Genomic DNA, 1,153,433 nt, shown 5'->3' with positions numbered 1-1,153,433 from the left:
TTGCGAACCTGTTTCCACACTTTATAAGATGCCCTTAATACCCTAAACCGGGTCTTTTATAATAACTTGGTTCAATTATCTCTCTGCTGCTGCACCTAGCAGCATATGGTAAATAGAAAGAGCATCGGCTGAATTGTTACCTTTTTCTCCGGTTATTGAAATACTCATATTCTGAAAAAGGGAAGCATAATAATAGAGCACAAAATTAGGGAATGCCCAACCTCCCCGAGATCTAGGGAGAGTCATATACTTCATTGCTCTCCGAGCTTATTTCTGACCCGACGTAAACTTTCCACAGATAGATTGCAAATTTTGTAACTGTATTCTGCTAAGTTTTAAAGGAACCGATCTAAAAAAATTCAGCACCTTAGGCAGAATGTTCATTTTCAGCACGTTACAGCGCCCTACCAGTGAGAGGTGTAAGCACTCTATCCTTCCAAGTTATTTCTCGATTCCAGCCCGCAGTGGGTCCCAGTTTGCAGTAACTAAATCATCTACTGAAGCCCGAATTTTAATACCTAGGAAAACTGCCTCCTGTAAAACTCTCGGGTCATTAAAAATGGCCTGATTTTTACAAATGATCTGTGTTCTGGCAATGTTCAATTTGTACCCAGACATTGATCCAAATGAGGCAGCCAATCGTTCAATTTTGGGCATCGCTATAGTAGGTGTTGTAGTGACGATCATCGGCATAAGCTAATACTTTATACTTTTCCCACTGAATCTGTAAAGGTTGTATGATGATACTCTGTTCTCTTTGGACCAGCACAGGATTAATATAGAGAGCAAACAATAAAGGTGAGCACAAGCAGCCCTGCTGCGTTCCCCTGGTTATAAAAACAGGTTCAGATTCCAATCCCATCACACAGATTGCATTAATAAAACCACGTCCAAACCCATAACTATCCATAAAAACTCCAAAGAGACACAGTCAAACGCCTTTTCGGCATCAAGGAGTATCAGTCCAAGTGGAGTCTGTTGAACTTTGGCTATATCAAACATAGTCAACACTCGATTAATATGATTGACCGTACCTCTTCCTGGTATAAAACCATACTGGCATATTGAAACCAACGGGGTTTATCACCCTAGATAGACGTGATGCCAGAATTTTGGCATAGATCTTGCTGTTACAATTTAAAAGAGAAATGGGTCTATATGTGCCAGGGAGAGTTGGTGGTTTATCCCATTTCTTAAAAATAATAATGTTAGCAGTACCCCATGATACTGGTGCCTGTCTTTGTTGAGCAGCCTGAAAGGCAGTCAACATTTCTGTCTCAAGTTCAGAAAAAGAGATCTTATAAAATTCCAGCAGTAATGTATCAGGGCCCGATGCTTTACCCATTGCTAATGAATTAATAGCACTCTCAATCTCCTCTTGGGTTATAGACTCTTGTAACTATTCGGCATCTTCACTGCTCAAAGTCTGGTTACACATAGTTTGCGGTAGACAAAGGACTGGATTTTCCTCTGTTCTATCCTCCCCTGTACGCAGATTCTGATAAAAGGATCTTAAAACTGCTAAAATCTCAGGAGGCTTACTAGTTCCCAGCAGAATCTTCTATTTGCACAATGCCCCGTTCAGTCTCCCTATTCCTGATTCGTTTAGCCAAGCATCTACCAGCAGTCTCTCTAAATTCGTAACATTCTCTACTATAGGTTAGATATCTTGAAGCAATATCTTTAGACCGTAGTAGATTAATCTTAGCCTTACAGTGGGCGACAGTGGCTTGTGCCAAAGAACTTGTTATGTTATCAGTTACACATTGTATCAAGGCACATTCAGCCCACCTGAGATCATTATAGAGACCCTTGAGCAAGATGTTATGCTGTGTTTGCTGATGTGTACAAAAGCTTAATATTTCCCCCATAAGACCTGCCTTCAGAGTATCCCATATTGCAGCAGGGGAAGCTGTGTTCCTATTTATATCCAAAAAGTCCGTAATCCAGTTCTTCATATGGATCACAAACGCTTTGTCAAAAGATAACAACTAAACAGAATATATATCTATTAAACCAACAGAGAAAGTCCATATCTATGTATATTCCATCCTAACCATTCTAAATTGATTGCAGATATTCTTTGGCTTGGATTTCGGAAGTAAAAAATTGTGTATGACCTTTACAGATGACTTTCAATTTGGCCGTGTTAAGCAAAACAAAACCTCTGCTGCCTTGGCCTGAAACATTGCCATCAATTGCAGCAACTGCCACCTCTTTTCTACAGTTACATGACAGAAATCGGGCATAACGAAGAATTCACTCCCCTTTCCTGCCCTTTTCCTGACTGGTCGTGCTAGGTCATAAATAGCTTCTAGAGTCAAGAAAATATTGAAACAAATTAATATGGCTATTAGTTTAGTTACAGGCTGTCCTGATCTTATTTGCTGCTTGAAGGGAAACCTATGCGCCCTTTGAACCTCTGACTTCCAATTCCACTATGTGAGCTCGGGAAAAGCCTCTGAAAAGAGATCTACAATAAATTGCTGCGCATCTGTTCCCTCTGCCCCATCATGGATACCCAAGTCTCTCAAATTGTTCCTTCTTAAACTGTTTTCCATGCCCGTTAACTTCCAAATGGTATAATCTCTCTGTAATTTTGAAGAGTCCGTAAGGGTTCTTTGAGCAACAAGTTCTTCCTCCAGCGTAGAAATCCGAGTCTCAGCTTCCTGAATCCTAGCTGCAAATTCTGTGCAGGACTTAGCCACTCTACAAATGGAGTTCTGCATCTTTTGTATGCGCCTTGAGTTTTTAGACTCTGTCCGGGGCTCCCCCCTATGTGCCATAATATTTTTATAGATAATAGAGAGTGAAATTTCCTGTGTATTTTCCACTCCCCCAACCATTGCGTTTCCTATGGCTACATCTCCGTCACTCCCAAGATTGGACGAAAAGGAGTAATCCCATACCAATGAGCCTATGCCCCCTTTAGAATCGGTCATGAGTGCCTTTTCACACTCTTTCTGCTTTCGAACAGTTAAGGGCCCACCGCCTGCAGCACTGGTGACCTCCTCGAAATGAGTGTTACTTGTAAGTGTGAGCGCAAAATCCGTTCCGCTCGCGGATTTTGCGAATTTTCGGTAAATTCGCGATCCGCGAACTCCCGCGAATTTACCCCGAATTCGCAAATCCGCGAGTGGCGGATTCCGGGGGCAAAAGTTGAAGCCTGGCTGGCCTGTCAACTTGTAACTATTTTACGATGGCGCCGGCAAGCTGGCAGCGCCATCCTAAAATAGTTACTAAGTTAGCTTCAACAGGAAGCTCTAATAGATAAAATAAAGCAGGTGCTCGCACCTGCTTTATTTTATCTATTAGAGCTTCCTGTTGAAGCTAATTTAGTAAGTATTTTAGGATGGGGCTGGCAGCTTGCCGGCGCCATCGTAAAATATTTACAACATGCCCTTCCTGTGAGCCCAAAAACAATCGTGAGCGTCGTCGAGGCAGGTGTGCCTTCTTCCCAAATCTACCGTGGAAAATCAGCTGTGATGCTGGATAGAGGCTTTTGCATCGTTGACTTTCACGAGCGCAATACCCGTGCTGTTCCTGTGACCACAAGCTTCTTTCTCTTCATCTGGAAACAACGACATCACCCCATCGCAAGACCTCTGCAACTCCGTCGCTTCATACTTCCACAACAAGATCGCGGACATACACAGCAGCTTCGACAACCAACCAACGCACACCATGACCGAACAACCACCCCCCACCACCACCCTCCACGCCTGGACCCCGATCAGCACCGAAGACACCATCCGCACGATGAACTCCATCCACTCCGGATCACCGACCGACCCCTGCCCTCACCATGTCTTCAACAAGGCCGACGCTGTCATCGCACCCCACCTGCGAGACATCATCAACACATCCTTCGACACCACCATCTTCCCTGAGAGCTGGAAACACGCCGAACTCAGCGCTCTACTCAAGAAACCAACAGCGGACCCCACCGACCTCAAGAATTACCGCCCCATCTCGCTCCTCCCGTTTCCAGCCAAAGTCATCGAGAAGACCGTCAACAAGCAGATGGCCGCCTTCCTCGAGACGAACGGATCCCTCGACCCCTCACAGTCCGGATTCCGAGCCAACCACAGCACCGAGACCGCCCTCATCGCCGCCACCGATGACATCCGAGCCCTGATGGACAATGGAGAAACAGCGGCCCTCATCCTCCTAGACCTCTCCGCGGCATTCGACACGGTCTGCTACCGCACCCTAGTACGGCGCCTCAGCAACATCGGAATCCAGGACAAGGCGCTGGAATGGATCATCTCCTTCCTCAACGGAAGAACACAGAGAGTCCGCCTACCACCGTACAAGTCAGAGGCCTCCGAAGTCATCTGCGGCGTCCCCCAAGGATCATCTCTGAGCCCCACCCTCTTCAACGTCTACATGAGCCCCCTCGCGGCCATCGTACGCAAACACAACCTCAGCATAATCTCCTACGCCGACGACACCCAGCTGATCCTCTCCCTGACCAACAACCCCGCCGCCGCCAAAGCCAACCTGCACGAAGGGATGAAAGAGGTAGCCGAGTGGATGACGACCAGCCGCCTGAAACTGAACTCGGACAAGACGGAGGTCCTCATCCTGGGCTCCTCTCCCTCCGCCTGGGACGACTCCTGGTGGCCCCCCGCCCTGGGCACCGCACCCAAACCGACAGACCATGCACGCAACCTGGGCTTCATCCTGGACTCCTCCCTCTCCATGACCAGGCAAGTCAACAACGTCTCCTCGGCGTGCTTCAACATCCTACGCATGCTACGGAAGATCTTCTGGTGGATCCCCACCGAGACCAGGAAGACCGTCACCCAGGCCCTCGTCACCAGCCGACTGGACTACGGCAACGCCCTCTACGCCGGTACCACCGCCAAGCTCCAGAAGAGACTCCAGCGGATCCAGAACGCCTCAGCCAGACTCATCCTCGACATCCCACGAACAAGCCACATCTCCGGACATCTGAGAGACCTTCACTGGCTCCCCGTCAACAAAAGAATCACCTTCCGCCTCCTCACTCACGCACACAAAGCCCTACACGACCAAGGCCCGAGCTACCTCAACAGCCGAGTCAACTTCTACGCTCCCAAACGCCACCTCCGATCAGCCAACCACGCCCTCGCCGCCGTCCCCCGCATCCGAAGAGCGACTACAGGAGGAAGGTCCTTCTCCTACTTGGCCGCCAAGACCTGGAACTCCCTCCCGACCGACCTGCGCCTGACCCAAGACCACCTCTCCTTCAGGAAGAAGTTGAAGACCTGGCTGTTCGAGCAGTAGCGGCACCCCCCCCCCCCCCCCCCAGCGCCTTGAGACCCTACGGGTATGTAGCGCGCTTTATAAGTGTCACTGATTGATTGATTGATTGATCTGCTGAACTGATCTTTCTCTGACCTTTTATACACACAAGAAGCATGTGTGAACTCGTATGGAAGCCCTGCCCGTTTGGCCCCGCCCACACACTCGCGGTTTGCACCGTCTTCCCGCCATTCACCCACTATGATGGACAGCTCACTCAAGGGACCCCTCCGCCCTTCGGGGTGCCTGACTTTGGGCTTGGAAGTCCCCCCCCCACACACACTCGCAGTGTGCACCGTCTTCCCACCATTGACCCACTATGATGGACAGCACACCCAAGGGAACCCTGCGCCCCTTGGGGCGATTGCATAGTAACACACACATGGCCCTGAAACTAGTAAGCTGAAATGATTCAGCAGGGCAAATCTGCGGATCCGCAAATCCGCAAATCCGCGGATTTTGCGGATCTACGATCCGCAAATCCCCAAAATCCGCGGATCGTGGATCCGCAAAATCCGCCCATACTTAGTTACTTGTACCACCACCATCGCTCTGGTAAATTCTTCTCCAGTACAATCTTGTAAACCACCCAGACTCTCATCACTTGATGAGTTCGAGGGGTCTGACATTAAAAAGAACTTAACACCAGAGTCCACCTCTTTCAGGATGACCATATCATCAGTATTACAGGATCGGTCCTCCATTATCAGGGTACGGCTTTCTACTTCTCCTTTTTCTTTAGTTTTTTCCCTCTAGGGGTTCTCTCAAAGGCCCCTTTTTCACCTTTAGTTAGTACCAAACCTTCATTCTCTGTTTGGGGGTTAGCTGGCACAGCTTCCCCCATAGTCCAACCAAGCAAGCATCCCCAACATAGTCTTGGGACCCACCCTGTTCGGCGGTGGCCCCCCAATCCATAGTCAAAGATTTCCCATTACCCTTGCCCACCTCTCTGCCACCAAGTGACTCAGGCGTAATTAGCTGACATGATACTTCTGTGTTCAGTGTGGGGCTCGCGCTAGCTTTGGCTGCATTTTCTTTCCACCTCGGCTGCCTGCATCTTCCTTGTTTTTGCCATGTGGATCTGGAAGATTGCCGGTAGCATTTTCTGGGCCCGGGCAAAGGATCCAGTCTTCAGCGTCTTCCCGGCGTCAAGGGGTCCCACTCCAGCCGTCCGAGGAGCTCCCACTCCAAGTCCAGCCCTGCTGTGATTCCCTCGACCGTGGGAGGTCTGAGGCCTCTTGCACCTCTCAGGGGCTTCAGCGGCATTGGCGCCGCAGGGATACTCAGCCTCAAGTATCACGGTTCCACCCTTCAACGAAGGGTCATCACTTCTCCCTATAGTCACAGCTCAATAGCTCAAGACAGCATTGCTTCCAGAATTGTCCCTGACCCAGACTCAGTCAATGCCAAGGACAGCTACCACTCCTACACATTCAGTTCTGCTCTTCTATTCTAAAGTGCAAATGCACAAGAATGCTGATGTAGAGAAAGGGATACAAAAAGGGATGATGGACAGAGCGTTTGAGAAAATCAAACACTCACCCCCAGTCAACTGATTTGGGTTTAATCCATCTCCATTCTTTAGCTCCCTCAGCCACCCCAGTTCAGACATGGCCATATGGAAATCAGTTTGACCCTGTGCCTCATGGGAACAGTCCAGCCTGAACTGCCAAGCCATGTCTTCCCTGGACCGGAAACCTGCATCCTGGGACCGGTTTCGGATTCATAATCCTCATCAGCCATGCTATCTTGAATCCAGTGGCCAAGTGAGCAAGGGACTCACGTCTGAGCATACCCTGCCAACTTAGGGCGAACAAAGCGATACAAAAGGGGATGATGGACGGAGCGTTTGAACAAATCAAACACTCACCCCCAGTCAACTGATCTGGGTTTAATCCATCACCCTTCTTTAGCTCACTCAGCCACCCCAGTTCAGACATGGCCATATGCAAATCAGTCTGACCCTGTACCTCATGGGAACAGTCCAGCCCGAACTGCCAAGCCATGTCTTCCCTGGACCGGAAACAAGCATGCTGGGACCGGTTTCGGATTCATAATCCTCATCAGCCAGGCTATCTTGAATCCAGTGGCTAAGTGAGCAGGGGACTCACATCTGAGCATACCCTGCCAACTTAGGGCGAGTGTTTGATTGCTCAAACGCTCCATCCATCATCCTCTTTTGTATCGCTTTGTTCGCCCTAAGTTGTATCACGATGTAGAGAAAGGGTCACACTTATCATATCCTTCCCGGTGGTCAAGATGTGCCAATCACTCTACCTGCATTTTCTGAATTTCTTGATGTCCTCATTTGATCGCCTTATGGTCAAGTCTTTGTTTCACTCCAGTGTCACCTGAGGCAGTTTGGACTAACTCAAGTGGAATGGATATGATCCTCAGACAGGTCTCATAACCTAAATAAATATAGATTTAGGCTACTTCAAAGGAGCTGTTGGACTACCTCCTCAACCCACAGAGACAAATAGTTTTGGGGAAGAAGACAGGAGATTATATATGTTTCTACGTTCTAAGAATGATACTGAGCAGTCCTCCACAAATTCAACAACCATCTTGTAAAACACTCACATAATAGATTTCACCATTCACTCGTTCAGGCACAGATGTAAACCCATAGATGTACCCACATCTTTTAACAGAGACTTCATACTGTCCCAAATGTGACAGAGGCCATCAACCACATCTCTATGGAATGAACAGACTTTTGGATGGTGGGATCAGGTAGACCTTTCTTTCAAAGGGGTACTAGTAAAAGGAACAGTAGCCCTGAGTATAGATAATAGTCCCTCGACCAGACGGCAGAGTCACTCCGTTCGACTGGAGGGGCATTTTGGGGTGCCCCCTCTCCAATAGTGCTTAGCTCTGATGATTGACAACTATACAGAGGAGTTCCCTCAGTGGCCTGCATATTTGTTGGTCTCAAGGAGGGTAAAATAGACAGGCACAGGGCAAGGCGGCACAGCTTCTCAAAGTCTAACACAGAAATGTAACAACCACAACTCAACATTATATATCAGACAAAACATTGCATGCCCATCAAACATGAGGGAGAGGATGTGACCTAACGGTTAGAGCGGTCAACCTCAAAGCTGGGGAACCGCGTTCGAGTCTCAGCATCCTGTGAGTCTGGGCAAATCACTTAACCTCCCTCTGCCTAATAAAATTAATGTGTTCGTGTGTCTCAAGTGACTCAAGACAGACTTCAGGCATTAAATGGCTGTGGCAAGAAAATGTCAACTTCTAAAAGTGGCAGTTTTAGACTTGCAATTTTAAATCCAACTTCACCACAAGTTAGCATTTTAAATTGTGATTCCAGAGACAAGAAACATGAACTGGGTATCTCTTCCCATTTGGAAATTACACTTATAAAATGTAACTAAGCAACTCCAATTTTTTTAAATTTTATTGTTTTAGATCTCTTACGAGATCAACAAACATACATAATTCCATCACTTTATAAAAAAAATATTCTAAACACATAAACATTCATTTTAGAGCATGAGTAAAATAGAATTAATAAACTGATGCGTTTTATGACAAACAAATTTATTTGGTGGGCTTGTAAAAAAAACAATTAGGTCAGTAATAGAGGAGAGGTTATATCTAAAAACAATAGGCTCTATAAAACGATTTCTAGCCTCAACTACCTCCTTTTTGGAACATAAACTTAAGACATGTATTAAGTCCGGGGATCCATTATAGCATTTATCGCAAACCCCGCTATTTTCATTTTGGTTGCTCCAACCTCTTGTATGAGCTTTTTGAGGGAGCATACCTACACTCAGCATAATAATACATCTCCTGATACTATGCTCCAAAGTCAATCTTATGTATTTTTTTAAGATCTTAAACTCGGTAGTAGAGGTGAGAGATTTCTAATGAGAAAGTTGAAGGCAATGCGCCTTATCAAGCTCTTAACTTAATCGGGAGTCATATTTTTCAAGAAATGCTCCAGGTGTGCTGGAGACCAAGATTGAAGGATGGTTTCAGTACATTGAAAATACTCTAAGGCTGCCTTGAGATTTATTTTAAAGATATCAAGTTTTTCCTCTGACTTAAATGTTTCATATTTCAATAAGGCCCTTAAAGAGCCTTCTTCTGCATGTAATAGCTTGAAAGCTCAACTGATAATATTGGCTGGAGCTATTAAGAAAGCACTTACTATGGTAGGTTCTAAGCTCAGGATCTGTACTGTGACAGCCTGGCTCAATAGGATTAGTTGCCGTAGTAATTTGCCTTCAGCATTATTCAGAACCATCCATCTAGCTATCGGGATATACTCTGTAGCATGGATTATAGTTGGAGGAATTTTTGCACTATAAACTTTTAAAAGAGCTTGAAAGTTTCTGTTGCCGGAGTAAGAGTAAAATTTCCTTAATGCATTTGTATGTGTCTTTGTGGGTTTGCGAAAAGACACTCCCGAGATATGTATATGCTTTTACCACCTCGATTAATTTATTGTCTAATTTCCATTCATATTGGATATGGTGTTTCCTACCCCTAAATGGGACTATCTTGGTCTTAGAAATATTAACCTTTAGGTGGTTGGTTTCTCAGTATTTTGTAAGGGCATCTATATTTCTCTGTAAGTCCAATGGAGTAAGATCAAAAAGAACCACATCATCAGCATACATTAAGACGTGTACATTTTCTAAAGCTACTTTAGGAGAGAAATTATTTACTTTTTCAAAAATCTCTGGAAGATCGCCTATATAGAGGGAGAACAAGAAGGGAGCTAATAGACAACCCTGCTTTAAACCATTGTGAGCGGAGATCTTATGGGTCAGCCCTTTGTTACCTCCCATCTGAACTTTACACCATGTTGCCGTATGTAAGGCTACAATTAGCCTCAAAAGTGAGACCAGCATCCCTATTTCCTTTAGTTTCCTACAGAGCGATGGTCTGTCGACCCTATCAAAAGCTGTCAAGAAATCGATAAATATGCTATATATTACTTGAGATTTAGATAGAACATACTTATCAATTTTTGACTGTAGAATACCAATATTATCAATTACAGAATTATTGGGCCGAAAGCCTGCTTGAAAATTCGTAATAATGAGCTTAGAGAAAGCCCATTTTCTTAGATGGTCAAGAATACTTGCAGCAAATATTTTCCCTGTGGCATCCAAAGGTGCAATCTGCCGGTAGTTCCCTGGGTTAGATCGGGAGCCCTTTTTTAATATTGGAACAATGATACTCCCTGTCCATGAGTAATGAATTTGAGCAATGGCATAACAATGTCGGAAAAGGGGTGCCAGGAATGTGCCCCTCTAAACTTGATCACTTTGCATGTCTTTTATTGGTGTCATGTCCGGACCAATGGTTGCTGGTGTTTTCACCTTCTTGATACAGAGCTCAATTTGTTTTCCTGAGGTAGAGGATATAGATTGTGCAGTCTCGTCAGCAGACCTCAAATCGAATATTTTCCTACAACGGGAGTGCTCTATATGCGATTTATAGAGTTCTAGAAGGTAGCTTTCCCACTCGGTCTCTGATACCGGCGTGGCTCTTATAGATTTAAAGGCTTCCTGTTCCTTTGACAATCAAGTGCCAACATTGTTTATTATTCATTTTTTCCCTAAACAAGTATCTGCAGTTTTTTCTTTAAGCTGGCAATTTCAGTTTGTCTTGTACTTGATAAAATAATAAATTGCTGTCTGATTAATTGGCAACTCCAATGGTATCCTATGAGAGAGATAAGCCTTACAGTAATGAAAACGTTTTAAAGAGATTATCACTACCAGGACATGTAAAACTTAAAAGTGCATACCCATCTTTTTAATACATTGCACCCTGCCCTCTGGGCTGTCCAGGGCCTACCCTTGGGTTTACTTATATGTATTAAAAAGAAAGGCTTGAGCCTGGCAAATGGTTTATTTTGCCAGGTAGATATGGCAGTTTACAACTGCATACACAGACTCTGTAGTAGCAGGCCTGAGACATGTTTAAGGGGCTACGTAAGTGGACGTGGGTGGCACAATCAGTGCTACAGGCCCACTAGTAGTATTTAATTCACAGGCCCTAGGCACTTGTAGTACCACTTAACTAGGGACCTATAAGTAAATTAAATATGCTAATTGGATATAGGTCAATTCTATCATGTTTTAAGGAGAGAGAACAAGCACTTTAGCACTGGTTAGCAGTGGTAAAGTGCACCGAGTCGATAAGCCCACAAAAACAAATTCAGGAAAATGGTAGGAGGAAGAAGGCAAAAAGTTTGAATGAGTGGAGTACTATAGTAAGTAAGGGTATATGGCTTGTGAGTGGGAGTCCATAATCTGAAGTAAGGAAAGCGAATGCAAAGTGCTATTTAAAATATGTGTTTAATTGTTTATTTATCACACACGCTGCTCTTGCTGTTATATTATAATTGGAATGTTATATTAAGTAAAGTTTTATGGTTTTGTGAACAGGTGTCTTAATCTGTCAATTGCTTGCTGGCACAGAAGCGATCATCAAGTTCCATCTGTTGTGATTCAATAAAGTCAATCTACACAATCAAGAGGGTTAACCTTATCTTCAATGATCCCTCTGTTACAAAAGATTGTTAGTGGGATCCTGGCATATCTTAGATATTTATGTGGGATCTTCACCGACAGGTGCCACCTGTGGCATGCTTCATTATTGGAAACTTAAAGCAATGATGCTACACTACCAACCCACGGTAACAGTGATGTACCATGCACAGAAGAGGACAACAAACTAGCCGGAAGAATTGGACTGGAGGAGTGCAAAAGCAATTGGTACCATTCCCGCTACCAGGCCAAGAGTTTATACTCCCACCATCCCTGTCAACATCAACCAGGCAGCAGAATCATACTTTACTCCAATCTGCCTACAGCAGCCACTAGTCTGCCATTCTAGAGCGAACATACGAGGAAAGTAATGATTGGCAGCTGATAAAGATAGTAATACCCCTATATCCAAGAAAATTAAAGTGGTGGCGAAGCTAATGCTGCAAATACGGCAAAGACAATAGTAAGAAATGCAGATGTGGGGTAGTAGTTTTGGTGATCTCAACACTAATGTTTTCAATGATTTTGAGACCTCACTACACAGTGTAACTGAATAATATCAAGCACAGACCACACTGAATTGAACTGTACCAGTTCACTCTGCAGCAAAGTAGAAATAAATAAAGTAAACAGCTACAGCTGCACGCGGTGTTGTCCCCGTCGTGATTACCAAGTATGATAGCTCAGATTAATGGGCTCCAACCCAAAGTATAAGCCGACTTATACTTTGGGTTGGAGCCCGTCCATCTGAGCTATCATACTTGCTAATCACTATGAGGAAAACAGCAGGTGCAGCTGTATGCTGTTTACTTTGCCTATACCGACTTTGGGAACCGCACATACGCTGGAACCCATTTATCTGAGCTACTATACTTGTGAAACCATGACGGGGACAACACCGCGTGCAGCTGTAGCTGTTTACTTTATTTATTCCTACTTTGGGAACTACGCATACAAGACTATTAATGCCGGTCTACAATTTGATGTCGTTACAGGGATCTGGACAATCGTCATTCATATCCCATGTGCTTTTAGAACAAATAGAAAGATCTTGGTTTTAAGAAAGACCATTTGCTGCATATACTGAAGCCTTGGAAAAGTCGCAATTGGCGACGAAACACGTGTCGGCTGTGCCATTGTTGTATCAATCTAGCAACAGTGGTGAAGATCAATGTGCTGAACAAAGTGTAACATTCTTTCATTTGTTCCTTGTATTAAAAAAAAATTCTGACTGTGAATAGTCAGTTGTACACTTGTTGGTGCTGTGCTCTGTCACTGTTTTGTATTGTTTATATATGTGGAGGATTCTGTATATATTTTTTTGCACTGTGGATGGCACAGTGAAAAGACATAGAGCATGCCTTAAAAAGATTGCAATTGCTAAACTTATATGCAAACACAATAGAGGTGCTGGCTATCATTTAAAAAACACTGCCGTCATTTTTCTGTATATAGATGTGAATGTATGTAGTGTCTAAGTTTCATGATTAGTTTGCTAACCAGTCACAAGAAGACTGGGTACAGTGTTATTTGCCCTTGTACAGTCGAAAACAATAACAGAAACATGTGCAGTGCTTTTCTAAAATAATGTTGTGACACAAAAATAAACATGCCAAGCATAACATGTGCAAGACCAAGCAGCATAAATGTGCAAGCACACTAAAGTACGAGCAAACTAAGTGGGTCCTAAATGAAACATATGACACCCCCTTTGGTCAGACTAGTAATGTAGCTACTAAGTAGACACTATAAATCACTAAGCAAATTCAATGCTTATGATAATAATAATTTTTAAAGAATCACATCAATTTTGAATGGTATCCAAATTAAGGTGTGTTGGAGGTATCCATGATGTCTCCAATGAATTTAATAGGAAATGAGTCCAGGATGGACTCAATCTCCGCACACTATGACCCTTCCAAAGCCTAGTTCAAATCATCCTCATTTCAGCCAATGCTGAGTGAGCATCCGGGAAACCAGCACCAATACCATTAGTACCAAAGTGTAATAAGTCCTGTGCAAAGCACCCATCTCCTCAGAAGGGACCGGCTTATACCTCACGTTGTGCAGCAGTCACAAGCCCATGAGACAACTCCAAAAATGGGTCTTTAGAGGACCCATCAACAGGTTCATGGCCACAAGAACTGGTATTTGCTGAGACAAGCAAATATCTAGTGACCATTCGTAGGAGCACTGTAGGCAGTGAAACACGAGCTGGCCCCAGGCAAACTATACAGGTCAGAATGTCAATGACCAGTCAAGATCTAGTTCTTGGAGTGGTAGGATTCCGGAGAACCTTACCATGCATTCATGACATAGATGGACTGGTGGTAGTTCCAGAGAGCTTCAAAACAGAACATTCATTGAGGAGGAGCAAAAATAGAACTAAAATGCTGCAAATGAGGAATATCGCCAATGGGATGCCCACGAACACAATGGAAAAAATGGAATGAGTAAAAGCCGGTATTATTCCAAAGATTTTGTAGAAGGAACTGACTATGCCAGAAATGAGAACTTTAAAAAAGTGAGCAAGGCAGGCAGTATTCAATGCATTAAAGATACAATGAACTAATTCACTGAAATGTATTGGGAGACTGGTGTTAAAGAGGACTGTATTTCACTGGATGTCCTGGCAACTTGCAATTCAAACATTTTTCTAGCAGATATCTGTGCCACTTCTTTTTGAAACAATAGTGCTTTGAATCTGCTTAGTTCATCAATGTTGGAATAGAAGGCAACAACAAGCTATTGTATCCTCCTTGCAGAGAGGGAAAGAGCCTGTTATTGCAGCAGGTGATAATTTGGCAGACCGATAAAATATATGGGATCCTGGCCTTCATTCCACAACATTCGTGATCATTTAACATTAAATAGCTTCCGTTTGAAAGAACTTGAATAAAGGGGACGGTTGAAGGGTCTGGTATTCCTTTCTTAATACTGGACAAATTAGGTACAGATGAGTTACAAGCAACATGAATGGTAACATGTTGACAAACAAGTAAATGTCCGACAGAAGAGTTGCATTTCTTTCCAGTAAGGAAGACCTCCTTATTTGTGCATTCACAACGATAAGAACATGGGAGGGGCCTAATTCATGAATGAAGCTGCCTCCGAAGGGCTCATATATACCAACAGGAAAATGTTTCATGCAAGCTGTAAATTGAATTGTTGAAATTGGCAGAGATATTACACAATGTACTATCTATACAGTAGTAGGGATTTCTGCTATAGTGAAAGGGAGCTGTCCTAACTTCTCGAGATGTAACATTGAGGAAGTTGTGTCCTTTTTTGATATGAGTTGTTGTTTACGTGCCGGATTTAAAGGCATGAATAGCTGGCTGGAATTAAGGTAACCCCAAGGAATGTGACCATTTATAAGGGTTTGAAAGGTCCAGCTAAACTGCACGATGGATCTAAGATGACTTTGCCCATGGTACAATGAAGACATTTCACTTTGCATGTTATCAATAACAGATGACACAAAGTTATTCAAATTTTAAATACGAAAAGATAACGTATTAATGCTATTATTAACAACAGCAAGCACTTTGTCTAAGTTATCTTGATCAATTTGTTAAAGTGCAGGGGTTTCCATTTGTGATAATTTCCAAATCTCACTATATGTAACATAAATAAATCTTTAGTTCGGGGAGATTTAGGACCCAACAGAAAATCAGACGGGTCTATTTCCTCTGATAGGAGAGAAAAATGTTGTTTCACTGCAGATAGTGTTGAGTGTTCTAACCATTGTTGACACCATTTTTCCACTCAATAGGTAGTAGCAATTCCTGAGTGTTGCTATTGGGAGTAACGACGAACAGGTCAGCATTCATTTGTTCCGAGTGGCCTCAATAACCACCTGTGAGGACCTGAAAGTGTGGTGTTCAACTTCAATGTACCACTCTGTAACATACGGTCAAGATGGTCAGCAGTAAAACTTGTTAAATCTTGCCAATTGTCAAATCGTGCAAAGGAAGGAAAGGTTAGTGCATTCACAACTTTAATCTTAGCCAACCCTAGACATGTAGTCTGCGGAACGGTGTCATTCGGGAAAATCATTTTAGTTGGAATTAGGCAGGTGAGAAATAAAGTATCTGTATCCTGGACCTGCCAGGATTTGGTACCCCAAATGGATTTCAAACCAATGGTGTCCTTCCAATAATCAAAACCTCTCATAGACAATTGTGCAAAAGATGATTCTGTATAGATTCATTTAGTTTGCGTAAAAATATTTTTTGGGGGGGTGTATGGACAGGTTTAAAATAAAAGGACATTAGATCTGACGTGTTATATCCTGAAAAATATGTAAATTTATCTTTGTATGTTTTAGAACTCCCTAGTGGGGGAGTGGGACAATGTTCCCAATGTGTATAATTAAAAGGTGAGTTTTGAACACAAGCTCAATGTAAATAATGATATCCATAATGGTGGTAACAGAACATCTCACCATAATTAGCAGAAATAAGGTACAAATCCTCTGTTTTGAAAATAGTATAATATTCCAGCTCCAAGAATTTACAGTTTCAACGTCCCAATCATCGGAATGTAACCCAGGTGCTATTAATTCCCCCACAGAAATTATAAACACATACAGTATCTGCAGGATCTCCGTAGGAACTTTAATTCAAACAGTTTCATCAGTTACTGGAACAGCGGAAATGTTCATGAGGAACACATCTCTTTTCAGCTCATGAGAAGAAGAGTGGGGAACCAACACTCCATTGACTAGTTAGCGTTCTGCAGGGTAGTGACCATTAATCATCAAGATAAAAATTGTCACAAATCCAATCCACAGGAATAGAAAAGTATTCTATAAACATATATCTAAAGTCAGATCAGATAAGTGCATTTCAGCCATGAAAAGAAAACACAGATGTGTGCAGGAGGAGTGTCAAAAAGGATAAAATTGTCTGATGAAAAATAGTCTTGATCCATATAATACCCGGAAGCACTTAGTTAAAAAACAGGAGGTTCTGGTCTGTAACAGGGCCCGAAAATCCAAAAGCGGTGGATCCACAGATGGTGTATCAATATAAAAGACATCAGCTGCAGAAGACGAAGTAGTAAGAACAGTACTCACTTTGGTGGTGTTGCTGGTAGTTGTGGTGGAAGCAGGTATGGATTGAAGTGCATTCCCCGCCACAGCATCCGGGTACAAACAACTATGGTGGTGCTCACTAGCTGTAGAGGAATTTCCTGTTTGGTAGCAAGAGGAGTTAGGGACCTAGCAAGGATTCCTTGTGGCCTATTGTTGAGAATTGGCCAAATGATGTAACTTGACGTTATCAATGGCAACAAAATTACTGTCTTTAGAGCCTTGAAGTGGTGGCAAGATTACAGTTCTTGTAGCTTGCATGCAAAGGACTGGCACTGGTGCTTGGTATGATGCGCCAAACTCCTTCTTTACCACCACCTTCTCTCGGGAAAGATCCCCAACTTGTGGGAATCCAGCCGGAAGGTTCTGGTTTCTCCTTGATTCTCGCAGAGGCAGACGTCTTCAACTGCTCATTGGATTGGGTGTCACAGAACTTTTGTAGGTCCTGTAAGGCAGCACAACGATTATCTATGTCAAAGGGCGTGGCTGCCACCACAATGTCTGGAACGAACATTTTGATGCTAAAGAGTACTTTGTGTGGGGTCCGCCCACTCAGAGATCTTTTAGGGAGGTTGTTAGGAGCCTGCTGAACTCCATATAGGTGGATCCAACTAAGTCCAGTGTCTATACTCTAGCTGTTAAGGACTGCTTTAAGTAATTGTTCATTGTCTTCACAACAGAATTCCCCTCAAGCCTATATGGAGAAGCATAATTCACCTGTACATTTAGGCATGCCACAGTATCCCGGTACGCTTTAGCAGCGCAAGCTGTGCACTGGTCTGTGTGGAATGCACTGAAAACATGTGTCCCGATAAAGATATGCATGTCCTTAATAACAGTGCGTGTGTCAGACGAATGCTGTGGCCAAATCTGGAGCAGGAATCAACTGCAGCTAGGATACATTTAAATGTTGGATCCAAAATAAACAGACCACAGTGGTCCAAATAAATGCAGCTGAAAGGTTTGTTAGAAATTAACAGGCGTGTCTGCGGTGGATGAGCCAAGGTGGAAGCTTTAATTTGTGGTCAAATGTCACAGCAAAGGACATATTTTTGGGCCTGCTGATACATGTCACCAATAATATTGCTGTTGCAGCAAAATTGTGACCGCCACACCTGCATGTGCTAAAGTAACACCTTCATGCGCAGCTATCACTAAAGCTAGTCTGTGGTCTTGGTTGGTAATCAATCAATCACTAACTCCTGGAATAGTTTCAAAAGGAATGCTTTGTTCACTCAAATGATAGAGATGAAAATCCCTTGGATAAGGGTGTGTAATTTTTATTAGCATTAACAGCAGCTGAAATATCAGAATCTAGTCTCATTTTTGAACGAGTAATTGCAGCAACAGTAGCAGTCACAACATGCAGATTTGGCCACTTCACCAGCGAAAGAAATCCCTTCACTTGTATTCTTACATGCTGATGACTCATTGTATGTATAATGTGAGCCTGTGGCAACCTATCTTTGTACTGTAACATAGACTAGGCAGGCAATATTTCTATGGAACTATTTAAAATTTCAAACACCTTTGTCAAACCACAGGCATGTTCCTCTGCTACTCTGGCATCTCAAATCTTTTGCGACACCCTGACTATCCATTGTCAAACAAAAATTGACAATATTGACAACAGTTTTCATTCCACAATCAATCTATCCACTGACCTACCACGAAATTCTACCTCAGTGTTACTTGAAAGATTTGAGCCTATTTCTCAAACGCAGATGCTGGACTTACTAGCTAAATAAAAATCAGGGTCCCCTTCCGATTCTTGTCCTCCACAGGTTATTACATTTCTTTGCCCTCTTCTCGCTCCAACTATTACAGCATTGTGTAACCAATCTCTGGCTCAAGTCATTGTCCCGAGACTATGGAAAGCAGCTCAAATAACACCTATCATGAAGAAACCAACCGCAGACCAGAAGGACCCAACCAATTACCGTCCCATATCTCTCCTCCCTCTGCTGGGAAAGGTTTTGGAGACCAATGTCAACAACAGCTCTCTGCCAACTTAGAGAGCAACAGTTTGCTGGACATCTCTCAGTCAGGCTTCCGAACATCCCACAGCACTGAGACTGCTCTACTTGCAGTAGTAGACACTCTTAGGCTATCCTTGAATGCCGGACATCCTGCCATGTCGGTTCTGCTTGTTTTATCAGCAGCATTCAATACCATCTCGCAACCAACCTGGCGCAGCGTCTCCAGAAGATAGATATCCAGGGGTCTGTCCTCAACTGGTTGGTGGATTTCCTTAAAGATAAGGTCCAAACTGTTTCTATGGGTGCATTCCCTTCCAACACCATCTCCTTGGACAAGGGAGTTCCACAGGGCTCTACCCTTGAGCCCTATTCTTTCTAAAATCTACATAGCCCCCGTAGCCCAACTCGTTAAGTCCTTTGGGTTTGAGACATTTACTTATGCAGACAACACTCAGTTTGTCATCTCATTTGGGCAGCACACTGAGAATGTCAAACAGAGATTTATCACCTCCATGAGAAAGATTGCCATCTGAATGTCCCTCAGCTGTCTTCAACTTAATGGGGACAAGACAGAGATTCTTTTATTTAGCAAAACTCAGCTCTATTGGATGGAGGATTGGTGGCCAGTAGAACTTGATCCCACCCCTTTGCCCAGTAGAACCACTAGTAATCTGGGCAAACTTCTAGATGACCATCTATCAATGTGGGACCAGATCACCTCCAAATGTGGAACCTGTTTTGGTACTTTGCATCTCCCCAAGAAAATCTTTTGGTGACTTCCGCTAAGGTCTCATAAAACACTCTAATCATCAGACACTTGGATTGTGGCAATGCCCTAATCGTCAACTCTAACAAATCCCTTTTATCGAAATTGCAAGTTGTTCAAAACAACATGGCCCGTACGGTTAACAACCTGCCTCCAAGGATTCCATCAGACCCCACACTCAGAGCCTTACACTGGCACCCCATCCACAAGAGAGCACTATTTAAACAGCTCTGCCCAACCCATAAATCCTTGTCAGGCTCTGGCCCAAAATACCTTCCCAACAGACTTACTCCTTACCTTCCAAACAAGAAGTTGCGATCGAGCAATAAATCTATGTTATCTTCCCGCGTATCCACACTACTAAACAAGGGGGTGAAACTTTTCTTATCTTGGCCCGCTCAATTGGAGCAAACTTTGTCTGTTCATTCGTGCATGCTCAAGTCTATCTCAATTAAAACAAATACCTAAAACCTGGTTGTTTTAATGCTGCCTCTGCTCAGCATTTTCCATGTATCACTTCCTTGCTTTTCAATGGCGCAAGGACCAAGTACAGATTAATTAGCTTCGATTAGTGTCCCTCCACTGCCCATCTGCTGCTTGTGCTATGATTGAGGTACTATTTCTCTTTTTTTAAATAATTTGTTTTCCCATGTTCGATGCTCTACAGTTGTGTTTCTAAGCTTATTACATAACTGTATGCTGGTTTAATCACAGGTTAATCTTTCAACACTACTGTTCTATTTACTAACACACTTTTTCACTTTGAAAGTGAATTTCTTTTCAGGTAAATGAGTGTTTCATTCTTTTTTAACCAATACCTTCTTGGTTTTAGTCATGGCGCTTTTATATTCAGGCTTTTCCCGAATATCAATTCATTCTTTTAATTTTAATGTGGTTTGTCTTTTCAGCAGTGTTTTTTTTGTTTACCTTCATCAGTCCCCACCACTAGCGCAACCATTTGGTTGCCTAGTTCTGCTCTATCATGCTGTTCTAAGACTCCCCGGCCATCGGCCGATCCAGACACAGCTTTCCGCTCTATTCTACTTATTCTTCAACCCTACTTCTGCCCCTATCTGGTGCTCCATACATCCTCCCATGCAACTCCTTCCCTCACTGGCCATGTCATAGCACTTTTCAGGTTTTTCACCTGCACAGCACTTGTGCTGTCTTGCGAAATCCTTTTGTATTAAACAAAAAAATCTTAAAAGGGGCTTGGAACCCACCCAATATTTACCTGAACTTACCATTCATTCATTTAAACGCCACTCTAATTTCCATGCTTCTAATTGGTCATAACGTTGTCACTTCACTTCCTGCTGTGCTTGCCTGTCCATGATGTGACGTGGAGCTTGAACCAAGTACAACTTCCGTTCAATGGCTACTGGCCAGTGTCCTTCTACTGGCTACTCACAAAGAATGTACTTTTTTTTATTCATTTCTTGTCAAGCACTCCATACAAGTGCACCTGCAGGCTGTCTTCTCTCCTCCCAGCTTGTTGTCACCCTCCTCCCTCGTATGCCGCATGCCAGCTGAGGTACTTTTTAAAAATTAAATTGCATCTTATTTAATGCATCATTCGAGCCAAAATAACGGGCAAATCACCTAATCCCCCGTGTCTGCCCGCATTTGTTGTTGGTTGCCTGTCCCCCACCACCACCTGCCACTGCTTGCCCCTGATAAACTCCTGTTGCTGTCCATAGATCCCCTTCTCCCTCAACCCTGCTTTTCCCATTGTTTTTTCTTCTTCAAATTGCAGTTTTGTATAGCACGAACACCACCCACGTATTGGAGCGCTTTACATGAACACCAGTTACTATACACAAGGACTCATTCCTTTTTGTAGATTAAGTGATTTGCCCAGAATCACAGGATGTTGAACCAATGGCGAGACTCGAAACCGGCTTCCCATCTCTCTAGTCAACAGCTCTGGCCCCTACGCCACATCCCCTCCCTAGAAAACGCCACATCCTCTCCTTACCCTCAGCCCCAGTTCAACATCTAGTGATTATAGGCAAATCACTTAATCTTCCCATGCCTAAACACAACAAGCAATGGAAAAGAAATCTATTGCTGCAAGCCCAACATACTTATGGGTGGTGGTGGTTGGAGGGGACGACTTGGAGCTTGCTGAGGCCATAAGTTACTTTAGGGTGATTATGGGGTAATGTGGGCGTTGGTGCCTTGGATAGGGGAGAAGTTACTGGGGTCGATCTTACCTCTTACTTTTGGATGATGATGGATTGGAGCAGGCACTGGTGCCTTGGGAGGGGGTGAGGGGACTGGGGCTCCCACTGTGGCCTCAAATTACTGTTGGGCGGTCATGGAATGAAAAAGGCACTGGTGCTTTAGGTGAGGTGACTGGGAACTAATTTTAGGTGGTGGTGGTAGGGTGAAGTGGGGCAGTAATGCTTTGAGTGGGTCTTTTGTTACAGCAGCCCTGATGCAGGCCCAACTTACTTTTAGGTGACTGTGGGGTGAAAGGGGCACTGATGCTTAGGGAAGGGTGACTGGGAACTACGTTTAGGTGGTTATTGGTAAAGGGGTCACTGGTGCCTTGGCTGGGGGAGGAGTAACTGGGATCTGCTGTGGGTGCAACTTACTTTTGGGTGATTGTGGTGTGGAAGGGATGTTGGTGCCCAGGGTGAGTTGGCTGGGAATTACTTTTGAGTGTTGGTGGGGTGGGAGTAGCCCTCGTGCTTTGTGCTGACATGGACTAATTGCGGACAACCTTACATTTTGTTGGTCATGCAGTGAAAAGGAAATGTGTTCTTTGGGTAGGGTGACTGGGTAAAAATTGTGTGTGATTATGTAGTGTAGGGAGCACTGGTGCCTTGGGTGGGAAAGGGATGATTGCTGCTCCAAGGTGCTTTCGGGGGGTGGTAGGGTGGAGAGGACACTAGTGCCTGGGTAGTGATGGGGGACGTTGAGCTCACTGTGGGGCCAACTTACTTTTGGTTTGTCATGGGATGGAAGGGGTACTTGTGCTTTGGATGGGGTGGAGGGTGCACTCGTGCTTTGGAATGACCAGGTTCGCAGCAGGCCCAATTTATTTCTCATTGGTCATGATGTCGAAGGGGTACTAGTGTCTTGGGTGGGCTAATGGGAACTACTGCAGCACGTAGGAGCCTACCAGGAAAAATCTTACTTGCTCCTGGGAATCCTGGTCCAAGCAGCAGCAGTCTTTTCTCTTCCTTCCTCTTGTCTGTCTTTTCTCTTACCTCTTCTTTTTTGTTCTGTCCTCTCACCTTTCTGCTGACCCTCCTTTTATTCAGCCCATCAGTCAGATCTGACATAATAAAATGACGAGGTCCCATTCTTTGAATTCCGCAGGTACATTCGTAAAAAGCAGGGGCATTTTTTACAAAACTGCCAATTTAGCAATATTTTCATCATCATAAATCTATATCATAAACCCTGGAAGGTCTGTTTATAATAGAAACACACAGCTAAGTTCTCTGAAGGACCTTCGTTTATGAGGATATAACCCTGCAGAAGACTAAAGTTGATTTTATTTATATATATATATATATATATATATATATATATATATATATATATATATATATATATATATATATATATATATATATATATATTACCTACTGGCGATAGCCAGTAGGTATATATAGTTAGGATTTTTTCCCTATGGGATTTCTGAAAATTCTATGTCTAATAACTTTGGCGTTTGTGGACGGAATCGGCTGAAATTTTCAGGAAAATGGCACATTTTGTTTCTGAGCAGCTCCTAGAAATTTGGGGGGGTTTCGTCAAGGGGGGGCCGAGAAAAAAGGGGGGTCCCAAAACGCGTTTTTCCCATGTTAATTTCCATAGGGCGGTTGGCCTCACTTTTAGCTCGAACGGCTGAATGGATTTGCACGAAACTTGGCAAAATTGTAGGGACTGTTAGCCCGATGTGCCTTTGCTAGGTCTCAATATATGTGCTTCAGTGGATTTTGAGAAATTAACGTTTAAATCAAGATATATATCTGTAACAGCGCTCCGGGCAGCGATCCGGTTCGCGTACTTTTCGCTTATCGGAACTTTGCGATGCGAAGCTGATTGGCTCTCCGGTGTCTGTCAACATTCTAAACAGTCCGGCGCGGCCGCCATCTTGTCTCTCGGTAGGATCGAGAGACAAGAGGAGGCCAAAACAAAGGGGGAAATGAAGGAAAGGGGGCAAGGTAGACCCCTTCTGATCCCCTAGGATTGATGAGGGGATATTATAGAGTCACGCTGGGCCCAAAAAAAAAAAAAAATCCGATTTTTTCGCCGTAGAGACGCGTCTTGGTACGCGAACCGGGCAGCTAACCGGGAAGCTAACTGGCAGTGTAACGGGAGTCTGACGAGTAGCTGATTGGCTGTCAACATTGTAAACAGTCCGGAGCGGCCGCCATCTTGTCTCTCGGTAGGATCGAGAGACAAGAGGAGGCCAAAACAAAGGGGGAAATGAAGGAAAGGGGCAAGGTAGACCCCTTCTGACCCCCTAGGATTGATGAGGGGATATTATAGAGCCACGCTGGGCCCAAAAAAAAAAAAAAATCCGTTTTTTTCGCCGTAGAGAAGCTGATTGGCTGTTATCATTGTAAACAGTCTGGAGCGGCCGCCATCTTGTCTCTCTGTGGGATCGAGAGACAAGAGGTGGAAAAAAAAAGGTGTAAATGAATGAAAGGGGTAAGGCAAACCCCTCCTGAACCCCTAGGATTGATGAGGGGGCTATTAAAGTTCCCTGGGGGGTGAAAAAAAAAATTGCGATTTTTCGCGGTAAAGGTGCTTCCTGGTACGTTAACCGGGCAGCTAACCGGCAGCGTAACGGGAGTCCGACATATTGTGTTTTTTGAACGTTTATGATATGTGCACGTGTGGATTTTGTCTAATTAAGGTTAAAAAAATATATATATATATCTTTAAGCGTGTTCTGGCGCGCTTACGTTTTGGGTTTGGTTTGCGCTGCAGAGACGATACGTCACGGTTATGCGATGCATCCTGAGGCGTCTCACGGGCTACGTGATACGTCACTTAATAAAGAATATATTTTACAGCTATAGATATTAGCTTTTAAAAAACCAATGAAATTCACAGAAAAAACCATAGGTTATAGACCATATATAGTTAGGAATTTGCATTTACAAAACCTTGAAAATTCACTGAAAAAACCATAGGTTATAGACCATATATAGTTAGGGATTAGCATTTAAAAAACCTTATTTTACTTGCACAAAACCATTGAAATTCCATATATAGTTAGATGCACTAACTATATATCGCGGACCCGCAATCCACTGCTAATGATGTCACATATTACATCATTCATGACATGGTCAGTGACATCACTGATGACATCACTGATGACATCTCAAATGACATCACTGATGACATCACTGATGACATCTCAAATGACATCACTGATGACATCACTGACATCTCATTTGACATTACTGATTACATCACTGATGATATCATTTATGTGATAATACATCTTCAGACTCTAATATAACCTTAGATACACTCAGTGTAAACAGGCACTCACAGACTGTCACACATCCATGGAGTTACCCACACACCTAGTCAGTCATGCAAAGAATCAATCCCACCTCCATTTCCTCAACTATACAGTTATACACACCTTACTTATTCAAACATATACTAACACATATTTACTCTCTTATACAATCCTTGATACAAGTTCACAATGATTCATACAGCCACTCTCACATTCACTGGCTCTTATGTTCAGTTATTTATATATGTCAACTCTCACATGGAGTGTGTTTTACATATGTACTTACTTTAACATGTAGAACTGAGATATCCATTCACTCACCAATATACTCATGCACACAGTCAACTGTCCATACAGCTGTTTCTACATGCACTTTTGAACCCATACACATAGGGAATCAACTGCTCACACATCTATGCACAGAGTTATACACCTCCCAGCCACCCACACACATACTCAGTCTCCCATACAAATACTTGGGCAACCATTCAATAACCCATATAGTTAATGATATAGCTACTGATTTAAACATGCAGCAGTTTACAGAAGAACATAAATAATGATTGCCAAATTAAGACACTTTAATCACTAACCCATGCACTCAGTGAGACACATTTAATCATTCTCTCATACAGTCAGTCATGCACCTACTAAATCCTTCATCCAGACACTTATACATCCACTCATTCTTCAATATGTAAGACATATTTTAACTTTACAGAAACATACAGTCACTGGGTGTTGTCATCAGTGATGTCATCAGTGATGTCATTTGAGATGTCATCAGTGATGTCATCAGTGATGTCACTGACCATGTCATGAATGATGTAATATGTGACATCATTAGCAGTGGATTGCGGGTCCGCGATATATAGTTAGTGCATCTAACTATATATGGAATTTCAATGGTTTTGTGCAAGTAAAATAAGGTTTTTTAAATGCTAATCCCTAACTATATATGGTCTATAACCTATGGTTTTTTCAGTGAATATATATATATATATATATAAGCAAAGTCCTGCAAGGTGGCTCCCCACACGTTCCTCAGGTACAGATCTCTCAACATCAGATGATTGTATCAAAGTGGTTTTATTTTTCCCTCGCCATCGGCATGACGCGTTTCGGCCGTCAAGAAACGGCCTTGATCACATTTATATATATTCACTGAAAAAACCATAGGTTTCAGGCACATTATAGTTAGAAATTAGCATTTGAAAAACCTTAGAAATTCACTGAAAAAAGCATAGGTTTCAAGGACGTTATAGTTAGTTGGACATTTCTCTCGTACAAAACCATAGAAATTCCCCTATTATAGCTAACTATATCTCGCGCCCCCACAATGCATTGCTGATGACGTCACATATTACATAATTCATGACATGGTCAGTGACATCACTGGTGACTTCACTGATGACATCTCAAATGACATCACTGATGACATCATCCAGTGACTGTGTTTTTCTTTAAAGTTTAAATATGTATTATATATTTGCCAAGGTGTATTGAAGAATGAGTGGGTGTATATGTGTCTGAATAGAGGATTTAGTAGGTGCGTGACTGGCTGTTTAAGTGAGTGATTACATGTGTCTTACTGAATCCATGGGTTAGTGACTAAACTGTGTGAATGTCTGTATCAGATTGTCTTTTGTTGTATAAGCTGCTGCATGGGTTGGTCAGTAGCTACATGAGTGTCTATAAGGGTTATCGATTGGTTGCCTGAGTATTTGTATGGGTGCCTGGGTGTGTGGGTGGGTGGGGTGTGTGTGAGTCTGTGTTTGAGTGGTTGATTCACTGTGTGTATGGGTTCAAGAGTGCATGTGGAAACAGCTGAATGGGTGGGTGGGTGAGTGTGTGTATGGGTGTGTTGGTGAGTGAATGGATGTCTCAATGGTACATGTCCAAGTAACTACATATATAAAATGCAGTGTATGTGAAAGTCGAAGTATATAAATGACTATATGTGAGAGTCAGTGATTGTGAAAGTGGCTGTATGGATGAGTGTGTACTTGTATCAGCAATTGTAGAAGAGAGTAAGTTTGCATTTGTTTCTGTTTGAATAAGTGATGTGGTGTGTGTATAACAGTATAGGTCAGTAAATGGAAGTGTGATTGATTCTTTGCATGACTGACTAGGTGTGTGAGTAACTCTGGATGAGTGGTGGTGTGTGAGTGTCTGTATAGGTGTATGAGTGCTTATGATAGTGTTGTATTGATGAGTGACTACATGTATGAGTGATTGTATGGGTGAATAAGTGGATGTGTGTGTCGACCTAGGAATCAGTGAGTGCATATGTAGTAACTGGTATTGGTGTATCGATGGTTTCGAAAATGGTAGCCTGTATTTTACAGTGGGTGAATCAAAGATTATATTAGAGTGTGAGGAGGAGGATCAGATGTTCACGTGGATGATGTCATCAGTGATGTCATTTGAGATGTCATCAGTGATGTCACTGACCATGTCATGAATGATCTAATATGTGATGTCATCAGCAGTGCATTGCGGGGGAGCGAGTTATAGTTAGCTAAACTAACTATAATGGGGGAAATTCTATGGTTTTGTATGTGAGAAATGTCCAACTAACTATAATGCCTCTGAAAAATGTTTTTTTCAGTGAATTTCTAAGGTTTTTTAAATGCTAATTTTGAACTATAACGTGCCCGAAACCTATTGTTTTTTTCAGTGAATTTCAAAGGTTTTTTAAATCCTAATGTCGAATTATTAGAATTATTATGTTCATTAAACCAATGGTTTTTTCAGTAATTTTGAATTTGCTTTTGTGAAAGTTTGTAAGTTTAATAGCCTAAAAATAGTTTTTGTAACTGTTTTTGTTTGTTATTAAAGGAATATAATGTCTTCAGTTTTCTTAAATATTAATATTTTTTTGGGGGGGGAGTGAAGTTGCGCACCCACCCACCGTGTACCAATCTAAGTGAGTGTGTGGATTCAAACCGCCATATTGGTAAAGTCGTTAAGGATGCACTATTCAGCCAGCCCACTCCGCTTTCGCTTACAGGGAGGGAACTACAATGGTAAATGTCCCAGGTCTTCCGTGTAGTGATCTGCTGATCACAGGTCTAGTTGTCAGCATTCCACAGCCACTCCCTCACGGCTGGTTGACAACTACACCACACCCATGCAGCACAGGTGTCACATGACATGTGACCATGCCAATAAAAAGGGGCGGGAGCACTTACTCAACGCTATTTCCACTCTTTATCTGGGAGTATCTGTGTGCTTATTATGTTGGTGGCAGCCGAGGCACTTTGGCCTACACGGGCCTCCCGCCACATGGCGATGACTTGAGCTGCACTGAGTTAATGCCACGAGAGCTCAGCGGGTGTGCAGCCTGCGATGATGCTTAGGCCTCGATACACCATCCTGCTAATCAAGACCCGATTTGAATTGTGAGCTCATCTGGACCGCCTGTACGCCAAAGGCAGCTGGCTGTACAGACATGACTCCTCGGCGCGGTGCATCAGGAGGCACTGGGGCCTGTGCCGCGGAATCCAGCGACGGCTGAGGAGGTTGCTTCGGCACGTGGTGGTCCCTCTTGGAGACAAGACGGTGGCGGGAGGTCAGCATTGAGGTCTGGGTGCGCAGGGTCAGGCAGTCATCGCTGGGCGGCAGACTGGTCTGGGTACCAGGGCTGGGATGCTTGCAAAAGATGTAGGAATCATGCATACAGCCTGAGAAGTTTGTGACATTAGTGTACAGGCCCCAGTGGTCCAGTTTTGCCTGCACATTGTTGGAATGTGTGTGGTTTCTGTTGCAGTGATTGTGTGCAGTGTCGGCAGGGGGCACAAGTAGTACATGTGTGCAGTCAGTTGCCCCAACACGTGCAGGAAGACTGCTATGGCGTGGTTCCCTTGCTTGGTCTCCAACTGTTCCTGCGCAGTGTGGGTGAATTATCCATGCAGGTGTATCAAGCCGAAATGAACCGTGATGCTTACAGGTATGATAAATCCTGCTTAATGAGACCATAACAGAAGTTTGTGTGGTTGTAATGTTCCTTTTCTTTCCTGCGAAGGTTACGACCACACAAGCTTCTGTTACGGTCATTTTGTGCAGGATTGATCATACTTGTAAGCATTCCGGTTTCTCCAAGTGCAATACATTGTACCATATTACATGTGTGACCATACTAACGCTTGACCATTGTCTTTATTTATCCAACAGGTTTCTGAATACAGAGTTTTGGGATTTCCAGGATGATCTACAGTTATTTTGATCCACAAGTTGATGTTCCCCGTTGGGAATGTCACTCAATGTTTGATGTTTTTGTGTTGTTAATTCTTTTTTTTTCGAATAAATTACTGTTTTTCCACTACTGTTGACTACTAGACTTCATGACCTGGTGCACCCCCATTTTAGTGACTACAATCTTCGATCTGGAGCACAGAGGCATCAAGCAACGGCTGCGGTTGGTTGTGCAGGAATACTACGAATTGGGGCAAGTGGGTGGTGCGGATACAGGAGCCCTTCATTGCTTTTGTAGACATGCATCCAAGACGTGTGAGGAAGTTTAATAGTGCTGACTGTGAGACTCCTCCGACTCTTGCAGTTGTTAGTTGGAAGGAACCAGAGGCCAACAGATGCAGCACACCCAGCAGCTTCGTCTGCGGAAGGATGTTGATTGTCTGCTGTGTTGGTACCGTCAGCCTGTGGGCATGTGGCAGTGTGCACCAACTTGAGAATGGGGCAAAAATTCTTTCGCCACTTTTGCTGCGCTAAAGTTCTGATAGCTCGTCGATAAGTCCCCACTGTTGGGTTATAGGGTGACTCTAAAACGAGCCCTTTGTTGTAGCTGCATGCGAATCACAAGAAAAAAGATGAAAAACAAGAAAAGTGAGCAGGGTCAAACACCCTGACCCCTTAGGCCTGCTCAGGGCATCCCACAAAAACCCTTAGGGCCCAAAGATTATCACCATTTTTTTTAAGCGGCTGGGTGCACAAATCCGGATTAAAAAATTAAAAAATGATGGGGCGTATTCTCAAGAACTTATCGCTCAATTATCGTCACTTTAGCTCAGCAAAAGTGGCAAAATAATTATCATCCCATTCTCAACCTGGTGATAACTGCCGTTATTGCCAGTTTTCCAGTGATAGCTTCCGCAAGAAACATCGTTACGAATGAGAGAGAATGCTAATGCTAATGATATGCTGAGTAGGTGTTCCCATGCAAAAAAAAACCAAAAACACCACTTACCGATATTTTCAACAACCAGTCAATTCTGCGATGCGATCCAAAAACAGGCGATAAGCTGCGTTAGCAGTAAGAATTTAACATCTGCCTTTTACTGGTGTAAAGCAGGACGACTACCTACAGTATAAAAGGGTGCCCAGCCCAGAGCCACATCTCAAGACAAACACATGACATAGAGCTACTGATCATGCAGCTCTGACACCCAAGAAGGCCACAACACTCACCGCCACCACCCCCAGGACATGCCCCCGGACCACCCACCCCCCACTACCACTGAGGCAGCGCACAACAGCACAGCGGACCTTCCCAAAACAGCATGGCCCCTCAGCCAAACAATAGCTGAATGTTGGGAGAGGTGGGAACCAAGTATGTGTGAAGGAGGCATGTCACCCATCAATAACAATGCACACAGTGCCAAGTGTAGTGGTGATGTGCTGGACAGACCTCACTATGCAGAGCACAGACCTCTCCATGTGTACATATACTTCTGGTGCTTGTAGAGTTGTGGACAGTGGAGGCAACCATGTTACCTAAGGCAGTGGGGAAGATCTTGGTCATATAGCTGTGCTGTATCCCCTGTAAGCGGAAGCGGAGTGGGCTGGTCCAACATACGCCACTCCAGCATAGGAGTGTAAATAAATAGGCCAGGAGCTCTGGGCGTGGTTCACTCTGGGAACGCTGCCGCTCCTCGATACAGGCCCCGTGCAAACCCAGCGTTACAGCCCCGCAGAGTTATGTCTGTACAGACTACAGCCCTCCATGTACACTGCGGACAGCATGGCTCACAATTCAGATCGAGTCGTGATTGCAGATGACCCAGTCCAGTAGGCAACAGACATTGCTACCAGTGCGGCCCGCCCGGAGCACGCATCATCGCAGGCTGTGCACATGCTGAATGCTTCTGGTGCCACTAACTGCGCAGCTCAACTCAACGCCACGTGGCTGTAGGCCCTAGTTGACCACAGCCTCCGGTCTGCACTGCCGACAGCAGGGCTCACAATTCAGATCGAGTCGCGATTGCAGATGAAGCAGTCCAGTAGGCAACAGACATAGCTACCAGTGCAGCCCACCCAGACCACGCATCATCGCTGGCTGCGCACACACTGAGTGCTTCAGGTGCCACTAACTCAGTGCCCCACAAGTCACTGCCCCGTAGCCTTATTAAGGCAGAATTCATAAGGCAAAAGACATTGCTCCCAGTGCGGCCCACCCGGACCACGCATCCTCGCAGGCAGCACTTACGCTGAGTGCTTCTAGTGCCACTAACTGTGCAGCTCAACTCAATGCCACGTTGCTGTGGGCCTTTGCTGACCACTGCCTCTGGCCTACACTGCAGACAGGGCTCACAATTCAGATCGAGTCGCAATTGCAGATGACGCAGTTCAGTAGGTAACAGACATTGCTACCAGTGCGGCCCGCCCGCACCACGCATCCTCGCTGGCTGTGCACACGCTGAGTGCTTCAGGTGCCACTAATTGGGCAGCTCAACTCAACGCCACATGGCTGTGGGCCCTTGCTGACTTGCACTCCCGCAATGCACTGCTTATGACCTTACATATTACAACACTCATGACATGGATAGTGACATCACTGATGACAATATCCACAGAAACTCTGATGCACCCACCCACACCCCAATATAACCTTTCGTATACCCACTCCAACTTCCACACTACCATTCTCAAAACCATTGACACACCGTTGCCAGCACTTACACACCCACTTACTGATTCATAGGTCTACAAACACATCCACTCAGTCACCCATACAGCCACTCATAATCCAACTCACTCACTAATACAGCCACTGATATATCCACTCTTACACCCAAACAGTCACTCACACACAGTCAGTCATCCATAGAGCTACTCATACACCTACTCAGTCGCCCATAGTCAATGATACAGCCACTTACTCACCTATACTGTTATGAACACACCAACTCACTTATTCATACAGATCCTAACACATATTCACTCACCTATAGTCACTGACACAAGCACACACTCACCCTGACAGCCACTCTCACAATCACTCACTCACATACAGCCACTCATATACTCCAATACTCACCTAGACTGCCTTTCACATATGCAGTTCCTCACCCATATACCACTGACACATCCATTCACTCACTGATACAGCCATACACACACACAATCACCCATACAGCATCTCATAGATATACACTAACCAATACAGCCACTGACTCACTCACTCATCCATGCATGCAGTCACACACCCCATCACCCACCCACACAGACACTCATACACCCATACAGGTACTCAGACAACCAATCAATCACCAATACAGCCACTCAAGTACCCACTCACAAACCCATACAGCCACTTAGACACCAACTGATAGACTGATACAGACATTCTCACAACCTATTCACTCACCCATGCATTCACTGAGACACCTAATCACTCACTTATACAGTAAGTCACTCACCCACTGATTCATCTATACAAGCACTCATACACCCACTGACTCACCAATACACCTTGGTATATATATTTACCACTCATAAACTTGAAAAGAACACTCAGTCACTGGATGATGTCATCAGTGATCACATTTGAGATGTCATCAGTGACGTCACTGACCATGTCCTGAGTTATGTAATATGTGAGGTCATAAGCAGTGCATTGCAGGGATGCGAGTTAGAGTTAGCTCAGCTAACTATAATTGCTGAATTTCTCTGGTTTTGTACGAGTGAAATGTCAACCTAGCTACAATGTGTCTGTGTAACCTTTGTTTTTTCACAAAATGGTCCCCAAAAAGTGCCCCTGTGGCCCTTGCTGTGCATGGAAAGTTTTGGGGTTATCTGTGCAGTGAGGGCTGAGAAAAAGGGGGGTCAAAAAAGTGTTGCCCTAGTTAATTCTCATAGGACCTTTAGTCGAACCTACAGGCCGAAGCACTTAACGGAATTACACCAAATTTGGCAGAAAGCTAGATTTGGTTACGCAGATCACTCTTTCAGTTATTTGGTGTAAATCTGTTCAGTACTTGTTGCAAAATGTAAGAAAATAAAGATAGTGATATCTGTGGTTGCAGGTCCTTCATGACTATTTCGCGAGTATGGTGGCGACTTCGCGAATGTGCATGCCTACAGAAATGCCGTGATTCGCTGGCTGCAACCTGATTAGAAAATTGCAGTCACCATTTTAAGAAACAGGCACGTTCCTGGGGCTGAAAAATCGCCACAAAAGTGGGCTAAGGGGGCATAAAGGGGTATTAATGAGACAAGCTCAAGATTTTGCAACACAAAATATTCGCAGTCATCACGACTGTCAGCATTGTCCCCCTGTGTAACGTTGCAATGACTCCGTATATCGGCGAACAAATAAAAAAATACATTCACAGACTCATTCAGACACTAATGCGATCACTCATAGATATACTCAGAGACTCGTGCAGCTACTCACAGACCCACTTAGAGACGTATACACTCAACCACAGTCCCTCTGAGACATCCATGCACCCACTCACAGACCCATGCAGTCACTCACAGATTCACTTATATTCACATACACCCACTCAGAAACTCATTCTCCCAGTCACAAACACATTTAGAGGCTCATGCACCCTCTCACAGATCCACTGAGAGAATCATACACCCCCTCACAGACCCACACAGATCTATGCACCTACTCACAAGCCCACTCGGAGACTCACGTCCTACTCACAGTTCCTCATGCCTCACTTACAGACCCACTCAGACACTCATGCAGCCACTCACAGAATCACTCATATTGACATATACCCACTTATAGATTTACACATTGGTCGGGCTGTACTAGTTTGGTGACAAATTGAAGTAGATGAGTCACTAGTAGTTTGGCTAGGATTTTGACCTCCGGCTTGAGCAGAGAAATGGGGCAGTAGGAGTTACAGTCCTCTGCTGGCTTGCCCTTCTTGTGTATTACTGCAATGGAGGCCAGCCTGTGATCTACCGACAATATACCTTTTTGCTTGCTTTCTAGGTACATCTGACACAGGTATATCGCTATTTTGGTGGCAGTGAGTTTAAAGAATTCTATTGGGAGGCTGTTCCACCCCATCGCCCTCAAAGATTGTATACTGCGGATTGCTGAAATAATTTAATCTTCTGTTGGGCCAGTCTCCAGTGCCAGCCAATCATCTAGAGAAAGGATCGAAATAGGAAGATCTGTCATTACATCCCTGGACTCCTCAGCTTTGCTATCACCTGCAGGGCCTTCCATATTTCTCCAGTATCTGCTTTTAAATTGGTTATGCAGTGGTCCGTCCATTCACGCCTGTCGAGCCAGGCTAGGAGCTTTCCTGTCCTATCCCCAAGCTTGTATATGTTGTGTTGTGTTGCTAAGTGTTTAGTCCTGGCCGCCTCTGTTAAAACATTTTTATATTCCTGGTGTTTTATTAATAAGGTGTCTCTGGCTCTCTCATCATGACTGCACACCAGAGATGATTTCATATACAATATATCTCTCTCCAGCTTCTCCATCTTCTCTCGTTTGTCTTTCTTATGACCAACTGTGAGCGAGAGCACCTGTCTATGAGTACAGTCTTGAAAGCTTCCCAAAGAGTATGTGGGGAGGTGACCAACCCTACATTTTCCTTAAAATAACATTCTGTGGACTGAATGAGACCTGTTCAAATATGTGGGACATTCAGGTACCAAGGGTTGAAAGAGATTGTCTTACACTTCGGTGACACCTAATGGAGTAGTGCGCCCAGACTGGGGAATGATCTGAAATTCCCTCTGCCAAATGTCATACCTCTTTAAAGTTGTGTGTTTTGTCAGCAAGCACCATAATGTGATCTATGCAGGCCAGGCTATTATGGGCTCCAGAGTAAATTGTGTATTGTAGTGCGAGAGGATTAAGCTCACGCCACACATCTACGAGTCCCAGAGCAGCCAGGAAGTCAGCTAAGTCGGTTCTGGTGCGTGTGGTGCCTCTAGGTGGATGGCAATCTTTCTGATCACATAGCGACATGTTGAGGTCCCTTCCTATCAATAGATCTCAGTCAGCTAGGTCTAATATTATCTTGTCCATATCCAGGAGAGCTGTTCTGTGAAGAGCCGGAGGTACATTGGCTGATAGGATATTAAAACATCTTCCCTCCCATGTGCCTGTCACTGCTGCAAATCGACCCAGTGTGTCTATCCAAGTTGGTCAACAACGATGGGGAAGTGCTTACGCAGAAGTATTCCCGTTCTTTCCCTCTGGACCTGAAAGTGACACCCACACGTGCTATTAATTTATATCCCCATCTATTGAGTACCTTACAAGTGTTTCAAACTAGATATGTTTCCTGTAGGAGGACGACACCTGGTGCATGTCGCTTTATATATTGAAGCACTACCCCCCTCTTGACTTTATCTCCCAGCCCATTGACTTCCAGGAGAGTAGTCGGAGTGACAACTCTGCCCCTCTATCTATCTTTGATAAACCTGTGTAGATTGGCTTTGATCTCATGGGCCGCTGGTCTCTCGTGCCAGAGGCAGCTGACTTGGGTTCCCCTCCTATTGACTCAGATAAATGGCATCCGCCGGTCAGGGATATAGGTTAAGCTTTGGGTTGTGTACTGTGGTATTGTTGGAACGCAAATGATGGCTCCCTGTTGTGACTTCTCGCTGATAAAACTGTAACTACAACTATACCCAACAACAAGATACATCCGAACCCCCACCCTGCCTCCCTGCATGACGTGTTCTGAACTACCCACCTCCCCAACATAGTGGAGAGCTTGCCATCCCCCTGTAGTGGAATACGGCCCTGTAACTCCTACCCCTCCACCCCTAAATCATATAGTAATAAAGCATGGCAATGTTACTGTATGCAGTTCAACTGCATTTTCTTCTCATGGCATCTCACTTCTCATGTTGTTTGAACAATTAGATAGGTAGCCACCCATTGTGAACCACGTCTGGGAATGTCCTGTCAGGTCTGGTAGTGACTGTCTCAATGCTAATAGAATGAGGTAGTTCGAGTTAGCCATTTCCATTACTGAGTGTCGCCATTTGGTCAGTGGTGTCACAGTTTTGAGCACTATTAGCCCTCGGATGTTTCCTCTTCAATGGGTCGTACTTCTCCAAAGCTGGGGTCCACACACTTCTGTAACTTCCATACGCACCGCGGTCATGTGTCTGGGATACTTGGGTCACCAACTCTCCGCCATCCGTCCGACAATTCCTACGCTTCCTCTGGGTTAGCGAAGAACAAAGTTTTGCATTCTGCCTCCACCATCAGTTTGGCCGGGAATAGCAATGCATATTTCAATTCTTTGCCCCTGATAGACTTCAATAAAACGTTGTCTCTGTTTTTGCACCTTCATGATGAAGTTACAAAATCACCTGCTGCTTTAGCGGGATTTGAACCCCTCCAGGCTCCCGAGTGACTACCGGCGCCATATTGGGTGTGGGGCTGAACTGCACTTCACGCCCCAGTGGCTGGCTGGCTGCTTTGCAACCGCCTACTTAGGACTGGGATTTGCAGGGGCGCGAGATTCAAGATTGGAACTACTGCCATTGCGCTGACCCACGCTGCAGCAAGTTATTGGCGAAAAACAGGCGAAGTTTCAGTTTTTTAATTTATAGTTAAGTCACTGTGGTCCTGTGACTTTTTTACTCCCCTCACTTGCACTATAAAATTTTACAAAATCACCTGCTGCTTTAGCGGGATTTGAACCCCTCCAGGCTCCCGAGTGACTACCGGCGCCATATTGGGTGTGGGTCTGAACTGCACTTCACGCTCCAGTGGCTGGGTGGCTGCTTTGCGACCGCCTATTTAGGACTGGGCTATGCAAGCGTGCAGCGCACGCGCGCAGCGGGCGTGCCGATGGCGCGCCGGAGGCAAGCCCGTCTGCGCCCGTCCGCGCCTGTCCGCGCCACGAACGCGGCCAGCGCCTGCCATGCTGCTCGACTCTCTACAGAACTAGGATGGATAAAATATTCCAGGGAACAGCTACTGGAAATAGGTAATAAAGTAAGTAGAGGGCACATCCAGCGTCCCTCAGGAACAGGTCACGCCAAAAACCATCTGAATTGTGGAATGATCAACTGTAGATCCCTAGTCAAGCACCATCTTGAAGTTTGCTGTTTGATTGAAGATATGAACCTGGACGCTCTCTTTCTAACGGAGACCTGGACTAGCCCTGACTCCTCTGTAGAAATGGGATTTGCATGTCCAGAGGGATATAAAGTCTTTCATAAACCCAGGCTTGTGGGGAGGGGAGGAGGGGTAGGGGTCATTTTTAAAGAGGAGTGGAACTTTGCGCCGCTAGAGATAGATGAAGTCAAAGCCCTAGGAGCAATAATACCTGCTCTATTACATACAGAAGGGGTAGAGAGTGGGCCAAACTGGATAGGGGCAATTTACAGCCTTTCACTAATGCAAATCTTTTCTCCCCTTCCATTACGGTAGAGGAGAATTATGAAGGTTTTTGTAGCCACATAACCAATTGTTTAGACCCCATAATTCCTTTAAAAAGTTTAAAAAATAGGAAGAAAATCTCAGCCCCCTGGTACAGCGAGGAACTAAGATTACTACTCTCGACTTGTAAGAAAGCGGAGAGGAAATGGAGGAAGACCTACTCTGTACCAGATAAGATAGCTTTGAAGCTGGTATTAGCCACCTATAAAAAGGCTATTGCCCTGTCTAAATCAAACTTCTATGCTAATTCCATTCTGCAAGCCGCCAACAGTACAAAAGCTCTGTTTCAAATTGTCAAGGAACTCTCATGCCCAAAGGGCACAAGCAAGAAGGTAGCTGCCTCTCAAGATCTTTGCGAGGAGATTGCTGCTCATTTTAAAGATAAAATTGCGAAATTTTTTGGAGACCTTGACCTGAATAACAGCAGTGACTCGGATAATTCCGTTCGGGGACCAGTTGAAGTGGTCCGGGCAAATATCTCCCTGGACATATTTCGCGCTTTTACTGTTGATTCTTTTGAAATCGTGGCTAACAGTGTGTCCTCTGGCTCGCCACTTGATCCTCTTCCGCATAAAATCTGGAAAACTGTAGGCCATGGAACGTTCCCCTGTTTACAACAGATTTGCAGTCAATTTCTGGAAGTGGGAGTTGTTCCAGAGGCATGGAAGTTAGCAGTAGTAACACCTCTGCTAAAAAAACATCATTGGACCCCAATACACTAGCAAATTTTAGACCTATCTCTCTCTTGCCCTATCCAATCAAAATCCTGGAGAAAGTAGTCGGCCAAAGCCTCTCTTGTTATCTGGAGGATAACCATCTGCTGGACAAGGACCAATTTGGATTTCGGCCAGGTCATGGCACAGAGACTGCCTTGGCGACCGTGTTTGACAATCTGCGGATGCGAGCCGACAGTGGGAGTGACACAATTTTGGTGTTACTCGATATGTCGGCCGCATTCGATACGGTGAGCCATATAATATTGTTGGAAAGGCTGGAGAGTATAGGGGTGTCAGGTCAGGCTTTAAAATGGCTGAGATCCTACCTATCAGGAAGACAGCAGATGGTGAAATTGGCACCTTTCACCTCTAGTAAGTCTTCAGTGCAATATGGGGTATCGCAGGGCTCTGCGATCAGCCCGATCCTGTTTAACATCTACCTTCAGCCTCTGTTCCCTATAATTAAATCTTTCGGCATTGACTTGGTCAACTATGCCGACAACACTCAACTGGTGTTCTCCCTTGAGGGGAGACACGCAGTGTCGATGGACCTCTTTCAGTAGTGTATGCGGCAGACGGCTGGATGGCTCAGGAGTAACTCCTTACAATTTAATGGTGGGAAGACAGAGGTGTTTTACTGCCCCACGGCCAGACTGTCCCAACAGTTACCCCTGAAGTTCAGGCTTACACCTGAAGAGGAACCTCTTACCCCAGCTAAAACGTTGAGAAACTTGGGAGTCTGGGTGGACAGCAACCTTCAAATGGAATCACAGTCTAACAAGACTGTGGGGGTATGTCTATCCTTGATGCGTATGCTACGCCAGATCCTTCCACTACTCCCTAAAGATACACGCGCCTTGGTAGTGAGGAACATAGTGCTGAGTAGGCTGGACTACTGCAACTCCCTGTATCTGGGAGCGCCACTATACATCTTTCAGGGGTTGCAGAGAGTCCAGTCCATGGCGGCAAAGATGGTGCTGAATAAACAACGTAGGTCCTCAACAGTGCTGGCCTTGAGAGAACTTCACTGGTTGCCCATCAGGGAAAGGGTGCATTTCAAATCACTTTGCATTGCATTTAGAGCTGCGCACAACTTGGGTCCTATCCCGTTACGAGAGAAATTTACGTGGTATAATCCAAAAAGGCAACTACGATCTTCTAGTACAGGCCTGTTGGCAACTACTAGATTTAGGCGCTCCAGGATGGGGGGGAGAGCGTTTAGCGTGGTGGCCGCCCAACTTTGGAATGGGCTGCCACAGAACATTAGAGAGGCCAACTCGTTGACGGAATTTAGAAAGAGCCTGAAAACCTGGCTCTTCCCTAGGACTGACCTTTAACACTGCCCCTACGGTTGCTCGGTTGCATGTAGGCTGATTGTTCTAAATCTGAGCGCCAGGATACCCGTAGGGTGAAAGTTGCGCTATACAAAATCTCAATTCAATTGAATTCAATTCAAGTCAGGGAAGAAGGCGATAGTGCTGTTTTTGCATTTGACGGAAGGGGCACTATGAGCGGTCTGCAGTATAATGTCCCTGTCTCTGAAGTTGAAGACAGGGGCCAGTGTTGGCCTTGGGGGCACCCCTGGTTTTGGTTTACCACCTGGTACTCAGTGAGCTCTTTCTATCCAGAAGTTTGAGAGACCTCTAGGCTGTAGGCACTTTAAGATCAAATCTTCTATGAAGAGGTTCACGGCGGGCCCCTTCACCCTCTCAGGAACGCTTATGATCCGGACATTGTTATGTCTTGACCTGCCTTTGTAGTGATCCACTTGAGCTGCAAGTAGTTTGCTTGTGGCCTGTAATTCACTAACCTGTTTCTTGAGGAAAGACGTGTTGTCAATAAAACTGTGGTTAGCGTCTTCCACTTCCTTGACTCTGACATCCATTTTGCAGAGGTCCACTCAAATTAGGGAGACTTCCGTAGATACTGAGTCTATACGTGATACACACTTGGTGATAGCCGCCATAATGTTGTGTAGGGCGAGGTCACCTTGATCTGTTGATGCTTGTACCAAGGATTGCGGTGGTTCTGGATGGCTGTCGGAAACCTCCTGACTTTTCTGCCACAAGAATTTGCCCAATTTGGTCTGGTAGGAGCCACGTCTCCCTCTTCCGCTTGTCATGCCTCCTTTATGGGTGGAGGCGGTCAATAAATGACCCAATATAAGTCAATGAAAATGGTGTATAGGCGATGAATAGGGTATTCACCGCCACCTACCAAGGGTAGGAACTCCCTCGCAGCCTGTTGGTTTTCCCCCAATATGGCTCCCCTGCTGCCTCACTCAATCATCTCAGGAGGGGTGCCTCCCTCTCCTCAGTCACGGGGGCGATATTTATGCCAGCATCACGTAACCTATACTCTTCACCTCTCAACAGCTTGAACCTCCGAGGTGGTATATCACCCCTCCCCTCCACATGGGTTTTAGTCAAATGTAGTGACCAGGAGGTGGGTGCGAGGGGGGATGGATCGTCACTGATCAGTAGTGTCTGCCAGACTATCATAAGCCTCACCTCAACAGCCAAGCCTTCGCAGGTCAAATTTCAGGCGGCGCGGATGGCCTCTGACCCCCAACCACTCACTGTCCGCAGTGCTCCCCAGCTGATCTCTTAGCGCCGGCGCTGCCAGGCGTCGACCACAGTCTCAGATAAGTTATGCAGGCCATGTTCCCAGTAGGCCGTACTGTGTGGTCCTCCGCCGTAGCTCCCCCAGAGCCCCAGCACAGCATCCCACTCGTCGCTGCCCTTCAAGTCTGTTCATGGTGTGGGCGTTGGCCATGGTTCGCCCTCCAGCTGCCCTTCGGGCGCACCTCTCGTCTTGTGTCGCCTCAGCACAGCTCCTACTTTGCACTGTCCCCTCCTGCATGTTATAACGTCCCTGTAACCTTTGTTTTTTCAGTGAAGTTTTTATAGTTTTTCGAAAACATTTTCCTTCAATGTAACCTGTAATGTTTCACAGTGGATGTGTGAGCACCTGTGTGGGTCTGTTAGTGGGTGTCTAGGTGTGTGTGTGGCTCTCTGAGTGTGAGTGTGTCAGTGGCTAATTGAGGTGGACTATGAGTGCGTGAGCGGGTCTGTGAGTAACTGTGTGAATGCCTGTGTGGATTTGTAACTGGTTGTGTCAGAGCCTGTGTGTGTCTGTGAGTGGCAGTTTAAGTGGTGCTTAGAATCTTTGGGTGACTATGTTAGTGAGTTTATGGGTATATGATTGGGTGTCTCAGTGGTTTTACTGTGAGTGGGTGCACAACTTTCTGAGTAGGTCTATGAGTGGGTGCATAGCTCTCATAGTAAGTCTGTTACTGGGTGGATGAATTCCTGACTGGGTTTGTGAGTGGGTGCATAAGTGCATTCGTGGATCTGCGAGTGGGTGAGAGCCTGTGAAGGAGCGTATTATTCTCTAAGTGCATGTGTGAGTGGGTGCATCATTGTCAGAGTGAGTCTGTGAATATTTTTATTTTCAGCTCCCTGGAGAGTGTTCCGATGAACGGCGGCATGTCTGGTAGCTATGAAATTGTAGTTAAAATTCCTCTTAAATGGTAGAGTCACATTTTAGATTGCAATTTTGAAAATTACTCTTTTAGAAAAATTGAATTTTTCTGTCATCTGCCATTTTGTGCTTGGGGCCTCTGCTGGGTCACATGACTGGGTGTAGTTGGCAGTTAGGACTTTCGTGAATTCCTTCCAGACAGCCCCACAGATGTTATTGCCACAAGAAAGACAGTTTTGAGAGTTAAGAGCTGTTTAGGGCAACTATGCTCAAAAGGGGGACACATCGGGGGCATGGCCCACAGCCGAGGAAGATGGACGCACACTAGTGCAGGTCTGATGACCCACACCATACACTGCATACAATGTGGTATATGTTCTGTATGCATGGTGCTGCAGTAGTGCCCTATCCCACTTGGTGACGGCAGCTGACCGAAAGCTAAGGAGAACAGGAACCGCATTAACTTGCTGCAAAGCGAGACCTAGCAGCAGGGTGGGGCCTGACGCAGGCAGTGATCATGCACCCATGGATGGGAGTGTGTTCACTCTTTGAAAAAGGGGTGATTGCAGCAGGGCTCCAATCACCCCTCTCCCGCCTAAAGTACCAATGTCCCCTTCACAATCTTTTAGTGGTGGGATGGTAGGGGAAGAGGGTACGGGTCTGGGTTCTTTGAGGTAGAAGGGGGCTGTATGCTGAACAGTGTTTTGGGAAGTGTGTCAGGGTGGGGCACTGCAGAGGACTCTACAGAGGACTCAGGCTTGAGGAAAGGGATCTGATAAGTGCATCACCTCATTGAAGAACTTCAGGCTTTGCATGTAGCAGCCAGTCCCCAAACTGAAGGCAAAATGGAGAAGTTTATGCAGCCTGCAACGTTTCGTAAAGAATCAATCACATTTGCCCACCCATATAACAGCAGCAAATCAGGCCAGAGAATACAGCTATGTGATGCATGCAGATAGTGGAGTAATGTTTCGCTCTTTAAGCAATGTGGCGGTTGGCCATGTTCTGAATCATACAGTGAATATGCAGATGTGATGCCAAAAGCACATGAAGCATGGTGCTGATGCTGCAGATCCACACTTTTCCCTGAAATGTGCCTGTCAGACTACCGTGAACTTTCATTTCACAAACAGTACAGCAGCAAGTGCATCAAACCATGAAATAATAAGTGACTGGGTCAGTATCTGTACAGCACTGAACATTCTGCTGAGCAAAGTGACCACCCTATGTTGTGCAGATTACTACAAGAGTGAGCACAAAATGGTGGAGTAATCCCAGGAAGTCAACAGCTTCAAGAACATCCTCTCCCAAGGAGCTAGGGATGACTTAATAAAGCAAATGCAAGATTGAAAGATCAGTGCCTGGTGCCAGCTTCCCAGTTTAGTTCCCCAGTCCAGCTTGCTCGCAGTCGGCTACCCTATGCAGCCTTCAGTTTGTGCCTCCCCTGCTCATTTCTCTGCCTTCCTTTCTGGTCATTTTCTGTCTTTTTGTGCTCACTTCTGACCTTTATTTTGCCTATTTTTGCTGATTTCTGACTTCTATATTACCTCGCTCTGCTAGTTTCTGACTTTTATTTTGCCTTTCTGCTCGTTTTTTACCTCTATTTTGCCTTTTTCTGATCATTTCTGACTTTTATTTTTCCTCTTTCTGCTTGTTTCTTTCCTTTTCCCAATGTTTCCCTTCTTCCGCCATCAAGCACCCCATCCTCCCCACAGGAACTACTTAATGGATTCTGCAGCAGAACCCCATTGAGCAGGTCCTCTTGCCAGCTCCCCCTATGACAGTTCTCCTGCCCAGCTCGCCTGCAGTCCACTACTCTCTCTTGCCTTCGGTTTGTGCCTCCTCTCCTTGTTTTCCGCACATTTTTCTGCCCTCTTTTCTGCTCGTTTTTTGCCTTTTTCTGCTCATGTTTGACCTTTACTTTGGCTTTCTGCTAATTTCTGACCCTCTTTATGCTCATTTCGAGCCCATACCTCGGACTTCTGCCTCCTTGCCCAACCTTCTTTCCCCCCACAATTTGTAGCTGCTAATGACTTTTACCCTTAACATTTGCCTTGTCACTTACTTTTGCTCCCAATAATCTGTTTCTCTTCCTCTTTAACTTTTGCTGTTTTCACCTTTTCATCCTCACTCCAACTCGAATACTTTTTCCATCACTGTGAGTTTTTCCCCCCTCGTTTTTGCTGTCCCCATAATCAGAACCTTTTCCCTTCTTTTTTCACACCTCTCTCCCTCTCAATCTCTCTCCCACTTCCCACCTTCGTGGGACTCTCCCAGCCCACCCATAGGAACCTACTTAATTGAGGCCCCAACATGACCCCTTTGAGCAGGACACTGCCAGCTTTCCCTCTGCTGCTGCAGACAGGCTTCCAGCCTGTCACTCTGACTTCTGCTTCCCTGCCCGACCTTTTTCGTCTCGCAATTTCTAGCTGCTATTGACTTTGCCTCCTTGCTTTACTTTCTCTCCTCCTTAACTTTTGCCTCATCGCCTACTTTTTTCTCCTGTGATCTATCTCTTCCTAACTTTTGCCTACTGTCTTTTGCCCCCTCGCATGATTCTTGTCCCCCTTAATTTTGCCGTTTGACCTTTGCCTCCTTGCTTGACTTTTTATTTCCCCCCTAACTTCTGTTTTTCTACTTTTGTCTCCTTGACTTTTTATCTCCTTGTAAACTTTTACGTCCTTGCTTGACTCTTGTCTCCCCCAGACTTTTGCCTTTTGCCTCCTCACTTACTTCCCCGTAATCTAGTTGTTTTTCCACTTTTAGCACTTGTCTTATGACTCCTCGCTTAGTTTGTCTTCCCATAATCTAGCTATGTTTCCTGCTCTTTAACTTTTGCCTTATTGACTTTTTCATCCTCACGCCAACTCTAATTCTTTTTCTTTCACCTTGGCTTTCTGCTCTATAGTTTTTTTCTGTCCGCATAATTGCAACTTTTTTCCTCCTTTTTTCCACCTCTCCGCCGCTCGATCACCCTCTTGCTTCCCGCCTTCGCGACAACCCTCCCAGCACCTCGCCCACTCCTGGAAACCTACTTAATTGAGGCCACAACGTGACCCCTTTGAGCAGGTCATTGGGCCAGCGTTCCCTCCGCCGCTGCAGACTCCTAGCCTGACCACATTGAGTAGGTCCCTGGGTGAGCTCCCTGCAATTTCTAGCTGCTATTTACTTTTTGCATTGACTTTTGCCTCTTTTCTTGAGTTTTCCCTCTGCCTTAATTTTTGCCTATTGCCTCCTTGCTTGACTTTTTCTATCCCCCTCCCCCTTAACTTTTGCCTCTTTGCCTACTTTCCCCCTTTGTTGTATAGCATTTTGGAACCCTAGTGTAATTTTCCCGATTCATGCCCTTATATAGGTATAGAGAACCTTGTCCTTATATAGGCATAGAAATAATAACCATATTTAGACATAGTCCATGCAGTCCAAATACGGCATGACTACTTCCACTAGCTCCGAAAATCCACAACGATTTCCTGGAAAACTCGGCTTCAGCAGTTAGGGACTTCCCCTTGCTTGAATATTGATTTGTCCAAGAACTCATGGAGTTTTCAAAGAACTGAGACTCTTTGATGACGTTATTATGTCCACCTTTATGTCAAACTTGGCACGTTCAAGGTATAAATATGCCTACACTTGCCCAAGCAAACACATGGTGGTTTGGAGCAGTTCGACTATCTACTTGCCCGACGCATCTCGCTACAGCACGTGCCGAAGGAAGCCAACCCTCCAGCAGACGCACTGACAGAGACGCTGTCTTTTCTCTTGCCGAGAAATCCAGCTCCAGTGTTTCCAAGCTCCCCTTGCGGAGTGTTGGGAAATCGAGTCCTGAGACAGAGAGATACCTTACCTCCTTCATTCTAAACCAAGGTACGGAGCAGATTAGACCCTAAGACAACTCTTGGATAGATTCTTGGCAAAAGAATACTAAACTTATGGTACACCACACTTACTTCTTCCCTCGTACTAGACTTAGGTTAGGTACATCGGGGTAGGCATATTTTTAGAAGCACCAGTTGAGTACTTTTAGTCTTTATTTATTTTTGTATGTATTTTATTGCTTAGAAACCATAATATGCTTTTACAATATTATGTTATAATACTATTCTTGCTGTACGCATTATACTTTACAGCCAGTCTTGCGATTGTATCAATTCATTTCTTCTGCATGAGAAAGAAGACTGTTCAATAAATACTTTTTATTGAAAACGCCAGTTTCTCTAGTTCTCTGCACCTCTGGTGAAACGAAGCATGCACGAATGACTGAGTAAAATATCTATCTATTGTTTCCATGACTCTGAAGATCAGTTTTATCTTGGGTAAACAAAGTTGTCATGTTAATGCGCTTGTCAGAAACTAATCCCACTTGTGAATTCGAGAAAGTTTCTAGTGATCTCTGAGCTAGCTGGCACTCACAATTAAGTTTAATATACTCGATAGAGACCAAGTAGACATAAGTCCTACGTCACATCTATAGGATATATTATTCCAATGTGCAGAGCCTACTGGGAATATAGGAACTACACTACATGGCGCCCAAAGTTTGGTTATTTAACGCTAGATACTAGAGTAACTCAGTCGTGCTTTTCACAGAGACCCCTTTTCCCCGTAAAATACTCCAATAGACGCCTGGAGTGGGTTAAAGGATAAAATATCTGCCATAACTGAGTAAGACAAAAAATCCTGTGTATTAGTTTTTGGTTTTATTCAGCGTTGAAGGATACAGTGTTCCGTAAATATTGTGCACCTTATCTTTGTTTCCTTGAAACTTGCTCTGCAAGACTTTCAACAAAATGTCGAATAACGACAACAACGCAACCAGTGGAGCTGCAGTAAATGCAACCCAACCGGGTTTAGACGTTACCGGTTTCCAACAAGACAATGTGGATGCTATAATCATCCCAGAAAATGTACGGAAAACAATAGCTATAAAGCTTATAGAAAATGGCCTATCACCAAGAGGTAGTAGTGTTATATTTGTCATAGAGGCACACGAATATCGGCAGACAGAGGTATTCTATTCATGGATTATCTTCCCTGAAGCAAATCCAAGAACACATGTGTTCCACTTCTACAAGATAGAGGAACCTCCATCGGAATGCGTTCCTTTCGAGGACATTGAAATTCCACTAACTTACCAAGAGCATCAGCTCTGGTTTAAAGGCGCCCTACAACATCAAAATCACATTACCAGGCTCGGTCCACTAGGTAGACCAGGAGCAACATGACCTGTACTAGCCAGCTATACTCCACATCCTGACATTGAAAGAATGACAGATGTAGAACTGGTAGCTCAGCTAAAACAATTAATTAAAATACATAGATAATTGGTTCAATATGTCATGCGGACTCTAATAGTCTAACCGACTATCACAATTCCACAGCAAACCCTTCATCAAGGGATCACAAACAAAATTACACCACAGACTATACAATCAGTCATTGGTAAATTACCAACAAAAAGGGAACAAATTCCATTCTGGTTAGCTAAAAAATTACTCAGATCGAAGCAGTATTTCCCGATAGTACACCTCATGAGAAACACAGGATTATAACAATCTGTTTACCAATGGGTAGCGCACCACACTTGGGGTACAGTCTTTGCTGCAATCTACTCAAAAACACATGGTGTTCCATCCATGGTGGTAATACCAGACATCCTAAAACAGATTCAAAATGAATATGGGGCAGAGCATGCTTTAAATCTCGGTATGAAGTTACTGAAGGATTTCAAACAGGTCTCAGCTATAATAGTAGCTAATGTTAAAGGTGAAGCAGCATCCGTGGCAATCCGCCAAAAAGTAAAAGAACTTGATGTAACTGAGCAACTATATGAACTGGCCAGAATAATAGAAAAATCCTATGGAGAACTAGGAAGAGATAGTTTGGGTGGGAAACCAGTAAACTCAGAACTAACAGAAAATCCTGAAAAAGATTTTATTAAAAACACTCTCACTACTCCTAAAAAGAAGTGGGAAAATACTAGACAGACACTTCCTAAGGAGAAGCGTTCTCAATCCAGAGGTAGGTCTTCTCAAAAGGAGCACTCTGAAAATAGGTATAACCTCAGAAATAGGGATAATTTGAGAAAACCTGATAGATATCAAGATACTGATACACGTTCCTCTCGTACCTTTCAGGCTTCCTCACAGAAATCGGAAAGAAGAGGACGATCAGAACAAAAGGAAGAACGCATGAAGTCCAAGGACGATCAACACCTTCCAAAAAAATAAGAAAACTCAATTCACCAAGAAAAGGGTAGCAAGTCTAAAAATCAGACATGCCGAGGATCTTGAGGACACAATGCAAGAACGGGGAGTGGGCCCAGACAATGCTGGACAGCGCAGCAGAAGTTACCATAGCTTGCAAGATCCTGAAGGATCATCTGGAGACAGTGGACCTGAATGAATACATTCAAGTTGAAACTGCCGATACCAGGGTTAGTGTACCCCAAAGGTTATATGAAGTAAAACTCCGGATAGAGGGGGACTTAACTAGAAAAATAAAAGTACTCTTTCGGGAAAAACTATCTAAGGGTTATGACATACTTCTGGCTGAAAAAGACTGACTACCTGAATTTGTCAGGGAGTTCCCACACTGCGAAGAGATCATTATGCCAGCCTTCTCCAATCATATTCCTATTTATAAAAAATACACCTATACCAGAAAATGGGCTGTGGCCCTGGCTCCAGCATTATATAAAAGTCATGTGGGAAGGGATGAGGACACTCCTCACCATACGATCCAGTTAAAGAATCAACCTACTGCTCAGAGTCAGTATCCAGTTAAGCAAGAAGCTAAGAAGCCGGTCAGGGAGATCTTAGATCAACTTGAATACCAAGGGGTGATTGAAACATGCACCTCGTTCATGAAAAATCCTTTGTTTCCTGTCTCCAAACCAGACAATGCATATCGTCTAGTTTTGGACTACAGACATTTAAATTCTTGTTGCAAAACCTTTGCAGTACAAAATGCACACAGTGCAGCACTGATGAATAACATTTACGAAAAAAATATAAAACGACATTAGATATTTCAAACGGTTTCTTCTGCCAAAATATCGCACCTGAAAGCAGGTATTTGACCTCTTTCTCAATTATGGGGACACAGCATCAGTTCTGTCATCTCCCCCAGGAATTCAAGAATAGTCCGGGTTATTTTCAGCCAGAGTAACAGAGTTACTACAAAATAATGATGATGAGGCATTATCTTATGTCGATGACATCTATCTTACAGACGATGATTTGGACAAGCGCTTGAACAGGGTGAACACCATAATACTTGGCTTCGTTTCTGAAGGGTACAAATTCAATTTTAAGAAATCAAGAATTGCCCACCTCAACGTCCTATTCCTAGGATATGAACTTTCAAGTGAAGGCAAAAGCCTGGCAGCAAACTTTTTAGAAAAATGTGCGCTGCTGCAACCTCCAAAAACACTGAAAAACCTAGTCAGTTCTAGGATTCCTGAATCTCAGAATAACTTACATTCTAAACTACGCAGAAAGGGTTAAACCTCTCTACGAATTAATCAAACCTGATTTCAAACCTACTAATTGGACTCAAATACACACAGAAATTTTGCATTCAGTGCAAACAGACATGTTAGCAACAACCCATTTACAGACACGTGTAAACATACGAAACCTTGCAATCCGAATCATCCCAGGGAGATGCGGATTCACGTACTGAACCTTTAATGAACGTGAAAAGGTGCCAAGAGCTTATAAATCACACTTGTACACACAAGCTGAAATGAAATTCACTTCAACAGAAAAAATGTTGACAGTGGTTCAAACTTCAGTAGCAAAAGAGAGAGCTCTCACACAGGGAAAACGCATAAAGGTTGTTACTCCTGTACCTGCCTTAGAGGCAGTGACAAAAGCAAGCATTCCGAATGCAAAGGCTTTACATCCAAGATGGATACAATGGGTTAACTCTCTTGCTACAACAGACGTTGAATACGTTTTTGACCCCTACTTGAAAACTCAAGAATTTTTACAATACGAACAAGAATGTCCTCTGCCCACTGATATTCTGCCTCTAGAACATTACGGATTTATAATTTATACAGACGGATCAGCACAACCCGCAATTGGGGGAAAACAAGCTTATAGTGCAATTTGCGCAATTGTCAAAGGTCGCTGGCGCGATGGCAATTTCAGAATTATGGTCACAAAAACTCAATCCCTCGGAGAGTGTACAGCTCAGCGAGCAGAACTACGGGCTTTCAAGATGCTGCTTGAAAATAAAGATCGCGAATACCCCACTCTCATAGTGTGCGATTCGTATTACTGCATCCAATCTTACAATGAATACTTGCAGAATTGGGTTCAAAACGGTTTCAAAGACGCAAAAGGTGGCACAATCAAGCATAAATTGCTTTAGGAACAAGTAGTTCTATTACAGAAAGAACTACAAAAGACTCATGTCATCAATACATTGAATCATCAGTGTGATGTTGTTCACGTTGCAGGGAATTCATTGGCTGATGAACGGCAGTCACTCGTTCAAAAACAAAAATAGTCAGCGAAATAATGCAAGCTGTCACTGCTTCAATAAAAGACAGTGGTAAAACACTTCCGAAAGGCTTTCCACTCAAGTACTCATATATTACTGATGCAAATAATGTTCCTTTTGCTCTAATCCCTGGAGTGGGGGATAGGGTCATTCCAAACAGGAATCGGAGAGGTGCTTTGATTCAAGAAGCACATATGGGAGAGGGTCTGAGACATCAAGGGATCTTAAAATCTCTTAAAATCTCTTAAAATCTCTACTAGAGTTAAAAGAGATGTACTGGTGGCCAGGGATGAATGCCCAAATTTACGAATTTGGAATTAATTGCGATGTCTGTTCCAGAGATCACAGCTTAGAAAGCCACAGGGTTCTTGACTACAGTGTAGCCAGCCCAGTACAGACACCGTTGTTAGATAGCATTAGACTATCCACAGTCAGACGTCCCTATGGACAAAAGCGGTCCCACAACTATTAGGACAAGATTCATTTGGATGTGGCCTCAGCGCTCGGGTGACGCCCGAACTGTTATAACAGATTTGCGAGTCTTTGTCGGCACATACGCAATCGGCACGCTACATTCTGACCATGGTCCTGCGTTTAGCTCTAGAGCTTACAAGGAGGCCCTGGCCAGCTTGGCCGTTGCATTGCGGTACTCTAGTCCATTCCATCCTGAGTGAAATTTGGTTGTGGAAAGAAAATAACGTGACATAAAGCAATATATAACAGCTAGGGTATTAGGCTCGGGTGACAGGTGGGTCAACCATCTCATAAGTGTTCAATGTAGTCTTAACAATCTGCCAAGAAAGTTTCTGGGTGGAATCACTCCATATGAAATCCTTTTTGGTACTAGAATGATGGTCGAAGACCTCGATCGTCATACTTCAGTGGTTGAACAAAACCCTTTGATATCAAAGACCGTTTGGCTGTTTTGCAGCACTTAAATGAAACAAGCAGAAGTCTAAGAAAAAACACTTGTCTCAGCAAGACCTGTCTGGATACCAAAGATTGGGGATCTGGTCAGAGATAAAATAGCGGATAAGAAGGAATTTGTGCCTTTTTACAGAAAACCAGTACCTGTCTTAGCAATCGATGGATCAAGAACAGTGTTATTGCCGCCCCTTGCTGGAAGAAAGGAGAACCGGTTTGTATCAATTTACCTGGTAAAACCACACCATGTGGCCTATAATAAGTAGTAGGCCCAGTGGACTCCAAAGGTGTAGCAGATGACCAAATCTTGCTACTATCCAAGAGGTTCAAACTGAAAGACTCATCACCTTTGAAGAATCTGCAGTGAGAAAAGAAGGACTATGCAATAAAGCCATGGAACTTGTGCCTCTTGACACCCAAATAACAGTTTGTCAAGAAACTCCCGTCTACAATGATGTAGCATCTGACTATACTAATATGTCAAGGGAACAAGCAGCTCCAGCGGTTTCAAATAATCCGTATGCAATACCAACAATTGACAGAACTGCCTCTGGCTATTTCATCAACTTTGATACGTTTTCCGAGGATCCCAGTGAGCCTGAAACAACGCCAGCAAATAAAACTTTCAAGGAACAAGTAACAGAACTTTTTCACCAACTTGCAAATACATATCTGGTTTCACCAAGGGTTGAATTTTGGATTGTGTTAGGTGTACTTTTTCTCCTACTTTGGCTCATTCTTCTTTTAAGTTTGGGAAAGCTGATTGATGGAAAATATAGTAAAATGGACACAGCAAGTAACATCAACTTGCTCCTGAAACCACACAAATCGTCTCATCGTGAGCAAAGAGACCTGTCGTCAGTAAAAATCACAGCCGTTCCCCTACCAGGTGGTATAGCATGGGACATAACTGATTATGACATTTATGGTCAAGTAGAGCTGTTGAAGATTCCACACCAAATTAAGGTTTCCTTGAGTGATTTTGTTTCACCCAGTACATTTTCTGATGATTGGGACTTTGAGACTGTTAATAACATGATGGCAGACTTAGAAATGTCAGCAAAATTTACAAAACATAAATACTTAGAAGGTTCATCAGCTTATGAACAAATGTATTGTTTTAATCATTATGGTCACCATTATTTGCAAAAAACTGCAAACCCTAGAAATATTTTAACTTATAATCAATGGGAACATTGTCCAACGCCACCAAAGGGCAGCTCTAAAACATTCTATGAAAAATGTCCATACTTCTCAGGTTTTAATGTCACAAATCCGGAAACATTTTACTTTAAAAATGTTAATAAGACAAGAATGAAAAGTATGTTGACTAATACTAAGCAAATTTATTCTGCGGCCTTTTATGCTCGATTGCCCACATTAGGTTTTGACTTTTGGAAAGACAACATTGAGACAAAAACTGTCTGGGGCACAAAAGACTGGCAGGTGCAAGGTTTAGAAGCCTTATTTAGAGCCGGCATCCCAGAACAAATAACGTTTTTAAATGACACTGTTCAACAGACATCTTGTCTTAGCCTGGCTAAGATAAAAGACTTAAATAAACCGTCCATACCTAAACCGGCACCGATAGTAATGGAACTTCAGATGAGGAGGTAGACGTGAAATATATTTTACAACAAAACAGAACTAATCCTGATTGGAAAAAATGGTTAATCTGGCCCACAGACACGAATAACTGTCAAGATAGATTCCTGAACAAGACACAAGCGTTTACAGTAACTAGGCCAGATCCAAGATACATCCAGAGACAACATCCAGGGTTAATAACAACTTACAGTGTAGGAAAACTGTGCCTTGAGTGCTATAAAAATCAGCACTCCCAGATATAAAACAACACTTAACTTGACTTAAAGATGGCATTGATTTGAGAGAATTCTTACTAGGACCTCGCAAACAACGTCATAAACGTCGGTATTTACGCTGCTTATAATGAAGCATGGAAAGTCACGCAAATGGAAACTGCAGAACGAATACGAGAAATTAATCGTATTAATTTAGAGAAAGCTCTCTCTGTAGTTGACAATGGGTTAACAACTCTGTCATCCAGAATGTATTCTTTGGAAAGCATTGTATCCTCTGCCATAGATATAATGGAATTGCGTTCTATAATGCTGCTAGGCTGGACGTTACAAAACCTTCGTTCAGGCTACGTGCCTTGGCGTCTAATCAACACCACGTCATTGTTTACTGCATTTAACCTTACATATAAACAAATCTCTTTGGCACAGAGGGGAGCAGACTATACGGTGCTGAGCATAGAAAAACTGGAAAGATTACCATTAACCGTTTCTAAGAAACCAGCCGTGGAATGGATAATACATGACACCATCACGATACCAGTGACGATTTTCCAGTTTCAGTATTGCTTAAAACACATACCAGCAGGCCTGTATGAAAGGTTGATTAAGAATACATAAAGTCGACCTGGGATTTACCATTTTATTTATTTTTATTTTATTTATAAAGTTTTATATAGCGCGAACTTGATCCCGAAGGATATCAGAGCGCTTTACAATTTGAGGCAAAGGTAAAAAATCAGAACATTAGACTAACATGGGGAATCTAACGGGCATTCAATCAACTAGTACAAACATAACAGCTCAATATAACCTGATGATCTGGAGAGAGCATGTGGTGTGTGTTATCAGATGATGTGGAGAGAGCATGTGGTGTGTGTTATCAGATGATGTAATTGAGATAACAATGCGGTGCCCTAATGGTCAGGTTGTACCAAGTAATGGGCAAGTATGCTCTCACCTGTAATCATATGCCAGTCCCAGGTACTACTGCAGGCAGGGTGGAATATCCACTTGACTTACTAGGATTGGAATACTGCACTTCCCTGCATTTTGTCCTGAGGAGGCCTGAATGTTGTAGGCCAAAACACGTCAACAGATCTGTAATAAGAGGTTCCTTTCAGACAAACTAAGTAGAAGAATTGACTACATAAAGAGGTAAGATTTCAAAGTGATATCGGTCTACACTGCGTTCCTGTGGCAGGACCCAGACCATCGGTTGTACATGGACTCAAATCTCATGGCTGAGTCTCAGTAACACCTGTGTGCCTCCTACCTGGTTCTGACATTCAAGATTTCAGGAAACCTTTGCATGCAAATGGAACAGGCTACGTAGTTGCTGCTCGTTATCTATTGCTTCAATTAACATAAAACAGAAGACAAAAGTACATCAGTTTGGGAAAAGTTCCAATGAGTTATGCAAGCATCTTGTACTTTCCTGTGACCTGTTGTGTCTAGCGTGCTACAAATATAAGCAAACACACTTGAAAAAAAGGTTATTTCATCTCTCTTCTTGAAGAGAACCACAGAGCAAAATTGCAAAACCACATTGAGCGGTACACTTCTATGTCAGGGCATTAATTTACATGGAGCCTGTGATGGTTCTTCAACCAACTTATCATGCCACCTGCAGGGTTCCCCAGCAGCAGTGATAGATCCAATTTGTAGGCAGCTTTCCAATGGGAGCGACATAATGTTGAATGATCACAGCTGTTGTGGAATGATGCCAGGAATAGCCTATCAAGTTAGTGTGTCAGCCAGGGTCACTTGCTGTATGCAAGTATTTTTTCCAAAAACTAAGACAGACGGGGAGTCGCCGCTATGGCCTTCACTGAACATCTCTTCTATACAAAGTGATACTTTAAGCAGAATGAAAGCCATTCTTTTACAAAAAACTGTGCCACTGACCTCGTCCAGAGACGTATGATCTGCAAGTTGCATGGTCCTCTGCAGAGATACATGCCTTATTATCAACAAACTGCCCCATACATTTCGTGGAAATGTTAGGTCATATCTTAACCCCTTCCAGGCTGATGACGAGCTGGGCTCGTCATGGCGTAGCCTCCTCACACGCTGATGATGAGCCCAGCTCGTCACGTAAAGTGCGTTTTCGCAAATCTCAGCGTGCGAGCGGAATAACGCTAGCGCGCATGAGGTTAAACATGTCTGATACCAGTGGTATTGTACATGTATTTAAGATGATTTTTTCGGGACTGTTAGCACCCTTTGAAGCAGTCCTAGGCATTTTTCCAAACTTCATGCACTCTGTGTTCGGCGGCCTGCCTCTCATTTTGGGACTCTTAGCAGGGATACTAGTTTTGTTCCTTCTGCTCCGATATGGCAAGTCCAGTCACCAGCGCCACCCAGAATGCCATGGAGAGCACTCTTCTGGTAATGCAGTATTGTGAGCGCATAACACAGATTCTTGGCTTGGCTCGTTTGAGAGATCTGAATACCACATGGTTCCTATCGTTCAGACCAATCTGGCAAGATTGCATCTTACCTGTTCTAAGATGCCTGTTTTGTGGAGAGGAATGCGTGTTGGATATTTGTCTGACACTTCCATCAGCACTGCCAACGGATGTTGACGCTTTGCTTGGTTCCGTAATGGCTCATGCATTGTGCTGTCCCCAAAGGCTACCAATCCTGATGACGGCATTCATTGAGGTCTCACCGGCAATTCCAGCTGAGGGTGAGATACGCGGACCAACAGACACACATGTACCATCTACTGCGAACATTGCTAATGCGACTGACGCTGACGGCGATGCTTCTCATCTGTATATGATTGATCTACTTAATGAAGTGGTTCAACTCTCACCTACTGTGGTAGACGATTTCTTTGCAAGCTTAGCAGATTTAATGTTTTCTCCTGCCACCGAGAATAACTTTTGAAATTAGCACACAGCGTTCTATCAACTTTGAATTCGACCTTTGTTTTTCAAAACAAAAAACTTCTACGTTTGGAACTCTATTTTTCTACGATTTGATTTGGCTTTTTTCCAAAATTTAACTTTGGCACAAGGTAATCTGCTTAAAGTAGAACTATTCTTAGAGAACAAGAATCCTTTGAATACTTCCTAGAAACAATATTGAACTTATCAACAAACCTAAACAGTATATATATTCTGCTATGGGATGGTCTCCATATTTTTTCTGTATTTAGAGCCATTTCATAACTGAAATTGTATGATTCATTCAGTTAGCATTGCCAATATCATACTTTATGCTTGAATTGAAATCATTGCTTTTAAATGCGTACAGTAAAAATGCTCATTTTATGTGTACAACCATTTTCAAAAGCGTTTTATGTATTTTTGGGTGGGATTGTCAACACATGCTTTAGATATGTTTTGGTGCTTAATTTTAGTAATGTCGAACATACTAAAGTGGAGTTGGTGTTGTATAGCATTTTAGGACCCTAGTGTAATTGTCCCGATTCATGCCCTTATATAGGTATAGAGAATCTTGTCCTTATATAGGCATAGAAATCATAACCATATTTAGACATAGCCCATGCAGTCCAAATACGGCATGGCTACTTCCACTAATTCCGAAAATCCACAACGATTTCTTGGAATACTCGGCTTCAGCAGTTAGGGTCTTCCCCTTGCTTGAATATTGATTTGTCCAAGAACTCATGGAGTTTTCAAAGAACTGAGACTCTTTGAAGACGTTATTATGTCCATCTTTACGTCAAACTCGGCACCTTCAAGGTATAAATATGCCCACACTTGCCCAAGCAAACACACAGTGGTTTGGAGCAGTTCGACTATCTACTTGCCCGACCCATCTCGCTACAGCAAGTGCCGAAGGAAGCCGACCCTCCAGCAGACGCACTGAGAGAGATGCTGTCTTTTCTCTTGCAGAGAAATCCAGCTCCAGTGTTTCCAAGCTCCCCTTGCGGGGTGTTGGGAAATCGAGTGCTGAGACAGAGAGATACCAGACCTCCTTCATTCTAAACCAAGGTACGGAGCTGATTAGACCCTAGGAGAAATCTTGGATAGATTCTTGGCAAAAGAATACTAAACTTATGCTACACCACACTTACTTCTTCCCTCGTACTAGACTTAGGTTAGGTACATCGGAGTAGGCGTATTTTAGAAGCACCAGTTGAGTACTTTTAGTCTTTATTTATTTATGTATGTATTTTATGGCTTAGAAACCATACCATGCTTTTACAGTATTATTTTATAATACTATTCTTGCTGTACGCATTATACTTTACAGCTAGTCTTACGATTGTAGCAATTCATTTCTTCTGCATGAGAAAGAAGACTGTTCAATAAATACTTTTTATTGAAAACGCCCGTCTCTCTATTTCTCTGCACCTCTGGTGAAAAGCATGCATGAATGACTGAGTAAAATATCTATCTATTGTTTCCACGACTCTGAAGATCAGTTTTATCTTGGGGAAACAAAGTTGTCATGTTTATGCGGTTGTTAGAAACTAATCCTTTCTTGTGAATTCGAGAAACTTTCTAGTGACCTCTGAGCTAGCTGGCACTTACAATTAAGTTTAATATACTCGATAGAGACCGAGTTGACATCAGTCCTACGTCACATCTATAGGATATATTATTCCAATGCGCAGAGCCTATTGGGAATATAGGAACTACACTACACTGTAACCTAGCTATTAAACACTTGCCTGTTGACTTTTGCCTCCTCTCTTAATTTTTCCTCCCATAATCTAGCTATTTTCTCCTCCTCTTTAACTTTTGCCCTTTTGACTTTTGACTTTTGCACCCTCGCGCCAATTTTAATACTTTTTCCTTCACCTTGACTTTTTGCCCCCTTGATTTTGCTGTCCCCATTATCACAACTTTTCCCCCTCCTTTTTTTCTGCCTCGCTGCCACTTGATCCCCCTCCGGCCTTCACAGGACCCCGCCTAGCACCCTTGCCACCACCAGGAACCTACTTATTGGAGGCTGCAGCGCGACCCTCTTGAGCAGGTCTCAGGGTGAGCTCCCCCACTGCCGCTGCAAACCATACTCTTAGCCGGTAGCTCTGACTTGTGCCTCCTGACCTAACCTTCTTCTCTCCTGCAATTTCTAGCTGCTATTGACTTTTTCTCTCCCCCTTAACTTTTGCTTTTTGCCTCCTCGTTTACTTCCCCCATAATCTAGCTGCTTTGGCCCTCTTTAACTTTAGCCTTGTGACTTTTGCTTCCTCACTTGATTCTTCTCTCCCCCATCACTTTTGCCTCCTTGCTTGAATCTTTCTCTCTCCCTTGCCTCCTTAACTTTTGCCTTCTAACTTTTGCCTCCTTGCTTGACTTTCCTCTCCCCCATAAGTTTTGCCTTTTGCCTCCTCGCTTACTTTTTCTCCCCATAATCTAGCTGTTTATCCTCCTCTTTAACTTTTGCCTTTGTGACTTTTTCATCCTCTCACTATCTCTAATACTTTTTTCTTCACCTTGACTTTTTGCCCCCTTGTTTTTACTGCCCCCATAATCGCAACTTTTTCCCTCCTTCTTGCGCCTCTCTCCTGCTTGATCCCCCTCCTGTGTACCGCCTTCATGGGACCCCACCCAGTACCCCATCCACCCCCATGAATATACTTAATGTGCACTTACATGTGTAGTCATCAGTGAGTTCAATGTCACACTAGCATTGAATTTAGCAATCACGTGGCATAGTAAGTGTCTAGTGTTCCATGATGAAAAATCATTCATTATATTCTTTATTTTGGTTGTGAGACCATAAAAGACAACAGTTCATGTCAACAATTAAAAAGATTTAAAAAAAAAAGGTTTAACAGAATAAAATACATTAAAAAAAAGGAAACGATCTTTCATAATTTATGAATAACCACAGATAAAAAATACATTTCATTAAAGTTTCAAAAATTGCAGACGGGCCCACCACATAGAAGCAAGAAATTGTGAGGTAGCAAATACTATATGCATACTAGTGTCATGTTTTAGGATCCTATACGCATCTGTACAATGAGCAGCACCAAGATTCTTACATAATTGCTGTAGCTCTCTTCTTCTAACCTTGGAGTAGCCTTGGCAGACAAAAACAACATGCAGTTCTTTTTCCTCGGCTAGACCACAGGCGGGGCAGACCACGGGAACATCCTTGGACCATTTTTTAACAAATGAATACAGGGGGAGACAACCATGTCGAAACTGCAGATAAAGTTTCCTAACTATGGTTGGGCGTAAAAAATCCAAGCACAGCTCTAGTTGATAAATGGCTTTTATATCCATAAACTGGCTGGTCACGGAGCCGATATTAGGGTCCTCTAAGATGTTATCAAGTTTCATCTCCCAATACCTGGTGCATAAATGTGTGCGTGTAACCCTGGTAAGGGCAATTAGCGGACTCACCCACAGCTCGGAACGGCCTATCTCATTTAGGCTTTTCTTGATGTGCATAAGCCAGGGTAACTTCCCTGCCCCGAGTGGGCTAAGCATCTCTTGCAAATCGGCTCTGTACTCCGTCAGCTCATTTGTTGCCCACAGACGTCGCCAATACAGAAGCGGACGCCTTGCGATTTCTTGTGCAATAGGTCTCACCCCCAGGTCCATGTTCAGGGGCAACAGGGGGGAGCTTCGCAGGAGCCCTATCAATCACCTCAGAAAGTTGTTTTCTGTGTTGGTAATTGGCCTAAGATTCAAATGCCCCCAAAGTTCAGCCCCATAAAGAGCTGAGTTTCTGGCCTGTCTCTTGTAGATCTCTATAACCGGGCTCAGGGGTATATGGTAGAACTTTCTAAAATGTTTAGCCAGACCCCCCGGCTGTCTGTATTAATTTCAGATTAGATCTGACCACCTGCGGTTTACAAGTCAAGTTTTCATTTAGAGTGAGACCCAGATAGTCAAATTCTGATACCCTTTCTAATGGTACACCATTTATACAGAGATTAGAACGGACATTCTTGCTGGGGTTAAAAACCATGATTTTTGTTTTATGTATGTTGATTTCTAGACCCCTACCCTTACAGAATTCACAAAAGGCATCCACAATTTTTTGCAAGCCCATTGGGGATTTTGAGAGGAGCAGGGTGTTGTCTGTAAACATCATTGCAGGTACACTCTTGCTTGCTAGCTTAGGGGCATCAATATTCTAACATTTCTTTATAGCATCCACTACGCCATTAATGAAGATGCAAAACAGTGTTGGATCTAACACACATCCTTGCCTCACTCCCCTATTAACCGGTATGCCATTAGTATGTTCTCCGTTCTTACCAAATCTAATTTGGGCGAAGTTGCCGTTATGTAGTTTCCTAAGTAGGGATAAAAGATAACACGGAAGTCCCAACTCCCTAAGCACTTTCCAGAGTGCCTCCCTAGGGACCAGGTCGAAGGCACTTTTAAGGTCAACGAAGACCAGATACAGGCTACCGCCCCCCATCGTCACTATCTTCCAATAGAGGAGCTGCAGTCTAAAAATCTGGTCTATCATTGACATTTTGGCCCTGAACCCCGCCTGGAGGGGGGAAAGGATGTTATTATCCTCCATCCATAGTTGTAGGCGATCCAAAATGATCCTAGAAAACACCTTCTGGGAGACGTCGATCAGACTGATCGGTCTGTAGTTGGTTGGGAGAAGAGGTGAACCCTTTTTGAATATTGGTATCACCTCTGCACCCAGCCAAGTCTCAGGGGGGGTCCATCCCTACCAGAATGGCATTAAATACTACCCACAAATAAGGGCCCCAGATCTTTAGTTCTGCCCGGTACAGGTCACCAGGAACCTTACCAAGGCCAGGTGCCTTCCCTGGCACTATTCTTTCTAGGGATTTGTACACTTCCTTCAGGGTGATCTTTGGAGTGTCCGAATCCGTTTCTAAGAGAGCTAAACTTTCCTGCCCCTGGCCAGTACATTCGTCAGGTCTTTGGGCATATAGGAGTTTGTAGTTGGCTTCCCATTTTACTGCTGCTATATTGGGTTCGACAGCCCCCTGTCCTCTTGCAGTTCCTGAGCTCACTATATTCAAAAAGGATTTGGGGTCTTTACTTTTCAGAGCCTGTTTAAGATTTGCCCACTGTTTCTCTCCCCAGGAAATTTTGGCAGCGTGAATGGCGTTTTTGTAAGCAAGCCTTGCCATTATTATAGTGGGACTGCATTTTGATTTCATGGCGTCTATCAATGCACTTTTCATTTTCCTGCAATTAGAATCAAACCAAGATTGCTGTGATTTAGGGGCACCGGTCCTACGACATTCTTTCCAAAAGACATCTTTCAGTCTCAGGAAAGCTTGGCGGTTAATGTCAGTTACCTTGGTCACAGGGGGTACTAAGTTATCATAGTTCACATACTCTAGTATAGCCTCAAGGTCTGGAATGAACTCCCTATATAATGTTGCCATTTTTTCCTGGGAATTCTCTAGCCATGACCATTTCACTCTCCTCCTGTTATTACTGAGGAGAAGCCCATCGTCTTGGTTAGTATGACCCGGGCTATGTTCGGCCCTAGAGGAGATTGCAAGGATAACCATCAGCGCATTGTGGTCACTGTCCTCACGTGGTATGACTCTGAAATCAGAGGCTAACAACCATATACTAGTTTCCAAGAGTATGTAGTCTAGAATTGAAGAGTGACCCAACCTATTATAGGTGAAACTACCTGGGGAATCTAGTGGAAACCGCCCATTACAGGCTCTCAATGAATATCTGAGGGTTAGAGCTTTAATTTGGAGAGCTAAGGGGGACCATGCCCTAATCTGAAGGATGTTGGTCTCAGGAATAGCCCATAGCTCATCCTCTTCTGCACTAACCGAATCCTCATATTCCAGTAGGGGCTCAAACTGACAATTCAGATCGCCTCCCAGAATTATCGCAGCATCCACGGGAATGTCAAAGAGGAGATATAAATATGCAAGTACAGGGGACTCCTTGGCCATCTTAACTGGCCTAGAGTAATATTAATTAATAAAAATGTGAGTGTTGGACCTGCGATGGGCAAGCCCAGCACAAAGGGGGTAGCTTGGCTTAAGTGTCAAGGCAAGTGAAGGCTATCGTGTTAAGCCGGCTTTGACCCAATAATATCTCCTTGTACAACCACCAAAAAGAAGGACACCACACCACTGTTGTAGAAAAATACGATTCCTTTATGTAAAAATTCTCTGTTGTGAATGGGGATCAATTAGGAAAGCACATACACATTTCTTTTGGCCACAATTTGCTGGGTTTCGATTTTGAAATAAATCCAATAAATAAGCTCAGGAATAAATATCATTAATAAATAGAATAAATAGCAGGAATAAATATCATCAAAAAATAGAATAAATATGACTTTTTGTTTAGCAGAATAAATACTGGTTCAGTTAAATAAACATTCGCCGGTTCATTCTGGTATCGCTGCCACCAATTAAATACTTCAGGAACATTACATTTGCGATTACAATTCAGGTTGGAAAGATAACTTTTACAGATTATGACGATCCCACCAATCCTGTACACGGGATTCTCTGGGCACAAAAGGAGTGTTGGGACTCTCTAAGAACCACACGGGGTTATGCGCGTGTAACTAAAAGGCAAGGAAAGACAGTGAACACTTCATTTACACTCGGCTGCCACCGGGTTGAGATCTCTGTTTGCCAGTGGGGATTAAGCGCGCCTAGGGGCTTTACCACTGCTAGCACTGAGGTGGCACCAGTTCAAAGTCTTTAGACTGACGAACGGGGCTGCCGAAGAGGTCACACAATCTTCGCGCTCAGGCAAATAAATGCTGGTTCACAGTTCCTTTATATCACCGCTTCCCACCTGAAGAAACGGGCCCACCTCACATCGGCTGCAATCGAAAAGCGATTCAGTCGGGTTCAGCACTTCTCTCGCCAGCGACGGGTTCTCACGGACCTCCCTCTGACTTCCTCAAACAGGGATGGCTCCCACCCACAGCTACAGCCGCCGATTCACTGGGGAGGGGCAGAGACAGTAGTCCCGGCCAACGAAGGCCGGCCTTTCCCCGCCCCGGCGCACCACCTCACCTCAGTCTGTGCAGGAAGCACTCTACGCCGGTGGAGCTCGGAGACGTCCGAGCTCCTCGCTGGAGGCGCCTGTCACAAAAGGGGCACAGAAGACGCTCGCGGTCGTGGCGAACTTGCCCTCGCCTCGCGACCCGAGCCTGTCGTAATTCACCACCGGGGGGGCGGGGAAGGCACGCGACAACGGCCACAGTCTCTTGGGGGTGACGAGGCACTTGCTGGGCAGGCGCTGTAGGGGCGAGGTCACCGCACACACAGCTGACTGGAACGCCAGTCAGGATCCACGCCAGTGACCCTTGCTTGCTCTACTGCCCGCACTACCAGCCGCCTCAGGGGTCAACAGGGCAGGTGTCAATCTGGTGTCAAGTCTGGAATCTCCTTCTTCACCTAGATCTGGAACATCATTATCCTATCTAGTCTTCTGGTCATCTCCAAAATGGCCGCCAGGGACTGAACCTTATATAGCCAGTGCCCTGAGGTGCTGGCTCGTGCCAGTAGGTTCTAGAACCTTCTTTGGGCTAGGCCAATGGCATGGCACTTCTGAGAGGTATTTGGGACCCTAACAGCCACCATACTGGGGTTCTAGAGCAGCCATTTTGTGTACCTGAGGAAAATAAAGTAATTCCTGTCAGGAATGCGCGCCAAGTAAAAGGGCGCCAAAACCTTGAAAGGTCAAGGTTCATGGAGGCTCCAAGGGGAGTCACTCACATGAGGAAAAAGGATGGCCACCATTTTGAGGCCATACATACAGGTTGCCAATCCCAGTCTATAATGTCACAGGTTTCGCCAGGTGCCTTGTAAATAGGTGCCAAAAACGTTGTGAACAACTGGGCGTCAAGGAACATCTAGCCCCATGAAACAGCACACAAAAGGGCCTGGTAGACAAAGAAAAGCGACAAATTTTGGGAGATACAGGGGAACAAAATAAATCATAGTGGTGAGGGGACTCTCAGAAGCAGACGGGTCTAACACGCGTCCCCCTCAGCTGAAAGTGGGGAGAGCTACCCAACCCCTTGGGAGTTCTCAACACTAAGGCGGAAATACCTGGAGAGACCGTCTGCATTGGCGTGGTCAACTCCGGGTCGGTGTTCCACCCGAAAGTCCATTCCCTGTAGGGAGATAGACCACCTCAACAGTTTGGGGTTTTCCCCCTTCATCTGCATGAGCCAGCGAAGGGGTCGGTGGTCTGTCTGAACAAGGAAGTGTGAACCAAACAAGTATGGTCGCAGCTTCTTCAGTGCCCAGACCACCGCAAAGGCATCCCGTTCAATTGTACTCCACCTCTGTTCCCGGGGAAGCAGTCTCCGTGACAGAAAGACCACAGGTTGATCCAGACCCTCTTCATTGAGTTGCGATAACACCGCCCCAATGCCAATGTCGGATGCATCTGTCTGGACGATGAATTCCTTCGTGAAGTCTGGAGCCTTCAAGATGGGAGCGTTACACAATGCTTGTTTCAGAGTGTCGAAGGCTCACTGACAAGCCTCCGTCCAGATGACTCTCCTGGGTTGCTTCTTGGCCGTGAGTTCAGTAAGGGGTGCCACGATAGTGCCATACCCCTTCACGGACCGTCTGTAGTAACCTGTGAGGCCCAGGAAGGCTCGGACCTCAGTCTGGGTCTTGGGGGGTTTCCAGGCCATGATTGCCTCAATCTTCGCCTGAAGGGGCTGCACCTTTCTCCTGCCCACCAAGTGACCTAAGTACACTACCGACCCCTTTCCAATCTGACATTTGCTGGCCTTGATCGTCAAGCCAGCCCTTTCCAGGGTTTGGAGAACAGGTTGCAAGTGCTGCAAGTGATCCTCCCAACTGCTACTGAAGACATCTATGTCATCCAAGTAGGCAGCAGAGAAGGACTCCATCCCGGTGAGGATCGTGTTCACCAACCGCTGAAAAGTGGCAGGAGCGTTCTTGAGCCCAAAGGGCATGACGCAGAACTGGTAGTGTCCATCAGGTGTGGAGAAGGCTAAATTTCCTTGGCTCCATCAGTCATGGGAATCTGCCAGTACCCTGCAGTGAGGTCAATGATACTGAGATATTGGGCAGCTCCCAACCGGTCAATCAGTTCATCCGCCCGAGGGATCGGATGAGCATCCGTTTTGGTTACCGAATTTAGTCCTCGGTAATTCACACAGAATCGCAATTCTGGTGTGGCGCCAGGTGGAGCAGCTTTGGGCACCAAAACACCGGGCTAGACCAAGGGCTGCTTGAAGGTTCAATGACTCCTAGCTCCAGTATCTTAGCTACTTCACTTCGAATGCTGGCCTTCACCTTGTCAGACAGCCGGTAAGACTTGGACTTCACAGGTGGGCTGTCTCCTGTGTCCACATCATGGGTACACAGGTGGGTCTTACCCGGGACAAGGGAGAACAGAGGAGCGAATGACCCCAAGACCTGGCGACATTCATCCTGCTGCTCAGGAGTCAGGGATGGCGAGAGTTTCACTCCCCCCACCGACCCATCCTTTTCTTGAGACGCAAAAAGGTCAGGGAGAGGCTCTGTGTCCTCCTCCTCTGATCCGTCAGTCACCTTAACCAACATGACTTCGGGCCTCTCGTAGTGGGGCTTGAGGCGGTTGGCATGTAACACCCGATGTGGGTGCCGAGGGGTCTTCACGTCCACCAAGTAGGTAGCCTTGCCCATCTTCTCCAACACCTCATAGGGGCCTGTCCAACGGTCCTGGAGGGCACTCAGCTCCCCAGGCTCCATCACCCACACCTTCTGACCATGCTCCAGCTCCAACGGGTGAGCATTGTGGTCATACAACGCTTTCATCACAGACTGGCTGGCTTCCAAGTTGTCAGAAGCTTGCTTCCACAACTTAGCCATTTGGCTCCGGAAGGCCAGCATGTAGCTCACCACGTCCCGGGGAACTTTCCGAGGAGACTTTTCCCAGGAGTCCCTCACCAGGCTGAGAGGTCCACGTACAGGGTGCCCGTACAAAAGCTCAAAGGGGCTAAAGCCCACTCCCTTCTGCGGCACTTCCCTGTAAGAAAAGAGCAAACAGGGTAGGAGGACGTCCCATTTCCTCCGCAGGCTTTCGGGTAGACTTCTGATCATTCCCTTCAAGGTTTTGTTGAACCTTTCCACAAGACCATTGGCCTGTGGGTGATAAGGAGTGGTAAACCGGTAGGTCACCCCACACTCCTTCCACATTGCCCGCATGTACGCTGACATGAAGTTGGTCCCCCTGTCAGACACAACTTCTTTGGGAATCCCACTCGGGTAAAGATCCCCATCAGGGCCTTTGCCACTACCGGTGCAGTAATGGTTCTCAGAGGTATTGCCTCCGGATACCTTGTGGCATGATCCACCAGTACCAGGATGAACCGGTGACTGGATGATGTCAGTGGATCTAGGAGCCCAGCAATGTCGATGCCCACCCTTTCAAAGGGGGTGCCAACGACGGGAAGTGGTTCCAGGGGAGCCTTCAGCTTCATCCCTGTTTTCCCACTGGCTTGGCATGACACACACGACCGACAGTATGTGTCGGACGCCACCCTCATTCGAGGCCAATAAAAGTGGGGGACAAGCCGTGCAAAGGTCTTGTCCTGTCCCAGGTGTCCGGCCAAGGGAATCTCGTGAGCCAACTCTAATAGGAAGGCTCGGCAACACTGTGGGACTACCAGGGCCCGTGACAGTCCGTGCACTGGCGCCCTGGGCTCACTGTAGAGGAGACCATCCTCCCAGTAAACACGATAGTTCCCAGACTCGTTACCTGCTGCCTGGGCTTCAGCCTGTTGCCTCAGACCCTCGAGGGTGGGACATTCCCTCTGTCCCTTGCTCAGTTCCTCCCTGGATGGTCCCCCCTCCACTCGCCACTCAGCGGGGATAGGCAGATCCTCCAACGGAACCATGTCCTCCTCCATGGACTCTGGGTCCATCTCCTCCGATGGCCTATCCGTCTCACGGGGCACGGACATCGAGGCAGGCTCCTCCTGTCCTCGAGATGCTCCCTCATCGGCAGCTGGGTGGGCCATTGTTCCAGGCTCCAACCCATGCGACTTCTCCTCCAGAGCAGCCGCCGACCTGGTACTCACACAGGCCCAATCAAGTGTACCCAGCATCTCAGAATGAGTCCGGTATTCCACCTCCTTCCAAGCATTGTGCTCCATATCATTGCCCAGCAGACAATCGACTGGCACGGCGGGGCTTACGGCAACTCGAAGTGAACCTGCAACCCCTCCCCACTCAAAGGGAACCTCAGCCACGGGATCGCGGCTGGATGAAGTACGTCTGGAATCACCTGCTCTGAGGACACCAGATGACTCCTGACTATAGTCATACTGGCTCCTGCATCTCTCAGAGCTTCCCCTCTATGGCCATTGATGGTGACCCATTGCCCATACTTGGTAGTATTTGGGGGCACCTGGATCTTTGGAACCACCTCCCGATCACCCAGGGACACTAAGGTGACACCCGCCCACTCCCTCCCCTTAACTAAGGGCATCTCCTCCCCGAGCGCTACACTAGCAACTCCCGGGGCCTTTCCTCCAGTGGGAGGGAGTGGTCTCTTTGGGCATTTTGTGTCTCCCTGATAATGTCCAACACCACCGCACTCAAAGCAATGGACAACCCTTGGCTGCTGACTCTGGCCAGGATTAGGGTTCTTTTGCGGGCTAGCCTTAGAGTTGGAGAAGAAACTTTTCCCCTTAAAGTTATTTTGGGGGCCTTTGGAGAACTCCTGTTTCTTATTATCTCCCCGCTCTTTCTTCTGGGGGGCGCCCTGTCCGGACTTCGGAGAATCTCCTCCCGTCCCCTTCGTGGACACTCGGGTGCTTACCCAAATTTCTGCCTCCTCAGCAAGCTTACGGGGCAAGTAAGTTTGCTGTCTACCAGGTGCTGCCTCCGCTCGGGAAGACACTTCTCGAGTAGAGAGTACAACCCTCGATAGTCTTCCACCTCACTACCTTGGACCCACCCATCCAGGGCTTTCTTGGCATAATCCAGGAAGTCAACCCAATTCTGTGAGCTCAGTTTGTGGCTGCCCCTAAACCTCTGCCGGTATTTCTCGGGGGTCAACCCAAACTTTCTGATGAGCGCCACCTTCATGGCGGGGTAGTCTACCTGATCCTCCCGGTCTAGGGCCAATAGGGCATCCCTACCTGTGGGAGGCATGTAGCGATACAATCCACCACCCCAATGCTTCTCATGGATCCCATGGGCTCTTAAGGAGACCTCATAGGCTGCCAGCCACTTAGCTATGTCATCTCCAGCGGTATAACTGGCGACCACGTCCTTGGGTAAGTGACTCCTGAGCTCCCTGGCAAATTCCTTAGACTCGACACCCTCCGGAGTGATGTTATGGGCCCTGAGGTCAAGCTCTCGTAGCTTGAGCTTGTGTTCCATCCTCTTCCCTTCCATCTCCAGCTTGGCTAACTCCCACCTCAATTGTCTTTCCTCTCTTCTGTCAGCTAACTCAGTCTCTGACAACGCTCCTGTTGATGCACTGCTGCCCTCCCGTGAGGGTACCTTGGGCTGATTATCATATCACCCACCCCAGGGGACATTCCACAGTCCTCTCAACGACAGTACCCTTGTCTGACTCCTCCTCCTCTACCGTTCCCTCCGGATGTGCTTCCAACCAGGCTCGCAGACTAATACGAAGCTCCTCTCTTTTGGCTCCTCGCCTAACGAACACTCCCCTTTCGTGACAGAACTCCTTGAGCTGTGCCACAGTATAGGTCTCCAGCTTTGACATATCGAATTCCATCTTGTCAGTGAAAAGTGTGGACAACCACCTCGAAGTAGGTTACAAGGATAGGAACTCTGAGGGTCACCTCCACCCACCTCCAGAAGAGAATTTGGAAAAAGCAAAATATTGAATTGGAGGGCCGCTGGGAGAAAACTCCTGGTGTGTACCTGTGGCGCACACGGAATTATTGTGGGGTCCAAAACAAGCACAGCTCGTAATCCCACCCGCTGAGCACCAATTTTATGTTGGACCTGCGATGGGCAAGCCCAGCACAAAGGGGGTATCTTGGCTCAAGTGTCAAGGCAAGTGAAGGCTATCGTGTTAAGCCGGCTTTGACCCAATAATATCTCCTTGTACAACCACCAAAAAGAAGGACACCACACCACTGTTGTAGAAAAATACGATTCCTTTATGTAAAAATTCTCTGTTGTGAATGGGGATCAATTAGGAAAGCACATACACATTTCTTTTGGCCACAATTTGCTGGGTTTCGATTTTGGAATAAATCCAATAAAGAAGCTCAGGAATAAATATCATCAATAAATAGAATAAATAGCAGGAATAAATATCATCAATAAATAGAATAAATATCACTTTTTGTTTAGCAGAATAAATACTGGTTCAGTTAAATAAACATTCGCCGGTTCATTCTGGTATCGCTGCCACCAATTAAATACTTCAGGAACATTACATTTGCGATTACAATTCAGGTTGGAAAGATAACTCTTACAGTTTATGACGATCTCACCAATCCTGTACACGGGATTCTCTGGGCACAAAAGGAGTGTTGGGACTCTCTAACAACCACACGGGGTTATGCGCGTGTAACTAAAAGGCAAGGAAAGACAGTGAACATTTAATTTACACTCGGCTGCCACCGGGTTGAGATCTCTGTGTGCCAGTGGGGATTAAGCGCGCCTAGGGGCTTTACCACTGCTAGCACTCAGGCGGCACCAGTTCAAGGTCTTTAGACTGACGAACGGGGCTGCCGAAGATGTCACACAATCTTCGCGCTCAGTCAAATAAATGCCGGTTCACAGTTCCTTTATATCACCGCTTCCCACCTGAAGAAACGGGCCTACCTCACATCGGCTGCAATCGAAAAGCGATTCAGTCGGGTTCAGCACTTCTCTCGCCAGCGACGGGTTCTCAGGGGCTCCACGAACCTCCCTCTGACTTCCTCAAACAGGGATGGCTTCCGCCCACAGCTACAGCCGCCGATTCACTGGGGAGGGGCAGAGACAGTAGTCCCGCCCAACGAAGGCCGGCCTTTCCCCGCCCCGGCGCAGCACCTCACCTCAGTCTGCGCAGGAAGCACTCTACGCCGGTGGAGCTCGGAGACGTCCGAGCTCCTCGCTAGAGGCGCCTGTCACAAAAGGGGCACAGAAGACGCTCGCGGTCGCGGCGAACTTGCTCTCGCCTCGCGACCCGAGCCTGTCGTAATTCACCACCGGGGGGCGGGGAAGGCACGCGACAACGGCCACAGTCTCTTGGGGGTGACGAGGCACTCGCTGGGCAGGCGCTGTAGGCGCGAGGTCACCGCACACACAGCTGACTGGAACGCCAGTCAGGATCCACGCCAGTGACCCTTGCTTGCTCTACTACCCGCACTACCAGCCGCCTCAGGGGTCAACAGGGCAGGTGTCAATCTGGTGTCAAGTCTGGAATCTCCTTCTTCACCTAGATCTGGAACATCATTATCCTATCTAGTCTTCTGGTCATCTCCAAAATGGCCGCCAGGGACTGGACCTTATATAGCCAGTGCCCTGAGGTGCTGGCTCGTGCCAGTAGGTTCTAGAACCTTCTTTGGGCTAGGCCAATGGCATGGCACTTCTGAGAGGTATTTGGGACCCTAACAGCCACCATACTGGGGTTCTAGAGCAGCCATTTTGTGTACCTGAGGAAAATAAAGTAATTCCTGTCAGGAATGCGCGCCAAGTAAAAGGGCGCCAAAACCTTGAAAGGTCAAGGTTCATGGAGGGTCCAAGGGGAGTCACTCACATGAGGAAAAAGGATGGCCACCATTTTGAGGCCATTCATACAGGTTGCCAATCCCGGTATATAATGTCACAGGTTTCGCCAGGTGCCTTGTAAATAGGTGCCAAAAACCTAGTGAACAACTGGGCGTCAAGGAACATCTAGCCCCATGAAACAGCACACAAAAGGTCCTGGTAGACAAAGAAAAGCGACAATTATTGGGAGGTACAGGTGAACAAAATAAATCATAGTGGTGAGGGGACTCTCAGAAGCAGACGGGTCTAACAGTGAGGTTGTTAGGAAAGGATAATATTAGGCAAAGGATATCTGGACTGTGTGAATCCACGTGCCTAACGATGCAACTCAGATGGCAACCCACCCAGGTGCTAAGACCACCTGAGGGCCTTCCCCTAATTCCAGAAATGGCAGGGATATTGAAGGATGCAAAGCCTCTATGAACAGGGTGGTCTGTGCCCCATGTTTCCTGAAATAAACATATATCACAGGAATCTACAAAAGCTCCCCATTCTGGACAAAATGAATTCTTTTTAAGACCAGCCACATTCCAGGATAGTATCTTGGTTATATGGAGGGTGGACTGGTTATCGGCTGAAGCCTTCATGACTAATTCCCTTGTTGGTGGAACTACAAGATCATTCACAAAATCTTGGGTGTTAGGAGGACCAACGTGCACTGCGTTTTCTACGGGGCTTTCAGCTAAGTTTAACGAGCTTGTAAAAATCTGCTGAGAGATAGATGAAATCTTGCGCGCTGCACTTCCACTAAAAGTAACGGGCTTTGATTTTCCAACTGCCCTCCCTGTATTGCCTTCGAGCATTGCTGGCCCAGCGCTACTGCAAGGGGACCCTGGGATCAAAAGTCAGTCCACCTCCTCCAGACTTTCAAATCTGTTAAAGAGGGGTAGGTTGAATGGTTGGGGCCGTTCTATACCTTCCACCTCAGCAGATTTATTTCTCAGACTGGTACATGAGGCTGGACCCGTAGTTCTCCCTTGTATGTTATCTGGGAGTGGTGGATTTGCCTGTGCATGTGCAAGTCTTGGTCATACTGTCCAGGCGGGCATGGATTAAGGCAAGTTCTTCTTTTAGAAGTCCGCTGATTTGGTTAAATAATGCGTGGGAAAATGTAGCAGCCCATGAAGGAGGCGTCAGATCCATTTGAATTGTCGGCCCCCAAACACTCTGATCGGCTCCTATCGACATAGCAGTTCCATTGTTTATTTTCCTTTTTTTGCCACCCACGTTCGTAAGTTCAGGATGATGATTGAACACAGCAGAATTAGCGGCGGTTTTGGTGCGCCCTCTATTTCTGGTGATTGCCTTACTTGTTGCTCCTATGGTTGGGGTTACTTAATCGGTGAGGTCTGGCTTTGTATGCTGTCACCCCTTTCTAGGGGAAGGGATAGGTTAGATAGTGACAAGACCAGGGGAAGGTCCGGGGTTATAGACAATCTGCGCACAGTCCGCTGGATTTCTGTAGCCACCACTCCTATCGCCCTTTGTAACATCCGATCGATTGAAGTCTGAGGGAGAAGTGGATGAGTGGAACAAGGGGGGGGCATGGCATAATGCTTTTACAGTTTGTTTGCCCATGCTCAACTCTAAAATGTCAGCTGACTTCGTTAGGGTTTTCTTGGTGCTGAACGTGACAACAAGCCCAGAGGGATAACTTGAATATGCAGATTAGAAGTGGCAATTCTGGTTGTGGCGGAAATTCGCTCCTTCGTCTTCTCTGCCTGGCCCCTGTTCAGGAGCCTTCAGCTCCTATTCCTATCCTCTGTGTGCGATTGACAAGCCAAGGGAGATGGCCCAGCCCAGCCTCTTCCGGCCACTGACGGCCTAAGACGGCCCCGCCCTTGGCCCGGGCTTCGCTCTAGCCACTCTCCGCTTTTCAAGTGCTCCTGGCGCTTGCTGCTGGCGTTGGTGGTAGGCGACTTGTAGTCCTTTTGTCCCCTGGTTGCGGCGATTGTGGGCGCGGGAACTAGAACAACAAAGCCCCCGGGTAGAAATTAACAGCACGTTGCGGTCTCCCAGACCGAGTTATGGCACAGTAAATGTCATCCTTGGTTTGAATGCACAATGTGGTATGACTCCCACCTCGAGGAGGGCCAAGCTCACCTCCTCGGCCACAAAACCCAGGCAATCCGGGCCCGAGTTCAAACAGTCCTGTGGCCTAGTCCATTTTCCCACACGCCACACTGCAGAAGCTCACTACCAGAAAGAAGGATACCAACAGTCCGTAACGGCGCGCGTGCCCTTACTCACCAGCAGGGCGCGAGTGAGGCCAGTGCCGGTAGATGGGGGGATTCAACAGAGCAGCTGGGGGGTAATACGCCCACACTCACCGCAGTTGCACGGCCCGTGAGCCGTCCGGAAAGCAGTCTCACTCCAGCTGCTCTACCATGACAGCAGCTCGGCAACGCACACACCTCCCCATGATGAGAATTGGCCATTGCTACCGTATGAAGTGTCCATAGGTGCCGTATTCATGCTCCGCCACCGCAATCACGGTCATTGGCCACAACTGAAAAATGCCAATTTGCGGTAGTGACCGCCTAGGCCACGCGTGGGACACTGCCAATGCCCATGCTTTACAGCCAATGGCAACTGTGAATTACACATTTGAAACCCTTGGTAGGCATTTGATACAGTCAAAAGATGCACGATTACAGTAGCGTCCGCCTGGGCCCCACGGTGTGACACCGCCAATGCCCATGCCTTACAGCCAATCAATCAATCAATCAAACATTTGGAGAGCGCGCTACTCACCAGTGAGGGTCTCGAGGCACTGAGGGGAGGGGGGGAGCAGCTACAAGTCGAACAGCCAGGTCTTGAGATGTCTCCTGATGGTCAGCAGGTCCTGGGTCTGACGCAGGTGGATGGGGAGGGTGTTCTGTGTCTTGGCGGCGAGGTGGGAGAATGATCTTCCACCGGTGGTCGTTCGGCGAAAGCGTGGGACGGTGGCAAGTGCGAGGTCGGCGGAGCGAAGCTGGCGGTTCGGGTGTGAAGGACAGTTGTTCGTTGTGGTATGCTCGTCCGGCATGGGAACCGCGATCGCAGTTGTGAATTACACATTTGAAACCCGCGGTAGGCGTGCTCCGCTACCGCGGGCCCGGTCATTGGGTACAATCAAAAGATGCACGATTGCGGTAGTGACCGCCTGGCCCCTGCGGTGTGACACCGTCATTGCCCGTGCCCTTTTAGCCAATGGGAACCGCGATCGTGGTAGTGAATTACACATTTGAAAACCAAGGTAGCGGTGCACCGCCATTACGGTCCTGGTCATTGGTTACATTTAAAAAAAGCTGACAAGGAACACCAATTGCAGCAGCTGAGTACCACTGAAACAGCCCCACTGGGCTATATAAGTCTGTGAGAGAGCCAAACATTTCAAGTGCATCCAGACACTGCTGCCTGCCATTCTTCATCAACAACTGCTGCTGATCCTGTCTCCTGGACCCAGTTATGGCGAGAACTGAGAACATCAGGGCCCATCCCTTCACCACAGAGGAGCTGGAACTCCTGGTGGATGAGGTGCTTTCACAGTATGGTATGCTATATGGTACTCTAGATGTACTGGTAAGTGTTTCAGAGTAACAGTTTGAGAGTGCTCACAGTGCTCACATGATATTGCTCTGCAGTAGCATGTGCCCGTGTTTGCAATTTAATGTGCATGCATCCTCATTTTTGATGTACCATGCTCCATACCTGGCCTAGTAAATATTGCACTCGACTATTTGTGGAGGATGGCAACATGCACATTTCTACAGCTCTTCTCCAGCCAGAAAAATGCAAAGTTTGGTCTGAGACTGGGCAATGTAAATGAGTGATACACTGCCTGGCATTCTGACTTCATGTCAATTGGGTGTGTAGCCTTATTTCCACTGATCCATGGCTGCATTGAAGGATGGGAGGGACGTTCAGTGTTTTTGCAGCCATACTGTCACACTGCTGGTTTGAACAGTCAAAGTCTGGTATGGCTTCCAGAGGGTAAGGATGAATGGGTGTACAGTTTTCATATTGCCCCATGGATATTTGTGCATTATGCACAAGAGTAAAATGCCTGTGTAACACTTTTGGTGGTAATTCACCTATGACACATCTGATAAATGTAATTTGGAGATATCATCTTTCCATTGTTTTCATTATGTGTTCTGTCTCGCATGTGTATGCACTGTTTGCCCTCTCATATTGTACATTCATGTGACTGTTCTGATGGCCCAAGTTTAACCTCAGTGTGAGCCCTCCTGGCCTGCACAGAAACTGCCCAATTTGGCAAGGACCCATCAGTAAATGGACAGCGTGAAACATATCTGTTGTCTGCCATCCTATTTCTCAATGAGCTATCTTAGGCCTGAGGATTGCACAAGACAGTCCTACATCTTGTGAGAAGAGAGTGTGAGAATGTAAGATCATGGCCCTAAATTGGACCTCCATGACAGAGGTAGCTATTCACTGGCCAAGGACATTGATTGGTGGTGTTTAGTGTTGGACACAGTGAATCTTCCCCAACACATCATTTCAAATGTATTGTATGTATTGCTCACTCACATATTGCATCACAGATGAGGATCTTCTTCACATTGGTTTCTGTGCTGGCACTCTGCATGTGTATGAGATGGCCATGTACTGTGTCCATCCTCATACATGTATACATTCAAATAAGAGTATTTGATGCAAGTATACTACGTGTCATGCTGTATGGCCTCTGTTCAATATTTATGTACTGGTGTGCTATTTTTTTTCATGCTCCTGTACGAACACACAGTGGTACATAAAACAGTGTCACTGAAGCTTCTTCCTCTTGTCTCCCATGCCTGCAGCTTAAGGTCCACCAGCATAAGGCCATGTGGAGGGCCATTGCACAGAATGTGTTTGCTGAGGTACTGCTACCCTTTTTGAGTGTAATGTTACCTGTGTGCTTTGATGATTTGTGTGGTGGGAGTTCATGGTGGGGCACTCAGATATGTTACTACTGGTTTTGTAGTTGTGCACACACTGCTTGGTGTGCATGCAGTGCTGTCAGTGTATGTTGCCATTTACTTGTTTGGTGTGCATCCCCTGATGTCCAGCTGAGTTTGCTATGTGATGGATTGGTATTTGCATCTGTTGTGTTTTTCTTGTGTTTGGCCTATGTTGGCTCTTTCTACTGACAGGTGCAATGTGTGTGTGATGTTCTATTTGCATGACATTGAGTGTGAGTAGTTTGTGCATTGTGATGCATTCAGATGTATGTTGCATGTGTAGTGTGCCTTTCTTGTGTGTATGCAACATTCAGCAATGTGGATTCATGTTCATGAACTTGTTTTGAGTGCGCAATAGTGGTTTGTCCTCCTATTTTTGGCCTGTCACTTGTCAGGTTTGTGCATGTTCATGCTTGTGGTACATATGACACCATGTTCGCTTGATGACTGGTGTGGAGTGTATGTGTTAGCTGATTTGTCCCCTTGATCCTAGTTTTTGTTCATGATTGTTTTTTGATGATGCAATTCTTGTTTGTGTTGGGGTATGGTGTCTGTGCATTGGTCCAGAGTGACAATGTTGCGTATTCCTGTTCTGTCTAGGGTCACATTGCTTTTCCACAGTTTGGCTGCACATGCCTGGGCTTGTTGGGCTTCTGTGTATGTTATTTGTGAGATTTGTGTTTGGATATTGTTTTTGGGTCAGCATTGGTTCAGGCATCCGTGAGTGTGAGTCTGACATTTGTGGATGCACCACAGGGTGTGTGATTGGTTGTCAGTGAACTCACAGGACATCCTTTGCACCATTATGTGTGTTTCTCACAGGTGTTGAGTGTTGCAGGTGTGAGGTAGGTAGATGAGGGGCGTGTATGAAGGTCCTACATGGGTTTGACAGTCAGAGAGTGTGACAATGAGCCATGTGTGTTGTGCTGATGGTATACACATGTCAAGTAAGTTGACACAGATGTGTGGCTGGTCACTGCATGACTTCTGACACTTCCTATCATATCTGTGCCTATACATGGCTTGCATTGATGTATTCCTGAGTTGTTGCACAGAAGTCACTGTGGTTTAATTTCACTCACTGTGCTACCCATGTCTGATTTGAGGGCGTACGGGTGGTGTGATATGTTCCTCTTCTTGCATGCTATGTGGCTTGCTCCATGGCTTTCCAGCACTGTCCACTTCACTTTGGGCTAACACATGTATTGTCCTCCATTGCTGCTGACCTATGGTATGTGTATGTGGCAGAGTGTCAGTGTGGGATCTTTCTGTAGGACTTGACAAGGAGTGTGAACAGTCAGTGAATGTTCATATGCAGTGAGTCTTCATTTCTTAATTATTCTCAGTTTGATTCACATGAGTGGAAGGTAGGTGTGAGGAGGAGGGTTGTCCAGTTCCTGACCTTCTGTGCAGGGTGTTCATCTTCACACCCACCTTCACAGTCAACCTACCTTGTCCCTTGATGTGTGTGGTGCGAGGTATAGCCACACCTGGCTAATGAATTGTGCAGGGGGCATAGGAGGGGCACACAGCATGTGCCCAAATAGGTGTGGGAAGTGTACTGTGGGTAGGGTGAAGGTGGTCCCCTGTGAATCTGGCAAGACTGCCCATGCCTGGCACCGGCCCTGCCTACTATAATGAGTGCAGGTTTTCCTACGTCTTCAACGCTGCGGTGACTTGCCCGGACATTGCAGTGATTTCGCGGTTGATGGGTGACCCGGATGCGGAGGTGTAGGTTTCTATCAGGCAGGATATGTGAGAGTACACTGGGGGATATGTTCCTGTCCCCACCAGAGTGTCTGATGTGGACAGGAACTGTCTGTCAGCCCAGGAGTTATGTGTTGTGGTTGAATGCGGAGTTGTGGTTTTTCGTGCCTTCGGTGTTGTCCGCAGCATCATCTTATTTGCTGGTAGTGGATAAGGTACAGCAGCAGAAGGGCTTTAAGAGCTGGATCCATTTCGGTCAGTACCATGTGGAGGTGACCGGGATTCGAGTTTCGCTCTCTGCAGTAGTGCTTCTGCCGTCTCCGGGTGGCTGGATTACCCGCTGAGGAGTGATGGGAGGTTTGCGGCATCGTGATTTGTCCGGCGGTCGGGACGTCATTCTGCACGATGGTGCTTCTCTATTGGCTCCCTCCACCGCCGTTGTGGAAGGAAATTTCTGGTGGATCACGTAACTCCACAGCGGACAGAAAATGAGCTATGTTTGCCCATTGTAATAAGGCGGACGGGAGGACCGCTGATGGAGTGCGGAAAAAGAACATTTTCCACCAGCACCGCGGATGTGCCTACGACCGTCATCCTAATAAGCCCCTAAGTTCACAACATAAACTGATGTCTTTTATTGGATCCTGGACAAGGGTAACCCCTGCTTACTAATCTTACTGGATATCTCAGCAGCATTTGAAGCCATTGATCAACAAAGGCTGCTCAGTGCCCCAGAAGAAAGAAATGGATTCAGAGATATAATAGCTCAGCAGGCCACCTTGTTCCTTGGCCTTTTTGGTTAAAGTGCCCTAAACTTTTAGCTTTATCCCTAGACCGTTTTACTGTCCTAGGAATGCCAATTTAGATGCTGTGGGTAATATGCTGCTGCTTATTAGTGTCAGAATACAGGAGTTCCCTATGTAAAATGTAATGGTGATCGGTTGGCCATGATTGGTATGTTTGCCTTACTAGTAAAAGCCCCTAGTGATGTGCACTGTGTCTGCAAGGGCTAGTAATGCAAGGGTGCGCGGAGAAGTGAATTCAGCCCTTCAGTGTAGGGCCTGCACGCAGAATGCTAAATTAGAATGTAGTCCTGACAAGTGCAACCACCTGTCAGGTCTGACCTTCAATTTTCCATACAAATGGAGCACCCCTGTGGTAGGTATCAGGTAACCTCTGGGCAGGGTGCAGGGTAGGAAAAAGGCAGAACATAAACTGAGGTGTGTTATGTTCTGACAGTGGAAAAACTCTCCATTTAGTTTTTCACTGCTGAAAGGCCATTCTGCCCATAGGACAGAATGGGGGAGGCTGGGTGTTGTGTTTGTTAGCCTAATTTTCCTGTCAGTTTATAATGGAGAGGTGAAGTTTAGTATGTATGGACTCCAAGTCAAGTCAAAGATATGTTTATTATGATCGTAATCTTTAAACAAGAGCAAGAGGCAATACCACAAGTTTAAAATATTCTTATAAAAGGTGATAAAACATGTGCAAAATATTCCATTATAGATTAAAACTCTGACACACCCTTAAACATTACAAACCGGCACCAATAAAATTGCAATTATAATAAAACTTATTATCACATTAAACCACTTTTCATTTTCTTTAGATCGGGTATATAATTCATTGGTTTAAAATTCATAAAATCCTAAAAATTACTCCTGACTTCTTAGAAGGCTCTGGACCGCCTTTACATATTTTCCAAGGGCAATAGCAATCTCAATAGTGGGCATTTCTGTTAAGAGATTGGCCACCTGTGCCCTTGTTCTTATATCATATTTTAAAAATATTGGGCGCAGCCACATTTTCCGCTGTTCTAATAATGTTAGGCAGTCTAAAAGGATATGCACAAAATCTCCTTTGGTGCCTAGGATACACCTACAGCACCCTTTGTGATCTAACATTTTTGATTTAAGATCTTTATTTAACAACCATGGATTGATCCCAATCTGCAATCTTAATATCTCCTGCCTATAACAGCGATCTGGAAGGATATCCAAGTAGGGAAACCAGTTTTCATTCGACCAGGAGTTCATCATAAATTCTACTGATTTTTTCTTTACCAGATAGCCCATATCAGACTTTCTGGATACATCTTTACCATTAAATTTCAGCTCACTCGTTGTAAAGACAATTTGTTGCGTTTCCTGGTTCACCTCCACCTTTAGCCTTTCACAAACCTGCGCCATTCTTTCCCTACAAGCTTTTACCCATTTTAGGTCACTATTTTGAATTTCTTTCCTACACCATTGTGCAACTTTTTGACCTTCTATATCATCCAATCGTTTCCAGAGTCTGATTACCGCAGTTTGTACTTGTACCTCCCAAGACTTTGTTCCTACTTCTATTCTTATTGCTTGGACCATGGATGATTGTGGTAGAGATAACAGGCTTTTCAGGCATTTCCCTTCCTCCAAGTCCCAGACTACCTTACCGCTCAAATAAAGGATTTCTGCTTTAGAAGCTTTTAATAGTGGACGGTGTGACAGGTCCCCATAATCCCGATTAAACATTTTACTCCACAGATTGAAGTATGAGCTTTCGCTTTTTGGGCTTCCAGATGTGTACGTCAGTTAGTATCTTATCAAACCCTTTTCTCTTTGTAGGTATGTTTGAGGCCCGATTCTTGCCTACCCTATTGACTACCCTATTCCTAGTTGGAGCCACTACATACACACCACGCCTTTTTATCAGCATTGGGCGTCTGGAGATATATACATTTTCTAATGCCTCTACAGATTCATTCACTATACTTTGTTCTATGTGTTGAGGGGAAGCTACTAGTTTTACCACATTTGCCTCTGCATCTTCATTCTCTACGCTTTCTTCTATGGAGCGCTCTAGCTCTCTACAAAAGAGGCTTCCGTTCCTGGCGTGCATCATAGCTCTAATTTCACCCTCCGAGGCGGAAGCCGGAAGTTCTTTGCTCTGCCTTTTCTTATTTGTCTCATTAGAATTATGCTTGATTAAATAAGCATTTTTAGCTCGTTTTTTAAACTGTGTGTGCAAATTACCTCTGCTTCACGTAGAAAGCATTTCCACCGGACTAGACTCTTCCATCATCCCACCGCCACCTGGGCCACTCTCAGCTGAGTATTGACACTGAGAGTTGGTCCCGAGGAGGTGAAGGTATTCTTGTCCCTTCTGATATCCCTGTATCTGAACCCCTGCACGATCCCTCCCCAGTCCTTTCCTCCTTATTGGCTCCGAAAACCGCCTCCCTTCTAATCCACTACCTTAATACCCGCTCCTTAATACGCCATCAGCTAGAGATATTTCAACTATTACATCAGAGCACTATTGATATCCTCCTCCTAGCCGAAACATGGATTACTGAGGACTCAGCCCCAGACATCCTCGCAGCAATCCCTACGGGATATTACATCATGCAAGCCAACCGGCCTGCTGGGAAGACGGGCGGTGGGGTGGCGGCCATTATCCGCTCCGAACATACATTTTCAGAGCTTACTGTGACATCTATTCCCAAAACTGAATGCCTCGCTCTTAAACTTTCCTCTGCCAAGTCCTCCTTTGTCTGTGTTCTCGCCTACAGGCCCCCTGAATACATGCCTCTCTTCCCCCAACTATTCAGCGACTCCATCTCTCAACTTGCGATTAATCATGCTAATATCATGATTATCGGCGACTTCAACTATTGGCCATCTGATGCCCGCGAAAGTCAATCCTCCTCGGAATTTACTGATTTCTTAACTAGTATGAATTTTTACCAGCACGTCCACACCCCTACCCACCATAAAGGCCACATCCTAGACCAAATCTGGACGTCCAATCTCGATATTTCTCATCCCGCTGTACTCCCCTGCTCATGGTCCGACCATTGCTTCATTTCCTTTCACCTTCATCTTCATACTTCTTGCCCCCCCCCCCTTGTAAAGAATCTCTCAGCTCGCAACTGGAAAAGGGCAAATTTGGCTGACTTCCATGCCATATAGGCCTCCACCTCACCTACCCCCTCGATCTCGTTAGCGGATCAGGCTGATCATCTCGATGAATGGCTACTTCTTGCAAGCGACAATGTTGCCCCTTTCAAAACAATCAAAGCCAAGCGCCCTCACGACGCTCAACAATGGTTTTCTGACCAACTCAAAGCTGACAAACTTGCTCTTCGACAAGCTGAACGTCGTTGGAGGCGCAACTACGATCCGCAGCTCAGACTCGTTTATGTAGACTCTTTAAAGTCTTACAAAAAATCGATCCTGACAGCTAAAACTGCCTACTTTTCCCAAAAGATAATGGACTCCAATAACAAAGCCAGGATATCTTCTCCATTGTCAACGAGCTTTCCCTGCCTGATAGGGTCACTCCCCAACCCCAGCCAACCCAAACCCTGTGTGATTCTTTAAACTCTTATTTTATCGATAAAATCACAACCATAAAAAATAATATCCCTACCCCTTCATCCCCTCTTCCTCCTCCCCTCCCCCCAGGAACACCAGCCTCTTGACAGAGTTTCCGCCAATCTCTTTAAAAGAATTTTCTTCATTGCTTCATAAAGTCAGCTCGGGCTCCCCTAATGACTGCTGCCCCCCAAGATCCTGAGGGAGGCCTTTCTGGCCTGTCCCGACCCCCCACTAGCCTTGCTCAACAACTCCTTTGCTACTGGCGAGGTCCCTCGCTCCTTTGGCAGCCGTTCTACCCATCTTAAAAAAAAACAACGTGGACCCCACAATCTTAAGTAACTACTGACCCATTTCCCTCCTCCCCTACTTAGGTAAGATCCTGGAGACTTACGTCACCCGCAGCCTGAGCTCCTTCATAGAGAAATCCTCCTTCCTGGATGCCCAACAAGCCGGCTTCAGACCCCTCCATTCCACCGAGGCGGTCATAGTAGCAGTTATGGACGCCCTCAGGAAAGGTGCCGACAAAAACATTTCTCAGGCCCTTGTCCTTTTAGACCTTTCGGCAGCATTCGACACGGTCGATCATGCCATCCTGATCGACCGTGTCCATAATGCTGGCATCCAGGGGGTGGCCCTCGATTGGCTTAGATCTTTCCTTGATCAGCGATCACAGGCAGTCCACCTGTCCACCTTTTCTGCACCCTACACATCCTTAACCTGCGGGGTCCCTCAGGGCTCCGCACTATCTCCCCTTCTATTTAATTTGTATTTGCAACCCCTCTTAGCTTCCCTCCGTAATACCCCGGTCACAATCTTCAATTACGCGGACGATCTTCAGTTAATCTTTCCCATTGATTCCCTTCCTTCCTCCCGTCTTAATTTCCAGTCCATCATGCTGGCCATTACAGAGTGGATGTTCCACAGCCAACTAAAATTGAACCCCACAAAAACAGAGCTAGTACTCGTGGGTGGCCCCACTAACCCGTGGAATTCCGCCTTTTGGCCATCATCCCTAGGGACGGCACCCACACCCGTGAGCACAGTGAAGAGTCTGGGGGTGATCATTTCTGAAGACCTCTCGATGAGACCACAAATCAATTCAGTCACCTCATCCTGTTTTTTTCATCTTAGGCGGATCCGCAAAATCAGTAGGTATCTCACTAGAGATGCCCTGATTCTAGTCATCATCGCTCTTATCACCTCCAGGCTCGACTACGCCAACATGCTGTATGTGGGGATTCCTGCATGCCACCTCCATCGGCTGCAGCTGGTGCAAAATCAGGCTGCCCGCCTGATTTTCCGCCAGCCTAAACATCAGCATGTTACCCCCCTCCTTCGAAGTCTTCACTGGCTCCCTGTCTCCAAGCGCTGTACATTCAAGCTGGGATGTACAGTTTTCAAGGCCCTCTCTGATTCAGCCCCTGCCTTCATTTCATCTGGTCTGACACGCTACATCCCCCACAGAGCTCTCCGCTCAACTTCGCTCAATTAGCTCGTGATTCCCAAATTCCGACGAAAAAAGCATGGTGATTTGAGTTTCTCTGTCCTGGCCCCTTCCACCTGGAACTCCCTGCCATCCACACTTCGTCTCTGTCCCAGTTACGACTGCTTCCACAGACTGTTAAAAACTCTGCTATTCCAGTCAGCATTCGAGTAACTCCTTCACCCTGATCACTGTACTTTGTCAAGAGCGCCATGAAACCGTTGGTGAAAGTGCGCGGTATAAATATTTTTAACGTAACGAAGGCGTCACAGCGGCCATATTGCGTGTGGTTGCGCCCTGACGCGCTCTAGCTCTTTACAGAAGGGGACGGGCCTACTCCGCGTAGCGGACGCGTTTTGTGGACGCGCCGGACTCATGCCAGAGTCATGCCAGAGTCCTGCCCGTCTGTGCCCGTCCGGGCCAGGACGAGCCCAGGGTCCAGGCACCCTGTTTGTTCAAACCTAATTTGCCCCTTTAAAAGTTATAGACGTGACGATCTACTCGCACTAAGGAGTAGGGAAAGTTTTCTTGGTACTAAGCTTAACACACACTAAAGGACGTTTAAACCTTGCACAGGATGCAATTATAAATTTAACTCGGGCAATCCCTGTGGGACAGAGGATACACCTCATCGGTTCCGCCTCGCATTACTAAATTGCAGATCACTGTCAAAACATGCGATCGAGCTCCACATGCTCCTGGAGGAACGAGACCTTGATGTGCTCTTCCTGTCGGAGACATGGATGGATGATAGATCGGAGCCTGACATTATCCGGGCTCTACCCCCTAACTTTGCGATACTGAGGCAAGATCGCTCAGAAGGCCGGGGGGAGGTATTGCTATTATCTATTGGAAAATTTTGACCTGTAGAACAGAAGAGATTACAATCTCAGGGGCTGAAAGCCTAAAGTTTGCAATTTCTTTTTCCCCTACCTGCACTTTATCTGGATGTATGCTCTATAGACCCCCAGGCCCCTATGGCCAATTCTGTGAGGACCTTTCTATTAACGCAATAAATTGTGCAAGCTCTGCCCTTAACTTCACCATTTTAGGTGATTTTAATATCTATTTTGATGAGCCTGACTCTCCAGCTTGTCGTAATTTGACCTCCAATTTGGAAGTGCTCCAATTGAAGCAAATAGTTACAGGTCCAACGCATAAAGCAGGACACATCTTAGATCACTGCTATACCAATATAGATACCCTTAGTTTTGACAATTCGATTAGGGTTCCCTGGTCTGATCATTCACTATTACTTTTTTCCCTGACACCGGAGGAACAGCATGAACCGGCAAATATTACCAAGAGGACAACCCGAGTCTGGTCTAAACTCCCACCCGACAGTTGGAATATGAACCTTAAGAAAACGCTACCCGATTTAACGACTGGACCTCCAGAGGCTGATGCGCGGTTTAACCAATGGGTGGAGGCTTCTTTGGATCTCACCCTTCCTAAGAGCAATTTATCCCGCAGAAGCGGCGGAAACAAAAAACCCTGGTACACCCCTGAGCTGAAAGCTCTCAAGTTGCTATGTAAACAACAGGAGAGAAGCTGGAGGAAAGATTACACTGCAGCCAGTAAGGAGAGCTATAGGCTAGCCTTAAGGAAGTATAAACAGGAAATTAAAACTACACAATCTAACTACTTCCAGATAAAAATTAGCTCAGCGGCCAATGCGCATAGAGAAGTTTTTAAAATATTCAAATCTCTTGTTGACCCCCCCGTTCCTACAGCTGACCCTGGCCAAGCAACTACACGCTGTAATGAACTTGCTAACTTCTTTTCCATAAAGGTGGCTAGTATTTTTTCATCCTTTCAACACCCTCCCACTGAATTTCCCTTATTCCCTTATTTGGGCGTAACTGAGCTCAAGCAATTTGCCCCTCTAGATGGCCCGACTACCAAGATGCTTCTAAAGAATCTAAAATCTGGTTCTCCTCTAGATCCTGCACCTCCAACCATATTGAACCTGGTGTCCGATACTGTGAGCCCAGTGATTCAGGAGGTGATTAACTCCTCCTTAGCATCAGGCATTGTGCCTCCTTCATGGAAACAGGCAAGAGTTAGGGCCTTGCTAAAGAAGCCCAATCTTTATCCGGAACACTGGGCAAACTACCGACCTATATCTCTTTTGCCAACTATTATCAAACTTGCTGAGAAGCATGTAAACTCCGTGCTCTCTTCCTTCTTAGAGGATAGTAACTCCCTACACCCCACACAGACAGGTTTCAGAAGCAAGCAGGGTACTGAAACAGCCTTGATCACAGTGGTGGAAGAAACAAGGAAGATCATGGACAGTGGAAGTTGTGCGGCCATTCTACTTTTAGATCTCAGCGTGGCCTTTGACACCGTGAATCATTCCATTCTGATTAAGAGGCTAAGAGAAGTAGGTGTCACGGGCCAGGCGCTTAATTGGCTGTGCTCGTTCCTGTTCGACAGGTCGTTTTCAGTGGTTGAGGAAATGTATCCTCCCCCCAAATGCGTCTACAGTGTGGTGTTCTCCAGTGTTCATCCCTCAGCCCCACCTTATTTAACATATATATGAGGCCGTTGGCTGAGGTGGTGTTGCCCTGGGGGGTACAACTGGTGACGTATGCAGACGACACCCAGCTCATCATCTCCTTGACTACTCAAGCCGCCCATATGATAATCTTTCCACCTGCCTTGACAAGATCCATAAATGGATGGATAAATCCTTCTTAAAGCTAAACGGTGTGAAAACGGAGGTGATGATGCTGGGATACAACCCACCCGCCACTGTTGAAAATTGGTGGCCTGCCAGCCTTAGCCAGCCGCCCCCACCAAAGGAGCAAATCAAGAGCCTGGGGGTCTGGCTGGACCCAGCTCTGAACTTTGCGGTACAGGCCCGGAAGGTAGCAGGTACCTGCTTCCCTCTGATCAGGCTATTGGGAAAAATTGTTAAGCTTCTTCCTTTTGAAGCTAGGAAGATCATGGTGCAAGCGCTGATCTTATCACGCCTAGATTATGCTAACACACTATACCTCGGGACTCCTCTAGGGACAGTTAAAATTCTTCAGACAGTACAGAATTGTGCAGCACGAATGCTGTTGAATGTCCCACGAAGGTCATCCGCTAAGCCTGGATTGCGCCAGCTTCACTGGCTACCAGTGCAACAGAGAGTGGAATTTAAATTCTGAGATCCAATAACAAAAATGTGCTAGTGGTTCCCAAAACAAGGAGAGTGCGTACGGGGGGGAGACGCTTTTCCTTACAAGCCACAAATTTATGGAACAACCTCCCCGAATCAATCAGAATGGAAGTAAACCATTTAAGATTTAGAAAGTTGCTAAAAACCTTCTTGTTCGCTTAAACCTCAGAGAATGAATGAGTCTAAAGCGCTGGGATGCCTCCGGGTAGCCATGCACTATACAAATGCGTAATTCATTCATTCATTCATGGACTGGGGGTAGCTACTGGTCTTAACATATTTGGCATTTGGCTCTTAATCCCCACCAATTCCTCTTTAATCTTTTTTAAAAACAATTTCTGAGCTTTCAGCACTCCATTATTTGACAATGTAACTTCTAGAATTCCTTGTAATGTCTTCTGTAACATCAATATTATATCCGTCAGCGAGGAAGAGGGCGTTACAGAGAGGACCGAGTCCTGTGGGTTATTCCTTTCTGAATTGGCTTGACTTCCAGTTGTTATAGCGTCCTGCTCGGTTTGGGTTTTTTGGCCATTTAGATACTGCAGAGCTTGATCTGGTGCACCTCCCCAGACAAAGCTCGGGCTCTGACTTTCATTTCCTTTTTGCCCTTCATTTTCTGAGGACTGCAGCGAACACATTTTTGGTGATGATGAAAGGCGAGGTGCTGCTATTTGCAGATTTTGACTCAAAAGGGTGAGGTTTAGCAGTATAGGGTCCTCCCTTCCTTCCTCTGTTTCTTCTTCGGGATATTCTCCCATTTCTTTTCTTAACTGATTCTCCTCCACTACCCCCGTGTTTTCTCTGACCTCCGCGCCATTCTCCTCCACATCTTCCTCTTCCTCGTGTTCCAGATTTATTACCATCTCTGTAGATTTGTAGTGTTTTCCTACAAAGTCCTTTATAGATTTGGAAGCTGCTCTGTTATCTTTCCGCTTTGTAGCGCAATCCCCTTTGGCTTGCGGGGCGTTTTTGATTGCTCTTTTTACTTTCCTTTTCTTGCGTCGCCCCTTGCTGTTGTCTATGGCGGAGGCCTGACTCTCTCCTAATGACACTGAGTCCTCTATTGACTCACTCCTCCCAGGGCTTTCATCCTTGCGCAATTTTTGCTTTCTTTTTGTGGCCATCTATTAGATTGTAGTGCACTTATCACTGATGCTTGTCTTTAATGCTGCTGTAATTAATTTCACAGCTCAAAATTGACTTGAAAATATGCAAACTCTTTCCCTTACCTCTGTTGTGCCCTGTGTCCACCAGCCTGCCCTGCCGCACTTGTTATCCTCTCCCAGGGTGGCTCTCCTGCTTTCCATGTGTTCTGGACAATTAAACTCCTTATTCTGATGTTTATATCTGATGTTTATAAGCCAGATGTCGTTGCCTGAATAACACCTTCCTTTCTTAGCTCCTGGAATGCTTGTCTCGCCTTCTCAAACTGTACCTGCCCCCCCCCCGGCTATAGGACCACTGTCCGGCTTGCCCTTGATGTATCCTGAAATGCCGGTGGCTCCTATCGCTCCTGTGTGAGCTCACTCGCAGCTCTTTCAGCTCTTTCTTCGCGAGGCTGGATGGCTGGGTGGCTGAGGGGTGACTGAGGGGTGACTGGGTCATACAAGGGCACGTACTCAATCGTAGCTAATCGTGTCCAATTGTACCCAATAGTCCAATAGTCCAATAGACCAAAACTTTGTCCGGGGCTCTGTATCCCCTCCCCGCGGGTTCCACGCTGCTCCGCGCTGTTTGTTTTCTGTGTCTGGCGTTCACACGCTGTAGATCGCTGTGAATCGGCTCGGCTCGGCACTCGACTGCTCTGGCTGCGGATTTCGTCGGTACGGCAAGGCAAGGCTAGGCTCACAGTGTCATAATGCATCTTTCTGTGAAGGTAGTTTTGTCACTGAGTGTTTATAAACCACTCTTTTAGAAAGTGGCTGAGTTCTGTGCGCTGAGCATTTCTGTGTGGCTCTGAAATGTGGATTGTCTGTCTGGAACTGAAAGGGGGAAGAGCTGGGAGAGGTCTTGACCCAGGGAGGGGTTGAGATGGCACCAGGCTTCCCTGAATCTGGAGAGTAGGCGGAGGAGAAGCCCGATAGGTGAAAAGGCCTGGGCTGGTGTTATAAACTAATTGACCCATCTCCTGCTGAGTGATCAGGGATTCAGACCCCCAATATTAAACGGAGAGAGGTGACACTGGGAGGGAGACACCCAGAACTGATTCAGGGAGGGGTAGGGACCCCTGAGCACATACAAACTTCAAAGACATTAAGGGGTATAACTATCAGAGCTGAAGCCCCTGAATGTTGGAATGAAACCGATATGGATTGAGACTGAATGGCTTGGACCCATTATGTGGTCAGGAGGAACCTCTGCCAAAGAAGGAACAACTGAAGAGACTGCTGTGGATAGATGAATCCTTGCTTCGTGATCTGGGGCTGGTCTGCAGTTTGCTGTTCTAACTAAGGAAGAGGCTGTTGGGACTGTGCTTGGAGGTGCTGGGTACCCCTGCTTGAAGACAACTGTGCTCTGTCTTGAAACCCCAAGGGCCCAAGGAGAGCTGGCACCCTGTTTGTAAATACAAGATCGTAAAAGTTTTGGGAGAAGTCCCAAGCAACGCGGTGTGCGCGTGCTTTTTGCCGCTTGAGACCCTCAGAAGTTGTGCCTTGTGAAAGTGGACGCGCAGGAGCACGCTAAGTCTCGACGCGCAGAGTGCGTGTCGTGGTGCAGGCCAAGGCATTGGTGAGGAGCGTCTGGTCGTGGTGTGCCAGGGAGATGAGGCGAGGCTAGGACGCGCGAGGGTGCGTGTCGTGGTGCCTCGTGTGCACTAAAGGAAGTAGCAAGACTCTGATGCGCAAGGGTACATGTCGTGGTGCAGCCAGGGTGTTGGTTAGGAGCGCCTGAACATCGTGTGCACCGATGGAAGAAGTGAGTCTGGGTGCGTGTTGTGGTGCAGCCCCGGTGTTGGTGAAGAGCGCAGGGGCTTCTAGGCACCAAAAGAAGAAGAGAGTCTCCGACGTGCAAGAGTCCGTGTCATGGTGCAGCCAGGGCATTAGGGGAGAGCGCCTCGACATCATGTGCACCTGAGAAGAGGTAAGACTCGGACACGCTAGAGTGCTTGTTGTGATGCAGCTTGGGCTTAGGTGAAGAGCGCCTGGACATCGTGTGCACCGGGAGAAGAGGAGAGGCTCAAACGTGCACGGTGCGTGTTGAGGTACACAGATGAACTGAGCCACCGTCCCGAGTCTGCCGCAGCCTGTGACAGAGTTCTGGATCAAGGCCCAAGACATTGACGTCGGGGAGGAGAGTGGGATCAGGACCCCAGGTAATGTGGATCAACACCTGGGGTGGGGTGGAGTGTGGGCCCGTAGGGACTCTCTCTCGGCCACCCGCTTCAGTCAGCTGAGCGAACCGTTGCTTCGGCTCGGATCCCGGCCTGTGCTGACCCAAGACGGGGCAGTGCTTGGGAAGCAGTAATTTTTGTGCCATCATTTGATCCATAACGGGGGCACTGTTAACGGAGCACGTAAAACTGTCGTATTACACTTTGCATTATTGCTGCTAACAAACTATTGAACTGTCGTATGACGCCTGACCTCATTTGTGCCTGACAAACTTTATGCTTGATGCATTACGCACTGCGTTATTTCTCCCTTGCATATTACCTGATTGTAATGTGGCGCATTGCATTATTTCTTCAGTGCACAGTATCTGAATATTACGTGGTAGTGTATTATTTCTTCATTGCACCGAACAGGATTCTATTGTGACGCATTGCTTTGTTTCTTCCTGGTACAGGGCATGCTGGTGGTGATACGCATTGCATTATTCTTTCAATTGCAAAGTACATGACAGTGGAGCTACATATGGCATTGTTTCTCTGTTGCACAGTATAAGAGAATATTGTTATGCATTGCAGTATTGTTTCCTTTTGCAACATGTGTGATTCTAGCAATACAACTTGCCTAACCTTTTGGGAAACAGTTAGAAGTGAGCTTAACTGTTGGTTAGAAGTGGTGGTTGGGATAAGAACCTACCAACCCACTGGAAAGAAACTATCCATTCTTATATGTTGATTTTGTATCATGTGGTTGTATCGTATAATTGCTTATATAAAGATTATACAATTTTATCAATACATGTGTGGAGTCTATTTGTGATGACATCATGGGGTTACTGTGAGCATGGTTGCACATACTGAACACTTGTGCCTTGGATATAAGCCTGGCTGCTCGTGCCAAGCTACTAAGGGGGTGAGCAGGGCTATCTCAGACGGTGTCCTTACTTAGCCTAACGTTGAAGCGAGGGGTCTGGGACGCACGGCTCCAGCATTTGGTGGGGGCGGTAAGCGACAGGGACCTCCACTTCCAACACTAACCATATAGCAACAATTGGTGAAAAGTGGCATACTCACTTCTGGACCCTTCCCTATGTTATGAGGGGTCCCACAAGGATCGATTCTTTCCTTCACCTTGTTCAGCCTCTACCATGAGCCACTGAGCCTTTCACTGAAGTAGTCCGAGGTCCTCATCCATCAATATGCTGATGGCATGCAACTTTATCTAACAGTGACATCCACAGAAAATATCCTCTGTATGAGCTCCTGTCTGCTGCCAATTCAGTGTTAGATGTCAGGCAGTCACCTCATGCTGAATAATGACCTCTCTGCAGAATTTAACATGTTTTTCCACCCCACCCAAATGCAATGCTTACACAACATTGGAATCCAAGATGACACACTCTGATGGATCTGCCACTTTCTGGCTGGAAGGACCCAGTCAGGCAGCCTGTCACCATACACCTCAGACGCCTACAACCTCAATTGCAGAGTTCTGAAAGGATCCTCCCTGAGCCCGACCCTCTTAAACACATACATGAGCCCTCTAGCCAGCATCCTCTCAACGTCCTCTCCTATGCTGACGACATGCAACTCATTCTCTCCCTCAAGGACAAAATGCTCACTACCTGGTTTAAGTTTCATGCCTGCTTGAGTAAAATCATCCTCTGGATAAAGATCAACTGTCTAAAGCTGAACACCGACAAAACCGACATCGGTAAATGCACTTTACTGTGGGGCTCCAGTTGGTGGTCAACAGAGCTGGGACCAACACCCGCTCCATGAACCTCAGGATCATCATCGAAATAAAACTCGACAAGAGCCGCCAAGTGAATGCCATTACTGCCTCATGCTTCCATACGCTGAAGATGCTGAGAAAAATGTTCAAATGGCTCCCAATCAGCACCCAGAAAACCAATATGCAAGTCCTGGTCACAAGCAAGCCAGGCTACAGGAACCCTCTCTATGTTAGGATCAACAATAAACTCACTAAAAGGATGCAAACCATTTAGAACTCAGCAGGCACAACCACTCTCAACTTTCCACGCCACACTCACATCACACACCACCTGAAGGAGCTCCACTGGCTACCCATACACAAACAAGCACATTTCAAACTCCTCACCCACACTTATAAGGCATTACATAACCCTGGCCCACCATACCTCAAACAATCGCATCTGCTTTCACAAACCTTCAGACACCTCCGCTCATCTGGACTCCTACTTTCACACATACCACACATACAAACAACTAGATTCAGCATTTGAGCTTTCTCCTACCTCGCTCCTGCCACTACACATGAGTCTCCTCCTTGCTTCTTGAATCTGCAAGAAGCAGAAGACCTGGCTTTTACAGTAGTCCCACTAGGCCCTAGATTTGGCGTGGCTCACACCAGCTCAGCGCTAGGATACACTCCTGGGTAATCATGTGCTCTACAAATCTGCATTACATAACTGAACTTAATTGACAGAAAACAGAATTCTATGCATAGCATAGCTCATCACTGCTATGTTTCAAAACAGATTTGCCCCAGTTCTACTGACTGAACTTAAACCTGATGGCTTCCTCCAATTCTGTCTCTGAAAATAAACTCACTAGGCTTTGTCTAGGGAACCTCCTCATCGCTACCACTCCTCATAAACAAATGCACCAAGTAGACAAATTTCCACATACATGTCCTCAAAATAAATCAGGAACATCCACACAATTAAAAACTGTGCCTCGTGCACTAATCATGGGCTAGACTTTGGAAATGGGTATTTAGCAGGTGTTTAGCAGGTATCCGTCAAATGCACCTGGCCCCCAGTAAGCTATCTTGCTCTTGTCATCCAAACACATCACTGCCAAGAAAATATTTGATCACATCACCTCAATCTTGAAGGATCTGCTCTGGCTCCTACTTGAAGCAAAGATTAATTTAAAAATCTGATGCCTTACTACAAAATTATCCACTTGAAAAGTGTACCCTATGTGGCTAGCCTACTGATCACTTCTGGAGGTTTACCTGGTCTGAGAAGTAGAGACTCCCTGTACTAGAAACCCCAAAGTTTAGAACATCTCAAGCCATAAAACAACCTTCAAAGGGTCTTCCCTTGACTTATAGTACAGTCTCCCAGTCTATGTGAGAACACAATCTAGTTTCCTCTTCTTTAGAAAACTCCTGAAGATGCAAATTTTTCAGGAAGGTGAGGTAATCGTTCTATATGATAAGAAAACAATGGTTCTCAGGCTTACTCAAAACTTGCTACTCATTGGGACAAACAATGTCATAAATACACTGAATGCAATCACATATTTCATGCAGGTACACATGAACATACATAGGAGATAAGAAAAAGAAATGGTCAGGTATACTGTAATGTAAAAATTGTCTTTTTTTATATATACAAAATGAATAATTCCTTGATGAGTGAATGGGTGAAAAACATGTCCCTCACACAATGCATTAAAAGAACTGTAACACAAGATAGAACATTAATGTGGGACTTGGCCCTTTTTGGCTAAAGTTCCCTAAACTTTTTGCTTTTCCCCTAGAACTTTTTTTTCTGACATGTGTTGCCAACTTACATGCTTTGGCTCTTTGCCACTGCTAAACAGTGTCAGAGTGCAAGTGCTCCCTGTGAAAACTGTATGGAGATTGGCTGTCCATTATGCGCACAGTTTTCTAAACTGCCATGTTGCTCTGGTAAGTGCATGCAGGTCTTCCCTTTCCATACACATCAGGCCCCCCTATGGTAGGTCTAGGGAACCCCCTGGACAGGGTGCAGAACATGTGAAAGGTGGGACATGTACCAAGGTGTGTACCATGTCCTGGCAGTGAAAATAATCTCCATTTCGTTTTCACTGCTGAAAGGCCACCTTGACCATTAGAATAAAATGGAAAGGCTGTGAAATGTGTTTGCCAGCCTATTTTCCCAAAGGCTTAAGATGGAAAGGTGAAGTTTAGTATGCCTGAACTCACCCTGCAGTAACACATCTTTTTATAAAGATGGTTTTTGCATTATGTGTTTGTAAACCACTCTTTCAGGAGTGGCTGGGTTTTTCTGCTTTAAACATTTCTGTGTGTCTCTGCCTGGTTGTGGATTGACTAGCTGGATTTGAGAGCAATAGGATCTTAGGAATGTCTCGACCCAGGGGAGGAGGTGAGACAGCACAGGCTGACCTGCATCTGGAGTGTGTAGGGGGAGGAGTAGGCCTGGAGGTGAAGCAGCCAGGGCTGGTGCTATAAAACAATTGTCCCATCTCCTGCTGAGTGATTGAGAATCAACACCCCCACTAATCAAAGGAAGAAGGTGCTACTGGTAGGGAGGCACCCAGAACTGGTTTGAGCAGGGGTCAGTGCCCCCTGTAACACAAAGACTTCAAAGCCATTGAGGGGTATAACTATGCGAGCTGAAGCCGCTGAACTTTGGAGAATTGCTTGATCAAGTGCGAACAAGACTGGAGCTACTTCGTGGATCAAGAGGAACCTTTGCCAAGGAAGAAGCAACTGAAGAGACTGTTGGATAGGACTGCTCTTGTGTGTGATCTGGGGCTGGCCTGCCGGCTGCTAATTCAACTAAGGAAAGGTTGTAGGGACTTTGCTGTGTGCTGTGTCCTCCTGCTTGAAGGACTTTGCTGTGTCCTGAAGTAACTATCCCAAAGGGCCCAGGGTGAGGTGGCTCCCTGTTTGGAAACACAGGAACACAAAAGTTTCCAGAGAAGACTCTCAGATATGCTGTGGGTGCATGTGCTCTGTCTAGCCTGAGACCTTCGCAAGTCGTGCCCTGTGATCTTGAGCACCTGGAGTTCCAAACAAGACTCAGAGATGCGGTGTGCGTGTGCTCTGTCTAGCCTGAGTCCTTCAAGAGGATTGTCCTGTGAACGTGTGTACTGGGGAGCCAAGTAAGTCTCAGCTATGCAGTGTGCGTGTGGTTAGCTTGAGACTTTTGTGTGGATTGGCCCGTGATCGAGTACATCAGAAGAGCATGTGTGTCTCAGCGACACTGTGTGGGTGTGCTGTTTGCAGCCTGAAACCCTCGCTGAAGGTGCCCTGTTATCAGGGCGCCAGAAGATAAAGTGTGTCTCAGCGCCACTGTGTGCATGTACCTTCTACTGCCTGAGATCAGCGCAAGAAGTGCCCTGTGATCGGGGGCACCGGAAGATAAAGTGTGTTTTAGCGACGCCGTGTGCGTGTACCTTCTACCGGTTGAGACCTGCGCAAGTGGTGCCCTGTGATCCTTGGCACCAAAAGACCAAGTGTGTCTGTTTCATCTCTTCTTAGTAACAGTGTCTCAGCGACGCTGCATGCATGTGCCGTGCGCAGCCTGAGATCCTCGTGAGGAGTTGTCTGGTTATCGTGCACCCGGAGCTCCGGTGAGTCTCACTGACTCTGAGTGCAGGTGTAGTGGGCAACCTGGGATCTTCCCATTGTCCGGAAATTCAGCGACATTGCATCGGAGGCCCAAGTCGCTGGACGAGGAGAGTGGTTTCGCGTCCCCCAGGTAACCCAGCACAAATGGAGGAGAGACAGCCGGAGGCCCCGTGAACGGTGTCGGATTAACTTATGGATTGCATTACTTCTGCATACAGGAGTATCTGATGATTGTATAACGCACTGCTTTATTTCTGCACAACTGACTGCCTGTTTTGTCGTATTGCTACATTAGTTTCGCATAACAAACTGCCTGATAACTGTATTACATGTTGCATTGCTTTTTCCTCACAGAGTACCTGAAAGGGACCGTACGCATTGCATTATGGGGCATTGCAGTTTACCACATTGTTGCTTTGCACATTGCATTACAGTGACACTACAAATCGCCAGATAGTCGTATTAGGATCTGCATTATTCTTATGTTGTGAACTACCCGATCCTTGCATAACGAATGGCATTTTCTTTTTTGAGTTGTGACTTCACAAGGACGGATTGACAACACAATGTCGACGTTGGGACAAGGAGATTGGAGGACAGCCTGAGAACTTTGATGAGCTAGAGATGTCTTCACTGGTATCCTTAATTGTGGTATTCTTCAGCAATAAATGTAGAATTTCTTCACCAGCTGGTGGAGAAATGAGGGATGTGTGACACCTCAGCGATCACTTGAGAGCTGTGGAGCTAGCGACTGTCTTCGTCTTAGCTTGGCGTTGAGTGGCTTATCGCCGAGCTAAGACGAAGACAGACGTTAGCTCCAATCTCCTTGTCCTGATGAAGACCCGCTCGAGATGCAAATAAGTCTGCACCACATTTTAGGGTCGAAACGTCGACGTTGTGTTGTCAATCCGTCCATGTGAAGTCACAACTCAAAAAAGAAAATCGCCTTGTTTGTTGTGATTATTGAGTTCAAAAATGGACTGATCAGAATGTATGTTTTGTATGTGAATATATCCCCCCTTTCCTTGTATAGCACGACCATCACTTGTCACTTCTAGTCACCTAAAAACATTTCACCCTGTATGTGATTCTATGTCAGGACCGGAGGCTTCAGATTATGCTTTTCTCTCTCCGCTATTTATTCAAAAGTCACCGCATAGCAGCCAGAAAAGCAATAAACATGGAAAAAATATCACCTAATACCCAACATCGGGTTAATAAGAGCAACAGAAAAAATCAGAACACATTCAGGGAATTCCATATCCCATCAGTCCATGTTCATAGTCCTTCTACAGTGTCCACAATCCTTAAGGTAGGGCGTCCATCTTGTGGTCTCTTCCTCTTTCTTCGCTGATTTGCAGCCAGTTAAGTGCTTTTTCCTATGCTCTCCCTCGTTATTGCAATGTGGGGGTGTTTTGGGTTCTAGGCACTGTATATGTGTAATTTGGATTAGGGGCTCTTCATTGATATTCTTGTGCACGTTTATCTTTCAGAGCCCCTGTACTTTTGTCGCGGGGACGATACGCCCCTGACGCGACTGTCCCCGAGAGTTGCGGTGTTGCCTCCTCGTCGCTAGAGGAAGGCGTTGGGCCTCTTTCCTCCTCAGCGTGGTTCCCCGTCAGACGGGAGCCGCGCTGAGGAAGAGAGCCACGCCGGAGCCTTTCCTCTGCCGCCTCACCTTGACGCCCTGTTGGGTTGTATTGCCCCAATTTTGATTACGCCCTTAACGGGTCTGTACTAGCGGATTACTGCAGTTGACGCCTTCGGGCTGTACCTTTCCAGCACTCTTGGCGGTTAGTCCGCTTGCCAGCGTTTACCTTAGCAAGCGCGCAGGGAGGCGGCTTTGACCCGGTCTTTGCTAAGAGGGTCTGCGCGCTGGGTAGAGTGCTGCCCAAAATTCCCTGGCTTGCCAGTGACAAAAGCCTTTGCTAGCCTTCGGTTGGCCCATATCCCTGGTCCCTAGTGCCAGTTAAAAATGTCCACCCTTCCCGCAGCATAGCAAGTAGGCAAGCATTGCGGAAGGGTATTATGTAGAGGAGGAGACCCACCAGTATTTGGTGGATGATGAGTTTTATGATGCAGTGGATCAATCTATCTACAGGTGTGTGCAGGAGATAGTGGGGCCTATGGAGGATCGGCTCTCAGCCCGTATTATGGAGGAGTGCCCGAAGCTGGCTCCTGCACCAGTGGGTGCCCCTGCGGGTTCCCAGTCCCCCAGGGAGGGATACCCGCCAGCACCCAAGAAGGTCTGTAGGGACGGAGGCTCGGGGGGTGAGCCTGGTGTGGATAAGGACGCCTTCGAACACCTAAGGGATGCGTTTTTAGCTAAGGCAACTGACCCTGCCCCGGCGTCGCTCCCGGCCCCTAGCCCTTCGGTGCACACGGGGACAGCCCCTTCATCTCCGGGAGGGATCTCCCCTGCGGACACCGACGATGACGAGGATTCAGTGCGGTCTTGGCGCCCGTCCGGTACTTCGACTGAGTTGCCTCAGGACGCCTCAGGTATGCTGGACCCGGACGATATCATCCATCCAAGGTCGGCCGCCTGGACGCCGGGCGACAAAGTCGCGAAGTTCGTGGCGGGGCGCCTCCGCAAGCCTCTAGAGAAGGAGGCACGTAGTTGCTTGCGGGGAGAATGTCCGCGTCCGACACTCGAAGGGAAGGTGGCCATGACTCCAGAACTGGACGGGGAGATGGCCACCTTTATGGCAAAATTTGTGAAGGACCCTCGCAAGGGCATCGACCGCTCTTGGCGGTCGTGCCAGGATAAGCTTCTAGATACCATAGGCCCCCTGACGAAGATAAGAGATATGGCGGAGGAGGCCCAGGCGTTGGGCTCTACCATAGCCCCTGACGTTTTATCTAATTGGGCACAGAGGGCAGTCATTTTCCTGGGCAACGCCAACTGCGCTCTCTCTACTGAACGCCGGCGCTCGCTGCTCATTAAACTTGATCCTAAGTTAGGCGGGAGCGGTGGCGCAAAGCGGCCTGTTTGGCGACCCGTTCATAAAAGAGCTGGGGAAGTTTGTTTCCACCCTAGACAAGGCCCAGTCCACCATCAAGAGGGTGTTTCAACAGCGTTTTTCTAGTGGGGCCGGTCGTGGTAGGGGCCTCACGACCGGCCATGGCGGTCAGAACCGACCTAATAAGGGACAAGGCTCCGGCAGAGGCCATTACAACTCCTCGGCCAACTACAACAACCTTTATCCCACCAAAGGCCAACGGTTTCGTGGAAGAGGCGGCTTCAGGAACGACGCAGGAAACAATAGTTCCCACAGTGAGTGTAATCCCTCCGGACCGAGTGCTAATAGGAGGGTGGTTGGCTTGTTTCCCAGAGGCCTGGGCGGCCATCACGAGGGACGCCATGTTCTTCAGACTGTGTGAGGTTTCCGTATAGAGTTTTACGATCAGCCCTTCCAGGCGAGCGCGCCTCACCCGATTGTTTTCTCCCAAGAAGATGGGCGGTTGATCGACGAAGAGGTCTCAGAGCTGTTACGCAAAGGGGCCATTTGCCGATCAACGAGACACCCCTCTGGTTTCCTCAGCAATGTTTTCCTAGTGGAAAAGACGGACGGGGGCAAGAGGCCCGTTATAAACCTTCGGGAGTTCAACGGCTGGTTGGTATACAACCACTTCAAGATGGAGGGTATTCACCTCCTGAGAGATGTGCTTTTGCCCAACGACTGGATGGTCCGGTTGGACCTCAAGTACGCTTATCTGGTGGTTCCCATACACCCGCCTCACCGTCGATTCCTACAGTTTCTCTGGCGGGACCAGATTTTCGAATTCACTGCCCTTCCGTTCGGACTTTCCTCGGCCCCCTGGTGTTTCACCAAGCTGCTACGCCCAGCAGTGGAGGTCCTTCGGAGTCAAGGCATTCGGATGGACGTCTTTCTGGACAACATTCTGCTTATGGCCCAATGTCCCAACAAGTTGGTGCTTCAACTCGACCAGACAATTTCTCTCTTGCAGGGTCTGGGTTTCATTGTCAACAAGGACAGGTCCGTCTTCACACCCTCCTAAAAGATGGTGTTCCTAGGGTTCGTGGTGGACTCGGTGCAGGCGTCTTTGAGCCTTCCTTCTCGGAAGATGGCCAAGATCCGGCACGTGCTTCGACAGACTATCGCCAAGTCTCACACGTCCCTACGACAGATTGCCAGGGTAGTAGGGCTTCTTTCATCCTCGATTCAGGCAATCTTTCCGGGGCCACTCCATTATCGGGCCCTGCAGTGCCTCAAGGCTTACCACCTCAGAAGGGGCCTGACTTACGAGCAGTTGGTTCCTCTGTCGGAGAAAGTGAAAAGAGAAATGTCCTGGTGGCTCTCCCATATGGAGGCGTGGAACGGTCGGGCAATTTTCGGGTTGATTCCAGACTTGATAATAGAGTCGGACGCCAGCAGAACAGGCTGGGGCGCCTGCTGCGGGGATTTTTCCACAGGCGGCGGTTGGTCGTTAGCGGAGCAACAGCTCCATATCAATTGTCTAGAGCTCCTGGCGAGCTCTTTTGCGGTCCGTTGCTGGACCAAGGACTCGGCGAAGTCATGTGTACTTTTACGGATGGACAACATCTCAGCGGTCCACGATGTCAACCACCTGGGCGGCCCTCGGTCACGGGCCTTGGCAGATCTGGCGAAGGATTTTTGGGATTACTGCCTAGCCCATCAGGTCTCGGTGACGGCGGAGTACCTCCCGGGCCAGGCCAATCAGGTGGCGGATTGGCATTCGAGGTACCTGCGGGATTCAAGCCTCTGGAAGCTGGACGCGCGGGTGTTTCACTGGTTAGAGGCCATGTGGGGCCCGTTCTCGGTGGATCTGTTTGCGTCCCGCCTCGATTTCCAGTTGCCGAGGTTTTTCAGTTGGCGACCGGATCCCCTGGCGGAGGCAACCTATGCGTTCCTCCAAGACTGGAGTCAGGTAAAGCCCTACGATTTCCCCCTGTTTTCGATGGTGGTGAGGTCGGCGACCCATCTTCGCCGCCAGATAGCGGACGTGGTGAGGGTGACGCCCTGGTGGAGGTAGCAAGTTTGGTTTCCGGTTCTTCTGGAACTTTCTTGGGAATCTCCAATCCTCCTCCCCCGGTTTCCTCGTCTCCTTCTCAATCCGGACGGGGTTCCTCATCACCTCATCATGCAGGATTCTCTCTGCCTCATGGCGTGGCGGCTTTCAGGAGACGCTGGTCACTCCCGGGCCTTTCGGGCTCGGCTGAGTCCTTTTTGTCTAAAGCGTGGGCCAACAGTACAACAAAGAGGTACCGCTCGGCTTGGTCCTGATGGGTTCGTTTGAGTCTTCGACGGGATATGGATCCCCTGGTCGCAGGTGTCGTTCCCATCTTAAACTTCCTAGTGGAGCTGGTGGCGGATGGGCTGGCCTACAGGACCATTAACGCAATGCGTTCGGCGATCTCAGCAGCGTATGACCCGCTGGATGGGGCCCCTGTCGGGGAGAATCCCTTGGTTTGCAGGCTTCTTCGGGGTGTACGTCTTTCTTTACCCCCGGAGCCGAGGTATTCCGTCTTGGGGGACGAGAATGTGGTTTTAAACCTTTTTCTTTCCTGGGAGCACAATCGCTATCTTTCACTGAAAGAGTTATCAGCTCAGTTGGCTATGCTTTTGTGTTTAGTGTCCTGTCGCCGGGTTTCTGATGTGCATGCCTTGGATATCTCTGCACGGATGTTTTCCCCTGAAGGGGTTACGTTTACTGTGGGGCGCCGTACAAAGTCCGCTATGAGGTCCATCTCGTACCCAGCCTTTGTGGGCGTTCCTAAGCTTTGTGTTGTGCAGTGTTTGAAGACATACGAGGACGTGACAGTGGAATTTCGCCCTCCGGGCGAGAGGCAACTTTTAATTGCTCTCCGAAAACTGCACAAGGCGGTGTCTTCCCCCACTATCGCCCGTTGGGTGCGGTGGGTGCTCCAAGAAGCTGGCATTGATACTAAACAATTTGGAGCTCATTCTGCTAGAGGTGCCATGGCCTCGAAAGCTTTCTCCTTGGGAGCACGTTTGGAGGACCTGATGCGTGCGGTGGACTGGTCCTCGGATTCCACTTTCAAGCGGTATTATTTTAAGCCTGTGGTGGATATTGCAAGTTTGGTGGTTAATCAGCTTTGAACAAGCATAATCTGAAGCCTCCGGTCCTGACATAGAATCGAAATTTGCCTAGCATAGTAACGGTAAGTTTCAATTCTATTAAGTACACGGAGGCGAGGATTATCCCACCCATACTTCCTGCGGAGATCCCTCCCCGTATTGGTGTAAGTAATCAGTTTATCTTTAAATGCAATCATTAAGACTTGCTCTGGTGACAAGTGTTGTTCTTACAGGTTTGGTCTTTTTTCCTCTGGCGGAATGGCAACGCTCACGCTGTTGTGTTTTTCCTGCTAGGTAATGATGGCGCAAAGCAAGACCGTTGATGATGTGGCGTGTCTCGCGCGAAGAAAGAGGAAGAGACCACAAGATGGACGCCCTACCTTAAGGATTGTGGACACTGTAGAAGGACTATGAACATGGAATGATGGGATATGGAGTTCCGTGAATGTGTTCTGATTTTTTCTGTTGCTCTTGTTAACCCGATGTTGGGAATTAGGTGATATTTTTTCCATGTTTATTGCTTTTCTGGCTGCTATGCGGTGACTTTTGAATAAACAGTGGAGAGAGAAAAGCATAATCCTCGCCTCCGTGTCCTTAATAGAATTGAAACTTACCGTTACTATGCTAGGCAAATTTCGATTCGATGTCACTTCTGTCTTGGACAGCCATTTTCAAATTGACTGATACATGCAAGATATCTATAATAAGAAAAATCTTTTAAAGTAAGAATTGCTTTGTGTGTTTTTGCATATTGAATTTCTATTGTGAAATGCGTAAAGAATATTTAGATTTATAACATGACAAAGAAATTTCTTTGTACATCCGACAGAACCATTGTTTTTTGTTTAAGCTTTAGAACTCAGGTTCTGAGGGTCACTCCATTATATTTAACGCTATAAATCAACACCCTTCAAATCAAGCACCATCTATTGAATTACGTGTTACGCCTCCGTTGGAGAACTCCCACACCTCCAGATGGACTTGAAGTGATTTATAAATGGAACTACAATAAAATAGCCTGCATTATTTAAAAATGTATAAAACCAGGATTGCAAGTACCGTAGAGTAATGGAGCCTACGTAGCAGGACTGCAGGGTTTGCCACACCTGTGGGACAACTTGAGATGTAATGTTATGAGCGCTCTAGTGCTTGGGGGCGTCTCTCTCTCCAAGCGTGGTGCGGTCCGTGCGGAGTTTCCGGGCTCTGAGCTTGGAGAGAAACGTATGCGTGGGGTTGGAGGAGACATCTGGAGTACTCGAAGAAGATAGGCTAGACTGCTTAAACTCCAGATTATCTCCTGGTCCTCCCAATGTGGGCCTGTGGAAAATGTGCCTAGTATCCACCAAGGATGTTTTGAATATTTATTTCTCGACCATTTTTGAGGCGCCTCCATTGGCTCCCCATCTGTGAAAGAATGAAGTTTAAAATCTGCTGCTTGGTCCATAATACTATCAATGATAGGGGTCCCAGGTACCTGGCGGAAAAACTTGTCCATTATCTTCAAAGCAGATCTCTACGCTCCGGAGAGAAGGCATTATTAGTTGTCCATCGGTTTAGCAAACTATGGCCAGTGGCAAAACGTTTGCCTACCTGGCCCCTCGATACTGGAACTCACTTCCTATGCTGTTGAAAATATACTTATTTGTCTTACACTAGCATCAGCTAGTAACATCTGTGTATTCCAGCATGTAAAAGCTGTTCTGGCTGAAACTTATAATGTGGTGAGGTTTTTATTGAGATAAGCCTGAGACGGTTGGGTGGCTGAGCTGTTTACCCCTTGAACTCAAGATTAAACAACCAAAGAAGATTTACTGACTCCTGTGTCATCATTCACAGAGGAATTCACCTTTTAACACTGGCGACGACTGGGAAACAACAGCTCAACTCCAATTACCTTATTCCTTGGTAATTTTGTACTTGGGATAATTAAGGAACTACTTAGAATCGACCTACTTGACTTAAAAAAACAAGACTTCAAACGTGACTTTCAAGTAAGATCCCTGGCCTAGATGTATCAAGCCTTTTGCGATTCGTTAAGGCCGAAATTCGCAGAATTTCGGCCTTAAGGAATCGCAAACGGACATTTAGCATCTTTTGGGATGTATCAGAAATTAGCAAAATAAGGAATCGCAAAAAATTGCGATTCCTTATTTTGCTTATGCATTTAAGGAATCGCAATTTTGCGATTCCTTAAATGGCATGTATGAAACTTTTTAAAATTGCGAATTTGGGTTAAGGAATCGCAAATTAACACCAATTTGAGGTTCGTGTTAATTTGCGAAATCCTTTTAAAAAACAAAATATGACTATTTTGAAGGTGGCATGTGACACACATACATGCCCATAGGGCATGTATGTGTGCCATATGCTCACACATGTAAGTTTCAGGGGTGCAGCAGGGTGTCCATGAGACACCCCTGCACCCTTGAAATAATTCTCAAATTGCGATTAGCAAATTGCGAATTTGCAATTTGAGAATTACTGCACAATCATTCCTATGGGCCTCTTGGCCCATAGGAATTCATGGGGAATTATTCCTTATTTGCGAATTCGCAAAATGCGAATTCGCAAATAAAGATAATTAAGGAATCGCAAAAAAAATGCAATTTTTTACATACATTCCATTTTGCGAATTCTAAATAGCGATTCGCAAAAAATCGCTATTTAAGATTCGCAAAATGGAATCTTGATACATCTAGGCCCCTGTCTTCTAATTAGCGATTGCCGTTTCTTAAGTTATGTACTTTTCAGACCGTTGCTATCAACGTAATTGAGTTTCTCAGCGATTGACTAACTGAGCGGCGATTGACTAACAGAACGCACAGCTTAGCACATGGACGAGTTTCTTCTTTAATGTGTTAGACTTTTATTTGAGAAATTTTATTCAACGCACTTCTATTATTGAACTTTTAAATGTAACCTCACCGCGGACCATGCGGTTGTGCTATTTACATTTGAATTTCGCGTACTGCTTTTGTGTTCAAAACTCATCACTGAAACTTAAATGTGAAACTGAAACGCAACGTCTGACGTCCCAAGTATTCAACGTGCGTAGCCTTTCCTCTGTTACCTAGTTATGCCGACGCTTACAGAAGATCTCCTAGCAACGTTGATGGGCACAATAATACTGTACGTTGGTTTATGGCGCTGACACGCACAAGTTCATTTGAAATAGAGCGTGTCTACGTGTACTATTATATAACAACGCTGATGCGCACAGCAACCTTCATTTGATTATTTACGGCGCTGACAAGCACAGCTTTATTTATATGCAGCGTGTCTGCGCACAGCAACCCCGAAACTCTGCGCATTGTTACATGACAAAGCTGATGCGCACAGCAACCCAAATTGTTTATTTGCAGCGCTGACACGCACAGCTTCATTTACATACATCGTATTTTTCCTGAATGCTGTTACTTTATTATGCTGATGCGCACAGCAACCTTGATTTCCGCGAACTATTACACGACAACGCTGATGCGCACAGCCCTCTTATAGTTCATTTTCGACGCTGACACTCACAGCTTTGTTTATATACAGCGTGTCTGCGCACAGCAACCCTGATATTCCACGCTTTTTTACATGTCAATGCAGCAACCCTGAAATTTGGTTTACTGCAGTCTAACAGTTTCATTTCAATACAACCTGTATTCTATGTGCATTGATACATTATTACTCTGATGCGCACAACAACTCTGAATTTTTATTTACTGTGCTGACACTCAAAACTTCAATTGGATACTACACCATTTTTTTTCTCTGGAGTTATGTACTCTTATGTTCAATCCTTAAGCTTTTATTGTCATCAATAATCAATCATATTTAGAGCATATTACTGTTTTATATCATTGGTGTACCTTATTACTGTTTTTCACAACAATCTACGTGCAATTTTTGTCATGCAAAACATCACTGCAGCTCCATTTTTTTTTGCAGTTTCCAGAAGATCCTCCCATCAAATGGTCTAAATGGAAAACTTTTGTTGAACGTTATGCCTGTGTATGTGGTACCTCTCTCAGTGTTGAGATGAAAACAGCTTTGCTCATGCTCTGTCTTGGTTCAGAGGGGTAAGATGTGTTTGATCATCTTCCAGATGTTCCAGACAGTGCTGCATCAAATTTAAATTAATTTGAGTTGTGTATTTATAAACTAGACGCGCACTATCTGCCCAAGGTCAGTACTATTTTAGAACGTTACCATTTTGGTAGGCGAATGGAAAAAGAAGGAGAAGGTATTGTGTTAGACCTGTCTGACCTTTTGCGTAGCCCTTCCTATTATTTATTTATTTTTGTCCCCTTTTTGCCCCTCATGCCTTCGTATTTTTTTGTGTCCACTAGATTTTTATGGTGTTGGCCTGGGGGATAGATGCTCTTTGGCCCTCATAGTTTTTCACCTCAGGCCTAGGTACCTTTCCTGACAGGAATTAATCCAGATCTACAAAATGGTGGCTACCAACTGCCACAACTGTCACACCCGAGATCTGTCCCATAGGATAAAATAGGGCATTCCAGAACCTTCTGGCCCCTTCTGGACCTCTGAGGGTCAGCCTATATAAGGCGGAATGCTGGGCAGCCATTTTGTCTTGCCAGAGTGAGTCAGCTGGAGGGCAGGCGGTAGAGGTGGTCTGGCCATCATCCTAAAATCCCACCTTAACCTGTCTATTACTAAACTAACGAACATCGGAATGATCGAAGCTCTATACTTCACTATCTCGAATACTGCGGCAGTAGTACTAGCAGGCTCACTAGTTTACAACCCTCCTACTGCCTCAACTCCCTCTTTAACGGCACTCACCCACCTGTTGGCGGATCTTTCCCTCAAACACCAACACTTCTTGGTATTAGGAGATTTCAACCTCCATGTGGACAATTCTCTCTGCTTGAAAGCCAACAATCTGCTAGAAACAATGCAGAGCTTGAACTTATTTCAGCTAGTTAAGGGCCCCACACGCATTGCTGGACATACCCTGGATCTAATCTTTGCTAATTTCTCTAATATCACAGTCTTTCCTTCCCTCCCTCTCACCTGGTCTGATCATCACCTTGTCCCTTTTAACCTAGAGCTAAGTTTGAGACCAGTCTCGACTGCCCCCAGAAAAGAGCTGGGGAGAAAGTGGCACAAAGTCACCTGTGCTACCTTTGACCCCTTATTCAACTTTCAGCCAGACCCTCTATCCAGTGACATTGACGGAAATGTGTCTAGACTCAACTCTGCACTGCTCCTTGCCATCGACTCCCTCGCCCCAATCAAACGCATTTCCTCTGCTAGAACCCGCCCCTCTGCCCCTTAGTTCTCTACTACCCTCCGTGAGGAAAAAAGCCGATGCAAACTACTTGAACGCAAGTGGCGGCAGAACTACGACCCTGAATCGAAAGTTATTTACAAAACTGCTCTGAAAAAATTCCTTAAACAAAAAAAGGCCACCATGAGAGAATACTTCTCATTACAAATCTCCAACGCTAAGAATTCCTCAAAAACTCTCTTCAATATTGTCAAAGAATTTGTAAACCCCCCCGCCAGGGCCTCACAAAATCCATCCAGCCAGACACTATGCGATGGACTCTCGGACTATTTCCTTGAAAAAATTGAAACAATTTGTACCTCATTTCCTACTGAGGTACCCCCCCTGACTCCCCATGTAATGGCCCCGGAATCTGCCTCTCTGCAGTTTTTTAACGAGCTGACTCTGGAGACCGCTCTCAGGCTACTCAGCCAATGCAGATCTGGTTCCCCTTCCGACCCAATCCCGGCTAAGATCATGGGTGACCTAGCCCCCTCCCTGGCCGACTCCTTTCTATCGATCTGGAATGCCTCACTTCATCATGGCATCTTCCCTACTACGTGGAAGGAGGCTTTGCTGGTCCCCATTCTAAAAAAGCCTGACGCCGATCCTACTAAATTTTCCAATTATTGCCCCATCTCCCTCCTTCCCAAACCCGCAAAAATTTTGGAAAAGGCCGTGCAGCTGCAACTAACTGAGTATCTTGAAAACAACTCCATGCTGCACGACTCCCAATCCGGATACAGAGCAGGTTTCAGCACTGAGACTGCTCTCCTGGAGGTGGCCGAGACTATCCGTGAATGCGTGGATAGGGGTGAGGAGGCCATGCTTGTCCTCCTCGACCTATCCACTGCTTTTGATACGGTCTCTCACAAAATCCTACTTGACCGCCTAAAGCAGATTGGAATCGGTGGCTCCGCTCTTGCATGGATTGAATCCTTCCTCACTGGCAGAACTCAAAAGGTGATGCTTAGGCCATTCAGATCTGAGGGTAAACCCTTGCTTTGCGGTGTCCCGCAGCGCTCTGCTCTCAGCCCTCTGTTTTTTAATGTTTACCTTGCACCCTTGGCCCCAGTGGTGGAGGCTTGTGGAGTCAGGGTGGTCTCTTACGCTGATGATACTCAGTTGATATTTTCCTTTAGAGACCACTCAGACTCCACCTTTGCCAACTTCCGCCAATGTCTGAACAACGTCTGTGACTGGATGACCAACAATCACTTGAGACTGAATGCTGACAAGACAGAGGTCTTGTTTTTTAACCAAAAAACACCTATTTCCCCTAGCCTGTGGTGGCCCACAGCTCTTGACCCGGCACCTACCCCTGTCCAATCAGCACGCAACTTGGGCTATCAATTTGATGACTCTCTCTCTTGCAAGGCACAAGTCAACAAGGTTACCTCTGCCTGTTTCGCGAAGCTGCGCATGATTAAGAAGATCCTTCCTTACCTTCCCTTGGACGCCCACCGAACAATCACTCAGGCCCTCATAACTTCTCACCTGGACTACGCCAACAGCTTATATGCCGGTGCTCCCCAATATCTGATCAATGGGCTCCAGATCGTTCAGAATGCGGCGGCCAGACTGATCGGCAATATCCCCTACCGTCAGTCGGTCGCCGCCTATCGCATGGAGCTCCACTGGCTGCCCATTGCTAGCCGTATTCAATTTAAGATCCTCACCCTCGCCTTTCGAGCTATCAAAGGCCTGTGACCCAATTATCTGAAAAAGCGAGTGTCAATCTCTCAATCTGTCAGATCTCTAAGATCTAACAATTTACGCATCCTGATTGCACCTCGCTTTCGACGCTCCAGAATAGGCGGCAGAGGGTTCAGCGTAATCACTGCCAAACTATGGAACTGCCTCCCTATCGATCTCAGGTTCTGCCCGTCTGAATCCATCTTCCGTGCTAAATTAAAAACCTGGCTGTTCTCCAGAATATGATTCCTGCCTTACAATATGCTTTTCCTCCACCCTTCCCAGAGGCTCTGTTTCTAGCGCCGGGACACCCCTTCGGGGGTAGCTGCGCGCTGTATAAGCTACCTAAATAAATAAATAAATAAATAGCATAAGGTGGGGGTAGGATAGCCAAAGGGTTGACCTCCCAAGTTAGGGACGCTTCCTTATTGATTTACATCCCATCCTTCCTTGTGATTACTTGACTTGACCTCGCTGCGTGGGAATCCTGGAGACCCTGGGCGCCTGATCAACCCCTAGCCTAGAAGTAAGGGTCATGTGTGGTTGAGGGTGGCTGTGGTGCTGAGGAGTACAGCCTATTGCCCAGTTGGTAAGCCTCAGTGAGACTCTGACAGAGTTTGGTCAGGAAGAGAGAAGGGTTAAGGCTGTAGGTTCGTTTATTGTGACCCCCCCTCGTTTGGCTCTTTAAATCAACTAAGGACGTATTTGCCTTCAATTCCCCTCTGACATTCGCCCAAGCAGAGTTTTCTCCTCCTACCTATGATGTCAGGCTGCTGGTGAGAATTGTGGCTCACCAAGGGAAAGAAGGCAGGGACACTGCAACAAGTGGCGAGATCGAGCAGGAGAGGCTTTGGCTGAGGAGGGCATTCCCCTGGTCGGCGCAGCTCCAGTGCGACAGCCACTGCTCCTGGAGTGGGCGGAGCGGAAGAGGAAGAGCCGTCGGGATAGAGCGGGCTCTGGTGTGGAGACACTACACACCCGCGCATGCCCGGTTGAGCCGACTGACTTCGTGAGGCGGAGCCGACCGAGGGAAAAGGAAACGGAAGAGCAGATTCGGCTCTCAGCTGTGGTGAACCTTTGCCCGCGCGAGCTCTGGAGTTGAGAGTCTGGTCAGGCGAGGGAGCGAGCGGTAGTTTGCTGCACACGGAGAGATCCTCACCCCCACACTCCCTGCGCCAGCGCTGACAGCGAGTGGCTGGTCGGGCGGGAAGAAACAACACGAGCGCCAGAAGCTACCGGCTGAGACTTCTGTCGTGGTCTCCCTTTCTGCTCAGTGATCGGAGACTCTGGCCTCGCGGGCCCAACTGTAAGTAAGGAGTGTGTGGTGGGTGAAGACTGAGTCTCAAAGTTAATGCCAAGAGGGACTGAGGAGCGGTTCCTCCCAGAAGGTCCCATTGTGTGGGGAAATTCAGACCTGGTTCTATTGGAACTTCCCTTAATACCCCATTCGCTTCCCATACTGTGTCCTGGAAGGGAGTAATTGACATGATGAAATAAACCTTGTGTTTCAGGTCCAGAGGAGAGCGGCCACAGGGCCATGAAATGAGGGGCTAGTACAATCTGTTGAAATATTGCCAAAAGTACCTTCTGATAGGGAAAAGTGCTAAGTCCTCATAAGATGTAAAGGTGCATATGCTATTCTAGGATAATCACTGGCATCCTTCTCTGGCGGCATATACTGTTAGAAAGGTGGGGTGAGACTGGTATTGTACCTTAATGTAAATGTATTGAGCAGAATAAGATGGAGATGTAAAGTGTAATACATTACTTGGATTGAAACTGAATAAGGAGAAATGCTGGTGTAGAAGTGATAAAGAAAAACAAACCTATTTTTATAAAATCAAGCCATATTTTTCCAAAACATTGGTGTAGCGTCATTCTTTTGAGTGGAATTGCTTTGAGTTACTGCTGGGTGGTTGGCATCCTTTACACATGTGCTCCTGTTTAGTGACTGCCTTACCCTAGGCCAGGCTACCCTAGGTGACCTGAATACATTAGGTTCCAACAAATTGGTGTCTAGCGGTGGGATGGTGACTGTGGTTGTGACTACTCTGCAGTAACTAAGTGTAATCCACTAACCTACACCTGGAGTTTTCTCCTAGCGGCCTTCCTAATTTTTACTTTTGCTTTTTCCAAATTTATTCCTGGTGGTGGGGTGGAGGTAGCTTCAGGTTGCCCTTGTAACTCTATTCTTTTTGTGTGTTTAACCTTGAATTGCCTTTTGCAAAATGGAATTTGCACTGGAAGAACTGGACACTTATTCTGTGGCACAGCTAAAGGATTTCTGCCAACAAATGGGGGTGTTGTTTAAGCGTGGTGCTAAGAAGGGGGAATTCCAGACCAGTTTGAGGGCTTGGGTGGAAGCACGCAGGGAAGGGAAGGAAGAGGATGAAGGGACAGACCGGGACACGGTCATAGAGCTAGAGGTATTATTCCACCCTGAGGGGGGAAAACATACTCTCAGGACCAATGACCTACTCTAGGAGGGGCAGTAGTGTCTCCGGGGGAAGCTTGACCGAAGCGGAACTCACTGACAGGAGGGAAATGAGGCAACTGAAATGGGAGTTGGCCAGGCTAGAACAGGAGAGGGAAGACCGGAGGATGGCTCATGAATTCAAACTGAAGGAGTTAGAACTCCAGGCCCTGCAACGGGGACCCTCTCCTACTCCGAATGGTGGCTGCGAATTTAGAGAACCAACCAGGGAGACCAGACCCTATTTGCCTAAGGACATAATTTCCAGCTATAGTCAAGGGTATGATATAGCCAAATGGTTGGCTGCCTATGAGGTCTCCTTAAGAGCCCATGGGATCCAGGAGAAGCACTGGGGGGGTGGGTTGTATAAGTATATGCCTCCTACTGGTCAGGGCACCTTGTTAGCCTTAGAACCGGAGGAGCAGACCAACTACCCCACCATGAAGCTAGCATTGATCAGGAAGTTTGGGCTAACCCCAGAAAGGTATCGCCAGAAGTTCAGGGGGAGCCACAAGTTAAGCACCCAGAACTGGGTGGACTTCCTAGATTATGCAAGGAAGGCATTGGAGGGCTGGGTACAGGGCAGTGAGGTGAAGGATTATGAGGGGTTGTATGATCTTTTTTTGAAAGAGCATCTACTCGAGAAATGTTTTCCCGAGCTGTGCCAGCACCTGGTGGACAGCAAGCTGACCAACCCCCGGAAGCTTGCAGAGGAGGCGGATATCTGGGCAAGTACCCGGGTGTCCTCAAAGGGGACTGGAGGGTATTCCCAAAAGGCCGGACAGGGCGCCCCTCAGAAGAAGGAGGGGGGAGATAAAAAGCAGGAGTTCTCTAAAGGTCCCCACAACAATTTCCAGGGAAAGGGAACAGGATTCACCCCTAAGGCTAACCCGCCCAGAAACCCTCATCCTGGCCAAAGCCAGCAGCCAAGGGTTGTCCACTGCTTCGAGTGTGGTGGTGTTGGACATTTTAAGGGAGATGTCAGATGCCCAAAGAGACCACCCCCTCCCACCGGAGGAAAAACCCCGGGAGTAGCTAGTGTAGCGCTCGCGGAGGAGTTGCCCTTAGATAAGGGGGGTGAGTGGGCGGGTGTCACCTTAGTGTCCCTGGGAGAACGGGAGATGGTTCCTAAGATCCAGGTGCCCCCAAATACTGCTAAGTATGGGCAATGGATCACCATCAATGGCCAGAGAGGGAAGGCTCTGAGAGATACAGGAGCCAGTATGACTATGGTGAGAAGTCAACTGGTGTCTCCAGAGCAGGTGGTTCCCAATGTACTCCACCCCGCCGCGATGGCTGACGGCAGAATGGGCCACTATCCCGTGGCTGAGGTTCCCTTTGAGTGGGAAGGGGTTGCAGGTTCACTTCGAGTTGCCGTAAGCCCTGCCGTGCCAGTTGATTGTCTGCTGGGGAATGACATGGAGCACAATGCTTGGAGAGAGGTGGAATACCGGACGCACTCTGCGATGCTGGGTACACCTGACTGGGCCTGCGTAAGCACAAGGTCTGCGACTGCCCGGAGAGGGAGTTCGCCTGGGTTGGAGCCTGGAACAATGGCCCAACCCGCTGCCAAAAAGGGACAGACCCGAAGACAGGAGAAGCCTGCTTCGGCTTCCACACCCCATGTGACAGATCGGCCACCTGCGGTGGTGGGCCAGGAGTCCGTGGAGGGGGAAGTAGTCTCTCTGGAGGACCTACCCATCCCTGCTGAGTGGCATGTGGAGGGAGGGCCTACCAGAGAGGAGTTCTGTAAGGGCCAGAAGGAGTGCCCTACCCTTGAGGGACTAAGGCGACAGGCCGAAGCCCAGGCAGCAGGGGACGTTGCGGGACACTACCACATTTACTGGGAGGATGGACTCCTCTACAGTGAACCCAAGGTCCCTTACTTGGTTCATCAAGGGCCTTGGTAGTCCCGCAACGGTACCGAGCCTTTTTGCTAGAATTGGCTCATGCAATACCCTTGGCAGGACACTTAGGTCAGGACAAGACCTTTACTCGGCTTGTCCCCCACTTTTACTGGCCTCAGATTAAAGTGGCGTCTAACACCTACTGTCGGACATGTGTATCCTGCCAAGCCAGTGGGAAAACAGGGGTGAAGCTGAAAGCTCCCCTGGAACCACTTCCAGTCGTTAGCACCCCCTTTGAAAGGGTGGGCATCGACATTGTAGGGCCCTTGGATCCACCAACAACAGCTGGTCACAGGTTTATCCTGGTTCTGGTGCATCATGCCACGCGGTACCCAGAGGCAATTCCTCTGAGGACTGTCACTGCACCTGTGGTGGCAAAGGCCCTAATGGGGATCTTTACTTGAGTGGGTTTCCCCAAAGGAAGTTGTGTCCGACAGGGGGACCAACTTTATGTCAGCGTACATGCGGGCAATGTGGAAGGAGTGTGGAGTGACCTACCGGTTCACCACCCCCTATCACCCCCAGTCAAATGGACTGGTCAAAAGGTTCAACAAGACCTTGAAGGGCATGATCAGAAGTCTGCCTGAAAGCCTGCGGAGGAAATGGGACGTCCTCCTACCCTGTTTGCTATTTTCCTACAGGGAAGTGCCACAGAAGGGAGTGGGCTTCAGCCCCTTCGAGCTTCTGTATGGGCACCCTGTACGCGGTCCTCTCAGCCTGGTGAAGGATGGATGGGAAAAGTCTCCCAGGAAACCCCCCCAGGATGTGGTGAGCTACATGCTGGCCTTCAGGAGCCAAATGGCGAAGTTGTGGAAGCAAGCTTCTGACAACTTGGAGGCCAGCCAGGCAGTGATGAAGGAGTGGTATGACCACAACGCTCACCCGGTGGAGTTGGAGCCTGGCCAGAAAGCGTGGGTGATGGAGCCTGGAGAGCTTAGTGCCCTCCAGGATCGCTGGACAGGCCCCTTTGAGGTGTTGGAGAAGAAGGGTAAGGCCATATACCTGGTTGACCTTAAGACCCCACGACAGCCCCTACGGGTGCTTCATGCCAACCGACTCAAACCCCACCATGAGAGGCCCGAGGTCATCTTAATGATGGTGACTGATGGGGGAGAGGAAGCGGAAAGCGAACCTCTCCCAGACTTGTTCTCGTCTCAAGAAAAGGATGGGTCAGTGGTGGGAGTGATTCTCTCTCCAACCCTAACTCCTGAACAGCGGGAGGACTGTCACCAGATACTGGAGCAGTATTCTACGCTGTTCTCCCTTGTCCCGGGAAGGACTCACCTGTGTACCCATGATGTGGACACAGGGGACAGCCCACCAGTGAAGTCGAAGACCTACTGGCTGTCCGACAAGGTGAAGGCTAGCATCCATGGTGAGGTTGCCAAGATGCTGGAACTAGGAGTTATAGAACCTTCCAACAGCCCCATGTCCAGTCCGGTGGTTCTAGTGCCGAAAGCCGCTCCACCAGGCACCACTCCAGAATTGAGGTTCTGTGTGGATTACCGGGGACTGAACTCAGTTACAAAAACTGATGCTCATCCGATCCCTAGGGTGGATGAATTAATTGACCGGCTGGGAGCTGCCCAATATCTAAGTACCTTTGACCTCACCTCGGGGTACTGGCAGATCTCCCTGACAGATGGAGCAAAGGAAAGGTCAGCCTTCTCCACGCCTGAGGGACACTTCCAATTTTGTGTGATGCCCTTTGGGCTCAAGAATGCCCCTGCCACTTTTCAGCGGCTAGTGAATTAGGTCCTCTCCGGAATGGAGGGTTTCTCCGCTGCTTATCTGGCTGACATTGCTGTCTTCAGTAGCAGTTGGGAGGACCTTGTCAGCAAGCCTTTGAAAAATTGAAGCAGGCAATGTGTGCAGCACCGGTCCTGAGGGCCCCAGACTTCTCCAAGGAGTTCATTGTCCAGACAGATGCATCAGAACATGGCATTGGGGCAGTGTTATCGCAACTAAATGAAGAGGACCTGGATCAACCTGTAGTTTTCCTATCCAGGAGACTGCTTCCCCGGGAGCAGAAGTGGAGTGCAATTGAGAGGGAAGCTTTCGCGGTGGTGTGGGCTCTGCGACCATACCTGTTTGGCTCGCACTTCCTGGTTCAGACTGACCACCGACCCCTACATTGGCTGATGCAGATGAAGGGGGAGAATCCCAAGTTGCTGAGATGGTCCATCTCCCTACAGGGAATGGACTTCCGGGTGGAACATCGGCCTGGAGTGAACCACGCCAATGCAGACGGTCTCTCTAGGTATTTCCGCCTTAGTGATGAGGACTCCCAAGGGGTTGGGTAGTTCTCCCCACTTTCAGCTGGGGGGGACGCGTGTTAGACCTGTCTGACCTTTTGCGTAGCCCTTCCTATTATTTATTTATTTTTGTCCCCTTTTTGCCCCTCATGCCTTTGTATTTTTTTTGTGCCCACTAGATTTTTATGGGGTTGGCCTGGGGGATAGATGCTCTTTGGCCCTCATAGTTTTTCACCTCAGGCCTAGGTACCTTTCCTGACAGGAATTAATCCAGATCTACAAAATGGTGGCTACCAACTGCCACAACTGTCACACCTGAGATCTGTCCCATAGGATAAAATAGGGCATTCCAGAACCTTCTGGCCCCTTCTGGACCTTTGAGGGTCAGCCTATATAAGGCGGAATGCTGGGCAGCCATTTTGTCTTGCCAGAGTGAGTCAGCTGGAGGGCAGGCGGTAGCATAAGGTGGGGGTAGGATAGCCAAAGGGTTGACCTCCCAAGTTAGGGACGCTTCCTTATTGATTTACCACCCATCCTTCCTTGTGATTACTTGACTTGACCTCGCTGCGTGGGAATCCTGGAGACCCTGGGCGCCTGATCAACCCCTGGCCTAGAAGTAAGGGTCATGTGTGGTTGAGGGTGGCTGTGGTGCTGAGGAGTACAGCCTATTGCCCAGTTGGGAAGCCTCAGTGAGACTCTGACAGAGTTTGGCCAGGAAGAGAGAAGGGTTAAGGCTGTAGGTTTGTTTATTGTGACGCCCCCTGGTTTGGCTCTTTAAATCAACTAAGGACGTATTTGCCTTCAATTCCCCTCTGACATTCGCCCAAGCGGAGTTTTCTCCTCCTACCTATGATGTCAGGCTGCTGGTGAGAATTGTGGCTCACCAAGGGAAAGAAGGCAGGGACTCTGCAACAAGTGGCGAGATCGAGCAGGAGAGGCTTTGGCTGAGGAGGGCATTCCCCTGATCGGCGCAGCTCCAGTGCGACAGCCACTGCTCCTGGAGTGGGCGGAGCGGAAGAGGAAGAGCCGTCGGGATAGAGCGGGCTCTGGTGTGGAGACACTACACACCTGCGCATGCCCGGTTGAGCCGACTGACTTCGTGAGGCGGAGCCGACCGAGGGAAAAGGAAACGGAAGAGCAGATTCGGCTCTCAGCTGTGGTAAACCTTTGCCCGCACCAGCTCTGGAGTTGAGAGTCTGGTCAGGCGAGGGAGCGAGCAGTAGTTTGCTGCACACAGAGAGATCCTTACCCCCACCCTCCCCGCGCCAGCGCTGACAGCGAGTGGCTGGTCGGGCGGGAAGAAACAACACGAGCGCCAGAAGCTACCGGCTGAGACTTCTGTTGTGGTCTCCCTTTCTGCTCAGTGATCGGAGACTCTGGCCTCACGGGCCCAACTGTAAGTAAGGAGTGTGTGGTGGGTGAAGACTGAGTCTCAAAGTTAACGCCAAGAGGGACTGAGGAGCGGTTCCTCCCAGAAGGTCCCATTGTGTGGGGAAATTCAGACCTGGTTCTATTGGAACTTCCCTTGATACCCCATTCGCTTCCCATACTGTGTCCTGGAAGGGAGTAATTGACATGATGAAATAAACCTTGTGTTTCAGGTCCAGAGGAGAGCGGCCACAGGGCCATGAAATGAGGGGCTAGTACAATCTGTTGAAATATTGCCAAAAGTACCTTCTGATAGGGAAAAGTGCTAAGTCCTCATAAGATGTAAAGGTGCATATGCTATTCTAGGATAATCACTGGCATCCTTCTCTGGCGGCATATACTGTTAGAAAGGTGGGGTGAGACTGGTATTGTACCTTAATGTAAATGTATTGAGCAGAATAAGATGGAGATGTAAAGTGTAATACATTACTTGGATTGAAACTGAATAAGGAGAAATGCTGGTGTAGAAGTGATAAAGAAAAACAAACCTATTTTTATAAAATCAAGCCAGATTTTTCTAAAACATTGGTGTAGCGTCATTCTTTTGAGTGGAATTGCTTTGAGTTACTGCTGGGTGGTTGGCATCCTTTACACATGTGCTCCTGTTTAGTGACTGCCTTACCCTAGGCCAGGCTACCCTAGGTGACCTGAATACATTAGGTTCCAACAAATTGGTGTCTAGCGGTGGGATGGTGACTGTGGTTGTGACTACTCTGCAGTAACTAAGTGTAATCCACTAACCTACACCTGGAGTTTTCTCCTAGCGGCCTTCCTAATTTTTACTTTTGCTTTTTCCAAATTTATTCCTGGTGGTGGGGTGGAGGTAGCTTCAGGTTGCCCTTGTAACTCTATTCTTTTTGTGTGTTTAACCTTGAATTGCCTTTTGCAAAATGGAATTTGCACTGGAAGAACTGGACACTTATTCTGTGGCACAGCTAAAGGATTTCTGCCAACAAATGGGGGTGTTCTTTAAGCGTGGTGCTAAGAAGGGGGAATTCCAGACCAGTTTGAGGGCTTGGGTGGAAGCACGCAGGGAAGGGAAGGAAGAGGATGAAGGGACAGACCGGGACACGGTCATAGAGGTTGAGGGATTATTCCACCCTGAGGGGGAAGACCTACTCCCAGGACCAATGACCTACTCTAGGAGGGGCAGTAGTGTCTCCGGGGGAAGCTTGACCGAAGCGGAACTCACTGACAGGAGGGAAATGAGGCAACTGAAATGGGAGTTGGCCAGGCTAGAACAGGAGAGGGAAGACCGGAGGATGGCTCATGAATTCAAACTGAAGGAGTTAGAACTCCAGGCCCTGCAACGGGGACCCTCTCCTACTCCGAATGGTGGCAGCGAATTTAGAGAACCAACCAGGGAGACCAGACCCTATTTGCCTAAGGACATAATTGCCAGCTATAGTCAGGGGGATGATATAGCCAAATGGTTGGCTGCCTATGAGGTCTCCTTAAGAGCCCATGGGATCCAGGAGAAGCACTGGGGGGGTGGGTTGTATAAGTATATGCCTCCTACTGGTCAGGACACCTTGTTAGCATTAGAACCGGAGGAGCAGACCAACTACCCCACCATGAAGCTAGCATTGATCAGGAAGTTTGGGCTAACCCCAGAAAGGTATCGCCAGAAGTTCAGGGGGAGCCACAAGTTAAGCACCCAGAACTGGGTGGACTTCCTAGATTATGCAAGGAAGGCATTGGAGGGCTGGGTACAGGGCAGTGAGGTGAAGGATTATGAGGGGTTGTATGATCTTTTTTTGAAAGAGCATCTACTCGAGAAATGTTTTCCCGAGCTGCGCCAGCACCTGGTCGACAGCAAGCTGACCAACCCCCGGAAGCTTGCAGAGGAGGCGGATATCTGGGCAAGTACCCAGGTGTCCTCAAAGGGGACTGGAGGGGATTCCCAAAAGGCAGGACAGGGCGCCCCTCAGAAGAAGGAGGGGGGAGATAAAAAGCGGGAGTTCTCTAAAGGTCCCCAAAACAATTTCCAGGGAAAGGGAACAGGATTCACCCCTAAGGCTAACCCGCCCAGAAACCCTCATCCTGGCCAAAGCCAGCAGCCAAGGGTTGTCCACTGCTTCGAGTGTGGTGGTGTTGGACATTTTAAGGGAGATGTCAGATGCCCAAAGAGACCACCCCCTCCCACCGGAGGAAAAACCCCGGGAGTAGCTAGTGTAGCGCTCGGGGAGGAGTTGCCCTTAGATAAGGGGGGGTGAGTGGGCGGGTGTCACCTTAGTGTCCCTGGGAGAACGGGAGATGGTTCCTAAGATCCAGGTGCCCCCAAATACTGCTAAGTATGGGCAATGGATCACCATCAATGGCCAGAGAGGGGAGGCTCTGAGAGATACAGGAGCCAGTATGACTATGGTGAGAAGTCAACTGGTGTCTCCAGAGCAGGTGGTTCCCAATGTACTCCACCCCGCCGCGATGGCTGACGGCAGAATGGGCCACTATCCCGTGGCTGAGGTTCCCTTTGAGTGGGAAGGGGTTGCAGGTTCACTTCGAGTTGCCGTAAGCCCTGCCGTGCCAGTTGATTGTCTGCTGGGGAATGACATGGAGCACAATGCTTGGAGAGAGGTGGAATACCGGACGCACTCTGCGATGCTGGGTACACCTGACTGAGCCTGCGTAAGCACAAGGTCTGCGACTGCCCGGAGAGGGAGTTCGCCTGGGTTGGAGCCTGGAACAATGGCCCAACCCGCTGCCAAAAAGGGACAGACCCGAAGACAGGAGAAGCCTGCTTCGGCTTTCACACCCCATGTGACAGATCGGCCACCTGCGGTGGTGGGCCAGGAGTCCGTGGAGTAGTCTCTCTGGAGGACCTACCCATCCCTGCTGAGTGGCATGTGGAGGGAGGGCCTACCAGAGAGGAGTTCTGTAAGGGCCAGAAGGAGTGCCCTACCCTTGAGGGACTAAGGCGACAGGCCGAAGCCCAGGCAGCAGGGGACGTTGCGGGACACTACCACATTTACTGGGAGGATGGACTCCTCTACAGTGAACCCAAGGTACCCTTACCTGGTTCATCAAGGGCCTTGGTAGTCCCGCAACGGTACCGAGCCTTTTTGCTAGAATTGGCTCATGCAATACCCTTGGCAGGACACTTAGGTCAGGACAAGACCTTTGCTCGGCTTGTCCCCCACTTTTACTGGCCTCAGATTAAAGTGGCGTCTAACACCTACTGTCGGACATGTGTATCCTGCCAAGCCAGTGGGAAAACAGGGGTGAAGCTGAAAGCTCCCCTGGAACCACTTCCAGTCGTTAGCACCCCCTTTGAAAGGGTGGGCATCGACATTGTAGGGCCCTTGGATCCACCAACAACAGCTGGTCACAGGTTTATCCTGGTTCTGGTGGATCATGCCACGCGGTACCCAGAGGCAATTCCTCTGAGGACTATCACTGCACCTGTGGTGGCAAAGGCCCTAAAGGGGATCTTTACTTGAGTGGGTTTCCCCAAAGAAGTTGTGTCCGACAGGGGGACCAACTTTATGTCAGCGTACATGCGGGCAATGTGGAAGGAGTGTGGAGTGACCTTCCGGTTTACCACCCCCTATCACCCCCAGTCAAATGGACTGGTCAAAAGGTTCAACAAGACCTTGAAGGGCATGATCAGAAGTCTGCCTGAAAGCCTGCGGAGGAAATGGGACGTTCTCCTACCCTATTTGCTATTTTCCTACAGGTCGGTGCCACAGAAGGGAGTGGGCTTCAGCCCCTTCGAGCTTCTGTATGGGCACCCTGTACGCGGTCCTCTCAGCCTGGTGAAGGATGGATGGGAAAAGTCTCCCAGGAAACCTCCTCAGGATGTGGTGAGCTACATGCTGGCCTTCAGGAGCCAAATGGCGAAGTTGTGGAAGCAAGCTTCTGACAACTTGGAGGCCAGCCAGGCAGTGATGAAGGAGTGGTATGACCACAACGCTCACCCGGTGGAGTTGGAGCCTGGCCAGAAAGCGTGGGTGATGGAGCCTGGAGAGCTTAGTGCCCTCCAGGATCGCTGGACAGGCCCCTTTGAGGTGTTGGAGAAGAAGGGTAAGGCCACATACCTGGTTGACCTTAAGACTCCACGACAGCCCCTACGGGTGCTTCATGCCAACCGACTCCAACCCCACCATGAGAGGCCCGAGGTCATCTTAATGATGGTGACTGATGGGGGAGAGGAAGCGGAAAGCGAACCTCTCCCAGACTTGTTCTCGTCTCAAGAAAAGGATGGGTCAGTGGAGGGAGTGATTCTCTCTCCAACCCTAACTCCTGAACAGCGGGAGGACTGTCGCCAGATACTGGAGCAGTATTCTACGCTGTTCTCCCTTGTCCCGGGAAGGACTCACCTGTGTACCCATGATGTGGACGCAGGGGACAGCCCACCAGTGAAGTCGAAGACCTACTGGCTGTCCGACAAGGTGAAGGCTAGCATCCATGGTGAGGTTGCCAAGATGCTGGAACTAGGAGTTATAGAACCTTCCAACAGCCCCTGGGCCAGTCCGGTGGTTCTAGTGCCAAAAGCCGCTCCACCAGGCACCACTCCAGAATTGAGGTTCTGTGTGGATTACCGGGGACTGAACTCAGTTACAAAAACTGATGCTCATCCGATCCCTAGGGCGGATGAATTAATTGACCGGCTGGGAGCTGCCCAATATCTAAGTACCTTTGACCTCACCTCGGGGTACTGGCAGATCTCCCTGACAGATGGAGCAAAGGAAAGGTCAGCCTTCTCCACGCCTGAGGGACACTTCCAATTTTGTGTGATGCCCTTTGGGCTCAAGAATGCCCCTGCCACTTTTCAGCGGCTGGTGAATCAGGTCCTCTCCGGAATGGAGGGTTTCTCCGCTGCTTATCTGGCTGACATTGCTGTCTTCAGTAGCAGTTGGGAGGACCATTTGCAACATTTGCAAGCAGTTCTCCAGGCCCTGAAGCAAGCTGGATTGACAATCAAGGCCAGCAAATGTCAGATTGGACAGGGGTCGGTTGTGTACCTTGGACACTTGGTGGGTAGGGGAACAGTGCAGCCCCTTCAGGCAAAGATTGAGGCAACACCCAGACTGAGGTCCGAGCTTTCCTGGGCCTCACAGGCTACTACCGTCGCTTTGTGAAGGGGTATGGCACTATTGTAGCATCCCTCACAGAGCTTACCTCAAAGAAACAACCTCGACGGGTAGTTTGGACGGAGGCTTGTCAGCAAGCCTTTGAAAAATTGAAGCAGGCAATGTGTGCAGCACCGGTCCTGAGGGCCCCAGACTTCTCCAAGGAGTTCATTGTCCAGACAGATGCATCAGAACATGGCATTGGGGCAGTGTTATCGCAACTAAATGAAGAGGGCCTGGATCAACCTGTAGTTTTCCTATCCAGGAGACTGCTTCCCCGGGAGCAGAAGTGGAGTGCAATTGAGAGGGAAGCTTTCACGGTGGTGTGGGCTCTGAAGAAGCTGCGATCATACCTGTTTGGCTCGCACTTCCTGGTTCAGACTGACCACCGACCCCTACATTGGCTGATGCAGATGAAGGGGGAGAATCCCAAGTTGCTGAGATGGTCCATCTCCCTACAGGGAATGGACTTCCGGGTGGAACATCGGCCTGGAGTGGACCACGCCAATGCAGACGGTCTCTCTAGGTATTTCCGCCTTAGTGATGAGGACTCCCAAGGGGTTGGGTAGTTCCCCCCACTTTCAGCTGGGGGGGACGCGTGTTAGACCTGTCTGACCTTTTGCGTAGCCCTTCCTATTATTTATTTATTTTTGTCCCCTTTTTACCACTCATGCCTTTGTATTTTTTTTGTGCCCACTAGATTTTTATGGTGTTGGCCTGGGGGATAGATGCTTTTTGGCCCTCATAGTTTTTCACCTCAGGCCTAGGTACCTTTCCTGACAGGAATTAATCCAGATCTACAAAATGGTGGCTACCAACTGGCACAACTGTCACACCTGAGATTTGTCCCATAGGATAAAATAGGGCATTCCAGAACCTTCTGGCCCCTTCTGGACCTCTGAGGGTCAGCCTATATAAGGCGGAACGCTGGGCAGCCATTTTGTCTTGCCAGAGCGAGTCAGCTGGAGGGCAGGCGGTAGCATAAGGTGGGGGTAGGATAGCCAAAGGGTTGGCTTCCCAAGTTAGGGACGCTTCCTTATTGATTTACCACCCATCCTTCCTTGTGATTACTTGACTTGATCCCGCTGCGTGGGATTCCTGGAGACCCTGGGTGCCTGATCAACCCCTAGCCTAGAAGTAAGGGTCATGTGTGGTTGAGGGTGGCTGTGGTGCTGAGGAGTACAGCCTATTGCCCAGTTGGGAAGCCTCAGTGAGACTCTGACAGAGTTTGGCCAAGAAGAGAGAAGGGTTAAGGCTGTAGGTTCGTTTATTGTGACCCCCCCTCGTTTGGCTCTTTAAATCAACTAAGGACGTATTTGCCTTCAATTCCCCTCTGACATTCGCCCAAGTGGAGTTGTCCCCTCCTACCTATGATGTCAGGCTGCTGGTGAGAATTGTGGCTCACCAAGGGAAAGAAGGCAGGGACTCTGCAACAAGTGGCGAGATCGAGCAGGAGAGGCTTTGGCTGAGGAGGGCATTCCCCTGATCGGCGCAGCTCCAGTGCGACAGCCACTGCTCCTGGAGTGGGCGGAGTGGAAGAGGAAGAGCCGTCGGGATAGAGCGGGCTCGGGTGTGGAGACACTACACACCCGCGCATGCCCGGTTGAGCCGACTGACTTCGTGAGGCGGAGCCGACCGAGGGAAAAAGAAACGGAAGAGCAGATTCGGCTCTCAGCTGTGGTAAACCTTTGCCGGCGACAGCTCTGGAGTTGAGAGTCTGGTCAGGCGAGGGAGCGAGCAGTAGTTTGCTGCACACGGAGAGATCCTCACCCCCACCCTCCCCGCGCCAGCGCTGACAGCGAGTGGCTGGTCGGGCGGGAAGAAACAACACGAGCGCCAGAAGCTACCGGCTGAGACTTCTGTCGTGGTCTCCCTTTCTGCTAAGTGATCGGAGACTCTGGCCTCGCGGGCCCAACTGTAAGTAAGGAGTGTGTGGTGAGTCAAGACTGAGTCTCAAAGTTAACACCAAGAGGGACTGCGGAGCGGTTCCTCCCAGAAGGTCCCATTGTGTGGGGAAATTCAGACCTGGTTCTATTGGAACTTCCCTTGATACCCCATTCGCTTCCCATTCTGTGTCCTGGAAGGGAGTAATTGACATGATGAAATAAACCTTGTGTTTCAGGTCCAGAGGAGAGCGGCCACAAGGCCATGAAATGAGGGGCTAGTACAATCTGTTGAAATATTGCCAAAAGTACCTTTTGATAGGGAAAAGTGCTAAATCCTCATAAGATGTAAAGGTGCATATGCTATTCTAGGATAATCACTGACATCCTTCTCTGGCTGCATATACTGTTAGAAAGGTGGGGTGAGACTGGTATTGTACCTTAATGTAAATGTATTGAGCAGAATAAGATGGAGATGTAAAGTGTAATACATTACTTGGATTGAAACTGAATAAGGAGAAATGCTGGTGTAAAAGTGATAAAGAAAAACAAACCTATTTTTATAAAATCAAGCCATATTTTTCCAAAACATTCGTGTAGCGTCATTCTTTTGAGTGGAATTGCTTTGAGTTACTGCTGGGTGGTTGGCAACCTTTACACATGTGCTTCTGTTTAGTGACTGCCTTAACCTAGGTCAGGCTACCCCAGTTGACCTGAATACATTAGGTTCCAAAATATTGAAAATGATGTTACTGACCTAAGACGTCTAGCTTCAACTTGTAAATTTAGCACACTTATAGACGAAAGAATAAGAGATCAATTTATGTTAGGTTGTGTGTCTGGGAAAGTGTGTGATGAATTATGCCCCCAAGATGAACCTTCTCTTGATGAAGTTCTAGTTGTGGCCAAAATAATTGAGCATTCCCTTGAGTGTCTCACAGAAATCAAGAAAGATCTCAATAAAGATGTTTCTGTGGTCAACACAAATTTAACTTTCAAGTCAAAAGACCCTCAGACAAAGCCTCAAGTTAAAGACAAACAAATAAATAGGGCTCGCATTCAATTCACTAAAGAGAATAAGTGTTATGGATGTAACAATGCTGGTCATTGGGCTAATGATAAATCCTGTCTGGCCTTAAATGCTGTATGCAGTTATTGTAAAAAATATGGACATTTTGTTATTGCCTGCAGGATCAAAGCTTCTAAACAAAGAGTGAATGCGGTTAGCCATAAAAATTCAACTGATCAACATGATTTTGATTGTGGGCAGATTGTAGTTCAGGTCGAAGGTGATGGGCCTTTAGATTATGTTCTTGCTGAAGGTCATAAAACCAAAGTACTATTTGACTCTGGTGCAAAAATTACTATTATTTTGAATACATTTTTCAGCGACTATTTAAGTTCCAAAGTTAATCTTTTAAAAGCTGACATTCGTCCCACTGCTTATGGGGGAGATCCTATCGAATAAAGAGGATATTTTGTGGATCTAATAGAATATGAGGGTCGTTTCACTTCTGGGGAAGTTTTTGTCTCCAAGAAGGGTGACAGTATTATCAGTTGGTGCCATCAGAAAGATCTTGGTGTCATGTTACACCCTAATAGCACTCCTCCCATTATTCTTTAAGAGACAGGAGTTGTCAAGTCTGTTGATAATCTTTCTCCCTTACAAACTCAACTGATGGAGGAATATCCGCAAGTATTTGGAGACAAACTTGGACCTTGAAAGGGTTATTGTCATAAGATAAAATTGTCTCCAGGATCTGTTCCAGTATCTAGTAAAGTACGTAATGTACCTGTCACTGTGAAAGATGAGATGCTGAAAGAGTTAGATAAGCTTAAATCCCAAGGCATCATTGAAGAGTTGGAAGGAACATCCTGGTTGGCTCTAGTAGTGGCAGCTAGGAAGGCTAATGGGTCTCTGAGATTATGTGTAGGTCTCAGGCAGCTCAACAAATGTGTGCTTGTAGAGAAGTATCCACTCCCAAACATCTCAGAGCTTTTGAGCATGGTACGTGGTGCTAAAATGTTCAGTACAATTGACTTGACGTCTGCATATCATCAAATTCTGCTTGACCAGACCTCTAGGGATTTAACTGCTTTCGCCACACCTTTTGGAGCTTTTAGATTTATAAGACTCCCTTTTGGCCTTGTCTCTGCTGCTTCTGTCTTTCAGCGAGTCACTGAGAAGGTTTTAGTCAATATACCTGGAGTCTGTGTTTACCAGGACGATAGTCCGACAAGTGTTAGACAGAATTTATGCTCACAACCTTACCATTAAACGTGAAAAAGGCAAATTTGGTCTTGATAAAATTGATTATCTGGGTCATACCTAGGCTTTCCTGTTTTCAGTTTCTATTTTCGGTAAAATCTGGTGGTGTTTTTTCAGTGTTTTCCAGTGATTTCAATACCCCAAAAAAACAGTGCTTTTCAGTGGTTACTCATTTTCGCGCCATAAAAAACAACTGAAACAGTGTTTTACAGGTGTTTATGGATCGCTTTGCTTTTATTATTGCTTGCTTTCTTCATTGATGTATGGTATGTAGACACCGTGCCACAGAGCTTTGGGAGCATTAGGGTCCTCGAATAAAGTATAACTGTTTGTGAATTGCCTCAACCTACTCTTTTGTGCATGTGTCCTTTAATTAGATGTCAATGCTACTCTTGAGTCAACGTCAAACTAATTCTAACTGGAAACTGAAAAACTAAAACAGCAAAGTGAATTAATGACATTTGTCTCGTATTTTCCCAAATGGAAATTCAATCTTATGTTAATTTCTGTGTTTGGAAACTGGTGTTCTAAATGAAATAGTCATGGGAAAGCACCAAATCATTGAATGCTGTCTTTTCTGAAAACCGGCACTAGAAAAAACAAAATATAACAAGCATTGGCATAGTCAATAGTTCTCGCCTTTGGGACCTTAATAAGTGTTTCAACATGCAACAGTTGATGTTGTTGCACCAAGGATATTGTGCTGGATAACTAAACACTTATAAGGTCCCAAAGACGAGACCTATTGGCTATGCCAATGCTTGTTTATCTTGTCCTATTGATGTTTGGTAATTAAATGTTATTTATTTAAATGTTGCGCATGTGTTTTATATTTGCACTGTAACTTTTGCTGAGTTATCTTGTTCTTTAATGTTTGTTTTTACATGCTGAATAAAGATTTTATGCTGAATCTTTACTGGATTTACCTTACTGTATTAAAATTTACACCGACAAAAAACCCATTATTATTTAAATCTGTTTGCCTTAAAGGCATATATCAACTGAATTTTAATGTTGTCAGGCAGCTCTAACAATACATGAACCGGAGAGAACTAACTGCAATTGGCCAATTGATGCCAATGGCTTGTTTTATGTAGAGCTTCATTGTGCACTTCTGTTATTAGGTACTTTTAACAACGTGTTACTATTATTCAATGTGATGGGATTTCAATTAACGCACTTCTAAAGGATTGCAATTATCACTGCTCAGATTCAAGCCCATAGCACGCATATCGCCACAGATGTCAGCAGTGAGCGTTTCAATCAGTGCGCCTTCTTGCCTGCAGTCTGTGCCTTAATGCCTTTCATTTGACTGCTCCTTGCCAAGAAAAGTCACCTGCGCTTCTTGTTTACCTCGCATGTCCTTTCAGTTGTGCATGCCACCGCGAGGACCACCAGCGCTGCTGTGTATTCCACCCCAAGCCAGACAGGAGAAAACAACTCATTACACGCTTAGCAGACTGTGCCAGTTCCCCACTGAAGGTCAGCTGCGGGTGCGGGAGATATGTAATGACCAGCAGATCCGTGGTGTGAATCCGGTTCTCCTTGTAACCTCCACGAGCTGGTAGCTCAGTGTGTTATTGCACCTGCTGCTGAGATCTCATGTGATGTATGTGTCCGTGCCTCGAACCTCATTCCCTGGGTGCTGAGTGCAACCGCCGCATCCCTTCACCGACCGCTTCAGGGCTGTTGCCAGACCCCAGGCGGAAGGAAGGCGGGGTCTGAGAGTGTGGGGTGTTGTGGTTAAGGGGGGGCAGGCGGTGGGAGCATGGGCTGGGAGAGGCTGATAACATATTCCAGTCTGTGCTTTGTGAAGTTGCGCTTTTCTCACATGCCAGCCTTAAGCCTTTTCTTAAACTTTTGAATTAACTAAAACCTGGATATTCTCCCAAGAGAGCAACGCGTCATGAACAGAGGCTGTTCATGAAATGAAGTCTTAGGAATGTCACATTCCAAGAACGCACACATGAACAAAAAAAACACAGACAAAACAAACTGCAAAAGTCTTCATTAGCTGCGTCCATTACATGCGATCTCAGTGTGGGCTGGCCATGTTAATCAGGGCACATCGGGGTCCGCGCTATATAAAAATGCATAAATAAATAAATCTTAAAAAAGCGAGGCTCTTGCCCTGTCCCTGAATTAACCGGAGAGGCGTGGCTATGCACCATAAACCAGGGGTGTGGTTGACTGTACTGGGGAGGTGGTGGGGATGGGGAGAAGACACAAGAAATGGCCGGTTTCGATCTCAAGCAGAATCCCACATTGCAATCCGTCATGATTATTTTAGAGAGGGAGGTCTAAAAGCTGGGAGTGTGTCGAGTTAAATTCATTCTTGAGCATTTTGGGTTTTACGTAAAACATTGCAATTGCTATGTGTATGAGCTAATGCCAGACCTTTTTTTCCACAAAAGTGTCTTCATATTTTTCTCGGAACACTCTTCTGTTCATCTGATAGTCACCTCAGTCTGACAATTTTTTATGTGCATCCGCATTCAATTTATATTAAATAGTTGCAAATTATTGATTATATAAATGCGATATTTCAAAGTAGTTCACACGTTATCTCTGCAAACTAATACTTTTTGTGAAACAAGACTGACTCGCAAGTCGTTTCATCTTTGACGTGTTGCACCTTAGAATTAACATAACCTTGCCAGAATGGCGCTGTGGTTCAATAACAAAGGGGCCGATGCTTTCAGATCTGGTAACTGCCGGGCAGGGCGCTGGGAGCCGAGCTGGAGATTAGACTCAGGCGCGCTCTCACTCGCTATTATAAACCAACTAAGTATCTGCTGTGACTTCAGACATCTGGTAACAATAAAATATAACTCGTAGGAGCGTGGAAGCTGCCCGGCCTGACCCCTCAAACCTTTCACATGTTGACAGCTGCAATCGCCGGTCACTGCTTCACCGCCCCCACCCCCCCACCCACACACACGCCCCTCATGCTGCCGCACCTGATTCCATCAACTCCTGCCAGGACTTGAAGTGCAGATTTTGTGCCGTTGAGCAGCTATTCATCTTACTATTTTTAATTTTGAGTGGCCACTAATATGGGGAAAAAGCGCTAACAGCTTTGGGCCAAGTTCACGCTATATTCCGCACTATGCAAGATGAGCAAAGGCAGCAGTGCAGCGGCTGATTGATTGGCTCCAGCCACAATGGGTGCCCTCAGCGGCTAGGAGTAGGGCACAGTCATGAGCAAAGCCGGAGACAGGGTAGCTGCAGGGGCTCTAAGAAGTGCCGAAATAACAACAAAGACTCGTTAAGCAAATGGTCTTTTTAAAGACCTGTTAAGTACGTGGGTGCGGCGGCCGCAGTAAGACAGACGGCAGACAACAAAAGCTCCTCTCCCCCCCCCCACGTGAGCCAGGCAGGGTGACTGGTGTTGGCCTGGCCCTTGGGCCATTCACACCTAATTGGGTGACTCACCTTCGGAGCTGCTTTTCTTCGCGAGCCAAAATTGCCGTTTGCATGTAAAGTTTTGGCTCCACCAAGTGGCCAAATGATGCAATAACTCTGAAAATCAGCGACACTCGGTTTAAACCGAGTCAGCTGATTTTCATCTGGTATGGTATTATCGGCTACATTCGGTTTTAACCGAATTCCGAACAGCCTAGTCATACCATAACAGCGGATGGGGTCGTTCCCAAAGCGGATTTGGTAAACACCATCAGAGATCTAACTGCCCCCACATCTAACGAAGAACTCATGCGATTCCTGAAGATGGCAGAATATTATAATAAATGTATTTAAAAATTTGCGCAAGCTACATTCAATATGAGAAATTTACTTAAAAAGGGGGTGCAATTCGTGTGGGATGAGTTGTGTGAAAAAGAGGTTATTGAGATAAAACTTAAATTACAAAATGCACCTAATCTTCAAAATTTAGACCTGGAGAACCAGGCCTTATGGGCCTGGCGGCGCAGGGCACGCCTTAATCCCCGAGTTCACCTGCCTTGTAAAAAACAGAGACACAAGACACTCCGTTGAGCGTGGAAGCCAGGTTTATTAGCTGCAGCTAAGCACAGTTATCCCAGAAGTTACACACAAGGTGGGTTCTAAGGAGACTGCCACTTCAATCCGTGGCGCACAATCTTTTATAGCAACATATTTACAGCATCTCACTCCTTACACATACAAAACGAACCAATGAGAAAAGTTGGAAAACAAGCTATCAGGTGTCTCAAATACGCCCCTCTCTCAGACCCCGTGTGTTACCCCTCCCAACAAATTAATCATTGATGGCATCAACAATCCCTTCTTGGAGGTGGCAGGACGTATTTGTAAAGGATAGTTGTGTAATAGGAGAATACAAAAAGAGAATAGCGAAGGCCAGTCGGATAAGATAGTATAAGGAAAGAATAGGAGAAGGCAAATAGTCGGTCGAGACAGGGATCAATAGAGCCAGACATGGATTAACGAAATCAGCCAGACCCTGACATCGGGTTTCGTAAACAGGAGCAATGGAGTTACTTTTTAACTGAAAGGACACGTAGCAGCTGGAAAAGCAAAAACACACCGCCCGCCGTGCTGCCTGAGTGCGGGCAAGTTAAAATGGAGGCAAGACACAAAATGGCGGCTAGATACGGGACGAAGTCAGAAATCGAAGAACCTCAGACCCTCCTTTTTCCATTACTCAGGCAAAACACCAGGGACTCAAGTCAATCTGAGTCGATGTCGATGGCCATGAAGTCATCAAGCTGTTGCTGTAGCATCATTCTAATATTCTCTGTTTTCTGTGACACAGGCTTCGGGACACACATGGTGGCAAAGAAAGTTAGTATCTTCCATCCCCATGTGGACAGTAGTCCCCAAAACCATCCCATCACAGACCAATCTCCTGTGTCCTGATGTATAGACTCGGAGATGATATGTAACTTGGAGATAGCTTGGTATACTGTAGGGGCATTATCAGGAATGTAAACACAGCAACTAGACCCGATCAATTTACAGACTCCTCCACGATCTGCAAGGATAATATCTAGAACTATCCGATTTTGCAAAGTCATAAGGCGATCCGCCTGAAGTTCGACTGTCAGATTACTCAAGGCTCCAGAAGTTACATTTATGGTAGCCTCAACAACACAAACTAATTTTCTGATGTCTCTACTATTGGCCATTGGGCTCCAGAAAGGAAACAACCCTTTAATAAAGTCACCTCCCTCTTGTCCTGCTGTGTCTTTCGAATCAATAACTCCCCTGCCACATCTTTTCCTAAAATGACCTGAAGGGGCAGTATATGTTGGAGGAAGAAGAAAAGCCACATAACAGGTTCCTGAAAAATAAGTAGGAAGCCATGTATAGGCTCTATCATAGCAGATAAAATATGTGCCTTGTGATGGCACTAGTGGTGAGGGAATCTGAGGTGTATAGACATAAGTATGGGAGCAGACACCCTTTTCCTGTTGATTTTTAACGTTCTGGCCATTAATCTGTAAGCAGAAATTACCTCGATGAGGTACAGTCCAAATTGGTGGGGATCTTCTTCGCCTAGCCTTATCTGTGAGGCTAGTAACATAACAGGTTATATTCCAGCCATTATATGCTCTTTTCTCATCTAAGGGAACCTTACTAATCTCAGCAATTCTAGCCATAGCCACTATTTCCTTTATCAAAGAACTATGACTGAAGTCTGCTCCACCACCATATGGACTACCAGGAGGATACCATAGCTGATTCTGATAGACATTAGAGAACATAGCCAAATAGGCCCAAGCAGAGCCTTCATAGGAGAATGGAAGGACTAGATACAACATACCTCTCTCTCTATTAAGAGGCATGAGCCCACAGACCCAACAATCAGTAGTATTCATCACCAGTTGGTGCTGATGCAATAACTGAATAAATGAATTATTGAAATATTCTGTTCCCCTAATCTGTTTGTGTTCTGAGAGTGTATAAAACCGATGTGGAGAGGCGGTAGTAAGGAAAGATAAAGAGACAGAGGTTGGAACAGGTGATGGCTGCATAGCATAAACAACCCGACTTACACACGCTAATAAAGTACATAAACATATCAGAATACATAAGATTATGCCACGTGGACTAACCATCAATGTCTTGCATTTTCTTTTCATGTTTACAGTCTGATCATTAATTTCCACTTTAACATCCACTCTAAAGAGTTGCTCACGGCAATCTTCCTAGATCACTTAGCTGTGGTTGTTAGCCGTCCTATGACACTGCAAGTCCTGCAGACCTATGTCACTACTCAGGTCACAGCTTAAGACTCCTACCGTGACCCTGCAACTTGATGGATAGTGGAAGAAAAAACATTAATGTCTCTCAAAAAATATAATCAGAAAAATAGAAAAAGAAAAGTTCAATTGTCTTTGATTACTCTTGGCCGTAAATAATATCGAGTCTTATTAGGGATCGTTTGGTCCTTAAACAAAGCTTCTGGATTCGCTGTGTTCAAACGCAAATGTAATGGCACGGCTTCTTGTAACACGTCGTTGTATTCTTTCTCAGAGTTCGTTTGGTCCAGGCGTGCACTACTGAATGGTACAAATCGAGGTACTCTTTCACCTTCGCTGTCACTCATGCCCTTACGAATCCATTGATCAAAAGGTAAGGGCAAAGGTACCCTCTTACAGTGCACACCATGGACCCAGTTCTTCTTCCCAACGACTTTGACTGCCGTACGTATTGTCAATAAAACTTGTCGCGGCGGGCCCCAACGAGGTTCCAGATTCTTTTTTCCACTGGAAATTCTTCACGCAGACCCAGTCTCCAGGTTGGATGGAGTGACCTGGATCTGCGGAGGCATCCGGCAAAGCGTTTTGAACCTGTTGATGAAGAACACGTAATTTAGTGGTGAGGTCATGCAAATAGTCAATCAGCATTGGGTATGGAATATCATAATACTTCTTAGGTCGAGGGACTCCCCAAACATTAGCTGGGCGTCCAAAAACGACCTCATACGGACTACGACCTAAACGAGAATGCACAGTAGTTCTCATGGACAGGAGTGCCAATGGTAAGGCATCAGGCCAAGCGAGACCTGTGCTGGCCTGAATCTTTGCCAATTTGAGCTTGAGCGTGCCATTATAGCACTCTACCAAACCTGCTGACTGAGGATGGTTTGCCGCATGGAATTTCTGCCTAATACCAAGACCTGTACACATTTTCTGCATAATTTGGCCTACGAATTCACTCCCATTGTCAGACCAGACAATGCGCGGCAAACCAAACCTTGGGAAAAAGTCCTTCAAAAGAACTTTAGCAGTAGACAAAGCAGTATTGTCCTTTAGGGGGTAGGCCTTTATCCATCTGGATAAGGCACACGCCACTACCAAAACATACTTGAGGTTATTACAATGATCCATATGAATATAATCGATTTGTACTGCCCCAAAAGGGTACGTAGGGGAGCAAAATGACCTGCTGGAGTTGGGGTTCCCTTTCCTGGATTATGCATTAAACAAACAATGCAATGCTTCACCACATTTTCTGCACATTTAGGAATTCCTTCATTCTGCCATATTGGAGCCAAAATCTTACATATGCCTTTTGCACTGATGTGGGCTGAACCATGCGCCATAGTAACTACAGGTAGTACATAGGCGTCTGGTAACAGCCATCGCTGATGTTCTGACAATTCCGTCCAACACCTAGTGGCGTCCAACATTCCCTAACTTTCTCTCCACTTACTCAGTTCTTTCTCAGTAGCCTCTTCTTGAATCATTCTCACACTTTCTATTGTGTCCTCACACATTCCTCCTTCTCTGACCCATCTTGCAGGGCCCGCAACACACATGCGACTTGTAACATCTCTTGCAGTCTCCTTCGCTACTGCATCTGCAAAAGCATTCCCGCGACCCACATCATAAGTCATTTTCTTATGAGCGCCACACTTGATTATTGCTATTTGTGTAGGCAGAGCAAGTGATTCGAGAAGGTCATTCACCAGCTGACCATGCTGAATTTTAGTCCCATGGGAAGTAAAGAATCCTCTTTCCTTCCACAAACGACCGAAACTATGAGCCACACTGAAAGCATATAGGCTATCAGTGTAAACTTTCACTCTCTTTCCTTTTGCCAACACACATACTCTTGTCAAGGCAATTAATTCAGCTGCTTGGGCTGAATTCTGTGCAATGCTTGCTGTCTCTACTACCGTATGCAAGGTAGTAACAGCATAAGCTGCAGTCGTCTTGCCATTTGGAAGCTTGAAACAAGACCCATCCACCCATAAGATCCCATCCGGATCCACAAGTGGTGTATCTTTTAAATCTATTCTACATTTCATTTCCTCCTCTGTTCGGAGAAAACAATCATGCTGATCTTGAATTCCTTTCTCGTCCAAGATGGGCAACAATGTTGCTGGGTTCAAAGTATTACACCGCTTGATGTGTATATGGCTGGCCAAGAGCGTCAGCTCATATCCAGACAAGCGAGCACTTGTGAGGTGTTGTGTTTTTGTCCTATTCAAAAGAATATCTACTGCATGTGGTACCATAACAACAAGAGTGTTGTCCAATACCATACAGCAGATTGGTTAATAGAAATTGCTGCCGCTGCTGTAGCTCTGAGACAACTAGGCAATGCCGTGGCTACTGGATCCAACGTAGCCGAAAAATAGGCACATGGCCGTTGTTTGTCTCCAAATTGTTGCGTTAACACTGACAACGCGCAACCTTCTCTTTCATGAACATAGAGTGTGAAAGGCTTAATGTAATCTGGAGTACCTAATACAGGTGCAGAACACAAAGCAGTACGTAAATCAGAAAAACTCTTTTGGCATTCGTGAGTCCAAGGGAGAGGATGTGGCGTATCTTTCAACGTAAGTGCCAACAAAGGTTTAGTCAGCAAAGAAAAATTCGGAATCCATTGTCTACAATAAGAGGTAATGCCCAAAAAGGCACGTACCTCCCTTTGTGTGGTTGGCTCAGACATTTGTGCAATCGCTTGAATTCATTCTGGGGTCAACCGTCTTCCCTCTTTCGACAAGAGATGACCTAGATAGGTAACCTCTTGGCGGCAATATTGCAACTTAGAGAGGGACACCTTATGATGCAGGTCAGACAAATGACGTAACAAAGAAACAGTCCCATCCTTACAAACAACCTCCGAATCGGCAGCAACCAACAAATCGTCGACGTACTGAACCAAAGTGGCACCTGGAGGTAAAATGAAAGCATCAAGCTGAGATTTCAAAGCCTGACTGTAAATGGAGGGACTTTTGCAATAACCTCGAGGGGCACGCTTGAACCAAAAACTTCGGCCTCCGAGAGAAAAGCCAAAGATATCCCTACTTTCCTCAGCAGAAGGAATACTAAAGAAAACATTCTTTAGATCGATAACAGAAAACCATGTCGCTGAGGCGGGTATCATGGTAAGCAAAGCAGTGATATCTGGGACAACAGGAAACTGGGGGACAACAATCTTGTTGACCTCCCGTAGATCAATCACAAAGCGATACACAGGAGGCTGAGAAGGATCACTGTGTTTAAGAACAGGTAGAACAGGACTTTTACAAACATTACCTCTTGTTTCTTCGACCACACCCTTCTGAATCAGATCATAGATAATAGCCAACAATGCTCGTTCACCATCATTAGAAATCTTGTACTGTGGAATACGTGGCAACTTAACATCAGGCTTAATAGTAACCACATAAGGAGGAATCTGCAGCAGACCAACATCATTCGGACCTGTGACCCAAAGTGTAGCAGGAAGAGATTGCAACTCAGGCGGAAATCTATCTTTCGATAGGTATGTAGGAGAAACCAATTTCTCACCCAAAGTGAGACGCACACCAGAGGGGGAACAATACAACGTTGCATGAAGACGTTTCAATAGATCCAAACCCAACAAATGTTCTCCGCAACCAGTCGTTAGAATAAGCGGAGCTTCCAAATCGTAAGGACCAATCGAAAGAGGCAAAGGACAAGAAACTGGGTTAGCAACTGGGGCGCCAGAAAATCCTACAGAAACGTTCGTTAAGCCAGACAAAGGTGCCCCAGGGAGTTTGGAATGAATGATAGAACTTCTCATTGCACCAGTATCCAAGAGAAATGGCTCTGCAACACCCAATGCAACATAAGGTCCATTCTGATCCACTGGAACTGATACGACTCCCTTACTTTGTCCATGGATGTCCTAACTCGAATGAAAATCCTGAACCTCACTCTCAACACAATAATCGTCATTGTAATATTGTGCAGACTAGGTATTCTGCTGATCAAAATAATTCGAAGAATTCTGAGGGGGAAAGGAACGCTGTCCCAGAGGCAACGCACCTCGCCCTCTACACCTAGGTGCTGATTGAAAACCACCACGGCCTCACAGCCCTTGAAATCCACCATTACGCTGCAATAAAACCGGACAGCTATTCTTAAAATGGCCTTCCTCTTTACAATAGGCACACTGATTAGGACCAAGCAAAGGTCGTGGAACAAAAGGCTCAGGTTTCTGTAGCAACCTCTGAAGCTGGGGAGGTTGCTGAAACGGACGCTGGCCAGAGCGAGGGGGTTAAGCCTGCTGAAGGAGAACCTTCATTTTTAATTCCTTAGTCTTCTTCTCCATCTTATCTCTCTCTTCTTTCTCCCTATTCTCATAATACTGAGCAGTGGCCAATATCTGTGCAGACGAAGAAACAGCCCAGGAACTTTCGGAGTCTTTCAACTTATGGAACAATTCAGGAAGTAAATTAAATACAAATGTATCCACAAACAATCGCTGTCCACCTTCAGTACTCATATCCTGACCACTGTGATCAAGAAATGTCTCCTCAAACCAAGTAAAGAAATCGGAGACACTCTCATCTTTCTTCTGCTTACACGCAGCTAACTTATCCCAGTTAACGCGTAAGGCAGGCATCATCGTCTTCATTAAAGTAATGATCCTACCAGGCAACTGCATAATCAAATCATCTGGCTTAGCACCACCCACTTGTGCTGTATCTGTGGCAACTATATCAGCCCAAGTACCTCCTAAAGCCTGGTCGTGGTACTCTCTACGAATCCGAGCCCACAATGCTTGTGGAACTACATTCCCCATCAACATGTCAATATCGGCCAAGTTCATGATGCATGCATCAACAGTCTAAGACAGCTCTTTATAATATCCTGCTGGATTTTTACAAGGGTCCGGTAAAGACTGCTTAAGTGCTAAAACTTCAGCTTGTTTCCAAGGGACATGTACTCATATACGCTGGAAATGAGCAGGAACAGCCTCTGTGTGGACCACAATTGGTGGTCAATCATGCCAGATAGTCAGCAACTGAATGAAGATCAAACGCCCATAATGACAAACGATATGCGTAGACTTAATTGGCCAAGTGTCTTGGCGAATGCGGATTCAATGAACTTTATAAGTTCCGAGTTGGATGCTGCAATCGCTGCAATGGAGTCTGAAAATTCCGTCAACCCAGGGTCTAGGGAAATAACGGATATACATAATAAGCTCTTCTCCCACATAAGACCACATTTCATGAGAGCACTTAAGAAAAACATGAAACAATCTCCTAAACCAGCTAGGTGGTTTAACCACCTGTGCAGGGAAGCCAGGTTAGCCTTAGGTAGCGCTATTAGGAATAGGGATAGGGAAGCTATTGGAAAGGCTAGGAAGCACTACAAGGCTAGTATAATACTAGCGAAAAAAACATGGGATGAAGAGTATTGGGCAGAGTTAAAGGAAGCGTCAGGGGTCAAGAACTCCAGGTTGTTTTGGAGATTATTAAAGTGGGGTAGAGGTGGCACTCCAAACAAGCCCGATAACAACGTCGCTGAGGGTGCCTGGGTGGAATACTTTCAACCCCAATATGCAGAGTCCAAGGAGGTTGGGTTTGTCAAAACGATTCCAGTGGTTTTTGCAACTGGAAATCTGTTTTCTTTTAAAGAAACTGAGACTGCAATATGTGCTGCCCAAGGGGGAAGGGCCCCGGGTCTTGACGGGATACCCTCTGATGTCTTTAAAAATGATATGGGTCGATGGGCCAAGTATGTTTCCCTCCTGGGAAATTCTATTGCAAAAGGAGCTGAAGTCCCAGAAGTATGGAAGGGGGCGATTATTATACCCATTTACAAAAAGGGGGATAGGTCCCTCCCGGCTAACTATAGGCCAATAAGCTTGATTGCCACCATTCAGAAAGTGGTAGGGAGAATGGTGGTAAATAAGCTAATGGATTGGGTTGAAGAGAATAGTGCATTGTCTCCTTACCAGGCCGGTTTTAGGCGGGCCACAAGTACGGTTGACCAGGTGTTTCAGTGTACCTTACTTCAATGGGGGACGGTGGTGCTTGGCGAAGGCAGTCTGTATGTCGCCTTTGTCGACTTGCGGGCTGCCTTTGACCTGGTCCCAAGGGGAAAGCTTTGGGCAGTCCTGAGTGAATTTGGTCTCCCAGCCGAGTTACTTACCCTAATTATGAGGCTGCACGAGGCAAACTTTGCCAGGGTTCAGTGGGGCACGAACGGTGAATCTACCGCCGTCGAGCGTGGTGTTCGCCAGGGATGTGCAATGGCACCCTTGCTCTTTTCGTTATTTATTAACGGAATTGTGGCTCGGATGTTGGATGCTTGTGTTGATGCACCTTCGTTGGCGGGCATCAGGGTCCCGATCCTGATGTTCGCCGACGACACATTGATCTTGTCCAAAATACCGGGTGGCCTGCAGCGTGCCTTACATATCTTTGACCACTTTTGCGGGGAACACGGCTTGGAAGTGAATGTGGGCAAGACCAAGCTGATGACTTTCTCGCCTAGGCGTAGAGCTCGCCCAAAAATACTTTTGAATAACTGCGAGTTAGAGGTGGTTAATGTATTTACTTACCTCGGGGTCCAGATCACTAACAATTTAAAGTGGTCCTATCATATAGAAAAGGCGGTCCTGAAACACCAACAGGTCGCGGGAGCATTAAGGGTTGAACACAAAAAATCAAAATCTAAACCTATCAAAGCAGTCCTGGCAGTCTATGACGCCAAGGTCATTGGGCCTGCCCTGTACGGGGCGGAACTATGGGGCTTTGACAAGGTTCTTCCCTTGCAGACATCAGAGAATAGGTTTATTAGGGGTATAACGGGACTTCCCCAGAGTACCCCACTAATCCCGCTTGGTCTTGATCTGGGGAGAAGATCAGTCAGTGACCGAGTAAGATTGCGTCCAATCCTCTATTGGCGACGCCTCTGGACCACCCCAGAGATACGGCACTATGCCGATGGATTCCTTGCAATAATTAAAGCAGATGTTTTCCATAAAATAACATGGCTCAAACAGCTCAGGGCTGCTTTAGGAGAACTCGGCCTCTCCAAACTTTGGGATAATCCCTCTGGGGAAGTTTTTCCTAGCAAAAATACCATCAAAAGTTTATATTGGGATAGGGTAGATGGCAGACTCTGGAGCAGAACGAGATCTGACATGATGGGGGGGCGCTTCTTGGAAATTAAACAGTGTCCATTATTAGAACTTTACTGGGACAGTATCACCGTCCCAGGAGACAGGAAGCTAATGTTTCAGCTAAGAGCTGGTTCCCTCCCCCTGAGGTCTCTGATGGGCAGGTGGAGGAGTACGACCAACTAGTGCTGCCCAGTGTGTGGTGCAGCCAAGGAAAGCATATGCCACTTCTTATTCCTTTGTGAGGCATACGCAACCCCTCGAAGAGTATGGCTAGTTCCCGTTTGTAGGAACTTAGGGATATCAAGTGATGTTGAGGCGCTAAGAATTATTTGTACTTCCACTGATTTGCGAATTGTTTTGGGAACAGCAAAATACCTGGGGTGGGCATGGTCCATCAGACGGAGGGCTATCTCCTCTAATGTACATTGATTTTTGAGTAAATGTGTTTTTAACTGTTTTTATTTCCTTCTTGTCAAAGCTTGCACAACGGTTTTTACTATTGAATGAATAAGATGGTTAATTTTAAATCTTGTATTTTTTTAAATGTATTTTTTAAATGTATGTTGTGCTTTTATGAGTATATTGCTCGAATAAAGCTTTGAAACCGTATAATCATATTGATACGGCTTTTGGTCATCCTCATGATTTTGTTTGTGAGATTGATTTATAAGGTATTTTCTCATGAGCTTTGGTTAAATGCTTGTCAAGAAGATGAAGTCATTCAAAATGTTTTGAATCTTATTCGTGATGGTTGGCATCATAAGGAACAGAGAGGTCTGTCTGTAAATGATTTTTGGTCTGTGAGAGATCAACTCTCCTGTTGGGAAGGAATGCTGTTGAGAGGTTACAGGCTAGTTCCTCCTGTGTCTTTAAGGAAAGAGCTGTTAGATTTAGCTGAAGAAGCGCACTTAGGAATCTCTATGACTAACGAAAGAGTGCGCTCCAGCTACTGGTGACCTGGCCTGGATGTTCCGATTGAGCGGTTGGTTAGAGAATGTGTTCAATGTTCTCATAGTGAGAAAATCTTGAAGATCAGGACCCAACCCATGGAAAAGAGGTCTCGTCCCAGTGGTCCCTGGAAAGACATACCTCTTGATATTTTACTTCCTGTAGGTGGTGATGGGTCTGACACATTGATCATTGTGGTGAAGGATTTGTACTCAAGGTGGCCAGAAATATCTTTTGTAAAAAGTGTTGATACCAATACTGTCATTGATTTTCTAAAGAAACTGATCTCAAGGGAAGGCATAACTCAAACTATACTGACGGACAATGGTGTCCAACTTGTATCAAGCGATATGGAAGATTTTCTTAGTAATTGTGGTATAGTTCACAAGAAGTGTGCCTTATATCACCCTGAGTCTAATGGTACTGTCGAAAAATGTAATAGAGTTTTAAAAGAAACGGTCTCATTAGCAAAGCAGAATTGTCTTAATTGGAAAGAAGAGGTTTCAAAAAGAGTTTGTGTATATCGTTTTGCACCTCACACTACAACTGGAAAATCTCATTTTCTCTTGTTTCGTGGAAGGCAACCTGATACTTTTCTAGAACCACCATGGGTTAACAAATTTCTTTCTGTCGAGGGTGGGGTTCTAGATTTGACCTCTTGGAAGGAGAAGGAAGATCTTAAGTATTTGAAGAGCAAGGAGAATTATGATGTCAGACATGCTGTTAAAACTACTAAAGTTTTGGTCGGGGATCTAGTCAAGATCAAAAGGCCTGGCTTTTGTGTTTCTAAGGTAAAATTTTCAAAACCTTTGAAGGTTATTAAAGTGTTTGACAATGCTGTGAGAACATCTGACCACAGAGTTAGGAATTTGGGCTGTGTTGCTGTATGTGGGAATAGGGGAATAGTGATGGTTTGAATGATTCCCCTGAAAACATTGGTGAAAAAAATGTTCCGAGATTTTAATGAGATCCAACAGAATTTCTCGCACTCCTTCATACTTGAATGACTATGTTGTATAATGCTTTTATGATATCTATGTTGATATTTTTTTTATTGCTCTGTATAAAGGAGGGAGATATGTTGTAAAGATACTTATTTGTCTTACACTAGCATCAGCTAGTAACATCTGTGTATTCCAGAATGTAAAAGCTGCTCTGGCTGAAACTTAGAATGTGGTGAGGTTTTTACTGAGATGAGCCTGAGACGGTTGGCTGGCTGAGCTGTTTACCCCTTGAACTCAAGATTAAACAACCAATGAAGATTTTCCTGATTCCTGTGTCATCATTCACAGAGGAATTCACCTTTTAACATATGCCTTCACGCAACTGCCTGAATTTTCTTAAGTGCAGGAAACTTCTGAAAACTAAACTTTTTAATAATTGATGGCCTGCTCTAACCTCTGTCCCTCCGCTGTTAGCCCGGAGATACCCCTCCAGGGGGGATTCCTGCACTCTACAAATTGTTTATTCATTAATTCATTTATTTATTCATTGTGTCGACTCAAGCTTGTGATTATACTTATTTACTTAGTTATGTCTACTTTCCCTCCTGGGGTATAGGCCATCAACCGGGACCTTATCCTTCCAAACATGGGATACAGCATATCTACTGATTTTTTCATCTCTGCCTTCAGTGTCGCTGAAGGAATGTTGTTGAATCTTGCTGCCTGCCTATTTTTCAGATGTTTGATGACTTGCTATATTTCTTACTCGGTTGTTCTGCTGCAGTCAATTGACAAGTCCTTGTCAGCTGGCTATATGTCTGGTGGAGAGTGCAGCACAGGGTGGTTCAGCAGTTCTTTAAATTGCTCCACCCATCTTAGTTGTTCGCATTCATTACCCATGATTATCTGCACAACATTGTCTCTAACAGGTCTTCCTGGCTTGCTGTGTCTGCCGGTGAGTATCCTTGTTATGTTGTAGAGTTCTTTCAAATTTCCATGGCTTGCTGCTGTCTGGGTTTCTGTGGCAAGACCATCAAAAAATCTTCATTTGTCTGCTCTTAAGCTTCTCTTTGCTTCCTTGTTGGTTTTAGTGTATTGACCTTGAGCTTTTTCTTTTTCTGCGCTTGTTGGGGTAGTGTTGACTTTAGCTTTCTTTCCCTTTCTCTCTTGGATTTTGTGGAGAGTCTCGGTGGAGATCCATTGTTGACGCTGGCATTTCTTTGGACCCAGTACCTCCTGGCAGGTTGATGTCACTGTTTCTTTGATCTTCTCCCTCTAACTTACTACTGGGTCTCTGTTGTTCTATGGTTCTTGCAGGACTTGAAACTTGTTACTGGGGGTGGCTGTGTATGTACCCCAGTTCTGTACATCTTTGAGGAGGGTGGTGTTATAGCAATGGCATTGGTTTCTTGGTTCCATCCATGCTCTCTTCAGCTTTAGCCTGGCCACGAAAAGGTGCTGGTCACACACCATGTCCGCTCCTCTCATCACTCTCACATCCTGAGAGGAACTTCGTAACTCTTTACAATCAAGACATGGTCGACCTGATTCTCGGTCGAAAGGTCTGGTGACACCCATGTTACCTGTGTATTCTTCTGTGTGGGAATACACTGTCACCTATCATCAGATTATTAAAGGCACAGAGATCTGCGAGCCTTTCATCATTTTCGTTCCTCTCGCCATGGTCATGGTTGCCCATGACTTCTTCATACTATGATAATAACAGCTGCAAATAAAAGGATTATGCAGCCTCAGGATTCCTATCTCCCAGCAGCCATATTTACTATTGAGTGATACATCGTGAGCCCAGGCCATTACAATGGAGAAGAAGATAAACCTGGTGGTGTGCCCTCACTACACATTTGTGGCATGCTCATTTCACCTGGCATTGTGACACATCAGAAGACACACAGGTTTTCTTGTCCTCTGAAAAACGCAAACCTATTTCATCAGTGAATGCCCATGTAAGCCTGTCAGGTAGTAAGTTGCTCGCGACACATGCTCCAACAATCTCTGAATCATTGCCTTTGGGGTACCTCCACCTTTTGGTCTGGTTGACACAAGCAATTTGTGCTCCAGATGGTTATGATGGTTTAAGGACTTTGACAGCTATACACTGGCATTAAAAATTAAGACAAACATGAGCTTTCTTATGAGTTTTATAGGTGATATAATTTAGCAATTTGAGGATTCTGTTAAATTTGAGGATTCTGATGATCTTTCATACTGTACTCTAATCAGCAACTAATGACCTACATTCTCCCAAAATGAAATGTTCATTATTAAAGGTATCTTTTGCACTCCACTAAAGTGGACAAAAGCGATGTTTGGCTGCTGAAGGAGCGGAGCAAGGACTGCAAGCCCCAGACTGCGCCTGTGCTCAAGCCTCCCCATTTCAATACCTGGAGGTGCTCATAAGGAGAGCCGCGCCCCACAGCGCTAGACTGGGCAACACCTCTTGGATTTTTTTTTGCTTCATCTTCTTCACATGCTTATATGGGTAAGTCCAAATTTGACTATACATAACTTTTAATTGGCCAAAAATAAGTATGGGGAATTGTAAGTGTGTGGGCGGCGATCATTCAACTCCATCGTCAGCAAAAGCCACCACTATCCTCAAAATGTTTCAAAGGGCTATAGGGGTTATAGCCACTGAGATAGAGCTAATGGAAGGGAGACTCTCTTTCGGAGGTGGTGGAGATATCTCCCGGAGTACAGCACCTCTCCCCTAAAACTCATCTGTGGTTACTGTTGAAACTCCACCTGTGGCACAGGCCGATACTGTTTGCAATTGTAATGCCACACCACCAAGGGATACCACTGCAGCTGCCATGACTTGTGAGAAAACCCCTGAGGAATCACAACAAGCAAGGATATACGTTAAGCAAGTTGTTAAGAATAAGCAAATCTCCTGTTGTTGTCAAATGATGCCTTCATTTCCTGACAAAGCTCGCAAAACTGTTCCCTCAAACTGTGAGGAAAGATTGTATGCTTCCACACCAGGCTGGTTAGATGATTTTATGGTGCTCTGATGAACCAATTGTAAGCTGTGATACATCTAAAACTCACTCCAATAATGGAGAAACTAACTGAGCTAGAAACTCGTGTGCATCTCACTTTAAAAGTTAGTCCACCCCAAGAATGTCTTCAGTCAAAAGCTAAGTTTGCCCATCTTGAGCCATGTATAGGCTCAGGCACGACTGGGACTTCGAACCTCCGGACACAAAGTACTGACCAGGACATGTCCCAGTGGCTCGAGAACGCCGGGGCTGATATTTTTTACAAGTGTGCCCTGGGAGCTCGACAGAGGAACTGCCAAACTTTTAAGAACCCTGCCATTTTGTATCCCCTGCTTCCAAATGCTAAGTAGCGTGAGCCAGGTGGTTTGTATAATGTTTCAATGACTTTCTCCTCCGTGAGACAGAGGGGAAAGGGTACCGGGAGCTAGTTTACGAGGTCCTGAGCCTCTGCTCCTATAGCTAGATTAAAGAATCAAAAAAGGGGGCTTATGTTCCTGAGAAAGGAGAACAAGTGTTACTAACAGGTGTGTGTGGACCTATATCATGAGGATAGTCAACATGACTGTCTCATGTTGCCCTCACACATTTCCAAGGGGATGTCATGCTTCATAATAGGGTGGTGCTCCTCATCGGGCCGGCGCTGAAATGCCCTACTGGTCTCCCGAAGGGTCACTTTTTAAGTATGATGCGGGCAAGTGCGGTGACTGGTGTGGTGGTGTAGTGAAACATTTTGTGGGTTAAAACTGATAGGGGAGGTCATAAACTATCTTTTAATAAGTAGACTGCTCTGTCAGGCAATGCTACTCCAGAGGTTTAAAAGGAACCCTGGTAGTCAGTCAGTCAGACAGGAAATCTTTATTCGATTGTTGAAATAGACAATCATAAAAGCACATTAAAAATACAATACTATTATTCATACAAGAAAATTCACACATAAGTTAATTTAGGCTCCACTTTAAAAGTTGAAAACGGTACTAAACTAAGAAAAGCTCTTGACACAGTATATCAAGTCATGGAAAATTGCTTCCTGTAGGACAAACCTTTTTATCAGAAAAATCAATATCCTGAAAACCGTATGCTCATTATCTAAAAATTGTAAAGCCAATAAGGCTGGTTGTCTTTCGCGCAGCCCACGCTATTTAGGACTAGGTAATAAATACAGAGCTCTTACAGCAGTATAGCATTTGTAGAAGAGGGTAACATGAAAAGTGGACTGTGGGGAAGAATTATCACAAGGGCAGGCTTGGAGGTTTTGAGACCAGTCATTTATTGTCAGAAAAGTGACTAGTCTGTGAAAGACTTCAAGCCTAAAACAAATCAATTGGAACCTATCATAGACACCTTGTACAGAGGTTAAGTAAGGTTGAATGTCTGGTTGTGCAGAACAGTGGGTTTTAAAATCTCAGATGACATTCTATTAGAGTCTAGCAGCAGCATACCCTCTTTTCTTATTTTCTTTCTTGTTATAAACTTATGGGTGCCAGGGTCAGTAAAAAAACTCAAAATGGCCAAGATCTTTAAAAAAATTATGCACATATCTTAGCCATGGTATCCTCATTGCTCCTTCCAGGTTCAAAGTATCTAGAAGAATTTCTCTATTTAATTTGACCACATCTTTAGACCACAGTCTGTGCCATAAAAGCACAGGTTCAAGCCTAATCAAATCAGAGCGCCGTGACGCGCTCCAGACAGCATAAAAGGGGCTGACTTGTAGGGAACAGGTTAGCTCTTCACCCTCTGAGGCGGAAAGCCGGAGGTTCTCGCTCTACCTTTTGAAATACCAGCAGCGCTTCGCTACGCTTGATTAAAAAGCGTTTTATTTTCATTTAACTTGTGGGGTATTTTACCTTTAGGATCTTTTAAAAATTAGCGCTTGCATTCTGGAATTGTCTCCTCACCTCCCTCTGTTGTCTGGGCCACTCTCAGCTGAGTATCGACGCTGAGAGTTGGTCCCGGGGAGGCGAGGGCAGGACAGCGGCCATATTGGGTCGGGCTGCGCCGTGACACGCTCCAGACAGCATAAAAGGGGCTGACTTGTAGGGAACAGGTTAGCTCTTCACCCTCTGAGGCGGAAAGCCGGAGGTTCTCGCTCTACCTTTTGAAATACCAGCAGCGCTTCGCTACGCTTGATTAAAAAGCGTTTTATTTTCATTTAACTTGTGGGGTATTTTACCTTTAGGATCTTTTAAAAATTAGCGCTTGCATTCTGGAATTGTCTCCTCACCTCCCTCTGTTGTCTGGGCCACTCTCAGCTGAGTATCGACGCTGAGAGTTGGTCCCGGGGAGGCGAGGGCAGGACAGCGGCCATATTGGGTCGGGCTGCGCCGTGACACGCTCCAGACAGCATAAAAGGGGCTGACTTGTAGGGAACAGGTTAGCTCTTCACCCTCTGAGGCGGAAAGCCGGAGGTTCTCGCTCTACCTTTTGAAATACCAGCAGCGCTTCGCTACGCTTGATTAAAAAGCGTTTTATTTTCATTTAACTTGTGGGGTATTTTACCTTTAGGATCTTTTAAAAATTAGCGCTTGCATTCTGGAATTGTCTCCTCACCTCCCTCTGTTGTCTGGGCCACTCTCAGCTGAGTATCGACGCTGAGAGTTGGTCCCGGGGAGGCGAGGGCAGGACAGCGGCCATATTGGGTCGGGCTGCGCCTTGACGCGCTCCAGACAGCATAAAAGGGGCTGACTTGTAGGGAACAGGTTAGCTCTTCACCCTCTGAGGCGGAAAGCCGGAGGTTCTCGCTCTACCTTTTGAAATACCAGCAGCGCTTCGCTACGCTTGATTAAAAAGCGTTTTATTTTCATTTAACTTGTGAAGTATTTTACCTTTAGGATCTTTTAAAAATTAGCGCTTGCATTCTGGAATTGTCTCCTCACCTCCCTCTGTTGTCTGGGCCACTCTCAGCTGAGTATCGACGCTGAGAGTTGGTCCCGGGGAGGCGAGGGCAGGACAGCGGCCATATTGGGTCGGGCTGCGCCGTGACGCGCTCCAGACAGCATAAAAGGGGAAGGGCCTTTCCACACAGCGGACGCGCTGCGGACGCGCCGGATGCCCGCCGGAGTCACGCCAGAGTCCAGCCCGTCTGCGCCCGTCCGCGCTAGGCCGGGCGCTGGGCTCTGGCATAATCTTCTGGTGGTGAGCAAAGCTATCCTTTTCACCATGGTTATCGCATACTCCTTTGATGAGTTATATGCTTTACGCAACTCCCCCAATACCAATTGTTCCTTATACCCTTTCCCCCCCACTAAGTTTCGCTGTCCTCACTGCAATTTTTCACTAAAAAATCCAACTATGTGCAGATCCCTATGTCACCAAGGCAGACGAAATAGACAGGTGACCCCCAGGATAATCCCGCCCCGTCTTCCACTAAGCTTTTGGAGCATAAACTGTAGATCCCTACCTCAACACAGATACAATATATATGATTTTCTTGCGGAACATCAACCAGATGCGATATTCCTGACCGAGACTTGGCTCAGGGACTGCTCAGGTCCGGATATTGCAGATGCCATCCCCTCTAATTATGCTATTCTTCGCCAAGATAGAGTTTCTGGCAGAGGGGGTGGAATTGCAATTATCTACAAGAATATATATAATTGTAAATTGGTCGACGCTACCCAAAAAGACTGTGAGTCAGCTCTATTCCAACTGTTCATAACTCCTCAATTCACGCTGTCAGGTTTACTGGCATATCGTCCCCCTGGGACAGCGAGTCCTTGGATAACTTCACTACCGGACCTACTAGCCCCAGTCCTGCTTAAAGCATCTAATTTCACTATTCTAGGAGATTTAAACATTCATCTGGATGATAACGAATGCTCTTACAGAAATCAGCTCCTTTCTACCCAGAATCTTTTAACCTCCAATTACTCAATACTGGTCCCACACATTGTGCTGGCCACTTACTTGACCCTATTTTTTCTAATCTGCCCTTAGATTGTTCCCGTCAAGCTTTACAAATCACTTGGTCTGATCATTTAGCTGTCCCTTTCACCTTAGACATGGCTGATACAGCAACTAGATCTCCGACAGTAAAACTGGGGCCATCCCGGAATTGGGGGAAGGTTAGCATTCCAGAACTCAACAAATTACTGATCAAAACTCTTCCGTCTATTGATGCACCGGTTACTGTTCTTGATAATGTTACGAAACTTTGGCTTACTAATGCTGCAGAACGGAGTTACCAATGACGTCTAAGCCTACAGTTATACATCATCCTCCTGCCCCATGGTACTCGGAACAACTCAAGAGTCTTCGCTCACAATGTAAGACCTTGGAGCGCAAATGGAGAAAAGGCTACTCTCCTTCTCGTAAAATCACATATAAAGAAGCCTTAAAAAAGTACCATAACAGCTGCAAAACTGCTAAAGCAAACTACACTACAAAAACAGTGACTGATGCACAAAACTGCCCTAAGGTACTATTCTCTGTCGTGAAAAAATTGACCGGTGCAAATTCCACTCCCCCTCCCCCGGCTCTTGATGCCGCTCAATGCCAATCCTTGGCAGATTATTTTATAAAGAAAGTGGATCTCATCTATGACCACTTTTCTCCACGTCCAGAGACCACTCTCACCTCTCCTAATATGGCCAAGGAACTAGTGAATACAACCTCTGATGCTACCATTACTACCTGGCAGCCGCTAGACGCCACTTCTTTTGTGTCCTGTCTAAACAGCGTGCGATCTGGCTCCCCACAGGATGTGCTCCCGGCCAAAATCTTAAAACAATTGGATCCCCTCACCCATCCCATTTTTATTAAACTACTAAACACCTCTTTGAGCGAGGCCCAGGTCCCTCAACCTTGGAAACACGCCATGGTGGTACCTTTACTAAAAAAATCAGGTGCTGATTCTTCCAACCCCGCCAACTTTCGCCCGATATCCTTGCTGCCAATCTTTTCTAAGATACTGGAGAGACACATTAATTTGCAGCTTTCTAAACTGGTCGAAAACACCGCCTTTCTCCATCCTTCTCAGTCGGGTTTCCGGCCTAGGCACTCAACTGAGACAGCACTCCTGGGGGTAACGGAGAGTCTGAGGCACGGTGTCGACCAAGGTAACACCATGGCGCTCATCCTGTTGGATTTGAGCGCAGCGTTCGACACCGTGTCACATTCCATCCTTATCGACTCTCTGAAATCTCTAGGAGTGGGTGGCCAGGCCTTGGCCTGGCTGGTGTCTTTCCTTAATGACCGAAGTTTCCAAGTGTTCTCTCCTAAAGCAGCTTCCACCATCTGCCCATCTACCCGCGGTGTCCCTCAAGGCTCAATCCTTAGTCCCTTATTATTTAATATTTATGTTAAACCCTTAGCATCCATTGTAGAACAGGCTGGACTTACCCTGTTTTCGTACGCGGATGACACCCAGATTGTCTTCTCCCTATCAGGGAGAGACGAGAACAACATCTCCGCACTCAAGTCAGGCCTCACTCTTGTGGCCGATTGGATGCGGAGAAATTGTCTCAAACTGAATGGGGAGAAGACCGAGGTGGTCATTCTGGGCCGGAATAAACATCTCTGGGGTCCCTGCCACTGGCCCACTGAATTGGGTACCGCGCCAACACCTTCCACCGCTGTTCGCAACCTGGGTGTTATCATAGATGATAGATTATCTATGCGACAACAGGCCACTAAGGTTGCGGCCATCTGTTTTTCAAAGTTGCGGTGGCTCCACAAAATCCTGTGGATGCTTCCTCTCTCCTCCCGCAGAACCGTAGTCCAGGCGCTTGTAACATCTCACCTGGACTATGGCAATATCATTTATCTGGGCGCAGATAAAGCCACCTTACAGGTGCTACAGGTAGTGCAAAATGCAGCTGCGCGCCTTCTTAAAAATATTCCCAGACGCTCCTCAGCCAAGGCCGCCTTACATGACCTTCACTGGTTGAGTATCCCTGAACGTATCAAATTCAAGGCACTTTGCTATATGTTCAAGGTTAAGCAAGGCAGCGCCCCAGCCTACCTCCAAAAGCTGATAACACCCTATAAACCCCTACGGCCACTAAGGTCATCGGACATGGGAAATGTTACCATGCCAAGATGGAAGCTGACAAAAATGGGAGGTCGCTCCTTCTCCACCCTGGGACCCAAATATTGGAACTCACTCCCATTGGCTCTAAAATTAGAGACCAATTTGTTTCGCTTCCGTAAGGCCTTAAAGACACTGCTTTTCACTCAACGTGCCTAATAGTCTGCTGTAACTCAATCAGGTGAAGCTGCCTCTTTCTTCTTTAGTCTATCCCTTGCGCCGGGAAACCCACTGTGGGTAGCTGTGCGTGATACAAGCTTAAATAAATAAATTAAATTAAATAAAATAAATAAATGCAAGCCCTAACTGTGTGACAGACTGTGCGACAAACTCATGCAGAAGAACCTTTCGATAGGCATAAAATATATCTTAAGAAAGAGTTTTCAACTCTCTGGATTGGGAGTAGATCTACAAAACCCCAAACCACACTCCCATAAATTGCCGCTCCAACACACTTTTCTTTATATATTTTTAGAAGTTCTACAGGAGATCTTTTTCCCAATTTTCTGGCAAACGTAGTTAAGGCAGATGAAGTGCGTAAAAGTTCCAACCTTTTAGCTAAAACTGCTTGAGCCCAGGTATCATTATGGGCAAAAAGTATACCCAAATATGGGAACTTCTTTGCAACCCCGATCTTTTGCCCTCCCACATACATAGCCTTATGCTTCTCGATGCCAATACCATAATAAAAGTTTTGGATGAGTTTACTCTGAAGCTTAGATCTTTCATTTTTTGTTTGAATATCTTTTATTGCATTTTCTTTGTTCGTTTGACTTGTACACAGATGTGAATTAATTCCATAACCATGACACAGTATCATCATTACATGTCTTACCAATTGTACGGGTAGATTGATGGATACAAGTAAGAGACACTATAATAAAAGCAAAGCAGTGTACACATCATGACTTGGCCATTAGCTATCGGTTCGTGCCAAAAATAGGAGAAATCATAAATCAACAACAGCAGTTCGCTGAATAAACCAATCCTTTCCCAACCCCTCACCAAAGGAATGGGTAGGTTGGGGTATCTGCTATGTTATGTCTGTGGTACTGCGCAAGAGCAGGTGTGTCATCTATGCATGATAATCTTTTGTTCAAAACTAGAAACTATGAACAACAACCTGGGATTGTAAGGATTTAAAGACTGGGTGAAGTCAAATCTATGAATGTGTGGTTCAGTCGGGACAGTCAGGAGCGGGCGTATGTGGAATTGTGTCTGTAGAGGGGGGCTGTTGGATACAAAATGGAGTGGGTGTAATGAGGAAGTGGGGGGGGAGAGGACAGGAAGGCCAAACTAGAGGTCCCGCCAGAGGCCTACAGGGGTGGGAGACCTGCATGTAGGGGGGGGATTGGAGGGGTGGGAGGGGGGAGAGGGGGGAGGGGCGAAGGTTCGCGGGGGATAAGTGTCGCATGTGTCAGAAATTGTCCAGGAGACAGCCCCGTGTTAGCTGCCAGGGACTCGAACGAAAGTAGAGTGCCGTCTGCAAAGAGGTCTCCCAAATTTTCTAAATCTGCGTTTGTCCAACTGCCCAGTGCTGCCTCCGTGAGCATGCCTCCTTCCCAAGGCGTCCCCAACAGCGGTAAATTAGGGGCATATGAAGTGACAGAACTCATGAGTTTTAGGCTGCTCACAAAGCACTTCCTCGCCACCGCAAGGTGCAACTGGTCTGTGCAGCGTTTCCTAGTTAGGGGGTGAAATGGCGCGTGTATCTGCGCCACTGTCACGACGGTGTCGCCCGAAGTCGTATCACACAAGTTCTTTCCTGCCAACCAGTAGGCAACCCACTGCAGCTGCGCTGCCAGGTAGTAGAGCTCCTGATTTGGGACAGATAACCCCCCAGCTGTCGTTGCAGCATATAGCGTCTTCAACACAACTCTGGGTCGCCCTGTATTCCAGATTAGTTGCCTGGTCAGTGTTTCCAGCTCCTGGAAAGTTCTGGGCGGGATATACACCGGTAGGTTGGCATAATAGTATAACAGCTTTGGTAGCGCTATCATTTTGGTAAGGGTAATCCGACTCGGGATATTTAGTGGAAGGGAGTTCCAAAATGTCACCTGCGCTGTAAGTGACAAGATGGCTCTCGTGAGGTTACCCTCTAGCAGGTCAACGGGGTCACGATAAATATGGATCCCTAAATAGCGGAAGATGGTTGGATACCAGACGAGTCTCGCCCTACACTACAATATCATGTTCTGGAGTGTCTGCAGCAAAAGAATATTATCCTGATTTTGCCCAATTAACTCGGAGGCCCGACATCTCCGAAGTCGCTGAATATGAAGGTAAGCTCACGCGGAACGCAAGTCAGATCTCTGACATAGATCAGTAGGTCATCTGCATACAACGACATGAGTGTATCCCATCGGCCAGAGGGATGCCCCAGTCTGCGCCAGAGGCGCGGAGTCGTGTCGCCAGGGGTTCCATCATAAGAGCAAAGATTAAGGGGGAGGGGGGGCACCTCTGCCTCGTGCCTCTGCGGACTCGGACCACATCTGATAGGAGCCTGCCCGTGCGTACCCGCACCACGGGGTCTTGGTAGAGAAGTTCCACCATCTGAAGGTAGGTATCACCCAAGTCAAATTTCTTTAGCACTTGCATCAGGTAGGTCCACTCCACGGAGTCAAATGCTTTCTCCAGATCGAGGACCAGACACCCCGAGCGGGGCCATTGGGACGTGGCTAGACTTTGCACCCTGAAGAGGCGTCTGATGTTGTAAGACGTACTATGGGTGGGCACAAAACCATTCTGGTCAGCATGGACCAGAGTAGGCACCAGGGGTGCCAATCTTTGGGCTAGGGAAGACGCCAGAATCTTATAATCCGTATTAAGGAGGGCAAGTGGCCTATATGAGCCCAGACTGAGTCTTCTCTGCCTGGCTTCAAGAGAGATATTACGTTTGCCTCGTTCGGTGTTGGGGGGAGAACAGAGTTCTCTATCGCTGCCTTATATATCTATTAAATTGAGGATATCCAAATGTAGAAGAAAATATATATTTATTTGGAGATGGTAAGACAGAGCACAGCACGTCTGGAAAGGTCCAGGAATCCAGTAAACTGCCCAACCTGGAACTTGGAACCTGATCTGTAAGATGCAGGCATGCATCAATACATTCCAGGCTGCAGCACAGAAAAACATTAATAGACATAGAAAACGATATTATGAATAAAGAATGCAACAATATCCTCAGTAGTTCGGGTATGAGGATAACAGAGTAGGCCTTATAGAACTCTGCAGGCAATCCGTCCAGTCCTGGGGTCTTGCCATTGGAGAGGGAGAAGATGACCGCCCTAATCTCTTCTGCCTCAAGTGGTGCGCCCAATTCCTCCCATTGCGCATTAGTGGCCGTTGGTAAGGGTAGTGCTGACAGGTATTCTGAGATTTCGTCCTCAGTGACCTGCAACCGGGAGCGATAAAGGCCCTCATAATGGTTCGTGAAGGCTTCGTGTATAGCTCTTTGTGTATAGACTGTGGTGCCTTGTGTGGTATTTATTGACAGTACTGGCGCAGTTTGGGTGTCCCGTCTTATCAACCAAGACAACAGTTTGTCCGGTTTGTCCCCAGCGTGATGTGTGCGCGCCGAGTGGGCAGCATAATTCAGGTTCTTTAGTCTGACCAAGAGGCGAGTGTGTTGTTCTCGGGCCGCCACCAGTTTCGTGTCGTCGCCTTCTACTGCCTCTCGTTCGTCGTCTAGTAGGGTGGATTCTACACTTGTCAGGTCTCTTTCCACCTGGTGCCGCATGCCCGCCTGCATGCCCAGGCAATTGCCCGCGTGACTACTTTAATGCATCCCACTCCACTTGCGGGGTAGATGCAATGCCGTTATTTTCTTCAAAATACTGCAGAATGCGGTGCGAGAGCGCCTCCCTGTATGGGGCATCTAATAAAACATCTGGTTGAGGTCGCCACGTAGGCACTGGTGGGTGGGGGTGTTCCCAGGCAAAGTCTAGGGTGTGTGGGTTGTGGTCAGAGTGAGTGCGACCCAAGTAGTCGGTATCCGTGACATGGGGGAGTAAGTCACTCGAGGACATAAACCTGTCCAGCCTGACGTGTAGTGTATGGGCACCCGAGTAGTACGAGTAAATTCTCGCTTTAAGGTTCCTAATACGCCAGACATCATGCAAGTCCCATTGTGTCGCCCATTCTGCAAGTGCCTTCTGTGCTCCGCGCGCCAGCGCGTTTGCTAAGGGAGGGAACGAGCGATCCAGCGCAACATCCAGCACACAGTTAAAATCACCACCGATGGGGGGGGGCGTGGCCAACTGCCGAGCATGGCGGCAGCTTAACCCGGGAGCTCCGCGAGGCACTCCGGCCCGCACATAAATCCGACTGCCCATCCGAGCATTAACCTGCCTGAAGAGGTGACACCGGCCCCGGGAACCCGAGCGACACAGAACGACCTGCTTCCAGCGACGATCCGACGACGGGAAGTGCCCCATCCGTCGAGGGGGAGGCGCGGCCTGTAGCCACTCAGCAGCACCGGCCCTGGGTGCGGAAGCGAGCCGACCGGAAATGCACCTCACCCGGCCGGGTGAGAACGGAAATAGCCGGCGACCGATACCCCTTGAATAACAGTGAGCTCCGCCTCGGCGCCCGCACTGCGCTACACCTGAGAGCGCACTTCGCCCAAGACTCCGAGTGCAGCAAGGCCAGTGGGGGACCCGCACGTCATCGGGGAAGCACCCCAACGAAAGCGGCGCAAATAGGTAGACGGCGCCTACATCGGCGCGGCCCCCTCCCACATCACTGAAAATCACCCCGGACTGCCATCGCACAATGGGACTGCCCGCACTATAGAGGCACCAGCCCCCGGAGGCACACTGCGACCGCCACAAGCATCGGCACGCTCCACGTGCAAAAGTGACAGTAAACGGAGTCAAGGCCCTCCAAGCACAACAGAGACAATCTCTCTACTGCCTTCAAAGGCAGCCACGGACCGGCCGCACCACGGGCTGAAACGGCCTGAATCCTGCTATACCAACCGGCTGCGTCAACGACACACAGCGGGGGAAGGTCTGCATAGACGCGGGCAGCGCTGGCAGGACATCATGGCGGGCAAGAACACGAGGAGCATGTCAGCTACGCAATCGAAACTGGACAAATTTGCCTACACCCACACCGGTCACTCGCAGGGGCCTGGTCGGCACTCAGCCGGAGCCTCATCTGACGCCAATGGGACTGAGAAAGTCACCCTGGAGGCCATCATGAGAACCCTCACAGACGTACAGACGACGGTCGGTACAATCTCCACGGAGGTGACTCTGCTTCGTGCAGATTTCAAGAAAATATCGGAGAGGGTGGCACAAGTAGAGGTGGTCACGAAATCACTTATCGAGGACACATCGGACCTGCAGGTGGCAATGGAGCGACTGGAGAAGACCACCAAACAACTTCAAGAGAAGCTGGACGACCAGGAAGGACGCTCCAGAAGGAACAACGTCCGTATTCTAGGCCTTCCGGAGTCGGAGGGGAAGGGGGCCATGGACCTGTATATAGAGGACCTTATCAAGACGAAACTGCAGCCTAAAGGGCTATCAGCCTTCTTCTCCGTTGAGAGGGCACACCGGGTCCCCGGAGGTACACCCCAGCCAGGAGCCACACCGCGACCAGTGCTGGCCAGACTCTTCAACTATCGGGATAGGGACGCCATTTTGCAAGCGGCCAGGGTGGCGCCGCCGGTGAAAATACAAAACTCCACGCTGGCGTTCTTCCCGGACTACACGGCCGAAGTGGCCAGGCGTCGAAAATCCTTCAATGCAGTAAAAAAGACTCTGAGGGACAGGGAATTACTCTATTCGATGCTGTTCCCCGCTAAACTGCGGATTGTGGCCGAGGGGAGGACGTGGTTCTTCGACAATCCTGAGGTAGCGCGAGAATGGTTGGACGGCTGGAGACCGGCGGGCAAACCTCAACGCCCGCGCAAAGACCGCCAAGATCACCGTAAGGAGAAAACACCGGAGCATCGCACGCCCAGCCCGACCACTGAACAGGGAGCCGCCGGGGGTCTGGACTCAGACCTTGAAAGAGATCCCTTTGAATCGGGACAGCCTAGCAGGGGATGACAGACTACGCTGGAAGCATCAAGCACTGAGCACTACACTTGGGACCTTGGGCCGATGGAACCGAGTAGGGCGGGTTCAGGCCGGTGCCTGTAGGGGACTCACCAACCCCACAAGCAAGTAAGACTAGTTAGGGGGGGGAAACAAGCACTCTGCCAAGTTGGGGATGCGGGCGGGTATTCGTCCGTGGTGCAGGGGAGCAGGGAGGGGGGGATGGATTGGGGGTTTGGAAGTTCGAGTTAAAGTTAAGTTACACGGTCATGGTCATCACTATTGCGATCTCACGGGGCATGTAGACCCCACACACTATGGGGGGCGTGCACCTCCTCCGCACTCTGGCAACCTTCTCCTCCTGACAAAGGAGACCTTGGTTGATCCCTTCACATGGCACATCATAATCAGACTACACCAGCGATGGGTACCCAGACGACGACTGTAACGCCCCCACTGAAGCTCCTTACTTGGAATGTCAGAGGGTTGGGAGACAAAATAAAAAGGGGTTTGGTGCTGCAAACAGTTAAGCGTGCTAAGTCCGACCTGGTGCTGATACAGGAATCACATTTAGCGGGCACCACCTGTAAGGCCCTGAATAGGCGTGGGTATACCATGGCAGTACATTCCGAGTTCACCTCGGGCTCCAGGGGCACGGGGATTCTCCTCAAGAACAGCTCCCCCTTCCTGGTCGTTAGCCACAAGACGGATGACCAGGGCAGATTTGCAGCACTCTCAGGCCAGTGGGAGGGAAGGGCCCTGAATGTGGTATCGGTCTATATCCCCCCAGCGCTACACGCTACGGCCCTCCCGGCACTTAGCCGATTCCTTATTGACCTTCCGGAGGGAGATGTGATAATGGGGGGGGATTTCAATGCCATAGCGGACCCTCTACTAGACACCTACCCCCAGCGAGCCCGCCAGAGAGGAGCCGCCACGCTCCAGGGCTTTCTATCTGCTATGGGCCTCATGGATGTCTGGCGTCGCCTGAACCCAACAGAGCAGCGCTACACACATTTCTCCGCACCACACAACACCCTCTCCCGAATCGACTACTTTTTCACTCTGGGGGTTGGAATGAGCTCAGTGGACAGTGTTGACATTATGCCGCGGGGCATTTCTGATCACTCCCCGGTCACCCTTCACATTTCCACTAAGGAGACTAGGCGGGGTAGGATATACCCGATCTATCCCACTTATCTGCAAGTTCCTGGCATCAAAAAGAAGCTTAAGTCGACAACCATACACTACTTCGAAGAGAATACTGGGTCGGTCGTCTCGCCCTCGATTCTGTGGGAGGCATATAAGACGGTCCTCAGAGGGGCATCTATATCTGCCATTACTGGGCATAAGAGGGAATCCAGGGCTACACTGGCCACATTAGAAGCGGCCTTACATACGGCAGACACTGCACATATGACAGACCCCACTCCGGAGACACTACATGCACTACAGCTTCGCCAGCAACAACATCAGGCACATCTTACAGCGGTCACGAAGGGACACCTCGCGAATACAGCGCACAGGATCTATGACGTGGGCGACAAGGCAGGAAAGATGCTAGCGTGGCTGGATAAACGGGGTGGCAGCAACAAAGGGATCCATGGACTCTATGATTCGAGCGGCACACTGCGAACACATCCAGAGCACATAGTCCGGACACTAGCCTGCCACTTCCAGAACATTTACACACCAACGCGGCAAGTCACTGAACGGGAGGCTCTAGACACACTCCGCAACATCCAGGTCCCGATGCTCTCACCGGAGGCACAGCAGGAACTGGACGCAGACCTAACAGTTGGGGAGGTCCAATTGGCAATACAGGCGCTGCAATCCGGCAAGGCCCTAGGCCCCAATGGGATCCCTGTGGAGTGGTACAAGGCGATGGACTCGGTCCTGGCCAAGCCCCTCCTTGACATGTTTAATGACAGCGTGCAGAAGTCGCTACTCCCGCTAGATCAGCGCACGGCCACCATAGTAGCCATCCCGAAACCATCCAAACCACCAACCGACTGCGCATCATACAGACCCATCTCACTGCTCAATACAGAAGCGAAGGTCCTGGCGAAACTTCTAGCCAGCCGCCTCACCAAACATCTCACTACGCTGATACACCCGGACCAAGCGGGCTTTATGCCACATAGGAGCACGGCTCTTAATCTGCGCAGGGTGCACGGAGTGTTGGCAAGGGCGCATCTCCTTCAGGAACAGACGGCGATACTTTCATTAGATGCTAAAATGGCGTTTGATCTGGTTGAGTGGGAATACCTTTTTGCTGTGCTAACCCGCATGGGCTTCGGGCCCCTGTATATGGCATGGGTACGACTACTATACACCCAACCGATGGCGCAGGTAGTAGCGAACGGGCATCTATCCTCCACTTTCCCACTGGGCAGGGGTACAAGGCAGGGATGCCCACTGTCGCCCCTGTTGTTTGCGATAGTGCTAGAACCACTGGCAATCCTGCTACGAGCGACGCCGTTGTTTAGAGGGATCGAGTGGGGCGATGGATGGGAGGACAGGGTCTCCCTCTATGCTGACGACATGTTGGTATACATGACAGACCCAGAAACAGGGGTACCCGCCCTACTGGAGATCTGCGACGAACATGGTAAAGCGTCCGGATACACCCTGAACTGGAACAAGACGGTGCTTTATGTGCTAACCGGACAGGCCCCGGTACTGCCGGCGACCTGCCCTCTCACAGTGACCACCTCTTCTTTCAAGTATCTGGGTATTTATGTGACGAGAGAGGCTAAACAGTTTTATGTCGAAAATCTGCAACCACCTCTGCAGAGGCTGCGTACAGATGTCCAGTATTGGGCTGCGCTGCCACTGACCCTCTTGGGGCGCGCAGCTCTCTACAAAATGATGGCTCTCCCGAGGTTTCTGTATGTACTAGAGAACTCTCCATATGTGGTTAACCCGCAATATTTCCGGCGAGTAGCAGCGCTGGTCTCCAGCCTGCTGTGGGAAAACAGGCCGGCACGTATAGCGCAGGCGAAACTAGTGAAGAGCTGGTACGAGGGAGGTATTGCGCTACCGGATCTCCAACTATATTACTGGGCAGCGCAGCTTAAAATAATTAATCAATGGATTCATGCTTCCAGGAACGATCCCGCATACAAAGCAGACTGGTTGCAACTGGGGACAGATGGCATGTTGTCTGTACTATACGACCGCCAGAAGGTGAAGACCCTGCTGGGCCCAACACTCCACACAGCGACACTCTGGCACAGGGCGCAGTCACGCCTGGGATGGGCAGGAAAAATCACTAAGATGACACCCCTTTGGGACACCAAGGCACTGGGCACACTTAGGGCATGTAAAGGCTTTGGGAGATGGGATGACATAGGTATCTCAATGGTTGGAGACCTCTGGGACAAGGGCACGGTTGTTCCCTTCCAGCACCTCCAGCAGCAATACGACCTAGGGCCCACTGAAACATTTCGCTATGTACAGATTCGACATGCACTACTACGCGCTATCCCGCCAGACACGACACTCCCAGAGTCCTCGCCCCTTGAGGATAGACTGCTTACCGAATACATGGAACAAAAAGCAACCTCACTCACGTATAAGAAATTAATTAATAACACGCCTGATCCCACACTCAAGCTTAGGGAGAAATGGGTAGCTGAGCTAGATGATATGGATGAAACGGAGTGGAATGAGGCTCTGGCCTCCCCGAGGGAGGTGGGTATTTCAGCTAGGTTCCGCCTGGTACAACTCAAGGTGCTCCACCGCACCTACTACACTCGCACACTGCTGCACAAGATACAAAGGGCGCAGCACCCTTACTGCCTGCGGGGATGCGGGGAGGAGGGAACTCTCCTTCACACGCTATGGGAATGTCCACGCATAAGGGAACTCTGGCGCCAGATTATGCGCACCGTCTCTCAAGCCATAAAAGTGTCTGTCCTTCCGGAACCTCGCAGGTGCCTGCTAAACATTTGGGAACCTACGGACATGAACAGGTACGAACAAGTGTGGGTCACCCTTGCAATGACAGTGGCCAAACGAGATATTGCACAGAAGTGGGGTGCACCGGAGTTACCTACGGTGACGGGGTGGGTGAGAAATATGGACCTTCTCATGATCAAGGAAAGGGCAGTATATGTGATGAGAGCCTGCCCTCGCAAGTGGAACCGGGTGTGGCTGAAGTGGAACGCTTATAGAGGTGACCCATGTGAGGCTCTGCCAGAGGATGAGGACTCAGACTCAGAGGAGGAAGAGGATTAGTGGAGATTAAGGAATACTATGAACTAGGGAGGGACCAGGGGGAATGCTGCACGCACTGACACTATGCACGAATTGCTGATTGTTAACCTGTGGGATGGTAAAGCAGAACGTATGCAGACTCTGATATAGTGATGACGACTGTTTTGGTTTTAGGAGTAATGTTCACTATTTTTGTATATACCCGCTCAGGCACTGTAAGAGAAGTAGTAACCATCTGCCGTGGAACTGTATGGGCGGGAAGGAAAGTGGAGGGAAGGAAGGCGATGGGCAAGATGCGGCCTATATATATTTGTTGAACTTTTATCCATCTAGCCCTGCATGAACTTGGTAACTGTTAATTTGATCTATGTTGCATGCTGACCCCACCTGGGGAGCTAACTACAGTTAAGTTACGACAATTGCAAATGACTTACTGCTATTTCTTCTATTTTCCTGTCAATAAAGAATTTATAAAAAAAAAAAAATCACCACCGATGAAGAGTGGTACACCCAGCCATGGTGCTATCACCGATGACAATCGTGAAAAAAATAGTCCCTGTTCCGTGTTAGGAGCATAGATGGAAGCTATAGTTACCTGTTGTCCATCTAACTTGCCCTGAAAAAGCACATAGCAGCCCTCAACTTCTATTTTACTGTGAATGAGTGCAAAGGGGACCCAGGGCGTATCCAGATTAAAGCTCCTTGCGCAAATGCCGAGAATCCCGTGGCGTTTGGTTGTACCCTCCACCTGCGGCGCAGTGTAAACACCTCCGGGTCTGTCAAATGGGTCTCCTGTAACAATGCTATGTGTATTTGGTGTCGCTTAAGATATGAATAAACCTGGTAACGGCGTGAAGGTGTATGCATACCACGCACGTTCCAGGTACAGAATTTAACCGTAGTCCTGCATCACCATGTCTCCCCTCAGCCACCCGCCCCAGCACACAGTTTAGATATATAATATCTCAGATATCCACGTAGGTCGTTACAAATTATTCGCCCTCGGCTAGTGTCCCGCAAACACACATCTGGGAAATAGGAAAAAACTACCAGTCCTGCAAACAAGGGAAATATCAACATAATACCATAAGGTCCACAGCAGAACATGTTTTCGTCCAAACGCTCTAATGAGCCCTAAAGGTCCGTAAGTTCAAGGGGGGTCACTGAGTTTGTAATCCTTAACGTTACAGAGGTTACATGCAATCCGGGCTAGGGTGCTGTCCCCCACCACAGGCAGCTATTGATACCTAGGTCAGTTCCAGCAAGAATTTACAAAGTCAGTTGAGAGTGTTCCATTATGTCCAGGGACCCGTTGCTTAACAGCAACATATCTCGGGTCGCAGCAAGGCACTCACCTCTGGGGGGTTCGTCCACCCCTCCGATATAGTCCCATGACTCACCAACAGCAGTCGCATCTATGGCGTTGTAGAAGATCAGGGTTCAGCTCACGTGACCATGACAAGCAAGGGTGGGCGTCCCTACAGTGTCAGGACCGTCCTGTTAGCCACATCTCTGCGTCTTGCAATTCCTGTAATACTTCCGCTGCAGCCCCCTCAGTGTCTGAGTGATGGAACAATTGTCTCGGGGCACATTCATTGGACTATATCTGCGGTTTGTGGTGTGACATCTGGAAGGTCCAACGAGACCTGGGAGTCCGGTATACCGTAAAGGTATTCATCGTCACTCACAAGGGCTTCAGGGCTGGCTTCCAAAGCACGACCTGCTGTCTGTGAACCGCTGATCTCCGCCGCCATGCGGAGGGCCTCCTTCTGTTCACTCTGCATGCGTTCAGGCGTGGGACCCACCTCTGGTTCCACGTGTGTCGAATTCGCTGGCGAGGGTCTTCTGCGGCGTCTTCTTCGGGATCCACGGTCGCGTCGCATCTTCGGTGGCATCTCTCTAGGCTCCGTGTCGACGCCTGAGTCAAGCCAAGCCTCAACTGCTTCTGGAGTGTTGAAAAAGTGCGTCTTATCTTGTGCCACCACGCGCAGGCGGGCCGGGAAGAGCAGGGAATATTTCAGAGCCAGGCGGCGAAGTCGTTGTTTTACCGCTAGAAAAGAGTGGCGTTGGACCTGTACAGTGTAATCAGGAAAGAACATGATTTTGGTGTTCTCAACACTGATGTCAGATAATTTCTGAGCCTCGAGCAGTATGGCATCTCGGTCTCTGTAGTTCAAGACGCGAATGAGCATAGGCCTCGGGTTGGAGCCTGCAGGGGGAGGACGCGTTGGGACACGGTGGGCTCTCTCCACCACAAATTGCTGTGAGAGGGTACCCTCCGGTATTAGGTTCTTGAGCCAATGTTCCATATGTTCCGCCGGCTCTTTGCCCTCCCATCGTTCCGGCAGACCCACTATGCGGACGTTGTTTCTCCTCGTCCGTCCTTCGGCATCCTCCGCCCAGTCCTCCAGGAATTCCACTCTGTTAAGGAGATCCTGGACATGTTTGTCTATCTGCTTAATCTTGGGTGTCACATCCGCCATGGTTGTTTCAAGGGCGGCCGTCCGATCCGAGACCTTTTTGTGGTCAGCTCGAAGGTGCGTCAGGTCAATAGCCTCTCCATCGCTGCTAGCATTGTGTCTAGTTTGGTGGCAGTCTGGTCCGGTTCAGTCTGTTTCGCCATCTTCCCTTTCCCCTGCGTGCCGCTTGCACCAGCTCTCGTTTTGGGCCCTCCTGACATGAGAATCACAATAGCGTCCCGATTACAGTACAGTTTGGAGGGTTCTTCACAGCGGCAGGCAAGGACTGCGCGCCCCCAGCGCGACCCAGGGCAAGCTTTGGGGAATGCAAGTTAGCCGTCTCTCAGAGTCCTACGAAAGCCTCCCAGTAGGAAAAGTGGCTCCGTGCAGGGGGGGTGTCAGTGCTGCGCAGCTTATGTCTTCTCCAGCCGCCACTTGTGATTGTCAATGGATCTTGGCGGGCTTCTAGATTAGCGAATCGATCTGAAAGTCTGATCCCAGCAATAGGGGCTCCCTTCGCCAGGTGCACGCGCAAGTGCGATCCGTCTCCTCGATGTGCAATTTAGGATCGGTGCCAGGCGCTTCTCCACACCTCCCCACTCTGTCTCCCGCCTGTTGGTGTCTTCCAGGAGGTTACAGTCCCCACCGTGCCTTTGGCGCCCGCACCCAGTGATCTTGTGCGGCAGACAGCTGCCGGTGAGCTCCTCTCTCGCTCCACCAGTGCCCAGTGTAGGCAGCAGTTGCTTACGTTCCCCGAGACGCACTGTCCACGCGCAGCCCCCAACCGCAATTGTCGCTGGAGCTGCCGCAAAGTAGCTATGGGAGGCAGCCAGTAGCTCCCTAAGCTCCCGGGAATGGGGTCGCTTCCGCAGTTTTTGTATCGATTGACCCTAACCGGAGTGAGTCAGCGACAGGCCTCTTCAGGAAATCCTCGGTCGTGCACCCCCCGCTCTCGCTCCAACAAGTCCGTGTGCTAGCGGGGGGTGACGCCGCTGTCGCATTCAGTCGACTCAGGCCTAGGGTATCGTTTACTTTTACGTGTTAGCCGGGGGGGGGGGTCGGGCGCAGCAGGCCGTCTCAGGGAGGGTCAGCCCCGGTGAGTGGTATGGGTCCGGGCGAGGCACAAGAGGGCTCAAAATCCCGTGTTAGGGGTAGTCCACCGCCAGGCCCACCTGCTCCAGCCCAGATCCGGGTCTCCTCACCGTAGTCAGAGGGGGGAGGCGGCCTCCCGCAGCGTCTGTCGTCAGCTCCCTTCGCCCAGCTCGCGGGCCACCTCGTGTCTCTGTCGCAGCCAGGGGTCCAGCCGCCCCCCCCTGGAATGTCGTAGCAGCAGTCAGGGGGGGAGCGACGACAGCGCTGAGGTACCAGTTGGTTTTGCGCCGCAGTCCACCACTTCAGGGCCTAGTGGGCCTGCCACACCCCCGACCTCAATTGGCCACGGGCGCCGGCCGGAAGGGTCCGCCTGCGGGATGCGCGGTCGTCTTGTCCAGCGGAGCGGTTAGGAGCAAGCTGCCGACTCCAAACTTCTCCAGTACGAGGAAAAGTGCTTCGGGCTCCCTCACTGGTGTTTTCAGCAGATTTTGGATGCTGGAAGCGGATAATTGGCCTGTGGTAGGAGAGCTTCGCTCGGAGCTCTACCAAGGCACGTCTGCCGCCATTGCGTTCTCAGCCACGCCCCCATTAAGCTTAGATCTTTCATGAAGAGGGAAAAACTATCCAAGACACGTTGAAGGCATATTTGGGTTCGAGACATCAATACCGCGTCGTCCGCATACAGGAGGGCTGGAATTGGACTGCCAGCTACTAGGGGAAAGTCCTGGTTTTTCTTAAGAAGGGCCTCCCCTAGTCCATTTATATACAGGTTGAAAAGGAACGGAGCAAAGACACAACCCTGTCTGATTCTGCTCCTAATCAGAAATGCTTCTGAGCATTCTCCCCTCACACCATAGCGGACTGGGGCCTTGGCATCACAATAATATCATTTAAGAAAGTAAATAATGTTTGATTCAACCCCCATAACTTCTAAAGTTAGCCACAATTTACTATGGACCACCGTCTAACCGTCTAAGGTCCCTACAAAACCTTGATCTTTGCACTTATTTATTTATTTTATTTTCGAAATTTGTATAGCGCAACAAATACCCTGGGGTGTCTCGGCGCTGTGGAGCTACTAGAGTCAGCTAGCATCTTACTGGTTGAACAACCATGTTCAGCAACCATCTTACTGGTTGAACAACCATGTTTTTAAGAGCCTACGAAAGCTCATCAGGTTCGGGGCAGTCTTAATGGCCAGTGGCAAGAGATTCCAAAGTTTTGGAGTGGCCACCAGAAAACGCCTGTCTCCCCAGGTGGCAGTTCTTGTACGCGGTACAGGGAGGAGACTGGTGTTAGCCGATCTTAATTGCCTCTTGGGAGTATAAAGCTGAAAAGCTTCAGTGAGGAACCTGGGTTCTATGCCATGTACTGCCTTATAGGCAATGCAGAGGGCCTTAAATTTAATGCGGCTCTCAACTCTCAGCCAGTGGAGGTGGCGGATAGCAGGGGTGGTGGGCTTGCGGCGAGGGATATTTAGGAGAATCCTTGCAGCCGCATTCTGAATAGACTGCAGCTTCGTTAGGACACGCTTCTGAGTATGTAGAAAGAGAGCGTTCCCATAGTCTATCTTTGAGAAAACTAAGGTAGAAACCAGAGTTTTCCCAGCTGAGGTAGGGAGGTAAGGCAGCAATTTCTTAATTTTTTTCAGAATAAAGAATGCTGCAGAGACAACCTTATTAGTGTGGAGGTCAAAGGACAGCTTACTGTCAAAGATCACTCCCAGGTTTCTGGCCTTTTCCACTGGGACAGGTGGAGGGCCCAACTTTTCAGGCCACCAGGTGGAAGACCATTCCGGGGAGAGTCTGCCGAAGGTCATGATCTCGGTCTTGTCCGAGTTAAGCCTCAGACAATTCGAAGCCATCCAGGTGCTGACCTCAAGCATGGCTCTTTGGAAGTTGGCTGCCACAGTAGGGCCATCTCTGTGGATAGCCAGAACCAGCTGGGTATCATCTGCGTAGGATGTAAGCCGTACCCCATGGGCCTTTATTACCCTCGCTAAGTCCGCTACGTAGATATTAAATAGCATGGGACTTAGCGAGGAGCCCTGTGGGACTCCACAAGGGAGTGCAGAGATAGGGGAATAGAAATCTCTCAGCCTCACTGTCTGGGTACGATTTTCCAGGAAAGATGAAATAAGGTCCCTGGCCAAACCGTTTATCCCCAGGGCTGTGACACGGTCGACCAGAATAGTATGGTCAACCTTGTCAAAGGCTGCCGACAGATCCAAAAGGATCAAGACAGCCGCCCCTCCCTGGTCCATGATCGCCCTGATCTCATCAGAGGCCTTTATCAAGGCGGTCTCAGTTCCGTGCCCTTTCCTGAACCCAAACTGCGTTTCGTCGAGGAGTTGGTGAGCCTCGACGAACTCTGAGAGTTGTCTGTTCATCAGAAATTCGCATACTTTGGCAGGAAAGGGCCGACACGCAATGGGTCTGTAACTGACCACAGCTGTAGGGTCTAGGGAAGGTTTTTTTAAAAGGGGTTTTATGACAGCCTTCTTCCACAGGCTAGGGTATTGACCTGTCTGGAATGCAGTGTTGCAAATTTCCATGAGTGGGCGTGAGATCACTTCTGTGAGTTTTGCCATCACGGAAGGAAGACAAGGGTCCAAAGGGGAGCCCGACTTGATGGTGGAAATGAGTCTGATAATATTGTCCTGTGAGGTGGGTGTAAAACAGGAAAAACTATCATGGTTGTGATCGAGAATTACTTCTTCACCAGTGCAGACTCTATGTTTAGTTCTGATATCCCCTTCAAAAGATGCATATATATCTGCCACCTTTGTGGTAAAGAAAGTGGACAGTTGATTACAGAAGATCTGTGAAGGTTCGACCCCAGGTCCAGTGGAGGGGGTGGACAGAGTCATAACAACAGAGAACAGCTCTCTAGCAGAATTTGCAGAGTTCTCTATTTGTGCCGAGAAAAAAACAGTTTTTTGGGCAATGATCGCCTTTTTATATATTCTGAGGGCATCTTTGTAGGTTTGTTTGGCTATGGGGCAATAGACTTTCCTCCAACGCCTTTCTAGGTTCCTGCAATGTTGGCGGTGAAGTCTAAGATCTTGAGTGTACCAAGCGGCCGACGGAGATGCTCTATTAGGTCTCGTGAGTTTCTCCGGTGCCACTAGATCGGCGGCACTTCGAATCCAATCCTGGAAGTCTGAGGCTGATAGTGTAGGGGTATCTCCCCCCGGGGGGCAGGAGAAGGCCAAGGAATTTAACATCTTAGGGATATCCGCGTTTTTCCAGGCACGAGTCCCAGCCCTGGTTCGTGGCCTGGGTAATGAAGGGTTTGCGGTCCGGATATATAGCTGAAATATAATGGCCCTATGGTCTGACCACGTGACAGGAATAGTATCCAGTACAGAAATGTCAGGATCATTAGTGAACAGACCGTCTAAGGTATGTCCCGCCTGATGTGTAGTACCCTTGATCAATTGGTGCAGTCCCAGATTGGAGAGATCAGCAGTAAGTTGAATTGTATCGTGATTGTCCTGCTCTTCCAAATGGAAGTTAAAGTCTCCCAATACCATATATTTCTCAGAGCTTATGATGTGATTATTTAAGTCAGAAAAAGTGGAAAGAAAGGGGTTTCGGGGGCCAGTAGGCCGGTATAGTAGTATACCTTTCAGGGCTTGTTTGGAGTTAATGCTAATAGCAAAGGTAGCTGCTTCACAGTTAGCAGAGTTTACGGGATCCAAGGTCGTACAGTATTTATCTTTGTAAATAATGGCGAGTCCGCCACCTCTTCCTATGGGTCTGTCATGTCTGGCTACACTGTATCCATCCGGGGTTGCAGCGCAGAAGTCCGGCCCTGACCCGGCATCTGCCCAAGTTTCAGTGGCAAATAGTAAATCCAGGTCGTGGGCGAGTATAAACTCGCTGATCTGGAAACTATGGGATGGAAGAGAGCGTGTGTTAATAAGCGCTGCTCGACAACTATGAGAGACAGCGTTATCTGGAACATAAGACAAGATGTAATTAGGGTCTAGAAGGACTGATGAATAAAAAGGAGGGAATTGGTAGGAACACCCCGGACACGGGGGGGGGGGGGGACAAACGCCCACCGCCGCGGTAGGATGAACAGTAATACAATCGTGATGTGGCTTACCTAGATTCAGCTCTTTTAATTGCTGAGGAGTATAGCGCAGTCGGGGACCAGGGGTTGTGGCCCTGGGCCGTGTCCGGCCGCGGACGGGCGCAGACGGGCTTGGCTTTGGCGCGGCTTCGGCGCGCGCCCGCTGCTCCAGCCCGCTGCGCCGTCTGGTCATAGTGCTCATTTATTGGCCGTGAGGAGGGTGGGAGGCCAGCGCGACTAGAGCGCAGCCCCAGCCCACACCCAAGATGGCGCCCGCCGCCGCCTACAGTCAACCAAAGCGGCAGGCGAGGCGAAAAGAGAGCTTAATAGCGTGAGGAGGGGTGTTAGAGTGCCTCAACTACATTCCCATTAGGCTAAAAGAATAAAATGCCCCAAGCAGATTTTTCAGCACACAATATAAAGTGAGTTAAAAAACGAAGTACAGCAGGTTTAAAAATGCAGCAATGCGTGTAACTGATCCCAAGTAGCTCGCAGCCCTAGTGCTCACACAGGGAGAGCTTCAAAAGGCAGCGAGCGTCAAAAAACGGCAAACTATTCATGCTTAAATAAAGCCTACCCCAGGAAAATATCTACAGCTAGAAAATGAGCAGTGCATTAATAGACTCAGAATCAAGTTGTTCGGGGGATTGCCCAGACCAGCCTCTTACTGCCTCAGACGAGCCCGCACTTGGCCCGGGCTGTGCCCGGGCGCAACCCGCGCGCGTCCCTTGCCGAGGGGGTCGAGGCAGCGCTGTATAGCTCCCCCATGAACATGCCTCCCCCAGTGGCAGCTGGTGACAATAATTGTATTGTATTGTATTGTATCTATACTTATATAGCGCTACTGTCACCCTACGGGTATCCTGGCGCTTTTAGATATCCAGATACTTGGTCAGCTGGTTGATGAGGAGAGAAATGGAAACATAGATCAGAGTTTTGGGAAAAGCCAAGTTTTCAGGCCTTTCCTAAATTCGATTAATGAGACACCCTGTCTAATCATTTGTGGTACCTTGTTCCATAACTGTGCCCCTACCACACTAAAAGCCCCCCCCCCCCAATCCGGGAGCATTTACATTTTCTGACTGCCAGCAGACCGGTACCCGAGGACCGGAGCTGTCTCTGAGAGAGATACCAGGAAAATCTTTCCTGTAATGGGATTGGGCCCATCTCATGTAAGGCCCTAAACACCTGGCAGAGTGATTTGAATAGAACCCTTTCCCTGATTGGTAGCCAATGGAGCTGCCTCAGTGCGGAGGTGGAAGAAGAGTCACGTCGCAGCCCCAGTACAAATTTTGCCGCCGCAGACTGGACTCTTTGCAGCCCCTGAAAGATGTACTGGGGGGCTCCTAAACATAGAGAGTTACAATAGTCCAGTCTGCTCAGCACTGTGCTGCTTACCACCGTAGCACGCAATTCCTTTGGCAACATGGGGAGTATTCGACGGAGAAGGCACAACAGACCAAAGCACACATTTGCAGTCTTGGATGCCTGCGACTCCATCTAGAGGTTTTTGTCAATTAGAACCCCCAGGTTCCGTACTGTATTGGCCGGAGTCAGTGGGTCTTCCTCCGGAGTGAGTCTCAACTCCAATGGGGAATAGATAGTCGGCCTTGCAGGGGAACAGTAGAGCACTTCAGTTTTTCCGCTATTGAACTGCAGAGAGTTCCTCCGCAGCCAAAACGCGGTGTGGCGCATACACTCTTGGAACTGCTCCAGGGGAACTGCCTGTTCTCCTTCTAAAGAAAATGCCAGCTGCGTATCGTCCGCGTAGTTGACTAAGTCAACCCCGAACGATTTGATGATGGAAAACAGCGGCTGTAAATAGGCATTAAAGAGAACAGGGCTAATAGCAGAACCCTGAGGCACCCCATGAGTGACCGGAGTCTTGCAGGAGGTGAAAGGTACCATAGAAACTGTCTGTTCTCTATCTGTCAGATAGGAGCCAAGCCATTGCAAGGCTTTACCCCTGACCCCCATATTTTCCAGTCTCTCTAATAGGATTGAGTGGCTTACCGTATCGAACGCGGCCGACATATCGAGAAGTACCAGTACTGCACCATTCCCGTTGTCGGCCCTCATTCGTAGGTTGTCCAGCATAGTCAGGAGAGCAGACTCCGTCCCGTGCGCTAGCCGAAACCCAAACTGATCCTTGTCCAACAAGTGATGTTCCTCAAAGAAGTCTGACAAGGACCTGCTTACAACCCTCTCCAAGATTTCAATAGGAAAGGGAAGCAGCGAGATTGAGCGAAAGCTGACTGGATTTGTGGGGTCTAGAGAAGGTTTTTTAATCAGTGGTGTCACCACAGCGTGTTTCCATTCCCCCGGGACAGTTCCGGTTTCCAATGATTGTTTACATATCTGTCTAAGCCAGGGAAGAGTTTCCCGGCCATAGGTTTTCCATATTTTCTGTGGCAATGGGTCAGAGGGAGATCCTGAGGATATATTTTGCACTACCTCACTGAAAGTGGAGTCAGAGAGAGCCTGAAAGCCATCAAGAAGGTATAATTGGCTCGGGCCCCCTCCGTCTCCAGTGGTCTATGGGGGTAGTCCACCGATATCCGATCCCAGGGTATTGACGGAGTAGGGAGAGGCTGCAACAACCCTTTGGGACGACCATGGTCCGATTTCATTCTTGCGCATTGATCACATGCAGCAACCCAATTCCCCACATCAGGCCTCACCGAGGGCCACCAGAACTGTCTCAATACACGCTCCAGAGTCTTTGCCACACCAAGATGTCCCGCACTAGGCGACTCCTGACACCATATGTATACTTGTTTTCTCAAAGCCATGGTAGGCACCAGGAGCCTGTTACGGAATAGTGGCAGGCCTCCATGCAACCTCCATTCTGGGTGACTACCCAGCCAAGTCCTCCAGACAAAGGTATCTACCCCTTTCCTCACGTCTCTCAAGAAGGTATCGGGCTGTAATACACACACCACGCGGTCCGGGGCCACGATGCTCGCCTCAGGTTTCTCCACACAAGGAGTGCATGTTGACTGGCGAGTGAGTGCATCCGCCTTTCTGTTTTCGGCTCCAGGTCGAAACGTAATTATGAAGTTGAATCCAGAGAAAAACATCATCCACCTGAGTTGTCGAAGTGATAGATGTCGCGCAGCAGACATGAACTGTAGATTCCTATGATCGGAATAGACAGTAACCACATGACGGGCACCCATGAGGAAGTGTCGCCATTCTTGGAAGGAGTCGCGTATAGCCAGCAGCTCCTTTTCCGCAATGTGATAATTCAGTTCCGCCTGATTCAACTTACGTGACATGAATGCCACCGGGTGTAACTGCCCCGTGTCCGTATGCCGCTGGGATAGAATCGCCCCAATTGCCACCTCCGAAGCATCCGCCTCTACAACATAAGGTTTTTCTGGGTCAGGATGAGACAACACAGGGGCCGTTACAAATGCTTCTTTGAGGGCCATGAAAGCAGACTGCGCTTCTCCAGACCACACAAAGCGCTTCCCTTTCCTGAGCAGCTGTGTAATAGGCGCTACCACTCGAGAGAATTGATTTATAAAGCGCCTATAAAAGTTGGCAAAGCCTATGAAGCACTGCACATCTCGGACATTGATCGGCACAGGCCAGTTCCTGACTGCATCAACTTTTCTCCCAGCCATCTCCTGGCCTTCCGGACTCGACATTACCCCCAGAAACTCCACAACACGAACATGGAAATCGCACTTACTTATCTTACAGTACAGACGGTTTTCCTGCAAGATAGCAAGTACACTGGCCACATGTTGAAGGTGCAATTCCTCTGTGTCGGAGTAGACCAGGATATCGTCGATATAGACGATCACATATCGGTCTAGAATGTCACGGAAAACATCATTTAGAAAGTACTGAAATGCCGCAGGGGCGTTGCAGAGACCAAACGGCATCACTCGGTACTCGAAAAGTCCGTATCTGGTCTTGAATGCCGTTTTCCACTCATCCCCCCTGCGCATACGCACCAGATGGTATGCCCCCTTCAAGTCCAGTTTAGTGAAAACCTTGGCCTTTTTAACCTGTTCTAACAGAACACTGATCAAGGGTAGGGGATACCTATTTTTAATGGTAATGGCGTTCAATGCGCGAAAGTCCACACATGCGCGCAGCTCACCATTAGCTTTCGGAATGAAAAACAGTGGAGAGGCGGCAGAGGATTTGGAGGGACCGATAAAACCCAAATCCAACAGTTTGTCCAGATAATCACGCAAGTGTTGGTTTTCGGGTTCTGTTAATGCATAAATCCGCCCACATGGTATAGAAGCTCCCGGGACCAAATCAATGTGACAGTCATACTGCCTATGCGGAGGTAGCTCCTCTGCCTGCTCTTCATTGAACACCTGGTCAAAGGACCTGTAGGCCGCCGGTAATTGCACACTTTTCTCTGCAGCCGTAGCTATACAAGACCCTCCCGACAAGTCTCGAGCAGGTTTCATTGTGCCCTGAAAGCAATGTTGCAGACAGTAGTCGGACCCCATCTTCACAGTTCTGGTGTCCCAATTAATGCTAGGATTATGTTTTTCTAGCCATGGTAACCCAAATATAATACCGTATTGAGGAGCCCTAATAACCCCAAAAGTTAGGAACTCTGAATGTGCATCTTCCAAGATCACCTCAATTTCCTCAGTTTCATAACCAATGGGACCCATGTTAAGCTTCCTCCAATCCACAGCATAAACGTCTTTGGACTTACTTTTTGTACCAAAGGTATACCCATACGTTGGGCCTCCTGCAAATCAATAAACATGCCAGTTGCCCCCGAGTTCACCATAGCAGCCGTACTGACTGCTTTACCTGCCAGCATTAACACTATGGACATAAAGAGATGATTCGTCACCGGGCTGGTTCTGCCACTCAAAGAAGGGACGTGTTTAGGACTCCAAGAAACCCCTTCCTGTTTCCCAGAGTCAATTAGTTTTCCGACACCTTATCTGCTTCTGCTGCCGCCACTCTATTACCCCGAAATCTATTGGTTTTAGGTTTCACCGGGCATTCTCTCACAAAGGGGCCCTTTTTCCCACAGTATAAACAGAGACCCTGTTTACGCCGAGATTCTCTTTCAGCAGGCGTCAGAGCCGACCTCACAGCCCCTATCTCCATAGGCTCTGCTGAGGGAGTGGGATTCCCCTCCTTGGTGACATGTGGATCTACACCAGGTTTCCTCCTATTGTCCCCCTTACGCTCACCCAAACGATGGTCTAGGCGTAAGGCCAAATTAATCAGGCCCTCGCAAGTGGTAGGCTGTGGATCTATTTGCGCGATCACATCCTTAAGCTCATCACTTAAGCCTTGATGGAATATCGACGCTTGTTTATTTTCAGGCCAAGTGGTCTCTGTGACTAAGCGCCTGAATGCAGTTAAGTAGGTAACTAGATCCTTCTTTCCTTGCCTTAATTCAAGCAATTCCCTGTCCGCTGTGTATGAATCAGCCCTTCTATCAAACACCCTTAGGAATTCTGTTCTGAAAGCCTCCCAATCATGTAATAAAGGATCATTGCGGTTAACTAATGGGACCGCCCACTGTGCTGCTGTGCCAGCTAGGTAAGAGATCAGGAAAGCTACCTTAGTTTGGTTTGTGGGGAAAGACCTAGGTTTACATGAATAATGCAGCGCTATCTGTGTGAGAAATACCTGTACCTTATCGGAATCCCCAGAAAAACGCTCTGGTGAAGCTTACTTTTGACACCAAAAATTGCCGCCCCACTTATTCCATTAGCCCTTGGTTATAGGCAACACATCTACTTTGGTCAGATATGTTAGGTATTTTATTTACCTTTGTTTTCAAATCTTTTTATGAAAAAATCATAACTTCTCATGACAGAGAAGGAACACTACACGTATAACACATAAGTACATCAACTATAATACAACATTTATAAAGTGAACAAAATCACAAGGTGAAACATACAAAACAACTGTACCAATTTCAGACTGTTCAAAAAAAGGTAAGTCAAATTTACAAGCCTCAATGACCATCAATGAACGAAATTTTAAGAACAGTATTAGACAGAATCACATTAACAAGGAGATGTCACATTGCACAAATGATGTGAGTTTAAAGCTCTCAATGATCAAGAATTTCATCTCCTTTCATGCCGACGCGTTTCGAACTCCAAACAGTAGTTATGGGTTCTCTTCAGGGCCTTGTCACTTTCTGTCTGTATGTATATAAGAGAAAGGTAACAGTGTGTGAATGTAATTGTCTATGGCCTCCTTGTTTTATACTGCTGGTGGTGTACCACATTCAAATATAATAGTACCTTATTTGTCGCTGTAGTTATCCTATGGGTGTTTGTGCATCTTTGGAACTGTCGTCTAAAGGAAATTAAATTAAAAATGTCAGTTTCAAGCAGCGTTCTACGCTAGCTCTGCGGTAACCTCATACCAAAACACTGCTGGACGTACCTTTCAATATTTTTGGGTCCGTGTATGGGCCATCCCTATGGTGCGGTGAAGTCTTTTTGGACCTGGGGGGAAGGCGGGGATAGGATTACTATCATTGTGCTTCTATCGTAATCTCACTGGGCAAAGAACATTGTGAAATCATTCCTACCTTATTCGCGTGCACCGCGAGCTTAGGGAGCCGCTGGCTCCGTTGTCAGCTGATTTCGCTCGGGTTCTGTTTGGACGGATCCCGTGTATAGTTCCGTGTTTTCTCTCTAGTCGCGCACTGTTTAAGAAAACGGGGAAATCAGTTTGTGTCCCTGTAGCGGGCAGCGTTTGTATCTAAAAACCTTCTATTCGGCTCACCTCGTTTGCCGCGACTTGCTCCCACTCAGACTCCGTTCGCTATGGAAGGCGGCGGCCTGGTTGCTTGGTAACTAAAAAGCAATTCTGGGACCGTAGGTGTTCTGGGATATGTAGTTCAATGTGAATGCGCTAAGTGCAACAGATCACGGAAGCATTATTCTAACTTCCCTAATGTTCTACCCTTCAGTTAAGGGGGCCATAACAACCCTCGTGGAGCCCCACGCAAAAATGACATTATAGCCTGGACACTTCGGAAAGTGAGTTTAATCCATTTTGTGTGCTGTTAAATTTTAGAATGAGGTATGCCTCTTTCCTAAGAAGTGTTTCTTCAATGTCAATTGGACCCTTATTGCCACTTGGCGCTATTGTCCAGAGTACAGTCCATTTAAAGTCCATTTCACTATGGTTTAAATCCAGGAAGTGTTGGACCATAGGAGCGCTTACAACTTTCCTCTTGATTCTTGATCTGTGTTGAGTGACCCGGCTGTTGACCTGTTGGGTAGTTTTACCTATATAGATCTTCTGGCAATCACAAATGATCGCATATACCACGTTTCGTGTTTTGCAGTTAGAAAAACAGGCATGTTTACATTTAATACCCCTATGGTCAAACTCAGACCCTTCAATTGTGGAGTCGCATGATATGCAGTTTCCACACTTGTGGTGTCCTTCAATTGGTTTAAGGCCCCATATTGATAGTAAGTCACTTTTGGGCTTTGGGGTTGTCACGTCTGCTCTAATGACATCCTGGCCAATACTTTTGTTTTTCTTATATGCGAACAACGGTCGCGGAAAGGGGCATTCAAGTCCTTCAAGCAAATGCCAGTTTTTCAGGATCATCTGTCTTACTTTATGTGTGTCCGGTCCGAATGTTGTCACACAGACCAGCCGGTCCATATCTTGCTTAACCGTTTTCTCAAGTAAGCACTCCCGGGGGGTATACTTTGCCCTTTTCTTCGAATTATTCAGTAATCTCTTAGGGTAACCCCGATTCTTCATCTCATCGCAGAAACGAGTTGCATGTTTTTCATATTCTGTTACCTCCGAGCAGTTTCTCCGTATCCGAAGCAACTGCCCGTAGGGCAGGTTGTCCCTCAAGCTTCTAGGATGTGCACTTCGGTGGTGGAGGATAGTATTTTTGTCTGTCTTCTTTCGAAAAAGAGAAGACTTCAAAAGCCCATCCGTGCAACTTATTTCAAGGTCTAAGAATGTCATTTTCTCATTGCTGGACTCCAGTGAGAACTTAATATCGCGGTGTCTACCATTAATCCAAAGGTGGAAGTCCACCAACTCTGCGCGGCTCCCCTGCCACAGGAGCCACACGTCGTCGATGTACCTCAACCATTGTTTAATGTGTTTGCTGAAGGGGTTGTTGGAGTAGATAAATCTATTCTCGTACTCCGCCATGTACAGTATGGCCATCTCCGGCGCATACGGACAACCCATGGCCGTACCTTTGATCTGCATAAAAAATTGGTCATTGAACCTGAAATAATTCTTTTTAAGCGTTAGTTCAGCTAGTTTCAGGATGAACGAGGTAGGGACCTGATGCGGCCTGTCTCTTTTCTCAAGGTATAATTCTAGCACTTCTAGTGCTTCATCTTGAGGAATTTGGGTGTACAAGGACGTCACGTCCATTGTCACCATAAATTCCGTCATTGGGTCAAATTGTGTTCCCTCAACTTTTAGTAAAAAGTCGGTGGTATCCTTCAGATACGATTTTACATCACCGATAAAGGGCTTCAAAAAGAAATCTATGTATTTGGAGAGGGGTTCCAAACACGACTCACATCCGGAGACAATTGGTCGTCCTGGGGGCTCCTCCGGGTTCTTGTGGATTTTGGGTAAAAAATATAAAATCGGCGTTCTGGGAAATTTCTTTATCAAGAACTCGCTTTCCTTTGGTCCCACAAATCCATCTTCCACACCACATTTTATTATTTCACAGATTTGTCCCTGAATGGCCCGCATCGGGTCCTCTGGGAGCTCTCTGTACCATTCTGAATTGTTAACCTGTGTCGCACCTTCCTTGAGATATTTCTCCCTAGACCAGATCACCACCGCTCCGCCCTTATCCGCGGGTTTGATAATGACCGACGGTTCACATTTCAAGTTTTTAATGGCTATGCGTTGGCCTTTAGTGATGTTTGGTTTAGTATATTTCTTATTCTTTTCTAGTTTATTGATCGCTGAAAGCATTACCTGTTCGAACGCCACCACCTGCTTCGGGATATTTTGGTAGGGGACAAAAGTGGATTTGTTCCTCAAGCCTGTTACCTCTGTGTCCGTACTTGGTGGTTTATTTGCAAAAAAGGCTCGCAGCCGGATCTTCCTGCAAAAGGCAATGGTGTCTAGTTTAAGTCTAGTGAAGTCTGTTCGTTGGCTGGGAACAAATTTCAGACCAAGGTTAAGGACAGCTTCCTCATCTCTAGTAAGTACTTTGGTGGAAAGGTTCACTATTGTCGATGGTGTGGGTTCTAGGACTTGTAAAAGTTCCTGCGGGTGCGCATTTCCCATTGTGGTTTGAACCGAGTTTTTGCCTGTGGGCCTTTGTCTAAAAAAGGCCCTTTCTTGTTTGGATTATTCCCTCTCTCCTCAGCTCCTGATGAATTTGAGGAGGACGATGTATCAGAGAATGTTTTATAACGATTTCTTGATCTACCCTGGAAATTATATAGGGCTCCACGTGATTCAGTTTGGGTGTAATAATCCTCCTTGAGGAAAGGGTAGGCCCTCTCTAGTGTAAACGCCTTTGAGTCCCTCTCGTATTGTGCAGATTTGGAGTTTATAGTTATATCTCTAAAGGTTTGAATCTCTTTCTCAATTTTTTCGAGCAGTGCTTTGGCATCAGAAACCGCTGGGCTTTCCTGAAGACTTTTAGTAAGAACCTCGATTTCTTCTAATTCCTTCGCGCATAGTCTTTGAGCCGTTTCGATGGTATGGACCATCAGGTCCCTGCTACACTTAGTGTTGATGCAACTAAAACCTTTTTTATATTCACTATCCTCCGTAAATATAACAGGGACGTTTTTAACCTGAAGGCCCCATGGGATGGTCCCACCCCTGAGGTGTTTCAGGAGAAAGTGTCCGTGAAGTTCGGTTCGGATATGTTTTTTCTTGAGTCTGATAAGTTTGTCTGACTCGTTTTGTTGTTGAGCGGAGGTACTCAAAGTGATATTATCAAAAGCAGATGAGGCACATAGGTTCTGAATGTGTGCTTCAGAGAAAGATAGAGTGTCTTTCTCTGCCATTACTTTGGGAAGACCTCAGGATCCCCCCACAATTATTATGATAGGTAGTTCGGGCGTGACTTTTAATGCCCGTATTCTACTCTCGCGAGTGTGCACCCGCTCTCAATTTTTAAAGAAGAAAGGAGTTAGGTCCTTAGAAAATGGGGAAGGCTGGACCCTGTAAATACTTTTGACACCAAAAATTGCCGCCCCACTTATTCCATTAGCCCTTGGTTATAGGCAACACATCTACTTTGGTCAGATATGTTAGGTATTTTATTTACCTTTGTTTTCAAATCTTTTTATGAAAAAATCATAACTTCTCATGACAGAGAAGGAACACTACACGTATAACACATAAGTACATCAACTATAATACAACATTTATAAAGTGAACAAAATCACAAGGTGAAACATACAAAACAACTGTACCAATTTCAGACTGTTCAAAAAAAGGCAAGTCAAATTTACAAGCCTCAATGACCATCAATGAACGAAATTTTAAGAACAGTATTAGACAGAATCACATTAACAAGGAGATGTCACATTGCACAAATGATGTGAGTTTAAAGCTCTCAATGATCAAGAATTTCATCTCCTTTCATGCCGACGCGTTTCGAACTCCAAACAGTAGTTATGGGTTCTCTTCAGGGCCTTGTCACTTTCTGTCTGTATGTATATAAGAGAAAGGTAACAGTGTGTGAATGTAATTGTCTATGGCCTCCTTGTTTTATACTGCTGGTGGTGTACCACATTCAAATATAATAGTACCTTATTTGTCGCTGTAGACAAATAAGGTACTATTATATTTGAATGTGGTACACCACCAGCAGTATAAAACAAGGAGGCCATAGACAATTACATTCACACACTGTTACCTTTCTCTTATATACATACAGACAGAAAGTGACAAGGCCCTGAAGAGAACCCATAACTACTGTTTGGAGTTCGAAACGCGTCGGCATGAAAGGAGATGAAATTCTTGATCATTGAGAGCTTTAAACTCACATCATTTGTGCAATGTAACATCTCCTTGTTAATGTGATTCTGTCTAATACTGTTCTTAAAATTTCGTTCATTGATGGTCATTGAGGCTTGTAAATTTGACTTGCCTTTTTTTGAACAGTCTGAAATTGGTACAGTTGTTTTGTATGTTTCACCTTGTGATTTTGTTCACTTTATAAATGTTGTATTATAGTTGATGTACTTATGTGTTATACGTGTAGTGTTCCTTCTCTGTCATGAGAAGTTATGATTTTTTCATAAAAAGATTTGAAAACAAAGGTAAATAAAATACCTAACATATCTGACCAAAGTAGATGTGTTGCCTATAACCAAGGGCTAATGGAATAAGTGGGGCGGCAATTTTTGGTGTCAAAAGTATTTACAGGGTCCAGCCTTCCCCATTTTCTAAGGACCTAACTCCTTTCTTCTTTAAAAATTGAGAGCGGGTGCACACTCGCGAGAGTAGAATACGGGCATTAAAAGTCACGCCCGAACTACCTATCATAATAATTGTGGGGGGATCCTGAGGTCTTCCCAAAGTAATGGCAGAGAAAGACACTCTATCTTTCTTTGAAGCACACATTCAGAACCTATGTGCCTCATCTGCTTTTGATAATATCACTTTGAGTACCTCCGCTCAACAACAAAACGAGTCAGACAAACTTATCAGACTCAAGAAAAAACATATCCGAACCGAACTTCACGGACACTTTCTCCTGAAACACCTCAGGGGTGGGACCATCCCATGGGGCCTTCAGGTTAAAAACGTCCCTGTTATATTTACGGAGGATAGTGAATATAAAAAAGGTTTTAGTTGCATCAACACTAAGTGTAGCCGGGACCTGATGGTCCATACCATCGAAACGGCTCAAAGACTATGCGCGAAGGAATTAGAAGAAATCGAGGTTCTTACTAAAAGTCTTCAGGAAAGCCCAGCGGTTTCTGATGCCAAAGCACTGCTCGAAAAAATTGAGAAAGAGATTCAAACCTTTAGAGATATAACTATAAACTCCAAATCTGCACAATACGAGAGGGACTCAAAGGCGTTTACACTAGAGAGGGCCTACCCTTTCCTCAAGGAGGATTATTACACCCAAACTGAATCACGTGGAGCCCTATATAATTTCCAGGGTAGATCAAGAAATCGTTATAAAACATTCTCTGATACATCGTCCTCCTGAAATTCATCAGGAGCTGAGGAGAGAGGGAATAATCCAAACAAGAAAGGGCCTTTTTTAGACAAAGGCCCACAGGCAAAAACTCGGTTCAAAACACAATGGGAAATGCGCACCCGCAGGAACTTTTACAAGTCCTAGAACCCACACCATCGACAATAGTGAACCTTTCCACCAAAGTACTTACTAGAGATGAGGAAGCTGTCCTTAACCTTGGTCTGAAATTTGTTCCCAGCCAACGAACAGACTTCACTAGACTTAAACTAGACACCATTGCCTTTTGCAGGAAGATCCGGCTGCGAGCCTTTTTTGCAAATAAACCACCAAGTACGGACACAGAGGTAACAGGCTTGAGGAACAAATCCACTTTTGTCCCCTACCAAAATATCCCGAAGCAGGTGGTGGCGTTCGAACAGGTAATGCTTTCAGCGATCAATAAACTAGAAAAGAATAAGAAATATACTAAACCAAACATCACTAAAGGCCAACGCATAGCCATTAAAAACTTGAAATGTGACCCGTCGGTCATTATCAAACCCGCGGATAAGGGCGGAGCGGTGGTGATCTGGTCTAGGGAGAAATATCTCAAGGAAGGTGCGACACAGGTTAACAATTCAGAATGGTACAGAGAGCTCCCAGAGGACCCGATGCGGGCCATTCAGGGACAAATCTGTGAAATAATAAAATGTGGTGTGGAAGATGGATTTGTGGGACCAAAGGAAAGCGAGTTCTTGATAAAGAAATTTCCCAGAACGCCGATTTTATATTTTTTACCCAAAATCCACAAGAACCCGGAGGAGCCCCCAGGACGACCAATTGTCTCCGGATGTGAGTCGTGTTTGGAACCCCTCTCCAAATACATTGATTTCTTTTTGAAGCCCTTTATCGGTGATGTAAAATCGTATCTGAAGGATACCACCGACTTTTTACTAAAAGTTGAGGGAACACAATTTGACCCAATGACGGAATTTATGGTGACAATGGACGTGACGTCCTTGTACACCCAAATTCCTCAAGATGAAGCACTAGAAGTGCTAGAATTATACCTTGAGAAAAGAGACAGGCCGCATCAGGTCCCTACCTTGTTCATCCTGAAACTAGCTGAACTAACGCTTAAAAAGAATTATTTCAGGTTCAATGACCAATTTTTTATGCAGATCAAAGGTACGGCCATGGGTTGTCCGTATGCGCCGGAGATGGCCATACTGTACATGGCGGAGTACGAGAATAGATTTATCTACTCCAACAACCCCTTCAGCAAACACATTAAACAATGGTTGAGGTACATCGACGACGTGTGGCTCCTGTGGCAGGGGAGCCGCGCAGAGTTGGTGGACTTCCACCTTTGGATTAATGGTAGACACCGCGATATTAAGTTCTCACTGGAGTCCAGCAATGAGAAAATGACATTCTTAGACCTTGAAATAAGTTGCACGGATGGGCTTTTGAAGTCTTCTCTTTTTCGAAAGAAGACAGACAAAAATACTATCCTCCACCACCGAAGTGCACATCCTAGAAGCTTGAGGGACAACCTGCCCTACGGGCAGTTGCTTCGGATACGGAGAAACTGCTCGGAGGTAACAGAATATGAAAAACATGCAACTCGTTTCTGCGATGAGATGAAGAATCGGGGTTACCCTAAGAGATTACTGAATAATTCGAAGAAAAGGGCAAAGTATACCCCCCGGGAGTGCTTACTTGAGAAAACGGTTAAGCAAGATATGGACCGGCTGGTCTGTGTGACAACATTCGGACCGGACACACGTAAAGTAAGACAGATGATCCTGAAAAACTGGCATTTGCTTGAAGGACTTGAATGCCCCTTTCCGCGACTGTTGTTCGCATATAAGAAAAACAAAAGTATTGGCCAGGATGTCATTAGAGCAGACGTGACAACCCCAAAGCCCAAAAGTGACTTACTATCAATATGGGGCCTTAAACCAATTGAAGGACACCACAAGTGTGGAAACTGCATATCATGCGACTCCACAATTGAAGGGTCTGAGTTTGACCATAGGGGTATTAAATGTAAACATGCCTGTTTTTCTAACTGCAAAACACGAAACGTGGTATATGCGATCATTTGTGATTGCCAGAAGATCTATATAGGTAAAACTACCCAACAGGTCAACAGCCGGGTCACTCAACACAGATCAAGAATCAAGAGGAAAGTTGTAAGCGCTCCTATGGTCCAACACTTCCTGGATTTAAACCATAGTGAAATGGACTTTAAATGGACTGTACTCTGGACAATAGCGCCAAGTGGCAATAAGGGTCCAATTGACATTGAAGAAACACTTCTTAGGAAAGAGGCATACCTCATTCTAAAATTTAACAGCACACAAAATGGATTAAACTCACTTTCCGAAGTGTCCAGGCTATAATGTCATTTTTGCGTGGGGCTCCACGAGGGTTGTTATGGCCCCCTTAACTGAAGGGTAGAACATTAGGGAAGTTAGAATAATGCTTCCGTAATCTGTTGCACTTAGCGCATTCACATTGAACTACATATCCCAGAACACCTACGGTCCCAGAATTGCTTTTTAGTTACCAAGCAACCAGGCCGCCGCCTTCCATAGCGAACGGAGTCTGAGTGGGAGCAAGTCGCGGCAAACGAGGTGAGCCGAATAGAAGGTTTTTAGATACAAACGCTGCCCGCTACAGGGACACAAACTGATTCCCCCGTTTTCTTAAACAGTGCGCGACTAGAGAGAAAACACGGAACTATACACGGGATCCGTCCAAACAGAACCCGAGCGAAATCAGCTGACAACGGAGCCAGCGGCTCCCTAAGCTCGCGGTGCAAGCGAATAAGGTAGGAATGATTTCACAATGTTCTTTGCCCAGTGAGATTACGATAGAAGCACAATTATAGTAATCCTATCCCCGCCTTCCCCCCAGGTCCAAAAAGACTTCACCGCACCATAGGGATGGCCCATACACGGACCCAAAAATATTGAAAGGTACGTCCAGCAGTGTTTTGGTATGAGGTTACCGCAGAGCTAGCGTAGAACGCTGCTTGAAACTGACATTTTTAATTTAATTTCCTTTAGACGACAGTTCCAAAGATGCACAAACACCCATAGGATAACTACAGCGACAAATAAGGTACTATTATATTTGAATGTGGTACACCACCAGCAGTATAAAACAAGGAGGCCATAGACAATTACATTCACACACTGTTACCTTTCTCTTATATACATACAGACAGAAAGTGACAAGGCCCTGAAGAGAACCCATAACTACTGTTTGGAGTTCGAAACGCGTCGGCATGAAAGGAGATGAAATTCTTGATCATTGAGAGCTTTAAACTCACATCATTTGTGCAATGTGACATCTCCTTGTTAATGTGATTCTGTCTAATACTGTTCTTAAAATTTCGTTCATTGATGGTCATTGAGGCTTGTAAATTTGACTTGCCTTTTTTTGAACAGTCTGAAATTGGTACAGTTGTTTTGTATGTTTCACCTTGTGATTTTGTTCACTTTATAAATGTTGTATTATAGTTGATGTACTTATGTGTTATACGTGTAGTGTTCCTTCTCTGTCATGAGAAGTTATGATTTTTTCATAAAAAGATTTGAAAACAAAGGTAAATAAAATACCTAACATATCTGACCAAAGTAGATGTGTTGCCTATGACCAAGGGCTAATGGAATAAGTGGGGCGGCAATTTTTGGTGTCAAAAGTATTTACAGGGTCCAGCCTTCCCCATTTTCTAAGGACCTAACTCCTTTCTTCTTTAAAAACTGGTGAAGCTAACGGCACTGACACAGGTATTTCCTCCACCACTGGCTGAGGTTGCGCCGGGCCCCTAACATCAAACGGATTGCGTTGAACAACATCCACACGTGCCCTTAAGTCGGCAGTCTCTAGCCTAGATGCAGCTACCTCTAACTGCAATGCCCCCAGTGCCTCTATCACATCCTCCAAGGTGGCCATACCGGTACAACCCGATCAGGAGGACTAGAATACGTGGGTCGGGAATTCTGTTGCGTTGATAGTCCTCAGGATCGGTTTGTCGAATGGTAAGCCCACCTCTAAATCTAGCCATTGTCTGAATAGCCTTGATGGCACAGAACGTTGACCAGATTAAGCGAGGGGAAAATAGTAAAGACCAGGGAAGGAAAGGAAGGGGACAGCAGGGAGGGAGATCTGAAAGACAGGAACAAACACAAGCATAAGATAAGGTTCTGTACCGTACTGAGCACACACTGTTATACACATAGAAAGTGTCTGTCAAAACCTATACCTGTAAAAGAAAATAAGAGGATCTTGTGGAGGTGTAGAGGTTACGTAGAGGTCTTGGTGGCATAACTAATCAAAGAGACAAAAATCAATGTAATCTCTGGCAACCAGAATGAAGGTTCATATACCACACAATATTTACATTCTCTTGAAATATACCCAATCATTGAATCCAATAAACATCACAGGGGAAGAGTGTAGCCACACCTCCAGTACCCCTGTTAATAGAAGATTCAATACACAGTTAAATGCCTAAATAAATATAATAGAAAGTAGCCTTCGCACATGTGATACGAACTCCACAATACTCCTCAGGGCTCGAAGAGTCCCCAATCACAGCTAATACTTCTTAGCTGATAAGGCAAATAGTAATCCAGAACTTTAAGCAAGGTTCAATGAAACCAGAAAGGCTATCTAAAGTCTGATAGCGCTAAATACCACACCAGCACCGTTGGCCGGTTTACCAACCGAGTCAAATCCACGATATTCCCCAATACTATGCAATGATGAGGTAACAGGAGTTCAAGTTACCAACAACTTCCCAGGCAATGACTGATTACCCAGAAGCTCGCAACAAAAGTCAGAAGTCCAAAAAAACGAGTCTCCAGCCAACTCGCTACTAAGCGCTGCCAGACTGCAGTGGTGCAAGCACCCTTACCGGACTGGAACACAGGGCAAGGCAGCAACTCACACCAGGACCGGAAATCCCGACGCTGATCCTCCGACTGCCATTCTCTTAAATGAGATTCTCGCGAGAATGCGGTGCGTCGTGGAGGATCATGGGAATTGGAGTCAAACCCCCGAGCATGCCGGGAAACGTAGTTCGCGTTGCCGCGATTACGACATATATGACCACCTTGGTGAATCAGGAGTTTAACCAGTCGTTGCAGATTTAGGCTGGCACGGGTGTGTGTCAGTTCTCTCAAATGGTTACCCAAGGAGGCATTCTCCCACAAATTAAAATTACCAAGGATGATCATTCTGGAGTGTGCTAGGGAAAGATTGGTAATAATATCCAGGGCGTCTTGATAATAAGGGCGCTGAGGTGCACCCTGGGACTCCGAGTCCCACCAGGGTATTTGAGGCGATCAAGAGTCACTTCCAAAGCAGCATGGACATGCACATTTGCCCGGAGCCCAACCAGGCAAAGGTGAGTGTTAGCAGAACCACAAAAAAATGAAAAATCCTCAGGCGCGTCCCTGTGTTTCTGCTGCCAACGGATACAGAAGGCAGAAGATTGGGGGAACTGTCTGGTAGCACAACCAGGCAGTGCATATGAAAAAGTTAATATGATAAAAATGACACAAACAGACACAAATGTAGGACATCAATTCCGTGCTGTGGCAGTGATGTCCGCAATGAACCTTGTTACTTCAACGCAGGTTCTAGAGGCATGATAGTGATGTATCTACGTTAATGCCAACATGTGCCAATCATAAATGGTAAATAACCCAATGCAGATGTGTCAGCCTTCATTGTGGTTGATCGAGATTGTGTTGCCTGACATATTCAGTTTCGAGTGTGTGTGCTAGTTTATGCGAAAGGATGGCATATAGCTTCCCCATGAACCAGCTGAAACTGAATGGAGACAAAACGGAGGTCCTTATACTAGGAAAACAGAAAGACCTGTGGAACCCCTCCCATTGGCCTCCCCAAATGGGAAACCTCCCTATACCTACCACCCAGGTACGCTACCTGGGGGTCATTGTGGATAACACTCTCTCCATGAAACAACAGACCAACAAGGTCGTGGCCGTGTGTTTCACCATCTTGAAATGGCTGAGAAAAATCCTCTGGATGCTGCCAACCTCCACCCAAAAAACCGTAGTCAATGCCCTCATCACATCACGGCTTGACTACGGAAACATCTTGTACCTAGGTTCAAATAAAGCTGTAGTACGGAGGCTACAACTTGTCCAGAACTCAGCTGCCAGGCTGCTGTGTTAAATCCCAAAAACAGCAAGTGTCTAAAAGCATCTGCGGGATCTGCATTGGCTCAAGGTAGAAAACCGAATCAAATTCAAAGCCCTGAGCTATATGTTAAGGATCAAAGCTGGCACTGCACCAAAGTACCTCCAAGCATTAGCCCATCCCTACACACCCAAACGGAACCTACGGTCACAAACCGCATCAAACTTCTGTGTGCCTAGGTTCAAACTCGCAAGAATAGGAGGCAGATCTTTCTCACACCTATGAACTTCTCTCTGGAACACACTCCCTCCCCACATCCGCAAGGAGGAAAACTACACCAGGTTTAGAAAAAACATCAAGACCTGGTTGTTCAACCAATAAGATAAAATTCCTGCGAATCTCATACCACCTACTGTGCTGCATCACAGCTCCGGTAAACCCTTCTTGGGTAGCTGTGCGCCTTGTAAGCTTAACAAATAAATAAAAATAAATAATAATATATGTGTGAGCTCAAACCATGCGATGTACAGCAGTTATGATGGCAGATGGCCTGAGTAAACACAGAAGTGGACATGTAAAGTGGTGGTTGTGCCCCTGCTTGAGTTCAAAGGTGCTCTTAGGGCTTGTTGCCCATTGTGGTATATGAGTAAGCACCCAATGCATTTATACAGTAGTGACTCTTCACCTATATTATAACTGTGGGTGACAAAGTCCTAGCTACGATCAGGAAAATATCCAAGTATGGGTAACTGGAGTAAACTTTACGCTTACCTAAAGCTAAACCGCTTTTTACCACATCAGGTGGCATGGAGGTGCCACTTTCAAGCGTGTCCCGCTGGGGAAACTGCACAGTTAGTTAGATTCAGCTGGACTCAAGGTAAATTAAAGGAATATGTCGGCCGGCCGATGGCTCGGCATGGGTACTCACGGCTTTAGAGTGCGGACTGTGCGTCTGCACCCACCCTTCTGTATCCGGGTTCCTGGGATTGGGACTGGACAGATCCATGGTGCCTGATTATATGGGGTGAGAAGAGTTGGGCGGCCACAAAATGTGCAGTCACTTGGGTGTAGTTACGCATGGCCGGTGGCCATATTGGAAAGGTTAGTCAGTTGATATTGATTGCCTGGCAATCAAGGGGTATGGAAGTGTGGCGTTTGAAAGTAATGTGGTTGTTAGTATTTCTCCTGCATTGTAGGTGGCCACGTTGGAATGGTTAGTTATTAACAATTGATTGCTTTCCAACCTCAGGGTGGAAGTGTGGTATGTTAAAATAGTGTAGTTGTGAGTATTACTCCTGCATTATTGAGGTGAATATAGATAGAAATTGAGTATCAAGGGTGGCACATCCCTGAAGCCTGAAGGAAGTATATGGTCATGTTTGTGATATAGGGAACTATTCCCTAAAGGTGAATCGGCGGCACGATTGGACAGTCTATTCCTTACAGTTTTGAATGGTCATGTTATTGATAATATGTTGAAGTTAGTGTCGCCCAGTGTGGCGGTATTGTTTGGATGTGGGAACAATATGAGAGCAATAGACCTCATGAAGGTACTAGAGTGATAATGACATCTCATTCAGGCGAATACCTGTTTCTTGAATTGGATAGCACTCCATGATATATATCTAAGATAGTGTGTAAGTGCATGAATTTCTTCATCCAGAGCAGAGATATGGATACCATGTGATTGGATATGAGTGTTTAAAGCTCAATTCACGGTATCTCATCATGGAGTCTACTTTTGTTCGTGTGATGACGGAATACCCATTGCTGTTCATGTCTAAAGAGGGTTGTGGCATTCCAGGAAGGGTTGCTTTTGAGGACTGTCCAATTTAGGTCATCAGTGGAGTGCTTTTGCTCCTTGAAATGGTTGCTCATTTTAGTCGCACTCCGACCAAAGCTGATAGTGCTTTTGTGTTCCCCTATCCTGATTTTTACAGACCTTGTTGTCATTACTATGTAGTTCATAGTACAAGGACAAGTGATCGGGTAAACAGTTTTTAATATTACAGTTAATATGCTGCCTTTGTGTCCAGGAGAATGATCCTAACTATAGGGTGGTGGAGTTTGAAGTGGATTTACATGCGGTACAACCACCACATGGGTAGTGTCCAGTAACTGCTGGAAGATTCCAAAGGGTGCTCTGTGTGTTGGGCTTGTTCATGCGTGGTCTGATATGTACTAACTGATCTCTCCGATTAGAAGTTCTTCTGAATGCAAAGCGGGGGCATTCTAAGTCTAGGTCCCTGTATTCAAGATTCTCCAATGTTTTAGTATGATTGATTTTACTTTATTTGAGAGAGGTGTATAGGAAGTGACACGTCATCACTTTTTCCTGCGTGCGTTATTTTCAAGGACGGCCTCTCTGTTGTTATTGCCTGCCCTCTTTTTTGCGAGTCTAACCACTTTCTGAGGGTGCTTTCTTTCAAGGAGGTTGTGACTCAGTTCTGCAGCTGGAGTGTGATAATCTGTCAGGTTGCTGCAGTTACGTTAGAGGCGTAGAAACTGCCCGTATAGTAGGATTTCCCGCAGGGACTTTGGGTTGTGAATATCAAATGAGAGAAGGCTATTGCAGTCTGTGTCCTTCTTGTGTGTTCTTGTTTTGAGTTGACCTTGTGTGAGGCTAACCATGAGGTCCAGAAAGGGGATCTCAGAGTCTGAGATTGAGCTTGTGAACTTGAGGTAGGGGTTCAATGTATTGACCCAATATGTAAAGAATTGGCAGCTGTCTTTGTTGCCTTTCCAAAAAATCAGCAAGTCATCTATGCATCCCTTCCATAATAAGATGTTGGTCTTAAATGGATTAGTTGTACAGTTTACGGTTTTGGATTCAAAATCAGTCATGTACAGACATACCAAGCTGGTCACAAATGTACTCCCCATTGACATCCCCTGTATCTGGTGTTAGATCTGGGTTTTGTACTGGACCCTATGGTTGCCAAGCAATCTATTCTTAATGACTAATCATTCCAACATGGCCACCTACAATGCAGGAGAAATACTAACAACAACGTTAATTTCCAATGCCACACTTCCATACCCCTTGATTGCCAGGCAATCAATATCAAATGACTAACCTTTCCAATATGGCCGCCGGACATGCGCAACTACACCCAAGTGCCTGCACATTTTGTAGCCGCCCACCTCTTCTCACCCCATATAATCAAGCACCATGAATCTGTCAAGCCACAATCCCAGGGACGCAAATACGGAAGGGTAGGTGCAGATGCACGGTCTGCACTCCAAAACCGTGAGTACCCATACCGAGCCATCAAACGGCCAACATATTGCTTTAATTTACTGGAGTCCAGCTGAACCTAACTCACTGTGCTGTATCCACAGCGGGTCTCGCTTGAACTCTGCACCTCCGCTGATGTGGTAAAAAGCGACTTTGTTTTAGGTAAGCATGATGTTTACTCCAGTTACACCTACTTAGATATTTTCCTGATTGTAGACAGGACTTTGTCTCCCACAATTATAATATAGGCGAAGAGTCAATACTGTATAAATGCATTGGGTGCTTAGTCATATGCCGCAAATGGTCAACAGGCACTTAGTGAACCTTCTATTGCAAGCATGGCACAACCACCACTTCACATGTCTGCTTCTGTGTTTACTCAGGCCATCTGCCATCATAACTGCTGTAGATCGCATGGTTTGAGCTCACACGTGTATGCCATCCTGTAGCATAAACTGCCACACACACTCGAAACTGACTATGTCAGGCAACACAATCTTGATCAACCACAATTAATGCTGGCACATCCACGTCAGGTTATTTACCATTTATGTTTGGCATATGTTGGCATGGCCTTAGATACATCACTAACATGCCTCTAGGACATGCATTGCAATGTCAACATTCATTGAGGACATCACTGTCACAGCACGGAATTGGTGTCGTACATTTGTGTTTGTTTGTGTCATTTTTAGCATTTTAACTTTTTCATGTGTACTGCCTGGTCGTACTACCAGACAGTTTCCTCAATCTTCTGCCTTCTATTTCTTTGGCAGCAGAAATGCAGTGAAATCAGGGACACTGTAACCTCTCCCTTTATTTATTTATATTTTTCTTTACAGGTTGGACCTTGAACCACACACAGTAGGTTGCACTTAAGGGGCACCATTATTTTGTGGTGTCATTTTTCATTATATATGTTAATGTCCTGATGAAGCGCAACAGATCTTTCAGACCAATTTATAGGTGCGAAACATATCAATAAATCATTGAGTGAGAGACAACCTGGGCTGCTTGTTGCCGTGGGCCATTACTGGAGTTGCTCTTGGGACGTGGGGACACTCGACGCTGGTCTCCCCCGCTGCCTTACTCGATCCCTGTGCGTGGCCGCCGAGGGGGGAGACTACATCCCCAAGGAGTCCTTGCGGCCGGACGCCGTAAACGCCCATTTCGCGCCCGGTGGTGCACAAAAGACCGCCAGAGCTCCGGTGGAGCGGGGGCTCTGAGCAGTGCTGGCGGACAACCTTACCTGGGCTGCTTGTTGCTGTGGGCCATTGCTGGAGTTGCTCTTGGGACGTGGGGACACTCAATGCTAGTCTCCCTCGCTGCCTTACTCGATCCCTGTGCGCGGCCGCCAATGGGGGAGACTACATCCCTCAGGAGTCCTTACAGCCGGACGCCACAAACGCCCATTTCGTGCCCGATGGCGCACAAAAGACCACCAGAGCTCCGATGGAGCGGGGGCTCTGAGCAGTGCGGGCGGACAACCTCAACCTGGGCTGCTTGTTGCTGTGGGCCATTGCTGGAGTTGCTCTTGGGACGTGGGGACACTCGACGCTGGTCTCCCCCGCTGCTGCTGCCTTACTCGATCCCTGTGCGCGGCCGCCGAGGGGGGAGACTACATCCCCCAGGAGTCCTTGCGGCCGGACGCCACAAACGCCCATTTTGCGCCCGGTGGCACACAAAAGACCGCCGGAGCTCCCGCGTTGCGGGACGCGCGGGCAAAGCCCTGGCAAAGGGCGGGCTGTCTGTGGCCGTCAGAGGCTGAAGGAGGCCGGGCTGGGCCACCCCCTTTTATGTTTCTAACAAGCTCATACAACTGCTGGAAGGTACTGTCTTTCGCTACTTGAAGTTATGTATTCCCCTAATATTTGACAATATTCGAGCTGCGATTTATTTGCTGGTGAAATCTAAAAATGGCAAGAAAACGGGGAAACAAAAACCTGTTGGATAATACATGTAACACTTTGGACACATATTTAATTAAAGCAGTAAGTGTTTTGTCAGAGGAAATCGACTGCACAGAGAGACGTTTTATCAATGGGTTCTAATGCAGTGTTTGGCAATAAATCTAGGGAAGATTTTAATGCGGTGAATACAGATGATACCAATACAGGGTCACCCCTTATTGTGGAAGACGCAATCAGTCATGTTGATGATGTAAATGATATTATAGAAGATCCCTCTCGTATTTCAAATACACCCACTTTATCTATACCTGTTACCCCACCCAATGTGTCCCCCACTCCGCCCCCAAAGATTATAGGTACTAGGAAAAAATTAATTGGGCAGGGAATTACCAAGGTAAAGAGAGACAAGAAATACCCTACCCGAAGCAGCGTAGCAAATACAAATACAAACTCTGATCCTAATGTTGTTTCCAAAACTATGAATATAGAAGCTATTTTTGAGTAAGTAGTATTGCTCAGGCCGCTGCATGATAGAATAGATAATATAGCCAAAGAGGTACACAAACTTAGTGGGTGTCTTGAGAAAATTTATGCCAGAATTGAGAGAGGCAACATGGGGGTAGGTGCAAATGGAGAGGGCCCCAAATTGAACTTCGTTAGTGATGGTAACACACCCGCAACTAGTACAAACAACCAGCATAATGGGAGACTACCTAAAGGGAATCATACACATACGAAAGAACCTAAAGAAAATCCCTAACAGATAAAAGATAAGCACGTTGTTATAATTCAAGGTGAGAAGGATCAAAGGGAGGTAATAGACGTAGAGAATGGAAACCCCCCTGCATAAGTTATACACGAATCTGGTAATACAAATACCACTACTGTGAATATAAATACAGTACCCCCATTCATTAATCTACCTCCTGAGAGCGGGGCTTATGTGGCCGTCCTGGTGAACGTGCCAAAACTAGGGAAAGAACAATGGGAAAACCACACAGCACTCGAAAATAAAACATTATACTGGTTGTCAGAGAAATGTGGCTTCCCGTTGTCGGGCGCAAATCAGATATTGCTAACGCAACGGGTGGGATGGATTGGTCCCCTCAAGAAAAAATTTGAGGGAGACTGTATTATCATTAATATTAAATCCCCAATCTGGGCGAGGAACACCTTAGCAAATGCCCCTCCACCATCTCAATGGGAATATAACATGACCCTCCTGCCACTAGGGTATTTTTATAGACACCTTATGATGAATCCTGACCAGGGGGGTACCACATGCAACCCCAATCCTAAGTACCAGACACCCTTTCCAGCCCCGCCACTTTTACGTCCAAGCATCACCTTATTTAACAGATTTCAGCTATTGAGTTCTATGGAGGATAATGACTGACTTACGTCAGAGGAGGGAACTCCAACACTAGATCTAACAGGGACTAGGCCTATTATAGGTTATAAAGGAGCGCAAAAGGATAGCCTGTTACCAATTTTATCTAGTTGTTACCAGGACTGCAACGAACTTAAGTTCGATTTCGTTGCAACCTCTGGAAATATCATACCATCACTAAATGTAGGGGGGTCATCAGAAAAAGAGATATCACCTAGGGCTGTAATATCTGCACCTACATATAATGAGAGCCCCAATAATGTATACTCAACTGACATGTCTAACACAGTTAACTGCCATGAAGGTCATGCAGTTAACAACTACGAAGGCTATAGATTTATGACATGGAACATAGCAGGTCTTAACAGTAAATTAAATACACCATTTTGGAAAGATCTTATTGCATCAAATATTATGTAATGTGTCTACAGGAGACCTGGCATTGAGACCCAATCTTTGTAGAGGGCTACACCACAACCTGGATTGAAGCGGTTGACTCCACTTCGGGCAGGGCAAAGGGTGGTCTCTTGAAACTTGTTTCCAACAAATTAGTCGAATGTAAAATCATCAGCTGCATAACTATAGATCTTAACTGTCAGTTAATGAGACTTAGATTTAACAAGGGAATATATTTGATCCTTATTAATTTTTACAATAATACTTTTAGTAATAATAGAGGTTGCGCTATTTACAACATAGAAAAGGAAATAGATAGGGCATTGGCAGTGCCAAATAGACAAGCAACTATTCTTTGGATGGGAGACTTCAACGTCCAATTGTGTTCACTCGCCCATACCAAAACCTGTGGTTTTACAAAGGGCCATATCGCCAGACGAAGACGTAGATTCTTTGCATTTCCCCCCCATGGTGAATATGGTACAGCATTAAATTCTATATTATCTAACTATGACCTGGAACTTTTAAGCTGCACCAGGAATAAGAATAACATTAAATGCCCAACTTTCACTGGCAGGGCTGCGTCTACAATTATAGATCACGTTCTGTTATCATGTAATTGCGATTACACTAATCTTTGGATTACGGAACAGGTGGTCAGCGACCACAACAGTATCTCATTAACCCTATTATGCTGGGGAAATAGACAACCTAACAACTCAAATTGTATTACTGATATCGTCCCCATAAGATCAAATGGTATGAGGTGAAAGTGGGCAGCCGTTGATCCAAACAAAATACAAAAAGAAGTTATCACTAATTGCAAACAGGAAATAGATCACTGTTTAAGCAAAGAGGCTGATTTAAATTCCCTGATTATTAATTTCATTAAGATTAGTGTATTTATAGAAAGGCTTCTTACTAAGAAGCACAAAGCCAGGAAACAGACACACACAGGGTGGTTTAACAAGAGTTGTACCCAGGCCCTACACAATCTGAAGATAGCATTAGGAACAAAACCTCGTAATAAGGAGCACATCAGAGATTTACGTCTCAACTATAAACATATCATAGGGGCCCGCAAAAAAGAATTGCAAGATGAACCATGGGACAAATTTAGCCAAGCGGCAACTACTAATAACAGCTAATTATTTTGGGAGATGGCCAATTGCGCTTTTTTAAAGGATGACAGTCGACCAGAACTCATTTCATATGTAAATAGTGACGCCTGGATTGAACATTATACATCAATTTTTAACCCAGACAGGACTGATATTAATCAATTATTTGACTCCATCTGGCCCATAATACCCCTAAGGATAAATGTAGATGAAGTCTATGAAGGGCTAGCAGATAGTAAAGGGGGTAAGGCTCCAGGGCCTGATGGGGTGCCCATTGACCTATATAAGAGCGAAATGGATCTATGGGCACCGATTTTAGTAAAAAAATGTAACAATGCAGTTGAAGGCCAGTTTCCGCCAACAAGGGACCAATCATTAATGATCCCCTTTTTCAAAAAAGGTTCAAAATCTGAGGCCTGCAATTACCGACCCATATCGCTGCTGAACTCGTCACTTAAAGTAATGAGAAGGGTCATGCTGAAAAGACTTGAAGAGTGGGCCGAAGATAATAAAATTATTTCACCAGCCCAATATGGGTTTAGGAAGGGCCTAGGCACACTGGAACAGTGTGGTAATTTGGACCTCCTTATTAGTAAACACACAATGGCTAAAGGGGGTAAATTATTTTTATGTTTTGCGGACCTTAGTAGCGCCTTTGATCTTGTGGACCACTCCATACTGGCAAATATTACTGGACATTGGTGCCCCAAAAGAAATTGTATATTTCCTGGCAAGGGTGTATGAGATGTTGTCTAGTAAAGTGCGCTACGGCCCAGCAGGCGAATGTACCCCTCTGTTTAAGGTGAAAAGGGGCATCCGACAGGGGTGCGTACTTGCTCCACTTTTGTTTTCATTATTCATTAACCAAGTGGACATAACATTAAAACAAATCCCCGTGGATGCCCCTTCAATTGAGGGCCTGGCCGTCCCAATTTTATTATACGCAGATGATGCGGTTTTAATATCACGTACCTCTAATGGCTTCCAGCATTTTATTGACAATTTTACATCTTTTATTAATGACAGGAAACTACGACTCAACAAATCCAAGACATTTGTAATGTCATGTGGAAATACAACAACTAAACCTGGAAAGGATTTTTTTTTAGGAGGAACGAAAATGCAATCAGTTAAATCGTTTTGTTGTCTTGGAGTAACTTTTGCAGGAACTGGAAAGTGGTCACAGGAATATGTTAATATCCGTCATAAAATGAGTAGGAATACGAATAGTATTTTTAGATTTTCCGCAAAAGTGGGTGCAAGGAGAGTCAAAGATACGGTGACTATATATAATGCCAGATGTGTATCTTCTGCTCTTTACGGCGCAGGAGTTTGGGGCCACAATCATGAACAATCACTGCAGCAAGACGAAAACATATTTCTTAAACGTCTGCTGTGTGCCCCACCATCGGCCTCCACCGAACTAATACACCAGGAAGTGGGTTTAAATTATATTTCAGACATGGCAGCACTCCGTCCCCCCTATTATGGCGCTCTATTTGGGCAAAAGATGAAACTGCAGTTACACAACGCATCATCAAAGATTGCCTAAAGCTTGACCACAGTTTACGTATCCCTTGACTGAGCTATATTCATCACTGGTATAGTCTTTTATTTAACTGCAATATTTTTACTGAACCAGAATATGAAGCCTCAATTGCTAAACAAGCATTTACAATGCAATAGGTCTCGCAGCATTAAAGTTTGAGTTATTGGCATTGTGTATGACAATGCGTTGCATAACATTTTTAACAAACTTTGAATTGGTGAGCAGTTAGAGTGTGTGCAAGAGTATGCTGTTCTTGAAAGCAGTGTGGTAGAGAGTGCAGGAATTTGGGTGCTTTTTTCCCTTCAGATGCACAGTTAGGAGGGCATACGCTTCATTTCTGCTTTGCAGAATGAGCTGGCAATTTTCTAAAAAACTTGGGTATGTAATTAAAGTGAAGAAAAGAATCCAAAAGCTGGAACAGTCCTCTGAAAACCAGGACTGTCCTGGGAAATCTGAGACTGCTGGTCACCCTACTCTCTCGAAGAACAGTGTTCTCCATTTAATTCACTATATACTTATATAGTTTGCGCAGGGCTTTAAATGGGCTGGGTCCTCCTGGTGCACAGTGCTGAGATGGGTCCAAATCTAGCTCTCCATTTATGCCCTCCAATGACTGAAGTAGGTTGACCCGCTGACCTATTATCCCAGTAATGCTGTGGTGGACGGACGCAAAATGTCAATGACAGTTCAACAGAACAATGGATAAAGAGGGCACACCAACATCCCCTATTTGTACGCACATATGCAGGTTTTATTTTATATAAATTCTAGATGACTTGAGACTTTTTAATTAAGGCGGCTCTAGGCCATATCTATAAACGGGGAAAATTATAAAGTGTCAAGATTTTTTTTTAAAGCAGCATTCTAAAAAAATAAAGAGTGAAACGAAGGGAGAATCACTAACCCTGCAGCTGAATTACACACTATTAATTAGAAAAAAAGTATTTAAATTATAAAGCAATTTCTTCCTTGCTTTCCATAAGAGGGGGATCGGTTTAACCTCTGTTTAATTCTACATAACATCCGAGGGCATGAAAGACTGCATACCATGACTCACAATGTAATGTCTTTTTGGTAACAAACACGGCCATTTGGGGTACTGGCTAAACGTTCGTAATGCCAAAAACCGACACCCCTTCCCATGGTCCAGAACGGTTCATTTACACACCACCAGTTACAAAACACAGCATGCAAAGGGCAGAAAAATTAGTAGACTAAGTTTGCAGTTTACCCTACCTGCCCAGTCAACTGCAGGGTGAAATACCTGCGAGCTGCAGTTGGTGTTTGGAATTTTTCTCAATTACTCCCAATCCGCGCTCATGACAATCATTATATTGCAATTCTTTATATGATCTATCCCTTGTGTGTTAATTCACATACGTCTGAGCATACCCTGCCACACTTATGTGCTCCGTCCATCACCACCCCCTTTTGTACCGCTTTTGGCCGCCATAAGTGTGGCACGGTATGCTCAGACGTGAGTCCCTTGCTCACTTTGCCACTGGATTCAAGCAAGCCGGGCTGAAGACGGCTGGAATGCCAGAAACCGGTCCTCGGAAGCTTGTTTCCAGTCCAGGGAAGGCATGGCTTGGCGGTTCGGGCTGGACTGTTCCCTTGAGGCACAGGGTCAGACTGATTTGGATATAGCCATGTCTGAACTGGGGTGGCAGAGTGGGCTAAAGAATGGTGATGGATTAAACCCAGATCTTTTGACTGGGTGTGAATGTTTGATTGGTTCAGATGCTCTGTCCATTACCACCCCCTTTTGTACCGCGTATAGAAATAAGCTGCATCTAGCACTGGCGGCCGCCGGTCTGCCTCAGAGGGCACCCCTCAAACGTCTCGTCCCTCACGTCACCACTGTTTGTGAGCCAGATCTGAAATCTGCGTTCCTCGTGGTCTTACATCAGTAAGAGAGTACTGGTTATCTGGGGCAGCGGCCCTCCCTTGGACCCCACCCTCAAAGATGAAAACATGGAAATACCAAAGTCGAAGTGCACCACAGCATATGCATTGTACACGTTCTATTTTTCTGTCACATTTGCATACAGGAAAGGAAAAAAAACACAGATGCAGTATTTACAAAATGAGAAAAAGTAAATCACAATGCCTAAAAGGTTTGCACAATCATGAAAGATGGGACATAGAAAAGCAAAGGAATGTACAGCAAAATAAAAAATAAAACAGTCATACAGGGTAAAAGTCACCCGTCTGCAGGAGAAATGCAAGGAAAGCAAGCACTACAGCATAGGTGCATTTAATAAATGTACAGCAGGGACACGTGTGAATGCAGGCATTCACATATGTGAATTAACACACAAGGGATAGATTACAGGGCGACTTGTTGGTGCACACCTCACTTCTCGCAAACTTTTATAATGGGTTGTAATAAAGTGCAAACATGAATTTTAGATTCTACATGGTAAATGCCAGGGAGGGTGAATGCCGTCAGTAGGTGCTTTACCAGAAACTGGATTTAGTCTAGTGTTCAGCCCCAAGGCATTGTTTGTGCAGTCTGCTTCTAAAATGTTACTTTTCACAAAAAAAAAACTCCATTAATTATTTTTGGGAAGTGTTCAAAAACGTGTTCATAGCTCCTTGCTAAAACAACCTACAGAAATTTGCTAATAAAAGCTGGCTCCAGGTTGCTCGAAATGTACATTACTGCAAAGTTGCCTTTTTAAACAATGAAATTAAATTAATATCGGTGGAAGTCGATTCGCCGCCCTTCAGCGCCGTGTGAAATCCTTCCCTCTGCAATGGACACTTTAGAAGCAGACAATACTGACAAATATTACATTTCAGGAAAAGGTAGCAGGTACCCGAGGCAGATGCTAGGGCAGAGGTGTAGCACAACTAGGGTAAACGCAAAATAAGAACCTCAGAGGTAGAAAAGACCTTTAGGGGAAAGCACTGTCACATTACAATACCAGCAACAACGTAAAACAGAATTACGGAGGTGGGATTGGAAAGCTGTGAATCCTCCACGAAAACTAAAAGTGGATATACTATGAAAGGCATTCTGTCCATAACAACGTCCCAAAGGATGAGGTGGGGGGTGGAATACTACACGGATACTACTGTTTTATGGAGTGAGACTTCAGTCTGGAAAACACTATAGCTAGTACTTTAAATGGAAATACAGACGAGCAGCCTCAAATACGATATTACAAAAATAGGAGTTGCATAAACCCACCTGCTTCGAATTGTGCATTCCACGCATTCTCAGTAACACAGTAACTCAGTCTACACAGGAGAGAAGGCAAGGCTGACAACACCAGGGACAACGGATGAGACGGCGGATCAGAGGGTGTCAGCATCAAGGAACAAGACGTGCGCGCGCACTCCCAAAAACGAAACCTATCGTGAGGCAGTACTTCCGTCTTTTGAAGCCCGCGCCCACGGAGTGCCTAGCCCAAGGAGCAGTGGTGACGCGGGGCTCCCATGCCCGAGGGAGAGCCCCGTGTAGGCTGCAGATGTCCGGAGTGGCGGTAAGTGGCCCTTAGTTGTAGGGGGGGCGGCAGGGGGGTGTTGGTGCGTTCGTGTGTGTATGTGTAAGCGCGTGTGTGTGCGATGGTGCGGGGGTGTCTCTGTATGTGTGCTTGTGTGTATGTGCGCTTGTGTGTGTGTGTGTGTGTCTCTGTGTGCGACGGCGGGGGTTGGGGGGTGTTTGTATGTGTGCGTGCGTGTATGTGCGTTCGTGTGTGTGTCTCTGTGTGTGCGCATGCGTGCAAGGGGAGGTGTGGCTGTGTGGTACAGCTTTCCAGGAGAGGAGGCAGGAGCTGGCCACAGCGAGTGCATTTGCGTGCGCGAGGCCCGCTCAATTCCGAGCGCGCGGCCAGCTCCTGTCCCCTCTCCTGGAAAGAAGAATCCCTAACAATAGGTCTCTGGCCAGACCGCGCTTCGCGCGGTTCAACGCCACGAGACCTAAAAAGATCTTAAAGAAGCATTTCTGACCCACAAAAGTGAGATAAGAGGGAGTTTAATTAGGTTACAACCTACTTTTGTATTTTATAAGCAATTAAATCTTACAACAGGTTTTCAGCCATACCTAGGTGAAGTAACTATATCTTCCCACCGTTTTGTTTTGACACGCTTAAGGTTAGGGATTACTCATCATCTAGTGGCATTTCCGTTATGATAAGAAGTACTAGTCTACTATGCCCATGCGACAATATGTCAAAGCAAAGTTCCTGTCATTTTTTAATGTTTTGCAAGTTCTATACTTTTTTAAGGAAATTTTATTTGAAACCGCTGTTCTTAAAGTATCATGTTCGATCCACCAAAAATGTTATGAGGTAATATCTTCATTGGAGAGTTTGGACGTTTGTTTCTATGTGGCATCTTACATTTTAAAAAGTATTGCTGCTAGGAAATCAATTGTTCCTTAAAACTTAATTCATATGCTTTGGAAGCCTCATATTTAAAGATACTTTGCACCTTTTATTTAATTTGTCTTAAAATGAAACCGAGATGGTATGTGGCACCTTGCAGTACTATTTGCACATATATATGCAAAGTTATTAACTACAATATTGCAAGTTGTATGCACTAGTCACTTTATACAGTACATTTTATAGCGTAACTTGTACATGAAACTGCTATTTGTGATTATATTAGAATGATGTTTTTATAACTATCAAAAGTTTCATTGTGTAAGTTAGATATTTTTGATAAGGCTCAAATATCTAGGGCGAATATTGTTGGTAATGCATATTGTACATTGTAAGCACAAGCTACTTTATTGCGTTACTTACATATATTGAATATTGTTATCTTGCGATTTTGTACAAATTCTTATTAGGTCCTCTGTCAAGCATTATTATCAAAGTGTGAAATTAAAGTTGTAATCTATATTTTTATGTATGCTTATATGGTTGTTATTACACACCGAATAAAGCTTTGAAATTGAATTGCGTGAGAGACAAAGTGAGGGCCCCACCTCAAGACTATAATGTATCCTCCCTGCATAGTTGCGATACAATAAATACCAGGCTTCCTTTTAAACCTCTACGGTAGCATTTGCCTGTTATAGGTTTTTATCTCTGACAGGGTGGTCTACTTAGTAAAAGATAGTTTGTGAGCTCCCCTATCAGGTCTAACCCACAACCACGTTTCACTACTCCATCACACCAGTCACCTCACTTGCACGCATCATACAACATCTCTTAAAAAAGATCTCCGCCAAAGAGACCCTACGTGGGACCCATAGGGCATTGCAGTGCCGGCCCGCCAAGAAGCACCGCCTTATGATGAAGCATGACATCCCCTTGGGGATGTGTGAGGGCAACATGAGACAGTCATTTTGACTGTCCTCTTGATATAGGTCCAGACACACTTGTTAGTAACGCTTGTTTTCCTTTCTCACGAACTGAAGCCCCATGTTGTGGTTTGTATAATGTCCCAGTACACAACAGGTTTGATCCACTGGATCTTGTTGATTGACTTAAACCAAATAGTACACCTTACCTTGATATGTCCAACTCTGAACTCAGTAGGGTAGCATACTGGAGGGAAGCGTCTGATTGTTATAATAGCCCTAATATTGTTGGGACCACAAATTCTGGCATGCAGCATGACGACATTACAGGTCAATAGAGAGCCCTTATGGACCTAGATACCGGGGAATGGGTGAGCCCTGACTCGCCCTCTGGGGTAAAGGCACCTCTATGTGCCAATCCTGTAGGTCTCAATGTGGGTGATCTCATAATAGTTGCATTTGGAATAGACTCAGTGGGACGGTGTAGAGCAGTTCAACAACGTGGAGGGAAACCCTGTAGGCTTGCACCTAAATCATGGAATTATAGAAAATTAAAGGTAGTTTCCTCCTGGAACTTTGCAGGGCTGGGCTCTAAGCTGGGAACTCAGATTGGGGATCGTATAGCAACACATTTGACATTTGTTTTTTCAAGAAACGTGGCAAAGACTTAAAATTAGACGCCCTGACATTGCCTCCTATTGTGTTGAAGCGAGGTGCCATGGTCAGGGAGGACCCTCCGAACCAGGCTTCAAACTAGAAAACTGTTCTATTAAAGGTTAGAGAAGTACATAACTCCCTTTTTGATAGCCTAAAAACTGATTTTCTCAGAGAAGCAAGAAGCCATAGAGAAGTACACCAATCTGGTTTAATCGACAATGTAGTCTCACTAAGCTTAATTCCGTTAAGAGTAACAGAAGGGGAGGGATTCTAGTTGACACAGCTGCATACAAAACTGCTCTTGCAAAGTCAACAAGCATTTACAATGCAATAGTTTTGCCTTTGTTAAAGTTAGAGCTATTGGCATTGCTCTTGACATTATTTTTATTTATGTTTTTTTTAACATAAATAAATGGCATTGTCATTTACAATGCCACTAGCTTTATCTATCGCAAATGACACACACAAACACACACAGAGCCCCCCACACACAGCCACACAGAGCCCCCCACACACACAGCCCCCCACACACAGCCACACAGAGCCCCCCACACACACAGCCACACAAAGCTTCCTACACACACAGCCACACAGAGCCCTCCACACACACCAACACAGCACAAGCAGGCAACAGGGGCACACGGAGGCACAAGCAGGCAACAGGGGCACACGGAGGCAGAAGCAGGCAACAGGGGCACACAGAGGCACAAGCAGGCAACAGGGGCACACAGAGGCACAAGCAGGCAACAGGGGCACACAGAGGCACAAGCAGGCAACAGGGGCACACAGAGGCACAAGCAGGCAACAGGGGCACACAGAGGCACAAGCAGTCAACAGGGGCACACAGAGGCACAAGCAGACAACAGGGGCACACGCAACAGGGGCACGAAAACGGAGGCACAAGCGGGCAACAGGGGCACGAAAACGGAGGCACAAGCAGGCAACAGGGGCACGAAAACGGAGGCACAAGCGGGCAACAGGGGCACGAAAACGGAGGCACAAGCAGGCAACAGGGGCACGAAAACGGAGGCACAAGCAGGCAACAGGGGCACGAAAACGGAAGCACAAGCAGGCAACAGGGGCACACGGAGGCACAAGCAGGCAAGCTCTGTACCCCCACGCCGGGACGCACGCGCGTGAACATATTAGCTACATTCTATTAAGCACAAGCACTAAGGACACCCCAGCAAACACTCATGTGCACAACCCTAAACCACCAGGGAGCTTTCGTTTAAAATCCTATCGACCTAATGCCGCTTGGCACCCTGCTGCAGGCCTGTGTACATTAAGTGACCTTAACACCATCACTGGTAGTAATATCTATGCAAAACATTACCTCAAAGTCACATAACGGCACCAAAATGGTTACAGCTGGTAATTTATAAAGTATAAAATCTAAACTTAAGACATAGTAGAATAAAAGCTTCAACATAGCTGGAACAAAAAATAACCTGCCTACCCTGTTCTATGAACACAGGACTCCATGTCTCAAATCTGCCCATTATTTGATTAAATATATATCAGTGCATACCAGCCCCAAATAGTTGGCCCCACCAACCAACTGATACCATGTACGGGGACACAACCAACTGACAGCGCAATTGAAGGACCGTCCCGTCCCCTTGATGACAACTGACCCTGTACATACCAAGTAACACATTTTCAAGAGGTTTCATGATTCTCAACTACTGCCTGTCCTTCATTAGACTCACGACCTGGTGACAAGAATAGGACCCCTTTCAAACACCAACCTCTACCTGATGCCGGAGACTCTTCGTCCCATTGTTCCATACCACCTCCCACCCCCGTTCCTCTTGCCAACCATACCTTCCCTTGGAAGCACAGGGCTCTATAAATCGCATGTTTTGCCCCACTTTCCAGTTCTCTTACCTGCGGAGTCCTGGGCAAGGGCTGCCCGCTGCTGCCGGGACTGGCAGGTCCATGGTGTCGTCTCTGCTGTGCGGCCCCCCAGCCTCCAGCTCCAGGTGGACCTCCATATTGCGGGGCCGGGGCTCCGTCAGGACCTTCGGGAGGGTAGCCGGGGTAAGCGCGGGCGGGCGCGGTCAGCAACTAGTTCAGAGTCGGGGTGGCGGTGGGAGAGCCCCCTAGGAAGCGCTGGGGGCCTCCAGGGTAGGGCTTAGCGCGAGGGTAGGGCGGGTAGGCCCGGCCTGGATAGGGAGGGTATGCCGGGTAGTAAGATTCTGGGGGCTCTCGGTAGGGCGCACCATAACCACCAGACTGATAGGCAGTCGGCTCCGGGGGGCTGGTGGGTCCGTTGCTTTCGGGGGAGGCCGGCTCTCCGCCGCCGGGAGGAGAGGCCTCTTCTTCGTCGGGGCCACTTTCCGGCCCGCTGTCTGCGGCCACCTCGCCCGGCTCCTCGGGTCCCCCGCTTGGCTTCAGCTCCGGGGGACTGCCGAGGCCTGAAGGGGGGGCTGCGGCCGAGGCCACCTGCGCGGCCATCACCGGGGAGGCGGAGGGCTGCTCAGTGCGCAAGAGGCCTGCTCCCGGCCCCGCGGCCCCGGCACATTCCCCACACTGCCCGGGATGGGAGCGCTGGATCCCGGGAGGGGAGACCCGGGGTCTTTGGGGGGGACGGTCGGTAAAACCGGGAGAAGGGCCGTTAGGCCCAGGAGTACGAGAGGGCGTCTGCAAACCCGACAGCCAAGGTGGGGAGTCCGGGAGTAGGGGGTCGAGAGGGCTCCAGAGGCCCGAGTAGGCCTAACCGGAGAGACGGTGATCGGTAGAGGAGGAGTGGTGTGGCCGGGGACGAAGGGGGCTGCCAGTGGGCGGAGGCCCGAGAGCCTGCGGTAGTGTTGGGGGTTGCCTTGACTGGGGTCCTGTGCGCTCCCGCTTGGCCCGGTCCGCCCTTCTGTTCGCTCCTCGCCCGCCGCCGCTCCTCTCTCTCTCTCACTCCGACACGAGGCTCAGCGGCAGCTCTGCCATTTTACCGAGAACCGCGGAGCGCGCGGAAACCCGGAGCGGAGCCAGCGCCGGGCGGAGCGGGACCGGCCCGGAGCACAAAGAACAGTCAGCCCGGCAGAGCGCCAGAGCCGGAGCGGAGTACAACGGGAGTCGGGGCCGCACAAAGAGCCGGAAACCGGCCAAGAAGCCGAGCGGAGCGGGGCAGGAAACAGGGTGCACAGTCGGTGAAAGAGGTGAAACCCGGAACGGAGACCAGGGGGAGGGGAGTCTGCGGGGAGCGGGCCTGGCTGAGACAACAGGAAAGCACGGTCACCAGCGGGAGGGGGGCGGGAACGGGGACGGGAGACGCTGCGAGCAGGAGAGGGGGTGGGAACAGCGGGAAATTAAAGCAAGCACTCACCTGGACTTCTTCCGGGTGCCTTCAATGCCGGACCGGATTCGGGGGCGTTCCCGGCTTTCGGCTGACGTCGCGTGACGTCGGCAAAAGCCAAAGAATCTCGGGAACGCCCCCGTGTCTCCTCCGGCATTGACGGACAGGCCCCTCGTCCAATGGCTAGGCTCCATTTATGGAGCCAGCCAATGAATGACGAGGGCCGACCCAAACCCACACTACAGTTCTCATTAGGTTTTCGCCTGCGCGAAAAAGCTGCGCAGAGCGCAGCTTTCGCCAGGCAAAACCTAAAAAGGGATTGGGTTAACCAAAATTAGGGGTTCCTGCTAGCAGCCGCGGGGGTAAATAATCAAACTCTCTTTTGGAATCTAATAGCTACTGGTAACAGGGAAGGAAATTCCAAAATGTACAATAATGTTGCAGCCAAGGGAAAACCAGGCTTGGCAGTTCGGTCTGGACTATTCCCATGAGGCACAGGGTCAAGACTGATTTGCATATGGCTGGGTCTGAACTGGGGTGGTAAAGTCATCTAAAGAACGAGGATGGATTCAACCCAGATCTTTGACTGAGGGTGAGTGTCTGAAAGGTTTCAGAGCTCTGTCTATCACCTCCTTGTGTTTGCTTTGTTTGCCCTAAATTGGCAGCGTATGCCCAGACATGGGTCCCTTGCTCACTTTGCCACTGGGTTTCTGGCCCAACTAAGACCTGGCTTGGCAGTTCGGTCTGGACTGTTCCCATGAGGCACACGGTCAAGACTTATTTACATATGGCTGGGTCTGAACTGGGTTGGCGAAGTGAGCTAAAGAACAATGATGGATTCAACCAAGATCTGTGACTGGGGGTGAGTGTCTGAAAAGTTTCAGAGCTCCGTCCATCATCTCTGTGAGAAATTAGAGACTATTACAAGAAAACAACGTTTTAAGAGATTTTACTTGCCAACTTGCTCTCTGTTGGTTGGGTTGCAGTGCATTACACCGGACCGACGCACACACCAACTATCGCAAATAAACAACGGCCTAATAGGCAAACATAAGGACGCATATTTACCTTGGGAGAATCCACCTTATTTAATTTTAGGGTACGCGAAAATTTGCTAGTGTGTCAGGGTATATTCAAGCAGTAATTTTCCATTGCCCTGATGAAGTTCCCAGCATGGGAATGAAACACGTTGTCTGGAGTGTCTATGTTTGATGACTTTTACAAATTTGGAATAAAGAGATTATTTTTACATCAATACCTGACTATTGGACTTTATTAGCTCCGCCCCCCCTTTTTTTTTTTTTTGGAAAACCTTTATTTGACATTTCAACCAAGTACAAACACGGGCCTACAACCCCCAGGGCCGGCCGCTAACCAGTTGCAACACAATAAAACAATCAAAACCCAGACTCAGCATCCTGGGGAGCAGATTCGCCACGTCCACCATACGTACTGGTTGTCAAACATATCAAGTTGGTACCAGCATAAAAAGTTTCCATTTTATAATATAAGATAGAAGGATCAGGTGCCATACAATATCTCAAGTTGCGAAAAAAGGGGGGGGTGAAATAGCAATATGTCCACAGTTAAATCATCTTCGTGTAAGTCAGTGGCGTTAAAACATACTATTCAGGATTAAGCGAGTGTACAAATACAGTTCGCGCCAGCTGAATGTCCGCCCAGTAGCACTGAAACATTGCGAGAATTGAGGCACATATGAAACAGCAGAGATGGCCATAAAAATGAACCCATTACACTGACCCGGAAAGGAAGAAAAGAAAAGGGCAAAGAACGATAAGAAGAAAAAAGGCCATAGAAATAAAACGAAAAACAAAACACCCATCCCCCAACCCCCACCCTGCACCCCTGCAGATGACTACGGCCTACCCCCCCTAGCAGCGTGCCTGTCGCCCAAGAACTGAGACCCGAAATATAGAAAGACCCAGAGAAAGACAGAAAGAAATTAAACCCCACCCAAAGAGGGGAAATGGAGGAGGGCTATCTTCTACGTGCTCCCGGTCTCTCCCCCCCCGCCCTAACAAAGGGTTCCCCCTGAAACTGTCACATCTGAATAGTCCAAACTGAGAAAACATCCCGGGGGAACCACCAACCCTGCCCCGGACTCCGTTAAGCTAATGAAGCAGTCCCGTTACCGATAAAACCACAATGAACAACCCAAACAACAGTCTCAGCCTTGGCCCCGTCGATCGAATTCGCTGAGTCCCTCACACGAATTAAGCCCCATCATCAAAATGTCAAAAGATACACAGAAGTGGTCGGAACATAGTTCAGTAGATGAAAAAAGAACAGTAGATCCCAAAGTAAGCAGCTGGTACCGACGATGTCCCTCCCCGTCTCCGAAGCCAGGCATTATCACATCCGCCATCTTGATATACCGACTGGGGAGGGGGTTCGACACAATCCAAAACAGTTCACAGTACCAAATAAAAGGTTCCAGGACAGGGACAGCAGTTGAATGTTCCGACAGCTGCAAAACCGGGAGTTCCAAAAAATTAGTTACGTCACCGATCACAGCCCATTCAAGTAGATCCACTTCTGTAGGGGCAGGCACAGCTTCCCGCACCGGGTCTAATTGCGCCACTGGGGCGACGATCAAAAGGCAAGCTGGCTGCCGGGTTTTGGGCATCGAGTCAGGATCCGGTCTCAGTCCTTTAAGTCCATCTGCTGCCGACAACAGGCCGCAGGTCTGAGCTGCCACAGTCGCCTGAAGTGCCTCTAGGGCCGCCAGCACCTCCCGCAATGACGGGCCACTTTGGGCCTGCTCTGCCCGGTTCCATATTTCCTCATGCATAATGATCCCCACGGAGAGGCGCCTTCTCCGGGGTAAGATCAGCCGGAGCAGGACTGAGCCGTGAGGGACCAACCGTCAGCATGCATTAGTGCACGACGAGACTCCAACCCAAGGTGCGCCGGCAATGCAAGTGCCGGGCCTCCGGGTCAGGGACCCCTGCAACACAGCACCGTGCGTCACTCGTCTCCTCACCTCCAACACAACACCAGGCTGCAGATGGTAGCAAAGCAATCCCAAAATTTCGAAAGTTCCAGAGACAGGACCCTGCCGCCCTCAACAGTCCGCTGTTGTTCAACTCAGACCCGGCTAAGCCAGCACTCGAGACCCCGGCTCCCAGACTGGGTTAGGCCACAAATCGGTCCTCGACGTTACTCAGCTCCACAATGTCAGAAAAACCCCGGGATCACACCATCGGAGTGCGGATTAGTTCACACACACGGATCCGGGGCAGGAAATCAGGATAAGTGACAGGATCTTGGAGCGTAAGACGGAGGTCAGCGGAGCCGGGAGACTATGCGGCCATCTTGCTTGCTGTCGTAGCTCCTCCCCTCCGCACCCCTTTTTGACATTAAAACACTTGTGGTTGCCCTCTATGGGGCGGAGGTCTGTGGCACAAAAACTCCAAATCACTGGTAATGGCCGAAAATAGGTTCATGAGGCAACTTCTGTTTACCAGCTAGCACTAACCTAATACAGCTGAGACTAGATTTAGGGCTTAGGTCGATCTCTAAAAAGATTGAACTTCACCCTTTAATTTTCTGGAGATGTCTGTGGGTTACCCCTGAACTCTCACTCTGTCGTAGTTGGCTGGAGGAAATACTTAGATCGCCTATTGCTGCAAAATTCAAGTGGCTCAAATTTGTCAAAATTCCCTTATGGGGATGGGCTTGGCTAATTGTTGGCTCGATCCTGTGGATTGTTGTTAATTAATTAGTGCGAAGGAGTATTAAAAAACTATTTAAGATATAATGCATGCACAAGGCACTTTATCAACCTCTTTTTTAGTGGCCATGGATAATTACCACTTTGAAACCTTTTGCAACAAAATTTAACCCAATCTAGCTGAATAATTGTACGTCCAGATCAGATGGGTAAGTTTACCATGTCATGTCTTTACATCCAAATGGTTAGGACTATTAAACACCAATGATCAGGGGTGCCCCATGTGTAGATACAAGAAAGAAAATTTACCCCATCTTTTATTTTTTTGTCCAGCCTACAATGGGGCAAGAGCAAAATAGTTGATCCCTAAATGCAGAAACCTTGGCACTAGAAGGAATGAGGTAGCATATAGGATTCTTCAAACCGGTATGACACCCCATCTGGTCTTCGCTGAATGTAGATTTCTATTCTATGCTTGGTTGATAAGGAAACAACAGGCTGATGTAACCTGCCACAATGGGCGTAGTTAATGGAGTTTTTATAAAACCTAAAATTATGTTTAAAAAGTTTTTAAAAGATGGGTTTATTTTATTTATGAACTAAGAATAGTCTGTTGCATGTGTACTCTTGTTTTATAAATGATCCAGATGTATGTTTTTTTAATTTTTTACTTGTTATTTACTTTACAATGGCCACTGTGTTTTGTATTACACAGCTCTTTTATGGTATGTTAACGAAATAAAGAGTATTATGATGATGATGCACTCCACAAGGCAAAAACAAGGAGACATTGTTGATGCCTTTGTGGCAACACTGAAAACCGAGTGCAGAACATGGAATAAATACCTGACTATTGGACTTTAGGAGCTGTGCATCCCTTTTTGACATTAAAACACTTGCGGTTGCCCTCTATGGGGCGGAGGTCTGATGCACAAAAACTCCAAATCACTGGTAATGGCCGAAAATAGGTTCATGAGGCAACTTCTGTTTACCAGCTAGCACTCACCTAATACAGCTGAGACTAGATTTAGGGCTTAGGCTGATCTCTGTAAAGATTGAACTTCACCCTTTAATTTTCTGGAGATGTCTGTGGGTTACCCCTGAACTCTCACTCTGTCATAGTTGGCTGGAGGAAATACTTAGATCGCCTATTGCTGCAAAATTCAAGTGGTTCAAATTTGTCAAAATTCCCTTATGGGGATGGGCTTGGCTAATTGTTGGCTCGATCCTGTGGATTGTTGTTCATTAATTAGTGCGAAGGAGTTAAAAAAAACTATTTAAGATATAATGCATGCACAAGGCACTTTATCAACCTCTTTTTTAGTGGCCATGGATAATTACCACTTTGAAACCTTTTGCAACAAAATTTAACCCAATCTAGCTGAAAAATTGTACGTCCAGATCAGATGGGTAAGTTTACCACTTCATGTCTTTACATCCAAATGGTTAGGAATATTAAACACCAATGATCAGGGGTGCCCATGTGTGGATACAAGAAAGACAATTTACCCATCTGTTATTTTTTTGTCCAGCCTACAATGGGGCAAGGTCAAAATAGTTGATCCCTAAATGCAGAAACCTTGCCACTAGAAGGAATGAGGTAGCATATAGGATTCTTCAAACCGGTATGACACCCCATCTGGTCTTCGTTGAATCTAGCTTTCTATTCTATGCTTGGTTGATAAGGAAACGACAGGCTGATGTAACCTGCCACAATGGTCCTAGTTAATGGAATTTTTATAAAAGCTAAGATTATGTTTAAAAAGTTTTTAACAGATGGGTTTATTTTATTTATGAACTAAGAATAGTCTGTGCCTGTGTACCCTTGTTTTATAAATGATCCAGATGTATGTTTTTAATTTTTTACTTATTATTTACTTTACAATGGCCACTGTATTTTGTATTGCACAGCTCTTTTATGGTATGTTAACGAAATAAAGAGTATTATGATAATGATGCACTGCACAAGGCAAAAACAAGGAGACATTGTTGATGCCTTTGTGGCAACACTGAAAACCGAGTGCAGCACATGGAATTTTAAAATTACAACAGTGAGGCAGCTCTAAGATCACAAATTATTGCCTGGGATACCATCTGCTACTTTGAGACAGACACCGAGAAGACATTCTATCAATGGCAAAACCTCCTGCACCATTGAATACATAGCAGAAGTGATGGGACTCCAACGTGAGTCTCCCTTCTGATTCGGGTCTGTTGGCATGTATGATAAGCATCTGCTTCCCAGCTAGAATCCCTCTCCTCCAGCTTATATTTCTAACCTTCCCCTCCCCGCCCTCTTCCATCAACCTTCCATCCCTCAAACAAGAACATAATATATAAGCCTTGCATTCTGGGGTTTGGCAGTCCTAATTTTAAAAGGTGTTAAACAGGACTACATATCTTATCTTATGATAGGAAATTTTATGAAACTTTTTATGAATTTTTAATGAGTTTTAAATGTTTGATACTTCCATTGTGTAAAATCAACTTTGTATAAATTAATTCTGTTTTTAGTCTGTACAATCATTGTAACTGTATTTCATGTTAATTCTGTATAGCACTATTGTCTTTTTATGATATTAATTTATCGAAATAAAGTATTCTGACTGACTGACTGACTACATATCCCAGAATGCAAAAGCTGGACAAGAAGAGCTCCCCATGCACGGACCGGTGAACGTTTAAGGCTATGCGATAGAAATTAAAAAAATTCGAAGTAATTCTGGCGATTAAACATCTGACCCCCAGGAAGGCAGCTGTCCAGGATGGGATACCAGGAGATCTTCTCCTGAATGATCCTGATGCCTGGGCCAGACTTATTGCCGTAATAATGAATCTGATCGCCAAGGGATACCCGGTGCCAGACTCATGGAAGGGAGCAGAGGTGGCAACAGTCTACAAAAAGGGCCCTAGAGATGACCCTGCTAATTACAGACCGATCAGTCTGATTGACGTGATCCAGAAGGTGGTTGGCAGGGTCATCATTTCAAGGGTGGGTGTCAGGATGGAAGAGGAGCACGTTCTCTCCCACTTCCAACAGGGTTTCGCAAGAAGGTGGGCACAATGGACCAGGTCTTCCGTTTCTTTGCGATCTATTGGAAGGCCGTGACCATCAACAACGGTAGCCTTTATTTGGCATTCATAGATCTCAAAACGGCGTTCGACCTGGTTCCACGGGCAAGGTTGTGGGACATCCTGGAGAAGATGGGTTTCCCAAAGGCTCTTTTGGGCTTTATAGTGAAGCTACATGAAGGGAACTATGCGAGGATCAGATGGGGCACCCAGGGGCAACTGACAGAGAGGGTGCCCGTGAGGAGTGGAGTCCGCCAGGGATGTGTTATGGCACCGACCCTTTTCTCCCTCTTTGTGAATGGTGTGGTGGATCACTTGAGGGAGGAAGCGGCAGATGCACCATCCCTGGCGGGGGAAAAAACACCTACTCTACCCTTCGCGGATGATACCATCTTGGTCTCCAAATCCCCCATTGGTCTCCAAAAACTCCTGGACCGCTTTAGTGAGTTTTGTATTGATAGAGGCCTCACCATCAATACCTCTAAAACAAAGCTTATGGCTATTTCACCCTCCAAGAGATTCAGGAATAACATTTTGCTTAATGGTGTCCCTTTGAAGCTGGTTGATTCTTTTGATTATCTGGGAGTCAGGGTAAATAGCCGGATGAGATGGAAAGACCACTTAGCCAAAATGTTACTAAACCACAAAAGAGTCTCAGGGGTGGTATTAAGGGAACAGCGGGAGTCGATGAGTAAACCTGTGGCTCAGACCCTAGCAATATATGATGGCCAAGTATTACCGGCAGCTCTATACGGTTCTGAGTTATGGGGGTTTGAGAACATAATGGAGCTAGCCACATCGGAAAATAAATTCCTGCGAGATCCCTCCCAGTCTCCACCCCGCTAATTGCGCTGCGGCTAGACCTGGGCAGGCGCACCCTTAAAGAAAAAGTACGGTTGCGCCCACTTCTCTTCTGGGTGCGACTAAGAAGGACCCAGGAGCTACATAATTATGCTGCGGCCCTAGATGAACTTATCTTGCTCAACACAGTAACAAAATTAAGTGGCTGTGCAACCTGAGACAGCTGGTGGTGAAACTAGGCCTAAGCGAATCATGGTTGAGCCAAACTCCGCCCCCTAAGGCAGTGATTAAGAAACTCTATTGGGACTGGGTACAGGAAACGACCATAAGTAGGAGTGAAGGGGGGCCCATCTCCCAGCGATTTCTGGAGATCAAATAGACAAGAAAATTGGAACCCTTCCTTGACTTTATAGAGAAACCCTTGGACAGAGCACTTTACCTCAAATTCAGGCACAGGACTTTGCCGGTGAATGACTTTTCTTCTGGGTGGAAAAGTAAAGGTATTCTCCCTAAATCATGCAGGACCTTGTGAGCACAAGGTGGTTAGCCTGAGCACTCCTGTGTGCTGAATGAGCAAAGGGTTTGTCAAAAGGTGTAATAATCCAAAGTTTTATTCACTTTTTCATAAATTCGTAGAATATGTGTTCACACATTGTAATCCAAATAGTAAAGGTGCTCCTCATGTGGAAACAACTAAAGCAAGTGTTTTGTCACATCAAAGTGGCCAAAATTTTAATGCAGTGAAATCATTTGCATAATTCCAATCCCCGATACATTTCGAGCCAGTGGCTCTTCGTCAATTACAATGTGTGAACACATATTCTACGAATTTATGAAAAAGTGAATAAAACTTTGGATTATTACACCTTTTGACTACCCTTTGCTCATTCAGCACACAGGAATGCTCAGGCTAACCACCTTGTGATTACAAGGTCTTGCATGTACTTTTGTTGTCAGCCCTTCCCGGACAGTAAGGGCAATATCCTGAACACCCTAAAAGACTTAAACTTTCTTGGTATACCCTATTGAACATTTTCGTTTACCCTAGGAGTGCAGCGGATCTTCACAATCTCCCTAAATCATGCCCCGGCTGTGCAGCCCCTAATGAGTCAGTAGCGCATTTTTTGTTTGCCTGCCCGGCTTATAGGGTCGCAAGGAAAATATGGTTAAAACCGCTATGCATGGGGCTGGGCCTCAGATGTCATAAAATGGCCCTCCGGGTCCTCCGTACCGACACATCTTCTACTGCTGTGGTGTGTGGGGTAGCCAAATTTCTGGGTAGTGCATGGCAGACCATTACCAGGAGGGCCAAGCGTCTCGTTCATCTAACCTAACAGACGGACAGCATTAGGGCATGAAGTGCTTTTTACGGTTTTTAAATAACTACCTTTGAGCTTGATTTTAGATAATTTTACAGAGTAGTATATGAGGATATTTGTAAATATATGAGTGTTGTGCTACTCTTTTATTTTTTCAATTTCAATTTAAATTTTTCAATTTCAAAGCTTTATGCGACAATTGTCATAAAAGCATCCTTCCTAACCCTAATACAATAAATACTACAGATAAAAATAATTCTAAAACACATATTAAACAATGACAGTCGAATATTATACGAGAATAGTACAATAAAAAAATGTTTCAATTATTTCTAAAAATACTTTCTTCTTTTTTTTAAAAACGGTTCATGCAATGCAATAGGATAATTGGATTAAAACAACACTAATTCATGATAATATTTACATTTGACTTTAAAGTGCGTGTACGAATTGACCATGCCCAGGCAAGAAATTTAGCTACGGCAACTACAAGTGGTGTGGAACAGTCCGATTCAAGTATTCTCAGGGCTATCGATTGACTGCGGGTGCCAATATTTAGGCACACTGGCTTCAACCATTTACGTCTAGGGCTAACATATAATGGGCAGCAAAACAACAAATGGGAAATGTGCTCTATTTGATCCTTACAAAAATAGCAATGATCATCCCACATGGGAGACCAGTGTTTTTTGAATGCATTCACTGGTAAAGTTCCTATACGAAATTGAAAGTATAGTTTCCTATCATGTGGTCGTTCTATTATGTCCCAATATGTTTCACAAGATGGATACATTTTAATATCGCAAAAGCGAGTTGTCAGTGCTGATTGGGAACCTTTACAGAACATTGCTACATACACCATCTCCCAATATAATTCTTTCAATGTTGCTTTCGAAGGAAAGCTAGCCACATCATGGTTGCCCCAAAGGTGTTCCAACTTTAACAATACAAGAAGCCCCCGTAGTTCTTCTAGCCATTCAATACAATGAAAACGATCGAACTCAACGACATCCTCCAGAGCTGCAGCAAAATGGCTCAGCTCTGGGGTCACCATCAAGCGTCTCCAATATAGGAGTGGTCTTAGTCTAGCTATATCCTCAATATTTTTCTTGCCAAGGTTCAATTTCAAGGGAAGTGTGGGTGTGCTTTGGGGGACCATAACAAGCCCTCGTAAAAATCTGTTTTCTGCACGCCCCAACTCTCCCAAGTTTGAAAATCCCCACAGTTCAGAACCATATAAGCAGGCGCCTAATACTTTCATATTGTATATTTCTAGTGCACAGTTAACCGGCTTTGTTAGCGATTTGCGATGTTTTAGGGCAACTGCGCCAGCAAGCTGGTTAAACTTCAATAATGTTTTGTTAATATGCGATTTCCACTTCATATTTCCCTGAAGGGTGATGCCTAGGTAGGTAAAGGCATCCACTTTCTCTAAAGGGGTACCTTTATATTTGATTACACCTTTAAAAGAGGACTGATAGTTTAGGCACATGAATTTGGTTTTGGTGGTATTCAATTCAAGACCCCTGCTATCACAAAATTCTCCAAAGGCATCAACCACTTTTTGGAGACCGCTCGGAGTGCGTGAAAGTAGAAGCGTATCGTCCGCGAACATTAGGACAGGGACGTGGGAGCCTGCTATAATCGGGGCGTCACTTGGGGATTTCATTAAATGGTCAACAATTCCGTTTATATAAATTGAAAATAGTGTTGGGGCTAAGACGCACCCTTGCCTAACTCCTCGTTCTACTGGGAAGGGATCTGTGGTTTCTCCTTGCTTGCCCCATCTAATTTTGGCAAAGTTGTTATCGTGGAGGCGGACTAGGAGGGTGATGAGTTCCTGGCTTAGTCCTACATCAGCCAGGGTCTGCCACAATTTTTCTCTAGGCACTAGGTCGAAGGCTGCTTTTAGGTCCACAAAGACAGCATACAACGAACCCTTTTTAAGTGTGACATTTCTCCAATAGATGGTTATAAAATAGAGAACTTGGTCAACACTGCTAGTCAGTGGACGAAACCCTGCCTGGTAAGGGGACAATATGTTCTTTTCGTCAATCCACTGTTGCAACTTATTCTGGACTAAACGGCCCATCAGTTTTTGCGCTGTATCTATAAGACTGATGGGTCTATAATTTTGGGCTAATGTTTTATCTCCTTTTTTGAATATGGGGATAATTTCTGCTCCCTTCCATGAATGGGGCACTTCCCCTCCCATTGCCACAGCATTTGCCAACATAGTGAAGTAAGAGCACCAGGCATTCCGGTCTGATAGGAATACGTCGGCCGGGATGCCATCCATGCCTGGCGCTTTTCCCCCCGCTATGCCATCCAGTGCTTTACTCACATCCTTCTCATCAAATATTTGGTTTTTGAAAAAGATGGATGGGGGAGGTTGATCAGAAACGTAGGCAGGGTTGCGGGCATATTGTGATTTAAAAAACTCGGTCCATTTGTTTATTGCAACATTGTTTTGTGGCTGGGCAGCCATTCCTCCCCTCTCCCATTTTACTATAGCCCAGAAACGCTTAGAGTCCTTTGCTGCACAAGCCTCCTTGAAGTCCAGCCAACCTTCTTCATCCCAGCGTTTCTTGGCCTGTTTTTGGGTTTGTCTGTAGACATCTCTCGCTCTCCTAATTGCTATTGCATTGCCTGATTTTAATTCCAGACTCAAGTTAAATCTTGCCACCCTGCAACTCTCATCATACCAACCTTGCCTTGGTTGAATTTTTTTCTCTTTACATGGATCTACTTTTTTAGTAAAAAAACTTTGTATTTTATGGAAGAGATTTTCGTGGGCCTCCATCATATAGTCTTGGAAGCCAAGCATCCCTTGATGAGACTTGATGTTATTTACTTCATCGACTACTAGTTGTTTAAGTGCCTCTAATTTTGCATTGTCCTCTATTAACATTCTCCATTTAAGGTGGCGTAGGTTATTCGAACATACTACATCCTGCGTCACCATTCCAATATTGTTAGACTGTAGTATAGACTCATGATAGGAGTAAAAGGTCAATCGCAAGGGGTTGTGGTCGCTTTCTAATCTATCTTCTACCACCATATCTAGCATTTTACTCCAGATCCTTACGTCTAGTAGTATATAATCAATTCTACTAGTTGAACGCCCATTATCAAACGTGTTATGACCTAATAGGTCGGAAGGCGAGCGCCCATTTGCCGCTCTCAAACCTCTAGCTAGGCAGAGACTTTTTAGCTGGATTCCCACACTACTCCATTTTTTAATGGCTGGCAGCTCCAACTGTGGAATTCCCCACTTGGCGTCCTCTTCCTCAGACAAGATCCTGTCCTCCTCACTCAGGGGCTCAAAAGTTACATTGCAATCCCCACCTACTATTATTTGGCTCTGTGGTGATAGCGTTTCAATGTTCTGCTCTAAAATTGTTATGGTATTTGAAGATTTACCACTAGGCACTCCCCTGGCGTACACATTAAACAGGATAAGCTCTTGGTCGTTATCCCATCTAACAATAAGAGCCATAATATCATTGGATGGTATGGATAGTTGTTTTATGGTACAATTCAAAGATTGGCGTATCCATATTAACAGGCCTCCAGAGGGACGTCCAAGGCGATTTCTGGTTGCTGGGATATAAAAATTTAAATATCCCTCTCTAAAGGTTGGTGTGAGAGACCAGGTTTCTTGCAGCATAATGATGTCATGTTGGTCGATATATTCAGCCCATTCTAATGTGCTTATCTTACTTGCTATGCCTGCAATATTTCAAGATACAAGCGATAGAAAATTAGATTTTTGTTGATGTAATAGCTGACCATTTACGTGTTCACTTGCATTTACTTTCACCTCTGGTATTGCTATTTTTCCCTCCCTTGAGATAACCTTGGTCCCTTTCACATCAGTAGCACATACCGTAACCTCAACTACTATCTTTGACTCTTTAGAAGTAGGATTTTTACAGACCATATGAACTAGTTTCTGTTTCTCTATGTTCTGATTGGCCGAGTGAGTGCATATCATATTTTCTCCCCTTGCATACTTTTTGGACTTCGGCCTGTTTGGAAAAACCGGATCAGGGCTTGTGAGTCAATCACACTCATTTAAATCGGATAAAGCCGAGAAGCCGTTTTCCAAATTTAGCCCCCAATCACCGCTTGGAACACCCCTAGCCCTTCTAGTTCCAACTACTGACCACTTAGTCCTTAAGATACTTGGTTTTGCCAATAAACCTCTTCTGCTATAGAAAAAGTCCAACGTTAGCGGAATTATTTCTGCCGTTCTACGTTGTGGTGGAAAGATGTTATGCAGTATGTCTGGTAATACATCTGGGCCCTTGAGGTTTAGTACCACACAATCCCCTGCAAATTTCTTGGGTTTAGTCCCTATCCATTTTACTCTTCTTGCTGTTAGGAGATCTTCGGACAACTTTTCTTTGCCCCATGGAGATATATGGATATTGTTACCTAACCACTGCAAGGATTTGTTTAAGAGGGAATCAGGAGTCTCAATCTGATCTTTTTTTAGCGGTGGGACATTAGCAAGTACTAAAACTAGGGGTGAAGCTTCCACTATCAACTCTACTGGATTTAGTTCCGAGTGGAGATCAGGTGATAAGACATTCCCTTGGTTTGTCGGAGGGACTACAACTGTGGGGTTGTTAGCATCATTTCTGGCAATGGTTACACCAGTCTGGATTGGATCAGGTGTAACTTTTGGATTCCCAGTCATGTTCACCTGTATCTCATCTATTTTAGTCATGATCAGCTTTGGAATTTCCCCCATGTTATCATTTGTTGTTTTTAAAAGGGTCTCCAGTTTATGTACTTTGTCGGATAAATGGTCTATTTTAGATATGAGTGGTTTAATTATTCGTGAGATCCTGGATTCTAACATGCCTATAAACTTGTCTGATAGCAGGTCGTCCCAATCTATGCTGCCGCCCCCTTCCTCCCTTATATCACTGATAACACTTTTATGTTTAATGTTAGGGGGTGTTGCTGGTTTTTTGCTCCCGGACCGTAGTCCTGGTCTTTTGGAGGGGACCTCAGTGGACCTTTTAACCGCTCTTGGAGCAGGGACTGGGGTTTGCGGGGTAATGCTCCCTTCATCTAGCTCTAAGTCATTACAGTGCATGTGGAGCTCATCCCCCGTAAATAGATCAACATTTATAACAGGTTGTAGGACATTCATAGAAGCATTTAATACCAAGCAATCATCATTTTCTACAATTTGAGAATCAATTAGATTCATTGCTTCTGGATCCAGTTCGATTGAACCTGGAGCTTCTCTTTGGGCACAAGGTGGAGAGTCATTAAGCCCCAAAGAAGACCTCCGATCACTGTTTATTTTAGCCACCCTGTGTACTAAATATTTGTCCATGGTATTGGCAGGGGTATTGGGTGTTTTCTGTTTTGACATATTTGGGCAAGATAGTATGTTAACCCTTACGTCTAAATACAGTCAATAGTAAATAAAGCGCTGGGACAGATGACTCACAGTATTGGTGATGTTAAAGTCCTGGTCCAGTCCAGTCGTGGCCAGTCTTGGACTGTCTTAGACTGTCCGCCCTTTGTCCGGGCTTAGTCCGGGCTTAGTCCGGGCGTCCCGCGACGCGGAGGACGGCGGGAATTTCAAGCGCCTCCGGGCGCGGTGACCCCAGAGATGGTGTTCCGGGTCGCTGGGCAGTCTGGGAAATGTAGTTCCCTTCGCTCGGCGGCCGCGAGAGAGACTCGAGCGGCGGCGGGAAGGAAACCAAAGTGCGCCAAGTCAGGGTAAGAGTTCTGGCAGCTCGGCACCCCCAGGCAGGTTGAAGCAGTTGAGGCAAGACACCCGCTCCACCGAGGACGGCGGGAATTTCAAGCGCCTCCGGGCGCGGTGACCCCAGAGATGGTGTTCCGGGTCGCTGGGCAGTCTAGGAAATGTAGTTCCCTTCGCTCGGCGGCCGCGAGAGAGACTCGAGCGGCGGCGGGAAGGAAACCAAAGTGCGCCAAGTCAGGGTAAGAGTTCTGGCAGCTCGGCACCCCCCGGCAGGTTGAAGCAGTTGAGGCAAGACACCCGCTCCACCGAGGACGGCGGGAATTTCAAGCGCCTCCGGGCGCGGTGACCCCAGAGATGGTGTTCCGGGTTGCTGGGCAGTCTGGGAAATGTAGTTCCCTTCGCTCGGCGGCCGCGAGAGAGACTCGAGCGGCGGCGGGAAGGAAACCAAAGTGCGCCAAGTCAGGGTAAGAGTTCTGGCAGCTCGGCACCCCCAGGCAGGTTGAAGCAGTTGAGGCAAGACACCCGCTCCACCGAGGACGGCGGGAATTTCAAGCACCTCCGGGCGAAGTGACCCCAGAGATGGTGTTCCGGGTCGCTGGGCAGTCTGGGAAATGTAGTTCCCTTCGCTCGGCGGCCGCGAGAGAGACTCGAGCGGCGGCGGGAAGGAAACCAAAGTGCGCCAAGTCAGGGTAAGAGTTCTGGCAGCTCGGCACCCCCAGGCAGGTTGAAGCAGTTGAGGCAAGACACCCGCTCCACCGAGGACGGCGGGAATTTCAAGCGCCTCCGGGCGCGGTGACCCCAGAGATGGTGTTCCGGGTCGCTGGGCAGTCTGGGAAATGTAGTTCCCTTCGCTCGGCGGCCGCGAGAGAGACTCGAGCGGCGGCGGGAAGGAAACCAAAGTGCGCCAAGTCAGGGTAAGAGTTCTGGCAGCTCGGCACCCCCAGGCAGGTTGAAGCAGTTGAGGCTGTATAAACTGTGTACTTTTATGATGAATTTTCCATCGAATAAAGTAAATACAACAATATCCCAGGATGCAAAAGCTGAACTAGAAGAGCTCCTCATGCACGGATCGGTGAACGTTTAAGGCTATGCGATAGAAACTTAAAAAATAAAAACAAGCATTGGAAATGCAATAGGTCTCGCATTAGGAAAGTTTGAGCGATTGGTATTGTAAATGGCACTTTTTTTTATTTAAGTGTTGGTTTTGAAAATAGCAAAATTAATAGCTTTGTCAGTTACAATGTCAATAGTTTTAACTTTCGCAAATGTGACACCTATAGCATTTGTAATGCAATGTGTGTTGTATTTATGTGACTTAGATGTATTGATATTACAAATAACAATGGCTTTTAATTTTGTAAATAATTAATACTTAAATAAAAGTTATTGGAATTTATAATGGCAATACCTTAAACGTTTGTAAATAACTTTTGTGAAGATTATGTTCAGTGTATTTTATTGTGATGAAAATCCAAGAACATTGCATTTGCACCTACACACACACACACACACACACACACACCCACACACACACACACACACACATAGATGTGGTGGTGGTGGATCTGGGGGATATGGTGGTGGTGGATGTGGTGGTGGATGCAGTGGTGGATGTGGTGGTGGTGGTGGATGTGGTGTTGGTGGATGCGGTGGTGGTGGATGCAGTGGTGGTGGATGCGGTGGTGGTGGTGGATGTGGTGGTGGATGCGGTGGTGGTGGAAGTGGTGGTGGATGTGTTGGATGTGGTGGTGGATGTGTTGGATGTGATGGTGGATGTGGTGGATGTGGTGTTGGTGGATGTGGTGGTGGTGGATGCCTTGGTGGATGTGGTGGATGTGGTGGTGGTGGATGCGGTGGTGGTGGAAGTGGTGGTGGATGTGTTGGATGTGGTGGTGGATGTGGTGGTGGTGGATGTGGTGAAAGTGGTGGTGGATGTGGTGGTGGTGGTGGATGTGGTGGTGGTGGAAGTGGTGGTGGATGTGTTGGATGTGGTGGTGGATGTGTTGGATGTGATGGTGGATGTGGTGGATGTGGTGTTGGTGGATGTGGTGGTGGTGGATGCCTTGGTGCATGTGGTGGATGTGGTGGTGGTGGAAGTGGTGGTGGATGTGTTGGATGTGGTGGTGGATGTGGTGGTGGTGGTGGATGTGGTGAAAGTGGTGGTGGATGTGGTGGTGGTGGTGGATGTGGTGGTGGTGGATGCGGTGGATGTGGAGGTGGATGTCATGGTGGATGAGGAGGTGATGCTGGATGTGGTGGTGGATATGGTGATGTATGTGGTGGTGATAGTGGATGTGGTAGTGGATGTGGTGGTGGATGTGGTGGTGGATGCGGTGGATGTGGTGGTGGTGGTGGATGCCGTGGTGGTGGTGGATGCAGTGGTGGTGGATGCGGTGGTGGTGGATGGGGTGGTGGATGTAGTGGTGGTTGGTGTGGTGGATGTGGTGGGTGTGGTTAAAGTGTTGGTGGATGTGGTGGTGGTGGATGCGGTGGTGGTGGATGTGGTGGTGGATGCGGTGGTGGTGGATGCAGTGGTGGATGTAGTGGTGGTGGAAGTGGTGGTGTACGTGTTAGATGTGGTGGTGAATGTGGTGGTGGTAGATGTGTTGAAAGTGGTGGTGGATGTGGTGGTGGATGTGGTGGTGGATGTGGCGGTGGATGTCATGGTGGATGTGGAGGTGATGGTGGATGTGGTGGTGGTGGTGGATGTGGTGGTGGTGGATGCAGTGGATGTGGTGGTAGTGGTGGTGGATGCGGTGGTGGTGGTGGATGCAGTGGTGGTGGTGGATGGGGTGTTGCTGGTGGTGGATGCAGTGGTGGTGGTGGATGGGGTGGTGGATGTAGTGGTGGTGGGTGTGGTGGATGTGGTGGTGCTGGGTGTGGTGAAAGTGGTGGTGGATGTGGTGGTGGATGTGGTGGTGTATGTGGTGGTGGTGGATGCGGTGGTGGATGTGGTGTTGGTGGAAGCGGTGGTGGTGGTGGATGTGGTGGTGGTGGATGCGGTGGTGGATGCGGTGGTTGTGGATGCGGTGGTGGTGGAAGTGGTGGTGGATGTGTTGGATGTGTTGGATGTGTTGGATGTGGTGGTGGATGTGGTGGTGGATGTGGTGGTGGATGTGGTGGTGGGTGTGGATGTGGTGGTGGATGTGGTGGTGGTGGATGCGGGGGTGGTGGAAGTGTTGGATGTGGTGGTGGATGTGGTGGTGGTGGTTGATGTGGTGGTGGTCAATGCGGTGGATGTGGATGTGGTGGATGTGGATGTGGTGAATGTGTTGGTGGTGGATGCGGTGTATGTGGATGTGGTGGTGGATGTGGAGTTGGATGTGGAGGTGGATGTGGAGGTGGTGGTGATGGTGGATGTGGTGGTGGTGGTGGATGCGGTGGATGTGGTGGTGGTGGATGTGGTGGTGGTGGATGCGGTGGTGGTGGATGCGGTGGTGGTGGATGCGGTGGTGGTGGATGCAGTGGATGTGGTGGTGGATGTGGCGGTGGATGTCATGGTAGATGTGCAGGTGATGGTGGATGTGCTGGTGGATTTGGTGGTGGATGTGGTGGTGATGGTGGATGCAGTGGTGGTGGATGGGGTGGTGGTGGTGGATGTAGTGGTGGTGGGTGTGGTTAAAGTGTTGGTGGATGTGGTGGTGGATGTGGGTGTGTGTGGTGGTGTATGTGGTGGTGGTGGATGCGGTGGTGGATGTGGTGGTGGTGGTGGATGTGGTGTTGGTGGATGCGGTGGTGGTGGTAGATGTGGTGGTGGTGGATGCGGTGGAAGTGGTGGTGGACGTGTTAGATGTGGTGGTGGATGTGGATGTGGCGGTGGATGTCATGGTGGATGTGGAGGTGATGGTGGATGTGGTGGTGGATGTGGTGGTGGGGGTGGTGGTGGTGGATGCAGTGGATGTGGTGTTGGTGGATGCGGTGGTGGTGGTGGATGTGGTGGTGGTGGATGCGGTGGTGGTGGTGGTGGATGCGGTGGTGGTGGAAGTGGTGGTGGATGTGGATGTGGTGGTGGATGTGGTGGTGGAAGTGGTGGATGTGGTGGTGGATGTGGTGGTGGATGTGGCGGTGGATGTCATGGTGGATGTGGAGGTGATGGTGGATGTGGTGGTGGATGTGGTGGTGGTGGAAGCAGTGGATGTGGTGGTGGTGGTGGTGGATGCGGTGGTGGTGGTGGATGCAGTGGTGGTGGTGGATGTAGTGGTGGTGGGTGTGGTGGATGTGGTGGTGCTGGGTGTGGTGAAAGTGGTGGTGGATGTGGTGGTGGATGTGGTGGTGGATGTGGTGGTGGTGGATGCGGTGGTGGATGTGGTGTTGGTGGATGCGGTGGTGGTGGTGGATGTGGTGGTGGTGGATGCGGTGGTGGATGCGGTGGTGGTGGATGCAGTGGTGGTGGAAGCGGTGGATGTGGTGTTGGATGTGGTGGTGGATGTGGTGGTGGGTGTGGATGTGGTGGTGGATGTGGTGGTGGTGGATGCGGTGGTGGATGCGGGGGTGGTGGAAGTGTTGGATGTGGTGGTGGATGTGGCAGTGGATGTCATGGTAGATGTGCAGGTGATGGTGGATGTGGTGGTGGATGTGGTGGTGATGGTGGATGCAGTGGTGGCGGATGGGGTGGTGGTGGTGGATGTAGTGGTGGTGGGTGTTGTTAAAGTGTTGGTGGATGTGGTGGTGGATGTGGGTGGGTGTGGTGGTGTATGTGGTGGTGGTGGATGTGGTGGTGGTGGTGGATGTGGTGGTGGTGGATGCGGTGGTGGATGTGGTGGAAGTGGTGGTGGACGTGTTAGATGTGGTGGTGGATGTGGATGTGGCGGTGGATGTCATGGTGGATGTGGAGGTGATGGTGGATGTGGTGGTGGATGTGGTGGTGGGGGTGGTGGTGGTGGATGCAGTGGATGTGGTGTTGGTAGATGCGGTGGTGGTGGTGGATGTGGTGGTGGTGGATGCGGTGGTGGTGGTGGTGGATGCGGTGGTGGTGGAAGTGGTGGTGGATGTGGTGGTGGATGTGGTGGTGGATGTGGTGGATGTGGTGGTGGGTGTGGATGTGGTGGTGGTGGATGCGGTGGTGGATTCGGTGGTGGTGGAAGTGGTGGATGTGGTGGTGGATGTGGCGGTGGATGTCATGGTGGATGTGGAGGTGATGGTGGATGTGGTGGTGGATGTGGTGGTGGTGGATGCAGTGGATGTGGTGGTGGTGGTGGTGGATGCGGTGGTAGTGGTGGATGCAGTGGTGGTGGTGGATGTAGTGGTGGTGGGTGTGGTGGATGTGATGGTGCTGGGTGTGGTGAAAGTGGTGGTGGATGTGGTGGTGGATGTGGTGGTGGATGTGGTGGTGGTGGATGCGGTGGTGGATGTGGTGTTGGTGGATGCGGTGGTGGATGTGGTGGTGGTGGATGCGGTGGTGGTGGATGCGGTGGTGGTGGAAGTGGTGGTGGATGTGTTGGATGTGGTGGTGGATGTGGTGGTGGGTGTGGATGTGGTGGTGGATGTGGTGGTGGTGGATGCGGTGGTGGAAGTGTTGGATGTGGTGGTGGATGTGGCAGTGGATGTCATGGTAGATGTGCAGGTGATGGTGGATGTGGTGGTGGATGTGGTGGTGATGGTGGATGCAGTGGTGGTGGATGGGGTGGTGGTGGTGGATGTAGTGGTGGTGGGCGTGGTTAAAGTGTTGGTGGATGTGGGTGTGTGTGGTGGTGTATGTGGTGGTGGTGGATGTGGTGGTGGTGGTGGTGGATGTGGTGTTGGTGGATGCGGTGGTGGTGGTAGATGTGGTGGTGGATGTGGTGGTGGTGGAAGTGGTGGTGGACGTGTTAGATGTGGTGGTGGATGTGGATGTGGCGTTGGATGTCATGGTGGATGTGGAGGTGATGGTGGATGTGGTGGTGGATGTGGTGGTGGATGTGGTGGTGGGGGTGATGGTGGTGGTGATGGTGGTGGATGCAGTGGATGTGGTGTTGGTGGATGCGGTGGTGGATGCAGTGGTGGATGTGGTGGTGGTGGTGGTGGATGCGGTGGTGGTGGAAGTGGTGGTGGATGTGGTGGTGGATGTGGTGGTGGATGTGGTGGTGGATGTGGTGGTGGGTGTGGATGTGGTGGTGGGTGTGGTGGTGGTGGATGCGGTGGTGGATGCGGTGGTGGTGGAAGTGTTGGATGTGGTGGTGGATGTGGTGGTGGATTTGGTGGTGGGTGTGGTGGTGGATGTGGTGGGTGTGGTGGTGGATGCGGTGGGTGTGGTGGTGGTGGATGCGGTGTATGCGGATGTGGTGGTGGATGTGGAGGTGGATGTCATGGTGGAGGTGGTGGTGATGCTGGATGTGGTGGTGGATGTGGTGGTGGTGGATGCTGTGGTGGTGGATGCTGTGGTTGTGGATGCGGTGGTGGTGGATGCGGTGGTGGTGGATGCGGTGGAGGTGGATGTGGTGGTGGATGTGGCGGTGGATGTCATGGTGGATGTGCAGGTGATGGTGGATGTGGTGGTGGATGTGGTGGGTGTGGTGGTGGTGGATGCGGTGGTGATGGTGGATGCAGTGGTGGTGGTGGTGGTGGATGGGGTGGTGGATGTAGTGGTGGTGAGTGTGGTGGATGTGGTGGTGGTGGGTGTGGTTAAAGTGTTGGTGGATGTGGTGGTGTATGTGGTGGTGTATGTGGTGGTGGTGGATGCGGTGGTGGATGTGGTGGTGGTGGTGGATGTGGTGTTGGTGGATGCGGTGGTGGTGGTGGATGTGGTGGTGGTGGATGCGGTGGTGGATGCGGTGGTGGTGGATGCGGTGGTGGTGGAAGCGGTGGTGGTGGATGTGTTGGATGTGGTGTTGGATGTGGTGGTGGATGTGGTGGTGGGTGTGGATGTGGTGGTGGATGTGGTGGTGGTGGATGCGGGGGTGGTGGAAGTGTTGGATGTGGTGGTGGATGTGGCAGTGGATGTCATGGTAGATGTGCAGGTGATGGTGGATGTGGTGGTGGATGTGGTGGTGATGGTGGATGCAGTGGTGGTGGATGGGGTGGTGGTGGTGGATGTAGTGGTGGTGGGTGTTGTTAAAGTGTTGGTGGATGTGGTGGTGGATGTGGGTGTGTGTGGTGGTGTATGTGGTGGTGGTGGATGTGGTGGTGGTGGTGGATGTGGTGGTGGTGGATGTGGTGGAAGTGGTGGTGGACGTGTTAGATGTGGTGGTGGATGTGGATGTGGCGGTGGATGTCATGGTGGATGTGGAGGTGATGGTGGATGTGGTGGTGGATGTGGTGGTGGGGGTGGTGGTGGTGGATGCAGTGGATGTGGTGTTGGTGGATGCGGTGGTGGTGGTGGATGTGGTGGTGGTGGATGCGGTGGTGGTGGTGGTGGATGCGGTGGTGGTGGAAGTGGTGGTGGATGTGGTGGTGGATGTGGTGGTGGATGTGGTGGATGTGGTGGTGGGTGTGGATGTGGTGGTGGTGGATGCGGTGGTGGATTCGGTGGTGGTGGAAGTGGTGGATGTGGTGGTGGATGTGGTGGTGGATGTAGCGGTGGATGTCATGGTGGATGTGGAGGTGATGGTGGATGTGGTGGTGGATGTGGTGGTGGTGGATGCAGTGGATGTGGTGGTGGTGGTGGTGGATGCGGTGGTAGTGGTGGATGCAGTGGTGGTGGTGGATGTAGTGGTGGTGGGTGTGGTGGATGTGATGGTGCTGGGTGTGGTGAAAGTGGTGGTGGATGTGGTGGTGGTGGATGCGGTGGTGGATGTGGTGGTGGTGGATGCGGTGGTGGTGGATGCGGTGGTGGTGGAAGTGGTGGTGGATGTGTTGGATGTGGTGGTGGATGTGGTGGTGGGTGTGTATGTGGTGGTGGATGTGGTGGTGGTGGATGCGGGGGTGGTGGAAGTGTTGGATGTGGTGGTGGATGTGGCAGTGGATGTCATGGTAGATGTGCAGGTGATGGTGGATGTGGTGGTGGATGTGGTGGTGGTGGAAGTGGTGGTGGATGTGTTGGATGTGGTGGTGGATGTGGTGGTGGGTGTGGATGTGGTGGTGGATGTGGTGGTGGTGGATGCGGTGGTGGAAGTGTTGGATGTGGTGGTGGATGTGGTGGTGGTGGAAGTGGTGGTGGATGTGTTGGATGTGGCGTTGGATGTCATGGTGGATGTGGAGGTGATGGTGGATGTGGTGGTGGATGTGGTGGTGGATGTGGTGGTGGGGGTGATGGTGGTGGTGGTGGATGCAGTGGATGTGGTGTTGGTGGATGCGGTGGTGGATGCGGTGGTGGATGCGGTGGTGGTGGTGGTGGATGCGGTGGTGGTGGATGTGGTGGTGGATGTGGTGGTGGGTGTGGATGTGGTGGTGGGTGTGGTGGTGGTGGATGCGGTGGTGGATGCGGTGGTGGTGGAAGTGTTGGATGTGGTGGTGGATGTGGTGGTGGATGTGGTGGTGGGTGTGGTGGTGGGTGTGGTGGTGGATGTGGTGGGTGTGGTGGTGGATGCGGTGGGTGTGGTGGTGGTGGATGCGGTGTATGCAGATGTGGTGGTGGATGTGGAGGTGGATGTCATGGTGGAGGTGGTGGTGATGCTGGATGTGGTGGTGGATGTGGTGGTGGTGGATGCTGTGGTGGTGGATGCTGTGGTTGTGGATGCGGTGGTGGTGGATGCGGTGGTGGTGGATGCGGTGGAGGTGGATGTGGTGGTGGATGTGGCGGTGGATGTCATGGTGGATGTGCAGGTGATGGTGGATGTGGTGGTGGATGTGGTGGTGGATGTGGTGGGTGTGGTGGTGGTGGATGCGGTGGTGATGGTGGATGCAGTGGTGGTGGTGGTGGTGGATGGGGTGGTGGATGTAGTGGTGGTGAGTGTGGTGGATGTGGTGGTGGTGGGTGTGGTTAAAGTGTTGGTGGATGTGGTGGTGTATGTGGTGGTGTATGTGGTGGTGGTGGATGCGGTGGTGGATGTGGTGGTGGTGGTGGATGTGGTGTTGGTGGATGCGGTGGTGGTGGTGGATGTGGTGGTGGTGGAAGTGGTGGTGGACGTGGTGGATGTGGTGGTGGTGGTGGTGGTGGATGTGGCGGTGGATGTGGTGGTGGTGGATGCGGTGGATGTGGATGTGGTGGATGTCATGGTGGATGTGGAGGTGATGGTGGATGTGGTGGTGGTGGTGGTTGTGGTGGTGGGGGTGGTGGTGGTGGATGCAGTGGATGTGGTGGGGGTGGATGCGGTGGTGGTGGTGGATGCAGTGGTGGTGGTGGATGGGGTGGTGGATGTAGTGGTGGTGGGGGTGGTGGATGGGGTGGTGGATGTAGTGGTGGTGGGTGTGGTGGATGTAGTGGTGGTGGGTGTGGTGGGGGTTGTGAAAGTGGTGGTGGATGTGGTGGTGGATGTGGTGGTGTATGTGGTGGTGGTGGATGCGGTGGTGGATGTGGTGTTGGTGGATGCGGTGGTGGTGGTGGATGTGGTGGTGGTGGATGCGGTGGTGGATGCGGTGGTGGTGGATGCGGTGGTGGTGGAAGTGGTGGTGGATGTGTTGGATGTGGTGTTGGATGTGGTGGTGGGTGTGGATGTGGTGGTGGATGTGGTGGTGGTGGATGCGGTGGTGGTGGATGTGGTGGTGGTGGATGCGGTGGTGGATGTGGTGGTGGTGGAAGTGGTGGTGGACGTGTTAGATGTGGTGGTGGATGTGGATGTGGCGTTGGATGTCATGGTGGATGTGGAGGTGATGGTGGATGTGGTGGTGGGGGTGATGGTGGTGGTGGTGGATGCAGTGGATGTGGTGTTGCTGGATGCGGTGGTGGATGTGGTGGTGGTGGATGCGGTGGTGGATGTGGTGGTGGTGGTGGTGGATGCGGTGGTGGTGGAAGTGGTGGTGGATGTGGTGGATGTGGTGGTGGGTGTGGATGTGGTGGTGGATGTGGTGGTGGATGCGGTGGTGGATGCGGTGGTGTTGGATGTGGTGGTGGATGTGGTGGTGGATGTGGTGGGTGTGGTGGTGGGTGTGGTGGTGGATGTGGTGGATGCAGTGGATGTGGTGGTGGTGGATGCGGTGTATGCGGATGTGGTGGTGGATGTGGAGGTGGATGTCATGGTGGATGTGGAGGTGGTGGTGATGCTGGATGTGGTGGTGGATGTGGTGGTGGTGGATGTGGTGGTGGTGGATGCTGTGGTGGTGGATGCTGTGGTTGTGGATGCGGTGGTGGTGGATGCGGTGGTGGTGGATGCGGTGGAGGTGGATGCGGTGGAGGTGGAGGTGGATGTGGTGGTGGATGTGGCGGTGGATGTCATGGTGGATGTGGTGGTGGATGTGGTGGCTGTGGTGGTGGTGGATGCGGTGGTGATGGTGGATGCAGTGGTGGTGGTGTTGGTGGATGGGGTGGTGGATGTAGTGGTGGTGGGTGTGGTGGATGTGGTGGTGGTGGGTGTGGTTAAAGTGTTGGTGGATGTGATGGTGTATGTGGTGGTGTATGTGGTGGTGGTGGATGCGGTGGTGGATGTGGTGGTGGTGGTGGATGTGGTGTTGGTGGATGCAGTGGGGGTGGTGGATGTGGTGGAAGTGGTGGATGTGGTGGTGGTGGATGTGGTGAAAGTGGTGGTGGATGTGGTGGTGGTGGATGCGGTGGATGTGGATGTGGTGGATGTCATGGTGGATGTGGAGGTGATGGTGGATGTGGTGGTGGTTGTGGTGGTGGGGGTGGGGGTGGATGCAGTGGATGTGGTGGTGGTGGATGCGGTGGTGGTGGTGGATGCAGTGGTGGTGGTGGATGGGGTGGTGGATGTAGTGGTGGTGGGGTGGTGGATGTAGTGGTGGTGGGTGTGGTGGATGTAGTGGTGGTGGGTGTGGTGGATGTGGTGGTGCTGGGTGTGGTGAAAGTGGTGGTGGATGTGGTGGTGGATGTGGTGGTGGATGTGGTGGTGTATGTGGTGGTGGTGGATGCGGTGGTGGATGTGGTGTTGGTGGATGCGGTGGTGGTGGTGGATGTGGTGGTGGTGGATGCGGTGGTGGAAGTGGTGGTGGATGTGTTGGATGTGGTGTTGGATGTGGTGGTGGATGTGGTGGTGGGTGTGGATGTGGTGGTGGATGTGGTGGTGGTGGATGCGGTGGTGGATGCGGGGGTGGTGGAAGTTTTGGATGTGGTGGTGGATATGGTGGTGGTGGTGGATGTGGTGGATGTGGTGGTGGTGGATGTGGTGTATGTGGATGTGGTGGTGGATGTTATGGTGGATGTGGAAATGGTGATGGTGGATGTGGTGGTGGATGGGGTGGATGTGGTGGTGGTGGATGTGGTGGTGGTGGTGGATGCGGTGGTGGTGGATGCGGTGGATGTGGTGGTGGATGTGGCAGTGGATGTCATGGTAGATGTGCAGGTGATGGTGGATGTGGTGGTGGATGTGGTGGTGATGGTGGATGCAGTGGTGGTGGATGGGGTGGTGGTGGTGGATGTAGTGGTGGTGGGTGTGGTTAAAGTGTTGGTGGATGTGGTGGTGGATGTGGGTGTGTGTGGTGGTGTATGTGGTGGTGGTGGATGTGGTTGTGGTGGTGGATGTGGTGTTGGTGGATGCGGTGGTGGTGGTGGATGTGGTGGTGGTGGAAGTGGTGGTGGACGTGTTAGATGTGGTGGTGGATGTGGATGTGGCGTTGGATGTCATGGTGGATGTGGAGGTGATGGTGGATGTGGTGGTGGATGTGGTGGTGGGGGTGATGGTGGTGGTGGTGGTGGTGGATGCAGTGGATGTGGTGTTGGTGGATGCGGTGGTGGTGGTGGATGTGGTGGATGCGGTGGTGGATGTGGTGGTGGTGGAAGTGGTGGTGGATGTGGTGGTGGATGTGGTGGATGTGGTGGTGGAAGTGTTGGATGTGGTGGTGGATGTGGTGGTGGATGTGGTGGGTGTGGTGGTGGATGTGGTGGTGGTGGTGGATGTGGTGGTGGTGGATGTGGATGTGGTGGTGGATGTGGAGGTGGATGTCATGGTGGATGTGGAGGTGGTGGTGATGCTGGATGTGGTGGTGGTGGATGTGGTGGTGGTGGATGCTGTGGTCGTGGATGCTGTGGTTGTGGATGCTGTGGTGGTGGATGCTGTGGTGGTGGATGCTGTGGTGGTGGATGCGGTGGTGGTGGATGCGGTGGAGGTGGATGCAGTGGAGGTGGATGTGGTGGTGGATGTGGCGGTGGATGTCATGGTGGATGTGCAGGTGATGGTGGATGTGGTGGATGTGGTGGTGGTGGATGCGGTGGTGATGGTGGATGCAGTGGTGGTGGTGGTGGATGGGGTGGTGGATGTAGTGGTGGTGGGTGTGGTGGATGTGGTGGTGGTGGGTGTGGTTAAAGTGTTGGTGTATGTGGTGGTGGTGGATGCGGTGGTGGATGTGGTGGTGGTGGTGGTGGTGGATGTGGTGTATGTGGTGGTGGTGGAAGTGGTGGTGGACGTGGTGGATGTGGTGGTGGTGGATGTGGTGAAAGTGGTGGTGGATGTGGTGGTGGATGTGGTGGATGTGGTGGTGGATGTGGTGGTGGTGGATGCGGTGGATGTGGAGGTGATGGTGGATGTGGCGGTGGTTGTGGTGGTGGGGGTGGTGGTGGATGCAGTGGATGTGGTGGTGGTGGATGCGGTGGTGGTGGTGGATGCAGTGGTGGTGGTGGATGGGGTGGTGGATGTAGTGGTGGTGGGGGTGGTGGATGTAGTGGTGGTGGGTGTGGTGGATGTAGTGGTGGTGGGTGTGGTGTATGTGGTGGTGGATGAGGTGTTGGGTGTGGTGGTGGTGGATGCGGTGGTGGATGTGTTGGATGTGGTGGTGGATGTGGTGGTGGTGGGTGTGGTGGTGGGGGATGTGGTGGTGGTGGTGGATGTGGTGGATGTGGATGTGGTGGTGGTAGATGTGGTGTATGTGGATGTGGTGTATGTGGATGTGGTGGTGGATGTGGCGGTGGATGTCATGGTGGATGTGGAGGTGATGGTGGATGTGGTGGTGGATGTGGTGGTGATGGTAGATGTGGTGGTCGATGCGGTGGATGTGATGGTGGTGGATGCGGTGGTGATGGTGGATGCAGTGGTGGTGAATGGGGTGGTGGTGGTGGATGGGGTGGTGGATGTAGTGGTAGTGGATGTAGTGGTGGTGGTTGTGGTTAAAGTGTTGGTGGATGTGGTGGTGGATGTGGTGGTGTATGTGGTGGTGGTGGGTGCGGTGGTGGATGTGGTGGTGGATGTGGTGTTGGTGGATGCGGTGGTGGTGGTGTATGTGGTGGTGTATGTGGTGGTGTATGTGGTGGTGTATGTGGTGGTGGTGGTGGATGTGGTGTTGGTGGATGCGGTGGTGGATGTGGTGGTGATGCGGTGGATGTGGATGTGGTGGTGGATGTGGCGGTGGATGTGGCGGTGGATGTGGTGGTGGATGTGGTGGTGGATGTGGTTGTGGATGTGGTGGTGATGGTGGATGTGGTGGTGGATGCGGTGGATGTGGTGGTGGTGGATGCGGTGGTGGTGGTGGATGCAGTGATGGTGGATGGGGTGGTGGTGGATGGGGTGGTGGATGTAGTGGTGGTGGGTGTGGTGGATGTGGTGGTGCTGGGTGTGGTTAAAGTGTTGGTGGATGTGGTGGTGGATGTGGTGGTGGTGGATGTGGTGTTGGTGGTGGATGTGGTGTTGGTGGTGGTGGATGTAGTGGTGGTGGAAATGTTAGATGTGGTGAAAGTGGTGGTGGATGTGGTGGTGGTGGTGGAGGTGGTGGTGGTGGTGGATGTCATGGTGGATGTCGAGGTGATGGTGGATGTGGTGGTGGGTGTGGATGTGGTGGTGGTGGTGGTGGATGCGGTGGATGTGGTGGTGGTGGATGCGGTGGTGATGGTGGATGCAGTGGTGGTGAATGGGGTGGTGGATGGGGTGGTGGATGTAGTAGTGGTGGGTGTGGTGGATGTAGTGGTGGTGGTTGTGGTTAAAGTGTTGGTGGATGTGGTGGTGGATGTGGTGGTGTATGTGGTGGTGGTGGATGCGGTGGTGGTGGTGGATGGGGTGTTGGTGGTGGTGGATGCAGTGGTGGTGGGTGTGGTGGATGTGGTGGTGCTGGGTGTGGTGAAAGTGGTGGTGGATGTGGTGGTGGATGTGGTGGTGTATGTGGTGGTGGTGGATGCGGTGGTGGATGTGGTGGTGGTGGTGGATGTGGTGTTGGTGGATGCGGTGGTGGATGTGGTGGTGGTGAAAGTGGTGGTGGATGTGTTGGATGTGGTGGTGGATGTGGTGGTGGGTGTGGATGTGGTGGTGGATGTGGTGGTGGTGGATGTGGTGTTGGATTACATTGAACCCGCATGCATCAAGTGCGGATTATACAATATAAAATAATGATTTATTTTGCGCTGACTCGCAACCTTAACCAGCCATGATCATTTAGAAATAAATAAGACTATCCACTTAGCTGTGTGAATACAGCACATTCTACAGCCGATAATAAAAAGTCACCAACACAACTAAATAAAGAGTATGAAAAGACAAATAAGAAAGCTGGTGAAAAAGAAAATCACATTGCCCAAAAAATAGTGCTTCTGCAAACTGCATATATTGTGCAAAAAGAAACGGAGCATTACTGACAAAGACCAATAACTTAACAATTCTTTTAAGCTAAAGAAATCCATTGCAGCGCACGTTCAGTGACTAAAAATTGAAATCAAAGCAACCACATTCATCCATCAAAAGAACAGCTCAAGAAGGCTGCATGGTGGGCATCGTAAATAAAAAGTGCACTTTACACGGCCGGCTGGCCGTGAAACTGAAAGCACGGCCGGCCGGCCGTGAAAGCCTTTGATCTGGCAGGGGGTGGAGCGGCACCAAGCTGGGCAACAGATGGCTGGCGATTTGATGCTGTGCACGCGCATTTTAGGTCAATGCGCTTGCGCATTGACCTAAAAGCGCTCGGGCACAGCACCAAATCGCCAGTTAGTTAAAGTTTGTTTAAAGCCCTATAGTCTCACTTCTCGCATTGATAGGTCACGAGACCTAAAAAACGGCTCTGCATTTGATCACTGTTCTTATCATTGGAGCTGGGAACTTGATTATGAACACTTGCATAGGAGAACATCGAGGTTCAGAAAATAAAACTTTTTTACCCAGAAATTGGAATTCCCCCCATCCTACATAGGGATGTGCATGAGCACCAGTGAGCATATTTATGTCATTGGAGACACACTTATTGACATGGAGAATGGATGACTTGTACGTGGGGCACTATTGGTGTCTTTGTCATGTGAAGCGCCCCAATATCTTCGGGTCGAGTTCGCGATATATTAAAACTGCAAAAAGAAAAAAATAGCAAGGCAGGTGCCAGGGCCGCAGATCAGCCTCTGGTTATCTATCAGTTCTTATCATTGGAGCTGGGAACTTGATTATGAACACTTGCAAAGGAGAATATCGAGGTTCAGAAAATAAAACTTTTTTACCCAGAAATTGGAATTCCCCCCATCCTACATAGGGATGTGTGAACCAGTGAGCATATTTATGTCCTTTGAAACACACTTATTGACATGGAGAATGGATGCCTTGTACGTGGGGCACTATTGGTGTATTTGTCATGTGAAGCGCTCCAATACGGGTCGAGTTCGCGATATATTAAAACTGCAAAAAGAAAAAAATAGCAAGGCAGGTGCCAAGGCCGCAGATCAGCCTCTGGTTATATCTATCAGTTCTAAAGGGCTCACCCCGAATCCCCCTGAAATGCTTGTCTCTGCGAGACTAGCACGAGGCAAGCTGCGCAGCCGTCAGGTCCTTGTGCTGTGCTGTTTACAGTGTGGCCTATCCAATACCCTTCTGAACTGGTAACAGGCGCAGGCCCAGCGTAGAAACAACAGCGCATGCCGGGATTTGCAGTCTCAATGGTAAACAACCCTTTGGTTCCAGCCCAAGTGCTGGCGTAAGCGGCCTACACCGCCCATGATGCTCTGGGGTTAGAAGTCCCGGATGTTCCCAGGCGCCGGAAGAGAAGACGGTCTCTTTCCCAGCCATCTTGTGGCACTCAGACAGCGAGCGCTCGCTCCAGGCCCCGCCGCATCGGAGGAGTATCGCCGCTAAAAGGGGCCATCATGCCCGGACATCTACAGGAAGGCTTCGGCTGCGTCGTAACCAACCGGTTCGACCAGCTTTTCGACGACGAGTCGGACCCGTTTGAGGTGCTAAAGGCCGCGCAGAGTAAGAAGGAGAGTGGCGGTGGTCCCGGTGGTCCGGGGTCGGGCAAGACCGCGGCTCAGGCTGCCAAGCAGCTCAGGAAGGAGTCACAGAAAGACCGCAAGGTTCCTCTGCCCGACAAGAAGGAGGAGGCACCGCTGCAGCCCCCCGTCACGCTCAAGAAGGAGGGTGAGTGCAGTTGGGAGGGGGCGGGTCGGCTGGTGTACCTAGCGCGTCCCTACCGTGTTCCGATAAAGAACTACGCAACTGTCCGTAGAGGTGCTGTGCATTTATGGTTGTGCTATTATGTCTCTGAAACGGTCACTGCATCTTCTTCCAGTGCCCGTGCTCATGTTGCTTCCTCCGTTGAGACTGAACCTTTTTATTGTTGCGCCGTGCAGACTCCTCGTCTCCGGTAAAGCTGCTTCTGCGGCTTTACCGCGGCTTGGCTTGCAGGCCTTACCCTCGTGGTGAGGCGGAGGGGGCTGGGCTGTCACAACACTGGCAGCGCCGCCTCCCTCCAGGCGGGAGAATGACATGGCCCCAAATAGGAGCCCGCCCTGCGCCGCTGGTTGCCAACCGGGGAAAGGGCCCCCGCGCCTAGTGCATCGCAAGAGAAGGCTGCTGCTCTCACCGTCCTTGACACGGAGAGCCTTGGGTACGTCTTTGGCGGGAGTGTGGGGGCCCGCCCATTGTTGAATGCCTCCTTTTGAAACCGGTCTGATGTGAATAGTAGCTTCCGAGATGCAGGGCGTCTTTTGTTTATTTTCTAGCCACCATGATATGTGATTAACTACTGATTACATTATGGGGGAAAATGACAGCTCTCTTGTAGGACATTATATTGTGAATGTTATAAGATGAAACTGGAGCCCTCGAGTTGAGTTATTCTTTACCAACCATAGTTTATAGCCGGTGTCTAAACACGTGTGTCTTGGAGTCAGTTACAAGCCTGCTAGTGGACTGTACTTCTTGCCCCATTTCGTTCTAATGCTAAATAATTATCATTCCTCAAACTTTGTGTGGCTGTACGTTTGAACTAGTGTAATACTAGTATTCCCACCGTGCAAAGGATGTTGGCACAGCTGTTATTAAACCAAAGGGGGAGTTTTCTCCAATGTTTGCATCTGTTATAGGATGGACTTGAAAATGTTGCATCTGTTCTACTTAACAACGCGTACCAAAACACTGCAATTTTCCAACCATATTTGTTTGCGCTCTTGCCCGATCCAATCAACACTCTTCATACGAGATAATTTACTCTCCAGGACCTTGCCGAATCTTGTCTGTCTTAAAAAAAAATGTATTAGTCAGAGGCCCAATCCCACAGTAAGTAACTTTGTTTCTGCTGTGTATACATTCTATTTTTGTGTAAAGGGTCATAAATTTAAAGCGTAGATAGGTGTACCTTGCAAATCGAAATTTTTCATAAGGTTTTTTTTCACCCCTGAATGTATGCTACCAGCATGAACGCATTTGCAATAAATTAAGTTTTTTTTAAAGGCAACTCGAGCAATTTGTTAACTTTAATGTATTGCTTTTATACTGTATAGCAAAGAAGTAATAACTGGCAGTCAAAAACGGGAGTTAAAAAAAAAAGAATTTATCACCAAAGCACACAAGTTCAGTTTTTAAAGGGCCCCGCGTGCTAGCTGCCATTGTCTTCAGTCTTTCATTGGGGCGAATGCGTTAACGAATGAATAAAGCGGCATTTTTATATTTAACTGGTCTAGTTAATGGTTTCACTTTACATGTACATGCTGTGTGGCATATCTGCACTATTTAAGCTCGGCTTACTCTTCTCCCATTATCAGCGAAATGCAGTGTTCAGGGGTGCCTGTCATATTGTATTGACGAGTTGAATGGGAGTAACTTGCTGAAGGCGTGCAAAATACATGCTGACTTGACTTTGCATTTATTTTACCATACCGATAGATTGGACAATGCTTAGCGTCACGTGTGTAATTTAAGCTTACTCGTTTTATTTCCAGGAAGGCCAGTGATGTCTTTACTTGAACTGCCAAATTCAACATTTTACTTAGCAGTGCACTTTTTTTCTTCACATTTGCCGACATCGTCGAAGAATTTAGGTGTGTAATTTAGCGAGGAACCTATTTTCAGTGTCCTATCCCGTTTGTTGTATCACTCATAATACCCACGCCAAATTTTCATTTATAGTCATTGGACCTCTTATGGCGACACTGCCTTCACTTGTGCCTTAATATATATTTTGACATTAGTGGTATTATCGAACTAAAACACGAGTTTCTAACTTTCACTAACACACAGGAACTACACGGAGAATCCATCAGACTGTTGTACAACTTGCTGAGAAAAGCAGAAATGGATATTTCATTTTATAGTGGTACGCCACATGCCTTGAATTTTTTCTAATTGTAGCAGTAACAGGTGTGAGGGCTACTGCATGACAGCTGTGAGGGTCACAGTTTGCTTAGTAAGAGTTTTTTAAAGTAGCATTTCCTCAGTATTCCGCCAAATCTTTTAGTATCGTGCAAACTCAGCTACACCACTTACTTTTATTTTTGATCCCAATGTAGCTATTTTGTTGCTCTCGGGCAAATCATCACTGGTCTTCCTGGGGAATGTGGGCTTCCGGGTTTAGGCAATCATCTTTTTTCAAAACGTCTTTGGAGCTTTTCATGATGTTCCTTTTCGTACGATTACCCCAATAATCTTTGGCAAGTTGTACATGCAGGCAGCGTGCCCTTCTGTATGAAGTTTACAAAGAGCTTCGTATTAAATGCGCTCCTCGTCCAGTAAGCACATAGCTCTTCTTTTAGACCTGATGTCTGTGTATTATTGAAACAAAATTATGATAACCGTCAAGATGTCAGTTGATCAAGAATGGACTAAATAAAATTAATGCAGATGACAAAATCCAATAAGATACATTCACTCTGCCACACCATGATTAAAATATACAGTGGGGAAATAAATAGTTTGATTTTGCTGTCTGTGCAACCTGGGTACCACGTGCTGGAATCCAGTCGTGGTTTGCTCGGCCCTTAGTGCTTTGAAGGTCTGTATAATGAATATTACTGAGCTGAGCAATAGTGACTCCTGCTTGTGCATGGCAGCCAACAAACTGATATTCAGAAAGCCCTGCTATTTTGTTAAACAAATAATTATGCGCATTTTCGTGAATTAGTTTTTTTATCTCTAGAATTTTCACTGCTAATAAAAAAAGCATATTTATTTCTCGCTGGTAACTACTATGACGATGTAATTTCATTAAAAATTACTCTGTGTTTAGCAGTGGTTTTATATTTGAATCAATAAAACATTTTTTTTTTTTTACTTCCATGGTGTAAGTGATACTGTCATTTTACTTTTCTTTAAACAACCTTGGAAACGAGTTAATGTCCTACATAGGCTACTAATCATTGTTTAATAAACACATCTTACTTGTACAAGGAGTTAGATGGCCAAACAAAATAGTACATATCAGTACAGTAGAGGTTACTTTGTCCACTAACAAGGCCACCCATAAGCAACTATTCTCCTATTGAGAATGGACACAGGCATTTTGTGGAGCATTTCACTTTTAAAGTTTCTCATTAAAACTAATGGCAACTTTTAACTTCTCAAGAACAGTGTCAAGAACAGTGTCAGTCAATCAGTCAAAATACTTTATTTCGATAAATCAATATCATAAAAAGACAATAGCACTATACAATACACTATACAATATTCACATGATCTAAAATACATAATTGATACAAGATAAACTCATTATTAATTTACACAGTCAAGATGTTTACAAAAAGATATAAAAAATATTTTCCTTTAAAAATACAGTAAAAAGAGGTCAGTTAGGTAGGACTAAATTATCTCATACATTTTGCATTTACACATATCAATTTCATACAGTAAACATTCCCTATAGTATAAACAATATTTGATTTCATCCACTATAAAACCGAGTTATTGGTCATCTTCTTCTTCTTGATCCTGACAGCCCCCACTAGGAAATTTGCAACATGAAACATAATTCTGGGGGTCTGCAATAGCTGTAAATACAGGAGTGCTGGCTTTACCTGAATAAACCCTGCCTCCTTTAAAATAGGGATCAAATATTTCGTCCTTACTGCCGCGTAGTGACCACAGAACATCAGAAAGTGCATTGTATTCTGGGTGGAAAAATTGTCACAAGAACACAGCATTGCATTATCAGGGGTACTCCAGGTTGGAAAATTACCAAGGTTCAGGTGAATCAAGTTAAACTAAAAATTGGGTTAAAAGAAATCGGTGATAGGCTTGATTCACAGTAGTTAAGTACAATTCAGGGCCTACTTGGGTGCTCATAATAATGCTAGCCCTCACTGTTGATTTCTGTAATTCCATTTGTTCCCTCTCCATGCTTGGCAATTCTCCCATCATACCCTTGATCAAGGCGATGTCCTTTGTTATGGGCGCCGGGGAAAAAAAGAGCTCTGGTCTCCCTAGCTTAACAAGACTGTCTGATGTAAGCTAGCCAAAGGATTTTATTTGCTCTATCTAGCTGCAAACAGTCTTTTTAGAATGATGTGGTTAAGGGGGATTTCCTGGTTCAACCAGATCTTCAACCAAGCTAGGACAGGTGCCATTTTAATCATATCTGAAATATATCCTACTACTAATTCAGTGTGGATTATGTAAGATGGAGTGGACTGTGGCACAGAGAGGACAGCTCTTAAAAATTTATTCTCTGTAGTCTGTATACTGTCCGGAGAACAGTATCCCCAAATTACACTACCATATGTGGCCACCGCAAGGCATTTTGCTTTATAGATTTTCAATAAAGTTGCTATTGGCCTTGCCCCTAATTTTTTCGAAAAGCCCTGAAGTGCAGAGGATGATCTAGCAAGGGAAATATTTATGTTTTTTTAACTGTGGACCCCAATTGCCTCTCTCATCAAAGGTTATCCCCATATATGGAAAAGTGGCTACTCTACATAGCTCTTGTTTGCCACATGTGAATGTTTTTAGATTCCTATTCTTATTACTCCTGCCATTATCATGATTTGAGACTTCTTTACATTTATCTTTAGGTCCAGAGAACCCATGACGTCTTCAAAAGCATCCAAGAGGCGTTGTAAACCAACACCAGTCCGTGAAAGCAAGACCGCATCATCCGCGTATAGAAGAACTGAAATACCAAGTTCTCCTATACCCAGGATGTCAAGGGAAGCCTCTTTTAACGCTGGTTCCAGTGCATTTATATAAATGGTAAATAGGAGGGGTGCCAGTATGCACCCCTGCCTAACACCCCTTTCAGAGTTAAAGTGACTAGTGCATCGACCCTCCGAGGTTACTCTAACCGATGCTATGAGGCCAGTGTGCAAATCCTCTAGGAGATTAACTAGAGCCCTGTCCAGTCCCATGTCGATTAGGATTTGCCACAGTTTTTAGCTATTTACGAGGTCAAAGGCAGACGAGAGGTCCATGAACCCCAGGTACATGGACCCCTCCTTGGCCCTAGTGTGTGTATCCACCAATAAGTGCAAGTTAAGTCCTTGATCTATCGTGCTCCTTTTTGGTCTAAATCCGTACTGAACATTTGATAGGACTCCTTTCTCGTTCAACCAATCATTCAGTTTAGATAAAATAACCCGGCCCAATATTTTCACAGACTAATCAATCAGTGAAATGGGTCTGTAACAGGAGGGGTCTTGCCTGTTACCCTTTTAAAAGACGAAATGATAATAGATTTTTTCCATGAGGCCGGGATGTTGTAGTGTTTGAGAGCGTTAAAACGTTACATAAAACTTTAGACCAAAATTTCGGGGCACATTTGAAAACGTTCGCCGGTACCCCATCAGGGCCCGGTGCTTTGTTTTTCAAAGTCAGGTCTATTGCCCTTTCCACTTCTGCCGCCTCAAAAATGACGGCAGAGACCTCTACGTTAATAGATTCCACTACTGTAGCCTCAAGAATTACAGCAGGGGCCTCTTAGTTACTAATTTCTGAGTATATTTTTCTGAAATGTTGGATCCAACCCTTGTCTGGGATATTTGCCTCAAGGGGGGTATTCTCATCAGCCGAAAATAATGGCTGATTTATGATTTTCCAGAATAAACCACTATTTTTTAAGGTTTCGGGGTCGAGTAGTTGGGCCCATGCTACATCTTTCAAATCCCTTTTCCGCTCTAAAATAGCTTTTTTTTTTATATACACTCTTTGCGCTAGCTATATTTGCACGCTTTCAATGCTTTAAGTAAATCTCCATGCGCTTTAGAAATTTTTTATCAAACCATCTTTTGCCTTGAAGCGGCTTCTGTTTTGATTCTGTCTGTAGACTATGGTTAATTTCTATACAAATGTTATCAAACCCCAATATAACATCTTTGTTTTGTGTTCGATTTGCTAGCCATATTGCCACTTCATCCTCTACCTTTGTCAGAACCTCTTGAAGGAATGTTTCAGGGACTGTTTTTGTCCATTTTAACCCACGCCTCTGATCTTTTACGGCCACGTTTAGTCCCCCTCTGTGTCACTGTTTTTAATGAAAGTAGATCTGTATGCTTCATTTCCAATAGAGCAGGATTATGATCACTAAAAACTGATACCTCTGTATAATAATCTACCACATTGCACAACAAAAAAGAGGACCTAAAATATAATCTATAATAGTGCCATCATCTTTACAGTGGTTCATAAACTTAGCCGCTGGACCCCAGTGAGTCTACGTCTGTGCAGGGAGTCCGTGAAATAAAATTAGCAGATTAATAAAACCTACATACGTAAAAAGTATAACATTACGTATGATTAGCAGTTTACTGTAATCTATGCCTAAAAATTGAAAACTGAACATTTTTTTAAAGTATTCTGAAAATATGAAGGAATTTTGGGGCTACAAAATACATTTGTTTACTTGTCTTGAGTTTTTGGGAGGACTTGGTGGCGCGCTAGTCTAGCAGAGGGCTATGCTGTACAACAGAACCAGTTTGGTAAGAAAATTAATACGAGGTAGTGTTACTGTTGACTTCGCACCTGGACATTCTAGTTCTAATCCTGTCCACAGAAATTGACCAATAATCGTGATTTTGGACGAATAATTCAAGACCCTGTGCCTTACATTGCAGACATGTGAAATGTTTATGCAGTACTGACCAATTTGTCTCAATCTCCTCCATGCCATCTCTTATCTAGCAGCAAGTGTCTATGTAGACATTTTCATGTTAATTTCTATAATAACTTTGACTCCTCAAACAATATCTTTTTAAAGAGATGTGTGTGGGAGTTTGGCCCGTGTTACTTGTAGATTCGGGGGTGCTTCATCTGTCTCGGTTGACTGTGTAACATGTTATCATCTATTTCCTTTGGATTGTTTAGTCTGAGTGAGGTGCTGATACATTGCTCCCACACTGCCTATCGGGATGCATTGCATTTTTTGTAGCCAAGTATAATTTGAAGTTTGTCACAGATATGTGCCCTAATTCAGTCGCTCAAACACTTTCCCTGAACACTTTCCCTGGGAGAAGTTGTCATATAGCCATTCATGTTTATTATTTCAGTTCTTACTGGATGTTTTCTTGCACTGCATACTCTGAAATATATAGAGTGATCGTACATTTTTCTTTCGATTCACTTAAATGCGGAGTGGTTGTTATTCCAATCACACCTGTCTCTTTGGTGGCTTATAAAACGAATAATTGCAGTGAAAAGGGACTTACCAAAGCCAGCGTTCCATGTAAACTTGTTTCTAGTGATGGCAGGTTATTAATATTCCCCTTTTTTTCAAGGATTTGTCCCGTTCTACCACTTATACAGTGATTTTCCATGATAAATGGGTAGAACGTTTCAGAGGTGTGTGTGTGTATACGTGTCCCCCGTATCCTCTCCCAAATCTAAGTCAGATTGTGGATGCAGAGAGCGTTACACAGGTGTTGATTTAGATTTTGAGCTCTCTGAGCTGGTGGCAGCCATAAACAGAAGTCGTAATGGTACTACTCTTGGAAATTATGGGAGTACCAATCAATTTATTTAAGAACAATCTGTCACTGTTGGTTCCACTCATGCACAATGTACAGTAATCTGTGGCCCACCTAAGTCTTGTTCCCTTTAGATCATATCCATTATTCATTCATTCATTCATTCATTAATTATTTCGGTTAAGTAACCATAACAATACAATATTAAAACATAATCATATATATCCTATGCTGGTATTCCGAAGAGAATCTGTTTAGGACATACATACTTAAACATTTGTATATATAAAAGAGTTAACTAATAAAGAGACCAGGTTTCTAGGTATCCCATTTTTAAAAAGTGATATACCAACCCTGATTCTGCTGCCCCATTTCGCTCTTGGATTCAATTAAGACTGCAGGTTGAATTCTATTGGATCAGCTTGAGTTTGGGCTGAGGAGAACCATATTTTGTCTAATTTCCAGTTTGGCTTTCGAATCGGCTTTAGTATGATCCAACAATCCCTCAAAATGTATAATTTTGTAGCAAAATATACCATTGTCAAGCAGAGATATCTTTATTTAGCTTTTAATGACCTCAATTCAGCTTTTACCAGTAGAGAGAATTTTTTGGGACATCATGAATGAATATAGGGTTGATAAGAGCGATTTGGTTTTTCAAGTTTTTTTTGCACTCCAATGTCACTGCTAGTGTTTTTCTTTTGTGTTTTTATAAATGTTATTGTAAACGATTATAGTAACCAACTAAAATATTTGCATGATGTACTATGTGAAGTGCTTGTAGTAGAAATTCCTCAAGCTGCTATAATATATTCAATGTTGCAATGCAAAGTTACGGTCAGCACCTTTTTTATGGTGTCAATTTTGTCAGAATATGATATGCTACCTGTAAAACAAACTTTTCATATTACAGTAGATTAGTACATTAAAAACGTTCAGCCACAGTAAACACAGTCACCGTTCTGCCCCAGCAGGACATCTTTGTTCACACCGTTTGTATCTCTCTGCCAGTGAGGCATAGGGCTCCTTTGCACATTCAGCAACACTGGCATCCAGAGAACACTACAGTAGCACGCAACACAATTTGTCATGCGCATCTGTGTCCTAACCTCCGCTCACAAAATAATTGTGAATTTGTGCATAGCTCTGAGCTGTCTGGTACCCAACAACTCAGGGTACTTGAACCTCACACCATCTAATTTTGAACTCGTACTGGTATAAAACTGTGTAGTCTTCTCCCTTCCTGCAAACTGTTTACATTTTTTAGGGACAGGTGGATGTACTGTACTTCTATCCTGAGCTTAAACTCAGCTCAGTGGGGCCAGTCTGCTTTGCTCACTTGTCACTATGGCATTGCACATGGCTAAAGCCTACCATTTCATAATGGAAGAGGCTCAATTGTTTTTATATTGCAGTCAACATTTATTAAATTGGCGTGTGTGGTCTCGTTGAGCAGCAAGATGGCCACTCGCTGAGAGGGCTCTGCCAGGTGAGATAATTTGCCATTAATCCTTACGAAAGGAGCGCACTAAGAATCCCTAACCTGTGGCAGTGGAAGCCAGGTCGCAGCCTGCACCATCTGTGCAGATCAAAACAGAGGTGCTGAGACCGCTCTGCGGCCTCTGGCCTGCTGGCTGGGGATGCAGCTGCACCGGAGGATCCAACCTGCGCAGAACATAGACCTCCTGATTATAACGAGCAGGAGATCAGAAGCGGCCGAAAACGCGCAGCCCAGTTCCTGTGGACCTGAAGCAGATTCAGCGATGCTGCGAGGGAGAGACTGCCGGGTGGACCTGGGCACCACAGCAGGTGCAAAGAGGCAAAGAACCTCCAGGCGCCATCATAACCTTGAAGGCCAGCCTTTAATTTGGAGTCCGTGGGTCGAGGCGGCTGTTGACATGCATCTGCAGCTCTGGGTGCGGACCTGAGGGAGATCCATAGACCCTCCGAGGCCTTATGGTAAGAGCCGAGATGTGTGATTGAGGAGTGTCAGGGCGGTCCTGGCTGCATCGGCAGGCACGATGTGTCATGCACACCTCAGTGGGCACTATATCCTGGGCAACTGGATTTGAACACAGGCCTCCTTGATCCGGAGTGCCCTGCTCGAGGGCAGTGGAGGAGCGGAGCAAGTATACAGCCTGGCTGGAGTGCTGGATATCGGAGGTATGAAGTGAGACCTCCACAGGCAGCGGCTGCCGGATGGTTCAGGTCCCTGTGGATAGTGCTGGGACTGCTTCCAGTCTGCTGACTGAGCTGCGACTGAGACGGGCGATCTGGCCGGACCTACTATGGTAAGAGGAATTTGATGCGCACAGTGGAGGAAATGCAGCAGTGGCCCCTAGCCTTGGTGGGGACCTCAGAAAATCAGACTAATCCCTGCTGCCGACGTGGGTGCTTGTAGTTGCAGATCCAGCACCAGCAAATGTGAAGCGAGAGTGTCTGCACCGCACCCTTGTTGATTGGACCCTGAGGTTGGCAGATGTGATCTTCTTGCTCTAGTACGTGCAGCTCTGGCTGTCGAGCAATCCTGAAATACAACAATAAAGTGGCGGACTCGCCAAACCCTGCATGCTGGAATAAACCAACTGCGCACCAGGGACATATGCACTACCCCTGGAGGTTCACCCTAATAAGACACAAGCCACCTCTCCGTATTGGAATTCAGAGGGACCTCCCAGTGCCCTAAAATACCTCACTCGTCCTTCCAGCGCCCACATACCCTTCTCCTAATCACTGTCCGTGCTGAGGCCTTAGGTCCGATTGCCCCACAAGACATTACGACGCTACAAGCTCACTACCCCAGGCACAGAAGTAAGCGGGGAAAATAACCCAAATCAAGGAAGCAGCTTCTGCAACACCAATTGGGAAGCAAGACACAAAGCAGACTAAACTTTCCTATGAAAATAAAAATTTGATATGGCTTAAAGATACTGGAGCGGAGTCTGACTCTGAAACCGGAGGGAGGGGGTATCGTCCCAGAAAAAGACTACCTCCGTCCTCTATTGCTAGAAGTCAAATCGTGCCTCAAAACAATAGACTCTAAGCTAGATATACTTACCTCTAGACTAGACCAGGTACAACAAGTGGACACCTATGAGACTTGCCTGGACCAACTTGGAAACCGAGTCTCCGATGCACATGAATACCATTTTTAGAGTCTAAAAAACATTTGCTACAAATGTAAAAAGTCCTCAGTGTAATAAAAGGCAAAATGAAGATCTTGAAGGCTGCTCACAAACGCACACCCATTGCATTACGGGAATACCAGAAACCACATTTATCCCTAAAATGGAGGCCTACATTGAAAGCCTGCTGCATGAACTTTTTGGCTAGGACACCTCTGCAGTCTTTGTGGTTGAGCGGGCTCATCACTCACTCTGCCCCAGACTCCCCTTGGACGCAACACCTAGGCCTATTCTAGCCCGCCTGCTCAACTATAGAGACCACAACATAATCTTTCGGCTGTTCAGGGAATGAGGAAGGATAAATCGGGGCAACAACATATCCTTCTTCCCTGGTTTCACACCCACTGTACAGGCAGCCAGCTGGGACTTCATTCCAGTTAAACGCATTCTACAACAGGCGGAGGTACCAAGCTTCAGATAACTTATGATGGACTCACTTCTTCAGAGACCTCAAATTGGCCCTCAAATAAGATGAACGCTCTCCTGAACCCATGCGACGCTCCTCTCTGGGTGTGGGGCTCGGTGACATTGAATTATTCCCCAGCACACCAACACTGTGAAGCGCGAGAAACGACGGATTTCAAGGAGTTGAAGCACAGGCGCCGGGCAGCACAAATGGGATGTGAATTATCCATGCTCATAAGTTGGTAACATAGACTCCTAATGTAGGAACTAAGTTTGGTTTAGTTCCTTAGTCCTCTTATACCTCCTCCTACCCGCCTCTAGGCAGGGCAGTTTGCCGGTCACTCAAGGCCATGAGCAACACGGTGATGGGAGGGTCCAAGGGGTTATTTACCGACCTTACACAGCTACAACCCCCCAAACAAGACACTCTACAAAAACACAAAATAGCTGTAGGTCATAACACATGGGAAATGAAAGCTAACTAATTACCTGACCAACAATCCAAGTGAAAAGTATATGTGAAATACAATATAACTACTGTAAGGCGAGGTATCTTCTGATAGTGGAAAAAATACCCATCAGTTGTCGACCGGTACCGCCCTTGTCGTCATTTGGGATCCTTCACACCGGAGGAAAGAGATGTTACAACCATGACCAAAGTGATTTTTCTATAGGTTGTACAATGTTATTAATCCGGTGTATCCAGGAAGGATATGGACGTGTGGTGACAACTATGAAGCAGTGCGTGAAACTAGTGAAGTGAAAATGTGGTGAGACATAAAATAAAATTAGAGAGCAAAGAGGAAAAAATAGTTTTAATAGTTACCTCTCTACTTCCAAGTCAATAAAAAACCAGTGCGAATAGTAGTTTAAACAAATAGCTACTATAAATATGAATAGGTCAACATGTTTCTGCAGTCTAATTGACCCCAGTGTGTCTGCTGCATTCTTCAGGACCGATAGTCGCTACTGCAAGAAAAAGTGATAAAATAAACGACCAGTTTCACCTGGGTTTCCTAGGTGTATTCATTCTCCTGGTAGGCAATCCAAGAACCAGGGAATGCAGAGGTAGTCACGTACAGGTACACAGAGACAGACAAAACACAGTCAAATGTACATTAGTTTACAGGCAGAGATTTCTCGATTTCAGCCAAAGATAAAAATACAAAATCCATTTTTCTGTATTCGTGTCAATCAAGTGTTACACTCACCCCACCTAAGGGTATATTTCTCCTGCTTACCTATGTTTGTAGGAGAGAAAAGCTCCACCTCACCTGGCCGCAGGTAAATAGAGCACCGCTCTAGTAGGGAAGACAAACAAAAGATGGAGAGTTTAAAAGACATGTCGATCGTAGACCGAATTCAGTCTCGGAAAGCCCATTATGCGCAACCATCAGCTAATTTTAAATGCTGCTTGCATAGTACGCATCAAAATCATACTTGGCGCTATCACACACAGTTGCGCTCTACAGTCACTACATCATGCTCACAGAGGTGACCCCGCGTGCAGTTACCAGAATATCCCGTTTGTAACCCTGATGTCACACGTTTTGCATGGTTGTATAATAGTTTGTGTCGGCATACAGCAATGGCCCGGAGATAGGTCTCGGCCTCGCACACGCTTCATTAATGATACTGAACACCAGAATACGGCTTTCTGGTCGTTGTCAATGGACGGACTGTCTATTATTGGTGTAAGGCCCTCTGATTGTATGAGGCTCGTCGTAAGTCTTGATCACACTACGTGACACATGCGTAATTTCGCGCACTAACTCTGGTACAATAATGGCCACCTAATCACGGTCAACAAGTTTTACGCTTACCGTCCAGTCGGTACTCCGGGCGTCCCTCTGGGCCGTCTCAGGGAGGTGCCGGAGCCGCGAATGGACATCAGCTTTGTTCCGGGTCTGGCATTGACGCGACGCGTCCGTGCGCCGTCCTAGGAATCATGGGAAATGTAGTCCAGAGTCCCCAAATCGTATCTGTGCCCAATTTGCTTAGAACGGGGAACCGTAGCACATGTCAAAACGGCCTGGCGATGTATTTTTAATCACAATAGTATGCACAGAGCCGGGTGACAATGTTTAACCAACCATACCCCATACCGCTAGATTGCCCCGGTCTGTCAGTTCATGCCCAGTACCTCTAAATCGCATGGGAAATGAAGTTCCCTAGCCAGCACAACACACCTATTCTCTGTCCTCAATGGTAGTGTCACCTCATTGGGCACAGTCCCCGTTGTTATTCCGTACAGATTTAGATAAAGATGTTATATCATGTAATGCGATTGGGATGCCAGTCTTAGTAGTATAATTCCTTAACCCATTAGTTGGTGTCCAATACTTCTGTATGCCCTAGGAGTAGTAGTTCCTTGATAAATCAACAGAATAAGGTGGTGCAAAGCTTACATATAGATCGTAGTTCTTGTTGTGGCACTACAGTATATCCACAGTAAAGATATGTAATACATAGAGAACTACCTGGCAGAACCAACCACGTAGTAATCAATTAGCCCCCAGAGTCGTCACTCGTTACCTGGAGATGTCACCTATATATATATATATCGTAGGTTCAAGGCATGTGAGCTGCTGAATTCATATCTGTGCATAGATCGCCGCCTAGTGTTGAGTCCGGATGATTGCACATTGTTGTCCTGGAAGAGTCTTTGAAGTATCACGAGATAGGTGGCTCCTCTCCTGGACTACAGTGCGCGTGGGCATCCTCTCCATCCTCAGATTGTTTTTTTCCGCCATTGGGTTCGGATGTATATTTGTTAACTCCAGTTCGGAATCGATAAAAGACTTTATATTTGGCCAAAAGGCCTCTAGTTATCGTCGGTATTGTCTTTGCGATCGGTGCCCAGTACTTGTTCCAGCTCTATCCTCGAGCCGGACGTCAAGAAGAGCCGCATGGCTATTAAGCACTAAAGGCCCAGTCGACGATCCATTATGGAACGGAGCCCTTTCAAGAGATGTCCCGTTTGCAACGCCAAGTATCCTCACATCGATGTCCACCCGGTGTGCAACAAGTGCCTGTCTCGGGATCACGATGAAGCCAGCTGTGTGGCTTGTTCTCAGTTCCGATCCAAGAAAACAATTTGCCTTCGCGGCGCGGGAGGAAGCCCAGCAGACGGCACCTGACCCGGTGAACATCTTCGATGCCGAGGATAATGGAGTCGAGCAGGAAGTTCAAGAGAACCTGTCTGATCCTTCATCAGAGATTGACTCCAGTTATGACGCAGATGTGGAAATGGTCAAAAATGAAGACGTCGTCAAACGACGACTGACGACTTTTCAATTTTTAAAACAACTGAAGCATATAGGGACCGTTTTTTAATTTCTCAGATAGGAAACGGGTCCCTTTTCCGGGACCCGTTTTTCATCTGCTAAATTTTAAAACGGTCCCTACATGCTTCAGTCACCTTTAAATTGGCTTTTAGGACCTGTCTCCTATCTGAGAAATTAAAACGGTACCTATATGCTTCAGTTGTTTTAAAAATTGACGACTGTCAATTCACTTGACATCAAGGCATGCATTTATAAGTCCTGATGATGATCCCATACTAACAGGGATCGAAACGTCGTCGACATTATACACTTGATTTCTTATATTGTATTGAAAAGATCACACTAAGTGTATTTTTACCATAGTCTGTCACAAAATTGAAGTATTTAGACTGCCCTTTCTCTTTTTTTGCCTTATATGTATGTCATATGTGATAGTAGAACACAGGCTGTGTCCCTCTTGGTAATTGCTTTCTATCTTTTTGTCATATATATATAAATATTTATACTATTAAATTCTGTCCGGCTGGACAGCAAAAATATAGATTTCAATTTTGGTCTATATTCTGATTGTCGTATTTTTTGCTAATGTTTGGGACCACTGTCTTTTGAAACATTACACTCCCAAAGGTCCCAGACCAATTGTTACTTTTGGGTTCCCTTGTTATCTGTAACCACATATCTGAGCTGGCATGGACAGGTTATTAAATAAATCAGATTGTTGCTGTTAAAGTTTGTGAAACTTTTTGTTGCCAAGGACGGCCACTGCCTAGGTCTATGGTAGTAGACCTGGAGGTTTTTGGACAGACTGCGCAGTTTCCGTAAGGGTGGTGTCCCACCACCGCTGGCATGTCCCACAGGGTGCCCACTGATTGAGAGATGGTAGTCTTCGGTCTCGTGTGTACCAAGCGATCTTTCAGGGTTTGGCCCCTTTTAAAGGCAAACAAAGGCATTGGTAAGGTGTCAGATTCAGTGTTGAAGATGGCCCAGTGCTTTCTGACAATCTTCTGTATGTTATTGGAAAGGGTACAGTAGGTGTTAACACAAGTGATCCGGTTCTGTTTCTCGTTTGGATTAGCGGGCTCCAGCAGCCCTTCTCGATTTGTTATTTAAAGCTCTTTTCATGGACTGACTTATCAGTCGCTTGGGATATTTTCTAGCCCACAGCTGTTTCTCTAGAGCTTTGGCATGATCTTGAAAAGTTTCCTTGGTGGAACAATTATGTTTCCTAAGAAACTGGCCGTAAGGCAAATTCTCTTAGTGCCCTTGGGTGGCAACTCTCGTAACTCGGTAATGAGTTGCGGGCCATAGGTTTGCGGTACAGCTCTGATTGCAAACCCAAAGGTGTGGCTGAGATTAATAGGTCTAGGAAAGCTAGCTGGTACTTATCATGTTCTACCGTGAATCGCAGGAAAGTGTTCCTGCCATTGAGCCTCTCATGAAACTCCAATAAAGCTTCTTCCGTCCCTCGCCATACCACCAGAACGTAATCAATATAACGTTTCCAGAGATGCAGGCAGTTGTGATACGGGTTGGTCGAAGTCAGGACGTGATCTTGTTCAAATTTATGGACATATAAGTTCGCCAAACTTGGGGCGGAAACACTGCCCATACTGGTACCAGACGTCTGCAGAAAAATTGTGACTTCAAACCGAAAGAAGTTTTCTTTCATTGCCAAGGATGCAAGGCTCATGATCAACTACACCGGAGTGATGGAGTTCAAATCTCGAGCACGTAAGAGATTCTCTATTACCTCAAGGGTCTCGTCTTGAGGGATCGATTGTATATAAAGATTCTACATCGAAAGATACCAAGCAATCGGTATCCATGTTAAATTCGATGTCAGGTAAGAGTCTAAGGACATCCTTCGTGTCCTGCAAAAACGTAGACCTCTCCTCAACCATTGGTCTAAATAAGAAATCCACAAAAGTGGACAGCGGTTCTAGGAGAGAGCCTATGCCCGATATTATGGGGCATCCTGGTGGTGGTCGAAGAGCCTTGTGCGCTTTAGGGAGCACATAAAAGTACTGCTTTATTGGATGTGTAATATACAAAAGGGTGAGCAACCCAATATACCCTTGCGGGCTTGGGCAGGGTTTGTAGAAAATTGGATTGTTGCACAAATGTATTGGGCCTCGTTGGTAGTAACCCAACCCTCCGATAGGGCTTCCTCTACAATGTGGCCAATGATGGTGGACAGGCGCTCAGTGGGATTTGCAGTGAGTGGTACATACGATCTAGTGTTGTTCAGTTGTCTCAGGCATTCTTCTCGATAGGTGCTAGTGTTCATCACAACTATGGCTCCACCTTTGTCGGCAGGTTTTATTGTTAGTCATCCCATGTTAGTCCTTTCAATGCATCCTGCTCATTTTTAGGAAAATTGACAAGGGGGTTTGATTCGATCTGTAGAGTTTCTGAATGTCGCTCCCCACAGCTTCTTCAAAAGCCTGAACCTTCGCTGGAAGGCAGATCACAGTTGGATTAAAGGAAGATGGTCTCATGAGTCCTGTTATTTTCAGACCTAGTCAGATCCATATCATTTTCATTAGTTCTTTTGAAAAGGAAGTGCAAAAGGACCTTCCTAAAAAAATGTGCCCATCTCTAACAGAGTGAGAAACGGATCCCCGGTGTTTGTAGCCACAAAACCCAGACCCCTATTCAGTACTTTCTCTTCGATGTCGGTTAGTGTACGGGTACTAACGTTCATCACGAGACCGTCCCAGATGACGACCCTGCCTGTAATTGTGGGATTTTCCTCCTGCTCCTCAGGTCTATTGAGGGCGGTGGTAGGTTCCAATGAACCTGCCCTTGCTGTTGTGTCCGCCGTTTGCCCCTCGGCCTCCCCTGGCTGTGAGTTAGTCGGGGTAGAATTGTTGTGGGCCGAAAGGACCTTTGTGCTGCGGGAAAGGTGGTGTCCGTTGCGCCCAAGGATTAGGCTGCCACAAAGGAGGGAACTGTCGATGGATGTGGTTGTAATTTGTTCCCCTCCAATTTCTTTGAGTGGCCCTCCCTCGATATTTCGTGTTCGAGGTGCCAGGAATAGAAGTATCTGAGTCACTTGACCTATCTTCAGAGCTTAATGTGCCATAGGTAGACCCACCCTTTCGCCCGTTCCTATTATATGCTACCGGAACATAGGTGTCACTCTAGGCCCCCATGGAGCGCTCCCTATTTTATTCACTTCTAGAATTGGGACATTGTTATGTTTAAGGAAGGGTGAGGGGTGATTAGTTCCCACATCTAATGGGGGATTGGTGTGGGTGGTGGTGTTAGGGAGTACACAGGTTATTAGTTGGGGGAGGAGAGGGTATGATGCGATTCAACATTAACTTGGATGTAACTATGCACTATGAGACAGGGCAGGTATTCTGTTCACAACCCAACTTTATAAGCACAGCGACACTAGGAGATAATGAGCAAGTACGAAGACCGGACTGCTTGCTCGCTCACTCGCCTCGGACCACTTATAACTTCCTAAACTGGAACATATAAGGCCTAAACGATCTAAGGAAAACGCGCCTCGTGCAGGCCTACTTAACTCGCCATAATATAGATATAGGCTTCCTACTAAATACCCACCATAACAGCAATGCCGATAACAAACTCCGGTATAAATGGTGGGATATTTATCAGTTGGCTTATTCCAACTATGGCAGGGAACTGGCTTTATTAATTCGTAGACGTCTTCACTGGAATATACACCTCACTTTGGCAGGCCCCAATGTTAGATACGTGGTACGGGGGGGACCACTGGGAACCACCCAAATGATTGTGTCTGCAATCTAAGGCCCAAACACAGATGACCGAGAATTTTTTTGTGATATCTGTGCGAAAATCATGTCTTTACATTGCAACACCATCATTTGAGGTGGAGACTTCAACTTCATCCTAGACAAAGCCCTAGATAGAATTAGATCTTCGCGAAGCCTACATCCTAAAGTGAGAGATTAAATTCAATCCTGGTTGACCATGCATTGGTAGATATATGAAAGCAATGACATAAAGGGGATCGAGAGGGAACCTGTATCTCTACTCAGCACAATGTCTCATCCAGGTTAGAATTTTGGTTAATACCCAAGAATGTAGCGACGTGGACAATGGACACTAGACACTTACCTAGGACATTCTCCGACCACGCCCCGTCCCACTCCTCCGAACAATCCCACAGATAACAGGAATCAGTTGGGGCGACTCACCTTAAGCACTGTCGGATGAGGCATTTGGGGAGAAAATGCGTTGGGACATCCTGAATTATTTCTCCCTTAATAAAGATCCGTCTCTTTTCACTCCACGCTCTGAGAAGCCTTCCAAAGGGTAATGCAGGGGGTCATGTATTGCTAGACAAGCAGGTGTACTGCTTGACAGCCGACAAACTGGAATCTTTGAGAGAGGTGCTATATAATGACACTAATGAACAGGCACATCTCGTGACAGTCGGTGAGCACATATCTGAATATGAGAGAGAAGCCTGGCGAGAATCAAACTTTCTAGGGAAATATGCCACAGTCCGAAGATAAGGGGCAGGAGATAGATGGGGGGGAAAACCCTAGCTAATATCCTTAGGCCAGCACATAACCCTTCCTAACCGAGATATTACACAATGACTCCCAATTCCATAAGAGACCTGCAGAGCATACAACACTGTTTCACCAGCTTCTACTCTTCACTATAAACCTCCACAATTCCCCCGAAGAACTAACTACATAACTAGACTCATTTGAGTTACTATGGCTAAGTAATGCCCACCGAGCAGTTCTCAATGCACCCTTCACTACCAACGACCTAATCCAAGTCATAAATAACCTCGCTAGTGACAGCACCCGAATTGGATGGCCTAACTGCCTCTCTTTTTATAAATGCTGTTCATCGCTCCTAGTGCCCTACCTCCAAGGTTTACCTTGAATCAATACGGCTAGGAACCCTCCCCACAAACTATGCGGGAGTCAGTCATATTGACACTGCTAAAGCACGTAAAAAAAAAATCTGACTCTTACCGCCCATTATCACATATAAATATAAAGCACATTTATGCTAAATTGCTTGCAAATAGACTGCCCCTTATGCCACGTATCGCTAGACCTAACCAATCCTGGTTCATACCCGGACGTTCAACGGCGCATCATTTGCCTACATTATATGCGCTCTTATATTACCCAGACCCCCCAAGTCCCTCCCTTTCAGCCTTTCTGGATGCCACCAAGGCGTTTGAGACTCTGGAGTGGACGTACTTTTTTCCTATCCTAACTAGACTTTGCCATTAGTGTGGCGAAACGTGTAACGTTGTTTTGAGGTTTAAAATATCAGCTCAAGTTTGGACTTTTGAGTGTGCGTATTAATTTTGAGAATTTACGGAATCACGAAGCCCGGCGGTGGTTCTACCAGAACTGCGCACCACGCGGGCTAGATCCCAAGAGGGACCTTTTGTTTGAAGGAATATAAATATATATAAATCTCTCAGACCCATCTTTTGTACACTAAACCCACTTTCAGACTGCGGGTTAAACGGTATGCTCTCTGCCTTATGAGGAAAACACAAGGATGCCCTCTGTTGCCCCTCCTCTTAGCCATATCGATGGAACCGCTGTGCCGGCTGACAATATCACGCTACCAGGGAACTGGGGTTCGCCTCCAGAGGGCTGATCATTTCCTTATATGCAGATTACATTACTCTACATACCTGATCCCAAAGGATATTCAAGTCCAATACTACGGGAAATAACTAAATTAGGTGACTATCGGTGATAGAGATAAATTAGACCAAATCTACTTACTGACAAACCATTAACCTGGGCCCAAGTTCCAGTCAAATATCTGGGGATCTGGCTGTCGTGACATACAAGAACTATGAACTACGGCCGCACTATTACAACCTGGCTAATAAGCAAAGCCATATAGTAAACAGAGGAGTCCCCACCTGAAATATGTCACAAAAGTGCTAATTAAGTCACCAAAAGTACATTCTAACTCCCAAAGAACAGGATCAAACAAACTGATGTGAGCGCAGATCCATAAGTGTTTTTTTTTAATTCAAAATTCATATATGCGCTATAAATTAATTTCAATGGATGCAGAATCTAAAACAAGTGAATACAACACAAATGTATGCAGATCCACACAAATAATCATTCAAACAGTCATACACATACTCTCTCATACACAACCGTCCTGATCCGGAGGGATCCACTCATTCGCATTCAATAAAAACTAGTTAAAAAAAAAAGGCGAAGATATACAGTTCCACATGGGGAACTGAAAAACAATTATTAATGAGCCAAAGTTCATAAAGGGCACTGAATTTGGGTAAGTGCAGGCAAATGCTAGGGAGAGTGTTTAAATTGATAATAGCAAGTTAAATTAAGAGACCTGGGACCAGAGTGCCAAAAGATGTGCCACTTAATCAGACCATATTTCAGAGACTGGGTTCTCATAATATCGTTAGTATGGGCAGGCAAACAAGCCCACATACCTTGGGATTTCCTTATGCTTCCCCTCCAACAGGGCGTTTTGGGGACCCGGACATTCTTCTACATGCTTATTGCACCCAATCACAGTTCCTCCACCATTGGGTACACCGGACCCCATTCGGATACTATCCCATTACAGGTGGCAGCATTTCAAATATTCACACGCCCCTGAAATAAAGTCAACAGAGACATTGTGGTGGGCCTGGGGGGGGTCTGCGGAACAGAGCCGGAGCCACAATCCTATATGCCCCTAGCCAACAACCTAATACCATTGTTAAAAAGACAAAGGCAGCATGAAAAAGGCACACCAACTTGGCATTAACACATTTGCGGACCTATACATCAGACACATTTATTGCCCCTCCAACACCCAACTATATTATCAGATCCAATCAGGGTGTTGCCAGATACATAGCTCATTCCCGAGCCCCCCTCCACGTTCCCGGGCTCGAACATCCTACTGACCAATACGTCTGCCCGCAGGCCCATCATACGCCTCTACAACATTACACAACGCACCACTCCGGTCACCACACCATAGGCAATCGAGGAATGGTGCAAATTACTACACCTGCACATGACAGACGAACAGTCACTTCTGTTGTGGCCAGTTGGAACGCTTGACCCCTAATTACAAATTAAGGCTGATCCAGGTTAAATTTCTCTACAGTTTCTATCGTATTCCCATACAGCTCTGCCGAATGGGCCTGAGCTCCGATGCCATCTGTTGGAGATGCCACGCCCCACAAGCCTCTTTCCTCCACCTAGCAAGGGACCGCCACCACAAAGCATGTTTCTGAAAGGAACCGTGTGTACTTATCTAAGAAAAGCTGTGGATAACATTGGACTTCACACCATATAGGTCTGTTTGGCTGTTAAAGAAGCCCCAATTGGTACTCGCCGCCTCCTCGCAATGGTGCTACAGCTAGCCAAACTCATAGTTGCCATGCACTGGATGTTACTAAAAGCACCTTCAATAGACATTTGGGTGCGCGACATTACCTACTCTCAAATGGAACTGGCCTCCTTCAGGAAATTAATGCAGACAGCGTCCTGCCCCAAAGACATTTGGGACCCGTTTGTAACATGGCTACGCAATTGCAGATCTGGCGATCTCGACTCCCAAACGATCTCAATACAGTAACTCAAGCATGCACAAATACAATTCCGGCAGTCCCCAAACTTTAGTCCCTGGTCCACTTGGAACTCGCTAATAGGTGCCCTACTCAGTGTTGCTGTACAACTGAGAAAGACATTGTATGATAAGCTGTGAACTGAACAATTCTTTATTATTCGTTAGATGCATTACTAGCAGGACATAATTGAACTGACCATGCCTCCTCTGTCCCCCTCCCTTGTTTGTGTTGTGCTTTGAGTGACTTTACACGATATGTATCATACTTCGACAATTGTGTATCATACTTCGACAATTGTATGTGATGTATGTCAACATCACTGAAATGCCACTAAAGAAACTTTAGGGCGGGTGATACTAGCTTGTCAGCATATTGTCTCACTATCCAACATTTACAGGATATCTATCCTGCCTTGAGGATGGTCCTGGACAGGATTTATCTGAAGATAACATGTACTTGCTGACATTTTCCAATATGATTATTGATATGATATGGTAAATAGGATTTGTAGAGCGCACGTTCACCAGCGGTTTCTTGGCGCTTGAGTGGGAGGGCTGAGTGGTAGAGTGACGTGAAGGAATTAGTTGTTGGCTAGGGAGAAGAGACCAGTTTTAAGTGACTTTCTGAAGTGGGAATAAGAGGGGAGTTCTTGGGGAAGGGAATTCCAGAGGTGTGGAGCCTGGGTAGAGCATCTCAGGCCTCCATGCCTCTTGGTTCTGAAGGAGCAGGGGGGACAATAAGTTGGAGCAGGAAGAGCGTAGGGCGAGGGGAGGGACATAGCGGTTTAATCGGGAGAAGATGAAGGAGGTTCCCTGGGAGGATAGGGCTTTGTGGATCAGGCAGCCCAGTCTGAAAAGGCTGCACTGGGAGCCAATGGAGTCTCCTGAGAAGGGGTTTAGTGTGACTGGACTCAAGCTGGCCATGAATAAGCCTGGCTGCTTGGTTCTTAATGCGTTTTGAAACCACTTGGCGTGGGAAAATAAACAAGCATTTACAATGCAATGGTTTCGCCTTTGGAAAAGTTAGAGCTATTGGCATTGTAAATGACAAATTTTGTATTTGTGTTGGATTTTGAAAACAGATAAATAAATGGCATTGTCATTTACATTGCCATTAGCTTAATCTCTCACAAGTGTGAGACCTATTGTACCCTACGAACGAGCTCAGCAGACAGCAATTACTACCACACGCACACACCCAGAGCCACACATACACCCAGAGCCACACATACACCCAGAGCTACACACACACGCACCCAGAGCCCCACACGCACCCAGAGCCCCACACACACCCAGAGCCCCACACACACCCAGAGCCCCACACACACCCAGAGCCCCACACACACCCAGAGCCCCACACACACCCAGAGCCCCACACACACCCAGAGCCCCACACACACCCAGAGCCCCACACACACCCAGAGCCCCACACACACCCAGAGCCCCACACACACCCAGAGCCCCACACACACCCAGAGCCCCACACACACCCAGAGCCCCACACACACCCAGAGCCCCACACACACCCAGAGCCCCACACACACCCAGAGCCCCACACACACCCAGAGCCCCACACACACCCAGAGCCCCACACACACCCAGAGCCCCACACACACCCAGAGCCCCACACACACCCAGAGCCCCACACACACCCAGAGCCCCACACACACCCAGAGCCCCACACACACCCAGAGCCCCACACACACCCAGAGCCCCACACACACCCAGAGCCCCACACACACCCAGAGCCCCACACACACCCAGAGCCCCACACACACCCAGAGCCCCACACACACCCAGAGCCCCACACACACCCAGAGCCCCACACACACCCAGAGCCCCACACACACCCAGAGCCCCACACACACCCAGAGCCCCACACACACCCAGAGCCCCACACACACCCAGAGCCCCACACACACCCAGAGCCCCACACACACCCAGAGCCCCACACACACCCAGAGCCCCACACACACCCAGAGCCCCACACACACCCAGAGCCCCACACACACCCAGAGCCCCACACACACCCAGAGCCCCACACACACCCAGAGCCCCACACACACCCAGAGCCCCACACACACCCAGAGCCCCACACACACCCAGAGCCCCACACACACCCAGAGCCCCACACACACCCAGAGCCCCACACACACCCAGAGCCCCACACACACCCAGAGCCCCACACACACCCAGAGCCCCACACACACCCAGAGCCCCACACACACCCAGAGCCCCACACACACCCAGAGCCCCACACACACCCAGAGCCCCACACACACCCAGAGCCCCACACACACCCAGAGCCCCACACACACCCAGAGCCCCACACACACCCAGAGCCCCACACACACCCAGAGCCCCACACACACCCAGAGCCCCACACACACCCAGAGCCCCACACACACCCAGAGCCCCACACACACCCAGAGCCCCACACACACCCAGAGCCCCACACACACCCAGAGCCCCACACACACCCAGAGCCCCACACACACCCAGAGCCCCACACACACCCAGAGCCCCACACACACCCAGAGCCCCACACACACCCAGAGCCCCACACACACCCAGAGCCCCACACACACCCAGAGCCCCACACACACCCAGAGCCCCACACACACCCAGAGCCCCACACACACCCAGAGCCCCACACACACCCAGAGCCCCACACACACCCAGAGCCCCACACACACCCAGAGCCCCACACACACCCAGAGCCCCACACACACACCCAGAGCCCCACACACACCCAGAGCCCCACACACACACCCAGAGCCCCACACACACACCCAGAGCGCCCCACACACACACCCAGAGCCCCACACACACACCCAGAGCGCCCCACACACACACCCAGAGCGCCCCACACACACACACCCAGAGCGCCCCACACACACACCCAGAGCGCCCCACACACACACCCAGAGCGCCCCACACACACACCCAGAGCGCCCCACACACACACCCAGAGCGCCCCACACACACACCCAGAGCGCCCCACACACACACCCAGAGCGCCCCACACACACACCCAGAGCGCCCCACACACACACCCAGAGCGCCCCACACACACACCCAGAGCGCCCCACACACACACCCAGAGCGCCCCACACACACACCCAGAGCGCCCCACACACACACCCAGAGCGCCCCACACACACACCCAGAGCGCCCCACACACACACCCAGAGCGCCCCACACACACACCCAGAGCGCCCCACACACACACCCAGAGCGCCCCACACACACACCCAGAGCGCCCCACACACACACCCAGAGCGCCCCACACACACACCCAGAGCGCCCCACACACACACCCAGAGCGCCCCACACACACACCCAGAGCGCCCCACACACACACCCAGAGCGCCCCACACACACACCCAGAGCGCCCCACACACACACCCAGAGCGCCCCACACACACACCCAGAGCGCCCCACACACACACCCAGAGCGCCCCACACACACACCCAGAGCGCCCCACACACACACCCAGAGCGCCCCACACACACACCCAGAGCGCCCCACACACACCCACCCAGAGCGCCCCACACACCCACCCAGAGCGCCCCACACACACCCAGAGCGCCCCACACACACCCAGAGCGCCCCACACACACACACACACCGAGAGCCCCACACACACACACACCGAGAGCCCCACACACACACACCGAGAGCCCCACACACACACACCCAGAGCCACACACACACACCCAGAGCCACACACACACACACAGAGCCACACACACACACACACCCAGAGCCCCACACACACACACACCCAGAGCCCCACACACACACACACCCAGAGCCACACACACACACACCCAGAGCCACACACACACCCAGAGCCACACACACACACACACCCAGAGCCACACACACACACACACACCCAGAGCCACACACACACACACACACCCAGAGCCACACACACACACACACACCCAGAGCCACACACACACACACACACCCAGAGCCACACACACACACACACCCAGAGCCACACACACACACACACCCAGAGCCACACACACACACACACCCAGAGCCACACACACACACACACCCAGAGCCACACACACACACACACCCAGAGCCACACACACACCCACACCCAGAGCCACACACACACCCACACCCAGAGCCACACACACACACACACAGAGCCACACACACACACACACCCAGAGCCACACACACACCCACACACCCAGAGCCACACACACCCACACACCCAGAGCCACACACACACACACACCCAGAGCCACCCACACACACCCAGAGCCACCCACACACACACACCCAGAGCCACACACACCCAGAGCCACACAGAGCCACACACACACACCCACCCACCCAGAGCCACACACACACACCCAGAGCCCCACACACACCCAGAGCCCCACACACACCCAGAGCCCCACACACACCCAGAGCCCCACACACACCCAGAGCCCCACACACACCCAGAGCCCCACACACACCCAGAGCCCCACACACACCCAGAGCCCCACACACACCCAGAGCCCCACACACACCCAGAGCCCCACACACACCCAGAGCCCCACACACACCCAGAGCCCCACACACACCCAGAGCCCCACACACACCCAGAGCCCCACACACACCCAGAGCCCCACACACACCCAGAGCCCCACACACACCCAGAGCCCCACACACACCCAGAGCCCCACACACACCCAGAGCCCCACACACACCCAGAGCCCCACACACACCCAGAGCCCCACACACACCCAGAGCCCCACACACACACCCAGAGCGCCCCACACACACACCCAGAGCGCCCCACACACACACCCAGAGCGCCCCACACACACACCCAGAGCGCCCCACACACACACCCAGAGCGCCCCACACACACACCCAGAGCGCCCCACACACACACCCAGAGCGCCCCACACACACACCCAGAGCGCCCCACACACCCACCCAGAGCCACACACACACACCCAGAGCCACACACACACCCACACACCCAGAGCCACACACACACACACACACCCAGAGCCACACACACACCCACACACCCAGAGCCACCCACACACCCAGAGCCACACACACACCCACACACCCAGAGCCACACACACACACACACACCCAGAGCCACCCACACACCCAGAGCCACACAGAGCCACACACACCCAGAGCCACACAGAGCCACACACACACACACACACACACCCACCCAGAGCCACACACACCCACCCAGAGCCACCCACACACACACCCACCCAGAGCCACACACACCCACCCAGAGCCACACACACACCCACCCAGAGCCACACACACTTTTGTAGTGATTCACAAGTTCTTGAGAGTACGCCAGTAACTAAGTGAGCAAATGCATTCGCTGAAGATGTCGGTGTACAGTCAACAGCTCAGAGCATTCCATACGCAAGGGCGGAGGTTTATTACAACCAGCCTGCACTTCAGTCGGTGGGCTGTTACATTTGCACTCCAGGCCTCGGCGTAGTTGTGATTGTTAGTCCTGCGCTATAGGGTTGCAACATCGAAGCACTGGGAGTCGAAGGGGTGGGATGACACGAGGCATCGCTGGGAATGCAGGATCGTAACTCCCAGTATTAGAGCAGGCGGGGTAGTGGGTTTTCAGCCCAGAACTCAAGCATAGGGTGGAGGGTTCGTTGCTGAACTTGCTGTTGATCACTACAGATCTGGTCTTTGGCACTGGCGGGACCCACTAAAGCTGCCAATGCACTGGTACTATGACATCGCACTTGTTACCACAGTACGAGAGCAGTTACTACAGCCCCGCATGGGATGACCGCTGCCTACCACAGCCGTCTGCTTCTGGCTGGCGAATGACCCTACAATCAGCACCCTACAATTATTTATGTATGCGTTTTTTTTTTTATAGCGCGGCGGACTTTACCCGAAGGTGCCAGAGCGCTCAATGATTCCAACATTCTATGCTGCCTCCTTAACAGATGCCTCTTCACCACTGAAACACTCTCAACACCCCCGCCCCCGCTATTAGTACCGCGCATCCAACTTTTAACCCACCCTTCTAATATTCACCAATCACACAAAGAATTAGCTGCAGCTCTACTTGGCAGCCACGGTGGGCAGTACTTCAGGCACCCCCACATTCCATCGAGCAGGAGCACGACCGCTCCCTTTTCAGAAAGACATTCACCTAAGGATGGAATAAACCCTGCCACCACCCCCTTTCCAAAGGAACATCCCAGAAATCTCACGGGAATCTACAATAAACAAGAAGACTGTCTCAGACTGATGAGATGGACCCTGGGATGCGTGCACTCGGACGGGCACACGGACAGCGGGAGGAGGGACAGGCACACGGACAGCGGGAGGGGGGGCGGGAACGGGCTCACGGACAGTGGGAGGGGGGGCGGCAACGGGCAGCGGGACATCGCGCAACCCACCCCTGCAAAGGACACTTCGGAAATGGGGAAAAAAGCTTAAAAGAAAAAACACGCCCACCGCCGCATGACGTGGGCAAAAGCCTAAAATTCTCTGAAACGCCCACAAATCTGTTCCTGCATAGACTGACAGATCTCTGTTCCAATGGCTAGCTTCCATTTATGGAGCTAGCCAATGGAACAGAGGGGCGGGACTACACACACACATACTCTAGACAAAAGATTTCGCCTGAGCGAAACGCTGCTTGCGCAGCTTTCGACAGGCGAAACCTAAAAAATGTAGAATAGAATGTATTGGGAGACCTCATTTATGGTCTGAACTCATTCATGGTTGTGGTGTGATGTTTGCACACTTTGCTACACTGTCACTCTTGTTCTTGCTAGAATAAACCCAGGCTCCTTCCATGTTCACATCACAAGCTGACTTTCGCTATTTTTTCTCCTCCTCGGAATCTGACATTTCTCACTCTTGATGTTTACTAGACCTAAATGTGAGATATCTTGATTCCTACATTACAGTAATTGATCATGACCACTACCCTGCCTTAAGTGTTTAATTTTTCTAATCCCTTATTCGAGGCACTTACATTGACCACGTTGAGTGCCTCAAACATAAATTTGAACTCCACTAGCTTATTTTCTGAATGAGTGTTCATCCAAGATATTTTGGTTAGAGTACTAGATGGAGCAAGCAGGCTAAATACAAAGGACTAGCACAGGAGGGTCTGCACCTAGACCAACAAACATCTATGCAAAAGCTATTGGTGTTGTCAATATCTTTTTGTTCGGTTGTAAAGCAATACGGCTGCTATGCAGCATGGTTGAAAGTTGGAGGGGGGGGTGTGGAGAAGCTACAACACGGCCACCACTGACCGAGAGTCAGTGAACAGTTTTCTTAGTACAAAATTATTCTCTGCCTCACCAAAAACAAGCATTTTGTACAGCAATAGGTCTCGCATTTGCGACAGTTTAAGCTATTGGCATTGTAAATGACAAAGCATTTAATTTGTTTTGAAGTCTCGTAAATGCGAGACTTACTGCATTAAAAATGCTTGTTTTATATTGCATACACATGGTGCAAAAAAAGAACTGATGACATGCTGAGACATGAAAATGGTGGCTATATAATTTCAATAAAAATGTTTAATTACAATAATAAGAATTCACCATTGCAAATGATTGTAATAATACAGTACGGGTGTTTCTTAGCAGACTAGTGTATTAGGAGTACCATGATTTAGCTTTAAAGCACAGAACAGGACAAGATGATTCTTAATAATGCACAGAAAAATAACTATTGGTTTTGACCCTTTCTGAAAATGACACGCAAGACTAAAAAATAAAAAATGGAGGCAGGGCTTTAAGTGGGCCAGGCCCGAGCACCAGCAGTTGCTTCGGTGAATAAAAAAGCATCGTACCTCTGCAGCAGTAACGTCAAAGACACTGGTAATAGTTCTTTCAAAGTCTCATCTTTTTAGAACTGAAGCATTTTCAAAATTATATACAACAAAACCACAGTTTTTTCACATTTAAAAAAAAAAATCTTATGCTCCTAACAACCATTGACAAAGACAATAGTCCTGACAGAAGCAACAAAATACCAGTCGGGGAACACACTATGCTAAGCACAGATTTTTAGCTACTGTTTTAAACCAAGCTCTAAATCAGCCATTCCCCTTTGAGAGACCCCCTCTATTTTTTTCATACCACTTAAAGCCCTGTATGGAGGGAAGCAGTTTAAAGTAATTTATTGGCGCATCTATCCTGGCCAAGTGAGCTGACCATGAAGTGTACCCCTCGTTGCCCGCTGCGTTGGTAGAAGCAACATTTAATTTCACACTTGAATAAAGAGGGCTTTTCCAAAGCCACTCTGTCTGCTAGTATTTATTAAATCATTTTTTATTTAATTATACGAAGCTGGCTATCTCTGGGCTAAGACAAAAAAGGTTGTGTATGAATCACAAAACCTAAGAAATACAGCAAGGGGCATCCTGGTTCAATCCCTTGAAGAGAAACTGCACGCCGACATGCCCGTCTGTCATAACGAAGGGCATATATTTCGGTTTCTCTAAAACTGCAAGTTATTCTTAAGCTGTCAAGCACCAGTTGTCTCCAAATTTTTCAGCTTCAGTATTCTTTGAATCTCTCCATGCCCCTCCAGCCTCAACACCGCACCCTCCCACCCCACTCACTGCCCCACGCGACTGAAAGGATTGGGCTGTATGTTTTGCAATAATACTTGTCCTGAATGCGCAATACAATCTCCCGTTCTGTGAAAGGAAAGTGGACTGGCCAGCTTGAAAATATATTTATTGCATGGAACGGCCTTCCTTCACCACCTTTAATTTCCAGAAAAAGTACATTTGGAAAAAAATAATAATACAAAGTGTAGTGAAGGGGTTTGCCTGTTCCACACAAATTCCTTTGTCAGTTACAGCAGTGGCAACAAATTTCTTGTTTGGCTGTTCTTTAAATTAGGTAACAAAAAAACACTAGGAAGAGATTCTCTTAAAACATGAAGTGCAGCAGAGTAGTCCACCACTAATCACCTCCAACCACTATCAACTAAATTGTCAATAAAAACTTATTTACAACTAACAAAACTGGGAGAAAAGAAATTAGCAAATAATGCATTGCACAGAAAATTGGGACAATCATGGGAGACACCTTAAATACAGTATTAAATTATCTGTCCATGCTCAGATGTAACTCTGGAAACAAGACCAGGGCAGCTACAATGCCGGTCAGAGTTAGTGCTACTCAAACAAATGCTGGACGGAATGCTGAATGAATAATACATTCACCCCCAGTCGAGAGATCTGGGTTAAATCCATCGTTCTTTTGCTCAACATGCCACCCCAGGCCCAGCCATATGCCATTCAGTCTTGACTCTGTGCCTCATGGGAACAGTCCAGACCGAACTGCTAAGCCAGGTCCTCCCTGGACCGGAAACAAGCATCCTGGGACCGGTTTCTGGGCAGTAACCTTCATCATCCAGGCTAGCTTGTATCAGGTGGCACAGTGAGCAAGGGACCCACGTCTGAGCATACCCATCACACTTAAGGTGAAAAGTGCAACGCAAACAAATGAACGGAATGCTGAATGAACCATACATTCACCCCAGTCAAGAGATCTGGGTGCTCTCCATACCACTGGAGTCAAGCTATCCTGGCTGAAGAGTGGTGAAACACCAAAACCGGTCCTAGGATGCTTGTTTCCAGTCCAGGGGGAACCTGGCCTGGCAGTTCAGGCTGGACTGTTCCCATGAGGCACAGGGTCCAGGCTGATTTGCCTTTGCCCATGTCTGAACTGTGCACACTTTCAAGCTGGCCGATCACCAACAGAGCACTTTTGCATTCCTGTTACGTACACTTGGCACGAGGCATAAGCATACTGCACAAATATTGACTGCAGAGGGATCTCTATGGTCTCTGAAGTTTCTACGACTTCCTACGTGTCTTCCAGAGGAGGTGACTGCTTTGGTAGCTGCAGTGCACGACTAAGAGGACAGGCTGATTTGATTTAGGATTTATAGAGCGCGTAGCTACCCTCGGGCGTCCCAACGATATAGTAACAGCCTGACCGTAGTCCTGGGGTAGGATTATTGGGGGAACAGCCAAGTTTTCAGTAGTCTGCGGAATGACAGCAGATTGTTTTCTTTGCGGATGCTAAGGGGGAGGCGATTCCAGAGCTTTGGGGCGTTGTATGCAAAGCGGCGCCCACCCGTGCGTGCTCTCCTTCTTATTCTGGGGACGCTGGCCAGAAATAGGGAGTCCGACCTGAGCTGCCTGGTAGATTCATGGGGTTTGAGTGGTTTTAATATAGGTGGGCCTTTGCCTTGTAAGATTTTATGAGAGATGCATACGGTTTTAAAGGCGATGCGCTCCTGGATGGGGAGCCAGTGAAGTGCCTTGAGGGAGGGTTTAGCCGAGCACCTTGATTTTGTCCCCGTGAGTAGTCTTGCTGCGGCATTCTGGGCGTGCTGAAGTTTTTTAATAACAGCTACTGGGGCGCCTAGGTACAGGGCGTTTCCGTAGTCCAGTCTCTATATAATAAGGCCCTGGATCAGAATTTTCCTAGACTGTGGGGGGGGGGGGGGATAAGAGGGAGGATCTTCCGGGCTGCTCGCGTGAGCCCAAAGCAGGTGCTGGCTGTCTTTCTCGCTTGGGCTCTGAAGCGGAGGTCCTGGTCGAGCCAAAAGCCTAAGCTCTTCATTTCTTGTTTTGGTGTGGGGGGGGGGGGTGCCCATGCTGGGTGGCCAGGCAAGGGTTTTGGGAAGTTTGTTTGGGTAGCCTAGGAGCATAATTTCAGATTTCTCACCGTTGAGTTTAAGTCTGGAGTCGCCCATCCAATTGGATATATTATGCAGGCAGGCGGCTAGATTCTCCATGGATTGATCGGCCTGGTTGATGGAGACGACTAGTTGGGTTTAGTCAGTGTACATGGCCACCTTTATGCCGAATGGTGAGGCTATGTCGTCTAAGGGGGCCATGTAAACGTTAAAAAGAGTGTGGCTCAGGGAGGATCTCTGGAGAACCCCACAGTTCAGGGGGAGAGCTTTGGAGTGACCGTAGCTGTCGGCCACTTGGAAGGTCCTATGTCCCAGGAATGATTTTAACCAGGGCAGTCCCAGTGATGCCAGTTTTTTGGAGGCAGTGGAGGAGGATGGTGTGGTCCACCGTGTCGAAGGCGGCGCTCTGGTCCAGGAGGATCACTGCCACCGATCCTCCTGCTTCCAAGATGGATCTTGTCTCCTCTAACGGCCAGGAGGGCGGGGTCAGTCCCTTGTCCTGGTCTGAACCCTGTCTGGGAGTGGCGAAGGAGGTTGTTGGTCTCTAGAAACATTGAGAGCTGTTAGTTTACGATTTTTTCTGCCACTTTGCTGATGCCTGGGAGGAGGCAGATGGGTCTGACGTTTGAGGCATCCAAGGGGTCTAGGTGGGGTTTCTTGATGAGTGCCCGTACTATCGCACTTTTCCAGTTGACGGGGAATATCCCACGGGAGAGGGAGGCATTTATCAGCCTGGTGAGGAGGGGGGGATATTGTAGGGGCTACTAGTTTCAGTTTACTCATGGGAGCTGGGTCAGCCGGGGTTCCACTCTTCACATGGTTGAGAGTGGCCACCAACCTCTCGATGGAGATGGGGAGGAAGGCATTCAGGAGGGGGGCGTCTTGGTCGATGGGCCCAGCTGGGAGGTCGGTTGAGGGGTGGGGCTGAGGGAAGGTCTTTCGGATCTTGAGGATTTTGGATGAGAAGAACTCAGGGAGTTGGGTGCATCTGGTGCCGGTGGGATCAGCGGCCGGCTGCGGTTCGGGAACTTTCATAAGAGATTTTACTATGCGGTAGGTCTCCTTAGAGGAGTTGGAAGCAGCTAGAATTTTCCCTTCGAAATAAATTGCTTGCGTATTTTTTATGAGGGTTTTGTATTGCTTCATGTGCGATTTATAGGTTTCTTTGCGGTTTGAAGTCCAATCTTTCCTCCAGAGACGTTCTAGTCTTTTGCATTTTTTCCGTAGTTCACGCAGTTCCGGAGTAAACCAGGGTGACTTGAATGATCCCCTCTTACTGGGAAGGTGTTTGACGGAAGGACCGCGTCAAGGGATGATTCTATCCAAGATCAGATTTGGGTGTCTGCTAGTGAGGGGTCTGGGTTTAAGGTGGGGGTGGAGGCTATCAGCTGGCTGGTCCAAGCATCCAGGTCTAGTTTGTGCCACGGGCGAGAGGGTGCTTGGGGTGGAAGGCTGTGAGTGATTTCGATGGAGATTGGAAGTTTGAGGAGGATAAGGTGGTGGTCTGTCCAGGGGATGGTTAGGGGTGAAGATGTGGTTAATTCCGGGATGTTAGAAAAGATAGGGTCCAAGAGATGGCCCTTGTTGTGGGTGGGCTGAGAATTTTTCAAGGAGAGGCTGAGTGCGGCTAGGTCTTCTTTGAGGTCTCCAGCTATTTTGTTCCCTCTGTCATCAAAGTGAATGTTAAGATCTCCTAGCACTGTGAAGTTGGAAGATAGACAGGCTAGGGAGGTGGCTGTCTCCACCAGTGTGTTAGGGAACTGTCCAAGTGGACCCGGGGTCGGTATATTAGAAGACCCAACAGTTTTCTCCGGGGAGAGATGTAGGGAGAAGTGAGTGTTTTCGCAGTCGAAGATTGGGCTGTCCTTGATGTGGCAGGAGAGGTGGGCTTTGGTGATAATTGCTATGCCGCCTCCTGACCCTTGCGGTCTCTCTAGGTGTTTAATTATGTAGCCCGGGGGTAGGGCTTGGACTATGTCAGGGTCGGATGCTGAGTTGATCCATGTTTCCGTGAGAAACAGCACTTCGATATCGTTCAGTATTTGAAGGTTTATCTCGGTGCTGTGTTTGGGGAGCGATCTGCAGTTGAGCAGCCATTTTGATTGTCCTAACTTTGGGGGATGAGTGGGGGGTGAGTCTGTATGGGCAGTGGTTGCATTTGTTTTGATGCTCAACGGGAGAGATTGAATGGAAGCCTGTATATCTTTGAGTCTGTGCCAAAGCCAGCTGAATAAGTGCTGACCGACTTATGAAGGAGACCGGTAACGCCGCAAGTAAAAGATCCAATCCTGATGGGCGGTAAAAGAAGGAGACGGGGGTAACAAGGAGGGACTAAGAAGCCTCATTATCAATCGGAAGCCAGCATTTACCATGGACAATGACACCAGCCAATGAAAAATATGGACAGGTCATCCAGTGGACTTCCATAACATACCCTACTACAGCATGCTTCGCAGAGCGAGCAGCGCATGTGCTGAAATACTAGGCTCGACCTAAAAAGGAACACACAATGACCTAAACTTAAACCAATCAGAAATGAAAATAAAAATTTATGCACCAATTAGTTTTTTCTTCTAATCAGGATGGGTAATGAGAGCCGAAGGTGCTGGGCAAAACGCAAAATCAACATTAACTAAAAACATTATTTCGCGATACTCTTGAGCGCAACGCTAGAGCGGTCAACGCAGCATTATTGTGCATGACAAGACATGTGCACAGGTTCTTGATCGGTGCACTTTAGGACGAGATATTGTCTGTCTGTACAGTACAGAGTATGGTAGTCCCTTTTTGAAACAATTTGTGGACATAAGATATGGTCCTTGTTCGTTTAATTTGATGCGCAACATCCGTGTGGACACTGATTTTACATCTTGGATATAGAAAATGAAGAAAGCTTAACGTATTCTTTAGGAAGAGTACTCTAAAATGAGGCTGCCATAATTGACACTCCTTCCCTAGTCCGGATGAAGACCCCATAACGATGGTCCTAAATTTCACACTTCAAATAGGGGGTCGAAACGTTGACATATATGAAAATCAAGCATTGTAGTCCTTTTTGACTTTTCAATTAACTATGTTTAGCATAGGACTGTCTCTTCTGAATTTGACATTGATATAACAATGTGTCAATATCAAGCTTTTGTCGATTTGATTGTATTGTGATCTGTGTATGTAACTGTATTTTACTCTGCAAATTCGCTGGAGTTTTGCTCTGTAATTGTTTTTGGAATAATACTGTGTCATGCCTCTGTAAATTTATACATATACGTATTATTCACATTTTGCTGTTTTGTTAGTCTTTCTTACGCTTTAGAATATCGGGAGAATAGATTTAGGCTTTTTCTTTCATTAATTGGACACTCCTTCCATTGGGTGGATGGACAAAGAAGAAATTCATTTTTTTTTTAGAAAATATGATGTAGCAGAACCATTGTTCGTTTACTGTGAAAACACAAAATAAGCAAGAACTAAAATAAATAACCGCCATCCATTAACGTGTGCGAGGGGTGCAATCTACTTTCAGCGGTCTGAATTTATCTAAAGCACGAAGGATCATGGCTTGGCTGCATTGTATGAAACTCACAAATGCATAAAAGGCATTGAAGGGGAAAAATTGCTTGTTGAAATCTTGCCTCCGAGCTGAAGGTTGCAATGTTTTCACCCTATCAAAAACGTTCCAAGAAGGCCATGCAGAGCAGTGAGCGAGCACCTTCAGCAATTTTGTAGTTCTTTGAATCCTGTTGGTGTGAATGGTTTTTTAGGTCTCGTGGCGTTAACCGCACGAAAGCGCGGTCTCGCCATAGACCTATTGTTTGCGACGCAGCTTTCCAGGAGACAGGACCTGGCCATGCGCATGGCGATCGGAGCAGGCACGAGCTCGCAGCGGGCCTCGTGCTCGCTGTGGCCATCTCCTTTCTCCTGGGAAGCTCCAACACACACGCATGCGCACACACAGAGACACACGAGCGACCATGCACACATACATACATACAGAGACACTACCCCCTCGCACACATATACACGCACGCGCACACATACATGCACACACATGAGTGCACCGAGCCCCCCCTCGCACACATACACACACGCGCGCACACGAGTGCACCAAGCCCCCCCCCCCCCGTCGCACACATACACACACACACGTGCACCAAGACCCCCTCCTACTACCTACAACTAAGGCCCACTTACCGCCACTCCGGACTTCAGCCGCCACCGCGGGGCTCTCCCTCTGGCATGGGAGCCCCGCGGCTCCACTGCTAATCACCTGGCTAGCCACTCCGTGGGCGCGAGCTTCCAGCACGAAACAAAAGTCCCGCCCCACGTTAGTTTTCGCATGCACACGTCTTCGTTTTTTTTCCGTTGTGCACTTGTTTTCAGAAATGGAAGCTTACTTAGCAGTAGCTCAACCGGTATTAAGCTGTTTCACATAGAAACGATTCCTAGGATCAGCCGAGGATGTGAGAAAGGCAGACCTTCTGTCCAAATTTAAAAACAGAGTAGAGGTTTACAGCAAACACATTAAGTGAATTATTTTATGCATCGAACCCACAGAGCTGCCATCCGTGCATCCCTGTATGGAACTCCTTGTCACTGGGACACATCTCTCCAGTCCTGGGCTTTCCTTTTACAAACCATTCGTTTCAAGAGAGCTGGCCTGGTTGATTCATTTGAACTGCACTAAGACCACAGCCTCCACAATGCACTTGTTTGTTCACTCATCAGGTAGTTAACACATTTGGATGTTTATTTTTTTTAAATACCGGTTGTATTTTTCTGACCCAGCACGTATAAATGGTCAGTAGCCTGTTGTACAAATATCCCCAATTTGGATGCAAAAAAAAATGTAAGTACAAGAGCTAGTGATTTGTCCAGTGTGAAAATCCATTTTCGAGTAGGGGAGTGAGGATTAGAAGTGAGTACCACAATTAAAGTGATTAACTCTTTGCCACATCTCGTGTACATTTCTCGGTAGATCATTTGTTCTTAGGTGTCATTGCAGTATAGACCGAATCCCATTCATTCCATAGATGTCAGTTGAAACGTGATTATTTTAGGTTGCATTATATAGACTAATTTCTAATAAATGCCTCTATGATCTCCCTATAATAGCATAGATATTAATGGGGTACTATGCTTATCTCATGCATCAGACTGAGAGAGGGGGGGGGTTTGGGGGGATGTATTTATTTGTGGGTTCCTATCGTGCGTAATTCAACCAGAGGTTTCAGGGTGCTTTGTTTCCCTTACTACAGCATTGCAGTCCTTAGAGTAAGAAAGGTGTTGAGACACGCAGTACCTGCCTGTTTCTTCACAAAGTGTCGCGTGAGCGCTTGGGAGAGGTCTGAAGACCCTAATAGCGCTACCTCAATCCCAGGCACCCCATCACCATGAAGTGTCCAGTCCACCCGCCACTTAAAGTGTTAGCAACTTGCTACAGCGGTGTCTGTGTCTCAGGCCTGGTGCAGGGTGACAAGCCCATGATTCATGGGTGGGGAGGCTGTGCGAGCTGGCAGGACTGCGGGGAATGTGGCGAAGGAGACTCACTAATCTCCCGGGCAGGGACGGAGACTCAAGTCTGACGACCCCGCCCAGCCAGGAGCTCTGGCTTCCATTGCCAACTGTCACCCCTATCTCCAGCGGCCCGGCTCGCCCCCACCTCAGACCTTACCGCGGGAGGTGGGGGGGTGGCCCTCCCACAAAATGAGCCCTCGCCCCACTCGAGAGAACACTCACTCCGGGTGCTGCAACACAGACAGGCACTACACCTTGTGTATTTAGTCTCTGGCGCCTTCCTGGTTCGTAATATTTTGATTATGGGTGTTTGTGCTTCTGATTGTGTTTGCATGTATGTGTGTGTATGAGCGCGACTTTGTGATTGTGCCCTGTGTGTTTCTGAGTGTTTTTGTGTGGGTTTGTGGGTATTTGTGTCTGGCTGTGTTTGCTGGAGTCATTTGCCATTGCGGGAATGTGTCTTTGTGTCTGTTGTGCGTCTGTCTCTATTTGTGTTCTGTGTATGCTTGTCTGTTTGCAACAAATCCACCGTAGATTCTGTGGTGTGCTGCTGTTCCACGTATGTTACCTATGCCCACCTACCCCTCCATCGCGTAGGCACCATGCGGCCATGCCTCGGGGTGCATCCGCTGCAGGAAGAGTGAGTGTCACCGCAGGACTTTTCCACCAGCTTTTAAAACCTGTTTTAAAATAACATACTGTTTTTTTATTGCGACTTTTTTTAAAGGGATAGGTAGAGGTAAAGGGTGGTTAGTGTCATTTTGGGCTGAGGGGTAGAGTTAAAATGAGATAAAAGTGCTTATTTATTTTTGGGCCACCTTTCCCCATATAAACATATTGGGGCTGGGATTAGTGGTGAACAATAATTCAGAGTTGGAATGTCCTTTTGAATTTGTGCAAACCTACTAACTTGCATGTCTTGGCGGTTTTCCTCAGCTATTATCTTATTTGTTCCCATACGTAGAAAGGTTACTTTTGACAAGGGCTTAAGTAAAACTTCATCCAGGATTGGGAAAAAATCGGAGGTGAGGTGAATTTGTAAATGGTCAATAGATATTCACAATAGGAAAATCTACATATGCTTAAAATGCGGTCTACACATATTTTCATGGGGCAGCATTTCCGGACATAAGTTTTTCTGACTTCATTACACATCTTTCCTATGCCGATGTTTTATTCAGCCAGAAAAAAATTGGTCTACAACGTCTGCTGGAAGAACTGACCAGATACAACAAATCAAATTTATTAGAAATAAACAGTAAGAAGACAAAGATCATGGTTATAACACGCCGCCATAAAACGCAACCAGTGTTCGCAATAGATAAGAGCAAATTGGAAGTGGTGGAAAGCTATAAGTACCTGGGGGGTACAACTAGACAAGCACCTAAGTTTTGCAACGCATTTGAACGCCATCGAAAAGAAGGGGATTGCTTTGTTACACGCTTTCAGCAATTTAGCAACTAAACTTAGAGGTCCTATGTTCAATCCGCTCTTAAACGTAATGAACGCAAAGTTACTGCCAACAATATCTTACGGGAGCGTATTACATCACGGGAAGAGTGCACAGCTCATAGAAAAAATACAAACAAAAATCTATAGGCGTGTATTTGGTTTGCCAATTAATGCATCATCCGCACAAGTGCGACTTGAATTTGGCCTGCAATCACAAGTTCTGCAAAAAAAAGAGACTGTTAAATTTTGGTACGATGTCTGGATGAACCCGAAAACAGATTTATCGTGCCATGTGGGAAGCAATTCATAATAGTCCTAATTCCCAGTATGCCAAATTCCTCAAACTCTCTTTAGAAACTACAGAATTGGCCCCACTTTGGGAAACCAGGCTCCCAGTATCATTGTTCAAACAAACCGCAAAGAAGGCTGATAGCAGGCATTCGTTAATTAACGATAAGTCCTTGAGTCATCGTAAACATGCCTGGATGACCATACAATCCTATAAAAAGCTGGTTACGGCAGCATATATACAACTTTCCTTCTCATCGCATATCAAATTGAGATATCTTACATTGAGGCTGGGTAACTTTCCAACAAACTTTGATCAACCAAAATGGCGGATACAAGAAAATAAAGTGTGCGAATTGTGTGGAGCAAGAAAATAAGACTTAATTCATCTGATCTGCATCTGCCCCCCCATGAATTTGGAACGCCGGAGCAGACTAAGGGTGAAGTTCAATGAAATTGGAGTACGTACCTGTCAGTCCGCTATTATACAAACACTGTGTTCTTTGGACCCTCAACTTATTTGTGGAGTAGTCAAATACATAATTAATTTCGAGAAAGAGAGGAGCCTTGGTAAAGTCCTAATTTCCATCATGAACTCTTACATTAAACACAAATGTTCTCCCTGTCCCAGATATGGCAATTTTTAAGCACGAGATTAATTTAAAAAAGAAAATAATTTTACGACTCATTACCTGTTTATATGCGGTCTAATGTTCATCTTCAACTTTTTAAATTCTGGTATTTTATACATTTGTAATGGTTTGTATTAACTGTACAAAGATTATCCACTTCATTAAATCTGTAGTAATGCAAGGACATATACCATGGGTACACTTTTGTGACTTTCTTTTAAAATTAGGCCCCTAATTAGGTCTGGCGTTGGCCAAGATTTAAAAAAAAAAAATAAACATTTTTTAAAACATTTTAAATGGTACCTATTCGATGGCTTCAGTGAGTGGCACCAATCTTCTCTTTAACAAGGAACATGTCTGCACACAGTTTTGTTCAGTGCGAGGAACTGTTGCAATGCGGGTTTTTTTAAACCTCAAAACTTTTTTGTGTTTTGCCAGTTAGTCATAATGGTGTGGACCCGGCAGCTCCAACAACAATCAAGTTTTGCAAAAACCATGTCAAAACAAGAGGCACATTGACAAAATCAAAAGGCTGACGTCAATGTCAGACAAATTGGCTTTTTTGCCATTGCTTTATTTTTGTTTCCCGTCTTGGTTACACTAATTTTCTATTATGAATATTTTTTTGCAAATGTAAACATGCATCAACACAGGTTTCTAAATGTTTCAAAAAAGATACCTAAAATTTCACAGTAGTTTAGCATAACATTTTTTCCTAGTGAGATTTTTTTTTATTGCAGTTTTTAATCTTGCCTTCAAGCTTTTGCAGATATTTGCCGCTACTTAAAGCACATTCAGTGCGCGTTACACTTATCTTCAAATTGTTAAACTTTGCAAATGTGTGTACACATTTTTAAACTGGAACGGTCAGTTCAGTCAAAGCTTACGTTTCCCTGAAGTACTTGCGTCAAAAATAATGGCTTTGTATTAATTCTAGTTCAAAAGGCATGAGCAAACTCATATATTATTTATTTAACTGCAGACAGTGCTGTTTTACAGATCCATAATGTGGGTTTATAAACTGTCAGCTTAAGTATTTGTGCTGCAGAACAAAATTAACAAGCATTGGCATAGCCAGTAGGTCTCACCTTTGGGACCTTATAAGTGTGTAGCTAGAGATATTGACTTTGCTTATGTTTTAAAGTTGTGTTGTACATTAGTTTGTAGAATGTGTTGATAGCATTTTTGTTACCTTGTATATGACCAAGAAAGCATTACGTCCAACTGAAAGATCATATTAAAGTATTACTTATAAATGTTTTCATCTAATTTTGTCCTATGAATGTTGGCAACTTGTTTCTGCGTGTGCCAATGCTTGCTTGTTATCGTTTTTTTTGTTATGGGGGCATAAATAACAGGCTGAAGCTTGGGAAATAGTACCTGTGTAACAGTTACTGTGATAGTTTAATGAGAGCGTTAGTGAGTTATTTAGTGAGATAGTTAGTTTTGAGAGAGTTTGAATTAGTGTTTTTAAAGAGTTGGATAGTGAGCCAGTTAGTGGGATAGAGAGCTACTTAGTGAGAGAGTTAGTGAGAGAGTTTGATGAAGAACAACGATAACCTCCCTTGCCACGTTGTTATGCTGTGACTAGCAGAAGCGGTCAGAGAAAGTGACCCGCTGCTCTAAAGAGACAAATGTACTTAAGAATTGTTTTTGCCAAGGCGCACGGTGGTTAATCCACCCTATAATTAGTCATTGAAAACCTTTCTAATCTGACCTGAAAAGGTTTCCAATAAGTGTGATTTGTTGGCTTTCGATACAGGGCATCATTTGAGAGAGGAAAGGTTCTTCTGTCAGTGGCTATGTTCTCTTGAGCCTGAGGCCTAGGTGGAGGGAGAGATGCCATCCCCATTTCATTTGATCAGAGCAATTCAAACCCCTTCCGCTTCCCGTGCTCTCATATGCAAATTGACCTTAGCCTCGTAGGGTGCTTTGTAACAATCCTGCCTGCCGAGTCCATGCATTAGAATGGCCCAGGAGTGAGGTGCCTTGTGAAATCCAAATTGTCTGCACAAAAACCTGCTCGCCAATAACTTTGGATCGGACTGCTGAAGCCCTAATGAGAGGCGCTTAGATACGATGATAAAAAAAACATATGATGGTCTCTGTGTCTGTGGACGCTAAGGGCATGTCTGGTGTTTCCCTTGCGGGAGCGAGCAGCAAGGCGCGATAATTGCTAAAATTGGCGCGCTGCTCGCTCCCCCAGGAAAACGCCAAACATGCACGAGTGCCTATCGAGAGCAAGGCAAAACGTGCATGCTTTTTGCCAAACATTCTGATTTACTCCAATAGGCCTCCTATGCAACGCATGCTCGCTGCGTAGGTGAGACATAAAAATTAAAACTTGTTGTCCCTCACACCACTTGATGTCCTGGGCATCAGGCTATCGTAATTCCACACCCCTGTCTATCCAAGCAAGAGTTGCTATCAGACATGTGTTTCTCCTGAAAAAGCTTAGCAGTCGAGGATAAGCCTTACTTCCCTTCAAGAACCCTGATCTGCCACAACTTTTGTCGTGTACTACTTTATGTAAAAATATTCATTGTTGCACAAAAATATTGATAGTCTGTTTGCATATTACAGCTCTTCAAATATAATAAACCATTTTTTCTAGTTTATCTGTGGGGTTTTCGAGGTAAGTTAGCTCCTAATCGAGAGCATACCTACCCCTTTAGAAATGTTCGGTCCTTTATGTGGAATGTATTGAAGCATGCCTGGAAACTCCCTCAATAGCAAATTTCTTTGCAATTTTAGCCTCTTTGATGCGTCGGACTTCCGTACGATGTCGCAGTGCGCGCGTGCAGAGGATGGCCTGGGACATCCGAACCGCACAGGCGTCATTCTTTTCAGCACCGTGGCGAAGAGGTTAATCCTAGAGAAAAATATTCCCATCCACATTCTCTTTTTCTAGTGCATAGTAACAAAGAAACCAGTCTCAATCATACTAATAAACCGAAATTTGGATAGATTTTGGTTGAGTAAGGGGTACCACACAAAATAAGTTTCATAGTTAATTATATGTGATGGAGATAGCAACCGGCAAAGAAATGGATTTCGAGGACTAGTACATTTCAAAGGGAAGACATGAAGTTGTTTATCAAACTTGATCCCTAAGAATCTTAAGTGCTTCCGAAGTGAATAATAATGTTGCAGTATATGGCGAAGAATAATTGTGATATTGCCAGATATGCTATTTTAGGTAACCGAGTTTACGTTTAGTTCGCCAAAAGTCTGGACTTGTGTGAACACACTGAAGCTAACACAGCTTTATTTGTATTTAAAAAACAAAATAACGTATGTAGCTTGCTTTTGCTCTGCTTGCTGCTTTCATGCATGTCAACTCAAGGGTGATTCAGTTTGCATTGCATGTAAAAAATCTCAAATATATTGTGGTGCTGCGGTTGCCTGCTTTTAACTAATACCATAGGCTACTCGTTTGAGTGTGGTGAGCATTTTGAGGCATTAATTTGGGTCTAGTTGACCGTAATAAAAGGATTTGCTCCTAAAGTTCTAAGAGCATGGCACTTAACTTCATGAGTTCGTCCAGACGGAGTTTTGGAAAGAAACAAACATTTTAGAAGGTGATGTTTTATTAAGCAACCCGTGTTAAACTGGTATTGTGGAAACGTTAGTAGACCGACTTATTGATGTGCATGAGCACTACAGCTTAACGTAATTGCAGCAATGATGAGTAAAACTAGGTCTTCGTTTCTCAGTCTACCCAATATTTATTTTCTGGATATTCTGTTGGGCATCTAACAAATGACGTCCTTCTTTTTTTGGGTGGAGGGGGCAGCGGCATTGAGGTGTTGCACCTCTTGGCATTCTTAATATTTTTGTGAACCACTTTTATTTGCAACCTGCATAGTGCTGAATGTTGGTGCAAGAATATCTTGTTCGTAAGTTTTTGCGACACGTAGGTTCGTTTTTTTTTTTTTTGTTCATCTTCAATAGCAATTTCCAAATTTTAGTTGAGTTTTTCAAACTCCTTTTCCAGCTGGCTGTTGCGACTTGTTTATGACAGAAATATTACTTTTATATATCTACTGTTCTGGAACTATCCCTATGTAGGTAGTAAAGCATGCAGTGGAATGCAGAATAATTCAGGATATTATAGTGCACGTTTAATTTTTTTTAGGTTGGTAAATGCAATTCTCTTGAAGGAGACTGTCTTCTTTTTGTTGTAGTTTGGAAGTACTTAAAGAAAACGTGTAAGAACGCCAAACCGAAATGAATGTTAAGGTATAAGTTTTATTAAATGTGCAAATAGCAGAAAGGTGGCATGGCACAATGACGGAGTGCCAATGTCCTACTGCTGCTCAAAGGAAAACCATCACGTCCTGAAAGGCAGAATAATAGGAGAAGGCGAGATTAATGTGTGTAGAGCAAAGTCTTCAAGTACAATAGATGGCATTCTATGCAAAAATGGAGGAATACAATTTCCCAATATGCCAGTAGCCACACAGAAGGTCCTATCTCCAGATGGCACCTGGATAACTCAGTTAGTAGAGAACTCATTCCAGAAAACTAAGGTGGTTACCGGGGACAGATCTTCAATTTATTTCGCAGATATATTGGACAAGATTGACTGAGATCCTTAAGAACTAATCTAAGGGACTTAAAATAAATCATTTCAGCTACTGTAAGCCAGCGCAGAGAATTTAAAGATGAGGAAGAACTTGGTAATCCAAGAGCTGCGCTGCAGCTTCATCCGCACAATGGCAGAGGCTCCTAGAACTACAATAGTCATGAGGACTATGGATAGTAGCCTATACCCACAATTTGAAAAGTCTGCGAGGAGAGCCATGGTGCTATTTTCCTAAGCTCGTTTAACTGGAGGAAACGCAGAGTTGAGGTGGTTAGGTTCTGTCTCTACAGACTGGGTTTCCTCTAGATAAAAGCCCACATTGTTCGTTAACTTTGCAGGCAGAAATGGTTTAAGCTGGGGAAGGAAGAAGGGAGGGGAATGAAAAGTTCCAAGTGGATTGGGAAAGCCATAGTACCTCAGGCTTGTTTGAGTTTAACTTAATGAAGGGGGGGGGTAGGGGGGAGTACACTGCAGGAAATTATCCAAAGGGACTGACCTGGTTCTGTCCAAGGATACAAGCTGTGTCCTCTGCATAATTTATGCAGGTTGACACCAAAAGATCTGACCAATAGGGACAAAAGACAGATGTAAATATTAAATTGCTCCAAACCAAGGGCAGAATCCTGTGGAACACAATGCCCTAAAACATTCTAGACACATTTGGAAGGAGGTACACTGCTTGATGTGTATTTTTAATATAAGCTTTACACCACTGACATGCAGATTCTCTCTTCGCCCTCCCCCTCTGCCAATCCGGTCAAAAGGATGGTATGAGGTTACAGTATTGAATGCTGCAGATAAATCAAGAAGCCCTAAGGCAGCTGGATTAGTCTTGTTTGCTAGCATTCCTAAATCATCCAAGACCAAAACCAGTGTACTTTCAGTGCTGTTCTGGTGGAAAACGGTCTGCATAATGATGGTTCTGTTACAGTAATAAAGTTTAGGAAAGAATTTGGACAAAAGTTAGGAACAACTACCTTATTTGCATTTGGTTTCTTCTGCAGTGGAACAATGAGTGCTCTTTTCCATTCTCAAGGAACTCTGACATTAAAAGGAGCCATTACACACCTCAGACAAAGGCTCTAGGACAGCTGATTGTGCCATGTTCCAATATTTTGGAGGGGACTAGTCTACTGAAGAACCAGGCATAATAGACGCAGAGAAATTTAACTGGTCCACAGATAGACGGGTACAATGATATTGGCCAGGGATTCGCTCCGCCGTAGCTTCGGGCAATTCAAAAGGTTTGTCAGAAGAAAGACCTAGATAAGGAGCTAAGAAGTGCAGAGCAGCTTTGAGCCTATCAAGTTCATGGGCTGGCTTGCAGTCAGATGGAAATTTTCTTTTCAAAATAATTGATTTCTGCCAAGTCTTGGGAATGAACAATAGCCGAAGCTACCCAGTTACTAGAGGCAAAGGACCTCCCTATTGCGAAGATTTCCTTTGCAGAATTCTCTGCAGCTTAGATTTTATCGGAGTAGAACTTTGCTTTGGCACTAGTGATACATTTTTGTGATCTTGGCAGGCTTTAATTTGACTCTGACTTTGATGGTGTAATCGCATATCAGGTCGGCTCAAGTTTTTTTACAGCCCCTGTTAGTGTCTGTCAGGGCTTCATTATAACAGCTGGGTGACTGCTTTTGGATTACCTTTAGCGTCAAGATTGCATCTAGTCTGGGTAACCACTGTCATCTTGCTTAGTGGAGTTGAAGATTTTGCGGCCTTAACAACTCAGTCAGCTTAGTACTAGAAAATATGCTCCAAGATCTTTTTGCTTAAGGAACTTTGGCTCTTAAATGCCCCATACACCTTTTTCCCCCCTCTCCATAATCTCACTGATGTTTCTAACTCTACAAAGGCAGTTGATTGTGGCCTTTTTTTAAGTCTCTCATAGACAGCACAAATGTGTGCTTAACAAAACAAACTGGGGTTAAAGCCTAACAATTGTTTGAGTCACTCATTTGCTAGGATCTTATTCATTGCCTTGCCTTCTCCATTGTTCAAACCCCCTCACACCCACCCCCCTTTAGCTTATGTTCTTCCACCACTCACTTTCATGGAACTGTTTTTCCTTTTAGCGCTCCATGAGTCCCGGTTAGTTTTCTTCTTTTGTGCGCTGCATTGCTCCCCCAAACACCTGAGATTGTGTGCTTCTTGTTCTCTTTCCTTTCATGTGCGCTTCTCTGATTTTCCCCCAGCTCGCTCTATGGCTTTCTCCTTGGTGCTGCTCCTCCCCACCCTGTCTGCTTTATTTTTATTTTCTCCACCCATTCCTCTGTAGATCCGGGGGGGGTCTTAGAAGTAGACCACCCATCGGTGCAGGAAACACCCAAGTCCACAGCTTCCTCCAAGTACGTTCAAAAATGGGAGACCACACCACTGGGAGTGAAGTAACACAGGTTTATTAATCTTACACAGGAATCTCTAGAGATTGAAAAGTGTCTGTGACCCACTGAAGGTAGGTAATGGGAGACTGTTCAATTTGCAAGGAGCACGCAGCATCCTTAATAGGACGTGGACACTCCCTTCGCAGAGAAGGAATGCAGAAAGTTCATATAGCTTGCGGGATGGAGATACAGATCACCTGCCCTTTGTCACCGAGCTTGATGCTGGAATGGGGCAGTCTAAGCCTTAGGCACCTTCCTCTTGCCGTGCAGTTTGAATAGGAATGGAACCCCCTGGGCGAGGTCATCTGCCATCTAGCCATTCTGGAACATTTTAGCATGGGTGCGGGGAAAGATCCGCTTGAGTGCAGGTCTACCTGTAGGTGGTCAGTGGGACAGAGGTGAAATCGACGCTGTAGTTACAAAGATGGTGGGGCACATGGCAACTTAGCAGATTCAGGTTTCACACCTCTGTTGTTCACCAGTCTATTGTAGGCTTTTACTCGTTTTTTTTCCCTCCAGTTTTTGGAGGGCTTGGCTGCTGCCATTTGCTACTAGGCAATGTGCCACAAAAAAGGCTTTAGCACACAGAGCTTCAAACATTTGTTTTATTTAATTTACAGATCTAAGTGGTGTTTGCCATCTTAGATCAGTCAATTAAAAGAAACTGCCTGCATTATACTGTAGACGGGACTAACTTTCAGAAGATAAAATATTGAGATTCGGAGGTATTCCAAGAGACTGGGTTTCTCACACCTGAATAGTCTGGGAAAAGACTCATCGATAAAAACAATATCTTGAAATATCAAGGCCCACACACCCCGCTAGTTACCTCTATAATGAAAAGTGATGCTAAATTAAGAATGCTATTTTGAAAGTCTGAGATACATTTTTGACTTGAGCTCTCGCAATTCAGAAGCTAACTCCATATTCCTATTAACTGACTAATTGAATTGTGTGGCAGTCTTTTTAGGTGTCGCCTAGCGTTTCAGCGCATGCGCTGCTCGCTTTGCGAGGCATATGGTATATTCTTTAGCTGGGAAGCTTCACTTAACTTTTTGTTTGGCTTCCCTCCTAAATGGTGCCTTTGGTTTTTCCCTTGGTAGTCCCTCCTCCTAACGCCCATAGCGTAATTTGTACACATCCGAGGCTATTGGCCCCATTACTGAACATTATTTTCTACCTGCCCCCACGCTTCCCCCCCATAACCTCCTTCTACCGTTCGTGCCTTTTTTCAGGCCTGCACTCCCATTTTTTAATGCAATGCGTCTCACGTAAATGCGAGTCGTATTGCATTGCAAAGGCTTGTTTTAAAATAGTGCGCTGGAATCCCAGAAAGGTCGTCCCTAGGGTGCACGGGAAAAACCCTCTGTTGCTCTGAAAGTCTTGTTACGGCCATGCTGTTCTGCTGTGTACTTTTATTTGAATAGTTTACGCCATCCGCGTCCGTGCGATTCTAAAGCACCAGCGCTCGCAGGCAGCTCCCAGCAGCTGTGTGACCCGGCATGTAGCTCGTCACACTCATCATGATCATTACTTAGCACAGCCACCCTCCAAGTGTTCTTTGCTGCGAGAGGGTTTTCCTGAGGCTGCTATTGGAGTCTTGGCGTCTCTAGTTTCTCCACACTGTTGATCCTGCTGAGTTCTGGAGACAAATTTGGATATGATCACCCTTCCGTTCAGAATCTTGTTTACTGCCTCCAGGGGCGTGCCCTCCAGCATTTGGATGGAGTTGCTGGCGATGGTTCCGCGCACCGATGTGCTTTAACAGGTCTGAAAAAGAACTACCAGGTAGTGCATGAGGGGTTTAGAAGCCCAAAGAGCTCCACAGCTTCTACCCTGACATTAGAATATTTCTTTTCAATATCTTTAAAATATCTTCTACTTTCACACATTGCTAAAGCCTTCCAAGATATATTTACAGCGCCTAGTAGACCTTTGTCTACTGTGGAGTGGGCCAATAAATCTCTTCGTGGAACAGATGTTTTTCATACACTGGTTCTTTATTTGGAATTATTTAATATCAACAGCTGCGTATTACACCTGCATATGCTTATGTATATAGTGTACTAACAATCCCTTATTTCCGAACACTTGAAATTACCTTATCAATGACAAGTGTAATATACAATAGTTTGCATTTTCCTTTGGGTAAAAATTTACCATTTCAGCACGTTCTTAAAATTAATACTGTCAAATGGGGAAGTAAGAAAAGGAATTCAATATTGTTTTATAATCGATCAGAAGTCTCTTTTCTTAGTACTAGCAAAGCACACTTACAAATATAAGGAATTTCACCCTATGGCAATAGGGCAAGCAACGGGATTCTGGGTAAGATTAGAATGTGTTACTCTGGATTATCGAGTAGAAACCCTTCACTGAACTTTATTAGAAATTAAAAAAGCTTAGTATTCCGTGTTTCACAATCTAAATTGAATGTATTTTCATTGTTAGATCAATGATGCCAACAGGAAGCAGCCAGAAAATATCTCAGATATTGATTTCTGTGCACTGGGTCACTGTCTCCAAGCAGTAGACTTTACAACCCTCTACCATCACTTCAGGTTCAACTCCTCAGTAACTGAGATTCACACTGGAGAACCTGAATAAAGTATCTTGTCACACCCAGGCCTAGGGATCCAAGAAGCATCTATCTCCGTTGATTGAAGTGAGGAGCCTGATAAAGAAAATGAACTTTCACCTAGTTTAGTCCTGCAGGGAACTAATTCAACCAAAGGCACCTTCTACAACAAGCGAAAAATAAAGTACATCTTCTCATGTCCAGGTCTCTCATTAGGGGCTTGCCACCATCACCTTGGTCCTGTTGTACCAAAACTCCACCAAAAGACTTCACTATCAGTGAAAGGTCATTTTGGCAGAAGTGAATTATACTGAAGTATTAAACTGAAAAAAGGCTGGGGATTGTAATTTGTGTTCATTAATAACTGGTTCTTTTTCTAGCTCTTAAAGAATAACCTTTGCATTTTGATGATCATGTATATTGTGTTCTTTTTCTTTTCTTCTTTTTTTACTATGTTAGTGTAAACCTATATCATTAATCACAGCGTAATCCAACGTCGCTTTTAGTTTAGTCACATCATCTCTATACAAGGCCTGCTCCTTTAAATGAGTGACCATGCTCATCCGCATCTTTTGGAGAAAGTCACCGCTCTTCAGTTATGTCAACAGCAGCATACTCGCCTAAAGAGAAGCACAGGCTTTTTCTCAGGCAATAACTTTATCATGCTACCTGTACTGTACAGGCACCCTATACAAATATGAGCCATCCAGGATCTATGCTCAGTCATAGTCAGGAATGTCACTTACAACACAATCCTATACCTACCTCCTTTCTACCTCCCAGAATGTGGGAGGTAGAGAGATTGTTATCCAGGAAGACAGAGGTTCTTGGGGTGACATGACACATGAGCCCTCGACCCATCTCACTCAATATCTTCATATATGGGGGCAGGCACCTGATACACTGGTTAACTGATTCATTGCGCAACTCATAGTGCACAGTCACTCCCTTCCCTCCATGTTCACTGGGAAGATGCCCTGAATCACCCCTGTTCAGACAAATGATGATTTGTACTACTGGAAAGCCCTGTTCAGATTCTTTGTAATGCCGGTTTCTGGCACATCCAACTGTATATTGTGCAAAGGGCCTACTTCAAACCTGCCAAAATAAACCAATATTTTCACAGCACAGATTCTGCCTGCTCCCGGTGCAGTTTAGTGGATGCGGATCTCCTTTATATGAGCTGGGTCTGTCGTCACTCGCCAATATTGGTGTATATTGTGTCACCTGTCTCATTGTAGAGGAAGGGACATATTAACCACCTAGGAAGCGTGTCTCCTGGGTCTATATCGCAGGGACAAGGTTCATGGTCATGTCCTGTTTGACTGACCTGGCCCTTCTGGTGGCTAAACGGCTCATCACATGCAAGTGGAAGTCACCAAGCCTCAACCCCTTATAGCACTGATGCAGTCACTTCCTGCCTTGGCACAGGCAGCGTATTACCCTACCAATGGAAGATAATTTGGGACTTTGCAAATATCCCTCAGGCAACTAACTGGAACACTATCATAACTGACCTGCAAATTGTTACACAGCGCTGCTTCTGTAACATTTAGTGAACAGTTTATTGAAGGGGGGTGGTAGTGGATGGGGATCAGGCAATACCCCTTTCTAGGTAGGAGAACCATAACACAATACACACTACCACCCATCCAGTTCCAGGATCCAACTAAACTGAGATTTATATGAGGGTGGGGTGGACTTTGATTTGAAGCCCCTATGGTGGTTATTACAATTACCTTCAGGAAAAGAGGGTTTATTTCCGAGAATGTGATCTGTTAACTCCTATGACTTGTGAACACCTGTAACTGAAATTGTGTTCCTTAGATACGCAGTCATAAATTCCCCCGAAGACCAGATAAGTATATACAGGCATCGGTCTCCATCGAACACTACTTACTTTGATGTGCGATTTATATCCAACAGCAGCATATTGTATCCTCACCTGTAATACTGAGATGCAGTTGTCATTGGGGTATCGATGTGATGCATAACCAGAAATAGCCAAAGTGTAAATTCTAGAGGGAGTTAAAAAGCGGGCTAAAATACAGTAGTTTAATATACAGTGGTAGTAGTAGAATAGATTTAGTTTAGGCATAGATTGGTAAATAGGAATGCTATTGATGTCATTCTAACAAGATTTTGGTCCACTGTGGATTTGCTGAAGATTCCTGGATCATCATGGGTCAGCTAGAATAGAGTTCCGTATATTGAGGGCTTCTACAGAGAAAATCTGTGTGGTAGCTTTACAAAGTTTGATGTCTTTGGTATCCTTCTTAGGTTGCTGTTGCTGCTTAAGTTCCTATTTCCTCCTGATATGTTTAGATCCTCCTGGGGTATTCCATTAAGTGTGAGGCATATCAGTTTGAACTTTATTCTGAATTCCAGAGAGTCATTGTATGTCTTCTTGCATGGGTAATGTGGCTGGACCTTTTGATTAGAGGCCATCCTAACTGCTAAGTGGAGAACCGCTGTCATAAGAAGGATGAAGGAGCGATTACGAAAATAGGGTTAACATAGAGTACCCTCATCGAGACTATGGAATGCACGATTGTGTGAAAGTTCTTGGGAAGTAAAGGCTTTGGTATTTTCCACTTTTGAAATACGTAGTGGTAGGCATTAGTTAATGTTTATTAAGCTGATCTGAACAATTTAATTTTTTTGTTTCATTTTTAGGTCTTGCCTAGAAAGTGCGTTCAAGACTTTTTTTTATAACCGTGTTCTTGGACTGTTCCCATTGCTTACCATTACTTCGCTTCATTTTTCCCCGTTTCCTTGCTTCTTATTACTCGGCTTCCTTCCTCTTCATGTTGGTCCCTCTTTGGAGCTTGGGTGCATTATTTGTGTCCTTCCATCTAATTATTTTAGAGGCAGTACTTTGTTATAATTTAAGAGAGCGTTTCTTTATGCCATCTCCCTCGTATATTTGCCCCTGTGTTCCTGTTGCTTGCAGGCTCTCAGCTGTCCATCTGCCTTCCTTCGGTTATCAGCTTGCCCTAGCATTACCCTGTTGGCTTATCCTCCATCCACTCCGTTGTCTGTATTGCCCCAACTCCCTCTCTTATTTAGCCACCCCATGTTTTTCCACCCACACTCAGTTCACGTTTGCTGCCCACCATATGCGCTCCCTCCATGTTAGGGAACCTGCCATGCCAGCAGTTGAAGCCTATAACTCTGTCTCGTAGGTGAGACCTGTTAGCTTTGCCAATCCTTTGACTGGCTAGAATCTGCGTTAGAAATGCTGTCCCACCCTTTTTTTTATTTAAAAAAGCTGTATTATACAAAAGACTACATGTTTTTTTTTCCCAATCCCCATTGAGACAGCCTGACCCCAAGATGGGCACCCCTGAAGTCTTGCATGATTAGCAGAAAAAACCATGATCTTGCTATACTTCAGACTGTCATCTTGGTGTAATTGCACATTTACAGTGCTAAGAGCTTGTGCACATACAAGGACGTGAGGAGTTAAAATAAGTATATATTTTTTTAGGTTTGGTATTCGCAAAGACCTTTTGATTTTAATGAAATTCTACATACATTTGCTTGTAGGTGGCTTTCAGCCCGTCCTTTAGGTCTGTTGCTGTCTGTTACATTTTTCTTCCACCCGCTACAGAACTTGCCAATAGATCGCCCCCTTTCGCTCACTAGTTAACTTCACTGTGTATGATGGCATCCTGCTCTTTTTTACCAACAGCACATCCACAAAGTTTCCTTCACTACCGGGTACTATTAGGACAATGTTTTGTCAGGCCCAAAATATTTTTTTCTTTTAGCCATTTTTTTTGTAACGTATATTGGCCAAGGTCCAGCAACTTTTCAAATGTAAAGTTTTACAAAAACAAGTGCTTGTTTTGAGATGGTGAAATCATGCATATTAGCATTCCATGGGCAAAACATTGTTGATTTGACGTAGTTGCGCACAATAGGTATTAAGGTTTAGTCAAAGCTTTTTTATGTATAAAGAATACAGATCCTTTTTGTGCCAAGAGAATGAGTAAATAGAGGACATGAACTGTAAAACCTCTCATGACGTACCTGTTGACCACCCTCATAGCTGGAATTTGAAGCTCTTTGTGCACATTATACTAGTACGTCAGTTGGTATGCCTGTACTTGTAAGCAGGCAAATCTGTTCCATTCCCATGTCTTCAAATGTTTTTTGCAACAAATATGGCTGTAAAACATCCAGTACTGAGCTAGGTATTTTAATGAATGATTAAGATGAAGCCAATACCCTGTGAACGTGCTTCAATTTGGGATGAAGCCCATGCGATCTCTGCGAGTATTCAAAGACTTCATTTGTAGAAGTGAACTGTTGCTGTTATCTTCCTGTTGGTTGGCTGGTATGAAACTAAATCTACAATAGGTGACTGCTTGTGGTAGTGGGTAACCTGTCTTTGTTTGGAAATAGCACAGAATGCTAATACAAATTGTCTTTTAGGAATTCGAAGGGTAGGAAGGAGGCCCGATCAACAACTTCCACCACCACAACAGCAACCGCAACCGCAGCAGCAGCTTTCTCCTCAAGGTGAAGGCAAGCCCATTGACCGGAGACCAGACAGACGACCACCTCGTGAGCGTCGGTTTGATAAACCAATTGAAGAGAAGACTGAAGGGGGAGAATTTTCTGTAGATAAGTAAGACTTATTGGTGTGATTTATTACATTTGTTAAATTGTTGGTCAGTAGTACACTTGAATTTGCATCTTGTATATTCTGCATGTTAACTGAACAGTCAAATAACTTCAAAGACCATTCTCTAGAGTGGGAATGCCGACAAATAACTTTCATTGATGCCCCATTCTGTTTCCACTGATCATACTCTAGATTAGAAGATGTTTCAGGGCGCAGTAATCCATGCTAATGTTGCAATTTCATCACGTCCTATTGAGTGGTCAATATGAGAGGCATGCGTTATACTACTGAGTTTCAAGTAATATACTGTGGTCTTGGTATGCCGGATGCATGATCCGAGAGGCAAGGCTTTAGATTATAGAGGAGAAGTGGAGAAGTGTGGCTCACTGGTTAGAGCAGGCAGACCCTGAAGCAGAGGTCAGACCCGGGACCAGGGTTCAATTCTCAACGCGGCAGGGTCTTGAGCTCAAATGTCCATGGACTCGATAATTCTAGCTTCGGTGCCTGACCTAATCATGGGTTCACACTCTGCAACTCTGGCATTAAGCTTGCTTAATCTCCACAACGCCCCCCCCCCCCCCCCCCACCCCCCCGCGGCGGGATGCCTGGCTTTCACCTTGGGGATGCCCTGTAGGGGCTATCTCACAGGGAAAAGCCAGGACGGGTTCCCAAGGCAAGCGCGGAGATAACCCTTCGGGGGTCGATTCTGGCGCTATATAAGAAACAATAATAATAATAATAATAATAATAATAGAACAGGTCTCCTGCATTAGATGATTGCGCCGCTATACCCTGTTCACTTTTCTGTACGTATGCTTAAGTGGTTTCAAAGATTCTGATTGATCCACAAGGTACTGAACACTTCCAGTAACTGTTTCAACAAAAGAGCCTAGCTCTGCCGAAAGATGCAACTAAAATTTGTCACACAACCAAAAGAAAGGTACCTTTCTGCGACTTTACTAGACTAGGAGAAATGTTACTGAAAGCGGAATGTAGTTCTGGGTGCTGTCATTGTAGCCTGCACTTCTGATGGAGAGTCAGCTTCCTTGCCCTCTTTCGTGACTATCCAATTCTTGTAACTGACTTAGCCTTTCTTGTGTGTGCGTGTTCTGTTGAAGTCCTTTGTTATAATCCCTTTGTTCTTTCGGGACACAGTGTGCAAATCCTACAAGATGGTGTTTCTTTTGCAGGCTAGCTCTTTGATGGTGGATGTGACTTACTGCCCATGTTTGTTTTAGGACTGCCAACCATAAGGTTCAGGGAAAATAGTAGGGTTCAGGGAAAATAGTAGTCTTTCCCCAATAAACAGTATTCTATGCTCTGCACATGCACTGAATTCTAAATACTCCGCAGTTCACGTGTTCACCTTGCAGACTGAGCACTGTTTGCTGTACTAGTCTGGCAATAACCCACAAGTGCTCTTAACTGGTTCTTACTTGCACGGAAAGCCTGCTAATACAAAGACAAAAGGCACATATCTAGATAGCAACGAATAGTTTCTTACCTGTCTGTGTAGTTTTGCAGCTTGAAGATATTTCTGGATTCACTTTGCTGTGCATTATTCCGCGGTCTAGTGGTTCGGTCCGGAATCGTAGTCCTTTTTTATTTTCCCCACCTTTGGGCGCCATCTTCGGATTCTGTTTTTTAATTGTTTTTGTGTTCTGTTTGCGAATCCTTTGGCAATGTTCAGTATTTCTTCTCCAGTAAGAGATTTATCCGCTTTGTCTTTCAAGGTGTCTGTTTCTGTATTGTCCTTGTATTATCACCTGCTTCTTCAGCCTCATCTGGCGGAGGTGGGTGGGTTCGCTAGTTAACCCTTTCGATGCTGATGACTAGCTCAGCTCGTCATCACCCACGGGTGTCGTGTGCTGATGACGAGCTGAGCTCGTCATGGTGCCACTAAAATGGCATTTTCCAGCACACAGCGGGAAAACGCCTAGCAGCCAAGAGGTTAATCCAGAAAGATTTTCAAGCTGCAAAACTACACCAACAGGTAAGGAACTATTCGTTTTGCAGCGTGAATCTTTCTGGATTCACTATGCTGTGCATAGACTTTGTAGCGGTTTGTTATGTTTGTGGCGGCTGGGTGGAAGATGAGCGTTGGTTGTTGAATATATGCTGAAGCACTTTCTGTCCTCCCTGTGCTTCTTTGTTCATTTGTATATCCACACAGTAGTGCTTAGTGAACATGTGCAGTGAAGCCCATGTTGCCGCCAGGCATATGTCTTGAATGGGTGTGTTAGCCAGTAAGGCTATTGTTGCCCCTTTTTTCCTAGTAGAATGGCCCAGTGGCCCCACTGCTAGCTCTTAGTTTGCCTGTTTGTGGCAGAATTGTATAGTTTGTGCAATCCATTGTGCAATGGCTCCCTTTGTTACTGGTCTACCCATGAAACTGCTTAAGAAGTACACAAAGAACTGTTTTGTCTTCCTGTGTACCTTTGTTCTTTCTATGTAGTGCATCACTGCCCTTCTAGCGTCCAGGAGCCATGCTGCTAGGCTGAGGCTCTCTGGCTCTGGGTGTAGTACTTCTCCGTTTTGCATGGAGAGTAAGTCTTTCCTTTTCCCGAACTTGTGGGGTGCACCCTGTGCCATTTCCATTATCTGTGAGTACCAGGTCTGTCTGGCCCACTGCGGTGCCACCAGGATCAGTGTCATGTTGCTGGTTCTGCACTTGTTGAGTACTCTGTGTATCAGAGATATCGGGGGAAAATCGTAAGCAAATGTTTTCGACCAGGTTATCCATAGGGCATTCCCCAGGGACCCTTCCCCTGGTTGCCTGGATGCAATGTTTTGGCATTTTGCATTCTGGCGTGTTGCAAATAGGTCTATTGTCTGTGTTCCCCACCTTCTGAATAGCCTTTGCGTTTCCTGTGTATTGAGCTCCCACTGGTGGGAGGCCAATGTCTGTCTGCTGAGCCAGTCTGCTTCACATTGTCCTTCCCTGGTAGGTGTATAACTAGGTCTATTTTTAGTCTTATGGCCCATCTCCATATCTCCTGTGCTATGTTAGATAGCGGGGCTGTTTGTGTTCCTCCCTGTTTGTTGATGTAGAATATCGTTGTCGTGTTGTCTGTCTGGATCAACACTCTCTGGTTGTACAGTTTTGTCTGGAAGGCCTTCAGGGCGAGGTACACTGTCTTTAGTTCCAGGTAGTTGATGTGTTTGACCGCATCTGCTGGAGTCCACAGACCCCTCACCCTGAGCTTGCTCATGTGAGCTCCCCATCCCTTCTGGGATGCATCTGTGGTGATGGTCACCGTTTGGGTTGGTTGTGTCAGTCTTCCCTTCTGTTATGTTCTCCTTGTTACACCACATCTCCTTCTGCACTGCGTGTGTTACAACCACTAGATCCTCCCAACTTCCTGTAGCTTGTGACCATTTTTCTTGCAATCATTCCTGAAATGGTCTCGTGGAGCCGTACATTTGGGACCAGATGTATGCAGGAGGCCATCATTCCCATGATCTTGCTCGCTGTCCTCAATGTCAGAGCTCGGCCCTCCGGGTAGAGGCGCGTCTGTCAGCAGGACCATTGTTTTCTTGTTGCTGGGGGACACCCTGCTCTGTATGGTGTTGATCTCTGCTCCTAGGAAGTTTTTTACTTGCTCTGGTTCCATTGAGGATTTCCCCCAGTGAATGGAGAATCCCAGGTCCGCCAGTGTACTTGTCACGCTCTGTGCGTTTTTTATTTGCATGTCCTGTGTGAACTTGCCTTTATTAGCCAGTTGTCAAGGTAAGAGTATACATGTATCCCTTCCCTCCTTAGGTGCGCTGCCACTGCTGCGAGGCACTTTGTGAAGACCCTTGGTATGGATTTTAGTCCGAATGCTAGGGCTGTGAAATGGTAGTGATCAATGTTGATGGTTAATCTCAATAGATGTTTGTGGTGTCTGTTCATTGGGATGTGCAGGTAGGCATCTCTGAGGTCTATGGTGGCCATGAAGTCTCCTTCTCTTATCTGAGGAATGACCTCTTGTAGGGACGTCATCGTGAACTTGTCTTTATGTACTTGTTTAGGAACCTTGGGTCCAGGATGGGTATGTTTCGTCCACCTTTGGTACCAGGATGTATGTTAATTACACTCCCTTGTTCCTTTCTCTGTATGGTACTGGTTCGACGGCCTCCTTTTGGAGGAGTTCCTTCGCTTTCTTTTGAAGTTTGAAGTAGCTCTAGCTCCTTTCCTGACAGCGCCCTTCTTTTTGGTTTCCTGTTTGGCTGTGTCTTTTCCAGTTCTATGCAGTATCCGAACTGTATGATGAGTATCCATTTTTCTGTGGTTATCATCTTCCAATCCCGGAAGGAGTTTTGTGGGTGGGCACGTATTGCGAAACAGTCACTTAGAGGTGGGTTGTTGGCCCCCTCTTTTATTTTGTCCTTGTTGTGTTTGGCTCTCTCCCTGGTGGGACTGCTGGAAGGTCTGGTGTGATGTTCTTGGCTGGTTTCCCCCTCTTCCGTTCAGTCCCCGCGACGGAGTACCCCTTTTCGTCCCCCTGAATTGTAAGGCCCCCATGGACCTTGCAGTTTTGTTTTCTTCTTTGAGCTGGGTGAGTTTTTCATCCACCAGCGCCCCAAACAGTGTCTCCCCATTGAACAGGGTGTTCAGAATGTTGTGCTGCACCTCTGGTTTGAGATCCTGAGCCAGGCCTGCCTTCTCTCCGCGATTCGTGTCCGCTGCGTCCAGGGCTGTTATGAGGCAAGAATTTGCCACATTTTTCCCCTCTTCCTCTTCCCCTCTTCCACAAGGTGTGAAGCTCTTTGTTGGTACTCGTCTGGGAGGTGCTTGAGCAGCTGTCCGATCTCGTCCAGAATTTTGGTACTGGTGCCTGTTCAGCCGTGCGTTAGTTTGCCATGCGCCAGTGCATCATTTCTTTTTATCTTCCTCCCTGTTAGGTCCATCCTCCTGCTTTTCCTTGTAAGGTGGTGGCCCCCTCTGCCTGGCGGTCGTCACAATAGTGGAGTCAGCCGTAACTGATCCTCCGATGTAGGGAGGGTCCTTAGAGGATTGTTTATACTTCTTCTCCGTCCTCGGCGTCACTGACCTGCATGTTGCCGGTTTCTTGAATGCCTCTTTCCCCTGGGCCCTGGCACTCACCAGCATGAGGAGGTACTGGCTCCTAGTTTGTGTGGCGAGCAGGATCTCCAAGAGGAAGTCTGCTTTCGGTTTTTCTTCATCCAGCTTGACTCCAAAAGCTGTTGCTGCGTTCTTGATGACCATATTGTAGGCCCCAATGTCATCTGGCGGCGAAGGCCTCAAAGGGTACGTGTCTTCAGCCTCTTCTCGGCTTTCGGTGTCGAGGTTCTGTGTCCCCAAGGATATTGAGACGAGGATCGTCCGCTGATCGTCGTCGCCCTCCTCCTTGTAGTAGAAGGCTTCTTCCTCTGGATTTTCCAGAATTTCTGGGCTTTGACAGCCCTTCGGCGTGGGAAGTCCTCCACCTCCTCTTTTTTTGACGACCAGTGCCTTTAGTTTCGATGGAATTGAGAATTTCTTAATTTTCTCGTCCAACTCCTTTTCCTTTTTCCTTTGCAGGATGTTATCCATCTCGGCCTTGAGCTGTCTTTTCTTTGCATTTCGGCTGCCTGCTCGGCGTCTAATGGTTCAGCTGTTCTCTTCGACGTATACGTCGAAACGGGCTGCGGGTCCTTTGTCGACGTTGAAGTGACCTTCGGGTTCTTCTCTCTCGAAGCCAAACGTTCCTTTTCGGGGACATGCTTGGACGACATTGGCTTTTTGCCGGTCTTTGTCGCCTGAGAGTCCTTTTCGAAGGATCCGCCGGGCTGTTTGTGCTTGGGTGCAGCTGCGGCTGTCAATTTTCGGCGCAGGTGCTCCCTTCGAGGACTTGGACTCTGATTTTCGAGAGTCTGGCTCAGACTTTCGAGGGTCTGTCGGGGCTTTAGGGATCGTCGAGTCTCCTACCTCTTTAGAAGTCTCCTTATTGGTCTCTACGACTGTGTAGTAGTCATAGTCTTCTCTGGCGACGTTGTCTTCCTCGTCGGTCGAGGGCCCCAGGTCTTGAAGGGACGGCGGTTGGCCCTTGCCCTGCATTTTGTAGTTGGCCGTTCTCTGACGCTCTCTAACCCGGAGAGTCTTCGGTGTGAAGGTGGAGCAGGCGTTGCAATCCTTGCTCTCGTGGTAGACAGGTAGGCAGAGGTTGCAAACCTGGTGCTGGACCTTCTGCGCGTATTTGTGGTGGCAGTTACGCAGAAGTTAAAGGGTAAGTAAATTTTTATTATGTATAGTTAATTAAAACCAGTACAATCACTGCAATTAAAACAATTTCTTAAAATATGATAAAAGAATGTAGTCTGTATAATCGTCCTTATCGGAGACCATGCGGTGAGAGACCGAAGGTAGTAGTCGAGCAGTATTCCCTGAGCTGGGGCGGGGCAGGCTTTTGTAGCCCAAAGTTCGTCCGTTAGGTGCCAGAGCCAGAAGTTGCCGCCAGTTGTAGATTTTGCAGTCGTTGCTCTATCGTAGTCAGAAACTTGACGTATCTACAGTTCAGTTTTGTATTCGCGGGGTTCAAGCATGCAAGCACAGCCTGCCTTTGCGTGCTAGTCCCTATCTCCTTGAATTGGTCCCTTAGTAGCTGTCGGCGGACTTGTCGAAGCTCTTCGCAGAGACAAGTCCTGTGGAGTATGTCTCCCGTTGCTAGATTGCAGAGCGGACAGACTTCATGGCCATTGCTCCTAAGCCATGGTGGTTGATACTCTGCTAGGCAGGATCCCTAATCTGTATTTCAGAAACTTCAGTTTTGTGATTTTTGGGTAGCCCAGGCTGAAATAAAGTTGTGGTGTCGGATTTATACGTATTTAATGTCATCCACACATGGTTTCTTTTTGCAAAAGCGGCCTTGTCCTCTATTAGGGAAAGTTTTTACGTTTTTCCAAACCGCTTTTTTAAAATGGTTGTGCCCCAGTTGCATGTCCCAAAGTGCGGTTGCCTTTGACAGCCCCCAATGCTGCCTTCAAGTAGGAGCGTGCCTGAGGTACATGCCTGCTTTGTATGTCTTGCCACAGCATCGCATTTAAGGTGTCATTGGAGGCACAGTGGAGTTTGTGGCAGCAGATAATGAAGGCTCCTTGTCTTGCAAGGTCTTGTTTTTTTAGGCCAAACTCCAACCTTATTTGGGCAGGTGTAAGACGGAAGTGAAAACAGTTCTATATGCTTTTACCTGGATGTTACCTAGGTTCCTGGAGTCTCTTCCTCGTAGTGCCTCTGTGCCGTAGGAAATTGAGGGGAGCAATTTAGCCTGGATGACTTTTAAATATGGTGTCGGGGTCGGCCCCGATAGCTAGTTTGCTAGATTTTTCAATGTGATGGCGATCGAGGCCCCTCTTCTTTTGGTTTCCTCCATCTGCCGGATGAATGAGCCGTCCGTGTCAAAGATAAGTCCCAAGTATTTATATTCGCGTGAAGACTCTATTTTTTGGCCGCCCAGAGTCCAGGACTTCTGTTGTATGTTCCTGGTATTGATCGACATCGTACGCGCGTTTTGCTTAGTTTAATTTTTAAGTTATTTTCCGTTGAGTAACTGTGCATTTCGATCAGCAAATTCTGGAGGCCAATATGTGTGTGGCTAAGAAGTACCACGTCATCAGCGTATAATAGATTACTTGGGGTTTTTCCTCCCAGAATTTAAAGGGTGTCTTGTCCATTTCTTGCGCTCAGGGGGCCCCCTGTGAGCGCATTCTCTGTTGGACGTCAACGTTCTCCTTCGTCGTCCTTAATGGTGTAGTTTCTCGTAGTCTTCACAATCCTTTTCGTGTAAAAATAATTTTTGGGCGTCGTCTTTTCTCCAAAATTCTGGAGCCCTTTCGGAAACGATCCAGACCCAACGGCGGAAAAAAAAATCTGAAGATGGCGCCCAAAGGTGGGAGCTTCCGCAGGAAGCGTGCCAACGTCACAGGAAGTAACCCAAAAGGTGGGACGTAGACGCCCACCTGGGCGACAAAGAAGGAAAAGACTACGATTCCGGACCCAACCACTAGACCGCAGAATAACGCACAGCATAGTGAATCCAGAAAGATTCACGCTGCAAAACTACTACCTTCCTTATTTTTTTCTGGAGCTCTCATAGGGAGGATAGGCTTCTAGTTATCCTGTGGCTTATCCTGATTTTTAAGCAATTGACTTTGCTTTCCCTGGGCAAGGGTGTCCTCTTTAATGTAGTTTGTGGTTTGGTTACAAGGTGGATAACGAAAAAAACTAATTTGGGTGGTATTAATTTTAATCAAATGTATCCATTTATCCTTTGTGCAATGGTTTATGCTGTGTAAGCAGCTCCTTTACTTTATGCCTGACATACCACTGTTTATAATGGCAGTGATTTTTCCTTCACAATAGGAGCATATCCACAAACCAGTACACCACTTGACCCCCATCATCTTATAACAGATATTTTAGCCACAGGTTTAATTCAGTGATGCATTAAATGAACAAAGTTTTACCAAGACTCTTCTTACTGCAGAATGTTATTTGGCCGAAGCATTTTACCTGTCATATTCTTCATTTGTATTCTTTGCAAAATGTTAAATTAGCTGGAATGCTAATGGTACCAGAGATCACTTTTGTACAGTTTGCTGTGACCGGGGCTTGACACTTGTCAGATTACATTCCTCTCCCTTGCGATAGATATTTTGTGCCAGACTTTAAATGTAGCTGCTCTTGAGGATTTCATGAGTTCTGAATTGACACTGCATGTTACAACGTACTCTTGGATCTGAAATGGAAATGGCGAATTTCCTACTGCTTGAGGATTGGTATCTTGCACTTTGACTTCCTTTGTCTCTGGTAGTAGGCCTGAATAAGCAAGGGGCCTGTCTAATACGGGGATGGCCTGATGATGGACTCAAATGTTTATACACCTTTCCCTCCCCATCCAATCCAAATAGTTTTTGAGATCCAAGAGCATCTAGTTCTGGCTCATCCTTATAGCTCCAAGTTTGGCTTTTAGACCTGTTTCATCTGGGTCACAGGACACACTGCTTCCCCTAGAGGAAATTCTGCCTATTCATTGTCCAAGTTGGGAGCATACCACACTTACCTTCAATGTCTCAGCTTACATGACTAGTTCCAAAGGAGCAAACATTTACTGACAAAGTCACACCTAAGCACTGAGGTCCTGGTGGTTGCTAGGACTTTCTGTAAAAGTGTAGGCCTTAGATTCTGTTGCTGAGCAGTAGGTCTCAGACGCCTATGCAACATTTATTGGATTTGTTGCCATGTTGTACAGATTTTTGTTTGAGTTCTTTTTTTTTGGGTGATCTTTTAACTATGCAGCGTACATTTCTGGGTGACCATATTTATTTCTCATACTTCCAGTTGACAACTAGAGTACCTGTAAGTTTTTTTTTTTTCTTTCTGGGAGACTTCTATTAAAGCATTAATAGCTTTTGATGTTTGGGTGGGAGATGCAGTCTTCGTGTCCCTTCGTGGGCTGTTTTCAACCTCTCGGTCAGGGAGAGCTGAGGAATCTTTACCCATCGGGGGTGATAGCAAATACAGTCCAGTATTGCCTAAATCTGCCATCAAGACAGTTGATGGACAAAGGGGAATTGTCATATTTGGTATCTTTTTAATTAAGTCCAGTGTTTTTCTCTAGGAGATGGAACACCCTTGAAAGACTTGAGTTAGTAAGATACCATCTAAAAATGAACTTGTCATTTTCTTTAAGTAGTGAATAAATGGGCGGCACAGAGGCTTTTGACCAAATAGGGATTGAGTCTCATACACTTCAAACTTCATGTTCCTAGGCCATGGTTTAACCACACTAGGAATATAAGGGGATAATTTAAAATGCTTTATGCAGGTGAGAAATCCTCTTCGCAGAACTCTGTTCTGGAAGGGTGGTTGAACTATATTCCTGTCCCTACCTCCGGGTTCGTGACTTGTAGTTGTCCACTTCAGTGAAGCAGCTGTGGATCCGTAACACAATTGTGCCCCATTCAATTCGGGTGTTCAATGGCCAACAGTAATAAAGAGGGTTTTCAGTGATTTGTCCATTAAACTGCCGCCGTCAAACGCCCCAATATCAAGTGTTTCCCTGCCTTTGGCAAAAGGGAGGCAGAGGACTAACAGTGGTCAGACAACAAGTACGGACAGTCAACCATTTAACTCTGCTTCTTTAAACAGTCCTGGACAGGGCATATATGAACCCGACAGGGGGTGAGGGATGACAAGTACAAGCCGAAAGGGTATTTATTCTCCGTTATCAATAACAGCGCACAAAGAGTACTATGTGCAGACAAAGCATGTGCGAAACCATGCTCAATGGTGTCTATGATGAGGGGCAGATTGGTTCGGAATCTAGCTCACAAGAGAATGCAGGCGGTCGTGGGCTTACTGGTATCGTCTAAAAATATGCTGCGAAAATGCCAACATTTTTCGCTCACTGAGATGCGTGCTGCCAGCGAATATATTAAACTCGTGAAACATCAGTAATCTGGACAAACTTGCGTGCATTGTAGATTCTGGAGTTGCTGTGTATTAAAGGACCACGGTACTAGTACCGTGGTGAACATTTCCACAACCCTGTATGGCTAGCCATTAGGTTCCTCGTTAGGTTTGGCGGGTTGTGATTTAGCTTCCCTTTAAAAAGCACGCCATTGTCCACACATTTATTTTTTGTGTTTTAAGGACTGTGAATGGTTATATCTGTTTTTTCTCGGTGCATGTAGGACAACTACAGTGCTAGTAAAATGTTTGCATTGAAAACAATCGAAACCCCACGCTTTGAGCATGGCCCTAATATTTAATCTTGCATAATTGCAAATAAAAAAAAAAAATGCAAAGCATTGTCATTTACAATGCCAGTAACTCAAACTTTAATGCTGCAAGACTTATTGCATTGTAAATGCCTGTCTGTATCGTTTATGAAAAGACTCCTTGTGCTTCCTAAACAACTGATCCAGCGCTCTGATTGGAAAAACTGTCTCATAAAGCTACCTATACCTCAATACTCACCATTAATCATGAATCGCAAATAAAGGCCCATAATACCAATGAGACAATTTTTAAACAACTGAATCAGGTGGTATGATTAAAATACTCACATTATTTACTATATTATATACAACTGTAGTTTATCTATCTTTACCATGGTTTTAAACTTTAATTATTTATTAATCAGACCACTAAGGCGATTGGATCAACTGATGGAAAGTAGACCATGAATAAACAAGACCAGCTTGTCCTTTCAAATCTAATTTTATTAACTTTATTTTTCCATAAAGAAAAAGCATTTACGTTTTAGAATCTTTATGTTCGAGGCATGTGGGCTGCTGAATTCATATCTGTGCATAGATCGCTGCCTAGTGTTGGGTCCGGATGATTGCACATTGTTGTCCTGGAAGAGTCTTCGAAGTATCACGAGATAGGTGGCTCCTCCCCTGGATTACAGTGCGCATGGGCATCCTCTCCGTCCTCAGATTGTTTTTTTCTGCCATTGGGTTCGGATGTACTTTCTTGACTAAAGTTCGGAATTGATATAAAACACCTTTCACAAGGCCAAAAGGCCTTCGGGGCGTCGGTATTGTCTTTCGTTCGGTGCCATGTACTTGCTCCAGTTCTTCGAACAGGACGTCGAAGGCCGTTTGCCTTTTTCGACACCAAAGGCCCCATCCATGATCGACGATGGAATGGAGCCCGTTCAAACGATGCCCCGTTTGCAACTCCAAATACCCTCACATCGATGTGCACCTAGTGTGCAATAAATGCCTATCACCGGACCACAACAAGTCCAGCTGCATGGCCTGTTCTCGGTTCCGGTCGAAGAAGACACTTAGGCTTCGACGCGCCGCAAGACAGTCGGCGCAGAAAACTGCGCCCGACCCGGAGAACATCTTTGAGGCTGATGACGAGGGCGTCGAAGAGGATCCTGAACAGTAGGAGCACAACTCTAACTACGAGGAAGACGAAGAAGAAGACTACGTCCATGATGAAGACGTCGTCTGGGTAGGAGACGACGCAGAGGCCATCGAAGCCGTCGATGACTACTCGAGCGATGAGCAAGGCCCAACCGCAGTCGCGGGGCCCAATACTGACACTGTACTTTAAAGGGCTCAGGTCGAGGCATCGCCGGAAGGCCTTAGCCAAGATCTTACTCAACATTCTATTGCCCCACGGCAAGGCCCGGATAAGAATATTTCTAAGGAGCCATCGTGCGATCAACCACAATCCGCTGTGAAACCGAAAGATCCTAAATCGAAACCGAAACTGCTAAAAACAGTCCTCGGATAGACTGCTTCGGATTCATCGGATCCAATCAAATCAGTGTCATCGACCCATCGGGGTCACAAGGGGGGCGTCGGCCCGAAGATCGGGGTGCCGAAACCTGTATCTAAGGTCCAGCACGTCGCACTGGCGCCATCGACGTCCAAAGATGGCGACACTGACAAAGGACTCGAGGCTCATAAGACTCTCGATCCGAAGCTTCCAGCCGCAAAGCCACTGGTGATCAAGGCCTTAGAGTCGAAGACCAAAATCGACCCGAAAGAGCATGTCCAGTCAAAACAAAAGCGTGCCTGCCGCGCACCAAGAGCTCGAGTCGACGCAAGGCCACAAACAATCTAGTGATAAGACTAAGTCGGTCGGATCGAAGACTGCTCCACCCTCTAAGAAGGTCGGTCCGTCTCACAATGCTTACGCCACCAATTAAGTACAGACTGCCCCCGACCGCACAACCCAAGCCGTTTGAGCCACAAAAAAGCACCGACACGACCAAAATGGTGTCGGTAGTCTCAAGAAACCAGCCCATAGAACAGGACGTTGTGTTCAAAAGCGCCCTCCTATGATAATCAGTCGAAACTATTCATCGACTCTGATTCTGGCAAACTCTCTATTTACAAAAGAAAGATCATTCCAGAACATCCTATATAGTCATACAGGATCCCACTCAAAAAGAAGAGGGACTCTGCCACCTCACCTGTTCTTTTTGAACCTGTGGGGTCCTATGGACAAGAATACACATATTCTCCCACACGTAGCAATGAAGATGTGGGGGAGGGATACAATGAGGAAGAATTTACTTATCCTATTGACACAGATCAAGAGGAGCCTCAACCCTGGACTGACCCTGGTGAGCCACACACCACGCCTACTGAAGATACTGCTGCGTTTAACGCATTGATTGAAAGGGCAGCCAATAACCATGACGTAGAAATGCACGCTGACCCAGTGGAGGAAGACTTGTTGTTTGATACTTTCTCAACTTCAGAAAGGTCGGTAAAGACATTGCCAAAGGGTGTCCTTAAACAGGCTGGTGACATTTTTAAGGAGACCACAAGGGCAAGAGTTGTGAACCCAAGAATTGAAAGGAAATACCGGCCTGCGCCTGTAGACCCTACGTACATCAAGGGCCAGCTCCCATTGGACTCCCTAGTGGTGGCTAATGCTCGTAAGGGAGCGAACTCTCAAACAAGTGGTGATGCTCCTCCTCCGGACAAAGAATCCAAAATCTTGGAAGCTTCTGGCAAATGAGTAGCGGCTCAGGCGGCAAATATTTGGAGAATCTCAAATACACAGGCCCTATTGGCCTGATATGATAGGGCTCATTACGACACGTTGGAGCAGCTACTACAACACCTGCCTGATGCTTATAAGGAGGGAGCGGAAATGCTGATGCAGGAGGGGAAGCTGATTTAAAATGCGGCCATTAAATGTGCGCTGGATACAGCAGACACAGCAGCTAGGGCCATCAACACAAGTGTGATGCTTAGAAGGCATGCCTGGCTACGCATCTCTGGTTTTAAGCCAGAGATCCAATCAACTTTACTCAATCAGCCGGTTAACCCTGACTTTCTTTTTGGTCCTGATGTAGACACGACCCTAGAAAAAATTAAAAAAGACAGACCGCAAAATCCATGGGAGCTCTGCAGTCACAACAGTTCAGGGGCGGTTCCTTTCGTCGCTCCGGTAACCGGGGAGCCTCGAGAGGTCCAGCATCGCAGCAAGCCCAATACAACAAAGTAGGCAGACCACCTATAACAAAAACCATAGGGGTGGTTACCGTGGGAACAGCACCAAGGGCTGAGGACGAGGAAATAATGCCAGATCCTCTGCCACCAACAAACCGTGACGTCTTGTCACTGCCCCCAGACCATATAACACCGGTCGGGGGAAGACTTCAGCAGTTCCTGCCAGTCTGGGAAGGCATTACGTCCCATTGGTCGCACACTGCTCGTCCTATCAGCGAGTTGCCCCAAAGCACCGTGGTCCATGTAGTCAGCATCGGCGGGTTCGCCTCTGCCAGGGTCTTCAGCAAAAAATCAAATCGCGTTGGCCATCCCTGGACACGTGTTTCGAGGTTGTTGCCTCTCGTCAGCAGGGAGTAGGAATAAATGATGGGGTGCTGCATAGGCTGCCAAAAAATGTCTTCAGGTTCGGTACCACTCATGGCACGCAGGTGCGTAACCCGGCTCGTCAGCCCCACCAGCTCCAACGAAGGAGCTTGAATATAAGTTTATGTCCCATTGGTCGCACACTGCTCGTCCTATCAGCGAGTTGCCCCAAAGCACCGTGGTCCATGTAGTCAGCATCGGCGGGTTCGCCTCTGCCAGGGTCTTCAGCAAAAAATCAAATCGCGTTGGCCATCCCTGGACACGTGTTTCGAGGTTGTTGCCTCTCGTCAGCAGGGAGTAGGAATAAATGATGGGGTGCTGCATAGGCTGCCAAAAAATGTCTTCAGGTTCGGTACCACTCATGGCACGCAGGTGCGTAACCCGGCTCGTCAGCCCCACCAGCTCCAACGAAGGAGCTTGAATATAAGTTTATGTCCCATTGGTCGCACACTGCTCGTCCTATCAGCGAGTTGCCCCAAAGCACCGTGGTCCATGTAGTCAGCATCGGCGGGTTCGCCTCTGCCAGGGTCTTCAGCAAAAAATCAAATCGCGTTGGCCATCCCTGGACACGTGTTTCGAGGTTGTTGCCTCTCGTCAGCAGGGAGTAGGAATAAATGATGGGGTGCTGCATAGGCTGCCAAAAAATGTCTTCAGGTTCGGTACCACTCATGGCACGCAGGTGCGTAACCCGGCTCGTCAGCCCCACCAGCTCCAACGAAGGAGCTTGAATATAAGTTTATGTCCCATTGGTCGCACACTGCTCGTCCTATCAGCGAGTTGCCCCAAAGCACCGTGGTCCATGTAGTCAGCATCGGCGGGTTCGCCTCTGCCAGGGTCTTCAGCAAAAAATCAAATCGCGTTGGCCATCCCTGGACACGTGTTTCGAGGTTGTTGCCTCTCGTCAGCAGGGAGTAGGAATAAATGATGGGGTGCTGCATAGGCTGCCAAAAAATGTCTTCAGGTTCGGTACCACTCATGGCACGCAGGTGCGTAACCCGGCTCGTCAGCCCCACCAGCTCCAACGAAGGAGCTTGAATATAAGTTTATGTCCCATTGGTCGCACACTGCTCGTCCTATCAGCGAGTTGCCCCAAAGCACCGTGGTCCATGTAGTCAGCATCGGCGGGTTCGCCTCTGCCAGGGTCTTCAGCAAAAAATCAAATCGCGTTGGCCATCCCTGGACACGTGTTTCGAGGTTGTTGCCTCTCGTCAGCAGGGAGTAGGAATAAATGATGGGGTGCTGCATAGGCTGCCAAAAAATGTCTTCAGGTTCGGTACCACTCATGGCACGCAGGTGCGTAACCCGGCTCGTCAGCCCCACCAGCTCCAACGAAGGAGCTTGAATATAAGTTTATGTCCCATTGGTCGCACACTGCTCGTCCTATCAGCGAGTTGCCCCAAAGCACTGTGGTCCATGTAGTCAGCATCGGCGGGTTCGCCTCTGCCAGGGTCTTCAGCAAAAAATCAAATCGCGTTGGCCATCCCTGGACACGTGTTTCGAGGTTGTTGCCTCTCGTCAGCAGGGAGTAGGAATAAATGATGGGGTGCTGCATAGGCTGCCAAAAAATGTCTTCAGGTTCGGTACCACTCATGGCACGCAGGTGCGTAACCCGGCTCGTCAGCCCCACCAGCTCCAACGAAGGAGCTTGAATATAAGTTTATGTCCCATTGGTCGCACACTGCTCGTCCTATCAGCGAGTTGCCCCAAAGCACCGTGGTCCATGTAGTCAGCATCGGCGGGTTCGCCTCTGCCAGGGTCTTCAGCAAAAAATCAAATCGCGTTGGCCATCCCTGGACACGTGTTTCGAGGTTGTTGCCTCTCGTCAGCAGGGAGTAGGAATAAATGATGGGGTGCTGCATAGGCTGCCAAAAAATGTCTTCAGGTTCGGTACCACTCATGGCACGCAGGTGCGTAACCCGGCTCGTCAGCCCCACCAGCTCCAACGAAGGAGCTTGAATATAAGTTTATGTCCCATTGGTCGCACACTGCTCGTCCTATCAGCGAGTTGCCCCAAAGCACCGTGGTCCATGTAGTCAGCATCGGCGGGTTCGCCTCTGCCAGGGTCTTCAGCAAAAAATCAAATCGCGTTGGCCATCCCTGGACACGTGTTTCGAGGTTGTTGCCTCTCGTCAGCAGGGAGTAGGAATAAATGATGGGGTGCTGCATAGGCTGCCAAAAAATGTCTTCAGGTTCGGTACCACTCATGGCACGCAGGTGCGTAACCCGGCTCGTCAGCCCCACCAGCTCCAACGAAGGAGCTTGAATATAAGTTTATGTCCCATTGGTCGCACACTGCTCGTCCTATCAGCGAGTTGCCCCAAAGCACCGTGGTCCATGTAGTCAGCATCGGCGGGTTCGCCTCTGCCAGGGTCTTCAGCAAAAAATCAAATCGCGTTGGCCATCCCTGGACACGTGTTTCGAGGGCATTACCACAGACAGGTGGGTGAAACAACTTATCCAATACGGCTATTGTCTAAAACTAACATCCACTCAACATACCCCCAAGGCACCGTCCTATGTCTGCAGAGCACATGCACTTATTGCAGCAAGAAGTCATCTGCATGCTGCAAAAAGGGGCCATAGAACTCGTGCCTACAGGGGTGTACTCACTGTACTACTTAATCCCAAAGAAGGACGGGTCTCATGCCCATTCTAGACCTCAGACCCCTGAACCAGTACATCCTGTCAGAACATTTTCACATGCTGACTTTGCAGCAAGTTCTACCATTGCTCAGTCAGGGGGATTTCCTAGCAACCCTAGACCTAAAGGACGCATATTTCCACATTCCAATTCACCCAGGACACAGGAAATATCTCAGGTTCACCATAAACAACCAGCATTACCAGTTCAAGGTCCTGCCTTTCGGGGTCACTACAGCCCCCGGAGTGTTTACCAAGTGCTTGGAGACAGTAGCTGCGCACCTTCGGAGACCAAACATCCATGTCTATCCTTATCTGGACGACTGGCTTATCCTAGCAAAGTCAGCCCAGCAATGTTCCAGCAACATGTCCCGCACGATTCACCTCCTGCACAGTCTAGGATTCTCACTAAATTACCCAAAATCTCATCTTCAAGCCGCCAATGTACAACAGTACCTAGGAGCTACAATAAACACTCTGACGGCAACAGCGCAGCCAAACTCAGCAAGAATCAACAGCATGCACTCGCTGATTCAGAAGTTCAGGCCCCAACACTCACTCCCAGCGCAAGTGTTTATGCAGCTGATAGGCATGATGGCCTCCTGCATCTTCATAGTCTCTCATGCGAGGCTACACATGCGTCCGCTTCAGGAGTTCTTAGCACGACAGTGGTACCAGGCTCAGGGACATCTAAAAGACCTAGTGTTGGTAACCGGTCGTGCATACAACTCTGCATTGGTGGAACACACAAAACCTTTGCAGGGGACCTGTTAGTGAGCTTCAAGCCCTAACTATTCAAGAGCCTTTCATACAGATTCATGCTAATAAGATAGTGCTGCGTGCCAACCCTAAATTTATGCCTAAGGTGGTGTCGCAGTTCCACATTAATCAAACCATTGAACTGCCCGTTTTCTTCCCAAATCCAGATTCAGTGGCAGACAGGGCACTGCACACACTGGATGTTAAAAGTGCTCTCCTGTATTACATAGACAGGACGAAAGATTTCAGAAAAACTAAGCAACTGTTGGTTGCCTTCTCTCCACAGCACAAAGGCAACCCCATTTCCAAACCGGGTATAGCCAGATGGATTGTTAAGTGCATACAGATCTGTTATCAAAAAGCTTAACGCACATTAACAGTTCCTCCAAGAGCGCATTCCACACGCAAGTTAGGGGCATCCATGGCTTTCCTAGGTAACATTCCTCTAGAGGACATATGTAGAGCAGCCACATGGACCACCATACATACATTTACCAAACACTACTGGATAGATGTACACTCCAAACAGCAAGGTGCTGTAGGACAGGCTGTTCTCAGAACTCTTTTTCAGACTGCTGCAGCTGGCACGGGCAACCACCGCGAAGGGGGAAACTGCTATTTATTCTATGCGCAGATATGAATTCAGCAGCCCACATGCCTTGAACGGAATATGCCACTTACCAGTATGAATCTGTTCTTGGCATGTAGGGCTGCTGACATTCATATCGTCCGCCCTCCTCCCCGGTGCCTGTCGCAGCTGTAGCACTCAGAATTATGCACTCAATTATTCTCAGGCATGGTCATCACTTACTGTATCATACTCAATCTCTGCCACAATGGCGAAAAACGATCTGAGGATGGAGAGGATGCCCATGCGCACTGTATTCCAGGGGAGGAGCCACCTATCTCGTGATACTTCGAAGACTCTTCCAGGACAACAATGTGCAATCATCCGGACCCAACACTAGGCGGCGATCTATGCACAGATATGAATGTCAGCAGCCCTACATGCCAAGAACAGATGCATACTGGTAAGTAGCATATTCCTTTGTAAGCAATTAAGAAAGCAGCATTTTAATAGGGAAATGAATTAAACTGACATTTTCAAAGCAAGCTCAGAAAAACGAAGTATTAGCAGAATAACAGTTTCCATTCCCTAAATCTATTTCCCTGACCATTTCTCACTTCGCCTTAAAAGGAAAAATCATTTAAAGTCTGATGTCCTTACATGCGCCAAAGGTCCAACAGCATGTCACGTCATTCAGGAATCGGAAAGTACGTTTTTCCCTGCTCATAGTGTCAGATTTTATACCTTTCTCTCTAGCTAAACTTTCTACATTTTACATTCTTTTAAGCAAATCGGACGTTTCATTGGCTATCCTGTGTCAGTCCATGATAAAAATGTATTAGGTCATCTCCGTTTCTTGACCAAGTCCAGGCTTCAAATAAGCCCCAGTGTCTTTATTTCCACATCTTTCAGCTTCCCCAAGAAAGTTACTTTTTCCTCACGTTTCGAACATTTACTTCCTAACCTTGGCAGACACTTTACGTTCCAGTCCTTGAGCATTTTCTCCATGAGCACGTTCACCTCGACCAAAAAACTGCTTTTTCAATTAACGATGACAATGCAGTAAATCTTCACAGCAAAGCATGTGCAAAGACTTCACTCTGGACAAGCTTTTGCGTCTGCAGCCATTTTTTCTGAACCACCTTTAGGCCTCACTTTAGAAACTATTATTAAACAAACACAAGACATCAATTAAAGAATTGAGACCCATTCTGTTACCCACCCCCTTTACCAAATAACCCTGTTAATTATGTTACCTAGCAAAAAATCAGTCAAACCGCATTATGAATACTGACAAAGACAATAGACCAGGTTAGTTTATTTTTTTCTTTGCGCTTGCAACATAAAGCACATTAGTTTATCCCACGTGTATTGATGAATGTATTCTTAAACTAAGTTGATTAGTAATTTCACCACAAGCTTTTTAATATAATTACTGTTATGGGAGATTAACTTAACAAGTTTTAACAAAATCTTGTTCTTCTCCTTGCTCCATCACAACCATACATATTACATTGTATAAGATGGCTCAAATGTCTTTGTTTTGTCATTGATTTAGCGTGTTGATTGATAACCTCTTTATTTTGAAGGCCTATTATTGACAGGCCCATTCGGGGGCGAGGTGGTCCTGGTGGCAGAGGACGTGGTGGTCGTGGGCGTGGATTGGGAAGAGGAGATGGCTTTGACTCCCGTGGTAAACGTGAATTTGACAGGCACAGTGGAAGTGACCGATCGTAAGTTTTGAAATCTATGTTGCTGAATTTCCTGCAAATGTTCCCGTTTCTCTAGCCAAACACTGATTGTGTAACTCATTTTGGTTAGTTCTTCATATTTCAGTGGCCTTAAGCATGAAGACAAACGTGGTGGCAGCGGATCTCACAACTGGGGAACGGTGAAGGATGAAATCAGGTCAGAAATAACTTTTCTATGCATGCAGAAATTACTTGAAGTTTCTTTTTGGGCTGAACTCTTGTTCATGCCAATATGAACATAGGAAATGTCCTTTTCAATGTTGGCGGTATTTAATTGTTGCATTAAGAGAAACTGTAGATAAACAAGTGGGTCATGAGACATTACTTTTTTTATGGGATGTCCTTAGTTCCCTTATGAAGAAAATGTAATCAGAGGCACACATTCAATATTGAGGGTTACTATTTTTATACAGCGATATTGGATGTCAACAGGTTTTGTTTCTTCTTTACTGTGCATTAAAGCTTGAGAGACTGCTGCATTTCCAGTGTTTCATAATGCAAAGGTGTTTGCTACTTCTGATTCAAGGCACACGCAATAAAAGAACATAAAATAGTATAACCACCTTTTTATTAATCATTACTATTGTCATAATATTTAAGAGAAAAGACCCTGGCTCATTCATTCACATAAACAGCCTTTGGCTAGGTCTAGCGACCAAACTGTCATTCTGGATGAAGCATATTCTTGCATATTTTCATGAGTAAGCGGAGTTCTTTGGACCAAAGTAGATTATTGAATGCCTGAGGGGGACAGACAGATCTCTGGGATATCCCAATATTGCAGTTACCAAAAAGAGAATCGCAAAATTGCCCCTTTTGTGAAAATCATGTACATTTTACAGAAGTGGCTCCAAAAAGTATACTTTAAAAAACAAAACTAAAAACTTGTCTGATCCTCTTTATCAGCTTGCACTGCTGCTGAACCATAAAAGGAGAATGTACAGGCTTACTGGCGGCAGACTTGTTTAGTTCTTCTGTTGGTTTCAAGACTGCAAATACATAGGGATCTACTCCTATGTTAACAGGTTGTGCCCAGCTTCATGCATGCCTCACCCAGCTCCTTTCCTCACCACTTCCCTTTATTTTGTGTGACACACCACCCCCTGCTGCTTTTTGGCTCTGTCAAACTCCCCAATCCTTCCCATGTCTCCTCTTCTGTGGCTGAACCCACTTTTCCCCAACAACCTTAGGACACTCCTTGAACCTCTCTTCTCTAACCCATCGTCTCCTGTGTCCCGTTGCACCTTTGGAATGGAAGTTGTCAGATGCCAGAGAGAATAGTTTTTTTTTTTTTAAATGTACATCTGCACTCTGGCATCAGACATCATGATGCTCAGAGGTGTGGTGCTGCTAGACCTCTGCCAGGTCACAGTCTGTAAAAGACACACAATTGATGGACTGAATGCAGAACAAATATAAACCTTCACCCCAGTCAAGAGATCTGGGTTAAAAATCCATCGTTCTTTTGCTGCCATGACACCCCAGTTTAGACCTGGCCATATACAAATCAGTCTTGACCCTGTGCCTCATGGAACAGTCAAGCCTGAACTGCCAAGCCAGGTCCTCCCTGGACCGGAAAGAAGCATCCGAGGGCCGGTTTCGGAGTATCACACCTCTTCAGCCAGGATAGCTTGGTTCCAGTGGCATAGTGAGCCCAGGACTCACGTCTGGGCATGCCTGGCGCACTTAAGGCGAGAAAGCAAAAGGAACACAATTGATGGACTGAATGCAGAACAATGGATTTAATCCTGATCTTTTGACCTGGGGAGAATGTTTGCATTGCCAGCATTCCGTCCATTTGTTTGCTGTAACACTTTTCACCCTAAGTGGGATGGGTATGCCCAGACGTGGGTCCCTTGCTCACTGTACCACTGGATTAAAGCTAGCCTGGCTAAAGAAGGGTGACTCACCCTGAAACCGGTTGCAGGGTGCTTGTTTCCGGTCCAGGGAGGACCTGGCTTTGCAGTTCGGTCTGGACAGTTCCGATAGGGCCAGGGCCCAGACTGATTTGCATATGGCTGGGTCCAAACTGGGGTGGCATAGTGGGCAAAAGAACGATGGTGTTAACCCAGATGTTTTTGACTAGGGGAGAATATTTGCATTGTCAGCATTCCGTCCATTTGTTTGCTGTAACAGGTCTGTGACCTCAGTCTCCATTAGTGCCAGACCAAGGACGAAACTGTATTTTGTGACAAGAACATGTTCTGCCTGGTCCAGCGATGACGCTAATTCTGTAGTTACCAGCTGCACATATAGCTTTTTCTCGCCACAAAATCGGTTGGGGGGTGGGGGGAGTTGGTCTGTTAATGCAGTTATACCTGCCAGGGAAGTAGCATTAATGCTTTGTATGGCTTTGCGTAGTTGTGCCTTTAGTTAAATTACCTGTGAACGTCTATTATGGCTTTCCTGAATCCCTTCCTAAATTGCCTGTTCGGGTGAAAATCAGAATATGATTAAGATTTTCTAATGTAAGAAGTGTTATTTCTTTATATACAATTAGACCTCAGTTTGAACTGGAAATCCGTTACCTTGTGATTCTAAGTTATTAATATCTACCATTACCCCACTGATTTGCAAGATTGGAATCTGGGTAGAGTAGCATAGTCCCTCTCAGCCCAGTTTGCTTTTTGGTCTGCTCTTGCACTTTCAGTAATGGGCCATTTAACACGAGTGAAGATGGTTGTGCTACCCCAGTTATGTTATTTTGCCAATCTTCACCTGCTCATCCCTAGTTTCTTCTTCAGACACCTCCACAGTCTGATTTTGGGGCTTGGTTTTTGTCAGTAGCTCTTTTCACTCTAAAGCGGACTATTACAGTGGATGGATTAGTCCATCTAGACTTGGAATGCCATTATTTAATTGCACAGCTCCAGTGGCGGTTTCTCTGGCCGCCCCAGCATAAAACTAGGTTTACCCATAAAGACTAGAAGGCTGGAACTACCCAATGCCACCTAAGGTTATTTAATGTGGCTTTCTTACCCTACTAGAACCTGTAAACTCAGTAAAATGAAGAAACTCTACCGTCTTGCAGTACCTTTGCTAGGCCTCCTGACTTGTACAGGATGGTTTTGCTCTGGGCAAGTCCATCAGGGGCATGTTGAAGGCCTCTCAAAATTGCGGTCTTTGAGGCGAGCTACTAGATTTCCAAACCCTTATGGCAGACAAGTCTACGCCTGGATCAATTTCTTAATTACTAACACCATAAAAAGTCATATAATGACCTATTTCATGATCTTCACCTAGCACTAACCTACATAAAGTGTACCAGATGCTTTACACCGTAGGACTGGCAGCAAACTGATAAAAATGGTATGCAGATCTTTCCTGCAACATGGGGACCACTATACGGCTTGCTCTCCATACTAATTGGTATATTCAATTATTATTCTAAACTGAGTCTACCTTGCATCGACCCACATTAACAAAATATACCTGGGAGCTGTAGTTAGATTTCCTCGCTGTACGCAATCCGATGCAGATATGTTTCATATGCTTTTCTCCCCCCACGCACCTTTCATACTTGCAAAGAGTTGTCAGCTACGATAGGCTGTGTACCACAAAATTCCCTAGAAGTGGTCCTATTGGGCGTATTACGCCGCCTTAAGTGTGAGAAACCCTTTCAGCCCCTCAAACTGGCTCTTCTAGCAAAACCCAATATTATACTGCCCAGGAAGGATTCACTTCCTCCTGTAATTGTAAGTTGGACCAAGGTCTCGTTTTCTTGGTTTCGATCTGCCAGCACCCGGTTACACAGGAAGGAATGAGCCGTCCTGATCAAATATTTATTGCACAGCCATTGGATATTTTGTTGGAGGGCTTTAAAGACTGCACCAAGGATGGTCTCGCCTAATGTAACCTCCCAACACATGCACTCTTAGTTTCTACATAGCAGTTCTTGCCACATCCAGGCAAAAACTCAAAGCAATGGTTTAAGGGAGCTTCTCTTCGACACGTAATGATTTCCCCTATGGAACACTTCCTTCTAAGCACCACATGCGTCATTGCTTTGTTTCCCTACACTGATGGGAAAAGCAGCGGCAGTTGATCATGGGGCTGGAGAGGGATAATTAGGGGTCCGTTTGTTACACAGAAAAACTTTAACACGTATGCTAATCTTCATAAATAGCCCAGCACAGTTCTTCTGTACTTATACGATGGAATCTATTGCCACATACATAGCTGCCTTCATGCTGGCGAGACTTAATGAGATAGAAGATTGTTCACTAGCGAGGTTAAGCCCTGCCTCTCTTCTCCATTGGCTTGTGTCCTAAACGGTGGCCAGCCATTGGAGAAGAGGTCATAGTGATCTTCTTTCTCTCTAAGCCCTGTCATTTTCAAACTGGGTTACTTGACTTCCTGCTGGCGTAAAAAGCTTTCTTATCTTCTTTATGGGGCCATCTGTTGCCCCATAATGAAAAAGCTTGTTCAAGGCATGTGGGCCGCTAAATTCATATCTTGTGCATAGATCGCCGCCTAGTGTTGGGTCCGGATGATTGCACCTTGTTGTCCTGGAAGAGTCTTTTGAAGTATCACGAGGTAGGTGGCTCCTCCCCTGGACTACAGTGCGCATGGGCTTCCTCTCTATCCTCAGATTGTTTTTTTTCCGCCATTGGGTTTGGATGTGTTCCGTGACTCGTTCGGAACCTGTAGGGGAAAACTTGTTTTCTTCAGGCCAAAAGGCCTCTTTAAGCGTCGGTATTGTACTTCGTTCGGTTCTGAGTTCCTTTATCCGGTTCCCGGATACTTGACCACGTGTGCTCCCAGTTTTTTTTTTAGGCCCGATCGAAGATTGACATCGGCAATGGAATTCCAGGCCCCGTTTAAGCGTTGCCCTGTCTGTAACGCTCAGTATCCTCTCTCAGACGTTCACCCTCCCTGTGTGCAACAGATGTCTGTCTCCAGACCACGACGAGGAGAGTTACTTGGCCTGTTCAAAATTCAGGTCGGAAGAGGCGATCGCTCTTCGACGTGAGGCGAGACTACCGGCGCAGAGAGCATCGGATGTGAAGGATATCTTCAAGGCTGGGGACGATTAGGGCGTCCAAGAGGAGGAACCGGAGCACTTCTCCGACCCGGCCTCCTGTCATGAATCTTACTACGGAGAAGAGGTAGACGATGAGAACATCGAAGACGATAAAGCCGTCGAGGTAAGAGACGACAGTATGGCCATTGGAGCCGCAGAGGGCGGCTCCAGCGATGAGCAAGACGCAACCGAACCTTTCGGGGATCAAAAGTGACACTGTCTTGTCAAAGGCTCAGGTCGAAGCATCGCCGGAAGGCCTTAGCAGAGATCTTTATGCTCCATTCTACAGCCCTACAATCTGGCCCGGCTAAGAATATTTCAGAGCCTTCGGTGGGTACGCCTTCGAAAACTAAACTGACTAAAGACCAATCGAAACTGAAACTGGTAAAACCAGTATTCGTTTCGCAAAGCCTGGCTCCATCGGATCCTAAGAAGGCACAGAGTGTCATTGCCCTGTGGTATGTAGCTGTATATATCCGGTTACGCTTGCAGTGTGACTACCAATGTCAAAGGTTACAAGGAAGTCTAACCACAATTCTAGATTCTTTAGGGGTGTGGAAATGTCATTAAAGCCTGTTACACACCCAGGAAATATAATTGCAGATGCCTCTTAAGCAGCTATTGTACATTTATGGCGACCCATGGGGTGTTAGAGCAGCTGTTTGGGAATGTGCAGTGCTGCTGTGTTCAGTAAATATGCAGAGGCGGGGCAGCTGTGGGAACTAGGTTAGACAACTCGGGCAATGAATAGGTAAGTAGGTGATCAGCCTAAACTGGGGAATGACCGCCCGAATGCTGACAGACCAGCTTTGGAAATCTCAACTGATCATTAATTCAGAGAGCAGAACATGCTGCCGAGAGGATGGAGGGGGCATGAGGAAGGAGGTGTCAGGCAGCCATGAAAAGAGAATACTGTAACCTGGTTCCTATGCTTCGAGCCTTTGCTGGCTCTTGGCATTATGCTCTGGGGCTCAGTGTTAGGGGGCGCTCTGTGTGTGGGGGCGCTCTGTGTATGGGGGCGCTCTGTGTGGGTGGGTGGGTGTGGGATGTGGTGGGTGTGGGTGTGTGTGTGCAAATGCAATAGGTCTCATCTCCCATTTGCGAGACTTATTTGATGGTGTAAGGTCAGTGTTACCTAGCGCTGCCTTTAGGAATATTGTTTTTTATTCTCACTCTGCCTGGAATTTTAAAAATAAACTTAAGTAACTTCTGGGCTTAAAACGTTACCTGCTCATATTTTCGATCTGAAGGGGCGCTCTCTCCTTGTTCCACCACAGGGCTCCTACCCGGATTGTTGTGGAGGGTTACGTGTGTTGTAGTTCGGCAGAACCACTCGCAGCTGTCGGGGCTCGGTGGAGGTGTGCTCCCACGGTCACATGACCTAGAGTTCCACCCTACTTAAAACTAATGCCATTTCTCACGCGCAGCGGACGCTCCGATGGCGGGCCCAAGGCAAGCCCGTATGCGCCCAACTGGGCCCAGGGGCCATGATCCCTGCCCCAAATCCTTCAGAACGGACTGCCTATTCTGCTGATCAGCTCCGTGCTCTTAGGCCTCATGAGAACCATGGTTGTACCCGGCTCCAATCGGACAGACTTGGCTCCAGTTTTTGCCCTAAATGCAAATTCTTCCTGGACTCCCCACAATCATGCCTCCTCTTTTCGTCTGGGACGAAGTTCAACCACTTATCTTCTACCCTGTCCAACTTATACTTCACCTTTCTCAGCCTCAATTTCCGCTCCTTACCAAAGTATAAAAGGTGTATATATATGATCTTCTAACTAACGAACAGCCGACGCCCTATTCCTTACAGAGACATGGCTTCATGAAAGCCCTGGCCCGGACATCGCCGAAGCTCTAGCATCCAATTATGCGATCGTTGGGGTTGATAGATTAAATAAAATCGGGGGTGGCATAGCAATTATTTTTAAAAACATGCTACAATGTAAATTTGACACTCTAAATTTCCTTAACTGTGAGGCTGCCCTCTTCAAACTTTCTCTACACCCTAATTTCACCTTCTCAGGCTTGCTAGTTTATCGCCCACCTGGTCCTTTGAACTCGTGGGCTCTATCATTCCCTAATCGAACAGCCTTCCTCCTATTGAACTCTAAAAACTTCTCAATCCTAGGTGACCTAAATCTACATCTAGAGGACCCACATAAGTCCACTAGCAGCAATCTTATAGCCGATCTAGCTGCGATGAATATCACGCTCTATAACTCGGGACCCACTCACAGAGCCGGCCATCATCTTGACCCTATCTTTTCCAACCTTCCCTATATCCACTGCACTCCAGCACTTCCTCTACACTGGTCAGACCACTTATTATCCAAATTCAGATTTGCTCCCCCCTATTGCCCCTACCACCCCTAGCACAACCCTTACTGTCAGCAAAAGAGATTGGAAAAATTAAATATAAACACCTTTTTTTTTTTTTTTTTTTTTTTTGAAAATCTGTTTATTAGCATAGTAATTGGAGCAGCTACATACATATTCGGGCATAGCAATAATCAGTATGCCACATTCATGTTTGCTCAGTATTTACAGGTACTTAGTATCATTGATTTTTCATTTTCGTCCGGAACCATTGCAACTTAACAATCCCTCAACATACTCACACCCTCCCCCACCCGCTAGAATCCCTCCCGGCACTCTTCCAACATGCGTATAAGTGCGATAATTACATCTTGGTCACTTATTGCTCCGTAAATTGCAGTTTTCCCCATACACATAGGCAGGCTGGGATGGAATTGTCAATGGTACGGGTTTCTCCGTACCCCAACACAGTTCACCTTACATCGTGAATGTCCTGAGGGGCTGGACCCACTCATCCCGTGTGTATTGAGTTATCTGTATCCCCACCATCCTCCTCATCCTCAGCCTCGAAGGTCCCCAGCACAGTGAACCAGTCCAGGGAAATCAGTGTTTTCCTGAGACCTGTGTTCCTCTCGCTGTAGTGCTTCGCCTTCTGCCTTGCCCCATCGTATTACCTCTGCTTTCCATAAATCCGGGTCAGGGGGTCTGGGGGATTTCCACCTCATGGTGATTGCTCGCTTCGCTAGTAACAGGGCCAAGTCTGTGAAACGCGTCGCCACGGTCCTCGTGCGTGTCGACGGTCCCAGCCCTAATAGTGTATGTTCTATGGTGAGCGATTGGGACAGTGTGCCAGCACTCAAGCGAGTCAGCGATGGTGGCCCAGTAATGACCCAACTTGGGACATTGCCATAGCATATGTATTAGTGATGCGTCGTCAGTGTCGCACCGGGGGCAGTTGCTACTCGCGTCGGAACATCATGTGTATGCGATGCGGGGTCAGGTAGGCTCTATGTAGTAACATCAGCTGAATAAACTTGAATTTTGGGTTTCTAGCTACCTTCTTGGGAAACTGGAGGATGCGTTCCGATTCTTTGTCCCTCAGTGGCCTACCCACGTCTCCTTCCCATGCTGTCCTGAGTGATGATAGAGGGACCGCCCTCCCCGTTTTGATGCTAGTAGTGAGCCATTTGGTTAGATGGCCGCCCGTGCCCATGAGGTAATGCATTATCAGGGGGTTTATAGCTGCTTCTTGTCCTTCAGGCGCCCAGTTGTGTGTTATATAGTGACGAAGGCCTGCATGTAAAAGGAATGAGCCTCTAGGAACGCTATGCGCAGCCCTGAAGTCTGTAAAGGACAGTAGGCGCCCCTCCGCGAACAGGTCGCCCACATGTGCCACACCTGCGTCCTGCCAAGGCATTAGCTTGTTCGTCGTGAGCGTTCCCGAGCCCAGCGGGATGCCCAGAAGCGGGATCGTGGGGGCATAAGATGTCGCGGGGGAAGTGTATTGCCAATATGTCACCGCCAGCCGGAGGAGCGGTTGGGCATCTCTCGGCAGGTCCGATTGGGGTAGGAGCAACTTGTGTGTGTCCCCTCTCTCATGTTCCCTCTCTGATATGTTGATCTCGTGAAGGTTGCGGCCCGCCACCCAGTAGGCCAGCCATTGTAGCTGGCACGCATAGTTGTATGCCCTAAAGTCCGGAAGGCCCATACCACCAGAGCCTGAGGGGAGCTGCAGTTTAGCGAGGCCTATACGTCTGCGCCCGTGTCCCCATACAAGTTCCGTGAGTAGTGTGTCAAGATGTTTAAATGTCGCAGCTGGGATCAGGAATGGCAGGTTGGTGAAGTGGTAAACGAGGCGAGGGAGCATTACCATTTTAGAGATGGCCTCTCTGCCAGCAACAGAGAGGGGCAGCGTCAGCCAGAATTGAATTTGTGATTTCAGTGCTCTCATGGTCCTCCCAAGGTTGCCGTCAATCATCATGCCAGCTTCCCTGTAGATGTGCACCCCAAGATATCGGAAGGTGGTTCCCGCTATCTGGAATTCATGTGGAGCGAAGGGTAGGGGAGTGGAAGAGCCCGCATTCCTGAAGGTGAATCCATAAGACTTGGGTTCGCTTATGGTAAGGCCTGAGATCGCCCTAAAGTTCTCAAATATTTGGGGAATAGGGCCCATGTCGCCCCGTAGGTCCCGAAAGTACAATATGTCGTCGGCATAAGCGGACACAATGTGCGCCGTCCCATGTCTCCGAATACCATAGCGGGGGGCCATCGCCCTGAGTTTGCAGAGCAATGGTTCGAGGGCAAGGATAAACAGGAGAGGGGAGAGCGGGCAGCCCTGTTGGGTGCCCCTCGCTATAGCTATAGGTCCCGAAATGTACCTGGAAGTGCGTACTCTCGCTGTAGGGAGAGTTTACAGAAGTCTAATCCAGGCGACGAATTCGGGCGGTATCCCGAATTTCAAAAGTGTGGCAAACATGTAGTCCCATCTAAGGGAGTCAAACGCCTGCTTCAGGTCTAGTGATATGCAGCCTTCAGAGCCTGCGCCCGCCATGTTTCCTAGCATCAGTTGGGCCAAGCGTCTGAGATTCATGGCCGTGCTCCGGCCCGGTACAAAACCACATTGGTCCGGGTGGATCAACTGAGGTATATATTGTATTAGTCTCGTCGCCAGCACTTTGCTCAAGATCTTTGAATCGGTATTAAGGAGGGACAGGGGTCTGTAGTCGGCCAGCTGTAGCCCGTCTTTGCCTGGTATTAAGAGGGACGTGATCAATGCTTGCATGGATGATTGTGGTAGGGAGGCCGACCGTAAGGCTTCCAAATAGATAGCATGTAAACGTGGGGCCAGGAGATCTATGAACGTTGTATAGAATTCGGCCGAGAGGCCATCGGTTCCAGGGACCTTGTTCCTAGGGAGGGTTCGTCTCGCCTGTCTAATTTCCGCTAGTGAGATGTTGTGCTGTAGGTCTTTGCTTTGCATGTCGGTGAGTTGGGGCAGGTCCAGTTCCCCCATGAAGGCCTCATAGGCGGTCTCCGACAGGGGCGGGGGTGGGGGGGGGCTGTACAGCGTGGTATAATAGTCCTTGAACGCCGTATTAATCCCTATTTGGGTGGTGGTCGGATTGCCTGCTTGGTCCAATATTTCTAAGATTGGGTGGCAAGGTGGGGAATCACGCAGGAGCCGGGCTAGGAGGGTGCCAGCTCGGTCTGCTTGTGTATGTTGCCTATTCGTGTGTTCTCTGTAGTCTAGACCTTAAAGTCGTCTAGTAGCTCTGCATGTCTAATGTGAGCCTCCTGTAGCGGTGTGAAATGTGTATTGGTGCCCGCTGCCTCACTCTCCAGGGACACTAGGGAACCCTCCACTTCCTTCAATTGACTGATGACCTCTTTCTTTCTGCCCACTCGAGCGGCCATCGCCTCTCCCCTGAGACAGACTTTAAATGCGTCCCATTCTATCTGACGGGTGCTGGCTGTGTTCGCATTTGTGGTGAAGTAGGTTTCTATAGTGTCGGATAGGGATGATCGGAAGACTGTGTCTTCAAGTAGGTCGGGGGGTAGTCGCCAAGCCGGGATGGGGGGCAACAGCCTGCCCCACTGCCAAGTGAGCTCAACGGGGTTGTGGCCGGACAGGGTTTTCCCCATGTGTTGGGTTTGGACAATCGAGGTTGTCAGGGAGCGGGAGCAGAAGACATGGTCGATTCTGGTGTGGAGCTGGTGGGGCGGGGAGAAAAAGGTATATTCCCTCTCCTGTGAGTGTGTGCTGCGCCATGCGTCTGCCAAATCCCAGCCCTCAGCCCAACGTGCTAGAGCGTCTGCCTGTTTCCTGCTCTCAGTGGCCAACAAGGGGGGGTGTGACCTATCCAGTGTAAGATAGAGTACAGCGTTAAAATCCCCCCCCCCCGATGATCCAATGGTGGTCCGCCCAATCAGCAAGTATCCCATTCAAGGTTAGCAAAAACTCAGATTGACCTGTTTGGTGAGTACACACAACCTAGTACAATGGCATCCCCATCCAGTAAACCTGCACAAATACATATCGTCCCTCCTTATCAATCTTTTGTTCTAACATCTTGAAGGGGACAGAGTTGCGAAGCCAGATCGCCGCCCCCCCCCTGGAGAACGCAGAATAGGAGGTGGCAAAGAGCTGCCCTCTCCATTTTTTGCGTATTTTCACTTTTTCAGCATTGTTCAAATGGGTCTCTTGCAGGCAAGCTATCTGTGTCCCTCTAAGGTTGAGTTGAGCTAGAATTCTGTGGCGTTTGTGTACCGAGCCCAGGCCCCGTACATTCCAGGTGCACAAATGATAGACATTAAGAGGTCCCATAACCTTCTGTGCGTGGTGGTAAAGCGGAGTACATGGGTGACCATGTCAGATTCGTCTTGGTACTAGGTGAGAGTGCCTTGTGAACATATATCCCCTTAACTAAAAGGTCCCCAAGCCAACGGGCTCGGGAGCCAAACAAGGGTGCCCAACGTGGGCACAAGTCTGTGTGTTCCATGTTCAGAACTGGGGGAGTAGACCACCGGTGACTGTCACTTGATGGCTCGCTCTGGCATGGTAGCCCTTAACAGGGTGAGCCCTTCTGCAACCCACCATGTATGGAGAAGGGGGTCGGTTATACATTACCACCCGGAGAGGATCAAGCGTGTCGCCAATCAGAATTCCGCTGCCATCTGGGCTGTGATCTTTCGGAACAGTTGCAGACTGTCCACTGACCCGGAATCCTCAGTGTGGGTGTCGGTAGAGACGGTGATCCTGTCCCCGGTTGCTCCTGCGTCGTGTGCGGCCAGCGCCTCCTCTGTTAGTCGCATCCGTGGTGATGAATGACCTGCTGTCCGGTCCCCCGGCGGTTGAGTGTTCATCGGCGTGCCTTGTGGGGGGTGTTTGGAGGTGGAAGGATTGTCTCGTTGACCCGGCGGGTGCCAGTGACCCTCACCGCGGCCGTCGGCGAATGGGTCTTGGGAGGCCAGAGGGGTGAGTGTGACTTCCATCCATTCCTCCGCCTCTTCCGGCGAGTCGAAGAAGTGAGATTTGTTGCCGTGCAATATCTTGAGTCTTGCAGGGAATAAAAGCGCATATTTCATATCTCTGTCTCTGAGTTTGCGCTTCACCCCCATGAAAGTGGATCTGGCTCTTTGTACCGTGGGTGTGAAATCGGGGTACACCAATATGTTTTTATCTTCGAAGCGTATTGGTGCCTTCTCCCTTGCCGCTCTAAGAATAGTGTCCCGATCTTTGTAGTGGAGTAGGCGCGCAATCAGTGGTCGAGGGGGCGCCCCGGTTGTGGGGGACGCGATGGCATCCTGTGCGCTCGTTCCACACTGTACAGGGCCGTAAGGTCTTCTTGGCCCACCAGTTTCCGTAGCCAGTCTTCCACGAATTGGGTGGGATTCCTCCCCTCGTTTCTCTCCGGAATACCCAGGATGCGGACGTTGTTGCGGCGGGCATGTCCTTCCGCATCGTCCACCCTGTCCCATAGCTGTCTAAGCTGTTTCTCTACGGTCTCCAGTTTCGTAGAATGCTCCGTCTGCTGGGGTATGAGGTCACTCAGCGCTATCTTCTGTTCCGAGACCCGCTCCGCCAACTTGTTATGGTCAGCCCGCAGTAGGGATAGGCCAGTCACCATGTTGTCAATGCGTGATTCTAACGCCTCGCGTGTGGCGCGTATTTTGTTGAGGATGAGGTCCAACTTGGCGTCCTGGGATCCCTTTCCGGTCGGCGGGATGATGTCCGCGTTTGAGGAGGCCAGTGGGTCTTCGGAGCCCGTGGACTGCATGTCTGCTGGGGCGCCCAGGTCCTGGTTCCTGCCCCTGTGCCTACCCATTGACCTGGTAAGCAGGGTGACGCCGGAGGAGCTGCGGTCGCGGGTCTCGCCCTCCACACGTGTCCACTCAAGAGTGCTGGGCTGTGATAGCGGCGTGTCCGGATTCTGCTGGATATAGGCAATTGCGGTGTAGGCCCCAGGTCAGCCAGGAATTACGTTGGTCAGCTTGTGCAGGGATGGCGTTGGCCGGCTTGCTGCGGCGTTGTCGCAGGGTGGAGTGGCGTTCCACTGGTGGTCCTGTCAGTTGTTAGTGACCTGGCCCTGCAAGGTATAGGGGGTAGTCCATAGGCCCCAGGTGATGACGAGGAGGGATCACTCTAGTGACCGGGATCACAATAGGTGCTGTGCTGTCAGCGTGGTATCAGGGCTCCGCAGCGCGCGACTTCTTCCTCCCATGCGCGCCTGGTTTCCCCAGCTCAGGTACGTGGGGTCGCAGGCCCCACCGCAATGTGAACATTCACTGGCCGTGGGAGTGCGCTGCCTCGTGTTCTCTCGCTGTGCAATGCCCGCTGTCGCTGGAGCCCGGAGTGGGCAGGTTGCCGAGGTCAATATCCCGGGGTCCCAGTCTCGGCTCCGGGGTGGAGACAAAATGGCACCTGTAGGACCGCCTTGATGTCGGACCGCCCCGCGCCCCTCGGCGTGCCGTGCAGTGAATGGACTGTGGGTCCGCAGCGCCGACGGCGGGTCCCGCACCCCTCTAGACCCGTCCTCCTCACCGGTGGGGTCGAGGACGTGGACGCCTCAGCAGGTCTCAGTCGGGCGGCGGCAGATTCAGAGTCCCCAGCAGCCAAGGGAGTCCCGCAGCGGGGTAAGCCAGCGGGTGTTCAGCAGTCCGGCGGGAGAAGCAGCGAGGCTACAGGTGGAGCGGGGGGCCCTTCTGTGTGCCCTGGTGTCGCGGTAGAAATCTTGCCGCACCTCCGGTCCGGGGTCCCGCCTGGAGCAAGTCGGTGACCAGGGGTGGGTCGGGCAGGCAAATATAAACACCCTTAATCAGGTCCTAGACTTAAACCTCTTTCTGTAGTAGGGGATCTCTGTGTATAGTCATAATCAAGTGAATAGTCCCGCCCATGTGCGTGGACCCCGGAGCAATCAAAAATAATGTCTTAAAGTGTCGAAAAAATGCAGAACTGCACAGACACTTAAGAGAGAATTTAAAGACATATAATGCAGCCTATAAACAGGCTACACTGTCCAGTACTTCAACTAGAAATTCCACCAAAAATCCACAAACCTTTACCTTCAGCAAAAACCCTCTGAAATGATAGAGGAAGACATGGACAGACAAGCCCCATAGGCTGCCATTATGTGGCTCAAAACAGGACACTGTGCCTTTAAGAGAACTTTCCAGAACTTCACAGTATCCCAGAATGCACTGCAGGTCCCTTTTACTTTCAGTTCTTTTTTCCGGCTCCTGCAAGCAGGACCCTGGAGCATTGAGCTCTCCCTTTTTAAGGGTTTTTGGTGATTTTTTTTCACTGCTTTTCTCAAGTTAAGTGCTTTATTGTACTTTGGTGCCTTTCTCCTTGGTTCTTGCACTCCGTTTTTTGTCGAATATGCCTGCTTTATTCGAGAAAATGCCGAGTGCTCCAGGAAGAAGGCCAAATCGGATCCCCATGAGGTGTGTATCCTCTGCCTTCCTGCTTCTCATATCCCTGAGGAGTGTGATATGTCAAGGCTTCTCTGGGAAGATCAGATTTCAGGGCCTCAAGGAAAGAAGATTGAAGGCACAAGGTGGGTCTGGAGGGGCTTCTTCTGCCCATGCTGAGGCCTCTGGGGGCTCCCCAGGGGCAGGAAGACCAGCAAACTCCACCATTCTCCGCCTGGGTCTATTGCGCCCACTACGGCATCGAGAGGGATGACTACGGTCTGCTCCCCGTCGTCTGAGACTAAACTACGTCGACGCTCGGCGTCGAGGGGTGTTACTAGACCATCTAAGTCCCCGGTGACTGTTTCTTCAACGTCGGCCTTTTGACGTCGGCGTCTAGCTTTCGACGTCGACAGGCCCGGCGTCGGCGCTCTCCGAGGCGACACCGCCGTTTGCCATCGGCGAAGAGGAGGCGTTTGGCGTCGAGGGGGTCCTCGTCAAGGTCGCCGTCGAGGCACACGTCGCCGTCGAGGCACACGTCGCCGTCGAGGCACACGTCGCCGTCGAGGCACACGTCGCCGTCGAGGCACACGTCGCCGTCGAGGCACACGTCGCCGTCGAGGCACACGTCGCCGTCTAAGCACGGGTCGACGTCGAGGCCCAGATCGCCGACGAGGCATGGCACATCGCTGTTGGGGCGCCAGAGGTCGCCGTCTAGGCGCAGAAGGTCGCCGTCTAAGAAGAGGGGCTCGACGTCTGGTCGCCGTTACTCGACGTCAAAGAGGCGGAAAGAGGCCTGATGCTGTGGGAGGTTCGCCAGCGTCCCAGGCTGGTAAAGGTGGAGGTTCGCTGGGCTCGGTGTATTCCGAGGTGTATACCCCGTCAGGGAAGGTGACTCCCCCTCCTCCGCTACCCAGGGGCCTCCCCCCGAGGACTCCAACTCCTCCGTTGCCTCCACCGCATCCTGGACCAGGGTTGCCAGTGAAGCCGCCTCAGATTCCACTGAGGTCGACTTCGCTGCCTATTCTTCCTACACCTCCCAAGGGTACGCCTAAACCAAAGGCTCCGTCGAAGCCCAAGTCACCCGCTCCGGTGGACCCGGTTGACCGCCCTCGGCCGAGGTCACGTTCACGCTCCGGACGGAGGGGAAGATCAAGGAGTCGTCATAGATCCTCCACCAGATCAAGGCGTCGCCATAGGAGGCGGGGGTCGAGGTCCCGCACGGACTCTTCCAGGACCCTTTCCTACTCCCCGACCTACTCCCCGACATTATCGGACTCCCCAGAGACCAGGGTTTCTCCAGTGGATGACATTGCCACTTTCCAGGAGGTCCTCCTGAGGTGGGGCTGCGAAGTTGGGTATCGCTGTGACGGCTCCTACACCTTCAACGTCAGTGATATTCGAGACGCTCCACAAGAGGCATCTGTCTCGCCCTTCGCTTCCACTAGTACCTGGATTGAAGGAACCAGCAGAGGAGCTGTTCCTCACACCGGCGGTGGTGAAGTCCGCTCCCTCCCGGCTTCTAAAGAAGTACAGGGCCCCAGATTCGGACCCTGCCTTTCTGAGAGTTGATCCGCTACCGGATTCGGTGATGGTGACGGCGGCCAGGAAGCTACACTCTACCTCCCCGTCCTCCACCGTGCCTCCAGATAAAGAGTCGATGGATCGACTCAGCTGGACGGAAGGCGTGTGGGACCGCATCCACAGCCATGAAGGCGTCCAGTGATACAGCTCTGCTGGGACGTTATGACCGGGCTCTGTGGGACTCCCTGCAACAGTTCGTGGAACTGCTACCGAGAGACAAGAGGGAGGACTTCCAGGACATCCTCAAGGAAGGGATGCTGGTGTCCAATCAGGTCATCAGCGCTGCTGCGGATGTCTCCTTGTTGGCTGCACATGTTTACTGCCATGGAATCAATCAGCGACGACATGCCTGGCTCCGGCTCACGTCACTCAAGCCGGAGGCCCAGCAGCGGGTGGCCAACCTGCCTTTTTCCGGGGATACTTGGTTAGGAAAACATGCAGATGATGAGATGGCCCGCATGAAGGCGGAGGCGGAGACCCTTACTGCTGTGGGCTTGGAGAAGCCCAAAGAGAAAAAAATCCTACAGGCCTTTCCAGAGGCGCTACGGCGCACAAGGAAGAGGATGGGGGCAGTTTTCGGGACAGCAGCAGCAACAGCAGTAGTTCCGGAGACCCTTCCAGAAACGACAGAAGGGTAGAGGGGACAGCAGTCCTCTACCGCGAACAAGGGCCTAGCCGGGTCTCGACCCTGAGCGGTTACTTCCCCTTCATCCGTTACCCGCTCCGGTGTGGGGGGGGGGGGAAGCGTTCAATTTTTTCTGGCAGAGTGGAGAAAAATTACTCTGGACAAGTGGGTGCTGAATATTGTTTGAAATGGATACAGTCTTCGGTTAATCAGCCCTCATCCAGCGATCCCTCCGGTCAGCTCGCAGTATCAACTGCGCTAGCTCCAGGCGGAGGCCGATATCCTGTTAAGGAAAAGGGCGATAGAAGACGTACCTCTGTCTCAAAGAGGAAGAGGTCTGTACTCCCGGTTCTTCCTGGTGCGCAAGAGGGACAAGAACGAGTTCAGGCCCATTCTGGACTTGCGGCAGGCAAACAAGTGGATTCGCAGAGAAGTTTTGCATGCTGTCGTTGCATTAGATTTTTCCTCAGTTGCAACAGGGGGACTGGCTTTGTGCCATAGACCTACAGGATGCGTACTTCCACGTGCCCATCGCGTGCAAACACAGGAAGTTCCTGCGATTTCAAGTCTGCACCAACCATTATCAGTACACAGTGCTGCCATTCGGGCTGAAATCTGCGCCCAGAACATTCTCGAAGTGCATGGCAGTGGTAGCGGCACACCTCAGGAAGAACAAGGTGTTTGTCTACCCGTACCTGGACGATTAGTTGATCAAGGCCTCCTCCTCGGAAGCGGAAGCACACTTCCAGAAGACGTGCGTTCTCTTGAACAAGTTGGGGTTGCACATCAACATGTCCAAGTCTGTCCCGATCCAGTGCATTCAGTACTTGGGAGCCACCATCAATACGCTGTCAGCAAGCGTGTCTCCTTCGGAGGAGCGACGGTGATCAATCCTTCGGAAGGCTCAGGCTCTTATGACCGCTCCATCTACAACAGTGAGGACGGTGTCTTCTCTACTGGGGTCGATGGCCTCTTGTATCTTCCTCACTCCTCATGCACGACTACACATGAGACCTCTGCAAGAGTGCTTGGAGGATCAATGGGACCAGAGGAAAGGATCTTGGGACAACAAGATACGACTGTCTCTGCATGCTCTTCAGTCTCTGAAGTGGTGGTGTTCAGCGGAGAATCTCCTCAGAGGGGTTCCCTTCCACAAGGACATTCCTACTCAGACTATCGTGACGGATGCTTCTCTCCACGGCTGGGGAGCGCATTCGGGAGACTTACAGATTCAAGGAACGTGGTCTCCGATGGAGACGGACAATACGACCACGATGTATTACCTCAACAAGCAGGGGGGGGTCGAGATCGCGCACCCTGTCTCGGAAGGCGCAGACTATCTGGCACTGGCTTCTGGCCAGAGGATTGACGATAACGGCTACCCATCTACCAAGTGTGCAGAATGTTCAGGCAGACGCACTGAGCAGACTGATTCAGGAAAACCATGAATGGGTCATAAACGACGACGTACTAGAAGTCTTCGAAAGGTGGGGGACTCCAGACGTAGATCTGTTCGCCACCGCCGAAAACGGCAAATGCCGAGACTTCGCCTCCAGGTACTACCAGCAAGGGACGCTGGGGAATGCTCTCTGGATCAACTGGTCGAACAGCTTTGTGTACGCTTTTCCACCCATTCCCCTGATTCCAGCGGTGCTCATCAAGCTGTCCCAGTCCAGGGCACGGATGATCCTGATTGCCCCGGAATGGCCCAGGCAGTGGTGGTTCACGGACCTGCTTCACCGGTCTCTCCTTCCGCACATACGGCTGCCGTGCAGGCCGGACCTTCTCACGAAGTTCGGGGAGGGCAGATGTTGCACCCCAACCTCTCGTCTTTGAGTTTGGCGGCATGGCTCCTGAGAGAGTGCAATATGGCCACTTGAATCTGCCCGAAGATTGCATGGAGATACTTAAGGAATCTAAGCGGCCTTCCACTCGGACATCCTATGCTTACAAGTGGAAGAGGTTTTGTATCTGGTTTGCGTCCAAGAACTTTGACCCTACGACGTGCAAGGAAGATGTCATCCTTCCTTACCTTCTGCATTTGGAGCGGTCTGGCCTTAATGTTCATTCCGTTAATTTTCATCTCGCTGCATTGACTGCCTACAGGAAAAGCCCTTCAGACTTCCCTGTGATCAAAGATTTTTTGGAAGGCTTGAAGAAAGTGTTCCCTCCTGTCAGGCTTCTTTCGCCTTCATGGGAATTGAATGTGGTGCTGTCCAGATTGATGAAGGAGCCTTTTGAACCCATTCATAAGGCTTCGTTGAAGCACCTGTCCTGGAAGGCGGCTTTCCTCGTGGCCATTACATCGGCCCGCAGGGTGAGTGAAATTCAGGCGTTGTGTTGCTAAGAACCTTATACTGTATTTCATGCTGCTAAGGTTGTTATGTGTACTCGCCCTAAATTTCTTCCCAAGGTTATTTCTGATTTTCATGTCAACCAGACTATAACTTTGCCTACATTTTTTTAGAACCCTTCATCTCCAGCGGAAAGGTCCTTACATTTCCTGGATGTTAGGAGGGTGTTGAAATTTTATCTGGATAAGACCAAAGGTATACGTAGGTCAGACCAATTGTTTATCAATTATGGATCGGTCAGGACGGGTCTTGCGACCTCTAAGCAGTCCATCTTAGGTGGATTGTGTCCTGCATACAACTGTGTTACCAGAAAGTAAATAAGACTTTAGGAGGTAAGCCTAAGGCTCATTCCACCGGGGGCAAAGCTGCCACGACAGCCTTGCTCCGTAATGTGCCGATTGCAGAAATTTGCAAGGCCGCCACTTGGAAGTCGGTTCATACCTTTGCTAAGCATTACTGTCTGGACACTGATGCCAGGGCAGATGCTCAGGTTGGACAGGCTTCGCTGCGGAATTTGTTCGCACAATAGTGGTGTTGATTTCTTTTCTCCACCGCCGCTTTGGTGTGGGGATGTGCTTGCCATTCTATTCACTAGATTATGACTATACGCAGAGATCCCCTACTACAGAAGGAGTAGTTTATGTCCTGTAACTCCAGTTCTGTAGTAGGGGTATCTCTGTTATAGTCATAAGCGCCCGCCCTCCTCCCCGGTGGAGAGATATTCATGTTCGGAATGCTACAGGTCTGGCGTGTTACGCCTTCAAAAAGAACTGAAAGTAAAAGGGACCTGCAGTGCATTCTGGGATACTGTGAAGTTCTGGAAAGTTCTCTTAAATGCACAGTGTCCTGTTTTGAGCCACATAATGGCAGCCTATGGGGCTTGTCTATCCATGTCTTCCGCTCTTATCATTCCAGAGGGTTTTTGCTGAAGGCAAGGGAAATCTGGACAGGCTTTGCTGTTTGTGGATTTTTTGGTGGAATTTCTAGTTGAAGAACTGGACAGTCTAGCCTGTTTATAGGCTGCATTATGTCTTTAAATTCTCTCTTAAGTGTCTGTGCAGTTCTGCATTTTTTCGACACTTTAAGAGATTATTTTTGATTGCTCCGGGGTCCACGCACATGGGCAGGACTATTCACTAGATTATGACTATAACAGAGATACCCCTACTACAGAACTGGAGTTACAGGACAGAAACTACTCCTTCAGCTGTTTCCTATACGGACTTAACTCTAGGATATAGAAACTCTTTCAGAAAAGGTGGACGATTGGCTTGCGGGTGCCATTAACACCTTGTCTTCCGCCTTTCACAGAAAAAGCAGAAAGACCATAGAATACCAGCTCCCTGGTTCGACGAACCGTTAAAAGCTGTAAAATCCAAATGTAAGCGCCTTGAACGGAGTTGGAGGAAAGACTATTCCCCGGTATTCAGAGATGCCTACACAAAAGAATTAAAACAATATCACAAATTATCACAAATTATGCACTATTGCGAGGGCTAGCTTTGACTATCTGAGGCCACTAACAACTCCAAAATCCTCTTTGGACTGATCAAAGAACTGGCGGGCTCCGAGATCACCGCTAAACCGCCTCCCCTTAACAACCAGTGCGAGGAGCTCGCCCAATTCTTTATGAAAGAAATCGAAACTATTTACCAGGATATAGCCAACTCTCATTCAAATATGACCCAGTACTCAGACAACCACCTCACATACCACTACCTGCCTCTCTACGTCCAACTTGCCTTGCACTAACGTACACCTGGATTCATGTCCACTTCTCAACCAGATCACCCGGACAGATATTTTAGGTAAATTAAAATCTGGTTCACCCAAAGACCCACTCCCCATCCCAATATTAAAACAAGTGGACAACTCCCATTTATCCATAATTTGTAAAACCTTTCCCTGCAAGATTAAATTGTCCCGGCTAGTTGGAAACATGCCATGGTGACACCTCTCCTGAAAAAGCCTTATGCAGATCCAAGAGACCTATCCAACTACCGTCCTATCTCTCTTTTGCCAGCCTTTTCCAAGATCCTTGATGCACATCCATTTCCATCTTGCTCAATTCATAGAATCCAATCACATTCTTCATCCCACTCAATCCGGCTTCAGATCCAGTTTCTCCACTGAAACAACACTACTGGGAGTGACGGAGAACTTGCGCCACCATCTTGACAGAGGACACAGCTGCGCTTATACTACTCTACCTCCGCAGCATTCGACACGATCTCACATATCATACTCATAAAGACATTAACTTCACTGGGCAGTTGCGGCCCAGAACTGAACTGGCTCGCCTCCTTCCTTACACGCCGCACGTTTCAAATCTTTTCTAACACAGCAACTTCCAACATTCACGCTTCACCCTATGGGGTGCCCCCAGGGCTCTGTGCTCAGCCCCCTACTTTTTAATCAGTATGTCAGACCGTTGGCCCACATCGCTGAACAAGCAGGTCTTACCCTATTCACGTATGTGGATGAATCTCAGATCACATTATCCCTTTCTAACCCTGGCCCTGGCTCTTCATCCCTCCTGCAGTCAGGCTTAGGGAAAATTGCCTCTTGGATGAACAAAACCTGCTTAAATTGAATGGGGGTAAGGCCGAAGTCCTGATTCTCGGTCAAAGACAAGATCTTTGGAGTTTTAGACATTGGCCTTCCGAGATTGGCACCCTCCCTCTTCTGTCTGACCCATGTTCGCAATCTGGGTTTCACCATCAATAATGCATTGACTATGCACCAACAGGTAAGCAAGGTCTCTGCTACCTGCTTTACAATCCTGCGGTGGCTCAGGAAAATAATCTGGATGCTGCCAAGCGACACCCAAAAATCTGTGGTCCATGCCCTTATAACTTCCCGGCGGGACTACGGAAACGTCCTCTACCTAGGTGCAAACAAGGCAGTGACAAGACTGTAGTTAGTTCAAAATGCCGATGCAAGACTACTTTGCAAAATTCCCAAAACAGCCCACATCTCTGGACACCTTCGAGAATTACATTGGCTCGGTGTAGAGTAGCATTAAATTCAAAACCCTGAGCTAAATGTTTAAAATCAAATTGGGCTCAGCTCCACTTTACCTACAATCCCTTGTCCATCCTACACTCCTTGTCGCCACCTTCGGTGCTCATCTCAAGGGAACTTTAGTGTTCCTAGATTCAAACTCGCTAGGATGGGTGGCAGATCCTTTTCATACCTAGGTCCCACACTCTGGAACTCTCTCCCCCTGGTTATCCGCAAAGAAACCAGCTACGTCCGCTTTCGCAGAGCCATCAAGACCTGGCTCTTCAACCAATAACGCTGTTCACTGTTTTAGACGTTAGGTTTCCTAGCACTTTGCCTGTCCAGCGCCGGGAAACCTTTTTGGGTAGCTGTTGTGCTTAATAAATAAATATATTTGAGAGAGATTAAATGTAAATGTAAATGTAGACGTATTTGTAAAGCGCACTGATACCCCGGCAAGCAGTGTGTCCTGGCGCTGTACTCATACCGCTAGGGAACCCGTCCTGGCTTTTCCCCGTGAAATGTCCACTCCTGGGCATCCCCGGGGTGCAACCAGGCATCCCCAGCGCTGTAGGGGGCCGTTGTGGAGGCTAAGCAAGCTATTGCCCAGAGTTGCAGCGTGGGACCCATGATTAGAATAGGCACTGAGGCGAGAATAACCAGTCAGCGGAATTTATGAGCCAGAGACCCGCCGAGGCAGGAATCGAACCCTGGTCCCTGGCCAGAACTCTGCATCAGGTCTGCCGCTCTAACCATTGAGCCACACTCCTCCACTACGTCCGCTTTCGCAGAGCCATCAAGACCTGGCTCTTCAACCAATAACGCTGTTCACTGTTTTAGACGTTAGGTTTCCTAGCACTTTGCCTGTCCAGCGCCGGGAAACCTTTTTGGGTAGCTGTTGTGCTTAATAAATAAATATATTTGAGAGAGATTAAGCTATTAACAATGCCATTTATTTATCTATTTTCAAAACCAACACCTAAATAAATTTGTCATTTAAAATGCCAATGGCTCTAACTTTTGCAAAGGCGAGACTGTTGTATTGGAAATGCTTGTTTCTTTTAGACATATAGCTATTAAAGGTGTGCAAGCCACTGAAGGCTTGAGCCTGAAGTTTCTCTGCTTGAGGTCCTGTTGAAACCTTGATCCATAACGAGCAGAGCCGTCCTGTAGCTTCTTCCTGCCTCCTTCCCTCTACCCAGGATGTAGCATTAGGGACAGGGCTCTTTTGAACTAGGGATCCAGATTAGTCTCTGCAACAGTTTAAAATCCTCTGATTCTGGTTAACAACGTAATCTTCCCGTGCCTATTACCAACTAATGTGACCATGGGCAGTGTAAGTGGTACTCAAAGTGCTCTATTATCTTTGTGTATTTTTCTTTAAGTTTTTATATAGCGTAAACTCGACCCAAAGGAGTTAAAAACAAAGCCCTTAACATAAAGAAAAACAAATACCCATTTCCTGGCTAATTTGTGCAAAGTTAAACTCGAAAACCGGGATAAATTTGCTGCTTCCCTACTTCAATTGTGTGATCTTGGGCAAATGTTTTACTTCACCAAAACCTTTTTTCTCTTCATTAATGCCTATGAAAGCACTTTCAAATGTGAGTTCCGAATACCAGTTCTATTACAATCTGTTCTATTTGATTTAATGCATTAACGACAATGCTTCACATGTTAAAGTACACTTATCTTGAATTGGATCATATTTTATGATTTATCCAGCAAACATATCATGGCTTGGCTCGTTTACAGCCTCTAAGATCCGAGCCAGACCCATGGCTCTCCACTTGTTAATTTGTTAGCACCTCCACCTTGAAGCTCTTCAGTGCTGTGGTTGAAGTGTAGTAAAGTATGGATACTGCTCTGGGGAGGGAGTCAGTAGCACAGAGGCATGGCTAAAAAGAGCAAAATATTCTGTAACTATTTTATTGATCTTTCACCGTCAAGTGACTACATATTAAAATAACACCGAAAAATGAATAACTGTTAAACTAATCAGTGGGAAATGCACTATTTTGTTATGAAACCTCTATTGGTTAATGCGATCACTACAGATGTGTGTGTGTGTGCGCGCGCGCATCAGAAGCCCCCAGAATTGAATCCTGTTTGGTGCAGCAGAAAAAAATTGACTTGTGTATTTTTAGTGCTAGGAGGTCCCTGAAAGCACTCCTAACCGGCTATTCTGATAACAAACACTATCTTAGCAGCAGTTTTGTCAGTCCTGCGAAGTCCGATAACCCCCCAATTCCCAAAAGGTGGTCTTAGATGGCAACTTAGTCATTGGGCTCTCTCTCTCATGGTCAATACTGTCTTGTTTAAAGACAACAAAGTGTACTAGTGAGGGTGGACAAACATGCAGTGATGGAGCCATAGAGCGTTTGGCACATGCATGTCCATCCAATGTGGTATTTAGTTCCACAACTTGTTGGAAGGGTTACCAATAAGTTTATGGATGTAACCATGAAGTATGCTTTATTTTAGTCCAGTGACCCCCCCAGTCCCCCCACCCCTCCCACCACCACCACCACCATCCAAGATTTTTACCAATCCTGCTGTATTCCCTCCAACGCAAAGAATAGTGTAATATTTACCCAGGTGCTGATCGGTCTGTGATGGGTGTTCAGTTTTTTTTAAATACTCGCCACTTCATTTTTCTAAGGTTATATATTAAATATTCTTGTGGTAGAACTCTGGTTACAGGCAAGGAGAGTTTAGTATCGTTTGGCAACACAGCTGAATGACTACTTGGACTTCAGAGCTGTAAACCACGTTACACATCACGTCATACACATGATAGCATCTGTTAACCATTTCTCGGGCTTCAAGGTTTGATAAGGTGATCCACATAAGATCTCAGCGCTTGTATGTGCATTTTAAACCTGTTACAAAAATGGAAATGAAGTTCACAAAATTAAGCAAGCCAAGGTATTGTAGTGTTTTTTAATTAGTTTTTTTATATGGATATGGGACTCCTCATTGCAAATGTTTGCCATTATTCATGTTTTCACCTCTAACATGCACAGCCCATTACGCAAACCAAAAACCGGTACTCCTTGACTTAGTCACTACTAATTAAGTTGAGAAGTTGAAAGTTGTTTTTTTTATTATAGTGAAATGGACCACTCTGCTGTGACAGAAGAAACTCCAGAGGGAGAGGAGCATCCTGTGGTTGACTCTGAGAATAAGTAAGTGCTCCTCCTATTTTTAATATTAAAGTAATAGTACGAGATCAGTTATTGTGTTTTGCTCATTTTGTGATTACGGAAAAATGAAGTGTGCCGGCTAGTGCAAAGTTGCAGCTAGTTCAGTTACAATTTGAAAGACTATTGGTTATAGATTCCTTACCGTAGAAATTACCTCCAGGCGTCAGACTGGATCCAGAGAACTTTTTTACTGCATTACCCCTACGTGTCAGTAGGTCTGTTCGCCGTTCGTGTAGTGATCGCCAGAATGTCGTTGCGGTATGTACTTAGACACCACCGCTGTGCTCTGAAGTTGGTTTTCTATTTCCGTGCCAGCCAGCGCAGATCCGGAGAGAGTGTTACCCTAGTCACTTTTTGAGTAAAGTTTTTTTCGACTTTTGAGGCCTTTTCGAGTCGTTTGACTCTTGGTGCACATAAGAATGTCCCACCGATGTACCGGCTTCAAACCTTGTGACCCCTGTCACAAATTGATGTTGTTCACGGATCCACACCACGTGTGCCTCTGGTGCCTGGAGCACAACCACGACCCGAAGTGGTGCTCAGACTGTCTGGCCATGAACCCGAAGTCTCAGCGGGAGTGGTCTGAACTTCTGGAGGCCTGGCAGTCTGCTCTGTGCCGGCCAAGAGGGAGGTTGCGGAGTCGCCATCATTAATCTTTAAAGTCTTTGGGTAGAAGAAGGCAGCGAGGGAGCAGTCTATCTGTTGAGACTGCTCCAAGCTTCTCTCCCTTCCCGGGTGCCAGAGCATCCTTTGCCCAGCTTCGTGCCTTTTATGAAACCTTCCACTCCATCTATGTGCAGCCAGACTCCACCGGCGTGCCTTCATGCCACGTGGAGCCGGCTGGGGGCTCTAAGCCTTGATCGCGCTGGCTCCGCATCTGTGTGGGTTGACCCCTGTTGCAGATTCCAGTGATACCACTGGTTGTGTCCCTGGCCTTCATCTACCCCAGCCTCCCCCTTGATCTGAACTCTGAGCCAGGCCGGCATAGACCGGTACTTTTGGCATTGTCTATGGACCCTTTAGCAGACCAGCTAGAAGAGCCAGACTGCAGAGTTGGATGATGCCTGTGGTCTGGATAATTCCCCAGGCCTTGGTATGCTTTCTCTTACTACCATGGTCACCGAGAAGGGAGCCTCCTATGCTGTGGTATTGTGTAGGGTGACTGAGGCCTTGGGCCTTGATCTTCTTACGGTAGCAGTCAGGACTCATGCCATACTACACATGCGTCCTCTCCAAGAGTGCCTAGCAAGGCAGCGGAACCAGGCTCAAGGGCAATTACAGGACCTAGTGTTGGTGACCAGTCGGGCATACAACTCTCTGCATTGGTGGAATCCACAAAACCTTTGCAAAGGACGACTGTTCCAAGAGCCTGTCCCACAAATAGTGTTAACCGCGGACGCATCCCTACTAGGATGGGGAGCCCATGTCCTACACTACACCGTACAGGGACTATGGACTCTACAACAAAAGAAGATGCACATCAACCTTCTGGAGCAGATGGCGATCTTTCTAGCTCTAAAAGCATTCAAGACACACTTATGCAACAAAACCGTGTTGATCCGGCTGGACATGACCGCTATGTATTACATTCAAAAACGGGGAGGAACACACTCGCCACAGCTGTCGCACCTAGCTCAAGCAATGTGGAAGTGGGCCATTCAAAGGAACATGTTCCTTATGGCAGAGCACCTCCCAGGCAAGGACAATCAAGTAGCCGACCTGCTCAGCAGGCACAGTCCACAAATGCACGAATGGGAGATTCCCCCCCTAAGTGCTCCAACCATTCTTCCGGAAGTGCGGACACCCGGAGATAGATCTGTTTGCCACAAGCGAAAACGCAAAATGCCAGTACTTTGCCGCCAGGTTCCCACATCCACAGTCGCAAGGCAATGCAATATGGATGAACTGGTCAGGCAAATTTGCGTATGCTTTTCCATGCGCTCCATTAATACCGCTAGTGGCATGCAAACTACGACGACATTCACTGACGCTAATCCTAGTTCCTCCCACATGGGCGAGGCAACCATGGCACACAACGTTCCTAGTACTGTAAGTGGTGCCTCATCAAAGACTGAGACTCACACCCAATCTTCTAACTCGGAGCCATGGAGAAATCCAAAATCGAGATCCGCAACAGCTGAACCTGGCGATCTGGCTCCTAAAATCCTAGTTTGTATACCTAAACTTGCCTCCAGACTGTATGAACACTATCAAGGATGCAAGAATACCCACCACCAGGGCATGTTATGCAGCTAAGTGGAAACGTTTAGTCATTTACTGCAGAAACAATGATATAAACCCACTTGATGCTTCTACTCAAAACATCATTTGCTATCTCTTGCACCTACAATGCTGCAATTTAACCTATTCATCCATCCGGATACATCTAGCTGCGTTAGCAGCATATCTTCAAAACAGGCAACACCTTTCACTTTTTAGGGTGCCAGCAATTAAAGCGTTTATGGAAGGACTCAAACGGGTAATTCCTCCTAGACACCCACCTTCACCAGTCTGGAATCTAAATATTGTTCTAACCAGACTTATGGGACCACGTTTTGAACCACTACACTCATGCGAAATACAATTTCCCTATTGCCATTACTTTGCTCGAAGAGTTAGTGAGCTTCAAGCCCTAACTAGTCAAGAGCTATTCATCCAAATACATGCAAATAGGGTAGTTCTCAGAACAAACCCTAAATTCATGCCAAAGGTGGTATCCCATTTCCACATAAATCAAACCATCGAACTGCCAGTGTTCTTTCAGAATCCACAAACAGTAGCTGAAAAGGCCGTTCCTACTCTAGATGTCAAAAGAGCTCTGCTATACTATATAGACAGAACTAAGGCATTTCGAAAAACAAAACTGTTGCTTGTTGCTTTCGCACCGCAACACAAAGGCAATCCCATTTCAAAATCAGGTATAGCCAGATGGATTGTTAAAGGCATCCAGATATGTTATTTAAAAGCCAAACGCACCTTAACAATTCCCCCTAGGACGCATTCCACACGCAAGCTAGGGGCATCCATGGCTTTCCTGGGTAATATTCCTTTACACGAAATTTGTAAAGCAGCCACATGGACAACACATAAATTTACAAAACACTATTGTGTAGATGTGCATTCAAAACAGCAAGCTGCTGTAGGACAGGCTGTTCTCAAAACTCTTTTTCAGACTGCTGCAGCTAACACATGTAGCCACCGCTAAGGGAGATACTGCTATACATTCTATGCACAGATATGAATTCAGCAGCCCACATGCCTCGAACGGAATATGCTACTTACCAGTATGCATCTGTTCTTGGTATGTAGGGCTGCTGACATTCATATCGCACACCCACCTCCCCGGTGCCTGTCGCAGCTGCAGCATTCACTCTTTGCGTGGACATCTTTCACTACTATACTCCATCTCTGCCACAATGGCGAAAACCATCTGAGGATGGAGAGGATGCCCATGCGCACTGTAGTCCGAAGGAGGAGCCACCTATCTCGTGATACTTCTAAGTACTCCGGTGACATCATCCCGGCGCAGGCGACGCCTACCGATGCGCAGGTGTACTGCTATGCAAAAGTTTCCGGATCCAGTCTGACGCATGGGGATATTCTAAGATAAGGAATCCAATACTAACTACTGTTTCTTCCATATATATCATTACAGAAGGTAAGAAGCTTGTTCGTCACGGTTCCACATCAACCAAACAATCCAAATACCTAGTTTTTTCCAAAAACCGCCACAAGCACTAAGGGCGCTGTACACAACCTGACGCCAGGAGGGCGATGATGCCCTACATAGAAAGGACAACGGAGTGCAGAAACACAAAGCACCTTTGTCTCCTTCAGGAGCAGTTTTTTGGGACGACCAGTTAGCAAAAATACCATTGCACGGTGGATTGCACAAGCCATACAGCTATGCCACAAACAAGCTGGGCAACTGTTACAAGGAGCAGCTCATGCTCACTCAACAAGGAAGGAGCAACAATTGCGTTCCTATTTAACACACCAATTCAAGACATTTGCCAAGCTGCAACATGGTCTTCAGTACAAACGTTCACTAAGCACTACTGTGTAGATGTGTAGATATCCAAATGTACAAAGGCACACGTGGGACAGAAGGTCTTATAACCTATTCAGTCACCAGTGCTCATCTTCCACCCAGCCACCACAATAAGAACAAATGGCTACAAAGTCAATGCACAGAATAGTGAATCCAGAAATGTTCACGTTGCAAAACGCATAGTTTCTTACCAGTCTGTGTAGTTTTGCAGCTTGACGACTTTGTGGATTCAGTAGCCAGCACCACCCTCCGCCAGAAAGATTACAGGAGGAAAGGGATTAAAAGGTGAAGAAGACTTTAGGATGTAAGAGAAAACGAGAATAACACAACTAGAAAAAATAATCCGAAGATGGCAACCAAAGGTGGGGGCTTCCGGAGGAAGCACGTAGACGTCACGAAGGCCACCAAATGGTAGTATGTCGATGGCCACCTAGGCCACGAGAGAAAGACTATTCCGGACCCAACCACTAGATGGCCGAATAATCCAGAAAGTCTTCAAGCTGCAAAACTACACCGAAAGGTCAACTATACGTAACATTCCGATGACTACGCAACCACTTCAGCATCAGACGTTTCAAGAACTGCTCAACCCGAAAGAAAAAAGGCCCCAGATTCAGCCTGGAACTAAAAAAAATAGTGCTTCGGCTAGCAAAACCGCACTCCTCTAAGACGCAGTTATCTTTTGAGGAGGATTTGGACGTTCCTATTTAGCCTCTAAAGAAAATGGAAGGATGCTGCCACTAGCTCATTTCACACTCTACATTCCTGTTCCAACTTCACGTAGCCCACAAACATCCTCTGCCACCTACTCTACCACTTCCCTCACCACAGTTGTCTGAGCCAGGGGTATGTTGCTTGTAAGCAGACTTAATCAGCAGCTCGAGCCGGCAGCCCTTTGTCTGGTTTCTGTGGCTGTGTGATGTGCAGAGATTTGCACAGGTCAGGAGCGCCTTTCCAGCCGCACTGTGTATATTTGGAGGGGACTTTTCCTGGTGTTAAAAAGTGTACACTCAGAAGGATCCACACACAGTAGCAAACAATGGCAGCATTGTGGGTGCATGTACAACGCATATTGAAAAGCTGCGTCCAGACTTCAGCTAATCTTTCCTCAATACAGCTGAAATAATTATCCTAAGCCGCCTTCCTAGAAGAAGAAAAAAATCATTGAGGAATTCAAAAACTTAAAAAACAAGCATTGGCATAGCCACCAGGTCTCACCTTTTGAACCTTATAAGTGTTTAACCATGCAACACTTTTTTTTTTATTTCAAATCATTTTTATTTCAAATCAGAAACAAAAACAAAGTACAAGACAATGATTCACCCACCATTAACCATGCAACACTTAATGTTGTGGCACCAACGATAATTGCACTGGATAACTAAACCCTTAACGTTCCAAAGGAGACCTATTGACTATGTCAATGCTTGTTTGCATTTGTTAGCAGATCACGAATGGCGTATCCACCCAGAGGTGGTGCAAAGTTTCTTTCATGAGTGGGGAGAGCCTTGGTTAGATCAGTATGGCACAGACAAGAATGTTAATTCAGCAGTTATGTGCGCTGCAGTTTCCAAGGCGGCTCTTGCTTGGAGACTGTCTCGAGAGGTGCTCCAGCCTCTGGTACACCTTTCTGCTGATATTACTCATGCCCAGAGTTCTAAAGAAAACTAGGAAGAACTGGGCCAAAATAATTCTTGAAGCTTTGGATTGGGCACCATCTGATATGCTGAGCATCTAAGCATGAGCATTGATTATACGATAATCCTGCCCCTTCTGTAGGATCTTCTGTCTCAGGAAGGAGTTCTGCACCCGTAGCATGTAGTGCTTTCTGTCCATTCACACGCGCCCACCCACCTCAGGGAGCCAGCATTTGCTACGGATATTTTTTTTTTTTACATTTACATATTGAAACTGTTATACAGAAGATTACACATGGCCACCAAAACTATCCTGCCTACTGCTCCATCATTCCGCTCAACCACTTTAAAAAAAAAATAACTATTGAGTTTGTGCCCATGCGCAGTTCCAGTCCCTATACCTCATGACTCGAAAGATTCTTTTCAAAGAAAAAAGTTACAAATGACCAATCCCATCACTAGATGACATAAATATGCTGAGCATATGAATATACAGCACTACATGCTACAAACAGATGCTTGCAGGGTAGGTAACATTTTCTTTACTGTTATTGCTTTAATTAGCACAAGTAACCTTTCCAATGTTTTGACATTTTTGCCACATGTTTTGGGAGTTGGCATAGGCACATCATTGCACTAAACTTTATTATTACTTCAGGGAAAATGAAGTGGAAGAAGTCAAGGAAGAAGGTCCTAAAGAAATGACATTGGATGAATGGAAAGCTATGCAAGACAAAGAACGGGCAAAGGTTGAATTTAATATTCGTAAACCAAATGAGGGTGCTGATGGGCAATGGAAGAAAGGATTTGTTCTTCACAAGGCTAAGAGTGAAGAGGTAAAATAAGTAGAATGTATTTCTGTTGTACAGAATTTCCCAAAGATTGTCTCTGAAAATTTACGTACCCCAGCCATTTCCAGTTTTATTATGTAAGCTCTCAATTTTAAACTGCAAATCTATGGAGCCATATCTGCAGTGGCATGTTGAACATGGCTATGTTTTGGATTACCCTATATTGTTTTTCATAAATGCCTAAACTGAAAAATGTTTAATCATAAGCTTCTCACTGCAACTGGCCCGTAATTAAAACTGTAATCATTTAACTGGTGGAGCGCCCACTACAGAAAATAGTGATACCTTGTTGTTAAAGGCCGAAAGGACTGGCCTAAAACGTTTATTTCTGTGGCTTTCGGTTTGCTATGGGGCAATTCAAATCTGGGTTAGTCTGTTCACTATTCATTTTTCATTTCAGTTGATGCCTGAAAAATATGACCTATGTTTGGGATACAGCCACTCTCCCAAAACTGGTGATTTCACCTCTGCATGTTTGGGATGAGTGATGCAGTATTCTTTTTCATAGTTTTCTTTGGTAACTCAAGCGCTATTAATCTTGCTGCACAGGATGCTGCTATTGCAAGCAACTGATGTACAAAGAATTTTAAAGAATAATAAGCAAACAATATTCAGATTGTGATGTTGTTAGCTTGCTTAAATCCCTCATGAAGTTAATGGGAGAGGTAGCTACTGACTTGAGTTGTCCGATTAATGTTTTTAAGGAGTGACAGGGATGTGTTTTTATTAGTGCTCTATTTGTCAAGTATTTTGTGAATTTGATACTAGTTTTTTCCTGTTTTTTTTGTTATGACTGTATTCTGGCACACTCCTACTGAAATGCATCTTTATGCTAACGGCAGTGTGTGCAGAAGTATTAGGGTTTAAGAAATCCTGGTGCAGCTGTTAGTCATGTAGCTCTTATACTTCTCTTACTATAAATGTTCTATTATCACAAACCTTGGTTGTATGAATAGTTAAAATCTTTTAGAAAAAGGTTTATGCTGACAGCATACTGCTACTCACAGCTTCTGATTAATATTTTGCCCCAAGCAGCCCAAGAAGTAGTTTTGTCAAGTTTGATTTTTGTATTAATCTTTATTTACTATAGTCAGTTTGTTTGATAACAATATAATGAAGTTAGTATATTTAGAGCCAAGTGGGTTACTTGTTTTCGCATGTTCTGCATTCTAAATATTGCAAATATCTAACTTTAAATAATTTCCACTATTAAATTAGGTTCCAACTGAAGTGTCTGATTTGGATCATCATTTCCGTCGACCTGCAAATGACATTACATCCCAGCTCGAAATCAATTTTGGAGACCTTGGCCGCCCTGGACGTGGTGGTAGAGGAGGCAGAGGCGGGCGTGGTCGCGGCGGAAGGCCTAGCAGAGGTGGCAGGACTGACAAGGTGATCTTTTGAGTTGGCTTTATTCATTAATCTCTTATGTACTTAACATAATTCACCTAGAACTTTGGTCAGTACTTTACAAACTAATTCTAATCTCAATACTTCTCGAAAAAACACAATATGTTGGCTTATGTTGTATACCACATGATCAAATTCTTCTAAGATATAACCGGTGTTTCCTGAGATCATCCAGCAATCATTCTAGCCACTAGTTACTCATTCAAGAGGGGCCATCCCTCTTACAAAAATGTACCATAGAACCAGTTTCTGTACACTACCAAGGTTCAGGGGTTTATTCTGTATTTTCAAATTCCCAAAAAGGACAGCTCCCATTTTGGATAGGACCGTTAAACCAGTACATGCACTCAGAACATTTTCATAAGAGAACACTTCCAACAGGTGCTTCCACTTCTACAGCAAGGCGATTTTATGGCCACACTGGACTTAAAACATACTTTCACATTCCACTATAGCCAGGTCATTGCAGATTTATCTGATTTTGTAATAGGCAAACCCCATTAATTCAAAGTACTGCTATTCGGAGTAACTACTGCTGTAAGAGTGTTCACCAAATGTCTAGCAGTAGTGTCAGCTCATCTCAGAAGACAACAGATCTACATCTTCCCTTACTTAGACTGGCTCATCAAAGCCAGCACACACCAAGTGCCTGGCACACTCCGATCACGCTGGATTTACTCCACCAGTTGGACTTCACGGTAAACGCAACAAAGCCACAACTGCAGCAGTTACAGACACACTTATCTGGGAGCCACTCTTGACACTTAAAGCTCTAGTGTGTCTCAGTGCAGCCAGAACCTTCATGCAATTGTTATGGATGATGGTGTCCTGCATAGCAATAGTGCCTTATGTAAGACTACACATGAGTCCCCAACAAGAATGTAAATCCTTAGCAAGTCAGTGGAATCAGTCACTGGGTCAACTAACAGATCTAGTGTCGGTAGACCACTGCACCCATTGCTCTCTGCAGTGGCGGAATCCACAAAATCTATCAAAATAGAGATGTGTGCTGTGAGCACTATCAGGTTGGAGAGCCAATCTCCAAGATTCCACAATCCAGGGTCTCTGGGTCATCCAGCACAAACATCTGCACATCAACTATCCAGAGCTACTAGCAGTATTTTTTAGCGTTTAAGGCTTTTCTAGTCTTGCTTCATAGGCAGAGTTGGCTTTGACCACACGGACAACATGACAGCTATGTACTATATCCAAAAACAGGGGGGATACACTCTGCAACAATCATGCCTCTCGCAGACCATTTGGCGTTGGGCAATCCATCAAAGAATGAAAAATCTCCTAGCTATCGTAACGGAAAGTTTCAATTCTATTATGGACTGGGCGGCGAGGATTATGCTTTTCTTTCAAAAACTCTTGAAAGCTAATAGTACTGTGGATTCTTTTTATCGTTTATTGGTCTTGTAGTAACTCTATATGAAGTATAACTTATTTTTTATATAAAACCTTGTGTGCTGTCCATTTGTAGTGTTGTCACTGGGTTACTGTATGTGGCCACAAATGCTTAACTTAATCCGCCTATGAAATAAGTCTTGACTGCTTGTGCCACGCCACCTAGAGGGTGAGCAGGGGTTATTTTGGAAGTGTTACTCTGACTAGAGGCGAGGGTCCCTATTTGCCACAAGTACCTACCTTTGCCAACTAGAGACCCCAAGTTCTAACAGGGAAAGACAAAGGCATATTCCAAAAAAAACCACAACTGGACTAAACCAAGCATGAAACACTTTACTTGCCCTTAAACGAGGGTGGGTTGTTTGCTCGTAAGTGTACCCTGGGTGGGATAATACTCGCCTCAGAGTCCTTAATAGAATTTAAACTTTCCGTTACGATAGCTAGGAAATTTTTCATTCTGTCTGTAGGAAGGTGGATACCTGACTATGGTTGCCCCCAACTTTTTGCCTGGTGTTTTGCTGGTTTTCCGACTTAGTTGACCTGGGACCCTGCCAATCAGGACCCCAGGCCTACTGCTCTCTCTAAAATGGATTCCATGTACCTTAGGTACATTTCCAATTGGTACTGGGCCACCTTATCAGACCCTGTAACTCAGGGCATAGGTGTACCCAGGGCCTACCAGGGGCTGAAGCATGCATTATATGCCACCCCTGGATGGCCATCTAAATCTGACACAACTGGCTGCACGACAGCTGGGGCAAGGTGGTGTAATCACCCTTTGCTTTAGATATAGTATACCTATATCTAACCCTAAAATGGACCCACAGATTCCTATCAGTCACTCCTATGGCAGGCCTTGACAATCCTGAAGGCAGAGTGCTTGGAATCGTGTGAGATGGTGCTCTGGCATGAGCTGAGCCCGTTTGCAGCTTGCGGAACCAAGTCCTAATAGCTGTTCCATGATAACGCATACCATATACTCTTAAGTGCCTTATAATCCTCGCGGTTAAATGCTATCTTTGGTATCGCTTTATCAAAACATGTCGAGTAAGGTGTCATACGAATTGGAATACTAACCCCTCGCCAATTCTGGCGACGGGGTTAGCATTCCACCCTTCTAGAGGGACACGACATGTATGTAACTGTGAACCCCGGTTAAAGTTAACTCGAGCCTCAGCATCACAAAATGGATGCTGCCACCACAGACACAAGTCTGACCCCCTGCAGCTGGGAGTCCTTCCAGCGAGGGGAGCTTGGACAAAGGGTTTCCTGTCAGGGGCGGTGCTAGCACCATCCCAGACAGGGTTTTGTGTATCCTGGGTAGGCAGGGCTTTACAGGAAGGTGACTGCAAGTGGCACCCCGGTGCTCACTACGCATCTGCCGGCTAGAACCAGTTCCAGGGGCACACCAGCCCCTGGCCTGGGGAAAGCCCGGCATGGGAGAGGGGTGTAACCACCCCCCTTCCTGGTCCCACCCCTAGGGCAGGACCTAGTCGCGTACCCACCCCTTTCTTTAGGATAAAGGCAGGAGCGGGGACCCTTCCAAATTAGATCATCTTTGAATCAAGAAACTACTTTCCACGAAAGGAACTCTCGACTCTTCTCAAGATTTCTCCCTTGTGACTAAGGAGTAGTCACCCTGCACCCGCAGGCACCATCTAAGAACTCTGCGGTTTGCTGCACGTCCTTCCTCCGGAATCCAACTGACCAGCTCGACGAGACACGGCTTCCCTGGCACCTCTGACCTCTACCTACCTCTACAGCTAAGCTGAGAACCGTAGGTGCGACGAGACCTCGAGGGACCGGCCATCATCAGAACTGCACTACTTCTTTCCAGCACGACCGCCGAGGGATCCTTTGGTGAGTGCTTTGGGGTCCGAGAAGCCCCGACCCTGAGCAGCTCCAGCACCGAAGTCCAGCCCCCCAGCATCCACGAGATCTGCGTGGGGCCCTTCTGCTTTTTGGCTGCTCACCGCGTTGTCTGGCTACTAGCCTGCTGGCTTGTGGCCTTCCCGACGACGACCGACTACATCACCACTGCTAGTCTGGTTGCTCCAGACTGGCCCTTGCTCCCTTCCAAAAGAGGAGCACCCCGGACCCTCCTGGTCCACTCCAGACGCCATTTTAGGTCCACCGTGTGGGCTTGAATTTGCCAAGACTTGTTGCCCCAATCCTGGGTCCAGCGACGTCGACAGCATCAACCATCGTGGGACAGCTCGCACCTCCATCCTGGTCGCCGACAACGCCTCCTGGTCCGTGAGACTGCAGAGCCCAGCGTCGCCCACTCACCTGGTCGAGGTGACTCCATCCTGGTGCCCATCTGATCACTGGCTAGTGATTCAGGACTTGGTCCCCTCTGCTTACAGGTGTCGTCCATCTTCGATCCAGGCTTGGATCCATCGAACAATCTTCACTGGTCGCCTGCCAGCAACTCCTTCTTTCAGGCTCCTGGTTCGTCAACGAAGGTTTCCGACGTCTTTTCAGACCTAAGCAGCCTCAGCCCCTGGGCTAGGTAACTTCGGCATTTCGGTGCCCCAGCATAGCCTCACTATCCAAGGGTCCAGATCCACTCTCGTTTTCAGCCTACCTTATCGGGTTCGCCCGAGAACACTAACTTTGCTTTTACTAGCCTCCATAGACTTTGTCCCGCATCCCGCGTGAGAGTGCACACTCTGCACCCGAGTCCCCTAGGCCTCCTACTAGTAATCTGAGGGTTCAGTAACGTAGTCCTAGCGATTCCAAAGCCTATTAGTCCAGTACTTACCTGCTAGTAATTTCGCATTCCACTTTCATAGTATATGGTTTTCCGTGCCCCTCGGGCATATGTGTAATTGTGCAACTTAAAGTATTTTCGTAAGAGTTTTGTTGTGTGCTTAGTACTCTGTCCTCATAAAGAGTACAGGGCTGTTGTGATCTAAATAAATACGCTGTTTATTTTCATAACACTTGTGTGGTGTCCTTTCACTTGGTGTTCAAGGGGTATATGTGATGGTATAACAGCTGGCTTAACACTCCCTCTAGAGTTTAGCCCGAAGACTGCTCTTGTCCATGCTACTAGGATAGCTGGTCTATCGGTTGACTTACAACCAATCACCATAAGGGTTGTTAGGACTGATACATAGTGATCACTAGAATAGTGAACACTGAATATCAAGCCAACTTCTCACACTGTCTGGACCGGAGACGAGGATTATGCTTGTTTAAAACTTGCTCACCACCAAGTGAGCCACATCAATCACCGGTTTGAAATAAAACCGCTTGAAGGTAGTCTGAAGCCCATCTGCAGCGTTCAGAATGTCTTCCAGATGAGCTCCCAGAGAAAATGCCTTAGAGACCAATGCCCTCTAGCTGAATGGGCGCCATAGACCCGAAGGTCGATCCCTGCTTCTTGCATCACCCAACAGACCCAGCGGGCTATTGTTGGGGAGGATACAAAAAGTGGTCCCTGACCAGTTATGAGTGAATTCAACAAATTTTTTAAAGAAAAATATTCATTAACCATTCATTTGATAAAACACTATTTATTCAGATAGTGTTGGTACGTTGAATACTGTATTTTTTACATATACTAAACATTTTTAACAGTGCCCACTGTACAGGGAATGGGGGAGGGAGTGTAGTGCTCAGGAGTGGTGTGGGTAGGTGAAGTGACAATTCAATTGTACATCACTTTTAACAATTGATGGTGGCTTCCCGGAGGAGCCTTACTAGAATTGATCGATTAAATATATCCAATAAAACATCATAAATGACAGGTGTACACAATAACACACTGATTATGTGCAACAGTTGGTAGTCGACGTTTCGACCCTCGTGGTAGGGATAATAACCCTTACTCGGCGGGTCTTCCTCAGGACAGTGCAAAGGGGAGGTGTGGGCAGTTCCTGTTGCATAGATATCACCGCGACTTCTTCACTGGACAAAAAAATGACTCATGTGCGCAAGTAATCCTTGTCAAGACACCAGGAAGCGGTCGTATTCATTTTAGGGTTAAGTCTAGCATTGAAGGCGAAGTAGCTGCATATCAACGCTTTCCTTGGTATGAGTTACGTGTATCCTAAAAAGAGAGATCAGTATTCATTGTAGGTCCGTTGTGTGATACATATGGATCTGTCCCCGTTCTGGTTTATCAAAGTGTATCTGTCACGGCTCGGGTCCGAATTGATTGCCGACCTGTCCGCTACGTGAGCAGGTCTGGCAACTTCGTCCCCGGCATTCTGCACATCAGCCACGGAAAACGGCATGATGGCATGGGTTATTATAATAATAGTGTTTTATCAAATGAATGGTCAATGAATATTTTTATTAAAAAAATTTGTTGAATTCACTCATAACTGGTCAGGGACCTTTTTTTGTATAGCACACGATTACCCAGGTCCCTGCGACTACCGGGTTGACCCCCTTCCCTGTACCCCCCATTGTTGGGGAGGAAGCAGCTTTTTGGGGCTTCAAGAGCAATAAGGAGCTGTCGCTCACCCGGAGGGCGGAATTCCTCTGACATTTCCTCATACGCCTTAAGGCAAGACACCACGCAGAGCTTGGGAGCACTCGGAAAGGCAGGGTAGGAAATGGTTTTCATGCCTGTTTTAGTCTGCCTATGGATTGTGAACGTAACCTCCGAAGAGGAAAAAACTCTCCCAGACACGTTCAGAGCCCGGACGTCCGACACTCGACCTGCAGGAGACTAGGCATAGGAGTATGGCTAATTTCGCCGAAAGCTCCTTGCGGGAGAGGAATCTATTCGGCAGCCAGGACCGGAACAAATTAAAGACTTGATTCACATCCCAAAGGGGAGAGTAACTTGGTTCCGGCGGTAAGGAAAGGCGAATGCTTCGCAACAACCTACACACCAGAGGATGCTTCCCCCTCTGGGGAGCCGTCCATAATGGAATGACCTGCCGATCACAGAACGGAAGGTGTTGGTTAAGCGATAAGCTAAACAGTCTTCCGCCAGGCCAACCAAGAAATTCAGAACGGCAATCACATCGGCTGCCACAGGCTTGAGACCCCGTCGCAAACACCAACAGTACCACCTTCTCCATGCGGACCGGTACCGTTGTACTGTCGGCCCAGCCCTTGAAATTTCTCAGCCTCTCCCAAAAGGCCCGGGACCGCCCAACGTCCCTGTAATCCTCCATGCAATAAGGGCCAGGGAGCCCTGCAGAATGAGTAGGTGAGGATCCTTGTCCGGATTGAATAGGAGGGCTGGAAAGCAGGGGAGTGGGATTGGAGAATCCCAGGAAAGTTCCAGTAGAACCAGAAACCATACTTATGACCTCCATATTGGGGTGGCCAGCACCTAGCTCTCCCCTTGCCGGCAAACCTGGGCAGAGACTCTCATTTTCATGGTGAATGGGGGAAAGGCATAGCCTGTTTCGATCCGCCAATCCTGCAGAAACGCATCTGTCTTCTCTGCCAAGGGATCCGTTCGCCAGCTGAAGAAGTGGGGCAGATGGTGATCCAGGTTGGAGGCGCCTGATCCATTGAGAAGGGGCCCCATACGCTTTGAAGATCTGAGAAAACCCCTGGGTGAAGCTTCCAAAGGCTCGCATCGTGAAGATGGCGAGAGTGGAAGTCTGCCCCCTGATAGTCCTGTCCAGGAAGATACTCTGCTGTGGGAGATCTGATGGTCTAGGCAATACTGCCAAAGGTGCGCCGCTAGGTCCTAGAGCGATTTCGACCTTGTGCCGCCAAGATGGTTTATGTAGCGGACCGCTGATACGTTCATCTTGAGAAGGACTCCGGATCGAATAGTCCCTGGTCCAGCACTGGATCGCGGAAGAGCCAGCTAAAAGCTCCAGACAGTTGATGTGATATTGTTGTTCTTGAGGAGACCACACACCTCCTGTGGTGAAATCTCCACACCTCGCGCCCCAACCGGATCTGCTGCTGTCTGATTCGATAACTATTTACGGCGTGGTTCCAAAGATTGCTCTCCCCTTCCAAGCTTCCATGTTGGCAAGCCACCATTGAAGCTCCTTCCTGGACAGAGGCACTTTCTGCGAGTAAGAGACCACGGCGCAGATGCATTGCCTTTAGGCTCTTGAGGGCCTGGTAGTGCAAGGGCCCCGGGAAGATGGCTTTGAGTGATGCTGACAGCAGTCCGACAATGCAAGCCAGCTGTCTGAGGGAGGTTTGTGACTGAGTCAGTCCTTCAAATCTCATGACTGATTTTCGTCAACTTGCGGGAGGGCAAGCTGAGGGAGGATGCTTGTCTCGATCAGGAAACCTAGAAAGACTACACTTCTGCGCAGGCACCAAAGTAGACTTGGCTTAGTTGATGGCGAACCCCAAACCCTGCAGGAGATTCACCGCTGATTGGAGCTGAGTCACCAAAGTTTTGGAGCACTGTGCCATGAGAATGTCAATGAGTTAGACGATGAGGCGAACTCCCAATGCCCGAAGGCGCTCCATGACTGGTCGGAGGACCGTGATGAAACACCAAGGTGCCGATTACAGGCTGAACGGAAGAGTGGTGAACTTACATTTCTTGTCCTTCCAAAAAAACTGAAGGAAACTCCTGTGAGGTGGGAAATTAGGAATTGCCAAGTAGACGTCTTTGAGATTGAGATTGTTTGGGCGAAGTATATCCCGGAGAAGATGGAACCCGTCCATCTTGAAGTGGCGATTACAAGCCACTCGTTGAACTCCCGAAGGTTGATTATGTGCCGCTGACTACCATCTGGCTTGTCCACCAGAAAGATATTGCTGATAAACCCTCTGGGATGAGGGGAAGTTTCTGCGATAGCCCTTTTTTTCTAAGAGGGAGGTCACCTCGAAATCCTCCAACTCAGCGTCTGACGACAAAAAACAGGAGCCCGCTTTAGTGTCAGCGAGGTCCCCTAGCTTGGGGTCTATCTTAGTGGGCAGGGACCGCCGCTGCTCAGTAGACAGGGCGCAATTGATGTTTCCAAGGAAAACCACCACCCTCTGCGCCCAGGAGGAGAGGTGATATGGGGAAATAAGGGAACCGGGGGCTTTAGCCTCTTCTGCCATCTCCAGAATTTTTGTGGCAGGGCCCAACGCTTCCAGCAGCTTCTCTAGGCACGTCTGCCAAGACTCTTTTTTGGATCTTTCACAAACTTCTGTAAGAAGGTGGCCATGCAGGGATCTAGTTCTGGGGTGGCGTCTTGGAGCAAAACCCCTCTGCTGTCAACTCATCTACGTCGAGACTAAGGGATGTTCAGGCGTCGTCTTCAAGACATTCGAGGTAGAGAAGCGTTATCGAGACCGGATCCAACAACAGACCGGAGATCGACGTCGAGAAGGAGGTCCCGATTGACATAAAGGCCTACCTCAGTGAAGTCTAGAGAAGGATCGGTAGTTCTGGTAACAGAATCCACGTCACCCCATTCTTTCTCTTTCCTCCAGACATCCTTCAACGAGATCTGCCTCTCCAGAAAGGTGTTCCAGCAGACCTACTCATAGGTCTCCATCACAGCACAGGGAGGCTTCCCCTGCTGTGCACTTGTCTCCAAGATGGCTCCTCCCCCTGCATCATTGTAATAAGGATACAGGAGCATCACAGCGGATGCAAGAATACGCCAGTCCCCTCCATAGGTCACCTTTAAAAAGATTGGTGCAGGAAGTGGACAGATCACTTTCTCCCAGACGTGAGGAGCACACTAGCAGGTCACGGGAACAAAGACACAGTTCCCATTGCAGAAGAAGGACACCGTTGTGGTCTTCCGCTCGATCATCGAAGAGGGATTATTCCCCTACCCTATCGGACAGCCCTTTATCGAGTGTCTCCGATAGATGACATCAACACCTACCATGATGTGCTTCAGAGAGGGGCTCAGAAGCTGAACATTGAGATGTCTACCCCTCAGGTGGCAACAGTGATCTTTGAGACTGCATCAGAGAGCAGCATCTCGTCTATTACTTCCCCTGGTTCCTGGGCTTCTGGAACCGGGGATGGACATTTTCCTGACTCCAGCTATGATCAAGGCCACACCGGCACGAATTCAGAAAAAATACAAGCCGGCCTCCACAGACGCGGTCTTCTTAAAGACTGATCCGCCTGCGGACTCCGTTATCATTGCGGCAGCGAGGAAAACACGTGCTGTGGCTGCGTCTTCATTGGGTCCTCCCGATAAAGAAAGTAGGTCCCAGGACTCTTGGGGACGTAAAGTTTTAAGCTCTGTAGCTTAATCATGAAGTCTCCAGTGCTGCAGCCTTATTAGGTTGCTATGACGGGGCCTTGTGGGACTCCTTGGACCGCTTCAAAGATAAGCTGCCAAAAGAGGATCAAAAGGACTTTAAAGAGATCATCACAGAGGTGTCGCTGATCAGCACGGCAGCTGACGGCACTACACTATCAGCGCATTCATGTGCCCATGGAGTTTGCGCCAGGATATCCTCCTGGTTGAGGCTGACAGCACTTGTGCCGGATGCGCAACATAGAATCCTAAATCTCCCGTTTTCTGGCTCCTCTGTTTGGCACCCATACAGGTGAAGAGATGGGCAGGATGAAGGCGGAACTCGATACCCTCAAAGCCGTTGGCTTGGAGAAGGAGTTAAAGCGTCGACATAACCAATGCAAGGGATACCAGCAGAGGGTTCAAATCCCTCAATGGTCCCAAGGAAAAAACCAAGGCAAGTTGCAGTATCAGGGCTGTAAATCAAACCGAGGTAGAGGTGGTCACCAGCAGCAGTCTTCTACCACGGCCAGATCGTCAAGGAAGCAATGAGTAGGAGCTTCCTCCCGAGAGGGCTCCAGACATTTTTGGAGAAAAGGACCCAGTTTTTGGACGAAAAACATTGGAGAAGACTTCAGGAGACTAAATAATGGAAGATCGACAAAAGATGGTAGAAAGTTCCAGAACTTCGATTTTCCATCTAGGAATGCGAGCGCAGGGGGCCCCCTGAACGCATGAGATGTACAAGACTCCTTTCAAGTTCTGCGCGAATTGCCACCACAAGTACGCACAGAAGGACCAGCACCCGGTTTGCAACCTCTGCCTACCAGTAGACCACGAGAGCAGCGACTGCTACGCCTGCTCCGTTTTTACGCCGAATACTCTTCGAGTTCGAGCCAAACAGAGTAGCTATCGCCATGATGCAGGGCAAGGGCCAGCCTCCATCCCTTCGAGACCTGGGGCTATCTTCAGACGAAGAAGACAACAACGCCGACGAAGACGACGGCTACATGGTCATAGAGACCGATCTTACGAAGACTCCAAAGAAGGGAGGAGACTTGACTGCCCCTAAAGCCCTGAGAGACCAGGAGTCTCAAGATCGAGGGAACATCCTCGAAGGCGCCGAAAGCTTCGGCGCCTGCACCTAAACCCAGGCCCAGCGGATCCTCTGAGAAGGAGTCCCCGGCGCCGAGAGCTGAAGAACAGCTAAAGCCGTCGAAAAACGTCTCCGAAAAGGAACGTCCGACGCAGAGGGAGAAGGGCCCGAAAAAGGCCCCAGCGCCGACACCGAAGATGAGCTCGGCGCCGAAACCTTTGACGCCGAAAATTGGTTCGGCGCAAAATTTACCACCGCAGAGATCGGCCGACTCATTAGACTCAGATCTGGCTGCCAAAATGGAGAAGAGGCGTCTCTAAGCCAAAATGGAAAACATCCTGCAACGAAAAAAGGATTTCGACCCCACGATGAAAGACTACATAATCCCGACGAAGCCACAGGTGCATGAGGTGGTCGAGGATGAAGTCTAGGAACAGTCCGGGAATGTCGACACATTAGACGAACCGGACTAAGACGAGGCCTTCGACTACTATGAGGAGGACGACGACCGCAGGACGCTCCTGGATTCGGCGACCTCGGAAAGTCAGGAGATCGACTGGCAAGATGTCGACACAGAGTCCCGAAGTAAGCGTCAACACTTACCCTTCGAGGCCTTCGACACCAGATGACATTGCACAGCATAGTGAATCCAGAAAGATTCACGCTGCAAAACTAATAGTTTCTTACCTGTCGGTGTAGTTTTGCAGCTTGAAGATCTTTCTGGATTCACTAGCGAACCCACCCACCTCCGCCAGAAAGATTAGGCTGGAGAGGAAGGGGGTTTAAAAAGATGGACAACTACTTGAACAAACAAACCTTGAAGGTTAAAGCGGTGAATGACTTACTGGAACATTGCCATTACTTCGGATTCTTTTTTCTCGTGTTTGTTCTGTTACCGAAGATGGCGCCCAAGAGTGTGTGCTTCCACAGGAAGCATGCCGACGTCAACGGAAATACACCAAAGGGTGGGACGTAGACACCCACTTGGTCTACAAAAAAAAGCAAAGAAAAGACTATGATTCCGGACCCAACCACAAAACCGCGGAATAATGCACAGCCTGGTGAATCCAGAAAGATCTTCAAGCTGCAAAACTACACCGACAGGTAAACTATTCATTCTCTTCCAGGGGTATCCTCATCAAAGTCATAAGCAACCCTCCTGCCTCCCCGGGCAAAGGATCATTGTGTTTTTAGGGCTCGCCTGCTGTGCGCACGCACAGCTGGCAAGCTCTATAGGGGCTTATCCAGTCTTTAACCACCACTGGCGATTCCTTGCAGTGCATGAAGCGCGTGCACAATACCACCAGCCGCCTGCCTGCCTGCCTCGCATTACCACATCAAAGGCAGCCCTCCCAGCGCATTTGTCACCCCCTAATTATTCACGGCCTGCCGGCCGTACTTTCAGTTTAGTCTCCTTTTATAACTTGTTTAACTTGCTCGCATTTCCCTCCTCCCCCTTCTGGGTCCTTATCTCCTCGCATTCCCCCCTCCCTTCTCGCCCAGCCCTTTGATGCTCTGCTGTAGTTGCTGCCTCTAAACCTGTCGTCCCATCTTTCACCCTCTCGCTTCCCCCTTTCCTCTCCGTTGACGATCTCCCTCATGTGTGAGTGCTACCTGAGCTTGTTTGTCTAGTGAGCATGGTTCCTTTGCTGAAATTGAAGGAGCGCCCTAGTTTGAACATAACACTTCAAAGTACTTGCGTTTCACCATTTTTTACGTGTTTGAAGCAAAGTCTGGGCGGCACTGCTAAATTCATAGGAGTAAATCTCACAAAGTCTGCCTGCGTGACTCAAACCCAATAGAAGAGGTGAAGTAACAATACCTGGCTTTTAGAAAATCAATCCACTAATCAGCAAATGTGGCCGTCATTCCCAAATGCAGCCGCACGATCCATCATCGGAAACCGTGCCGCCTGCATCTCATAAGGACATTAGATGTGACAAATACACTAAAGGCCCCACTCAAATCACAGCCTCCTGCCAGCGCAATCTCCCGCACAATAATCTGTTTAAATTGGACAAAAACCTACTAGGTAAGAAGTGTTCAACTTACCACTCTTTAGTAAAGCCACAGGAGGCGAGACGATTTAGACCAGTCAATCACGCTGTCACAACAAGTGCAAGGCAGGAGCCGAGCGGAGAAATCATTGCAAAGAGGTATTCTGTGACAGCCTGCCACCAGGCTCCCCATTCTTACAAATTCGCCTAGAATTCAGAACACAATAAATATGCTTTTTCATAAAGCAGAGTGGCCCCGATGACACAGATTAATGCCTTTATTGAATGACTTGATACACACTTGCTATTAAGTTACTTTGAATCCGGTATCGGCTGATAAACTGCAGCAGTGCCTGCCAATTACAGAACACCTACAGTCTGCAATTCATTTCTGCGGTCTTTTTTTTGGGACGTTCACGTTGCTGGAAGTTGGCTGCCTTTCGCGGTCACTTTCCCTAATGCTTCAAAGCGCGGCCCTGTGCTGGAGAACGGATGACGTCCTTGTGACCTTGGTAGAGGTCACATGGAGGTAGCCGCCTAGGTTTTATACGTTTTTAATCTCAGTGCATTATCACAGAAAATGCGTATGGCAATACAAGATAAATGCATCCTCAAATCACGTTATGACGTGTAAAGTCGCCAATACAGATTGTCAGGACCAAATAAATTTTTACAATTGCTTTAATGTGATTCTCCTCCCAGGACTATGCTTTTAATTGAAGAATGTTCACTCCTTCCCTGTGAATATAATTTTCATGTTCACTTAAATATTTGTATTAGTTTAATATACAGTGCCTGTGTGTCAGTTTATGGCTAGTTCAAAGCAGGTATTATCTCTGTGCAACTGCAGCTTATTTTTGGGGGAATTTTGCAGTGAGCTGTTTATATAATGGGCTGATGTTATTTGATTGCGTCTAGTAAAATGTTTTAGCAGAAGGCCGAGGCATTTTTGTATACATAATCACTGAATGTTTTTGACGTTTTGAAGTATTGTTTTCACAACAGACCAAGCAGAGAAACAGCAGGCTAGCAAAAAAGCACTAGGAAATGTGATTCCCCCTAAAGAATGATGGCTATTGCCAGCCCTAAATACACTGAGGTAACAGGGGAGCCATCAATGAAATGTCATGTCTCTATTAAAATACAGGCCCTACGGTGCAAATGTCAAAAATGTTTAAAAGTTTGGTCTGGACTTAGTACTTTCAGACTTTAGTGGGGACAGTACTACCATCTAATTATTTCACCTCTTATTTTGCTAAAAGGCCATCGCACTTCATTATCATTAGGGTAAAGGAAATCTGAAAGCGTTACCATTTAGCTGGCCACCTGCTTATCCCATGGCTACCAACGATGATCATATAATGTACTACCTATGCTGCACCACATTCAAACGACTCATTTGCATATAAGAACATCTTAAAATAGTCCCTGGGTCCGCATTTAACCAAAGCAAATATGCTACCAGTAAAAATGAAATGAAAAAAAAAAAGCAAGACCAATTTTTCACTCGATGCTTTGAACTTTTACTTGCATTTAAGTGTGGGGTGGGCCACTCTTTACGGAGATGTATTGGCTAGGTTAAAACAGCGCATGTCTCTTCCCCCCCCCCCCCCCCCCCCCCCTCACCCTCACCCCCCCTCACCCACGCTCACTCCCCCTTACAGCCTCACACCCCTCACAACCCTCTCACCCTCACACCCTTACCCTCACACACCGCATCACTCGGGACACCACCGCATCACTCGGGGACACCACCGCATCACTCGGGGACACCACCGCATCACTCGGGGACACCACCACATCATTCGGGGACACCACCACATCACCTAACCATTCACAAACAATGTTTATATACCAATTGCAAATAAAAAAAAAAATTTATGCAAAGCATTGTCATTTACAATGCCAGTAACTCAAACTTTAATGCTGCGACACCTATGCACCCACCACACAGCTCCACCGATGCACCCACCACACAGCTCCGCCGATGCACCCACCACACAGCTCTACCGATGCACCCACTACACAGCTCTACCGATGCACCCACTAAGCTCCACCGATGCACCCACCACACAGCTCCACCAATGCACCCACTAAGCTCCACCGATGCACCCACCACACAGCTCCACCGATGCACCCACCACACAGCTCCACTGATGCACCCACCACACAGCTCCGCCGATGCACCCACCACACAGCTCCGCCGATGCACCCACCACACAGCTCCGCCGATGCACCCACCACACAGCTCAACCGATGCACCCACCACACAGCTCAACCGATGCACCCACCACACAGCTCAACCGATGCACCCACCACACAGCTCAACCGATGCACCCACCACACAGCTCTACCGATGCACCAACTAAGCTCCACCGATGCACCCACCACACAGCTCCACCAATGCACCCACTAAGCTCCACCGATGCACCCACCACACAGCTCCACTGATGCACCCACCACCCAACTCCACTGATGCACCCACCACCCAACTCCACCTACACAGCTCCACCGATGCACCCACCACCCAGCTCCACTGATGCACCCACCACCCAGCTCCACCGATGCACCCAGCTCCGCCGACACAGCTCCACCGATGCACCCACCACACAGCTCCGCCGATGCACCCACCACACAGCTCCGCCGATGCACCCACCACACAGCTCCGCCGATGCACCCATCACACAGCTCCGCCGATGCACCCACCACACAGCTCCGCCGATGCACACCCCATTTCCAAAGCTGGTATAGCTAGGTGGATCGTTAAATGTATTCAGATCTGCTATCTGAAAGCCAAGCGTACTCTCACCATTCCACCAAGGGCCCACTCCACCAGAAAATTGGGGGCCTCCATGGCTTTCCTTGGAAATATTCCTTTGGAAGACATATGTAGAGCAGCCACATGGTCTACCACACACACACATTTACAAAGCATTATTGTGTTGATGTGCACTCCAAACAGCAGGCAGCTGTAGGGCAGGCTGTTCTAAAAACACTTTTCCAAACTGCTGCAGCTGGCACGGGCGGCCGCCGTTAATGGAGGGACTGCTATGTATTCTATGCACAGATATGAATTCAGCAGCCCACATGCCTCGAACCGAGTATGCTACTTACCAGTGTGCATCTGTTCTTGGCATGTAGGGCTGCTGACATTCATATCGCCCGCCCTCCTCCCCGGCGCCTGTAGCAGCTGCAGAATTCACATATAATTCTAGCATGGTCATCATTCACTTAGTTTCACTCCATCTTGGCCACAATGGCTAAAAACAATCTGAGGATGGAGTCGATGCCCATGCGCACTGTAGTCCAGGGGAGGAGCCACCTATCTCGTGATACTTCGAAGACTCTTCCAGGACAACAATGTGCGATCATCCGGACCCAACACTAGGTGGCGATCTATGCACAGATATGAATGTCAGCAGCCCTACATGCCAAGAACAGATGCATACTGGTAAGTAGCATATTCGATTCTTTACAGGTAAGTAACTAATCCTCACCCTCCACAGCACACAAGCCCACTCCACATAATTACTATCCACTAAATACAACATAATTACTATCCACGTGATTCCAATGCACACCATGCCACCTAATTCCACAACACCAATCCCTCCACACAATTCCACAACTAATCATTCCAATCTAACCCACAATATTACACTCCACATTATTACACTCCATAACACATGGGTAAAAGACATTGTCATTCACTCAAGTCACTAACTCAAGCAAATGCAAGATGTATTGCATTTCCAATGCTTTTCTTTTTTTTTTTTTTTTACTTCAACTATACTTAAGTCTGTTTACTTTGGGCCCATTATCTTCCTCAACTGGTATTGTATAAAGCAATCTTACAGTACAAAAAATGTAAAGGTTTTGGGGTAGTAACAGGTAATTCATTTGTCAGTACCTAAGTTTTTGGCCCCTGTTGGAAGCAAGTTGAATCCTCGACTAAATATGAATTTCTTTCTAGATTTCACCCAGTGAACCAGGAGCTGCTCCATTCCATCCTGGGTCAGAGAAACCTTTCCCAGCCCTTGATGCTAGGTCTGCAATGCCTGGAGGAATGCCTCGTTCTTTTGATGTTGTAAGTAGTCATTAGTGTATTAAATTGTATTTTGAGTGTAGCCTTACTTGGTCCGTATCCCTCCCCAGATACATATGCTGTGATTGTCAGGCAGCCGCAAATATATTCAAAGCTAATGTATTTGGCAATGGGACCATCACACGAGAGAAAATTGAGTGCATGTGTAAACACACATGCCTTTGAACTGTAGAGCCAGAAACACTGAAGTCTAGAATGAAATAGAGCTTTATTGGCAAACACTAATGGAATACTATCTCTTGCGGACTGGAAGGCTGGTTGAAGTGAACCTTGAATTAGAAAATCTGTCAGTCTGCAGGACTGAGCCCCACAAAATGATGTAGCCAGCCAACAGGCACAAGGTGGTCTGTGATGATAAAGCTTCACCATGCTTGATTTATGACTGAAATGGAGCAGCTTTTTGACCTAAATGATTGACTCCTCCTGGACGTCTGCTGTGTGGTGATCTTGTGGTCCAAAAGGAGGTGGTGATGGACTCAGCATCTGAACTAATCAAACACTCACACCCAGTCAACAGATCTGGGTTTAATCCATCACCGTTCTTGTGGCGTCTTTGCTAACTTGGTTTATTGAGCTTTGTGCCAGTTTTAAAGGAATTGAGTTCAGTCCTGCTACTTGACAGTCAAGTTAATGTTTTTTTCCCAGCTGAAAGGGACACTGCAGTCGTTCCATGGCAGAGATGGTACACCTGTACTGTTCCTGTTTTCCTCCTACACTTGCACGTTTGCCTCCAAGGTGTATGTGACCCATGTAATGGACAACAGTTGTAGTATTTGCATTTTTCTTATAACCGAGATAGGATGCCGGTGCCAAAGCGTTGGCCACATTCAAATGTTTATATGCTCCTCTAGAGACTGGAGGAGTATCCATGCTGACTTCTGAGTCCAAGGTCCCATCAGTTTAAACTTGTCCAGATTTTGTCTGTTAGCATCAGACTGACTGTTTCTTATGTACCTGTTGCTCTGGGATATGGCCACCATGTAGAAGATTGGAGACCATAGTGTTTCAATCTGTTGTGGAAGCCTACATTAGGAAAAGGGAATTAGGATACACTTGGTTGAGGTATGACCCAATGAAGGAGCATGAGAAGACTTAAGAGTGGCTGGTACACCCGGTCACAAGCACTGCAGCATAAGTAATGAGTTTTTAGTATGGAGGAAGTCCAAAGGGCCACCGCCACATCGCAGACAATTGAGGGATTACATTGTTTTCCAAAGCGCCAAAGTTAAAGGTGGTAACGTAGACACTGTGTAGGAACCGTAACTGTTAACTTAACAGCTGCTCAACAAAGGTCAAAAGAAAGGGAAAATTGGAAAGCCACTAAAATGCTAGGTTGGGAGAATCTCAACATGGCAACAAAGAAAGGGGGTTTCCGGGGCAGACATCCTGTATCCAAAGGAAGCGCTGGTGCCAGCTGTTGAGCAACACCCAGTTGAGGGGAAAAAATACTGCTCTTACAAGCAAGTAACTATTTAGTTTCAATAGCCAAGTTCCAAAGTAAATGCAATTTTGAAAGATCCATCAAACTTTTATTGGGTTTCCTTTCTACTGAAAAAATTGGCGAAAGAAACCAGAGAATTCTCAAAGCCCTAGGTTTTCTATGAAAATGGTGGCATCCCGGCTTCATGTCTGATCTTGACATTTTTAGCACTTGCACTACTGACTGGTCGTCTTGTCAGCTGAACATTTAGGAGACCTTGGTGCTGACCTGATATGCTTGCCAGGATTCTGACAGATACTCCACCCATGGTTATTGGCTTAACTTTATTGCATTGTTCCGGGCTTCTCGCCGTCCCGGACATTTGACAATACAGAAAGGCTGGATTGACTTCAATTGACCAAATACAGGCACTTCCTGTACTTTTAAGTTAAACTTGTCTGCATCTGGTGCTTGGTTCAGAAGATTGCTACGGAAAAATAGCACTACTTTACAGTGTGAGCGCTAACTTTCAGATCAACACAGATATGAGGCGATTATTGAATCACTGAGCAATTTTACTCTCCCTTACGTTACCAAAATGCAACAAAAGACCAAGACCTAAGACCTCCATAAACAAATGTGGAGTGTAGACTTGCTTCAAAAAGACCAATACAAGAAGATATTCTGTATCCTATTTCAATAAACGAAAAAGGTTAATGGGTCCTTCCACAGAAAACCTAGAGACCATTCCACAAGAAATAAAAAGGGCACTGAAAGGTATGATACATGTTTCAGTACACTCCTTTAAAAAATAATAGACAGAGCCAACTACAGGCAGTTTATCAATGAGCAACTTGAGGTTCAACTTAAACTGTGAAATTTGAGTAAGGAATAGTTGATATGAGGCCCTATTAAACTACTCCACAGTGCAAAGCTCAGTTTGTCACACTGAAAACAGCCTTCCTAATTGCAAATTACATTTGTCATTAAGTTACAAGCACTTGCCACATAGGAAGCATACATGCAAATACACGAGCTGTCTAGTCTTGAGAGCTGACACAGGTTTTCCCACCAAAGGTCATAATCCATTTCGCATAAAGCAAACTATCCAGATACCAGGCTTCTTCCGGGAGCCAAAGAGTAAAGCTAAAAGAGCCTGGCACACTTGATGTATGTAGTGCTGCAATGTACGACCTAGAGAACAAGAGCAATCCGGAAAGGGAGCCAGTTCTTTGTGTCCTTCACAGACCACAACAGGGGGGTGCCATCGCAAATTGGAAAGCTCAGACAATCCAAATGTCACAAGAACGCTGGCATAGGATTCCAAACCAAGCCATGAGTGCACCCCACAAGGAAAAAGGGTGCCACTCATAGTCTTGCTAGCTGACGTCCCAATAAGTGACATATTCAGGGGTTCCACCTAGTCATCAGTCCACACCATCTTCAAATACTTTATTTGTCTACTGAGCCATAAGTCGCAGCAAAAAGGCAAATACAACCTAAAACTTCATAAAATGAGTGACGTTTGTTAAAAACACTAAAACCAGTATTAAAAGGCATCAATATGATGAGAACATTGTTCAATAATATTGTAACTTTACAGCAGTTTTCCATTTCCCAGGCAGTGCAAATAAGCAAAGGCCGCAACTTGAGATCTGGTTCCTCGTGCTTAGTGTTGGGTGAAGAAACTGCGTTCTTTTTTAAGTGTAAATTGTGCAAAATGTACTTTGTTCTGCTGGGACTTCACGTGACGAGGGAGAAACGGAAGCCATGTGCCTTTTGCTGTTATGGCTAGCAGAAAGTGTATGGTTTGGAGACTGTGTCAGAAGAATCTGGTCTCATTTACAATAACCTGTAAGTAAAGTGCCAGGTTTGCAGACAAAACCCAGAGGGTGTTTTCTAACCCTCTTACTCTCATCTCTGGCCATGACCTTTGTGCTTTTTTAAATTAATTTTTTATTAAAAAGAGCTTTAGTTTGGATTAAGGATATAGTTGGTAAACTGTCCAGATTAAAATAAAGCTGGGGCACCAAGCCTTTTAAAACTTGTTTTGATTTATTTAACCCGGGGATGTTTGACAATTGTCCAGCTTCAGACCGTCCAGTAAGATTGTTCTACATAGCTGGGCTTATGGGTTTTTCCAGATTCGTTGCCATAACAAGTGGTTGTAGCTTGATATGATCTATATAGTCCAGCTCAACCTCTTCATGGCAGAAGGCAATCTAGGTGTGGAACTGCCAGGAGTAGTTAGTAGTCTTAACTGCCAGGAGTAGTCTTAACTGAGTCTCCACAATTTGTAGAGATTTGCCACTAATGAGCACCCATAAGCCTACGCTAAAGGTGTCGACAGACATTTACTTTTAAAAACACAAAGCATTTCTTTAGGTGGCTTGTGAAAATCTAAAAACTGCCTCTGTTGCTCTCATCAGTTGAGAGGCTCTTACATTCAGGAGATATTTCCAGTTAAAATCTACGTCAATCGGAATTCCCAAATATGTAAAATGCAGTGTTTTCATAATTTTTTCACCTCCCAAGTAAAACATTTTGGTCTTCACTAATTTAGGGCCTCGTTCTGTTACAAAGGCCTTGGTTCGGTTTGTATTTAGTCCTAAACTACTAAAAGCATCTAGTAAATTCTAGAGACTATTAGCAGTTCATGCAATTAGAACGACATGGTCTACATAAAGCAGCACAGGAATTTCTCTAGTGTTGTTCTTTGGGAGGTCTTTCCCAGCTGTTATCAGGTGCTCACCCAGAGAGTTGATCTAAATTATGAAAGAAAAAAGGTGCCAGACACAGCTCTGTCTAACCCATTGATGGATGAAAAGTCCTCGGATAAATCTTCAGTACTTTACTGGACTCTGACTGCAATAAGTTCATGTAGCCTACTGAGCAGGGAGATTATTGCGCGGTCAATGCCTAACTGGAGTATTATGGACCTTAACTTTGGGTGGCCTACCATATCAAAGGCTAATTTTAAGTCAATACATGCAACATGGACACATCCTTTTTTGGCCTTAGCATAGTTTTGAACAAACAAGGAAAGCTTTAAAGCTTGTTCAACAGTACCCAGGCCTGGGTGAAAACCGAACGACGTCTGAACGCCCATTTTTCTCTGTATCCCAGCTTTCTAGTTTAGTCCATAATACCCATCCTAGGGTCTTGACTCAGTTCACAATCACACAAAGCACTATTGTGTATGTATCCAAGTGAATAGAGCATCTAATCCAAAACCAAATCACCACAATGATCAGAGATACCACTACAATGCCAGTGCACATGTGAATCCAGAAAAGATTCACATTACAAACTGAAATGGTTACTTACTGGTAGGGGTAGTTTTGCTGTTTGAAAAACCGTTTGAAGCACCAGACAGCCAATTTAAAGTAAGGTGAAGAACCAAGTTGCTGAAGGAAAAAAGACTCTTAAGATGGTGACCACTCACGGGGTTTCCAGGACTAGGCGTTGGATATCAGCAGAGGGTTGGACAAGGTTTCAAATGGTAATGGACCATGCTCAACAACAAAATAAGAAGACGAAAAAGAGATTTTCAGATCCTATCATTAGAGCGCTCAATTTTTTCATAGCATGTGAATCCAGAAAAAGCTTCAAGCTGTAAAATTACCCCTACCTGTATTTAAAGATTTTGTATCTTTAAATTGATGCAAAAATTCACAGAAAACGCATATATTGATTACAGGACCAGCACATTAAATTTCAATCTCTGCCTTGTTAATTTGTAAGCTTTTTTTGGCTTCACAAGGCTGCTGCTTCTCTGCGTATTGTGCATATGAGCAGGCCGGGCAGGGGGACACAATCTCTTTACTTGAAGTGCCTCAGTCAGAGTTATGGGCTCTCTAGATTAGCAGGTGTACACACATTGGCTCCTTGTGTTTTTTTTATTAGGCGTTTATTAACCCACAAAATTATGAATGGATAAAGTTGTAAAATTGTATATTTCCACAATAAACCGAAAAACACGCACTCTTAGGTAAACGTCTGTCATCTGTTAGCAAATTAAGTAGCCACATTTAACACAATACACCCAAAGGTAAATATTAACAGTGCAATACAAATGTATGTTGACAAATGCTGTTTTTAGGGAAATGTCGTTGTTTTCTCTCCATGATTTCTATCTGCTCCGCTGCCTGCCTGGAATTTATGAGAGACTGCAGAGAGGTCACTAAAAAGAAGCCCAGTTTGTTCCTATTTATCCACTTAAAAAAAATATATGCAGAAGGAAAACTCGTTTTCTGTCTGTAAATATCAGTTAAAGTAAAACTAGGATCCTTACACCATGGAGATGGTCCATCCACTGTGACAAGTCACAATGCTTTCTTTGACAATCTTTTCACAAAATCATAAACATGACTGCCAATTTTAAGTACCTGTTGTAGGCTTCTTGTTGCTGTTTAACAGATGTGTACTCAGTGGGATTAATTCATTTGCATGTCACAAATTCTTACATTTTCCTTTTTTAATTTGCAGTTGACTGCTTCGTCAGCTCCTGATGTGGATGATCCAGAGGCTTTCCCAGCCTTATCTTAACTTGGATTTTAAGTCAATCATGATGCCCTGGTTGGGCTCTCCTCTACAAGGCTTTGCATGCTTATGGATCCTAAACAACTATAACAAATTTAAGACTGTCATTCATACCATTCACACCAAAAGACTGAATTTTATCTGTTTTAAAAATGGACTTCTCTTGCTACACAGAAGCAACAATATGGTAGTCCGTTTTGTATTTAGAAATGTAATGGTAGCAGGGATGTTTTCATAATTTTTCAGAGATTATGCATTATTCATGGATACTTTTTTGTATTGCTGCTTGAAAATATGCGTTTCCAAACTTGAAATATAGGTGTGAAAAGTGTGTGTATCCTAAAGCTTTCACTTCATTTTCTTTTTTGTTTTTAAATTAAGGATTGTGTATTGTTTCCCCCTCTCCCCAAAACTACAAACTGGTTTCAAGTAACACACTGTTTGTGATTTCTTTACCTTTCACACTGTCAGTGACCTGCAAAATAATTTGGCAAGATGTTAGTGTTGTGTGATGCTAACTTCCTAGTCATAATTCTTTTAAATTTTAAAATATCCAGACCAAATCTGTCACCTCCCTGTTAATGCTCTTTATACAACAGTTGATTTATGAACTTGTGAATATTTTTAAAGCACATTGGAAAATCCAAGCAGCTGTATTTGGCTCAGTGGTCATACCATAACCGCTTGGTTATAGATGACTTTTCTGATGCATTGCACCTTTCGCTACCCCCAAGTGTTTGTGTTCCAAAGTGTGTCTTTTGGTGGGTCAAATAAATATAAAATGCTTGTCCCTAGGTAATACATTGCCACCTTTGGAAGGCATTTTAATATTGTGTGTGGTCAGAGGAGCAGCACTGATTTTTAATGCAGTATATTTAAGCTACATTTAAAAAAATGAAAAAAACCTGGTATGAAGTTTGCTTTACAAACTTTGGTGTAACAAGTATACCGTTCCATTAACATCTATTCTTGAACGAGGAGCGGAATGAGAAAAGGGTAATAGGCTGTTTTTGGGGAAATGGAGTACCCTTTTCTACTCAGTTATATCAGCAGTGACCACCATTATATGGAATGTAGACCAAAAAAATTTTCATTTTCCGAATTGTTTATGGTCTCAGCTACTGATCTTCAATTTCCACCTGAGTGGCTCTTCCACCTCCTTCTCCCCACACCCCCTGGCTCCCCACCACCACCGTCTGATGAGGGGTGCTTACTGCTCCTTCAAGCCCCTTATGATTTCTTAGCTTATTTAATATGCCCCTGTGAAATCAAACCATTACCACTTCAAGAAAACATAAAAGGACTTGATAGGATGACTAATAAAACAATTTCTTAGTTTGTTGTCTTCAGTGTTTGTTAGGAGTTAGGATTTTCATTTTATTTAATGTTATTTTACACATACCTTTTTAGCTGACTGTAACATATTTGTAGCTTCTTAGCTACATAGATTAGTAGGAAACAAAATGGTATTGCCCTATTTTTTTAAAAGCTGTACAGGACAGGCAACAAAGTATTGGAGACCTTTTAGTACCAAAATGGCAAAATTAAAAAAATGTTATTCAGCTTACTTGCCTTATTTAAACTGTTTTCTAAAATAAAGAAAATTAGCTGTAAATAAACAAATGTTAACATTTGGGTTGGGTCCATTAGTGCATTCACCTATCAATTGGAGAAGTTTGCACAATGGGGAGGCAATTTTTCAACAATAAATGGTAACCTGTTTATCACTAGTGACTTGGATCATGCTTCAAAAATCTGACAGGTCTGTTTTATCCCATAAAATTTATTCTAGGTGGCAAGAAATAATCAAATTACAGTAATGGTTGTCCTATTTAATTGTACACTACATTTTAGACTTAATTGAACACCATTTGAACATTCCTTGATGGATCCTAAGAGGTCTTAGAAATAAACACTGCTATACACCTTGAAGCAGGGGTTTTATTGGATTCACTTGATTCCCATCAAAAATCGCATGCATCTGCTCTTCAGTGGCAACCGTTTTCCCTGCTAAAGTAGTCCCATCCAAGGTACATTGGAAGCTCTAAAGGAAGGGGTCTGATTGTCTCATAGTCTCCCTGTTGGCACACCAGAAATTAGAGCAATATTTTGATTATCATGTCTGATGTATTTACAGTTTCATCAAGAGCCTGTATTTTAGAATCGATTTCTGTTTCTCTATAGTTGTAAATTTGCCTCTTTCAGTCCATTTATGTGTGAACTAAAGCTGTGAAAATGTCTCTAACATTTGAGGATGCTTAACAAAGATTCATTTTCATGCTCTTCAGTAAGACACCTTTAAGTAAAATGTAAACTTTCAGTTGTCTTGGGAAAGGGATTAGGTTCTTGCTCTTCAGCTAGTCTCTCATGCACTTGTTCTCCTTTACTCTTCATCAAAGTTCCAGTGATAAAACTTGTTTGAGGAGCAGGTCAGTCTGGATACTTATTTTTATGGGAGTTTTATATCTTTAAACTTTGAGCATGAAACAGTATCTTTTCCTTAAGCACCACTTCTGAAGAAAAAAAGGTTGATAGATAAATGCAAAAATTGATCTCCTGTAAGAAAATATATATATATGTTCTGGGGAAAAAAATGTATTCAAGCAAAACTACGTTTAAGTCCATGTGTGGCTATGGTATTTGCAGATGTTTTGCAGAGACGAGACTACTATGTAATTGGATTTACATTGAATATCTCATGTCCATTGAGATTGGAAATCCCACGACTGTTGATTTAATAAATGCGGGTCATAGGCCTAAAGCTGAACGTTTAAAAGATATAAATGTTAATTATTTTATATCAATTCTAATTGAAGTTTCATATCTATTCCTAATTGTTCTAGTAAAGTGTGATTGATGCATGTTTTGGGGCGATGCATCAATCAGACCTTTGGACTGGTTACAGTTAGCAATGAGTTTGAATTGCCAGTTAAACCTGAGGATAATTGATATTTATGGAGCTCTTATAAATTGTCTATACTAGAGTCCTAGTCATGTGGACTTATGTACTCCTGGATGAATGAGGCCAGCATATGGACTGAACTGCGCTCCCTGGATTTCTGTGCGCACTTTAATGTTTTTTTTTCCTTCCTTCACTTGACTGATTGCAAGCATTTTCTTCATTGCATTTGTCTTTTTAGATCTTGCCTGAGCCACCGCGCATGCGCTGCAAGGCTTTTAGTAAGGACTTTAAATTTTGAACACACGCTCGTCCGTGTTTCTTTTTTGGCTTGCCTGCTATTGGCCATTGTGTGCGTCTTTCTAAGAGACCACTCAATTGGGCAAAGGGGGGTGCATGTCCCGTCCCCCCCCCTTCTCTCTCTCCCTTGGCCTCGGGAGGAGGCATCGGTGACATCTGTTTCCAATTATCGCACCAGCGTCTTGTTAATTGGAAACAGATGGCACTGGCTTTAGTAAATGAGGGCTGGTGTCAGTGTGACGCCCTCTCCAATAGTTGACATCCGTGCTTGTTTTTCCCTTTCTCTGACGCTCTTATTCGCTCTCTTACATGACAGTGTGAATGAGTGCCTTGGTTGTCTGCTAGAGTGTGCTGGTACATCATTCCTCTCTGCAGCAGAAAACTCACTGGTGCCATCTTTTGAATTGCTTTATGCTTTGCTCTTGCTTGGTGTCATTGACGTCCCGTTTTTGCTTCACCCTACATTCATTGCACATAAGAACGTCACACGATTGGAGAATAGCTGCTTTGATGTATATATAGTTTTGCAGCATAATTCTTACTGGATTCACAATGCTGTTAATAATTTCGCGGTCTAGTGGTTGGGACCGGAATCTTAGTCTTTTCTATTTAAAAAAAAAAATATATTTTTCTATAGCCCAGGTGGGCATAGACGTCCCACCTTTTGGTGTCCTTCCTGTGACGTCGGTACACTGCCTGCGGAAGCTCCCACCCTTGGGCTCCATCTTCAGATTTTCTTTTTGCGCCCTTGGGTCTGGATCGTCACCGTGAGGTCCCCGAAAACTCAAGAACACCAAGAGGAAGAGGGCCTGTACTATTTTGAGGGAGAAGGCGAGGAAAACCGGCAAACAAGTTTGGACTCTGCATCCTCAGTGGCACAGGACCTGGATTGGCAGGACCTCAATGCCAAGATGAGGCCATAGATACGTATCCTGCAAGGCCTTCGCCACCAGATGACATTAGCATCTACAATATGGGCCTCAAACGCGGCAACAGCATATGGGGCGAAACTGGAGGAAGAAAAACCAAAAGCCTGCTTCCTCAGAGACACTGCTCTCTACACAAACTAGGAGTCAATTGCTCCCAAGTGTCCCGGACCAGGGAAGGGAAGCATTCAAGGAGCCCTCAATCTGCAGGTCTGTCACACCTAGGACAGAGGTACAAACACTCCTCTAAGGATCCACCATACATACAAGGATCCGTCACAGCTGACTCAATCATTGCAGCACTAGCCAGAAAGAGGGCCAACGTTCCCACAAACTCTGGCCCACCACCAGACAAGGAGAGTAAGAGGATCGACCTCACTGGGAGGAAAATAGAGAGGAATACAGCAGTCCACTGGCAAATTGCCAACTCTAATGCCCTACTCAACAGGCATACGTACCAGCATTGGGCGGAGGTTGGACAGCTACTCAAACACCTCCCTGAACAATACCAACAGAGAGCAACACACCTGATGGAGGAAGGCAAGAACATAGCAAATTCATGCCTAAAATTAGCCCTGGCTGCGTCCGACACATCCAGCAGACTCATGATTGGGGTCACCAAAAGAAGACATGCCTGGCTGAGAATCTCAGGCTTCGAGCCGTAAGTCCAGAACAACATTCTGAACACTCCCTTTAATGGAGAAAACCTGTCCGGGCGCCAGTGGATGAGAAACTGATGCAACTCGAAGGAAAATGACACTGCAAGGTCCACAAGGGTCTTGCAATTCAGTTGAATGAGAGGGGGCACCCTGACAGAGACCAAACTGAAGGGTGTGGGTGGGAGGGGAACATCACATCAAACATTCCAGCAGAACTACCAGGGCAACAACCAAGCGCAGCAAAACTGGCAATACCAGCCCAGGATCCAGTCCATTGGCGGGAGAGTGAATGGACGTGGACAAAACCAGAAGAGGGGTCCAGCAACCCACCTCAAAGTGACTCCACACCACCAAACGTGCCCACCCACGAAACACTTCGAAGGGGGGAGGCACAACAAAATAAGCAAAGGGCCTTACACGTAAAAAATCAGGGATCAACAAACATTTAACACCAGTAGGAGGCAGACTAAAACGCTTCTTCCAGGAGTGGAAGAAAATAACAACAGACAAATGGATACTGAACATCATACAGTTTGGATATTGCATAGAACTGGAAAGAGGCCTCCAAACAGAAAATGAATGAAGCAAGTTTTATAGAGCGCCTAGCTACCCTTAGGCCTCGTAGTGCTATGGACTGATAGAGCAGGTGCAGAGAGTGACCAGTTTAAAGAGAATTAGTAAAGAGATGGGTTTTGAGAAGCTGGCGTAATATCTGTAGGTTGGGTTCCATACGCAAGGTGGAAGTAGGTAGGTTCCAGAGATTGGAAGCGTTCCAAGAGAAGTAACGCCCACCCCATCTACATCTCCGGACCCTCCTTGAAATGGCGAGGAAGGCCGTGCTAGAGCAGAGATTCCTAGCTGGTAAATAAGGAGTGACCAGAGAGTGGGTAATAGCACGGCCGGTTTTCCAGATAGATCCAAGGGGAAAAGAACATGGCTTTGAAGTGTACTCTAGACTGAACTGGCAGCCAGTTTAGTTTCCTAAGAGCAGGTCTCGCAGACTGACTCAGTGAAATCTACAAGAGAAGGCGGGCCGCACAGTTCTGGATTACTTGAAGTTTGTAAATTGTGGCTTGTGGGGCTCCCAGATACAGCGTGTTCCTGTAATGCAAACAGGACAAGATGGTAGCTTGTACAATGATCCTAGAACCAAAAAGATAGGCTCGCTCTGCAAAAGAACTAGTGCTACTCCTGGAGGAAGCACAAGAACTTCTCCACAAGGAGGCGATAGAAACCGTACCATTCAAAGAATGAAACAAGGGAGTGTACTCCAACTACTTCCTTGTGCCAAAAGTGGACAATACATAAACTCAAAATGACATCCCTACAAGAAGTCATCCCTCAGATCAGGGAAGGAGATTTTATGTCCACCATAGACCTCAAAGATGCCTACCTACACATACCCATTAACAGACAACACAAACCTATACTGAGATTTGCCGTAGATGAAGCGCACTACCAGTTCACAGCCCTGGTCTTTGGACTAAAATCTGCACCAAGGGTCTTCACCAAGTGCCTCGCAGCAGTAGCAGCGCACCTACGGAGGGAAGGGATTCATGTATACCCCTACCTTGACGACTGGGTAATAAAAGCAAGTTCATACAAACCATGCCAAAGACATGCACAGCGGGTCATGCAGATGCTGACGGAACTAGGATTCTCTATACACTGGGGGAAATCCTCAATGGAACCAGAACAGGTGAAGATCTTCCTAGGTGCACAGATCAACACCATACAGAGCAAGGTTTCCCCCAGCGACAAGAGAACACTTGCCCTGCAGAAGGAGACACGTCTATACCAGAAGAGGCGAGCTCGGACAGAGAGCAAGAATATGGGGATGATGGTGTCCTCATACACCTAGTCTCCAGGAATGGCCCCAACAGCAAAGGCCACATTCTACAGGGAGTTGGGAAGATCTAGTGGTTGTAACGCAGGCAGTGCAAGAGGAGATAGCGTGGTGGAACAAGGAGAACATAACAAAGGGTAAGCCTTTAACACCACCAAACCCAACAGTGACCATCACCACAGATACATCCCCGAGGGGATGGGGAGCACACATGAACCAGCTCAAGGTCCGGGGTCTGTGGACTCCAAACAGATGCGATCAAGCACATCCACTTCCTAGAACTAAAGACAGTGTTCCTTGCTCAAAAAGCCTTCCAGAAACAACTGTACAAGCAGTGAGTGTTGATACAGACAACACAACAACAATGTTCTACGTCAACAAACTGGGAGGAACACAGTTGCACTATCCAACCTAGTGCAGGCGATATGGAGATGGGCCATCCCACTAGAAATAGACCTGGCTATACACCTACCAGGAAAGGACAACGTGGAGGCAGACAGATATCAACACCCCATGACTCGGGCTCAATGCGCAAGAAGCTCACAAGCTATTCAAAAAGTGGGTGACACCGAAAATAGACCTATTTGCAACACACCAGAATGCAAAATGCCAATACTTCGCATCCAGGGGAACAGTCCCAGGGGAATGTCCCATGGGTAAGCTGGTCGAAAACATTTGCCTGCGCTTTTCCCCTGATACCACTGATACATAGGGTACTCAACAAATGCAGAACCAGCACCATGACACTGATTCTGGTGGGCCATACAGTCCTGGTTCTCACAAATAGTGGAGATGGCGCTGGGACCACCTCACAAGTTTGCAAAAAGTAAAGACTTGCTCGCCATGCAAAACGGGAAGGTTCTCCGCCCAGAGCCAGAGAGCCTCTGCCTGGCAGCATGGCTCCTGGGGACGTAGAGTTTGCACACCTGAAACTCCCAGAGAGCATGCTGCGGGTGCTACGGGAGGCAAGGAGACCTACCACACGGAGGTGCTATGTGGCGAAATGGTAAAGATTCACACAATGGTGCATCAGGAAAAAACTACACAAGAAAATGAGCAAGGAATCAACCTTGCTAAAATATTTCACACCTGCCGAAAGTGAATCTAAGCTCTACTTCCCTGAGAGTGCACCTAGTGGCGTTAGTAGCCTACACAAGAGGAGAGATGGGAAAGAGCTTCTTTACGTCACAAGTAGTAAAGAGATTCATGGAAGGGTCTAAAAGGATCGCCCTACCAAAGAGGATGCCGCCACAGAACCTTAATTTAGTCCTAACAGAACTTATGAAGGCTCCTTTTAAACCTATCCATAAAGCCTCACTACAAATGCTCACAATGAAGACAGCTTTTCTAGTGGCAATCCCCTTGCTACGCAGGTTAAGCGAGCTTCAAACACTACAAGAACCCTACATCCAAATACACAATGACAGGGTGGTAATGAGAACGAACCCACACTTTATGTCAAAGGTGGTGTCAAAGTTTCACATGAACCAAACAATACAGATACCAAGCTTCTTTGAGAACCCAACCACAAGCACAGAGGGCACTGCACACTCTGGACGCTCGAAGGACAGTAATGCTTTACATTGAAAGAACTAAAGAGCACAGGAAAACAAAGCAGTTTTGTGTCCTTGGTGACCAGTTTCATGGGAAGACCAGTAACAAAGGGCACCATTGCACGATGGATCGCACAAACTATACAATTCTGCCACAAGCAGGCAGGGCAAGAGCAATTAGGAGGGGCATAAGCCCACTCTACTAGGAAAAAGGGAGCAACAATAGCCTTCCTGGCTAACACACCCATACAAGACATGGGCTTCAGTGCACACATTCACTAAGCACTACGGCGTGGATATGCAAATGAACAAGGAAGCACAAGTAGGACAAAGTGCTTCAACATATATTCAACAACCAACGCTCATCTTCCACCCGGTCGCCACAAACCTAACAAGCTGCTACAAAGTCTATTTACAGCATAGTGAATCCAGAAAGATTCATGCCGCAAAATGAATAGTTTCTTAACTGTCGGTGTTGTTTTGCTGCTTGAAAATCTTTCTGGATTCACTACTGAACCGCCCACCTCCGCCAGAAAAAAGAGCAAGGAGGAAAAGGGAATACAAAGACAATATACAGTTAAACTCTTTAAAAAAAAAAAAAGACAAATCGGGAGTTCCTTGAAAATGAAGAAACCACCTGAAATGATTGCAAAAAAGATGAATACCAATGACAAAAACAGGAGAAAAAAAGAATCTGAAGATTGCGCCCAAGGGTAGAAGCTTCCACAGGACACCTAAAGGTGGGACGGCGATCCCCACCTGGGCTACGGAGAAAAGACTACGATTCGGACCTAACCAATAGACTGCGGAATAATGCACAGCATAGTGAATCCAGAAAGATCTTCAAGCTGCAAAACAACACCGACTGGTAAAACTATTCGATATGAGAGGTTTTCAGTTCATCTCTGTGTCGTTTGAAGTTTGTGTCCTGTGATCTCTCATTTCGTCTGTGTGCGCTGATTGCTATTGGCTGGAAAGGACTAAAGACAGCCAAGTGTCCAGAGCAGCCTTTACAGTGCACACACACAGAATGAATGTTAAAGTGTGGATGAGGAAAGATATGTGGCCAGGTCCAAGCTCTTTTTTCCTGTATTTATTTGACTGCCGGGGTGCAGAAGGGCTTCCAGGCCCCTGCCTACTACCAGCAGACGGCCAGCGCAGCCTACAGATAGTCTGCCTGTGAGTACTGGGCGGCCGGCTTCTACCGGTACAAGGAGCCCCACTGCTTGCTGCCCTGCCTAGTTTTGTATATGCAGTGAATAGCAAACATACTTGGCAATAGCAAATAAAGGCGAGCCTGTGGTTCTCACCACCCTCTCTCGTGGACATATTGTGTCTTGGAAATATTGCACTTGACTGCGGCTGGTTGGTACTGTCTTTCATGCTGTTGGTGGACATACTTGCAGTTTGAGAACATCAGAAGCACAGGCTTGCACCACACCTGGCAGCATTCATTGTAAGATTATCTAGGGCAGGAGGGGGCTTGAGCTGCCATTCTGATTCCTGGCGTTACCCCGGTATGCTGCAAGCTAGGAGGCTGCTCTCAGACCAGGGTGAGATGCCATGACCCAGACATACTCCTAGTCTAGCCCCTCAATCCTGCAAATGCCAGTCTTTGACCATTTATAGCGCTGCAATGCCTTTTGGCTTGCTTGGTTCGTGCTGCAAAAATACCATATACATTGACATGGCATGCGTTTGAACAGTTGATTCCACTTAGGAGCTGGTTGTGGTGCCTTTTGCCGCAAACCTTGTATAGTAACCCCATTACTAGCTGTAGCCTGGGCTCCACGGAGTAGCTTGCTAACCTTCTGCAAAGTGCTTTGACTCCTCATCGTGACACGTTGCTCCTGAAGAGAAGTGAATGATGGTGGTAAACCGCACTTTACATTGCGTAAAACTAGCTGGCAGATAATGCCACGTCATGAGGGAGGCTGACAGACAGTCCGTGCTCCTAAGGGAACCGCTCTAAGTAAACTGCGTCTGTGTGCGCTGATTGCTAGTGGCCAGAGCAGCCTTTACAGTGCGCGAACACGGAATACATCTTAAAGCGTGTATGAGGAAAGTGAGATGGGTAAACAAATTACTGTCAGTCATTCAGGGACGTGGGATTCGGGAATCTCCTGCGGAACACAGATGTTACCTTTCAGCTTGGAGCACATTTGGGTAATTACATTTGGGGGAGAAAGCATCCGATTTTGAGTCTGCAAAACAGCCAAGGCATCGTACACTCGTAGCTTGTACATGTGCCCACAGTCTTTGGGGGGGGGGGGGGGGGGGGGGGGAATGATCGGTAAAGAAATGGGAAAACAGAAAAGATGTCGGGAGAGGAAACTTAAGCGAGAGACAGGCACAGGGGTGAAGACATTATTTCCAAAGAATTCAGCTTCTTACGATGACTAACTTCTGTGAATACCAAAAGTAGTAAGTTTAGGATTTTGTCTTAAGTTAGTTATGTGAATCTGGCCCTTAGTGTTTAACTATCTGTTTTATCCAATTTCACAGTGTCAGAGTGAGTTAAACAGAGGCGGACTCTGGAAACATTCAGCATGGACAAAACAGAACTAAAATGGCTCCGGGCTTCCGCTGTCGGACTCATCTTGTTAAACCTTGTGTATGAAATGCAGAGCGGGAGAGAAGGGCTCTCTGGCGAGTGTGTTCCTTGTACTCTCTGCATCCCTTCACAAAGCGTGCACGGAGAAGCCCTGAAGACGCTCTGCCTGCGCCTGTGGAAGGCCTTCCCTGTAAAGGCAGAAAGGAATTTCGAGTTCGGGACATTTTCATTTATAATAAGCAACATCACTCTGTTGAAATTAATCACATTGAAAATAACTTGTATTGTGATGGAGGATTGGACTGCTTTGTCTTTAACTGCGGTCTAAGTATTTCACCTGAACTACTTTAAGTCCCCTACTGATTTTTCGAGTCCGTCCTGCCCCCCTCCTTACCTGCCTATAATGTTCAGCATTACTGCGATACAGCGGTCTGGCTGATAAATGTTGTCCCTCTTTCTCTGCCTGGAGGGTTATTACTGTTGCGGTTCTTTATGGCACAGAGGAGTGAACCAACTCACATCTTTCAAAAAAACACTGTGAGATTAGGGAGAGTTCCTGACTTAGCCTTACCCACGGAATAAAACTGTCTCTAGACTCTGTTAGCTTGTTCATAGATGTGATTTCATTACCGAAGGATCCTCTTGGCCATAAATGTCAAATATAATCGTAAAATAGCAAAGATATTCATTAAAAAAATTAGCACTCTTTGCCCTGCTTGATTTGGGCCTGCGTTTATCATTTGCACTATTCGCCCTTAATGGTGAAGGGGTGAGTTATGTTATGTTGTGTTCTTAATACTGAGACTGCTACAGTTTTAATGACTAACATTAGCAGAGTACTGGTCATGTATAACTTTAGGAATCTAAAAAACGTTAGTTATGTCAAGTGAACATATATTTAGCTCTAGAGGGAACATCTCTGCAAGACGAAAGAATGCAACATCCTCTTCTGATATTTGGGCATTGGCTAAAAATATTTTTATTTTATTTATAATCGTAATAACGCTTTAAGAAGTAAGAAAATGGGTAGTTCCGATTATATACAATCCACAATATTTGAAGAGCTCCATATTAAGCGAACCAATTTGGTTTATAATATTTGTGCTTTAGACCTAAGGAGTAAAATGTACTAATTTTAAAAACCCGAATTTTAAGGTTCAGAATCAGTTGCATTTATTCATAAGCTTAGTGCTTTGTAAAGCGCTAGCATGTTGCCTCACATGCACTGTAAGGTTCCACCCTATTAATTAACAATGCTCGATTACAGCACCATTTCAATCAATTAAAACCTGTGCCAACTAGAGACTTTAAATGATTGAATACACCATTATGGCTAGGTGCTGTTCCTCTGAGCAATAGAGAGCCATGAAAGTTTCTAATATAGTTCTTATGCTCTTAAGGCGACCATACCAGCCATCAATCACCAAGTCAATATGGGCAGAGGTAATATCTTGAAAGTGAATGGGAAAATGCAAGCTGTAGGAAATGGGAACGTACGTGTCCGACTGAGATGCAGAAGAAATATTAATGTGACCCAAACCATAATGATAACTTATTGACATGTATACTGCATGCCCACGTACGGATGGTAAATTTAGAAAAGATAGATTCGATAATAACACATCGTCCGGTTTTATGCTGGGGGTCACAGATGGCAGCGCCTACTGAAAACATGTGCAAGAGACACATCACCAGTGTTCAAGGAAGGTTCTACTTCCATGCAGGTCTGGCTTTCATGCTTACTGCCTCTGTTTTCATAGTATAGAAAGTCCAATCTTATACGCACAACACATTCAAGTCTCATACAAACAGCACATCCATTCCCGGGGTGAAATCTGTGGGGGACTAGCGCCTACGCACACTGGGCTCATGAGCGGAACTGTCTCTTCGGCGCGTGTAAGTGAGGTGAACCGCTCTTCCAAGTATCAATTCACTTTAAAAACAATTCAAATTGTAGCGTGTTTTATGTGGCACGTCATACCGCATTTCTGCCGTTTCTAAGTGCTGTACAGAACAGGGCTTTAATTGAAGTACACTTGTATTTCAGACTCCTCGCAGTCTCAATATACCTCTTGCTCCATTCAGTTCAGCAGCCACGGCAGTATTATATAGCGGGAACTCGACCCAAAGGTATTGGAGCTATATGTGAGCTGGAGTGGCCCCCAAATTTAGATATTGGCTCCTATGGCACAGGCAGCCAATGATTCCCATGCGTAAACAACACAGAAAATGCAATATATGTGCAGTCAGCCATTCCTTTGAAAGGTACCAAATGGAGTGCCAAACAGCGCTTCACGCACACAACCCGTGTGAGGGCGCTATATCGATGATACAATGCAATGCAACACAACACTGAGCAGGAGAGGGGTGGCGACTCTGGAATACAGATTGTAATTTCCAAATTGCTGAGTGACCAATTCACGCTTCCATTTAAAACAAGCATTTGCAATGCAATAGGTCTCGCATTTACGCGAGTTTGAGCTATTGATATTGCAAATAACAATGCCGCATTTGTATTCTCCCTTTTAAAACCTAAATAAAAGGCTTTGTCATTTACAATGCCAATAGCTTAAACTCACAAAAATGTGAGACCTGTTGCATTGCAAATGCTTGTTAAATCTGAGCTGCAGAATCAAAGGGCAATGGAAAGTATTTCATGACTGTATTAAGCTTCTGTAATGTAGAGCAGTATACAATTTCTGAAGAAAAATGGAAAAAGCAATAATAAAAGCCAAGTGTTCCATAAACACAGGTAAAACACTTTCAGTTTTTATGGAGCGAAAATGAATACCCACTGAAAAGCACTGTTTTTTGCGCTATTGAAATCACTGCCACCAGAATTTCCCAAAAATAGAAACTGTAAACAGGAAAGCCTAATTATATTCTTGTTTCAGGCACAAACCTAACCGTACACCCAGTTTTGCTAGTTACTATCTTTGTTAGAACAGATTCACAATTGCTTTAATAACCTTCCTGCTTTCTCAAATTTGCTTGGAAATTCACCATTTTCCCACTTAGGGGGCTCGGGCTCACTCGCTACGCTCACTACACTGCCTTCCTGTGTCGCGAAAATGATGCATGTCTAAAAAGTGTGTCACCAACATGAGATCTGTGCCCTAAAGCATCTACCAGACCAGTACCAACAAAGAGCAGCTTACCTGGTAGAAGGAAAGAACATCGCGGACACATGCCTAAAATCGGCATTGGATGATGCAGAAACATCGAGCAGGCTAATGATGATAAGAGTGACTAAGACGTGCATAACTCAGAATTTCGGGATTCAAGCCAGAGGTGCAATTTAACATCCTAAATACACCTTTTAATGGAGAACTGTTTGGCATGCCAGTTGACGCAGCTCAAGGAGCACAATGAACCCGCAAGGTCCATGGGAGCGTTGCAGTTAGAGGAATGAGAAGAAGCACACCCACAAGAAGGCCCGGTGGTAGAGGAGGCAACGTGCCTACCACATCGCACCAAACGTTCCAGCAAGGCCACCAAGGGAACAACCAAGGTAGCCGCGGAAGGGCCAGCAGCAGCAGAACAGGAAGTACCAGCCATGGGTACAGTGCTTTCGAGGGCGCGGAAAAGGACGAGGACAAACACGAAGAGGAGGCCAACAGCCCTCACCCAAGTGACTACCATGGAACAGGCCCTCACCCGAGTAACACCTCGGGGTGGGCGGAAAGACCTAAAGAAAAAATGCAGCTGAACACTCAACACAGGTTGGGGGAAGAATAAGAGACTTCATCCTGGAATGGAGGAAGGTCATATTGGATAAATGGATACTAAACCTCATACAATGATGGATACTGTATAGAGTTAGAAAAACAACCTCTGAACAGAAAACCAAGAAGCAAGGCACACTCAGCAAGGGAGCTCTTGTAGCTAGAGGCGCAAGAACTGCTCAGCAAGGAGGCAATAGAGGTGGTACAGCAAGACCGAAGGGGTTTACTCAACTTACTTCCTGGTGCCAAAGGTGGATGAAATACTAAGACCCATCTTAGATCTAAGGTTCCTGAACAAATTTATAAGAACTCACAGGTTCAAGACTTCCCTTCAAGAGGTAATTCCACAAATAAAGCAAGGGGACTTTATGGTTACTATAGATTTAAAAGACGCATACTTGCACATCCCCATCCACCACAAACCCAAGCGCCTGCTAAGGTTTGTGATCAGCCCAAGCCACTGCTAGTTCACAGTACTGGCATTTGGCCTGAAATCCGCACCACAGGTGTTTACAAATAGCCTAGCAGCTGTCGCAGCACACCTACAAAGGCAAGGAATACACGTATACCTCTATCTCGATTGGCTCTTAAAGGCAAGTTCGCACAGCCAATGCAAGCTACACATCCAGCAGGTCATACTAACACTGACAAGACTGGATTCCTCAATCCATTGGGAGAAATCATAACCAGAACTAATCAAGATATTCTTAGGGGCAGAGATTGACACTATACAGGCCAAAGTGTTCCCCAGCAGGAAGAGAACATTGGTAATACCCAAGGAATACCCAAGGAAACACGTCCCTAACGCAAGAAGCAAGTTCTGACAGTAAGGACTGTGAGCAAGCTGAAGTTAATGAGGGTATGGATACAGCAACATTGGTCACTGGCAACTGGGAGTTCTAGTGGAGAAGATCTAGTGGTTGTCACACCTGCATTGCATCCGGAAATAGCGTGGTGTAATGAACAAAACCTATCACAAGGGGGAATCATTCACACAACCAACTCCAACAGTGACCATCCCGATGGACGCCTCCCTGCTGGGGTGGAGCGCGCACATGAACCAGCTCAAGGTGAGGGGGGTTATGGTCTCAACAAGATGCAGTCAAACATCAATTTCCCGAACCTAAACACTGTTCCTAGCCGTAAAAGCCTATCAGAAGGAGCTGTATGAAAACCGGGTGTTGATCCAAACAGACAACACCACAACCATGTTCTACATCAACAAACAAGGAGGAATACAGTCAGTAGCGCTACTGAGTCTAGCACAGGAGGTTTGAACATGGGCCATTCCACAGAGGGTAAACCTAGCTATACATCTCCATGGGAAGGACAACGTGGAAGAAGATACTCAGCAGGTAGACGTCAGCATCCCACGAATGGGAGATCAACCAACAGGAATTATAGAAAGTATTCAGGAAGTGGGGTACACCGCAACTAGACATATTTGCAACACACCAAAATGTCAACACTTGGCATCCAGACAACCAGACCATTGGTCACAAGGGAATGCGCTACGGATAAGTTGGTCAAAGACATTTGCATACACTTTTTCCCTGATATCACTGTACACAGGGTACTCAGCAAATGCAGGATCAGCAGCATGTCACTGATACTAATAGCACCTCCTTGGGCCAGACAGTCATGGTCTCACAAATAGTGGAGATGGCACAGGCACCAGCACACAGATTCCCAAAACTAAGGGACCTGTAAACAATGCAGAACGGAAGAGTGCTACACCCAGAGCCAGAGAGCCTTAGCCTGGCGGCATGGCTCCTGAAGACTTAGTTTGCACACCTCAAACTACCGGCGAGCACAATGGCAGTGCACAGGGAGGCAAGAAGCCCCACCACAAGGAAATGCTACGTAGCAAAGTGGAAACTGTTCTCAGAATGGTGCATTAGAGAAATTGCAAAGAAAAATCACAAGGGAGTAAACAGTACTAAAATACTTAACCTCTACTGCAAAGAAAACTCAGCTACACATCCCTAAGGGTACACTTAGCAGCGAGTGTGGCTTACACAAGAGGAGAAATCTGGAAAAGTTTCTTCACCTCCCAAGTAGTAAAAAGATTTCTAGTAGGAGCGTAGAGGATCGCACCTCCAAACAGAATGCCAGCACTAGCATGGAACCTCAACGTAGTGTTGACTCAATTGATGAAGGCACCGTTTGAGCCGATGCACAAGGCTTCACTGCACATCCTCACGCTAAAGACAGCCTTCTTAGTGGCTATCACTACGAAGAGTGAGTTGCAGGCACTAACACTTCAAGATCCCTACCTGCAGATACACAGTGATAGGATTGTAATGAGAACAGACCCACACTTCATGCCAAAGGTGGTGTTTCGGTTCCACATCGACCAAACAATCCTAATAACTAGTTTTTCCCAAAAACCAACCACAAGCACAGAGCGCTGCACACAGTGGACGCCAGGAGGGCTGTGATGCACTATATAGACAGGACAAAGGAGTGCAGAAAGACAAAGCAACTCCGTTTCCTTCGCAAGCAGTTCTTTGGGACGACCAGTTACCAAAAATACCATTGCACGATGGATTGCACAAACCATACAAATATGCCACAAACCAGCTTGGCAACTGTTACAAGGAGCAGCTTATGCTCACTCAACAAGGAAGAAAGGAGCAGCAATTGTGTTTCTGCCCAACACAACAATTCAAGACATTTGCCAAGCTGCAACATAGTCTTCAGTGCACACATTCACTAAGCACTACTGTGTGGATATCCAAATGAACAGAAAAGTGCAAGTGGGACAGAAGGTCTTGCCGCACATATTCAGTAACCAGTGTTCCTCTTCTACCTAGCCAACACAATAAGGACAAACCGCTACAAAGTCTATGCACAGCATAGTGAATCCAGAAAGATTCACGCTGCAAAACGTATAGTTTCTTACCGGTCGGTGTAGTTTTGCAGCTTGAAGACTTTCTGGATTCACTAGCAAACCCACCCTCCGCCAGAAAGATGAGACCGGAGGAAAGAGATTAAAGATGAACAAGACTTTCGAAAATAAGAGGAAAAACCAGAATAACACAAGACAAAAAAAATAATCAGAAGTTGGCAACCAAAGGTGGGAGCTTCCTGAGGAGGCACGTCGATGTCATGAAGGACACCAAATGGTGGTATGTCGACGCCCACCTTGGCCACAAAAAAAAGGAGAAAAGACTACAATTCCGGACCCAACCACTAGATGGCGGAATAATGCACAACATAGTGAATCCAGAAAGTCTTCATGCTGCAAATCTACACCGACAGGTCAACTATATGTTATGCAGCAGGTCCCAAAGGCGAGACCTATTGGTTATCCCAATGCCTGTTTTACTTATTTCAGGAGTATTATTTTTTTTTACATTACTTGACTTTAATGTTTTGGGTGCTGCTGAATTACTTTACTTCCTTGTTCGGAGCATATTGATCTGTATCTACCTAAGGGTAATGTCAGGATTCCTCATTTGGTCCTGGTCACTACTTGTGCAGCATGCTTCTTAAATTTGTGAGAAACTCCTCCTTTGTTTTTCACCCTAGTCAATTATCTAGTACTTCATAGGTAATTTGAGACTGTTTTGCAAAGCCATACTGCATGCTTGTTGAACAGTCAAGCTTCCAGCAAAAAAAGTGATCTTGCCTTGAAAGGCACCCGTGTTTGATGGATAGACAATTTAGCAGAACCTAGCTGCATATACTCCTTGTGACGATTTTATATTGGTGTTGTGAGGATCCAAAAGCCTCACTTTAGGTCATGCTTTACCACTCCATCAGAAGGAGGGAGAATGATGGCTTAGTTAAAATCACACATCTTTGCAAACTATCTTATAAAATCTGCTCTTAAAGCTCTACGTTGCCTTACTCTTCACTGGGAATGTGTTCCATAGGAGTGGTGTGGGTGTTCCCACACAAATCCCATGTTTTTTTTTACTCAGTCCCAGATGTACCAGAACTGTAAACCTGGGAATGTGCCAAAAAGATGCTCCATTCCAGGAGAGGCGTAGTGAAGAGAAATACCTGTTTCAAGCATATGAGCTGTAGATCATATGCTATGCATAGATCGCCATCTAGTGTTGGGTCTGGATGTTGCACTTTGTTATTCTTCGAAGAAGTCTTTCCAGTCACGAGGTAGTTGACTCCATTGTTTGTTATTTCTGCCATGGGGTTTGGATATTACTCGCTGCTCTCCAGTTTGACACTGTTCCTTTGGTTTCCCTCGGTGCGCAAGACACTACCTCGAATGTATTGTTTCTGATCGTGTGTACAATTCTTCACGTGTCGGATTGTCTGTTTAAAACTCTTTCAATCAGGGAAGTTCATGGTAGGCCGTCGGGTCTACCCTCTTTCGTTCAACTAGCGGTCCATGGAACGTACTCCCTTTAAATTCTGCCCTCGGTGCCATGCAAAATACCTGCGCACCGACTCACGGAGTGTGTAACCTGTACTTGTCCCCTGAGCAAAGAGCAGGACTACGATGCGTGCAAAGCTTTCCATTCCAAGAAGACACTTTGCGACCGTCTGGCTCGATGTCATGACATGCAAAGTCAACGCACAGCCTCCATTCCGGACCATTTTCAGATCAGAAGAAGCCGAGGACACGATCAGAGCTGAAGAAGAGCAGGAAACAATCTGCTTTTCTGAGTATGGCTCCGACCAAGATGATTACATCCCACAGGGACAATGTACTGGGAGTACAGAAACTCCCTTCCCCTGACATCCTCCGCAACCCAGAAAGAAGTCTCAGGACCAATCCACACCCTCTGGGCACGGTCGGCCTTGAGGTCATGCTTCCGAAGCCAACCTTCCGGCTCGACACTGAAGCCTACCAAAAAGCCTTCCAGCTCTGTAAAGCCACAATCCAAAACAGGAACTGGGCAGAAATCTTTGGAATCAAAATCTAATCCAGGTTCTAAATAAACCAGACCGGAAACAGAAGGTGTTGTACATTCATCCAAAAACCGGGCATATCCCCACCACTGTGACTCTAAAGATTAAGACTGATGTTGAAGAGGAATATTGCTTTCATTTGAAAAAGAGAACTGTCGGAAACTAACCCTTCCCCACCCCCTCTTCCGATCTCATCTCCTCCACTGTCTATACCTGTGCCTACTTCACCTCAGCATTCACCACATACACCTGACAACCAGGTTGATCGGGATGATAATGGGGATGACGTTGCAGACCCATGGAAATACTGCAACATTAACTCGCCCACAGGCACCGATCCTGGCCTATTTTATTTCTATATAAAGTTTTATATAGCGTGAACGTGACCCACAAGGGTATCGTAGCGCTTTACAATATACAATTATTAAACAATAGATGGTTAATGTAGGATACAAACATTTGTTATTTGCCATACAGTACAAAAGAGGTATATAGTATTATATGGATAGCATAGGTGACTAGTAGATAAAGAATGATCCACGAGGGCATCAGAGCACCTCACAGTACACAGTTATTAGACATTAGGAGGCTGAGGTAGAATATATACATTCACTAATTTCCATACAATCCAAAAGAGTTAGATACTCTACCAAACTCTCTCCACCAGACGATAGTGTAGGTTACATTGAATTGCTGGGTAAGGATGCCAATTACCATGGGGTGCAGCTCCTCAAAGATTTCCTTGATGAGGATTTCTTTTTCGAGACCCTTAGCACTACTCAAAAGTCATCACATACTTTACCAGTGTCAAGGGTATGATCAGACATGTTGTTGATATCTTTAGTGATTTGTCGGGGCACGTATCATTACCCCTAGGGTAGAAAAAAAAGAAGTCAGTACCATCTGACCCAGTGTACATTAGGGGACAATTACCATTGGACTTGCTAGTAGAGTGTAAAGCACGCAAAAGGCAATCTCCCAAACCACAGGAGATGCTTCACCCCCAGATAAGGAATCTAAGCTCCTTGATGCTTTGGGGAAGAGATCGCTTCTTAGGCAGCAACCTTGTGGCACATATCCAACACACAAGCATTGCTAGCTAGATACGACTGCGCATTGAGACGAGATGGAACAATTGTTCCAAGAACATAAATCTAAAGCTGAAGACCTAATAAGGGAGGGACAACTTATTTCCAACAATCCAATCCGGTGCTCCCTCGATGCTGCAGACACAGCTGCCAAGGCAGTCAATACCAGTGTCCCTTTAAGAGGGCACGCATGGCTACGTATCTCTGGATTCAAACCTGAGGTTCAAACCTCCATATTAAACGCACCTTTTGATAAGTAACACCTTTTTGCCCCAGTAGTAAACGCTTCATTGGAAAAGATGAAGAAAGACACTGAAGTGGCCAAATCCATGGGGGCTTTTCAGTCACTACAAGGCTGTGGTTCCTTTTGGTGCTCTTTCTATCGAGCGGGTTCCAAGAATTCTTCCTCGGAAAATACCTCCACCTACAAGAGTAATAGTCGACCCTCTGGCTCAAAGAACTATTTCAGAGTGGGTTACAGAGGAAATAACGGTAAGGGAAGCAGTGGAGAATCAAACACACCACTCCCTTCAATACAAATCAGTGACTCCTCTCTCCTTCCCCCCCCCCCCGACCACCTAACTAACATCTGTTGGGGGGAATACTCAAATTTCTTACCAGTTTGGCAGTCCATAGCAGACAAGTGGGTTCTGAAAATGATCCGTTCTGGTTACTACCTGGAGTTCATCAACACTCAAGGTCAAATTGAAAGAGAAATACTGAAATTCCGTTCCTGGGTGTCAGGATGTCATGTATACTCTCACTCTAGGCAGGGAAGTTGATTGTAGGCTATATTAGTGGTTGTTCTGATTCCAGAACTTTTATTGTCTTTGTTATCGATCCACAGATTCAGCCATTTAGTCATGGCTGATCCAAATATATAAAGGTCAGTTCTCAGATTAACTAGTAAAGCCTTAAGATCTAGTCGGTTCTGCAATCACTAGAACACCTTGATCATGACCACTCATGAGATCCAGGATCCTAAGTGTGGTCCCATTAGTGAACAGGGTCATCCCACCAAATCTTTTCCTAGAAGAGACACTTTTATGACTTTTGAATGTCCAGGTATGATTGCCAATTGTACTCTGAACTGTGAGATGGTTTGGGTACCAAATTCCAGTTAGCATGACACGCTACCTGTTAACTTGACCAGCACATTCACTACCCAGTGCCTACCTTCAGCAACAGAACTTTGGTTCAAACTCTTTTTTCATTTACAGGTGATAAGTGACTTAAGGACTGCTAACTTGCTATGGCATGTTTAGACCTCAAGCTAGCCCATTATCTAAATCATTTGCAATAGCAGCCGCAAAGAAGCTAAACCACCTCAAGGGTTTGGTAAAGGGTACTTTCCTGTATCACTGGCAGAAACTCTTCAGTAGCTAGAACCTGATGTATCCTAAAGGTCCTGGAGTGCAGCCCGCAGAATAAAAGTGGCCATAATCAGCATAGCGCTAAGAGGTTATAAACCTGTATGTAGCACTGTACCTCTGCAGATGCTTTTGCACCGTCTTCTTTTGTGTTTATCTTGCTCCTTTTTTTGTTGCAATGAATGACTTTATTAGGTGTTTAGTGTCAACCCCACAACGAGACAACGGAAGCCCCACCCTCCCAAGACGTCTGCAAGTAACTCAGCACCTACATCCACTACAATATCAAGCAGATTTACAACAGCTTCAACACCCAATACCCCCATCACTCCTGCGACCACCTCACGAGATGACTTCTCTCAACAGATCCTACTCAACTGAAACCCGCTCACAACAGACACCCTCAAGACCATGATGAGCATTCATTCCGGAGCCCTTCTGATTCCGGCCACAGAGCCGCCACCACTATCTCCCCTGAACTACGCAGCACCATTAACTGCTCCATTGAGATGACTACCTTCCCAGACTGGAAGCACTGAGATCAACCCCCTGCTGAAGAAACCGTCAGCCGACCTGACAGCCCTCAAGAATTTCAGACCCGCCTCCCTGCTTCCCTTGCCAGCCAAGGTCATCAACGTCCAACTCTCCAAGTTCATGGAAGCCAACCACGGCCTGGACTCCTCTCTTGATCTGGCTTCCGAAGCAACCACAGCACAAGACTGTTCTCCAATCTGCCAAAACCGACATCTGCTCCCTCGAACGTGGAGAAACAGCAGTCCACGGTTCCTCTCAGAATCCACAAGATCAGCTACGGAGTGCCTCAGGGCTCCTCCTTGAGCCCCACGCTTTTCAACATGTACATGGCCCATCTCGCAGCCATCGTCAGGAGCTACGGACTCAACATCATTTCCTATGCCGATAACACCTAGCTCATTCTCTTGCTCACCAACGAACCCACCAGCCCCAGAAATAACTTTCACAATGGTATGAAGGCTGACGCCACCTGGATGAGACAACGGCCTCAAGCTCAGCTCGGACGAAACAGAAGTCCTCATCCTGGGGCCCAACACCTCCGCCTGGGAAGACTCCTGGTGACCCGCTGAGCTAGGACCCCCTTCAACCCCACTGACCACGCACAAAATCTCAGGAACATGCTGGACTCTTCGCTCTTCATGATCCACAGGATCAATGCCGTCACTTCATCATGCTTCCACACTCTGCCTGTTTTGGCAGACTTTCAGATGGATCCCAGATGAGGCCAGGAAGACTTTCACCCACACACTCATCAGCAGCAGACTCGTCTACAGCAACGCACTCTAATGGGTGCCACCCAGAAACTGCAAGAAACTTCTGAACGTGCAGAACGCCGGAGCCAAACTGGTCCTCAACATCCCTGACCTCTGCCACATCTCTTGAAACCTACAAGAACTCCACTGGCTTCTAGTTAACAAAAGTTTCACCTTCAAGCTCCTCACACACACCAAATCCCTCCAACGTCGGACCAGCATACCTGAACCACCGCCTCTCATCCCCCCTACCCATCAGACACCTCCGTTCTGCCCAACTGGTCTTCACTACTGTCCCTCAGATGCGCAAGACCAGGACTGGAAGAAGATCTTTCTGCTACCTCTCCACCAAATCCTGGAATGTCATGCCTCTTCCTGTCTGACACTATTCAGGAAGGATTTCATGACCTGCCACTTCAAATGAACCACAGTGCCCAGTCGGACCTGCAACCCCCTCTCCCAGCAACCCTTCCCCCATCACCTTACGACCATCACCGGTGAATAGCCGCGCTCAACAAGTAGTGATTGGTTGAAGGTTTTTGACTTTGGCCCCATTTCACCTTCTATAGTAATCCTTTAAAACTACCCTTGAGCATCTAGTGCCCAAAGGGAGGATCTTCGTTATGCAGCTGGCATGCAATAGCATTGGCTGTGCCACTCTAATGGTAAACCAGTGTAAGCACAGAGGATACTACCCAGTAACTACTAAATTCCCCAGGAACCCAAACATAGGCTTACCAATCTCTTCTGTAGCTCCAGCTGGTTTGTTTCTGTGAATTTCCATTAACAAGTACCTTCATTTTCACTTTATTTTTAATTTTTAACTGGCCACTTCTATGGCCCAATTATTCCTCATCGGTGTGGGCCTCACAATTTTCATGGCCCTTCCTTCTCCCCCTCTTTAATGCCCCTCTGTGGCCCTATAAAGCCCACTCTTGTAAACTTCCCTTTTATCCTGTTGTCATCCCCTTTCTACGTCCTGTTCGTCTTTGGGCCCAAAGGACCCTGTTCCTCATTGACATCTCACCTACTCCTGCTTTTACTTTCTCGCTATTTGTCCTCCTCGTCGCCCTAGTAGCCATGCACTGTGCAGTTCTTGCCTGCTGCCCTAATTGCTGCTTTTCCCTGCTGTGAACACCCATCCATTTCCACCCATTGAATGCATAAATATGTCCTATGACTACGGTCAGTCAACCTTTCTAAATGATCATGCTCGCCCCTGACTTCTAAGACTCACTTTCTATATGTCTAATTGCTCCTTGAGTCCCCTATTTGCCCTTCTTCCTTGCTTCCCCTCCTGTATACCTGACTGAGGGATTCCTCACATTACCCCCTCCTTCATTTTCCTTTCCCATCTGCCCACCCTTCATCCCCTCCCCACCCACTATGTTGCCCGAGCATGCCTCCTCTGGGTGTTCCCTGCTTAGTCCATCATCTCAACTGTCCAGAAGTTTGCAGCTCAGGAATCGGATCCATGGACTTTCTGACTGCAACCTTGGTGAAGGCCTGGACTATATTACTCACCAAAAGCCCATATGATCACCTTTGTTTTATCCCTCTCCGCTAGCCCCATTTTCTCCCTGGCTCTTTTGTCGCCTTTGTTTTCTCCTTCTACATGTTTTACCTCATAGGCGACCTTTAAAATGTCAATGCTCCCTGCTAGCTTAACTTCTTGTACTTCTCCTCTTGTTTACCTCCTGTATATGGCCCAGGTTGGACTGTCTCTCTAGGTCTCCCCGTTTCATTATCTAACTAGCCCCACCATGGTTCAAGCGAGCTGCCTCATGTGCCTTGCATTTTCCCTTAGCCTGTGTTTCTCCTTAGTCCTTTGCCTCCTCTCAATGGACCTACTGAGCCTCTTTGTAGGTCTCCTCTTACATTGCCTATATTCTCTCTACCTTTCTTGGTTGTCTAACCTCAAAGTCATGGGCCCCCCTCCTAGGAACTCCTGTCCGTCCCTTGCCCTGGTTTTATCTTTCATTGTGTCCTCTCCAATGCCTTTTAGGGCCTGCTCCATGGAGGACAGCCAGTTCCCTTACTCATCCTTGTCATTTTTAATTATATATCTTCGTTACTTGGCATGGGGCCTACTCTGTGCTCGCCTAACCTCTATACCTGCTTTCATCTTAGCCCTCATTCTTTGCCTCTATTCATCATGACCCTAGCAGACCTGCGTCTCTTCTTCCTTTAAGCATTGCTGCCTCCCTTTGTGCCCCCTCACCTTGCTCTTTCTATGTCACTTGTTAATTGGATACTTGGCAATACTGTCCACAACCCAAATCCCCCTACAAAAAGTGCTTCCTTATCTGGTGGGCCTTCTCGTCTGTTATCCTTTGTTTTCGTTTCAAGTTTTCGCTCTCTTTGCTGCTCATGGTCTACTTCTGTGAGCTGCCCCTTATCTCCAGCCCTTGCTTTTCCATCTTTGTTTCTACCCTTCCTTCTCTGCCCTTTCAAGCCTACTTCTTTGAGCTTCCTATCGTCATCTACTTCTTATTCTTCTCTGTCTTAGCACCCCTTACCCATGTTGACTGCCCAAGCCTGATCTATGTGGATCTTGCCTCTTCCCTGCCTTTGTTTTTTGCAATCCTTTTAAACTTCCCTATGTTCTGATTGGGCCAGCTTGTGCTTATCCCCTGACACATTTGTTTCTTTCTCTTTCTTTCTTCCCCTCTCCATGAAACTAGTGAATCTGCTCTATTTGGGCCTTTCATAGCCTGCCTGGCTGTTGCTGTCCCCTGCAACCCTCTTTGTTGCTCACTGACTGGACACCTTGACAAAGAATTCTGACACTGGCTTTCCCCATTTTAACTCTTATTCATGCTCCTTGCAAGATTCCATTCCTTCCATGCACCCATGTCTCTCTTCAAAACCCTCCCAGATAGTCCTAGCAGGTCTACTCCTGTCTGCATACCTCATCCCTGTTCTTCCTTTGTTTCCTTTACCTTAGTTTCCTCTCAGTGGCCCTAGTACGCTTTTCTGCAACCCTTCCCCCATTATTGTACTAGCCTTTCTTTAGCTTTCAGTCTGAAAGAAACCGTAGTTATAGATTCCTTACCTTAGAATTACCCCCATGAGTCAGTCTGGATCCAGAGAAACTTTTTAGTAGCAGTACCCCTACGTGTTGGTAGGTGGCTTTGGTCAACTCCGTGTTCGGCATTGTGGCTGCCGGGATGACGTCCTTTTGTCTAGTTGGACGCCACCCCTGTACGCTGACGTCAGTTCTTCCTTTTCCCTGCCAGCCAGCGGAGATCCGGAGAGAGAGTGCCCCTGGTCACTTTTTGACTAACTCTTTTTTTGAATTTTGTCAACCTCTTTTTTTGAGTCTTGCGACTCCTGGTGCACCAGGGATGTTCAGTCCTCTGAATGGTTTCAAGCCCTGTGACTCCTGTCACAAGTTAATGTAGGTCACCGATCTGCACCTTGTGTGCCTTTGGTGTCTGGAGCGCGACCACAACCTGAAGTCGTGCTCTGACTGCCGGGCTCTCAATCAATCATGTGTTTAAGTGCGACTATTCACCCGTAAGGGTGCTGGGGGGTGGGGTGGGGGTTCAGGTTTATGTTAATCAAGAAGGCAGTCTATTGAAGAGCCATGTTTTGAGGTCCCTCATGAAGTTGGGGAGTGAGGTCGTCTTTCCGAGGTAGAGCATGAGGGCATTCCAGGCTAGGGCCACGAGGAAGGAGAAAGAGCGGCCTCCCGATCTGGACTTCCTGGTGTGAGGGACCAGGGCGTAGGAGGACTGGGCCGATTGTAGGGTCCTTTGGGATGTGTGGAATGTGAGTTGGCTGTACTGCATTTGCCATTTTTACACTTGCTAAATTACATGTTGACCTCGATTCCATGCAATGCTCTGATCTTCCATTTTGTTGCATCGCACTTCCATTTTGTGCTGCCTTGCCCTGTAGTTACACTTCAGCAGTAACATACATGTTTTTCACGTAAACCAGTAGAAGCTGGTGCAAGGCTTATTGCCTTTGCCTACAATATTAATAAAGCTCATTTGTTCACCTCCAGAGGAGTGTTGGAGTTTCTGTGTGAGTAAGTGGTGTGCGTAAGTTCAGAGTATGCAAGTGGACAAAGCAATACATTTTGGCGTAGTCGGCAGGATTCGTAAATTACGCGGGGAGAAACCGGTTTAAAAAGATGAAAGGTGGTTCTGGTTCTTTGGCACCAAGTGAAATACCTTTAGCTCCCATGCGAATTCCTGGATGGGAGGCAACGCGGTACTCCGCGCTGGCGTGTGAGTATTCTAAAAGCTCAGGATTAAGTGAGAGCTGGTTTGACTGTCTGGGCGAAGCAACTCCAGAAGATGTTTTAAATTGTTTACAGAAGGTTCCTGTGGAGAGAGGCAAGGAATTCTGTACAGTGGGTTGCAGGGGTTGGGCTCTCTTGCATGCCTACCGTCAAGTTTTTGACAAATGTTTATCTCTGCAGCGAGAACAGTTGAGCTTAGAAAAACAACTTATTGAAGCTAAGAATATTTCTACGGTGCTTTCCAGTTGGAATAAGTTATTACAAGATGTTTGAAACATATCAAACGATAGCAGAAAGGGCAGCAGTCCGTGTTGCTGAATATAGATCCAAGAAAAGGAGAGGGCGAGTTAGTAAGCAGAAGGTCCATTTAGCGATTGCCAAAGCAGGCTTAGGTTTTGACCCATCCACTTGGGACTCCAACATCTGGGAATCGTCAGAATTCTCCTCAGGAGAGCAGCCCTTAGAGGAGGAGAGACAGGACAAGGAAGGAAACAATGCTAAGAGAGTAGAAGCACAGCCCATTCTAAGATGAAAACTTCAGATCGCTCCAGGGAACCCAGATGGAGTAATGTTAAATAGCCTGGAGGATTTTACACAGCAGGAAATAAGTGATCTTTTAGTGAGGTTTAGTCAGAAGCCCGGCGAGACGCTATTGGCTTGGATGGTGCGCCTCTATGATCACAGCGCTTCTGGGGTCATGTTAGACGAGGGGGATGCTGTCAAATTTTGTACTCTCAGTACTGATCCCACTGTACACGGATACTTTCGGACTTTCCATGGTGATGATCAAACTGCTCTGTTGCAGTCAGCTGTCCGCGGGTGTGGCCACAGGTACCCCACAGATTCAGATTGGCCTGGGAATGAAAAACCATGGTTTATCCGAAGAGATGCATCACAAAGAATTAAGGAGGAAGGGATGAAGCTGCCTGTTCTTGTAGGTGAGGCGCATAATTTGATGGGTCAGTTAATGACTGTGTCAATGCGGAACTGTAGTGTAGTTCCTATTTTCCCAATAGGCCCTGTGCATTGGAATAACATAAACAGTAGTATTGACGTAGAAGTGCGGATCTTCCAGGCCTCTACTGACTATGCTAAACTTAATTGGGTTTGTTACCAACTAGCTCAGAGGTCACTGGAAACTTTCTTGACTGAATAGGAAGTGATCAGCTTCCCTGGCACAGCCAAGAAGGGATTCAGTTTTCCAACAACCGTGCAACATGACAACTTTGCTCCTCAGATCAAGAGTCAATCAAGGGTCGTGTGAAACAATAGACAGTTATTTTACTTAGTCAGGTTGGTGCAGATTACTTTCACAATATGTAGAGAATAGAGAGACGGGCGTTGTCAATAAAAGGTAACATTTATTGAACAGTCTTTCTTCTCATACAAGAGAAATGAATTGCCACAATTGCAAGACTTGTTATTATAAAAAGTAGATACAGTAAGATAAGTATTGCGAAATAATACTGTAAAAGCATTGATATGGTTTCTTAGCCATACAATGGTTTAAAATGAATAAAACATACATACATTCATATATACATTAGGCTAAAATACTCAACTGGTGCTTCTAACTACGCCTACCCCAGTGTACCTGACCTAAGCCTAATACTTGGGAGGGGAGTAAGTAAGTAGTTTTAGTTTAAGTTGGTTTTGCCAAGGTTTGCTTCAAGAATTCTCTCTAAGGGTTTAGTCAACACCATACCTCTGGAATAGAATGATGGAGGTTTGGTATCTCCCTCAGGACTCGATATCCCAGTCACCCGCAAGGGTAGACCAGAAACACCGGAGCTGGATTTCTCTGCAGGAGAAAGACAGCGTCTCTTCTCAGCGCGTCGAGGAGGAGGAGGAGGAGGGGCAGCGTCCGCGGGCAGCTTGCATCTGCTGGGCTCTTTGCAGGGGACGGCTGTTCAGCTCCTAAGTTCACCACACCATCGTTCGCTAGTTAGCAGCGATAGCAGTAGCGATAGCAGCTATGGTATCATCAGCATGACAGCTTCTTCAGCAGCAGCGAGATAGCTGGCAGCATCAGCTTCAGCGATGGCATTAGCGTAAACATCAGCAACACAGCAGCAGCAGACAGCGTTTGCTTAAGGCAACGTTGGTAATATTTATACCTGAAAGGTGCCTTGTTTGACGTACGTTTTTGGACATAAGACGTCAAAGATGTCACTGGGAAGTGATCGTCTATCAGTGCTCATTAGAGTTCTATTACTAATCAAAACACAGCAAGCGGGGATTTCCAGGTTGCTGAGTTTTTATCTTCTTGAAGAACTCGGAGTGTTAATCTAGGAATCTCAGATAGTAACTTCTGCTATGTCATTGCACTAATTGGTTGCAAAGGAAGTGGCAGAGAAAGCTATTCTGGAATGTGGCTCTGTTCGTGTGAGGCCAGAGACGAGTTTCTGAATATTGCACTTGAACGGTTATGCCAATATAGGGAATAAATGGATTTATAGCCGAATAGGGGCATAAGGTCACAGTATCGATCAGGGTCCTAGATTAGAACGCTACACCCACTCCACGAATTCATGTCCATCAAATTACTAAAACTAGAGCAATAAGATGCATGTGTAACATTGCCCACCCCAAAATAATATATGCATTTGAAATAGGCGCATTTGTAATACGTGAAAATTTAGGTACTGTACGTTTTTGAAGCATAGAAATCAATGAACGATTATGCAAAAAGAATTACACATGAAATATCTCTGAAACAGAAGAAGGGCGAGATAATTTCATCACATAAAAATGCATTGCAATAAAATGTGCTAGAGGCTGGTGTAAAGTTATGTCTCTAGATGTATGTAGAAATAGAAGTTGAAGCTTCTGTTCTCTATGAATAGTTTTACTTTAAGCAAAGAATTTTTTCGTGCCAGAAAAAGGGTGAATATTAAAAAGTGTTCAATTCAAAAGAATTATTGCTTGAACGGGGAAATTAGAGTTCCAACGCTTTTAGCAGTTTTTGTTGTTCAAAACTGAAGGCCGAATTCAGAGTTCATGGGAACGCTGTGTGTCGGAATGCTTCTCCAAAGTTATTGTTTCTGTTCGGGTGAGAACATCATATCAGACAGGCTCTCAAAGAATTGGTCTACAAAATCAGGTGACAGTTCGACCATATTCGATAGTGCTGTAACTTGGCAGGTGTGAGAATGATTGCTGTCATCAAAGGCTGGATCAGCAATGCTCACAGAAGGTCATACCTGGGTGATGTTGCTTTTGTCACTCGCTCCACTGTTACCACCTAGTCGTAGCACAGGAGTCTCAACGAATGCCGTCATCAGGATTGGTAGCCGCTGGGGACAACACAATGCGTGAGCCGTTATCGGACTTAGCAAAGTATCGATATCCATTGGTACTGCTGATGGAAGTGAAAGACAGATGTCCAACACGCACTCATCTCCGCATAGCATACATCGTAGTACAGGTAAGATGCAATTTTGCCATATCGGTCTGAATGAAAGGAACCAGGTCATGTTTAGATCTCTCAGCCTGGCCAATCCAAGGACTCTAGTTATTCTGTCCCGGTAGCGAATTGCTAGGATTGTCTCTTCCATTCCCATAGGAGTCATGTCTGAGCTGTGGCTTGCCATAACGAAGCAGGAGGGTCAAAAATAAAATCCCTGCTACAAGTCCCAAAAATAGGGGTATGCCGCCAAAAACAGAGTGGACAAAATTTGGAACGATTCCCAGAATTGCTTGAAATGGTGTTAGCAGTCCCGTAAAAATCGTCTTAAATATGCCTGGGATGCCTGTGGCACTAGACATGTTAAGGAGTTGGCTCAACATTTCTACGAAATGCACGGGGCAATTTGTTGATAAAAGGTCATGAACCTCCGTAGCTGTCCTTGCAACTAGAAGATCATACGTCTCTCTTGATGACGTTATGGGCACTGTTGTCTGTAAAAGCACAGACTTCATTTTGCTTAAAGTATCAATTCGTATAGAAGAGAAATGCAGACGAGGCCAGATGGGAGTCTCTATGTCTCAGGCCCGCTCGGGAACAATGCTTGCATACAGCATTTGACCATGGATGTTACGCTTACGAGATAACTTTTCCCTGGAACAAGGCCACAACATCTGTGATCCGTTCTTAGAATGTAACTCCCATTCGCGAGTTGCATAAAGAAGGGCTCTATCAGTGTTGCAGGTGTGACAAGCTGGTGGCATGAAAGGTTGTTAGAATTACCTTCACAGGCTCCGTGTAAATTAATACCCTGACACAAAAGTATACCGCTTAGTAAACGTTTACAGTTTTCACCACTAAGAAATACATTTTTGTCGCTGTCACTATAGCATGAATGTGTGTATGGTAATTTCCATGCTGACTTCACATATCCTTTACCCAATCGTTCATACTGGCCAGTAGGTATGTATTCAAGGCACTTTTTAAATCGGAAAGTTGTTATCGGAATAGTGATAATTCCGTATATTATCCATTCAATGACAGGACTTTCTGACATTGTCAATGGTAATCTCTCAAGTTTTTCGATGCTCAGGATTGTATAGTCTGCTCCTTTCTGTGCCAAGCTGATTTGTTTATCAGTAAGGTTAAAAATTGGATATAATGACGTTGTGTTGATTAAACGCCAAGGCACATAGCCTGAACGAAGATTTTGCAGCGTCCAGCCTAATTGTACAATAGAACGTAATTGAGATTGGCCATGCTGTAACATTAGCAAGTCTCTGTCTATTATGTCAAAGGCAGAAGATACAATATTGTCCAACGAATATATTCTGGAGGACAGAGTCATTAACCCATTGTCCACTACAGAAAGTGATTTTTCCAAATTAATACGATCAATTTCTCAAATTTTTTCTGCTGTTTCAATTTGTGTGACTTTCCAAGCCTCGTTGTACGCAGCATAGATGCTGGCCGTTATGAAACGTTTTTGACGCGGTTTGCGTGGTCCAAGAATGAAATCGCGCAAATCAGCACCATCTTTTAGTAAAGACAAGTGTTGCTTAATTTCAGCCAGTGTGGATGTTCCTAGCCATTCGAGGCAGAGTTTCCCTACACTGTATGTTGTTACTATCCCTGGATGTTGTCTCTGGGAGTATCTAGGTTCTTGTCTGGTCATTTTTAACCCCTGTGTTTTGTTCAGGAATCTATGTTGACAGCTGTTTGTGTCAGTAGGCCAGATTAACCACTTTTTTCAATCAGGATGTGTTCTGTTAAAATGTAAATTTTTAGTTACGTCTATCTCAAGATCTGTTGTTGCATTATCAGGTATTGGCTTCGGAATAGACGGTTTGTTAAGGTCTTTGATCTTAGCTAGGCCAAGACAGGATGTTTGGTGAATTGTGTCATTTAAAAACATCAATTGTTCTGGTATCATGCAGGTTCTGAATAGTGCTTCTAGGCCTTGTACCTGCCAATCTTTTGTACCCCAAATGGTTTTTGTTTCAATGTTATTTTTCCAATAATCGAAACCAAATGTCATCATTTTTTCATAAAATGCTTCTGAATATATCAATTTAGAATTTGTCAGCATTGTTTTCATTCCTGTTTTATCTAACAGTTTGTAATAAAACGTTTCTGCATCACTGGTGTTAAACCCTGAGAAGTACTTGAATTTCTCAAAAAATGTTTTAGAACTGTTTTTAGGTGGTGTAGCACAATGTTCCCATTGATTAAACTTTAAAAAATTTCTAGGCTGTGCAGATTTATGCAAATAATGATCGCCATAATGTGTGTAGCAGAATAACTGTTCATAACTAGACGAACCTTGTAAATAATCATGTTCTGTGAATCTAGCTGACATTACTAAATCAGACATCATGTCATTAATACTGTTAAAGTCCCAATCATCAGAGAATGTACTAGGTTTTACAAAGTCACTTAAGGAAACCTTCAGTTGATGAGGATACTTCAGGATCTTGACCGGACCATAGATCCCATAGTCAGTTTTGTCCCATACTACCCCACCAGGTATTGGAATGGCTGTGACATTTACTGTTGACAGTTCTCTTTTCTTCACGTGGGATGATCTGTGTGGTTTGAGGACTAGGTTGATGTTCTGACTTGCTGTGTCCATTGTACTATATTTTCCCTCAATGAATTTTCCCAAACAAAGTACCATGATGAGCCAAAGCAGGAGAAAAAATACACCTAGACCGAACCAGAGCTCTAACCAAGGGGAAATAAGGTAGATTTCCTTCAGTTGATGAAAGAGTTCCGTTGCTTTTTCTTTAAAAGTCATTTTTGTTTCTGGCATCACCTCGGGGTTACTTTGATCCTCGGAAAAGTTGTCGAAGTCGATGAAATAACCAGAGGCAGTTCTGTCAATTGTTGGGATTGTTCTTTCAATCTGTCTCTCTGTAGCATTTTCTGATGCCACATTATTGTAGACTGGTGTTTCTTGACGAACTGTTTCAATCTGTGTCTCAAGAGGCACGAGTTCCATGGCATTATTGCATAGTCCTTCTCTGTGCACTGCAGGCTGATCGAATGTGATTAGTCTTTCAGTTTGAACCTCTTGGATTGTTGCAAGTTTGGGTATTCTGTTGTTTCTTGGGAGTCCACTGGGCCTACTGTTGATTATAGGCCACATGCTTGTGGTTTTACCAGGTCGATAGATACGACTCTGTTCTCCTTTTTACCAGCAAGGGGCGGTAGTACTACTGATCTTGTTCCGGTGACTGCCAAGACAGGTACTGCTTTTCTGTAAGAAGGCCCAAATTCCTTCTTCACCGCAATTTTTTCTCTGACTAGATCCCCAATCTTTGGAATCCAGACAGGCCTTGCTGGGGCTGTTGCTTGTGGTGCCTCGTCAGTGGTATCTGGCTGTTGCTTTAACTTTATGTTGCTTAAGGATTTTCTTGTTTCATTCAGTTCCTGTAAAACAGCCAAACGATCTTTGATGTTAAAGTCTGTTTTATTATCTTGTACCACTGATACCTGACTATCTAAGTCCTGAATTCTCATTCTAATTCTGAACAATAGTTCGTCTGGGCTGAAACCTTTTAGAGAATTTCTTGGAAAAATGTTGACTGGTCTGGACACTTATTAGATGTTTGACCCACCCAGCGCCTGAACCTAATACCTTCGCTGTTATAGATCTCTTTATGTCCCGTTTTTTTCTTTCTACCACACTATTCCCTTCGGGGTGCGACGGACAAGAATACCGCAACCCAATTCCCATGCTGGCCATGGCCTCCCCATAAGCTCGAGAGCTGAAAGCAGGACCCTGGTCAGAATGGAACGTGGTAATTGCGTATGTGCCGATAAAGACTCGCAGATCTTTTATAACCGTTCTAGCGTCAGCCGAGCGCTGAAGGCCACATTTTTTAAGTGTGTTTAGCCTTAATTATTAATAGGACGCAGAATGGGGTGTAGGCAGCGTTACGCTGTTTCTGATTGGTAGCCGGTAGCATGGTTCACTACTGCGATCACTGTTGCAGTTTTCACAGTTGTTTGCATATATCTGGTGTTTTACACTCATTCCCAGCCACCAGTATACTGATTGTAATTCAGTCAGGGATTCCTTGATCTCTCTGTGCCTAGGACCCAAACCCATGTGTGCGTCTGCTATTAAAAATATTCTCCTGTTCGTGTTTGGAATTACTCTATCCCCCACTCCAGGGATTCGAGCAAAAGGAACGGAGTTTGCATCGATTATGTATGCATAATTGAGTGGATAGTTCACGGGCAGTGCTCCACAGTCGCCTTTTACGGTCGTTTTAACTGCCAGCATGGTTTCCCCGTCTATGTATTTTTCTGTACGCTTTTTTGTGGCTACGGAAGCCGGTTTAGTTGCTTCCGCTGTGGCTGTATTAGCCAATGAATTCCCTGCAACGTGAACGCCATCACGTTGAAGACTCTGTGCGTGTATCACCTGAGTCTTTTGTAGTTCTTTCTGTAAAAGAGCTACCTGTTTCCAGAGCAATTTATGCTTTATTGTGGCACCTGTGTCATCTTTGTAATCGTTTTCAATCCAACTCTGCAGTTTTTTATTGTAAGAGTTGACGCATAAATGAGAATCGCACACGATAAGTGTGGGGAATTCACGTTCTGCATTTTCGAGCGCCATCTTTAAAGATCTGATTTCAGCTCTCTGAGCCGAACAGTTTCTTACTGATTCAGTTTTTGTTACTTTCGGTCTGAATTTACCGCACAGCCAACGACCTTTAACAATCGCACAGGCTGCATCGTAGGATTTGCTATCTACGTTGAAATGCTGTACAAATCTATCTGTATAGATTATATAGGCGTATTGTGGGAGAGGCAGAAGTTCGATTGGCAGAGGATATTCTTCTTCATATTCTAAATCATTCAGTTCTTCGAATTGCGGGGCGAAATAGTATTTCACATCTTCCGCTCCTAGAGAATCTATACACTGTATCCATTTCGGTTCCAGTGACACTGTAGGCAGGTTTACTGGGCTGAATAGCGCCTCGAAGGCGGATTCCGCTGTGAGGATATTATTCCGTTTGCCGTGTGCTAGTTCTCGTTCATTTGCTAATGCAATTTGCACTGCTTTCACAGTTCTTTGTGTGACTGAATGTTTTTTCTACTTGTGTGTACAAGTGAGATTTAATTGAAATTGGTACCTTTTCTCCCTCATTAGAGGTTAGGTATGTGAATCCACATCTTCCTGGGATGACTCTGATTACAAGATCGCGTCTGTTGTCACGTGTATCTAATTTTGTTTAGCTAACATGTCTGTTTGCAGTGATCTCAAAATTTCTGTGTGTTTTTGAGTCCAATTGATTTGTTTAAAATCAGGTTTTATTAGTTCGTAGAGAGGTTTAACCCTCTCTGCGTAATTTAGAATGTAAGTTCTTCCGAAATTCAGAACACCTAGTATGGATTGTAAATTCTTCAGCGTTTTTGTAGCTTGGAGTACAGCGCACTTCTCTAAGAAGTTGTGCGCTAGGCTTTTTCCTTCACTTGATAATTCGTATCCTAAGAATAGTACTGTCAGATGGGCAATTCGAGACTTTTTAAAGTTGAATTTGTAACCCTCTGCTGCGTACCCAAGTATAATGGTGTTCACTCTTTTCAAGTGAGTATCCAAGTCGTCGTCTGTGAGATAGATATCATCTACGTAGGATAATGCCTCATCATCATATATTTGTAGTAACTCTGTTTCTCTAGCTGAGAATAGTCCTGGGCTGTTCTTGAACCCCTGTGGGAGTCGACAGAATTTTTTCTGTGACCCAAATGCTGAGAAAGCGGTCAAGTATCTGCTTTCTGGTGCAATGTTTTGACAAAAGAAACCATTAGATATGTCTAATGTCGTTTTATATTTTTTCCTAACTATGTTATTCATTAGGGCTGCACTATGCGAGTTTTGTACTGCAAATGTTTTGCAACATGCATTAAGGTGTCTGTAGTCCAAAACTAGACGATATGAATTGTCTGGCTTGGAGACTGGAAACAAAGGATTGTTCATTTGAGAGGTGCATGTTTCAATCACCCCCTGGTATTCAAGTTGATCTAAGATCTCCCTGACTTGTTTTTTAGCTTCTTGCTTAATGGGATACTGCCATTGGCCAGTTGGTTCACTTTTTAACTGGATTTTGTGGGGAGGAGAGTCCTCATCCCATCCTACATGATTTTTATATAATGCCGGTGCCTGGGCTACTGCCCATTTCCTTGCATATGTATATTTTTTGTGAATCGGAATGTGATTCGAGAAGGCAGGCATAATCATTTCTTCGCCACGAGGGCACTCCCTGACAAACTCTAGGGGCCAATCTTTTTCAGCTAACAGAATATCATAGCCTTTTGAGAGTTTGTCCCAAAATAGACCCTTTATTTTCCTAGTCTTATCACCCTCTATACGCAAAGTTATTTCGTATATCTTATGGGGCTCGCTAAGTCTGGTGTCGGCAGTTTCAACCTGAATGTATTCATTCGTGTCCACTGTCTCCAGATGACTCATCAGGATCTTGCGGGCTATACTGATTTCTGCTGCACTGTCTAACATTGTCTGTGCCCACTCCCCGTTTTTCAACTGTGTCCTCAGTATTCTCGGCATGGTTGATTACTCTAATACTGGCTACCTTCTTTTTTGGAAATTGAGTTTTTTACTCTGAGCAGGTTCCTTGTCTTTGGACTTGGTGTGCTCTCCTGGGTCTGACCGTCCTCTTCTTTCCGATTTCTGCGAAAAAGATCGAGAGGGACGTGTATCAATACTTTGATATCTATCAGGTTTTTTCAAATTATCCCTATTTCTAAGGTTATATCTTTTCTCAGAGCGCTCCCTCTGGGGAGACTGGTGTTTTCGAGTCGGAGCTCTTTCCCTCCGTCAAGGAGACCTTCCTCTGGACTGGAAAACATTTTCCTTGGGAGTGGATTGTTTATTTCCATCCCAGCTCTTTTTAGGAGTGTTTGAATTATTTTTAATAAATAATTGTTCAGGATTTTCGAGCAGTTGGGGCTTTATTGGTTTCCCACCCAAGCTGTCTCTACCTAATTCTTCATAGCACTTTTCTATGATTCTGGCAAGCTCAACTGGCTGATCTGTTATATCTGTTTCCTTCAACATCTGGCAGATCGCCACAGATGCTGCTTCTCCCATTATGTTGGCTAATAATATAGCCGAGACCTGCTTGAAGTCTTTCAGTAATTTCATACCAAGAGTTAAAGCGGGCTCAGGACTGTATTCATTTTGAATCTGTTTTAGCACATCCGGTATTACCGCCATAGACGGAACACCATGTGTTTTAGTGTAAATGGAAGCAAAGACTGTACCCCAAGTGTCGCAGTCCTCCACGTGTGGTGCGATTCCCATAGGAAGGCAGATGGTCAAGATTCTGTGTTTCTCGATAGGGGTAGTATCCGGAAATACTGCCTCTATTTGAGTGATTTTCTGTGCTAACCAGAATGGAATTTATTCCCGTTTTATAGGTGTTTTACCAAGACATGACTGTATGTTCTGTGGTGTAATTTTATTAGTGTTCCCCTGGTGAGGGGTCAGCTGTGGTACATTAACAGCTGGTTGGACTGTTGCAGTCCGCATTACATATTGGACTAATTGCCTATGTATTTTAATTAATGTTTTTAGCTGTACTAACACCTCTTCTCTAGACATGTTTGCAATGTCAGGATGTGGTGTGTAGCTGGCTAGAACCGGCCACGTTGCTCCTGGTCTACCTAGTGGACCGAGCCTGGTAATATGATCATTATGTTTTAGGGCGCCATTAAACCAGAGCAGGTGCTCTTGGAATTTTAGTGGGATTTCAGTCTCCTCGAAAGGAGGGTACTCATCCGGTGGTTTCTCTATTTTGTAATAGTGAAACTCTTTTGTTCTAGCGTTTGCCGCTGGAAAGTTTATCCATGAATAGAATACCTCTGTCTGCCGATATTCGTGTGCCTCTATCACGAAAATTACTGTACCACCTTGTGGTGTCAGTCCGTTTTCTATGAGCTTCAAAGTTATAGATTTTCTTAAATGTGCCGGGATGATTATTGCACCCGGTACTGTATCGTCGGGACCCTGCTGAGTCGCATCTGCTACGGCCCCAGTGGTTCCGTTTTCTCCTGGCATTGTATAAATGCAGGTTTTGCAGAGTAGGTCTCCAAGGAGACAAAGATTAGGTGCACAATATTTTGGAACACTGTATCCTTCAACGTTGAATAAACCAGAGCTTTACATAGGAATCTCTTCCTACTGAGTTCGGGCGGATTTTAACCTTTCACCCACTCCAGACGTCTATTGGAGTATTTACGGGAGAAAGGGGTCTGTGTGAAATATGCACGACTGAGTTACTCTAACGTCTTGCGTTAGTTTACCGCCTTACCAAACGTTGGGCGCCATGTAGTGTAGTTCCTATTTTCCCAATAGGCCCTGCGCATTGGAATAACATAAACAGTAGTATCGACGTAGAAGTGCGGATCTTCCAGGCCTCTACTGACTATGCTAAACTTAATTGGGTTTGTTACCAACTAGCTCAGAGGTCACTGGAAACTTTCTTGACTGAATAGGAAGTGATCAGCTTCCCTGACACAGCCAAGAAGGGATTCAGTTTTCCAACAACCGTGCAACATGACAACTTTGCTCCTCAGATCAAGAGTCAATCTCTAGGGTCGTGTGAAACAATAGACAGTTATTTTACTCAGTCAGGTTGGTGCAGATTACTTTCACAATATGTAGAGAATAGAGAGACGGGCGTTGTCAATAAAAGGTAACATTTATTGAACAGTCTTTCTTCTCATACAAGAGAAATGAATTGCCACAATTGCAAGCCTTGTTATTATAAAAAGTACGTACAGTAAGATAAGTATTGCGAAATAATACTGTAAAAGCATTGATATGGTTTCTTAGCCATACAATGGTTTAAAATGAATAAAACATATATACATTCATATATACATTAGGCTAAAATACTCAACTGGTGCTTCTAACTACGCCTACCCCAGTGTACCTGACCTAAGCCTAATACTTGGGAGGGGAGTAAGTAAGTAGCTTTAGTTTAAGTTGGTTTTGCCAAGGTTTGCTTCAAGAATTCTCTCTAAGGGTTTAGTCAACACCATACCTCTGGAATAGAATGATGGAGGTCTGGTATCTCCCTCAGGACTCGATATCCCAGTCACCCGCAAGGGTAGACCAGAAACTCCAGAGCTGGATTTCTCTGCAGGAGAAAGACAGCGTCTCTTCTAAGTATGGGCGAATTTTGCGAATCTCGCGTTCGCGAATTTTGCGGATTTGCGAACTCGCAATCTGCAAAATCCGCAATTTTTTTTTGTGTGTTCGCAAGGATTTCTGCCAGTTCGCGAGGGTTTCGTACCAGTTCGCAATTGCGAACTTACATTTCGGCTCGCAACGGTCGCGATTATGTTGTTTCTACGTCTGGTTCATCATCACAGGTTCCCAGCACCCTCTGTTTCACCACTGCAACCCTCTGTTACATCAATGCCACCCTCTGGTTCATCATCACTGTAGATTATGGGGAGGAAAAGCAAGCACACCAGCCCTGCTTCAACTGACATGAATTAATTTGGGGTTAGTTTATTAATGTGTCACTGTTTTAAAATTCCAGTCTGGCACCTGCTTCCTTATCTGTAATTTGCTTTCTGTTGCAGTGCATTTTTTTTTCCAGGACCTTTGTGGCCTACTTGTAGCTATTCTATGAGCCTGCTGTGAGGGTCAGAGCAGGGTCATACAATTGTTGCAACTAGCAACTGAATTCTGGAGGGGCCCCAGTCAGGAAGCACTACAGTGAATTGTTACTAATGATGAGTTTGAACTCTTGCACCTGCTGATTGCTTTCAGTTTTGCAAAACTCGTTTTTCTGCAATTTCGTGGGATTTGCGGGGCGCGAACACGCGCGAGATCGGATTCGGAAGCCGCAAATTCGTGCAAATATGCGATTTCTTTTTTTGCTGCGTGTTAGTTCGCAAGGTTTTGTGCGTTTTTGCGAGCCGCTCGTAGCGCAAGGCGCGAAGTTACCCTCACGGTCGTTCAAGGGCGCGGCCATCTTGTTTGCCTGACGTATTTCCGTTTCCGGGCGCGAAGTGTAATCTCGCAAAGTGTGCGGCTTGCCAGTACAGTTTCGCGTGTGTTCGCAAGGAAAATCTCGCGAGAATTTACCCGCGCGGTCGTGAACGGGCGCAGCCATCTTGTTTCCCATTCATTGCTATGGTTCTGGGCATGGTCTTTGTATCCTCTGTCAATCTCTGCCATCCTTTGCTTGTTTGATGTTTTTTTTAATCTATTTTACTTATTATCTATCCCTCTATTTTTCTAGCCCTATATTTTTGTGTTTACTGCTACTTTTGGTTAATTTTAAACTACTTTTTTTAAACTCTTTTCTTTTCTTCTCTTCCCTATTCTATTTTCTTTATTCCTTTCCGCCCAGACCATGGTGAAGGGAGCCGGGAAGCATCCCGAGAAGGGGAAGGGTCCCGCACCCCGTGTCCGGCTCCCGTGCGGGCGTTTGAGGGGGGAGGAGGTCATACCCAGGGAGATCTTTACCCCGGAGGAGGTGGGCCAACTCATTTTTTATGTTCAGCGCCGCCTCCCCAGGACCATCATGGGAGGCGGCAAGATCAGTGCCGGGTACGGGGTCCGGGAGCGCCGGAAGCGGTGGGAGAAGGTGTGCCAGGCCATTTACCACCACTCTCGGGTCTGGCGCACCTACAACCAAGAGATTCCTTCTGTATCAGGAGCTTAAGGCTCTAGTTTTAGCAAAAAGATTGCCCCAACCTTTTTATATTGGACAGTCATAGTCCTTAGAGAAGACCCCTCACTCACCAACCTAGTTGGTGACATGCTTCATCATCGGGGTCCCACCCCATAGGCCGAGTGCCTATAGGGTGTGCTGCGACCCCAGCATCGCTCAAAGCATTTCTGCAACCACGGATTGGGAAAACCTAACAGAGCTAAAGAGGAACAGAATTAGGACAATCCTACATGGGACTATCCTAAAACAATATCTGGACAAAAACATGGCACCTAAAGGGCTATTAGTCTCCAATGCCCCACGAATCTTCCTGGAAGACGCAGTGTTTCGAAAAGATTGGGCTGCCATAGCGTGGCATTGTACCCACGACTGGATAGTCTTAATTTTAAAAACAGCACTAAGACTATCTGAGAAAATCCTAGTAGAAATTCAAACAGCTGAAGGCAACATGAAAACAACCATCACTGGCTTTAAGAAAAAGCTAGATGAACTGAATAAAGAGATGACAGACTATAAAGACAACTTAACACAACAAAAAGTGCAAAAGTTTCAAAAGGATTTAAAAAGATTCACCATGGTGAAAGCGTATCCATACTCGGATCCAGAGTATGTACCACCATCCAAGGGGGACGATAACTCTGACGCTTCAAGCAATGCGTCTAGTAACTCCTCCAATTCCAGTGGTAATTCCAGTAATGGAAGCATAAAAACAAGAGGCAGAGGACGAGGCAGAGGGAAAAACAATTGGTCTACATTCAATCCAATGCCAATGCCACATTTCCAAGATGTGTACAACCAACCAAACTTCCCTATGTATGGATGGCAACCACCGTTCCAACAACCCTTTTTTCCCCAAAATCCTTATATGCCCCCTTTTTTAAACCGGGGCGGGAGAGGACGAGGCAGGAACAAAAAACGCCAACCAGGGCAACCAAGTCCATTGGGCACCGGAAGATCCGAATACCAACCAGGGCAAGAACAAGGCCCAACAACCAGGACCGAGCAATCGGAGAACCTAATTACAAACCTCTCTAACAGACCTCTCACCAAAGATGAGGAGTCAGTACTTAATAAAGGGTTAAGCTTTGTACCTACCGCAAATCTGGACAAGTTTAAACTCCACTGCGAACTAGCTTCCTTTTTTAGGAAACTAAGACTCAAAGATTTTTTTGAAAAGAGAACCCCAACAGAGGAAAGCACTGATCTAAACGAGACTGGACTTCGAAATAAGTCCACATTCACACCACCACCCCACATGGTTCCTGTAGAAATCTCCACTTTTGAACAGGCCGTTTTTAATGAGGTGGAAAAAATATCCCCCAAGAAACCTTTCATGAATCTCACTAAACAAGAAAGCATTGCACTGAAAAATCTACAAAACTCCGACACCATTATCATAAAACCAGCTGATAAGGGCGGAGGGATAGTCATCCAGGATAAATCAGCTTACCAAACAGAATGCCTCAGATTACTGGGTGACCACTTGAACTATTGCAGACTACCGATGGACCCCACAGATGACCTCAGGGGAGAGATCATATCACTTGTGGAACATGGAGAAGCAGAAGGCTACCTCTCCAAACAGGAGGCGGATTTTCTATGCAAAAGCGAAGGCAAGATTCCCTATTTTTACACGCTGCCAAAACTGCACAAAAACAAAATTCCACCACCAGGGAGACCCATCGTCTCAGGGATTGGTTCATTACTCGAACCCCTGTCCTGTTTTTGTGACGTCTTCTTCAAAACAATGGTCCAAAAAACCTGCACATACTTACAGGACACAAAAAGTGTATTACGCCTCCTTGATCAGCTGACCCTAGATGATGATACCATCTTGGTTAGCTTTGACATTGAGAGCTTATATACAAGCATTCCTCAAGACGCTACCTTAGAGGTACTCAAAAGGGCTCTGGAAAAAGAAGACTGGACCTCAAGAACCCCAAGAGAATTCATCTTAGAATGCGCAAGACTGGCCCTGAAGAAAAACTATTTCCAATACGAGGACAAGATCTTTCTCCAAACAGGGGGCACTTCTATGGGCAGTGCTTTTGCTCCCAGTGTAGCGGGTTTGTACGTCTACGATTTTGAAGAGAAGTACATCCTGAGCCAGCAAAACCCCTACAGTTCTAATATCTTACTTTGGAGAAGATATATAGACGATGTGCTGACAATCTGGAAAGGAAGTGAAGACACGCTATTAAGCTTCTTCAACAGGATTAACACAAGAGATGAACATTTGAAATTCACATATGTAAAAGACTTAAATTCATTGGTCTTTCTGGACCTCACCATAACGAAAACCAATGGTAAACTATCAACTGCCACCCACTACAAACCCACAGCCAAAAACAACTTACTCCGCTTTGAAAGTTTTCATCCTAGACCCCTACGGGAAAACTTGCCATATGGGCAATACCTACGGCTACGCAGAAATTGCAGTGAACTTGATGATTATAAACACCAGGCACAGGATCTCGCTACTAAATTGAAGAATCGGGGTTACCCCAACAAAATCCTGAATAAGAGCCAAAAACGAGCCCGCAATCAACATCGAGCGGCCCTCTTAGAGGATACAACCAGAACAGAAGAGGAACCTCCATTAACATGTGTTACAACATATAACACGATTTCAAATGACGTAACAAAAATTATAGGAAAACACTGGAGCATCCTCAACACTGGAAATTTACATTGGGAAAAGCCCCTTTTCTCATATAAAAGGGCTAGGAGCATCAGAGATGCAGTAGTGAATACCAGACCAAAAACAACTATAACGGAGAATGAGTCTGTTTTGAACATATGGGGCCTGCCAAAAGTGACAGGACACTACAAATGCGGAAATTGCAGCGTCTGCCCCTTTACCAACAATACTAAAACATTACAACTAGAACCCAACAAAGTATGGACGATCAGGGGGCATACGAACTGTAACAGTGAAAACGTGGTGTATCTGCTAACATGTCCTTGTGACCTCCGATACGTGGGTATGACTGGCAGAAAAATCAAGACACGCATTGGTGAACACAGAAGCACCATTAGGTGCAAAAAGACAAACACAAAGCTTACCGAACATTTCCTGTCGGCTGGCCACAGTGCGGACGACATCCGCTGGACAATAATAGAACAAATAAGACCAGGAACCAATATAAACCAACGCCTTTTTGAGAAGGAACAAAGGTGGGTTTACAGACTTGCCACCTATAAAACTGGGCTCAACGATAACATCCCATGGAACTCAGTAATGGGGTAATCTACCCCCGTCAATATGGTGTGTAAGCTAATTCCTCTTTAAACCACACTATGGTTCCACATATGGTATGCAAGTTAATTCCTCAAAAAACCAGACTCTGATTCCACATTGAATACAGCAATCCAGGCTGAAGCAGGTCCTGTATATTGTTGTTTCCAGAGTCTGATACCTCTTTAGCACATTTTTCCGCCAAATATTGGTTTTTCCAAGATCAATAAAACCAATTTTCCCTCTCTGTAAGGCGCGACCCGCCCTTGAGCGTCGTTCGCGTTCAAAATCACCTAGACAACCGAAATACGCTGTATCCCACGTGACCATTGCGTCACACACAGCGTCATCGGGCACCACCCCGGAGCCGCGCACCGATTGGTCCACAGGAACTCCCTGAATGGAGCCACGCCTACCCAGGAAGTAACAGACGCACTACTTCTGGACGCCGTTACCGCTACGGGTGACTCCACGGGGCATCTCCGAGCACAGAACCAAGTAGGTTTAAAGGCCTGACGAGCAGAAGCCGCAAGTAAGTGCCCCGAATCTTAGAATAGAGACGTAAATAATGCGTCTCCGACCAAGACGCGCCTATTTGCTGCAACAGTTAAATGGGATACAAACCTCTTGATTTGCCGCGATTCTTTAGGTAACGGATACCTGCAGTCTTGGCCAACTCGATGCCCATGAGGCGCAAATTGCTGCTTCGAGTGTAAGCTAAACAGTCCCTAAGTGTGTGATGTTTTGAAATGGTACTAAAACTTAGATACCGGTCACTTTCAGAAATGCCTGGGCGTGTTGTGACGCCACACTAGAGATAGCGATTGCTCTCCCACACCCCCCTTCCCCTTGTCACGTGTACCTACAACTAGTGCATTAACTAGTTGTTGGAATCATTTTCAACACCTTTATGCTCCGGTAAACTCCGCCTGAGCACTTCTGTCAACTACCACAGACAGACCACGGGTACGACCTGAAATGCGAGGTGTTCGACTATCACATGAGTACTCACCTAGCACAATAACTATAGTAATTTGTACCCTTGTATTGTTATCCCCAGTACGTTTACCCAACCTTTTATATGTTTTCTATTCCACAGGTTTTTCTCCTGAACTCAGGAAAAAGCACTTTTTAACACCAGACCACTATTTATGGTCTGCTTTTGAACGAGGGCTGGACACGCCTTAGCGTGTGTGTACCACCCCGTTCAAATAACACGGTCCTGACGAAAACCACATAATATTACCATTGGTTGAAACATGTAGACCTATTTTAACTTGTAAATAACTCACATAGCACACTACGCTATTTTTATTATTTTTCACACGTCTTGAAGCACCTAAACCTTCCTAAATAGGCACTGGTGCCACATATATTTTAATAGGGTTCAAGCACTCCAGAATAAATTCTTGGTGTGAGTAGACTTGACTCCTTTTTAATACACTTTTCACAATTATCCTTTGCAGATATAAAAATCAAAAAAACCCGCTCCACTGTAACCAGGTGTCGCAGCACACCCTATAGGCACTCGGCCTATGGGGTGGGACCCCGATGATGAAGCATGTCACCAACTAGGTTGGTGAGTGAGAGGTCTTCTCTAAGGACTATGACTGTCCAATATAAAAAGGTTGGGGCAATCTTTTTGCTAAAACTAGAGCCTTAAGCTCCTGATACAGAAGGAATCTCTTCTTTGTATAATTATCTTTTTGCCTATAGGCGGTACTCCTCCACTGTTTGTTTAATTCTAGTTTAGGGGACCAGGAGTTCCAACCACACATAAGACTGTGCAAACTTCCCTTACTCTCCTTTTTGTTATACACGCACCTACAACCAAGCCACCCACCGCTGGACGGATGTCCTGACCCGTGAGCGCGATCTGCTCGACCTCCTTGGCCTTGAGATCCCCGGGCTTGGTGAGTAGTAGTAGCTATTTCTTTACTACTATGTTTTCTGCTGCTGTGTTATTATATTGCACATTTTTGTTTTTTACCAAGAGCAATAATGCTGCTCATTACATTGTAGGTAAATTATATTTCAAAATCTTCTGTGCATTTCAGGTACACTGCTCTCCTTCTTCTCAGTAGTGTTGCTACTATGCTTATTTGTTTTAGATTTTGTGTTCATTTCATTGGCCTGTGAAATTATGTATGAGTGTAGTTTAAAGAACTGCGTAATGCTACACACTAAGGTTCAGATTTTTAATTACCAGCGCATCCCTGCAAAGTAGCAGGGATGCGCCAGTAATGCGTCACGCCACCATCACCCATGGTGCGCCGTATTTACAATGCTGCGCACCATGGGCCCAAAACGTCACCAAAGCGTTACGCATCTGTGCCGTAAAGGCGGCGCATTGCTGGAGTTGCGTCGCAACGATGGTGCAGCTCCATCAATGCTCTGGGGTGCCCTATCTCCCCAATGCTGCGTCAAGCCGTATGTCTGCTTCAAGCAGGCGCAGGGTTTGAGTCACGCATCATTGTCCTCAAAGTGACTGATTGAAATCTTGTAGATTTCCCTCAGCCACTTTTAGGATGCGTTCCTGCGCAGGAACGCCCTCCCTTGCGCCGGAACGCCCCCTATTGGCGCAGGGCTTTACAACGTGATGCATCTCCCATATGCGTCACGTTGTTAATATACACCGCACCATTGCGCCTCTTTTGTGCTGCCGCTGCATCACAAAAGTCACGCAACAATGGAGCAAAAGAGCCGCAAGGGGCTTCTAAATCAGCCCCTACAGACTCAAGTCCAGTCCTTCCTTTGTACACATGGCGATAAGAAGAAATAGTGGTGGTGGATTGATAGTTTGAGTATTTTAATGACTGGTTAATGTAGTAGGAAACTTTAGTGTTGTCGCTGATCTTCAATCACGATGGACTTTGGCTGTCACTTCGTGTGCTGCGGACTGCTGCCTGCCAATCCTAGGCAAACCTTTTTAGTACTTTGTTTAGTGAGTTACATAAGGTAATTTCCAATTCGACGGTCCGCAAATCAAGCAATACTAAAGTAATAACGTAGTCGACCACATGAGATTGGTCAATAATATATCCCGTGGAGTAGTTGTCGATTTGCTTGCTATTTCGCAAAAATATTTTGTTAGTTCTTTTGAAATGTTTGATTTGGTTGAACAATATCATCCATGTTTTCTGTTTTTCTTTCTTTCATGTTGTACATCAGCTTCCCCCAGGGGCAAGAGGAGGACACAGGAGGAGGAGGAGGGTGCTGTTGACGATGCAGGCCAGGATCGGGCAGGCGAGGGCTCCTTTGCTGGCCCCAGTAATTTTTAATTTTAATATAGAGTACTTATTTTTTCCTAGCGTTCCTCATTCGATTTTTTCTAAATCGTCTTTGATCTTCTTGTAGACAGGATCTAAATTCTTATCCTGCCTCGACTATGACTCTGTGTTGTATTACTAGATTATTCTTATTAGTCTGTCTGTGTAGCTAACTAAGATTGCACATTTGGCATTTCCATTGGACTCCCATTCTAGTCAGCAATAGCTCTATGCACTGAGTGCAGTCCTCTGGGATTGTCCATAATGTCTTTTAAAGTATTCTAAATGTTTATGCTTTGACAATTGCCAACAATAAAAAGGTGAATGACCACCAAGAAAGAATAAGATACTACTTTACTTTTGGTTTGGATAGGAGGACAATCCATTCTACTACTGTTGCAGGGACAAATCTGCACAAACAGAACTATGGACACTAAATAATGCATTGCTTAGCTTATCAATTATAAAAGGTGCTGTTAGACTTTCCACATACCTCAGTGATAACAGACTTTGTATTTGAACCCCCAATCTCCTTACTGACTAGATAGTGTGGCAGAGTCATTTAGCTCCCAAAGTCACCGATGGCAGAGGCACGGACTTATGCTTGCAAAAATTCCAAAACCTTTAGCTCATCCACTCTAGTCTGGAGGACCAAAAACCACAGAGTCTATTTGAGTTTAAAAGCTTTATTAAAAGTAAACACATTTATTGAAATCAAGTTTGTCATAAAAGTAAATGTTTAACTGGAAATGGAAAAGTGCTTAGTGCTGACGATTAATTGGACACATTTCTTGTGGTCGAGCCGAGCTCTCACCTGGTTTGAACTTGATCCTGCTCGTGTTCTTAGAAGTCAAGCTTCTGTCTGTTAGGAGAAAAAGTGGTGCGTGTTAAAAATAAAAAGCAAGCATTCATCAGTTGTGCCAAAAAGTGCAGCAAGACAACAGCCTTCCCTTTACTTTACAGTAGACAGTCACAAATTATTGAACTGTATACTGTTTTTTTCACATTTCTTTCTTCCTCCTAGACCAAATATTATATAGTAGTGAGTGGTGTATTCTAACATTATTAAATGTACTTTGTAGGTGGAACATCTGGAGGCGGGGCCAGCATCGAGGTGGTGGTGGCATTGGACGAGGACAACTCTGGGGAGGAGGCGGTGAAAGTGCCGGACAAATCTGTGGGGGATGACACGGTGGTGGCGGGCAGAGGTAAGCTATACATTCATTACTCATTTGAGATTGAAGACTGCAGAGTGTGCTTTCTGCACGGGTGTATTATAAATAAACCAGGTAGTAGCCTCCTCTAAATGTACTTCGACTTAGCTGTGAAGTTTTTGGCGAGAAGAATCCCAATCAGATCTGAGGTGAACTTGATGGAAGGGATGAACGAAAAGCGAAAGAAGGGTGTAAGTAAGTGTGGAAGGACGAGAAATGTAATGATGACTGGCAAAGAAGAATGATATGTGTTTGCTTGGCCCCCGAGGTGGCTGGGAAGGAAAGAATATGGTATGGTGCATGGCTGGGTGAATGATGAAGCAAGGATGGGTGTAAGGAGAACAGCCTGGGTGGGTGAAACAGAAACTGTATGTGTGCATATACTTTGAATGGATGGATGCCTGGATCATTCATGGTACTATCTGACTCTTAGATAGCATATGTGTATCTAGAGAGAGTAGACGGTCACTGGATGAACTAAGTGTTACTTTGAAGAGCATGTAACACCGCACCCGCACGTCAGTTCCAGTGTAGGAAAGGCAAGGAAAAGAAGTTGTAATTTTGTCCAAATACTACCATCAATAGTAGCAGTAGTTTGTATTGCAACTGCAAGCACAGCATATATCTGGTTATTATGGTGGACACTCCCTACCTCTCTTAATAACTTTAGTTTAGTAGTAGTACGTCATTCATGTGTGGGTGTATCACTGTTCACTCAATAATAAGCAAAGCACCTAAAGTCATCCCATATGTCATCAAATACATCCCATGTGAAGTGATAGATAATCAGATCATTTTCCTTTTCTAATACTCATTTGCACTATAGGGTGAAAGCTAAATTAATTAAGCAGTAGCCCTTTTAACAGAGTATTCTCAGTGCCACCCGTAATAGAAAAGTAAGAGCTTCACCACCTGCATGTACTGGACCGGTACAGTAACGCAAGTCTGTCTCACTCACCATGGTGTGCGTCTGTTTTTCTCGGGTGCAAGTTCACTGCGCTGGCATTATGCCGGCTTGCATAAGATAACGATAATTTTCCTAAACAAGAGAGAAGAAGAAGAATAAGACTGGTGTACTGTCATACTCGACTGTAATGGAAGTCCATAGTGCTTGTAGAATTTGTTCCTTAAACTCCCACTAATGTTAGAGCAAGGATGAAGAAGTCGAAGGTTACATAGATACTGTCCTCAATAGTTATGTACTGTGCTTTCAATTTGCTACTTGTACTGTGGCAACTTTCTGCTCAATCATTTTGTGTTAATCTTAAGGAGCATTAGTTAGACTATGTCTTTCTTTCTTCATTTAGTTGCTCCTTCCAAATCCAAGACACCATCAAGGAGGAAAGAGCTGGCTCGGTGGCCCGGCAACGGAGGCTGGATGCCACTGTCGCTGAATATCGGCGGCTGGTGGCCCTGGAGGAGGAGGAGACGCAGTCTGGTACAACAACAACGTCCACGGGGACAGCTGCATCCTCCTCCGTGCGGGCTGCCAGCCAGCGCAGTGCTCCAGCGGTACGGAGCCGGGGTACCAAAGCCAAACGCCAACGCCGAGCAGCAAAGACAGCAGCTGCCCCCCACAGGATTTGCAAGGCACACCGGCGCCGCTTATCCCTCAGACTGTCCTACCTGGAGCAGGAGGTCCTGAACTATAAGAACTTGGTGGAGGGCCTCCGCTTCGAACTTGCCACCTTCCGCAAGGAGCATGATGCCCTGGCTGCTAAAGGCAACAGCACCCTGCCATAGTGTCCCTTGCCCCTTTTTTAGAGACTTTTGGGGGGTGGGAATTGGGAGTTAGGTTTTTTGGGGACTTTTGAAGGACAATCGTTGGTGTTAGGGAGGGACTTGCGGCAGATTATTTTGTTAGGGCTATAAAAATATAATTTTTGAAACTTTATCTGACCATACCTGTTTTTTACTGCTTTTGAGTCTGGTGGGTGGGGGTTTAACAGTAAGTTTGTTTTCCTGAATAGTCCTAGGACTTTAGTAGTACTACCGTCAATCTCTCGTCTCTCCTAATACTCCATTATACTACCTCCAACCAAACGCCTATCTTACCTGTAATTTCTGTTTGCAAGTAGGGCTAGGCCCAGGGCTGGCTCCACGGGAAACAGCGAATAAGTTTGGCAATCCTGGGCGGATACAATTTCCTCATAGCGGTGGTACTAGTGGTGTGACACAGTGGCAGTTGCATGCCTATAAAAAAAAGAAAATGAAATCTGTTTTGTCCTCCTGAGCAATACAACGGTACAATAGAGAATATAGCAGGTGACAGTACACTAGAACAGTGCCACATTGTAGCCTAACAAATGGTAAAGTATAACTACTAATTCGGTTGAAGTTCTTTGACATTAGCCATGGGTCTTTGTCAAGCAGAGTAAGAATATATCCTCGGATTTCTTCACCAGCCTGTTGGTATCACCTTATCCTCCCCAGCAAGTGTGTGGATTTATTTTTATTTATTAATTTAGTCACACATCAATCAAAACCACACAGCCCGGGGGAAGAGGGTTAGGGTTTGAAAAATGGATGGGTACGGGGGTTTTTGGGAAAGGTTTTGTGAGACAAGAAAAAATAGCACAGCATGGACAAACAATTGTGAACATAAACAAATCTTTGGGTACAAACCTATCCATCAATCTTTGAAAGTGCATGCACTACTGCATGCATGTCAGTGAAAAGTAAGTAGTACTTTCGACAACTGTGGAAGAAAGAATGCGACAGTACAGGGCGTGTGTGGAAATATTGATAACTATATTCAAGATAAGGTCTCTGTTGCCAGATACCTGAGAGCCTTGCTGGTCACTATAAATCCATTCACAACACTCAATGGGGTTGGTCTGGAAGGTATAGTAGATAGAAAAGGAGAAATTGCTCTTTTTCTAGGTGTCCCCTCACTCACCAGGGTTGCCCCTTGGTGACATGCTTCATCATTGGGGCCATCCCAGTCCTGTACGGGCTGGGGCGTGCTGCGACTTGCGAATTACGTAGGAGCACTTACAAATGACTATGTGTGGTGCAGATGTGATAGTGGAGTGGACTAAGTGATGTGTTAAAGGATCAATTTAGAAGCAGAGAGAGATCCAAGAAATGCAGTCACAGAAAAACACAATGGATACTGTATCTGTATGTTGTTGTAGTTGTCCTGTTGAATTTGGTAAGTAAGTTGCATGCAAAAAAAAATTCCTCTTATTTGCGGCACTCCTCCATTGCAGCTGACGCTTCGTCCATCGATGTGGGTCACCACCAGAAGACACCCTGTAAAAAAAGTACAGCATGGACGAACAATTGAACATAAACAAATCTTTGGGTACAAACCTATCCATCAATCTTTGAAAGTGCATGCACTACTGCATGCATGTCAGTTAAAAGTAAGTAGTACTTTCGACAACTGTGGAAGAAAGAATGCGACAGTACAGGGCGTGTGTGGAAATATTGATAACTATATTCAAGATAAGGTCTCTGTTGCCAGATACCTGAGAGCCTTGCTGGTCACTATAAATCCATTCACAACACTCAATGGGGTTGGTCTGGAAGGTATAGTAGATAGAAAAGGAGAAATTGCTCTTTTCTAGGTGTCCCCTCACTCACCAGGGTTGCCCCTTGGTGGCATGCTTCATCATTGGGGCCATCCCAGTCCTCTACGGGCTGGGGCGTGCTGCGGCTTGCGAATTACGTAGGAGCACTTACAAATGACTATGTGTGGTGCAGATGTGATAGTGGAGTGGACTAAGTGATGTATATATATCTGCTGAGAGGGTTTGAGGTATTCCAGATTAAAGAAGGCGCACAGCCGAGTAACCGTAGGGTATTGTGGGGTAGTAGGGTATAAATTTCCAGGCAATGGGGCGGGCGGTAATCCCTCGTAACCGCTCAAGGGTGGATTAGAAATCCACACACAATGCACAAAAACAACAGAAGCCCCTGCTCTTGGATATAAGTAAATAGAACTCAATGGTTTCTGTTTGGTGTGTCAATATTGGCTAAAGCACATTAACCATGTTATAAAGTCAGTACAATGTGCCCAGAAAGAAAGTTCGCAATGGAGTAGAATTCTTCTTAATGAAAACACTTTATTGTTCCTCTTGTTGTGGCCAACACGTGTTTCATCGCAGGGAAACAGACTGCGAATCTTCAGGGCCTTTCTTGCGAGAAAAGACGGGATTTAAGTGTTGAGGCCAAGCGCCCAGGAGGGCGAGAGTATGGGGAAAGCGCTATAGGCGCGTGGTTTGTTTCATACCTTATTGTGTTCATAAGGGGGCCATAACCGGGAGGAGAGTTGAATTATAGCTGTTACGCTCAGAAACGGAAAACAGGCGGGTGCACCTGGTTAAGCTCGTTCTCCCTCTTGTGGTTCCCGGCGCCGTTTGTCGTAGAGGAGGAACAATAAAGTGTTTTCATTAAGAAGAATTCTACTCCATTGCGAACTTTCTTTCTGGGCACATTGTACTGACTTTATAACATGGTTAATGTGCTTTAGCCAATATTGACACACCAAACAGAAACCATTGAGTTCTATTTACTTATATCCAAGAGCAGGGGCTTCTGTTGTTTTTGTGGACTAAGTGATGTGTTAAGGGATCAATTTAGAAGCAGAGAGAGATCCAAGAAATGCAGTCAGTCACAGAAAAACACAATGGATACTGTATCTGTATGTTGTTGTTGTCCTGTTGAATTTGGTAAGTAAGTTGCATGCAGAAAAAATTCCTCTTATTAGCGGCACTCCTCCATTCCATCTGACGCTTCGTCCATCAATGTTGGTGACCAGAAGACACCCTGTCCACTGCCTGCCTGGCGGATGCTGAATTGCGGCTCGCTAATGTGAAGCGGCCTGACTCCATCCTTTTTTCCCCATTGCACAGACTGAAACCCGGCCTGTAATTATTCAACGAACAACAGGAAGTGATATAATATTACAACACCACTGATAAATAAATATAAGGTATGTAGGCTGTTGAATGCAAAAAGTCACACTTTGATTTTCCTAGTAGACAGTACAATATTTTTGACAGTGCGTACTCTGTCTGAGTCACCTTTTGAAGGATAAATAAGTATGGGAAAATTAATGTAGCGGATCTTTCCCCTCAAGCTAGGTGTACTGTAAACTGTGTTTTAGAAAATTAGATCTTCCCAGCAGTGCTCCCACCCAGACCCTTACTAAAGGCAGTCGCAAAAATGTAGAAGACCCCCAATCAAATCGCAAAAAACGAGGCCTAGCAGAAAACTGGTGACAAAGCGTACTTTGAAAGTAAAAGTAGGCCCAAATACCCCCTTACCCACCGTGGATTGCATTCAAACCACTTGCAAGCAACCAAGCAAAAGTATCCATAGCCAGCATCGCTCTAAGACTCGAAAACCCCCCCCACCCAAACACATGCAATAGAAATACTGCTAACCCTAACGAACCCTAAGTTAAGAATAGTGGCAAAGGCTTTCTTTAACTATGCCAAATCCCCCCTTTCCCACCATGGATTTTCTTCAAATGACTGCAACCAAAATTACAAATTCTCACGAGTGCTCTAAGACCCCAGAACTCAGTTGCAAAAATCTAGAACACCCCGAAACACATGCAATCCTGCTGCTAGGGCTAACCCTAACGAACCCTAAGTTACAAAAAGTGTCAAAAGGCTTTTCGGCGTGGATTTTGTCCCAACCACTTCTACCCGGTATTAGACCTTCCCAGGAATGGCCCAAGACCCGCCAACCCACCCACCAAAAAGCATAACAACCCCAAACAGGCCAAAAGCAACATCTCCTACTTACAATATTTCTCGGCCTTCGGTCCAAACGCGCTGCGTAGCTAGGCCATAAGTCCGGTTTGCCACCACGGATTTCCTGAAAAGCAAGTGCAATCAAGATTAGAGTGTCCCAGCAGTGCTGACAGACCCCGAAACTCACCCACAAACAGCCGGAACCCCCCCTAAGAGCACCTCAAAGGCAAGCAAGTCAGCAAAAACACAAAAATAATTCCGCCTCGGATTTGGTCCAAACCACTTTTATCCGGTATTAGAGCTTCCCAGCAATGGCCCCAGAGCCGTCAACCCAGGAGAAAACGAGTAGAAGACCCCCAAACAGCCAAAGAGCAAAAGTACAAAAATGGGGACTTAGTCATTTTTTCCCAAATTTCCCAAATCACTCCGCGCGCGCTCTGCAGCTCGGCCCTAACTCCCCTCTGCCACCATGGATTTGCTTCAAACCTCTTGCAAAGTAAAGTATCCATAGCCAGCAGTGCTCCCAGACCCCGAAACCCACCCACAAACACCAGGAAGCCCCCCCAAACAGGCCCCCGAAAACGCTACATTGAGCAAAATGTCAGAAATAGCAAAAAAAAATCGGCGTGGATTTTGTCCCAACCACTTCTACCCGGTATTAGACCTTCCCAGGAATGGCCCAAGACGCGCCAACCCACCCGCCAAAAAGCATAACACCCCCAAACAGGCCAAAAGCAACATCTCCTACTTACAATATTTCTCTGCCTTCGGTCCAAACGCGCTGTGTAGCTAGGCCATAAGTCCGGTTTGCCACCACGGATTTCCTGAAAAGCAAATGCAATCAAGATTAGAGTGTCCCAGCAGTGCTGACAGACCCCGAAACTCACCCACAAAAAGACGGAACCCCCCCTAAGAGCACCTCGAAGGCAAGCAAGTCAGCAAAAACACACAAAAATTTCCGCCTCGGATTTGGTCCAAACCACTTTTATCCGGTATTAGAGCTTCCCAGCAATGGCCCCAGAGCCGTCAACTCACCTGCAAAGAGGTAGAACAACACCCCCCACAAGTGCTGAGTCTTTCTTCATTGGGCGTAAACCAGCCCTCTGCTTTGATGGAAATAGGAGTCTGGAGGAGGAGGAGGATAGAGGAGCATGTTCTTCTGAACTGTGAACCTGAGGAATGCAGACTGCGGCACCTTCAAATCAATTAGCAAACAAGTGAAGACAGTTCTGCTGATGGGCTTGTTTTTGTGATTATCTGATTAAAGTTTGAATTATATTAACCCCTTCGACGCTCATGACGAGCTCAGCTCGTCATGAGTTACACCTCCATACACTCATGACGAGCTCCGCTCGTCATGAACAATGGGTTTTTAAAAAAGTCAGCGCACAGCAGGAAAATGAGCCAGCACGCACGGTGTTAACTGTGCACAACAAAGAAAGACAGACACACAGGAATAAAAGTGAATAAGGACGAGAAAGAAAGTTATTGATTCGTTGTCTCATTTTCAGGGCTCGGTATCACGGTCCGTGAATAAGAATAAGGCTTTGTCATCATACTCTGCGAATTCAGGAAGGGTGAGGTCAGTGTCACCTGACAGAGAAGAAATTCCCTCATCTATGTTGCTGTCCACCTCGTCTTTATCTGGCGCGCTTTCTCGTACTCTGAAATCTGGTGGTATGAGGTGCTGATTCATCTTGATCATTGTTAACCTCTCCACATTTTTGGGCGAGTGGCGGCTCCGTTTGGAAGTTACAATGCCACCAGCAGCACTGAAAACACGTTCAGAAGACACGCTTGCGAGTGGGCAAGACAAGTAGTTTAAAGCCAGGTTGGTGAGCTGTGGCCACAATTCTTTTTTCCCATGCCAATACGCCAATGGGTCAGCATTAACATAGACCTCTGTTGAGTCATTCAGATAGTCCTTGACCATCGAATCAAGGTTCTCCTCCAAGGTTCCTCCACTTTGCTTAGCTGTTGCTGTGACCTTTTGAGAACCAAACCCAAGCTGAGCTAGCCAATCCTCTTCAGCCTCCAATGTTACTGTTGTGTCTGGTGGTGCAGATGATCCGGTTGCCAGTCTCTTTAACGGCTGAGAGGTCACTTGTGCCGCAGCCACAGGTGCAGAAGTGGATTGTTGTGACTGGGGATGGCCTGCTGATGCTGATGTACTGCCTTTTCCTTCAATTTGCTGCCGTTCTCTTTCAAACCTCTTGGCTGAGGAGGCTATCCACTGTTTGTACTTTGTAACATCTTCATCAGCAAAAGGAAAGAATGCTTGGCCTGCCAGCGCCTTTTTGTAGCGTGGATCCAGAATAGTAGCACAAATGTAATGCTGGTTTGAGTGGATCATTTTAAGACGTTCATCACCTTGTAGGTGCTCTAATAATTTCTCAGCCAGAACAAAAGGGTCTTGTTTTTTTTCATCTTTTTCAAACACAGAACACACCTCCTACAGTTGGTGCTCCAGCATGTACAACAATGGGATAGCTTTTCCCAAATTACAGTCCTCCTTGCTGACTGCACGCGTGAAGAACTCAAAAGGACGAAGCATGCGTGTCAGGCTTTTAACTATGTTCCATTGCGCCGCACCCATCCTCAGGTCCTCCTTCTGAGCTGTACCCTGTGTTAAGAAATAGTGATCGAGTACCGTATACTGCTCATACAGACGCTCAAGCATGTAGAAGGTTGAGTTCCAACGTGTTACCACCTCCTGGATGAGTGCTTTCACTGGCATTTGACGTTCATATAGCAGGCTCCTCAGATGCTTCCGGGCCTTAAAAGAATGGCTGAAATGGTTGCACATTTTTCGGCAGGTCTCCACTACTCTGTACGCTGCACTGTCTTTATCACCCAAGAATTTTTTGACAACCAGGTTTATACAGTGTGCCAAACACGGCACTCTGAAATATTCACCCAGCTGCATGGCCTTAACTATATTGGAGCCATTGTCCGTGGAAACATAACCAACCTGGCGTTTTTTGGGGGACAGCCAGTCAAGGACCTTTGTGTTGAAGACATCCAAAATGTTTTGTGCTGTGTGACGTTTCTCCAAACCAAACATGGCTAGTGTTGCATGTTTCCGAGCAGCTTTAAAAACAATGTCCGGGTCATCACCTGCATTTAGCTTTGTTTTAGCCCCTGAAAAAGAGACCCAGTGTGCAGTGATGCACATGTAATCAGCGCCTGCGCCACTGGTCCACATGTCTGTTGTCAGATGTATAGTGTGAACAGCACTCTTCTGCAAAGCTGCCCCAATCACTGCCAGAACATCTTCATGTAGTGCTGGAACCGTAACTCGGGCAAAATAGAACCGGCTAGGAACCTTCCATTTAGGGCAGAGCGCTGCCACTAATTCTAGAAAACCAACCCCTTCTACAAAAGAAAAAGGGAGAAGGTCCAGAGCTAGCATTTTAGCCAGCTTAGTGTTATACAGACGCGTCAGTGGGTGGTTGCGTTCATATTGTGCTTCTGTAAACAACATCTTTTTAATGTTGCCCTGGACCAAGGATTTACGGGATGATGATGATGATATCTTCGACCCAGTTACGCTCGCTGATGAACTTTTTCGCATTGATGTCTCACTCTCTCCCACACTCTTAGTGTGGCTCACATGGGGTGTGCTGCTGACAGGGGTACTGGGTGTAAGTGAAGTGTTTGAATCGTCTTCTTCCTCCTCGTCATCATCAGATGAAAAATCAACGTTTTCATTACGTGCAATTCGGGCTTCCTTGACCGCCTCTAGGTGCGCAAACCATTGGACAGTGTGTGTTCTCCTAAGATGACCTCTCTGGCCTCCGGTACCATAGTTGGTACCAAACTTACCACGACTAACTCGAAGCTTACAAATGGCTACGTTTTCCTTTTTTGGGCAAACTAAAGAAGTCCCAAACTGGAGACTTGAAATGTCTTTGGGGGCCGGAGGAGGCGGCGATACTGGTGGTGGTGGTCCTGCTGCTAATGCCAGATGAAGTGGAGGATGTGGATTGCCGAACTTCAGTACGTTTTGCGCTTTCACCACCACTAATTGAGGTCGAGGTGGATGGAGGTCCCTTCTTGCGAGAAAGAAATATGGAAGCGGTAGGGGTTGGTGTACTAGGTAACTCCAAATCTAATGATTGTTGTGTTTCCATTTCCATTGCCTCCTCGTCGACATCATCATCACGCTCAGCAGCTTCTCGGGATAGGGTCAAAATGTCTCTTTGCTGCATGCCCGCTGGGGCTGCAGTGACCTTTATGATGACTGGCTCGTCGTCATCGTGAGAGGCTTCATCAGCAGCAGTATCCCTCACTTCTTGTTGAGCCTCATCACACTCCATAGCTATGAGTTTTTCGACGACCTTCCTTTTACGCTTAGGTACCTTTGTCAGATCATGGTGTGCCTCACTCTCAGACGGCCATGGTGGTTCCCAAATTTCATCCAGTTCATCAGAAGGAGGTGGGCTTGAAGAAGATGTAGACACCCCCCTTGATCTTTTCCTTGCTAGGGATGTGGAAGACAATGAATGATCATCAGGAGGAGTGGCTTCCAATGATACCTCGGCTTGATTGTCGATTTCCTGATGTGCCCCTACTTCGGGAGGAACAACTATTGTGGGCACTTGTGACCCTCCATGCACCTCTGCTTGCGCATCTCCTTGCGCTGCCTCTCCTTCCACATGTACTTGGGCTTGTACTTGCACATGGTGTTGTTGTTGCGGCTGTGGTTGTTCAACACTTGTCAGATGAGTTACAACAACCTGTGTTGATTCAGGGACATTGCTGCTACTTTCTTGCGATGAGCCAAAATCACTGGTCGATGGTGATTGGAGAAGTACACTGACTGCCTCTGAAGCACTCAAGGGCTTTGACTTAAGTTGGCGTGGTGGTGGAGGCACTGAACCCAATGGAGCGGGGGTGCTGCTCCCAGCTTGGTCCCCAGCAGATCCTGCTGCTGCTGCAGGCGTACTTTTTTTTTCGCTCTCAAAAAACGCGGCGGCCGGCACACCAGCCTCCTTGGTAACTTGCTTCTTCTGCTCCTTACTAGCAACTTTCTTGCTAGAGGAGCTACGGAGAACTTTTTTTGGGGCCATCTTCTTCAGAGCAGGTCAGACAGCAGGCCGCAGTTGCACGAATTGTAGAGTTGTCTGAGGCCAGATGTGACGTCGCGTGACGTTCTGCTGCACACACACACCGCTGCAGGACTTCTTCCTGGCACTGGTGGTTCTCTTGAGTCTTGTGCACCTAAAAGCAATGGAAGACAGAGGAACATCAGTTAGGTTATATACCCCAAAAAAATCGAAAAAAAACAAAAAAATCAGCACAATCCCATGCCCTCCATGATGCTTAAATTCAAGACACCCCACAGAAAGACTAGGCACATGCAACACCCACTAGTCACTACCCCTGGTGAAAAGGCCACAACAACAGGCCCAGAAAACGAAAATCACAGAAAAATCAGCACAATCCCATGCCATGATCCAGCCCCTCCATGATGTTTAAATTCAAGACAACCCACAGAAAGACTAGGCACATGCACCACTCACTACCCCTGGGCCCTGGGCATAATGGATGAAAGCTAGGCAAAATGAGTGCAGGCCTGAGAAAACTGCATGCATTCAAAATGGCCCCCTCCATCACAGCACATGGCCAGGGCCTGTAGAAGCACTCAAAATGGCCCCCAACCACATGGCCTGTCCATCCACAACAGGCCCAAAAAACGAAAATCACAGAAAAATCAGCACAATCCCATGCCATGATCCAGCCCCTCCATGATGTTTAAATTCAAGACAACCCACAGAAAGACTAGGCACATGCACCACTCACTACCCCTGGGCCCTGGGCATAATGGATGAAAGCTAGGCAAAATGGGTGCAGGCCTGAGAACACTGCATGCATTCAAAATGGCCCCCTCCATCACAGCACATGGCCAGGGCCTGTAGCAGCACTCAAAACGGCCCCCAACCACATGGCCTGTCCATCCACAACAGGCCCAAAAAACGAAAATCACAAAAAAATCAGCACAATCCCATGTCATGATCCAGCCCCTCCATGATGTTTAAATTCAAGACAACCCACAGAAAGACTAGGCACATGCAACACCCACTAGTCACTACCCCTGGTGAAAAGGCCACAACAACAGGCCCAGAAAACGAAAATCACAGAAAAATCAGCACAATCCCATGCCATGATCCAGCCCCTCCATGATGTTTAAATTCAAGACAACCCACAGAAAGACTAGGCACATGCACCACTCACTACCCCTGGGCCCTGGGCATAATGGATGAAAGCTAGGCAAAATGAGTGCAGGCCTGAGAAAACTGCATGCATTCAAAATGGCCCCCTCCATCACAGCACATGGCCAGGGCCTGTAGAAGCACTCAAAATGGCCCCCAACCACATGGCCTGTCCATCCACAACAGGCCCAAAAAACGAAAATCACAGAAAAATCAGCACAATCCCATGCCATGATCCAGCCCCTCCATGATGTTTAAATTCAAGACAACCCACAGAAAGACTAGGCACATGCACCACTCACTACCCCTGGGCCCTGGGCATAATGGATGAAAGCTAGGCAAAATGGGTGCAGGCCTGAGAACACTGCATGCATTCAAAATGGCCCCCTCCATCACAGCACATGGCCAGGGCCTGTAGCAGCACTCAAAACGGCCCCCAACCACATGGCCTGTCCATCCACAACAGGCCCAAAAAACGAAAATCACAAAAAAATCAGCACAATCCCATGTCATGATCCAGCCCCTCCATGATGTTTAAATTCAAGACAACCCACAGAAAGACTAGGCACATGCACCACTCACTACCCCTGGGCCCTGGGCATAATGGATGAAAGCTAGGCAAAATGGGTGCAGGCCTGAGAACACTGCATGCATTCAAAATGGCCCCCTCCATCACAGCACATGGCCAGGGCCTGTAGCAGCACTCAAAATGGCCCCCAACCACATGGCCTGTCCATCCACAACAGGCCCAAAAAACGAAAATCACAGAAATATCAGCACAATCCCATGCCATGATCCAGCCCCTCCATGATGTTTAAATTCAAGACAACCCACAGAAAGACTAGGCACATGCACCACTCACTACCCCTGGGCCCTGGGCATAATGGATGAAAGCTAGGCAAAATGGGTGCAGGCCTGAGAACACTGCATGCATTCAAAATGGCCCCCTCCATCACAGCACATGGTCAGGGCCTGTAGCAGCACTCAAAATGGCCCCCAACCACATGGCCTGTCCATCCACAACAGGCCCAAAAAACGAAAATCACAAAAAAATCAGCACAATCCCATGCCATGATCCAGCCCCTCCATGATGTTTAAATTCAAGACAACCCACAGAAAGACTAGGCACATGCACCACTCACTACCCCAGGGCCCTGGGCATAATGGATGAAAGCTAGGCAAAATGGGTGCAGGCCTGAGAACACTGCATGCATTCAAAATGGCCCCCTCCATCACAGCACATGGCCAGGGCCTGTAGCAGCACTCAAAATGGCCCCAACCACATGGCCTGTCCATCCAAAACAGGCCCAAAAAACGAAAATCACAGAAAAATCAGCACAATCCCATGCCATGATCCAGCCCCTCCATGATGTTTAAATTCAAGACAACCCACAGAAAGACTAGGCACATGCACCACTCACTACCCCTGGGCCCTGGGCATAATGGATGAAAGCTAGGCAAAATGGGTGCAGGCCTGAGAACACTGCATGCATTCAAAATGGCCCCCTCCATCACAGCACATGGCCAGGGCCTGTAGCAGCACTCAAAATGGCCCCCAACCACATGGCCTGTCCATCCACAACAGGCCCAAAAAACGAAAAACACAGAAAAATCAGCACAATCCCATGCCATGATCCAGCCCCTCCATGATGTTTAAATTCAAGACAACCCACAGAAAGACTAGGCACATGCACCACTCACTACCCCTGGGCCCTGGGCATAATGGATGAAAGCTAGGCAAAATGGGTGCAGGCCTGAGAACACTGCATGCATTCAAAATGGCCCCCTCCATCACAGCACATGGCCAGGGCCTGTAGCAGCACTCAAAATGGCCCCCAACCACATGGCCTGTCCATCCACAACAGGCCCAAAAAACGAAAATCACAGAAAAATCAGCACAATCCCATGCCATGATCCAGCCCCTCCATGATGTTTAAATTCAAGACAACCCACAGAAAGACTAGGCACATGCACCACCCACTACCCCTGGGCCCTGGGCATAATGGATGAAAGCTAGGCAAAATGGGTGCAGGCCTGAGAACACTGCATGCATTCAAAATGGCCCCCTCCATCACAGCACATAGCCAGGGCCTGTAGCAGCACTCAAAATGGCCCCCAACCACATGGCCTGTCCATCCACAACAGGCCCAAAAACCGAAAATCACAGAAAAATCAGCACAATCCTATGCCATGATCCAGCCCCTCCATGATGTTTAAATTCAAGACAACCCACAGAAAGACTAGGCACATGCACCACTCACTACCCCGGATGAAAAGGCCACAACAGGCCAAAAAAACGAAAATCACAGAAAAATCAGCACAATCCCAAGCCATCCAGCCCCTCCATGATGTTTAAATTCAAAACACCCCACAGAAAGACTCAGTGCACCCACCACTGAGTACCCCTGGGCAAAAGGCCCCAAAACAGCCCAAAAATCGAAAATTCCAAAATTGTAGTTGCAGCAACTGTAATGGCCCAAACAAACTTACTTGTGAAATTTCTAATCCAAAAGTGATCCAAAGAAAGTCAAAAAGGCCTCAAATCCAAATATCAAGCAGCATCCACAAAAAGTAATCCTTCCAGCTCCAGATCCAAATGAAAAGTGACCAGGAGATAGACAAAGCACTGGGAGGAGCCTGCTGGACAGGGACAGGAAGTTGAAGACTGTGGGGCACTTCCTTCCTCCCACCCCCCCTCCCCAAAATGGACTCCTCACAAAAAAAGTGCAGGCAAATGTCAACCTAAGGAGTTATTCAGATAAAAATCATCATTTCAAGAAGGTTTATGCTGCTTGCTGGTGGATTTCTTGTGCAGAATTGCAAATTTTATATTTTCGCGTGTGCGAGATTGTTGCTGCTCGCCGCATCTCAAAGCTCGCAATTGCGAAGTACCGCGATACGTGATCACGGCGTACTCGCGCTGACAAACTCTCGCTGTAAAAGTTGGTAAGCCGCGAATACGTAATCGCGCTTGCCAAATTCCCGCGGGATCCCGCAGCAAGATCCAAAATGGCGCAGCACTCGCAAAATATCAAGAAAAATAACTCGGCAAACGATGCATGACGGGAAGTAAACGCCGCGCGCCGCAAAATTGTATCACCAAGAAAAAAAAAATCTGCTGCGTGCGAATTTGCGGATTTTGCGGAAAATCCACAAATCTCACGGATTGCGAATTTACCGAAAATCCGCAAAATCCGCGAGCGTAACGGATTTTCCGCCCATACTTCAAGTCAAGTCAAGTCAGAAATTTATATAGCGCGCTACATACCCATAGGGTCTCAAGGCGCTTGAGGAAGGGGGGGAAATTACTTGTCGAATATCCAAGTTTTAAGTTGCTTTCTGAATGCTAGGTGGTTCAGAGTAAGGCGAAGGTGAGAGGGAAGAGAGTTCCAGGTTTTGGCTGCCAGGTAGGAGAAGGATCTACCTCCCATGGTGGCTTTGTTGATGCGAGGAACAGTGGCAAGGGCTTGGTTGGAGGATCGTAGCTGACGGGAGGGGGTGTAGAAGGACAGTCGTGTGTTGAGGCATTCGGGTCCAAGTTCGTAAAGTGCTTTGTGTGCGTGGGTTAAGAGGCGGAAGGTAATCCTCTTATTTACGGGGAGCCAGTGGAGGTTTTTCAGGTGACCAGAGATGTGTTCTTTACGCGGGATATCAAGTATGAGCCTGGCTGAGGCGTTCTGGATGCGTTGGAGTTTTTTCTGGAGTTTTGCGGTGGAACCGGCGTATAGGGTGTTTCCGTAGTCCAGGCGACTCGTGACCAGTGCGTGAGTGACCGTTTTTCTAGTTTCGGTGGGGATCCAGCGAAATGTTTTTTTGAGCATGCGAAGAATGTTGAAGCAGGATGATGAGACAGCGTTGACTTGTCTGGTCATTGAGAGTGAGGAGTCCAGGATGACGCCCAGGTTCCGTGCATGGTCCGTCGGGATGGGTGCTTTTCCAAGGGCCTCTGGCCACCAAAAGTCGTCCCAGGCGGAGGGGGAGGTACCTAAGATTAGGACTTCTGTTTTGTCTGAATTCAGTTTCAGACGGCTGTGCTTCATCCACTCGGCTACTTCTTTCATTCCTTCGTGTAAGTTGTTTTTGGCGGTGTTGGGGTTCTTGGTGAGTGAGAGGATCAGTTGGGTGTCGTCAGCGTAGGAGATGTTGTTGAGATTGTGTTGGCGAACGATGGCTGCGAGGGGGCTCATGTACACGTTGAAGAGGGTGGGGCTGAGTGACGATCCTTGCGGCACGCCGCAGATGACTTCAGAGGCCTCTGATTTGAATGGAGGGAGCCGGACTCTCTGAGTTCTTCCGGTGAGGAACGAGGTGATCCATTCCAGTGCTTTTCCTTGGATTCCGATGTTACTGAGGCGCTGTAATAGGGTGTTATGGCAGACTGTGTCGAAGGCTGCGGAGAGGTCAAGGAGGATGAGGGCGACTGTTTCTCCATTGTCCAGTAGGGTTCGAATGTCATCTGTTGCTGCGATGAGTGCGGTCTCAGTACTGTGTTTGGCTCGGAATCCGGACTGTGAGGGGTCGAGTGATTTGTTGCTTTCGAGAAAGGCGGCAAGCTGGTTGTTGACAACTTTCTCGATGACTTTGGCCAGGAAAGGAAGGAGCGAGATGGGGCGGTAGTTTTTGAGTTCGGTGGGGTCAGCTGTGGGTTTTTTCAGAAGGGCGCTGAGTTCTGCGTGTTTCCAGCTTTCCGGGAAGGTGGCGGAGTTGAGGGAGCAGTTGATGACGTCTCGGAGGCGTGGTGCTATGATGGAGTCTGCTTTGTTGAAGATGTGGTGAGGGCATGGGTCAGTTGGGGATCCTGAGTGGATGGAGTTCATCAGGCGGATGGTGTCCTCAGTGGAGATTGGGTTCAAGTCGTTAAGGATGTTCAAGGGGGGAGAAGGTCCTGCAGAAGGTTGGGTGGGTAGGTCTTCGGGTCGGTTGTCGAAGCTGTTGTGGATGTCTGCAATTTTGTTATGGAAGAAGGAGGCTAGGGAGTCGCAGAGGGCTTGAGAGGGGGTGATGTCGTTGGAGTTGGCTGATGGGTTGGTAAATTCTTTGACGATGTTGAATAACTCCCTGCTATTGTGGGCGTTGTTATCTAGTCGGTCTTTGAAGGCGGCTTTCTTGGCAGACCGGATTAGTTGGTGGTGTATGCGGGTGGCGTTTTTGAAGGCGTCTCTGGTGTTGGAGTTTGGGTCTTTTTTCCATGCTTTCTCGAGGGAGCGACAGAGTTTTGGATTTCTTAAGATCATCGTTGAACCAGGAGGCCTTCTTGCTGCTTAGTTTGTTTTGATGTTTTTTCAACGGTGCTAGGATGTCGGCGCTTTTGGATAGCCATTGGGTGAAGTTAATGGCTGCTTGGTCGGGGTTTGAGGAGTGGACAGGAGGGATTTGGAGGAGCGATGAGGTGATCTGGTCGATGGTGAGTTTGTTCCAATTTCTACCAGGGTGGGTTGAGGGTGGTAGTGGATTGTGGGCTTATTGTAGAAAAAGTGAACGCAGCTGTGGTCCATCCAATGAAGAGCTGTGGTGTGGCTGAATGAGACGTATTTGCTGGAGGTGAAGATCGGGTCGAGTGTGTGACCTGCAATGTGGGTGGGGGAAGTGACAAGTTGTTTGAGTCCGAGGTTTGCGAGGTTGTCCAGAAGGGTGGTGGCGCTGTTGTCATTGCTATTTTCCAGGTGAAAATTGAGGTCTCCCAATAGGATGTAGTCCTCGGAGGGGAGGGCGTGTGGGGTGATGAAGTCAGTGATTTCGTCATTGAATTGCGCCCGGGGGCCCGGGGGCCGGTAGAGAAGGGTGCCTCTGAGTGTGGTTTTGGGGTCGGTGTGGATCTGGAAGTGAAGGTGCTCGGCGCTGGCAAGGTTGTCATCTGAGCTGGTTGAGATGCGAATGGAATTCTTATGGACGATGGCGATGCCTCCTCCTGTATGCTTGACGCGGTCCTTACGGATGATCTTGTATCCTTCTGGGATGGCAATGGTGATGTCTGGGGTTGATGAGGCGTTCATCCATGTTTCTGTTAGGAAGGCGACGTCCGGTGAGATGGTGTCTAGTAGATTCCAGAGGTCGATGGCATGTCTGTGGACTGAGCGGTGTTGAGCAGGATGCATTTTAGGTGGTTGGTGTCGGGTCTCTGTGTCGCGTTGGTGGATGAGGAGTTGGTTTTGGTGCCGTCGAACTTGCAGGAGTTGCATGAGAAGGGTCCATGGGTGTGTCCAGGAGCGGCTTGGGCGCAGTTGGGGGAGCGGCCGGAGTTAAGGGCTAGGAGGGAGGTGGCATTGTATGTAATGCAGGGTGGGTGGGTGGTACGAGGGGCAGGGGGTCTGGCGCTAGGCGCGGTCCAGGCGCGGACGGGCGTAGACGGGCTTACCTTTGGCGCACCTTTGGCGCGGCCGCAGCGCGTGGACGCTGCACGTTGGGACATCTGTCATAAATGGATAGTGGAGGGGGCGGAGCGTGGGCGGGTCAGCTGGGAGGCGGGATCTGGGAGGAGGCACGGAGGTAAACAAAGTCTTAAACAAAGTCTTAAAATGGCAGCCCTGTCCCTGCAACGAGACTGGGGCACAGCCGATGTATAATACAGTCACAAACACTCGCAAAACACTTCTCTTTACCCTACACAGCAAAGTCTACAGTGCGCGGCAATAATTAATTAAATTACGTTAGGCAAATTAATTCTGGCACTGAGTGCGCAGCTACTGTATTCAAGTGGATTTCTAAAGTGGGCAAAAGCGATATCAAGCGCTGCGAGCGATCTCTTTTCGTGCAGGTAGGTAGTGGCGCGATGTACCTTCAGAGAGGCTCAGGCTGCGGGGAGCACAAGCGTCCGTAGGGAGGCAGAGGGCGAGGGGAGCGACCGTGCAGGAAAGCGTCCACACGGTCACTTAGTCACTTAGTCTCTTCTCAGTGCGTCCAGGAGGAGGAGGAGGAGGGGCTGCGTCCGCGGGCAGCTTGCATCTGCTGGGCTCTTTGCAGGGGACGGCTGTTCAGCTCCTAAGTTCACCACACCATCGTTCGCTAGTTAGCAGCGATAGCAGTAGCGATAGCAGCTATGGTATCATCAGCATGACAGCTTCTTCAGCAGCAGCGAGATAGCTGGCAGCATCAGCTTCAGCGATGGCATTAGCGTAAACAGCAGCAACATCAGCAACACAGCAGCAGCAGACAGCGTTTGCTTAAGGCAACGTTGGTAATATTTATACCTGAAAGGTGCCTTGTTTGACGTAAGTTTTTGGACATAAGACGTCAATAAAGATGGCACTAGGAAGTGATCGTCTATCAGTGCTCATTAGAGTTCTATTACTAATCAAAACACAGCAAGCGGGGATTTCCAGGTTGCTGAGTTTTTATCTTGTTGAAGAACTCGGAGTGTTAATCTAGGAATCTCAGATAGTAACTTCTGCTATGTCATTGCACTAATTGGTTGCAAAGGAAGTGGCAGAGAAAGCTATTCTGGAATGTGGCTCTGTTCGTGTGAGGCCAGAGACGAGTTTCTGAATATTGCACTTGAACGGTTATGCCAATATAGGGAATAAATGGATTTATAGCCGAATAGGGGCATGAGGTCACAGTATCGATCAGGGTCCTAGATTAGAACGCTGGAGGATTTTACACAGCAGGAAATAAGTGATCTTTTAGTGAGGTTTAGTCAGAAGCCCGGCGAGACGCTATTGGCTTGGATGGCGCGCCTCTACGATCACAGTGCTTCTGGGGTCATGTTAGACGAGGGGGATGCTGTCAAATTTTGTACTCTCAGTACTGATCCCACTGTACAAGGATACTTTTGGACTTTCCATGGTGATGATCAAACTGCTCTGTTGCAGTTAGCTGTCCGCGGGTGTGGCCACAGGTACCCCACAGATTCAGATTGGCCTGGGAATGAAAAACCATGGTTTATCCGAAGAGATGTATCACAAAGAATTAAGGAGGAAGGGATGAAGCTGCCTGTTCTTGTAGGTGAGGCGCATAATTTGATGGGTCAGTTAATGACTGTGTCAATGCAGAACAAAATCATTTGTTTGGCACCCCCTGCATACAAAGCTGTGATAATGACTTTGTTAATTAATCAAACTGGTAATACCATAGGAGAAGTAGTCGAGCCAGTCCATGAGCTGGGAGAGCTTGGGAAATGGGCCAAGCCAGACAGAGCTTCACGCCCAGAGTCCCGTACTGATAATAACTGAGTGACCAGACGTGATATGTTTCTGGCACTGGTAAAGGATGGGGTGTCAAGGAGTGAGATTGATGGTATTGAGACCAAAAGCATTTGGGAGATGTACCGTAAGCGAGAACTGAATAGGAAGGAGGGGAGTAGGCATGTGAATAGAAAAGATAACAAAGTGAGTCGCAGGGAACCGGAGCCTGAGGAGAAGCCCGAAAAAGCAGGTCAGGAGAGAGAGAGGGAGAAGGAACCTCATGTGAGAGTGACAAAAGAGAAAGTTTGGGACCGAGATTGCACAGATTCAGATGGGGACCGGGAAGAGGAGGAGTTGTTCCCAGAGGGTTACCCAACAGTGTATTCAGATGTGCGCCGGGACCTGCGCCGGGCAGATGCAGAGCTGCGCAGGCAAAAATTAGATTAGGAAATGGGCCAAGCTCCGGTGCAAGGATGGGCTCGCAAAGATAATAGACCACATGTGAGGGTTGAGATCTATCGGAAAAATCGAAATGTTCAGGAGGTGCGGGCTTTAGTAGATACTGGAGCGGAGGCCACATTGATACATGGCAATCCACGAAAATTTAAAGGACAGTATTTTACTATCACAAGTTTGGGAGGACAGGAAACACCAGCAGTGCAAACGGTAATTCAGATGAAAATAGGCAGACCTTCCAAGAGAGCATACACTGTGTTGATTGTGCCTATTCCCAAGTACATTATTGGCATTGACATTCTGAAAGGTATGGCCTATACTTAGATGACGGATGCTATCAGCTTGGGTCAAAGCAGTACTTCTCAGTGGCTGCTGTGAGGGTGGGGCGCTTGAAAATTCCCCCAGTGAAGGTGCCCCAAGCAACAAAAGTAGTTCACATAAAGCAGTGCAGGATTCCAGGGGGACATGACGAGATTACCGCAACCATACGGGACTTGATGGAGGCGGTGTGGTGAGACCAATTACCATGGCGTGGAATAACCCCGTGTGGCCTTTGCGCAAACCGGACGGAAGCTGGCGCATGACAGTTGATTACCGCGAGCTTAATAAGCATACGCCCCCCTTGACAACCCCGGTCCCAGACACCATCACTTTGATTGAGAAAATTCAGAAACACAATGGGACATGGTATGCGGCACTTGATATTGCCAATGCTTTTTTCACAATTCCAATTGCCCCCGAGTTCCAGGAACAATTCTCATTCTCATGGAGTGGTAGGCTTTCACGTTTCAAACACTGCCTATGGGGTATTTACATAGTCCCATGATCTGTTACCGGCTGGTGGCAGAGCATTTGGACGAGGTGTCAGTGGAGAAGTGTGGCTCACTGGTTAGAGCGGCAGTCTCTGAAGCAGAGATCAGGCCCGGGACCAGGGTTCAAGTCCCGACGTGGCAGGGTCTTGGGCTCAATGTCCGCGGACTCGATAATTCTCACCTCAGCACCTACTCTAATCATGGGTCCCAGGCTGCAACTCTGGGCAATAGCTTGCTTAGTCTCCACACCGGCGCCAACAACACTGGGATGCCTGGCTTCACCTTGGGGGTGCCCAGGAGGGGCACCTCACAGGGAGAGCCAGGAAGGGTTCCACATCATTGTACAGCGCCGGGAGGCCCCGTTGCTGGGGCAGCTGTGTGCTTTACAAGTATACTACATTTACATTTTACATTTACACATTCCTGGAGTACAACTTTGTCATTACATCGATGATGTATTGATTCAAGGAGAGACCCAAGAACAGGTGCAGGCTCAGCTAGACAGAATTGTAGAGCACTTCAAAGCAAAGGGTAAGTGATTAACCCAGAGAAGGTGCAGGGACACTCCCAGAGTGTGAAGTGTTTAGGCATTCAGTGGCATCAGGGACACAGGGAAGTGCTGCCACAAGTGAGACAAAAGATCAAAGAGTTTGCAGTGCCAAATAACAGGAAGGAGGCGCAGCGCTTCATTGGATTGTTGTTTTTTGTAGGCAGCACATTCCCAATTTGAGTCATATTGTGGCCCTCTCTGCACAAGGTTACGCGGAAGAAGCATGAGTTTGAGTGGGGAGAGGCACAGCAATAGGCGTTTGAGTCAGCGAAGGAGGCTATACAGCGTGCCTTGGATTTATGGCCCATACAAGAGGGAATCATTGATTTAAATGTAACTGTCCAGGATCAATATGCAACCTGGAGCCTGTGGCAAAAGCAGGGGAGACAGAAAGTGACCCTAGGGTTTTGGACAAAGAAATTACCTGATGCTGGAGAGCGGTACACTCCTTTTGAGAAGCAGTTGTTGGCATGTTATTGGGCTCTGGTGGATACCGAGCAGTTGACCCTAGGGCACAAGGTGTTTTTAAGACCTGAGATACCTATCATGCAATGGGTGATGAGCTCACTCAAGACACACAGGATTGGGCATGCAAAGGAGGCTAGCGTCATAAAATGGAAGTGGTAAATACAAGACCGAGCACAAGTTGGTCCTAAGGGTACCGCCGTGCTGCATGAGCAAGTGGCACAGACTCCTGTAGCAGAAGCAGAAATGTTGCAAGATGTACCTAAAGTGCGAGAGTACCCGGTGAAATGGGGTGGGCCTTTTTCAGAGTTGTCCGCGGAGGACAAAAAGCATGTGTGGTTTACAGATGGCTCAGCCTGATTGTCGAACGCCAAACTCAGCTGCGGCTTCCACGAGATCAGAAGAGCGTTTCCCAGCTCCCCATTCCACTGCAGCCAAAATAAATCTGACTTCCAGTAAAAAGGGGGAAAGGGGGAAGTGGATAGACAGCGAGACTGCCACTGAGGTGCCCTTTTCGGTCTGGACTCCAGAGGAATCGACAACACCTGTGAAGACAAGCACACAATTACTACCAAGTTCCCTAGATGCTAATAAATTCTGTCTTAAGGTGTTCTCTGATGCAGCTATACCTGTTATTTCAGTGGGGAAGCCTCTCTCTTATTTACAATTCGTAAGGTAGTTTAATCCTTAAGTGTTTCTTTCAACTATCTGGAGAAGATTCTCAACGTAGGTCTGGAGATATCCAAATGTCTGTGTACTCCAAAAGGTTGTAGGTAGCCTAAATATATATAGATATATATATATATATATATATATATATATATATATACATATATATTACCTACTGGCTATCGCCAGTAGGTATATATAGTTAGGATTTATTCCCTATGGGATTTTTGAAAATTCTATGTCTAATAACTTTGGCGTTTGTGGACGGAATCGGCTGAAATTTTCAGGAAAATGGCACATTTTGTTTCTGAGCAGCCCTTGAAAATTTGGGGGGGTTTTGTCGAGGGGGGACCGAGAAAAAAAGGGGGGTCCCAAAACGCGTTTTTCCCATGTTAATTTCCATAGGGCGGTTGGACTCACTTTTAGCTCGAACGGCTGAATGGATTTGCACGAAACTTGGCAAAATTGTAGGGACTGTTAGCCCGATGTGCCTTTGCTAGGTCTCAATATATGTGCTCCAGTAGTTTTTGAGAAATTAACGTTCAAAACAAGATATATATCTGTAACAGCGCTCCGGGCTGCGGTCCGGTTCGCTTACTTTTCGCGAAACGGAACTTTGCGCGCAGAAAGCTGATTGGCTCTCCGGTGTCTGTCAACATTCTAAACAGTCCGGAGCGGCCGCCATCTTATCTCTCGGTAGGATCGAGAGAGAAGAAGAGGTGAAAAACGAAGGGGGAATTTAATGAAACGTGGCAAGGTATACTCCTCTTGACCCCCTAGGAATGTTGTTGGGGTTATTAAAGGGTCCCGTGGGGAAAATAAAAAAAAAATGATTTTTCACGGTAGAAGCGCATCACGGGCCGCAAACTGGTAGCGAAACAGGAATTCGCCATTTTGTGCTTCGTTTTAATTAAATTACTAGGTATAAGGGGGTGCGGGAGACGTATCCTAATCCCCTATGTTTCCTGAGGGTGGTTGATACATCTCTTCCAGCGGCTGTGCGTGAGCTTTTTTTTTTTTTTTGCTGCGTGACGTCTGTTAACGTTCGATTCGATGGAAATCAGGAAGTGTTGACCGCCAATTTGTCACTGCGATAAACTATTTTGTTATAAATGAATCCTTATTGATAAACATTGTCTGCGCCATCTTGCCTTTTTTCCAATGCCACAATTTTGTCGTGTACGGCAGCCATTTTAGATGCCAGGCTGGTCCCAGGCTATCACCTACCCCTGCGGATGTAGTTTATGGCCCCAGCTGTAGAGAATCCAGACATGCCAACCCTCCCGATTCAGGCGTGAGACTACTGATTTCAGTGCTAGTCTCCCGCCTCCCGATTTCTGCAAGCAAAAACCCGGGGGCATATTACCAACAACTAGCGTTAATTTTTGTCTCTAACTTGTTTAGAGACAAAAATTATCGCCGCACATCGGCGATTTTTATCGCAGATAAATCTTGCTATTAGCAAGGTTTATCGCAAATGCGATAAAAAACGTCCGCAATGCATGAATATCGCAGAAAAGTCAGCGATATTCATGTATTATCGAGCAAATGCTCTTAGCCATGTTATCCACCTCCCATTGGATAACATGGCTAAGAACTGCTCAGGTCAGGTGTTAGCTTTTGGAGATATTCGCGCTTAGCGCGAATATCTCCAAAAGTTGGTAATAGGAGATAGCGATGTTAGGGACTGTTTCCAGTCGCTAACATCTTGGCACGCCCACTTTGCATGTCATTAGTGATAAGTATCACTGACATGCAAAGCGGGGCCCAAGATGGTCGCTATCTCCTTTTAGCTGTCACTAACTGGTGTTAGCGACAGCTTGGTAATAGGGAGATAATTTTATCTCCGCTTTCTTGGCTTTTAAAGCCAAAAAAGCGGAGATAAACCCCCTTGATAATATGCCCCATGATTCCTCGGGGGTTTCAGCTGACAGGGCTTGGTATTGTGTTACGTGGTAATTCTTCCAGGAAACGTCAGAGGGTCGATGCAGGGGTTCTAGAAGGGGTGATAAACCATTTAAGCCTCATGAACAAGCGCATGGTCTTTTAAAGATCTGTGAAGTACTCGGGGCGGCGGTGTGTGTGTGTCCTCTTTCAGGAGCGGGCGGGGGGGGGGGGGGGGCACTGCCAGCAACTTCCAGGCCAGGCAGTGTTCAACACTTGCATCACCCTTTCTCTGCCTGCTATTGCGCTCCATGCTTCGGAAAGGTAAGAAAAAGAACGTGCATTTGAGTTTGAAATGTCCGATCCTGTAGCAGTACACTTGCAAAGCCCACACATGATAATAACCCGATTCAAGGCCCCATTCACCCGTTTTTTTTTTTTAAAAAAACACTCCAACAAAGTAGGATTATAAAACTTTATTAACTTTTAAATATAACGAACGGAACAAAAACTGTAAAAACATTTAAACATTTTTCACAAAAAAAAGCAACAATGGTCAGAAGCTGTCTTTTGTGCGAATAGTCCCAAGGCAGCACAACGTGCTGAGTTCTGGACGGCACCCAGGTGATGTCACCTGGGTGCCGCACTGGTTTTTGGGATCCTACAATGCAGCAAAGAAAAACAGCGTGGGGCGTCCAGGGTGGTGCGGAGGGAGGCCTCGTCAGTAGCGGTCTGTTGTGCGAATAGTCCCAAGGCAGCAGAACGCGCTGAGATGTTGATGGCACCCAGGTGATGTCCAGTAAACTGCCGCACTGGTTTTGGTATCCTACAATGCTGCTCCGAAAATTGGCGTGGGGCGGCCCGGGGGGGGGGGGGCGTGGGGGAGGCGGCGTGAACGGGCCTCCCCAGGTGGCGGCCATCCAGCTGAGTTGCGCCCGCTCTTGCGGCTACAGCGTCTCGCTCACCATGTTGTTGAGTTGCTCCCACTCTTGCAGTGCAGCGATAGGCGGCTGCCACATGACTCTTAAAATGGCGGCCGGCTCTTCGGTTTTGGGCCTGGTCCACTAAAATGGCCCTGGGACACCTTGGAACTCGGACGCTTGCCTGCTAGGACTTGGGCTCCATTCTCGAAAAGCGTCCCCTCAGCCGTGAAGATTCTACAAAAGTCTTGGGGGCCCTCGACTCCTGCAGGCTTCCGGTGGGGAGCGGCTGCCATGATTGCTCGCGGAATGACCACGACGGAGCCACGAGATGGTGGTGCTCTCATGCTGACGCCAGCTTCAGTCTGAATCATCCAGAAACAAGGTGGGGCTTTCATCGTTTGGGAAAAAAAATGTTCTAAACCAATGAAAAGTGTTATTTTTAGGTCATATGACCAAGCCTTCTATCTTTAGGAAACCAAAAGTAAAATGAACCAATGAAAAGTTTTATAAACAAGTCACATGACCTGTTATGCGGCATAGGGCTACAAAAAGCGTAGAAAATCTGTTGGCACGTGAGGCGGCGTCAGTAGCGGACCGATGTGCGAATAGGCCGAAGGCAGCACAACGCGCCGAGATCCGGATGGCACCGAGTTAGTGTCCAGCAAGTTGCTGCACTGATGTCATCAGTGATGTCACTAACCATGTCATGAATGATGTAATATGTGACATCATCAGCAGTGGATTGCGGGTGCGCGATATATAGTTAGCGCATCTAACTATATATGAAATTTCAATGGTTTTATGCGAGTAAAATAAGGTTTTGTAAATGCAAATCCCTAACTATATATGGCCTAAAACCAATGGTTTTTTCATTGAATTTTCAAGGTTTTGTAAATGCAAATTCCTAACTATATATCGACTATAACCTATGGTTTTTTCAGTGAATATATATATATATATATACATATATATATATATATATATATATATATATATATATATATATATATATACACATACAAGGAACTATGAAGAAGAGTTTCTGACTGAACTCCCCAAGCTGGAAGTACCTGGAAAACACCACCAAGACTGAATCACTGGAGCGGGAGAAGCTTGCGCTCAGGAGAACTTCAGCGCTTGCCCCAGGAATAACTATACTATGTCCTTGAATTATTCTGCGGTTGTACAAAAATTCTGCCAGAAATGTCTTTTCACGAAAAAATTCCAATTTAGCAGATTAGGAACTGAACTGAACGGAACACAGAGCGAGAAACTCGTCAGCTGAGTAAGTCTCTGCTCAGTGTCCGAATACCTGTAGGTCCCACGACGGGTGACAAACTCCAGAGCACCTCACCAGAAAGCAGACTGAAGAACCAATGGACTCTGGAATTCTATACGGAATCTGAAGAAGGACGGGAAGAAGTGAGCAGTCAAAAACCCCTCGCGGAGCGGCTACTGCAGAGAATTTCTCAGAGCTCCGTAGAAAACCCGCCATTCCAGGCAAAATGACAGTTGAAGTGCGCAGAGCTAACCGCTCGCGCACTAATGATCTGTCACCTGGATTCCTACCAAACACTAGAGCGCTAAAGCCCCCAAAGAGTGGCTGCCATGATGGATGCTGCTAAATGGCCTCAATGAGAACTACATAAACCTTCTAAAGGAACGAGACAACAATTGTCTCCAAGATAACAGAGAATCCCTGCGGGACCCAAGTAGATGCCTAGGCAAGCTGAGGGTTCGGTAACTAGCCTTCCTGACACCGATATGTGGGGACCAAGAGACATTGGAAGGCAGTGTCATATAATCCGGTGACCAAAAAGTTGTTGGCAACTACTGGAGAGGGAAGAAGTAGTCAGTTTGCAGAATTGTATGCTGTCTACCAGGCATTCAAGCAAGAGCTCCCTGGTACATGTCACATTTACACTGATTCATGGTCTACGACCAATGGGTTAGCCACTTGGCTTCCCACATGGCTTCCTACATGGCATGCTCACAATTGGATGATTCACAATAGGGAGGTTTGGGGAAAGGAGTTGTGGTAGGAAATTTGGGAATTGTTGTCCGAGAGTACAGTTACAGTTTATCATGTCGATGCTCATTGCGCGACTGACTCACTAGAGCGTTGGTGCAATTCCTTGGCAGACCAAAAAGCAAAGATTCATGAAGCTCAGGTGGAGACGCAGGATTCTGACTTGGTGGGCATGGCTAAATGTGCGCACCAGAAAAGTGGACATTTGGGCGAGCGAGCCACTAGCAGGTGGGCTGAAAGTAGAGGGATGTGTATTGCCCTAGATTTGATTTAGACTGCAATCATTCACTGTCCTGTTTGTCAGCATACTCAGCACAGACCAGTTCCACAGGTAGTGAGAGGCCAGTTAGGCAGAGGGAAGTTTCCAGGGCAGATATGGCAAATTGATTTCATCAGGCCGATGCCAATGAGTCGAGGATGTCAATAGGCATGCACAGTGGTGGATACCTATTCTGGCTATCTCATTGCCTTTCCATGCAAGAGAGCAACCCAGTCTAGCACTCTGAAAACGTTGAATTTGTTGATCTTGTATTACGGAATTCCATTGCAGGTCCAAAGTGACAATGGGTCACACTTCAAAGGAAAGATGGTGCAAGATTTTTGTGTGCAGCATAACATTGAGTGGATCTATCATATACCCTATTGACCACAGGCAGCAGGTTTGATTGAGAGAATGAATGGTTTGCTAAAAGAACAGTTGAAAAAGTTGTCTGATGGGTCATTGAAGGGGTGGATGGATCACTTGTCTGATGCATTGCAGATTTTGAACAACCGACCCCGTGGTGATTCAGAGACTCCTTTGATGCGCATGTTGACCACAGCTTTGCAGATTAAACCCCATGTGGCCACAAACACGATTCTGTATTGGGAGACAGCTCCCGGAGCTTTGGCTCCATATCGTGCCACACCAGAGGCTGCCGGTCTGGATTTACATGCCTTGAAACTCTATCGATTGCAACCACGAGACATTACCTTGATTGAGACAGGAATTGGAGTTCAAATTCCCCAGAGCATTTCGGGCTAATCGCCCCACGATCTGGGGTTGCCCTTAAAGGCATCCAGGTTTTAGGAGGGGTGGTCAATGCGGATTACCAGGGGGAGATCAAGGTTATACTATTGAACAGTGGAAACAATGAGCTGATTGTGCAACCCGATGACCGCGTTGCCCAAATGGTCATCATGCCGGTTTATGGAGGAAATGTCATGAAGGGGACCTGGTGAAAAATGTTATTTGCAAGAGTGATTATTTGTTTGTTTTCTGTTTCTAGATCACAGTATGGCTTACCGCTGCGACGCTTGCGCTGTGTGGTCGGTGTTTGGGCGTGTCCGGAGGGGCCCAGGGATGCCGAAGGGGATCAACCGCCCGAGTCGGATGACAGCATTGTTGCAGCAACCGGATAACATCTGGACCTACTTAGCCGGGAATGTGCTGAACACTTACCACTTCTGTATGAGAAATCTTCAGAGTACAGCTGATATGATATCAACGTGTCTTGTCGCCGTACCTACCCCTGCACATGTTCTTCTGCACATCTTCAACCAAACTAACTTTGATGGGGTAGTGGAGGAAATTGATGTTCGAACACATCTGAGTCTTTATGAGTACTGTCGCTTTTGCCTGGAGGTTACAGATAGCCTCTGGAGGAACATGACGAATATTGTTACTTACAATATCTCTACTGGAGATGTTTGCTATCAACTAATTTGTGACCCTACCAAGTTTGGCAAGTGTGGCCAAATGAAATTAAAGAAAAGCAAACAATTGACCACTGATCAACAAACATTATGTCAATCACGACATGACAACTTTTGTAGTAATGTTACCAAATATATGGTCTGTAATCACACAGTATTAGCCGCTAGCCATGTTAACCATGTGAAATTACCTAAAGAATTGTTGTTCTCGTGTGGTAATATTTCATACACCTACTTACCAGCTAACATAACTGGAGGACCTTGTGCCTTATCACGATTAAGTCTTATGGTTTTTCCCATGCATTCTGTTACACGTGTTCGCTCTTCTAGAGCCGCTATTCAATTACCTGAGCATTGTGACTCCGATATTGATTTGCTTTCTAGAACAGAATATACTAGTTTGGCTCTTTCCATTGTAGGAGTGCCAGGACTATCCGTTTATAATGCCAGAACGATTGCTAAGCTTGCCTGTTTAATTGTGAAGAATCTCAATCATACTTCTGCTGCTTTAGCTGAATTATTATTAGGTGTTCAAGGAACATGAAAAGCTGTTTTGCAAAATAGGGCAGCTGTGGACTGTTTGTTGCTAAAACATAACCATGGTTGCGAGGAATTTGATGGACTATGTTGTTTTAATTTATCTGACCATTCTACATCTATCCATGCACATATTAACGCCTTAAAAAATTTAGTGAAAGGGGTTACCCAAGATGTTGACCAAAGATGGTGGGATTGGTTGTTTGGGTGGCTACCTAATTTTGGACAACTTCGTTATATCTTGGGTGTTATTATAGTGATTATTTGCATTTTTATCTCATTATGTTGTTGCATTCAATGCATTCCCAATCTTCTCTTCCTTTTTCATCCCAGATCTATGGTCTTTAGGCCAATGGGGTATGTTGGGTGAATCAAATGCCAACGTTTTTTCCACGTGCTAAATTACATGTTGACCTCAATTCCATGCAATGCTCTTATCTTCCATTTTGTTGCATCACACTTCCATTTTGTGCTGCCTTGCCCTGTAGTTACACTTCAGCAGTAACTTAAAACAAGTTTTTCACGTAAACCAGTACAAGCTGGTGCGAGGCATCTCGTCAGGATGCCTCGTGAGGTTATGTTGTACCTTCAGCTTGTTTTTGTGCATTCTAGGCTTATCTCTAGGACAGAGGGAGGATGGCTGTGCAAAGCTCCAAGGCCGGAGATAGGGAAAGGAATGTCTTATGCATTGGCACAGCCCAAACAGAATCTGGCCAGGTCTGTCTGGGTGTGCTGATGCAGAGATGGGGCCAACACCTGTGAATAGATGGGCGAGAGAGCCTGCTAGAGGCTTCTCGAACATGTTGATTTAAACTATAAAAATCTGTGTCTGTAGGGTGGAGCTCAGGAACTCAGTCTTGGAGTGGACGCACTCACTGGACAACTTTGGTGCCCGGAGAGATTACTTCCTGAGCCCTCGGTCTCTACAGGTTCCTGACTTGGTGTTCAGTGCTTGGACAGGGATGTTGCAGGCTCCGGTGCGGACGCATCTGGTGAAGTGCTTTGTACATTAACTGTTTATATACCTGTATTCACAGTTTCATATTTATAGATATATAGGGTGGTGTATTCATTGTCAATTGCCTTTCACTCGGTGTCTAAGAATTTATTAGCTTCAGTGACTTATTGCCTTTGCCTACAATATGAATAAAGATCATTTTTTCACCTCCAGAGGAGTGTTGGAGTTTCTGTGTGAGTAAGTGGTGTGCGTTAGTTCAGATTACACAAGTGGGCAAAGCAATACAGTTGGCTATTCCGGTATGCTGGTCTGGTGTTGTGGAGGGCTTTGTGTGAGAATCTTGAAGGTGATTCTTGCCTTGACAGGGAGCCAGTGGAGTGTGCGCAGGTGCTGGGTGATGTGGCAGGTTGAGGGCTAGTCTGGCAGCTGCGTTCTGAATGTTTTGAAGTTTGCGGTGAAATTTATGTTGATTCCGACATAGAGTGCGCTGCCGTAGTCGAGTCTGCTGGTGACAAGTGTGTGTGTGACTGTCTTTCTGTGCTTGAGGGGGATCCATTTGAAGGTCTTGCATATAAGGCGGAGGGTGTGGAAGCAGGAAGATGCGACTGAGTTGATCAGGCGGTCCATTTTGAGTTTGGAGTCCAGGATGATTCCGAGGTTGCGTGTGTGGTCTGTGGGGGTGGGTGGGATTCCAAGGGTGGGGGGCCACCAGGTGTCGTACCAGGCATCGTACCAGGCATCGGAGTGTGGGCCCATGATGAGTACTTTAGTTTTGTCCATGTTGAGTTGTAGACAGCTGCTCTTCATCCATTTTGCGACTGCTTCCATGCTTTCTTGAAAGTTGTGTTTGGCTGCGTTGGGTTAGTTGGATAGGGAGAGGTGAGTTTGGTGTCATCTGCGTATGAAACAATGTTGAGTCTGTGGGTTCTAACAATGGGGGTGAGCGGAGCCATGTAGATGTTGAACAACGTGGGGCTTAGGGAGGATACTTGGGGGACTCCGCAGGTGGTTGGTGTGGGGTCCGAGAGGAAGGGAGGGAGTCTGGCTCGCTGCGTTCTGCCGGAGAGGAATGAGTGGGTCCAGTTGAGGGCCTTGTCCCGGATTCCTGCATCGTGCAGCCTGTGTGTTAGGATGTGGTGAGAGACTGTGTTGAAGGCCACTGAAAGGTCAAGGAGGATGAGGGCTACTGTGTCTCCTCTGTCCAGGAGGAAGCGGATGTTGTTTGTTGCGGCGAGGAGGGCGGTTTCCGTGCTGTGCCGATTGGGAGGAGTCAAGGATGTTGTGCTCTTCGATGAAGTTGGCGAGTTGGCTGTTGGTGGCTTTCTCGATGACTTTCACTGGGAACGGGAGCAGGGAGATGGGTCTGTAGTTTTTTAGGTCGGTGGGGTCTGCTGAGTGTTTCTGCAGGAGGGGGGTTGATCTCAGTGTGCTTCTAGTCATAGGCGAAGGAGGCGTTTGCGATGGAGCGGTTGATGATGTGGCGAAGCATGGGGGCGATGGGGTCAGAGGTTCTGTTGAAGATGTGGTGGGGGCAAGGGTCTGTGGGGGCCCCTGAGTCGATTGACTTCATTGTCTTCAGAGTGTCTTCGGTGGTGAGGGCTGTCCAGCTGTCAATCGTTGGCTTCAAAGTTTCCGGGTGGTAGGTGTGGGTTCTGTGTGTTGGCTGTCTTTGTCAAAGTTGTTGTAAATATACTAGATTTTGTCATGGAAGAAGGTGCTGAGTTTGTCGCAGAGGTCTTGTGAGGGGGTTGTATGTAGAGACTATTGGGTTGGGCGGACTCCTTGATGATGCTGAAGAGTACTTTGCTATTGTGCCTGTGCGTGGAGATTTTGTCTTAGATAGCTGAATCTGAATAGAAAGCTTTATTCGTTTTTAGTTTAAAATCATAAAAGCGAACAGTTAAAAGCAGTCATAAAAACTTACATACAGGACCACACAAAATATCTACAAAATAAAAAATAAAAATAGAAACATTGGTCCAAACTTGGGAATAAGTTCCTTAGGTCCATATGACAATTCATAGTTTTCCATACTTGTGGCCAATGTTCATTGTTACGGGATGATTGAAGGCGGAAAGGCCACTGCCACTCAATGCGTGGATGCTTTTACCCCTTGAGTATGTTGACTTTGCCTTTGGTCTTATTCGAGGGATGAATGCCATGCTTGGGTAAAAATGGTATAGGTCCCAGATGGATATAGGGCCGCACCTTCTCCGGGATTCAAAGTTTGGAGGTAAGGAACAATTAGTCTACTTCTAAATCTTATTAGAACCAGGTCGCCGGCAATGTCTTTTTGTAGGGGACCTAACCAGCCCACCCTTCTAACGATCATGATTGTACCATCAAGATCTAGAGGCAAGGGCCTATTTTTAGTTAGCCAGTACGTGACTTTATTTAGTAGGTCTTGTTCCCATTCGGTTTTTCCATGTTTAAGTGCTGGGACTCCCGCAAGGACACACACGAAAGGTGCAGCCTCCGGAGGTAGCTGAATATGAGTTGTTTTATAAGGCTCTACTCTAGTAGCAGTGTATTTGGATGGACCCGGTTTGGATTGGGCTTTAGGGGCAATTGGGGATGATGAGTTAGGGACTAGGGGATGAATTTGATCATTACTGTTTTTTGGAGGTGGCATTGGGACTTCGGTTGTACCAAGTGGGTGAAAACAGTTAGATGTTACAATTTCTTTGGTGGGAGGTAAGTTGGCCTTGATACTTTTCTCTATTCCCAGCAGCCTATCCTCTAGAGTGGTAATTTTTTCCATCAGGGGAGAAATGATAGATCTGACCAGTTGTTCGATCTGAAACAGAAACATCAAGTTGGAAGGAGGTACTAGTTGGTCTAATTTTTCCTTCGAAATTAGGAGGGGATTAGTTACAGTCGATGAGGGGCTAGAGCACAGTTTTTGTAGTTTGGGTTGGTTCCCTATGGGGTTAACCCCATCCCACTTTTACTGGATGAGAGCTGGGGAAGTACTATATTTTGTGTGTTTACATTTTTGGGTAATGAAGGGTGTTCCAGTTGGTTGACGATTGGAGAAGATATACTGGTTGTTTTAGCGGGCAAGGTGGGGGACTTTTGATTTCATTTCTATCTTCTACAATGGCATACCTAGCTTTGAAAAGAAAATGTAAGTCGTCCAGCAGCGAGAGGTTTTGCGCTGCACCCTTCGTTAATTCAGGAGATTGCTTGGTGGGTGTGCTATCTGTAATCTGGCAAGGTTCATTCGTGTTAGCGGCGGGCGGAGATGACCTATCATGATCTTGTAACCCAGGACGTAAACCTCCCTGGCTGAAAGGTTTCTTGATAGCCCCCTTGCGAGTCATGATTGGGTTTGCTGATATTAGAGTAATGCAGTAAAAACAAGACAATCTAGGGATATTAGAACATTTTCAGCTACTGTTCAGTCAAGATATCCCTTAATAAATGTGTAGGAAGGGGTCGAAGTCTCATTACCTCAATGATGTAATAGGTCAAGGGAGGTGGCCCGTCCCGTCCTCCTCTGGCCTCTGAGGGCCGTAGAGGGCCCGCCCTTTGCCCGGGCTTAGCCCGGCGCAGACCCGCGCGCGATCCCGCGACGCGGGGGCTGTGCAGAGACGTATGAGCCTCCTGGTGCGTGATTTGCGGGCGGCGGCGTCTTCCGCCGCTAGGCAGTCTGGGTGGTATAGTTCCAGGCCTCCCTCCACACAGCGGCCGCTCGAGTTTGCAGGTGCAGCGGCGGGAGGGAGACAAGCAGGCTACGGGGAGGTCAGCAGTTGATGGCCCACAAGGTAACCCCCACAGCAAAATGTATCCCCCGCTCCACCGGGGCTGTGCAGGGACTTATGCGCCTCCTGGCACGCGATTTGCGGGCGGCGGCGTCTTCCGCCGCTAGGCAGTCTGGAGGGTGTAGTTCTTGGCCTCCCTCCACACAGCGGCCGCTCGAGGTTGCAGGTGCGGCGGCAGGAGGGAGACAAGCGGGCTACGGGGAGGTCAGCAGTTGATGGCCCACAAGGTAACCCTCACAGCAAAATGTATGTATGATAGCTTTCTTTCTTGCATTCCTGATGAGTTGGTAGTGGGCGTTGGTGGCGGCTCTGAAGTTGTTGTCGGCTTCTATAGTTTTGGAGTGTCTCCAGGCATTTTCAAGGCACTGCATGTGCGTCTGGACTCTCGGAGTTCAGTGGTGAACCAGCTGGCTTTCCTGGCGTGTTTGTTGTTGTTCTTAAGGGGGACTAAGGTGTTGGCACAGTTAGAAATCCATCTGTGCAGGGTTCGGGCTGTGATGTCGGGGTCGTTGTTGTCGATGATGGTTGGGGTGGATTTGCAGAGTGTGGTGGTGAGCTGGTCGTCGGTGATTTTGGTCCAATTTCGTCATGGGAGCAGGTAGTGGATTCTGTGGATGGTAGGTGTACTGAAGGTGAAATGGATGCAGCGATGGTCTGGCCACGGGAGTTCGGTGGTGTGACTGAAAGTGATGGTGTTTCCTGTTGTGAAGATAGGGTCAACGGTGTCTCCTGCTGAGTGTGTGGGTTCCGTCAAAATCTGTCAGAGTGCTATGTTGTGGAGGATGTCCAGGAGGGATGTGGTGTTGGGGTCTTGTTGGTTGTGGAGGTGGAAGTTGAGGTCTCCAGCAAGGTGTGGTTGGTGGACTTGATGGCCTCACAGCTAGCTGTGTTCTACATCGACGTGCCTGTCGAGTGAACCACCACCAAGAGTCCCAGGCAACTTTTCAAAAATGTTTGCTCACCTGCGGGCACAGGAGAGGCAGGAGGAAGACAACTCTGGCCATCTACCGCCCGTGCGGTGAGACTGTCCGGGCACCCCGTTCATGGCTTTCACTCTGGGAGTCAGATTGCACCATTGGGATAAAAAAAAGAAGTCTTTGCGGGAGTGTTCCGGAAAGCTTTTGGATGCCCTGTAGTGTGCTCCGCGCCGTTCAAGGTCCGGGTCGCGAGGGAGGTTGTGGGACCAGTAGCAGACCCATCACCATTCGTCATGAAGTCTTTGCACTCATCAGGTAAGTCAAGGCACAAGAATAAGGCAAAGAAGCACCGCCACTCTTCGCCTTCTCCCCATCCGTCGGCCGACGCAACACCGGGACCTGGAGCATCGCCGTTCGACTCCTTCCTCTGAGCCTGCTAGGACAACTCTGTGCTTCCCTCCCTTTCCGGGAGCCGGAGTGTCCCCTGCCCAGCTTTGTGCAGTTTACAAACTGTTCCACTTAATGTTTGGCCAGCTGACTCCGCCGGCCTGCTTATGGGCCCTTGCACTCAGCTGGGGGCTCTAGGCCTTCATTGCCAGCGGCTTCGGCCTCTCCACCGCAGGACCCCCATGGATCCAGGCCTGGATCCAGATCGGTGCCGGTCGACCTCACGGTACCTTCCCCGGTGCCGATTCCAGAGACTGGGCGCTGTGGTTCAGCTCGGGCCGACCCCAGCCTCCCCCGACTTGGACACAGCGCTGGACCAACGTCGGTACCGATGCCGGAGGGTACTTTTGTCCCATTCTTCATCCATGGATTTCCCTCCCGCCCTGAGTGGCAGCCATTGGAGGTTGAGGAGGACTGGGAGGTGTCTGTTGACCCTCTTTCAGACCAACTTGAAGAGCCAGACTGGAGAGAGGAGTTGGGTGAATCAAGACCATGATATGCTTTCTCCCCCTACCGTGGCTGCGGAGGAGGGAGCATCCTACACTGGGGTGTTGTGTAGGGAGGCTGAGGCCCTGGGCCTTGAGCTTCCTACAGTGTTTATCAGGACTAACCTCCTGACTGAGGTGCTTCAACCGGCATCAGACTCTTCGGGCCCCTGCTGCCTTTTAATGAGGCCTTAACTGACATCCTTCTGGGCACTTGGTCAAAGCCCAACACAAGGGCTCCTGTGGACAGTATGATTGCCCGATGCCACCACCTGGCCCGGGCGACCCGCTTTTCCTCTTCCAACACCCTACCCCCGAGAGCTTGGTGGTCCAAGCCTCAACCTCAAAAGGCTCATTCCCTACAGTCACCCCAGATAGGAAATTTAAGGAGCTGGACTATCTTGGGAAGAAGCTTAGGGCTGCAGTTGGTGAACACGGCATGTCTTGTGGGCTGTTACACACACACACTGTGTGGGACACTGTTGCACAAGTGCTGCCACAGTGCCCAGAGGTGGCCCGGGCCATGCTCTCCCACGCTGTTGCAGAGGGTCGAGACTCAGTAAAGTTCACCATCTGGTGTGGTGGGCTGTAAACCGCAGACTCGCTGGGTAGAACGATTTCAACGTCGGGAGCTCTGAGGCGCTAGGCCTGGCTGAGGTCCAGTGGCTCATCTGGAGATGTCCAATCGACTCTTAAAGACATGCCTTTAGATGGCTGTCGTCTGTTTGGCGAAAAGGCTGACAACGCGCTCAAGCGTTTCAAGGACTCTAGGGGCTACAGCCAGATCCTTGGACATCGCTGTCACCTCTCGCCCCATCCAATCTGCCTTTCGTGGCTAAGGAAGGTGTACCCCACCACGTTCCGCCCAGAGCCACAGCCCTGCGAAGCTACCAAGCCTCTGTGCAGCTCACGATGTGGGCCTCAGCGTCGTGGCTCTGGGGGCCAGCGGGCGGGCCAGTCCACCTCCTGCAGCAGCCTCCACGCATTCCTTGCCTCACCTTTCAGGGCCACCAGTTGCCAGTGGGTGGCAGGATCCGCCATTACCTACCCCACTGGCACAACATGACGTTGGGCAGGTGGGTTTTGTAAATAGTCTGAAGGGGTTATTCCCTCCCCTTCGAGACTACCTCTCCCTCCATGCCACCAACATTCCATTGCGTGTCGGAGGATCATTTGGCCGTTTTCCATCAGGAAGTTAAGTATCTCTTGGCCAAGGGAGCTATTGAACTAGTCCCTGTGCCACAAGTAGGTCATGGTTGCTACACCCACTTCTTCCTGGTATCCAAGAAGGGCAAAGGCCTGCATCCTATCTTAGACCTCAGGGATGTCAACTGCTTCCTCCGGAAGGAGAAGTTCATGATGTTAATCTTGGCTCAAGTCTTGTGTGCCCTTGACCCTGGAGTCTGGATGGTAGCATTGGATGCATAATTTCATATTACAATCCTGCTTGAGCACCGGGATTACCTGAGGTTCACGGTAGTCCACAAGCTTTTTCAGTTTACTGTGCTCCCCTTTGGTCTTACCAGTGCCCCTCAGTGTTCACTAAAGTGATAGCGGTGGTCCCAGCTCATCTGCGCAGTTCAGGGATTCCAGTCCTCCCGTATCTTGACGACTGGCTGTTGACGGCGGACTCGCCCCAGGCTACCATCTCCCATCTCCAGATTATGGGGGACCTCCTGCATTCACTTAAGTGAATGCAGGTCGATGGCAGCTACTACTGCTTTGGGATGTGGAGTTCCGTTGGTTGACATCTGTCAGGCAGCAATGTGTGCATACCGGAACACGTTTACTAAGCATTACTGCCTGGACAGCCAAGTCCAGAGAGACAGCTTTTTTGGGCGTTCTGTTCTCCAGGACTTTGGGGTGTGAACTTAGTTTGCAGACCCACCTCCGGGGGCTGGCATTGCTGTGGTATTTAATCTAAGGTAAGGAATCTATAACTATGGTCCCTTTCAGATGAACAAGTTCCCTTCAGTAACGATGTATCTGTAAGAGACATTAATAGTTATAGATTCCTTGCTGCCCCACCCATCCTCCCTGTTCTGCGAACTGACTTCTAGGGATAGGTACTCCCTTCCATGGATCTGCACTTCTGGGGTCGAAAATTATTTTAGAAATGACGTCAGCGCGCAGGGGCGGCATCTAAGTAGACACCGCAACATCATCCCGGCGACCCCAACGCTGACATTGAACGCAGTGTCGACCGACACCACCTACCGACCCGCAGGGGTACTGCTACGAAAAAGTTTCTCCGTATCCATTCTGACGCCTGGGGATAATTCTAAGGTAAGGAATCTATAACTACTAATGGGGTATATTCTGAAGAACTTGTGATAACCATCACAAAAGTTACTTAATGCAACCATCAACATCGCAGTCTATCGCGGGAAACTTGCGCTGTGTTAACCAAGTATTCACAACAATGCGGTACCATGCGATAGTCACCAGATAATGGGTCAAAGAGCCGCATTAAAATCAATGCACCGCCGCCAAAATGCAAAACACAAACACAAAAAAAGCTGCAATGAGGTTAATCGCGATACTGAAATCAGCGAAAACCAGCTACAGGCCTGCAAATCACACACGTCTGGCGGGAAAATGCACTATAAAAGCAAAAAAGAACGACACCAAAACCCATTCAAACCCCGTAGCACCATGGATGCACCCGGACCGAGTGCAGAGGACAAGCCGAACTGCACAAGCCCCACGGAGGACTAGCCAGGAACCCTGTGTCGGGTGAAGGGCAAAGAGAAGAGAAAGAATAAGACTGTGTTCAGTGCACAGGAAGACCGGATCATCGTCACGGAGGTGATAGAACACCATACACAACTGTTTTTCACCTTCACTGTGGCACTGGCAACCCAATCGGAAATATGGCAGTCCATCGTCCCCAACGTCAATGCAGTTGGAGTGTCGAGTAGGTCAATGGAGAAGGTCAAGAGGCGCAGGCTTGAAGTGCACAGCCAAACCAAGGAGAAGCTTGCCGCCAAAATGAAGACAGCAACTGCGACTGGAGGAGGTAGCCCTGCACCACTGGAGGAGCTGGAGCAAAGGGTGGCCACAGTCATAAGTGTGGAGATGGTGGCAGGAGTTGGGCCAGGTCATTTCGATCTGTGCCCATGCACCCAACAGCAACCAGGTGAGTAACCACCAGGGACTGGGGGAGATGAGCACAATGGCACACATGCACAATCATTTGTCGCACACCCACAATGAGTGTGGAACATGTCGCTTACACCCTTGACAAACTGCAGCACATATAGGAACACCAAGTAGGCCCCCGTCCACTATGTGCACATATAGGCCCCCTCCAAATGACCGACACAATAGAGCCATGCACATGTGATGGATACAGAAAAGCAGTGACGGTGTGAGCCACACTGACTAGGCAAGTGACACTGCATGACGGATAGCATGGCACCAGCTAAGATACATGACATGGTGCACGAATCAACATGGGGGTGGCCCAGTGCGGATTACATCTGTAAAGGAGCATGTCACACTCTGACATATCCATGTGCACCCACAACCCTAGCCGTCCAATACAGGCAGCCGACGAACAATGCAAAGGGCCACAGAATCTGTCCAAGAGCACATATAACTCAAGTCACAAACATTTCACCACCCTAAAAGCACACATTTCAAAGGCACACCCTCTCAAAAGTAGAAAGGTATACGAAATCAGAGCTGCAGCGGCAACTACCCCACAATGCAGCACACACACATAGCAATCACAGAACCTCAGCAATGACGGCAATGTGGTTCAAAGTGCAACACCTACACCATAGGACAGAGGCCACAACAGGTTCCGCTTGTGTGTAGCAACTGACCACTCACATCTGGCATTGACTGACACTGTGTGATGATAATGTACGGGTGCTACCAGACATCCTATTTTTTAAAATGGTTTTTAACTTTGCTGCTATCATATGTTATGCTGCTTGTGGGATAACTTCTAGTTAATGTGAATTTTACCTTGTTGCTATTTTTATACGCTCGGAGTGTGTTATACTCCTTTCAAGTTGCACTTTGCACTTTTTTCGGGGCCAGTTGGTTCTTGGCTGCCATTTGGGCACTGCCTCGCGGCATTGGCGATCAGCGCTCTAGTAGCTGCTTGCTGTCCTCAAACAACTCTACTTAATTCCTCCACTCGGACGCGCAGCGGACGCGTGCAGTTAGTGCGCCCAAGGCGTGCCTAAGGCTAGCCCGTCTGCACCAAGTCAGCGGCCAGGGCCAGTCATGCTGCCCGATGTGAGCCTGCAGGCGGAAACAAATACCAGCTATCGGGTGAGTCCTTAAAAACACTTTGGCTTCCTCCTTGCCTTTCACACAGCTGTAGCGCTATGCCTTTCAACTCAAATTTTGTTTGCACAGCCTGTGGTTTTTCTCCAACATTTTCCTCGAGCGAACTGCTTAGCAAATCTACGAGGCCCTCGCATATTAGAGCTTCCCTCATCAATGCTAGATCACTTAGGAAGCATCATGTTGACGTGTTCGACCAGGTCTCTGATAATTCGTTAGACTTGTTGTTTGTTACGGAAACCTAGCTGGATGCCTCATCAAACCCAATTGTTTCACTGGCTACCTCTGCAGGCTTCAAGCTTTGTTGGGTGGATCACCCAGTTTGTAGAGGGGGTGGTTTAGCCATCTTGTACAAGGATAATTGGGTTCTTCATAGCGAAGTCTTTAGCCTATGGGGTGAGTGTGAGGTTTTGGATTTTAGTATCCATATTTCTGATCATTTCACATTAGTTGGCTCCCTCATCTACCGGCCCCCGGTCTGGCTAGTGCCTTTCCTAAATCTTGTGGGAATGCCGTAGTTGAGTGAGCTCTGCATTTCTCCCACTATATGGTTCTGGGAGATGTGAACCTTCTCCTTGATCAACAAGAGGCCAAAGACCCTGTTGTCTTTCTTGACTCTCTTCAACTGGCTCAACTTTCCCAATGAGTCACTCACTCTACTCATCAAGGGGGCCATATCTTAGATCCCATCTGCTCCAACTTTCCTATTCAGGTGGCTGAGCCTTCTCCTGTCTCCTAGTCGGACCACTTTCTTATTTGTTTCTCCTGGGAGGTCACTCAGCCTGCACAGCCGACTCGCTGCTGTCACCCTCCGGCATTCGGCAAAATTGACCCTCTTCGATTTAATGGTTTCTTGGCTGCCTCTAGGCCTTCCCTTCAGCAAGACCTTGAAGGGAGTGTGACTGGGTTTACTAAATGGATTTCTGATTCGGTGTCTTCACTATCCTCACTGCGCTTGCCCAAGCTTGCGCGGGAATCCGATTCTAAACCTTGGTTCCTACCTGAGCTTAAAGCACTGAAACACGAGTGCAAGGTATTGGAGAGGGCATGGTGTTCTAGTTGCTTCTGCCCCTCGGCGAAACACACACTTAGAACTACACAAAAAAGCTAGTATGCCGCCATACCGGCAGCTAAAAGCCAATACTTTACATCGCGTATCGACCAGGCTAAATAATTCAAAAGACATTTTTTCCATTGTGCAAAGTTTTATGTCCCCCAGTGTTCTGGCACACTCTGCACCTGTCTCGGAGTCCTGGTGCAATACTCTTGCTAAGGTTTTTCTGGATAAAATTTGCACCATCCAAGCTACTTTCTCTTCCTGTGCACCGGCGCCCATTGCTTGTCCATCTGTCGGGCCTTTAGCTGGCCCTACTCACACTTTGTTATCCTTTTTGCCAGCAGATTTGTCCTGCAGCCTTAAAATTCTAATGGCTTTGAAATCGGTTTCTCCAACTGATCCCTGTGCGGCCAGACTTTTGGCCACCGTCGCGGACATTATCAATCCTGAAGTTAATCAGATCATTAAAATGTCTTTGCGGATGCTCTTGTCCCGGCATACTGGAAGCAGGCAAAAATCCTCCCCCTCCTTAAGAAGCCGTCCCAGGAACCATTGACTCCCGGAAACAACAGCCCTATCTCGCTTTTGCCGAGTCTCGCCAAGGTTTGTGAAAAGGTGGTCCCAATTCAATTTACCAAGTACCTTGAGGCCTCAGGTTTGTTCCACCCTACTCAATCTGGCTTCCAGGCCTCATATAGCACGGAGTCAGCATTGCTGGAGGTGTCAGAAGGCTCCATGAGTGTCTGATGCCGGCGGGAGGGCAGCATTAGTTATGCTGGACCTCTCAGCGGCATTCAATACGGTGCCGCATTCCTTTCTTCTTTATCGCCTCTCGGAGACTGGTGTATCTGGGTCCGTCTGGGGTTGGATCAGGACCTTCTTGGAGTGTGGTTTGCAGCAGGTCTGGCTTCCACCTTGTGCCTCTGCTCCCCAACTAGTGGTCACGGGTGTCCCGCAGGGGTAATCCCTTGGTCCTCTTCTTTTTAACATCTATGTCACCCCGCTGGTTTATTTAGCGGAGGCATTAGTGGCTAAGGTGATGGCCTATGCTGATGACACCCAGCTTCTGTTCTCTTGGGGATGAGACAATGATTCAGTCCTCTCTGCTCAATACTGTTTGTCTTCTGTCTTTCACTGCCTTGCTCAGGCACAGCTTAAGTGCAATGAGGAGAAATCAGAGATCCTCTTGTATGGTACATTTCCTGCCAACTTCAGAGAGAAGCTGTGGCCCTCAGGTTTCCCCTTACCTAGTTCAAAGGGAGACTGTCAAGAATCTGGGGGTTTGGTTCAGTGAGAACTTTCTTATCTCAGGTCAAGAAGCTGGCTGGTACCTGTTTCAGCATCCGGAAAACTCTGAGGAAGTTTCTTCCTCTCCTCCAAGATCTGCAAAGGAAACTGTTGTCCGCGCTCTGATTCTTTCCGATCTAGATTACGCAAACGCACTGTATGCTGACATTCCGGGTACATCTTGAACAATTTGCAGATGCGATCTCTGCACTGGCTCCCGCGGAGGCTCAAATAAAATGTAACATTTTGTCTATTGCCCACAGAGCTCTCCATGGTCTGGGACCCATCTACTTACAGAAGAGGTCCACTTTTTACATTCCGGTGAGACAGTTGCGATCTTCCTCCTAGCTTTTGGCACAGACCCTTTGGTTCAACTGCCAAAGGCTTGGCGGGAGCTCCTTTGCACAGATAGCTGCTCTGGCATGGAATGCATTGCCATTGGCTTTGAGCGGCATCCAAGATTCTGCGATATTTAGGAAAAAGTTGAAAACCTTTCTCTTCTAGCTCTGCCTTTTGACTGTGACCCCTCTTCAGGTAAGCGCCGGGACACTCCTTGGAGTATCTGTGAGCGCTACAAGTTCACATAATATAACATCCGTCATGTAGTCTAACATACCACTGTCTGCCATCAAATAGCCAGCTCCACCAAATCAGTCACAATGTGCATTGTCATGCAGTCTGTATGTAAACATCTGCAAAGCGTCAACATAGAGGGGAAACTGTTAACCTGCATCTCCCCTTAACATTGAAGAGGGACAATCAACACTTACTGCAGAGAAGACTATAAATCCCATCAGTGATGATGAATTGGACAACCTGCACATATGTCAGGAAACCTTCCATCGGATAATGGACAGCCTCCACACCCCATCCCCAGGAGCAGGGCAGGCCAGCTGCTTCGAGGTGACCCCACCGCATGTAACACACACAACCATGGCTGTCTCTCAGGATCCCCACAAACAATACATGGAATTTCAATGCTGTGTGTTGTGTTGCATTGCAAGGTGGAGTTGGCGGATCAGCTACAAGTGGGTTTCGAGCTTTTGGCAGCCAAACTCAATGCCATACTTGGGTGTCTTTGTCCCATCAGGGACCACGTACCATCCCTTACGGACACCCCCTGTCCACACCATCCTCACCGACAATCCTTGGCTGACCTCACTGGGGCCATTACTCGGATATAGGAACTGACCAGTCAGACAGGCACCAGCGATGACAGCACTGAGTTGGCACAGGTATGGAGGACAATGTGAACATGGAGCAGATGCAGGCTGGAAGTATGGCTGCCACGGCTGAACACCAGTGAGATGTGGCTGGGATCTTCCATGCCCTGCAGTTCATCATCTTGCTATTGCTGCCACTGAGCCAGTTCCAAACAACTGCAGCCGGGACTTCGACACACACATCTCTGACCCCTGATATGTCAGTCGCACCCAGTGATGCAGCCATTAACCCGCCACATACACCGGACACCGAAGAAGTATCAGAGGAGTAAGATGCTGATGGGATTTACTGTGTGAGGAAGGAGGTAGCAGCATCCATCACCTCCAGATTGCCTGTTCCTGCCTTGTTCAGCCCTCTGCTTCATGTCCTGGGACAACATCTCCCACTGTCCCCGGAATACTCTGCGACATCCAGCCGGACCCCGACATGGACTGCCACATCTACACTGCATGACAATGACACAGCAATCCTGCTGCTGACTGCACTCTCCCTCTTCCTGATCACTTTTTAATCTCCAAAGGACTCTGATTGGCCCACCACTGGGTTCCCATATTATGTGGGCTTGGATGACCATGTAACGCTCCTGCTCCGTCATTCACCAGAATGTGAATAAAACATTCAGTCACCCAGATGTGTCATGAATATGTTCACTCATGTATGAAAGTATGGCTGGATGTAGGGACAATGATTGCACAAGAAGGCACCCTCTGGTGAATGACATCAATGGGCATGTTCATCCCTGAGACACGTGCCCAATTGGATGCCTGTGAAAATGGGTACTAGCCGTCTCCCCATTGCACATCAACAGCTATCCCACAACCCCCCAACGTAGGCACACGTCCATGTATTGAATAGGGCTGTGTGTAGGAATGACCACATTGGTAGCAGGCCAGGAGTGATGTCCTACATCTCTTGACAACAGAACATCACGTTGCATACCTGCTCACACACATTTGTGTGGACACATTCTGTTGTGTTTAATGACATTGCTCAACATGGTCAGAGGTTGGACACCATATTCACATTGCTGAAGACATGTAAGTGCACTGGTCTGCCTGCAACTATCCCAAAACAATGTCTGGCTCACAGAGGTGGAGCTGTCTAAAGGGATTGTACATGCGTCAGTCAGACCCTCCCTGTGTAGCGACGATGCCCATTTTGGCACACGAGTGGTCCACCTAATCAAAAACCATCACAGCTAGACACCAGTGAAGTTGCGTAGACTTTATTGGCATGTGCGTGTCAGTACAGACAAGGCAACAGCAACAGCAGGAACATGCTTAAGGCATTTGCACGCAGCATGGGAACCTTTCGAGGTGCAGGAAAAGGGGAGGCAGAGCTGAACACCAATCATTATGGATGGCAGTGGTTCCAGCCCACCTTGCCTTGCTGGCCGAGTCATGTGTTGTTTGGCTTCTGCTCATTGCCCTGTGTGAGGGAGCACAACTTACAGGACATGGGGTTTGCAATGTGCCCTGCCACCTGACTGCGCAGACTGTCTGCTCTGCTGATAGTGATCAGGTGAAAGGGTCCGACAAGGTCACATGCCGTGCTACATTGCCATGTGTGTGCGCTCTCCCGCCAGCAGTGTGTCTGAATTTGTAACGTTGACAAACGACGCTGTGCTGCTCCGACCAGGGAACTGCATCACCTTCCACAGGTGTGTGTACACACGCGTAGTTCGACACACATGCATTCAGAGTCCAGACAAAGGCAGACATGTCCTCTGTTGTGGTGGGATATGTGGGCATTCCCCACGATGCAACAAATTGTTGGGACCTGTGCTGTGGGTGACAATCTGATGTGGCTGCAGTAAAGTAGTTACTCGACCATGAATGCCAGTGCAATGTGTTCCAATAGTACGTCGTGCCGGGTTCAAGGAACACCTGGGTGAGCCAATCCATTAAATAGTCCGGGCAGATGTGCTCAGTCCACACCATTTTCCCAATCCGCAGCACAGCCCAATAGGGTAGTGCCTCGATGTGGTCACTGCACACGAGGAGTTGGGCAATCTCCCATGCACTACAGCCAGCACATACTCCAAAAGATCAGTGCATCTCATGCACTGGTATCCTGATGACACTCCTGTTCGTGGGCCAACAGGGGGCGCACGGTCAGGTCATAATCCAATTCAGCTAACGTTGCGTTGGATAGTCAGACCTCGATGGGCCACTTGAATGTGCATGCTTAACAGTGGAACCAGGGCTGGACGCAGGTGACGTAGGCAAGACGGAAACTGATTTGCAACACTGCCATTGGCAGGGATTCCAACAGATGCAGCCTTCATGCAGGGTACAGTTTGATGTGACAGGGGTTGTGCATGTGCCCAGGAATGCCTGCCATTGCTTTTGTTGTGCTTGTGGCACCGGTACTCCTCAGACCGGCTGAAGTTCGGTGGACGATATGCCACAGCTCTGGGCAATGAGTCGTATGTGTATGCCACATTTGGATGTATGGGTATTCTTTAACTTATGTGTAAAGGCCATCCCTTGCAGGTGTGGGTCCTGCAGGGACAAGTGTGTGTGGGGTGTGGGTACGTTGGTGTGTCCTTGGTGCAGTTCGTGGTGTGCAAGTCATCGGAGGCTGGTATGGTCTCTCTCTCTCTCTCTCTCGCTCTCGCGGTCTCTCTCTCTCTCTCTCTCTCTCCATCTCTATCTCTCTCTCTCTCTCTCGCTGAGTGTCTGACACACCTTCTTATCTTGGATATTGTCTTGCAGGCTGTGAGTCACAGGTTGTCCAGGGATGCCTCGCCATGACTCTTCCATTTGGTTGTTTGTTGGCAAATTAGGATTGTGACATTTTGTTTGGTCTTTCAATGGTGAATGTATAAATCAGAATTTCAGTGCTGACATGTATGTTGATTGTTGCAATTGTGCGACATCAGGCGGGTTCTTTTGTCCATGTTTTCGTGCAGTTGATGTGCAGTGTCTTTGTCCTTGGGTGGGGGGTGCCCGGAGTGGCATCCCAGAAAAGGGAGGGGGGGGGTCCTGGGGGTAATGGCGTTGTTACCCTCTTGGGGCTCCGGGATGCATGTTCTGTGGCTCCATGGCATCTGTTGTTCTTAAGGTGTGGCTCTGGGCTGGGCTCTCTTTTGTGGTGCAGGTTGTAGTCGGACTTTGCACCATGTTGGAGCAGGTGTTAGTTTCCTGGTGCTAACGGCCTTATTGCTTATTTTGTGATCTTAGCGCTGGTCTGTCTGGTCGTTGAGAATGTTGTGGAGTGGTGTTGTTGCAGCTTTTTGCTCGGGAATGTCTACTCTGCAGTTCATTAGCGATAGTTGCCGGGGTAATCCTTGGTGATGTTTTTTGCGGCTGCTATCGCAGGAAAACTGGTGATATGGGCTGTTTGCACCAGCTTGTGAATGGGGTGGTAAGTTTATTGCAAATTTGGCTGTGTTAAGGTGCTGATAACTCGGCGATAGCTCCTTGAGAATATGGCCCAATGTCTCTTACAGATACCTCGTTACCGAAGGTAAGTAACTTGTTCTTCTATAAGTCCCTTGTCAAACGGGTTCCTGTGAGCCTCATCTTCTTCCTCTGATATCTTCCTTTTGAGACTGCTTACCCTCGTTCTGCATTTACTTCTAGGAATTGCATACCTTGGTCTGTGAGTATGTTTCCAGTCAAACTCGAAATGGATTCTGTCATCCTTTCCCTTGTGACCACCCCACCCCTTTCCAAATTGTTCTCTTACTTGCAAACTTTCTATCCTCTCATTTCCAATTAGATCTGTTTACTTCAAAGCAGGTCCTGCTCCTGTATATTCTCCCATATCCCTTCACTTTGTGTTTTCTTCCTCCATTTTCCGACCATCCTCTACCCCTCATCCCCCTTTTCCATGGACCTTTTCTGATGTTGCCTCACATCCTCTCCTTGTTAATTCACTTTTCCTCTGGGACTCTGTGACCATTTTTGGTGTTCTCAGGTAAGTGTAAAACCTTCTCCCTCGTAGCCTGGGGATTTGATACTTTGGTCTCTTTATTATAACCTAAGCCAATCCTACTGGAACTCATCACTGCAGACCCTTTTCTGTCCATATTCCCCTTCTGTTCCTTCCCTCTTGCAGTGCCCCTGTTTTGTCTCACTTCTGTGCCTCAATCAATGGCGCTAGCTGGCCTTCTCTTAAGGGTATACCCTCACCCTAGCTGTACATGTTTTCTCCCTACTTCTTTAGCCATTTCTTGACTCTCGGGCCATCCCCTCGACCAGCCTTGGTGTTTCCTTCATTCTTTGGCCTGCTATCTCTATAGCGTTCATGGGCTCATTCTTATGCACTCAACTTCATTCCATCATCCCCATCATCCTTTGCACCCAGCCTTGCTGGCCATATGGGACCTGCACCTGTGAGCATCCCTTCTCTCTAACCTCGTTGCTTCACTCCATTTTAGGTCTCGCCTACACAGCGCATGTGCTGTACGGCAAGACGTATTGTTTACCATTCAGTGAGCTAATAGCCTGCCCACAATTAGTTGTTTCTCTTGTCCCTGTCATTGACAATCGTTTGCTTGCTTAGGACCTGTAGGCTTCTCTGATTTAGCTCCTCCCTGGAACATTGACTAAGTACATGTGTTGTCCTCATCTTTGTTTTTCCCTGTCTTTTTGCAATGCACAATTTTTTACATTTATTTGATAAGTGTGTCAGTATTATTTCTGGACTTGTAATGTTCTTTCCTTCTTTTGACACAGGCATACTACGTGTTATATATGTTGCTTTCATCCTATCTGCAGTCTATTGACACTCTATTGTATTACTGTACTATTCTACACCACTTGATTCCACTCTGCCACTCCAAACTTTTATACTCCTTGCCACTGTACTCTAACCCTCTATACCACTCCATGCACTCTATGCCGCTCCTCCCTGTACAATGATATTGCCCCCCCCTATTCTATGCCCCCCTATTCTATACCATTGTATTCAATGGCACTGTACTCTATGGCACTTTACACCACCTTAATCTATGCCACTTTTCACCACTGTAATCTATGCTACTCTACACCACTCCTCTCCACACAATGCCACTTTGCACCATTCTACACAACGCCATGCTGCTGTACAACATGGCTAAAAGACATTGGAAAAGACAATAATGCTCACATAGGTGAGAGCTATTGTTTAAAGCCTGGTGGACCAAACTGTCTCTCCTCTGGTCCTCATTTTGTGTTGTCTCTTTACCTCACACAGTGACTCTAGCAGGCTTCTGTTGCCCTCTTTGTCCTTCATTATTTGCCTTCTATTCTTGTCCTCCTTCATGATCCCAGCATGATCCTAGCAGGCTGGTCATACCCCCAGGCTGACCCACCCCCATTTACTAGTCTTGTTTTCTTTCTTTTCCTTAACCCCCCTAACCCGTTGTCCTAGCTGCTTCACTCATTTCCTTGCTTTGTTGAGCCCAGCTTGTGACTAGAGGATGTTTGTGTGCTGAAAGTGTAGCTAGAAATATAGGCTCCTAACATGCATGACAGAACAATGCATACAAGCATGTCTGCTGAACAACGCAACAGCATTGCAACTCATTAACAGACATACATGGCATTTACCACGACCGCAACAATGCATGCCAACAACATTGCAAAGCATATATATCACCAAATACACATATGTGTATATATAAATGTATTAACATGTGTGTATATATTTTTATGTATACATTTATCTGTATTTATATATTTTTACTTTTCCTCAGTGAGCCCTTAAAAGTACTTACCTCTGTGCACTACCTATCCATGTACCATGCAGTCTTCTTACTACTCCCATACACTACCCAAAACACTCCTTAATACCCCTATCTTCCCTGAACCCTAAAAACCTTACATACTAGTATACACTACCATCACTGAACCGTAATAGCGCATTACTACCTCTTCGCATTACCCTTCCTTGAACCCTAAAAATGCCTTACTACCCGTCCCTGATCCTAAAAACCCTGTACTACCAGCACAACCCTGAACCCTAAAACACCTATCTTTAAAATGTACAAAACGGGGGGCATGGTAAAGATGGCGACCGAGTAGGACGGGCCTGCTCGTTGCTCCATCTTCCTGCAGGGCCCAAAGCCTTACAAGGTGGAAGCTGAACCCGGGAGACCACCCCGGACCTCCTCCTCACCTCAAACGCACCTGTGTGGTGGTTGGAGCCAAGTCGTGGGAGTGCGCCAACGGTCACGGCCGCGTCTTGCCCTGGTCTTCCCCCGCTGAAGGACTGAGCTGAACGGGCTGAACGGGTCATGACAGGCCTGGGATGTGCAGCCTATGAGGAGGCGGGGCTAGCAACAACACGAACTAGGGGGAGGCCCATTGGAGAAGGAGGCATTAGAGGGCAGCTTCTTCAGCGATGGGCAGCTAAAGTCTGGGTTTCCACATCGGAGGAGGCCCTGGCAGAGAGACACCCGCAGCGGAGAGGCGATATCCCCCCCCCGTCCCCCTCCACCCCTCGGAGGAGCTCCTATGGAGGTCAATCGCGCTCCTGGTGTGGCAACGGGGACTCCGAGAGCCAAGCAGTCTCTGCATTAGGTGCCAGAGATCTGATCAGCGTAGAAAGGTTGAGGAACCAGGTCCCACTCACTGACAAAGGGGGTAAGAACCGGGCCCTTCGACTAGAGGGAATTGGCCACTAGGCCCAAACCATAGACTCTAGCCAGGGAAGTAATACAACCCCGCCCCCCACATAGACAGCTCACCAGCAGGCACAGCACAGGGGCGCAGTCTAGCGAGCCGAGCAGCCACTACATTGGGTGCCAGGAATTGGAGCGACGCAGAGGGGTTGGGTAGTCAGATCCAACTTAACGTCGAAAGGGGTGAAGAACCGGACCCATTGAATAGAAGGAACCGGCCAAGAGGCCCAAACCAAGGTCACTGACCCTATCCAGGAGCAGTAGTACACTGGGGTCTCCACTCCCCCCCGCCCCTCCCACACACATAGACAGCTCACCAGCAGACACACCGCACCGGGCCCCAGAGACTGGGTGGGGGTGGATCTAAGTGGCACGCAAATTGGAATACCCGCTGGCACACCGGCTCCCGCCATCGACTCTTCGCCGGTTTTGTTACAGAGGTGACTTTGTGTTGCGCCCAAAACTAAGCGCAGTGCTGCCAGCCATGCTGAGACGCACATCGCCCCAGAAACAAAAGATGGTGTCCGAAAACCGAAGAAAAAGCGTTCAGTGAAGGAGCTCCTGCTTAAAACACCATCCATCAGTGCCGAAACACAAAACCCACTGCCTGGGACATTGACGGACGGGGAAAGGGGAGACCCTGAGGCCCCTATCACACGTTCCTTTCTAGAAACATTATCTTGTTAAAAGATGACTTATGGATAATGAAGAAAGAATTCGCTCAAGAAATCGGAGAGTTGTTCAGGGACCTCGACTCGCTGGGAGATAGAGTGGATTCGTTGGAGACAGAACACACTACCAGAAATGAGGAGATAGAGCTACTATAACAAGAGATTCTCCACCTTGGGGACCAGCACTTTGACCTACAGGCGTACACTTAGGATTTGGAAAATCGTTCCCGCCAGAACAACATACGAATCAGGAGGGTCCCACATGGAATAGAGGGCCAGGACATTGATCTGTTCTTAGATGAAGTTTTCCGCTCAATCCTAGAAGCTCAGTGGACCAAAAAATCTAACTCGACCGCACGCACAGAGCAGGCCCGAGACGACCACACCAGCCCCCCCAGTGGACATACTTATATGTGTCCATGATTTTCAGCTTAAAGAACACATTTTACGGAAAGCTAGAGACAATCACCCAGTTGAGTTCTACCAATTTATATCAATATCTCGCCACATCAACGTTGCATAAAAGGCGAGAGTTTCGACCGGTCATTCTCCATTTGCGAGCCAAAGAGTTGCCATATTCCAGGGGCCACCCGTTCCATCTAATTTTCTGATGGGAGATGAAAACGCTTCAGATCCGATCATTGCAGGAAGCTAATCAATTTCTGAACATGGAGGAAGAAGCACGAGGAGAGAATCTGCTGTCTGGCATTGAGGCCAGACTCCCAAAAGTCCCTAAATGGGGGACAGTGAATCGCTCGCCAACCCGCCTGAGACTGGACTGCGAGATGATCGCTAAGGAGAAAAAGACAGATCTGGCCACCCTGGTGGAGGACAATGGCCGTCCTGAATGAGCAGCAAGGCGCTACACTAGAATTTGCTCACGAGGAGGCCGGTCCGAGGTCCTTTGGCCCTCTTTTGATCCCCCTGCCATTAACGGTGGGAGGGCCCGGGTGGGACGGACGACAGAGTGGACCCTGCTGACATCTCACGCTTTCACTCATGGGTCCAACCACCCAGGACACTATACACGTTCATCAATTATTGTTTCTTATTAGTAGTATTGTTTGTAAGTGGTTTCGTCCTTCTTTATGACCAGACATGCACAACCTGCAGCGAAAGAGTACTCACAACGCCACATCAACAGCTCTAGTCCTTTCTAGAGATGATCCCAGGATAACTCCCGCCTCTCTGAACTATAGATTGAAGTCCTATCGCAATCTCTGTAGGAAGGGTAGATGATCAGTCCCCTTAAATTAATCTCACTGAATGTGAAACGCCTCAATAACCCAATTAAAAGGAGAGCCATCCTGTCATACCTCGAAAACACAGTGGCCCACATTTGTCTTCTTTAAGAGACGCATTTACTCCCTGGGGACACTTTCAGATTTCGGTCCAAGGCATTCCCCCACTAGTTCTTCTCATCTCATACTACAAGAACAGCAATGGTGGCTATTCTTATCTCCTCCAAGTTTTCTGGGTGGGTAGGCCTCAAACAGGCAGAACTTAAGGGAATATTATTGACCTACACAATCCAGTTAGGCCCCCATACCCACACTATAGGGTCTGTATATGGCCCAAATGAGAGTCAGGAGGGATTCCTACACAGGGCTGTATCTGAGGCCACTAGATCTGCTGACAGGATGATAATAATTGGAGGCAACGTAACCTAGCATCCGATAACATTAAGGACAGATATGCCCAGCGACAGGAGACCGGAGCCCTCACAGAGGATGGCAAAGACATGCTAGCAGATGCAGGACTGACAGACGTCTGGTGTAATTTACATTCCATGGACAGAGAATACACCTTCTACTCCCACTCTCATAAGACTTACGCCAGGATAGATTTATTTCTAGCCACTGAAACCGTGCTGACCCAAGTACAACAGATACATATCCTACCCCATTGGCTGTCAGATCACAGGCAGTGAACCTGACACTAGCCTCTCCAGACACTCACTTTCCACCACGGACCTGGCGACTCATAGATACCATGCTTTACCGCCCAGAGGTTGTAAAACAAATCACGAAAATGATAACCGACTACTTAGACACAAACAACAATCCCGAAACTCCTGTAGCAATTTTGTGGGATGCCCTGGAGGCAGTTGTCAGGGGGAGTTCCTTGCCATAGCCTCATCGGACATCAAGATTCACAGGGAGAAGAGAGATCTACTAACCCAAAAAGTCTCAGAGCTAGAGAGCATACACCAAAGGATAGGTGCACCCAGGATCTGGAGACAACTAGAGTTGGCCCGTGCCCAACTAGCGGGACTAGACTTGGATAAGGCTGAGTATGCAGCACTGAGACTGAGGCACAACTTCTACATGGGTGAAAACTGAAGTGGGAGACTGCTAGCTATCAAACATAGAGTGCAAAGGCAAGCCATTGGGGTCACATCTGTGGTTGATTCACTTGGGCAGGAACAGACCTCACAGCAAAACATTGCGAAAGCTTTCCGCCAATACTATGCAAAGTTCTATGGGGCCCAACAACTCTCTCGGGAGGTCTCAACCCAGTATCTGTAAGGGGTTAATATTACAAAACTCCAGCCAGACCAGGCTGAATTACTCGAAGCGCTGATCAGAATAGAGGAAGTTATCACAGCTATCTCCAAGTTGAAACTGCTTAAGTCCCCAGGCCCTGACTGCTTCCCCGCTCTCTTCTATAAAACCTATTGCACCTCATTGGCCCCTGTGCTGGTGAGGGTGTTCAATTCCATTGGGACTACATCGGCTCTCCCGCGAACTATGCTGTAGGCATCAGTAGTGGCGGTACCCAAGCCTGGCAAGGATGAAAAAACACTGCGAGTCATATGGGCCAATCTCCCTCCTCAATGTAGATTTTAAACTCCTCATGGGAATACTTGCATAGAGACTCTCACCTCTACTACCAGGTCTGATAGACCCAAACCAAGCGGGCTTTGTGCCCAACCGCCAATCCGCCAATAATACAAAACGCCTTCTGCATATTATAGATAAGACCCAACGTTTTAAAGCTGAACACATGATCCTGTCTATAGATGCAGAAAAGGCGTTCGATAAGGTTCACTGACCGTATCTAGAGGTGACTCTGAGACACTTCGGCATCCCAGAAGGATTTCTAAACTAGATCTTAAGCAGTTACTCTACCCCGTCGGCAACTGTCGGGTGAATGGATGCTCTACATTCCCCTTCCCTATCCAGCAGGGCACAAGGCAGGGATGTCCTCTCTCCCCACTTCTCTTCGCTCTCTATATAGAGCCCATAGCCCAAAGAATACATGACAACCCCTTAGTGACTGGAGTGAAATTTGGGGTGGGGGGGACTAACACATGATCAGCCTGAATGCGAATGACATAGTGGCTACCTTTGAAAACCCGAAAACATCACTGCTCGCCTTCAAGGTGGAATGAAAACTTTTCTCGCAAGCGGCGGGCTTCAGGATAAATGTCCATCAATCCCAAGCACTTAGTCTGTCCCTAACCGCAGCCACAATATCCCATCTGAAACATGAGTACCACATACAGTGGGCCAAGGAAGCATTACCTTACCTGGGCCTACAACTTGCAGCTAACACACAGCGCACCACGTCGCTCACCTATACTGCACTACAACAGATATGGGAACATCTGCGTCAATGGAGGCCATGCTCCCTTTCGTAGCTAAGCCGCATTGCTGCGGTGAAGATAATAATCTTGCCAAAGATCCTATTCCTTTTCCAAACCCTCGCACTCGAACCTCCGCCCGGTGCCATACGTTCACTGCAGAGGGACCTAGAACACTTTTTCTGGTGTGACAAGAGACCTAGACTGAGTAGAGAACTAACCTCCCCTGAGGGAGGGAGGCCTAGCTATTCTAAATCTGCAGGAGTATTAGTGGGCTGTCCAACTAAGAGTGTTCGTGGAGTGGTAGCGCCCAAAATTTAAAAAGCATTAGCTTTTTATGGTTGATAACTAAACACACGGGCTCTCGCCTAATCACCGAGATCTATAGTCTACTTAGAGAGGCCCCAAAGATCACTAAATCCCTGGGGCAGCTGCAGTGGGAAAGGGAACTCGAGAGAACCCTCTCGGAGAAAGAATGGATAGATATATACTACAGAGCGAGCCACACAGCTCGAAATGTCGCCAGTATAGAAACTGCCACTAAAATGCTACCTACTAGTACTTAACCCCTCAAAAACTTCACGGAGGCAACCCAGCCCGAGACCCGAAGTGCTGAAGAGCATGAGGCTCACTTGGTACACTAACCCACTTACTATGGCAATGCCATCACATCTCCAGCTACTGGACACAAGTGCTGGATGACATTGACAAACACTTCAAAACTCAAATAGTCCGATTCCCAGGCTATGTATTTTTGGGCCTACCGAATGCCATTACCTTTCCGCTTAAGGCGCTCAGGGGCTGGCAGATGGCACTGGCTCTTGGGGCAGCCCACCAGAACATTTTGGCTCATTGGGGGACAACTAAACATCCTACATACTTGGGTTGGCTACACTGCTTGTGGCAGACCTTAGGGATGGAGAGTAGGTATTTTGCTCTTGCCAACCCGTCAAATCCTTTCAAGAACTCTGGGGACCATTTTTGGACATAGTGACCTCCGAATTACGGGAATTAACCTGCCCAAGTACCTGCGCTTGCTATGACTCCCAGAACCCATGCAACTCGCAGCGGACACAGCAACCAAACCATCACAACTGACTTAGATGCATTCATAGGCCCAAGCCACTAGCAAACAGAGAGGACTTAATTTTCTTCATTTCTTTCTAGGGGGTAGAAGGGAGTTCTGGGATTTGTAATAATTTCATTGCAATTTCATTACAATGCCACCCTATGCGCAGGGCTCTCAGATTTGTTAGTACAATCGCTGCAAATATTGTTAATCATCTTTCGTTTTGAAATCAATAAAGAAATGTAAACCTTAAATGTACAAAACCCTTACTACCCCGAAATACCACCATACCTGAACACTACAAAGCACTTACGATCCCTGTATCCCACCACCCAACCCTACCCTTAATGCTTAGTTACTTTGCTGTAGTGGGAAATTGTGTTGTAAATATGTTGAACTGGTCCCTCACTCTATTAGATGTGTTGTAATGTTAGAATACCACAGCTTGTTTAAAGTTCTAAAAGACGTGCAAAATCAGGCTGCACGCCTGGTTTACCACCAACCCCGACACCAGCACGTCTTGCCGCTACTGCGGAGCCTTCATTGGCTCCCTTTGGCCAAGCGTTGTACCTTTAAACTGGGCTGTACAATCTTTAAAGCCCTATCTGATCTTGCTCCTATTTTTATTTCCTCTAAATTGAAATGCTATGTTCCTTCCAGAAACCTCCGTTCTTCTGGCCACAATCTGCTAGTTATTCCAAAAACTAAACGGAAAAAACATGGTGGCTCCTGTTTTTCTTTCTGTGCCCCCAAAACCTGGAACGCTTTCCCGTCTGCCATCCGACACTGCCCTACCTATGGCTGTTTTCGTAAACTGTTAAAAACTCATCTTTTCCAGTCTGCTTTTGAGTAAACACTCGCCCCTGCCTCCCCGCTTTTGTCATGAGCGCCATGAAACCGTATGGTGACCGAGCGCGGTACAAAACTTTTTACCATACCATACCTAACTGTCCCATTCTTTGAAGGTTCTGTCTGCTAGGGATCAGGGTTGTCCTTTGGGTGTTCAAATACATGAATCTACTAGGAACAAGCTGAACACAGTGGGGCCATCTTTCTTTTTATTGGGGCTGGGATGGCTCTAATCCCAGAAGAACTGAGAAGGGAGAGCAAAGCCTCTTTGAAAATGCTTGTTTTCCATTTATTTTTAGACCTCGCCTAGGTAGCACATGCCTGTCTCTCTGAGACATGCTGTATCTATTCTGTGGCCTTGCAGCCCGCTCATGGGGCCTCATTTATGAAAAGTGACGCATCGCTGCGAGAAAACGGCGATGCGCCACTTTTCATTGTGCCCTCCTTGTGACACCAATGATGCATCATATTTACAGTATGACACATCATGTTGCAAGGAGTTATTTCTGACGTATCTGCAGGTGCAAAAATGACGCATTGCTGGGGCGTGTCACAAAAGTGATACAACTCCAGCAATGGGTCATTACACATGGGAAAGTCCCATGTTAAACGATCCTGCGTCAGTCTTACGCCTGTCATGAGGCAGGCGTAAGATATTGACGCATTTGCACCCTAGAAGTGATGCAATTAAATCTCAAAGATTTCACTGCGTCACTTCCACAAGGCTTACTAGCGTCAAAACGCCCACCCTGCAAACATTATACCTGGTGCAGGTATAATGAAGTGCAGGGGTTTACAAAGTGACGCATCTACCTAGATTTGTCACTTTGTAAATATGACGCAACGTGGCACATTTTTTTCACAAAATGTGACGCACCAGCGGCGCAAAAGTGATGCAAGGGCTCATAAATAAGCCCCGTTGTTTTTCATTTGTTGCTTTGCGTGGCGTTCGCAAAGGCTTGCTTCTCTGTGGTTAATATTGGGTATATGTCCCTCCTTGTTGTGTGTCGACCCCTCACATGGAGCATTCCTTATCACTTGTAGGCTTGTCCTTTTGTGCATGTAGGCTTGTTTAGGTGCACTCTTCTTTTTATTTAGTTTCTGCCTGTGTTTTCGAAATGTCAGCTTTTCTTCCTGTACGTGCTCACCTGACAAGAGTTCAAAAACAATTGCCTGGCTAATTCACTTTTGGGTTTGGCCCCCGAAGCCCGCCCCCGCCTCCTCGGTACTGAAAGGCGTTTATTGCACATTTAGCTTACAGCTTGCTCTGCCCACAGTCAGTTGCTGCTGACTGCCCATCAACATGTTCTCAGATAGAGTGGTCTTGGTTCTGGGAGTGGCTGGCACCGTGAGCTATGGAACTGTGAAATTGCTGCTGGACAAAGTTTATGAGATTATTTTACACCGGCGCTTTCACATGCAACTGCTTGCAAACTGGGGCCCTTATTTATGAGGTCTTGCGTTAGTTTTGCGCCGCCGGTGCGTCACTTTTTGTGACGCACCAGCGGCGTACAAAATGCGCTTTGTTGCGCCATATTTAAAAACTGACGCATCTAGGTAGATGCGTCACTTTTTAAACCCCTGCGGCACATTATACCTGCGTCAGGTATAATGTATGCAGAAGGGGTGTTCCCCCGCAAAAAGCCTCGTAATAGTGACGCAGTGAAATCTATGAGATTTCACTGCGTCACTTTTAGGATGCTGTTGTGTCAAAATCTTGCGCCTGCCTCACAGCAGGCGTAAGACTGACGCAAGCCCTTTCACATGGGGCTTTCCCCTTATCAATGGACGCATTGCTGGAGTTGCGTCACTTTTGTGACACACTCCAGCAATGCGTCACTTTTGCGCTTACAGATGCGTCAGAAATACTGACGTATCTATAAGTCCTTGCGACATGATGCGTCATACATTAAATATGACGCATCATTGGTGTCGCAAGGAGTGCGCAGTGAAAAGTGACGCATCGCTGTTTTCACGCAGCGATGCGTCACTTTTCATAAATGAGGCCTCTGACTACTAGGTTGTGTGCCTGCTCTTAAAACCATTGTGTTCCATAGGTGAAATTCGAGTCAAACACTTGTCAAGGAATTTTTTTGCACACTGCGAAGTGAACCCTCACATGTTTTTTTTTTGTTATTGCTAAGGGGACCGAGATACAGCGATTTGTCCAGCAGCATACAATGTGTTCAAATGGGGCAGCCGAGATTTGGCTGCTATAGCTTAAGTCTCTCCAAAACCTAGAGCTTTCTACTGGATCAAGCTGTGTCGTGGGTTTTAGACTTACCCCTTATTAACTGATCAACAGATGAACAGCAGATAAACAATAAAACTGCAGCAGGAGTTACATGGAAGGAGCACCTGACAGCTGTGGAAGCAACTGGAGGAAAGACCATTGCAACTCTTGACATCAGAAGTTGGCTCCAAGCACTGAATGCAAACAATTAATTGATATGCTAATCTGGACAATGTGATGGTCGCAGCTGAAGTCTTGAGTTAGCTATTCATCCTCCCATGGTTGATGAAAAATGAGCAGCAGCGTCAGTTAAGAATGGCATCTACTGTGTTAGTGCCTAGGAAGTTGGTAAAACTGGATTTAGAAGGGCATGATGCCCTGCACAGGAGTTGTACTTCAACGCATGTCTGGTCTTAGTAGTGGGTAGGTCAGCTCAGTGGACTCCGAGCCTGCTGCAACCAGCACTGTAATCTCGAGCAATGAGGTAGAATTCTGAAATGACTGATTTGAACTTTCTTTCTTCTGAGATCGATAAAATGAGCACAGAGACGGCTTATGGTGGAAAACGAATAGGGCTGCATCTTTTGAAGTGTGTTGTGAAAAGGTGGCTGGTAATGTAGTTGAGAGTTAACTGGGATACGGTCTGTTCTTTGGCTGTCAGATTCGATCCAAAAATTGTGTTTTTGGATACTTGGCGTCAGCGAGTCACTGTGTAATTATATAGTCGCAGTGCTTCCCCCCACCTGTGCCTTCCATGTTGTTTCTGCCCCTGCTGTGTTGCTTTCTTTCCCACTTGCACCCTTCATGTTACTACCTTTTTTGTGCTACATTCTTTTTATTTACCTATCCAACTCGGATCGGTTTAAAAATAAACAAAAAAACAGCAAAGCCATTGCGTGACCTATAATGCTTGTTTCTTTGGGGGCTTTGTCTTCTCAAGTGCCCGTATTATTTACATCGTTTTGTCCTTGTCTCTGTGACGCTGGTGGGCCTGCTGTATATGGTCTCAACTGCACTGTGGCCAGCCCCCCTAGCTTGATGGCTAGTCTCATCCCTTCTGTTGGTACCTAGGGGTTGGGTACCCTTCCTGTTGCAATCATCAGATGAAGGTATTCAGACCTATTTGGATTGAGGGTGCCAATGTACTGTTCCTTGGGTCAAATTCTATACAATACCAAGCAGAATACAATGTGTCCATTCACAGGGCTCAGGTTGGTGTTGTACCTAAATTTACTGTACAGTCAGCATACGGGTACTATCACACTGCAAAGGAAACTTAATGTGTTGAAGAATTCCAGTATTCACTGGTCAGTAATTGTCTGCAAAAAATATATTATTGAAAACTACTTAAAGTTTCACAATGACCGGGTGCCACCCACTTTTAATAGTTTTAGATTGAGGATTCTAAGCACTGCAAATGCCCGAGTACTAAAGGGCTCTAGCAGCTGTGCCAAATAAACAACATGCACTGGCAAAAACAATCGATTTGGGTTTTGCAAGCTGGTGTGTGGTTACATCTTTCTGGAGGTCATCATATGCATAAATATAGAAAAAAATAAAACATGCTGCTGCTTAAAAGTGTCTACTGCATACCATCAACAAAAAAAGAAAAAATAGCCATCACATACAACTTTAATAGAACAGTACAAATGTTTCCTTAGGCGGGTGTATTTCTAGAAACCTTTCTAGTTTTAATGAACATCATAGGAAAATATGACTTGTAGGGATGCAAAGTAAAGGCACTATTGGTGTTGAAATATTGTAAACAATTTAAACACACAAGGATGACTAAAACTCCACCCAACACAGAAAGAATGGTAAGAAAAAACCTGCAAAATAAAGAACTGTTTGACTTTCTTTTCAGATGGATGTGCACAAGTGATCTGACAAAATGTGATTGCTCACAGTGCAAGAGAACAAATGACTGAAGTAGGCAAGGTCAAAATGTGAATCACAGTTGGACAAACCAATGGATAAAAAGGACTTACTCAAATACTCTGTATATATATTTGTATTTTTTTGGGGATAGATTAGGTGTAGCGAACAGTGGTTTTAGGCAAGACCAGAGAAGTGTCACTATTTTTTTAAATTCATTATTTAATAATATATATTTATATAGAACAACCAGAACCAAAATTGTACACCAGCGCTTTGTTAACTGAGAGCCAAGGGATGCATTGAAACAATCCTACATTTAAGACTCTATAGATAATACAGGGCCCAGCAGTGTGAGGGCTTCCATGCATAATCTCTTAAGTGACAAATGAGTAGGTAACCTAGACAGTAACGTTGGTAACAAAGTAGATATTGTGTGGGTAGGAAATAACATAAGGTCAACAATTGTGTGAACAGATGAGTTCATTTGAGCTGTCTTCAAAAAGTAAGATGAGGTGTGAGTTTTCTGAGATTGGTGGGTAGAAAGAGAAACCATTGCCAAGAGAGGGTTGGTTCCTGGCCAGGGAAGATTTAAATAGGCTCATGAATCCTCCTGAGATGGTCCGTATTTCTGCTAAATAAGGAGGACCTTTTTAGTGTAAGGCCTCATGCACAGTGACTCAAAGCTTGAAACATATCGTAGCTTGCGGAGAAAAGAGATCATAAAGAAACACTGTGATGCGATCATGTTTTTTTGGTTATGAATCAATCTGGCTGCTGCAGTGAAATCAGTGATTTGTGTCCGGTTTGATCGTGAAACTCTAGGTAGTAACATGTTCTAAAGTCTACTCTGGATATGACTATTTCCTGCACCGCTGTCTTAAGGCATTCGAGAAGAATTAAGGGGCATATTATCAAAAGATGTATCTCCGCTTTAGGTGCACTTTTTGCCGCTAAAGCAGCGATATTTTCATCGCACTATTAGCAAGCTGTCGCTAACAGCTGTTAGCGACAGTTTACTGGCAATAGCGCCCGTTTTTTTCCGCTTTGCGTGTCTGCGATGTTTATCGTTAATGACATGCAAAGTAGGCATTCCTCACTAAAAGTAAAGGGAAACAGTCACAAACACAACTTCCCCCTATTATCACATCCCTCAAAGTGAAAGAAAAAGTCTCACTAACCGAGATTATCGCTTGATTTTAACGCCTTAAAAAAACTTGATTTAGCCATATTGTCCATGGGAGGTGGATTGTTAGATTAAGTACACACTTGCCTATTAGCAAGCTTTTCATTAGAGCAGTTAATTTAGCGCTGGTATTCTCACGCTATTTCTGTTTTTCACCACCATCACTGGATTTTTTATCGCCTTAAAGATAAGCATTGCTAATAATGTGCTATCTCGGTGATGAAATCCAGCGATAGGTGGGGATAAAAAAAATGCCGCAAACTTGGGTTAGCGATAATTATCTCCTTTTCTTGCTAATATGCCCCTAAGTGACATATTTCTAAGCACATGTTGGTGAAAATTTGCTGGTTTTCCTATCTGGTTGATGAGTGCGATAAACGTGAGGGCAGAGTCAGTGGTAAATCCCAATGATTTGACTGAGTGGAGGAGAGAATTGCCACAAGCAGCAACTCTGCAACGCATGATTAGAATAGGATCGCGTGAGGTCTCAGTAGTGCACCTTTTTCCAGACAAGTATTGGACCATAAAGAATTTAAGGGACAACATACTGCAATACTCTTATCTGATGATCATTAAAAAGCATGAAATGTGAACAAGAGAACTTTCAGTTTAAAGGGTCTGGTGTACAAATGTATTTTGAGGAAGCAACGCCTGCATTTCGCCAAGTCATACGATTTGTAACGGCAAGATACCTTTTTGCTATGTAGAAAATCCTTCTTATAGGACATGTGTACTTCTTTGCCTATAAAACTGTTCGGAGAGATGCATGCCTCTTTGCACATCAGCATTTTTGTATGTAAAAATGCTGGGAGGGACAGTATGTCTCTTTGAAAATGGAACTAATCTGTAGGTTTGGGTGCACAAATTTGCATGAACCTAATTGAGTGACAAAAATATGATGTCCTAAATATAGTTTGTAAATATATTTCCAAATTGAAGTTAATAGCAAACCTACACCAAATTAAACAACGTTGGACATGGCTCTTTCTGCAGGGTCACCACAGATGTTTGCCTTCCTCTTCCGAAACCTATTTTCGTTGGCTTTTAGATGCTCTCCCTTCTAAACATGGACAAATTGGTATCCACCTAATTGCATTATTACATTTATGTACTTACTTATAAATCCCTAGAACAAGGTACTACATATACCAAGTGCCTGAAAATGAAATGTTACTAGTGGACTCATTGTGCCACCCACTTAAGAAGCACTGAAGAGCATGCCTGAGGCAATCCACTGAAGGTTGTGATTGCAGTTTTAAACTGCCAGTTCGACATGGCAAAATAAACCATTTGCCATGCCTAACCTTCCTTTTTAATACTTACAAGTCACTCCTAAGGTAGACGAAGGTTTATAAGGCAGGGTGCATGGTATTTAAAAGGCAGCACGTTAGCTTCAGAGCAGACTCTTTTTATACGCAACAATTGCCCACGTCTCCTGCCAACAAAAAACACCTGCTCTTTGTGTCAAAAGTGACCTCTCGCATCTCCCACCAATGCGAAGCTTCATTGGAGATCTGCTCTTCGCATTGACAATAATATCCACGCGACTCCTGACAATGCGAAATTCAGTGTGAGACTCCTTGGGTGGACTTGGAGTGTATGAGAAGTTAAAATATTCACCGTAAAATACCTGAGGGTATATTTACAAGCCCCTATCACCACCACAGCACCACTTTTAGTGATGTTGTGGTGGTGATAGGAGCTTCACCTTATTTACAAGGCAGCGTTAAGCCAATTAACGTGGCTTAATGCTGCCTTGTAAATAAGGCACCCTTTCACGCTGTACTCAGCGTGAAAGGGGAGAGCAATGTGTGTTGTTGTGGGCCTTTTTTTAATGCTATTAAGCATGATATATTGACCATTGTCTTCATTTTTGCATAACTGACTCCATTTTCTGTGCTTACTCCATCTTGTGTAACAGCCTCCATTTTCTGTGCTCGCACCTAGCTGCAAAGTGGGGAGGGGATGTTTTCGCTCTTCCCTTGTTTTCGCTCCTCACCGATCAGAGTGAACTGGAACATGTTGTGTGGGATGGGTGATTGGAACCTTTCAGGGAATGTATGGAATGTACAGCTCTGTCTCAGAGTCAAAATACAGGGGCGTGGCCAGCTTCTGTCTTGACCTTGACACAGACCAGTACGCCCAGCTTGACAGAAAAAAGGGGGTGAGGTTTCTAGAACTTTCGCCTAACGTTGAGTAAAAGATATTAAAGGAAGAGAATGTTGAGAGGCAGATTGGAGCTCACCTTTGGGGTAGACATGCCATCACAAGAAGAATCTTGATTTGAGTCCTGATCGCGAGTCTTGCTTGAGTTGGCAGGGATGTTGAGTGAACGATCGGTGAGGTGATCCTTACTTTGTGTATATAATTTCTAAGTTTCTTTGTTTTATATATATATATATATATATATATATATATATATATATATATATATATATTACCTACTGGCGATAGCCAGTAGGTATATGTAGTTAGGACCTAGTTACCATAGGAAATTCCAAACATTCTATTGGGAATAACTTTGGCGCCGGTTGAGGGATCTGCCAGTAATTTACCTTAAATTTGCCTCGCTGCGCTCTGCTCCTTCCCTGAAAGTTTCGGGGGGATTCGTCAAGCGGGGGCCGAGAACAAAGGGAGGTCCAAAAACGTGTTTTCCCCATGTTAATTTCCATAGGGAAATTCTGACAAGGCTACAGCTCGAACGGCTGAACGGAATTACACCAGATTTGGAAAAATGGTAGGGACTGGTATGCAGCAGTGCCTTTTGTATGTTTGGTGAAAATCCCTCCAGTAGTTCTTGAGAAAATTGAATTTGAAATTTTTCAAAGGGCATTTTCTATGGGACCTTTAGACACGGCTACAGCCCGAACGGAATTACACCAAACTTGGCAAAATGGTAGGGACAGGTATGCAGTAGTGCCTTTTCTATATTTGGTGAAAATCCCTCCAGTAGTTGTTGAGAAATTGAATTTGAGCAAATTATATATCTATATGCACTCAACATTCTATTGGGAATAACTTTGGCGCCGATTGAGGAATCTGTGTGTAATTTTCCAGAATTTTGGCCAGCTTCGCTCTGCTCCTTCCCTGAAAGTTTCAGGGGGATTCATCAAGCGGGGGCCGAAAGGGGGGTTACAAAATGTGTTTCCCCATGTTAATTTCCATAGGGACCTTTAGACACGGCTACAGCCCGAACGGCTGAATGGAATTACACCAAACTTGGCAAAATGGTAGGGCCTGGTATGCAGATGTGCCTTTGCTATGTTTGGTGAAAATCCCTACAGTAGTTGTTGAGAAAATTGAATTTGAGCAAATTATATATCTATATGCGCTCACCGTACGCGTACATGCGCGTACCCTTGCGCGAGCGAGTTTCTGATTGGCTGGCAGTCGACTGTCAACATTCCAAACTGTCCAAACCAGGAAGTGTTGGCCACCATCTTTTTTTTCAGGAGAACTGAGACACAAGAGAGCCCAAAACAAGAGTGGAAAACACGAAAAGGGGGCAGGGTAGTGTCCCCCCAACCCTCTAGCCCTTCTCAGTGGGTCCCAAAAGGATCCGCAAGGGCAAAAAAAAAATAATTGCGGAGTACGCGCACCACATGCGTACGGTACGCGTACCCCGCGATTTAAAAAAAACTTTTTTGCACTTTTTGGTCCTTCTGGGACCCCCTGAGAAGGGCTAGGGGGTCAGGGGGTCTCAACCCTGCCCCCTTTTCGTGTTTTCCACTCTTGTTTTGTGCTCTCTTGTGCCTCACTTCTCCTGAGAAACAAGATGGCTGCTCAGGTGGTCCCAGAAGGATAATAACATATATAAACGTTATCCGCTAATAGAATTAGCATTTACAAAACCTTTGAAATTTATTGAAAAAAAATATAGGTTTCACGCCTGATATAGTTAGGAATTAGCATTTAAAAAACCTTGCAAATTCACTGAAAAAAACATAGGTTTCAAGCCTTATATAGTTAGGAATTAGCATTTAAAAAACCTTGCAAATTAACTTAAAAAACCATAGGTTTCAGGCCTTATATAGTTAGGAATTAGCATTTTAAAAAACATTGAAATTGCTCCTATATAGCTAGTTGTACTAACTATATTTCACGCACCCGCAATCTACTGCTGATGATGTCACATAATACATCATTCATGACATGGTCAGTGACATCACTGTTGACATCACTGATGACATCTCAAATGACATCACTGATGACATCTCATTTGACATCACTGATCACATCACTGATGATATCATTCATGTGATAATACGATGCACCTCCCCACACTCTAATATAACCTTTGATACACCCACTGTTAAATACAGACTACCATTCTTGAAACCATTGGCACACCAATACCAGTTACCACATACGCACTCACTGATTCCTAGGTCTGCACACACATTCACTCATTCACCCATAGAATCACTCATATATACAGTCACTCACTATCATATGCACTCATACACCTATACAGACACTCACACACTGCCACTCATCCATGGAGTTACTCACACCCCTAGTCAGTCATGCAAAGAATCAATCACACTTCCATTTCCTCAACTATACAGTTATGCACACAATACCTTACTTATTCAAATATATACTGACACATACTTACTCCATTATACAATCACTGATACAAGTACACAATGATCCATACAGCCACTCGCACATTCACTGGCTCTCATGTATAGTCATTTATATATGCCAAACCTCACATGCACTGTGTTTTACATATGTACTTACTTGGACATGTAGCACTGAGATATCCATTCACTCACCAACACACCCATGGACACAGTCAACCGCCCATATAGCTGTTTCAACATGCACTCTTGAACTCATACACCTAGTGAATCAACTGCTCACATATCTATGCACAGAGTCACACACCTCCCAGCCACCCACACACACACTCAGTCTCCCATTCAAATACTTGGGCAACCAATCAATAACCCATATAGCCACTCATATAGCTACTGATCAACACATGCAGCAGCTTACACTACAACAGACATACTGATGCACACATTCAGACAGTTTAGTCACTAACCCATGCATTTAGTAAGACACATTTAATCACTCACTGATACAGTCAGTCACACACCTACTAAATCCTTCATCCAGACACTTATACATCCACTCATTCTTCAATATGTAAAACATATTTAAACTTTACAGAAACACACAGTCACTGGATTATGTCATCAGTGATGTCATCAGTGATGTCAAATGAGATGTAATCAGTGATGTCATTTGAGATGTCATCAGTGATGTCATTTGGGCTTAAGTTACTTGATATTTGGAGTCTACATTAACCAATATATTTTGCCTTCCTTTTCAAAGTATTGAATCAATAAATATGTGTGTGTCACTTTAAATGCCCCTGAAATTGTTTTCTTGCCACTCTTTAAGAGAGTGCTGTTTTACATGTGTTATTTTAAGGTGCAGCAGGTCATTTGACTCATCTCTGGAGTGCAGGTTTAAGGTATGTCCTATTGTGTCAAATTAAAAGCACAACAGCGTTCCATCGCAAAACCCATTGATTTTGCAGCAGCCCCCTATTTACAAGGGACACGTAAATAGGAGGCTGCCCCAAAATTAGGTCCAGGGAAAACCTGGTCTTAAACAGGCGAAACGAGGAGAAATGCTTTACTTCTCCTCGTTTTTGTTGTTTCTATGTGTGCTGCATTGTGCAGCACACAAAGAAACAGCAAAATGCCATTGATTGTTTATGTGCAGGAAGGTGTCACTTCCTGCACATACACAATAAAGAACAACAAAATGACACTTTGCAACTTCAGCACACATAAAAGTTACAAAATGTCATTTAAAGATTGTTTATGTGCAGGTAGGGACACCTTCCTGCACATAAACAATCTTCCCCTCAACGCAGACACAGACACAGACGCAAGGTGCCTACGTTGGGGCTAGGCTGCTAAATTTAGCTTCAGCGCATGGGGAAATGCAGGGCTGCACCTTATTGTTGTAAATATGGTGCAACCCTGCATTTCTCAAGGGGTGGAGTGGGGTATAAGCTTAGGAGTCTAACGCCACACCCCACCACTTCGTTGTAAATATGCCCCCTGGTCCCTGTATCTGGTCCATCCTCCATTGCATATTGCTTGAATTTGTGACTTCGAACCAGTCCAGGGCAACTAACCACTATTTTGTAGCAATATTTGCAAATGAAGCTTTAAAAATTCTTAATTCTGGTTCACCTTATTGGATTTTTATTGTTTTTCATGTCATTTTATGTATTGAAATAGTCTTTATTTTTCTAAATTTGTTTGTGATTTTTTTGTGTGTTGTTTTTTTCACTTTATTACTGTTTGTGTGCTGCATAAACACTTTTCACATTGCCTTTAAGTTAAGCCTGACTGTTTTTGTGCCAAGCTACCCAAGAGTTAAGCAGAGGTTTATTTAGTGACTTGTCATTCAGCCTAACAGGGACTAAGTTTATTATTTGAGTGGGGCTCCCCTTGCTTTCAACTAATAACCCAATTTCTTACAGACAACGTTTCTGCAAAAAATATTTAGGACAAAACATTTCTGTCCAGCAATAATTTGGCTAACAATATACTGACACACCAATGTCAGGACATTCCAGCGAATATACGCTCTGTGATGTGACTGATTAGTACTTTAGACACAATTGATGGACGTGATGCAGAACAAATCAAAACATTCACCCACTGTCAAGAGATCTAGGTTAAATCCACCATTCTTTTGCTCACCATGCCACCCAAGTTTAGACCTGGCCATATGCAAGTCAGTCTTGACCCTGTGCCTCATGGGAACAGTCCAGTCCTAACTGCCAAGCCAGATGCTCCCTGGACCGTAAATATGCATCCTAGGACCGGTTTCAGGGTTTCACCCCTCAACAGCCAGGATAGCTTGAATCCAGTGGCACAGTGAGCCTGTGACCCAAGTCTGGGCATACCCGGTGCACTTAGGGCATAAAGCAAAAGACACAGAATTGGACTGTTCCCATTGGGCACAGGGTCAAGACTGATTTCCATATGGCTGGGTTCAAACTGGAATGGCATGGTGAGCAAAAAAACAATGTATTTAGGCCCAGATCTCTGTACTGGGGTGAATGTATGACATTGTTCTGCATTCTGTTCATCTGTTGTCTTTTTGATTATTACTTTAGTTGCATCTAAAATAATTGGAAGGTTGCAAAAAGTCAGTGTACAAATTGCATTTACTGTTTGTGACCTCCCATATAATACATGAGGCTGTAAACATGATTTTACACTGGCTGTGTGGCACTGTGCTCCGCCCTTTGTTATAATAGTGCTCTACTGAGGGGGCTTGGTTTGACAACCAAACATTGCAGCCGCAACTTAATACTGCTCTATGCGGTCGTCACATATTCTACTTGGCCCACATCATGCAGCAGATGCTGCTATATTGATTTACAGAGCCCCGCTGGGCGGGGTACACAGTCAAAATATAGAGTCCCTGATGTCAACTTGCAGTAATATCGAGTTTCAAATATCGAAGGTAAGAAATATTGATGTTGTAAATATCGAAGTTTAAAATATCGTTTTGATCTGTTGTATTTAATATCGATGCAAGTAATAGCGGGATTAAAAATATCGATATGTAAAAATATCAAAATGTCAAAATATCGTTGTTTTATGTATTATAATGTGTACATTTTTAATTGTTATGAATTATTTTTTTATAATTATTATAAAAAGTTTACTAATGTATTAACATTTTTTAGGAGCGGGATGTTGGGTTTAGAGGGGGTAAGGGTGGGGAGTGTTTTAAAAATATTTAATTTAAAATAATTTTTTTATTACATTTATAAAAGTGAAATAGGAATTTGAAATTGGAAATTTAAAATGTCATTTAACATTTTAGGAGCGGGATGTTGGGTTTATAGGGGATAAGGGTGGGGAGTGTTTTAAAATATTTAATTTAAATTATTTTTTTATAAAATGTATAAAATAGAAATAGGAATTTGAAATTTTATAATTATAATTTCATTTAAAATTTTAGGAACGGGATGTTGGGTTTATAGGGTGTAAGGGTGGGGAGTGTTATAAAAATATGTAATTTAAAATAATTTTTTAATTACATTTGTAAAATAGGAATTTGAAATTTGAAATTTAACATTTCATTAAAAATTTTAGGAACAGGATGTTGGGTTTATAGGGGATAAGGGTGAGGAGTGTTATAAAAATATGTAATTTAAAATATTTTTTAATTAAATTTATAAAATTGAAATTGGAATTTGAAAGTTTTATTTAAAATGTCATTAAAAATTTTAGAAGTGGGATGTTGAGTTCATAGGGGATAAGGAGTGTTTTAAAAATATGTAATTTAAAATAATGTTTTTATTAAATTTAAAAAATTTAAATTTAAATTTGAAAAATTTATAATTTCATTTAAAATATTAGGACCGGGATGTTGGGTTTATAGGGGATAAGAGTGGGGATGGTTTTAAAAAATTCAAAATTTTAAAAGAAATAAGAATTTTAAGTTTGACATTTTTAATTTAATTTCATATTATAGGAGTGGGATGTTGGTTTTATAGGGAATAAGGGTGGTGAGTATTTAGAAAAATATTAAATGCTTAATTTTAAAAAAAAAAATGAATTATTAAATTTCTAATTCTTGTTTTTAATTTTTACTACATTTTTATTATTTGGATGCGATTTTTGTTAAAATATAACAAATTTCATGAAAAAATACTTAAATTTTTTGAAATTCACTATAAAATAAATTAAGATATTTCAAAGTTATTTAATATTTAGAAAAAAAATTTTGGAATTAAAAAGTAAAAATGTTCAGTGTCCAGCACCTACCCTAATTAAATGTAGATTGGAGTTGGAATAGTAAATGATCTGGGTTCAGTGTCCAGCACCTACCCTAATTAAATGTTAATTGGAGTTGGAATAGTAAATTAAATAGGTTCAGTGTCCAGCACCTACCCTAATTAAATGTAGATTGGAGTTGGAATAGTAAATTATTTGAGTTCAGTGTCCAGCACCTACCCTAATTAAATGTTAATTGGAGTTGGAATAGTAAATTAAATAGGTTCAGTGTCCAGCACCTACCCTAATTAAATGTTATTTGGAATTGGAATAGTAAATGAAATAGGTTCAGTTTCCAGCACCTACCCTAATTAAATGTAGATTGGAGGTGGAATAGTAAATTAAATAGGTTCAGTGTCCAGCAATTACCCTAATTAAATGTAGATTGGAGTTGGAATAGTAAATTATATAGGTTCAGTGTCCAGCACCTACCCTAATTAAATGTAGATTGGAGTTGGAATAGTAAATGATTTGGGTTCAGTTTCCAGCACCTACCCTAATAAATGTTATGTGGAGTTGGAATAGTAAATTAAATAGGTTCAGTGTCCAGCACCTACCCTAATTAAATGTAGATTGGAGTTGGAATAGTAAATGATTTGGGTTCAGTTTCCAGCACCTACCCTAATAAATGTTATTTGGAGTGGGAATAGTACATTAAATAGGTTCAGTATCCAGCACCTACCCTAATTAAATGTAGATTGAAGTTGGAATAGTAAATTATTTGGGTTCAGTGTCCAGCACCTACCCTAATTAAATGTTAATTGGAGTTGGAATAGTAAATTAAATAGGTTCAGTGTCCAGCACCCACCCTCATTAAATGTTAATTGGAGTTGGAATAGTAAATTAAATACGTTCAGTTTCCAGCACCTACCCTAATTAAATGTAGATTGGAGTTCGAATAGTAAATTAAATAGGTTCAGTGTCCAGCAATTACCCTAATTAAATGTAGATTGGAGTTGGAATAGTAAATTAAATAGGTTCAGTGTCCAGCACTCACCCTAATTAAATGTAGATTGTAGTTGGAATAGTAAGTTAAATAGGTTCGGTGTCCAGCACCTACCCTAATTAAATGTAGATTGGAGTTGGAATAGTAAATTATTTGGGTTCAGTGTTATTATTATTATTATTATTGAATTTTGTACCGCGCACGGTTACCATGGGGCATCCCAGCGCTTATAGAAACCAAGAGCAGGCTACTAATAGAAAACAGAGAAGCTACAGTTATTCTGGGAACAGATACGTTTTCAGATGTTTCCGGAATCTGAGAAGGTTTGGTTCGGCACCGCAGCGAGAATGGGAGGGAGTTCCAGGCGAGCGCTGTATGGATAGAAAAACTCCTGCCCCCTGAGCGGGCTCTCCTGATTCTCTTAGTCTGAAGGAAATGTTTATTGTCAGAGCGTAAGGCTCTTGTAGACTTATAGGGGCGAATCATGTCCTTCAGAATAGCTGGTCCTTTCCCCTGTATGCTCTTGTGGGCGATGCACAGGGCCTTAAAGGTAACTCTCTCTTTAACAGGGAGCCAATGGAGTGCTTTTAAAGCAGGCCTGGCTGACTGCCTGGCCGGAACATTCCGCAGCAGCCTTGCTGCTGCGTTCTGCACTTGTTGCAGGATCTTAAACGTTGACTCTGGTGCTCCAAGAAAGAGCGCGTTACTGTAGTCCAGGCGTGAGATGATTAATCCTTGGACTAACAGCTTCCGGGAGAGTTCTGGTAACAGGGGGAGAACCTTACGGGCCGACCGGAGCATTCCATAACAAACGCCCGCGATCTTCTTGGCGTGTGTCCTAAAGGACAAGTCCGGCTCCAGCCAGACCCCCAGGCTCTTGATCTCTTTTTTTGGGTCAGGCGGGGTGCCCATGCAGTTGGGCCAGCTGCTTGGCGAGAGGGCAAAACTTGAATGGCCCAAGATCATCAGCTCAGTTTTTGAGCCATTCAGTTTGAGCGATGACCTGGACATCCAATCAAACACATCTCCCAAGCAAGCATGGAGTGTCTCAGGCTGTTTCTCCAGCTGTGTAAGACTCACCACTGGCTGGGTGTCATCCGCGTAGCTTATGGTCTTAAAGCAAAACGGAGACACCACACCCTCCAGGGGTGCCATATACACGTTAAATAACGTGGGGCTAAGGGATGAGCCCTGTGGCACCCCGCAGTGGAGTGGGAGGCGAGGGGATTTTGCATTTCCTTCCCAAACCTCGAAGGTACGCCCCTCCAAAAAGGAGGCCAACCATTCCAGGGCCACTCCTGTGACACCCGACTCAGCTAGACGTTGTATCAGCACCCCATGGTTGACAGTATCGAAGGCCGCACTGAGGTCCAGGAGGATCACTGCCCCTGATCCCCCTGCATCCAAAGTGTTTCTGGCCTCCTCTACCACTGCTAGCAGAGCCGTGTCCATACCATGGCCTGATCGAAATCCCGTCTGGGAGTCCCTCAACCGGCCATTCTCCTCAAGAAAGTTTGATAACCGATGGTTCACCAGCCTCTCTGCAATCTTACTCACTCCTGGTAGTAAGGAGATGGGCCTGAAATTGGCCAAGTTCTGCGGGTCCAAGCCCGGCTTCTTCAGAAGCGCTTTGACAACCGCACTTTTCCAGTCAGGCGGCACTGTCCCCTGAGTGAACGAGAGATTGATCAGATCGGTCTGGGGCTCTCCTATCGCCAGGGCGGCCTGCTTAAGGTACCGCATCGGGACAGGGTCCCGAGGTGAGCCACTTTTCATGCTCCCGAGGACCTTCAGTACTTCACCTGTAGATACAGGGCCAAATGACGTCAGTCGATTTTCCGACATGCTGAAGTCCTCAGAAGGGGGCGATGTTCCCAAGACCGAGGGGAGAGAACTAATAATAATGTCGATTTCGTTTTTGAAGTAGGTGGCTAATTCCAGACATTTTTCCTGTGGTCTATCATAGACAGGAGTAGGCTCAGGTGGTTTAAGAAGCTCCTTCATCACTAGGAAAGCTTCCCTGGATGAGGACGCAGCATGGTTTACTCTCTCCCCATAGAAGGAGGCCTTAGCAGTACGTATAGCACGTTTGTATATTCTAAGTTCGATGCAATATTTTTCCCTGCTATCTATCTCCGGGCACCTTCTCCATAATCTCTCCGCGCGTTTGTAGTTCTGTCTCAGGGTTCTGAGCTCTGGGGTATACCAAGGGGCAGACCCCATTCTCTTGTCCCTAATAAGCATCTTCTTGAGGGGAAGAACATGGTCCAGTGCATTGGTCAACCAGTTCCTCACTATAACATCTGCCGTCACCGGGTCACAGCCCTTCTCAGGCTGAGTGTCCTCCAGACGGGCATTCCAAGTGTCTACCGGGAGCCTTGACCATGCCCTATCTATTCTAAATTCCCTGAGTGGGAGCGTGTCATCACACTTAATCTCCCAGTTAGCCATGATCAATGAGTGGTCAGACCAAGGAAGAGCGTCCAGCACCTACCCTAATTAAATGTTAATTGGAGTTGGAATAGTAAATTAAATAGGTTCAGTGTCCGGCACCTACCCTAATTAAATGTAGATTGGAGTTGGGATAGTAAATTAAATAGGTTTAGTGTCCAGCACCTACCCTAATTAAATGTAGATTGGAGTTGGAATAGTAAATTAAATAGGTTTAGTGTCCAGCACCTACCCTAATTAAATGTAGATTGGAGTTGGAATAGTAAATTAAATAGGTTCAGTGTCCAGCACTTACCATAATTAAATGTTAATTGGAGTTGGAATAGTAAATTAAATAGGTTTAGTGTCCAGCACCTACCCTAATTAAATGTATATTGGAGTTGGAATAGTAAATTAAATAGGTTCAGTGTCCAGCACTTACCCTAATTAAATGTAGATTGGAGTTGGAATAGTAAATTAAATAGGTTCAGTGTCCAGCACTTACCCTAATTAAATGTAGATTGGAGTTGGAATAGTAAATTAAATAGGTTCAGTGTCCAGCACGTACGCTAATTAAATGTAGATTGGAGTTGGAATAGTAAATTATTTGGGTTCAGTGTCCAGCACCTACCCTAATTAAATTTTAATTGGAGTTGGAATAGTAAATACATAGGTTCAGTGTCCAGCACCTACCCTAATTAAATGTTAATTGGAGTTGGAATAGTAAATTAAATAGGTTCAGTTTCCAGCACCTACCCTAATTAAATGTAGATTGGAGTTGGAATAGTAAATTAAATAGGTTCAGTGTCCAGCAATTACCCTAATTAAATGTAGATTGGAGTTGGAATAGTAAGTTAAATAGGGTCAGTGTCCAGCACTTACCCTAATTAAATGTAGATTGGAGTTGGAATAGTAAATTAAATGGGTTCAGTGTCCAGCACTTACCCTAATTAAATGTAGATTGGAGTTGGAATAGTAAATTAAATAGGTTCAGTGTCCAGCACCTACCCTAATTAAATGTAGATCGGAGTTGGAATAGTAAATTATTTGGATTCAGTGTCCAGCACCTACCCTAATCAAATGTTAATTGGACTTGGAATAGTAAATTAAATAGGTTCAGTTTCCAGCACCTACCCTAATTAAATGTAGATTGGAGTTGGAATAGTAAATTAAATAGGTTCAGTGTCCAGCACTTACCCTAATTAAATGTAGATTGGAGTTGGAATAGTAAATTAAATAGGTTCAGTGTCCAGCACTTACCCTAGTTAAATGTAGATTGGAGTTGGAATAGTAAATTAAATAGGTTCAGTGTCCAGCACCTACCCTAATTAAATGTAGATCGGAGTTGGAATAGTAAATTATTTGGATTCAGTGTCCAGCACCTACCCTAATTAAATGTTAATTGGAGTTGGAATAGTAAATTAAATAGGTTCAGTTTCCAGCACCTACCCTAATTAAATGTAGATTGGAGTTGGAATAGTAAATTAAATAGGTTCAGTGTCCAGTACTTACCCTAATTAAATGTAGATTGCAGTTGGAATAGTAAATTAAATAGGTTCAGTGTCCAGCACTTACCCCAACTAAATGTAGATTAGAGTTGGAATAGTAAATTATTTGGGTTCAGTGTCCATCACCTACCCTAATTAAATGTTAATTGGCGTTGGAATAGTAAATTAAATAGGTTCAGTGTCCAGCACCTACCCTAATTAAATGTAGATTGGAGTTGGAATAGTACATTATTTGGGTTCAGTGTCCAGCACCTACCCTAATTAAATGTTATTTGGAGTTGAAATAGTAAATTAAATAGGTTCAGTGTCCAGCACCTACCCTAATTAAATGTAGATTGGAGTTGGAATAGCAAATTATTTTGGTTCAGTGTCCAGCACCTACCCTAATTAAATGTTAATTGGAGTAGGAATAGTAAATTAAATAGGTTCAGTTTCCAGCACCTACCCTAATTAAATGTAGATCGGAGTTGGAATAGTAAATTATTTGGATTCAGTGTCCAGCACCTACCCTAATTAAATGTTAATTGGAGTTGGAATAGTAAATTAAATAGGTTCAGTTTCCAGCACCTACCCTAATTAAATGTAGATTGGAGTTGGAATAGTAAATTAAATAGGTTCAGTGTCCAGCACTTACCCTAATTAAATGTAGATTGGAGTTGGAATAGTAAATTAAATAGGTTCAGTGTCCAGCACTTACCCTAGTTAAATGTAGATTGGAGTTGGAATAGTAAATTAAATAGGTTCAGTGTCCAGCACCTACCCTAATTAAATGTAGATCGGAGTTGGAATAGTAAATTATTTGGATTCAGTGTCCAGCACCTACCCTAATTAAATGTTAATTGGAGTTGGAATAGTAAATTAAATAGGTTCAGTTTCCAGCACCTACCCTAATTAAATGTAGATTGGAGTTGGAATAGTAAATTAAATAGGTTCAGTGTCCAGTACTTACCCTAATTAAATGTAGATTGCAGTTGGAATAGTAAATTAAATAGGTTCAGTGTCCAGCACTTACCCCAACTAAATGTAGATTGGAGTTGGAATAGTAAATTATTTGGGTTCAGTGTCCATCACCTACCCTAATTAAATGTTAATTGGCGTTGGAATAGTAAATTAAATAGGTTCAGTGTCCAGCACCTACCCTAATTAAATGTAGATTGGAGTTGGAATAGTAAATTATTTGGGTTCAGTGTCCAGCACCTACCCTAATTAAATGTTAATTGGAGTAGGAATAGTAAATTAAATAGGTTCAGTTTCCAGCACCTACCCTAATTAAATGTAGATTGGAGTTGGAATAGTAAATTAAATAGGTTCAGTGTCCAGCACTTACCCTAATTAAATGTAGATTGGTGTTGGAATAGTAAAATAAATAGGTTCAGTGTCCAGCACTTACCCCAATTAAATGTAGATTGGAGTTGGTATAGTAAATTAAATAGGTTCAGTGTCCAGCACTTACCCTAATTAAATGTTAATTGGAGTTGGAATAGTAAATTAAATAGGTTCCGTTTCCAGCACCTACCCTAATTAAATGTAGATTGGAGTTGGAATAGTGAATTAAATAGGTTCAGTGTCGACCACTTACCCTAATTAAATGTAGATTGGTGTTGGAATAGTAAATTAAATATGTTCAGTGTCCAGCGCCTACCCTAATTAAATGTTAATTGGAGTTGGAATAGTAAATTATTTGGGTTCAGTGTCCAGCACCTAACCTAATTCAATATAGATTGGAGTTGGAATAGTAAATTAATTATGTTTAGTTTCCAGCACTTACCTCAATTAAATGAAGATTCAAGTGTGAATAGTAAATGTAAAAATATATTTGAGTATAGTTATTTACATTTTTTAATATCTATATTTATAAAGTTTTAAAATAACTTTTTTATATATTGGTAGGAATATTTTTTAATAGGTAGTACCAAAAAAAATCACAGTTTTTCGAAAAAAATGTATTTAAATATTCATACAGTACATACATCAAATAACACATTTTTATAAATAAATGTATACTATTTTAACAAATAAATATAATTAATTTTTTTTTAATTTTAAACAAAATATTTGTTTTTTGTATAGTTGTTGAGTCAAGTACATTTTAGGTACATATAAACAATATAGTAAATGAAAATATATTTAAAATTAGAATATATATAGTACATACAGTTGGGAAAAAAATTGTACATTTCTACATTTTTATTACTGTACATTTTATAACATTTTTAACATATATATTTTGTGTCAACATTATGTTATACATGTTGATATAGTTTTCAAGAACAAGATTGATATCATACATTGTTTATATTATACAATATACATTTTCTAAACATTTTTTAATTATATTATCTGTTTCATTTTTTCATTTTATTAATATTAATATTATATTATTATTAATCATTTCTACATGTTTGTATATTTTTTTGACAAAATACATAAAAAGTACACATTGTTTTTAGCATTTTTAACAGGCATATTCTTTTAAAATATAATATTAAATATTATACTGTAATAATTTTTCATTTTATATTTTTACAATATATGCATATATTATATTTTTCAAAAAAGCATACATAAATTTGGAAAAATAATTTAATACAGTTTAAATAAATTTTTCAATGTTAAATAAATTTTTTGTCATTCATTTGACTATTTCTGTGGTGATATTATTATTTGGGTCTTTTATTTTGTATCCGCTCTTAGGGGGTCATTACGATGTCGGGCGGATTGCCTCCGCCAGGCTAGCGGTAGCCACCTCCGGCCTGACGGAGGCAATCCGCCCAACATCCACACTAGTTTCCCTTCCCGCCATATTAGTATGGCGGGGGGGACCTCGGCGGACCTCGGCGGACTCAGAGACCGTCCACTGCTTTTCCGCCCCGGTCGCCTTGCGGCCGGAGCGGAAAAGGAATAATATGGTCTATCAGACACCGCCAGCCATATTATGATGTTTGTATTTAGGTGCCATGCGGTCTTCACTCAGGTGCACATGGGGGGGGGGGGGGGGTACCTGTGGTAATCCCCTTCATTTGCATTTACAAAGCGGCAGGCACCACGCGGTGCATGCCGCTTTGTAAATGCAAATGCTGAAATGCATTTTTAGCATTGTGGCGGGCGGTGCACCGCCCGCCACAATGCTAAAAATACAGGATGTGCCCGCCACTGTGGCGGGCACATCCTAATACTCCTCACGGGACCCCCGCCCTTATTGTGGGCAGTCCCTTTTACCACGAGGATGGGGGTGGGCAAAGTTTGCCCGCCATCCTAATGACCCCCTAAGTCTTTTTGGGTCATTTGGGAAGATTCAAGCTCGCGGTTGGAAGCTACTTCACGTCTGAGAAGGTTGTATTCTTTATGTTTTATCTATTTTAAGTATGTTTAGAAGGTAGTAGTTTGTTATTGAGGGTTTGTGGACTTGTGTATTAGGATTTAGATTGTTTGTAGTTGGTTATTTACCTTTTTAGTTTTCTTGGCGTTTTCTCGATTTACGGCCTTGTTGGAGTTATTGTGTTTGTGTGTATTTACTTACTTTTTGTGTTAAATATGTATGTAATGGTGAATAATAATGTATGTTTGTAAGTTTTTTGTGGGTGGTATGTTTATTTTTCTATTCTAGGTTTTTGGATACATCATTTTCGTTTTCGGAACTTTTCCTTTTTTTTAAGGAAATGTGTTTTAGTTGTTTCAACTAATATGTATTTTACACTTCCTTTATTTTTCGGGTTTCCTGGAGTGTTTCTTATTATTTTTTTAACTTTTTCGGGTTTTTGATGGATTCTGGATTTTCTATTTATTTGGATGTTTGATGCATTTGGCACAATTGTATTTTTGCATTATATTAGGGTATTTTTTATTTATTCCTTTGGATTTATTACTACCTGGATTTCTTTGGATCATTTGGATTTGCTATTTACGTTGTTGTTAAAGGTAAGTGCTTTTATATTAATTTTTTTGTGGGTTGGGAAATGTTTTATGTTTATACAGTTTTTGTTTCGTTACATATTTATTTTGTCTATATATTTTTAGATATTTAAATGTATTAGACAAAATAAATATGTATTCATTTGTAAAGGAAATGGGTTTGTTTATATTTTAGGGAATTGTAGGATTATTTTTAGTTTGTATGGTTTGTGTTGTTAGATTAGTGTTTTGGCAATCATTTTTAAGTATTCTAGTCCTCTTGTTCTAGGATAAAGTTGTACTTGTTGTTGTAAATATTGGTACATTTGGGGAGTTTGTCTTGATAGCTTAGGTTTTAATTGCAAGACAGATTGCTCCATTCTTAATTCTTGAAAACTTTGTTCTTTTTGTATTGCCATTAGGAGTTTGTGTAGTGTAGGAGTTGTTCAGCCAGTTGAAGATATGAAGGCATTATGCCAACCCTCCACTGCGTTGTTTGTTTTGGCTTCTTGGTTTAGGGTTGGTAGATACACATTCCACCAAGGTATTCGGAATTTTGGTTGGCGTCTGTGGCCTGACCTGTGTAGTCTTCCCACCCAGGTGTCCTCGAAATAATCGAGAAGTGGAGCTAGTTTTTGTTCATTTTTTGTATAGAAAGGACTTTCTATTAAAAGGTTATAGTGCTCAGCCACATCGTGATTGGCACGTATGCTAGGGCTATCAGGTGTTTTATTTGGTATGCAAATGTGATATTGGTTGCATATTCAACACTAAGGGGGTCATTACGATGTCGGGCGGATTGCCTCCGCCAGGCTGGCGGTAGTATGGCGGGGGGGACCTCGGCGGACGGATAGACCGTCCGCCGCATTTCCGCCCCGGTCGCCTTGTGGCCGGGGCGGAAAAGGAATAATATGGTGGCGGTGTCTATCAGACACCGCCAGCCATATTATGATGTTTGTATTTAGGTGCCTTTCCGCCGCGGCGATGCTGCCACAGAAAGGCATGCGATCTTCACTCTGGGGGCCCCCTGCGGGCCCCCAGAGTGAAGGAGAGGAGGGGGGGTGCACACGGGGGTACCTGTGATACCCCCCTATATTTGCATTTACAAAGTGTTAGGCACCGCGCGGTGCCTGCCACTTTGTAAATGCAAATGCTGAAATGCATTTTTAGCATTGTGGCGGGCGGTGCAGAGAGCACCGCCCGCCAAAATGCTAAAAATACAGGATGTGCCCGCCACTGTGGCGGGCACATCCTAATACTCCCCACAGGACCCCTGCCCTTGTGGCGGGCGGTCCCTATTACAATGAGGATGTCCGCCCGCCATCCTAATGAGCCCCTAAGTGTTGATTTTTGCATATGTCTCCATAGACATTGGCTAAAGTGGAAGTAACATCCTTGTATGGATGTGTGAGGAAATATTTTAAGGATGGAATTTATAATGGCTTGTTCAAGGTCTACTATTATTTTTAAGGGAAAGAAGTCTGTTGTTTCTTCTTTTATTTTGTTTAACCCCTTTGATGCAGCGCAAATATCCCTCCCCAGCGCTGCGCTGTCCATTGGAACTAGTGCTGAATGGACGTCCAATGGTCGTGCGCAGCACTGGGGAGGTAGTGCACGCGACGACTGTTGGACGTTCGCAGCACTGAAGGGGTCAATATTTCTGTGTATGTTGAAGTTTGTTTGTTTGGTAACAAACAATAGATAAATGGTATGCAAGTATTATGGTATTGCCCATGTATGGTAAATAATTGATAGAATGGTTTTGGGCATATGGTAAATGTGCCATCCATCATCCATGTTTGGCTTTCTTTTAATTTTTTATGTTGTTTATTGTAGAAACCATTATTATCCTTTTATCTTTATTGTTGTTATCGTAGAAGATAAAAGGTTCATTGTTATGAGTTATGGTAAGGTCAGGTGGAATTGTTACCTCTTCAAAAGTTATCGGTGTTGGTATTGTTGGTCTTGTTGGTCTTGTGGATTTTTTTGTTCTAGCTATGGTTCTTTTTATAGAAGCTATTGTTGGTAATTGACCTCTTGCTTCTCTAGGTACTCTAGGTAGTATTTCTTAAGGTATTACACTTGTTGGTAGTTCTGAGGTGCTGCTAGTTTCCTTAATATTTTCTATAGTAGATCTAACCTCTATTTCTGAGATATTAGGTGGATGGTTGTGTTCAGTTGTATTAATTACACTTGTTTCTCTGGTTGTTGCACACCCATAACATTTGTTTGAGTAATACTTAGTACATTTCCAGTTTACTTTAAGGTCTTTTTGTTTTTCCTGAGTATAAATATACCCCATATAGCATAACAAAAATTTTCCTTTCTGAGATGTAATACATTTTGCATCTTCAGTCATAGTTGTTTTCTTAAATCTAGAAAGAATGTATTAAATATTATTAGAAAATGTATTTTTAATATAGGAAACAATAATAATATATGTACTTTTGTTAGGTACTTACCAATTATAATGTAGTTGACTTTCAATGTAGATGTTTTATATTTTGGTTGATGCTGTTCTGTATTTTATTGGTCTGTGGAAAGAAAGTTAAGTATATTTTAGTGAATGTTTACATGTGTATTTTGGTTAAACATTTTGTAGGGTACTACATTTTATTATTAAAAAGTTCTATTTATTTTATAAAAATGAAATACAGGTTTAAAAAATATATATTTTTTTTAGTTAAGTTAAATATTAATATTTTTGTGTTTTTAATCGAAATAGTAGTAAATGTGCATTTCTTATATACTAACCAAGTGTTCTTTATTTGTTGTTCAATGTTGATTTTTTCTTGATATATTGCTGCTTTTCCTTTTCAAGTTGTCTGTGGAAAGAAATAAAACTATGTTTAATATTTTGTTTTTTATTTATATGTGAAGTTGGCTTTTTTTAAAGAAACTTTTTTGATTTTCCTTCTTTTAAACATGTGTTTACATTTTATAACAATTTAGAAAGTGAAATAGGAGTTTTTTAGATGCTTATAACATTTGAGCATTTTATTTAGCTTTTCTTTAGTATTTAAAAAATAAATTTAGTATACTTACATTTTCAGTTGGTTGTTTTAGTTTGTAAAAAATGTTCTTAAGGTTGAATCTGTTGGGAAATATGATAAGATAGAAATATAATTACGTTTTCAAGTTCTGAATATGAATTGTAGGTTACATTTAATTTTACATTTTATCCAGAAACATTTGATTACTTACTTTTTGTTATCTGTAGTTTGTTTGTTATCAGATGATTCTTTAAGGTTGTCGAGAATTTTGCAGTGTTTCTTCAAGCTGAATATTTTCTGCTGGTGTTAGAGTATTGAGTTTACTTCTTTATATATTGTGTCTTTAATTAGTCTTTGGATGTCATTAGTCAGATACATTTAAATGTGTTTCTATTGGTTAGTTTGAATTTTTTTAAGTTACTTAATTATGTTAGTTGTATGTGAAATTGTTATTTTGAGATTTTGTTTTTTAATGTATTTTATGAATAGTTTTTAGATGTTGTATAGCATATAAAAAAGTATTATATTCATTTTAAAATGTTTTATATTTTAGATGTTTGTTTACATTTTTTTTTATTTATGTTGTATTTTTGTAATAATTATTTTTAGGAGATATATTTTTTAGTTGTGTTTGGTATGTATATTAATAGTTATAAGAGTGTTTTTTAATAGTTTAAAGGTTTAGTGTGTTTAATAATTATTTTTATTTAGTTTAGAGATGTCGATATTTAGGTTATGTCGATAATATTGATGTCTATATTTTTGGTTTCGATATTTTTGTAATGTGATATATTTATTTATGAATGTCGATATTTTTAATTTCGATATTTGTGTGTGCGATTTTTGTGGGATCGATGTTTTTGTTTTACGATATTGTATAATCGATGTTTTTGTTGTTTTTTAAATAAATATAGGGTATCGATTTAATTGTACTCGATATTTGAGACACGATATTTGTGTAATTCGATTTTTGTGTTTTCGATAATTTGTCAGTGATTCGCTGGGCGGCCGAAGGGTCGGGTGAAGTTTTTACAGCGGTGGCTTCTGAGGCAGCTGAAGAAGTCTTATACCAATGCCGCCTGGAAGGGCAACGTACGAGCCAAAGCTGTGCAGAGGCCAGCGAACAGTGAATTCTGTCTCCCCAGCGCCCCTTTTGAGCCTATGCTGCTGAGGCTGGGAGCCTCCTGCGGCCTGCGGGCAACCAGCAGTAGCTCCTCTGAGCTCCTCTACTGCCAGCGACCGGCAATCGGGTACTGGCAGGCCTTGTGGCACATAAGGAGATGCTAAGGAGTGGGTAGCAGGTGAACTGTGCTTTGGAAGCGGGGGCCTCTCTTCCCCCTCTTTCAGGGTCGAGCTTCGATCACTGGAGGTGCCATTGCGCCTTCCATCTCCTGTTTTTTTGGTCGAGCTACAGCTCATTCGCTGTCTGCAAGACCGGCTGTCATCAATAATCCAACTTTTTTCCCGCCTGCTACTTACCACATACTTACAATTGGTTCACTCCTCTGTCCTTCTTCTTTGCTGCCTCTTAAATGGTTGGCTTTGCCGGTATGTCACTTCCCTTCAAGGCTGTGGCGCACCAGTGAAGTACAGTTTCCCTGCGCTTTAGTTCTAACTGTTGTGTGGAAGAACTCTTTTAAATGTTTACTTAGCACTGTCACTGCCACTCATCAGTGCTTGTTTTATTCTGGTTAAAAAAAAAATGTTTACTTTGTGCCATCGCTTGCTTGTTTTATTCTGTTTAAAAAAAAATAAAAAAATCCTTTGTGCCATGGCCAACAGTCACCAGTGCTTGTTTTGTTTCATGTTAATTGGCCCCTCAATTTGCATACACTCCTAATAATTTTGCTGCAGACAACCAGGTGTGAAAACGGAAGTGCTTCTTCCCCAGCCATTGCGCTCCAATTCATGGGAAGCTACTGCGTGGATGCATTTGTTTCCCTAATGAATGTTTCTCGCCCAGCCCTCCATTCAGCCTGTGGAAGTTCTCTTTTGGCAGCCCAGCCCTCAGCCCTTTCAGCAAGGAGTGGGAGGGGCACCACCTCGGATTTGGATGGCACGCTGAGCAGAAAATGAAATGTAATTATGCTGTTGGTATGTTTCTTCATTATGGAGTAGTATACACGTGCTAAAATAATCAGAGTAAATGTCAGTGTTTTGATTTTAATTTTCTGTGCACAGAGTGGAGCATAAAGGCATGGGAAGTGCACCTTTCACAACTGTCCATATCCTGCTGCTCAATATTACATGGGCTGGGAGTGCTTTGCCAGATATTATGCTGAAACTACAGCCCCTAGGCACTGTCAAGAATCAAGTCTGTGATATTATTTAATCATATTGATCATCAAAAGAAATATACAAAACCCAGTATAGATAGATATCGCAGCCCGAAAATTGGATAAAGTAGATGCTTTATTTAAAACATTAAAGAATAACCGAGAGTTATCAGAAGTTAATCTGCCTTTGACAAATCCACATTATTCTTAACCAATTAAATGGGCTAACAATGATTCAAGACGCAACACCAACAACTTAGCAAAGATTTTATAGTCCACATTTATCAAGGAAATAGGGTGATCATTTTTTGCAAAGTTTGGGATCCTTACCATCTTTATGAATGAGACAAATAAAGGCTTCTAAGAAAGTGCCACTCGCTTTGCCAGTAGTACAAAAATATTGAAAGAGATTAAAGATGTTGGGCAGTAAACAATTTGAAAAATGTAAATACATCTCTACTGAAAAACCATCCGGGCAAGGGGACTTATTCTTCTTTAATGAGTTAAGAGAATTAGTAATTTCTTGAAGTGAAACGTCTGTGTCTAGGGAATTGAAATCAAGATCAGTGGAGATGGGAGAATTAATAGTACTTAAGTAAGAGTCAATAAGAGAATTCGATGCAGGTGCTTCTGAAGTGTACAAATTATTATAAAAAGTTGTAAATTCATCTAGGATTACTTGGTCTTTGAAAAGATGTTTCCCATCTGCTGATTGAATATAATCTATCAGTGTTCTCTCCTTCCTAGATTTGAGGTAGTTAGCTAAAAGTGATCCAACCTTATTTCGACCTCCATAATATGAGGCACTATTGCGATGAAGAATAGATGAAGCATTGTCAGTAGAGACCTTATTAACCTCTCGTTTAGCACAAACAAGCTCCTGCAAGATGGAGTTAGATGAGGAAGTGTAAAATTGATGTTCTAGGCGCTTAATATTAGTTCATAGAGTGAGATTGCGTTTCTTTTGCTTAGCCACAAAATCAATAATAAAACCTCGGGCGATGGATTTAAAGGTATCCCTTAGCAAAGCAGGAGATCTAGAAGGATCTGCATTCAAAGAAAATAATTCTTCCACGAAGGAAGTGAAAGAAGGTGAAAATACTGGATCCTGTAAAATAAAATTGTTAAATCTCCATCTAAAAGATTTGGGTCAGGAGCGGAGCAAATCAAAATCAACAATCACTGGAGCATGGTCTGAAATTAAAATGGGTTCGTTCGAAGATGAAATAAGATTTTGAGCTAAATGTTTATATAGGAAGATATAATCTAATAGTGAGCCATGTGGAGGAGAGTAAAAAGAAAACTCTGATCGGTCTGGGTGACAAAGTCTCAAAGCATCTACAAGATGAGTCTGTGTTATTGTGCTATGAAACTGTTTATGGGATTTATGTGGAATGAAGCGTACATGTGATTTGTGATCAATAAAAGGGTCAGTAACCTGGTTAAAGTCACCTCCAAGGATACAAAATGCATCCTTTTGTTGCATACATTTATTAGTAATAGCAGACCAGAAAGTGTAATCTTGTTGGGTCGGACCATAGACATTAACAACAGTTAAAGAAATATTGTTGATAAGTAATTTAACTAAGATCCATCTGCCTTTAGCATCAATTTCTTGTGAAATAACAGAACATTTACATTTTTTGTGAACTAAAATAATAACACTATTTTTCTTTGTATTTGAAGGAGAAACGAGAACAGATCTGACCCAATTACGCTTAAGCTCAAGGGCCTCAGCTTCTGATAAATGAGATTCTTGTAACAAAACTAAATCAGGATAACCGATAACACGATAACCATACACATAAAACAATGGAACTAATAACAATGGATGAGTATAAAGAAAGTAAGAGGCAAAGCCAGAGTATAGAAAAAGGATACAAAACACACAAAAGAGCAGACCAGGTCTGAAGGCGGTGTGTAACTGCAATAGCGACCGTGAGGCACTGGTGGTGAATGCATGAGACAAAGGGTTGCAAAAAAATAAAGACTAATAGTCACAGAAGGCTAAAGTAATTCCCATCAGACCACCCATGTGGTGGAGTTTACGTCACTTGGGAATTACTAGTCTTACCATCCCAAGTTCGACCATATAGTGTCGATGCGGGAAAGGTTGTCAAGAACATGGTCTTGATGTGACACCCTGAAGTGATGTGAATAAAACCGTGCAGTGCTCAAAAAATGATAAATAAAATTGACTACCAGGACTCCAAAGAGCGTTAAAGTAGAAGTCCAAGTGTCAAAGATTAAAAGCACGCCAAGTAGCAAGGCTACTCTGTGGCGCTGTGCAGTACGGTCGACATGTTTCAGCTTTAAGGGCATTTAGCCCAGCTTTCTTCAGGACCATTGACAAAAAATTTAGCTACTGCAACTACATATGATGTGTTTGAGTGAAGAATAACAAAAATGTACTAATACAAAGTTACATATATACCAGGAACTTGAATACTTAAATGTCCACTGGAGGGGAAGAAAAATGTCTTCTTCCTATCAAGAGACAAAAAGCAAAAAGACATTATGTCTAACAACACCGAGTCACTCACACCCACCTACGCACACACACAGAGACTGTGCAGACACACCTGCAGGAATAATTTACATTCTGCATACTAAAAAGCATAGTAGCTTGATCACAATGAGGCATTTCCTCTCAGTGATACTCACCCAGCTTTGTGTGGGTGATGACCTCACCTCACCCGGCGACCGCTCGGGAGTATGAGGCCCCGCTCTATAGTGTAGAAATGAAAGACACTGTAAGCACACAACTTTACAATGCCCAACCCAATAGTTCTACACATTTAACCCAACAGACGTGTGATAGTAGACAAACTGTCACACCCAACGCTGACCACCACAAAGATTCCCACGGGGTACATGGAAATCGCACATCTTGCGATCCTAGACATAGCCCAGGTCACTGACATTACTGTATGTCTCTAGGTGACTTCTTTAAGAGATGATATATATCCTCAATCAATATACAAAGTTTTTTTTAAAAAAAAGGAAAATAGGGGTAAACTAAAGACCTATTAAAGACTACAGTACTTTTGCATTGGTGAGGGGTTACTGGAGAACGCCCCTGAGTGGCTACCTGGGCCACCCATATTCATGGGCTTCTAACCTGTATAGAAATATCAGAAGGCTGAATACTCTGGCACTAAATTAGATTGAAAATGGGGGACATACCGGTTCCTACTGAACTGGCTACTTCAACAGAGACTGGTTAATCCAGTATCCCAAACAGAACCTCACTTTAGTCAAATGCGAGCACTCTGCGACTAACCTGTCCGTCGGTGCCCTCGCTTCTGAAACGAGCGGAAGTGGAGGTGAAAGTGACACCGCCCTTCCTCCTTAAATAGCCCTCGTTAATTAGGTGGTGAGTCCTCCGTAGAGTAAAGATTAAACATGATCACGGCAAATCGCGTGAAGGAAGCCGCTGCTGTTTTGCGCATGCGTGGGGGATGTAAACCACTGATCTCTGACGCATGCGCAGTCACCAGATATCGCCAGACAGCGGAAATGGATATCCCCGATTGATACATAAGAGAGCGAATATTCTCATGTTGGATAATTCCAGCTCCTGTGGGGGTTGGACTTGAAAATTTATGACAATAGTTTCATTGGGCTTAGTCAGAAACCTCTGATTGCATATCCATCCGGGAGACACTGCTTCCCTGACATAAGACCGGCGAAATTCATCAGACCGGGCTCCCGTAATGGAGATCAACAATGTCAAATGGAGTAATGAGTGTTGCTCCATCATTTCCATAGAGTGTGATCATTTTTAATTTGGAGACATCTATCCTAGGTAGAAAGTTTTGTCAACAAGAGTCTCAAGGTGTATGGAGTGTGATGGGACAAACTTTAAAGAATGACTCCTCGGCTTGCTAATTATAGAGAGGAAAACGGACGGTGTCTGAGGCAGAATCAGTACTTATAGTTAGATTAAAGGGCATATACACCATCATTGGTCACTGTGTAATAACAAAGTGACAGGACCCCATAAGGAATAATTATTATTTCACAGTGATGAGAGTGGATGTTATTATCTTTGAGTGTCAGTGAGAGTGGACAGAGAGGCAACACACACAATTGAGTTGGGTGAGCTATGAGGTGCAAACTGAACTGCGTTTGCATCCTAATCAAAACGACCCGCAACTAAGAAGCTGCACTAAATAATGAAAAAACAAAACAGGTGTGTGGAGGGTCGGGGGAATATTTAATGACCTTTCTGCTCGCTCCCCTACAACAAGGTACAAAACACACAAAAGAGCAGACCAGGTCTGAAGGCGGTGTGTAACTGCAATAGCGACCGTGAGGCACTGGAGGTGAGTGCATGAGACAAAGGGTTGCAAAAAAATAAAGACTAATAGTCACAGAAGGCTAAAGTAATTCCCTTCAGACCACCCATGTGGTGGAGTTTACGTCACTTGCAAATTACTAGTCTTACCATCCCAAGTTCGACCATATAGTGTCGATGCGGGAAAGGTTGTCAAGAACATGGTCTTGATGTGACACCCTGAAGTGATGTGAATAAAACCGTGCAGTGCTCAAAAAATGATAAATAAAATTGACTACCAGGACTCCAAAGAGTTTAAAGTAGAAGTCCAAGTGTCAAAGATTAAAAGCACGCCAAGTAGCAAGGCTACTCTGTGGCGCTGTGCAGTACGGTCGACATGTTTCAGCTTTAAGGGCATTTAGCCCAGCTTTCTTCAGGACCATTGACAAAAAATTTAGCTACTGCAACTACATATGATGTGTTTGAGTGAAGAATAACAAAAATGTACTAATACAAAGTTACATATATACCAGGAACTTGAATACTTAAATGTCCACTGGAGGCAAAAGAAAAATGTCTTCTTCCTATCAAGAGACAAAAAGCAAAAAGACATTATGTCTAACAACACCAAGTCACTCACACACCTACCTACCCACACACACAGAGACTGTGCAGACACACCTGCAGGAATAATTTACATTCAGCATACTAAAAAGCATAGTAGCTTGATCACAATGAGGCATTTCCTCTCAGTGATACTCACCCAGCTTTGTGTGGGTGATGACCTCACCTCACCCGGCGACCGCTCGGGAGTATGAGGCCCCGCTCTATAGTGTAGAAATGAAAGACACTGTAAGCACACAACTTTACAATGCCCAACCCAATAGTTCTACACATTTAAAACAACCTTTCCCGCATCGACACTATATGGTCGAACTTGGGATGGTAAGACTAGTAATTCCCAAGTGACGTAAACTCCACCACATGGGTGGTCTGATGGGAATTACTTTAGCCTTCTGTGACTTTTAGTCTTTATTTTTTTGCAACCCTTTGTCTCATGCACTCACCACCAGTGCCTCACGGTCGCTATTGCAGTTACACACCGCCTTCAGACCTGGTCTGCTCTTTTGTGTGTTTTGTACCTTGTTGTAGGGGAGCGAGCAGAAAGGTCATTAAATATTCCCCCCGACCCTCCACACACCTGTTTTGTTTTTTCAGTATAGAAAAAGGATACCTTGAGATGAAAGAGGGAAGAAGAATAGAAGTATGAGTAAGAAGAGACAGCACTTGTCAACTGACGACTGTAATATGTACCTTCACAGGAAAACACAATGGAAAAGATGAGAAGCATGAACGGACAACCGGGATGGCACACCTAACAAAGGTCAGCATTTCACACCGGGATGCCAATAAAAAACAAATAATGGGACAGGAACATGAGGTAGGTACAAAATTAGGATCCAAAAAACCTGAAAAAGAATCAGAAAGTTATGTAAACAAAAAGGAATAGAAAGGCTGTGTAACTTGTTAAAACAAAAGCAGATTCAATTTAAACATTACAGAGGAATAATTAAAGTCAGGTTTGGGGAGGAGAACCAGCAATCTCCATCGAGGAAGGAGAATGAGAGTGAGTGAGTGAATGAAGATGCGGAGGCACAGGGGTAGCAGGGAAAAATACAGGTTCTGCATCCTAGGACCCTCACTGACAGTCATAAGCATAGAATATTCCTGCCTTTGTGCTTGGAGCCTGAAACATTTTTCCTAAATATCAGTCAATTTGTAGTTGGACGTAGACAAGTCATTGTTTATGGTCTGGTGATACTGCTATATTTGGCAAGACAGGCCAGCTTTTACTGAATTTTTCTTGAGACAAAAACTTTATTCTTTATTGCATTAAGACCACATTGCCACACCTAACTGAAGGAAATGTGATACACTATGTAAAACAACATGGAAACTACATTCAAAGAGCAAAAAATAAAGGACAAGGTGCTTGTCAAGTCAAAAGTGCAGAAGCCTCAGGGAAAACTACAATGTTTATTAGGTCAAGCCTTGGCAGAGCATTCGCTGCTCTGCGAGCCATGCTGTATTGGAGTATGTACTTGAAGCCCCCCCACTCTCTGCCCATATTTGTCATTGGCTTGTGTCATTGTCCTTCGTAAATGCTGGCCTCTGATTCGTTAATAGGCCCATCCTTAGTACCGCCTTGTCTTCATTCGTAACCTCCCATGAAGACTGGCCCTTTTACATCAGTTGTTACACAGTGAGTCGTTTTTAGTCTGTAAGCACTACTTTCTTTAAATAGTTTCTCCTACTGCAGGCTCGACATGCTTTCCTGCAACATTCAGTGCACCATGTGCGCTTTCACTTTTTAAGCAGCCCTGGGCAAAGGCGGACGCTTCTTTGAATCGGTATCGCCTTTACAAGAGTTCAAGCTATTGGCATTGTACATGACAATGCTTTTTATTTATGTATTAATTATCAAAACATATAAATAATTATTATTTACAATGCCAATATCTTAAACTCTCGCAAATGGGAGACCTATAGCATTGCAAATGCTTGTCCTCTCCTCTCCTCTTCTCTCGTTCCTCCACCCCTTGAACACAAGGGATGCTTGAGAATGCTCTGCTGTGGGGGTCAGGATATTGATGCAGAGCTGCCCCGGACTGAATGCCTTTCACTGCTATTGGCTTTAATGGTGGACTTGATGGTGACATGATCCCCGCATTGGCTCCCTCTTGTCCTGGGGGGCCAAAGGACAGATAGCAGAGAGGAGAGCTATACACTACATTGTGGTGCAGCTGTTCAGTCCTCCTAGCTGTTTATGTTGTGGGCTTTCCTGTTTCTCTCCTCCATTTTCTGTGCTCAATCCTTGGGGGCAGATTTATGAGGCCTTTGCGCCGCAATTGCGTCACTTTATTTGACGCAACTGCGGCGCAAACAATGCGCCCTATTTACAACGTGACGCATCTAGGAGATGCGTCACGTTGTAAAGCACTGCGCCATAAGGAGGCGTTCCTGCGCAGGGGGGGGGGCGGTCCTGCGCAGGAACGCCTCCTGAAAGTGGCTGAGTGAAATCTATGAGATTTCACTCAGTCACTCTTAGGGCAATGCTGCGTCAAAACCCTGCGCCTGCTTGAAGCAGGCGTAGGTCTTGACGCAGCATTGTGCACATGGTGTACCTCCGAGCCTTGCTGGAGCTGCGTCGCAATGCGCCACATATCCGGCACAGATGCGTCACGCATCTGTGCCGCTTTTGCACCACGGTGCGCCGCATTACAAATGCGGCGCACCATGGGTGGCGGAGCTGTGGGGCACTGTGGCGCATGTTAACTGGCGCATCCCTTGGGATGCGCCAGTTAACATAAATCTGCCCCTTGGTGTTTTAGTTGGACTCATTTCTGGTTCTGGCGTGCAACCCCATTATGGGTCCGCGCTGGGTGAGGTGTGCCCATTGTAAAGATGGCCAGGCCAGGCTCCGGTGCAGTTTGTGGCTATGCACCTCCTTCAGTTCTTATCCTGGGCTTTCCGGCCCTTCTGGAGACCTTATAGGTGGATACCATGTTGCCATGGCTGGGGACTGCCTCGGCCCCAGACTGCTCGTGCCGCCTCACGCGCTAGGCGGCAGCGGCAGTCAGGCAGGTCATTTGTGGTACTGGGGGCTGCAGTGAGGAGATTGCTATGTTCCCCTCCGCCAATGCCATCATGGCCAAAGATAAATTCCTACCCAACGCCAAACAGAGTACTATCGAGAAGTACGTCCAGCTTCGGGGACCCTCTCCGTTTTTTCTGGAGCTTGCAGTCAAGATGGCTCGATTCCCGGCAATGCTGTGCTTCTGGCAGCCATCATTCAGTCACCGGACATGCTGGATACTAAAATTGGAGCAGTGGATACTGATGTCACTTTGCTTCACCAGGACCTCAGGAAAGCAATTGAGCAGATTACGGTTGCTGAGAACAGTGGGCATATTTACAAGGAAAACCACACTAGCCCCAGTTTATAACCGGGGGAAGGAACTAGTGGCACAGGGCGCTAGGAGCTAGCCAGTTTCCAACACATAATGTTAAACACAAGTGGGGCTGCTTCTAGTTAAGTGACCTACAGATGCTTAGAAATGAGTAGTCAATGTGGACATCTCACAAAAAGTGAAGGACTGGCCTCACACACCAACTGGTGTCAAACTTCATCATTGGCCGTGCTCGCCCTCTAAAAACATGGGGCCATATTATCAAGAAAGGGCGATACATTATTGCCGCTTTTATCGGCAGGAAACTGCCGCTAAAGCAGCGATAATGGGCTTGATAATATGTCCTTGTGAATTCCCATAGAAGCCCAGGTTAACACCAGAACCTGGGCTTCCATGGGAATTCATTAGGGCATATTATCAAGCCCATTATCGCCGCTTTAGCGGCAGTTTCCTACCGATAAAAGCGGCGATAATGTTATGCCCTTTCTTGATAATATGGCCTTTGGTTTGATAGAGGGCGGGCATACACCTGACGACAGGGATGCACTTCCAAACTAAGTGGGGGCCCGTGAGTGGTGAATGTGATTTAAAAACCATTACAGTTGTCAAAAAAATAATTTTAATAAACTATGCAACTGTATGGTATTAAAAGAAGTATACGGGGACCTAGGGAATTAATTATCCCCTCACCATGATATATATGGTCAACATGTTTCTGCCTTTTGTCCCCTCAGGATACGCGGCATTAATCTGGACCTGTCTTACAGTGGGCTCCGTCTTTATAAACTAATAATAAAGATTAATCACTTGGCGGGTGTCAATTATTACTCCACACTAGAATGGGGCTCCAAGTCTAGCCTGTAGGAGAAATGAAAAAAGAGAAAACACAAACTTGACATGTAGGTGTTCACAGGTCACTTACAAGGAACCATCCAGTACCACACTGCTTAGCGCACATGGTTCAAAAGAGCATGACATGTGTCAATCATACGTGCGTACACTCTTTAAAAAAGTTGAGAGCGGACTTCTCTCATATCTTACCCAAGAATCCTAAACTACTTTCTCCATGGGAGGGGTGGGTGATGGCCCCTCTAGTCACACTCTGAAAGAGTTGGAAGACAAAACCAAAGAGTGTTTGTCAGATTAGGCGTATTAGGCACTTCCACACACACACAATCTTTAATACTCTTACTGTGTCAAGGTGCGCCTTCCGCCGATTAACCTAGCTGCGTCCGTCTCTCCTCCCCGTTGATGAATGGTCGTGCAGAGTGCAGGGTTTATATAGTTTACCAAAGTAGGTATTTGGGGCAAATGTAAGCATGATTATAATCACCCATGTGGGATTCGGTGTCCCCGTAGCCCCTATCGCGCCTTTATGCCTGGCCGCCTGATTCTGATTAGTGAAGAGGAAGATAAAGTGAGTGTGGGTGATTCCCAGTTCCGCCTTCGCCCTGAATATTCCTGGTCGTAGAGGCAGTTTAGCTCTATTCCTGGGCGTGGCAGGACGTGTTCTGCACGTTGGAACGCCCATGGGGTCAGGCTTTGCCTGATCTCCTCCGTCCCTCGGGACTGTGAGTTGTTTCACCAGTCACCGAGTATTATGAGTGCCGATCAAGAAATACTCTCGTAAAATGTGCCAAGTTTTTGTTTTTATTTAGAGAGCAAAAAAAACCCAAACTATAAATATAATAAATAAATAAACGGAAAACTGCTTGTCGTAGTTCTGATCAGCAGGAAATTCATGGTTTGCATACTTTACAATTGGTGAGGCAACGCTATGCCTACATTACTGTTTACGTTTAATATTTTGTTATTTTGTTATTTTTAACAGGTGATGTATTGTATTACAGTGGACACACTAGTTAATGTGAGGGACATAAGCAGCAAGGTAGTGCGCAAAGGCGTATTTAAAAGTGATGTTTATAGCCGGTGAGGCCTCGTTCTCTGTCTCAACGTTCTCAGTATTGCAGTTGCTGAAGTTCTTCAGCTTCCATGGGTTGTTTGTACCGATGTCTACTTCTTTGGTGGAGTAAGTAAGTGTGCAGGCCACGCAGTTACCGCATGGAAAAGTTTCAGTAGGCCTTTGCTGGTTCCAAAGTGTGGTCTGAGCCACTTCTTCCTGGCACTCGGTCTTAGAATGCACCAAGTCATCGCGGAGGTTTCTACTTCTCTTGAACGCGAAGAGAGGTTGTTCCCATTGTTTCTGTCCACTGTTTAGAATCGGCCATTTCTTTCTTATCAGTTTTTGGACTCTGTTCGTTACTGGAGGATACGTCGCTACACATATCATCCTCTCAGTTTTCTTTTTGGATGAAGTCTCCAGCAGGGCTTCCCAGTTGTATTTCTAGCCCTCTTCTTGGCTTTCCTGATCATTTTCTTTGGATAGTGCCGTTCCAGGAGTTTAGCTTCGAGTTGTTCTGCTTGTTCTTTGAACACTTCTGTGTCAGAGCAGTTCCTCCGAACCCTGAGGAATTGTCCCACTGGCAGGTTTTGGCGCAGTTCCCTCGGGTGATAGCTTTCGTGCAGGAGTAAGCTATTGCTGTCAGTTGGTTTGTTGTGTACTTTGGTTGTGATTCCTTCATCGGTCAATGTTATATCCAGGTCTAGAAAGAAAGCGTGTTTTATTTCAATAGAGTGGGTGAAGTTAAGATGTTCGTCCTTTGTATTGATCCACTGGACAAATGTTGTGGCGTCTTCTGGCGTTCATCCTCAATGCAGAACAGGCACAGTTCTTTAGAAAAATAAAACTGAGGGACTACTTTGGCGTCCGGTATAATGTATGCAGGGTAGGTGTTCTCACGTTAAAAGCCACGTAGAACTGATACTGTGAAATGTACAACTTTTAACTGTGTCACTCTATGACTTGAACGCGTCAAATTCCTACGCCTTCTCAAACCAGGCGTAATGACTGGCACAGGGCTTTTAACATGGGACTCACCTCTGTGTTCTGGTGCATTGCTGGAGTTGCGTCAGTCTTTCAACCAACTCCAGTTATGTGGCACTGTAGCGCCAAAAGATGCATCCGAATTTCTGACGCATCTGTGAATCCTTGCACCATGGAGCTCTGTATTGTAAATACAGTGTGTCCATGGTGCTGTTAGGGCATTTGTAGCAGGTGCAAGAAATCAGACATGGCGATGAATCAGTTCTTGAAAATGTGCCCCAGGTCTCTGCGGTAGAGAACTCTGTTGGCACCCTGCTGCTGACGATGACTAAACTTATGTATGTGACCAAGGAGCTGGCGGTGTAGGTGGAAGATGCGAATGGCAGGGCACCCCGCAATAACTTGAGGGTTGTGGGCTTCTCTGAGGAGTGTGAGGGTCCCTCGATGAACCGTATTCTTGATCAGTGGCTTTGCTCTCTGATACCCTCAGAGACCTCGTTCTCCTGCTTTGACATCAAGCGAGGCCACAAAGCATGAGTGTGGCACCCTCCTACCGTGGGTTGACTGTGATTGCCAGACTCTTAAATTATATGGATTGGGATGCCATCGTCAAGATGCCCAGCTCCATGACAAACTTGTATACCAGTCTTACATCATTATGATCTTTCTAGATTAAACCAGGATAGTGCAGCAACAGAGACAGTCCTTTTTGGCAGCTAAGCAACATCTTCATGAACTCAAAATCCAACACATGCTCCTATAACTGGCTAGGCTGAAGATCATTTACAACTTGCAGACTCTCTCACCCAAAGAAGTCTTTCAGTGGAGCGATGAGAAGGCCCAGCTAAAGCAGCACACACCATGTGCCTAGATTTTGACTCTTCTCAAGGACTCAGATGCAGCCCCCCCCCCCCACTAAGACTCCAGCAAAGGGGTGCAACAGGTCTCAATCTTTATGGAGAAGCTCATGGTGAGATAAGGTGGCTCGGGTTGGGGGTGGGCTACCCCTAGATAATCCACTGCTAGCTACATTGCTTCCTACATGACAATGGTAGAGGAAGTTGATCCGTATGGTATATGCATCAAACTTCCATGTGACCCAGAACATTCACAATCGCACAACTTTGTGAGCAGTGTCTCTCACTTCCCTTGCTGACAAATTCCATTGGGTATAGGGATCTATTGGGACGGGCCTGGCGGCTCCCCCGTTGGGGCCTCGCATTGGTCTACCCCGTATTAGGTGCTTCTTGTTTCCAAAGTATTGTGGGGGGGGGGGGAAAGGGGAGTTTGGGATCTGTGTTACCCTTTTCTTTGTTTTCTGCTTGTCTACCTATTGCGTACACATCCATTTATCTGTATTTCCTACCGAAGGTTCCACCCAAGTACATCATGAGTAGTTCTATGATGGACTCTTCCACAGGTCAGATTCATGTGATAGTGAGGCGTGTGCATGGCTTGCTTGATAAGATTAAACAAGGGGCAGTCTTGAAAATACTAAGAGGGTGGGGAAAGATATTCTACTACTTCAAGAAACCCACCTCCTGAGTAACAAGGGGGCATATTACCAACAACTAGCGATAATTATCACTATGTTGGTTTAGCGGCGATATTTTTATTGCTGAGCTGCGGCGAATTTTGTCGCTTAGGAACCTTGCTATTATCAAGGTTTATCTCCCAAGCGATAAAAATCAGCAGAAATGCATGAATATCGCTGAAAAGTCCGCGATATTCATGCATTACCGAGCTAATGCTCTTAGCCATGTTATCCACCTACCATTGGATAACATGGCTAAGAACTGCTCAGGGGCAGGTGTTAGCTTTCGGAGATATTCGCGCTTAGCGCGAATATCTCCAAAAGTTGGTAATAGGAGATAGCAATGTTAGCAACTGTTTCCAGTCGCTAACATCTTGGCACGCCCACTTTGCATGTCATTAGTGATAAATATCACTGACATGCAAAGCGGGGCCCAAGATGGTCGCTATCTCCTACTAGCTGTCGCTAACTGGTGTTAGCGACAGCTAGGTAATAGGGAGATAATTTTATCTCCGCTTTCTTGGCTTTTAAAGCCAAAAAAGCGGAGATAAACCCCCTTGATAAATATGCCCCAAGGTCCCTTGTCTGGTCCATTCAGGGGTTGCAAGGGGATGCACGGGTACAGGCATTCTAACCAAGAATCATGTTCCTTTCCAACATGTTATGTCATGGGTGGACCACCAGGGAAGATTCTCAGCTGTCAAAGGCACACTATATGGTGAGCCTCTATCTAACGTTTGTCTGTATCTATGCCCCCCCTTTTAATAAGTCCTTTGTGGATTTAATAACAACTATGGGACGATGTTCCCGGAAGGACTTATAGTGCTGGGGGGCGATTGGAATGGTGTCATGGACCCCTGAGTTGACCATTGGTGCCCACATGGAGTTCCCATGGGGGCTGGCTGGACCCTCTTGTCTTCTTTTGTGACTGCTAAGGGCTTGGTTGGGGTTTGGAGGACGCGTCACCCCTGCAGGGAGGGATACACATTTTTACCCAGCGCATGGCTCCTTTTCCTTCATTGATTACTTCCTTGATTCACACTCATATATGCATATAATTATCAATTCTATCATCATGTCTCCGGTAGCCCCATTCAAATCCACATACAGTGTCAGTGCCAGGCTTTTCATTGGCGCCTCTCGTCCACAAACTTACAAGACCAGACTATAGGTTGCATGTAGGGCATTCTGTTGATGACTACTTCATGCATGATACTGGCTCAGAAGCATCTCAGGCAACATTATGGGAGGCTCTAAAGTCCATGCTATGGGGGATGGATATTAGTTACTGTACAGGGGAGCAGCGACATCGAGTGCAGGACTTGATGGATCTTGAGACTCAGATGGGTGACTTGGGGTCACTGCGAAGGTGGGGACTGGGAGCATCAACATTTGGGAGTTGTGTAACACCAATAGCAACAGACTCTGCTGGGAGAGGCTAAACAGTCCTGAAAAGTGCCCTGGAGCCGTATTTATCAATGGGGAGACAAATCAAGTAGAATGCTACATAGAATATGTCAGTCTACCCTCTATTCTTGTCTATCCCTCTTGTTCGAGACCCGTCTGACCAAAACCAGGGAAGTGGCTTGTAGCTTTGCAGCTCATTTTGAAGTTGTTTATGCTCGGAAGGAGGCCTTTTCTTCGGAACAGATTGTTGACTTCATGGATGCCCTTCCCCTTCGCACCCTTTCGTCTATTGATCTGGAAATGATAAAGAGGGCGATCACCGGAGAGGAACTCTCAACAGCTTTGGCGGAGCTGCGAACTGAGAAAGCCCTGGGCCCTAATGGGTTCCCCTATGAATTCTTCAAGGCCTACATGGCTAGGTTCCAGGAACTACTGTGGGTAAACATTCTGCAGCAACTGGTGCTGCCTTGCTGCCTGATCGGAGACATGTGGAGATTGTGGTATTCCCCAAGGCTGGTTGGCCTAAAGATAAAAACTCCTCATATTGGCCAATTTCCCTACTGAATTTGGGGGAGAAGATTTTAGCATAAGCGCTGGCGCATAGATTGGTGCTATCAAACCCTGACCTGGTACATCTGGACCAGACTGACTTTTTGCCTGATCGTGCCACCCGCCACAGCATTCGGCAGCTATACAACATCTTGTCACTGGCACATAGACTGGAGGGGAAGGCAGCAGTTCTGCCTGCTATCGACAACGCATTTGACTCCATGAGTTGTGAATATTTGTTCCCACTTTTACGTCGCTTTTGGCCCTCGAATTGTATTGTTTGTTCAGCTCCTCTACACTAACCTAACAGTGACGGTGCCAGTTTGGATCCTTTTCCAATACAACAGGATACGCGACAGGGTTTTCCTCTGCCTCCCGTGTTGTTTGCGCTTGCTATGGAGCCTCTAATGATGTGGGTGAGAAAGGATGCACAGGTGTGCGGCTTCGAGTGGGTGAGGAACTCTGACAAAATAGCCTTATATGCGGACAATGTTGTCTCCTTTCTAACTGTCCCAGAGAACTCAGGTCCACTTGTAGGAAAGTACGACTTTTTGACTGGTATCTGATACAATTTTGACAGAATTGCACTGATTTCCTTTTGTCCAGGTCCCCAGTGCCAGATCTCTTTCCCTAAAATTGGACAATTGTTCGTCAAATTGGCAATACCTTTAGCACCCTCTGTAAGTCCCTAGTGAATGGTACCCCAGATACCTAGGGCAGGGAAGCTAAACAGGGTCTCCAAGGGCTACAGCATGTATTGTGCCACCTAAGGGACCCCTCAGCACCAACATGCAAACGGCCATTGCAGGCTGTGTGCCATGGTGCAGAGAAAAGTGAAGACATTACTTGACAGATCCCCTGTGTGCCATGCTTGCAGACACTGCATGCAGTTTAGGTGAGTCACCCCTACAGCAAGCCTTACAGGCAGCCCTATGGCAGGGTGCCCTATACTAAATGTGAGGTCATATCTTCACAAGCAGATATGACCTCACATGCTCGATTCTTAGATATTACAAGTGAACAGGGAAGCCATTTTGAGTATATGTGCTGGTCACTGGTGGTTACAAGTTCCCCAGTTACATGATAGATTCACTGAAACTAGAGATTTTTGGTATCATGATTCCAGTGATGGATTTATAAATACATGCACCCAGAGGGCATCTTAGAGGTGCCCCCTGAAAATCTACTGACTAACCGTGTACTGGCTGACAGGTGCAGACCAGCCTGCCATCAAAGACAGGTTTACAACCTTCTGCCTGTGACAACCTACGCTCTATGAGGGCAGAAACAATGCCTACTGCGGCCGGAGGTGTTGCCACCTCCTTCAAGCAGTAAAATGCATATCAAGGCCGGAAGCTAAGGCCTCTGCTGCCTTTGATATGCGACCCTAGGCTTCCCCAGACAGGGTAAATGCCACTCCTTCCCCATTTGGTAGCAGGACACGTGGGAAAATTCGCTAGTCAGGAGGTATCACCCCTAAATTGGGCTACTGAACTGAACATGACTTTTAGAATTCCACCATCTTAGTTTTGATGGAATTAGGATCTCTGGGTCAGGGTTATGCCCACTTTCCACAGGAAGTGGTCATATACAGGGTATAGACACCCTAAAGGAAAGTAGCCCATTCGCTTCAACATGTCACTCCCTGTAATTCCCCTAAATTGAGTATTTAGGCAGCACCCCTGACACCAGGAACTTAGATTCGATGGATCAAGAAGAGAGGAGAAAGAAGAGCTGCAAGAAAAGTGAGAAATTAAGACTGCTGTGGACGTTTGGTGCCAAAACCTGCCTGCCTGCACCAGTCTCAACAATCATGACCAGGCACTCTCCTGCAGCTGACCAGATTCCAAGAACACTGGCATTCTGCCAGCCGTTTACAAATTACCAGCAATATTCCTTGGAGTAGAGGAGCTACTCCCCTGCATTCTTCGGGCATCAAAAATGCAAACTCCAGTCTACATAGTTGTCACTCCCTGGCCAGCCCGACACAGCAGCCTTCCTGGAAGAGGACTCTGTGCTCCTGAAGGTCAGATCTGTCCCCTAACTTAGTGAGAGGACACCAGGACCACCCAGAGCCACACAGGACCAATACGTGGGTTACCTGACCCCTTGCAGCAAACAAAGCCTGTGACAGTCCAGTCCGGACTCTCACTACACCGAGACTGAGCAGCTGTCAAGAGATGCCAGCATTGCAGAGATCCACTTCCAGAGTGGCCCAGCTGTCCTGATTTTGCACCCTCAACCAGTGAATACCTACAACAGCAAGGCCCTAGGATGTACAGCCCCCAGCTGACTTTTTACTCTGCACCCGAAAGTCCTGGCCTAGGTATCGATGAACTGGCTGTGCCCTCTTGTACCTAGGACCCTTGTGACCCGATCCCCCCATTGGGAGCACTTGGACTTGCCCCCAAGTCCCCCTCTGCACCCTTTTTCCAGGTAGCCTCTTCTTTCCACCGGCATTGCACGCACAGCTACCAAGCTGACTAGCACCTCTGCACCCAGAAGCCCCAGGGTAGGTAACGAGACACTGCTGGTGGTACTTTGGATCTTTTCTCCCTATGACCCTCAGTCCCGAGATCCCCAGAAACGGATTGCAAATGACTGTATACAACATATTCCTTTTCTCTCATAGGGAAGCATTGCTGCGTAAAGACGCATTGAATTGAACTATTTACTTAAATGTAAAAATGAATAACTGCAAAAGTACTAGGTTGATAACGAAGTTCTTGATATCAAAATACATATAAAAATGCGACTTGTTTTTCTAAATTGGTCTCGGATTTATTTTTGAGTGTGTCTCATTTATTGCCTCTGCGAATACAACAAATGCTTAGCACTACCCTCTGATAAGCTTAAACTGCTTGCCCACACTATTACAAAAGAGAGCTTCTAGGGGGGGGATTATTATTATTATTAACAAAGATTGTGCGCCGAGTTTGCACTAAACTTGTTTAGCGCTGGAAACAACGGAAAAGTAACTTGAAGCAGCTCATAGCGCTGCTTTGCATTTCTTTGCGCTATAAGGACGTACCAAGGGTGGAGCATTGGCATTCCCATGCAACCACCCAAGGTGTATTACGCTAAATCCAATTTACTAAGTAAAGTAGATTGGGTTTAGGGTGAGAAAACTGCACCCTTTTCAAGTAGGCACAAGGAAGGAGAAATGCTTTCATTTATCCTTCCTTTTCCGATTTTGCATGTATGCTGCACTGTACGGGATGCATACAAAGAGGGAAAAGGTTTGAAGTGAGCCTCAGCATAGTATTTTGTACTGCAAGGGTACCCTTCCAGTAGAAAACCTATGCTCACAGACACCCTTGCACCATGGCGCAAAGGTGTCTCCGTGGTGCACGGCAGCTGATTTCAGCGCCGGCGCTAATGAGAGGGGAGTAGAGTGCCTTATTTTAGTAAATAGTTTTTCACGTAGTTAAGAGCAGCATTTGCGGCTGCTACAGTGCGCTACATGAAAAGTTAGTAAATCTCTCCCCTAGGGTTTTCATTTTTGCCTCTGTAAACCAATAAGGTTTGCCTGGAATCTTTTAATAGTGCACCTTGTTTTGGACCACTATATAAAGAGCCAGCTTCCTTCACAACGTATCTTGCAAATTATACGCAGTTTCGGAGAAACCTTGGGCCTGTACATTAATCCACGGTGTTCCCGGTGAGGGGCTGTTCCTGAGACTTCAGTTCAGCGACGGGGTTGAAGATGGCCTCGGATGGGTTCAAATACTTAGGTGTCCATGTGTCCCCTGATGCAGCACTCGCATGGTCCTGTAACTCAGAGCCTGTTTTAACACGCTTGATGGAGGATATTAAGATTTGGTTGGTCTTGCCTCTGTCTTTGACAGGTAGGTTGGCAATATTTAAAAAAGTGTCGTTGCCGCAGTTTCTTTACCAGCTACAGAATTTTCCATATGACTTCCTATAGCAATTGTATCGGAAACTGAACTCCATTCTTAGCGGTTTCCTCTGGGAGGGTGGGTTCCTCCATTTTGCCCTTGATAAATGTTTTTAATCGACCTTCTGTGTGGATATCGCCGCAGCAGATGTTGAATCATATCATCATGCATCACATTTGCTGGTCATCAATGACTGTTGGAATGACCGCCAGGGCGACCCTACCTTTGTGTCTGAGAAGTGGGCCTATTTATATGGTGCGGGTAATGTTGATGATCTTCCTATGGTGACTAGGGTGGTATTAAATAAGTGGCGACAATCTCTTCCACAGATGGGATTGTGGGGGAAGCTGACGAAATGGATGCCGCTCTGGCGGGCTGCCTACTGCCACAGGTGGCGGTGCTTTAAAGCTTTTTAATTGGGAACCTATAGGGATTTCTACCCTACGTGGCGTTATGAGCGGAACGGTTCTTTAGTCCTTTCAAAGCATGCAAGTGGAGTACCAACTCCATTGTAACCAATTCCACTGCTATGCTACCTTTAACTCCACCATGTGCTGACCCCCTACATTGTGGCCCTGTCTGATCTCCCTGATTTTTAACCCATTGGAAGGTAAGCTCATTATGGGAGACCACAAGATTGCCAACCATCTAGATACATTTCTTGCTCACAGGAGGATGTGGGAGGCTGATGTCAGGGTACTGGAGAACTAGGATTGGACTAAGCCTCAGGGGGCACCTCGGAAAGCAGCAATTGCAGCCACACTCCGGCTAATTCAGCTCAAATACCTTGATAGGGTGTATTTCACACAACATTGTCTATGGCGAATGGGGGTGATTACCTCCCTGACCTTTCTCCGTTGTCAGACGGCAGATGGCACATTTCTTCATACAGTCTGGGGTTGCTCCGCCCTGGCCCGGTTCTAGGGCGGGCTGAGTTCTTGCTTGGGCAGTGTCTTGTCCTGGTCGATCCAGATGGACCCGAAACCTATTCTCCTACATATAACTAACAACTTGGGAGTCAATAGATACAAGCTCTCACTATTGTTTATGGGGCTGGCGAAGTGGGGTATAGCGATGGCATTGAAGGCCAAGACCCCCCATCCCTTGCGGGCTGGAAGAAATGGATGGATCACTGTATGGGCCTTGAGGTGGCAGTATACAAGGCAAGTGTTTGTCCACTGAAACACCCCAAGATTTGGCAGGGGCGGCCAGATTCTAGAGACATAGTGCTGGAACTCGAAAGATCTTCAAGACAATTGATTGGGATGAGTTTCTACAGTTCCTGGGATGAGAGCGGGATGGAAGGGTGCGGAACTGGTGCTCGGAGTATTGACCTGTTATGAATCCTATTAGTGTAGTGTGGGTGGGTGGTAGGGTTGGGCGTTTTTGGTAGTTCACCCTGGAGATTCATCCCTTTTTTGAATCACGTGTAGAGTGGACTGGGGCATTTTTTTAGCCCTTTTCTGTTTCACAGATAAACCAAGGGAAAAGGGCAGGTTACACACAATTAGTTTTTCTGCAAATATGTTTACCCAAACATACATACTACTTTCCTACTCAAAGAGACATATCGTCCCTACAAAAGGTCTGATGTGCAAAGTGGTATACCTTCCTTCCCAGTACTTACATATTCAAAGAGGCATGCATCTGTCCCGTAAGCATCATAGGCAAAGAGTTTTATATGTCCCCCACAGTAGTTTCATACAGTGAGAGGTGCATCGTCCCTCCCAGTAGTTTCATATACATAGCAAAAAACAATCCCTTCCGGCACTCCTAAAATGTCACTCATAATGTTTTTTGACGCATCTTCCCATAGTCAGCGTGGTTTACCAGCACTCTTGCCTTTCAATACCTAGTCCAATTACACCCACTACCACACACGCTGCAGTTACTTAGGGACATATTTATCATTTTTTCATGCAACGCAACAAGATGCTTTGCTGCGTTGCGTGAATGGAAGAGGGCAGGAATGCACCATGTATGTCAAGATATGCGCATTCCAGCTCTTGCCTTGCGCTGGAGCACTTTTGGCTGCCGAGTGCCATCGCAAGCGGGCAGGATTGCTTTTGTGCAGGAAAGGACACCTTCCTGCACAAAAACAATCCTTCATAGCGTTTTCCCCTTTTTACGTTTGCTGCAGAATGTAGCACACGTAGAAAGAGGGAAAAAAAAGAGAAATTAGCATATTTCTCCTCGGTACACCTCCCTGGGAACGCATGGCATTCTGATGCATTGCCTGGTCTACCACTGATGGTAAATCTGGGAATGCACCAAAACCAATGGGTGGATGAATGGGCACACCCACTCTCCACCCATCGAATGCATCCCGGGCAGAGTAATGCAAGGCTGCGACTTGTATTGCTTTGCGTTACTCTAGTTTTACCAAGCCACGGGGGGCCTCACTAGGGGGCCTTGCACAGCTTGGTAAAGCTCATTCTAGGTTTCATGTGGCCGTACGTCCCCTTGTGTGACGCAAAACCTTTGATAAACCTGATCTCTAGCTTATTTTCTGAATGTTCTATTTAGAATCCTTGTGATTTCCAAATGCATCATATCTACTTTTCTTCTCTGAAGTGAATAGTATTCACTTGGTCAAGCGAATCTATTAAATATGCTATTGAAGACCGTTTCGCGTTGAAACCACGCTACATCATTTCATTCCACAGTAGCGGACACCTCAGAAAAAAAAATCTGCTTCTACCAAGCCTCGGGTTGTATTTGTCTAAAGTGCAATACAAATTTTCTGGCTCAGGTGTTTACTGTGCAAAAAAATTGCAGTCAATTTTTACAGCCTCCAAAGTAAGTTTGCCACCAAATGAAGAAAACAAAGGTGTTGAAAAGGTGTTGTCTGGGAAAGGTTCGGATTCACTATCACGGCTGTCCTCCACACAGCTAATGCTGTCCGGAAACACATGTGAGGGTAAATAGCTCACAGTCATGTCCACCACATGATTCAGGGAGTAATCAGGGAATGGCTGAGTTAGAACAGGTTCATTCACTACCATAGCGTTGTAACAGGGAGGCCCTTGGCTCTTGTAAACCCCAGTATCATCTTTTGCGGTGGCAGCAGCATGTTGCTCGCAGTGTACATCATCAGCCTGCAATACGTCAGATATTCCGTCCACCCTCCTCAAGCAAGGGTCATCACATTCATGGCTGGAAGGGATGAACGGGTCCCTGAAGATGGTGGGCTCTTCGTCAATAAAGATCTCCTCCACTTCCACAGTTTCTGGTTCTTCATAAGTGCTGGATCCACTGGACAACTGATTTGAGAGAGTCCTTACTTGGTCCTGAAAAAAAAGAAGGTCATGTTTCATTTCATAATAATTTCAGCGTTATGTAATATTTTGTAAAGGGGATCTTAGAACAGCTGTATGTGCATTTAAAGGTCGGGAAGAACACGTTTTTGTTTATTTATTTTTTTAAATAAAATTTTATTGCATCAATGCACAAAAACACACCATGATACTTTAGTACACTCACCGCCTTCGGGTCAACAAAGCACTCTCTGTAAATATCTTACACAGCTTGAATGCCAACAACCCAGAACGGGCAGGCAGCGATTTATGATTAGAACCCAATGAATATTAATTCTGATATGCAGTTTGGTGTTCCTAGGGGCCAACCACATTTGTATTTTTCTTACGCTCTGCAGTCTAAGAGCTCGACTCAAATTTTAGTGTTCAGAAGCATTGCAGCGTACAAACTTCTATACTCCCCAAGTTCCCTCAGTTCCCTACTCCCACCCGACCCCACCCCCCACCTTTCCCTTTATATTATCACAGGCTACAGCTTCTCCCCGTGGTACAATTTAAAATGCCTTCTAGCTTGAACAACCTTCTCCGCTTGTAATCACGGTAGCGCATGGTTCCACCTCCCAGATGCCACCCCCTCCCTTCTCTCTAACTCCCCAGCCCTGCTAAGCTTATATGCGATATATTTTCCCCAAAAATTCTTAGGTCTGCTCCTAGGTGGGAGAAATTCACTGTAGCTCTCTGATTGTGTGCAGCAGTACAGCATATCTTGTGACCATTGCTAAAGTGTCGGCACTGGACCTTTCATCCAACACAGTGCCACCCTACACTTGGCCCCATATCCACAATCCTGGGTATTGCCTTGGGTAATTTTTTGGCGTACCCGAGTAGCGCCACCGCTGGGTCGGATGCGAGTTCCGTCTCTACCACTCCACCCAACTCTCTGAAAATATCCTCCCAATAAGCATATATTCCTGGGCATTGCCAAGCTAAATGCATAAAATCCGCTGTCGGAGTGTGACATCTCTCGCAGGTCGCCTCTTCCCGAAGGCCGTACCTGCAAAGCCTCTCTGGGGTGTAATAGGTCCTATTAATGTACTTAAAGTGTATGAGCCTGTCTCTGCCGTGAAGCAAGATCTTTCTAGTATTCATGCAGCAGTAGGACCACATAGTCATCTACCGGTGTCTGTAGATCTCTTTGTCAAGCAAGCCTAGCCGCGGTATATCTGTTTTCCCTATGTGATATGGCTAATTTATATATAGCGGTAATCATCTTGCGAGGTGATTTAGTCTTAACAACATGCGGCAGCTCCCGCACTTCTGGGGGTTCTACCAGATCGTCTCCCAACAGTTCGTGCAAAGCCCTGCGCACCCTGTAGTACTGGAATCTGCTCAACAGGGTGCTTGCGCCTGCTACTTCCTCCACTTGTTCCAAGGTCTTAACCACCCCATCCTGAAAGAGGTCCCCTGTCACTTCTATTGTCAATGTGCGAAGTGCCTGTATCACACCCCTGTCCCTGCATGGCCCTAGCCATAGTGTCCATTCAATAGGCATAGCCAGGGAATATAATAGTGCTCCCGCCTGTTGTTGAAATAGACTGTGTCAGGCATGGCGAGTCGAATTTATGGAGTTTAAATTGCCAGTTCTACGGTCCATAGGTTCAAATATTGTGGCTGGTAAAGGAATCGGTTCAGAAAACAGTCTTTCCATATGTAGAAACTGGATATCCGCCTCTCCTTGTATCCAGGTGTGTACTTGAGCTCCCTGTGCTGCCCTATAATATAATTCAAAATCCGGAGCCCCTAGTCCTCCCATATGATATGGCAGTATAAGGACAGGACATTACACTGTACCCTCACTTGTTTACCAGCCCATGCCAGTTTTTTCATTGACTGGTTAAGCCTGTGGAAGAAGGTGCACGGCAATACTATTGGGATGTTCATGAAGAGGAACAGCATCCTAGGCAAAACCACTATCTTCATAATTGAGATTCGTCCCATTAATGACAAACGGAGGCGGGACCACAACTCCACATCCTCCTCAAGTTTATCTATGGCCGTGCCGTGGTTTTCCCGAAACACTATCTCAGATTCCGTATGCAGTCTAATACCCAAATATCTAATAGAGTCAGTAGACCATTGTAATGGGTACTCCATGTCAAATTCCGCCGTGGCTGGGGTAAGTTGGAACGCTATCGACTTTGCCCAGTTAACTTCCAGTCCTGACAGCACTCTGAAGTGTACCACTCCCTGAGGACTGAGGTCTAGTTATTTTCAGGATCCCTCACATACAGCAGCGTATCATTCGCGTAGGTCGACACCACTATCCTGTATGTCGGGAACCCAATTTCCTCGTTTCCATGGTACTCCCGTAACGCACATGTCAATGGTTCTGCCATCAGGGCATATAGCAGTGGCGACAGTGGGCAGCCCTGCCTAGTCCCCCTAGAGATGGAAAATGGGTCTGTAATCAAGTCGCCCAAGCGAATACGCTGCAAGAAAACTAACCCCAGTCCCGTTCTCGTCAGCACTTGCCGCATGAAGACCCACTCCACTGAGTCAAAGGCTTTCTCCTTGTCCAGAAAGACTGCTGTCACCTTATTTTCTTGTTTCACATGCTGAATGGTACAGAACACAGTGCGAATATTATATGTAAGGTTTCTATTCGGTATGAATCCAGCCTGCTCCGGGGCGACCAGACAGGGGGGAAAGTCTGTTAACTAATATTTTAGCGAATATCTTGGTATCAACGTTTAACAGCGAAAGGGGACAGTACGAGCCACACTCTTCAGGGGGTATTCCCGGTTTGGGGATGGCGACCATAAGTGCTTCCCACATCGTCTGTGACATGGTGCCTGTGACACACATATCATCGAATAGTGTAGCTAGGTGTGGGAGCAATAAGTCAATAAAAGCTTTATAGAAGGTGACAGTTAGGCCATCCGTCCCCGGGGCGCTCTTGGTTCTCATTCCTGCTAGGGCTTCCGTGATTTCATCCTTCTCAATAGGGTGCATTTGGAACTACCTGTGTGCATCTGTGAGTAATGGTAATCTAATATGCTCCAGATAATCAATAATTTGCTCGTCCATTCCGTCCACACAGGAAGTGTACAAGTCTGAATAAAATTGTTTAAATCGCTCCGCAATGTCTGTTTCATCCGTTAATAAGGTACCTTCTGCTGATTTAATCTCCGAGACCTGCAACTTACCTCGTTTCGCTTTCATAATCTGGGCTAGCACTGAGTCCGGCCTTTCCCCCTCTCCATATGAACAGGCCGTTGCATACTTGCCCATGTGTTTCACTTCGCTGTCTGCAGCGTCATGATATTCATCTATCACTGTTTTTAACTATTTTCCTAGTTCTATGCACCCCCGGCAACGTGTCATTGTTCTAGGTCTTTCAGTTTTTGCTCTAGGTCTGTTAACCTCTTCCGTATAGCCCTAAGAACCCCGAGTGTTTAGACATCATGATGCCTCTTATGTATACGTTAAATGCTTCCCTTAGTGTCTGAAAGTTGTCTATTGAGCCAATGTTTGTTGCAAAAAACGTTTCTATAGCCTCTGCTAGTTCCTCCTTGAATAGCGGGTCTAGTAGAGAGTAAGGGAGAAATCGCCACGTGAACGGCGGGAAAGTCTTCGGTGTGGCTAGGACCAGCAGCAGTGGTGAGTGATCAGAGAGTGTGCGTGGCAGTATTACACATTGACGGATCTGATCAATTAAAGAAGAGGAGGCCATCCAATAATCTAAACACGTGTGTATATTGTGGTATGCTGAGTAATGTGTGAAGTCACTGTTGCGTACTCGCCACACATCGCAGAGGTCCATGCGGATCATTACACTATCCAACATTCTAGCCGCTGCCACCGGTCTTCAAGTAGGGCCCGCCGCTCTATTCAGGTATGGGTCACGTATCAAACTGAAATAACCACCCCACAGAAACTGCGTTCTGATAATTTTTTGTTGTATTCGCTAATGTCATGAAAAACTCAGGGCTGTCATAGTTGGGGCCATACACATTTACTATGATTAAGTCTAATCCTCGTCCCTAACAGTTAGATATTACGTAACGTCCTTCTACATCTGAGTACAGCTGCTTAATTGTGAAGGGTGATTTAGGGTTAATCCAAGTCAGCACTCCCCTCGCATGCGCAGTAAACCCCGCTGAGTTAATGTTCCCTAGTAGTCCCATACTGTGCAGCATAGGGCTCAATTGCGGGAGATGTGTTTCCTGCAGCAGGGCAATATCAATGTTTTGTCTATTTAAGTAGCTCAGCACTTTCCGAAGCTTACGATGATCATTAAGCCCTCTAATATTCCATGACACTGCCCTCATGGAATCTACTGGGTCACAGGTGTTGGCTGCATTATGTGTCATCATCGCTGGCGTCTACTCTCATCGTGTAACCTAGCTTGCCATGTGCGCGTGCAGAGAGTACCGTAGGTAGAAACAAAACCCAACCACCCCAACTACCCTTAATCAAGAACCACACCTCCTTCTTCCCCGCCCTCCTCCCACAGCAGACCTACCCCAACTTGGTTGCTTGTATACCCGGAATACACCCCCCGTCACCCCTCTCCTCCTCCCAAGTTCCCTCCCAGGTTGCAACAGTTGTGCAAGGCACTTGTGGGCGGAGGAAGCTCCATGTGCCAAACTCTATCACTTAACAACATTCTCTCTTCATTGCCCTGTCCCATGTACGTCATCAGAAACAGTGTACAGTATTTACCACTGAAAAGACCTCTCCTGCGAGTGTTTCGTTCCTCTATTTTCGCTGTCTATTTCCCACCCCTGTGGCTTAGAGCTAGGCCCCACTGCCCCTACATCACAGTGTCACCTATCACTGGGCCATATAGTTCTTGCTTCAGAAGCAGTCCAATATACACTGTTCCTCATTTCCTGCTATTGTAAACCCATAGTACTCTTCGACCTTACTATTCCCGCAGTATCCACTGTAGGTCGCCATGCGATCCCCAGAACCCCATCCCCCACCCCACCCTCCCTCCCTTTCATCTTACTCATCTTGATTCCACAGTCTCTCTGTATCAGTCTTGGTCATCCAGTGAACCTCCAGGTGCTTCGTCCAGTAGCGGTCTATCAGGGCTCTTACGCTGATCTTTAGACCAACTTTTGATTGCCTGCTGTAATGCTTTGGGGTCGGTAAAGATATGTGATTGACCTTGTCTATTTACTCTAAGATTTGCGGGGTACAGCATGGCATAATCAATACCTAAGTCTTGAAGCTGCTTCTTTAGAGATACAAAATGTCTGCGAGCTTCCTGAACATGAATGGTGAAGTCTGGGTATAATGATAATTCAGAGCCCTCGTATCTCAAGACTTTCTTCTCTCGGGCAATGCGGAGCGCTGTATCCCTGTCACGATAGTTAAGTAATTTACCTATTATCGGCTGTGGAGGGGCGCCCACCGACGGTCTGGGGCCCAGGGAGCGGTGTACCCTCTCCATCACAAACATTGTAGAAAAGACTCCATCTCCCAATAATGTCACCAATAGCTTCTCCACGAATTGCTCCATATTCCCTGTGGGGTTGTCTCCGGAAGGCCTGTAATTTCGCAAGTTACATTGACAAGAACGAGACTCCCGATCTTCTGTCTTGTCCTGCAGGATGCACAGTATCTTCCAGAGTTGTTTGTGGTCCGTATCTAGGGTGGTGTGCGCTTCTTCAACGTGTGTTAGTCGCCTTTCAAACATATGTAGTCTTTCTGCATGCTTGTCAAGACGGTCCGCCATTCTATCCATTCTATATGAAAGGGCGTCCATTTTTGTGCCCAGTGAGGTGATGCCGCTCTGCAGGGATTTTTTCATTGACTTAATCATGCTGCGTATGTCCGTGTCTGAGTCGTCATTCGCTAGGGTTTGCATCCTTGTGTCCTCGCTCATGGAAGCGTTGTGTGATTTTGATCACTTCTGCTCAAAAGACAGCTTAGATTGAGTCTTATCTCCCCTGCCCATTGTTACGGTGATGCAGCCTCTTCCACGGGCGGGGGGGGGGGGGAGTCTCCGTCTCCTTTCTCTCTTCCTGACGTTACTTTCGTTCGTGTGTTAGCTGTGTGCTTTCTGATGAGGACAGGCTTGCGCCACTTCCGCTGCCACACCAGTTCACAGTAGTGAAGGTCTGTCCGTATGGTGTGTCCCTCCTTCCGAAGGGCTCAGTGTGACTGGTCCCAATCCAGCTCAGTCTCGTTGTTTGCCCCCAATTGCCACCTTTCTCCACTGGACACTGTGGTGTTCAGTTTGGGTTGATACCTGTGTTTCTGCCACTCCGAGGTGAACCATCGATAGTCCCAGTCCCCGCCACATCTCTCTCATCGATGTAGGCCACCCGCCCTTGCTGGCTCAGTACAACGCAGTGATTCCGAGCGTGCCCGGTGAGACAGACACCCCTGTGTTGTCTGGCTGTGTATGGTGAGTCCTCCGTCCGATTTTTCTGAGGCGTAGGCTCTGCTTACCCCCTCAATTCCCTCCTCGCTTTCCTCACCTCGGGCACCTTCTCCAGTGTGTCCTGAGCGCAGACCTACCTGGTCACTGCTTCTGCGGGTCCGATGGCGGCCCCCCTCTGCTTCAGTCCGCCGCTGCTTATGTCGCACTCACCAGTGTTCACCGGACCTCCCAGGCCGCTACTAGGTGCGTTCACTGAGCGTCCTCAGTGCTCCATCACCCTCCGCTCCGCGCCGATTCACCTCCTAGGTTGGCTGGTCTCTGTGGCCCCACACTTGCCTGACCTGCACTGTCCACATTCTCGTGTGGGCAGCGTTGTGCCGGGGTTGCTTGAGCACGCGGCATCCCCGGTCTCAGCTACAGGTTGGAGCACCGCTGGGCAGCTGCTGCTGGTCACACGTCACACACCAGCCTGTCAGCCTGCTTGTCCCTATGCTCAGTCCCACAGCGCCGCGACCTCCCGCAGTACGCACCGCGAGACCCTGATGCCTGCCGCACGTCTGGTGACGCTGCTCTGCTTCCACCAGCACTTTAATCCAGGGATTAAAGGCCTACCAGCGACTCCACTGCACCTCGCGGTATCTTCAGCTGAGCACGTCTGATTCCGGACCAAAACAGCTCCATCGCTCCCGCTCACCTTCCGATGGCTTGTCCGTCGACGTGGGCAGATAGGACACTGTCGGATATCTTAAGGATTGTTTGATGACGCAACGGAGCACCGGGCTCAAGCGGCCATCTTGGTCGCGAGCAACCTCCACTCCCTGGGAAGAACACATTTAAATACATTTCCCAATTCACAATGCTTTCATATTCAGCTTCTTATGTAGAATGGAGCACTTGCATGGAATCATCTCCTGTGTATTGTCTACACATTCAAAGCCTTCCATGACTCTTGAAGTGACGAACATACAGATGAGATTGTTGGAAATACCAAGTAAAATACCACTCACCAAAGCATACCACTCCTAAAATTGTTGTGAATATTACATAGCAGCACTAGGTATGTTTATATCATCACAAAGGGCGCAAACAAGGATCAGGATAGCCATTCGACTCAAGAAGATGCATGATTGTGTCTCAGCTGTGACTAGCACAAAAACATTTTATCATATTGAAAAATTACCTTTATGTGGGATAGTGACAAATCATAATGATCAGAGAAATATGTTTTCTGATAGGAATGTCATATTAATATGTGCCAGGAAAATAGGTCTTCATCTATTTTATCTAGGATATTTTGCCACAAAAAAATTTGAAGCCTCTCTTAAATTGGTAAATTTATAATCCCCCTTTTTTGCGACTTATCCTAAATAAAATAGTGCGATGAGTACAATGTCATGGAATGTAAATGCCCTAAATGGAGGAAAGAAAATAATAAATATTTCATTCTGTGTTACTTCATCATGTCGCTATTTCAGAAGAGAAATTTGATAGGGCACAAATATGCACTGATTTAGAGATCCCTGCCTATCAGGCAGCGATCTGTAAACCTCCATGGGAGATGTATCATAAGCACCTCCCCTGTAGGCTCAGTGAAATTCAGAGCGTATACCATGCTCTGCATTTCTGTTTGATTACCACAAACACCCTAAGTAGAACCGTCTTGACATGCAGGAAATTTTCTCCCTGAGGATGAGATGCATCAATAGAATTCTATGCTTGGACCACCATTCCTGGCAATGCTGTCCAAGGCAGGGGCATTCAGTGATAGCTGCCATGCCCGGCTCTAAATTGGACCATGCTGCTCTTAAATTGAACACAGCAAACATTATCATGACCTAGCAGCCCAGTAGCAGCTGGGTGCTAGGTCAAGGGGTTACACCAGCAAAGCAAGCTGATGCTCTGTCATTTGGAACCTCTAGAGGATGCTCGCGAATCATGAGATTGCAAGGGACTTGTCAATTTATGTTGGGACTGCTGTTCTGCCAGACTCTAGTTTAAATGATGCCCTCATTCATGTTTTGATGTGGAAGGGCTTCACATTAACATTATGCTTTTAGGTCTTGCTTAGCGATGCAGCCCGAATGCGCTACTATCGCTTTGCGAGGCATGCAGTATACACTATAGTGTGGAAGTTTCGTGGAAGCAGCGCCCACTCTATGGCCCATCTTTTTCATTGGCTTAGGTTATAAATGCTGCCTTCCGATTGTTTTTAAGCTTGTTCGCCCCTCCTCATGACAGCCATGTCAGTCATTTATTCCTTCCATGGCTACTGGCCCCTTTACTGCACAGACTACTTTCTTCCCATCCCTCCCTACCCCCCTCCCGCAGCCTGTATCTTCTTGGAGTCCCCCGCCCCCCTTCTGCGCACTCCCGGTCGTGCTTGTGCCTTCTCGTTTATTTTCCTTTCTGAGCAAGTGGTCGCGCTTAGGGGAGAGAAGCCGGTCTGTCTTTGTTTTGAGGTCTGACGCGGCACCTGCTGCCTCCTCACAGTGGCAGCTGGAGGGAGAGACTGGAAGCTTCTCCTGCTCCAAGCCGGCCGGTGCAGGTCCCTCGCTTTCAGCAGAGGGGGGTGCTCCTTCCTTGGGGAGGAGCCAGGTGAGGAGTCAGGTGGATGTAAAAATGGGGCTCACCAGGTGGATGTAAATAAACACAACCGAAGGCTGACAAACACTGTGATGTTCCTCTTGGGAAATAAAAAAGGCGCTGAGTCATGGGGGCGCAACATCGCCGTCCGCATTCCCGGGCGGGAAGCTCCTGCAACTGGGCTGCTTGGCGCTACCCACCGCTGTGACCCAGTCACGAAAAACTCCATCGCCCTCCGAACTCCATGCAGAAAACACTGCTTCTTATAACTTTTGTTAGAACTGGGGGTCTCTAGTTGGCAGAGGTAGGTACCACTGTCCAAATAGGGACCCTTGATTCTAGTCAGGGTAAGGAGGAAACCCTCTAAGATAAACCCTGCTCACCCTCTAGGTAGCTTGGCACGAGCAGTCAAGGCTTTTCAGGAGGCAATGTGTAAAGTATTTGTACCAACACTCACAGTAACACAGTGAAAACACCACAAACTGACTCCACAACAGTCTAGAAAAATAAAGGTATTTAATCTAAACTACACAAGACCAAAACGACAAAAATCCAACATACACAGTTCCAAAAGAGTTCTTAAGGTTGCAATAAAAAGTTCCACAGTTGCGTGAAAAATTCACAGTTGCGCCACGTTTCAGACACAGCACCTTTAGTTGCAACAAAGTTCCAAAAGCAGAAGCTGGTGCTGTGGAAAACAAGCAATGCGGTGCTCCTGAAACCCTGGGGAGGCGATGCGACAGCCCCGCTGCAGCAGCAGGCGTGTTGCGATGAATCCGGTCTGTCTGTGGACGAAGCCCACTTGTATGGATTCCGGTGCGTAGGTTCCGTAGGAAGTTTGTTCTCGCAAAGGTACAATCTCTGGAGTTGCGACGATGCGCGAACCAGCGGTGATGTTCTATCTCGCAGCTCTTCGATGCGATGGCTTCTGCGACGACACTCGCAGCTACGTGATGCGGTCCGCAAGCAAGCAGTGCGGCGATCTCACCCAGTGACGACAGGCTCTGCGACGACACTCGCAGCGATGTTAGGCTTCCCACACCAATCGGGTGCGTCCCGCAAACGAAGTATGCGACGGCTCTGACAGCGGCAACAGGCGCTGCGATGATCTCGACCTTCGTAGCGGCGGGAAACTTCTCGCACTGTCGGGGATGCGCTCCGCAGGGAGCGATGCGATAACTTTTCAATTGCAAAAAGTCTCAAGCTTAGTTTCAAGCTTCCAAGCACAGGTACAACTTCCAGAGGCCCCGCAACTGGATTAAGCACTCTAGGAAGGACGGAACTATCTCAGCAGAGTTCAGGGAAGTTGGGGGTGAAGTCCTTTTGTTCCTGAGACTTCAGAACAGGGAGCCAGCTCTTCTCAGGCCCTTGGAGATTCCTTCAAGACAGGGGACACAGCACAACAGCAAAGTCCTTCCCCTCTCCTTGGCAGCAAAGCAACAGGTCAGTCCAGCAGAGCAATCAGCAGGACAGTCTTCCTTCTTCAGATTCAGCTTTCTCCTTGGCAGAGGTTCCTTCTTGATTCCAGAATGATCTAATTTTCTGTTGTCAGGGGTCCTGTACTTATACCCCTTAAAGTCTTTGTTCTCTTTCTGCATGTGGGCCCTGAGCCCGGTCTGAACCAGTTCTGGGTGTTTCTTGAGTACTTTGTTTTCCTGGCTTCTCCTTTCCTTTCAGAGTGAGGGGCAGGGTCGTCAGACGCCCAGCAGGAGGTGGAGCCAGCATTGTGCCAGGCAGGCACAGCCCTATTCAGGCCCAGGTGCTAACTCCTCCCACTACTCAGGTTGCAAATGCAGTCATTCAGCCTAGGGCTGACTCAGCTAGCCTCCCGGGGAATCCCCAGCCCCTGTCACTCTCAAACCAGACAGTCAATACACAAACAGGCCAAGGCACACAGAAGGGTCAGACAAGAGAACAGCAACTTTCTAAAAGTGCTGTTCTCAAACACAGGATTTAAAAACAACCTTTCCTAAAAGATGTGTTATTAAATTCTGAGTTCAGGGATACTAGACTCTTATGTCCTATCTTGTTCCTATGGGAAGAAATGCTGGTAGCCACTGTAGCCAGCATCCCCCATGTTAACCTATGGAGCAAGATAGCCTTACAAAAGTGAAAAACGAAAATGGCTGCCTTTCACTACCTGAGCATGTCACCTGCACAGTACATGCTCTACCTTTCACATACACTGCACCCTGCCCAGGGGGTACCTTGGGCCTTCCATAGGGGTGACTAATGTGCACAAAAAAAGGAAGGGTTAGGCCTGATCAGTGGGGACACTGACCAGGAGGACACGGCAGTTCCTAGACTGCACACAGGCACTGCAGTGGCAGGTCTGAGACACCCTTTTAGAGCTACTCATGTTGGTGGCACAATCAGTGCTGCAGGCCCACTAGTAGCATTTGTCATCACCAGCCCTGGCACACCCAGTGCACTTTACTAGGGACTTCGTGGTGATACAAATATGCCAATCATGTATATCCAATCATGATAACAATTTACATAGGGAGCACTTACACTCTGGCACCGATCATCATTAGTGGCAGATTGTCCAAAGCATCTAAACCAGCAGAACGAAATCCAGCACAGCATCAAAAATACAGGGGGTAGAGGTAAAAAGATAGGGGGAAACCACGCCAAAGATGCCAGGTCTAACAACTTTCATTTTTTTTTTATGTTGCGAGCCTAGGTACCACTATTCACACAAGACTGCAAATTTAAATGTTAGTCAGGGCAACATATTTAATTTCTATATTTTATGAGATCAGAATGTGAAAAACACGAAGAGCATGTATTTTTTTTTTTAGTGGAGGTGTTAATGGTAAGTTACCTTTTACAGAGGTAGAGCATATTCTGTGTTCTCATGATTAAATGTAATGGTGAACATGTTACAGGTGCGCTGACTTTCTAGAAAGTGTTAATGCGACTAGCATTCAACTATTTAAATAACATTGAATGAAGTTTTCAGTATGGGCGGGAACTGCGTAACCGAGGTAAGTTCTCCTCAGGTAGACCACACGATAGTAGCGCCCACCAAACCTTTAGTTTTTTTTAGATACTGGGAACTGCAACAATAGCACATATAAACGTGATCGGGTGCAGCCTGCGCCTCGAGGCTTCTTTTCCCAGGCTTCGGCCGCCTCTGTCCTGGCAAGTGGGCACCATTAATCCGCAGCAATTCCCAGCTCATGCTCACTGCACCCCCTACCATCCGCATCGTTGCAATGGCAGCAAACTTCTCTGCTTTCCAAGCTCCTCTCTCCAATCAGTGTGATGAGGCAATACAAGGGAGCTTGTTACAAAGCCAGTTTTGTGTGCTTGCAGGCGTTGACTTTCTCGATTCATGTTATTGTAAGGCTTGCCCAGGTGGGAAAAAGTCAGACTATGTGCAGCGACATTCCCTCTCGTCCTTTCTAGTTTATTATTAACATACCCTTTTGTGCATGTGAAAAATAAGCAGTTTGGGGCACTTTTACGCATAAGTATCGGTTTTACAGTTCTGGCTTTTAGTAATTCCACTGTTGGCGCACACACACTTTCGAATATTGTTTTGCACCCACCCTTAAAGGTCTATAGGCTAGAACGCTATCTAGCTAGGAGGAATTCAGCTTTGGAAGAGGTCAGTTTTAAATTGTGAGAAGTTATCCAGCCTGGAACAGAATTTAGAGTGATTGCGAGATGTCATTTGGAGAGGAATCCTTTAAATAAAGTTGAGTGCATCAGCATATTGATGCTACAGTATTCCCGATTTTCTATGTAGTATTTCAAGAGGCTGATCTACAGAATGAAAAAGGACAGAGCCGGGATAGAACCCCGAGTTACTCCTTGATCAACAGCCATCTGTGTTGAAAACAGTCATCAATGTATCTCCTCTGCGACCTACCCATGAGGAATGATTCAAACCATTTAAAAACCTGACGATCAATGCCTGTTCGATTTTTGAACGAGTCAAGGAGAATAAAGGCAGGAATTGCCTGAATCTAGGAATCAAAGTGTATCATATACTATCTGAAGCAGAGAAGTTTTTATGTTTTAGCCCTGATTGAAGCCAGATTGACATTCATCTAGGAAATTGTTGTCTTTGGTGTGTTGTGTGTGTTTTGGTTGACAGGCCCAATAAACCCAAAAGCCCAAAAAGAAAATCAGGGGCATGCCACAATTTGACGAGGCTCCCCTCAAGGCACACATCAATTCAGTGCTCAGAGTATTAGTGCCTAGTGTTGGCACAAATCTGCACACAGGGGTATATGCATAGCGGCTTAGTAACAGCAGATGGGTAGTGACATCAGACGCCAGTTAGTGAGGGGACGTGAGGTTACAGGTGTTAACAAAAGACCACAAAAGGCCTTGGGGCAGGGGTTATGCCCATCTTATCTTGAAGGAAATGTTAAACATAGTGCCATACAATAACCACATCCGACACGTGTTTTGTCGTTTAGGGAATGTAACCCACGACTTTCTCAAGGCTATTCTCCGAAATGTCGTTCTTTCTATTTTGATGTGATAATTCCAACCTTCAAAGGGGTTCTGTATGGGGATGATGCACGTCTTTTGGTCCGTTCATCCGTGTTGTAACCGGAGTGTCGGTTATTAGTATAGCATCTTTTTGCCGCAGTCTTCGAAATGAGGTTTCCGTCCCCACTGCCGCTTCTATGGTGCAATCTATAACACGTGTCGGCTGTGATGTCTCCAGAAATAAAACACCAACGACAAACCTGAATAACAAACATTTACAATGCAATGGTTTTGCCTTTGTTAAAGTTAGAGCTATTGGCATTGCTCTTGACATTATTTTTATTTATGTTTTTTTTTGTAACATAAATAAATGGCATTGTCATTTACAATAGCAGGGCACAGGGAAGGGGGCGAGGAGAGACGAAGGAGAGCTGCGGGCTCAGGGAAGGGGGGGGCGAGGAGAGAAGGAGAGCTGCGGGCTCTTGTTGTAATGCTTGCATGGATGAGTTGGTGGATGCATGGATGTCGTGCCATTAACATGTTCAGTCCTATTCAGCACAAGGGGGACTGGGTGAGTGGTGAACCCCCTTTATGCATAACTGCTAACTTTGTGTAGCTCTTAAAAATATACATGTTGTGTTGCAGTTTTCTGCACAGCAAACATTATGCAGGTACTGTGTAATACTCGGCACAGCACAGCATGCACACGTCATAAATATGTTTCCAAGCCCCTGCTTTCTTTGTAGAGACATGCAAACACCTACGCAGCCATGGAGTCTAACAAACTGAAATACACCCACAGCGCCAGCTAGGCCAGTCACATCACGTGGAGATCCACGGTAAGAGGAGGAACTGTTAACCTCAAGTCAGAAATTTATCATGAACAAACAAAATTTCGAGTCAAAGACAAATATAAAGTACAAAATTAACCGAAGATGAGCAACCACTATCAGACAACCAAAGACCAATGAAAACTGTCTGACACCCATGAAGCACTCACTGACACTTAGATAGTTACACACCAATGGACAGACAGGCACAACTAGTAACAGGTGTCATATAACACGCAGGCACTGCCAAACACACGACAAACACATTCACTGTCAGTTACTCAAATAATGAAGAGACATTGTCACACACAAGACAAAAAACTGCCCAACAACACAAAAGCAAACATCATCATCATACTATAAAAGACCAACACAGACCAGACACCCAGAAACGGGAACGCAGCTCAGACACAAAAGATCAATACACTGAGTTGCACATTGACCAACAGTTATACATCAAAAAAGCACGCCGGAAACCAGCAACCATTGAAAAAACACAATCCAAGCTGTCAGAAGTCAAAGACGAACTCATTATTACATGCCCACACACCAGCAGACGCCGGCAGAGACTCAGCGGCCAATAAAAGTCATTCAACACTAGGGGACACGGCTAGACACCCACAAACCAACAGACACCATAAGACTCACACAGACCAACTGACATTATACATACACACCACCAGACGCCCAGGGGAAAAAACGAAACAAACCAGCAGCTGAAGTTAACTATTAAAACAATAAAAACATTTTAAACAAGAAAAAGTGTGCCCTTTCTGAATGTGGGGCGCTCCCACAACACTTGCGAATGTAGAGGTCGTGCCAGTACCGAATCGGTGTTTGAATACCAGCGCCTGTGTGACATACGTCTATGCGCCTACAAGCAAAGGCAGGATGTGTTCCTGTGCATCTCCTGGCATGCAGCCATCAAGAGCACACGTGCGGTAACACGGCGGCACATCACCCACATCGAAGAAACACACACATCGCATGCAGACATGATTGACACTAAAAAGCACACGCGCAGCACATGGTCTCACAGACTCTCCCAGCTAGAAATGCTTACATATATGACATGCTCATGCACGCGCACACAGATAAACCCACAGCCAGCGACACTGCCACAGCGCACATATCTCCATTGCAAAGCAAGCGAACGAACTCCTGGCCGGCAGCACAGCGCCGTAGGAGTGATGCAACAGCAGGCCCCGGGCCCACCGTGCCAAATGTTCCTGTTTTCTGTACACTACAACAAATGGAATTGGAAAAATCGCTGAAAAATAAGTTGCAGAGATTGCATGTGAAATGGAATAAAGGCACCTCTCTGGCTGCGGACTCTCATTAACCCATCCTTCCCCGGATTGGAACAAGCCTCAAAATGTCTCTGGCGACGAGCAGCATCTCTCACCTGATTACAATCTACGCTAGCGCCAAGAAACGGGCCTGTGACAAGATCATAACTCAATAAAATAAATGCAATCAAACAAGCCATGCGCCTCGCGCGAAAGGACCTTTGTTCAAGCGCTAAATGACTATTCCGCCATGCTCGACTGTTTGGTAGTATTAAAACATAAGCCGAAACGATTAAAAAGGGGATATTTTTGCGTCGGGGTTGCCTGAAGTCTATGGATAGATAGACGGAGAGCTTACGTTTCCACCGGCAGGGTCCCTGGCTTCAGCGCAGCCGCCGCGGGCATCGGACAGCTGGAGGCCACAATCCACAGCAAGGCCCACAGCTTCCACGTCCGCCACCCCTGGCACCAGCCATGGTGCCCTGACGGCTTCCTCTGCCAATCCATGGTTAGCGACCACCAGCTGAGGCGTCAACAGTCTGCAAGACAATTCATCTGCCCAACGCAAGACCGGCGTGGCACCCTCCCATTGGGGTTACAGAAGAAGGTGGGGTGTCTGCCTGGTGTCAATCATCGAAGGCAGGTCAGCGGGCAGCGCCATCTCACCCAGCTGGTGGCAGACTGGTAGGTTGAATGCGGGGTATGAAAATTTGCGTGTGACCGACCCAGTTGGCCAAAGGTTCGAAAGAAGGTGGGCCCAACTCAACAATTCATTCATTCGAAGATAACAGAAGGAGTATCATCGAGGTGGGCATTGATAAGTGTAGTGTCAATATATAAAGTGCATGTCAATTGCAATAAGGCGCTAGGCAAAGCAAACTTGGTATCCAGGTTACTGAGTTTCTTTGGTACATTTAAATGGCTTCTGGATGTTGGCTCATCCCACCCTCGTGGTCAAAGTTTGCTTCGAAGATGTCTCCTGATTCCTAAGGTAAGCAATGCAAGCTGGGGAGAACCCGGGGGCTGTTCATGTTGCTGAAGCCCCTCACAAGCCTCTGTACTCGCTCGTTCACTTAAGGGTCATAGGGCGCGGGCCCCTATGAAGTTGCAGGCCAAGGTGTGTTTCCAGGTGCCCTGGTGGCGGTGTTTGGCTATGGAAGGCTCCGTGCCCGCTCAGGGGGCCAGGGCACACCTGTCTGTCGCTGTCAGTCCAGGCACCGCTGGCCTGGCGCGAAGACTTGTGCAGAGTTAAGGATGCGCAGCTCCGGCCTCGAGGCGCTTGTGTTGGCATGCATGTGGGACTCACGAACGGGGGTGACCGTCTCTCTGCCGAGGGGTGCACTGCTAGGGCTCATCCAAAGAAGGAGATGTGATGAGTGGTCTATCTGAGACAGCCTGTTGCGGGGCCCCGGGAGTGAAAAGCCAGCGAGTCTTCAAGGAGCCCAAAAGTCTCTGGAGCGCTGCGCGCTGTCCCGGGAGCCGCGAGGACCGGAGGTGAAGGACGGGGTCCCGCCGAGGAGGGGGCCGCTGCGCCCGGGGAGCCGCAGTCAGCAGAGAGCGCGCAGGGTCTTCTGTCCCTCCGTGCGCAGCAATAATCCACGGGCGCTAATCCCACAGCGCGCAGAAGCAGCAACAGCAGCTCCAGGAGGTGGAGTGAGTGGGATAAAGTCACCGAGGATTACTCTGATTTCTGGAGACAGGGCTGAGCCCGCCCAATGGCAGGGCGGCCTGCGAGGGCAGCCGCCTTATAAGGGGGAGAGGGTGGGCTGCGGTGCTGATTTCTGGTGGCTCTGGGAAGCGCGGCGGTACACGCGGTCCTGGCACTTTATCGGGCTCGGGCCCCTTGTACCCAGCAGGATACATGGCCTTAAACATCCTGGGCTCTAGCCAGCTCCGTGGGTAAATGCGCCTGTTGCAGAGGTCTCGGGTTCACCGCTGGATCTGATCCCCAGAGGGATGACTCAGTAATTCAATGGCGCCAGCAAGCTGCCAGCGCCGTTGTAAAATAGTTACAACGGTGCTGGCAGCTTGCTGGCGCCATTGTAAAATAGTTGCATGAGTAGGCTGGGCACAGGTCTGCTTTCTTCCCAAATCTACCGTGGAAAATCAGCTGATGGACCACTCAAGGGACCCCTGCGCCCTTCGGGGCGATTGCATAGTAACACACACATGGTCGCTCGAAGTAGTTGATGCTCAAATTCAGTGACTCATTCATTAGCCCAAAAACAATTGTGAGCGTCGTCGAGGCTGGACAGGTGTGCCTTCTTCCCAAATCTACCGTGGAAAATCAGCTGTGATGCTGGAAAGACTTTGCATCCTTGACTTTCACGAGCGCAATACCAGTGCTGTTCCTGTGACCAGGAGCTTCTTTCTCTTCATCTGCTGAACTGATCTTTCTCTGACCTTTTACACACAAGAGGCACATACCCTACTGGGCACATTGTGTTTGCACGGGTTTCTGCAAGTTCGCGAGCGTTTTGTACAATTTCGCAATTTGCGAGCTGCCAGCGCCGTTGTAAAATAGTTACAAAGTTAGCTTGCACAGGAAGCACTTAGATAAAATAAAGCAGCACCTGCTTCGTTTTATCTAGTGGTTCCTGTGCAAGCTAACTTTGTAACTATTTTACAACGGCGCTGGCAGCTTGCTGGCGCCATTGTAAAATAGTTGCATGAGTGGGTGTTCAACTTTTGAACCCGTTACGTCCGCGGATTTTTTTTTGCGGATTTTGCGGGAAATCCGCAAAATTCACGAATTGCGGATTTCCCAAAAATCCGCAAAATCCGCGGGCGTAACGGATTTCCCGCTCACCCCTAGTCGACACCTTGCTCAGTGGGACGAGGGACACGACAGGGCTGCTCGTTTCTCCGCTGCTGTTCGCATTGGCGATCGAGCCCCTAGGGTTGCAAGCCAGAACAGGGAGCCACTACACTGGGCTAGAGATGCGGGGAGCAATGCTTTATATATCGCTCTATGCGGATGATCTGCTGATGTTTCTGGCGGCCCCTAGTGAGGACTTAATGGGAGCAACGGTCCTGTTGAGGGAAATTTGGGGCGGCTTCAGGGCTGTGCGTGAACTGGGAGAAGACTAGCCTCTTCCTGGTTCACCGAGCAATGGGAGCCCCTGATAGACTGAATGGAATAAGATGGGAGCCCTGTTGTCTGCCATATTTAGGAACTAACATTTATCATGAACAGGCGGATCTGTTGGAGGGCAATGTGAATAGAGCAGTGCGAGGGATCAGGGGAAGCATCGTGAGCGTCGTCGAGGCTGGACAGGTGTGCCTTCTTCCCAAATCTACCGTGGAAAATCAGCTGTGATGCTGGAAAGACTTTGCATCCTTGACTTTCACGAGCGCAATACCCGTGCTGTTCCTGTGACCAGGAGCTTCTTTCTCTTCATCTGCTGAACTGATCTTTCTCTGACCTTTTACACACAAGAGGCACATACCCTACTGGGCACATTGTGTTCGCACGGGTTTCTGCAAGTTCGCGAGCGTTTTGTACAATTTCGCAATTTGCGAGCTGCCAGCGCCGTTGTAAAATAGTTACAAAGTTAGCTTGCACAGGAAGCACTTAGATAAAATAAAGCAGCACCTGCTTCGTTTTATCTAGTGGTTCCAGTGGAAGCTAACTTTGTAACTATTTTACAACGGCGCTGGCAGCTTGCTGGCGCCATTGTAAAATAGTTGCATGAGTGGGTGTTCAACTTTTGAACCCGTTACATCAGCGGATTTTTTTTTTGCGGATTTTGCGGGAAATGCTCAAAATTCGCGGATTGCGGATTTCCCAAAAATCCGCAAAATCCGCGGGCGTAACGGATTTCCCGCTCACCCCTAGTCGACACCTTGCTCAGTGGGACGAGGGACACAACAGGGCTGCTCGTTTCTCCGCTGCTGTTCGCATTGGCAATCGAGCCCCTAGGGTTGCGAGCCAGAACAGGGAGCCACTACACTGGGCTAGAGATGCGGGGAGCAATGCATTATATATCGCTCTATGCGGATGATCTGCTGATGTTTCTGGCGGCCCCTAGTGAGGACTTAATGGGAGCAACGGTCCTGTTGAGGGAAATTTGGGGCGGCTTCAGGGCTGTGCGTGAACTGGGAGAAGACTAGCCTCTTCCTGGTTCACCGAGCAATGGGAGCCCCTGATAGACTGAATGGAATAAGATGGGAGCCCTGTTGTCTGCCAAATTTGGGAACTAACATTTATCATGAACAGGCGGATCTGTTGGAGGGCAATGTGAATAGAGCAGTGCGAGGGATCAGGGGAAGCATCGAGTTCTGGCATACACTGCCGCTTTCGGTAGCAGGAAGGGTGGCGCTTCTGAAGATGGTGGCGCTACCAAGACTGCTATATTACTTCAGGACACTTCCAATCTGGATCCCGGGCCGGGTGTTCAGGATGCTCAGAACTATGATAGGGGGGTTTCTGTGGGGGAGAGGTAGGAGAAGGGTGGCCCTGACTACGATGATGAGACCTAGAGCGGAGGGGGGTTGGGCAGTTCCGGACTTTGAACTATATTACTTAGCGGCCCAGATGCAATGGCTCACGCAAGCGGTTGCTCTAGAGTTTCGGGGGCCGGACGGCCCAGAGGATCGATGGTTCCCACAACATGTTCTGTCCTTTATTATCCTAGGCTAGAGGCTGAGAGCTGACTCATTGACCTGTGAGGAAAAAGCGCTGAGAGCGTGTTGCAGGAGTAGGGGAAGCGGTGTCCGCCCGTATGCACCGGAGATACCTCTCGGGATGTGCACAGCCTTCCAGCACGGAGGGGATTGGTCGAAGCTAGCTGAATGGGAGGGATTGGGGTTGCAGATGGTCGGTGACTTGTAGGAGGAGGGAGCTCTCTTGCCTTACCAGGCACTGCAGGATAGATACGGATTACCTAGGGGTGACTTCCTGCTGCATGCTGCTCTGGTATCAGCGATTCAGAAATACTGGGGGGAAGGGTTGCTAGAGCCAGCCACATCCCTGACATGCCAGTATGTAGTAATGGCGGCGCTGACTGTGAAGGCAATAACGTGCCTGTACAGGCGAATGATTGAGGAGGGGCTTAAACTGCTGACCCAGCTGAGAGAAAAATGGATGGGAGACCTAAGCAAGGATATACCTGAACCAGCATGGGCCAAACTAGTGGAAAGGGCGTGGAAGGGCACGCGAAATGCTAGATTCCAACGTATCCATTTCTATGTTATACACAGGGCGCACTTTACCCCTGGGCGAATAAATACTTTAACGTGGAATCAGCATGCTGCCCTAGATGTCATTTGAGTGCGGCAGACTTTCAGCACAAGATATAGAGTTGCCTGCAGCTAGGGACATATTGGAAGGAGGTGGTTGAGGCTCTGTGTGAAGTGACAGATAGGCAGATAGAACCCGATATGGGAGTATGTATACTGCACTGGTTTCCTCATACAACAAGAAATAAGGTTGCGAGCAAATTCATTGATCTGGGGTTGCTGTTGGCCAAACGGGATCTAACGAGAAAATGGAAATCCAAGCAGGGCCCTAGCATGGAGCGATGGAAGGTGGAATTCGCAACTTGGGCGGCTAGTGAGAGTATGGTCAGGTTCCAACAGGCTAGAAGAGCGAATAATGAGAAGGCGATGGAAACGGCGCAGGCATGGGAAGCCCTAGTGGCGCGGCTGACGGCGCCAGAACCGGACTCAGACTCTGATTCTTTGGAGGTTTCTTAAAGTAACAGATGGAGTAGGAAGAGCGTAGATGGGCTTGGGGTGGCTTTAGGGGGAAGGAGGCAGGGCCGAGCATAGCAGGAACTGGAAAGCAACTCAAATGCAATGGGACACTGGCACACCCCTACATGATGATGTTGGAAGAAAATCCTGGCTTAGAATAATTAGAGCACACCGGTGGAAGATAGTTAGCGGGAGGTGGGAGGAAGAGGCAAATGACTGTGGGAGCACCAAGGTGGGCTCCTATCATAGTGAGGGCTGTTTTGGATACGTGCAACGGTGTAAATACTGATATAAGGAGAGGAGGTTGGGAAGCTTATTGTGATATTGCGTCTGATATGAATACGACTTTATGCAATGTATCCAGTAACAGGATCCTATTGATGAAGAGCCTTGTTTGTGTTGAAAAATCAATAAAATACATTAAAATTTTTTTTAAAAAAGACTTCTTTGCAAAAAAACCCATCAAACATCAGAAGAAAATATGTTGTTCTATTTCTTTTTTTAGGAGACACTACGACTAGATGCCGAAGTTCCAGCCACCTCTGCCACTTATATCAAAGCCCTTTGTAATAGCAAATTTAATACAAATAAATACGACCTTGCACTTGGTTTCCTCGCTACTTGGTTACATCTATAAAGCACTTTGTGGCTATATGAAGCTTCGGGACACTTTAAAATGTACGTCTGGTGTGATTGGGATAAGTACAAGGAAATCAGGGTGCTGAGCTGCTAAGAACCGAATGAAAGTTTGTGCAAGGAGACTTTCAGCAGCTTTATTTATTTAAGAGGCCTCATTATGAAATAATATAAACTCGGATAAATACCCAGAGAGAATGTGTCCTTGCAAAGGTAACTGGTGCCTGTGTAAAGTGCTCCAATACTTCACGCTATATACAACTGCCCAGAATCACAGACTATTGAGCCGATGCCGAGAGTTCAATGCGAGGATGTGGCTTCATGGCCAGAGCTGCCGACTTTGGTGCTGAGGAACCAGGTTTGAGTTTCGGCATCGAGTTTTGGCATTGGCTCGACATTATGTAAATATGGATGCAATGACAAACAGCAAAATACAAGTCGGGTGGCACACTAAGCACAGGTTTTTCGCTTATGTGTTTTTAATCTACACCCTTAATTACATTGGCCACGCCACTTTGAGAGACCCCCCCACGTTTTTTTCATCCCACTTAAAGCCCTGGGTAAGTATATTGTAAGCCCATGCATATTACGTTAAAAGAAAAACTACAAGTCCCAGCATGCATCTGCTGCTAGATGAAAACCCAGAACAGCTATCAGGAACAGAATGATAAATCCCGTTTCCCTACATTCACTGTCCTCCCACCCTGTTTACATAAATGTGCAACATGGGCGCACACATGTACATAATACATGGTTTTTGTTGGTTACTATTAATTTTTACTGTTAACACAACACCTGTAGAAGAGATGACAAAACGGTGGTAATCTGAGAAAACCACAGAAACAAGCTCTGGGAGGGACAGCGCCTAGTATGTCGCTTGGATGGCGCTCAAAGGGCAGGCGTGAGTACTCTCTGCAGTGCACATGGTGGGTGTTAGGAAGCTTGCGCCGCAGCAGGACCCGAGCTGTTAGGGGAAGAGTCTGCATGGCACCTCTCGGGAAGCGAGTGCAGCTAACCCTGCATTGAACCAGTTTTTTTACTGTGAGCCCTGCTCTACATGGGGCCACAGGGCAGATGGCAACGAGCCTACACTACTGCAGCTTTCAGGGAAAAGGGAATGGAGCAGACTGCAGGCAGATGTTCCGAGTTGCCAGCACTGGGCTCCGAAGGGCAGGTGCAGGGGCGTAGGAGACACTAAAATTCTGGGGGGGACAGGGACAACCTTTTGGACTTTCCAGCGACATTTACAAATCGGCCATTGTCTGTGAGCAGTACGCTCTGTTAAAAGAAAACAATCGCATAGCTTTGTAGTGTAACATTGATAATGGTAGGCAGGTAGTCACAGGTTGCAAATATGGTTTAATTGTTATTTACATTCATAAAGTAATTAGACCAAATGTGAAAAAACATCTTTTTGAATCTTACACCGTCATGCATCAAGCAAACAAAGTTGGGACGAAAAAAAGGAAAAATAAACTGAATGCTCTTTGCGACGTTCCTATTCTCAAAATGCAATTGGACTAATATTGAAGTGTACTGGAGACAGGCTGCATGCACACAGAGCTGTAATAGCAGATAAATGTCCACTTTCTAAAAGTTTCACGAAAAACTGGGGTTGACCCTGTGTCCCTCAGAACCTGGGTAGTTTATGGTTAAAAGAAAATTGGTTCTGTCGGGTAACCAAACAACTAATTTGCAAATTCTATCTGCATTCAATATTTACTCCTCCCTCTGACAAGATTTAACAACAGGTTCTTACAATGAATGAAAAGAGAAGCCTGTATAGAACTATTTATCTTTATATTTTTCTATTTATCTTTATATTTTTCAAAATGCATTCAAAACAATTCATAAATGACTGTCAATATCATAGTGAAAAGTGCAGCAAGTGACAATAGTGAATAAAGATGTAAATGTAAATGTATTTGAGCTTATATAGCGCACAGCTACCCACAAAGGGTTTCCCGGCGCTTGCTTAGGGAACCCGTCCTGGTATTCCCCTGTGAGATAACCCCGGCAGGGTATCCACAAGGTGAAAGCCAGGCATCCCACCGCAAGGGGCCGTTGTGGAGATTAAGCAAGCTATTGCCCAGAGTCGCAGAGTGTGAACCCGTGAGTCGAGAAGGCACCGGAGCGTGAATTATCGAGTCCATGGAATTTTTGAGCCCAAGACCCGCCGAGGCGGGGAATTGAACCCTGGTCCAGGGCCGATCTCAGCTTCCGGGTCTGCCGCCTCTAACCCCTGAGCCACACTTCTCCACATCTCCACAAAGATCATGTGACACATACAATATGTACAGTGATTATTTGTAGTATGGACAATTTATACAAATATATACAAGTTTTTAAGAAAGGCCGTCCATTAATACAAATTTTCAGAATCCTATTTGTTGCTCGTTAATTCCGTTGGGATTCTGGAATATTAGGGCCAGTTGAAAAATGTCGACGTTTCGACCCTTCGCGTGCCAGAGTGAATAAGGTCGCAGCGGGTCTTTCTCAAGACGGGTATATAGGGCACGACAGTCCGAGAGTTCAAGTGCAGATAAGTCACCTGGACCGGGTTGAAATGAATTCTTTAAATCAGAAAAGCGTGAAGTGAGATGTCCCTCTAGTTCGCGGCTGCTTTCGGAAAGAGGGACATCTCCCTTCACTGACCATGTCAGAGATTGCATCAGAAAAGAATCCCAAAAGATGCTGGAGTTGGAGGGGGTCATTGAGCCTTCATATAGCCCTTAGGCTAGCCCTGTAGCCATTGTACCAAAAGCTCATATCCAGGATGGTAAGAGAGAGATTAGGTTTTGTGCTGACTATAGAGGTCTCAATGCAGTCGCTAGAACTGATGCCTATCCAATTGCCGGGACAGATGAACTGATAGATACTTTGGACTCTGCCAAATGTGTCAGTACATTTGACCTCACTGCTGGTTATTGGCAAATCAGACTTTATGAGAATGCCAAATCAAAACCAGCATTTTCAAACCCCAGTGGGCATTATCAATTTATTGTGATGCCTTTTGGTTTGAAAAATGCACCTGACACGTTTCAGAGGCTGGTGAATAAAGTCTTAACTGGTCTGAAAATCTATAGTGCAACATATCTAGATGATATATGTCTTTGGCTCCACCTGGAAGGATCGCCTGGTCTACCTCAGAAATGTACTCTAGGCTACTTGAGGCCCTGCAGAAGGCAGGCCTCACTATGAAGATCACAAAGTGCCGGATAGGGCAGAGTAAAGTTGTGTACTCAGGCCACCTTATAGTTGGAGGCCAACATCCAACATTGGAGAGCAAAATTTAGACCATCATGGACTGGGTTGCTCCTACTACTCAGACTCAGGTCAGAGCTTTCTTTGGCCTGAGTGAGTACGACAGAAGGTTTGCTAAGGGCTATGGATCCATAGCAACACCCCTTCATCATCTCACCCCCAAAAGAATGCCTAAGAAATTTCAGTGGACAGTTAGCTGTCAGAAGACATTTGATGACCTGAAACAAGCCATGTGCTCTGCTCCAAATCTGCAATGCCCGGTGCTAGAAGTATGATCCATGTACTGGGGGCTCCTTAGGGGACCCCTATGTACTCCTGGTAACAGTTTCATAGGGTCTGCTAGCAAGCTAGTGCTGCTGCCAACCACAGACATGGTTCTGCCCTCCTGCCACTGAGCTAAGCTTAAGCAGGGGAAGGTAGAACAATAGGTTTACTGTCACAGGAATTGTGACCCCCCTCCCAGGCAGGATTTAGTGTATTGGGCTGGGTTGAGATCGCCTTCCAGGCATCCAGACTGTTATGAAGGGCATACTTGAGTCCCTCTTTCCTACTCAAGTTTGAGCCAGTTCAGGAACCCTTGTTTCCTGCTCTAGCAAGAAACTGGAGAAAGGCCAAAGGACAGGATCATCCCCTCTGTCCAGCCCCTCCTCTAGGAGGGACCGTGGTGAAGTTCTAATGCTTTCTATAGGGTACCGAAGTTCTCCACTGTTGGAGGGTCCTCATACTCATCGTAGAACAAGAATCACCTCTGAAACCAAGAAGACACTCTTCGATCGTCAGGACACTTGAACTTCGTTGGGCTTTGACTGGAACCGAGACTGCATCAAGGAAGAGTCCTGCTGCTCCTGGTCTTGCTGTCAAGTCTTCTGAGTCGTCTGTGTCTGTGCTTCATCCAGGTTCTCCAGATGGCCTGTAGGCATCAAGGGCATCCCTTACATCTGCAGGCACTGCAACAAATCTGACTGGTCTGCTGCTCCTGTCGTTCTGCGGGTTTCCCAAGGCCCAGCAACACAGGTGGTGGTTCTGCAGCTCCCTCGAGGACTGACCGGCCTTCTCTGCAATTTTGAGGACACTATCCCTCGTTGGAGCCGCTGGGACTGAACCCCTGTGCACCCTGTCTACTTGCCATTGCCAATTCTTGTTGGCTCTGTATTCCAGAGATCTTCGGGCTACAAGAAGCTCAAGTCTCCATTACCTGATCCGTTGAAGATCAGCATCCTCATTGAATCCTCTGCAACCTGGGCCTCCATCTTTGCTGAGCTGCCTGAGGTCCTCTTGCGACTCCTGTGCCTTCAGCCTGTGGGTCCTCTCAAGGGTCTTCCTTTGCTGCAGTGGGCTCCCTTGCTTGCTCAGGGCCTGCTCTGATTCTCCTGCTGTTGGTGAGTCCCTTGTACCTTGCTGGTCCCAACGTTTGCATCTTTTTGCTTTCCAAGCCAATTGCAGCTACCAAGGCTTGTTGCTGCCCCCACCAGACACCAGACACCTGGACACTGACACCTGATGTGGGCCAGCTCATGCACAGCTCCTGGTCTTCTTCAGCATTGTCTGTTCCTCACAGCTGCATGGACAAGGTAACTGTCTTCACTCCTAAACTTCCAGGCATAGGTGGGCGTTGTGCTTTCATGCCTCCTGGTCACTTACGAGTGGCATAGACTCGGTCCTCTCTGCTTGCAGGTTCTACTCTTGAAGGGTCTACTCTTGGATTCCACCGAAATCCTTCACGGGCTTCTCCAGAGTCATTTTCAAAGTCTTCTAGTGTCGTCTACGGCAGGTTCCGAGGTTACTTCACCCTATGCACCTGGCTTTCCTAGTGCAAGTAACCTGATTCCAGGTGGAGTGGGTCTGCAACTTCCCAACTTCCGAAGGGTTTCTTCTGAGTCTTCTGGGATGGGTTCTTCTTCTTTAAAACTGCAACTGTGACTTCTCCATTGACTTCCATTGGGCACGTGGCTTTGTTTCCACTCTGCACACAACCTCTGGGGAGTCGTGGATACTTACCTTGGGTGGTTCATTGTGTCCCCAGCTCCTCAGAGTCTTCTGGTCCAAGTCTCATTCTCCTTTTCAGTTTATATTCCACTTTCTTAGTATATGGGCTGGAGACCAGTGTATATTTGTGCTACTGGCTTCAGTATTTTGAAGTATTCTTGTGTGTATTATTGATATCTCTGGGTAGGAGATGTGCCAATTTGTTAGTGATTGTGTTGCATAATAAATAGACCTATTTTTATAAACACTGTGTGGTTCTTTTTCATCTAATCTTTACACTCCTTCAAGATAAGCCTGAAGGTTGCTCTACACAGCTACCCCTTTGAGAGCTTTCTATGGTTATCAAAGACCACTAAAATCACCATAAGGGTATTCTAGATTAGTACAAGGTGCATCACTCCTGAGCGTACACTATATACTAAACCAGCCTCCTACACCCACCAACACCAATTCTCCTTTGTACTTGTCCGACCAGGATACAAGTCCTAAAAAAAGAAGTGGGGCACTAACCAAGTTTGGCAGTATGTAAGTGACTTCACAGCATGCGACATCACAACCTCACAGGAAGTGCTATCACAAAAAATGACATCAGATTTTAAGACCTCATATATGTTAAGCAGGTCTGTCATGAGTGCATTTGAGCATATTACAATATTTAACAAATTAGATCTTGCGTCGGAGTTGTACCAAAAAAGTGTTGCAACCCCAGCGCAAGATCTAGCCTCAGGTTACACACTCTGCCAGAAAGAAATTGGCAACAAGGAGAAACGTGGCAGTGTATCTGTTCTGCTTAATTGCTTGCAAAGTCTGCATTTTAAAATATCTTATGGCGTTAAGATGCCTGCTGCACAGACCTTTAAGTACCCAGTAATTCTGAGGGTATAATAATGGTAAGATAACTCTGGAGGTTAATGCACTTGCTGGAGAGTCAGGTGTTTTGTCTACTTCCAGTTTTGTCAAAGTAGCATGGAGGGTTAATGTGCCTCCCACAAAGAACATCATGTGACACACAGATGATGGATGTTTATTTTTTATGGATGGGTAAGTGGGTTATTGCTTTTAACACAGGGATCCTTTCGTTACTTACAGCTCATAAATTGTAATCCTTCTATTATAGCACAGTGAACTATGAAGGAAAGGACATGTGACTCCTCAAATTGTAACCCTGTCTTATGTAACACATCCACTAAATTGATTTTAAAACATATGCTTTATTGTCAATGTGTATGTGTGATGTAAGGCGCTCTGACACCCTGGATTGGGTTGAGGGGTGCTATAAAAGAAATTAGACAAACTAGTGGTATCTAAATTGTTATTTACGTAAATATTAGGACAGACCAAAACATCTGACACCCAACAGAAGTGGGCTCAGACGGTGTCTTATACTAATTGTTTTTCATGTTTCCATGCGAGGTTCAACTGCTCAAAATATACATTTCGCCAAACATTAGCCTTTGAGCGGCTAAATTAAGCAGTCAAAATAACTAAGTAGGGGCTGAGGAGGTGCAGCATGCAGACAGCAGTTAACAAACTGTCTCTCCTCTTTTGTCCTAGAAGTGCAGAGTGCAGGCAGCCATGGCGGGGAGGACGAGGTGAGAAAATTCCTGGAGGTTTGCAGCACAACAAAAGGGAAGGGCCATCGGCACGTGAAAGGCTTTGACAAAAGAATTTCCCCTCTCCCCTCTGTCAGTCGCAGGGCCATTGGCACCTCAAAGCACTTATTGGCACCTCAAATCACTAGTGCAAATGGATACATAAGAGCACAGGTGCACCACATAAGTCCAGAAATATAATATCAATAATCACAGACGTAGGTTTCTCTTTAGTTGTGATTTTCTTAATTCCAAACAAGACGGTATACAGTCAAAACACGGTTGCTTGCAGCCGACGCGTTTCGACGTGTCCAACTGATTTTTGAATAGGCAGTATTGAGAAGCCAACGAGTCATCTATGTATGCAGATAGAAAGTCACAATGTATATCATCTTCAAGATTTTGCGGGAATCCTCTCTAATTATAATATAAGTAAGAGTTCAGAGGAGGATTGAAGGATAAGTGTTTCATCAGGGATGACTCTTGATAAAGTGTAAGAATCCCTACATCCTCCTCCTAGTACCGCATCACGCAAAGGATCGGCTTCCTTCCCGGACAAAGGCTCTTATATATTAATTTACTGAGTTCTTGGATGAACTATCATTGTGACAGTGGGTGTTAACCAGTGTGAACACATCGTGCCCAAACAAACTATCTAGGGCTTGTTTTGAAAATTTTGGGGTGATTTGGGTTAGGTGCTGTAATTAGGAAGTTTCCACTGTCTCCTCAGTTTTTAGACACTAGTGCAAATGGACCTGCGACTGACAGAAGGGAGAGGGGAAATTCTTTTGTCCCCTTGTCCCCCCCACCCTTGTCCCCCATGTCCCCCCCACTACAAAATCTGGGGGGGATATCCCCCGCGTTCCCCACACTTCCTTCGCCCATGGGCAGGTGTGGGTGGCAGGGGCACAGGAGCTCAGTTTGTTTCAGTCTGCAGGGTAACTGTTTTATTTTGCAGACTCTCAGTCCATCAGGGAAAGGCTTGTCCGTAGTATCTTGCTCAGTAACAGATTTGAAAATAAAAGCATCTCTGGGTAGAAATGTTAACGGATAGGCGCATACAGAAGCCATGGACATTTTTATGTAAACATGACAGCAGTGGTGGCGAGGGAGAGCCGAAAGCCCTGACTCCTGGGTTTGTTTCATAGGTCTTGTTTATGCCATATAAATGCCTTGTGTATGCCAATGCAGGCTACAGGACAAGGTGCCATCATTTTATGAGGCAGGGCTAGTAAGAAATGTAAACAACTCATCGGCAGTGGGAGAATCGGAGACCCCAGAATACAACCAGACCATGCAATTGGAGTTCACACCAGCAGCCACTAGCAGCTTGAAACCCAATGCATATGGATGTGGCGCTAGTACAGGGCCATGAGTGATGTGCCACACTCAATGGTCTTGGAGAATAGCAGCTAATTCACACACTCAAAGATATCATAAAGCGTTTCAGAGACCATAGAGCAACGGGCAACCGCCACATCACTCAGGGACACCACCACAACACTCAGGGGCACCACCACATCACTCAAGAACACCACCACATCATTCAGGAACACCACCACATCCCTCGGGGACACCACCACATCACTCGGGGACACCACCACATCACTCGGGGACACCACCACATCACTCGGGGACACCACCACATCACTCAGGGGCACCACCACATCACTCAGGGGCACCACCACATCACTCAGGGGCACCACCACATCACTCAGGGACACCACCACATTACTTAGGGACACCACCACATCACTCAGGGACACCACCACATCACTCAAGGACACACCACATCACTCAGGGACACCACTACATCACTCGGGGACACCACCTCATCCCTCAGGGACACCACCACATCACTCAGGGACACCACCACATCACTCAGGGACACCACCACATCACTCTGGGACACCACCACATCACTCTGGGACACCACCACATCACTCTAATACATCACCACATCACTCAGCCCAACCACATCATCACTCAGCACCACAACAGCACTGTCCTTGCTTGCTACCAACAAGCATTGCCATAGCCAATAGGACTCGCTATAGGAAAGTGTAAGCTATTGGCTTTGTGAATAACAATGCTATTGATTTATATATTTTCAAAGCCAACACATATTAAAAAAAATTGTCATTTACAATACCAATAGCTCACACTTTCCTAATGCGAGATCTATTGCATTGCAAATGCTTGTTGTTGCTGTCTTCATCTAGATTTCAGAACCACAGGCCTGCCCTTCCTCTTGGTGGAACTGCATATTTAAACTTCTGTACAAAAAGAGTCCCAAGAATTATTCAAATTAGACCAGTCTTTAGAAGACTGCAAGCTCTACCATAAACTAGACTTAACTGATATGGTAGAATGGACAGCTGACCAAAACATACCATAAACAATCTAAAGCAGACTCAGACAAGGGCTTTCCACCAGGTCTTTGTTTTCGCCCGCATAATACTTAAATGCAGCAAGGTAAAAGGTATGTTGCTGCATATGGCATTTTTGCAATTAACATGGCCATCAACCTGGTATCAAGGAACAGATCATGGAGCAAACTGGCTAACATGGGCCTGGTGTCCACTCTCTTCTCTCTTTTAAAAATGTGAAAGGGGTGGAAGAGCTTTCAGAAAAGACCCTATTATGGAGGTGATTAGGGATATGTGGTATGTACCATCAGTCAAATATAAGGAGAGCTGAGTCAGATGATGTCTGATGACTTGGAGAAACATTTTGAGAAATGGAAACAAAGACTAAGGGGAATATTCTCAAGAACTTGCGATAATCATCACCAAAATAAGTTAACACAATTTCACATATCGACGTCTATCGCAGGAAAATTACTGTGTCAACGTCACTTTCTCAACACGGCGGTAACATGCGATAGTGTCCCCATAACACGTCAAATGTACGCAATAACATTAACCGTGACGGCGATATGAACCCGAACGCGAAAAAAGTTGCAGTGGGCCCAACTGCGATAAAAAAGTCAGCGATAAGCAGAGCCAGGCCTGCAAGTCCCATAAGTCAACCATTAACAAGAATGGGGTGACCCAAGAAGTCAAAAGACCTGGATATCATATACTTTTGAAATACAGTGGTCTTCAAGCATTACTTTCACGTAACTGAATTAATCAATCCATGATCAATGTTGCCACATAGTTATGGGGTATGTCAGGTGCTCAGTGAAGAAAAAGATAAGAGGCATAGAAGTATTCACAATATTATTTACACAAGAGATCGGTTACACAGTTCACCGTCCTACAATAACCTGGCAGATGATATACATTTTTATACACATTTTTCATTAATGAAAAATGTGTATAAAATGCCTCTTATCTTTTTCTTCACTGAGCTCCTGACTTTTCCTTATCTTCTGCATGCCTTCTTTGGGCAACCTAAACAGGTTTTTGTATAGAGATAGTTGTAAACGCAATGAATTAAAATTGCCCCTGATTTTGTAATCATTGCTGTTGCATTTTGCGTTGTTTTGTCTTTATAAAGATTTGTGACATTGAATGTTTAGGGTTGATCTGGTAGACATACCCCATAACTATGTGACAACATTGATCATGGATTGATTAATTCAGTTACGTGAAAGTAATGGTTGAAGACCACTGTATTTCAAAAGTCCCATAAGTCAGGCTGCAAAAATCAATACAAAAGCGACAATAAAAACCACAAACAGAACACAAACAACTGCGATGCACCATGTAGGCAGCCGAACCAAGTACAGAGGACAACCAGAACCCCAAAAGCCCCACGGAAGACCAGCCTGGGACAGGGGGTCAGGGAAGGGCGATGAGAAGAAGAAGAGGATGACGTGGTTCAGTCCACAGGAAAACAGTATCCCGATAACGGAGGTGACACTGCCACCATCTAATTGCCATTGGTGCAATTGTATCCATTAAATGGTGGCTTACACTTGTCAGAGTGACGTGCTAACGCAGAGGAGTGACATGCACACAGGGAATGTGTCTTGGAATTAATGTATTTGCACATTGTTAGACCCGACACCATTGGCATGGGGCTCCCTACCATTTTTGCTGTTGCCTCATGTGGTTTTGCTGGTGTTTGATGCTTTGGGCATTGTGCCACTGCTGTTCAGTGCCAGAGTGTGAGTGCTCCCTATTGTAAATTAATGTATGAATATGTGATTCCATGATTGGCTGGTTTGGTTTACCTGCCAGACCCTAGTACAGTGCACCAGGAGTGCCCAGGGCTTGTAAACCAACTGCTGCTGGTGGGCTTGCAGCACTGGTTGTGCCACCCACAGAAGCAGCCTGTAAAAGTGTGTCTATGGCTGCAGAGCCTGTGTGCAGTCTGGTACTGCCATGTTGACTGAGCACGTGTACCCACTTGCCAGTCCCTAAACCTTCCCTTTTCTTCATACCAGACCCCTTTATCGTAGGCCTACGGGTGCATTGTAAGTATAAGGTAGGACAAGCCATGGTGTGTGTGGCATGTCCTAATATTGAATTACAGCCATTTTTGTTTATCACTATTGCAAGGCCCTCTGTTCTCCATAGGTCAGAAGGGGCAGTTAGATTATGACATCTTATTATCCTAACTGACTCAGGGAACACTGTAGTAATTCAAGTTTAGTATGCCTGAACTCAGAATGATAAAATACATCTTTTAGTGAAGTTGGTTTAAACATTCTGTGTTTGAAAATACCACTTTTATAAAGCAGGTATTTTCTTGTCTAACTATCCAAGCCTGCCTCTGGTAGGTTATGTATTCCTTGTCTGGAATTTGAGTGACAGGGCTGGGGGATTCCAGGAGACAGGATGAGTCAGCCCAGTGGTCAATAGAGAGATCTGCACCTAGATGGGTGGGAGGAGTTGCACCTGGGACCTGAATAGGGCGATGCCTTCCCTCCACAATGCTGGCTCCACCTCCTATGGTGCATCTCATGTCTCTGCCCTGCACTGTGAAAGGAGAGAAGGAGTCATGTCAACAGAGTGCTCCCGGGCTGTGCCTTCCCTCCACCTCATGAGGGGCGTCTGATGTTTCTGCCCTACACTGTGAAAGGAAAGAAGGAATCCTGTAAACAGAGTGCTCCAGGACTGACCAGAACTGGTTTGGACTAGGCAAAGGTCCCTCTGTACCCTCAGAGGACAAAGTATTTTGGGGTATAAGTAGTGGGACCCTGATCCCAAGAATTTAGATCACTTTTGGACAACAAGAAGAAACCTTTGCTGAGGAGTGGAACCAGAAGAAACTGAGGAGAGACTATCCCTAAGCTGAAGTGCTGCTTGGGAGATTGGCCTGCAGTGGTTGCCTGACTGCCAATGAAAGGAGAAAGGAGAAAGGGACATTGTGTACTTTCATCAGCTTATAAGGATCTCCAAGGGCTTGAGGAAAGAGCTTGCCTCCTGCTGAAGTCTCAGGGACAACAGACTTCAACCACCAGCTGCCCAAGAGTTCTTTGTAAGTGCCTGCTGCTGTTTTGGGCCTTCTGAGGGACTGCGTGTCGCAAGGAGCTGGAAGCGCGACTCATGAAGAAGAAGCGTGTCGCCATCGCAGCCGCTGCAGTCGCATCTCTGAATAAGGGTGTCGCTGCTGTAGCTGACGCATTGTACCGCAGAAGCGTCTCGCATCCATGGAGAAGAGTGCCGCAGTCGGAGCCGCTGCCGTCGCATCTCTGAACAAGGGTGTTACCGCCGCAGCTGTTGCATCGAGGGGAAGCGTCTCGCATCTAGGGAGAAGAGTGTCGTGGCCAAAGCCACCATCGTCGCAACTCTGAACAATGGTGTCGCCCTACAGCTGATGCATCGAGTCGAACCTTCTCGCATCATCGGAGAAGCATGTCGCAACAAGAAGAAGACGTCTTTATTTCATTGCACCAAAATTTAAACGCATCACCATCTTTGCAACACTTTTCGTTGCCCTGCGTATCGCATCTTAAGGTACAAGTGTCGCATTTTAAGATCTAAAGAGAACTAAGCTAATTCTACCATTTTAAGTACACTATTGTGGATTTTTGTCGTTTGTGGTCTTGTGTTAAATCTATATAAAGAATACTTATTTTTATATACAGCTGCGTGGTGTCCATCCGTGGTGTTGTCACTGGATTACTGTAGGTGTTCACAAATGCTTTACACACTGCCTCTGAGATAAGTCTGTCTTCTCGTGCCAAGCTATCAAGGGGGTGAGCAGGGATTATTTTAGGAGTGTACCCCCTTAGCCTGACTAGAGGCAAGGGTCCCTATTTGTCACAAGTCCCTACCTGTGCCAACTAGAGACCCCCTAGTCTAACACACATGCTGTGCCCATTTTGTCCTATCCCATGATTGCTAAGGACAATCCCAATGTGACATGCTCATGTGCAGAAATTGTTAATGATAGTGTCCCTTCGGGCTAATCCTGCTGCTGCTGCACTGGGGTGTGGTCCACCTGCCTCATTCTCATCATCATCATCCGATGCATCTGGCACATGGATCCATGGGGCATTGGGGCGTACCCATATGTTGTGCAACACACAACATGCAATGATCACCTTGCACACTATTTGCGGGCTATAAAGAAGTCTTCCACCTGTGATGCACAGGCACCTGAAACGTGACTTCAACGTGTCAAATGAGCGCTCCAAAATTCCCCTGGTGCATTCGTGGGCAGCATTGTACTGCCTCTGGGCTTGGGTGTGCGGGGCTCAGAGGGGTGTCATCATCCACGGAAGGAGTGCATATCCTTGATCACCAGTGACAGAGGAGAGAGATGTGTCAATTGATGGTCTGCATTCTGTATTGGCAGGCTTATTTGTATATCAGTGTCTGATGTGTGGGACTTTGGAATTCATGTTTGACATGTCTAGCATGTGGCAAATGAGCGGCATCCATGTGTATTACGTTGCCTCACAGCTGCTCCTCACTCCGTCCGAGCCTATTTGCTTGTGTGCGCTGCGTGGTTGTATCACTTGCACTCCTAAGACACACCATTGTCATGACTGTCTGTGCATGTCCACAAGCCTGACAATGACACTGTGATATTGGCCATTTAAGGTGGTCGGCCACATGTGTGTAGGCCTATGGTGAGGATAAGGCGGACACAGAGACACACAGAGTAGTTGCTTTAGTAGCTGTATCTGAAGTGAACCACGCCCTGAGCCCCAGCCTATTAATTTCCACTCCTACGCTGGCCCAGCCCACTCGCTTACGCTTACGGAGGGGGGGACATAGCTACATGTCCAAGGTCTACGCTACTGCCTGAGGTAACATGGTTGCGACCACTGTCTACGACACCACATACACCAGCAGTGTATGTCCACATGGACATGTTTGTGCTCTTGGCATTGTGTTTATTCTGAATCATGGGTCACTTGCCTCCTTCGCACAAGGTTGGTTCCCACCTCTCACCACATCCCGCTATTGTGTGGCAGAGGTGCCATGACGTGGATGGTTTGTCTACATGGCTGGCCCCTGTTACCACAGTTCCTTGTGTTGTCCTGTCTGGTAGGTGGGCATGTTGTTTGCCATGTTGTATGTGATGTTCTAACATGTGCATTCCCACAGTGGTGAGTTTCATGGTTGTGGAGTTGAGGTGTGTGGTGTGTTCATTTGGTACTTACCAACGAGCAGTGCATTTCCGTAGGTGCCATCCTCGAAGCGCTGGTTGATGATGGACTGTCGGAAGATGTAGGAATCATGACACTGCCTGGGTAGTTGGCGACGACGTTGGTGAAGAGTCCCCAAAGGTCCACTATTACCTGCACATTGATGGAATGCGTGTGCTTTTGTGTTGCTGTAGCTGTGTGTACTGTCGGCAGGGGGCACAAGTAGGACACGTGTGCAGTCAATTGCCCCCAACACGTGCGGGAAGCCAGCTATGGTGTAGAAGCCTTGCTTGGTTTCCAGCTGTTCCTGCGTAGTGTGGGGGAAGTGGGGAAGTGAAGGTGCTGGGGTACCAAGCTGATGATGGCATCCAAGACAGTTGTGATGAACTTTGATAGGGCTGGCTGTGAGACTCCTCCGACTCTGGCGGTTGTTGGTTGGAAGGTACCAGAGGCCAACAGGTGCAGCACAGCCAGCAGCTTTGTCTGAGGAGGGATGTTGGTTGTCCGCTGTGTTGGTACCGTAAGCCTGTGGGTAATGTGGGTCAGGATGCGGAGGATGGTTGTCCTTTTGAGCCTGTAGTGGGCAATGACTTCCTCTGGCGTTAAGTCTGTGAGGCTGGTGAGTTTTTGGAAGGACCGCTGTCTTATTCTGCGCTGCCCTGGTGGTAGTCCGGGGAGGGTGTGGGGAGGTGGTCCATGGGGTCCTGGAGGTAGTGGCGATGGGTGTTGTGGGCCTCTTGGGTGTCCGAGCTGCATGATCAGTTGCTCCATGACATGTGTTGGTCTGCCGATATGGCTCTGGGCTGGGCTCCCTTTCATACTGCAGGTTGCCATCCTGCCTAACACCAGTAAAAGGCAGGTGTTAAATCCCTGCTGCTAATGCGCCTTATCGCCTCTTTTTGGATCGCTTCGGTGATCTGGCTGATCATTGAGAATATCGCGAAGTGGTGTTTTTGTGTGTTATTGCACGGGAACTCCTACTCTGCATATCATTAGCATTAGTTGTTGCTCTCATCCATGGTGACTTTTTTGCAGAAGCTATCGCTGGGTAACTGGCGATATTGGCAGTTTGCACAGGTTTGAGAATGGAATTATAATTCTCTCGCCACTTTTGCTGCGCTAAAGTGCTGATAACTCTGCGATAAGTCCTTGAGAATATGCCCTCTCCCTTTTCCCCCCTACTCACTGCTGCTTTCCAGGAGCAGACGCCACTATTGCTCTGTAGAAAAGTTTCCAACAGGGCAAAGATTCTACATACTACATACTAAGAATTGTAAGCAGCCTTGAATTGTTAAACAGAATCATCTCAGCATGACAATTTCTACTTAACATAGAAACCTGGGTTCCAGGTACTAACCAATGTACATGTGCTTGTTTTGTTTCAGAAGGTCGGTTATCTGTAACGTTTTCACCACAGTATGAAGGCTGCAGGTAGTATGATCTTTACAACTTCACACCTTCTTTATTTTAAGTGAATTGTCTCTCCTCGTTCAAGGTTTGTATAGAGTATACACTGTTCTTAGTAGATACTTTTTAATACTCTGTGATGTATTTCTCATGAGAGTTTCACTGTCTGCAAGCAGTGTGGTATGGAGAAATCGCCATATAGTAAAAACTGTTTATTCACTTTTCTACTCATATCCACTTCATTTCTCAATGTAGGTTCAGTGTCTGTGAGAGGTTAAATACAGGTAAAGACTGTCTGTAGTAGGGCGTTAGTTATGTAACAGAGCTTGAATGTCTGGAGGAACTTGGTTTTTACTGAATACTGATTGAACATGTTGTGCAGTACAGGTTACCCTTTTATCTATGGTAGATAGTCATGAAATCAGCTACCCATGAAGTGTATGGTAGAGGGTAAATGTTGCATATAGCACAAGTTTGCTTCATCTTTGGGGGTTGTACGTATGATGCCTCATATTTTTCTGTGCTATTTTGCACCTACTTTCATTGCTCTAAAACCATATCCTTGTATAGAGAAGTTTGTACAAAAGAAGCTTGGGTGATGTCACCAGTGAAGTCATCAATGATGTCATCAGTTATGTCAAATTATGTCATAGAATATTTTAAGAGTGACATAATATGTGAGGTCATAAGTAGTGCACGGCAAGGCGCATTCTAACTATAACTGGTGAATTTCTTTCTTCTTTTTTTAAATTTTTATTATTATTAAAAAAAAATTGTGTGTCCTCATTCTGCCAATTTACTTGCTGGCAATACCTCTCCCCTTCCCTGGTAAACCAGGCCAGGTTGGAGTTCTTCCAATCAAGAAAGAAGTCATTTCCATTTTCCGCCCTTCCCGGGAGTGCCCATAGCACGGAAGGAACATAGGACCAACAGCTCTACATTGGCTTAATAATTGGACTTTAGGATTTTGGATCAAATCCACCAGTTTAAGCCATGCTTTCTCTTTGCTACTAAAGTCGCACAAAAGGTCCTGCTTACTTATATATATAGTACTCTTTTTGCATTCCAGAAATTCAGGTGGAAAATTCGCCTTCCATGATTTACAAATCTCCGTTCTTCCTAAAAGAATTATATAAAAAATAAATCTTGCATCTTGCCTACTGATGTTGATTGTGTTATCATGCCACATTCCAAAGAAGAGCAGGACGGGACTGACCCTCAAAGTAATACCTGTAACCACTGTTAAAAATTGGCACACCTTATACCAAAACTTCTCAATTTCAGGGCAAGTTAGAAACATATGGAGATCATCGGCCGCAGGATCCTGACATCTCGGGCATTCATAGTGTGTCCCTAAAAATGTTCTAATCCCGCCAGGGACCAATATACCCTATATACAGAGAAGAGGTGGTTAAGTTTTAAATAGGCAGGTTTCACGGTTTCTCTGAATGTCACTTTCTATGTCATCTTCTGCATTAATCAGAGATTGATACCACAGAGCTACCTCCTTCTTGATAGTACCCATTTTAATCGCTTGGACTAGCCACGTGTCATCCTCCTCTTCATTCCAGTTTTGATTCCCTCACCACGCAGAGAGCTGCTAGTACTTAGAAATACCAGAGACCTTTAAAGGGAGACAGTGAATCTTTCAAACAATCAGGAGTCCCTGGGGACTCCCAAATCGAAGCCCTTGATGAATAATATGGGATTCCTAACTTTTTCTGAATGTAAACCCATGCTTTCAATACTCCCAATAAAATCTTCAACCTTACTTTTTTGCAGAATTTCGGGTCTCCAAACTCAAACAAAAATTGATTCTGGCCCTCCCATAATTCTCCACGCATTGCCCCAGACAGGATGCCTACAGCAGAACTATCAACCCTATTTAGAAGCATTATATAGTACTTAAAAAAAAAAGCGTACCCATACGTTGTCAGATCCGCTAAAGCCAGCCCCCCCTTCTCCACTCTCCTCCTTAATCTCTTCCAAGATATACGCGAGCCCTTGGAAGCCCAAATAAAGCTTCCTAGCTTCCCTTGGAGTTTAGAAATATTTCTTCTGTCAAATAATAATGGTATAGAATTAAAGAGAAATGTTATTTTGGGTAAAATAATCATTTTGATAAGATTTACCCTACCGGACAGATTTAGAGGGAGATTCGCCCATCTAAACAGCAGTTTCTCTAATTCTTGCCTAATCCTTTCCCAATTTACCTTGGTAACTTCAGCCAATTTTTGCGTAATTATAACCCAGAGATAGCGCATAATCGATTTTGCCTGTGGTTGTTGTACTAGTTAATTCCATTCCATGATTTCAGTCCTATTTATATTCACTCCATATCCCGAAACCCGCCCAAATGCTTCTGCTTTAGCTATTAATATGGGAATAGACAGTTGCGGATTCAGGGTATAGAGTAGAAGGTCGTCTGCTTAGGGAACTGTCTTAAACTCAAGATTTTGATATCTGAAAGGAATAATGTCGTGATCTTGTCTGATCCAAATCGCCAGTGGTTCAATGTACATATTAAATAAAAGCGGAGACAGGGGGCATCCCTGCCTAGTCCCACGCAATATATTGACCCAATCGGTTAGCTCCCCGTTAACCAACACCTTTGCTCTTGGTGAACGGTACAAAAGTTGAACGGCCTTTATTAAATTTGATGGAAATCTGAATCTCTTTAAAACTTCCCACAAATATGGCCAGTGAACCTGGTCAAAAGCCTTCGCGGCATCAACAGCCTCCAACGTTGTCCTTCACTTCGCCGCCCACCTTGCTGACGGGACGGTGGGGGTGGCGGTCTTGCACTCTGACACGCTCTGCGTCAGTATAAAGGGAGTTCCTTGCACGCAGGCGCCCCACCTAGAACACTCCTGAGGCGGAAAGCCGGGAGCAAGAATCCTTTATACGCTGCTTATGTTTTTAAAATAATTTGTTACTGTGGTACTCAGCTTCTTGCTGTATTTTTAAACTTGCACGTACCCTGATTAGAGGAACTGTTGTCCTTCACTTTGCTGATTAGGTGCGGAGTCTCCACTCGCTAGTCAGCCTGCCGGTACTCCCCAAGCCCACCTTGCTGACGGGACGGTGGGGGCGGCGGTCTTGCACTCTGACGCGCTCTGCGTCAGTACAAAGGGAGATGTCCATGTCTTCGCGCAGCGGACGCGGGCAGTGGGCGCCCCTTTGGCGCGCCGAATGTGCGCTAAAGGTAAGCCCGTCTGCGCCCATCCGAGCCCTGACAAGCCCAGAGCCCACGACCCTGCTCGAATCCAGCCAGAGAGAGGTCAATACCCAGGCTAAGATCGGTTACTCGTCCATGGAACTCCGTAACATACTGAAGTCTGCCTCTGGCATATCGGGAGCCATGCTAACCTGTCCCTCTAAACTCCCCGACCCCCTGGAAGGTCCGGTAGACTGTAGGAGTGGCTCCTTTCAAGGGGACCAACTTATTAGTCATGTTACATTAACACACCCACACAGGACCCCGCCGTCGGAGGGCCTGTCATACATCCTTTGCAATATCCGGTCCTTAGCTAAACACCCTTTTGAAATCTGGGACATGATCCACTCTCATGCTCCAGAGATTTGTTTCCTGATGGAAAGCTGTCTGAATTCCACCAATCTCCCGATGATCAATATGGCTATCCCAGACAACTATGGGTTTATCCAGTTGGAAAGGGTGGGGAAAACCGGGGGGGGCATTGCTATAGCTTTCAAAAAGCACCTGAAAGTTGCTTAGATTGAAACGATCTCTGATAAACACCTGGAGTTGGGTCTTTTTAAAGTCACATTCTCTCTGTCAGAAAGTTGGACTGGGGCCTTAGTTTACCGCCCGCCTGGTCCTAAAGTGGATTTCACAGATAGGCTCGTAGATTTGATAGCTACCCACGTCTTGGCCTCTAGCAAATTCCTACTACTAGGTGACTTTAACTTTCAGGGCGAGCTCCATGAATCTCCCAAAGTGAATAAACTCCTCACAGATATGGAGCATCTTGGGCTTTCCCAAAGAATCCAGGGCCCTACCCACAACGGGGGACACAATCTTGACCTATTATTCACAAATATCGACTCGCTTGCGTATGATGCACCATGGCCTCTAACCTGGTCGGATCACTCCATGATTAAATTTATGAGCTTGCCTCTTCGATTTCCGTGTACGAGACAGCCCGCTGGCAGAGACCAATTGATTCAGCGGCCTTGGAACAAGCTCACCCCCCAGGCATTCGAGGCAGTGTTCTCGGTGCCCCCTATGTTAGAGGAGCGGGAGGTTTCCTCAGCTCTGCCAACCTTCACTATAGAAATGGTTAGAGCCCTGGATATAGCTATCCCAACAAAAAGGAAGTCAAGAGCCCCTCTGAATCGACGCTCCGCCCAAAGGTATACATCTGAACTTAGGCAGGAAAAATCATCTTGAAAAAGATTGGAGAGACTCCGGTGACAAAAAAAATCCCCCCAGTCAAAAATTCTTTTTAAATCTTCCCTGACAACCTACCATCACAATCTAAAGGCTGCGAGACGTGTATTCATTGTGAACCAAATCGAGAATGCCACTAATTCTGCTAAAGCGATATTCGATATTGTGAAAGATTTCGTGTCCCCAGCTGCATGTAAGCAATCTTCTACAGAGTCCCAAGATCTCTGCAACTCACTGGCGAGGTTCTTTCAGGAGTAAATTGAAATTATCTACTACAAATTCTCACACGACGCGCCTACCTCCCCTAATTCAGGTTATCAAGTTATACGGTCAGACAGCTCCCTTGAATGTTTTAGACCAATCACTCTAGCAGAAACTCAGAAAGCACTAGAGAGAGCTTAATCAGGCTCCCCTGCGGATCCTTGTCCTCCAAAAATCATGGCACTTCTGTCCCACACTCTGGCTCCCACTATTCAGGAACTTTTTAACCTCTCACTTGCAGAGGGCGTAATTCCAGGCCCTTGTAAGGAAGCATTTGTCCATCCTATCTTAAAAAAACCTACGGCTAACCCTCAAGAGTTGGGCAATTACCGCCCGATCTTGCTGCTCCCCTTACTGGGTAAAAAGCTTGAAAGCATGATCAATCAGCAATTGAACAGCTACCTTGAATCAAACTGTATTTTGGACGCCTCGCATTCCGGCTTCCGTAAGGGTTTCAGTACAGAAACAGCGCTTTTTGCTGTTACTGACTCCCTGCGGATGTCGGTGGATGCTGGAGGATCGGCAATCCTGATCCTTCTTGACCTCTCCGCGGCCTTTGATACCATCTCACATGCTAGGCTGGCGGAGAGGTTAAGAGCCATTGGAATTCAGGGACTGGCCCTCAAATGGCTGCAGAATTTCCTGATAGATAGATCCCAAACGGTCATCATGGGCCCCTATCAGGCAGAAAAAACTCCATTGGACAAGGGCGTCCCCCAGGGCCACCCTCTTTAACATCTATATGGCACCATTGGCTAAGGTAGTGGAAGCTCAGGGGTTCGAAACTGTTTCGTACGCTGATGACACCCAGCTGCTGTTTAACATCGGCCCAAACCAGGAGGCAGACAGACTCCGTTTTTCCACGGGTATCTTGGCAATCTCTAACTGGATGACCAAAAACTTTCTCCAGTTGAACCCGGGGAAGACTGAATTCATGCTGCTGGGTAACCAAAAGGGGATCTTTATTAGGTTTCAATATCAATATTACTGTTGCCTCGGCCCAACTTAAAGGAGGATCTTCCCCATCTCTTAGTATTAGATTAAAAAGTTCCTTAAGCTCCAAAATCACCTCATCTAAGAGGTTGAGATAAATCTCGGTTGGGAGACCATCTGGCCCTGCAGCTTTCCCTCTGGCCATTTTCCTAAACTTCTGCCGAATCTCCTCTTCTGTTATTTCAGCTGACAAAGTCGCCTTCTGGTCTTCCCTCAAGTTTGGAAGATCGATCTCCTTAAAGAAACCTTCAATATTATCCCCCCCAGGGAAAGTATCTTCCTTATATAGTTTACACATATGTCTAGAGACCTCCAACCCAATTTTGGCGTTAGTATCCAATATGTCTCCAGTCATATGGTCTTTAAGGCATTTTATTTGGTTACGTACCCTATCAGTCTTTGCTTTCCATGCCAACAAAGCACCACTTTTCTCACCATAAGCGAAATGCTGCAATTTACTGACCTTCCATCAATCTGTTAATGTCTTATCCAGGACTCCTTGATATTCTGCTTGCAACAGTTCTAGTTGTTTCCTAAGAGGGGCCACATTACTAGGGCTCTCAAGGGAAGCCTTTTGTACCTCTTACTCTTTTTTCTTAATGGTTTTCAAATGCCTTTCTTCTTGGAGTCTTGTACTGCGCTTTTTACCGACCATAACCCCTGTACCTATGGATCTTAAAAAGGCTTTATAAGAATCCCATATAGTTTGTGCTTTAGCTGACCCCCTGTTTGCTTCAAAGAATATCACAGACTCTTCTTTCATTTTAAGAATTACCCCCTCATCCAACAGGATTGTCCTGTCCAGGGTCCACCTAGGTATACCCCTCATAGTTGGGATTTTTGATGATAAGAAGACAACCGAATGATCCGAAAGTATAGCAGGAACATGCTTAATTATTTCAACTCCAGATACCAGCTCATAATCCAATAAAAAATAATCAATTCGGGAATGATGCCCGTACTTTTTGCTAAAGAAAGTGAAATCCCTCTTCTCTCCCATCTTATGTCTCCAAATAGCAATTAAATTAAACTCACTAACCATATTTTTAACTACTGCCGTGGTTTTTTGTGGCATTACATACTTTAGAAGTTCTATCCAAGATTTTATTTAACACTAAATTAAAATCCCCTCCAATTACTACTGGAATATTAGATGGCATTAAGCATGATTCCATTTTGATAAGTGCATCAGGGTTGTCCTCATTGGGCCCATAACTAACAACGGCTACAGATGTTCCTTGTATTTTTATCTTAGCTAGGGCTCACCTCCCAGAAGAATCCGTCTGTTGACTTTCTATTATAATGCCTGCATTATTCCTTATGAGAATAGCCACCCCCTCGTGTTGCTGCTTTGATCAGAGCAAACGGTATCCTGCACTCAGGAGCATTTTTTAAAGGCATTTACGCATTCATGCTTTGTTAGGTATGTCTCTTGCAATAATATAACGTTAGCCTCAGTTCTCTTCAGAAATTCCATCACTCGAGCTAACTTTTTTGCAGACCTCAAACCATTTACATTCCAAGATACAAAATGCACTGAATTCTTCATATTCTGTTTATCCTTAGAACACTTCTGGTCCCTAGTGCATCTACATCAGTCTTGTATTGAACCACCCTTTGTGTACGAACACATATAACCAAGTCGGCATTAACTAATATGGACAACCCATCCTGTAGCAGAAAGAGGACAATATTTTTTATTTTTCTCCTAAATGCTCCCAACTCCCCGTGACCCAACCACCAACCCACCTGGGGAACCCCCACCCTATCTCTAAACAAAAAGGCCTTCGAGGTCTCGCCATGCTAAAAGAAAGAGTGAATCAAAACTAAAAAGAAAAAAAAAAGTAAATATCTTATGCATTATAAATTCCTATGCTTTTGATACCCAATGTGTATCTTGTGCGTGTAGTGTGCCATACTATTCAGCTGTGTATACTCTCTCTATATACATCTATCTAGATCTATGTACATGTTTCCCTTCTGTTTTAACAAGCCATCAACCTCCACTGGGTCTCTAACAACATGCATTTTGTTGTACCACATTATCTTTAACATGGCAGGAAATTTCATTTCACCCCCCCACCCCCCTGGAGCGTAGCTCATTCATTTTAGATCCAAGCTCCCACTGTCTCTGTGAGGTCCTTTTACCCAAGTCCGAACGCATCTGATAAGTGACATCTCCATATTTTAACTTTCGCTCCTTAAGCGCTCGCCCCAACACCAATTCCTTGATAGAGAAAGTTAAGAAGTTTACTAGGATTCTCCTTCGAGCCTTTCTCCCTGGGTGGAGCCTGTAGGGGTCTCTATGGACCCTTTGGAGTTCTTTGCCCCAATCAATATCGCTCCTATCCTGAAACAGATCTCCCAAAAGTTTACATAGAAAGTCTTTAATCTCTGAGCCTTCTGCATTTTTGTAAACCCCCAAAATACGGACATTGTTTTGTCCAAATCCTCTGGTTAGGTCTTATTCTCTTCCCTAAGGGCTGCAATTTCCTTTGAATTTCCTGCAGTGGCCTCGCCCAACTCCTTTACTTCCTCCTCCAATACTGCCGTACGCAAAGCAATCCCGTCAACTTTTTGTTCAAGAATGCCGCATTTTTCCTGTATATTTTTTTGATTCTGCTAGGAGGTTTCAAACTTAGGCAGCATGTCCTGTCTTAAACTGAATAGAAGATCTGTCACCTGGGGTTTATCAAAGGGGATCCCTCTGATGTAGCATTCTCGATCCTTACCCTTTCTTCATTAATCCCTAGCAACCCTTCCATGTGAAGGTCCCCCCCTTGCACAGGTTGTGATGTAGGCCTCGGCGTTAACACAGGTATAGGCGTCAGCATAGACATAGACGTAGGTGCAGACATATCGGAAATTTGTACAGAGGTACTCAGAGCTCCTGGGGTACTAGATATAGTTTCATACAAGCTCTCTTCCACAGTCTCCGCAAGAGGGGAAAAGCGATTCTCCAACTTGAAAGGCTCACTCAGATCTTTCTGCCCTGCCTGTGTAGCTCTTATCTTCTAGAGACTTCTCCGTCCTTTCTGAACCAGCCACTTGCTCCATAATTTTTAAATATGACCTGAGCGAAGGTGGCGGCTTAGACAATAGAGCTGCTGCCTCTCTCTTACACCTTCTAACTCTGCCTCTTTTAGGAGGTTTCTTAAACGGAGTTATGGCTTGGGGTGTGGTAACTGGCTTCCCGATGGGGCTCTTCTTTTCTGGGACAGAACACAAGAGATCTGCTCCTTCCAGATGACAGAGGCTGTGCACCCTTGTGGGCCTCTTCAGAGGGTCCAGAATTCCCAGGAGCTTTGCAGAAGTTTGACGCCTTTAATGTGGATTGCTCCTTCCCCCGGACTTGTTCCGTGCCGGGCCGCTCAATACCTTTCAATCCCACTGCTCTCTCAGTGCTCCATACATTGAGGGTAAATCTGGTGGTGCAGGGTCCTTCTCCATCCACTCCTGAAATCGAATATAAACCGGCTCATATGGTGTTGCTAGGGGGGATGAGGCTGCCAGAGCTCCCCAAACAATCTCTTTTATAGACCCCCCTTGTCCAGTTTTTTCCAGCACCCTGTATTAGCCACTTGAGTTTGGCTCGCACCCCAGGGGAATCACAAACCGAGGGAGCCCAAGCCTTCCTCTCCACCCATCTAAAACCTCAGTGTAGCCTTATTACCGCTTGCCGCACAGTTCTTGCACAAGCGGCCGCCCGAACCCAGCTTCCCTGGGGGGCGGAGTCGCGTCCTGCTAGGAGCAAACAAGCACCGAGACCCATACGAGGGAAAAAGACGCCAACGATGTAATCCTTAAGAAAATAACCTCAAACCCTCAAAAGGCAGCACCCATTACTCGCGCATAGAGTCAGCAGTCAAATTGGCTGGATGTCTAAAAAACATAGACAATGCATGTCAAGCCTTATAACAGAAGGGGAAATACTGAGGGGCATATTAGCAAGAACCTCGTTAGAATTATCGCCATTTTAGCGGCAGAAAACTGCTGCTAAAATGGCGATAATGGACTTGCTAATATGCGTTATAGAATTCCAAAAGAAGCCCAGGTTAGATGTGCAGGACATCTAACCTGGGCTTCTATTGGAATTCTATAATGCATATTAGCAAGACCATTATCCCAATTTGGGCTACTACATAGCCCTTCCTCAGGGGAACGCTCTACGAACATAAAGGAAAACAACATGCCGTCACTAATAGGTTCATACACATAAGTAAACTACTAGACAATCACTGACAATATACCATGCGGTGCACTAATATTGACAAAAAATATCGTGATACTCCAAAACCTAGCCCCATGCAAGAAACCAAGAAGTGATGTCTTATTCAGGCAAAGTAAAAGTGAATCTGTCAATTCACTCGCCGCGCGTTCACTGATTACTTTTAGACCTCCGTGGTCATAGACTCTGAACAGGTCACAGACAGAGGGCTATGTAGTATCCCGAAATGCATTGGGATTGGGAGTGTTAACGCTGGATGATACCTTTCATGGATTATGTTTATTGAATCTGTTTTTCAAGCAACCTTTAACTAATCATGAAAATAATGAGTACGGATTAAAAAACTGGAGCAACCTTTCTAACTTGTGGATTAAACTTTTTCATGAACTTGTTTGAACTATTAGACTTTATCGTCATTTGAATGCAGAGCACCGGAGAGTCTTCCTCCAAGTGGAGGGAGCTGTGTATTAGTCTTTATCGCTTACGCTGATTGCACAGACAGCGTCATCCCTGGTAGCTCGCCACAGACCATCAAAAAGCATTAACTTTTGGATTCACTACGCTGTGCAAGTCCTGCTTCTATTCTTTGTTAGTACACTAGTTTCTGTCCCTAGGACTTAGCACGCTTCTCAGAGGAAAATGAATTACGATTCGGTTTCCAACATGACTGAACTCAAGGCTGACACTTTTGCCTTCACGGCTGGTGACGCAGATAAAATCTATGGAATGATTCAGGAGGAAGTAGCTGCTGCCGCCAACACCCGCAGCGCTGAGAGTAACATCAAACAACTGATCTACCTACTTAAGAAGGAATCCAGCCAAAAACTTCATGCTTGCACACTCGTGCGGTATCACCGAGCCCAGCGGGGCCTACGGGTACCCCTTAAACCGTTACTATGCAAAAATAATGTGAAGTTTGTTGAGCGATGGTTCGCCATCCTCAACAAATGTTTGCTTGATTTGATTCTCCTCATTATAGAGGAACTTGCCAAAACACTTGAAGATTTAGCCCAGGAAATCAAAAGCGTACGTACGGAGCTTGACAATGCCATGGAAGCTGCTGATCTGGTTAAAATGTTGGAAGACGTGAATGCCCAACTAGAAAAACACACCCGTGAGACACATGAACGTAAGTTTCAGAAATATAAAAGGGATACCATCGATTACAAGCTCGGCGAGGTGTACACTTGGGCAGAAGTGTATGCCCGCCGACGCCCAAATCGCCCTTACAATCCCTATTCTGAAAACGAAACCTCATCATCTGATGGTGACACCAGAGCGCAAACCTCGACTATATCTGCTTCTCGTACAGAGCAACAACAACCAAGCACCTCCAGCACTGCGGTTCATTTTTTAGAGCAGGGCCAAGAACAACCTTCGGACCCAGGCGGGGAAAAACCCGCAGAAGTAGAAAAAGAACAACCCAAAGCCAAGAAGGGCCCCCGACGGAAATAGCTGGTCAGGATAATTTGGTGATCAATATTTCTAAGACTCAGTTGAATAATGAAGAAATCCGCATTTTGCAAAAAGGTCAGTCTTTTGTACCAACCACTAGAACCAACACTCTTGAACTGGAAGTCAAACTTGTCCGCAATATTCGATTACGACATTATTTTCAAAACGTTGTAACCACACCCATGGAAGAAGATAATATGCTACGGGGTCTCCGGCCCCACAGTACCTTCATGGCTCCTGTGAGCCACAAGATTGTGGATATGTTTGAAAATTTGGTAAAACGCAACATTGCCACTCTGCCTTTTCAATCTAGGAGTAAACAAGATAACCTCACCAAAAAGGAGAAGAACATTTTGCAAAAAATTGCGAATAATCCATCCATAGTGTGTCAAACTGCTGACAAGGGGGGCGCCCTTGTCATTATGGATTCCACCTATTACGAAGAACAAGAACTAGCACACACATCGGATTCTAACACCTATGCTTCATTACCTTCCGATCCTACAAATGAATTCGCTTCCATCTTGCTCAAAATCATCACACAGGCCTTTGATAATGGAACGATAACTGATCGAGTAAGACGCTACCTAACATCCTCCAACCCCAAACCACCTGTGTTGTATATGTTGCCTAAAGTGCACAAGCACCCTACGAGACCAACATTAAGACCCATCGTCTCAACAAAAGGTAGCATCCATGAAACGATTGGCAAGTTTTTGGATAGATATTTTCAACCTTTTGTTTTGAAGACCAGGTCACATGTCCGCGACACCACTGATTTTATGATCAAATTGAAACAGGTTTCAGATTTTTTGGAAGATCACTAATTGATAATGTGCACAGTGGACGTCTGTTCGCTGTACACTTCCATACCACATGACCTTGGGATTACAGCTGTGGAAAACAAACTATCCAATTCGGATCTTGATTCTGACATGCAGGTACTACTCATGGAACTAATGGTATTCACCTTATACCATAGTTGTTTTACTGTGTTTGACAAATGGTTTCACTAGTTATGCGGTACCGCCATAGGAAATTGTGCGGCACCGTCGTACGCTAACATATTTATGAAATCCTTCGAAGAATCTCACATCTTGATTCAACCCTCATGGCAAAATCATGGGAAACTTTATCTAAGATTTATCGATGATATTTTCATTTTATGGGCTGGAACAGAGAACGCTCTTTTGGATTTTTTGAGATCATGGAATGGAGTTAATGATCGAGTGCAGTTTACATGGACCCTTGATAGGGAGTGTATTCACTTTTTAGACGTGAAGATCCAACGACAAGCTGGAAAGATGACAACCACCATATTCCGCAAATATACCGATCGCAATTCAATCTTACACTACCAGAGTTTCCATCGACCTGGGTTGAAACAGAATTTACCCCTTTCACAGTTGATGCGTGTGAAACGTATCGTTTCATTTGACAATGTGTGCCAAGAAGAAATATCTCACATGGTGGAAAGATTCAGATCACGCGGATATCCCCAACAGACTTTGGATAAGGCAGTTAACCGATGTGGGAACTTGAAACGTGACGAACTGTTGCAAGTTAGACCAAAAACTGAAAATTCCAGGATGGTCGTAGTGTCCAAATACACCGTGATGAGTAATCTTTTCAGAACCATTATTTCAAAACATTGGTCTTTACTTAGCCTGGAACCTGACTTTCAGGGAGCCTTTGCAGAACCACCATTGTTTGCATACACGAGGGGACGCAATTTGAAAGAAATTTTGTCTAAACCCAAGGAACAACATTAATCAGAAACATTCAAAGGACTTCGACCCTGCTACAATTGCAGCAATTGCAATAATTGCATATTAGGTAATGTCACCAACCATCCCATGAAGGGTCAACCAATCAAATTGAGAGTCAACGATACGTGCAATTCCGCTAATGTAATCTATATGCTGAAATGTCCCTGCGGGAAGTGCTACGTTGGTCACACAGAAAGAAAAATAAGAGTGAGACTGTTGGAACATAAAAGCAACATAAGAACTGGGAATATAAAATCCACAGTAGCGGCACATTTTCTGGAACAAAAACACACAGTAGCCCAATTAAAATATCTCATATTGGGGCAAGTGACACCTACATATAACAATAAAAACACGTTATTGAAGAGAGAGAACTTTTGGATCCGCTTCATGGCGACGATGCAGCCACACGGATTAAATGACAGGATGGAATTCCTATGCTACTTATAGACGTTGTAACACTGGTCATTTGCTGTGCATCTCATATCACACTTCATTGTCTGACACTAATCATATGAATTGTAAGATTTTGCATATGTACACATTGTTTGTTGCTCTGCCATATTTTTGCAATAATCACTCGTTTTTGATCACTCACATTGTTTAATAGTGGCGATATATTAGGGAGCTTTGTTTTTTCGTTTTTCCCATTGTTCGTGTGTGTATCACGCTCTGTTTTCATTTCACCCTTTTAACATGGCGCTCGCGTCCCTCACAGTTTGCAGTCCTTCGTTTATTTTCAATTCACTCGCCGCGCGTTCACTGATTACTTTTAGACCTCCGTGGTCATAGACTCTGAACAGGTCACAGACAGAGGGTTTCCGTGCACCTTTCTATGTACGTACCTCTACAGAGGACCTTTGTTAACGCGCTCGCGTTTTCACACTTTTACCGAGTGGGTTGTTTACACGGTTCTTGGTTCTCTGATGGTGTACGAACCTGGCACTCTGATGTAATTATTGCCGTGAGTGTTGCGAATCACCGCCCTTCGTTCACTTTGTGTTTGGGCACGTTTATTTACTTTGCGCATCTTATCGTTTATAATGTTTTCTTTGAACACATTGGTTGTAGCGAGTCTTGCATTCACGTTGCAGCACATTTTGATTAAGCGCAGCTCGGCACGTCACAGATTCACTTTTACTTTGCCTGAATAAGACATCACTTCTTGGTTTCTTGCATGGGGCTAGGTTTTGGAGTATCACAATATTTTTTGTCAATATTAGTGCACCGTGATTGTCAGTGATTGTCTAGTAGTTTACTTATGTGTATGAACCTATTAGTGACGGCATGTTGTTTTCCTTTATGTCCGTAGAGCGTTCCCCTGAGGAAGGGCTATGTAGTAGCCCAAAATGCATTGGGATTGGGAGTGTTAACGCTGAATGATACCTTTCATGGATTATGTTTATTGAATCTGTTTTTCAAGCAACCTTTAACTACTCATGAAAATAATGAGTACGGATTAAAAAACTGGAGCAACCTTTCTAACTTGTGGATTAAACTTTTTCATGAACTTGTTTGAACTATTAGACTTTATCGTCATTTGAATGCAGAGCATCGGAGAGTCTTCCTCCAAGTGGAGGGAGCTGTGTATTAGTCTTTATCGCTTACGCTGATTGACACAGACAGCGTCATCCCTGGTAGCTCGCCACAGACCATCAAAAAGCATTAACTTTTGGATTCACTACGCTGTGCAAGTCCTGCTTCTATTCTTTGTCAAATCACTTAATCTCCCAGTGACTAACAAAAAAAATGGATGTGTCCTTGTGTCACCCAACTGGTAATCATGTAACGTGCTCTGATTCCTGATACCTTTGGGTCAAGTTAGCGCTATATAAAACAAAAAATAACAACAAAAAAACCCCTCCATAGTTGATAGTAGAGCAGGCCTTTCTGGTACTGGGTCTTACCATTGTATTTTTCAGACCATCCTCCTTCCTCTTCCTCTTCATAAACAAGGGGGTGGGTGTTAGGAAACCACAAAACATTTTAGGGGAAAACATTTGTCCATAATGATACAGGTTCCACCCAAAAACCTTACATTTTTTCATATCATTGGGAAAAGTGTTGAGGTCTTCTCGCTCATCCTCTCCTCTGTTGTCTATTCTCATCCCCATTGTTCCCAGACTTTGTGGAGGTATTACTCTTAGCTGACTCCTCCGATGGGGGAAGTACAGAAATTTCCAACCATAACTGAGCACAAGCATTGAGTAAGTCTTGTCATCAATTTAAGTGACATGAATTTGACCAAGACACAGATGAAGGTTCTAGACAAAGGCTTAGGAAATGTCCCAACTACAAAACCAGATATATTTAAACTAAGGATTGAATTGCCAGATTTTTTCAGAAAAAATAATGCTGAATACCTACGTTTTCAGAGCAGAAGAAGGTTGTGATACACCAGAGGGAAACAAAGGCTTACAGACAAAGTCTGCATTCACTCTGAAATCATCACTCATGCCACTGGAAGTACTAACATTTGAGCAGCCGTTATAAGGGACTTTGATAACCCAAGGAGGCAGATCATAAAATCTACCATAATTTGAGCAAGAAAGAACAACAAACCTTGACAGAATTAGCAGATCTAGATACTATTGTAATCAAATCAGCAGACAAGGTAGGAACAATTGTAATTCTACAATGTAACATGTGTAGGGGAGAATGTCTCAAACTCCTGAATGAGAAAAGAAACTACAACATGTTTACAAAGGTGGTTATGGAAGATATTGCATATAAATGAAACCAAGGAAAAGGGAAGGATAACACAGAATGAGTCTGACTATCTTCACCAAAAGAATCCCTGACTCTCATATGTTTACATCCTTCTAAAAGTAAACAAAGGGAAAGCACCACCACCGCCTAGACCAATTGTGTCAGGTATTGGATCAGTACTTAAGCCCAAATCAAAATGCACTGAATTTTTTCTTTACACTTTGGCACTATTAGAGGGTATGACTTTTGACCCTGAGGGTGAGATTTTGATAACCATGAATGCAGAAGCCCTGTATAACATTATTACTGCAATCACTATTAAAGGATGAGAATTGGGACCATATTTCCCCCATAGAATTCATCCTAACCTGTGCGCATACGGCAGTGACTAGGAAATATTTCCAATACAAGAATGAATCTTTTTTCCAAATTCATGGGGCAACAATGGGGAGCACATTTGCGCCCAGTGTATTATGTCTCTAAGTGCATGACTTCGAGACAAGACATGTCATGGATGATGACAACGCATACCAAAAGCACATAGACTATGGAAACGTTACATCGATGATGGGCAGAAGAGAGTTCTGGCTCTCGTAGCTCCCAAGGGATCTTCTCAACTAGGAAACCAACCTGTATTTGCTTATCAAATTGTATTTTGAAGTATTTCATTTTCCTGGATGATTAAAAGTACTTTCCTTTACAGAAAGACAATCACTGAAAGGAACATTAAATGACTGTATTTCTTGGTTGAGCTCTTGCCGCCCTCACTACTTTCCTGAGAAGCCTATGACTGCTCTTTCTCACTACCCTTAGAGTCAAGTGGGGAAATAGCTGTCCTTGGTACAGTTTGCAAAGCAATAGAGGAATGAGCCCCAGATACCAGTAGAAAAATAGCACAACAAACACGGTTGGAGCCAGTGTTCTGCTGATGCCTCAATTTGGCATTGGAAAACTACATGTGATTCCCTCTCCGTCCACGTTGCAAAATCTGAGAGACCGAGATCACACAGCTTTGTGGTGGGCTTTCCACCCTCTTATTTATCCTCTTCTGCCCCACACAGCTATAGCCTGAGAAACAACCTTTACTCGTAACTTCCCTCTTCTGTAGTCAGAACAGTGGCAAGCTGGGTGATTTCACATCACAACAAAACAAGAGGTACCTGGTGCCAAACGTCAAGGTGGAGATTGGGAGCTGGCAGCAAAGAACAGAGACCACATGAAAATGACAGAGTTTTCTGGTGGGAACGCATTGAAGCTGCAAGCCATTGTAGCAGTCCATAAGAGTAGCAACAAAAATCCTGTCACCTTTGATCAATGTTATTATCTGCCAGGACAGAAATGATTTTGAGTGCTTCCTGTGTCCCCATCTGTAGGGACAGTAGACACTGAGTTTGTGAATACCAACAAACTATGGATTTTCTGAAAGCATCCAACTTTTCCAGGGGAATCCCACACTGGAAAGACCCTTTCCTTCCCCTCCCCTCCTAGACACTCCCTTCCCCTCAAATCCCCTCCCCTCCCCACCACTACCCTAACATGGGAATTAACACCACTGCAGTATTACAACATTGTAAGGTAATTTTTGGCATAAGCAAATGGATTTACTAATACAATGCGTAAGTTGAACGTGCACACAAATGGATTAAAGAATTGGGCCCATAATGTTTACAATTGTGCACTTTGCAGCCAACTTCTGTTTGTTAGCTCATGTCTCTCACAGGCAGCTCTTGTTGAATTTGAGTTGTACATGCCCAATGTTGTGCTCAATTATAACATTTATGAGATTGCAAAACATGTTTACAACAGTTTATACTCTCTTTTGCTGAATACTTAATGACGTTACTACCCTACGCCCCCTGTAAATCTTAGCCCTTCATTACAAGAGTTGCTGGTCTTCGAATACTTATTACCCCTCCCTTCTTGGAAGTAAGCCCATAGAGGGCAGTTATAAAATGGGGCTACTATAATATTATGGCTATCTTTAAGGCTACCTTTCAGTCACAATATGGGAGGCACTATTTTTGCAAACTATTATCCTTTCCACGCAAGAATCACAATATTGAATGTTTATTTAGAAGCATTCATAGAAGGAGCTTTGCTGCACCTGAATTCCCCTGTTCCATACAAAGCAGTACACCAGTTTCAGAATACCAAGGATCTGACGTGCCCTTGAACAGGGCCATCCAACGTTAATTATGCTACAAGGCTTTGCACAGTCACAGATTCACAGAACCAGGTCTACGGAGCATCAAATGCTAAGTTTTTAAAATGATTATGTTAGAAAAAATGTTAATTGTATAAATCTGAGGCTACAACTTCAAATTAATCTTTTGCCCTCACCTGTAAAGGCATTTCAAAACCTATAATATTTTAAATTCCTATGGAGGTGGTAGTTCGGGTCGGGTATTTGGGTTGTACGGCTTAAGCAAGGACACATGGAATGTAGCATGTACTGGGTATTCTTTGGTAAGTCCAATTTTACTGTTACCGGGTTTACTATGGCAGTTATACTAAAGGGTCCAATGAAACGTGGTTGCAGCTTTCGGGATCCCTCTATATTTAGGTTCTTTGTGGAGAGCCATACTTTGTTACCGATTTTATACATTGGGGCCTCAGTTCTGTGTTTGTCTGCTTGTCTTTTCATTCTTTCTTTGTACTTTAATAAATGTTTCCTGGCCTTGTCTTGTATGTCACCTAATCTCGTTAGTCTATCTGTTACTGTAGGCAACAGGGAATCTTCTAATATAATGGGTATAGCCCTCGGATGATACCCCTGCATGAAATAGAATGGTGAGCAAAGTAGAGCTGCATGCTCAGTATTATTATAAACAAACTCCGCTACAGGGAGAGCTTCCAACCATTCACTAGAATAATCAGCCAATAAACAACGTAGCGTTTGAAGTAAGGTTTGGTTCAGTCGTTCAGTTTGTCCATCTGTTTCTGGATGGAAAGCAGTGGATAATGCCACATCTATTTTCAGTTTTTCGCATAATTTTTTCCAAAATCTAGAGTTGAACTGGCTACCTTGGTCTGACACCACTTCACTTGGCAAACCATGTAAACGCACAATTTCTCTTTTGAAAATATCGGCAAATTCTGCCGCAGCTGGCAATTTCCGTAATGGTACAAAATGTGCCATTTTAGACAAAAAATCCACTATCACTAATACTGTTGTGAAGGATTTTACTGGTGGTAAACCTACAATAAAGTCTACACTCACAGTGTGCCAAGGTTGTTTGGGTGATGGCATTGGTATTAACAAACCGTCAGGGGTCTTATGACAAGATTTATGTCTTGCACAAACTGGACAGGTAGTGACAAATTGCTTAATGTCCTTACTCATATTGTCCCACCAAAAGTGTTTTCGCACATTTTCCAGGGTTTTTACCCAGCCAGGATGACCTGCCAACGGTGAGGCGTTATGCCAAATTATCACCTGTGTTTGTAATTCTGTGGTGGGCACTAACAGCATGTTGTCTTTATACAATAAACCTTGTTGTATTGAGTTATGGGAATCCTTTAACCAATCTTGAGGTGCCATTTGCATGTGTGCATTATATAGATCTGTGATAAAATCCTTCTGTTGTACTGGTGCCAAAAGTTTTTGGGGAGGAATAATGGGTTCTCCTATTTTGTCTTGTTTCATGTCTGAGGTATGTCCGTATCTAGATAACACATCAGATTGAATTTGTTGTGCACCTGGTCTATAGGTTATAACAAAGTCAAATGTACTAAAAACAATTACCCAGTGCATCTGACGTGGAGTTAATGCTTTTAGTGCTCCAAAGAACTGTAGGTTCTTATGGTCAGAAAAGATGGTAATGGGGTACTTGGCTCTTATTAAATGGTGCCTCCATTCAGAAAAGGCTACTTTGATAGCTAACAGTTCTCTTTCAGCCACAGTGTAATTTTGTTCAGCTGGTAATAACTTTTTGGAATAGAAGGCTATAGGATGTAATTGGCCATCTTTTGCATCTCGTTGAGAGAGAACTCCTCCTAAAGCTACTTGTGAAGAATCCGCTTCGACAAAAAATGGCAAGTAAGGATCAGGATGTTTCAGAATTGGGGCTGAAGTGAACTTTTGTTTCAGGAGTTGAAAGGCGTGAGCCGCCTCATCAGACCAAAGAAATCGTTGCCCTTTCCGCAACAAGGTGGTTATTGGTGCCGCAATGTCTGCAAAATGAGAAATAAACCTCCTATAAAAATTGGTGAAACCCAGAAATTTCTGGACATCCTTCACAGATGATGGTTCTGGCCAATCAGTAATAGCACTAATTTTCTTTTCATCCATAATTGAGGTGACAGGCAGTATCCTAAAAAGTCCACTTTGCTAACATTAAAAGTACATTTTTCTAATTTAGCAAAGAGATGATTTTCTTTTAACTTTGATAATACTGCACGAACATGTTGGGTATGTTCTTCCGGGTTCTTAGAGTAAATGAGGATGTTGTCTTCTCGTCTATGTATACTATGACACAAATGTCCAGGAATTCGTGTAGGACCTCATTTATAAAGAATTGAAAGGCCGCAGGGGCATTACACAACCCAAAGGGCATTACTGTGTACTCAAATAGACCAAACTTTGTCTTGAAAGCTGTCTTCCACTCATCCCCCTCTTTTATTCGGACCAGGTGGTAAGCTCCCCGCAGATCTAGTTTAGTGTATACAGTAGAATGTCTTAATTGATCCAACAACACAGGTATTAGAGGAAGAGGATATTTATTTTTTATTGTAGCCTTATTTAGTCCTCTATAGTCGATACACGCGCGCAGAGATTTATCCTGCTTCGGGATAAAAAAAAGTGGAGATGACACCGGAGATGTGGAATGTCGGATGAACCCAGACTGTAGTAGGTCGTCTAGGTAGGTTCTTAAATATTTGGTCTCTTCGTCAGTCAAAGCATATACTCTGTTATTAGGTAAAGTGGCCCCTGAGATGAGATCTATACGGCAGTCATATGACCGATGTGGCGGTAACACACTAGCCTTCACTGGATCAAAAACGTCTTTAAAGTCAGAATATTCAGGAGGGAGACTTGGTTCGTCTTGTGTAACACTAGCACAGTGTATTACTGAGCTCTGTTCTGTACCTGCTTCTTGATAGCAATTGGTTCTACAGAATGAGGAATCCAAAGTAACTGTTCTGTTCACCCAATCAATTTTTGGGTTATGAGTTGTTAACCAGGGTACCCCAAGAATCAAGCCAAAATTAGGGGTATCTATCAGATCAAAGCTAATCATCTCTGTGTGCCCGTTTTGACAGACCATGACAAGGGGACTTGTTTGTTTTGTGATTAATCCAGAGATCAATTCTGACCCATCCACTGCACATACTGCTTCTGGACAAGGCTTTAGACAAATAGGAAGACTTAGGGCCAGATGTAGGTAAATCTTATTTACCGATTCATAAATACAGAATTTTACTTATTCGGTATTTATGAATCGGTAAATAAGATGTAGGTAAAAATGCGGTAATTTTTACCGAATCGATAGGATTCGTTATTTACCGATTCGGTAATTACCGAATCGGTATTGCCCATTGATTCCTATGGGCCTTGAAGCCCATAGGAATCAATAGGCAAAACCAATACCGAATCCTGCAAGGGTGCAGGGGGTGTCACTTTGACATCCTCTAGCACCCCAAGTACAGGCTTGTGTGCCATGTGGCACACATACATGCCCTAAGGGCATGTCTGTGTGTCACATGGCACAGGTGTACATGCACAGATGTGCATGTACACCTGAATTCAGTATTTTACCACCCAAGTGTATTGGGTGGTAAAATACCGAATTTTGAAGGCCTGTAGCACTGTCAACTGTGCTACTTACATAGCAAATTACAGATTCGGTACTTTTACCGATCGGTAATTTTACCGAATCGGTAACATTTACAGAATCAGTAAATTTACCGATTCTGTAATTTTACCGATTCGGTAAAATTACTGAATCGGTAAAATTACTGAATCTGTAAGTTTTCGGTATTTTCGGCCGTTTCCGACCGGTATTTGGACACCTACATCTGGCCCCTTATGTGTTAGCTAACTTATTATCCACAAAGTTTCCTGTTGCTCCTGAGTCCAGTAGGACAGGGAGAGAATGTCTAACTTGAGTAGTAACAATTAAAAAGATCTGAATTATGAAATGTCTAGGTATGTGCGGTACCATGAAAGCTGCAGAATTAGAGGTTTGATTAAGATGTTTTCTCAAACAAGTAACCTCCCCCCTTGTCGAGCTTAATCGTTTCCCGACTCAGTTGAGGAGATAGAGGAAACAGTACCCTTTAGTGAAGTTTTAGGTTTTACTGGACATTCTCTGGCAAAATGTCCTGCCTTGCCAAAATATAAACATAATTGAAGTTTTCTCCTTCTTTCTTTTTCCTCTGACGTGAGTGGACCTCTGAGTGTCCCTATTTGCATAGGCTCAGGTTCAGGGAGTTTATTATCTGTGTCTTTCTTCTCATGTCTAATAAAAGTTAACCGTGATTCCAGTTTGGATTAATCTCCCTTTCTTTCTCCTAGTCTGTGTTCCAATTTCACGACTAAATCTACAAAGTCAGAATAGTCTTCTGGCAAATCAACGATATGAGCCAGCGCGTCTTTTAACTCATCTCTCAAACCTTTATAAAAAAGGGAGACACGCTTTTTTTCTGGCCAACGTGTCTCGGTGAGTAAACAATTAAAACTAGTGAGATAGGTCAATAAATCCTTGTTACCTTGTTTAAGATTTAAAAGCTCATTAACGCTTGCCTGCATAAAAGTGTGTTTTGCAAAAAGGCTGGTCATAGTACGTTTAAATTGATTCCAATTATGGAGGATGGGATCATCTCTATCCACAAAAGGAATTGACCAATTGGCTGCTGTACGGCCCAAATAAGACAAGACGAATTCCACTTTAGTAGCATCAGTAGGGAACTGTTGTGGTTTACAAATGAAGTGTAATTGACATTGATTGATAAAAACATGAAATTTGTTACTATCTCCATGAAAACGTTCAGGTGCTGCTAAAGGCACAGCATTAGGAACATTAACAGTAACCTCAACTGGGGGGGGGGGGGGAAATGGCATGTTTTGCTCGCGCCCCTGTCTCTGAGGAGGTTTTAAACAAAGGCGTAAAGGCTGTGTTCCACTAAGATTCCCTAGGTTTATACCTTCTTAAATCCTGTTTTAAAAAGGTGTTTTCCAACTTTAATTTCTCTATTTCCTCTTGCATATGTTGCAAGATGCCAGACACTGATTCATTATGGGCCAAGTCCTCGTTTAGGGCCTGTGCCATATCCATGGCGTCAATGCCCTCTGTTTCTTCCCCGGCATTCATCGTCCAACAGAACTGAATATTTTAAAGGCTTGCGCTTCTGTCAAAGCCCAGCTCACCTGAGTTTCTGTTCAGTTCTGATGGAGGTTGAAGACAGTCCGACCCCACCCTGAAACTGCTTGTTCCAGCACACTAGTATTAAAACAGTGCACTAAGAACCAGAGGCTCAAGGGAAGGGGGAAGTGGATAAAATAAAAAAAGAGAGACAACACCGTTCTTGCGTTTCCACTGTAGAAGAGCTGATAAAATCTGCGGCCCTCTCTGACTTCTGTAGAAACTGGTGCCTAATGAAACATAAACAAAGAACAAATAAGTGCATCCTATCCCTAAATGTTTTCCTGACTAAACCTTAATCTTATTAGAAATTCTCTTCTAAAAGTACCTCTTGGATCCTGGTCTCAAGCTTCCAGGTTTGGAATGTGTTACTGTTCTGAGATGTGCTTTCTATTACTGTAAAACTTCTGTAAAATCAAACGAATATCATTATCAGAATTACCAACGTCTAACATTCACCTTAATATAACTAAAGCCTACATTCTTAATAGCAAACTCACTTGTTGCTGAAAAGGGATACTGATCAGTCTAACCTTGACCTCTTTCTCTTTTGCAGGTCGATTGCAGTGGACAGAAGAGGGGCTGAGGCAAGAAGTAGCCGGAAACCAAAAGAAGGAAGAGCCAGAAGCCGCGCCCGTTGAAGTCAATGAAAGTCTGGAGAGAGCAGGAGTGCCAGCGCCGAAGGATCTGTTCTCAGGTAAGTGGGAGGTAGACGAACACAAGCACTGGGTGAGGCTCAGGGGCTGCCTTTTATAGACAGGGCTGGGTGTGGTTCGAAGAGCTGGGTGTGGTTCGAAGAACTGGGTGTGGTTCTCACAAGCAGGTGTGCAGAGCTTCAGTTATTATGCTAATGAGCTGAAGTAACACATGGCCTAGGAAGGAGTGTTCTAAATAAGCCTTGGTAAAAGCAAGGTCCAATGTGCAAACAAGACAGCAATGTCCAAACTTGTGAATACATTGAGCAACATACACAGAAGTCTTAGGGAGGGCCTGAGATAACAAGAAAGGCATTCAGTAGTATGTTTAAAGAGAGCTATTACAGAGACCACTAGTGCAATGAGAGGGGACATGCTATTTGCTGTGCACAAACCCTAACACTTGGCTACTTCCTCCTTGCAACAGGGCTTTGCATGTCACAAATTGTTTTTTACCAATTTCTGTTTAGATTCAATACTTGTGTAAGTAATCCTATGACTCAAATCATAAACCTGTAAATTTAAACTCACACTTCTTTGCTTTGGACTTTAATTAAAAAAAACACCTCAAATACTGTTTGAAGATGCTCACTAACATTGCTTCAAAAAAATAAATATCATCTTGAAAAATCTTCACTCAATGCACTCTCTTCAACACATTTTCTGTTGCTTCCAGGGAAACAATAGCTGTCGAAATAAGGCAAAAAGACACTTGCAGAAATGTAAAAAGTGCCAAAAGGTAAGATCATGAGATTCATGATGCAATCTCACCTGGTGATATGTCAAAGTTAAATCTAGCTAAGAAAAGTGTGTTGCACTTTTAACGTTAGGGAGAAAATTAAAAAAAACTATTTGATGGACAGAATGTAGATCAATGTCTTACATTCACCCCAGTACAAGGATCTGGGCCTAAATCCATCGTTTTTTGCACTCCACACCACCCTGGGTTAGATAATGGCTTTATGCAAATCAGCTCTGACCCTGTGCCCCATGGGAACAGTCCAGTCCAAACTACACAGCCATATCTTTCCCAGACCGGAATCAAGCATCCGAGGACCGGACCGGTTTCGAGGTAACACCTCTCATCAGCCCTGCTAGCTTGACTCCAGTGGTGTGGAGGCTCTGGGACCCAAGTCTGAGCTACCCCAGTACACTCAGGGAGAAAATTACAAAAAACTATTTGATGGACAGAATGTAGATCAATGTCTTACATTCACCCCAGTACAAGGATCTGGGCCTAAATCCATCGTTTTTTGCACTCCACACCACCCTGGGTTAGATAATGGCTTTATGCAAATCAGCTCTGACCCTGTGCCCCATGGGAACAGTCCAGTCCGAACTACACAGCCATATCTTTCCCAGACCGGAATCAAGCATCCGAGGACCGGACCGGTTTCGAGGTAACACCTCTCATAAGCCCGGCTAGCTTGACTCCAGTGGTGTGGAGGCTCTGGGACCCACGTCTGAGCTACCCCAGTACACTCAGGGAGAAAATTACAAAAAACTATTTGATGGACAGAATGTAGATCAATGTCTTACATTCACCCCAGTACAAGGATCTGGGCCTAAATCCATCGTTGTTTGCACTCCACACCACCCTGGGTTAGATAATGGCTTTATGCAAATCAGCTCTGACCCTGTGCCCCATGGGAACAGTCCAGTCCGAACTACACAGCCATATCTTTCCCAGACCGGAATCAAGCATCCGAGGACCGGACCGGTTTCGAAGTAACACCTCTCATCAGCCCGGCTAGCTTGACTCCAGTGGTGTGGAGGCTCTGGGACCCACGTCTGAGCTACCCCAGTACACTCAGGGAGAAAATTACAAAAAACTATTTGATGGACAGAATGTAGATCAATGTCTTACATTCACCCCAGAACAAGGATCTGGGCCTAAATCCATCGTTTTTTGCACTCCACACCACCCTGGGTTAGATAATGGCTTTATGCAAATCAGCTCTGACCTTGTGCCCCATGGGAACAGTCCAGTCCGAACTACACAGCCATATCTTTCCCAGACCGGAATCAAGCATCCGAGGACCGGACTGGTTTCGAGGTAACACCTCTCATCAGCCCGGCTAGCTTGACTCCAGTGGTGTGGAGGCTCTGGGACCCACGTCTGAGCTACCCCAGTACACTCAGGGAGAAAATTACAAAAAACTATTTGATGGACAGAATGTAGATCAATGCCTTACATTCACCCCAGTACAGGGATCTGGGCCTAAATCCATCGTTTTTTGCACTCCACACCACCCTGGGTTAGATAATGGCTTTATGCAAATCAGCTCTGACCCTGTGCCCCATGGGAACAGTCCAGTCTGAACTACACAGCCATATCTTTCCCAGACCGGAATCAAGCATCCGAGGACCGGACCGGTTTCGAGGTAACACCTCTCATCAGCCCGGCTAGCTTGACTCCAGTGGTGTGGAGGCACTGGGACCCACGTCTGAGCTACCCCAGTACACTCAGGGAGAAAATTACAAAAAACTATTTGATGGACAGAATGTAGATCAATGTCTTACATTCACCTCAGTACAATGATCTGGGCCTAAATCCATCGTTTTTTGCACTCCACACCACCCTGGGTTAGATAATGGCTTTATGCAAATCAGCTCTGACCCTGTGCCCCATGGGAACAGTCCAGTCCGAACTACACAGCCATATCTTTCCCAGACCGGAGTCAAGCATCCGAGGACCGGACCGGTTTCGAGGTAACACCTCTCATCAGCCCGGCTAGCTTGACTCCAGTGGTGTGGAGGCTCTGGGACCCACGTCTGAGCTACCCCAGTACACTCAGGGAGAAAATTACAAAAAACTATTTGATGGACAGAATGTAGATCAATGTCTTACATTCACCCCAGTACAAGGATCTGGGCCTAAATCCATAGTTTTTTGCACTCCACACCACCCTGGGTTAGATAATGGCTTTATGCAAATCAGCTCTGACCCTGTGCCCCATGGGAACAGTCCAGTCCGAACTACACAGCCATATCTTTCCCAGACCGGAATCAAGCATCCGAGGACCGGACCGGTTTCGAGGTAACACCTCTCATCAGCCCGGCTAGCTTGACTCCAGTGGTGTGGAGGCTCTGGGACCCACGTCTGAGCTACCCCAGTACACTCAGGGAGAAAATTACAAAAAACTATTTGATGGACAGAATGTAGATCAATGTCTTACATTCACCCCAGTACAAGGATCTGGGCCTAAATCCATCGTTTTTTGCACTCCACACCACCCTGGGTTAGATAATGGCTTTATGCAAATCAGCTCTGACCCTGTGCCCCATGGGAACAGTCCAGTCTGAACTACACAGCCATATCTTTCACAGACCGGAGTCAAGCATCCGAGGACCGGACCGGTTTTGAGGTAACACCTCTCATCAGCCCGGCTAGCTTGACTCCAGTGGTGTGGAGGCTCTGGGACCCACGTCTGAGCTACCCCAGTACACTCAGGGAGAAAATTACAAAAAACTATTTGATGGACAGAATGTAGATCAATGTCTTACATTCACCCCAGTACAAGGATCTGGGCCTAAATCCATCGTTTTTTGCACTCCACACCACCCTAGGTTAGATAATGGCTTTATGCAAATCAGCTCTGACCCTGTGCCCCATGGGAACAGTCCAGTCCGAACTACACAGCCATATCTTTCCCAGACCGGAATCAAGCATCCGAGGACCGGACCGGTTTCGAGGTAACACCTCTCATCAGCCCGGCTAGCTTGACTCCAGTGGTGTGGAGGCTCTGGGACCCACGTCTGAGCTACCCCAGTACACTCAGGGAGAAAATTACAAAAAACTATTTGATGGACAAAATGTAGATCAATGTCTTACATTCACCCCAGTACAAGGATCTGGGCCTAAATCCATCGTTTTTTGCACTCCACACCAACCTGGGTTAGATAATGACTTTATGCAAATCAGCTCTGACCCTGTGCCCCATGGGAATAGTCCAGTCCGAACTACACTTTTAACATTGACACAATTTCTGTTATATTCAGAGGCGGTTAATGAGCTACTACCAAACAACAAAAGGAGGGCCAGAGGAGATTTAGAGACCAGCCAATACTTATAATAACCACAAATAAACACCTGGGTTTAATAGAGAGAACAGAAGTACTGAGAGTTGGTGTACCTAATTGATGTGGGGTATTCCCTTTAAAGGATACATTCCCTCACCCACCAGAGGTGGCAATATTTCATCATTGGGAACCTCTTTGCACCGTGATGCCAAGTCATGGTGCGATCTATAACCCCCTCACAAGAGGGTGGAGTTCAGGGATGTTTTCAGAGGTATGATAAATACCTTTTTACTGACCACAAAGTGGTGAGGGAAGCAGGACGTCAGTGAAGTGTGTGCAAATTAAAACTGACCCCAAGAAACACAACACAAAATATTCATGCGTCCCTGTGTCAGAATTAAAACAAAGCAGAGGGCCAGCCGGGCATGATCACACCCGGTGAATTTTTTCAAAATAGTAGATCCTCTCGAACACACCTATTTAACTCATACAAGTTGACACACAGCCTAGCTTCACCATTGGCCTTGTGTGTTATCATCACTTAGGCCAGTCACCCTGTTGCTTTTACTTCCTCATTTATCCCATTTCTCTTCAACTTTTCCAACTCTTTGTACTTGATGTCTTTTATCATTATAGGTACACTTTTGACTTTACCTACTTTCTTTTCAAAGCTTTTTTTAATTTTAATTTTATGAATGCACCCATTAAGGCACCCGCTGTCAATGTAACAAAGTTGAATCAATTCAAAGTGAAAATATCCAAGATATTTATTAAGTTAGCACTCCAATACTACTTCTCTTTCCAACTAACAACTGGAAAATCATAGTCCTGCTATTCTACCAAGCATTCTAAATGGCACCGACCTGACATTCTAAGATGGAAGATAAAACAACTCACTTACCTTTGCTGACTGATGCTCCTTAGCCCATGTGCTATTAGCTGGGTCTGGGACAGGTATGCTGCACCAGCTTGGCAAGATGGTATACAGGAGCGATAATATTCTAGAAAGAAATCAAGTAAAATGCAATTGGATTTTAAATGCCACATGTTACACTTTTAGAATTAGTCAGTAGAAGAGAGGCTTATGTCTTCATGAAATTCCTGATGCCTATGGTGATATTGGTAAGGTATTTTGTATTGCCTAATATGTGAAGGGGGAGGTTGCGGTCTATTGGTTATACCATCACCTTGGGTGCTAATGTCCTTGGGCTAAGATCAAGTGTAGTGCAGTAGCTAACGCTCTACACTTGACAGAAATCTGCAATGCTTGGTTAAATTAAATGGGTTAGATGGAGCATAACTTGTGATTTCTGGTGGTTTGAGGATGAATTCTTAAAAATGCACATCACAAACATTTACCAAATGAAAATGCCACATACATTAACCGACCCCAAAATTTTGACCAGAGCCCAGACAAAGTACTGACATAGATAGTGCCTGAATTCCAAAGCAACTGCAATTGCAGTATGAAGGCACACCATAAACATACCACTATGGGCACATTAACACTTTCACTGCCCTATATAGCAGCTTAGCAACATCATGACATCTTCTGTGTGCGTAAGAAATACTAAAAACAGAACTAGAATGGATAAAACCTTATGTGCACAAGCATACACAAAACACTACCATGCAACAAATGCAATCAACTCAATGTTTGCACATCACATTGCAGTCCCACGAATGGAATGCAAGTGCCTTTGTAAGCCTTTAGTAAATCTACCCCTATTGCCACAAATCTCAGGTATGCATTCCACATAAACAGCATACATAAACTAAACACAAGTGCATTATTCTACATGCACTTTGAGACAAAACGTCCACTCACACATAAAAAACCATGTAAAACAAAGTGGTTGTTAGGGTGTCCAGGGACCAAACAACCAGGATACCAGCAAGGCACCATCCCATTCACTAAACACCGGAACATGCCCAAGCCAACTGGGCACAGGTAAAGATTATTAAATATAACCAACAGAACGGTATTGGAACTGCAGATTCCAAGCTAGCTTACAACAATCTATGAAAGTCCACTAGATCTGTGCTCTTGTGTTAGACCTGTCCAACTTAAGGTGGTCTTCTCCCAAATGTTTTGGCTGCTTGCCTCCAATTTTGTTGAATTTGTTTCCTTTGGCCTTAGGACTCTGTGCACTTTACCACTGCTAACTAATGCAAATGTGCTTGTGCTCACTCCCCTAAACATAGTTTGATTGACATACACCTACTTGACATATTTAATTTACTTGTAAGTTTCTTGAAGAGTGCTATACCACATACCCCAGGGCCTGAAATTAAATGCTTTCTGTGGGCCTGCAGCACGTATTGTGCCACCCAATGAAGCAACAATCTAAAACTTGTCCCAGGTCTGCCACTGCAGCCTGAATCCAGTGTTACACTGCCATGTCAACTTGGTATTTAAAACTCCTTGAAGAGCCTTTAATTCCACTTTCATTACATATAATTCCCCCCTCAGGTAGGCCCTAGTTATCTCATAGGGCAGGGTGCTATTTAATTAAATGGTAGGACATGTGCTTTTAAGTTTTAGTAAGTCATGTTAGTGAAAAACTCCCACATTCTTTTTTTTCACTACTGTGAGGACCCCTCTTCTCAAAGGATGACATTGGAGATTCCTTATTACTGCAGTGTAGTCCCTAATAATACATAGGATCTGCATGTTTAGAAAACATAAACTAAGGGATTGGTGTCCAGACTGATTTCAGACACCCCCACAGGATATGTGTTACGATGTAAGGAGTTCCATCAGCCGAGGTTAGGTTATAGATTATTAGATTTATTCTTCTTAGAAATGAAGATGGACTTCTAGTAAGTTCAGTAATACACTTGTAATCAGCCCCACCAGGAGCAGCCTCCCTGCTGCTCAGCCCATGATCGATGACACTACACCTCACTGCAATCCACACATTCCATTACATCACCATTCCACACCAACATTCTACACAACATATTCACACTGGCTGAGTGGCAGAGAAACAGGGAAGATGCATAGTATGACAACCTGGGGCATATTAGCAAGAACCTCGTTAAAATTATCGTCGTTTTAGCTACAGGAAACTGCCGCTAAAACAGCGATAATGGGCTTGCTAATATGCATTATAGAATTCCAGTAGAAGCCCAGGTTAGATGTCCTGCACATCTAACCTGGGCTTCTATTGGAATTCTATAACGCATATTAGCAAGCCAATTATCGCCGTTTTAGCTGCAGTTTCCTGCCACTGAAACAGCGATAATTTTAACAAGGTTCTTGCTAATATGCCCCCTAGATATAACACACCTTCCCCTTTACTAAATACACAAAAACAATAGCGAATAGAACTATGAACAACTCAGTTAAACAGAAGAAACTTACATGTCAAAAGAATGCAACTGCAAATTGTAGACAGCATTTCATAAGAAACGCAAAGAACTAGAATAGTGACTATGCATACATATGCTGAAATATGCAAGGCGGAAATAAAATACATAAGAAAAACAATAGAGAATATAAGTAGGAACACCGCAGTTATACAAAAGAAACTTGCATGAATAAATATTGCAAATGCAAATTGTATACAGTATCTCATGAGAAAACACGAAGCACTGCAATAGTGACTATGCATACAGATGCTGAATCATGCAAGGAGTGAATAAATTACATAGAAGATGCATATAACTAAGGAAACACACAAAAATTGAAACATCGCATACATATACCACATCTCCTTCCTTTGCAGAGCAAAAAAAAAAAGAAAGTGCAAGAAAAAGGATACTGTCTACAAACAACATGAAATAAGGAAAGAAACATATATAAAAATAAGTAATGAGTCCTCCACATGCATTCAAACCAAAAGCAAAATGTTTCAAGTTACCGCCACACCACACCAGCTGGCCAGACTGGCGGAGGAAATGAGGGAAACACAGAACACAGCAAAAGAAGAAAGGACACAACCTAAAAACCATGACACTAAGAAGTAGACACATTCAGAAACAAACCAGGCACTCATAACAAAACACACACAGAACTCCCTAACTCTCACACGTGCAGAAAACAACTAAAACTAAAAGCAAGCAAACAGGTGGCTACACGCAAGCAGAAAGCAAGCAACTGGTGGCCTACACCCAAGCAGAAAGCAAGCAATGGGTGGCTTACACCCAACCAGAGAGCAAGCAATGGGTGGCTTACACCAATCCAGAAAGCAAGCAACAGGTGGCTTACACCCAACACATCATCCCTGGAGGAGGGAAACTAGTGAAAAGTCAAGAATGGGAGAACTACCCACTGGTGAAACACCAAACAATAATACTAAGAAATGGGCAATCTGCACCTCACTAGAGTAAAACTGAACTACACCCCTAAAAGGGTGTATTTAAGCAGTAGAAATGAAAAAAGAAAACTACAACTAACTAGTGAGTCCCCAAACAGCAAACGCAAAGAAATGTGCTATCTGGCTGGACTGCACCCCACAAAGAATCCACAACTAGAAAAAGCAAGAAAATTAGAAACAGATGGGGTATACTCTTACAGTGCAGTCACACCTCAAGTAAGACCACATATTAAAATAAACTCAAGATGAATGCACGCGCAAGAACTTGCACACTAAAGATAAAGAGTATGCTGTAATTGGAAGTCTTATAATGTAGCAGAAAATAGGAAGAATAGACTTGACAACCAATAAGTGAATATTCCACATCCAAGGTACAGACAGGTAAGAAAATGCTTGAAGACCTGCATGCCATAAAAAAATTCACACATACAGCACCATCGCATGTAAGGGCAGTATGGTCATAACAAACATATCATTAAATCAAAAAAGAATATTGAATCAAAAATAATACGCAACGTGAAAATCATGGCAGTACCACACATAGATAAATCAGCATTAACTAGTTCTTTCATGAGGGAACTGGTGCCTCATGTCGGTGGCATGCCATTAGCAGAGAAGAAAATTCAATGAGATTTTGAATAGCTATGTGACCAAAGAATGTCAATAGAAGAGAGCAAAATTCGATTAGATCTTGAATAGGACGAGACATAGAATGAAGAAATCTCACAGGGGGAAAAGAGTAAACCTAAACGACATCCTAGAAATAAATGTTATAACGCAGTTTCTAGAGGAGAGCCAAAAGTAATAGCAAAACTCTGTTGCTTAAATCGCAAAGCAAAACTATTGAATACAACACATTGTCATAATGAAGAAGAAATGCAGCAATGTAAACTCCATAGCATCTCTATTTTCAGACGGTAGTAGGGCTGTGCATAGAAATAGTATATGCCCCAAAACACTTAACTGTTATATGGCTCCACGAACATTGAAAGAAAATCGCAGGGAACAATTCAGACTGGTGCTTGACAGATCGCTCCAATCAAGATGGTGGAACGTAGGGATGACGCACACCGGATGGCTCTAGGCGCGTCAGTGTTGAAAAACGTCTTTGAGGCGGGATTGTCGCATGTTTTTTGAGTTCTAAAATGCTAATAAACACACTTTTGACAAAAAAACGTCTTTGAGGAGCTAGAATTCTACCATTCCTAGGTTGATAGCAGAAAGAAGTAAAGAACATCCAGCAGCTCCTTCACATGGACGAGTGCGTGCCCAGTAATCATGGACTCCATTCGAACAGCGCATGTTGATAACAGTGAGAATGCAAGCTGAGCAACTTGATTCAAATGCCACATATTGATAGAAAAATTACACACTAGTATCTTCAAACCCCGAAAATGGGACTCATCACTTTGCCTCACCATAAAAGAATGGGAGCATCCCTTTCCCTTTCTAATATTTTGAGGCATCACCATCCAGGGTGTGTGCTCAGGATTGAAACAACACCAGGTTAAAGTCAAATCACCATACAAGAATGGGAGCATCCCTCTCCCTTTCTAATCTTTTGAGGCATCACCATCCAGGGTGTGTGCCCAGTATTGAAACGGCACCAGGTTAAAGTCAAATCCATGTAAGGTGTCAGGCGGATAGTACAAATGAAACTCTGCATGTTCATCTGAATCTGATGATACACTTACTCTCTAAGGGTTGCCTCTCACCCTGTCTCTGGGCTGTCCGTTGAGGCTGGACACTGGTGGGGCAGCAGCGTGAAAAATCCTTAGGTAGGCTCTTATCTTAATTTGAAACTTCTTTAGTAGAAGCTTAAAGAAGAATATCCAACTCGTCACCAGTTTATGTTATAATGTAAGGAGGAGTTACATCAGTCGCTGTTAGGTTATAGATAAATAGATTTATTGTTCTTAGAAGTGAAGATGGTCTTCTACTAAGTTCAGTAGTACACTTGTAATCAGCCCCACCAGAAGCAGCCTTCCTGCTGCTCAGCCCATGATCCAACTGACACTCCACCTCACAGCAATCCACACATTCCTTTACAACACCATCCACACCAACATTCTACACAACACATTCACACTGGCTGAGCAGCAGAGGCAGAGAAACAGGGAAGATGCATAGTATCAAAACCTAGATATAACAATATGTTAGCCTTTAAACCAGCTAGCTCACAGTGGCACCATGAGCCCCATAAATTAACCAAGGAGCAAATAGTCTCTGGCAACTATCAAACATGACAACGCTTGATCCTTCAGGGATCATTAAAACAATGCAGTACTTTTCGCTCAGTCAATTGTACTCATTTAGTTCCAGAGAGATATACAGAATGAACAATGGGGGACGTTTTCAATAAGTATTTATTGAACTAGCGTCATTCTAGTACTAAACATGTTTGCTGCAACAATCATTAGACAGAAACAGATATATAAGATTACAAGCACCGACAGAGTAAATGGAAGGTAGAATTCTACCATGGTGCAAAAACAGTAAATATATGCGGGCATAACGATACATGGCAGTAATTATATGCACTCCTACTATGCAAACCCTATCTAAGTGTACCTAACATGTATGTTGGTGCAATGCCAAGAATCCCCCAGGAAAGAGCCCATCCCATGAGAGATAACAAGGGACCCTGTCTTGGTCTTGAGTTGGACACCCCACAAGGGATGTGAGACCACTGCGTGCTAGAGCTTCTGCAGACCGGGACCTCAGCGTCTAGTGTCAGAGTGAAGCTTCTCCTCCATCTATCTACCATAAAGATAGCCTTGGGTTCCTTACATATTCAATGTGTTGTAAGTATGACTATGCAAATGAACCTAGAACAATACCTGCGATTATGCAAAGTAGTTCTTTCGCCCTAGGATGGAGATGACCATGACATTTTACACAGAATGTGTTTGTGCTGTTCACGTATGTCATGTCCAGGGACTTTTCGAAGAATCCTCATGCATTATAAATGAGGCTAGTTTCTAAGAAAATGATCGACATTTATTTATCACATAACTAGGTAAAAGGTAAGTGTTAGAACTGTTATACAGAGCAAGGTAGAACAAATGTAGGTAAAAGGTCGTGCAGCTACCTAGGCCTAGATTGGAGTACATTGGAAAACATAACATTCCTTTTAATAAGCTGTAATTCCTAATTGAGATGAGGTAGATCTGTCATGTTTAATACCTATTGAATTGTAATGATAAATCCTCTTTAATGGCAAAGTTGATTTATCGTTAAAATTTTGAAAGATGCTACTTATAGAAAGTTATCATTTTCCTGCTCTTGGCCCTGTGTGCCTGCAGGTTGTCTCTGATTGCAAGTCTGGGTTTGGTGACAGCTGGGCTTTTTGTATTACCTCTGGACAGCCACACATAATAGGAGCTTAGGTGTGACTTGATGGGCCATCATCTGTTATACTGCTGCTCTGGAAGAACTACTTGTTTGCTGTGTTGAACTGCTGCCTGCTGCCCTCCTTGCCTGGGTGAGAAGGACTGGACCTACAACACTTGCCCCCCAAACCCATATGACTCCAAGGGCTAGTTGTCTGGCCGCATGATCAGAAGTCTTGGGGACATAAAAGACTTCCAACTATCCTGCTTCTGCTTTTACTCTTTTAATTCTTCTCGTTTTGGTGTCAAACAATTTATTAAAATATAATCTATTTTTCTAATTTGGTTTGGGATTTTTCTCGTGTTATTTTTTCTTTTTTTTACTGTTTGTGTGCTGCATAAATACTTTACATGTTGCCTCTAAGCTAAGCCTGCCTACTTGTGTGTAGAGTTGCCCAGGGTTAAGCACAGGTTAATTTATTGTCTTTTTTGACTGACCCCTGCAGGGGCAGACAAGTATGAGGTTTGAAGAATGAAAAAGCCAGACATCATTAAAGATAAGATGCTCACCGTACCAAACAAGGCCAAGCCCTTTACCATTCAGGCACAGCTCAGAACAAGTTGTGAACACAAACATGGGAATGTATATGTCAAAGGTTTTATACACAACGGAGGAGAGCAGTGGCAAGTTTCAAGATCAAATACCGAGTGAGACAGACGGCGATGCAAAATCTTGTACATAGTTTACAATAGAAACAAGCACTCGAAAAAGCACGGAAGATCCCGAGTGACGTGACAGAATCTGTAAGGTGCTGTAGTGTTGGTTCCATGACAAAACAAACATGAGGAGTTTCTTGCATCCATTTTGTGCATTCCTCAAACTGTGGTCAACTGTGTGTGCTGTACTGCCTTTCAGTACATTTATTTAGATGTGTAATTGCTATATGTTGTGCAGTGCAAAAAGAAATGTTTTCGCAGTTGCCACCAATATCAAACAAGTTACAACAGGTTTTTGTTTTTTTATCATACAGGAGACATATGCATTGAAACACGCACAGTCAAGGGTTTCGTGGCATATATGGCATGAAAGTTGTAACTATCCAAAGCAATATTAACACAACTAAACCATGTTCACTGTTCTCATTTTGGGAGCAGGCTGATCGACTGGGTCAAGAAGTGATGTTGTTCTTGTCGCTCGCTTAAGGATTCTGTGTGGAGATGTTTGAGAGGCTGGAGAGGTGAACGTAGTAGATGATATCGATGGAGTGGTTATTTTCTAAGTAGACAATTGCTTCATTTGAGACGTCATTCAGGACTGACCGAGTTGAAGTATGTACTTCCACTGATCTGACGACTGATAGTGAGTATAATGCTGTGGCATGTAGCTCCTGGCACAGGTATTGGACCTCAGAAAACTCCTCTGTTGTTCATCTGAATGCTTCATGTGCTGCAGCTGTGAATTTAGGGTGTCTCTTATCTGAGTAATTGCAGAATGTGACTCTCTACCTGTTTGTTAAACGATTCCAGCAATTGTAGTTGTCCTTCTTCTAGTTTGGCATGCCTTGGCTTAGAAGTTGATACATTTGTCCACATGTTGTTTCATGCTACTCATCTTCTGACATGTAATGCCTCATCTTGAAAAAGTGGTGAGCTCAATTCCACTTCAATTGTTTGCTTGGAAACGGTGTCATCAGGTTCTGGCTCAGCATCTATACATTTCACAGGGATTTCCTCAGGTGCTATTAGCGTCTCCACTCCTGTACTTATTCAATTAGTGATATGCTGTTAGACACCATTAAGGGCCGGATTACGATGCAGGCTGAAATGGCTCAGACAGTCGGTCGTGGCCCTTCAGCCCGCATCGTAATGGGCTGGTCGGATTCTTTTCCAACCGACACAATTTGATGGGGTCAGTCGAAAGGGAACCTGAATCGGATTTACGAATGACCTCCAATGGGCTAGGAGAGCCCGTCCACCATTCTCCACAATTTTACATACAAATCGTACACAGGCCCTATGTATGGAGTTCCAACTTAATAAATACTTCAGAAAAATCCTACCACCAAATTATAGTGGCCACACAATCAGGAAGATAAGTGTGGTACTTATGCATTTACTGTACTTAACTACACTTAAACCTATTGTCAAGGCTCGAGACTCTGGCCACAAAGTTTGGTAGCATGATGTTCTTGTAGTCTCTATTTCGACATACAACCCTACGTACAACACTTTGTGTTTGAAATGCTCATTCAGCAATAAAAATGTTCTTGGTTAAGTTCTATTCTGATTTGTGCAGACAGGTTCACAGATACGTTTGCGCCTTACCAAATGCCTAAATCTTAAAATAGTTCTAATTATTTCTGAGACATGTGCTGTCTGAAGGCCTTTAATATAGAGATGGGGATGTTATTTCTGTTCATAATGATTTGGCATGGCATCACTGTTAAGAAGATTCTCTTTTAATGCATTTTACTCACCTGTTTCTGCCAGCTTGGAACATGCAAAGACAAAGAAAAGCAACAGCCACAGTGAGAGTGACAGCTGCTGTAATGCCCAAGGAATCATCAGATGCACCTAAAGGATCAAAGACAAGAAGTTTATTAAAAGGTCCTTTTCAGATGTTTACTGTGGCCCTTACTGTTGAGTTACAGTGATAAACTTGATAAATATTAAGTGCCAGGGCCCTGACCAGGAGACCACTGCAGTTTGCACCACCCGTTGTCCCTGTCATGTTGGTACCAAAACAACTACTAACCATCTACTTCGCCTGCAAGTGCAACAGTTCAGATTGTTCCGGGTCCCCAAAGCTAAAGGAATTGCTGGGGAGGCAGGTATCTCTAAATAAAATGGGCAGTGCCACCATGTGGCCGGCTGTCATAAGTACAGTGTTGACAATTAAGTGCGGGTGCCCAGCACCGGAAACCAATTAAATGCCAGTGCCGAGCACCGGAAACGACCAGCTCAAATTAAGCACTATTGAGTTCACACATGCTCCATTTATGAACAGTTAAAAAACATGAAAGGCTGCCATCCCAAAAAATAATTCAAGGATTTATGTATTACTAATAATATATCATATACATTATTGTGGCTTTGAAATTATTCATTGTCGCAATCTTGTAAATCGAAACTTGTTGAATATATTATAAATATTTCTGTTTTATGATCAGTTGGAAAAGAGCACAATTGCAACATTATGGCCTACAAGTATAAACAATCAAGTTACAATTAGTCATTTTCAAATATAGGCGGAGGTCTCCGTCACCAGGGTGGAGATCTACTGATGGTAAAGTACAGTAACATTTTAAAAAGGCGGAGGTCTCTGTCATCAGGGTGTTGATCTACCTATAGGTGGTTAAATTTTTTAAAAAATGTTAACTATTTTTACGTTAAATAATAATGATGTAAATGGGGAGCAGGCGCCAAAGTCTTGGAACTCTACCCAAATTATCCTTTTCTTAAAAAAAAGTAAACCAGCTTATGAAAGAGGATCTTATAGACCCATATCGCTTATGAACAGCAATGCTAAAATATTTGTAAAGGTACTAGCGACTTGGTTGGCACCATTAATGTCACAACTGGTGTCACCCCAGCAACACGGGTTTATTCCTGAAAGGGACACCACGTCACATATTAACATGGCCATTACAGCGTTTGATGTGGCACGGATCGAGCCAACCCCACTCGGTATGATTTTACTAGATGCAGAGAAAGCATTTGACCGAGTGGGGTGGGGCTTTCTGTACGCCACATTGCAGGCTTTTGGTATAAAAGGTCAATTTTTGAAGTGGATCCAATCTCTATACGATAAGCCTATTGGTAAAGTTTGCTATATGGGTAAATGCTCTCCTACCTTTCCGATCAAACGTTGGGACGAGACAGGGGTGTCCCCTATCACCTCTGTTATTCGCCCTTATAATGGAACCATTCTTGATCGCACTGCAGAGTCAAGATCAGATCTCTCCTTTTATAAACAGCTCAAATTGCCTCAAAATATCTGTCTATGCTGATGACGTTGCAGTCTATTCTACTAAGGTTTCAGAAGCAATGAAGGGCATCGTAACAGAGGCAGGGAAATTTGGCTCGGTTTCTGGATACAGGCTTAATACTGGTAAAACCCAAATTATTATAGCCTTATAGCCCGCCGTAGAGGGCTATACCAGCTATTAAAGGCCCTCTCCAGCGTTAAAGGCCCCGAGCCGAAGGCGAGGGCCTTTAACAAGGGAGAGGGACTTTAATAGTGGTATAGCCCATCTACGAAGGGCTATAAGGCTATTAGAACATTCTGTCACTAGAGGACAGAATGTTCTAACAAAAAAAACAAAGCTTTTTGGGAGTGTGAGGGGTTTGGAATCCCCTCAGGTTCCCTGAAACCTTTGTTCACAGCCAGAGCAGTGAACAAAGAAACATTGGAATGTTGGAGCTGTAGGCTTATACCAGCCATTATAGGCCCAGAGCACTCCATTGTTTTCAATGGAGCTCCCAACATTCCAATGTTCTAATATGAATTACAAGCCATCAAGTGCAAGGGGTATGTGATGTAGCTACTTATTTGGGGGTTAAAATCTCCTCGAATATTAATTTAATATCTGCCATAAATTATGAGTCGCTATTAAAAGAAACTATTACCTCATTCAAGAAATGGCATAAGCTACCTCTAAGTATTATTGGCTGAATAAATCTGGTCAAAATGAAGATACTGCCTAAATATCTATATCTTTTCCGCTCTATTCCTTTACGGAAGTGTGGCTCAATGGTTAGAGCGGCAGACCCTGATGCAGATGTCTAGCCTGGGACCAGGGTTCAATTTCCCGGCTCGGCGGGTCTTGGGCTCCTAAATTCCACGGACTTGATAATTCTCGCCTCAGTGCCTATTCCAATTATGGAGTCCTTCTCTGCAACTCGGGGTAATAGCTTGCTTAATCTCCACAACGGCCCCCACAACGCTAAGGATGCCTGGCCTCCACCTTGGGGGTGCCCAGGGTGAGTAGTGCGCTATACAAGTATCAATTTACATTTACATTTTACGGGTAAATAATTCCTACTTTAATAGATTAGACTGTATTATTATTAACTTTATCTGGGGGTATAAGAAAGCTCGTCGGGCTGTTACACTACTCAAACTCCCTTTTAATCAAGGAGGATTGGGTTCACCAGACATTAAATCTTATTATTGGTCTGCTTTTTTGATTAGTTTTCGAAGTCTGATGATCCCCAATAAATGTTTGTATTTTCACAAATTCATGCTAGGTGAGGATGCAAATATGTTCCTTTATAGGTTAAATGACCCCATCTATTTTAAATGCGTGAAGTTTAAGACGGCACGGGACACTGTTAATATCTGGTGCTCCATTCTTGTTAAGAGTAAAGTCTCTCTTTTTCATCATAGAACCCCTTTGTGGTTCAATCCGGGTTTACCGGGAATTTTTCATGATTCGGCTGGCTTAGTGCTATCAGAATCCGGTATTAAAAAATTGGGAGATCTATATGACCACAAGGGTTTTTTTACATTTGAAAGGTTGAAGGTGTGTTATAATCTTACAGAGGGGGCCCGGTTTAAGTACTATCAGATTAGGGATTATTTTGTGCGAAAACTAGGATTTATTAATATTCTAGATCCTGATTTATGGAACTGTATTTATAGAGAAGTTGATAAAGCATTGATTAGTATTGGATATAAAATCTTTACTGGTTATAGAACTGATGACTCTTCAAAGCTATCTGAGAAGTGGAGCAGGAAGTTGGAAACTGATGTGGCCCCATAATTGATAGCCTTTTCTTTAAATAGCTTAAATTGCTCTGTTCACTCTTCTAGTCTAAAACTGCAGTTATTTAAAACTATGTGTTAACTCTATTATACACCAGACAGGATTTTTAAATGGGCAACTAATAACAACACCAGTGAACGTACGAAATGTCCAAAATGTGATTTAAGAGCAGCTGATATTATTCACATGTTTGTTACTTGTCCGCAATTAATTGAATTTTGGAATGGAGTAACTAAAGTTATGTCTACAAAACTGGCACGTCCAATTATCTTGACATCAGTGGATGTGCTTATGGGCACGTCTGGGGGGAACAATTTCCAATGCGATCTGCTGAACATCCTAATTTCATGTACCAGATTAATAATAGCTAGGGTCTGGATTCAACATGACCCACCGACGGTTATGGAATGGTGGAGTCTTGTAAAGGAAATATATATTATGGAACATGCTTTAGCAAAAACAAGGGGTCTTCAAACTAAAATGAAAGTGGAAAGAATTTGGGGATTAATAATGTCATGATACTTGTTTGCTTTTCTTTTCTAAATGTAAGTTGCCTCCTATAGTATGTAAGACAATATAAAGTATAATGCTAGTTTGCAACTGGTATAAGTGGGAGTAGATTCTTTCAGCTGTGGGCCAGTTCCATTTACCCAAAATCTGTTGATTATATGTAAATTGCTACTTTGGCTTGTTAGGAACAATAGGAGTCCATCTTTAATTAATGGTGCTAAACATACAAACATTTTGCCACGCACATGCTGCATTTCAGTTAAATTGGTATTCGTTCTTCAATTAAATGAAAACATCCATTACCGATCTTGAGTGGTGTTACCTAGTATGCTGGTATAACATATTTTCAAATGAATGTTTCTAAGCTATCTAAGTACAATTAAAAAAAGTAATGGCAATCATTTGAACAACCTCAGAAGCATAGCTCGACTAGATGGCCTAGCAAGGATTCATGCTTGTGGCCTCCAGATTACCGCACATGCTAGCGGTGAGCATTAACTGAAAGACCCATCTTGCCAGCATTTGATGTCTGACAGGATTTCTTATATACTGTGTTATTGGTAGTGATCCAATAACAATACGTATCATTAGGAAATTGAGGTATCACAAACAAAAGTTGTTTCTTGACTTTCATGAGCCTGTGTTTACTAGGAATCCTATCAGTTAGAGCCTGATTAAGCATTCCCACGTAGAACTCCAATATGTGTGGTAATTCCTGGTACCATATATTTTGCGTTCTTCCCCACATGGGCGACTCACTGGTTGCGCTAAAAATTACTCCCCCATATTTTTGCACATGCCAATTTCTGGAACTTACCAGTACATGTGGGTTTTGGTGTCAAAACAACAACATCCACCTACCTTTGGAAGCCCGAGCTGATCTCCCAAGACCACAATGCTCTCTTAATTATTACTCAGCGGAATATTCTATTGTGCATTTTATGATGCCCTCCAATCCTAGCCTGCGCTGCAAGTACCTGTGATCTTTTTTGTTATGGGACATAAATAGATAATGCATTTATGAAATGAAAGGAAATACCACCATTTGTAAAGCGCACAACTACCTCCGGAGAGGTGTCCTGGCGCTGGGGGACGTCGGGAAGATTATGTGAGCTATTTCCCAGACTCACAAGGTGCTGGGCTAACCTGTCGCCGGCGGTCGAACCGTGAGCCCCTGTGTTCCGGAGTCAGCCACCCTGGTCACTGCACCACAACTCTTCTACAATGCCTTTTATGTCCTTATATTATCGCTTACAACCATATTGATGATTGAAGTTGCTTACCTCGCCGGATATAAGGAGTGGGCAGTCGTTGAGTTTGGAAACTTATGAACAACTTAGGACAATAAATCTGCCTCAACCTTTTTATTTTCACACATAAAATTGCTGTGTACTGATAGATCCACAACTCAAATCATCAAAATGTATGATAATGAGGAACATTATATCTTACTTTCGATACTAATGAAGAAAAGTTGGTCGTTTCCTTTAGTACTCTCTCCTTTTTCCGTTGTCGCAGTCATCCATGCACGATATGTGAGACCAGCTTCAAGGCTTTTGATTTTGTATTGATTTGGAAAGTTGTCATTAGGGATTACTAGGGAAAGAAATACAAACATTTGTAAATCACTCATGCCCTCAGTTTTTCATACAAATTACTCGAAAGAGTCAACAAGCTGATGCCTGAGTGGCCGCGGTAGAGGAAAGAAAAAGGGAAAAGGGTCCTAGTCACAAAATTATGTAAAATAGTACTTCCAAAAAAAAGCCAAAGGGTCCAAGTCACAAAAGTATGTATAATACTATTTCCCCAAAAAATCCAAAGGATCCTAGTCACAAAAGTTTGTAAAATAGTATTTCCCCCAAAAAAGCCAAAGGGTCCTAGTCACAAAAGTATGTGTAAAATAGTATTTTCAGTAGAACTCTTCTATGTATTCTTACATGCTCTTCTAAATTATAGTCAAACCATCTAAAATGGGGATTTTCATATAAATTTAGTAAAAATAGAAAAGACTGCTTCTTCTTTCTATTTTTACTCAAAGGGAGCTGATGTTTTAGGGCTGATTCACAAGGGCCTGTAAGCATACATAAAAGAGTACTCCTGTAGTACTATTTCCCATGCTTATTAATGCTTTTGCGAATTGACTCTGAAATGTTGAAATGAAACTTATATCAATAAAACATGCAATGGGCCTGATTCACAAAGGTTTATTTACCCATGTTGATTTACTTATATGTAAAGGTACTACTGCACTTCATGGTAACTTTACACTTTGCTATTCACGATTTCTGTGTGTAAACTTACTACTTGCGCAGACTTACATATGTATATCCTCTCAAACCAGGAGAGGATACTGCTAGAACAGCACTTTTGGCCAATTAAATATAAATAAATTACAAATAATATTTTAAAACATAATTCTTATTGTTTGGAATATTTTTTTATAAATCCCACCTTCAATATCAATCAATTTTCAGTTTTAAAATTTTTTTTTTTTTTAAAACCTTTATTTCGAAAGAGCACACAGCTATTCAGCCTAACATCCCGGAGGCAAGGCAGCATGGTAATAGGAGCATAATAGTGCAAAACAGGTACATCAGGACAATGCAGGTTGTTTTTAATATTTTATAACGAAGAGAAGAAGAAAAAGAGAAGAAACGCCAAACGGCGCCAGAGAGTGGCAATGGGATAGAGAATGCAGCAGGGTGTTGGTAGCAGGGAGGGGAGAGAGAGCAACGAATCAGTGATACAGTAGAGTGAAGGATAATAGGAGGGGAGAGGAAAGACAGGATCAATGAGGTAACATGCACAGTTGGTGTCACAGGCTACGGTGACAAACGTTCATCCAGAGAAGCAGGCTCGGGTGGCAGGCATACATCCCCCCGGTAAGAGTTCCAGGCACCCCACACTTTATTCCATTTGTGGGGTCTACCCCTGGCAACATATTCCGTCTTCTCCCGGAACATACACCAATCCATGTTGGCTTTCCATTGTACCACAAGGGGAGCTGTAGGGGCACCCCACTTCTGAGCAATGTCCCGCTTGGCCACCATATTGCCTAAGGTCACCCATTGGGTCTGGGCCGTGTTGTGATCAGGCGGTTCCCAAATGTTGAGGAGACACCTCAGAGCCTCCGCCGTAGTCGCCACTCCAGTCACTTCACTCATAACACTGTGTATCCTTCTCCAGTAGGAGGCTATGACGGGGCATTCCCATAGGATGTGCAGGAAGGTAGCGAGGGCACCACAGCCTCGACGACAAAGACCGTTGGGCGAGTAACCCATGTGTACAAGTCGGGGGCCAGTAACATATACCCTGTGCAAAATCTTAAATTGGACCAATCTAAGACGGGAAGAAATGGCGACCTCCTTAGGGGAGGACACTGCGCTCTGCCAATCTTCATCGTTGATCTCCAGGCCATCTCTCACCCACTGATCACGCACTCCGAGGAGGAGGTCGGTGCGGACATTGATTAGTTTTTTATAAGACAGCGAAATAGCACTGTCAGGCATATGGCCGTCCAACACTCTGTCCTCCAACGGAGAGCTCTCTGGAATCGCCCCCTCCGGTGGCATGGCAGAAAGTAGCGCGTGCCTCAACTGGGCATATCGGAAGAACTCCGAGCCGCCCAACTGGTATTCAGTCTGCAGCTGAGGGAAGGTCTTGATAACCCCTTTAGAGATCATGTCGTCCACCCTAGAGATGCCAATGAGGTCCCATTTGTCGAAGCCCTTGGTGTGCCATAACCTGCCCAAAATGTCGGAATCGTACAGAGGGGTGAATCTAGTCAGTCTGCCCTGCCATCCCTGCGCCTTGGTAATCGCCCACCAAATGGAGACCGCCGTCTTCGTTGGACCCGACATCCGCCGGTCCAGGGATCTCGAGTACAGGGCCCGGTAGTTGTTACCACCACCCAAGAGCCATCTATCCATGGCGTAGCCGGGGCTGTTCACCGGGCCATAAAACCCGTGATTGAGAGCTGCGAGCTGGGAGGCCCAGTAGTACCTACGTACATCCGGCAGAGCTATGCCCCCGTCGTACCACGGGAGCGTGAGCTTTGTGACCGCGACACGGGGGCGACCATCCCAGAGCAAGGCTTGTTGGAGACCTTCAATCTCCCTGAAGTAGCGGGCCGGAACCGGGTCTTGGGTGTTCTGTAAGGCATAGAGAAACCTGGGCAAGGACATCATCTTGAACAGGGCCGCACGGCCGAGTAGGGAGAGTGGGAGCTTACGCCAGCTATCCACATCACGTCGGAGACGCTGGAGTGGAGGGAGCAAGTTCTGGTCGTATCGCGCCTTCGAGCTCCCAGAGATGTAGATCCCCAAGTACCTGAAACCCTGTACGGCCACCTGGATATTGCAGCCTCTGGGGAGGCACGGTGTGTCCCCCTTCAGGACGTAAAGGGAGGACTTGGCCCAGTTGATAACTAGGCCAGAGTATCTCCCAAAAAGTCTGAGTACGTCACAAGCTACGATGAGGGACTTGAAAGGGGAAGTCAGGTAAAGCAGGATATCATCGGCGTACAGGGAGATCCGGTCCTCAAAGCCAGGGGCCCAGGTGATGCCATGAAGGTCAGGGTGCGCACGCAACATGGCCGCGAGTGGCTCGAGAGCCAGGGCTAAAAGGAGAGGCGACAGAGGACAGCCCTGTCTGGTGTCCCTGTGTAAGGCAAAGGACGTCGACAGACGGCCGTTCACTAATACGTTAGCCAGTGGGCTAGCGTAGAGGAGTTTCACCCAGCTCACAAAGACCGGACCAAACCCGAGCTTAGCCAACACTGCCCAAAGGTAGTTCCACTCAAGGGAATCGAAGGCCATAGTGGCATCAAGAGAAGCTAGGACTGCCGGTTCCTCAAGGGAATGTGCCCTGGCTAGGGCACCGTGGAGTCTACGTAAGTTGAGGGCAGTGTTACGGTGAGGAATAAAGCCCGACTGATCCGGGTGCACTAAGTCGCCAATGACTCCAATCAGTCGATTGGCAAGCAGTTTGGCAAGAACCTTAGGCTTGACGTTCAGGAGGGAGATGGGGCGGTATGAACGACACACGTCCCTCGGCTTCCCTTCCTTGTGGATGACCACAATGGTGGCCAGCCTCTGGTCAAGGGGAAGAATGCCGGCGTCTCGCGCTTCCAGGAACATAGTACGCAGATACGGGGAGACTGCGTCAGGTCGTATCTTGTATAGCTCGACCGGGATGCCGTTGGGACCGGGTGCCTTGCCACACCGCAACGAGCGGATCGCGAGAGCGATCTCGTCGGCAGATATGTCTCTATCCAAATCGTCGCGGTCCTCCTCAGAGAGGCAGGGAAGGTCAACTGTCGAGAGAAGCTCTGTCGAGTCAGCCTCGGAGTAGTCTGATGTGGAGGTGTAGACACCCCGGAAATAGTCGGCGAAAGACTCGGCAATGGGACTGGGGTCAGTGACAGCAGTCCCGTCGTCCCCCAGAATCTCCGGTACGACGCGGCTAGCCATCTCCTTCCTGTCCAACCAGGCCAGCAGCTTCCCAGCCTTGTCCCCAACGTCATAAAGACGGCCTTGTTGTTCCCTAGCCAAGGTCAGGGCGGCATTCGTGGCAAGATCTCGGTATTCCAGCTGTTTGAGGGAAAGAGCATGGAGGAGGGCAGGGTCAGGTTCGGGCCCCAACTGGGAGTCAAGGTTCAGAACCTCTTCCTCGATGCGAAGTAGGTCAGCATCCCCGACCCTACGGGCCTCCGCTATCAAAGTGAAAGCCTCGCCCCTCAAAACGGTCTTAAATGCCTCCCACTGTGAAAGTTGAAGAAATTGATGTACATAGACAGCATTCATTCCCCTTCTTCTCCCACTCCTCTCCCTGTGAGCACCATGGATACTGTAAATTATTGACCGTATCACCCTGCCAGTAAGAGCCCGTACCCATATGCATATGTACAGCCATTCTAGGCACCATGGCCTTTTTCCCATTGGAATCCCCGGCTTCTCTCCTGCGCGTATCTTAAACCCCCTCTCTCATGCATAGACCATGAAACCCTCTCCCTCTGCGCGACCCTGCTGTGAAAGGCAACTCTCCTGCTTGACCCGCACAAAACCCCCCCATTCCCTCTTGAAGAGGCATCCTTCGCCTTAGCTGACGTAGCCCTCCCCAGCTGCACCTGACTGCCCCCGCTCTCTCATGTACGGGTCATCAGATCTCTCTCTCTCTCTCTCTGTGTGATTCTGTCCCTGTGTCCACCCTGGCTACCCCTCCCTTCTCCTCACATGGGCAAGTCATAAACCTTCTTCTTCTTCTGCAAGGCCCTGTCCTTGAGAGTCACGGCCGCGCCTGACCAACACCTCCTCTCCTTCCATGAATGCCCCTCTGTTGACAAGCCTTCCCTCCGCGCTCGATTGCCCACGCGGCATGAATACCACTCCTTTGTTGACCCCTTCCCCCGAGTCCGGCTGACCACACATGTCCGAGGCCATCGCCTAAGCCAGGAGATACCATTTACTGCCCTTATTGTATGAAGTCACTCCTCTTCAAAGGAACCACTATTGATCCTAGCCACCCCACCCCCTGGGCTATGATCAGGCGTACACATCCTACGGAACACTCAGCTACGTGATGGCCCTCCCCTCTTATCAGCAGGTCAAGGGTCCCCATTGTGAACATATGTGGGGTAGGATTGACACGAGGATTATAGGGATGTCTTTCTTTTGCGTCACACTGTCCTGATTGTACTATCAAGTGTTCTGTAAGGTATAAAAGCAAGAGTCTCAGCTCACTTGTTAGAGCACCTCCCGAAAGACACTGTGTTTCGTGTCCGAAATGACTGGCTCTCCTCATGAGAATTAAACTCTGTTCTTGATTCCTGCTTCCAGCGCCCGTCTCTTTATTTGGTAATTATTCAACATGGGAACTAAGAGGCGGTTTGCGCCAGCAGCCTGGGCATCGATAGAATTATGGGCTCATGTTCCACAATTGGCGTCCCAACGCGGGGTCCATCAGTGACATAAGGTTCGGTAAGAGAGATCCAGACGAAGAAGTGAACATCTAAATGATCGGGGTATGCCTGCCTTGAGAGGGCCCTCGCCCGGCTGCCGATCGAAAGAACTTCGCCAATTCTGAACGGACCTCTCTTGAGTGACCTATTGTCCTGACTGGAATCCCACAGGAATGCTACATGGAGTAAGAGAACGATCGGGCGCTGGAGGAGGGAGATGAAGAACTGTCCGTATGGTCCGGTCCGGGTAAGATTAAGTAGGGTGTTTTTACGCCTGATTGGTAGGGTGGTTCTATCCACCTGATTGATTGATTGTTTGTATTGAAATCGGTATTTGTATACTGATATTGTTGGTATTGGTTCATTTAGCTTTGAAGGCTACTTGACATATTGGTTCTCTTCTGGAGAACGAGACATTCTCTGTTTGCAAACAGCGGCGAATAGGAACGTCGTCCCTCTTTGCAGATAGAGAAGGGTAGGTAATGCAGACTTTTGTCCCCGTTGTAATACGTCATGCCTACTTTTCTCCCCACTGGATTGTTTGAAATCGATTAATAATCGATTGTTGCTCTTTGAGATCTTCCCTGTCTACAAACTAAGACGAGTAGAAATATTCTGTCTTCCTTTCTGGATAGCGAAGGGCAGGTAATGCAGACGTTTGTCCCCGTTGTAATCCGTCATGCCTGTTTTTCTCCCCACTGATTGGTTGGTTGCCTGGACATTGTTGTTCCAGGAATTGTTTCGTTTGAGGTATTTTCTGCCTGCAAACAACGTGGAATAGAAATATTCTGTCTAGTCTTTGCAAGTAGTAAAGGGTAGGTTATGCCCCTTTGTGAATTCGTCAGTCCTACCCACTCCCCACTGTTTGGTTATTTGGGGGGTAGCTCGCATGGTCCGCCCAGGAGACTACCCTTATGTAGGACATATGCTCCCCGCTCATGGGCCATTTAGTGGAAGTAGACCATCTGGTCCGTCCAGGAGGCTACCCTAGTAAGTGGAAGTACATCGCTCGGTCTGTCCAGGATGATACCCTAATGAAGGAATATATGTTCCCCTTTTGATCGATAATCTCGTTCCACCCCGGACCATTTATTGGAGGGAACTCGTCTGGTCCGTCCAGGAGTACCCCCTAGTGAAAAGGACACATAAAAAATATGAGTGATCACCGTTCCCTACTAACAGAAAGCTTTAGCTCGAAACACGCTAAGGAAGAGAAAGAAAAATAAAAAGAAATCAGGCTAAGTCAGTAACCCCCTGATGAGCTTTTGACTTCACTAAAAATAAGAAACATTAAAATAGTTCGTAATAAGAAATGTAAAATGGCGAAAAGTTTGACAGCAAAAAATAGCCACGAGGTAGCTAGGCTTCACTGCCTATTCCTGCTCCCAACATGTCTGCCTCATTGCCCGCCACGCCCAAAATAACGGTCACATGAAATAGAAACAATTCAATAGGTACCTACCCCCATTCCGGAAGCTCCCGAAGTGCAACAGGTCCGCGGTTACGCCCATCCGGAGGGCGAGGCCTCGAGGCATGAGGGGCTCGCCTGGCCACGGTCAGTAGGAGATGATGTTGGGCAGGCGGTCCAAAGAATGACAAAGACCTCTCCATCTCTTCTCTTCTGCTGCCCTACAGGCCACGGGGGGGGGAGAGCTGTCTTGCCTCAGCCGCCGACCACTCCCCACCCCCTCTCTTGCCTGATCTGGCCATCAACGAGGACCGGAGCCAAGGCGAGGTCGGACAACCCTGGAAGTTGCAGATAGTCCCGCCACATGACCACGCCTGACAGTTCCAGGTAGTCCCGTCACATGCCATCGCCTGCATAGTTACAGGTAGTCCCGCCACATGACCACGCCTGACAGTTCCAGGTAGTCCCGCCACATGTCAAGGGGGGGATGTCTTGCCTCAGCCACCGACCCCCCCCCCATCTTCAATGGCTGGCACGGCCAATATCGAAGCGACGGAGCCGAGGAACGGCGCGGGGTCGCTGGAAGGGGGAGGCGGCGCGAACGAGCCTCCCCCACCTCCCTCCAGGTGGAGGCTTCCAGCGACACCCCAATGCTCTTACTTAAAGAGGGTCAACATCAAAAAGCGGTCTTCTGCCCAGGACGGGCACACGCCCCATGCCTTCTCTCCTCAACCTTGAAGATTCTATAAGAGCCGGGGGGCACCCCGATCCCTCCGCATGGGCGCCCCCGCCCCCCTCACTGGGAACCACGACATCGGTGCAGCTCCTGCCGGCGCCAGCCTCGGATTGGAAATGGCTAAAATGCAGCCACGGCACAGACTTGTTCAGTTCCGGAGGAACACCAGAATGACCCGGTAGGAAAATTGTTGCCGCCCTCCCCACCTCTTTGACTGATGTTCCATATTGTTAAAACTGTTAACCACATGATTCAAAACTTTTTGAACTTCCAACGGAAGGTTCTGGTCCAACCACGAGTCATTGGAGATATTCTGACTGTGCTGGAACTCGCCCGACCCCACCCAAAATGGCGCCGACACAAAATGAGATGTTTTGAATAAAACTTTGTTGCACCCTGACCACGCAGCTTTTTGCCCCGAGATATGTATGTAGTTTTCTTGGATAATGAAAGTAGATACGAAGGATATTGAGTATGTGCTTGGACAATGAACTGACTTAGGGTGGGTACTGATTATGATTTGGAAAATGAATTGGTGTAATTTAGGTAATGAATGAACATTGGATAATGAATTTATGAATTTATTAAAGATGAATTACTGACATGTATCATGCTTGCTCTGTAGGGAAGTTTAATGCGATTTTATTGCACTGCTGCACTTTATGCAATGAACTGCCACCAGCTTCGTTCTTCTTATGTACAGTTTCAATCTGCTTCGTAGCCGGCCCACTGAGTTGTAGGCCTGTATTTGTACCTCAACACTTTTTATTAAAAGTATTTTGAAAAAGAAAGCATGGTTGTGGCAGTGGCATTAATGAGTTTTGGATGTCTTACTACTGTGAGCGAAGAATAAGTATGATGAAGGATGTAGATCAAAAAAAAGGATCAGATATTTAGCAGCTACATTATGTGTCACAGGCAGCCAGAAAGGTGTTTTAGACACCCTTAAAACGACACCACCGAAATGCCACCTGACCGTCACCCTTGCACCTGACGAAGAGGGTTACGACCAAGTAACTCATGTAGATACGCAGATCGTCAATGATTATCTATCTGACATTACTGGTCCCTCTGGGCTTAAACGCCGAGATGGTAAAGAGATGCAGTACGTGGAGATAGGTCGAGTATGTGGTAGGTAAAAACATTTTCGGACTACTGCATGCTGATGTACTTTGAATGCTGCCCCCCACCCCCTCTTTTTCCTCCCTTCTGCAGGTCACGTCAGAACGGCGGCTGAAGTGTGGAAGAGCGATGGTCGGACCACCGACGAAAAGGGAAAGAGGGAATATGTGCATAGTCCTCATAACGATAAGTTTTTAAAAGACGTAGACTTAAACATGACTGTTCCTCCTTAGAACATAGCAACTGGGAGGATGGACTGACATAGAAACTGGACAGGTACTGAATGACGAAAAGTTGACTAGAAATGACGCGTTAAATAATGTAACTGGACGTTTGACTAGGTAGGGAAAGGACAAAGAAAAATATACGGGTAAGGGTTGCCACGGCACCACCCGTCTGGGAAGTTAGAAATATTGCTGATGTTCAAAATGCACTACCCCCCTTTCTCACACTCTTATAGATATAGCCAAGCTGTCCGACTGTTCTCCCGATCAATACTTGCCGTTGCCTCAGCCTGGAGAACTTCCCACCAAAGGAAGGAACTGAAAATGGTTTAAGATCCAACCATGGGTAAATAGCGCGACCAGGTTAATTTCTGACCGACCAACCAAGGTGTAAGTATTGGCAATTGAGAACACTCACAGAGATAACGGGCGAGAAAGAAAAGGAGGGAAGGGTAGAAAGAGCTAAGCACGTAGATAAATAGGATAGTAAAGATACGTAGGATATATATAAAACAGATCTTGTTGGCTAACAATTGTTTCTTGTCTTGTCGTGAATGTCTTATATATGTGTAATGCATGTGCCGTCTTCCCTGTCTGAGTTTGTGTGTGTGTAATGTACGGATTTATGTCTTCCCTCTGTCTGTATTTGCGTGTTACCTGACCTTTGCTGTTCTGTGTTGTGAGCGCACTAAATGACCTATTTTCGTACACGTCTCTCTCTCTCTCTCTCTCTCTCTCTCTCTCTCTCTCTCTCTCTCTCTCTCTCTCTCTCTCTCTCTCACCACCCCCTTATCTCTCTCTCTCTCTCTCTCTCTCTCTCTCTCTCTCTCTCTACATGTCATACGTGTACCGAATGGCTCGTTTAGATTGCGGACGACTCTCACTCTCTATGAGAGTCTCCCTATTTTCTCTCCCTCTTTTTGGTAAAATTGTGCCCCACCGGCACCAGTCTGATTTGATACATATTGAACGCGAAGGTGTTCAGCGAAATTGACCAAAACTAAATGATTGTATCTCGCCATATTACTGCCTCTCCTTTCTGCAAAATGAATGAACTTGAATTGGCTGAGAAAGAAAGGACAGGTAAGACGACTAAAAGTCTCCCAAATCTGGCCATTTATAGGGGAACTGTATGTCCATGGCACCTTATGTCTGTTCTTCAGAGACGAACACCAACGTCTAGATTGACCCCCAATGCCCAGATTGCCCCACCCCCTTTTGCACCCAAGCGCGAGCGCCCGAAGCATCCCCGCCCCATTTTTGATAGACCCCAGTCGCTGTCCTGGATATAAACATGATGACCATGAGTAACTGTTGACCATCGAGAAAATATTGTTTTGCCTGACTCTCGATGATGGCACCCCCGCCCTGTTTGAAAAGGTTAGCCAGTCCTGAAGGGAAATGCTCCGTAATGTTGAATATGATGTAATGCACAGTTGATGGGAATCCCATTTACCTCACTTGCGTTATAAATAGGACGATGAATAAACCTGCCATGAACTCAGTAGGAATGCTGACACGTGCACTGCTTAGCAATGGACCTCTGACTGTGACCAATGAGCGTATCTCCCAAATGCGTAGAATTGAGGGAGGAATTCACATGCGTAGATATCTTCTTTTGCCATTTCTCTAAAACCTTGTCTTGTACCTATTCAAAGATTCACGATCACCGAAGGAGATGGGTCAGATGCGACGTACAGCCTGACTGCAGATCTTGGGACACGTGTGACCTCGACCAAAGGTGGAGCCGCAGAGCAACAGGATACGGGACGAGACCGCAATTTCAACGTGGAAAATGAAAAATGACGGGCCGCCTTGAAGCCCTCCGTCTGCTAACCCACGTGTGCCTGGAGTCTCCGTCCCCCTTCTTTGGGCCCAATTGATGGGCCTGCCTGCTTGTTATCCTTTGCTCCCTTGGTCCCTTTTGTGTGTCCCAGGAACTCTGACCCAACTCCGCCCTCTCTCCTATCGACTATTTGAACCACACTCACCCTCTTTTCCACGTGACTTTTTGCCAAAGGAAAGAACTGCATACCAGTGGGAATAGGGTGTTGCCAAGGAAGTGTAGGTGCCGAGCATAAGGCGCCGCCAAACGGATTGTTTAGGGAACAGGACTGTGGTCTAACAGCAGAGGACTGACCGCACCCTGCAACGCGTAAGGATAGAACCGAGCTGGACCTATAGCTCCCCCGCCGGTGCTCAACAGCGCCAGCGAAAGTACACGGACTAGAGCCTACCAGTGATGGCTCAATGATAAAAAGACACTCTGACGAAGAAATCTTGTGTATTGAACTGAATTCCGCTCTCAACTACCTGGTCAAAACTGTTCATTGGTCACATTTTTAAGTTAGAAGGATTTATGCTATGTAGTGCGTTTAATTGTCAGGAACACAACGAAAATGCAATTTCCTATGTGCTGCATTCTGCCCATCACCTCGACTGTCTATGATTGTACGCCAAATGTTAGTATCGACAAAATGCTAATTCATCAACGATGCCTGTCTACCTGTAAACCCATCAATTGCAAAAATGACTGCTGTTATGTAAAAAGGGGCGACTGTGAAAGTTGAAGAAATTGATGTACATAGACAGCATTCATTCCCCTTCTTCTCCCACTCCTCTCCCTGTGAGCACCATGGATACTGTAAATTATTGACCGTATCACCCTGCCAGTAAGAGCCCGTACCCATATGCATATGTACAGCCATTCTAGGCACCATGGCCTTTTTCCCATTGGAATCCCCGGCTTCTCTCCTGCGCGTATCTTAAACCCCCTCTCTCATGCATAGACCATGAAACCCTCTCCCTCTGCGCGACCCTGCTGTGAAAGGCAACTCTCCTGCTTGACCCGCACAAAACCCCCCCATTCCCTCTTGAAGAGGCATCCTTCGCCTTAGCTGACGTAGCCCTCCCCAGCTGCACCTGACTGCCCCCGCTCTCTCATGTACGGGTCATCAGATCTCTCTCTCTCTCTCTCTCTGTGATTCTGTCCCTGTGTCCACCCTGGCTACCCCTCCCTTCTCCTCACATGGGCAAGTCATAAACCTTCTTCTTCTTCTGCAAGGCCCTGTCCTTGAGAGTCACGGCCGCGCCTGACCAACACCTCCTCTCCTTCCATGAATGCCCCTCTGTTGACAAGCCTTCCCTCCGCGCTCGATTGCCCACGCGGCATGAATACCACTCCTTTGTTGACCCCTTCCCCCGAGTCCGGCTGACCACACATGTCCGAGGCCATCGCCTAAGCCAGGAGATACCATTTACTGCCCTTATTGTATGAAGTCACTCCTCTTCAAAGGAACCACTATTGATCCTAGCCACCCCACCCCCTGGGCTATGATCAGGCGTACACATCCTACGGAACACTCAGCTACGTGATGGCCCTCCCCTCTTATCAGCAGGTCAAGGGTCCCCATTGTGAACATATGTGGGGTAGGATTGACACGAGGATTATAGGGATGTCTTTCTTTTGCGTCACACTGTCCTGATTGTACTATCAAGTGTTCTGTAAGGTATAAAAGCAAGAGTCTCAGCTCACTTGTTAGAGCACCTCCCGAAAGACACTGTGTTTCGTGTCCGAAATGACTGGCTCTCCTCATGAGAATTAAACTCTGTTCTTGATTCCTGCTTCCAGCGCCCGTCTCTTTATTTGGTAATTATTCAACATGGGAACTAAGAGGCGGTTTGCGCCAGCGGCCTGGGCATCGATAGAATTATGGGCTCATGTTCCACACCACAGGGTCACGGCAGACCTAACCGAGCCGTCATTTTCAGAGAAATAAAGGTCGATGGCCTTGGCTAGAAGAGCGCGAGTTTTAGGGTTGCGGAAATACCAGGGATTAACCGCTGCCGGTCGGTCCGAGAGGATGATGTCAAAGTCAAAGGAGACCCATAGCGGAGAATGGTCGGAGACGCCCCGCGCCAGAAATCGGGCCTCAGACACGGCAGACGCGTGCGCAGCCAAGGTGAGAACGTAGTCTATGCGGGAGAGACTGCCATGTGCACCGGAAAGGAAGGAGAACTGGCGAAGCGTGGGGTGCAAAAGACGCCAGCTATCCACTAAGCCCATGGATTCTAGGAACGAGGGCAACCACAGTTGAGAGCTACGGAGATCTCTAGGCGGATGTCGGTCCAGGGAGCCAGAGCAGACTGAGTTGAAGTCACCCCCCACAATCAACAAGCCGTCAGGCAGAGCTAAAATGGCGCCACCAAGGTCTCGAAAAGTACTGGTCTGTAGGCCTGGGGGGACGTAAACCGAAAGTAGAGTGAGGGCACGCCCTTCCCATCGTCCAGCCACCGCGGCATATCGCCCTCTATCATCAATCGTAGTGACGTCAATATCCAACGGAAGGGACGTACGGACAAGGACGCCCGCCCCCCGAGAGCCCGAAGAGAACCCCGAGTGGGCCACCATCTTGTACCCCTTGCGATTGAGCGCTTTGCATGAGTTACCAAACAAGTGCGTTTCCTGTAGAAGAACAACATCAGGCATATGGCGCTTAAGCAGTTGAAGCACAATCCCTCTCTTGATACGGTCACCCAGCCCATTAACATTCCAACTGATTACTTTTAATTTCCTACCCCCCATCATCGTGCCGCCCGCCCCGACCAGCCCCAACAAGCCTCAGCAGACAGAAAAATGCAACAATATACACGACCCATTGCCTAAGAGAAGAAAGAAAGAAGGAACAAACAAGCAAGTGAACTCGTCCAAAAACACCCCCCACCCTGCACCCCTGCATCAGACTAAAAAGCCCCCCCAACCAGCAGTGTGCCTGTCGCCCCATTAACTAATCTACGAAAAGCCCCCAAAGGAGTGAGGAATCCCCACGGACACCTCCCGCCACCCTCCCTGAAGCGACAGGAGATCTAATAAGTCAGCTCAGGAAAGTAACGATAGTCACATATTGCAGGACCACCAACTGCCAATGTTCTCGCAGCAGAGCCAAGTCTCACAGGTCAGATCCACCAGCAGCGCCCCCTTCGTTGTCGTCTTGGTTTTCCCGGCGCTGTGGCAGAGTGTCCAGCCATTCGCTAACATTTTCCGGGAAGTCAAAGAACAGGGCATGGCCGTCGTGTTCAATCCGAAGCTTGGCAGGGAACATCATCGAGTACTTTAGGCCCATGTCCCTCAATCGCCGTTTCACTCCCGCATAGCTCTGGCGCTGCCTCTGAACCGCCCTGGTAAAGTCAGGATAGAAATGCACCTCTGAGTTCTGGAACTGGAGCGGTCCCTGCCTTCTAGACGCTTGCAAGATAGCGTCCCGGTCTCGGAAGTTGAGGAGCCTGGCAATGATGGGCCTAGGTGCCACGCCCGACTTCGGCGGGCCGCCCGGTACCCGGTGTGCGCGCTCCACCGAGAAGAACTTGCTCAACCCGGGAGGAGCTAGATGAGTCTGTATCAGGTCCTCCACAAAGAGGTCAGCCGCCGCCTCTTCCGAACCTTCCGGAATTCCAATGATGCGAACATTCTGCCGCCTGGCACGACCTTCAAAATCCTCCAGCCTCCTGGAGAAATGGTCGGAAGTTAGTCGCAAAGTCCGGACCTCAGTTTGTAGGTCCGAGACGTCGGTGGTGAGGCTCGAGGTTTTGATGTCCAAGGACTTCACCCGGTCATTAGTTTTACCCAGGTCGGCTCTGATAAGAGTCAGATCCACTGCCAAAGTATCCACCTTGTGGGTAAAGACCTCATATTGTTTCTGTAGTTCGGTCTGTATGCCCGAGATGGCCCCCATAATGTCACTGAGGGTGGGCTCAGACCCGTCGGGCGAGCCCGAAGAAGGAAGGTCTTTAGTGGAGGCCCCTGCTGCAGGTGAAGTGCGCGGCTGAACATATCTCTCAATTCTATTCTGTTGAGTTTGAGATTTGCCACGAACGCCTTTGTTCGACGTCCTGTCGGGTTCGCCCTTGCCCGCCATGTTGGGTCCGATGAGAGCGAAGGGGCACACCACACGAGTCCAAGCCAAAGATACCAAGAGCAGTGGTTAAGGCCAGATGGTCAAGTCAGGCCGGTGGTTGTAGACACCGCAGTCACAGGCACTTCGTCATTAGGGAGCACCACCGAGCACTACGCATTCCAGTCTTGCGGAGCGGCGGAGACCGAGGAGACAATGGGGCATCCCTGGCACGGAGTCCCACTCGACGTAGCTCAGCGTAGGAATCACCGATTCAGAAGCGGAAGGCAGATCCCGCGTCAGTGACCCGTCAGCTAGTAGAATCCACCAACGTGGAACAGGATTTCGAGCAGGATTATTGCGGAGGGTCGGAGGGTCCGCGGAGCTCCGAGCCTACGCGGCCATCTTGTTCGCCCGCGAAGCTCCTCCTCCAATTTTCAGTTTTATTATTATTTAGCACATTTTATTATAACTTAATAATTTTAAAAGATTTGAATTCATTTATATTTTTTTAAATACAAGTTTAAAATGTAAATATAATTTATTAAAAGAATACAAATACAGTGAGTGTAACTTTTAACCCTTAAAAAACATACAGATGCACACAAATCAAAATAATGTATTTCCTAAGGGGTGCTCTTTTAAGTCCCTGACCCCTATATTTTCTATGGGAGTGATCCTTGACCTTCGCCTGGCCTGGTAGGTCGCCCCCCCCGCTGCAGCTGCATCAGCCCTTGTGCCTCACCCTCGCTCCTGCCTCAGACATTCCTGCTGCCCATTCCTGGGCGCCACTTTTTCCTTCGCCCCCCGCGCCCATTCGCTCAACCCCTGCCTCCCGCCTCCCACCTTCTCCTCCTTCCCAGCTACCCTTCAAATGGAGGCAGCTGCGCGACCATTCGCAGCGGGCGCGCCGCTGGCGCGCCAAAGGCATGCCTAAGGCAAGCCCATCTGCGCCCGTCCGCTCCTGGACCGCGCCCAGCACCAGAACCCCTGGACCCTGCAAACGCCAAAACACCAGACTCCACTACGATGCCAGCAACCTCCACACACTCAACGCCGGCTGAAACCACACCTGCTTCTAGGCTGCCCCGAAACGGACCCACGGACCCTTCTCCTGCTGCACCTGCAGCTACACCTGCGACAGAACCACCAAACCTTCAAGGACTAGACCCAACCACCTCCGCTGCATACTCCTCAACACCCGCTCCGCAAGCAAACACGCCGTCGAGCTCTGGGATCTGCTCGACACCTCCGCCCCAACGTTGCCTTCCTGACCGAGACCTGGTGGAACGACTCCTCGGCGCCAGACATCACCATAGCCATCCCGGACGGCTACAAGATTACCCGCAGGGATCGCACCAACGGAACCGGAGGAGGAATAGCCATCGTCCACAAGTCCACCCTCATGGTCCCCATCCACGGGGACGAGATCCTCAAGGTTGCCGAACACCTGCACTTTCAGATCCACACCGACCCAACACCACCCTCAGAGAAACACTCATCTACAGACCCCCCGGTCCCCAGGTCCAGTTTAGCGACTCCATCGCCGACCTCGCCAGCACCCACGCACTCGCCTCCATGGACTACATCCTCCTCTGGAGCATGAACTTCCACCTCGAGAACAACAACAACGCCAACGCTGCCACCCTGATCGATAACCTCGCCAACTTCGGCCTCAGACAACTCATCACCGCAACCACCCACGCTGCCGGCCACACACTGGACCCCGTCTTCTCCACAGGCACCCACGTCGCCTTCAACCACACCACAGAACTCCACTGGACCGACCACCGATGCATCCATTTCACCTTCAAGAAACCAACTACGCACCACCGCACCCAACAGCTGCCTCGCAGCTGCTGGAGCAAAGTCACCAAAGACCGGCTGATCACCACCCTTGCCCAGAACCCACCCACCGACCCCACCAACCCAGACACCGCAGCTCGCAACCTCAGACAGTGGATCGACGACTGGGCCAACATCCTCGTCCCGCTCAAGAAACCCTCCAACATCCACGCCAGCAAGAGAGTCACCTGGTTCACCGATGAACTCCAGACCTCCTAACGCACATGCCGTAAACTTTAGAAAATATGGCTCCACGAACGCACACCGACCAACCACGCAGCCCACAAAGACGCAACCCGAAGACATCACCACCTCATCAGATTAGCCAAGAGATCCTCCTTCAAAGAGCGCTTGGATAAAAACGCACACGGCAGCAAAGAGCTCTTCAGCATCGTAAGGGAACTCTACAGCCCCAGCGCCAACGCCAACTATATCCCACCCTCTCAAGAACTGTGCGACTCACTAGCCATCTTCTTCCACCGCAAGATCGCTGACATCTACGACATCTTTAACACCACAACCGTCCGACTACGCCAGACCGACTACGCCAGACCCCACCTCCCCTGTGACAGCGCCATCCGCCTGACCTCCTGGTCCAACGCCAACGACGACGAAACATGCAAGGTCATGAACTCTCAGCCCCACTCAGGATCTCCGTCAGACCCATGCCCATACCACGTATTCAACAAAGTGGACGCAGCCATCGCACCCCAACTACGGAAGGTCATCAACATCTCCTTCGAAACAGCGACATTCCCGGAAAGCTGGAAACATGCCGAAATCAACGCCCTCCTCAAGAAGCCCAAGGCAGACCCCAAGGACCTCAAGGACTTCAGGCCCATCTCTCTGCTCCTGTTTCCAGCAAAGGTCATCGAGAAAATCGTCAACAGACAGTTAGCCCGTTACCTGGAAGACAACAACATCTTGGACCCTTCCCAGTCCGGATTCAGATGAAACCACAGCATTGAGACTGCCCTCATCGCCGTCACAGACGACATCAGGCGCCAACTAGACAACGGTGAAACATCAGCCCTCATCCTCCTGGACCTGTCGGCCGCCATCGCACTCTAAAGACACGCCTCTTAGAAGCCGGAATCCAAGGGAAGGCCCTTGACTGGACCACGTCCTTCCTCTACAGCAGAACCCAGAGGATCCGCCTCATACCCTTCCGATCCGAAGCCACCAAAATCATCTGCGGCATCCCCCAGGGCTCGTCCCTCAGCCTGACACTGTTCAACATCTACATGGGCACCCTCGAACAAGTGGCCCGCCATCACAACCTCAACATCATCTCTTACGCCGACGACACCCAGCTCATCCTCTCCCTTACCAAGGACCCACACACCACCAAAACCCACCTCCATGAGGGAATGAAGGCCGTCGCCGACTGGATGAGGAACAGCCGTCTGAAGCTGAACTCTGACAAGACAGAGGTACTCATCCTCGGACCCACCCCCTCAGCCTGGGACGACTCCTGGTGGCCGACCACACTGGGAGCAGCACCAACACCCACCAACCATGCACGCAACCTAGGATTCATCCTCGTTTCCTCCCTCTCCATGGCTAGACAGGTCAATGCAGTCTCCTCCTCCTGCTATAAAAACCCTCCGCATGCTCCGCAGGTTCTACAAGTGGATCCCGACCGAAACAAGAAGAACGGTGACACAGGCCCTCGTCAGCAGCAGACTGGACTACGGCAACGTGCTCTATGCAGGAATCCCAGCCAAACACATACGACGATTACAACACATCAAAAACGCCTCCGCCCAACTGATCGTCAACATCCCCCGCCGCAGCCACATCACCCCCACCTGAGAGACCTACACTGGCTCCCTGTCGACAAGAGGATCACCTTCAAGTTCCTCACACACACACACACACAAAGCACTCCACAACACCGGACCAGCCTACCTGAACAGCAGACTCAGCTTCTACACCTGCACCCACCAGCTCTGCTCCGCCAGCCTCGCCCTCGCCACTGCCCAGCGCATCCAACGAATGACCTCCGGTGGCAGATCCTTCTCCTACCTCGCCGCCAAGACCTGGAACACCCTCCCTACCCACATACGGCAGACTCAAGACCTACTCGCCTTCAGAAGACTCCTCAAGACCTGGCTCTTCGAGCAGTAGCAGTACCCCCCTCCCCTCAGCGCCTTGTGACCCTCACGGGTATGTACGCGCTCTACAAGTACTATGATTGATTGATTGCAGGACCTGGGAATAGCATTGTGTGGTACTGGACTTACTCTAAGGCTGAGTTGGAGTACATTCATAACTGTTTTGGGACATTGTTGACTGTAATAACTCTAGAGGGGCAGTTTGTGAACAGTAATGGGCTGACTTTTGTGGGTGGGTGTTTGTATTGGCATGTTCCTCCCCAAGCTCTTCCTTTACTCCTCCCTAAGACCCTCCTGACCCTTCTCTGAACCCCTCCCATTTAGCAGTAAGTATTTCCCATTTACCAGCCACTCCCCTAGATTTCTCCCACATTTACTGCTAAATCGTACATCTATAAGGGCGGAGAAGAGATGGAGGTATCGTCACATGGGTTTGTGTATAGACTTTTGTTGCAGGTAGTACTACAGTAGTACAATTAAATATGTTTTTTAAAGTCCAATTTGTGACTAGGCTTTAATGTCTTTTGTTATTGCAGTGACTAACAATCTCATGGAATGTATTATTCTAGCACTTTTTATAGAAGAGCAAGTAGACCAAATTTATAATTAGGACTGGATTACAGGAAAAAAATAAGGGACATTCTGAACAATGACAGCTAATCTTGGAAAGAATATAGATGACAGGAGTCTTGGGAGATTCTAAATGCCAACTATGGTAAGAATTTCATTATTGTATGTGAACTGCACCTGTTCAAAACACTAAGGACTGTATGACAAAGTAGGCACTGAAAATGTTACTTTAACATAGGTCTCTGCAACAGTTGTGGACTGACTCGTGTCTTAAATAGCTGATGCAGTACTCTTTTTCCAACACTGGAACTTTAAAAAGCTTTTTCTGCATGTGGCTGGAAATTTAGCTTTATTTGTTGACATATTTAAAGTAAACAACAATACATAACACAATAACTTATGCAAAGCAACAGAGTGACAGAATTAAAATATAGGAAGGCACAACAAAGCAGCCAAATCAGAATGCAAAAAACCATAGTACAATGCAGCAGTATCACATTGCAATAATTCCGGACAAAAATACAGCAATACAAAAATAACATAACACATCACATCTAAAACATAATGTCACACAACAAATATATACAGATTTTCTTGTCACAAAGCAGCACCATTCAGAAACCTAGTTACATAATAAAGTGATAAAAAAGTGTTTGCACCAAGCACTGCCTTTATTTACCACCAAGTTCATAAAATAGCACCATTCAAGTATATTTTGCGGTCAGGCCCAATTCAAATATTGTAGGTGCTAATCCCCTTTTTTAGGAGACATAAAATACAGAGGAGTGGAAATATAAATATTGTTACATTTACATTTGGTAAAGGAAAAAATGATGAGCACTCCTGGAGTAAAGACATAGGTCCCGATTCACAGAACTAACTTAAGACAAAATCCTAAACTTACTACCATTTTGGTATTCACAGAAGGCACTTACTCATTTTGGTATTCACAGAAGGCACTTAATCATTTCGGTATTCACAGAAGTAATTTAGGAGTCCTAAAGTTAGGAGTCCTAACTTTACTACTCCTAAACTGAGAGAAATCCTAACTTTAAGACTTTGGGTATTCACAGAAGGCATTTAGAAGTCCTAAAGTTAGTAGTCCTAACTTTACTACTCCTAAACTGAGAAAAATCCTAACTTTAAGACTTTCGGTATTCACAGAAGGCATTTAGGTTTAGGATTTTGTCTTAAGTTAATTATGTGAATCGGGTCCAAAGAGAGGACAGTTCCCAGATGTGTGGCAACAGCCAATTGGTATGACAAAAAAGTAGTTTTTCAACATGCTAAATTCATGAAATCAAACTGAATTTGCACGTTTATACAAATTTGCATGTTTGGGTCAATTCGCAAGAGTGGGCCACTGATGCAAGTATCCCGAATTGCTTATGAACCGGAGGGTTGAAAATTACTGGTCTTCAACAAAGTATCTTGAGGACGTGTGTGGAGGGCGTACTTAGAAGACGCTCACCAAGACACCACAGTACATACTGATAATTCACAGAGCATAGTAGACTCCCTTGACTTTTGACTAAGATATCTTGGTCCTGAAGAGAAGCCTGCTATTAATTGGGTTTGAAACGTGTCGACCTAGCATTGTTTTATACCAAACAAACGTGTTGAAAAGAAGTTGGTTGTTGGTGCACTATAAATAATTGCTTGTTCACTGTGGAAGCTATCATTGTTATTATTTTGTGTGCTTTCATAAGACTGTAGCATAATGTTTCCGTTGTTTGGCTTATAGCACTGTTATCCCTCCTTGGTTTGCCCCCCCCCCCAAAAAAAAAACAAATCACGGTGGCCTAACCGGTTGGATTACTTTTTGTAGTATGCCTGGACTGCTGATTGGGCTATGGATGAGTGTGGAGTGATTCGATGAAGTGATTGAGTGTGGTGTCTCTATGGTGATTAGATGTATTTGTATTTAGTGTTTTTCAATATTTCAAATTTAAGCTAAAGTTTCTGCATTATTTTCAAATAATTTAAAGGATTTTGCAAAGAAAAATTCAGAATTCAAATACGTTGGATGGGTACCTTTGATTCATATTCATTGGTCCTATGCTGGATTAATAGGTAAAGTTTTGTTTAGTATTGGCATTTTGTGTTGGTTTTTAGCTCTAACGCAGGCACTCTTGCACATTGGTGCAAGGGGGGCTGCATTATTAACAGGATTGTTTTTGTGCAGGAAGGAACACCCTCCTGCACAAAAACAATCCCCAGAGGCACGTTCCTCTTTCTGTGTGTGCTACACACTACAGCACACAGAGAAAGAGGAAAAACCTAGGAGAAATAAACATATTTTTCCTTGTCATGCCTCAATCGAGGAGGCATAGCAGTTTTGGAGCATTCCCAGGTCTACCATTTATGGTAAATCTGTGAATGTGTCAAAATCCATGGGTTTTGCATGGGAACACCCATGCACCACCCATAGAATGCCCCCTGGGGTAGAATAATGAAATGCAGTGATCTGCGCTGCGTTGCTTTCCTCTGAATTTACCAAGCCACTCAGAGCCACTCAAGGTGGCCTTGCATGGCTTGATAAATCAGATCTTAAAACTTGTGTTGCTTTTGCACCCCCGTGTATGGTATAAATATGGCCCATAGGATATAGTTTCTTTTACTCACAAGATATTGACATATGTTTAAAAGAAGCAACGAAATTTCCTGAAAAAAATATTAAAGTGAAGTTATGGATGTCATTTTCATTTGATACACCATTGAAATTCAAACATTGTGCTTATCAATGCAACTATAACTGTCCTCCTAGTGCACTGCTATGCACAACAGTTGCCTCCACTATGAGGCTTAGGGGGCACATCCCCCAAACATCCACGGACCTTGTGCCAGGCATCTCACGGTGTCTGTCACATGGTGAATGGATGTTTAAAACATGCCTATTTCTATTGTGGCTTGTGCGGCGTCTCTTTTCCTGGCTGCTTCACCAAGCGCAATAGAAAACGTAATGTTTCCGACTATCTGCAAAGTGGGCTAATCATATTTTGGCTGGTGGAACCGCCGATTACCCGTCGTCTGGTATTCATCCTGCAATGATGGCAGTCGGATGCTCGTCTGACCACCACTATAATAAGGACCTGAATTAGAGTTTCTTTTGCTCATTAGACATTAACATATGTTTTATAAAACTTCAACCATTCCCTGAAAAAACTTTGAACTTAGGGATATGGTTTTGAGTTGAAAAACCACAGAAATGTGTCAGCTTTGGCTAGCGATACAGCCATAACTCATCCTTCAATGCACTGGTCAAGACCTCACTTATGATGTTACAGATGAAATCCCAACATCGATCACATCACGTGACAAAATATGCCACTGTTTTCCATATTTCATAGCACCTATGATGTATTTTCCATATTTCTTTGGTCCCTCTGAAATATGCATAACAAATGAAGATGTTATAGAATTCACAGAGAATTATAAAGTACCACCATTATGGTCAGAGAGAAACTACAGCAACAATTCAAGAGAACAAAAATTGCCAGACAATAGAACTTTCTTAGAAACGAAAGATCCTCTTCATTGATTGTTTGCATATGTGGTTCTCTAGATGGTTGAGTGAATGAATGTGAGAATGATTCAAGGGCTGAATCAGGGATGGAACAAGGTGCCAAAAGCAGCACCGGCAAGAAAAACATGCTCATACCAGCTCCGCTCCCTTCTTCTCCTTGAGGAGTCTCTCTTTTTCCATCTGTCCAGTCTATTGATGGAATTCTTTTCTTTCTCTGTTCTCCTCCCTAGATGGTCTCTTTCTCTCTCTTGAAGCCTCACACACCTGCTGCAATTAATCTTGAGGAGCTGGGAAAAGTGACAGAAGCAACAGGAGTGACACTGCTTTTTCAAAGCTTGCCTCCAAAGGCTACTGGGGAAATGCCAGAGGAATAGAAGGCCTGTTTGGCTCTGGGCAATAAATGAATGAATGCACCCAATCATCTTGCCATTCATCCAAACACTTAGGGGCTGATTTAGATCTAGGCAAGACTAGTCCCACCATCGCTTTTTTGGCAGTCTTCCCTCCTGCTGTCTTGGCAGACCGTCTGCCCGGTTTAGAAGTTGGCTGGGCACTTGAGGGTAGACAGCTGTGGTCCTGCTGATTCTGCCAGGATATCGCTCGCATGTTGACAGTCTCTGCAGCTGTCAAAGAGATTCTCCCTGAGATCCCTGCTGTTCAGATTACAAAGTGCCTTTCCGTCGAGGAATCTGTGGCAGAGACACCTCCAAGCTCGGGTTGGCAGAAATTAAGAAAAAGGGGTTGAAAACTCACCACTTTTTCACTGTCCCGTCACCGATTCCTTCTTCAACAACATTGTCAAGGTCCTCGCTATGCTGGTGCTACTTGACGACGATGCTCAACCATACCGTTGTCGCCAAATTCGAAGTTAGGCTGTTGCTGTGGGTGTAGGTGTACAAGCAATGGTGTGTGCATGTTGTTTGTGGGCAATGCTATATGTAAAAACAATAGCCAGTACACTTTGGCCACATGTACATATTGACATATACCCAACATATATGTGTATTGAGATGTAAATAAGTAGTACTTACCTGTCTCCACTTCACCATTTTCCTGCTATGCCAGGACTCTTCCGCCAGAAGACCGCCAGCTCAACTGGAGCAACTACATTGGCTTGGCGCAATCCCGCAGGCCTGGTGGCGATGGAGTACTACTGGCCAGCAAAGAAGACTACCGCCACAGCAGTCTCATGTCAATTGCCGCAACATCTAAATACGGCGGGCGGATTGCCATCAACTCGGCAGAGAACTTCGGACCGCCATGCCAGCTGGATGGTGGTAAGATCGCCAAGATCGAATCAGGCCCTAAATCAATATTGCATTTATTTACTCACTCTTCTACACAATCACACACTAACAAAAACAATTAATAAAGAAGTTTTTCACTTGTGAGCTCGACCTCTTGGCTTTGCCAATGCTGTTCTTTGTATTATATCAATACATTTGATATGGCCAGCATGATTACGCTTTTTACTTCTCTGTCAATTTGATAACATGTGCATTAGTTATAAGTAACTCAAAGTCACATATACTAACGTTTATGTTAGATTTTTGTTGAGTGGAAAGTGTTACTGTGCAGATACTTAGCACTCTCTGGGCGTCTTGTAATGTTTGATTCAGGATTCCATCCTATGTCATGAATGCAGTTGTAGCCAGACAACTGATTTCAGTGCTGGAATCTATCTATCTATCTATCTATCTATCTATCTATCTATCTATCTATCTATCTATCTATCTATCTATCTATCTATCTATCTATCTATCTATCTATCTATCTATCTATCTATCTATCTATCTATCACTCTCTCTCTCTCTCTATATATATATATATATGTATTCTTTATGTATAATATTGTTATTATGAATGTATATTTATATATTAATTTTTTGGGGGAAAATTAAGCTTTTGTAGCAAACACTGTGAGCTTGTTGTTGTGTGTATATATATATATATATTTTTTTTTACTGAAAAAAACAGGTTTCAGGGACGTTATAGTTAGAAATTAGCATTTAAAAAACCTTAGAAATTCACTGAAAAAAACATAGGTTTCAGAGATGTTATAGTAACTTGGACATTTGACTCATATAAAACCAGAGACATTTGCCTGTTATAGTTAGTTGAGCTAACTATAACTCACGCACCCGCAATGGACTGGAGATTACATCACATATTACATCACTCATGACATCACTGATGACATCTCAAATGACATCACTGATGACATCATCCAGTGAATGTGTGTTTCTGTAAAGTTTAAATATTTTTCATTACTATCTATGCCAAGGTCTACTGAAGAATGAGTGGATGTACAAGTGCCTCAATGGATTATTTAGTAGATGCATGACTGACTGTATAAGTCACTGATTGAACGTATTTTACTGAATGCATGGGTTAGTGACTAAACTGTGTGAATGTCTATATTAGTCTCTCAGTTGGTGTGTAAGCAGGTGGTTGGTGAGTAGCTACATCAGTAGCTTCAGCTTCAGCCAACCACGAAGGGCGGGGGAGGAGCCACAGGTGGGGAACCTGATTAAAAGGCAGCTCAGACACCGGAGCGGGCACTTGGAAACATACCGCTACCTGAAGGGCGCTTTTAAAAACGGCACTGAAAATTGATTTTAACTGTTAAAATGATGTGAAATTGATGTATTAGAAGGAAAACTACCTAATACCTACATGTTGTTCTCGCGGTGCAGGGCTCCCTAGCGGTCTCTACACACCCCTCGGCTTCAGCCAACCACAAAGAGTGGGGGAGGAGCCACAGGTGAGGAACCTGGTTAAAAGGCAGCTCAGACGTGGAAGCGGGCACTTGGAAACATACCGCTACCTGAAGGGCGCTTTTAAAAATTGCACTGAAAATTGGTTTTAACTGTTAAAATTGTGTGAACTTGATGTATTACAAGGAAAGCTACCCAATAACTACGTGTTGTTCTCGCAGCGCAGGGCTCCCTATCGGTCTCTACACACCCCTCGGCTTTAGCCAACCATGAAGGGTGGGGGAGGAGCCATAGGCGGGGAACGGGATTAAATGGCCGCCTTGTCGCGGAAGTGCAGCGGACGCGCGCTGGCCACGCACCGAGCGCGCACCAAAGGAAAGCCCGTCTGTGCCCGTCTGCGCCCGGACGGGTCCAGGAATTATGTCCAATTTATCAGCTACTCCGCAGAGGAACTCAAGGACATGTCCCAATTATTTACCTCACTTGGCCACATCACGATTGCCCGATTGAGGTCACTCGAGATCTCTAAGCCACAGACAGGTCACCCTGAGCTACCTAAGCATACCTTACATATGTATAGGCAACCAATTCCTCCTAAAATCAAAATCAATAACCGAATGTTAATTACATATTATCAAAATACGCGATCGTTAGTAAAACATCAATTAGACATTTTCTCGTTACTATCAGCGGATAAACCAGACATTCTGTTCCTAACAGAAACATGGCTGAAATCTGACTCCACACCGGATATTCTGGCCGCACTACCCAATGATTATTAAATACTTCACATAGACCGGCCTGGCAGAACAGGTAGGGGAGTTGCAGCAATCATTCAGCATGATTATAAATTCACGACAATTATCCCTCTTGATCTCCCTGATGTGGACAACTTGGTCATCAAGCTAGAATCTAAATCTGGCCCACTCATTTGTGTTCTGATTTATAGGCTTGCACAGGATATGCGCAGTTTCCTATACAGCTGAACGAGCAAATAACCAACATTGCAACTAACTACACCAAAATTCTGCTAGTGGGCGACTTAAACTACTGGTCAAATGACCCACAATAGGGGCCCCATTCCACGCAACTAACTGAACTTTTAACAAATTTTAACTTTATTCAGCATGTGACCACAGCTACACATAATAAAGGTCCCATTTTGGACCAGGTCTGGTCAACCAATATTACAGTTTCTTCCCCTACGATCCTACCTTGTTCATGGTCGGACCACCATTTACTTAAACTGTCATGGGGTTCTCTTAATAAACAAGAATTTTTGAACACCCTTACCAACCAATATGTCTTCTAGATTCAGATGTGGACCTCCTAGAAGCCAATGTCTCAACTTGGATATTGGCAGCCGGCGATATGCATGTTTCACAAAAAAACTTAAACAGGCTCGCCGCTCTGAGGCACACAAATGGTTCTCCATAGAACTAAGAAAGCAAAAATTAGCACTCCGCCAAAAAGAAAGTAGGTGGAGACTAAATTATTCCCTTGAAGACAGGCATATTTATACCCTAGCGCAGAAGGAATATAAAAAAGCTATAAGTATAGCAAAGGCCTCACACTACTCGTCTAGAATTCTCAATTCAAACAACAGGGCAAGGGAAATCTTTGCTGTTGTCAATTAATTATCTAACACAGACAGAATTTCACCTTCTCCCACTTCCACCCAAGATCTCTGTAATTCCTTAAATAATTTCTTTCTGGATAAAATAGCCACTATCAAAGCTGGCATTCCGAAATCAAATTCTAAGGAGACTTCCCATGGTCCACTTATTAACTCTCTCACCTTGGATCTCTTCCCGGCTATCAGCAATCAAGTTTTCCTGGACCTGCTGTCTAAAGTAAAATCTGATTCCCCTTTGGACTGTTGCCCACCATATGACTTAAAAGACATATGTTCTGCATTACCAACTGCCGCCATAACCCTCCTTAACGAGTCTTTACTTCAGGGCTATGTCTCAAATGTTTTTAAAAACACTATTGTGGTCCCTCTCTTAAAAAAACCTGTAGCCAACCCTCTAAATTTGTCAATTTGTTGGCCAATTTCCCTGCTCCCCTATCTGGCGAAAGTGCTGGAAGCACATGTGGCAAAATGCTTGTCCAGCTTCATGGAACTGTCTGGCTATTTAGATTCTCACCAGGCGGGATTCCGCCCTGCCCACTTGACAGAATCAGTGATACTGGCAGTTCTGGATGACCTACATAAGCAGGCAGACAAAGACATTCCACAGGCCCTGGTACTATTAGATCTGTCAGCCGCGTTTGACTCTGTCGACCATAGCATATTGGAAGACCGTGTCAGACAAGCTGGCATCCAGGGCCCAGCCTTCCGATGGATCAGTTCCTTTCTTAATGATCGCACTCAATCAGTGCGTCTGGCCACATTTACAGCCCCAAAGCTAACTACAACATGTGAGGTCCCACAAGGTTCCTCACTTTCTCCCCATTTGTTTAATCTACACCTCCTCTCTCTGATCCAAGCACTGAAGAAAATGAACATGACAACTTTCAACTACGCAGACGATCTTCAGTTAACCTTTACTATTGATAATTCACCTAAGTCCGTGGTTGAATTCCAGACCACCATGCTCTTTATCTGTCAATGGATGGATCAAAACCATCTAAAGCTCAACCCTAGTAAGAAATAATTACTACTTACAGGCAAGAGCAAGATCTTCTGTTATATATGGAGTTTGTAATGCGCACAATTACTCTTGAGTATCCTGGCACGGTGTGGTCGCAAGCATGTGGCTAGAACAAGAATTAAAAAGCCTGGTTAAAAAGATGAGTTTTGAGAAGCTTCTTGAAATGCTGGAAATCCTAGGTGTGACGAAGCACAACAGGGAGGGCATTCCATAGGGAGGCTACTTTGACTGAAAGTGACTGGCCACCCATTCTAGCACGACGAAAGTGGGGGTTGGTCATCAACCGATGGGAAGCAGATTGTAAGGATCTTCTAGGTGTGTAAAAAGACACCCTTTTCCTAATGTAGGAGGGACCAGAGTCGTGCAAAGCTCTGTGAGCTAAAATGAGAGCCTTGAATTCCACCCGCTGGACCCTTCTGGGGCCCACAGTACTGGCCTGCGGATCTTGGCTCCCCACCAGTACCATCTACCTTGGTAAAAAGCCTCGGGGTCATTATAGATAGTGACTTAACACTAAAAGCCCAAGTAAGTTCAGTGGTTTACAAATGCTTCCATCAGTTACGAAAGATTAGGAAAATCAGCTGCATGCTTACTCATGCAGCACTAGTACAGGTAACGATGGCTATGGTATTATCGCATTTGGATTATATTAAATCAATTTACCTAGGGCTGATACTTTCCCTCACTAAGAAGCTTCAAATGGTCCAGAATCAGGCGGCCAGGCTGATCAATCAATCAACAATCGGCCAGACCATTACTGAATAAACTACACTTGTTCCCAATATCTCAAAGGACAGAATTCAAGACGGGATGTTTGGTCCTCAAATCATTACACAGCAAGAGCTCTAAATTTATCAATACCCTTTTGACTACGAACATGCCTTCCCGCAACCTTCGTTCAATGCATCTCCAGCTACTGACCACTTCTACCTGTAAACGGAAACAATAAGGTGGACGGCAGTTTGCATACTTGGCCACTAGACTTTTGAATTCATTCCCTCTGGAGATTCGTTCCTGCACAGACCTACTTAAATTCAGGAAGTTGCTTAAAACGCAGTTGTTCATAAAAGCGCACATATAATCTCCCTTTGTTTTCGGTATGTTCCCATGCGCTTTATAAGCAACTTGTAACATAACATAACATATGGGTTATTGATTGATTGTATGAGTATCTGTTTGGGTGTCTGAGTGTCTATGTGGTTGGGTGAGGGGTGTCTGACTCTGTGCATACATGTCTAAATAGCTGGTTCACTGGTTGTATAGATTCAAAAGTGCATCTCGGAAGGGCTGTATGGGTAGCTGACTGTGTGTACAGGTGTATTGATTAGTGAATTGATGTCTCAGCTGTATATATGTGAGTAACTATATATGTTTTAAGACATTATATGTGAGTGTTGGGGTGTATAATTGACTATATGTGAGAGAGAGTGATTGCAAGAGTGTCTACATACATGAATGTGTACTTGTATTAGTGATTGTATAAGAGAGTAAGTATGTGTTAGTATCTATATAAATGAGGGAGGTGGTGTGTGTATAAATAAGTCAGGTAGTGTGTATATATCTGCATAGGTGAGTACATGGGTGTGTGATTGATTTTTGGCATGACTGAGTAGATGTATGAGGAACTCTACGGATCAGTAGCACTGTGTGAATGTATGTGTAGGTGTGTGAGTGGATATTATACTGATGTAATGATAAGTGACAGCATGTATGAGTGACTGTATGAGTGTATGTCTGGCTCACAATATATAGATAGGAATCAGTGGATGGGTATCTAGTATCTGGTATTGGTGTGTCTATGGTTTCCAAAACGGTAGTCTGTATTTTAGAGTGCGTGTATCAAAGGGTATATTAGTGTGTGAGGAGGTGTTTCAGACTATCATGTGAATGATGTCATCAGTGATCTATCAGTGATTTCATTTGAGATGTCATCAGTGCTGTCATAAGTGATGTCACTGACCATGTCGTGAGTATTTTAATATGTGACGTCATCACCAGTGCATTGCGGGCGCGGGAGTTATATTTAGCTCAACTAACCTCTTAGGTGCTGCGCCTATTCCAACGGCCGACAGCACCACTAACTCAGGAGTGCTGCCGTCGGCCGTTGGACGTTCAAACCTCACCTGCGCAATGGAACGTTCAGCACTGGAGCTGGACGTTCCATAGCTGCTAAGAGGCTAACTATAACGGGGGAATTTCTCTGGTTTTCTTTGAGTCAAATGTCCAAGTAACTATAACGTCACTGAAACCTATGTTTTTTTCAGTGAATTTCTAAGGTTTTTTAAATGCTAATTTCTAATTATAACATCCATGAAACCTATGGGCTTTTTTCAGTGAATTTTAAAGGGTTTTTAAATATCAAACTACTATTGTGCTATTTGTCAGTAGTACTGTTTTTCTAACTTTTCAACTACATAGAATAAACTGCAAAACTGTTATGTAATGTAATATATTTCACAAATTGCAGTGAGTTTTTAAATAATGCACAATAATTTAACATTCAGAAAACAACTTTTTTTGCTATCATCAGCTTCTACTTAACTTCACAATTTACAGTGATGTCAGTGTAGTTTCATCATAAACAGCAGGGGGAAAAAGCAACCACCTAGATTGTTAAAAAAAACAAATCCCTAATTCTCGCAAATATAATACAAAATCAACATAAATAACACATCCAATACTATTTCCAATCTTCAAATCTTACCTTTACTTTGTCGTTTCTGTTCACATTTTCCCAATACGCCACATAATGTATCAACATTTTTTCTTTGAAATCATCCAGTATGAATTCCTTAAAGTATCTGCACACCTTCCCACTAGGCCGAATGATGTATCTAAAATCTTTGTTTCAGAAATATCAAGTATGAGTTGGGTAATTCATAAGGCAATCTCGGTTTCATTTCTAAATGTGTATCGTTGCAGTGACTCCAACCATTATTACACTTTAAATAAACTATATAATGTCCACTTGTGGTAGTACTTCCAACATGGAAAACAATAACAACTGTTGCAAAAGTTCTTCCAGAATTAAATACTTGACTAGCAACAACATTTTTGATTTTGGTTTCCACTTTTCTTCCATTTGGTCTACATTTGGTAGGCATAATGTAGATAGCATTGTTGAACAGATCATCTCGTGATCAGCTTCTTTTACTAATTTGGAAAATGGTATAGCTTTGCAGTCAGGTATTGTTAAATACAGAAATCGTTCTCTGCCAACTATAGTGCTTAAAGTTAATGAACACTGTTCACATTTATGTTCCCATTTGTAACTAAGTCCAAATAAACTCTCAATCTGAATTCCTTCATCTTGTAGTACTCAAAGCATACCCATCAGAAATTCTTGTGCATCTTGTTGTATATTAGCACAGAACGTTAAAGATCCAATACATGCATCCATCAGTTGGCGAATACCAGAAGCAGAGTGGATCTTACTTTAATCAGTTACATAATCTTTTTTCCTGACTTTCCATAACATTACCATAGCAGTTGACACCAGAAGCATTTTCTAATTGGTATCCGACAACATCATCACTTGTTTGTATTTTCTGCTTCTTTACATCTTTTCTTTTGTCTTGATTTTGTTTCTGCTTTTCAACCATAGTTGATTCTTCAGCATGTTTGAGTTTTGAACACACATCACGTTTCTCATAAATAAGATATTCACCTTAACTTGGAGCATAAAGCCTTCTCAAACGATTATATTCTCTTACACAATTAACATCAGCACTAACCTTGTTCTCATCAAAATCAATTAAATACAAACCAGACAACGTTCTAAGTCGAGATAATGCAACATATACCATTCCCTCTTTAAACACAGTTCTTCCTATATTTACCAAAGCATTATCTACACTTAAACCTTGAGATTTATGAATAGTTATTGCATATGCGAAACTGTTTTCTAGGAATATACAAGTCTTTTACAAGCAAAAAATGTGCCGCAGAATGAACAATCTGTCTTACCTCTGTAATCTGATCAAATTTAACTTTCATGAATTCAATTCCATTTCTATTTTGATATTTCACAAAATCAACAACTTTCCCCATTGCTCCATTCACTAAACCTTCTTACACATTCAGATTATGCCTCAAAATTACCCGGCAGCTTAAACAAACATCTAAAAAGATTTCTAAGCCAGCAGTTTTTGATACAGACTTTTCCAAAGAATCCAATGTAGTCTGTAGTTTTACTGAAAGAAGAATTGTTATTCTTTGATGCTCGATTTTATCAATAGCTTCAATGTGAAATATTTTTTGATTTTCCAATTTCATAAGCTCTCTATTAAATGTATAACACTCTTCCACTGTAGGCATTAAGCAAACTGTAGACTTTTATTTCTTTCATTTTCCTGTACATTACTTCTGCTGGTGTGTTTTAATTTGTAAACAAGTTTTTTAGTAGACGACTTTGAAAAGCTTGTTTACCATGTTTCCTTAGAACACCAATTCTTACATCTTTTAGAATATTTGCATAATCTTCATCTCTTGCTTGAGCATATTCTGAGTGAGTTCTTTATATTTAAAATGCAACCACAGATTTAAATTTCCAATACTTCCTAAAGATTTCTTAGTGTCTTCATGTAGACGAGTTTTAAACACTGGTTCTCCTTTTGCAGGGGTTAGTTGTAGGAGATCTCCAAATACAATTAAATGTTTTCCTCCAAAGAGAACGTCGTAAGCTGTTTCGAATACCTGTTGCATTCTTAAGTGTACAAAAGCAAGCATTACGTTTGAGACCATGCGCACCTCATAGATAATTACAAGTTTCATTTTCTTCAGCACTCTTGACACATCATAAGAAGCTTCTCCAGCCAACTTCTGATATTCTAATTTATTATCATGCTCAACTGGTAACATCAGTAATCTATTCAAAGTAACTCCTTTAACATTGTGTGCAGCTAATCCAGTTGCAGCTGTTACCACACAACATAAATGTGCCCTCCCCAACTCATTGTAAGGGTCATATCTTAGATCAGGTGTGGTCCAATACCACCTGCGTAACAACCCCGACCACTCTACCATGCCTCTGGTCAGACCACCTACTTCTTCAATTTAAATTATGTATTACCCCGCTACAATTACCGCACCAGGCACTGGCGTGTTAGTTAGGAACTGGAACGCCATGGACAAAACTGCCTTTTTACAGTCATTAGCCAATACCATCCCCCCCTCCCAGAACGAGATCAATTCTTCAGTATCCACGCTTACTAGCTGGCTACAAACGGCCAGCGATCTTCATGCCCCTTTTAAAAAAGTCAGACTAGTACGGCGTGCCAACGCCAACAGATGGTTTTCTTCTGACCTAAAATCTAGGAAACTGGCTCTACGGCAGTTAGAACGCCACTGGCGCTGCGACTACAACCCTGAGCTAAAAAGGAATTATACAAAGGCCAGGAAGGAGTACATGACCACCATCTCTGCCGCAAAGGCGGCTTATTTTTCATCCCGAATCTTAGAATCCTCAAACAGATCTAAGGATGTCTTTTCCATTCTTAATGAACTGACAAACTTAGACACTGTCCTCCCCAAGATAATTCCCACCCAGCCTCTTTGTGATTCACTTAATATTTACTTCACTGATAAAAAATTGGATATCAAAGCCAGTATTCCCCAACCGGTGTCCCTTCTCACCTCCGGTATGACAATTAAGCCTAACCACAATACCCTCAGCAGTTTATCACCCATAACCCAGGACCAACTTCAGGAACTACTGACAAGAGTAAAATCCGGTGCTCCCTCAGATAGCGGCCCCCCCACATCTTGAAAGAGTGTTTTTCCACATACCCAGCCCCTGCCCTTACACTTCTGGATAACTCCTTGACCCTCGGTATAGTCCCCCCAGCGTTTAAAGAGGCCACGGTCATCCCGCTTTTAAAAAACCCGGGGCTGACCCAGCTTGTAAAGCCAACTACCGGCCCATCTCCCTACTGCCCTATCTGTTAAAAGTCCTGGAGGCTCACGTGGCTAAATGCCTCTCCAAGTTCCTTGAGGAGTCCTCCTGCTTTGACCCCCACCAGGCAGGCTTTCGGCCGGCACACTCTACAGAGGCAGTAGTCACCACAGTCTTGGATACGCTGCGAGACTGCGCTGACAGACGCTCCCCACAGGCCCTGGTGCTCCTGGACCTATCTGCCGCATTTGACACGGTCGACCACAACATCTTGGTCGACCGTGTCGAACAGGCCGGCATCTGGGACATGGCGGCCTGCTGGTTGAGGTCCTTTTTGGAAAACCACACTCAAACATTACGTCTTGGAGACCTAGTAGGTGCCAAACAACCCATCACTTGCGGAGTGCCACAGGGCTCTTCCCTGTCACCCCACCTATTCAATTTATACATACTCCCTCTGATCCAGACTCTTAGAGTCGAACCGGTGAAAGTTTTCAACTATGCCGATGATTTACAACTGCTTTTTACCATCGACAACACTGAAAAATGCATTTTCAGTCTACCATGAGATTCATTAAATCATGGATGGACCAAAACCAGCTTAAACTGAACCCGGGAAAAACCGAGTTAGTCCTGACCGGGGACAGTGCCAAGTACTGGGGCCCTCACTACTGGCCTTCTGAACTGAGCCAAGCTCCGACACCCTCCTCGTTGGCCAAAACACTTGGAGTCACCATGGACTGTGATCTTTCATTGAAAGCACAAGTAGATCAGGTGGTCTCCAAGTGTTTCTTCCAGCTAAAAAAAATCCGGAAGGTCCGTCGTCTACTCACGCCGAGACAATCTCCCAGGTTGTGATCTCCACTGTCCTGTCCCATCTGGACTACGCGAACGCCATCTATCTAGGTCTTCCCAACTACCTATCTAAACGCCTCCAGATGGTTCAGAACCACGCTGCGAGGCTAATCCTGAATCAACCGAGGCAACAGGCAGCTACTCCCCTACTCAGGAAACTGCATTGGCTTCCAGTCACCCAGCCCAGTGCCTTTAAAACTGGATGTATAATATTCAAATCCCTGTACTGCAAAAGCCCCAAATTCATTAATCAACTAATTACCAGATATTCCCATCCCGAAACCTACGCTCACTCCATCAGAGCCTCCTGCAGACGCCCCCTTTCAAACTTAAGCGCGCCGGAGGCCGTAGGTTCGCTACACTTGCCCCCTGCCTATGGAACACCCTTACCTGGAGATCCAGAATTGTCAGGACCTTCTCTCTTTCCTGAATGCCTTGAAGACCTGGCTCTTCAGACAAGCACTTCAATAACTCTCCACCCTTCATCCACGTTTATGCTACTGTTGATCGCAGCGCCAAGAAACCAATCGATGACAGTGCGCTTAATAAATATTTAACATAATATAACTAGTAGTTTTTTTAAGATAACTGGTCAAAACATTGATTAAAATAACTTTACCAGTCCCAGCTTGACCACTTATGTACATCAGAAGAGGTTTAAAAGATGAATACACACATTCTTTTTTTTATGCAACAAACCATGTTCTATCTGTTCTCTTACTTGTACATATATTTCTTTCTGTTCAGCATTTACTTGTTCTTCAAAGTTTTCCAATGTAATATTCTCCTTGTATGCTTGTTACATTGCAATTTCAACTTCATGCATAGCAATCGCTGCTTCATTTTCCAGTATTGGTTGTCCAAGAGGATCTTGACTACATGGACCACTACTTTGACTATTTTGAGAACTTTCATTAGCTATTTCAGCTATAATAGTCTTTTCCTGTTCAACTTCATCTTTCAACATTTTTAAATATGCAGGGAAAATTGTACATGCAAAGCTATCTTTACATGCATTAAAAGAATCTTCGTAGCAGTCAAAGTCTCCAAGTAATTCACTTTCACTAAGCCATGGTTTAAAGAGTTGGAGAAGTGCTAAATAGTAAAATTCTCGCTTATCTGGAGTTTCACAACTGAGTTTCTTCTGGTTTATAAGATTACCCTTTGCATGTTTTACTAAAAAAACCATGACCTCCAACTACTGCATGTTTGTAAATTCTGTTTAACATTTCTTTTGAAGCTGTAATGTTGAAGTACTTCATACAGACATAGCTGTTCCAGATGTCTACTCCTTTTCGGATAGTATGTGTCCAACATATTCGTTTTAAGAATATCTGTGCTGTCTGGTTCATTTGCTGCTAATTTTTCAATTTCTTCAAATGATTTCAACACTCTTTCGTTTGCAGGCAAGACCTAAACTTACCCAAATGATTCCTTGTGACTTTGAATATAACTTGAAGAGCACAAGCGGTCTGAAAATTCATAGGATCCAATTTCCCGGTGGGAAAGCATTTTCAAAGTAAAGCTGTATAATTTTTTGCTATGGCTTTTCTCTTGTGCAATTTCTTCCCACATTTTTTTCATCTCTGTTTTTTCTGATTTTGTTATGTACGATGTAACATAACGTGCAACAGCAATTGAGTTATCTGCAACATACTGGATGTCCATGTTCGTATTCCATATTTTTAAAATGACTGGATTGTAGTCATTGATATACTTTGACACTTCTGTTTTTTTAAGTTGTAGGTATTCTTTGGAGATTTCTGAGTTATTGTGTGCCTTACAGAAGAAAAAAAGGAATTAACTCTTCCTTCACAAATTACGGGATGTGGAAAACCAAACCGACATTTGGTGTAAAATTTTCCATTAGACTTGTATTTTCGTCTGCAGTACTTTCCACAACTGTGAGTTTAGAAACATAAAACTTGCTGTCTCAAGCTTCTATCTTCTCTTAGAATGTCACATGTCACATATTGTTCAATGAAAGACAATACTGTTTCATCAGAATCAGTTCCAAATGTAGGCGCATCCTTGATCCATAGTAGCATATGTATATGAGGTGCACCTCTTGCTTTGTACTCCTTTTTCCAAAGGAAATCGGTAACTTCTCCAAGAGGTGGATTCTTTTTATTGCAGATAAAAGACATCATAGCTTGAAACCTATGATTAAAATATCTGCACACATTTTCAGGATCCAATGAACACAGTTCACCAGGAGTCTTTATTTCAACATTTTTTATATTGGAATTCGCTTCTCTTAGAAACTCAAGCAAATCTTGCCAAGCACATTCTGCACAAACCATGTTGGTGTACCTAAGTTCCACAACATACACTTGATAACGATACCAATACTCATTTGTTTTCTCCCATATACTCATTGGAGTTCCTTGTGCTTTTTTCATTTTAAATAACTCAATGCTGCTTCCTATTACTTCTTTTGAATGCTAAGGACATATTGTGTAATGTTCATAAATCTCTTCAGTCCTTGACTTGTCCACTTTCTCTATTTGACCACTTGGAATTTCAGATTCACCTTCTAAACTTATTACCTGTTCATCCACATTTACAGTTTTGTAATAAATATTGTTCTCCATAAGATGTAAGGTAGCCTTTTCAACTTTATCAACATCTACAAATTCTTGCCATATTTTCCGACTCTTTGATGGTGCACCATTTACTAGAATGACTACTGCCTCATTTTACTCTTTCTCTCTAGCAATAGTTTCAATATTTTTCTTAAAATCCAAAGGTAAGAACACCACTCTTCCTTTAAGCCCTCTTTGCAAGTCTGTTGGTGGCAGTTTACCTGTTTTAGGCTCCATCCTAATTATAGTTTGAAAAGGATGAACAGATTAAATTAGAACCGACTCATATGTATTCAATTCTGCCAGTTCCTCCGGAATAGCTACTAATTCTAAGTTATTATGTACTGCTCTAGCAGGCATTTTGTTCTCTTCTAATTTGTTGTAACAATATTTACATATACGTTGATCACTACCTAACTCAAATCGACCTTCCACCAACAAGTAAGTTGCAAATTCTTCCCACTTACCATTGTTCTCCTTTTCACTTTTCAAATACAAATCAACATTCCTAGTTTGACTTTTATAATGAGTATGTCGACAACAAACACAAACATAATTTGATATTTCAGAGCACACTATATTAAACTTTCCAATTTCTTCTTTAAACGGATCAGTGCTAATCACTTTCCCATCTGCTTCAACATATGTAATTGTCAAACTTTCACTTTCTATGGACTGCTCTTCTGAACCAAAATATTGCATTTAAATATCATCACACTTTTTATGAACATGTGATAAAGAACCATTTAAAAGACCTGTATTCAGTTCACTTAAACATAATGCAGGACTTTTTACATAGTACAGTTTCCTTACAAACGTATTTCTGAATGGTGTGCTGCTAACATCCTCAAGTGATGAAAAACACTTTTACACACTTTTCTTGAAAGAAAAGCCAGAGAATGCCCATTTCTCAGTATATTTTATTACATTACATGGATCTAGTCCTTGTAACAACTCAAACTTCTGTTTAATACTTTCCTGTGTATATTGTCATAGCAAATTTCACATTATATCAATAGAATCCTGTTGAATACTACGAATACTGTCACAACCCCACTTATACACAGGAGCTTGTGTATGTTTCCATTGCACTTCTTCAGCTGTTAACTCTTTTGCACTTTTACAAACCATTTCCTCTTTTAGAAGGGGACAACCATCCTGAACTTCGTAGCAACGACCTCCAGTATTTTCCTGGAAGTAACTTTCCTCATTAAAAAAAGGCTCACTAGTAGAAGTATGTTTCCAATGTCCACTAAAGATTTTGCAAAAGTTAGTTCTGTTCACAAGTCTTTTTCTTCTACTTTTCTCTTTCAATACTTTCATTATTTTATCCAACACTTTGATCCTCTTCAAAATCAGAATGAACAACTTCTGTTTTAAATTGAAAGCAGTATCCACTATTCTTTCAATACACTGCTTCCGTTTGAATTGCAGCACTTTCTTTTTATTTTTGCAGAATGTTTTCATTAAATTCTGAATCACTCTAGTTCGAAAAAGTCTCTGACGAATTTCTTGAAATTGTTTTTGTCTCCGGGTAACAGATACTGTTTCTTTATCATGTTTTCTTTTCCTGGTATTTGAAATTGAAGTCTGCTTCTCCTTACTTGAAAAATTCTTCTTTTTGCTTTATGTAATGTTATTTTCATTAAATGTTCGTAATATTTTTTTCTGAAATTGTCTAGTATTTTTACCAGAAGAAATTGTTTGTGTAGTACTCCCCTTTTTTTCTAATTGAAAATCTTTCCTTTTGTTCAAATATATATTTTTTCTCCTCTTTTTTCAGTTCTTCTAGGCATTTTCAAATCTTAATCCAAACAAAATAATTTTTTGAAAAAGAAAAAATAGAGTCAATTATTTTTTACATCTGTTCAATATGTTAAAATAATAACGTACAATTACATAAGTTATACTGACGGCTTCCAGAGGCAGTGCTGCAACGTGATGGAGCAGGGCAGGGGAGCAGTAGGATGACAGGTAGTGCCATAGAACATATAGCAGGTATTTATTTAATTATTTACATACACCTTTACAATTTATATGTAACTGCACTACCTCATACTTTTCACCTCTCAGCTGCACCCCACCACCCCGCAGCACTCCCTCTGCCACCCACCGCAGAGAACTTTATAGGTAGTATTTTTAAAGATTGTAATCTATGTACTTAGGATGAAATTATCAACCAAACAGCACACACAACAATTACCATTATTAGCCTAACAATTTAATCTACAACTTCGCAAACAAAACACTGCACCCAAAGCTTTAAGTGGAGGGGGGGGGGGTCTGTGGGGGTCTGTTTTTGAGCCTCGCAAAGGTAGTCCGTTGTTTTTTTTGTTTTTTTTCTGTTTTATTGGACTGCAGTGAGACTGTGAGAGCATGCATATTGCTCACTACTGATAAGTGGAGACATCATGCCAGGTGAGTTGCGTTGCATGAGAAGGGAAATCCTTCAAAGAGAGCCATTTTCTATCAGGATTTCTCTTTTCTTTTTGCAGCGCAGGAGCAACCTCATCGTGGGGCGATTAGCAGAGAGACCACCTGGCACGCAACGCCCAGCACAGCTTCCCGGGGGCACACACAGAGCCTCACATGAGTACTTCACAGGTCTTCAAAAGACCACTGGCTTGTAAATGAGGCTCTGTTCTTTTTCACCCTTTCTTAGAGCCTCTACATCCCCACTCTGCCTATTGCTGAAAGAATTAGCCTCCCCCGAAATTTTGCTCTGGTTGCACCTCTGGAGACGACCACAGGCAGCCAACTCCAGCACGACCCTGCTCTGACCTTTCACAGTGTCTTGTTTTAGTGCTACGAAAACACACGCTTTGCCTGGTTCAATTAGTTCTCACACCCCCTCTTTAATATAAAGATAGTAGCTTTTGAATTACCTTTATTTTCCTATACTGTGCTTCACATGGAAATATAGAAGTGCAGGTTCTCATCACCCCAAATTAGCTGTCTGGTATACTCTCTCAAATGTAAGAACTACAGGTATTCAGTATCTGCCAGTCACGGCCAGTTTAAAGCAGTGTTTCTATATAGAAATGGACAAAACGTTATGTTTCTAAATTAACGTCTCACAATGAAAAACTGCTTTACATTTCTTTCGTTGGATCAACCTTTGTTTAAAACGCCACCAGAGAAGGGTGATGAACTATGGTCCACAAAGAGCAACTCAAAGCTTTGTTGTTCTTTATCAGAAACATCTGCCTATAAATGCTTATCACCAGCCTTTTCGGCCCCTTAAGAGGCTGGGTGGATGAATATAATACGCGGTATTTAGGATCTGGGCGGAGGGTGCATGGAAATAAGAATGGATAGTTGAATACAGGGCGAGTGGATGGATGGCCAGGTGGATGAATGGATAGCAAGATGGATGGATGTATGGATGTATGGATGGATGGAAGGATGAATGGATGCATGGACCAGTACTTAGGATAGATGGTTGAGCTGATAGATGCTTAGGATTGGTTCTGGGACAGATGTATGTATGGATATATGGGAGTATGGTTGGATGGATGGCACAGTGCTTACAATAGGTTAGTGGGCTGATAGATGCTTAGGATACGTGCAGGGACAGATGTATGTATATATGTAGGTAGGAATGTATGGATGAATTAAAAGATGGTTGGATGGCGCAGTGCTTAGGATGGATGTATGCAGGGCTTTAAGTGGGCCGGGTCTGAGCATCAGCAGTTATTTTCAGGGGGCCTCGAAATGGGTCTCTATTGGGCTCTATTTCCGGCCATCGCAAAGGTAGTCAGTTTTCTTTTTTTTTTAATGGACTGCAGTGTGAGCATACACATCAATAAGTGCGCATGGTCATTTTGCTCACTATTGAGAAGTGGAGACATCATGCTAGGAGAGCGACGTTGTAGGAGGAAGGGAAATCCTTTTAAGAGTGTGTTTTCCGAAGGTAGGATAATTGGAGGTTTTTTTTTCCGCACACAATGCTAATTATCTTGATTTAGACCACGCCCCTACTTGGATAACCCACACCCGTTTAAGAGATTTGTCCTGCCCCTTTTAGAGCACCCCCAGCTTTTTTCCCCACTTAAAGCCCTGACTGCAACATAGTAACAAAGAAATGGTTCAAGCTTCCATTTAAATCTACAACGGCACCAAGTTTCATAATTTGTCATCAACGCTGCAGCCACAGTGCAAGAGTGTCTATCAGCACGAAGATTTGTTATCCACAGAAATGTTGTGCGATTTGCGTAGCTGTCTGCTGGAACATTCATCACCAAAAGGTATAAAAACATGCAAATTTGCGAGTAAAACATATACCATACCATAAAGCAGTTCATAAATGGGCCCACTGCCACTACACTACCCTCATCCCCATCCTTGCTTAACCTTACGAAATCAAAGAAAGAGCCCCAGCAAACCTGGTAGAGCCACCATAGCAATACAGGGACTTAATTTCAACAAGTGTCTGCCGGAACGCTCAGTAACAAAAGGTATTTTGCAAATTTGCCAGTAAAACATATACCATGCCATATGGCACATTATAAATGGTCCCAGTGGTACCACATCACCTTTAGTAGCTAGACATCTGCACGTTACTAAAGTCTGTGTTTTAATAACCAACATACCCACCTCCCCCACCCCGCCCTTACTTAACCGTATGAAATCAAACAGAAATCACCACCATTCCTAGTAGCGCCACTATACCTATTCACAGGCTTAATTTTAACTGGTGCCTGGCGGAACGCTTATCAGCAAAAAGTATTCAAATATGCAAATTGACGGGTAAAACATAAACCATCCCATAGCACGGTTTATAAATGGGCCCAGTGGCACTACCCCACCTTTATTAGCTAGACATCTGTATGTTACTAAAGTTGTTTAAACACTCTGTAGAGTCTATAGCTGGGGATGGGGAGAGTAAACAAAGTTGTAATTCCCAAACTTTTGATGTAACAGCCCTTCACTGTATGTATATTAAGGACAATAAATGAAATGAAAAAATTGACGAGTGTCTCAAAAAGGATAGTGAAGCTGAGCACCGGTAAAACCCAGACCACTTAAACACCTACGTATATTCAGCACAGGGACACAGCCTGACAATTAGTATCACTTATACTCACATGTAGTTTACTAATGTCAACAAAGTCATACAGAAAATATACCGAACATTTTCATTTCTTTTTTATCTCTCACACATTTGTAAAACTTCTCTTCCAAAGAAACAACCCCGAACCACTTCTATTTCATAAAACCAGACAATCATTAATACGTTTACTATCATATATTTTAGTACATCTACCATTTTATTATTCACTAGTCAGAAACTACTAAAACTATTAACTATACCCAAATGCAAACCAGAAACCATGTTCATATTATATCCCAACCTATGATCAAATTATTCAAACTATGCGTACATATCAAAGGAACCTATCACTTTTACTATCTCCATCTCCTCTCCATGTAATCTCCAAACACTGTAGACGGCCTCACAGTACAATAATCTTCCTCTCAGTGTCAAAAATGAGACCACAACCTGTCCACATAACATTTCTGGGTTTGGTTTTATCGCTTTTACCTTAATAACACACACATCTCCTGCACCCCCTGCCCACTATTTCCACAAAAAGTATCATTTGCAAACGTGGGACATTTTGTTTATCTCGCCTGAATAGCAAACCCAAATAAACGCTGTACCTCATTTTCAAAACCATACAGTCCTTTAAAGATGAACTACACTTCTTCTTTGTAAAAAATTCCTAAACATATATTAAGTACTTATTTATCAACGTGTCAAACTTTATGCATATTTTATAACCAATATGAAACACCACACTTTACTAACAGTATATTATTTTGAAATAAAAAATACTTTCAAACTTAAAAATATCACCACAAATACTTAATCACTACTACAGTACACATAACACACCTTGATCATTTCTATCTCACCTTTGTAGCTGGTATGCAGATTTCAAATGTCACACATGCAGGCAATTCTTTCTTTGTCACACATTACTTGTAATGCACAGCTTTCATCAAGAATGGAACCTGTAATGGCACAATTTCTCTGTCGCTCCACATATAAATACATGTAAAGAACAAATCAGAATACTTCATTGTTTCATCGACAATTCAAAACTGATCTCCATTGCTTATTTTTGAATTTTCCATATGAAAAGCTTCTTAATATTCCGCACCACATGCAGGTCAGAAGTTCAACCTATCTTATTACCACACTTTCTGCAACATGCTAAGACACCTGCAGGTTAAAAGTTCATAATTTTTTTAAACGTAAGTTTTTTTCTTTCAGCATATTCTCGAACATTTAGGGGCCGATTCCGATCCAGTAAAATCCCGTCCGAATCGTTGTATCAAAGACCGTACGACTCAATGATCCGTACAATTTGTATTTGGAACACGCAGTACGCAACGTCCATACGGCTCGAAGCAGCTTTTTCTGACCCAGCAAGTACGATTCGTGTCAACAGCACTCCGTACGACGCTTTTGCTACTGGAGTTTAAAACGTCCTGAAAACCAGATTTCGGCTCAAAATGCGTACGGAACGGACCCCCCATGTATGGTGCGCACACCCCATCATTGCATAGGGGTGTTATAGTTAGCTGGACATTTCACTCATACAAAACCATTGAAATTTCTCCGTTATAGTTAGTGGTACTAAGTATAACTCGCGGGCCCGCAATCCACTGCTGATGATGTCACATATTACATCATTCATGACATGGTCAGTGACATCATGCATTTCTAAGGTTTTTTAAATGCTAATTCCTAACTATAACCTGCCTGAAACCTAAGTGTTTTTTCAGTGAATGTCAAAGTTTTTTTAAATGTCAATATCCAACTACAATATCCTTATAACCTACAGTGTTTGTTAAGTAAAATTTATAAACATGTGTATACTTTTTATAGTAAAAACAACTTAACAGTAGTGTTTTATAACTTATAATTATACCTCCTGGTTTTATGGTATTTATTTTTGGGACATTTCCATTTATATTTATCCATATTTTTAAAAAAATATTTGTATGTGTATACTATTTACCCATATATATTTCGGGTTTTGTAAAAAATGAATCTAAAATGAGTATATTTCCACATTTATTTTACTGATAAATATGCACTCATGGCTGAAAGACTGACTGTTTTCACTCATGTAAACACTCTTAGGTGATAAACTATACACAACCTTCATATTAAAATGTGCAAGTTTTCTTATACAAGCATATATATTGCTCTTTAAGGCTCTTTACTAATAGTCTTTTATTGTTATTACCATTTTACTTTTAGAACGACAGACCTATTGGCCTAGTATTCATCATTGACAGCATTTACAATCGCTCAAAAAATAACCCAATTTCCGTATTTATCCACACTTTAAAATAAATACAGAGAGGAAAATAATACTTTTCTGTCTGTATTTATCTGTAAAAATCTGTAAAAACATAAATCAAGGAACCCTACTTATACTCTAAGAATACTTTCAACTTAATTAGCAGGAATTAACATATAAGTGTGGTTTAAGTATGGTGCAGCACCTATAATACCTAACTTTCAAGAACAGCTTTCACAGTTCGATTCCAAAGTCCATCAGCATCTTAGCCCACCACTATCTCACTGTAGGTAACACCTTGCTTAATCTTCCCAACGCCTCAAGCGCTGGCACACCTTTCCGGGAGTAGCTTAACGCTTTACAAATGCTGGCATTTTTTCAATTAAAAAGCATAGTGATAACAAATATTAATACCTTTTTTTCTTCTATTATAAAAGAATTTTTTTTATGTCTTCTATTTAGATGTTTTTAACATTTTTTAAACTCTCCAACGTATGTAGATAATAATGACCTTATAAGTGTTACTATGGAAATCGAAACCTTTACAGCTTCACAGTTTGTAACTTTTCCCCACATGTGCACAAGTAAAACAGTTAAAACGTGAGCACGTGTAAACTGTAAAACGTGACATGTATATAGGCGGAGCCGAATCTTCCTTCCATAGACTACTAAACAACCAAAAACTATATAAACTACACCTATTGTGCGATCTGTGATGCAGTTTCCCTTTTCTAGCATCGGACACTTGTTTTGCGACAACAAACATATTCCAGAGTTGTAAGTTGTTTCATTATGGCATAGTAGATAGTTATAAATTGTGGCTATTTGTCAATATTTAAACATTTATATCTAGAAAAAAGAGTTATTGCATGCTTTCCCTTTTTCTCTGTAACGTCAGCAGCTTATTTTTAAAAACAGATAGATTACAACAAACATTGCTCCTTTTCTGGGTCCTTTCAGCTTATAAATTGTGGCTTTCTATATTATAATATTGACACTGTACTTTGCTTCAGAGGTGTTTGTGATCCGTCAGCGCAAACCCTAAACATTTACAATCAACGCCACCACCTTCCAATTGTTAGTGTGTTTTTCACTAGGGTTCATATACTGTTAATATGTATATTATAATATTGACAGTTATGCTGATCTCAGTGGAGTTCAGGACCCGTCAGCACAAAGAGTAAAGATAGATAAGCAACGTCACTAGCTTCTGGTTTTTAGTCTTTCCCCCCCTTTTGACCATACACTGTGAATATATATATATTATAATTTTCACAGTCATGATGTCAGAGGAGTTTATGACCTGTCGCCACAAAGATCAAACTTTTTGACCTCCTGGAGAAAAGAAGCTCAGAAAATAATTACAGCTCAAAAGTATTTCGTTATGGATGTTCTGTTAAATTGATAACTTTATTTTCCTTTTCTTTTTACTGTAACAATGGTATCAATCGTTATACTGTAATAAATTGTCCCATTGTTACAGAAGAGGACTAGGAGATTTTTTGGTGACATCTGTAATACAGCTTACGAAACATTAGAACGTACTTGATCAGATATATTTTTAAGGGAGCATATTTTACGAAATTGCAGAATAAAAAATATAGCTTTCATACATACTTTGTTACTTTAAATATTTGATAAACCCTACATTTCTGAATGTTATTTTCTCATTTCTATTCTTCTCATTTGTGGTTCCTATTCACCTTCTCCCTAAAGAATATATTGGACCAGTTCAGTATATTATAATAGTTCTATCTTATATATTCTTAAGTGAATATGTGATTTGTTAGCGGAACAGTGTGCAACCTCTAAGCACTACAGCAGAACGATCCTGAATTCTACAGAATACAAATTTGAAAAAGAATTATGCATACATTTCTATGTAATATCAAGTCACTTGTATTTAACTGTTTTTTACTTGTTCTCCTGACCTCTGATAATGTAGTGCGGGAGTGTTTGTTGTTGCACTTATATTCTACTTTATCTAAAAGTAACTGATGCCCTCTTACATTATCAAAAATATGGGGTCACACTTTAACAAACTATAGCAGAAAAAAGGAGGATATGGCCACTCTTAACTGATATTTTATTCAATTCCATTTTTAATTGTAACCCGTTTCATATAAACAGCGTCAGTTTCTGAAGTAAGCTTATTTGTATTTGCTGAAAAAAAACTGTTTCAAACCTAGACTGAAATTTTTGCTGCGCTACCACACCTCCCCGTCAGAAAAGTAAACACCACATTATAAGTAAATAGTGCTCCTGGCAAACATTCCCACCCGCAAACCTGATAAGAAAAACACAGCAAGAAACTGTCATTTTTCCGCCGTGATTTGTACACCACACAGCAATTATATAAATGGCTCTTAAAAACTATAAAAACAATGTTTACCTTCATAATCCCTGTCCACCACCTTGTGACCACTGTACAGAGTTAATAGTGTTCCTAACCTCCCCTCTACTACTTTCTTTTTCCATACTCCTTTGGAAGCTCGTCACAAAATCACTGAAAACAGTGAACCGTTCCCACCCAATAAGGAGCAAACTTGTGCTCAAAACACTTTAGCCAATAAAATGTCCATGTTGCGCCGCAGAGGAGGAAGGAATGACTGACAAAGCTTCTACTTTTAATGCTTCATAGCCAATGAACATTAACCTTCGTAAGATCCCGTTTTCCTGGCAGGGCATTGCAATATCCGGTGTTTCTGGAGGAGGTGAGGAAATCCATTGAGATCTATTTTGAGATTAACACTGGGTCAGTGGACAACTGAGCGGTCCTTTGGGAAGGTTTCAAGGCCTATTTCAGAGGCGTTTGCATTGCTAAGAATGCGGGGGTCCTGAGGGATCTACGATCCTCGTTAAACCGTCTTGAATCCGACATATCTGCTCTAGATGTGGAGTTGCTGGGCCATCAATCGGAGACTGATGAAACTTGCCGTTTGGCTTTGATGATGGAGTTTAGGGAGGCCGCGGAACATAAACTCTTATTTCTCAGCAAGCAGGCTGTGGTCAGGAGGTATGGTGAAGGGGAACGACCTGGCAGGATATTGGTGCACACACTTTGCCCCCCTCGTAGTAATGCTTATATTACCAAATTCAGGGGTCTCGACGATCAGTTGTTTCACTCTACTTCGGAGATATGTGATATCTTTCTGTCCCATTTTAAAGCTCTATACACCACTAGACTCTCTGGGGACCTTCGTGAACAGGGTGAATACATAGCTGAGATTGCTTTGGTGTATCTTGGACGATATATGCAGGACTTTCTTGCCATTCTCATATCCCGGGAGAGTGTGGAGGAGGCGATAGATGCACTAAAGGGCTCCTCGGCGCCCGGCCTTGACGGGTACTCCATGGACTTTTATAAAGCATATAAAGAAGTGTTGGTTCAGTGATTGATTGAGGTGTATTCAGAAGCGCTCGAGGTCGGTATCCTTCCCCCAACCTTTCGAGAAGCGGTTATTATTCTTCTCCCCAAGCCTGGCAAAGACCCTTTCCTTTTTGGCTCCTATAGACCAATGTCCTTGCTGAACCTCGATTATAAAATATTAGCTATGGTAATTGCCATCCGGCTGTCCTTATTGATGGAGTATATAATATTACCTGTTCAATCTGGCTTTGTCCCCCAAAGGTCTACTTCCCTCAACCTACGCACTTTGTTTACTGTATTGCATAGGATAGACCCCGCCACTCCGGCTGCCGCTGTACTTCTCGATGCCGAGAAAGCGTTCGACTCCCTTGATTGGCCTTTCTTTCTTTCGGTGATGCGCATATGGGTATGCCTGAATACTTTGTCTCCACCACTGCTCTGCTATACACGGAGTCCACTGCTAGACTGCGCATGAATGGCACGATCTCCCCGCCTTTCCGTCTTTCCCGTGGCACTCGACAGGGTTGTCCCTTGTCCCCATTGCTTTTCATTTTGGTGATGGATCCCTTAGTGCGACACGTTCTGGAGAAACACCTCCACCGTGGCTTGCAGTTTCGTACTGGCCCCCTCTTACTGTCATTGTATGCCAATGACATGGTTTTATATGTTTGGCAATCCCACCTTAACCTTGAGCACCTTATTAGGGAGATTATCCGGTTTGGCAGGTTCTTCGGTCTTAGTATAAATTGGCGCAAGTCAGTAATTTTTGCATTAACAAGCAGTACCACTACCTGGGACTGTGAGTTTCCGCTGGAATGGAGCCATGACGCGGTTAAATATCTTGGGGTTTATATTCATTTGGATACTGCCTCCATTATTCGGCTAAATTATGGCTGAGCTATTAGCGCGTTGGAAATACAGTTGGATAGGTGGTTGCGGCTGCCTTTGTCCATGGCCGGCAGATTTGCCATCATAAAAATGGTTGTTCTCCCGAGATTTCTGCATTTTTTTAATAACATTCCCATTCCTCTTACCCAGTCCTTTTTTTTTACAATTGCGCCATCTTCCTTTGCTCTTGGTATGGGGCGGCAGGAATCCGCGGGTGAGCTGGAGGGTTTTGACACTGCCACCGGAACGAGGCGGATTGGGCGTCCCGGATATGTATCTATATTATTTGATAGCACAGTGTTGTTACTCTTATGCTTGGTACCACCAGGACGCCAAAATCCCCTATTTGAAGCCTGAGGCAGATCTGGTATTGCCACACAAATTATCCACAATATTACCTAATGGCCTCCCTCGAGACCCACATGATATACAAACTGTTTCCACCACTTGTTGGGCGTGGGACAAGCTGGGTAGGCTATTGGGTATCGATCTATTATATTCACCGGCACTCCCGCTCCCGAATCCCACATTACTTCCCATCACTGGGGAGGTATTGGTGCAACGTACACTGACAAAGTTTCAGATTTCCACACTTGGTGACCTGCTCCCCAACAATCATGTCTTTTGGGTGTCTGAGGAGGCCCGGTTTCAGGATTGCTCCTTTATGGATAGATTTGTGTTGTGCCGCATGCTCTCCATGTTGCAGGCAGCCTTCCCCACATTTCCGATCACTCCTGAACCGTTCTCTCCACTGGATGTAATAGTTGAAAGTCCTACTGGTGCACATTTGGTCTCTAAAATGTATAAGCAGTGTATTATGGATCTTCCCTTCTCTGACGTTAAAGTCCGCGCCGCATGGGAGCGTGATCGGTGCCATCCTATAACTGATGATCAGTGGGCGCAATGTTGCAGGGTTACGGAGGAAGTGTCGCCCCGGGGAGTGGTGGTCCCCGGGGCTTTGGAGACCTTGCAGCCCCCCAACCATTTTATTTTTTGTAGCACCAGGGGGTGACGGGGCCCTTGAGTGCTCTAGGAGGGGGGCAACGCAGTCTCCCACCCACAATACATAAAGCCCCGGGGGTGGTGGTCCCCGGGGCTATGGGGACCTTGGACCCCACCATTTTTTTTTGTAGCCCTGGGGTGTGACGATCCCCGGGGCTGGGGGGCACCTCTAAGCCCCCAATAAAATTTAATAATTTTGCCCCTGGTATTTAGTCCCTTGGGGGCTTATTAAAAAAAAAGTTCTGCTTTATTTTATTTTATTTTTTTACGACAGAGTCCGCTCACCCTACACGCACCTGCCAGGTCTTTTAAGAAAAGAAATTTTTTATTTGTGGGCCCTAGTGGTCCTTCTGGGACCCCTAAGCAGGTCTAGAGGGTAAAAGTATTTCTACCCTGCCCGCTTTCTACGTTTTGCACACATATTCCACTGACTTCTTCATCCTCACTTCTACCGAGGCACAAAATGGCTGCCAACAGTTCCTGGTTTCGAATGTTGACAACCACTTGACAGCCAATTAGCATTCAGCATGTGATCGGAAGGGTGCCCTTATGGTGCCCTCCTGGTGCGCGGATCCACCGTGGCCATAGATATATAAATGATTTTAACTGTGATTTTCTTACTAACTACTGAACAGATTGACACCATTTAAGAAAAAGGCACGAGTTTGAACTGAGGACTACAGTCTTCATTTATGAGGCTGTGCGTCACTTTTACGCCGCCGGTGCGTCACTTTTTCTGACGCACCAGTGGCGTAACAATTGCGCCTTGTTGCGCCATATTTACAAAGTGACGCATCTAGGTAGATGCGTCACTTTGTAAACCCCTGCGCCACATTGTACCTGCGCCAAGTATAATATATGCAAGGGCGGCATATTGACGCAAGAAAGGGTCATGGAAGTGACGCAGTGAAATCTATGAGATTTCACTGCGCCACTTCTAGGACTCAAATGCGTAATAATCTTATGCCTGCCTCACAGCAGGCGTAAGACTGACGCAGGCCCTTTCACATGGGGCTTGCCCCATGTGAAAGGACACATTGCTGGAGTTGCGTCACTTTTGTGACACACTCCAGCAATGCGTCACTTTTGCGCCATACAGATACGTCAGAAATACTGACGTATCTGTTACTCCTTGCGCAATGATGCGTCATACTGTAAATATGACGCATCATTGGTGTCGCAAGGAGGGCTCAATAAAAAGTGATGCATCGCTGTTTTCACGCAGCGATGCGTCACTTTTCAAAAATGAGGCCCTATATCTTTGCTAAACTTGGCGTAATTCCGTTCAGCAGTTCGGGATGTAGCTGTGGCTAACGGTCCTATGGGAAAAACGCGTTTTGGGACCCCTCTTTTTCTCTGCCCCCGCTTGACAAATCACTGTGAAACTCTCAGATAGGAGCGGACCGGAACTGAATAAGTTTTGAAAATTTCACCAAGATTCGTCAACCGGCGCCAAAGTTATTCCAAATAGAATGTTGCGGATTTTCTAACTATAACTACCTACTGGCGACTGCCAGTAGGTAATATATATATTTATATATATATATATATATATATATATATATATATATATATATATATATATATATATATATATATATATATATATATATATATATATATATATTACCTACTGGCGGTCGCCAGTAGGTATATATAGTTAGGATTTTTTCTCTATGGGATTTTTGAAAATTCTATGTCTAATAACTTTGCCGTTTGTGGACGGAATTGGCTGAAATTTTCAGGAAAATGGCACATTTTGTTTCTGAGCAGCCCCTGAAAATTTGGAGGGGGGTTCGTCAAGGGGGGCCGAGAAAAAAGGGGGGTCCCAAAACGCGTTTTTCCCATGTTAATTTCCATAGGGCGGTTGGCCTCACTTTTAGCTCGAACGGCTGAATGGATTTGCATGAAACTTGGCAAAATTGTAGGGACTGTTAGACCGATGTGCTTTTGCTAGGTCTCAATATATGTGCTCCAGTGGATTTTGATAAATTAAAGTTCCAAAAAATATATATATCTGTGACAGCGCTCCGGGTAGCGCTCCGGTTCGCGTACTTGACGCGTAACGGAACTTCGCGAAGCGAAGCTGATTGGCTCTCTGGTGTCTGTCAACATTCTAAACAGTCCGGAGCGGCCGCCATCTTGTCTCTTGGTAGGATCGAGAGACAAGAGGAGGCCAAAACGAAGGGGGATATGACCATAAGGGGGCATAGTAGATCCTCCCTGACCCCCTAGGTTTGATGTGGAGGCTTTAAAAGGGCCCCGCGGGGCAACAAAAAAAAAATCGTTTTTTTTGCGTGGGGTGCGCCCGGTACGCGCACCGGAAAGCGGTCCGGGGAGCGTACTATGAGGAAACAAGAATGATAGACTTTTTAAATATTGTATGTTTATTGATTGTTCGTTTTGTTGTTTTTTTTTTAATTTAAGTAGCAATATGTAGGTACCAATGCAGAGTCAAAAAATTAATATACACCGTCTCCTTTGTAGATATCTTGCATGTTGTTTCAGAAGTTATTGTGGAATAAGGAATTCATACCATAGTGTGTCAGGAAAGTAGAAACAATATGGAGGCAGGAGATGATAAAGAGATGTTAAATTCACATTGGAGATAATATAGTTGGAGAAAGGAAGTAACTATGAGCAAAATTATTGTGTAACATAAAAAAGTTGCACAGTATACTATAAGTCTGACTTTACATTATAATCAATTTGGTACTAGTTTATGAATTACATATAAAAATGATTAAAGACTCAAACAATTTTTGATTATTAAATATAAATTTATTTTCAAAATTTAATAGACTGTCTAACATTTGACTATCCGAAATGTCCTCCTGTTGAGTGAACATAACTTCCCACATTTTATCGTCTTCATAATGAAGTAACAAATCCACAGATTCTACACATTGTAGAAGTTCTTGGTCTCGTGATTCGTCCATGAATTCCAAGTCAATGCGTTCAATGATTTTCTCATTGTTCATCTCTAGGGCAATTTCAAAGGAAACATTCTGTTCTCCTTCAATTTTTTTCGCTGAAATTTGCATAAAAAATAAATATATCAGTAGAGATAGGGCAATGTTGGGTTTAAGTTCAGACAGGTACTTGTGAGTTTATAACAGAGAAGTTATCTATGGGCACTGTATGGTTTCAGGCGTGAAGTAGTACTATTAAAAAGTGCCTGCGAAAAAGCCTAAGTAAATTCATAATTATAACACAGAAATGTAAATCAATTCATAATTTATAATAAACAAGCCTTTCTCAATGTCTAACTCTTACAGAGGGATAGTATATAACTATCTGAAAATGTTTTCCAAATTAATTTAAATTGCATAACATAGTTCTCCAGTCAAATTTATAAAATAACATCTTACCTTTTAAAAACAAGTTTAAGCTGTCAGTGAAAATGTTCTTGCAATGTACTTCAGGAAGTAGTAGTCAAAATGGCTGTGTTTTTCTCTCTTTCTTTATATATATTCAGGTACATAATCAATCAAATGTCAGGTAAAAAAAGTAGAAAAGGAAAGTAACATTTTAATTGGTTGTCAATTCCAACACTTCAGATGTGTTTTGTGAAGTAATTTACCTCAGGGAATTTAGAGAGGTCTACATGCTAAATGGCTAAGTGGAATTCCAACCAAATTTGTGAAAATGGTAGGGATTGGTATGTAGTATGAGCTAATGTATATTTGGTGAAAGTGTCTCCAGTGGTTTTTCTGTAAATTACTTTCCCACCTTTTTTAAGCGAGCGCTTCTCAGTGCGTGCCCCGGTACGCGAACCTGCAGCGTTACGGGAGTCCTCCATTTTGTGTTTCGGTAGAATTGAGATACAAGATGGAGGGTAAATAATGTTCAGAATGGGTAGAAGGGGGCACGGTAGACGTATCCTGACCCCCTAGGTTTTCTGAGGGTGGCTGAGGAGGCCCATATGTGCGAGAAAAAAGATTTTTTTTTTGAATTTTTTGCGCGGTTAGCTGCCGGTACGCGAACCGGGTAGCGAACCGGGAAGCGAACATAAGTGAAAATTAGTGAAAAAGGTACATTCGAAATTTTTAAAGAGTAATTATAGTTAAGGTAGCTCTGAAAAGAGCTTTTGGGTTCTGTGTAAGTTCTAGGTACTTATAAGTAGGTACCAATACACAGTCTTAAATTTTGTATGAAAACTCTGTTCCCCTCATCTGAGAAGTGCACGCCATCTCCCCTGTAGATATCTTGCATGTAGTAACGCAAGTTATTGTTGTAGATGCAGCCCATTCCATGGTCTCTCATGTAAGCTGAAACAGACTTATTTACATGCTGCCTCGATTTATCAATTTGTGGACAAAATTGATTGGACCACCTCCATTTTTGTCTTTGGCATACATTGGAATATACCAAGGCAGTTTGAGGAAAAAGTGCCATCAATTGCTCAAAGGTGTCCTTTAAGAGCATTTCCAGACCTACCCCAGTCAAAGTGCCCAAATCATTTCCTCCACATTGCACTATTATGAGGTCAGGGTTTGGCAAATGCAAAAAGGTTTTCACCAATGGTATCAATTGGTGACATCTCAATCCTCTTTAGCAGTGATTGGTGGATTTCCATTGCTGAAAACAGAAAGTTAGGCTGCATGGATGTGTTCTTTGAAAGATGTAATTTGAATGGTTAATAAAAAAGGATTTTAAGAAACACTGCAGTGGATTAGGAGGTGTAGTGAGAGTTCAGAGTTCATTTGAAACATTGTTGTGTGAACTTGTAAACATGAGAGGTCTGTCAGGAGGTAGTTGCTATGGAAAAAGGGCAGAAAGGGCAGAGGGGGGAAGGGTGTTGATTTGAAAAAAGTGAGGGAAGAGTTTTGATTGGGTGACATGAGAGATATGTGTCATGAATATCAGCATTTTTGTGCCTTTCTTGGTTGCAGCCTCAGGAGTGCATACCTTTTGCTCTGCTAAAGAAAAATTGGTGTGTTTCTGAGACTGTTTTGAAATTCAAAAAGCATTTGCTAAGGTGAGATATGGTTCCTTTACTTTAGAAAGAGACTTGTATGCTTTTTGGAGAAAATAAGGAAGCCAGCTGTGCATTTAAAATGATGTTTTGTGTCAAGTGTTTGCATTATGTTTTCCAAGAAGATTTTGCTTCTTTTACAAATTGTAATTGGAGATAATGTGAAATATTAGTACTGACAAGGTGTGGTTGTACATAGGAGCTGTGCTGTGTTTTCAAATTATGACCAGAAAATCGTTTTTAAGGAAAAGGAATGCTTTTTAAATTTATGAGAATTTATTTACTTGCGATGTGACTCCTGCAATGCGTCGCTTTTGCGGAACAGATGCATGATGCATCTGTGTTGTTTTTGCCCCATGGTGCTCCACAGTGTACATGTTAAAAGTGATGCATAAGTGGTGCAAGGGCCTTGTAAATACACCCCTATATGTGCTTGGTCATTTTAAGTCACTTCCCCCTGGGGAAAGGGTCTTCTAAATATGTCCTCATGTGTGCTTTGCAATTTTAAGTCACTTCTCTCTGGTGCAAGTTCTTTGTAAATACGCCGTCATGTGTGCTTGGCCATTTCAAGTCACTTCCCTCTGGTGCAAGGCCAGGGCCTTGTAAATACGCCCTCATGTGTGCTTGGCCATTTCAAGTCACTTCCCCCTGGTGCAAGGTCCTTGTAAATACGTCCCCATGTGTGCTTGGCCATTTCAAATCACTTCCCCCTGGTGCAAGGGCCTTGTAAATACGCCCCCATGTGTGCTTTGCAAATTTTGATTTTGATTGTTTGAGTTACATAGCCATGTTAAAAGTGATGGAAAAAAAGGTGCAAGGGCCTTAAAAAAACACTTTCATGTGTATTAGGGCATTTTAAGTCAGTTCCCCATGAATGTAGGTATATAATTGTTTTACATAATAGGTTTAATAACGTTTTTTGAAATCAATTAGGTTTCTTGATATGTACTGCTAGTGTTTCATAGGTTGTTTGGGGCATATTTACAAGGCCTTTGAGTCCCTTTGATATTATTTTTCCCATTTTAATTTAAGACATTTCCCTGTGGTGCAAGGTCCTTGTAAATACGCCCCCATGTGTGCTTGGCTAATTTAAGTATTGATAGGGTGTGCTTCTACATAGGACCTGTGTTGTGTTTTCAAATTTGACCAGAAAATCATTTTTTTTTTAAAAAAAAACACTTTTCACATTTATGAGAAGGTCATATTGGTGTCTGCTTCTTTAAATAAATATTGAAGTGAGAAATATTAAACTGAGGCTTCAATAAGTGTCAAGGGAGGTGAGTAATGTACATTGCTCTGTTGTATACAGTCCTCATCTTCCGCGTACTCTTGGATATGCTAGACTACATCTGCACAATGAGATAACTAAGCTGAAGAAATACAGGTGATGTGATTGTTAAGTGTGCAAAAATATTTGTGCAATTATATCACTTGTGTTTCCTAACATTACGAATCACATTGTGCAGATGAGGTTTAGGCGTGTTCAGGGAGATAGAGGAGGTCTGGCCTTTGTTCAAGAGTGCAGTGGACATGATTCACTTCATTGGTAGGCCTGCACATGTATTATCATCTCTGTACTCTTCAACAAGCCTAAATTTCATCTGCAACCCTGAGTAGGCCTCACCTCAAACAAACCTCTAGATAGTCCACACCTTATCGTCATCCTGAATCAATCATTTAAAGTGTTAGGGGCAGATTTATGATGGCTGTGCGCCTCTTTTGTGCTGCTGTTGCGTCACTTTTATAATGCAGCAGTGATTTACAAGATGTACCATGTTGCAAGATAGCAGCCGCGGGCCGTGGAGGGAGTTACGGTGGGGCAGGGAGGCGGGGAGGGGGAGGGACAGGGTGGAGGGACCTAAACACTGGCATATGGATTATTGCAGGTAAGTACACAATTTAACGTGCGTCAGGTTTCATGTGGGCGTTTTGTTGCAGGGTGGGCAGTCATTTGCATGAAAGCCCTGTAAAACTAACACAGTAAAATTAAGAAGATTTCACTGAATCATCTTTATGGCATTGCTGAATCAAATCCTTACTGTTATTGATTTACTGTTTGGTAATAGTGGTTAATAACATGTTTTATTATATTTTACCACAGATTCAACTGCAGATCATTTCGAAATTAGACAATGCCGTCTAAGGATAGAATCCAAAAGGCTACAAAACGTCAAAGACAGCAGATTACTAAATGCTTGCAGCAGTCCTCTACATTAAAATCTCGTCAAGTCACGAAGAAAGCTCCGGGTAAGAGAACGAAATCATTCCTTAGAAACATTTGTAGAAACAAAAGTATAACTGCAGAACAAGTTTTAGTCCAGAAAAAGAGAGCCAATTTAAACGGAAAGGAAAGGCCAATCAAAAATGTTACTGGTAGAGCAGGAGATAACTCTGTGCACGGCAGTAGAAGGAAAAATCAGTTTAGGGACATTCATATACGAATGTTCCGCAACAGGATAATTGGCAATTTGTTAAAAAATTTAAAGAAAGGTCAACAGAAAGTGGCTTTTTATAAGAGAAAGAAAAATGTAGAGAAAATTATTGATCAGGCTTTTGAAATTAAGCGAAAGTTATTTATTTTGGTAATCAATAGAATTAGGAAACTAAACAAGGTAATTTATGATTTCAAATCAAATAGTAGATGGAAGAGAGTAGTTAATCGTAGTAATTTTTGTGAAGTTTTCTCAGGAGAATGGATGCATAGTTCAAGTTGTGAGGCATTTTTCAATGAGGAGATTTACTTTCAGGACAATGAATTGGTGCATGCTGTTGACACCAGTGGTCGAGCTTATGAGGTGAAAGATGGTTGTCCGGTTGAAAAAGAAAAACTTGTGTCAACAGAGGCAGAAGAGGTGTTAGGTAATGAAGTTTTAGGGAGACGTCCTAAGGGACCAGTGTATACCTTGAAGTGTAGTTCTATTTGCAGTGTGCAACAGGATTCCATCAATTTTCTTTGTGATTTTGTACGGACATTTAATAAGAAAAGTTTAAAACAGAAAATAAAATTGTTGCAAGAATTAGATCCTTGCAGAGTGAGAGAAGTGACAGGTTTGCATGGTCATTCACTGGCTTGTCTTTCCAGGAGAGTATGCCAGAGTGTTTTTCATCATTTCAGGATGCTAGCAGTGCATCGTAATAAAGTGAGGAAATTAGTGAGAATGTTGTATTATGGTAAGAGTCCAGCAATTATGCCTAAACAATTATGCACTGCTCTTTTGCATGGTTCTGAAGGAGATGTGAAGAATATTTGTGAAGAAATTGAGTTTTGTTACTTTACAAGTAAAGAGGAGAATGTTGAAATTGACCCAGAAGAAGAAGATAATGTGGAAGCTAGTTTACAGGTTTCCAGTACAGATAATTTTCAAAAGGAAATTGCCACGTTTCAGGTGAAATCAAGTGAGAGGCCTAATTTCACTTGTGTGTGTTGTCGACGCACTCATTATAAGAATCAGACTAAGTTAGTGGATTTATATGCGAAAAGTGAATGGGAAAATAATAGTGAATGGAAGGATTTTGCAACATACTTGATGGTAGAAAATTGTTTTGATTTGGGTTTGGATCAACGTGTGTGTATTTATTGTTGTAACAAATTAAATCAAAACCGGATGCCTGCTAGAGCGGTTACATAATAATCTGGAATTGGTTGACATTCCTTCTGAATTGAAGGATTTAAATACTTATGAATCTATTTTGATTCAAAGTGTGCATCCCTTTCAGGCTATTGTAAGAATGGAGCCAAAGACAGGGAAATTTCCTCCATCAGATTTACAGAGAGGATTAAAGGGTAGAGTTGTTTATTTGCCCCTAGATTTAAAAAAAATATTAATACAATTGGAGTAGAGAAAGTGGAACAGGAACCTCTAGTTATCTTAGTTAATGGGGTTCCGACAAAGAGTAAGAAAATATGGCAAGATTTAGTGGATGTTAGGAAAGTCAAAAAGGCAACATTGTATTTGAAGAAAAACAATAAGTTCTACAAGAATGTATATGTTGCAGAAGAGGAAGTAAGTGAAGAAGAGGATAGCGATTTGTGTGCTGGTCAAATTGAAAAAGTAGAACCCTCTAAAAATGAAGAAATATATGAACATTATAGTGTTCATTCTTTGCATTCTAAGGAAGTCATGGGGAATGCTATTGAGTTGTTTCAAATGAAACAAGCCAAAGGGAGTCCCATTAGTGTTTGGGAGGAAAGTTTGGAAGCTCGATGTTTCCCACAGCTATTTCCAACAGGTCAAGGAGGAAGATATGATGGGCGACCTGATCAAATTCCTGCTTCTGAATACAGGACTTTACGATTGTATGCAGAAGATCCTAGGTTTCGTCAATGCATTCCCTATTTGTTTCATCTACTGTTTGAAAGCGATCTGTCTGGACTGTCATATGCAGTGAACCACATCTTGAAAAGTGGTGTACAGATGCAAAACATCTCGGCAAGTGACTTTATGGATAAAGTCAATGTGCAAGATAGTATTTTGGATTCTCACCTGATTAATCTCATGGCGTGTCAGCGTGGTACTAATGAGTACTGGTACCGTTGTCATGGTGATTTAAAATGTATGCTGAGGAACTTAGGAACTCCCACATGGTTCCTCACTCTCAGCTGTGCCGAGTATGGCTGGGAAGACTTACTTGAATTTCTACGTGAGGCAAATGGAAACATTGAAAATATCGAATTCAAGACACCCGGAGAACTGTGTTCTTTGGATCCAGTGAATGTATGCAGGTACTTCAATCATAGATTTGAAGCTATGATGTCTTTCATCATGAACAAGAAAAATCCACTACTTGGAGAGGTGTTGGATTTCTTCTGGAGAAAGGAGTACCAAGCAAGAGGTGCTCCTCATATACATATGCTGCTGTGGATCAAAGATGCTCCCAAATTTGGAACAGATCCAGATGACTTAGTGATGAGTTTCATAGAACAGTGTTCTACATGTGCTGTTCCAAAGACAAAGGAAGACAAAAGTCTAAGAGAACAAGTTTTACGGTTTCAAAGCCATCGTTGTGGAAAGTACTGTCGTCGTAAATTCAGAAACAAGAACAAGTACTATACAAAATGTCGTTTTGGATTTCCATGATCGGTGATATCTAAAGGAAGAGTGAACAATTTGATGTCTTCTCTGCGACATAATGTGACGAGGAAATCACCCAAAAATACATACAATTTGAAAAGGAACGAAGAGTCCAAGTATATCAACGACTACAACCCAGTGATTTTGTCCATATGGAATGCTAACATGGATATACAGTTTGTGGCTGATAACTGTATGGCTGTGGCTCGGTATGTGACATCTTACATCACCAAAAAAGAAAAGACAGAATTGAAGGATATGTGGGAGGACATTTCCCATGAAAAGAGCCTCAGTAAGAAGTTGTACAGTTTCAGTCTGAAGATGTTGTCGCATCGAGAAATCGGAGCTTACGAATGTTCTGACCGGTTGTCTTCAGCAAGTCTTTATGCCAAATCCAGGAGTATCATTTGGGCGAGTCTTGGTCTTGCTGCAACGCGTAATCGAGTTCTGAAACTTGTACGGGAAATTGAGTATTTGGCGGAAAAGGAGCCAAACAGTACAGATATTTTGAAGACCAACATGTTGGATACATATTATCCAAATAGAAGCAGTCACCTCGAGAATGTTTGTCTGTATGAGGTTCTGCAAAATTACATATTCAAAAGGAACATCAAAGAAGATATTGATAAAGGAGTGTATGCTGTAATTGGAAGTGAGGGATTTTTCGCAACTTTTCAAGCCTTGGCGTGCAGAAGAGGAACTGCTTGGAGATTTCCTCTGTTACGAAGACTCTTTCAATGCAGCCAAAGAGACCATAGAATGTCCTGTTTTTCCCAAATATCTAGAAATGTTGAATGCGGAAATCGAGCAGGAAGCAACGATTGCAGCCGAGATTGCTAGAGACAGTTCTCAGGACAGTCAGTGTTCTGTTTCATTGAGTCAGGATCCACTAGGAGGACCAGTTATCGAAAATGAAGCTGCCACTGCTATGATGGAAGTGGAAAGAGCCATGGCACATGCTCAGGAGGATGCGGTTAACTTAGAAGACTTGGAAAGACAACTCAACTTTGAGCAGAGGAAAATATATGACGAAGTTACCAACCAAATTGATCATGGATTAAGTCATGAGAAGAAAGAGTGCTCATGTACGTCGTTGAAGACTGTCCGACTGTACGTGAGTGGAGAAGCGGGAACTGGAAAAAGTTTCCTCATTAAAGCAATTTCATGTTATTTGCAGAAAAGGACTGAGTCATCGCTGTCTTGTGTTGTCACCGCTCCAACTGGACTGGCAGCACATAACATTAAAGGTATTACTTTGCATCGTCTACTGATGCTGCCAGTGGAGCATGATAACAAATTACAATACCACAAGTTATCTGGAGATGCTTGTTGTGAAGTTTCAAGAGTCTTGAGGAAAATGAAACTTCTTATCATTGATGAAGTAAGCATGGTTTCCAATGTCATGCTTGCCTTTGTGCATTTGAGAATGCAAGAAGTTTTCAAAACAGAGTATGATGTGTTATTTGGTGGCAAACACATCATTGTTTTCGGTGATCTTCTGCAGCTGACACCAGTGAAAGGACAACCTGTGTTCAAAATGCTCAAACATGAAGATACCAGGAAGTGCCTAGGGAGTATTGGCAACGTCAATATATGGTTAAAGTTCAATTATGCTGAACTGCGTGAAAATATGCGTCAAGCGAAGGATGAAGATTATAAGAATATTCTACAAGATGTTAGAATTGGAAAATTGACCGAGCATGGGAAAGAAGCTTTACATGCACGATTACTGTCAAATTTGTATCCAGAAGAAGACGTTGTGCCTGAGAATATTTTTCGGAAAATTACTGAGAAGAAATCTGGAATATGTTTGATGCCAACTCTTGCAGAATGTGCCATCTTCAACAACAAAATGTTGCATTTAGAAAACCAAGACATTGTGAAACTGGAAGCTATTGACAGAGTAGAGCATATGGGAGCAACAATTATTTTGTCTGAGAATTTGAAATCTAAATTGGATTCATTAGAGAAGACTATATCTAAAACTGCAGGTTTTGAAAAGACTCTGAATGTGTGCTTAAATTGTCGTATAATTTTAAGAAGGAATTTACATGTTGAAAGAGGTCTGGTAAATGGATCAATGGGTAATGTTGTTGATTTTGAGAAATACAGAAATAGAGATGGAATTGAATTTTTAAAAATTAAATTTGATGGCATTGAGGAAGTACAGCTAATTGGTCGTTGCTCTGCTAGGTTTTTGCTTGTAAAAGACTTATATGTTCGCCGTAAGCAGTTTCCTGTTTGCTTGGCATATGCGGTGACAATCCATAAATCGCAAGGTTTAAGTGTAGACAGTGCATTGGTGAATATTGGCAGTTCTGTGTTCAAGGAGGGTATGGCATATGTGGCATTGTCACGAGTCAGAACTTTATCGGGATTGTACTTGATTGAGTGTGATGTCACAAACATTTGTGCGGATCTAGATTGTGTTAAGGAATACAATAGGTTAAGAAAAGAGTATGCGCCACATTTGCCTCAATATCCTTTGTTTGAGAAACGTGTGGTAGGGCGGAAAGGAAGAAATGTGACCAATAGTCGGGAGGTTGTAGCAAAAAGACAAAAAGTCGATGATCCTGAAATTATAAGCAGAAAGAAAAAGGATTCTGTTGAAGATGTTGTTGGTTTTCAATTTGAAAACAGTTCTGGTGTCAACTGCTATGCTAATGTAGTGGTTAATGTTGTCTTTTCTCTAGAAACTTTAAAAGAACAGATTGTGATCAATTCGGATCAAAGTTTTTGCTGCTTGCTGAATTCTGTGTTAGAGAAATGTAGCACTGATAGAACAAAAATAGAAAGTGTGTCTGAAATTCGAAATCTGTTAGACAAATGTTCAGGTCAAACGCATTTCTCTCAAAATATTCAGCAAGATTGTCAAGAGTTTTTAATGTATATGCTTGATGTATTACAAGATGAAGGTGTAGATGTAGATCACCTGTTTGGTCTTTCGTATCAATGGCAGCATGACTGCGAGAACTGTAGGCTATCAAGTACTAGTAGTGTAGACTCAGAAAGATTTATATATTTAACTTTGCCAGACAGTAAATCAGTGTCCTTTAATAAGCTAGTAAAATCAGCCGATCACAACATGGAGTGTAGCCAATGTAACTCAGCAATGCTGTCCACATTATTTATACGAACATATGGCCAGTATGCCATTTTAATGTTCCAACGATGTAGGCCTGATGGAACAAAATTGACAACTTTAATTAAAAATTTTGTGGCTTCGCAGTTGTCAATATCAGGAAGGACTTTTGTAACTGCAGCAATTATATATCATGACGGTCCTTCAACAACATCAGGACATTACACAGCTTATTTAAAGTCTAGAAACGGCTGGTCATTCTGCAATGATTCTGTTTTTCCCTTGTCTTTTCTAATTTTTAAATACATGTTTTAATATTTTTCAAATGTTTGTTCTTTCTTTCACAGATTGAAAGTATAAAAATAACAAGTAACTAAGTTAACGTCAATTATAAGGTAAATGTTTTGTACTCTTTTCGTTACGTTTCTATCACATTTAACTTCTATTAGTTCCACTGCTTCATTTGTTTAACCCTCAGTTTTCTGCCTTTGCTACTTACTTCATTCATTTCTCTATTACTTACTTACTCTACTCCTTCCACTCCTTTTCTCAGTCCCTCTTTAAACAGTATCTCTGTGTTACTCCATCTAACACTCTTTCTTTTAACATTACTCTCAATTTATTTTCTCTTTTTTAAAAAAAAAAATATTTTTTGAGTTTGCTTCCGGTTCGCGTACCGGTGCGCGAACCGGGAAGCGAACCAAAAGAAATAGAGGTTGTCAGAGTGCTTAACATTCTAGAAAATTCTTATAAAGGGGAGGTAGTTCTGAAAAGAACTTTTTTTATTATTTTTGTTGTTTTATATTTTTTTTATTATTTTTCTGAACATTTTTTTTTTTTGTATTTTTTGAACGGTTTTATATTTTTTTTGTTTTTGGGGGGGGAATGAAAATGATTCGTTATGAAGGGCTCAACAGGAGCAACAAAAAAAAAAGATAATTTATTTTCGGGGGCGTTTGGGACATTGATGATTATCAATAGCTAAATTGATTACATTTATGCTACTCTCTCTGTAGCAAATGAGTTGTCCACAATGAATACAGACATGTTTTATGCTCCCAAATTTCATTTGAATATTTGGGACTATGTCGCTCGCCTCTGGTCCCGTCACTGCCTCTTCATTGGTGGATGTACTGGCCACAGGTCGGGGGTTATCCACCAGATCACGTACTTGAGCAGCACTGTAGTTGATAGGGTGCCACCTTTCCATATGGCGATGCATGGTATAATTACCATAACTGTATTTTTTTTCTGTTCCTCTGGACAGTTCATTTTTACAAATCAGGCAGGTAACATACCGGGCATTAACCTTTTTTTGTCCCTGGGGAAAAGAAAAAAATTGCCATATATAATTTGGTTTGACATGGGACCTCCTTGGCTGTTCAGGTAAAAACATCCCAGTCCCTTGCTCCTCTTCCTCTTTTTCCTCTTCTTCCTCCTCTTGTTGGAGGATGACCTGAGAAGGTGGTCCTCTCTTCCTAGGAGGTGGTGGTGGTGGGGGGGTCCACCAGCTGCAGCATTCATTGAAGCCATTTGTAAGGTAGTCAATGTAGGTCTTTCTCTCATAAAAATGAAAGTCAGAGTGAGGAAAAAAGGTGGGACTTTCATCATTTGGTAAAAAAAATGTTCTAAACCAATGAAAAGTGTTATTTTAAGGTCATTTGACCAAGCCTTCCATCATTAGGAAACCAAAAGTAAAATGAACTAATGAAAAGTTTTATAAACAAGTCACATGACCTGTTATGCTTACGTTACGCGCTCCGTGCCCCGAATCGCTTCCGGGGAGCTGCGCTTCACGCCTCGGTTCGCGCTCCGGAACACTTCCGGGTGCGCTAACGCGGCACGTCATAAGACGCATTACGCTACAACGCGATACGTCGCGCTTACGCGACTCGTCACAATGTTGTTTTCTAACGCGGCAGTTGCGCAAAAAGAACGTTTACCGGTTCGCGGACCGAGTCACGGCACCAAATTGAGGTAATGCTAAGCTACCCGGTTCGCCGACCGGGAGCGAAACAAAAAAAAATAATAAAAAAAAAATACATACAATAGAGGCCAACCTAATTAGACTAAAGAATGTCTTTAAAAGGGCCCCGCGGGGCAAATAAAAAAAAAATGTTGTTTTCTTTGTGTGGGGTGCACAACACAGTCACATTGAGATAGGCATGACGGGTTACAAAGGGGACGAAAGTCTGCACTACCTATCCTTCACTATCTGCAAAAACTAAACAGAGTATTGCGACTCTGTGCTTATTTGTGAATAGAGAATCACCCAAAGAGAACAAATTCCGAACAATCATAGGCTATTGGCAGTAGGCAGAGAGGCCATGACACACAAAATGGCTCTTACTTACGTGCATGATGGGGACTAAAAGGGACTAGATGGCGTGGCCACTGTTTCGCGACTTTTACTTTACTTTCAACAGTGGCTGTGGTGAACATAAATGAACGCCGCTTATGTATACCTAATTTTAGTCATTTTCCATAAAAAAGCTTTTGATATTTGCTATTAAAAAACCATTGAAATTCACTGAAAAAACCATAGGTTATAGACCATATATAGTTAGGGATTAGCATTCACAAAACCTTATTTTACTCGCACAAAACCAATGAAATTCCATATATAGTTAGTTGCACTAACTATATATTTTGCGCGCCCGCAATCCACTGCTGATGATGTCACATATTACATCATTCATGACATGGTCAGTGACATCACTGATGACATCACTGATGACATCTCAAATGACAAAATGAAATTGCGTCTCTCAATGTACTCACCAAAGCGTCTAGTGGGGGTATTAATATGCTGTTGCTGGAGGTAAATGTTGTAGTAAATAATGCATCCCATTTGCTTCTTTGCTGGGATTTCCTTCCAGGAAATTAAAACTGAGTTTTTTGTTCCGAGTTTAAAATACATCTCAGGACCTATCACAGGTGCTGTAAAATAAAACCATGAGCTGATTTACAAACCAAATAAGAAAGGTCAAAACTAAAAACTGAAACACAAAAGTAAGTGTTACCCATCTCGATGGAGAACCCTCTTGCACTTGAGGCCGTTCCTGCTTTGTTTTCAGACACTGAATATACATCAATGTAATAGCAGGTGTTAGGCTGTATGTTTTCTAAAATAAAAAAATCAACACATTAGACTGCTTTCTGAAAAGTCCACTATATTATTCTTCCTTCTTCATCAAAATGTTCAAGGTGTACGTCTATATTTGATATCACTTCGCTGTTCAGAGGGGAATCGGCTCGGGGAGGCTGTATATTGCTAATATCGAGGCAGAGACTGAGTAAATACTAGGATAACTTCTGATTGGATTACACTCACACTTTGGAGATTGTTTTATACTGATTGACTACGCTATTATCACGGATCTTCCACTGAGTAGTATTACATGAGATATCCCGCTGAGCAAAGGACCTTTCTGAAATGCATCAGGCATGAAAATGAACAGGACATAAATATTTTATGTAGTGCATAAAATATTATGATTTCACGTTCATGTCAAATTATGTATCAAGGGAATGTATGATATAAAGATTTTGCTGTAAGGAATACGTATGAGGTACTAGCAGTATAGTACCAAATGAAATGAAACAACAATATAAAATGAACAAATAAATAAATGCTTTAGAATGTTGTAACACGCAGATTGTGTTTTATATTGTGATTAACAAATTTATGAATTTGGTTGAAAGTGAACAGTGCACAGCACATCCAAGTCTGTGTACTTGTCATATGTTGCTAGTTTATGTAACCTGTGTTGACAGCACACGTAGCGGTGCAGCACCACTTGATAATCTTGAAAATATTTTCATTTGAGAAGGAATAGGATTAGGAAATAGGAGTGCATCCCCTCAACAAAACACTGCATATTTCATAAACTACATATTTCATATTTTCACACTTTCACATCGTGGCATGGTATACTTGAATATAGTTTATTTATTTATTTATTATTTACTTATAGTTTTCAAAACACATAAAAGTACTTATCCATTGGACGCAGGCACGGCTGCACATGATATATTTGCATTGCACAACGATTCAACAATTATTCCATTTACAGACAGTTTCTTCTAGAATAAGAGACGCAATGGCAGTCTGATAGTGGATTGAACTTGGAATGATTCCGTTTTGCAGAGAATTGTACATCTGCACCATATTTCCAATCTCTCTAATGTAGTGCAACATTTTGCACAATGACATGAGGTTATGGTATATTCTCTCCTCGACTTCTAGTGCAAACTGATCAAGTGTTGCCTTTTGGGACCACAAGTAGCATAACCTTTACTCATGCACACCCGGCAAGTTCTTTGATGTTATGGATTCATGCCATCAAGCTTATGTCTTATGACATTTTGTATAACATTTCTAGACTATGGGGTCCTGTATTTGTAGATTGGTTGAGTTTTCTCATCTATCTGGTGAGAACGTATTATCGCACATGTGACGTTGAGCTAGAACACACTGTGTTTGTACCACTGGAGGTCTTTATGCTAATTATTGTGCATCAGACTATGGGGTCCCATATTTGTAGACTGGTTGAGTTTTCTCATCTACCTGGTGAGAATGTATTATCGCGCATGTGACGTTGAGTTAGAACACACTGTGTTTTTTACTTTAATCATGCCCCGTATATTTAATTATGGGAATGTATTATTTTTAAACGTATTATTTTCCTTTAGGTGTACTATTATTGTGACGACGTGACATGCCTTAAAAGACGCTGTACCCATATTCTGTTTTACCATATATAAGGTTTTTCCTGTTTGTGTTTAACCATATTGATAGTACTCTTAAGATGTACTGGGGTGCGTATTGCCAGGCTTATGCAGTGGCGTAACAAAATTTGAGGGGGTCCCCCTGCAAAGCACATGGAGGCCCCCCCCGCGGCGTGGGCCACCATGTACCACTTTGCCCTACCACCCAGAAATCTACCCCTATGCGGAACTCTGAAGCGCTTGCCTACATGAGTAGCAAGATACAATATGCATAGGGTGTGTGGTTGGAAGGGCATTGTATTTGTTTTGAATTTGATGCTATGTTAGAGGTGTTCCCATTCTATGTTGTGCATGAGGACCACTGACTGGGGTGCATGCAGCTTATTGTGCAATAGGGTGCAGGGATTAGCAATGGCTTAAGAGGTGAGAGATGTGCACACTCACTATTTTGTTTTTCCATCTCTGCAGGTTCCTTTATGGTATATATTTTGTTCATAATCTCACCGTGGCCATTACTGCATGGAGACGTCCATTCTGAAAATACTATGCCTAGTGTTTAAAGTTAATGGTCCTGTGTAGGCACATATTAAATAGTACACAGGAGTGATGCAACAGTGTGAGAGTAGGGTAAAAGGAGTGACTGCAGGGTGAGTGAGGTGACCATATGTAAGTGCAGAGTTGGACAAAAGAATGCATGGTTAGTGATGGGCTTATTTGAGAGAGATTGCAGATTGAGAAGTTAGGGGGACAGGTGAGTGAAGTGTGACATGAGAGCAGGGTGAGTAGCGTGCTTGTGTGACTGCAGGGTGAGGAACAATGTAAACAGAGTATGTGCATTGCGAGTGCACAGTGAGGACTGTGAGTGCAGGGTGAGCGGGTGAATGGTGTGAGTGCATGGTGGTCAGTCTAAGTGCACTGTGATTGCTGCGAGAAAAGGGTGAGCGTAAAAGTGAAGGACGAGAAAGAGGAGTAACTTGTCTGAATGCAGGGTGCATTCTCGGACACTTGAAGTAACTCAGCATGTTATTTATGGCAGCGTAGGGTTTCAGGTATAAGTTAAACTATTGTTATTTTGGCATTAATAGGGATCTAGGGTTTAGGGAATAATGTGCTTATATCAACAAAACTTCCATTTTTATGATTAGGGTTGCCAGCTCATTTTGATGCCCCATACAGGACAAAAATAAGCAGTCACCTAAAGCCGTATTTTCAGCACTTATCTGTGCATATTTCAAACAGCAAATATAAATAGAAAACACTTAATTGTGTTTAAGGGCTGCCTGAATGATCCATGACTGATAATTAAAGGGAACAAAGACAGAAAAGTCACATAACAAATGAATACATACATTTTTATTTGTAACCCTATTTAGTGTCTTTAAACAACACATGGCTGGCATTTTTCTTTTGACAACCGTACTTTATATTTCTTTTCATGAAATGCCTTCTCACACTATAGCTGTAAATGTGAATTTCAAATGTAAGGAATAGGCCCAGGAGGTACTGCCTGGAACCAGAATAAACTAAACCTCTGTAACCAGTTTACAAAGGTATGCAATGGTACATTACATAATGAGAAGTCGATGCTGTGCATAAGGAAAATTTTGCATCTTGTGCATTCTGTGCTCCTCAACAAACAAGTTACCCACTAAAATCTTAACAGGGCCTACTTGGCCTCTCGTCTTTCTGGGATCAAAACACTGGGACTCATTACTTGTAGTAACTCTCAGTTAGTATGTAATCAGCGGACAGGTTTTCTATTGCACAACACGTCACTTTGTGGTCACTGCGTAGCCCTTTATTTTACTCAAAATGTGCATATTGGCATCTGCGGTCATAAACACTACATACAAAAACCGATTTAAGAGATGAAGGGGAATCACCAGGGAGAGAAAGAATGAGAACTTGGAGGAGAAAAAAGAAACAGATGAGGAGGATCTTGAAGAGGGGATGTGAAAGGACTGAAAAGATGACAGAGGCTAGAAGATGAAAAGGAGGAAACGGATGATTAGGTAACAACAATGACAAGTGAACAGTGCAGGTTCTGGGGAGAAAGTAGATGATGAGCGCCAGTAAGGAAAACCGAATGAGGAATAAAAAGGAAAACAGTGTGGCGATGTATGTTATCTCATTTATAATGAAGAGCCTCTCTGAGGACCGGCCGGGCCCGGGCATGCACACACTATTTAATTAACGAAAAGGCTTATATGTCAAGATATGGCAGGCTGTGAAAATACAGTAATAGTCAATGTGCCCTTTCAGAGCCTTTGGCTTTTGAGGCGATTTCTGTGAAAGCTGTGCTTTAAAACGCACTATATGAGCCCATTAAAAAATATGAGGAAAGAACCTCCCCTGCACCCACCCAGACCCTCCTAGAGCAAGTCAGGATTGCTTTCTTCCCTCACTGTGTTTCTTGAAAAGTATTACACCCCACCCCACCACATACACAGATCTCCCGTCGTCACCGAACATGGGATTGGTATGGTATTTAAGCATCTTCCATGGACACTTCTAAGGTCGCATATCGGCCATTATCATGCAAGTGTGCCAATGTAATCATAAGTTGGCTGTCAAGTGTCAAATGAGCTAAGTCGTTGAGGGCCATTTCCACAGACTGCTCAGTCAGTGACTGCGCTGCAGTTAATACATATATCTACTACTCGCCTCCCCCTCTGCCGGTTGTTTATTTACCGTTTGTTTGTTTACAAGCAACTCATGGAATAAATCCAGACGTCTGAGGGATGCGTTTATTTCAATTTGTTTTCTTCATGTCAGCACCATGAGATCTGGAGAATGCAGATGCAGTTGCTGAAAACATGCGGCCGGTATACAGACAGAGAGGCAAAAAGCTTGGGCAAGGCAAGAGGGGGTGATGTAGGATATTCATGCGAGATGAAAGGAGAATGCTGCTGGCTCACTGGATGGAGAGTGGATGATTATGTACCTGTGCGCACAATTAGTGGTTGAGAAATACAAACAGTGTAACAAAGTTGTGTCCTTCCCTTCTTTTCCTTTATTGTGGTGATGTTTAAGTGGCTGTGCTAAAGTACTTCAGCATAATCGGGGAACGTTCATTAGATATGTGTTCTGCATTTAAAAAACTCCATGAGCAAAGCAGTACACACGGGAGCAGAGCACGTTTTATTTTCCATTCTGGTTTTTTATCCCCCAACTTAGCTCGTGTAACTGCCTTCCTGCCCTTTAGCAACCGCCCCCCGCCCCACCCACCCCAGTGCTTCTAAATAGATAAACATCCCCCCTAAATACTAAATAGATAAACATGCCGTGATTCATGCTGTCCGGCCCACGTGACAAAAAAGGGCTATGCTGAGTGAATGTGCATGTTTGGTTTGGGAACACAAATGTCACGTTCAAGACCCGGTTATTTGGATAATTAATGGGTGGGAGGCACATTAATGAAAGGGTGAAGGTGAGCAATGCAAATGCGAAAAGTACATTTTCCTAAGCTGCATTCGTTATTTACCAAGCGCTGGCAAAACCAATAAGTTTGTCAAGGCTTTTTGCCAATTGCATATGTTCCGCTGTGATACATGAGCAGGCTCGGATCGTCGGACTCGGAGTCGGACGCAGACTCACCTGACACCTGACCTGAGGTTGCGGGCCTGGGCCTGGGCCTGGCCTGCAGCTCCGAGTTCTGTTAGGTGCAATGCCGCAAGCGGGACGGGCAGAGGCTGCAGCCAGCGCAAGGCTAGCCAGGTAGGGGGCCGGGGTGAAAATAATTGAAATGATGGTGGATAGAGGCCCGGCCGGTGGCGCAGTGGACTTCGGACAGCTTACTCATCTCTAAGGCGCATTTTTAATTGCGTGTGGGCATGTCATGACAAATAGAATCACAAGCCCTTCACCCGCCCCTCACCCTGTACAACGCGCATACGCTTCCCGGGGCCGGAAGGAAGCCTGAAAGTGAAACACCCACCACGTCATTTATTTAATTTAAAGAGAGCCTTGCATAGGGGCCTGGGGCCCACGCACTATTGTAACTATCCTCAGGGGCCCCGGCCGGGACCCTCCCACCATTTTAACTATCCTCAGGGGCCCCGGCCGGGGCCTGCACCATTTGCAAGAACATCAGGAGCCCCGGCCGGGGCCTGCACCATTTGCGACAACATGGGCCCCCGCACCATTTGCAAGAGCCTTTGGGCCTCGGCCGGGGCCCCGCACCATTTGCAACAGCCTCAGGGGCCCCGGCTGGGGCCCGCGCACCATTTGCAAGTGCCTCAGGGGCCCCGACTGGGGCCCGTGCAACAATCACTTAAGAGCCTCAGCGCGGGCCCAGGCATGCATGCCAAGGCTTGCGCACCATCACCAATTAATTTATTAAGGAAGCCGCTGGGCGTGCAGAGCGCACAGCGCACCATTGAAATCCTCGATGTATTGAGAGGGGACCAGGGCCCCTGGAGCGCGGTGGCCCCCCCCGCAACGCGGGGCCCTGTGTTACGCCCATGGGCTTATGACTTCTAGCTAGGGCACATCTTGTTTACATATGTGTTCTTCCTTTTGAACTCGCTTACGGTAATGCATGACTGTCCTTTAATATATAAGTGTGCTCTCAGGCGTATGGTGCTTACGATGCCGTTATATGTTCATATTAATGCTGTTATAACATTTAGCTTCATTGTATACAAGTGCTGTGAAGCTCGTGTAACGATCCGAAGTACCCCCAAGATGGCACTGTTTGATGCATCAAAATCATTCTTATGGTGTAGCTTACAACAAATAGGAGGGGCCCAGGGGGAGCTGTGCGCAAGCCGGTCTCCCCCTGGGTTGATCGCACAAGGGAGCGGCCAGGTGCAGGGTATTTTAGTTAATTAGGCGTGCGGGGGAAGTTTACTTATAGGGGTTAGGAAGGGTGGGAAAAGTCACTGTGCCCGAGGGAGGCGGGAGGCAGAGGTCTTGTTTCGCGCAATAAACAGACCACGCAGTGTCAGCGTAAAAGGCCGTTTTATTAGACCAGGCTGCGTAATCTGTACATAACAAGAAACGTAAAACAGGAAATAACATCAAACCCCCACTCACACTCCCCTCTCATTCGTTTCACATGTTTCACCTCATCACAAACCCCTAGAAGCTCCATACCATACTTTATTCCTGCCCCTCAATCACTTGTCATCCAGCCCGCTCCTTGCGTCCTTCCACTCATGCCTCTATCCACCATTCGAATTCCCCCCCCCAAGGGATGGGTGTGCCCGCTCTTGACCCCCCTTTCCCTTCAAAGTACCGCCAACTCTGTAGGACGGTTCCCTGCCCCACCCCCCCTCTCAGGTCCGTCAGCCCGCCCCAATCACACCCGCACTCACTCCCTGCGACACCAGATAGCCTCATTCCATAACTTGCTCACTACATCTCTCATCTCCATCATGTAATAAGCATTGCCCAGCTGGGACAAGTGCACTCCTTCATCCCTAAAAACTAAAGGTTCCTCGAGTCGAATCCCTCCGTGTGCAATTACTTTAATGTCTTTGTCACCACAGTAAAGTCTCATTGCCCTGTTGAGCTTCCTTCCTGCCTTTTTGATTGCCCCATACTTCATCGCCCCTCTCCACACTTTCCTGGGGACCAACTCTGTCCAGGCAATGCAGGTCCCTGCAAGCCTAGATTTCAACACCTCCAGGTCCCGTTGCATAAGCTGTAAAAGCGCCAAACCTGACAGCTGCACCAAGTCATTTTCTCCCAGATGTATTATCAACAAATCAGGGCATCCCCTCTGCAGGATCATCTTCGCGAACCAGGGCAGTAGTGCCCCCATCGCATGCCACCTTTGCCCCACCATTGTACCTCGTGCAAGTGTCCTTTCAGTCCCAGGTTACGGCTGTAAACCTGTTGCTCCGCATATTTGGACGCCCAATGCACGAAGGAGTGCCCAACAATCCATGTCACCGTCTTACTGCCCGGTCCACCCACGCAACCTACGAAGAAAAAGATGTTAGAAACAAGACAAACAACCATGAATCAACCAACTTCCTGCCTGGGACCATCTAATTTCCTCACATACCTCTCGCAACAGCGTGACTTCCACCGCCCAATCCTCCTAATCCTGTCCCAGGACCACCCCAACCTGGCCGCAGCTGTCGCAGCCCCAATCCTGAAGGAGTGAGTTCCGAAACCAGACGCATCCAACCCCAATCGCCGCAAAGCCTTGCGCAACACAGCCAACAATTGTCCCGACGTCAATCTCGCGCCCGATGCATGACAGAAAATGTCCCCACGCGCCACACTCACCGTCCCCAGGAAAGTCTGCCAATCAACCACAGGGCACACTCCCCCACCCTCCGTCTCATTCAGCCACATCCACTTACCCCTGCCCAACTGATCAGTCTTCGAGCACTGCAACCAAATACCCAAGCAACCACCATCCACCCGAATCTCCTCGAACAACCTACCAGCCATACCCCTCGCACCCAGCAACTCAGACACCCTGAAAGCCCCGAAAAACATCCACACCATACACAATCGAAAAAGGCCAACCTCCACCAGGTCATAACCACATTCCGGCAACACCCCAACCAACCGGACCAACAACTAAAAAGTAACCGCTTCCCGCAGCCCCCCCCCCCACTCCTGCATTCCCTGCCCCAACCCCGCAACATCCTGCTCATGATCACATCCTTAGTCGGATCAAAACCCAGAAACAAGGCACAGTAAAAGGATATCCCGGCTAATTTGCCAGAGATCGTGGCCGCAGTCAAACCCTATCAATACAGTCCAACACAAACCGTCTCAGCCCTTGTTCAACCTCAGACTCAACCCCAATGACACAATCCAGATTCCACCCCATGAAAGCACTGAATTCAGACCATGCCAGACGATACGTCCGTCTCGTGGTGTCTGCTACAGAGCCCTCCACCAGGCCAATCATCCTCACTTCCCAAGGCCCAGATGCCGGCCGGCAGCTCGGTCTTGCAAGTATCCGCTCCCGGTGCCAGGTGGCGAAACCGCTGCCACTGCGAATGAGACAAAGCATCTGCAATGTCATTATTCGCCCCAGGGACATGCTTTGCTCGAAACACCACATTCAACCGCAAACATGCCAGCATGAACCTCCGCAACAGCCGCAGCACTCTCAGGTCCCTTGCCCTCTGATGATTCACCAGATCCACCACTGTCATGTTGTCCACATGGAAGAGCACCGACCTGTTCTGAAATTCCTCCCCCCACACCTCCAGTGCCACCAGCAAAGGGAAGAATTCCAAGAAAGCAATGCTCCTCCCTTGTTTGAGCCAGGAGGCCAGCCAGCTCTCCGCACACCACCTGCCGTCCCAGAAAACACCAAACCCCGCTGACCCAGCCGCGTAAGAGTAAATTTGGCATTGCCAGACCGCCCTCTCCTCATCAAAGTCCAGGGACACGTCGTTAAAGTCTTGCAAGAATGTCATCCAGGTCCTCAAATCTGCCCTCACACCCATGGAAATCTTGACTCTGTGATGTAGAAGCACTGCACCCGACATGGCCATGCCGAGCCGCCTACAGAACGTCTGCTCTGCATGCACCAACCGACACACAAAGTTAAGGAAACCCAGTAGTCTCTGAACCGCATGCAAAGGAATCCTCTTCTCCCCAACCGCCCAGTCCAGACATGCCAGTATCTCCGCCACCTTGGCAGCAGGGAGGGGCGCCAGCCACTGCACCGAGTCCAGCTCGATCCCCAGGAACGTGAGGCAACAGCTGGGACCAGCTGTCTTCTCCAGTGCCAGAGGCACACCAAACTGAAGGGCCATCTCCTGGAATCGCGACAGGGCCCTGCCGCAATCCCCGGAACCTGCCCTCCCCAGGAAGAGGAAATCATCCAAGTAGTGAGTGACCTCACGGCACCCACTGACTCGCACCATGACCCACTGCAGGAAAGTGCTGAATAGCTCGAAAAGAGCGCAGGAGATAGCACATCCCATGGGCAAAACTTTGTCCACGTCGATAGCCCCCCCAAACTGCATCCCTAAGAACGAAAAATCCGCCGGATGAATAGGCAGTAAACGGAAGGCTGACTTGATGTCGCATTTCGCCAATTCAGCCCCCGCCCCACACACCCTCACCAGACGGATCGCATCGTCCACCGACGCATAGAGCACTCTAGAATCCTCCTCTGCAATAAAGTTGTTCACAGACTGGCCCTCCGGCCATGACAAGTGGTGTATCATCCTGAACTCACCCTCCTCTTTCTTTGGCACCACCCCCAATGGAGAGATGATCAGGTCCGCCAAAGGCCAGTCAGTAAACGGGCCAGCTACCTTTCCTTCCTCAACCTCCTTCTTCAATTTTGCAGACACTACACTCGGCAATTCCTCAGCAGATCTCAAGTTGTCGGCCCACCGGCACTCCCTAGGACCTTGGTAGCCCACTCTAAAACCCTCTGTGAAGCCCCAGAACAGCCGCGCCGCAGCCTCCTGATCCGGGTAGCACGAGAGCCAGGGGGCCATCGCCTCCACCCTAACCGGTGTAGGCGCCCTTCTGTCCAGGGTGGCCCGACCTCTGGCGTTCCTCCACTGTTCGGAGGGTGTAGCGAGGTTGAGGCACTGAGTAAGGGCATGTTTCCTGCCGCATTTTGAGCACTCATGCTTGAACTTACAGGGATATCTGGAACAATACCCCTTATTGTAGCTCCAACAGGCCCTTGTGGAATATCCCCCAGGCTTGGACTGTTGACCCAAGACGATGGTGTTGGGCACTGTTCCACCCCCCGCCCCGCCTTGGGCGGGACGCGGCGGAAAAGACCGGTACACAACCGGCAAGCCACTGGCCGTGTGTGTAGACGCAGTGGAGTGCGTGGACGCCATCCACTGCACCCAGAGTTCCTGATCAACTTCCCCCCCAACTCTTCTCGGGATTCGCAATGACCCTAGCTCTAAACTCCTCATCATAGCTCAGCCTGGCAAAACCCCCGAACTGCATCTGGGCCTTGTGAATGATGTCCATGTATTTGAAAAGTGCAATCTCCCTGTCCAAATACTTCTCGCAATAAATACTGGCATAAATCAAGAAAGCTGAAGTCCAGTTCCCCTTTGTCACTGGCACCCTAGGGCGCCTCGTCAGCTCCCACTTCTCCTCTTTGGACCCCTCCTTTGCCTGCACCTCCCTATGCAGTAGCTTAAAGACATCCACAAATTCATGCCTCCAGATCCATGCCCTTAGTTTCTCTGAGAGATGCGAACCCAATGGCATAGCCAAGCCCATTTACGGCAGTTTCTTTGGAACCTTCACACCCTTCTCCTCTTTACCATCCCCCTTGTCAGTCTGCATCCCTGTCGTCACCGACTTACCGTCCACCTCCTCACCATCCCCAGGTGGACCGCCCGATGGCTTCTCCGACTCCCGGACTGAACCGTCCCCCACTCCCACTGACCTGCAGGTTCTCTTATGCCCCTCCCCCCCCCGGGGACCGTCATCCCAGGCTGCCCACCAGGATCCCTCACCTGTGAGTGCCGTGGTCTGTTCCTTGGGCCGTCCTCTGGGCACCGTCACCTGGACCGCTGCCGTCCCGGCCTTGGTCTTCGTCGACGTCGGGGCCTGTAACATACCAATGTCGCCGTGGTCCGCAGCGCCGCCTAAGCCTTCTGAGTCATCCCGCACCTCCCCGTCCTCCAGCTCATCACTCTCCGCGCCATAATCCAACTCAAGCACCGGTTCCAGATCCACACGCACACTCTCCACCTCCTTCACAGCTCTCTTCACGCCTTTCTGCACACCCCCATGTGCACGCATGCCAGTCTCCACATGTGCCGCAGGAGCCCGAGCCCTTGGTTGAGGGACAGCTGCCGCAGACTGCCCTGCTGCTTCTGTCCTGCGTTTTGGAGCCGTCTTGCCAGGCACCCCCGGGCTCTGCCGACAGCCGCCGGCTTGGATCCCCTCCCGCCCCTCAGGTCGCTCCAGCCTGAGTGGGCCCCAGCACCATCGGGCCTCAAAGCCGTCCTGGCCGTCCCTACGCCCGCCATAGCTCTCGGGGGGGGGAGGTTCCACCACGTTCTTCCTAGCCCTGACTCTCCTGAGCTCCTCCTCCAGCTCCGCCTCCCGTTCCTCCTCAGAGGTCGGGGTGGGGGGGCCTTCCACCTCGTGACCCCACACTGCTCCCACCCTGGCCCTGGTCTGCTCATTCAACCTGACCTCCCGCATCTGTTCGAGGATCCTCTCCTCCCTGGCCCTGTCCTCCCAGGATAGCGCACCCCAGATCTGAGGGGGCGGGGGTGGGCAGTAGCCCATAAGCTCGGCCCCCGGGGGGAAGAAACCACCCTGCCCAAACCCAGGGGCCCACCCAGGCACTCCACCCATGGGAACCAAGACCGCCGCCCCACCCTGGTCCACGGACTCCCCGGCCGGCTCCTGCCTTGCCAGGGCAGGGGTGCCTGCCCTGGAGCTGGTGGACAGGTCAATGGAGGCTTCCTCCCTCTGCCCCTCCTCCACAGCCCCATTCTCCCCCTGCAGGCCCTCCCCGATGGCGTGGAAATCCGCCTGACCCTCTACCACACTGGCCCTGGACACCTCCCCTGGACCCACCGCCAGCACAGAGGGTCGCGAAAGGCTGTCCCCCTTCCCTCCCCCTCCCCCACTCCAAGCGGAGTGTGAACAGGCCCCAGCAGCTGGGGCGGGGGGCCGCGCCCTTCACAGCATCCCCGGAGGCCCCAGGCAGGAACTCGATCGGATGGTAGGCCCGCAGGGGCAGGCTCTTACGCTTCCCGCCCCTCGCCGGGTCCCTGGGCGCTCCGCCCCCCCCTCCGATCGCTTGCCTGCCCACAAGCGTCTGGCTCGTCGTCGAGACATGCCACAACCGCGGCCTTGACCCCGGCTGAGGCCGCTCGCGTGCCCCTGGTGGCCCCCACCAACGCCTGCCCCAACACACCTGGCTGCAATAAATCTTCGCGGCCAGACCTCCTCGGACGTTACACCCGACATGGTGCCAAATCCCACGCTTCCGGCATGTAAAATGAAACGGCTGCCGTAGCAAACAGCCCCCGACGACAATGCGTACTCCACCGCACACTAACCTTGCTAAACTTTGCAAAATGCCCTACACTGGACAATCCCTTTCTTTTTCTCCCTCCCGATGGTGCCAGGCGCAGGAACTGGAAGTTCCCTTCCTCCCCTGCGCCTATATACCCACCCCCTAACTCCTCCCCTTCCCCTGCCTGTCCTATCTCGCGCGAATGACCCCCGGGGGAAGACTAGTCTGCGACTGTGCTTCCCCCGGGGCCCGGCATTTTGTCTTTTGTCTTGCACAGCGTACCTTGGTCTATCGGCTGGCTTCATGGCTGCTCCTGATGAAGTGCGGGAGGCTGTTCATGTGCTTTGTGCTGCCGGTCGGGGGGACCTGCTGCAGCCTGGTATTCCTGGAGAGGCGTGGGTGGGGCTTGCGCGCTCCACCCAGAAGGCGTAAAGAGGCGTGGCAAAGGCGGTAGCTGCCTGTTTGTCCCCAGGAATGCAGGAGGAGGACGACTGCTCCGCCGCCATGCCGGTTAGCGGTGAGCATGGTGAGGCAAAGACCGCGTCGGACCTTGAGGACCCCCCGCTGGGCTTTCCGGAGCTTCGATGGTACGTGCGGCCCCTTTGTTAGTTGCATGCAAGTGTGCTGGAGTCAGCGCTCGAAGGGGGGAGGTCATGGGGGAGGCCTGCAAAATTGCGGGGCGGAGCCTTGGGTCGGGCTGCTTCCAGAGGGGGAATTGGCATGCGTGGACGGCGTGCGAAGAGTGCGGGGGGCTTGTACTTGTTGGTAAACAACGGCATGAGGATGTTACTGCCCCTTGTACACCGCAGCAACGTTTTTAGGGGGGGAACATCCATAACAACGCGGTCAAAACACTGCGCTGCCATTACCACGTGTCTTTTACAACGCAAGTCATTACCACGACTTGCGCTGGAGGGCGCTGTAGACTAAGGAATAGTAGATTTACTATTCCAACACCTTCCCTACTGTACGTAGGCTGGAGTTGGAATAGTAAATCTTACTATTCCTAAGTCCAGCACCCTACAGCGCAAGTCGTGGTAACAACTTGCGTTGTAAAAGATGCGTTGTGATGTACCGCGATCTAAAAGATCGCATTGTAACATCATACAACCTTTTTAGGGGCCTGGGGTGCCCAATTGTTTTCTGTGGATGGGCAACATTATTTTCTGAGCCCTAATTCCATTGTTGCTCCTGCTACTGCTTCTGTGCCTCTGGGGGTTCCTCTTGTAGGGCCAGTGGGCAACCTTGCGCAAGTGGATGGGGCTCTGCCTTTATCTGGGGTCAAGCAGGGGCAGGCTCCCAGCAGTGGGCAGGCGGTTTAGAAGGCTGGTGTGGGTGTGCAAGGGGACGCTTTGGTGCTGCTTACATGGCCTCAGCCAGTGAAGGTGTCAGGGCCCACGGGTCGCATTGGTGGTGTGGCGTGTATGATCCCTCTGCAGTTAGACGGCCCTATTTTGTTGTCTGGTTCATCTGGTGTGGGTAGTGGTGTTTCCCCACAGAAGGTTGTTTAAGATTCCTGCGGCGGTCAGTGGGTGTGGATAGGCTCCTGTGAAGGGTCGGCGGAGTCTGCTCCTGGCACAGTGGGGGCATTGGAAGGGGTTTCCGGAGTGGACCAGGCGGGTCGGAGCGGCCTGAAGGGAAAAGTTGCAATTTCAACGTCAAAGAAGGTGACTGGCAAAAGGAAGTTGTGGGTTGAGAATGCTGCGTCTCAATCTGGGGGGGTTTGCAAAGGTGGGAGATCTTGAGTGGATTTCCTTTCCTATACAGGCACAGATTTGGGGAGAACTGATATACAGTGGCAATGTTATGATGGTGGGGTTGGTGATGGAGAAATGCCTGGTGGCAGTGGGGATTGTTTTGAATCTGGGGAACAATTGGTTTTTGGCGACAGTGATGACTTGGAAAAGGCCGAGTTAAGAGATGGGGAATGTGGAGATAATGTTTCAAATGTTTTGGCTCCACAGTCCAAGGAGCAGAGGGGTGTTTCAGGGAAGACCAGTGTTTTTAGTCTTTTTCAGACGTCAAGAGTGGACCGAGCAAATGTACAGGAATCCTTACCTATCAATATTCAACAGGATGACTCTATGGCCTTTCAGCGGAGAGCCTCACAATTGCCTCAAGGTAAGGCTGGATGGTGGTCTGTTTGGGAGCAGGGGGGTCCGGCAACAAAGTCTACCAGGTCTATTGGTATTGGGGAGGAGGTGGTTTTGAATACAGTTCCTGTGGCATCACTGCCTCTGGGGCAGGCAAAGGAAGGATCACAGGCAGGAGGGGCCACAGGGAGTGTTGGCCAAGGTAGCAAGGAGGGGGAGCCAGACAAGAAGGAGGCCTCAGAGGAGGATAAAAACAAACATACATTGCCATATATGGGGATTGGTATGCCTTTATGCTCTCATTTGTTGGACAAGACCAAGAGCAGCATTTGGCGTCACAAATTTGTTGATGTTTTCAAATTGTTACATCGTGACATTCAGGCGAAGGAAGGGTCAAAGGAGGAGGAGGGGGAGTTATCTTGGCACCCTCTGGTCCCCAAAACAATAGAGAACTGGACTTCTGCCTTTTTGATATATGCTAGTGTGTATTGTGAACAGCACCAGGATAGAGCGGTTGCCATGTTTAAGTATATGGACATTATACGATAAGCTCAGATTCACTATGGGGGCTATGCGTGGCTCTCTTATAATGAGGAATTCAGGGCTCGCATGAGCCTTTTTCATGATCAGCTTTGGGGTGATGTGCACGAGGAGTTATGGCTGCAATGGATGGCGTCTGCTCAGCCGCCTGCTACTACACACACTGCGAGTGGGTTGCCTGTATCTTATCGGCCCTTTCAATATCGTCCCGCCCAGGCTTGGGCGGGGTTTGGTGGCAGGGGTCAGGCAACAGTTTTTGGGACATGTTGGAACTACAACAGGGGTTTTTGTAGTAGGCAGTTCTGTAGATACAAACATGAGTGATCCCAATGTGGCGGCAGACATCCCCTCACTCAATGTTTCCCAGGACAGAGATTCGGGGATCGGGAACGGGGCAGAGGGGAAGAGGCCAGACATTTCAGTTTGTCCCAAAGGGCTCATAAACCTATTAAGGTGGAGGTTTTGGAGCGTTGGCTGGCAGAATATCCTGACACGGAGGCGGAAAATAAATTGTTTTGGGGTTTCAAGCTGGGTTTTAAGATCGGTTATCACGGTCCCCGTCAGGGCAGGTGGTCGGACAACTTGAAGTCGGCTAAAGAATTCCCTCAGGTGGTACAGTTGAAGTTACAGGCTGAAGTTGCAGCAGGCAGGGTTGCTGGTCCGTTTGTTAGTTGCCCAGTGCCTGACTTGATTGTTTCTCCCCTCGGGGTGGTACCTAAAAAGACACCTGGGGAGTTCCGTTTGATCCATCACTTTTCCTGGCCTGAGGGTGCATCTATTAATGATTTTATATCAACTGAGGATTCCAGTGTTTCCTACGCCTCGGTGGATGATGCATTGCGTTTGGTGAGATCAGCGGGACGGGCGGCACAGTTGGCAAAAAGTGATATCCAGTCGGCGTTCCGTCTCTTACCCATCCATCCTACTGACTTTGGTCTGTTGGGAATGAATTTTCAGGGGGCCTTCTATGTGGATAAAGTTCTGTCTATGGGGTGTGTTTGGTGTCATATGCGCTATTTGAAACCTTCAGTACATTTTTAAAGTGGCAGTTTACTAAGATCAGTGACCATGAGCTAGTTTGTCACTATTTGGATGATTTTGGTGTGCACAATACACAGTAGTGTCAAAGGGCGTTGCAAATTTTTCAGGACATGACTCTGGAACTTGGTGTGCCATTGGCTCATGAAAAAACTGAAGGGCCGAGTACAACTCTGACCTTTTTGGGCATGAAATGTCAGCCATTTTGTCATCAGTGGTGGAGGAGCGCAAGCTGGAGCTCAGAAAGGTTCAGATATTGTTTGAATACCTGAATTTTGCCTGCAGGGTTGTTCGTGTTGGGAGGACATTCTGTAGGAGGCTGGGGATGTCTTTGTCTGGGGCCCATCTTCCACACCATAGAGTGCGCATTTCGGCAGCCATTAGGGAGGATCTGTACATATGGCTAACTTTTCTGCAGGATTTCAATGGTGTATCTTTGTTTTTTGCGGACAAAGATATAATCTGGAAAGTGCAGGTTTATACTGATGCTTCTGGAGCTAAAGGATTTGGAATCTTCTGGGTGGGGAGGTGGTGTGTGGAGAGTTGGCCTTTGCATTGGCAGCGTCAAGGTCGTAGCCTCGCCTTTTTGGAGTTGTTTCCGCTCTTGGTTGCATTATATGTCTGGGGTGAGGAATTTCAGAACAGAACGGTTTTGTTTCATGTGGATAACTTAGCAGTGGTTGAGTTGATTAACAAGCAAAAGGCCAGGGACCTGAGAGTGTTGCGGCTACTATATGCTTTCATGCTTAGGTGTTTGCAGCTGAATATTATTTTCAAAGCGAGACACATTCCAGGAGTCAATAATTGTATAGCAGACTCTTTGTCTTGTTTTCAGTGGGAGGAATTCCGCAGGCTGGTTCCTGGGGCAGAGATCAACAAAACTCAGATCCCACAGTGCGTCTGGGCTTGGGGGGACTGAGAATTGTATAATACATCAAGAGCAGATCAGGTCTAAGAAAGGCGTGTAGCTATGCCGGAGACCACGAAGCAGTTAGGTGTATGTGTGTAGACATGTTACTGAGTGACAGATACTAGGACAATGGCTAGGACATGTCCCATCAGACCACCCTCATGGCGGAATATCATCATGTGGGAGGTGGTGGTCACTCACAACCTCGTCCGACCATATAGTGCCGGGAATCAAAGCTGAAACTCTAGCCATGATGTCAAAACAGTGAAAATGAAAAATGAAAATACAAATAAAAGTGCAGTGCTGAAGTAAACGTGATAGATAAAATTAACTACTAAGACTCAGGACACGTTCAAGCTGAAGTCTAAGTGTCAAAGATTAAAAACACGCCGAGTAGTTGAAGACTGAAACTACTCAATAGCGCTGTGCAAAAAAGGGTCGACATGTTTCAGCCTTTAGGGGAATTACCCCGGCTTTCTTCAGGACCTATAATGTGGAATTGCTACTGCAACTAACCATGAATTGTGAACTCACAAGTAACATAACATGTACATATCTACCAGGAACTTGACACTCCAATGTTCACTGGAGAGAGAGATGTAACTTGTTTCTGTCAAGAGACACAAAAAAATATATATATAATAATACCTCACCAGTATAAGGTTCCCCACATACATCTGCATGAATACACAATCGCCGTACATTCAAACACACTTGCGCGAATAATTTGCATTCCGCATAACACAAAAAAGCATAATAGCTTAATCACACAGAGGCATTTCCTCATAGTGATACTCACCCAGCTTTGTGTGGGTGAAGACCTCACCTCGCCCGGCAACCGCTCGGGAGAATGAGGCCCCGCTTTGCAGTGTAGAAATAGGACATAGTTAGCACACAATCTATACTGTGCCCAGCCAAATTGCTCTACACCTAAACCCAACAAACGTGTGATAGACACCCATCTGTCCGACCAAGAAATTACACACACAGAGATATTTCCCGTGTCCCCAAGATGCAGTGTAGGCACTGGTATGCGCCTCTGACTAGCTAACTTAGAGGTCCAGTGGAGGACACTCATTTACAAGACATGAGTGAGATATATGAGGGATCTTAACTAAAGATGGCTGTTGTTAGAGTTGGGGAGGAAGCTGATCAAGACTCCAAACAAGACTCTCTGAATGACCATTATGGAGTTGTCCTCGTATGATAAAAACGTTTAGTTTTCAGCATCCTGTGAGCACGGTCTCAATGATCCAAAACCTATCTGGACTACTTCAAATAATGCTACCTCGAAAAAACTTGAAAAGGCTAAGTCACAGCTAACGATCGAGCTGCCCGCACCAGCCACGATAGCTCGCCGTCTCTCACCAAGGACATCACTGTGAGGCCGCCGAGCGGAGGGGGGAGACTACATATCCCATCAGCCTCAGTGGCCAGAAGCCGCACCTGGGATCAGCGCTCCAAGCAGCGCATAAATTACGGCACCATCTCCTTCGTCGCGGGGCCAAGCCGGGCTAAGCCTGGGCAAAGGGCGGGCCCTTTTAGGCCCTCAGAGGCCAAAGGAGGCTGGGCTGGGCCACTCCCCATTGTATTTATTCTATGGAACTGGACACAACTAAGTAAGCCTAAACTAGTTGACCTGTTTATTACATCTCAAGGTACTTGCTAATATGATTCCATAACTCTGTAGGGGGTGTTTTGCTTTTGTATTGCTTTTTGTGTCTGATAACGTCTTGTCACATCTAGAAATACTATCTACATTATAGCCACAAAAGGGGCCCCTAAAAATGTTATTTCACAGGGTGGGTCACTTAAGAGGACAATTGATCATTATCTAACGCGGACAACATCTGCCATAGAACGGGAAATCGTGAGGGCCTAACAACGCTTATCCCTAGAAACACTACCTAACAAACGATCCTCTATAGGGTTTTCTGAACTTCCCCAAACTCCTCCAACCTTAGGGGATGTAAGTGAGCTCATCAATGCCATTAACAACATTGGTATCTCTGTGGAGCGAGAACAAGGACCAATTAGGGTAGCTAGCCCAGACTTAAATACGGGGAACACAATGCTGTATCAGACCTGCAAATCATACCAGAGGAAAGTTTCCATGGATCTCCACCCACTACATTAAATAAAGATAATACCCAACTTATTGCATCTGGACAGGTCCCCCCCACAGAAAGGAAGCGTAAGGGTGCTAAGCACAGGGGGAGGTCGGCTAAACAAGCTAAATTGTATCAAAGTCCCCCCAAGGTTATCAATACTACCCCAAGATCTGTGAAGAGTAATATAGGACCACAAGTGCCCATATTAACCCCTCCACTAGATTTACTGGCGCAAATTGAATACCTAGTGAGATCTTTAATTCTGCTGCTAGTAGAAAGACTAAAAAGAATAGGAGAAAAGGTAGGGAATATCGAGGAAGTAACTAATGCCAACGTCGTATCAATTAAGAAACTGGTTGAACACAACCCTACTGTGAACCCTGCCGTAATTACAGTGGCTAAAATAAATGAGGCGTCGGAAACAAATACAAGTGTATCTGTGGCTCACAAAATCCCATCTCCTAACACACAGGACCCAAAATCAAATAAAGGTCCTACTCCGTCAAAGACAGCTGTCCCTATAGTGGGGCAGACTAATAAGTGTACTAACTCAGGTGGGGCAAGCACAAATCATGGCAGAATCAATAGCAGCACCACTCGTATTGACTTACCGCCAGAGGCTGCACCCTTTGTGTGTGTTCTCTCTGGGCTACCAGAGCTCCCAAATGGGAAAACAGAGGGATACCAAGAATTAAAAAATAAAGTTGCATTCTGGTTAAGCAAAAATAGACCGCTCCCCCTAATATTGACGGGAAAATTTTAAATGTTAGAAGGGTCGGGTGGTTAGGTCATATGAACAAAGACATACCAGGAGACTTGGTCATAGTCAATTTTAGGAATAACCGCGTGATCCCATACCTTCGAAGCTGGAAACCACAAATGGGAGACGGATGCATAGTAACTTGGGAACTATGCGATTTTTACCCCAAAGTACCATATATGCAATTCTTAAGACCTAGTACGGAATATGCTCCTTTTGTGGGGAATGTGGGATATGTCCCAATACAGTCCCTTTTGACTCACAACAGGTATGCACCACTGTCAACTCTTGAAGAAAATGACTGACTGCGGGTTGGTAATGCCTTTCCTCTGTCAGGGGTAAACAACGCCACTGTGCCAGTTGAGAAGTGTCTTTATGACTTACCAATCTTACCAGTCTCACCATGCCTAGGGTCTAATGACCATCCAGTATCGTACCCCTCCTCAGTAAATCTGAGTCCCACTATATTAGTCAATCAAAATATCCCCATTATGACGGGAATTGTGCCTTTGCCATCCCCCCATCACACCAAGATCTCCGGTTGGAATATAGCCAGGTTGGAGCCCAGATTTTTTGTACCTGATTGGGTGGAGTTTATAGAACAAGGGGATATTTGGTCTTTTCAGGAAACTTGGGCGGTTGCTCCTTTATTCCGCACTGGTTTCCTAAACTTTTTCAAACCTGCAGCTAAAGGACTTAGAGGGAGACCAGTAGGCTGTTTGACTACCTGGGTCCGTCAGCATGAAGGAGTAACGGTGGAAGAGATTATAATTGACAGTCCTGACATACTGGTTATTAGGATCCGTTCGACCAAGGGTCTTAATATTCTACTAGTGAATGTTTATGTAAGGGGTCTTCAGGGAACTTTCTCACTACTACACAGAGCGAGGGATAGGGGGTGGTGGTGGGAGACCTTAATACATGTTTTGAGCCGCTGGATGGAGAAGACGGGAAGCTCTCCGAGGCTGAGGACATGTTTGGGGAATTCCACAGTTGGAGCTGGTACCCATAAGGAAATGGACACAATCCGATGTGTATCTCAAAGGGCTGTGTCTTAACCTAGGACTGAGGGCAGTAAATGGTAGGGTAAAATCAGATAGGATGGGTAAAAATACTTTTAACAATGGCAGACATGGTAGCCGAATCGATTCTATTTTGATCGATGTGCAGCTATGGTCTGCTGTGGTCGATATGGAAGTCATGACCAGATTAGAAAGCGACCACAACCCTTTAGTACTGGCCTTAATAGATCATAGCTTCTCAAGGCTGTCCCCCGACGAATCTAATGTCGTCCAAGCTCAGATCACATTAAAAAATGATCTGAGAAGGGTTTGGTGGCCTAAGATAGCCACAGATGAGGTAGCCAGAACCGAAATAAGATCACTTGTCACCCAAACCATGGAGTCCCTGAGGAGTTGTGATACCCAGGACTCGATTAATGCTAGAATCCCTAGTGCCCATAGAGAGTTATTCCAGGGACTAAAAAAGCTATTTATTAAGGGTATCTCAAACCAGGGTAGAAAGGGAACCCAGAGGAATGTCTCCTGGTATGATCAGAAGTGTAGCCAGGCACACCGTGAATTAATTGGCGCAATTAAATCTAGAGTTCCGGGTTCAATACAAACCTGCCAAGCAAACTACAAATTAGCACTGAATAGTGCCCAAAAAAATTGGGATGAGGACCGCTGGAGGGTCCTTACAGAGGCTTGCGATGGTAGGAACCTATCGCAGTTTTGGCACCTTCTAAAATGGGGCAATAGTCCCACAACAGTGGGTCAGCTTTTTTGAAAATCAGTTTAAGACTCATATTGGGGCGGTAGTGGTCCTTACCTCCAAATTTTGATGAACCCCTAACATTTACACATTCAGATGTAAACTCTGTTATGAAATCTATCCCGAGTGGCAAAGCCCCAGGCCCTGACTGCATCCCAGCGGACCTGTACTTACAAGAACAGGATCTGTGGGTCCCTTATATAACCTTTTTAGACAAAACTTTAGCAAATGGTGCGCAGATCCCCGATTCTTGGTTCTGGGCTGAGATTTTGCCGATATATAAGAAGGGCGATCGCTCAGCCCCGTCCAATTATCGGCCGATCAGCTTAATAGACGCGGTACAAAAAATCACGGCCCGACTAGTTCTGGGACGCATACAGTCCTGGATGCTTGATTACGATATTTTAACAACCCTGCAGGCGGGCTTTCGGACACTTGTAGGGACCCTTGACCAGGCATTCAGGTTTATCCTGCTTTATTGGAAGGTAGTCTTCATTGGGGGTGGCAAACTATATGCGGCCTTTGTGGACCTTAGGTCTGCATTTGACCTTGTGCCAAGGGTAAAGTTATGGGAATGTTTATTAAAACTGGGCATGCCAGTAGAACTGGTGAGGCTTCTGGTAAATCTACATGCCCACACGTATGCAGAGGTTCGCTGGGGTAAGCCAGGCGAGGTGACCGATATGTTTCGAAGGGTGTCAGACAAGGTTGTGTATTGGCCCCTACTTTGTTTTCCTTATTTATTAATGGGGTCCTAAACTATTTTACAAACCACCCTACTGATGCACCATCCCTGACTGGTATGAAAATCCCCCTACTCATGTTCGCGGACGACACGCTTTTAATATCCAAAACGAGTCAGGGACTACAGCTAGCCCTGTCTAGGTTTGAACTGTTTTGCCGCAAGCATGAGTTAGAGGTTAATGTGGCCAAGACCAAGTTTATGGGTCTCCGGGGGAAGAGCCCAATTACAGCCAAGGTAACAATGGGTGGGGCTACCCTTGGACAGACATTGGTCTTTACCTATCTTGGTGTCACTTTTAGTGATAATCTAAGCTGGAACCCCCAGATAGCACTCCTTTCTTTAAAGCACACCCAATTAGGAGGAGCTCTCCTTAAAGAACATAGATGCTCCCAAACAAAACCCATTTCCCCCCTTATGAATATCTATGGCTCCAAAATCTTGCCAGCGGTGTTGTATGGTGCAGAGCTTTGGGGTTACAGTAATCTTGATCCCATTAAAGTGGCCCAAAATAAATTCCTTAGGGCAGCTACAGGTCTTCCGCTGTCAACACCCCGTATTCCCCTCCTTTATGATCTAGGGTGCCAACCGGTTGAGGATGTTGTGCGCTATAGACCACTGGCGTTTTGGCGGAGCCTGTGGACTACGCCTGAACTATCCCTCTATGCTAAAGCCCTGTTAGAAGTTAGAAATCTTCAGGGTTCTCACAGGATAGGCTGGTTGAGTGACCTCAGAACCACACTATTTGATATGGGGTTGGGAGAACTCTGGTCTAATTCAAACACAGTTATTTTTCCCCCGAAAAAGCTGATGAGAGATCTGTACTGGGGATGGGCCGTCTCTAAAAGACATGCTTCACTGGCAGACGGCTCATTGACGGCATCATTTGTGTCGGTGAAAGATGTCTGTCGCCTTGAAGGCTACTGGAATGTTATTACCAGGCCCCTGGATCGCAAGCTATTTCATCAGCTTAGGGTAGGGACACTACCGCTACGGGGTCACACGAAGTCTTGGGCAAATAGTGGTAATGGATATTGCCCAGTGTGTGTAGAGTCGGAAGAAACACTTGACCACTTCCTCTTCGTCTGCTGTTTATACCATGCCCCAAGACATAAGTGGCAACACCCAGTCTGTAGGGCATTGGGTACACGTTTGGCGAAGACAGCTAGCAGAATCTTGAACACCGACACCTCTTTATTGGTGGTAATTGGGGTTGCTAAATTTACTAGTTGGGCCTGGATCCTGCGGTTAAGGTTGATCAACTCTCTATTAAATGTTCCCTAACCTGCCAGATCGGGTACAGGTTTGATGTACTGGTGAACGCTATATTGTACCATAAATGTCAATTTTTAAGAGTTTTTATTGTAAATGAAGTCTTGTATATTGGGATTTAATGCTATTTTATCTTGTTCTTAATGTATATTAATGTATTGTTTTAACCATAGTACACAATCTTACCCATATTTGCGAATTTGCACAATAGGATAACGTACCCACTCCAAATTGGCTGTTTTTTAGGGGCTGGGATTGTTTTATATGGTTGATTTGTGTAGTATGTATTTTATGATGAAATATCGAAATAAAGACTTTTTTGACTTGACTTGATTATGGAGGTGAATACAGAGGTAAGGGGACGTCATGGTCTCTATCGACCATGATTTATACATGGTAGATATGTTGTCTGTTGACACCTGTTGACTGAAGGAGTGGCGTGGTCTGATCTGATTGCTCACTTTTTTCCCAACTAAGATTGTTGGCCGTTATGTAGGCTCCTTGACCATGGAATTTTTAGAGCGATTTGTGTCTTCTGATCTGACCTCCTGGTGAATACGGAGTTAAGATTTTGATGTGTTTGGTTTCACTTCATAAAACTTATTGGTCAGCACCACTTATATCGATGATGACGGAAATTTAGCTGTAAATAAGGTTGATTTTATGAACCTTAAAGTCATGTCCGGTTTTCCTATTGTCTAAATTGTTTCTCAGATTTGTTGTGTCTTTAAAGATAAAGTATATTAGGTCATGCTAGAAACTAATGACACACACTGATGTATATTTTCCTTACTTTAGGACCCAGGATTATGTCTATTTGTATCTGCTTGAAAGTCTGTGGTACTTACAAATCTTATGCACGTTTTATGGTAAGATGTGTGCTATTTTGTGATGCTCTAAGTGCCTTTAGTAGGGTACCATATTTAACTTTTTTGTCTGGTTTTGAACTGTGGCTTAGGTTTAACTAGGTTGGAGTTGAAACCAAAGATGATATTTTACCATGATACAATTGTCCACCTCTCTCTCCTGGCTTGCAGTTTTACATGTACATTTCTTGAAAATTGAAATGACAATGATCCCTTGTGATACATGTTTAATTAGATTTTATCTTAGTAGGACTGTCAATTTTGTGTTATTGATGATCATATTATTTTTATATATATATATATATATACATTCCACAGAATACTGCTTTCTCTCAATATCCTTGCTGGACACAGTACACCACGAACATCAATCCTGCATCAAAGGCGGTCTTTTTATTCAGCAAAATCCATAGGCAATTCAACTCTGAATAAGGAGTTTTTTATATATATATATATATATATATATATATATATATATATATATATATATATATATATATATATATATATATATTCAATGAAAAAACCATTGGTTTTAGGCCATATATAGTTAGGGATTTGCATTTACAAAACCTTATTTTACTCGCATAAAACCATTGAAATTCCATATATAGTTATAAGCGCTAACTATATATCGCGCACCCGCAATCCACTGCTGATGATGTCACATATTACATCATTCATGACATGGTTAGTGACATCACTGATGACATCACTGATGACATCTCAAATGACATCACTGATGACATCACTGATTACAACATCCAGTGACTGTATGTTTCTGTAAAGTTAAAATATGTTTTACATATTGAAGAATGAGTGGATATATAAGTGTCTGGATGAAGGATTTACTAGGTGCATGACTGACTGACTGATTGAGTGAGTGATTAAATGTGTCTCACTGAGTGCATGGGTTAGTGACTAAACTGTTTTAATTTGTGCATCATTATATCTGTTGTTCTACAAACTGCTGCATATGTTGATCAGTAGCTATATGAGTAACTGTATGGGTTATTGATTGGTTGTCCAAGTATTTGTATGGGAAACTGAGTGTGTGTATGGGTGGCTGGAAGGTGTGTGACTCTGTACATAGATGTGTGAGTAGTTGATTCACTATATGTATAGATTCAAAAGTGCATGTGCAAACAGCTGTATGGGCGGTTGACTGTGCATGAGTGTATTAGTGAGTGAATGGATATCTCAGTGCTACATGTCAAAGTAAGTACATATGTAAAACACAGTACATGTGAGAGTTGACATCTATAAATAACTGTGCATAAGAGCCAGTGAATGTGTGAGTGGCTGTATGGATCATTGTGAACATGTATCAGAGATTGTATAAGAGAGTAAAGTAAATATGTGTTAGTATATGTTTGAATAAGTAAGGTGTGTATAACTGTATAGTTGAGAAAATGGAGGTGTGATTGATTTTTGGCATAACTGACTAGGTGTGTGAGTAACTCCATGGATGAGTGACAGTCTGTGACTGTCTGTTTACACTGATTGTATCTAAGGTTATATTAGAGTCTGAAGAGGTTCATGGTATTATCACATGAATGATATCATCAGTGATGTTATCAGTCATGTCAAATGAGATGTTTTCAGTGATGTCATCAGTGATGTCATTTGAGATGTCATCAGTGATGTCACTAACCATGTCATGAATGATGTAATATGTGACATCATCAGCAGTGGATTGCGGGTGCGCGATATATAGTTAGCGCTTATAACTATATATGGAATTTCAATGGTTTTATGCGAGTAAAATAAGGTTTTGTAAATGCAAATCCCTAACTATATATGGCCTAAAACCAATGGTTTTTTCATTGAATTTTCAAGGTTTTGTAAATGCAAATTCCTAACTATATATCCACTATAACCTATGGTTTTTTCTGTGAATTTCATTGGTTTTTTAATAGCAAATATGAAAAACTTTAAAATGTCAAGTACGTGATAGATAAAAACATTTTCGTATTTATGCACGCTGATGTGCTTTGAACGCTGCCCCCCTCCCCTCTTTTCTCTTAGTAGTACTCTCTCTTTGCAGATAGTGAAGAGTAGTTAACGCAGGCCTTTACCCCCGTTGTAATCCGTCCTGCCTGCTTGTCTCTCCATTTGATTGATTATTATCCAAGCATTTACTGTTTTTCAATTGATTCTCTTTGGTTCATTCTCTATTTACAAACAAGCACAAAGTCGCAATACTCTGTTTAGTCTTTGCAGATCGTGAAAAATCGTGTAAAAAAATAAAAGTAATCGAGCAAAATCAGTAGGCCACTAATTGGATCTCTTTTTGACCTCGCTAAAATAGAAATATTATAAACAACCCTTCATGAGAAATACGAAAATAGTGAGATGAACTGAGCTCCACACCATGAGGGCTGCAAGACAGCTCGGCTCCGTCACCCACCCCGCCCAAAATAACGACAAACCCTATGCAAATATTAAAAATATAGACAACACACCAGCAAAGAAACAGGGTAAAACATTTTATTAAATAACTATTTACATAACGTTGGTTTATAAGATGATGTCAGTAGTGGACCGATGTGTGAATAGGTCGGAAGCAGCACAAGGCGCCAAGATCCGGATGGAAAGTCCTGGATATTGGGTGCCATAGTTCAGAGTTCTGAGTTTGAGCCTTTTTCAATGCCTGTGCTTTGTTGTTTCCCCTCCATCAAAAACAAAAAAAAAATATAAAACTGTGCAAAAATACAAAAAAAACAAAAAATGTTTACAAAAGCAGTGCTTGTAAGACTGTCTGAAGCTTATTTCCACCTGCTGCAGCTTCACTATTCCAAAGTAAGTGAGGGTCGTTTGTGGACCTGACTGCATTTGAAAACAATGTTATATGGTACCTCCCTAAACCGCTTGACGGAGGCCCCCGAGGGGCGGTGTGATGACACGGACTCGGAGAAGACGCTTGGCTCCGACCCCCTCCCCAAGTCTTATAGCACTGGTGTAGCCTGAGATCGCCCCCGACATAGGCGGCCGGCTCCCGGGGTCCGGCGGAACTTTTTGCCTTTTGATGACTCTTCTATTCTGGACTTTGTCCCACAATCCGTTTGACCTGAAGACACGCTGTAGTGGGGCGCCCCTTTACCGTTTTAGTTGCCATTCCGCCCGCTTTTGCTACACTGTGCCTCTTCCGCCATTCAGCTGTTTACCGCCCGCTCTTGCGACTACAGCGTCTCGCTCACCATGTAGTTAAGTTGCTCCCGCTCTTGCGGTGCAGCGATAGGCGGCTGCCACAGGACTCTCAAAATGGCGGCCGGCTCTTCGGTTTTGGGCCTGGTCCACTAAAATGGCCCTGGGACACCTTGGAACTCGGACGCTTCCCTGATAGGGCTTGGGTCCCATTCTCGAAAGCGTCCCCTCAGCCGTGAAGATTCTACAAAAGTCTTGGGGGCCCCCGACTCCCGCAGGCTTCTGGTGGGGAGCGGCTGCCATGATTGCTCGTGGAATGGCCACGACGGAGCTACGAGATGGTAGTGCTCTCATGCTGACGCCAGCTTTAGTCTGAAACATCCAGAAACACTGTAGACTACCAATTCGATCAGTTCCGGTAGCGCCCCAACATGACCCGGAAGAGAAGAACTTGCCCTCCCCTCTTTGACTGATGGTTCTTGTTGCCTGTCCCCTCTGTTGTCATTTAACAGAACTTTTTGGACTGCTGAAAGGGGTTGTGTTCCGAACGCTGGTTGGTGGAGACATTTTGACTATATTCTTGACCTACGTTGTCGCGTAATGCGTTATATGACACGCCGCGTTAGCGCACCCGGAAGTGATCCGGGGCGCGGCGGGCAGCGCGTAATGTAAGCATAACAGGTCATGTGACTTGTTAATAAAACTTTTCATTGGTTCATTTTACTTTTGTTATTTTAATGATGAAAAGCTTGGTCATATGACCTAAAAATTACGCTTTTTATTTTTTTCGAACATTATTTTTTTTAAAACATATATGTTATAATATTCCAGGCTAATGTACTTTCCCGGAAAATTTACAACTGTCCTGCAAGTAAAATATATTCCTTTTTCGAGAAAAAGGGCGTTTCTTCGTTCCATGACGGAGCCGTTGAGTAAGAGAGACTCGGCCTGCTGTCTTAGTCGCCGATACGCCTGATTATCAGATTCTTATCGATCACTTTATGTTGCAGAAATGAAAAACACAACTGCCCTTGACCATTTATCTTTACTGCGTTCCTACATATTATACCTTTTATCCGTCATGTAATTGGACTGCTTTATTTCACTTGCCTTTTACTGATTCGAAAACAGTGACTAAAAGTAAAAACTTTACCAATGTAAATACTACTACCGTGTTTTGTTTTAAAAACCTTTATTGTGAAAATATCAGTATACAAATACGGGCCTATAACCACGTGGGCCGGCCACGGAGCAAACTGAAATCGTATATGATGAGGAGACATTTACACTGTAGAGGAACGTAACGAGCGGGCCATTAGGTTGCAAGAACTAAGGTGTCTAACAGTTGCGGAATCGGTGGACGTACATTTTGTAATTAAAATAAGACAGGGCCACTTACAATAACATTTTCTAGATATACATTTGCGGGCAAGGAGTTACGAGTCCCATTTATACCGGCGCCATTTTGGGCGAGGCCGGGCAGGTCCAAGATATAGTCAAAATGTCTTCACCAACAATCGGCCAGACCAGAACCCCTTTCGGCCCTTTATGCTACAAGATGGTGTCTTCCATTCAGAAAATATTGTTGGCAGCATTTTGAAAGGAAAGATAAACAGCCGTTCTCCTAGTGAGTCTCACATTGTTACATTTAGGAAGAATGTTGAAGAGTAATATGTGGAAAATCTGAAGCCATTTTTCTACAAACTCTCAATCAGCCTAAGTCATGGGCGATCTTTGTCCACACCAGGGCAATAGTGAAGCTGCAGCAGGTGCAAAAGAGCTTCAGACAGTCTTACAAGCACTGCTTTTCTAAACATTTTTTTGTATTTTTGCACAGTTTTATATATTTTTTTTTGTTTTTGATGGAGGGGAAACAACAAAAAACAGGCATTGAAAAAAGCTCAACAGTGCAGGGCGCCTTGTGCTGCTTCCGACCTATTCACACATCGGTCCACTACTGACATCACCTCATAAGCCAACGGGGCACCCCACACTGACTTTCGGCGCAGCATTGTAGGATGGCCACACCAGTGCGGCAACTTGCTGGACACCACCTCGGTGCCATCCGGATCTCGGAGCGTTCGAGTCACTGTACCGCAAGAGTGACCGGAACTCAGCTGGTCACGCCGTCTTTCGGCGCAGCATTGTAGGATGGCCATACCAGTGCGCCAACTTGCTGGACACCACCTCGGTGCCATCCGGATCTCGGAGCGTTCGAGTCACTGTACCGCAAGAGTGACCGGAACTCAGCTGGTCACGCCGTCTTTCGGCGCAGCATTGTAGGATGGCCACACCAGTGCGGCAACTTGCTGGACACAACCTCGGTGCCATCCGGATCTCGGCGCGTTCGACTCACTGTACCGCAAGAGTGACCGGAACTCAGCTGGACACGCCGTCTTTCGGCGCAGCATTGTAGGATGGCCACACCACTGCAGCAATTTGCTGGACACCACCTTGGGCAACAGTGAAGCTGCAGCAGGTGCAAATAAGCTTCAGATAGTCTTACAAGCACAGCTCAGAACTCTCAACTATGGCACTCAATATCCAGGACTTGCCATTCGGATCTTGGCGCCTTGTGCTGGTTCCGACCTATTCACACATCGGTCCACTACTGACATCACCTCATAAGCCAACGGGGCACCCCACGCCGACTTTCGGCACAGCATTGTAGGATGGCCACACCAGTGCAGCAACTTGCTGGACACAACCTCGGTGCCATCCGGATCTCGGCGCGTTCGACTCACTGTACCGCAAGAGTGACCGGAACTCAGCTGGACACGCCGTCTTTCGGCGCAGCATTGTAGGATGGCCACACCAGTACGGCAATTTGCTTGACACCACCTCGGTGCCATCCGGATCTCAGCGCGTTGTGCTGCCTTCGGCCTATTCGCACATCGGTCCGCTACTGACGCCGCCTCACGTGCCAACGGATTTTCTACGGTTTTTGTAGCCCTATGCCGCATAACAGGTCATGTGACTTCTTTATAAAACTTTTCATTGGTTCATTTTACTTTTGGTTTCCTAAAGATGGAAGGCTTGGTCATATGACCTAAAAATACCACTTTTCATTGGTTTAGAACATTTTTTTTTCCCAAACGATGAAAGCCCCACCTTGTTTCTGGATCATTCAGACTGAAGCTGGCGTCAGCATGAGAGCACCACCATCTCGTGGCTCCGTCGTGGTCATTCCGCGAGCAATCATGGCAGCCGCTCCCCACCGGAAGCCTGCGGGAGTCGGGGGCCCCCAAGACTTTTGTACAATCTTCACGGCTGAGGGGACGCTTTTCGAGAATGGAGCCCAAGCCCTAGCAGGCAAGCGTCCGAGTTCCAAAGTGTCCCAGGGCCATTTCAGTGGACCAGGCCCAAAACCGAGGAGCCGTCCGCCATTTTAAGAGCCATGTGGCAGCCGCCTATCGCTGCACTGCAAGAGTGGGAGCAACTCAACAACATGGTGAGCGAGACGCTGTAGCCGCAAGAGCGGGCGCAACTCAGCTAGATGGCCGCCACCTGGGGAGGCCCGTTCACGCCGCCTCCCCCACGCCCCCCCCCCGGGCCGCCGCACGCCAATTTTCGGAGCAGCATTGTAGGATACCAAAACCAGTGCGGCAGTTTACTGGACATCACCTGGGTGCCTGTCGTACATGTTGTGTCAGCCATGTAACACTGGACACAGACCGCTACTGACGAGGCCTCCCCCCGCACCACCCGGGACGCCCCACGCTGTTTTTCTGTGCTGCATTGTAGGATCCCTAAACCAGTGCGGCACCCAGGCGACATCACCTGGGTGCCGTCCAGAACTCTGCACGTTGTGCTGCCTTGGGACTATTCGCACAAAAGACAGCTTCTAACCATTGTTGCTTTTTGTGTTGAGAAATGTTTAAATGTTTTTAGTTTTTGTTCCGTTCGTTAAAGTTAATAGTTAATAAAGTTTTATAACCTTACTTTGTTGGAGTGTTATCTATTTTTTTAAAAACGGGTGAATGGGGCCTTGAATCGGGTTATTGTCATGTGTGGGCTTTGGAAGTGTGCTGCTGCAGGATCGGACATTTCAAACTCAAATGCACGTTCTTTTTCTTACCTTTCCGAAGCATGGAGCGCAATAGCAAGCAGAGAAAGGGTGATGCACGTGTTGAACACTACCTGACCTGGCAAGTTGCTGGCAGTGCCCCCCCGCCCGCTCCTGAAAGAGGAAACACACACACCGCCGCTCCGAGTACTTCACAAATCTTTAAAAGACCATGCGCTTGTTCATGAGGCTTAAATGGTTTATCACCTCTTCTAGAACCCCTGCATCGACCCTCTGACGTTTCCTGGAAAAATTACCATGTAACACAATACCAAGCCCTGTCAGCTGAAACCCCCAAGGAATCGTGGGGCATATTATCAAGGGGGTTTATCTCCGCTTTTTTGGCTTTAAAAGCCTTGAAAGCGGAGATAAAATTATCTCCCTATTACCAAGCTGTCGCTAACACCAGTTAGTGACAGCTAAAAGGAGATAGCGACCATCTTGGGCCCCGCTTTGCATGTCAGTGATACTTATCACTAATGACATGCAAAGTGGCGTGCCAAGATGTTAGCGACTGGAAACAGTCCCTAACATCGCTACCTTCTATTACCAACTTTTGGAGATATTCGCGCTAAGCGCGAATATCTCCAAAATCTAACACCTGCCCTGAGCAGTTCTTAGCCATGTTATCCAATGGGAGGTGGATAACATGGCTAAGAGCATTTGCTCGATAATACATGAATATCGCTGACTTTTCTGCGATAATAGCAAGGTTTATCTGCGATAAAAATCACCGATGTACGGCGATAATTTTTGTCTCTAAACAAGTTAGAGACAAAAATTATCGCTAGTTGTTCGTAATATGCCCCCGGGTTTTTGCTTGCAGAAATCGGGAGGCGGGAGACTAGCACTGAAATCAGTAGTCACACGCCTGAATCGGGAGGATTGGCATGTCTGAATTCTCTACAGCTGGGGCCATAAACTACATCCGCAGGGTTAGGTGATAGCCTGGGACCAGCCTGGCATCTAAAATGGCTGCCGTGCACGACAAAATTGTGGCATTGGAAAAAAGGCAAGATGGCGCAGCCGCTGGAAGAGATGTATCAACATATATCAGCCTCCTCAGCCACCCTCAGGAAACATAGGGGATTAGGATACGTCTCCCGCACCCCCTTATACCTAGTACTTTAATTAACGAAGCACAAAATGGCGAATTCCCGTTTCGCTACCAGTTTGCGGCCCAGTTCGCGGCCCGTGAAGCGCTTCTACCGTGAAAAATCATTTTTTTTTATTTTCCCCACGGGACCCTTTAATAACCCCAACAACATTCCTAGGGGGTCAAGAGGGGGATACCTTGCCCCCTTTCATTAAATTCCCCCTTAGTTTTTCACCTTTTCTTCTCTCTCGATCCTACCGAGAGACAAGATGGCGGCCGCTCCGGACTGTCACGCAGCAAAAAAAAAAAAAGCTCACGCACAGCCGCTGGAAGAGATGTATCAACATATATCAGCCTCCTCAGCCACCCTCAGGAAACATAGGGGATTAGGATACGTCTCCCGCACCCACTTATACCTAGTAATTTAATTAACGAAGCACAAAATGGCGAATTCCCGTTTCGCTACCAGTTTGCGGCCCAGTTCGCGGCCCGTGAAGCGCTTCTACCGTGAAAAATCATTTTTTTTTTTTTTTCCCCACGGGACCCTTTAATAACCCCAACAACATTCCTAGGGGGTCAAGAGGGGGATACCTTGCCCCCTTTCATTAAATTCCCCTTTCGTTTTTCACCTCTTCTTCTCTCTCGATCCTACCGAGAGACAAGATGGCGGCCGCTCCGGACTGTTTAGAATGTTGACAGACACCGGAGAGCCAATCAGCTTTCTGCGCGCAAAGTTCCGTTTCGCGAAAAGTAAGCGGACCGGATCGCTGCCCAGAGCGCTGTTACAGATATATATCTTGATTTGAACGTTAATTTCTCAAAATCCACTGAAGCACATATATTGAGACCTAGCAAAGGCACATCGGGCTAACAGTCCCTACAATTTTGCCAAGTTTCGTGCAAATCCATTCAGCCGTTCGAGCTAAAAGTGAGTCCAACCGCCCTATGGAAATTAACATGGGAAAAACGCGTTTTGGGACCCCCCTTTTTTCTCGGCCCCCCCTTGACGAAACCCCCCCAAATTTTTAGGGGCTGCTCAGAAACAAAATGTGCCATTTTCCTGAAAATTTCAGCCGATTCCGTCAACAAACGCCAAAGTTATTAGACATAGAATTTTCAGAAATGCCATAGGGAATTAATCCTAACTATATATACCTACTGGCGATAGCCAGTAGGTAATATATATATATATATATATATATATATATTCATTGTCCCTTCTTTTGTTGTGTGAGATATATTATGATTGTCTACGTAGATATGCATATATATATATATATATATATATATATATATATATATATATATATATATATATATATATATATATATATATATATAACTTTCGAATTAGGCTGCAGCAAATCAATTGCCTGCACGTTTTCTGTGCAACTTGGCGTTTTGGAGCCAATACTGCCACATACAAAACCCCTTTTAAAACAAAAGAAATATCTATCAGGGGAAAATATGACTGCCGCACTGAGTACGCTATATACGTCCTCACGTGTACATGCGGCTTGCGATATGTAGGCAGTACAAAAAATCCTGTTTACATGCGTATCCTACAGCACATTCGTGCAATCATTAACTGTGATCCGGCTTACCCGGTAGCCCGACATTTCAAGGTGAGTCACAATAAGAATGTGAACTGTTTGACATACTTTGTAATTGACCAGGCACCAGTGTTAAAGCGAGGTGGGGATAGGGACAAGGCCTTGAGGCAGTTAGAGACCAGATACATCTTGAATCTTAACAGCAAGCATCCGAACGGCCTCAATGATAGGGAAGACATACATACCTTCCTCTAACTTAAGTCTAAATTGTCCTGTCTGATTCTCCATCTCCACCACCACATAATCACACAATTCTGTATCCTTTCCGGGCGCAATATACTAGATCAAGCCAATAAATGCCCTAGTGACCTATATATGGTTTACCACGAAATTATGATCAATTTCTTTCCTGTTAATTGTACCTCTCTTTTTAATCATCATTTTTAAACCTCCCACAATTTTGGTTGCACTTATAACACTTAGCACTTTACAATTGGAATTGCTGTTGAAGCAAGACTAGGTTGGATAACCCTCCTGGGTTGCCAGATGGGCAAGGATAGGTCACTATCCCTGTTTATATGGTTCAGCACTGGCACTTTAATACAAGCAAATATTTGCACATTGCAACGTGATACTGGATAGTAATAATTGAGTAAGCTAGCTCTAACTGTGATTAATGAACTAGATACACTAAGGCTATCTCAGCGAATGTGGAACACACTGCCATTCTTGCACAAAGGTAATTTTTTTAGCCTAATATTTATTTATTTATGCATTATAAATTATTATCATGGACTTTTTATATGTCTTTTTAGAATTTTAACATATTTATATGTTATATATTTTTGTTGCATTGGTGTAAATAATTGCTTCGCTGTACAGATATGTGTAAATATACTTCCTTTTTGAAATAAGTGTCATGTAGATAGGAATATGCTGCTAGCTCACAGTCATACTAATTTTTAACTCGCATTTAGGCGGTTATAAATGTACTTCGTTGCGCATTTGCCATTTCGAATATTTGTGTACAGGTGCCTTGTATAAAAATGCTGCCAAGACTTAAAAATAGCTCATAGACAGCGCCCGATTGTATACACATGTTAAACACCTCACATTTGTAGTCTACTTTCTATGTCTATGCATAGATCACGTGGTGTCACTGTGAATTGAAGAAAAAAATGAGTGTGTGCCCTATTTAAATGAGAAAACACTGCATGTCCGTCATGTGATCAAGGGCAGACCCTGCCCGAAACGCGTCATGCCAAATTAATGCTGCAAAATGGTTGAATAAACGCCTGCTGTGACACTCTGCAATTCGTGTGGTGGTCCGTATTTTCTGTTGGTTCATCCTGGAAACAGAATTCGTTCCATATATATATATATATATACATACATATGTTGGATTTTTTTGGATTGTTGTGCAGTTCTTCATATGTCATAAATGTATCTGTCTAATGTTTTTATATATATGTATTATATATGGTGTTTGTTATTTTTATGTTTTGTTTGATGAATTTAAGTGTACTTAGCATACTTAAATTCTGTGCGCTTCTTTCAGCCCTGACGAAATTTCTAAATGTTGTTTCTAAGAGGGTCAGGAAACAAAGCTCTGGATTAATCTTTGAATTTAACATCTAACTTTTATGATTTACGTATTTATATATTTATATGTATATAGTCATGAAGTTTTTGTACATACTTATTTATTTGCGTATTTGCACATATATGTATATACTTCTGTTTATTCACCCACTGTGGGTTGTATTTAAGACAGAGTGGGGCTGTACATCAATGTTATAGTCCTTTGTTTGTTTCAATGTACCCTTTTGAAAGCACTTTGTGAATATGGTGGTCAAAACTTAGTCCACCTTTTGTGTCATTGCAAATGAGGATAAATTCCCATGTAACTTTGCGATCACATCATGTGATCAAGACAGTGGATACTGTCGAAACGCGTAATGGCGGGCATGCTGAGCGAGATTGAGCTTCAATAAACACACTTGTTTGGCACCATTCCTGGGTTCCTCTCTTCGTTTGTCCAGGGCTGCGCGATATCTAGCGGCGTTGGAGTTTGAGACGAGTCTTTCCTTGATGTATTGCACCTGGAGGCTTCCGTTGGTGCGAGAGGAACCCCTCCCCCTTTGAAGTGGTTTGGCGGCTGGAAGCAGAGAGTTTCGTTTACGGAGCTGTCTTTACAAACTTCGGCTTGAAGTTAGCCGCCGAGAACCCCCGGACGCTGAAGAATCCTACCTTGGTTTCCGGAATCGCGGCGCTTGGTTTCGAGAGAACTAATTGCACGGCGGTAATCCTGCGAGGTAGGCGAAGTGAGATTGTCCGGTGGGGAGTGTGCCCGGGGCTGCGTTCACGATCTAGCAAGAAGCAATTTGCCCTTTGTGAACGCGTGTCCCAGCTCAACAAGTGTGGCTCTAATTACACAAGTTACAGCATAAGCATGTCCGCGGATGTATTGCGGAGCAGAGAAGAGGCCGCCGGCCTCGTATTTGTACAACCCCCAGCTGGGGGAACTGACTCTACACGGCCAACGACCGTTGCAAATGCAAACCCGACAATTCGTGATCTCTACAGAAAATTGGAAAAACTCAAAATTAAGGAACAGTCTAAATGGTGGGAAAATAAATCGTTGACTATGTATCTGCAGGAGGGACGGGTTCCTAGAGGGTTACGAATCAGCCTAGCTCCTAGTTATGAGACACCCGATCCAGATATGCTCACTGAGTGGGCAGAGGCAAACTTAGAGTCATCTGCAAAATTGATGAGAATATTGGTGAAATACGCGGAATCTGACCGTTGCAAATTACAGACACAGATTGAAGCACTGGAAGAGGAGATAGAAGGTATGGGAACAAGCGAAGCGACGGATAAAATGCGAGCTGAAATGCAGACTAGGCTAACTAAAGAGGAAGATATAATAAAAAAACGCAAAGCCTACAAATTCGAGCGGGACCGCTTGGATTACCTACACGGGCAAATCTTCACTTATGCCAAGCGCTATGAGAACATCAAGGCGAGGGCTAGAAAAACTCGTGTGGTCGCTCCTGATAATGTTCCAAGCATCCCTTCCTCTTCGGATGCAAGTTCTGTGGGCAGCGAATCTGAAAATGAGGGGGCAAGAAGTATGCCGTTGGGGTTTACAGCACTCTCCAAGGCCCAGGAAATGAGCTGTATGTGTCAGGATCGCCGAGACACATTGAGATCCAGAGGACAGACTGGCGGTCAAAACGCCAAAGGGCCAACAGGAAACGAGGCGAAAGGAGAAGGTGCAACAAAAGGCAAAACAAACAGCAATCAAAAGAAAAACCGCTGGAACAACAACAAAAAAGCATCAAAAACACAGGCGCCAGCCCCAACTCAGTAATGAATCTGACCACATTAAAACTAACTGAAAAGGAGACCAATATTTTAAGTTTAGGTTTGTCTTATTGTCCTCCATGTAACTTTAATTACGCGGACACGAGAATGGATGCCTTCCGCTTTGTGAAGAAATTAAAATTGAAAAAATATTTCAAAATGCAACCGGCAAGAAAGAAAAGACTGGGAGCAACAGAAATGGATTCTGTCACCTTGGAAGCAGGAGACAGAGAGGACTTTGATGAGATATGGGGATTGCAGGAGGAGACGAACCCCTCAACAATGTTGCCTCTGGTAAGGTCGAGGGTTGATCAAATATCGGGGGCTACTCCTTTCAAACCTAAATCAGTGTTTCTCCCCATAATGCCACATGATAATATTGATGTTTATCAAGATCTAATTACAAAGGACTTGAAACAGCTCTACATCACCACCAACAAAAAACGCAGAGTGATTAGTAATCTAAATCAGAGCTATAACGCCCTTGTGAAAAAACTGGAATCGGACAATACTATACTGCTCCGCCAAGCTGATAAGGGTGGTAACACAGTATTGTGGCCTCGCCAAATGTATATTGAGGAAGCGGAAAAGCAATTACAGGACCATTCATGTTACATAAGGAGAAATTTGGGAGCAGTAAGGTTGGCATGGGAAGATCAAAAGGCCAAACTAGTTGCATGGAAATGTAGCAATCTAATAACTAAAGAGGAACTGGGGTTCTTGAAGAAGGAATTCCCGGTTATCCCTTCTTTTTACTTGCTCCCAAAAATTCATAAGAACACTCAAATCCCCCCTGGGAGACCCATAATCTCAGCGATTAATAGTTCCACGGAAAAGATGTCAACCTACATTGACTATTTTTTACAGGACAGTGTTAAAAATCCGGACTCTTAGGTACAGGACTCCTCTGATTTTGTCAGAAAATTGGGCAATTTTGTTTGGAATGAAGACTGTGTGCTAATGAGTTTAGATGTCACATCCTTATATACGTCCATACGTCATTTGGACGGTATTAGGACAGTGAATTATTTTCTGAATAGGAGATCCATCAATTTTTCTGCTCATAATTCCATGCTAACTGCTATGATTAAGATTTGTCTGGAGCAAAATTATTTTTTGTTCAACGGTCAGGTGTATCAGCAGGTCAGAGGGGTAGCTATGGAGGCCTGTTTTTCTCCCAGCCTAGCGTGCTTGCACATGGGCTGGTGGGAGGAGCAGGTCCTCATGGTGCAGCATCAGGCCATCATGAGGGGGCATGTGCCAGTCTATCTTAGATACATAGACGACCACTTCTTTATCTGGCAGAGTACTATGCTTGAAGCCCAGGAATTTGTAAAGGAATTGAATTGCAATGATCTGAATTTAGAATTTACTTCCACCATGAGTAAAACGCAGCTTTGTTTCCTTGACATAGAGGTCTATATACATGAAGGTAATCTAGCCACACGGTTATATAGAAAGCCAACTGCAGGTAACACCATCCTGCACGCGGCAAGCCAACACCCGCATCACTTGATACAAAGCATCCCCTTCGGGGAGATGCTACGTATTAAAAGAATTTGTAGTGATGACGGAGAATGCCGGAGAGCTATGGATGAAAGCAGATTGCGTTTCTTGGCTCGTGGATATTCAGTAAGAACCATCGCCAGGGCCATGGAGCGAGCCAATAGCATGATAAGGGCACAGGTTCTGGCGCCCAAACTGAAATGCGATACTGTTCAAAATGAAACTTCCAAAGATAGCTCAAGGGTAGTGGTTACCTATAACCAACAACACAATGAGATCAGGCGGATTTTCAGCCGTAACTGGAACCTGGTGACGGGGGATCCCGTCATTGGGGGTTCAGTGGGCAGAAGGCCAGAATTTTCTTTCAGAAAATCCACCTCTATGTCAGATAGGCTGGTGAAGAATCACTTGGAACTTCCAATATCAAAAACCTTCATGAATTTGAAAAAAGGTTTTGTAAAATGTTCTAGTTGCAAGGCCCGCAAGAATGGATGCAACAAAACACGCTACAGCATCCCTTTCAAGGAAGAACCTGTATTAATAACCAAACAGTTATCCTGTAAAACGGAGTTTGCCGTTTACGTGCTGCAGTGCCCCTGTGAACTCAGGTATGTAGGGAGTACCCGGCTTCCGGTTCACAGGAGAATACTGCAGCACTTAAGGGCAATCTCTAACAACGAGCAATCCTACCCGGTGGCACATCATTTTCAGGTGGTGCATGGGAGTGATCCCAAGCACCTCACCTATTTTGTTATAGATTGTGTGCCACCTCTTAAGAGAGGTGGGAATAGGGATGGGCTACTCAGGGTCCTTGAGACTCGGTACATTTTGGAACTTAATAGTCGTACCCCTGGAGGTCTTAACGCCAGTGAGGACTTATACACCTGTCTATAGTTCGTATGATCTGTGGCTGTACCCGACTCTCAAATGATTATACTGTTTGGTAACTGCATAACACTGTTTTGAAAAATCAGAAAGAAAAATAATAGGTCAATAGAATTGTGTTGCATTTCCGGTTAGAGCTGTGTGTTAACATCTGTCAGTCTAATGAACTCAAAAGGGAGGGGCTCTTCCCTTTTTAAACATTTTGATATAATTTATTTGCACTCAACACTTTGGATATTCTTTTTGCACTTTTGCGATGATGGCTGCTCCTTGTTGCATTATGGGAATCTAATGATATAAATTGTGTATGTTTTCATGGGATTCTGTTTACATATAGCACTCGACACTTTATTGGAAATTCCCACTTGGGATATATTTTCTAAATGTTGTTTCTAAGAGGGTCAGGAAACAAAGCTCTGGATTAATCTTTGAATTTAACATCTAACTTTTATGATTTACGTATTTATATATTTATATGTATATAGTCATGAAGTTTTTGTACATACTTATTTATTTGCGCATTTGCACATATATGTATATACTTCTGTTTATTCACCCACTGTGGGTTGTATTTAAGACAGAGTGGGGCTGTACATCAATGTTATAGTCCTTTGTTTGTTTCAATGTACCCTTTTGAAAGCACTTTGTGAATATGGTGGTCAAAACTTAGTCCACCTTTTGTGTCATTGCAAATGAGGATAAATTCCCATGTAACTTTGCGATCACATCATGTGATCAAGACAGTGGATACTGTCGAAACGCGTAATGGCGGGCATGCTGAGCGAGATTGAGCTTCAATAAACACTTGTTTGGCACCATTCCTGGGTTCCTCTCTTTGTTTGCCCAGGGCTGCGCGATATCTAGCGGCGTTGGAGTTTGAGACGAGTCTTTCCTTGATATATATATATATATATATATATTCATTGTCCCTTCTTTTGTTGTGTGAGATATATTATGATTGTCTACGTAGAAATGCATATATATATATATATATATATATATATATATATATATATATTCACACACAGAGTTACCTCCAACAAAAAGAGCCCGCACAGGTAGATATTGCAGTATCTTTTAATGGAAGCTGATGTGCAGTTCAAGAAAAACCTTCCCAACAGTTAATGTCCAGTCAAGCCGACGCGTTTCATGCTTTCCGCACTTCTTCCAGGGCTTGTAAACTGCATATGAGGAACTGGCGGCTGTTTTTTGCACGAGTCTTGTAGTTAGATCCCCGCCCCATATGGGCGTAGCCACTCCTGTGGCATTCTGGGTTCAGTAGTGCATATTGAAACTCCAGTGAGATGTCGGAAGTTACTCATAAAAATAAAAGCTTAAATCCCCCAGTGGGTCGTGGTATGGCCTTCGCAATCCGCACATCCTAGTTCATGCCGCCATTGTGCTGCTCCTGTCCCGAACACTGTTACGCCGGATGGCGTTTCCACGGGGCTGTTCACCAACAGCGGGGCTCTTTCAAGCGGCTGAGGTCAACCGCATTCAAATTCACACACAGAGTTACCTCCAACAAAAAGAGCCCGCACAGGTAGATATTGCAGTATCTTTTAATGGAAGCTGATGTGCAGTTCAAGAAAAACCTTCCCAACAGTTAATGTCCAGTCAAGCCGACGCGTTTCATGCTTTCCGCACTTCTTCCAGGGCTTGTAAACTGCATATGAGGAACTGGCGGCTGTTTTTTGCACGAGTCTTGTAGTTAGATCCCCGCCCCATATGGGCGTAGCCACTCCTGTGGCATTCTGGGTTCAGTAGTGCATATTGAAACTCCAGTGAGATGTCGGAAGTTACTCATAAAAATAAAAGCTTAAAGTGTTCGGGACAGGAGCAGCACAATGGCGGCATGAACTAGGATGTGCGGATTGCGAAGGCCATACCACGACCCACTGGGGGATTTAAGCTTTTATTTTTATGAGTAACTTCCGACATCTCACTGGAGTTTCAATATGCACTACTGAACCCAGAATGCCACAGGAGTGGCTACGCCCATATGGGGCGGGGATCTAACTACAAGACTCGTGCAAAAAACAGCCGCCAGTTCCTCATATGCAGTTTACAAGCCCTGGAAGAAGTGCGGATAGCATGAAACGCGTCGGCTTGACTGGACATTAACTGTTGGGAAGGTTTTTCTTGAACTGCACATCAGCTTCCATTAAAAGATACTGCAATACCTACCTGTGCGGGCTCTTTTTGTTGGAGGTAACTCTGTGTGTGAATTTGAATGCGGTTGACCTCAGCCGCTTGAAAGAGCCCCGCTGTTGGTGAACAGCCCCGTGGAAACGCCATCCGGCGTAACAGTGTTCGGGACAGGAGCAGCACAATGGCGGCATGAACTAGGATGTGCGGATTGCGAAGGCCATACCACGACCCACTGGGGGATTTAAGCTTTTATTTTTATGAGTAACTTCCGACATCTCACTGGAGTTTCAATATGCACTACTGAACCCAGAATGCCACAGGAGTGGCTACGCCCATATGGGGCGGGGATCTAACTACAAGACTCGTGCAAAAAACAGCCGCCAGTTCCTCATATGCAGTTTACAAGCCCTGGAAGAAGTGCGGATAGCATGAAACGCGTCGGCTTGACTGGACATTAACTGTTGGGAAGGTTTTTCTTGAACTGCACATCAGCTTCCATTAAAAGATACTGCAATACCTACCTGTGCGGGCTCTTTTTGTTGGAGGTAACTCTGTGTGTGAATATATATATATATATATATATATATTCCTTAGAGTTCCCAACGTTCGACCACAGCATATGAAGCAAACATGGAAAAGGGAATAAAGCCACCAAGTAAGCGCGTTCCAATTTTCAGTGCATTTATTTGTGAATAAGCAGCCCACCAGTCGTCATGACGCGTTTCGCCTCAGCCGAGGCTTGATCACATGTCATGCAAGGAGAGTAGGAGGTGACATATATAGTATGGGTGGTCATGTGACCAGTGCAAAATTCCACATTTTTAAAGTCACAGTAGCATGTTCGGTAGTAATATTGGGCATAGTGCCCTAATTATATACATTCAAAAATTCCTGTTTCCCACACTAAATAACAGTGTGAAAAATGTGTCGATGTGCAAAATACGCAAGCAGTTAAATACAATATAACTTATGCTTAGAAAAAATCGTTTTCTAAAAAAACATAAATATATATATATATACACATGTCATAGTACAAAAAATAATATATGTACACAGTATAAATATTATTAATTTCCTTAAAATGTTAAAAAAGGAAAGCCATTATAAAAACCATTTCATTTCAAAACAATTGTATTATTTGTCTAAAAATCAATATGGAATTCATTATTTGTTGGTATTGCACATGGATCAGGGATTCAAAAAGTGGAATGTATGTGCTGTACTGTGATTTACCATCATACCCAAAGTGGGTGAACAATGTTTAACAATCATCTGTAGATTGATGTATCAATATTGCACAATGTATGAAAACTCCTACAGGGTTGTATTTAAGAAAAAAATATTAAAGTGATAGTGTTATAAACAATTAAAATCATAGTTGAAGAAATTTAAGATTTCAGGCTGCCTAATCGGTATATACTGAATATGCATCTAATCATCACAAATAGTAGTGGTCCTTATGTGTTGTGTCACAGACAAGTATAAAGATCTTCACTACTGTTGAGCCCTCCTGGTTGTTTGCTGTTAAGCTCTAATATATAGCGTGTTTCCAAGAGGCGCAACTTGCCATCTCTATCCCCTCCTCTTTTAAGAGGCAGGACTGAGTCTACCAGGTAATATTGTAATAGGTCTGGATTGCTGTTATGTGAGCTCTCGAAATGTCTAGCAACAGGATAGGATTGGTCCTTCCCCGTGATGGCTCTTAGGTGTTGCAGGATGCGTTTATGTGCCGGCAGCCTAGTGCTGCCGACATACTGCAGACCACATGGACATAACAAGATGTAGACTACAAATTCAGTTTTACATCCTAATTTCTGTTTAATGGCTGTTGGTTTGTCCTGAAAGGGGTTCTGATAGTGGGTTTTATTGATTGCATGTTTACAGGCTTGACATGTCTGACATTTTTTGAAGCCTGTAATTCTTTCCCACCATTTTTTCGGGACCTCAAGAGTGTTGCTTACCAGGGCACTGCCTAGTGAGGGTGATTTTCTGAAGGTAATTTCAGGTCTCCCTTGTACCAACCCGCCTATAACAGGATCCCCCTGTACCAAGTTCCAGTTTTTTGTAAATATTTTGCGGTATTTCAGCGTGCTGTTGACTATAGGTAATGATTGCCCTGCATTGTGTTTCCCCCTTCTATGCGGTTGAAACTGGTTGGTGCTCTAGTGTTTGCTGTCTTGTGAATTTAGCAGTCTTCTTAATTGCTTCATCAATAATTTTGTTACCATATCCCCTCTCTAGGAACCGTTTCTTGCTAAGATTTTGCGCAAGGGTGCACTCTTTTTCTGTGCTACAGATCCGCTTGAGGCGTAGCATTTCCCCATAGGGGATGCTACGAATGAGGTGGCAGGGGTGGTTACTAGAAGCGTGCAGCACGGTATTGCCTGCTGTTGATTTTCTGTGTAGTTTTGTCTGGATTTGTCAGTGCTCGATATATACTTCAACATCCAGAAAGTTCACAGATACATCACTTATGGTTGAAGTAAATTGTAAATTCAATTCATTCACATTTAAATTGTCAATGAAGGCCCTGGCACTATCCTGCAAACCCCTCCATATCAGGAAGAGGTCGTCGATGTATCTCAGATATAGTACAATGTGTCGCTCAGCAGTGGTTCTGTGCTGCCCCATGAGAACCTGCTCCTCCCACAGCCCCATGTGAAGACACGCAAAGCTGGGGGAGAAGCAGGATCCCATGGCAACACCCCTTAGCTGCTGGTAAGCCTGGCCATCAAATGTGAAGAAATTCTGCTCAAGGCAGATGAGCAGCATTCCCATGAGCATTCTAGTATGGTTTATGTGTTGTGGAGGGCGCTTGTCAAGATAGAATTGTGCCGCTTTTAACCCATCTGAATGCCTAATCGAGGTGTACAGGGAGCAGATGTCTAATGTCATCAACAGGTACTCACTTTTCCATTACAGTTGGGACAATTTACAAATAAAATCAGTTGTATCTCTGATATATGAGTCCAAACCCTTCACCCAGTCTTGTAAAAAGAAATCTATATAGCGTGATACATTCTCTGTCGCACTACCAATCGCGGAGATAATAGGTCTTCCAGGAGGATTAAGAGGGTCCTTATGAACTTTTGGTAGCAGATAAAATGTAGGGATTACTGGAAAGTCTGTTTTAAGGAATTTAAATTCATCCATTGTTATTAATCCACTGCTTCGCCAGGCCATAAGTTTCTCATTAAAATTTTTCCAAGCCAGTTTGATTGTCACAATGTTGGATTTGCGATAGCAGGCTTTGTCTCCCAGTTGTTTTTCTGCTTCGGCAATATATTGTTCACGTCTCCACAGGACAATGTTCCCACCCTTATCCGCCTGCTTCACTACTAGTTTCTCATCTGATTTGAGTTTTTTAATCAGAATGTTGTAGCGTTGGTTTTGGCGTGCAATGACTTGGCTCTTTTTGTTGGTTTTAGTATATAGTTTCTTGAGATCTTCCACAATTAGTTCTTGGTAGATGTCCAAGTTGTCATGAAGAGAGACAGGATTAAATGTAGATTTGGGTTTGAAGGGTGTCATCTTGGTTGTTCCAGACATCTCATTGTCAGCCAAGGTTTGTCCTTCATTTTGTAATGCCCAAATTTCATCAAAGGAGGGTGTTAGGAGAGAGGGACTTGCTGTGATGGGTTCCACATCTTTTCGACGTGGCTGTAGGCGAAAATGTTTTGTCAATTTCAGCTTTCTTACAAAGCGGTAAGTATCCATACGTGTGCCCGCATAATCAAAGTTTCTCGGCGGACAAAACGAGAGGCCTAGGCTTAGTATTTTCATTTCATTGGCAGTCAAAGGGGTATTTGTCAAATTAATCACAGAGGGGGCCCCTATTGTTGTCCCCGTTTCTTGTTCCATCTCTTTGGTTTTGTTTTGTTGGCGCCAGTTGATTTTGTGACAGCTGCGCCGCTCAAGGCGTTTCCGGTTTGAATATTGCTTGCTTGTGAAAACTTGACTCTTGGCCTTAGTGTGTCTCGTCGAGCCTCGCACAGGCGGCTTACTTCCTGAGCCGGCGTGAGTGCTGTAAACCCCAATGGAGTGCTCCTTTGATCCATATCGCTGCCTTCTGTCGAGCTCAAGCTAACTGAGGAAGCCGAGCTTGCAGCTCCCCTCATAGTTGATGTAGTTTCATTGGCGGTTTTTTGCTGGTTCTTAGTTTTTTCGAACCTCCATGCAAATGTGAAAATTTGTCCGTTTAAATAATCAAGCCTGTCCCTCTCGAATTTGAAAGCTTTGCATTTTTTTTATAATTTCCTCCTCTTTATTCAGTCGTATTTCCATCTCCTCTCTCATTTTTTTAATTATTGTCTCATCTTCTCCCAAAGTTATCAATTCAGCTTCAACGTTCTCTATTTCCGCCTGGATTTTGATCCTATCGCTTTCCGCATATTTGATTAGAATAGCCATTAATTTTGCCGATGACTCCAAGTTTGTTGTAGCCCACTCTTCTAACATGCGGGGATCAGGCGTTTCATAGCTGGGTGCGAGTGTTATCCGGAGGCCGCGTGGAACTCGTCCGACCTCCAAATACATCGAGAGGGACTTATTTTCCCACCACTTGGACATTTCTTTTTTAGATAACTTTTCAATTTTACGGAAGAGATCTCGTGCATTCGGGTTAATATTACCCGTGTTGGCAGTTGCAGATGTCGATGCTGTTGCCCCCCCAGCCGGGGTGACAAATACCGATTCGGCCGCCTGCTCCCTACTCCTTATCACGGCAGCCGACATGGTGAATTAGGCTAGTTGGTCCGCACTGAATTGGATTGGATTACAACTCTCAAATGGAAAGTTCCTGAGAGCGATACCTTGCGCACTCCTCACTGCGACAATCACACGCAGCCCTACCTTGACTCGGCTGCCGGCGTGTCCCAGTCTCGTTCAGACACTCGGCTCCTTCAATCAATTTGGGCGTGTGCTGGCTCGCAGGGGCTTCTCGCGGCTTCCTCCACACCGGAGTACGATGTCCGGTTCCGGGTTACAGAACCTTCTGCTTCCTGCCGCTTCTCGCCACTTTAGGAGGAGGGGCTCTATTCGTGCCTTGGAGGCCACCAGGCACAAAGTATTCCTTAGAGTTCCCAACGTTCGACCACAGCATACGAAGCAAACATGGAAAAGGGAATAAAGCCACCAAGTAAGCGCGTTCCAATTTTCAGTGCATTTATTTGTGAATAAGCAGCCCACCAGTCGTCATGGCGCGTTTCGCCTCAGCCGAGGCTTGATCACATGTCATGCAAGGAGAGTAGGAGGTGACATATATAGTATGGGTGGTCATGTGACCAGTGCAAAATTCCACATTTTTAAAGTCACAGTAGCATGTTCGCGATATCTAGCGGCGTTGGAGTTTGAGACGAGTCTTTCCTTGAGATATATATATATATACATTGTCCCTTCTTTTGTTGTGTGAGATATATTATGATTGTCTACGTAGAAATGCATATATATATATATATATATATATATATATATATATATATATATATATATATATATATACATATGTTGGATTTTTTTGGATTGTTGTGCAGTTCTTCATATGTCATAAATGTATCTGTCTAATGTTTTTATATATATGTATTATATATGGTGTTTGTTATTTTTATGTTTTGTTTGATGAATTTAAGAGTACTTAGCATACTTAAATTCTGTGCGCTTCTTTCAGCCCTGACGAAATTCCAATCGGAATGAAACGCGTTGGCTGATGTCCCAATTTGAAAATGAAAAAATAAGAAAGGATATATTTTTGGAATACATTGGAAGCTCATTGACTTCATTCTGGTGCACCATCCTTCTCCTTATGAACTGTTGCATCTGGCTCTCAGTGGAGTGAAAGGGTGGCGAACTCCGGATGTGGTGGCACAGACAATCTACTATTCATTCTTTTGTTGTGTGAGATATATTATGATTGTTTACGTAGATATGTATATATATATATATATATATATATATATATATATATATATATATATATATATATATATATATATATATATATATATATATATGTTGGATTTTTTGGATTGTTGTGCAGATCTTCATATGTCATAAATGTATCTGTCTAATGTTTTTATATATATGTATTATATATGGTGTTTGTTATTTTTATGTTTTGTTTGATGTATTTAAGTGTACTTAGCCTACTTAAATTCTGTGCGCTTCTTTCAGCCCTGACGAAATTCCAATCGGAATGAAACGCGTTGGCTGATGTCCTAATTTGAAAATGAAAAAATAATAAAGGATATATTTTTGGAATACATTGGAAGCTCATTGACTTCATTCTGGTGCACCATCCTTCTCCTTATGAACTGTTGCATCTGGCTCTCAGTGGAGTGAAAGGGTGGCGAACTCCGGATGTGGTGGCACAGACAATCTACTAACCATTTACTTTGAGGCTGAGGTGCTGAATCGTGGTCAGCCGCATTTTGTTCTTTTCTAAATTTTGCACAATGACCCCTCTCACATCACACCCTGGACTTTCAAGGCTCTTGTCTATGAAAATGTTTTCTCCTTTTAAAATTAGGTATTCCCTAGGGAGAGGATGTGGCATAACGGCCCGAGTTGCTGACTTTACTGCTAGTGGGAATCATGTTCAAGTCTCTGCATCAATATCTGGTGATTTCTGGGGGCAAAAACACTTAATCCCCTGCTTTGACTATTGAGGGCCTTGATACCCTCATGGGCAAATTGCAGCGATATACAAATCCTGGGTTTAATGTATTGTGCTGGTAATTCACCCCGGTACTTTATTTGTGTATGCCAAAGTGAGATGCCTAGCAGGCGGGCTCTGGCTCATATGAAGGGGATGCAAGGCAGTCGTACAGAATACTGGATGGCAGCCTCGAGCCTCCAGTTTAGGTTCACTTAGCCTGTTCAGCTTTACAACGTTGAATAAACTCCTACCAAATTAGTGGAGTAATAACTACAGTACTTGCAGGGTGCTTAGAATACAGAGGACTAGTGTAAGCAGAGTCACAAAGGAGGCATTGCAGTCATTCTGCAATTGTAGCTCGAATGAAAATGTGACAACTGTGCCATGGCATTGTTGAGGGTTGAGGGAAGGGGTAGGCAAACGTTCTGTAGAAATGAATAAAATAGGGGTACACTTCTTTCGTGTGGCAGTAGTTCTGCCTGGTAAAGTAAATTCTAAACTGGATGTGTTCAAAACACCCAACCTAATGAAAACAATGGTGTTCTCTGTGGAATAGTTTCACAAGGCAGCACAATACATTTTTCGCCTCACATGAAAACAGTACGTTAATCAAGGTCTCCAAACTCGTGAGTAAGACAGCTCTTGTCCAGGTCTCAGCCTTCTTAAGGTCCCTTGACATGGCATGTCACGGGACCAGATGTTTTATGTACCTTGGATTTGTTCATTGACGGTAATATCAGGAGGGCTGCGGCACTTCTGTTCAAGACGGTACCACATTATCTTAGTGGTGAGGGGTGCTTCAGTCGAAGGTTAATTTGACTCCGTCTGCAACCCGTCATCTCTGTAGATTGACTGGTTGGTTAATAACCTCACAGTCGGGCATGTACTACCTCTGACTCTGCGTATTAATGAGCTGTGAGTTCGAGGTCGGGGGTAGCGCTTTGTTCAGTGGCAACAGATGCTCAACGAGCCAAATGATTCTGTGGCAATCGTTGCAGCTCTGATAAGGTGTTTTATTGAATCGAAACATTGCCTCTCTATTTTCTTACTCTTTCTGGTTTGACGATTTGCAGTGATGGGTACATGGGCTTAGGCAATAGCCTTTGGAAACTTCCTCCATGAAAATGATCGCAATTGAGTACCAGCCATCACAAAGCCACACCCATAGCTGCTCTGGCTAGATTGCGCTGGGCGCTACCGGCTTCACTGGTGTGGCAGGAGGACAAACCCCTCTTTCTCTAGGGGGTCGTGGGATGGGTAGCCCATGACTAGATCATCTCCCCAGGGTGTACCGACAAATCCCCATGTGGTACAATACCCCGGAGAGGAAGTAAGAAGGTTGCAATCTGTGGTTATACGTTGTGTTATGCAGCTGGGTTTGAGCACATTTTCACCCAGTAAGGTGTCCTGGCGTTGCTCTAAGGAGCTTGCCATCTTAGGAACATCCATCTAAGAGTCGGCTCAAACACACATTACTTACCAAATTGTCGTAACACACACTCAGATGCATATAAGGGCATGACTCCCTTTTTTACATGAGTGCTTTGGATAAGCGCATGTGGGTTTTCTTTCCAGGATTGACATAACAACCCCGGCTGTTGTGACAAGTCGGCTTCCCTACACCGGGAGCCCTTCTTCTGTTCGCCGGCTCCACATGAGCGGCAGCAAGCATACCGGTAATTAAGGAAACGCATTTTAAAAGCTCATCCCAATAGAGATTTATTTGTGACATGATCCACAGGCTATGTAGGGAATTGCTAAGAAATCAATAATTATTAAGGTCACTTTACTTCATCGCCCAATATTCATATGCAGAGTTTCTCTTTTCCTTTTGACAGTGGAGTGGTGTGGCTCACTGGTTAGAGGCGGCAGACCCGGGAGCAGAGGACGGCCCGGGACCAGGGTTCAATTCCTGACGCGGCAGGGTCGTGGACCAGGGTCAGCGGACTCGATAATTCCCATCTCGGTGCCTACTCTAATCAGAGATCACAATTAACGTGAATGGGCTTTGAGAAGGAAATGCATTTTAAAAGCTCATCCCCATAAAGGGTAGTGATTTAGTGTGGACATAATCCACAGGCAAGGTGGGGAATTGCTAAGAAATCAATCAACATTGGGTATATGCCGTTTCTCTTTTCCTTTTAAGTGTTAGCAGTCTTTAGTGGGGACTGATGGTGTGCAGCACAATTAACACACAGTGGGCCTAGGGTACTCCGCCGGCTCGTGAGGATAGCTTTCTCTTTAATCTCACTTCCTTATTCCTTACTAAGTGTTTCCCTGAATCTCTTGTGTTTGTCCCATCCTTAGAGTATGTCCATTTTACATTGTCTTCATGCAAGAGGATTTGAGACAGTCCTTGTGGATGTGATGCTGGATACATACTGATCAGTTTACCTAAGGGGGGGACATCATGAGGAAGGACCTACAAGAGTGTAACATACCTTGGATTGGCGCTTTTGTTTCTGTTATGGGTGTCAGTCACCCCTAAGGAATACGCATGGAAATTTAGGGCCAGGGTCCAACTTTGGTGGCATCAGAGCACGGAAGAGGGGGAAATGCTGTCTTTTGACCTGCTTCCTCGCAGAGCCGGAAGCCCACTCTAGCGGTAAATGTGGATTCATTGGGGGACTCAGCCTCCCAAGATTGTGGTTGGATGGTCGATAGGGCTCCCCAGTTGAGTTGCACAGCCCAGTACACGTATGTTGGTGGGGGTATTTCTTTATTCGCAGAGCGGAGCAGTAATTCTGCGGGTCCACTCTGGAGGAAGCACAGGGGGCCGCTAAGTTTCCATACCATTGGATTGGGGCGTGGGGGCTGATTGCAGGATCTGTTTGGTTGACTTGAACAAGCAATAGAATCAAAAGCAGTTCCCTGTCCTGCCATTTTAGTCATTCACGCTGGCTGGAATGATATGATGCTGCTAGGCAGGCGAGGGGGGATGGAGGCCTTGTTTGTAGCCATGTCTAGGATTAGACAATACTTCTGATAACGTCACTACTGTGGTCGGAAGTAATACCACGGGCAGTGTGGGCTGGGGGGCTCGGGCCAGGGCCATGAACTAATCTGTGTAGAAGCTGAACCATTCAATCAAGACTATATGGGGGGCTATTGGGGAGCACAGTCAGCACTGGGGGGGAGGGCGAGTGTGCCAGGGAGCTTCTCACCCTGTGGAGGAGCACTGACAGTTATCAACAAAGGGGGACGCACAATAATGGAGGTTCAGCAACTGGGTGAACCCCAAGAAGGGGTAGAATCAACGTGTGCAGAGGGTAGGCAGACTTACCTGCAGGTGGTCCTGCACTCTACTGCCCTAACCTGCAACGTATGGACTGAGTTGAACCTTGGGTAGGCTGCCTGCGTTCAGGTTCCCAGGTGGGCCGGTGTGCTATGCGGTGCCCTGGATTTCAAGTAGTGCAACTGTTTGCTGTAGTGCGTTGGGGCCTGCTGGCACAATGTGTGCAGCAGAGAGGGTGCTTGGTGGGTTGAGACGGCCAAGTACAAGTGTATGGCCAAGTGCAAGTTTACGGCAAAGTTCAAGTGTAATGTTGTGCCTAATTTCCTTACTGCCTTTGACATGTTGGTGCTGGTAAAGTGTCAAGCTGTGAGTAATTTTATATATATATCCAAGTAAGATTCTGCAACCTGTGTACGACACTTCCTAAATCCATGTGGCCGGCCAGTCTAGGTGCCCCCCCAGCTCCCAAAGAAGCAATAAAAAGTCTTGGGGTTTGGCTGGAACCTGAGCTGTCAATGAGTACTCAAGCTAAATGTGTGGCAGGGACCTGCTACGGACTGCTCCGGTCGGTGCGGAAGATCCTCCCGCTACTCCCTGAAAATTCCCGGAAACTACTGGTGCAAGGATTAGTTTTATCAAGGCTGGATTATAGCAATGCCCTATTCCTTGCTTCACCAGAATCCACTTTGAATGTGCTCCAAAGAGCTCAGAATGCGGCAGCACGAATGCTCACTGGTACTGCCAAAAGATCCTCAGCCAAGCCTGCACTTAAGGCCTTGCATTGGCTTCCAATCCGAGCTCGCATAAAATTCAAATCCCTCTGCATTGTGTTTAAAGCTTTGCAAGGATCGGGCCCTCCAATTCTTAGGGACCTGGTTCGCCCTTATAAACCAACGCGAGCCCTTCGCTCGGATGATGGTAACTTTGTGGTGATACCCAGAGCAAAAAAGGTGAGGTCCGGCGGCCGCCGGTTCTCCATTAACGCAGGCCAATTATGGAATGCTCTACCGCTGGCCCTGCGGAAAGAACCTAACCTAGCGAGATTCCGCAAAGCATTGAAGACTCACCTTTTCCCCCTGTAGGCTTTCTCTTCAGTTACATTTGGTGGTGGTCCTGTGTTTCGTTTTAGCGCTGGGTTGCTCGAGGGCAGCCATGCGCTTTATAAATTCCTTTCCATTTCATTTCATTTTCATTTCGTCTGAGAGAGGCAGTAAGTATGGAGCTGAGATATTTCAAACTATCACAGCTCTAACCTGGAAGAGGTTTCTTCAGGCATGTCTTGCAGTGCATTAATGACACACTTGGGTGTGCTGTTCCTGGGATTTGAAAATGCTGCATTCAAAAATCTGGTTATTCAGACACTTTTCAAAGAAGCCTTTATAATTTCTTCAAGAATTGAAGGAGCTATTGTACACTGTGTGTGCAGGTATTGGTTATAACTGCAAAAACAACAATTGATGAACAGAATGCAGAACAATGTCATACATTCACCCCAGTACAGAGATATGGGCCTAAATCCATCGTTTTTTTGGACTCCACACCACCCCAGTTCAGACATGGCAATATGCAAATCAGCCTTGACCCTGTGCCTCATGGGAATAGTCCAGCCCGAACTGCAAAGCCATGTCTTTCCTGGACCGGAATCAAGCATCCTAGGACCGGTTTCTGGCTATCAGCCGTCTTCAGCCAGGATAGCTTGACTCCAGTGGTGTGGAGAGCATGGGGCTCATGTCTGAGCATACCCATCCCACTCGAAATGACAAATGCAAAAACAACAATTGATGAAAAGAATGCAGAACAATGTCATACAATCACCCCATTACAGAGATCTGGGCCTAAATCCATCGTTTTTTTGCACTCCACACCACCCCAGTTCAGACATGGCCATATGCAAATCAGCCTTGACCCTGTGCTTCATGGGAACAGTCCAGCCCGAACTGCCAAGCCATGTTTTTCCTGGACCGGAATCAAGCATCATAGGACCGGTTTCTGGCTATCAGCCGTCTTCAGCCAGGATAACTTGACTCCAGTGGTGTGGAGAGTATGGGGCTCACGTCTGAGCATACCCATCCCACTCGGAGTGACAAATGCAAAAACAACAATTGATGACAGAATGCAGAACAATGCCATACATTCACCCCATTACAGAGATCTGGGCCTAAATCCATCTTTTTTTGTACTCAACACCACCCCAGTTCAGGCATGGTCATATGCAAATCAGCCTTGACCCTGTGCCTCATGGGAAAAGTCCAGCCCAAACAGCCAAGCCTTGTCTTTCCTGGACCGTAATCAAGCATCCTAGGACCGGTTTCTGGCTATCAGCCATCTTCAGCAAAGATAGCTTGACTCCAGTGGTGTGGAGAGCATTGGGCTCACGTCTGAGCATACCCATCCCACTCGGAGTGACAAATGCAAAAACAAAAATTGATGGACAGTATGCAGAACAATCTCATACATTCACCCCAGTACAGAGATCTGGGCCTAAATCCATCGTTTTTTTGCACTCCACACCACCCCAGTTCAGACATGGCCATATGCAAACCAGACTTGACCCTGTGCCTCATTGGAACAGTCCAGCCCGAACTGCCAAGCCATGTCTTTCCTGGACCGAAATCAAGCATCCTAGGACTGGTTTCTAGCTATCAGCCGTCTTCAGCCAGGATAGCTTGACTCCAGTGGTGTGGAGAGCATGGGGCTCATGTTTGGGCATACCCATCCCACTCGGAGTGAAGAATGCAAAAACTACAATTGATGGACAGAATGCGGAACATTGTCATACATTCACCCCAGTACAGAGATCTGGGCCTAAATCGATCGTTTTTTTGCACTCCACACCACCCCAGTTCAGACATGGCCATATGCAAATCAGCCTTGACCCTGTGCCTCATGGGAGTAGTCCAGCCCGAACTGCCAAGCCATGTTTTTCCTGGACCGGAATCAAGCATCCTACGACCGGTTTCTGGCTATCAGCCGTCTTCAGCCAGGATAACTTGACTCCAATGGTGTGGAGAGCATAGGGCTCACGTCTGAGCATACCCATCCCACTCGGAGTGACAAATGCAAAAACAACAATTGATGGACAGAATGCAGAACAATGTCATACATTCACCCCAGTAGAGAGACCTGGGCCTAAATCCATCGTTTTTTTGCACTTAACACCACCCCAGTTCAGGCATGGCCATATGCAAATCAGCCTTGACCCTGTGCCTCATGGGAACAGTCCAGCTCAAACTGCCAAGCCATGTCTTTCCGTGACCGGGATCAAGCATCCTAGGACCGGTTTCTGGCTATCAGCTGTCTTCAGCCAGGATAGCTTGACTCCAGTGGTGTGGAGAGCATGGGGCTCACGTCTGAGCATACCCATCCCACTCGGAGTGACAAATGCAAAAACAAAAATTGATGGACAGTATGCAGAACAATCTCATACATTCACCCCAGTACAGAGATCTGGGCCTAAATCCATCGTTTTTTTGCACTCCACACCACCCCAGTTCAGACATGGCCATATGCAAACCAGACTTGACCCTGTGCCTCATTGGAACAGTCCAGCCCGAACTGCCAAGCCATGTCTTTCCTGGACCGAAATCAAGCATCCTAGGACTGGTTTCTAGCTATCAGCCGTCTTCAGCCAGGATAGCTTGACTCCAGTGGTGTGGAGAGCATGGGGCTCATGTTTGGGCATACCCATCCCACTCGGAGTGAAGAATGCAAAAACTACAATTGATGGACAGAATGCGGAACATTGTCATACATTCACCCCAGTACAGAGATCTGGGCCTAAATCGATCGTTTTTTTGCACTCCACACCACCCCAGTTCAGACATGGCCATATGCAAATCAGCCTTGACCCTGTGCCTCATGGGAGTAGTCCAGCCCGAACTGCCAAGCCATGTTTTTCCTGGACCGGAATCAAGCATCCTACGACCGGTTTCTGGCTATCAGCCGTCTTCAGCCAGGATAACTTGACTCCAATGGTGTGGAGAGCATAGGGCTCACGTCTGAGCATACCCATCCCACTCGGAGTGACAAATGCAAAAACAACAATTGATGGACAGAATGCAGAACAATGTCATACATTCACCCCAGTAGAGAGATCTGGGCCTAAATCCATCGTTTTTTTGCACTTAACACCACCCCAGTTCAGGCATGGCCATATGCAAATCAGCCTTGACCCTGTGCCTCATGGGAACAGTCCAGCTCAAACTGCCAAGCCATGTCTTTCCGTGACCGGGATCAAGCATCCTAGGACCGGTTTCTGGCTATCAGCTGTCTTCAGCCAGGATAGCTTGACTCCAGTGGTGTGGAGAGCATGGGGCTCACGTCTGAGCATACCCATCCCACTCGGAGTGACAAATGCAAAAACAACAATTGATGACAGAATGCATAACAATGCCATACATTCACCCCATTACAGAGATCTGGGCCTAAATCCATCTTTTTTTGTACTCAACACCACCCCAGTTCAGGCATGGCCATATGCAAATCAGCCTTGACTCTGTGCCTCATGGGAACCGTCCAGCCCAAACTTCCAAGCCATGTCTTTCCTGGACCGGAATCAAGCATCCTAGGACCGGTTTCTGGCTATCAGCCATCTTCAGCAAAGATAACTTGACTCCAGTGGTGTGGAGAGCATTGGGCTCACATCTGAGCATACCCATCCCACTCGGAGTGACAAATGCAAAAACAAAAATTGATGGACAGTATGCAGAACAATGTCATACATTCACCCCAGTAAAGAGATCTGGGCCTAAATCCATCGTTTTTTTGCACTCCACACCACCCCAGTTCAGACATGGCCATATGCAAATCAGCCCTGACCCTGTGCCTCATCGGAACAGTCCAGCCCGGACTGCCAAGCCATGTCTTTCCTGGACTGGAATCAAGCATCCTAGGACCGGTTTCTGGCTATCAGTCGTCTTCAGCCAGGATAGCTTGACTACAGTGGTGTGGAGAGGATTGGGCTCACGTCTGAGCATACCCATCCCACTCAGAGTGACAAATGCGAAAACAATAATTGATGGACAGAATGCAGAACAATGTCATACATTCATCCCAGTACAGAGATCTGGGCCTAAATCAATCGTTTTTCTGCACTTCACACCACCCCAGTTCAGACATGGCCATATGCAAATCAGCCTTGACCCTGTGCCTCATGGGAACAGTCCAGCCCGAACTGCCAAGCCATGTCTTTCCTGGACCGGGGTCAAGCATCCTAGGACCGGTTTCTGGCTATCAGTCGTCTTCAGCCAGGATAGCTTGACTCCAGTGGTGTGGAGAGCATGGGGTTCACGTCTAAGCATACCTATCGCACTCGGAGGGACAAATGCAAAAACAACAATTGATGGACAGAATGCAGAACAATATCATACATTCACCCCAGTACAGAGATCTGGGCCTAAATCCATTGTTTTTTTGCACTCCACACCACCCCAGTTCAGACATGGCCATATGCAAATCAGCCTTGACCCTGTGCCTCATGGAAACAGTCCAGCCCAAACTGCCAAGCCATTTTTTTCCTGGACCGGAATCAAGCATCCTAGGACCGGTTTCTGGCTATCAGCCGTCTTCAGCCAGGATAGCTTGACTCCAGTGGTGTGGAGAGCATGGGGCTCACGTCTGAGCATACCCATCCCACTCGGGGGTGACAAATGCAAAAACAACAATTGATGGACAGAATGCAGAATAATGTCATACATTCACGACAGTACAGAGATCTGGGCCTCAATCCATCGTTTTTCTGCACTGCACACCACCCCAGTTCAGTCATGGCCATATGCAAATCAGCCTTGACCCTGTGCCTCATGGGAACAGTCCAGTCCGAACTGCCAAGCCATGTCTTTCCTGGACCGGAATCAAGCATCCTAGGACCGGTTTCTGGCTTTCAGCCATGGATAGCTTGACTCCAATGGTGTGGAGAGCATGGGTGTCAGTAGCACACTTCTATTCTCTGGAGGTGATCTGGTGAAGAATCTTCTATTTAGAGAACATAGACGAATCGCAATTAAAGCGCAAGGGTGGTTTGACAGCAAATGCACTAAAGCACTAACATCTTTAAAAAAGGCATTGCAGAACAAACCCAAAAATCAAGATCTAATTCGTCAAGCCAGAAGAGCTTATAAATTGACTAATAAAACCAGGAAAGCCACCTTAATGAGGGAGGCCTGGGTGTCCCTACGTGAAACCTCGCAACAGCGAGATAACACGGCCTTCTGGAAAGTGATAAACGCCCCATACCTGCAAAGTAGAGTGGAGGACTTCATAGATGTAGCTATACCAGGGGACACATGAGTGACCCATTTTAAACAGCTTTATAACAGACCGACTGGTGGGCACAGTTCGATTACTCCTAATGATAGTATGCCAGGATCTAGTGATCCTGATGATTTAAGCGCATTCCCCCTAGATATAACTTTTAGCTGCCAAGAGGTTATTAAAGCTATCATGGAAAGCTCATCTGGTAAGGCTCCCGGCCCCGATGGTGTCCCCGATAGACATCTATAAGGCAGAGATGGATCTTTCGGCCCCTTTACTTACGAATGTATGAAATAAGTCCAATCAACACGGATTCATTCCATCTTGGCCTGACGCCATTGTTGCGCCAATATTCAAGAAGGGTAACAGAAATGACCCCACCTGTTATAGGCCAATCTCGCTCCTAGACGCACTGATGAAGGTGGCCGGCAGAATAATCCTAATAGGATCCAAAGCTGGGAGGAGGAAAATCAGGACATTTCCAACTTACAGTATGGCTTTAGATCAGGGAAAGGGACGATGGAACAGTGTTTGAATTTGGCCTTAATTACCGCCAAATACACACAGGCGAGGAGCGGAAAATTATATATCACCTTTGTAGATCTAAGCTCCGCCTTCGACTGTGTGGACCATGAGCTTCTATGGAAAACACTGTTCGATTTGGGCATTAATGGTCAAATCCTCACCTTCATTAAAGAATTATACAAGGACGCAGGAGCCAGGGTGAGATTTGGACATCAGGGGGAATGCTCGGATAAATTCCCCATCCTGAGGGGGGGTTAGACAGGGGTGCATATTAGCACCCCTGTTGTTCACAATTTATGTCAACTCCATTGGACAATACCTAAGTGATTCCCAACATGACTACCCCTCTATAAATGGGTCACCAGTGCCAATACTACTGTATGCCGACGACGCGGCAATAATGTCGCGGACTAGGATTGGACTACAGCGGGCTGTGGTCCAATTTACTAGTTTCATGAGTGACAGAGGCTTAAAAGTAAACATCCCTAAAACTTACACAATGTCCTGTGGTCGCAGGCCAAGAAGGGCATCTTGCCCTATATTTTTAGAAGGCCAAAGAATCTAAACAACAGACAGGTTTTGTTACCTAGGTGTAACCTTCGATAGGAGGGGGAGCTGGCATCCAGCAGTAGCCGCCAGGAAATTAGCCTTCACACGGTCCATCGGCGCCTAGAGTAATTTCTCTGCTAAAATAGGGGGGAAACCCGCGAAGGAATTGATACATATTCATATATATGTATCTACAGCCACATACGGGGCCGGGCTATGGGGGGTAGAAAATGCCCAGATGTTACAAGGTTGTGAGAACCTGTTTACCTGCCATCTACTTGGCGTTTCTAAATTCACATCAACTTATATGACTCACATAGAAGTAGGACTCCCTTACATTTATGACACCATTAGGATTTCTCCCTTATTGATGTGGCACAAGGTCTGGGTGACTGAGGAGACCACTTTAAATAGATAGGTAATAACTGATTGTCTCGCAATGGACGGGGCAGCTAATATTAGATGGCTATCTTATGTGAAAAACATCCTCACGAAGATAGGTCATTCGGAATTCTCCGACAAACCGTCCAGTATAGAGGGGATATCCAGAGGTGCGCTAAAAAAGATGGCCCTCGACCATCTAGTAACTGACAGATGGAACCTCGAGAAAAAGAAACACACAGTTCTCAGAGATCAGGAAATTACTCAACAGGAGGGCCTTCAACATTATCTTACTTTGGACCTAGGTCCCATTGCCCGCACGCTGAACACTCGCCTGAGATTAGGTACCTTCTTCCGTTTGGTCACCTTTCCCACCTGTAACGACTGGTCCTCGGAAAATCAATCCTGCCCGTGTGACGATACCTCAACACAATCTAACATACATTGTGTGCTGTTCTGTACATTTTACAAGAGACCGCGTAGGGCCTTTCTGATAACCCTCCTCAAAGCATGGGGGATTCGTACTTGTAGATTAGCATACGTGAAACTACAACAGTTAGAAGATGATAATGTTATTTATGCAGTCTCAAGCTTTTTAAAACTTGTTATTAAATTCAGAATACCATGCAAAGCCCTCGTAATTAACTTGTGTTGGTTAAAGTACTATGTTTTAACAAATTAAGTTTTAAATTACCTTATTTTTAAGTATACATTTTTACATGTCAACCCATGACGTTCTTTTAACATTCGATTGATCAAGCGTATTCTGATTATTCTGGATTAAACTTTGCTTTTTTTTTTTTTTAAAACAAAATATACAAAATGTATTTATTGTATTATTGTACTTTTATGATTTTACTTTGAAATTCGAATAAAGCTTGTTTTGATTTGATTTGATTTGATCTGGTGATTGAAAAGAAAATGAATGAAACAAACATCTTTGAAGAGGAGAAGAAAGCCCAAGAGGAAAAAGTAATCCTTGTTTACATTGAATGAGATAGTATGCCAGCAAAATCAGAAACTGGAACTACTTTTTTTTGGGTTTGGAGACTTGTGCAGCAGTTGTATTTAAAAGGTTTTTCCACTGCTATGTGGATGTAAAATGTTCATTTAAACAATATTTCTAATTTGATTGCGCAATTTATGGTCATAGTGCTTTAAAAAAGTCTATTTTGAGTTTGAAACTGGCAGGCAAGCTGAATATTTACAGAAGTTGTTTTCATTATTTATCTTATGAAGTGTGTTGCTGAGATGAACATTGAATTGTGTGACAAAGTTTATTGAATTTCCTTCCCTGATGTGCAAGGGAGTCCGTGTTGCTGCTTTTGCGTGATTAGAGAGAGGACTGTTCAGTGGTCCCATGTTTTATCTGATCCAGGTGTCAGGAAGTTAAACATTTTCTGTATTTTATGTGGTGGGAGAGTATTTTGGAAATGAATGTTGGTGCGCATGTGCTCTTATGATTCACAGGGACCTTGCTAGGCTACTAACTAGTGGGGGTCTGAGGAGACCTTTTACATATTGCTAGTGTGAGGATTTGAAGACATGCCCTGTTACCAGGGGATGGATGAGGGTTTAAAATTACCCCTTGCTAAAGTAAGGGTTGAAATAGACCCATGCCATTGCTGGAGTGAGGGTTGCTCTGTTTGGGGACAGGTGAGTGTTGGAATACAACGTTCCATTGCTGGAGTGATGGGTTCAAGACACCCGTTATGCTATTAGCAGGATGCGCTGTTCTGAAATTTGTGATGGTTGGAAAACACGCATTTTTTGTTGTTTGTTGCTCGATTGAGAGTGGAAAGACACCCTTTGCATATTTCTAAAGTGAGGTTCGAAAGACACCTGTTGTGCTATTAACAAAATGCTCTTTTCTGGAATGATTAAGGTTTAGAAGACTTACATTCTATATTGGTAGAGTGGGTGCTCAAAGACACCTGTTGCTTATTTACAAGGTGAGTGAGTGTTGGAGGATACCCATTTCTGTTCCAGTTGAATGTTGGATTTGTGCCTAGTTAGCTGACTGATGGCATAGTGTGTTACGGTTCTGCTTGGAGGTTGCTTGAAACATGCTTTGTCTTGTCGATATAGTGTTGTGTGTTCCTGTTGGTTCTTGACTTTTTAGGCTACTCTAAGTGTGTCATGTGGTTTAGGAGTCCGGTCATCATATTTGTACAAACGTTTCTTGTCAAGGTCGTCATTTGTATTGTTTCCAAAGGAGGAAGGTGTGTTGTATCAATTCTCTTCTACTTTACTTCTTTAGTAGATGTACTTTAAAATTCAACAAGAGATGTTTGTATTCATGTGACACAATAAAGCGCACACAACACACACTTGTGCACACGCTCATGCATGCATGGGCACACACACATATTACTGCAAAGAAAAATGTAAGTAAACATATGAGACACCAATATGTGGTTTGACAGTGCAGGCATCTGCTAGGTGCGTTGTTCCCAATACCTTAAACTATATCTAAAGTGTGCACTAGCGCACTTGTCACAAAATCTGAGTGTAAACCTACCCCGAAAGTGTAAATTGCATGCCTCCACCAAATAGAAGGTCAGAGGGGCTATTCACAGAGGTAACTTACGTGTTTGAGTAATTAGCATGTATAATTTACTCTTTCACTTTTGAGTAACTTTACACCCTGTGATTTTGTGAATTACAAAAGTAGTAAAGTCAGTCAAAGTGTAAGAGTAAATTACATGTTTAAATTACTCAAAAGTGTAAGTCTCCTTTGTGAAGAGTCTCATACATTTTTTATATGTTTTGTAGTACTCCTAAACATACTACAAACTTTAGTTTGGGAATAACTCCCAGACTCTTCTATGTGGTGGAGGCATGTCAATTACACTTTGGGAGTGATTTATACTCGAGTTTTGTTAATAACAAAAAAGTCATAAACTTGCTAAAAAGTGTAAATTACTCCGTAAATTACATTTGCGAATCATGGCCAATGTCTTTCCCAGACATGCTCACATTACCACTTTTTTAACACTGACACACACACACAACACAAACACGTATAACAGCGATGAAGCATGCTCCTAAACTGACTGCTGAAGAGAACGATTCAAGGGCTGGATCAGGAACCGGAATGGAGAACCAAAAGCAGTCTTGCAAAAATGCTCAAACCAGCCCGCTTCCTGCGTCTCGTCGAGAAATCCATCCATCCATTCACAATCCATCATCCATCCGTCCATGCAGCCTATCTTTCTTCTGTCCTGACTGCTGTCCTCCCTGTTTGGTCTCTTTCTCTCTGCCTTTGCCCTCCCTCTTTCTCTCTCTCTCTCTCTCTCTCTCTCTCGAAGCCTCATATGCCTGCTACAATTAACCTTGGAGGAGCTGGGGAAATTAACAGAGGCCACAGGAGTGGACCTGGGCTTTCAAAATCGGCTCCAAAGATTCAAGCCCACTGAAGAAATGTCCAGTGAAATAGAAGTGACACAGTGGAAAGGGGTGGTGGGTATGAATGCAGTGGGGAATGATGGACGACAAGTGTGTGGTGTTGGAAAGGCTTTGAAGACTGGCAGGAGGTTGTGTGGGTGGGCAGGGAGTTGTGCTTAAGGGGATGGTGGTTCAGAAGACAGAGCAAATGAGAAGGAAGCTGAGTATGAAAACAGCGTAGAGCAATAGGGTGAGGGCGACAGCAAGTTGTGTGGGAGGCAGATGGTGGGTGAGGAGTGTATTGCAAAATGAAGGCTGGAGGTGGAGGGGACACAGTAACATGCAGAATCAGGAAAATACAGAAATGCATGGGAGAACATAAGTGGAAGGAGAAGATGATACCCATAGTGACACCAGCAGAAGCAGAATGATGCAGTAGTGCTTAGTGCCATTAAAGTCACCAGCACAGTTTAGTGTAAGAGTGGTAAGGAGAGAAAGTGCACACAGTGACACCAGCAGTAGTGGGAGATGTGTGAAGTGCGACATGAAGGTGGTCAGGCAGCGTGTGTTGAGGAAGTCACTCCTCTCTGTTGCTGCTCACCTCTTCCAAATAGCACATAATCATTAGTAAATAAACAAAATACCATCTCTTGGGATTCCCGATATTTGAAACAGTAATTGGATGTCTTCTGGGTTGCCCCTTGCTCTTTCTATGTATGCAGACTGTGGGCAGAGCCACAATGTGGTTGACTCATCAAGTAACCAAAGGCTGAAGGTAGTGACCCACCTCTTTATGTAATATTTTATGTATATATTTTGGTAACATTGATTATAAAAGATCTGACAACAAAAGACAGCTAAAGATGTCTTTTAAAACAGACCTAAAAATAGAAATAAAGTTGGATACACTGTTTACAAAACAGTAATTGCGATACAAATAGATACATATTTTTCTAAAGTCACATTGTTGTGGAAAACTACTTTGGAATTATCAGGCAGAACAAAGATACATGTAAGTTACAGTTGTGAAAAATACAAACCTGTTAGAAATTGGGTTGCTGGTTGGCAGAGGTATGCAACCTGTCCGAGCAGGAACCACAATCCTAATCAGTCTTAGTCACAACGCACCCTAAATTATCCTGTGCTCACTCTCTGGTAGCTTAGCACAGAGCAGTCAGGCTTAACTTAGGCAGCAATATGTAAAGTATTTGTACAACACTTCAAACAGTTAAACTGTGAAAACACAGCAAAAAGACTCCACACCAGGTTAGAAAAGTAGAGCTTAATTTTTTTTAAACAAAACAAGACCAAAAAGACAAAAATCAAATAAGCAGAAGTCAAGATATGAATTTCTAAAGAATAAATGTAAAAATAGCACTTAGAAGCAGTAATCGCATAAAGGGATATCTGGTTGTGCTGGACCAGGACAAAGTCAAGCCTGACCATGATGGAGCGTGGGCAGGATACATGGACCTACTTAGGCCAGCTGAATAAAAGTACCTTCAATCCTGGTTTACGTCCACGAACAAGAGGGGTGCAGCTGAGCGCTGTATTAGTGATCCTCACTCAATTGGGATGATATGCCGAATTTCTCCAAGCAACGCATCAATGCAATGGTTTGTAGGCGATGCGCTGGTGGCAAGATGCAGCAGTTCTCAAGGCAAAATGCCAGGTTTCTCCACACCAGAATTGATGCTTCGATCTTCTCCATGAAGTGGCAGCGATATGTTGGTTACAAAGCAGCGGTTCTGGAGACGATGTACTGATTCAGAGTGCAATTTTAAAATCCTGTTCCCACAACGGCGGCGATGTGTCAATTCTGCTCTCACAGTAGAGGATGCATCGGTTCCGCTGATATCTATAGGCCCATTTCCAAGGGTCCAGGACCTGGGTGGCACCACTTGGCAGGGCAGACTCAGAGGCAGTAGAACCTAAGTGTAGGAGCAGGCAGGTTGGAAGTCTTTTGTTGTCCCCAAGACTTCAATCAGGAGGCAAACCATCAAGCCCTTGGAGCGACTCTGGGTTCAAGTGATGCAGGTCCATTTCCTCCCACCCAAGCAAGAGAGAACAGGCAGCAAGGCAACAAAGCAAGGCAGGAGTCCAGCAAAAAACAGTCCAGTAGAGTGGCAGTCCAGCAGCACAGCAGTTCTTCTTCCTTGGAGTATTCAGAGGTCCAGAAGTGTACTGAAGTGGTGGGGTCCAGTACTTATACTCAGTGGTGCCTTTGAAATAAGGAAGACTTGAAAAAGATGTCTTTGTGGTGCACAGAGTCCCCGTCCTTCCTGCCCCAGCTCTAGACTCACTACAGGGGGTTATGCAGCCTTTTGTGTCTGGAAGGACACAGCCTACTAAGGTGTAAGTGAGGCTGTGCCCATCTCCTCTCTCCCATTCTGCCAGGATGGCCAATCAGGTCACACCTAAGCTCCCATTGTGTTTGGCCGCCTAGGAGGAATACTCAAAGCCCAACTGTCAACTACCCCAAACATGTGACCAGAGACATAATGTAGGCACCAAATGGCTAAAGTAAGAAAATCCCAACTTTCTAAATGTGGCATTTTCAGAACTGCAATTTAAAATCCAACCTCATTATAAGTTGTGATTTTAAATTGTGACTCCAGAGGCACCAAACTTGAATAAGTTATATCTTCCCATTTGGAAATTACTCTATTGAGACGGATCCAGTATTGGTGAAAGGTGTGGGTCACAGAAGAACTAGATCACTATAGGGAATGATTACATGGTTATTAGAGGTTTTGTGTGCCGATAGGATCACTTGGTGTGCTTAAATAATGACCTGGTTACTAAAACTTGGATTAGGTTTTTTTTTGGTCAACCCCCCAAGATTTACCACACAATGCCATTGAGAAGTTCAAAGTGGCCTCTCTGTGCTATGTGCTGAGAGAAACATTTCCAAGACTGTTTCGGGTAACCTGACTGATGCTTTTCTTTCATTTAAATGTGGTTTTGAGTATGACATGTATTTAGATGTGGTCACCAAACCCTTTACATAAACACTTTTAATCAATTTAGGAATGGGCACGCTATCAATAGCTTCCTTCACCTGTCTTTGGAAAAAGGGGTCAGGCATATCAAACGAATATGTGACGTTATTTCACGGGATAATATCCCGCATACCATTACTCCGCATTTTTTTAACGCAAATGCGTTTACAACGAAATATCATGACCCCTCAAACATTTACTCCGCATATGCCTTTACCACGTATGCCATTACAATGCAAAGGCATGAGTGGTGAAGGCATATACTTTGTAAAAGTACTTTATTTAAATATATATATATATATATATATATATATATACACATATATATTTTTCATAATTTAAAAAAAAACATTTTTTTTCATTTAAATTGAATTATTTATATTTATATTTGTATATACCTAGCACATTATACAGACCCCCCAAATAGACAATCACTCTCCCTATGGCAAGGACAGCTTCTCCCTCTCTGAGGTAACACACTTTGCTACTGTGAGTCAGCCGACCGTTGCACAAATAGACACATATCATATAATTCCCAACTAAGGGCTATGCATATGCAAATAGGGACAACAGGGACACTAGTACCCCACGTATACTTTAGTCTCCGGGACAGGGCTTGTATATTTATGCAGCCAAGTGTCAAGTGGACAATCGCATGTCTACACTTAAAAGGGACTGCGCCATCTCGTACAAAGGCCTTTTTTATTTTTGGGCATTAGTTCCCCTCACAAAGCATTTTGTTCGGGTCATGGAGCAAAGTTAGATTGTCATTCATTTTGTTATCATAGGTAGAATGGGTTTCTGATTACAACAGTGAGAGGAGAACACGATAGTAACAAGTGCTTAGTATACTAGCTATTATAATTTAACCCCTTCGATGCTCATGACGGAACGGTTCCGTCATGAGGCACAGTGGAGCTGTGCTGATGACGGAACCGTTCCGTCATGACCACACCCATTATCATTATACTTCAGCACCGGAGGGGAATATGTGTAGCAGCGATGAGGTTAAAAACACACTTATTGGGATAAACATTTGTTTCGTTTTTATTTATATAACACTTTTGAGTGCCATCTCTTAACTCAATTGTAGTAATTATAATTTGCATTTTATTGTAACTTGTTTTCTGTTTTGAAAAATTCTTAAACTGCCATGTCATTGAGTACAGCTATACATCACTCCTCTATGTCTATGGCTGACTTTCGGTTGCTAGGACAACCAAGGGAGAATTTACATGTATATGTGTAGAGGCAATACAGCAGAGTGTGAAATGCAGTGAACAAGGCATTTGCACCGCCGAAACGCATCTGACCTTCCTATTGGAATAAAAAGCTACCTATGCCATGAAGAAAAGGAAATGCAGTGAACAAGGCGGTTGCACCGCCGAAACGCGTCTGACCTTGCTATTGGAATAAAAAGCTACCTGTGCCACGAAGAATCACGGAGTCGGTGCCTGTTTTTGCTCACGCTGTCAGGATGGTGAAATATATATATGGCGGTGGTGCAGGGCGTTTTTTTCAATAAAATAGTATTGCACCGATTTTGGGTCTGCGTCCGTTTGTCTGGAGTGAAGAAAAGAAGTCACTAGAACAGAGCAAGCAGTATATATATATAATAAATATTTATAATATATATATATTTGTATATATATATATATATATATTTTTTAATTATCCTGTACACCCTAAAAGATAATCTCACGCTGGTCCCTTTACAAACCCCTGCACCCCTTAATCATAACCCACCCTTACTCCTTAAAATACCCCAGCACCCTTAAACAGTAACCCATCCTGGCCCTAAAAATACACCCTGCACCCCAAAACCCAAATATAGCCCGAACCCTAAAAAAACACCCTGCCCCCAAACCTAGCCCTGAACCCTAAAAATACCCCTGTACCCCAAAACCCATACCTAGCCCTGAACTTTAAAAATACACCTGCACCCCAAAACCCATACCTAGCCCTGAACCATAAAAATACCCCTGTACTCCCAAATCTAGCCCTTAACCCTAAAAATACCCCTGCAGCCCAAAACCCAAACCTAGCCCTGAACCTTAAAAATACCCCTGTACCCCAAAACCCAGCCCTGAACCCTAAAAATACCCCTGTGCCCCAAAACCCAAACCTAGCCCTGAACCCTAAAAATACCCCAGTACCTCAAAACTCAAACCTAGCCCTGAACCCTAAACAACACCCTGCACCCCAAAACCCAAACCTAGCCCTGAACCCTAAAAATACCGCTGTACCCCAATACCCATACCTAGCTCTGAACCCTAAAAATACCTCTGTACCCCAATGCCCACACCTAGCCCTGAACCCTAAAAACCCCTGTACCCCAAAACCCAAACCTAGCCCTGAACCCTAAAAATACCCCTGTACCCCAAAACCCAAACCTAGCCCTGCACCCTAAAATACCCCATACCCCCAACCCCATACCTAGCCCTGAACCCTAAAAATACCCCTGTACCCCAAAAACCCATACCTAGCTCTGAACCCTAAAAATACCCTTGTACCCCAAACCCCATACCTAGCCCTGAACCCTAAAAATACCCCTGTACCCCAAAACCCATACCTAGCCCTGAACCCTAAAAATACCTCTGTACCCCAAAACCCATACCTAGCCCTGAACCCTAAAAATACCCCTGTACCCCAAAACCCAAACCTAGCCCTGAACCCTAAAAATACCCCTGTACCCCAAAACATATACCCCTATATGCATACTTACCTTATCGTAACATATACAAAAAAATGCTTTTACCATTCATGTATTTACAACAAATTTTGTTGTAAATGTATGCGTGGTAAAAGCATCTAAAATGTAATGCCATGCGTTAGAATGGCATTGTGGAGTGATAGTATATTTGTTATAAAATTATGCGAAGTGATGGTATGCGGGAAGAAAGATTCGGGATAATGGGTGGTTACCATATCAAACATCTGTCCTATGGAATGTGAGGTTCCAGAGTACATTGAATGCGTCTTATTCGTCTGCACGGCAGACAAAAAGCAACATAAAAGATGGATCAGGCCATTGTGCAAATTGATGGACTTAAGTGATCGTATAACAGCACTGAAAGTATGCAGAACAAACACGAGTTGTCCGGTTGTCTTTTCAATTGGCAACTTTTTAACAGCTATATTGTATGTGCTGTCCCAAAACATTCTTGTCTAAGAAAGGACCTTAGGGCTATCTTAAATTCATAACCTCTCTGTCAAGAGGGCTGTAACCTGTTTTAAGCATTTTTCAATCTATAGTGTTTTATACGTACATATATGTATTTGGTTTTAGTCTGTTTTATATGATTGTACATGGTTTCCTTTTATGTTTTTTTACAAACCAAAATAATGGAAATGAATACATGAAATTAATCTTATAAAATGTAATACGGTAATCCCAATGGTACCCAGTGGAAGATATAGGCCCTGTAGTAGTGAAAAACGAATCTAGTAATTTTTTCACTAGGAGGACATGAACATTTGTAAAGTACATGTTCCACTTTGTAAATACTCTGCATCCTGCCCTATTGCTGAACATTTATTCGAATTGCACACACCTGTATTCTTCCTGTACCCTATTTCTAAATGAAGTTAAATGTTAAGCGTGCTGCACAGGGACGGATAGCTGCCTATCGCCCGTGAGAATAATGTGAACATTTTATTAAAGTAAATGTTTTCCTGTAACCCATACACACAGCTGAAGTATTTAACATTCTGTTTCCACAATGTACACAAGTACTCTTATGAGTTTTTTTTATTTCCATTATATCAATAGTACATATTCAATAAATGTACATAAACACAACACTTTGATCAGTTACTTTACATATTCTTATACATATCAAGGTGATTTGTTACATATAACACAATTCAACACTTCTTGTTGTTGCAGGTTCCACTTTTCATTGCCCTGTGCATTTCGGCACACTGTATTCAACAAACAAAAATACAATTATGAAATTAAAAAACAAAACGTACATCAAAAAGAATCAACACAATGAAGTCGTAGTTAGACGTCCCCTGTCACAGTGCAATGCTTTTTACTCTCATTTTTCTATACGGATCATGCTGTTAAGTGATGTTAGTCAAGCCAGTGAACAACAGAATACGCTACACATGTCTCCGCCACCACCGATGTATTGTGTAGCGGCCCGTGTGACCGGAAGAGACTACACTGTATGTGTCATTAGACTGCATAGTGCGGATCACCCCACGTCTGTTAACTAACATCGAAAATGTCACCAAGTCCACAGCAAGCACTCATCTAGTGCCTCCTGAGGAATGGCCGTATGTTCACATCACCCGAGGTGCATACAGCCCCTTTTCTCGTTCTACTATTTACAACAGGTAACTTTTTACTTGAAAACATTTTTAAGAGTTTTAACTTGCCAGGTCGACATGACAGTGCAAACTGCACACACAGGCTCTGCTTTGGCAGGCCTGAGCCATGTTTCAAGGGCTTCTTAAGTGGGCAACACAATCACTGCCCTAGGCCCACAAGTAGCAGTTAATTTACAGATCCTGTGCACATGTACTGTACTTTACTAAGGACTTACAAGTAAATTAAATATGCCAATTGTGGCTAAGCCATAGTTGTCATGTTTGATCAGCAGTGGTAATGTGTGCAGAATCCCAAGGCCAGCAAAAACAAAGTCAGCAATAGCAGGAGGTCGGAGTGCAAAAAGTCAGGGAAAAATAGGCCAAAAATGCTAGGTCTAACAGGCCGTGAGAAAGAGAGAAGATAAAAATCAGGGGAGAGTGCTGACGAGGAGTTGAATGTATCTTGTGAAAGAAGTCCAGGAATGATGATCCTAAGTGTATTTTGACCAGAATGAGCCTGATTAAAACTATCTATGGAAGGGATACATGCAAGGTTCAGATTGCTTGTTAGGAACGACTACACTACATTTTGCTTGGTGTCAATAGTACATTATTCTCTTACAAAGTTAGTAGCTTTCATGCTTTTCAAAACAGTCAAAGCTAAATCTTAATCAGTGGTGATCTCTTTATTTGGGCATTTGAACATAGCCCTCTCGCTCTGTAGTCTGTCAAAGTGATGATGAAGAAGCATATACACACTGCAATTGAGAACAAGACAAGACAGCACTCCTCACTAGCCAAGACATGCATGGTTTGTGTTTTGTTTTTTCCAGACAATGTGGGAGTGTGAAGCTTTTACTGACTATGTAAACAAATGTACATAAATTACACATATCTTGGCTGGCAAGAATAAGTCATCCATGGTTGGCATGCACAGTTTGTGTAGTCAGAATGCTGACTGGCAGTGTTCTGTTTGAGCACAGGTGGGCCTTCAAGCAGGCGTCACAGGTCTCTTAAGGAGCGCTGCCTCTCAATGTTCTAATCAATTGCATGCCCGAAAGTCAGTGCTTAATTTAAGCCTGTGGTTTCCGGTGGTCGGCACCGGAACCTAATTCTCAACACATGCACTTATAACAGTCTGTTTGTGCAATTTGGAGTAGTTTATGAATTCAATGTGCATAAGAAACTATTAATAAACACCGCACAAGCCAGTCTCAGAGTTGTTGGGGCCTGGAACAGTCTGAATTGTCTCACATGTACCAGTGTGATGGTTAATATTTGTTTTGGAACTGTCATTGGCAAACTGCAGGGGCCCACTGACGATAGCTTTGGCACCTATGATTTGACAAATTAAGCATTGCCCAGAGCCACACTTGAGCACGCTTACAGTGTGACTGACAGCACAGTGCCAGAATGAGGTCCTATTCTGGCAATCACAGTGTAGGAGTCACTGGAGGCCTCACAATTAAGGAGCTAAAAATACCTGGTGTAGGATGTGTGTCTCCAATGGTCCTAAAGGCTCAACTTCAGCGGATAAAGACAACTTGAAGTGGAGCACTGTCAGACAGCGAAGAGTAAGCAAAATTAAAAAAAAATATGCCAAATGGGATGTGTGTGTGACTAAGGGGGGAGTGACTGAGAGAGAGAGTGACTGAAAGTGTGACAGAGTCAGTGACAGTGATTAAATAAGAGCAGGGGGGATTCAGAGTGAAAAGAGTTAGAGTCAAAGTGAGTTATTGACTGAGAGAGTGAGTCACTAAGAAAGTGAGTCAGTGAGAATAAAGGACAGAGTGAATGAGTTAGTGAGAGAGAATGAGTGACAGAGAGTGGGTTACAGAGAGTGAGTGCCTTTGATTGCTGTGCTGCTTTGCGAGCCGCCCTTTTATAAATCGGGGCCTTAGTGTTGGGCAGTTAAAAAGGGACTAATTAATTCAAATAAATATATTAACTTTATGGTCACGCATATGGCCTATGGAAGAAAAACAACCCTGAATCACCACATAACTCTTCAGTAACAACATCCATAAGTTCACTCTGTAAAGTTGGGTTTTACCCAAACAATACTAGAGCAGATCTCATACTGGGAGGAAAATGCAATCATTCCAAAGTGATATGTATTCTTTAATGGGGATTGCTACAGTACTGAATTTATATCTAGTGGTAATTCATTCTTTTCCTTCGTGGAAACCCAGAGGACTGAATTCTAGCACAAAGCACCTGATTGCAAGTTGTACTGTACTGACAGACTGGTAAATCTACAATGATAAAAACTGGTACTGTGCAGTGGCGCACCATCAATACCAAGCGTTCAATACCAAGCGATTGTGAATGTATCTCCTTGGAATGGGGGAATAATCATGTAAACCCTGTTTTACTGGGTGGAATTCTGTGCAGTTTTCCATTTGTTCATGGAGACTATCACTCATACATACTACCTGTTATAAGCAGGTGGTATATCTGGGCAGGGTCCTGATGCAGGAAAGGATGAGGAAGGACGATGGCGAGGACGTTGGTGTCATCACAGCAGATTGTAATCTGGCAGGGGGCAGCATTACCAGTGCCTCATGGGCCATGGCTGAGTTTTGGGCCGGGGATTGGAAGACGGATCTGGGCTGCAATGTACCCAGTTACCAAAGCAATTTTACAGACCAGATTATCCACCAGGTAAAATTGAGTCCATTGTACCTGCACCCAATAAATTGGGGTGTAGGAACAATGAGCCACCCATGATCGATTGGAGTGGACTTTCATATGTGAAATCCACTCTTCTCAACTCATAGTCGGGGCCTGGGTGGTGTTCCATCCAGCTGTAATGGGCAATAGTTGCTCCCTGGTGGTTGTTGCAAATTATTACTCATAAAATTCGTACTGACTGTTCTGTAATATGGCCCAGTTTGCCTTTTTCCAATTCTAGGTAGGTTGGGATTTGTAATTGTCAGCTGATATCGTGGCTCATTTCCAGAAGCAATGACCTCAGAGGTGGCTCCTCCGCCAAGGCAGAGGAGCGTCGCCCCACTGCTCTGTGAGCAGTAGTAAAAGAAAACTAAAATGTTAATAACTAGCATTATAATCATTTTAGTTTTCATTTCCTGGTGCGTGGCGGGGCTGGACTGCCAGAGCAGGGGAGGAGTGGCTTGCCCACTCCAAGGTGCGCAATGAAGCTTTAACCGGCTCTCTCGGGCCAGCCAAATCCTCAAGCGCACTATGCATGTTCTGCACCCAGGCTGCATTACAGCCTGGATGCAGAACATGCCCCAGGCTCCCATTCCCTGCCTGAGCGCTGATCTACAGCGCTCAGACCAATCCCAGCGTTGCAGCGCTGTGATTGGCTAGGGGAGTCAGGAGCCTGGGTGCTTCTGCTTATTAAATAAACAAAAGAATTAGGAACATCACTTCCTGCATCAACTTCCTCCTTGCTTTGGGTTTCTTCTTCTCAGTTCTGCCTCCATCACGGGACACTCAACAACTTCTCTAACCCAATCCTGGTGCTGCTCTTTTGCTGTTAACTGGATTGAGTGAAATGCCAGGATTGGAGGGAGTAGCCTCTCTTAGCGATCTCAAGTACACTGGAGGCTTGTACTTTCTCTAACCTAGCTTTCTAAGACAGCTGGTTTAGAGAGGTTTAACATGTGGAGGTCTGGCTGGCCATCACTAAACAGCTGAACAAAGAAACATGCACACTTTAAACTTAAGTGCACAGCCAGCTACTGACACTAAGCAGCAATGTCTTTGCTCTGTCCTGACACTTGGTTGAAGATGGGTTGTTTAAAAAATAAAATGGTAATACATTAAATTTATTACCATTTTATTTTTAATCTCTGGGGCTTTTCAGGGGGCATTTTTAGTGGGGCGGCGCTCTTCTGCTATAATGGAGGAGCTGTTCCTGACCACCACGAAATATCTCTGAACAGGAATGCTTGTCATTTGAAGAAACTGTGTAGGGGATACAGCAAAAGAATTATAAAAGAAGAACATCTATGTTCAAGTAAAATAACCGAGAATAATTTAGTTAATAAAAACAGAAAATATTGTGTTTATTCCTTGTTCTTGTTCAAAGACAATAGTGTACCTTGATTTTAATCACTGGGGGAATATTTATGAAGAAGGTAAGGAGGCACAAGGGCGACGCAAAATCAAAGTTCGATTTATAAAGCCATGCAGATCCACCTTCCATTATTCAATAGGAAGTTTTTAAACATCCCTGTACTGTGTAGCAGGCACCTCACAGTACCTGCCACACAGTGCTGGGATGTTTAGGGGGGCACCTATGGTACCCCCCAGGACCAAATGTAGTGGGCCAGAGAGCAAGGAGGCCCTCAAAGTCAGTTTCTGACAGCCAATCCATGTTGGAAAGGCCAACATGGATTGGCTGTCGTAAACCGACATCCTAATCCCGACTGCCGAAACACCATCCTTAAGGTATTATGAGGGTTTTTTGACTGGCGATGGACTTCTTGAGCCTGTTGGAACTGCTTCTGATTCCCCGGCTCATTTAATTTCCGACCGCCGCTATCATGATGCGGCGGTCGGACTTTAAACCTTCGAACAGGGGTCGGAGGCTTTCTGACCGACATCGTAATCAGGCCCTATGTGATGACATTATTTCTTTTAGAAAATATATATGTATATTTGTAAAACAAAAATACACAGTTATAGTGCAAATCATTATTAGTTTGTTGCGCGAGCTCACAAATCATTTCATCAATTGGGTGCATTAGTAGTCACATCTTGTGGTGTCCGTATGGAGGGCTACAGCTGTGCCCTCCATGGAAAGCTGAGCAATCTAGTCACAACAGACATCTACCCCGCTGGTCAAGTTAGGGATTCAGGACCAGATTTATGTGCAATCCATGCAATGCAGCGCAGCAAGTAAAGATAATGCACTGCGTTGCAAGAACCGTAGGTATCAGAACGTCGCCATACCTCCTAAGATGTGGCACTGTTCTGCGTTCTCCCTGAGGTGGAGCACTTTTGACTGCCAAGCGCCAATGCAGACACCATTGTGCCACAGTGCAAAAGTGCCTGCATTGTGGTAAGTATAGCTGTTGTACAGGAAGGAGTTACTCCCAACATAGAAAATATACTTGAATGCTTTTCCCTCTTTGGGTCTGATGACGATCTTGTTAGGAAAGCATTCCAACCAAATTGGTTCCGGAATGCTTTCCGAATGACTCGGGACGGTGGAGTTCGACCAAGCGATTTGGATGCATCCAGATACTTCTGGTTACGATTCGGTCGGACTACAATTGGCATCAATGGGAGCCTGTGTTGTCGCGTTCTAATCTAGGACCCTGATCAATACTGTGACCTTATGCCCCTATACGGCTATAATCCCGTTGTACCCCTATATTGGCATAACCAATCAAATGCAATATTCAAAAACTCGTCTCTGGCCTCACACGATCAGAGCCACATTTCAGAATCACTTCCTCTGCAGCTTCCTTTGCAGCTCATTAGTGCAAATGACAGAGCAGAAGCCACTATCTAAGATTCCTAGATTACACTCCAAGTTCTTCAACAAGATAAAAACTCAGCAACCTGGGAAATCCCTGCTTGCTATGTTTTGATTAGTAATAGAACTCTAATGAGCACTAAGAGACGATCACTTCCTAGTGACATCTTTATTGACGTCTTATGTCCAAAAACTTACGTCAAACCAGGCACCTTTCAGGTATAAATATTACCAACGTTGCCTTAAGCAAACGCTGCCTCGATACTATCGCTGCTTCGCTGATACTGAAGCTACCGCTGCCTCAACGACATCAGCGAACGATGGTGTGGTGCACATAGGAGCAGAACAGCTGTCCCCTGCAAGAGCCCAGCAGATGCAAGCTGCCCGCGGACGCTGCCCCTCCTCTTCCTCGACGCGCTGAGAGAGAGGCTGTCTTTTCTCCTGCCGAGAAAATCCAGCTCCAGCGTTTCCAGCCTACTCTTGGGAGTGACTGGGATATCGAGTCCCTGGAAGAAGATACCAGACCTCCAACATTCTATTTCAGAGGAATGGTGTTGACTAAACCCTTAGAGAGAATTCTTGAAGCAAACCTTGGCAAAACCAACTTAACTAAAACTGCTACTTACTTACTCCCTCCCAAGTATTAGGCTTAGGTCAGGTACACTGGGGTAGGCGTAGTTAGAAGCACCAGTTGAGTACGTTAGCCTAATGTATATATGAATGTATATATGTTTTATTCATTTTAAACCATTGTATGGCTAAGAAACCATATCAATGCTTTTACAGTATTATTTCGCAATCCTCATTTTACTGTACGCACTTTTTATAATAACTAGTCTTGCAATTGTGGCAATTAATTTCTCTTGTATGAGAAGAAAGACTGTTCAATAAATAATACCTTTTATTGAAAACGCCCGTCTCTCTATTCTCTGCATATTGGTGAAAGTAATCTGCACAAAACTGACTGAGTAAAATAACTGTCTATTGTTTCACACGACTCTAGAGATTGACTCTTATTCTAAGGAGCAAAGTTGTCATGTTTATGCGGTTGTTGGAAAACTGAATCCCTTCTTGTCTGTACCAGGGAAGCTGATCACTTCCTATTCAGTCAAGAAAGTTTCCAGTGATCTCCGAGCTAGTTAGTAACAAACCCAATTAAGTTTAGCATAGTCAGTGGAGACCTGGAGGATCCGCACTTCTACGTCCATACTACTGTTTATGTTATTCCAATGCGCAGGGCCTATTGGGAAAATAGGAACTACACTACATGGCGCCCAAACGTTTGGTAAGGCGATAAACTAACGCAAGACGTTAGAGTAACTCAGTCGTGCATTTTTCACACAGACCCCTTTCTCCCGTAAATACTCCAATAGACGTCTGGAGTGGGTGAAAGGTTAAAATCCGCCCGACCTTAGTAGGAAGAGATTCCTATGTAAAACTCTGGTTTATTCAACGTTGAAGGATACAGTGTTCCAAAATATTGTGCACCTAATCTTTGTCTCCTTGGAGACCTGCTCTGCAAAACCTGCATTTATAAAATGTCAGTAGAAAACGGAACTGATGCCGCAGTAGATGCGACTCAGCAGGGTCCAGACGGGACTACTGAACCGGGTGCAATAATCATCCCGGCACATTTAAGAAAATCTATAACTTCAAAACTTATAGAAAATGGACTGACCACACAAGGTGGCACAGTCGTCTTCGTGATAGAGGCACACGAATATCGGCAGACAGAGGTATTCTATTCTTGGATAGAATTTCCAGCAGCAAACGCTGCAACACACGAGTTCCACTACTATATAGTAAGGGATCCACCGGAAGAGTACGCTCCTTTCGAGGAGACTGAAATCCCATTAAAATTCCAAGAGCACCTGCTCTGGTTTAAAGGCGCCCTAAAACATAATGATCATATTACCAGGCTCGGTCCACTAGGTAGACCAGGAGCAACGTGGCCGGTTCTAGCCAGCTACACACCACAACCGGACATTGCGACATTAGACATATCTAATGGTTTCTTTTGTCAAAACATTGCACCAGAAAGCAGATACTTGACCGCTTTCTCAGTAATGGGGTCTCAGAAAAATTTCTGTAGGCTCCCACAGGGATTCAAGAACAGCCCAGGACTATTCTCAGCCAGAGTAACAGAGTTACTACAAATATATGATGATGAGGCATTATCTTACGTAGATGATATCTATCTCACAGACGACGACTTGGAGACTCACTTGAAAAGAGTGAACACCATTATACTTGGGTTCGCAGCAGAGGGTTACAAATTCAACTTTAAAAAGTCTCGAATTGCCCATCTGACAGTATTATTTTTAGGATACGAATTATCAAGTGAAGGGAAAAGCCTAGCGGACAACTTCTTAGAGAAGTGCGCTGTACTCCAAGCACCAAAAACGCTGAAGAACTTACAATCGATTCTAGGTTTTCTGAATTTCGGTAGAACTTACATTCTAAATTACGCAGAGAGGGTTAAACCTCTCTACGAACTAATTAAACCTGATTTTAAACAAATCAACTGGACTCAAAAACACACAGAAATTTTGAGATCACTGCAAACAGACATGTTAGCAAAAACAAAATTAGATACACGTGACAACACACGCAATCTTGTAATCCGAGTCATCCCAGGAAGATGCGGATTCACGTACCTGACCTCTAATGAGGGAGAAAAGGTACCAATTTCAATCAAATCTCACTTGTACACACAAGTGGAAAAAACATTCAGTCCAACAGAAAATACTGTGAAATCAGTAGAATTTGCATTAGCGAATGAGCGAGAACTAGCACATGGCAAAAGGATTAATATCCTCACAGCGGAATCCGCCTTCGAGGCGCTATTCAGCCCAGTAAACCTGCCTACAGTGTCACTGGATCCGAAATGGATACAGTGTATAGATTCTCTTGGAGCGGAAGATGTGAAATACTATTTCGCCCTGCAATTCAAAAAACTGAATGATTTAGAATATGAAGAAGAATATCCTCTGCCAATCGAACTTCTGCCTCTCCCACAGTACGCCTGTATAATCTATACAGATAGATTTGTACAGCATTTCAACGTAGAGAGCAAATCCTACGATGCAGCATACGCGATTGTTAAAGGTCGCTGGCTGAGTGGTAAATTCAGACCGAAAATAACAAAAACTGAATCAGTGAAGTACGGATCGGCTCAGAGAGCTGAAATCAGATCTTTAAAGATGGCGCTTGAAAATGCAGAACGTTAATTCCCGACACTAATCGTGTGCGATTTTCATTTTTGCGTCAACTCTTACAATAATAAGTTGCAGAGCTGGATTGAAAACGATTACAAAGATGACACAGGTGCCACAATAAAGCATAAAATGCTCTGGAAACAGGTAGCTCTTTTACAGAAAGAACTACAAAAGACTCACGTGATACACACTCTGAGTCATCAACGTGATGGCGTTCACGTTGCAGGGAATTCATTGGCTAATACAGCCACAGCGGAAGCAACTAAACCGGCTTCCGTAGCCACAAAAAAGCGTTCAGAAAAACACATAGACGGGGAAACCATGCTGGCAGTAAAAACGTCCGTAAAAGGCGACTGTGCAGCACTACCTGTGAACTATCCACTCAATTATGCATACGTAATTGATGCAAACTCTGTTCCTTTTGCTCGAATCCCTGGAGTGGGGGATAGGGTAATTCCAAACAGGAACCGGAGAGGTTTCCTAATACAGGAGGCACATTGTCATGCCTCGAGACTCCTATGACACTGTCCCTTTAAGAAATGTGCTATTTAGAGCACCATGAACCAAGGAGCGACGCTTCACGTTCTTGCGTCAAGCTCCCTTCGTTTCCGCATCCGTCTTGCTTCTGATGCCTGACTTCCGTATTGATTGGACCTTCCTGTTTGCTGTACGCTGTACCGAAGAGAGCGTTACCGGCCCCAGCGTTCCTGAGTGGGCTCCGGATTGCGCTTACGATCAGCAGCGGTTAGCTGTATACAGGCGTTCATACTTGGGTGCCTGTGTCCCCTATTGCTGCTTGTTCACTATACTCTCCGTGAACCTGCTTCCCCCTCGCCCTTGAGTCCCGCCCGGCGGCCGGGTTTTGCCCCGCCATGCGGCTGGGCTCATCTTTGTGTTCTTTCCGGAGTGTGCTTCACCTGACAGCCGGGCCTGTTCTCCGTTGTCCGGTCGGGCTTCATTCTGACACCGCCTCCCTGGAATCCCTCTTCCCGGCAGCCGGGCTTGGTCTCCGCTGCCTGGTTTGTGTTTTCTATATATCCCTCATTTCCCATTAGATAAGTTAGTTAGTGTCCTTTCTGCCCATCCCCTTCTATTAGCCCTACACCCCCCTTTAGTATATTAATTAATCCCCTTACTGGATTCGTGTACTGGAATTCAACTTCGTGTAGTTGGTGTGATTCTTGAGTGGACCAGAGTGGGTGCAGTTCAGCTTCACTACAGGGAATCACGGTAACAGCGCCTTTGCGCTACTTATATACTTTTATAATAAGGCTTGTCATACATAAGGTTGAATATATGTTTTTTTGGTTTCCATAGACGGTCATACCACCATCAGAAGAAGTGGGCTACAGGTTCTTTGCATGCCACCAGTTAGTGAATGTTTCTTCAAGCCTTCTACAAAACAGCTGAAGTGAGAAGTGTACAAATTAGACTATATTATTGCTACCAGTATTTAGTCAACAATTACTCACTAACACATTATGTCATCTCTGCCACAGCTCCAGATGAAGTTCCTTATATAAGACTCCACATGTTTAATTCAGCGACACTTTAGGAACCTTGGGTATATGATGTTTCTATGTATAAAGGTGTCTTAGTGTTTTCAGTATAGTGTGTCATTAGATAGAATACTTATTCACCTTTTATTGCAGCCTACCTGTTGACCAGTTCCCCCATTGAAGTACCACGCATCCAACCTGAAGATCACCATCGAACACATTTTTTCCCCCCAACTTTCCTTGTTTTGTCTCCCTGTTTTCCCCTGGCGTGTCTCTCGTACTCTAGTGTTTGATAGAGTCGGAAGGCCGTAGGGGAAGGCTGTGGAATATTCTTCGGATTCCTGACGCTCCTGTGGAACCTACCTGCAATTCTTACAGAACGTGAAGCCCACGTGGTGCGTTCTGCCCGAGCGTCATGGATCTTGAAGCAATAACTTTGGCAGATTTAGCGGGTATGTTAGGAAATCTGCAGGTTGAAACTCAAACGCTAATGACAAGAGTAGACACTCTTCAAAGACATCAAACTGCGGGGGCGACAGGTGGGGGAACGCCGGTGGTACAAGTAACCACTCCCCCTGTCATACTTCTAGCACCCCCTGAAAGATTTGCAGGAGACGCAGCGCGATGCGCAGCTTTCTTTAGCCAATGTCAACTGCATTTTTCCTGTAAGGCTACCTGTTTTCCCTCAGACCAGGCCAAAGTAGCTTTTGTAATTTCATACCTTAATGGGTCTGCGGCTGATTGGGCGATACCATTAGTAGACAGGGATGACCCATTATTACATAGCTACTCATCTTTTAGGCGAGAATTCCGCAAACTATTCGACAGACATATGTATACTCATTCATCTGATACGGAATTACTAGACCTTAAACAAGGTATTCAAGATCTAGTGACTTATATAACTAAATTTCGCAGGTTGGTGGTCGAATCCGACTGGCCTGAAGAAAAACGTAGTACCATATTCTACAGGGGTTTGCGGGATGATTTAAAGGACGCTTTATCTCAAATAGTTGACCTCCTGTACAGCACTGATTGATTTGGTAGTAAAAATTGATCATCGAATTCAAGAAAGAAAGAAAGAGAGAGGGAAGCATGAGTACCGATATGTTGCTACAAAGGAGAAAAAGAGTGCTCCAGAGAAACCCAGCGAAGATAGGTATAATTAGAGGACCCATGACTCCCGAGGAAAGACAGAGGAGAAGAACACTTAGACTTTGCCTATATTGTGGTAAAGCAGGTCACTTTCTGCGAGAGTGCCCGGTAAAGCCCACACAGTCAAAGTACTCGGGAAACTAGTAAGCCTGGGTTCTTGTGAGACGAGGAACCCAGGTAGGTCTGGTCTTAGAGTCTCTTCCTCTGACCTTATCACCACTCCCACTAATCATTTATATGTCTCTGCACATCTGACTCAAGGTGCACTTGGTTTACATGTATTGGTAATGATTGATTCTGGGGCATCGGGGAACTACATGGACTTAGAGTGGGCAAAAGAGAATATGATAACATGTACAAAGAAGGAGATAGCCAGTAACGTCACCACTATCGATGGCAGTTCCCTTAGTTCTGGTCCTGTAACTCAGCGTACCACCCCATTACACATGACAATAGATCCTGATCATCAGGAAGAAGTGATGTTCGATTTAATTTGTTCCCCACAATTCCCGGTGCTGTTGGGTATTCCATGGTTGAGGTCTCAAAACCCTAACATCAATTGGGAGACTTCTACCGTAACAATTCCACCTGTCATACCTCCACCCTTAGTTGGGGCAGCTGTGGATGACTTACACATAGGCAGCAACAGTAGTGAGAATAGTCCTGCTCTACCGCCCTGTTATCAAGACCTACAGGCGGTCTTTGATGCTAAGGAAGCAGAGGTTCTCCCCCCACACAGGGTCTACGACTGCTGTATTGATCTCGAGGCAGGGGCTAGGATTCCATGCAGCAGAGTTTACGCTCTTACCGAAAAGGAGAATGTTTATTTACGTGACTATCTGGACTCCATGCTTGAAAAAGGGTTTATCCGACAGCCTCATTCCCCGGCCTCTTCCTCTTTATTCTTTATTCCGAAACAAGAAGGGGGTCTGCGTTGCTGCATTGATTATCGGAAGTTAAATGCTGTTACAATAAAGAACCGTTACCCTCTACCTCTTATCGCCTCTCTCGACAAAATCCGCAATGCCCAATATTTCACTAAGTTAGACTTACGTGGGGCTTACCATCTGGTGCGGGTCAAGGAGGGAGACTAGTGGAAAACAGCCTTTTGCACCAAATAGGTCTCTTTGAGTATCTTGTGATGCCCTTTGGGCTATGCAATGCCCCTGCGGCGTTTCAATTCTTCATAAATGAAGTATTAAAGGACATGCTTGAGATCTATGTGATTGCCTACATAGATGACTTGTTAATTTTTCCTTCTACCTTGACTGAACACCAACAACATGTACGCAACGTGTTAGAACGTTTGTTAGACAATCATCTGTATTGCAAGCTTGAAAAGTGTACCTTTCACACCAGGGAGGTACCCTTTTTGGGATATGTTGTTTCCCCTAGGGGTCTTAGTATGGATTCCTCCAAGGTGGAGGCTGTTCTAGCATGGCCTGCTCCTCGTTCAGTAAAAGAAATCCAAAGCTTTTTGGGTCTAGCCAATTTTTATCGACGGTTCATCTGTAATTTCTCAGCCTTGGTATCACCTATTACAGCTCTATTGAAGAAAGGTGTTCCCTTTGTGTGGTCCTGTGAGGCAGATCTTTCCTTTCGGCTCCTAAAAGAGGCTTTCACTAGTGCCCCTGTTTTACGTTATCCTGATCCTGCACTGCCCTTTGTGGTGGAGGTGGACGCTTCTCAAGTGGCTTTGGGGGGTGTACTATCCCAAGCAGATGCGGTGTCAGGCGAGTGTCATCCGGTTGCCTATTACTCACATAAGTTCACCCCTGCTGAATATAACTATGCCGTTGGGGACAAGGAACTTTTAGCCATCAAAAAGGCCTTTGAAGAGTGGAGGCAGTACCTCTTGGGGGCTAGACATCCTGCTGTAGTATATACAGACCATCGTAACCTCCAATACCTCAAATCAGCCAAGGCACTGTCCATGAGACAATTACGTTGGTCTCAATATTTTAGTGAATTTGACTTCACTGTCCAATATAGACCTGGGAGGAAAAACCGCAAAGCGGATGCCCTGTCACGATTGGGCTTTGAACCCCCTTCAGACCACATAGAGCAGACCTATATCATTCCCAGAGCCAATATCATAGGAACCATACAGACCGAGGATGAATTCCTAACACAGGTTAGATACAGCCAAGCCTCGGTAGACATGATGCAGGTGGTAGGGTCACATGAAATGTCTCTGAGAGGAGGACTTGTGCGGGTACAAGGGGGACTGGTGTTACCGACAAAGGAGTTACAGGAACAAGTTCTGAAGTGGTACCATTCCCATCCGGTAGCAGGTCATCCAGGGATTAAAAGATCCACTGAAGCAGTGCGTGACCGTTTTTGGTGGCCTAATATGCTTAAAGACATTGAACAATTTGTGAAGACATGTTATGTATGCGCACAAACCAAAGTATCACGCCTCAATCCCGTGGGCCTTCTCATGCCATTACCCTCTCCTTCTGGCCCTTGGCATACTGTGTCACTTGATTTTATAGTGGAACTACCGCTCACGAAGCTGAAGAATAATACCTTGTTAGTGGTAGTAGACCTATTCACAAAGATGGCTCATTTCGTGCCTTTAAAAGGACTACCCACTGCAGTAGAACTGGCATCCATATTCATGCAACAGATAGTTCGACTTCATGGTTTTCCTTCTGTCCTGGTGTCCGATAGAGGAGCCCAATTTGTGTCAAAATTCTGGAAGAGTTTATGTTCTTTACTCCAGATAGACGTCCGTTTGTCCTCAAGTCACCACCCACAGTCAGATGGTCAAACGGAGAGAGTTAACCAGTGTTTTGAACAATACATAAGGAATCAGATGTTGCAAACCCTAAAGGATTGGGATGAGTTAGTCTGGTTAGCTGAAATCTCTTACAACAACAGTACACACTCCTCCATCAACACCTTTCCTTTCTTTTGCTCATATGGTTATCACCCTAAGTTGTTACCCTCCGGTATTCCTACTGATTGTCCAACCCCTGCTGCTTCCGACAGGGTAGAGAGACTACATGAAGTACAGAAGAAAGCATTAGAGAGTCTTGAAATGGCTAAGGTGAGATACACAGAAGGAGCAAACCTACACAGGAGATTGGAACCTATTTACGTACCAGGAGATGAGGTCTGGCTCTCCACAAAATACATTACTCTGAGGGGTCCACGCAAGTTTAACCCCAAATACATAGGTCCCTATAAGGTGGAAAAGGTGATCAATCCTGTTGCCATGAAACTAATTCTTCCTCCATCATTTACAATTCATCCAGTATTCCATGTGTCACTACTCAAACCGGCTGAACCTGGGACTAAAGTACCTGTAAGACCTGCTCCTATAACTCTTCAAGATTCGGAAGAATATGAGGTTGAGGCCATCCTAGATTCCCTTAGAGTGAGGAATACATTACAATACTTGGTTCATTGGAAGGGTTATGGTATTGAGGAGCGCACGTGGGAACCCGCTTCCAATATCCATGCACCTCGATTGCTAAGAGTGTATCATCAAAGACATCCTGACAGGCCCAAACCAGGAGGGGAACATTGTGGAGGGAGTGTACTGTCATGCCTCGAGACTCCTATGACACTGTCCCTTTAAGAAATGTGCTATTTAGAGCACCATGAACCAAGGAGCGACGCTTCACGTTCTTGCGTCAAGCTCCCTTCGTTTCTGCATCCGTCTTGCTTCTGATGCCTGACTTCCGTATTGATTTGATCTTCCTGTTTGCTGTACGCTGTACCGAAGAGAGCGTTACCGGCCCCGCGTTCCTGAGCGGGCTCCGGATTGCGCTTACGATCAGCAGCGGTTAGCTGTATACAGGCGTTCATACTTGTGTCCCCTATTGCTGCTTGTTCACGATACTCTCCGTGAACCTTCTTCCCCCTCGCCCTTGAGTCCCGCTCGGCGGCCGGGTTTTGCCCCGCCATCCGGCTGGGCTCAGCTTTGTGTTCTTTCCAGAGTGTGCTTCACCTGACAGCCGGGCCTGTTCTCCGTTGTCCGGTCGGGCTTCATTCTGACACCGCCTCCCTGGAATCCCTCTACCCGGCAGCCGGGCTTGGTCTCCGCTGCCTGGTTTGTGTTTTCTATATATCCCTCATTTCCCATTAGATAAGTTAGTTAGTGTCCTTTCTGCCCGTCCCCTTTTATTAGCCCTACACCCCCCGTTAGTATATTAATTAATCCCCTTACTGGATTCGTGTACTGGAATTCAACTTCGTGTATTTGGTGTGATTCTTGCGTGGACCAGAGTGGGTGCAGTTCAGCTTCACTACAGGGAATCACGGTAACAGCGCCTTTGCGCTACTTATATACTTTTATAATAAGGCTTGTCATACATAAGGTTGAATATATGTTTTTTTGGTTTCCATAGATGGTCATACCACCATCAGAAGAAGTGGGCTACAGGTTCTTTGCATGCCACCAGTTAGTGAATGTTTCTTCAAGCCTTCTACAAAACAGCTGAAGTGAGAAGTGTACAAATTAGACTATATTATTGCTACCAGTATTTAGTCAACAATTACTCACTAACACATTATGTCATCTCTGCCACAGCTCCAGATGAAGTTCCTTATATAAGACTCCACATGTTTAATTCAGCGACACGTTAGGAACCTTGGGTATGTGATGTTTCTATGTATAAAGGTGTCTTAGTGTTTTCAGTATAGTGTGTCATTAGATAGAATACTTACTCACCTTTTATTGCAGCCTACCTGTTGACCAGTTCCCCCATTGAAGTACCACGCATCCAACCTGAAGATCACCATCGAACACATTTTTTCCCCCCAACTTTCCTTGTTTTGTCTCCCTGTTTTCCCCTGGCGTGTCTCTCGTACTCTAGTGTTTGATAGAGTCGGAAGGCCGTAGGGGAAGGCTGTGGAATATTCTTCGGATTCCTGACGCTCCTGTGGAACCTACCTGCAATTCTTACACACATATGGGGTTGGGTCTGAGACACCAAACAATCAGGGACTCTCTGACTGAATTGCAATCAGAGTACTGGTGGCCGGAAATGAGTGAAGGAATTCATGATTTCGCAAAAAACTGTGAAGACTGCAACAGAGATCGCAGAGGAGAACCAGCCAGTGTAGTGTCAGAAACCCTAATAGAAAACATAAGGCGATCTATCCACGCAATCAAACAAGAGAAACGCGTCCCATTGTACATCATGAAGGCTAAACCCACTGAAAAAATGTGGCCCCAGCGCTCGGCTGACGCCAGAACGGTTATAAAAGATCTGCGAGTCTTTATCGGCACATACGCAATTTCCATGTTCCATTCTGACCAGGGTCCTGCTTTCAGCTCTCGAGCTTATAAGGAGGCCATGGCCAGCATGGCCGTTGGCTTGCGGTATTCTTGTCCGTCACACCCCGAAGGGAAAAGTGTGGTAGAAAGAAAAAACCGGGACATAAAGCAATCTATAACAGCGAAGGTATTAGGTTCGGGTGCTGGGTGGGTCAAACATTTAATAAGTGTCCAGTTAAGCCTAAACAACTTGCCAAGAAATTCTCTAAAAGGTTTCAGCCCATACAAACTATTGTTCGGAACTAGAATGCGAATTCAGGACTTAGATAGTCAGGTATCAGTGGTAGAAGATAAGAAAACAGACTTTGACATCAAAGATCGTTTGGCTGTTTAACAGGACTTGAATGAAACAAGAAAATCCTTAAGCAACATAAAGTTAAAGCAACAGCCAGCTACCACTGACGAGGCACCACCAGCCCCAGCAAGGCCTGTCTGGATTCCAAAGATTGGGGATCTAGTCAGAGAAAAAATAGCGGTGAAGGAGGAATTTGGGCCTTCTTACAGAAAAGCAGTACCTGTCTTAGCAGTCAACGGAACAAGATCAGTAGTACTACTGCCCCTTGCTGGTAAAAAGGAGAACAGAGTTGTATCAATCGACCTGGTAAAACCACAAGCATGTGGCCTATAATCAACAGTAGGCCCAGTGGACTCCCGAGAAACAACAGAATACCCAAACTTGCAACAATCCAAGAGGTTCAAACTGAAAGACTAATCACATTCGATCAGCCTGCAGTGCACAGAGAGGGACTATGCAATAATGCCATGGAACTCGTGCCTCTTGAGACAAAGATTGAAACAGTTCGTCAAGAAACACCAGTCTACAATGACGTGGCATCTGAATGTGCTACCAAAAGACAAATTGAAAGAACAATTCCAACAATTGACAGAACTGCCTCTGGCTACTTCATCAACTTCGATAACTTTTCTGAGGATCAAAGCAACCGCGAAGTGATGTCAGAAACAAAAAAGACTTTTAAAGAAAAAGCAACAGAACTCTTTCATCAACTCAAGGAAATTTACCTTATTTCTCCATGGTTAGAGTTCTGGTTTGGTCTAGGTATATTTTTCCTCCTGCTTTGGCTCATCATGGTACTTTGTTTGGGAAAATTCATTGAGGAAAAATATAGTACAATGGACACAGCAAGTCAGAACATCAACTTAGTCCTCAAACCACACAGATCATCCCACGTAAAGAAAAGAGAACTGTCAACAGTAAATGTCACAGCCATTCCAATACCCGGCGGGGTAGTATGGGAGAAAACTGACTATGAAATCTATGGTCCGGTCGAAATCCTGAAGTATCCTCATCAATTCAAGGTTTCCTTAAGTGACTTTGTAAAACCTAGTACATTCTCTGATGATTGGGACTTTGAAAGTATTAATAATATGATGTCTGATTTAGTAATGTCAGCTAGATTCACAGATCATGATTATTTACAAGGTTCGTCTAGTTATGAACAGATGTTCTGCTACACACACTATGGTGATCATTACTTGCATAAATCTGCACAGCCTAGAAATGTTTTTAAGTATAACCAATGGGAACATTGTGCTACACCACCTAAAAGCAGTTCTAAAACATTCTTTGAGAAATTTCAGTACTTCTCAGGGTTTAACACCAGTGATGCAGAAACGTTTTATTACAAACTGTTAGATAAAACAGGATTGAAAACAATGCTGACAAATACTAAATTGATATATTCAGAAGCATTTTATGAAAAAATGATGACATTTGGTTTTGATTATTGGAAAAATAACATTGAAACAAAAACAATCTGGGGTACAAAAGATTGGCAGATTGGCAGGTACAAGGCCTAGAAGCACTATTTCGAGCCTGCATGATCCCAGAGCAAATAATGTTTTTAAATGAAACAATTCAACAAACAACCTGTCTTGGCCTAGCTAAGATCAAAGACCTAAACAAACAGTCTATTCCAAAGCCAATACCTGATAATGCAACAACAGATATTGAGATAGACGTATCTAAAATTTAAAACAATCTAAAAATCTAAAACAAGCGCTGCGAGGCCTCCGGGTAGTTATGCGCTATACAAGTGTAATTTTTCATTTCATTTCATTTCATTTCATTTCAAATTTTACATTTAAACAGAACACATCCTGATTGGAAAAAGTGGTTAATCTGGCCTGACAAGACCCTAGATACTCCCAGAGACAACATCCAGGGATAGTAACAACATACAGTGTAGGGAAGCTCTGCCTTGAATGGCTAGAATCATCCACACTGGCTGAAATTAAGCAACACTTATCTTTACTTAAAGATGGTGCTGATTTGCGCGATTTTATTATGGGACCACGCAAACAGCGTCAGAAACGCTTCATAGCGGCCAGCATCTATGCTGCATACAACGAGGCTTGGAAAGTCACACAAATTGAAAAAGCTGAAAAAATACGAGAAATTGATCGTATTAATTTGGAAAAATCACTTTCTGTAGTAGACAATGGCTTAATGACTCTGTCCTCCAGAATATATTCGTTGGACAGTATTGTATCATCTGCCATAGATATAATAGACAAAGACTTGCTAATGTTACAGCATGGCCAGTCGCAATTGCGTTCTATTGTACAGTTAGGCTGGACGCTGCAAAATCTTCGTTCAGGCTATGTGCCTTGGCGTTTAATCAACACAACATCATTGTTTTCCATCTTTAATCTTACTGATACACAAATCAGCTTGGCACAGAAAGGAGCAGACTATACAATCCTGGGCATCGAAAAACTTGAGAGATTACCTTTGACAATGTCAGAAAGTCCTGTCATTGAATGGATAATACACAGGATTATCACAATTCCGATAACAACTTTCCAATTTAAAAATTGCCTTGAATACATACCTACTGGCCAGTATGAACGATTGGGTAAAGGATACATTAAGTCAACATGGAAATTACCATACACACACATGCTATAGTGACAGCAACAAAAATGTATTTCTTAGTGGTGAAAACTGTAAACGTTCACTAAGCGGTATACTTTTGTGCCAGGGTATTAATTTACACGGAGCCTGTGAAGGTAATTCTAACAACCTTTCATGCCACCAGCATGTCACACCTGCAACACAGATAGAGCCTTTCTTTATGCAACTCGCAAATGGGAGTTACATTCTAAGAACGGATAACAGATGTTGTGGCCTTTTGCCAGGAAAAGCCTATCTCGTAAGCGTAACATCCATGGTCAAATGCTGTATGCAAGCATTGTTTCCAAACAGCCCTGGAGACACTGAGACTCCCATCTGGCCTCGTTTGAATTTCTCTTCTATACGAATTGATACTTTAAGCAGAATGAAGTCTGTGCTTTTGCAGACAACAGTGCCCATCACGTCATCAAAAGAGACGTATGATCTCCTAGTTGCAAGGACGGCTACAGAGATTCATGACCTTTTATCAACAAATTGCCCCGTGCATTTTGTAGAAATGCTTAGCCAACTCCTTTAACATGTCTAGTGCCACAGGCATCCCAGGCATATTTAAGACGATTTTTACGGGACTGCTAACACCATTTCAAGCAATTCTGGGAATCATTCCTAATTTTGTCCATTCAGTCTTTTGCGGCATACCCCTATTTTTGGGACTTGTAGCAGGCATTTTATTTTTGACCCTCCTGCTCCGATATGGCAAGCCAAAGCTCAGACATGACTCCTACAAGGATGGAAGAAACAATCCTAGCAATCCGCTACCGGGACAGAATAACTAGAGTCCTTGGATTGGCAAGGCTGATAGATCTAAACATGACCTGGTTTCTTTCATTCAGACCGATATGGCAATCCTGCATCTTACCTGTGCTTCGTTGTATGCTATGCGGAGATGAGTGCGTGTTGGACATCTGTCTTGCACTACCATCAGCAGTACCAATGGATATCGATACTTTGCTAAGTCCGATAACGGCTCACGCATTGTGTTGTCCCCAGCGGCTACCAATCCTGATGACGGCATTCGTTGAGACTCCTGTGCTACGACTAGGTGGTGACAGTGGAGCGAAAAATAAAAGCAACATCACCCAGGTACGAACTTCTGTGAGCATTGCTGATCCAGACTTTGATGACAGCAATCATTCTCACACCTGCCAAGTTACAGCACTATCGAACTTGGTCGAACTGTCACCTGATTTTGTAGACCAATTCTTTGAGAGCCTGTCTGATATGATGTTCTCACCCGAACAGAAACAATAACTTTAGAAAAGCATTCCGACAAACAGCGTTCCCATGAACTCTGAATTCGGCCTTCAGTTTTGATCAACAAAAACTGCTAAAAAGCGTTGGAACTCTATTCCCCCGTTCAACAAGAATTTTATTGAATTGAACACTTTTTAATATTTACCTTTTTCTGGCACGAAATTCTTTGCTTAAAGTAGACCTATTCATAAAGTTCATAAAGAACAGAAGCTTCTACTTCTATTTTTAGATAAATCTAGAGACATAATAACTTTACATCAGCCTCTAGCACATTTTATGACAAATGCATTTCTATGTGATGAAATTATCTCGCTTTTCTTTTCTGTATTAAGAGATAGTTCTTTTGTAATTTTTTTCGCAAAATCGTTCATTGATTACATATGCTATAATTTTGAATGATTTCTATGCTTAAAGAGGTACAGTACCAAAATTGCCACGTATTACGAATACGCCATTTCAAATGCATATATGTATTTTGGGGTGGGTAATGTTACACATGCATCTTTTGCTATAGTTTTAGTAAATTGATGGACATAAATTTGTGGAGTGGGTGTCGCGTTCTAATCTAGGACCCTGATCAATACTGTGACCTTATGCCCCTATACGGCTATAATCCCGTTGTACCCATATATTGGCATAACTGATCAAATGCAATATTCAGAAACTCGTCTCTGGCCTCACACGATCAGAGCCACATTTCAGAATCACTTCCTCTGCAGCTTCCTTTGCAGCTCATTAGTGCAAATGACACAGCAGAAGCCATTATCTAAGATTCTTAGATTACACTCCGAGTTCTTCAACAAGATAAAAACTCAGCAACCTGGGAAATCCCCGCTTGCTATGTTTTGATTAGTAATAGAACTCCAATGAGCACTAAGAGACGATCACTTCCTAGTGACATCTTTATTGACGTCTTATGTCCAAAAACTTACGTCAAACCAGGCACCTTTCAGGTATAAATATTACCAACGTTGCCTTAAGCAAACGCTGCCTCGATACAATCGCTGCTTCACTGATACTGAAGCTTCCGCTGGCTCAACGGCATCAGCGAACGATGGTGTGGTGCACATAGGAGCAGAACAACTGTCCCCTGCAAGAGCCCAGCAGATGCAAGCTGCCCGCGGACGCTGCCCCTCCTCTTCCTCGACGCGCTGAGAGAGACGCTCTCTTTTCTCCTGCCGAGAAAATCCAGCTCCGGCGTTTCCAGCCTACTCTTGCGAGTGACTGGGATATCGAGTCCCTGGAAGGAGATACCAGACCTCCAACATTCTATTTCAGAGGTATGGTTGTGACTAAACCCTTAGAGAGAATTCTTGAAGCAAACCTTGGCAAAACCAACTTAACTAAAACTGCTACTTACTTACTCCCTCCCAAGTATTAGGCTTAGGTCAGGTACACTGGGGGTAGGCGTAGTTAGAAGCACCAGTTGAGTACGTTAGCCTAATGTATATATGAATGTATATATGTTTTATTTATTTTAAACCATTGTATGGCTAAGAAACCATATCAATGCTTTTAAAGTATTATTTCCCAATCCTCATTTTACTGTACGCACTTTTTATAATAACTAGTCTTGCAATTGTGGCAATTCATTTCTCTTGTATGAGAAGAAAGACTGTTCAATAAATAATACCTTTTATTGAAAACGCCCGTCTCTCTATTCTCTGCATATTGGTGAAAGTAATCTGCACAAAACTGACTGAGTAAAATAACTGTCTATTGTTTCACACAACTCTAGAGATTGACTCTTATTCTAAGAAGCAAAGTTGTCATGTTTATGCGGTTGTTGGAAAACTGAATCCCTTCTTGTCTGTACCAGGGAAGCTGATCACTTCCTATTCAGTCAAGAAAGTTTCCAGTGACCTCTGAGCTAGTTGGTAACAAACCCAATTAAGTTTAGCATAGTCAGTGGAGACCTGGAGGATCCGCACTTCTACGTCCATACTACTGTTTATGTTATTCCAATGCGCAGGGCCTATTGGGAAAATAGGAACTACACTACAGTGTTCTGTACGAGAACACAGGCCATTGAAGAAAGAGGTGGCTGGGGAAAATCGCACACCCTGTTGCAGACCCCCAATGATGCCTGCCACACCATGCATGGTTGGGAAGAGGGGACCCATGGGTACCCCCACAGGCCTGATTGGGAGGACCCCGGGTGAAGAGGGGCCAGCTATGGCAACCAAAGACTGATTCTGACAGCTGATTTGTTCCAGGCAATCAGAATCGGAGTGGCTGTCCGAATTGTTCATTATAATTGGTCTTTCGTAAACCGAGTCTATAGAACTGTACAATTTAGCTCCTAACTATACGAATTGATTCGGACAGCCCATACAGATTACGGACATTGTAATCGGTCGTTCGGAACTGGGTACGATTCGGTTGGGAAAAAAGGTACTGAATCAGATTTCGAGCCCTTCCGAACGAGATCGTAATCGCCCCTTTAGTATGTGTGCAGTAGAATGCAGCAAATAGGAAAAAGCAAGGAGAATTTAGAACATTTCTCCTCATTATGCCTGCCTCAGGAATGCACAGGATTTTGGTGCAAATCCCTGTTTAGAATTCTGTGTCGGGATTAGCATCAAAACCCATGGGTGGTTGCATGGCTCTGCCCATGCACCACCCACAGTACACCGCCTAGACCAAAAAACATATGCCCATGCAATACAATCACAATTTGCATTAGATTGTAAATCCCAGCAGTAGACTTTGCGCCAAGTTTGTGTTAAAAATAAAAATCTGGGTGAAATAACAGTAATTGCCTGCACTTAATCTAGTCTCTCACTTTTTCAGCCAGTCTTTCAGACATGATGATGTTATTAAATCCATTAAAAACTCCAGTGACCTCTTATTCTCCATATATTCTATGTGGCAAACTGTATGAAGAACAGCGCATATCGGGAAGCACGTAAACCACCATTTACGTATTTTGGATCTCAAGTTTCAGGGACATTTTAAAGGGAGTTTATGATGGCATGATTGAAGTCATGAGTTAAGTCATCATAACCCATAAGGGCGGTGGGTTAAAGTGGTCTGTTCTATAGCTCCAGATCACTCATGGAAGCATGGAGTACAGTCTCAGAGTTTTTAAGGACAGACAATTAAAAAGAAACAGATCTCAAGTTTCTCCTATAACTGTCCACACAAACACATGTAAAATAGAGTTATGGAAGTTACCAGATATTATTGTTAGCAGCTTCAGTGCTGGGACTTTCACCCAGTTTGTTCTGTGGTAATCTTTGATGTGAAAGTCTGACCATTCCACCACATATGCATCGATCTGCTCAATGGATTTAATTGGCTGTTCCCAAGTGATAAGAATGCTTCCATTATTGACTGCTTTTGCTGCAACATTTTGAGGAAGCAGCAAACCTAAAATTAAAGAGAAGGATAATTATTTCCACTGTTTTTATTTCCAATGGTGTCATAAAATGATTTGCTCAAGAAGTAAATGTGAGATGAACAGCAACAACAATATAGGCATTAATTGCACATAGAGATCCAGTGCAACAACATTAAAGTTATTAAATATACATAGAGATCCAGCACAACAACATAAGAGGCATTAAACGCACAGAGAATTTGAGTGCAACAACATTATAGGCATTAAATGCACATAGAGATCAAGTGCAACCAGATTATGGGCATTAAATGCACATGAACATCGAGTGCCGCAACACTAAAGGCATACAGGCACAGATTTACAAAGGACATGCTTTGTACATGCATGACGAAAGTTGTTACAAGGCAAATCAAGTCCTCCTCTGGGATTTACTAGGTCACACAAAGCCCATTTGCTTCTCTTTACGTGGTTTAGTAAATTCAAAGCCAGGCAGTGCATAGTGCTGCCTTGCATTACCTTGCACCAGGGAGATGTTTCATGGGTCCAGTATGACCGTTCTCACTCATCCACCCATGAGTTTTGGTGAAGTCAGATTTACAAAGACACGACTAGGCGTACTGAGAGGAATTATCTTCATTTCTCCTGGTTACTTTGCATCCAGCATCACACATAGTCAAATGAAAGTGCCTTTAGGGATTGTTTTTGTGCAGGAAGGTATACCTTCCTTCACAAAAACAATCCTGCTTGTAACGGAGGCACCTTTGCCACATGACACATGGGTGCCTGCGTTGGCAATAGGCTTCACACAGTGCACCTGCTCTAGGAGGGAGCAGAAGTGCACCATACCTTAGAAAGTATGGTGCATCGCTGCTCTCCCTCTTCCACGCAATACAACGCAGCAACTTCCCTTGCTGCGTTCCGTGCAAGTTTAGTAAATCCAGCTTTAAATACATATAGAGATAAAAGAAGCCCGTCCTACCTTCACGTTTTCATTAACACTGAAGCAACACCACAGGCCTGCCCTTGGCTTTGGTTTTACATATGCTGATGATATTGGTGCATGTGCCTTCCATGTTTAAATACTAATCACATAATTTTTTCTGTAAGAGGTACACTTGGAATTAATTCGCTAACCATTCGGTCAGAGCTCAATATAATTTGTTTTAGCTTATAAAAGAAATGCTTTAAAACATTTAAGCAAACATTGAGGCCACCTAGACATACACCATATTATATAGAGCAAACCTCGTTAATGTTTGATACTTTTAACAAGAAGGTCCTGAAAGAAGCATGCCACTCCACTGACAATTCATTAATATGAACATTTTCTTTTGTATTTTCTTGCCAAACCAACTACTTACCGAGAATACACACTGCACTAAAAAGATGGGTAATATTCCTCTTTATTTAGGCTCGCAACAATTTCCATATTCGTAAAGTTGCGGCTAAATAGTAAAATGTTAGAGCAGGCATATACCATCAGAGCCAGCATGCAGCTATAAAGTATATACTGCTCTTGGGGTGTAAATGTTTTTGTACTATATTTGCACACTGAGAACGGAATGATAGTGCATACGTGACATACGTTACTTTTTTGTGACTACCCAAAAACATTCATATTTGGAGTTCCATCATTTAAAGGAGGGCGCAGCCTCCTGCAAAAGAGGACCAATCTGTCTGGCCTCACTCATATCCCACCATGAAACATGCCCGGGCGGTTGTCCTACCAGGAGCAGTCCAGATTATGCACCACCCATTGGGCGTAAAATATCCCATGTACCTGCTAAAGGCTTCAGGGACCCAGTGGCGGTTGGTGACATTTGAAAGTGGAACGGCATAAAATAAATAGTTGTACTGCACAGCTGCGAGCAAGTGTAGAAAGCGAGCCCGAACAACCTACGGAAGGGTTCGGGAGGGTTTTACCCCGGAGTAAACTTTGAAATGAGGGTGGACAAATGGTGCATTTTGAAGCAAATTTGAGTAAACAGGAAGGTTAATCAGGTGCTTATGTCTAGGAACTCTCAAAGATGCGGGTCTTATGTATTTACTAGCGCCTATAGTAATGTGTGTCCTTCTGGGTGTTATATATTCTTTACCAAAGGCCGAGAAGCAGTCAGCAATAAACAGTGCAACAAGTGTCACACCACACAGATGATGCTGAAGGGGGGAACAACTCTTCCTCTAAAAGAGCGTCCTGAGTAGAAATGAGGGGACCGGGTTGAGCACAATCCAGTATTGGCTGGATTGATGGTATGCCTGCAACAGGCCCATCCTGTGCACTATTAACCAGGTGCGGATCAGCAACAAAAGAAAAAACACGTTGCTTTTGAACACCACAGCCTAGCCAATGGACATATATACAAAAAACAAGTGGTTATGCAGATCTGACTTTCTTTTATGCCTCCCCACCCATGTTAGAAGGAAGAGCTGGGGAGAGTCAGCATATGGATGAGGGAAGAAAAGGGTTTATTTTTAGCTTACATATTATGATGTATGGTGTGGTGGTAGCTCCTGTTTGTGGCTGGACTCGAATGAGGCAGGATTTGAGGATTTAATGCCACATTTCTTTAACGTAGAAATCAGAAATGCAAGCATACATGCACACACAGCAACGCTCCTACAAACATCCATGTACACAAAGACCAACACCCGTACTGGCAGCCACACACTCAGACCAACAGGGCTGCAGGATCCCATACACACAGACCAACCCAAAGCTATACACAGCCAGAACATTCACATATAGACCGAAATAGTATACACAAGACTAATATCAAATGTCTTAATCCAGACTATCATCCCACTAAAACTTTTGATGGTCCCTAAAGATAACCTGCTTGTTTTCCTTGCCATGAGCTTTGTCTTTCTAAAAGTTAATTAAGCATAACTGAAACTACATTTTAAACTCAGAGAGCAAATACTATAATGCCATCATAAAATTCTAATAAATAGGGTAACATCTTTGTTCTTCTAGTCTTTAAGTACGTTTCTGACTACAATATTATTTTCTAAATCATCAAGTCAAATAGAGAAAAAAAACATTTTGTAAGTCACAATCCTGAACAAAACACGTTCCATTGTTTCCCAGTGCCCACCGTGAACTAATGTTACACAAACTATGGGGCCGATTAGGATTGCAGTGAATCCGCACCCTCCAGGCCGGCGGAAGCCACCGCCCGCCCGGAGGATGCGGATTCACCGCTGCGGTGATTGCAAAGACCCCCCCGCCAGATTAGGATGGTAGGTGGGTCATCTGCGGACGTGAAGACCGTCCGACGCTTTTCCGCCGCGGTCCAGCGGCGGAAAAGTTTTAATATGGCGACGGTGTCTATCAGACACCGCCAGCCATATTAGGATTCATGCGGAAACATGCTTTTCCACGGCGGGTTTTCCGCTGTGGAAAAGCATGTGGTTTTTGGTGTTTGGGGGCCCGTTGCGGGCCCCCAGGGTGTCAGGGGGTGGGGGGTGCCCATGGGGGCTACCTATGGTACCCCCCAGCATTTACATGCACAAAGCGGCAGGCACAGGGCAGTGCTGCCGCTTTGTGCATGTAAATGTTACACATGCATTTTTAACCTTGCGGCGGGTGCTGCTTCAAGCAGCACCCGCCGCAAGGTTAAAGGAACAGGATGTGACCGCCAGGGTGGCGGTCACATCCTAATTTGCATGGAGGGACCGCCACTGCCCATGCAGACGGTCCCTCTTCCTCGGGGGTGGCGGACGGACGCAGGTCAGTCCGCCATCCTAATGACCCCCTATATTAGGTATGGACAAAATTTCATATGCTTTAAAAAAAGAAGAAACATTATTTAGAAAGGTATCGAACCTAACCCTGGGTGAAGTACTACGCTACGCTCGAGTACTTTCCGATGTTTGCGTTACTTCGCACTATGCAAACTGCACGTAGCACAGGGCAAACACTCGTAGCGTAGCTGTAATTATTTGCTTGTCCTGGTCGTCAACGTCATGTTGACAACCGCGAGCGGGACATCCCTGCAAGACTTTTTCCTCATTCGCGATCAGCAAGAACAAGTTGCCGATCGCAAGCGTGGAACATAAACCTTCTGGCGAGACTCTCAACGCAGGAAGGGCAGGTTTCTCATTGCGACTGGTCGCTTTTGCTCGAATCAGAAACTACCAGTCTGTGTTGAGAAAGCTGCTGCTCGAATAGAAATCTACTTGAGCGGCAGAAACCGACCGCTTGCACTGTGCAAGATGCGGTTTGCACTGATTGCAGAGTGCAGACAAGCATCCAGCACTCTGCAATCAGTTTTACACAGTGCACTATGCAGTTCGCGTAGCTATGCGTAGCTCGCATAGTGCGAACTACGCCTAGGGTTAAGATTTTAACTCAGTACAGAACTACTAGCCAAAACTACAGGACCCTAACATGTCCCAGATCCTTAAAAGCCCAGCAAATAGTCCTTATTGAGATTTTTTTTAAGCTGCATAGAAAAGGAGCCCAGACAACTTCCATTCTACTAAATGTTTCTTTCTCCACTTTACCTGGTACTGGCTGGTTCTCACACGGCTCTTGTTCTGGTAATTCATTTGGGTTTTGGTTTAGTTGCAGTGTTATCTGCCAAGGCCGCTTCAGCTCCACTGGGGTTACTGGTCCGCTACTTTTCACTAAAATATTATTCTAGCTGTTTTGCCCCTCCACCACCTCGGTTGGTGCGGTCCTTTATTTTTCATTACCTTCGCTATACCAGCCTCCTATTACTTATTTTTTCTTTTTGCAATTCCTTATAAGTTTTAGTATGTATTACTTGTTCAGGCCACGTGTACATAGTGGTTACCCAAAGTAAACGGCACTGCTGTCAAACTTATTTTCATTACTACTTCAAATACAGTTTAAAGGGTACTTAATACTGGCCCGTACCACTCAAGTGCATATCATGCAGCATTAGAACAGAGCACACCGACCCCGCATAAGCCAAAGTGAGGCCTGTAACTTCAACTGGTGGGCCCTGACAACACCTTCCCCCGATCACACACTTGTGTGGGCCATGTTTGTTGACCCCGGCAAGTAGGTGCCCTCACGCAAAATCTAGGGTTTGTGATGTTCGACCACCCAAAGTAGACACTCCTCTCAGCCAGATAGGTGCCAACAGCTTCAGGGTTGTCTATTCTTGTTTAATAAGTACTATTTTATAGTGTGCTCATATTGTATTGTATTGTATTTAATGCTTGTTAAGCGCGGCTGTCACCCAGAAGGGTATCCTGGCACTGAGACCGTATCCAATCGTCAAATAGACTAGGCTACATTGCTCTAGGGAACAGGTGAGTTTTAAGATCTCTCTTAAACGTAAGCAAATCATGGCTACTTCTCAAAGCCAGAGGTAAAGTATTCCATAATGTGGCGGCCGTAAAACTAAAAGCGCAGCCGCCCATCCTCACTCTGTTTATCCTGGGAATCCTCACCAGGAACGCAGAGGAGGATCTCAAAGGTCTGGCTGCTTGATACCAGGAAAAAAGGTTTTGAAGTGGTATCGGTCCTAGTCCGTGCAGAACCCTAAACACAAGACAAAGAGCTTTAAAAGCGATCCTCTGCTGGACCAGTTGCCAATGAAGGTCAGCTAGAGCTGTAGATGAGGAAGCGGACCGTGGTCGAGACAGAGCCAGTTTAGCAGCCATATTCTGAATCCTTTGCAACTTTAGGATCAGGGTCTTAGGAGCTCCCAGAAGTAGTGCGTTGCAGTAGTCTAGCCTACTGAGGATAGAACTACGCACTATCTCAACTCTAGCTCCTCGAGGAAGGATTGGCAGAATTTTACGTAGGGCACGAAGCAGGCCCATACATGTTGCTGTCGTCCTATTTACAGAAGCATCAAGCTGCAAATTGGGTTCAAACAGAACTCCTAAATTGCGAGCTGATTCTGCAGCTTCCACTGAGCCCGGGATGGAAGTCGGCCAAAAATCGTCCGGTAATGCACGTGGAATACGGTCTGAAGAACAATGGAGCACCTCCGTTTTTGATCCATTAAATTGGAGTGAGTTGGCTCGCAACCATGCTGCTGTGGCCGACATACAGCGGTGAAAAGTGTCCCTTGAAATTATCTCTGATCCTTCAAATGAATAGATCAACTGAGTGTCATCGGCATAATTGATGACTGATATGCCAAATGACTTTATCAGGGTGTCTCAAGTCTTACACTATATAGAACAATGTGTTCTGGGTACTCTCAACATGTATTCATGATGATTTTATACATATATGTTTTCTGCCCCTGGTGGCCTAAGTTTCAAGTTGGTGAGTTAATCTAACACCAGCCAGCTCCTGTCAATCACAAGCCAGACAGTCAATTCACATTCACTGCACAAAGAAATGCCAACTTCTAAAAGTGGCACTTCTCCAGGATCACTGAAACAATGTCGAATTACAAAAATATCGAGGAAAAAATATAGAATACCAAAATATCGACTTCCTATCTCCAAACAGGTAAGTACAAAAATATCGATGTAAAAAATATAGTCAAAATATCGAATTTTTTTAAATGCTTTAAATTAAATAAAAATTAATGAAATAATAAATGTAATTAACTTAAACATACTTAAAATACTTAAATAACCTTAAAAGTAATAAATAATTAATGTAAGTTAAAAAAAACATACTAATTTATTTTGTTAATACATATATATATATATATATATATAAACGTAATATTAATATTAAGAGATACCCATACCAGTTACAACAACCAATTCAGTAATTCCACCATCTAAATACACATCCACTCATTCACCAACAGTTCTATATAGTCACTCATACATATACTCACTCATCATATGTAATGATACACCTATACATCCTGTTACACACCGACAGTCATCCAAAAGTCACTCACACACATACTCACACATGCAAATAAACTATTGAACATCCATTTATTTGCATATACAGCTATACACATACTACCATCTTACTTCTAAGGAAACTTACACATACTTACTCTCTTAAACAATCACTTATAGAAACACATACTTATTTAAACAGGAACTCTTACAATCTCTCACTCTCACATATACTCACTTATATACATCAATACTCACATATACTAAATTAAAACATATGTAGTTACTGATAAAGACACTAGTGAGACAGTCATTCACTCACTAACACACACATATACACACTCATCCACCCATACAGTCCTGCACATATGCTGTCTTCAAAACACATACAAACAGTGAGTCAGTCATTGATGCATCTATGTGCTAAGTAATACCCCCACCAAACCATACAGACACTCATACTGATACTAAAAAAAACATCTAATAACCCATATACACACACATGTAGCTACTCACCAACCCATGCAGCCACTTATACACAAAGTGAAACACTGATACATATATTTAAATATTTAAACATTACTCGCTAATATATGTATTCACTAAGATACACTTAATAAGCCAGTTAACCAATCAATTTTTTTAATAATAACATCCATTTAGACACTTATTTAAAAATGTATTCTTCCATCGACCTTTACAAATACATATATAAAACATATTTATTTTTCAGAAAGACACACATTCACTGGATGGTGTCATCAGTGATGTCATGAGTGATGTCACTGACCATGTCATGAGTAATGTAATATGTGACGTCATCAGCAGTGCATTGCAGGCGCGCAAGTTATAGTGAGTCCAACTAACTATAACGTGGGAATTTCAATGGTTTTATGTCAGTAAAATTTCCAGCTAACTATAACTGGTGTCAAACCTATGGTTTTTTCAGTGAATATATATATATATATATATATATATATATATATATATATATATATATATATATTACCTACTGGCGATAGCCAGTAGGTATATATAGTTAGGATTTTTTCTCTATGGAACTTTTGAAAATTCTATGTCTAATAACTTTGGCGTTTGTGGACGGAATCGGCTGAAATGATCAGGAAAATGGCACATTTTGTTTCTGAGCAGCCCCTGAAAATTTGGGGGGGTTCCGTCAAGAGGGGGCTGAGAAAAAAGGGGGGTCCCAAAACGCGTTTTTCCCATTCATTTTTCCATAGGGCCTTTGGCCTCACTTTTAGCTCGAACGGCTGAATGGATTTGCACAAAACTTGGCAAAATTGTAGGGACTGTTAGCCCGATGTGCCTATGCTGGGTCTCAATATATGTGCTCCAGTGGATTTCGAGAAATTAACGTTTAAAAAAACAGATATATCTGTGACAGCGTCCCGGGTAGCGCTCCCGATCGCGTACTTTTCGCGTAACGGAGCTTTGCAAAGCTAAGCTGATTGGCTCTCCGGTGTCTGTCAACATTCTAAACAGTCCGGTGCGGCCGCCATCTTGTCTCTCGGTAGGATCGAGAGACAAGAGGAGGAGAAAAACGAAGGGGGAATTTAATGAAAGGGGGCAAGGTAGACCCCTCTTGACCCCCTAGGAATGATGTTGGGGTTATTAAAGGGTCCCGTGGGGAAAATAAAAAAAAATTAATTTTTCGCGGTAGAAGCGCTTCCCGGTTCGCGAAACGGGTCGCAAACTGGTAGCGAAACGGGAATTCGCCATTTTGTGTTTCGATTTAATTAAATTACTAGATGGAGGAAAAACTATGTGAGTATTGGGTATAAGGGGGTACAGGAGACGTATCCTGACCCCCTATGTTTTCTGAGGGTGGTTGAGGAGGCTCATATATGTTGATACTTGTCTTCCAGCGGTTGCTCGTGAGCGTTTTTTTTTTTTTTTGCCGCTTGACTTCTGTTAACGTTCGTTTCGAAGGAAATTATGAAGTGTTGATCGCCATTTTGACACTGCGAGTAAATATATTGTTAAAAATAATTGTTATAAATTAATCCGTATTGATAAACATTGTCTGCGCCATCTTGCTTTTTTTCCAATGCCACACTTTTGTCGTGCACGGCAGCCATTTTAGATGCCTTGACCAGACCCACTCTCTGCACGACGCCGATCCTCAGCATGGCTCCCCACCCTCGCAAGCATCTCCCCCACGCACTGGTCACCCCTGCTCTCTCTCTCATGCATGGGCCATAAACTTCCCCCCATCTGCGCTGCTCTTCCCTGAGTATCACACCCTGTGCCCGCCCGACACCTCCCTTTCACCCTATTCACTACCGCACCCTCTGACACTCCTCTTCCTCTGTGTCTGATTGTCCAGGCCGGTCCCAGGCTATCACCTAGCCCTGCGGATGTAGTTTATGGCCCCAACTGTAAAGAATCCCCCCTGTTCAAAGGAGTTACAGTAGATCAAGGTCGCCACCTCATGAGATCCGTTACACCACACGCGTTCCTACTATCTGATAACGATCCTGTATTGTGATTGGGGAGGGGATTCTCACTGTAAGGGTGTGTGGGACCGAGCCTGAAGCGGAAGATTCCAGGGATGCCTTTTTGTACATCAAAGTCTTCACAATTATGTGTCACATTAAAAATATATAGCACTCCAACAAAGTTGTAGGATTATAACACTTTAATAACTTATAAATATATACAACGCTCCAACAAAGTAAACACGTTAAAAAAAACTTTTTAAACAACTATTTATATGACATTGCTTTAACCAGGATAGACAAAGAAATGACACAGTGATGTAAAAGTTTCTGAAAGAAATGCCAAGAACGTCCCATGTGAAAGTGAATTTTATCTGGCAATATTTTTCTTTTCCTTCTCATGAAAAGAAAGTTAATGTCAGGTTCGTTACCTGCTTCATCTGCAAAAAAAAACTCTCGAGAGGGACCGAAAAAAAATATAGCTATGGTAATCATACCATGCATCGGCACATGGAGAGGTGGCACCCTCCTAATTATTCTAAAGCACAACTTCGAGATTTGGTGGATAACCCCCGACCGGCAAAAACATCCATCAATGACTTAGCAATAAGTGAGTCAGAGGCAAGGGAAACGGTCCCAAATCTGCAAAAGAACTTTGGGCAGATGAGATTGACTTGTGTAGCATGTGGAAAATTAATTTCATGCGGAGAGATGAGTATTACTTTAATAAATAGATCATATGAAAATCATCAATGTCCAAAACGTCCTAGAAAGTAATTTTTGTCATTTTTGACCTACAGTGGTACGGGGTCGTTTTCGTTCGTGCTAGGGGGGCCAGGTGACATTCCTTCGGGGTGGCTTAGGGGCATTTAAAACAACTTCCCTGATACAGGTAGCATATAAAGTAGAGGCTAAATACCAGGATCTTTATCGATTGCTTTATGTTGTACAAAAATGAAAAACACATACAACAAACCTGGACCATTCATATTTTCAATGTTTCTGCGTACTATACTTTTTAACCCTTAACTAATTGAGCTGCTTCATTTCACCTGCTTTTTAAAAAAAAAAAAAATCGGAAACAGTGGCCATTTCTTCGAAACTTACCAATGTACGCGTTACAACTGCGTTTGCTTTTTCAAAAACCTTTAATAAAAATGTTGGTGCCCAAATACGGGCCTACAACCCCGTGGGCCGGCCACGGAGCAGGCTGGAACTGTAAATGGGGGGGGGGGGTATTTATTTGTGGAAAACATAACAGAGTCAGTGGTCGTTGATTTCATAGTAAAAAGTGCGACAAGTGCAACAAAATCATTCCGATAATTCATTGTGAGCAAGTACCATTAGTGTCGACAATTCCAACCTTCAATAATAAATACAGTAATCAATGATGCATTAGAACTTAATATCAATTCATTGTTCGAACGTGTAATCAGTCTTATCCCATATCGATTCATGTGGTAAAAACTGCATACATATCTCATGATATCAAGGCTGAGCAATCGGGGCACAACAAGGAGTTGAGAGTTTCATTTGTACCGGCACCATTTTGGGTGAGGTCAGGAAGGTCCAAGTATAGTCAAAATGTCTCCACCAACTCGTGGTTGGACCGGGACCTCTTTCGCCAGTCCAAAAGTTTTTGTTGAAGGGTAGCAGAGGGGACTGGTGACATGAACCATCAGTGAAAGTGGGGTGGGAGGAAACAATCTCTCCTACCGGGTCATACTGGTGTCCCACCGGAACTGATCAAGTTGGTAGTCTTGCAGGATTTTGATCATTTCAAGACTGAGGCCGGCGCCGGCATGAGCGCGCCGACGTCCCTTGGCTACGTCGTGGTCGTTCCGTGGGTGATCATGGCAGACATTTCTCATCGGGGGTCGGAGGCCCCCGTGGCTCTTATAGAATCTTCAAAGTTGAGGAGAACGTTTCTGGACGCAGGACTCATTTTCAGGCTGAACTGAAAAGCGTTGTTGTACCGCAAAAGTAACCGAGACTGTCGGGTGAGTGCAGCGCCGCTGCATCGCAAGAGTGGAGGAACCCTTTTGTTGGGTGAGTGGAGCGTTGGGGGTGCAGCTGAGGGGCCCCCACCTGGGGGGGTGGGAGAGGCTCGTTCGTGCCGCCTCCCCCTCCCAGCGCACCCCACGCCGACACCTGGCGTTGATATCCGTGATGTCCGGAATAGGCGATAATAGGGGGGGGTCGGAGGCAGAGGCAAGACATCCCCCCCGTGGCCTGCAGGGCGCTGCTTCAGGACCGAACGGGGAGCTCATACCAAGCCGGGGCCAGACCAGGAGATACGAGGGGAGGGGGGGGGTCGGAGGCATGTGCAAGACATCGCCCCCAGTGTTGTTACAGCCATAATTGAAGAAAGAAGATCCCGTCGGCCTTGGCTCCTCTCCTGGTGCACCTTACGTGACAACCCTTTTGTTGGGTGAGTGGAGCGTTGGGGGTGCAGCTGAGGGGCCCCCACCTGGGGGGGTGGGAGAGGCTCGTTCGTGCCGCCTCCCCCTCCCAGCGCACCCCACGCCGACACCTGGCGTTGATATCCGTGATGTCCGGAATAGGCGATAATAGGGGGGGGTCGGAGGCAGAGGCAAGACATCCCCCCCGTGGCCTGCAGGGCGCTGCTTCAGGACCGAACGGGGAGCTCATACCAAGCCGGGGCCAGACCAGGAGATACGAGGGGAGGGGGGGGGTCGGAGGCATGTGCAAGACATCGCCCCCAGTGTTGTTACAGCCATAATTGAAGAAAGAAGATCCCGTCGGCCTTGGCTCCTCTCCTGGTGCACCTTACGTGACAACCCTTTTGTTGGGTGAGTGGAGCGTTGGGGGTGCAGCTGAGGGGCCCCCACCTGGGGGGGTGGGAGAGGCTCGTTCGTGCCGCCTCTCCCTCCCAGCGCCCCCCACGCCGACACCTAGCGTTGATATCCATGATGTCCGGACCAGGCGATAAGAGGGGGGGGGTCGGAGGCAGAGGCAAGACATCCCCCCCCGTGGCCTGCAGGGCGCCAGAAGAGAAAGGGAGGACTAGCACATTCCGGGCCGACCATCCCACGACTTCTCCGGCTGATGGCGGCTAGTCAGGCCCCGCCCTGCATGTGTCGAGGCCTCATCTTCCGGATGGGCGTAACCGTGGACCTGTTGCACTTCGGGAGTTTGCGGAATGGGGGTAGGTATCTGCTGATTTGTATCTATTTCATGTTACCGTTATTGGGCGTGGCGGGCGGTGGGACAGACATGCTTGGAGCAGTGGGGGGGTGGCGGAGGTTAGCTACCTCGTGGCTGCCGTAACGTCAAGCTTGGCTTCTCTCACCACTTCCATGTTTCTTATTTCTAGCGAAGTCAAAAACTCATCAGTGGCCTACTGATTTTGTTCGATTTCTTTCCCTTCTTTTTCAAGTGTGTTTCATTGTAAAGTTTCTGTTTAACAGGATACAGTTTTTACTTCGTATTTTACATATGTCTTCTTTATTAGGGGTACTCTCCGGTTGAGCCAGATGATGCACCTCTAATAAATGGTCCGGGTGGAACTAGTTTCTCAATCAGTGGGGAGTAGATGGGCATGACAGATTACAACGGCGGACAAAGGTACGCATTACCCACCCTTCACTACTTGCAAAGACTAGACAGAATATTTCTATTCCACGTTATTTGCAAACAGAGAATACCTCGTTAGAACTATTCCTTGAACAATAAATGTCCAGCCAATCAATCAATCAGTGGGGAGAAAAACAGGCATGACGGATTACAATGGGGGACAAAAGTCCTCATTACCTATCCTTCACTATCTGCAAAGGGAGACAGAATATTCCTATTCTTCTCTGTTTGTAGACAGGGAATATCTCAAATAGCAATAATCAATAAAAAATTAACAACTTTAAGGTAAATACTCACAATATGACTACTCAACGAAGTTAAAAAGTAACGGATATAGGTACTTGAGAGGTTTTCGGTGGCAGATAATCTACAATATACACTTGTACATATGAGTCTGATACAGGGCGGATCTCTGTATAACTATGGATAATTAGATATTAGGATGGCATACTTTGACTTGTGATGTTTGATCTCATTTAGTCACTTCAATCTAATTTTAAACACTAATTTTTCTTTTTGTTTTGCAGATTAACTACAATACTTATTTTGGACTCCATATTATATGTTGTTTATTATATTGTTTTGTTACTTATAGGTCTAGTTATTTATTGTAGTGTTATCTTTTAGTTATAGTTCCGGTTATTGTTTTAATAAAAGTTAATTAAAAAAGTACATACGTCTGTTTTTTTGTGGGGGTAGCAGTCATCAATAGAAATGATATTTATAATTTGAAGTATAATGCTGAACCTCACTCATTAGCAACATATTGTGGTGAAATTTTAACCTATGTGCTGACGTAAGTGTTCCATAAACTACTACTATGGTAACAGGCAAAATACTGTTTGGGGGTAGGGTATAATACGGAGGAATGCTGTAAAAATAAATGGGCAAGGGCTGTTTTGTTTTCCACTGTTGCAACATAAAGTGATCGATAAAAATCCAATAATCAGGCCTATCAGCGACTAAGACAGCAGGCCGAGTCTCTTTTGCTCAACGACTCCCTCATGGGACGAAGAAACGCCCTTTTCACGAAATAGGAATATTTTACTTGCAGGACAGTTGTTAATTTCCCGTGAAAATACATTAGCCTGGAACATTGTTAGTGATAAACTGTAAATGCATCTGGGTCCTTTGCTTAAAAAAAAATATATAAAATATATTTGTGAATTAGAATAAGAATATATGTTACAGCTATAGATATTTGCTATTAAAAAACCATTGAAATTAACTGAAAAAACCATAGGTTTTAGGCCATATATAGTTAGGGATTAGCATTTACAAAACCTTAATTTACTCGCACAAAACCATAGAAATTCGCATATATAGTTAGATGCAATAACTATATATCGCGCACCCGCAATCCACTGCTGATGATGTCACATATTACATCATTCATGACATGGTCAGTGACATCACTGATGACATCACTGATGACAACTCAAATGACATCACTGATGACAACTCAAATGACATCACTGACAACATCACTGATGACATCAATCATGTGATAATACGATCAACCTCTTCAGACTCTAATATAACCTTAGATACACTCAGAGTAAACAGACACTCACAGACTGTCACTCATCCATGGAGTTACTCACACACCTAGTCAGTCATGCACTGAATCAATCACACCTCCATTTCATCAACTATACAGTTATACACACCTTACTTATTCAAACATATACTAACACATATTTACTCTCTTATACAATTCCTGATACAAGTTTTCAATGATCCATTCAGCCACTCACACATTCACTGGCTCTTATACACAGTAATTTATATATGTGAACTCTCACATGTACTGTGTTTTACATATGTACTTACTTTGACATGTAGCACTGAGATATCCATTCACTCACCAATACACTCGTACACAGTCAACCACCCATACAGCTGTTTCCACATGCAGTTTTGAACCCATAGATCTAGTGAATCAACTGTTCACACATGTATGCACAGAGTCACACACCTCCCAGCCACCCCCCCACACACACTCACTGAAGGACTGGGTTATTTAAGACCTAGCGGTGCCAGGGGACAACACCTGAAACCTTCGTGGGTAACCTGTTCCGGCGTACAAATGACAGAGACACGGGACACAGCCTTCGGCGTCAAAGATTCGAGGTTTATTTACTGCAGGGAACACAGAAGTCACGTGAAGTACACAACATGTAAGTTTGCGGGATCTGATTCGATTTGCTACTGTGGATCGCTCCTTTTTATACAGTTTTCTCCCATACGTTAACATGATACACAAAGGTTTACAACTTGGTTCCCATTATTATCCCCAAGAGGGGTCGCTTTGATGTATTCAAGGTCCGGAACATAAGTACAGAAACATTCAGTGGTTCCCAACTGTAAAAACCCATCTTCCCACCATTAGTACATTCCAATCGGCAGTAAACAGATCGAAAAAGGAACAAGGACAGGTGCAAAGGAAGGCAGAAACAGTGGGGAGATCGGAAAGGGTGTAAAAAGGGTGGTATCGGGAAACACGAGCTGCAGGCATCAAAGGGACGTGCCTAATGAGATGCACGGCTGAGACAATAAACCGGCACGGCAAGATGTGCCTCGAGCGGGGACATCTGCCTTACAGTATCATCCCCCTCATCATAAAGACACTTTCAAAGGAAACGTGTCTTCCGTAAGAGTCTTGGGAATCCCAGGGTCGCGAAGCGGACAGCGTCCGTTCGCTGGCTACTTGAGGGCAAGAGACAAAATGGATGCCATATCTAAGATGGAACCCGTGGGTACAAATATAGAAACCCACGAAACAAACGAACAATTCAGTTTAGCACAGCGAAACTGCGCACACCCACTAAACTCGTCATTTGCGGTTCATAGATACCAGACTCGACCATATTCGTGCGAGTCGAAAACACCACTTATGATCGTCACGGAACCTCAGACGCTCCTTTTGCCCTCATGTAGGCAAGCACTAGTCAGAATCATATTCGATATTCATCAGACCATCTAGATGTTGCTGCAACATAACTCGGTCCAACCGAGCTCCTTTGGTAACAGGCGGCTGTCTTATACACGTTGTAGCACAAAGGCCACATAAGGCAGGACCACACTGCACGCAAAGGCAACACGTGAACAGAAACGCCACAACAACTCCGATGATCATCAGAATCTTCCAACCCCAGGTCGACATCAGGCCCCAAAACCACCCAAGTAGCGTCCAATCCCCTACGTCCACGTGTATGGACTCAGAGATCTTATGCATCTTTGAGATGGCTTGATAAACAGTCGGAGCGTTATCTGGAATGAAAATACAGCAGCTCGAATGGATCACCTTACATACTCCACCTCGATCTGCTAAGACCACGTCTAAAACCATACGGTTTTGTAATGTCATAAGCCTATCCGCCTGAAGTTCTGTGGTGATATTACCAAGGGCACTGGCAGTGATATTAGCTGTCGATTCCACCACTCGAGTCAACTGTCTCAGGTTCCTGCTATTAACCATAGGTCCCCAAAACGGGAGGAAACCCTTGAAAAAGTCTCCTGCCTCTTGACCGGCAGTGTCCTCTTCGCTAATCACGCCTCTCACAACTCTAGTCTTGTGATAGTCTGCATCAACAGTGAACGTCGGAGGCAACAGATTTGCGATATAACATGAGCCCACAAAGTCGGAGGGCAACCACGTATACGCACGATCATGGCAGACAAAGTATGTACCCTTGGCAGCCAGAAACACAGGGGAAGAGAGCATCGGCAGGATATAAGTCTCGGAGCAAGCACTCTCTCCAAGACGAGCTCTCGATCTTCGGCCACGACCCAGTAAACAGAAATTATCAAGGTGGGGTACGACCCATATCGGAGGCGAGCTTCTAAGCTGTTTTTCACCAGTGAGCGCACTATACTCGACCTTACTCAGGACCCTATAGGCTTGTACCTCTTCTTCTGGAATGAGCGACGGTTCATAGATATCCCTATCTAAATCATCTATCGCTATAGCCAAAGGTTTTTGGTACGAACCAGGACCAGAGTGGGAAGGATGTGGCTCTCGATTGGGGTAGGAATCTAGTGCACTTCGAAACATTGTTTGAAATGCTCGAGCTGAACCCTGGGAACTATAAGGAAGAACCAGATACGGAATTCCCTTATCCGTGGTGTGTGGCATTAACCCGCACACCCAACAATTAGTAGTGTTAACCACTAACTGATGCTGATGAAGGAGCTGAATAAAGGAATTATTTCTGAATTCCGCACGTCTAGCCTGCTCGTGTTCGGGTAAGATATGGAAAGAATGAGGGGATGCAGTGGAGGTAGATTTAGGTTCAGAAGTAGGATTAGGTATGGCAGAGGGTAGGAAGTACGGTATCATGTAATACACCCCACCCACCAATAACGAAGAAAGAACCAGAAACAGAAGGAACACTTGAAACATAAAACATTTGGTATGAATGATCTGTTGTAGTTTGAATCTTTGCGCCTGAGCTTCTTCCAAGTCCATCAGCTTTGAAAACGCCATCCCCTAAGACCGTCCGCAACGTTTCTTGACGCACTTCGTTCTGTGTAGCAGTAGTCAATCCCTAGGAGTTCCCAGGAACCGACGGTCTTTGACCTAGTGTCAAGACCTACTAACCAGAAGGAAGTACACGCGCGGCCCTACGGTACACCTGGATGCAAGGTATCTTATTCACAAATATGTACAAAGTCTCTCAGCTGTGGAAGCAAAAACACATATATGGAACGAAACTCAATATTTACAAAAATAATCACAGTTATACGGGTGTTTAGACTGATCGTGGCAAATGGGATAATGTAAATGTCGAGGGACAGAACAAAAATTTATTAGTCTTTGGTGCTGGATCGCAAAAAGTATCGAGTTTTCCCAGGACGTGTCTGTTCATCAAACAATGGATCCGATGAGGGAACAAAGTTCTGTTGATCAGTCGATTGTTCAGATCTTGAGTCTTGTGATGACAAATGTTCAACAATGTCGTTCTGCTGCACTGAGGATTCTCCAGCAGGTTCAGCGTCGCTAAAAGGTACGAAGGTCTGGAGTTTCTCTGTTTCAGATGAAGCAATGCCTTTCCTCACCCACGAGTCCGCCGGTAAAGGTATAGGTACCTTTTTCGTATGGGTGACGTGCATCCAATTCTTGCGACCTTCCAAACGGACAGCAGTTCTCGTGGCAAGGAGGACTTGAAAAGGGCCAGTGAAGCGGGGTTCAAGATTCTTTTTGCGAGCGAAGTTTCGCGTAACCACCCAGTCTCCTGGTTGGAGCTGGTGGCCTGGACCCTCCGTCTGCGTCGGCAGTGCTTCGTAAACCTGTTGGTGAATTAACCTCAGTTTAGCAGTCAGATCATGAAGATAATCAATCAACATTGGGTACTCAAGATCAGAAAACACACTTGGTCTAGGGACCCCCCAAACATTCGCAGGACGGCCGAACACTATTTCATAGGGACTAAGCCCTACTCGGGAGTGTACGGTCGCCCTTGTTGACAACAAAGCTAGGGGCAAAGCGTCAGGCCACGAAAGACCAGTCGTAGCCTGAATCTTAGCTAGTTTGAGTTTAAGGGTGCCATTATACCCCTCAACCAAACCTGCTGACTGGGGATGATTGGCGCTATGGAATTTTTGATTAATTCCAAGGCCCTTACACACACTCTTCATCACACTCCCTACAAACTCACTTCCGTTATCAGACCATACAATCTGGGGCATTCCATACCGAGGAAAGTATTCCTTCGGCAGGATTTTCGCAGTAGACAGGGCAGTATTGTCTTTGAGAGGGTAGGCTTCAATCCATCGGGAGAATGCGCAAACCACAACTAAAACGTATTTCAAGTTATTGCATCGCTCCATATGGATGAAGTCTAGCTGGATCACTTCAAAGGGATATGAAGGGGGGGCAAAATGGCCAGGAGGTGTAGGGGTTCCCTTACCAGGATTGTACAACATACATATCATGCAATTCTTAACCAATCTCTCAGCACATTTCGTAATACCATCATTCTTCCACACAGGGGACAACAACTTACAAATACCTTTCACACTAATATGTGCTAACCCGTGTGCCATGGTCACAACAGCCAGCACATACGCATCTGGCAACATCCATCTCTTATGCTCCGACAAATCGACCCAACAGCCATTCGCATCCAACTTTCCCGTACTCTCTTTCCACTTCATCTTTTCAGTATCAGTGGCCTCATTCTGAATCGCTTTCACACTTTGGATAGTATCCTCACACATACCAGTCTCTGTAGGCCACCTAACCGAACTCGTCACATACATTCTAGTGCTAAGGTTCCGGGCAGTCTCCTTAGCAGTCTCATCCGCAAACGCATTACCACGACCAACATCATCCGTCACCTTACGATGCGCACTACATTTAACAATCGCTACCTGCTTGGGCAACGTAAGTGCATCCAAGAGATCATTCACAAGCTGTCCATGCTGAATCTTTGTACCATGAGACGTCATAAAACCTCTCTCTCTCCACAACCGTCCAAAACTATGCGCGACGCCAAAAGCATATTGGCTGTCGGTAAACACATTCACTTGTTTCCCTTTCGCCAACACACACGCTCTAGTTAAAGCAATCAGCTCCGCAGCCTGGGCAGAATTCTGATTCAATCTCGCAGCTTCCACAACAGTATTCAAAGTTACCACAGCATACGCGGTAGTCACATCACCATTTGGCAATTTAAAACATGAACCATCCACATACAAAGTTCCATCGGGATCTTCCAAAGGAGTGTTTTTAAGGTCCACTCGACCTTTTGTTTCCTCCTCAGTCCTTAAGTAACAGTCATGCGCTGCTACTTCATCTGACTCTGCACTAATTGGCAATAAGGTCGCCGGGTTTAGAACATTACAACGTTTTATCTGAATATGGCTTGCCAACAGCGTCAACTCGTACCCAGACAACCTCGCACTCGTCAAGTGTTGGGTTTTCGTACGATTCAAGAGAGTGTCAACTGCATGTGGAACCATCACCGTAAGCATATTATCCATGACCAATCCTGATGATTGTCGGATGGACACCGCAGCTGCCGCTGTTGCTCTCAAACAACTCGGCAAGGCTCTAGCTACCGGGTCCAAGGTCGAGGAAAAATATGCACATGGACGTTGCTTACCACCAAAGGGTTGCGTTAAGACACTCAACGCACAACCTTCCCTCTCGTGAACGTATAATGTAAACGGCTTGCTGTAGTCAGGAGTACCTAACACAGGAGCCGAACACAATGCGTCACGCAGTTCAGAAAAACATTTCTGACATTCTTCCGTCCATGGTAAAGGAATTGGAACATCCTTGCACGTAAGGGCCACCAATGGTTTCGCTAGCAATGAAAAATTTGGAATCCACTGTCTGCAGTATGACGTGATACCTAGAAAGGCACGCACATCTCTTTGGGTTGTTGGCACAGATATTCGCGCAATGGCTGCAATTCTCTCTGGGGTCAACCGTCTTCCCTCCTTTGACAATAAGTGACCTAGATAGGTTACTTCTTGACAACAATATTGAAGTTTAGAAGGTGACACCTTGTGATGTAAGTCACAGAGATGTTGCAACAACGACACCGTAGCAATTTTGCAAATGTCCTGAGTATCTGCAGCCACCAATAAGTCGTCAACGTATTGGATTAAGGCTGCACCAGCCGGCAACACAAATGCATCTAGCTGGCCCTTCAAGGCTTGACTGTATATCGATGGACTCTCACAGTAGCCCTGGGGAGCACGTTTAAACCGGAAGCTACGACCACCAAGAGAGAAACCGAAAAGGTCTCTGCTTTCTTCAGCAATCGGGATACTGAAGAACGCATTCTTCAGATCGATCACTGAAAACCATGATGCCGAGGCTGGAATCAGAGTCAGTAGCGCCGTGATGTCAGGCACAACAGGGAACTGAGGAATCACAATTTTATTCACCTTCCGTAAATCGATAACAAAACGATAAACAGGTGGTTTGGAAGGATCGGTACATTTCAAAATAGGCAGTACAGGGCTGTTGCACACGTTACCCCGAGTCTCCTCAATAACATCTTTCTCGATCAAATCATAGATAATCGCCAACAGTGCCCGTTCACCGTCAAGAGAGATTCTATACTGGGGAATACGTGGCAGTCGCACATTAGATTTCAAGTGAACAACATAAGGGGAGATGTCGAGCAGGCCCACGTCATTGGGACCTGTTGCCCACAAAGATGCAGGAGAGAACTCAATTCCGGTGGAAGCTTATCGAGAGACAAGTACATTGGAGAGATCACTCTCTCACCCAAAGTAAGCTTCACTCCCGCAGGAGAACAATACAAAGTCGCATACAAACGTTTTAGCAAATCCAGGCCCAAAAGATTTTCACCACAACCAGTGGTCAAAATCAACGGAGCTTCGAGCTCACGTGGCCAATTGTAAGTGGCAAAGGGCACGAAACCGGATTGCTAACAGGGGCGCCAGAGAATCCAACGGAAACATTTGTTAAGCCAGACAAAGGTGCGCCAGGGAGTTTCGAATGCATGATGGAACTTTTCGCTGCACCAGTGTCCAACAGAAAAGGCTCAATGACGCCCGATGTGGCAACTGCGACGTAAGGCCCTCTCTGATCAACCGGAACTGATACTACTCCCTCTCCTTGTCTATGGCTGTCCTAGTAATTACCGTCGTCAGTTCCCTGATCGACGTAATAATCATCTACATTGTACTGCGCAGATCGTCCTTGCGATGATCCACGTTGATCAAAACAATTATTGGAATTTGACGAATTGTCTGAGCGATCATTTTGAGCACCACGACCCCTACCACGTGATGTCTGCTGAGCACCACCACGACCTCCTCTAGATATGCTACCACTGTTACGCTCATTGAGGACTGGACAGTTGAATTTTAAATGACCCTCCTGTCTACAATAGGCACACTGATTGTACCCTAACGAAGATCTCTGCGAAGAGGAGTCATTTCGCGATTGCGACCTATTAGATTGCGACTGCGATCGATTACGTTGTTGCGACTCATTCTGATTCGAACGCGGAGGATACGCCTGCTGCAACAACACTTTAGTTTTAAGTTCTTTCGTCTTTTTATCAGCGCGGTCATTCTCTTCTTTCTCCCTATTCTCATAATACTGTGCCGTAGCCAATATTTGAGCAGATGTAGAGACAGCCCACGCACTCTCAGAATTTTTCAATTTGTTGCTCAAGTCGGGCAATAGGTTAGAGACAAATTTATCCACAAACAACCGCTGACCACCCTCGGTACTCATATCCTGACCACTTTGATCGATAAATGCCTCCTCAAATCTCGTAAAGAAGTCAGAGACACTCTCATCCTTCTTCTGTCTACAAGCTGACAACTTGTCCCAGTTCACCCTCATAGCTGGCATAAGCGTTTTCATTAGGGTAATAATTCTCTGAGGTAGAGCGGCAATAAGCTGTTCAGGCTTAGCCCCACCAATTTGTCGTGTATCTGCTGCAGTAAGAGCAGCCCAATCAGCACCTAATTCGTTTGCATGATCTTCCTGACGAATCTTGGCCCATACCGGTTGCGGTACGACATTGCCAAACAGCATATCGATATCGGCAAGATTCATTATCGTAGCATCTACGAGCTGCGACAATTCCTTATAATACCCTGCAGGATTCTTGCGAGGGTCAGGCAAGGATTGCTTCACCTGTAAAACTTCCGATCGTTTCCATGGGAGATGTATCCATACTCTCTGGAAATATGGTAGAATAATGGGGTTAGCATTAGCATCACCTGGCATCCACACTGGTGGAACTTCGCGCATGGGATACTGACCAGACGCATCTAACTGTCTCTCAACATCCTCAACGAACAATGCTTGAGGCATCATAGAGGGGCGAAGAGCCAATAATTGCTCGACAGCACGTCGAACATTAGTACCTACTATCATTCCGCTCGAAAACTGGAGCTGTAGGTTGGTCAAAGCAGTTAATACATCGTTCGATGCATCAGCCGATATTTGGTCGCGCAAAGCCTTGCACATTTCTTCAAAAACATATCTTTGTGTCGGTATATTGAATTGACTAAACGTATTCACTACCGAACGTGGAGGATTCGTATAAGGGTGCAGCATCCATGCCATCGCCATATTGTACAACGCAGCACGTTCCCTATTACCAGGAAGCTGACTACGTCTTTGTGGACCGTCCGAACCAGCGGACTCAGGAATAGGTCCAAGAGAATTAGCAAAGTTAGCAGCAACTAAAGGAGTACGACGTCGGGTAGATGGAGAAGTATACGATAGAGTAGTAACAAGAGAAGAATCGGGAACAGAAGAAACAGCAGGAGTAAGTAGAACAGGAGCAGTAGCGGGAGCAGGAGTATGAGGAAGTACAAGCGGAGGAGCAGTAGGAACAGAAGTGGGCAAAGGAATAGGAACAGTCGGAGGAGCAGGTTGAGGAGCAGGTACAGGAGCAGGTACAGGAGGGACCACGGGAGCTGCGGTACCCTGTGCGTACGGAGGTGGCAACTTCATAAGATAGGACATTAAGGGATCCTCAACTAATTCCTCCTTCTTATCCGACTCCGTTGGCAAAGCGGGATAACATTTATCTATAGTCATACGTTGAAGCCTATCAAAAACTTCCTTTTCCTTTTCCTCCTTATCACGCTGAAACTGCTCTGCTTTCTTTGCAATGGTAGCAACACCATCTCTGTGATTACGTTTTGTCTGTCTGATCTCTTTCTGTCTGGCTTCCTTGTGCCATAACCGAAAGGCATAAAACATGGCCGGCCTTGACTTTTTCTTAAACAATTTAGCCTCGAGGTTATCTAAAATCGGGGTCTCGAAACTACCATGAGGTGGCCAACTAAGGACACCATCTTTTTTGGTATAGCGGATCCAATATTCATTAAAGGTAATCGGACCTAACCCGTGTTTGCTATAAAGCTCATAAGTGGGAGTTCCAACCGGAGGTATCGGACACGAGTCCTCCAGTCGGGAATCCGTACCACAATGTCTGAAACAACTGAACAAAGTACTACGACCAGGCATCTTGCACACTAGCCGAGTTTCACAAACTTCAAGGGTTACGGGATTTACCAAGTCCCTGCAAAGAGCAAAAACCCTCGGTTTTTGGCGGCTGCAGTCGTCAAATATTACAACAAAGAACCAAGTACTAAGAACCACAAATGCAATGGAACCATGCAACAACTAAGCAACCACAACCAAGGACTCTGGGAGCGACCCACAAATACTTAACTCAAAGATCGATGGCGTCACCAGGAAGGCCCGTCAATCGTCTCGCTGTACCAAGGTCTACGCCAGGCGCCAAAACAGGTCTACAGTCAGGGCAGCAGTCCGTCGCAGCCGTCATGAGGCGGGAATCTTCGCGGGAAAAGTCGTCGGGCCACTTATTTCGACAACAGGATCGATGAAGCGGGGTGCACCTTCCCTCGGAGATTTCACACGAAGTTCCTCACGATCGTCGGGCTTGGACCGGTACCACTGATGCAGCCCCACGTTGGGCGCAAACTGAAGGACTGGGTTATTTAAGACCCAGCGGTGCCAGGGGACAACACCTGAAACCTTCGTGGGTAACCTGTTCCGGCGTACAAATGACAGAGACACGGGACACTTCCTTCGGCGTCAAAGATTCGAGGTTTATTTACTGCAGGGAACACAGAAGTCACGTGAAGTACACAACATGTAAGTTCGCGGGATCTGATTCGATTTGCTACTGTGGATCGCTCCTTTTTATACAGTTTTCTCCCATACGTTAACATGATACACAAAGGTTTACAACTTGGTTCCCATCATTATCCCCAAGAGGGGTCGCTTTGATGTATTCAAGGTCCGGAACATAAGTACAGAAACATTCAGTGGTTCCCAACTGTAAAAACCCATCTTCCCACCATTAGTACATTCCAATCGGCAGTAAACAGATCGAAAAAGGAACAAGGACAGGTGCAAAGGAAGGCAGAAACAGTGGGGAGATCGGAAAGGGTGTAAAAAGGGTGGTATCGGGAAACACGAGCTGCAGGCATCAAAGGGACGTGCCTAATGAGATGCACGGCTGAGACAATAAACCGGCACTGCAAGATGTGCCTTGAGCGGGGCCATCTGCCTTACAGTATCATCCCCCTCATCATAAAGACACTTTCAAAGGAAACGTGTCTTCCGTAAGAGTCTTGGGAATCCCAGGGTCGCGAAGCGGACAGCGTCCGTTCGCTGGCTACTTGAGGGCAAGAGACAAAATGGATGCCATATCTAAGATGGAACCCGTGGGTACAAATATAGAAACCCACGAAACAAATGAACGATTCAGTTTAGCACAGCGAAACTGCGCACACCCACTAAACTCGTCATTTGCGGTTCATAGATACCAGACTCGACCATATTCGTGCGAGTCGAAAACACCACTTATGATCGTCACGGAACCTCATCACTCTCCCATACAAATACTCGGGCAACCAATCAATAACCTATATAGTTACTCATATAGCTACTGATCAACACATGCAGCAGTTCATAGAACAACAGATATAATGATGCACAAATTAAGACAGTTTAGTCACTAACCCATGCACTCAGTGAGACACATTTAATCACTCTCTCATACAGTCAGTCATGCACCTACTAAATACTTCATCCAGACACTTATACATCCACTCATTCTTCAATATGTAAGACATATTTTAACTTTACAGAAACATACAGTCACTGGATGATGTCATCAGTGATGTCATCAGTGATGTCACTGACCATGTCATGAATGATGTAATATGTGACATCATCAGCAGTGGATTGCGAGTGCACGATATATAGTTATTGCATCTAACTATATATGCGAATTTCTATGGTTTTGTGTGAGTAAATTAAGGTTTTGTAAATGCTAATCCCTAACTATATATGGCCTAAAACCTATGGTTTTTTCAGTGAATATATATATTTGCCAGCATGGGATCCGGTGTTCCTGCCTCAAGAAATGCCTCGCCCGAAATACTGGCGCTTTCCGGTGACTGGGCACCGCTGATACTACAGGTGATGCGGTGAGGTGGTTACGGCGCAAACATCCTTTTTGCCATGAGGTCGCCCCCAACCCTGAGGTGATGTCTGATTATATTTACATCCTTGCTGCCAGGTATTTAACTTTGCCCCAGTGTCATTCTTCTATTTAGCAGCCCGATTCAGCTATATTAACACTTGTTGACCCGCACCTGCAAGCAGTAACAGGCCAATGTGTGGCATTATGGGACCGGTAGTTCCAAAGAGATTGTTGCACAAGTTCGACATTTGGCATTGATTCCGAAATACAATTGTTGTAGGAACATGTGACCCCGAGGTGGAAACCCTTTGACTCCTGTCACTACAAATCATGGCAGTTTGGCAGGCAATCTTTCCGACAAGTGTATTATATGCAGCTGAGGGCCTAAGACGCAATGAACTACAATAACATTATCGCCTCATCTGAGCCTGCGTGGACACAGATGCCTAACATTTTCGAACTATCAGTTCCGCTCGGCAGCGTGGATTTTTAACACTTCTTAACACATTTTAAGTGTACAGACTTTACAGGACTAGTATTTGGTTGCAGATTTTATTTGCTTTCATTTTTCCCACTGTGACGCAATCCCATGCATAAAATGTTTTTCTAAACTGTCTGTTCTTACTAGACAAGCTCTCAGTCAAGTGTATATATTTCGTGATTTTTGCATTACGTTATTTTTTGTCTGACATTTTGCAATCATACAGCTGTATTGTACTGCCATACACACTTGCATTTTGTTGGGCTATGGGACGATTGGTCACACTTAAATGTGTTTTCTATGTCCATTGCAAGGTCCAGTGGGAGGTCCAGTGGGAAGGGCTATTTAACATACACAATCTATGGCGCCAAACTAGATTGAGAAAGGCCTCTGTGAAGGCCGAAACGTTTTTCTGTACCTGGGATTGAGGGCGACATGATGTAATAAAGTGATGCCGAATCCTGAAACCACTTTGTGCTGTGCCTTCTTCCACGGAGTTTTGCTTCACGGGAGCTGGATTTTCTGTTTATATATATATATATATATATATATGCAAAAAGATCCTTCCCAAAGTGAAAAGGCGGAGACCAGCACGGGGACAGGTAGGAAGCCTTTATTCAAACAATGTTCCACCAATATTCCACCAAGGCGAATGCATTTCGGCGTCTTGAGCCTTCGTCAGCGCCGTGGAAGTAATGGGAAGAAGGAAGTGAGTCTGCACCTTTAGATGTCCTGCCGCAGTTTGATAGGCTGCCGTTGCTCCTCCCCCTTGAAGGGCTCCACCACAGGTAGTTTGTACAGTCGGTACTCAAACTACAGGGCCCAGAATGCAAAGCTTTACCTCGGGGTCCCGTGGCGTGGATGATATCAGGAGATGCCATTGAACAGGATGGTGCGCTCTCACTGTCCAGTGTTTCCCATCATGGCAAAGAAAGAGCCTCCTTATGTCCCCACCGCACAACCACAATGCCCAGATGTCTCTTTCACGGGGGCCTGCCGCGCGTGCAGCTAACCCAATGCAGGGAACAATGTCCATGACACCGCGTCCATTTCATCCGGATACTGTGGTGAGCCCGACCGTGTCAATCCATGACCAAGTCCAAAGAGCCGAAGCGTTGCCAGCAGCTTGTCGGGCCTCTTGCTGTGCGGGGGTCTCCAAACACGCCACTGGCAGGCGTGTAATTGAATGCAAAAAGATCCTTCCCAATATATATATATTGATGGACTTGGCCTTTTTGGCAGGTTCACCCCTGAATATATATATATATATATATATATATATATATATATATATATATATATATATATATATATATATATATATATATATATATATATATATATATATATATATTGCTTGAGGTCCAACTCGTGGTTGGGGAATGAAAACGCACTCACGTGGATAAGGATTTAGATAATCCAGCGGCTTTATTTTGCCCAGCTTCTCACCAAGACCCAACGCATTTCGCATTACACTAAAGGCTTGATCACGGGATGTCGAGCCTTAACAATAAGCCTTCTTTTATGTTTGTGCACAGTGAGTAAAGTTATATACATGCTAGAGCATTCTGGTAAATGTAGTTTTTCACATTTCTTTCGATATTCACAACTACATTTAAAAAAAAGGTGTGGTGCTCTCAGTGGTAACAAATAATATTACATGAGATTTTTAAGCATTGTCACGGATAGCATGTTGTCACTGATTGTGTCATTAAACATTATTCATTATTGTACAGTCTCTCTGGTGAAAAATGTCATTTACTTTCACAGTTTGTTTCTCAATGTCCTCGGCTTGGTTGTTATCAAAACAAGATTAATTTGCGTTCTTTCTGAGATGGTAAGCTTTTTAACTCTCTGGTGAGTATGAGTATTTTTTGCTTAACCGGATTTGTCCTCCATCTGTGTCATTTATGAGTGAACATGTAATTCTTCGTTCTGGTTCAGGCCTCGCGGGTCTAAGGTTCTGAAGGTGATAATATATTTTGATTCTTTTTGCCTGAGGGCTTTGGTACGGTTGCCTCCTCTTTCAGATTCAGATATTTGTTCAATGGCGCAATATCTTAACGATTCCCAATTGTTGTCATGACATTTGTCAATGTGTTTAGCAAATCTTCCATTTTTTCCCGTTATTTATCTCAATTTCTTTTGTGGCAGTTGCAATCCTACATTACCGCCACGGAAAGGCATTGCCAAATGCCCATCATAATATGGCTGGGGTGTCTGATAGACACCGCCACCATATTATTCCTCTTCCGCCCCGGCCGCAAGGCGACCCCCCCGGCCTTTTAATATGGCAGGGGAGGAAACGAGAGTTGATGGCGGGCGGATTGCCCCCGCCAGGCTGGCGGTGGCCACCGCCAGCTTGGCGGGGGCAATCCGCCCGTCATCATAATGGACCCGATGGTCTTTTGCCTATGAAGAAGGAGTGATTGAAACTCCGAAATGCGTAGGACATTGTGTCTAAATAAACTTGCACTAAATACTTGTGGCCGCAGCTCTAGTGTTTTGACTCGCCTTGGATCTAAGGAAAGTTGCATTGGTGACAGTGTATAGTGATTACAGGGGGTGGCTACCCCAGCCATGAGCCCGCCGACTAAGTGGCTTGTGATCAGCCAAACTTTGGTGGTAATATATATATATATATTTCATGTTTTGCATTGTCAGCAAACGAAAAATGATACCAGCGATAGTATTTCTTCACTATTTATTGTTGATCACGTGATTATGGTGAACACCACCAGGGGGCGGTGTCAGCATCACTGCAAGTATAAAAAAAGCATAAATATTCCAAACATGTTGTAGCGTGAACAAGGGCTTTTTGCTCGAAACGCGTCGCTGGTTCTGTTGAATAAAAACATCATTTTGCTGACTTTGATGGCCCGGTCCTCATTTTTTGCTGGCGTGGAGGCGGTGTCTGCGAGCGCAGAGCGAGCTGAGGAGGAACTCTTTTTTATATGCAGACGGAAGTCGATTTGCTTTCGTAACGGACCCCTTCATCGAAAGTTGGCAGCCGCTTTCAAATCACCTCTTTTGGATCTCGCATGGGAACTACAGCGTCTGTCCCCGGATGTACTGAAAACCTGACTGCACCTGGTTTGGCGGTTTGAGCAGCCCCGAAGGATCGCGTCGGAGGACGCGGAACGCGGAGCAGTTCCCGCCATCTACTAGCGGTGAGTGTTTTTCAACTGCAATATCATCTGGTGATGACGTAATTGAGCAGCCATAGAAAGCGAGCACAAGAATCACGTTTGCTCGCTACAATTCCTTATTTAACAACAGAACCGTTACCAACATGGATAAAGATGAAATTGACAAACAGCGGGAAGAAGCCGCTCTATCATTATTTGATGCCACAGAGACATCTTCTAACTATAACAGAGAACAGACGCAAAGTGAACATGGCAATTCACAAGCAAAAGATTTAAAACAGCTGTTTAAGGAGCTATTGAAACTGCGCAAAGCTGAATGTACAAAATGGTGGGAGCACAAATCCCTCAGCAAGTATGAAGAAGTTGGTCGGGTCCCACGAGGATTGAGAATCTTATTGGCTCCAAGCTTTGATAAACCGGACCCGGCTATGCTACAAGAGTGGGGGGAGAGTAACCTGGCCGCGTCCATGAACTTAGTCTGTATATTGATCAAATATGCTGTCAGTGATCGAGCTAAACTATTGGAACAAATTAAGGCTTTAGAAATGGAAATTAACACTTGCCAAAATGCTGCGGAAATCAAGAAATTAACAGACAATATGAACGAGCAATTGCACAAACACGAGGAGAAAATGAAAGCTCGTAAGGCGTCCAAATTCACCCGTGACGCGGACGATTATCGATATGGCAGGATTTTTTCATTTTCTAGGAAATATAATCTGGCCAAAAGACAGGCATACACGAATAGGAAAAATGCCACTGGATCCAATACCAATAATGCAACTGCAACCGCGAGTACCGGCTTGACAGCATCTGGTACTACTAATACAGACGGAACGGCCCAAACCACTGATTCATCAGTCACAAACGCATCTAGTGTGGAATCTTTATCATCCGGTTCCACCAGCTCTGATTTAAACTTAATGGGACTGGAAACACTGAATCTCCAGCAAGAAATGGATTTTGTAGTAGAGGAGAGGCTCCAAACCTTGAGGTCTTGGCAACCCAATCCACAAACAAACAAAGGAGGAACAAACGTAGGAAAGAACGACAGCGCAGAAGGAAGCAACACCGGGGCGCAGCAACAGCAAAAGAAAAAGAAAAAAACATGGGGGAAACGGCGGTAATTGACAATACCATTATTGATCTCTCCAATGTTGTTCTTAACCCCTTCCATGCTGGTGACGAACCCCAGCCGTCATGCACTACGGTGCTCGTGTGCTGATGACGGCTGGGGTTCGTCATGGCCCGCCCGTGTTCTGCCGGCGGCCGCACACGGGGAAAATCGCGGCCGCACGGAAGGGGTTAATAAAGCGGAGGAACAATTGCTTTCATTAGGATTGAATTATTCTCCGATACAAAGCTTCAACTACACTATGACCAGAGTTGACCTCTACTGCTTTATAAGAAAATTAAAATTAAAAAAACATTTTGCTTTGCAATCTGCCAAAGACCTTGATATTCCGAACAATGAAAATGGGGTGATTGAACCTGATGGGCCACTGGCACTACGAGCATCAGACACACATACTTTTCTAGATGCCAATGATTTACTGAGCTCATCTGAAAATGCAGAAACAAATCTTGAAGATTCAACACAAAATCGTTTAAGACAAGTCCCCATCCCTCAAAAAGGAGCTGGTTTGAGTCCTTTTCACAGCAAATCCAAATTTGTACCATTAATGCCTAAAGACGCGATCGACATTTTTCACGACTGCGTCACGAATGACATCAAGAGACTTTATACCCAAACTAACAACAAACATCGTAAGAAGGAGATACACATAAGACTTGCTTATGATAAGCTGATGAAGAAACTAGGCAATAACCCCGATATAGTGATCAAAAAATCGGATAAGGGGGGCAATTTGGTGATTTGGCCAAAACAGGATTATATCACTGAAGCCAAACGCCAACTTGAGGACCCAACCTGTTATGCAAAGACTTCACAAAAAGAGTACGAGAAAGCAACATCCAAACTACATAAGTCATTAGGCCAATGGAAAAGAGAAGGCCTAATATCACCTGAGGAGTACAAATTCATGTATGTAAATGTTCCCATCTTGCCTTCCCTTTACCTTATCCCAAAGGCACATAAGGCCGTGCAACCAATACCAGGCAGGCCTATTGTGTCAGCGATAGGCAGTGTGGGTGAGAAAGTTGGAGAATATATTGATTTTTTCCTCCAGGACTTTGTAAAGCAACTCCCCAGTTTCACTCGTGACACCAGTGATTTTATAACTAAAATCTTTGCAATTGTATGGGAGAGTGACATGTGGCTTATCTCGTTAGATGTTGAGTCGCTGTATACCAGCATAGATCACACAAAAGGATTATTTGCCGTACAACACTACCTATCGAGCAGACCTATCTTGTACTATGAACATAACAAGGTGATTTTAGGTCTTATCGAATGGTGCCTCTATAACAATTTTTTCTCCTTTGGTAAGGAAATTTACAGGCAACTGAGAGGAGTGGCGATGGGGGCCTGCTTCTCCCCCAGCTATGCGTGCTTGCACGTAGGCTGGTGGGAAGAGCAGGTCCTCAAGGTACGCCACAAGGCGTGGATGGAGGGCCACTTGAGTTGCTTTCTGAGGTACATTGATGATATTTTCATCATTTGGAGAGGCAGCAAGGAGGAGGCATTGTCTTTTTTTCATGACATTAATGACAATTCCCTCAACCTTAACTTCACAGCTCATATTAACAAGAACCGCATTCAATTTTTGGATGTAGAGGTGTATGTCTCCAAAGGTACTTTGAACACTACTTTACATAGGAAACAGACAGCAGGCAATGCTACATTGCATGCAACCAGTATGCATCCAAGACACACAATATCTGGAATCCCGTATGGGTAAATTCTCAGCCTGAAGAGGATTTGTAGTTCCCCTTCTGACTTTAATAACTGTCTAGAGGAACTTCTGAATAGGTTAAAAGCCAGAGGGTATTCTGAGCGCATCTTAAATGCAGCAGTAATTAAATCCCTTTCTAGATCTAGGGAAAGTCTTTTTCCCATTTCCCCTCCTGAAAATGAACTCCCTATGGATACAGAATCCCAATTAGATTGCCCGCGTCTGATCACTACCTACAGTAAGGAGGATAGAAAAATCAGGTCCATCATCAACAAAAATTGGCCCATTATTTTGAGTGATCACATACTCAATACTAGACTACCACCTTCCCCGACTGTAACCTTTAGACAAGCTAAAACTATGGGCAACTATCTGGATAAGGCAGCACCCGAATTAAAAACTAAAATTCCGTGGCTACGCCCTACTAGAGGATTCTATAAGTGCTCCAGTTGCAGGGCTTGTAAATTCGGAGTCACCACCACACATTACCTTACCCCTTTCAGCACAGTTGCCAAGACCATCAATGGCAACTATACCTGCAAGACAGACCATGCTGTTTACGTTCTGGCGTGCACCTGTGGGCTTAGATATGTGGGCAGCACTAAGCTCCAGGTGCACGTCCGGATATTACAGCATTTGCGGGCCATTTTACACAGTGACCCGACCTACCCGGTCGCACGACATTTTAAGCGGGTTCATAATAAAGATCTGAATTGTCTTAGTTATTTTGTGATTGGGGCGGTACCATGTTTAAGAAGAGGAGGTGACCGTGAAGCAGAGCTCAGAAAACTGGAATCTAGATTTATATTGGAACTCGATAGTCGTTGGCCCAATGGGCTCAACAATGTTGAGGAAATGCACCATTTTCTGTAATCTGTCTTGGTGTAGCTTTTTGTCTGAATTGTCTTCACTATTCTAGTTTTCCTATAAGGGCAATATACGCACTCCTAGTTAGGTTCTCTATTAGGAGAATTTTTGCGCAAGATATATTCTATGATATTGCTTTGACATCTAGTGATGTTCTGTTTGACATACACTTGTGTTGATGTACACTATGCACTTTATTAGATTAACTTTCATATATGCATTTCCACTACATTGAAACAGTATCATTCCAGAACTCAATGAACTAGATTTTATTGGGATTTTTCCTATGATATTTTTGTATTGTACAGTAAATTAAATTTGAGTGTAGAATTTGTAGATGCATATATTTTTGAATAGAACTAATGATATATATGTATATATAGAGATGTACAGACATGTATGTATGTATATAGGTGTACATATTTAGGATTAATGTAGTTAGTTTAAGGTTATAGGGTGTTTTGTATTATACTTAGGTGTTTTGTTATATGTAATTAAAACTGTGGTGTGGGGGGTGTGTGTACATATATGAAATATGGTACTATTTATACATATTTCTATTTTTTAGCTTTTTTGATAAAACTTTTTTTACTACCTGGAAATTCTTTGGAGAACTTGAAATAGAAGAATATTGCCTATTGAATATTCTATATAATGTGAATGCATATTGAATTATCGTGTATCTCTGCTCTTATGGTAGTATGGTATGTTCCCGCGATTTTTGCACTTTACTATATCTCTTTTTTCACTTATGCACTTTTTTATACAATTATTGCACTTTAACTTTCGCTGCTATATAAGATATTTGCATGTTTGCACAGATTATGACTACACATGTCAGTTGAAACTTAATTTGGCAATATAGAAATATGTTTTAAGATATTAGATCTGGTAGTTATCAAATTTAATTGAACTATTTTCTGGATTTAACCAGTAATTGTATTTCATGTTTTGCATTGTCAGCAAACGAAAAATGATACCAGCGATAGTATTTCTTCACTATTTATTGTTGATCACGTGATTATGGTGGACACCACCAGGGGGCGGTGTCAGCATCACTGCAAGTATAAAAAAAGCATAATTATTCCAAACATGTTGTAGCGTGAACAAGGGCTTTTTGCTCGAAACGCATCGCTGGTTCTGTTGAATGAAAACATAATTTTGCTGACTTTGATGGTCCGGTCCCCATTTTTTGCTGGCGTGGAGGCGGTGTCAGCGAGCGCAGAGCGAGCTGAGGAGGAACTCTTATATATATATATATATATATATATATATATATATATATATATATATATATATATATATACACACATATATATGTATATATATATATAATATATATATAGATATATATTACATGCTGGCAGTCGCCAGTAGATAGTTATAGTTAGGGCCTATTATCCATAGGAAAACCGCAACATTCTATTGCCAATAACTTTGGCGTCGATTGATGAATCTTCTTGAAAGTTTCCAAACATTTGGCCAGCTCAGTTCCGCTCCTTCCCTGAAAGGTTAGGGGTGATTGGTGAAGCGGGGGCCGAGAAAAAAGGGGGGTCCCAAAATGCGTTTCCCCATGCAAGTTCTCATAGGACTTTAGCCACGGCTACAGCTCGAACGGCTGAACGGAATTACACAAAATTTGGCAGAGAGGTAGTCCCCAGTTCCAACTTGTGCCTTTGGCGTATCTGGTGTCAATCTGTTCAGTAGTTTCTTTGAAAATTACGGTTAAAGTCATTTATATATCTTGTGATCACTCTCTCACTGTCAAATCAGAGCACAGGGCGCGCTATGAGAATGGTTAGAAGTGGTCAGTCATTGGAGATCCAATTCAGGTGTGTGGCTTATCCACAGTATAATAACATTATTTTTTAAACTGGTTAAGTTTGAGGTTTGAAATACTATGCTCTAGGCAGATATGGATGTTTTGGCAGCGCTTATGTCCATGAAGCTTGGTTATTACCATTTACATATAGGTGCGTGAGGGAGAGAAAAGAAGTCTATGTGAATTGCGAGGATTGCACAAAAGTCCAAATCACTCCTTAATTTGTAGACACATACAATTTCATGGCTCTTGTATACAAGATGCGCCTGATTTGGACGGAGTTTTGAAAGGTAGTCCGACACCTGCTATCATAACAACGTTCCGTTTACTGAAAACGGGAGTTATTTACTTTGAAATAATGGAGATTGTTGTTCAATGTTAGCAGGCATCGCTTAAATGATTACGGTAACTGAGCGTGTGGTTTGATTAAAAAAAAGTTGTGTTACCTCCTCCGCATGGGAAGCTGGATGTTTCCATCTGGCGGTCGATTTTGACCTTGAAAGCAGAGTCAACCAAATGAGTCGTATAAGAGCGCTATTGTCTCAAAAAGAGTTTGCTCTTATATCTGGTACAGAAACATTTGTCCTTTATGTAGCAAACACCCACACAGAAGTGCATGATTTATTAAATACAGAAGTGCTCTTGAATTTTGGGGAGTTCATTTAGAGTATCTTTAATGTGTCCTTGACTATGGGGTTACCTTAATTTTTTTAAGTTAGAAGCAGTGGCCTTGTGACTTCTGTAGAAAGTATATTTGGTGTCTTTTTGGGATTTTTTCATTCGATTTTTTCCAGCATCTTTGTTGGATTGCGCTTAATACTCACATTAGTTGCCGGTGTGCTTTTATTTATTTGTTTACATAAATATGGATGCACATCCTGCAGCAGACGATAATATGTCTCGTCTGTTGCTGCTCCGCAACCGAATGCTTAGTTACTATGGAGCACTGCCTCTCGCAACGTTGAGTGCAGTTTATGGATTATCGTTTCGATTCTCCTTTTTCACATGCTTTCAATTTGTGTTTCATTGCCTGAGCTGCGATTTCGACTGGGCCCTGGATTTGTGTCTCTGCAGTACAGTGTCTCCCAACGCGGATTATGACCAGTTGATGAGCCCCTTAGTGGTTCATGACTTGCTTTGTTCTGGCGGCGGGATTATAGCTTTAGCAGCGACACATGGAATAATGGGACGTTGGAATGCTTTTGCAGAGGCGCTTGAGTTCTTGGCACGCAGTTACATTGAAGATGATCCGAGTTTTCCTCCAATGGTGATAGAGGCTCCGGTGGTTGAGGAACATGCATGTTCATTCCCACTATTGAATTGGATGGCTGAAATGTTTTCAGATGAGAACAATGACTTCCTGTTGGAGGCTGTTGCTTCATACTGTGCTTATACGCTGTTGGATTAAGACTCTTTGATTTTTCTACGTATTCTTTATTATTTAGTTCCTGCTTTCTATCAAAGAGCCAATAACTTTTTTTTGGAAATGTGAACTTGACTCTGCTTTTTAGGCCTGGACTCTGCGTTCCTAATTCGCCCATGTTTATATCACGTGCTTTGATCAAGAAAGGGTGCCGTGGGGCTGAGCGTTGCACTCACACCCTGTTAAATTAGTATGGGTTTATTAGAAGCTTACACGCTATTTTTGCTTTCCTGCTCTGCTTTGCACACGACACGTACTTGTGATATTGTTTAGAGAAGGCTGAGTATTTTGCTTTATATGAGAATAATTTGGTATGCTAGATTTGTAAACTGCTTCGCTAGTTTTGTGTTTATAGTGAGACCACAAGTACATCAAGGTTATCTTGAATACTGTGTCTGTTATTCAGAATGATCCTCGCACATTTGAGCCATAATACATATGGAGCTGTGGCCACCTCTGATACTTGCGCGTTTCATAATCCATTGTGGAGGCAAAGTTACACACAGTTGGAGAACATTTGTATCCTGACAGTTTGTGCAGAACTCAATGTGATCCAATACTGCTGAGTACCAGAGGTATGGGTCTGCCCATGTAATCCTATGAGACCTTCTGTAGTTATAAACTAATCTGCTAGGTAGGGAGGGTGAAATGTATGTACATTTTAAATTTGTTTACCTTTAGCATTATAGGATACTTTTCCTGTTTGTATTTCATAGAATAGTAACAATGCTGACAACTTTGTTTCTGATAATATGTTTGATTGTATTTTCTAAGGTACTGTGGATGAGATTATGATGTTAGAAGGAATCATTTAAAAGTTGCACGTGTCTTTCTTTAATCTTGTTTTTGACTGCTGTAAGAGTATATTGAAAGAGTGTTTTTGTTATCCACTTTACTTCATGTAATCTAAGTCGCATGTTCTGGGTTGACTGGTCATTGGTGTTTTTGCTCTAGGGCGAAGAACTAATGAGTCACCGATTGCTAGTTTGGTAGGGGGTTTGTGTATAAGGTGGGCTTTGGTACGCCGTAATTGACTGAGGTCCTAAGTCTTTATGCACAGTTCTGTGTATGAGCAGAATTTCTGGAACAGTAGTTACAACAAAAAGGCTTTATAAAGGGCTTGCACTTTGAATATGAATATAAAATCGAAGAATAGTTGATAATTACAGCTAAGGAATGCAGCAATTAGATGTGTGTATTTGTGGATGATGTGTAGATTGAGTGGAAGATGAAAAACTTGAAAAATAAGAAAGGTTGGAGAGATGCAAACTACCCACTGCATTGTCAGTGAAGTGGATCTTTGGATTTCCAGGTCATTACACAGATAGGGTGTTGGATTGCGCAGTGGGAGCAAGAGAAACTAGTACAACAACTAGGGAAGAAAGCTAGTGCATAAAGTACACACTGTTGAACAGATTTACAAGGTCGTGGGAATAATGATGCAAAAGTGGCTCAAGGGGCTTGTAAACCTGCCGCAGTGTGTGGTAGAAAAGACGCAAGATAGGACAGAAGTGTGCAAATTACCCACTGCTATTCACGGGTAGTAGTTACCAAGAAGGCTGAATAAAGGGCCTGCACTTTGAATTTGAATTAAAGAAGAATAATTGATAAGCTTAGGCAAGAATGGTAGCAAGTAGGTGAGTGTACTTGTGGTTGTTGTGTTGATTGTGTGGAAGATGACTAAGGTGAAAAATTAGAGAGGTTGCAAAGATGCAAATTTTCCATTTCTTTGTAAAGGAAGTGGGTGTTTAGTTTTCCAGTGCATATATTTGTTCACTGAAGAAACCATAGATTTCAGGCACGTTATAGTTAGGAATTAGCATTTAAAAAGCCTTAGAAATTCACTGAAAAAAACATAGTTTTCAGCCACGTTATAGTTAGGAATTAGCATTTAAAAAACCTTAGAAATTCACTGAAAAACCATAGGTTTCACCCATGTTATAGTTAGCTGGACATTTCTCTCATACAAAACCATTGAAAATTCCCTCGTTATAGTTAGTTCAGCTATCTATAACTTGCGCGCCCGCAATGCACTGCTGATGACTTCACATGTTACATCACTCATGACATGGTCAGCGACATCACTCATGACATCACTGATGACATCTCAAATTACATCACTGATGACATCATCCTTGTGAAAGAGTGGCAGACCTCCTCTTGGCGTAATATAACCTTTGATACACACATTCAAAAATAGAATCTAAAATTTTCAAAAAAATGGAGATACCAATACCAGTTACAACAACCTATTCAGTAATTCCACCATCTACATACACATATGCACTCATTCACCAACAGTTCTATATAGTCACTCATACATGTACTCATTCATCATATGTACTCATACACCTATACATCCTGTTGCACACCGACACTCATCCATACAGTTACTCACACATGCAAATAAACTATCAAACATCCATTCATTTGCATATACAGCTACACACACACCACTACAGTTACTTTTACAGAAACGAACACATACTTACTCTCTTAAACAATCACTTATAGAAACACACACTTATTTATACAGGAACTCTTCCAGTCTCTCACTCTCACATATAATCACTTATATACATCAATACTCACATATACTAGATTAAAACATATGTAATTACTCATAAAGATACTATTGAGACAGTCATTCACTCACAAACACAGCCATACACATACTCATCCACCCATACAGTCTGCACACATGCTGTCTTCAAAACACATACAAACAGTTAGTCACTCATTCATGCATCTATGTGCTAAAAAATATCCCTCACCGTACCATACAGACACTCATACTGATACTCAAAAAAAATCTAATAACCTATATACACACTCATATAGCTACTCACCAACCCATGCAGTCACTTATACACAAAGTGAGCGACTGATACAGTTATTGACATGTTTAAATATTACTCACTAACCTATGTATTTGCTAAGATACACTTAATCAATTAGTTATACAATCAATTTTACACAAACAGAATCATACATTCAGACACTTATATACCCATTTATTCTTCCATCGACCTTCCGATACACATATTTAAAACATATTTAAATTTCAGAAAAAAACATTCACTTGATGATGTCATCAGTGATGTCGTTTGAGATGTCATCAGTGATGTCATGAGTGATGTCTCTGACCATGTCATGAGTGATGTAATATGTGATGTCATCAGCAGTGCATTGCGGGAGCACAAGTTATAGGTAGCTAAACTAACTATAACGGGGGATTTTTCAATGGTTTTGTAGGAGAGAAATGTCCAGCTAACCATAACATGGGTGAAACCTATGGTTTTTTCAGTGAATATATATATATATATATATATATATATATATATATATATATATATATATATATATATATATATATATATATACAAATATATCTTTCTACACTGTTGCTCTTTCTGACTGCCCTCAGCCCCGCAGGAATTGGCACACACACCGACGGAGCGTGCCGGTAATCAATCTCCGTATAAACGTAATCCACAGTTGTCGTGTGCTCTCAGAGAAAGATTTGTCAACCAGAAATAAATTCCAAGGGTGTTTATTCATAACAACATGTTTCGGCTTACACAGAAGCCTTGTTCACGTTAATGAAACAGTACGCTGAACTGACTAATAAAGCATTCAAACAAAAAGAATTTCATGAACATGTGTGAGAGCTCGACGCGGTACTGGAATATCGTGGGCTGCGATCGAACGCCAGCACATTAATTTGTGTTTAAGTACAGATTATACATGTATTAACGGCTTTGATATAGTACCTGCACTTTGTGTATAATGAGCTTCATGAAATCCCTTGTATATTGGATTTGTGATTATTGTTTACTTTGGGAAGTTTACCATGATATGAATTTATTACCAGCATTTGCATCAAATCACCATCAGACCGTATACATGATGATCTGACAGGTTATCTTGCTTACACCTTACACCACTTCAAAATGGCTGTCTCACTAGGGTATAAAACCTTGATATACTGTATTCACAGTACTTTGTCCTTGCTCTTGGTTTAGAAAGCGTCCTTTTTGTTAAATGGTGTAAACTTCAGTAGTTCCTGAGCAATTAGAAAAAGAAAAAGTTTCAATATCTATGGCCGCGGTGGGTTCGCAAACCCTCCAGATAAACAAGCTTCACTGTGATTGGATGGCAACACTCCGAACCAGGAAGTGTTGGCAGCCATCTTGTGACTTGGTAGAACCGAGTCACAGGAAAACAGTGAAAAAAAAGTTTAAGAACAAGAAAAGGGGGAAGGGTAGAAACACCCTGACCCCCTAGGCCTGCTCAGGGTGTCTCACAAGGACCCCCAGGGCCGAAAACAGCATTATTTATTCATAAAACGGCAGAATTCACACTGGGTGTGCGAATACTGGAGAATAAAATAAAAAATTACCAAAGCGGTGGCTCCCGGGCTTCGTTATTATTGCGCCCCCTGGTGGCCCAGGTCCCGGGGGCATGCGCCAAAAAAATAGTGGAGGCCCACGGAGGCCCACGCAACCCTGTGGACTGCCGCAGCTCTCCGGGGCTTTTTTTATGTTTTGTGGGGAGCACGCAGTCCCCCCGCAACCCCGGGGACCAACACCTCCCCGGAGTTAACCTTTAAAAAATAAAAAAACCTGAGTGGGGGGTGGGGGGGATCAAGCCCCCCACATGCCCCAGGGACCACCACCTCCCCGGGGCACATTAGTTTGCAAATTTGTGGGTCTGTTACGGACCCCTGAGCCCCAGGGACCACCACCTCCCTGGGGCTTTGCACACATTGGGAGTGGAGCCATGCGGCCCCCCTCCAGGAGCCCTTAATAGCCGTGTGGACCGCCATCCGCCAGGGCCAGCTCCTGCAGTGTCCTGGGGTGCCCACCCGGGACACGGCTGTTTGCTATGGCAGGGCAGGAGCCATATGGGTCCCGCCCTGTCATAGCAAACTCTGGTTTCGATTTTGGAAGCGCAAGCCGGTTTCCTGCTCTCGCTTCCAAAATCCAAAGCAGATTGCTTTTCCACAAGGGGAGGTGCATGTTAGCAGCTCCCTGTGTCGAAAAGCAATGCCGGCTCCCGCAGGAGGCGGGGAGACGACGGGACTGTGGGGGCACTGAGGCTCCGGGCGATGGGGTCCCTGGAGCATAGAATGGCCCGGGAGGGGCCACGTGGCCCCTCGCCCATAAGCTAAAAAAATATTTTAAAAATTCAAAAGTTAAGGCTGGCCCTGGGGGATGGGGTCCCTGGGGCCATAAATGGCCTGAGGAGGGGGGCCACGCAGCCCCCTCCAAATATATAAAAAAAATACAGTCCATGCCATAGGGGATGGGGTCCCCGGGATGAAAATGGCCTCAGGAGGGGGGCTACGTGGCCCCCTTCCGGTATTTTTTTTTATTTAAGAAAATATGGGTCAAGCCCTGGGGGATGGGGTACCTAGGGCCCAAAAAATAGGAAAATAAATAAAATAAAAAAATGGCACCACACCGGAGGCCCCACCCCCTCAGTGCATCACTCGAAAACACGCCCTGTGGCATGTTGTAAGTTGGGGAATTAATTTCCCTTGAACACTGGGGGTCCCTGGGACCTCAGGATTCAAGGGGACGTAATCCCCCAACTTAAAATGTGCCACAGGGTGCGTTTGCACAGTGGTGAAGGGAGGGGGCGGGGCCTGACGTGACATTTTTATTTAATTTTTTAGAGTTTTATATAGCGCGAACTTGACCCGAATCGGGTATCAGAGCGAATTACATAGCACCAGTTGCATTACATGAGGAAACATGTGCAAACATGTTCTTTGGCGTGTTTTAAGTTGGGGGACTAAGTTGCCTTGAATCCTGAGTGTCCTTGGAATTCTAGGGGACTTAATCCTCCAACTTAAAACGCGCCACTGGGCATGTTTGCACACTTGTCATATCAGCGCCCAACCCATCCCTGCACCACTGTACTAACATGCCCTGTGGTGCTTTTTAAATTGGGGGAGTAATTCCCCTTCAATCCTGAGGGTCCCTGGAGGCCAACTAGCCCATCAGGTACCTCTAGTAAGCGCAACAGAGCTGCGTTGCAGAGAGGTGTAAAAAGGGGCGTGGCCCGAGATTGAGTTACATATAACTGGGTCCAAACTGAGGTGACATGGTGGGCAAAATAAAGATGGATTGGGATGTGGCCTGAGTACTTACCAGTGGCTGAGATTAATTAAAGCATTCCATTCACGTGAAGTAGTGTGGCTCACTGGTTAGAGGCGGCAGACCCGAGAGCAGAGGACGGCCCGGGACCAGGGTTCGATTCCCGGCGCGGCAGGTTTCTGGACCAGGGTCAGCGGACTCGATAATTCTCTCGCCTCGGTGCCTACTCTGATCAGCGATCACACTCGGCAACTCTGGGCATTAGCTTGCCTCATCTTCACTAACGGCCCCACCAGACCACCGGGGATGCTTGGTCTCACCCTGGAGATACCCACTAAGGGACCATCTCTCAGGGAAGCCAGGAAGGGTTTCGCAGCGGTCGAAGCGCCTTGGGACCCTACGGGTAAGTAGTGCGCTATATAAATGCCTATACATACATACATATATTCATCACTTTTTTGTATACATAGTCTGGCTAAAGAGGACATTAAACAGCCATCTGTCCAGTTGGATTACTCTCTGTCTACATAAATATTAAGGGTGGGGGGGCACCTGGTTCTTCATGAAATCTGACAATGAACAGCATCTTTAAAAGTCAGAAGAGCTGGCTTGTTCAGTGGCAGCTCCTTCGCTAAGGGGAAGGAGCATCACCCCACTGCTAATTCAGCAGTATACAAAAGAAAAAGAAAATAACAACATAACGTTATTATCATTTTCTTTTTCTTTTTGCAGCTCAAAGCCAGATCCGGGTGGGGCGCGGCTGGGCTCCGTGACGCCAAACAGAGCGAAGAGTGGTTTGCCCCTTAGGGCCGGCAAAACCATCATGCGCACTTGACATATTCTCTATTGGGCAGTGTTGCACAGCCCCATGGAGAAAATGCACAGCACTGAGCGTCCAAACAGGATGCTCCTGCAGCATCGTGATTGGCTGTGAGAGACTGAAAGCCTGGATGCTTCTGGTAGATCGTGAGGAAAAGGACAGGGGAGAGACGTGCAGCAGCGGCGCGGCAAAGGAAAAGGTAAGGACCTTTTTTTATTATAATTTTTTTTGTAATCCATTCCCCTGTCCCACCACCCCCATTCCGAGGTGGTCGCCACTGGTCTTGTTATAGGCGCAAAAAACTAAGCGTGTCCTGGGTATATTCAAATAAAGCCTATCTAATGTGGATGTACTTCTTTTGGAAGAAGTTTCTGGAAGTCTCAGGAAACACAGTTTGTTGGATTTCATTTTCAAGGATGGAAACCAGCCAGACCATTTGGAACTGGGATTTCAGCTGTTGTCCTTGCCTATAGCGGGACAATCTTTTTTCCGACTTCAGCTTGTTGCCTTATATTGAAAGAACCTACAGTGACAGTAAATTTAAAGAAGCTGTATAGAACCTATTGAACCTTTTCGACAAGTTCTTAATTCTAAAAGTTCATCTCTGGAGGACCGGTGCAAGGAAACGAGGTTACCTAATGAAGGCACAACCTTTGTGGCAAGATATTCTGTTGAATCAAAGATTCAGCTGGCCTTCACTAACAAAGCATATGTCCTTAAGGAGCCCAACTTGACTATGGCTCCCAGCCTTAGCGGCAGATTCAGACCTACCGAAAGGTTTTTAAGGCCGATGAAAAACCATGAAACTGAGAAACAGTAGTAAGGCATGTCAGATGAAGTCGCAATCATTGTGGCTATGGTTTTCTAGGTTGCCCCTTTGGAACTTTTTGGAACATTTCCAATCCTGGTGGACCCCAGCTTGACTACAGCTTTCCACCTTACCTCAAGGATAGATTTTGACTTCTATACAAATTAAAACTGATGAACCTCAGACCGTTACCCAAACTCTCTTCATCACAGGTCAGCCACGGAGTGTGTTTAGGACCCAATCAACCCTTTCCCCCCTTCGATAACATTTAGCTTTTTCATTCTAATACTTTTATTTTTAAAACATCTTATACCATCCTATTTTTGTCCTTGTTGTGACATTTTATACTACACTTACCTCTTTTTAACTAAATTGTTGATAACTTAAACTGCCCATCACTGACGTTGAATGCAATAATATAGTTGTACCTCATATGTTTATGTGCAGGAACTGAAAATATATTGTTCATTGCCTTTAGAAAGACTTCACTCACTTTGACCATACTTATCTATATTCAGTGCCTCAACATCGTATAGTTGCCATTAAAGAAGTCCCATTCTCCTTCTATTGGAGACAGAAACAATTGCTGAATATTTCCTTTTTAAATCTCGCTTACGGACAGGTTTAGCTGTCTGCTGTTAAAGACCTATTGTTCAGAATGCAATTGTTGGGACAGAAAAGTCCCCCACATGGTGACGGACGTGCACTCCTGCCCTGAGGGCCATAGCTGTAGACAGGTCTTTATCTCTGGAGTTGCTTTTTTGTTCTCATGAATTGGAGGGAGATGGTCACCCTACATGCACTGATGCGTGCTAGGCATTTTGAAATAGTTTTTGTTACACTTTAACACACATCAATTGAAGATGGCTGCTGCACATGCAAGTGGAGAATAAAAACACGCATTGAAAAAGACAATAAGTGTGCATTCCGCTGCTATGGATGAAACCTGTTTGGTGTGCCAATGCTTATTATATACTGAACTGTATCTACTGTAGTGTCACTTATATTGTTGTGCATTTTTTGGATCAAGATACTTAATAGCATTTGTGTATTTAATTGGTTTGTAAGTTATTTGTGATTTGGGGGTCCACCTGTACTTTTGCCACCATCATCATTTAATTTAATTGTATAGATAACTAGTTAGCAAAGTTGGTGTAAAAGATAGCAATTGTTAAGAAATTGTTGAGTACCTAATTTGCTCATCCCTATACCTGCTGTGATTTAGAGCCTCTTGAGCCTCTTTTTGCCTTTAGAGGGTTAACAGTCAAGTGGCTGGGGTAGAAGAGGCATCAAGGGTAGCCTACCTGTCATATTTACACTTTTACCATCATTTATTATTGTATTTCTCTGAAAGTGCTCACGCTGTCTATATGGGAACACCTTCCTCGAAAAGAAGCAGTTTTACAGATTCTTTTTTAACAAAAAAATACATCATACTAGTGCCATTGTATAGGTGAGAAAATCTGTGTGTATAAATTCACTCGTCATTTCGTACATATAAACACACCCGATTCAGGTGGCAGCCCCCCCCCCCCCCCATTTTTAAAATCAAAAGAGATTTTATTTTCGGTTTATCCCACCTACAGTTCCTTCCACTTCAATTCAAGTCAATGTGGAAATAAGTTTCTCTGATTTATTTCTTTAAATCTCCCGCTTTTTCTGCTTCACAATGTTAGCATGCACTCTATTTATACACCTAACTTCAACTTCGTTGTGCAAATGGATTTAAGAATCGGGTAGAGGAGATTAATATATGAACAAGGTGTATCATGCACGGACAAAATAATGCACCAGTCCTCATAGACACAGAGGGCTGAGCTCACAAACTGTGAGTGGGTGTCACTCGTGTAGCATTCCTGGCTTACCTGTGAATTCCCTGAGTGAGCTTGGAATAAGACAGACATGATTAACACCATTCAATTTAACAGCATCATGACAAAAGGTAGGAGTCCCCAAGCCAATGGTATTTATTTTTTGGCTGCCACCAATAAAAACATTTACCTGGAAAAGTAGATATGTTGATGTGCGTTGGAGGTGAGGTTCCTTTTGCGTTGCAAGCCGACACTGCTATGGTGGCAACAGCACTGTCAATGACTAACTCAAACCACGTCTGCGTGGTTGTTGCAGTGTGCTTCTGAAATGTGACTTCATAATGCAGGATTTCTCCTTTTGCTTCCCACAAGCTCATTTTCTGTAATAAAATACAATCTTTTCATATATTTCACACAAAACACCTAAAGCTTCAAAGACAGCAACTAATAACATTTATTGTACAATGTGAGGTAAATAATTTAAAAAGTCACAATATCATAATGGTTAAATAGTGTCAATGCACTATGTATCAATTAACGAACTATGTACTATTTAAAGACACGTTTCCAAACAATCATCAATGTTATGTCACTGAACTGGTAATGATAGGGAAAAATGCAAGCATTACACAAACACACAAGTGTAACAAACGGCCCATGACCATTCAGCAGGAGAGTGGTAAGGGAGCAGTACATGTCCAGTGGTGCATTTTGCAGTACATTGACCTGAAGCCATGTGCGGTAAGGTATTGACATTTACAAAAAGCAAAATCTTCCACTTAAATGGCCTCTGGAAATGACCACTAAATTTGCACAATTGAACGTGAGGAAATTGGGCTTCAACACATAGGGCCTTATTCCGATGTCAGTGGGTCTGCCACCGACAGGCCGTCGGTCGTAGACCCACCGACATCTATAAGAGCAGTCTGAACGTCGGATTCTGATCTGGCAGTCGGAAGCAGTGGGCGGAGGGACCGACCGATGCTTCGGCTTGGAACCTGTCTATGGGGCCTGGTGGGGTACATGTGGTGCCCCCCCAAACATCCATGAGCAGTGTGCCCAGCGCTACATGGTGCCTGGCACACGTTGACTTGATGTTTGAAAATACGTCTTTTTCAATTGCAGTTTGTGCTGCAGCCCTTTTTCTGTCCGTGGCACAAGCTGCAATTGAAGAAAGGCATATTTCTGACTGCTGTAATGGTGGGTGGCATAAGAATACTGGGAGTGGAACCGCCGACTAGTAGTCGGGTGGTTTCACTTCCACTGTGATGCCAGTCGGATGCTTGTCCGACCGACATCGTAATGAGCCCCTTAATTGTCATTTGAGTATCACAAAAAGTCAAGTGTCTTGATGAAATTTACGGGTGTTGCAGCACCCCCTGCACCCCTACTTCCAAAGCCCTTGTTAAATGCTTTGCTGAGTCGAGTGTTGTTTGGCATCCACACCAGACCCCTTTTCATCAGACAGATTGCCTGTAATAGGAGACATTCTAGCATTTTGTATAAACACTCACAAAGGCAGATTGTATGCCCTGTGGGAATTAAGAATAACAGTAGTATGGAATGCCAATGTAAAATTCCTGTACACTTGTTCATTCATGGAGGGAGAATTGTGTCTTTCATGTTAGAACCCAGTACCTGCATGAGTGATGGCCTTGTTGTGTGGACCCAACGTGCATGTTCGGAGAAGTGTGGCTCAGGGGTTAGAGGCGGCAGACCTGGAGCTTGAGTTCGGCCCTGGACCAGGGTTCAATTCCCCGCCTCGGCGGGTCTTGGGCTCAAAATTCCACGGACTCGTTAATTCTCGCTCCAGTGCCTTCTCGACTCACGGGTTCACACTCTGCGACTCTGGGCAATAGCTTGCTTAATCTCCACAACGGCCCCTCGCGGTGGGATGCCTGGCTTTCACCTTGTGGATACCCTGCCAGGGTTATCTCACAGGGGAATACCAGGACGGGTTCCCTAAGCAAGCGCTGAGATGCCCCAGGGTAAGTCGTGCGCTATATAAGTTTCATTCATTTCATTTCATTCATTCATGTGTGAAAGTTAAGGCTGGACAAGAGGTGCATACAAAAATGCTTACTATCAAACTCTATCCTCTCTAGTACTGTGAAGAGATAGGACCATTCAATAGTATCGAATGCCATGGTGGTGTCCAGGGTCATCACTATTGCGTAATCTCTCAGAATGTCCAGTCTCCCAAGTACCCCGTGAAGTCGACAGAGATTTAGGGAGGTGTTTCGGGAGGGCACAAAGCCCGATTGGTCCGGATGGACCATCCCTAGAGTTTACGCCAACTAAGTGTGTCACCAACAGTTTAGCTAATATATTCACTTCAGCATTTAATAATGAGATAGGCCTATATGAGGAGCACTGGTCCCTAGGTTTTCCTTCTTTGTGTATCACCACTATTATGGCGAGTTTTTGATCATGGGGAAGTCGGCCATTCTCTAAGCTTTCTTCATATATCGCTTTAATGTATGGGGCTATTCTGTCAGGTTTTAATTTGTAAAGTTTGATCGGGAGGCCATTAGGGCACATTGCCTTACACGATTGAAGGCCCCTTATGGCCGCGCCACTTTGTCATTCGTGAGATATCTATCAAGTGAATGATAGTCGGTCTCCGACAGCGTTAAGAGCCGTATGTCAGTTAACAAGGCCCTTGATTCTTCCGCCCGGCAAGCAGGGTGAGATTAATAAATCCGAATGTAGTGCTTGGTGAATTCATCCAAATCAATTGCGTATCTAAAATTGGCCCCCCCGGTCCACCTGTGAGTTCCGTGGCCAGGTGATCCGCATGATCACGTCTGTCCAGCCAATCAAGTAATTTGCCTTCTCTGTCCCCATGTTCGTATCTTCTACCGAGTTTGGCCCTTTGTAGCGTTTTGGCCCTGGGAAGCCATTCCTTAGTTGTGATTCGCAATTTGCGAGTCGCAATTAAGGAATGTGTAGGAATCGCAATATATTTTGCGATACCTACATGCATAAGGAATTGTGATTCCTAAATTGCAATTCCTTAAAAATCGCACTTTAGGAATTGCAATTCCTACTTTGATGCATATGGTCCCACATGAATTACTGGCCATGAGGCTCCTCCTCCGCTATGGAGGAGGAGTGTTGCTCCACTGCTGAAAGGGAGCAGACAGAAATAAAATGACAATAAAACAATTTTATTATCAATTTATTTTTCAAAACCGGTCCGCCGAATCTAGGGAGGGGCCATGTCACAGCGTCAGCAGCAGGGGGAGGAGGAGTGGTAGGCACTGAAAGTGCGCATGTTGGTTTTGCCAGCTGTTTTAGAGCGACCAAACGGACATGTGCACTTAAATATCTCCAGGTTGTTCCTTGGAGGTATCAGTAGTGCTCAGGTGCACAGGCTCACAGTCTCTGCTAGTTTGTGAAATCGACCTCTCCGCCCAAATTCAGCACTTCTCTCATACGGGGTAATAGCATTGAGAGCTGCATTGGGATTGTGTGGGGAGTCTGGGAGCCTGTGCCCATGGGGATTGCAGTCCCGAGAGCAGAGGAGCAATGAAGCGCGGCATGGAAGCAGAAGATCACGGAGGCAGCCAGCAGTGAAAAGTAATTGTACATTTATTTTTATAATTTTTTCCTTGAGCAGCCCGCTACATCGGATTGGCAACAGCCGCCGCTGATTACTGCATGTTATCCCAGTGACTAATTGTGAGACGAAAATCCATATTCAATTGAACTGTGGGAATGGGAGAGGGAGGTGTAATGGAACAATGGTCAGTGTGACTTGGAAACAGCTGCACTGCCGGTTATTTCTCCTATTGCTGCCACAGCACCGCGTGGGAGGGGCTGTTATTGTGGCATTTAAATCCGACATTCCAAAGCCCTTGAAGTGCTCTTGCAGCTCTCCTCTCCTCTACCCTCCCCACAGCAACTCCAGCTCCTACCTAGAGTTGGTACCAGAGTGTCACCACTTGAATAAACTAGGCAATAGAAAAGTGTGCTGTTTGTTCAAGCAACCCAGTTTTGAAACATCCATTTTAATTAAAGAGATGCTTCCAATCAGAGAGTCTGGCAGTGCCTTCAAGGAAGTAATCTTCTTCGGGAGAGTATCCATTGGAGCTTCAATGTTTGCAGATAAGAATCCCTCCCAAGTATTTCTAATTAGAAGCAATAGGTAGTACACCCTGTGGGGACCAAATACAGGGTAAACACAAATCTTTACTTAACTTCTTAGGAGACCTCAGTCCCATAAAGCAACTATAGAAAAAGTCTTGTTTTAAGATCAATCTTAAAAATTGAACTAATTGCAATGATATCTCTAAAAATATTTAAAACTATTATGAAAAAAATCCACTCTTATTATATATTTTTACACACCTCATGTAGAGGTGCATAAAATGAACAAATAATCTATTTAAAAATCAACCATAAAATCTCACAATTGCAATAATTACATCTCTATGGATCATTTGAGGCATTAAAATAAAAGCCATGTCTCTTGACATGCAAGCTTATTTTTTTTGACGATTAGACATAAAATTAGTTTTTGTTGATATTTTAAAAATCTAATATCAAATGTATAACATCAAGTTTTATTTATAACACAAGGTGCAGAGACTGTATTCCTTCACTGTTCTACCCAAAAGTCCCTGCACCTTCCATATTGATTAACCCCCATTCTAATTCTTTTTTTTTTTTTCCAAATTCTTTTTATTGTTGCGTCAGAAGGATCACACATGCAAAGGATCAGCACTCGGTAGAGCGTCAACATTCCGCTCTAGCCGACAGCCCGCAACTTTTCTGGTGTCGTTAGACATATCACCCCTTATAAGAACTCTTGCTTTTGAAACAGCCACTGAAAAAAGGAACAATGAACTAGAAACATCCCATAAAACAGCAGGTCTCTACCCTCTCCCTCCCATCGCCCCCTACCCGGTCCCCTCTCCCCCCCACTCAAGCGTTCCTGTCCGTCCCTAGCACGGGAACTGGGCAGTATGGTATACAGTTAACAAGCATGCAATCCCGGCGTCTAGACAATTCAGGCCAGGGTTCCACAGGCTTCAGGATTGCAGTTCACAATGTCTCATTCTAGTCCGTGGTAGTGCCTCCATTTGGCCCAAACCCTCCGGAACTTTTTGGGGCAACCCCTTGCTTTGTAGGTCACTCTCTCCGCAGCCATGTATAGATCCAATCCACGCCTCCATTCCTCTAAGCCTGGTTTTTCAGGGGCCCCCCAGCGCCGTGCAATGTCCCGTTTCGCCACCACTAGTGCTAATACCAGAAAGATGATCAAGGGGCGGGGTAGGTCTACTTCTATAGTCGAGCCCAACAGTGCCAATTTGGGATCCCGTGGAAGGTCCACTCCCAGCACCTCCCCCAGTTCCAGGAACACACTCTCCCAGTAGTCCTGGATGACTGCACAGCCCCAGATTATGTGGAAGAAATCCGCACTCTGCTGGCGGCACCTAAGGCATGTCGTGTCAGGTGCTCTGCCCATTCTAAAGAGCCTCACCCTGTCAAAGTATGATCTGTGCAGCACCTTAAATTGAATAAGGCGGAGCCTCGATTTGATGGCCACCTCCCGGGGATGCATGAGGGCGAGCTCCCAGTCTAGATCCTCCATGTCTCCCACCTCCGCCTCCCATTTAGCCCGTAGCACCTGCAGATCCCCTAGCATGTTGTTGGTCAAGGTTTTATATGTGAGGGATACCGCCCCCCTCCCTATCTGTTCCTGCAGCAGCCTACCCTCTAATGGAGCATATTCAGGAAGGTCCGAAAGCGCAATGTTTTGTGCCCTCCATGCGTGTTTCAGTTGAGCGTATTTGTAGTATTGGGTGTTGCGCAGGCCAAATTCGTCTTTAAGTGCTTGGAATGTTTTCAGGTCTCCCCTTGCTATCACGTCCCCCACTGTGGAGATGCCAATGTCGTCCCACTGTCTGAAGCCTTTCAGTTTACGGAGCTCTCCCAACCATGTACAGCACCAGAGGGGTGTCTGTCTAGTGGGCCGTTTTTCCCAACCCATTCTTTTGGATGCCCTATTCCAGGCTGTTAACGTAATCTTGGTGGCAGGGAGAAACTGCTTTCCCACCGCTTCCCCATACAGATAGTGCAGTATAGTTTTACTTGACCATTTAGACCTTTCCAGGGCGTAGGTGGGGTGGTCGGCTGCAGCGTGTAGCCATTCATTGATTGGGGCGAGATGTTCCGCTCAGTAGTAGGCCTCTAGGTTGGGGAGCGAAATCCCCCCACTGTATTGGTGTCGCTGCAGGGTGGAGAGCGCCACTCTCGGCTGTTTCCCCAGCCACAGGAAGGCTCGCAAGTCAGCGTGGATTGTGTCCAGGGTCTTATTTGGCAATGGATAGTACTCATTCTGGAGCGCGTAGAGGAACTTAGGGAGGATGATCATTTTATATAGTGCAGCACGCCCCAGTAAGGTGAGCGGGAGCTGTCTCCACCTGTCCATCTCAGCCGTGGCCTCCAGCATAATGCGGGATAAATTGGCAGTGAAGGAGCGCGTCCTATCTAGTGTTATAAAGACTCCCAGGTATCGGAAGCCGTCGTTAGTATGTATCAGTGACCCTGGCAGGCAGGCCCCCCTCTCCATGCCTTGTGGATCGTAGAGGATCGATTTGTGCCAGTTTATTTTGTGGCCTGCTCGCGCCCCAAAGTCGTCAAGCTCTCCGAATAGTGCCGGGATAGTCGTGTCTGGGTCTGTCACGAACAGTAGTACGTCGTCGGCATACAGGGATATTTTTTCCTGTGTGGCAACTGAGCCCCCCCATGTAAACCCTTTGATTGACTGGTTCTGCCTGATTCGTATCGCAAGGATCTCGATGGTGAGGGTGAACAGGAGGGGGGACAGTGGACAGCCCTGTCGTGTGCCCCGCCCGATAGGGAACTCGCGAGACAGCTTCCCATTGACTCGTACTCTCGCCCTCGGGCCCGAGTAGAGGAGCTGTACCCATTTTAAGTACTTGGGCCCAAACCCAAACCTTCGGAGGGTCTCCAACAGGAAAGGCCAGTGGACTGCGTCGAATGCCTTCTCCGCATCCAAGGAGAGGAACCAATGGGGTTCACTTCTTTTGGAGACCTCCTGTAACCAATTGTGGGTGCGACGGAGGTTTAGTTTAGTGGCCCTATCCGGAAGAAAGCCGGACTGGTCCATATGCACTAACTCAGTGATGACCTGTCGCATGCGACGAGCCAGGACTGTGGCCAGAATTTTTGTCTCTATATTTAGCAATGAGATTGGGCGGTAGGATGAGCAGTCATCTCTGGGTTTCCCTTCTTTGTAGATTGGCACAATGGTAGCCAGGTCCAGGTCCGGAGGGAGGTTCCCCGCCCGGTATGATTCGGTAAAGAGGGCCTTCATGTGCCGCTGCAATAAGTCCGCATTCCGTTTAAAGAACTCCGCCGGGAAACCATTCGGCCCCGGGGCCTTCCCCGGCTTCATTGCCGCTATGGCCTTCGATAACTCCTCAAGGGTTAAGTCCGCCTCTAAGGTGGCACTAGCTTCTGTGGACAGGGTAGGCACCTCCATGTCGCCCATGTATCGTTGGGCGTCCTCACTGTCCCCCAGGTCCCTGGCCCTGTAGAAATCCTCATAATAGGATGCAAAGGCTTCCGCTATACCCTCATCAGTGGTGACCCTCCTGTCCCCAGTCAACTTGACCTGATCCACCCAGCGCGACATACGCTCCTTTCTGCTCAGCCAGGCCAAAAGTTTGCCCGACTTGTCGCCCACATCGTAGAGCCTGTGGAGAGTCGCCAGAGCCTGGGTGCGAGCTTCGTCCGTGGCCAGCTCCCTATAGTGCCTCTGCGCGTCAAGCAGCCGTCGAAGGCTCACCTCTTCATTCTGCTGGAGGTACTCCGTTTCCAAGGCCAGGACATTCGCCTCCTCACTCGCTATCTTGCCCTGTTGTGCACGCCTGGCCTCTCCCAGCCTACTCTGGATGCGGTCACGGAGCACTGGTTTCATCGCCTCCCAGAGGGTAGCGCCGGATTCCACAGAACCCTCGTTCTCGGCCATGTAAACCCTAATGTCCGCCCGTACACCCCCGAGTATTTCCGGTGTTTGAATGTCCCACGCCGTTAACCTCCATTGCGGCCTCCTGACTCCCTTCCCCCGTCCCAGGTGGACGTACAGCGGGGAGTGATCGGAGATCCCTCTCGCCTTGTATTCCGCTAGGTCACCCGCCGCAATCTCCTGCCGGGATACAAAGACATAGTCTAACCTGGAGAAGACCTTGTGCGCCCCAGAGTAAAATGAATAAGTGTCTTGTGTAGGGTGTAGCCATCTCCACACATCAGTGAGGCCTATGGTGGTCATGAGCCGCGCTAATGCTGTTGTGTGTCCCCCTGTGCGTGGTGGCCCCGATCTATCTTGCATGGTGCACATCACATCATTAAAGTCCCCTCCCACTACTTGCATGGTGTCAGCCGTGTCCAGCAGGATGGCGGAGACTGCCTTTAGTGTGCGTGGCTGTAACTTGGGTGGGGCATATACTGACAATATCGTGTATCTACGTCTTTTCCACATCCCCTGAACCCCTACATACGTGCCCTGCGGGTCTAGCCAGGTGCGTGTAATCGTAAATGGGACTGCTTTATTTATGAGAATCGCAACCCCCCTGGAGTCCGTTGTGTAGCCTGCATGTGCCAGGACCGTGTATCGCCCCCTCGCTATGAATGCGCAGTGATTCCCCTTTAGGTGGGTTTCCTGGAGGAGGATAAGATCAGGTGCCAGTCTCTTGAGGTAGGCTGTAACCAGACCTCTCTTAATTTTGGACCCTAAGCCGTTCACATTCCATGTTAGCACCTTGACCCCTGGGTCAGTGCTGTGTGGAGTATCTAGTGTACTTGCCATCGTGTATCGCAGCGTCCCCCCCGAGCGGGGCCTTCGAGTAGGATAGACTCCAGGTATGGGCTGGCACAGCCCTGCTGTTTTCTGCTGAACTCCCCCCTCCCCCCCGTTCCTCTCAACGACCCCAACATGAGGTAAAAGGTAAACCCGCTTGCCCCCCCTCCCCCCTCCCCACCTCCCTCCCCTTCCAGTCGCAGCCCCATTCGGGATTGAACCCCATTCTAATTCTTAAAATTTCTTTTCACATTTTGTGATCCAGAAATGAGTTCATATTTGAGTAAGTTTTATCTGTTCCAAAGAGGGGCAGAACATGAGCGGTTGTGTTATTTCTCTATTAATCAAGCCCATCTTCTTGGGCACTTTCATGCCATTACTGCAGCATTGATCATCTGTTTCACTTTCTATTTAGTATAAACTATACCCAATTCTAAGTTAGTTACTATTCAACAGCGGTCCAACATTTACTTTATTTGCTTTCTTGAATTATACTGCTGTAGAAAAGCAACTAGGCAAAGTGCTTCCCAGCATTCATGGGAGAGTTTCCTTTCTCCCTGCATTATAGTAAAACAATGGAAGAATCTTAGGTTACGAGATTTAGACAAAGACTTACAGTCACGTACAATCTTAATGCCTGGATCACAGAGTTAGAAGACCATTGGAGTAATGGATTTAAGCTATAACTTTCCAGGTCTTTACACTTCAACATTCACCAAAGGATAGCAGTTTGGCTATGTAAAGGGTATGCAGGGTGACCTTTCTATTCAAAGCTCTGATCATAGGAATGGAGAATTGACCCCCATATTTTATATGAAATCTTCTAAGAGTTGATAACGAATTTTTCAGTTAAGGTGAAATCATCAAAAAAGGGCATCCAATGAAAGACTAAATGCATCGGATACAGTACTAGAAGGCTCCCCATACCAGTGCTCTGTAAGATGCTATGCAATGATTTTGAGTAATGTATTGCCTGTTGTGGAAGTGGATCCTCTGATGGCATAGAGATCTAAATCTGAGTACCAGGCAAGTAGAGATCACTAAATATGGTGGGCTGAAGGCCAAACCAAATGCCTTCAATATCACCCTGGAATACAGTAAACTGTAACAGTCCCTAAATAACCCACCAAGTCTGCATGTGGCTAGACCTTCTGTAGAGTGGCATAGTGGGAAAATATACCAATCTATCTATCTATCTATCTATCTATCTATCTATCTATCTATCTATCTATCTATCTATCTATCTATCTATCTATCTATCTATCTATCTATCTATCTATCTATCTATCTATCTACCTATCTGCATACACACAGACACACATATATTTCGAAATAACAAATATTCATCATAACTATCAGGTGCTTGCTTGTTCGCGGTTTATACAGGAGATTGTGGTGGACAAAAGCTTGTTTTCAATTTTTACTGCATGGATTTAGATTTTTTCTCCCAAAAATCCTTATGGTGCCCATGCTATATTTTTTTAATCTGGAAACATTTACTGTATTTTAAGTCAAATCTCCTTTCGATAAGTGAAGAAAGACCAACCAAATTCTTACCTTCCAAAGAAGAGTGATTTTGTGAGACTTGTTAAACATCTCCTTTACTTTATACCAGACATCTAGACTGCCTGTCGGTACTTGTAAAAACAGAGAGAGAGATTTAGATTAAAGAACGGACCATGAAAATAAAAAACATAAAACAGATAAAAAATAAATATTAAATTCCTTAACTAAATTTCAAAAAAGTAAAGCATAAGTATAGCGTTTAGAAAATGAGGGAACATCTTGAAAAGTGCTTACAGGTAACCAAAAACTCATTTTCTAATACATAATAATATTCCTTTTTTATTAACAATGTTTGATTTTATTTGAAATTAATATTTTACTTTGTAGGGATAGTTCTTTTTGAATATATTCATATCTAGTTGTGTATTAGTGGAGAGCATGCGTTAAATGTGGTTTTGAAGTGTAATTGCTTTCCCTGTCTTGCGAAAGCAGAAGATGCAAGAACCACACTTAAAAAATGTATTTAACGTGCATAAAAAATTCTGGTTGCATTGTAGAACAACTCAATTAACATAATTGGCACTATAACATGTATTTCAAATTTATATAAAAATGCACCAAATAGCACAAAATATTAATACCATTAGTAAATAACAAGTTAAAACCTCCTAATTCACTTTTTCAATAAGATCTAAGGACAACACAGATGACATTTGACATCCTTTTAGAGCACTACCCTTTGAAACATGCATAAAATATTAATTTTAACATACCTGCTTCAGGAGTTTTTTTAATTACTGGCATACTCCACTCACTCCATTTTCCTTTACTAGCATGAAACTTGCTTGAAACCTGAAACACATATTCTGTGTACGGCATAAGGCTTGAGAGATGGTGTACTTTAGTGTTACATACTTCAGCCTAAAATCAATGAGGAAGAAAGGGCAATAAAAGTTATCAAAGCCTATGACAGAATCAGTGTTTCATTTTCTTAGTTTATAAAAGTGTTTTAAGCACTTTAATTATATTTGTTTTTCAGCACCAGCATTATTTGTCTTGTTCAAATTACTTTGTGAAGCGTATAACATCGGTAGATAAAGAGAAAATAGTAATGGAGAAAGTACCAATTGCTTCTTATGAAGGAATACACATTAAATATAGTAAATTCTTAAGTACCTTATTTGTGAAATATGATATAAATTAAGGAATAGAATCTAATTGAGTTACTTATACAGGATACGATATGTATGTCAAATAATAAAATGTGTTAATTTAAAAAAATAAGCAGGTGATTCAATAATCCTAAAGAATTATAAAAGTAATCATCAAGCCATTCTAAAACAGTTTAAATGACAACGTCATTTAATGTTTAGGAGATTTAGCTTGTCCAATTAAAGTACTACACCAGGCATGCACTGCAAGTGGTGCTACACCCTTCCAATTAAGGAGGATTGTCTTAATAGCAGAAGCTATTACAAGTCTAAAACATTTCTATGAGACACAGCTAACGTACATGTTAAAGCAAATGATGTACAAATGATCAATTGATGACAAGGTTTTAGAAAAAGAAAATGATATTGTAATACTATTCCAAATGCCAAACCAAAAGTTTGAAATAATATGGGAGCCAAACAATAAATATTTTATGGAGCCACCAGTCCCTTTTGCCAACACATCTAAATGTCTAAAAGTTTGGCTTTTAATAATTTTGGAGGAGTTCGTGAATAATTATATATGGAAAACACATTTGAAGCATAGGAGATCTACTTTTGCTGTGAATTTTCTAACATTAATGATGTTAATTATTCCACAAATTACTATTAAATGGTAATAAATGGTACTTTTGAAGACACTGATTTATGAAGCTTCGGGTAGATTTTAGAAACAGTATGCCCTGATATTAAGGGGCCGATTCCGATCTCGATCGGAAGGGCACCGAATCAGGTTTGGCATTAGCAGATCCGATCGGAGGCTGAATTTTCGTCCTAGTCGTACACGGGGCTGGACCTCGAAGTACGATGCGAACAAGTGCAAAATCTCGTTTCCTGGTCCGAACCGCTCCGTACGACTCAGTCACAAGCAAACCGTGGCACGCAATGGAGACGTTTCACAATCGATTCGGACAGCCAGATCGAGTCGGAGCGTCCGGCTCGCAATAGCTCCCAGAGTTGGACTTCGGGGGTCCGCGTCGGACCTCCGTCACCCACAGCCATACGACTCGGACACAGGCATGTATGGTGCGGATGGCACCAACACCTACTCACTGTAGGGGGCACCCTTGCACAAGACATACCCATTCTGTCAATGGGAGCCCATGTACGCGTCGTTCGACCAGCTCCCATTGACTTCTAAGGGAGTCCGACCGAATCAAGTCCAACAGCATACGGCCGCATCGTACTCTCTCGGTCGGACTGCAGGAGTCCTTTCTGACCCAGATGGGAATTGGCCCCAAAATATAATTAAACATAGTTCTAATAAAAAAAAAAGTTTTGGTAATAAGCAAAGCATTTGGAAACTCCCTCTAAACTGGTTTACACAAAAGTTTATATTTGTTTTAATCTAAAAGTTGTATCAAAATTTTTGTTGTAGTTCTGAGAAAGATCAAACCATATCACATTGACAAATACAATATATGCAGAATATTCCAGCTTCAATCCTAGTTTTTGAATCCCTAATATTGTAATCCATTTTAAATGAGGTTTAATACAAAGATTGTACCATAATGATATCATTTTAGAGCAAGCAGTACCCAAACGAAATGCTGAATATAATTCAAGAAGCTGGAATTTAGTTAAGTGGAAAACGTTTGACTATATTCTGCCCATTTTGAACCCACTCATATGAGTATAGGATATCAATTATCTGAAACAATAGGAAGCCCTGCTTAATGATGGAGTCCTCCTGGTATTTGCAAAAGAGCTAGTAATCATATACCTCAATTATCTTATTGTACTTAACTACTGGAATTGTGTTATTTCAATTGATTGTAGATATAACCCTATTCATGTTTTTGTAAAAAGTTAATAGGAACTGTGAAGGAAGCATAGGCTGTATATATTTAGTGCTTGTGGTACAAAAACCATTTTGATAGTTTAAATTCCCCTCCTCTAATGTACGTGAAATAATGACAATTTATCATGTTTCCCCTAATTTTAGAAATCTCATAGTCACAATTTTGTGAGACACTATTCTTAAAAGAATACAATTCCATTAAAATCCGAGCAATGTAATACAATAAATAAATAAAAGAACATCATCAACACAATCAGAAATTTTAACAACTATACACTTAGGGGCTCATTACAATGGCGGAGGGACCGCTACTGCCGGCCCGGCGGTCCCTCCGCCATCTGGCTCACATTTCCCCTGCCACATTAGGATGGTGGGGGGAATTGTTCCACAAGCGTGGCGGGTGCAAAGAGCGCCTGCCTCGCTTCCGCCACAGGCAAACGTAACGATTGCCTGGTGGAGCAGAGAAGGCCGGAATAGGGGGCGGTGCCTCGAAGATCACAATGCTGGCATCTGCCAGCCTTTCCATGGTGGTGGAACCGGGCGTGCTTGCCACGTTTTGCAGGGAAATGCACAACAGGGCCATTTACCATTGCGGCAGGTGCTGCAGCCAGAAGCACGGGCGCAATGTTAAATTGCCAGATGTGACCACCGCGGTGGCGGTCACATCAAAATTTGGGGGTGCGGGACCGTCGCATTGCAGATTGGTGGTCCCGATACTGCTACGATGGCAGGCGGACTCAAGTCCGCCCACCAGGCCCCTTAATACCTAAGCCTTTATTCTCCTCTGAGGTATGATTTAAAAAATGCAGAGGTCCAATGGAAAATAGAAAAGGATGGGAAATAACAAACAACCCTGTTTTGTAGCTATAAATGATATGAAAGATGAGGAGCAATTAGGAAAAGGTTAAACAGAGAGGGCTATAACCATTTTTGCAAAATTAGAAACAAACTAAAGTGCAAGTAAACCAAAAGAAGACTGGAAGGAAGGAAGGAAATGACTCAATTACATGAGAAATAAGCCTGGTTTTATTTACTGAGAATATGTCTTTCATAATTTCCAAATTATCTGTATGATCAATGCTTTTCAATATTTTGTTAGTATATTTATAAAAATGTTTACATATATATCTTATATCAAAGACATGGGATGATAATTAAATATTACTTTAGAATTCTTGCCTGCTTTAGGTAATACTGTTATTATTTATAGGTGTAGCGTCAAGACACTATATCTGTGTTAATACATTCCATAAATAGTTTATAGAGATGTGATATTAGATTGGTAGAAAACATTAAAAAAATTCTACCATTATCTCATCAGGACCGTGTGACTTCCGCGAACTGAGTGGGACATCTTTGAATTGAAGGGTTGAAGCATTAATAATTTCCACAATTTATATAGGCAATTCTAGCAATTGTTGATCAGTCTGCAATAATAGAGGCACATCATAACATTTAAAAAATAAATTATTTTTATCAGAAAGAATTTCTTCCGCTTTATTATATAAAGTAGAGTAATATTTGTAGAAATAATTAATAATATTATAAGTAAATACTAAAGCTTTGACATATTTCCAATGAACTGCATATATATTTTAATGCAGAGGTAATTGGCGTGTAATTTACTTGATGTATTAGAACTCAATAGCATTTTGTTTATAATTAAATAATAATAATCCAGCTCTTTTACTAAGTAATGTTATATTCATAACAGAGTTTCTACAACTTCATTCTATAAGTATTGTCATTAGAGGTAATAAAAAGTCATTCATATTTGATGATTTGTTTTTCTAAAATGGATATTGTAGAGCAAAACTATCTCGTTTCATGAGCCATCAAAGAAATAGTTGCACCAATAATGAGTTGTAGGTGAGGTTACATGTTCTGCTTTAATAGCAGTGTATTCTTTAATATCAACTTAGATTTTATCTTTATTGTCACGCCTAAAAACAATATCCGCAGTCATCCTCTATCTAGAATCAGACAGAAAGTCATCTAATTTGCCAAATGAGGAAATTATGGCATGAAGTGAGATATCAATTTGCCATAATTGGGAACAGAGTTTAAGTGGGAAATATTTCTAGATAATAAAAAATAATTAATTGGAAAATGAGCAGCAAGGGCAAAGGCAGGTACCAACTACCCCTTATGACATTCTAAAGTCAGGACGGTGAGCACAAACATTTACCAAGCTATATCTTTCTGGGGCTTGTCATATTTTATGCACAAAGGAGCTGATGGTGGAAAACAGCATTTTGCACACTGTTTAGACATTTTGCATTACTTCAACAAATATATATTTTTATTTGCACAAAACATAGTCAACAACAATGCTTGTACACTTAGAGCCTCATTTCGATGTCAGTCTGAGTTGATTCCGACTGACACTGTTACGGTCTCGGGACCGACCGACCTCCGGTTGGCGGTTCCAACACCCCAATTACAAAGCAACCGCAAATGGTGCGGTCGCATACTCCCATTCCTGTAAACTGGCTGTAGCACAAGCTACCATAGAGAAATGGGAGATTCTGTTAATGCCTCAAGGTGCCTGCCACGCAGTGCAGGGATTAATCGGGGGCACCGTAGGTGTCCCCTCGGCCCCCAACCAGAGGCCAAAGGAAGTAGGAGGTCCCAAAGTCACTTTCCGACAGGCTTTCCATGTCGGAAAGTCCAGCATGGAAAGCCTGTGAAAAACCGGCATCATGATCCCGATGGCAGAAATGCCCAGGGCCGGCTCTAGGGTGGTGCGATCTATGCCACCACATCAGGCACTGTCTTGAAAACCACCTGCTGTCTCGGTCCTTGCCTCGAGCAATTTTCAGACATTAATAAAAATGTCAAGATTACTCAGGTGATTAATGTTTTTCCTGGAGAGAGACAGAGCTTTGGCTAGTTGAAGTTTGACTCCTCCTAAGTTAGCTCCGAGGGTTAATATGCCTGCTGCTAGAAACGTGTGCCATGCAGATCACAAAGTGCATTTAATGTTAATTGGTCAATAGGTTACTGCTATTGTCAGAGAGATCTTTTTGTTACTTGCAGTTTATAAGTTAAAATCCTCATATAGAACAATGAGCTATTAACTGTCATCAAAGGTCTGCATGCAAACTGCAAGCTTTATATTAGACCTAGATGTTTTTATGCCCGGTCCTTCCTTAACCTAATCTTGCAAAGAGGGTTCATTTGGATAGAAATTAATTATTACTACTAAAGAGACCGCCTAACAATCAGTGTTAAGTTTTAAATTCAGAATTTGTGCTTTTCCAGACCAAGGACTCTTAAACTATACTGCTTACCAGTATGGATGACATGTGACTCCTACATCTTGTAACCCTCTGTCTTATGTAATGTTTCCTATACACTGATTTACATGTGTGATTGGCTCTGTTAAATGTGTGTATTATGTAAAGTGCTCTGACACCTCAAACTGGTATAAGTGGCGCAATAAAACTAAATGAATCTGAAAGACTGGTTTTGGAGATTTGAGGGGCACTGTTTTTTTTAAAAATTATTTTTATTTCATTTTAAACCACCATAAAACAATAAGCACGTCACATTTGATTACAGTCGTGGCAAGACATTTATGCACCATCCACATCATGGAAAACTCCACCCCCTCCCTCTGTCAAGCTATGTAATTCTGCCAGTCCCCAGCAATCATTGATTGTTACATAGGCCCCCCCACATTGTGCGCCCTCCCCATGGTTCTGAAGAACAGGCCCATTGGCCCCCTCGGGAAAAGTACAGCATGGACCCAAGCAGTGGCTGGCTAATCGTCTCTCGGCCCTCCATCAATCCCATAATCCTTTCTCCATTTACCCCATACCCTACGGAACTTTCGCAGGCACCCTCACACTTTGTATGTGACCCTTTCTGCCGCATATACATATCCATCCCCACCTTCCACTCATGAAGCTGGGGAGGTACTGTCACTCCCCAAGTCCGGCCCAGTCTCGTTTTGCTACTACCAGCGCCAACATAGCAAAAATAAGCTGTGGGCGGCCCAAGTCGACGTCTCCAGATATGCCATTAGTATGAATCTGGGGTCTAGGGGTAGTGTTTCACCAGTTCTCTCAATATTAGTTCCCAGTATGTCTGGATGATGGGGCAGCCCCATATAGTATGATAAAAGTCCCCCTGTGGCTGTCCGCATCTTAAGCGATTCGGGTCACTGGCACGGCCCCATGCGATAAAGTCTGGCCCTGTCGTTGTATACTCTGTGTAAAATCTTATATAGGATAAGTCAAAGGCAGGATTTAATAGCCACATCCCTGTGATGCATCAGAGCCGCTTCCCAGTCAATGTTTTCTAACATACCCAGATTCTGCTCCCACGATTCGCTCAACTTCCCCTGTCTGTCTGGCATGTTGTTATTCAGAGTTGGTATGTTAGAGAGACTGCCTTCATGGATACTTGTTCCTGCAATAGGTGCCCCTCCAGCGGTGCATAGTCCGGCAGTGGGGCGGAGACCTAGCTCTCGGCTAACCAAGCATGTCTTAGTTGCGCATATTTAAGGAATTGGAAAAGTGTGTAATCCGAAGTCTGTCGTCAATGCCCAAAAACTTTTGAGTTCTCCCCTGGCCACTACATCTCATATCGTGGAGATTCCTATAGCACCCATCCCCCAAAACCCATAAGTTTGTGGAGCTCCTTCAACCAGGAGCAATGCCAGATTGGTGTCTGCTTTGCTGGTTTGCGTGCCCAACCCAGTATCCTAGTCACCCTATCCCAGACTACCAATGTGACTTGTGTGGTCGGAAGTAGTCGACCCCTACCTCGCCCCAATACAGAAAATATAAGCATCTACGCTGTTGCATGGTCTCTCTCTCTAGTCTGTATGTGGGGTGGCCTGCTTCAGCATGTAGCCATACGTTCACCATTGTCAGGTGTTCAGCCCAATAGTAAGCCTCAATATCTGGCAAGGATATCCCTCCATTATATTGGTTCGGCTGGAGCATAGCCAGCAACACCCTCGGCTGCTTCCCAAGCTACATTAAGGAGCGCAGTTCCGCATCTATCACCCAGAAAGCCTGCCTGGAGAGGGGAAAATACTAATTTTGTAGGGCATATAGATTTGAGGGGCACTGTTAACTGGTGATTGTGAGGGAAACTGTGGCAGAGATGGTCACTGGGGGCACCAACATTGTCACACAGAGCGCCACCAGGGGAAACAACCTTAATACCGAATCCCTAACAACGAGTGGGCTTAACAACGACTCCCAAACAACGACCTGTACCTGAACCACGACCTCCTTAATAACTACTGTATCTGAACAACCTCCTAAACTAGAGGTAAGTGTCAAAAATTAAATAAAAAATTTACAAATATTATTTTTTTTAATTGATTTATACATTTACTTATTTTAATTATGCAGTTGTTATAATAGATTTTGTATAAATTAACCTTGTTAGGCCAGTAGATAGATGGCACTGAAGGTTTGTTTTTCAATGATGCTATTCTGTACTGTGCTCGATGCGACTGTTCACAGTTAAACTTCGAGATCATTCAATTAAGTTTTCATTTCACAGTTGAAGTGGACAGAAAGGGTGGTTTGTTTTATTTGAGTTCATTCTTTAAAAACTGAAAATTTTATGGAGTCTGTTTTTTTAATGTCTGAGAAAAAAGATGATGACCTTATGTTAAATAGTATTTTTCACGTACATAACTCTATAAATTCGTCTGTATTTCTTGAAAATCATTATTTGATAGTAAACTTAAAGTTTCTTTACTATAAATAGTTTTAAATAGAAGTGTTGATTAATTTAAATACATTTTTTTCTTGTTTCAATCTTGCATTGTTTTAAAAGTAGTAATAGATTCGGGTTTATGAGAATACATACATTTTCGTGGTTCAGTAAGTCGTTGTACAATATGTAGTGGTAGGGCTGTGGTCGTTGGTAAGCCTTTGTGGTTTAGGCACTCATTGTTTAAATGGTAGTTGTTTAATCATACATCCCGCCACCAGTGCTAAAGCCAGCCCTGGAAACGCTGTCCTATAGGAATTATGTGTCTGTTCCGACTGGACAACGAGCTCAGGGAGCCTGTCGAAATCCAGCCGAAATGACCAGTCGGTTTCACTTTTGACCGCCTACATTGCAATTAAGTGGTCGGATGTGAAACCCTAGATGTCATCGAAATAGGTCCCTATGTCTACATAAGTTGCAAAAATCCAGGGCTCCCCCCGACATCTCTCATTTGACCTTGCTTGTAGAGTTACTTTCCTCGTGTGCCCCTTCTGTGGAACTATCACAGCACATTCCATCCCCATTGTACAGTCAAAGCTCATCCCTGTTTGCACATTTTGAATATCAATATCAAGTGATGCCATTTGAGTTGTGCAACATTGTTGATGTTTTCCAACACTTCATGGACTATGTATTTGGTGACATTTTAAATCATTTTATACTTATATTTTGTAAGAATGTGGAATATTAGGAGCTGAGGATGCGTACCCTCAGCTCATAATTATACCACAATCACTAATAAGGTCAGGTCAAGTCTCAATAAATTAACCCTTGGTAGTTTGTCAATGAACAGTCAGGTTCCCTTAGGAGACAGGTAAGTGTAAAGCATTTAAATAAAAATAGAGAATAATTTTACCTTTAAAATGACACCAAAATGAAAAAAATTCCAATTTGGGGAATTTTAAAGATTAAATAAAAATAAATGTATTCTAGCATCAAAAAGCATGAAGTGCCACTATCTGGTTGCACTGGACTCTGACAAAGTCAAAGTTTTGGGCCAAACGCAATGGACCATTGGTCACATAGGGTGAGGGATAGGTCCCAATCAAGATTTTACCTTGGCACTTAGTCACTTTCTAGGAGCTTTTCTTACAACGTTGTGCCCGCGGGTTCCTCAAATCCAGAGTTCGCTTCTTCTGGAGCTTTATAACAAACTTTGGCAAATGTTTCCAAACTTTCAGAATTTTTTCTGGGGTGCTTCCTTTGTGTTGAAATGTGTCCAGCAGCACCAGCCAAGGGTTCAGAAGCTCTGGATTGCCTCTTGGGATCTGGGGCTCAACCTCCCACAATGCACCTGGGCAGCCCAGGAAAATTCAATTGCAGCTGGTCAGCTGGAGTAGTCTTCTCTTTGGCTGTTGCAGGTGGCTTCTTCTGGCACCTTTCTCCCTGTTGCTGCTCAGGGAGTCCACTCCTTTTACTTTAAGACAGGCACAGTCCTTTCTTTGGTGGAACTTTGTAAGTGCAGCAGGTGCAGACCTTCTAAGTGCAAGTTTTCTGTGGTGCAGTCCAATGGTCCAGTAGGGTAGCCTTACTTCTTAAGATGTTCCAGGCAGCAATCCGAGGCACTCCTGTAGCTCTGCCATATCTAACCTCCATTTTGGGCTGGCAAGAGGGCGGGCAACCCAATCAATAGTGGTAAAGTTGCCTTCGCCTGCTTTTTTCTTTTGGTAAATGTTTTATTGCATTTAACAACATGGGCTATATGGGCCACACATCATGCCATTTGACACACCACTCTGGGTATGTACATTTATGGATAAGCTGTGAAATATAGAAACTTGACACTTACACGAGGTGTCTAGTCTAAGAACATCTCTGATTCCAATGGTTAAACAGCAAAATGCAGGAAAGTGTGTCCGGTGTGTAGTTGCAGGGTACCTAACTGGGGTGTAGGGTAAAACCAGGAAGGAGGGCAGTAACCGGGGGTGGTGGTGGGGGTGTCTAGTGGGGAAGGTGCTCCTGAGCATGGGTAGGCAACTGATCTGGGCGGAGGCTACATTGGTGTAGACTGGTAGTGTTCCCAGGCTGGAAGCATGCTCAGGTCGAGGGACATCAGGGGGGGACTCTCCGGTCTGAGAAGGGCACATAGGGCTAGGGGGTTGAGGTTGTGACACAAGATGTGGTGCTCTGTGGGTGGGGCAGACCAGATTCAATATGAGGTGTTATCTGTTGCAATTCATGGGGGAGATCATCGTTTCCCATGTGTTGCAGAAAGTGAGTGAGAATGCTGGCCCACTCAGGAGAGGCAGGTCTCCTTTGCCGGTGGCGAACCTCCTTGTAGTGGAGGGCCTCCTCTTCAGCTCTCCTTCACTTTCACATTACTCCCTGTCAAGCTTCTACCAGTGGTACAACCGTGGATCTCCTCTGGAGTGTGAGTGCATGCTTGGCAAAGAGAAGCACCAGAGTGGCGAAGCATGTACCTAAGGCGCATGCTTGTGAAGTAGTGTGGCTCACTGGTTAGAGGCGGCAGACCCGAGAGCAGAGGACGGCCCGTGACCAGGGTTCGATTCCCGGCGCAGCAGGTTTCTGGACCAGGGTCAGCGGACTCGATAATTCTCTCGCCTCGGTGCCCACTCTGATCAGCGATCACACTCGGCAACTCTGGGCATTAGCTTGCCTCATCTTCACTAACGGCCCCACCAGACCGCCGGGGATGCCTGGTCTCACCCTGGAGATACCCATTAAGGGACCATCTCTCAGGGAAGCCAGGAAGGGTTTCGCAGCGGTCGAAGCGCCTTGGGACCCTCTGGGTAAGTAGTGCGCTATATAAATGCCTATACATTACATTACATTACATTACATGCTTCCAATGCATGAACATCAGGTAGTTCCATGACTTCCGATAGTGTGATGTGTATCAATTTCCAGTATCCCAGCCAGGTAGGGGCAGACCATAGCATATGGTTTAAATCTGTGTCCAATGCAGAGCAATATGGGCAGTTGAGTTGCGCCTCGGGAAGAAATGATTTAGTTGTGCAGGGGTCAGGTAGGCCCGATCGAGCATAAAGAACTGTATAGTTTTTAAGCTGACATTTCGAGTAGCAGGCTGGGGGGGAATCCATAATGTCTGGTCCCATTCTATGTCATTCTGTTCACTCCCAAGGTCCTCTTCCTACTTGTTTCGCAGTGCTGTTAAGGGTGTTCCAGTGAGTTCTCAGATGGCCTTGTATGTTCATGGGATCAGTTGGCACCCCTCTCCCATGGTAAGTATAGTCTACAGCACTGGGTGTGAAACTGGCTCCGAATCTTGTGTGCTGCAAAAGACAGGTGTATTGAAGCTGTGTGTGGAAGAAAAACTGCCCTTGTGGGAGGCCATGGTCTACAGTAAGTTGTTCGTAGGTGAGGAGGCGTCTGTTAGAGAACAGGCCCCCTATGGTAACCAGGGAGTGTTCACTCCAGCTGCGTAGTTGCTGGGATGTGTAAAACCCCGGAAAACGATGAGACCACTGAGGGGGAGTGCCGGAGTATATGCAGGGGTTGCCTTGCATGCAATGGTGCAGACGGATTATACAGGCACAGGCTACCAACACCTGCAGCGGCCAGGTGGAAGGGGGTACGATCTTGGAGAGGAAGAAGCCCCGTATTGTGGACAGGGTTAGAGGGCCCAGTCCATAGCTCAACCCTCCCATGTAGCACACAGCTGCCCAACGTGACAGCCACTGTAATGTTGCCTCTAGAAAAAAAGCATTGATGGAGGGAGAACTCAGTCCTCCTCAGACCACCGGGAGTTGTGGTCTTCAGTGCAATTTGGCAGCGTTTGTCACCCCGGAAGAGGACATAGAGCAAAGAGTCAAACTTGCCAAAGAAGGTCTTTGCAGCGATTATTGGGAGGTTCGCAAAACAGTATAGGAGACGGGGGGAATGACCATTTTTGCTAGTGCTATCTTGGCAATGGGGGGCCAGAGGAAGATCCTTCCAGAATTGTACTTGGGATGTGATGCCAGCCAGGGCGGCCCGGAGGTTGTCTTTATATAGGTCCAATGGGGTGTGATAGAGGTGGATTACCAAAAAGTTGATCACCTTCCCACACCAGTGGAGTTTTGTTTCACCAATGATGTGTTTCCGGTGGTGGCTGGTCGGGGCAGACCGGATAGACGCACGACTTTGGCTCGTTCTAACAGAACCTTGTAGCACTTCCAAATTCAATCAGTGAATTGTGCAGTGAGCAAATGTCAGACGGTATGTCCTGTAGGTATAAAAGTACATAGTTTGCATGTAAGGATACCGTGTGTGTCCTATCTGCTAGGGAGATACCCCATGTCTGACCTCCCCTCTCAGCCGGATGACAAGGGGTTCCATGGCCATCACAAAGCGCAGGGGAGAGTGGGCATCCCTGCCCGGTACCTCGTCCTACTGGAAATGATGAAAAGATGAGGTGACCCAATCTTATCCGGATGGTGAGTTTGGAGTAAAGTAGCTTGGTGTAAGCAAGCAAATGGTCACTTACCTCCATGCAGATGAGGAACTGGTGTCATATGGCTTATACTTTCCCAAGTAAAACTGTGTGTTTGTTAAACAAAAGCACTATCTTAACTGTGGAAGACTGATTCCACACACACCGCCAGGATATGTTGGCCAAAGTCCTGATAGCTCACAGTGCACCATCAGTACCCCTAACCTTACAGGGTAACAAATGATTGTGAAACCTCAGAACATGACAACCCTGACTCCCCAAGAAAATTATGGTAACCAATCTAAAACCCTTTTGCTTAGTTACTTATGCATAGTGAAAGAGATACACAAGAAATACACAGTAAAGCATTTCAATATTTATTGAAGCATTGTGATTCTTGAGTAAAATACTTGTGCTGCAATAATCAATGGAAGGAAACAAAATAATGTGATAAGCATTACGAGAATGGTGAAAAAGATACATAGTTCAACCATTTTGCCTACTACAGAGTATATATGTTTGCATACAAGTACTGTCATATACTGTACTCCTCACTAGCGCATCCTAACCTATCATGTCTAGGGTAAATGAATCTGCCAAATCTCTGTAGGGCGATCTAACTTCCTGCTATCTGTGGGTTAGTGTCATGAAGCTTCCCGTACTGGTGCAAAGTTTGACAGCATCCCTTATATGAGGTAACTAGGAATCAGCTGAGCTGGAATTCTGGCATGGATCGAACTCTCAGTGTCAGCAAAATGCTCCTCTGTCTAAACAAAGGCTTAATGTCATATATTTAATAGCATCCTCCATATTACCATGCCAAAGCCCCAGCCAGGCGGCTATACTTCATTCTATTGTGATAGCTCTGTCGTTTAGCGGCCAAAACAAATAACAACATCTTGCGTGAAGAACTTAGCCCTTGTACAGAATGTTCAAGGTGTTTTGATAGAGTGGCTATGAAGTGGTAGTGTAAGCAAAACTGAGTTAGAAGAATTTTATCCTGTATATGCATGCAAACGAATGTGTGTCAAATTTCATCGTGTTTAGGGAGAGAAGGCAACTTAAGAATGTGAGCACGAAAAGTGCTGTTTCCTAACCGGGTCCAATGTCCCCATGTGACACTGGAAATGGTAATCTCATATCAGCTCCCATTCCCATTCCCATTCTCTATCAGGTCGATTCCAAGTTATCTTGACTTTCGTAAAGCCCTTAAGACTTTTCTTTTTTCTCGTGCCTTTTTGCCCTAGACGGTCTTGTCTGCTTCATCTGGGTCTATCCGTCCCTAGCGCCAAGAAACCGCACGGTGATCAAGCGCTTTACAAAACTCTTAACTTCTTCTTCTTCTTCTTCAGCTAACTGAACACCTTCTCAATGTCTAGTATGAGGCAGGCCACGTGAGGGAACCATTGCTGTACCTGACCATGCATGTGAAATAGGCATCTAATGTTCTGTGATATGCTGCGTCCAGTGACAAAGCTGTTCTGATCGGGGTGTGTACGTTTCAGAAGTACTTGCACATATCTACTGGAGAAAATCTTTCCCAGGATCTTGTAGTCTGTCCCAATGATGGCAATAGGCCGGTATGATGGCAATTGGGTGGGATTCCTATCAGGCATGAGAACTGAGACTAAGAGAGATTCCCAGAGGGAAGGGGGCGCTCGCCTATTTGGAGTGCCTCATTATATATCCCTGCAAAACCGGTTGCCAGGCTGGTTGAAAAGGCATTATAGTATTCTAAAGGCAGCCCATCGGGACCTGGAGTTTTGTTCCAAGTGAACTCCTGGATCACTTGTTTCACATTGACCATTGTGATCTTGGCATCCAGAGAGAATCTGATGGCATCGGTGATACACGGGAGGGTGAAGCCTGAGAAGAAGGCATTCGCCTCAGCTAAGTATGCCTCTCAGGGTGCATGATATACAGACGAGTAGTATTCTAAAAATGCATGAAGTATCTGGCCCTTTGAATGGACTGTGACCATTGCAAAACTTAACTCCACCGTCAATGCCCCATACCGGGTTTCTATGGAAACTCGTAAGTTATTGAATGAAGCTAAGGCTCTGTCCAGTTTGTCCGAAGTTGAAAGGAGGAGGGTAGTGTCTAGCAGTGGTGGGTCCAGGATAGTCCAAAAGAAGGTCTCCCGCCTAGGGAGAGGAAAACCCAGCGCACTACTTTAGTAAGACCAGTGGTCTAGTTCATGTTCAGTTTAAACAATAAGTCGTAATCCAAAGAAAGTTATCAAATATCCAGATTTATTCAGGTAGATGTGACGATGTTGAAGTAGATAAAGCACATGTGCTTTATCTACTTCAACATCGTCACATCTACCTGAATAAATCTGGATATTTGATAACTTTCTTTGGATTACGACTTATTGTTTAAACTGAACATGAACTAGACCACTGGTCTTACTAAAGTAGTGCGCTGGGTTTTCCTCTCCTCTGAATATATCTGGATATTTGATAACTTTCTTTGGATTACGACTTATTGTTTAAACTGAACATGAACTAGACCACTAGTCTTACTAAAGTAGTGCGCTGGGTTTTCCTCTCCCTAGGCGGGAGACCTTCTTTTGGATTCTTCTTTTATACACTGCTTGGCTAGACAGTGTTTACTACCCTGCGGCACACGAAAGCTCATTACAAATCTTTATCTTTGGGATCACCTTAGCTGTGCGAGATCCACCTCTCCATACGGGTCCAGGATAGTGGCAGGGTAGGTTCACCACCAAAGGCTTCGGCATGGGTGCAGCCGATCACAGTCTGCCCATCTTTCAGGTGGTCATGGAGTAGTTGAGGCAGGAGCGATAAGGGTGCAGCACAGCAGCAGCCCCAGGAAGAGGAGGTTGCGACCTCGGAAGGGATGAGCGCCTCCTTTGAGCGAGTGTCTGGAGTAGAGGTAGCAATGTCCAGCCTACTGTCTTATAGATGGCAGGGTGGTTGTTCCTGGCTGCCAGGAGTTGGTTCCGGAGGTGATATCCCTGCCTGGATCATGTGACTGTGATTCTCTCCCTGGATCTTCACTGGTAGAGGGCTGGGGGGCAGGGCAGGGCCACCCTTGCAGGCCCTTTAGTAAGGGTGTACTCTCAACAGGGTGGTGGTGTCTCTGTCATGATGGAGAGAGTCCTCATTCAGTCTGCCTCGAGCACCAGGTCCCTAAGCAGCCAAATGCAGTAATCTAGCTAGTCTGGGAGCCTCTGGTGTGCCAACCATGGGTCACTAGGCCAGTCTTACCACATGCGAGGAGTGTTGTGAGCCATGGGGAGGGGAGTACAGCAGTGAGGTCCCCTTGAATACCCCACCCCAACGGTCAGCAGCCATGAGGCCTGTAGAATCAGCATCGCCCACTGTCCAGCATTGAGGTCCAGTCAGAGGCAACATTGGGCTTCGCCAATCAGGGTTGCTTGGGGGTATTTTTGCCCCAAATGCCAGGCCTCCCACCTGGAGCACTAGAAAGCTGTGTCTGCCATCTTGACTTACCAAGCCTCATCCTCTGCCTCTCTCTGTTTCTCTGCTATCACCACTTCCTCCAAAGTGTGCCATATTTCTAACTCAGAGTGCGCTAATCTCCAAAAATAAAATTGGAGAAATTCTCTCCTTGGAGTACGTGTCTGGCTAATCAAACCCACAGGAGTGGCTATCATTCACTACCCTCCCCTTCCAACCCCTCTCTGAATCTAATTAGGGGGCTACCATCTGGCTAGCATCAAGGAAGTGGGGCTGTCTGGGGTCTATGACATCTGTTCTCCTGCCTTTGAATCCACCTTATCTGCTCAGCCCTTTTCCTGTCCCTGGCTTCTCCAGGAAGCAAATCTCCTCCCACCAAATGCTGTATTGTTTAAGCCCCCATGCCTCTTCACACCTACTCAGGGAGCAGCTTGGCTCAGGCTGTCAAAGGCTGGCCAGTTAGAAGAGACCACTATAGGGCTGCTTTAGGTAACTTCAGGATAGTAAGTTCTAAAACGTTTTAGTTGTAATAAATCCGACCGTAGCAAGTTCTTAGATGTATTTTAACTATTATGTTGATACTTTTAATTATGTTGCTGGCTTACTACAATCAAAAGTTAGACTTTATTGAAGTTTAATAAAGCCTTCCCATGTTAACCTATGGGGCTAACAGCACCACAATGGGGAAAAATGACTTTGGCTGTTTTTCCCTACCAGGGCATATAAAACATCTTTTATATGGTGGCTGGTTTTTATAACACTCAACCCTAACCTTGGGGCTCCCAGGGCAGACACTAGGGCTGACTTATATGTAATAAAAAGGTAGTTGTGGACTTTGAAAAGTACTTTAATTCCAAAGTCGACATGGATTCATTTTAAAACTAGCCTGCAAAGCAGGTCTTGCTATAAAATGACACCAGACACCACAGCAGTGCACACTTAAGTGCATTTGGTCTACTGGGTTCTCTAAACCTACATGCCCTACCATGTACTACTGACTTACAGGTAAATTGTCTTGGCCAATTAGAGCAATCGCCATATAGTTTTTAAGAACAGAGCAGTGGCACTGGACCTGGATATCAGAGCCCAGGGAACTTACAGAGTCAGTAATCAACAGTATAAGTCAAGAAATTGGGGTGATCAGATCCAAAAGGATGACTCTCCTACATATATGCTTAGGTGGCATGTTTGTATTCTCCTACGTTCTTGCATAGTCTACTTTGGCGAGGTTACAACAGTATGAACTAACCTGCAAACAAGGAGTCTGCATTTTAAAAGAAAGAAATTGAGCTGGGATTCTGGTGGAATTGCTCTGGTTTCTCAATGGATCCGAAAATGATTTGGGCTATTCTGGAATGGAATGTGCCTCAAATGTTAAGGAAAGTGTGAGTAAATGCCTCTTTTGTGTGGTCATCTCATTTTTTTTGTAGACTGAGATGCTGTTGGTTTTTTAAGCCTGTGCACTGGGGAATTGCTGTTCAGTCCCCAATGTATATGCTTGGATCCCTGAAACATGGTAATACTTGCCAATCCCCAATTAACTTTCCAGTAAGACCATATGTAAAACATTACACCAACACATTGAAAGTTAAATGTCACCTGTGGACTGCAGCACGGATTGTGCATTTCCATAGGCTGACAAGAAGAACATGGCATAGGACCTACCTTTGTAGTCTGACTCCAGCAGCTTTTAAACCTGCAGGCAAACCAGTAAAAATCTCTTTTTTGGCTCGAGGGAAAACGTACTTTTAAATATTGAACAAGTCACACCTAAGAAGACCTTGAATCCCACAAGGTTGGGTACCTGCTATTTAAAAATAGAACATATACTAATTTAATGTTTTTATATTCCTACAGTGACCAGCCTCGAAAAACTATTTTCACAGTTAGAGTTGTAGCTGGTTTTATGAAGAAAAAGCTAAAATATAATTAATGTGTAATTCCTGTAGCTTTGATTTGAAAAAAGCTACAGAGCAGCTGTGGCCACTGAAGGTAAGAGCGGTGGGCTGGGTTGGGGGGGAAGGGAGATTTTGACAGATGACGACAAGGAAAAAGTAATACGTTATTTAATTTTCCTTTGGTGTTGTCTGTCAATCTCCCCCCACGGGCCCCACCGCTCTTACCTGCATGAGCTACTGAGACAGTTCATCCACTGTGTTTATTTATTAAAATCCAAATCAATGGTAATGTTGGGTTTTTGCCAAAAATATAGGAAACATAACTTATAAAAAGTTACTTTTCCTACCTGAAGGGCCTGCTGGCTAATTAGCCTGAAACTGGCTGCTTTGGTCAGGTGATAAATACTGTTCTCAGAGCAGATACCATGACTTAAGCTTGGCAGGATATCTTGGGAAAGGATTATGATCCAGCTTAACCCAAGCAGGGCAATCTAGGAATGTCTATACATTTTACTAACGTAAAAGAGACTAGGAGTAGACCTGGACTTTTGTAAATTAGTAATAATCTCACCCTCAGGAAGAGGGATTTTTTTATCCCAAAGCACACTTTAGCTTCCTGGTGTTAAGTCTTAGTGGTGGAGAGAGACCGCCCCAGAACCAGTTTGGAGTGGTTAAAACAGTCCTGTAACTTTCTATATGTGAATGTCTTGGATTTTGGAACATTCATCCTGTTGTTCACATATCCCAGCTTAAGCCATACATCTTGGATCCATGCCACTGGTAATTATACCAGTGACCTCCAAGTGAGTGCTCTTGGAAAGACACCTAATCAGTCCATGCCCCTTATTAGTCATCCACTTCTTCCAATGATATCCAGACAATCCCACAGCTTCAGAAGGTGGGAGCATAATGTTGTGACAGGCTTGTGTGCTGTTTCTTGAGCCTGTGTCACTCTCCTTTCCAGAGCTGTTCAAGCAGCATCGCTCCAAGCACCTCAGTATGGTCCAATACCGCAAGTCAGATGGACCCACTGTTCGTACCTGATGTGGTTCTGGCTCTGTTGCTGTTGGAAAGTTCACCTCTTCAACAAACAACTGAAGGCAAACAGACAGGAGAGGTTACTTTATCGAGCCATTGAAGGGCGAAGGCCATTACAGCCTTTTCAAGTGGACTAGAGAATAAAAAACAGAAATCCGAGGGGGCGTGGTTTGCACGCCGAGGAAAATGGCGGACCTGCTGTGAGCTCCGTGTTCGATGCGAACCTCCAAAGACAATCCTGAGACTCATTTCCGATATCTCACGCTGTCCGTGACGGGCCCTGCTCCCTGAAGATGCGGTGAACATAAATACCACTTCTTGCTTGTTTCCTGCTCTTCTTCATCAATATAATCGTAGCGGTGAACTTCTCCCCAGGAAAACGCGAGCGGCCGTCATTTTAAGTCGTGGCACTCTCACATCTGTTTTAGCCGATTTTCGTTATAATGCAGTGACAGTAATTATTCTTCAGCACCTCCTTTTTTGTTCTCCAATTTCTACTTCCTTCTAAATAGCATTTGCCCTCAGATATGCCGTTTTTTCTACACATCTGCTGTTATATTGTGGCATTGGAGAAATTTTAGTCTACAAACACAGCACTCTACATTTACTGTTGTTCCAATTTGGAGGTCTACCTATTGACTCTTGCCTAGTGAAGATGTTACCACAATGGCTTTCTTATTATCTTCAAATATAATTTGATTTTCAGCAGTTCCTTTTCACTGGTTGTTACTTGTTATTCTCCACGCACAGTCTCTTCTGATGTCTTCTTTCTAAAAAAGTTGATTAATGAATGCCCCACTGTTACATGCTCATCTGGTTACCAATTTTTCATCATTATGGGGTTTTTCTGACTTACTGGTGGTTATATAGTGATCCTGGAGCAATGTTTCTTCTTCAACAAGTTATAACCTTTTATCTGAGGTGCCAAACTTGAGGTTTAAATTTTCTACGTCATTTGTTGCCATTAACTCTTTTTATCCCTCCAGCTTTTTGGTGATTCCCTTTACAAATCACAATGGCCATCGATTTCCACAATGCTAGATCTTCCTTATCTGGTACGAAACCAAAACAACATAAAGAATGACCCGCCTTCTCCTATTCATTAGTCCCAGAATCCTGTCTTGGACTCTATACTAGATGAAGTACATGGTCTTCAACCTTTTATGTCCACTACCAACGAAAAACTAAAACAGATTGAGGAGAGATGGATCATTATGGAAGGAAAGGTTTTGGAATTGCAACAACTTGTTAGCGACTTACAGGATGTCTCTACAAAAATTCCGTTACTTGAACAGGAAATCCATAAATTAAAACTTCACACTGAGGACCTTGAAAATCGCAATCGTAGAAATAACTTACGCCTTTATGGTCTTCCGGATAATATTGAGGGTCCAAGTATGGTCGCTTTTCTACAGAAATTCCTTCCAGAGCTTCTTGATCTTCCAAACTGGACGAATCCCCTCAATATACAAGAAGCATATCTTCTGGGTCGTCTAAACCCTTCTGCCAATATACCACGTGGAATTATAATGCTCTTCCTAGAATTCATTGAGCTGATGCTTGTTGTGAAGGCAGTAAGACTTAAACCTCGACTTAATTGGTCAGGCCAAAATATCTTTAATTCTCAAGACAACACCAATGCAACAAACGCTTGTCGCAAAGAATTTCTTGCCTTATGTCCTCTGATGAGACATCTCAACATACAATATGGAATCCTACATCCTTGTCTCTGTAAGATTACACATGATGGTCGGCCACGTTCCTTTGATGATCCGGAAAAACTTAAACTTTATCTTCACAACCTTTCACCTAATGGAATGGATACCAATGTTTGACTTTTCTATTCTCTTAGGCTTGTTATCCTGAATCTAACCTACATGCGTTTTAAATGTTTCCTGATTGTTTTTCCGTATTTTGATGAGGTTCTCTTTTTCTCTTCTTCTTTTTTCTTACTATAGTGGTTTGTGTCATCTGGCTTCACTTTGCTCCACTTATCTCGATTTCTTCTGTCTTCACAGATCTGAATGTTATTCTTTAATCTTTTTGCTTGCTTCTTCCTTCTATTTCTTCCCTCTTTCTTCTTTCTTTTTCTTCATACCTTTTCTTGTTCTATTTCACTTCTAGTCTTGATTTTTGGTAATTATCTTAGTTTTTACTTTGTATTTGTTAAATGTTCTGTATCCTTACAATTCACCATTGTCTTTCCATTTTTTCTCTTTGTTTATGCAGTTTCGTGCTCCTGTTCCCTTATGTATTCCCTAGTCTTTCCTCATGGTTAATGTGGTTTCATGGATTGTTCGTGGTCTGGGGCATCCTGTCAAGCATCAAAAGGTATTGTCTCACTTAGCTAAGCTTAACACCCAGGTTGCTTTTTTACAGGAAACACACTGTAACAATGTTGAATCTCTTAAACTCAAATGCCAATGGATCACTCAAATAGTTTTTTCTCCTGCTATTGATCGTTATGGTGGTGTTCCTATATTGTTTCACAAATCTATTTATGCCCAAATTGTGTCTTCAGATAGTGACCCTACGGGTCGTTGGGTGTTGGTTGATGCTATCATTAAGAAAAGACAAATTACTTTTTTCAAAATGTATGGTCCTGTTAAGCCTGATCCAGAATTCTGGCAAACCATAAAGTTGAAAATATTATCTTTATCTAATGCTAACTTAGTGGTTGGTGGTGATTTCAATAATTGGCTTGGTCCTTTTTCAGAAAGATAATCCAAATGTAAATTTAAACCAGACAAAAATCACAAATCTTTCCAAGCTGCTTTGTCATCTCGTCCCCTATTTGACACTTGGAAAACATGTAATCCTGATTATTCTGAATTTACTTTTTTCTCCCCTGTACACCACACTAGATCACGTATTGACTACATCCTTATTTCCAAAGCATTACTACCTTGCCTCCACTCGTCAGAAATTGGTTCTATTTTTATTTCTGACCGTGCACCTATTTTCACTACTATTGACTTATCTATCACCACCTATAAACAAGGACAATGGGGTTTTAATAACAACCTTTTATCAGATTGTTCCTTTATTTCAGAAGCAACTACATTTATTAATGAATTTTTTATTACTAATGACTCTAGAGATACCTCCTTACACAATAATTGGGATGCTTTTAAAGCTTCCTTTAGGGCCTTCACTACTGCTTAATCCTCTAAGAAATAGAAACTAATGTATACTAAACATAAAGGAAGGCTAACACAAATATTTTTTTTTTTAAACTTTATTTTTTGTTATGGAATAAAACAAAAACAGTCCCCCCCAAATGCGGCATCATACAAAAACTGTTGCATGCAGAACGATAACCTCATTAAGGCACTGAAGGGACACAGGTATCACTGGGCAAGAAACGGTCATGAGGAATATAATAAAAACCCATATATTACAATCAGGAGATAGCGACAGTGAACGTGAGGTAGCAGCCGAGTGCCACCGACAACGCAGATCTAACAGTCCCCATTACCCCCCCTCCCCTTCAGCTCCCGACCCCTCAGACGTGAACAGTTCTTCACTATTCCCCTCAGAATCACTCAAGGTCAGACCGGCAGCACACATGATTCTCCATGCCAGTAAGTCTTACTGCAGTCTCTCATCCCTGCGCGCGTATTGCATATGAGTCTCCTCTGCCAGAGACCACTCCTGTACATCCCTCAGCCACGTGGCAATCTCCGGGGCCCTCCGCCCCATCCATGTAATGGCCACCATACGCCGCGCCAGGACTAACATAAGCTGCAATAATTTGTAGGGAAGGTTCTTTTTCTTAGGCCTAGGAACCAGAGCCAGCAGACAGTGGAGCGGCGTCAAGTCTATTCTAAGGCCGGTAGCGGCGGCTATAAGTCCCACCACATCCGCCCAGAAACTTCTCACCAAGGCGCAATCCCAGGCCAAGTGTAAGAACCCTGCCCTTTCCGCCCCGCATCTGGGACAGGTGTCCTCCCTATCTGGTGAAAAGCGCTTCAAGGAAACCAGGGTCATATAGGTGCGGTGCATAAAATTAAAGTGTGTGAGCTTAAACCGTGTATTACATGATACTTTACGTGTGAGACTCCCTATGCGCTTGCGCTGCCCCGCTTCCAGGGCCGCCCCCAGATCTGTTTCCCAGGCGCTCCAAACAGGTTGGACCGGTGGATCCGAGTCCTTATTCAGTGCGGAATAAAGCAAGGAAATCAGTCTACGACCCCTACCACAGGAGAGAATGATGTATGGGACGTCTGAGGGGTCTCCGGGAATTGGGGCCATAACTCCCTCACCACCTCCCCTGAATGCCTCGATAGTGTAAATATTGTCACCCTACCCAGCCCAAAAGCCTCCGCAGCCTCCTCGTAAGAGACAAACGAATCGCCCGGGTAGAGGTCAGCCAAGGTTGTGCAGCCTCCAGTTCTCCAGTCCCTAAAGGACATGTGCTCCTCCATAGCCACAATAAGTGCTAGGATCCAAACCGGCAACTCCCTATGAAAGGGGACCCGTTGCAGTACCCTTTCCACACACCTCTGCCAGATTGCAGCCGTGTGGCGCACCACATATGGAAGGGTCGCATCCGCTCCCCTCCCCTTCATCAAGGCCACCTGTAGTATCCGTTCGGTGTCACTCCCAGACAATAGTTGCATCTCCCACTCGTCCACATCCGCGAACCACCTCACTGCCGGCAGCAATTGCGCCGCGTAGTAATATAAGTCAAACCTCGGAGCTTTCAGGCCACCTTCCTCCCAGCTCCGAACTAAGATGTGTAGCGCAACCTGGCTACGTCATCCCACCCAAAGCAGGGACGTTAGCAAAGTATTGAGCGTACGAAATATTCGCGCGGGAATAGGGCAGAGCGAATTCTGGAGGACATATAGCGTCCTGGGAAGCATCACCATTTTTGCGACAGCAAGCCGTCCCGTAAGGGAGAGTGGCAAAGTATTCCAAAAGGTTACCAAGCTCTGTAGGGACGTAATAATCCGACTGACGTTTCGAGCCAGTACCTGCAAGTCTGACGGGGCCACCTGAATTCCTAGATACCGAAAGGCCTCCTGTTCCCAGCGCAGTCCAAGGTCCGGTAAGCCTCACTCTGGTCCATCGTCGTAGCCTACCAGAGGAAAGATCAAGGACTTACCGCGATTGATCTGCAATCCCGAGGCCTCCCCGAAGCGGTCGAGGTGGCGCAACAATATGGGTAACGATTCACCTGGTGCCCTCAAATAGAAGAGAGCATCATCCGCATATAGACAGAACACATTACACGTGTCCCCCACCTGGATACCCCACTGCGCCATCTCTGCGCGGACCCAGACCGCCAAGGACTCAATTGCAGCACAAAGATGAGTGGCGAGAGGGGACACCCCTGTCGCGTCCCCCGACCTAGCCGCCACTCCTCAGAACACCCCGCGCCCAATCTCACTCTGGCACAGGGGGCCGTATACAACAGGCGGACCCAGCGACAAAAATTGGGGACCATGCCCACCACTCGGAGGACCTCCAGGAGGTACCCCCAATCAACCGTATCGAACGCTTTGGCGATATCGATAGATGCTATAACCAATTGTTCCTCGCGATCTCGAACTTCACGAAGAATGTGGTTCAACCGCTGCAAATTCATGGCGCAAGTTCGGGCTGGACTGTTCCCATGAGGCACAGGGTCAGACTGATTTGCATATAGCCATGTCTGAACTGGGGTGGCAGAGTGGGCTAAAGAACGGTGATGGATTAAACCCAGATCTTTTGACTGGGTGTGAGTGTTTGATTGATTCAGATGCTCCGTCCATCACCACCCCCTTTTGTACCGCTTTTGGCCGCCATAAGTGTGGCAGGGTATGCTCAGACGTGAGTCCCTTGCTCACTTTGCCACTGGATTCAAGCAAGCCGGGCTGAAGACGGCTGGAATGCCAGAAACCGGTCCTCGGAAGCTTGTTTCCGGTCCAGGGACGACATGGCTTGGCAGTTCTGGCTGGACTGTTCCCATGAGGCACAGGGTCAGACTGATTTGCATATAGCCAAGTCTGAACTGGGGTGGCAGAGTGGGCTAAAGAACGGTGATGATTTAAACCCAGATCTTTTGACTGGGTGTGAGTGTTTGATTGATTCAGATGCTCCGTCCATCACCACCCCCTTTTGTACCGCTTTTGGCCGCCATAAGTGTGGCAGGGTATGCTCAGACGTGAGTCCCTTGCTCACTTTGCCACTGGATTCAAGCAAGCCGGCTGAAGACGGCTGGAATGCCAGAAACCGGTCCTCGGAAGCTTGTTTCCGGTCCAGGGAAGACATGGCTTGGAAGTTCGGGCTGGACTGTTCCCATGAGGCACAGGGTCAGACTGATTTGCATATAGCCATGTCTGAACTGGGGTGGCAGAGTGGGCTAAAGAACGGTGATGGATTAAACCCAGATCTTTTGATTGGGTGTGAGTGTTTGATTGATTCAGATGCTCCGTCCATCACCACCCCCTTTTGTACCGCTTTTGGCCGCCATAAGTGTGGCAGGGTATGCTCAGACGTGAGTCCCTTGCTCACTTTGCCTCTGGATTCAAGCAAGCCGGGCTGAAGACGGCTGGAATGCCAGAAACCGGTCCTCGGAAGCTTGTTTCCGGTCCAGGGAAAACATGGCTTGGCAGTTCGGGCTGGACTGTTCCCATGAGGCACAGGGTCGGACTGATTTGCATATAGCCATGTCTGAACTGGGGTGGCAGAGTGGGCTAAAGAACGGTGATGGATTAAACCCAGATCTTTTGACTGGGTGTGAGTGTTTGATTGATTCAGATGCTCCGTCCATCACCACGCCCTTTTGTACCAGCAGAACAAGGCTGGCACCTCAGAGAGGGAGGTTTGCAGACCCTAATTAGAGGGCCCCCAAAAGTATATGGCCTTTTGTGCATCAATACACAACAATTGCACACTTACTTTTAAAAATAACATATTACATGCACGCTCTATTTTGCACGTGGTGCTCTTTCAGGATTTCAACAGTTGGGAGTGCTGTCGGGTCATATTTTTCCTGATTGTCCTCAGTGAAGTCAGTCTTGAAGAATTACAAGGACAAACTGCAGAAGCGGGACTGGGTGACTGGAATCCCAATACAGGCAGCTCTTTCTACTTTAATGATTGACACGATCTTTCCAGTGACAGTGTATTGTAAGAAATATGTGATTATTTGGCCACACTGGGCAAAATACTGTGCATTTAGAAAGATAGATATATATGGACAAGTACGCTAAAATAAACATAACATTTTTCTGGTAATTAAAAGGATTTAAAATGAAAATTAAAAAAAAACATTACCTTATTCCAGGAGCTATTCCTTATTGGACGATATCTTAGCTGAAAATGATGCGTGTCTTGGTCATCCTGCCATTTAACGGTACAATTGTTTGCAGTGGAATTTTGACATTCTATTAAGACTTGATTTGGAGGCTGTGGTATCACTATCAATAAATAAAACACAGCCAGCTGGTCTGAAACATGTTACATTTCTGTAGTTCAGATAAGACATGAACCAAATACATTTAAATCACTAGTGTTGCTTTGTATAACTGCATTGCATATGAGTTGAACCGCCCTTCATACATTTGCATGATTACCTTTCACTTCCATCAAAGACAGAGTTTGATTGGAAAGAAAAATTACCAGCTAGATTCGGTATATTGGTTCTCCTTCTGGTTTTGACAAATCAGAAAATAGAGGTTTCTGCCCCTCAGAGATTTAAGGGCCAATCACCAAAAACCTGTATCAGTATGGGACTTAGTACTACAGGAGTACTCTTGTACGCACTCTTACATACCTTTGCAAATATGCTTGAAAAGTGCAAAGAGGGCACAGGCCTTTCAGTTTGTACTAACTATACATAAATATTTCCTGACCATTCCCATTTTATTCCCATTTGAGATGTTTTAAGCAACACTTCAGAAAGGCATGTAAGAGTATGTAAAACAATATCACACTGGTTCTCTTTCACACATGCCTTTGTTAATGAGGCAAGAGAGATCTTTGATATCCCCCCTCTTTTTTCCTCACTAATGCCTGAATTAGATAACTGCTGCAACAGGACTCATGGATCTCCCACCCACACTTAGAGTTCTGAAAATGATGTTGGATAACTTTTGAGAGAACCTTCTCTGTTGCTGCTATTGGAACCACCACGGTACAGAGGCAGCTCCTCTACAAACAGTAGCATCATTACCATTTGGCTAAATTGCAAGAAAACAACCCAAGCTTGTTAGTAAGACTATTTATATGGTCACCATCAATGCATTTCTACTTTGTGCGTACATTTTCTGCATGAGGTTACCCAGTGACATCTGGTTCAGCCAATTTGGTGGCAAAACCTTCCGGGACATTGCTGGCACCTCTATGGATAAGATTTACTAACAATTGTAGTCCTGAGTTTGTGTCAACCAATGCAAAATAGTTATTTGGGAGTAACTTTCCAGTGGAAAACTTTTGCTTATTTGCATTACTTTGCATCAAAGGAGTATTGCATGGATGATACATCAACGTTTCCATGCAACCACCCACGGTTTTTGATGCAAAGCCCTGTCTACTAATAATGGCAGACAAGGCTTTGCATTGAAAAAAGTCAGCTCTTTGAGGCAGGTGTTATAAAAGATAAATGTATTTTGTTCTTCAAATGTTTCCAGCATTGCATGCGTGCTGCACTGTATGGCACACTTCCTAAGCGGGAAATGTAGAGCTTGGTTAGGCGTAGTATTTTGTATTGGAAGGGTATCCTCCCAGTGCATAACCGATGTTCGACATTAGCCAGAGCTTGACTACTTTTGTACCAAACTACCAGAAGGTTAAACACAGGTTTATTGAGAGACTTTTATGGTTCGCCCTGACAGGGATTATGTTTATTACTTGAGTGGGGCTCTCATCCCTCTCAACTAATAACGCAGTTTCTTACACCATCACAGTGCAAACTCAGGCAAGGAGCAAAGCAATTCGCCCAAACATTTCAGCATTTATTTAGGCCTATTCTGGATGGTTTGTCGGATGTTAGTCAAATAAAGTGTCCCCTTTGGGTAACCTTATGTATCAGACACTCTAATTACAAACTCAAAAAGACATACATGATTAACTAGATTCATACAGACCAGCAAGAGCAAAGATGGTGCAGGTAATTAAAATTAAAAATGTATACAATTTATTTCAACAACCATTAAAAAAACACCAGTACAGTACATTAATTATGTGTTTCTAACCAATACAATAAAATAATCACATAAAAAATTCAAGCATGGTGGGAACAAAATATAGAAAATGTTTCTAATTAAAATAGAAAAGGACACAATAGTTAGACATAATTGAAAATTGTCACAATTCTAGCAAAGCATCGACACGTTTCGGTTTTGGCAACTTCATTAAAAGCCAGCACGTTCCTCAGGATTAAAATATATTTTCCCACATATAACGAAAAGTCTTATTGTGGACAACAAACGTCCTCCTAGATATTGCTTATTCAAACACTCCTTGTTGTGCAGGTCGCGTTGGATGGATTAATCTCTTAGGTATTCATAGGTAAGTTTCTTTGGTTCCCCCACAAGACGAACCAACAATATTGACACATTACTGGTTCTAAAAACGCGGCCAAGGCGATTATCGCGTATTACTTCTGGCTCTTGTTTCCAGAAATTATCGGGGATAACAGTCCCTTCGGCAGTAAGACCGCCTGCAGTCTTTTATCAAATTAGTTGAAGCGGTGTACGATGGAGTCTGTGCCTTCTTAAAAGTTGTCGGATGGCCCGTGATCCTTTGAGAGACCAACCAGGGCATGAGTGATTCCATTTGAGCACTAGTAATCCCATGAAGGTTGACGTCTCTCCTCCCAGCAGTGTGATCATTGCTCTGTGCTCCAGTGGAGCGACAGACAGTGAAGACACCATGGGTCAGTAAATTGTTCAAACAAACCATTTAACCACTCAACCAAAATGTGAGAGATTACTCTCTTTAATCTTTCATGATCTAGGGTGTATGGGTGGGACATCGAGAATACCAGCTTTCTGGTCAATACTGATCTGTAATATAGCCCAAAGTCAGTTCATTTTATTCAGATGCAATCCTATTAAAAGCGTCATCAGAGATGATTAGGTTTCCAATCTTGGTGACACGTGTTGTTCAACTAATCTTTCGACAGGGGAGCATCTCCTAAACGTGGGTAGCAGGTATGTGTGTACAAGCAAAATATATGTATCACTTCCTATCGGGGTAACCAGCCTCTTCACATTCTATAGAAGCGTCAGCGCTCTTCTGTTTTGAGGCTTAATGCCAGACTCATGGTCTGTATGAATATCCATGCGTTTAAATATGTAGTCATATTGCCACCCGATTTCTCAAACACCTCTGAATTCAAAATTCTAGCTCAAATGCAGCTGTTTAAAACAAGCTTGTTCGAGTTTTCTGTGCTCCAGGCAATACTTTGGCTTTTGTTTGGTTTCACAATACCTGTATCTACTATAACGATCACTGTTTTTATTGTTTTTAGATGGAAAGTATCTTTTTGACAGAATTTGTGCATGATGATTGTTTATACTTTTGTACTTTGTATGCAATTGATAGATTGCAAAATAAAGGAATTTTGATTGATTGAACTGCATCTACTTTTACTTTACATCCTTTCCCTAACTTCTGTTAAAGATTTGACATTTTGTTTACAGAATCTCCCAGCATCCCCATGACCCTATTACCTGTCAGCAAATAAGTATAGTCCCTTGAAGACCACATTGCACATGTGTGAGAGAGGCACGTTCCGATTATGCACTTCCTGAGTGTGATCTATAATAGTGAAATGATCTGAGAGCAATATGCCTCGCAATATGAAAACACTTTCTGCAGCAGGCTTTTGGATTCTAGTTAGAATTTTGCAATGCATTTCCCTGCTCAACATTTCCCATGGTGACTGAAAAGCTTTTTGCTTACAGATGAAGGTCGATTTGGCTTTGGGCCAGCCCTGTGGTTTAATTTGCTGGTGCCTGTCATTCAACTAAGGCCTGACCGACAAGGCAATTAGGTTCCAGATATCCCACTGAACTGTGCAAGGTTCACAGCAGTTGGTTTGTATCATATGTGCGGTTTTATGGTTCACATGTGTATATTTCTGTGTTGTTATAGCACAACCTAAATTAAGCTGGCCCAAGGGAAATGACTTCATGGGAAGTTTGGGAGAAGGATATGCTTGAAATTGACATGTGTATCTTTTGTGTGCCTGTAGTCTCTGACAGATTTCCTTAGGTTTTGTAAAGGCCTCTACCCCTGTTTTGAGGCAAACGCTGAACAAATGCTCTCAGACTTTTTTCTTGCATCCCTGTGTTGTTCAAATCGAATGCACACACTAAACATAGTTTTGCTTAGGGTTGAAAATATGCACACTGTTCTTTGAAAACATCCGTTCTAACTTTTTTGATTTAGAAGTCGTTTCCTGAAAGAATGTTAACAGTGCACCATGCTCCATCTTGTTCAGTTTGATTAGGGCATCCAATTGCTGTATCCTAAAGTGTGTTATTCGATGTAATCATTTACTGACTTCCAAACCTCTCCATTTGTGCTTTCATCAATTGTCTGGTGTGCTGTGCGAACTGAAAGCTGAATTATGCAGAAAAGGTTTCCTCTGGTCTTTAATGCATACAGTTGTGGACGAAAGTTGCAGTAGGTTATTGATCACCTCCCTAATTCATTAAGGAAATCAAATGTACTTTCTTCAAAAAATCGTCAAAGGAGGACACAGATCAGACTACGTTTTTCTAGCTTTCTAGAAAATTCTCTTTATAATTTCTTATGGAACTCCATTGGGACCCCTGGTTGGCCCATACATTCATGAAAGCCAACTGCATCATTTACAAAGCCATCATGAAGAGCACCCCTGCTTATCTTGCAGTCAAGCACACCATCTCATGTAGCTCTTGGTAAGCCTGCAGCCAGACCACCATCAGACTGTAGACTAAGAATTGTAAAAAAGAACTAACAAGCCAACTTCCCCATATCCATGAGGACTGCCCAATGTTACTCTATGCTTTGATCTCCACCCCTTGTTGTAAATATTGATCTTGTACAGCACTCTCTGCTGCCTTTAGGTTAGGTTTTCACCATAAAAATGCCTCATACAATCACATGCCTATTCTTAATCCTTGTATCATTTTCTTTTATATTTTAGACTGGAATATTGTACAGTCCCTTGTTCTGTTTCTACCATATGAAATTGCTCTTGTTGTTTAACTCCTGGTTCCTTTTTTACCTACCCTTAAGTCCTTACTGGTAAGTTCAGGGATTTTAATAACATTATTTAGTTTTTCTGTTTCTACTGGTCATTATTAAGCTATGCATCTCCCATATTCCTTGTACTTTCTTGTGTTTTTTTTTCTTTTTAATCTGTCACTCTGGTATATATATATTTTTCTTTCATTTTTCCTTTGTTAGAGTCACGATCTGCATACCTGCATTTAGGTGTTCCACCACCCTCAGAGTCTATACAGTGTTTCAATTCATATCCATATTCTTCAACTGCGAGTAGAGACATGTATTTTTTTCTTTGTCTTCATTCATGCCTTTGTTAGTCTGTTGAGAATTATTCTCCATTTCTTGCTTCATTTGTTTCCTGTTACTCCTTCCTGTTTTTCTTTCTAGTTTTTTCCTCTAGGAGTGTTACATTTTCTGCATTTATTAAGTTAATTGTTTTTAATCACAATATTTGTAATGAATCTTAACATTGTTACATTAAATGCAAAGGGTTTACATAATCCTATTGTGAGGGAATTTCCTTATCAAGTTTCGCTAAGGCTCAAGGGTCAGCTAGTTTTATAATAGGAAACACATCTAATACTGAGGTTGCTAACCTTAAGAAGCAATGGGTTGTTGAAATATTCTTCTCGTCTTCTATCTCTAATAATATTGGTGTTGCTATATTTGCCACAAGAAATTGTCTGTTTCTTTTGTTTCAAAAGAAAATAATTCTGAGAGACGATGGATTTTGGCTAAAATCAAAATAGAGGAACATATTCTTTCAATGATGAATGTATATGGCCCTCCTCATTAAAATAATGTTTTGTGGGAAACTCATTACACATGAAAATACTTGAATATGCTGGTGATAATTTCCTCCTAGTTGGGAATTGTAATAATATAATAGACCCCTTTCTTGATAGGCTTTCCTGAGCTCGATTTGTTCCTGACAGTGCTCATAAGGCATTTAAAAATACTGTATCAAAGAGCTCACTATGTGACTCCTAGAGATTGTTTAACCCAGATCTTATAGAGTTCTCTTGTTACTTGACTACACATAACTCTCAAACTAGGATTGACTATTTGTTTTTAAGTAAAAAATATGGTTCAACATTTGTTTAATTCAGAAATTGACTTAATTCTGATTTCTGACCATACCCCGGTTTGGACCGACCTAGAAATTCTGTGGAGCAGTAATAGGAAATCTAGATGGAGATTTAATAACTCCCTGCTTTCTGATAAGACTTTCATTACCACCAATGAAAACTTTGTCAAATAATATTTTGATATTAATAATACAGGGAGCTCTCCTTTCCACTTTGTCTGGGATGCATTTAGGGCAGCCTCTAGAGGTTATATTTAGTTATGTTTCTTTCAAAAAGAAAAATGCTGAAAAACTATTTGCAGCTATTCTCGATAACATTAAGAGGTTAGAACATAAATTCTATGCTATACTAAAATACTTAGGAAAAATATTAAAGCTGATCTGGATGTGTTGATGGCAGCTAAATAACACTATAACAAATTCACTACTGAAAAGCTTGTGGAGTTTTTCTTACAATGAATGTGAGGTATTTTGGTGGGAGGAAAATAGTTAGTGCAAGAGGTAGAAGCCAGCTGTAAATCTATTGTCAATGACATGGCTTAACATTTTTTCATAGTTTCTGATATTTCTGCTTGCATTGTGAACTACTACCAAAATGTATATTCTCCCTAGACTAGTCCTTCTGAGGTACTCATAAATTCCTGCTTCTCTAGGCTCAAAAAAAGGAATAGAGACAATATAAATTTGGAATTACATTCAGGTTCATTTAATGGATCCTGTCTCCAACATTAGCACGTTATGGTTATATTTAGAGCATGCTTTGGTTTTCCCTTTTGCTTGCAAAATATTATTTTTACATCTAATCTGCCTAAAGTTTGCTTGCTGTCTACTGTATCACACTCTTGATCCTTATTGAAACAATGTATTTGTTTGTCTCAAACTTATCAACTTTTGATCAGTTTGACTCTTCTGGTAAAATAAATTGATTATGAAAAATAGTAAAACCATGTCATGGAATAAGTGGACGGATAAGGACATTTTCTCCATTTCACAATTATTAAAGGATAACTCTATTGTTTCTGTCTCATAACAATCCAGCACAATAAATCTCTCAAATATTATGTTCACATTATATAATGAGCTTAAAGGTCCTTCACTTGGGGACCTTACTTCCTCTAGCCATGGCGCTCCTCATGTGCAGCTTAGTCCTATTTCTAAGATTTTGCCCTCAAAAGCTGCCCTCATTTATAAATTGCTCCGATCTCCCAATATGGAAAAACCTACGTTTCCTAACAAAGCTTTGTAGGAAATGGAGTTGCATTGTACTTGGCCAGTTCCCACCTGGGATAAATCTGGGCCAAAATACATTTTACAGCATGCACCGCAACCTTAACACAAACTCAATTTCTTTTTTATAATTGTTTAATTTACACTCCAGTAAACTGTTAGTGGAATTTAATATTTCACAACCACAGATTGAACAGAGTTTAATCTGAACTCTCTACAGCTAGCAGTAAAATGTGACAAACTGTGGTTTCCAATTACCAATTATTTATCTCATAGTACTATTGTTAATGCTACTATGTGGCTGATTGGCGACTGAATCGGTTCCGGAATGCTTTCCGAAAGAATCGGATCGGGGGAGTCCAACTGAGTGATTTCATGCATGCTGATGCTTCCGGATACAAATTGGTCGTACTCCCATTGTCTTTAATGGGAGCCTGTGTTCCGAACGCGAACACAGGCTCCCATTGAAGAAAGGAGTTGCTGGGGAAAAATATGCACCATGTGGTAGGCACCACATGTGCTTGCCACACTGTGCATGGGTGGGCAGAGGGGACCTATGGGTACCCCCATGGGCCCAATTCGGAGGGCTCCTGCTGAAGGGGGGCCTGCCAAGGCCCGAGTTTTCTAAATGCCTTTCGGAACCGATTCAGACAGCCCTTACGGTTTCCGGGCATTTTACTCGGGCATTCAGAACTGGGTGCGTTTCGGTCGGACCCAAAGCTTCCAAATCAGGTTTGGCAAGCCCAAACTCAATTCGGAGCCCTTCCGAACGAGATCATAATCGGCCCCTATGTCTTGACAAGAATAACTACCTTTTTTCAATAGGTATCGTATTTGGATTATATTCTTTCATTATTCTTCCCAACACAGGAGAGCAATTTATACGCACTTATCACTTAATCACAGCCTTGGCAACATGAGGGTAATAATGCACTTTTCTCCTCTCCATCTCTATCAATGCTTTCCGCTACTATTTATACCCCAAGAGGTAAAAAGCTGTTTGCCAGAAAATGGGTATAGCACTAAAAGCTGATAAACTGTTTTTGTCATACAATTGATGCCCATCTATATTACTGATTTAACCTCCTCAATGGTATACGCATGGGTTTCCACTATTGCGCAAGCCGGGTACAAACTGTCTTCATCATACTATTGATGCTCGTATATATTTCTGCAGTAACCTGCTCGACAATATATGCATGGGTATACACTGATGCAGAAAAAGCTTTGAACATTTTTCTACTATTGATACCAATTCTGTAGGAGGTGCTCACACATTCATGATTTACAGTCACACGTACCACAACTTCTTCATTTGTATATTCTCTTAGCCCAGAAGAAGTTGCTGGATAATTTCCCTAAAAGGCGATGAGTGTTGGCTAAGATCACAAGATATTCATTGGGCTTTTCAGTGACATCATCCACAGTAGAAAGGAAAATATTTAATCTACAGAACCAAAGAAGATGAATGCTGTTTTATATTACTGTATACTATTAGTGTGTTCAGGGGATTACTGTTCAATTTGTATGTGGTTTATGACCTCGTTTTAGGGAATAAGGTGGTTTTCCCTACCTCTTTGCACTGCACCTAACTCTAATTGAATCAAATACCCTATGCAGATTTCCCTAAGAGCACCGTTTTCCTACAATACTCCACCCAAATTGATGGACACCTTTTTTGATGAATTTAGTCTATGCTATGGAGTATTATTAATGTTATTTTCATTTTAATTTTAATAGGATATTTTGTTATCATCTTTTACTATTTTATAATTTTGTCTCAACATGGTCTTGATATCCTTCATACTTTCTTCTTTCCACTTTATTCTTTTTCCTTCTTTTTCTCTCCTTCTAGCTTTCTTTATTATTTTCTATTATAACATCACTCCATAAACTGCCTTTTCGGTGACTTATTCTTTTTGATTTTTTTATTTCTATTTCTCTTTATCTTTATATATTGGTTACATACTACTATGGAGCAAATTACGATGCGGTCATAAAGGCTCCGACCCCTGGTCGGAGCCTATACGACTGCATCGTAATATGCCGGTTGGATTCCTTTCCGAACACCTCATTACAATAGAGGCAGTTAGAAAGGAATCCGACCTGTCATTCTGACTAGCTTCTGATTGGCTCGGAGAGCCCGTCGGCCAGTCGGAATGTGGACTGTAATCCCAAGGGCGGCTCTTTCTGCCCTTGGGATTACGATGTCGGATTTTTTAAGCCTTTCTGTGCCGACCTTTCTGACAGAGAAAGGCTGTCAGAACTTGCATTTGGGGCCCCCAGCATGGCCCCCTTGGGTGCACGGCCTCCGGTTGGTGTCCCCCTTTTGATCCCTGCACCCCGTGGCAGGCACCTTGAGGTGCCTGCCAGAGGGTGCAGGGATGAACTGCACCTCCCATTTTACAATAGGAGCATGCATTCTGGCCGGTTTACAGCCGAAATGCATGCTCCCATTGTAAAATGTAAGAATGCGACCTAACAGTGTTTGGTCGCAACCTATGGGCTGGTCTGGACTGCCCACCGGGTGTAGGTTGGTCCCATGACCGAGATGATGTTGGGTGGAGGCAACTCCGCCGGACATCATAATCAGCCCCTAAGTTGTTGGCTATATGTCATACTGGCTTTTGTTATGATTTATTGTTTAAATACTTCAATAAAAAAAGAACCTAAAAAAATGAAATGCCATATACATACATCAATACATACAGTATAGAAAAGAAAAGCTGTTATTAGTGCTCCAATTAACACTCACTGGTTGTGCAATTCTGAACAAACCCAACTATAATATACAACAGACCCAGCAAACAGTCCTTTCCAAATTAATAAAGATGAATGTTGCCCATCAAGCTGTAAAATGCATTGGTTTATTAGAACTTCCCCCTCCTGCCCCCTTTCATTCGGTGCCTGGAGCTATTGCCTCTTGTTTTAGACAGGACATGATTCTATTATTAAAAGCTACCAGCTTTAAGGAGTTGGATAGCAATAAGTACATGAGGAAAAGGTATAGAGACCTGCAAACCACACAGTCTTTTTTAATGCTTCAGTCCTAGGACCTCATTCTGAGTGCTCAGGATTGTGTCTAGTTTTCTTCTCCCCCAGACTTGCAGATACTTTGGACATCGATAATGACGGACCCCATAGGAATCCAGGGGCAGTTTAAAAAACTGTTGGTTTCAGTTTCCAACTTTGCCAATTGCTCTCTGCGTTTGTAAAATAGTGGTAATACCGAGCTCTGAAAAGAACCCCGAGAATGCTGTTTATGGCAGCACGAACAGAGGCTCTTTGCTGATGTCTGACCAATCACATGCTGTTATTATTTTACACCGACACCTATTAGTAGCCATTCTATTTATTTATCTCTGCGTCAACCAGTTTAGACTGTGATGAAAAAGAATCACTTACCTATATCAAAAAATGTGAATTCCAAGGGGAGTGAGCTGGTTTTTCCAAGATAGTTTAAGGCGTTCACTATAGTTGTGTACTTTGTTTCACGATTTAGATTTATTGAGAGAAAATGAGAGTCAAATGTATGTCTGTCTTTTTGTGAGGCATTCAAAATCCAACGGTGTGTTCCATTTTCTAACCTACAATACAACAGTTAATGTTTATAGAGGCAACAATATGTACTGCTGTTACTTTATCTTTCTAATACAACTACATAGCATTTAGAAAATCTGCATATAAATGCTTTAAAAATCATTGGCAAGTTTTGAAGTAATTAAAGTATTTTAATGTAATTACATATGTTGAGTAATTCAAATCAATGGCGCTAAGGTACATTGAACTATGAGAGTGAATGATTTTACACGATGGGCAAAAGAAATCAAATATATAATAGGGAAACAGGTTCATAAATGGTCAAATTGAACATACCTATTTATATCTATACTTGTAACATTTTCTTTTCTCTCTCCAAAAAGCATCATGCTACCAGTAGTGCTGCAACAATTTTCACAGTGGGGGTGCTGTCATCAATGTTATGTCATTTAAGTCATAGGCATTATGAAAAATACAAATGTTACTTAAAGCACATGTGTAGCAAATGTATTCAGCAGGAGAGTGCTAAGGGTGTATTATGGAGCAACTGTCACAAATATACTATTAAACAGCCGCGGTCCGTGTAGGTAACTGCGTTTGGGGCCGCTTTGGGGGGGATTTCGAGGGACAATGCAGAGGGAAAATTAAACAAATAATTAATTTTCCCTCTGCATCTTCCCTCCATATCCTCCCTCAAGTTGGCCCCACCGCCCCACCGCTGCTACCTGCATGGACCGCGGCTGCTATTAAAGCATGGTGTGGTAGTGCACTCTTGTTTAAAGGCAGCACATTTTCCATTGAAATGGCCACTAAATATACATAGACATACAGGTTTGCTGATAAAACTATGAATCATGCAAGCAATGATGAGCAGAAATTGGGTTTTAGTGAATATTCCAGTTGTGCATCTGTTGATATGCTTTGATTCTGTTAAAATCTTTGATTCTATCCCAGTTCAGAATTGCAAAACAAATTGCTTAACTTGGGCGTTTCCAACTGCTGATATATTATGAAATATCTTAACAAAATTTTAAGAGGTATTTAAATTTTGCTGGGTGACAAAATGACATACTACAGCCTTTCCTTTTCTTTTACACTTCCTGTGCCCTAGCGAGATTATCACATAGTTCACTTTAAAAAATCCTATCAGACAGAAAAAAAGCGAACACCTACCTCCATGTTAAAAGAATAAGCAGCAATTAGTCAGAAGACAGAGCCTGACATGTGATCTCTGTCTTTGAAGCACAGCAACTGCGACAAGATGAAAATGTATTTAAAGGCACATTTATTGCTCATTCACTTTCTTATCTCCAGCATGGTTATTTTGGGGTGCTGCAGCACCCCCTGCACCCTTACTTCCAGCACTTATATATGCTGCTGAGGGTATCAAACAACCAGCCGGAAAGTTGTGGCGAGAGGACAAAGGCCAGCTGTAGTTAATCAATGGAAAGACATTTCTTAAAGTTAAGATGGCTGCACCTATTGTGGAGCCCAAGATAGGAGCTGGTCCTAAATGCGAGCCCCTGATATCATAGTGAAGGTTCAGGTTCACGTGCAAGATTGTGGAACAGGGAGCAGTGCAGTGGAACTGAGGCATATAGATTGAGCCAGAAAGCATCTCGAAAATCTGGGGCAGATTTACAATAACTGGTGCATACCTGCAAATCAGCAGGGGTGCGCCAGTTATGGTGCATGACGTTAGGAACCCCTTGCTCCACCATGGATGCGCCACATTTACAATGCGGCGCACTGTGGCGCAAGGAGAGGCAGATGTGTGACGCATCTGTCAGCGTATAGGTGACACAGTGCTGGAGTCGTGTCGCAAGCATGACGCAACTTCAGCACTGCTCAGGGCCAGCCTATACATGTTGTCCTGCGTCACCCCTTATGCCTGCTACAAGCAAGCATAAGGTTTGACGCAGCAGGGACGTAATAGTGACTCCGTGAAATCTTGTAGACTTCACTGCAGCACTTTTACGGGGCTTCCTTGCAACGTAACGCCCACCCTGCATACTTTATACCTGATGCAGGTATAATGTAGCGCAGGGCTTTACAATGTGACACATCTCACTAGATGTGTCACGTTGTAAATCTGTTGCATAGTGGTGCATGGTTAACGATGCCGCTGCGTCACAGAAGTGACGCAACAGTGTCATAAAAATGACACAAGGGGCTTGTAAATCTGCCCCTCTGTGTTTATGACAAGATTTCTCCAGTTCGTAAAAAATCCATGCATGCGGCTTAGGACTTGGAAGTAAACTTTGTTTCACTTTAAGCCGATGAGCTTGTCTCCTGGATGTTGAAATACGGTCAAACATTTTTAGTACAACTAGCTTCCTCACAGCAAAGCACTTAAGGATAGATACTGTTGGTTCAAAACAGTTACACCAGAAGGTTTGTGAGGCAGGGGACAAAAAAATTGTGAGGCCCATTGCCAACTTAAGGTGTTTTGGGCCCCTGGGCAAGACATATTTTGGGGTCTTGTTTTAAAAAAAAGTTTTATATAGCTTGAACTAGACCCGAAGGTATCAGAGTGCTTTACATGAGCACTTTACCCAGAATCACAGGATGTTGTGCGACCCTGCCATGACTGGAACCCGGTTCCCCACTTCGAGGTCGACAGCTCTGGCCGTTAGGCCACATCCTCTACCCATATTGCAAGCAGGGAATTATATGTTACATTTTGACAAACAGGAGCACGTTAACATAACTGAAAGCTGAATCTGCCTGGCACCCTCCAACTAGAAACAAGCATTTACAATGCAATAGGTCTCGCAGCATTAAAGTTTGAGTTATTGGCATTGCATATGACAATGCCAATAGCTATAACATTTGCAAATGTGACACCTATAGCATTTGTAATGCAATATGAGTTGTATTTACATGACACGTGTGAATGGCTGGATGACCCGAGCGCCCCCTCCCCTGGGGAGGCGGTAATCGCTTTATAACACCATGACATAATGTTTCTGGGCTCGGATTCAGCGGCAGCAGGCCATCAGGCTCCGTGTCCGCAGTCTGTGAGAGCGCAGGCTTATGTCAATGATACCCCCGCTCACGGCACCCGTGCCCTCTCTTTACCCGTGCCTCAGCGCTGAATCTCCGCTCGCTCCCTGCCCCCACCAGCACCCCCACCCCCCTCCCCAACAATACATAGGGAGGGTGGGAATTGGCGGCTGAGGCTCCGACTGAGTCTCAGCACAGCCCGTGTCTAGGCTGCAGTCATGGCTGTTAAATGGCCCCACGTCACGAGTAATGGGGATGACTTTCAGTCTTCCTTATTTCAAGTAACTGTAATGAACATTCCGAGACTCGCGGGCTGATAGCGTGGTATACGTAGAGTAAAACTACTAGTCCCAGCATGCTTAGTGTCGTAGGCTGTAAAAACAGGACTGGCCGAAAGTCGCAGCGATGACATGGATGCTGTTTGACACTTTGTTGGGTAGCGCCTCTACTGCCACAGATACCCCTACTTTACTACACAATCGGATATGTGACCCTGGTCACCGTGTCCATTAATTCAATGTAATGTAAATGGTGCAGCGTTTAAGTGCACGTGTGCTTACTGCACTCCTCAACACCCAGTTCCTCTCGGAAGTTGACCACGCGCTGCCGGCAGTAACTGGTTGGTTTAGGCCCAACAATACGTATTATCCACATACGCCAGGCCCCGCATATACAGTCACGTGCTGGCATGGATTCGCGTGTTTGAATTGTATCGTGTGTGAACATGTTTCTAATAAGCATCTTGTGTTCCGCTCCCCTGGGGGTTCCTCACAGAGCGAGGAGGCGCTCACGCTGCATCTCACAGCTGAACAAAGCCAAGGCGACCGCTGTGCCGGCGGCAGCCCCCGTGCCCGGACTCAGCCGGCACTGCCAGTGGTCAGATCCACGCCCGCGCACATATGCACGCAGCGACACAAAACCGTGCTGTCCCGGAACAGAACGTGCCAACAATGACTGCTATTAAAATGCCCCCGGAATCCCGCCGCGGCCGCCCTGGAAGTCAGGCATGGTCGCCTGTGACGGGGGCGGGGCCACGTCCAGACCGGAAGAGGAGGCAGGCGGAGTCAATGCGTCTCGCGGCCCGGGGCTCCTGTGAGCGGTGTAGAGCCCCGGGGCCGCGCCAGCAGGAGCTTGGGCGCCGCGTGCTGAGAGCAGAGTCCCCGACATTGGCCAGGTAAGTTCCAAAAGGCTGGGGGGGCTTGGTGCACTTGTGTGTGTGAGTGTATGCTCGTGTGTGTATGTATGTGTGCGACGGTGACGGCGGGGGAGTGGGGCCTCGGTGCACTTGTGTGTGTGTGCGCGTGTGTGTGTATGTATGTGTGAGGGGGGGTGTCTCTGTATGTATGTATGTGCGTGCGTGGGCGCTTGTGTGTGTGTCTGTGTGTATGCGCATGCGTGTGTGGTGCTTGAGCTTCCCAGGAGACAGCGCCTGGCCACAGCGCGCGTTCCAGTTTCAAATCGCCTCCAAGGCGATGCGCGCGGCCGGCACTGTCTCCTGGGAAGCACAGTCGGCAACAAAAGATCTCTGGCGAGACACAGCGCTGACGCGCTGTGTTTTCGCTACGAGACCTAAAAAAGGAGAGAGGAGGTAAGGATAGAGATAAGGTAAATAGAGCAATGAGGCAGATAGAGACATAAAGTAAACAGAGAAAGGTTAGGTAATCCATAAGAAAGATACAGAGAGATAAAAAGAGGAAAAGACAGGTAGGAAAATACAGGACAAAAGAATGGTAGGGTTTAAGAGTATGGTAGCAAGATAGAATGAAAGAGCTACAGATGGGGAGAAGGAAAGGCAGAGAGATGGGAAAGGCGAGGGCACACCAAGGGATGAGGTAGAGAGGCAAGGTAGGAAGTGACCAGTGAGTTAGAGAGTGGTAGAAACAAAGAGTCGTAGCGGTAGACATAGAAAGAGGAGAAATAAGGATAAATACAGAGAGCCATGCAAGGATGGGAGAGAAGAGTGGAATACTGAAAGAGATGAATTGTAGATAGAAACAAATTAACGAAAGAGAGATAAGGCTGACACACAAGCAGAAAGATAGGGTGAGATAGAGAGAGAGAGTGGTGAAGTAGAGAGGATGAGTGGCAACAGAGAAGGAATTACAGACAGAGATGAGAGAGCAACAGGGGGCAATGATAGGTGGATAAACAGGTACAGCTAGAGAAAGATAGCGAGAAAGGCTAAAGAAGTGAGAGAGAGGAGGTAGAAAAAACAGTGAAGGAGCGGAAAGGGAAGGGGTGAGATAGCAAATAAGGGGTGAGGTGAATTGAAAGGTTTTATAGTGAGAAAGGTGGGGTACAGAATGATGAAATATTGAGATAAATGTGACGTAGAAACAATGAGGTAGAGAGAGGTGTGAGGCAGAGAGTGTTTAGATAGAGAGGAGTGAGAGGTAGAAATGTGTGAGGTTGATAGAAACGTAGCGAGAGCAATGTGAGATTAAAAAGAGAAGAAGTGCATAGAGAACTGAAGTGCATAGAGGGGGACAGATAACAAATACAGGCAGGTGAGATGGAAACAGCAGAAAGCTGCAGAGAGAGGGGTGTGATATAGCTGAGGTAGGTAGACTAGTTAGTGGTATAGATGTAGCGAGGGAAGAGGTAATGAAATAGGTAGAGAGAGGTGGCTAGAGTGAGGTATATTGAAAGGTTGGTGAAGTACACAGAAGAGGTAAAAAAGAGAAAGTAGAAATAAAGATAGATGTAAATACACAGGGATGTAAAAAAAAGTAGAGAGGCAGGGGTAAAACGTGGAAGTAGTGAATTGAAGTAAGGAGAGGCCCATGGTACTGAAATATAAGTGAGGCCGAGAACAAGAGGAAGGTTGTGCTACAGAGAGGTTACGGAGATAGAGGGGGGTAGCCTAATACGCGAGGTACAGAGAGGACCTGAATTGAGTGATTGGTGAGAAAGAAATATGAACCATCAAGATTGAGAAGTGGAGAGACATTAAGTCGACAAGGGTAAGGTACAAAGAGGAGAGAGGCAAGTTATACAGAGGAAGGCATTCGAACGTTAGAGGAGATAATGAAGTAGATAGAGTTGTAACGCAGGGTAAGCAAGATAGGAGAGAGAAAGATGACCAAGCAACAGATAGGTGAGATAAAGTAACAGAGTCAGATATATGTAGGCAGAGAGAGATGGAGACATTGAGTAATAACAACACAGAAAGAGAGGGCATCTTCAATTTGTCATAATCCCTTGTGTAAGTGGCCACTTTGGAAGCTGGGGGCCGAGGCCACCTGCCCATTCCTTAAAACGATTCTGGTGGTTGCAGCTTGTAATTTTTCTTGCTGAATAGACTTATTTCTTTATTTAATGATTTATAGAGCGCGAGCATGACCCGTTAGGGTATCAGAGCGCTTCACAGGGATAACACATTGTATACAGGTTTGACATAGGCAAAAAATATGGATAGGGATAGAGTGAAGTGACTACATTCAAAGGTAACCAGGATATATACAATAATCAGAGGGGCGACAAAATGCAGTGAAAACCAGAAATTAATATGAGGGATGACATGTCAGCAATATGCAGAGAGAGTTAACAATTACATATGAGAGAATAATAGAACAGTACAAAGAATAGGAGCAACCAAGCAGACAAGACGTTTTTCAGTAATGCCGCAGAGCTAAGTGCACAGTGAAAGAGAATTATGGGAGGAATTTGCTCATTAGAAATGTTTTAGCTCCCTTCTTAAAGGTTGACAGAGAAGATATTCTTCTGATGGAGGACAGCAGCAAGTTCCATGTTCTTGGTGCGGCCAAGAGAAGGCATGGTTGTAGGTTTTATCCTTATGGGAGTGAGGTGGCTGTAACACAAGGTCTCTGGCGTACCGGGAGATTCTGACTCCCCCAGATACCAAGAGTTTCTTGGCGAGATATTCGGGGGAATTCGTGTAAAGGCTTTGTGCGTGATACAGGCCAGTTTGAGCTGGACTTTGGCTTCAAAGGGGAGCCAGTTCAGTGCCTTCAGATGTGGAGAGATGTGGCCACATTTTTGTGAGCGTGTTAAAAGTCTTGCTGCGGCGATGAGGCACGCTTTTATGGGGGGCAGTGGAGATCTTGGGTAGGCCAGATAGGGTTGAGCAGCCGTATTCAATCCTGGAGATAACAAACTCCTGAACTGCGATTTTTAGGTCTGCAGCTTCAAGGAAGGGTTGTATTTTTTTTAATTAGCCCAGGTGGAACCTGCAAGTTTTGGCCATTGAGTTGATGTGGTCATGCATATTCAGGTTAATGTCCAGGGTTATGCCGAGAGATTTAGCAGATTTCACTATGGTTGGTGTGCAGTTAAGTGCTGTGATCGAGTTAGTCTATTCCAGGATGTTAGTAGTGTTCTTAGGGGGGAGATGAAAAGGAACTCTGTTTATTGTGCATTCAGTTTGAGCTGATTGCTGGTGAGCCATTGAACAGTTAACGTTAGAGATAATCCCCTCTAGAGATGAGATTTTGATGTAGATCTGAGTATCGTCGGCTTACATGTGGAAGGAAATGTTGACAGTGCAGTGCGGAGTATTTCAGCTAACAGTTCAAGGTAGAGATTGAAGAGGGTAGGGGGCAGATTTGAGCCTTGAGGGACACTGATTGTTATCGGGGAGGGCGCAGATAGGTTGTTGTTAACTGAGAATCTCTGGGAGCTGTTCTGGAGGAAGGAACCACACCATTTGATGACAGTACTTTCTATTCTCATCCGGTGTTTGAGGTGTTCAAGTAGTTTTTCATGGTTGACTGTGTCAAAAGCCGAGGAAAAATCCAGTAGGATTAAGAGACATGTTTTGCCTTGGTCAAGGGCTTGAAGAGCTTTGTCTACAATGTGAAGAATAGTGGTTTTGGTGCTGTGCCCAGGCCTGAAAGCAGATTGAAATTATCAATCTTGTTTTACCTAATTAATAATTATAAAACATCTATCATTCATGTGTTAGCCTTGCCTATCTATACTCATTTTCAGTGTGTCTTCATTATTTTTTCAGAAGTTGTGTTAAAATAATTTCCTGTTTCTGCATAAGATCAGTAACCAAATCATCAAAAGTAGGAAAAATTATTACTCTATGCTCACTGTACTAAACATTGGTTGCAAAAAGCTGGTCTAGATTTGCGACCAGAATTTTTGTGGCCAGTGTAGAATTTTACCGACGAAACTATATACTAATAGGTTGGTTTTAAAAATTCCAATTTGTAGTGAGTCACAATCCCATCTACCTCATGAATATTAATGAGGTAGGTTGTAAATTCTGACTCACTCTGATTGGTGGCCATCAGAGGGGTTGTGGCATTGGATCAGCAGACCATTAAGCCTGTGATCGACTTTTAATAGAGTAACCATTTTTTTTCAAAATGCAGCTTGATTTCCTTCCTGAAAATAATGCTGCATTTTAAAATAACTTTGTACATTATTCAACAAGCTTGTTTTAGAGTTCGCAGTGATCAGCTGGACCACTGCCTACTCCCCAACAACGTTTTGTTTTTAAAGTCACCTTTTGTGAGTCGATACCATCACAACTCGGGAATCAGTAATTATGTTTTGTGGACAAATTTCGGTCACAAAACTTTACCATATTTCATTCACAACTGTTATTTGGAAGGGATGCTACAATGCACCCCTTTTAACTAGTAATTTGGTTTGGAGTCAAAAACCACTTTTAGTAGTCATTACAAATTTACTGACTCTTTAAATGCCATTAGTACTTGGCAAAAAAACGTTTCCATGGTCGCAAACAGTAGTTTGTACTGTTTGTGACTATAAAAATGTTTAGTACATCAAGCCCTTAATCTCCTTGGAACTAGAATATTCTCTAGCATATTAACTTTATACTAGCCCATCCTTTTAATAATTGTGATTTTTTAAATTCTTTTCCATGGCTATAGACTTCCTGTACCTTACTACAGTTATAGGTTAACTGTCTTTGTTGCTAATATTTCCTAACATACCTTCAGCTGCATTGTAATAGAATCAAAACCTATCATGTTAAACAGGTTAATTACCCAAAATGGGTTCAGGCCTGGCCACAACAGAAAGGACAAGCATTGGCAAAGCAAGTAAGTCTCGCCTCCTGCAGATCTATTGCCTTTGCCAATGATTTTTGCCTAAGCACAAGCAAAAGATAGAAAAGGAACAAGGTGTGATAAAATATTTGTATTGTCCACAATTGGTCTTTTGAACACGATCAAAAAAGAGGCAAGAGGGAAACCAGTGTATCACACAGGATGCAACATTTATTTGCTTAGGAATGGCAAGGTATCATCAAATCAAACCCCAGACACTTGACCTTTAGTGCAGGTGTCTGGTTATACACAAAATAGAAGGATGGGTAGTACTGTAACAGCAACGTTTTTTGTACCATCCTCATCCCTCTCTAATCCTTGACTCTCTAACCCGTCACTCTTCCACCCAAACTCCTTCTTCACGCCAATTCTAACACCCACTTACCTTGCTCTCCTGTACAGCAGAGGTGTAAATCCTCCTCAAGGGACGTCCTCCATCCTCATTGTCCCCTTTTCTGGGACTCGCCTACCTCCACCCTAGTGAACAACCCTCCTCCTTCCCTCCACAAGAGCCATGATCCACAATCTGATCCTGCTTCTAAGCTCAAGGAAATAAACAGTGAACTTCTAAAAATCAAAACTGACATACAAAATTTCATTAACATCACCTTGGTGCTGGCCCGTGACCTTCCAACAAGACCTCGCAGGAATCCTGCATATGATCCAACATCACCCTAAACTACCATCTCCTTCCACTTTGTTACCGAGTGACCTCGGGCAGAAACCCCCAGGCCAGAACTGGAACACCACTCCCTACCCCCACGCCCCATCTAGACCCACCAGATCCAAAAAACATTTATAAGAACCAGATATTCTCTCCCTCCTCTGAGCTTGCAACCACTCTCTTATGGTCATCCCGGTCCCCCTCTGGAACTTCACAAACAGCCACTTTAAAATGTACCTGGAGCGACTAATCCCAAGCAAGGCAACTCGGAGGCTATACAACGCATCACTTCTAACCGCATAAAGCTCCCAGACACAACGCCAATGCCTTAAACTTTATTAACCTCATGCAGATCCTCATTCAACAGCCCTCACTCACTGACCACAAATCACACCTGAAATACATGTTATTCAACTGTAGATCAGCGGTGAAACATGCCACAGACCTTGCCGATCTCATCCTTGCTCAGGAACTTGACCTCCGTATCCTGTCCTAAACTTGGCTCACCGACTCCTCAGGTCCCATCCTTCACATTCTAGTCCTTCCGAGCCACAACATTATCAGACTCGATTGAGTTAAGAGAACAGGAGGTGGCATAGCCTGTATCTACAAGAACTCTCTCTTAGCAAAATAGTCCCCTTCAGCAAACCTCTCATCCTGTGAATATTTACGTATAGACATCACAAGCAAACATAAGCCCTTATGCAGCCTGCATATCTTCTACCACCTTCCAGGCGACTACCTATCTCTAATTGAACAAACTAAGGAAACCCAGATTGAAGAAGAATGGAGGCAGCACCAGGGATGAAGTCACAATGGCCAATGTGATTGTTTAGAATTTCTTTTATTCTTCTTTAGATTTAAGACAGGACAACAGCCAACGCGTTTCATTCCTTTTATAGGAATTTCATCAGGGCTGAAACCAACATGAGACAATACATAAATAACCACATACAAAATACAAAAAGACCAGACAAATTTACAAAACTACATTTGATCCATATAACATATATATATGTACATATAAAAATACATAAAAAGCACATATATATAATGATTCAATTCAAAAATACACACATACTTTAAACTCTAAGGCACTAACATTTGATTGGATCACCAAAGACAAGACCCACAATTCAATTACACAAAAACGTCTTTTATCATCACTGTAGCAGTGTTTATACCCAGTTTTCAAAATCTAAAACAGTTGGAACAAAGATATGTAAGGAGAAAATTACTGGAAGGAGAAAAATTACTATCTTAGTGACAGAGGGAAAGGGAAATGTGGAGCTATATATATATATATATATATATATATATATATATATGTATATCATGAAATCCTGTCAGCACGGCTGCCACGTCTTTACTCACGCGATGCCAGCAAACAGGACACGGACCCAAAATTCGTGCTTCAAATTTTATTCACCCAAGAGTCAGAGACGCGTTTCGCAGAGCGAACGCCGCTTGTTCTGGTGTGCTCTCACCAGAGTACTCTTATGTAATTCACGTCCCGCTTAGAGTATCAAGGCGATAGTCAGCCCAATTGATGTGGACAGTGTAGGATCTGAGTTAGTTCAGAGCGTATAAGTAACCCTGGATCAAATTTAATGACAAGGTACGTTAAGTATCAAGTTAGCAAAACTAATGATAACCCCTATATCATAAGCTATACAGCTGTCTAAACAGGAAAATCCAAGTTAAATATTCAAGACACAGTAATTTTATTCTCACTTAAACAATATCGGCACAATAATCTATTTAGACTCAACCCATCTAAGCAGTAGTTCTCTATTTCCAACCCTCTTATTGGGGGGGACATGATCAATGGCATGGAACCAGAATGCATGGTCTCCTGGGTGTACAGTGTTATAATGCTCAGTAATAGGATATCTAGAATCTCGACTAATGATCGCCCTGCGGTGTTCTTGGATGCAGAGTTTTAAAGGGCGAATGGTACTGCCCACATAGATCTTTCCACATTTGCATCCTAGAACATAGACAACATGTGTGGTGTTACAATTACTAAGCTGATTGATAACATAGGTTATTTCGTTGTTGTATGAGAATGATAGAGTTCTATTCTTGTCCATAGGACAGACATTACATGTTCCACAGCCTTTTGGTATGGGAGGAAGCTAGGTTCCACTCCTAGAAGATGCCATAATATAGGTTGGGCACAACTGATTCCGCAAGGATGTGCCTCTCCATTATATAATTAATGGAGAATCACCTATATGTTCTTTAAGTCCAGGGATCACAGTTAACAGGTGCCAATTCTTCCGAAACACATTAAAGATGTTATCACTATGCATAGTGTATTGTGTAATGAACCTGGCTTTGACAAGCCTATTCTGTAGATCATATTTCCGTGGTTTGTCACACAGAGTGGCATCCCTGTCAATCATGTTTATTCTAGCCTCAGCTTTGTCCAAGGTTTCAACATCGTAGCCTTGTTTGAGGAATCGTTTTTTGGTCTCCATAACATTCGTATGAAAGCTCGCTTGCTCGCTACAGTTCCTCCTGATGCGAGTCAGTTCCCCAAAGGCTATGTTCTTGATGACAGGCCTAGCATGCGCACTTTCCGCATGTAGTACAGAATTACATGATGTCTCTTTGCGATATAAAGTACTTTGAATCATGCCATGTTCAACGTAAAATGTTATATCCAGAGAGGCTCTCCTTGTGGTAAGACATAGTACATTTAACATTGAGAGCATTATTATTCAAGTAGGCAAAGTACTGCTCCAAGTGTTGCGTGGACCCCGACCACAAACATATTACATCATCGATGTACCTCCCCCAATACACAATGTATTGAGTCTAGGGGGAGGCACATCTCGCCCAGGCATGCTCCCTCTCATACCACTCCATAAAGAGGCAGGCATAAGAGGGAGCAAACCTGCAGCCCATTGCGGTCCCATTGATCTGCTGGAACCAGCGGTTGTTGAACAGGAAAAAATTATTCAACAATATGAGGCCAATCATCTGGACAATCATTTCATTATGGGCATAAAGTTTCGTGTCTTTCCTATCCAAGAAAGAACGCACAGCCATGACACCATATTTTCTGTTGATACACGTATATAAGCTTTCTACGTCAAGAGTCACAAAGGTCAGATCCTCTTACCATTCAAAGTCCTTTAGTTCAACCAATATATCCTTACTATCTCAGATGTAAGATGGAAGGCCCCGGACATGTTTTTGTAGTTTTAAATCTACATATTCGGACAGCTTTTCAGTGGGTGAGCCCACCCCTGATATTATTGGTCTTCCTGGGGAGAACTGTCCTCCCTTATGTATTCTTGGTAGGATATATATACATGGATAAGAGGGACAGTCCACCCGTACGTACCTGTGTTCGTCCTCTGTAATCAAACATGTATCCTTCTACTCACCCAGCAATACATTGATTTTATTTGTGATGCTTGAAATGGGATTGTCCTTGATTTCCTTGTAGCACTTCCTATCGCTAAGTTGACGATGGATTTCATTTAAGTAATCCAAACGATTCATAACAAAAACATTGCCGCCCTTGTCGGCCTTGGGCATAACAATCTCAGGGTCTGCCCTGAGTCTTTACAATGCCTGTCGCTCTGGATATGTTAGGTACATTTTTGTGCAGGAGTCATATTGCTTAGGGCTTTCCAACCTGTGTAGATCCTCCTCTACCTTTTTGTGAAAGGCATCAATGTTAGGATGATATCCACAGGTGGGTACGAATTTGGATTTCGGGCGTAGGCCACTATCAACTGATGCGTCCTGGGTAATATCAAGTTCCCTCAATAGAGCAGAAATATCAGGACATTCTTCCTCAGCTATAGACATAAGGCACTGGACATTATGCACATCCCCAATTAAATGGGTACTTTCACCCATAGAAGGTACAGATCTTTCATATTCTGGCTGTCTGTTGGAAAAAAAGTCTTTGAGTTTTAGGATTCTTGTAAATTTAAAAAGATCAACATATATATTAGTAAAATCTCCACTCTGTGTGGGACAAAAATTGAGACCCTTACGCAGGAGTTTAGTTTCTTCAATATCAAGAACTTTATTCGAGAGGTTAACAATTTTTAAGGGCTAACCTTCCTCATGTTGGGCACACTGATTATCGAAAATATTTCCTGGGCCATCTATGTTTTTTTGGGTCTCATTGAGGCCTCCGCCTCAGTAATACAATAACTGAGTCTTGAATATTTAACTTAGATTTCCCTGTTTAGACAGCTGTATAGCTTATGTCATTTAATTTGATCCAGGGTTACTTATATGCTCTGAACTGACTCAGATCCTACACTGTCCACACCGATTGGGCTGACTATCGCCTTGATACTCTAAGCGGGGCGTGAATTACATAAGAGTACTCTGGTGAGAGCACATATATATATATATATGTATATATATATATACATAGTTCCACGTTTCCCTTTCTCTTTGTCCCTAAGATAGTAATTTGTCTCCTTCCAGTAATTTTGCTCCTTCCAGTTCTTTGTTCCAACTGTTTTGGATTTTGAAAACTGGGTATAAACGCTGCTACAGTGATGATAAAAGATGTTTTTGTGTAATTGTATTGTGGGTCTTGTCTTTGGTGGTCCAATCAAATGTTAGTACCTTAGGGTTTAAAGTATATGTGCATTTTTTAATTGAATCTTTATATGTGATTTTTATGTATTTTTATATGTACATATACATATGTTATATGGATCAAATGTATTTTTGTAAATTTGTTTGGTCTTTTTGTATTTTGTATGTGGTTATTTATGTATTGTCTCATGTTGGTTTCAGCCCAGATGAAATTCCTATAAAAGGAACGACACGCATTGGCTGTTGTCCTGTCTTAAATCTAAAGAAGAACAAAAGAAATTCTAAACAAACAATCACATTGGCTATTGTGACTTCATTCCTGGTGCTGCCTGCATTCTTCTTCAATCTGTGTTTCTGGATTCCCAGTGAAACCCAACTGCAGCAGTTCTCGGAGGCTATTGGCATAGGACTATAACATTTTGTGGACACTATGTTTGAGGTTCTAAATATATAGTCAGCTGCAGTTTCGATACATTTTGGTTAAAGTATGGAAACCATCTCCTCCAACCAGGGCCGACACTTCCCCCAGATCTTCCTAGGTGTCAATCTCCATTGGAATGACCCCCATGATCAGGTGGTTAACATTCTCAAAAACTTCCTAACTGACCAAAAGATCACAACCACTAAAACAAAAACATTGGAAAAGAACGCTCCAAAATACAAATGTAAATGAGCTCATATCTCGCTGCAATATCTCCCTACCACTGCCTGCAAACATGGCTGACGTTCATGTTCTCACTGAGCACTATAACAACTCCAAGTTATCTATCCTGAATGCAACTGCCCCCCTTCAACTAAAAAGAAAATCCATCCAAGACTCCAAACCATGGTTCAATGACAGCCTAAATGTTGACAGACGCAGCCTGAGATTAGCAGAACGTGCTTTGAGATCCGCTCCATCCACTGGTCGACTAAAAACTTTCTTCAAATCACAACTTGGCAAAGCAAAAAATCGCCCAAAAAGGCTGTTTGAGTTGATTAAGTTACAATCCAACAACACTTCTATCCAAGCTCCTCTCATCTCCTGCCCTCTGCCAAACTGCGATGCAGTAGCTGACTTCTTCCTTGAAAAGGCGAGTAAGATCAAAACAGATCTAAAGTTTGCCATGATCAATCTCTTACCCTCTCCTGACTCCTCCTTACCCTCGCCCCCTCTTACGCCACCCTGTCTCTTCCCAAAAAACAATGTCTCTTGGAGTCAATTCACACACCACTCAAAGACACTCCCATCTTCAGCATTCTCTTGACCCTGAAACCTTCAAATCACTTCAATGATCCCCTCCCCCCAACTTCTTTAAAGAAATGATAGGAACGGCCATCACTCATATAGTGGACAACGCTCTTACTTTGCCTGACCAGAATGAATCTTGCCTACTAATACTACTCGATCTCTCATCTGCATTTGACAATGTCAAACATGACAACCTACTAAACCTTTTGGAATGTAGGATGGGGCTTTCAGGCACTGTACTAAAATGGTTTGCTTCTTTTCTCAACAACATAAAGCAGAGAGTCAAATCCAACCAAACTCTATCCAACTCCAGTCCCTGCACACTGGGTGTCCCCCAAGGGTCCTCGCTCTCTCCCACGCTCTTTAACCTTTTCATTGAACAACTTACTGTAATCCTCAAAGCATCTAACATCCAATATCACATGTATGCGGATGACACCCAACTGTACATGAAAATCTCTTCCCCTGAAGATATCAAGTCTCTTAACAGAACCCTGCACAAAATCCTAAATTGGCTAACCTCCAACCACCTCAGACTAAACACCCTTAAAAAGGAATTCCTCCTCATTTAAGCTCTCCGCCCTCAACTGCACCCCACACATCATTGATTCCATGAAATCACTGGTAATTGTGCTAGGTAAGAACCTAAACATGCAAGATCACATCAGATCATCTACCAAAGGAGGGAACTTCCAACTGAGCATCCTAAGAAAACTCAAACCCTACCTTCCCCAAGGTGCCTTAAAATCTGCAGTGCAAGTACTAGACATCTCTAGACCAGAATATGTCAACGCTACTCTATGCGGGCTACCGAAACTCAGTTTAGCCGCCCTCAAAGCATCTCTGAATGCTGTGAATAGACTCATCACTTGTTCCAAGAAAACCAACCACAACTCTCAGGACCTGAAATCGCTCAACTGGCTTCCATTTGAGTCAAGGATCCAGTTAAAATTTGCATGTATGACCCAAAGAGCACTACACTTCAACACTCCTCTTTACCTGGCAAATAAGCTCAAACTTTCAGGTGGCTCCCTTCCCACAAGGAGCAACAGCACATTGCTGCTCAAGCTGAAGAAAAAAAAAAAATGAAAACCTACAATCATACATTCTCTGGTTTTGCCCTGAGAATCTGGAACTCCCTACCTGTGGAAGCAAGACTGATTCCTTCAACTTTTGCCTTTAAAAGGGAAATGAAAGCTCTAATGATGAACACTGCGCTGAACTAAAAGCTTTTCTCCTTTTGTCTCCTATCTTGTTTAGCCAATTAATCTGCTATCTGGCATTTGCTATGGCCTAGGTGTCGCCCATTAATATGTTATTGTGTACCTGATGTATATTGTGAACTTTTCTCCCACTGCTATCTACCTATGTCTTCCACAACTCGTATGTAAAGCGCTCTGATACCCGCCTGGGTCATGTTCACGCTATACAAAATGTAATAAATTAATAAAATAAAACAAGTAGGAGTTGTTTTGCTCCTGTTAGCTTTACAAAGCTCTTAAATATCCAGGTTTTCATGTGCACTAAGCAATTGCTGCGGTTAGGCACAAGGCCAAGAGCATTTGGATGTAAACACACATGTCGCTGTATGTCATCAACATACATTCATGCTGACCAGTGAGAAACTATTATCATTTATCCCGGAGGTTTAACATACATGTTAAATAATGGGGGTGGTAGGGTTGATCCTTAAGGTACCTGAAATGGCCATTAAAACTGTGGAAATGAAAGAGAAGAAAAGACTGGACTGTGTAAGGGTGATCAGCAGGAATGCAAATCCTCCTGCCACAGGTTCAGAAATATCCACTTCCTTAAGGGGGCGGGATCACCGCATCACCTTCATCCACTTTCCATTTTTAGGCTGAAAATGTGAATAATCACAATTTTTTGATAAGCATCATTTATTGATGTGGCCAAATTGAATAAACGCAGAAGGACGAGGAGATTGCACAGAAAGCACCTGTCTATCTTGGAGGCTAAAATCATAATAATGGCTCGGTGGAGGGATTGACCCTATACCTGCTTGAATGAAGAGAAACACACTTCACCCCTTGGGTGCTCATGACGAGCTGAGTTCATCATGGCACACAGTGCCGGGAAATCCCTCTGGTGTGGGCACCAGAAGGATTCCCTTTTCTCCCCCAAAGCCTCGGGAGCTGGGGAAGAGCTTCACCAGCTCCCGAGCCCCCCCCCCTGGTTTCCCTGAAATGACGATCAGCGCGCATGTTGTGCTGAAGTCATTTCAGTGAAATCAAAATTAAAATGAGCCAAGAGGCTCATTTCAGTTTCCCTTTCTACGTGCTCAAGGGGCTATCTCAGCCCCCTGGGCACGTAGAAAGACGGGAGAGGTATTGTTGGAAAGGGCAGAATCTCCCCTTTCCAATGGTATCCCTCCCCAGTGGATCCCTACTTGGGTATTGACACAGGAGGGCGATCCCCAAGCAGGGATCCACCCACTAGACACCAGGGAGGGGGGAGCGTCCCCTTGGACAAGGGCCTTTGCTCCCCCCAATTCTATTTGGCACAATTTAGTCTTTTTGCCCCTCCTGGGGGGCATATGGGGGCAGTAGCCCCCAATCTGCCCCCCGGGGGGCAAAAAGCCCACTAGACTCCAGGGATTTTCAAATAAATTTAAATTAAGGGAAAGTAAGAATAAGGGTGGGGGCTGCCCAAATGGGCATGCCCATGCCCCCACCCCCCCCAGAATCATTACAGTCTTTCTGCCCCCCGGGGGGCAGATGGGTCATTGACCCCTAATCTGCCCCTTTGGGGGGGCAGAAAGCCCACCAAACACCACGGTTTTGTTTTTTGACTTTTTTTTAGGGTGGGGGCTGCCTGAAACGAGCAGCCCAATGCCCCCATCCACCCACCACCATTACGACCTTTCTGCCCCCCTGGGGGGGTAGATGGGGATAGTAGCCCACTAGACACCAGGGATTTTTTTGGGTACATTTGTATTAGAAATTAAATGAAATGAAATGAAAAAAGAACTTAATTAAGCGCGCTGTGGCCAAGCGGCTTCCTGGCGCTGGGGGCTTGACCAAACTCACCGAAGGGGACCAGGGAAACTAACAGGGAAATGCCTGGGAAAACAGAAAGGTTTTAAGAGCTTTTCGGAAGTGAGAAAAGATGGGGATAGAACAAATAAAAAGAGGGAGACTGTTCCCGAACCCAGGGGCTAGAACCAAGAATCGGGTGCCCACCGTTCTGGATTTGCGGAAACGGGGGACATGCAGGAGGGAGAGAGAGGAAGAGCCTAGAGTGCGGTTAGGGGCGTGAGGAGTGATGAGAGATCCGATAAAGAGAGGAGCTGAGTGAGTGTGAGCCCTAAAGGCTAGGCAGGCCAATTTAAAAAAGGATCTAAGGTGCACAGGAAGCCAGTGAAGGGACTTGAGTGCAGGGGTAATGTGGGCAGATTTAGGAAGACGAAGAATAAGGCGGGCTGCCTGATTTTGAATGGCCTGAAGACGGCGGGTTTCATAAGCAGGTATGCCCACGTACAAGCCATTCCCATAGTCAAGGCGGGAAGTGATAAGAGCCATGACTATGGTTTTGAGGGCGTCCGTGGAGAAATAGCGAGCGATCTTCCGAATGAGACGGAGGGACAGAAAGCAGGAGGATACAACAGAGCTAATTTGGGCGTGCATAGACAGGTCATGACTGACCTTGATGCCCAAAGTCCGAACTGAGGAGACCGGTGAAGGGGGGGAACCAAAGGAGGGGGGCCAGTGAACCGCGGACCAAGGGTTTGAGGGACCACCCGTGAGGACAAGCTCCGTCTTGTCCGGATTGAGCTTCAAGTGATTGATGCTCATCCATTCGGATATGAAGACTAAGGTAGAGCAAAACTTGGGAAAAGAATCAGAAGGGGAGGAGAGGTCAAAGACGAGCTGGAGGTCATCCGCGTAGTTGTAAACAGAGACCCTCAGCTCGAGAAGAGAAATGATGAGGGGGTAGATGTAAAGATTGAAAAGAAGAGGGGAAAGGGAAGAACCTTGGGGGACCCCATAGGTGACCAAGCAAGAGGGAGCGGAGAAACCTGAGAGGTGAACCGCTTGGGACCTGCCCTGAAGAAAGGACGTAAGCCAGGAGAGTGCAACGCCCCGTATGCCCGCTGCGCTGACACGGTCGAGAAGGATGGAGTGATCGACCGTGTCAAACGCAGCGGACAAGTCGAGGAGGACCAAGGCTTGGGGGAGATTGACGTCAGCTTTCCCCTTGAGTTCGTCCAGGACCGCGATGACCACTGTCTCTGTGGAATGGCCTGGGCGAAAGCCCGCCTGATGGGAGGCTAGGAGGTGGTTCTCCTCAATGTAGGTGGACAGGCAAGATGTAACGTGGCTTTCAAGGATCTTACCCAGATAAGGGAGAAGAGAGATAGGCCTAAAGTTAGAGGGGAGAGAAGGGTCCAGGCCAATTTTTTTAAGAATAGGAAGAACTATGGCAGATTTGAAAGAAGAGGGAACAGAACCCAGGGCCAAAGAAGCGTTAAGAAGGGAGAGGGGAAGGGAAGGGCAACTGGTGAATAGAGTTTTGAGGATTCGTGCAGGAGCACAGTCCGCCGGAGAACCAGACTTGACTTTTGTATGTAGATTAAGAAATTGGTCCATAGAGATGGGTGGGAAATGATCCAGAGAGGAGGAGGGCAGAGGGGGGGAGCAGGAAAGGCAGGGTTGAAACACCGTGGGGATGTTGGCCTTTATGTTTGCAATCTTCTCAATGAAGTAATCATTGAGAGAAGAGCAGAGGGTCTGAGATGGAAAGAGGTTGGTGCTAGTACGGTCAGAAGTGGCTAGGTTATGGACCAGGGAGAAGATTTCTCAAGATTTGTTGGCAGACAGAGCAACTCTCTCGGTGAAATATTTGGTTTTGGCCGCTAGGATCGCTCTTTTGTAGTCATTAAGGAGAAGTCTGTATTTAGCACGGAGAATAGGGCAATAGTTCCGTCTCCAGTGGCGTTCCGACCGCCTGAGATCAAGTTTGAGATCTTTGAGCTCACTGGTGAACCATTTGTGCGCATCATAAGGGCGGACGGATTTGACCTTCTTGAACGGGGCGACCTGGTCGCAGGAAGACGAGAGCCAGGAACTAATGGCGTCTGCCTGCGAGTCCAGAGAGAGGTCAGTAAGGTCAGGAGCTGAAGAGGCCAAGGATAGCGAGAGAGAGTTGAGGTCAGTTTTATTCCAGCTGCGAGCCACAACATTTTTGGGTAGAGGCAGCTTGTCGGCCAGAGCCGAGTAAATGGAAAATGAAATGATAGAGTGGTCAGACCAAATGCAGGGGAGTATGGAAGGGGGTGAAACGCCACAGCGTGATGACCTGATTTGGTTCAAGATATGACCCTGGACATGGGTGGGGGCCGAGATATGGGATGAGAAGTTCAAGCATTGAAGGGCAGCAGAGAAATCTTTGGAAGATAGGTCTTCCCTGGGGTCCCCTGGCCAGTAGTTAAAATCACCGAGCAGAATAACTGAAGAGTTATAATCCACCAGCGTGGCCAAGAGATCCTGTAAAGCAGCTACGAATATTGGCATAGATTGAGGGGGCCGGTACATAAGGACGACGGTGAGAGGTACAGGAAGATTTAGTGATCGAGCCACCAAGAAGTCCACGTTAGGCATGGGGGGGTAAGTAAGGAGTTGAAATTTTAAAGTAGAACGGATAATCATCGCCACACCGCCCCCGGCCTTACCAACCGGGCGGTCCGCTCGGAGGGCGTAATAGGTATCGGGGAGGATGGCCAGAAGATCCAAAAGGGAATCAGAAGAGAACCACGTTTCTGTAAGAAATAGATAGTCTGGGGAGTGTGAGTTCAGTAAATTAAAAAGTTCCGTCTGATGCTTGACTGCAGAACGGGTATTAAGTAGATAAGCAGAAGCTGCCGACGAGGCAGGTGAGGACCGAAGGACAAGTGAGGGATCAGAAGGAGGAGAGATGGGGCTGTGGGCAAGGGAGGGTGGACAGGGAGAGCGAGGGGCAGAGATACCAAGGGAATCAAGATGATGCAATAAAGAAGGGGAAGGAGGAGGAGTAGCAGGATGTGCAAAGAGTTGGGCTGAGGAGTAAACCAGAGAATGGGCAGAGTCTGTGGCCCCTGGTCCCAGCCCGTCGCCGACGGGCGCAGACGGGCTTGCCGTACGTGGGAGGCACATGATTTTATGGAGATGTTCAGGGCGTGGCCTCGCACAAGTGGGCGTGGCCTAAACCTCGCTGATGGCGGCAAGGGAGAGAGCCTGTCCCGCGGCAGCATTAAGTTCGGCTGCGTGGGGGTCTGGAAAACATTCAAAGCCCCAAGAACAGGTAGGAGTGGGCTATAATTAAAACAAACACACTGTCACAATTTGTTTTAAAAAGGGTGAGGGCATTGGCATGCCCGTTTTGGGCAGACCCCACCCTAATTAAAATTTGCCCAAAAAAACTCCCTGGCGTCTAGTGGACTTTCTAACCACCCTGGGGGGGCAGATGTGGGCATCACCCCCCAATCTGCCCCGCCGGGGGGGCAAAAAGCCCACTAGACGGCAGGGATTATTTTGGGGCAAATTTGAAATAGGGTGGGGCTGCCCAAAACGGGCATGCCCATGACCCCACCCCCTCCCCCGCAACAATTAGAGCCTTCCTGCCCCCCCGGGGGGCAGATGGGGCAGTAACCCTCAATCTTCCCCCCCGGGGAAGGGCAAAAAGCCCACTAGACACCAGGGATTTTTTTTGGCAAATTACAATTTGCACAAAAAAACTCCCTGGCATCTAGTGAAGTTTCTGCCCCACCTGGGGGGCAGATGGGGGCATTACCCCCCAATCTGCCCCACCGGGTGGGGGGGCAAAAAGCCCACTAGATGCCAGGGAGTTTTTTTGGGGCAAATTTGAAATAGGGTGGGGCTGCCCAAAACAGGCATGCCCATGCCCCCACCCCCTCCCCCGCAACAATTACAGCCTTTCTGCCACCCCTGGGGGGCATATGGGCAGTAGCCCCCAATCTGCCCCCCAAGGGGGAAAAAGGCCACTAGACACCTGGGATTTTTTTTGACAAATTTTTATTAGGGTGGGGGCATTGGCATGCCCGTTTTGGGCAGACCCCACCCTAATTAAAATTTGCCCTAAAAACTCCCTAGCGTCTTGTGGATTTTCTGACCCCCCCTTGGGGGCAGATCGGGGCATTACCCCCAATCTGCCCCGCCGGGGGGGCAAAAAGCCCACTAGAGGGGGCGTGGCTTGACGGCCCAGCATGGCGGACGCGTCTTAATGGAGCTCCGTCCAGCCCGATGATTATCCTGCCTCCCTCCCTAAATCTGTGGTCCCGGGGGCGAGGCTTACCTTGCGGAGGCCAGCTCCTCTTGATTCCTGGCACCTGGTGATTTCTGGCAGGCCCAGTGGTCGGAGCTGGCGTCTCCCGCGGGGGGAGGCCCCTGAGACAGCAGTGAGGCAGGGGCCTAGAGTTTGGCAACCCAGGTGATGGAACGGGTCAAGCAGAGCGGGGGCTGATGCCCTGTCGGGTCGGCCCCCGTGTTAGCAGCTCCGGCAGCGGTTGGTCGGGGGGGCACATCGGCCCCCGGGGAAAGGCTCCGATGGTGCATTTGGCAAGGTGGAGACCCAGGGGAGAGGCTGCGCTGGGTCCCGTGGTCGGGAAGAGGGCTGACGGCAGAGGCGGAGGCCGGGGCCAGAGACGGTGGGCACGGCGGCCTGCCGTGAGTTCCTGCATCGCGGCGGCCCTGGTTCTCCCTCGGCACCCCCTGCGGGGGGCAGTGGTGCATCCGTCCTACAGTGGCCACCCAGGTGTTGAACGGAGTCCTGTTGGTATCATGGAGATTTCCTCGGCTCTTGAACTCCTATGGCATTATTAACTCTGGCACGCGCGCACACACACACACGCACACACACACACACACTCTATATCTCTTTCTCTCTCTATCTCTCTCTCACTCTCTCTCAATCCAAGAGAGTCTACGACCATTAATGCCACAGAAAAAAAGCTTTACAAGGAAAGAGGCAGTCATGATAAAGTGCTGTCTTTGCCACAGTGAATATTCTCAATATGAAAGGTAGGACATATGCATATTTCCAGGAATTAGTACCATTACTCATTACTGTGTTTATAAAACAAGAGGGTATGAGAGTCATGTAGGAAAAAGCTTATGCATACCTAATGTGGGACAGTGAAAAACAGGTGTGACATTGCTTAAGACAGAGTTTAGGAATGGGGAGGAGGCACGGGGGAACAATATTAGTAAGAAGGAAAGAAAAATGCAGATATTAATGCCCACATGCATCAAGCATTTTTGGAATCGCAAACGGTGCGATTCCTTAAAATCGGCCGTTTGCGATTCCAAAAATGCTTTTTGGGATGCATCATTGCTTTTTCTTTAAAATCGCTAATTTTGCGATTTTCTGAAATGCGATTGCATTTAAGGAATCGCAGTTTTGCGATTCCTTAAATGCAATGCATCATGCTTTAAAAAATTGCGATCTTGAAGATTGCAAGTGCAATTTACCACGAGGTTGAACCTCGCGGTAAATTGCGAAAAATGTTTAAAATGGTCAAAATCACATTTCAAACAATGTCATGTTACAGACACACATGTCTGTGTGAAACATCCATTTAAAAAAAACATTTCAGGGGTGCAGGGGGGGGTCCTTTGGACCCCCCTCTGCACCCATGGAATGCATCAACATTAGGCGAATTCAAAATTGCGAATTCGCAATTTCCATTGATTCCTATGGGCCTTTTGGCCCATAGGAATCAATGGGAATAGCGAATTCGCAATTTTGAATTCGCATAATTTTTGCGATTCGGTAAAAATTGCGATTTTTACCGCATCGCAAAAATTATGCATTTTCTGTGATGCATCCCGTTTTGCGAATCCATATTTGCGATTCGGTAAAAATCGCAAATTTGGAAACGCAAAACGCGAGTTTGATGCATGTGGGGGTAAGTGTGTATTTTTCAACTGGCTGGTAACTGAACACACTCCAAATCCTCTGTCAGATTTACATGTGCCATAAGTCCATTTTTTTAGATGATTTTCCAGTGGCAGAGAATGCTGCAGTGGAGTATTTACAATTTCCTCCACAAATCTGAGTCTTAGCCTTTACATCTGAAATCTAAATCATTCTATGAACTGTAACAGTAAGCAGGGAGAGTGGAAGCCTAGTGCCCCTAACAATATTTTCATGCTTTGGATTTTTAAAATATCTTTTTATTTTATTAATCTGAAATATCCTTTTTCTTAGTTGTACATCACATAATGCAGTCTGAAATTTCCAGATACCTACTGTAGTGAATATTGGGTACTTATATAAGGATCCGCTCCAGCCTCCCAAGTGAATGTGATGTTCCCATGTTCTCCATACTGATTGCAGCTTACATTTCTGGGCTTGTCCGGAGGAGCTGAGGAAGAAGATAAGTTTGCTGTTGGATAAATTAATTTGCAAATGTCAAACACGTTCATATATTTGTCTTGGATGTGATAACAAATGTCACTAGGGTTTTTTTAATAACTGATCAGTCTTTCTTGTAGCATTTTCAATAAAAAAGAAGGTTAGATGCTTATTTTGAGCTATAGAGGGTAGCCCACTATCCACCAGGGAGTGGAGGTCATAACCTCCCCCCATGGCAAATTACCGCCACCATACTTATACTTCTCTTTCTGTCTAGTAGAGACCGCAATGCTTTCAGATCGGCAGCCTTTTTGAGGCTTCTCTGAGGCCATTGTAAGTTTTCTGTGCAGCCACCATGTTTCATGCAGCCACTCAGTTTTTCCAAAGCAAACATTCAAAGCTGGAGTTTGTTTTTTAAAACAAACTACTATTGACCCTGACACCCCGGGACTGATTTCCCAAAGTGTGAGGGTTGTTTTCGTTATTTCTGTTGGAGAGCATCACACTTTTTCTGGCAATCCAAACAGAAAGAAGTTTGTCAGAAGGTTTACCCTAAATCAGGCAGTAAGTCTGAGGTACTTACACCAATGTCCCCATGTCTGACTCTAAATAGAGCCTGCTGGACCATCAGGTTGGCAAAAAGGGTACACTGACACTTTTGTAGTGGAGTACAATGTCCACCAAACTCTAAATCCCATGCGGGAGGCCTGCATCGGACACCTCACCACCATCTGAGCATTCACCTTGGATCTTCATTGTGAGCCCTGTCCACTTAAGGACTGGTGTTACAATGCCTTAAACAGTGGCACATTGTGAATTGCACATCAAGAAGCACCATCCGTTATCTGTGGGAAAACTGGCTTATCCCGATGTCAGCAGCCTGTACAAGCACACTCTAATCAATTAGTACTTGTAGAGCACAGCTATTCATCTCTGAAGGTTTCCAGGCACTGCAGTCTTGCTGGTCTTAATCGAAAAGCCAGGTCTTGTGTCCCCTTCTGAAATCCGCAAGTGAGGGTGACCTTCGCAAGCGGAAGGGTAGGTCGTTCCAGCTGTCTATTAATGGTAGCTTGCCATTCGTTATTGGCTACTGCCTGTTCTTAGCTGGCACCAAATATGCCATGCTTTGCAACACAAAAAAACTAATGTAGATAAGGTGTACCTGCATCTCCAAGAACCCACCCACCAGGAGATTTACATGCCTTTTGATTCCCCTAGACCTCACAGTTTCCTTTGACAAGGTAAACTACTCTTCTAAAAACATTCACAGAAATAATTGAACTTAATCTGAGAGTTATTTTATGTTTCTCTCCATTCTTTGAAAAAGGAGGAAAAAGGAGGAAAAGTGGGAGGCAACCCTATCTACATTACAGAAATGTTGTTCCAAGCTGTATCTCAAGACTCTAGTATTTGTCCCCATTGCTCAATATTTATTTGGAACCAATTGCGGACATTCTAAAACCATCTAACATCAGCTACCATTTCTACATCGACAAAACACAGCTATACTTAAACCGTGCCTCTACTAATTACCTGGATACTCTATTTCATGCACTCAAGAAGATTAATTTGTAGATGTCATATCACCACATTAACCTTAACTCTCTAAACCCAAAATTTCTACTCATATCGCCTCTGACCTGCAACACACCAATTCAAAAATGACTCAAGGAGAAGACAATTACGGGCACCAATCAGAACATTGTAGGTTCGGCAATATCCATTGCCTTGATACTAGACAAGAACCTGAACCTAAATCTCCACTCTAACAATATTGTTATTGGTGCAAAAATTCAACTGAGACTTCTATAATTGATTGAATACCTGCTTCCATCCTATGACTTCAAATTGTCACCCAGGCTCTTGTCCTGCCAAGACTGCAATATGGCAACTCTAGTAAAAAATGCCTACAATCCACCTGACTCCTCTAAAGCAGTCTTACAAGCTGCAGCCAGACTGCTCATCGGATCCAGAAGGTTTGAACCTATCTCTCATTTCCTTAGATCTCCTTATTGAAGTAAGATATATCTTTACACTTGAATGCATCATTTATAAGGCCTTTCAGGGGGGACCCCTAAATACCTCACACAGAAAATCTGGATAATTTCAGAAGCTTAGGCCAACTCTTACACAATCATTCTCAGGAAGTTCCTCAAGGTTATGGAATATCATTTCCCTGAGCCTAAGAACTATGGACTTGATTTAAGGTATGTCAGTCTTTAGCCTGTCCATCATGGTGGAGGAGGACATTACATCTGCCACCCGTTGTGATCTTTGTGCCTTCAGGGGAACCATTGTCATGGTAGCTCCACCAAAGACACTACAAGTTTGGTGGATGGCTTTCATCTGATAGGCAGATGTTGACCAAACTGTTTTGTTTCCCAGGAATAAAACTCCTTCAAAAGGAGTTGTTTGTGAAAAACAAAAAAACTTAATGACTCCCACAATCTGGACGCTTTCTCCCACAATGAGGGGAGGGGCCATTATTTGTTTATGCCTGTGACTACAAGGTTTTTCCTAGGTGACAGAAAGAAAAAAGGATACCAGGTAATCCTTAAATTGGGTAGGTGGTCTGGTGTTCTTACTCTCAAGTTCCCTACTCTAACAGGCTGTCAGAGTACGGTTTATGATGGCAGAGCCAGCGGGGCAATGCCATTAGAAAATGGATGGTCTGTGTGACTCAAGATACAGCAGACAGGTTAGTGGTTTGGCATAAGGGGCGCCATCACTTTTTTGATGGAGTACCCCGTCCACCAAAGACTAAATCAGGCCCTATGTCTTCAGAAAGAAGTTTAAAAGGTAATCTGAAAACCAGGTTACTTGAGCACTGCATACTCATCTAGACAATAAAGATTACCACCTTATAGTCACCACTTTGGCACCATGAGATCATATTCTCTCCTTCACCCTACTAACCTATGTTCCATCAATTTTAAAATATGTAAAGATGCTCCACCTGAACTGTCAAACTTTGTAAACAAAACGGCGTTGCTGGGGGATTTTAGTAATACAAATTAACCACTATAATGGTGATGTTGTTTATGTAAAGCTCAGCTCTCACTTGATGTTCTTGCCCGCTCTGTAGAATACTGCAGAAATTAAGCAATAAATAAATTAATTAATTAATAGATACAAATATTGTCTTAAAGAAATGTCAGGTTGGCCAGTCGTACTAGACTAACATCAACAGTGAACCTTACCAAAATAAGGGTATCCAGCTCGCCTTCATAGTTGCTGGAGATGCTTGTACCAACATTGGTGCTCACTTGTGTGCATGCTTTATTATAGTGCCAAAAGAGCAGTTGTCTAAGCCCAATAGGTGACAGCCTCTGCCTTCCAATGCTACCTTGAAAAACTATCCTAATGACATGCTTTGCTAACATACCGGGCTACATGTTCCACAGTAACCCTGCATAGTTGGACTACTCATCTCAGACAAGTCTCCCAGATGCATGACCTGAGCCCCATCTATGAAGATTTAAGTTGAGCTTCCTACTCCCTTGGATACCAATTTACTATACAAACAATCATCCGTTCAGAAATCTCTTGGTACACGAGACATCGATTTCCTGTATGTGCATCCTTTTTAATTTTGCTAATATTTTGCATCCTCTGCCATGCACATCCGGTGAAATCCTTTCTCTTTTCAGTTGATAATTATACATTTTGGTGCACTTAGTAAAACCATCTTTAAAAAATCCCTACTCAAGGCTCATTATCAAACAGAGGAGTTAACTTCCTTGCATCATTGGAACAGGCCCCAGACTTCATAAAATTAATTAGTGTATCACATTTATCAATAATTGTATTATTACAGCACAATTTGTCTCTTACAATCTGAGGTGCACGTTTACTATTATTTCACACACTGCGGTGCTGCAAAACAACTTGCTGCTCTGCATTGTTTGAAAGAGAGAGAGAGAGCAGAAATGCTCCATAATTACAAAGATATGGAGAATTTCTAAAATGAGGTATAGTGTGCAACGAGTCCAGTGGAACCCCAAAGGTAGGCAGAGGTAAAAGTAGATAGCAACTTTCTCTCTATTTGTGTTAGTGTGGACGAGCAGTAAGGATTTATCAAAGGGTAGTGTTAAGCACTTGTTGTACACACTCAGTCAGCAAATGATGTCACACACTCAAAAACTGAACTCAAACCACCCTGTTTGCATAAAAAAATATTATTAAGTTATGTTATTTCTAGAACCAAGTCAAGCCGGGTGCAGGTAAGTGGATTATATTTTGCATTAAACAGTACAGTTGAATGCAGTTGTACATACTTTGTTTTGATTTACAGTTAAATCACTTGCAATGTAATACTTTGAAATACTGTAAATAGTTTTTGTAGTTACTGTAGTAGTATTGGTTATTTTACTTTGCAGAATACCTTTCTTACACAGTGTAGTATACCTGAATACGGCACTGGGACATTTCCTGAATAGAGGTAAGTAAATGCGATTTTGTTATTCAAAAGCAATTATATAGGCTTTTATAAATCTTCCAACTCCACACTTAGAAAGATTTGCACAAGAAAACAGTTAATGTTATCCTGCGGGAGAAAATAGAGTTATCAGTTAGTAGGTAAGTACAAGGTTGTGGGAGTGTGTATTCTGGGGTTAGACTCTGGGTTTCCCCAGGGTCAAGGAGGCCCTCTCAAAGCACCCTCAGCGGCACTAGGGCGGCTGGGTGCAGAGTGCTGAAGCCCACTTTTATCCAATTGGGGATAGGGGGCCTCCGGTTGGTGGTTGCTTATGAGCAGCACTAGGTCATGGGAGCAAAGCTCCAGGTTTTAGGCTCAGAGTAAAGGGGGATCCGAATTAGCACCCAAAGTACACCGGCAACAGCGCAGGGGCGGCTGGGTTCAGGGTGCTGGTTTGACATTGGGAGCACTTTTGTTTGCAATGGGGATTCTCTGGATTCAACAAAGACTGCAGGCTCGGGGACGAAGATCTTCTGGAGGTGACCACCAGTTGGGATGCCTGGGGATGCTGGGACACCGTTGGTTGGGCCACTCAAGGCCGTGGGGCTTCGAAAGCACTGGTGTCTTTAGGCGTTGGGTTTTCTTGCCAGCTACAGTCGTGGTCAGGGGGATCTGCCAGAAATGTAAATGTAAATGTAAATGTTTTTGTACTTGTATAGCGCACAGCTACCCGCAGTGGGTTTCCCGGCGCTTGTACGAATACCGCAAGGGAACCCTTCCTGGCTTTCCCTGTGAAGTGTCCACTCCTGGGCACCCCCATGGTGCAGACCAGGCATCCCTCACGTTGTGGGGGCCGTTGTGGAGACTAAGCAAGCTATTGCCCAGAGTTGCATCGTGGGACCCATGATCAGAATAGGCACTGAGGCGAGAATATCCGGTCAGGGGAATTAATGAGACCCGCCGGGGCAGGAATCGAACCCTGGTCCCTGGCCAGAGCTCTGCATCGAGGTCTGCCTGCTCTAACTATTGAGCCACACTTCTCCACAAAGAGGCTGCAGGCTTCGCTGGGAGTTTAGACGCAGGTCAGAGATCACTGTATCTCATGTCAGAATCGCCGGGGGACCTCCTCATGGTGTTGGGCCTCTCAAACTCGGGTGGGCATTGGGTGCAAAGTGGTGCAGACTCGCTGATTTGGCCAGAGCCACAGTCTATGGATGAGCAAATCCGGTGCTCACAGAAGACAAAGTCTTAGTTGGGAAGGTAGGGCAGGTCCTCGGGTTTCTTGAGATTGCTGGTTGCAGGACACAAGGGATTTATGCTTCCGCAGGTTCGAGGTGGGAACAGGCCGTTGGGGCTGGGGACAGGTAAGCGGGCGTCCTCCTCTTCTTAGCTTAGCCCCGCTTTTTTGGTCTCTCTTCTTCTTTTCTTCTTAGTCGTTTCTTGTCTGAGGAGGCAAGGTTCAGGGCAGCCCCGAAATGCTAGATTTAGGGGCGTTACAGGTGGGTAAAAGGTTGGGACTAATGGGTCCCTTCCTTGGGGTGGGTACACCCCAATTATGCAGCTATTTAACTGAAAATACCCCCTATTATGCTGCTATCTAACTGAAAATTGGTTCTACTATTCAGACGAGGCATGCAGGTGTGTGAATCATCTTAGAAACTCAAATGAACTCCCTTCTTGGTGCTAAGGTTAGTTTGGTTAATCAAAGAGATGGGGGTGGGGTTGGAGATATATTTATTTATGTTATATATATAAAAAAGTTACAGATGTTACCAATATGTTACAGTATGATCTGTTAATCATTCTATTCTTTTGCAATGATTTTGTTGATTTTCGTAATAGTTATAATTCATAGTGCATGACACAGGATAGGATTTTGATAGTAAAAATAAATCTCTGAAAAAAACCTGATGTTTTCTAATGTTCTTGGGTATGCCAGTGCATTGTGAAAGAGGGTTTGAGTTCCACCAATTATCCCTGTGTTATCTCGTAGGATTACCTACTACCTAGTGTGCATCTCAATCAACGAATGCTTTGGGTTGTAGGGTTATTGCAGTCCAGCTCTCTTTCTATCGCGGGACGGAACATGAGTGCAAGGGGGTTAAGAAAGCCAATTTTCAGGCTGTGTTTTGAGAAGTCCAGAAAACAATTCAGCACAATAGGCAAATTAGACTATACTTTCACTTCTGAGTTCTATTACATGTGAAAAACTAAACTTATAAAACTGAAAATAAACTAAATATGTTTGCAAACCACTTGGGGACTAGAGGTCAGATGTACATAGCTAGCTTTATGTTTGCAATTACCTAATAGCACATTTTTGCGATTCGCTATTAGGTAATCGGAAACAGCAATAAACGTAAGGGTATTTTACACTGTTAGCGATTCTCAGTAGCCATACCGAATCTCAATCCCATTTAGCAATTTGGTAATAGGTTACCGAATTGCCAAATAGGATTTTGTACATATAACAATGCTTTTTTGTGGTCGCTTAAAAAAGCTACATACATCTGGCCATAGATTCCTCCAGGGTTCATTGTAGTAGCAAAATCTTAAATGTGAGTTATTTCTCATTTCACAGTAGAACATGGATATCTTTTCTAGAAAGGTGGGAATCGGCTTTGTGGCCAGGGAGACAGAATATCCAACAGTCTTTTATTGAAATGAGTCCTAATACTGTATTATTTCTTTTTTATACTGAAGACAACAGCTTACATGTAATGATCACTTTACAGTACAACATGAAAATGTAAAAAAAAAAAAACCTCAAATGTTGGCAAGACTGTGAGGGTCCTGACTACAGTTTGTCATTTGTAGAGATTTCCACCTACATGATAGAGATCTCTGCACCTTCAAGGGAATCAGCACCACTTTTTCTCCTCTGAGGCACTGAAAGTTTGCGAGGCCAAAGCTTGAGCTTGTTTTTGTAAAATTAAAGACTAATGACCCATCAAGTTGTGAATTTTCTCCCTGGGTGTGGGCCTCAGTTTTTATTTTTTATGCTCAGGACAACCAATCTTTTCCCAGAGGTCCTAAAGAGAACAAATGTGTCTCAGAACATCTGCCCTAAATAGGATGGAAGGCCTGAGGTACTTACAATGACAAGTCCGCTGGGCAGTGAGTGGAAGGTTTCAGTACCCTGTCCTCCAAACTTCTAATGAAACTGATAACGTGGAAATCTCAGGGTAATCGCTCTTTGGAAATTTAGAAAATGTGACTCCATTACCTTTAATTACCATTACCCTTGTTTCCGCTCAAGGCGATGGATCTTGGCCACCGTAGTTTGATCAGAAAAGCTCCTTCATAAACATGGGCAAGTAATCAAATGCAAATAAACATTTTAGTCAATAATGAGAGTTGTGATTGGTTGTAAGGGGATTTATTTTCTAATCAATATTTAAGATTCTCTGACTCTTCACTCATTAGTCAGGTATCAATAAGGTTACAGAATCAATAATCGAAAAATAAAGTTAGTACAGAGCATATCATAAATTTCCATACAGCGTGTTCCATAAAGGAAAGGATCCCTATTCTAAGAAAATTAGGCACAAATTATGTCAGTCATAACTCATGAAGAGTAAAAGTAAAGCAAGAGTGAGATTAGCATGAAGCTAAATCAATAATTAATAATTTCAGAATCTTCCACAAAGAGAAATAAAGCATAGAGCTAATAAGCCTTGGTAAAGCCAGTTAGTCAAAGCATAAAAGCATAATGATAGGGATTTTAATAAAGGTCAGAGTGGAACAAAGCCTGCATCTAATCTGCCTTTGTCTGCCTCTGTTCTGTTCTTCATCAATGTCTCTCCTCTCCTTCACTGCATCTGAACATCACATCTGCTCTGCTCCCTACAATTCTGCATCGAAGTCTGAAACTCCTCTGCAGCCTCCCATCTCTAAATCTGTCTGCAAGGGTTCTGAATGTCCTAAACTAGAAAAGCTTTTATATAAAAAAATAATGTTACAAAGCATGTGGCATGACTTTTGTTCTGCATCCAACTGGAATCCAGTATTCTCCAAAAGGACACCTCTTACAATTTCAATAAAAATCAACGGATAAAACCAAACTGTGAACTTGAAGGATTCATTTATTTACAAAGTTTATAAAACCTCAGTGGAGGCAACAGGAGTGTGCCCATAGGGGGATGCAACCAAATCTAGTTGGGAGCACAGAGAGCACAAACTGTTTTACGGAAGCATAGTCTGTGATTCCAAAATTACAGGTTTTTTTGTCCACAGAACACTGTGTAGGAAGGTAGTAAAGAACACTAACAGTCATTCATGAGAACCATTAAACTTTCTGCTGCTGTGGTTCGAAAATGCAATATCGAACACAGCATCCATACACTTCATTGATATTGCTGCATTTTTATTTCTGCTGCAGGTCGCAGAGGCCAGCCCATATGATTTTGTTTTCAGCGCCGGCACAGGCCTTGCCACCCACAAAAGCTTCCATCAATTGGCTATTATAATTCAACTGAGTGGACTAAGTTGGGGCAAGCCATGTACATGTCCTCAAATCCGCACCCCAGTCTACGACGGCATCCATTCCAGTGCTGCTGGCCCACATGAGGCCCAGGACATTCTATTTCAAGTAGGCACACAGTAGTGTACAGGTGTAATGCAGCAAGCTTTGACATGGTCCCAAGCCCAGTACCACCACTGCAAGCTAGGAACAATAACCACCATGGCATGAACAATGACTTGGATATGCTGTACATGCCCGCTGCCTTTGATGACCGATGCTGCGGCAACAAATGAACGGAATTCTGAATAAATCAAACATTTTCCCCCAGTCAAGAAATCTGTCTAAATCCATTGATATTTTGCTCACAACTCCAGTTTGGACCCAGCCAAATCAGTCTTGACCCTGCTCCTCATGGGAACAGTCCAGCTCAAATAGCCAAGCTGGGTTCTCTCTGTACAGAAACAAGCATCCAGGGACCGGTTATGGGGTATCACCCCCTCATCAGCTAGGCTATCTTGAATCCAGGGCACAGCGAGCAAGGGACCAATGGTACCACAGGGCAGATAGATAGCAGTGGCTGGGTGAGTTGCATAGGACTTGAGTAACTACACAAATTGCAAAGAATCACACATAGTAACACACAATGGAATTGCTTGAGTAGGAGGGTCCGGTTATCTTGTTCCTGTGCCACTCTACATACCCAACTTATTGGAGGCACAGCACAGAGCAGAGAGTGTTCCTGAGTGGGGGAGGGAAAGGTTGTGTGCCCATAAGGTGGAGAAGGGGAGTGGTAGTTTTAGATTTGGCATCCTTGGCATGGTTTCCCATGGCTTTTTGCCTCTACCTCCTGTATTTTAATGGTATGCTGGATTTCGTTTTTGCTGGCTTAGATGCTTTGGGCACTTTGCCACTGCTGATCAGTGTCAAAGTTCAAGTGATCCATGTATAAACTGTTGTTATAATTGGTTATCCATAATTGGCATATTTGATTTACTGATAAGTCCCTAGTACAGTGCACTGTGTGTGCCTAGGGCTTGTAAATCAAATTATACTAGTGGGCGTGCAGCACTGAATGTGCCCCCACACAGGTAGCCTTTCAAATGTATCTCAGACTGCAGTGTCTGTGCACACAGTTTTCAACTGACATGTTGCCCTGGCAAATGCACCCACTTTCCAGGGCCCAACCGTCCCTTTTCTTACATGTAAGGCACCCCCCTCAGGTAGGCCCAAGGAGGGGTTGTGGGCTAGCTCGCGATTTGCCAGTGGTAGAACATTTGAAGCACAATAAGACCTTTCACAGGTTTGTCACCCACTTCTTCTGGCCCTAAATTTAAAGGCACATTGATACTCATTGTAGGTCTTGTCAGACTTGCCAGGCAAGCGGCAAGAGAGGGTGGAAGTGTAAGTCCCCCTCCAACCTTTCCCCATTGCGAGCACCCTGTCCTAGCGGGTGAGCCTTGATATTATGGGGCACTGGAACCCAAGACTTCCAAAGGCAACAAGTATATCTTGGTCTTGCTGGGCCATGCCACCAGGTACCCGGAAGCTGTCCCTCTCAGGACAACCTTGGCCCCTGTGGTGAGCTGTGCATTGATGGGGATCTTTTCCTGTGTGTTTTTACCCAGAGAGGTGGTATCTGACCAGGGTAACAACTTAATATATAGGTATATGATGCCTCTGTGGGAGGAGTGTGGTGTAATGAACAAATTCACCACTCCTTACCATCTCCAAGGAAATGGGTTGGTTTGGAGAGTGAAACGAACCCTGAAAAGCATAATAAAGCGTCTAACAGAACCCATGAGATGTAAGTGGGACATCATCTTACCATGCTTGTTGTTTGCCTACAGGGAGGTACTGCAGAAATCCTTAGGGTTCAGTCCCTTTGATTTGCTGTATGGACACACTGTGAGAGGACCTCTCAGTCTGATGAAGGAGGGATAGGAGAAAGCTCCCGTAAGACTCCCCAGAATGTATTTAGTTTCATGCTGGCCTTCCGAAACCAGAATCAAAACTTCAGGAAACTTGCCCAGACAAACCTAGAAGCGAGCCAGGAGGAAATGAAACATTGGTACGACCAGAATGCCACTCTGGTATAGTGTCAACCTGGCCAAAAAGTGTAGGTGATGGCACCAGTGGAGCCTTGTGCGCTGCAAGACAAGTGGACTGGGCGACTTGAGGTGGTGGAGTGCAAGAGTGAAGTGACCTACTTGATGAACTTGCAGACTCCTAGGAACCCCTTAACCCCTTCGATGCTCATGACGAGCTCAGCTCGTCATGAGGCACGGTTGAGCTGTGCTGATGACGAGCTGAGCTCGTCATGAACAATGGGATTTACAGATAGCTCAGCACAGGAGGGGAATACCATCAGCAGCGATGGTATTAAGGGCCCTGCATGTAAACCACCTCAAACCTCACTTTGAGAACCCCAAATTGTTGAGTGGGTCCATCTCCTTACAGGGAATGGACATTATGGTGGAACACACCCCGGTACAGAACACACCAAGGCTGATGGTCTGTCCAGATTCTTCCACCTTAGTAATGAGAACTCCCAAGAACTCCCAAGAGGCTGGGTAGTTCTCCCCACTTTTCAGCTGGACGGAACACGTGTTAGACTTGGCATCCTGGGCGTAGTTTCCCCTAACTTTTTGCCTCTACCTCTTGTATTTTGACGGTATGCTGTATTTTGCTGACTTAGATGCTTTGAGCACATTGCCACTGCTGATCAGTGTCAAAGTTCAAGTGCTCCTTGTGTAAACTATTGTTATACTTAGTTACCCATGATTGGCATATTTGATTTACTGATAAGTCCCTAGTAGAGTGCACTGTTTGTGCCCAGGGGTTGTAAATCAAATGACACCATTGGGCTGGCAGCACTGATTGTACTACCCTCACAAGTAGCCTTTAAAATGTATCTCAGACCTGCCACTGCAGTATCTGCATGCATATGTTTGTATTGAGAATGATAGTACCCTCAGTCCAGCACCAGGAATAAATGAGTCCCTTCCAAGAGTGGGGAGACTCATGAAGGTATCATACCGGGTATTTGTTCATTGGCTTGAACTGGAGTGAGAGTACTGCAGTGTAGGCATCAAAAGCATGTCCCTTTGAAGGAAGTGGGCATCAGGGAGGATCTGGACAACTTTGGAGGAATAGAAAATCATACTGCTAGAGAGACCGGCTGCCCCAGCCATCGATGCACAAGAGTCCGGCTGGAAGAGGGGCAGACTGGCACGGCTTTGGAGGACATTGAAAACTGCTTTCTGGCCGAGGTTTGCAGATTTCCCAATCCTCAGAGTGCATGGGGATAGAGAACTGCCACAAGTGATTGAGTATAGACTAAGCTCACCATGCGCAGGTGCTATCATTCAGTGGCAACATGACATATCCGTTGGTCCTCTTTCAAAGTCTTAATTCTTAGCATATTGGGGGCATCAATCGCATGATACTGTCCACCTCTAACAAAATGCTTACCCTGGCATATTGGTGGCAATTCTTATCATGCTGTGAGTAGTTGCCACAAGTATGATAATCATCCTTTCTGTTGCCAATAATAGCTTAATAACGTAATAGCATAATAGTGGTAATGTTTAGATTAAGTTGGGCACAAGTCACCTGCCTGTTTTTGTTATGAGCTTGGCCAACCCTACAATGCTGGTGATTTTTGGCCTATTATTGGCATCCATTGTATGATTGTGCCGACTACTGGTTTAATGCTGGTCACAGCACAATGGTGCTAATTGTTGGCCTGGTGTTGGCAGCCACTGCCTGATGGTGTCCACCCCTGGTCTAATGCTGATCCGTATAGAATAGTGGTAATTCTTGGCTTAATGTGAACATGCTTTACACAATGGCACCCACCAATGGTATAATGCTGGCCCTAGCTTAATGGTGTTAATTCCTGGCCAACAGTGGGAACCATGGCATAACGATGACAGTCCTTGGTATAGTACTGGTCCTAGCATTATAGTGATAATTATATTCAGATTGTGGGTGTCCATGGAATGAGATTGTGATACATGGGAATTCCAGGCAGAATATGCATATGTGGCATTATGGCATGTGGGCACTTGATGAAAATGATAAATTGAGGTTTCGGTACTAAGCGTGTATTTACTAAAAATTAAAAGTTGATATTTCGAGACAAATCGTTTTCCCCCCATGAAGAGCATTTGTTTGAGGGCTCTGAGATTTTTTCCTAAGTGCAAAGTGCATGTTAGTTAATGAAAAATGTATATTCATTGAAAATGGCAAGCTGATTTTTAGTTGAAAGATAATCACCACCCTTGTTTAAAACCCCGTTCTGTAAAGTTAGTGTTATTTAGCTGCTGCACAAATCTGTTCTCGTAACCTGAGCAACTTTGTTGTGCCACAGGAAATTGTAGATTTGGTAATGGTTTTATTTTTCCATGCTTCCTCTGGCAAGGAGATTCTCAGTAAAACATTATTTATAGCTGAGAGTCCACTTTAAATGGCCTGATGAGAAAAATGAAAGGAAGTTAGGTGTAGATAGAAGCAATTATAAATTGGAGGCCATGTGAAATTGCATTTTCTAAACTACTTGTTTCACTGTTGATTTTTAGAATTTTTAAAAGAATTTTTGCTAACAAAAACACTCATTTGCTGCAATTTTCTTAAATTTATCCTAGGGCAGCCGAACCTAAAACACTCCTGGGAAAGATCGGGCTTACTTGGCACACCATGAAAGTATTGCAAAATGTCATTAATGTCTTTCATATCCCATTGCTTTTAAGCAAATTTTATGACATTTGTGGTGTAAAATTAGATTTTTTTCTGAATATTCCCTGGAGAAGAACACACCTAAACTTTTTGGGGAAACAAAGGCTTGCTTGCTTTGTTTGCTTGCTGCAATTCAGTTCAAACATTATGCTCACCACTTTCAAAGATCACCAGCTGCCCCTCATCTGGCATGCTAGATTTTTTACAGTTTAGTTCTGTGGCTTGTGCATGAAACCTTAGGATTTATGTCTGTTAGATATGTGAGGCTTCATTCTATTGTATCCTGTCTGCACCGGCAGTGGCCCATGCAGGTAATGCAGTGGGGCCGAGTTGAGGGGGTCGATTCGACAGATGACCACAAAGGAAAATTAAAATAAATAATTTTTCCCTCATCGCCATCTGTCGAAATCCCCCCCGCCCCTCACCTGGCCCTAACGTCCCACCGCTCTTACGTGCACGGACCACCGCAGGTCTGCACACCCTGAAAATGAAAGCAATTTTCAAGAACTGATTGGAGTCCCTCTCCTCCAGAGCTCCTCTGAAACAAAACTGCTTCAGGCAGTGTTCATGCACTATTAGGTTTTGCTAGAGGTTGAAGTAGGATGCACCAGGTTTAGCAGTGGGTAGCATCCTCCAGAAAAGAAATTGGGACCTAGAACTGATTACTTTGCAATTAGGCACTGGTGTCCAACATTCCTGCATTATCACAGGTATGTAGGAAGGATAGACACATAATATATATGAGCACCTGGGGAGTGTGACCTTGCTGCAATGGCCAGGGAGTGAATTGGGGGCCTCCTGCCGGCCCGCCCAGAATCTGCTGACATCCTGCCGTATCAAAGTTAAGGATGGGTGTAGTTGGCAGAGTACTACTACATGGAATTCCACAAAGTTGAACTTTGCTCCTTCGGACTCCCAATTAATAAAACAGAAACCTCATGTACTTTTGGTAAAATAACAAGTATCTCTGTCTTTAGATGCTAAAATATATATAGTCATTGCCCAAAAGTGAAAATGAAAATTTAGCAAGCAGTGAGAGAGGTGATGCTTTTGGGTCCCCCCTAACCTAGGGAGAGAACCAAGCAGATGCCTTGAAAACACAGAGCACATCTTGCTGAACAACTCGGTGGTGGTCCCATCCTTTTAGGACCACCCCAAGCACAGTTATGGGCAAAATTACAATCCGAACCAAAGGCCCTGCAAAGCATTATGAGACGAGATTAGCAGTGGGCAGTGAATATTATAGTATCCAATATAAAAATATTTCTACAAAGAGCTGCAGTTCAACTAGTCATTACTAGGTGTCCCTCACGAGTCAAATGCAAAAGCATTGAAATTATTACATCAAGCTGCAGTTCTACTAGTTGTTACTAGGTGTCCCTCACCAGTCAAATGCAAAAGCATTGAAACCCTTTCATGAAGCTGCAGTTCCACTAGTCATTACTAGGTGTACCTCATGAGTCAAATGTTCAAGGCATTTGCTTGGTACTCCCCCTAGGTTAGGGCAAAATCATCACCTCGTTCATTGCCTAATATTTTCCATTTCCAAAGTTAACTTTTGTGAATTGGTTAAATGTTTTTTAGCATGTAAATATGTTTTATCAAATCATTTGTGGGTGAGGTTTAGTAGCTGACTCCGCTACAGAGTTTTTGTCTGAATTCTGTGTTTTTAATGGAATGCGTAGTTAACAAATCTCCCCTAGCGACGGATTTAAGAGCACTACAGATAGAGCTGAGAAAGTGAAACAGAAACAGTGGGTGGGCAGTGGACAACAAGGGAACTCCAGGTGGGACCACACTCACTCACTCAAGATGGCAGGAACGGGGGCTGCCGCAATACATGAAAAGAAAGTAACCAGCACATGGGGTGGTTGAGCAATCAGGCAAGCAAATGCAGAGATTAATTGGAATCCTGAAAGAGCAGGCCATACACAATTATGTTTGCGACTCGGGCGCATTGCTGTATCTTCACAAATAAGAAAGGCATCCTGAAGTAGAAAGCTGAAAATTCAGACGGTCCAAACACCACAAATAAAGAAAATGAAATGTTATACTTTCTTGACAATCAGCACTGAGGCACAGTGCCCATCTCTGCATTTGCATAGAGTGTTTGCGATGAAAATCTATAAACGTTACCACTGCTGTAACTTCCTGTACTTAGAGAAGCATTCCTACCACACCAATAGAAAACTAGCAGTCACCACAGTAAATGACAGGCCTGTTCCGCTGCAGGTGACTTATGACATAGAAATGTACATGCGTTTCTTCCTAACGAATGAAGGCAGTGCCATTTAACCCTTGCGTGCTCATGACGAGCTGAGCTCGTCATGAGGCGCGGTTGAGCTGCACTCATGACGAGCTCAGCTCGTCACGACCGTTGGAACGTTCACACGCAAGGATAATTTCCCCACTGTGCTGAACATTTCAAAACGGGTGTGGTCGTGACGAGCTCAGCTCGTCATGAGTGCAGCTCCAATGTGCCTCAAGACGAGCTGAGCTCGTCACAAACACGGCGGCGCCGTGCACGACCCCCCTCCCCCCGCACAGCAAGTGAAAACGCCCCGCAGCCAAGGGGTTAATAACAGTCTGAACTATTCTGAGCAGGGCCGCCATTAGCACTGCTGGTGCACAGTGCAACAATTATTTTTGACACTCCCCCATGACCGCCTTCTTGGATTTCCACACTACCACCACCAGGCAAAACTAGCCCTAATCTTTCCATAGCCCCACTCTCACATACATTTCATTTGTTTAAAGAACCAGTAGAGGCTGGATTTACTAATAAGAATGTAAATCTACCCAAATGAGCCCTTTTATCAATATTAGGAATAGATAATGAAAGACTTGGGAAAATAAATAACGTTCTAACCTATATATAATGCAGTTTGCATGCAGTTCTTTGATGACAGTTAATAATGGTCACTGTTCTATATTAGGGTTGTATCTTGTGAACTGCTGTAACAAAAGGAGCTCTGTGGCAAAGCAGTAATCCACTCAGCTATTCACATAAAATACAGAGCTGTTCTCTGCAGCAGGCATATTAACCCTCAGTGCAACTGTATGGCGAGTCGAAACTGCCCCTAAACCAAACTCTGATCTCTCTCTCAGGAACATCAATCACAAGAGGTATCTTGACATTTTTATTGCTGCCTGAAAGCAAGAGGCGCAAGGAAGTCTGCAACAGATGTTTTTAAATCGTAAGTTATTGCTAAACACAGTGCGAGCCCCCTGAAGTCAGTGTCCCACTCCCAGGTTAGCGCCCAGCGGGCGCACCACCCTCAAGCCGGCCCTGAGTCTGAGTGTATAAAAAAGTAAGAAGCATGTATAGTATAAAAAATATAAGGATTTATTTTGAAGCTTAATGGAAAGAGCACAGCACGTCCGTTAGGCAGCAAGTCCAGATCAATAATACAGTTGAAGCAGAATCTGGAACCCAGCATGTAAGATGCAGGCACGCATCATACATTCTAGGCTCCAGCCACTATAATAGAGGTAATAGAGATAGAAAACATAACTGAAGGAATGCAAGAATTTAACACATCTTATCCCTAACAAAAGAAATTAACACAGGTACCTACTAGGCATTCTTTTGGGTCTAACATCAGTTTTAACTCTAGATGCAATTGACAAATCTTTATGGGGAGAACCTTGAGGACACATATTAACATTACGCATCAACATGCCTGGATTGTTATTGAGACAAGGCGTCTGAGATGGAAGTGAGTTAAAAGAACCGGGACATTTGGCCACCCTACGAACATTCCAAACTCTTCCATCTTGAGTGGCAACACTGTTTTTGAAAACTTTAACCACTTTAATGGGAGGAAAGAATTTAGAAAACACTTTAACTAGAAACCCGGGTTTTTAAATCCTCACCCATTCTCCTACAACAAAATCATGAAGTTTGACATTCATTTTTGAATCAAACAACACTTTCATACTCTGTTGCTTATCTTCAACACGTTTAGCAACGCTCTCAAGATCAACTTTAGAATCATTCTTGTTTAACTTCTTAACCCACCAAGGACAAATGACAGAAGTAGGTTCCCTTCCTTTCAGAAATTTGAAAGGACTCACACCAGTAACAGAGTGAGGTGTGATGCGATAGATCCATAACTTTTTCCTGATAACATCCAACCAACTATCATCAGAAGAACTTATACCACTAATACAATCCTTAAGAACTCGATTGAAACGCTCAACCTGACCATTCTCCCTAGGCTCATATAAGGAGACAGTATGATGTTTAATACCACAACTCTTAAGGAACTGTTCAATATCAGAAGAAACCAGCTGTGTACCATTATCCGTGACAAAAATCTCTGGAAACCCTTCCCTTGCAAAAATCTCTTTAAAAAAAAACATAATAACCTGTGAAGAGACATTACTAACAAACTTTACTTCGGGCCATTTCGAATGGTAATCAACCAAAACCAAAGCAAATCGAGCATTCAATGGCAAATGTTTAAAAGGACCAGAGATGTCAAACACCACTTTCTGCCAAGGAAAGTTAGGCCAAGCCACAGGCTTAAGAGGAGCAGAAGATAAATGAAGCATTTTATTGCTACTAATACACTGTGAACATTCCCTCACCATTCTGTCAACCATCTTATCAATGCCAGGCCACCAAAAGTTTTCTCTAATCAAACGTTTCATAGACGACATACCAATATGACCTTGGTGAGCCAGCAACAAAATCTTCTCTTGTAAAGAAGCAGGAGGAATTAGCTTACCAGTCTTAAACAAAAAAACACCAAACTCTTCAATTTCAGAAGCAACCTGACAAAAAGAGGCTAATTCAGCAGAAGTGCACTTACTGTTAGGCCATCCAACTCTTACGTAGTCAAAAATTTGTTGGCATACAGAATCTTTTTCCATTTCCTTAAACCATTCCTCTTCAGTTAACGTTAAAAACTCTTGAGAAATGCAATCAGCAATAGAAGCAACAACATCAACATCAAGATCCATAGTAGAAACCTTATCAACACTACAGGGTAACCTGGAGAGAAAATCTGCTGTGACATTGCTCTTTCCTGGTACATACACAATTTCAAAATCATATTCCTGAAGGCATGAAGATAAACGAGCTATCCGTGCAGTAGAGTTCCATCCACCCCCAGGAGACAAAATCCCTACCAACGGTTTGAGGTCTGTTCTCAAAATAAACCTATTTCCCCACACATAGTTTCTAAAATGCTCCACAGCCCAAATACAGGCTAGCAGCTCTTTTTCAATAACCGAGTACCTTCTTTCTGTGGGAGATAAAGTTCTTGAAGCAAATGCCACACACCACCGATCCTTACCCGCACACTGACTCAGAACACCTCCAATCCCATATAGACTGGCATCCACAGTAACATGCATTTCTTATTAATACAGAATGATTTTAGTGTGGGAGCATTGACAATCTCATTTTTGATTTGCTTAAAAGCAATGTCTTGCTTGTCCATCCAAACGAATTTAGCAGAACTCCTGGTCAACTCTCTCAGGGGTTCCATCTTGTTAGCAAAATTTTGAATACATTTGCTATAATACTCACATAACCCAGCAAATGAGAGCAATTTTTCCCTATTATCAGGGGCTGGTGCTTTCATAATAGCATCCACAAGATTTTTCTTTGGTACAACTCCTTCTCCTGAAAGAGTGTGTCCCAAATATTCAACAGATTTACAGAAAAATTTACACTTGCTGGCCTTAATTGTCAGACCAAATTGTTCTAATTTAGAGCAAACTTCTTTAAGGTGAGAGTGATGTTCATAGTTATTTTTAGAAAACACAAGTATATCATCTTGAAAACACTTGACGAATGATCCTAGATCTTTAAAGATGTGATACATGGCCCTTTGAAACACTGAAGCAGCTGAAGCCAAACCAAATGGCATTCTCTTGAACTGAAATAACCCATGAGGGGTAATGAATGCTGTGAATTGTTTAGAGTCTTCAGTGAGTTCGATCTGGTGATACGCAGACCTAAGGTCTAACGTTGAAAACACACATGCACCATCCAACATACATAGCATTTCATTAATGTTAGGAAGTGGGTTACAGTCAGTAACCAAACTCTTGTTAAGTGCCCTCAAATCCACACATAGCCTAATACTTTTGTCAGGTTTAATGGCTAAAACAATGGGAGAAACCCACTCTGATGATTCCACTTCCTCAATTATATTTTCCTTCACCATGGTATCTAACATATCTCTAAGCTCATTCCTAATACTAATAGGAACCCCCCTTAGTTTTTGTTTAACAGGAACAGAATTGGGCTTAACTTTGATTCTGTGACTAAACCCATTCAACTTACCCAACTTATCAGAAAACACTTTTGGAAAAGCACAAGAAATTTCTGTGAACTCAGGTAACTCAGTAGACTCTCCATTAGATATAGCAAGAACTGACACAGGATCTTTTAGCCTAGGGTTCAACGTAACTCCTAACTTTGCTTGGTCCCTCCATCCCACCACATTCACTCCTTTCCATGCAACATATAATTTAACCATAGCAGAACTACTCTTGATTGTAAGTAGAACTTCCTTAAAACCAATATAATTGATTTTAGATCCATCGAAATTGTAAGCACTGATATCAGGTTTAGATAACGCATTGATACCAACTAGATCTCCAAACGATTCTATAGAATATTCATGAGTGATAATGGTCCAAGGGGACCAAGAGTCCACCATAAGCTCTAATACTTTTCCTAAAATGTTAACAAAACTTTTAGGAGAAGATAAAGTATCAGCTTGTGAAATGTCAAATGACTCTTGTACGGAAACAACAATACCAAACTCCTTAATATCTGGATCATTACATGCTTCATCATTATCATATGACACATTACCAGCAGGACGTTTAGAAGTAGAAAACGAAGATTTTTTAGTGTCTTGGAAGGACTTTGTAGGAGTTTTGCACATTTTCGAAAAATGTCCAGAACGCCCACATTTATTGCATTGTCTACTAATAGCTGGACACTGCGGAAAAGAAGCAATATGGTCAGGATTACCACATCTAAAACAGAAAAACTGTTTAGTCTTTCCATCGTACCTATTGGAATAATAAAAAAAATTTTGTTCATGAGGTTTAACAACACTGACCTCATTACTAGAGGTAGAAGTACTAGAAGTAGATGCTTTATCCAAAGATTTTATCCATTTATCTGACTGCTCAAGAGCTTTAGCAGTACTGATAGCTGTTTCTAAGCTAGGATCACCTATGATCCACAACTGTTCTTGAACTTTCTTACTCTTTACACGCACAATGATCTGATCTCTGATCATTTCATCCGTCATAAGACCAAAATTACAATGTAGTGATAATGCACGTAAAGCTGTAAGAAAATCATCAAAACATTCTTTTTCATCCTGAACTCTAGTATAAAATTTGAATCTATTAAGTGCAACACTAGTAATAGGTTTGAATCTCCCTTCAATCCTTGAAACAGCTTCATCATATAAATTACTATCACCACCCGATCTTACAGGTGGCAATGTTCTAAATACTAACTGTCCCTCTGAACCAAGACAATGTAAAAATATGTTCTTTTTTCTCTCTGCAGACATGCGTTCTCCGTCCATTGCCTTGAGATAAGTAAAAAATTCTTCTTTCCATCTTGTCCATGGAATAGGCGGATCACCTTTAGACTGTAAGAACTTAGAAGGAGGATCAAATTGCATGTTAAAGGATATAATAAATCCTCAATGTAAATGAATACTAAATAAATAAATTAAGAAAATTAAGAAAAAGAAATAAAATAATATCACCATATAAAGTCCAAAACGAATCCTAAATGTAATGAAGGTTAAAAACAATTATTAAAAACATCCAGTAGATGGTAGTCTTGCAATAAAATGAAGAGAACTCCTGTTCAAATTTCCACTGTATAAGGCTCCAAAAGTAGAAAGAAATGTTGGTATAGCGTGTAGTTTATCAAATAGTATTAATGTGAGGAAGTCAATAGTTTGTAAAGAATTCTTTAAAATGAAAAAAAAAACAGTAGCTTTGGAGGAAATTCTCTCAAGTGAGAACTAATTAACACAAAACACGCAAGGAAGAGAAGAGCGTGTAAAAGTGTACCTTTTTTTTTTAAATCAAAAGCAAAACAGTTCGATTTCTCCTGTCCGGTTGGCATAAATGAAATGCTTCGTGTTTTCTACCTTCTCGGTAACTTCAGTTACCATGGATACAAAATGGCAGCTTAGTGTGGTGCGCAATGACGCTTAGCGTGATGCGCGATGACGCATAGAAGAGGCTGGTTGAAATGCCTGACACCGAGTGACAAATCAGAGCAGACGCTGAAGGAAGTGTCTGATTGGTTGAAGCGTCGAGCATCAGGATGACGTACACAACCAGTCTCGGTTCACTCACCAAACGCCGAAAACACGAAGAAATTTAGGAAATCTTAAATACTTCAAGGAAATTCACCGGAGTAAGCAGGAAATCGATACAACGCGGTCCGCTTCTCTTCTAATGTAAGGGATGTAGTTTTAAATCTTGAAGTAGTGGATTCTTAAAATTCCTGCTCCTGTGCTCCAAAAAAAACGTGGCAGAAATATGATGGATGTCCCTCGTCGCCAGTATAAAAAAGTAAGAAGCATGTATAGTATAAAAAATATAAGGATTTATTTTGAAGCTTAATGGAAAGAGCACAGCACGTCCAGATCAATAATACAGTTGAAGCAGAATCTGGAGCCCAGCATGTAAGATGCAGGCACGCATCATACATTCTAGGCTCCAGCCACTATAATAGAGGTAATAGAGATAGAAAACATAACTGAAGGAATGCAAGAATGTAACAGAGTGACAGGTATAATTTGCCACATTCAATAACATTTGTTAGAGACATAAACTATCAACAACTATTTTCGGATTCAGTCTTCAATTTTTTCATATTTATCACAAACTTTATATACACACCCTAAACGTAAAGATTTGCTATTATGTTAATACTGGAAAGCATTATATAATGTGGAAAAAATTGTCTTTAAGTACACTTCATAGATAAAGAATCGTAAAAATCAATTAATAGTGTCACGCTGCTGCACTTACTGCCAACGTCAATGTAAATTCCACAGATGTTGCGGGTGTTTTCACAGTCTAGAGAGCAGGTGAAGGTGATTTTACCAATTGTGAGATTGCTAGCATTGATGGTTTTTGTATTCCGGTCCTCACATATTGTCGATTGTGGAATCCCATGTCTGTTATTTATGGTAATACTTCTGCATGTTTTCAACTGGTTAGTAGAACACCAAATTGTTATGCTTGAACCAACTGGTGCCACGGGAGTACTGGCATTCACAAGCACGTCACCACATCTGTCTTCAAAAGAGAAAAAAATATGCTTTTTGTTACAATACAAAAAGGCAGTTCCATAAACAAGATTAATGAGAATGACCAAGAGACTTTGTCAATGATTTCTCTTTAGGTGGCATAGATGGAAGATATAATTTTCTCAAATAATGCAATAATGTATATGATTGGACCACGAGTTGTAAAATCGGATTTGGCTGGTTTCAAATATTCACACTTTCAAGGTAAGTCCTTTCATTCATATACAATTCTATCATACAAAAAGACCTTTAATAAGTGGAGATAAATTATGTTTAACAAACTTCAGCGGGCGCATGAGAATACTGTGTTTAAAGTACAGGGTTAAACGTGTATTTGAGAAAATCCATGTTGTTAATCTAAAAGGAGCTGTAGGTATGTCAAGGATAAGATGCAAAAAGAAGGTGTTTTTATTAGCATGTTTAATCTCCCAATAGATAGACAAAGTTGAGCAAGACACAATAGTTTTCTTAAATTCGTGTATCTCAACCCGGTAAATAAAATCACACCAGTGGATATAATGCATAATTGTTGCCACATGCCAAATTTTATTTTGCATGTTTTATAACTTGTATTACATTCGATAGCAACAATAGCAGTAGATAGGTAAATGAACTACTAGGTAAGCATCAGTTCCTTATAAATGAGAGGTTGAACGTTAACCAGAGTTAATAGACGAAAACATTACTAAGCTACTTCATAACTAATACATTAGGGGACAGATGTAAGATCCGCCAATTAGCGAGTCGCAAATTGCGTCGTATTTGCGACTTACAATTTGCGACTCGCTAATTGGAATGCTCCACAGTGTCTTAGACACTGTTTGCAATTCCTAATGGGGCCGCAATTTGCATGCCTCATTAATATTAATGAGGCAGGCGAAATTTGCGACCCCTTTAGGAATGGCTAGGGATGGTGGCCTGCTGGGGTCAGCAGACCACCATGTCTGTGACTGCTTTTTTAATAAAGCAGTTTTTTTTTTAAATGCAGCCCGTTTTCTTTAAAGGAAAAAGGGATGCATTTAAAGAAGAAAAATGAAACTTTTCAGTTTCATTTTTTTAAGGGCAGACAGTGGTCTCTGGGACCACTGTCTGCTCTTAAAAAATATTTTCCCACATACTCGCATTCTCCTTTGCAAGTGGTTTACCACCTACTTGAAGTAGGTGGTAAACTGTGAGTGTTTTGCGTCCGCAAAACATGAGTACAAAGCATGTTGACTCGCTATTAGGAAGGGACACCCATTCCTGATAGCGAGTGTCGCAAATGCTATTTTGCGAGTCAGTAACTCGCAAACTAGCATTTGTAGTTTGTACATGCATTACTCTTTTGCAGGTGCAAAAAGGGATGGTACATCTGGACCGAATTATTGGATGATAAGCAGCTAACGTGGAAATATTACCCATTCCAAGTTTTAAAATTCTAAATTTTTGTAAACCACTGCACTAGCATAGCGAACAAAACAAGATTAACGCCTTCAGCGGTGCGGGGCGTTACATTGCGTGGGCGGGGCCGCATCGGCCAACGGACTTGCGCAACACTACGAAGGTAGTGCTCGCGACTGCAGTTGGCCGACAGACGCAGCGGAGGGGTTAAAGAGATCTTGTGAGTTTCTGTCTAAGAACAGAAAATAGAAAATTAAGAACAGCACACGGGTAACACCCTAACATTTTTTAAATGCCTTATATTGGCTACCTGGGAGAGCCCACATCTTCCCTGCTCCCCTTCAACTTTATCAGTACCAATTCTACTCCTGTAGATTATTTCTCGATTACTGATAACTAGAATAATTAATTTCATGATTCATAACGCACTACAGTGGGAATATTCAGCACATCTTTAATAATTGTGACACATTGGTAAGTAAACTATGTGTTTTATAACTGCTTTAATAAAACTCTTATTGATAACATTTCCTATTATAGTCGGGTGCCATTATTAATGGAAATTAAAATTTCTGAGTTTTAGTAACGCGATTTTAGTATACTTTTCAGTTTTAATTATTTGAAATCATTTTGCTGGCTTTCTTCCCAAATGCATACAAGGTTCAAAAAAACTTTATTTCAGCACTATCGGAATAGGCCATAAAAGAACATAATACAAATAATAAAAAACAGCAAGACACTTTTAGTTATTAGAGTGAACAATCCGGATGCATTAAAATTAATAATACAAATCCAGTAATTATAAAAAGCATTATTTCCCTGATATAGATTACTTTACAAATAAACAATAAGATACGATGCATTAGGGGAGAGTTAGCTATTAAGATGAGCACTCCAAGCTCATAAAGATACAACCCTCTCACCACATTCTCTTCCGAAGACAGACTGCTTTACAAATAAACAATACAACACTAAAACAGGTAGCTGGAGATTCCATAACATATACAAAACGCAGAGCAGCTTTATGGTACCTAACGTTGTTTGCAATAAAAATGGGTTTTAAGTATTGCTTCCTTAAATTGATATAAAATTGACAAAAAAAAGTGTAAGGTGCTCTTTTTCAATTTTCCATCACACAGGCAAGGTTCTATCATTGAATCCCATTGATTAATGTTAGAAAAAGAGACAAGGTGGTGTACATTACTCAGCCATAGTCTAGTCAGAATGTAGCTGTGTTGCTGATTTGTCACCCAGGTTAGATAGGGTTGGAAGTCTAGTGGTAAAGTTTAAGACCTATATGTCGCCACTGTGTGTTTCATCTTGGCGGCGGCCAAGCAATGCCCTCATTCTAACCCTCGCAGCAAGCAAGGTAGCCTTCATTGCCAAAATCTTAACCGGTTTATCAAGCCCGGAGAAACCAAACACCCTTCTAAGAGCATTATTGATAAAAGACAGCCACTGGATTTTAAGGACTTGATCTAAAGTTAGGCAGCAATTTATTATTACCTTTGTCAGTTCTGTCTTCAGTTTGGCCCATATAGAGCTCCACAAGAAAATAGGCTTAGTTGACTGGTAGATTTGGGGGTCTCTAGTTGGAACAGGTAGGTACTTGTGACAAATAGGGACCCTCTCCTCTAGTCAGAATAAGGGGATTACACTCCTAAAATAACCCCTGCTCACCCCCTCGGTAGCTTGGCACGAGCAGAAGGGCTTTAATTCAGAGGCGTTGTAAGTTAAGCAGTTGTGACCCCATACAGTAACCCAGTGACAACACTACAAATGGACACCACACAAGTTTTATATAAAAAATAAGTAGACTTTATATAGAGTTACCACAAGACCATAAACGACAAAAATACACACTATGATTACTTTAAGATGGTAGATTTAAGCTTCGTTCAGTTCAGTTCTTAGATGCGACACTGTGTCAATGTACCTTAGGTTGCATTATGCTTCCACGACAAGCAATGCCGCAGCGACGCGAAATGCGGCAAAGTTCAGATACAAAGAAATAAAGATGTGAAGATCTTCCAGATGCGGCACGCTTCTCGGGGATGCGAGAAGTCCTCGGTTCGATGCGTGGACTGCAGCAGCGACACCCTTACGATGCGACTACAACAGCTCCAACGGCGACGCTCTTCTCCCACGATGAGTGAAGCTTCCGCTCGATGCGACAACTACAGCGGCGACATCCAAGGTGCGACGGCAGCAGCTCCGACGGCGGTGCTCTTCTCAGGGATGCGAGGTGCTCTTGGTCGATGCGGAGCAATGCAACAGTACCAGTGGCGACACCCTCCTTCGGAGTTGCGACGTAGGCACAGAGACGGTGACACGCTCCGACCTCGTTGCGAGATTCTTCTCCTGATGGGGTGCAGTGCGACAACTACAGCGGTGACACCCTCCTTCTGAGTTTTGACAGCAACAGCAGCGACACACTTCCTCTTTGTTGCAGCACGCTTCTCTCCAATGCAGTGCAGTGTGACAGTTCCAGAGGCGACACCCTCCTTCGGAGTTGCGATGGCAGGCACAGCGACGGCGACACGCTTCTTCTCGTTGAGTCGCACTTCCAGCACCTTGCGACACGCAATTTCTCAGAAGGCCCAGAACAGCAGCAGATCCTTCACAAGTTGAAAGTAAAGTACACAAAGTTCCTTTCTCCTTCCTGTTATGTTCTGTTATGTTAATAGCCATTTGTATTGCGCACCTACACACAGGGGCTTCATGGCGCTCACTAAGAGAGTGACCCAGATGGGTAAACGGTAGAGCCTAGGCCGGAGGGAAAAGCCAGGTCTTAAGCTGTTTCCTAAACGCTAAGAGATCGGAACAGGAACGGATCCCTAGAGGGAGAGAGTTCCAGAGTAATTATAGGCAGAGCTCCGGATGCCTGCCTGTTCGACACGGTCCAATAAGATGGCATGATCGACCGCGTCGAACGCGGCAGACAGATCTAATAAGACCAGCGCCTGAGGTATTCACTTGTCCGCATTGTCACGGAGAGAATCCATGACAGCGGTAATGACAGTCTCGGTAGAGTGGGCAGGCCAGAACCCGGCCTGGTGAGGATCCAGATAATTATTAGAGAGGTGAGAGGTGACATATGCTTCAAGAATTTTTGCCAGGTAAGGAAGGAGAGAGACTGGCCTGTAGTTAGAAAGGATTAAGGGATCCGCACCTGTTGTTTTTTAGCAAAGGTACCTTTACTGCCTCTTTGAAAGCTTTAGGGACCACCCCCTGTGAGAGAGAGGCATTGAGAAAAGTCAGGATAGGGGCAGAGTGGACCGAGAGGATAAAATATACAGGGGGCAACAATCCCTGGGAGAGCCAGATTTCACCCTTGTGATGAGGGTTTGTAAGGAATCTGCATTAAGAAGTGGGAAGTGATCAAAAATGTGATCACTAGGGGTCAGAAGGGTGGTATTCAATTTGGGGGCGGTAACTGGTATGCTGGCTTTAATTATAGAGATTTTATCCCGAAAGTATAAATGAAGGGAGTTACACAAATCCTGGGTAACCGTTGGTTTGGGGATGACTCTCTCCATGTTTGACAGCTTGTTAACAATGGTGAAAATGTCCTTAGACTTATTTTCAGAGAGGATGATTATATTTGAGAAGTAAAGTGCCTTAGCCTGGACAATAGCTTGCTTATAAGCAGTGCGAGCAGCTATATAGATAGATTTGTGGCGAATGTCTAGTTTTTTCGCCTCAGAGAACTACTTCTGGGAGTCCGGGCGATGGCCTCTTCTAAATTTCTTCAGGGGAGCATGTAGATTGCTTGCAGCCAGCAGCCAGCAAGAGATGTTCATTTCAGCCTGCTTGAGATCTATACTATCAGTAGGGATGGTGCTTGCTAAGTTGTCTAAGAAAGCTTGTTTGTTAGAAGTGCTCCATTTCCTAATAAGGGCTCCAGTCATTGTCAGAGATTTACCGTCACTTGCCATGGAAATAGTAAATTTTATCAGGAAATGATCCGACCAGGTGCAAGGGCATATGACGGGGGTGGAGATAGTAAGAATATTGCTCCACACCTGATCAAGAGTATGACCTTTCACGTGAGTGGCGGAATTAATATGATGGCAGAAATTAGGACTCAAAAGGAGTTCCATAAGTTCAGCGGCCTGCGGACCTCCTGACTCATCATTACACCAATAATTAAAATCACTGAGCAGAAGAATATTTGTATGATCTGTAACCACCGTAGCTAACTGTTCGCACAGAGAGAGGGGGAAAGTGGCCATATATTGGGAGGGTCTGTAGATAAGAACGCAGGTTAATGGGCCAGTCTTAGATTCTAGTTTAATGATTAGGTTATCTACTCCAGGAAGGTTCAAGGCCTCTATAGGTGAAAACATGCCCTTTTTTGATGATATCAGCTACTCCACCACCTGTCTTTCCATGAGCCCGGTCAACATGCAAGATGTAATATGCCTCTGGAAGGGCTGCCAGGATGTCCGGGGGGGGAGTCAATATTGAGCCATGTTTCAGTGATGAAAAATACAGCAGGCTTGTCATCAAGAAGGAGTAGAAATATATCCAGTTGGTGCTTGACAAAGAACGAGTATTCAGATATGAGATGTGAAGTGTTACATTAGTGGCCGAGGGTGAGGTAGGGCTTTGACTTTGACAAGGAATGACGGGCAGAGGATCAAGAACATTTGAAGGGTCACAAGAGATATCAAGGTGGGTCAGATATTCGAGGGTAGCTAGGCCGGGCATACAATCAGCCTGATACAATGCTCGTAGGTCTTCCGAGGAATAGTTGATCATTTGAACAGGGGTACTGGCCCCTGGACCTGTCCTGATGCGGACGGGCGCAGACGGGCTTGCCTTTGGCACATCTTTGGCGCGCCGTTGGAAGGGTGCTCGAAAGGGTGTGATCATTTTATAGCAATGAGGGCGGGATGGTCGGACAACTGGTCCGCCAACCCGAAACCTCACCAAAGATGGCGGCTGAGAGCCCCTCGACAGCACCTAATCGGCTGCGGTGGGGATTCGGCAAAAATGCAGGTAAGAGCAAAGCAGAGTTAAAAGTACAATTTACAAAGGTTAAAATAACAATTTTTCAAGTGCAGTTAGCGCTGTGCTACATTCCGCCTCAGGAATGATCAGACTCTTTGGCAGTAAGGCAACCACTGCAGGCTAATCCCCCAAGCAGCACTTCAGCTTGGGAATAGTCTCTCCTCAGTTTCTTCAGTTTCCTCTCCTGAGTAAAGGTTTCTTCTTGTAGTCCAAAAGTGAACTAATTTCATGGGATCAGGGTTCCAATATTTATACCCCCAAATCCTTTGTTCTCTGAGGGGAGAGGGGCCTTTGCCTAGTCCAAACCAGTTCTGAAGCACTCTGTTTACCAGACTTCTACTTTCCTTTCACAGTGCAGGGCATGCACATCAGACGCCCCACAGGAGGTGGAGCCAGCATTGTGGAAGGCAAGTACAGTCCTGGAGAACTTTGTTTACAGGACTCCTTCTCTTCTTTCAGTGTGCAGGGCAGAGACATCAGCCGCTCCCCAGGGGGTGGAGCCAGCATTGTGGAAGGCAGGCACAGCCCTATTCAAGGTTCAGGTGCAACTCCTCCCTCCCATCTAGATACAGATCTCTCTATTCACCACTGGGTGACTCGGCCTGTCTCCTAGAATTTCCCAGCCCTGTTACTCACAAAACCAGACATAGGAATACACAACCTAGCAGAGGCAGGTTTCAATGGTTAGACAAGCAAATACCTACTTTCTAAAAGAGATATTTGCAAACACAGAATATTAAAACCAACTTCACTTAAAGGTGTATTTTATTATTCTGAGTTCAGGCATACCAAACTCGAATTTCTACCATGTTCTCTGAGACAGTTACGATTATAAAATGTAATAACTCTAACAGCCCATTCTGGCCTATGGAGAACAGGTAGCCTTGCAATAGTGAAAAACGAAAATGGCTGTAATTCACTATTAGGACATGCCACACACATCAGGGCTTGTCCTACCTCATATTTACAATGCACCCTGCCCTTGGGCCCACCATAGGGGTGACTGATATGAAGAAAATGGGAGGTTTAGGGACTGGCAAGTGGGTGCCCTTGCCCAGTCAGCATGACAGTACCAGACTGCACGCAGGCTCTGCAATGGTAGACCTTGGACACATTTTACAAGGCTGCTTCTGTGGGCGGCACAACCAGTGCTGCAGGCCCACTAGCACCATTTGGATTTACACGCCCTGGGCACACTCAGTGTGCTAGACTAGGGTCTGACACGTAAACCAAACAGCCAAACATGGAACCACTGATTAATACATCAATTTACAGTAGGGAGCACTTGCACTGTGGCACTGGATAGCAGTGGCACAGTGCCCAAAGCATCTAATACAAGCAAAAATACATGAGGCAACAGCAAAAATGGAAGGGAGACCCACGCCAATGGTGCCAGGTCTAACATTGACAAAATGTCCAGATGGTTCAGCGCTACTTCCCTATGGATAATGGTGGACATTGGCGAGTGAGGGGTGCACAGCAGGTGCCCTAAAAGTTGCTTTCCTCAACCTGTAGTGGGTTACTAGTCGCATGGCCTCACACACCCCTGCCGTAAGTTGCGGCAGATAAAACCATTGCTCTATAAACAGTAACCATCTCTTTAATGGGTCAGCTGCCAAGGTTGCTAGAAAATTGAAACACCCCCTTGCAGACTATTTTCGTCCTAAACTGGGTATTATGAATATGATCAGCCCAAGTGCCCTTTCAAGAAAACAGCACAGCAAAGCAGCAAAAGGACTTAACCGTAGCTATCTGGGCACCCTCAAGATTGAATGATCATAGTTTCTTGGGAGTATTCCCACAGGACATTATAAATGTCTTTATCTTATTAATATTTAGTTTCTGGACACCATGAAATCTGCAAAGTATTAAATTAATCTTTACAGCCAGAATACGGTCCTAAACAAAAATACTGCATCATCAGCATATAGGAGCACGGGTACCGCAGGGCCGGCTACGATTGATGCATTGGCCTGCAGGGACCGTAAAGTGACATCGACCCATTTATAAATAAATAAAATAAAAAGGGGGCCAATACACACCTCTGTCAAATGCCACGCCTAATTCTAAAGGAAGCTGACAGTTAGCCTGTGGGGCAATATCAGACTCTTGCTGAGAGAATCTCATAAAGTTGAGCAAGGAGGCATACAATATCCGTGGGAGCCTGTAAGAGAGCAAGGTGTGCCACAGAATAGAGTGATAACTAGGTCAATCACACTACTGAGGTTTGCAAAGCACAGAAGGGGCAAACCTAGCTTAGCTCTAGTATACTTCCCGATCAGGAGCTCGAGATTTAGATATTGTTCCTCCGTCCCAAGTCCCTTCCTAAATCCATAATGGGCCTCATCTGCATGAAATTATTTGTTGCCCAGTCCTCTTATCTCCTTAGGATGACCCAACCTAGAAGTTTTGCAGAGGAGTCCAGGAGGGAGATGGAATGGTCGTATTTCGGATTTGCTTTGTTGCCTTTCTTGTATATAGGCACTAAGACCGATTTAGCATAGGAAAAAGGAAAAATACCCTTAGCTGCCGGATTAAAGAGGCAAGTACGTATTGGGGTTCACTGTGCTCCAATGCCTATGAAGGCATCGTTTTGAACCCCTTCATGTATGGGGGCTTTCCATTTAGCACACTTACGAAGTGTGTCCCAGATTTAATTTAACGTGACTACCAGAGGCGGGGTACTACAAGGAATAGAACTAGAACTCTCAGCCAAGGTATTTAGAGCCAGTTATGGTGCCCTGATTAGTCAGTAGATAGAGGATTAAAAATCTTCTCAAAATGGTCAACCTAAGTCCCCGAGAGGACAATGTTAAGACAGGGCCAAAATCATTCTTCAGGAAAGGAGTATTTACGGTCTTCCAGAGCAGCAGAATATCATTAGTTTGCATCAGATTTAGTCATGTCTTTTCCCTCAACTCCTCCTTCCTGGTTAGTAAGTCTATATTATATTGCTTCCTTAGAAACCTAACAGAGATATTATCTCCTGGGACCTGATTTAAAGCAGTTTCCAATTCTTTCAAAATCTGAATACTTTTGTGATTGAACCAACCCTGTCTATTAGACAACCCTGTTTGTACCGGGCAAACCAGAAGGGAGTTAAGGGCCACAGTAATGTGCTCAAAGGCTGGAATCAAAATGTCATTATCCGGATCTGGGGCTAGGCATGTATCAAACTAATTGGTCACCTGGGAGAATGCTCTCAGGGGCAATTCCCATCCATTTGTTATGGGCTCCATTTGGCCTACTAAGGGAGGTATATGAAATCTTAGTAGAGTCTGTGGGGAAGTTAGTTTGTAAAAGGACAGCTAAGACTAACGGGCGATGATTGCTAATGACTGTTTGTTGGACTCTAATACTAGTGACCATCTGATCAAGTGTTGAGCTAATCATAATGTGATTCGCCTGCGTGTCCCGCAGCAGAATGCGCTTTATAGCACGTTTGCGGGATACCACGCCCCCTTCTCTGACAATACTGCCGCTAGGAGAGGTGGGACATGGAGTCCCCAGCAATTAGGTAGGTCCATTGAGGCTTGTGCCCCGATCACTAGCAGATTGTTATAATATTGGTTTACTTTTTTATAGTGACCAATTGGCTGCATTGAGACAGTTTTCATTTTAATTGTGTTGTGAAAATCTGCTTGTTTTGTAATACATTCAATATATATCTTCAGAATATTTTCACTTAGAACAAAAAGGCACACATTTTCTTTTTTTATTATTATGATATACATATAAATTGATCACCAAAGTAGAGTAGTTGTATATGTATTTAAGGTGATCTGCACAGAAATTTGCTTTGTTGAATTGAAAGTGGAGAAATATTTTAAAACATTTATATGTGATTAAAATAAATTGTTAAATTAAACCACAGGAAATGTGTTTGGGAAATTAACGGTATTGGGCTGTAAAACTACAGGCAAAAATAACTGCATGTAAAAATTAGATCCTGTGAAATTGATACTACTGCATACAAAATGCGAGCATGGAATGAGAAAATTCTGCATGTAGAAATTTCACATGGACATCCCAAGTGTTAGACATTGGGTTACTGGTTGACTGGGTTGTGAGACCCCAGTCAAGCAGTAAACTCAATCATTGTCTGAGTAAGGCACAAGCAAAGCCCAAATTAACCTGTGCTCAGTCCTATTGTATTTGTAAGTTGTTATACATAATGACTATTGTTATATGTGTACTTTTTATATGTTTTTAAACATTCAAAAATAATTTTTAATATATTGATTATTAATTTTTATTATATTTTTGATTTTTTAATATACAAATATATATATTTTTAATTTTTTCTGTGTGAATAGTATTTGTTTTTACTACAGTATCCAGCACCTTCCCTACTATTGCACTTATTGGAGTGGGAATAGTAATTCTTTCCTCTCTCCTATCCAACACTTTCCTTACTGTTGCACTCACTGGAGTGGGAATAGTAATTTATACCCCTTTACTATCAAACACTTTCCCTACAGTTGCACTCACTGGAGTGGGAATAGTCATTTTACCCCTCCTCTATCCAACACTTTCCCTACTGTTGCATTCTTTGGAGTGGGAATAGTAATGTTTACCCCTTCGCTATCCAGCACTTTCCCTACTGTTGCACTCACTGGAGTTGGAATAGTAATTTTTACCCCTCCGCTATCCAGCACTTTCCCTACTGTTGCACTCTCTGGAGTGGGAATAGTACATTTTACCCCTCCGCTATTAAACACTTTCCCTACTGTTGCACTCACTGAGGTGTAAATAGTAACTTTTACCCCTCCGCTATCCAACACTTTCCCTACCGTTGCATTCTTTGGAGTGGACATAGTAATTTTTATGCCTCCGCTATCCAGCCCTTTCCCTATTGTTGCACTCACTGGAGTGCGACTAGTAATTTTTACCCCTCTGCTATCCAGCACTTTCCCTACTGTTGCACACACTGGAGTGGGAATATTAATTTATACCGCTCCGCCATCCAGCACTTTCCCTACTGCTGCATACACCGGAGTGGGAATATTACGTTTTACCCACAGTAATTTTTACCCCTCCGCCATCCAACACTTTTCCTACTGTTCCACTTACTGGAGTGGGAATATTTATTGTTACCCCTCCGCTATCCAGCTGTTTCCCTACTGTTCCACTCACTGGAGTGGGAATAGACATGTTTACCCCTCCGCTATCCAGCACTTTCCCTACTGTTGAACTCACTGGAGTGTGAATAGTAATTTTCCACCCTCCGCAATCCAACACTTTATCTACTGTTGCATTCACTGAAGTTGAAAATTAATTTTAAAGACTTTTTAATAGTTTAATGTTCTAATTTATAATATAATTCTTTTAATTAGATTTTGTGTTATTGGTGTATTTATATATATATTCAAGGTTTTAGGGGTGTTATAGTTAGCTGGACATTTCACTCTCACAAAACCATTGAAATTTCTCCGTTATAGTTAGTTGTACTAACTATAACTCGTGCGCCCGCGCTCCACTGCTGATGATGTCACATATTACATCATTCATATCATGGTCAGTGACATCACTGATGACATCTCAAATGACATCACTGATGACATCATCCAGTGAATGTAGTTTGGTTCGATATTTAAATAAGTATTATATATATAGCAATATGCATTAAAGACTGAGTGGATGTATAAGTGTCTGGATAGAGGATTTAGTAGCACAGTGATTGACTAAGTGACTAATTTAGAGTGTCTCACTACATATATGGGATAGTGATTAAACTGTGTGAATATCTGTATCACTCTGGGCCATATGTATCAAAAAGTCATTTTGCGATTCTCAAATAGCGTTTTTTTGTGAATCGCTATTTGAGAATCGCAAAATGCTATGTATGTAGGATTTGCAATAAATTTTGCTAATCCTACATATTCCTTTATCGCGAATCGCAAATTGCGATTTGCAATTAAGGAATACCTCCCCATTCTGACTGGGAAGACATTCTCAATTTGTGATTAGCAATTAGCGAATCGCAAATTGAGAATGCAATTTCAAGGGTGCAGGGGTGTCAACAGGACACCCTGTTGCACCCCTGAAATAAAAACGGTGATGGATCAAGCCCTGATCTTTGGACTGGGTAAGAGTGGTCTGCTTAATTCAGACACTCTGTTCATCACCGCCCCTTTTCTGAATCGCACCCCTGAAATAAGCATGGGTGCACATGTGGCGCACATACATGCCCTAAGGGCATGTATGTGCTTCACATTGAACTTTGAAAAATGCAAAAAAGTGCATTTTTCAAAGAAATCGCAAATTACCACCAACTTGAAGTTGGTGGTAATTTGCGATTCCTTAAGGCCAAATTGCACTTATTTGGTGCTTCTTACATTGCATTTAAGGAATCGCAAAATTTGTGATTCCTTAAATGCAATTGCAAAATAATACATACCATTTGGCACAATTGCATTCGCAAACGCTGAAATATTGCGAATTTCGGCATTTGCGAATGCAATTTTGCTTGATACATATGGCCCTCTATCTCTTGTTGTGTAAACAACTCCATAAGTTGGTTACTAGTTACAGAACAGTTGTTGTGAGAAGCGGACTACCTTTCCTAAGCTGCGGGGGCTACGACAAGGTGGAGAACAACGCTCCCAGACATAGCTGCGGTATCTTTGAATTTGAATTACCTCTTGTGTTTCCCGCTCCACGGGAAACACTCGCTGTTGGGGGCATTAGCAGCCGAGAGGGAGGCTGAATTTCAAAGCCCACAAGCCACCTGGGCAAGGAGACACCTTTCCGCCACACCCTCCACAGGTGCTTTAAAACCTGCATCATCACCGCGCAACGCGGGACGAGCCGGGCGAAGCCCGGGTCAAGGGCAGGCCTGTTTAAGCCCGTTCAAGAACGGACAAGGACGGGACGGGCCACCCCCCTAATGCTTGACGCATCAGCATAAGGTCAGTGTTCTACTATTGTGCCCGGGTGTGATATATACTGTATGCCAGTAGTTTAGATTAATATTCTGTTCCCAGCAAATATGGCTACCTCGCCGGAAGCAAGAACTATTGGCAGGAAATCTACTGGAGGTTCATTAATGGGCACTTTAGATAATTTCCTTATTAGGGTATCATCCGCCCTGGCAAAGGATATAGAACTTACAGAGAAAAGACTATCCTTGGACACAGCCTTTGACAAGAGATCTTCCCTGAGCCCCCTCGCAATGGTTAGATCGCCGATACATCCACAAGTCGATTCCCAGGGGACGCTTCCTCCATCGGGAGTGGAGGCGAGAACCTTAACACCTCAGCCAGTAATTATTCTGGATACATGCGTGAACTCTCCCAGGGGTAGGGGTCTTGACAGTGATGCAGATAGAGCCCCATCCCCTAATATAAAAACTCGCTCAGCATGCCAAGCAAAACAAGGATTGGCTCAGCAGAATGGGGGGCGGGCGACAGTAAAAAGAAAGCGTCCTGGGACCCAAACACATGCCAGAGGGAGAAAAGCAAAAATTGCAAAAAACATCGTTCCCGCTGAGGATCCAGTGCTAATCCCACCGACTAGCCCCATGCAACCTAGATTATTTGACAAAGATGGGCATGGTAGTTATCCAGAATCTGTGGGGGAGGAAGCATATCTGGACCTGGGCCCTCTGTTTTGGAAAAGACTGGTGGGCACTTTTAAGAAGATATGTCATCCAATACATGAGCGGCTGGACTCTATTGAAAATAGACTGGTGTGTCTTGAACTTTCGCTGGCAACATCCCAGAAACAGGCAGGATTAAGACACAGTGCCCCAACTGGTCGGCCGAAATCACCTATAGCTCATAGTACAACTGATCCTAGTATTGGTGTTGTGGTATCGGGGGGGGACAACTCTACCCAGTCTGCTAATGGGGTGCCTTCTGCTATCCCCCGGCCTCCGGCCTCGGCAGGGGTTGGGAACATAGCACAGACTAATAGGACTCCCCAGGCCATCTTGGTACCCAGTGGTTTACCCCCGGCTCATAATCAGACAGGGGCTGAGACGACAGCATTGAGCAATAGGATAAACCAGGGAGATGGTGGCAGTATGGTAGCTAGACAGCAAAATCTGCCTCCTTTGCCTATGGCATATAGTGAGACCCCCTTACCTTATATTGATCTCTCTCCCCAATCAGCTCCCTTAGTGGTAATCTTGGTCGGGGTTCCATCAGTAGCTCAGGGGAAACGGGAATCATACTTAGATCTTAAGAACAAGTGTATCTTCTGGCTTAATAAGTATCGCCCACTGCCGACCAATATGCAAGCAGAAATCCTGGGTGCCAGGAGAGTCAACTGGATAGGAAGGGATGTAAGACGGTAGCAGGGGACTGTATTATTATTAATTTTAGAGACCAGAGGTGTGTTAACTACATCTGTAACTGGCCACAATATGAATGATCAGTCCCTTGGGATGCAAGTATTCTCCCTGGCTTACTTTTATGGCTCTCCAGTTCCCTTCGAGAAGGATATCTTTGCACAGGGTGCTGCATTGAATCCCTACCCATTGGGGAACATAAGGTTGTTTAATAGATTTCAGGCCCTGTCGGGGTTAGGGGATTGCGATTGACAGCATGCACTCCAAAGGTCCATCTCGTGTAGTAGAGTTGGGAGTAAAAGGGAAGTAGCAGAAAGGAGGCTAGGGCTAGTGTCCGCTCAGGGTAATAGGCATGCAGGGGAGGATGATGGTGGCCAAAATGTTACAGGTGTCGTAAGTGTAGAAGTGGATAAAGAAGAATGGCCATTGGAGAGTCAGACCTCTGCATATCAAGGTCTTAGTGTCTCTCCTGTATGGGTAGATCCGGTACTAATTTCTAATGGGCCAGTGTGCCAGACATCTCTTATTTCATGGAATGTGGCGGGAGTGGAGACTAAACTTAACTCGCCTGTTTGGCTGGAATTCATTGACCGTTTTGATATTTCAGGAGGTTTGGGCGGTTGAACCCGTGTTCAAAGTGGGTTACTTGAACTTCTTTGTCCCTGCTGTTAGAAAACACAAGGGGCGTCCTATGGGGGGTCTGGTGATATGGGTTAGGCAGAGCCTTAAATGCCATACCCAGTTGCTCCCTTTGATAAGTAGTGATATTCTTGCCGTCAGGCTTAGCTTCCCAGAAAATTAAAAAATTGATATCTATAATGTTTATGCAAGGGGGCTCCCAGGTGGCAAGAAATCTGATGTTGTAGCAGAGCTGGAGATATTACTGCAGGCCACCCCCCCGCCCATTATATTGCCATTGATCGTAGGGGATTTTAACACCACTTTCGAACCCTTTGGTCTGTATGATACGCACCTAACAGAGGATGAGGATGGTAGGTGGGGAGTTCCTCAGCTTGGTATTAAACCTATAAGAAAATGGACAGAGGCCGCAATACAGATGAAGGGCCTCTGTATGGGGAATCAGTTGAGGGCTGTCAATGGGCGCACATTGTCAGACAAGATGGGAAAGGAAACTTTCGACAATGGTGTAAGGGGAAGTAATATTGATTACTTACTTGTCCCCCTTAAGTTGTGGTCTACTCTTCTCGATATGGAGGTATTATTTTGCATTGAGAGTGACCACAATCCCCTGACCGCGGTGTTCAATTTGGGACTACATAAAGTGGGTGAGGCCTCTGGGGGAATTATTCTCCCTCATCTGGTAATCTCAAATGACGAGCGCCATCTTAAGTGGTGCCAAGTTGTGGGGCATCAGGAAATCATTTCTGACATCGAGGTAGATCTGGAAAGGGCATTAGCAACTATGGAGGAGGTCACCTCATTTGGACTTTCCCACAAACTTTTGATGGAGGCTCACAATAGGTTTTTTGCCAAACTGAAAACATATTTTTGTAAACCTAGCTTAGGTAATAGAATTCAAACTAGAAAAGCGGAGACCTGGTATGATGGCTCCTGCTGCCAAGCTAGGGGAGAGTTGGGCCAAGCATTAAAGACTAAAGACTTTAGCAAAGTAAAGCTGGCCCGTGCAAACTATAGGCATAAACAACATATAGCAAAAAAGGATTGGGAAGAGACTAGGTGGCAGGACCTTAAAATGGCATGCAAGGCTAAGAACCCCAAACTCTTTTGGAATATTTTTAAATGGGACAGGGGAGGGCATCGTGAGAGCCCTCAAAATAATGTTGATCGAAACTGATGGGTTGACTATTTCAAGCCCCAATATGCTAGTAACGTAGCTGGCAATAGTGAGGGGGCATTTGTCCATACTTTTTACAATGAGGCCGCCTTCACTGTAGGAGAAGTGGATAGGGAGCTGGACCTAGTCACTGAGGGACGTGCTACAGTCATAGACTGTGTCCCCGCCGACCTATTTTTAAACAACAGAGGTCGTTGGCGGATTTACATTCTGCGTGTGGCGAATGCCATAGCCCAAGGGATGGAAGTCCCTAAACCATGGAAAGGTGCAGAAATAGTGCCGGTGTATAAAAAAGGGGACAAGTCGACAGCAGGTAATTACAGGCCAATAAGTCTGATCGACTCTATCCAAAAAATTATGGGCCGGCTGGTTTTGGGTAAAATCCAGTCCTTGATGGATGATGATAACATTGTGAGTCACCTCCAGGCTTGCTTTCGCCCAAAAACAAGCACCATAGATCAGGTCTTCCGGTTCATTATCTTATACTGGCGTACCGTGGTCTTGGAGAAAGGCACCCTGTATGCCGTCTTTGCCGATCTAAGGGCAGCTTTGACCTGGTTACACGTAACATACTGTGGCAAGTTCTGGTGGGGCTAGGGATGGCACCTGAGCTGTTGAGCCTAATCGTCCGCCTACATGAGGATACGTTCGCTCGGGTTCGGTGGGGTCGCCAGGGAGAGGTTACGGAATCCTTCCCTGTTGAGCGGGGAGTGAGGCAGGGTTGCGTCTTGGCGCCTACCTTGTTCTCGCTCTTTGTGAATGGGGTGGCGGAGTTCCTCTCCCTGGTCCCGACCGATGCCCCTGCAATGTCTGGTGAGCGGGTCCCGATCCTCATGATCGCGGACAATACTCTGATAATTTCGAAAACGCCAAGTGGGCTCCAGCGTGCCTTAAAGCGCTTTGAAGACTTTTGCCTGGAGAGGGGCCTTGAAATAAACACGGCAAAAACAAAGTTCATGGTTCTTGCTGGCCGTAAATTTATTGGGTCTGCTAGACCTTTCAGAGGGTTGATATATATGAATGGTTCCCCGCTAGAGCGGGTTGATGCCTTTACCTACCTGGCAGTTACCCTCCAGAGAGATCTCAGGTGAACCAGTCAAATAGACATTGCAGTGCTAAAGCATCGCCAGCAGGCTGGTATTCTTTTGAAAAGGTTTAATTCCTCAACAACAAAGCCCATTAGCCCATTATTGGAGGTATATGGGATGAAGGTCTTAAGTTCGGCCCTTTATGGATCCGAACTTTGGGGTTTTGAGAATTTAAGAAACCTGGCGCTAGCAGAAAATGAATTTCTGCGAAAAGCAGCTAGCGTTCCCATAAGTACCCCGTTAATACCATTAATGTGGGATCTTGGGAAAAAAGCGGTCCAAGATCTTGCCTCTCTGCGGCCTTACTGTATTGTCGCCGCTTATGGGCCACTGATATGCTACAGTATTACGGGCAGGGCCTGAGGGAGATAATGGCTAAGGATTCTTGTCTAAAAATTCACTGGTTGAAGGCCATTCGGACCCTACTTTCTAGATTGGGAATGAGGGAATTATGGGATGATCCGGCAAATGCTGTATTCCCCTCCAAGAACATTTTGAAAGAAAGGTATTGGGCGATGGTGAATGCAGATGTTTGAACAAAGGGCCTCTCCTCGCACTTAACAGGATGTTTTCTGGAGTTTAAGGCCCAACCAAAGCTGGAAATTTATTGGGATGCCATAGAGAAACAGCAGGACTGTAACTCTATTTTCAATTTAGAGTTGGCTCCCTTCCATTAAGGTCATTTACAGCTAAATGGGCAGGTGAAAACGGTAATGACAAATGCCCTAAGTGTGGGGAGGAACAAGAGAAAACAAGTCATCTCCTTTTTTTCTGTCCCTTGTATACTGCCCCTAGATCAATGTTGATCAAGCCTATTTGTAAATTGCTTGGCACACGCAGATATGCAGAGGCTTTAAGAATCATATGTACAGATCCTAGTCCCCCAATTGCTATTGCAGTGGCCAAATTTTTTAAATGGGCATGGGTAATTTGTATAAAACAAACTGCTGCACAGATCTGAATATTAAGTTTCTATCATTCTTATTTAACCGTAAATATGGGGGTTGCTTCATTTATATGAGTTTTGTGCAATATTACCCTGGACTGTATGAACATTGATGAGTTTTTAGGATTTTATGAAATTATGTTAAACGATATTCGGCAATAGTCTATAGTAGTTTAATCCTTTCTTAATATTTATTGTAATTTTTTTAATGGATTTTATATCGGAAACTGGATTTTATGTACACTTTTATGACTTAACTATAGAATAAAGTTTATGAATTGAATGGTTACTAGCTATGTGAACATCTATATTAGTTATTAGTTAGTTAAGTGAGTATTTGTATGGGATAGTGAATGTGTGTGTGGTTGGGTGGGAGGTGTTTGACTGTTCAAAGATGTGTAAATAGTTGATTTAGTAGGTATATGAGGTTAAGATGGTATGTGGAAACAGTTGTTTGGGTGAGTGAATCTCTTTATGGGTGTGGTGATTAGTAAATATATTTCTCAATGATACATGTCCAACAAAGTAGAAATATAAAAGGCAGTGTATGTGACAGTTGTTGTATATAAATAAGAATACACAAGACTCAGTGATTTTATGAGTGACTGTATCGAAAACTGTATACTTGTAATAGTGATTTTATATCACACTAAGGGCATCATTAGGAAGGCGGGCGGACTTGGCCCGCCTGACATCCTCAATGCAAAAGGGACCACCTGCCATAAGGGCGGGGGTCCCGTGGGGGCAATTAGGATGCGCCCGCCACAGTGGCGGGCGCATCCTGCATTCCTGGCATTGGCATCCAGGACGGCATGTTTTGCACTTCCATGCACAACATGGCAGGCACCGCGCGGTGCCTGCCATGTTGTGCATGGAACTGCTGGGGGGTACCATAGTTACCCCCCATGCGGGTGGGGTCGGATCACAGGCAGATCGCCACCGTCATGCGAGCTTTGGCGATCTGCCCGTGATCATAATGGGCCCCTAAGTATGAGTTACTATCTATATGAATAAATAAAGTGGTGTTTGTATAAGTGTGTGTAGCTTAGTAAATGTAAGAATGATCAATTGTTTGCATACGTGAGTAGGACGACTACATAACTGAATAGGATGTGTGCTGGTGTGTAATGTCGATGTAGGTGTATAAGGATATTTAATATTGTTCTATTGATCTTTGTTAGCATGTATGAGTGAATCTATAGGTAAGTGTTTAGATGTGTGTGTAGATTTAGGAATCACTGAGTGGGTTTTTAGAAACTTGCATTGGTGTGTCAATGGTTTCAAATATGGTACTCCATATTTTATAATGAGTGTTGAAAGGTTATACTAGTGTATGATGAGATGTATCAGATGTCACGTGGATGATGTCATCAGTGGTATCACCAGTGATGTCATTTGAGATGGCATCAGTGATGTCATCAGTGAGGTCACTGACCATGTCATGAATGATGTAATATGTGACATCATCAGCAGTGGATTGCGGGAGCGTGAGTTATAGTTAGTACAACGAACTACAACAGAGAAATTTCAATGGCTTTGTACGAGTGAAATGTCAAGCTAACTATAACACCACTAAAACCTATGGTTTTTTCAGTGAATTCAAGGTTTTTTAAATGCTAATTTCTAACTATAACATGTCTGAAACCTATGGTTTTTTCAGTGAATTTCAAAGGTTTTGTAAATAACAATTTTTAAATGTATTAATTGTTATATATTCTTATTATACTGATTTACATTTTTTTTAACTATTTCTTTTTAGATACTTTCTTTTTTTACATTACATGACATATGTTTATTATAAATTGAAAAAAAATGTTTTTAAAAATATTGAAATTCTAATATTGTTTTTTTATCTTATATTTATTTAAATATATTTATATATATTTTATATAGCAGGCAATGATATCCTATGGAAGGAAATTGAAGTTACTGGTAAGTATGGTTAGAATAACTTTTCAGGATCAGTACTGGACTCAAAGATGCAGCACTGAAGTCTCTCCTGATAACAGGTGAGTAAATCGGAATTCGTAGTTCAGCTGATTTTAGAGGAATATTTGTAAGTTCCAAAACTCCACACTTAGAAGAATTTCCAAATGAAACCTGTCAATTTTAGCCTATGGAAGGAAATTCAAGTAACTGGCAAGTACGGTTAGAATATCTGTTCAGGATCAGTACTGGGCTCAAAGATGCAGCACTGAAGTATCTCCTGATAACAGATGAGTAAATCTGAATTCGTAGTTCGGCTGAATTTAGAGGAATATTTTAAAGTTCCAAAACTCCACACTTAAAAGAATTTCCAAGTGAAACCAGGCAATTTTACCTATGGAAGGAAATTTAAGTTACTGGTAAGTACGGTTCGAATTACTTTTCAGAATCAGTACTAGCCTCAAAGATGCAGCACTGAGGTCTCTCCTGATAACAGGGGAGTAAATCGGAATTCGTAGTTCGGCTGATTTTACTTTGGTCCAGTATATTTTGAGCCACTTTCCTACACCATCCCCTCCCTTCACCACTGTGCAAACACACCCTGTGGTGCAATTTAAGTTGGGGAAATAATTCCCCTTCAATCCTGAGGGTCCCTAGGGTCCAACTAGTCCACTAGGTACATCCAGTAAGCGCCACAGAGCTGCGTAGCAGAGAGATGTAAAATGGGACACGGCCTAGACCACCTCTCTGCAATGCAGCGCAGTGGCACTTACTGGAAGCACCTGGTGGGCTACTTGGCCGCCATGGTCCCTCAGGATTGAAGGGGGATTATTTCCCCAACTTAAAACGCGCCACAGGGTGTGTTTGCACACACCACCTCAGGCCCCTCCCCTCCCTTGCCCACTGTGTTAACACGCCCTGTGGCCGTTTAAATTAGGAGATTAAGTCACCTTGAATCCTGAGGGTTGTTAGGGGCAAATTAGCCCACTTGGTACCTCCAATAAGCGCCACAGAGCTGCGTTGCAAAGAGGTGTAAAAAGGGGAGTGGCCTCTGAACACCTGTCTGCAACACAGCTCCCTGGCACATACTGGAGATACCTGTTGGGCTATTTGGCCATCAGAGACCCTCAGTATTGAAAGAGAATTAATTCCCCAACTTAAAACATGCCACAGGCGCGTTTGCACAGTAGTGAAGGAAGGGGGCGTGGCCTGAGGTGACATGTCTGAAAACATGCCCTGTGGTGCATTTTAAGTTAAATAATTAATTCCTCTCAATCCTTGGGTCCCTGGGGGGCCAACTAGCCCACCAGGTACCTCCAGTATGCGCCAGGGGGCTGCATTGTAGAGAGGTGTTCAGAGGCCATGGCCGTTTTTACAAAACTCGGCAATTCAGCTCCTTGGCACTTACTGGAGGCACCTGGTGGGCTAGTTGGCCTGAGAGCCCCCCACCTATTTTCAAGAAGCCCCTCGGGGTGGCGGTCCACGGGTGCTGGGGGGACCTGAGAGCCTGAGAGCCCCCCCACTCATTTTTCAAGAAGCCAGAGGGTGGCAGTTCCCGGGGCCTGAGAACCCCAGCACTTTTTTAACGAATCCACGGGGGTGGCGGTCCCCGGGTCTGGGGGAGCCTGAGAGCCCCCATCACTTATTTTAATGAAGCCCCGGGGTGTGGCAGTCCCTGGGGCTGTTACATAATAAGTATTGCCCTGGGATTTGGCCTCCCGGGGGCTAATTAACAACGAAGAGCGGGAGCCAGCGCTTCATTTTTTAAAAATATTTAGCTGAAATTCGCGCTGGGTACACGAATCTTGCCGATTTAAAAAAAATATGCTTTGTTTGACCCTGGGGGTCCTTGTGGGGCCCCCCGAGCAGGCCTAGGGGGTCAGGGTGTTTCTACCCTGCCCCATTTTTGCGTTCTGCGTGTTTGTTTTTCTGCTTTCTTGTGCCTCGGTTCTACAGAGGCACAAGATGGCTGCCAGCACTTCCTGGTTTGGAGTGTTGATAGCCAATTAGCATACAGCCCGTGCTCTGCAGGGTGCGCGGATCCTGCGCAGCCATAGATATATCTATGATTTTACTTTTGATTTTCTCAGGAACTACTGAACGGATTTACACCATTTAACCAAAAGGCACGGCTCTGAACCAAGGGCTACCTTTTTGGCAAATTTGGTGTAATTCCGTTCAGCAGTTCGGGCTGTAGCTGTGATGAAAGGTTCCTATGGGAAATTGCATAGGGCAAACACGTTTTAGGACCCCCCTTTTTTCTTGGCCCGCTTGACGAATCAACCTGAGCCTTACAAGAAAGGAGCAGACCGGAGCTGGCCATAAGTTTTGAAAATTTCGTGAAGATTCGTCGACTGGCGCCAAAGTTATTCCAAATAGAATGTTGCAGATTTCCTATGGATAATAGGTCCTAACTTGAACAACCTACTGGCGACCGCCAGTAGGTAATATATACATATTTTTTTTACATTTTTATAAATACAATCATAAAATAAATTGTTTATTAATTGTTTTAAACTACATATATATATATATCACATTTTATATAGGTATTTTTACATTTTTTAAATTACATTTATTTGTTATATTTATTGAAATGTATATTAAATCTAATTAATTTTGTTAAAGTTAATTTTATTTTTTATATATTTAATATTTTTTATATATATATTAAAATCAATAATTTGTACAACTATATTTTTTACATCAATATTTTCCCCCCAATATTTTTGTGCTTACAATAAATATAGGATGTAGATATTTTTGTAATCGATATATAAAAAATATTTGGATATGGGGGTAGTTTGGTGGTCGATATGCTGTCAGTGAACCCTCAGCCCCTTGGTAGCTTGGCACAAAGCAGTCCAGATTAAGTTAGAGGCAATGTGTAAAGTATCTGTTTAACACTTCAAACAGGAAAACTGCGAAAACAGCAGGCAGAAATGATCCTACGCCAAGTTAGACAAGAGCAAAATGAAATAAATAAAACAAGACCATAATGACAAACATTTAATCAGTAGAACCAGAGTGATGAATTTTTTAAAGAATAATCTGCAAAATAGCCCGCAAAAGGATAAAGCACCAACCACGGCTAGCTGGTTGCGCTGAACCAGGTTAAAGTCAAAAGTACAAGTTGACCGTAATAAAGACTGGATCGCATACAGTTCCCAAATACTAATGCAGTTTCCCTTCTCAACTCTTGAGCCAAGAATCCCATTCAAGTTGGAGAGGGTCGTGAGGAGCATAGAATGAGCCACGGGGTCAGTTGTGGTGGCGGGAAGAGCAGTCCAGGCGTCGCAGTCAGACGGCTGAAAGTTCGCGAGGGCAGTCCCCGCAGGCTGATGATGCTGCTGTGCGAAGATCTGGGCTTGCAGCGGTTAATGCTGATTTTTAGCGCGAGCGGCGGGGTTCCAATGTGAAGGGGTCACTTCACGGTTGCAAACAGCCCAAATGCTTGAATTTAAAAGCTCAAGAGCCAAACCAAGGGTTAAGGACATGAGGAGCGCTTCTTGGGGGTCACGTCCAGGAGCTGTTGAGGAGTATGTTATGTCCCAGAGGCTCAGATCAGAAGGCCAGCAAACTAGCCCTTTGAGTCACTCTGGGGTCCTGGGTTCAAGATGGAGTTGTAGGTCCAGTTCATCTCCCCAAGGCAACAGGGCAGCAGGCAGCAGGCAACAGGCCTGCACAGCAGGGCAGCAGTTCCTTGTAAAGCAGCAGTCCAGCAGAGTAGCATCCCTTGTAGCAATGCAGTAGCCCTTCTTTCTGGCAGAGTATGCCCATGCAAATCACAAAGAAGAGAGACCAGGGAATGAGCCTTCTCCGATTCCCCTTTTCTTTCTTCAGTTTAGAAAGCTTTATTGAACAAAAAGAGAAAACATGGTACAAAAATATAACACTAAGAATAAAATACAAATCCACCTAGTGACATATAAAACTGCTTATAAAGAAAGAGAGAAAAATCTAATACAGCATAAATTACTAGATGACAACCATTATAAAAGGAAAACATAATCGCAGAGTACCATACTTAAAATAGTATTTTTGATTTAGCTTTTTTGAGAGAGAAAGACAGAAAAATGGAAGAGAAAGAGAAAGAGGAAAGAAAGAAAAGGAGATAGAAAATAGAAGAGAGAGAAAAGAAGGAAAGAAGAGAATAGAAAAAGGATATCATCAATTGTAAATTGTAAAAATTGGAAAAGCTTTCCAGTGACTCATAGTATACACAATACAGAAAAGCAATAATGAATAAAGAATCCTAGTATATGCAAAACATATATGTAGGAATAAGCAGAGCAATTCATGGGGGTTGAAAAACTAAATTACTGGCCTTGGCAAGTAGTGCAGAAGAAGAAACATAGTTAGTGAGAGGGGAACAAAAGGCCTCTTTATGGATATGCTGCTGAGATGTGGTTACAAAGGCTCTATCTAGCCTATGATGCTGACATAGTAAATTCCACCAAGCTGAGAAGGAGACTTTGGAGGCATCCTTCCAATTCGAGGTTATGACCTAAAAGGCAATGGCAATGGTTAAATCTATAGAAGTGCCATGTTTTCGGACACCCAACCAGCGTGTGGAAGAACTACCCAAAAAATGTTAAGTGATATCAAAGGGATAACTAATAGAACAAATTGAGGCAATAGACTTTTGTCCACAAAATAGAAATGTTAGGGCAAAGGAAAACGGAATGCAAATAAGTACCAGGAGTGTTCTGGCACGACCAGCAGTTAGGAGATAGGGCAGGATTGAATTTGGATATAGCCAAAGAGGTTAAATAAGTCTCAGATAAAAATAAAAAAGTGTTTGAGTAGTACTAGCATTGAATTAAGTGTGATGTATCCGGGCCCAGATGGAGTCCCATGTGTGTGTAGGAAAAGTGTGTTGCAGATCTGTGTCCCATAAACGTTCAATCTTACTTTTGGGACGAGGAGATAAGGGGAAAAAAAGGAATTTGTAGATGTGAGAAGCCCTAATATCAGGGGAAAAAGATAACTATTGAGTAGAAGAATCAGAAGCAGAAGAAGAATTATCCGATAGAAGAGAGAGCTGCTAAGTTACAGTCAGTCTCAGAGTCTCAAATTTTGAAAGAGATGTAACCGGTAAGTTGTATTTAGACTAAAGTTCCTGGAAAGATAAAAACTGCTCATTATGCAATAAGTGTCTAACCTGTAACACACCTTTGATAATCCAGTCTTTCCAGAAAAATAGTACATTTGGAAAGTTTAATAGATTTGTTGTGCCAAATAAAAGAGTCTAGAAATAACTGAAGCGGAGAGCATGATTTACTATGAATCGGGTAAAGACTAGATATAGGGTATGAAATAGTAGGGGATTTAAAGGAGGATGAACAAAGTTATCTAGTGAAGAGAAGGGGAAAGGATAAATAATTGAATCCTCTAATGTATGCCATACTGACACGGGAGGATTGTCAATTGAAGAAAAATAAGGCATGACTTGACGAAGTAAAAATGCAGAATGATATTGGTGAAAATTAGGAAAATTAACTCCACCTCTGTCTTTAGGAGTGGAAAGAGCAGAAAGAGAGATACAAACTTTCTGATTGTTCCAAAGGAATTCACTCATTGTACTGTTAAGGTTTTTTAAATGTTTTAAAGGGAGTCGCATCGGTAACATGGAAAGATAAAAATTAATTACCAGCTACATCATCATCTTGGAAGTATCCAACCTACTCCACCAGGACAAGAATGAAGGGGACCACTTCTCCGCCATAGTGGAAATTTTGGATAAAACCTCATCCAAGCTCAATTGAACAGTTTTAGCTATGGACGCTGAGTGTGTTCCATTTAAAGTCCATTCCCTCAAAAATTCTTCTGGGGCAATATTTATTGAGAAGAAGAATCTAAGATTTAGAAAAATGTAACTTGTATCCAGAGATGGCAGCATAGGAAGACAGAAGATCAACAAAAGCGGGCAGAGAAGGAGAGGGGTTAGCTATATATATAAAAGAATGCCATCTGCGTAAGCAGTAAACTCTATTTCAATAGACTTCTGAGTAAAGCTGCAGAATTCCTGAGTGAATGAAGAAAAGGTTCAAGAGACAAGATAACAAGCAAAGGAGACAAGGGTCAACCTTGACGAGTACCTAAATGTAAAGAGTAAAATATGGAGATTGAGAGCCGCTAACAAAAACCGAAGTGGTGGGCGAAGAATACAACGGGGAGAGTATGTAGCATTAGGGCTAGAGTGGTCGCAATCGAAGCTGGTGAACCGGGTTCGAGTCTCAGCAATGACGCTCAACATCCTGTGATTCTGGGCAAATCACTTAATCTCCCCATGCCTTACAAAAAATGAATGTGTCCGTCTGTAATGAAACTGGTGGTATGTAAAGCGCTCTGATACCCGATGTCTCAGGTCTAGTTTGTACTATATAAAACTCTAAATAAAAAAAATTAAAAAATAAATAAGAGATAGAATAGCAGGAACGAATCCATGCCATTTAAGGGCACACATCATAATAAGCCAGTGAACACGATCAAAAGCTTTCTCTGCCTCTAGAGTGATAGCTGCAAAAGGGGTAGAGCTCTTGGAAGCAAGATGCATATTGTTTAAAAAAGTTCTGGAGTTATCCGCAATGGTTCTACCTTTAACAAAACCTGTTCGTTCATATCCAATGAAATCAGGAATTAACTTGTTAATACAAAGAGCTAGGACTTTAGCAAAAATCTTACAATCTAGATTAATCAAATAAATAGGACGATAATTAACACAAGAAGAGGGGACCTTGCCTTTCTTGGGAATTAAAGATATCATTGCCTCCAAGAATGAGCCACGGGCCTTCTTACAAGACAAGAAGGATTGGAATAGAGATAGAAGGTCAGGAAGTAAAAACTGGGAAAAACAAGAATAAAATTCAGAGGTAAAGCCATCTGGACCAGGGCATTTGTCCTTTGGCAACAAGAGTAGAGCAGACTTGAGTTCAGAGAGAGAGAGGTCTTCTTCTAAAATTGAGCAGTCGGGAAGTTCAGAGGAGCGTGGAGGAAGAGTATCGGAGAAAGAGTTTAACTCCATCTCAGAGGGGGAGGATTCTGGTAGGTACAATATCTTATAAAAATCTGTAAAACAGTTTAAAATGTCGTCATCTTTAAAATGATCTATTCTGTTGGAGTCAGTAATTTTGATGACCTTGGAACGTTGGGACTTAACTTTTAAATAGTTAGCTAGTAGCTTACCAGCCTTGTTACGACCTCCATAGAATTTAGAATTGATCTTGAGTAAGGTGCCAGAGGCTTCCTCAGTTGATTTTTTATTAAAAGACAGTTTAGCTTGAACTAACTTCTTTAGATTATCCTAACTATTGGATGTAAAATATGCATGTTCCATACGTTTAATAGAAGCTAATAATGAAGCAGAATCTTTAGAATATCGTGTCTTTTTCGCCGCCACATAATCAATAATAAACCCTCTGCCTGTAGCCTTGAAAGCATCCCATATGGTAGAAAAAGGGATATCTGTGGAGGCATTTCTAAGGAAGAATTCTGGTAGGAACTCATTAAAAAACTCTAGGAATTTATTATCTTTAAGTAAATAATTATTAAAGCACCATCTGCGTGACTGAGAGGATTCGGAAGGGAGATCTAGATTAATCGGAACTGGGGCGTGATCGGAAATGAGGATGGAACCGATATCTGCGTGAGTCAAATTAGTAAGGAGAGGAGGGCTAAAAAAATTTAGTCTATTCTTTGTGAGTAGGGGAGTGAAAAGTGTACTCTAATGTATCCAGATGAGAAATTTTCCATCATCTACCAAACCCCTCAAGTGAATTGTAGTAAAAAAGGATTTTTGCATTTTTTGGGGAATGTATCTAGCATTGGATTTCCTATCTGTGAAAGGATCCAAAACCTGATTACAATCCCCACCCACCAATAAATTGACATCAGGACAGGAGCGAAGAGTGTGTGAAATATCCTTCCAAAATTGGACATCCACACCATAGGGCTGTATGTATTTAGCAAAGAGATGGGGGAATCATGTATAAGGAGATGTAATAAAAGCTACCAACCTTCTGCATCCTACTCCTCCTTCTCCACAACAAGGGAAAGTGATTTATGAATCAAAGTATTTACTCAATTTTTCCTTTCTTTGGAAGGGAACAAAAGACATGTCCAACCCATTGCTTTTTAAGGGAATTAATCTCATTTTCATTAAGATGAGTCTGCTGAAGCATATCTATTTTTCAATGCAGCCTAGACAAGTGAGTGAGAACCCTCTGCTTCTTAACAGGATTGCGTAATCCCTTAACGTTCCATGAAATAATGCGAACATTTTCAGTCATGATCATCAGAAAAAAACATAATCATACAACAAAATAGGCATTGGGTAACTTTAAGCAATAACTGTAACAGATAGTGCAGCTGAAAATAAAAATAATTATAAGATAAACATGAAAAGATAAAGAATAAAAAATATCAAGGAAAACAGAATGAAGAATAACAAGGAAAGTGAATAGAAAAATGGTAATAAGGAAGTGAAAAAGGACGATAATTGTGAGACATGTTGCGTTGCACAGTGAGGAGAATCTAGTGTCAGAGGACAGTAAGAAAAAACTAGAATGGAAAACCATGAAAAAACAAAGAAGAAAGGAGAGAGGAAAAAGAGAAAAGTGATAGACATGTGAAAGTTGACGAAAAGCCAAAGGTCTTTAGTGAAGAATAACAAGGTATGAATAAAAAGTAGAGAAATAAGCACAAGGAAGTGGGAAGCCGCAATGGAAAGAAAGACGGCCAAGCCAGTCAAAGCAACGAGAACGGTTAGACCCAGTGAATAGAAAAAAAGAAGAACTAAAGCTCAATATAACAGAGAGCTTGTAAGAGATTATAGAAACCATGGACAACCAAAAAACAGATCTAGGCAATAAACGCGAAACTAACATGCAATGTAATAAAAAAGCACTAAACACTTACCAACATGAGGGCAACTGTGGACAACTGGGAATGAGGTAGAAACGTAGGGAGGAAGGAAACATCTGGGACAAGAGGAAAATATGTCTGTGAAAAGAGATGAAGAAAAACGGTGATGAGAGATGATGAATCTAGAAGACATCGTCCCACATTAGGCTAAAGAACAACAGCAACAAAACAAAACAGACAACAAATTAACAAGCAATGGGCACTGAATTATAGAAAACCAGCAACATTAAACTTGAGAACAGAGCCACAAGATTGCTAGAGACGTTCAGGCCCCTCCAAAATCCATCTTGTCCCCTTTATGATGAAAAATAAGTTGGCGTAGGTCTTTAGGACCTCTCCTTACAAGTAACTTTGAAGAAACAAGGATGTACCAGACCATATCTAGTGTTCATGGAGCCAAGAGCCGGTTGAAGAGACAAAAATTCCTTGTGACGAGCTGCAGTAGTGCGGGCAACATCCTGAGAGAAGAAAACCTTGTGACCAGACCATAGCATCTGCTTTCTTTGTTTTGCCGCCGAAAGTAGCAATAACAAGTCAGTATATTCCAAAAACAGTACAGTGATCCCTCTAGGACAGTTGGAAGACGACGAAGCAGATGAACTTCCAGATTTGGGACCAATGCGATGAGGGCGTTGCAGATTAAGAGTAGAGCCATCCTTAAGTCCAACCATTTTATGGATGTGAATTTTTAAGAAGGCCAGCATGTCTGACCCTTCCTCGCCCTCAGGAATTCCAAAAATACATAGGTTATTGCAACAATTGCGATTTTCTAAATCTTCTGTTTGTGACTTAAGAAGAGCAGTCTCTTTAGACATTGCCGCAACCTGAGGTAACACATCTTGAACATCACTGACCTGTTCCACCACCAACATTCTGGAATCCCGGTTTGATCACTTTTCATCCAATTTTTGAAGAGTGGGATTGTATCATTAACAAAAGGTTTAATCATCTGCCCGAGGAAGCACTATAAAATATGGAAGAGGTGGGCAGACTACAGAGGATTGTGGCTGGATCCCCAGAGTGAGTTGAATGATCCCCCTGGTGATTGATGTGAGAGGGACTGCCTGTGGGGCTGGGTCCTGCTTGGCATGGGTGCTTCCGAGAGGCGCGGCGCCAGGGGGAGGACTCTGCTCTGGGTGCTCCTCTGTGTAGAAGTGGCTTGTTGTGTACGATTCACCAATATCTCCTGCATGGGGCTAGGTGGTCATAAGCGCAATCAGGGGTGGGTGGGTGGGGAGGGTGGGTAGGTTAACTGGCTCGCCGGACTCAGTTCTCTAGTGGAGGAACCTGTTTCTCTGTTAAGCCCAAGGCTCGCTTGAATTTCATATGTTGCTGTGGCAGTGGCCTCTGGGGTGCAGAGCCCTGCGCCGTTAAATGGGCGCTTTGAACGAGTTTTTATTGGATGAGAATGTATTTCCTTTATTTTGGTGCCTACTGCAGATGCACACAGAGAAATAAGGCTGACACTGATACATGTTTCATTGTCCATTTATAAGCAGGCTGAGCCAAGGGGGAGGGGGTTGGGGCTGGGTGTTGTTTCCTTTTTAGGTTCCTTATACATTCATTGAGCACTGATATATGGTCATAATACAACTGGACGATTTGTCTGATCTATGCATGCTGTGCTGCCCTCAAATTCATGGTTCTATAATGCCATTTGTAACTAGGTCTCCTCCTGGATCTGCATTCAATCTTGTCACAATTCCGTCCGGGGGCGTTGCACAGTCTGCTTATGTACTGTAATGTTTTTCATGCAATAAAATATGTTTTTTTTAAAAAAAAAGGTTTAATCATCTTGATCTCCTCCATAAGATCCTCCAATGTGATAGGAAGTGGAGATTTGGTAGGAGAGTTGGGCTCAGTCTTGTGGCACCTAGGAGGAGCGGTAGAGTTAGAGTCCTTACGAAGAGATGACATATTGATAGTGCTTTTCTGACCAAAGGGTGAAGCAGGATCCATGTGGGTGAGAAAATTATAAACTAAGCAACACTTAAGCAGGACGAGCAAAGTGCACTTCACCTACTATAAGATTAAGTTAGAGGTCAGTACCATGGCTGAAGAAAGACCTCCCTGTGATAAATAATGACCACAAGTAGAAAAGAAGGCTTACGTAGCATTACAGATGACATATAGAAGAACAGTCTTGTCTTGTAGTTGCATTCACCAAAAACCTCATAGGCATGAGAGGTTGTATCGATTAGGCTCAAAAATAGAAACAATAAAGCTCCAGTGCTTGAAAAAGCATAAGAATGTGAAAAAACTCTTCATTCAGGATATGAATTGGCTCATAATTAAAGTGTCCACTAGTAGATACAAGAAATGTGGATATCTGACATCCCCTCCAAGAGAGGGAAATACAGTGCCAGAAACCTCTGCGCCGCTGTTCTAGCGACGCTGGAAAAGCTTTGAAGTAAAAGCAGCGCTCTGCCGGAATCAAAATGGCGGGCACTGCTTGTAGCGCTGAGGAAGACGGAGCGCGGCGGGGACAGGGAGATAGGCAGTACAAAAAGAAGAAAAACAGACTACCTGAACCCCCCGCGTCCGCTCCTCTGCCGCCGATGATTTTTTGGCTCATAGAGTCAGGAAAAGGCTGTGGTAGCTCCTGAGGCTCCGAACGAGTCGCGGAGCTTCACCCAAACGCGGTCATCTTGGTGGCGGCTCAAGCCATGCCCCTGTCTCCCCTTTTCTAAGCATTAAGACCCACAAAAAAGAGAAGGACTATAAAAAGTAGGGTCAGGGAAATTAACCTAGATTCTGGTAAGAGGTTCCTGTACCCTATTTAAGGTATATCTAAGACAAAAGAGAATATGATAAAAGAAGGGAAATTAAAGAATTTCTTAATACTGTCCTCACCCACTATGCAGTGGCATGCTTCATCATAGGGCCCCTACAGACTTCTAGGTGCAGACAAACACACTGGACGGAGCGCTGTATTTTAGAAGGGTGAGGGAGGAAATTAATCAAGAAAACAGAAAAGAAAAAGTGTTAGGGAAATGTTTTCCCTTAAGAAGGGATCTCTAGTGCAGAAAAGAGAAGGGTAAAACAGTCTAAGGAGATACCTAGTAATTACCTTTATTCATGGCTCCCCTTTACTGGGTTAATAGAATTAGGGATATACACAAAGCTCTTTATGGTAGGGCACCTACCTATCTGAAATCACGCCTGACCCTCTACAAACCAGGGAGGGTGCTCAGATCTGCTGAATCTATCTATCTTGTTCAACCACGCTGTAGACTGACCACTGTGGGTGGGCGTGCTTTCTTGCACACTCTGCCAGCTATGTGGAACAAATTGCCGATGGAACTCCGCAATGAGACGAACTTAATGCCCTTCCGTAAGAAACTAAAAACTGTGCTTTTCCAGCAAGCGTGGGGTGGCCTCTAAATTGAAATCAGATGTACCCTTTGTATTGTCTAGCTGACCCTAACAAAGCGCCTAGAGACCTCTGGGTTATAGTGCGCTATATAAATCAAATCAAATAAATAAATAAATAAATAAATATACAGGAGGGGTGACTGCTCCTAAATCCCTGCTGCAGGTACCAACATGTTTCAGCCTCTTCAGTTAGCCCCCTTGGGTCAATGAGGCCTTCTTCAGGGTGTGGATCTATTGGTATATCAGGTCGTAAACCGTGTTGTGGGTTCTGTGGCACTCTGGTCTCAAATGTCACAGTTTTCAGTGAACCTGCTACTATGTATGTAGGAAACACATTTTCTGTTGGGAAATTAATACAAAATAATTCTGTATCAGTCCCTTTGTAACAACTTTTCTTTGTTTGATTTCCACTTACCCTTTTTTAAAAACACCTCTATATTGTGCTCATTTATGTGTCTCTTTTGTTATACCTCTAGTGTTTTATAAAAACACATACATGTGGTTTAAAAACACATTGACATCCGTGAACTGGTGTATTACTCACACCTCCTTTGTTGTAAATGGACACGCGCCCTCTTTTTCTCTCTTTTGTGTAAAAACAAGAGAGACTGTGCCCCAAAAGTTTAGTAAGTAAAAACCCCACGTCTTACCAGAATTTTCCAGAATTTCTCAAAACTCAGAACCACCGGGCAAAACGCTGTCTTATTGTAAAACTCTGTTAAAATAAAGGAACCTGATTTTCCCAATTACGTAAAACCATTCAGGGCGCCAATCGAATCTTATGCCTTGCTTTCCCTTAGGTCTCTTCATTAACAAAAAGCCATTGCTCTTAAGTAGAAAGTGTCTGCCTATTTCAAAGCGGCTCCCAGCAATGGAAGTCCCAACCAGAAATTCCTCTTTTTATGCTGTCAGAACTGCGCATAAAAAGGACAAGGGTATTCTCCTTAATCTATTACTGGACCTGCTTGATACGTAGCGAATAACCAGGACCTCTTTTTGCTAAGACTCCCAAACTTACTTCTTCAAAGACCGGTGTTCGTCCTGTGCCCCCAATTGGGTCCTCCAACGATGCCGTCTGCGCGTTCCAGCAGCAAATTTGTGTTCCTACGGTCGTCTTGTGATCGACTCAAGATCCGGTCGAGGAAAAACTAGAACTGAACAAAGTTTGCTTTTCATGGCGGCCATCTTAAAGTTCCTAACATCTATCTATTTCCCTTCTTTTTTATTAATACCATGAAAAAATATGGGATATCTAAGACAAGTTTAAAAAGGGGGTTCCTGATCTCTATCTCTCTCTCTCCTTTCATATCTAAATTGATATATATGCTGAGGGACGTTCGTTTGTTTCATTCATTTAATAAAACCGACAATAAACTCCTCAGTCCTGTATTAGTGTGTCCTACATTTCAATTCATATTTCCCTTCTCAAGTGCTCATCGGACCGCTAGGAACTACCTTTATGGATCTTACAATTTTTAATTATCATGTGCCTCTCTCTCCTTTATTATCTGATCATCATGCCTGCACATATAGGGGCCACATGTATCAACCCTTTTTCCCATTTGCAAATGGGCAGATTCTCAGAATCGGCCTGTTTACAAATTGGAAAACGCCTTTTATCCCAAAAGGCTATAGCAAAATAGAGAATTGCAAAATGTGCAATTCTCTATTTTGTGAATTCAATTAAGGAATTGCAAATTGCAATTCATTAAATGCAATTCTGAAAGCACTAGAAATTTGCTATTTGGCCAAAAGGATTTGCAAATTACCACCAACTTCAAGTGATTTTTTAAAAGTGCCATATGTCGCACATACATGCCCTCAGGGCATGTATGTGTTCAAAATGTGCACGCATGCATATTTCAGGGGTGCAACAGGGTGTCCTTTTGGCACCCTTGCAACCTTGAAATTGCATTCTCAATTTGCGATTCTCTAATTGGTAATCGCAAATTGAGAATGTCTTCCCATTCATTCCTATGGGACTCCTAGCCCATATAAATGAATGGGAAGGTATTCCTTAATTGCAAATCTCAATTTGTTATTCACAAATAAGGAATATGTAGTATTCGCAAAATATTTTGCAAATTCTACATACATTGCATTTTGCGATTCTCTAATTGCGATTCGCTAAAATCGCAAAACTCTTTTTTGATACATATGACCCATAATCTTTAGGGTTGACATGCAATAGTAAACCAATGCTCACAAATAGGCTTTTGTCATATTATTTATCATAGGCATTCTCAGATTAATCCCAAAAATCTTTCAAGGGGCAGGGAGAAATCCCTGTAATCCTAAAGAATGTTCTGATTCAAACCCTTCTATTTATTAGTTAATTGTTAACCCAAACAGCTGGTACCAAGGGATAAAGTCATTCAAACTAGGACTATCGCTATGCAGTCTATTCACCCATCTCTGTTCTCTTACAAAGAGGATGTACGTACTATCACTAACATTTGGTGGGATGTATGGTCTATCAATGACTGTCCATGTGAAGTTTTTTTCAGTGTGACCCCTTTCCTTAAAGTGGGTTGTGAGTTTTGTATTTGTTCTACCACAATGTATATTACTCATATGTCCAAAAATTCGAATCTTTACTCAGTGCGTCGTCATGCCCAGATATTGTAATCCGCATGGGCATTTAAAAAGATATATTACGTTATCGGAATTACAGGTGGTGTGTTTCCATAATTCCCAGGGTCGGCTAAGGCCGATATCTACGCTTTTCCTATTTATTGTCTGAGCGCATGCCTTAAAATTGCCACATGCATAGTGGCCCATCACCAGGGGTAGGTGCCAGCATTCCTCTCTCCCCCTTTCCATTGGTCTCTGTGTCCTACGTCTTGTATGGACCACCATATCTTTTATGCCCCCACTCTTTTTAAAGGAGAACAACGGAGATGGCTGGTTAAGGCCATTTGAATTCAATATGCGCCAATGTTTCTGTACAATCTTCTTCATTTGATTGGATGTAGTGTTGAATGTTGTAACACAAATAGCTCTATTTTCCCGCTCTCTCTGGTTAGTTTCCAGGAGAGCCTCTATGTTGTTGTTTTAGCATGTTTACGTACATTCTTGATTACATGCTCAGGGTAATCTCAATCTCGTACCGTCTTGCTCAGTGATACTGCTTCTCTGTTGACTTCTGTTAGTTCTGAACAGTTTGTACGCAAGTGCAGGAACTGTCCGTAAGGGAGATTCTCCCTCAAAGAACGAGGGTCGAAGCTTTTGAATGAAAGTAGGCTGTTCCTATCAGTTGGTTTATGGAACATACTACTCACAAGCCGTCCATTTTCTGCCTTGATATTTATTTCGAGGAATGCCACACAATTATTAGTCATGGTCCCAGTGAAGAACAAGAAGGGATTCTCTCATTCAGCCATTTCAAAAACTCTTCTGCTGTTGGTTTGTCTCTTCTCCAAGGGATAGGACATTTCTTTTAGTACTTCTCTGTTGAGAAAGATTGAATTTATAGAGAGGGAGTCAGGGAAGCCTTAGTCCCTTGTATCTCCTTTAGTGTGATTTTATTGAATGACTTTATCCCATGGTACCAGCTGTATGGGATAACAACTAACTATGAAATAGAAGGGTTTGAATCAGAACATTCTTTCCGCTTACAGGGATTTCTCCCTGCCCCTTGAGAGATTTGTGGGATTAATCTGAGAATTCCTATGATAAATAATATGAGAAAAGCCTCTTTGTAAGCATTGGTTTACTACTGTATGTCAACCCTAAAGATTAAATGTGCAGGCATGATGATCAAATAATAAAGGAGAGAGAGGCACATGATAATTAAAAATGTTAAGATCCATAAAGGTAGTCCCTAGCAGCCCGATAAGCACTTGAGAAGGGAAAGTGAAGCATATTACGAATTGAAATGTTGGGCACCCTAATACAGGACTTAGGAGTTTATTGTCGGTTTTATTAAGTGGAATGAAACAAACGACCATCCCTCAGCATATATATCAATTTAGATATAAAAGGAGAGAGAGAGATAGTGATCAGGAACCCCCCTTTTTGTATTTGTATTTATATCAACATTTATAACGCGCTCTGTAACCCTATGGGCATCCTGGCGCTAAGATACAAGTAGAATGCTAGCAGGTAGGCTACGGGAACTGAACCAGCTGATTATGCTCTAGGGAAGAGCCAGGTCTTGACTTTCTTTTGAAACAACAATAAGTCCTGTGTTTGCCTCAGTTCCAAGGGTAGACTATTCCAAAGGCGGGCGGCTGCTGCGCTGAATGCTCTTCCCCCCATTGCTGATCTCTTTATGATATGATATGAAAAAGAAATTTGTACAGCGCACGTTCACCAGCGGCTTCTTGGCGCTTTAGGACAGGCCAGAACTGACAGTAGAGCAGGAAGATTTTACTCAAAAGCTAGTGAGAACAGCCACGTCTTTAGGGCTTTCCTAAACGCCTGATAGGAGGGGATAAGGCGGAGAACAAGTGGGAGAGAGTTCCAAAGGTGGAGGCTTGTGAGGCAAATCGTAAGCCCCCAAGCCTTTTGCGATTAAACGGGCATGTGGAGAGCAGTTTGACACCAGCCGATCGAAGTGCTCGGGTAGGGGTGTATCTGTGGAGCAGAGAGGCAATGAAGGAGGGGCCTTGGTTGCTAAGTGCTAGGTAGGTAGTACAGCCCACCTTGAAGAGACTACGCTGGACTACAGGTAGCCAGTGTAAACTTCTCAGAAGCGGTTTCACAGAGCAGGACCTAGGTGCCAAAAGACCAGCCTGGCGGCCTGGTTTTGAGCAAGTTGGAGTTGGTGGGACTGGTAGAGAGGAATCCCAATATAGAGAGTTTGCATAATCAATGAGAGACACTACTAGACCCAGTGTGACTTGGACCAGGGCATCATGGGTAAGGAATCTGCTAATCTTTCTGATGCGGCGTAGGTGGAAGAAGCACGCCACATCACGGATTTGATTTGATGTTTCATGGACAGATCCTTACTGATGGTAACGCCAAGACTCTTAGCTGAGTTTAATCCTCTGGATTATTTCAAGATTAACTGACGAGGAACGTAGGCTGCGTGTCGGTGCATACCATCCGAACCTACCCTGAAGCGGTTTGGGCCCAAGTCCATGCAGTGCTTTAAACACAATACACAGAGACTTGAACAGTATCCTTTGGGTCACCGGAAGCTAGTGTAGCTCTGCTAACGTCTGAGATGTTGTTGACCGACATGTTCTTGACAGTGCAAACTTTGCTGCTGTCGTCTGGATTCTCTGGATCCTTGTGATCAAATATCTTGGGGACTCCAGTAGCAAGGCATTACAGTAATCCAGGCAGATCAGGATGACACTCCTAACCACTGTACCTCTGGCCTGAGAGGGAATCAATGGCAACATCTTCTGGAGTCCTCTAATGAGAGTGTAACAGTTTCCGACCAGCTTATTGACGTGAGATTCCAGGTTTAGCTTATCATTGAAGCTGACCCCCAGATTGCGTACCATACTCACGGGTACCAAAGGGACATCTGTGGGGACAGGCCAGAAGTCAGATGGTAAAACTGATGCCACTCTGCCCACCCCACAGTGCAGAATCTCGGTTTTGTCGTTATTAAATTGCAATGAATTGTTTCTCAGCCAATTCACCATTTCCTGCATACATTTGTGAAATGTTTCTTGGGAGTCAGCATGGTCGCCTTCCAAGGACACTATCAATTGGGTGTCATCGGCATAGTTGATCACACTAATATTATGGGCTTTGATAACGTCCAGAAGCAGCCGCATATAGACATTAAATAAAATGGGGCTGATTGGAGACCCATGAGGTATCCCGTGCTCATTATTGACAAATTCCGATTGAAAAGGAGGAAGGACTACGGCCTGCTGTCTTCCAGCCAGGAATAATTGAACCCAGCTCAACGCCATAACCACCCCCCATTTCTTCCAGCCTTGCAAGTAGGATGGCATGGTTCACCGTGTCGAATGCGGCGGACAGGTCCAACAGAATCAGAGTCACGCATTCAAAGATTATCCAACACGTTTACCCGTGCTGTCTCTGTCACATGATCAGGGAGGGAAACCAAATTACTCCTCCTCTAGCATATCATTAGCCTCCAGAAAGAGGGAAAGTGCCCATCTCACCAGGTGCTACACTATCTTTACTGGGTAAGGTATGAGGGAGATTGGTCTAAAGTTTTTAGGGCAGTTTGGGTCCAGTGAAGATTTTTTAAGGAGAGGTGATATTATCGCCTGCTACCAGCAGGGTGGTACTACCCCCATTCTGAGAGCCTGAGCACACAACTGACGTAGCACTGAAAAGACCCCAGAGCCTAGCTCTTTCCAAAAATGTTGGAGGATAGGATCCAGTGGTGAGCCTGAGTAGACCCCAAGGCCACCCTGACAAACTCTTTTCTTGAGGGCAGCTCAAAGTGGTCCAGGGTGGTCCCCTTCTTCTATGGCCTGTACCTATTAATCCTGGCTCCATTTGTATTTGATGTTACTCTTTCATCCCTTTCACTAATTCCCGGTAAGACATCTGAATTCAATCCTTCCACAGTCCTGCTTATTTTCTCCTGAATGAAGAGTGCCAGGCCATCACATAGCTCTAGTGATGGCACAATCTTATTATTTGTGCATTTCGGGTGGCCATGTCTCTCACTATTTTAAAGATACATTTGGTACTGTTGGGTGACTTCAATATAAGATCCACAAAATATTCAGCCTTGGCAGCAGCTATTTCTTTTTTATACTTAGATAATTTATCCTTCCAGATAGCTTTTTCATTCTCGACATAATGCTTTCTCCATTGTTTTTCTGCCTGCTTGCAGTCTAGCTTATAATTCCTTAAATCATCAGTATGCCAAGGAGCAGAGGGTCTTCCCCATTTTCTGATGTTCTTAAGAGGGGCAAACTGATCAATTTGACTAGTTAATTGCCCACAAAAAGCTGTATAATTCTCCACTACCTGCATCCTAAGGTCAAAAAAGGTCTCTAGATGAAAGACCAGGGACGTTTTAGCCTTCTTCAATAGGCCCTTCCAATCCGTGCCTAAAAACACATTTCTTCCTTAGGCATGGGTCTAGTCCTTCTAACACGAGTCAACTTTAAATTTGACCAAGTAATGATCAGACCATCCCACTGGTAAGATTTTGTCAATTACGATCGAGTTTTCCCTAGAAAAGACCGCATCTAATACATGTCCTTTATGAGTCGATTCTGAGACCCATTGCAGCAGATTCATATTTGCACAAGACTGAATAAGATTGTTGTAAGCTATATCCATTTTCCCGTTAGACCGTAAGTTAAAATCTCCCAGTATTAACAGTCTATGATGGGTGAGAGCCATATTACTGATCACAGCAACCAGCTTCTGTTGTTGTACGTTAGCTGCCCTGGAGGTCTATAGCAGACCCTGCCAGTGAGGACATGTCTCGTCCCGTCTTTTACGGAAAACCCAAATATTTCCATGCATGCAACCTCGTCTATGTCTAAAGGGACATTGTCCCAAGAATCCTTATAGATGATCCCAGTCCCGCCACCTCTACCACTAGGCCTGGGTTTATTAAATGCTTTGTACCCCACTGGGCATGCTAGCCCCAGCTCAAGGTCCAGCCCTGGCTCCGTCCATGTCTCTGTCATAAGCAGAGTGTCCAGATTATTCATTTCTAACAGGAGTTGGATCTCCGTAGAGTGTTTGGGAAGTGACCTCACATTAAGAAGGCACATTTCAGCATGTCCATTTTTAGGAAATCAATGTCTTCCCCCACAAAATTTTCCAATATAGGTTCGCTAAATCCGTTACCCTGCTTACCTATGTCACGTAGTGCTCCCCTGTATATCTATAACTGGGAGCATCCACAATAATATTGTAAAAACCGGCAGCATGGCTGGCGTTGTGCAAGGCGGGTGTGTGGACAGGCACAGACGGGCTTGCCTTTGGTGTGCCGGCGGTGGGCCATCGGCGCGCCCGCTGCGCGGACACTCTACTATGACACTGAGCAACAACTAGAGCGCTGACCCTCACAGCACAACGAGTCCACTCTAACAGGTGGGCACCGCAAAGGATTAAACGCGTTTTTGTTTTATTTGTACAGTTAAAACATGTATCATAATTTTCGAATCTTTAGTTGAAAAATTAGGCCGGTACAGCCTACTAATGTGCAAATTCGCAAATAAAGTAAACGTTCTGCGCTAAAGCCCCCCAATCAAGCAAGTTTCCAGTATCTAATTTGGCGCAGTCGCTCCAGTATGACGCTATATAGGCGACACTGAGCAACAACTAAAGCACTGACCCCCATGGCACGACGGGTCCACTCTAACAGGTGGGCACCGCCAGGGTTTAAATGCGCTTTTGCTTGATTTGTACAATTAAAACATGTATCATTAATTTCGAATCTTTAGTTTAAAAATTACGCAGTTTCACCCTAAATTTGTTAAAAACAGTGAAGGTGCCGGTACAGCCTACTAATGCGCAATTTCCCAAATAAAGTAAAAGATTTTAAACCTGCCTTCGATATTCCCTTATTTTTCTGTGGTATTAAAAAAAACAGAAGAGAAATAGATAGATGGCGGGACCTTTAAGATGGCCGCCATGAAAAGCAGACTTTGTTCAGTTCTAGTTGTTCCCAGACCGGATCTTGAGTCGATCACGTGACGGCTGTCGGAACACAAATTAGCTGCTGGAACGTGCAGAAGGCATCATCGGAGGACCCGATTGGGGGCACAGGACGAACACCGGTCTCTGAAGAAGTAAGTAGGTGAGTCTTAGCAAAAAGAGGTCCTGGTTATTCGCTACGTTGCCAGCAGGTCCGGCAATAGATTAAGGAGAATACCCTTGTCGTTTTTATGCACAGTTGTGACCGCATAAATAGATGAAGCTCTGGTTGGGACTTCCATTGCTGGGAACTGCGTTGAAATAGGCAGACACTTTCTACTTAAGAGCAATGGCTTTTTGTTAACGAAGAGAACTAGGGGCAAGCAAGGGATAAGATTCGATTTTCAACCGTGAATGGTTTTACGTAATTGGGCAAATCATGTTCCTTTATTTTAACAGAGTTTGACAATAAGACTGCGTTCCCCGGTTATCCCAGGTTTGGAGAAATTCTGGAAAACTCAGTTAAGACATGGGATTTTTACTCACTAAACTCGTGGGGCACAGTCTCTCTTGTTTTTACACAAAAGATAGACAAGAGGGCGCGTGTCCAGGTACAACAAAGGAGGGGCTAGTAATACACCAGTTCATGGATGTCAGTGTGTTTTTAAACCACATGTATATGTTTTTATGAAACACTAGAGGTATATCAAAAGAGACACATAAGCGAGATGTTTTTAAAAAGGCTAAAGGGAAATCAAACAAAGAAAAGTTGTTACAAAGGGACTGATACAGAATCATTTTGTATTAATTTCCGAAAATGTGTTTCCTACATACATAGTAGAAGGTTCACTGAAAACTATAACATTTTAGACCAGGGTCCCAAGGGGGCTAACTGAAGAGGCCAAAACATGTTGGTAACTGCAGAAAGGATTTAGGGGCAGTCACGCCTCCTGTATATCCCTAATTCTTTTTCAACCCAGTCAAGGGGAGCTAAGAATAAAGTTAATTACTAGGTATCTCCTTAGACTGTTTTATCCTTCTCTTTTCTGCACTAGAGATCCCTTCTTACGGGAAAACCTTTCCCTAATACTTTTACTTTTCTGTTTTGTTGCTTAAATTCCTCCTTCACACCTGTAAAAAAACAGCGCTCTGTCCAGTGTGTTGGTCTGCAGCAGCCCTATGATGAAGCATGCCACTGCATAGTGCGTGAGGGCAGTATTAAGAAATTCTTTAATTTCCTTTTTTTATCATATTCCCTTTTGTCGTAGATATACCTTAAATAGGGTACAGAAACCTCTTACCAGAATCTAGGTTAATATCCTTGACCTTGTTTTGTAACAGTCCTTCTCTTTTTTGAAAGTATGCCCAGGTCCAGAAGTGTACTGAAGCGATGGTCTAAGAGATTTTTCTTTTATACCATGGTGCCCTGGTTCTGGAAGGTGGGAGAAGCTTCTAGACAGTGTCTTTAAAGTGCATGGAATTCCTTACCTCCCCTGCCCCCAAGCTGTCTGAAGTGACAATGCAGGGTTGTTAAGCCCTTAGTGTGGAGACAGGACACAGTCTATTCAGGTGTTATTAAGACTATGCCCAGCTCCTCCCTTCCATCCAGCCAATGATCGCCCATCCAGTCACACCTAAGCTCCCATTGTGTGCGGCTGTCTAAGAGGAATACACAAAACCAAACTACATCTAGTCATGTGATCAGAGACAGGCTGCAGGCACCAAATGGATAAGGAAAGAAAATGCCAACTTTCTAAAGTGCAAAAACAACAATTGATGGACAGAATGCAGAACAATGTCATACATTCACCCCAGTACAGAGATCTGGGCCTAAATCCATCGTTTTTTGCACTCCACCCCCCCCCCCCCAGTTCAGACATGGCCATATGCAAATCAGCCTTGACCCTGTGCCTCATGGGAACAGTCCAGCCCGAACTGCCAAGCCATGTCTTCCCTGGACGGGAATCAAGCATCCTAGGACCGGTTTCTGGCTATCAGCCGTCTTCAGCCAGGATAGCTTGACTCCAGTGGTGTGGAGAGCACGGGACTCACATCTGAGCATACCCGTCCCACTCGGGGTGACAAATGCAAAAACAACAACTGATGGCAGAATGCAGAACAATGTCATACATTCACCCCAGTACAGAGATCTGGGCCTAAATCCATCTTTTTTTTGCACTCCACACCACCCCAGTTCAGACATGGCCATATGCAAATCAGCCTTTTGCAACTTTGTAAAGTGCCATTTTCAGAATTTTTATTTTAAATCCGACTTCACCATATGTTAGAATTTTAAGTTAGGATTCCAAGGGCCAACAAAGTGAATTATCTCCTACCATTTGAAAATTACACTTAAAAAATTTAATTAGGCACCTCCAAAGTCATCTTGAGGGAGAGTTAGGCCTTGCAACAGTGAAAAATGAATTTTAGAGTTTTTTCACTACTCGGACATGTAAAACTTAAAAGTGCATGTCTAACTTTTTAAATGCACTGCACCCTGCCCTCTGGGCTGTCAAGGGCCTATCCCAGGGATGGCTTAAATGTATGTAAAGGGGAGGGTTAGGCTTGGCAATGGGTTTATTTTGCCAGGTCGAACGGAAAACTGAATACACAGGCTCTACAATGGCAGACCTGAGGCATGTTTAAAGGGCTACTTAAGTGGGTGGAACAATCAGTGCTGCAGATCCACTAGTGGTATTTAACTTATAGTCCCTCGGAGCATGTAGTGCCACTTTACTAAGGACTTATACAGAAATTAAATACATAAATTGATACTTGTATAGCTCACTACTCACCCGCAAGGGTCTCAAGGAACTTGTACGAATACCGCTGTGGAACCCATCCTGGCTTTTCCTGTGAGGCGTCCACTCCTGGGCACCCCCAAGGTGGAGGCCAGGCATCCTTAGCGTTGTGGGGGCCGTTGTGGAGATTAAGCAATCTATTGCCCAGAGTTGCAGAGTGGGACTCCATGATTGGAATAGGCACCGAGGCGAGAATTATCAGGTCCGTGGAATTTTGAGCCCAAGACCCGCCGAGGCGGGGAATTGAACCCTGGTCCCGGGCTAGACCTTTGCATCAGGGTCTGCCGCTCTAATCATTGAGCCACACTACATCACTTGTTTATAAGTCAATTCCACCATATTTTGGGAAGAGAGCACAAGTATTTTAGCACTGGTTAGCAGTGATAAAGAGCACCGAATCCTAAAGCCAACAAAAATAAAATCAACAAAAAAATGAGGAAGAAGGCAAAATCTTTGGGTATGACCCTGCAGTAAGGGCCCAGTCCAGCATCATGGCATATTGAAAAACATAGTCCAGGGAAGCCTCCAATACATGCATATAAATATGTCTTTAATTTTCTTATTACATTCTGATTGTGACATCGCCTGCTATGAAGAAAATGGCATGGATACTCTACTGCAGTAAGAGTTTACAGGAGTACTGTGGTGTCTCAATGTCTATGCCAGAGACAGGAAACAAAATACAATATAAAAGATGGTTCACAAGCAGAATTACGACTATGCCTCTATTAAATGAATAGCCAATAACAGAAAGGAGACATTTATGTCAGTATTTTTATTTTTTGCATGGCTTGAGCACACTATCTGAAAGCAAGAATCTTTCTGTATATTACCAGATGATTTTGAAAGTTATTTCCATTAAACTGCTTATAATATGTTTTCACAACAAATTATTAGCTGTGTTAGACCTGGCATCCTTGTTGTGGTTTCCCCTTATCTTTTTACCTCTACCTCCTGTATTTTTGATGCTGTACTGGATTTCGTTTTGGCTGGTTTAGATGCTTTGGACACTCTGCCACTGCTGATCAGTGTCAGAGTGTAAGTGCTCCCTGTGTAAATTGTTATTGTGATTGGATATACATGATTGGCATATTTGTATCACCAAGAAGTCCCAAGAAAAGTGCACTGGGTGTGCCAGGGCTGGTGATGAAAAATGCTACTAGTGGGCCTGCAGCACTGATTGTGCCACCCACATGAGTAGCCCTAAAATGGTGTCTCAGGCCTGCCACCGCAGTGCCTGTGTGCAGTCTGTGAACTGCCATGTCCTCCTGGTCAGTGTCCCCACTGACCAGGCCTAACCCTTTCCTTTCTGTGCACATTGGTCACCCCTATGGAAGGCCCAGGGTACCCCCCTGGGCAGGGTGCAGTGTATGTGAAAGGTAGAGCATATACTAGTTCAGGTGACAAGCTCTGGAAGTGAATGGCAGCCATTTTCGTTTTTCACTATTATAAGGCTACCTTGTCCATAGGCTGTCATGGGGAATGCTGGCTACAGTGGCTACCAGCATATCTTCCCATAGGATCAAGGTAGGACATAAAAGTCTGGTATCCCTGAACTCAGAATTTAATAACACATCTTTTAGGAAAGGTGTTTTTTAACTCCTGTGTTTGAGAACAGCACTTTTAGCACTTTGCTGTTCTCTTGTCTGACCTTTGTATGTGCCTTGGCCTGTTTGTGAATTGACTGTCTGGTTTGAGAGTGACATAGGCTGGGGAGCCCCCAGGAGGCTGGCTGGGTCAGTCCTGGGCTGAATGACTGCATTTGCAACTTGAGTGGCGGGAGGAGACAGCACCTGGGCCTGAATAGGGCTGTGCCTGCCTTCCACAATGCTGGCTCCACCTCCTGCTGGGCGGCAAACGACCCTGCCCCTCACTCTGAAAGGAAAGGAGAAGCCAGGAAAACAAAGTGCTCAAGCAACATCCAGAACTGGTTCAGACCGAGCTCAGGACCCACTTGCACAAAGAGAACAAAGACTTTTAGGGGTTTAAGTACAGGACCCCTGACAACAGAAAATTAGATCATCCTGAAATCAAGAAGGAACCTCTGCCAAGGAGAAAACTGAAACTGAAGAAGGAAGACTGTCCTGCTGTCTCTCTGCTGGACTGACCTGCTGTTGCTTTGCTGCCAAGGAGAGGGGAAGGACTTTGCTTTGTGCTGAGTCCCCTTGCTTGAAGGAATCTCCAAGGGCCTGAGAGAGAACTGGCTCCCTGTTATGAAGTCCCAGGAACAAAAGGACTTCACCCCCAGCTTCCCTTAACTCTACTGAGAGAGTTCTGTCCTTCCTGGAGTGTGTGGCCCATGTGTGGTGCCTCTAGAAGTTGTACCTGTGCTGGGAAGCTGGAAACCAAGCTTTTAAAGACTTTCTGCAAGTTTTGTCGCATCGCTCGCTTGCGGAGCGCATCCCCGACAGTGAGAGGAAATTCCCGCCGCTACGAAGGTCGAGATTGTCGCAGCGCCTGTTGCCGCTGCCAGAGCCGTTGCATCCTTCGATTGCGGGACGCACCAGACCGGTGCGGGAAGATTACCCATTGGTGCGAGTGTCGTCGCAGAGCCTGTTCTCACTGGGTGAGATCGCCGCACCGCTTGCTTGTGGACCGCATCACGTCGCTGCGAGTTTCTTTGCAGAAGCCATCGCATCGAGGAACTGCCAGAGAGAGATCACCGCTGGTCCGCGCATCGTCACCCCGGAGATCGTCGCGACTCCAAAGATCATCGCATCGTGCCTTTGCGAGAGAAAACTTCCTACAGAACCTATGCACCGCAATCCATACATGTCTGCCTTCCTCCCCATACAGACCGGATTCGTCGCAACACGCCCGCTGCTGCAGCGGGGTTGTCGCATCACCTCCCCAGGGTCTCAGAAGCAACGCATCGCTTGTTTTCCACCGCACCAGCTTCTGATTTGGAACTTTGTCGCATTTAAAAGGTACTGTTGGCTAAGCGTGACGCAACTGTGAACTTTTCACGCAACTGGGATTATTTTATCGCAACCTTAAGAACTCTTTTGCAACCATATTCTTGAACTGTGTATGTTGGATTTTTGTTGTTTTGGTCTTGTGTAGTTTAGATTAAATACCTTTATTCTTCTAAACTGTTGTGGAGTCAGTTTGCGGTGTTTTCACTGTGTTACTGTGAGTGTTGGTATAAATACTTTACACATTGCTTTTGGATAAGCCTGACTGCTCGTGCCAAGCTACCAAGGGGGTGAGCAGATGTTATCTAAAGAGTGTTTCCTCCTTACCCTGACTAGAAACAAGGGTCCCTATTTGGACAGTGGTACCTACACCTGCCAACTAGAGACCCCCAGTTCTAACAAGCTGCATATTGGAGTGTTTCATTTTGCCCCTCAGATTTATCAATTAATATATCTTCACAATCATGCTATCTCTTTGGAGTACAAGATCAGCAATCCAAGGATTTAAGCTGTCTGGGGGAAGGATAATGGTATGACTATGTATTATAAAAAATAAAATATCCTCTGTCGTATATTAAAAGTATATTGCAAGTCAGCTCAGAATGAAATTCCGAACTGGGTCCCCTCCTTGTTTTTCTTTATGGTTATGAGAGTCATGAGGGTGTATCATAGAGGGTAATATGTCCCATATATAACTAGCAGTGCTAGCTACATTAACCAACACTCTGTTATTATGATCAGCACCTTGGCATATATTCAAGGGTCCTGATATGGATAATTCAGTACATTGTACTGAAGCAACTATGAGGATGCATGCCAAATGTTAAAAACTCATGAATATTTATATAAAACAATCAATCAAGCAATAAAAGAGGCAATTTGTTTGGTGGAACATGATCATTATCCAAATAAAAACTAAATATTTTCAAAAGAAAAAGATACTTTGAAACCCTAAAATAGTGTTTTTAGGTTTTCAACTGTAATCATATAATTCTTGCAACTGACGTTTTTAGGGAAATTTCAGTTTTTTACAAAATAAATATAATTTTTTCAATCTGCATAAAATATCCCTAATTTTCTTTAAAAAATCTTTCTATGGACTATTCAAGTGTTACCGTCAGGTAAGTAATTGGGAAAATTGGACCACACATCCAAATCCACTATCCCACAGAACACAGAATTACTGTCCCTCTCAGAAATATGTCATCAGGCAAAGTCTAGAGAAACTAATTTGGATGAACACCAAAAAACAATGAATGGTCCTGCTGTTTTGAATTTGCTGAGCTTTATGAAGTTAGTGAGAACTGAGATATGTCTGGTGTGGGTGATGGAGCCAGTTGAGCCTAGGACCTCCAAGATTGTTGGCAGGGCCCCATGAGGTGATTGAGCCGAAAGGAAGGCCATCTACCTAGCAGACATTAAGCTCTCCAGATTTCTCCTGAGGGTTGTCCACCTCAATTGCCTGAAGCCCCACTATGAGAGGTCTGTGATCACCATGTTATTGGTGATGGATGATGGAATAGAGGAGGATATTGAACCTCTCCCTAATCTTCTGTCATCCAAAAAGAAAGATAGGTCAGTGGAAGGTGTTACGTCTCCCCTACTCTGACCGGAGAGCAGCAGAGGGATTGTTGTCAGCTATTGGGACAGTTCGCCTCTCTGTTCTCCCTCGCCCCTGGGCTTACACACCTTTTGCCTTCCCCCTCCTATATATTTGCTGATCTGGTTTTGCACTAAGAGACAGTGGTTCTCGTGGGCACAATAAATAATAATAATATAATGAAAGACTGCACAATGGCTGAACATTTGTAAGGAAAAAAGATAATGCAAGAGGAAACAAGGAGACCTCTACACAGTAAAACATTGTTAAATGTTTGTATTCGCAACAAAAGGCATTGATATGTAAGTATATATCATTTTGAATTCAAACGACTGTATACTTTGTGCTGTGCATCCCCAAGTGAGTCATGGAACCAGTGATCAAATATATACAGTGAATTGGTGAAAATAAGGTTACCAAGTGTACAGTAAGAGACCAAATGATAAAGTACAATAGTAGCAGGAATGTTTAATAACATCAGCTATATACGGTCTTTTCTGTACTGTTGTCGACGGCGTTTCTACCCCGCTGTAGGATATGGGGTTTCTTCAGGACGATAGGTATTGGGGATATCTGATTGGCAAAAAGGCAGCCTTAGTGAAGATGCAGTGTCCCGTGATAGTGAAGTAATTAAAAACGGTCTCACGTGAGTACCCGGCCGGGTGCTCACGATCATGAGGTGTGGGCCGGCTCCTATGGATGATGTGTAGTCAATTCTGCCTTAACGGCTAGACAGTAGAGGACACGCAATGGTGTCTTGTAATTTGAGAGCAGTCAAAAAGACTAGCGTATGTCAAGTCTCCTCTGATGAGGTATTGGAGTGGTGCCGGATCAGACTTTTCTGGTACAATGACCCGATCTGGTTTTGCAGGCCTCTGGACTTTGCACAATTTACCACTGCTAAAGTACTTGTGCCTTTGCCCTAAAATGTGATGGAATTGGCACAGTTCATTTACCTGTAAGTCCCAAGTAAACTGGTACTACTTGTGCCCAGGGCCTGTAAACTAATCGCTAATAGTGTTCCTGCAGCACTTATTGTGCCACACTCTTAAGTGACCCTTTTAACACGTCTTAGGCCGGCCATTACATCCTCTGTGTGCAGTTTAAAACTGACATTTAGACCTGAAAAAGTCCAAACCATCCATTTTTAGGTCTAGCTGGACAGCGAAGCTGTCTCTTTGAGACCTACTGAAATCAGTCTGTGTGCATCAAGTCCATCCCCTTTTTTGCCTTTGTTTTTTCATTTATCTATGTCAATGTCCTTTATAAATCCTTGCTTGCTAGTGGTCAGTCCTGCCTCTTTGTCCCTCTTTTCTCTCTTCTGTTCCTCCCAAAGTGCAGGGACTTAGCACTGTCTCATTCCGCTCTGGTACCTTTTCTGTTCTCTGGGGGACTATTTTGGAGGTTTGTTGCTCTATTACTGTTTGTCTGTGTTCAGCCTCAGTCCCCTAGCTGCTTACATTAAAATATAGCATTCTTCCTCCCACCGCTCTTAACCACAGTGGTATTCCTGCTGCCTCCCTTGCTGTGCCTTCCTCTCCATTGCTTGTTTGCTCTGCTCCAGCACCTCACCATGGCATGGCACTCAGACGTCCCAATGAACAAATGCGGTCCCACAAATATTAAGACAAGATTCATTTGGATGTGGCCTCAGCGCTCGGCTGACGCTCGAACTGTTATAAAAGATTTACAAGTCTTGAGGGGGCGTGGCCAAGATGGCGTCGGAGTAAGACGTGCTTTCGAGTCTCTCTGGCGCCCGACCTGCTAAGCATTGTATAGCGTCGCCTACGGGGTGCCAATCGACCCTGAGGTACCCGCAGAGACCACCGACATCGAGTGGAGAGGCCCGGAGCCCCCGGCGAGGCAGCAGGAGACCGGAGAACGCCAGTGCGGGAGGGTCATCATCAGGCCTACTACGCACCGGTCTTGCGTGAGGGAGAGGCCGACCTGTGAGTGCAGAGGCGCCGACGCCGGCTGGGCGTGGCATCGCAAGGCAGCGGGTCGCTCCTGCCCTCCTTATCGCATGCCAGTGCTGCGGCGCACCATCGAGGCACTGAGGCGGTATTGGGCGCTCTGTTGCAACTGCCCCGAGGAACTCGGTGGACAACCGGCCATGTGGAAGGTGTACCCCGGACTATCGGCAGAGCTGTGAGAGGCCGGGAGCGGCCATTACTGGACGGCGCCAAGGCGGCTACTTGCGGCCACTGATGGAGTGGGGCTTCCCCATCGCACCTGCGAGCAACTCAACATCCTGAGGTGGTGCCCGTGGCGTGAAGCAGCTACGAACCGAAGGAACTGTCCCTGCTCTGTGGACCCCTGTCCGGCGAGTGAGCGGAACTAGAGGCCTATCTCGCCTTGCGGTCTGACCTGCGCTATCCCCTCGCCGGTGGCTGAGACATTGTTTTGGAGGTTCAGCGGGGGTACGTGGTTGGAGCAGGGGGTCCGCTTTCGTGGCCCCGACTTACAGAGGCGGAGACCCCGGGATTGATTGCCAGACGACACTGTCCCTGCACTGACTCTTGGGTGCTCCTCTGGCGGGAAGCTTCTGAGCCGCTATCTTGGTCAAGCGGTCGTTGCCCGTGGCGCAGATACGCGGCAACACGGAGGCCTGAATTCGTAGGGAGGCCTAACGCTGCGCCTGGGCACTTCTCGTCCCGGGTGAAGGTACGGTAGCCTTGGTCCCACGGCGCAGCCGGACCTCCATGATGTCCACTGTACTACGCAAAGGAAGGCCGGGTAAGGACGGTGCCTCCAAATCATCGCAGCAGCCATCTTCCCCAGGGGCCAGTGGTTCGTCTAGGCAATCGGACGAGGAGGCGCCCGTCACCAAGGCCTTCATGACGGAGCTGTTCACCTCTATCAAGGAGGACATTTCTGAGCTTCGCGCCCAGCTGGCGTCGGATCTCCGGGAGGTGCGGAGGGATGTCGATGGCATTGGTGAACGGGTGGCGACCCTGGAAGATCACGATTTGAGTGTGGCAAATGATGTTCACCAACTACAACAGGACGTTATTCGCCTTACGGAACAGAATTTAGACCTGCAGGCCCACGCGGCGGACTTGGAGAATCGTTCCAGGAGGAACAACATTCGTATTAGGGCGGTCCCGTGGGACGGTGAAGCAGGAGACCTGCGAGAGTATGTCTAGGCCCTGTTCTTGCAGATCTTGGACGAGGAGGACGTGCAGGAAATTAAAATGGATAGGGTGCACAGAGTCGGTCTGCCCAGACGAGGGGGTGCCCCCCCCGGACATCCTCGTCTGTGTACATGACTTTTGAACGAAGGAGCGTATCCTACGGAAGGCTAGAGCCATCACCTCCTTACAATTCAGGGACCACCGCCCGCAGCTCTACCAGGACTTGGCGGCTTCGACGCTCCAGAAGAGGAGAGAATTCCGCCCGGTAACTGCTTTCTTGCGGGAGCGCAACATCTCATACTCCTGGGGGCACCCCTTCCGTATAATATTCCGATGGCAAAACAGGCTGGCACAAATCCGCTCCCTGCAGGTCGCGAAGGATCTTCTGGGCCTGGAGGACGTTCCTTCCTCTCAGGCGGCACATTCCTCCCCATCGAGGAGACGGCATCGGTCTTCCTCATGGCATCGAGTTGGTTCTTCCCCGGACCGGAGGCGTCCGGACCCCACTGCTAGCTTGCAAGAAAGAGGTGCTGCGGTGGCGTCGGTGGCCTCGGCCACGTTAGCAGAATCTCAGCAGAGCTCTGGAGCAGCATGATCGCCGATTTCCTTGATGGTTGGGCGCCGGAGGGTCTCTGGCCCTAAGGTCCCGGGGTACTATGGTACTTTTGGAGGAGACACCCCGGGCTGTGGCCCTGGGGGCCCCCGAATTGGTGCCCCCACCCCGATTCCAGTCTGATGTGGACCTTGTGACCCGTGGCCCATTGGAACTGCTGAATGCTTTGTTCAGGTTTACTGCCTTGAGTTCTCTCTTCTTGTTTTTTTGTTTGCTGTGGGGGGTTGGGATGGGAAGTTTTCTGGGGGTTGGTACTGCAGGGGGAATGTTGGGGTTGGGGTTGGAGGAAGGGGGGGGGTGTGGTGGCGACCAAAGATGGTGTGTATGGGATGTTGTTGGCACTAGTGGTGTTCTCCTTTGCACTTATTATCTTGTACTGCTCTGAGGTCTCTGCAATTTTTGCTGTTTGCATGGGGGAGACCTATTTGGGGCGCTGGGGAGGAGTGAGTACGGTTCCCCGTGAACGGAGGGTGCTTAGGACTTTGCCCTTGATGTCCTTATCCGGTTGTTCTCAGTATACAGAATTCAACGTGTCATCTTATCAGGGGGGCTCGGAGGTCTGGAGTCACTGGAGTGGGAGGGTGGACCAGAGTGTGGGGGAGTTGTTGGGAGAGGGGCCTGCTCCAGGGGTGTGTAGACTGGTGGCTGGCGGGGGCCGGGGGCCGGGCTCTGGGTACTTTAGCGAACACACAGAACGGAGTCTCATGTCGTCGCCATGCCAGTTAGTATAGGTACCTGGAATGTGAAGGGTCTCAACTCCCCACAGAAGCGCCAGAAGCTCTGGAAGTATCTCTCAGACCACCATCTAGATGTAGTTGCCCTCCAGGAGACCCACTTGGCCAGGAGAGATGAACTGAGACTCCGTCATAGACATTTCCCCCTTATCTACAGGGCGTCAGCACCCACTAAGCATAGAGGGGTGACCCTCCTATTCCGGGCCTCTCTCCACTTTCAACCCCTGGGGGTGAGCGGTGATAAGGAGGGTCGTTGGCTAATGGTGAAGGGGTCATTATATGGCCGCCAGTGTACATTTGTTGTGGTTTATGCTCCGAATGCTGGCCAAAATGGTTTTTTACAATGCTTGATGGACAAGATGGGGGACTTTGTGGAAGGGCACTTGATACTGCTGGGGGACTTCAACATGGTGTGGGACAGGGACTTGGATAGCTCGGGGCGCGCAGGGCAGATACTGGGGTCTTTTCGGAAGAAACGCAGCGACAAATAGGCGAATTGGGATTGGTGGATAGCTGGCGCTTCGTACACACTCAGACCAAGGATTATACGTTCTTTTCTCATGTCCATCGCTCGTACTCCCGCATAGATCACATCTTTGTTAGCCAGGCCCTCAGGGGAGATATCCGAATGGCTTATATTTTCCCACTCTCATTATCGGATCATAGTTTAGTGGTGCTTGGGTTACATTGGTCTGTAGGGGGGACGGCTGGCGGAAGTGGTACTTCCCAGCAGCGTTGGTACGGGATGAGGTGTCCTGTAAGGAGCTGCGAAAGGCTATAGGAGATTTTTTTGCTCTTAACCCACCTTCCGATACGTCAGTATATACCACATGGGATGCGTGCAAGGCCTCCATACGGGGTACGTGCCTCGCCCTTAACGCGAATCTTAACAAGCTTCGGCGGAAGGAGAGGGAGGCTCTGGAGTCGGAGCTCGCCACCCTGGAGCAAACGCACAAGTCGAACCCCTCTAGGGTGACCCTCCGCCCGCTTACGGCGGTACGAGGGAAACTGAGAGCCCATTACAACAACCGGGCTGAATTTACCCTCCTACGTCTTAGACGCGTCTCCTACTCCCAGGGGAACAAGGTTGGGCGCCACCTTGCCCGGCAGCTTCGAGATAAGCGCGAGAGGGATTACATTGGGTGCATACAGGACCATACAGGCTCTGTTCGGCATAAAGATGCAGACAAGGCAGCCATTTTTGGCCGCTTCTACGCAGGTCTCTACTCGAGCGACGCCCTGGATCCAGAGGCCCAGTCTGCGTTTTTGGGTGGTCTTCCTATCCCACAGGTCTCCAGGGAATGGAACGAGGTGCTGTCTTCCCCCATCTCTAGGGAGGAGGTACTGGACGCCATTAAGGCTTTGAAACTCCACAAGGCCCCGGGTCCTGACGGTTACACGGCCCTGTTTTACAAAACATTCGCATCGGACATCTGCGAGTACCTGGTTTCCCTCTTCAACGCGATGGCATCTGAGGGAAGAACCTCGGACACCATGGCTGAGGCCCTGATTACTATCATCCCCAAACCGGGAAAGGATCTTACCAAATGCGCATCTTACCGCCCGATAGCGCTCCTCAACCTGGACGCTAAGTTGTACTCATCTATCCTTGCTAGCAGGCTGCAGGATTTGATGCCGGCTCTGATCCACCCGGACCAGTCTGGGTTTATAAAAGGTCGACAGACTCACGACAACTTGCGGCGCGTAATCCATTTGATTGAGAAGGCTGAGCGGTTTCGCATACCGGCGGTGTTAGTAGGGCTTGACGCAGAAAAAGCCTTTGATCGCGTTGACTGGGGTTTTTTACACCGCACGTTGGAAGCCTTCGGGTTCTCGCCCCGATGCATAAGAATGCTTGAGGCCAATTACCACAATCCCACCTCTCGGGTGCTGATTAACGGACACAGATCCGGGAGTTTTCACCATTCCCGCGGAACACGTCAGGGCTGTCCGCTTTCGCCACTTCTCTTTGCGCTAAGCATAGAACCGTTGGCGTTAGCGATTCGGGAGAACGAGCGGATCTTGGGCCTCCCCTTTACAGGTGAGCAGCACAAGATTTCGCTCTTCGCTGATGACGTATTACTGTCAATTCGGGATCCGGCGTTATCCTTACCCCATGTCCATACAGTGCTGTCTAATTTTGAAACGGTGGCGGGTTTCAAAGTCAACTTCGATAAATCATATATTCTGAACTTAACCCTACCGCCTGAGGAGGTGCACCGGATCCGGTCGCTTACCCCACTCTCGTGGTCGACCTCATCCCTGTTATATCTGGGCGTTCGGCTGACCTCTACCCTGGGCGCACTGTTTCAGGCCAATTTCCCTCCGATGCTGGCGGCGATACGTGCGGAACTGGAGAGATGGAAACCGAAATATATCTCGTGGTTGGGTAGGATTCATGCGCTTAAAATGGTCCTCCTACCTAAACTCCTATACCTCTTCCAGGCCCTACCCATTCCGATAGGGGTGGATTATTTCCGTCGGTTTAAGACCTTGATGTTGAAATATGTCTGGCAAGGCGGTCGGGCGCGACTTTCGTATGCGGTTCTCCGACGCCCACGAATGGAGGGAGGGGTGGGGTTCCCGGACATGCACTTGTATTATAAGGCTGCCCAATTAAGAGTACTGGTGGAATGGTCCCAACAGCTTTCAGAGAAGCACTGGCTCCATATGGATCGGAGTGTGGCGGGTCGATCCATCTGGGATCTAGCCTGGAAACCTAAGGTGGACCGGCCCAGAAACGCGTATATTAGCACCCCCACCAGCACGGTGTTGAAGTCTGGGACACGGTCAGTGGCGATGATCGATGGACCACATTCCCATCCCCATTTACCCCTATCCATTTCGACCCGGCCTTCCCCCCGGCATTGACGGATGGACCCTTTGGTGTCTGGAGAGAGGGTGGCTGTAGGGCCCTTACCCACCTGTTCCACGGTGCCAATTACCACAATCCCACCTCTCGGGTGCTGATTAACGGACACAGATCCGGGAGTTTTCACCATTCCCGCGGAACACGTCAGGGCTGTCCGCTTTCGCCACTTCTCTTTGCGCTAAGCATAGAACCGTTGGCGTTAGCGATTCGGGAGAACGAGCGGATCTTGGGCCTCCCCTTTACAGGTGAGCAGCACAAGATTTCGCTCTTCGCTGATGACGTATTACTGTCAATTCGGGATCCGGCGTTATCCTTACCCCATGTCCATACAGTGCTGTCTAATTTTGAAACGGTGGCGGGTTTCAAAGTCAACTTCGATAAATCATATATTCTGAACTTAACCCTACCGCCTGAGGAGGTGCACCGGATCCGGTCGCTTACCCCACTCTCGTGGTCGACCTCATCCCTGTTATATCTGGGCGTTCGGCTGACCTCTACCCTGGGCGCACTGTTTCAGGCCAATTTCCCTCCGATGCTGGCAGCGATACGTGCGGAACTGGAGAGATGGAAACCGAAATATATCTCGTGGTTGGGTAGGATTCATGCGCTTAAAATGGCCCTCCTACCTAAACTCCTATACCTCTTCCAGGCCCTACCCATTCCGATAGGGGTGGATTATTTCCGTCGGGATAAGACCTTGATGTTGAAATATGTCTGGCAAGGCGGTCGGGCGCGACTTTCGTATGCGGTTCTCCGACGCCCACGAATGGAGGGAGGGGTGGGGTTCCCGGACATGCACTTGTATTATAAGGCTGCCCAATTAAGAGTACTGGTGGAATGGTCCCAACAGCTTTCAGAGAAGCACTGGCGGGTCGATCCATCTGGGATCTAGCCTGGAAACCTAAGGTGGACCGGCCCAGAAACGCGTATATTAGCACCCCCACCAGCACGGTGTTGAAGTCTGGGACACGGTCAGTGGCGATGAATCGATGGACCACATTCCCATCCCCATTTAACCCTATCCATTTCGACCCAGCCTTCCCCCCGGCATTGACGGGTGGACCCTTTGGTGTCTGGAGAGAGGGTGGCTGTAGGGCCCTTACCCACCTGTTCCACGGTGCCACGCCTCTTACTTTCCATAATTGTATGCGGGACTATGGTGTTATGCCTACTGAGCGCTTTCGTCATCTTCAGCTCCTCCATTGGGCGACGTCCAGTGGAGTGGTGGATGCCGCTACTAGACCATTGACAAAGTTTGAAACCTTTATTCTTCGCACATCCACCATGAAGGGGGCGATTTCCTTTCTGTATGGGTTGCTACTAGACACCGCGGTGTCCCCTCGACCTCGATATATGGACCATTGGGAGAGCACACTAGGGAGGGACATTCCCGACAGCGAATGGAGGAGCTTATGGCGGGATGTGACGGCACATAACCATTCTACTGATCTTAGAGAGGCTCATATGAAGCTTATATTTGATTGGTATCTGTATCCGACCAAGTTGCACCGGATATTCCCAACGACCTCAGATAAGTGTTGGCGAGGCTGCGGGATGTTGGGTGACTTCAGCCACATCTGGTGGGACTGCCCCACCATCCGGCCATTCTGGTCCGAAATCCTCTCCCACATCAAGGATGTGCTGGGTTACCCACTCCCGGACTCAATGGACTTTGTCCTGTTGGGACTCAGGGATCCGCAGCTGGAACATCAAACGAGAGCTGATAAGCGCATTATGTGGCTGTGTCTGGAGGCGGCCAAACTGACTTTGGCAGCCGCTTGGAAAAGCCCGACTGCTCCGACCATTTCTCTATGGCATGCACGGCTATGGCGACTACTGAGTATGGAGCGACTTTCAGATATCTTTATGGGGAAATTTAAAAACTTCATGTTCAACTGGGGTCCCTTGGTTAGGTTTTTGTCACGAGGTTTGCCTTCGGCAGTTTGCCCTTCGGCGCTACGTGCGCTACACCTCTTTCAAATTTAATCCCCTGTCTGTATGATGATGTTCTGAGTGCGTGATGGTCGCCACCACTGGGGGAGGGGCAGGGGGTAGGGGGGGAATGGGAGGGGCGGGGTGTTGAGTTGGGATTGTTGTCCTTCTTTTAGTTGCGACACAAATCACCTCTGCAGGCGGACGGCCTTGTCTTTTTCTATGTTTGTGATCATGATTGGGACACCCTTCTCCTTCTGAGAACTTTGCGCTGGCCGCTGAGACATGGGTGTGCCTCTCGGACAATCTAGACTGAAGTTCCATATCACTTGCACTCCTACTGACTTTGCTGGCTGCCGTCCCCTTTGATGTACTTTTGGGCTTTTTTCTTTGCAGTAATGTTCTTCAGCACCCCCTGTGTGGGGTTATATGGCGGAATGTCGCCTGTTCCTTTATTCTCCTTCTCTTTCTTTTCTTGTTCTTTTTTTTCCCTCTCTTTCTTCTGCTTAAAACCTTACAAATACAAATAAAAATTTTACAAAAAAAAAGATTTACAAGTCTTTATCAGCACATACGCAGTCGGCACGCTACATTCTGACCAGGATCCTGCGTTTAGCTCTCGAGCTTACAAAGAGGCCATGGCCAATTTGGGCGTTGCACTGCGGTACTCTACTCCATTCCATCCTGAGGGAAATTCGGTAGTGGAGAGAAAAAACCAGGACATAAAGCAATCTATAACAGCTAGGTTAATAGGCTTGGGTGATGGGTGGGTCAAACATCTAATAAGTGTCCAACGTAGTCTTAATAATATGCCAAGAAGTTCTCTAGGGGGAATCACTCCATATGAAATCCTTTTTGGAACAAGAATGATTATTTTGGATCTTAATTTTCAGACGTCAGTGGTAGAACAAAAACCCTTTGATATCAAAGATCGTTTGGCTGTTTTGCAGAACTTAAATGAAATAAGGAAAAACCAATGTAATGTGTTCCCTGAAGCCAACAACCACTGAAGAGAAACCGACTGTCCCAGCAAGACCTGTCTGGATTCCAAAGATTTGGGATCTAGTCAGAGAAAAGACTGCGGACAAGAAGGAATTTGGGCCTTCTTACAGACAACAAGTACCTGTCCTAGCTATCCACGGATCAAGGACAGTACTACTGCCGCCCCTTGCTGGTAAAAAGGAGAACAGGTTTGTGTCCATCGACCTGGTAAACCACATCATGTGGCCGATCATAAGCAGTAGGCCAAGTGTACTCCAAAGATGTAGCAGACACCCTAATCTGGCTACTATCCAAGAGGTTCTAACTGAGAGGCTCATCACCTTTAAAGAATCTGCAGTGCAAAAAGAAGGACTATGCAACAAAGCAATGGAACTTGTACCTCTTGAGACCCAAATAACAGTTTGTCAAGAAACGCCTGTCTACAATAAAATAGCATCTGACTATACAAATGTAAAAAGTGATCAAGTGGTTCCAGGAATTTCAACGAATCCTGATGCAATCCCTACAATTGACAGAACTGCCTCTGGCTATTTCATTAACTTTAATAAGTTTTCCGAGTATCCCAGCGAACCTGAAACGACGCCAGTAAAAAGAACTTTTAAAGAACAAGCAATAGACCTTTTTCATCACCAGGAAAATACTTATCTGGTTTCACCATGGATTGAGCTTTGGATTGTGTTGAGTGTACTTTTACTTCTACTTTGGTTGACTCTTGTAATAAATTTGGGAATGCTGATAAATGGAAGATATGTTAAAAAGGACACAGCAAGTAAGAACATCAACTTACTCCTCAAACCACACAGATCATCTCATCGTGAACAAAGAGACTTTTCATCAGTGAACATCACAGCCGTTCCTATACCCGGTAGTATAGCTTGGGACAGAACGGATTATGACATTTTCGGTCCGGCGGAGCTGTTGAAGATTCTACACCAGTTCAAGATTTCTTTGAATGACTTTGTTTTATCTAGTACCTTTTCTGATGATTGGGACTTCGAGACTGTTAATAATATGATGTCAGACTTAGAAATGTCTGCAAAATGTACTAATCATGAATAGTTAGAAGGTTCATCAGATTATGAACAAATATATTGTTATAATCACTATGGTCATCATTTCTTGCACAAATCTGCAACTCCCAGAAATGTAATGAAATATAACCAATGGGAACATTGTCCAACGCCACCAAAGGGTAGCTCAAAAACATTTTATGACAAATTTCCATACTTTTCAGGTTTTAATGTTTCAAATCCAGAATCATTTTACTTTAAAAATGTTACTAGGACAGGATGTTAATAGGACAGGAATGAAAAGTATGTTGACAAATACAAAGCATATTTATTCCTCGGCCTTTCATGCTCAGCTGTCTTCGTTAGGTTTCAACTTTTGGAAAGACAACATTGAGACAAAAAATGTCTGGGGCACAAAAGACTGGCAGGTGCAGGGTTTAGAAGCTTTATTTAGAGCCTGCATCATCCCAGAGCAAATAATGTTTTTGAATGACACTGCCCAACAGACATCTTGTCTTGGATTAGCCAAGATAAAATATTTAAACAAACCGTCAATACCTACACCTACACCTGATAGCAGCAACACTTCAGAGGGGGGGGTCGACGTACATACTATTTTGCTTCACAACAGAACAGATTAGAAAAAAATGTTAATCTGGCCCACAGACACAAACAACTGTCAAGATAGATTACTGAATAAGACACAAGGGTTCACATTTACTAGGCCAGATCCACGATATGTTCAGAGACAGCATCCAGGAATAGTAACAACATACAGTGTAGGGAAACTGTGCCCTGAATGGCTACACAAGCCTACACTAAAGGAAGTAAAACAACACTTATATTTACTTAAAGATGGCGCTGATCTGAGGGACTTCTTACAAGGACCAACTAAACCTCATCATAAACGTTTTATATACACCGGTATCTATGCTCTGTATAATGAAGCATGGAAGATTATGCAAGCAGTGACTGCAGAACGAATACGAGAAATTGATCGTATTAATTTAGAGAAATCTCTATGTAGTTTACAATGGGTTAACGACTCTGTCATCCAGGATATATTTTTTGGACAGCATAGTATCCTCTGCCAATGACATAATGGAACAGGATTTGGTCATGTTACACAACATGGTCAGTCGCAATTACGTTCTATAATGTTATTAGGCTGGATGTTAAAAAACCTTCGTTCAGGCTATGTGCCTTCGCGTTTAATCAATGCCACGTCACTGTTTTCAGAATTCAATCTCACTGATAAACAGATCAAACTTGCCATTTACTGTCGCTGAAAAGCCAGCAATTGAATGGCTGTTACAATTTTCCATTTTCAATATTGCTTAAAACATATACCAGCAGGCATATATGAAAGGTTGGGTAAAGAATACATCATGACATCCTGGGAATTATCATACACACACAAACGTTGTAGTAGGAGGAAAGAAGTGTTTCTTAGTGGTAACAATTGTGAAAACGCACTAAGCGGTTCTCTCCTTTGTCAGGGTATTCAAATTCAAGTTCAAATATCTTTATTCGGATTCCAAGAATCCATAAAAGCACAATCAAACAATTTTACAATAATATAATAAAATCCATATAAAAGAGTGTTACAGGTAATTTGATACACCATTAACAATTCATCAATTAATTTAGCAAGGTTTCCATACAGAATTCAAAATTCAGGGGTTGGTCATCATCTTACGGGCTCGTGTGGCAATTTTCAAAAAAGTGCAAGTGCGAAAAACTCATTCTTCATTTTCTAAAGAGAGCAGCATCTGATAGGCTTTATACAAGGGAACAGGTCTCTGTTTTTAAAAAATGGAGTTAAAAGCCACTTCACATATTTTAAATAATAATTACACAAAAAGAAGAAATGCAGATCAGTTTGTACGCTCACCGCATCACAAGGGCATAAGGTGTATTCAAGATTGGGCCGATAACCAAAAGGGAAACATAACAAAAATTTAACAGTTGCTGCTCTCAGACAAAATAAGAGGCTCCTTTTCCCAGTAAGTCACAGGCAAAATAAGATATATTGGTAAGGGATGCCTATGCAGTTCTTTGCTCATATAACTTAGTACGGAGGATTTCTTGGATTCCATACTGATCCTTTCTGAGTTTTAAAGTGTATAAAATGCATTTTTTAACTCATTCTTACAAAGTAAGTCGGCTCTACTCGGGTCCAGAAAGAGGTTACCTTTGTCGATACTACATAGACACTGCTAGAACCCCAAGAGCCAAGGAATATCCATTCCTCTCTCACATTTGAGACAGTCACCTATAATTTATTTCGATAAGGATGCAGATTGATTTCTCCAAACTGAAAACCAAAATAGACCAGGACGAGCGCTAATAAAATCGCTAATGAAATTTACGTTATGTTCCCTATGGCAGATATATTGGGAGGTAGAAATTGGAACACCCAGCAACTTTCTGAAAAAACGGTTTTCTTCCTGCTGGATGCAGTGACTGTTCGCACACCCCCATATCTCCGCCCCATACGTAGCTACTGGAACGCATAGTAATTAAAAAAATGTTTAACTGGCTAAAATAGCACCTGTTTTCTTCAGGCGGGTAGACTTAAGATGGAATTGATGGCCTTTGAGAACTTGCTCGTGGAGTGGGCCAAATGCCCAGTCCACGAGCCGTTCGCAGCAAAGACCATGCCTAGATAGGGAAAGGTACCAGTAGACGTTAGTTTATTGTTAGCTACGGATATAGAGTTAAGCTTGCGTTTCCCTGGTCCACATGACATAATAAAAGATTTTTTTAAATTAACATGTAGATCCAGACCGTCCATATACTCAACAAAGGTCTTAACCAAAATACGCAGAGAATTTGGCGTGCGACCTATAACGACCGCATCATCTGCGTATAAGAGTACGGGTAGCAATTTACCATTGATTGTAGGGATGTCTGGAGTTGACAATTTCAGGGAATTACTCAGCCCATTAATATAAATAATTAAAAGCAGGGGTGCTAAAACACACCCCTGTCTATCTCCCCTGCCCACCCTAATAGCTCCCGAAACCTCACCACCCCTACCAATCCTAACTTGCGCCTTAAGATCTGTGTGGAGGTATGTCAAAAAATGTACCAGAGGCTCATCCAAACCATAATCCAATAAAATAGACCAGAGCTTAGACCTATAAACTAAATCAAAAGCAGATGATAAATCCATTAAAGCCAAATAAACTGGGAAAGATCGGGCAATGGTATATTTACTAATGACCAAATTAAGATGTAAACACTGCTCGGTCGTCCCAACCTTACTACGAAAGCCCAGTTAACATGGCTGTAATATACAGCTTTCTTCTGTCCATTTTGAGACCCTATTATATATGACTCGACCCAATATCTTTAAAGTGTTGTCGAGCAGAGAAATAGGTCTGTAGTTAATCGGTTCCGATCTGTCCCCCTTTTTATAAATTGGGACGATGATGCTTGTAGCCCAGGTACTTGGCAAGATAGCTCAGGATAATTTATTAAAAACAATCAGGAGGAGTGGGGCCCAGAACTCTGGTTTCCATTTGATTACATCTATAGGAAGCCCGCCTGGGCCCGGAGCCTTATTGCCAAGGCTCTGTGCAATTGCCTCTTCTACCTCTAACAAGGTGATTTACAAACAGGATAAATGACCAGGCTCATATTGATCTGAACCATGCAGCTGGGTGGCATACATTTTAGAAAAATGACTCTCCCATAATTCGCTAGAGATGGTACAACTGACCGGTGTTAATTGCTGACCCATATTACGCAAATCCCTAACTGCGGACCGAAATATGTTGCCCTTCTTTCGGCCAGCTGACTCTGATAACGCTTCCCAGCGATTATTAAGGAGAACACCCTTCTGCTTACTTGTCGCGGTATTATACCTCTTCCTAGCCATTCTTACGTCTGCGAAGCACCTTGGTTTAGAGGCTAGAGCCTTGCGTAAGTTCCTATTGGCCTCTGAGCACTCACGATCAAACCACCTTGGCTCTTTCTTGACCTGGGAAATTGGTACTGACAAGAGGGATTTGATCACTGAACAAAGTTTAATAAAATCTTCAATCACCCTTGAATGTGGTCCCTCGGTTGATAAGCAGGAGGCGATTAGATGCATGTGCCCCTCTACCAGTGTCTTGAGTAATTTACCGCTATCAACCCCTTGTCAGGGTATTAATTTACACGGGGCCTGCGATGGTTCCTCTAACAACGTATCCTGCCAACTGCAAGGTTCACCAGCTGCATTGATTGATCCAATTTTTAGGCAACTTTTGAATGGGAGTTACATTATGTTGAATGATCACAGCTGCTGTGGCATGTTGCTAGGTTTAGCCTATCTCGTAACTGTAACCATTAAGAAAATGGGGTAACCCACAAGGTATGGACCTGGGTATATTGCGATATGAATAGACAATGGTTCTAGACCTATTGATTGCATAAGTTGACTCAATCAATTATCATTTCTGAATTTCTAACAGTACAGAGCACCACAGTCAAATCTGCTCTAATTTAATCAATAATCTTAGTACAAAATGATAAACAGCCATTACGACCAGAAGCAGAGATACAATGTATTTAATTCATTGTCTCATCTTTTCAAATTCATTTTTTATCAACAATGTGTTATTTCAAATAAGTAAAACGAGCAGTTGCCCAATTAAAGCGTGCAAAGAAAGGAGTGATCAGAGTGTTGGGTGAATAAGAAGGAAAAAGGAATTCACAGTAGTAATCATAGCAAATTCACATTATTTTTCAAGCAATAACGGTAATATAATTCTTGCCGTATTGAGTACCTGGCCAAACATACAATTCTTTTTAACCATTACAGTCAAAAGTTGTTACACAAGGACATACATGCCCATGATTTGCACTATATGAGATCAAAATTAATGGTCCAAGGTAAGAATGATAGCGTCGACGTTTCGACTCGTCTTAAGGCCAACCAGTTATTTGAACCTGGGGCATGCGAGTCTTCATCAGGACAAGATAAAAGGGGTCAACCAAGGGATATCGATGACCCTATGGAAAGACAGAGGGAATATTACCCAATCGTAGTGGCAAAGTAATTAATTCAAACAGCCCATAACAGGGCAGGACATATGCTTACCCTTCAGTAGAGAAGCAGCGAGTTGAAGGTCCTCAATTATTACTTTCTATTTGGTCTCCTGTAAGACAAATTTATACAATACATCTAGACTTAATCAATTCCAGACGTATGTTCTTAAAAACTTGGTCATGAAGGGATTTTTTACCTTAGTGAGGGATTTACTCATCAGGTCTATGGGGTGGGCATAATACTTCATATGTGTGCCATTGTCGAGATAGTACCTAAAAATGAATGTATGGCAACATCAGTCCATTGTCCCCCCACAGTATCAAACAAGAAAGTTGGAGAATAATTCCCAAACCTTTACCTTGGTCGAATTCCTTCCTTTAAGGTACTTCCAAGAAACGCTCCTGCCAACAAGTTCAGGTAGCTGTTTTAGGGGAAAGAGAAAAGGGGGAAGCCTCATTTAAAATTCTAAAATTAAATTAATTAAATTAAAATCGGCGAAGGTCCGATATAGATAAAGTTACTTTGCTCGTTCCGCTTTCCAGAGCATCATAACTATCTAGTGCAGTCTGTATAAAAATACCTTATAGCCGTTTATGCAGCACATATAAGGAGCCAAGCCTTAGCCTTAGTCTTGCAAGGACGCCGCTGAATGAACCGCACTTCCGCATCCGAGTTATTCGGTTCCACCTCCATCAATAATCATAGAAAGGGGACTGCCTACTGTTTGCGCGAGGATAACATTCAAGGCGAGAGAGGAATCTCTACCTGATTATCTTGGTCCAGATCTCAAAATTCTTTATTTGTATGAGGTTCCGATGGGCCAATAAAATATAGAAAGGAATTTCCATCATTTTATTACACCGATATTCTATCAGCGCCATTTTGCTATGGGATAAGGCGGCATTCAATGGTGCCAAACGGGAGTAATCATAAAACAGAGAGGGTCCGTTTTATACAACGCCCGACTGTCTTTATTAGAATGATTATATTATACCAAGCATAATCAAGGAAAGTTGATTACATTGTATTATACCAAGCATAATCAAGGTTTTCACTTAAACCCTGAGTGATAGCCATAAGAGCAATCAGGTGTAGTCATAGAAAAGGGGACTATCCTTTCATTTACTCACAAGAGGAAAGCCCGTCCCTTATGTACATTCGTACTTGTTGTGGTTAGGCATTAATAATCCAAACTGAGATTTACTAGACATCATATGCAAGATATTCAGATACAATTTTGGTACCAAAACCTTATAAACCACAATATTACAATATTGCATGCTGATAGAATTATATTCAGTCAAATGATTGTATCAAGGGTGGAATTATAACAAAGTGTTCTCATGTTCTCACAATATTACAGTGTTGCTTTCATATGAATTACAGTCAAATGATTAATTCCAAAGATTAAATTATAGCACATACAGTATTCTCATAACCAGTACAGTCACATGTTTATGCATAAGTGCCAACGAAATTGAGAAAGACAGTAGTATTTCATATACTCTATACACCAGGACACATTGCGTATTATAACTGTGACCATACAGTAATTCTCACTATCTCTTAGCTTATCATATCCTTAAAAGTGCCACTTGTTTGTTTATCTCCTCAAGTTCATTCAGGCCCTTATTGACTATGTCTAGAAAGTATATCCATTTACATTCTCTTCTATTTAAAGTGTTATGTAGGTTACCACTGCGTGGGTTTTTCGATGACCCACCACTTCAAACTATTCTCTGAGTGTTCAAATTTACTTTGTGAAGTAGTGTGGCTCACTGGTTAGAGGCGGCAGACCCGAGAGCAGAGGACGGCCCGGGACCAGGGTTCGATTCCCGGCGCGGCAGGTTTCTGGACCAGGGTCAGCGGACTCGATAATTCTCTCGCCTCGGTGCCCACTCTGATCAGCGATCACACTCGGCAACTCTGGGCATTAGCTTGCCTCATCTTCACTAACGGCCCCACCAGACCGCCGGGGATGCCTGGTCTCACCCTGGAGATACCCATTAAGGGACCATCTCTCAGGGAAGCCAGGAAGAGTTTCGCAGCGGTCGAAGCGCCTTGGGACCCTCCGGGTAAGTAGTGCCCTATATAAATGCCTATACATTTACATTTGAAGTGACCCACTAAAGGGGCTCCTTGGACTTTACAGCGTATCCGACTCATATGCTGTAGAATCCGGCATTTTACTTTCTGTGTGGTCTGGCCCACGTACAAGAAACCACACGGACACAGAATGGCATAGATCAACCATGAGGTGTTACAGTTGGTATGATCCGTAAGTTTATATGTCTGGTTGTTATGGCTGAACGTGTTTCCCTCTATTGTGAGGGGGCAGGCTTTACATGACCCACATTTCTTATGCCCCATCACTGCTGGCATTCCCCACAGTGTGGATTGACTTAAAGATTGTTGTGTAGGTAGCAACGATTTTACTAAATGATCACGGATGTTTCTTCTCTTTCAGAATGCATGTAGTGGTGGTGGAATACCCCCTAGTTCACTACTGATCAGATGCCAGTGTCGATTGACACATTTTTTAATTGCGTTGCTTTTCGTATTGAAAGTCGTTACACAGACTAATCTTTCTTCTTTCGATTTTGAGTTCACATTCAATAAGTGCTCACAGTGATTATGCCAGGCCCGTTTACGGGCTTTTTTGAGTAATCGAATTGGATAACCCCGTTCACTTAGTCTTGTCAATAAAAGTGCGGATTCATCCTGAGGTTGCGTGGATGATGGCTGGTATACCTAAGAAGGGTATTTCTTTCACTACTCTTTCTGTACAGAGTAGTGTATAGGCTTCCTTATTCTGTTTTAATTTGTAAATCTAAAAAGTTGATGGACATCGCATCTGATTCCAGAGTGAATTGTATATCTTTTGAGCAATTGTTCACCCAGCCATGGAAGTTCGTTAGTTCTGACTGTTTTCCCTCCCATATAAGGAGGACGTCGTCAATATACCTTACCTATAATAAAATATTATTACGGTAAGGATTATATTGATTCGGAATGTCTTTATTCTCATATTCGCTCATATAGATGATGGCTAAATAGGGGGCAAAGCTTGCCCCCATCGCCACTCCATTCGTTTGAACATAATATTCATCCTGAAACACAAAGAAATTCTTGGTCATTGCAATTGTTAGTAATTGAATGATAAAGTCTGTGTGGTGCAGTTCTCATATTCAATACCCTTTCCATACAAACCAATGCCGCTTGTTGGGGGATATTAGTGTATAAAGCTGCAATGTCCATTGCAGCTAATATACACTTGTTACAATCATATTGAAATCCTTCCACCAATTGGATCGTGTGCATAGTGTCCCTCACGTATGTAGGGGTGGCAGTAGCGATAGGCTTCAAAAACACTTCCACATATTTACACAAAGGTTCCAACAGTGAACCGCACCCCGAGATTATTGGTCTTCCAGGGGGGTCTTCTAATCTTTTGTGTACCTTGGGGAGGGTATATATTGTTGGCATTCTTGGACTCTTCTTGTTTAAGAAATCATATTCATGTTTGGTGATAACCCCCTGCTCTAAGGCTCCTTGGGTCAATTTTTGAATCGAGTCACTAATTGCCTTAGTCGGATCTTTTTTCAAAAGTGTATAATTCCCCTGCACTGACAATTGAGAAAGGATTTCAAGTTTGTATTTCTCCAGGCTTTGGACTACAATAGCCCCATCTTGTCCTGATGAAGACTCGCATGCCCCAGGTTCAAATAACCGGTTGGCCTTAAGACGAGTCGAAACGTCGACGCTATCATTCTTAACTTGGACCATTAATTTTGATCTCATATAGTGCAAATCACGGGCATGTATGTCCTTGTGTAACAACTTTTGACTGTAATGGTTAAAAAGAATTGTATGTTTGGCCAGGTACTCAATACGGCAAGAATTATATTACCGTTATTGCTTGAAAAATAATGTGAATTTGCTATGATTACTACTGTGAATTCCTTTTTCCTTCTTATTCACCCAACACTCTGATCACTCCTTTCTTTGCACACTTTAATTGGGCAACTGCTCGTTTTACTTATTTGAAATAACACATTGTTTATAAAAAATGAATTTGAAAAGATGAGACAATGAATTAAATACATTGTATCTCTGCTTCTGGTCGTAGTGGCTGTTTATCATTTTGTACTAAGATTATTGATTAAATTAGAGCAGATTTGACTATCTCGTAACTGTGTCAGCCAGGGTCACTTGCTGTATGCAAGTATTGTTTCCAAAAACCAAGACAGACCAGGAGTCGCTGTTATGGCCTTCACTGAACATCTCTTCTATACAAATTGAAACTTTAAGCGGCACACAGGTATCATCCAGTTCAAACATTGCTAATGCGACCAAAGCTGACGGCGATGCTTCACATCTATGTGCGATGAATCTTCTTAACGAGGTAATCCAACTTTCACCTACAATGGTAGCCAAATTCTTTACAGACTTGATGTTTTCACCAAACAATAACACTGACTTTCGATTTGGCACTCAGTGTTCTGAGAGACTCTGAATTCGACCTTCATTTGTTCAAAACAAAATCCTAACTTTGGAACTTTTTTTTCTATGATCCAACTTTTGTTTTTCCAAATTTGTATTTTTCATTTTTTGGAACAAAGTAATCTGCTTAAAGTAGAACTATTCATAAGGAACTAGAATTGTTTGAAAACTTTTAAGAGGCAATATTTGACCTTGTCCACACTAAACAGTTTATATAATCTGCCATGGAATGGTCTCGACTTTTTCTTCTGTAATTAAGAGCCATTTCATGAATGTATTTTCCTGATTCATTCGGATAGCATTTTCGAATGTCATCTATATGCTTTGAATGAAACATTGCTTTAAATGCGTACAGCACAAATGCTTTTCGTGTACAACCAGTACCAATGCATTTTTACGTATTTTGGGTGGGTTTTAACACATAATGCTTAGATATGTTTTTATGTGTTTAGAACTTAGTAATGTCATACATAAGAAAGTGGAGTGAGTTTTGTGTGGCGTTTTAAGCTCCAATTAAATTTTCCCGATTCATGCCTTTATATAGGTACAACTCACATTGCCCTTATAGAGACATAGAAATCAAGCCCTTATTTAGGCATAGCCCATGCTACCCAAATACAGGCATGGCTACTTCCACCCGTACCAAACGTCACAACGACTTCTTGGAAAACCAGCTTAAGCAGTCAGGGACTTCCCTTGCTTGAATATTGATTTGTCCAAGAACTCAGTCACTTTACAAAGAACAACTATTCCCTAGGGTTTTTTTCCTGACGTTCATAGGCACGACTTTACGTCAAACTATGGCATTCCTAAACACCTTCAAGGTATAAATATATCTTCACTTGCTCTAGCAAGATGCGGTGGTTCGGAGCAGTTCGAAGACCTACTTGCCTGACGCAGCTCGCTACAGCAAGTGTAGAAGGAAGCCGACTCTCCAGCTGATGCACTGATCAGGAAGCTGCCCTTCTCCTGCCGAGAATCCAGCTCCAGTGCTTCCGGCTCCCCTTGTGGGGTGTTGGGAAATCGAGTCCCGAGACAGAGATACCAGACCTCCTTCATTCTAACAAGGTATGGAGCTGATTAGAACCTAGAGAAACCTTTGGTAGATTCTTGGCAAAAACCAAACCTATGCTACACAATACTTACTTCTTCCCTCGTACTAGACTTAGGTTAGGTGCTTTGGGGTAGGCGTATTTTAGAAGCAACAGTTGAGTATTTTAGTCAATGTTATTTATGGATGTATTTTTATATGGCTTAGAAACCATACAATGCTCTTACAGTATTATTTCATATTACTGTTTATGCTGTTAGCATTATACTTTGCAGTCTGCATAACGATTGTAGCAGTTCACCTCTCTTGCATGAGAAAGAAGACTGTTCAATAAACCCTTTTTATTGAAAATGCCTGTCTCACTATTTCTCTGCAACTCTGTAGAAACGAAGCATGCATGATTGAAATATTTATCTATTGTTTCTGCGACTCTGAGAGATATATTCTTATTCTTGGGAAACAAAGTTGTCATGTTTATGCGGTTGTCAGAAACAAATCCCTTCTTGTGTATTAGAGAAAGTTTCTAGTGACCTCTGAATTAGCTGGCACACACACAATTAAGTTTAGTATATTCGATAGAGACATAGTTGACCCTAGTCCTACGTCAAATCTATAGGATATATTATTCCAATGCGCAGAGCCTATTGGGAATATAGGAATTACACTACAATATAGTGCTTCTCTACTCCCAACATGGAGTTAAATTGCTTCATTAGAACACTTTGCCTCTATAGCGTTCAGCGTTTCCTCTCAGGTAGTGCTATAAATGGATTTTCAGATATGTTTAGCTGTTTATGTTGTTCGCTGCACTGCCAGGGATGGTGTATGTTAATGTGTTTCCTTAGGATTACTAAACACATTCTTTGCATCCAGGCTGCCCTGGTTGTAAATGTGGTTACTAAATATCAGCACACAGAAAGGAACTACAGGGAGCTGCAAGAGCTGCACAGAGAGCTCTTTACAGTCCTGACCTTTCCCTGCAATCAGTGTGGAAGTCGATGGCAGACTTGAACCAGCAGATCACAGCTTTTGCCTCCGGGAGCTACGCAGCCACCTTTCCCATCTTCAGCAAGATTAAGATTGTGGGGATGGAAGGAATGGAATGGAATGAAAATTTGTAAAGCGCGCGTAAATCTGAAGGCAAGCCGGCCTTCAGATTCCTTACAGATAAATGACTCAAACGGCATCCTGTAAAAATCGTAGATGTATTCGAATCATGCTTGCACCAACACTTGTGCAAAACTGCTGGTTTATTCACATATAATAGTAATAATATTGTCGACTTGCAGTGACTGAAATACCATCTGCCATAACGGGGAACAGCGTTTACAACGCAACTTTTACCACGCACTACCTTTACCACGCTACTTTTACAACGCAAGCCGTTACAACAACTTGCGCTGGGGGGCACTGTAGGATAGGGAATGGTTTAATTTACTATCCAAAACCTTCCCTACTATCCACGGGGACTGGAGTTGGAATAGTAAATTAAACTATTCACTATCCAGCGCCCCCCAACGCAAGTCGTTGTAACGACTTGCGTTGTAAAAGTTGCGTGGTAAAGACATGCGTTGTAAAAGCATGCGTAGTAACGACATACATCCGCCATTACTGGTGCAAAGCTTATAGTGTCTTTATCACTTATGGTAAAAGGCACTTTGGAAAGCCAAGTGTTAGAGAAACAATATTTTTTTTGCATTGTTTTTCAAAACGTTACATAAGAGCATGGTTTCTGGAAAAATCCTTTGAAATTTGTATGCAATCTATCATTAGGTACACTGCCTAAAAAGCGCCTTAAGAACCTGCTTCCAAGCTGCTCCATGGCAGCAAATGGTGCTCTCCACAGCTTCAGCAAGTGGCTACCTCTGGCCTATCACAACAGAAGGGTCAGTAGTGATGTGGCAAAGCAGTGAAAGCATGTGTTTTTAAAAAAATATATTTTTATTAACATTTTTCAAATATGCTCACATTACATAATGATACGCACAATTAGGCAATAGCGGTGCTGTTATTCAACCAGCGTACATGCCGCTTGCATATGGCAGAACACCAGAGGTCCACTTGTCATTGCTGTAATGCGAGTCCGAGGGGAACTTGGAGGGATAAACTGGGGATGCATTGCGGGGGCGGGGTGGAGGTCAGGGAATAAGGATCGTGGAGGATGTCCAGGGTCGTGTCAGCTACAATCTGTTAGTGGGGTCTTGTATTGTTCATAGGGGCTATCAGATAGAGAGCATCACTAGGCACAGTAGAGAGCAGCGCGCAGCGGTGTACCCATACGACACCAGAAGGCTTGGGTCTCGGGGGTTGCAGTATATATACTCTATTGTGAGGTCTGTGCTGACGGGACTGTAGGATCACGTTGAGAGGCGTTAAGAGCCGTGCGCGTGTGTGTTTGTTTAAACTGGTGGGATAACATGGCCCACTCCAATGATATGGGGTGTTTTAACTGTCCCTTTGCTTCCTCCTCCCTCAAGGTTTCCTCCTCTGCTTTCTCCCATTTTTGCACCGCTCCTACCCATGCCTCCAATGGGTGACCCGATGCTGCTCGCCAGTGCATGGCGATGTTCCTTTTGGCTAGGAGCAAGGACAGAGCCGCGAAGCGAACCTGCACTTTGTGTGTTTTCGCCTTCGGAATACTCCGAGAGCAACTGCTTCCCATGTGTGTAGCTCAGTGAGTCCTGTGAGTGTTTGGACTGTGTCAAGAATGGTGGACCAGTACTATCGTAAAATGGGGCAGCTCCAGAACATGTGTTGGAATTGCGCATCTGGTGAGTGACATCTGGGGCAGAGGAACTGCGTATCTGGGTAGAACCGCTGGAGGCGCGCTGGTGTCTGATACTCTCTATGCAAGATATAGAACTGTATGTTTTTGAAATGCGCGTTTCTGAACTTATACAGCAAAGTAACCAGGTGTCGGCCAATACCCATATATAGAATGGTGTGGATGACCGGGTGTGTTGCCGGCTCGCCAGCTGTAAGATCACAGTGTGGGAGAAAGTGGTCTATGAGCTGTTGGTGCGTTAAAAACTGTCCCAGGGGGAGGTTATATTCCCCTCCATAAGCTGTTCGTAGAGGCGAAGTTGCCCTTCCGCGAATAACCCCTTTGCCTCAGTTATCTCGCATTCTGTCCATGCATGGAGCGTGGTGAGTGTGAAATAAGTTTCCCGCTTGGGCCAGCCGACCAGCAGCAGCCGAGGGGAGTAACATGGGGTCCCAGCGGCTATGCAGTGGATTCTTTGCATACATCGGCGGGCCACCGACACTTGCAATGGATACGTCCGTCGAGGTTTGGTACCCGCAAGCAACAGACGACGTAGTTCGGGAATGGGGACCGGGCCCTGCGCTGTGTATGTTTCCCCGGTATGTCTACCCGCCGTCCAGTACGACAGCCACTGGAGTTGCGCCACCAGGAAATACGTTTTGAAAGCTGGGGCATCCAGACCCCTTTGCGTGGTGGGTAACTGCAGTTTGGCGACAGCTATCCGGTGTCGGCTAGCCCCCATATGAGTGCTCGAAGGAGCGCATCCAGTTCACGAAAGAAAGTCCTGGGTGAAATAACTGGTAAATTCGTGAAGTAGTATAATAGTCGGGGAACAATACTCATCTTTGTTATAGCTACTCGACCAATCGGGGCCAATGGGAGGCTCCTCCAGAAGCCCACCGACGATCTGATGCCGGCTAACACTTTACGGTGATTGCCCTCATAGATGTCAGCGGGGGAGTGGTACAGGCGGACACCGAGATATCGGGGAGCGCCCGTGCTTCAAGGCAGACTCTGCACACCCACTTGTATCCCCCGTGGCTCAAGGGACTGGTGTAATGGGTAAATTGTGGATTTATCCCAGTTTACTTGGAGTCCAGACGCTTCCGCGAATTCCGTCAAGGCTCTCCATATGGGTGTTAGGTCCGCAGTAATATCTCAGATGTACAGGAGTAGGTCGTCTGCGCACAGGGAGACGCAGTGGACAGCGTCCCCTATGAGTATGCCTCACGTGGTCCACTCCCAACGCAAACGTATCGCCAGGGGCTCCACTGCCAGGGCAAAGATCAGAGGTGACAGGGGGCAGCCTTGCCTGGTACCCCTCTCAAACCGGAGTGGAGACGAGATGTATCGGCCGAGTCTGACACGAGATGTGAGGTTGGTGTAAAGAAGCTGCGTGTACTGCAGAAGAGTTGGACCTATTCCTGCCTGTCACAGTACAGCAAAGAGGTAAGGCCACGTTAGAGTGTCGAAGGCCTTTTCGAGGTCGAGGATTATGCAGGCCGCGTGGGGGTACAAGTCTCCTACCTGATCTTGGACATGGAACATCCTCCTTATGTTTTGGGACGTGTTCCTGCCGGGGACGAACACGCATTGGTCCGGATGGACCAAGGGGCGTAAAATTTGTTCATATCAATCTGCCAGAATTTTCCCCAAGATTTTACAGTCAGCAGAGAGGGGTGTGATGGGGGGGTAGGAAGACAATTGTTGTGGGTCTTGGTGTGGTTTAAGAAACATTACTATGACTGATTCGCGAAGAACACTGCCTAAAAAGCGCCTTAAGAACCTGCTTCCAAGCTGCTCCATGGCAGCAAATGGTGCTCTCCACAGCTTCAGCAAGTGGCTACCTCTGGCCTATCACAACAGAAGGGTCAGTAGTGATGTGGCAAAGCAGTGAAAGCATGTGTTTTAAAAAAAATATATTTTTATTAACATTTTTCAAATATGCTCACATTACATAATGATACGCACAATTAGGCAATAGTGGTGCGGTTATTCAACCAGCGGACATGCCGCTTGCATATGGCAGAATACCAGAGGTGTTAGTCCACTTGTCATTGCTGTAATGCAAGTCCGAGGGGAACTTGGAGGGATAAACTGGGGATGCATTGCGGGGGCGGGGTGGAGGTCAGGGAATAAGGATCGTGGAGGATGTCCGGGTCGTATCAGCTACAATCTGTTAGTGGGGTCTTGTATTGTTCATAGGGGCTATCAGATAGAGAGCATCACTAGGCACAGTAGAGAGAGCAGCGCGCAGCGGTGTACCCATACGACACCAGAAGGCTTGGGTCTCGGGGGTTGCAGTATATATACTCTATTGTGAGGTCTGTGCTGACGGGACTGTAGGATCACGTTGAGAGGCGTTAGGAGCCGTGCGCGTGTGTATTTGTTTAAACTGGTGGGATAACATGGCCCACTCTAATGATATGGGGTGTTTTAACTGTCCCTTTGCTTCCTCCTCCCTCAAGGTTTCCTCCTCTGCTTTCTCCCATTTTTGCACCGCTCCTACCCATGCCTCCAATGGGTGACCCGATGCTGCTCGCCAGTGCATGGCGATGTTCCTTTTGGCTAGGAGCAAGGACAGAGCCGCAAAGCGAACCTGCACTTTGTGTGTTTTCGCCTTCGGAATACTCCGAGAGCAACTGCTTCCCATGTGTGTAGCTCAGTGAGTCCTGTGAGTGTTTGGACTGTGTCAAGAATGGTGGACCAGTACTATCGTAAAATGGGGCAGCTCCAGAACATGTGTTGGAATTGCGCATCTGGTGATTGACATCTGGGGCAGAGGACCTGCGTATCTGGTTAGAACCGCTAGAGGCGCGCTGGTGTCTGATACGCTCTATCCAAGATATAGAACTGTATGTTTTTGAAAGGCGCGTTTCTGAACTTATACAGCAAAGTAACCAGGTGTCGGCCAATACCCATATATAGAATGGTGTGGATGACCGGGTGTGTTGCCGGCTCGCCAGCTGTAAGATCACAGTGTGGGCGAAAGTGGTCTATGAGCTGATGGTGCGTTAAAAACTGTCCCAGGGGGAGGTCATATTCCCCTCCATAAGCTGTTCGTAGAGGCGAAGTTGCCCTTCCGCGGATAACCCCTCTGCCTCAGTTATCTCGCATTCTGTCCATGCATGGAGCATGGTGAGTGTGAAATAAGTTTCCCGCTTGGGCCAGCCGACCAGCAGCAGCCGAGGGGAGTAACATGGGGTCCCAGCGGCTATGCGGTGGATTCTTTGCATACATCGGCGGGCCACCGACACTTGCAATGGATACGTCCGTCGAGGTTTGGTACCCGCAAGCAACAGACGACGTAGTTCAGGAATGGGGACCGGGCCCTGCGCTGTGTATGTTTCCCCGGTATGTCTACCCGCCGTCCAGTACGACAGCCACTGGAGTTGCGCCACCAGGAAATACGTTTTGAAAGCTGGGGCGTCCAGACCCCCTTGCGTGGTGGGTAACTGCAGTTTGGCGACAGCTATCCGGTGTCGGCTAGCCCCCATATGAGTGCTCGAAGGAGCGCATCCAGTTCACGAAAGAAAGTCCTGGGTGGAATAACTGGTAAATTCGTGAAGTAGTATAATAGTCGGGGAACAATACTCATCTTTGTTATAGCTACTCGACCAATCGGGGCCAATGGGAGGCTCCTCCAGAAGCCCACTGACGATCTGATGCCGGCTAACACTTTACGGTGATTGCCCTCATAGATGTCAGCGGGGGAGTGGTACAGGCGGACACCGAGATATCGGGGAGCGCCCAAGCTTCAAGGCAGACTCTGCACACCCACTTGTATCCCCCGTGGCTCAAGGGACTGGTGTAATGGGTAAATTGTGGATTTATTCCAGTTTACTTGGAGTCCAGAGGCTTCCGCGAATTCCGTCAAGGCTGTCCATATGGGTGTTAGGTCCGCAGTAATATCTCGGATGTACAGGAGTAGGTCGTCTGCGTACAGGGAGACGCAGTGGACAGCGTCCCCTATGAGTATGCCTCACGTGGTCCACTCCCAACGCAAAAGTATCGCCAGGGGCTCCACTGCCAGGGCAAAGATCAGAGGTGACAGGGGGCAGCCTTGCCTGGTACCCCTCTCAAACCGGAGTGGAGACGAGATGTATCGGCCGAGTCTGACACGAGATGTGAGGTTGGTGTAAAGAAGCTGCGTGTACTGCAGAAGAGTTGGACCTATTCCTGCCTGTCACAGTACAGCAAAGAGGTAAGGCCACGTTAGAGTGTCGAAGGCCTTTTCGAGGTCGAGGATTATGCAGGCCGCGTGGGGGTACAAGTCTCCTACCTGATCTTGGACATGGAACATCCTCCTTATGTTTTGGGACGTGTTCCTGCCGGGGACGAACACGCATTGGTCCGGATGGACCAAGGGGCGTAAAATTTGTTCATATCAATCTGCCAGAATTTTCCCCAAGATTTTACAGTCAGCAGAGAGGGGTGTGATGGGGGGGTAGGAAGACAATTGTTGTGGGTCTTGGTGTGGTTTAAGAAACATTACTATGACTGATTCGCGAAGAACACTGCCTAAAAAGCGCCTTAAGAACCTGCTTCCAAGCTGCTCCATGGCAGCAAATGGTGCTCTCCACAGCTTCAGCAAGTGGCTACCTCTGGCCTATCACAACAGAAGGGTCAGTAGTGATGTGGCAAAGCAGTGAAAGCATGTGTTTTAAAAAAAATATATTTTTATTAACATTTTTCAAATATGCTCACATTACATAATGATACGCACAATTAGGCAATAGTGGTGCGGTTATTCAACCAGCGGACATGCCGCTTGCATATGGCAGAATACCAGAGGTGTTAGTCCACTTGTCATTGCTGTAATGCGAGTCCGAGGGGAACTTGGAGGGATAAACTGGGGATGCATTGCGGGGGCGGGGTGGAGGTCAAGGGAATAAGGATCGTGGAGGATGTCCGGGTCGTGTCAGCTACAATCTGTTAGTGGGGTCTTGTATTGTTCATAGGGGCTATCAGATAGAGAGCATCACTAGGCACAGTAGAGAGAGCAGCGCGCAGCGGTGTACCCATACGACACCAGAAGGCTTGGGTCTCGGGGGTTGCAGTATATATACTCTATTGTGAGGTCTGTGCTGACGGGACTGTAGGATCACGTTGAGAGGCGTTAGGAGCCGTGCGCGTGTGTATTTGTTTAAACTGGTGGGATAACATGGCCCACTCTAATGATATGGGGTGTTTTAACTGTCCCTTTGCTTCCTCCTCCCTCAAGGTTTCCTCCTCTGCTTTCTCCCATTTTTGCACCGCTCCTACCCATGCCTCCAATGGGTGACCCGATGCTGCTCGCCAGTGCATGGCGATGTTCCTTTTGGCTAGGAGCAAGGACAGAGCCGCGAAGCGAACCTGCACTTTGTGTGTTTTCGCCTTCGGAATACTCCGAGAGCAACTGCTTCCCATGTGTGTAGCTCAGTGAGTCCTGTGAGTGTTTGGACTGTGTCAAGAATGGTGGACCAGTACTATCGTAAAATGGGGCAGCTCCAGAACACGTGTTGGAATTGCGCATCTGGTGAGTGACATCTGGGGCAGAGGACCTGCGTATCTGGTTAGAACCGCTGGAGGCGCGCTGGTGTCTGATACGCTCTATCCAAGATGTAGAACTGTATGTTTTTGAAAGGCGCGTTTCTGAACTTATACAGCAAAGTAACCAGGTGTCGGCCAATACCCATATATAGAATGGTGTGGATGACCGGGTGTGTTGCCGGCTCGCCAGCTGTAAGATCACAGTGTGGGCGAAAGTGGTCTATGAGCTGATGGTGCGTTAAAAACTGTCCCAGGGGGAGGTCATATTCCCCTCCATAAGCTGTTCGTAGAGGCGAAGTTGCCCTTCCGCGGATAACCCCTCTGCCTCAGTTATCTCGCATTCTGTCCATGCATGGAGCATGGTGAGTGTGAAATAAGTTTCCCGCTTGGGCCAGCCGACCAGCAGCAGCCGAGGGGAGTAACATGGGGTCCCAGCGGCTATGCGGTGGATTCTTTGCATACATCGGCGGGCCACCGACACTTGCAATGGATACGTCCGTCGAGGTTTGGTACCCGCAAGCAACAGACGACGTAGTTCAGGAATGGGGACCGGGCCCTGCGCTGTGTATGTTTCCCCGGTATGTCTACCCGCCGTCCAGTACGACAGCCACTGGAGTTGCGCCACCAGGAAATACGTTTTGAAAGCTGGGGCGTCCAGACCCCCTTGCGTGGTGGGTAACTGCAGTTTGGCGACAGCTATCCGGTGTCGGCTAGCCCCCATATGAGTGCTCGAAGGAGCGCATCCAGTTCACGAAAGAAAGTCCTGGGTGGAATAACTGGTAAATTCGTGAAGTAGTATAATAGTCGGGGAACAATACTCATCTTTGTTATAGCTACTCGACCAATCGGGGCCAATGGGAGGCTCCTCCAGAAGCCCACTGACGATCTGATGCCGGCTAACACTTTACGGTGATTGCCCTCATAGATGTCAGCGGGGGAGTGGTACAGGCGGACACCGAGATATCGGGGAGCGCCCGTGCTTCAAGGCAGACTCTGCACACCCACTTGTATCCCCCGTGGCTCAAGGGACTGGTGTAATGGGTAAATTGTGGATTTATCCCAGTTTACTTGGAGTCCAGAGGCTTCCGCGAATTCCGTCAAGGCTGTCCATATGGGTGTTAGGTCCGCAGTAATATCTCGGATGTACAGGAGTAGGTCGTCTGCGTACAGGGAGACGCAGTGGACAGCGTCCCCTATGAGTATGCCTCACGTGGTCCACTCCCAACGCAAAAGTATCGCCAGGGGCTCCACTGCCAGGGCAAAGATCAGAGGTGACAGGGGGCAGCCTTGCCTGGTACCCCTCTCAAACCGGAGTGGAGACGAGATGTATCGGCCGAGTCTGACACGAGATGTGAGGTTGGTGTAAAGAAGCCGCGTGTACTGCAGAAGAGTTGGACCTATTCCTGCCTGTCACAGTACAGCAAAGAGGTAAGGCCACGTTAGAGTGTCGAAGGCCTTTTCGAGGTCGAGGATTATGCAGGCCGCGTGGGGGTACAAGTCTCCTACCTGATCTTGGACATAGAACATCCTCCTTATGTTTTGGGACGTGTTTCTGCCGGGGACGAACACGCATTGGTCCGGATGGACCAAGGGGCGTAAAATTTGTTCATATCGATCTGCCAGAATTTTCCCCAAGATTTTACAGTCAGCAGAGAGGGGTGTGATGGGGCGGTAGGTAGACAATTGTTGTGGGTCTTGGTGTGGTTTAAGAAACATTACTATGACTGATTCGCAAAGAGAACTCGGCAGCTCTCTCCTCTCAAGTGCATCCGCAAACATTTCTGTCAGACGAGGGACCAATAGGGTAGAGAAGGTACTGTAGTATTCAAGGGGTAGACTGTCCAGTCCCGGTGCCTTGTTCCGGGCCAACGTGCGGTTAGCGCAGGAGACGTCTGCCGCCGATATTTTGGCATCTAGTGTGGTCTTGTCTGCTTCCGTGATGTGTGGGATCGGCAGCGGGTCTAGAAAGTGGCTTATCGCCTCCTGTCGAAGATGTGTCGGTGTGCAATAAATCGCGGTGTAGTGTTGCTTGAAAGCATTTAAAATGTCTATTTGGGAGCGCACTAGGTCACCCGAGGGATTTATGATCTCAGTGATAGGTTTGGTGTCCGTGTCCTGTTTCGCTAGCCACGCTAGAAGTGTGCCCGTTTTATCCCATTCCTTGTGCATCCGAGCGGCGTAGGCTCTAAAGTTATATTTACGCAAGTCAGCCAGGGCGGTAGAGTATTGTGTTTTGGCCTCTGCTACCTGGGCTACCGTTGCGGCATTAGCAACTTCTTGTTTTGTGAGTGCTGCTAGCTTTCATTCAGTATCGATGAGTGTTGTTCCAGTGTGCGGCGTACCCCCGCTATTTGTTTGATGCATGCTCCCCGAGCCACTATTTTAAAAGCATCCCATTCCACTAATCTGGAGGTGGCGAACCCCGTATTGTGAGTAAAATAGTCTTGTATACTTTGTGCATGGTCGTGTCGGAATACCTGGTCTGTCAGACAGTCCCGTGGGAGGCACCACGTGGGCACCGGCGGGTGAGGGGGCCTCCATTGTACGTGCAATATGTGTGCATCATGGTCTGATATTACGCGGCCTAGGTAATCCGTGTGTTGGACTTTAGGAATCAGTGACGGGGTGCATTAGAACCTATCTAAGCGGATCCATAAGTTGTGGGGGATGGAATGAAACGAGTAGAGTCTCGCCTGAGGGTGGTGCGCTCTCCACGTGTCCACCAACACCCAGTGTCTGACCCAACGATGGAAGCGCTCCGTCTGTTTAAGGGCAGGAGAGTGTGGTGGCGGCGAGTGTGATCTGTCGAGTGCAATGTCGAGCGCGCAGTTGTAGTCGCTTCCTAAGATCCATGGGAGAGATGCAAATTCGGCCAGAATGCCTGTAAGGGAGTCCCAGAACCTGTCTTGTTCAATGTTCGGTGCATATATGCTGCGCAGCAGAATGGGTTGTCCATCCAGTATCCCCTCCAACTGGGCATACCTACCCTCTCTGTCCACAACTCTGCATGTTTCCTGAAATGGGGTGCCCGGGCGGACCCAAATCAGCGCACCCCGTGCGAATGCAGAGTATGACGTGCACATATAGTTCCCTGCCATCGGGTCCGCAGTCTGTCGATCTCTGGCGCTGTGAGATGTGTCTCTTGCAGGAATGCAATTTGTGTTTGTTGGCGTCTGATGTAAGCGTATGTTGCGTATCTCTTGCGTGGCATATGGAGACCCCGTGTGTTTAGGGTTAGAATACGAATGTCTGCGCACTGCATTGGGAATCCTGATAATCACTACCTGCGCCCAGTAGCATGACAATGAGTGTTGAAGTCATGGGTGCCAGTAGCGACCTAGCCCAGTGGTCCTCACAGAAGGCCGATAATGTCACCCACCCAGATGTGCTGGTTGCCCTGATGCTTGCGTCCCCCGCGGGATGTAGGGTAGAAGAAAAACAGGGGAATAGAACATGTAACTCGGTGGGGAAACTGTCCCAATACCTGGGGCGTATCGGTGGGCCCGATACGTCCAAACTAACTCTCATGGAACTAGAGAGCGAACAGTGAATGCATGGGGGTGGTAGCTCGTGCCTGCGAGGCTGGGTCCCGCTGGGGCGTTGGAAGGATCAATGTTCGTCGTTTGATATTGTAGTGCGTCATGCACAATGTGACGCAAGATGCAGGCGAATTTCGTTTGGGCGTGCCTGCTCTCATATGCCCATATAAGCAGGATACTTCTGGTCTTCATCTTTCAATTCCCTCAATGCAGGGTGTCAGTAGTTTGTGGAGTGACCGGGGGTAAGGTGATTGAGTCGGCTGTGGAATGGGCCTCATTGCGGTCGTCTTCGCCTCCTGAAGAGAAGAGGTGGGGACCCCTTCAATGTCCTTCTCGGGTGGGGGAGCCCCCAAATCAGTTACAGCCTGGAGGGCCTTGCGACGTTCCTGTATGATTTACTCCAAGGTCGGGGAGTTGACCACGTGGCGCCCTGTGGTCTCTCTCCAGCCCTGTCGCACCTGTGTTTGCGTTGGTTGTGTGGTGCGCTTCCTGTTGCATGGTGCTGTTTGTGTGCGCCCTTGCGGTGCATCCACTGCGGGGTCTTGTGTGCAGTGGTGGTTCGCCCATTGGCACGCATCCGTGGCGGTGGAGAAGAAGTGTGTGGTGCCTGCATGGATGACCTTCAGACGGGCCGGATATAACAAGGAATATTGTATGTTATTTGACCGTAATCGGCGCTTCACCTCTAGGAAGGACGTTCTTAGCTTCTGCAACGCCCTGGCATAGTCAGGGAAGACCATGACGGGCTTGTTTTCCACTTGTAAGGGACCTATGCGTCTGGCGGCCCACAGTACCGCATCGTGATCCTGAAAATGTAGGAATTGCGCGTGCAGCTGGCGAGGTGCGGTGCTGGGCGGTGGTTTGCTGGCCGGTACCCGGTGGGCACGCTCTATGGAGAAGAAAGCTGTTCGGTCCTTGGTTGGGGTGAAGGACTTGACCCAGGCCTCCATATATTCGATTGGGTGCGCCCCCTCAATTCCCTCCGGAAGACCCAGCACGCGTATAATACAGCTTCAGGAGCGTCCTTCTAAGTCGTCCATGCGTTCTTCCACATTTGTGAGGCGTCCCAGGCCTGTTCAGAGTGTTTGCTGCTGTGCGCTCAGGGCGGGCTGTAGATCGGCGAGGGACCTCTCCCCTTCCTTCACCTTGTCGGCCAGTTTCCGGTGGTCATCGTGGATAAGGTTGATGTCCATAGTGGGGGTGCCTAATCGTTCCTCCATGGAGTGGGATTACATCTTTGGGGTACTGCTGTGTATGGGGTTCCCACCCCTCTTTCTTTCATGGATTAGACTATTATATCACTTACCTGTGGCCAAGGTGCTCATTAATGGTCACACATCCCAGGCATTCTCAATCACTAGGGGTACTCGACAGGGGTGCCCCCCCCCCCTTCCTCCCCTGCTCTTTGCTATTGCGGTAGAGTCATTGGCAGCGAAATTGCGGGAGCACCACAATGATAAAGCTTTGCGGTGTAATATGCGGCAATTACTCATATCCCTCTACACAGACGATATCACCCTATATATCCGAACCCCACAGGAATACTTGAATCCAATCCTCCGGGAGTCTTATAGGCTTTGGGAAGCTATAGAGAATCCAAATCAATTGGGGGAAGTCTTGTATGTTTCCGTTAACGGCATTGGCAGTTCGTTTTCCATTGGATTACCCCTTAGAGTGGTGTGACGGGGAGCTGCGATACTTGGGGATAAGTGTCACCAGGGACAGGGAAGAGCTCATGCGTTTGAACTATGGCACTGCTATGACCCGCATAGCGGATTGTGTTGCCTGCTGGATTGCTCTGCCTCTGTCCATGGTGGGCCGAGTGTCCTAATTAAAATGGTGGTCCTTCCTCAGTTGCTTTATCTATTTCTAAATATTCCGTACTACCCTGGGAGGTTTTTCTTTGAGACACTCAGGTTGGAGTTGACGCGCCTTGTATGGGGGGGGGGGGGCAAACTGCAGAGATTGCAATTGAATATACTTATTAGACCATACTCACAGGGCGGGTTCGGTATACCAAATTTTTAGCTCTACTACTCTAGTGCACAAGCCCATTATGCATGGTTCTGGGTGAAACAGCCGAGGTACATGCCGCAGGTTGCGGCGGAACATTGGCTTGCGCACCCCATTCCAATAGATGAAGTTATTTATGACACTATTAACCCTAGGGATAAGATGCCGACCACCATTACGTGCATGATAACAGCATGGCAGAGCATAGGGCGCATATTAAATGCTCCCATGCTATATGCTCCATCCTTTAAGGTATCACCCGAACATGCCTCTTCTCCAGGAAGCGCTATTTCACAAGTTCAGGGAAAGCACGCACATTCGTACTTGGGTGGACCTATACCACAACGGGCAGTTCCGACCTGCTGAACATATGTTAAAGGGTATGCAACAAACCCCACTAGACGTTTTCCTGTACATCCAGCTTAGACAGGGGATCCGATCTCTTACCCCAAACTTCCCAGAAGAGCCACAGGAACTGGCCCCACTACAACTGATGCTTAAAAATGCGACGGCTAAGCGCCTTGTCTCTCAGATATATCGGACGGTACACACGCAGAGGGAACTGCCAGCCCGTCATCCCGCTCACGATGGGGTGAGGAATTGGGCTTCACCCTAACAGGTGACTAGTGGGAATACTGTTGTTTGCAGACAGAGAGTGTGTTGGCCAGCAGCAGACTTCGTATGATGCATTATAAATACCTGCACAGACTATATTACACACCAGCTAAGATGCATAGGTACCACTTGAAAGATTTGGACAAATGTGACAGGTGCCAAGTTCCTGGAGCAGATTTTCTTTCTGTACCTGGCTTGGGAGTGCCCAGGTTTGAATGAATATTGGGCGCAAGTCTTTGACGCTCTGACACTAATGACAAATACGCGCATAGAGCCCACACCATTGATGGCCTTGCTCAGCTATGTCAAACCATTGCAGGCAATACACCGCAAATATGTCGCCCTTGCACTACTGATGGCTAAGAGACAAATGGCCTGTCAGTGGGGCAAAGGGCGGGCACCCAAATTCAAGGACTGGATTACCGACTTGGTAACATGCCAGGATCAGCTCACTACATACGCCGAGCTGTTACCTGGGCCCCCTTGACATGCTACCTCCTGGCCCATCCGCAGGGGACCTCAGCAACCAATACAGAAGAGTAGAAGCACACGCGACAGGTGTTGAGATATTTCTCGCTACATAAAAGAGATGCCAATAGGGACCCAAGTAATATATTTTACAATATGAACTGTATTAGAAACTGTACAAATAATGGAAACCATGGGAACTGTAGCAATGTGGTTTTTATTTTATAATTGCAAATGTTGTAAGCTCTACCAATACATTTCCGATTGATAATCCACTGACAGCATGATGCATCTGGATATGTAACATGATTAAGACTGATATATGAACCAGAATTGCAAGGAGGTCAACAATGTACTGTATACTGTATGTACTGATGTTCTTTGTTCAATTGAAAACAATAAACAGAAGTTTATAAACTACTTACACTTGAATAGGTTGTATTTTGCCTCCACACAGAGAGCTGTGTACCCCCTGTAGTTAGTCCGGAGCCATGGAAAGGGAGGCTGGAAACCTGTGCACTTCAAAGAGATTCCTCTAGAAACTTCTTCCACTTTGAAGGAGGCACCTGGTATAAATATTGAACCTCAGACACCAACTCCTCAGCACACCTCTGGGTCTGTGGAGACTCTGCCAGCAAGAAGGACTGCTGTGCTGCCAAAATGGCACCCACTTTGCTGAACTGCTGGACTACTGCCTTGCTGGACTGCTGACTTGCTGGATTGCTGCCCTGCTGCCTTTCTGCCTGAGTCAGAGAGTTAGACTTCCTCCTGAATCCAGGACTCCCAGAGTGACTGCCAGAGCTAGTCTACTCGCCTCCTGTTCAGAGCCACAGGCACACAGCAGGCTTCCAACCACCTGAACCAGCACCCATATTCAGCTGGAGTAAACCCCTGACCAGTGATTGCTTTTAGTTTACCAAAGAAAATGGTTAATTCCTGTGGCTGGTATTGTTAGAAGGGGAGAGGGGAAATATACACTACAAAAAGTGATTTTCTCCCTGGTCTACATGTTTCAAGCCTTTCCCTAGGCTTTTCTTTAGGACCAAAGGGATTGATCCCTTTGACCAATCTTTGATAACCTAATAGGTCTACCTGACAACTATCAGGGTGGAATGTGCATTAATACATGCATAAATACCATACCTAATCGGTATACTCCTTCTAAGCAATCTGGAAAGATAGAGTAAAATATGGTTTAAAATTATCATTTAAATATATACTGAGGAAACTACATCACCAAACTCGTGGAAAGCAAATGGAAGTGATATATTTTTCACTCGTGCACGGCTGCTCTTATTTGTAATATGTGAGTGCCATGCTGCTCTTCTTTTTTAAATAAACAAACAAGACAATACAATACACATAACAAAAATTGCACGCTCTACATGTGATTTTATCTGTTAGGATCACTCCTGATTACGAGGTGCTTGATGTGTTTTTGATTTCATAAAGCATGAGTATGACTTGAAATTGTCTGGCCACTAGAAACCTAAAAAATAATATTATGGTGGGTATTCAAATGAACACGTTCATGTTCGATGCCTAACTTAAGCCCCATGAGCTTATCAAGGGAGGGGTGCTTTTAGTCACACACTGCAGGAAAAGAATCGAGAAAGCGGGTTAAACAAGGGTAAGTGGAATACATTTTTCCGTGATATGCTTGTTGCCCAGGGGGGTTCAGCAGTGCCGTACCTACATAGTCAAAGCTGCTCTCTCACCCGTTACATGCCTACCTGTGGCCCCGACGAACACTGGTAGTGGTCGTCTTTTTAAGTAACCAGTGACTTCCTGATTTCATGTGTGCGTGTTTACATGCTAGAACGTTAACCTTCCAGGATGGCCGCTCAACAGTGGCTTTACTTCCTGGTTTGGTTTTAGGAAGGTGCAGAATCAGGCTAACTTCGGGCCAGGTAGTATTAGTTTGATTTTTTGCTTACTCCTAAACAGGTATTCTACATATATATGCCAGGTTTTATAATTTGTGAAAAAGATAGAAGTTCCCTCGATTATCGGAACTTATATGGGAAACTGGCTCATTTGTATTAGAGGGCGCTACCTCCTCCTATCATTTTGGAGGTACAAATATTGGAGAAAATGCTCAATATCTGTTAATAGAGGTTCTTTCGTAGATTTCTAAAATTGTGTTAGTAGTATCGTGGCAGCCGGGTGTGGCTCATATCGTGGTAATTCTACAGGGTTATTTCTATTGGCAAATGGTGACTTCAATGTAGCCATGACTCAGAAAGGTAGAAGTTGTCTCAGGACAGTACTGGTCATTAGTAGATGGATCAATGTGAGGTGACCCCAGGGTATATCTCGTATAGTCCTTTTGTGTGAGTCTAAGGTGGAACACCCCGTGTTGTTCCTTCTCGAAGAGTAGGGACTCTTTGTTCACTTGTTCAATGACAGCCCATTGTAGGTCTTGTACAGTGTGGTTCTCTTCCATGTAGCTTGACAACATTTTCATTGTGGCTTTTTTACACCTTACATTCCTCCTGTGTTCACATATGCGTGTTTTTATTGGGTGTATAGTGATCCCAATTTAATGGATACTGCAAGCCCCGGTAACCATGTAGATCACATTCTTTGAGTTACAGTTCATAAGACAATGTTACTCCCACTTTGAGTCATCGTTGAAGGTGATATTCTTGTTCTTCGTGGTCAGGTGGCACACACTGCAGTTACCACAGGGATGATGACCCATGAGGGGCGAGAGGAAAGTTTGTGACGCTTCATCTTCCTTGGTTTTCCGCGGTCTGGTGTGTATTACCATGTCTCTCAGGCTCCTAGCCCTTCTGTGTAAGAACACTGGTTTTGGGAAATTCAAATTCACGCAGTTGAAGATACGCCAATGTCTGTTTATTATTTTAGTTACCTGGTTGGAGCCTGTGTTGTATGTCGTTATGCAGATAGATCTCTCCTCCTTGGGTTGTGCCGGTCTTATTTCCAGCAAAGCATCCAAGTGGTATTTTTTTGCACGTTTCAGGGCTTTGTCTACCACTCTCAGGGGGTAATTCCTCATCTCCAATTTTTGACGCAAGTCTTCTGCTTCTTGTTTGAAATTCTTCAGGTCTGAACAGTTTCTCCTTAACTGCAAAAACTGGCCAGAAGGGAGGTTGTCCCTCAGATGTCTCAGGTGGAAACTGTCATAGAGAAGGAGACAGTTCTTCGCTGTTGCTTTTATGTGTGTGATTGTTTTTAGGCCCTCTTCCTGTGGGAAAAGGTTGAGGTCCCTACTATGTCCTTGTTGGAGAAGGTGCTGGTAAACTTCAAAAAGTTAGTCTGGTAATTCAAAAAGGTCTTGAATTTGTTTGCTGTTTCCTCGTTGCCATGCCAGATGACAAAAACATCATCAATGTAAAGTTTCCATATGCGAATGTGAGGTAATGAAGGGTTATTTGGATTGAGAAACGTATCTTTCTCCAAGTGGTGGACGTACAGACCAGCTATACTTGGGGCAAATGTACTCCCCATGCTGGTCCTGTGCTTCTGGAGGTAAAGTGTATCCTTGTAGACGAACACATTCTTTGTGAGGCCCCATTTGCAGCAGTCCATCACAATGTTACATGGGGTTTGATATTCCCAGTCAATTTCAAAGAGTACATCCTCTATTATGTGCAGTGTTTCTTCATGTGGGAGACTAGTGTAGAGGCTCTCCACATCCAAGCCCATCAGGAGTTCGGTTGTGGTATTAAATTGTATGTCCTGCAGAAGTCTCAGGGCATCCTTAGTGTCCTTCAGGTAGGTGTTTTTCTTCTGTACCAGTAGTCGCAGAAAAGCATCTGCAAATTTTGACAAGGGTTCTAAGATCAACTCTATGCCTGACACAATGGGGCGTCCTGGAGGGTGAGTAAGGTTTTTAGGAATTTTGGGTATTGTGTAAAAATATGGAGTCAGGAGATTTGTTAATCCGGAATTCATCCTCTGTATTTGAAATCCAATCATGGGTTAGGGCTTCTTCTGCCATACTAGTGATCTTGATACTTATGGACTCAGTTGGGTCGTTTGTCAGGACCTCATTATTTTTGGGGTCCTGTAGAAGTTAAAGGCATTCTTGGTTGTAAGCGACTGGATAACTATTGCTCCGCCTTTGTCGGAAGGTTTTATAACCAAATCTTCATTGTTTGCTAGTTCCTTGATAGCTTGATTTTGTTCCTTAGTAGTGTTATGTAACACACGGTGTGAATATAGGTTGATTTCCTCTAGGTCTTTTATCACTGCGTTTTCAAAAGACAAGATTTCCACCTGAAGCATAGAGCTGGGAGGAGTGAATGTGGATTCAAACATTAGTCCAGTGTCATCTTCCCCTGCGGTCTTTGGTTCTTTGTTGTCAAAATAGGCTCTTGGTTTTAGTTTCCTGATTAATTCATTGACCTCTTTGTCCATCCTTTTTGTGGGTACGAAGCCTAGTCCTTTCTCTAGGATTTCTTCTTGTGCCTGTGACATGACGTGGTTGGTTAAATTTACCACTTGGTTGTTTTTTTGCTGTTTGTGGGTTGATTGTTCAAGGCACCGGTCATACTCCTAGTCCTGAAGACAAGCCTAAGGGAAGGCTTGAAACATTTAGACCAGGGAGAAAATCACTCATTATAGTGTATATCTCTCCTCTCACTTTTTAACAATACCAGCCACAGGAATTAATACATTTTAGTTTTCACGTGGCCAGGAATTTTTTAATTCACAACTTTTTCTTGACCCTTCCACTCTCACAATAACACATAGTAATCACTTCACAAAAAGGGCTTGCATGTCTCCGTCGGTCGTAGGACGCCCCGTCCCGCAGCAGGGCGGGAAGAACACGAGGATGAAGCATGCCACCAAGGGACTTTTTGGTGGGTGAGGGTTAATTGAAGAAAACTCATTGTTTATTTGGTAAACTAAAAGCAATCACTGGAAGGATAGCTTTTCATACATTATGAGTGGACTTTCTTTGTTTTTTCATGATTTCTAAAGGAGGCTGAGTCCACAGTGAACCAAACCTCTTTAACCCTCCCTTGTTCTTTATTGTAAGCCCCAAACCCCCCAGTGGTGCCCCTCAAGTCCTGGAGCCATGGTGTGGCCTCAGTGGTGTTGAATTAAAGTTTTTCTGCTCTTCTTGACCATGAATGGGCCTGTTGGTACAAAATGTTTGTCACTTGCACTGCATGCCAATGTGAAGTTCAGTCTACCCAACCCTACACGCTACAGCATTGATTGTTTGTAGGGAGTGCTACCTCAAATCTCTGGCCTGGCCATTTGCGGCAACAACACAATCTTCGCACTACGGTGACAGCCATCCACAATGCCAGGCCTGTTTTTTGCTACAAATCGACAACCGTCTGTGAAGCTTTCCTACTTCTCTAGGCCCTTTCTTTTGCAAACAGGACCCTGTATTCCATCTGTACTCTCTCAGGGTCAGCCTGAAAGTGTGAGGTTCTCCCGGTCTCATTCGAACAGATAGCTGTGATTGATGCTTTTGGATTTTCAATGATATTGTCACTTTAATCTTATATCTCCAGTTCTACTGAATGGAATGTTGCCACTTTACTCTTGCTTTTACTAAATCTGCTCTATTTTTAGAAAATTAGTTTGGGATTTTTCTTGTACTTTGTTTTCACTTTATTAATTTTTGAAGTGTTGCATAAATACTTTATTTACAAAAAGGGGTGGTGAGGGACAGAGTCTCTGAATTAAGCAGAAAGCTCTCACCCAGTCAAAAGATCAGGGCTAGATCCAACACCGTTTTTTAGCTCACTGCACCATCCCAGTTTCAGAACCTGGCTGTATGCAAATTAGTCTGTTCCTGTCCCAGTGCATGATGGGAACAGGACAAACCAAACTACAGAAGCCAATTCTTACACTGGGAAGGAAACAAGCTCCCGGGGACCGGTTTCTGGCATTACAGCCGTCTTCGGCCCGGTTTGCTTGAATCCTGATGGTGCAATGAGCAAGGGTCTCACATCTGAGAATACCCTTCCACGCTTAGGGTGGACAAAAATATTTACAAAAAGGGGTGGTGAGGGACAGAGTCTCTGAATTAAGCAGAAAGCTCTCACCCAGTCAAAAGATCAGGGCTAGATCCAACACCGTTTTTTAGCTCACTGCACCATCCCAGTTTCAGAACCTGGCTGTATGCAAATTAGTCTGTTCCTGTCCCAGTGCATGATGGGAACAGGACAAACCAAACTACAGAAGCCAATTCTTACACTGGGAAGGAAACAAGCTCCCGGGGACCGGTTTCTGGCATTACAGCCGTCTTCGGCCCGGTTTGCTTGAATCCTGATGGTGCAATGAGCAAGGGTCTCACATCTGAGAATACCCTTCCACGCTTAGGGTGGACAAAAATATTTACAAAAAGGGGTGGTGAGGGACAGAGTCTCTGAATTAAGCAGAAAGCTCTCACCCAGTCAAAAGATCAGGGCTAGATCCAACACCGTTTTTTAGCTCACTGCACCATCCCAGTTTCAGAACCTGGCTGTATGCAAATTAGTCTGTTCCTGTCCCAGTGCATGATGGGAACAGGACAAACCAAACTACAGAAGCCAATTCTTACACTGGGAAGGAAACAAGCTCCCGGGGACCGGTTTCTGGCATTACAGCCGTCTTCGGCCCGGTTTGCTTGAATCCTGATGGTGCAATGAGCAAGGGTCTCACTTCTGAGAATACCCTTCCACGCTTAGGGTGGACAAAAATATTTACAAAAAGGGGTGGTGAGGGACAGAGTCTCTGAATTAAGCAGAAAGCTCTCACCCAGTCAAAAGATCAGGGCTAGATCCAACACCGTTTTTTAGCTCACTGCACCATCCCAGTTTCAGAACCTGGCTGTATGCAAATTAGTCTGTTCCTGTCCCAGTGCATGATGGGAACAGGACAAACCAAACTACAGAAGCCAATTCTTACACTGGGAAGGAAACAAGCTCCCGGGGACCGGTTTCTGGCATTACAGCCGTCTTCGGCCCGGTTTGCTTGAATCCTGATGGTGCAATGAGCAAGGGTCTCACATCTGAGAATACCCTTCCACGCTTAGGGTGGACAAAAATATTTACAAAAAGGGGTGGTGAGGGACAGAGTCTCTGAATTAAGCAGAAAGCTCTCACCCAGTCAAAAGATCAGGGCTAGATCCAACACCGTTTTTTAGCTCACTGCACCATCCCAGTTTCAGAACCTGGCTGTATGCAAATTAGTCTGTTCCTGTCCCAGTGCATGATGGGAACAGGACAAACCAAACTACAGAAGCCAATTCTTACACTGGGAAGGAAACAAGCTCCCGGGGACCGGTTTCTGGCATTACAGCCGTCTTCGGCCCGGTTTGCTTGAATCCTGATGGTGCAATGAGCAAGGGTCTCACATCTGAGAATACCCTTCCACGCTTAGGGTGGACAAAAATATTTACAAAAAGGGGTGGTGAGGGACAGAGTCTCTGAATTAAGCAGAAAGCTCTCACCCAGTCAAAAGATCAGGGCTAGATCCAACACCGTTTTTTAGCTCACTGCACCATCCCAGTTTCAGAACCTGGCTGTATGCAAATTAGTCTGTTCCTGTCCCAGTGCATGATGGGAACAGGACAAACCAAACTACAGAAGCCAATTCTTACACTGGGAAGGAAACAAGCTCCCGGGGACCGGTTTCTGGCATTACAGCCGTCTTCGGCCCGGTTTGCTTGAATCCTGATGGTGCAATGAGCAAGGGTCTCACATCTGAGAATACCCTTCCACGCTTAGGGTGGACAAAAATATTTACAAAAAGGGGTGGTGAGGGACAGAGTCTCTGAATTAAGCAGAAAGCTCTCACCCAGTCAAAAGATCAGGGCTAGATCCAACACCGTTTTTTAGCTCACTGCACCATCCCAGTTTCAGAACCTGGCTGTATGCAAATTAGTCTGTTCCTGTCCCAGTGCATGATGGGAACAGGACAAACCAAACTACAGAAGCCAATTCTTACACTGGGAAGGAAACAAGCTCCCGGGGACCGGTTTCTGGCATTACAGCCGTCTTCGGCCCGGTTTGCTTGAATCCTGATGGTGCAATGAGCAAGGGTCTCACATCTGAGAATACCCTTCCACGCTTAGGGTGGACAAAAATATTTACAAAAAGGGGTGGTGAGGGACAGAGTCTCTGAATTAAGCAGAAAGCTCTCACCCAGTCAAAAGATCAGGGCTAGATCCAACACCGTTTTTTAGCTCACTGCACCATCCCAGTTTCAGAACCTGGCTGTATGCAAATTAGTCTGTTCCTGTCCCAGTGCATGATGGGAACAGGACAAACCAAACTACAGAAGCCAATTCTTACACTGGGAAGGAAACAAGCTCCCGGGGACCGGTTTCTGGCATTACAGCCGTCTTCGGCCCGGTTTGCTTGAATCCTGATGGTGCAATGAGCAAGGGTCTCACATCTGAGAATACCCTTCCACGCTTAGGGTGGACAAAAATATTTACAAAAAGGGGTGGTGAGGGACAGAGTCTCTGAATTAAGCAGAAAGCTCTCACCCAGTCAAAAGATCAGGGCTAGATCCAACACCGTTTTTTAGCTCACTGCACCATCCCAGTTTCAGAACCTGGCTGTATGCAAATTAGTCTGTTCCTGTCCCAGTGCATGATGGGAACAGGACAAACCAAACTACAGAAGCCAATTCTTACACTGGGAAGGAAACAAGCTCCCGGGGACCGGTTTCTGGCATTACAGCCGTCTTCGGCCCGGTTTGCTTGAATCCTGATGGTGCAATGAGCAAGGGTCTCACATCTGAGAATACCCTTCCACGCTTAGGGTGGACAAAAATATTTACAAAAAGGGGTGGTGAGGGACAGAGTCTCTGAATTAAGCAGAAAGCTCTCACCCAGTCAAAAGATCAGGGCTAGATCCAACACCGTTTTTTAGCTCACTGCACCATCCCAGTTTCAGAACCTGGCTGTATGCAAATTAGTCTGTTCCTGTCCCAGTGCATGATGGGAACAGGACAAACCAAACTACAGAAGCCAATTCTTACACTGGGAAGGAAACAAGCTCCCGGGGACCGGTTTCTGGCATTACAGCCGTCTTCGGCCCGGTTTGCTTGAATCCTGATGGTGCAATGAGCAAGGGTCTCACATCTGAGAATACCCTTCCACGCTTAGGGTGGACAAAAATATTTACAAAAAGGGGTGGTGAGGGACAGAGTCTCTGAATTAAGCAGAAAGCTCTCACCCAGTCAAAAGATCAGGGCTAGATCCAACACCGTTTTTTAGCTCACTGCACCATCCCAGTTTCAGAACCTGGCTGTATGCAAATTAGTCTGTTCCTGTCCCAGTGCATGATGGGAACAGGACAAACCAAACTACAGAAGCCAATTCTTACACTGGGAAGGAAACAAGCTCCCGGGGACCGGTTTCTGGCATTACAGCCGTCTTCGGCCCGGTTTGCTTGAATCCTGATGGTGCAATGAGCAAGGGTCTCACATCTGAGAATACCCTTCCACGCTTAGGGTGGACAAAAATATTTACAAAAAGGGGTGGTGAGGGACAGAGTCTCTGAATTAAGCAGAAAGCTCTCACCCAGTCAAAAGATCAGGGCTAGATCCAACACCGTTTTTTAGCTCACTGCACCATCCCAGTTTCAGAACCTGGCTGTATGCAAATTAGTCTGTTCCTGTCCCAGTGCATGATGGGAACAGGACAAACCAAACTACAGAAGCCAATTCTTACACTGGGAAGGAAACAAGCTCCCGGGGACCGGTTTCTGGCATTACAGCCGTCTTCGGCCCGGTTTGCTTGAATCCTGATGGTGCAATGAGCAAGGGTCTCACATCTGAGAATACCCTTCCACGCTTAGGGTGGACAAAAATATTTACAAAAAGGGGTGGTGAGGGACAGAGTCTCTGAATTAAGCAGAAAGCTCTCACCCAGTCAAAAGATCAGGGCTAGATCCAACACCGTTTTTTAGCTCACTGCACCATCCCAGTTTCAGAACCTGGCTGTATGCAAATTAGTCTGTTCCTGTCCCAGTGCACTGGGCCAGGGACAGACTGATTTGCATATAGCCAGGTTCTGAGCTGGGATGGGGCAGTGAGATAAATACCGGTGATGGATCAAGCCCTGTTCTTTGGACTGGGTAAGAGTGGTCTGCTCAATTCAGACACTCTGTTCATCACCACCCCCTTTTGTAAATCGATTTTGGCCACTATAGGTGTGGCAGGGTATACTCAGACATGAGTCCCTTTCTCACTGCTCCATCAGGATTCAAGCAAGCCGGGCCGAAGAGGCTGAAATGCCAGAAACCGGTCCCCGGTAGCTTGTCTCCTTTCTGGTAAAGAATTGGCTTGGTAGTTTAGTCTGCCCTGTTCCCATGATGCACTGGGCCAGGGACAGACTGATTTGCATATAGCCAGGTTCTGAGCTGGGATGGGGCAGTGAGATAAATAACGGTGATGGATCAAGCCCTGATCTTTGGACTGGGTAAGAGTGGTCTGCTCAATTCAGACACTCTGTTCATCACCACCCCCTTTTGTAAATCGATTTTGGCCACTATAGGTGTGGCAGGGTATACTCAGACATGAGTCCCTTTCTCACTGCTCCATCAGGATTCAAGCAAGCCGGGCCGAAGAGGCTGAAATGCCAGAAACCGGTCCCCGGTAGCTTGTCTCCTTTCTGGTAAAGAATTGGCTTGGTAGTTTAGTCTGCCCTGTTCCCATGATGCACTGGGCCAGGGACAGACTGATTTGCATATAGCCAGGTTCTGAGCTGGGATGGGGCAGTGAGATAAATAACGGTGATGGATCAAGCCCTGATCTTTGGACTGGGTAAGAGTGGTCTGCTCAATTCAGACACTCTGTTCATCACCACCCCCTTTTGTAAATCGATTTTGGCCACTATAGGTGTGGCAGGGTATACTCAGACATGAGTCCCTTTCTCACTGCTCCATCAGGATTCAAGCAAGCCGGGCCGAAGAGGCTGAAATGCCAGAAACCGGTCCCCGGTAGCTTGTCTCCTTTCTGGTAAAGAATTGGCTTGGTAGTTTAGTCTGCCCTGTTCCCATGATGCACTGGGCCAGGGACAGACTGATTTGCATATAGCCAGGTTCTGAGCTGGGATGGGGCAGTGAGATAAATAACGGTGATGGATCAAGCCCTGATCTTTGGACTGGGTAAGAGTGGTCTGCTCAATTCAGACACTCTGTTCATCACCACCCCCTTTTGTAAATCGCATAAATACTTTAGACGTTGCCTCTAATGTTAAGCCTGATTTCTCCGTGCCAAGGGTTGAACACTGGTTAAATTGGGGTTTGCTTGTGCCTCGCCAAGGATTGTGGTTGTTAATTGTGTAGGGTTTCACTCCCTCCGTCCAGTAGCCCAACTTCTTACATTGGTGGCAATTGTGGGATTAGGACTTGTGTTTGCACAGTGCCATATAGTTTATTTATGTTGCACTAAAATCCTAGATAAGTAATCTGAGATCAATGTAAGCTTTTTTTAATTCTCCCTATTTTTCTGTATGGCTTTTTTTCTTTTCTCTATATTTAGGTTCCCTACCTCTTTGTCTCATACCATGGAAGTGGAAAGGCTCAATGTCGATAACCTCAGCAGGGCTGAGGTGCAAAAACTCTGCATGGAGAGGGGGCTACATGCAGAGGAAAGAAGGCCACAAAGCTGGACCTTCAGATAGCCCTCAGCACCTATGAAAAAGTCACTAGAATGCAATCCCATCCTGAGGACTCTGAGAATAGGGATCCTAATGTGGAGGATCGATCCTGATGAGGGGGACTTGATTTGGGAATGGATGATGAAATGTCTGTGTGCCCTGAGCAGGAGCTTCCACTGGAGGGGGGGTCCTCTAGCCAGAGAGAGATCCCAATGTGAGAGCCGGAAGTGTTTCTTCAAAGGGCCTGTCCCCAGGGAAGTTGGAGGACTGGAAGTCAGAAAGGTAGCTCAAGCTGCAGTCGGCCAAAATTAGACTAGTGCAAACGAAGACTGAAAGAGCCTTGGGAGAAAAGAAATGCTGCTGGAGCATGAGAGAAGCCTGCAAGAAAAGGATATTGAAGCTGGACAGAGCTCAGAATCCAGTAGCAATGGTGGAAGCTTACCTGTAGTGTCTGAAGGTGACAAGCAGGTTTCCATGCCCATCTGGTGCCCAACTATATGGTGGGAGATGAGGTAGCCCTGAGAGTGCACAAGATACCAGAGGATCACTGGGATGTGTGCCTTGTGGAAGCATATGCATACAGTGGGGAGAGATACACTACTAACAATATCGGTAGATGACCAGACCAAGTATACCCTCATGAAAGCCATCCTTGTAACCAAATTTGGGGTGACCCCTGAGAAATATCATCAGAGGTTCAGGGACAGCCACAAACTCCCAACCTGTCCCTCTCAGGTCCCGGCGGACTTGACAGGGAGATGAGATACTCACATATTGATCTCAGTTGCTTCTCACTCTTCTGGAGTGTTTGGTAATCACGCACAGCTTTGAGAGGGAGGAGCAGCACGGAGCAAGAAGCGGCTCGGAGCTGCAGAGTGAGGCGGGCAAAGAGAAGGCGCCAGAAAAACTGCTGAGAAACCCGGCTGGTCTTCACCTGAGAGCCCGATTGGCTGATTACTACGGGCTCGCAAAATCCGCACCTCAGCAGGAGCTCAGCATGAGCAGGATCAGGAGCTCCGGGAGTGAGCCCTGAGCACTGCGGGAGCCGCAGGAGACAGCCGCGGGAGCCACAGGGGGAGCCGCGAGAGGGTGTCGCGAGAGCCACGAAAGCCACGAGAGCCGCAGGAGAGAGCCACGGGAGAGCCGCGAGTGCCTCAGCGGTGTTCCGCGGCACCCCAGTAGGGCACCCTAGCAGGAGAGGAGAGGAGAGGGGGAAAGAGGTCGTACTCCCCTCACCTCAGCTTCCGTCTGTTCGCTTGTCACCTGGACTAGGTGAGGTGAGGCTGCGCCTGAGGCGAGGGAGGGGGGGAGAGTCACAAGACACACAAGACACGAGCGTGGCTGCCGATAGAGGCAGCTGCGAAGTAAGAGCCCGGGGGGTTGACTGGTAGGCAGCTCGACTAGGTCCAGCCAGCTCGAGGTCCTCACAGAAAGCGCCGCTCGCTGCCTTTTCATCTTCTCTTGTGTGCCCCCTCGACAACTAGCAGCCAGACATCAAAAGAAGTCACGGGAGCTGCTGGAGCCGAGCTTCCCAGTCTGCCCAGTCCAGCCTAGAAATTATTCTGTCTCAGTGGCACTGCTGCAATTTGTTCAGCTGACAATAATTTGTTCCACCCACCTATGAGCCACTCGGGGGGAAAAAAGCCACGGGAAACCATAGAAAATAGTAACATCAGGCAGAACTGGATAAAACACCATCGGGTCACTGAGCTACTACTACTGAGTCACTGAGTCACTGAGTAACTTAAGGGAGGAGCATTGGAGCACTCCTCCAAGTCCACGGACGGTGGGCAGAGAAGCTAGGAATTAGGGGCTAGGGCCAAAAGGGATACTGCAGGCCCAATAGGTCGATAAGCCGACAAGTTCTAAGCTACTAAAAGCTATCAAAAACGTATTAAAAACCTCTCCATACACAGCTGGAAAATGATACATTACATTACACATTAATTAAATATTAAAAAACTGGAAAAGCTGACGACCTGTTTAAGCAAGAACAAGAACTTCTACAGTAGACCCCACCTGGAAGGCTTCGTCAGAGGGGGAAAGGTTCCGTATGTCTAATTCTCAAATTATCGACGAATCGATATAACAAGGAAAAAGCAGAGCACTGAGATCAGGTAGAGTTAGGCAAATACCGTTCAAATCACAATCCAACTCTAAGCCTAAATCTCGGAAAAGAAAACTGGAGCCAGCACCATCATTGCATCTAAATAATTCCCAGGAAATCAATCCGAACGTTGATAATAAAAACAAAGAAGGTCCAACTATGGAAATTAAGGAAACTATGGAAACTTCGATGTTAGCAACAACCCAAACTTTAGCCTTGACTCAAACCCCAAAAAAAACAAATGGCCATGTTAAGGACTCCGCCGCATCACCTTCCCTAATTATAGCTCTTCAGCAACCACAGAGAGCCACACAAATCTCATCATCCCTGGCATTAAAGTCGTCATCAAAGGACTCAAGCAACCTTATAATCATTGAAGGAATGCCAGCGAAGAAAAAGATATGTTCCCATCAACCGAAGATATACACAAAGTTTTCTTTTTTAACCCCTTCGGTGCTCATGCCGGAACGGTTCCGTCATGAGCGTCGGTTGGCCTGTGCTCATGACGGAACCGTTCCGTCATGAGTCCATAGGTTCTTTAGAACCTTCAGCACCGCAGCGGAATTCGTGCAGCACTGAAGGGGTTAAAAGACCCTGGGACAGCTATTTTTTCCAAGACAGGGAACATCAAAGGTCTCCACACACCGCTTTTATCAGGTTAAACTGGTTGCAGTTGCACTAATAGCAGCCTAGCAGGCTCACCGCGGTCAGTAGGGGTCCTCAATTTATCCAGCACTAAGGCAGCTGCTGCAACATCAATATTAACACCGCCTGAAACAAGAAAAGTGGCAGCAATCACCCACTTAGTAGGCCAAGAATTTCCCTATCCCAATCGTAAATCTCCGGAAACAGTGTCTACAAGTAAAATTACCATCAAAGATTGGAGCCCATCAAAGAAAGCTGAGCCCACAGACGCAGTAACCCACCCACAGTCAGCCAGTCAGGCTGAGACCCATCCTAAAAAATCTAGTTTACCACATTTTGGAGACCAAGATGCATTAGTAAAAACCAGGGTTCTGATTCATAATGAGGAAGAAAGAGAAGATCTACTTTCTCCTCAATTATTATGCAGTTCAACAAATTTAACGAAGGCAATTCGAGATGCACAAATAGAACTACCAACAGCAACTGAAGAGAAGGAAAGCAGAATGCAACTCCTCCAATCGTCTAATACTTTTTCGACTCAAATTAAGACATCTCAAATAAACATCAATAGCATTTGTGAACAAGAAGCGTCAAATAATAGGCCAGTATTGCAAACGTCAACCTCAGAGCTGCATCTTATTACAAGCTATGTCTTCCCTGGACCGGAAACAAGCATCCTGGGACCGGTTTCGAATTCATAATCCTCATCAGCCAGGCTATCTTGAATCCAGTGGCCAAGTGAGCAAGGGACTCACGTCTGAGCATACCCTGTCAACTTAGGGCGAACAAAGCGATACTCAGCCACCCAGGATACTTGTTTCCGGTCCAGGGAAGACATGGCTTGGCAGTTCGGGCTGGGCTGTTCCCATGAGGCACAGGGTCAGACTGATTTGCATATGGCCATGTCTGAACTGGGGTAGCTGAGTGAGCTAAAGAATGGTGATGGATTAAACCCAGATCAGTTGACTGGGGGTGAGTGTTTGATTTGCTCAAACACTCTGTCCATCATCCCCTTTTGTTTCTCTATGACCTACTTGGCCATAAAATCATTAAAGGCCAAACTTCCCAATCTCACACTTAACCCTTTTCTGCAAATCTTACGTGCAAAGTTACAGCCGAGCCTTACATATGGGAGTGAATCACTCCATGGGAAGGATGCAGCATTATTGGACATAGTTATAGCCAATTCATACAGGGCTATTTTTAACCTCCCAAAATGCGTCTCTCCTGTACAGATCCGGCTAGAATTCGGCATCCTTAAGCAAACAATAGAAAGGCGGTGTGCATATGTAGCGAACTGGCATAAGATTCGCACTGCAGAGACTGGGGGCCAGATGTAGGTAGGCAAATACCGGTCGGTAACGGCCGAAATTCGGTAATTTCGGCCGTTACCGACCGGTATTTGGAAAATGAGATGTAGGTGGGCATTTTACTGATTCGGTAATTTACAGAATCGGTATTTAAAGGAATCGGTAAATTACCGATTCCTTAAAATACCGAATCAGTAAATTACCGATTTTGCTATGTAGGGAGCACTCAAATGAGTGCTTTTCCCCTTTTAGGATTCGTTATTTACCACCTTTGAAAAAGCATTTTTTTTGCTTTTTCAACTGTGCCATGTTGCAGACATACATGCCCTTACGGCATGTATGTCTGCAAAATTGAGGGGTGCAACAGGGTGTCAAAGTGACACCCTGACACCCTTCAATGTTTCCCCCTTTTACCGAATCGGTAAATACCGATTCGGTAATTGGCATTCATTCCTATGGGCCTCCAGGCCCATAGGAATGAATGGCAATTACCGAATCGGCATTTACCAATTCGGTAATTATCGAAACTTACCGATTCGGTAATTTTTTCAGAAAAATTACCTACATCCCATTTGCCTGTTCTTAAATACCGAATCGGTATGATTCAGTATTTAGGATTCGATAATCTGGGATTACCTACATCGGGCCCTGGCTCTTTAAGTTTTAACGTATGGGAAGAGCTACTTCGGCATCATAAATTCTCGCCCAGAGATTACTTACTTGAATCACTGGGAAACCTCAATAGACCTCTTGTCCTTCAAAAAAGTTGCAAACAAATCAGCATGCATCATCTCAGTAATTGAAGACAAGAAGGAACTAGCAAACAGAGCGCATGGCTGGATAACGCTAGGTGATTATGGAAGAATACAATCACAAGGATACCTCAATATTGGTATGAAAATAAAAATCAAAGAAAAGTTTCTAAAATTACACCTCAGAGTTATCCCTATACTCCCACACCTGCGGCCCGGGGAGAGAAACAACATTTCGCAGCAGTGTCGTCTGTGTAAAATCGGCAAGGAGGACATTATCTATGTGATCTGCATTTGTCCAAAGCTAAAGGACTTGACGTATAACTTTTTACATCCATTCTTCAAATTACATGGCGTTCGGACTTGCAGGCAGGCTGTTAAATTGTGCTTCAACATTAAATCACTAGGGGTATAGGGGGAGGGTGATTGGTAAGGCTGCCCCCCACTCAATTAACAGTTACTCACACAAAGCCTTACCAAATCTACTTCATCCGTGTATTAGACCAATACATGGGGTATAGTATCTCGTTCTCAGTATATATACCCAGGATGTGTGAAATAACACTATTCCTATGGTCAGGATGTATACATAACTCAACACAATAAAACACAGGCCATCACTTCCTTGAACCAGAAAAAGTGTAGAAAATAGAGTGAGTGCCTCACGGTAGTAACACCCGAGGGGGTTCCCGGCTAACAATCACCAGTTGACCCGCTTCTCATCATTGGTCACTCACTCTATGTGAAGAAACAAAGTGTACACAGATGAAATCAAAAGTGAACACGTGAGAATATTGACAGACGAAGACCAGTGAGTACATATAGACACTACTGTAAAATAATGTGTACAAACATAGACCCCCACACAAACAGACAAATAAAACCAGGCAAGGTTTTGCTGGCTGCTTATCTTTTATTCTGTTGCTGCAAAACCTCCCGCTTAAAATTGGTTCATTATATACCATAGTTGTTCATCCTCAAGCCGACATGTTTCATTGCTCCAATTTCAGCAAATTCATCAGGGCAAATGAGGGTTTACTATTCTCAATCTTCACATATAAATAGTATGCAAGGACCTGTGTAAATAAAAACCAGAGCACTCTAATAATTGTCCTGCACCCCTTCAGCCGAAGAGTATGCTCAAAGACGTCACACCTGTACCAAACATAAAAATTGCCATAACATAGTATTTACCTTATGGTTACCCAGTCAGCACATACCGGTAACTAAATGATGGACCCTGTGTCATGTGATCACGAGTCCGTCAATGGCTCTTGTGAGCCACCTGTGACCAAAACATAAACGAGAATGGGAATCAACCTCGAAGAAGAACGAGAATGAATAAAATAACCCTGCCGAGTTACTCAGCAGTTTAGCGCGACTCACAGCGCTATGCATTACCACGTCAACATCTCTGCCAGCCGGCGTGTTAGACGTGTGGAGTGCTGTATGTAACCCGGTACTCCACCGGAAAACTGAAAACTGCAGAAATAAAAACTCACAGACATCACGGCAAATACTGAGAGGGCCCCGCTCAGCCTGTGCTTCACTTAAGCCATATCGCAAATGCCCCCAAATAGCAAGGATCATCAAGATAAATGCTCTTAGTCGCCATTAACAGTGCCACTGAAACCCCAGCACCCCGGCTGAACCTATGTTTATACTAGGTTGAAAAAAGTCCCAAAATACATCCAACCCCGGCCAACATCGATGCAATCGATGTTGCCATGCACGGATAATACTCCTGCCCCACGCTCTTTCAATCGTTCACACGGACAATGCCTTACTGCTGCTGAGTCCCTCCGGCGCTTCCAACGATCCTCACTGATCGTTACACGCAGGATCAGGAAGTAGCCGGTGTCGAAGGCCCCGCCCACCACGCTACGTGGCGCGGCCATCTTAGAATGGGTTAGTTGGAGACAAAGAACGCTCAATAAAGCATTGGGATCGACTGGGAATGTATCCAACCCCTATAAGTAAAGCATCGGACTTACAAAAGGTTGTTTACAAATACAGGTTATAAATAGCTCTGGAACTCTGGCTCCAAGGCACCTATTATAAACAGCAAATGACCACTGGAAATCAGATAGGGGCATGCCCATAACAGGAAAAAGATGTTCATTGCCCTCAAGTAAGCTGTAAAAGAAAATGTTTATAATTGACAGCAATGTCACGTGAAAAGTTTTTAGAGAAAAGTTTTTAAGGGGGAAAGGATAGATGGAACATCATAACGTGCCTTATTTCATATTTATAAGGATGAAGGGGAACCTATTGTGTCTAGAGGGGTGCTTTGTCTCAGTGACCTAGGGCTGGCTACCTCTCAAATGGTACATATCACAGCAGCATTCACCGCCTGCTCAGTCTGTTCCACTTAATATTTTCATTCAGCCCCTCCCGGTCTGCTTTCTCGCTGAAAATCCATCTTGCCTCCTTTCTCACCAAGATATTCTCCAGATTGTGTGTGTCACCCACCACTTTTTCTAACACAGTCCATTTTAAGACCTTAGGATCATGTCCCGCCTCCACGAAGTGTTGCACAAGGCGCGTGGTAAGTTTTTTAGCTCGAATAGTACTCAAATGTTCCTGTATACGGATTTTGACTTTCCGAGTGGTAAGTCCAATATAGAATAGTCCGCAAGTACACGTAAGTCTGTAAATAACGTGTGATGTATTGCAATTGCTGAAACGATTGCGGAACCAAGTTCTGCCATCATGCAGCGTCACGCTTTTTGTGGCTGATATGAGGCAACACATGGAACAGTTACCACATGGGTAGTGTCCCATGGGGATAGTACTCGCCTGGCTAGAACTGGGGCATCGAGTGTGGACTAGCTTGTCGCGTAGATTAGAAGCCCTCTTGAAAGCAAACCGCGGGACCGGCATTTTATCATTGGGGGTATCCAATAAAGACCAGTGTTTTCTTATGATCTGTCTTATCCTGGTAGACAGGGGGTCAAAAGTCGTGACCACTGGAAGGCAAGTTTGCTTCTCTTTCGTGTTCCGCTCCAGGAGGGCCTCGCGGGGTGTGTTTAGAGCCCTCTTCCGTGCATGTTTGATCACCTTTACTGGGTAGTCCCATTGGTGAAGTTTGGTGACTAATTCAGTGGATTGATCCAAAAATGTTTCGGTAGTGGAACAGTTGCGCCGGTATCTCAAAAATTGCCCAACCGGGAGATTATCCCGGAGGGCGCTCGGATGGAACGAGTGGTAATGCAGAAGGGAATTCTTGTCCGTCTCCTTATGGTGCACACTGGTCGCCAATTTGTGATCCACAGCAACTATATCCACATCAAGATAGATCGCGGATGTATTGCTGATAGTCCAGGTAAATCGCAAGCTGGTGTCTACTTGGTTAAGCCATTGTAGGAACACCTTGAGCCGGTCCTCTGTACCTGTCCAGATACAGAGGACGTCGTCAATATATCGCTTCCACAACGAAATATTGTCAAGATATGGATTGGAATGATGGAGGACCACATTTGTCTCTACCTGGCCCACATAAATGCAGGCCAGACTGGGAGCAAATGTGGCCCCCATCGAGGTGCCCAGGGTCTGTAAGTATAGCTGGCCCTTGTATTCAAAAATGTTTTGGGTTAGTGCCAACTCTATACACTGCAGCACAAACGTCTGCAGAGTGTCATAGAACCATTCCATCGACCCCAGGGCCCTTGCTACTGCCACCAGCGTGGCATCCTGGGGGATACTGGTATATAACAACTCAATGTCAATAGTGACCAGAAGTTGGTTCTCAGGATCAAAAGCTGTCTCCTTTGGGATATTGAGAATGTCAGTAGTGTCCTGAACATATGATTCCTGTGTGACCACCGCTTCCCTCAGAAAAAAGTTGGCGAATTGTGATAGGGATTCAGGAATAGATTGAATCCCCGAAACAATGGGGCGGCCAGGAGGCGGGCGTTGGGGCTTATGGATTTTGGGCAAGATGTAAAATGCCGGTACCCTCGGGTTGATGTTAATAATGAAGTCTGCTTCCTTAGAAGTAATCCATTTTTTGGCCACTGCCTCTGCCACTATGTTCTTAATAGTATCTGCAAGTTCAGGAGTGGGGTCACGGGCCAACTGCTGGTAATTGGTGTGGACCCCCAAGAGTTTAAGAATTTCTGCCTCATAGTCGGTGCTGTCCAACACGACTACGGTCCCGCTTTTATCGGCTGGCTTGATGGTGATCGCAGCATTCTTTTGTAAGGCTCCAACAGCCAACCATTCTTCCTTGGTCATATTATGGCCCTGTTAAGGTTTGGGATGAAGTTCAAGAGCTTCAATTTCTTGGATAATACGCTGTTCGAATACTGCCACCTCTGGGCCCAACAGGGAAGTGGGAGGACAGAAACTGGAGGGGCGACGTAAGTTCGTGTCAAATAATGATAAAGGAGTTTTCTCCTTGTCAGCAAAAAATGTGTGTAGTTTTATTTTCCTCATCATCTCAGAGATCTCAGTTCGACACAGAAAGGGATCATGTCTAGGTGTGGGTACAAACCCAAGTCCCTTATTAAGGACCTCGTGCTCAATGGGTGTCAATTCATGAGAGGATAGGTTGACCACAATATCATTTCTACTGTGGAGTACTGGATGTATTTCTCCACCTAATTGCGAAAGGTTCTGGCTCTGCTCCGTGTGATGCGTGGTGAGTATGTTTGCCATGTTGGTTGTCCTCTCCCCCTGCCCTGTCCCTTTAGCTGGCTTTGTTTTTTTGTGCTTCAACCCCAACAACACTAAATTGAACTGCCAGGTTGTAAAGTTTTTTGATTGAGCAGGAAAAAGATTAAAGAGCCTGTGATGAACACTGCAGGGTTTTAAGGACAACCATGAACTGATCGTAACCCACTTTTTAATCTGATAATATCAAGTACAAACAAATCTTTTATACAGATTTACTGATGTTTTATAATTTTGTAAACATTTTAGTTAATCATGTACAAATAAACGATTACCTTACCTTACCCAACCTGTCTTGGATATATTTCTTTGATTACTGAAGTAAGGCATTGAATGGCTGGGTGAGGGGCAGTAAAGTTAGTGATTATGATGGGCTGTACAACCTGATTCTGAGGGAGCAAATGCTCAATATTTGTTTTACAGAGATCCATCAGCACCTGGTTGAGCGCAAGCTGACTGATCCCAGGAAGCAGTCTGAGTAAGCGGGCATCTGGGTCAGTACTGGGGTGTCCAGGAAGGCATCTGGGGTAATCACAAAGAGTGGCCAGGGTTTCTGACCAGAAGAAGGAGTGGGGAGATAAAAAGGAAATTGAGTTCTCACAATGTCCCCAAAATAATTCACAGGGGATAGGGACCCATTCTCAATCTGGCCACCAGAAAAAAGCCTTCACACATAAGAATACTGGTTTGTCCCTGAGTACGATGAATGCTACCAGTATGGGCACATCAAGGGAGATGCTAAGTGCTCCAAGAGGGCACAGTCCCCAGTGTTGGCAAGTCCCATTGGTTGGCCAGTGTAGCGCTTAGGGAAGAGATGCTTCCACAAAGTGTGTGGGGGGGGGGGGGGCAGCTCAGGTTTTCCTAGTGTCCCTCTGTGATGGAGAGATGCTACCTAAGGGCTACATGCCTGTCAATACTTCTCAGTATTGGCAGTGGGTCACCTTCAGGGTAGAGGCCCTGAGAGACAAAGGAAACAGAATGACTCCTGTCAGGTGTCATCTGGAGTCCTAAGAGCAGGTGATAACCGATACATCAGGTTGCAGTAGCAGACAACTGTGAGAGCCACTACCCAATGACGCTGGTTCCCTTTGAGTGGGAGGAGTTTCAGATTCTCTTATGGTAGGTGTGAGCCCTGCCATGCCTGTGGATAGTTTGCTAGGGAACGACTTGGAGCCCGTTGCCTGTAAGAAAGTGAAGCTCATGTCATACCTGGAAATGTTTGGGGCGCCTGAGTGGGTTTGAGCGACCAATTGATCCATGGCTGCCTAGGAGGAGATTTAAGAGTGCCTGGAAACTGGAAGAATGGACCTGGAAGCTGCGTAGAAAAGCAATGACAGGAAGCATGGGAAACCAGCCTATGAAGCTCTCGTGGTATCAGTGGATGGGGCGCTGAAGGAGGTGGTCCAAGAGCTAACTGAGGAGGACACAGCCTTTCTAGGAGACCTATCTGAGCTTGCTGAGTTGCAAGTTGAGGGTGTTCACACCAGGGAGGAGCCCTGCAAAGCACAGATAAAGGGTCTAACTCTAGAGGGGCTGAAGTGGCAGGCTGAAGCCCAGGCAGCTGGTGACACCTCTGGAGATCACTTTATTTACTGGTAGACCAACCTCCTTTACAGTGAGTCTAAGGCGCATATGCATGAGGCAACACTTGTGCTGGTAGTCGCCCAGTGTTACAAGGCCTTCCTACTAGTTCTGGCTCATAAGATACCTTTGGCAGGACATATGGGGCAGGGCAAAACCTTTGAATGGCTTGTCACCCAATTTTATTGACCCCAGTTGAGGACAGCCTCAAATGTTTTCAGGAGGACTTTTCTCCTCTGCCAGTCTTGAGATTACATTTTTCTCTATTTTTCTAAATTTGTGTGGGATTTTCTTGTATTATGTTTTCACTTTATTAATGTTTGAAGTTCTGCATAAATAATTTACACGTTGCCTCTAAGTTAAGCTTGACTGCTCTTGAACACAGGTCAAACTAGGGTTTGCTTGTGCCTCACTGTTAATGTTAATGTTAAAAATGCTTATAAAGCGCATGGCTACCCCAGTGACGGGGCGTCCCAGCGCTTGCAGACAACTTGAAAGTAAGACGGACTTTGAACCAAGGGGGAGATGTGTAACGCCACTAGGAGCACTAGATAGAAGGGAACAACCAGGTTTTAATGAGTTTTCTAAATGACAGGTAGTTATTTGTAGCACGTGCCTCCGCGGGTCGAGTTCCACAGTTTCGGAGCCAAATACCTGAAGGAGCGGCCGCCAGCTCTGCTCCTTTGGATTTTGATGGTACAGGCAAGATGAAGGTCCGCCGAGCGGAGGGCACGTGAGGGGACATAGGACGAACACAGACCTTGTAAAACTCGGGGGCCAGAGCTGTGAAGGATTTTATGCATTAGGCAGAGGGACCTAAATTGAATAAGTTGTGTGACTGGAAGCCAGTGTAGACGACGAAGGGGATTGCAGTTTCTTGAGTAAGGTTTCACTTCCCTCAACCAGTACCCCAATTTCTCACAGTGCTGGACTGTTCTTATTGAAGCAAGGTCCAGATTGATTTGCATATGGCTGGGTCCAAACTGAGGTAGCATAGTGTGCAAAATAATAATGGCCTGGATGCAACCCAAGTAATTACCAGTGACTGAGATTACTTCAAGCATTTAACCCATCACTTGTTTGTATACTTCAGTGCGACATCCTACGTTCAACGGATGTGCCCAGACATAGGTCCTGTGCTCACTGTGTCCCTTGAACCAAGCTACACTGGACTCTAGAACCCCAATCAGGGTGTAACTAGTCTTGGGTTGCTGTTGTTCAGGTTTAGAGATGACCTAGCCCGGCAGTTAGTACTGGACTGTTTCTACTGAAGCAGAGGCATGACTGCAGCCCGAGTAATTACGAGTTGCTGAGATTAACTCAACACTTCCAACCATTAATTTTGCATATCTTAGTCCAACTCAATAAGCTTCAATTATACACAGATATACAAAAGAAAACAATCACACTAAAATGCAGAACATATAAACCATTGAATTTAAAACCAGAATCCTAAACTGTTTTCTGGTCATACAAAATTAGTCTCAGTGTAAAATGCAGGGACAAGTACTATAATAGTAAACAGGAAAAGGCTTCAGGCATATGCAAATCCCCAGTGAAGTAAACAGGAAGAGAAACATGGAAAAGGGCACCTGTTAGGCGTTCAGAGATCATACTACCCCATATCACCCAGCCATAACAAAGAATAATTAAATATGAGATAGATGGCTCCTAAGAAACTGACCTAATTGTTACAGATATTATAAATGTTTTAGATTATAAGCAATGTATTATTGATAGAAAAATATAGAGAGAAAGTCCAATTTCAACACTACTAATGCAAGGCTAAGGAAATTATCTTTTTATAGTTGACAGTAACTCTTACCTGTTGCTACTTTTGTTATTAGCAACATTGTCATCACGTTAAAGGCAATCCATTGCACTTTGGGAGCACAATCCATGGGTTAAACATTTGATTAGCCAGCATGAAATCACTGTCTTTGTCCTGTCAAAGAAAAAACACTGTATTTTACTGTTGTTCCTATGCTCGATTAAGTTATTTCAACGTTAATAAGGTGCCCTGTAGTAAAATAGCTGCCAATCAGGTTTCTGAGCTTTCATATGTGTTATCTTCAAACATAAGCAATGTTTGGTTTTCCTGAATGCAAGGCTCAACAATCCATACATAATGCTGACATGTCTGTCAGCATTGTGCACAAGAGGTAACCTGGCACTGATGAGTAATGTTATCTTAAATGGGGAATAGGCTATTCCACATAGGCTCCACCCTGTGTTTCTGAGCATATGACATATTGGACAATGGCAGTTGTGTGCAAGACGTTTGTGGCTTATAGGTCTGGTTACAGACAGTTTATGCTGTGTAGAAGACCTTTGATAATCAATTCCTTAAAGCAGCAGAATAAGAAGAATGGGGAGAGCATGGACTTTGAATCAGTCCCCTTCATTCATTGGCTTTTATTTGTTTTTCATGGTTTGCCAATTGCTTATATGAGCTGCCCATCAAGGACCTGACATTTTATGAACAAGAGTGTGCTGCATTAAAAACCAGGAGACAGTGCAGATCTGCCTCATCATGAATGCCTGTGTTTGGTCACTTGATCGATTTGGGAGACATTAAAGGTCACATGAAGGGAGTTGCAGTAAAATCCTGCATTTAACTGCAACTGCCCTCAAGGTGGCTTTCAGTGCCACAATCAGTGGTTCGCTAATGGGCGACCCTGCTGTATTCGGACAGTGCACCTCTTGTTGCAACAAGTAATTTACATTTTTGAGTAAGTTTAGTACTTTTTGCTTATTCACAACATCCAAGTAGTAACTTCAGCAATGCACATCGTTAATCACTGGTACTGCAACGCCCTCCCATAGAAAATAATGAAGGTAGGGAAATAAAATAAAACCCATTACAAAATATTGTTACATTAAATGAAATTATTTAAAATAGTTAAATATATAAATAAATATAATTTTATGTTAAAAATATATATGACAAGAGTACATAGTTATTATTTAATTAAAATATTTAGTACCGTTTTTTAATGCAAATATTAATGTAGCAATAATTGTTAATACATTCTAACTCAAAAAATTGTAATTCATTTTATACATCACTTTTAATAATAAATGCACAGTATTATTTCTTAACGTGGGAATTTATTTTTTAACTTAAACTTCAGAAACATAATTTTATTTCACTTTAATATATTTCAATTAATGAAGGATATATTTAGAAATGAAATTAATAGCACTGTAGCATTTTTTTTACATTTTGTGATACATTTAATATACACATATAATATGAATGTGCAACAATATTTAACAAAAAATATTTTAGTACACTTTTACAGTTCCCTATACTTCTCTACAATCGGGGCAGAGCTAAAGCATGGGGGGAAAATTATTATTTATGCAGATCCACTACATGTCTGTTTTTAACTGCAAAAAATAATATACATTTTCCCTTCACATTATTGGGGTTGGTTTTAAATCTCAGCATGGGACTGATAAGTTTGAATTGCACTCTGAAGTGGATAAGTTCAATTGATTAATGGATAATGGTAGATTGTCTGTTCTTGTCACAACTTCAGAGGGTTCACTGGTGAGCTGTTAAAGTGTAGAACTAGAGCCCCATTACTACTGGGCTAGACCTGGTAAACTGTAATAGAGTTTTGTAGGATATTCTACTGTATCTCTGCTACTCCAGCACCACCTGTCTGTCTCATCAGTGAACAAGTGAGGCGTTACCTTGGGCTCCCGTTTGGGTTTCGTACGCTTTACTGCCATTTCTACCTGACGCACAAGCCCCTGTGACACCTCTGAGGGAAGGAAGCTTGCGCTGCTAATGCCAATGTGGCACATGTCCTTAGCATCAGGTGAGAACATATTTTTGGTGTAGAAAATGCAGAATGATTGTCATTATATACTTGTTCGCTTTCTGAAGTGCACCTCATTAGTACAGGGTGTGACCCTTGTGTGTATTTTTCTTTTATTTTCATGAATAACATGTTGAACCCTGAGCCAAAGAAACCAGGGGGCCAAGGCTAAACATTGAAAGTGCACTGTTGTGCACTGTAAAAGGCCTTCATCTCAGTCGGTGTGCTTTCCAATGTGCTTGCTTGTCTGGTCTGTCTCTCTTTATTCCGTCTCATTTTTCATGACTGGACTGGGTCGGAACCAAAAGCAGCCCAGGCAAAAAGGTTCAAAGCAGCTCTCTCTCTCTCTCTCTCTCTCTCTCTCTCTCTCTCTCTCTCTCTCTCGCTCTCTCTCTCTCTCTCTCTCTCGCTCTCTCTCGCTCTTTCTTCTTTCTCTTCTCTCTCTCTCGCTCTTTCTTCTTTCTCTTCTCTCTCTCTCTCGCTCTCTCTCTCTCTCTCTCTCTTTCTTCTTTCTCTCTCTCTCTCTCTCTCTCTCTCTCTCTCTCTCTCTCTCTCTCTCTACCACTCTCCCTTCTTTCTCTTCTTCTCTCTATCTCTCTTCTTTCTCTCTCTCTCTCTCTCTCTCTCTCTCTCTCTCTCTCTCTCTCTCTACCTCTCTCCCTTCTTTCTCTTCTCTCTCTCTTCCCTTGTGCCTGCGGTTGTATGTAAACCTCAGGGAGCAGGAGAGAGTGACAGAGTTCTCCCTGGACCTCCAAAAACCTGTCTTCAGTGGCTCCCAGCGAAATACTCGCTGAGATAAATGCCCAGGCCGACCCTGCCGTTTGTTGTATGGTGGGACTTGTTTCAGGCTAGATTGTAGATGTCTGTGCTTCTTTTGCTTGTAGAATTTACCAGCAAATGGTGAATCATTTGTAGGGTGTCTTGTTTTTCATCCGAGCCCAACGTTACTGTCCATCTCATTTTCTATCCTGTGCCCTATCCATTGGTGCACTTATTCGTCACTCATTTATCCTTGTATGGCCTCATACATTCATCCATCCATGCACTCCCTCATTGCTTCAGTCCTCCATGCACTAACGCAACCATTCGCCCCCACACTCATCCGTTCATGCAGTCATTGGCAAATGTTCTTATTTACTCATTCACCATTCAATAAAACAACACTTTTATCACTGATAGCTGTGCTTAGTGGTATTTGCCAATCTTGCAGAGTGCTGTGCTTCCGCCTTCAGTGAGAATGAATAATCGCCATCGTCCACAGGAACACCATCCGCATCACGACCAACTCAGACGACACCTTCACCGCTGCCGAACACCTCCACTTCCAGATACACACCGACCCCAAGACCACCCTCAGAGGCACCCTCATCTACAAACCCCCGGGACCACGCACCCAATTCAGCGAAGACATCGCAGACTTCATCAGCCCGCACGCCCTCCCCTCCGCTGACTACATCCTCCTAGGGGACCTCAACTTCCACCTGGAGAAAAACAACGACACCAACACCACCACCCTGCTGGAAAATCTCGCCATCCTCGGACTCAAGCAACTGGTGAACACCCCCACCCACTACGTCGGCCACACGCTCGACCCCATCTTCTCCTCCAGCAAACACATCTCCTTCAGCCACTCCACCGGACTTCATTGGATGGATCACAGCTGCGTCCACTTCAGCTTCAGAAGAACCATGACCCACCACCACCCGCAACAGGTTCCCCGCAGGAGCTGGAGCAAGATCACCACCGACCAGCTCACCACCTCCCTCAGCCTGAACCCTCCCGCCAGCGCTACGGACCTCAACGAAGCAGCTTCACCTTCACACAGTGGCTCACCAACTGCGCCGACGACCTCGCACCACTGAAGAACCCTCCTAGCAGACCCGGCAGCAAGAAAGCCTCGTTGTTCACCGACGAACTCAAAACATCCAAGAAAAACTGCTGCACCCTTGAAAAAGCCTGGCACCACGACCAGACCACAGAAAAAATGACTGCCCTCAAGAACGCCACCCGCAAACACCACCAGCTGGTCCGCACCACCAAAAGGACATCATTCAAAGAACGACTGGACAACAACACCCACAACAGCAAGGCACTCTTCAGCATCATCAAAGAGTTCTCCAACCCCAACGCCGGAAACAACGACATCACACCCTCGCAAGACCTCTGCGACTCACTCGCCACCTTCTTCCACTGCAAGATCACCGACATACACAACAGCTTCGGCGCACAGACCGTGCACCCAACCACCGAACCAACGCCCCCCACCACCACCCTCTGCACCTGGACCCCGGTCAGCACCGAAGACACCACCCGCACTATGAACACCATCCACTCTGGATCACCAACCGACCCCTGCCCCCACCACGTCTTCAATAAGGCCGACTCCATCATCGCACCCCTCATCATCAACATCTCCTTCAACACCGCCACCTTCCCGGAGAGCTGGAAGCACGCCAAGCTCAGCGCCCTCCTGAAGAAACCAATAGCGGACCCCACCGACCTCAAGAACTTCCGCCCCATCTCGCTCCTCCCTTTTCCTGCCAAAGTCATCGATAATACCGTCAACAGACAGCTCGCCGCCTTCCTCGAGACAAAAGGATCCCTCGACCCTTCGCAGTCCGGCCTCCGAGCCAACCACAGCACCGAGTCCGCCCTCATCGCAGCCACCGATGACATCAGATCCCTGCTCGACAAAAGGGAAACAGCGGCCCTCATCCTCCGGGACCTATCTGCGGCGTTCAACACTGTCTGCCACCGCACCCTAGTACAGCGCCTCAACAACATCGGAATCCAAGGGAAGGCTCTGGAGTGGATCATCTCGTTCCTCGCCGGAAGAACCCAGAGAGTCCGCCTCCCCCCATTCAGATCCGAAGCCACCAAAGTCATCTGTGGCGTACCACAAGGATCCTCACTCAGCCCCACCCTCTTCAACGCCTACATGAGCCCCCTCGCAGCCATCGCACGCCAACACAACCTCAACATCATCTCCTACACCGACGACACCCAGCTGATCCTCTCCGTCACCAACGACCCTGCCACCGCCAGAGCCAGCCTACACGAAGGGATGAAAGATGTCGCCGAGTGGATGAAGAACAGCCGCCTGAAACTGAACTCAGACAAGACGGAAGTCCTCATCCTGGGATCATCGCCCTCCGCCTGGGACGACTCCTGGTGGCCCCTGCCCTGGGCACCACCCCCAAGCCAACGGACAACGCACGAAACCTGGGCTTCATCCTGGACTCCTCCCTCTCGATGACCAGACAAGTCAACGCCGTATCGTCATCGTGCTTCAACACCCTGCGCATGCTCCGTAAGATCTTCAGATGGATCCCCACCGAAACCAGGAAGACAGTCACCCAGGCACTCGTCACCAGCCGACTGGACTACGGGAACACCCTCTACGCGGGAACCACTGCCAAACTTCAGAAAAAACTCCAGCGCATACAGAATGCCTCCGCACGACTCATCCTGGACATCCCTCGCCACAGCCACATCTCAACCCACCTGAGAGACCTGCACTGGCTCCATGTCAGAACAAGGAACACGTTCAGACTCCTCACCCACGCACACAAGGCTCTCCACGACACGGGCCCGAAGTACCTCAACAGCCGCCTCGCATTCTACACACCCACCTGCCAGCTACGATCGGCCAGCCTCACCCTCACCGCCGTACCACGCATCCGCAGAGCCACCGCTGGAGGAAGAGATCCTTCTCCTACCTGGCGGCCAAGACATGGAACTCCCTCCCCATTAACCTATCGCTGACCCAGGACCACCTCTCCTTCAGGAAACAACTCAAGACCTGGCTTTTCGAGCATTAACGGACCCCTCCCCCCAGCGCCTTGAGACCCTACTGGGTGAGTAGCGCGTTATACAAATTATTGATTGATTGATTGATTGAATAATTAGAAGTTTATGTATGTTTTGATACTGCTGCTTGCAGGACATGGAAGCCATTGATGCACGGTTTTCTTTCCTTTCACTTGCTATTACTAACCACCAAGCCCACAAGAGCTACAACAGCTTTGCTATAATATAACACCCAGTACATGAAGTAATCTCTGCATTCAAACTGTGATGCTTAGGCACCTTGATACCAAGATAAACTCAAATGCTAACATCAGAAATTATCATTCAATAAAAAAAATAAAAAAATAACCTATACTTTGACAGGTTCCCAGATGTGATCAGATATTATTCTCGTTGCTCTTGCTCTTCTGCTTACACTGATATCTTAGTTTCTACTGCTTTTCTTTACACTGGTGTAAGAAATGTTCTTATTAAGTGTAATGCATTTATAAAACATGCTTATTTGTATTGCCTTTTATCGCTCTACTTGACAATAACTACTGGAAAGACCCACTTAGACGCTTCAACAGACTCTATAACCCTATCACTCAGCGTATTATCTAACATTTCTTTTACCTTGCCGCTTTCCACTACTGGAGCTCTCCTTAATCTGTGTTTAACAAGAATGGGACCCTTTTCCAACACAATTCTATGGGTGTACCCTTCCTTTCTCCCAGATTCTCACTGAAGACATCTTTCCTTTCAACCAGCACCTCATCAGTGGTAATATCCATCACCAGCAATACCTGCCTTGGGGCATTGGGATCAATAACAATATGCAAGACAAACTGATGCCTCCTCTCCAAAATAGGTGGCCCATCTTCAGCCATGTAGACTTTTCCCATGACCTGTAGTAATTTGAACTCAATGGGAGACGTAAAATATCACAACACTTCTATCTTTTTTCCATGGTAAACTCTAGGATTAATATCTTTGGGCAGGAGAGTAATATGTGGCCACTCCTTTCTCCACATCACCTTAGGTACCATCATGTATAAAGAGCCGGAGTCAACATCATTTCCATCCATCTGCCCAGAATCTGGAATGATGCCTTCAGTCGAATCCTTGTGAAATTTTCTCCCAAGCCAGGAAGAACCATCAATGTGCGATCCTCATTCTTATCTTCCCAACTGAAGTCATCGGAACTGCCACATGGGATTCGTCAGACTCCTTACAAACCCAGGCATAATGACCTCTACGCCCACATCTTCTGCACTCCTTGTTTGAAGCAAAACGCCACTTGGAGTCATTGTTATGAAAAGCCCTCCCGCACCTGGAGAAACCCTTGCTTTGGCCCCTCTCTCTGCTTTAGTATTGTACTTGCTGGTTGTTGCTTTAGTTGCTTTTGTTTCTTCTGCAACTTTCTCTTCTACAGCCTCCTTTCTACTCATCTCTTTCATATATTGCTCCGATACTTCAATGACCTTAGCAACGGAGATGGCAATTGAGATGGTATTCTTCAAAGAAGGATTTTTTGCTGCCCACAGACACACTTGTGTTATTTTACTATGGTACTGGACAATAAGTTGGTCCCTGCTCAACTCGTCGGTCATTTGGCCAAAATGAAATTTTATTGAAAGTTCATGTAAGCCTGATACAAAATCATTCAGCGATTCACCAGGTTTTTGAGGTCTGGTATAAAACTAGAATTGTTGCATTACAGTATTTTCCTTTCTCCAGACGTAGTTTAGCCTCCTTGAACACATCCTCGACAGGCTGATTGTCAGTACCGTGCATCTGGGGTAAACATTAAAAAATATGATGAGCCTCCTTGCCGATGGTGCCTAATAACAGTGCTTTCTTCCATTCAGGCGTGAATTCCAGCCCATCCAGTGCAATACTTTAATTATCAAACAGTTCTATCCTCTCCTCCCATTGAATGGAAGGTTGACCATGCTGTGCCAAAAACGTGGGGGCAACCACAATTGAAGAACTTGCCGTTCTTAAATGCCAGAGAAGTTCGCAAAGGGTTAATGTCTTGCTTGCTGAGTTACTTTCCTCTAATGAGAACAACACAGTCTTCTCAGAAATAAGATATTGGCTAAGGATCTTTCCGCTAAGGTGTCACGTGGGCCATGACACTCCTTTTTCAAAAACTGCCCCAGCCACAGAACAGAACCAATGAGTCCTCCTCCTCAGCGTACACAGACCCAAAATGGTAGGGTACTGCCTCCAACCAGGGCGTTGTATAGGCAGGGCATGCACTCTTTACATAATAAAAGACTGGTAGTGCAGCACATTCCTGGTGTAGCGGTCTAGATGCTGTTGAATGGATCCTCCCCTTTACCCTTTAGCCCGGAAGGGCCAACACACAATGTAGCACTCTCTGGCCAGGCGTGGCCAGAGAGCATAAATAGACGGGCGGAGGTCGCTCGGTACTTCTGGCCCACAGATAGATATTAGTGTCTTTGTGCCTTGATCTCTGCGCTGTGACTTAGGGCCCACCACAAGGTGCTGCAACACCTGCCTACATTAATAACACTGAAAACAAAACCACTGGGTATAGGCTCCCACCGGCATAGCTTGCCACAAGCATATAATGAACAAGAAAAAGTGCCAATGCCGCTAATTTGAAAATCAAACTTTGTTGAGTCCAAACATACGGATAAGACAATATGTTTGTTGAACTTAATTCCACTTTTTTATTTTCTTTAAATTTTCAATTGACCACTTCTATTTGAGTGAATGATTATTTACATGTGTTATACAAATATTAAAACCTGGTGTACAGAACAAATATAATATACATTTTCTCGGAAAAACCTTACTTATTTACAAAACAGTGCATCCTAATAAACATTCAGTCTTCATTCATACATCAATCAAGCCACTACAAACAACAACAAAAAAACCCATAAATGATTCGATAAATGCTGGAATAGTAATGTTCACAACAAGCCTGCCTGATTATTGCTCATGCTACTACTGGCTCCCGAGGTACGATACTGCCCCACACGCATCTCCACGCCTGCCCTACTGAGAAGTTGGTGCTCCCGGTGCACGGCCAGCAGAAGCCTGCGTCAAGCCACGAGGTGCACGCATGCACAGAGGAGTCTGGCTGCACCCTGCTTCCTCCTATGAGGCTGAGTTCTAGCCGTCAGCAACAACTCACTCCTGCTGTGCCGCTCCTGCCATCCTGTAAGGGGTCGTGCACTGGTGCGCTCCAGAGACTCTCCGTGTACACTGGGAACTACACCCTGCTGCCTACTATGCAGGCCAGTCCTAACCGTCAGCAGTGTTTCGCTCCCGCTGTGCCGCTCCTGCCATCTTGAAGGGGGTCGCACAGTGGCGAGCTCAAGAGACCCTCCCTGCACTCTGGGAACTGCTCTGCTGCGTAGAGGCCACCCAAGGACAGCAAGTAAGATTGGAACTGGACACTGACTAGTGCATCTCACACGACGAGTACAAGAAAGGTAGCTGATCAAACTAACACTGCTCAAACCAATCACAGCAAAGGTGCCACACCTCGCAAACTAAGTAAACACCAGAGCAGCCATACTGGCCAAAAGAACACGCCAAGATAGATAACCAAGCTGGTCAAGCAGCTCCGCCACCGCAACCACCCGCCCCACAAGGGGGAGCACCAGTCGCCCATAATCTGGCGCAATATTCACAGATCAACGCCCTACCTCCGTTCAGTAAATTATTGACCCGGCCACCGCTTCCCCTCGGTGGACCATCTGTATCAGCAGGTTGGACAATTATTTCACAGCAACGCGTGAAACGGATGGGGCAATGAAACGGTCCCTGCTACTACACTTTGCGAGGGAACAGATATACAAGCTATTTTCTCACCTACCTAACACCGGTGCAACCAACGATTACAATGCGGCGGTAACTGCTCTAAACGCCCACTTTGATCCTCAACTCAACCCTGATTATCAACGAGTTGAGTTACGCCAAGCACGGCAGTGAGAAGGCGAATCGATGGATGCATTTTATGCGCGACTCAGCCAGCACATGTATGAACCGCCATCAAAATAAAGAGGTGAGGGCTCAGCTAATACAGGGGTGTCGAAACAAGATTCTCCGGACCCTTATCCTGCCTAAGCCTGTCATCACCATTAAAGATATACTCATACTGGTGCGCTCACACAACCTAATAGATGCCAGGGCAACTACGATGAACCTCGCCATAAAACAACAAGGCAAAAAACCTGTAGCTTTCAAAACAGAAAGAGCGGTTGCTGTGCGCGTACCGACCAGAGGGGCGTGAGGGAGATGGCCAAGCAGGAATACGCAGAAGGCGCGTTGTGGATACTGCGGAGGGGAAGAAAACCACCAGGAAGAATGCCCGGAGTAAGGATGGACGTGCTCTAAATGCGGCACCCCCAATCATTTTGCAGTAGTGTGCAGAGGAGGACCACGGAATCGAGGTGCCCACAGGAGGAGACCGCCATCCAGATCAGTGAAACTTCTGTCTCTAGACGACCTGGAAGGGCACAAGACGTCCGGAACAGCTGTGCAACCACAGCAATATCTAGAAGACTCCTCCACCGATGAAGAGGGCGAATGCTACCTCATATCATTCGCTAGCGACCACAAGCGGAAGAGGCGCCCCAACCTACCAGCGCCATTGAGATCGCTGGATCGCCCCTCACAGCCCTGACACTGGTGCGTCCATTAATGTGATGAGGTGTCAACAATACAAGCGCCTTAACCCAAGACCCATGCTAGTTCCATGACACGTGAGAATACTTACCTATGGCAGTCAAACGCCTCTACTCCTCAAGGTCAAGATGGTGGTGCCAGTGAAATAGGGGAACCATGAGATCAACATAGTGCTTCATCTGGTTGACAGGAAGCCAACATCCTAGTAAGTAATTTTTTATTATACATGATTAATTAAAATCATTGCATTCAGAACATTACAGGTTATAATCTAAAAGAGTTACATTAGATAAATAATTAAAGTAAGTATAAGGTTAAAAACAACTTTGCATTGGTATAAAAAGACATAAAATTGTTCCGATTGTAGTAGCACTACTGACTCAGGATCACAGGCCTATCTGAGGTCATTGTATGAACTGCGTAATATTAAAACCAGTGGACCAATTCAGAGTCTGTTATAGTCTTAGTAGATCACTGCTGTTGGCAGCAAGAGGTTTTCAGTCTCTGTGCTATCAGGTCAAAAAAATGTGTACGGAGACAGTTTATCTGCAATAAAGAGGGATTTAAACACATCATCACTGCCTGTCTGCAGGACCTTACTCCATGCTGCTTAAATAGTGATTTTAACAGACTCTTCCGTATATCGTCTAGCTTCTTGCATATGCATATAATATGAATCAAGGTATCAGGATCATTCACAGAAAAACGGCACAAGTGATCGGTACCTCTTCTTTCCCACCGTGGCATGAACGGGTTGATCGGGCGGACTCCCAGCCGTAGCTTTAAAAAAATGTCTTTGGTCTCGAGCTTGGTCCGGTCCTTGAGGTAGGGCTGAGGTTTTAGAACATCGTTAGCACAACCCAGGCGTGATCTCTCTTGGAAAACAAATTCTTGTCCTCTATGGCCAATATGAGCCTGGTTGATTTTTTTAGTATTTTTTTAAAAAACAAATGGCCCATTGGAGTGTTCCAGGCATCTGCCAGGCCAAGTGCCTGCAGAGAGTTCTGTAGGTAGACGTTAACTGGTGATTTTCCAGAGCAGGTCAGCTCTAGCCACAGTTATTCAAGGTCCCTCTCTCGCCAGCTCTGATTTTGCCTTTCTATTTCCTGTTTCTGGATTCCAAATTCCAGCCTTATTTGCGATGGCAAAACATTTTTGGGGAGCTGAAATATCGCCCGGTAGGAGGTTGCGATCATACAGTCAAGGGTAGCAGCATCTCTTCCTGTCATGGATTCACTCCCATAGGTGATTACTGGTTGTAATTTTGGCGTAGGACCTTTAAGAGGGGGGTCAAGTGTTAAGTCTGGAAGCAATTTCTTCAGGGGCTTTACTGCCATGCAGGTCATTACTCCCTTCCTTCGTAAAGATTCAAGTTGAGGTTTGAAGGAGTTGTTTTTATGTAGGAGTACGCCCAAATATTTGTAAGTAGTTACTTGGTCCTGGCATTTACCTTTCATGTACCAACTGGGATTTGTCTTCTTGCGGTGGTTTACGCCCATTACTTTCGATTTTTTAAATTTATTTTTAGTGCCTTCCAATGTGAGAAGTTTTGGGTGGCATCTAAAAGGTGCTGAAGACCTATCGGAGTTCCACTGATCAGCACTAGGTCGTCAGCGTAAAGTAAGTTTGTCAATACCATGGTGCCTAGCTTCGGGGAGTGTGATGAGCAAGCATCCAGTTCTGCTGGCAGGACCGCCAGGAAGAGGCTGAAGAGCAAAGGGGCCAAAACGCATCTGTGCTTTAAGCCCTTCCTTGTAGTAATTTTTCTTGAGAGGTGCCTTCCTGCGCCTAATTTAATTCTGACCCATGTGTCCCATGTGTTGGAATGCAGCTGAATGAGTTGATCTAGGAGGGTTAATGGAATCCCCATTCTTTCAGCTTTAACCAAAGTTTCGAGCGGTCTATGTGTACGAAGGCCGCAGTGTAGTCAATGATGCAAAAGGTACAGGGGATGTTTACCTTGCTTCGCTGCATCCATAAGCATGGTTAAGGCCATGATGTTGGTTGTAGTTCCTAGCCCTTGACGGAAACCCGTTTGGGTCATTGGTATTATACTACTTCTTGTAGACCAGGCGACCAGGTCTTTAAGGACAATACCTGCATAGTATTTAGCCTCTGTGTCAATCAAGGCTATCAGGTGATAGTTGTTTGGGTCGGATCTCTCCCCTTGTTTGGATATGGGACTGATGATGGAGCCGCCCCATGACTCTGGAATTTCTGTTGTTCCTATAGCATGTCCTATTACTGGGACTAGTGCATTTCTAAAGAAGTCTGCGTCCTGCTTATATAGCAAAGTGTTGTGTTTTATCTAGGACCCCGATCAATATTGTGACCTCATGCCCCTATACGGCTATAATCAATACATATCCCTATAATGGCATAACGATCAGAGCCATATTTCAGTAACCCGTCTCTGCAGCTCATGACAGTCCATGACACAGCAGAAGCCACTTCCTTAGATTCCTAGATAGCACACCAAGTTCTTTCGACATCTCAAACCCCCCAGCAACCTGGGAAAGCCCCGTTTGCTTTGTTTTGATTAGTAATAGAACTCCTGCGAGCACTGTAAGAACGACCAGTTCTTAGTGACATCTTTATTGACGTCTTATGTCCAAAAACTTACGTCAAACTCGGCACCTTTCAGGTATAAATATACCAACGTTGCCTTAAGCAAGCACACGGTGGTGGTGAATACTGGAGCAGAACAGCTGTCCCCTTGCAGAGAGCCCAGCAGATGCGAGAAGCCCACGGACGCTGCCCCTCCTCCTTGACGCGCTGAGAAAGACGCTGTCTTTTCTCCTGCCGAGAAAATCCAGCTCCGGCGTTTCCAGCCTACCCTTGCGGGTGACTGGGATATCAGGTCCTGAGAGGAGATACCAGACTTCCTGCATTCTATTCCAGAGGTACCGTGCTGACTAAACCCTTAGAGAGAATTCTTGAAACAAACTCTTGGCAAAACCAACTTAACTTAAACTGCTACTTACTTACTCCCTCCCACATATTAGGCTTAGGTCAGGTACACCGGGGTAGGCGTAGTTAGAAGCACCAGTTGAGGTCGTTAGCTAATGTATATATGAATGTATATATTTTATTCATTTTACTATCTTATAGCTAAGAAACCATATCAATGCTTTTACAGTATTATTTCGTAATACTCCTTTTACTGTACGCACTTTTCAAAATAACAAGTTTTGCAATTGTGGCAATTCATTTCTCTTGCATGAGAAGGAAGACTGCTCAATAAATAATATCTTTAATTGAAAACGCCCGTCTCTCTATTCTCTGCATCCTGGTGAAAGTAAATCTGCACAACTGACTGAGTGAAATAGCTGTCTATTGTTTCACACGACTCTAGAGATTGACTCTTAATCTGAGGAGCAAAGTTGTCATGTCAATCCGGTTGTCGGAAGCTGAATCCCTTCTTGTCTGAAGCCTGGGAAGCTGATCACTTCCTATTCGGTCAAGAAAGTTTCCAGTGACCTCCGAGCTAGCTGGCGCAAACCTAAATTAAGTCCAACATAGTCAGTAGAGACCTAGAAGACCGCAGTCCTACGTCTACACTGCTGTTAATGTTATTCCAATGCGCAGGGCCTATAGGGAAAATAGGAACTACACTACATGGCGCCCAACGTTTGGTGAGGCGATAAAACTAACGCAAGATGTTAGAGTAACTCAGTCGTGCTTTTTCGCACAGACCCTTTCTCCCGTAAATACTCCAATAGATGTCTGGAGTGGGTGAAAGGTTAAAACCCGCCGGAACTTAGTAGGAAGAGATTCCTATGTAAAGTTCCTGGTTTAGTCAACGTTGAAGGATACAGTGTTTCAAAATATTGTGCACCTAATCTTTGTTTCCTTGGAAACCTGCTCTGCAAACCTTCATTAATACAATGTCAGAAAATGGCAATAACAACGGAACCAATGAAATCGCAGTAGATGCGGATCAACCGGGTTTCAATGTTACAGGAATTAATGAACTGGGTGCGATCATCATCCCGGCAAACATACGAAAATCTACAACTTTAAAACTTATAGAAAACGGACTGACATCACGAGGTGGTACAGTCATTTTCGTGATAGAGGCACATGAATATCGGCAGACAGAGGTATTCTATTCTTGGATAAACTTTCCAGCGGCAAACGCTACAACACACGAGTTTCACTATTACAAAATAGAGGAACCACCGGAAGAGTACGCTCCTTTCGAGGAGATTGAAATCCCATTAAAATACCAAGAGCAACTGCTCTGGTTTAAAGGCGCCCTAAAACATAATGATCACATCACCAGGCTCGGTCCACTAGGTAGACCAGGAGCAATGTGGCCGGTTCTAGCCAGCTACACACCACATCCAGACATTGAAAAAATGTCAAGAGAATTAGTCAATTAGTCCAATATGTAATGCGGACTGCAACAGTCCAAACAGCTGTTAATGTTCCACAGCTGACCCCTCATCAGGGGAACACAAATAAAATTACACCACATACAATCATGTCTTGGAAAAACTCCTGCAAAACGGGAACAAATTCCTTTCTAGTTAGCACAGAAAATTACTCAAATAGAGGCAGTATTCCTGAATACTACCCCTATTGAGAAACACAGAATTCTGACTATCTGCCTTCCAATGGGGGTCGCACCACATGTGGAGGACATTGACAATTGGGGTACAGTCTTTGCTTCCATTTACACAAAAACACATGGTGTTCCGTCCATGGCGGTAATACCGGATGTGCTAAAACAAATTCAGAATGAATACGGTCCAGAACCTGCTTTAACTCTTGGTATGAAATTACTGAAAGACTTCAAGCAGGTCTCGGCTACATTACTAGCCAACATAAAAGGAGAAGCAGCATCTGTGGCGATCCGCCAGAAATTGAAAGAAACAGATATAACAGATCAACCAATTGAGCTTGCCAGAATTATAGAAAAATGCTATGAAGAATTAGGTAGAGATAGTTTGGGTGGGAAACCTGTAAAACCCCAACTACTCGAAAATCCTGAAAAATTATTTATTAAAAATAATCTAAACACTCCTAAAAAGAGTTGGGATGGAAACAAACAGTCCACTCCCAAAGAAAAAGTTTACCAGTCCAGAGGAAGGTCTCCTCGATGGCGGGAAAGAACTCCGACTCGAGAACACCAGTCTCCCCAGAGGGAGCACTCTGAGAAAAGATATAACCTTAGAAATAGGGATAACTTGAAAAAGCCTGATAGATATCAAAGTATTGATACACGTCCCTCTCGATCTTTTTCGCAGAAATCGGAAAGAAAAGGAGGGTCAGACCCAAGGGAAGAGCACACCAAGTCCAAAGACAAGGAACCTGCTCAAAGTAAAAAATTACAATTCCCAAGGAAGAAGGTAGCCAGTATTAGAGTAATCGAACATGCCGAGAATACTGAGGACACAGCTGAAAAACGAAGAGTGGGCACAGACAATGCTAGACAGTGCAGCAGAAATCACCATAGCTCGCAAGATCCTGATGAGTCATCTGGAGACAGTGGACACGAATGAATACATTCAGGTAGAAACTGCAGACACCAGAGTTAGCGAACCTCATAAGATATACAAAATAATACTGCGTATAGAGGGAGATAAGACTAGAAGAATAAGGGGTCTATTTTGGGATAACCTCTCAAAAGGCTATGACATCCTGTTAGCCGAGAAAGATTGGCCCCCAGAGTTTGTCAGGGAGTGCCCTCATGGCGAAGAAATGATTATGCCTGCCTTCTCAAATCACATTCCAATTCACACTAAATATATATATGCAAGGAAATGGGCAGTAGCTCAGGCACCAGGATTATATAAGAATCATGTAGGATGGGATGACGACTCTCCTCCTCACAAAATCCAGTTAAAAAATCAACCAACTGCACAAAGGCAGTACCCATTTAAGCAAGAAGCTAAAAAACAGGTATGGGAGATTTTAGATCAACTTGAATACCAAGGGGTAATTGAAACATGCACCTCTCAAATGAACAATCCTTTGTTTCCTGTCTCCAAACCGGACGATTCGTATCGTCTAGTCTTGGACTACAGACACCTTAACTCATGTTGTAAAACATTTGCGGTACAAAATTCGCACAGTGCGGCACTAATGAATAACATAGTTCGCAAAAAATACAAAACGACATTAGACATATGTAATGGGTTCTTTTGCCAAAATATTGCACCAGAAAGCAGATACTTGACCACTTTCTCAATAATGGGGTCACAGAAAAATTTCTGTAGACTCCCACAGGGATTCAAGAACAGCCCAGGACTATTCTCAGCCAGAGTAACAGAGTTACTACAAATATATGATGATGAGGCATTATCTTATGTCGATGACATCTATCTTACAGACGACGACTTGGATACTCACTTGAAAAGGCTGAACACCATAATACTTGGGTTCGCAGCAGAGGGTTACAAATTCAACTTTAAAAAGTCGAGAATTGCCCATCTAACAGTCTTATTCTTAGGATACGAATTATCAAGTGAAGGAAAAAGCCTAGCGGACAACTTCTTAGAGAAGTGCGCTGTACTCCAAGCACCAAAAACGCTGAAGAACTTACAATCGATTCTAGGCTTCCTGAATTTCGGAAGAACTTACATTCTAAACTACGCAGAAAGAATTAAACCTCTCTATGAATTAATAAAACCTGATTTTAAACCAATCAAATGGACTCAAAAACACACAGAAATTTTGAGATCACTGCAAACAGACATGTTAGTGAAAACAAAATTAGAAACACGTGACAATACACGCAACCTTGTAATCCGAGTCATCCCAGGAAGATGCGGATTCACGTACCTGACCTCTAATGAGGGAGAAACGGTACCAATAGCTTACAAATCACATTTGTATACACAAGCAGAAAAAACATTCAGTCTCACAAAAAATACTGTAAAGGCAGTGCAAACTGCTATAGCGAAAGAACGAGCACTAGCACAAGGCAAAAGGATCACTGTTCTCACAGCAGAATCTGCCTTCGAGGCACTATTCAGCCCAGTAAACCTGCCTACAGTGTCACTAGATCCGAAATGGATACAGTGGGAAAATTCTCTTGCTGCAGAAGACGTGAAATACTATTTTGCCCCGCACATGAAAAAACTGAATGATTTAAAATATGAAAAAGAATATCCTCTGCCAATCAAAATTCTCCCTCTAGAACAGTACTCCTGTATAATCTATACAGACAGATTTGTACAGCATTACAATGTAGAAGATAAATCCTACGATGCAGCCTGCGCGATTGTTAAAGGTCGCTGGTTCTGCGGTAAATTCAGACCGAAAATAACAAAAACTGAATCACTGAGAAAATGTTCGGCTCAGCGAGCTGAAATCAGATCTTTAAAGATGGCGCTTGAAAAGGCCGAACGTGAATTCCCGACACTAATCATGTGCGATTCGCATTTTTGCGTCAACTCCTACAATAATGATTTGCAGAACTGGGTTCAAAATGATTACAAAGATGACACAGGTGCCACAATCAAGCATAAGATGCTTTGGAAACAAGTAGTTCTTTTACAGAAAGAACTACAAAAAACTCACGTGATATACACTCTGAGTCAACGACGTGATTCACGTTGCAGGGAATTCATTGGCTAATACAGCCATAGCGGAAGCAAGTAAACCGGCTTCCGTAGCCACAAAAAAGCGTTCAGAAAAATACATAGACGGGGAAACCATGCTGGCGGTAAAAACGTCTTCAAAAGGCAACTATGCAGCATTACCTGTGAACTATCCACTCAATTATGCATACGTAATTGATGCAAATTCCATTCCTTTTGCTCGAATCCCTGGAGTGGGGGATAGGGTAATTCCAAACATGAATCGGAGAAAGTTATTAATAGCGGACGCACACATGGGTGAAGGCCCAAGGCACAAACAGATGAAGGAATCTCTGACCGAATTACAAGCAGTATACTGGTGGCCGGGGATGAGCCTGCACCATTATAAATTTGTAAAGAACTGCCCAGACTGCGACAGAGACCGCAGTAACGAGTCAAGCGGAGTAATGCCATGGCCATGTATGATGGTAGCATAGAGCTATCTACACATGCAATCCAGCGTCCTATTAATTGTTTAAAGACTACATTCACTTTAAAAATGTGGCCCCAGCGCTCGGCTGATGCCAAAACTGTTATAAAAGATTTGCGAGTCTTTATCGGCACATACGCAATTGCCATGCTTCATTCTGACCAGGGTCCTGCTTTTAGCTCTCGAGCTTATAAGGAGGCCATGACCAGCATGGGCATTGGATTGCGATTCTCTTGTCCATTTCATCCTGAGGGAAATAGTGTAGTGGAAAGAAAAAACCGAGACATAAAGCAATCTATAACAGCAAAGGTATTAGGTTCGGGTGATGGGTGGGTCAAACATTTAATAAGTGTCCAACGTAGTCACCTGCCAAGAAATTCTCTAAAAGGTTTCAGCCCGTACGAACTATTGTTCGGAACTAGAATGCATATTCAGGACTTAGATAGTCTTGCTTCAGTGGTAGATGATAAGAATAAAGACTTTGATATCAAAGATCGTTTGGCTGTTTTACAGGACTTAAATGAAACAAGAAAAGCCCTGAGCAACATAAAGTTAAAACAACAGCCAACCACCACTGAAGACACACCACCTGTCCCAGCAAGACCTGTCTGGATTCCAAAGATTGGGGATCTGGTCAGAGAGAGAATAGCGGTGAAGAAGGAATTTGGGCCTTCGTACAGAAAAGCAGTACCTGTCTTAGCAATCAACGGAACAAGATCAGTAGTACTACCGCCCCTTGCTGGTAAAAAGGAGAACAGAGTTGTATCAATCGACCTGGTAAAACCACAATCATGTGGCCTATAATAAATAGCAGGCCCAGTGGATTCCCAAGAAGTAACAGAATACCCAAATTTGCAAGTATCCAAGAGGTTCAAACTGAAAGACTAATCACATTTGATAAACCTGCAGTTAATAAAAAAGGACTATGCCGAAATGCAATGGAACTTGTCCCTCTTGAAACACAGATTGAAACAGTTCGTCATGAAACACCAGTCTACAATGATGTAGCATCAGAATATGCTAATGAAAGGCAAATTGAGAAAACAATTCCAACAATCGGCAGAACTGCATCTGGCTACTTCATCAACTTCGACAACTTTTCTGAAGATCAAAACGACTCTGAAGTGACGCCAGAAACAAAGACTTTTAAAGAAAAAGCAACAGAACTCTTTCATCAACTCAAAGAAATCTATCTTATTTCTCCATGGTTAGAATTTTGGATTGGGCTAGGTGTATTTTTCCTCCTGCTTTGGCTCATCATGGTACTTTGCTTGGGAAAATTCATTGAGGGAAAATACAGTTCAATGGACACAGCAAGTCAGAACATCAACTTAGTTCTGAAACCACACAGATCATCTCACGTGGAGAAAAGAGAATTATCATCAGTAAATGTCACAGCCATTCCAATACCCGGCGGGGTAGTTTGGGACTTGACAGACTATGAAATATATGGCCCGGTCGAGATCTTGAAATATCCTCAACAGTTTAAAGTTTCATTAAGTGACTTTGTAAAACCAAGTACATTCTCTGATGATTGGGACTTTAAAAGTATAAATGATATGATGTCAGATTTGGTGTTGTCAGCAAAATTTACAGAACATGATTATTTACAAGGTTCATCTAATTATGAACAGATGTACTGTTTTTCACATTACGCAGACCACTATTTACATAAATCTGCTCAACCTAGAAATGTTTTTAAATATAACCAATGGGAACATTGTGCTACTCCACCTAAAAGCAGTTCAAAAACATTCTATGAGAAATTCCAATAGTTCTCAGGGTTTAACACAACTAATGCAGAAACATTTTATTATAAACTGTTGGATAAAACAGGGACGAAAACCATGCTGACAAATACTAAATTGATATATTCAGAAGCATTTTATGAAAAAATGATTACATTTGGTTTTGATTTCTGGAAAAATAACATTGAAACAAAAACCATCTGGGGTACAAAAGATTGGCAGGTACAAGGCCTAGAAGCATTATTTCGAGCCTGCATGATCCCAGAACAAATAATGTTCCTGAATGACACAATTCAACAAACAACCTGTCTTGGCCTAGATAAGATTAAAGACCTTAACAAACCGTCTATTCCAAAGCCAATACCTGATAATGCAACCACAGATATTGAAATAGACGTATCCCAAATTTTAAATGAAAACAGAACACATCCTGATTGGAAAAAGTGGTTAATCTGGCCTACAGACACGAATAACTGTCAAGATAGATTCCTGAACAAATTACAGGGGTTAAAAATGTCCAGACCAGACCCTAGATACTCACAGAGACAACATCCAGGGATAGTAACAACATACAGTGTAGGGAAACTCTGCCTTGAATGGCTACAAACATCCACACTGGCACAAATTAAGCAACACTTGCCTTTACTTAAAGATGGTGCTGACTTGCGCGATTTCATTATGGGACCACGCAAACAGCGTCAAAAATGTTTCATAGCGGCCAGCATATATGCGGCATACAACGAGGCTTGGAAAGAAACTCAAATTGAAACAGCCTAGAAAATACGAAAAATTGATCGTATCAATTTGGAAAAATCACTTTCTGTTGTGGACAATGGGTTAATGACTCTGTCCTCCAGAATATATTCACTGGACAGTATTGTATCATCTGCTATTGATATAATAGACCAGGACTTGCTAATGTTACAACATGGCCAGTCCCAATTACGTTCTATTGTACAGCTAGGATGGACGTTGCAAAATCTCTGTTCGGGCTATGTGCCATGGCGTTTAATCAACACAACGTCATTGTTTTCCATCTTTAACCTTACTGATAAACAAATCAGTTTGGCACAGAAAGGAGCAGACTATACAATCCTGAGCATCGAAAAACTTGAGAGATTGCCATTGACAATGTCAGAAAGACCTGCCATTGAATGGATAATATACGGGATTATCAAAATTCCGATAACAACTTTCCAATTTAAAAATTGCCTTGAGTATATACCGGCAGGCCAGTATGAAAAGTTGGGTAAAGGATACATTAAGTCATCATGGAAATTACCTTATACACACACATGTTATAGTGAGAACAACAAAAATGTATTTCTTAGTGGTAATGAGTGTAAACATTCACTAAGCGGTATACTTTTGTGCCAAGGTATTAACTTACATGGGGCCTGTGAGGGTACTTCAAACAACCTTTCATGCCACCAGCATGGCACACCTGCAGCACAAATAGAGCCATTCTTTAGGCAACTTTCTAACAGGAGTTACGTTCTAATAACGGATCACAGCTGTTGTGGCTTGGTGCCAGGGAAAGCATATCTCTTAAGCGTGAGTTCCATGGTCACTTGCTGTATGCAAGCATTGTATCCAAACGGCCCTGGAGACTCAGTGACTCCGATCTGGCCTAATTTGAAACTCTCTTCTATACGAATTGATACTTTAAGCAGAATGAAGTCTGTACTTTTGCAGACAACAGTGCCCATCACGTCATCAAAAGAGACGTATGATCTCCAAGTTGCAATGACGGCGGCAGAGATACATGCACTTTTATCAACAAATTGCCCGGTGCATTTCAAAGAAATGCTCAGCCAAATACTTAATATGTCGAATGCCAGTGGTATCTCAAATGTATTTAAGACAGTTTTTTCGGGACTGTGAACACCATTTGAAGCGGTTCTGGGTATCTTTCCAAATTTTGTACATTCGATTTTTGGCGGCGTACCACTACTTTTGGGACTCGTAGCAGGTTTTTTATTTTTGACTCTCCTGCTCCGATATGGCAAACCAAAACGCAGACATGACTCCGGCACGGATGGAAGAAACAATCCTAGCAATACGCTACCGGGACCGCATAACTAACGTCCTTGGGATAGCTCGGCTACGAGATTTGAATATGACCTGGTTTCTTTCATTCAGACCTATATGGCAGACCTGCATCTTACCTGTGCTTCGATGTATGCTATGCGGAGAGGAATGCGCGTTAGACACCTGTCTTGCACTACCATCAGCAATACCAATGGACGTCGATACTTTGCTAAGTCCAGTAACGGCTTACGCATCGTGTTGTCCCCAGCGGTTACCAATCCTGATGACGACATTCGTTGAGACTCCTGCACTACGACTAGGTGGTGACAGTGAAGCAAGAAATGAAAGCAGCATCACCCAGGTACGACCTTCTGTGAGCATTGCTGATCCTGAAATCGATGATAGCAATCATTCTCGCAACTGCCAAGTTACAGCATTATCGACTTGGTCGAACTGTCACCTGCATATATAGACCAATTCTTTGCAAGCCTGTCTGAAATGATGTTCTCTCCTGAACAGAAACAATAACTTTTTGGGAAAACAATCCAGCACACAGCGTTCCCATGAACTCTGAATTCAGCCTTCAGCTTTGAACAACAAAAGCTACTGAAAAGCGTTTTGAACTACTTTTCCCCGCTCACCATGAAATTAATTTTTCCGAAATATATTTTTTTTCTGGCACACGTCCTTTGCTTAAAGTAGAACTATTCATAAAGAACAGAGCTTCTATTTTTAGTAAATCTAGAGACAAAATATAAACTCAGCCTCTAGCACATTTTTAATGCAATAGTATTTAATATGTGATGAAATAGTCTCGCCCTTCTTTTCTGTATTTAGAGACATTTCATGTGTAATTATTCGCAAAGTCGTTCAACTGAATACATATACAATATTTTTTTGAATGATTACTATGCTTGATAACGTACAGTACCAATTCATTTCCATGTAGTTCAAGTACACCATTTCAAATGCAAAATGTATTTTGGGGTGGGTATGAATACACGTGCTTCTTATTGCTTTAGTTTTAGTAATTTGATGGACATAAATTCGTAGAGTGGGTGTTGTGTTTTATCTAGGACCCCGATCAATATTGTGACCTCATGCCCCTATACAGCTATAATCAATACATATCCCTATAATGGCATAACGATCAGAGCCATATTTCAGTAACCCGTCTCTGCAGCTCATGACAGTCCATGACACAGCAGAAGCCACTTCCTTAGATTCCTAGATAGCACACCGAGTTCTTTCGACATCTCAAACCCCCCAGCAACCTGGGAAAGCCCAGTTTGCTTTGTTTTGATTAGTAATAGAACTCCTGCGAGCACTGTAAGAACGACCATTTCTTAGTGACATCTTTATTGACGTCTTATGTCCAAAAACTTACGTCAAACTCGGCACCTTTCAGGTATAAATATACCAACGTTGCCTTAAGCAAGCAAACGGTGGTGGTGAATACTGGAGCAGAACAACCGTCCCCTTGCAGAGAGCCCAGCAGATGCGAGAAGCCCACGGACGCTGCCCCTCCTCCTTGACGCACTGAGAAAGACGCTGTCTTTTCTCCTGCCGAGAAAATCCAGCTCCGGCGTTTCCAGCCTACCCTTGCGGGTGACTGGGATATCGGGTCCTGAGAGGAGATACCAGACCTCCTGCATTCTATTCCAGAGGTACGGTGCTGACTAAACCCTTAGAGAGAATTCTTGAAACAAACTCTTGGCAAAACCAACTTAACTTAAACTGCTACTTACTTACTCCCTCCCACGTATTAGGCTTAGGTCAGGTACACCGGGGTAGGCGTAGTTAGAAGCACCAGTTCAGGTCGTTAGCTAATGTATATATGAATGTATATATTTTATTAATCTTACTATCTTATGGCTAAGAAACCATATCAATGCTTTTACAGTATTATTCCGTAATACTCCTTTTACTGTACGCACTTTTCATAATAACAAGTTTTGCAATTGTGGCAATTCATTTCTCTTGCATGAGAAGGAAGATTGCTCAATAAATAATATCTTTTATTGAAAACGCCCGTCTCTCTATTCTCTGGATCCTGGTGAAAGTAAATCTGCACAACTGACTGAGTGAAATAGCTGTCTATTGTTTCACACGACTCTAGAGATTGACTCTTATTCTGAGGAGCAAAGTTGTCATGTCAATGCGGTTGTCGGAAGCTGAATCCCTTCTTGTCTGAAGCCTGGGAAGCTGATCACTTCCTATTCGGTCAAGAAAGTTTCCAGTCACCTCTGAGCTAGCTGGCGCAAACCTAAATTAAGTCTAACATAGTCAGTAGCGACCTAGAAGACCGCAGTCCTACGTCTACACTGCTGTTTATGTTATTCCAATGCGCAGGGCCTATAGGGAAAATAGGAACTACACTACAAAAGATGGTATACCGTTCGGGCTCGGAGCTCCTGCCAGTCTGCCTCTGGAAATTTGTTTACGTATATTATCGACCAAGAGTTATTTTTACAGGTCTTCTAAACAAGTTTTGCAGTTGTGGCTTGACCGAGGAGCTACCTCTGACTGCGACAGGATCGATGGTTCAGGACCCACGTCCCCTTGGTGCTTTTGGTTTCTACCCTCCCGAATGGTATTTTTTGTGCCGAGGTGACTCAAGTTGCCCAGGGGGACTGTAATTTCAGGTTCTTGGTCGTTGAAATGTTTAGTGAAGTAGTCTACCCAGGTCACTTCGGTGATATTGGAGCTAATACCTTGATGATTGGGGTGCTGCAATTTGTTGACTGTTTTCCAGAAATTAGCACTATTTTTCTGATTTGCGTAAAACATAAGTTTTGCCCAGAGTTCATCGTCTTTTGCCCTTTTCTTCTCCCATCTGCTTCTTTTTAGAGATGTCCTTAACTCGCGGAGTGTGCCTTGCAGTTTCTGATTGTTTAGGGATTTACGCAGTCGCTTAAAAGTTTGATTTATTGTTTGTTTTTGTTTTTTAGAGACAGGGCTGTTCTGTGCATCAAATGAAGCAGCTGCCACTTTCACTTGCTTCTGATTGTTGGATTGTGAGTATTTGTCTCCTATTGATTTGGTAAATGATTCCCAGCTTTCTATTGGATGGGTTGAATTGGCTTGAACTTGATTATAAAGAGCTTGTACCTCTGCTGCTATTTTGACAATATTGGCGGAGTTGCATGTTATTCGTCTTTGGTTGCTCATTCTTCCCGCAAAATGGAATTGCTAGTTTCTGGGATTTGGCAGGATCTTGTTAGAAGATTCAACTCTTGTGGGAGGTGGTCACTAAAATTACTATTACCGATCTTGAAGGAGACTACTTTATTAAACAGGGACAATGCTGTAAAAGTAAAGTCTAAATTTGATGATGGGGGGGCGGAGCTTGCTCGAGTCTAGTATGGACGCTTGACTCTCGGGCTTCGCTGAGCCGATTCAAAAATCCTGAATTATCCTGAGCCCCTCGGGTGCTGGTGGCTATGAAAACCTGCTGTAATTGATGGTGATGCGGATCGCCAACCACTGACCGGTTGCGAAGTGCGGGGGTAGCTGCGTTCCGGACTGACACACGAGGCGCCCCGGAGCCGACATAGGCCGTGAAGCACTGGCCTGGAGTAGTGAGGCTGCCTGACAACGTCACTTTACGTGCGGCTGCTGGTGCGCCGGGTACGTCGAAGGAAGGACGACCGGCGAGCTCGGAGGAGATCGACTCTGGGGTGAGCTGTTACCCTATTTGTCTGGCGAGGGGGAACAGGAATCCCCCAACGACATCAGCCTTGCTCTTGCGGGAGGGGATTGCTCAGTGCCACCAGAAACTCATTGCACTAGGACCGGGTGAGTGTGCAGCCGCACTGATACGGCCGAAACCTGCGGTGCCGGCACCTGAACGCCGGAGGGGGAGCCCTAAGTCTGTAGCGCATTAAAGCTTGAAGCTTAAGTGCCGACTGCGGAGCCGTGATGGAAGGCCAATTTACTGGGGAGTAACATCGGCGCTGTGTGACTGGGGGCCCTGACGTGACAGCAGTGGTGCTGAGGGGGAGAGCTGCTGTGGTCGGACAGAGGGCCCTTCAAATGCACAACACTGCCCCAATGACGGAGAAGAGATGCCGCGCGACAAATCTGATATCACACACATAAGGGCCCTCTGCCTATGGTATTGGGGTGATACGTGACTTGCGGGCGGCATCGTGAGGTGAGAGTGGAGAGCCGCACTCAAGAGAGGGCTACAAGAGCTGAAGGCTGCCCACAGCAGGAAGAGGTGACTGTCTCACTGGTGGGGAGGCTCATTGTGTGGTGTAGAACCCCAATATAAGGGTTGGCCCTGAGGAGCTCGTGCAGGCATCAGCTGGGGACTAAGGACACCGGTGACGTATCGCTACCTTTGGTGCTACTTGGATGCCCTGTAGGATGGCAGTCTGTCTGAGACACCTTGAATCTGAGTGAGCTCTCTGTGCGCAGCAAGATGGGGAAACCTGATCGACACCAGTCTAAGCTACCTTTCACCCAAACACATGCGAAATCTCAGGATAGGAGCGCCGGAGGCGAGAGTAGGCCCACCACCCCACCTGAGCAGGAACAGGCCATTAGGAGCATACTACAGTCGATGGAGAAAGGTCTGCAGGAAGGGATATCCATGCTAGGGGTGAAGATGGATGCGTTAACATACAGGCTGGACAGAATGGGTGAGAGACTAGATAACACACAGATAGACTAGATATGCGGAGAGGAGGATCACCGAGGTGGAAGAAGCGCAAACCACCTTGCACACGGAACACAGACAATTGGGAAAGGTGCTGCAATTGATTCAAGATAAGTCAGAGGATTTGGAAGCCCGGTCACGTCGCTGCAATGTGCGCATACTGGGCCTCCCTGAGACGACTCAGACAGGCAAGATGGAACCCTTTATAGAGTACATGCTGGTGACCCTGTTGGGTGAGGAGACCTTCTCAAACACGTTCATAGTGGAGCGCGCACATCACACCTTGGCGCTGCGTCCAAAGCCGGGGGCACCACCCCGACCGATAATTGCCAAACTCGTAAACTATAGGGACAGAGACGCGGCCCTGCGCGCTGCCAGAGAAAAGCAGTTGCTGTCTTCTGAGGGCTCAGCCATTTCAAGGTACCCCGACTTTACAGCTAAGGTCCAAGAGGCGAGGAAGCACTTTGTACCAATGAAACGTCAACTGCGGGACCAAGGGCTAGACTATGCAATGTTTTATCCGGCAAAGTTGAAAGTAAATAGAAATGGGCAGACGCACATCTTCACGGATCCCAAAGCACTACAGAAAGCACTCAAAGACTGGGCCAAAGTGCGGAGAAAGACACCGGAGCGAGACTTACTGGATGAGGCCGCGGGGGCGGATTGGATGATCAGGACGGAAGGCGATCCCGCATCCGAGACACACAAGGGACTGCCAAAGTTCAAGGGGCGGATAGCGGTCGGCTCGTGTGGCTGGGATGAGTATCAAGCTTTGTGTTATCATCTTTATTGGACTCTTTTACAATGGTTCGATGCAACCTCTGCCTACATGCGGTAACACTTTGTTTGCTGTTATTGTTATTTTTGTGGGTGGGAGGGGGATGAAGGGGGGAGGCACATAGGGCGATCATATCACGACCTAGTTGGGGGTGGTCCGCTGTGGGTGGGAAGGGTGGGTAGAGGGGGGTTGGGTTGTTTTAATACACTGCTCAGAGGTGCTGGCCAGAATTACTTGGCGTCAGTCTTTTTATTGCTCTATAGGAGGTGCAGGAGAATGTGGATCCCAGCTAGTTGTGCAAGATAAGTTTGATGCGCCGATCACAGAGAATGTGATGGGCGGGATAAATGCATTAACGTGGAATGTGCGCGGACTGAATGATTGGCGCAAGTTGCGTAAGGTATTGAATTACCTGACTAGACACAGGGTGGACCTGGCCTTGATTCAAGAGACGCATCTACCTGTGAACAGCCCTAGGCTGAAAGCAAGGGGATGGGGGGGCAGATCAATGCGGCTGGCTTTACGTCCCATGCGCGCGGGGTGCTGCATGGGTTAACCCGAAATCTGACTACACACTAAGTGAGCTATCAGTGGTCCCGGTCGGTAGATATGTGGTATCACAGCTATCTGGTAGAGGTTTGGAGATCTTGGTTGTGAATGTTTATGGTCCTAACTATGACTGCCCCGAGTTTTTTAGCAAGCTGGCCGACATAACGCGAGAGCTATCAGACATTCCTACCTGTGGGGAGGGGACTTTAATATGACTAGGTGCCCAAATATGGACCGTTCGGGTGGCCTGGCCAGACTCCAGGCTAAGGCAGCTCGGGAACTGGATAGGATATTGATTAGGGATGACCTAGTTGATGTTTGGCGTAGCCTTTACCCAGCGCTAGGTAGATTCACACATTATTTAGCCTTTCACAATATACATACACAAATAGACTACTGGTTAGCCTCGACGGGGCTGCTCTCCCAGATCCGTAAATGCCAAGTTCTGCCCGCACTCTTTCGGACCATTCCCCCATTCTATTGACGCTCACACTGCCGCGGAAGGCGTTGCCCTGTTCATGTGGCGATTCCTGCCGTACTCCCTACAAGACCCTGCTTTCTGTGAGGAACTGCGTGAAGCGATTGAGACATTTTTTTAAACATATATAGGGTCGGTGGACAGCTTCCAGATGGTCTGGGAGGTATTTAAGGTTTACATACGAGGTGTGGCCATGAGTAAACATTCTGGGACTCTTCGCTCGATCCGCCAAAGGCTGTCGGTATTGGAGCGATGACTGGCAGAATGTGAGAGACGTTTGCTGGTGGGAGACACTGACACCTCCCAGGAAGAAGTGAGGGGGCTGCTGTCAGAGTACCAGGAAGCGGCAGATGTGGAGGTAAAACATTTGGGTAAAGTCGCGACAGCTAGGGCCTATGGGGAGCGGGACAGGCCGGGGACGGTCCTGGCTAATATGATTAAACAGCAACGGCGAAAAGCTGCGATCACAGCCGTTAGGTCAAAGGAAGGAACTATACTTACACAAGAGGAGGAGATAGCGCACAGGTTTTTGGAGTACTACTCTGATCTATACGCTTCACGAGCCACGGGCAACGAGGAGGATATCCTAGACTACTTGGAGCATATCAAACTCCTGTTCTTATCAAATGGGCAGCGTGAATTTTTAATGCAGCCAATAGAGTTTGATGAGATTCAAGATGCCCTGGGAGGGATGAGGGCGAGTAGCGCTCCTGGAGTGTACGGCCTAACGGTCAGTTTTTATAAGGCATTTCTGGAGCTGCTGCTACCGCACTTGTCTGCCTTGTTCGCGGACATGTGCGAAACTGGGCAAATGCCGAGTACAATGAGGGAAGCGCTAATAGTGGCAATTCCGAAGCCCGATAATCCCCCGGAGGAGTGTAGTTCCTATAGACCATTATCGCTCCTTAATGTGGACACCAAAATATTTGCTAGGGTACTTGCGACTAGGTTAGCCTTGTTGGCCCCGGAGCCGATTGCACCGGAACAGGCGGGTTTGTGGCACGCCGCAACATTACATACAACTTATGCACAATATGTGGTGCCATTCAACACACTAGCCTGGACTCGAGGGCCATAGCAGTGTTCCTGGACATGGAGAAGGCCTTCGACTCTGTGGAAGGGCCTTTTCTGAGGGCGGTGCTTACGCAGCTGGGGCTGGACTCGACATTTCTACAGATGGTGTCTGTGCTCTACAATGATCTGTGCGCACGAATTAAGCAGGGGAATCATGTCACTGAACCTATTAAGATACGTAGGGGTGCGCGGCAGGGATGTCCACTGTCGCCCAAGCTATATGCATTGGCAGCTGAACCCCTGGCGTGTGCGATGCGAGAATACCACTGGCACTGGGGACTCCATTTCCCCACTTACCGCCTAGTCATAACAACTTATGCAGATGACACCGTGCTCTATGTCAGAGAACCTGAAAAGAATTTAGCGCTGCTTTTACGCGAGGTCGTCTGATTTGGTACACTGTTCGGTCTGATGGTCAATTAGAACAAATCAATCGCGTTCCCCATCACCAATTCCACAGAACAATTTGAGATGGAATATCCACTGAGATGGACCACTGATTCTGTGCGTTATTTAGGGATTCGACTACACACAGACCCTGAGACGGTATTTCTTGAGAATTATGGCACGGCCCTTCCCAACTTGGAGGATAATGTTGACATATGGAATGGGCTGCCTTTGTCTGTGCTAGGTAGAATTTCGATAATGAACATGGTGGTCTTACCAAGGCTGCTGTATTTATTTACGAATGTACCAATGGTCCTCCCGAAGTGTTTTTTCGCTCGGCTCACGTCGCTGATGATAAAATTGGCTTTGGCTGGTAAACAAGCAAGAGTGCAATGGAAAACACTGGTCCTTCCTTATCAATTAGGCGGTCTTGGGGCGCCCGATTTTGAGGTATATTATCGAGTAGCGCAAGGGGAAAATTTACATAGTTGGATACATGACAGGGAAAGCGCACCACTTATTAAGCTCGAGACTCTATTTGCTGCACCACTGCCGCTCTCGGCAGTGGTGTTTGAACCGGCGGACTGACGCACGGGCCTTTTAGATTCATTAAACTCGCCTAGACATGCCTGGCAGTCGCTGCTGCACTATCACGCTGGGGCACTCTTGTACTCTCCGCTAATGCCTATAGAATGGTTGACCTGGCTAGCCCCATGCAAGGACAAAGGAGTGTTGGTAGCACTGAAAGCTTTGGATATACATTCAGCCAGAGACATGTTTAAAGAAGGGACTCTCAAAACGCTGTTGGAGGTGCAAACACAGGGGACACAGCCTACTAGTATGCAGAGTTTTCAATACCACAGAATTAGAGAGGCATGGCAGGGACAGCTAGGTGACGAGTTGCAGGAACCCCCAGAGATTTTAGAACTTACCTATGTCATTAAATCGGAAACGCTGACGAAAATGATCTTGACTCTATATAAGGTAGCAATAGCTGAGAGAGTGACTGGGTACAGTAAGGCACGCTTGGCCTGGCAACGCAATCTAAATACAACACTTGATGATGACATGTGGCGTTACTGCTGTTAGAACAAGGTTGGTCTCCCTGAATGGCATGCACAGATTAGTGCATTTCAAATTCATCAACAGGGTTTACCACACTCCTGATAGGCTACATAGGTTTGAGTTGCGTGAGGAAGCAACATACGACCGCTGCAGGGCACAGGATGCAGGGTTTATGCACTTGGCGTGGGAGTGTCCGGGTGTGCATCATTACTGGGGCGAGATGTTCCAGGAATTAGGTAAGATGCTTGAGGAGGAGATAGCCCCGTCTCTGATGCTGGCATTGCTAGATTATTCCAAAGTTCTGCCCAGGGCACAGCGCAGGATGGTGAACATGGGAATGCTGTTGGCGAAGAGGAGACTGGCCATGTGCTGGATGAGGGGGCCCCTAACCAGGGCGACACAGTGGATTGAAGACCTGACTTATTGTAGCACACAGTCAGATACTTATAGTTAGCTTCTGCCTCACAAAAGCAGGCCCAAGAATTTTTGGGGACTATATCTTGACTATTGGAGACGTCAGGACCTGACGGCGGCCGGTACCAGTGCAGAAGTGCCGGAGGTCCCCCCCCCTGTGCGCTGCAGAATGAAGGGACGATTGGTTGAGAGGCCTTTTGCTAGGAGGGGTTACAGCTGGTGTTCACTGCGCACTTGAGACCGCGGTTTGGTATTTGCTTGCTTTGTTTTATATAACAACTCAGAGATCATGCACCACAAGTATAGAGCGGAGTTGTGGATGGGTAGACACCTCTAGTTTGCAGTGTTTTCTTGGGGGGTTTTCCTTTTCCTTATTCTAGTTATTTTCTGTATATACCTTTGCCTTGACCTTTGAAAATGTGGTTCCCACACTGAAAGTTTGATGTTGCAAGCCCAAACAATGTGCTACTCTATGATGAACCATAGCTTACCGCCGCCCGGCCTCCGGGATGTGGGCAGAAAGGCTGTGTTCTGATCCTAAGGGTGTATTACTTTCCATTCTTGGCTACTTATGTCGCAACACACCTGACTTACAGTCTATGTTGAGATCACTGTGATAAATAAATAATAAGTAAAATAAAAAATTGATGATGCAACAGTTGAGTGGTATGTAGCTGCTGGTGGGATATTGTCTTTAAACAGTCCGTTCAGGGCTCTCATATTTAGGTGTTCTAGGCCCCTAAGTAAGTTTGTTGCTATGCTTGGTGGCGTAGTGAACCGTATTTGGTGTGGTGTTGGAATTCCCCATGCTCTCGAGAGGTCCTGCGTTGAGTCTTCTTCCTTGGTAGACCCTATGAGGTGCATGTTGAAATCACCAGCCAGGACTATGAGGTCCGTTGATTCTTCTTCCATTACTATCTGTAACTCCAGTAACAGCTCTTTCGCTGCCTTTGATTTTTGTTTCGGGTGAACATAAACATTTATTATTATGATTTCCTGTTTAAGGTGATTTTGCCTGAGAGTTACCTCCTTTATTCCTTGGAAGTAGCTTGGTGGACTTAGGTGTATAGTGACAGGGAGGAGCTCTCCAATTTTAGTTATTGAAGCAGAAAGCTGTAAGCCCCCCGAGCGGCGACCAAAAGCTGACATCTTTGCTGCCGGCAATGAGTAGGTGACGTAGCCTTGCAGGTCTTGAGGCTTATAGCCCAAGTTTCTTGAAGCAAGATAATGTCAAATGTAGTCAGGTAATTTGTGAACTCTTGATCGGGTATTTTTGAGGCTAGGCCATTAACGTTCCAGACACAAATGGTAATACCGTCGCGTTCTTTCTGTGAAGGCTGTACTGAATCAGTTGCCTGTAATAGTGAACATGCCAGTGCTATTTGCTGATGAAAGTCAGTTCTGTTGTTGGACGATAAAGTGAACTGTGAGTCTGAGGAAACTTGGGTCGGTTGCAGTGCAATTTCAAAGTTTGCTTCAATTGCAGTGCCTGGTGTACTACTTCTTGCTCCTTTCAAGACTGAAAAAAAAGTCCGACTTCAGTTGACTACTTTACATTTACATTAAGGACAGGAACTGGGTATAAAGGTTTGGGGATGGATTCCAGGTCTATCCCCCAGTTTGTGAAGCTTTCCCTTTCCCAGAGGATTCTGCCTGCAACCTCTGCGGTTCGCCAGGTTGTTCTAGTTGCCTCTGTACTATGAGTATTGGTAGGTGGTAGAAATTCCACTGATGTAAGTCAAGGGTTTCAATGTTTACTAGAGGTGTAATGGAATGTAGAAGTCGTAGAATGTTCCCTCTGTTCAGTGTGTCCATACGGCTCTCTTAATTTGTATTGAGGGTGAAATATTATGATGCTTGACCCTTCGGCCGCTGCTACAGGCTGATCTTGTGACTCTGAGCTGTTATTGATGGTCACTCTAAGGGCACGAGGTTCTAGATTTTGGAGTGGCCTTCTTATTTTATTATTTACGCTATCTTGAAGGGGCCCATGATCAGGAAGGTTTGCTGTGAGTGCTCCGAAGTTATGGCTGTAGTTTATGTATTCTGTGTGATTGTCTGTGGCATGCGCTGTGATGTCATTCTCGTGGTTGTGGCTCAGAGATTGTTGGGACCTCTTTTGATCCTCCTAAAAGACTCGGCCGAGGGATGTTGTTGTTTGGTGTGTACCTTTAAATAGCACTGTTCTGCCTGGTGAGGCTGTTGATGCCTCTTGCCCTAGGTGTATACTCGTTTGTGCGTCTTCGTAGCGGAGGCAATTGGAGGCAGAATCTTTTCAGGTGGGGACCATGTCTGTACGCTCTTTTCCACTTGTTTGTTGCTGGAACTTGGTAGGGAGCTTGTTGTATTTTTCTGCTGCTTTGTTGTTTCGGATCTTGCAGTTGGGATCTTCGTGCTGTTTACTGAGTCTAGCTCTTCTTCGTTTGGTGCTTTATCGTTTACTAGTTCTGTTTTAAGTAAGCCTACTGGGATGGAGTTGGCAGCGTAATGTGCCAGGACTGTGGATTTCTTATTCCTGCCTTTCCTTTTTTGCTTGCGTCCTGTTCTTTTTGCTAGACTTTTGCTACTGGCAATAACAGTTTTATTAGATCCTTGGAGGGGACTGCAACCTTTTGAAAGAGAGTCGCAGTTTGGTAATATTGGCACTAGTAGCAGTGCGCTCGATGATTACGCTTCGTCCCTCAGGATACCTATATTTACAGTTTGCTGTGGTTCTACTTTTGGTTTCAGAGTTGACAGTAGGTGTGCCAATGTCATGGGTAACGTTTGTAGTTTGTCCACAATTGGGACACATAAGCATTCTTGTTGCACAGACTGTGTTTTTAGGGCCGCTGCCAGGACTCTTTTTATTAATCCGTTCAGCTCGCCTAGCTTTTTATCTATCCCCGAAGTAAAATCATCGAGAGACTGCAATACTGTAAGTTGAAGATCCATTTTATGGGATTGGTATTGCAAAGCTGCAGTCGAATATTACATGGAGCTTAAGAGTGAATCCCAAATTAAGGTTTTGTTGTTATGACCTGTACTGCTTCTTTTTGTTTGCGAGACTTATGGTCTTTTTGCTAGGATCGCATGTTTAAGAGCCAACTAGGTCTTCCCACTCTTGGGAGGCTAGGAAGGACATGTTGCAGTTGGTGGCGGACTGGTCGTCGGTTTGTGACAGCTGTCCTTGCACTGATTGCGTGGATCCATTTGATTTGTAGAGGGCTGGTAAGTCTGCCAAAGGAAGTATATCATCCGAGCTGGGGGATGATGAGGAGGATGATGAATTCTGTGGGGAGAGGTAGTTTGTTTGTAATGTCTGTATCCTTACATTTTGATCATCGGGTTGTCTGGAGCTTGTGATGGGTTTTGGTGGAGCTTTAGGGCAGTTTCCGTGTTGGGCTTCGTTTGTTGATCTAAAAAGGTTAGGTCCTCGACCTGGAATTTTCTCAGCAGTATAATAGTGGGTTGGGTGTTCTGAGATTCAGAACAGTGTCTTAGGCCTGGTTGCTGGTCGAGTATTAGAGCAACTAGAGTAATAGTTCCTCTAGTTGTTGCCCTAGATTGTTGGAGGTTAGAAATACTTTCTTGAGCGATGTTTGAGCTTTCTGCAGAGTTATGTCGTGGTGCGCTAGGGTGATTGTTTGTACTGTCCACTTGATGATTTTGTTGGAAAATCAGTAGACCTAATTGTTCACTGTTATCTGCCTTATTTGTGCAAAAAGCTGTCGTATCTTCATATCCTTGGCTTGCTCCTTGTTGGCCCTTAATTTCAAATTGTACGCTTGCTTGTGATTTTCCTTTGGAACAAACTTGTACCCCGGTTTTCCTTCGCTACCAGTGGCTATTGGTCTCAGCTTTTAGTGGCAAGTGGTAAAAGAGGGGATTGCAGCCCTTCTATACTGGCACTCTTAGAAAATATTGCTGTTCCAGGATCTCTCAAGAATGAGAACTTTGTGTATATTTTTGGCTGAAATAAGCAGGGATTTCCCCTTGTCAGTGTTCCGTCTACCTTGATTAAGACCTTCTCCGCCGAGCAGATGCTCGCTGTGGCATCTAGATGTCTTGTTTATATTGTTGTACTGCCCTCTAGGGGCAATAAGATGCTACTGTTGTAAGCCTTGAGTTGCAGGCCGCACAGGGGACTAACAGCCTTTTCTTCCGTCAGGCTGTTTTGTGTACTTTTTGTATCTTCAAGTTTCTCCCGTTTTATCTTTAAGCTTCCTAGGTCGTGGTCTTGTGGGCTGCTGCCCCTAAGATCTCTCCTAGTAACGCTGTCGCTCTTCCGTTTAGTTGATTTAGATTGTGATCTTGGATTTGATTTTGTTTTTGCTAGTGCTTTTCTTACTCTTCCCGACCTCATGACTCACGGCTAAGTGGTCAGTTGCTCTTTGGGCTGCACATGCATTTTCAGGGCAGCTGAGTAAGAGCTGAGTGAGCTGAGTTAGAGTCGCAGTGGCTGTCCAATATAAGTCTTTTAGATGTCTGTGTTATCAATAGTCGCTAGTCGCGTGGCTGTGCGGATTCTCTTGCAGGATCTCCGGTTCTCATCTGTCTCTGTTACTCATGAGTTGAGGGCTCTGATTGTGTCCGGTTGGAAGCCCCTCCCCCCACTGCAGGGACCTTGAGGGGAACTTGAGGGGGACGGATAGATGCTCTCTCTTTCGGACGAGGCCGGAGTTAGGGACTGGAACTGGTGTTGCAGGTATCGCTGGTGTTGCTGTTGGAACTGCCGTCTTACTCTGCTGCGCTTATTTTTATTTTTTTTCTGGCTGCCAAACTGGCTTTGGCTTAGGGTTAGCTCTAGGCTGGCTTTGGGAGCGCGATAAACTTGGTGCAGGATTAGCTGTGGGATAGGGCAAGCAGGGGCACTCAAGGCTAGCAACTGTTCAGGCCACCTCAGCAGATTACTGTTAGATTTGGGGGTCTCTGTTTGGCACAGGTAGGTACTTGTGACAAATAGGGACCCTCGCCTCTAGTCAGGATAAGGGGATTTACACTCCTAAAATAACCCCTGCTCACCCCTTTGGTAGCTTGGCACGAGCAGACAGGCTTTATCTCAGAGGTGTTGTGTTAAGCATTTGTGACCACATACTGTAACCCAGTGACAACACTACAAATGGACACTACACAGGTTTTTATATAAAAATACACAATACTGTTACTTTAAGATGGTAGATTTTAGCTTAGTTCAGTTCAGTTCAGTTCTTAGATGCAACACTTTGCGTCAATGTACCTTAGGTTGCGTTGCTCTTCCACGACAAGCAATGTCGCAGCAAGGGAAATGCGGCAAAGTTCAAGTACAAAGAAATAAAGACGTGAAAATCTTCCAAATGCTGCACACTTCTCCGGGGATGTGAGAAGTTCTCGGTTCGACGTGTGGACTGCAGCGGCGACACCCTTGTTCCGCGATGCGAAGGCAGCAGATCCACTTGCGACCCTCTTCTCCCTCGATGAGTGAAGCTTCCGCACGATGCGACAACTACAGCGGCGACATCCACGATGCGATGGCAGCAGCTGCGACGGCGGCGTGTTTCTCTGGGATGCGAGGCGCTTTTCTTCGATGCGGTGCAGTGGGACAGTTCCAGCAGCGACATCCTCCTTAGGAGTTACGACGGCAGGTTCAGCGACGGCGACACGCTCCGACCTCGTTGCAAGATTCTTCTCCTGATGCAGTGCAGTGCGACAGCTACAGCAGCGACACTCTCCTTCGGAGTTGCGACGGCAGCAGCAGCGATGGCGACACGCTTCCTCTTCGTTGCGGCACGCTTGTCTCCGATGTGGTGCAGTGCGACAGTTCCAGCAGTGACACCCTCCTTCAGAATTGCGACGGCAGGCACAGCGATGGCGACACGCTTCTTCTCGTTGGGTCGCAGTTCCAGCTCCTTGCGACACACAGTTCCTCGGAAGGCCCAAAACAGCAGCAGGCACTTCCAAAGAACTCTGGGGAGCTGGGGGTTGAAGTCTGTTGTCCCTGAGACTTCAGCAGGAGGCAAGCTCTTTTCCAAGCCCTTGGAGATCCTTCACAAGTTGAAGGCAAAGTACACAAAGTTTCTTTCTCCTTCCTTTGGCAGTGAGGCAACCACTGCAGGCCAATACCCCAAGCAACACTTCAGCTTGGAAATAGTCTCTCCTAGGTTTCTTCAGGTTCCTCTCTTCAGTAAAGGTTTCTTCTTGTAGTCCAAAAGTGATCTAAATTCAAGGGGTTCAGGACCCCAAAATCCTTTGTTCTCTGAGGGGAGAAGGGCCTTTGCCCAGTCCAAACCAGTTCTGAAGCACTCTGTTTACCAGACTTCTCCTTCCCTTTCACAGTGCAGGGCAAGCACCTCAGATGTCCCACAGGAGGTGGAGCCAGCATTGTGGAAGGCAAGTACAGTCCTGGAGCACTTTCTTTACAGGACTCCTTCTCTTCTTTCAGTTTGCAGGGCAGAGACTTCAGCCGCTCCCCAGGAGGCGGAGCCACCATTGTGGAAGGCAGGCACAGCCCTATTCAAGGTTCAGGTGCAACTCCTCCCTCCTATCTAGATGCAGATCAATCTATTCACCACTGGGTGACTCATCCTGTCTCTTGAAATTCCCCAGCCCTGGCACTCACAAAACCAGACAAGGAATACACAACCTTGCAGATGCAGGCTTTGGATAGTTAGACAAGCAAATACCTACTTTCTAAAAGTGTTATTTGCAAACACAGAATGCTAAAACCAACTTCACTAAAAGATGTATTTTATCAATCTGAGTTCAGGCATACTAAACTCGAATTTCTACCATGTTCTCGGAGTCAATTAGGATTATAAAATGTAACAACTCTAACAGCCCATTCTGGCCTATGGAGAACAGGTAGCCTTGCAATAGTGAAAAACTAAAATGGCTGTAATTTATTTATTTATTTATTTATTTTTGACACTTGTAAAGCGCTGCTTATACCCTCAGGCGTCAAGGCGCTCAAACCATTATTGAAAAAGTGAAGAGTGAAGAACTAAACCGGTTACAGAGAAGAATGAATTAGTGAGAGAAAAGCCAGGTTTTCAAAAGTTTGCGAAACTGGAACAGCGTGGTACTTTGTCTGATGTTGAGAGGCAAAGTATTCCAAAGTTTAGGGGCCGCCACCAGAAAGCGACGGTCCCCCCAAGACACTGTTTTGGTGCGTGGAACAAGCAGCTGGTTAAAGGCAGCTGAGCGTAGAGCTCTAGTGGGCTTGTAGATTTGCAGTTTGTCTCGTAGGAAAAATGGTCCTTGGTCATTGAGTGTTTTAAAAACTATACAGAGAGCCTTAAAGTGGACTCTTTTTTGTACAGTCAGCCAGTGGAGATCTTTTATGTTTTTGGCAATGGGTTCGAACTTTGTTTTGCCGGTGATAAGGCGGGCTGCTGCATTTTGTAAAGTTTGCAATTTTGTAGTGACTCGGGTTTGCGCGTTGAGAAATAAACCATTACAATAGTCCAAGGATGAGAGGACAAGGGCAGAAACAAGTGTCTTAATCGCAGATTCGGGAAGAAAAGGACGAATTTTGCGAATCATTTTTAGTTTTAGGTGCGCAGTAGATGCAGTCTTGTTGGCATGATCCATAAAGTTCAGTCCATCATCGAAAACAATCCCCAGGTTCCTGACCTTGGAAGTTGGTATAGGAGGTGTGCCAAAGGACTCCGGCCACCAGGTGGTGGACCAGGCTGGTGATAATGGACCGAAAATGAGTACCTCAGTTTTTTCTGAGTTTAACTTTAAACAGTTTTTCGCCATCCAGTCTCCTATATCTAGGAGCCCTATCTTGAATTTTTCAGCTACTTGCTCTCCGTCACCTTTGATCGCCAACACTAGTTGGGTGTCGTCGGCGTACGAGGTAAGGCTCATCCCGTGTGCTTTGATGGTCTTAGCTAGGTCCGACACATAGATGTTGAAGAGTGTCGGACTAAGGGATGAGCCTTGAGGAACACCACAGGGGGCGGAGAGTTGTGCTGATTGAAAGGGTCCTAGGGTGACCGCCTGCGTTCTATTGGCAAGGAAAGAGGCAATTAGATTTTTGGCCGTATGACAGATGCCTAATCCTTGGACACGGTCGACCAAGATGTTGTGGTCGACCGTGTCGAAGGCCGCTGATAGATCTAGCAGCACCAGTATGGCAGTGCCACCTTGGTCCCTGATGACCCTGATGTCATCAGCGGCTTTGATCAGGGCGGTCTCAGTCCCGTGATGTTTCCGAAATCCAAACTGTGTATTGTCCAGGAGCTGGTGCACTTCAATAAACTCAGAGATCTGGGTATTCATGATCTTTTCAATAGTCTTTGCCAAAAATGGAAGACTTGCAATTGGACGATAATTTTTTAGCTCATTTTTGTCGAGCGAGGGTTTTTTTAGCAGCGGCTTTAGCAAAGTGTTTTTGAGCGGGTCGGGGTAATGACCTGACTGCAAAATCAAATTACAGACCTGCGTGAGTGCTGGTGTGATGACGTCTAGGACTGGTGTGAGGACCGATAAAGGGCAGGGGTCTAGGGGTGAGCCTGATTTGATGGTCAGCAGTGTGTTTTTTATTTGCTCTTGAGTGACTGGTTGAAAACAGGAAAAGGCATTAGCAGAGGGGGAGGTGAAGGCAGGATTAGGGACCGGGAGCAATTTGGAAGAGAATGCTTGATAGATGTCGTCTACTTTGGTGTAGAAAAACGCTGCAAGGGAGTCACACAGTGACTGCGACGGGGGGGGCGTAAGATCCGGGGAGTTACCTGATAGCGTTTTAGTAATGGAAAATAATTGCTTGCTGGAATTTCTGGCCTGCTCAATTTGGACGGTGTAATATTCTCTTTTGGCTTGTGCAATCATGTTTTTATATAGAGCTACAGCCTCTCTATAGGCAGACTTGCTATCTGCATTATAATCTTTCCTCCAGATTCTCTCCTTGCTGCGGTTAATCTGTTTTTGTGTCCTGAGTTTATCGTTATACCAAGGAGCGGTAGGTTTAGCTCTGTTGCTAGAATGTTCCTTGGAAGGGGCTGCTTGGTAAGATGCCTTGCCAATCCATTCATATAGTTGCTGAAGAGCTAGGTTGGGGTCAGTGGCAAACTCTGGGCAGGTTTGTGAAAGTGTTAGTTTAAAATGTTCTAAATTGATGTTTTTCCAGTCTTTAAACGGTAATTTGGGTGCCAGAGGGGGGTTGTTGTTACAGTCCTTGCAGGAGGTGATATTAGCAAAGATTGCAAAATGATCTGTCCACTGCATGGGCAGAATGTTTGTGATATGGAGACCTTCTAGATTGGAGAAAATAGGGTCCAAAATGTGGCCAGCTTGGTGCGTAGGAGACTTAACAAGCTGGTTAAGCCCTAAGTTGCCTAAGTCAGTGGTGAGGGCAACGGAGTCAGCTAGATGATCGAGATCTAGATGAAAGTTCAAATCACCGAGAACAGTGAAGCTAGTTTCCATAGCTACCGATTCCAATATGGTGTTTATGTTGGACAGAAAAGTGGTTTTAGATCCAGGGGGCCGGTATATTAATATGCCCTTAAAATTGAAAGAAGGGGAGATGTTAATGGAAAATTGCATGGCCTCACAGGCGGTGGATGGAATAAGGGTTGTTCTAACTGGGTAGGCATCTCTAGCAATTATGGCCAGCCCGCCCCCTCTTTGTTTAGGCCTGTCCTGACAATAAGCCTTAAATCCCGGTGGGACGGCGATGACCAGATCCGGCTGTGAGGAGTCATCTGTCCAAGTTTCCGTAATGAACAAAATGTCCAAAGCATAGTCAGTGATGAGATCGAATATTTCCTGTCTATGTTTCATTATTAGGACATTCCAGACACATCAGGGCTTGTCCTACCTTATACTTACAATGCACCCTGCCCTTGGGCCTATCATAGGGGTGAATGATATGAAGAAAGGGGAAGGATTAGGGACTGGCAAGTAGGTGCTCTTGCCCATTCAGTATGACAGTACCAGACTGAACGCAGGCTGTGCAATGGCACACCTTAGACACATTTTACAAGGCTGCTTCTTGTGGGTGGCACAACCAGTGCTGCAAGCCCACTAGCAGCATTTGGACTTACACACCCTGGGCACACTCAGTGCACTAGACTAGGGCCTGACAAGTAAACCAAATAGCCAAACATGGAACCACTGATTAATACATCAATTTACAATAGGGAGCACTTGCACTGTGGCACTGGATAGCAGTGGCACAGTGACCAAAGCATCTAACACCAGCAAAAATATGAAGCAACAGCAAAAATGAAAGGAAGATCCACGCCAATGGTGCCAGGTCTAACAATTACAGATTGCAGATTGCTATGGGCTCACACTTGCACCCGATGAGGGCACTTACCCTGGCGGTCTTGCCATGGTAGAATAAGCAGGCTTTTGGTGGTTTGGAGGGTTGTGCTTGGTGGTGCTGGGACAAGCTGAGGGAGGGTGAACCAGGGGCCCCTCGCACCACGCACAACATGCCTGCTACCTGCGGCCTCTCACCGCTGCTCCCTCTGTTGTGCTGGCTTCTGGGCTGCCTCCTCTGCTGCTCACTGTCAGCACGCCTTCACTCTGTTGCAGTCTCTCTGCTGGCTCCACCACAGGCTGCAGTCCACTCCCAATCCCCGGGACCCGCTCCCCTGAAGCCCACCGAATCCTGCCACCAAACCCTGAGATGCAGCGGGATGCCGCGGGAGCTGCGAGAGCCGCCTGAGCCGTGCCGGGCCGGGTCAGCGCGGCTGTATTTTTCATGGGGGGAGAAAAGTGGGGAAACTGAGCTGGCGGGTAAGCGAGCGAGCGAGCTAGGTGGCAGCGTCTGCAGTCACTGGTCCTGCTCGAGCTCCGTGCTCTGTCCTCTGCGCTTCATGTGTGTGCAGACCCCTTCTCCTCCTCGAACTTCTCCAGTGGGGTCCTCGTCAGCAGGGAGTGAGTAGTTCTAAGTTTGCAATTTCCAACATCCTAGTAGGGAGTCACACAGTGGAAGATTTTGGTCTAACCACTTTCGCCAATGCAGTCAAGACCCTACAAACTGAAGATGTCCTAGACATGTTTCCGCAACTGTTCAGAGGATTAGGATGCGTAAAGAGACCCCGATAAAGCTACATATCGACAAAGCGGTCAAACCTGTCGTACTGTGACATCGACGAATACCGTTTCATCTCAGACCTCTCATTGAACAGGAGCTTCTAGACCTGAAACACCAGGGAGTCATAGAAAAGGTTTCCGGCCCAACCCCTTGGGTCTCGCCCATGGTGATAGCGGAGCAGCCCACACAGGTAGGTAAGATCTGGCTATGCATTGACATGAGCTTGCTTAACCAAGCAATCAAACGAGAGATACACTTAACACCGACAGTTGACGACATACTGGCTGATTTAAACGGGTCCCGGTGGTTGTCCAAGCTGGACCTCAATGTGGGGTACAATCAGTTGAGACTGGCAGAAGAGAGTAGATATATAACAACCTTTTCAACCCACATTGGCCTGCACCAGTACAAAAGGCTGAATTTCGGAATCTCCTCAGCGGCGGAGATATTTCAGAACACGGTCCATGAACTGTTGTCAGGTATCCAGGGGTGCTCAATGTTAGTGACGACATCTTAATACATTCTGCCACCATTGAGGAACACCATTGCCAACTCTCCAATGCCTTGCCGACCACGGGGTCACCCTGCATTGAAAAAATGCTTGTTTTCCCAAAAGTCCATAGAATTATTTGGATATGTATTCAACTAAGACGGGGTCAAGGTGGACCCTCGCAAGTCATACGCCATCCAACAAGCACTAGCCCCCAAGACAGCGTAGGAAACCCGTAGCTTTCTTGGAATGGCCACCTACTGCGGGCGGTTCATACCCAACCTGGCCATGCTGGCTGAACCCATGACAGCTCCGACGAAGAAGGATGCCAGCTGGAAGTGGGACCAAGAGGAGGAACAAGCGTTCCAGGACATTAAGACGACGCTTCTGGGAAAAACAACCATAAGGTATTTTGACACGACTCGTATGACCGAACTCCTGGTGGATGCCAGTCCCGTAGGGCTTGGAGTGCTCCTGATCCAAGAAAAAGAGCCAGGGAAATGGGTTCCATTGGCATTTTCAAGCAAAGCCCTCACGCCAACGAAGGCTCACTACTCCAAGATTGAGAGAGAAGCATTGGCAATCAAGTGGGCCTGCAACCACTTCCACTTATATGTCAGCAGACATCCATTCCAAGTTGTGACTGACCACCAACCCCTAGTCCCGCACTTCAGGGGCACCACGCCGCATCCACCGCTAAGAATTGAATGCTGGGCGATTCAGTTACAGCAGTAACAGATGGAGGTGGTGTACCGACCTGGTGCGAAAAATCCCACAGACTTTCTATCACAACATCCCCCCCAGATGACTGTGGCCGGGAAACAACAAGAGTGGAAGACGGAAGAATACATTGACATGATAGCGCAATGGGCCTGCCTAAGCGCTCTAACTATGGACAAGATCGAAGAACAAACCAGCACAGATCATGTGCTCATGAAGGTGCTGGAGTCGGTTCAGAAAGGATCCTGGAGCAGCTTTCTTTGTGATGCCAATGGCTGGGATGGGGCAGACAATCCAGAAAATTCAGGAAGGTGCGAGATGAGCTAAGCTTCGCCCCTGAAGGAGTAGTGCTAAGAGGAGCCTAAATTGTCGTCCCCATGAGCCTCCAAGAACGAGCCACGGTCCTTGCTCATGAAGGACACCAAGGGGCCATCTGAATGAAATCGAGGAGAGAGAAGGTGTGGTTCCCCGGACTAGAAGCTGCCATAGACGCTCTAGAGAGGAATTGCCGGCCTTGCCAGCTAATCAGCGGTCAAGAACACCCCACTCCCGTAATAACCGATGAACCTGCCACCTCCCCCTGATCGCGAGTGAGCCTCTACTTTGAGAGTTTTCCAGACGGAAGAGTGGCAGCGGTGCTAATAGACAACTAAACTAAGTATCCCATAGTTGAAGTAATTGCATTGACTGCTTTTGTGCATCTCCAACCAGTTCTGGAAAAAACTTTCGCATGATTCAGATTACCTCAAGTAATCAAAACCAATAACGGACTCCCATTTCAAGGAGCTGAGTTTAAGAACATGCTCAATTCACTCTGAGTCCACCACCATTGTGTCACTCCCCACTGGCCACAAGCCAACGGAGAAGTAGAATGTTTCATGCGAACACTGAACAAGATCATCCGTATTGCTGTGTCAGAACAATCAGACCCAGAACTTCCTGTTCACAGGTTACGACAGGATTATCGAAGCACCCCACACTCCACGACGCAGAGGTCACCCTGATCCCTGATGTTAGCCGGTCCACGTCGGACATCATTCCCACAGCGAGCAGCTGGATTCCAGAGCCCTATGATCCTGCTGGTACCCAAGTACGATGGACATTGAATAATGAACGAGCAAGCGGGAAGAGAAAAGCCAAGACCAGGGACATAATTCTGGGAAGTCCTGTCCTGGTTCGGAACAGGCACAGCGGATGTACGTTTCGCACTAACTGTGAGCTGGGTCAATGGACCTTATTGTCAACCAATGGCACTGCTATCAACGCTCAACGAGGCGATAAAACAATCACCTGGAATGTATCCTGGTTTAAGAGAATAACAAACCCTGATGCTACAGACTTGATGTCAAGACCACCTTCGACCGGATCTGAAGCTATAGCAGAAGACAGCTTTATCAGCCAAGGACAGAGCCCGACGGTATCTGAACCATCCTCCCCTGAGGTCACTGGTACTGAGCCACCCAAGTCCATGCTTCCAGTGCAGCGAGGTGGTGCTCTGGAGAGTCAGCGCAGTAAACCATCACAATACAATCTCAGACCTTATCCCAAGCCAAAGACTCACAGACTTTATGTGTTTATTTTGTTTTGCTGTTTTGAAGGCAGACTTGAGAAGGGATGTAGCGGTCTAGATGCTGCCGAATGGGTCCTCCCTGTTACCCCTTAGCCCGAAAGGGCCCACACACAATGTAACACTCTCTGGCCAGGCGTGACCAGAGAGCATAAATAAAAGGGTGGAGGTCGCTCTGGACTTCCAGCCCACAGAGAGAGACTAGTGATGTCTGTGCTGTGACTTAGGTCCCACCATGAGGTGCTGCAACGCCTGCCTAAGTGAATAACACAACACCTGGCAAAGCAGAGTAGCAGGGGCCCCGGCACGTGAGACAACGTCACACTCTTCCGTAAGGATTTAAAAACTTGGCTTTTCAGAGAGGTGTATTCCTAAGTCATGGACCTGGTAACTTCGAGACCTGCGACTTTACATAGGCTTTGTCTGGCGCCTTGATGCCCTTGGTTTAAGTTGCGTGTTATAAATTACGTTTCATTCATTCATTCACAGCAGATACATTGGGCAGACAAAAAATAAAAGTCTAAAGCCCCTGTTGCTCACTGCGACCCCCAGTCACACTTTGGCCACCTGATGCAAATCTTGACAGTAAATAGAACAAAGAACGTAAACCCGCCTAAGGATGTAATGGTCCTAGCAATAGGATCCCAATATATATGGGGTGATTAACCTAGGAGTCTAGCAATGCACATAACAAAAATAAGTCAATCCAATTATACTCAACAGAACATGTTTAGAAAATATATATATATTTTTATTTTTTTTGTATACTCTTAGAATTGATATAAAAAAGATCGTACAAAAATAGATAACATTTTAAATCCACAAGATATCAAACAACATACATTGGTGCAAAAAAAGAGGATAAAAATAAGAGAAATTCATCCTGTTTTGAAGCCTTCCCAGTAACTAATCGTGTTTCAATCATACTCTCATACGCACAAAATTCCAAAATAATCTATCTAATACGCTCTCATTCAACTTTCATTCTTCCATGCATTCCTATCGTCCTGGCATATGTAACACAAAGATGGTAAGTTTGTTACATAAATCAGGATGTTATTCCAGATAGTTGACATTAATACGGCATATAATGATTGTAAAACAATGTGCCGTATTTCTGGAAACACAAGCCGACGCGCGTTTCGGTGACAGGCCAGAAGGGCCACACCTTCGTCGGGGCTGGGGGTTGTTGACTGGGAGGGAAAGGAACAAAGATCTGAAAATAAAAAACAATGTCTTAATTCTTTCATTCTATAAAATTACAATCATAACGTATTTAAACATGTACTTTTTCCATTTTTTGATACTTTTTGATTCAGAAAAAGACATTGATTCTTGGTGTTCGTATAACAACTGTATGGTTGACTTTTTGTGGCTGTGCACTGCCCAACTACCTAGAGACACTCCATGAGACAGACTCCCGGTTGGGTGAGATCTGTACGAGGTATAAAGATAACCTCAACTAAGCGACCCATCGAGTACATTTAATCATGACTTTCAAATATCACAGTATAACATACATTCTTTCTAGAGCACATTTAACCAAGTAAAAAAAGACTTTTCACAATTTTATGGCAAGACCGGAGGCTCCTATTATGCTTTCTTATCTTGCTTTATTACACACAGCAGCCAAGATAAGTAAAAAACTACAGTTCCCAGAGGGCCAGGGGACAAACTGGGCCATGGGACTGAAAAAACGTGAGAATACATTAGCCAATCACCAAGAACCTATGAGATAAAGACCCTAACTGACTGCGCAGCTTCCTCTTTTCTTGCTGCTCGCAGTCAGATAAGTGCCTTTATCTTTGCTCTCAGTACTTTTTATGCTTTGTATGCATTTACTGTGACCGCTTGTATTACATTTTAATTGTGACTGTTTAGCGCGACCTCGCGCTAGTTCTTTCGCGCTGTTCGCGCGTTTCTCCTCGGAGCTCCGGCGCTTCTAGCTCGCTCCCCCCTCCCCCCCCCCGTTTTCAGACGCTGTTGGTAGCGTCTCAGCGCGCGCGTCTTCGCGCGCCTTCTGACCTCTTTCTGGGTTCTTCTTTCCCTCCGGTCACCGTTCTGTGTGTGCCTGCTGCTCCGCTTTGTGCTCCAGCCTCCGTGCCTTTGGAGCTCCGTGTGCAGACGTCGCTTCACGCTCGACCCAGCCCACAGCTTGTACACGCCCCCGCTCTGTCCATTAACCCTTTCCTACCTCCTGGGTGTTATTTTTGGCTCTATTGACAGCTGCATCATGGAACGTGATAGTTCCTCAGAGGAAATCCCTTCCCAGGAATCACATTCTTTTAAAAGGGATTTAAATAAATTTATTAATAATTCAGTGGAATCAGCTGTAGAAGTCTCTATGAAGAGAATGTCCAAAAACATGGAAAATTCGATGTTAAGCATCATGTCCAAAATGTTGGCCCAGTCTGCGGGGGAAAGCAGAAAGAAAAAAGTGGAATTCTCTGCTCAATCTCGTGTCCCCAAAAAAGCGTCTTTGATCAGCGAGTCTTCCTCGCATTTGACTGAGGACTCTGTTCCTCCCAGGCCTCCTTCTAAGGAGGGGTTTGTTGGCTCCGAGGGTAAACGCAAACAAAAAGAGAAACATGCAGAGTCTCCTAAGAGAAAATTGGTAATTTCCACTATATTGGACACTGATGACGATGATGATGATGCTAATTTCGATGACGCTGACCAATATTTTGATCTGTTTGATACTACTGACCCTTCCCCCCCCCCTGCTAAATCCCCCAAATTGGATTCTTTTTCTTTTGAGCCTGTTTTTGACTCTGAGGGTTTACCCATGTTTGATCCCTCCACTATTCGTCACCCTAATTCCACCGAATGGTTCCCTTCTCACCATGTGGGAGAATATATCTCTGCCAGGCTGCGTCTCCCTTTGGAGGCACCGGTAAGAGCCAGACTTAAATCCGAATGTCCCAAACCTTCTCTTCCAGACAAAATTACGATGGTCCCTTCCATCGACCAACCTCTCCTCACTTTCTTCTCCAAGTTCGGCAAGGACCCCCGCAGAGGGGTGGATAAAGCTTGGACCACTTGCCAGGACAAACTATTGGATGTTGTGGGCCCTCTCGCCCGTATCTTTGATCTGGCGGAAGCTGCCCGCTTAGAAGGTTCTGAACTTTCTGCAGATGATGTTTCCATGTGGGCCCAACGCGCCTTCTGCCTTCTAGGAAATGCCAATTCCGCTATCACCCATGAGCGCCGTAAAGGTCTCTTAATCAAATTGGATCCCAAACTTTCTAATCTGGCTCCCATGGATCCTGGCCCCAAGGCAAATGGTCTCCTCTTTGGAGATTCTCTGGTTCGTGACCTTAGTAGATTTGTTTCTACGTTTGCTTCTTTGGACAAAGCGCAGCAAACAGTAAAGAAGGTCTTCGCCCCTCGGGTTTTTGGACGGGCCGGCAGAGGCAGGGGTCGCTCTTCCGGCCGTCCCTACAACCAAGGCTCCAGAGGTTCGTCCAACAACAACCAGGACTACAAGCCTCAGTTCTATCCCCAACGTGGCCGCGGATTCAAAGGCAGAGGCCAACGAAATTATCGTCAAAACTCCAACCAACAAGGTAAGCCTTTCTTCTTCCCCTCCTGTGGGGGGTCGCTTAAAACTGTTTCTTCAAAAATGGTGCACACTCAGTTCAGATCCGTGGGTCTTAAGCACGGTACAAGGCTACCTGATAGAGTTCCTTTCTCCTCCCGTCCAAACTTCTCTTCCCCCCCCTCTCGTCTTTTCAACTCTGATGGCATCTCAAATTTCAAACGAAATCGAGACCCTTCTCCTCAAAAGAGCAATTCAAGTTTTTCCCTTCGACTCCTCAGGCTTTCTAAGCTCCATTTTTCTTGTTCAGAAGAAAAACAAGAAGCTCCGCACGGTCATCAATCTGAAATGGTTCAATCAGTTTGTGGTTTACCGCCATTTCAAAATGGAGACCATTTTACATTTGAGGGACACTCTTCGTCCCAACGATTGGATGGTCCGTCTGGACCTTCAAGACGCATACCTCACGGTCCCCATCCATCACTCTCACTGGAAATTTCTTCAATTCCAGTGGTCAGGTATCAACTATTGTTTCACCTCTCTTCCCTTTGGCCTATCTTCCGCGCCATGGTGTTTCACAAAGCTTTTGAAACCAGTGGTCGCTTATCTTCGATCTCTTGGCATAAGGCTAATTATTTACCTGGACGATATCCTTCTCATGAATTCGGACAAACAATCTCTCCTTTCCGACCTTCTTTTGACTCAGTCCCTTCTCCTAGATCTGGGTTTTCTCATCAACAAAGACAAATCGTCTTTAACTCCTTCTCAGAACATGGAGTTCTTGGGATTCCTGGTGGACTCTGCTGCAGCGTCCCTTCGTCTCCCCCTTTCCAAGGTTTCCAAGATCAAAGCGGAGATCCTATCTGTTCTTCAGTCCTCTCTTTTGTCCCTCCGATCTCTGGCACGGATTGTCGGCCTTCTCTCTTCTTCCATTCAGGCCATCTTTCCGGGTCCTCTCCATTATCGTGCTCTTCAGCGCCTAAAAATCCGTCATCTTCGTCAAGGCCTTGCATATTCAGATCTCGTGGCTCTAGACCCCGAGTCCCGCACCGAGCTTCAATGGTGGATAGACCATTTAGATGCGTGGAACGGGCGCACTATCTTCGCCACGGCCCCAGATCTAGTCTTAGAATCAGATGCAAGCCTGTCGGGCTGGGGCGCCCGGTGTGGACCAATCTCGACTGGAGGTTCATGGTCCGCAGAGGAGTCAAAGTTGCACATCAACTGTTTAGAGATGCTTGCAGGTTCCTTTGCGATCAAAAGCCTTTCCAAAAACAGGATTCACTGTTCTATTCTCCTCCGCATGGACAATGTTTCTGCGGTCCGCTACATCAACCATCTTGGCGGAACACGGTCCAAACCCCTGGCGGACTTGGCAAAGAGTCTATGGGAATTTTGCCTCGCCCATCATCTCTCTCTGACCGCCGAGTATCTCCCTGGAGATCTCAACAGCGTGGCGGATTGGCACTCGAGATTTCTTCGAGATTCCAGCGATTGGAAGCTTTGTCCATCCGTTTTCCTCTCTCTTTCCCATCTTTGGGGCCCTTTCTCTATCGATCTTTTTGCTTCCCGTCTCAATTCCCAATTGCCCCGGTTTTACAGTTGGCGCCCGGATCCCCTGGCCTTGGCGACAGACGCTTTCCTGCAGGATTGGTCTCGTCATCTTCATTATGCCTTCCCTCCTTTTCTGATGATCAACAGGGTTCTTTCTCAGGTTCGCCGCCAGTCCTCGTCCCTGGTTCTAGTTGCCCCCTTCTGGCAAGCCCAGGTTTGGTTTCCGACTCTTCTCGAGATGGCAGTGGACTTCCCGGTCCTTCTTCCCTCTTTCGGAGACCTACTTCTCAATCCTCAGGGCGATCAACACAATCTCATTCTCGATTCCTCCCTGCAACTCTCGGCCTGGAAAGTTTCCGGCCTTCCCCTTCTGACGTCCTCATTTCACAAGAGGCTTCATTCTTTATCAACCAGGCTTGGGCTCCGGGAACCTCCAAAGCATACAGATCCGCCTGGTCTCTTTGGACAAGCTGGTGTTTGGAAAGGGACCTCGATCCCATTTCAGCCTCTCTGTATTTCATAATTAACTTCCTTGGTTCACAAGCCAGTGCCAGTAAGGCTTACCGCACCATCAATCTCTATCGCTCTGCCATCTCCCTATACCATTCCCAAATTGATGGTAAACCAGTTGGTGCTCACCCTATGATTTGTCGTCTACTCAAGGGTGTCCGTTGTGCGAAACCTCCGTTGGCTAAGTATACCTCTTTATGGGATGTTACAGTGATATTTAAATTGTTTAATGATTGGCCAGACAATGCTGTTCTTTCACTAAAGATGTTATCTGCTAAACTCACTATGTTACTGTGTCTAGTTTCCATTAAAAGAGTTTCTGATGTTAAGGCTCTAGATGTTTCTGCTCGCCAATATTCTCCTTCAGGTGTGCTGTTTCAGATACGCAGACGTACTAAGACTAATTTGGATTCAGTGTTTTATCCTTATTTTCCAGCTCATCCCAAACTGTGTGTGGGACAATGTTTAAAAGTGTACGAACACCGAACTGCTGATCTCAGAACGCCCTCTCATTCTCAACTCCTTATTTCTTTTATTAAACCCCATCTTCCTGTCTCTTCTCCCACTCTGGCCCGCTGGGTCCGTTGGGTCATGTCTCTTGCCGGAATTGACGTCTCCGTTTTCGGGGCTCATTCGGCCAGGGGAGCCATGGCTTCTACAGCCTTTTGGTCTGGCTCTCGCCTGGAAGACATTCTGAGATCAGCAGACTGGTCAAATGACAGCATATTTCGCATGTTCTACTGCAAACCTGTTCATACTGTGGCTTCTGATATTGTTAATATGCTTTAAACAAGCATAATAGGAGCCTCCGGTCTTGCCATAAAATGTAGATTTTTCTAGTATTCTTGACGGAAAATCTTAATTTTATTAAAGACACGGAGGCGAGTATTATCCCGCCGCAACATTTCTTAACTTCTGTTCTCCCTCCCTACAGCGAATCCAGCCTTGCCACCGGCTTCATCTTAGAAGATCTACCCTGCACCTTCTTCGATCTTCTCCTGCAAGTGCTCCGATTCCATTGCTCCCGGATCCTCCTCCTGGACGCCTGTTTGGTCTTCTCCCTTGGATTCCCCTGATGCAAGACTTATGTTCCTGGACTTTGGCTATATCCTTAATTTTATTCATTTTCCCTTTGTTTAATGACTATTCTTGATCTGCTCGCCAGCGAAAAGAGGAAGCTGCGCAGTCAGTTAGGGTCTTTATCTCATAGGTTCTTGGTGATTGGCTAATGTATTCTCACGTTTTTTCAGTCCCATGGCCCAGTTTGTCCCCTGGCCCTCTGGGAACTGTAGTTTTTTACTTATCTTGGCTGCTGTGTGTAATAAAGCAAGATAAGAAAGCATAATACTCGCCTCCGTGTCTTTAATAAAATTAAGATTTTCCGTCAAGAATACTAGAAAAATCTACATTACTAGTGACAGTCAGGGAAGAAGAGTTTAGGGGGCCCTACCATGAGGTGAGGTCATTTACTGTAACAGGTAGTGGAAGAATCATAGGCGTAATATTTAGACATCTTTTACATTATTATTACGTTATGGAGAGCAACAAAAACATATGCGCAATGTTTTCAGGTCATACTGCAGTGGTACCTAACGATTTCTCCTTCTATTTTTCATGGCCATTATTTAAACCAGGGAAGACATAGGTTCTCAAGTGCGGTACCGGATGTGAGTGGAAATAGATATTGCCATCTACCACACATAGGACTACTGGTCTCAAGTATCTGTATCTTTACTACTAGAAGTTTTTTTTTTTTTTTTTTTACTCAAAAAGTTGTCTTCCCTGGTTTAAATAATGGCCATGAAAAATAGAAGGAGAAATCGTTAGGTACCACTGCAGTATGACCTGAAAACATTGCGCATATGTTTTTGTTGCTCTCCATAACGTAATAATAATGTAAAAGATGTCTAAATATTACGCCTATGATTCTTCCACTACCTGTTACAGTAAATGACCTCACCTCATGGTAGGGCCCCCTAAACTCTTCTTCCCTGACTGTCACTAGTAATTGTGAAAAGTCTTTTTTTACTTGGTTAAATGTGCTCTAGAAAGAATGTATGTTATACTGTGATATTTGAAAGTCATGATTAAATGTACTCGATGGGTCGCTTAGTTGAGGTTATCTTTATACCTCGTACAGATCTCACCCAACCGGGAGTCTGTCTCATGGAGTGTCTCTAGGTAGTTGGGCAGTGCACAGCCACAAAAAGTCAACCATACAGTTGTTATACGAACACCAAGAATCAATGTCTTTTTCTGAATCAAAAAGTATCAAAAAATGGAAAAAGTACATGTTTAAATACGTTATGATTGTAATTTTATAGAATGAAAGAATTAAGACATTGTTTTTTATTTTCAGATCTTTGTTCCTTTCCCTCCCAGTCAACAACCCCCAGCCCTGACGAAGGTGTGGCCCTTCTGGCCTGTCACCGAAACGCGCGTCGGCTTGTGTTTCCAGAAATACGGCACATTGTTTTACAATCATTATATGCCGTATTAATGTCAACTATCTGGAATAACATCCTGATTTATGTAACAAACTTACCATCTTTGTGTTACATATGCCAGGACGATAGGAATGCATGGAAGAATGAAAGTTGAATGAGAGCGTATTAGATAGATTATTTTGGAATTTTGTGCGTATGAGAGTATGATTGAAACACGATTAGTTACTGGGTAGGCTTCAAAACAGGATGAATTTCTCTTATTTTTATCCTCTTTTTTTGCACCAATGTATGTTGTTTGATATCTTGTGGATTTAAAATGTTATCTATTTTTGCACGATCTTTTTATATCAATTCTAAGAGTATACAAAAAAAATAAAAATATATATATTTTCTAAACATGTTCTGTTGAGTATAATTGGATTGACTTATTTTTGTTATGTGCATTGCTAGACTCCTAGGTTAATCACCCCATATATATTGGGATCCTATTGCTAGGACCATTACATCCTTAGGCGGGGTTACGTTCTTTGTTCTATTTTCTGTTTTCTCCCCCTCACGGCCTGCCTACATCCTTAAAAACCCACCGGGGAACCCCCTTCTTTCATTAAGCAAATCTTGACAGTCACAGTCTTTACACACTTAAAGCTAGTAGTGTAGCGCGTGCCCAGCAAGGCAGTTCAGCCGAGGCCTCGTTGCGTGAGGCAACGTTACACGGCACAGACAGCGGACAGACACGGCAGGTTAAAAGTCTGACGCGCCCGTTACTCAATTCAGCCACCTGATGCAGATCCTGACAAGAAATGCTGGCTTGAAGCTCCTTTTCATGTGCTACACCTGTCTTGAAACTTCTTTTCATGCACCAGCACCTAGCGCTGCTTTAGGCCACAGCACTGCCTCAGCTCACGCCACAGTCTGGTGTTAAAGTCACAACATGTGGCATGCGATCATCACCAAAATGTTGAAGTGACTGCACCACACAAGTTGTAAAGGTAATACACCTTTATTAATGGACACCAAAACTGAAGCGTGACTCTCCTTTCGCCAGCCATGGAGCAACCGACTCTGGTAGGATCCTGCACTCACAATAATCCAACATCGCTCACTGCATGAGATAATCAACACTCTAAACCCTGAGTACTAAACTCTCAATCAATCAATCAATCAAAGCATTTATATAGCGCACTACTCACCCAGAGGGTCTCAAGGCGCTGGGGGAGGGGGGTCCGCTACTGCTCGAACAGCCAGGTCTTGAGTTGCTTCCTGAAGGCGAGGTGGTCCTGGGTCAGGCGGAGGTGGGTCGGGAGGGAGTTCCATGTCTTGGCGGCGAGGTAGGAGAAGGACCGTCCCCCTGTGGTGGCTCTTCGGATGCGGGGGACGGCGGCGAGGGCGTGGCCGGTCGATCGAAGCTGGCGTTTGGGAGCGTAGAAGTTGAGGCGGCTGTTGAGGTTTCTGGGCCTTGGTTGTGTAGGGCTTTGTGTGCGTGGGTGAGGAGTCGGAAGGTGATTCTCTTGTTGACCGGGAGCCAGTGCAGGTCTCTCAGGTGTCCGGAGATGTGGCTGCGATGGGGGATGTCCAGGATGAGTCGTGCTGAGGCGTTCTGGATCCGCTGGAGTCTCTTCTGGAGTTTGGCGGTGGTTCCGGCGTAGAGGGAGTTGCCGTAGTCCAGCCGGCTGGTGACGAGGGCCTGGGTGACCGTCTTCCTGGTCTCGGTGGGGATCCACCGGAAGATCTTACGTAGCATGCGCAGGATGTTGAAGCACGACGAAGAGACGGCGTTGACTTGTCTGGTCATGGAGAGGGAGGAGTCCAGGATGAAGCCCAGGGTGCGTGCGTGGTCTGTTGGTTTGGGAGCGGTGCCCAGGGCCGGGGGCCACCAGGAGTTGTCCCAGGCGGAGGGTGAGGATCCCAGGATGAGGACTTCCGTCTTGTCCGAGTTCAGTTTCAGGCGGCTGTTCTTCATCCATTCGGCTACCTCTTTCATCCCTTCGTGAAGGTTGGCTCTGGCGGTGGCGGGGTCGTTGGTGAGGGAGAGAATTAGCTGGGTGTCGTCGGCGTAGGAGATGATGTTGAGGTTGTGCTGGCGTGCGATGTCTGCGAGGGGGCTCATGTAGACGTTGAAGAGGGTTGGGCTGAGCGAGGAGCCTTGAGGAACGCCGCAGATGACTTCGGTAGCTTCAGATCTGAACGGGGGGAGGCGGACTCTCTGTGTCCTTCCGGCGAGGAAGGAGATGATCCACTCCAGTGCCTTCTCCTGGATTCCGACTCTCTTCTTACATTAGTCTGTTGTGTCATTCACAATTCTCTTACACTCACTAAAGCATACAGCGTGGGTCAATGGGTCAGCCCACTTCAGCCACTGGCTATCTTCACTGTGAATGATGGCATTCACTCTTTCACGGTGTTCACATCTGCACACAAAATAGTTCCCTACAGTGCCAGGGACTATTATGGCAATTTCTGCTTTTGGAAATTAACCTGTTGATTTGCATTAAGACACTGTTTTTTAATGTATTGGTGTGGCCCGGGCATCTCTCCTGGCAATAAAGTATTACAAAAACCATAGAAAAACAAAACAAGCATTGACAAACCCAAAAGGCTGTCAACCAATGCCAAAGCTATTGCCTTGGCAAAATGCTTGTTTAAGTGTGCCTAGAGACTCGCTAGTTTATCTAAATAACAATAATAAAAATACATACAGATATACATACATACATACAGGGCTTTTGTCCAGACCTCTTCCTCCGTGGGTCTGTTTTAGTGCATTCAGATGTTGCTTCTGTCCACCAGAGCATTCACCGTGAGCTAGTGGGACAGCCCTCTTCATCCATTGTCTGTTTCTCACTACGAGTGACTACATTTTTTTTTCTATTTTTGCACAGCTGTATGAAAAGGAGATCTGGTGTACTTGGGCTGCTGGGCCACTACATTACTTTTATATATTTTTTGTGCCTTCTATTTTCCAGATTTTTGGAAAAAAAGGTAACATATAACACACTTGTCAAGGACGGACCTATTGTCTTTGTAATCGCTTGTTTTGCTTTTGGTTTCACTATGCTGTGTCTATTCTCTGCTACGTTTATTCCATGGTCGCTGGCGCATATTTTAGAACTATCGGCAGCAGCAGTAAGCAGTAAAAAACACAAAACATCGATCAGCTCTTGAAATAAACAAGAGCACGAAACAAAGAACCCGTCTTAACTCTATATTATTTTACTGTGGTGGTTTCTACATTGAACTGTAAATCGGTCACAACAAGCGTGTGTGGAATGGTCTATATATGTCTAAAGTAACGTGGCAAATCTATACTTTAGAATTCTTTACACCGAAATATCCAAGCAGTCAGTCTTGAGACAGGCATGCACAGACGGAAACACAGGAATCCTGAGGAGAACTTTGGTTCTGATGTCAATAAAAACAAAAACAATCAATCAAGGTCGGTGGATACCATATGTACGGCCAATCAGGCATTGACTAACGCCGCTATTAATATTAACGAATACATCTGTTTTACGCGCCCACAAGCAGCAGCCCACCAAACGCCCCTAAAAAAAACATCGCGTGAGCTACAATAGAAATCAAAATAACGTGTTTAAAAAAAATAGCACTTTTAATCATTTTTATGAAGTTGTTTTTATTTTCGAGTGGTGTAACATGCTAAACACCCTATCCCCAAGCACCTGCCTTAAAGCTTAACGCTCACTAAACTTAAGTTAACATGACCATACCTCTTTTTTTTCCTGTCGCGTTCCGCCTCTGCACATGCAACTCCTCAGCCTCGATTTACAGCTGGGGGCGCGCGAATTTCCAACAGCTGCGCGGATGGATACTGCCCAGATGCGGCCTCAGGTGTAACCGCACATTCACTGGCGCTCTGTCAAGAGCAACGAAGGGGCCGCGCTCATCAAGGCAGCGATATTTTCGTTTCGCAGAAACGCGCCTCTTCGCTGTAGCGGAACTGTTCTGCTATAATTAGCCCTAAGTGCGAACAGCAGTCTGATGCGACAACCTGCCCCGCTGCCGAAAGGTTTCGTGCCCGTTTCTCCTGCGTCTGCCCTGTTAGTAGACGGTTAGGGACCCTTTAGTTTGTAACTAAAAGTTTTGGGTTGTACGCGTACAGTGCTTCGAGCTATATAAATACAATTTCAACACAATACTTTAAAATGTAGGTGAAAAAGACAAAAAGCATCTTCGGTCCAATGTTCCATGTCTGGTGAGCACAACACCTATCTGAAGGGTACCACATGGAACGAAATGAACCTTCTCAACCAATTTCGATCACCCGCGCTTACCTATCAAAACAATGTTCGCCAGACACACATCGGATGTGTAAGGTACTTCTGACAAATACATCAGCGCCCTCGGTTTCTGAGCGCCACTCAAGGACATCATAAAATAATGAAAGAAACTCGCAGGCAATGCCGTCCATTGTGACCAACAGACAGACCCTCGAGCGGTCAGATCTTACCTTTCTGCAGCACCGATGCAGCATGTGACGTTTTCGTAGTAGTTTCTTTTCCTCTCGTGCAGTGAGGGAGCGGCAAGTCTACAGAACTGTGAACATTTGTCTCGAACAGTATCGCCAGGTCCGAGTTGCTGCAGCGCACTCGTAGGTGATAAACACCCAGAAGAGGTACAACCCACAAAATGACGCTGATGGGCTGAACTTCAAGTTTCTATATACAGCAGTCCGCATTATCCAGCCATTGAATTATTGCACAAGTTAATTAAGGGCGTGTCTTAAAATGTGCATTTAGATGTCTCTCAGTGAGTTTGCTGCTATTGCATTCAACAGGGGCGCATTTAGATATGGGCTTCTAGGGGCTGAAGGGCATTAACAGGGCAACCAAAGGAGAGACAGCTGACACTTCAATCAATGGGGCAAGTTATCCTTGGAGCCAATACAAGAAATAGGGTGATAATCTGTGCATTTTTAACATATTGATCAAACCTGATACAATTACAACAAACATGTTTTCGAGAATTTTGACAATTCTACTGACAGAGATCTTTAAAAAGGGGAAAGATTTGTTTGAAAATTAAAACGCAGATGTTGGAAATGGGGTCTCTTGTTGGCAGTGGTTTGCACTCTGTCCAAGTAGAGACCCTCATTCTGGGCACGATAAGTCTGTCACATAGCTCAGATAACCCCTGCTCACCCCCTTGGTAGCTTGGCACAAGCAGTCAGGCATATCTCAGAGTCAATGTGTGAAGCTTTTATACATACAAACACAGTAACACAGTGAAATCACTACAAAAGAAGTCCATGCCAGATTGGAAAAATAACTAATATGTATATGAATATAACAAGACCAAAACAACACAAATTCCAACATATACAAGTAAAGATATCACTTTTTAAAGGTAAAATCATTTCAGTCCATAGAAATTTCTGGATGCGTTTCTTTTAGAATAAAGTACCTTGATTGCATCAAAACACAAAGACGAAACGGCCACAATGGAGATGAGGTGCCGTAAAAACAAGCCGATGCATAAGTTTCTTACTCCCAGGGTATGTGATGCATCGGTTCCTTACTGCCAGAAGAGGTGATCTGTTGGTCCCTTACTGCTACGTATTGGAGGTCATGTGTTGGTTTCTTACTGTCAGGGGAGGTCATGCGTCGGTTTCTTACTGTCAGGGGAGGTCATGCGTCGATTTCCAGACACGTGGCCTCGGTTTCTTACTGCTGGACAACATCGATGAAGGAATCAGCACCCAGGGATGATGCGTCGAAAATCCAGACACACTGCGTCAATGTCACAGTGATAAATCAGGTGCTGCGTTGGAGTTGGAGTGGTGTGCCGTAGACTTTGGTGATGTGGTGCTCGAAACTCACCCTGCAGGGGTTCTTCTAATGTGCTGCATCAGAAAGCTTGGGCCTGTTGTGAAAGTCTTTGTCACTCCCCTGATCAGGAAAAACACTACCGTGCTGGCAGCGGCGATGCGTCGAAGTTTGTAGCAATGGGTAGATAAAAACAGAAGTTGGGAGTCAATGCATGGATTTTCTCCTTCAGTTCATCAGATTACACTTCCAGGGGCCCAGTAACTGGATTTTGCCTCCCTTAGCAAGTCAGGACTCTTAGCAGAAGACCCCAGGCACTGGTAGGTGAAGTCTTTGATGGCCCTGAGACTTCTTAACAGGGTGCAAGCACGCACACACCATTGGAGAACCTTGGAAAGCTAGATAAAGAAAGCAAAGTCCAGTCCTTTCACTCTCAGGACAGAAGTAGCAAGCTGCAGGCCAGCACAACAAAGCAACAGGCAGATAGGCAGTCCCTCTTGCAGCATCCAGCTCTTCTTTCTGGCAGAATGTCCTCAGTCCAGAAGTGTTCTGATCTGAGAGTGTCAGAGGTCCAATACTTATACCCTTTTCTGCTTTTGAAGTAAGGAGTTCCTCGCTCGAGCGTACTCAGCTTCAAGGATACAAGGTGGCGTCACAGAGGATTTTCGTAGAGTGGAATGCACTGAGAAGTTTAATACTGGAAGAGTAAGAAACCAGTGAAACCAGTTCTTAATAACAGACGCTACCACACCTGAAACCCACTGCGGTTTGGTATCATCACCGTATTATAAAATCAATTTTCATACAGGATATAGGTATTTATATAAGCCTCAAATAGACCCTGCTATTTGTCCGATGTCCGGTGGAGCTACCTGTTAGATGAAGAGGAGATGGGTTGTGGATTCCCTCTCGGCCGTCACCTACCCAGCCGGATTTTGGACAGACTTTCCTTCGTCTCTCTGTTGTTTCCCCCTCCTACCCTTTCACCCCTCCTCTTCCACCTCTACACTCCCTTCTTCTCGCCCTCTTCCCCTTTAATGTTTTTCTGTTGAGACCTAGCCATTTGACCGATGCCCTGTGGACCTACCTGATAGCTGAGGAGGAGATGGGCAGAGGATTCCCCCTCGGCCGCCACCTACCCAGCCGGACCTTGGACAAACCTTCCCTTCATCTCTCCGCTGTATCTATACACTACCCCTTTTGCCCTCACCCCCTTTCCATTCCTCACCCCATTTTCCTTTTCTGTTATGCTCCTAAAAAGTTTTTTCTGGTATCGCAACATTGTATCTTCTGCTATTCATATACTAGAACAGGACTTGGACATTCTACAACAGGGACAATCTCAACTATGTTCTATTATGTTATTGAGCTCGACTCTGCAATCGTTGGGTGCTGGTTATATGCCTTGGCGATTTATCAACAGTACGTCTCTATTTTCAGCATACTGTCTAACTGAAAAACAGATTACAATGGCACAAAGGGGAGCAAAATATACAATGCTGAGCATTGAAAAATTGGACAAATTACCTTTTACTGTGGCAGAGTCACCATTCACAGAATGGTTAATCCATGGCCATATAACACTAACGGTCACTACTTTCTAGTTTCAGTATTGCCTAGAACAACAACAGGCAGGCAGATATGAAACGATGGGTAGGGAATTCATCAGGGAATCTTGGGAATTTCCTTACAGATTTCGATGCACCGAAGTGTTTCTTAGCGGTACAAACTAAGAGAATTCTTCAAGTGGATCTCTCATATGCCAGGATATCATGCTTCATGGGGCCTGTTGCTAACTTATCCTGCCACTTGAAAGGTTCCCTAGCTGCTGTGATTAATCTGGTGTTCAAGTTGCTTTCTAATGGGAGTTACTTGATGCTGAATGATCAAGAATGTTGTGGGATGCTACCAGGCATCGCATGTCTTGTCACTGTAAGCTCAAGGGTTGCTTGCTGTATGCAAGTATTGTTTCCACCGATCCACATAAGCAAGGAGGCGCTGTTATGGCCTTCGTTGAGTGTTTCATTTATATGATTTGTTACTCTGAGCCTAATGAAAGCCATGCTTTTGCAGCAAACTGTTCCCCTAACCTCTGCCCGAGAAACTTATGATCGCCAGGTTGCAAGGTCCTCTGCCGAGATACATGCACTGATATGAACGTACCGCCGTTTCCATTTCACAGAAATGGTACAACGTATCTTTAACATGTCTGATACAACGGGTATTGTCCACCTTTTTAAGACCATAGGTTCTGGACTGTTAAGCACCTTTCAGACAATCCTTGGTGTTGTTCCCAACTTTATACACTCCGTATTCGGAAGCATTTTTCGAGGGTTTCCACTGATCCTGTTTATAATAGCAGGTATCCTGATTGTCATTTTTCTGCTACGCAATGGATGTCCCAGTCACCAAGGAGATGGAAAGAACGCTCTTGGGGCGCCAATACCATGATTGCATGGTAATCCATCCGGGCACACCTCGTCTTCGAGAACTGAGCGAGTCTTGGTTCTTGTCATTTAGACCAGTCTGGATTGACTGTATTCTGCCTCTCCTCTGATGCCTGTTCTGTGGACAAGAATGCAAGTTGGATGCCTGTCTAACCCTTCCAAAAATTGCGCCACCAGACATTGGTGCTTTACTGGTCACGATAACGGCCATTGTTCTGCAGTGTCCTCAGTGTATTTCAATGTTGATGTTTGCATTCTTAGAGCCACAATGGGATGCTTCAGCTCCTGTTGAGAAGGATACTGGCTCCTCTACAAATACTCAGGCCTCGGATGACACTAATACCTCCCCAGCAACGGCTGTGGTAAATACGGAGGAGCATCTGAGCTCGATTGACCTCATCTGCGAGGTGTTGCAGGGACTGTCATCTGCGATTGCAGGCAACAGTGATGTTGCGTCTCCCAGCCAAGACACATAAACATTTGGCTCATCGTGTGCTGGGAAAATTCGGCCTTTTTCAAAAACAACAAAATCTGAAATTTTAAACAAAAACACTTTTTCTAAACTGAATGGCTTTCAGTCTCTCATTGTTCGGGCTATATATACAAACTTATTTAGTACAGACTTCTATTGTATTTACTATTTTCTATTTTAGCATTTTATAGAATTTTTGTATTTTTAAGGGATTTATGACTGCGTTTAGCCGGTTAGCAGTACGTAGAATTTGTAATATATCGTCCAGTCGAATGAGGAGTGGATGTTATGTTCCATATAGGTACCCCAATATAGGCTCAGGTACTCACCTAACCTTTCACCTATATTCTCTGTACCATTACACTACATAACGGTTCTTAATACTGACCTTCTACCTAGTTACGGGAAGGTCCAGAGATTTCATGGGGTTTTCTCCGAAAGCTTAAGCCTCATTCATTATGCATGAGGATTCTTGGAATCACAGAAGGATAACAGGCCTACCATCTCCTGCATAATAACTATGTATAAGGGTCATTCATTCCTTTATACCAGTCCAACATAACACAGCAAGGTATATCCCTAGGGGGTACCACTTTGAGAATATTTACATAATCTCTATCTGAGGTAGTCAGAGGAGAAAAGTACTTCAATGCTGACACACTGATGAGAGACGCTGAGGCTCCTGCACGCAGACACTCCAGCTCGCAGTGGCCTGACATCCCTTGCAGGGTGTCCATCTCGAGACCAAGACATGGTCCCACAGTCTCTCACTTCAGGTTATGGGTTTGACTTTATCCTAGAGGGAATCTTCGCCTTTACACCTACATGCTTGCCTGTATTCATTGTTTTAGCACAATGGTAGAAATCTACCATCCTTTTACTCTGTAAGTGCTTATAATCACTTATATCTGTTACTGTCTAATGGTTGTTTCATACATGAGTCCCATGCTCTCCAAACCACTGGAGTCAAGCTATCCTGGCTGATGACGGCTGACAGCCAGAAACCGGTCCTAGGATGCTTGATTCCGGCACAGGAAAGACATGGCTTGGCAGTTCGGGCTGGACTGTTCCCATGAGGCACAGGGTCAAGGCCGATTTGCATATGGCCATGTCTGAACTGGGGTGGTGTGGAGTGCAAAAAAACGATGGATTTAGGCCCAGATCTCTGTACTGGGGTGAATGTATGACATTGTTCTGCATTCTGTCCATCAACTGTTGTTTTGTAATGGTTGTTTCAGCACACCTATTTTACACTAGAATGACTCTGGTTCAATAAATGCCTATTAAAAAAACGTCCCCTCTGTTTATTCTGTGCATCTGTGACAAGTGAGCACAAGTGACTGAGCAACAAGTAGAACTGTTTCCACAATTCTGAGGGATTAAGGTTGTCATATTCGAAAGCTGCCAAGAACTATTCTCTCCTGGGTAAGAGGGGTTGCACTGTGAGCTAGCTGGTATAAAGGCTATCATACCCGGTAGGGGTGTCTAGAATCAGTCTGACACCAATCTTAAGGTGTATGTTGTCTGAACGCGCAGATCCTAAATATATATATATATATATATATATATATATATATATATATATATATATATATTATATATATATATATGTGTGTGTGTGTGTGCGTGTGTTGCCGCTTTGATCCAAAGTATGTGGATGGATTATGGCACTCTTTGTCCTTTGTGGTGGTGTGTCTCAGCTGGCAGGGCCATACCGGCCAATATTCCTGTTAATTTATTGCAGCAAGCACCAAAAATGATTTACACTCCCTGGGGAATATAATCTGCTCAATTTATTTTTAAAAACATAGAAAATACACGCCCAACGTGTTTCAGTCCCCCGCGACCTTGATCATGGGTTACAAATGCATAGTCCTTCACCACTGTTTCAGTGTCTCAGTTTTTTCATCAGTTCTGCTTTATTTCCCATTTACTGCTGGGAATTGATGATTCTTTTGCGACGATCGAGAATTTCCATAAAGTGTCCAATGTGCTCAGTTCAAAATACTATGACGTCATTTAGAGGTCACCAGGGGTAGCAGCTGCAAACCCTAGCTTGTCCCTTGTAACCTCTGGCACATAGCACTTCATTTGCGACACGTAGAAAAATCAGTGCCAGGAATACAGGGTAAGCTCCTCCTTATGGACAGCAGTTTTTTGTCAGGTTTTTTATTACACTAATAGTGAATAACAATATTCATTATGAGTGTGATCAAATGGAGTACATTTAGCTGGTATGTGACCCTCTCTGGCAGCTGAGGTAAGTAACAAATGCTTTTATATGTATGTTGTGTGCATGCATGCAGGTGAAAGTGTGTTTATATGAGATAGAGTGTGTATATATGATTGCGTATGTATACATAAGCATGTGTGTGTGAGTGAACGCAAAGGTCAAATGGCGTGTGATGTAACTTCCGCTCCTCCTGGCCTTTTGTATGAAGTGCCGTTCATGCAAAATTCTTCAAAAAGTACAGAATTAAATAAATGGCAAGTGCTTGTGCAATTACTTGTTCTCCAAAATTTCAAGTGGCTTATAATTATTTTTTTTCTTTTTAGATTAAAAAAAATATATATACAAATTGTGATTCTGCTTTATTTTTCACTGCATTTCAAACCAAGTACTTCCTGAAGGAGTGGCATGATTGGGTCCATCTCTGGCACAGCGGTGTCCTTTTCTGGAAGAACTGCGACTTTGGCCAAGGCTGCCATCCCTCACAATTGTGACCACCCTTAGCATTATGGTACCCATCTCAGCAATTACAAGGTCATCGCAAATGGTGACCATCGTTAGCATTTTGTGACAGCATTGTTGGCATAATGATGGCCATTTAGAGTACTTTACTCGAAAAAGTTTGACTGTAGGAAATCTTATTGTTAAGCAATGGTAGATAGAAGTCATCGCCTTGACTTAGCTCCTGAAAGCCAAAAAATTGGAATCCTTATAAGTGCACAGTTTTTTGAGGAACAATTGGGTCAGATTGGTAAATTGGCTCAAGCAGCAACACTTTCTTCAAAGAAAGGTATATTGTACATTTGCAATATCATCAAAACAATTCAGTTAAGAAATAAAAATATAGTCAATTCGAAAAGTCATGTGTGAAAGAAAAATAAATTATTAGTAAAAAAAAATGCTAATTGAAGAAAATAAAAAGTTAGGATCAGAAGTAATTACAGGAAAACAAAGCTAATTTATGAGGAATTTTAGAGAATGGTGTGAGAACCTTTTTTTTTTTTGTTTCAGGTGTAAGACTTAGGAAAAACTAACAAAGAGTAACATGGATTAAACCGGAATCTGGGAAGAAGAAACCACTGGTGACTATTGGACATGTTAAGCAGATAGGGTTTACCATCTGGTTCCAGTTAGAATCTGTGCGTGTCCTCACACCGAGGGCTTCTCGAGTTCTACACACTCTCTCACAGCTCTTCTCCATGATAGGAAACTATTCCGTGCCCAAAGAATATCTGCCTTCAAAATCTTAAGTGGTGAGTCAAACTAAGCTGCTCTGATTAGCTTAACAAAGGTGTCCTGTATATATGAAAGCCAATTAATGTACCTCTAACTTTGAGGCTACATACAACCTATGAGCATCTCTCTGTTAAAGTGACTTGCAGGTCTCACCAATATGGTGAGCCACCTAAGTAGGGGGCGCAAAGCAAAAAGATCAGACAAGTAGGGTAGCCCTAACTCCACATAAACCATAAAGGCGGGAGTAGATGTTGGGCCTCACACTTGTGATAAATTCTCTGCCTAGGACCTTATGCATTTTATTTTTTTCTTTGGTTTTTATGATGTCCCTCATAGAACTATTACCCTTTGTTGAAATCTTTGAATGTTTTCCAAGTCATGCCCACTCTTATGCACCTTCAGTTATTATTATCGGATGTTTATGCAACCTATGTTGTTGTATGTTTTCTGGCCGCATCATTGAGGTTGCGGAAGACGCTTGATACAAGTTTATGGCTGGCCTCATCCATTATTCACTTTATTATTGTTTGATAATTTTTATGAATGTCTTATGCCTGTTGAGCTAGTTGGCTCTGAATGTCATGCACTTTATTGTCATTTAGTATTTTGGGGGTCGATCAGTCTCCATGGATCTTATTTTTGAGGAAATTCATGCTTTGTGCCCTTGCGGATTGACTCGCTAGAGTGCAGCAGAGAGTAGCAAACACCACAAGTCACAAGCCACAAACGAGGAAAGGCGAAGCAAGCACGAAGCTCCGGCGGATTGTAGCGGGTTGTGGCGGTTCACAGAGCCACAGAACCATAGCAGAAAAAAGCCGAGCCGTAGAACCACGAGCAATGAGGAGGCGAGAAGCTCCGGCAGTCGGTGGCAGTCAGTGGCGGTCTGTTCAGCGGGAGCCGGAGCTGGAGATGAGAAGCGGTATGAGCAGCTTTGAGCAGCTTTGAGCACCGCAGGAGAAAGCAGTGATCCCAATGGCTTTTGGGCACTGTGACGCCGTGAATACCATGAGACACCGTGAGAGAGAAAAGGATCACTGTGTACGGCTGCCGCGAGTACCCTGCAAGGAACAGTGAGTGTTGCAGCGATGTGAGGGGTGTGAGAGTGGGAGTATCGATGCCGCAGCGTGGTGCTGCAGGAGTCTGAGTCGGCTAAGACAGCTGAATCCATGTATGCCGAGCCGGGAAGGCAGGGGTAAGGCAAGGCAGGGCCTGACTTGGACACGAGGACATACAGCAGTGTGCAGTGGATTGCGGCGATTGCACACTTGCACAATAGCGCCTATTGACCATTTAATTATTAATTTGCCAAATTACTTAATGGAGACCTGAGTGGAGCGGGGAGGAGCAAGGCAAGGAGAGTTACTGAAGTACTGAAGTACTAGAGCCTGCGGCGCTGGAAGGTGCTGGGTTTTGTGGTCGTGGTTAGCCGGGAGCTGCCAGGGACGACTAGGAGCCCCGAGACCATAGCCCAGAGCATCTGAATTAGGAGAAGAGTGCCGTGTGAGTTTATGGTTCACCTGGGGAAGCCTTTACAAACTCCTGAGCAGATCTATACCCCTCAACTCATTCATCAAGTTGACTCCTGGATACAGTATTACTCCCCGACGGCTGGTGTGCTGGTGGCCTGTACTACCCATACGGCTAGGCTTGGACACTGGTAAACCACGCTGCAATTGATTATTTGACCATATCTGACCATATTACACTCAGACATAAAGAAAATACAAACCGGGAAATATGCGATCAGGAAGGGAAAGGACTGCAGGCACAACAACTAAGCGCACAGGATTGACCCAATCTCTTATCTCCCCTATAGTAAGGATGTTTGAGAAATCCGGAAAAATACCGGATACATTTAAATTTATGAAGGACCCATCCGGAGCTCTGTTCTCAATGAAATTGGAATCAGACAAGGACAAATTACAGACCCCCATGAAACCTACTAGTAGAGAAATACATAACACCACACAACACAGCAAGCAATTTGTACAAATAGATCAAAATTTTGAGGAATACCAAATTACAGATCTAGATATAATGACTGGAGAGCAACTGCAAGGGACAATGCAGCACGAAACTCCAAAAGAATTGAAAAATTGCAATATAACTCTTGAGACAGAGCTAAAGGCTAAGGATGTTCACTATCCCCCAAATAAACCTCACTCAAAATCTCCGGAAACTGACCAACACCACCACGGAGATTGGAGGGAACAAGCACTATCAAGCTTCCCTATTGAAGTCAATGTTGAAATTAATTAAAGGTTGTTTTCAGCCCCTGATGAAACTGAAAAACACCTAAACCATCATAGGGATGAACACGTTAATCTCAACACTAAAGATATAGTCAATGGAACAACAAATGAAATCAAGCCGTTTGCTGAAGACGAGGAAGGAAATCAAGAAAGTAATGATTTAGCTACACATACTATTGAAAAATATATGGTGGAGCACAAAAACATCCGGGATACTAAACGCGCTAAGTGTGAGGTGGTTCAAAACACAGAATTGGGACCAAAACAGCAAGAAGCAGGGATATTCTGGGATATTTATTACCAAACTTCGACCCTCACGCTAGAAGCTCTTCAATACCAATCAAATAAAATGGACATCCAAATCGACCTCCTAAAAATGATAGCAAATACTGTAGTGGGAATTGATAACAAACTTGCCCAACTTAATGAACTGATAATTAGAGCACAGACAGAAAATGAAAAAACAACCACGAAATCTATTTACGTACCTATTATTGATAAATTAGCAGTACTACCGGCAGTTATAACAAGCATAATAGAAGATACTAAAAGAGACATACAAAACAGTAAGGAGAAAGCTAATGCGGATAACACTATTAGTAAGGAAAAGAATAAAAACAAAACTAGGAATGGGTTCGAAAGCTCTAAGGGCATAGAAACAAAACAGCTAACGTAACAACTTGGCGAAATAGTAAATCTTCCAGCCCTGCAAGTATCGAATCAACCTGGAAATGAAATTATAGGTCAAGAGTTTCAAGAGGATCAGATCTAGAATGATAACGACTCAGATGGTTTTACTATGATGTCAAAACGTCAAAAGAAAAAACTCCGCAAAGCAAGAAAAAATGAAAAATCGAAACTAGGTGTCACAATAAAGACAGATGATGATACCAACAACTACAGATGCTACGAGGAAGGGCAGAAACCTCTACTTTCCTATTTTTGGACAAAAAACAACAACTGGACCAAGTCCAACAAACTGCCCTAAAGTAAATGAAACACAACTTTCAATAAGGAACGATAATACATTAGTAGAAGGGCAAATGGCCAATAGGACCCCAGATAACCCGCTACAGGTAGCCAAACAGGATGCAAACCAAGAGGAAGAAGAAAGAGTCCCAAGTAATTCTAACTCTACTAAAAAGAATGAAAGTAGCCCTACCAAATCAACCCAAATAACTATTCCTCACCAAAAACACAGTACTAATGAAATAAATAAAAAAGACTGGGAGCTGTCATCGAGGAAGGTGGGGAATGGGACTACAAAAACGTCAGAATGGGACCACCTGCTGATTAAAAGTAGGGAAGGGGTAAAAACAATTCGCTGCAAACCTATTCAAAACGAGAACAGTGAGGTCCCCAATTACCAAATTTCGAAGTTCAGTGAAAAACTTATATTTACACCAGAATTTCAGTCTAGAGGCAGGACATACTAAACCGTGGGAACTTACTCAGATTATTCAAATCAATCCAAGCACTAACTAATATTGTAAGTGAGGACATTGTCTCTATTGTATTTATGGAGGGGAAACACAGCAGTCAGATTCCAACGCTATTAACACTAATATCACCAACAGTAGCTGATCAGATTATGAATGAGCAAACGGCGTTCAAAACCTGGGGTATAGTAATAACCAAACAAAATCCCAGAGGTATACCCTACTCCTTTTATTGGGGATGAAACAAACTTAAAACATGAAAAAGCAGATACACAGATTGTTTCAGTACTAAAAAATGCACTGGGTAGATCCCCTATGAAAAATGTATGTACCCCGCCGCAAAGCCTTGCAGAAAGAAACGTAGAAATAAATGAAAAATGGATAAATATGGCACTACATAATAACTATAAACAATGAGATATTAGTCTAAAGCAAGCAGCAGTTAAAAGCAATGAGACGGAAATAATAACAATGTGTTCATGGAACATGAATGGATTGAGAGGTAAGATCCATAATGCACACATAGATTCTATAGCGAGACCATGCCAGATTATATTACTACAAGAAACATGGGAAACCAATCCATTTCTGTTACACGGATACGCAGGCTACTATGTAAACGCAAAAAAAGAGCAAAGGTTCGGACGAACAAGTGGGGGCCAGGGAGCAAGTGGAAGTAGATACTAGGAACATCCTAATAGTTAAACTGAACTATAAAACAAATAACCAAAAATGTTAATCTTTATATTTGATTAATGTATATATGTTGCCTAACCATTTGAGTAGGGAGACAACCTGTCAAACATTGAACAATGTCCTAATTAATAAAATGTTGGAGGATCCATTAGCAGACTTTTTGATTACTGGGGATTTTAATCTTAATCTAATGTCCGCCCACACAAGAGATGATATAACTCAATCGCAAAACCTCCAATGGTTAATTCCCCAGCAGGACTTGGGGAAAGAGACTAATTCTACTACGAACAGAATGGGTAAAAAATTTGATAAGGACGTGGAATCGATGGGACTTCGAATTCTTAACTGCAGAATAAAAACGGATGTGCCTCCAGCATATAGCTATTTTTGGTATAACTCACAGTCCAGGATTGATTACACCATGACCTCATTATATATGTTTCATAGCATTATCTCGTATAAATTAAAGAAAGTAACCGAAAGTGATTACGCCCAACAGATAATTATAATGAACACCGGAACGAATACAAACAAAGCTTACCAGACTGTTGAGGGGTGCATTGGAACAACTAATTATAAACAACTGTTCTGGAATGTTGGAAATAAAGAAGAAACGAAGGAACAGGTGGAAAGTCTTCTGGAAGCATGCTTTAAAGACACAACACCAGAAACAGTGATAGAGCAATGGGAAAACTTCACTGGGATGTTGATCAAAACGCAAAATCCAACTCAAACAAAAAAGAACCCAAAATGGAAAGAAGCAAACGGGGACAAGGAAAACTATATAATCCTCCCATACACAATAATGAAAATGAAAAAAGACCGAAATAGGATTATTAGGTTAACGAAGAAACCTGGGGTAAAAGTAGAACACCTGGGCAACTTGAAGCTACTAAATCAAAATTTGAAGAAATGATTATTATTATTTATTATTTAGTATTTTGAAGAGCGCACAGCTACCTCCGACGGAGGTGTCCCGGCGCTGAAGACCTTATCTCAGAAGGGACAAGGAGGAAAGGAAAAAGGGGGGGAATTTAGATCTGGGAGAAGAACCAGGTCTTTAATTTTTTCCGGAAAAGGGGTTCTGAAGTGGTGAATCTTAACTCTGTAGGTAGCTGGTTCCAGAGTTTAGAAGTGACAACGGCAAAAGCCCTTCCACCCGTACGTGTAAGACGAAACCGGGGGGATATCATTAAGCATAGATGATTGGATCTGAGGTTACGCTGTGACTGAGAGAACCTCAGTCTGCGCCGGAGGTATGCAGGGCCACGGTCATTAAGGGCTCTGAAAGCCAAGGTCAGGGCTTTGAATTGGATCCGCATTTTTATTGGGAGCCAGTGGAGTTTGATAAGGTGGGGTGAGATGGAGTGACGAAAAGGGATATTGTTGATTAACCTGGCCGCTGCATTCTGAACTCTCTGTAGCTGGTTGATAAGATAGGATGGAGCCCCTACATACAGGCTATTTGCGTAGTCCAGATGGGAGGTTATCAAGGCATGGACTACTGTTTTTCGGGAGTCAAGTGGTAAGTAGGGAATGATTTTTTTTAACATACGTACCTTCCCAAAGCAGGCAGAGGTAACTTTGCTGATTTGGGTTTTACAGGAAAGAGAAGTGTCGAATTGAAATCCTAGGTTTCGGGCTGCTGGGACCGGCACTGGGGGAGGGTTTAGTTCGGACGGCCACCAAATATTAGGGGGTAAAGGTGATTTTTGATTAAAAAATAAGACTTCAGTCTTATCAGTGTTGAGCTTTAAATTGTTCTCAGACAACCAAGAGGCGATCTTTAGAATGCAGTGGCGAAAGTTGTGGTGTCGTCGGCGTAGAAGGTCACTTTGACTCCACACAATTCGGCAATCTTTGCTAATGGTTTAAGGTACACATTGAAGAGGAGAGGGCTTAAGGCGGAGCCCTGTGGGACTCCCCAAGTCAGTGGTTTTTTGGCAGAGAGAAAGGATCCCAGCATCACTTGTTGGGTTCTGTTTTTTAAAAATGATTTTACCCACAGGGGGGGGCCGCCAATCCCTGTCTCTTGTAAGCGAGTCATTAGTATGTCGTGCGAGATGGTGTCGAATGCAGCGGACAGGTCGAGGAGGACCAACATGGCCTCCTCTCCCCTGTCCGTGCATTCTCTAATTGACTCGGAGACTTCAAGTAGTGCAGACTCTGTACTAAATTCCGGTCTGAAACCAGACTGGGTGTCATGAAACAAGGAGTTAGATTCCAGGTAGTCTGATAGTTGTAGTTGAACTGCCTTCTCTAGTACTTTGGCGGGTTTGGGCAGAAGTGAAATCGGGCGGTAATTGCTCAGACAAAGAGGGTCCATACCTACTTTTTTTTGGATAGGGATAAGTAATGCGTGTTTCCAGGCTGCAGGGACCACACTGGTGGAAAGGGAGGAGTTCCAGATTTCGAGTAGGGAGTTGATGATTAAAGGAGCAATATCATTCAGGATTAAGGCTGGGGCAGGGTCTAGAGGTGAGCCTGATTTGCAATCCAGAAATAATTTTGTGGCTTGTTCCTTAGTAAGAGGTTGGAATGCTGTAAAGGCAAGATTATGAGTCGTATTAGGATCTTCAATATTGACGGTACCGTTTTGACGGATAGTAGCTGCAATGTTGATCATTTTCTCTCCAAAAAAATAGATAGATTGTTCCACAATGTTTGCGACATGAGGACTGGAGCAGCAAGTGCATTAGGCTGAGTGAAGTCTTTGACTATATTGGAGAGGGTCTTGGTGGAATTCTTTGCTTTGGCAATGGTGTCAGAGAAGTAAGTGCTCATTGAATGGTGTTTAAGTTTACGAAACTCTTTAAGGCCTTGTCTGTAGAGCACCTTGGCTACTGGGTCATAGTTCTGTCTCCAAAGTCGTTCTAGCTTTTTGCACAAGCTTCTATGTGCCCTGAGTTCTTGTGTGAACCATGGAGCAGAAGGTTTTAGTCTGTGGGAGGTGAGAGGACGCAGTGGGGCTATTTTTTCTATTGCAGAAGTGAGGTCATTGTTTAGTATACATACTGCGGTGTCCAGGTCATCCAGATGCGGGTTGAGACTAGTGGAGTATGTTTGCTCTAAGGCAGTTAGAGAGAGTTTGTGCCATTTTCTGCCTTGAGTTCTTATGGCGGATTCTTGTTTAATAATTTGGGATAGAGAAATCTCAAAAGGTACTAAGTAGTGGTCAGACCATGTCAGGGTTAAAGGGGGGAAGGTTATAAGTTTCTCATGATTTGAGAATATGAGGTCGAGAGTGTGCCCAGCGATATGAGTAGGGCCTGTTATCCTTTGTTATAGATTAAGATTTTGCATTGATTCCAGGAGTTGGGCAGCACGGTTGCAGCTGCTAACGTCTACATGATGGTTGAAATCTCCCAGAACAATGAAGTCAGGGTGTTTGAGGGAGAGATCTGCTGTAATTGCCAGTAGCTCTTGGATGGCAGGTTGGGGAGAGTTAGGGGGAACGTAGGCCAACATCCCTGAGGAGATGGCAGTGGTGGAATCTACGATAGAGAAGTATAGAGCTTCTATAGGTTTGGTGTTAGTGATTTTCCTGGTGGTAATTTTTAGGTGATTCCTTAAAATTACCGCTATCCCTCCTCCTGGTTTGGAGCCTTCGCGGCTAAAACCAGTAAATCTGTAACCCGTTGGAATAGCTAGAGCGATGTCAGGGTTGGAGGAGTCTTTAATCCAGGTCTCAGTTAGAAAAACTATGTCCCAGGGTGTAGAGGACAGTAGCAGCCAGATGTCATTGGCGTGGCCGGGTAGTGAGCGGCAGTTCACTAGTCCCATAGAATAGGTTTTGGTAGGGAGGGGATTGGTGTCAACGGGTTTGAGTGGGCAGGTCCAGGTGGGATGGAGCGAGAAAGAGCAGTTAGGGCATTTGTGTAAGAAGGGGCTGGGTAGGGGAAAGCAGCAGGGCGAGGGGGACGAACAGGATGTCTTACCTATGTCCAGAAGCTGTGATTTGGACCAAGTTAGTATCTGGGCGGCAGGAGAACTGGCAGCATGGCAGGCCCTAGGCACGGAGCTGCGCGGACGGGCGCAGACGGGCTTGCCTTAGGCGCGCCCGCTGCGCTCGTCTGCTGCGCGGACGGGAAGTGCACATGATTGAAGTGTAGGGGGGCTTGGCCTCGAGGTGCCGAGCAAATGGCGGCAAGCCTGAATGACGATCCACGTCAGCGTTAGAGTCCGCTGGGCGTGGGTGTGCAAAGGAGCAGCAAGTAGGCTTTTTTAAAAACACAGTAAGCAATCAATCTTAAAAGCAGTTTCCCAATTTTACAATCCCTTCTCCCGGCTTCCGCCTCAGGAGATATGCAGTCTTCTGGTCGCGCTAGTGATCAGCGCGCCTAAAGTACGCAGCGCAGGGGGCGTGGCCTAGGGAGGTGGCGTGGCCTCGAGGTGCCGAGTAAATGGCGGCAAGCCTGAATGACGATCCACGTCAGCGTTAGAGTCCGCTGGGCGTGGGTGTGCAAAGGAGCAGCAAGTAGGCTTTTTTAAAAACACAGTAAGCAATCAATCTTAAAAGCAGGTTCCCAATTTTACAATCCCTTCTCCCGGCTTCCGCCTCAGGAGATATGCAGTCTTCTGGTCGCGCTAGTGATCAGCGCGCCTAAAGTACACAGCGCAGGGGGCGTGGCCTAGGGAGGTGGGCGTGGCCTCGAGATGCCGAGCAAATGGCGGCAAGCCTGAATGAAACTAATATGGAGCGAGAAAAAACAAGCAAAACAGGCAAATTGGGCAAAAGTATTTCACGCCAGCAAGCAAAAGAATCCAAGAGAATTCTGGAAAATCGTCAACGGACTTGCTAGACCAAATAAGCATGTGGTCTCATCACCATTAACCGAGCAGGAATGGGAGACTTTTCTGAGGAAACATCTAAACCAGGATAATACACAGTCATGGTTAGCGGAAAAGCAACACAGCTGCAAAAATGACACTGACATGGAAACTTCGCTTCATGACAACTATACGGATACACCAATACAAATAGAAAAAAAAGAGATAATTAAATTAATAAAAATACAAAAGAACGGTGCTCCCGGACCAAACGGGATACCATTTGCACTCTATAAAGAAAATCCAAAACTATGGTCGACCCACTTAGAGAAACTATATGGAGAAGTTATTCTAAAAGGTGTCGTACCCAAGTCATGGCGAGGATCCTTAATAACCCCAATCTTCAAAAAAGGAAACTGGGCGCTCGCAGAAAACTACAGGCTGATTACTTTGCAAGACACGGACGCCAAGTTGTTTGCCAGAATTTTGTTGACTAATTTATCCGAATGGGTCAGGGAAAACAAGTTACTGCCTTTAAACCAAACAGGCTTTATACAAGGCTTGGGGACAACAACAAACATACTGGTTCTAGCTTTACTTATGGATAAGTCAAACAGATTGAAGCAACCCTTGTACTTATGCTTTATAGACTTTAAATCTGCATTTGACTGTGTCAAAAGAAATCTACTATGTAAAAAACTAGAGAAAATGAACATCCCAGCTGCCCTACTAAAGCTGATTCGTCTCTTGTATACGAAGACATGGGTGAGTGTGAGGATGGGGGATGGACAAACGATATCTATGGAGATTCCGGCAAATGAAGGCCTAAAACAAGGGTGTGTTTTAGCCCCCCTCCTCTTTAATCTGTTTCTTGCAGACCTAATTGGAATACTGGACGATGAAAATGCTCACCCCCTGAAATTAGCTGATAAGCGTCTCACTCACTTGCTGTATGCGAACGATATTATACTATTAAGCCACAGGAAAGTGGGACTACAGCACCCAATTAGTCGGACTCACATGTACGCAAAGGACAATGGGATGGTGATAAACGAGACAAAAACTAAGATCATGGTAGTTACCAAAAATAACAAGATAAGATACAAAAGTAAATGGTTCATGGACAAGACCCAATTAGAACAAGTAGAGGTATATAAATATTTGGGTGGGATGTATGACATCACAACGCATGCTTTTACATTGCATGCTTTTACTTCGCAAGTTTTACAACGCATGCCTTTACAACGCATAGTGTTGAGGGATGCTGGATAGTGAATAGTTTAATTTACTATTCCAACTCCAGTCCCCGTGGATAGTAGAGAAGGTGTTGGATAGTAAATTAAATCTATTCCCTATCCTAGAGCGCCCCCCAGTGCAATGCGTTGTAATGGTTTGCGTTGTAAAAGTTGCGATGTAAAAGCACTGCGTGGTAAAAGTTGCGTTGTAAAGGATGTTTCCCATTTGGGTGTGTTATTTGATGAGAAGGGTAATTACCATCTCCAAAAAAAGGACATTCAAAGGAAGACGAATGCTTTAACTGCAGCTTTCAGAATTGTACAGAAGTCACTTTCCAGCCTAACCTGTGGTCCTCTCCTGAGTATAATAGGAGCAAGACTCCTACCAACTATCACATATGGTAGTGAAGCGGCAATGGGTAAGGATACTGAAACTCTGAACAAAGCCATAACCAGAGCATATCAGGCCCTATTTCATCTCCCAGCGAATGCGTCTCCTGCACAAATAAGGTTGGATTTCGGATTAACCAATCAACACCATGCAAGGCAAGGACACTTCATAAAAGTATGTAATCGAATAAAAAATGACCACGAAAACGAGATATCACAGCTAATATGGAGTGAAATAAATAATAACAAAAGCTCTACTGCATGGCTCTATCTTATGGAAGCAATAAGGGAGTTTGCAGTCACGTCTATTTGGGAAAATAACTTAAACAAGGCTTCGTTTAAAAAAATAATTAATAAAACTGCAAACCACCCATCAATTTTAAAAGATAAAGCTATCCTTACAAAGAGAAAACACGCCTGGACAATAATAAATGGCTATAAAAAAAAGGAAATTCAACAATATCTGGAAACACCCTGGACGGAAAAAAACAAACAGGTGTTCCTTAAAGCAAGATTTAGAATAATGCCAGGCCTGTGTCATCTTCCACAGTGGGAGAGAGTGGAAACCCAAACGCTATGCAGACATATCGGTGGGAGAACATTCTCCATCTATTGTGTATTTGCCCAGAACTCTTGCAGGAGAGAAGAACACTTCTTAAGCTTCCATTTAAGCTACGAGGCATAAGGACATGCAGGCAGGCCCTGATTAAGTGCCAGCACTCGAATGATATAATCTTGAATGCTACTTTTGTAAGGTTCTTTTTGACAGTTAAAAGGAAATTAGGAGTATAATTATTTTAAATATGTAACTGACTACGAAACCGATGCAATGGTATTTTAAATGTTTTGTACTTGAATATAGCTTTTACTGCTTTCTTTTTTAGATGTGTAATATTGTAAGACTTTAAATAATCAACACAATAAACTACTTTGTAACTTTGTATTGTATTTTGGGGGTCTAATAAGTATGTGCTGTGTTGGCCAGGATGGCTTATATTATTTGCAAAACTTTTTTTATCATGCCCATTCTATTTTTTATGTATAGTCCAGGATGGAACTGGTGATCTTTTACCTGATGCAGTAACTTGAATTCTGTCTTTTTATTGATTTTATCTTAATAATATTGATGCATTCTATTTTTAAAGACTGATTGATATACGTAATGATGTTATTATTCACTTTTATGGTCTAATTCAGACCGAATAAAGTTACTTTGATGATGGTAAGGACCTTTCATAGCTGACGAGCCCATCTCAAGCAACATCCACAATCCTTGTCAGGGTGAATCACCCAAAGTCACTAAATTAACCTGTGCCTAACGCTCTGTTAGCTTGGCACAAAAGCAGTCAGGCTTAACTTAGTGGCAATGTATAAAGTATTTATTAAGCACACCAACAGTAATAAAGTGAAAACACAAACCAAGAAACACCAAACACTATTTATAAAACTTGAGCGAAATCAAATAAAATATTTGACTCCAAAACAACAAAAATCCAACCAGTAGACCCAGAGATAATACATTTCAAAGATTTAAGGTATGTATAGTACCTAAAAGCATAAAGTGTCACTCGCAATTATCTGGTTGCGTGAGACAGGGTGAAAGTAACACTTTCAGGCTGATGGAGTGTGGTCCGAATACAATGACCATCTTAGTTTTGCTAAAAAAGTTACCTTCTACAGTCTAGCATGAAGAGTTGAGTTTGCAGTGGAGGAGGCTGCGAGGAGCAAGGAGAGAGTCGTGGATGGTCATCACTGTAGCGCAAGTATATTGTTGGGCATCGTAGACAGTTGTTGCTGGAGATTCACATTGGCGGTCACAGTGGGCTGTCGATGCTGTAGCACGAATTGCAGATCTTGCTTTGCTGCTTGCCACTGGTAGTAGCTGTAGAACACAGAATTCATGGGAACAGTCCAGCCCGAACTACCAAGCCATGTCTTCCCTGGACCGGAAACAAGCATCCGGGGACCGGTTTCTGGGTAACACCCTTCATCAGCCAGGCTAGCTTGAATCCAGTGGCAAAGTAAGCAAGGGACTCATGTCTGGGCATACCCTGCCAACTTACGTAGCTCTTAGGGCCAACTTAGGGGTCGATTATGATGGCGGTGAATCCGCATCCTCCGGGCCGGTGGAAGCCACCCCCGGCCTGGAGGATGCGGTCCTTGAAAACACACACCGCCAGATTATGATGGTGGTGGGATCAGCGGCGGACGGCAGGTCTGTCCGCCGCTGATTCATGGGGTGTGGACCACAATATGCTGGCGGTGTCTGCAAGACACCGCCAGCCATATTATGATGGGTGCGGAGACATGCTTTTCCGCTGCGGATATTCCGCCATGGAAAAGCATGTGGACCTTTGCTACTGGGGGCCCCTTGCGGGCCTCCAGGATGTAGGGGGTGGGGGGTGCACATGCGGGGTACCTATGGTACCCCCCTGCATGTGCATGCACAAAGCGGCAGGCACCGAGCAAAGCATGCACTTTAACTTTGCAGCGGGTGCTGCTTTAAGCAGCACCTGCCGCAATGATAAATATACAGGATGTGACCGTCAGGTTGGCGGTCACATCCTAATTCCTATGGAGGGAACGCTGCTGCCCCTGCGGACGGTCCCTCCACCTCGGAGGTGGCAGACGGACGCAGGTCCGTCCCCCATCCTAATAGGCCTCTTAGGGCGAACAAAGCAAACACTTTGTGTTTGCTTTGTTCGCCCTCAGTTGGCATGGTATGCCCAGACGTTGGTCCCTTGCTCACCCTGCCACTGGATTCAAGCCAGCTCGGCTGATGTTATGGTGTGTTAATAGCCATTTATAGAGCGCACGTACACCCGTAGGTTTCATGGCACTAATGCAGAGAAAAGTAACCCAAATCCCTAGGCGTTTGCTTGCTCCAACAGCCACGTCTTCAGGGACTTCCTGAAGACCAAGAGATTGTCACAACTCCTAAGTGACAAGGGGAGGGAGTTCCAGAAAGTGGCGGCTAGGTAGGAGAAACATCTTCCTCCTTGCCGTTTCCGTTTGAACAATGGAATTGTTACCAAGTGGAGATGGACAGATCGTAAGTTACGCTGGTGTTTGCAGTTGTTGATCATGTTGCTTACAAATTTGGGACCGTTACATGCAATGCCTTAAAAGCTATGCAACCCGTCTTAAAGGCAACCCTTTGGGCCATTGGTAACCAGTGTAATTTTGACATTCCAGGTCTAGCTGACTGCCATTTTGTTTATTTCCAAATGAGTCTTGCCGCCTGATTTTGAACCATCTGGAGTCTTTTTAGAAAGCCCAGTGGCAGGCCAAGATATAGGAGGTTGGAAAAATCCAGGCGCGAGAGTACCAGGGCTATCACTACCTGTATGAGTGCGGAGTGAGTCAGCAGGTGCGCAATTTTCCTAATTTTCCAAAGTTGGAAAAAACTAGAGGAAACAACAACCTGTCCTTTAAGCGAGTGGTCAGAGTTGATGATGACCCCTAAGCTCTTTACCGAAGGGGACACAGTGGAAGAAGAGCCCATATCGGTCGGCCAGAAATGCGGACCCCAACTGAGCTTACTCTTCCCAGGCAGAACTAGTTCTGTCTTGCCTGGGTTGAGTTTTAGGTGGTTCAGGTCCATCCAACTCCGTATGTGAGAAATGGTTGCGCCGGAACTCTGCAGCTGAATCTGGGGAATTCAGTGGTATTATCAGCTGCAGGTCATCGGCGTAATTAAAGATGGTGATCTTGCGTTTTTTTAGGGAATGTATCAGGGGTCTGAGGTATAAATTAAACAGTAGTGGCGATAGTGATGATCCCTGAGAGACCCCACAGAGGGAAGAGAGTCTTGGGCGGTAAAGGATCCAAGTCTTACTGATTGCGTCCGTTCAGTAATGAAGGAAGCTATCAACCTGAGTGCGGGTCCCCTGAGGCCAGCCTGTAAGAAGCATGGGCGAATTTTGCGAATTTGTCGTTCGCGAATTCGCATATTTGCGAACTCGCAATCCGCAAAATCCACGAATTCTCGCAAATTTGCTGATTTTTTTTTTGTGTTCGCAAGGGTTTCTGCCAGTTCGCGAGGGTTTTGTACCAGTTCGCAATTGTGAACTTACTTGTCGGCTCGCAACGGTCGCGACTATGTTGTTTCTATGTCTGGTTCATCATCACAGGTTCCCAGCACCCTCTGTTTCACCACTGCCACCCTCTGTTTCACCCATGCCACCCTCTGGTACATCAATGCCACCCTCTGGTTCATCATCACTGTAGATTATGGGGGGGGGGAAGCAAGCACACCTGCCCTGCTTCAACTGACAAGAATTAATTTGGGGTTGATTTATTAATGTGTCACTGATTTAAAATTCCAGTATGGCACCTGCTTCCTTATCTGTAATTTGCTTTCTGTTGCAGTGCAATTTTTTTTTTCAGGACCTTTGTGGCCTGCTTGTAGCTAATCTATGAGCCTGCTGTGAGGGTCAGAGCAGGGTCATACAATTGTTGCAACTAGCAACTGAACTCTGGAGGGGCCCCAGTCAGGAAGCACTACAGGGAATGGTTAGTTTGAGTTTGAACTTTTGCACATGCTGAGTGCTTTCAGTTTTGCAAAACTCGTTTTTCTGCAATTTCGCGGGATTCGCAGGGCGTGAACGTGCGTGAGATCGAATTCGGAAGCCGTGAATTCGTGCGAATATGAGATTTGTTTTTTTGCGGCGTGTTAGTTTGCAAGGTTTTGTGTGTTTTAGCGAGCCGCTTATAGCGCAACGGCGCGAAGTTACCCTCACGGTCGTTCACGGGCGCAGCCATCTTGTTTGCATGACGTATTTCCGTTTCCGGGCGCGATGTGTAATCTCGCAAAGTGTGCGGCTCGCTAGTACAATTTCGCGTTTGTTCACGAGGAAAATCTCGCGCGAACTTACCCACGCGGTCGTGAACGGGCGCGGCCATCTTGTTTCTCATTCATTGCTATGGTTCTGGGCATGCTTTTTCTATCCTCTCTGAATCTCTGCCATCCTTTGCTTGTTTGAAGTTTTTTTGATCTATTTTACTTATTATCTATCCCTCTATTTTTCTAGCTCTATATTTTTGTGTTTTCTGCTACTTTTGGTTAATTTTAAACAACTTTTTAAAACTCTTTTCTTTTCTTCTTCCCTATTCTATTTTCTTTATTATTTAGCTTCCTTTCTGCCGAGACCATGGTAAAGGGAGCCGGGAAGCATCCTGAGAAGGGGAAGGGTCCAGCACCCCATGCCCGGCTCCCGTGCGGGCATTTGAGGGGGGAACAGGTCGCACCCCGGGAGATCTTCAGCCCGGAGAAGGTGGCTGCACTAGTTTATTATGTTCAGCGCCGCCTCCCCAGGACCATCATGGCAGGCGGCAAGATCGCTCGCGGGTACGGGATCCAGGAGCGCCGGAAGCGGTGGGAGAAGGTGTGCCGGGCCATGTACCAACACTCTCGGGTCCGGTGCACCTTCAACCAGGCCACCCACCGTTGGACGGATCTCCTGGAACGCGATCTGCTCGACCTGTCGGCCTTGAGATCCCCGGGCTTGGTGAGTAGTAGTAGCTATTTCTTTACTACTCTGTTTTCTCCTGCTCTGTGTGTTATTATATTGCAAATTTTTGTTTTTTACCAAGAGCATTAATGCTGCTGATTACATTGTAGGTAAATTATATTTCAAAATGTTCTGTGCATTTCAGGTGCACTGCTCTCCTTCTCAGTAGTGTTGCTACTATGCTTATTTGTTTTCGATTTTGTGTTCATTTCATTGGCCTGTGAAATTATGTATGTGTAGTTTAAAGAACTGCGTAATGCTAGACACTAAGGGTCAGATTTTTAATTACCAGCACATCCCTGCAAAGTAGCAGGGATGCGCCAGTAATTTTGCGCCACGCCACCACCACCCATGGTGCGCCGTATTTACAATGCGGCGCACCATTACGTCGCAACGATGGCGCAGCTCCAGCAATGCTCTGGGGTGCCCTATCTCCCCAATGGTGCGTCAAGCCGTACGTCTGCTTCAAGCAGGCGCAGAGTTTGAGTCACGCATCATTGTCCTCAAAGTGACTGATTGAAATCTTGTAGATTTCCCTCAGCCACTTTTAGGATGCGTTCCTGCGCAGGAACGCCCTCCCTTGCGCCGGAACGCCCCCTGATGGCGCAGGGCTTTACAACGTGATGCATCTCCCATATGCGTCACGTTGTTAATATACGCTGCACCATGGCGCCTCTTTTGTTCTGCCGCTGCGTCACAAAAGCCACGCAACAATGGAGCAAAAGAGCCGCAAGGGGCTTCTAAATCAGCCCCTACAGACTCGAGTCCAGTCCTTCCTTTGTACACATGGCGATAAGAAGAAATAGTGGTGGTGGATTGATAGTTTGAGTATTTTAATGACTGGTTAATGTAGTAGGAAACTGTAGTGTTGTCGCTGACCTGCAATCACGATGGACTTTGTCTGTCACTTCGCGTGCAAATCAAGCAATACTAATAACGTAGTAGACCACATGAGATCGGTCAATATATCCCGTGGAATAGTTGTCTATTTGCTATTTCGCCAAAATATTTTGTTATTGTTCTTTTGAAATGTTTGATTTGGTTGACAAATATCATCCATGTTTTCTGGTCTTTCTTTCTTTCATGTTGTACATCAGCTCCCCCCAGGGGCAAGAGGACACTGGAGGAGGAGGCTGCTGTTCAACAGGATGCAGGCCAGGATCAGGCAGGCGAGGGCTCCTTTGCTGGCCCCTGTAAGTTTTAATTTTAATATAGAGTACCTATTTTTTCCTAGCGTTCCTCATTTGATTTTTTCTAAATCGTCTTTGATCTTCTTGTAGACTGTATCTAAATTCTTATCCTGCCTCGACTATGACTCCCTGTGGTATTACTAGATTATTCTTATTAGTCTGTCTGTGTAGCTAACTAAGATTGCACATTTGGCAATTCCATTGGACTCCCATTCTAGTCAGCAATAGCTCTATGCACTGAGTGCAGTCCTCTGGGATTGTCCATAATGTCTTTTCAAGTCTTCTAAATGTTTATGCTTTGACAATTGCCAACAATAAAAAGGTGAATGACCATCAAGAAAGAATAGGATACTACTTTACTTTTGGTTTGGATAGGAGGACAATCCATTCTACTACTGTTGCAGGGACAAATCTGCACAAACAGAACTATGGACACTAAATAATGCATTGCTTAGCTTATCAATTATAATAGGCGCTGTTAGACTTTCCACATACCTCAGTGATAACAGACTTTGTAGTTGAACCCCCAATCTCCTTACTGACTAGATAGTGTGGCAGAGTCATTTAGCTCCCAAAGTCACTGATGATTGATCCCCAATGATGATTATCCAACGCAGGACAAGAGTACGGAGTCAGAGTCAAGAAGTGTCAGAGGCACGGACTCAAGCTTGCAAAAATTGCAAAACCTTTAGCTCAGCCACTCTAGTCTGGAGGACCAAAAACCATAGAGTCTATTTAAGTTTAAAAGCTTTATTAAAAGTAATCACATTTATTAAAATCAAGTTTGTCATAAAACTAAACGTTTAACTGAAAATGGAAAAGTGCTTAGTGCTGACGATTACTTGAACATATTTCTTGTGGTCGAGCAGAGCTCTCACCTGGTTTGAACTTGATCTTGCTCGTGTTCTTAGAAGTCAAGCTTCTGTCTGTTAGGAGAAAAAGTGGTGCGTGTTAAAAATAAAAAGCAAGCATTCATCAGTTGTGCCAAAAAGTGCAGCAAGACAACAGCCTTCCCTGGAAAAAGGGACATTTTTACTTTAGAGTAGACAATCACAAATTATTACATTGTTTTCTGTTTTTTTCACATTTCTTTATTCCTAGACCAAATATTATATAGTAGTGAGTGGTGTATTCTAACATCTTAAATGTACTTTGTAGGTGGAACATCTGGTGGCGGGGCCAGCGTGGAGGTGGTGGTGCTGGATGAGGGGAACACTTCTGGGGAGGATGCGGTGCAAGTGCCGGACGACACCAATGTGCCTGTGAGGGTTCACACGGTGGTGGCGGGCAGAGGTAAGCTATATATTCCTTACTTATTGAGATTGAAGACTGCAGAGTGTGCTATCTGCACAGGTGTATTATAAATCAACCAGGTAGTAGCCTCCTCTAAATGTACTTCGACTTAGCTGTGAAGTTTTTGGCGAGAAGAATCCCAATCAGATCTGAGATGAACTTGATGGATGGGATGAACGAAAAACGAAAGAAGGGTGTAAGTAAGTGTGGAAGGATGAGAAATTTAATGATGACTGGCAAAGAAGAATGATATGTGTTTGCTTGGTCCCCGAGGTGGCTGGGAAGGAAAGAATATGGTATGGTGCATGGCTGGGTGAATGATGAAGCAAGGATGGGTAGAAGGAGAACAGCCTGGGTGGGTGAAATAGAAACTGTATGTGTACATATACTTTGAATGGATGGATGCCTGGATCATGGTACTATCTGACTCTTAGATAGCATATGTGTATCTAGAGAGAGTAGACGGTCACTGGATGAACTAAGTGTTACTTTGAAGAGCATGTAACACTGCACCCGCACGTCCGTTCCAGTGTAGGAAAGGCAAGGAAAAGAAGTTGTAATTTTGTCCAAATACTACCATGAATAGTAGCAGTACTTTGTATTGCAACTGCAAGCACAGCATATATCCGGTTATTACGGTGGACACTCCCTACCTCTCTTAATAAGTTTAGTTTAGTAGTAGTACGCCATTCATGTGTGGGTGTATCACTGTTCACTCAATAAAAAGCAAAGCACCTAAAGTCATCCCATATGTAATCAAATACATCCCATGTGAAGTGATAGATAATCAGATTTAGCTTCTTCATTTTCCTTTTCTAGTAATCATTTGCACTGTAGGGTGAAAATTAAATTAATTAAGCAGTAGCCCTTTTAACAGAGTATTCTCAGTGCCACCCGTAATAGAAAAGTAAGAGCTTCACCACCTGCATGTACTGGACCGGTACAGTAACGCAAGTCTGTCTCACTCATCATGGTGTGTCTGTTTTTCTCGGGTGCAAGTTCACTGCGCTGGCATTATGCCGGCTTGCATAAGATAACGTACCAATTTTCCTAAACAAGAGAGAAGAATAAGAATAAGACTGGTGTACTGTCATAGTTGACTGTAATGGAAGTCCATAGTGCTCGTAGAATTTGTTCCTTAAACTCCCACTAATGTTAGGGCAAGGATGAAGAAGTGGGAGGTTAGATAGATACTGGCCTCAATAGTTATGTACTGTGCTTTCAAGTTGCTAGTTGTACTGTGACACAACTTTCTGCTCAATCATTTTGTGTTAATCTTAAGGAGCATTGGTTTCGGACTATGTCTTTCTTTCTTCATATAATTGCTCCTTCCAAATCAACAAAACCAACAAGGAAGGAGCGGGCTCGAATGGCCCGGCAACGGAGGCTGGATGCCACTGTCGCCAAATATCGGCGGCTGGTGGCCCTGGAGGAGGAGGACACGCAGTCTACTGGTACAACATCCACTGGGACAGCTGCATCCTCCTCCGTGCCCCCATGGGCTGCCAGCCAGCGCAGTGCTCCCGCGGTACGGAGCCGGGCTACCAAAGCCAACCGCCACCGCCGAGCAGCAAAGACAGCAGCTGCCCCCCACAGGAGTTGCAAGGCACGCCAGCACCACTTATGCCTCAGAGTGTCCTACCTGGAGCAGGAGGTCCTAACATATAAGACCTTGGTGGAGGGCCTCCACTCCGACCATGCCACCCTCCGCAAGGAGTATGATGCCCTGGCCGCTAAAGTGAACAGCATCCTGCCGTAGTGTCCCTTGCCCCTTTTTTAGAGACTTTTTGGGGGTGGGAATTGGGAGTTGGGTTGTTTTTGGGACTTTTGAAGGACAATCGTTGGGGTTAGGGAGGGTCTTGCAGGAGATTATTTTGTTAGGGCTACACAAATATACTTTTTGAAACTTTATCTGAGCATACCTGTTTTTTACTGCTTTTGAGTCTGGTGGGTGGGGGTTTAACAGTAAATTTGTTTTCCTGAAACTTAAGTCTGTGTCATTTTCTTCCTTTAAGTGTAAATGGCTAAATGTTTTCAACACTAAGTGCCTCTCACAGAGTAAGTGAATTCAAGAGTCCTAGGACTTTAGTAGTATTACCGTCAATCTCTCGTCTCTCCTAATACTCCATTATACTACCTCCCACCAAACGCTTATCTTACCTGTAATTTGTGTTTGAAAGTAGCGCTAGGCCCAGGGCTGGCTCCACGGGAAATGGCGATTAAGGTTGGCAATCCTGGGCGGATGAAATGTCCTCATTGCGGTGGTACTAGTGGTGTGACACAGTGGCAGTTGCATGCCTATGGAAAAAAAGAAAATGAAACCTGGTTTGTCCTTACTGGAGCATTACAACGGTACGATAGAGAATATAGCAGGTGTCAGTACACTAGAACAGTGCCACAATGTAGCCTAACAAATGGTAAAGTATTGAAAGTATAACTAGTACTTGCGTTGAATTTCTTTGACATTGGCTACTACTACAAGAAATAGTACTGAAGCTGAGTAAGTCTAGAATACATCCTCGGATTCCTTCACCAGCCTGTTGCTATGACCTTATCCTCCCCAGCAAGTGTGTGGAATTATTGATGTCATTTAGTCACACATCAATCAAAACCACACAGCCCGGGGGAAGAGGCTTAGGGTTTGGAAAATGGATGGGAATGGGGGATTCTTTTTGGGTAGGTTTTGTTGAGAGAAGAAAAAAAAGCACAGCATGGACAAACAATAATTGAAGATAAAGAAATCTTTGGGTACAAAGCTAACCATAAATCTTTTAAGTGACATAAAGGAAGTGCATGCACTACTGCATGCATTGTTACTGAAAAGTAAGTAGTACTTTCGACAACCGTTAATGACGGACCTGGCGGACCTGAAAGAATGCGACAGTACAGGGCTGCAGCGTTTTCACTTGCCTATCTCTGCACTCAGAGAAACACTTCTTACATTAAATTAGGCTTAAAAAATAGCCAAAGTAAAACCTATAGAATGGCTGTAGGGATCAATTTAGAAGCAGAGAGAGATCCAAGAAATGCAGTCACACTCATAGAAGAAAACAATGGATACTGTATCTGTATGTTGTTGTAGTTGTCCTGTTGAATTTGGTAAGTAAGTTGCACGCATCAAACCATTCCTCTTATTAGCGGCACTCCTCCATTCCAGCTGACGCTTCGTCCATCAATGTTGGTGACCAGAAGACACCCTGTCCACTGCCTGCCTGGCGGATGCTGAATTGCGGCTCGCTAATGTGAAGCCTGACTTCATCTTTTTTTTCCCATTGCACAGACTGAAACTCGGCATGTAATTATTGATGGAAAAACAGGAAGTGATATTAGAACACCACTGATAAATAAATATAAGGTATGTACGCTGTGTAGTGCAAAAAGTCACACTTTGAGTTTCCTAAAAGACAGTACAATATTTTTGAAAGTGCGTACTCTGTCTGAGTCTCCTTTTGAAGGATAAATAAGTATGGGCAAATTAATTTAGCAGATCTTTCCCCTCAAGCTAGGTGTACTGTAAACTGTGTTTTAGAACAAAATTAGACCTTCCCAGCAGTGCTCCCACCCAGACCCTTACTAAAGCCAGTCGCAAAAATGTAGAAGACCCCCAATCAGATCTCAAAAAACGAGGCCTAGTAGAAAACTGGTGACAAAACGTACTTTGAAAGTAAAAGTAGGCCCAAATACCCCCTTACCCACCGTGGATTGTATTCAAACCACTTGCAAGCAAGCAAAAGTATCCATACCCAGCGTCGCTCCAAGACTCGCAAACCCCCCCACAAACAGCCCCCCACCCAAACACATGCAATACAAATACTGCTAACCCTAACAAGCCCTAAGTTAAGAATAGTGGCAAGCGCTTTCTTTAACTATGCCAAATCCCCCCTTTCCCACCATGGATTTTCTTCAAATCACTTGCAACCAAAATTACACATTCCCACGAGTGCTCTAAGACCCCAGAACTCAGTTGCAAAAATCTAGAACACCCCGAAACACATGCAATCCTGCTGCTAGTGCTAACCCTAACGAACCCTAAGTTACAAAAAGTGCCAAAAGGCTTTTCCTTATGGATTTTGTCCAAACCACTTCTATCCGGTATTAGACCTTCCCAGCAATGCCCCAAGACCCGCCAACCCACCTGCAAAAAAGTACAACACCCCCAAACAGCCGAAAAGGAAAATGTCATACTTACAATATTTATCGGCCTTCGGTCCAAACGCGCTGTGCAGCTAGGTCATAACTCCCGTTTTCCACCACGGATTTCCTGAAAAGCAAATGCAATCAAAATTAGACTGTCCCAGCAGTGCTCCCAGACCCCAAAACTCACCCACAAACACCCGGAACCCCCCCCAAAGAGCACCTCAAAGGTAAGCAAGTCAGCAAAAATGCTAAAATAAATTTGCCTCCGATTTGGTCCAAACCACTTTTATCAGGTATTAGAGCTTCCCAGCAATGGCCCCAGAGCAGTCAACCCAGGCGAAAACTAGTAGAAGACCCCCAAACAGCCAAAAAGCAAAAGTACAAAAATGGGGACAGTCATTTTCATGGCAATTTCCAAAATCACTCCGCGCTCGCTCTGCAGCTAGGCCCTAACTCCCCTCTGCCACCATGGATTTGCTTCAAACCTCTTGCAATCAAAAGTATCCATAGCCAGCAGTGCTCCCAGACCCCGAAACCCACCCACAAACACCAGGAAGCCCCCCAAACAGGCCCCCGAAAACGCTACATTGACCGAAATGTCAGAAATAGCAAAAAAAGATGTCATCATGGATTTTGTCCAAACCACTTCTATCCGGTATTAGACCTTCCCAGCAATGCCCCAAGACCCGCCAACCCACCCGCAAAAAAGCACAACACCCCCAAACAGCCAAAAAGGAAAATCTCATACTTACAATATTTATCGGCCTTCGGTCTAAACGCGCTTTGCAGCTAGGTCATAACTCCCGTTTTCCACCACGGATTTCCTGAAAAGCAAATGCAATCAAAATTAGACTGTCCAAGCAGTGCTCCCAGACCCCAAAACTCACCCACAAACACCCGGAACCCCCCCAAAGAGCACCTCAAAGGCAAGCAAGTCAGCAAAAACGCAAAAAAAATTTCGCCTCCGATTTGGTCCAAACCAATTTTATCCGGTATTAGAGCTTCCCAGCAATGGCCCCAGAGCCGTCAACCCAGGCGAAAACTAGTAGAAGACCCCCAAACAGCCAAAAAGCAAAAGTACAAAAATGGGGACTTAGTCATTTTCATGGCAATTTCCAAAATCACTCCGCGCTCGCTCTGCAGCTAGGCCCTAACTCCCCTCTGCCACCATGGATTTGCTTCAAACCTCTTGCAATCAAAAGTATCCATAGCCAGCAGTGCTCCCAGACCCCGAAACCCACCCACAAACACCAGGAAGCCCCCCAAACAGGCCCCCGAAAATGCTACATTGACCGAAATGTCAGAAATAGCAAAAAAAATGTCATCATGGATTTTGGCCAAACCACTTCTATCCGGTATTAGACCTTCCCAGGAATGCCCCAAGACCCGCCAACCCACCCGCAAAAAAGCACAACACCCCCAAACAGCCAAAAAGGAAAATCTCATACTTACAATATTTATCGGCCTTCGGTCCAAACGCGCTGTGCAGCTAGGTCATAACTCCCGTTTTCCACCACGGATTTCCTGAAAAGCAAATGCAATCAAAATTAGACTGTCCCAACAGTGCTCCCAGACCCCAAAACCCACCCACAAACACCCGGAACCCCCCCAAAGAGCACCTCAAAGGCAAGCAAGTCAGCAAAAACGCAAAAAAAAATTCGCCTCCGATTTGGTCCAAACCACTTTTATCCGGTATTAGAGCTTCCCAGCAATGGCCCCAGAGCCGTCAACTCACCCGCAAAGAAGTAGAACACCCCCACAAGTGCAGAGTCTTTCTTCATTGGGCGTAATCCAGCCCTCTGCTGTGAGGGAAATAGGAGTCTGGAGGAGGAGGATAGAGGAGCATGTTCTTGTGAACCTGAGGAATGCAGACTGCGGCACCTTCAAATCAATAAGCAAACAGGTGAAGACAGTTCTGCTGATGGGCTTGTTTTTGTGATTAGGTGATTAAAGTTTTAATTATATTAACTGTCCAAAACAAAGAAAGACAGACACAGAGGAATAAAAGTGAATAAGGACGAAAAATAAATTTATTGATTCATTGTCTCATTTTCAGGGCTCGGTGTCAGGGAATAAGAATAAGGGTTCGTCCTCATACTCTGCGAATTCAGGCAGGATGAGGTCAGTGTCACCTAACAGAGAAGAAATTCCCTCATCTACGTTGCTGTCCTCCTCGTCTTCATCCGGCGTGTTTTCTCGTACTTTGTAATCTGGTGGTATGAGGTGCTGATTCATCTTGATCATTGTTAACCTCTCCACATTTTTGGGCGATAGGCGGCTCCGTTTGGAAGTTACAATGCCACCAGCAGCACTGAAAACACGTTCAGAAGACATGCTTGTGAGTGGGCAAGACAATTAGTTTATAGCCAGGTTGGAGAGCTGTGCCCACAATTCTTTTTTCCCATGCCAATACGCCAATGGGTCAGCATTAACATAGACCTCTGTTGAGTCATTCAGATAGTCCTGCACCATCGACTCAAGGTTCTCCAAGGTTCCTTCACTTTGCTTACTTTTTGCTGGGACCTTTTGAGAACCAAACCCAAGGAAAGTTAGCCAATCCTCTTCTTCACCCAATGTTACTGTTGTGTCTGGTACAGATGATCCGGTTGCCGGTGTCTTTAACGGCTGAGAGGTCACTTGTGCCACAGGTGCAGAAGTGGATTCTTTTGACTGGGGATGGCCTGCTGATGCTGATGTACTGACTTTTCCTTCAATTTGCTGCCGTTCTCTTTCAAACCTCATGGCTGACAAGGCTAGCCAACGTTTGTACTTTGTAACATCTTCATCATCAATAGGAAAGAATGCTCAGCCTGCCAGCGCCTTTTTGTAGCGTGGATCCAGAATAGTAGCGCAAATGTAATGCTGTTCTGAGTGAATCATTTTAAGACGTTCATCGCCAAGTAGGCGCTCTAATAACTTCTCCGCCAAAACAAACGCTTCTTTCTTTTCTTCATCTTTTTGAAACATAGAAGACACCGCCTTCAGTTGGTGTTCCAGCATGCGCAACAATGTGATAGCTTTTCCCAAATTACAGTCCTCCCTGCTGACTGCACGCATGAAGACCTCAAAAGGACGAAGCATGTCTGTCAGGCTTTTAACTAGCTTTCATTGCGCCGCATCTAGCCTCAGGTCCTTCTGAGCTGTACCCAGTGTTAAGAAATAGTGATCGAGTCTTGTATACTGCTCATACAGACGCTCAAGCATGCAGAAGGTTGAGTTCCAACGTGTTGCCACCTCCTGGATAAGTGCTTTCACTGGCATGCGACGTTCATGTAGCAGGCTCCTCAGATGCTTCCGGGCCTTAAAAGAATGGCTGAAATGGTTGCACATTCTTCGGCAGGTGGCCACTAACTCGCACGCTGGACTGTCTTCACTCAAGAATTTTTTAACAACCAGGTTTATACAGTGCGCCAAACATGGCACTCTGAAATATTGACCCAGATCCATGGCCTTAACTACATTGGCGCCATTATCCGTGGAAACATAACCAATCTGGCGTTTTTTTGGGGACAGCCTGTGAAAGACCTTTGTGTTAAACTCATTCAAAATGTTTTCTGCTGTATGACGTTTCTCCAAGCCAAACATGGCTAGTGTTGCATGTTTCCGAGCAGCTTTAAAAACTTGGTCCGGGTCAACACCTGCGTTTAGCTTTGCTTTAACCCTTGAAAAAGAGACCCAGTGTGCAGTGATGCACATGTAATCAGCACCTGCGCCACTGGTCCACATGTTTGTTGTCAGATGTATAGTGTGAACAGCACTCTTCTGCAAAGCTGCCCCAATCACCTCCTGCACATCTTCATGTAGTGCTGGAACCGCAACTCTGGCAAAATAGAACCTTCCATTTAGGGCAGAGCGCTGCCACTAATTCTAGAAAACCAACCCCTTCTACAAAACAAGCATTTACAATGCAATGGTTTTGCCTTTGTTAAAGTTAGAGCTATTGGCATTGCTCTTGACATTATTTTTATTTATGTTTTTTTTAGCATAAATAAATGGCATTGTCATTTACAATGCCACTAGCTTTATCTCTCGCAAATGACACACACAAACACACACAGAGCCCCCCCACACACACCCACACACACACACACAGAGCCCCACACACACAGCCACACAGAGCCCCCCCCCCACACACAGCCACACAGAGCCCCCCCACACACAGCCACACAGAGCTTCCCACACACACAGCCACACAAAGCTTCCCACACACACAGCCACACAAAGCTTCCCACACACACAGCCACACAAAGCTTCCCACACACACAGCCACACAAAGCTTCCCACACACACAGCCACACAGAGCCCTCCACACACACCCACACAGAGCCTTCCACACACACCCACACAGCAAAAGCAGGCAACAGGGGCACACGGAGGCACAAGCAGGCAACAGGGGCACACGGAGGCACAAGCAGGCAACATGTGACGGAGGGTGGGGGTGCAAGCCCAGGGAAAGCCGTGTCCATAGGAGCCACTTCCAGGCTCTTCCCTCCCATGCTGCCAGTGGAATGTAGAGCAGACCAGCTGTCGGGGTTACGTGGGAATGTATACAAGTTAAAGAGCCCTCCTTTTAAAGTATGCGCAGTCTGCAGGGTTCTCACGAGGGTTCAAAGTGTACCTGGAGACAGATGTGTGATAAAGGAGACCGGCTGGTGCGCGGGGGAGGGATCGAGTATCCGCCGCCCCACACCAGAATGAACAACTGTGCAATGCGGGCGAACCGTGAGAGCCCCGAGCTTTGAAGTCAGCTTCGATGGCCGCTGTGCCACACCTCTCCCATAATTCCATTTCATCTTCTCATGCAGAGAGATGGAGCAACCATTGATGACGCTGTCCGTCACAGCTTATTTACCTTGATGTGGGTGGAGCCTCATGCTATAATGACTCCATCTGTGAACACTGCCTGCCCTTGAATTACCTGGTGGCTGGAGATAAGTGCATAGTAGAACTGTGGTGATCTTCTGGGTAGTCTGGGTCCTGTGGTTCCATAGAGACTGGGATCAAATGAAAAGCCTGCGTGACCACAAACTGTCTTATATTTTCAGCACGCCATGGTCTACCTTCTTGGCAGCACATTTCTTGTAGCCTGGGAAGGTTATACCTTAAATCCATCTCCAAGACTTGGGGCCTACTGCCTTTGAATGTCATGAAAGAATGACTGTAAAAAGTGGACAGAGCCTCTTGAGTTTCCTGCAGCCCATATGACTGAAACATTACTATACCCAAAAAAGGAAACCTGGCAGCTTTAATAAAGGGACAGTTCTCTAAAACATTGTATAAGCAGGGTTGTGACCTTCACATTCCGCTGCATTTTTTAATTATTTCACCCACTAAAAGAGATCAGGTCAGATTTTCATTCCTCTCACGTGCTGAGGTATCCAGTCCAGAGGTTTACATCCACTCCAGATGGGACATCACAGCTTATGTTCACCACAGGGTCCTCAAGCTTCTGCTCCTGCAACCCATTTCCCCTCAATCTATAGCCAGCAAAACTGAGAAACTTAGAAAGGGGAACTAAACTGACTAGCACAGTCAATATCTTGCCCGATAAGCATTTACAGATTACCCTGAAAAGATTCATCATTTCCTAGGTGAATGCCTTACAGGTAAAGTAATTACCCTGGAAAAGAAGGCTGACACATCCCAGCCATTGGAGGTTCCTATATAAGTCCATCACAGAACTATTGCCTGTCTCTTTCACAGGCCTTGATCACTATCATGGAGGCTCTAGCTACAGTTACATTAGCTTACGCTGAGTTTTATCCGGTCTTTCACTTGGCTACTACTGCCAGGGTGTAACTGCACCAAAACTTTCGACCACTTCTTGAGTTCCTGCCAGCACGCTCCTCAGCCATATCATGGGATGGGGAAAAATCTCAATTTTTCACCTGTACAGACTTAGGGTGTACACAGACAAATAAAAGAAGATTTTGCTGGCTGCTTTAGTAGTGCACCCAATCTCAAAAAGCGCATTGTCTGTAGGGCATGAGCTAACTCTGAGCTTGTGCATGCGGTGGAGACAGCACATCATGAAAAGAGAATAAAGGCACACCCAGTTCGCCATGTTTTCATGCATTCGCACCTATCACACTAGCCCCCTTCCCGCCCTTCCAAAGCGGACCCTTTGAAATCGAACCCTCTGTATTTAATGCACGGTTGGTATTGTGAGTTATACATGCTGCACGCGTGCATTGTGATTTGGAATGCGCATACTGTATGAGGTCTATAAAGTGCCACACATTTCGCGGAGCCACTGCCAGACTCCAAGTGACAAACAGAAAAAAAAACAGGAAACCTGGCTGAGCCGGCGAGGCCCTGTAGAGCACCCTGAGCAGGATGTCAGTAACGCTGCCTGACAAGATGTGTCTTCAGGGGTCTCTCCCTGCCTCTAATAAAAAGTGCTGGAAATGTATCTCCTGAGGAGTGGTGTGGTATGAGAAAGCCCTCCCTCGCCAGAGAGTGGTAAATCTAGAGTGTCCCCATGAGCCATCTTAGCGTGGCACGGCTGAAAGCTGTCGCAAATAGCTACTCCTGGAGACCATGCACTGAGCAAACCGAACATGTCTACACTCAACAACCATCTGAGAGCAGTGATGATTTAAAGTTTTCATTAAGTGCTTAGGAACAATTACACTTGTGATGCATTTAATTATGATTGGTATTATTATTAATATGCTTATTGCTACAGGTACAGTGACCCACGCTAGCATAGTGTTTCTCCGCGACCTGAGAGGGGCCCGTAAGCAAGCTTAGCGGCCTACTGGGAGAATCGCCAAATAAAAAAACAAATCGACTCACCTGCACCTTGCGACGGCGGCACTTCTCTGGTCTCCCTCTTCGGCATGGGAGACCGGCAACGTCGACGGTGGCAATCTCTCTGGCACTTCTCCGGTCTCCCTCTTCGGCATGGGAGACCGGCAACGTCCTCCGCATCTCCCGGGGTTCCCTCCAGGCCACGGGAGCCCCGCGGGCGCCGCCATACTTCTTGCCGTCTTCCTTCTTCCCCCGGGCTGCGGGGGGCGGGCACTTCCGGCCGGCCGCGCTAGGATTGGCCGGCCGGCCAGTCACGGGGCGGGAAACGGGGGAGGAGAGACGCAGAAGTGCCGGAAATGCCGGAACAGATTCGGGGGCGTTCCCGGCTTTCGGCTGACGTCGCGTGACGTCGGCAAAAGCCAAAGAATGTCGGGAACGCCCCCGTGTCTGGTCCGGCATTGACGGACAGGCCCCTCGTCCAATGGCTAGGCTCCATTTATGGAGGCAGCCAATGAATGACGAGGGCCGACCCAAAGCCACACTACAGTTCTCATCAGGTTTTCGCCTGCGCGAAAAAGCTGCGCAGAGCACAGCTTTCGCCAGGCAAAACCTAAAAAGGGAGAAGGTCCAGAGCTAGCATTTTAGCCAGCTTAGTGTTATACAGACGCGTCAGTGGGTGGTTGCGATCATATGGCGCCTCTGAAAACAACATGGTTCTAATGTTGTCCTGGACCATGCATTTACGGGATGATGATGATGACTTCTTCGACCCAGTTACGCTTGCTGATGAACTTTTTCGCATTGGTGTCTCACTCTCTCCCACACTCTTAGTGTGGCTCACAGGGGGTGTGATGCTGACAGGGGTACTGGGTGTAAGTGAAGTGTTTGACACTTCTTCCTCTTCGTCATCATCAGATGAAACATCAACGTTTTCTTGACTTGCAATTCGGGCTTCCTTGATCTCCTTTAGGTGCACAAACCATTGGACAGCGTGTTGTCTCCTAAGATGACCTCTCTGGCCTCCGGTACCATAGTTGGTACCAAACTTACCACGACTAACTGCATGCTTACAAATGGCGAAGTTTTCCTTTTTTGGGCAAACACTAAAGAAGTCCCAAACTGTGGACTTGAAATGTCTGTGGGGGCCGGAGGAGGCGGCGATACTGGTGGTGGTCATGCTGCTAATGCCAGATGAAGTGGAGGATGTGGATTGCCGAACTTTAGTACGTTGTGCACTTTCACCACCACTAATTGAGGTCGAGGTCCATTATGGCGAGGAAGAAATATGGAAGCGGTACGTGTTGGTGTACTAGTTAACTCCAATGATTGTGGTGTTTCCATTGCCTCCTCGTCGACAACATCATCATCATGCTCAGCAGCTTCTCGGGCTAGGGTTAAAATGTCTGTTTGCTGCATGCCCGCTGGGGCTGCAGTGACCTTTATGATGACTGGGTCGTCGTCGTGAGAGTCTTCATCAGCAGGAATATCCGCCACTTCTTGTTGAGCCTCATCACACTCCATAACTATGAGACTTTCGACGACATTCCTTTTACGCTTAACTACCTTTGTCAGATCATGGTGTGCCTCACTCTCAGACCGCAGTGGTGGTTCCCAAGTTTGATCCATATCATCAGAAGGAGGTGGGCTTGAAGAAGATGTAGACACCACCCTTGATTTTTTCCTTGCTAGGGATGAGGAAGACAATGAATGATCATCAGGAGGAGTGGCTTCCTCAAATGATACCTCGGCTTGATTGTCGATTTCCTGATGTGCCTCTACTTCGGGAGGAACAACTATTCTGGGCACTTGTGACCCTCCATGCACCTCTGCTTGCGCATCTCCTTGCGCTGCCTCTCCTTCCACATGTACTTGGGCTTGTACTTGCACATGTGGTTGTTGTTGCGGCTGCGGTTGTTCAACACTCGACCGATGAGTTACAACAACCTGTGTTGATTGAGGGACATTGCTGCTACTTTCTTGGGATGAGCCAACATCACTGGTCGATGGTGATTGAACAACTAGACTAAGTGCCTCTGCAGCACTCAAGGGCTTGGACTTAAGTTGGCGTGGTGGTGGTGGCACTGAGCCCAATGGTGCGGGGGTGCTGCTCCCAGCTTGGTCCCCAGCAGATCCCGCTGCTGCTGCAGGCGTACTTTTTTTTTTACTCCCAGAAAATGTGGCGGGCGGCACACCAGTCTCCTTGGTAACTTGCTTCTTCTGCTCCTTCCTGGCAACTTTCTTCCTAGAGGAGCTACGGGGAACTTTTTTTGGGGCCATCTTCTTCAGAGGTCAGAACAGCAGGCCGCAGTTGCACGAGTTGCAGAGTTGTCTATGGCCAGACGTGACGTCGCGTGATGTTATGCTGCACGCACACACTGCTGCAGGACTTCTTCCTGGCACTGGTGGTTCTCTTCAGTCTTGTGCACCTAAAAGCAATGGAAGACAGAGGAACATCAGTTCAGTTATACACCCCAAAAACTCGAAAACCACATAAAAATCAGCACAATCCCATGCCATCCAAGCCCTCCATGATGTTTAAATTCAAGACACCCCACAGAAAGACTAGGTCCATGCACCACTCACTACCCCTGGTCAAAAGGCAACAACAACAGCCCAAAAAAACGAAAATCACAGAAAAATCAGCACAATTCCATGCCATCCATGCACTCCATGATGTTTAAATTCAAGACACCCCACAGAAAGACTAGGCCCATGCACCACTCACTACCCCTGGGCATAATGGTTGAAAGCTAGGCAAAATGGTTGCAGACCTAAGAACACTGCCTGCATTCAAAATGGCACCCTGCCTCCCAGCACATGGCCAGTGCCTGCCTGTACCAGCACTCAAAATGGCCCCCACCCACATGGCCTGTCCCCATGAACACCCCAAAAAATCGAAAAACACAGAAAAATCAGCACAATCCCATGCCATCCATGCCCTCCATGATGTTTAAATTCAAGACACCCCACAGAAAGACTAGGCCCATGCACCACTCACTACCCCTGGTCAAAAGGCAACAACAACAGCCCAAAAAAACGAAAATTACAGAAAAATCAGCACAATCCCATGCCATACATGCCCTCCATGATGTTTACATTAAAGAGACCCCACAGAAAGACTCAGTCCATCCACCACGGAGTAACCCTGGGCAAAAGGCCCCAACAACAGCCCAAAAATCGAAAATTCCAAAATTGTAGTTGCAGCAACTGTAATGCCCCAAACAAACTTACTTGTGAAATTTCTAATCCAAAAGTGATCCAAAGAAAGTCAAAAAGGCCTCAAATCCAAATATACAGCAGCATCCACAAAAAGTAATCCTTCCAGGTCAAGAATCCGAATGAAAGTGACCAGCACATGAAGAAAGCACTGGGAGGAGCCTGCTGGACAGGAACAGGAAGTTGGAGACTGTGGGGCACTTCCTTCCTCCCACCCCACCCCCCCCCCCAAAAATGGACTCCTTGCTCTCCATTTCCTTTCTTTCTGATATAATTCAAGTTTTAATTTTTTTAGATCAGAGGTGAACCCTTTGTGGGCATCCATACAACGTGTGCAGAACATTTCACAGGGGGGGCATGAGTGTCGCTAGCCGCTGATAGCCACTCCGGGATTTTTCCTTCCATAATGTCGACATCTGAATAGAAGGTAGGTAAGGTATTTTCCAGAGTGTCGACAAAGGCCGGAGTATTTAAGGATTTCCATTTCCTAGTTTCCCCTCCCGCCCGGGGCAGAGACTTAGTGTAGCCATTGATGGTGGTTGTGAACTGGATCATGTGAGGTCAGACCATATACAAGGCGCGATGGATGGAGTCGAGAGAAAGAGATTGTGAGACCATACTTGGTCCAGGATATGTCCTTTTTCGTGAGTGGGGGAATGTATATGTTGATAAAGTTCAGGTTCAAAAGGAGCTCTGAGAGTTCGACCGCCTAGTGGCCACCTGCGGTGTTGTTGAACCAATAATTCAGGTCCCCAATTAGGAGAACTTTAGCAAAGTTTACCACTAGGGAGGCCATTTGCTCACCCAGGGAGGTGGGGAATGTGGCCATAGCTTGAGGGGGGACGATATATCACCATGAGTGCCAGCGAGCCAGTGTCCGTGTCTCGCTTAATGACTAGATTCCCAACCTCTGGCAGGATAAGAGGGGATAGAGCAACAAACTTATGATTTTTGTGGATAATAGCTTACACCCCGCCACCCAGTTTGCGCTGAGGGCAGTTGGCTGATAAGATGTAGTAATCTGAGGGTAGTGCTGCTAGGATATCAGTCCTGGGTTAACCATGTTTCCGTGATTAGTAGAATATCAGGTTTTTCTTAGGCGAGTAGCAAGAAGATATCAAGTTGGTGTTTTACCAAAGAGCATGTGTTGAGATATAAACAATGAAGATCCAGTTGAACGTTTGTGGTAGGGTTGGTTAAAGCCGGGGGGGTCGGGCCTGTGTTCATCAGGGAGGTACTCTGATAGAGGCCTAGAAATGCCGTTGCTGGAAATATGGTGATGGGTGTTTTGGTCCAGAGAAGGGCAAAGGTATGTAGGAGGTCTAAGTAGTTTTAGTTCCCTAGATGAGTACATTAAGTTTAGGCCAAGGTCCACGGCCCCTGGTCCCGTCCTTAGGCGCGCCATCGGTGCCTGCAGCGTGCGTCCGCTGCGCGTTAGCGTCATGGTGCGATTTATATACCACATTACTGATGGAGCACTAGAGCGTCACCCTGGCGCAATGGACGCTCTAAAGTGCTCAACCAGGAAGTGAGAACTAAAGTGCCTCCCTCCACACAAACAGCACGAGATTGCTGTGGTGGACCGGGGAAGCAACAGAGCGAGCGAGAGCCAAACAGGTAAAAAGCAGATAGATTTTGTGCTAGTTTTCAAAAGCTTACAATACAGTTGCATTAAGTTCACAAGTGCGGAGCTAGCGCGAGGAGATTTTGCTTACTGTCCTCGAGCGCATCAGCCCCGAGCTGGGTTTTAATACCCTGCAGCTGATGGAGCACTAGAGCGTCACCCTGCCACAATGGCCGCTCTAACGTGTTCAACCAGGAAGTGAGAACTAAAGTGCCTCCCTCCACACAAAAAGCACGAGATAGCTGCAGTGGACCGGGGAAAGCGACAGAGCGAGCGAGAGCCAAACAGGTAAAAAGCAGATAGATTATTTGCTAATTTTTAAAAGCTTACAATACAGTTGCATTAAGTTCACAAGTGCGGAGCTAGCGTGAGGAGATTTTGCTTACTGTCCTCGAGTGCATCAGCCCCGAACTGGGTTTTAATACCCTGCAGCTGATGGAGTACTAGAGCGTCACCCTGCCACAATGGCCGCTCAACGTGCATTAAGTTCACAAGTGCGGAGCTAGCGCCAGGAGATTTTGCTTATTGTCCTCTCTGATGAAGGGTGTTACCCAGAAACCGATCCTTGGATGCTTGTTTCTGGTTCAGGGAAGACCTGACTTGTCAGTTTGGGCTGGACTGTTCCCATGAGGTACAGGGTTAAGTCTGATTTGCATATAGCTGGGTCTGAACTGAGGTGGCAAAGTGAGCCAAAGAATGATGATGGATTCAACCCAGATCTGTGACTTGCGGGGAGTGTCTGTAAAGTTTCAGCACTCCATCCATCATCTCCTTGTGTTTGCTTAGTTTACCCTCAGTTGGCATGGTATGCCCAGACGTGAGTCCCTTGCTCACCCTGTCACTGGATTCAAGCCTGCCCGTCTGATGAAGGGTGTTACCCAGAAACCGGTCCTAGGATGCTTGTTTCTGGTTCAGAGGAGACCTGACTTTGCAGTTCGGGCTGGACTGTTCCCATGAGGCAGAGGGTCAAGTCTGATTTGCATATAGCTGGGTCTGAACTGAGGTGTCAAGGTGAGCCAAAGAATGACGATGGATTCAACCCAGATCTGTGACTGGCAGGGGGTGTCTGTAAAGTTTCAGCACTCCGTCCATCATCTCCTTGTGTTATCTTTGTAAAAGTGACATTTTCATAACTGTGACTTAAAATCTAACTTCACCGTAACGGAGGGTTTAAATTACAATTCCCAAGACCCCAAACATGACTTTCTTACCTGCCCCCACTCAAAAGTTGTCACATCTTAAATATAATAAGGTAGCCCAAGGGTATTATATAGAAGAGGTAGATCTTGCAATAGTAGAAAACACATTTGAGAGGTTTTCTTTACTACCAGAACATGTAAATCTTAAAAGTACATGTCTAACTTTTTAAATACAATGGGTTGTTTAAGGCCTCCCATAGTGGTGATTTATATGTATTAAAAAGGAAGGTTTAGGCCTGGCAAAAGCTTTAATTTTCCACTAGAATGGCGGCTTAAAACTTCCCACGTAGGCAGCAATGGCAGGCCTGAGACAGGTTTGAAAGGGCTACTGAAGTTGGTTGCACAATACGTGCTGCAGGCCCCCTTGTGGCATTTAATTTACAGGCCCTAGGTATATGTAGTTCTGCTTTACCAGTGACTTACAAGTAGATTAATTATGCCAATTTGGTGAATGCCAATCTTACCATGCTTAAAGGATAGAGCAAAAGCACTTAGTGCTGGTTAGTAGCTGTAAAATGTGCAGAGTCCTAAAGCCAGCAAAATAAAGTTAGCAAAAACAGAAGGCAGGAAGGCAAATGAGTTGAGGGAAAACCATGCCAAGGATGTCATGTCTAACAATCTTGACAATCTTGAAGAATAATAACACCTGTGCCAGTGTAAATTAATGATTGTGCGTAACCAATCGTATTACATCTACTGCTGAAACCTCAAAAATTCCAGAAAAAGACAATTATAATCGGGCGTTCTCGGGTATCGCCCCGAGAATTTGGAACTCCTTGCCTCCGCACATCAAACAGAGTCCCTCTACTGCTTCTTTAAAGAAAGAATTGAAAGCTCTATGGATGAATGCCCTTCTTTGATGGCACCTACATCCATTAACGCTACTTCATATTTATTTATTTTTTCCCATAGGGGGTCCTATGACTTTGTCTATGACGCTGATTTTTGCTCAACCCCTCTATTTGTCTGTTGCACTTTTATGCTACACTATTTTCTCTTGCCTTGACATTCTGTATTCCTCCTCTATCTTCTCCATTACCCTGCTCATCATTGTTGTTGTTTTTTACCTGCAACTCTGTACCTCGATCATCTGTAAAGTGCTCTGATACCCGCTTGGGTCACGTCCGCGCTGTATAAAACTTTATATAAATAAATAAATAATGAAGCACTAATTTGTGTCCCAAAGACAAGCGTTGACTTGAGCAGCGACATCCATGTATAGGGTCATCCATCTCTTTTTGATAAATTGGGAAGTAATGTTGCGAGTTCAACGGGCTTTCCATATCCATCTATCCGAGCAGTATTTGTGTGCTCACGCCAAGGGTAGCTATATCACAGATCAACATCAGTCAAAACCTTCATTCTAGGATCCAGCTGTTCCTTTAATCATTTATTGCCTTTTTTATGGTCTGCCTTGACAGTGCAGCTGTCGCCAGACAATTATGTGAGAATACCAGTAGCGGGGCTTTGGCCCTGTCCACATGTTGGGAATCAGAAGTACATGCTTTGATTGGGCAGATGTTCTGTGCTTCAACAAAAAAGTGATTGCTCTCCTCACTGCTGTGAAGATTTTGTTTATTTATCCATGGCCTGAGGTTGAACTTTCAGGGGCAAACAAATGCTATTAAATTGTCTTAGAAAACGAGATAATGTATGGTGTTTTTCTCTTTCAGCAGCACGGAGTAGTCATTGACCTACTTGGAATTTTAGTTCTGACTTGACCAGGCACGGCCGGCACAGGTAACAGCGGAGGGGTGCACAGGAGGCGAGTGGGGGGAGTGGACAGACAACAGGCTAGGGAAAGCGCAAGGTAAGTGGTTTATTTTTATTTTTTATTTTACTTTCCATATTCCGTCGTCTGTCCGCTTACTCCCACCCGTCCTGCCCAACCGTTGATACCTGTGCCGTGCGCGCCTGGACTTGGCAGTTCAACTGCCACATGATCTTTTAACTAACACCTATACTATTCTACAGTTCTTTGATTCTACACAAATACATATCCATTCCCATGCTATCTGCTTATAATACTTCAGATTACCCTGCAACATTCTTTTAATGCCAGATCCATTGGCATTGCCAATGCTTGTTGCTATGTTTGCCCTATACAAGAACCTCCTTCATCCATACATAACATTTACTGCAGAAGCTAGCTTTTGACTCTAGGCCAAAGGTTACGGCCACTTCTTTCTTCCAGGGTTCATTACATATATTTATCTGAATTATGTAACTATGGAATAGTTGTATCTGTTATTCGACTGCTTTGATATTACATGGGGTTATGATGCTGCATGTAAATTATGTGATTTGGAATTCTTCACATCATGGTTCTAGCTGCGTCCCACTGTTGTAGTTCTCACTCTGAACTTTGATTTAATTACATCCGCTCTGATCAAAACAAGTTTCCACTATTTAGTATGATTAAAGCTTCTACTAATGTTAAACATCAACCAGAAATCACGGTCCCCAATTGACCAAGATTTAGGTGCAATATCTGGCTGACCTCGATGGAGCGTAGGATACACCAAGCAGATTTTCCCAGTCAAGGATTTTACCTTCTGGCATAGTCTTTTTAAGGAAATTAAAATCCTTCCATGGGTTTAAAGCTGTATTTGACGAAGGCTCTTCAAACCCAAAATGCCGCTGGACAAGGTCCACTGAAGCTGTTGGTTTTCTCAGGAAAAGCTTCAAGAGGGAATATTTAACTTTTCTGGCAATCGAAGCCTTCTCATTTCTTTTCACTCCCTCACACGGTCACATTTCTACCTTTGGACTTCTGAAATCGGACACCTACACTGCAAGGTCCCATTGCATCTCTGGAGGTCTTGAAGTACAAAAAAGCCCCAACTTTTCCCACCTTCTGGGACAGTTCCTGTTAGCCACTTCTAAGGAAGCCAGGGCCTCAGGGAAAGCACTTCAGCAGAGGCCACAAGCAAGGTCCAGTTCGGTTCCAGGGCAAATGGTCCACTTGTCGCTACAGCAAAAGGCCTCTTGTAGCTTGTTATGCCCATATATTCACACAGGGACACTCAGAGTTCACTTCTTAGTCCTGGGTAAAAGTGGGAGCAAGTCTAGTCCTTCAGATTGCCACACAGGGCTCCACATGGGGCATAGAAAACAGGCCCAGTTCTCTTCTGTTTGGCCACAGGTCCAGAAAGTGGTCTGATGGGCGGCTTTGTTCAATTTGTTAGCCAGTGGGTGGGGGTAAATCCTGCCCTCTCCCTGATGGCAAACGTTTCTCAAGGGCACGCTTTCCTACTTTTTCAGCACATCCTGGTTGCCTCACTGCAAACTATCCCACTGTGCACCATTCTTAGTAAAATCAAAGATGGCTAAATCCTTCTGGGTCAAAAAAGGGGGGGACCAGGAGCCGTTATTTAAACCAGGTCCTGCACACGAGGCTCCTAAGTAACTGAGCTACAGAGGGTTGTGCAGTTTCTACGAAAGGACAAGGGAAAGGTCAGGTCTTTCTTCGTGATGCCCTCACACACCCCGAAGGACGTCATGCTTCACCTTTGGGCTCTGCTCCTCGTCGGGCCGGTGCTGCAATGCCCGACGGGCTCCCGTAAATGGGGCTCTTTGGCGGAGATCTTTTGAAGGAGCCGTAGGGTGGGTGCGGGTAAGAGGGCATGGACAGTGTGATGCACAGGTAGTGGGTTTTAAAATAAGTCTGGAGAAGTCCTGTTTAAAAATATGTTAATGGTTCAGATAGTTCCAGCCTAGTTAAAAATTGTGAGGAAGCCCTACGTGGATGCAATGTTCCTAGAGGGCTATCGCAGTGTAATGGGTCGACATGTTTTGGGCCCTAGTCGCTCCTAACAAATCGTGCCACTTCATCAGGACCTAAATAAGTGACTGGTGCACTACTAGAGGTCTGGTTCCCTAGGTTTGGTATGGTAGCCAGACACAATAGAGTGAAACCCTAGTAGACTTATATTGGGCTGTTGTATACCTGTAGGGGGAGGGAAGGGGAAAAATACACAACAACAATGGAGATTAAAATTGAGGTCTGAAAAAACAGGAAGTTTCTCTTTCGGGTATGGGAGGTGGGGTTAAGACCTAACAACTGGCTAGGTTTTGGTTGGTCCTAGGCATGCGTGGATGTTAGAAACCATTCTTGTAATTAGTGCCATGCGGGTGATTATTTTGTAAAGGCATAATCACGTAGTGCCACTCACGTACAACAACTATTGCGGTGATTGGTTATAGTGCCTCTTGTAGTGAACGGTGCTGCACAAACTCTGATGTGACTATATCTGAATCCATTTGACACATCAATATTAATCAAGTTCTTCTATTAGTGGCTAAATGAAAGCTAACATCATCATACATGTGTATGGTGATCCCTGTCATACAAAAACCATTAGGTTTTGTGCCTGACAAGTGCATTTTAAGCGTCGAGTGTAAGACCCACTTCAATTAAAAGGTACGGTAGGTCGCTGAGCTCATATGCATGCTTTGGGGCAATCCTTGTGCGGACAGTATGTAATGAGCCAGTAACACACACTCGGTTAACAGCACTTTCTGCAGTTTTCAGATTGCGTGGTAGCCAGTACGTGGTGACTCGCAGTGTTTAGCACACTTAAAAAACGCAGCACACACATACTGCACACACTCGTGGGATTACGTAGTGGTAGGGAAAGCCATAGTGTGGCGCACCACAGGTAGCAGTTAAAGGGATTCCTTCACAACTACTCACCCCCAGTATGGAAGTCTAGGGCCTAACGGGGGAGTAAACAGTCCGTTGTTGTTTTTATACTGAAACAAGAAGGAAGTGCTTCGATTAGGAAGCAAGTTAGTTGCGTGTTTTACCGGTATTTTCCATTGCGAAAGCAGCAAATACTCACAGCTGGGTGGCAGGCAACTAGCACATATACTACCCTTGCTCTGGGCCCTGTGACGGCTGCTTCCGGGACTGGCATATTTGTGCTGGAGTGTGCATCCGTGAGCTACAAGGCTGACCTACGCTACCATCTTGGTTGTGTTGAACATAACTTTATTGAGTGTAAATGGCAATGTGAAGAACATTTTTAGCCGGAATTGCAATCCCGTGGGACAGAGGACGGAGATAATTCGGCACTGTGTGTATAACTAATATAAAAATCAGAGTATATTTGCTGCTGGCCACTTTCACCTTTTTAACTCTACCAAGTTGCATTACTGGGCCGTTCGAGGGAGAGCGTGATGATACTGCAGTAATGTGTATCGAACATGAAAAGATTCTTCAAGTGTGTTATTGTCTAAAGAAGGGGTTGTAGATTAGTCAGTGCCAGGCTTATAACAGGATCATATCAGATGGAAAATGAGCGCTAGTGGAAGGCACTTCTAAATACATTAAGAAAAAGAGGGCATTTGGTAGGCTTGGACCTCGGCAACTGTAACCTGCGCGGGAAATGATGTATTGTAGACCTTATCTAGTGACAACAGGACGATATGGTTGGTCGAGCCTAGGAAAGAGGTGTGTTTGTATTTGACGCTGGATAATCATGTACATGATACCGGCACTGTGTTAAATTAACCTAGTGTTGGTGGTAGGGGGCATGCTTGGAGGTGACAAAAAAAAATACAGAGGGTATTGTCTTAATGGTTGAGTTCTGCCCAAGGGATGTTGTCATTAAGGCCCCTAGTGTGGGATGATCATTTGAAGACCCAGCATTGTTCTTTCATGAAAAGTGCATCCTTTGTGATGTTTTGGAAGTATTCCAGGATGGTCCAGCAAAGGTCATTAGGGGTGTGGTTTACTTCCGCATAGTGAGTGCACATCTTGGTGTTGGTCTTTTTACATCTGATGTTACTCCTATGTTCCGTATCCTTGTTTTCACTGGGTGTGTTGTCATGCCTATGTACTGGCGCTGGCAAGGACATGTGATCAGATAAACACAGTTGCGTGCGTTACAATTAGTGTAGTTATTTTGTTTCCATATCCATGTGTTGGTCAGTGTAATGCTTTTCTTAGCTTTTGTTAGTGGACAGATGACACATTGCCCGCAGGGGTAGTGGCCTGTAACGGGTGGCAAATCCCAGAGCATATTAGAAGGTGTAGTGTACCTCCTAGGTCTTGTATTGATGAGTAAGCCCTTGATGTTTGCTGTGTCCTTGAAGGCAAACCTGGGTTTACTAAATGTTTGTTCCCCTACTTGTAGGATTTTCCAATGTTTGATGATCACTTTTTTTTTTAATCCTTCTGGACCTGGAGTGAGATGTGGCACATCTATGGGTGCATTTGAGGTAATGAGCAGTCCCCTCTTACTCATCCATTCTAAACTCGTTCTGGGGTCCTCCCTCCTCCACGCAAAGTATACTGTTGACACTAAAGTGTATTTTGGAATCAAAAGACTGCTCATCTCCAGAATTCCCTTATCATTAAATTATAAAAGTGCAGGTCTCTTTTAAGTAAGTGAAGTTCCTGGACACTCCTAAACTGCCCTGCTTAGGCTCAGCTGGATCACAATCCTCCCCTGATAACATTAGCAATCCTGCCAAGCTGAATCAATTGTCTCAGCTATGAGGGCAGTATTTCACACCTCATCAAAGCAGCAATGACAGATCAGTTCCGTGCAGGCTAACGCTATTTAGCCTGCATAGGCTTCAGACAGGGCAAATACACATTTTTAAAAAGTTACCTTTCTTGTATATCTACAGGTCTGTGTAACAGCTCCTCCTCGCTGCAAGCAAAGGGTGTATTTTGTCTGGTTTGCCCTCTGGGAGTTCTTCAGCTATTCCATTACTGTTGCTTTTGTGCCATTAGTTTGTGCCTTGCTACTTTGTTATTCCTGCTGTAATTTTGTACTTTATTTCAGTTTGTGTGCAATGAGCCAGCCCGCTCACTGCTCGCTTTTTCCTGCCTCTCTCACCTCACAGCGCCCCATCCCCTTCCCAAGACCTACTTAATGGGTCCGCAGCTGGCCGCGCCAAAGACAGTTCTGTCTGTGCCCAGCGCCAGGAACCCTGAATATCCCATCACTTGCAGCTACACCGGCGTCAAGCTCATAGCCTTGGACTAGGGACCCCATAACAAAAAGCTGCACCTCTCCACACTCAATAATGGGACCTTTCGCATGCTGCCACTGCCTCTTCTTCTGCAACACTAGAGCACCCACGCATGCAACCGTCACCACCACATCAACCACGACTGCATCTGAACAACTCCACTGCCTCATGCTCAACACCCGATTGCTCAGCAAACACACAACTGTGATCTGGGACACAATCACCGCCCTCACCCCAATGTCATCTTCCTCACTGAGAACTGGCTCAGCACTGCATCCGCACCCAACATTTCCACGGCTACGCCCAACCACTACAAGGTAGCACACCAGGACCACATTAACAAACAATGAAGGTGGGACTGCTATTATCCACAAAGAATCCATCCACTGCACCACGGGCAACACAACCCCGATCATGGAACACCTCAACTTCCAACTCAGAACAGATGGCAAAACCACGATCGGGGGCACCTTCACTTACAGACCTCCAGGACCACTCCCCAGCTTCTGTGATGCCATCCCCAAATTCAAAGCTTCCCAAGCCATTGACACAAACACTACATCTCCCTCGTAAACCTCAACTTTCACATCAAGGACACCAATGACGCGTACACAGCCAACTTTTGCGAAAGCATGAACAACATTGGCACCACCCAGCTAGTCACAGACCCCAAACATATTGCAGGCAACATGCTTGACCCTATCTTCTCAGCCAGCGACAGAGTCAAGTACAGCCATGCCACCGAGCTCACTTGGACTGACCACACAATCATCCAGTCCACCTTCACAGCAGCCCCATAGTGCCAACAGGCCACCCAGCACCTCACATTGCATCTAGAAACAAGTATATGAAAGCCAATGGACCCGCACCCTCAACACTGCCCAACCAGACACAACTACCTACCTTGAACAGATTGTCAAGAACTTCACAACCTGGATCTCCGACTGCAATGACATAGTTGCCCCAACCAAAACCACCAAACTCAAGAGAGCCACCTAACATGTCAGCTGGTACACACCCCAGAACTAAGAACTAAGAAACACAAATGAAAGCATTGTGCATGGAGTGAAAAATATATCACTTTTTGACCTTTCACGAGTGTGGTGAAGGGGTGTTTTCTGGTATATTGAAGTATATACTATGATTAATAACTATGTTCCTCTATCCTTCCAGATCGTCTTTTAAGGAGAATACCAAGTACGTATTGGATGAATGTATGTAGACCTCAATACATATTAGCCTTCGACATTGATGATGCTGACCACAGTAGGTAACAGTCAGAGTGACACAAGGGATCAATATCCTCAGTCCGTAAGAGAAGCTTAGGGGTAGGCTTCGAAACATGTAGACCCGCATGGACACTGCCCATTACAGCACTTTTCCTCCATTTCCCCAATTTTTATTAATACCAGCTATAGGTTTAGTTTAGTTTACCACACAACCAGGTATTTTTTAACTTGCGTATATCCTGAACCTTCCACTCTCACATCAAACACATAAAATCCCTTCACTAATAAGTTCTCCCACGTCTCCGTAGGTCATAGCATGCACCGTCCTGCTGGGGGAAGAACCTGATGATGAAGCATGCCACCAAGGGACCTTTTGGTGGGTGAGGGTTATTTTAGAACACATTTAGTCTCTCCCATGTCAGAAATCGAATATTTCTCCTGGGTTCAGTCACTTTTTGTAAGGATAGCACTGTTTTTTGTAATTAAGAGTGGGCTCTCATACCTTGCAGAGGAGGCTGAGCCCACGTCTTACTGCACCTCTTCACTCCCTTCTTTGTTTTTCGGCACCAGCAAGTGGCCCACTGACTGGATCACCCTAGAGACATCACTCAACCAGTACCATTGACTCCTGAAAGAGATGAGAAGTGACACCTTAGCCAGCTGCGCCAAAGTCAATTCCAACCACAGCAAAGAACTCTTTAGCATTGTCAAGGAGTTCTCTAATCTCTCAGTGACTGAAAGCACCATCACACCCTACCAAGAACTCTGCAACACCCTGGCAAACTTCTTCCACAACTAGATCTCCACCATCTACAAAATCTTCTAACCGCATCCCACCACCACCGACGTCCTCAGCCTCCTCGCTCCGACAGTTGCAACCTCCAATGACTGGATCACCGCTTGGGACCAGCTCACCATGCTCCGTCCTCACCAGAAGAACATAGCTCAACCCTGCATCTGTACCCGAGATTGCCACAGTCACGCCCAACAGCTACAAGATGGCACTTTGGGACAGTATTAACGAACACGAACTTGGGATCACTATCATCCACAAAGTCATTCACTGCACCACCGCCATGGACATCACTGTCATGACTCCCAGGACTGTGACTCTCAGAACCGCCATAGCCCCCAGTATGTGTGCACAATTAGTACAGTATACAGAACTAGAACAGTACTGTCCTACCACACAGCATGAAAGACAGCTACCAGGGTAAAAACAACAAAGCAATCCTGTCAACGCTGGACAATGCAAGAAGCCTCGTATGTGTTGATATAAATGCTTATGTAAATAACATAGCACTGTCAGAGTACATTTCCAGTCTTTTTGTTTTATCTTTATTTTAAGTTACAGCTTTCTTTGCGATCCTCAGCACTTTGGCACATCTCGGTTACCATACATTGCTCAGCCGCAATAAGATTGACCACATCATCAGCTCAATGCGATTATTCTGTGGGCAGTGCACGAGAGGGATTCGCCGTTGCTGGGGTTCTGTGTCTGTCTGCGAACAGCGAGAGAAGCACTCCGTTTCTGGTAGGAGAGCAACTTTCCTGCTTTTGACATTATTATAACAGTCTACTCTGGTTATATGAATGGTGCAGTAACTTTTCCGACGCACTTCTGCTATGGTAATACGCACGTGGAGAACAAACGTGCATGTTCATTGTAGAAGCGTATACTGAGAGAACAATGTTTTGAATGATAAAGCACACATCAAGCTCTAACTTGGATACACGAAAATTCAGTGAACAATATTTATTTGTGAAATGCGCATAACGAGCAAACAGTGTAACGTACATGACAAGAGACCTCTGAAATGCGCATAACGAGTCAACAATGTAACGCACATGCTAAGAGATTTCTGATACATGCACAGGATAAAAATGAGTGTTTACCCTTGAGACTTGAACTTTTCTGCATTTTCTTTTTGGTAGTCGTGTAAGTTAAAGACAAGAACTTTCCTTTTGATGCTTGTTTAATTTAAAGACCAGAACTTTTCTGCATGTGCTTTTGGTAGTGGAACATTGCAGAAAAATCAGCTGAGACCTTGAGACAATGCTATTCCCAGTTTCAATTTACAGTCAAGAATAGAAACTCACAGACATATGAAAAACATAGGATGTTATTTCCTGTGTATATTTCTTTTTCTGAGAAAGTAGTCTGTTGATCACACCATTAAAGTACCCTGTTTTTCTTTTACAGGTAATGACTATTCACATTCCATTTCATTTATATATCGGGTGATAGTGTTAAGGAACCAGCCCTTATCTTTTTGATTCTTCTGTTCCAGATCTTCCTCCCCGCAGTACCCTCCCTAATACCCTTTTCCTCGTCTGGCCACTTTGATCCTCTGGTGTATATTACAAAGAGTCAGAGTTGCCGGGAGGTGGGCTTTTTGAGGGTACTGCTCCTGAGGAACAACCTATGATAGTCAACACCCGATCATGGAATGGAACACCTCAACTTCCAACTCAAATAGATGGCAAAACCACCATCAGAGGCACCTTTGCCCCCAGACCTCCAAGACCATGCCCCTGCATTCTGAGATGCCATCCACAAATTAATTGCTCCCCAAGCCATCGCCACTGAACACTACATCTTCCTCAGAGACCTCATGACCCCAACGACATCAACACAGCCAACCTTCTCAAAAGCATGAACAGCATCTGCCTCACCCATCTTGTCACGGACCCCACACACATCACAAGGCACAAACTAGACCCTATCTTCACAGACAGCAACACAGTCAAGTACTGCCATTCCACCAAACTCACCTGGACGAACCACACAGTCATCTGGTCCAACTTCTCAGCTGCCCCCAGCACCGCCAACAAACCACCGAGCACCACACACCGCAGCTGGAACAAAGCATCTGAAAGCCAATGAACCAAAGTCCTCAATGCCTCCCACACCAACATCGCTACCAACTAAGCATGGGCGAATTTTGCGAATTTGCGGTTCGCAAATTTGTGTATTCACGAATTCGCAATCCGCGAACTCTCGCGAATTTGCGGATTTTTCTTTTTTGTGTTCGCAAAGGTTTCTGCCAGTTCGCAAGGGTTTTGTACCAGTTCGCAATTGCGAACTTACTTGTCGGCTCGCAACGGTCGTGACTATGTTGTTTCTACGTCTGGTTCATCATCACAGGTTCACAGCACCCTCTGTTTCACCACTGCCACCCTCTGGTTCACCCATGGCACCCTCTGGTACATCACTGCCACCCTCTGGTTCATCACTGTAGATTATGGGGGGGGGGGGAAAGCAAGCACACCTGCCCTGCTTCAACTGACATGAATTAATTTGGGGTTGATTAATGTGTCACTGTAATTAAACTTCCAGTCTGGCACCTGCTTCCTTATCTGTAATTTGCTTCCTGTTGCAGTGCAATTTTTATTCACAGGACCTTTGTGGCCTACGTGTAGCTATTCTATGAGCCTGCTGTGAGGGTCAGAGCAGGGTCATACAATAGTTGCAAGTAGGCAACTGAACTCTGGAGGGGCCCCTCAGGAAGCACTACAGGGAATGGTTACTAATGATGAGTTTGAACTTTTGCACCTGCTGGGTGCTTTCAGTTTTGCAAAACTCGTTTTCTGCAATTTTGCTGGATTCGTGGGGCGCGAATTTGCACGAGATCGAATTCGGAAGCCGCAAATTCATGCGAATATGCGATTTGTTTTTTTGTGGTGTGTTAGTTCGCAAGGTTTCGTGCGTTTTAGCGAGCCGCTTGTAGCGCAACGGCGCGAAGTTACCCTCACGGTCGTTCACGGGCGCGGCCATCTTGTTTGCATGACGTATTTCCGTTTCCGGGCGCGATGTGTAATCTCGCAAAGTGTGCGGCTCGCTAGTACAAGTTCGTGTGTGATTGCGTGGGAAATCTTGCGCGAACTTACCCACGCGGTCCTGAAGGGGCGCGGCCATCTTGTTTCTCATTTATTGCTATGGTTCTGGGCATGCTTTCTGTATCCTCTCTAAATCTCTGCCATCCTTTGCTGTTTGAAGTTTTTTTTGATCTATTTTACTTATTATCTATCCCTCTATTTTTCTAGCTCTATATTTTTGTGTTTTCTGCTATTTTTAGTTAATTTTAAACTACTTTTTTAAACTCTTTTCTTTTCTTCTTCCCTATTCTATTTCTTATTTATTATTTACCTTCCTTTCTGCCCAGACCATGGTAAAGGGAGCCCGGAAGCATCCTAAGAAGGGGAAGGGTCCCGCACCCCGTGCCCCGCTCCCGTGCGGGCATTTGAGGGGGGAGCAAGTCACAGCCCGGGAGATCTTTAGCGCGGAGGAGGTGGCCGCACTAGTTTTTTATGTTCAGCGCCGCCTCCCCAGGACCATCATGGCAGGCGGCAATATCGCTAGCGGGTACGGGATCCGGGAGCGCCGGAAGCGGTGGGAGAAGGTGTGCCTGGCCATGTACCAGCACTCTCGGGTCCGGTGCACCTACAACCAGGCCACCCACTGTTGGACGGATCTACTGGACCGGGAACGCGAGTTGATCGACCTGCTCGGCCTCGAGATCCCCGGGCTTGGTGAGTAGTAGTAGCTATTTCTTCACTACTCTGTTTTCTCCTGCTCTGTGTGTTATTATATTGCAAATTTTTGTTTTTTACCAAGAGCAATAATGCTGCTGATTACATTGTAGGTAAATTATATTTCAAAATCTTCTGTGCATTTCAGGTGCACTTCTCTCCTTCTCAGTAGCGTTGCTACTATGCTTATTTGTTTTCGATTTTGTGTTCATTTCATTGGCCTGAGAAATTATGTATGAGTGTAGTTTAAAGAACTGCGTAATGCTAGACACTAAGGGTCAGATTTTTAATTACCGGCGCATCCCTGCAAAGTAGCAGGGATGCGCCAGTAATTGTGCGTCACGCCACCACCACCCATGGTGCGCCGTATTTACAATGCGGCGCACCATGGGCCCAAAACATCACGAAAGCGTTACGCATCTGTGCCGTAAAGGCGGCGCATTGCTGGAGTTGCGTCGCAATGATGGCGCAGCTCCAGCAATGCTCTGGGGTGCCCTACTCCCCAATGCTGCGTCAAGCCGTACGTCTGCTTCAAGCAGGCGCAGGGTTTGAGTCACGCATCATTGTCCTAAAAGTGACTGATTGAAATCTTGTAGATTTCCCTCAGCCACTTTTAGGATGCGTTCCTGCGCAGGAACGCCCTCCCTTGCACTGGAACGCCCCCTGATGGCGCAGGGCTTTACAACGTGATGCATCTCCCATATGCGTCACGTTGTTAATATACGCAGCACCATGGCGCCTCTTTTGTTCTGCCGCTGCATCACAAAAGTCACGCAACAATGGAGCAAAAGAGCCGCAAGTGGCTTCTAAATCTGCCCCTACAGACTCAAGTCCAGTCCTTCCTTTGTACACCTGGCAATAAGAAGAAATAGTGGTGGTAGATTGATAGTTTGAGTATTTTAATGACTGGTTAATGTAGTAGGAAACTTTTTAGTGTTGTCGCTGATCTGCAATCACAATGGACTTTGTGTGTCACTTCGCGTGCTGCGGACTGCTGCCTGCCAGTCCTAGGCAAACCTTTAGTAGTTTGTTTAGTGAGTTACATAACTTTCCAAGTCGACGGTCCGCAAATCAAGCAATACTAATATTGTAGTAGACCACATGAGATAGGTCAATATATCCCGTGGAATAGTTGTCTATTTGCTATTTCGCCAAAATATTTTGTTATTGTTCTTTTGAAATGTTTGATTTGGTTGATAAATATCATCCATGTTTTCTGGTCTTTCTTTATTTCATGTTGTACATCAGCTCCCCCCAGGGGCAAGAGGACACTGGAGGAGGCTGCTGCTGCTGAACAAGGCAAGGATCGGTCAGGCGAGGGCTCCTTTGCTGGCCCCGGTAAGTTTTAATTTTAATATAGAGTACCTATTGTTTCCTAGCGTTCCTCATTCGATTTTTTCTAAATCGTCTTTGATCTTCTTGTAGACTGTAACTAAATTCTTATCCTGCCTCGACTATGACTCCCTGTGGTATTACTAGATTATTCTTATTAGTCTGTCTGTGTAGCTAACTAAAATTGCACATTTGGCAAAAGGTGTAAAACGAAACTCCCATTCTAGTCAGCAAAAGCTCTATGCACTGAGTGCAGTCCACTGGGATTGTCCATAATGCCTTTTCAAGTCTTCTAAATGTTTATGCTTTGACAATTACCAACAATAAAAAGGTGAATGACCACCAAGAAAGAATAAGACACTACTGTACTTTTGGTTTGGATAGGAGGACTATCCATACTACTACTGTTGCAGGGACAAATCTGCACAAACAGAACTATGGACACTAAATAGTGCATTGTTTATCAATTATAATAGGCGCAGGTAGACTTTCCACATACCTCAGTGATATCAGACTTTGAAGAACCCCCAATCTCCTTACTGACTAGATAGTGTGGCAGAGTCATTTAGCTCCCGAATTCATCGATGATTGATCCCCAATGATGATTATCCAACGCAGGACAAGAGTACGGAGTCAGAGTCCAGAAGTGTCAGAGGCACCGACTCATGCTTGCAAATTGCAAAACCTTTTGCTCATTCACTCATGACCAAAAACCATAGAGTCTATTTAAGTTTTAAAACTTTATTAAAAGTAAAAATATTTATTAAAATCAAGCTTGTCATAAAACATAAACGGTTGATTAAAAATGGAAAAGTGCTTATAGTGATTTATTTCACACATTTATTGTGGGCGAGCCGAGCCCTCACCTGGTTTGAACTTTTCTTTTTGGTACTGATTCATTGGTCCCTTCGTCCTAGTTATGATGATTTGTTCTTAGAAGTGAAGCTTCTGTCTGTTATGAGAAAAATGGTGCGTGTTAAAAAGCAAGCATTCATCAGTTGTGCCAAAAAGTGCAGCAAGACAACACCCTTACCTGGAAAAAGGAACATTTTTACTATAGAGTAGACAGTCACAAATTATTAGATTGGTTTCTGTATACACATTTCTTCATTCCTAGACAAAATACTAGTGAGTGGTGTATGTCTATGAAATCTAACATTCTTACATGTACTTTGTAGGTGGAACATCTGGTGCTCGGCCCAGCGCGGAGGTGGAGGAGGAATGGTCTGGGGAGGAGGCGGTGCAAGTGCCGGACCAAACTGCTGTGCGGGTTGCCACGGTAGTGGCGGGCAGTGGTAAGCTCTTATATTCCTTACTTATTGAGATTGCAGACTGCATAGTGTGCTCTCCGTGAGAAAACGTAAGGTTTGTCCAGATGATAGACATGAAGAAGAATGATTGACATATAGTTTGAATGGATGGATGCCTGGATCATGGTACTATCTGACTCTTACATAGCATATGTGTTTCTAGAGAGAGTAGACGGTCACTGGATGAACTAAGTGTTACTTTGAAGAGCATGTAACACCGCACCCGCACGTCCGTCCCAGTGTAGGAAAGGCAAGGAAAAGAAGTTGTAATTTTGTCCGAATACTACCATGAATAGTAGCAGAAGTTTGTATTGCAAGCACAGCATATATCCGGCTATTACAATAGCCACTCACTACCTCTGTTAATAAGTTTAGTAGAACTCGGTCATTCATGTGTGGATGTATCACTGTTCACTCAATAAACAGCAAAGCACATAAAGTCATCCCATATGTAAGCAAATACATACCATGTGCAGTGATAGATAATCAGATTATTTATCTTCTTCATTTTCCTTTTCTAGTATTCATTGGCACTGTAGGGTGAAAGTTAAATTCATTAAGCAGTAGCCCTAGTAACAAGTTTTCTCAGTGCCACCCGTAATAGAAAAGTAAGAGCATCACCACATGCATGTACTGGACTGGTACAGTAACGCAAGTCTGTCTCACTCATCATGGCGGACGTCTGTTTTTCTCGGGTGCAAGTTGACTGCGCTGGCATTATGCCGGCTTGCAGAAATTAACGTACCAATTTTGTTAAACAAGAGAGAAGAAGAAGAATAAGACTGGTTTATTGTCATAGTCGACTCTAATGGAGTGAGTCCATAGTGCTCGTAGAATTGATTCCTTAAACTCCCAATAATGTTAGAGCAAGGATGAAGAAGTGGGAGGTTAGATAGATACTGGCCACAATAGTTATGTACTGCGCTGGCAAGTTGCAAGTTCTACTGTGACACAACTTTCTGCTGAATCATTCTGTGTTAATCTTAAAGAGCATTGGTTACAGACTATGTCTTTTCCTTTCTTCATATAGATGCTCCTTCCAAACCAACACGAAGGAGCTGGCTAGACGGGCCCGGCAACGGAGGCTGCAGGCCACTGTCACCGAATATCGGCGGCTGGTGGCCCAGTAGGAGGAGGACTCGCAGAGTACGTCTACAACATCTACGGCGACACCTGCATCCTCCTCCGTGCTCCCTGGGTCAGCCAGTCAGCGCAGCAGGTCTCCAGCGGTACGGAGCCGGGGTACCGCAGCCACCCGCCACCGCCGAGCAGCAAAGAAATCAGCTGCCCCCCACAGCAGTTGAAAAAAAAGGATGCACCGCCTTTCCCTGAGGGTGTCCTACCTCGAGCAGGAGCTCCTCAACACCAAAACCCTGCTTGAGACCCTCCGCAAGGATTATGCCGACCTGGCCCGGAAAGTCAACAGGAGCAGCCAGCAGTAGGAGGAGACTGTCCCTTCCCCTTTTTTTAAAGACTTCTGGGGGGTGGGAATTGGGAGTTGTTTTTTTTTGGACTTTTCACGGAAATTCCTTGGGGTTAGGGAGTGGGGGTGGGTTGGGACTTGCGGGAGAATTTTTTTGTTAGGGATATAAATATACTTTAAACTTTATCTTAGCATACATATTTTTTTTACTGCTTTTGAGGCTTGTGGGTGGGGGTTTAACAGTAAGTTTGTTTTCCTGAAACTTAAGTGGCATCTTGATTCAAGTTGTGTAATTAATTGCCCAAATGTTTTCAAAACTAAGTGCCTCTCACAGAGTAAGTGAATTCAATAGTCCTAGGACTTTACTAGTACTAGCGTCAGTCTCTCGTCTCTCCTAATACTCCATTATACTTCCTCCCCCCAAATGCTTATCTTACCTGTAATTTGTGTTTGGAAATACGGCTAGGCACAGGGCTGGCTGCACGGCAAATGGCGATTAAGGTTGTCAATCCTGGGCGGATGAAATGTCATCATTGAGGTGGTACTAGTGGTGTTACACAGTGGCAGTTGCAGCATCTGAAAAAAAAGAAAATGAAACCTTGTTTGTCCTTACCGTAGCATTAGAACGGTACATTAGAGAATATAGCAGGTGACAGTACACTAGAACAGTGCCACAATGTAGCCTAACAAATGGTAAAGTATTGAAAGTATAACTAGTACTTGCGTTGAATTTCTTTGACATTGGCTACAAGAAATAGTACCGAAGGTGAAGGACACAGCAGCGTAATAATTTGCCACATCTGATGACCAATCAAGTTGATGGTGCACATGAAAATCTGCTTTCATTTGCCAATAGTGACTGAGTGTCAAGCTGAGTAAGAATAGAATATATCCTAGGATTCCTTCACCAGCCTGTTGCTATGACCTTATCCTCCCCAGCAAGTGTGTGGAATTATTGCTGTCATTTAGTCACACATCAATCAAAACCACACAGCCCGGGGGAAGAGGCTTAGGGTTTGGAAAATGGATGGGAATGGGGGATTTTGGGAAATTTTTGTTGAGAGAAGAAAAAAAACAGCACAGCATGGACAAACAATAATTGAAGATAAAGAAATCTTTGGGTACAAAGCTAACCATAAATCTTTTAAGTGACATAAAGGAAGTGCATGCACTACTGCATGCATGGTTACTGAAAAGTAAGTGTTACTTTCGACAACCGTGAATGAAAGAATGAGACAGTACAGGGCTGCAGTACTAATTATGCGTTTTCACTTGCCTCTGCACTCAGAGAAACACTTCTTACATTAAATTAGGTTTAAAAAAATAGCACAAGTAAAACCTATAGAATGGCTGTAGGGATGAATTTAGAAGCAGAGATCAAAGAAATGCAGAGTCACACTCATAGAAGTTCACAGCAATAACAATACTTAAAAGATAATTAGAAAAGAACGGATACTGTATCGGTATGTTGTTGTAGTTGTCCTCTTGAATTTGGTAAGTTGCATGCATCAAACCATTCCTCTTATTAGCGGGACTCCTCCATTCCAGCTGACGCTCCGTCCATCAATGTTGGTGACCAGAAGACACTCTGTCCACGGCCTGCCTGGCGGATGCTGAATTGCGGCTCGCTAATGTGAAGCCTGACTTTCATCCTTTTTTTCCCATTGCACAGACTGAAACCCGGCCTGTAATTATTGATGGAAAAACAGGAAGTGATATTAGAACACCACTTACAAATAAATATAAGGTATGTACGCTGTGTAGTGCAAAAAGTCACACTTTGAGTTTCCTAATAGACAGTACAATATTTTTGAAAGTGCTTACTCTGTCTGATTCTCCTTTCGAAGGATAAATAAATATGGGCGAATTAATTTAGCGGATCTTTCCCCTCAAGCTAGGTGTACTGTAAACTGTGTTTTAGAACAAAATTAGACCTTCCCAGCAGTGCTCCCAGACCCTTACTATACCAAGTCACAAAAATGTAGAAGACCCCCAATCAGATCTCAAAAAACGAGGCCTAGTAGAAAAATGGTGACAAAACGTACTTTGAAAGTAAAGTAGGCCCAAATCCCCCCTTACCCACCGTAGATTGTATTCAAACCACTTGCAAGAAAGCAAAAGTATCCATACCCAGCATCGCTCCAAGACTCGCAACCCCCCCCACAAATAGCCCCCCGCCCAAACACATGCAATACAATACTGCTAACCCCAACGAGCCCTAAGTTAAGAATAGTGGCAAACGCTTTCTTTAACTAGGCCAAATCCCTCCTTTCCCTCCATGGATTTTCTTCAAATCAATTGCAACCAAAATTACACATTCCCACGAGTGCTCTAAGACCCCAGAACCCAGTTGCAAAAATCTAGAACACCCCCAAACACATGGAATACTGCTGCTAGTGCTAACCCTAACGAACCCTAAGTTACAAAAAGTGCCAAAAGGCTTTTCAGCATGGATTTTCTCCAAACCACTTTTATCCGGTATTAGACCTTCCCAGCAATGCCCCTAGACCCGCTAACCCACCCGTAAAAAGGACAACACCCCCAAACAGGCAAAAAGCAAAAATGGAAAATCTCATACTTACAATATTTTTCGACCTTCTTTCAATTCTGTCCAAACGCGCTGTGCAGCCGGGCCCCTAACTCCCCTTTCCCACCATGGATTTCCTGAAAAGCAAATGCAATCAAAATTAGACTGTGCCAGCAGTGCTCCCAGACCCCAAAACCCACCCACAAACACCAGGAAGCCCCCCAAACAGGCCCCCAAAAACGCTAAATAGAGCAAAATGTCAGAAAATGCAAACACTTTTCCGCATGGATTTTGTCCAAACCACTTTTATCCGGTATTAGACCTTCCCAGCAATGGCCTCAGAGCCGTAAACCCAGGCGGAAACTAGTAGAAGACCCCCAAACAGCCAAAAAGCAAAAGTACAAAAATGGGGACTTAGTAATTTTCAGGCCAATTTCCAAATTCACTTCGGGTGCGCTCTGCAGCTAGGCCCTAACTCCCCTTTGCCACCATGGATTTTCTTCAAACCACTTGCAATCAAAAGTGTCCATACCCAGCAGTGCTCCCAGACCCCGAAATTGACCCACAAACACCAGGAAGCCCCCCAAACAGGCAGCCGAAAAAATGATAGTGAGCAAAAAGGAAAAAACTTTTTCAAGTCTGATTTTCGCCAAGCCACTTTTATCCGGTATTAGACCTTCACAGCAATGCCCCAAGACCCGCCAACCCACCTGCAAAAAAGCACAACACCCCCAAATAGGCAAAAAGCAAAAATGGAAAATCTCATACTTACAATATTTTTGGGCCTTCTGTCCAAACGCGCTGTGCAGATAGGTCATAACTCCACTTTTCCACCATGGATGTCCTAGAAAACAAATGCAATCAACATTAGACTGTGCCAGCAGTGCTCCTAGACCCCAAAACCCACCCCCAAACACCAGGAATCCACCCAAAAAGGCCCCCGAAAACATGATAGTGAGCAAAAAGGCAAAAACTTTTTCAACTCTGATTTTCTCCAAACCACTTTTATCCGGTATTAGACCTTCCCAGCAATGGCCCCAGAGTCGTCAACTCACCCACAAAGAAGTAGAACACCCCCACAAGTGCAGAGTCTTTCTTCATTGGGTGTATTCCAGCCATCTGCTTTGAGGGAAATAGGAGTCTGGAGGAGGAGGATAGAGGAGCATGTTCTTGTGAACTTGTGAACCTGAGGAATGCAGACTGCGGCACCTTCAAATCAATAAGCAAATAAGTGAAGACAGTTCTGCTGATCGGCTTGTTTTTGTGATTAGGTGATTAAAGTTTTTATTTATATTGACTTTGCAAAACAAAGACAGACACACAGGAATAAAAGTGAATAAGGACGAAAAGAAATTTATTGATTCATTGGCTCATTTTCAGGGCTCCGTGTCAGGGAAGAAGAGTTCGTCCTCATACTCTGCGAATTCAGGCGGGAGTAGGTCACCTAACAGAGAAGAAATTCCCTTATCTAAGTTGGTGTCCTCCTCGTCTTCTTCCGGCGTGCATTCTCGTACTTTGTAATCTGGTGGTATGAGGTGCTGATTAATCTTGATCATTGTTAACCTCTCCACATTTTTGGGCGAGAGGCGGGTCCTTTTGCAAGTTACAATGCCACCAGCAGCACTAAAAACACGTTCAGAAGACACACTTGCGAGTGGGCAAGACAAGTAGTTTATAGCCAGGTTGGAGATCTCTGGCCACAATTCTTTTCTCCCATGCCAATACGCCAATGGGTCATCATGAACATAGACCTCTGTTGAGTCATTCAGATAGTCCTGCACCATCAACTCAAGGTTCTCCACGGTTCCTCCACTTTGCTTACTTTTTGCTGGGACCTTTTGAGAAGCAAACCCAAGCTGAGTTAGCCAATCCTCTTCTTCACACAATGTTACTGTTGTGTCTGGTGCAGATGATCCGGTTGCTGGTGTCTTTAACGGCTGAGAGGGAAAATCACTCACTTCTGCCACAGGTGCAGAAGTGGATTCTTTTGACTCCGGATGGCCTGCTGATGCTGATTTACTGCCTTTTCCTTCAATTTCCTTCCGTTCTCTTTCAAACCTCATGGCTGACAGAGCTAGCCAACGTTTGTACTTTGAAACTTCTGCGTTACCAAAAGGAAAGAATGCTCTGACTGCCAGTGCCTTTTTGTAGCGTGGATCCAGAATAGTAGCACAAATGTAATACTGTTCTGTGTGGATCTTTTGAAGACGTTCATCGCAAAGTAGGCACTGTAATAATTTCTCCGCCAAATCAAAAGCATCTTGCTTTTCTTCATCTTTTTGAAACGTAGAAGACACCGCCTTCAGTTGGTGCTCTAGCATGCGCAACAATGGGATAGTTTTTCCCAAATTAGTCCTCCCTGCTGACTGCATGCGTGAAGACCTCAAAAGGACGAAGCATGTCTGTCAGGCTTTTAACTAGCTTCCATTGCTCCGCATGTATCCTCAGGTCCTTCATAGCTGTACCCTGTGTAAAGAAATACTGATCGACTACCGTACACTGCTCATACAGACGCTCAAGCATGTAGAAGGTTGAGTTCCAACGTGTTGCCACCTTCTGGATGAGTGCTTTCACTGGCAGTCGATGTTCATGTAGCAGGCCCCTCCGATGCTTCCGGGCCTTAAAAGAATGGCTGAAATGTGTGCACATTCTTCGGCAGGTGGTCAGTAACTCGCACACTGGACTTTCTTCACTCAAGAATTTTTTAACAACTAGGTTTATACAGTGCTCCAAACACGGCACGCTGAAATAGTTACCCATATCCATGGCCTTAACTACATTGACACCTTTATCCATGGAAACATAACCAATCTTGCATTTTTTTGGGGACAGCCATTGAAAGACCTTTGTGTTGAACTCCTGCAAAATGTTTTCTCCTGTATGACTTGTCTCCATGCCAAACATGGCTAGTGTTGCATGTTTCCGAGCAGCTTTAAAAACGTTGTCCGGGTCAACACCTGCCCTTAGCTTTGCTGTAACTCCTGAAAAAGAGACCCAGTGTGCAGTGATGCACATGTAATCAGTGCCTGCGCCACTGGTCCACATGTCTGTTGTCAGATGTATAGTGTGAACAGCACTCTTCGGCAAAGCTGCCCCAATCACCTCCAGCACATCTTCATGTAGTGCTGGAACCGCAACTCTAGCAAAATAGAACAGGCTAGGAACCTTCCATTTAGGGCAGAGCGTTGCCACTAATTCAAGAAAACCAACCCCTTCCACAAAAGAAAAAGGGAGAAGGTCCAGAGCTAGCATTTTAGCCAGCTTAGTGTTATACAGACGCGTCATTGGGTGGTTGCGTTCAAATGGCGCATCTGAAAACAACATGCTTCTAATGGTGGGATGGACCATGATTTTACGGGATGATGATGATGATGATGATGACTTCTTCGACCCAGTTACGCTCGGTGATGATGAACTTTTTCGCATTGGTGTCTCACTCTCTCCCACACTCTTAGTGTGGCTCACAGGGGGTGTGCTGCTGACAGGGGTACTGGGTGTAAGTGAAGTGTTTGACGCTTCTTCCTCCTCGTCATCATCAGATGAAACATCAATGGATAGAGTTTGTTGGCTTGCAATTCGGGCTTCCTTGATCTCCTTTAGGTGCGCATGCCATTGGACAGTGTGCTGTCTCTCAAGATGACCTCTCTGGCCTCCGGTACCATAGTTGATACCAAGCTTACCACGACTAACTGCAAGCTTACAAATGCTACAAATGGCTATGTTTTCCCTTGTTGTGCAAACCCTAAAGTCCCAAACTGCGGACTTCAAATGTCTGTGGCGGGCGGAGGAGGCGATACTGGTCATGCTGCTAATGCCAGATGAAGTGGAGGATGTGTGTTGCCGAACTTTACTACGTTATGCACTTGCAGCACCACTAATTGAGGAAATGGAGGTCGAGGTGGATGGAGGTCCCTTCTGGCGAGAAAATATGGAAGCGGTAGGTGGTGGTGTACTAGTTAACTGCAATGATGGTGGTCCCATTGCTTCGTCGACAACATCACACTCAGCAGCTTTTCGGGCTAGGGTAAAAATGTCTGTTTGCTGCATGCCCGCTGAGCCTGGAGTGACCTTTATGATGACTGCGTCGTCGTCGTGAGAGTCTTCATCAGCAGGAGTAGTATACGCCACTTCTTCTTCAGCGTCATCATCACACTCCATAAGTACGAGAGTTTCGGGGACCTTCCTTTTACGCTTAGCTACCTTTGTCAGATAATGGTGTGCCTCACTCTCAGACGGCTGTGGTGGTTCCCAATTTAGATCCATATCATCAGAAGGAAGGGGGCTTGAAGAAGATGTAGACAAAATCCTTGATCTTTTCCTTGCTAGGGATGTGGAAGACAATGAATGATCAGGAGGAGTGGCTTCCTCAAATGATACCTCGGCTTGAATGTCGATTTCCTGATGTGCCCCTACTTCGGGAGGAACAACTATTGTGGGCACTTGTGCCGCTCCATGCACCTCTGCTTGCGCATCTCCTTGCGCATCTCCTTGCGCTGCCTCTCCTTCCACATGTACTTGGGCTTGTACTTGCACATGTGGTTGCTGTTGCGGCTTTGGTTGTTGAACACTCGTCAGATGAGTTACAACAACCTGTGTTGATTGAGGGACATTGCTGCTACTTTCTTGCGATGAGCCAACATCACTGGTCGATGGTGATTGAACAACTAGACTGGCTGCCTCTAAAGCACTCAAGGGCTTGGACTTAAGTTGGCGTGGTGGTGGTGGCACTGAGCCCAATGGAGCGGGGGTGCTGCTCCCAGCTTGGTCCCCAGCAGACCCCGCTGCTGCTGCAGGCATACTTTTTTTCCCAAAATAAATGCGACGGTCAGCACACCAGTCTCCTTGGCACTTGCTTCTTCTGCTCCTTACTGGCAACTTTCTTGCTAGAGGAGCTACGGGGAACTTTTTTTGGGGCCATCTTCTTCAGATGTCAGAACAGCAGACCACAGTTGCACGAGTTGCAGAGTTGTCTTGTCTGTGGCCACACATGATGTGGCGTGACGTTATGCTGCACACACCGCTGCAGGACTTCTTCCTGGCACTGGTGGTTCTCTTGTGCACCTAAAAGCAATGGAAGACAGAGGAAAATCAGTTATACACCCCAGAAAGTCGAAAAACACACACAAATCAGCACAATCCCATGCCATCCATGCCCTCAATGATGTTTAAATTCAAGACACCTCACAGAAAGACTAGGCCCATGCACCACTCACTACCCTGGGCATAAAGGATGAAAGCTAGGCAAAATGGGTGCAGGCCTGAGAACACTGCCTGCCATCAAAACGGCCCCTTTCCCCCCAGCACATGGCCAGGGCTTGCCTGTACCAGCACTCAAAATGGCCCCCACCCACATGGCCAGTCCCCATCAACACCCCAAAAAATCAAAAAACACACAAAAATCACCACAATCCAATGCCACCCATGCTCTCTATGATGTTTACGTTAAAGAGACCCCACAGAAAGACTAGGCCCATGCACCACTCACTACTCCTGGGCATAAAGGATGAAAGCTAGGCAAAATGGGTGCAGGCCTGAGAACACTGCCTGCCTTCAAAATGGCCCCTTGCCCCCCAGCACATGGCCAGGGCCTGCCTGTACCAGCACTCAAAATGGCCCCCACCCACACGGCCAGTCCCAACAACACCCCCAAAAAGTCGAAAAACACATAAAAATCACCACAATCCCATGCCATCCATGCCCTCAATGATGTTTAAATTCAAGACACCCCACAGAAAGTCTAGGCCCATGCACCACTCACTACCCCTGGGCAAAAAGGATGAAAGCTAGGAAAAATGGGTACAGGCCTGAGAACACTGCCTGCCTTCAAAATGGCCCCTTGCCCCCCAGCACATGGCCAGGGCCTGCCTGTACCAGCACTCAAAATGTCCCCCACCCACATGGCCAGTCCCCATCAACACCCCAAAAAATCGAAAAACACACATAAATCAGCACAATTCCATGCCATCCATGCCCTCCATGATGTCTACATTAAAGAGACCCCACAGAAAGACTCAGTTCATGCACCACTCACTACCCCTGGGCAAAAGGCCCCAACAGCAGCCAAAAAAATAGAAAACCACACAAAAATCAGCACAATCCCATGCCATCCATGCCCTCCATGATGTTTACATTAAAGAGACCCCACAGAAAGACTCAGTCCATGCACCACTCACTACCCCTGGGCAAAAGGCCCCAACAGCAGCCAAAACAAATCGAAAAACACACAAAAATCAGCACAATTTAATGCCATCCATGCCCTCAATGATGTTTAAATTCAAGACACCCCACAGAAAGACTAGGACCATGCACCACTCACTACCCCTGGGCATAAAGGATGAAAGCTAGGGAAAATGGGTGCAGGCCTGAGAACACTGCCTGCCTTCAAAATGGCCCCTTACCCCTAGCACATGACCAGGGCCTGCCTGTACCAGCACTCAAAATGGCCCCCACCCACATGGCCAGTCCCCATCAACACGCCGAAAAATCGAAAAACACACAAAAATCACCACAATCCAACGCCATCCATGCCCTCCATGATGTTTACGTTAAAGAGACCCCACAGAAAGACTCAGTCCATGCACCACTCACTACCGCTGGGCAAAAGGCCTTAACAGCAGCCAAAAAAATCAAAAAACACACAAAAATCAGCACAATCCCATGCCATCCATGCTCTCAATGATGTTTAAATTCAAGACACCCCACAGAAAGACTAGGCCCATGCACCACTCACTACCCCTGGGCATAAAGGATGAAAGCTAGGCAAAATGGGTGCAGGCCTGAGAACACTGCCTGCCTTCAAAATGGCCCCTTGCTCCCCAGCACCTGGCCAGGGCCTGCCTGTACCAGCACTCAAAATGGCCCCCACCCACATGGCCAGTCCCCAACAGCAGCCAAAATAAATAAAAAAAACACACAAAAATCAGCACAATCCCATGCCATCCATGCCCTCCATGATGTTTACATTAAAGAGCCCCCACAGAAAGACTCAGTCCATGCACCACTCACTATCCCTGGGCAAAAGGCCCCAACAACAGCCCAAAAAATCGAAAAACACACAAAAATCAGCACAATCCCATGCCATCCATGCCCTCCATGATGTTTACATTAAAGAGACCCCACAGAAAGACTCAGTCCATGCACCACTCAGTACCCCTTGGCAAAAGGCCCCAACAACAGCCCAAAAATCGAAAATTCCAAAATTGTAGTTGCAGCAACTGTAATGCCCCAAAGAAACTTACTTGTGAAATTTCTAATCCAAAAGTGATCCAAAGAAAGTCAAAAAGGCCTCAAATCCAAATATCCAGCAGCATCCACAAAAAGTAATCCTTCTAGGTCAAGATCCAAATGAAAGTGACCAGCACATGAAGACAGCACTGGGAGGAGCCTGCTGGACAGAGCAGGAAGTTGGAGACTGTGGGGCACTTCCTTCCACCCACCCCCCCCCCCAAAATGGACTCCTTGCAAAAAAAAGTGCAGGCAAATGTCAACCTGAGGAGTCATTCTGATAAAAATCATCATTTTCAGAAGGTTTATGCTGCTTGCTGGTGGATTTCTTGTGCAGAATTGCAAATTTTGCAATTTCGCGAGTGCGAGATTGTGGCTGCCCGCCGCATCTACGTGTTCGCAATTGCGAACTCTCGCCATGCGTGCTGTGCAAGGTGGCAAGTCGCGATGATGTAATCGCGGTCGCCAAACTCCCGCGGGATCCCGCAGCAAGATCCAAAATGGCGCAGCACACGCAAAATATGGAGAAAAACAACTCTGCAAACGCTGAATGACTGTAAGTCAACGCCGCACACCGCAATATTGTACCAGCAAGCAAAAAAATCCGCTGCGTGCAAATTTGCGGAATTTCGGCAAATTCGGGAGAGTTCGCGGATTGCGAATTTGCCGGAAATCCACAAATTCCGCAAGCGGAACGGATTTTACGCCCATGCTTACTATCAACCTCAAACAGGCTGTCAAGGACTTCACCACCTGGATCTCTGACTGTAACGACAGAGTCGCCCCCATCAAACCCACCAAACTCAAGAGAGCCACTAAACATGCCAGCTGGTACACCCCAGAACTAAGAACCATGAAACACAATTGAAAGCAACTGGAAAGGTAATGGCACACCAGAAAATAACATACAAAAACGTATTGCACACCTTTATTTATCTCAATTTCTTCTTCTTTAGGTGAACCAAATGTTTATCTCGTGCGTGCTCACCGTTGACGTGCTAAGCCCACAACAACACGTGTAGAATTCAACTAATCAAAACTTGGGGCAACTTTTTGCCTCAACATCAGTGGCGACAGCTTTTTTTAATTTGCAATTGCATCCATTTCTTTAACTCTTCCATTTTTTCAAAGCTTCTTTTTCATCCTGTTAATCCTCTACTTATTCTCAATCTCATCCATTTAACACCTCCAGCAAGAGTCTGCAATTTTCTGGGTTTCTCATGTTACAGCGGGTCATCCGAACCTCTATCCAATAACACGTACTGAAGTAAAGTTCATTAAAATGCAGTTTATTTAACCCAATGCATTTCGGATCCCACTGGTCCTTCGTCGTATCAAACATACTCATCAGTAAATGCACAAGTGTATATACTAATAAAATTTCAAAATTTCTTAAGCCAACATCATGTATTGCACTAATCACCGCAAGTTGTCAAACTTTCATGATCGCGATTAACCTCCCTTTCTCTGTGGCTCCATTCTCCCCTAACCCTTTCCATCTTCCGTCATTCCCCACTATCCCGCCGTGAGTGCCCTCCCTCCTTATTCCAACCATTCTCCCATTCACCCTTCACAACCGAGTTGCTAAAACCCTGTGCTCAGGACATTTTCACCTCACACTGTGACAATTTTAGTTAACCAACTGACACCCCCACTCTCCACATTGGCTACCGTCAATGGTGAGCACGCACGAGATAAACATTTGGTTCACCTAAAGAAGAAGAAATTGAGATAAATAAAGGTGTGCAATACTTTTTTGTATGATGTTTAAATAATTTAGCCCTACCGCGTTGCACCCGCATGAACAAAAGTATTGTGAAAAGGGAAAGGATGTTCTATTTTTCTCCTCGCAAGACGGAAGACTCTGGTTCATTGAGCATGTTTATTTTTCGGACAGACGTTCGAGTGGAAACTGAAGATTTACAAACATAATTCTGAGCGCAGAAACATCAAGAACCACGGGTGCTGAAAAACATAAAACAGATAATAGACTAATGTATTATGGCACTGGTGAAAAACAGGATGCACTATGGGATTTGTAGTGTTTACTGCGAGTATTGGGTGGCTGAGGGAGTTTCTGGTAGGGGAGGGAACAGGAAGTGAAGGTACAAGGAGGGGTTAAAATACGGGGGTTGACAAAGAATGTTACGATCTATGCCGGGGATGTGAGAAGAAAGATGGAGTAACAGGTAGGCGGTGTGACAATTGAGAGGGAGTGTTGGAAGATGAGGGTTTGAATTGCACAGAGGAATTTTGATCCAGCTTAAATACGCAGGAGGGAGAGTGGGAACTGTAATCACATTAGCCAATGTGGAGAGTGGGGGTGTCGGTTGGTTAACTAGAATTGTCACAGTGTGAGGTGAAAATTTCCTGAGCACAGGGTTTTAGCAACTCGGTTGTGAAGGGTGAATAGGAGAATGGTTGGAATAAGGAGGGAGGGCACTCACGGCGGGATAGTGGGGAATGACGGAAGATGGAAAGGGTTAGGGGAGAATGGAGCCACAGAGAAAGGGAGGTTAATCGCGATCATGAAAGTTTGACAACTTGCGGTGATTAGTGCAATACATGATGTTGGCTTAAGAAATTTTGAAATTTAATTAGTATATACACTTGTGCATTTACTGATGAGTATGTTTGATTGATTTTACAGTTACCCCTGATGAAGGACCCGTGGGGTCCGAAATGAATTGGGTTAAATAAACTGCATTTTAATGAACTTTGCTTCAGTACGTGTTATTGGATAGAGGTTCGGATGGCCCGCTGTAACATGAGAAACCCAGAAAATTGCAGACTCTTGCTGGAGGTGTTAAATGGATGAGATTGAGAACAAGTAGAGGATTAACAGGATGAAAAAGAAGTTTTGAAAAAATGGAAGAGTTAAAGAAATGGATGCAATTACAAATTAAAAAAAGCTGTCGCCACTGATGTTGAGGCAAAAGTTGCCCCAAGTTTTGACACCAGAAAATAACCCACTGACCTGATCACTATCAAAACATCACTCAACCAGTACCACTGACTCCTGAAAGAGATGAGAAGGAACACTTTAGCTGGTTGCATCAAAGCCAGCTCCAACCACAGCAAATAACTCTTTAGCATCGTCAAGGAGTTATCCAACTTCTCAGCGACTGAAACTACAATGACCCCCTCCCAAGAAGTCTGCGACACCCTTACAGCCTTGTTCCACAACAAGATGTCCACCATATACAAAGTTTTCAAATGCCAGCCCACTGCTATCAACATCTTCAGACTCCTCGCTCCCCCACAGTCGCAACCGCCAACAACCGGATCACCACTTGGGACCAGCTCGTCAGCTTCCTTCCTCAACAGAAGAACACAGAGAATCCACCTTCCCCCATTCACCTCGGAGATCAAGAACATTATCTGAAGCGTCCCCCAATGTTTATTCCTCAGCACTACTCTGTTCAACACCTACATGACTCACTGGCCAACATAGTCAGAGTCCATGGACTTAACATTATCTCTTGTGCAGACGACACCCTGCTCATCCTCTCTCTATCTAAAGGGCCCTTCCACATGGACATGCCCAGGATTTCTGACTGGAGCAAAACAACTGCCTCAAGCTCAACATGTCTTATAAATATAATTCAATTTAGAAATAAGTTATTTTCTGCACAGGTTGAATGAGAAAACATTATCAAGGAACACAGTAAAAACAAAGAATCAGGGTTTCAAGGTATTGGGATATTTTATATAAATTGCATAATTTATATATAATCATGAACAAGTGCAACCACAGTGAAATGGATGCATCCCCAGATAGGGAACACCTTTAGGTTCTTGAAAAGAACAAGACTCCTCTTAAGTGATGGTAGATTTTTGGATTATCAGATTTTATTTATCAATCTTCAGTTGTTCATCATGATTTAAATGTTGAAATTCAAATTCATTCCACAAGTTCAATCACAATCGCAATGGTACATAAATGCTCCTAAACGCTCCAATGCATTTCGGGCTAAAGAGCCCTTCATCTGGGAGCTCTAAAACATAAAGATAAAGCAAATGTACCCACAAAACTCATAACATGACTTAACAAAACATGTACATGCTAGGGTGGACGAGTGAAATAAAGTGGCTACGGGTGAGAAAACGGGTATAGTGACGTGCTTTCCCGAGTGTCTTAGGTGAACACAATGGTCGGAAAAAAGCTGTTATAATGTTGGTGAAGTGAATAAAGGTAAACATATAGGGACACTTACATTTGTGCACCGAGGTATCGTGAGAAGGGTATACTAAAAAACAAAAGGTGAAACGGAGGCTGTATTCGCTTTCGCTAAAAGAAGCAAAACTGCAATATTAAACACGGCATCACACCGACTTACTGGAATATATTTAGAGGTTCAATTAAACTCGAGCGGCGAAAGCCAACGCGTGGATCCGCAGGGTGTAAATCGGGTAGTTCACGTAACAGGGTCCTTAAAGTGAGTGTATATACCGCCATGGAGGTGATGGAGATCTCGCCGGAAGCGGATAACCAATAACATAAACAACGGACTAAAAAACGGGAGGCTGAAGCGGCCATATTGGGGGAAAAGGAGAAAAAAGTGAGTGTGCTGGACAAGGTCGAGTGACAGTGTCTGAAAGGATAATATAAACAATAAGGTACACAGTAAAAGACAGCAGCACAAACAGATTATAGGCATCAAACATGTAAGCCACAAAAGGGCGTATTAAATAAAACATGAAAATTCCAGCCAGTCATTAAGCCCGAAGGGCTTCATAGAATGTAGTTTGTAAATCCAAGCAATTTCACGCTGCAGGAGATATTTGCTATTGTCTCTGCCCTCGCTTTTATGGACAGTTTCAACAATCATAAATTTAAGCTGAGAAATGTTGTGTCACGCTTCATTGAAATGAACAGCAATGTTTGACTTGACGTTTTTGGTCCTGATGTTAGATTTATGTTCATTTGTGCGAACTTTTATTTTTCTTTCAGTCTTTCCGATGTAAATTTTACCGCATGGGCATTTAATCAGGTAAATGACATTTGCGGTGTCACAAGTAGCATTGGCGTGAAGTTTGATATCAAACCCTTTCATGGGGTGAGTATGATGTATGACGTTGTTACAATTGTTACAATTCATACAAGGCCTTGTACCTTTATCTTCTCCCAGTTGTGGTGTTTCCTTAGCCAGTATTTCTTTTAGGTTTGCATTTCGAGTGTATTCGAAAATGGGAGGATCTTTGAATGCTGTTCCGAAATCAGGTTCCATACTTAGAATGGGCCAATATTTTAGAATAATCTTTTTGTAGGTTGAGCTCAGAGTGGAGAATTTAGAGACAAGAACCATTCTTGTGTCTTTAGGTTTAATAGTTCTTGTAAGTAATTTTTCTCTCGGAATTAATGAGGCTCGTGTTTTAGCATGTTCAATAAGGTCGCTAGGATAACCTCTATCCATAAACCTTTTGCCCATCTCCTTGAGGTGATGATTAGTATGTGTGATGTTGGTTGTAATTCTTTTAACACGCAGCATCTGTGAAAATGGTAAATGTTGTTTGAGTGAGGCCTGAAAACTAGAGAAGTGCAAGGTAATATTTTTGTCAGTCTTCTTACGGTATAAGTCAGTTTCAATGCCCGTTGCGGTCAATGTGATTTATACTATGCACGGCAGATGTGAGGTCTTTCTATACCTCCATCCCCCATGCGGGTGGTATTGAAGCTATTGAAAAAGCCATTTTGGAGATTGACATTGAACCGGCAATGCAACAGTTCTTGATGGAACTTATGCTATTTACTCTTTACCAAAGCTATTTTGAATTTGACAATGAGTGGTATTTACAGCTATCCGGAACCTCTATATGGAATTGTGCGGCGCCCATGTACGCTAATATTTACATGAAGCAATACGAAGACAATAATATTTATGGAGACCCAAATTGGACCGACATCATCAAACTTTTTGTGCGCTACAGTGATGATGTATTTATCATTTGGATGAGCACTAAAGAGAAACTACAACAGTCACTCACGGCTCTTAATGACATTAATGAACGCATTCAATTTACATGGGAGATCGCTGAGAAGACTATTACTTTCCTTGATGTACAAATCACATTGACCGCAACGGGCATTGAAACTGACTTATACCGTAAGAAGACTGACAGAAATAATACCTTGCACTTCTCTAGTTTTCACCAGGCCTCACTCAAACATCAAACAACATTTACCATTTTCACAGATGCTGCGTGTTAAAAGAATTACATCCAACTTCACACATACTAATCATCGCCTCAATGAGATGGGCAAAAGGTTTATGGATAGAGGTTATCCTAGCGATCTTATTGAACATGCTAAAACACGAGCCTCATTAATTTCGAGAGAAAAATTACTTACAAGAACTAATAAACCTAAAGACACCAGAATGGTGCTTGTCTCTAAATTCTCCACTCTGAGCTCAACCTACAAAAAGATTATTCTAAAATATTGGCCCATTCTAAGTATGGAACTCGATTTCGGAACAGCATTCAAAGATCCACCCATTTTCGCATACACTCGAAATGCAAACCTAAAAGAAATATTGGCTAAGGAAACACCACAACTGGGAGAAGCTAAAGGTACAAGGCCTTGTATGAATTGTAACAATTGTGGAGAAGTGTGGCTCACTAGTTAGAGCAGGCAGACCCTGAAGCAGAGGTCAGACCCGGGATCAGGGTTCAATTCCCGACGCGGCAGGGTCTTGAACTCAAATGTCCACGGACTCGATAATTCTCGCTTCGGTGCCTGACCTAATCATGGGTTTACACTCTGCAACTCTGGGCATTAAGCTTGCTTAATCTCCACAACGCCCCCCGCGACGGCATGCCTGGCTTTCACCTTGGGGATGCCCTGTAGGGGCTATCTCACAGGGAAAAGCCAGGACGGGTTCCCAAGGCAAGCGCCTAGAGACTCCTGGGTGATAAGCGCTATATAAATCCAATATACAATACAATACAATACAATACAATACAATTGTAACAACGTCATACGTGGAAATACAGTGACTCACCCCATGAAAGGGTTTGACATCAAACTTCACGCCAATGCTACTTGTGACACCGCAAATGTCATTTACCTGATTAAATGCCCATGCGGTAAAATTTACATCGGAAAGACTGAAAGAAAAATAAAAGTTCGCATAAATGAACATAAATCTAACATCAGGACCAAAAACGTAAAGTCAAACATTGCTGTTCATTTAAGTGAAGCGCGACACAACATTTCTCAGCTTAAATGTATGATTGTTGAAACTGTCCATAAAAGCGAGGGCAGAGACAATAGCAAATATCTCCGGCAGCGTGAAATTGCTTGGATTTACAAACTACATTCTATGAAGCCCTTCAGGATTAATGACCGGCTGGAATTTTCATGTTTTATTTAATACGCCCTATTGTGGCTTGTATGTTTGATGCCTATACTCTGTTTGTGCTGCTGTCTTTTACTGTGTACCTTATTGTTTATATTATCCTTTCAGACACTGTCACTCGACCTTGTCCAGCACACTCACTTTTTTTCTCTTTTTCCCCCTATATGGCTGCTTCAGCCTCCCGTTTTTGTGTCCGTTGTTTATGTTTTTGGTTATCCACTTCCCGCGAGATCTCCATCACCTCCATGGTGGTATCTACACTTCCTTTAAGGACCCTGTTAGGTGAAGTACCCGATTTACACCCTGCGGATCCACGCGTTGGCTTTCGCCGCTCGAGTTTAATTGAACCTCTAAATATATTCCAGTAAGTCGGTGTGATGCCGTTTAATATGGCAGTTTCGCTTCTTTTAGCGATAGCGAATTCAGCCTACGTTTCACCTTTTGTTTTTTAGCATACCCTTCTCACGATTCTTCGGCGTACAAATGTAAGTGTCCCTATATGTTTACCTTTATTCACTTCACCAACATTATAACAGCTTTTTTCCTACCGTTGTGTTCACCTAAGACACTCGGGGAAGCACGTCACTATACCCGTTTTCTCACCCGTAGCCGCTTTAT

General features: G+C 45.4%; 2 protein-coding genes and 1 pseudogene across 3 annotated transcripts; 2 read left to right on the top strand and 1 right to left on the bottom strand.

The window, feature by feature from the left end:
* Positions 1-235,399: 235,399 nt before the first annotated feature.
* Positions 235,400-369,830, top strand: SERBP1 (SERPINE1 mRNA binding protein 1). 2 transcript variants are annotated; one of them, XM_086953841.1, is made up of 9 exons: positions 235,400-235,805; positions 290,626-290,821; positions 310,712-310,855; positions 310,959-311,030; positions 336,305-336,379; positions 342,744-342,921; positions 344,155-344,328; positions 360,961-361,074; positions 367,001-369,830. In XM_086953841.1, the coding sequence occupies exons 1-9, from the start codon at positions 235,535-235,537 to the stop codon at positions 367,058-367,060; spliced, it is 1,284 nt and encodes a 427-aa protein (XP_086809967.1). In that variant the 5' UTR covers positions 235,400-235,534; the 3' UTR covers positions 367,061-369,830. The 2 variants fall into 2 exon arrangements, with proteins under 2 accessions (XP_086809967.1, XP_086809966.1); XM_086953840.1 differs by having other exon boundaries at positions 310,944-311,030.
* Positions 369,831-445,420: 75,590 nt separating this feature from the next.
* Positions 445,421-446,680, top strand: LOC147747366 (uncharacterized; annotated as a pseudogene).
* Positions 446,681-521,891: 75,211 nt separating this feature from the next.
* LOC147747365 (interleukin-12 receptor subunit beta-2-like) lies at positions 521,892-1,075,644 on the bottom strand. Its single transcript, XM_086936246.1, has 17 exons — positions 1,075,483-1,075,644; positions 1,017,510-1,017,629; positions 936,962-937,045; positions 907,297-907,566; positions 884,531-884,645; positions 859,603-859,784; positions 848,937-849,079; positions 822,915-823,062; positions 822,193-822,272; positions 811,993-812,182; positions 765,669-765,863; positions 670,855-670,956; positions 670,613-670,771; positions 604,469-604,612; positions 599,216-599,312; positions 589,986-590,085; positions 521,892-523,521 (listed from the first exon to the last, which is right to left on the bottom strand). The coding sequence occupies exons 2-17, from the start codon at positions 1,017,583-1,017,585 to the stop codon at positions 522,988-522,990; spliced, it is 2,619 nt and encodes an 872-aa protein (XP_086792372.1). The 5' UTR covers positions 1,017,586-1,017,629; positions 1,075,483-1,075,644; the 3' UTR covers positions 521,892-522,987.
* Positions 1,075,645-1,153,433: the final 77,789 nt, after the last annotated feature.

The sequence above is a fragment of the Lissotriton vulgaris genome, chromosome 1_1 (assembly GCF_964263255.1).
Source record: "Lissotriton vulgaris chromosome 1_1, aLisVul1.2, whole genome shotgun sequence".
Taxonomy (NCBI): domain Eukaryota; kingdom Metazoa; phylum Chordata; class Amphibia; order Caudata; family Salamandridae; genus Lissotriton; species Lissotriton vulgaris.
Note: the sequence above shows the minus strand (reverse complement) of the source record. Positions and strands in the feature narration are given on the sequence as shown.

Excerpts from the sequence above, each read along its gene's own strand:
- SERBP1 (XM_086953840.1), top strand. The coding sequence starts at position 235,535 with ATGCCCGGACATCTACAGGAAGGCTTCGGCTGCGTCGTAACCAACCGG. Across the intron at positions 311,031-336,304 it reads ACGGTGAAGGATGAAATCAG|TGAAATGGACCACTCTGCTG; the intron begins GTCAGAAATAAC and ends TTTTTATTATAG. Across the intron at positions 336,380-342,743 it reads GTGGTTGACTCTGAGAATAA|GGAAAATGAAGTGGAAGAAG; the intron begins GTAAGTGCTCCT and ends TTATTACTTCAG.
- LOC147747365 (XM_086936246.1), bottom strand. The coding sequence starts at position 1,017,585 with ATGGATTGTGCTCCCAAAGTGCAATGGATTGCCTTTAACGTGATGACA. Across the intron at positions 907,567-936,961 it reads CCACAGTTGCCCTCATGTTG|ACAGATGTGGTGACGTGCTT; the intron begins GTAAGTGTTTAG and ends TCTCTTTTGAAG. Across the intron at positions 822,273-822,914 it reads TAAAAAAACTCCTGAAGCAG|TACCGACAGGCAGTCTAGAT; the intron begins GTATGTTAAAAT and ends TGTTTTTACAAG.